This window comes from Sordaria macrospora, chromosome 2, assembly GCF_033870435.1.
Source record: "Sordaria macrospora chromosome 2, complete sequence".
NCBI lineage: Eukaryota > Fungi > Ascomycota > Sordariomycetes > Sordariales > Sordariaceae > Sordaria > Sordaria macrospora.
The window spans coordinates 74,240-957,519 of record NC_089372.1 but is presented as its reverse complement, the minus strand read 5'-3'; the positions used below and the strand labels follow the sequence as shown (position 1 = coordinate 957,519).

General features: G+C 52.2%; 250 protein-coding genes and 10 non-coding genes across 260 annotated transcripts, besides 1 other annotated feature; 131 read left to right on the top strand and 129 right to left on the bottom strand.

The window, feature by feature from the left end:
- Positions 1-343: 343 nt before the first annotated feature.
- Positions 344-1,877, top strand: SMAC4_07850 (uncharacterized protein). Its single transcript, XM_003346325.2, has 3 exons — positions 344-865; positions 940-1,238; positions 1,313-1,877. The coding sequence occupies exons 1-3, from the start codon at positions 427-429 to the stop codon at positions 1,652-1,654; spliced, it is 1,080 nt and encodes a 359-aa protein (XP_003346373.1). The 5' UTR covers positions 344-426; the 3' UTR covers positions 1,655-1,877.
- A 1,791-nt stretch (positions 1,878-3,668) lies between these two features.
- Positions 3,669-4,734, top strand: SMAC4_07851 (uncharacterized protein). The gene is made up of 2 exons (XM_003346326.2): positions 3,669-4,117; positions 4,201-4,734. The coding sequence occupies exons 1-2, from the start codon at positions 3,894-3,896 to the stop codon at positions 4,271-4,273; spliced, it is 297 nt and encodes a 98-aa protein (XP_003346374.1). The 5' UTR covers positions 3,669-3,893; the 3' UTR covers positions 4,274-4,734.
- Positions 4,735-9,458: 4,724 nt separating this feature from the next.
- Positions 9,459-11,343, top strand: SMAC4_07852 (uncharacterized protein). Its single transcript, XM_003346327.2, has 5 exons — positions 9,459-9,521; positions 9,822-9,877; positions 9,938-10,040; positions 10,099-10,167; positions 10,233-11,343. The coding sequence occupies exons 2-5, from the start codon at positions 9,843-9,845 to the stop codon at positions 11,046-11,048; spliced, it is 1,023 nt and encodes a 340-aa protein (XP_003346375.1). The 5' UTR covers positions 9,459-9,521; positions 9,822-9,842; the 3' UTR covers positions 11,049-11,343.
- Positions 11,344-13,382: 2,039 nt separating this feature from the next.
- Positions 13,383-14,380, top strand: SMAC4_13206 (uncharacterized protein; the record flags this gene model as incomplete). The annotated part of the gene is made up of 3 exons (XM_066091314.1): positions 13,383-13,546; positions 13,600-13,951; positions 14,006-14,380. 3 exons carry the CDS (start codon positions 13,383-13,385, stop codon positions 14,378-14,380), a joined length of 891 nt encoding a protein of 296 aa, XP_065946009.1.
- Positions 14,381-19,577: 5,197 nt separating this feature from the next.
- Positions 19,578-19,619: a sequence feature (Short protein (SMAC4_13205, WPJ59789.1) was converted to a misc_feature.).
- A 9,362-nt stretch (positions 19,620-28,981) lies between these two features.
- Positions 28,982-30,997, top strand: SMAC4_06941 (uncharacterized protein; the record flags this gene model as incomplete). Its single annotated transcript, XM_066090540.1, has 1 exon — positions 28,982-30,997. One exon carries the CDS (start codon positions 28,982-28,984, stop codon positions 30,941-30,943), a length of 1,962 nt encoding a protein of 653 aa, XP_065946008.1. The 3' UTR covers positions 30,944-30,997.
- Positions 30,998-33,759: 2,762 nt separating this feature from the next.
- SMAC4_13204 lies at positions 33,760-33,833 on the bottom strand. The gene has a single exon. It is a non-coding gene; the product is annotated as a tRNA-Val (tRNA).
- Positions 33,834-34,325: 492 nt separating this feature from the next.
- On the bottom strand, positions 34,326-34,966 carry SMAC4_06942 (uncharacterized protein; the record flags this gene model as incomplete). Its single annotated transcript, XM_003344587.1, has 3 exons — positions 34,326-34,666; positions 34,732-34,807; positions 34,940-34,966. The coding sequence occupies 3 exons, from the start codon at positions 34,964-34,966 to the stop codon at positions 34,326-34,328; spliced, it is 444 nt and encodes a 147-aa protein (XP_003344635.1).
- A 1,121-nt stretch (positions 34,967-36,087) lies between these two features.
- On the bottom strand, positions 36,088-37,311 carry SMAC4_12958 (uncharacterized protein). The gene is made up of 2 exons (XM_066091188.1): positions 36,688-37,311; positions 36,088-36,631 (listed from the first exon to the last, which is right to left on the bottom strand). Exons 1-2 carry the CDS (start codon positions 37,081-37,083, stop codon positions 36,488-36,490), a joined length of 540 nt encoding a protein of 179 aa, XP_065946007.1. The 5' UTR covers positions 37,084-37,311; the 3' UTR covers positions 36,088-36,487.
- Positions 37,312-41,338: 4,027 nt separating this feature from the next.
- SMAC4_09744 (uncharacterized protein) lies at positions 41,339-43,101 on the bottom strand. Its single transcript, XM_003343452.2, has 6 exons — positions 42,890-43,101; positions 42,498-42,637; positions 42,265-42,404; positions 42,184-42,196; positions 41,684-42,116; positions 41,339-41,624 (listed from the first exon to the last, which is right to left on the bottom strand). The coding sequence occupies exons 1-6, from the start codon at positions 43,043-43,045 to the stop codon at positions 41,385-41,387; spliced, it is 1,122 nt and encodes a 373-aa protein (XP_003343500.1). The 5' UTR covers positions 43,046-43,101; the 3' UTR covers positions 41,339-41,384.
- Positions 43,102-48,811: 5,710 nt separating this feature from the next.
- Positions 48,812-51,415, bottom strand: SMAC4_09419 (uncharacterized protein; the record flags this gene model as incomplete). Its single annotated transcript, XM_066090947.1, has 2 exons — positions 50,023-51,415; positions 48,812-49,969 (listed from the first exon to the last, which is right to left on the bottom strand). Exons 1-2 carry the CDS (start codon positions 51,391-51,393, stop codon positions 48,812-48,814), a joined length of 2,529 nt encoding a protein of 842 aa, XP_065946006.1. The 5' UTR covers positions 51,394-51,415.
- An 8-nt stretch (positions 51,416-51,423) lies between these two features.
- On the bottom strand, positions 51,424-52,994 carry SMAC4_05604 (uncharacterized protein; the record flags this gene model as incomplete). Its single annotated transcript, XM_066090322.1, has 2 exons — positions 52,027-52,994; positions 51,424-51,981 (listed from the first exon to the last, which is right to left on the bottom strand). The coding sequence occupies exons 1-2, from the start codon at positions 52,663-52,665 to the stop codon at positions 51,424-51,426; spliced, it is 1,197 nt and encodes a 398-aa protein (XP_065946005.1). The 5' UTR covers positions 52,666-52,994.
- A 397-nt stretch (positions 52,995-53,391) lies between these two features.
- On the bottom strand, positions 53,392-54,251 carry SMAC4_05603 (uncharacterized protein; the record flags this gene model as incomplete). Its single annotated transcript, XM_003349272.1, has 2 exons — positions 53,392-53,742; positions 53,811-54,251. The coding sequence occupies 2 exons, from the start codon at positions 54,249-54,251 to the stop codon at positions 53,392-53,394; spliced, it is 792 nt and encodes a 263-aa protein (XP_003349320.1).
- A 6,830-nt stretch (positions 54,252-61,081) lies between these two features.
- On the top strand, positions 61,082-61,446 carry SMAC4_13203 (uncharacterized protein; the record flags this gene model as incomplete). The annotated part of the gene is made up of 2 exons (XM_066091313.1): positions 61,082-61,179; positions 61,236-61,446. 2 exons carry the CDS (start codon positions 61,082-61,084, stop codon positions 61,444-61,446), a joined length of 309 nt encoding a protein of 102 aa, XP_065946004.1.
- Positions 61,447-65,231: 3,785 nt separating this feature from the next.
- On the top strand, positions 65,232-67,183 carry SMAC4_05602 (uncharacterized protein). The gene is made up of 3 exons (XM_003349271.2): positions 65,232-65,527; positions 65,650-66,167; positions 66,240-67,183. Exons 1-3 carry the CDS (start codon positions 65,506-65,508, stop codon positions 66,654-66,656), a joined length of 957 nt encoding a protein of 318 aa, XP_003349319.1. The 5' UTR covers positions 65,232-65,505; the 3' UTR covers positions 66,657-67,183.
- A 3,941-nt stretch (positions 67,184-71,124) lies between these two features.
- On the top strand, positions 71,125-72,855 carry SMAC4_05600 (uncharacterized protein; the record flags this gene model as incomplete). The annotated part of the gene is made up of 3 exons (XM_003349269.2): positions 71,125-71,659; positions 71,743-72,392; positions 72,456-72,855. 3 exons carry the CDS (start codon positions 71,125-71,127, stop codon positions 72,516-72,518), a joined length of 1,248 nt encoding a protein of 415 aa, XP_003349317.2. The 3' UTR covers positions 72,519-72,855.
- A 1,031-nt stretch (positions 72,856-73,886) lies between these two features.
- Positions 73,887-75,500, bottom strand: SMAC4_05599 (uncharacterized protein). The gene is made up of 2 exons (XM_066090321.1): positions 75,110-75,500; positions 73,887-74,792 (listed from the first exon to the last, which is right to left on the bottom strand). The coding sequence occupies exons 1-2, from the start codon at positions 75,257-75,259 to the stop codon at positions 74,232-74,234; spliced, it is 711 nt and encodes a 236-aa protein (XP_065946003.1). The 5' UTR covers positions 75,260-75,500; the 3' UTR covers positions 73,887-74,231.
- Positions 75,501-80,526: 5,026 nt separating this feature from the next.
- Positions 80,527-82,433, bottom strand: SMAC4_05598 (uncharacterized protein). The gene is made up of 3 exons (XM_003349267.2): positions 81,906-82,433; positions 81,393-81,844; positions 80,527-81,325 (listed from the first exon to the last, which is right to left on the bottom strand). The coding sequence occupies exons 1-3, from the start codon at positions 82,167-82,169 to the stop codon at positions 80,968-80,970; spliced, it is 1,074 nt and encodes a 357-aa protein (XP_003349315.1). The 5' UTR covers positions 82,170-82,433; the 3' UTR covers positions 80,527-80,967.
- A 301-nt stretch (positions 82,434-82,734) lies between these two features.
- SMAC4_05597 (uncharacterized protein) lies at positions 82,735-85,572 on the bottom strand. Its single transcript, XM_003349266.2, has 2 exons — positions 84,248-85,572; positions 82,735-84,192 (listed from the first exon to the last, which is right to left on the bottom strand). Exons 1-2 carry the CDS (start codon positions 85,241-85,243, stop codon positions 83,833-83,835), a joined length of 1,356 nt encoding a protein of 451 aa, XP_003349314.1. The 5' UTR covers positions 85,244-85,572; the 3' UTR covers positions 82,735-83,832.
- Positions 85,573-86,700: 1,128 nt separating this feature from the next.
- SMAC4_05596 (uncharacterized protein) lies at positions 86,701-90,586 on the top strand. The gene is made up of 2 exons (XM_066090320.1): positions 86,701-87,843; positions 87,929-90,586. Exons 1-2 carry the CDS (start codon positions 86,717-86,719, stop codon positions 88,953-88,955), a joined length of 2,154 nt encoding a protein of 717 aa, XP_065946002.1. The 5' UTR covers positions 86,701-86,716; the 3' UTR covers positions 88,956-90,586.
- A 199-nt stretch (positions 90,587-90,785) lies between these two features.
- Positions 90,786-93,006, bottom strand: SMAC4_05595 (uncharacterized protein). Its single transcript, XM_066090319.1, has 2 exons — positions 91,750-93,006; positions 90,786-91,679 (listed from the first exon to the last, which is right to left on the bottom strand). The coding sequence occupies exons 1-2, from the start codon at positions 92,815-92,817 to the stop codon at positions 91,512-91,514; spliced, it is 1,236 nt and encodes a 411-aa protein (XP_065946001.1). The 5' UTR covers positions 92,818-93,006; the 3' UTR covers positions 90,786-91,511.
- Positions 93,007-94,713: 1,707 nt separating this feature from the next.
- Positions 94,714-98,487, top strand: SMAC4_05594 (uncharacterized protein). The gene is made up of 2 exons (XM_003349263.2): positions 94,714-96,264; positions 96,325-98,487. Exons 1-2 carry the CDS (start codon positions 95,753-95,755, stop codon positions 98,087-98,089), a joined length of 2,277 nt encoding a protein of 758 aa, XP_003349311.1. The 5' UTR covers positions 94,714-95,752; the 3' UTR covers positions 98,090-98,487.
- Positions 98,488-98,586: 99 nt separating this feature from the next.
- Positions 98,587-101,104, bottom strand: SMAC4_05593 (uncharacterized protein). The gene is made up of 3 exons (XM_003349262.2): positions 100,174-101,104; positions 99,504-100,088; positions 98,587-99,432 (listed from the first exon to the last, which is right to left on the bottom strand). The coding sequence occupies exons 1-3, from the start codon at positions 100,259-100,261 to the stop codon at positions 98,966-98,968; spliced, it is 1,140 nt and encodes a 379-aa protein (XP_003349310.1). The 5' UTR covers positions 100,262-101,104; the 3' UTR covers positions 98,587-98,965.
- A 1,940-nt stretch (positions 101,105-103,044) lies between these two features.
- On the top strand, positions 103,045-107,263 carry SMAC4_05592 (uncharacterized protein; the record flags this gene model as incomplete). The annotated part of the gene is made up of 2 exons (XM_066090318.1): positions 103,045-103,424; positions 103,484-107,263. 2 exons carry the CDS (start codon positions 103,045-103,047, stop codon positions 106,479-106,481), a joined length of 3,378 nt encoding a protein of 1,125 aa, XP_065946000.1. The 3' UTR covers positions 106,482-107,263.
- Positions 107,264-107,585: 322 nt separating this feature from the next.
- On the bottom strand, positions 107,586-111,611 carry SMAC4_05591 (uncharacterized protein; the record flags this gene model as incomplete). The annotated part of the gene is made up of 5 exons (XM_003349260.2): positions 110,619-111,611; positions 110,479-110,545; positions 110,115-110,379; positions 109,690-110,057; positions 107,586-109,636 (listed from the first exon to the last, which is right to left on the bottom strand). Exons 1-5 carry the CDS (start codon positions 110,784-110,786, stop codon positions 107,586-107,588), a joined length of 2,919 nt encoding a protein of 972 aa, XP_003349308.2. The 5' UTR covers positions 110,787-111,611.
- Positions 111,612-115,998: 4,387 nt separating this feature from the next.
- Positions 115,999-116,202, top strand: SMAC4_13202 (uncharacterized protein; the record flags this gene model as incomplete). The annotated part of the gene is made up of 1 exon (XM_066091312.1): positions 115,999-116,202. The coding sequence occupies one exon, from the start codon at positions 115,999-116,001 to the stop codon at positions 116,200-116,202; it is 204 nt and encodes a 67-aa protein (XP_065945999.1).
- A 1,801-nt stretch (positions 116,203-118,003) lies between these two features.
- SMAC4_05590 (uncharacterized protein) lies at positions 118,004-119,271 on the bottom strand (the record flags this gene model as incomplete). Its single annotated transcript, XM_003349259.2, has 4 exons — positions 118,004-118,410; positions 118,483-118,899; positions 119,094-119,143; positions 119,234-119,271. 4 exons carry the CDS (start codon positions 119,269-119,271, stop codon positions 118,367-118,369), a joined length of 549 nt encoding a protein of 182 aa, XP_003349307.1. The 3' UTR covers positions 118,004-118,366.
- Positions 119,272-120,829: 1,558 nt separating this feature from the next.
- Positions 120,830-121,673, bottom strand: SMAC4_05589 (uncharacterized protein; the record flags this gene model as incomplete). The annotated part of the gene is made up of 2 exons (XM_003349258.1): positions 120,830-121,203; positions 121,274-121,673. The coding sequence occupies 2 exons, from the start codon at positions 121,671-121,673 to the stop codon at positions 120,830-120,832; spliced, it is 774 nt and encodes a 257-aa protein (XP_003349306.1).
- Positions 121,674-122,584: 911 nt separating this feature from the next.
- SMAC4_05588 (uncharacterized protein) lies at positions 122,585-125,534 on the bottom strand. Its single transcript, XM_003349257.2, has one exon. It carries the CDS (start codon positions 124,973-124,975, stop codon positions 122,693-122,695), a length of 2,283 nt encoding a protein of 760 aa, XP_003349305.1. The 5' UTR covers positions 124,976-125,534; the 3' UTR covers positions 122,585-122,692.
- Positions 125,535-127,416: 1,882 nt separating this feature from the next.
- SMAC4_05587 (uncharacterized protein) lies at positions 127,417-129,027 on the bottom strand (the record flags this gene model as incomplete). The annotated part of the gene is made up of 1 exon (XM_003349256.1): positions 127,417-129,027. The coding sequence occupies one exon, from the start codon at positions 129,025-129,027 to the stop codon at positions 127,417-127,419; it is 1,611 nt and encodes a 536-aa protein (XP_003349304.1).
- A 355-nt stretch (positions 129,028-129,382) lies between these two features.
- SMAC4_05586 (uncharacterized protein) lies at positions 129,383-131,147 on the top strand. Its single transcript, XM_003349255.2, has 2 exons — positions 129,383-130,349; positions 130,493-131,147. The coding sequence occupies exons 1-2, from the start codon at positions 129,798-129,800 to the stop codon at positions 131,030-131,032; spliced, it is 1,092 nt and encodes a 363-aa protein (XP_003349303.1). The 5' UTR covers positions 129,383-129,797; the 3' UTR covers positions 131,033-131,147.
- A 171-nt stretch (positions 131,148-131,318) lies between these two features.
- SMAC4_05585 (uncharacterized protein) lies at positions 131,319-132,670 on the bottom strand. The gene is made up of 3 exons (XM_003349254.2): positions 132,227-132,670; positions 131,578-132,171; positions 131,319-131,512 (listed from the first exon to the last, which is right to left on the bottom strand). The coding sequence occupies exons 1-3, from the start codon at positions 132,533-132,535 to the stop codon at positions 131,417-131,419; spliced, it is 999 nt and encodes a 332-aa protein (XP_003349302.1). The 5' UTR covers positions 132,536-132,670; the 3' UTR covers positions 131,319-131,416.
- Positions 132,671-132,946: 276 nt separating this feature from the next.
- Positions 132,947-135,615, top strand: SMAC4_05584 (uncharacterized protein). The gene is made up of 4 exons (XM_003349253.2): positions 132,947-133,840; positions 133,912-134,072; positions 134,140-134,163; positions 134,237-135,615. Exons 1-4 carry the CDS (start codon positions 133,806-133,808, stop codon positions 134,488-134,490), a joined length of 474 nt encoding a protein of 157 aa, XP_003349301.1. The 5' UTR covers positions 132,947-133,805; the 3' UTR covers positions 134,491-135,615.
- Positions 135,616-136,126: 511 nt separating this feature from the next.
- SMAC4_05583 (uncharacterized protein) lies at positions 136,127-139,068 on the top strand. The gene is made up of 6 exons (XM_003349252.2): positions 136,127-136,458; positions 136,751-136,801; positions 136,917-136,942; positions 137,081-137,107; positions 137,194-137,378; positions 137,438-139,068. Exons 1-6 carry the CDS (start codon positions 136,433-136,435, stop codon positions 138,866-138,868), a joined length of 1,746 nt encoding a protein of 581 aa, XP_003349300.1. The 5' UTR covers positions 136,127-136,432; the 3' UTR covers positions 138,869-139,068.
- Positions 139,069-139,653: 585 nt separating this feature from the next.
- SMAC4_05582 (uncharacterized protein) lies at positions 139,654-142,039 on the top strand. Its single transcript, XM_024655730.2, has 5 exons — positions 139,654-139,919; positions 140,235-140,357; positions 140,488-140,518; positions 140,948-141,450; positions 141,521-142,039. Exons 1-5 carry the CDS (start codon positions 139,875-139,877, stop codon positions 141,668-141,670), a joined length of 852 nt encoding a protein of 283 aa, XP_024511571.1. The 5' UTR covers positions 139,654-139,874; the 3' UTR covers positions 141,671-142,039.
- Positions 142,040-142,315: 276 nt separating this feature from the next.
- SMAC4_05581 (uncharacterized protein) lies at positions 142,316-144,099 on the bottom strand. Its single transcript, XM_003349250.2, has 2 exons — positions 143,638-144,099; positions 142,316-143,433 (listed from the first exon to the last, which is right to left on the bottom strand). Exons 1-2 carry the CDS (start codon positions 143,880-143,882, stop codon positions 142,566-142,568), a joined length of 1,113 nt encoding a protein of 370 aa, XP_003349298.2. The 5' UTR covers positions 143,883-144,099; the 3' UTR covers positions 142,316-142,565.
- Positions 144,100-144,317: 218 nt separating this feature from the next.
- SMAC4_05580 (uncharacterized protein) lies at positions 144,318-146,693 on the top strand. Its single transcript, XM_003349249.2, has 3 exons — positions 144,318-144,527; positions 144,613-145,739; positions 145,825-146,693. The coding sequence occupies exons 1-3, from the start codon at positions 144,482-144,484 to the stop codon at positions 145,966-145,968; spliced, it is 1,317 nt and encodes a 438-aa protein (XP_003349297.1). The 5' UTR covers positions 144,318-144,481; the 3' UTR covers positions 145,969-146,693.
- Positions 146,694-147,637: 944 nt separating this feature from the next.
- Positions 147,638-148,234, top strand: SMAC4_05579 (uncharacterized protein; the record flags this gene model as incomplete). Its single annotated transcript, XM_003349248.1, has 1 exon — positions 147,638-148,234. One exon carries the CDS (start codon positions 147,638-147,640, stop codon positions 148,232-148,234), a length of 597 nt encoding a protein of 198 aa, XP_003349296.1.
- Positions 148,235-149,552: 1,318 nt separating this feature from the next.
- Positions 149,553-150,092, bottom strand: SMAC4_05578 (uncharacterized protein; the record flags this gene model as incomplete). Its single annotated transcript, XM_003349247.1, has 2 exons — positions 149,553-149,810; positions 149,874-150,092. The coding sequence occupies 2 exons, from the start codon at positions 150,090-150,092 to the stop codon at positions 149,553-149,555; spliced, it is 477 nt and encodes a 158-aa protein (XP_003349295.1).
- Positions 150,093-150,701: 609 nt separating this feature from the next.
- On the top strand, positions 150,702-152,347 carry SMAC4_05577 (uncharacterized protein). Its single transcript, XM_003349246.2, has 4 exons — positions 150,702-151,036; positions 151,130-151,159; positions 151,283-151,648; positions 151,756-152,347. Exons 1-4 carry the CDS (start codon positions 150,949-150,951, stop codon positions 152,022-152,024), a joined length of 753 nt encoding a protein of 250 aa, XP_003349294.2. The 5' UTR covers positions 150,702-150,948; the 3' UTR covers positions 152,025-152,347.
- A 44-nt stretch (positions 152,348-152,391) lies between these two features.
- Positions 152,392-156,406, bottom strand: SMAC4_05576 (uncharacterized protein). Its single transcript, XM_003349245.2, has 2 exons — positions 155,811-156,406; positions 152,392-155,752 (listed from the first exon to the last, which is right to left on the bottom strand). The coding sequence occupies exons 1-2, from the start codon at positions 156,120-156,122 to the stop codon at positions 152,882-152,884; spliced, it is 3,183 nt and encodes a 1,060-aa protein (XP_003349293.1). The 5' UTR covers positions 156,123-156,406; the 3' UTR covers positions 152,392-152,881.
- Positions 156,407-159,439: 3,033 nt separating this feature from the next.
- Positions 159,440-161,547, bottom strand: SMAC4_05575 (uncharacterized protein). The gene is made up of 3 exons (XM_003349244.2): positions 161,160-161,547; positions 160,915-161,086; positions 159,440-160,845 (listed from the first exon to the last, which is right to left on the bottom strand). The coding sequence occupies exons 1-3, from the start codon at positions 161,213-161,215 to the stop codon at positions 159,613-159,615; spliced, it is 1,461 nt and encodes a 486-aa protein (XP_003349292.1). The 5' UTR covers positions 161,216-161,547; the 3' UTR covers positions 159,440-159,612.
- A 444-nt stretch (positions 161,548-161,991) lies between these two features.
- SMAC4_05574 (uncharacterized protein) lies at positions 161,992-163,785 on the top strand (the record flags this gene model as incomplete). Its single annotated transcript, XM_003349243.2, has 3 exons — positions 161,992-162,304; positions 162,366-162,573; positions 163,043-163,785. The coding sequence occupies exons 2-3, from the start codon at positions 162,549-162,551 to the stop codon at positions 163,783-163,785; spliced, it is 768 nt and encodes a 255-aa protein (XP_003349291.2). The 5' UTR covers positions 161,992-162,304; positions 162,366-162,548.
- Positions 163,786-164,724: 939 nt separating this feature from the next.
- SMAC4_05573 (uncharacterized protein) lies at positions 164,725-165,928 on the bottom strand. Its single transcript, XM_066090317.1, has 4 exons — positions 165,882-165,928; positions 165,631-165,752; positions 165,412-165,571; positions 164,725-165,349 (listed from the first exon to the last, which is right to left on the bottom strand). Coding segments are annotated over exons 2-4 (414 nt in total). The 5' UTR covers positions 165,632-165,752; positions 165,882-165,928; the 3' UTR covers positions 164,725-165,096.
- Positions 165,929-168,638: 2,710 nt separating this feature from the next.
- SMAC4_05572 (uncharacterized protein) lies at positions 168,639-170,209 on the top strand. The gene is made up of 2 exons (XM_066090316.1): positions 168,639-169,643; positions 169,810-170,209. Exons 1-2 carry the CDS (start codon positions 168,707-168,709, stop codon positions 169,884-169,886), a joined length of 1,014 nt encoding a protein of 337 aa, XP_065945997.1. The 5' UTR covers positions 168,639-168,706; the 3' UTR covers positions 169,887-170,209.
- A 35-nt stretch (positions 170,210-170,244) lies between these two features.
- Positions 170,245-172,764, bottom strand: SMAC4_05571 (uncharacterized protein). Its single transcript, XM_024655729.2, has 3 exons — positions 172,381-172,764; positions 171,948-172,308; positions 170,245-171,893 (listed from the first exon to the last, which is right to left on the bottom strand). The coding sequence occupies exons 1-3, from the start codon at positions 172,557-172,559 to the stop codon at positions 170,469-170,471; spliced, it is 1,965 nt and encodes a 654-aa protein (XP_024511570.2). The 5' UTR covers positions 172,560-172,764; the 3' UTR covers positions 170,245-170,468.
- Positions 172,765-173,469: 705 nt separating this feature from the next.
- SMAC4_05570 (uncharacterized protein) lies at positions 173,470-174,887 on the top strand. Its single transcript, XM_066090315.1, has 5 exons — positions 173,470-174,144; positions 174,222-174,239; positions 174,303-174,413; positions 174,549-174,667; positions 174,735-174,887. The coding sequence occupies exons 1-5, from the start codon at positions 173,826-173,828 to the stop codon at positions 174,789-174,791; spliced, it is 624 nt and encodes a 207-aa protein (XP_065945996.1). The 5' UTR covers positions 173,470-173,825; the 3' UTR covers positions 174,792-174,887.
- A 4-nt stretch (positions 174,888-174,891) lies between these two features.
- Positions 174,892-176,317, top strand: SMAC4_05569 (uncharacterized protein; the record flags this gene model as incomplete). Its single annotated transcript, XM_003349238.2, has 1 exon — positions 174,892-176,317. The coding sequence occupies exon 1, from the start codon at positions 175,202-175,204 to the stop codon at positions 176,315-176,317; it is 1,116 nt and encodes a 371-aa protein (XP_003349286.1). The 5' UTR covers positions 174,892-175,201.
- A 346-nt stretch (positions 176,318-176,663) lies between these two features.
- On the bottom strand, positions 176,664-176,752 carry SMAC4_13201. Its single transcript is given in 2 exon segments — positions 176,664-176,699; positions 176,716-176,752. It is a non-coding gene; the product is annotated as a tRNA-Phe (tRNA).
- A 402-nt stretch (positions 176,753-177,154) lies between these two features.
- Positions 177,155-180,248, bottom strand: SMAC4_05568 (uncharacterized protein; the record flags this gene model as incomplete). The annotated part of the gene is made up of 3 exons (XM_003349237.2): positions 177,155-177,236; positions 177,269-180,004; positions 180,091-180,248. The coding sequence occupies 3 exons, from the start codon at positions 180,246-180,248 to the stop codon at positions 177,155-177,157; spliced, it is 2,976 nt and encodes a 991-aa protein (XP_003349285.2).
- Positions 180,249-180,822: 574 nt separating this feature from the next.
- On the top strand, positions 180,823-183,672 carry SMAC4_05567 (uncharacterized protein). Its single transcript, XM_003349236.2, has 5 exons — positions 180,823-181,650; positions 181,715-182,004; positions 182,063-182,174; positions 182,234-183,123; positions 183,488-183,672. Exons 1-4 carry the CDS (start codon positions 181,422-181,424, stop codon positions 182,977-182,979), a joined length of 1,377 nt encoding a protein of 458 aa, XP_003349284.1. The 5' UTR covers positions 180,823-181,421; the 3' UTR covers positions 182,980-183,123; positions 183,488-183,672.
- Positions 183,673-183,972: 300 nt separating this feature from the next.
- SMAC4_05566 (uncharacterized protein) lies at positions 183,973-188,536 on the top strand (the record flags this gene model as incomplete). Its single annotated transcript, XM_066090314.1, has 2 exons — positions 183,973-187,328; positions 187,381-188,536. The coding sequence occupies 2 exons, from the start codon at positions 183,973-183,975 to the stop codon at positions 188,534-188,536; spliced, it is 4,512 nt and encodes a 1,503-aa protein (XP_065945995.1).
- Positions 188,537-188,560: 24 nt separating this feature from the next.
- SMAC4_05565 (uncharacterized protein) lies at positions 188,561-191,320 on the bottom strand. Its single transcript, XM_066090313.1, has 2 exons — positions 190,660-191,320; positions 188,561-190,597 (listed from the first exon to the last, which is right to left on the bottom strand). Exons 1-2 carry the CDS (start codon positions 190,901-190,903, stop codon positions 189,030-189,032), a joined length of 1,812 nt encoding a protein of 603 aa, XP_065945994.1. The 5' UTR covers positions 190,904-191,320; the 3' UTR covers positions 188,561-189,029.
- Positions 191,321-191,707: 387 nt separating this feature from the next.
- Positions 191,708-193,417, top strand: SMAC4_05564 (uncharacterized protein). Its single transcript, XM_003349233.2, has 3 exons — positions 191,708-191,758; positions 191,845-192,188; positions 192,246-193,417. The coding sequence occupies exons 2-3, from the start codon at positions 191,883-191,885 to the stop codon at positions 193,011-193,013; spliced, it is 1,074 nt and encodes a 357-aa protein (XP_003349281.1). The 5' UTR covers positions 191,708-191,758; positions 191,845-191,882; the 3' UTR covers positions 193,014-193,417.
- A 112-nt stretch (positions 193,418-193,529) lies between these two features.
- SMAC4_05563 (uncharacterized protein) lies at positions 193,530-196,001 on the bottom strand. The gene is made up of 3 exons (XM_003349232.3): positions 195,625-196,001; positions 195,516-195,570; positions 193,530-195,448 (listed from the first exon to the last, which is right to left on the bottom strand). The coding sequence occupies exons 1-3, from the start codon at positions 195,756-195,758 to the stop codon at positions 193,823-193,825; spliced, it is 1,815 nt and encodes a 604-aa protein (XP_003349280.2). The 5' UTR covers positions 195,759-196,001; the 3' UTR covers positions 193,530-193,822.
- A 370-nt stretch (positions 196,002-196,371) lies between these two features.
- SMAC4_05562 (uncharacterized protein) lies at positions 196,372-199,546 on the top strand. Its single transcript, XM_066090312.1, has 3 exons — positions 196,372-196,521; positions 196,603-198,976; positions 199,084-199,546. Exons 1-3 carry the CDS (start codon positions 196,517-196,519, stop codon positions 199,363-199,365), a joined length of 2,661 nt encoding a protein of 886 aa, XP_065945993.1. The 5' UTR covers positions 196,372-196,516; the 3' UTR covers positions 199,366-199,546.
- Positions 199,547-199,611: 65 nt separating this feature from the next.
- On the bottom strand, positions 199,612-203,901 carry SMAC4_05561 (uncharacterized protein; the record flags this gene model as incomplete). Its single annotated transcript, XM_066090311.1, has 2 exons — positions 199,612-201,304; positions 201,361-203,901. The coding sequence occupies 2 exons, from the start codon at positions 203,899-203,901 to the stop codon at positions 200,627-200,629; spliced, it is 3,219 nt and encodes a 1,072-aa protein (XP_065945992.1). The 3' UTR covers positions 199,612-200,626.
- Positions 203,902-208,131: 4,230 nt separating this feature from the next.
- SMAC4_05560 (uncharacterized protein) lies at positions 208,132-211,203 on the bottom strand (the record flags this gene model as incomplete). The annotated part of the gene is made up of 1 exon (XM_003349229.2): positions 208,132-211,203. One exon carries the CDS (start codon positions 211,201-211,203, stop codon positions 208,921-208,923), a length of 2,283 nt encoding a protein of 760 aa, XP_003349277.1. The 3' UTR covers positions 208,132-208,920.
- Positions 211,204-211,868: 665 nt separating this feature from the next.
- On the top strand, positions 211,869-214,465 carry SMAC4_05559 (uncharacterized protein). Its single transcript, XM_003349228.2, has 2 exons — positions 211,869-213,267; positions 213,347-214,465. The coding sequence occupies exons 1-2, from the start codon at positions 213,027-213,029 to the stop codon at positions 214,000-214,002; spliced, it is 897 nt and encodes a 298-aa protein (XP_003349276.1). The 5' UTR covers positions 211,869-213,026; the 3' UTR covers positions 214,003-214,465.
- Positions 214,466-214,615: 150 nt separating this feature from the next.
- Positions 214,616-218,838, bottom strand: SMAC4_05558 (uncharacterized protein). The gene is made up of 2 exons (XM_066090310.1): positions 218,424-218,838; positions 214,616-218,266 (listed from the first exon to the last, which is right to left on the bottom strand). Exons 1-2 carry the CDS (start codon positions 218,509-218,511, stop codon positions 214,644-214,646), a joined length of 3,711 nt encoding a protein of 1,236 aa, XP_065945991.1. The 5' UTR covers positions 218,512-218,838; the 3' UTR covers positions 214,616-214,643.
- Positions 218,839-224,835: 5,997 nt separating this feature from the next.
- On the bottom strand, positions 224,836-227,391 carry SMAC4_05557 (60S ribosomal protein uL18). The gene is made up of 3 exons (XM_003349226.2): positions 227,162-227,391; positions 226,981-227,018; positions 224,836-226,908 (listed from the first exon to the last, which is right to left on the bottom strand). The coding sequence occupies exons 1-3, from the start codon at positions 227,180-227,182 to the stop codon at positions 226,044-226,046; spliced, it is 924 nt and encodes a 307-aa protein (XP_003349274.1). The 5' UTR covers positions 227,183-227,391; the 3' UTR covers positions 224,836-226,043.
- Positions 227,392-227,572: 181 nt separating this feature from the next.
- Positions 227,573-228,902, top strand: SMAC4_05556 (uncharacterized protein). The gene is made up of 2 exons (XM_003349225.3): positions 227,573-227,828; positions 227,928-228,902. The coding sequence occupies exons 1-2, from the start codon at positions 227,646-227,648 to the stop codon at positions 228,750-228,752; spliced, it is 1,008 nt and encodes a 335-aa protein (XP_003349273.2). The 5' UTR covers positions 227,573-227,645; the 3' UTR covers positions 228,753-228,902.
- A 497-nt stretch (positions 228,903-229,399) lies between these two features.
- Positions 229,400-234,101, bottom strand: SMAC4_12609 (uncharacterized protein). The gene is made up of 2 exons (XM_003349224.2): positions 232,072-234,101; positions 229,400-232,015 (listed from the first exon to the last, which is right to left on the bottom strand). The coding sequence occupies exons 1-2, from the start codon at positions 233,734-233,736 to the stop codon at positions 230,678-230,680; spliced, it is 3,003 nt and encodes a 1,000-aa protein (XP_003349272.1). The 5' UTR covers positions 233,737-234,101; the 3' UTR covers positions 229,400-230,677.
- Positions 234,102-235,486: 1,385 nt separating this feature from the next.
- On the bottom strand, positions 235,487-237,662 carry SMAC4_05555 (uncharacterized protein). The gene is made up of 2 exons (XM_024655727.2): positions 237,415-237,662; positions 235,487-237,327 (listed from the first exon to the last, which is right to left on the bottom strand). The coding sequence occupies exons 1-2, from the start codon at positions 237,500-237,502 to the stop codon at positions 235,613-235,615; spliced, it is 1,803 nt and encodes a 600-aa protein (XP_024511568.2). The 5' UTR covers positions 237,503-237,662; the 3' UTR covers positions 235,487-235,612.
- Positions 237,663-239,850: 2,188 nt separating this feature from the next.
- SMAC4_05554 (uncharacterized protein) lies at positions 239,851-242,191 on the top strand. The gene is made up of 6 exons (XM_003349222.2): positions 239,851-239,914; positions 240,205-240,302; positions 240,771-240,790; positions 240,910-240,973; positions 241,032-241,367; positions 241,423-242,191. The coding sequence occupies exons 2-6, from the start codon at positions 240,260-240,262 to the stop codon at positions 241,512-241,514; spliced, it is 555 nt and encodes a 184-aa protein (XP_003349270.1). The 5' UTR covers positions 239,851-239,914; positions 240,205-240,259; the 3' UTR covers positions 241,515-242,191.
- A 15-nt stretch (positions 242,192-242,206) lies between these two features.
- On the bottom strand, positions 242,207-244,886 carry SMAC4_05553 (uncharacterized protein). Its single transcript, XM_003349221.2, has 2 exons — positions 243,000-244,886; positions 242,207-242,937 (listed from the first exon to the last, which is right to left on the bottom strand). The coding sequence occupies exons 1-2, from the start codon at positions 244,277-244,279 to the stop codon at positions 242,658-242,660; spliced, it is 1,560 nt and encodes a 519-aa protein (XP_003349269.1). The 5' UTR covers positions 244,280-244,886; the 3' UTR covers positions 242,207-242,657.
- Positions 244,887-245,410: 524 nt separating this feature from the next.
- On the top strand, positions 245,411-248,346 carry SMAC4_05552 (uncharacterized protein). Its single transcript, XM_024655726.2, has 4 exons — positions 245,411-245,644; positions 246,409-246,532; positions 246,592-247,177; positions 247,232-248,346. The coding sequence occupies exons 1-4, from the start codon at positions 245,601-245,603 to the stop codon at positions 248,176-248,178; spliced, it is 1,701 nt and encodes a 566-aa protein (XP_024511567.2). The 5' UTR covers positions 245,411-245,600; the 3' UTR covers positions 248,179-248,346.
- Positions 248,347-249,366: 1,020 nt separating this feature from the next.
- On the top strand, positions 249,367-257,347 carry SMAC4_05551 (uncharacterized protein). The gene is made up of 3 exons (XM_066090309.1): positions 249,367-250,655; positions 250,724-256,690; positions 256,755-257,347. Exons 1-3 carry the CDS (start codon positions 250,482-250,484, stop codon positions 256,770-256,772), a joined length of 6,159 nt encoding a protein of 2,052 aa, XP_065945990.1. The 5' UTR covers positions 249,367-250,481; the 3' UTR covers positions 256,773-257,347.
- Positions 257,348-257,359: 12 nt separating this feature from the next.
- On the top strand, positions 257,360-257,431 carry SMAC4_13200. The gene has a single exon. It is a non-coding gene; the product is annotated as a tRNA-Arg (tRNA).
- A 198-nt stretch (positions 257,432-257,629) lies between these two features.
- SMAC4_05550 (uncharacterized protein) lies at positions 257,630-259,518 on the bottom strand. The gene is made up of 3 exons (XM_003349218.2): positions 259,098-259,518; positions 258,742-259,020; positions 257,630-258,653 (listed from the first exon to the last, which is right to left on the bottom strand). Exons 1-3 carry the CDS (start codon positions 259,290-259,292, stop codon positions 257,940-257,942), a joined length of 1,188 nt encoding a protein of 395 aa, XP_003349266.1. The 5' UTR covers positions 259,293-259,518; the 3' UTR covers positions 257,630-257,939.
- A 476-nt stretch (positions 259,519-259,994) lies between these two features.
- Positions 259,995-261,746, bottom strand: SMAC4_05549 (uncharacterized protein). Its single transcript, XM_003349217.2, has 2 exons — positions 261,381-261,746; positions 259,995-261,306 (listed from the first exon to the last, which is right to left on the bottom strand). The coding sequence occupies exons 1-2, from the start codon at positions 261,545-261,547 to the stop codon at positions 260,196-260,198; spliced, it is 1,278 nt and encodes a 425-aa protein (XP_003349265.1). The 5' UTR covers positions 261,548-261,746; the 3' UTR covers positions 259,995-260,195.
- Positions 261,747-262,150: 404 nt separating this feature from the next.
- On the top strand, positions 262,151-265,063 carry SMAC4_05548 (uncharacterized protein; the record flags this gene model as incomplete). Its single annotated transcript, XM_066090308.1, has 1 exon — positions 262,151-265,063. The coding sequence occupies one exon, from the start codon at positions 262,151-262,153 to the stop codon at positions 264,914-264,916; it is 2,766 nt and encodes a 921-aa protein (XP_065945989.1). The 3' UTR covers positions 264,917-265,063.
- Positions 265,064-265,481: 418 nt separating this feature from the next.
- On the top strand, positions 265,482-266,237 carry SMAC4_12899 (uncharacterized protein; the record flags this gene model as incomplete). Its single annotated transcript, XM_003349216.2, has 1 exon — positions 265,482-266,237. One exon carries the CDS (start codon positions 265,482-265,484, stop codon positions 266,235-266,237), a length of 756 nt encoding a protein of 251 aa, XP_003349264.2.
- A 258-nt stretch (positions 266,238-266,495) lies between these two features.
- Positions 266,496-267,846, bottom strand: SMAC4_05547 (uncharacterized protein). The gene is made up of 3 exons (XM_003349215.2): positions 267,524-267,846; positions 266,848-267,362; positions 266,496-266,775 (listed from the first exon to the last, which is right to left on the bottom strand). The coding sequence occupies exons 1-3, from the start codon at positions 267,587-267,589 to the stop codon at positions 266,751-266,753; spliced, it is 606 nt and encodes a 201-aa protein (XP_003349263.1). The 5' UTR covers positions 267,590-267,846; the 3' UTR covers positions 266,496-266,750.
- Positions 267,847-268,679: 833 nt separating this feature from the next.
- Positions 268,680-270,772, top strand: SMAC4_05546 (uncharacterized protein). The gene is made up of 2 exons (XM_003349214.2): positions 268,680-269,324; positions 269,719-270,772. Exons 1-2 carry the CDS (start codon positions 268,928-268,930, stop codon positions 270,570-270,572), a joined length of 1,251 nt encoding a protein of 416 aa, XP_003349262.1. The 5' UTR covers positions 268,680-268,927; the 3' UTR covers positions 270,573-270,772.
- Positions 270,773-274,473: 3,701 nt separating this feature from the next.
- On the top strand, positions 274,474-276,434 carry SMAC4_05545 (uncharacterized protein; the record flags this gene model as incomplete). Its single annotated transcript, XM_003349213.2, has 6 exons — positions 274,474-274,750; positions 274,805-275,347; positions 275,399-275,467; positions 275,525-275,575; positions 275,637-275,810; positions 275,863-276,434. 6 exons carry the CDS (start codon positions 274,474-274,476, stop codon positions 276,057-276,059), a joined length of 1,311 nt encoding a protein of 436 aa, XP_003349261.1. The 3' UTR covers positions 276,060-276,434.
- Positions 276,435-276,832: 398 nt separating this feature from the next.
- On the bottom strand, positions 276,833-278,127 carry SMAC4_05544 (uncharacterized protein; the record flags this gene model as incomplete). The annotated part of the gene is made up of 1 exon (XM_003349212.2): positions 276,833-278,127. Exon 1 carries the CDS (start codon positions 277,898-277,900, stop codon positions 276,833-276,835), a length of 1,068 nt encoding a protein of 355 aa, XP_003349260.2. The 5' UTR covers positions 277,901-278,127.
- Positions 278,128-278,682: 555 nt separating this feature from the next.
- On the top strand, positions 278,683-280,799 carry SMAC4_05543 (uncharacterized protein). The gene has a single exon (XM_066090307.1). The coding sequence runs from the start codon at positions 278,992-278,994 to the stop codon at positions 280,555-280,557; it is 1,566 nt and encodes a 521-aa protein (XP_065945988.1). The 5' UTR covers positions 278,683-278,991; the 3' UTR covers positions 280,558-280,799.
- Positions 280,800-281,119: 320 nt separating this feature from the next.
- On the bottom strand, positions 281,120-284,665 carry SMAC4_05542 (uncharacterized protein). The gene is made up of 4 exons (XM_003349210.2): positions 284,034-284,665; positions 283,335-283,395; positions 282,397-283,258; positions 281,120-282,332 (listed from the first exon to the last, which is right to left on the bottom strand). Exons 2-4 carry the CDS (start codon positions 283,384-283,386, stop codon positions 282,005-282,007), a joined length of 1,242 nt encoding a protein of 413 aa, XP_003349258.1. The 5' UTR covers positions 283,387-283,395; positions 284,034-284,665; the 3' UTR covers positions 281,120-282,004.
- A 4,631-nt stretch (positions 284,666-289,296) lies between these two features.
- SMAC4_05541 (uncharacterized protein) lies at positions 289,297-290,709 on the bottom strand (the record flags this gene model as incomplete). The annotated part of the gene is made up of 1 exon (XM_003349209.2): positions 289,297-290,709. One exon carries the CDS (start codon positions 290,707-290,709, stop codon positions 289,297-289,299), a length of 1,413 nt encoding a protein of 470 aa, XP_003349257.2.
- Positions 290,710-292,486: 1,777 nt separating this feature from the next.
- On the top strand, positions 292,487-295,543 carry SMAC4_05540 (uncharacterized protein). Its single transcript, XM_003349208.2, has 6 exons — positions 292,487-293,120; positions 293,201-293,829; positions 293,888-293,935; positions 293,999-294,079; positions 294,136-294,270; positions 294,330-295,543. Exons 1-6 carry the CDS (start codon positions 292,948-292,950, stop codon positions 294,476-294,478), a joined length of 1,215 nt encoding a protein of 404 aa, XP_003349256.1. The 5' UTR covers positions 292,487-292,947; the 3' UTR covers positions 294,479-295,543.
- A 1,022-nt stretch (positions 295,544-296,565) lies between these two features.
- Positions 296,566-297,601, bottom strand: SMAC4_05539 (uncharacterized protein). Its single transcript, XM_003349207.2, has 2 exons — positions 297,453-297,601; positions 296,566-297,182 (listed from the first exon to the last, which is right to left on the bottom strand). The coding sequence occupies exons 1-2, from the start codon at positions 297,566-297,568 to the stop codon at positions 296,927-296,929; spliced, it is 372 nt and encodes a 123-aa protein (XP_003349255.1). The 5' UTR covers positions 297,569-297,601; the 3' UTR covers positions 296,566-296,926.
- A 686-nt stretch (positions 297,602-298,287) lies between these two features.
- SMAC4_05538 (uncharacterized protein) lies at positions 298,288-301,166 on the top strand. The gene is made up of 2 exons (XM_003349206.2): positions 298,288-299,860; positions 299,919-301,166. The coding sequence occupies exons 1-2, from the start codon at positions 299,305-299,307 to the stop codon at positions 300,764-300,766; spliced, it is 1,404 nt and encodes a 467-aa protein (XP_003349254.1). The 5' UTR covers positions 298,288-299,304; the 3' UTR covers positions 300,767-301,166.
- A 4,120-nt stretch (positions 301,167-305,286) lies between these two features.
- SMAC4_05537 (uncharacterized protein) lies at positions 305,287-305,877 on the top strand (the record flags this gene model as incomplete). The annotated part of the gene is made up of 1 exon (XM_003349205.1): positions 305,287-305,877. One exon carries the CDS (start codon positions 305,287-305,289, stop codon positions 305,875-305,877), a length of 591 nt encoding a protein of 196 aa, XP_003349253.1.
- Positions 305,878-305,968: 91 nt separating this feature from the next.
- On the bottom strand, positions 305,969-308,310 carry SMAC4_05536 (uncharacterized protein). The gene is made up of 4 exons (XM_066090306.1): positions 307,845-308,310; positions 307,282-307,785; positions 306,352-307,217; positions 305,969-306,240 (listed from the first exon to the last, which is right to left on the bottom strand). The coding sequence occupies exons 1-4, from the start codon at positions 307,990-307,992 to the stop codon at positions 306,145-306,147; spliced, it is 1,614 nt and encodes a 537-aa protein (XP_065945987.1). The 5' UTR covers positions 307,993-308,310; the 3' UTR covers positions 305,969-306,144.
- Positions 308,311-308,517: 207 nt separating this feature from the next.
- SMAC4_05535 (uncharacterized protein) lies at positions 308,518-309,651 on the bottom strand. The gene is made up of 2 exons (XM_003349203.2): positions 309,410-309,651; positions 308,518-309,351 (listed from the first exon to the last, which is right to left on the bottom strand). The coding sequence occupies exons 1-2, from the start codon at positions 309,462-309,464 to the stop codon at positions 308,555-308,557; spliced, it is 852 nt and encodes a 283-aa protein (XP_003349251.1). The 5' UTR covers positions 309,465-309,651; the 3' UTR covers positions 308,518-308,554.
- Positions 309,652-309,796: 145 nt separating this feature from the next.
- On the top strand, positions 309,797-311,446 carry SMAC4_05534 (uncharacterized protein). The gene is made up of 3 exons (XM_003349202.2): positions 309,797-310,047; positions 310,151-310,586; positions 310,759-311,446. The coding sequence occupies exons 2-3, from the start codon at positions 310,274-310,276 to the stop codon at positions 311,175-311,177; spliced, it is 732 nt and encodes a 243-aa protein (XP_003349250.1). The 5' UTR covers positions 309,797-310,047; positions 310,151-310,273; the 3' UTR covers positions 311,178-311,446.
- A 167-nt stretch (positions 311,447-311,613) lies between these two features.
- SMAC4_05533 (uncharacterized protein) lies at positions 311,614-313,904 on the bottom strand (the record flags this gene model as incomplete). Its single annotated transcript, XM_003349201.2, has 1 exon — positions 311,614-313,904. One exon carries the CDS (start codon positions 313,902-313,904, stop codon positions 311,775-311,777), a length of 2,130 nt encoding a protein of 709 aa, XP_003349249.1. The 3' UTR covers positions 311,614-311,774.
- A 1,098-nt stretch (positions 313,905-315,002) lies between these two features.
- On the bottom strand, positions 315,003-316,286 carry SMAC4_05532 (uncharacterized protein). The gene is made up of 2 exons (XM_003349200.2): positions 315,730-316,286; positions 315,003-315,652 (listed from the first exon to the last, which is right to left on the bottom strand). The coding sequence occupies exons 1-2, from the start codon at positions 316,051-316,053 to the stop codon at positions 315,146-315,148; spliced, it is 831 nt and encodes a 276-aa protein (XP_003349248.1). The 5' UTR covers positions 316,054-316,286; the 3' UTR covers positions 315,003-315,145.
- Positions 316,287-316,608: 322 nt separating this feature from the next.
- Positions 316,609-317,720, top strand: SMAC4_05531 (uncharacterized protein). The gene is made up of 4 exons (XM_003349199.2): positions 316,609-316,770; positions 316,911-316,936; positions 317,200-317,377; positions 317,512-317,720. Exons 1-4 carry the CDS (start codon positions 316,709-316,711, stop codon positions 317,564-317,566), a joined length of 321 nt encoding a protein of 106 aa, XP_003349247.1. The 5' UTR covers positions 316,609-316,708; the 3' UTR covers positions 317,567-317,720.
- A 1,976-nt stretch (positions 317,721-319,696) lies between these two features.
- Positions 319,697-322,390, top strand: SMAC4_05530 (uncharacterized protein). The gene is made up of 2 exons (XM_003349198.2): positions 319,697-321,846; positions 321,936-322,390. Exons 1-2 carry the CDS (start codon positions 320,400-320,402, stop codon positions 322,085-322,087), a joined length of 1,599 nt encoding a protein of 532 aa, XP_003349246.1. The 5' UTR covers positions 319,697-320,399; the 3' UTR covers positions 322,088-322,390.
- A 1,920-nt stretch (positions 322,391-324,310) lies between these two features.
- Positions 324,311-325,662, top strand: SMAC4_05529 (uncharacterized protein). The gene is made up of 3 exons (XM_066090305.1): positions 324,311-324,433; positions 324,855-325,308; positions 325,390-325,662. Exons 1-2 carry the CDS (start codon positions 324,421-324,423, stop codon positions 325,292-325,294), a joined length of 453 nt encoding a protein of 150 aa, XP_065945986.1. The 5' UTR covers positions 324,311-324,420; the 3' UTR covers positions 325,295-325,308; positions 325,390-325,662.
- A 187-nt stretch (positions 325,663-325,849) lies between these two features.
- On the bottom strand, positions 325,850-327,632 carry SMAC4_05528 (ribosome biogenesis protein Nhp2). The gene is made up of 2 exons (XM_003349196.2): positions 327,151-327,632; positions 325,850-327,058 (listed from the first exon to the last, which is right to left on the bottom strand). The coding sequence occupies exons 1-2, from the start codon at positions 327,440-327,442 to the stop codon at positions 326,601-326,603; spliced, it is 750 nt and encodes a 249-aa protein (XP_003349244.1). The 5' UTR covers positions 327,443-327,632; the 3' UTR covers positions 325,850-326,600.
- A 379-nt stretch (positions 327,633-328,011) lies between these two features.
- SMAC4_05527 (uncharacterized protein) lies at positions 328,012-330,920 on the top strand. Its single transcript, XM_003349195.2, has 3 exons — positions 328,012-328,370; positions 328,438-329,493; positions 329,553-330,920. Exons 1-3 carry the CDS (start codon positions 328,273-328,275, stop codon positions 329,638-329,640), a joined length of 1,242 nt encoding a protein of 413 aa, XP_003349243.1. The 5' UTR covers positions 328,012-328,272; the 3' UTR covers positions 329,641-330,920.
- Positions 330,921-331,101: 181 nt separating this feature from the next.
- On the top strand, positions 331,102-331,924 carry SMAC4_05526 (uncharacterized protein; the record flags this gene model as incomplete). The annotated part of the gene is made up of 2 exons (XM_003349194.2): positions 331,102-331,232; positions 331,315-331,924. The coding sequence occupies 2 exons, from the start codon at positions 331,102-331,104 to the stop codon at positions 331,922-331,924; spliced, it is 741 nt and encodes a 246-aa protein (XP_003349242.2).
- Positions 331,925-332,194: 270 nt separating this feature from the next.
- On the bottom strand, positions 332,195-333,587 carry SMAC4_05525 (uncharacterized protein). Its single transcript, XM_066090304.1, has 4 exons — positions 333,264-333,587; positions 333,110-333,165; positions 332,633-332,787; positions 332,195-332,505 (listed from the first exon to the last, which is right to left on the bottom strand). The coding sequence occupies exons 1-4, from the start codon at positions 333,551-333,553 to the stop codon at positions 332,434-332,436; spliced, it is 573 nt and encodes a 190-aa protein (XP_065945985.1). The 5' UTR covers positions 333,554-333,587; the 3' UTR covers positions 332,195-332,433.
- A 318-nt stretch (positions 333,588-333,905) lies between these two features.
- On the bottom strand, positions 333,906-335,648 carry SMAC4_05524 (uncharacterized protein). The gene is made up of 4 exons (XM_003349192.2): positions 335,147-335,648; positions 334,882-335,089; positions 334,670-334,820; positions 333,906-334,610 (listed from the first exon to the last, which is right to left on the bottom strand). The coding sequence occupies exons 1-4, from the start codon at positions 335,229-335,231 to the stop codon at positions 334,110-334,112; spliced, it is 945 nt and encodes a 314-aa protein (XP_003349240.1). The 5' UTR covers positions 335,232-335,648; the 3' UTR covers positions 333,906-334,109.
- A 481-nt stretch (positions 335,649-336,129) lies between these two features.
- SMAC4_05523 (uncharacterized protein) lies at positions 336,130-339,441 on the top strand. Its single transcript, XM_003349191.2, has 7 exons — positions 336,130-336,618; positions 336,691-336,761; positions 336,836-336,858; positions 336,942-337,000; positions 337,065-337,180; positions 337,236-337,361; positions 337,422-339,441. Exons 1-7 carry the CDS (start codon positions 336,579-336,581, stop codon positions 337,824-337,826), a joined length of 840 nt encoding a protein of 279 aa, XP_003349239.1. The 5' UTR covers positions 336,130-336,578; the 3' UTR covers positions 337,827-339,441.
- A 2,234-nt stretch (positions 339,442-341,675) lies between these two features.
- On the top strand, positions 341,676-346,789 carry SMAC4_05522 (uncharacterized protein). Its single transcript, XM_003349190.2, has 4 exons — positions 341,676-341,805; positions 341,874-344,525; positions 344,614-345,510; positions 345,669-346,789. Exons 2-4 carry the CDS (start codon positions 341,972-341,974, stop codon positions 346,457-346,459), a joined length of 4,242 nt encoding a protein of 1,413 aa, XP_003349238.1. The 5' UTR covers positions 341,676-341,805; positions 341,874-341,971; the 3' UTR covers positions 346,460-346,789.
- A 182-nt stretch (positions 346,790-346,971) lies between these two features.
- SMAC4_05521 (uncharacterized protein) lies at positions 346,972-349,694 on the bottom strand. Its single transcript, XM_003349189.2, has 5 exons — positions 348,957-349,694; positions 348,504-348,889; positions 348,269-348,435; positions 347,811-348,210; positions 346,972-347,744 (listed from the first exon to the last, which is right to left on the bottom strand). The coding sequence occupies exons 1-5, from the start codon at positions 349,168-349,170 to the stop codon at positions 347,574-347,576; spliced, it is 1,338 nt and encodes a 445-aa protein (XP_003349237.1). The 5' UTR covers positions 349,171-349,694; the 3' UTR covers positions 346,972-347,573.
- Positions 349,695-350,274: 580 nt separating this feature from the next.
- On the top strand, positions 350,275-351,596 carry SMAC4_05520 (ribosomal protein P1). Its single transcript, XM_003349188.2, has 4 exons — positions 350,275-350,414; positions 350,675-350,752; positions 350,876-351,011; positions 351,109-351,596. The coding sequence occupies exons 1-4, from the start codon at positions 350,346-350,348 to the stop codon at positions 351,153-351,155; spliced, it is 330 nt and encodes a 109-aa protein (XP_003349236.1). The 5' UTR covers positions 350,275-350,345; the 3' UTR covers positions 351,156-351,596.
- A 1,115-nt stretch (positions 351,597-352,711) lies between these two features.
- SMAC4_05519 (uncharacterized protein) lies at positions 352,712-353,278 on the bottom strand (the record flags this gene model as incomplete). Its single annotated transcript, XM_003349187.1, has 1 exon — positions 352,712-353,278. The coding sequence occupies one exon, from the start codon at positions 353,276-353,278 to the stop codon at positions 352,712-352,714; it is 567 nt and encodes a 188-aa protein (XP_003349235.1).
- Positions 353,279-354,029: 751 nt separating this feature from the next.
- On the bottom strand, positions 354,030-359,551 carry SMAC4_05517 (uncharacterized protein). The gene is made up of 2 exons (XM_066090303.1): positions 357,521-359,551; positions 354,030-357,286 (listed from the first exon to the last, which is right to left on the bottom strand). The coding sequence occupies exons 1-2, from the start codon at positions 358,947-358,949 to the stop codon at positions 355,776-355,778; spliced, it is 2,940 nt and encodes a 979-aa protein (XP_065945984.1). The 5' UTR covers positions 358,950-359,551; the 3' UTR covers positions 354,030-355,775.
- A 6,699-nt stretch (positions 359,552-366,250) lies between these two features.
- Positions 366,251-369,041, bottom strand: SMAC4_05516 (uncharacterized protein; the record flags this gene model as incomplete). The annotated part of the gene is made up of 2 exons (XM_066090302.1): positions 367,776-369,041; positions 366,251-367,713 (listed from the first exon to the last, which is right to left on the bottom strand). Exons 1-2 carry the CDS (start codon positions 368,404-368,406, stop codon positions 366,251-366,253), a joined length of 2,094 nt encoding a protein of 697 aa, XP_065945983.1. The 5' UTR covers positions 368,407-369,041.
- Positions 369,042-371,461: 2,420 nt separating this feature from the next.
- Positions 371,462-372,290, bottom strand: SMAC4_05515 (60S ribosomal protein eL30). Its single transcript, XM_003349183.2, has 3 exons — positions 372,161-372,290; positions 371,893-372,075; positions 371,462-371,705 (listed from the first exon to the last, which is right to left on the bottom strand). The coding sequence occupies exons 1-3, from the start codon at positions 372,206-372,208 to the stop codon at positions 371,607-371,609; spliced, it is 330 nt and encodes a 109-aa protein (XP_003349231.1). The 5' UTR covers positions 372,209-372,290; the 3' UTR covers positions 371,462-371,606.
- Positions 372,291-372,554: 264 nt separating this feature from the next.
- On the top strand, positions 372,555-373,866 carry SMAC4_05514 (60S ribosomal protein uL16). Its single transcript, XM_003349182.2, has 3 exons — positions 372,555-372,668; positions 373,061-373,445; positions 373,505-373,866. Exons 1-3 carry the CDS (start codon positions 372,624-372,626, stop codon positions 373,738-373,740), a joined length of 666 nt encoding a protein of 221 aa, XP_003349230.1. The 5' UTR covers positions 372,555-372,623; the 3' UTR covers positions 373,741-373,866.
- Positions 373,867-377,787: 3,921 nt separating this feature from the next.
- Positions 377,788-380,207, top strand: SMAC4_05513 (uncharacterized protein). Its single transcript, XM_003349181.2, has one exon. The coding sequence runs from the start codon at positions 377,834-377,836 to the stop codon at positions 379,892-379,894; it is 2,061 nt and encodes a 686-aa protein (XP_003349229.1). The 5' UTR covers positions 377,788-377,833; the 3' UTR covers positions 379,895-380,207.
- Positions 380,208-382,207: 2,000 nt separating this feature from the next.
- SMAC4_05512 (uncharacterized protein) lies at positions 382,208-386,504 on the top strand (the record flags this gene model as incomplete). Its single annotated transcript, XM_003349180.2, has 1 exon — positions 382,208-386,504. The coding sequence occupies one exon, from the start codon at positions 382,208-382,210 to the stop codon at positions 385,898-385,900; it is 3,693 nt and encodes a 1,230-aa protein (XP_003349228.1). The 3' UTR covers positions 385,901-386,504.
- A 201-nt stretch (positions 386,505-386,705) lies between these two features.
- Positions 386,706-386,801, top strand: SMAC4_13199. The gene is made up of 2 exons: positions 386,706-386,742; positions 386,767-386,801. It is a non-coding gene; the product is annotated as a tRNA-Asp (tRNA).
- A 681-nt stretch (positions 386,802-387,482) lies between these two features.
- SMAC4_05511 (uncharacterized protein) lies at positions 387,483-390,087 on the bottom strand. Its single transcript, XM_003349179.2, has 2 exons — positions 388,565-390,087; positions 387,483-388,505 (listed from the first exon to the last, which is right to left on the bottom strand). Exons 1-2 carry the CDS (start codon positions 389,731-389,733, stop codon positions 387,872-387,874), a joined length of 1,803 nt encoding a protein of 600 aa, XP_003349227.2. The 5' UTR covers positions 389,734-390,087; the 3' UTR covers positions 387,483-387,871.
- Positions 390,088-390,289: 202 nt separating this feature from the next.
- On the top strand, positions 390,290-392,886 carry SMAC4_05510 (uncharacterized protein). The gene is made up of 3 exons (XM_003349178.2): positions 390,290-391,312; positions 391,371-391,749; positions 391,819-392,886. The coding sequence occupies exons 1-3, from the start codon at positions 390,518-390,520 to the stop codon at positions 391,848-391,850; spliced, it is 1,206 nt and encodes a 401-aa protein (XP_003349226.1). The 5' UTR covers positions 390,290-390,517; the 3' UTR covers positions 391,851-392,886.
- A 3,477-nt stretch (positions 392,887-396,363) lies between these two features.
- SMAC4_05508 (uncharacterized protein) lies at positions 396,364-396,765 on the top strand (the record flags this gene model as incomplete). Its single annotated transcript, XM_003349177.1, has 1 exon — positions 396,364-396,765. One exon carries the CDS (start codon positions 396,364-396,366, stop codon positions 396,763-396,765), a length of 402 nt encoding a protein of 133 aa, XP_003349225.1.
- A 2,679-nt stretch (positions 396,766-399,444) lies between these two features.
- On the bottom strand, positions 399,445-400,014 carry SMAC4_05507 (uncharacterized protein; the record flags this gene model as incomplete). Its single annotated transcript, XM_003349176.1, has 1 exon — positions 399,445-400,014. One exon carries the CDS (start codon positions 400,012-400,014, stop codon positions 399,445-399,447), a length of 570 nt encoding a protein of 189 aa, XP_003349224.1.
- Positions 400,015-401,927: 1,913 nt separating this feature from the next.
- SMAC4_05506 (uncharacterized protein) lies at positions 401,928-406,089 on the bottom strand (the record flags this gene model as incomplete). The annotated part of the gene is made up of 2 exons (XM_024655724.2): positions 401,928-405,563; positions 405,626-406,089. The coding sequence occupies 2 exons, from the start codon at positions 406,087-406,089 to the stop codon at positions 402,266-402,268; spliced, it is 3,762 nt and encodes a 1,253-aa protein (XP_024511566.1). The 3' UTR covers positions 401,928-402,265.
- Positions 406,090-408,624: 2,535 nt separating this feature from the next.
- Positions 408,625-410,295, top strand: SMAC4_05505 (uncharacterized protein; the record flags this gene model as incomplete). The annotated part of the gene is made up of 1 exon (XM_003349174.1): positions 408,625-410,295. One exon carries the CDS (start codon positions 408,625-408,627, stop codon positions 410,293-410,295), a length of 1,671 nt encoding a protein of 556 aa, XP_003349222.1.
- Positions 410,296-410,708: 413 nt separating this feature from the next.
- On the bottom strand, positions 410,709-413,501 carry SMAC4_05504 (uncharacterized protein). The gene is made up of 5 exons (XM_003349173.3): positions 412,778-413,501; positions 412,528-412,660; positions 412,391-412,457; positions 412,011-412,325; positions 410,709-411,948 (listed from the first exon to the last, which is right to left on the bottom strand). The coding sequence occupies exons 1-5, from the start codon at positions 412,888-412,890 to the stop codon at positions 411,335-411,337; spliced, it is 1,242 nt and encodes a 413-aa protein (XP_003349221.2). The 5' UTR covers positions 412,891-413,501; the 3' UTR covers positions 410,709-411,334.
- A 507-nt stretch (positions 413,502-414,008) lies between these two features.
- On the bottom strand, positions 414,009-416,328 carry SMAC4_05503 (uncharacterized protein). Its single transcript, XM_003349172.2, has 3 exons — positions 415,682-416,328; positions 415,514-415,605; positions 414,009-415,417 (listed from the first exon to the last, which is right to left on the bottom strand). Exons 1-3 carry the CDS (start codon positions 415,818-415,820, stop codon positions 415,154-415,156), a joined length of 495 nt encoding a protein of 164 aa, XP_003349220.1. The 5' UTR covers positions 415,821-416,328; the 3' UTR covers positions 414,009-415,153.
- A 3,253-nt stretch (positions 416,329-419,581) lies between these two features.
- Positions 419,582-421,448, top strand: SMAC4_05502 (uncharacterized protein; the record flags this gene model as incomplete). Its single annotated transcript, XM_003349171.2, has 1 exon — positions 419,582-421,448. One exon carries the CDS (start codon positions 419,582-419,584, stop codon positions 421,049-421,051), a length of 1,470 nt encoding a protein of 489 aa, XP_003349219.1. The 3' UTR covers positions 421,052-421,448.
- A 194-nt stretch (positions 421,449-421,642) lies between these two features.
- On the bottom strand, positions 421,643-423,578 carry SMAC4_05501 (uncharacterized protein). The gene has a single exon (XM_003349170.2). It carries the CDS (start codon positions 423,173-423,175, stop codon positions 421,874-421,876), a length of 1,302 nt encoding a protein of 433 aa, XP_003349218.1. The 5' UTR covers positions 423,176-423,578; the 3' UTR covers positions 421,643-421,873.
- A 449-nt stretch (positions 423,579-424,027) lies between these two features.
- Positions 424,028-426,284, top strand: SMAC4_05500 (uncharacterized protein). Its single transcript, XM_024655723.2, has 5 exons — positions 424,028-424,229; positions 424,362-424,424; positions 424,601-424,695; positions 424,764-424,976; positions 425,070-426,284. Exons 1-5 carry the CDS (start codon positions 424,223-424,225, stop codon positions 425,454-425,456), a joined length of 765 nt encoding a protein of 254 aa, XP_024511565.1. The 5' UTR covers positions 424,028-424,222; the 3' UTR covers positions 425,457-426,284.
- Positions 426,285-432,455: 6,171 nt separating this feature from the next.
- SMAC4_05498 (uncharacterized protein) lies at positions 432,456-433,637 on the bottom strand. Its single transcript, XM_003349167.2, has 3 exons — positions 432,955-433,637; positions 432,778-432,870; positions 432,456-432,685 (listed from the first exon to the last, which is right to left on the bottom strand). The coding sequence occupies exons 1-3, from the start codon at positions 433,271-433,273 to the stop codon at positions 432,615-432,617; spliced, it is 483 nt and encodes a 160-aa protein (XP_003349215.1). The 5' UTR covers positions 433,274-433,637; the 3' UTR covers positions 432,456-432,614.
- Positions 433,638-437,931: 4,294 nt separating this feature from the next.
- On the top strand, positions 437,932-442,416 carry SMAC4_05497 (uncharacterized protein). The gene is made up of 2 exons (XM_066090301.1): positions 437,932-438,855; positions 438,926-442,416. The coding sequence occupies exons 1-2, from the start codon at positions 438,632-438,634 to the stop codon at positions 441,351-441,353; spliced, it is 2,652 nt and encodes an 883-aa protein (XP_065945982.1). The 5' UTR covers positions 437,932-438,631; the 3' UTR covers positions 441,354-442,416.
- Positions 442,417-446,938: 4,522 nt separating this feature from the next.
- Positions 446,939-450,307, bottom strand: SMAC4_05496 (uncharacterized protein). Its single transcript, XM_003349165.2, has 2 exons — positions 448,111-450,307; positions 446,939-448,035 (listed from the first exon to the last, which is right to left on the bottom strand). The coding sequence occupies exons 1-2, from the start codon at positions 448,220-448,222 to the stop codon at positions 447,377-447,379; spliced, it is 771 nt and encodes a 256-aa protein (XP_003349213.1). The 5' UTR covers positions 448,223-450,307; the 3' UTR covers positions 446,939-447,376.
- A 6,312-nt stretch (positions 450,308-456,619) lies between these two features.
- On the top strand, positions 456,620-458,395 carry SMAC4_05495 (uncharacterized protein). The gene is made up of 5 exons (XM_003349164.2): positions 456,620-456,818; positions 456,878-457,132; positions 457,185-457,388; positions 457,448-457,519; positions 457,579-458,395. The coding sequence occupies exons 1-5, from the start codon at positions 456,659-456,661 to the stop codon at positions 458,124-458,126; spliced, it is 1,239 nt and encodes a 412-aa protein (XP_003349212.2). The 5' UTR covers positions 456,620-456,658; the 3' UTR covers positions 458,127-458,395.
- A 79-nt stretch (positions 458,396-458,474) lies between these two features.
- SMAC4_05494 (uncharacterized protein) lies at positions 458,475-460,210 on the bottom strand (the record flags this gene model as incomplete). Its single annotated transcript, XM_003349163.1, has 2 exons — positions 458,475-459,311; positions 460,007-460,210. The coding sequence occupies 2 exons, from the start codon at positions 460,208-460,210 to the stop codon at positions 458,475-458,477; spliced, it is 1,041 nt and encodes a 346-aa protein (XP_003349211.1).
- A 1,881-nt stretch (positions 460,211-462,091) lies between these two features.
- Positions 462,092-463,394, top strand: SMAC4_05493 (uncharacterized protein). Its single transcript, XM_003349162.3, has 2 exons — positions 462,092-463,181; positions 463,239-463,394. Exon 1 carries the CDS (start codon positions 462,292-462,294, stop codon positions 462,946-462,948), a length of 657 nt encoding a protein of 218 aa, XP_003349210.2. The 5' UTR covers positions 462,092-462,291; the 3' UTR covers positions 462,949-463,181; positions 463,239-463,394.
- A 2,397-nt stretch (positions 463,395-465,791) lies between these two features.
- On the bottom strand, positions 465,792-467,362 carry SMAC4_05492 (uncharacterized protein). The gene is made up of 2 exons (XM_003349161.2): positions 466,829-467,362; positions 465,792-466,772 (listed from the first exon to the last, which is right to left on the bottom strand). The coding sequence occupies exons 1-2, from the start codon at positions 467,111-467,113 to the stop codon at positions 466,041-466,043; spliced, it is 1,017 nt and encodes a 338-aa protein (XP_003349209.1). The 5' UTR covers positions 467,114-467,362; the 3' UTR covers positions 465,792-466,040.
- A 567-nt stretch (positions 467,363-467,929) lies between these two features.
- SMAC4_05491 (uncharacterized protein) lies at positions 467,930-472,325 on the top strand. Its single transcript, XM_003349160.2, has 2 exons — positions 467,930-469,360; positions 469,507-472,325. Exons 1-2 carry the CDS (start codon positions 469,276-469,278, stop codon positions 471,681-471,683), a joined length of 2,262 nt encoding a protein of 753 aa, XP_003349208.1. The 5' UTR covers positions 467,930-469,275; the 3' UTR covers positions 471,684-472,325.
- Positions 472,326-473,516: 1,191 nt separating this feature from the next.
- SMAC4_05490 (uncharacterized protein) lies at positions 473,517-475,723 on the top strand (the record flags this gene model as incomplete). The annotated part of the gene is made up of 4 exons (XM_003349159.2): positions 473,517-473,760; positions 474,174-474,840; positions 474,922-475,021; positions 475,089-475,723. The coding sequence occupies 4 exons, from the start codon at positions 473,517-473,519 to the stop codon at positions 475,413-475,415; spliced, it is 1,338 nt and encodes a 445-aa protein (XP_003349207.1). The 3' UTR covers positions 475,416-475,723.
- Positions 475,724-480,039: 4,316 nt separating this feature from the next.
- SMAC4_05489 (uncharacterized protein) lies at positions 480,040-480,954 on the top strand (the record flags this gene model as incomplete). The annotated part of the gene is made up of 1 exon (XM_003349158.2): positions 480,040-480,954. The coding sequence occupies exon 1, from the start codon at positions 480,064-480,066 to the stop codon at positions 480,952-480,954; it is 891 nt and encodes a 296-aa protein (XP_003349206.2). The 5' UTR covers positions 480,040-480,063.
- A 3,754-nt stretch (positions 480,955-484,708) lies between these two features.
- On the bottom strand, positions 484,709-485,846 carry SMAC4_05488 (uncharacterized protein; the record flags this gene model as incomplete). The annotated part of the gene is made up of 1 exon (XM_003349157.2): positions 484,709-485,846. The coding sequence occupies one exon, from the start codon at positions 485,844-485,846 to the stop codon at positions 485,250-485,252; it is 597 nt and encodes a 198-aa protein (XP_003349205.1). The 3' UTR covers positions 484,709-485,249.
- A 1,682-nt stretch (positions 485,847-487,528) lies between these two features.
- Positions 487,529-489,592, top strand: SMAC4_13198 (uncharacterized protein; the record flags this gene model as incomplete). Its single annotated transcript, XM_066091311.1, has 1 exon — positions 487,529-489,592. The coding sequence occupies one exon, from the start codon at positions 487,529-487,531 to the stop codon at positions 489,590-489,592; it is 2,064 nt and encodes a 687-aa protein (XP_065945981.1).
- Positions 489,593-489,646: 54 nt separating this feature from the next.
- SMAC4_13197 (uncharacterized protein) lies at positions 489,647-490,474 on the top strand (the record flags this gene model as incomplete). Its single annotated transcript, XM_066091310.1, has 1 exon — positions 489,647-490,474. The coding sequence occupies one exon, from the start codon at positions 489,647-489,649 to the stop codon at positions 490,472-490,474; it is 828 nt and encodes a 275-aa protein (XP_065945980.1).
- Positions 490,475-492,402: 1,928 nt separating this feature from the next.
- On the top strand, positions 492,403-493,353 carry SMAC4_09687 (uncharacterized protein). Its single transcript, XM_003343346.2, has one exon. It carries the CDS (start codon positions 492,451-492,453, stop codon positions 492,889-492,891), a length of 441 nt encoding a protein of 146 aa, XP_003343394.1. The 5' UTR covers positions 492,403-492,450; the 3' UTR covers positions 492,892-493,353.
- A 10,396-nt stretch (positions 493,354-503,749) lies between these two features.
- On the bottom strand, positions 503,750-505,303 carry SMAC4_10031 (uncharacterized protein). Its single transcript, XM_003343038.2, has 2 exons — positions 504,675-505,303; positions 503,750-504,576 (listed from the first exon to the last, which is right to left on the bottom strand). The coding sequence occupies exons 1-2, from the start codon at positions 504,891-504,893 to the stop codon at positions 504,136-504,138; spliced, it is 660 nt and encodes a 219-aa protein (XP_003343086.2). The 5' UTR covers positions 504,894-505,303; the 3' UTR covers positions 503,750-504,135.
- A 952-nt stretch (positions 505,304-506,255) lies between these two features.
- On the bottom strand, positions 506,256-506,675 carry SMAC4_05486 (uncharacterized protein; the record flags this gene model as incomplete). Its single annotated transcript, XM_003349155.2, has 1 exon — positions 506,256-506,675. One exon carries the CDS (start codon positions 506,673-506,675, stop codon positions 506,256-506,258), a length of 420 nt encoding a protein of 139 aa, XP_003349203.2.
- Positions 506,676-507,557: 882 nt separating this feature from the next.
- Positions 507,558-509,758, bottom strand: SMAC4_05485 (uncharacterized protein). The gene is made up of 3 exons (XM_003349154.2): positions 509,674-509,758; positions 507,833-509,613; positions 507,558-507,780 (listed from the first exon to the last, which is right to left on the bottom strand). Exon 2 carries the CDS (start codon positions 509,328-509,330, stop codon positions 508,149-508,151), a length of 1,182 nt encoding a protein of 393 aa, XP_003349202.1. The 5' UTR covers positions 509,331-509,613; positions 509,674-509,758; the 3' UTR covers positions 507,558-507,780; positions 507,833-508,148.
- A 362-nt stretch (positions 509,759-510,120) lies between these two features.
- On the top strand, positions 510,121-511,273 carry SMAC4_05484 (uncharacterized protein). Its single transcript, XM_003349153.2, has 2 exons — positions 510,121-510,656; positions 510,784-511,273. The coding sequence occupies exons 1-2, from the start codon at positions 510,332-510,334 to the stop codon at positions 511,056-511,058; spliced, it is 600 nt and encodes a 199-aa protein (XP_003349201.1). The 5' UTR covers positions 510,121-510,331; the 3' UTR covers positions 511,059-511,273.
- Positions 511,274-511,302: 29 nt separating this feature from the next.
- On the top strand, positions 511,303-513,205 carry SMAC4_05483 (uncharacterized protein; the record flags this gene model as incomplete). Its single annotated transcript, XM_003349152.2, has 2 exons — positions 511,303-511,857; positions 511,924-513,205. Exons 1-2 carry the CDS (start codon positions 511,325-511,327, stop codon positions 513,203-513,205), a joined length of 1,815 nt encoding a protein of 604 aa, XP_003349200.2. The 5' UTR covers positions 511,303-511,324.
- A 1,185-nt stretch (positions 513,206-514,390) lies between these two features.
- SMAC4_05482 (uncharacterized protein) lies at positions 514,391-514,909 on the top strand (the record flags this gene model as incomplete). The annotated part of the gene is made up of 1 exon (XM_003349151.1): positions 514,391-514,909. The coding sequence occupies one exon, from the start codon at positions 514,391-514,393 to the stop codon at positions 514,907-514,909; it is 519 nt and encodes a 172-aa protein (XP_003349199.1).
- Positions 514,910-515,195: 286 nt separating this feature from the next.
- Positions 515,196-515,899, bottom strand: SMAC4_05481 (uncharacterized protein; the record flags this gene model as incomplete). Its single annotated transcript, XM_003349150.1, has 2 exons — positions 515,196-515,782; positions 515,869-515,899. 2 exons carry the CDS (start codon positions 515,897-515,899, stop codon positions 515,196-515,198), a joined length of 618 nt encoding a protein of 205 aa, XP_003349198.1.
- Positions 515,900-517,773: 1,874 nt separating this feature from the next.
- On the top strand, positions 517,774-518,283 carry SMAC4_13196 (uncharacterized protein; the record flags this gene model as incomplete). Its single annotated transcript, XM_066091309.1, has 1 exon — positions 517,774-518,283. The coding sequence occupies one exon, from the start codon at positions 517,774-517,776 to the stop codon at positions 518,281-518,283; it is 510 nt and encodes a 169-aa protein (XP_065945979.1).
- Positions 518,284-519,520: 1,237 nt separating this feature from the next.
- SMAC4_13195 (uncharacterized protein) lies at positions 519,521-519,880 on the top strand (the record flags this gene model as incomplete). The annotated part of the gene is made up of 1 exon (XM_066091308.1): positions 519,521-519,880. The coding sequence occupies one exon, from the start codon at positions 519,521-519,523 to the stop codon at positions 519,878-519,880; it is 360 nt and encodes a 119-aa protein (XP_065945978.1).
- A 1,217-nt stretch (positions 519,881-521,097) lies between these two features.
- Positions 521,098-522,378, top strand: SMAC4_13194 (uncharacterized protein; the record flags this gene model as incomplete). Its single annotated transcript, XM_066091307.1, has 1 exon — positions 521,098-522,378. The coding sequence occupies one exon, from the start codon at positions 521,098-521,100 to the stop codon at positions 522,376-522,378; it is 1,281 nt and encodes a 426-aa protein (XP_065945977.1).
- A 1,229-nt stretch (positions 522,379-523,607) lies between these two features.
- Positions 523,608-523,934, top strand: SMAC4_09499 (uncharacterized protein; the record flags this gene model as incomplete). The annotated part of the gene is made up of 1 exon (XM_003344771.1): positions 523,608-523,934. One exon carries the CDS (start codon positions 523,608-523,610, stop codon positions 523,932-523,934), a length of 327 nt encoding a protein of 108 aa, XP_003344819.1.
- Positions 523,935-524,237: 303 nt separating this feature from the next.
- SMAC4_09500 (uncharacterized protein) lies at positions 524,238-525,472 on the top strand (the record flags this gene model as incomplete). The annotated part of the gene is made up of 3 exons (XM_003344772.1): positions 524,238-524,289; positions 524,536-524,835; positions 525,315-525,472. 3 exons carry the CDS (start codon positions 524,238-524,240, stop codon positions 525,470-525,472), a joined length of 510 nt encoding a protein of 169 aa, XP_003344820.1.
- Positions 525,473-527,130: 1,658 nt separating this feature from the next.
- SMAC4_09501 (uncharacterized protein) lies at positions 527,131-528,398 on the bottom strand (the record flags this gene model as incomplete). The annotated part of the gene is made up of 2 exons (XM_003344773.2): positions 527,131-527,886; positions 528,070-528,398. The coding sequence occupies 2 exons, from the start codon at positions 528,396-528,398 to the stop codon at positions 527,457-527,459; spliced, it is 759 nt and encodes a 252-aa protein (XP_003344821.1). The 3' UTR covers positions 527,131-527,456.
- A 2,878-nt stretch (positions 528,399-531,276) lies between these two features.
- On the bottom strand, positions 531,277-531,536 carry SMAC4_09502 (uncharacterized protein; the record flags this gene model as incomplete). Its single annotated transcript, XM_003344774.1, has 2 exons — positions 531,277-531,463; positions 531,517-531,536. The coding sequence occupies 2 exons, from the start codon at positions 531,534-531,536 to the stop codon at positions 531,277-531,279; spliced, it is 207 nt and encodes a 68-aa protein (XP_003344822.1).
- A 2,970-nt stretch (positions 531,537-534,506) lies between these two features.
- Positions 534,507-535,799, bottom strand: SMAC4_09504 (uncharacterized protein). Its single transcript, XM_003344775.2, has 2 exons — positions 535,436-535,799; positions 534,507-535,297 (listed from the first exon to the last, which is right to left on the bottom strand). The coding sequence occupies exons 1-2, from the start codon at positions 535,492-535,494 to the stop codon at positions 535,102-535,104; spliced, it is 255 nt and encodes an 84-aa protein (XP_003344823.1). The 5' UTR covers positions 535,495-535,799; the 3' UTR covers positions 534,507-535,101.
- A 1,459-nt stretch (positions 535,800-537,258) lies between these two features.
- Positions 537,259-538,189, top strand: SMAC4_09505 (uncharacterized protein; the record flags this gene model as incomplete). The annotated part of the gene is made up of 1 exon (XM_003344776.2): positions 537,259-538,189. The coding sequence occupies exon 1, from the start codon at positions 537,320-537,322 to the stop codon at positions 538,187-538,189; it is 870 nt and encodes a 289-aa protein (XP_003344824.1). The 5' UTR covers positions 537,259-537,319.
- A 596-nt stretch (positions 538,190-538,785) lies between these two features.
- SMAC4_09506 (uncharacterized protein) lies at positions 538,786-540,480 on the top strand (the record flags this gene model as incomplete). Its single annotated transcript, XM_003344777.1, has 1 exon — positions 538,786-540,480. The coding sequence occupies one exon, from the start codon at positions 538,786-538,788 to the stop codon at positions 540,478-540,480; it is 1,695 nt and encodes a 564-aa protein (XP_003344825.1).
- A 930-nt stretch (positions 540,481-541,410) lies between these two features.
- SMAC4_09507 (uncharacterized protein) lies at positions 541,411-543,875 on the top strand. The gene is made up of 2 exons (XM_066090963.1): positions 541,411-542,174; positions 542,236-543,875. Exon 2 carries the CDS (start codon positions 542,241-542,243, stop codon positions 543,789-543,791), a length of 1,551 nt encoding a protein of 516 aa, XP_065945976.1. The 5' UTR covers positions 541,411-542,174; positions 542,236-542,240; the 3' UTR covers positions 543,792-543,875.
- Positions 543,876-545,040: 1,165 nt separating this feature from the next.
- Positions 545,041-545,559, top strand: SMAC4_09616 (uncharacterized protein; the record flags this gene model as incomplete). Its single annotated transcript, XM_003343025.1, has 1 exon — positions 545,041-545,559. The coding sequence occupies one exon, from the start codon at positions 545,041-545,043 to the stop codon at positions 545,557-545,559; it is 519 nt and encodes a 172-aa protein (XP_003343073.1).
- Positions 545,560-545,626: 67 nt separating this feature from the next.
- On the top strand, positions 545,627-548,115 carry SMAC4_09617 (uncharacterized protein). The gene is made up of 2 exons (XM_003343026.2): positions 545,627-547,251; positions 547,326-548,115. The coding sequence occupies exon 1, from the start codon at positions 545,653-545,655 to the stop codon at positions 546,649-546,651; it is 999 nt and encodes a 332-aa protein (XP_003343074.1). The 5' UTR covers positions 545,627-545,652; the 3' UTR covers positions 546,652-547,251; positions 547,326-548,115.
- Positions 548,116-548,604: 489 nt separating this feature from the next.
- On the bottom strand, positions 548,605-550,035 carry SMAC4_09618 (uncharacterized protein; the record flags this gene model as incomplete). Its single annotated transcript, XM_003343027.1, has 1 exon — positions 548,605-550,035. The coding sequence occupies one exon, from the start codon at positions 550,033-550,035 to the stop codon at positions 548,605-548,607; it is 1,431 nt and encodes a 476-aa protein (XP_003343075.1).
- Positions 550,036-551,814: 1,779 nt separating this feature from the next.
- On the bottom strand, positions 551,815-553,102 carry SMAC4_09619 (uncharacterized protein; the record flags this gene model as incomplete). Its single annotated transcript, XM_066090987.1, has 2 exons — positions 551,815-552,324; positions 552,938-553,102. The coding sequence occupies 2 exons, from the start codon at positions 553,100-553,102 to the stop codon at positions 551,815-551,817; spliced, it is 675 nt and encodes a 224-aa protein (XP_065945975.1).
- Positions 553,103-554,933: 1,831 nt separating this feature from the next.
- Positions 554,934-555,266, top strand: SMAC4_13193 (uncharacterized protein; the record flags this gene model as incomplete). Its single annotated transcript, XM_066091306.1, has 1 exon — positions 554,934-555,266. The coding sequence occupies one exon, from the start codon at positions 554,934-554,936 to the stop codon at positions 555,264-555,266; it is 333 nt and encodes a 110-aa protein (XP_065945974.1).
- A 705-nt stretch (positions 555,267-555,971) lies between these two features.
- Positions 555,972-557,694, bottom strand: SMAC4_09466 (uncharacterized protein; the record flags this gene model as incomplete). Its single annotated transcript, XM_024656014.2, has 1 exon — positions 555,972-557,694. One exon carries the CDS (start codon positions 557,692-557,694, stop codon positions 556,330-556,332), a length of 1,365 nt encoding a protein of 454 aa, XP_024510963.2. The 3' UTR covers positions 555,972-556,329.
- Positions 557,695-559,022: 1,328 nt separating this feature from the next.
- Positions 559,023-562,895, top strand: SMAC4_09467 (uncharacterized protein; the record flags this gene model as incomplete). The annotated part of the gene is made up of 5 exons (XM_003349040.2): positions 559,023-559,115; positions 559,176-559,373; positions 559,522-561,062; positions 561,130-561,472; positions 561,565-562,895. The coding sequence occupies 5 exons, from the start codon at positions 559,023-559,025 to the stop codon at positions 561,811-561,813; spliced, it is 2,424 nt and encodes an 807-aa protein (XP_003349088.1). The 3' UTR covers positions 561,814-562,895.
- Positions 562,896-567,972: 5,077 nt separating this feature from the next.
- Positions 567,973-570,744, top strand: SMAC4_09468 (uncharacterized protein). Its single transcript, XM_003349041.2, has 2 exons — positions 567,973-568,687; positions 568,753-570,744. Exon 2 carries the CDS (start codon positions 568,903-568,905, stop codon positions 570,280-570,282), a length of 1,380 nt encoding a protein of 459 aa, XP_003349089.1. The 5' UTR covers positions 567,973-568,687; positions 568,753-568,902; the 3' UTR covers positions 570,283-570,744.
- A 2,405-nt stretch (positions 570,745-573,149) lies between these two features.
- Positions 573,150-576,088, bottom strand: SMAC4_09469 (uncharacterized protein; the record flags this gene model as incomplete). Its single annotated transcript, XM_003349042.2, has 3 exons — positions 575,729-576,088; positions 575,449-575,644; positions 573,150-575,386 (listed from the first exon to the last, which is right to left on the bottom strand). The coding sequence occupies exons 1-3, from the start codon at positions 575,789-575,791 to the stop codon at positions 573,150-573,152; spliced, it is 2,496 nt and encodes an 831-aa protein (XP_003349090.1). The 5' UTR covers positions 575,792-576,088.
- Positions 576,089-579,498: 3,410 nt separating this feature from the next.
- Positions 579,499-581,196, top strand: SMAC4_09470 (uncharacterized protein; the record flags this gene model as incomplete). Its single annotated transcript, XM_003349043.2, has 1 exon — positions 579,499-581,196. One exon carries the CDS (start codon positions 579,499-579,501, stop codon positions 580,957-580,959), a length of 1,461 nt encoding a protein of 486 aa, XP_003349091.1. The 3' UTR covers positions 580,960-581,196.
- A 1,439-nt stretch (positions 581,197-582,635) lies between these two features.
- On the top strand, positions 582,636-586,047 carry SMAC4_09471 (uncharacterized protein; the record flags this gene model as incomplete). The annotated part of the gene is made up of 2 exons (XM_003349044.2): positions 582,636-584,781; positions 585,333-586,047. The coding sequence occupies exons 1-2, from the start codon at positions 584,621-584,623 to the stop codon at positions 586,045-586,047; spliced, it is 876 nt and encodes a 291-aa protein (XP_003349092.1). The 5' UTR covers positions 582,636-584,620.
- Positions 586,048-590,955: 4,908 nt separating this feature from the next.
- SMAC4_09253 (uncharacterized protein) lies at positions 590,956-592,265 on the bottom strand. The gene is made up of 2 exons (XM_066090922.1): positions 592,018-592,265; positions 590,956-591,965 (listed from the first exon to the last, which is right to left on the bottom strand). Exons 1-2 carry the CDS (start codon positions 592,233-592,235, stop codon positions 591,356-591,358), a joined length of 828 nt encoding a protein of 275 aa, XP_065945973.1. The 5' UTR covers positions 592,236-592,265; the 3' UTR covers positions 590,956-591,355.
- A 175-nt stretch (positions 592,266-592,440) lies between these two features.
- Positions 592,441-596,960, bottom strand: SMAC4_09252 (uncharacterized protein). The gene is made up of 4 exons (XM_003343993.2): positions 596,414-596,960; positions 594,086-596,339; positions 593,555-594,016; positions 592,441-593,478 (listed from the first exon to the last, which is right to left on the bottom strand). The coding sequence occupies exons 2-4, from the start codon at positions 595,061-595,063 to the stop codon at positions 592,678-592,680; spliced, it is 2,241 nt and encodes a 746-aa protein (XP_003344041.2). The 5' UTR covers positions 595,064-596,339; positions 596,414-596,960; the 3' UTR covers positions 592,441-592,677.
- Positions 596,961-598,380: 1,420 nt separating this feature from the next.
- Positions 598,381-599,998, top strand: SMAC4_09251 (uncharacterized protein). Its single transcript, XM_003343992.3, has 2 exons — positions 598,381-598,861; positions 598,947-599,998. The coding sequence occupies exons 1-2, from the start codon at positions 598,388-598,390 to the stop codon at positions 599,640-599,642; spliced, it is 1,170 nt and encodes a 389-aa protein (XP_003344040.2). The 5' UTR covers positions 598,381-598,387; the 3' UTR covers positions 599,643-599,998.
- A 5,638-nt stretch (positions 599,999-605,636) lies between these two features.
- On the top strand, positions 605,637-608,227 carry SMAC4_09250 (uncharacterized protein). Its single transcript, XM_003343991.2, has one exon. It carries the CDS (start codon positions 605,673-605,675, stop codon positions 607,491-607,493), a length of 1,821 nt encoding a protein of 606 aa, XP_003344039.1. The 5' UTR covers positions 605,637-605,672; the 3' UTR covers positions 607,494-608,227.
- Positions 608,228-608,807: 580 nt separating this feature from the next.
- On the bottom strand, positions 608,808-609,390 carry SMAC4_09249 (uncharacterized protein; the record flags this gene model as incomplete). Its single annotated transcript, XM_003343990.1, has 2 exons — positions 608,808-609,049; positions 609,363-609,390. 2 exons carry the CDS (start codon positions 609,388-609,390, stop codon positions 608,808-608,810), a joined length of 270 nt encoding a protein of 89 aa, XP_003344038.1.
- Positions 609,391-612,539: 3,149 nt separating this feature from the next.
- Positions 612,540-614,026, top strand: SMAC4_12867 (uncharacterized protein). The gene is made up of 3 exons (XM_066091121.1): positions 612,540-612,578; positions 612,695-613,304; positions 613,376-614,026. The coding sequence occupies exons 1-2, from the start codon at positions 612,571-612,573 to the stop codon at positions 612,918-612,920; spliced, it is 234 nt and encodes a 77-aa protein (XP_065945972.1). The 5' UTR covers positions 612,540-612,570; the 3' UTR covers positions 612,921-613,304; positions 613,376-614,026.
- Positions 614,027-614,069: 43 nt separating this feature from the next.
- Positions 614,070-614,200, bottom strand: SMAC4_13192. Its single transcript has 2 exons — positions 614,164-614,200; positions 614,070-614,105 (listed from the first exon to the last, which is right to left on the bottom strand). It is a non-coding gene; the product is annotated as a tRNA-Glu (tRNA).
- Positions 614,201-614,453: 253 nt separating this feature from the next.
- Positions 614,454-615,781, top strand: SMAC4_09248 (uncharacterized protein; the record flags this gene model as incomplete). Its single annotated transcript, XM_003343989.1, has 3 exons — positions 614,454-614,574; positions 614,700-614,955; positions 615,055-615,781. 3 exons carry the CDS (start codon positions 614,454-614,456, stop codon positions 615,779-615,781), a joined length of 1,104 nt encoding a protein of 367 aa, XP_003344037.1.
- A 324-nt stretch (positions 615,782-616,105) lies between these two features.
- SMAC4_09247 (uncharacterized protein) lies at positions 616,106-619,463 on the top strand. Its single transcript, XM_066090921.1, has 4 exons — positions 616,106-617,212; positions 617,277-617,827; positions 617,897-618,249; positions 618,315-619,463. The coding sequence occupies exons 1-4, from the start codon at positions 616,996-616,998 to the stop codon at positions 619,171-619,173; spliced, it is 1,980 nt and encodes a 659-aa protein (XP_065945971.1). The 5' UTR covers positions 616,106-616,995; the 3' UTR covers positions 619,174-619,463.
- A 100-nt stretch (positions 619,464-619,563) lies between these two features.
- Positions 619,564-621,271, bottom strand: SMAC4_09246 (uncharacterized protein; the record flags this gene model as incomplete). Its single annotated transcript, XM_003343987.2, has 2 exons — positions 620,967-621,271; positions 619,564-620,904 (listed from the first exon to the last, which is right to left on the bottom strand). Exons 1-2 carry the CDS (start codon positions 621,165-621,167, stop codon positions 619,564-619,566), a joined length of 1,542 nt encoding a protein of 513 aa, XP_003344035.1. The 5' UTR covers positions 621,168-621,271.
- Positions 621,272-622,530: 1,259 nt separating this feature from the next.
- On the bottom strand, positions 622,531-622,930 carry SMAC4_09245 (uncharacterized protein; the record flags this gene model as incomplete). The annotated part of the gene is made up of 1 exon (XM_003343986.2): positions 622,531-622,930. Exon 1 carries the CDS (start codon positions 622,891-622,893, stop codon positions 622,531-622,533), a length of 363 nt encoding a protein of 120 aa, XP_003344034.1. The 5' UTR covers positions 622,894-622,930.
- A 928-nt stretch (positions 622,931-623,858) lies between these two features.
- SMAC4_09244 (uncharacterized protein) lies at positions 623,859-626,223 on the bottom strand. The gene is made up of 5 exons (XM_003343985.2): positions 625,807-626,223; positions 625,574-625,748; positions 625,180-625,513; positions 624,746-625,116; positions 623,859-624,676 (listed from the first exon to the last, which is right to left on the bottom strand). Exons 1-5 carry the CDS (start codon positions 626,003-626,005, stop codon positions 623,992-623,994), a joined length of 1,764 nt encoding a protein of 587 aa, XP_003344033.1. The 5' UTR covers positions 626,006-626,223; the 3' UTR covers positions 623,859-623,991.
- Positions 626,224-628,972: 2,749 nt separating this feature from the next.
- On the bottom strand, positions 628,973-631,097 carry SMAC4_09243 (uncharacterized protein). The gene is made up of 3 exons (XM_003343984.2): positions 630,827-631,097; positions 630,593-630,767; positions 628,973-630,533 (listed from the first exon to the last, which is right to left on the bottom strand). The coding sequence occupies exons 1-3, from the start codon at positions 631,023-631,025 to the stop codon at positions 629,021-629,023; spliced, it is 1,887 nt and encodes a 628-aa protein (XP_003344032.1). The 5' UTR covers positions 631,026-631,097; the 3' UTR covers positions 628,973-629,020.
- A 1,060-nt stretch (positions 631,098-632,157) lies between these two features.
- Positions 632,158-633,515, bottom strand: SMAC4_09242 (uncharacterized protein; the record flags this gene model as incomplete). Its single annotated transcript, XM_003343983.2, has 1 exon — positions 632,158-633,515. The coding sequence occupies one exon, from the start codon at positions 633,513-633,515 to the stop codon at positions 632,382-632,384; it is 1,134 nt and encodes a 377-aa protein (XP_003344031.2). The 3' UTR covers positions 632,158-632,381.
- A 487-nt stretch (positions 633,516-634,002) lies between these two features.
- On the bottom strand, positions 634,003-635,419 carry SMAC4_09241 (uncharacterized protein; the record flags this gene model as incomplete). The annotated part of the gene is made up of 1 exon (XM_003343982.2): positions 634,003-635,419. The coding sequence occupies one exon, from the start codon at positions 635,417-635,419 to the stop codon at positions 634,094-634,096; it is 1,326 nt and encodes a 441-aa protein (XP_003344030.1). The 3' UTR covers positions 634,003-634,093.
- A 967-nt stretch (positions 635,420-636,386) lies between these two features.
- SMAC4_09240 (uncharacterized protein) lies at positions 636,387-637,013 on the bottom strand (the record flags this gene model as incomplete). The annotated part of the gene is made up of 1 exon (XM_003343981.1): positions 636,387-637,013. One exon carries the CDS (start codon positions 637,011-637,013, stop codon positions 636,387-636,389), a length of 627 nt encoding a protein of 208 aa, XP_003344029.1.
- Positions 637,014-645,979: 8,966 nt separating this feature from the next.
- Positions 645,980-646,378, top strand: SMAC4_13191 (uncharacterized protein; the record flags this gene model as incomplete). Its single annotated transcript, XM_066091305.1, has 1 exon — positions 645,980-646,378. The coding sequence occupies one exon, from the start codon at positions 645,980-645,982 to the stop codon at positions 646,376-646,378; it is 399 nt and encodes a 132-aa protein (XP_065945970.1).
- Positions 646,379-647,208: 830 nt separating this feature from the next.
- Positions 647,209-647,760, bottom strand: SMAC4_13190 (uncharacterized protein; the record flags this gene model as incomplete). The annotated part of the gene is made up of 1 exon (XM_066091304.1): positions 647,209-647,760. The coding sequence occupies one exon, from the start codon at positions 647,758-647,760 to the stop codon at positions 647,209-647,211; it is 552 nt and encodes a 183-aa protein (XP_065945969.1).
- Positions 647,761-648,217: 457 nt separating this feature from the next.
- SMAC4_13189 (uncharacterized protein) lies at positions 648,218-651,391 on the top strand (the record flags this gene model as incomplete). The annotated part of the gene is made up of 1 exon (XM_066091303.1): positions 648,218-651,391. One exon carries the CDS (start codon positions 648,218-648,220, stop codon positions 651,389-651,391), a length of 3,174 nt encoding a protein of 1,057 aa, XP_065945968.1.
- A 140-nt stretch (positions 651,392-651,531) lies between these two features.
- On the top strand, positions 651,532-652,363 carry SMAC4_13188 (uncharacterized protein). Its single transcript, XM_066091302.1, has one exon. It carries the CDS (start codon positions 651,547-651,549, stop codon positions 652,339-652,341), a length of 795 nt encoding a protein of 264 aa, XP_065945967.1. The 5' UTR covers positions 651,532-651,546; the 3' UTR covers positions 652,342-652,363.
- A 315-nt stretch (positions 652,364-652,678) lies between these two features.
- SMAC4_06867 (uncharacterized protein) lies at positions 652,679-653,439 on the top strand (the record flags this gene model as incomplete). Its single annotated transcript, XM_003344511.2, has 1 exon — positions 652,679-653,439. The coding sequence occupies exon 1, from the start codon at positions 652,726-652,728 to the stop codon at positions 653,437-653,439; it is 714 nt and encodes a 237-aa protein (XP_003344559.2). The 5' UTR covers positions 652,679-652,725.
- Positions 653,440-656,980: 3,541 nt separating this feature from the next.
- Positions 656,981-660,611, top strand: SMAC4_06866 (uncharacterized protein; the record flags this gene model as incomplete). Its single annotated transcript, XM_024655854.2, has 5 exons — positions 656,981-659,379; positions 659,649-659,799; positions 659,995-660,098; positions 660,179-660,248; positions 660,459-660,611. The coding sequence occupies exons 1-5, from the start codon at positions 659,246-659,248 to the stop codon at positions 660,609-660,611; spliced, it is 612 nt and encodes a 203-aa protein (XP_024511678.1). The 5' UTR covers positions 656,981-659,245.
- A 759-nt stretch (positions 660,612-661,370) lies between these two features.
- On the bottom strand, positions 661,371-661,501 carry SMAC4_13187. The gene is made up of 2 exons: positions 661,465-661,501; positions 661,371-661,406 (listed from the first exon to the last, which is right to left on the bottom strand). It is a non-coding gene; the product is annotated as a tRNA-Glu (tRNA).
- A 113-nt stretch (positions 661,502-661,614) lies between these two features.
- On the bottom strand, positions 661,615-663,255 carry SMAC4_06865 (uncharacterized protein). The gene is made up of 2 exons (XM_003344509.2): positions 662,930-663,255; positions 661,615-662,839 (listed from the first exon to the last, which is right to left on the bottom strand). The coding sequence occupies exons 1-2, from the start codon at positions 663,202-663,204 to the stop codon at positions 662,242-662,244; spliced, it is 873 nt and encodes a 290-aa protein (XP_003344557.1). The 5' UTR covers positions 663,205-663,255; the 3' UTR covers positions 661,615-662,241.
- A 2,104-nt stretch (positions 663,256-665,359) lies between these two features.
- On the bottom strand, positions 665,360-666,857 carry SMAC4_06864 (uncharacterized protein; the record flags this gene model as incomplete). The annotated part of the gene is made up of 1 exon (XM_003344508.2): positions 665,360-666,857. The coding sequence occupies one exon, from the start codon at positions 666,855-666,857 to the stop codon at positions 665,361-665,363; it is 1,497 nt and encodes a 498-aa protein (XP_003344556.1). The 3' UTR covers position 665,360.
- Positions 666,858-668,061: 1,204 nt separating this feature from the next.
- On the top strand, positions 668,062-668,874 carry SMAC4_06863 (uncharacterized protein; the record flags this gene model as incomplete). Its single annotated transcript, XM_003344507.1, has 1 exon — positions 668,062-668,874. One exon carries the CDS (start codon positions 668,062-668,064, stop codon positions 668,872-668,874), a length of 813 nt encoding a protein of 270 aa, XP_003344555.1.
- Positions 668,875-671,396: 2,522 nt separating this feature from the next.
- Positions 671,397-674,834, top strand: SMAC4_06862 (uncharacterized protein; the record flags this gene model as incomplete). The annotated part of the gene is made up of 1 exon (XM_003344506.2): positions 671,397-674,834. One exon carries the CDS (start codon positions 671,397-671,399, stop codon positions 674,307-674,309), a length of 2,913 nt encoding a protein of 970 aa, XP_003344554.1. The 3' UTR covers positions 674,310-674,834.
- A 3,498-nt stretch (positions 674,835-678,332) lies between these two features.
- SMAC4_09706 (uncharacterized protein) lies at positions 678,333-680,111 on the top strand (the record flags this gene model as incomplete). The annotated part of the gene is made up of 1 exon (XM_003342504.1): positions 678,333-680,111. The coding sequence occupies one exon, from the start codon at positions 678,333-678,335 to the stop codon at positions 680,109-680,111; it is 1,779 nt and encodes a 592-aa protein (XP_003342552.1).
- An 823-nt stretch (positions 680,112-680,934) lies between these two features.
- SMAC4_12773 (uncharacterized protein) lies at positions 680,935-681,943 on the top strand. The gene is made up of 3 exons (XM_024655853.2): positions 680,935-681,292; positions 681,352-681,807; positions 681,877-681,943. The coding sequence occupies exons 2-3, from the start codon at positions 681,511-681,513 to the stop codon at positions 681,937-681,939; spliced, it is 360 nt and encodes a 119-aa protein (XP_024511677.2). The 5' UTR covers positions 680,935-681,292; positions 681,352-681,510; the 3' UTR covers positions 681,940-681,943.
- A 1,629-nt stretch (positions 681,944-683,572) lies between these two features.
- On the bottom strand, positions 683,573-683,845 carry SMAC4_13186 (uncharacterized protein; the record flags this gene model as incomplete). Its single annotated transcript, XM_066091301.1, has 1 exon — positions 683,573-683,845. The coding sequence occupies one exon, from the start codon at positions 683,843-683,845 to the stop codon at positions 683,573-683,575; it is 273 nt and encodes a 90-aa protein (XP_065945966.1).
- Positions 683,846-685,715: 1,870 nt separating this feature from the next.
- Positions 685,716-687,086, top strand: SMAC4_06869 (uncharacterized protein; the record flags this gene model as incomplete). The annotated part of the gene is made up of 1 exon (XM_003344512.1): positions 685,716-687,086. One exon carries the CDS (start codon positions 685,716-685,718, stop codon positions 687,084-687,086), a length of 1,371 nt encoding a protein of 456 aa, XP_003344560.1.
- Positions 687,087-687,775: 689 nt separating this feature from the next.
- On the bottom strand, positions 687,776-689,461 carry SMAC4_06870 (uncharacterized protein; the record flags this gene model as incomplete). Its single annotated transcript, XM_003344513.1, has 1 exon — positions 687,776-689,461. One exon carries the CDS (start codon positions 689,459-689,461, stop codon positions 687,776-687,778), a length of 1,686 nt encoding a protein of 561 aa, XP_003344561.1.
- A 2,296-nt stretch (positions 689,462-691,757) lies between these two features.
- On the top strand, positions 691,758-693,014 carry SMAC4_06871 (uncharacterized protein; the record flags this gene model as incomplete). The annotated part of the gene is made up of 4 exons (XM_003344514.2): positions 691,758-692,138; positions 692,195-692,266; positions 692,327-692,392; positions 692,525-693,014. Exons 1-4 carry the CDS (start codon positions 692,005-692,007, stop codon positions 693,012-693,014), a joined length of 762 nt encoding a protein of 253 aa, XP_003344562.1. The 5' UTR covers positions 691,758-692,004.
- A 102-nt stretch (positions 693,015-693,116) lies between these two features.
- SMAC4_06872 (uncharacterized protein) lies at positions 693,117-693,755 on the top strand (the record flags this gene model as incomplete). Its single annotated transcript, XM_003344515.1, has 1 exon — positions 693,117-693,755. One exon carries the CDS (start codon positions 693,117-693,119, stop codon positions 693,753-693,755), a length of 639 nt encoding a protein of 212 aa, XP_003344563.1.
- A 2,987-nt stretch (positions 693,756-696,742) lies between these two features.
- On the top strand, positions 696,743-697,542 carry SMAC4_06873 (uncharacterized protein; the record flags this gene model as incomplete). The annotated part of the gene is made up of 2 exons (XM_003344516.2): positions 696,743-696,911; positions 697,162-697,542. The coding sequence occupies 2 exons, from the start codon at positions 696,743-696,745 to the stop codon at positions 697,494-697,496; spliced, it is 504 nt and encodes a 167-aa protein (XP_003344564.2). The 3' UTR covers positions 697,497-697,542.
- A 2,047-nt stretch (positions 697,543-699,589) lies between these two features.
- On the bottom strand, positions 699,590-701,350 carry SMAC4_06874 (uncharacterized protein; the record flags this gene model as incomplete). The annotated part of the gene is made up of 1 exon (XM_003344517.2): positions 699,590-701,350. The coding sequence occupies one exon, from the start codon at positions 701,348-701,350 to the stop codon at positions 699,590-699,592; it is 1,761 nt and encodes a 586-aa protein (XP_003344565.2).
- Positions 701,351-704,469: 3,119 nt separating this feature from the next.
- Positions 704,470-705,009, bottom strand: SMAC4_06875 (uncharacterized protein; the record flags this gene model as incomplete). Its single annotated transcript, XM_003344518.1, has 1 exon — positions 704,470-705,009. One exon carries the CDS (start codon positions 705,007-705,009, stop codon positions 704,470-704,472), a length of 540 nt encoding a protein of 179 aa, XP_003344566.1.
- A 709-nt stretch (positions 705,010-705,718) lies between these two features.
- On the bottom strand, positions 705,719-706,246 carry SMAC4_06876 (uncharacterized protein; the record flags this gene model as incomplete). Its single annotated transcript, XM_003344519.1, has 1 exon — positions 705,719-706,246. The coding sequence occupies one exon, from the start codon at positions 706,244-706,246 to the stop codon at positions 705,719-705,721; it is 528 nt and encodes a 175-aa protein (XP_003344567.1).
- Positions 706,247-707,088: 842 nt separating this feature from the next.
- On the bottom strand, positions 707,089-707,634 carry SMAC4_06877 (uncharacterized protein; the record flags this gene model as incomplete). The annotated part of the gene is made up of 1 exon (XM_003344520.1): positions 707,089-707,634. One exon carries the CDS (start codon positions 707,632-707,634, stop codon positions 707,089-707,091), a length of 546 nt encoding a protein of 181 aa, XP_003344568.1.
- A 967-nt stretch (positions 707,635-708,601) lies between these two features.
- SMAC4_06878 (uncharacterized protein) lies at positions 708,602-709,120 on the bottom strand (the record flags this gene model as incomplete). The annotated part of the gene is made up of 1 exon (XM_003344521.1): positions 708,602-709,120. The coding sequence occupies one exon, from the start codon at positions 709,118-709,120 to the stop codon at positions 708,602-708,604; it is 519 nt and encodes a 172-aa protein (XP_003344569.1).
- Positions 709,121-709,836: 716 nt separating this feature from the next.
- SMAC4_06879 (uncharacterized protein) lies at positions 709,837-710,748 on the bottom strand (the record flags this gene model as incomplete). The annotated part of the gene is made up of 1 exon (XM_003344522.2): positions 709,837-710,748. One exon carries the CDS (start codon positions 710,746-710,748, stop codon positions 709,837-709,839), a length of 912 nt encoding a protein of 303 aa, XP_003344570.1.
- Positions 710,749-711,327: 579 nt separating this feature from the next.
- On the bottom strand, positions 711,328-712,173 carry SMAC4_06880 (uncharacterized protein; the record flags this gene model as incomplete). Its single annotated transcript, XM_003344523.1, has 1 exon — positions 711,328-712,173. The coding sequence occupies one exon, from the start codon at positions 712,171-712,173 to the stop codon at positions 711,328-711,330; it is 846 nt and encodes a 281-aa protein (XP_003344571.1).
- Positions 712,174-715,672: 3,499 nt separating this feature from the next.
- On the bottom strand, positions 715,673-717,259 carry SMAC4_06881 (uncharacterized protein). Its single transcript, XM_066090532.1, has 2 exons — positions 716,258-717,259; positions 715,673-716,182 (listed from the first exon to the last, which is right to left on the bottom strand). Exons 1-2 carry the CDS (start codon positions 717,219-717,221, stop codon positions 716,151-716,153), a joined length of 996 nt encoding a protein of 331 aa, XP_065945965.1. The 5' UTR covers positions 717,222-717,259; the 3' UTR covers positions 715,673-716,150.
- Positions 717,260-719,031: 1,772 nt separating this feature from the next.
- Positions 719,032-721,278, bottom strand: SMAC4_06882 (uncharacterized protein; the record flags this gene model as incomplete). Its single annotated transcript, XM_003344525.1, has 1 exon — positions 719,032-721,278. The coding sequence occupies one exon, from the start codon at positions 721,276-721,278 to the stop codon at positions 719,032-719,034; it is 2,247 nt and encodes a 748-aa protein (XP_003344573.1).
- Positions 721,279-721,989: 711 nt separating this feature from the next.
- SMAC4_06883 (uncharacterized protein) lies at positions 721,990-722,415 on the top strand (the record flags this gene model as incomplete). The annotated part of the gene is made up of 1 exon (XM_003344526.1): positions 721,990-722,415. One exon carries the CDS (start codon positions 721,990-721,992, stop codon positions 722,413-722,415), a length of 426 nt encoding a protein of 141 aa, XP_003344574.1.
- A 1,052-nt stretch (positions 722,416-723,467) lies between these two features.
- SMAC4_06884 (uncharacterized protein) lies at positions 723,468-724,002 on the bottom strand (the record flags this gene model as incomplete). The annotated part of the gene is made up of 2 exons (XM_003344527.1): positions 723,468-723,740; positions 723,799-724,002. The coding sequence occupies 2 exons, from the start codon at positions 724,000-724,002 to the stop codon at positions 723,468-723,470; spliced, it is 477 nt and encodes a 158-aa protein (XP_003344575.1).
- A 655-nt stretch (positions 724,003-724,657) lies between these two features.
- Positions 724,658-725,725, bottom strand: SMAC4_06885 (uncharacterized protein; the record flags this gene model as incomplete). The annotated part of the gene is made up of 3 exons (XM_003344528.1): positions 724,658-724,866; positions 725,178-725,538; positions 725,618-725,725. The coding sequence occupies 3 exons, from the start codon at positions 725,723-725,725 to the stop codon at positions 724,658-724,660; spliced, it is 678 nt and encodes a 225-aa protein (XP_003344576.1).
- A 2,076-nt stretch (positions 725,726-727,801) lies between these two features.
- On the top strand, positions 727,802-727,910 carry SMAC4_13185. Its single transcript has 2 exons — positions 727,802-727,838; positions 727,875-727,910. It is a non-coding gene; the product is annotated as a tRNA-Thr (tRNA).
- An 89-nt stretch (positions 727,911-727,999) lies between these two features.
- Positions 728,000-730,434, bottom strand: SMAC4_06886 (uncharacterized protein; the record flags this gene model as incomplete). The annotated part of the gene is made up of 2 exons (XM_003344529.2): positions 728,000-730,188; positions 730,264-730,434. 2 exons carry the CDS (start codon positions 730,432-730,434, stop codon positions 728,470-728,472), a joined length of 1,890 nt encoding a protein of 629 aa, XP_003344577.1. The 3' UTR covers positions 728,000-728,469.
- Positions 730,435-732,114: 1,680 nt separating this feature from the next.
- Positions 732,115-732,971, bottom strand: SMAC4_06887 (uncharacterized protein). The gene is made up of 3 exons (XM_003344530.2): positions 732,797-732,971; positions 732,574-732,698; positions 732,115-732,481 (listed from the first exon to the last, which is right to left on the bottom strand). The coding sequence occupies exons 1-3, from the start codon at positions 732,828-732,830 to the stop codon at positions 732,377-732,379; spliced, it is 264 nt and encodes an 87-aa protein (XP_003344578.1). The 5' UTR covers positions 732,831-732,971; the 3' UTR covers positions 732,115-732,376.
- Positions 732,972-733,516: 545 nt separating this feature from the next.
- SMAC4_06888 (uncharacterized protein) lies at positions 733,517-735,682 on the bottom strand (the record flags this gene model as incomplete). Its single annotated transcript, XM_003344531.1, has 2 exons — positions 733,517-735,049; positions 735,137-735,682. The coding sequence occupies 2 exons, from the start codon at positions 735,680-735,682 to the stop codon at positions 733,517-733,519; spliced, it is 2,079 nt and encodes a 692-aa protein (XP_003344579.1).
- Positions 735,683-737,492: 1,810 nt separating this feature from the next.
- SMAC4_06889 (uncharacterized protein) lies at positions 737,493-738,155 on the top strand (the record flags this gene model as incomplete). Its single annotated transcript, XM_003344532.1, has 1 exon — positions 737,493-738,155. The coding sequence occupies one exon, from the start codon at positions 737,493-737,495 to the stop codon at positions 738,153-738,155; it is 663 nt and encodes a 220-aa protein (XP_003344580.1).
- A 2,191-nt stretch (positions 738,156-740,346) lies between these two features.
- SMAC4_06890 (uncharacterized protein) lies at positions 740,347-741,554 on the top strand. Its single transcript, XM_003344533.2, has one exon. It carries the CDS (start codon positions 740,624-740,626, stop codon positions 741,467-741,469), a length of 846 nt encoding a protein of 281 aa, XP_003344581.1. The 5' UTR covers positions 740,347-740,623; the 3' UTR covers positions 741,470-741,554.
- Positions 741,555-741,733: 179 nt separating this feature from the next.
- SMAC4_06891 (uncharacterized protein) lies at positions 741,734-743,007 on the top strand (the record flags this gene model as incomplete). Its single annotated transcript, XM_003344534.2, has 1 exon — positions 741,734-743,007. The coding sequence occupies one exon, from the start codon at positions 741,734-741,736 to the stop codon at positions 742,706-742,708; it is 975 nt and encodes a 324-aa protein (XP_003344582.1). The 3' UTR covers positions 742,709-743,007.
- Positions 743,008-744,441: 1,434 nt separating this feature from the next.
- On the top strand, positions 744,442-746,143 carry SMAC4_06892 (uncharacterized protein). Its single transcript, XM_003344535.2, has 2 exons — positions 744,442-745,173; positions 745,228-746,143. Exons 1-2 carry the CDS (start codon positions 744,654-744,656, stop codon positions 745,980-745,982), a joined length of 1,275 nt encoding a protein of 424 aa, XP_003344583.2. The 5' UTR covers positions 744,442-744,653; the 3' UTR covers positions 745,983-746,143.
- Positions 746,144-746,707: 564 nt separating this feature from the next.
- SMAC4_06893 (uncharacterized protein) lies at positions 746,708-748,056 on the bottom strand. Its single transcript, XM_003344536.2, has 3 exons — positions 747,713-748,056; positions 747,141-747,658; positions 746,708-747,074 (listed from the first exon to the last, which is right to left on the bottom strand). Exons 1-3 carry the CDS (start codon positions 747,965-747,967, stop codon positions 746,990-746,992), a joined length of 858 nt encoding a protein of 285 aa, XP_003344584.1. The 5' UTR covers positions 747,968-748,056; the 3' UTR covers positions 746,708-746,989.
- A 2,235-nt stretch (positions 748,057-750,291) lies between these two features.
- Positions 750,292-750,363, top strand: SMAC4_13184. Its single transcript has one exon. It is a non-coding gene; the product is annotated as a tRNA-Gly (tRNA).
- Positions 750,364-750,717: 354 nt separating this feature from the next.
- SMAC4_06894 (uncharacterized protein) lies at positions 750,718-752,752 on the bottom strand (the record flags this gene model as incomplete). The annotated part of the gene is made up of 5 exons (XM_066090533.1): positions 750,718-751,045; positions 751,126-751,356; positions 751,409-752,248; positions 752,321-752,500; positions 752,557-752,752. The coding sequence occupies 5 exons, from the start codon at positions 752,750-752,752 to the stop codon at positions 750,930-750,932; spliced, it is 1,563 nt and encodes a 520-aa protein (XP_065945964.1). The 3' UTR covers positions 750,718-750,929.
- A 2,050-nt stretch (positions 752,753-754,802) lies between these two features.
- Positions 754,803-755,462, bottom strand: SMAC4_06895 (uncharacterized protein; the record flags this gene model as incomplete). The annotated part of the gene is made up of 2 exons (XM_003344538.2): positions 754,803-755,074; positions 755,129-755,462. The coding sequence occupies 2 exons, from the start codon at positions 755,460-755,462 to the stop codon at positions 755,046-755,048; spliced, it is 363 nt and encodes a 120-aa protein (XP_003344586.2). The 3' UTR covers positions 754,803-755,045.
- Positions 755,463-756,540: 1,078 nt separating this feature from the next.
- SMAC4_06896 (uncharacterized protein) lies at positions 756,541-757,508 on the top strand. The gene is made up of 2 exons (XM_003344539.2): positions 756,541-756,812; positions 756,887-757,508. Exons 1-2 carry the CDS (start codon positions 756,633-756,635, stop codon positions 757,190-757,192), a joined length of 486 nt encoding a protein of 161 aa, XP_003344587.1. The 5' UTR covers positions 756,541-756,632; the 3' UTR covers positions 757,193-757,508.
- Positions 757,509-758,101: 593 nt separating this feature from the next.
- Positions 758,102-758,759, top strand: SMAC4_06897 (uncharacterized protein; the record flags this gene model as incomplete). The annotated part of the gene is made up of 2 exons (XM_003344540.1): positions 758,102-758,379; positions 758,441-758,759. 2 exons carry the CDS (start codon positions 758,102-758,104, stop codon positions 758,757-758,759), a joined length of 597 nt encoding a protein of 198 aa, XP_003344588.1.
- A 151-nt stretch (positions 758,760-758,910) lies between these two features.
- SMAC4_06898 (uncharacterized protein) lies at positions 758,911-760,136 on the bottom strand (the record flags this gene model as incomplete). Its single annotated transcript, XM_003344541.2, has 1 exon — positions 758,911-760,136. The coding sequence occupies one exon, from the start codon at positions 760,134-760,136 to the stop codon at positions 758,973-758,975; it is 1,164 nt and encodes a 387-aa protein (XP_003344589.1). The 3' UTR covers positions 758,911-758,972.
- Positions 760,137-761,717: 1,581 nt separating this feature from the next.
- SMAC4_06899 (uncharacterized protein) lies at positions 761,718-762,560 on the top strand (the record flags this gene model as incomplete). The annotated part of the gene is made up of 1 exon (XM_003344542.2): positions 761,718-762,560. One exon carries the CDS (start codon positions 761,718-761,720, stop codon positions 762,558-762,560), a length of 843 nt encoding a protein of 280 aa, XP_003344590.2.
- Positions 762,561-763,737: 1,177 nt separating this feature from the next.
- On the top strand, positions 763,738-765,965 carry SMAC4_06900 (uncharacterized protein; the record flags this gene model as incomplete). Its single annotated transcript, XM_003344543.2, has 2 exons — positions 763,738-764,944; positions 765,064-765,965. The coding sequence occupies 2 exons, from the start codon at positions 763,738-763,740 to the stop codon at positions 765,615-765,617; spliced, it is 1,761 nt and encodes a 586-aa protein (XP_003344591.2). The 3' UTR covers positions 765,618-765,965.
- Positions 765,966-766,839: 874 nt separating this feature from the next.
- SMAC4_06901 (uncharacterized protein) lies at positions 766,840-769,077 on the top strand. Its single transcript, XM_003344544.2, has 2 exons — positions 766,840-768,060; positions 768,141-769,077. Exons 1-2 carry the CDS (start codon positions 767,051-767,053, stop codon positions 768,586-768,588), a joined length of 1,458 nt encoding a protein of 485 aa, XP_003344592.2. The 5' UTR covers positions 766,840-767,050; the 3' UTR covers positions 768,589-769,077.
- A 1,245-nt stretch (positions 769,078-770,322) lies between these two features.
- On the top strand, positions 770,323-773,654 carry SMAC4_06902 (uncharacterized protein). The gene is made up of 2 exons (XM_066090534.1): positions 770,323-772,484; positions 772,559-773,654. Exons 1-2 carry the CDS (start codon positions 770,549-770,551, stop codon positions 773,221-773,223), a joined length of 2,601 nt encoding a protein of 866 aa, XP_065945963.1. The 5' UTR covers positions 770,323-770,548; the 3' UTR covers positions 773,224-773,654.
- Positions 773,655-774,806: 1,152 nt separating this feature from the next.
- On the bottom strand, positions 774,807-778,964 carry SMAC4_06903 (uncharacterized protein). Its single transcript, XM_003344546.2, has 2 exons — positions 776,782-778,964; positions 774,807-776,732 (listed from the first exon to the last, which is right to left on the bottom strand). Exons 1-2 carry the CDS (start codon positions 778,253-778,255, stop codon positions 775,729-775,731), a joined length of 2,478 nt encoding a protein of 825 aa, XP_003344594.1. The 5' UTR covers positions 778,256-778,964; the 3' UTR covers positions 774,807-775,728.
- Positions 778,965-781,303: 2,339 nt separating this feature from the next.
- Positions 781,304-781,397, top strand: SMAC4_13183. The gene is given in 2 exon segments: positions 781,304-781,341; positions 781,354-781,397. It is a non-coding gene; the product is annotated as a tRNA-Ser (tRNA).
- Positions 781,398-781,525: 128 nt separating this feature from the next.
- SMAC4_06904 (uncharacterized protein) lies at positions 781,526-787,561 on the bottom strand. Its single transcript, XM_003344547.2, has 2 exons — positions 786,708-787,561; positions 781,526-786,638 (listed from the first exon to the last, which is right to left on the bottom strand). Exons 1-2 carry the CDS (start codon positions 786,968-786,970, stop codon positions 782,126-782,128), a joined length of 4,776 nt encoding a protein of 1,591 aa, XP_003344595.1. The 5' UTR covers positions 786,971-787,561; the 3' UTR covers positions 781,526-782,125.
- Positions 787,562-787,805: 244 nt separating this feature from the next.
- Positions 787,806-789,982, bottom strand: SMAC4_06905 (uncharacterized protein). Its single transcript, XM_066090535.1, has 2 exons — positions 788,285-789,982; positions 787,806-788,213 (listed from the first exon to the last, which is right to left on the bottom strand). Exons 1-2 carry the CDS (start codon positions 789,494-789,496, stop codon positions 788,166-788,168), a joined length of 1,260 nt encoding a protein of 419 aa, XP_065945962.1. The 5' UTR covers positions 789,497-789,982; the 3' UTR covers positions 787,806-788,165.
- A 516-nt stretch (positions 789,983-790,498) lies between these two features.
- Positions 790,499-792,670, bottom strand: SMAC4_06906 (uncharacterized protein). Its single transcript, XM_003344549.2, has 4 exons — positions 791,451-792,670; positions 791,010-791,386; positions 790,893-790,957; positions 790,499-790,845 (listed from the first exon to the last, which is right to left on the bottom strand). The coding sequence occupies exons 1-4, from the start codon at positions 791,922-791,924 to the stop codon at positions 790,514-790,516; spliced, it is 1,248 nt and encodes a 415-aa protein (XP_003344597.1). The 5' UTR covers positions 791,925-792,670; the 3' UTR covers positions 790,499-790,513.
- Positions 792,671-794,382: 1,712 nt separating this feature from the next.
- SMAC4_06907 (uncharacterized protein) lies at positions 794,383-795,692 on the top strand (the record flags this gene model as incomplete). Its single annotated transcript, XM_003344550.1, has 2 exons — positions 794,383-795,067; positions 795,181-795,692. The coding sequence occupies 2 exons, from the start codon at positions 794,383-794,385 to the stop codon at positions 795,690-795,692; spliced, it is 1,197 nt and encodes a 398-aa protein (XP_003344598.1).
- A 1,857-nt stretch (positions 795,693-797,549) lies between these two features.
- Positions 797,550-799,154, bottom strand: SMAC4_06908 (uncharacterized protein; the record flags this gene model as incomplete). Its single annotated transcript, XM_003344551.1, has 1 exon — positions 797,550-799,154. One exon carries the CDS (start codon positions 799,152-799,154, stop codon positions 797,550-797,552), a length of 1,605 nt encoding a protein of 534 aa, XP_003344599.1.
- A 2,059-nt stretch (positions 799,155-801,213) lies between these two features.
- On the top strand, positions 801,214-803,668 carry SMAC4_06909 (uncharacterized protein; the record flags this gene model as incomplete). Its single annotated transcript, XM_003344552.2, has 1 exon — positions 801,214-803,668. Exon 1 carries the CDS (start codon positions 802,361-802,363, stop codon positions 803,666-803,668), a length of 1,308 nt encoding a protein of 435 aa, XP_003344600.1. The 5' UTR covers positions 801,214-802,360.
- Positions 803,669-804,523: 855 nt separating this feature from the next.
- On the top strand, positions 804,524-805,843 carry SMAC4_06910 (uncharacterized protein; the record flags this gene model as incomplete). Its single annotated transcript, XM_003344553.2, has 1 exon — positions 804,524-805,843. One exon carries the CDS (start codon positions 804,524-804,526, stop codon positions 805,841-805,843), a length of 1,320 nt encoding a protein of 439 aa, XP_003344601.2.
- A 243-nt stretch (positions 805,844-806,086) lies between these two features.
- On the bottom strand, positions 806,087-807,533 carry SMAC4_06911 (40S ribosomal protein eS24). Its single transcript, XM_003344554.2, has 3 exons — positions 807,287-807,533; positions 806,447-806,694; positions 806,087-806,388 (listed from the first exon to the last, which is right to left on the bottom strand). The coding sequence occupies exons 1-3, from the start codon at positions 807,367-807,369 to the stop codon at positions 806,309-806,311; spliced, it is 411 nt and encodes a 136-aa protein (XP_003344602.1). The 5' UTR covers positions 807,370-807,533; the 3' UTR covers positions 806,087-806,308.
- Positions 807,534-807,827: 294 nt separating this feature from the next.
- On the bottom strand, positions 807,828-809,287 carry SMAC4_06912 (uncharacterized protein; the record flags this gene model as incomplete). The annotated part of the gene is made up of 2 exons (XM_003344555.2): positions 807,828-808,875; positions 809,036-809,287. 2 exons carry the CDS (start codon positions 809,285-809,287, stop codon positions 808,036-808,038), a joined length of 1,092 nt encoding a protein of 363 aa, XP_003344603.1. The 3' UTR covers positions 807,828-808,035.
- Positions 809,288-814,114: 4,827 nt separating this feature from the next.
- Positions 814,115-818,113, bottom strand: SMAC4_06913 (uncharacterized protein). The gene is made up of 3 exons (XM_003344556.2): positions 817,069-818,113; positions 815,736-816,746; positions 814,115-815,472 (listed from the first exon to the last, which is right to left on the bottom strand). Exons 2-3 carry the CDS (start codon positions 816,039-816,041, stop codon positions 814,279-814,281), a joined length of 1,500 nt encoding a protein of 499 aa, XP_003344604.2. The 5' UTR covers positions 816,042-816,746; positions 817,069-818,113; the 3' UTR covers positions 814,115-814,278.
- Positions 818,114-825,047: 6,934 nt separating this feature from the next.
- SMAC4_06914 (uncharacterized protein) lies at positions 825,048-826,647 on the bottom strand (the record flags this gene model as incomplete). Its single annotated transcript, XM_003344557.1, has 2 exons — positions 825,048-826,509; positions 826,568-826,647. 2 exons carry the CDS (start codon positions 826,645-826,647, stop codon positions 825,048-825,050), a joined length of 1,542 nt encoding a protein of 513 aa, XP_003344605.1.
- A 2,058-nt stretch (positions 826,648-828,705) lies between these two features.
- Positions 828,706-829,371, bottom strand: SMAC4_06915 (uncharacterized protein; the record flags this gene model as incomplete). Its single annotated transcript, XM_003344558.1, has 1 exon — positions 828,706-829,371. The coding sequence occupies one exon, from the start codon at positions 829,369-829,371 to the stop codon at positions 828,706-828,708; it is 666 nt and encodes a 221-aa protein (XP_003344606.1).
- A 4,538-nt stretch (positions 829,372-833,909) lies between these two features.
- SMAC4_06916 (uncharacterized protein) lies at positions 833,910-835,401 on the bottom strand. The gene is made up of 3 exons (XM_003344559.2): positions 835,109-835,401; positions 834,869-834,991; positions 833,910-834,798 (listed from the first exon to the last, which is right to left on the bottom strand). The coding sequence occupies exons 1-3, from the start codon at positions 835,275-835,277 to the stop codon at positions 834,293-834,295; spliced, it is 798 nt and encodes a 265-aa protein (XP_003344607.1). The 5' UTR covers positions 835,278-835,401; the 3' UTR covers positions 833,910-834,292.
- Positions 835,402-835,996: 595 nt separating this feature from the next.
- On the top strand, positions 835,997-836,302 carry SMAC4_06917 (uncharacterized protein; the record flags this gene model as incomplete). The annotated part of the gene is made up of 1 exon (XM_003344560.1): positions 835,997-836,302. The coding sequence occupies one exon, from the start codon at positions 835,997-835,999 to the stop codon at positions 836,300-836,302; it is 306 nt and encodes a 101-aa protein (XP_003344608.1).
- Positions 836,303-836,836: 534 nt separating this feature from the next.
- On the bottom strand, positions 836,837-837,247 carry SMAC4_06918 (uncharacterized protein; the record flags this gene model as incomplete). Its single annotated transcript, XM_003344561.1, has 1 exon — positions 836,837-837,247. One exon carries the CDS (start codon positions 837,245-837,247, stop codon positions 836,837-836,839), a length of 411 nt encoding a protein of 136 aa, XP_003344609.1.
- Positions 837,248-839,775: 2,528 nt separating this feature from the next.
- Positions 839,776-841,116, top strand: SMAC4_06919 (uncharacterized protein; the record flags this gene model as incomplete). Its single annotated transcript, XM_003344562.1, has 1 exon — positions 839,776-841,116. One exon carries the CDS (start codon positions 839,776-839,778, stop codon positions 841,114-841,116), a length of 1,341 nt encoding a protein of 446 aa, XP_003344610.1.
- A 25-nt stretch (positions 841,117-841,141) lies between these two features.
- SMAC4_06920 (uncharacterized protein) lies at positions 841,142-843,955 on the bottom strand. Its single transcript, XM_066090536.1, has 3 exons — positions 842,985-843,955; positions 841,979-842,932; positions 841,142-841,886 (listed from the first exon to the last, which is right to left on the bottom strand). Exons 1-3 carry the CDS (start codon positions 843,168-843,170, stop codon positions 841,305-841,307), a joined length of 1,722 nt encoding a protein of 573 aa, XP_065945961.1. The 5' UTR covers positions 843,171-843,955; the 3' UTR covers positions 841,142-841,304.
- Positions 843,956-844,436: 481 nt separating this feature from the next.
- On the top strand, positions 844,437-845,828 carry SMAC4_06921 (uncharacterized protein; the record flags this gene model as incomplete). Its single annotated transcript, XM_003344564.2, has 1 exon — positions 844,437-845,828. The coding sequence occupies one exon, from the start codon at positions 844,437-844,439 to the stop codon at positions 845,826-845,828; it is 1,392 nt and encodes a 463-aa protein (XP_003344612.2).
- A 1,855-nt stretch (positions 845,829-847,683) lies between these two features.
- On the top strand, positions 847,684-850,282 carry SMAC4_06922 (uncharacterized protein). Its single transcript, XM_003344565.2, has 3 exons — positions 847,684-848,223; positions 848,456-849,085; positions 849,286-850,282. The coding sequence occupies exons 2-3, from the start codon at positions 848,686-848,688 to the stop codon at positions 849,438-849,440; spliced, it is 555 nt and encodes a 184-aa protein (XP_003344613.1). The 5' UTR covers positions 847,684-848,223; positions 848,456-848,685; the 3' UTR covers positions 849,441-850,282.
- A 1,707-nt stretch (positions 850,283-851,989) lies between these two features.
- Positions 851,990-853,666, bottom strand: SMAC4_12613 (uncharacterized protein; the record flags this gene model as incomplete). Its single annotated transcript, XM_066091075.1, has 2 exons — positions 851,990-853,551; positions 853,612-853,666. 2 exons carry the CDS (start codon positions 853,664-853,666, stop codon positions 851,990-851,992), a joined length of 1,617 nt encoding a protein of 538 aa, XP_065945960.1.
- Positions 853,667-854,463: 797 nt separating this feature from the next.
- On the bottom strand, positions 854,464-856,357 carry SMAC4_06923 (uncharacterized protein). The gene is made up of 3 exons (XM_024655856.2): positions 856,092-856,357; positions 855,425-855,856; positions 854,464-855,331 (listed from the first exon to the last, which is right to left on the bottom strand). The coding sequence occupies exons 1-3, from the start codon at positions 856,114-856,116 to the stop codon at positions 854,601-854,603; spliced, it is 1,188 nt and encodes a 395-aa protein (XP_024511679.1). The 5' UTR covers positions 856,117-856,357; the 3' UTR covers positions 854,464-854,600.
- Positions 856,358-856,561: 204 nt separating this feature from the next.
- On the top strand, positions 856,562-857,786 carry SMAC4_06924 (uncharacterized protein). Its single transcript, XM_066090537.1, has 2 exons — positions 856,562-856,924; positions 857,015-857,786. The coding sequence occupies exons 1-2, from the start codon at positions 856,694-856,696 to the stop codon at positions 857,705-857,707; spliced, it is 924 nt and encodes a 307-aa protein (XP_065945959.1). The 5' UTR covers positions 856,562-856,693; the 3' UTR covers positions 857,708-857,786.
- Positions 857,787-857,856: 70 nt separating this feature from the next.
- On the bottom strand, positions 857,857-860,089 carry SMAC4_06925 (uncharacterized protein). The gene is made up of 2 exons (XM_003344569.2): positions 859,429-860,089; positions 857,857-859,373 (listed from the first exon to the last, which is right to left on the bottom strand). Exons 1-2 carry the CDS (start codon positions 859,516-859,518, stop codon positions 857,898-857,900), a joined length of 1,566 nt encoding a protein of 521 aa, XP_003344617.2. The 5' UTR covers positions 859,519-860,089; the 3' UTR covers positions 857,857-857,897.
- A 4,558-nt stretch (positions 860,090-864,647) lies between these two features.
- Positions 864,648-866,425, bottom strand: SMAC4_06926 (uncharacterized protein). Its single transcript, XM_003344570.2, has 2 exons — positions 865,333-866,425; positions 864,648-865,260 (listed from the first exon to the last, which is right to left on the bottom strand). Exons 1-2 carry the CDS (start codon positions 865,983-865,985, stop codon positions 864,867-864,869), a joined length of 1,047 nt encoding a protein of 348 aa, XP_003344618.1. The 5' UTR covers positions 865,986-866,425; the 3' UTR covers positions 864,648-864,866.
- A 568-nt stretch (positions 866,426-866,993) lies between these two features.
- On the top strand, positions 866,994-868,490 carry SMAC4_06927 (uncharacterized protein; the record flags this gene model as incomplete). The annotated part of the gene is made up of 1 exon (XM_066090538.1): positions 866,994-868,490. One exon carries the CDS (start codon positions 866,994-866,996, stop codon positions 868,371-868,373), a length of 1,380 nt encoding a protein of 459 aa, XP_065945958.1. The 3' UTR covers positions 868,374-868,490.
- A 772-nt stretch (positions 868,491-869,262) lies between these two features.
- On the top strand, positions 869,263-870,835 carry SMAC4_06928 (uncharacterized protein; the record flags this gene model as incomplete). Its single annotated transcript, XM_003344572.2, has 2 exons — positions 869,263-869,556; positions 869,612-870,835. The coding sequence occupies exons 1-2, from the start codon at positions 869,407-869,409 to the stop codon at positions 870,833-870,835; spliced, it is 1,374 nt and encodes a 457-aa protein (XP_003344620.1). The 5' UTR covers positions 869,263-869,406.
- A 1,118-nt stretch (positions 870,836-871,953) lies between these two features.
- Positions 871,954-874,010, top strand: SMAC4_06929 (uncharacterized protein; the record flags this gene model as incomplete). Its single annotated transcript, XM_066090539.1, has 2 exons — positions 871,954-873,072; positions 873,138-874,010. 2 exons carry the CDS (start codon positions 871,954-871,956, stop codon positions 874,008-874,010), a joined length of 1,992 nt encoding a protein of 663 aa, XP_065945957.1.
- Positions 874,011-874,701: 691 nt separating this feature from the next.
- SMAC4_06930 (uncharacterized protein) lies at positions 874,702-876,309 on the top strand. Its single transcript, XM_003344574.2, has 2 exons — positions 874,702-875,291; positions 875,345-876,309. The coding sequence occupies exons 1-2, from the start codon at positions 875,251-875,253 to the stop codon at positions 876,015-876,017; spliced, it is 714 nt and encodes a 237-aa protein (XP_003344622.1). The 5' UTR covers positions 874,702-875,250; the 3' UTR covers positions 876,018-876,309.
- A 236-nt stretch (positions 876,310-876,545) lies between these two features.
- Positions 876,546-879,562, bottom strand: SMAC4_06931 (uncharacterized protein). The gene is made up of 2 exons (XM_003344575.2): positions 877,754-879,562; positions 876,546-877,664 (listed from the first exon to the last, which is right to left on the bottom strand). Exons 1-2 carry the CDS (start codon positions 879,552-879,554, stop codon positions 877,603-877,605), a joined length of 1,863 nt encoding a protein of 620 aa, XP_003344623.2. The 5' UTR covers positions 879,555-879,562; the 3' UTR covers positions 876,546-877,602.
- Positions 879,563-882,915: 3,353 nt separating this feature from the next.
- Positions 882,916-882,997, top strand: SMAC4_13182. Its single transcript has one exon. It is a non-coding gene; the product is annotated as a tRNA-Ser (tRNA).
- The last annotated feature ends 283 nt before the right edge of the window (positions 882,998-883,280 follow it).

The window sequence follows — 883,280 nt, the reverse complement described above, 5'->3', positions numbered from 1 at the left end:
AAAAAAAAAAAAAAAAGAAACGAACCTAGCAGAAACAAAAGTCAGGGGTTTAGGCCAGTGGACCGAACCCTAAAAGGTGGAACACCCCGCGCTCCATAAGGCCAAGTGGGCACTGTAGAGTCATCGTTGCTCGCCCACTGCCCGCCGGGCTCCGCTCCGCAATCGGGGAACCTTCCCTCCGTCAATCAGTGGACATGGGAATCAATTGAAATTCAACAAAATTTCAAGTGTGAACGTGACGCATCTCACAAAGACCGCTTCTGTTCTTGGCATTGGATAAGCAGGGCCGACTTGTTTACTTCGTCATCCATCACCCCTTTTTTTTTCTTTCTGTGAAACTATCGTCACCACTGGGTTCAACCCCTAGTAGTAAATCACTTTCACAACTCCGACTCCCTTATCTCGACCTCAGTCGGATCAGTCACAATGGCGTCTTCCCAGCAGCAGATCGAAAAGTTCGTCATCAAGACGCCTTGCTCGAGCGCCAACATCGGCCCCGGCTTCGACGTCATTGGCCTGGCCTTGTCCATGTACCTGGAGCTCCATGTCACCATCGATCGTTCCAAGACAACCTCGGACCAGCCGCTTAACTGCCGCATCACCTACGAGGGCCAGGGCGAGGAGGATATCAGCTTGAACCCCGAGGTCAACCTTATCACCCGTGTGGCTCTCTACGTCCTCCGCTGCAACGACCAGCGCAGCTTCCCCGTCGAGACTCATGTGCACATCAAGAACCCCATCCCCCTCGGAAGAGGTCTGGGTTCCTCCGGTGCCGCTGTCGTCGCCGGTGTCCAGCTTGGCAAGGAGGTCGGCGGTCTGCATGACCTCACTCCCGAGCGTCTCTTTGACTACTGCCTCATGATTGGTGAGTCACTTATACTGACTCACTCACTCATCCACCTTTTGAACCCAAAAAAAATCACTAACCAAAAACTACAGAGCGTCACCCCGACAACGTCGGCGCCGCCCTCTTCGGTGGCTTCGTCGGCACCTACCTCAAGCCCCTCACCCCCGAAGAGACCGCCCGCACTGAGATCCCCCTCAGCGAGGTCCTTCCCGCCCCCGCCGGCGGTGTCGACACCGGCATCAAGCCCCCTTCGCCTCCCTACGGCATCGGCCACCACATCAAGTTCCCCTGGGCTCCCGAGATCAAGGCCGTGGCCATCATCCCCGAGTTCGAGGTTCCCACCGCCAAGGCTCGCGAGGTTCTTCCCGCCGAGTATCCCCGTGCGGATGTTGTATGTCTTTTCTTTTCTTCCCCCTTCCTTCATCGTCATCTATCTACCACCCCCATACTAACTTTATGACACAGACCTTCAACCTCCAAAGGATAGCCCTCCTCCCCGTCGCCCTCGGCCAGTCCCCTCCCGACCCGGAGCTCATCAACCTGGCCATGCAGGACAAGCTGCACCAGCCCTACCGCCAGGTCCTGATCCCCGGCCTGACCAAGATCGTTGAGTCCATGACGCCCGCCACGCAGCCCGGCTTGTTGGGCGTCTGCTTGTCCGGCGCGGGACCCACCATCCTCGCGCTGGCGACCGAGAACTTTGAGACGATTGCCGAGAAGATCATTGAGGAGTTCAAGTCCAACAACATCACCTGCAGGTGGGAGCTGTTGGAGCCGGCGGATGGGACTACGGTTACTCAGGCTTAGAGGAGCTTTCACTCCATTCTGTAGCACCTCTGGGCCCGAAAGGGAGCAGCAAAGGGGTGTGAGGAATGGGGTAGTGCCGGTAGGCTCTCACAGTTTTGCAGTACTTCCCGTCGGGCCTGATCAGGCAAGGGAAAGGGAAAGGGAGGTAGTAGGAGGCAAACAGGTGAAAAGGCGGTTTGGGAGAGATGGGGATGGATGGATTAGAACTTGGAGAAAACTGAGCACAAAAAAAAAAGAAAAACTTGTGATACCCCTCATCATCCCAATTTTCCGATTTCTGAAGCGTTCCTTTGAGTGTTCTTTTACGGTCGGCGTCCTGAGATGCTGATGATCGTACGAGATGCCTGCCGAACAATTGTCTTTTTTTTTTCCGTTTACCCAAGTCCGTCTGAGAATCCGGGGGCCACTCACTGCTTCGGAAGAAGGGATGGATACCTCTCGCTCTTTCCGGACTTTTCAGGTTCGAAGTTTTAAAGTTCAAAATCAGAACAGAAGTGTCGAAAAGCCGCGCCGCGTTTATCTTTCTTCCGGGTTGTCATCGTTCCGGATACTTCCGTATATATCGCGCTTAGCGGACGAGATCCGATCGGCTGACGTGTGGATACCCGGCGCCGACGGGCTCCGCTTTTAGGACCGGATGTCGGGTGGTCCGTCGCCGCTGTTTGCGTGGCTCCGCTCAATCCGGGAAGAACCGAGAAATCTCATGATGGCTTCGTTCCGTATTTGTCCGCGTTTGTCTGTCTGGGTTGCGAGTTGTTGTTGTGAACGACGACAGAACTCGGATCAAAGTTTGTGGTGCGTGGTCAACTCGGATCCCGGGCTGGACCAAGGATGACAGCAAGCGGCAGTGGCCGGATCTGAGACATGTGCTGGTGTCATCGCAAGTTCCCGTTGTCATAATGTCAGATGCCAAACGGCAACGAAACAGTGCAATTCGCCGTCATGTTCCGGGAAAACTCACAACCGTTTCTCTCCCTAGATAGTATCTCGGTTAGGTTTCGTCGTTTTCCCAAATCCCATCGTCAGGGACCGCCCGCCGGTGCCATCCGCCATCCGCCACCCGCCATCCGGAGAAACATCCAGACTCCGGACGGGAACCAAGTTATTCCTGTCATCGCCTTTGTATCGCCATTCATTCCCGCCTGTCAGCGCTATCAGCTGAAGATGTTCCATCCCGCCCTTCAACCCAAACCCAAACCCAGATCAGCAACAACGATCCAGGCCCTTCCATCCATACCCATTCCCAACTGCACCAATCACCACCCCTGCTACCGTTCGCCTCCAACGGCCATCCTCCGCGCCCCACTCCCCTTTGTTGACTCTACCCAATCATAGCTAGACCAAGAAAGTCGGACTCCCCCGATCACACCACGACCGGCCGAGACTCAGTGCCAGATGGTGCCATTCCCTTCCCGTGTCGTTCACTCCTCGTTCCCTTTTCAGTCGTTTCTCGCTGGAAAGCCTGAAAGCCTGGATCGTTCAGCAGGTCACAGGGTGACAGGGAAGAGTCTGGGGCAATTACGTCTCATCTTGTTGGTTCATTCCATTAACTCGTAGGGCTGAGCAGCCTGGCACACCTGGGAGCTTAGGGGGACATGGGGACAGGGGGGCGGCTTGGCATCTGGTGTTTTGGACCGTTTTGGGAGGGCTGGTGGTATGATTTGGCCTGTTCGCTTGTTCTGTCTGGACTGATTGACAATAAGGATTAGATGTGCGGTGCACGAACAGAACCCGGGAGGCAGGTATGCAGAGTGGTGAGATTCTGGACAACTCTGGATGGAGGATGGGACCATCGTGATCCAGCATGATGCGGTTTTGGTTGAGATGACTGCTTGAATGGGTGTTCTTCGGTGCCGTCCAGTTGGGATTGGACCCGTCTCTTTGGGAAGTTCGGGAGAGATCGCGATGTACATACGGGATCTTGGTGTTGGTGTTGACGGAATCAAGAAGGGAAAGTTGGTATAAGAGGATCGTGTCCAACGACGTTTGTGATACCCTCTTTTCTTTTCTATCATCATCAGCATCAACAGCCATCAAAAGCAATCAATAGATCTCTTAGATCTCAGGACTAAACAACTCTCCTCAACCTTCTTCATCACCACCAACAACAACAACAACAACAACAACAACAACCACTCAACTCACTCAACCACTTTTCCATTTTCGGAAACATCACAACAACCACAACTTCACTCAATACCTTTTTAGAGTAACACCACAACCCCTCAAAACAATCAAAATGGTCTCCCCCATCCTCGCTCGCTCCGCCTTCCGCGCCGCCACCAAGGCCACTTCCCGCGCTGCCGTCCAAGGCACCCGCCAGTTCTCCGTCATCCAGTCCATGCGCCAGTGGGCTCGCAAGATGGAGTTGCACACCCCCTACGAGCGCATCCCCACCCAGACGGGCGCTGCTGGTGCCGACTGGGGTGCTAGCTTTAAGAGAGTCGCTGGTCAGGCTGCTGTGTAAGTTACTCCCAATAATTCTTTGGTATTTTGGTTGAGGAGAAAAGAATAGAAGCTGACTGTTTGGTGATCGATTAATACAGCTTCCCCATCGTCGCCGGCTCCATTCTTGGCTGGCCTTTGCTTGCCAAGACTTTGCTTGATGGTCACATCTAAGCCTTTGAGCTTTGAGCTTTTCTCAATCTCTTCAGGGAACACGACACGACATGACACAACTTCGGGGCTTCGAGCCGAGCCGATCGGGTACAGACAGGTTCCCATATCAGATCTACTCTGATACGATCTGATCTGTGCAACATCAGCGGCAACAACTCGAAGCCGACAAAGGGGACAAGGGGACAACCCAAGTCCTAGTGGAGGACGACCACCACAACAACAAACATCACAACTGCGCTGCACATACTTTCTGCTTTTTCTTTTTTTCTTCACATTGTACTTGCACACATTTGGTTGGCGTTCAAGGGAATATTGGTGACAGGCAGGCAGGCAAGGCAATTTGGGGATTTCGATACCAACGGGAGTTTACTTTTTTAACTTTGTTGGTTTTTGAAAGACGGATGGCCTAGATTTTTTAGAGCCGGTCATGGCAGGCATGAAATACATACAAGATTTGATGCTGAACTTTTGAGCTTTCTTTGATTTGACTTTGTGTTCTTTGCTACATACGTTCGCATCCAAATGATGGGTAATAATAAGTTCTTTTTTAGATGGGTGACCACTACCTAGAATACTTCACCAAGCCTTGTTGATCTACTTAGCCACTCAATCCAGTTCAACAAATAGTAATAACTTCTTCTTGCGCCCCTTCATCAAATCTTGTTCTTGCATCCATATCTCCTTCTTCATTTTGTGTTGTTGTTGGCGTGCGACAAAAGCTTTCTTTGAAAATGCCCACCCGTTTATAATGACGCAGGTGATTGCCTTGTGTTTTTGTCTTTCCGTCCCCGCAGCAGTGAGCGCCGCTCAAAGTCAATATCAACCCGTAGTAATGCGCGTTAAGACTGTGCGGCGAGAGAACGCGGTTTTTGTAGGACATTATCAGCAGAAAAAGAAATGCTTCCCCGCCGGCGGGTGGATGGCCGGAGTCCCAGTATAATAACTGGGTGGAAGATGATGATGATGAAGTGGCCTCGTCACCATGAAGTACCGATCCCGATCCTCCGCCACTCGAATTGAAAGGTCCTTGGGTTTCCTTGATCCTGCCATCAACCCATACTGCCCTTCTCACGTAGCCTTTTAACGTAATCATAGTTTCCTTCTCCTCCACTCCCCCACTACGATGATGATGCTTGCTCATAGTAACGGGCTGTGGTATTGTTGTTGTCGTTGACTCGATAACTTGTGCTAGACAGTAGTTTAACCAAGAAGTAACCCTAATAGCTGGGAAGCTCTTTGGCCCTTCAAGCGTGAGCCATGACCATGAAGGGGTCTTTAGTCCGCTGGGCACTCTCCTCCTCCTCCTCCTCCGAGATTCATCATCATCAGGCTCCTCCTCAGGGAAGAACCACAACAAGTCTAAAGGCCAGAGTTCCTTCCAAGTTCCAGCAACAGGCGTCCAACCGGTTCCCTTTTGGACAGCCTCGATAATGCCCGCAAAGGCTACAAGCCGATCTTCCTTGTACGTTAGGTGACTTGCGGAATAGGACCGAAGAATCTCCGCCCAGTGGTATAACAAGTCGGTTTTAGATTTGTCGTCATTGCCTGTGATTGCATGTTCGCCCCAGGTACTACTACTTTTCGTTGGCGTGGCAGTTGTTACATCGTTATTGAGAGAAGTGGACAAGCGGCAAAGCGTGTGGAATCTAACTTTCTCTTGGAAAAGCCACGAGTAGCCAAGAATGGACATGGGCCCATTGAATTTCGGAACGCTCTCACACCGAGTCTCGCTTGCGCATTCCCAGTATAGCTCGGGAGCGCCCAGATAAAGAGTCCGTGGTGAGAGGAGCCTCTCTTGGACGAACCAACCACGTGAGGGAAGGCGCGCCCCTTCTTGCGTGAGAGATTCCATAAGGCGCACGCGGTTTTTGTGGAGAGCTGCATAGGCGTAGACGCCTTTCTGGAGCTCGCCCAGATAGCACGGGGTAAGGGCGAGAGGATTCCTGCGGCTGAAGCAGCTATCCAGCCCGTTCATCCCTAAAGCGGCAATAGTAAGAATGGATCTCCCATAGACATCGCACATAGTGACGGACTCCTTCTCCCAGTCTTCAGTTGAGTCCTGAATGATGCACAGAGAATCAATCCATATATACCTGTAGCCAAGTTGTTGGGTAACTGTCATCGCATCCCTGAACGTTTGAGGCAGTCTTTCCAGCGGTATATCATTCTGAAAATCTTTGAGCTTATTCGTCGAAAGCTTCAAGGCGGATTCATCAACAGTGACAGACCATGCGTGGCTGAGGGTAAGATACTGTATATCTGCCATGGTTGCTGTAGCAGAGGGAAGCACAAGACGAGGCCTTAGTTGCCCAGGTTCTTCGCCAATGTCAACGAGCCGGGTAGGCAGTCTCTTGCTACCAGGTCTTGCGCCTGCCGCTGAGAAATTTAGGGGGCGACATTGAGGGTGATCATGAAGACATCGACGCAGCCAGGACCTCGCCACATCCATCATTTCAGGCGAGCCAGTTGATGTTGGTAGAAGTCGCCCGGAGCTCGTCTCCGGACGAGGGAAGAGAATGTCCTGATCTAATTCCGTACCGCATCTAATCAGTTACGGGTCTCAACCAAACCAAGGGAATGATCGAAGGAATGCTGGGGAGCGTTTGGTACCATCAATTTCACTGATCCACGCTTCGCCTATGTCGTTTGGGTAAGTCAACACATTGTAATCACCGGCCACCAGTAATCCCTCTATACGAGAGTAGTCGCCTTCTGCGTGAGTTGCTGCCTGCCCATTTTGGTTTAATCGCCGGAGTGAAATGCAAAAGACCTCGGAAGGAGCGGATGGAAGAGGCATACTCCAACATCTGGCGACAATGCCGCCACCATCATCTGTTTGGTGTTCAACTCGTCCGAGGTCAATCCTTTGAAACAGTATCGTACAGAGATGACATCCAGCAGCACTGGACTCAAGGAGCTGTCGTAGATTCCGGCTGTGGAAGAACACCCCCGGTTGGTAATCATCGCCGGCGAGACCTTTGAGTATGTCGGACTTGTCGCGGATCCGAGAGCAGCGCTCACACAGAACATGGCCAGCCACATAGTCCGTTTCCGGGAGGTTGTTCCTTGAGTGGAGGTCTTTCAAAGGCTTGATCTCGCTCATTTCGAGAGCGGGCGCCGACAGGCACAATGGCTCAGAGCAAGGGCTCGATGTGGCGGAAGAGAGCGGCAGAACGAAAACCGCAGAGAAGGACAGGGCCGCGAATGAGGACGGTTCTGCTGTTGACTGTTTGATCGGATGAGGGGTAGCATCGACATCAGATGTTTGGCTCCTCGAAAACGCAACGCCAAGTTGACGGCAACCCAATTCCCAAAAGCTTATCCGAAACTTTCATGTGGGCCTTATAAGAGTACCTTTCGCAGTAAAAGGGCACATACGGCCATAGATAGTGGAAAACTCGGGATCCCGTCCGCTCTCCCATAGATAAGCCACTAATCGGTGGCTTAGCTATGGGAGTCGTTTCTTGTAGATTCGACATGGGTTTCGATGACTCATCCAAAAACGCCCCCGCCGTTGCTTGAACCGTTTTCATTGTGTGACGAACGGCAGTCTGATCAGCGATGCAGACAAAGCAAAGCAAAGCGAAGGAGGGTAAGATTTGCTTTGATTTGTCATGAACAGAAGATATTTACTTGTTTTTTTTTCAGATTTGCTTTGCTTTATTGTATTTACAAACTTCACAATACCGTACTTACACACTTCTACTAGCCGTATCGACACCATTACACAACAAAAACGACCGTAATAAACAAGACGTAAGAAAACATACCAATACGATAAAGCCATCACCAAGTTTCAAAATAAACTATTCTTGTACCAGACCACCATCAAAATACTATACAGCCTCCTCACGGGCCGGCGGGAGCAGATTTTTCATACTTCGTTTGACGGAAAGAGTCGAGATCACCGAACCTGCAAAACCCCGAGATTCACGGCAAAAAAAGCACCCTAGTCCGACGGAAATACCCGTCATAATTCCTTGCAATGGAAGCCAAACAAACGAGAGCAATATTTGCTCGTCTTCTCCGCGGCCTTGCTTTACTTTGTTGCTTTGCTTTATTCTTTGCTTTGTTTACTTTGGCTTGTCTACAACGCTGAGTCTGATCTGCCTAAATGGGATAGCTGAAGGTGAAGACTATCAGAAGACGTTCGGTGAAGCAAAAGGTTCACGACAAGTATGGTACCGTTATACAAGTCTCACTGATAATGATTTGATTGACTACTGCAGAACCATCTGACAATCTGAGTTCTCCAGTCGTCCCTTATACTTCCTTCCTATAGCTCCATGAGTCTGGCTCACCATCATGGTTCTGGCTCACTTGCGTGAGCATGGCTCACTTTAGTGTCGACCGTGAGCCTGTCCCACCTGATGGCATGCGTGAGCCTTACCCTGGCCTGATGGGTACACAGCCGTGACAGCCTTGCCTCTTTTTAGCTGGTGGCTCGGTTGGCCCGTGTACGTCACGCAGAGTGGCATGTCCGTATCGCACTACGATGTCAAGGACTGCATGTTCTCCGGAGATGTAAAGTGCCGGAGGAATGTTTGACGCACGCGTTGACGAAGCCCCGCCCCTTAGCCTGCACCAAATGAAAAAGCCTCATACTTATAGCTGGCTCTTAGTCTTACTTGTAGCTAGTTTGGCGATCTTCGGGCCGGCCGGCTGCGGAAACACCACGGACAAAGGATTAGTATGCCAAGATCTTTCGGGAAGGAGTTTTGTATGGCAACTACGGGACCCTCGATCTGAATTCTCAGAGCGGGGATGGAGAGGGTAAGGGGGGTTGCTGATACAAGGCGGGATGCGAAGCTTTGACAGCCATAGATATCAAGGGAATCGAATGTTCGAGGAGCGGACGTTGATCGACTATGGAACAGCTCGGGACACGAGAAGATGGGTTGGTGAGTCAGTACGTAAAGGCAAACGCTAAGGCCACATCGCTCAGGACACGGGGAGAATCGGATGGCGATCCTGAAAGCGGCTATTAGTGCCCCGCCATGATGAAACAGCGAGGGACGGCACGCCGACGTCCCACCGATATTCTTCCACCACTCGTCTTTATGGCAATGGCGTCATCCGCCTTTGCCCACTGCATATCAGTCGTGGCCCGATATCGGGGGTAGTATGGAAGCTACGTATATAACTCGAGCACCCGCATTGAGGGGTAACCTTGCCTTTTCCCCCCAAACAACTCGACATTCCGCTCCTGAATCAGTCCGTATCGACAGTTGACTCTGCTATACCATTGGTACGCGACCAGCGTCCGAAAAGCCATAACACCTATTACAATGGGAACTCCAGGATCGAGGTAAAGTAGACAAGACAGCTACCGGGTGTCCATGTTGGTTTCGCCACAGTTCGTTCACTCTTATCGCTCTTTCATGCCTTGTATTCAAAGGTCTTGAATGGGTTTGATACGATGGGCCAACTGCGGCGGTACCTATTGGTCTGAGAAATACCGGCGAACTTGATCTGGATAATACCAGCGAAAGGATTGGCTTCTTGGGACCCCTTCCCCTCTTATTGAAGATCAACTAATCTTTCGCAGCTTTGCTCGTGTTGCGCCAACATGTCTGCGGATAAGATAACTTTCCTCACCAACTGGTAAGCTCCAATCACTCATGTATGCCGAAGCTTGTCGTGTCAACCGCTGACGCAATACAGGCACGCTACGCCGTACCATGCACCGCTTTACCTTGCCCAGGCCAAAGGGTTCTTCAAAGAAGAGGGCATCCAGGTGGCTCTCCTGGAGCCCAACGACCCCAGCGTAATTCATGCGGTCTCAATGTGCCAGTTCCCGGGCACTGGCTAACAGAGCATGGCAGGACGTAACCGAAATTATCGGCAGCGGCAAAGTTGACCTTGGTTTCAAGGCCATGATTCACACTCTTGCTGTAAGATTCGCAACCCTCAGCCGGGGATTGCTCACAAGATGGTCAAGTGCTAATACTTCAAACAGGCCAAAGCCCGTAACTTCCCTGTCCTCTCGATTGGCAGCCTTCTGGACGAACCCTTCACCGGCGTCGTCTACCTCAAGGATTCCGGAATCACCGCCGACTTTAGGTCCCTCAAGGGCAAGCGTATCGGCTACGTCGGCGAGTTTGGCAAGATTCAGATCGATGAGCTCACTTCGCACTACGGCCTGACTCCCGCCGATTACACCGCCGTCCGCTGCGGCATGAACGTCTCCGGTGCCATTATCAAGGGGGATATTGACGCCGGCATCGGCCTAGAGAACGTGCAGATGGTTGAGCTGGAGGATTGGCTTGCTACCCAGGGCCGGGACAAGGCCGACGTCCAGATGCTTCGCATTGACGAGCTCGCGGAACTCGGATGCTGCTGCTTCTGCTCGATTCTCTACATCGGCAATGAGACCTTCATCGCGCAGAATCCGGACAAGGTTCGGGCCTTCATGCGCGCCGTCAAGAAAGCGACTGACTTTGTCCTGGCAAACCCGCACGCTGCGTGGAAGGAGTATGTTGACTTCAAGCCTGTTATGGGCACTGAGCTCAACAGAAAGATCTTTGAGCGCAGCTACGCATACTTCTCCGAGGACCTCAAGAACGTCGAGCGCGACTGGGCCAAGGTCACCAAATATGGTCAACGACTTCAGGTCCTGGGCCCAGAGTTCACACCAAACTATACCAACGAATTTCTTGACTGGGCTCTGCAGCCGGCTTCCATTGACCCTACTGGCGACCAGAGGCGAATGGTTGAGCTCCAGAAGAATGTGGCTAGCTGCGGTGGCTTCCGCCGCTTGCCCCTATGTCACTAGCGGTCGGGAAAAGAGCCCCGAAATGGGTCGAAGGCGTGACTGGTGGAACGGGGTTGTCTTTGCTGTGGATGGCGGAGGGCAACCGAGAGTTTCCTTCCAAGCTTGGCTGCTATAGTCCGGGATCTTGTTGCGCAACCATTGGGTTTTGGTGGATAGAAGAGGCTCGTATTTCTGGGGACGGTCTGGAGTTGATGATGGCTTCGTCGACTCGGTTCCAGATGAGAGTATCGTGTGGATGATCGATGATGGCCTCAAAAGTGTAGCGAGGGCGTCTGCGTCATTAGTAAACGTCTATTTCTCTAGTCTATCTTCGAGCTGCGCTCTCACACCGTGGAGAAATGCGGGAGATATGGTGACCTATCGACATGTCGACACTCAGCAGCATCTGCTTGGCGCCAAGCAAGGATGATTTGATATCCACTATACAGCAGAGGTACAGGGCAAGACTGCTCTTGGTCCTTGGACCTTCCCTAATCTCCGCCTTTCCGTGTCGCTTGAAAGTCGTCTGGAACTACGAGCGCAGTCATCGAGGCATCGTAGCTTTGAGGAAGGAACGTCTTGACTGCGGAGGGGATGCTATGGTTGCTGATTCATGAATCGAGTTTATGAAAAGTGCCGGGAATTCCTCTGTCATGCCATCTAGTGATTTGGGGTGTTTTGTCTGTTGAAGTATTGTCTGAGTACTTGTTAGATAGGGGGTGCAGATCTGCACCTCAGCCTTGATTCGGAAGCCTGGGGACCCTTTTTCGGAGATAAAAGGAGGACTCCGTCCTCTCTTTTTAGAAGCAGGCAGGCAAGACTCCTTCCTCAAGACAAGACACTCATTTTCCAGAAAAAAATCGTCCCTCTGAACCGTTAAGTGAAAAACCCTTTGTTGTTGAGAAACTAACCAACAGATCTGCTCCTCGCCATACGTTTTCGTGTGGTGTAGGCTCCCTTCGTTATTGGTGTGGTTTTTGCTCCATTTCAACGCAGAGGCCAAGCCCACTATACCAGTGACAATGGGTCCTTTTACTTGTTTCCTCTCATGTATTCGTAAGCCCTGAGGAGGCCTTCCGTTATACTAATGCTCTTTGTAAGGGGACAGCAGAGCGTGACGCAGATGCTGGCCAATGAGAATCAATTAAGGTTCTACGAAGACAAGAAGGAAAGAAAGACCAGCCCGTAGGGCAGGTCTAGCTGGCCAACCTTATAAGGCCGTGCGCGGCTGTCTGGATGCTTCAGGCATCAAGGTGGTGTTCTTGGCGTCGAGACAGCCCGAGCGTTCTGGGGCTGCCGCTCCATTGCCGGTACGGCACGGTCGCTCGGGTGCAGAATGGTCGTCTGGCCAATCAGATGCCAGATGCCAGTACTGGGCGCCAGACCCGTTACACTCTTCAATGTGCGCCGCTGCGCGGTTTGAGGCCATCACCGGCCTCCCGCCGCAGCTCTAATTGGCTGGTTTGAGGCCATCACCGGCCTCCCGCCGCAACTCTAATTGGCTGGTTTGAGGCCATCACCGGCCTCCCGCCGCAACTCTACTTGGCTGGTTTGAGGCCATCACCGGCCTCCCGCCGCAACTCTACTTGGCTGATTTGAGGCCATCACCGGCCTCCCGCCGCAACTCTACTTGGCTGCATATATACGTAACCTTATTGGATCGTAACTAACACGATGATTATAGGTGTGGTAGAGGAATCTCAAGCTCTTCAGGTCTGTTTCCTCATTCTTTTCACCACTTGATCGCGGTCCTACAGAAGGCAGTAGAAGTATATGATGCAGTGTCTTGTTCACAATCACCTACTCCTTCTCCCATCACCGTCGCTTTCCATCTTTGTCCATATGCGCGTCTTCCGGACAAACGAAGCACATACGTACGGCCATAGATGGTGGAAAACTCGGGATCCCGTCCGCTCTCCCATAAATAAGCCACTAATCGTTGGCTTTTGGAAGGTGTGGTTAGCTTTTGGGAAGTGTGGTTGGCTTTTGGGAGGTGTGGTTGGCTTTGGTAAACACTTTTCTCCGTACGTATATCACTTCAGGCGAGTTAGAAGGGCCTCAAGATATATATTGCGTCTTTACCCTCAGATTTCTGACTGAACCAAACAAGCACACTTCTGTCCCCTTCTAATTGCATTCATTGTATATCCATTCTTCCCCGTTGATTCTACCGCATGAATTACGGCCCCTACGTTGCGAGGGTTGCGTTGGCTTTTATATGAAACCCTCCTTCCGAGTTTTCTAATTGATTTCTCCTCCCAAACATGCTGAGCTCGTAAGCCATTGCAGCTTGAGAGGGTATTGTTTGAGTCTCACGGTGCCGATCACACTCCATCCATGTGCAATACGGAAGGGATGGAGCTACGAAAACCGCCGATACCGCCGACTGAACGCGACGTCGAAGAACGGAAAAGAAGAGCATTTGCTGACGTCGACGAATTTACGGTAACAACACATGAGCGTTCGCTTTGTAAGAAGACCAAAGCCGAGCGAGAACGCGCGTGGCGTCTATGGAATAGGTATGTACCTTATCATTTTTCTCTTTTTAATATTGCGTACTAACGCTTTTTAGATTTGTCACAGATGTGTTACAATTAACACCAAAAGAGGCTGATAAGGTTTGGTTTGGCGTGTGCCAAAACAAGAAAAAGGCCATTGCTATCTGCAAGAGCTTTCTGGCCGACTATACACGCTATGCAAAATGTAGGCGTCTGTATATAGACGGGCCCGAGGAACAGAAGCAGGTACCAACAGTTCAGTCAGTAGTGACTATTATTGCTTTATGGAAGCATATAGTAGCTCAAGCTGATGCTGTAGTGCTCGCGAAGAGAAGGGATCAAGATTCGAATGAAGATTCAGACGAAGATTCCGAACAATGGAGATTGCTTGGCAACCGTGGGAAGGCCCGTGGAGAGGTTATCCAGGTAGATTCCCTCCTTACCTATACCAATACTGTGTACTGACATTTCTTCTCACAGTGGATCCAATCAACTCTTGCACAAAAGTCCAACCTCTCATGCAGACAAACATTTGAAAAAACCGAAGCCACAACAGACGATGTTCTGCTTATTCTTAGCACTTTGTGGGAACGCGCAGCCGATATACCTTGTGCTCCTAGACATCGGCTTGCCTTTCATACATTGGTGCTTATAGGAAGCATTGGCTTTCGGCCCGGCACTTATGAGAACATGCTTTATCGACAAGTCAAGCTACTTGTCGTTCGCGACCCGGATACAAAGCAGTCAAGGCTTGTTGCTGAGATCACGATCAATCAAAACAAGCTATCGGCTAACAAAATTGATAAGGGGGCAGATGTGTATGTATTCTTGCCTTTAACCGTTGATCCAAACTAACGTTTTTCTAGGGTGACCTTTTCTGCTACTATGGTACCATGCCAGATCGTTTGTTTAGTTACGTTTGTAGCTATTCAAGCTCTACATGATGATGCCTTCGAAACAGAGTTTTCGTCCTTCGACGAATTACTTCAGCGTCCAAACTTGGAAGATGTTGATTGCATTGAACTTAGGTGGAAGGATGGGATGCAGGAAAAGCCTATCTTTCCCTTAAAGTACTACAGATTTCTCGAACTTTGGAACCGGACATGGTTGGTAGCGGGGAACAGAAACACTCTCCGCCCCTATGCGCTGCGAATCGGCGGTGGAAATAAAATTGATGGTAAGGAACTTTTACCTGTTTCCCTTACTATTTTGCTTACAATTTTTACACAAGGTTCCCTTACATCCGCTATTCGAAACCATATCCTGAGCCATAACACAAAAACATTCGAAACCTCTTACCAAGCGAGGCATATTCCACACAATTTGATGTCATTCGTTTTCGATAGTACATCTGAAGACGATTCCAAGCTATTCAAGCTACTGGCCTCCGCATCCTTGCGTAGGGATGACAAAGCACCGCTTTATCCGACAGTGGCTATGCTAGAAACGTTTGAAAATCGCGAGGATATGAAAGCACTTCGCGCACAGCGTCGTCACTTCCGGGAAGAGCTTAAACTCTCTGCAGACAATAGAGAGGTAAAGCAACTTACCGCAAAAATTGGAAATCTACGGACGGGGTTATCGAACTTGGCTATCAAGCAAGCTCGAGAAAACTACTTCGCTGAAGTTGATTCCCTTAGGGCTCGTGGCCTGTCAACCGAAGATATGCCACCCCCCCCCTCCAAATCCTTTTAAATGCTCCTTCGGTCCCAGTTTACCTGCAGCAACAATTATTGGTCGATACTTGAACCCCAAAGATCCGGTTTCCGACACCGCTACAAAAATGGTTTTTCCAAATTCGAACGACAGTGGTTCTGACCAAACTACCCAAAAGCGGCTTGCAGTACCGAAAATGCTTTTTGCGTATCTGAACGATAGGTACGGAGAAGTAGAAGGTATTGCTCGGGAAATAGAGCAAACAGCCTCCGAACATAAAGAAGCAGCTTCCACGCTCTCTACATGTCTTCTCTGCCGACAAAGCTTCACTCGTCGAGATAACCTCAGTAGACACCATCGGAGCGTCCATTTCACCGCAAAGACCTTTGAACCTTTCTCATGCCCCGAATGCCAGCGGCAAGGAAAGAAAGAGTACAGAATCGAGCGGGCATCGGAGTGGAGTAATCATGTCGAAAGAGTACATGGTTCAATTAATACTCCCGATCTCTCCACCAAGCCTATCGTCAAATCCAAACCAACGGCTACAACTACCAAGTCTAAATCCGCTCCTTGTTTAAGATGCGGCCAATTGTTCTTTGCAGGAAGCAGTTTTTCAAGACACATGAATAAGTATCACAAGATCGACAAGCCATTCGATTGTCCCAAATGTAAGGGAGAAGGGGAGAATATCCAGATTAATGACCTCGCTTCGTGGCTTACACATACGTCGGATGTTCACGGTTGTAATGGGCAAACAGGAGTGGTTATTGATAAGGAATGCCTACCAAAACAGGGACAGAAGAAGAGGAAAAGAGAAAACGTAGTGGAGGAAGCTATAAAACGTAGTAAATTAGAATCCTAAGTATATAGAATACAAACAAGAATGCTATCTCCATCTCTCCCACTGATTTGCCAGAAGCTGGATGTCTTGCAGGATACCCTTCATAAGCGATTCGACCTTCCTGCTCTTGCCGACATGTAGCTTCATGATGGCGGCGGTGGTGAAGCGCTTGCGCGCCGAAGAGCGCGTCGCCCCTGGGGGCAAGATCGCCTTGAAGAGAGTTCCCAGCAGCGCGGCTTTTTCTTGACATGCTTTAAGAACTTGCACCATCGCACTGCAGGACTTGTTTGGCGTGTCATTGAGATGATTGGCGTGTTGGCTTTGATTTTCGCTGCCGGGAGCAGATAACGACCACTGATTTTACGACCTTGTATTTATAAATTAAAAAGTATAAAAGACCTTAGTTCTCCAAATACATAGCCAATAAGTCTGGATTTACATTCACTTCATCCTCCCAAGTACAGTCATGATAGCCTACCCACTCGACTAAGTATTCGCGCTTGATCCCATCAATTCGAACCTCCCGAATTGCATGTACCAAATACTGGCTATAAGTACCCAAGCGGCCACCCTGAGCACAAATAGCGTTATCTCTCCCACCACATTGTAGCCAAAATGATAGAAGCAGCGGTTTGGCTTCTGTATGTAGAGACTCTTCCCGTTCCCATAAGAGTCTTCGTTGTCCATAGCTACAACCGGTAAAAACCCGTTCGACTAACAAAACGACTCTTTGAAGGTCATCTTCTTCAACTATCTTGCCGTCGAATCTCCACGCAAATATTCTGTCTGCTTTCCCATTGCCGAGGTTGTGGTCGCTCATAGGGCACGGGTATCGTAAGTTGTTAATCGAAGCAAGAGAGTTAAGCTCGAGAAATAGTTGTCCAGAGGTAATAGAAAGCCGTAAGTAATCTCTGATGTTGAGTTGTTCTGGTGCTGGAGTGATGGTTATATCGCGTAGTGCAGCCTGGATAGAATGGTTGGGATTGGCGGTTGTCAACATTATTCCAAACTCCTCAACAGTGATTGTTTGCGTCCCGTTCTTCCAACAATCTGGATTAATGGAAAAGGTACAGATGTTTCCATTCCAAATAACCTCAAAGCCAGGCCTCAGATATGGAACTGCTCGGTGGTATGGGAGCCATGAAGGACCGAATTTGAATTGGCGCTTAAAGGGGCACCAATAAGAAACAGACGGTCGTATGCGGATTAGAGGACGAGAAAGAATTGGCATAGTGGTGTTATAAGGCAGTTAGTTACTTGAAGTTGTAAAAATATGTAAACTCAAGATTTACTGTAGTAGGATGAATATTGTTTTGATTTGTGTTCATCCCAATATTTATATTCTCTTCTGTAACGGTTTTCCCGTTGGTTGCGTCATATTATTTCATCTTTGGAAATTATTACCTTCGCGTTCACAAAATAATAAGTTTTATGAATGACATATTCTATTAGATCATAATCCCTAAATATCCAAGGCACTTGTCCTAAATTCATGGATATTTTCACTGGTTGGTGATATCCAACACATATAACACGGTAAAGTGTACAGTGTTGTCAAATCGTGCAGTCTTCTGCCACCGAACTCTCTGACTCCAGCTTAAACTGCTCGTTGACGCCGAATCGATGGGTTTCTGCAGCATATTGAAGCCATCTGCCCTCTCCTTCCATAGCAATCCTGTAGCCCAAGTACAGAACCCGTGTGATTGTTTCATCGAAGAGGGAAGCCGATTCAAAATACTTCTCATCGTCCTTTCACGTCAACATCCAATTGTTATCCCTCTTTACCAAGCACTACAGAGATTTCGAGTACAGCGTTCGCATCACACCTGTGGCAAACCTCCTTGTCTTTATCCAATGAACAATCAAGCATGCCAACAGCCTCATCACAACCAGTTTTTGCAAGGGCGGTGAAAATCTTCCGCATGCTGAATTGATCATGGGTGCTGCGTTCGCACTGAATTACTAGCCGTTTGGTTCAAGTGTCCCGAGGGAACGGAACGCTAATTTAGTTTGGCGCACCAGAGAGAAAGTGGGTATGTTATAAAATCACTGGCTAGTATACGGTTGGAAAGAAACGTAGGATATGAAAGTGATAGCCCAGTTATACTGTATTTCTCACGGTGTCATATGTATTAAATATCACCAATAGGTGAAAATTTTCTTGAATCTAGAAGGGATGTCTCAAATTTTTAGAAGTCTATGACTCAATAGTGTGTATCATTTCTAGTTCTAAGATTCTTCAATGTGAACATCGCAATGTCGCAACTCCCCGAGTCAACCTATTTGTGGCGTGAGGCCGTCCCAATAAAGCGGGATTGCCGTTTGGTGGTGCCGTTGTTACCCATACCGACCAAGTGATTGGGGAACCCTAACCCTAGAGCTGGCTCAGCCAGCTCTAGGGTTACGGTTCGGATCGCCATATCTAGAAACACAGCTCCCCGCAATCACTATCTGTTACATTTCTGCACCTCTCGAAGGATTGATTGATTAAAGAGATGCGAGAAAAGAACGAGCAAACGCCATTTTTCAGCCGGGAACAGGAAACTGTTCCAACTTTTCTCTTGCGCCTACGTATAAAACGAGTTGGAAGGGGAATATTTGTGACAAGGGCAGTATTCTGGGCTTGGAACAGTAGTTCAATTCAGCTGATAAACTACTTTGGTCTCGAAGGCCTTGTTGAATCCTTTCAAGCCTTTCCATCCAGGCTGGGGTTCCCGACCTTCTTATGCCGAAGCCTTCCTCCCTTCTGCTGGCCTGATCTGGGTCATGAGGCCATAAGGCATCTATCTAGCGGTGTGCACCGCTGTGCTTACATATGATCCTTCCCGAGTATCTTCCTCCAATATCCTTCCTTCCTATGACGCCGGCGTCGTCACGGGTACCGCCCTATCGCCGCCGGAGTGCCTTGGTTGGTTAGGGATCGTTCTTGTGACAGCAGGGTTTCCTTTCTTGGCCTGGCTAGCACAGCCCGATATGAGGGGCAGTGCAGCCGGCGTACGTATTGTTGGCTGGAATACGCCAGGGATTATTGAGGGGATTCGGGTAGGTTGTGCTATCGGTCGAATAGACTCTCCGACCGAGTTGACCTGGTTGCCTGAAGCATTTTGAAGGGTTCGAGAGGCTCAGCCGTGCGGCTCTGCGAGCCTCGTGCTGCTGAGTTAGGGTCGAGGTCGAATGTCCGTGTGACAATATCCCAGCTAGAGCCCGTCTACCACCGAGTCCCAACGGCTCGGAAATGTTTGTCCCTAGAACTGGGACAACGCCAATACCCGGAGCAATCAAACACAGAAAGCCCATCACGGAGTATGTGAGTATAAAATGGGAGAAGGACTCCAAAATCAACGACTACGTCCATCGGAAAGACCCGGTGAATTGTGAACAATGCAGCTTAGGCATACATGGGAAGGACAACTACATTGGCGATATCGTACTTCGATACTCACAATACCAGAAGGGGGACACTGAGGTCAAACCCCCCTTTTCCTCGACCAACAACCAGAGCTTGGTTGTGCCTTTGACATCTTGTGTAAGAAACTGACGTGTTCTGAAAGTCAACTACGTTCGGTTCACACTTCTTATGGGTGGTGGTGTATTCATGACACCACTGGGACGCTATCCAGCGATAGTGCCCACAGGCATATTTTCTCTGTCGATATGTTAGCTTTAATCGTTGCAAAAGCTTTAATCTTTGCAAACCGATAGATCGAAAGAGGATGAGGCTCACTTGACAGACTACGCTGTATACGTGTATGAAAAGCATAGGAGATCATAAAAAATAAAAAAAAAAACAAGAGGAACCAACTAGTGTCGCTAGGCTCTCATTCTGCTTGAAAGGTTTCAAACTTACTGATGTTGTGTCTGATGCTGCGTATGGAACTCCATTCCGTACACTAGGAAATAGAGGCTGGATATGCTGTACATGGTCCTGCTCATGAATTGGGCTTTCTGATTGGTTAAATGCATTTTGTTCGGGGCAGTTTGGGGAAGCGTAACGATCTACAGGGACTTGCAAGTTCTTATTGGAGAACAGGCGCACACAGAAAGCACGGTGTCACAGGGTGGAAAGGACTGTACGAAGCGCAAGGACGGACTGCACTACCCAATGCTAACGTTGACGGAAGAAAAAGTTGAACAGGAGAAAGAATCCCGAAAGGGAAGGCGTGATGCCAGAGCTGGGTTTTGTGCCCTGACCGTGGGGTGGCCAGAGTCTAGGACCAGCATGCATGAATCATACCCGTTGATGGGATGGGACTATTGTTTGGGGCTGAAGTGACCTTTTAGTGTACCTTCATCCATTCTCTCTCGGGTACTGGCTGGACGTCTCTTGGTCAACTCCCGTCAAGCTGCCCTTAGCTTACTTGCCGTATCGTACGGATGAACAACGGGTCACTAGACCAACTGCAGTAGAGGTAGAAGGGGGCATCTGCCCATGCCGCACATGCAGCTTCCATAGCAGTCTGATTCCTTACTGCCTGGACCAGATCTATCGTCTGGGTCAGAAGTTTGAGAGAGGGCTCTGATTGGTCAGATTTGGTGTAAAGTGACAAAGCCAAAAAGACACCTGCACAAGATCCGGATCCGAAGTGGAAGACACAGGCACGTGCCACGTGCGTCACCTACCGCGGTCTTAGTCTATTTGTCTGTTAGGCGACTGCTTGCCCTAGCGAGCCTAATACAATCATGGACAAAAATTACCTGACTTTTACATGGCTTCCTTTCTTTCAGTCCATCAGCAAGTTGGCCAACATACAAAGGAAGGCCCAACAAATGGACAAAGTCAACGGTCGCCCGCATTTGGTCTCGGCCTGTACACATGACACAAGATAAAAGCAAAGTTTGTCGTGTACCTCTATTCTACAATGCCAAAATATCCCCTTTTCCGTCAACGCTAACTAACTCATACTACCTGCAGACCTTGGAGACAACAGTGGCAATCTTTCCCAGGCCCTTGGTCACGATCTCACCTAGCCTGGAAATGTCATCTGGGCCCATGGCCCGTCTTGCCGCAGCAGCCGTGTTCATCTTGACTGGGTTCTTCAGGGCACCCACGGACAGAATGTTGCCAAAGATCAAGAACGGGGCTTGCGACGGATCTTGAGTCACTGAATAAATATCCAGGCCAATCATGGCTGCCTCGCCCGCCATTGCAACGATCCTTCCAAGGTTTGCCAGTCCGCCGATGGCCCCAATGGCCGATCCGCCGATGGGGATCAGGAACAAAAAGGCCATTAAGAAAAACAGGATCATCTGCTTCTTCCTTTGTTTGTTGATCTCGTCGGCTGCTTCCACCACCTGCTTCATGGATTCTACTGCTTGTCTGATCATCAGCACGGGCAGCCCCGTGGAATCCACCATGTCACTATACATCACCTCGGACGTGCCGGCGTATATCTCCTGCGCCGCTATGCGGAGTTCGTGCTCCAGACCACTGGCGGTGTCGAGGAGCTTCTCGATTATTTCCTTGGGATTCGTCACGTCCGAAACGCTGTAGTTGCCCTTGGTTGTCGGGCCCCAGTCCCATTCTCCATGGTCAAGGCATCTAGGAAACTCGCGACACTCCAACCTCTTGTGCTGCTCTTTCGTGTGCCAGTTGATTACTGTGTCGTTCTTGTCGATGCCCGTTGCATTCAACAAGTCCTTGTAGAAGGAATCGGCCTTGTCCGGTCGGAGGCTCCAATACACCGTTCGCTGGTCGCGTAGCGCAGGATAGTCGCCGGCGCCTCGCTTGGAGTAGTCGGGCGGGCACGGCTCCGTCACGTTCCCGAACGTAACTCCGGGGCCGCCATGGCTGGCCTGGCATGTGTCAATGGTAATGTACCGACAATACGAATCCCCGAGTCCCCATTCCCTGCCGCACCACGCCGCGCAGTAAAAGATTTCGTTCACAACGCACGTAAAGTAATCGTTACCGTGCTCGAGCAAAAAGTCCTGAACCTGATCTGGTGCAAGCTCCGCCACGACCTCAGCGTACACCTTGAACTTCTTGTCATAGCTGTTGCTGAGGATGTCCTTGTATGTCGCCAAATCTGCTTTCAACATGTTGGCGAGCGTTTCCAGCACGTAGATGGCGCCGCACTTGGCCGTTTGACCATCGGGGATGTCGTCCAGCTCATTGAACGACTTGGGCTCGCAGTACTCAGCCTTGGGGGCGTCCCACAGCCCCTCGTCGTCTAACTCCATGCCCTCCTCGAGTTCATCACCATACACGGGGTAGTGGTACTCTTGGAGGTCGATGGCCCATTCCGATGTCCCGCCAAAGTTCCAAATCCTCGCCCACTCCTCCCTCCTCCATGTGAATAAACCGCCCGAGTAGGCCACCCACTGGTCGCCATTGTACACAACAAAGTTTGTGAGGCTCTCTTGGTCGGACCAGGTCTTGACACCGGGGGTGGCGATGTACGTGATGTCATTGATCTCAGCATTGGAAATGTAGCCCGCTGTTTGGGTGCATCGCCCCGGCGTGGCGCCAGACTGAGGCCCGACAAAGTGACAGTTCACGTCGCGGCAGCCGGGATCCGTCATTTGGAAGGACCGGCCATAGCTGCCGATACCAAAAAGGATCTTGGAAGCGGGCACTCCGGTCTTGGTAATCAACGTGAGGGCGCTCACAGTCTCGGTCCAGTTGACGTGAGACCGGAGGCAGTTACCCTCTGGACAGCCGCTGCTGGCCCATGGCCCGCCATAATCCCACTGACCTGTGATGAGAATGAATCCGGGTTAGGAAGCGACTTCTTTGTACTTGGGGGATTCTTGAGGACATACCGTGGAGATCATAAGTCATGTAAACGATATAATCCAGGCTCTCGGCCATCTTGTCCAGGGGATGAAAGGCCCTGAGGAACCAATACCCAGCGGGGGCAGCGATCGATAAAGTCAGATTCGTATTGACTGCTCTCAACTTCTGCTTGACCAGCTTGAGGAACGCGGCATAATTGGGGCCGTCATCCGGTGTACCAGGGGGAATATCAGGAATATCTGGGGACTAAAGCAGCAACAACAACGAGATTAGCAACCATTTCGTTTTTACGCCCCTTTCCCAATGCACTTTACTGAAGGTATAGGACACTCACACCGGCGCCAGGATATTCCCAATCGAAGTCGACACCGTCCAGGCCGTGTTGCTTGACAAAGGCAACGATCTTCGTAGCGAGCACCTCGCGGTTCGCCTCTTGCACGCCCTCTCTGAAGCGCGCATACGTCGCCACCTCGGTCGAAAAGGCCCAGCCGCCAAAGGCCACGATGCGCTTGATATTCTTAAGCGCCTTAAACTTGTTGAACTGGTCCATGTACTGGATGCTGACCTCCCAGTCTGCCGTGATGTCAGCAAACGCAAAGTGAACCCGTATTCCACTTCTCCGCATCGATCTGGCTGGCATCCATGCGGAGGCACGGCCGTTCCTTGTTCCAAGCTTCGAAATAGCCCACCGTGCGGTAGAATGCGGGCGGCTCGGCGCCTTTAATTATCTCCATACCGCAGTTGGAGATGCAGCCCGTGTCGCCGCCCGACTTGGACGTTGTGATCTTGCAAAACTCATCGGTCACGCCGCATTGGCCCCAGATGTTGCAGCATGCATTTAGGGGGCATGGGTTGAGATCCGCAAGCTCCTTTGACTTGTCACTCGGCCGGGTTGTGCCCGGCTTTGTAGGACCGCAGATGGCGTTGCTGACGGGCGCAGGCAACGGCGGGTCGCCGGTGCTTAGGCAGATCTTGACGCCGGGAAGGATCAGGTCGCAGCCGTTCCATTGCCACGTCTTCTTGTTGAACTTGTCAAGGTCGTCGACGGTGAGACCGTTGGCGGCGGCGATGGACGAACAGCTATTACCGCTCTTGATGATGTACGAGGCACACTCCCCGTTGGCCTTTGGCTTGGGTCGAATGTCTGGGAGAGGGCCGATCGTGCAGCACACGGCCTGGCCGACCACTAGACTGTTGCAGCCGCTGTCGGTCAAGTTGTTATACGACTTGAACTTAGTCAAGGTAATACCGCACTTGTCCTCGGCGAGAGTCTGGCATATGTCACCCGAAACGACCTTGACAGTGGTGCAATCCGCGAGGTAAAGACGGGGTTGGAGGGCTGTGCTGTTGCTGTAGATGCTTTGCGAAACGGGCTTTTTATATGGACGAGTCTTGATCTGAACGCTCTGTCGTTCCACTTTCGTGGCCCCACTGGTATCGACACAGACGGCCTTGCTCCAAGACAGGACTGCGGCCTGAACTGAAGCGATGTTGCCGGCAGCAACTCCAACAGTGTAGTCAGCATTGCGTCCCTTGCCACAGATCTGGAGAAAGCTTGACACGCTTTCCGGGTTAACAGTTTCCCTCCTGTCTTTGGCAAGAAACTGGGCGTTGATTAGAGATGCCACACTAGCCTTGTCAACCTTGGAACCGGCGAAGACACCGACCACTACCTCATTGGAGCTAGACGCCAAGTCTCGGTTAGCAAAATATCGTGACTGCCATAAGCGGCAAATGTAAGAAGGGCCAAGCTTACTAGCCAAAAATGATGGTTTCATCACATCCATCAACAGTCTGGAGATTGCGCTGCACCTCTTGGGCAGCAAGAAGGACATCATCGCGATCACCACTGACGCTGGAGTGCTCGCCGGCCCGCCAGGCCAGTTCCGCCTCGACAGTGTTACTATTACTTGCCTCGACACAGACATCAGAGGTAGCAGCAGCAGCGGTAGAGAATCCGCCTTCGTCCTCGCCATCAAGTAAGGACTGAGAGGTGACGATCTCAGCAACAGCAGGGTTGACTGGTGCATTGCCAGCCGTGCTGCACGCCCTGACCACAATGTCCGGGGTGTCCAGCGGGATGTGGATGGAAAAGTCGATCAAGAGGGTTTCGTTGCAGTGTTTGAGCCGGTCAAAGGTCGAGTAAACGGTCCATTCTTCCGGGGACTGGCAGTTGCTGCAGGCGGCAGGACAGCGCCTTAATTGGGAGAAGAAGGGAGAGGGACTCTCCAAAGCGTCAGAGGGGGAAGCAAGAGCGGCGGCATTGGCAATCCCCCCGATGACATCTGAGACTACTGCCCATGATGCGAAGAGGGACGAGACCAGTTTGCCAAAAGAGGTGGCAGATGGACGTCCCATTGTGGGATCTGGTGAAAGGAGGAAAAGAGCGAATGTTGAGGACGAAGGACTTGAACAAAGAGAGAGTTGGTAAGGGAATACCAAGTTGAAAAAGATGTGTGAACCCCCAAGAAGGGAGAAAAAGAATCGGAGATGCCGCCGATGATGGTGCAGAAGGAGAACTGATGGGCGACAGGCGGTTGAACGTCCGTATTATATGTACCTACAGGCACCGTACGTATTCAGGTAGATTATCTAACGATTATTCCTTGCAAACAGTCGGTAGTCTGATGGAATCACAGCCCTCACGGACTGGACCTCGGGAGTCACAAGAATTCTCTAAATTCCCCACTGCCCGATACATGTCACCAGTAGACCCTCTGCTCTGGCGCTCGCTGCTTGGGTCTGGTTCATACGTTCATGGGGTGCCAGGCACCATCCCAAGAGTTTCCCGGTCGGAGCCTGGCTTTGCAGACGTCGAAGGATGGAACAGCTCACCTAGCACCTGGAAATGTAGAGGTGGAGTAGGGTCCCCAACGGCCATCACATCACCCCTGGTCGGTCTGGAGCGTGACCAACTCGCTCGAGGAGATTACCTACACTTGTACGAGGGTGTACAGTTACATCGTGAGAATCCAGAACACCCAGAGGTCATGATGAAATACAATACAATGCTGGAGAGTTTGTTGGCGTGATACTTAGGTGGATAGGGAAACAGGGTAATCCATTGGCTTTGGAAGTCTTTTCAGTGCTAAAATGGGTTGCAACACTACGAGCTCACACACAACCAACAACCACTGCCTTTACTCCATTTTCACCACCATGAGCACCGCTCGCGATGTTGACCCGCCGTCAAATCCTACTTGACCAACTTGAAGGAGGAAAGCGCTTGGTCTGAGTACCACGCCAACGGACTTACCAGGGTTGGATTGGACATACACACCGACATTTGGAGACATTTTCTCTGATGGATTATAGGATTCACAGACGTTCCGACCTAGGGTGCGGACAGGCTCTCGGGCAAATTTGGTCGCGCCTCAATTTCCGGAATTGCAAGCACGCGCCGGACAAGTTTGAAACCCCAGCAGGACGATACACTTGCGAAGTAACAGGTGGTATTCTCTTCCCAATGAGGCCAGATCCCCGTGATAATAGGATCTAGATGGAGCAGTTAGCTGTAGGATTGAGATGACTCTCTTGCAGTAAACTTATCCTGTTGGTAAGGTACCTCTAGGTATGTTTTCTCCTTGGGAAACAGACTCGGGAGCTCGAATATGAAAAGAGAGAAGTCGAATGCCTAAAGCCGTTGCGAGTTTCTTGTAACCTACCTCTGGATTTCTTCCCTTTTCTTTCACGTCTTTCACAACATCCCCGAGGTTTTCTCTCCAACATTCTGATCGTCGAACGTCCTGTTGCGCATCACGACGTTCTCTTTTTTGTATTCCCTTGTTGGTCATATCAATCTTTCGCTTTCGCCAACGGTCGGGTGATTCCAATTCTTTCCGACCACAATGCGCTTCTCCTTTGCCCTCCTACTTTCCTGCCTCAGCACCGGTGTCCTGGCCGGGGGCATCCGTGGTGCGTACGAGCGCATGTTCATCTGGTACGTCTACCAGGCGCACATCACGGACCTCGACTGGCGGTACTCCAGTGTCGACGACATCGAAATCCTCAGAGATGGATTTGGCACAGCAAAACCTCACGGCACGTTGACGTTCAACGAGTTCATCGAGTACGTCAACCGCCCAAGGAACGCCAAACCGGGGACAATTCCCAGTGTCTCCAACAGTCGGACGCCGGAAGTGTCCAATTGCCCTTCGACCCGAAGACCACCAAGTACTGCACTTATTGGTACGACAACGATGGAAGTCTTGACTGTGAATGGGTCCCTGACTCGTGGAGCATTGAGATGGAGGACTTTTTGCGATGGGTAAGTCCTTAGTCTTTGGCCATGTCCAACTTGCGGCCGCTGGTGTCGTCCAGTCCAATCATCAAGTCCCATCCACTAACCGGTATTAGAACCCCTCCCTCACCGCCAGCTGCGGAAACTTCATCGAGGGCCGGAGCTACTGCGTTGAGGCATACGGAGAGCCGGCTGGCGGTGTCGAGCCGCCCGCCGTGACCGGTGGTCCCTCCACTCCTTCCACCTCGACCGTACCGGCGACCACCACTACCGCCCCGGCGGGCAACGGCATCACCACACCCCTGCCGATCCAACCCGGCATGGTCAGTGACTGCGACTCTTTCTATTTTGTCAAGTTGGGCGATAGCTGCACTACCATCGCCGCCAGCAACGGCATCTCCTTGACCCAGTTCACCACTTGGAACCCGCAAGTCGGCGGCGCTTCCTGCTCCGGGCTCTGGGCCAACGCGTACGTGTGCGTCAGCACCATTGGACACTCTCCATCCGTCAGCACAACCGTCCCTGCTGCCATCCCGACCACCACCGCACCCAGCAACGGAATCAACACGCCCACTCCCATCCAGCCTGGCATGGTCGGCAACTGCGACGCCTTCTACCTTGTCAAGGCCGGTGACAGCTGCGCCACCATCGCCGCTGCCAACGGCATCTCCGTGAGCCAGTTCACTACCTGGAACACCCAGGTCGGCGGCGCTTCTTGCTCCGGGCTCTGGGCCAACGTGTACGTCTGCGTGAGCATCGTGGGACATAGCCCTAGCTTCACCACGACAACCAAGCCTGCCACGACCACCACGGCCGGTAACGGTATCGCGACCCCAACCAACATCCAGCCGGGCATGGTGAACAACTGCGATGACTTCTACCTGGTCAAGTCTGGCGACTCGTGCGTGTCCATTGCAGCGGCTAAGGGTATCACGGTTGCGCAGTTCTCCACGTGGAACTCCAAGGTCGGAAGCACATGCACGGGTTTGTGGGCTGATACCTATGCTTGCGTGAGCATTGTCGGACATACGCCTACTACGGGTACCTCTCCCGTGTCGACCCCGTCGCCGATCCAGTCGGGCATGGTTTCGGGATGCAAGAAGTTTCACTTTGTCCAGGCCGGCGAGACGTGCGATACGATTGCGAGCAAGTATGGCGTCACTACTGCCAACTTCAAGAAGTGGAATCCTGCGTAAGTCCTTCTTTCTTGGTTTTCCTTGGACGTACCTTGTTGCTAACTTTCATGATGTTGTAGTGTCAAGTCAGACTGCACCGGAATGTGGGCCAACACCTATGCTTGTGTCGGTGTTTAAGCGATAGCCAGGCCTTCGGGACAACCCCAAAGTTGGAGATCGGGTCGGTCTCGAGTCCTTGGATGAAATCAAGGGGACAGGACTTGCCGCACGTACTGGATTGCCCTCCGCTCTCTCCTTCCACTTTGTGAGTTGCCAGGCGGTGCCAAAGAAAGAAAAAAAGCCTTACACATCGGCCCAGCGAAAGAAGATCGACTGGTGTGTAGTCTTCCTTGGCCGCCGCCTGGCTGCGAAAGTAATGTAATTCTACCATCAACTGTGTCCATCTGGATAAGTGGTGTGGTGGCCTTTCATAACCTAATATAATTTGTCAACCTTTCAACCACCGGCATGTGATAACAAAGGGACTGTGATGGGTCGCCTACGTACCCGCGTTACTCCTTCAGGTAGACCGTTGCTCCACCCTTAAGCAATCCTGGTGCCTCTCTCTTTCTTCTGTGTGTCTGCCCCCTGCAGTGGCGGCGGGTACGACCCTCCAGTCCATGTCCATGTAATCTAGACCGACCGTGCCCACCTAGAAGTATAAAGCCCGGTCAGTTCTCTCTCCCTCCCTTTCACGACTTTTGTCCCTCCATTTCCTCCATGACACCCTTGACATTGATTTGAGTCCTCCTTCAACCCTACACCACCTGGCCGTAACACCTTCGTGGCAGGTTCTCTCGCTTCCCTAATGGAGATGATGGACTTCTCAGCCGACGACCTCGCCAAAAATGAAGCTGCATTCAACGGCCAAAACATTCCCGACGGTCTAGCCTCCAAAGTCACCCAGTGGTGTCTGCTACGCGGCATCCGACACCACCCCGGCTTTGCCATTGAGTTGCACGGCACCCCAGAGCTCCCTTCCATCACCCGGGCGCTCAACGCGCGCGCCATCATGAGCGGCGAAATCCCGCAGATGGAGAAGGAGGAAGAATTCCCGTATTGCTTTTGGCACCCTGACCTGCCCAGCGAGCAAACACTCCGGCAACTTATCGCCCGGTATGGAGAGACGCGGCCAGCCATCCGGTATCAAGTTGGACGTGTGTGTGCTATGGCCGGCTACACCGCTCTGTACGACGAGCTCGATCTTTTGCCCGAGGTTGCCATTGCAGAGGAAGCCCGTGATAGTTCTGCACCCGGAAGCAAAGTCATTTACGAGTCCATCATGCGCCAACCAACCCGTTACGCCATCATGGACGACTACGCCCTCAAGATCCGGACGGAAGATCCCAGGCCGGGAGTTTTCCTCATGGGAAACACATGTACCCGTCAAACTCTTGCCAAGTACCCCATGCCTCCGGGCAACTTCTTCAACCCTCACACAATCCCGGCCCCAATCTTCGACATAACCGAGGACCGCAACCTTTCCCCTGACAAGAACGCTCTCCGCCCTTCCCAGATTCCTGTTTCCGAAGATACCCTCCGGCTCTTGTACGCCCCGCTCCCGCTAGATCTCCCATCTCACGCCGCTTCCATAGCCGACAAGAACCTCCTCATCCTGATGGCCGCTTGGTCCAGTAATATTGAGCGGTACTCGCGTCTCCGGCGGCCTGGTGTCGTAATCCCTGGCGAATTGCAGTGCGTCGTGCGTGGCATCTACCACTCGGTCTTCTTTGCCAAGTGGTGGGCATCCCCAGAGCAACTGGCAGTCCACAAACAGCTGGGCATCAACCTGATGCCATTTATCCATGCCCGCTTCGTCATGCACAACGATCTCTCTTGGTTAAAGGAGGATACGCCCGAGGAGGACATGCCGACTCTCATGTGGTTTCCGGACCATGCGCATCAGTGTACGTATTTGGCCATGGCGCGGATGAGGCCGACGGAAAGAACCAAGTTTCGGTGCGCGAGGGCCTTGATCGCCATAGGCGATTACGAAGGGTATGAGAAGCTGGGCGCGGGCCTGGACATGAGCCAGTACTGGGAAGCTAAAACCCGGCAACGCAGAGAAGAGGCGTCGGGAATTTTTGAGGGCGTGGGAAAGAAACTTGTGGAGGATATTGAAAAGAGGGCCAAGGAAAAATGGGGGACAAGAAACATCAACGAGCGCCCTCGCGACCCGGACTATTCGTATTTCGCAGAGTGGCTTCATGAGTTGATGAATATGGCTGAAAATGATGGTAAGGAGGAAAATGATTTGGCGTGGCTTACGCACATGCTCGATGTTGAGGATAGGCCGCCTCAAGCGCTGAACTTGTATCGGGAGGTCAAGACAGAGATGACGGGATTCGATGAGTTCAGCGACGGGACTTATATCCCAGTCATGACGGATGAGGAGTATGAGGATTGGGCTGCACAGCACGAACCCCGCGCCGACCCCAGACAGCCCAATGACTTCGACCGACACGGTGGCGTACAAGGCATCTTCTTGCGCGTGGCGGCAATGGACGAGGCGAAGAGAATGGTACCAGAGGGTTTTGAGTGGCGAAGCCTGTACCAAATGTATACCGATTGGGATCATGTACCGGAGGAGGAAAGGAAGTACTTGGGCGTATATCCGAGAAAGGAGGAGTGGGGGTTGAGATATGTCCGCCGCAAGCTTATCAGAGGCAGAGGCGGTAAGATGGTATGGGCTACAGGATGTGGATCGGTTTTCACAGTTGAAGGGGATGCTGAGGATTATGACAGTTCTGGGAGACGCTTAACGACATAGAGAGGTCCCTTGGAGAGTAGTTAGTTTTGATGCCCTAGAGTAGCCGCGTGGCCCGTCGTCTTTCCCAGAAGACGATGTAATATAACAGAAGTGTCATATGTGATGTGCTGATAACCAGAAAGGTACTTGATGACGGCGCCATACTGACATCAAGGGTCTTGTCTGGGAGATTGATTTGGAAAATATACTGCCGCTCCAAAGGAAAACTCTGACACAGGTTCTGGAACTGCTTATGTTCAGGAAGAGTCGCTACAGTGTGCGTAACGTCGAGTTTTCTCCCTTGAAGAAGAACGAAGGGAATAGACACCCCTGACAATGTGCTAATCCATTTTGAAGGTATACGATAATTCGGGCCATTCATGTAAGCTAGCTCTTCGACAAAGCAGTCAGGTAGGTTGACGTCGAATCTACTTCCTTCAAGAAGGATATGAAATAACAGCCGCCGCTTCTGAGGAGCAGAGTTTCGACCCGCGAGCTGATAATTGGAGCTGGTCTCGTCAGGAAGGGAAATGTTGAGTTCTATTCCTTCCACAATGATTCGCAGGGAGTGTGTGTTGGAAAGAAGCTCCTGCTTCAACGCCGTAAGGGAGACCGGAAAATCAGGCTCAGGGAACATGTTTGACCGTAAGGCAAGATTTGACGACGTTGACTTTGTTTCCAATAAGAACCCCTCGAAGTAGTTTGGTGTAAGGATTGTGCGTAGAGAAAGAATGACGATGAAATCGGGATAAAACTTCCAGCAACTTCGTGGGTTGCTAGTTGCACGGGCGAGGAAAGTCAGGGAGCCAATTGTTCGCTTGCACAGCCCACTTCATTGTTTCGCCCAGCAATAGCTGCTCAGCCACTAGGAGGACATCCGTAGAAAGATAAAATAGGATCCCCCCCTTTATGAACCATAGGAGGAGGGCAAAGATATAGTTTCGGGGCTCTGTGGATCGGAAGGAACCTTTCAGGCAGATTTCGACCAGCTGGCCTAAGCGAGCCCGCCTGTTGTTCTGGGCTTTAAGGTATTTGAACGGGATGTTCTTCTGCAGGCTGAAGTGGAAAAGTTCTGTAAGGTGTTGTGGGTATTCTTAATTCCATAAAGGGAGTTCATCGTGGCCCAGCAGCGTAATGCTGCTCATCATGTCGAAAGCTTTATGGAGTCTAAGGCCATCGAGTCAGGCGGATCCGCATAGCAGCCCAAACTTCTGATCCAGCTGAATTTCTTGCATGATCCATACCCTGCGCCAGTACGACCGCGTGCAAAGTTTGACGGTACTATCTTTCACGACACTCAAAGGATATTGGTGACGGCTCATAACTTTGACCAGAGAAGTGGTCTCTGCCCAGGGTGCTCGCTGATGGCCTCTTCTGGCCGTACAATCCGAGGACATGGAGAGCCGCATTGCTATAGTCTGATACCCCTAGCCAAGCTATAACCAGCTCAGCCTGGTTGAATATTCTGCCCATCATCCGCAGCTGTTCCGGCTTTTTCGCCATGGGGGTTGTGTTGGTTGATGCAGATAGCGTTAACCCAGAGGGGCTTCGAGCGCAGTTCCAACGTCACTTGGGTTTCCTTCAGAACTTCGTACAGACTTTTCCTGATACGCAAGGTATAGCAGCCATTGATCAAGATGGACGGATCATTTGTGTCGTCCGGCGGCCCCCCATTCGTAGGACAACGCCTGGTATTTCGGTTTATCCTTGTTGAATATGAACTGTAGTGCGTTCAATCGGCTTGTTGAAATCACGGTGATGCTGGTCCGATCGATACCATCTCCGGTTCGAGCGTGAATAATTGATCCGAATGTGATTTAAACGCAACAAACGGATGGAATCCGCGTATTCGAGTGGTTGTTAGTTCTCGCTTGACCATTGTCTTGGTCCTGTGGGCGAAGAAGACTCAGAATCCGAAGACATCTCTTCCAGACATTGGCGTGAAGTGGTCTCGCTTCGAGGGGTGTCGGGTAGCTGAGGGGGCCGGAGGAGTGAACGCTCTCGAGGACGCAAGAGGGGTCGTGGTAAGGTTTATCAAGCAATATGGTCAGTCAATGGTTTGCACAAACTGCCCATTTCGCGCTGCTAGAGCTTGTTTCCGCCACTGGGGGAAGAGAACGGTGCCGGTTCCTGATGCTTCATAATCGCCAACAAACATCGCGGCACATGGTGGGGTACGGAAGGCTTGCGAAGTTTCTACCGTGCGGTGTGGCGTACCTCTAGTCTCGAGCGATGGGTTCATCGGAAGAGTTCGAGCGCGTGCTTCGGTGGATGAATCTCTAGAACGGCGATGCGATAGTTATAACTGAGCTCGTTGTCGTTGTCTGTTGTTCCTGTCGTCGTCATCGCATGTTGCCAGCGCAACTGCGATTTCGCCAAATGCTTAGGTTCGGTCATCGAACAACAGAGATATCCATCCCTTTGGACAGGGTGTTCCAATTGGGATTGAATGTGTCTATGGTGATTGATGTCGCAGAATAGAACGCGAAGGAAAGATCGGATGCAAGCCACAAAGACTGCAGAGTGGCTCCCCCTCATCCAGTCTTTCTCCTCCTCTCCTCCCCTCCTCCCTCATCCCCCAACGCGCCTTCCCGATGGACATCACCAACATCTCGAGGGAAACGACATTCGGTCATGCGGAATGGGATCGCTCATTCAAAGTCATCTTTATTGGTAGGCTTTCAGTTCCAAAAGTTTGGACAAAAACTCATGGCTGGGATACCCGAGAAGTGCAAAAACGGCGAGTGTCTGCATGACCCAAAAAGAAAAGAGAACATGAGAAACATGCGCACAGAACATGACCAAAGATGAGGGAAATCCAAAAAAGAATTGCTTCATGATCCGACCCAGGCTCGATCTGGGGACCTTCAGTGTGTTAGACTGACGTGATAACCAACTACACCATCGGACCAGCTGTTGTTGTTGAAGGTTTCGGCTGGATGTGGGCCTTATAGTGGTGGTGATAGTGCGCGAGTAAGTCCCTTAGAAACACTACAACCTCTACGGACATCTTTACCATCTTACACCCCCCGAAAAGTCGCCTTACCGAAGAGGAAAGTAACCCAAGACCTTGCGAGTGAACCGAATGCACTTACTGTTTCCAAAAGTCTCTCGGAGGCACTTGCCATGAAGTCAAATACCACAAGCTGAGACGCCCAACCCGTCTTGATCACCTCGTTGCCCTCGCATATGCCATATCAGAGCACTTCCTATCCATCCAGCCAACCATCCATCCAAACTGGAAGAACTCTAATTCATTCACATTACACTACCAAATATACTGAGTTTTTACCTTGCCACTAATATCCACCGTTCCGTAAAAAGCGTTACCCCTTTACACGTCTCGCTTGCTCTCGTAACCATCCATCTCCCTCTCCTACCGTCATACTACCACATCAACCGCTCAGCTCCCAAGATAAGCCCTAATAGCACCCTGCAACCTCCCCGCGCCCTCGCCCACCATCTGCGTAAGGTTCTCCAGATCATCACTAGCAGTGATGCCGAACTTACGAATGAAGTCCTTGGCAGCAGACTCGAGATCGCCGTAGTCCTCGACGGCCGCGTCCTCCTCGGGACGGCCAAAGTAGGCGTTGGACGAAATAGCCTGAGCACCCTCAAAACCCTGCAGGCGAGCCTTGGTCTCGGCCTTGACGGAGGGATCATAGTTGCCCTTGTTGAAGAACTCGTCAGAGGAAATGGCCTTTTGGTTGGCGAACTTATTGCGGGCGTATTGTTCTTCGTCGGCTGTATTTTGTACATTAGCATCTCGTATTCTGAGCAAAATGGTTGGGAAAGAAAATAAAACATACCGTCACTAGCCTTAATAGGCCCAACGCTTCCAAACCCACCCGCATTCTTCTTCGCCGCCGCCGCCGATCCTCCCGCCTAAGGAATATACCAAAAAAAACCAGGACGGTGAAATATACATATATATGAAACATCCTGAGACTGGCACATTAACATGGGCTAAAATTATAGCACGACCACCGCGAAGTAATTTGGTTATTATTACTATACAAAAGGAAGAAAACATTCTTCAAGCATATGCGGTTCTGAAGAGAGTGGGAGCGCCGACTCGCCGCCTGTCGAGCCGCCGGGCGAGTACGCCTTGTTATACGGGTTCGTACAGCGGCCCCACACGTCGTTGGTGCGTGCTCTCGTAGTCTTCCTATTCCGCAGCCCTGCCCCGTATGCACATCTAAGAGGGAGGAAGAGGGAGAAAGAGGGAGGAAAAAGATAGGGGGTTGCGGATAGAGGCACAAGAATAGACGGAGAGAGGCAGAAAAGAGGCTTGGGGCGTAATAAATTCTGGTCATTGTGAGTGACCACAAGAGCCTTCCCCGAGCTGGTTACAGGTGATTGCCGGGTAAGTCGCCGGAGAAGGTGTCTTCCGAATGAAAAAGAAAGGAGAGAGAAACCCATATCATCCACAAGGCAGCAGATGAAATTTGGATTTCTCTCTCCCAAACCTCCTTGTCTTTATCCAATTAACCATCAAGCATCCCAACAGCCTCATCACAACCAGTTTTTGTAAGGGCGGTAAAAAATCTTCCGCATGCTGGAGTGATGATGGGTGCTGCGTTCGCACTGAATTACTAGCCGTTTGGTTCAAGTGTCCCGAGGGAACGGAACGCTAATTGTGACAAGGGCAGTGTTCTGGGCTTGGAACAGTAGTTCAATTCCGCTGATAAACTACTTTGGTCTCGAAGGCCTTGTTGGTCCTTTCAACCTCTAGAGGAAGGTTGGGCTTCAAGGCCTTCTTATGCCAAAGGGAAACGGTACCTATCTAGTATGTACGGGTCTTTGTCACCTAAGGCTCCAAGGCATCTAGCAATCTGCATACATGTAGGTCTTTCTCGTATGACACCAGGAGTGTGGTGTATGCCCGTTTAACAGTGTGGCATATGCTCGTTTGACGGTGTGGCATATGCCCATTTGATAGTGTGGCATATGCTCGTTTGACAGTGTGGCATATGCCCGTTTGACAGTGTGGCATATGCTCGTTTGACAGTGTGGCATATGTCCGTGTGACACTAATTTAGTTTGGCGCACCAGAGAGAAAGTGGGTATGTTATAAAATCACTGGCTAGTATACGGTTGGAAAGAAACGTAGGATATGAAAGTGATAGCCCAGTTATACTGTATTTCTCACGGTGTCATATGTGTTAAATATCACCAATAGGTGGAAATTTTCTTGAATCTAGAAGGTATGTCTCAAATTTTAGAAGTCTATGACTCAATAGTGTGTATCATTTCTAGTTCTAAGATTCTTCAATGTGAACATCGCAATGTCGCAACTCCCCGAGTCAACCTATTTGTGGCGTGAGGCCGTCCCAACAAAGCGGGATTGCCGTTTGGTGGTGCCGTTGTAGTTCCGAAATGATGCAGGTTTGATCGGATGCGGGGATCGCGCAGGCAGTACAGCCGACTGTTTCTGCTGAGTCGTCAGCTTTGGATCCGTGTCACCTTTAGCCGGTGCACGCGGCACGACATCACGTGCACGTTCCGCCGTGCCGGGACCCATCCGCCAGTGCCGTGACACCGAACATCGTTCGTTATGCGGTGTTATGGCTTCGTCCGGTCGCCTTCCTCCCTGTCGGAGTCAAGGTCGAGATCATCATCCTCCTCCTCGCTGCTCATCCGATCAAGTTCATTTTGCAACAATTCCATGATCTTCTCCTGATTGTTCTCGAGGACCTTTGCCACGATCTAGTGATAGTAAGTTTCCAGTTCCTCATCTTACTTTTTGCTGCTCGTTTGCTTACCTTGTCTGTGAGCAGATCCTTGGCCTTCATGTAGTCGCAACAATGCTCGATCGCATAGTCTTTCACCGCTTTGGCCATTTCCGGGGAGAGTTCACAGCCGGGGTGGGCGGGGATGGGAGGTGGGACGAGGACGGTTCCGTCCGGTCCGGTTATGGTGCGCGTGGATGTGCCCGCGATGTCCGTGACCGTGGTGATGGTGAGGCCTGTGGCTCCCATGCCCGTGGTCTCTGTGACAATCTGGGATTGCTGGGCTGGCGCTTCAGGTGTAACCGTGACAGTGGAAGGGGCAGTTGCAGGAATGGGAGACTTTTTGTCCGCATCCATGTCCGCTAAGGAGAGCCTAAAGTCCTTTTCGGATTGCGGATGAGACAGGTCAACGGGGTTAGTATGATCCATTGAGGCTGGTGCTGAATCCAGGTCTCTTGGATGTCGTATATATGGCTTCGTTTCCAAAATGTCAAAGAATCTGTCGACTATAGGTACGTGATCGGGATTGAATTCGGGTCCAAAAGTCGGAAGAGGAGAACGAATGTGCGTGGATTGGTGTGATGTCTGTTCCTATAAGGGTCTTGAAGAGTTGACAACTGACATGTCCAAGTCTGATGATATAAGCATAGGACGTGAATGCGTGAATTAGGCAAACAAAAATCGGGGGATGTCCTGAACTTTTATCTTGAAATACAATCCGTGAAGGAACTCTCTTCACCTATCGCTCCATGTTGGATGAAGTACGACGTCTTCGACCATGGTGGATTGGCATGTAAAAAGCCCTCTCGGTTATCCATACCGTGCCACTGCTATTATCTGCGGTGGTTGTCATGCAGACGCTCGTAGATATTGGATGGTTGCGCTGTCGGGAGAGACATGAAGAACAAGTTACATTGGCGTCGACACAATTTGGGATATGGATCTGACGACAAGCATCCTGCTGCCTTTTCTGGGTGATCTAGGTTTCTCTCTCCTTTCTTTTTCATCCGGAAGACACCTTCTCCGGCGACTTACCCGGCAATCGCCTGTAACCAGCTCGGGGAAGGCTCTCGATTTGGAACGCTGATTGGCCTCAAACTGGTCTTCATTTGTGGTCACTGACAATGACCAGGGTTTATTACGCCCCAAAAGCCTCTTTTCTGTCTCTCTCCGTCTACTCTATCCGTCTCCTTCGAGCTCCCAAAGACTGGAAGAGATAAGAGGGCAACCCCCTACGGCACCTGTCCGCTCAAAACCTCCCGAACCTTATCCTTGCTTCCCCTGCCTTCAGCCCCCTATCTTCTTCCTCCCTCTTCCTCCCTCTTCCTCCCTCTTCCTCCCTCTTCCTCCCTCTTCCTCTACCTTGCTCTTCCTCTAACTTGCTCTTCCTCTCTCTATCTTCCCTCATCTATTATCATGGCACCTCGTCAGCGGCCTGTATGTACAAACTGCGGGATCGAATCAATCAACTGGATTCAATCCCAACCAGGTACCGCAGCCTATTGGAGCATCGTCTGGTTATTGCGTGCAGGCGCCAGGACACGAGAGACTGACAGCCTCGCAAAGTCATTCGGCGTTGGTCCCTACTACTCCTTCTCCTCATTTTTACTGCCAACGCTCGCCAAAGCCAGACAACGGCGGCTATCAAAAGCTTATGTCACTGTCTCAAAAAGGCATCTCTTCTCTATCGTAGGATTGGCGACGTCCTGTAAATCAAGCCTGATGTCAGCGTGCCGCATCAACGTTTCGTCTTTCAGGAGGACATGCTAAAAAGGCAACCAGAAGGTTCACTTCGGGTAGCGTTTGTTTTGATATCAAGGCTTCCAGCCTCGCTTCGAGCCAAGCCCCATGCAAGTATGCCAGGGGGCGGGGGTGCTGACACGGGCCCCCGCCCAGGCTTAAAGCCATCCCACCCTAGCTGCCGGCTTCTGATCCTTAGAGCTGTGGTTGCCTTGTCGCTCTCAACGCCGCCGTCACCTTGTTCCGCAGCCCTGACATGCAGCTCTCTCAGCCAATCGACTCGTCTACTGACTTAGTGCAATCTTGGCAGTGTCAGGACGGTCAAACTTTTCTCGTAATCCACCCAATTATATTCATCTTTTTATCGCCGCCTCCCCACTCACCGTAATGCCTCCGTCAGAACGATATGGGAATGGGAGGTGGTGGTTCAGTTTTTTGACCCTACCACGTGATTAAAAGACCCGTTTCCTGTCCTTCCCACTCCCATAGACATGCAGACATATCGCCTGACTAGTAGTTGGGTCGGTGACGACCAGCGAATCCCAGGTGCTGTATGTTTGTTTTTGTTCTTGTTTTCTTTTTTCTCTTTTTCCCCCTTTCGTCTATGTTCCGTTGTCTTGGTTTTGGTGGACAGTTAGGGCACTGCTCCTAGATTCACTGATGTGGCACGTCTCATGCCCTACGGTAGGCGGAAATAGACGTTAAAAATACAGTCAGATCTCCAATTAACGATTATAGGGATAATGATATTCTGGGTTTAGCGATCAAATTTTGGCAGATCTTAGTTTAATGTATGGTGATAACGATTTTTTCTGACTTATCCGATTATCGATCAATTTCCTGCTTACGTACCACATACAAATCGTTATATCCAATATACCTGTTTGATAGCTCTGGTAGCCAAGTCAGCCCGTCTGACAGGTTTTGACAGCCCTGTAAAGAGGTGTTAGGACCTGGTAAAACCTGTCAAACCAGTTCAACATTTCACCACTCCCTACCCTCACTGTAAAGTTGGGAGCTCTAGGAAGCTCAGCACCCTACTAGATTTCGCGCAGTGTTTCCCTTTCTGATCGGAAGGGTTGACTCAATGCCAATCCTTTATTATAACGTTCATCACCCATCAAACCATCCTTCTCAATACCATGCTCCCTACTGAGAGGCAGCGTCGTTGTGCGATTAATGAGCTTCAACGTCAGAAGATTCATTCGTATGCGAAGGCGAACCTCCTCCTCAACCAACGCGACGTAGCCGATTGGGCCACACGTGAATTTGGTCGCAAAGTGAGCCAGTCTACTGTGTGCGATTCTCCTAAGCCCAAATTTGCCTATGTCAACAACAAGACCTTTGTACGCGGGGCTGTTGGAGTTACCAAAGTCCATACTGCTGACTACCCCGTCTTGGAAAAAGCTCTCTTCGAATGGGTTATGCGTATGGAGGGTAATAAGTTGCCCGTTACTGGAGAGATGATCCAGACTGCCGCCAAATCGTTATGGGAAAGGATGCCCGACTTCCGCCTCCTCAAGGCACCAAGCTTTTCAGTCGGCTGGCTGGCTGGGTTCAAGCGGCGTCATCACATCAAGAAATTTCGACAGTCTGGCGAGTCCGGGTCGGCTGATATCGAGAGTTCCCTAGAACAAATTCAGCGAGTCAAAACTTTGATTTCCTTGTTCGGTATAGACAACACTTACAACACCGACGAGACAGCGTTATATTGGCTGGCTACCCCCAACACCACACTCGCTACCTGCCCCCAAAAGGGATGGAAGAAGCAGAAGGACCGTATCACCACATTCCCTTGTTCGAATGCCAGTGGTACGCACAAGTTGGATTTGTAGATTCTGGGCAAGGCCAAGTGCCTGCGTGCTTTTGGCAACGATGCTATCTACATTAGGAACCTTCCCGTTGTTTGGCGTAATAATAAGGCCGCCTATATGACCGCCACTATCTTCATCGAATATTTGTACTAGTTTGATCGTCAGATGGCAGGTCGTCGAGTGTTGTTGTCAGTCGATGGTTTCTCAGCTCACGTCTCGGCGGTAAAACAACTTAAAGAACAACACGGCGACCAATACCTTCGCAACACGACCGTCGAATTTCTACTAGCCAACACCACCTCTATCTACCAGCCAATGGATCAGGGCATTATCAACAGTCCGAAGTTGCAGTACCGGAAAATCTGGCTACAGCATATGGTGAATCTTACACTGGATGGAAGAGATGCTATCAAAGAGACTACGGTCTTGAATGCAGTACACTGGATTATTGATGTTTGGAGGAATAAGCTCACAGTTGAGACGATCGACAAGTGTTGGAAGAAGTCACAGCTTTTAGGACCTGTGTATAGTCCTGAACGTCGCTCTCGTGGCTGGGATGAAGCCATTCACATGCAACGCCTTACAGATGAGCTTGTCAGAGCTGGGAGAATTAAGAGGTGATGGATATCCACAAATTTGTCAACCCCCCAGAAGAGGAAGTGCTTGATACAGCCGAGGACTTGCTCACACAAATCGCTGAGGCTCTCACAGAGGTGGACCAACAAGATGTAGAGGAGGAAGCTGAGCAGCGCGAATCACAGCCAATTACAGTATTAGAAGCGCTTCGAACTGTCAATCTAGTCATTCAGTTCGAGGAGCAACATGAAGATATAGATTTGAAGGCGTTGACGGTGTTGAGGCAACGACAGAAGGTCTTAGTTCAACAGCAGTTGAAAGAGAAGACAAGAATCAAACAGGCCACTCTAGATTTGTACTTTAATAACACTTTAAAGCCAAATAATATAGAAAACTGTCATTCGGTACAATGCGACCATGTTCCGAGTTTTCCCAATATTCTCCGCCTTGTTTCGTGTAGAAATGACCCACATCCCAGATTAACGATATTATGGGATTAACGATCAGAACTGGCATGACCGACTTGATCGTTAATTGGAGATCTGACTGTAGCAACAACAACAACCACCGTTTGGCATGGCCTCCTGTCGGTGATCCACCTTAACCATCCAACGGCTTTTGCGCCCTCACCATCCGCCATCTAATGTTAGAATGAATCTTGGCTTCTCTGAACTCTCGACGAACAGTAGCGGCGTAGTTCGTGATTTCCTTCGGGGTCCACCCCAGGTAGTTGGACATGAAATAAACCAGGAAGCCCTCAATGTCATGTGTCAGCGCTGCAGACTGGTAGAGACCCAGCTGCTTCATCTTCGGGTCATCAGACCAGGGCGCAAGGGGAACCTAGATCTCGGGGTCAGCTTCAGCTCATCTCAAGGGCTCACGGATAAGGAAAGTCTTACATAGTAATCTTCGGAAATAATGTTGGTGAACCCAGCATTCTTCAATCCCTTTTCCATCGTGTTTGAAGAAACCACGTTGAATTCGAGCCCGGTCTTCCTCCCAACCTCTTTCCAAATTGGACCCCACTGGGCCATGGCGGAATCATTAGGCATCGTTCCATCAAAGCAAAGATTTTCAGCATCGCAGTCAAGTTGCTCAATCCAACCGCCCGGCTTGCAGCACCGGTAGGCCTCCTTATAAAGGGAATCCCAATCCTTGATGACGCCAGTAAGCCAGCGAATGTGAATGAAGTCGAAGTAGTTCTCTTGATAGGTCCACTCCTTAGTTGCGTCATTGATCTCGAAGCAGGCGTTTGGAGGTAACCAGGTAGGTTGAATAGGGGAAATGTCGGTGCCAATTACGTTGCAATTGGGATGATCGTCCGCGAAGTCACTGTTTTATAAAAAAATAGATGTTAGCGACCGAAGATCGACCTAGGAATCTGACAGGTCAGTCTTACATGGCCCAGATTCCTGCACGTAAATAGAGTCAGTAAGTTTGAGTAAAGGATTGAAATGGCGGTCCAGGTTGATCAGCTTACCAGTGCCAGTACCGATATCAATAGCATTCTCAATCTCCTTCTCATCGAGCGGGGACGTATACAGCTTTCCATCGAACAACATAACCATAGCAGCGTGCATGATATCCAACAACTCATTTGCCTTGGCATCATTAGGGCCCCTGAGTGGTGCACATGGACCAGTAGTTAGTTCAGCTCCACAACATCAACGGGTACAGCACTCGTCTTGCTCATGCTTTCCAATTCAGACGTACCAATACTCCGTGTCAGTCACAGAATCGCTGTGGTAGGTTCGTCCCAAGACATTACGGTAGTGCAAAATGCTGGAAGAGATCGAGGCGGTCGAACTTTCGGTGTCACTTCCCAGGGTCAAGTCATTGTCCTCATCCACCTCCTGTACGTGTAAAAGACTTTTTGTTAGAATCCGCCATTCTCAAAATGATGGATGAAAACGCTGTGATCATGGATGTCTCGTTCGATACTGCTCAATCTAGCTCACGAAGAGCGTCGTCGGACAAAGTGAGAGACAACCGTCGTTATGTAGGGCAGTGGGCCAGCGTCTGTCGGATGCAGATGCCACCAATGTCACTACTGCCTAACAAACGCCTCGTGGAAACCGAAAAGAGGATGTATAGACGAAACGAACCTGCTGGCCCCAATGGGCACCGGACAAAAGGCCAACAGGCTCCGAAGACTCATCGCCCACTGGAGACGTGGGAGCAGGCATGGGCGACTTCTCCTTTCCCTTTGGAGACTTCGGCTCAGATGCTGGTGACTGTGCCTTTTTGAAAGGGGAACTCATCGTCGCGGATGGATATTGAAAGGGTGGAAAGATTGGTTGGTGAACTGCAGAGGTTGGCTAAAGTCGATGTTTAATGTTTTCGCGTGCCAGCGGCCCAATTTATAGGAGCTCTCGTCACCTACCTAGTTACCCCTCCTCAAAAAAAAAGTCTTCCGAGGCTGCCATTGCATAAAGCGGTCAATAATAGTGAAGATAACCTCCTTCCTTTCAAACTGTGTGCTTCGGTCACCTCTGAGGTCACATTCGTGCTTGCTTTGCTAGAGTCCTTTCGGTACATCAGGGACTAACAGCAAGCACACAGCCATGCGGTTACAGCCCAGATTCAGTGTTAGTTGGCACGTAATTTCATGTATCGTGCCAGTAGGATTTTGCTGAATTAAGGATTCCATTGGCTGCAATCCATATCAGCTCCCAAGGTGGTGGAGAAACACAGTGAGTGGGCGAGTGGGCAAACGTTGCAATACGCACCAGCTCCCACAGGAGGCTGGAGAATACTTTGCTTGGTATTCTTGCTCAGAGCCAGGCTAGCTAGATCGAGAAGATGAGGCGTAACCATAAAAGATGCCGCAAGTAGCACGGCTGCAACCACGTCCAAGAATCACATTATCTTCTGTTATCTTGGCGATCACAGGACCGACCTTCACTCCTCCGCAGAAATTATTACCATGCTACCAGCCACTCAGCAGTATATGCAGCAATGAAGATAAGCATATATCTCATTCAACAACATCCTGATTTCAACCGGGCACTCCATGTTTTCTAACCCAGCCAAATTCAGAGAGAGAGTCATCTCAACGAGCAATGAATGATGATAAACGGTAGTGCTGGTCTGTGTGACGAACCATTACCAGCACAGGAGTATATCGCTGGGATAAGGATAGAACAACGGTCGTAGTAGCCAAAAGGTACTGATTGGTTTTAGAAACTATTGCTTGCTGAAGAGTCCGGTATAGAAGAAGGCCGGGAGGCCTTATATACGTGCTTTCAGAGGACCCGAGATATCGGACCCGGGGACCCGATCCCTTCGGGACTTCGGTTCCTCCTTGATTGGTCCGTTGGTCTTAACTAGTCTAGCTTACATAGGTGATCTCTGTCACACGGACATTGCCCACAGTCCAAGGGTTAGGGTTGCAAGGCTCAGCAGAGCCTCAACACCTGGAATGAGCCTCGAGATGCCCGGTGACCCCAGGGCTACGATCCTCACCTCGGCCGGACTCTCGGCCATGGGTACTATTTACCCGAGCCCCTTCCAACACTACCAGGCTAGCGAGCCAACTAGGGAAGTGCTGAAACACTGTTGAAACATCATGAGACAATCCCCAGAAGTAACACAGCCAAACCAAGCAAGAAGCACGGCGCCCAGACGAGTGACAGCGCCAGAAGGAAAATGGAGAATGTACGAAGGCATTAAGATCCATATGTATGTAGACTGCTAGATAGAGGCCTTGAAGCCTCAGGCAACAAGGCTTGATACGTACCTCAAGTACGTACCGATTCCCTTTGGCATAAGAAGGCCTGGAAGCCTAACCTTCTCCTGGAGGTTGAGAAGATCAACAAGGCCTTCGAGACCAAAGTAGTTCATCAGCGGAATTGAACTACTGTTCCAACCCCAGAACACTGCCCTTGTCACACTCTGATTGGATTGTAACACGATGCCCCCCTCTTGTGGCTTTGCATGAGATAGATCACGAATGATGGGAATGATGTCGATTGAGGGATCCAGCTAACTGAGGCTGGAAGGGATCACCAGCTATATAGAAGCTAGCGATACAAAGAGGAAGAAGGTCTGCAAACGAGGGGATTCTGGGAAGTGCCAGGACCGCTGTCAAATGTTACGATCCAATCGTTGAGCCTCATGTAAGCTAGATAGATTGACCAATCAGATAGGACCCGGGGTCCCGAGTCTACGGGACCACGGGACGGACCCGATGTCCCGGGCTTTCGGGACCACGGGACGGGGTTGAAGACCAGTATATAAGAAGGCCTCCCGGCCTTCGTTATACCTGGTTCTTCAGCAAGCAATAGCTATCACAACCTACCAGTACCTTTTGGCTACTACTCCGTTACTCTATTGTTCTATCCCAGCGATAATACTCCTGTGCTTGTAACGGTTCGTCACATCCTGGAAGAAACCGCTGCATTGATATACGGCTAAAGTGGTTGTTGTTGTTGTTGTTGTTGTTATTTTTAACGTTTACTTCCGCCTCCCGTAGGGCATGAGACGTGCCGCACCGGTGAGTCTAGCATACAAAATTAAGAGCAGTGCCCTAATTGTCCACCAAAACCATTTATCCGAGGGCAAACCGAGGCCTATTGCCAATGTAAATCATGTGTTGCCCATAGCGTAAACGCGGCCCAACACGTATAATCGAATCGCCCAGTGAGCGAGCCACCAGTATATGACGGAACCTGTAGCACAAAGGAAAAGATAAAAGAAATGACAAAATCACTCCTCTCCGCTCTCGCTCTCGCTCTCCTCCTCCCGCAAGGCCTCATCCCGCCTCCTTTCACGGTGAACTAGCCTGTCCAAGTCCATCATAACCCTCTCAATGTCGTGGCCATGGCCAACCTCCACCCCTCTACTCCGTAAAAACCCCGTAAGGTTGTCAGCGGCGCCACCGCCGTCAGTGTGCTGTTGCCAGAGGGTCTGGCGTCATGCCTTTCTCGTGCAAGTCCACGAAAAGAAGTGCGAGGTCTGGATCCTAGCGATAAAGCGCTGCCAGTAAATTCCAATAGCAAGGGAGAGATTCTCCCGCGTAGCCGCTTCGCCCGCGACGGGGGAAACTGCATATGCCTTCCTGCAGAAAAAGGGATGGAAGGGATTCTTCCAGCTTCCACAGAAGCATGTTAGCAGGGCGTCCTCGTGCTCGAAGCGCTCGTGGTAGTCCTTGAAATCCCCGTGGCCAGACCTGGCCGTGAGGAGGTGGTGTAAAGAGCGTCTGTCCAGCTCTTTTAGTTCGTCGTTAGGCTTGATAGAGACCCCCAACCGGTAGTCTGCATATGATTCTGGCTTGTTCGCGGGCCACCATGCCTTGAAATCCGTACGCACCTCCCTCTTAGCAAGCCGCCTTGAGTGCGCAAGGGTAGCCAAGCCTTCATTGACTACCTCTCCTCCTTCGGCGCCCGCCTTAGCGAGCTCGTCAGCAATCTCGTTGCCCGTGATGCCCTTGTGGCCGGGAACCCAGCGGACGTCCACCAGACTGGGGCCATAGCCCTTTCGGATAGCGCGGAAATCGAGGAAAGCCGCTTGTGACGACGCAGCTGGGGTTCCTCGGAGTCCCCTAATGACGGACGTGTTATCAAGGCATATCGTAATGCGTGGCCGGGCCTGTGCCTCCTACGGCTAAAGTGGGTAACAGAACAGATAGAACAGAAAAGGTTTGAGGTTATCCACATTCCCGGTACTGATATGGTAGCTGATGGCTTGACGAAAGGCCTCAAGGCGAATAAGCATGGAAAATTTGTAAAAATGCTGGGCTTAACCAGAAGGGATATCCCCTGGCTCAACACCAAAAAGAAGGAGGATACTTGATTGTTTACATGTACATAGATTTCCTATTTCAGGTCTGTGGGGGTGTGCGAGAAGATTCTGGGCGTTTGCTGCCCAGACCGCTAGTCCTTTGCCCTACAGGCACCCTCTTTGATGTGACGAACCGTTACAAGCACAGGAGTATTATCGCTGGGATAGAACAATAGAGTAACGGAGTAGTAGCCAAAAGGTACTGGTAGGTTGTGATAGCTATTGCTTGCTGAAGAACCAGGTATAACGAAGGCCGGGAGGCCTTCTTATATACTGGTCTTCAACCCCGTCCCGTGGTCCCGAAAGCCCGGGACATCGGGTCCGTCCCGTGGTCCCGTAGACTCGGGACCCCGGGTCCTATCTGATTGGTCAATCTATCTAGCTTACATGAGGCTCAACGATTGGATCGTAACAGGTGTGTGCGTTGTCGTTTTCCAGATTTCAACACCTTCTTACTTTGCCCATTTATCGAGCTTACTGTCCTTGAACTCTGTTGTTGCCAGTCCAAACTCTGGTCCTCCATCGAGGCCAATGATACAGACTTTTAGGCCAGTCTGAAGTTCTACGAACTTCTTCCATCCGACTAGTGCTTTGAAGGCATCGCCTTTGTTGACAACGAAACGAACCCATCTGTGAGCTGTTGCCATACAGGTGAAGTGAACCACGTATTTGACGCCCATATGGCCTGGTTGGTTATGGCTAGTCACGTCTACACATACGTATTGTAGTGCCTTCTTTGCTGCTGTACCGTAGACTACCTTGGGCATTTTGTCAGTCATCTTTGATATATTGTATGCCTCACAGTCGTCCTCCTCTTGTCTGCTTATGGGAATACCTGCTTTCAGGCAAGCCTCGATGACTTGTTATTTACCAGCGTGCATCAGTCGTTGGTGCATTGTTCTGTACTTTATCGAGGCCATTAGGGCCCTGAGGAGTTCACGGCTCTGGTCAAAGTTGTCTGGGGGTATAGTTGGAAGAGTAGGCACATTGCCTGCCCAGCTACACTGTATCGTGTGTTTACCGTACGAAATCTGATTGCTTTTCATCATCCACTCCATACCGTTATCAAGAAGGTCAGTAGAGGTGATGAGATTAGCTAGAACGTCGGGACAGAACTGTACGTCCTTAATCGTCGCCCTTATTGTATTGTGATTTGTTGTTGGCATGGTTAATTCCACTGTGCCCACATGGTACGAGTATATGGAATTGCCGTTGCCCACTACGTGTTCAGAAGGTTTGTTTAGAGCCGTATGTCAGTAAACCATTTGAGATGGTTGAATATGCTGGTGGCACATCCAGAATCGTAGAAAACCTTGTCCCGTGTATTGTCGTTATTGTTGATGTTGTATACCTTGAGAGCCTGTTGGATTTTAGCGTTTTTATTGGCTACGGGCTCTACCAAAAATCCTGATTGTCATCGGAATCAAAATCGTCACGGCTTAATGTCATGAAGTTGTTGATACTTCCTTACAGAAGGGAGCTTTTTGATGAGGGATGGGTAAGGCCATTGTTCGTGTCAGCTGCTGTTACACGGACATATGCCACACTCCTGATGTCATACGAGAAAGACCTACATGTATGCAGATCGCTAGATGCCTTGGAGCCTCAGGTGACAAGGACCCGTACGTACTAGATAGGTACCGTTTCCTTTTGGCATAAGAAGGCCTTGAAGCCCAGCCTTCCCCTAGAGGTTGAAAGGATCAACAAGGCCTTCGAGACCAAAGTAGTTTATTAGCTGAATTGAACTACTGTTCCAAGCCCAGAACACTGCCCTTGTCACAGTACCATAGTACCAACCTTGGCCATGACTAGGCAGTCACGGGCTAATCTATGATATCTGATCCGCACAGGCACCCGCAGAAGGAGGATGAAGAGATGGAATAGTCTTGCCTTCTCGTAATAGAACGTCATCTCAATATCAGTAGAAGATGCTAGAATTTGTATGGTTCTTATAAATTTGCCTATCCTCCCATACCCTTCTGGTGGCACGCTAGAAAAATGAAATAGAGGGAAAGTGTGATGGCACAGCTGGCCAGCACCTGTTGGCATCTGGGATCTGGGCTTCGATCTCATCTGTCATTACTTCCTTGCATATAAGAACCCTTCTCTCCTTCCATCCGATGTATCTAGGTTCCTCTTTCTTCCTCATCTTTAATATCTTATTACATTCGTATGAACCTTTTGGCGCCTCGGCCCATAATTCTACGTGCCATGACACAAAGTAGTTGGGAGAGACTTAGAATACATTATATGTCTCGCGAGAAACCGATAAATGAAACCTGTCCCGTTGCGCTGCCAATGAATATTATCCGCTCTTGGAAGACGGAGCAAAAGGCTCGGCGTTCTGGTGGCAGCCAGAGTACATTCTGGCCGTTGCAAGTAATCCAAGACCCATTTGATCCTAAGTTATAGCCATGTCTCTCTGGATTATCGAACACAACTTGGCTTTCAGCAGTCAGTGTAGCTATATCAATACGTCCAACGTTGGTAAGTAAATAACGGTTAGTATGGTCAAAAGATATGTACTTTGCTGTAGTGCCGATATTAAAGGTTTGGAGACAGCTCCCCGACGCCGCATCCCAGATCTTGATCGTGTCATCGTCCGCACCGGATGCGAGCCGCTGACCATCGGGCGAAAATGCTACCGACTGAACCGAATTGCTATGGTCTTCCAAGGTTTGGAGACAGCTCCCCGACGCCGCATCCCAGATATTGATCGTGTGATCGGCCGCACCGGATGCGAGCCGCTGGCCATCAGGCGAAAAAGCCACCGAGAAAACCACATTGCTATGGCCTTCCAAGGTTTGGAGACAGCTCCCCGACGCCGCATCCCAGATCTTGATCGTGCGATCGCCCGCACCGGATGCGAGCCGCTGGCCATCAGGCGAAAAAGCCACTGAGCAAACCACATTGCTATGGCCTTCCAAGGTTTGGAGACAGCTCCCCGACGCCGCATCCCAGATCTTGATCGTGCAATCGTCCGCACCGGATGCGAGCCGCTGGCCATCGGGCGAAAAGGCCACTGAGCAAACCCCATTGCTATGGCCTTCCAAGATTTGGAGACAGCTCCCCGACGCCGCATCCCAGATCTTGATCGTGCGATCGCCCGCACCGGATGCGAGCCGCTGGCCATCAGGCGAAAAAGCCACTGAGCAAACCACATTGCTATGGCCTTCTAAGGTTTGGAGGCATGCATTCCAATCTGATTCTATAGCCGGCTTACTTCGAATCCAGTCAGGTTCTTCTGCTTTGAAATTGCTCTTTATTAAGCTGCTGGACGGAGCAAACACGAGCGCTGATATATAAGCTTGAAGCGGAGCTTGCTCTATTATCCACCTATAAGATAGAATAAATCGGTGAGCATCCCGAACAAGCTTTGTTAACTGCCACTGATTATTGCCTCCCTATATCTTTAAGTTAGATCGAGTTTCCGGTGCGCAGTAAGTTTCATACTTACTAGTAGGCTCTCGAGCTGTCTAATGGCGATAACACCCTCAGACATAGCTTGGAGTAGACTTAGAGCTTCCAGCCAGTAAAGGTACTTCGTCTTGAGGAATGTATAGACAATCCCGTTGTCCTGTAAAAGATCATTCCGGTTTGTGTGCGTACTGGAAACCAAGTCGCACAGGTGATCAACCCAGTAGACGCACGAGTACCGCACCGTCGCTAGCGGGTTCGGATCCGGTACTTCGACCTTATCTCTCGGAAATCCCGGTGCGCTTAAGCCGTATATATCGCGTCGCAGTGTTGTAGACATGGCATTAAGTGACCTCGAGAAGATGGTATAGTTCATATCTTCTTTCCCTTTAGGGAAGATCCAATCGAAAGCCTCTTGAGAATTTTGGCTGCCTGCTTTATCAGAGACATTAGAAAGCAAGAAGTCCTGGGCTGATTGATGAACAAAATAGACGGTTTGGTCTCGTAAAGTTAGAAATGAACCGCAAAGCCCTATAATATCTTTTAGAGATTCAAGATCGTTGCAAATGGTATTGGGCAACTCGGCGAGAGAGGTTAGTTCTTGAAGGCTGATTGGCCGGCGAACAATTGCAACAACAGCAAGAATGTGCTTGCAGTAATCGGATTCATCGAACTGGCTCATATCCTCTCTCATCCGCGCATATAGAGCATCCAGTCCAGATGGAAACATGCGCAGCTTCTCTTCGGCAAACCCTTTCTGGACCTTCTCAAGCGCTTGACAGACTAACGCCACCCAAAGGAACGTATCTTGCGCGTTGGAGCACAGGTAGTCCTGAACGGTCTTTTTTGTCCTTGGATCATACTTCTTCAGCTCTGCTAGGTCATCCACCTTGTGCAGGATAAATGCATTGACAGCCGCTGCGAAGGATTCCGCATTTAGCTCCAGGGAGACCTTCACTTTATCTGCAGCTTTCTCCAACTGTTCCTCAATTTGCGGCCAATTACGGCTTGAAACGATCCACTTGACTCGAGATCCAGATGATGATTGCTGAGTAATGAAGGCGAGAAGCTGTGGCAGGTCTGTTGTAACGCACTCGTCAAGTGCGTCAATGACTAGGTAGGTCGTTCGGAGGCTTGGGTCTCGTAGGATGTTGGTGAAGATTCTCGACAGGGCGTCCCACGTATTTGCATCTTTGAAGAGGCCTTCGCCTGCACGGTCGTACTCACTGCGCACGTGTGAGAGGATAGATGGCTGCTGGCCAATAAGTAGATAGATTAGGCCGCGCAGTATGGCGGTTGCATTGTTGATGCGATAGTCGGTAGCTTGGCAGAAGAAGTAGGCCACATTGCAATGGCGCGCGTTGGTAGTATTGCCTTGATCCAGCTCATTGATGATGCCGCACAACAACATAGTCTTCCCTTTGCCAGGGTCGCCCTTGATCTAGAGCAGTCGATGCTGTGGGCTGTTACGCCATTGTTGAAAGTTAGCGTTATTGAGGACCCAACGATACGAGTCCTGCAAAAGGCCGCCTTTAGTCCGTTCGATGCGGACTTTATCATCGCGAGGATCGGTAAGGCGCAAGTGCTTCAGGCATTGCTGGTCCTTCTCTGACATGTGCTGTATAACGAGCTGGTTAAGATGAGACGTCACTTGCTGAGCAGTGTATGTCTGGGTGTCGTCTCGGAAGCACTTTTCGGCGTCTTGGATAACCCCCAAGTCAGCATTCCAGTCGTCAAGCTTGACTATATCCCGGAGAAGGGCTAGACCGCGGTTGCGATAGCAAACACAGACACTCTTCATCTGATAGGAGAGGAGCACTTTATAGAGGTCAATAATTTGGATCTCCAATTCGCCTCTCACTCCAGAAAGTTCGCCGATATGGGCGGTAGGGTCCTTGAGAAGGATATTCGACAGGTTCCAGTACCAGTTCATTCTCTTAACAACGTAGTCGATCCCTTTGCGGTTGGCTTCGGTTGCGGTTACAGGATTGGTAAACATCTCTAGAAGTTAGTATGTGAAGTATCGCACTCTAAATAGACGTACCTCTAAAGCAATACAAACGCCAGTCCAGGCGAGCGCGGCTTGGGGCACGGCCTGGATTGCCGCACTTATAATGTTCTTTGCGGATAGAACAATATCCATGGCTACACCAAGGCTTTCTTTCACCTTAGCTTCCTTCTCAGTCTTAGCTAGGCCAGCAATGATAAGCTGATTCATTTGACGGCGCCTGTCCGAGTTGTTTTGGGCAATGATGTTCGGTTGGGATTCGGGCACTGTTAAGTCGGGGCTAGCCTGCAGCTGTCGGGACAGTATCTTCTCGTATGCGTCCACCAATCTGGCCTCTTCTTGTTTGAGGTCATTGTAGGCACGGTCCCAGAGTCGTACGGATAAGCTGGTAGTAATGTCATCTGCATTGGTGGGCGTCTTTATGTTGGCGGCACTAGTAGCTGGAGCGGCTGGGAGGCAGGTAGTGGTATTATCCGCGCCGGCGGACGTCTCTATGTCAGCGGAGCCGGTAGCCGAAGCGGCTGGGAGCCGGGACGCGGATGTAGAGGTGGCGGCGAAGATTTGTTGCAGAGGTGCAAGGCGAGACTGTTCTTGGTCCGTAGAACCTTCCCGATCCTGCGCATTTCCGTGTTGCTTGAGACGCGTCTGGAACCGCGAGTGCAGTCGTCGAATCATTGTAGCGTTGGGGAAGGAACGTCTTAACTGAGGTAGATGAGGCACTCGAGGATGATCGTGTTGTCTTGGAGATAGTGGATGCTATGGTTGATGATCAATGGATTGAGTTTATGGAAGTGCCGGGAATTTCTCTATCCTGCCACTAAGGACACAATAAGGAAAACAAACCAGAGCCCTATGTCTTCTCGAGGCTATGATGGAACATGAGACTCTCTGTGTTGTCACCAAGTGCGAGATGGCTGGCGGCTCCCTCCCAATCACAGGCCAATCACCCAAAGGACATTTCTTTTCTAGAGGCCGGGCATTCTGGACCTAGAGACTTCAGGGCGCCAATCAATAACTCGACTTGGGCGAGGGTCGTGACTTTCTGTCACGGGGTCTACAGGGTTGGCAATACTGTACCCGCAGCGGCCTGGTAGCGTGCACCACTTATAGGGCCGTGGCGCGGGTAGGGCTGTAAATCCGGGAGGAACCTGCAAATTACAGTAGAGCCTAGGCTGCCAGTGCTGTCAACAACCAAGCCGTTGCGATAACCAGTGTCTTTGAGCGGACAATGCATTGATGCCTCACTTGTCATTTCCTTTAGGACCTGTAGGTGCATGGAACCGACGCCAAGCGGCGATCGCACTGACAGTAAGACAAAAGCAGCTGTCCATACTGCCAAAGAAATGCTTTCATTGAAGTCCAAGGTTCAGCTACCGGAAGAGGAGCTTGTACGACCGCGACCTAGGATGGTGCCAGTATACCCGTACCGCGGGTATTGCGCTCTAATAACAGGGCCTCCCCCAAGTGCAGGGAGAGTTCACAGCCGGGGTGGGCGGGGATGGGAGGTGGGACGATGACGGTTCCGTCCGGTCCGGTTATGGTGCGCGTGGATGTGCTTGCGATGCCCGTGACCGTGGTGATGGTGAGGCCTGTGGCTCCCGTGCCCGTGGTCTCTGTGAAAATCTGGGATTGCTGGGCTGGCGCTTCAGGTGTAACCGTGACAGTGGAAGGGGCCGTTACAGGAATGGGAGATTTTTTGTCTGCACCCGTGTCCGCTAAGGAGAGCCTGGCGTAGTATTGAGCCAGAAAGTCCTTTTCGGATTGCGGATGAAACAGGTAAACGGGGTTAGTATACCCCTGGTTTAGATGAACGTATAAACATGGCCAGCGTTGGCCTTGGAACCCTCGGCGTAGGCGTGGACGTGGACGTGGCCTTGGGTTTGAGCCGGCAGACCTCTGCTCATTCCGAATGCGTCGTACATGAATCCGGCTTGTCCGGGAAGTGTTGCAGGAGTGATACCCGCGATCAAACCATGGAGATGTTGGACCCAACCGTATTGCTGTTGGGAATATTGAGTCATCCCGACTCTTCCCAGAAGGACGTTGTTTCCGTTCATGTGCTCCATGTCAGCCACGGGTGATTCAAGAGCGGTTACAAAAACCGGTTGGGAACCAGCCCATCTGATCGAGGTGACCGGCACGGAGACGAATGTCTGCGGGACCGGAGGAGCATGGATGGGCCTTTTGGATGTTGCTTGTGCCGGCCAGTGACCACCTCCGTGGTCCGGTTTGCCAGAGACGTACTCCCGAGTTGGATCCATTAAGGCTGGTGCTAGATTCAGGTCACTTGGATGTTGTGTATATGGCTTCGTTTCCAAAATGTCAAAGAATTTCTCGACTATACGTACGTGATCCGGATTGAGTTCGAGTCCAAAAGTCGGAAGAGGAGAACGAATGTGCGTGGAGTGGTGCGATGTCCGTTCCTATGAGGGTCTTGAAGATTTGACAACTGGCATGTCCAAGTCTGATGATACAAAGATAGGATGTGAATGCGAGAATAAGGCAACCGAAAATCGGGGGATGCCCTGAACTTTTATCTTGGAACACAATCCGTGAAGAAGCTCTCTTCACCTATCACTCCATGTTGGATGAAGTACGAAGAAGTCTTTTCGGGTGAGGTACATTGTTAGATAAGGAGCAAGAATGGACACTCTCCCCAAGGCCCTGATCCACAGCCCTCGTCATGCTCACGGCGAGGGTAGTGGCTCAAAGAAGGAATTGCAAGTAAGTCCTAACTCCCGATCACCTGAACAGGGAAACCGTTGACGGCTCTCGTCAAAAAAACAGGGAAGCTATCCTACTACCACTGCCGATACCACAACAGGTGGAAATAAGGACAGGAGCAGCGGCTTGTTGGCTACGTCCTCTAAGTCTAAAGTGGTGATTGTCCGTGGGAGTTAAGCTATTCCCAGTGACAAGTCGTCTAAGAACTAGGATGTCGAAAAGCTAGGGGGAGAATATCCACGTCATCGCCTTTCGTCGTCGTCGACGAGGAAAGATAGAGAAAGGAAGAGCAAGTTAGAGGAAGGAAAAGTGAGGAAGTTAGACAGAGGTAGAGGAAGGAAGAGGAAGTAGGAGGATATTCATAGGAAGAGAGGGAGTTGAAGGCAGGGGAAGAAAGTTGTCTGTCAGCCTTTGCTACGCCAAGATACTTAGCACACATTATGGAAATAGCACGGCAACCTACAATATGGGGACCCTGGATATGTGTTATACAGCTTTGATGCTGCAATGAAGGATATCCCAAAAAGGCAACCAGAGGGTTCACTTCGGGTAGCGTTTGTTTTGATATCAAGGCTTCTAGCCTCGCTTCGAGCTAAGCCCTATGCAAGTATGCCAGGGGGGCGAGGGTGCTGACACGGGCTCCCACCCAGGCTTAAAGCGATCCCACCCTAGCTGCCGGCTTCTGATCCTAGAGCTGTGGTTGGTTTGTCGCTCTCAACGCCGCCGTCGCCTTGTTTCGCCATCCTGGCATGCAGCTTTCTCAGCCAATCGACTCATCTACAAAAGTGTTGGCGGCTGCGCCAAACACCATGGTTATGACATGCCAGGATGGAAGGGAAGAGGTGGGCTGATGCAGGTTGATGAAGAAGGTAGGTTAAGGCAGGTATATGAAGGAGGTCCATCGTGATCAGTTTGTCGTAGTGTATCACTAAACCGCGATCCAACAAGACAAGAGCGAGAGATTCCCTTGCCACGCTCTCATCAGACTTAGCGACTAATTGTATATACTAGGAATCAATCAAGAATGGTCTTCTGACCGAGTGCAATCTTGGTGTTACCCGTGTAAAAGATCTAGCCGCAGTGTCAGGACGGTCAACTTTTTTCGTAATCCGCCCAATTATATTCATCTTTCGCTTTCAAATTCCCAATGAGTGAGTGAGTGTTGCCTTTTTGGGCAGGCCGCTTCCTCCGTTTTTGCTTCCCTAGCCGTCCCTGGCTTCCGCGTTGCGTAGCAAAGTACTAGCTTAGAGCGGATATGACACTTCTATAACCGGATGTAGCAGTCGGAATCATCCGTGGGTTCGGATATAGGAAGTACATACACAACGTAGGGTTTTATTTTGCGCCGTCTGACCAAAGACGGAACCTTTCCTCGGATCTTCCTCGTGCTCAGATGGGACGTAACCGCTCTAAAGAGGTAGATGGCCTAGATACACAGCCCGAGAGCACCAGCCAGATCAGGCCGAGGCCCAGACCACACTGCCCAGGCCAGGCTACATGTCCACACCGACCGCCCATCTAGGCCGCCCATGCGGCCCAGGCCACGGAGATACCCATCACGTTATCGGATAAGGCTACCTTACATACCCACGAGCCTCTCCCCGAGATGCTACTCTAGACGGATCACGGAACTGACGGAAAGGAAGGCAACATCCGTCGTAGGCGGTTCCCTAGTTCCTCCGTCAGCTCCTTGGCTCCCTAGTGTTCTAGTTCCCGCATATGCAGATGTCGTGCTTACGGGGGTAAGACATCCATTGGAGAAGTCAAGGTAAGGCAGGCAGGGAAGGCAAGGAGTAAGCGAACAGGTGGTTCGGCTTGTGACCCTATTCGGACCCTTCCCGCCTTTCCAGACCCTGGTTGGACCTGCTCGGGATCTGGTCAGGATGTGGTCGGATAACTAAGGAGAGTAATAGCGAGTTGACGAGCGCGATCTCTCATCTGATCAGATGCTTGGCGACGGGCGGGTAAGGGTTCCCTTGGTGACGTTACTTTTCAGATTTCCCGGATGGAGAATGCCGAGCGGATGATCCGTGGGTGGCAGCCCAATGAACAGGTCATGGTAAGGGATGTGTATGTAGTGTAGTTGGGTAGCTATCTTGGGGTTCCCTTCCGGAGTAAGGTATGGGATGGGATAGGGCATCCGCCGGAGGATCTCACGGGATGTGAGCGGGACGAAGACGGGATGAGGTTGAAGTAAAGTTTGCGACTGGAATGCCCGCCCCGATGTTGTGACCATGTGCTCTGCTCCCACGTTCCGCAACATGAGTTGCGGTTGGTGGAGTGAATAGGTTGTGGGAATGGGCGGGTAAGCGGCTGGGTTGACGTGACCGTCAAGACCGGTTCCATAAGTGGGAAAGAATACCAACAGACCGATGCTTTTCCTATCTTGTGTATCCATCCCTTACCTACCCATCAACCAACATCTGCGCGGGTGTACTACCCACCCAGCCCTGGATTGAGGGAAATAGTCGAGTGTCAAAGTAAAACATGGCAACTTGTAGGTTGGAGGGTACGAACGGACAGACGTACCTCAACCCATCACAGAACCGCATTAACCGCGGTTTCAGCGCTTCAACCCGCTTCTCTCCCCGTTCCCGACGTCATACCAGATGATCAGCCTCATGGCATGACACCCGAACCACCTCTGCTCTGCAATCGCCGCATCATCCGACCGAATCGAGCCAGTCCAGTCGGCCAGTCCGGTTCCGGTCACCGACTTCAGGCAGATGAAAGGTCTGGCTCCAACCCATCTCTTGTTCCCCCCACGTAATTTGGGGCCCAAAGGTCGCCTTACCTGCTTACTGTTACTCAAACCCGGAAGATGAAGAGGGAAGATAATAACTGATGCAAAGCAGACCGGTCGAGCGCGGTTGCCTTGTGATCGTCTTGTCTGGTTTGATGAGCCTTGTCAGTCATGAAGATCATCCATCCGAATTGCCTGTGACCCAGCACTCATCCTTCAGGACACTGTCCTATTATTTGTCTCTCCACTCGGGGTATTGCCCATCCACCCGGTGCTTCGGAGTGACTTACTCCGCACACTGGAAGAGCTGAAGAAAAAGCGCAGGAAAGATCATGCATTTTCCATCAATCCCATCCAATTGTCGCCTCGTCACTTGAAACTATCAACTCAAGCCCACGGCTCTTAAGTCCTCTGGCTGGAGCGCTAGTGCCTTTTGTTCCCAATCCCGTTATCCGACCGAGTGGAATGCTAATGGGTTGGTTGGTTGGGTAAATGACCCGGCGCTGGCCGAGGCCTTGATTCGTGCCGCCGGCGTCTTGGGAGTCAAGATTATGGACACAGTGCTTCATGTCAACAGACATGACTTTCCCTCTTGCGCATGTTAGCCAGCTGCTAGCTGTATGCATGCGAATAGTAACTACTGAGCTTGCATCTCGCAGATGCCCACTGTATGAGATGCAGGTGGTCTCTTTGCTTTTTCAAGTGAGACTGTGTTGAGCGTCAAAGAGAAGAAGAGGATCAATGCTGAAGAATGGGGAGAAAAATGAGACAAGCATGGAACACTGACAGCGCGTGGTGACGGCAAGGATAGAGTAGAAACTCAATGTAGCCGTAAGTCGTCAACAATGCCCATTGTAGTCGTTTCTGTAGTTCCCCCCTTTCTCCTTTCTACACTGTAGAGGGCAGAATACCACGGCATTTGAATTTGCGGCTTCTCCTTCCTTTTTTCTTCCCGCCCTTCCCTCGAAACCGCCATTTTAATCAATGTAGGGCAGCGTCCAGACCCTGTAGGTAATCGGTCTTTATCCCGTAATGTATTTCGAAGTCACATCCAGACACTGTAGGGGTACTGCACACGAAGCCGGGGAATGAGAGCATGGGAACTCACAAGGTTGACCGGTGAGTTGTGCCGCCAACCGAATGTCGAGTCCTACTTCTGGTCGGCAGGTAGCCGAAACTCGTGCGGGAAGGGAAGCTGCCAAGATAATCCTTCGAAAATGTAGAAAGATGGATGGCGAATGGGGACTGCCAAGGTCGAAATGTGCTGAGTATGCATCCGGGTGAGAAACTTTGGTTCACTTCAGCCCTTGTTTCCACTCCCACATCCAGTGCTAAGCGCCCTGAATTATGTGCTTATCCTCGTTATAGCATGCCGCCATGCTCGAATTTCGATAAGCCTGTCCCGCCCCATCGGTGTGATTATACGGAGCAACAACCGAAACAGGATGTTATGCCATGGTGACGCGCCCAGAACAATTCAACCGCCTGGTAAAAACTCACTGACCATACCAGCCCGTGATCCCCAGCAAGAGCTGCCTGGTAGATGTATAGACGAAAAACCCAACAACGACGCTCATCATGCCAGGCAGCTTGCTTGTTTCAAGAGCCTGGTGGAGTGGGCGTAGCGACTGAACGATGTGTAACAAGCGGCTCTTGGGCAAGGGCAAGGTGTCTTCTGAAGCCCTTGGGCGTGGTGTGTGCGTGAGACATTTAGGTGTCAGTATTACACACCCCACACGAAGGCCAAGTAAGATAATGCAGGTGTAGTGAGGACAATGGACTGGGAGTTGATAGTAGCTTGGCTCTTAAAGCTTATTGACGAGTGAGGTGACCGACACATGACGAAGCTTCTATGTGAACGTACACATGTCTAGTTAAGTGACACCTGACTTGTCACAAATTGATCGGTGTGCTAAAACCTGCATCGAAAATCGTGAGAGTTGCAACCTTGAACAATCGCTGAAGAGCGAGGCAGCCGCAAAAACCCGGAAACCCCAGGTTGTTGACGGGGAGATGTCGAGTATGGGCTGATTGAGTGCATCACTCCTCTCGAATGGTTGATGAGAAGCACTGCATACCCATGCTAGGAGATATAAGGGACGGAACGGTAGGCAATGCCGAAAGGTAGATCCTACGGGACACGGGGCCATAGGGGCTGGAAAGCGATAAACTGGACACAGGGCCTTACAGGGCGCAAGTATGTATCCCCCGAGAACATGGCTCAAGGGATACAGCCCGCGCTTCCTGGCTGCTCGACTGATAAGGACTATTGTGGAAGTTCCCAGATTTTCTTGAGGGTTTCTGGAGACCTCAATGGTATGGTCAAGCAGGAAGAAGGGAGAAAGGGTAGAATATTGCCTGAAGGAATAGCGGGGAACGAACAAGGTTGGGGAAGTTGGGGCAATATCCGGCCTCACCATCCCAGTCATAAGTGACCTTATCCGCTGCCTTCGGTATGAGCCGCATCTTACTGGCAGGCCTGTTTCGAGAGGGGATGTGCGTGTGCTTGATGAGACAGTATCCAAATGTCTTGACTCTAGTGTTGTATCATGGCTTGGTATAGAAGCCACATGTGGACAGTTTGAGCCCGATCGACTTCTCACTGTACTGACATGGAATAGGTCGATGGAGGAGAGCATTGGCAGTCTTTTCCAAGCTCGACATTGGTCCCAATAGTGAAAGCTACGGTGGGTAGGTAATTGAACTGATGTTAAGGTAGCAGGAGTCGGTCTGTTGGGCGCTCTCTGTCCGCATTTCCGCGTGTTACTGGAGGAAGTGTATGCACGCATCCGATGTTATTGTTGTCCAGCCCAAGTCCACATTAGTATGCCGACATAAGTAAGCCAGACTATGAACTTTTCCAATCAGGGCTGTAATAAAGTTCTTGTTGCCATTCGATGCACCGCTCAGAGCCGGGTAGCTGCAGCGTCCAATGCAATGTGCGGGATCGCGGACTCGGTGAGATGAATTACATCTTGCTTGGGGTAATCTTTCGCTCGACTTTGAAGCATGCCGAGAGGAAAGCCCATGTTTCTGCTGCAAAGAACAGGATGAGCACAACCGAGACAAGGCGGGAGACGCCTTCCAGAAGAGGAGCTAGGGCAGTTTCTGATACAGGGTCGAACCTGAACACTCTTACTGCGCTGGCAACATTGGCCCGTCTCTCGTGTGCCCTCGGCCCAACCGCAATGTGCTTGAGTGCCATGGTACCGGCCAAAGGGCGCCGATGGTCCAACATACCCTCCATCTCGGAGCGGCAGCATCATAACCGGTCAACCACGTTGATCAGCAGACCCCTCTGGAACGGCTTCGGGTCTGGGATAGGAATACCAGACACCGGCGTAGACAATACTACGTCAGGATATGGCGCAAAGGTTGGTGTCTAGCGGTGAGGTGGTGTCTCTGTGTAAGTCATAATCGTTTGCATCTGAAGACCCCGAGTGCGTGCCGTGGTTCACAACTATAAGAATTCCGCCCATCCGACGCCGTGTTCTGTCTGCCTCATTAGTCTCCAGCCTGACAAGATAATTTCATCTTACTACCAACCTCTTTACCATTGGTTAAACGACTCGCCATATACCGCACAGAATAGCCCCATCTTGCACATCAACAAAGTTCATCATCATGACTAGCCACCAGCCCGAAAGCTGTGGATGCGTTTTGGTCAACGGACGGAGGGTATATTTCGACACTTGCCATGCTTGCGCTGGCAGTATGCGCCAGTTAGTGTTAACACTTGAACTTCCTACACTCTGGACTTGATGCTGACGATCTAAAGGTGGTGTGGAAGTTGTCACAATGGAATGATCTCGTTAGCTTGCGACCATGGCGCTCAGACCCCATCGCCATACCATTTCAGCGGTGCCGCTCCTGGTGGTTCTGGAGGCAATGGTGGATACCACGACGGGCGCGGTGGTCGTAGTGGTGGGCGATGCGGTGACCATGGTGGCTGGGCACCAACATCTCATGGACACGGACGCGCCGCCTAGTGTGATGGGGAGAGAAGGGTGCTAAAGGTCTCGGGATGTACAAACAACAAGACAAAGCTGTGCTGACGTTAGGCTAAGGGCGGGAGTACAAGGTTATGTTGTGTTTGGCAAGGTGTTTTGGGGTTTGTGCTTTGATCAGGGTCTTGGATGTTTTGATACCTCTTTTTGTTTTCCATTTGCAAGGGTTGAAGGGTTGGGGTTCTGGTTCTGGTTCTCGTGTCTTCTTTTCCCTCTTTCCCCTTTCCCCCCTTTCTTTTCTGCAGGCGTCCAGGATGCTGCACAGGATTTCTTTGTTGGCTTCAGATCAGTTGATCTGGCATTACGCTGCGTCGCGTTGCGTGCGTCAGGCTGCGGCCCCGAGCCTGCAGCCTAGCCACGAAGGAGCAGTAGAAAAGGAGTCATTCGTTAGGCATATTCCGTATCAGCCGAATACTATTTGAACCCTCGGTTGGAGCCGAGAGGGTCATCAGGTTCTCCTTAGACACACTACCACCTGTCGTTCTGAATGGCTCAGTACCACCCATGTCAACGCTTCTGCTAGCAGCCGCATTCCCGTGTCTTGGTTTATTCCATGGGAATACGAAATGGTTCATCGGGCCTTGCTGGGTGATCGCGCGAGGGAGCGGTACCATGCATGCATACCAGGACGCTGTTCTTTGATATCGGTTGCTTGCATCACCGGTAGTTTTGCAGAAAAGGGACGGCCAACTCGCTGAGATGGTAGGGGTAAACCACATGCAGTTTTGGCCGTCGTTCTCACAAGGACCCAAGGCTACAAGGCTAACAGGTTCGTAGGTTTTGCGATTCAGACGAAGCTCGATGAAGGACAAAGTCGTGGGTGTAGAACCGCTCGTTGTACAACCCGGTGGCCAACTGTGCTTCCAGTGAGACCGGGCATTCACTGAGTGACCAGAGTTGTGCTGCCCAGCACCCGAATCCTCGGTTCGCCTTGTATGGGAGACAAAACGCGTCCAGTCAGCTGTTCCGAGTGCTACCTGAGGTGTGGCCTCACCGCAAGTCCGAAGGTTGAGTTCGGAACGGAAACCGAGCATGTGTGCTTCTCGAGATGCTTGGATTCATCCCAAGTTCGGACATGGAACGAAACCGACAAGTAGCACAGCGATGGCGGGCGACATGACGCAGGTCGCTGAGAGGAGACGATCGGGCAAATAAAAGTCCAGTGCGGGAATGGTGCCCCGTGGAAGTTGGTTGACCATGCTGATAACCGGGAGAAGCCGAAAGCTCTGGCGGAATCGGGTACCCGTACCACACTCGGGCGCCGAGAAAGGATCCAACAGTTGGACGTCCACCGCAAAGACGGGTTCTGAGACGCAAACAGCCGTTTATGGAGTTTGAGGATTGGCGACTTGTGTGTGTTCGTCAGGCCGGACTCACTTGCGCGGGAAAAATGGGATCTAGATAGGTCAGTCTCCACATGTGCTCTCGGGGGTCAATCAGTGATATTCCACCCACTCACTTACAAGAGAACTGTCCACGGAGCAAAGTAGGACTATAGGGTGTCGGTAGTACAGAAGCAGGGCCCACTCGCGCTTAAAGTTGCAGGCCCCGGCAGACGTTGACCAACAGAGAGCGAATATTGATAGGTTGCTGAACGGACATCGACGACCGGTGGTACAGGACACTCTATCACAGGCCAACTTGGGAGGCGGGGGACGGGAGGCGGAAGGCAAGGGAAACAACGCATCTGGTACTCGCGGTTTGCCATAGACCTCATCACCAATCAATGAGAAGCTGGAGGTGTCGAAGTAGCATGTCCAAGACGGATATGGATAATGACGGCATCAAGTGCAACGAGCGGGTGTTTCGTGTACATGGCGTCTCGCGGCATCAAGGTGGACACTGGGAATTTGCTGGACGACGAGGGAACAGAGGCCTTGAAGGAGGACTGTGTGCTGAATTGGGGATGGTGCTATTTTTGGATTTATGAGTAGAAGAAGACAGAAGTAGGGGTGAATTATGGGTATGGAGAGGATCCAAGCCTTGAGAATAGCGAAGATGAGTAGAAAAAGTCCATGTTGAAGTCTTGCTGTTGGAGTTGGTTGAGATGGAATGAAAGAACGTTGAAGTTGATAAAACAGAATTGCTGTTGCTGGTTGGTCGAGGACGTGTTAGTGGACGGTCCCGGCAGGCAATTCAACAACAACTGCTGACATACAGTAGAGACCCTAGTAAATGCAACCCTCAGTAAATGCAAGTCCATACAAAATTGCCTATTAAATGCAAGCATATTAGCGGCCGAGATTAGCTAGTTTGTATGTAAGTGAGACCTTAGTAAATGCAAGATGTCTAGTAAATGCAAGTTTTTTAGAAGTTCTTGTAGAATATAAGCACGTGCAAGAGTCAATTGATATTTGTCATGGGGCTGGCGCCTAGGGGTGTTTGCCTGGCTTGAACTCTATGAAAGCCAGGCCTGCCCTCTGACTGGGTGCACTCCTGGGGTATGCCGCACGAACCACATTTTCGACCTTGGCGTTTCTAGCACCTTCGATATACGCACCTCTCTTGTGTATTTAGCTGTAAGCTCCATGCCATACTGGCACAGACTTCCCTTTTCCTCTTTGTCGAATATTATCACTTTCACCAAGGCCTACCTGTGTGTATACCTCGTAGAACCCTTACAATATTGTTTGCTGCAATGGCCTAACTGGCTTATAATAATAGCACCAGTATAGAGATGCTACAGTAAATTATGCACTTGTAGTAGAGCGGAGCGGAAGTGGTAGGAAGTACAACAGCAGTACTAAAGAAAGCAGCGTAGTAGCAAAGACAATAGAAGGATATTGTAAAAGAGGTCTTAGAGAGAACTCTGCTTCCAAGACAGAAGAGCACAGTGGACTCTGCACTATGAAAAAAACAATTATAGTGAACTCTGGACTATAGGAGTAGACTGTATTGTATTGCTTGGATTGTACTTACTTGCTTAAGGAGTAACTAACTAAAGAAGAGAAGATATCTTTATATACACGAACATTAAGTATCTAGAAGCTTCCAGAATGTAGAAGCTTCTATAAGTTAATAAAAGTGCTTGTAGAAGCACTATGTGACAATATAGATCTCGCAACTTTTATACATTATGAGATTAGATAAGAAAGGCGGTAGAGACTGGCAGAATCTGGGCTCCTCTCATGTGAGGATGCACTCTAGAGCCCAGCTCTTAATCTCTCCCTCTTTTCTTCTTTAGCTTTAGTTATTTATTCATTTGTACCCAACTACGCGATACGAAACTACGTGAGCTGGTGCCTCGTAACACACTAGACTATAAAAGAAACAAACTGAATCTATAAGCTTCTGATGTAATCCATAATGGCAAATTAGTCTAGAAGGAATGCTGAACAAGTTAGAAAATGTTCAAATATAGTGGCAAAATCTTTATATTCTAGCATATTCTATAGAGGCTGAGTGAACTGATTCTATAGAAGGAATAATTCAATCAGCCTTCTATACTACAAGATAGTATAAAGCAGTTACAAAGCATAGTATTAGCTAATTGTGTAGAATTTTATACTTTGTAAATCTTATATAAAAAAATCTGTGCCGTTACCACCGTAACCAACCCGCTAAATTACATATGACAGGTTGCATCAGCACCTCTGTAAACTTTAATTTCTGACAGTTCCCTTTAGAGCCCGGATTAGTTGCATTTACTAGGGTATCCACTGTAATTCATGCTCAACTTGAGCCCCACCGTTTGTCCCTCCCCAACTGTGGGGCAACCTTAAGTACACTCCACTTCATCCGTCTCTTGCCTGCCCCTGCCGCCCTGCCTTGTCCATGCAGCGCTATCAATTGCTATCAATCGAGGCAGTCCAGTGCTGTCCCGCGATCACCAGGGCCGCTTGTCGTTCACATCGATTTCCACTTCAGTTCCATTTTCGAGACATCTAGTTCTACTTTGATCCGAGTCTCATATTTTCCGTCCCTACTGACGCGTTCCTGTCGCTTCCTGCAACCGACTGCCCGAGCACCGGAGTCAAAGTATCTGTGGACTATGGAATCATAGCCTCTGTATTCCCGTCGCAGTCCAGTCCAGTCGCCATCATGTCGGTTATCCTTTGCACAGGTATGGCTTGTCTTGTCCCGGTCTACCTTGCCGATGCAGTAATGCCCCAACCCCTTGATCCAGTCTTTCCCTCTGTCAAATAGGAACAGCTGCTGACTCTTCATTCACTTTGCTCTTTACAGCTGGTTACGACCACACCATCAGGTTCTGGGAGGCGCTCTCAGGAATCTGTTCGCGCACCATCCAACACCCCGAGTCTCAAGTGAACCGTCTTTGTATATCCCCTGACAAGCGATACCTCGCCGCCGCCGGCCACCGCGATGTCAAACTATTCGATATTCGTTCCACAAACCCCCAGGCCCTCATGACCTTCCAGGGCCACACCGGCAATGTGACCGGTGTGGCCTTCCATTGCGAGGGCAAGTGGATGGTTACAAGCTCGGAGGACGGCACAGTCAAGATCTGGGAAACCCGCACCGGAACTATCCAGCGCAGCTACAACCACGGCTCCCCGGCGAACGACGTTGTCATCCACCCTAATCAGGGAGAGATCATTAGCTGCGACCGCGCCGGAAGCATCAGACTGTGGGATCTGGCCGAGAACACTTGCTCGCACCAGCTAATCCCCGAGGAGGATGTTTCAGTGACAAGTGTCACTGTTGCCAGTGACGGTACACTCCTTTGTGCGGCCAACACTGCTGTAGGTTTTCCCTGCACGGAGAAACCTCCTGTTGTATCTCCCCGAGACTGACACCCCCTTTCTTTCTCCTAGGGCAACGTATTTGTCTGGCAACTCATCCAGGCGTATGACCGCACCCAGCTGATCCCCCTCACCCACTTTTCCGCACACAAGGAAAGCATCACACGCATCCTACTATCGCCCGATGTCAAGAAGCTCGCAACATGCAGCGCCGACCATACGGCCAGGATATGGGAAGTCAAGGAGATGGAACCTGCCACGGCCGATTCGGAACCGCAGCCGTTCCCCCTCGAGGCCACTCTTAAAGAGCATCAGCGTTGGGTATGGGATTGTGCCTTCAGCGCCGATAGTGCCTACCTGGTAACTGCCTGCAGCGATCATTACGCGCGGCTGTGGGAGTTACACACGCAGCTTGTCATCAGGCAGTATAACGGCCATCATCGTGGTATCGTATGCGTCGCTCTGAACGATTACTCCGAAGCTCGCTAGTGGGAACTTTTGGATGAAGCTGAGGAGACGACGACAATTTACGACACCGCTGTAGTGTAGGGCGACTGCGGAGGGCTTTGAAGATCTGCGTCTTTACAGGTATGATGTACTGTTTATGCAAGGGCGACGAAGCTGCAAGGTGCAGTGTCATGCTAGGGGGATCATTATATGTTTTTTTTCTTTTTCGGGGTATTCTTTTTGAAAGCGAATGGCGGGTTGTTTAGTAGAATCGGCTTATGGCAATGGCGTTTCATGGGTATGCAAGTAATGTTTGGTAGAAGTCCAATATCACAAATCGGCATGAATTCTCAAAAATTCCGGCCAGGTCGCTTTCATAAACACCTACTGGTAGTAGCATAAGTGTTGCTATTTACAAAAGTACAATTCCGTCGGATATAAGGACAACTCAAGATGAAAGCTCGGCCGAAGTCGCGGACAGTGAGGATCGATTAGGAACACACGGGTTATGATTGGTCTGAAATGGCGAGATGTGGTCCACTGCAACGTCCCCGGCTTGGCGGATCCAAGTTGACATCGGTCAAGGGTATTGCCAGGGGTTTACCTGCGATCCGGGACTTTTGGGGACCTGGGAATCCCAGAAGACAGCGACAGCGCTGCCCCGGTGTTAGTCATTCTGACGGCAGTGGGATGGATACAACTTCGACTTCAAGACATCAAGTTGTTGTTTGAGTCACTCTAGCTTGAGATTTCCCAACTGACAGGACAACTCATACTTGGGCTTAAGGAGAAATAAGAAGACTTGCATTTGTTTAGAATATAATGCGGAATTTCATTGGCCGAGGAGGCAACTAGCGTACCTGTAGTGTACCGCATCCCCGGATTTACCGCTTGGGTGGCGGGCGGCACTCGCAATGACTCCGTAATTCGGACCAAGGTGAAGACGGGATGGTGTAACCAACAACTTTTTCCTTCGGGATTCCGATTGTCTTTCTCTTTTCTTCCGCTGCCTTTTCCAAACAACCAAGTCCTCCTCCTCCTGTACAGTCTGTCAGCCCAGATCGTACATCATGAGGTCAATTGATCTCGCCAGTCGCTCAGGCGTTGCCCTCAAGGTATGCCTTTTCTACTTCCCCAATCTGATTGCACTACAAAATAAAGAGCCGTTTGGTGACTAACCAGCGCTAACACCTTGTCCTTTCTCGTAGCGGGCAATCCAAGCCAAGCAGCTCCCGCGCGTCGCATGCGCTTCCGTCCGCTCATTTTCTTCCACCTCCTCCAACAACAGCAACGGCGTTCTCCCTCCCAGATATGAGACCCTCTACAACAAGTACTCCGAGGTCCGCCGCGTGCTGGGTTCGCAGCGCCTGACCCTGGCCGAGAAGATCCTCTACTCCCACCTCGACAATGTCGAAGAGTCGCTCCTCTCCAACACCAACAGCGGCCGTGATGTCCGCGGCAAGGCCAACCTCAAGCTCAAGCCCGACCGTGTGAACATGCAAGATGCCTCGGCCCAGATGGCTCTCCTGCAGTTCATGACTTGTAATCTCCCCTCGCCTGTTATCCCTGCCAGTATTCACTGCGACCACTTGATTGTTGGATCCAAGGGTGCCGATGAGGACTTGAAGGCCGGTATTGCCACCAACAACGAGGTTTTCGACTTCCTCGAGTCGGCTGGCAAGAAGTATGGTATCGACTTCTGGCCTCCCGGTGCTGGTATTATTCACCAGACCGTTCTCGAGAACTACGCCGTCCCCGGTCTCATGATGCTCGGAACCGACAGCCACTCTCCCAACGCTGGTGGTTTGACTACCATCACTATCGGTGTCGGCGGTGCTGATGCTGTTGAGGCTCTCGTTGGTGCACCTTGGGAGCTCAAGGCCCCCAAGATCCTCGGTGTTCGCCTGACTGGCAAGCTCAACGATTGGGTCAGCGCCAAGGATGTCATTCTTTACCTTACCGGCAAGCTTACCGTCCGTGGTGGTACTGGCTACATTGTCGAGTACTTTGGCCCTGGTGTTGAGACACTCAGCCTGCCTGGTATGGCCACGGCCTGCAACATGGGGTAAGTTCCCCGAAGCTTTTATTCTGTCGTACAGAAATGCATTGACTGACATTTCTTTCTACAGTGCCGAGATTGGCGCCACCACCTCCATCTTCCCCTTCACCGAGGCTTCCAGCCGCTACCTCAAGGCCACCAACCGCGAGCAGGCCGACAAGGACGCCAAGAACTTTGAGAACTTTAGCAGGGGCTCCGGCCAGGATTCTTTCTTCAAGTTCAAGGCCGACGAGGGCGCCCAGTACGACGAGTTGATCGAGATCGACCTTTCCAAACTCGAGCCCCATATCAACGGTCCCTTCACTCCCGATCTTTCTATCCCTCTTTCCGAGTTCAAGAAGACTGTTCAGGAGCAGAAGTGGCCCGAGAAGCTTTCTGCTGGTCTCATTGGTAGCTGCACTAACAGCTCCTACGAGGATATGACCCGTTGCGAGAGCATTGTCAAGGCCGCCGAGCAGGCTGGTATCAAGCCCGCTGCCGACTTCTACATCACCCCCGGTTCCGAGGGCATTCGTGCCACCCTTGAAAGAGACAACACCCTTCAGACCTTCGAGGAGGCTGGTGGTATCGTCCTCTCTAACGCCTGCGGTCCCTGCATTGGCCAGTGGAAGCGTCAGGATGACATCCCCAAGGGCACTCCCAACGCGATTCTCACTTCCTACAACAGAAACTTCCGCGGTCGCAACGACGGCAACCTCGAGACCATGAACTTCCTCGCCTCGCCCGAGATCGTCACCGCCATGGCCTACGCTGGTTCCACCACCTTCAACCCCATCACCGACAGCCTGACCACCCCCGATGGCAAGGAATTCAAGTTCCCTGCGCCCAAGGGTCTCGAGGGTCCCGAAACCCCCTTTGAAGCCGGCCGCGAGGTCTTCCAAGTCCAGTCCGGAAACCCCAACCCGAACGTGGACGTTGCCATTTCGCCCTCCTCTGAGCGTCTCGCCCTCCTTGAGCCCTTCGAGCCCTTCCCCGACTCGGATCTGTCCGGCCTCCGCGTGCTCGTCAAGGTCACCGGCAAATGCACCACCGATACCATCTCCGCCGCCGGTCCCTGGCTCAAGTACAAGGGCCATCTGCCCAACATCTCGGAAAACACGCTCAACACGGCCGTCAACGCCGCCACCGGTGAGGTCAACGTCGCCTACGACCTCGACGGCTCCAAGCACACCATCCCCGAGCTGGCCAAGCACTGGAAGCAGCGCGGCCAGCCGTGGCTCGTGGTCGCCGAGCACAACTACGGCGAGGGCTCCGCGCGCGAGCACGCCGCTCTTCAGCCCCGTTATCTCGGTGCCCGCATCATCGTCACCAAGTCGTTTGCCAGAATCCACGAGACCAACCTCAAGAAGCAGGGTGTTGTCCCTCTCACGTTCGCCAACGAGAACGATTACGATCTGATTGACGCCGGCGATGAGGTGGCTACTGTCGGTCTGTACGAGATGCTCAAGAACGGTGGCCAGGGCGAGGTTTCCCTGAGGGTTACTAAGAAGGATACCGGCAAGGTGGTGGAGATCCCGACTAAGCATGCTGTTTCCAAGGATCAGGCTGGTTTCATTTTGGCCGGTAGCGCGCTGAACTTGTTGGCTAAGGGTAACTAAGTTGCCTTTTGGGTGACGACCGAGACTGACGGTCTTGGAGATGAGGAAAAAGAGAAGGAAGAGAAAGTGAAAAGAAGTTAAAGAGGAGGATGATATCCCGAAGCGAGTTTGAAGCGAGTTGTTAAAGAGTTGAGAGTTTTTGACAAGCGTTTCATGCACATACACAGAGAGAGACACATGGTACAGGAAAAAGAAGGTACAGGTTTTACCAAAAAGGAACGGACCGGACGGACAGAAAATGTACATGGACGGATAGATGACGGATTGTATATACCAAATTGTATTTAGTGTTTATATACATGGCAAAAACACATGGAAACGAAACTCGAGGCCAGTATGATTGTCTGTGAACTTCTGAGGAAAGCAGGAAGGAACGATGCTCGCTACCTCTAGGGGCAATTGATTCTACCCATCCCATATTTTCAAAAAGGCAGACTCTCATGACGCAGGTTCCAATCATCGACACACATCAACTAACTGACCGACTCGTATTTGGATTCTCCGTGGTAATGATTGATTCAGTTCCCAGTGAACTTGCGTATGCGGTGCTAACACTTGGTCCAGAAAATTGTTGATGCAAACTAGGCATGCAAGCTGAGCGGGTGTGGAAATACCGAGATGGCAAGTGCTCTCCTTCGCGACTTCCTTCCGCGGACGCTGGGCAATTTTGAGATATCTGTGCGCACAAAACGTTTTCCAACTTTAAGGAATCCGGTATTCATAAAATCACCACTCCTTGCATTTCATGTTTTTTGTGTTTTCGGATGTCTGGGTGGTGTTGCCGGCCTCATACTTTCTGCAATTTCCGTCCGCGGGTCAGCACACATCCGAGACCCTCAACACCATGTCAACCATGCTGCGCTCCAAAACCACTCCAAACATAATTACCATGGGGCCACCGCCCCAAAAGTGCCGACCAAAAGAGCCTTTGCCCAATGGCACGAAGCGGCAGCAGCGCACTTCTCCCAGGCTGGCCAACAGAGTTATGAACAACGATGCTTCATCAACGCGCCCTTCTGCTCCTCAGCCAAAGCCAGCCCAGTCCTTCAAGGAGCGTCTCTTTGCTCGCCCGAAGAAAAAGAAGGAGCCGACTCCCGAGCCTGCAAAGATCGAGCTTCATTCCCGGCCGCAAACCACCATTGCCCCCTTCTTCAAGAAGATCCAAGCGGCCTTTGGAGAAGAAACCCAGCCTTCGAAACAGCAGCGAAGACAAAAACAACAACAGCAACAAGAGGAACAAGACGCTGCCCATGTTCCTACCCTTCCTCTCAAACGCCAGCCTACCTCTACTGTTCAAGCCCGCAAGAGAAAACGAGACTCTCCTGCTGCTAAAGTCCAAGAGGAAACCCTCTCCGCCGAAACAGAAGAGATGCTCAACGAACTCAAAGGTACATACGTTCCCAGCCACTCCTAACCTCATCAGCAACCCAAAAACAAAATGACTAACAGGAACCCACCTCCCACCAAACAGCCCACTACCTAACAGCCGCTACAAACCTGCACACACACGCCCTCACCTCCCTCGACCAAGCACATACCCTCCTCATCCAAAAGTTCGACGACGACATCGTCGCCTCCGACGAGGAGTTCCTCCAACACGCCGAGAAGCGTGCCCGTAAGCTCTCGCTGCCGCTATCCAATTTCGCTATCCGCTCCGACCAGCGCGGAAGCGATGGCGTGATGAAAATCGAGAAGCATGCAGTTGGAGACTTGGTGAAGGGGGTTGAGAAGAAGCTGGCGGAAGCGGAGAGGGAGATGGAGGGGCTGTGGAGGGAGTGGGTGGAGAGTGAAGAGGGGTTTGAGAGGGTTTGGGAGGAGGTTTGGGGAGAGGTTGAGGGGATGGGGATGGAGAAGGGGAAGAAAGGGAAGAACGTAGAGGGAGGTGATAAGGGAAAGGGGAAGGTAGCTGGGAGAGAGTTTGAGGGTGTTATGACAGGGGAGAATGGGGAGGGTGAAGATCTGCTTGGGCCAAATGGAAACGAAGCGAAGTCTGAGAAGCTCGATGAACAGGATGTGTTGGCCAAGTATGAGAAGGCTATTCAGGAGGAGATCGAGAAGGCGGAGGAAGAAGTGACGGAGTTGACGAACTTGACTTATCAGATGATGAAGGATCTTGAGAAGGTAAGTTGCGAGTGGTCACTCCAAACATTTAAGTTGTGATAGATGCTAACATGCTTGGTTTAGGACTACCGGAAGGCAATCATCCCGGACTTGCACCTGTTCTACACCTCGATCGAGGATGTGTGATGGGAATACTCACTTAAAAAAAGTTCGTGATGGGACAGTTTTAGGGCCATGGTGTTAATGCTTTGATCAATCTGAAGTTGCGTGCGACACAATCTGGGGACCAGGCCATGGGGGAAAAGTTAATTCATCTCGTCTGCTTGACGGATATGATACCTAGTAATTAACAACTATGTCTATACGCGCAATCTAATGTCAGTGGTTTCGAAGCAAATTAGATCAATACTCTTCGCAAAATCCTTCAGAAGCAGGACTTTCAGATGTTGTAGGAAGTCATCCAGCATCTGAAAGGGGTGTTCCCCTCAGATCCCATCGGACTCAAGAAGAACCTTTGAATCTTGGCCTGATCAACAGTCAGCGACAGTTCTAGAACGTACCTAACTCTCTTGTCCAAAATCGTGTACAGTGCCATTAACAGACGTCATGATCCAACTCACTCACCAGGGATTGAGCCAGAATGACAATCCTCCTCCTCTGTAGAATCTCAAATCCAGTCTCAAAGTGACATACTGAAGCTGTGCTATCTGACAAAGGCGCCAAGCGTGCAAAGTCAGTGAATCACAATAATCATACCAATGAAGCGTCATTACCAACCATCAATCAATCAACATTGCCATTTCCCGTTTCCCATTCGGGCTGGTAGACTCTAGACGGTGTTTCTACCAAGCCCGGACAAGTACATCTTGCCCCCATCGGAGTCGGCACTTCGCAAACCCCGTCCGTGCCTAGCCGACAACCTAAAGTCATCCCACAAAATTCCCGTCCCGGCGGGACTTGACGTTCGGAAAGTTTAAGTAAGGTTGACGTTAGCGTTGTCTGGTAGACCGGTAGTGTACTTTGGGGCCTGGTCTGGTCTGGTCCTCTTGGTGCTTCTGGGGTAAGCATGTGACTTGATCATGTGAGCAGCAAGCATGTGATCCCGTACCCCGGGGATAATGTGGAGAGTGGAGACGGCGGAAAGGTGGGAGGCTTGGAGAGGGCCTGGGGGACAGGAGGTTGATGTCATGCATCCTGTTGCTCCCGGCATTTGCAGTTGCTTGTAATTTTCGCGATTTGGAGTTTTGGGTTTCTGTGTCGGTCGCAATCGGTCGGCCCGGGGTGAACGGAATCTAGACCTCATTTGGATTAGCTTTGACGGAAACAGCGGAATGGATGGGTGGTGTTGGTGAGGATGAGGCGATCCGCAAGTCACAATATCGTGCTCGTGAGAATACCAAAATCAGTGAGTACCACGACAGAGTATGGACGACATGACATCAAGGTGATGTTAATGAGTGGGAAATGAACCTGACTGTGCACAATGGGAGATGCTGAAGAATTTCGATACCAGTTCACAAACACGGGGACAGAGTAACTGGTTGTTAATCTGATGAATTTCGAGGCTCAAGCCTTTCTCAATTTCTCATAATCGAGTCAGCGAGCCCACGAGTGATTCACCCGTAGGTACCGGTAGGTAATAACTATTCATAAAACAATACTGTTGAGGTCTTCCTCATGTCGTAACGATGAAAAAAGACAGACAATGAAAGAGTAGTATCCAAAACACCTGCTCCAAAACCCAACAAGAAAATCCCAATCTTGTACATAGAGGTACTCATATGCGACAAAACCCATGACCCATGATAAGGAATGAAATCCAATACCGCTCGCTTATCCAGTGTGATCACATAAAAAACTCAATGAAATCGTCCCTTGTCAAAAGAGAGAGAGAGAGCATTAAGCTTTGGAGGGACCACCTTTGGCAGGACCAAACACATCCTCCACCATACCCTGCCACAAGCTCTTGATCATGCCCTGGCCACCAGCCGCCTCGTCCTGCGCCTGAGCCTCGTCACGGGCAATGTCGCGGACGAAGCCCAAGCTGACCCAATCGGCACCAGTCCAGTTGTCCATATCGACAACCTCCTGGCTGAGCGAGGCGGGGAGCACCTGGCCGGGGTGGTTGGCGACGACGGCGACGGTGGGCTTGCTGGCCATCAGGTCGGCATCACCGTCGGAGGGAATCTCGCCGCGCTGCTCGGGTTTTAGCTCATCGAAGAGCGGCATGCGCTGGACGGTAGGAGGAGGAGGGGTCTTGTTGTCTGGGAGCAGGGGGACGCGGATGGTGTCGAAGTAGGTGGGCTGGAAAGGAGAAGAAGAAGGTGGGGCAGTGGCGTGGAGGTTGGGGAGAACGATGGCGTCGATGCCGTTGTTGGAGAAGGAGTGGCCGATGGAGGCGTTGGTAGGGGCCGAGGTGCGGAAACCCTGCATCAGAGGAACCTTACGGGGGGTGCGGGCCTGGTGGGATTTGTTAGTATCATTGTTATTCATATCTGTGTCTTTTTGGTAGTGGTGTGTGGACGGGAGTGAACGGGAAGTTGGTGAGAGCATTTCCCAAATTGGGTGCTTATGCTGCAAGGACGGGAAGATGATAGGGGGAGAGTGATCCGAATGTTTGATAGGTGCCGTCCATGGTGAGGGGAGACGGCAATTGGAGATTATGCACGTCTCGGTGTTTTGTCCAGAGATGTGGCAGTGTTATGTAATGGAGGAGGGGCAGAGCTGGGAGAGAAGCAATGAATTGAGGGGAGAAACAAAGGGGGAAGGGAACTCACATCGAGAGTCTCAGCGCCGGACTCCTCACCCAGCTTTCTTTTCCTGCTGGCGTTGCTGGTGGCATTGAGGATATGGCTAGGCTTGGCAACAGCAGGAGATGTGCTCAAGGACCTGGTGAATTTTGTGATGGGAACGGCAATTCTCGACATGATGATTGTTGTTGATGTGGTTATTTGATGTGTTGGGTGTGTGGTTTTGATGTGTAGGTATAATGAGAATTTCCTGATTCGGATAGCTGTGCTGAGTGCTGCACTGAATGGCTAGTTGATGTCAAAGAGGTTTGAGGTTTGAAAGTGTGAGAAAGATATAGGTGACAGAGACAGAAAATGAGGTTTGAGGAAAGAGATGGCTGGTATTTGAATCCAGAGTAGTACAAGGGGAGCTGACGAGATGTTGAGGATGTTGGGGACCGAAGCTGGGGGAGAAGCGGTCGATATAAAAGTCGAGGCCGGGAACGGACCTCCGGACCCTCGCTCGAGAGATCTGGGCGGCCCAAGGCCAATCTGAGGACTTGCAAGGGGGGTACAAGAAACCCCAAGAAAGGAGGGGACAGGGGGAGCTTGGAGCCATTCAACTCGATCTGCATGGAGTGCCGTGGAGAGTTCACAGATTGACTCGTGCGCTGTTGCTGTTGGAGACGACTGCCGTTCGACAACAAACCGGCACATCCCTCTTGCATCCCCATACAACTCCAATGCCACTCTCTTGCAATTGGGTGTCGCTTGTGGTGATAGACTGTCCCAAGCCCCAAAGTCCCCAGAGTCTGGAGTACGGACCCCTCTTTTTGGTGTTGGTGATGGTCGGAGGCCTGGGGACATGGTTCTGATAGTGTTTGATTGGCACCATCTCCAGCTTGGAGACGTTGGAAGTTGCCAAGGTTACATTGTTTATGATGGCAATGATCATCCGTATTGGTGGTTTAGCCTTTGCGATTTACCGGCCAAGCGCTCATCTTGATGCAGTGGAGATAAGGTAAGGTAGGTAATTGTTTGCAGGTTCAGCATCTCGGGTTGTATGCACTGCACCGAACGGTCAAAGCTAGGGGGGTTCGTCAAAAGGTTCAAAGGTTCACTAACAAAGAGTCGGTACTTCCCGGCTAGTCGTACAGTATTCCGGTGTATGAGCCGATGACGACGTAGCCGCGAGAGTGAATCCCGAATATTGTCGAGAGCGAAACAGCCCATGAGTGCAGCTTTGTGCTCCCACGGGCTTCCATTTCTCCTCTGCTCCGAGTTTCACAAGCTTGTTGCCGCTTGACGGACTGCCCTCTGATGCGATTCCCAGATCGTCCCCCGTCCGGGCGTCCGGGTAAATGTAAAGCGGATATTTAGCAGTGACTAACACGCACAATGACCATTAACCCCAGGTTTCGAGGCCGGAGAGATGGAGTTTGGTATGGAGCTGGTAATGGAGTCTGGTAATGGGGTTCGTGGAGTTCGCGGTGTCGCTGGCGTCGGCCTGCGTTAAGCCAAGCATCCCGAACCCACCCTTTCCCCATACAGCCACGACAGGGGGGTCTGTACTTTCAAGAAGTCACAAGATCTCAACGATCCAGAAGTGAGATTCGCACTTGCCTGCCAGTTGCCTGCCGAGCTTGGCGGGCTGCCTGTTCCTGAGACAGTGGAGAATTTTTTGGGGAAAGTGCGACACTCTGGACAAGCTTCGACAAAGGGCGGCCCAGCTTGCTCAACAAGAGGAAGCTTGGGCCATCAAGGTTCCATTGGCTTTCGCGAGGCGGTCAAGTCCGTCGTCGGTGTTTTTGACTTCGACGTTGCCCGCGGGCCCGCGACACACAAGTCACAACAACCAGTCCCCTGGTTTCGCAGCCGCCGCCACGGAATGCTTCCAAGACCACAAGCGAAAGCAAAGCAATTCAACATCAGAGCTGTCCAGACCATTGGATACCAGGACCAGGACTGATCCGGTTAGCTGGTCAACAACTTTTCACAACACGTGGGCAATCCGTGAATCGCATCTCATCTGTCAGCCTGTCACTGGTGCGCTTTGGTTGCGCGTACTGGCAGTGACAGTGACTGGGTACGGCGGGGGGTACGTACATTCACATTGTCACAGCTTACGGATGGCCCGGCTGAGCTATCGACGGATCGCGAACGGGAGTTTCTCCATGCCTTGCCTGCGTGTCTCGAGGCGGTAAGCTCTGCAGTTTGAGTCACTCTCTTTCTTTCTGACAGTCACTTTTCCCGGGGGTTGGAAATGTGGATGGTCTTGCTGGAGACCAGTTCCAGTTGGGACAAGCGAGTTGCTTGCTGATCTTTGATGTTCGTCTTAGAACACTGGGGATACCCTCACTTCAGAGTCATAGCCTCAGTTCATTCAGGGAACAAGATCTCGATATTCCAAATCTTGCCAGTGCCCAGAGAGATTCCAAATAAACTTTTTTGGTGCAATCTGATAACGCAGTGTCATCGACTTGCCTATCAGAGTTAAGCCAGTCGAAGCCTCTTGGAATCAACTTTATTTTGTTCCATGCAGGTAAGCCGTGCGTCAAAAATCACGGAATTCCATCAGCATCATCGCTTGGAAATCAGCCACCTGTTGCCTCTTGAGCAACTCATTTTCACTCTGATTCGTATTCTTGAAACTCTCATGGAAGTCGTTTGCTTTTTTTGGCCCCTTGCCCAGCCTGTTTGTCTGCGCCGTGCACCAGTTCCGATCCCGGCGCTCCCTTATCAAATCTTATCAGCCACTCATATATTGGGAACTTTTGTACCTGTAGGCACATCACAGCCTCGCTTCGGACCGCACCTTATCTTATACGAACGAAAAGGGATAGACTTCGCATTCTCAACCATACGACCTTTTGGGTGTTGTTTTACCGCGACATACAATTCAACACATCGGCGACGGCCGTCCGCGGAAGTCTCGGCATACCCGCCACATGTATCCTGAGGTCATCCACTTCAACAAAAACCACCAGCCACTTTGAATTCTTCCGCTATCCTTTTGGACATGGACATTTCTCAAAGTGCACACAAACTAACATCAAAGACAAGACAGACACGCGAGGATCTTTGTGATGATTGTTATTCTCGTTGGATCCCGATCAAGACGACCAGACATCACGAAAGCTACATTCTCTCAGAGACTTGCCATATACAACCGGAACATGGAATGACGCACAATCCACCATATCAGCTTAAGACGATGGAAAGGATTGAGGCATCCTCGATGGTCCCTTGTGGAGTAGCTGTCAACCTGTCAACTCCTGACAGTTCCACTTACAACCGCATCCCGTCGGTCCTTGCCATGGTGGTCCAAGGTATGGAACCCGGGGACTCGACGTGGTGGACCTGTATACATCATGGGATGCTTTTATGTTTCGGTCTCGGACTATTGACTATACGGTCACCAAGACATCGTCAGATGTCGAGAGTCTCTAATCCGTGACAGCCGTGTGGCGCAGCTACGTGGTCATTGACGTCGACAAGAACAACATTACCAGGTATGGTCAGCACGCTGCTCTGGAAACAATACGATGGAGATGGTCGACCTCCATGGCAAACCTCGCCTTTGACGAATCAAGAAAGAACGTCAACACCTTTGGCTGAAGACGAAGCGCTTACTGTCGGGCGAAAGACCCGATAGTCAACGTATAGACGTGGACGTCCGAGAAACACTGGAGAGTTGCCATAAACGCTTAAAACTCCATCTTGGAGAGGATACCTACCGCTCATCAATCCACCATACAAGCTTTTTGTAAGTGGTAGGTAGTGTCGCTCTTAACATTTTACTCCACGGAAGTCGGAACTACTCCATCTCCATCTCCATCGTCGGGTTGTCTTGACTCGGTCGACACTCGGCGTTTATCACGGCACTTTGCAACATTCTGACATTGATCGTGGTACTATCTCCGAGATACCGAGTGTTTGTTCGATTCTCACTCTGAGCTACATACCAGTGCCTTGACTACCTGCCGTGAACCATTCAAAATGTTGATTGCTTCTGTTGGATCAAGCATACTATACACCGCATCATCACCGCCACTTCACTTTTCCTCTTCCACCAGTCCCGGAAGCCTCGGAAGTCGACACATAAAGATCACGATCATGCGAGTCTTATCGCACTTGCTAAAAACCGCTCTCCGTTTTGGTTCAGACTGGAAGTACGGAATAAGGAAGGAGGCAATGAAGTGTCAAATGACCTTGACATGTGATCATGTGATTGTGTCTACGATGATCAACCTGTGGACTGTGGAGTAGATAAGCTTGAGGTTGAGGTTGACCTTGACGAAGGATGTCTGGAAGGTGTGATGTCAATACAAGTGTGTCAGGCACAAAAACTTACCATGGACATTTGGAGAGTCGAAGGCAGGTACGCACCAGAAATTCTAACAAAATGGTGTGCAGGAATGAGTTGGATATCATGTTGACTCTTGAATCCTACCTACCTTACATTTGCTCAATAAACCACCAGGTTCCCTCGGATTTCTTGCTTCAAATGGGCTCTTACGGCTTTCCGACCAAGCACGATCCATCGAGACGAGAGCATTTCAATAGCATAATATATACTCGGATTTGATGGCCAACAGGTTATGATCTTGACACAAATCTTCAATTGGAAAGACCTCGAGCTCGAAACATCTATTATACACCCAGTTACACATTTCGCTGACGGATAGACCTCCAATCCCACTGCAGGATGTCCGCCAATATACGCAAATCGTCTCAGTTGATATCCGGTAAATTAACTTCGTATCGTTGACCCGTGGAGGCCACGCGGGTTTATTGACAAAGATCGCTCTCATCCCGAATACCCGCCCTACACACCAAACTACCAGACAGACAAACTATTGTATATAGCATTAGAGCGTGATCTAGTGGACTAGTGTGCGACACATGAGCAAAGAAAAGGATCACGTACCACTACGAACCACCATAAGAAAAGGTTGGTTATATAGGTAGCGTCAAGTAGAAAGCAAAGAAGACCGAAAGCCGGCTGGTAAGGAACGGACGGGTCTCTGAGCGCAAGTCAATTAAGTCGGTTGAAAAACTGAGATTGTTCATTTGGCCAAAGGAAGGAAACATGCGGTACAAGTGACATGCAAAAGTGAAGTGACTGGTATAAACCTTCAGATACTGGCTTGGACATGACCGAATCATCATGGTAGGGTGAGGAGTCCTCGATGACTATGAAAACATTGTGGGTTGAACGGGATTGATACACTCACATCGTCATAGACTTGATCTCCAGGTCAAATTGTAGACTTCAGGACTATTTTCTCTTCGCTTTCCGTTCCGTATGAGCGGACCGAGCTCTGTTCTCCTCATTGACCCTTGTTTGAGGTTGCCCAAAGCCTTTTCTGTGATTACAAGTATGTATACGGCCAAGATAGTACCCGATACAGCACTCACTTCATGCTTTGGTCTGCCCTGAACCGGAAATAGTAGCTCACTCCCTATTCTGCTCCGCCCAGTTACGCTTAAAACCCATTGATTAACCTAACTACCTAAACTACCAAATTCGTAAAAAGAAGCTTCGCGCTGTTGCTTGCTTCCCTCTTTCCTTTCTTTCCTTGCGTTCCTTTGCCGTGCGGACCTCTGGTGGTATCGTTGATTCTTGTCATCCATCACTTTCGTACCGTGTCTCTCTCTCTCTCTCTCTCTCTTCGGCCGTTTCCATACTTCTACTCCAACATCCCAACCAGCCTCCATGCTTCGTCCTTGTTCATTCCTTGGCCTCTTAGCAGGACAGGGTCGCCTTTTCCCTATCCAGAACTAGTCCAGATAGCCAGCCTTCCACAGCACTCTTTCTACCAAAATTTTCCCCATGGAATATTCCCCCCTGCTTATCTTCCCATCCTGCCTGCCCCGCTTATCGTCGTCGTCGAGTTCCGCTCCTACCTCTTCTTGACGCTGGGGCGGGGCTTGCACTCGTCTTGCTGTACTGGGTGGAGCATGACCTTGTTCGGGTACGTGGGAGAGTTGCCTTGGTAGCCCTTGCTCCAGTCATAACTAATGGCGTAGGCAAAGATGCTGCCGGTCTTGTTGAACGTTGTCGAGGTGATACTGCCGCCGACGTTGGGGTAGCCCTTGAGACGGTGCTTCGCGTCCTTGTCCCAGAAGTGGAAAGTGCCGTCGCTACCGGCTGTGCTAAAGGTACCGTGTTGGGGGTGGAAGGAGATGTCGTTGACCGCGTGGACGGCGGTGGTGTTGCCTTGGGCGGGATCGCGGTGGCACTTGAAGGAGAAGTTGGAGCTGGAAGGAGAAGTCTGTTAGTCAGCGTGTTCGGTAGAAGTGATAGCATGGGAAGGTGAAGACGTACGCAGAATCCTTATCCTCCACGTATTGAATGGCGCATCTACCCTCGATCGAACCAATAGCAAAACCCTGAGAGTCGTTGAAGCAGCTCACCACGCGGGTCTGCCATTTGAGAGGGCTCTGCATCGTCTTGTAGAACTTGCCGGGATCCTTCAGGTTGATGACGTTGATGTAACGATCAGCGGTTCCGACCACGAGCAAGTTGTCGCGCACATCCATGGTATAGACACGTTCCTGAGCCTGCACAGTAGCGGCAGGGTTCGCGGAGCGGAAGTCCCAGTACTTGATTTGCTTGTCCCAACCACCTGTCACCGCCATGGGGGTGCCGTTGGCCTCGAAGTAGCGAACACACTTAATGGGCATATCGTGAGCGGCGACCTGCATTGACTGACCGGTGGCCAAATCGAGAACCTTGGCGGCCTTGTCGGCGCCGGCGGAGATGACCTTTGTACCATCCTGTTTGGGAAGTGCTCGTTAGTATCTGGTCAGACCGTAGAGACAATGGAGGTAAACATACCTTGAAGAAATCGCAGGAGAAAACAGGACCATCATGCTCAATCATGGCCTGCCCCTGGCCTTGCCCATTGCTCAAGATCTCGTAGATGCGTGTCTTCTTGTCCCAACTGGCAACGGCGAGGAAGTCCTTCTGGTCGGCGGGATTGGGGTTGAAGGCGAGATCGGTAATGCTGTCCTCAGGGGGTTGGCCGAGCTCGACATCCTGCTTGAGATCGCCGAGGGTGTTGCTCGCCGATGCGGCGGCGGAACCGAAAAGACCAGCCATGTTTGGCTTGTGTTGGCGGGAGTCGTGAGACTCGAGTCGTCGGGCAGTTTATAGCTTGTTGTCGCGCGTATCGTATATCGGGTCGCGAAAAATGCCGGTTCGTCTGTTGCTATAGGTTCTGAAGCTGTGCAATTGCGCAGAGCAGCTTCTTATATCTTGTTCGTTGAAAAAGCACCGCTTTGAAGACGGTTATGACCAGCAGCAGCGAAAGTTGCTGGCTGTAAATGGAATCCAGTCGCGGGTCGCGCTTTGGGAGAGTGGGATGGATGCACACACGCCAGCCGGCAGAAAGTTTGGAGAGAGGCTGCAACCCGACCTAAAGTTGCCTGCCGTTGCCTGCCCTGCCTGGAGCTTGCACTCTGCTGCTGCCTTTTGGTGACCTGTCACTACGTTCACGCCACATCGTGGCTGCGCAAAAAACATTCGCTCATCGGCCAGCCCTCACAGCTGATTGGACAATCAGCCCCACCTCGAACCAAGCAGACCCACCCCTGCCGCAAGTGCCATTTAAGAAAATTTCGGGCCCGCAAACCACCAATCTTTTCCCTTCCCTTCTCCTCTCCAAGCAACACCCCCTCGTCCGACAAATCGCTATTCGAAGCTTCCACACGGAGAGATTCGCGCCTTTTTGGCGTGTTTTCTTTCATTTCCAATCGAGCTTTGGGAGAAAGTCCCCGGACATTCGTTCACTATTTGCGAACGGATTGCGGAAACGCGCCGCCATAGAAGCACTGCGGCTGATCTCGGCGTTGCCCAGTTCCTCGTCTGTCTTGCCCAGCCCTGCCCATCACACCAAAGTCGGTCTCGTCTGCTTCCTCGGGGAGGTCGTCATTTTTCAAGCTCGGGGACCAACATGGACGAAGATATGAGTCCGCGCCTCGGGTGAGAAGCTTGGTCGCCTGATCTGGGGGGGCTTGGGGTCGATGGTGGGTTCAGCCGTTTGGGTGGTCCGGACTTGGGGCGTTTTAACGGCGGCTCGAGAGGTTTCGTCATGATACCACAGATATGCGATTGCTCGCTCTTGTGTCTTTTACTAGGGGAGACATGGGCGAAGTTACTCGACGGGGCTTATTCTTGGTGCGAGGGGGGTTGCTTCACAAACAACCCATTTTTGCTTTGTTCGTTTGTTCCCGACTTGGGACATGCGACGTGGTTTGGTTGGACATCTTTTGAAACTCTGGGATTTCGCTGGAAGTCCTCCAACAACCCGTCCATCCCGATCATGTCACATTGTCCTTGGTTGGCGCAAACGTAAAAGGCATCTCTGCTACGATCTGGGGGGCTTCACAAGTTCAGGTGATGAGAAACACAATAATAGAGTCAAGCTCTGAAGTGGTGCCGGGGTAAATCTTCGCGCATCACCCTTGATGACTCTTATTGAATATGATCTGATGAACTTTCCAAGCATTCGCTTTTTTGTTATTCAAAGCCTCCTTTTTATCATCATTACGTAGTACTAGTCTAGCTTCTTCCGCTGTTCGTTGACACCGTCTATAATGCTCGTGTGTCTCATGAACATTTCCTGGAGCATGTTGAAAGCCCGTCTATCATATTACATCTCCGTGACTCCGTCTATCCAAGTCCGTTGATGAGATTCTCCTTGCTCCGGATGCCGATGACGGTTGGCGTTGGTGTGTCTGTTCGCGTACATTGTACAGGATCTCTACTCCTTTTGCGCGGCGATGGCCTCCTCCTTCTGCCTCTGCTGCTCCTCCAGCAACTCGCGCTCCCTGTGGGCGGCCTCGATGTCGGCCTTCATGCCCTTGGCCTTCTGGCGTGCCTCATAGAGATCTCTGCTCTTCATGATTCTCTGGACGATGGTGCCGGCATTCACCTCCTCGTAGTCGTGGGGACCGATCTCCTTGTAGATGCCCATCTCCTTGGGAACCGCATACACGTCCTCGGTGTGCGGCATGAACGAGGTCGGTCCGTGGTAGACCGCATCAGGAGTGCCCCAAGGTAGAGAGGTGAGGTAGCTCTTGGTGGGCTTGAACGGAGCACCGAAAACGACGGCATTGATGTACTGTTTCGAATGTCAGCAAAAATCTCCCGAACGACCCTGTCGGTGACCAACATACCTTGCACTGCAAAACGCAGAGACCACGCTCAAAGACGTTCATGATGGGATAATTCACGCCCTTCTCGCGGTTAATGACCTCGTCATCATGAACACCAGCAACCACAAACGCTGGGCCGTAATCCGCTCCCTTGCCCTTCCTCTCCTCGATCGCCTGCTGCGAGTACCACCCCTCCTCACGCGCTAGCTCCTCCTCCTTCTGCGTAACCAGCCTCAAGAACTCAATATGTCCGCTCGAGAACAAATCGAACCCTCCATCAACATAAACCACTCTCTGGCCAGGCTTCGGTCCAATCCCCTTAAACAACTCCCTAAACACGCCCCTTTCCTCTCCTTTGCCCTCCTTGCCCTCCTCCTTCTTCTCGTTGCCCTTCCAAAACCACACGTCCGCACCGGGGTTCTTGGCTGTCTCGTCCGTGGCATAAAGTCTAATCCTCTCCTTCATCTCCTCGCCTACCTTCTTCTTCTCCTCCTGCGTCCCATGTCCTTCCTGGCCCTCCAACACCCTCTCCAAATCCTTGATAAAATGCGTCCTAGTGCACAACAACATCCTCCCCACCAGATCCGTCGTAGAGATACTCGGCGTACGCTTAACAACCTTGAACCGGTTCGCGGCTTTCACAAAGCGATAGCAATCCTCCCCGGACGAGTCGGACGTGATGTCGTCCCCGTGCACCACGTACTTACACCCGAAGTGGCTGATCCAGTCCAGCTGCGTGACGTAGGGCGCATAAGGGACAGACTTGGTCACCCACCTGCAGGCGTCGGTGGCGAGCAGGCGCTCGCGCAGCGTCATCACAGTGGGACCCTTGTTTTCGAGGATGGCTTCGTCGGAGTGAACGCCTACGTAGAGCTCGGTGCCGAGTTGTCGGGCTTGCACGACGGCGCCGGCGTGGCCGTGGTGGAAGAAGTCGAAGCAGCCGTCGACCCAGAGGCGGCCTTCGAGGAGGGAGAGGGCGGGCTCGCCGGCGGGGTTGACGGGGTCCGTGGGGGCCATTGTGTGTGTTTGGTTTGATGTCCTTGAGTTGGGAATATGTTTTGAGTTGGGTCTGAACACCGGTTGTTTATGAGATGGCGTTGTGTTGGGCTTCGAAATAAGTTTGTAGTACAAGAAGGTGCAATGTGTCCTTGAAGAGTTTCAAGAAGTATTAATCCAAGAGAAGCGGGTGGAACTTTGAGATGGGGAGAAGAACGAAGCTTCAATAATTAGTGATTAAGAAAGAGTTCCCGGGTGAAACGTGGTGAAGTAAAGAAAGTGTTGTCACGAGAGCTGTGTTGATCGGCACCTGAATAAGACCACTGATACCCTACCCCCTTTTGTTGCCCCTCTTTCCAATCTGCCCATCCCCCACTCCTTGATGTACAGAATATTGAAGCAACGGGAATGGTGACTGTTATTCAGGACTATGGCTATTTGCTCAGCTCGGTGCTGTTGAATGTATACGACAGGCCTCGAGCTTAGCTAGCTGCACTCACTCTGATTTTATATGTGTTCGTTGATAAGGCGTTTTGGTCTGGTATTGTCCCAAGAAACGCATTGTCTGGTCTTTAAGTGACATCTGTTTGCAGGCTTAAATTGTACGGCGCTTTGTCCGTTCTTCCCGCCCAACAACCGCGGCCCAAACAGCGACCCGATTCCTTTCATCCATCATGCTGGGTTATGGTACGTAATGTTGTTATCTTTGGTGATCCATTGGAGGCTCTTTTTCAGGGTCCAAACTTCTCAACTGTTCCTTGCGTATGGCTTAGGGTTCGATTCATCTTGCCATTCAATAGCTGTTGTTATGTTCAACAACATTCCATTCACCTGGCCGGAAAGGGCGCCACTGTTGGGCTTGCTAAGACGTTCGTTTTTCTTCTTCTTCTCAACAAATGAATCACAGGCCACCGGCATCGCTGTATCACGAGCTTCTTGTGTGTTGGGATGGAAAGTCTCAGCTCGGCTCTTTAAAAGTCCCAGGATGGCCTCTCGTTTGCCGGCCAATGCTCCTCATCGAATCGCCACGAGCAGCCGCGGGATTCATGTCTCTGACGGGCGGTAACTGGGATTCCCGTTGCGACAAACGGCGGGAAAGGGGTCGCGCTCCCGTTCCGTCGTCCTTGTTGTCAGAGCTTGGGGTCTTTGATGGTCGTAGCTTTTCTTTCCGAGTCTTTATATCGAGTCGGGACCCAATCGTTGTGTGGGCTTGGACAGAGTCCGCGTGGCTACCCGTTTTTCCACTTGAGATTCCCTTTGTTGTGACGATTGTTTACTCAACCCTTGATCAAGGCAAGATCATTATCAATAGCAGAAACAATTTTTTTTTGAATTTTTTTACATCTTGCGGCACCCTGAATATCCCATGTGAACGACGACGTCTTCTGGACAACCACAGCCTCGAATGTGGCCTGCCGAGGTTGGTAGCTTGCGGGGATGCAATACTTATTCGACTTTTAAAGGTTGCGGTATCAGCAAAATAAAGTGTGAGACATGCAGCGAACCAGTCCGACGACACACGCGACTCCCTTTTTCTCGTCACTTTTTGGGAGAGAAGGAGGGAAAAGAAGAAAAAGCAATGGCAACGACTCCTCCATGACCGATCCGGGGCCTTCATCTCCTCCTGGGGAAGGTGCTCCTCCCCCAGTCCCCACCAGCAAGTCGCCCAAATCTCCCCGGAAAAGACCTTCGTTTGGGAGATCGCGACCGGGGACCAGTTCGGGCGCTGTTGCTGCTGCTGCTGCTGTTAATGGCGGAGACCCCAATCCAATTCCAATTCCAGCTGGAGACCAACCAGGTGCATTAACAGCTTCCTCGCCGTCAGGGGTGCAGCTACAGCAGGCACATGCGCAGGGGCAGAAGGGGCAACCACCACCGTCGTCAATACCACCACCTCCAGAGGCATCATCATCATCAACCGCAGTGCTGGACTTGCCAATCACAGCGGCCGACGACACTAAGACCAGCACTAGCCAGGCTAGCGCCAGCATCAACGGGAATAGCGCCGCTGACTCAACGCTCCCAAGTCCAGGACCAGGTCCCCGCCAGCATAAGGTCCTCCACAAGGACCCCAAAGATCCCAAACGCGAGAATCGTGATCGCCAGCCTTCATTCGGTCGCAAGCCGTCCCTTTCGTCCCTCATACACAGACATCGTCGCACGGCTTCGTCCCTATCGACTACGTCCGGAGCCCCAGGGGGAAATGGCCCTGGCACCGGAGCCGCACAAGTTATACCCACCTCAGCGCCTTCGTCCGGTAGAAGCAGTCTCGGGGGGCTATCCCGAAAACCGTCCCTTCGTCTCGTCACCAGCCATAGCTCCTACAGCCATAGCTCCTACAGCCAAAGCCCCATCCCTCCCGTCCCCGACATTGCGCTTGCCGCCTCACGATTGACCGACGCCGTACCCTCCCCGCCGTCTGCAACCGAGACTATCAACTTCTCGAGAATGTTGAGCCGCGGTGCTCCCACGCCTGTGAATGGCTTCGGGCCAAGTGTCGCACAGTTAGCGCCTCCCGCTATGGTGGCTCCTGGGCCCCAAAGCGAGCTGGGAGAGGTGCACGCGCGTATACAAGAGACGGCGAACAAGAGGATATCAACCTTGGACTATCTGCGGAAAGCGTACATCTTCCCTTCACCTGATGTTCACTTTGTTTTTGTTTCAAAGAGCCAAGATCACATGCTAACCATGTCTCCTTTCTCGCAGTCACGAAGGCCGTATTTACTGGTTCAACACTATCCTCTTTGACAAGCCCGACTTACAAAAGATGCCATATTTCAATAGCAGCAAATTGGGCAGAAGGGCAACCAACTACCTTCTCTTGGGTCTTTCCCTACCCACCGTTCTCGATCTCAACTGCAACAACCCTACCGAGTTCTTGCGAAGTCTGAACCACCTCCTAGCTGAGTTCGACTCTTTCCAACAACTACACTCAGAAAATGGCCCGGCATCGACCAGTTCCCTATCACGGGCGCGCATCCCGCAAATGTTCCGACGAGCGACGCCCAGCGCCAAAACAAGACGATCAAGTAGTGCGACTGGCATGGGAGGAGGTAGCAGCAGCACCACCGTGAACGGATCCAGCGTCCCAGCGATGCCCATACCACCATCCACAGCCAACGGAAACGACCCCAACGATTTCGGTTACGCTCTCGAATCTGTTCCCTCCCACACGGGTACCTTTGACGAATCCGTGCTCACCCACACCACCACAAACTCGGGCGCGGGAAACACTTCAACTTCCACCGAAAAGACCACATCGACAAGCAGCAGTGGCATCCCCTCGTCGACCTCGGCAACATCAACCGCCCCGTCAACGGCAGCCTCTACTGTCGCCGGCGCCTCATCTTCGGGTCAAACCGCACAACCAACAACATCATCAGCCAACTCCCCAGCACCCATCTCCTTCTCGCCAGCCGAGCAAACCGAGCTCCTTCCGGGAGAGGAGTACACGCATTTACTAACGCCTAACCTACCATTCGATCCGGATTTCTTCGAAACCTTTGCGACGCTATGCGACGTTTTGATCGACACTTATACGAGACTGCTGTCACTGGTCCCCACAGCCAGAGAGTGCACTGGCACAGTGGCGGAGCTTTTTACCAAGGCGGATGCCAAGATCCGCAAAATTATTGTTCAAGGAGTCATCAAAGAGTTTGAGGAGCAGAGTCGAGCAGGAGTGAGAGGGGAAGTGGGAGCGGTGGGCAGAGTGGTGTTAGGGGGGTTGATGTGAGTGTTTCTTGTGCGATGCGTGATGTTTGTGATGTTGATGGTTGTTTTGACGTTGCTTATGTGTGATGCTCTTTTTTGGATGATGCGTGATGACTATGTTTCGTTTTTGGCAGGCCTATGTGCGGGAGCAAAAGTACTGAGCAGGACAAGGGGGGAAAGAGGGGATCGGGGGCTATAGTGTTTTGACGCTTTGGAGTTTTTTGCTTACACTATCGCTCTTCGTGAGAGATTGTGGTGTGGTTTCATTCATCCTTATCCATGACACCTACCTGTACTACCTGCCTGTCCACCAACCTACGGACCTCAAAAAGACATACGCCGTGGACGCTTTAGGGGTCCAAAGGGGGCCGGCTTACCATCCATCAGCCATGTCCAAACACGAAACACAACACAACGCAACCGAACTGCCATGAAACAAAATGACCGGATACAAACGAACAACCTACCATACGAAGTGGAACACCGAAGCTAATTATTCCGATTCCAAATCACAGGGAAACCGCCCCCTTAGCAGAACGCGCCAAAACCCTAGACAAGGTCATGGAAGGCAACGAGACCGGATCCGGCAAAGGCAGTCACAAGAGCAAGAGGTACTCCTAGGTGGATGAACCTTCTGATGTCTCTGATGACGACGATGATGACGACCATATTTTCGACGACACCTTTATCCTAGTTGACAACGAGGACGACGAAGACCCCGACGATGGTACGGAGGGCGCAATCGAGGTGATGAGCCTTGCCGACATCCTTAGCTCCATTCCTCCCCCTCCTCGTCGTCGAAACAATGACGTTGTTGGTCTTATCGAAGCCCTTGGGTCCAGCCCCCCTCCTCGTCGTCAAAATAACGATGTTATTGGTCTTATCGAAGCCCTTGGGTCCAGTCCTCCTCCTCCGAAGGGGAGGAGAAGGATGACTACCGCCGGGACGCGGACGATACCTAGGAGTACAAGTAGTTCTTTTGGCCACATGTCCATGGGTCCCATGGGTCCTATGAGTCCTATTGGCCCGTCTCCTTTGAGGTCTCCCAGTTGGGCGAGTCAGGGGAGTAGGACGCCAAGTTTGAGCTTGGCTAGGAAGAGCTCGATGATGAGCTTCAAGTCGTTACGGCGAAAGGTTCCGAATCTGAGTATTGGCGGTGGTGGAAGTCAGGGAAGTTTAAGTCTGAAGGAGGAGTGAAGATCGAGGGGTCACGGATACTGTCATATTAGGAGGGGCTGTGATATGGGGAGATTTCTATCTCCCTTTGCAAGGATGAAGGAAAAGCGAGGCATAAAGCAAGGGAAGGACATGTCCAGCATACTGCGTATACATTACATGAGGATGGAAGCGAAAGCGAAAGCGAGGGCGAAGGCAGAAGGAAGCACAAAGTTTCATTAGAACATCATAAGATACCATCCTGTTAGTTAGCTTGCTCACCAGACCAGCCATTTTCTCGGGTCATAATGTTTATATACAGCATTTAGAAGGACGTCGTGTTCCCTTTGCTACCTATACTGTAGTCTTCCCATTCATCGACACCATATCCCTTTTCTCTTTTACCTGGGCTGCGCTGGTTTTAGTTTCGGGTTCTTCTTTGGTGCCTTCAATACCTGCATATTCCAGTGTTTCGTGTTGTGTCTTGTTAGCTCCTGCCATCGTTAGTGCAAGCACCGTTAAGGTTCGGCAAGTTAGATCGATCCTATCGAAGGTTGTTATCTCCAGACAACGATCAACGAGAGCCTAAAGGCACCTTATGTCGTTTTAACCGGCACGGGAAATGGCTGGTGATTAAGATGGCTGGCAATTAACCGCCACACATTATTTTACAATCACGAACAAGAGAACCATGTGATTTGACCTTTTCTTCATTTCTTTCTTTCCGGGTATACACACGCTTCTAAAAGACGCTTGAAGAAATCTCTATACACATAACATCACCCCAACGGGGGAGTAGTATGTTGACGAAAAAACCCAAAAACGCCCAAATATGCCGTTCTTTTTCTTCTCCTTCTTCTTCCCTGCATGCTTTTGTAATCTTGTGCTTTTATATGCAAGAGATCTGATCCGCTTGTTGTTGCGTATGGTTCTATGCGCTAGCGCTATGCATGCCAGGCGCCGTCATCCGTACGTTTTTGTTTTGGTGTTCGTGTTCATGTTCACGTCTCTGAACCTTCCTCCATGGTCGTTCTTGCGAAAGAGCGGGAGGGTTGCTGGTTGATGAAAGGCAAGAAAACGAGAAAATTTACTCGCGCTTGGCCTCATCATCCTGCTCTCTCTTCCTCTTCTGGCCAGCGGCAGCCTCATCCCTGTTTGTCATCAATTGTCGTGTGAATAATCCTGTTCTTGTTCTTTTCCAACTCTTGAAAGCAGCAAAGCAAAGCAACGCTTGGGTGTTTTCAAAATGATCCAAATGGTAGAGAGAGAAAAAAGCAAAGAAAATCCAGGAATCCAAAAGGGGGTCGGGTCGAAAAAGACTCGCTCGCTCGCTAGGGTTGGTTGTGGGTGGTCCAAGGGTCCAAGGGTCCAAGGGTCCAAAAGGGATATGGTATCAGATCGCTGGGTTTAAACTGGGTAAGGCTTACTCCTCGTTGATGACGAGACCCCACTCGTGCTGCTCATTGCCGTACATGATGTCCTTCATCCAGGACTTGATCTTGGCGGTGTAGGCGCCGGAGTCGTTCTCGCCGAGAGGGATGTGGACGTCGGTGCCGCGGTGGTGGATCTGGGAGACGGGGGCGATGAAGAACTGTGAAAGCGGAAACGTCAGTATACGTGCTGGACAGAACACTCAACAACGGGGGCGGGAAATAACATACAGCAGTGCCGGCGGCGAAAGCCTCGACGATGCGGCCCTCCTTGTCAGCCTCGATGACCTCATCGATGGTGTAGCGGCGCTCGACAACCTCGACCTCCTCAGCAAGGCGGGTCTTGGCGAGCTCGAGAACGGAGCGGCGGGTGACACCGTCGAGAATGAGCTTGTCGTCAAGAGGAGCAGTGATGAGCTGGAGCTTGCCCTCCTTGGTGCGCCAGACGATGAAGAAGTTGGAAGCACCGGCCTCAGTGCAGTAAGCCTCCTGGCCGTAAAGCCAGAGGATCTGGTGGAAGCCGCGGGCCTTGGCCTCGTTGGTGGCGAGGAGGGAAGGACCGTAGTTGGCACCGACCTTGGCGTAGCCGAAACCGCCAACCCAAGCGCGGACCATATCCTCGGGGTTGGTGTGAAGGCGCATGCCACCGGCGGGGCTGTCCATGCGAGGCATGAACGAGGCGGTGATGAAGAGGAGGGCCTCCTTGGGAGCCTGGACGCCGAGCTGGGGCTGGGTGCCGATGACAGCGGGGCGGATGTAGAGGAAGGAGCCGGGACGGGTCTTGGGGAGCCACTTGGCGCCATCGACGGCGACGAGCTTGGCGACGAGCTTCTCAACCTCGACGGGGTCGAAGCCGGGGAGGGAGATACGGAGGGTGGACATGAGCAGGCGCTTGGCGTTCAGGTTGGGGCGGAAGAGGCGGAGCTTGCCATCGAAGCCGCGGAAGACCTTGAGACCCTCGAAGCACTCGGTGGCGTAGTGAAGGACGGAAGCGGTGGGCATGAGGGAGATGGGGCCGTAGGGCTTGAGCTCGGGGACGCCCCAGCCGGACTGGTGGTTCCAGGAGGCGGTGACCATGTGGTCGGTGCAGATGGTCTCGAGACCGGCGTTGGCGGCGGCCTCATCGGGGACCTGGCGGGCGTTGGGGTCGGCGAGGGTGACGACGAGCTTGGAGGCATCGAGCTCGTGGACCTTGGAGGTATCGGTGGTGCCGTTGATGATGGCGTTGGCCTCATCGATCTTGTGCTCGAGGGCAACGGCAGCAAGGTCCTCCTTGGGGGGCTCGGAGTGGGACACCATTTTGGAAGTATTAGGGGTGTTGTGGTACCGGGTATGGGATGGTATTGAAGAGAGAGTTCAGAGGAAAAGAGAGATATTAGAGAGGGGGAGAATGGAAAGTTTTAAGAGACGGCAACGCCACGCGAGGGAAGAGACGGATGAGACGGACAGTACGGGGTGAGTGGAGGAATGCCCGAAGGATAGAAAACCAATCTAGATAAGAGTTTAAAATGGGTCTCTGCCCGGCTCCCACGTCCACCCCTCTGCCAGCTCCCGGGGGTAGCTACGGGGCCGATAACAAAGGCCGGGATTCAGTCACTCGTGGACGAGAGTGAGAGTCATTCTTTATTTCCCTGACACTGTCCGGGCCGGGTGCTTGGTACGTAAAGTTACAGAATTGAAAGCTTCATGTTTGCTGCGCAGGGGGCAGCTGACCCATTGGCCAATCACGGTACATGAGGGAGACAGATTTGGACAAACCGACTGGAACAAGAGGTCAGGTGGGGAAGTTGAGAGGTGGGCAAAAAGAAAAGTAGTCGAGATTCTGGAAGGAACTGCGCACGTAAAAAGTTGGAAATTGTAATTTTGATTGGCCATTGTCTTGGTTCCGCGGCCTTGGACAGAGACGATATGCCGGAGGTATGCGCGGCTTTACAAAAGTTACAATCCTCTCTTCAACCTCTTTTCGTCCACACCGTCTAACCCGAGTATGTATGTGTAAAGGGAACACAGGAGGGGTCGGTCGGATCGTCAATGCCGCCCGCTGCCATACTCGTCATGCAGACGGATTCCGAGCACCGAAGACGGAGGTGGTAACTTACCTGATATTGTAAGTAAAGACGTTGAGTCATTGAGGTCATTTTACGGGTACCGTATCTGTACCTAATGTATGAGTGTATGGCAGGCAAACACTTTCCAGTTTGCCGGGAGCGAGAAAAAAGTTCGAACGGACCCTTGCCGCCGAGTTGGCAGCTCCCGGCAAAGTACGTGTAGGTAAACTGGGTCGGGGGTCCACATTGGCACGCCCTTCAATCTCTCCGTCCTCCAAAAAAACGGTTGAACACAGTCATCATCATCATCATCACCATCATCATCACGATGTGCTGATGGCGTAACCACAGAGGAGTCATTCCAGGTACTACGCAGGATCACCAGCACCGAGACAACGTGCATATTACCATTGATCTATCCGAAGCAGTGTAAGCTGCGGTGTAATGCAGCGAATTGCGGCTTGGAATTCCCATCACATTCAAAAAGCACGGAATTCTGACCCTTGACGTCAATTGGGCCGTGAGTAGCCGTATATACGCGGTATCTTGTTGAGGGCCTTGTGAGTCTCGTGATAAGATGAGAAATGCACCAAGAAAGACGGAAGGTCTTGGAAGCCGCCATTCCCATTAACTGGAGCGAGGTCCGCCGATTGGTTTGCCCTGGTTGCCGGTTGTTTTTGTTGTCACGGGATTTGACAGTGGTGGTTCTGGGACCGATCGGACTCGGCAGCAGCCAAAACATTGGAGAGCACCGGGGCTGACACGGCAGATTCCACGGCGGAGCGCGGGGTGGTGGGGCCAAACGGGGTTGACCTTGCTGTTCGCCCGCTCTTCTATAATTTCGACCTCCTCCCTTCAGCTTGGGCGCAAAATGACGCCGCACCCGGGTCGGCCAACCTCCGTCAGCTTATTCCGCCATTCCGTTTACTACCACTTCTGCTGCCTTGTTGCCTTACTTGTGGTCAGTGGTACGGCAGAAATCGGCCAACACCCAAGTACCATCCACCTGGGATCGGACATTTTTAAAAAGGCTCTGGAAGCGATCTGACATGAGTATGTAACAGCTTTCTGGTCACAACTGATCACAGCTTCCGTGTTTCAACCATCTCACCGAAACACAGAAAAGTCGGGTTTCATGTTTCTCTTGGAGAACCACTCCCATCCTCTCACCTCAGCCGACCCCTTAGTTCCTGTTTGCTTCCGTCATGTCCACGGCCTCTACGAGAATGCGTTCAACACGTGTACCAAATCGCTGCGCTCCGCTCACTCCGCCTTCGGTTGCTTAGCTGCTGCCGTCCGCGCCAATGAGTGTCTTGACCTGCTGTTGCGACCACCGCCAATGAGACAATCTACAGCCCAGCGCCAACTCCTGGCTCCATCGTGTCGCACAAGAACAAGTGTTGGATTTGTCTGGATTTGCTTGGATCTGCTTGCTACAGCTCTGCTAGTGCTAGCTTGTCGCATGAACCGCTGCCAACTGGCGCCCTTACCCATCACTCGGAAACACAGGAACAGAGAGAGATCCATCGGGTACGCGCTCATCGCCTGTCCATTGGTTGTGAGGAAAAGACAACAGAGAGAATGGACAACCACATGGTGTTCTGGAGGGGGTTGTTGGCACGAAAAAGGCTGGGATGCCCATGATAATCGAGACCAATTCAGGGGCACGCCAGCCTCAAGTATTTACACACTCGGTCCATATTGCTTTTTCCTCTTACCAAACCGCTTCTCCGGGCGCCTCACCCGGTTATCTTATTCTGGTATGTACCGCCATGACCATGGTACCGGTTGCGGGTAATGTGAGTTTCTGACTACCGTACCAACCAACACTATGTCATCCTCATCGAGTGATGCCAAATGGCATACCTACAGCCAGCGCAAGAAAGCTGGGCTGCATGGTTGTATTATCTGTGATTGGCTTCCCCGCCATCCCAATGGCTCATCGCGATACCTAAACCTGCCCGAGGCCACTTCTCATCAAATCCATCAGAACCTCTCCTTTTTGCAGGATTCTTTAGTCCATTCAGGGACCGCTCAGGTGATTGGATTTGCGGTCACCTTACGATATATACTCGTTGGCACATAGCGCTTTAGCCGGCACCCTTACTTTTGTATCCTACCTTACCTAAACCAACGGTTCTCTTATCGGTCAGACAAAAAGGCAGAAAAAGGAACCATCAGTCACCATGTCCAAAGAACCAAGAGAGTCAAGCAGGCATCGTCAGCCGCATAGAAGGGACTCTTTGACATCCGTTCTCTCGTGGGCAGGGTTACAGCCAAGATCCAGCCCTACCAAGACATCCACAACATCTTCCTCTTCCGACTCATCACCACCATCACCATCTCACCATGGCCTGTCAAGAGGTCGCAGGCACAGCTCCAGTCCTGATGACAAAAAGAAGGCACGTAGACGCTCAATGGCTTTACGGAGATTCTCTATATCAGTCCCCGGTGCTGGCGCCGTCGACGAAGACAGTCTCAACAAGACCAAGCTTAAAAAGACCCCTTCCTGGACGCTGGACCATAAGGCATCGGAATCTTCTTCCAGGACGACCACCAAGGCCGCATCAACAGACGCCGTCAACAAGACCACTGCATCCGCATCAACCATCTCAGACCAGGGCACAGCAGAAGCCAAAGAGAAAGCTTCTAACGGGGATTATTCCGAAGAAAAAGCTAGCAAGGAGGGGTCCCAAGGGTAAGCTCACTCACGGCCTCACCTATATCAGTGGACCTTGTATCATTAACACGGCCATAGTCCAACCCAACAACTTCCGTTGCCTCCCCCGCCAAAGCCCAAGTCAATCCTCCGAGTCGCCAGTCCAGATGGACGGAAACCACCACCACGCAAGATCCCTTGCTTTTCGACCACGCTCCCAGAGTTTGACCCCAGGAAGCCCACAGCAGACCACGCCTGTCTCGTGCCTTTACCGGAATCCAGCGTAACTTCCGTCACCGGGTCATTATCTTCATCACAGTCCTCAATCTGCAGGCCTGAAAAGCATGGAACCGGCGCCACCGTTCGCTTCGCCACGGCAACGGTGCACAGAGTTGAAGTCGGACCCGGACGACGGTTCCTCCCGGTAAGGCGCAGGAGCAAGAGCACAATCACCTACATTTCCCGCTTCGACGACGAAAACTCCCTCAAGAAGAACCTCACCAGCCCGACAAAACAGCGAAGACATCGGGCGAACCAAGCAGCAATGGGGCGGTACTGGCAGAGAACCGAGGAAGAGGAGGCTAGAGAACGAGAGGAGGCGCGGCAACGAGCAGAGCAAGAAGCCGAGCAGTATCGCGCCGAGCCCTCCAGTCCGCCTGATCCGGATCTTATCAGCAAAGATGGCAACACTACACCATCCAGCCTGGAATCAGCGGATACAAATGACAAGCTAGAGGAGATATACGTGGATGACGAGAAGCCGGAATCTGATAGCCCGCGGAGAGCGAAAAGGGATGCATCTCCGGCCTCATATAGGTCTTCAAGCCTCAACCTGGCATTGCCTGCGCCCGAGCCCGACACAGGGTTCCCGTCTGACGACTTCAGTTTGGAAGAAGAGCTGGAAGCGCAGCAGGAGAATTACAAGACAGGGCCAGTACACATTGACATCAAGATTGAAGCAGCAGACGCCGGTGATTGGCCGTTGGCTGAGCGCGGATCTGAACAGAGTCACCAGGAAGTCACGACACTGCTCGAGATCAGGACACCGAGGGGAATCATCTTGTCACCAATTGCGGAGGAGTTTGCCATTGATGATGAAGAGGAAGAGGAAGAGAGCGAAAGTGACAGCGACAGCGACAGCGAAAGCGCCAATGATAGCGATAACGAGCCTCTGGAAACCACCATGACTACCGACGCGTACCAGGAACCCGAAGAGGAACACACGCCTACCATGCCGCCAACACCACCAAGGCAGTCGACCGCTTTACTCTTGTCCGAAGAAGACCAACAAACCACCATCCAAGAAGATTCCACGGACGGCACTCCACCCTCAAACCTACTTTCCCCCGACCAGCCCACCTCCGAAAACCAAAACTGGTCCAGCCCCCGACTCCGCCCAGCCGTTTCTTCCAAGCGCCACCACACCCACGCCCACGCCCACGGGAAACACGGCGTTCCCTCACCACCAGCTAGCCCGCCCCTTATGCCGACCAAGCCAGCAACAGCAACCGCTAAAAGACAGCCATCACCCAAAATCCCCGCCTTCGCCATCCCGATCATGATCCCCAAAATCACCATTGGCGAGAGAACGGATGATAACCAGGGACATCATAAGCGGTCTTCGAGCTGGGGACATAGACGATCATTCTCTTCGTCCTCGTCGTCTTCTTCTTCTGACAAGAGGAGTGGATCCCCTATGGCGAAGGGCAGTAGTAGTGATAGGGAGTCTTCACCTGGGGGGAAATTGAATAGGCTGCATTTATCGGGGAGGAGGAGGAAGAGCAGTGGGAGTAGGAGTGAGAGTCATCATGGCCATGGCCATGCTCATGGGGGGCATAAGACTTCTACTTCTATTGCTGTGTGAATACGGTTTCCACTTTCCTCCGACTCCATCGATGCACAGAAGCATCAACGATAAGTTGGATACAGCGGGTCAAATGCCCTGCGTTGTTCGCAAGAGGCTGGTGGACATCGAGACCGTCCGCACATTCCACATATCAGGCTCATTTTCTTTCCTTTTTACTGTCAACGATTTGTCAACGAAATTAATGAATAATGGTTATGGGTTCACGACTAAGGGGAGCAACGACCGAGCATCAACAACACTAGCATATCATGAATCAGCGTATATACACTAGCATAGATCATCATATACGGACGAAACCAAGAATGGTAATTGCGTTTTGGACAATAATGGTAGCATGGGATAGCATAGGATAGAACAGTTGAATTAAACAGATCCAACCAGTTAAATTTTCAGTATCCCTTGAGACATTCTGTAGCTAGAACGTAAACGAGATCCGTTACTCATAGCACAGTTTTATCAGTTTTTTTTAGATGCTCAAACTCTTTTGATATGCCATGTGCTATCACTGTCTCTGACTTGAGCTCTTGCAGGGTGATAGTGATGGATAGACAATACTAATTGGGACTGAGTGGTTCTGGCTAAGGTTCGTAGAACCTTGAAAAACCTGTAAATCTCCCGAACTGTATCTCGACGTCTCACTGCTATACTAACAACCGCAGGAACTAATAGGATAGACACGAGACGAAACAATGGATTGTACACGTTGTGAATACTACCAGCACTGTGAGAACCTGAAACTGTAGATCTTCCGAACTCTACTCTATCTCAACGTCTGACCACGGTTCTTTACACACCCAGCTGCTGATATCGAACAAAACACAAAAAAAGAAACCATTCTTCTACAGCCTCTAGTTACCATCACATCTCACCCACCTAATCGTCGCGCTCCTGCCCCTTCCCACCAAGCATACCCTCGCTCGGCCCTCCCGCCCTCCTCCTCCTCTTCCCCCACACCTCCTGACACCAATCACTAATCCGATACCCCCAATGGCCCGCCACCAGCGCGCCGCTAATGACATTGACCACCTTGATCAAGAACAGCAAAAAGCTATCCCTTTCTTCCACAATGTTGAGCAAAATCGGCTCAATGTCGTACTTGACAAAGATGCCCGGGATGATGCGCTCCGTGACCTCCTGTGACTGCTCGGTGACGGCGTACTGGTTCGTGACGATGGACCGGCCGCCCGAGACGGAGTAGACGGTGGGCACGACCGAGATGAAGTATTGGAACTTGTGGAAGTTGGAGGTGGCTAGGTTGACGGTTTGGTCGAGCGGGTTGACGAGCGAAGGGAGGAAGGGGCCGTAGGAGAGCTCGGAGATTATGTGGGAGAAGTTGAATGCTGGAAGTCTTGTTAGTGTTTGGTACGTAAAGAAGGGAGCGAGGAAGGGGAAGAGAAGAAGGTAAACAAACCAGAATGATCCAAATGCTGTCCAAACTCCATATACCCATGCCCCTTGGCCGTAATATGAAAGTCTCCCTGGACCTTATTCAGCTCCAAGCTGCCAAAAACCCTACAACTATCCGGCGTCGCGCCCCACAGCCTGGGCGTCCGCGCCCACTTGGCCCTCTTTCTCCCGAGCGCAACAATATCATGCACATGTTCCTCCCCGAACCCCTCATCATGACCTTGCAAGTAATCCTCCCCCGTAACCACCTTCCCCTGCGCATCCCTTCCCAGCTTGTGGATGCCCTTGTTGTCGACCCAGTGCTGCCACACCGTCGGGTCGCGGTGCAGCTTCGAGGCGGCCAGGATCCGGTCGCCCGCCGCGTCTTGCACGTTGATGTGGATGTCTTGGCATTTCATTTTCACGACGATGTCGAGGTTGATGTCGAGACTGTGCGACACGCCCTTTTCGACGGCGAAGGTGTGTGATTCTGTGCCGCGCCACCACCGACTGGCTTCGGACCAGAAGAGGATGAAGGAGATTAGGGTCACGAAGACGGTCCATTTGCCGCCGGCGGTGGTGCGGGTTACGTATTGGGGTTTTGATTTGGCTGTGTAGTAGTAGGACTTTATGTTAGCTTGGATGGGAAGATGTAGGGAGGGTGCTGGAGAGATGGGATAAAGAGAAAGACGTACGGAAAGCGTCAAAAGCGCTGACTATGCTCCCCTTGGCACCAAAGGCGTCGTCGTCTAGTTGACGCTTCTCGTCGTTGTAGCCGTTCATTTTTTAAAGGTATCGTGATCGGGTGTGCGCCAGGTATGGTTCGTTGTGGTCGAGAGGTTGGATGCGATTTAGCAATCCGTCCCGGTGTCGTCGTTCCCCCTTCTTCCTCTGCCACTAATCCGTCGGTTGGTGACAGCAACGAGTGTCTTTCCGGTGCGCGTTTCTTTCGATCCCAATCCACAGCAAGTCCGTGAGTTTCAGCTACCGCATTGGTATTTTATCGTCGGGCGATTGTCGTCGAGAGATGGTGGGTTATTCCGGAAGGACAGAGGCTACGCAGTAGGTAGCTCTTGTCGTCCTCGGGGGGAAATTGCGAATGCGCCCAAGCTAATTCGTTATCCGGTTCGCGAGGTTCGGTTGATGTGGAAAGACACAACCGGAAGTCCGCTTTACGCTGCCAAAGAAGATGATGAAGATTCAAACTACACTACCAACACCAAAGAAAACAAAAGAAGTTCTAGAAACGGGGTGCAGGCTGAAAGACACTGGACCTTGAGGTTGGTTGCCCTTGCATGCCGTGCCATTCGGACATTCCAATTCCATTTGATGAGGACAAGTGGACGTTGGTCCCCCGCGAGCTACGAATCCGCCGTGGCTTGGCGTTTGGCAGATCCCTGCGTTCCTGGCAGGGGTCTGTTACGGGAAGCCGGAATTAGCTCGAGCATGGCTGCATGGCTTGGTGGGGGGCATGTTTTCCATGTTTAACCCTTACCCTGATGTGCACGCCGCTGGCTTTACCCCTGAATTCATCAAGTCCTCCTTTGTGTGTAAGTCATCGACAACGTCACTCGTTTACTGTTCTATGGGATTTTGTTTGGCATTTGTGATAATAATTTTGCTGAGATATATTAAGACTCCAGAATGTCGTTTGAGTGCTTTTACTTGTTCAATTACACGTGCGGCTCCTCAGATATACCGTTTTGCCCACCTCGTTCTCATGGTATTCTTCCGAACGGCTATCACAGTGTCTGTCATCACCGTCGTGTATCTTTTGGGTATATCGACTTTTTGGGTAACGGCGGTAACCCGTCTCCATTCTTATACCATGATGTCTTCATTGCATGCTCAGGTCATAAACTGGTAATGCTACACTGCCGTATGTTCCTTTTCTCTGCAGCTTGCCAACCTTGTTGATCATGTTTGTCATTAGGACTAGGCTGTCCTTCTTTATACTTTGATAATCCGAGTTTTAGTCCTTGTTCTCATGTTTGTTGCTTGTTGGTTGACCTTCACAAAACAACGGAATGAAGGAATCCGAAAAATCTGTGTAAGAGGCTTGAGAGTGTTATGCTGGTCCAATACAGTCTTTCGAACCTGTATTAGTCAAAAGCTCCGGTGAACTCATACAGCAGCTATTCCATCCAGTTCAAAGCGCGGCTCAATATGAAGATCTACTTGTACCATCGTTCTGGAAAGTTGCATCTCAATCACATTGTGTATGACGAATATATCGCCATTTCAAGATACTTTGTGGGCATTCGAGGCTGGTTGGAACATATTTCACTCAGAGTAGAAACGAATCTCACAAAAATACCTGAACAGCTTAACTTTCTTGTTACATTGTCATGTCAGCCCGACAATTACGAGCATTAGCTCAATAGCTTGGAGTGTGCTCTGTTTAAGGTCCCTTATATGTGATGTAATCTTCTTTGGCATATATAGTCTCCAGTCGCTCTGGCCTTGTTGGATACCTCATTCATTTTTTCGACTTTCATCCTATGTTGTCAAATACGGCAAACAGGAATCAAGGACCGGTGAGCAAACCGTGCGGTGAGCCACTTTCTACGATTCATTGCGACTGAATAATGAAAAACGCTTCTCATTGCCATAGAACGCATCTAGCTTTGTGATATTCCCCGCCGCTGGCACCGAGCAATTGTCGCACAACTTGAACAAAAACCGCCCTACAGCTCGGAGAAGGTGAGATAAAGACAAGGAAATCCTCATGCTCCTTGCCTTCCACTTGTCCATAAGCATTTTCATTGCACCTGCTTGACAGCACCTTGACAAGACCTGGACTTTCTTTTAACGGGGAGTCCTGATCATTCCTGCCCTCCGAACGGAGTTGAGAAAAACGAACAATTTCCTTTGGCACCCCGCTCCCGGTGCAGCGCGTTCGCCATTTCTCCTCGAACAAATATCAACTTCCACCTCTGCTCCGTCCCGATCTGAATGCTATTGCCCCGCCAACTACCTATCGTGGCCTTCCCGCTGCCGCTGGGTGGGAACCTGGAAATCTCCCTTCAGCTGCGTAACTCCTGCCACGATAAGTACTACCCGCCAAGGCGGTGTCAGAGGTACCTCGCTCTTGCGCAGTGAGTACTTTATCATCTCCCATTTATTCGAGCAAACACATCCAAAAAGCGGAAGGTACGATGTATCTGGACCCGCTCAATCCACTGCCTTCCCGTCCTTTCTACCCTCTCGTCACCTGAGGTTTCGTTCCTCTTAGTCTCGTGAATGGACTTGAAGTTGCCAGAAGCATCTGGCCACGCTTCTTCTTTCTCCTTCCACCTGCGCCTTGACCTCATCCCACAAAACCAGTACCAAAAAACTGGCAAATTCTCTGCGGATCTATCAAACTTGCCATCAAATACTTCCCCTCGGATAGCATCTCGAGAGCATACAATCCTCCACACTTCCAAGGCCGGACGCGTCCAAAGATCACGCACAAGACTTGGTGCGTATCAATCATCACAGGAGCGCTTACATTTCTGCGTTGCTAACGACTGATAACCAGCACTGCGACATCCAATCCAAGCGGCCGTAGTCACGTCTTCAACATGCAGGATCGCGACAAAAATGGCCAGTCGGTCGAGGACGAAGCAGCGCGACAGAGGAGAGCCATCCTAGAAAAGGCCATGATGGATGATCTCGGCACTTCTCGTGTCGAGGACCTGCCGTTGGAGGATGCTGACGGCCCTCCTCGTCATGGTCGTCATGATCGTCATGATGGCCGGAGACCTGACCGTCTTACGATGCCTCAACCCGCTCCCGCCGTGTCGGATTTCTGGGCAGAGGCCCAACGTCAGGGCGTGTTCAACGATGACGACGCTCTTGCTGTCAAGGATCTTGATCCCCTTGGAGGCGGAAGACTCTATGCCACCCGTCAGCAGGAAGTCGCGGCCTTAGGTAACCGCCTCATTCATGGCATCAGAGACCAGTATGTATCCATTCTCCGTGTGTTCCGCGTCGCAACTTTCACTAACCCTAGCATGACAGTGCTCAAAGAGTGTTGAACCCCGAGCTTGAAAGTCGCCTTGCTAAACAATACCATGGTCGCGGACGTGAGATACCTCCAAACCGAAAAATCAACATTGGCAAAGGCATGAAGACATCCGCTCTCGGAGTTCTTTATCATGAAGCCCAGCCGGTCAGGCAATTCCCTCCGGGCTACCAACCATCCACCACGAGGCCAAAAACACAAGTACCAGTGCAGACTCTTCCTCCAAGCAGACCTCCCCGTCCATCATCTTCTACAGCGCCCCGTCAACTGGTTCCTCCCAAGCAAGGGCTTCCGTCTTCCCGAAATGGAGTTGCATCTGGTGCAACTTCCACTGCGCCTCGCACCGAGACTTCTCGGGCTTCTTCAATTCAGGCCCGTTTGCTATCCGTCGTCCAGAGTCAAACACAACAGGCTCCAACACAACATCGCTCAACTGTTGCCCCGAAAGCTTCACGTCAAAACTCCGCGAGCAGCATCCGGCAATCGTCGGCGCCTACCGTCCAAGACTCGGCAAGACAGCAGCTCCAGAATGTGGATCTTGCTCCCCTTCCAGTGACCGAATCTCCTCTTTCTTCACCAGAGCTGTTCAATGTTGTCTTCAGCTGTGAAGTTAACTTTCCCATTCCGCCCCGGGCACCTGACCGCTCGTCTGTGCCCCCCAGGGGCATAATCTACCTCTCCGCGGCCGAAAGACCACATTTGGGATTCTTCACATTGACTCGCGATGGCGACCTCGATGGCCAATGGCCTATTGCGAGCTATCACTACCACTCCATTGACTCCACCCGGCAGCTGATAGTTATTTTCAGGGCCCAAGATGGTGTGACCAGAGACAGTCGTAAAGTCAATTTCACGTCCTATATGGACGCGGAGGACTTTCACAAGACACTCAAGCGTCTTCAGGCTGGAGAATATCTGGAACAGGTCAACCAAAGCTCTAGGCAGGTGTTAGAGCACACCGCCCAAGAGGCAACTCATGCCACCGTGGAGGCATCCCCTACACCTGCTCCTCAGAACCCCGTGTCTGGAGCTCAAGCAGGACATGCATCTACATCAGACTCGGACATTGTCGTAAGCCAACCATATACACCAAATCCCAACACAGCCCAAGCAGGCAACCAAGAGGTACTAGTCGGTACGCTTATTGACTTCGACACTTACGATGATGATACATCGACGGTCCAGCCAGACTATGCTCAGTCCGAAGCTGCGGAACTACTCTCCACCCTCGATCCGGTCGACTACGAGCTTGAGAATGTCGACAATCACCTTGAGTTCCAGCAAGCACAAGCTGAAGCGGCGGAACAGAACTATGGGATTGAGGTTGTCAAGCAGGAATTTGTCGACAGATACCGCGAACTGTTGCAGAACCTGATCAAAGTATTGGGTGAACAGCCCAAAAATCAGACAAATCGCGGTGCTTCTACGATGATTGAAGGACTCGAGACCTGCGTGACGGAGAATGCAATGGCTGATCAATGCGGTCTCGATGACACGACCAAAAGAGAGCTTCTGAGGGAGATTTTTGGCGACTCTGAGTCCGTAGATGCCGATAATTCTACCAACGACATCCAATCGGCCTCCGGTCCTCCAACAAACCTCCCGGAAACTCCCAGACCTCCCCCTTCAACTGCAAGCACAACCCCTAGTGAGAATGCCAGGGCACCTCCAACTACAACCGCAAGAACCACTCCCCGGGAGACTGCTCGGGCACCTCCCCGTAGAGTGACTACCCAGACACGCCGTCGAGTGTACCAACGTCCATTTTTGGTGTCGCTCTATGGTAACCGTTTGCAGCCTCCCCACTGGCTAAGGGAGCTGGCCTTTATGCCCGAGTGTTCCAGGAGGAACCAGCCTCCTTCGACTTGTCAGAGCTTGGAAGCTACGCTTTCGGCCGCGACGCCTTTTACTCCCACTCCTCTCCCAGCGGCTGCCTCCGCGCCTCTTGATTTCTCCAGGACCCGAGCCAGCCATGCCTGGGTGATGGCAACAGAGGCTTCGAACACCGTAAGGTCTACGCCCACCAGTATTTCCGAGTCAATGGTTCAAGAAGCGAAAGAAGAGGCCCAAGAGCCACAGATCAAAGAGCTTACACCAGTAGTTTCCCTTGAGACAACTGGGAATCCATCCCATGAAGAGCACGTAGATGAAGACATTCACAGTGTACCCGAGCTTATCTCTTTGGCCGTCCCGGAGCCAATCAGGCCTTCGTCAACCAACAACAATCTTCGTGGCCTCCGAGGCTCACGGTGGGCTAGACCCGATGATCGCCTTGAGACTGAAGGAGCCTTTACAGGCCCTCAATTCTGGTCTAGAACCGCCCTTCGAGAGCTTGCACAACTTGAGCCGCTGGCCCAAGTCCAGGCTACTCCGGCCGAGTTAGCTGAAATGTTTTCTGCTAGGCCTTCAGGGCAGAATGTTGAACATGTCACTCCTCGCCTTGAAGTTGCTCAGCAGAACGATGGACCTACTCCAGTGCCTGATCACCAGCCCGCTACTCCCGTCAACGAAACTTCAAGCATTAGAGGACTGACTCCCCAGGAGCAGACACCTCGTGCAACACAGCGTGTTGACGACGCGACTATTCAGCAGGCGAGCTCTATCAGCGTACCGCCTTCTCAAGTAGAGTCGCTGGTTAGCTCTAGCAGCCATGCCAACCGTGGCCTGGCTGGCTTTAGATTTGCGATTAGTCCGGTGCCACAGAGTTCCTTTGTACAGGCTCCTCCTCAACCCGAACAAGTCACTCTTGCCAGCTACCCCGTCAACCTTAGTTTAGCCGGGTTCAGATTTGCTCGCAGTTCGACATCAGAAAGCACCAGTAGTACTGACTCGCCGGCCGTCCATGTCCAGTCGAAGCCTCCTATTGTTGAGGCCCAGCCGCCGGCTCTCGATCCCAGGCCTGTCAACCGCGGCTTGGCTGGATCGAGATTCGCTTCTGGTCAGGTGCTATCCAGCTCTGGTAGCTTTACGGGCATGTACCATCCTCGGACGTAGCCACATTGAGATTTGGTAGCTCAAGAGTATGCTGCCAAAGCTCTATACACTATTCGTTGCCGACTTTGTGACGCTAGCCCACTTCATCGTACGGGGCAAGAAGCGCGCCATCTCGGGTTTCTCCCGCTGTGATATTTCTTCTTGTCCTCAAGTTTCCAAACTATGACCGCACCATCGCCACCCTTCCAGACCCCGATAATGAAATCATCAATCTGAGAGTTCCCAAGTCCTCTAGAGTCCATCACAGTGCTCCTAGTGCTCCTATAACCATCATTCATTGCAATTCCCTTCCTTACAGGGACAATAACATGAGACACCCCAACTTCCTTCAGCTTTTTGGTTTCCTAACGGCAAGCCTTGGTTTTTTGCCGATTTCGTCCCTTTCAGTCAACAAGTCTCTTGCCCGCGGCTTTCAACACAACTATGGAGTCTCCGCCTGCCGTACCGTTAACAAGAGGTGGAGGAGAAATATACAATAATTGATGGGGGTATTTCGAGATGTGATTTGTTTCTTTTTACTTTTTTACTTCTCGAGAGTCATAATACGGGCGATATGAGAGGATGGCAATCTGGCGTGCCAGCTGTGAAGCAGCCTAGAAAGGGACAAAAACTCAAAAAAGAGTAAACCGAAAGGAACGCAGGGTTTAGATGGATCAATATCCAACCATGTGGCAGAAAATTTAGAGTAATGTAGTTATTAGTATCTACAGCTGGTCCCAAATGCCGGTGATGTGCTTTCAGTGATCGAGAAGTGATTGATTCCGAGGTCGTGTGCGCAGGCGAACCTGTGAGCGGCAAAGGTCAGTCCCGCATCCGTAGATTGGAAGTAGAAAGGTTCATGCCAGGCCTACCGATTGCTTGATTTCGTTCCTAGGGGTTGAGAAATAAACATATATGGCATTGTAGCGGATACACACCTGGCACCCTCTGAGAGAAAAGCCAGCGTCATCACTCCTACCCAACACCAATTTCCGCAACGTTTCTCAATAATCACATACACCAACACGCTATTTTCTTCCCAACAGAAAGCACATGGTATCATTCGCTTCAAAAACAAAGTACAACTCCCTCTCCAAGCCTTCCTTTCCTTTGTCGAAATTTCCTTCATCCACCGCCACCACCACCACCACCTCCTCCACTTCCACTTCCACTTCCCGCACTAACCCCACCCCCCGAGCCAGACCCAGACGCCAACCCTCCCATCCCCACCGTTCCAAGAAAGAAATCCAGCCCATCCAACTCACTCCCCAACCCCCCTCCTCCTCCCATTAACGATTCATTCTCCGCCAACTGTTCCAGCAGACTCAAAAAGGGATCCTTTTCCTCTGTACCTGTGCTTCCGATATCACTTGGCGTTGGCTTGTTATTTTCATCACCCTTTGTATCACCGATACCACCACCGACTGGGTTTCGGTTATGAGGTCCGGGAGTGTTGTTGTCGTCTGGATTCCAAGGCGCTGGGCTGGAAAAGGCATTGGTGGGTAGGTCGCCGAACATGGGGTCGAAATGGTGATGATGGGTGGTGCTAGGGCCGGGAGTAGATGGACGTTGTTGGAGGTTGGTGAAATTTAGTTGGGGACTGAAGCCTGATGGGGCGAGGTTGGAGAGGGAGGATATGCCTTGGCCTTGGCCTAGAGCTATGGAGTGGGAGCGTGGTTGGTGGTTGTTTGTGTTGTTGTTGTGGTTTGAGGTGAGAGAGGAGAAGTTGTTGGTGTTTGAGGACCCGATGTTGGTGTCAGTTAGGGAGCCTAGCATCGAGTGGAATTGCGCTCGTTCATGTTGGAGGTCATGTTGTTGTGCTAATGATGAGGTCTGAGGTATCCCGGGTGATGGTTGAAGGCCGCCTAACGAGGACATGGGGAATGTTGCGGTGTGTGGATGTGATGGTGTAGGGAGGCCGGTACCGAAGTTCCCATTCCCGGTGATGGATAATAGACTCTTGATGTCGGGTCGTTTCCTTCCTGATGGAGCAGTGTTCTTCCTTTTGAGGTTCGGCCTGCTGAGTGATGAGCCGTTACCACTGCTAGGACCAGTGAGTCGAGGCGCATACAAATCGTGTCCAGGATATGTATCGGTCGTGAAGTCCACTATTACATCGGCCAGACTCAAGTTGGCTGCATCGAAACTAAACGACTGTCCTCCTGGTCCACCAATGTTGGCATATCGATCAAAGAAATCTTCCAGGTGAAAGACTGGCGAGTATCGTATCGAGTTGTTAGCAACGCTCTTCACGAGTTCCGAGTGAGCATCGTATATGCTCTGTAGTGTTTCGCGCTGATGCTGTACACTGGCCCACGAGTACCGCAGCTCGCTCAGTTGTTGCATTTCTCGGGATAAAAACTCGGGCGAGGAGCTGAATACGTTCATTTCTCCCGTAATCCCATGTCTGCTGTAGTGGGCGCCATGTACATGTACAGTTCCAGCCGTACATATACAGTAGCCTACAAATGCTGGCCATTCGATGGACGCCATTTGTTTTCCGAGTTCCACGAGTTCCGCGATGGCGTTGGCGTGTAGGAAACACATGTTGGTGGCTTCGATCTGCCAAGATTGATGTTGTCCTGACCCAGCCAGTTCGGATAGGTCAATCGGAAGGAAAGGTCGGTAAATCAGACAATGAACAAGATGGTAAATGAGCTTGCTCAACACAAGCACGGTTGAGTCCGTATGACCGAACAGGGAATGCAGGCTGGAAAAGGCATCTTCTGTCCCAGATGCCCATACATCGAGGTCCTGCCGGATCTTTGACAGGTTGGAGAGCGAGTGCCATGGAAAGTGCGAATCGCCTTTGGCCCCTCCAGACGCCAGATATTGGTTCGTAGTACCGAGGATTCGGGCAACGTCGATAAGCAATCCATTGCTTCCTTGCGACCGCTTCCCACTCCCATGGAAGTATTGCAGATTTGAGCCACTCTGGAAGAAGTCCCCTTCAACGGGCAATGCTGCTGGGTTGGGGGACCAACTTGGGAGCCTCAACAAAATAGTTTTGTCCGTAACCAGGGATGGCCTCTTTGAACCGGAGACCATGAACCTGTCAAGTAGGTAGCAACTCCAAAACAGGCGTCTTCGCGTTTCTCGTTCGATTGGGGTAACTCGGGCATTGACATCCATTTCACGGTGGAGTTCTAGAGCCATGGCCATTCCTACAGCGTTTGCTGATACAAGTTAGCTTTTGGGAAGGGCATACGTGGTCAATTTGGAAGCATACTCAGAAGCATATATGCCTTTTTCCCCTTCCCTGCGGCGGTAAAGGCTGTTACCAATAGTAACAATGCCTGCAAAGCATCAACACTCGGTTCATCCGTATCCAATTCTGACCTGGAACGAGCGGCGTAGTCTTCGCTGAGCTTGATCGCGGATTGGTACCCCTTTGGATGAGGTGTATACCTTGCGGCTACAGCACAGACAGCATGCAGCAAGTAGCTGGGGACTTGGTGTAGTTGAAGACGTTGGCGAAATGTTGATTCGTCAAGTACGTGAAAAGGTTTTGCGTGAAAGCGGGTGAAGTATGTGTCAAACAAAGCAGTAGGCTGGACTTCTGGCATTGATATCGATTGCTGCTCGACATTCTGTGGCCTTGTCCTGTTTGTTAGTAGCCATTGACACTCGCTGTAAGCCCTGCACTATACTCACAGAGTAAAAGGCTGTTGAAACTCTCTAGAATCGTGCGGACGGGGGGTATCTAGCGGATCATCCTTTGAGAACTGTTCCCTCTGGTTCGTGCTGGTGCTCGTTGACGTTGTGGAAGATGAAGAATCGGCTACGATGTTGAGTGTGTCTTCGACCATTGGCGTTTCTGGCTCCCCCTTTTCCTTCAGTTTTGCTTCCAAGCCATCCACTCGCTTCAGTAATGCCTCCAAGACATCGGTCTTTGGGCCCCTTTTCTTCGGTACGGCATCTATGATGAAATTACCTGTCAGAATTCTTGCTCGGCCTTTCAGGTCTGATGACCTTCAGGAGCCGCGGGTGGGGCAGGTTTTTGGGTATGACAACGCACCATAGATGCATGGACATTGGAAGATTTGACAGGCTTCACAGGCAGGTCGAAGGCGGTTGCATTTGATCTGTGAAACGCGGCCCGGTTAGCTTTGATTGTGTTCCCAAACTGCTCAGTACGTGTGGAGGTTGCGTAGTTACCTTACGTTTCCGACATGACTTGCAGTTCATGGATTCACGTGGCTCATTACTGAGTCGGCGGGCAGGCAACCGCTCAATGCCAACCTGGGAACGAGGAAGAGACATGGCTCCTGGATGAGATCTAGGAAAAGTGGTGACGGCCCCGGCGTCATAGGCCTGAACGCTCATGACGGACTTGGTGGATGATGACGAGGATGGTGAAGGTGGTAGTGGAAGCCTCAGAGTCTTGTTATCGCCGTCTCTGATGTCGCATTTTCGTCGGAGCACCGCTGGGCATGAAGTCTCGTATAAGTCGGGAAGAGGCCAATGGAAGGAGGTGATGTAATGTTTGGGCCTGAGTTGAGGGCGACTTCGGCCAAGGGTGACAACGTGGATGATTTTCCTATAGCTCGAGTCTGCGTCTCACTGACCATACACCGGACATGGAGGGGATAGAGGCGCGGATAGTAGTAGATGTCGGCGTCGAAGGATGACAAGACATGATCAACCAGACTTCAGGATCATGACAAGAGGTGAAAAAGAAGGTTTCGAGCAACATTCGCAAGCAAGTTCATGGAGTTGAGTAGGGAGCGAATAGCGAGACGTTTCAAGACAGGGGACATGGCCAAGAAGAGTAAAAGTGGTCGAGTAAATGTGAGGTGAGCACAAACCCTACCCCTACATTACCGTCACTACCACCTTGGTGATGGCCCGGAGTAGCCCCGCAGCAGCGGTACTGGTAGTGCCGCGTGAGATGCTGGGACTCCTGGAAGTGATGTTGGGTAAGATACTAGGGCAGGTGTGTCGTTCGGCACACGGGTCGAATTCGGTAGGTTAGCGCGGGGGAGCTGGATGCATCTCGAGGCGAACTAGGGACTCTGGAGGGAAGATCACCGATTGCCTCAGTCTGTGAGCAAAGACGACGACACTAGCCGGCCGTCTTAACTCGGAGAGGCAAGTCGCAGGAAGCCATCCTTCATCACATCACCGACCACGGGAGTAACAGTCGTTGGGTTGTATTGACTTTCATTGGAACTAAGACGCAATGACAGGCAGAACCAGCGGCTCAAAGCCTCCAAAGAAATGTGGTCGGTAAGTGAAGAAACAGAAAACCTGAAGGCATCCATGCTCTCTCGTGTGAGCCATGTCGGCCCATCACTTGAGTCCACTGACCGCTAACAGCCTGGAAGTCCAGGATCAACATGGGGTCTTTGCGGGGGAAGGAATGAGGGGAAAAGGGGAGACCGGGGCAGTTGGTGCTGGGGAAAGACCTCCGGGAGTGCGTTTATCCCATTCAGAACACAACTGCAGAAGTATACAGTGTTTGGTACAGTGTGATTGCGACCACTGCAACCGCACATCGCAGCCAAGTCTCTCCTTCCTCCAACTCGCAACTCGTAACTCACATTACACAGACTCTTTATATTGACAACTGCAAAACGGAAGGCCCGAATCATCAAATGGTGAAGAGCGTCAACGATTCCTTCCAGTTCTACCTTGAGTTATCTCATGTTTGAAATGACGCTGGCCAGCAAGGTGCTCGTCAATGACCAGGCCAATTTGAGACGGCCGACCCAGTCAATAGCACGTCGCAGGCTTCGTCCCCACTCCACTCCCTTTCCTCAATCCCCCTCTGATCTCGCTAACTTTTTACTTTCACGGTTGTTTCTCACTTCTTCGTCCCTGATCCTGGATTCCACGCGTCCTCTGTCTTCTTCAGATTTTGTCAATGCCACGACCATCTCGGCTGAAACACCTGTCCCAGCAATTTGACATGGCATGCTCATGGTCTCGAACCCGAAGCCCACGAAGACAGGTCTCTGCCGGCCCTGACTTGGCTCGAATGTCTCATTCCGCTTGGGAGAGCCCATTGCTCATGGACACTTTGTAGGGGTTTTCTTCAGTAATTCCACCATCGATACAAGTCCCTGATCTTTGTCCCACGCGTGGCACTTGTACGGCATCTTTCATGAGCATCAGTCTCAACCTTAACTTATCCCACAACCCATCCGGCATTCAACTCTTCATTCGAACCCACAGGTTTGCCACTGATATGCCACTGTATTGGACTGATCCATCTCCATGCCCTGTGTATGGGAGTGTTCACTTATACCATATCGGCGATTAAAGTTACCCAGGCATGCTACGCTGTCTGCACTACGACAGCACTTGAGCCGCCTACATACCGAGACCACTCTCACCTGCTCCTTGGGTTGTCATAGTGGTCAATATCAGGTCCGGCATGCATCCCATAATGCCTCGCCTATCCTTCCACTCCGGGACAGCTCCTTGTGGTCACTGAGTTTGGACGAAGCAAGTCTCGGTGCGGACCCCATGTACCCCTACAATCCAACGGTAGACGGGGCATGCGTCACGAGACTGGGGAGACAGCGGAAACTATCCCCGACCTCGACACCTCCCCCTGGATCTGTCCCGAGATGGTCATTTATCGTCATTGCCGCACGAATAGCAGTCCCCAATGCGTATGCAAAGGAGCTATCCTGAAGTGATAATCCGGATCCTCGCCGTCTGTAGACAGGTGTCACAGCAACCCTCCATGACTGCACCCCAGACCTAGAGGCAGTACGGAACAGCTTTCCAGAGTTAAGCATGTGCGGAACTGTCCACACAGATCTTGGACTCGGTGAGCGTCCCTGATTTGGTTGCAATTTCCTGAAGACGGTCAGATACGGAAGTCTGTCTGTTCAGTATCACCATACGGACTTGCTCCACCAACCTGGCGCCTCGTCTATTAAGCGAATCGCACACACACCAACGGAGACACAACGGTTACTTCAAGTTCAGTTATGTTACATGAACCCCGCAAATCGTCATGTTGACAGTTTTCCAGACTTCACTCACCAACGGGTGATGAGACACGAAGATCGATGTGGATGCGGCTTGGCAGGGACCACATCAAGATGGCGCAAAGGCATGCATCGTTCAACCTTCTTTTGACACCATAGTGCAGACACTATGGACCGTTGACTTCGAGCTGAGATATACTCTCTGGGCTGGATGCAGGTATGTCTTGTACGGACACTGGCGCTTCACCAACGGGAACTCGGAGCCGAGCCGTCTCTGTCTCTTTGCTTATCACTTTAAAGGTGAACTCTAAGTTGACGATTCGCTTTCTTGCTTCTCTGGACAAATAAAGGGTCTGCCAAACGTCAATGGAAAAGCCCGGGTAAAGCATCGCAAACCGCTCCCGCAATTTGGGAGTCCTACACCAGTCACCAAAACCTTGGTAACCACCAACCACCGCACACTCTATGTCGGAACCGTCATCCATTCACCGCCCAATGCTAGCAGACATTTTCTTATGGCCGTCTTGCAGTCACAAAGGCCCGGTATCTCCATCTCTGATTTGAAATGGCGCCTTACATCAGAAAACTCCAAGGCACAGACCACCAACGACGGCTTCATCGTCCCGACATCACGGATTGACAGTTACCGACAAACATTCTTGTTCTTTGAGCTCTTTCACATGAAACAATACTTTCAAGGTGAGTGCCAAGCCAAGGACGTTAGCCATGTACGCAAGAAAAGATGAGATGCGGCCCGGAGGAAGAGTGACCGAACTGTCGGATCGGGACGCTTTGGGGTTGGGGCGCCGTTGGCACGGATGCAACTACCGTACCATTCATATTTCCCCAGCTCGGTATTGTTGCGCACCATTACAAAAAGGAACTACATACATACAACAGCTCATAGAGGTGAGGCCCGAAATACCTCCTCTCATTGGATACCATGGCTACGCTGCACTTCGTGCCTTTGAGGAGAGTCTTTCCAGTTCAAGTCAAACATAACATCTAGACCTTGCTTTGTGCAAGGCCTTAGTATAGATAGACGCTCTCTTAACTATCGAATTACTGACAGGCATTATTGAAGCTACGTGCCATGATTGCAAACAGTAGGTCTTGTTATCCCTGAACGAGGAAAAGGAAAACAAAACAAAATCCTTTCTACCTGCTTCGCCTTCCTATCATCACCATTGAACCCGGTGACATTCTGGTCGACGGGTTAACATTCCACTTGACTATTCAACAACTTTGCAGAGAAGCTTTATAAGAGTCACAAATAAGAACTAGTAAACATATAAGGTACGGTCATAGTTAGTGAAACCGCAGGGTCCCTTCCGCTTTCCCATATGTAAGCCACTAGAACTATTCGTTTGGAGGATCACTATGGGAACAAATTTTTTTTTACAGGAGCTAGATAATTCTGTTAAAGATGCTACCACCGCTGTTTTTAGGCTTCTTTCTCATATGTCCGCTTTCGCCGTTGATTGTACCGTTTTATTACACCTTGCAATGTTTCTACCAGAGGAGTGATCCCGCTCTCAGCCACAGCCATAGCAGAATCAGCCATTGCACACCTGAACATGGATGAATGAGTGACTACCTCTAGGTACCAACGATCTTGAATCACGGTGTAGTCGATGTCACACAACGAAACGAGTATAGAGGATAACATCATCGGCGAAAGCATTGTGGTCTAGTCAGAGGAATGGTGATAGGACGTAAAGGAGGAGAGCATGAACCTCGTTTGGTCTTCATCTGTTTAATTTTGGAGTTAAGACGTTCGAGTCGGCCACTTCGACTCATAAATTCACCTGGGCATTAGATAGCATATGATGATGGACCAAAACTTTGAAATGGGCCTTGAAGGTCATCGATCTATTAGCAGTGAGTGATCCGAGGTAAAAGTGGGTACTAGGTAGGACCAGGTAGGCCCTGTAGTCTTGTAGAGATTGTAGAGATTGTATGAGCAGCGAACCTTCTTGGATCATGTTATTGTGAATGCTAGACGAAAAGAGTGAGTGAAAAGCATAGAGGTATCGTCCACAAAATTGGCAACTCGGGAACGAACAGTGATGAACGAAACAAAGGAAGAGAACCTTCCGTCTTCCGCCTGTACCATTTGGAGCTTGGAAGCCTTTAAGTGTCCGCTCTCAAGCCGCCAATTCACATGGACCCAATCCAGTCATCCCACACAACCAGATAGTACGTGGTGTTGATCCATTCAACTTTGAAAACGCCGTGAAGGTGATCGATTCACTTGATATCTCAACATGGACGTGTGGATAGGCCCTCGGAATATCGTGAATCAGTAATCGAGTACCTACATAAATACCTGTTTTGAAACTCCTCCAGATTACAACAATGATCCAACGAGCTTCCAATAAAGAAAACAACAACAAGCAGCCTCCAAACCCTCAAGCCTCCAAGCCTACAAGCCCTCATCTTGAAAACCCACGTAGGAAAGAAAGAAACCCTGCAACAAAGAATTTCCTTAATATCACACCAACTTAGGTAACAGCTCGCGACACTGAAAAGCGCACTCACTCGCCCGCCCACAAGTCATACACACACACACACAACAGAAGAAGAGTCCAAAAATGTGCAAAGAACACATCTTCGTCACGCGTTGCTGGCACTGCAACTGCGCACACGGAGCCGTCAAAACCGAACATGAGAAGTGCCAACGCGCCGAGAGCCAAAACTTGCGCTGGGGCGGTTGCGGATATACTTCCAAGGTCGACCGTGTCCTTTACGCTTCGTGTCATTGGTGTACTCGCTATAGGAGATTTGGCGCAAGATAAAGATAAAGATAAAGATAAGGAGGAGGAGGATGAGGAGGACATGGAGGAGGAGGAGGAGGTGTAAAGAAGGGAAACAAAGAACCAACGACGATGGAAGTGCTACCTTTACCAAGTTAACGACATGGACAGGGCAGCATAATGGGAAATGGAGTTATTACCGGATCAGCTTGGAATCATGAGAAGAACAAGAACAAAGAAACATATAACTGACCCCCAAGTGATGACTATCGTGAGTTATTCAGATCTGACGTCGTGGTGGAGATAAAAATACCAAAAAGAAGATAAAAGAAATTCTGAAGAGATTCCACGATGCCCGTCACACGCCAATGGACACTTCCCTACAATATGCATCGGCCTGACCAGTGGTATCCAGATCCCTGCTCCAACTTATCCGGTACCTGGATAAAAATTCCAGGTAACTTCCTAACCCATCGACAAAACAATCATCAACACAACAGCCACCCCTGCAACTCGTGCAAGTTCCGCTCTATTACTCTGCCTCGGCAGTCTCGGACGACGGATAATCCGAGCCCTCTCCGTTCCTGGAAATATTTCGATCCATCTCGTGGGTTTTTCGTCGTTGTCGTCATCGTAGTAATGAAAATACATCCGCATATGCACCACCAACAGGTATAAGAGGATAATCACCACAGCCCGCTTCCACATTGGCCAGTTGGATGGCCCAAGAGACAGCCTTGTGTGTAGGAGTGTGTAGAGCGAAAGGGACAGCATCTGTGCAGGATTTATGGGTGGCATTTTCCGATTGTTCGATGTGTATTTTTTCGCTTCGAGCCGGTTTTCGACTTTCGACTTTGGAGGCGTGTGGGTTCGTGCAGAGTTCCTGGCGGTTTTCTGAAAAGCTGTGTGTACCTGTAAGTAGAGGTATGTGTGGAGCGAGTGAATTCTAGATGGGTAATAACACGATGATCAGAGGTCGAGGTCAAAATATCTACCGTGACTTCGTCGACTGGAAGTATGTAGGGCGAATGGAACTTACAAAGCTGATGGGTACCCAAGTAAATTTGTTGTTGGAGGAAGAATGGAGGAGAGAGGAATGCAGCTGAGTGCAGTCTGGAACAAATGCACGTTGGTATTGAATAGGAAGGAGTCAAGCAGGCGACTACCATACGTACCAAGGATGGGAACTTGATGAACTGGGTAAGCGACGGTCAAAGTTTATGTAATTGATTTCGAAAAGTGGTAGTTGGTGAATGTAAATAAGAACTGGGGAGAAGAAGAAGTGGGAAAGAACTACCTAAACCCTAAAACCCTCTCGCTGCCGTAGCACCCTACCTGTAGGTCGACCTTTTTGCTTGAGCGAAGCGCACTTTTTCTGGACCATGTTGCAGCTTCATGCAGCATGTTCGGGGGTCCGAGGTTGCCATTTTATCTTAGTGAACATCGGGACATGCAGAGGTCTGCATAATATTCTCTCTGGTCAAGCACATAGGAATTTGTTTGGCAGAGTTTGTTAGCGGTCAGAATGCCATCCGGGCACTACACAAATTACGCTTTTACGAGAAGCGATGAAGCTTGTATGAGGAGGTGGCAGTGAGATGAATCTGTAGGTCCCAAAAGACGCCGTTCGTGCCTGAGCCATGGTCTTGTTCAAGGTCATGCATAGAATGGAGAATTTCAAAAGGTTTGGATGGCCATCAACTGCTAAGAACACAAGAGACAATTTGGAAAACCGTTCGCTGCCAGCAGGACTGAAAATTCCACCCCCCACCTTCCTGTTAATTGATAAGGTAATGACTGTCCGAGTGCTGCCCCCCCCCCCCCCCCCCCCCCCCCCCCCGGTTGTTGCCTGCGAACCCCAATACATTACGAAAATACAGGTAATGAGCGTTGAGCTGGCAGCTTTTAAGCCTGAGCCAGGTTAAAAATGAGATCCCCCTCGGCTTCACATCCCTTTGCTCATTCCACAGGTCTCTCATGTTGCTGTTAAAACCTGTCTCCTAGGCCCATCCATCCGATAACAAAAGCAGTAATGACTGTGTGGTAGGGAAGACAGAGCAAGCCAGCGCTGGAGAGAGACGTTGAAGGACATGTAATGAAGCCCTTCACCTGCTCGAAGGCAAACATATCCCCAACTTCCCACCTCGGCATGCTGAATGACCTTCTCACAGGTGATCTATTCTCCTTCCTGTTGTTCTTCTTCTTGTTATTCCTCTTGTGCTTCCCCATCGGGAGAGGCATGGCCGGAGTCTATACATTGATTAGCGATGGGAATTTAAAGACCAAAGGAACAAGGTGAGTCAAGAGATAGGCATGGCTTACATAACTCATCATCGATACGTTCCTGGCCTGCCTCAGTACTGTCATACAGGCTCACGTAGTATGCTGAAGGAGATGTCAGATAAGCTTCCACGTCCACGTAATCTTCATCGTCAGGTGTAAGGCACATTCCAAGCCAATGCTGCATCATGGGGCTGGCAGCAGGTCTCCTCCTCCTAAGCGACTGATTATCTTCCGCTTGTCCCAAATGAGAAGGACGTTCGACGACGACATCTTCGGAATTGCCAGCGACTGAGTTGGGAGGGACGGGGGTTTCGAAGAAAAAGTCGGGTACTAGGATACTGTCTGGCGACAAAGTCTCCTCCCTACGGTCGAACCAAATTCTCTTCCATATGCCTCGACTAAGTATGAGGCGTGAGTTGGTCATGTTGAACCATCCCTTGTCGCGTTCATCAGCGACTGTTGGGCGACACGGTATGTCGACGTTAGCGAAGTTCTCCTTGATATGTGTGACAGCTACCGTATGTTTAGGGGAGAGAATTGAAAATCGAACGTGGAAAACGTAGCAAGTCCTTCTTGGTGGGTATCTTTTGGTATTTGGGCACGGTTGGACGAAGGAATGATCAAGACAGTTCAAGTTTAGGAAGACTCACCCATGCCAGTCGCGTCCTGTTTGGCCTTCGTGCCATCATCGTCAAGAATTCTGAACGTGTTACCACTCCGTTGGAAAGCCGCTATTCTGTCTTCGCCGTAACTGAAAACGGCCCTCAAGAAGTGGGTTTTGCCCACCTACCCGTTGAGGTCATCCACGAGGCCGAATAATCCCGTCATGTTGCAAGGCCACCAAACCATTACTCCCGTCCACCCGCTTCGCGCGGGCGGGTCGTTTTCTTCCAGAGGCACTGTTGCGATGAGTCCTTGGATTTCCTTCGAGATGCCTGTAGCAACCACATTGTTTCCGCTGAGAGGACCGCATACGAGATGGAGCCCACAGCGCAAGTTTGAAAGGTGCTTTGTCGGAAACAATAGGGTAACGACCACCGTTGGGCCTACTCTAGATTTTTTTTTTGCCACGGTGGCATCCTCTTCTGTGGGTAACACATGAATCGGCATGTAGATCCAACCTTCGCTGGATCGAAGAGATTTTCTGGGAAGTTTGCATTGTACCAGCCAATTCCACGCAACTCCCATCTGCTTTGCGCTTTGTCAAACGCCGTAGCTGGAGTTCTTAAAGCTGATGCCATAATTGCTAGCTTAAATTAGTTGATGTCCTTTGGCTCCTGTAAGACGAGTAATGGCTTACCAGATTTCTGTAGTCGACTAGATGATGATTTTCGAATGTAGTGGGGTATGGAAGAAGAGTGTACTGTGTGTACCCTCATGAGCATCCATCTCGAACAGTCGGGACCGGACGGCTCTTATACATTTCCTTTTCTCTCACCAGGAGCGTCAACGACCAACAGCAGTACCTAGCTTTCGCACTTCGATGAGAAACGCTGACAACTTGCTCGTCATAGGAAAAGGGTATCCCATCCCCCCAACGAGCCGTCCAACATTTGAAGCGCCGAATAAGTCGTAAAGCCAACAGTGAAGCCATGATGAAAGGATAACCAGGCGATGCCGTGATGAGGATATAGCAGCTACGCGCCCGTTGGTATATCGTTATCTCACAAGTGTAAGAACTAGGCGTACCAACCGACCTCAGTCAAGTTGACCTGCCATGGCAATGGTATCACTAAATACCTCATCATGTGGCCGCGAACACGAATTAACGTGGACCAACGCAGGAACGGATGGAAATAACAACAATGAGGCAAAAAAAAAAGACATCAGAGACCGATATTAACGCGATGGAAGATGCTGTTGCGCTGCCATAGAATATCAAAAGAGGTGGTCGATGTGCGAACGCTGGGGCAACAAGCCAGGACTGCCGATCAAAACAGGAATGCAGTCTGAGAGGAAGAAATCCGGAGCGCGCCTTATGAAGAAAGGATGTCCAGATGATTTCGTCCACAAACAAGGAATGAGAGCAAACTGGGAGCCTGCGAGTGAGTACCAAAGCCATTTTCTGTGTACATGTAGGGACGGGCTGCACTCACACTGTATTTTTCCACTTTCCTTCCCATCCCCCAACCCGAGCGGCAGCCACCAACATCCCACGTAACTAACCACCCGCTTTCACAGTATCGAAATTACCAACAGTCCCCCGTTCTTTGATCGTAATTTTGAAGAGTCTTCCTTCATTTGTGTCCTGCGGCAAGTTAGAAGATCTTGTCGGAAACGAAGCGTGGTGGTCTCCCATCGGACTCACTTGTCATTCGGCTCCGCTGAAAACCCTCCATCTCAAAGTCGTATCGCCAACGACCTCGAGCACAAGGAACCGAGCAATCTACTCGCCATCAGGGACACTCGTCTCACTCAGAACCTGGTCCACATTATTTCCAACCCCGCTCCTTTCACGCTCCTCCTCCTCACACCTCCAATACTCATGCAGCTCAGGACGCATCCTCGCAAGCGTAATAGTCGTCTTGAAAATACCCGGATCTACCCTTGGGTGCGGAATCAGCCAGACGTTCTCCACCCCAACGAGCTTGTCAAGCTCTTCGTAGTGATAACCCCGGTTTTCCACATCGCCTATGCGGCAATCTATATAGAGCTCTCTCACATTGGGGAACGAGTCCAATAGAAACGTCGACTCGAAGTACTCGAACCTGATGGTGCGGATGTTAATCTGGAGCCGCTGGATCTTATCGCCATCCCAGTCTTTGTAAAGTCCAGAATCCGGTGTTTCGGATGTTGATCGTGTCCATGTCGAAGTTGACCCAGATATAACGCCGTTCGCGCTCCTCTTGTGCGTTGATATTCGATAACTTCGTAGCCGCGCCGCCGCGCTTCTTCGACTTCTTCCGATAACGCCAAGCGCGAAACTTTGGAGTGTCATGAAGTTCTTTCAGGATGATGGTGGGTGTGATATTGAAGGCCTGCTCATAGATTTCTTGTCGTTGGAAATGGTTCCGGGCTTCCTGACACACATGTGGCACTGCTGGCACTGGCGTGCCGTGTTTATATATCCTCGGGCCCCACAGCTCAAACTTGGGATAGTGCTTATATACTTCGGGGTTATGGAGGTTGGAGGCAACGATAACGAACACATTGCGAGACTCGACAGCCATTTCCCAAATCTGAGCGGGGAGTTCCCACGGAAGCCGGGGGAACGAGTGAAAAGTGGCCATTTTCCAGGCGATATCTGAATTGTCCTCTCCGTGAGTGACAGGGTATGTGATCTGAGATGTTATTAGTGGTGATCTCCCATGTGTTTTGGAGATAGACGGACCTCATTCAATGCTCCGATGTTGGTGAATATTCTCATCCTAAACGTTTCGAAGGGATTTGTTTGAGTTCTTATCTGACTCTTAAGTACTTCCGCATGTCATACAACCTGAGTGATGAAACTATCAACTGGTGGGGGGCCTTACAGCTACTAGCCGGAGGCCTTATATCGTGTTTGCATGTTACAAACCAATGGGTACAGCCGCACAAGAATCTCGCAAGCTCATATGAAGCTCATCATGGGTTCCCGATGTCAAGAGAAGTGGTAAATCCAAGAGGTTGTAGATGTATTTAAAGCCACTTGGGATAAGTCAAGCAGAAGCGGTCGTGCATGGATGCAAATACCATTCAGAAACCAAAAAAAAGATCGAATACGATGATGTCGCATGATCATTGCGCCATGAGAACTTAGATGCATACAATCTAACGCCGGGGCAAATGAACAAAAAAGCCCAAGGTCTACCACGGTGAAATGCAATAAGAAAAACGAAACACGCAAACACGACCAGCTCTCTTTTCCGTAAGGGTGAACAAGGTACAAAACTTGCATTGGGAAAGCCAACCATCATTGCTAAATCCAGCCTGTGGTCTTCGAGAAATGAAAGACGTCCAGACCTAGGAGTGAGCCGTGTTGAAACGCTACGCAGTACCTGTCGATACCAAGGCCAGGGTCGCTTGATACATCTGGCTTTTGTCCAACGGGGTTTGCAAAATGCCGGGGTTGATGTTTGCGATGATGTACCATGAGAAACTGGAAACGTGTTACCAATGGTAGCTGACACTGGCGGACATATGGGGGAGTGTCTGGGTCACTAACCTCCCAACGGTAACCACCGAGGATGTGCAAAATAGCTAGCGGAGGATCAGATATTCCTGCATTCAGTGAATCTCGAGGTGTAGGTCAAAGTGCTTGGCGCCGATATCAAAACATCGGCTGTCCGCTGGCCAGACGTACAAAGCTGTAAGGAACATTCTGGCCAACGAGGAGACGAAGTGTTTCCACAGTAGTAAAAGCCATGACGTCCTCGGCACCATAAGCAGCAAAGCCGCATTGCTCTGCAATCAGCCTGGGATCACCTTTCCGGGGAAACGATCCATCAGCAAGGTCAAGAAACACCTTGCGAGACGTCGATGAGCCCCGAGAACCAAAGACGCGGACCAGCATGCCGACAAGATTACTCTTCTCTGGAGCTAACGCACTCACGACGACGAAAGGTGAGGCGTCATTATTTGTGCTATCAGCACCATTCGTACGGGCCTTTTGCATACTCTCGAGACTGTTGAAGGGTTCCAGGTTGAAATCCCTGGCAACAGCTGGCGATGCTTTAAAGCCGACTGTGTAGATCTTGCTCACCATCAGAGCTTTAAGAGCGAGGAGGGAGCTGGCAGCATCATCGGGATTTGAAGCAAGGACCACGGCGGCACGTCCAGAAAAAGCCGAAGGAGCAAAGTCGCGAGTGAGTGTACTTAATATTCCTTTCCAAGCGGCATTTTCGAAGACCATAACGGTGGTGGGTGACAGGCCTGATTGCGACGAGGCAATGGAACCTAGTGAGTCGCTGTTTTGGTGACGTCCTGGACTGGACGGTGCTGAGGATGGTGCCGAGGAAGCTGAAAACGAGGTTTTGGTTTGAACCACGATAGTATCCACCATGCCGATAAGCCTTACTGAATCGCTGAGAATCGGCCCCGCGCCATTATTGATGGATGCAAAGAAGGCACTGTTTGAAATCAAGTGCTGAAAAGGAACAGCCGGGTAGAGGTAAGCACCTCCGAAGTTCTTCTGGTTGCACCATGCTTCCACTGAGGTGAAGTCTTTGAGAGGTCTCTCAACCACAGAGAAGTGATGGGGCAGGCCTAGCTCGTTGAAACATTTCCCGTAGAAAGGAGCCTGAGGGGTCGATATGCGGCTGGAAGGGGTGTTAATTCCGTAAATGTTCTTTCTCGGCAGTTGTCCAAGTAAGGACAAAGCCTGATTGATCTCAGCAGCACTCAACTGACCGGGAGCGGCGATAATCGGTAACAGAGGATGAGTGATGGGTGTGAAGACCCGGTTCAATGTCCGAGAAAACTGTCCTGTTTCGCCCATGTTGACAGCAGAAAGTGGCGGCGCATCGGGGTATTCGGCCTTGATCTTAGAACGGAAGTACTCCAGTTCAAAGTTCTCATTGTGGTCGTTGATAATGGCGATCATTTTGACGATATCCGCAAACCGTGCTGATTCCCGGAACGTTGCTTCTGCCCTTGCCGATGGCCACTTGAAAGTTCCGGAGAAGTCGTGAAATGCGGACATGATGCGACTGCTGCCACGCTGCTCATAAAGCTTCCTCCTGATCCTCTCCGGAAGCCATATTTCGACGTCGATGTATTCCACTCCCCACTGGATTGCTCTGTAAAGGTACTCGTAGTATAGATCAGGATTGTCCATTGGAAACCGCCCATTTTCGGCCGTACATCTGGTGGTGAAGATGATTGGCAACTCGGTCCTCTGGCGAAGCAACATCACCTGTTCGCCGACATAACTGAGACTGGGAACCGGAGCATAGGTTCCATCACCGAGTGGCTCTTTCAGAAGATCAACCCTAATCTCAACGGCATCCGCACCCACGGTTAGGATATCGATATTCGGAAGGGCAGCGTGTACGTCGGGGAATGTTGTCGAAATGAAGTACGTCCGTGGTTTGGCCATGAGGATTTCGTGGTGGTTCAACTGCCCAAGTGTATGAGAAATGAAACGTGACAGGTCCCGTCTGAAAAAGGGTTCCTCCGTGTAGAGGAATTCGTAGTCACACTGAGCGGATAGATACGCGTCTGGGGGCATGCCCATGTTGGTACAATGGACGTTGATGGCGACGATCGAGGTTCTGTCCCGACCTGCGATATCGGTTTTCGCCTGTGTCGCGGGGATGCCCACCACAAAATCCCGATCATCTGAAGAGACGTCTCTGAACCCATTCCTTACTCGGTAAGATTTCCCCAAGACTTCGGCAAATACAGCCACAATTTTCTCCTGGCCCTGGCCAAATACGATCACCGCTGTTCTCGTATCTCCCTTGCGAGGCCCCCTCAGAAGCGGGAGGTCGCCAACCGCCGGTGAAGTCGTCCTTCCCATGACCAGGTCGATTGCTCGATGAGCTGTAATGGTGCTTGGCACTGGCGCCGATATGTGTGCCGTTGCTGGCTCCAGCTGCTGTATGCTGACCATTTTGTCGATTTGAGTCGGAATCCACCAAGCTTGCGAAATGAACGTGATGTCTCGCTTGAAATGCCCAAAGAAGTCGTCTGATGGGATGTCCAAGTAGGCGTTCGTTGAGCCTATGGCTCTTGCTTAAGCACACCCAACCACCTAAAACCAGAATCCCACTCAGGAAACCTAGTGCGCATGGCCTTCACAAAAGTTGGTTTGAAAGGAATGTTCTATTGCCCACGCGGTCCTTCGTCATCAAAAATTAGTTGTTGACGGCAAGAGCTCTTTTGGTCATCCAAAGACGGAATTCGCGTTGAGGGCCTGTGTTGATGAGGTGAGGAAAAGACCGGCTATATCGGAAGTTGATGTCAGGCTGCGTTGATTCTCAGGTCCTCGATATCTGGTTCGAACGTGCTTCCAAGCCTTGACGAGTGATATGCAAGTAGGGCGATGAGAGGAGTTTCCAGACGAACGGAAAGGTGATGAGAAGACTTGGCACAAATCCGGATTAGGGGTTGCTGTTCTAAATCGATGTTCCTGATGTATGGGATGAAGGCTAATGGAAGGTTCCAAGTATCGGTTGTGGTGTCTTTAGCGAGGGCCAAGCAAGCGGTGGAAGCCAAAACAGCCGCGAGTGGTGCAGCTGAGGTAGGTCAAGGTAACACCCGTTAAGACGGGAAAAAAGGACGATGCCACGAGCAAAGTCAGTGAGTCGGGGAAGGTATATGAAGCGCACCAGTGAGGCTCCGGATTGTTGTGGTCTTTGGTCTTGTCAACTTGTCTCATCAGCAGCCCCGGGGATGTTGGCCTCGAACTCGGTAGCAGTGCCAAGCAAGGTCAGAACGAAATATTCCGCCGAGTTCTTGTGTGGTTTTGCCGTCTGAGAGGACCCCCCTTCCACAGTCCGAACTTGTTGGATCAGCCGTCAAACCCAGCCAGGGCCGTGCAATAAGCATCCACGGATTTGTCGACGGATTACCGATGAAGCGCGTGCTAGCCAGGTAGACCAGGGTTGGCCCCGGGGGGAAGCGCGTGGGACTGGGGGGTGACTGTGAGGGAGAGACGCTGTTGTAGCGGCTGCCTTGTACCTCTCTGTCTCTTGACTGGAGGGAAAACGTTGGAGTAAGGTGAGGTACTTGGTGCCAGTTGGAGATAGAGGAGGAGGCGGCTGGTTGCGAGATGTTCCACCACCCTTGACTCCAGGACTGTCAAAAGTCGGATGCTGTCACGGATTTCGACGAGACCAGGAGTGAAGACAGTGGTTTCTTTGGTCGTGGAACATGATAAGGAGGAGTGAATTCCCAATTAAGCTGAAAATGTAAGACGAGAAGACAGACAGAGATTTCAGTGCCAAACACGACTTCAAGTCTGTGAAGATGGCCGTTGACCCACTGGAGTCGTCGCCGGCGTCGATGCTAGAATCCGGGGCAGGAGCAGTCCTGGGGAAAAAGAGACAGGGGGGGGCCGATTTTGGGGAAGGCGCAACAAGGGGTCCCCGCAGTGACTCCGCATTCTGGTCCTAATTTCCCGTGTAAAAATCCTCCAATAGAAATCGTTCTTTCCTCTTTCAATGTACTTCCCCGATTGACAGTATTGGTTCACTCTTTTTGACAGTGACACTTTCCCTGGTTGTCCTTCCCAGGCGTGTTCCTTCTACATGTAGTTGCCGTTTCGCATTCGCTTTGTTAGAACGGACTCTTTGAGTTTCGAATCGTGGGAGCTGTTTGGCAGGCGCGGGCACCTTGAGGACTGAGTGCAGACTGCAGACAAATGGAAGGTCAGGCCCGTAGTGGAAGTTGGGAATCGCCTTCCATTTCTCACCCCACGCAAAAAAATGGGTGGCTTGAGGTTGATGTAACCACTCAAGTATCAGGGGTCAGTGCTATCACATTGGCCTGTCAAAACCGTCGGCCAAATGGCACACTCGTTCTTCGGATCCAACGTTCCAATGTTCCAATATTCGGAACACCCGTATCAAACACAACTGCCTTCCCTACATGCCTAAAACCCAAAGCCGCTTTCAGCCTGAATTCCATGGCGACGTCAAAGAGAACTCGTTGTTTTGTGTACCGGATATCTACCCGGTTCTGCCTCATTTTGAACTGCAACATGAGATCTCTATCAACGACTTGTTTGGTTCCACAACCTTCGATTGCATATGAGTAACGAGGGAAGGCATGAAGAGCTGTCCTTATGTTCATAGAAACATGAGTTTTGGATATGATTCAAGGCCATACCTTGGGATCCGCCGAAGGGTCGACCGGGTAGCATCCTACACTTGTGTTGATATGTGTTCTTTCAGAGAAGGCCGGAAACTCAACTTCCTTCCAACTACCCCCAAGCCCACAGTGAGAGTAGGCAACAATAGACCCGAGCCATGCAACCTCTCACCGAACTGTCACATGCTATCGGCCCGTTCCGGTGAGGTGGAGTAGATGACGGCGTCTTGGGCGTCCCCTTCAAAGCACATCCCACCGGTACGCAACCGCCCACTTGCCCTTATCACCTTGATCGTCTTCTTCTTCTTCGCCCAAGTCAATATCCCAAGCAGGCGGTGCGATCGCTACCATAGCGCCGGGTACCAGCGGCTTTCTGTCCGTCCCATTCGCATCTTCCTCCTCTCCTTCCGGCTTGCTCTCAACACCAGCACCACTTCCGCTAAGCCCCTCCATCCTCCCATCACCAGCTAACAATGCCCTAAAACTCTTGGATACTTTCGTTCCATCAGGACCACCAATCATCGGCCGGCCAGTTACCAGAGTCATACTGATCCCAGATCCACACTTGTTTATCGTTTCGACCGCGAGATGGGCAGTTGCTGCCACCGGGGTTGGTTCGGTTCCAGAACCGCCCTTCACTTCCAGTAACCAATCTCGCAGCTCAGATGCCAGTCCTCCGGGAACGTATCGAGCGCCGCGTCGACGCTGGGGCGAGAATATGTCGGGAAGAAGGGTGTGGTGAACAGGGAGGCCTGCCGGAGGATCAGGAGGTCCAGGTGATTTGGGTTTGAAGCGAGGTGCTCTGAGAAAGGGGTTGTGGGGCTTCATGGATGCTGACCTTGACTTTTGACCTCTGCGTTCGGGGTCGTGATCTTCTGCATCTGTGTCTGGTTCCGCTTCGGGGGCCGATCCTGGATCTGGCCTTGGAGTGTGGCCCTCATTACTTTCGTCGAGTCGCTCTGATTTTCGGTTCCTGTCCTGATTCTCTTCCTTGTATTCCTCCTCGTCTTCGCTCTTTGGGTTCTCCTCAGACTCACTGTGGTACTCATGTGAACGAATGACATGAGGCGGTAGTGAAGAGAGAGGTTCGCTTGAGTGACTGCCAGCAACGCTCTCGTCGTCCTTTCCGAGGTCGCTATCAGTGACAGCAAGTGGACTTGAGATGATCACATCACCGCCAGTATCCAATCCCCTCGACGGCGAAGAGCCCTCATCAACCATGGACTCTGCATCATCAATGAGTTCGTCCACTTCATCACCTTCGCATTCACCCTCGTCGGGAAGTGGTGGACTACTAGCCTCCACATCTTCAATATCGAGGTCGATAACCGGTGAAAGACGACGTCGCTTGTGTGACCGTTCCTGGTCCAACTCATCCACATCTTCCTCCTTGACCTTGATCGGCGACTGTGAAACGAACGAAGAGTCGAACTCAATCGGCTCGGGATACTCTGGCGCCTGCCCTGGCCGTGTCACCGAGCCGGGAAAGCGGGCAAAGGGTGAACTTTCTCCATCTCCAGGTAGCAGATCGTCATCGATGAACTCCAGCGTAGGTCGATTCCGTCTCTCGGGAACATTGGTCCGACTTTTGACGGAGCTTGCTATGGCAGATGGTGTAGAGTACAAGCCCGTAGAGGTCCGGTATGACGGCCTTGGCGTCGATGAAGCACCGGCTTGAAAACGCGGAGTCGAGTGAAACTTCGGCGCTCCGCTTGCTGCAATTTGTTGTGCCAGGTCTTGGTCTGATGTTTCTTGGTTTTGTAGGATGCGCTGAGAGGATGCATTGGCTTGAGATTGCTTCTTGCCGAGGAGGAAGCGAGAGGGCGCAGGCGTCTTTGGAGGACGGTCCATGACAATGTCAACTAATTCGTGACCTCTTGCCGGGCTGCACTGGGCGAGAGGCGTCACTCACGGCAGGCGGAGGGAACATCGTTTGAAAAAGCTGCATAAAAGAGCATCACGAATTGCATGAGAATGAGTGAAAATCTGCTTTCAACAAGAAATCATGCCGAACACAGCCCACAGCCTCAATGGATGTGAAATGGGGAAAGTGTCTTGCAGATTGTCAAATGCAGCAAGTAAGTGCATAACCCTAACCCTATTGGTCTGGGAACCCATGGAAATGCATGGGTGCGCGAGCTCAACATCCTGGAGAGCCACTTTGCGCGCCAATGATTGATCATCATCCACAGCTCGTCGCGTACCTCCCGAATTTACGAACGGAAGACGTGACCTTCACATTTCAGGAAATGTCCAGTACATCGAAGCATGCGATTACTGCGCTTGACAACCTGATGTCATGATCTCAAATCCGTTAAAGCAACGTAAACATTATTTCAAAGCCTGAGCTTTACCTCTATCTATAAATCCATTCATCCAACTACAAACGGCGAAGTCTTCCTTCATCTCGACCCGCATTACGGACCTCTTTGGCTCTGCTGCCTACACACTTACAAGCGATAACCCGGAACGAAAAAAAGAACTTCGTCTCCTCTATTAGTCACCAACTCAACCTACACTCCAAAGCTACTCGAAAAGCCTCTTAATTCCACCGGATTATTGCACTCTTCTTTCAAGCCGGAGCCCCCTCCTCCTCCGGTGACGCCGCTCCCGTCGTCATAATGTCTACCTCAACACCAGTGTTCTCCTTTGGCCAGGTCCAAGACCCCTCCTCAAGCGACAATCACAATCACAACCACAGCCACAACCACAACAACAATACAACAACGCCTTCGACATTCCCCTCTTTCACCAACTCCTTCTCCTCGCCCTACGAACCCCAATACCGACCAAAAATCAGCTCCCCGCTCTCTTCCTCACCCATCCGACCGTTCGATCCAATAACAATGTCCCGATCGTCACCACCACGTTCGCCAACCTCGAAACCTCGAGGAATCTTTGGAGGACAGACGCAATCCTCACCGATCTTTGGGTCTTTATTACAAAACCAAGGGGAAGCTTCAAATCAAAATGGACAGGCCGTGGCAGATGGACAACAGGGACAGGGACGAGAACAGAACAAGTTTCTAAAATACAACTCCCGCCCTTCTCGACCAATGAACCACCCCTCGTTCTCCTCCAATCGCAAAGAAGACCGCCGGCGATTTTTTTTGCAGAATGTACGGCAACGAGCGGATGATAAAGCGTGGGAGAGGAGGGGTGGGGAGAATGAGGTATGTTCGTTTGTTCTTTACTCTTCCCTTTACTTATCATTTTCACCTTTCCATCCTGTCATTTTCCACCTTCCACTCTTCTCTCTGAACCCCCAGGCCCTAAAGCTTCCCCATAATCCACTGCTAACATCTTATCCAAACAGCTCCTAAAACTAGAATGGCTCCGCTTCAACCGCGAACTGCGCCTAGCAAAAGAAGCTTCGGCGCCTCCCAACCCCTTCTCCCCCAATGGCGTCCAGTCTCACACCGACTCTTTCGAGGAAGAAATGGAAGAGCTCGCGCAGCTCCGAGCAAAGTTCAATCACCAGCAACAATTCCTCGAAGGATTGCTGGAAGACCAACCGCCGGGGCAAGATATGGATGCGTACATGGCGGAGATGATCGCAAGAGAGGAGGAGGCGGAGTTGGAGGCGTTGTTGGCGCTTAATCAGCAGGCGCAGGAGGATTTAAGAGTACGTGGAGGACAGGAGGGACAAGGGCAGCTACAACATCAGGGGCAGCAGCAACAGGGTGATTTGATGGCGGATGAGGATGATGATGAGTATGATGAGCTGTTTATGGAGGTTTTGGCGCAGCAGCAGGGGCAGCTGGGGCAGCAGCACCAACAACAACAGGCAAGTGGTAGTGATTTGGGGATACAACATCATCACCACAGTCAGGACGACGTGGAGATGGGAGGGTGAACATCGTCGGGGAGGCTGATAATATTTCATGCGCTTGGTACATATGGTCGTACACACCTTGGCTTCAAGGGTTGCATTTGCATAGGACATGGAGTTCCGGATACACATATCAAGCGGTGGTTAGGTTTTGAGACACAAAAGGAATTAGGTAAATAGTCATGTTTGGGCTAGAGAGGTATACAAAACGGTTATATGGGCTGTTTCGCTCTTGTGTGAAGGATCACTAGAGTTAATGATCTTATTAAGTACTCTATATCATCACAATCTAGCAGCGCTCTGAGGGGCAACAAATTTGTAGGCAAATGTTAGAAAATTGCCCAACGTTTTTGACGGCGTATGACATTTTCATACCAAACCTGCTTCTTCTCGTTCTTGTTGGGACAATTATTGAGTGGGGCATTGATCGTCGGGAAGGTCGAGATTTTGGGCGGAGGGCATGTCTCCGACCAAGTCGTTGGGGGGCTGGCCGGCATCTTGCATCTATACACACAACGGGTGTCAGTTGACATCATGAAGGGATTCCGAGTTCTTGGGGGGCAACGTACCTTCTGCATCCTGTCAACGATATACTCGTGATGCTCCTTGCTCGTATCCGCGTAGTTGGGCTCCTCAAACTTGGCCACAATCTCGCTGACCAGCTTCTGCTGCAACTCGTACCGCTCCAGGTCCTCCTTGGACGTCGCCGCCCTGTTCTTCTCCAGCCAGCCAGGGAACTTCTCGTGTAGTTCCTTCATAGGTTCGTACAGGATATCCTTGTGCGTGAGCTGCTCCATCATGCCCATAAGCATCTTGCTGAACTCTTCCTCGCTGCCCTCGCCTTCAAGACCGCCGGATTGCATCTGCTTGAGCAGCTCGGCGAGGAAGTCATCAGAGCCCTCAGCTGCGGCAGCTGCCGTGGCCTGCTCGCCAGATGTCTGCATGCGCTCCATGGTCCGTCGGATGGTCTCCTGGAAGGAAGCTTCCGCCGCATTCTTGCTTGATGGTGAGGCCGCAGTCGAGGCTCTGCGGGAAGAAGAGGGAGGAGTCTTGGTCAAGGTCTCGGCCTTGGGGGTGGGAATACCAGGTGTCTCGGCATCCGAGGCGGCGGCGGCGGCGCCTAGCTCCTTGAATATGCTCTCGAATTGGGCTTGTAGTTCAGGCTGGCTAAGAGTTAGCTGTAGTCGCAAAGATGGATTCGCGATTGTTGTCGCATACCGAGTTATCCATGTCGCCGAGAAGATCAGCCATGCCGGCCTGTAGCTGCTTCGCGAACTCCTCTTCGGACAGAACATCATCCTCGCCCGTGGCATCATCACCCGCTCCGGCGGGGGCTGGCCCAGCCGGTCCCGAGGGCTTCTTGGCTTGGAGGTCTACCGCCGCAAACTCATCAAGCATATCATCCAGATCATCCAAGTCATCCTCATCCGGATCAGATACGTCGTCGTCGAACTCATCAATCACGGTGGTCTTCTTGGGTACCTCCTCCTTTGCGCCGCCGATATCGCCGGCTTTGTTCGAAGCCATTGTGCGGTAGGGTTATGTAAGGATGTTGTGTAAATCGCAAAGACGCCGATCGGTCGTAGATGCGCGTCGTTTCGCAGACGAACCAGATGTTCGGGCAAAAGATTTACCCCACGTGGAAGCACAACCCCTTTGGAAAAGGTGAGAAGCGGGAAGATGTCTTTTTGGGGAAGAAACCAAGCTAATGCAAGGTGAAGTGATAGATCAGGAGGGTATTCAAAACCTCTCGTGGGGTAGATGAATCTAAAAGTGAGGCCCCAAAACAATGACCAAGATCCTGAGAGAAAGAGTGATGAGTGGGAGAAAGAAAGGGAGAGAGTCAGATGGACATTGACATCCGGAAGGGTTCAGATGATGGGGGGTTTTCCTTTGCATGTGCAATTCGGCTCACTCCTCAGGGCACTTTCAGTTTCCCGCGTCTCTCAAACTTTACCCCACCATTGCCCACCAAGGGTGCGCTGAGTGCCGAGGGAAACTTCATTCAGCTCCAAACAACTTCTTGATGGCAGGTTGTTTGAGGCCTGATAGTAACATCCCGCTGTCATCCCATCTCTGATGCTGTGAAACGGCGATCAAGTCCTTCTTGGAATCTACGCTCCCTCAAACCGGTGCATTCACTTCTTTGCGAGACCTTTACAAGGTTGGGACTTGGGAGTACCTACAAGGAGAGCTCCTGCCATTCAATCTCTCCCCGCCTTCCTGATTTGAGATTTGAGGCGACAAGAAACTCCGGCAGGCAACAACGAATGGGCGACGGGCCGGAGCAAATCATCAAGCGCGTCGATCGACTCGCTGCCACTTGCCAAACTTTCCTCCAGCCTCGTCAGGATTAGAGACCTTGGGACAATCCAACATCGAACACTCGGTTCCCAAGAACTTCCATCTGTTTTCGCATCCTTTCCCGTGTGGACAAGCTTCAAAGCTTCGTTTCCGCATCTTCTTGGCGTCACAAACCTCAACATCACGTTCTCGACTCCCACCTTTGCGGGGCTACCATACTCCACGCTTTCTTCTGCGTGGCCCATTGGATCTCTGACCTGCAGAGGACCTTCCACACTCCACCTTCTGATCCGCGCCCTTCCACCCCCGTGACCAACCCGAGCAGCTCTTCGGCCGCATCCCCACGTTTCTCGGCGCCGTCATTGCATTAGCAAGAACCCGGTCGTGGAGGTTGAACCATCGTTGTATTCAGTTCGTCCAAGGGATCACACGTTGATCACCCACCGCTCAACTTCTACCACCCCAAACGTCAACACCGACCCCATCAACCACCATGGCGCTGTGCCAGAACCGCTTGCAAGAAGAACGGTACGTCGCAGAGCCTTGCGCATCAGTTTCACTACTTCCACCAGACTGATACTTCTCTTCTCTCGTTGTAGGAAGCAGTGGCGAAAGGACCACCCCTTTGGTTTCTATGCCCGTCCGCAGAAGAACGCGCAGGGTGTACTCGACCTCAAGATCTGGGAGTGTGGCATTCCCGGCAAAGAGAAGACGATTTGGGAGGGTGGTCTGTTCAAGCTGACCGTGACTTTCCCTGATGGTATGCGCCCTGCGCCGACGTCTTTAGAAGAACATAAGCGCTGACTGGTCGTTTCTTTTGCATGCAGAGTATCCCACGAAGCCCCCCAAGTGTACGTCAAACCTTGATCCTCGTCCATCCCCCGTTTCCACGATCACATAGCTAACATGTTGGTGTCCGCGCAGGCAAATTCGTCCCCCCTCTCTTCCACCCCAATGTCTACCCCTCGGGCACGGTCTGCCTCTCCATCCTCAACGAAGAAGAGGCATGGAAGCCGGCGATCACAATGAAGCAAATTCTGCTCGGCATTCAGGACTTGTTGAACGACCCCAACCCCGAATCCCCAGCCCAGGCTGAGGCGTACAATCTCTTCAAGAAAGACCGCGTGGAGTATGAGCGTCGGATCAAGCGCGTTGTGCGGGAGAATGCGGCCCCATAGTTTGGAACCAACGATTCGGCGGGTGCTAGGCTGTGGGAAAGAGAGCTGTTTTGTTTTGCTGGACTGGGATACGGAGTTTAGGGATACCAATTCATTGTTTGCGACGGCATCTGGAGGGAGTTCATTCAATGGTAGCGATTCTGCGCACGATTATATCTTCGGCCTACTCTCTATGCTCATGATGGAGGAACAATCGTTCAAGGGAAAAAATACCGACGCTGCGCCCGACCGACCAGTCCGATTGACCCAACTCTCGTGTTCGATACCTGCTGTCTGCGGCTCTAGATCGCCCTTCTGGTAAACTCGCCGTCAGGTTCGGCCGAGGTTTGGCGGGACAAGTGGGATGAACCCTCATGAGTCATCCCATATCGCGGAGGATGTGGTCAAGGCGGTATGCGTTTCGAAGATAGCACCGGAAATATTTTAGGACAATGTTCAGGTCCGGGAAACTTAATCACCCAGTTAGTCACCCAGTCAAAAACTCCGTAAATCACTAGCTCTATCTCTGTTTTCGGAAGGAGGTCTTTAACCTTTGCACGGCAAGGTTGCAACCCACGCTCCGCTTGCCGAGAAACCTGGGGTACCCGTCGCCGGCCCCCCACTTGAGATCTGTGAGTTTAAGCTTTATGCCAGACCCTTCCACTCGAGCAGCGGTTACATAAAAGTTGACACGGTGACGTTGAGAGAGTCTGGACGGGACCTCATCAGCCCACGCAGCTTGGACATAATCTGCCAACGGGTTGTGATGAACTATGCCCCCATCTCACAGTTTGCTTCCCTCTCCACAACGTGCCAGCGCACATGGTCTGGCTCGCTGGCTGATGATGGCTTCCAGAGGGTGAGATGGGCTGTTGGAGGAGCAAGGCTTTCCGCGGTTCTCTTATCAGTCCGGTTTAGGTAATCCCTGGATTGGGGGGGCGCGGGCCCGCGGGACTGAGACCGACATGTGGGGTTTCATTGACCGTTCTTTTTCAGAACAATCTCAGGGACCGGCATGTCCCGACATCGGATTCGCTCAACAATGAATGGGCTGTGAGCCTGTGACGGCCACTGACGGGTTTTGGGGGCGGGGGACCGCGGAACCGCAGGAATACACTACCGCGGGACGGCGGGAGGCTCTGGAGTCAGAGGCGGCTCTTCTGGAGCTGTTGTCGCCTTCTCCGTCTTGGCCGGTGTGTGTTGGAGAGAAGTGCGGAACTGGATGATAAAGCGGGAGCCAGGCAGCCAATGGACCGTAGGAATTGACAATATCCTAGATAAAATAGCAGCAGCTAGTGTTTGGGAGCTTGGCCACGCTGTTAATCATATGCTTCCGTGGAGTCATGGAACACTGGATCTGGGAAAGGAGCAGAGGAGAAGCCACCCTCCGGGGCGAGGCCACAGGAGGCCACCGGAGTAGTGTAGAATGGAGTACGTAGATGACTGGAGTGTTTTGAATGGGTCTTTGGGGGGGGGGGGCGAGCGATGTGCGGATTCGTCCCGGGCTGTATCAAGACTTTTGGACCCGATTTCTGGGGTCCCGTCGCCGCATCGGCTCACCACACAATTATTTTCGCCGGGGGGTGCGTGGGCGTGGGTGCGTGTATGACTCTTTGGCTTTTCTTAAACGGCCAGCCCCTTGACTCTCGAGTCCACTATCTCTACTAGACACCCTCCTCTTGTACTTCCCGTTCCTTTTTCCCTCTTTTTCCTCTTCTCTTTTCCCTCTCATCCCTCACTTTATCCCACTCGACCATCTGCAGGCCTTCGTCTTGCTTGCACCCGCAGCTCCTGTGCTCCCCGAGTCGTTCTTTGCGCATCCCGCAGTTTAAGACGACCAACAAACCCGAGTTATAAAGGCGACCCTTCTCTTCGCCAACTCGGTTCTATCTACTCCGCCTCTGAGCGCCAAACAACTTTTTGCCAACAGAGATACCAGGAGTTACTCCAACCAACAGTCAAGATGTGCGGAATCTTCGCTTGCCACAAGTAAGTTTTGCGACTCGATAAGGCTTTGTGGTGTTTTCTCTCTTCAACCAGTCATCGCATATGCGGTTTCGCAACACAACTTTTTGGGGAAGAGCGGAATCGGAATCGGAGGGGCAAGGAACAAGCGCATCCCGTCCGATAACAATCTGCGACCCCAAAATGCCCCGCCAAGATGGAACGGGCGCACCCCTCCATCCGCGGTTGACTCGACGAGCTGCACAAAGAGAAGCGAAGGGATGAAAAGGCCTCTCTTCTTGGGATTGTTTAACTAACACATTGTTCTCCCAAATAGCCACCCAGATGTCGCCAAGTTCAAGCCTACGGCTCTGAAGCTTTCCAAGGCGTAAGCGCCCTTTTCCCCAACTTCCACTTTCCCGTCCGACCGACCGGCGGGCACCGGCAATAAAAAAACATGGGGGGAATTGACTCGATCTAACATTTTTATCTTATCTCTACAGCATCCGTCACCGTGGTCCTGATTGGAGTAAGTCTCATCCCGATCTCCCCTGTCCGCCCCTGAGTCATTATCGCAGATAAACAAAGATGCGATTGCACGCTTGAGCGATGATCCCGACAGCTATTTGGCGAACACATGGCTAACAAATGGTCTTTTTTTGAACAGGCGGCAGCGTCACTTGCCACAACACCAGTATGACAATTCTTCTACCGAACCCGAGAATCCATAGAAATGGAGATGAAGGGACAAAATTGACTGACAAAATACGCTTCACACAGTTCTCTGCCATGAGCGTCTTTCTATCGTCGGTGTTGAGTCCGGTGCTCAGCCCCTCACCAACGCCGATGAGACCATTGTCGTTGCCGCCAACGGCGAGATCTACAACCATCGTCTTGTCCGCAAGCACTTGAAGACCCCCTACCACTTCAAGACCACCTCAGATTGCGAGGTCATCATTCCTTTGGTGAGTTTGCGCGCTTGTCAAAGATCGGATGAAATGGTGACTTACACAATGCGATGCAGTACCTCGAGCATGGCATCGATGCCCCCAAGTACCTCGATGGCATGTTCTCTTTCGTTCTCTACGACAAGAAGCAGGACCGCACGATCGCCGCCCGCGACCCTATCGGTATCACCACCCTCTACAAGGGATACAACTCCCAGGAGCCCGGCTCCGTCTACTTCGCCTCCGAGCTCAAGTCCCTCCACCCCGTTTGCGACAAGATCGAGGCTTTCCCTCCCGGCCATGTTTTCGACAGCTTGACTGGCGAGACCACCCGTTACTTCGAGCCCTCGTGGTGGGATGAGAAGAAGTGCCCCCAGACTCCTCTCGACCTCAAGGTTCTCCGCGAGACTCTTGAGAAGTCCGTCAGGAAACGTCTGATGGCTGAGGTTCCCTACGGTGTCCTTCTTTCCGGTGGTCTTGATTCTTCTCTGGTTGCTGCTATTGCCCAGAGGGAGTCTCTCCGCCTCAGGAAGCTCGCTGAGGAGCAGGCTGCCAACAACCAGGAGGTTGACCCCGAGGCTCAGGACAAGGGCGAAGGTCTCGTCGGTATCGATGATGATAACAAGCTCTCGACCGTCACTTTCCTTCCCCAGCTCAACTCCTTCTCCATCGGTCTCCCCGGCTCTCCCGACAACAAGGCCGCCCTTGAGGTCGCGAAGTTCCTCGGCACCAAGCACCACGTCATGACCTTCACTATTGAGGACGGTCTTAACGCGCTTTCCGATGTCATCTACCACCTCGAGACCTACGATGTCACCACCATCCGTGCCTCTACCCCCATGTACCTCCTCTCTCGCAAGATCAAGGCCATGGGTATCAAGATGGTTCTCTCTGGTGAGGGCTCCGATGAGATCTTCGGCGGTTACCTCTACTTCCACGGCGCTCCCAACAAGGAGGAGTTCCACGAGGAGTGCGTCCGTCGCGTCAAGAACCTCCACTTGGCCGACTGCCTGCGCGCCAACAAGTCCACCTCTGCTTGGGGTCTTGAGGCCCGCGTGCCCTTCCTCGACAAGGAGTTCCTCGAGGTTGCCATGAACATCGATCCCCAGGAGAAGATGATCACCAAGGAGAAGCTCGAGAAGTACATCCTCCGCAAGGCCTTCGACACCAAGGACCAGCCCGAGGGTGCCTACCTCCCCGACAACATCCTCTACCGCCAGAAGGAGCAGTTCTCCGACGGTGTCGGATACGGATGGATCGACGCCCTCAAGGACCAGGCCGAGCTCCAAGTCACCGACGAGATGATGAAGAACCCCAAGCCCGAGTGGGGCAGCGATATCCCCGATACCAAGGAGGCTTACTGGTACCGCTGCATGTTCGACGAGCATTTCCCCCCTTCGTGCGCGTCTACCGTCATGAGGTGGACCCCCAAGTGGGTTAAGCAGACCGACCCCAGTGGCCGCGCCATCTCCATTCACCAGGCCAAGTATGACCACGTGGATGAGTAAAGCAAAAGCCAAAAACTATTTAAATAAAAAAGGGAAAATGTGTATATAAAAATGGGGATTGGAATGTTTCTGTACTGCTTGGTCTGGGGTTTTACATTGTAGGGCGTTATATGGGGTCAAAGAAAAAGGATCGCGTATACCTATACTAGCAATCAACCCAGCATAGAAATGAAGACAAAAAGTGATCAAAAACATTGTTTGTATAAAGAATCAGTTCGTTTGTTAGTCGTGAACCATGACCGTGGGATTGGGACTAACCTGGTGTGAGCAAAGTTGCAATACATGACAAGTGAAACAAGGTTAAGACCTAACCAAGAGACGATAACCACGATGAAAGGAGGTGACGATTACGCGATAAAGTGATGGAAGATGCTTGCATCATGTCGGTGCTGTGAGGTGCGAAATTTCTCGGGATGACACAGACGGGATGCATTTGCGGCATGAGCGGGTGAAAGGGCTGGCTGCTGCAGACTCATGATGCCTTCAGTTTGTGATTGTTTACCTTTGGAGAAGTCGTGAAAGGGGGCAATGACGCACAGAGGGGTTAGGGTTATGGCGCGTATGAACGGGCTGGTTTCGTCAACGGCGTGGGGTCGCGACGGTGCTGTGCTTCAGGCTTGTCATCGTGAGTCTCTAGCGCGGATTGCCGAGCTGCCAAACGCACACGGCAGAGAAGAACCAATCACGACGTCGTCAGAGAAATTTCTCGGGACATTGGACCGGGTCTTGGGTCTCTGGTCTTCCCAACATTTCCATTTCCACTTTTTTGCTGGAGCCTCCCAGACCCGACGCCGACTTCCCAACCCAGTCGCCAGAACCCACCAGAGGCAGCACCGCAGCCCCGTCAGTCGCAGCCGACCCGACCCTGCTCCCCCGCCGCGCGCAACATAATCGCAAGCACTTTTCTCTCCCGACTCCCGTCTCCCGCTCGCGTTCTTGAACTCCGCAACCTCACATTCTCCATACACCAACATACCCGTGTCGCCCTCACACAACATCTCTCAAAATGGCTGTTCCCGCTTTCTCTGATATCGCCAAGTCGGCCAACGACGTAAGCAAAAATCACGCCCTCCCTGTTGCACCGCGCCCGAGCTATGACGGCGAACCTGTTGGATCGATGCTATCGAGAGACGTGTTGTCTGTTTGGCCAGGGGGAAAGCTGCCCAAGCTCCAAAGCTGAAGCGGCATTTCCCCATACCTACACATCCCACTCTCGCGATAGCAAACGAGCATCGTCAACACCAAGATATCCATGAAGCACCATCGTCATCGTCCAACCCCCACTATGCTTCATGATTGAGCACTGGCAACCCATGCACGCACTATAACGTATCGCTAACCATTGACTTCTTTGCGCGCAATATAGCTCCTCAACAAGGACTTCTACCACCTCTCTGCCGGCACCATCGAGGTCAAGTCCAACACCCCCAACAATGTCGCCTTCAAGGTTACTGGCAAGTCCAGCCACGACAAGGCCACCTCCGGTGCTGTACGTTTACCTCCTCCCTCCCCTGGGGCTCTCGGCGCAACGCCGCGATAGCATCAACTTGGTGTTGCGCCGAACGCCCTCCCTTCTCTCCTGTTGCGAACAGACCATGCTGACCTCTTTTTACCTATAGCTCGAGGGCAAATTCACCGACAAGCCCAATGGTACATATCCTCTTTCTCTTACATCTTCGTCTTCTTCTTTTGATGCCCACTCTCCTGGTGGCCCCCTTCCTCCCACCGGACAGGTACCTCCCGCATATTGCTGTGCCCATCGCTGTTTCCACGGTCTTGAGAACAAGACACCCAAGAAGGGCTTACCTCCGGGCTTCTGCATCGTTCATAATCGCATCCATAAAAGCAAAAAGGCCAGTAATCTTTGTCTCGGCGGAAGTTTAGCCGCCAGCGACAACGGTACTGCCAAAGTGAAACCAAAGGAGAGGACTTCAGCACATACCCGGCCTCCGGTAGACGCCAATTTCTCTCTCGGCGGGATCATGGGTCCTCGGATTCGAGGACGACCTGTCAATCTCAGCTTTTACTATAGTCCGTTTTTCAACCACACGACAATGCTAATGTACTGGCGAACAACAGGCTTGACCGTCACCCAGACCTGGAACACTGCCAACGCCCTTGAGACCAAGGTCGAGATGGCCGACAACCTCGCCAAGGGTCTCAAGGCTGAGGGTATCTTCTCCTTCCTCCCCGCCACCAACGCCCGCGGCGCCAAGTTCAACCTCCACTTCAAGCAGAGCAACTTCCACGGCCGTGCTTTCTTCGACCTCCTCAAGGGCCCCACCGCCAACATCGACGCCATTGTCGGCCACGAGGGTTTCCTCGCTGGTGCCTCCGCCGGCTACGATGTCCAGAAGGCTGCCATCACCGGCTACTCCGCCGCCGTCGGCTACCACGCCCCTACCTACAGCGCTGCCATCACCGCTACTGACAACCTGAGCGTTTTCTCCGCTTCTTACTACCACAAGGTCAACTCCCAGGTTGAGGCCGGCTCCAAGGCCACCTGGAACTCCAAGAGCGGTAACACCGTCGGCCTCGAGGTTGCCGCCAAGTACCGCCTTGACCCCGTCTCTTTCGTCAAGGTATGTTCTTACTGTGATTCTGATGGTTATGGAACGTAAAGGTGGCTGACCATGTTTTTCAACCGAACAGGGCAAGATCAACGACCGTGGTGTCGCTGCCGTTGCCTACAACGTTCTCCTCCGTGAGGGCGTCACCCTCGGTGTTGGTGCCTCTTTTGATACCCAGAAGCTTGACCAGGCCACCCACAAGGTCGGCACCAGCTTCACCTTCGAGTCTTAGAGTACTCCCTGGAAAGTTGTTAAGAGGAAGACGAAGCAGAAGCGTGTTATCAATCGCCCGGAAAGAACATTTTCAACTGGAATAGATAATCCCCCTTTGCTGGCAACGTGGAGCCTCCCTTTCAGTAGTGATGCTCTTTTTTCATCATGAAGACAGTGTGAATATGACGAATGTTTGTCACGCGCCCTGCTTCGGGTGGCTGACTGATAAGAAGACGGATTTGTTTATACTAGTTTGAGTTACTGTATGTGTAATGAAGAAGCAAAAAGTTTCATGTAGCGTCTTGATGGACATACTTAGACTGGGGATGTGTGGAAACCAAGCGCGATCTTTACTTCAGAGTATAAATACCCATAGCGATTTTCAATACGCTCATTCACCATATTCAGGATATGTTAAAATTCCAAATGGCTCTGCAATGGAGTGAAGCATCAAATAGAACTCTGGGTATCACCCCTTCATGGTAGCAAGGCTTGAAAATAAGAAAGATAACCCGGGCGAAGCGCGGTTTTTTGTGCGCCTTTAAGCTGTATAGGCGTATGTCTCAAATTGAGAGATTTTGGTTTGATACACGATAGAGAGACTAGGGATGGGACAATGCTAATGGTTCGTGACAGAGTGGCTTATCGATATGGGACTCATACCCCGTCATCTTCTCAGAGCAGAGTGAGATACGAATGTGTTGTGGTAGTGTACGAGGCCCCTCTCTTAACTCTGAAAGTTCTGGTACGCCCAAAGGGTCTACCGTAGTTCTTATGACTTGGAAGCCACCACAGTTCTGTTAACCTGTGGTTCTGGAGTAGTTCTGTTACCCTACTATGGTTCCACAGTCCTTTTCAACCTGCGGCTTCAGTCTTGTTCATAATCATCATCACCACAGCGACCTTCCCACCCATCAAGCAGCCGCGGCAGCCTGCTTCCTACTCCCCCCACCACTTCCGTTCCCACCACTGCTCTTCCCACCACCACCACCACCACCACCACCACCAGCCGCACCCTTCCCGGTACTCTTCCACTCCCCAAACAGCCAATAAGGTCCAAAGCTCGAAACCACTAACACCGCCGTGACCACAAAGAAGCTCGTCCAATTCCCCTGCTGAAGCTCCGGCAACACCTTCTTCCCACCCCCTCCTTGCGTTTGCGCCCGCTCCTCCTCCTCCCCGTGTTGCTGATAGTAGAACTGCTGGTCCCGCTGCTGCTGTCTAGCCTGCTCTTGCCTCCGCGCATGCGACTTCTTTAGGTTTTCCCATAGCTGTTCGTGCGTGCGCGTGTGTTGCTCGCTGTCAAAGTGAGGGGCTGTCGAGGGGTCGAAGTGTTGGCCTGTCCATTCTTTTCTTTCTTGTCGTCCTCCGGGTCCGGTTTCATTGGTGGTCTGGGAACCGAAGCCAGCAAAGCCAGCGAAACCACCCTGAGGATACCCCGTCTCTGCGGCTCTTTGCTTTTCTCGCTCGCGTTTAGCTTTCGACTCGCCGTACCCGCCTTGTCTGAAGAAACTGGGGGGTGGAGCGCCTTGGGTCGTGCTGCGCCGTTTGGAAAGACCGGATGCCGGACGGCCGCCGGCTGGACCGACGGAGGAGGAGTGGTGCGAGCCGTGGGCGCGGGCGCGCAAGTGAAGACGCAGGACGTCGCGGTCGTACTTGAGGCGCTTGTCGGCGTGGGAGAGGATGGAGTAGGCTTCGGAGATGCGCATGAAGCGGTGGGCGGAGTGAGGGTCTGAAGGGTTGTGGTCAGGGTGGTGGGCTTTGGAGAGGTGGTAGAAGGATCTAGGAGACGTGAGAGGTTAGAATAGGTACTATGTAGAGGCATATAGGATGTTTGAGCAGGTGAGTATGTTCGAGACGTTGGGGAATGTGATATTGAGATGTTGAGGAAGTTCAGCTGCGAAGAAGGGGTGGATCGCAATGTGTAAGTGATAAGAAAGTCCAGGTGGAGTTCGCGATAGGAGCTTGAAGAAAGACAATGTTTACTTCTTGATTTCCGCCTGAGTGGCGTCAAAGTGAACGTTTAACGTTTCATAGTGATTCTTGTAATGTTCCGGCTCTTGACGACCGGTTCGTAGAGTATTCGAAGTAGTGAAGTTTCGGGAGACATTGTTTGCGCCGTTAACTCTCACGGTGAATGAGGGTGGAGGAGCAGAAAGCTGGGGAAGACGACGACATTGGCGACCAAGAGGGCGCAAGGCCGCACCGAAAGAGCTGTAATGGATTGGCATTCCTCATCCCGTCCTCGATGGGCTCATAGATAATCCTTCATATTATGTCAAACGAAGAAAACACTGAGGCGCAATTGACGATGTTCGATGGTAGGTAGATTAGATTTGGCTTCAAGCCTAATAAGGAAGTTGTGGTCAGGATCCCTGCTGCCGGTGACGCAGTGACATAATCGAGGGACAGCTGGGTGTCCTCGAAGGAAGCTCTGGCCACCGCTCGCCCCGTGACAAGCATGTCCCTTCAATTGGCACTTGTGCAACTTTAAGCCTCCAATATCCGGATAACGCGGCAATTAAAGGACCGACCTGGGTCAGGTCAGCTCATGCCGGTATTCGAATGTCAATTCAAGGGCGCTGGGGCGTTCCACTGAAACCCCGCGTTTGTTAAAAAGTTGCGCCCTGTAGCCCTGGACGGATCGCTGTAAGTGGTCAGCCGTTAAGTTTTTGACCATGGGGGCGATAAGCGATATTCTGAGCTTTGGATGGTGGGGTTGAACTTTGTTGCTTGAAGAACACCCAGCTTTATTTCCGTCTTCAACAACCAAACCCCCCGTCTGTTCTTTCTTGATATCTTCCCGGTCAGGAGACATCAGACAGACAAGATGGCAGCTCAAGCAGCCCCAGCAGAAGAGCTTAGCAAGCTCAGCGGTACGGACTTCAACATCCTCCCAGCACCCTGCATCACGGCGCAAACATCGACCGCAATCACTGACTTATTGATTTCGATAAACAGTCGAAGAGACCAAGCCCGTCTCCGCCGCCGCCAACGGCAACGACAGCAATGCCGAGTCCGGCGATGAGGAAGGCGAGGAGGGTACCACCCCTGCTGCCGGCGCCGCCAAGAAGAAGAAGAAGAGAAAGCCCAGAAAGAAGAAGAAGGCCCCGACCAGCCAGAGCGAACCCCCTCGTGTCCTCGTCTCCCAGCTTTTCCCCAACAAGCAGTACCCCAAGGGCGAGGAGGTCGAATACGTCAACGACAACCTGAGCCGCGTCACCAACGAGGAGAAGCGCCATCTCGACAGCCTTGCCTCTAACCAGGAGTTCTTGACCGATTACCGCCACGCCGCCGAGGTTCACAGACAGGTTCGCCAATGGGCGCAGAAGAGCATCAAGCCCGGCCAGACCCTGACCGAGATTGCCGAGAACATCGAGGATAGCGTTCGTGCCTTGACCGGTCACACTGGTCTCGAGGAGGGTGACGCCCTAGTCGCCGGGATGGGTTTCCCTACCGGTCTCTCCATCAACCACTGCGCGGCGCACTACACCCCCAACGCCGGCAACAAGATGGTTCTGCAGGAGGACGACGTCATGAAGGTGGATTTCGGTGTCCACGTCAACGGCCGCATCGTCGACAGCGCCTTCACCGTCGCCTTCAACCCCCGCTACGACCCCCTTCTCGAGGCCGTCAAGGCCGCCACCAACGCCGGTATCAAGGAGGCCGGTATCGACGTGCGCGTGGGCGACATTGGTGCTGCCATCCAGGAGGTCATGGAGAGCTACGAGGTCGAGATCAACGGCCAGATGCTCCCCGTCAAGTCCATCCGCAACTTGAACGGCCACACCATCAGCCACTACAGCATTCACGGCACCAAGAGCGTGCCGATCGTCAAGAGCAACGACCAGACCAAGATGGAGGAGGGCGATGTCTTTGCCATCGAGACCTTCGGCAGCACGGGTAACGGTTACGTGCACGAGGAGGGTGAGGTCTCGCACTACGCTAAGCGTGGTGATGCGGCCAAGGTTGACCTCCGTCTGTCGTCTGCCAAGTCGTTGCTCAAGGTTATTGACAAGAACTTTGGTACTCTGCCTTTCTGCAGGCGTTACATTGATCGTTTGGGTCAGGACAAGTATCTTCTCGGGGTAAGTTTCTTTCTTCTCTTCTCGGTGTGTTCGGTGTCTAAATAGCCCGAATACTTTTTGCTAACGCGTCCTGTGCAACAAACAGTTGAACAACCTTGTGTCGCAAGGTATCGTTGAGGCTTATCCCCCGTTGGTTGATAAGAAGGGCTCTTACACTGCCCAGTATGAGCACACCATCCTGCTCAGACCTACCGTCAAGGAGGTTATCAGCCGTGGTGATGATTTCTAAAGGGATTAATGGGATATAGCATAGCATAGGATATAGGGTACGACAAAAAAGTCTGAGATTTGTTTGGTTCATGAATTTTCTGTATAACATCTGTGTGTAAAAGATTGTAAATATCACGGGTTTATGGTGATGGGTGCGCTCTGATAGGGAGAAAGTGAACGAACGCTCGAGCCAGAAGCCCAGAGCGCACCCATCAGCCTTGAGGACCAGTGACACAGAGTTCACGTTTTGACGTTTTGGTTCATCAACCTGGAACCGTGGGTTTGGCTAATGTCAGGGACCTGACGCTGATAGTTTGGACTCATCCAGCATGTGAGAGCTAGTGCCGTCAAAGTGTTGCGCGGGCTCCTGTTTCAACATGAATAGCCGTCTCAACCAAAGGGATGACCGGAGAAGATTGCGGAGCCAAGACGGTCTCAAAGATCCACTTTGTGCTCCGTGCCGGACGATTTGGACCCAGCGATCCACAGGCCGTGCCGTACCGATGCGGAGAAATTCTACGGCCTTCCGGATTGTCAATCAGCGGCGAAGAGTGACGGAAGCTGTCACGGAGGCGGAGTGATCGACATAGAGGGATGACGGAGGAATGCCGGGGGCAGTGAAGGGGTCTTGGGAGGCGATCTGCTGTGACGTCTACGGCGCTTCGTGTGTATGGTTGTGGTCTGTGCTTTTGTCTGATTCGCCGTGTCCGGCCTGCCCGAACCCGAGGTTGGTGATTCCCCTGGTTGGGAGATTCGTACTGTAGTTCTAAAATCTGGTTCATCCCATAGGCCGATTGCACGGATGCGTTGCCACTTTTTTATGTTAAACACGGACCCGATAAGATTTCGTGTGAGACGGGAGTGGACGGGCCAGCGGACTCAGTGGGCCACTGGGCCGCGCGGGGGCGTGCAACGCTGAAAAAAAAAGGCGTCACATTTTTGGTTCCGTTTGGTAAAAGCCGAAGAATGTTCACGATGACAAGCGGAGGAAGGTATTAATAAAGCCCGCAACCGCCCTTCCTCTGGTCCGTTCCGGTCTTGCTGTTTTTGAAGTCTCACAAAGTTTGTTCCACTCTGATTTCAAACGTCTTATATCTATACTGCATAGCACTGCGCTTTACCTGCATTCACGCGATCATTTACCATAAACGAAATCTACATCACCTACCTATTTTTCCGTCCTAAAAACCTTATCGGACGGGGTCCATTCGAGTGTCACAAGCAAACCAGGCACGCCCTCCGTTATCGTCGATCAACCTAAGGTTCCAGGCCGTTGTTCGGAACGCCGGTTTTCTTTACCCAGTCAGCTAGTCAACTTTCAGCAAGTCTAGCCCCTGCGAAGAACTTTCTGCTGCGCTCCTCCGCTCTCTACGCGCACTCCTCCCAGGTGTCATCACAAGCCAATCCTTGACCACCAAAAAGTCCTATTCTTGTCGTTGGTTCAAACGATTTCTTACACCACCACCACCACCATCCGACACCCTTTCTCTACCTGACCGCTCACCCGCGTCACCGCAATTGTCGACAATAAAGGATTGTCTATCCTTTTCTTGCGGTCTGCTTTTTTGTCTGCGCGTCGCTTTCGAGTCGATTTCTTTTTCTTTTTAAAAGGGTTTCATATCTCGACACTCGATAAACCCATCACCACCACCGAACTCGATAAAAGCCTATCACACACATCTATCAAAATGAAGGTCTTTTCCAACACAGAAACCTTCAATTACTCCTGGGAAGAGGTATCCGCCGCCAACTGGCGGAAGTACTGCCCATGGAACGAGAAGTCGACGCACGTTATCGCCGTCGACACCATCAGCCGCAGCGTCGACCCTGCCACCGGCATCCTACGCACCGAGCGTCTGATCACCTGCCGTCAGGCTGCTCCGGAATGGCTCAAGAGCATGATGGGCGGTGGCATGGACGAGTCGCAAGTGTTTGAGACCTCCTACGTCGACCCCAAGACCAAGACCGTCACCATGGTCTCTACCAACATCACCTTCAGTAACCTGCTCAACGTTCAGGAGACCGTCGTCTACTCCCCTCTCAGCGAGCACCAGACCAAGTTCCACCAGGAGGCCCAAATCACTGCCCTGGCTGGTGGCTGGCAGCGCATCAAGAACAGCATCGAGGACACTCTCGTCAAGAGGTTCCGTGAGAACGCGGCTAAGGGCAAGGAAGGATTCGAGTCCGTGCTGGCCATGAGCAGGCGCGTCTTCGCCGAGGAAAGGGAGAAGGAGAAGATGGGCCTCATCAGGGAGCAGGCGGGTAACATCCGCATGGCTGCCTAAGTCTTCCTTTGCGATCTGAGATCGCTTTGATATATCCGATTCATCTCGGCATCGTCGGAGCGATTGAGCGACGGCATAACCATCACACATCAACGACAGCATCTACGCCGGCAACGCATCAACAAATCGTCTGCTCGATCATGACGCCAAATCACGACATTCGCCGACACAAATTCGTGTCGCGCACCATTATCCGTGGCAAGCAAACAAAGGATTGAGCTGAAAAACTCACTCCGGGTAACTTCGCGCCGCGGGCTTTGTCTCCGGCTTGGCGCGGCGTCGATGATGCATTATCTTACACACTTCTTTCTTTTCATTGCGATTGATGGGTTTACACAAAAGGGGTGTCGAAACGGAGTCCGGGGGTTAGCCAACAAAAAGCATAGACTTGGAGTCAACTTCATTAGACGGCGTTCGGTTTGGGGGGGAAAAAGAAGCGACTTGCATTGCGTTCTTCATTTATATCTACTTCATTTTTCAGACTTTCAGATTTCAGAAGATGTGTTATTATAGACTTGCATTTTCCTTCCTCTTCACTCGTCTCTTGTGTGTCTTTTATCTCCCTCCGTCATTATCATTCCCATCATGTCGAGCGGTATTTGCACAGAGGATTTTTTTTCGGAGATACCCCTGATTTATTTTTGATTTTCTTTAGGATGATGGCGGAAGAGAAAAGTGGGAGTCATCATTTGTCATTTCTTCCGGTCTTCCGGACAAAGAAGCGAGAAGGGAGGGGTGATGGCCTCCGATGCGACGGCTCAACAAGCGCGCGCGCGGGATAGAAATTCTCTTTGCTGCACATACCCTAGACGTTCGGTTCAGATAAAGTACCTAGTTCGCATCGGCTATGATGGGATGATACAAAGAGATGAGAGGCAGGATAGAGAGGAATTTGGGAAGAACATTTAGAAAGAGCATTTAGAGCGTTTGTTAGATTTTAGCCATTTGAGGTACAGATAAGAGACATCTTACCATTTCTCCGCTCTCGACATTTGGGGTGCTATTCTTTAACGATCGTGACTGATGTTCGTCTCATGATGCTCAATGGCTTTTCGCGATGAACATATGCTGGATTTGCGTTCGGTTGACGCTCATCTAACCTCGCACTCACACCGGACGAACCATTGTCATTTCATCTTGACCCCACTTCGGACTTCAGACTTCAGACCAAGATATCAACAAAGTCAACTTGCCAACTCCGCATTGCACAGCATCGTCGACCACTCATAAATGTGCATATAAAGGGTATCATTAAAACCAGCCTACCAGTCCTCTCCCCTCTCCTTTCTTCCCAGTCCCTCTCATTCTCTCAACCCTACTACTGCCCCTTCGACTTCAACCTCTCCCCACACCTAGTCTCATACAACCTCAACAACCCCGTCGTATCTTTATCAAACAACCCCTCCCCCGCATCCGCCCTTATTTTCTGAATCAGCGCCACCGCCTCCTCGTATCTCCGGAAAAAATAAAGCTCCTCCACCGCGTGCAAGATCTCTTGCGCTTCTGGCTTGTTGATGGTCCTGCTGCTTCCGTCGGAGGAGGTAGAGCCGAGGGGGAAGGGGAGGTTGAGGTGGAACTTTGGGGTTTGTCAGTTGTAATGCTAGGGTGGATGGAGGGGATAACTAGGGAGAAGACATACCTCCCCGTTCTCAACCTTCACTCTGTACGTCCTCTTCAATTCTTGAAAAGCTTCTTCCGAGAGGGCGGTGCGGTCGGCTTTGGTTGCTGGAGGTGCGCATTCGGGTACGACTTCGGTTTTGGCATTTGTGGTGGTCGTCGACTCGTCTTCGGAATCAGAGCCCAGGCCGATGCCTAGGAGGCCGGACTCGAGGGCTTCGGCTTCGGCTTCGAGGGACATGATGTTGTGATGTTTCGAATATGAAGATTGAGATTTTTTTCGTGATGGATTTTGGCAGGTATGGCTGGTGGCTGGCTAGTGGTAAATGGTTGAGCTATCTGTCTGTGAGGTGATTTGATGTTGGAAGGCTGAGGTGAATGAAGAGGAAGTAATGAAATGAAAGGTGTAAGTCGGGCAGTGAAAGGACTTTCCCATTCATCCCCGGGATGCAAGTTCTCTGGAGTCCGGACAAGGAAGTGAAGACAGCCCGCAATTGCGGAGCCCTATAATCAAATGCCGTTTGTTTGTGAGCTGGGTACTCCTAACGTGGAGGACAGGAAGCATCCTACATTATCCCAAGCCTTACAAGGACAAGATGAATGGTTGGGCATGATTTGGAAAGGCATAGCGAGAACAAATATGGTATACACAAGCAAAATAACGCTTTTGTTATAGAACGAAAGGAATGAATCAGATATGCAAACCGCTTGAGAATGTTGACCAGAGGTCTCGAACTAACAACCAAACCATTATGGACTGTACAACGGAGCGGCATCTTCCCCGCAGTGGCCCGTGGAGCTCCGTAGGGCGGCCCCACACCTCCTGCCATGTCGGTGCTGGCCAGGCCCGGCCGGGGTTGGGACTTGGGTCAGGTCTCTCCTTCCTTCACCGATTGACTTCTTGACAATAGTAACTTCCTATATGGGAACGGCAGAACAATCGTTGGTCAAAGTCAACTTACAAATCTCTACAAGTTTCCTCTTTTCCCGTTTCACTTCTTCTTCTTCTTCTTCTTCTTCTTCATCACCAACTTACAAGTGACATCATTACGTTTATCAGTCATTACTCTTCAGCATACCCCCTTCGTCTTCGGAACATGTCAAACACAATGGACTCACAGATAGAGCGTTTGGCCAACAGGGCCGAGCAATTGTTGCACAAGATGCGGAATGATCAGAGACTATGTGCGTCCTCGCTTGTCCTTTTCAACTTTACCCTTTTTCCTCTTTTACTTTCGACCAGCAGATAGATATAACTGACACTGCACTCCCAAATAGTGATCGCCATAGCCGGTATTCCGGGCTCCGGTAAGCTTTCTTTCTTTCTTCTCTGCCACAGAGCTGTCCTCCCCTTCTCTCTCCTGTTCCCTCTCCCTCCGCCCCCGATCACCAGCCCAGTCCATCACTTAACTAAACCTATCCCACACACAGGAAAAACAACCCTCGCCGAAATCCTCGCCAAACGCCTCAACTTCAACCACGCCCAACACAGCAGCGAGATTACGTCCCCCCACTATAAAAAGATAGCCATCACCCTCCCCATGGACGGTTTCCACCTCACGCGCGCCCAGCTCTCCGCCATGCCCGACCCGGAAATGGCCCATGCGCGACGAGGCGCCGAGTTCACTTTTGATGGCAAGGGATTCTACGAGCTGGTGAAGGAACTGCGGAGGCCGATCACGAGCGAAAGCACGGCGACGGTGTGGGCGCCTAGTTTCGATCATGCGGTCAAGGATCCCGTGGAGATGGGGATCGAAGTGCCGAGGGAAGCGAGGGTGATTATTTTTGAGGGGAATTGTAAGTCTCTCTCTCTTACTCTCTGTGTTTCACTATTGCATCTTTCTTCCATTCTTGCGTGAAATGGTTGTTGGGGGCATTCGGAAAGCTAATGGAAACAAAAACAGATCTCCTACTAGATCAAAAACCCTGGTCCGATGCCGCCAAGATGATGGACCTCAAGTTCTTCGTCAGAGTGCCGTTTGATGTTGCCACGGAAAGACTGGTGAAGAGACACTTGGCTGCTGGGCTTGCGGCGACAGAAGAGGAGGCCATGAAAAGGGTGGTGGAAAACGATTTGGTTAATGGGAAGATGATTGAGGATTTGTTGAAGGAGGAGGAGGTGGATGAGTTTGTGGACAGCGGGGAGTCAAAGTCAGAGGGGGTGCACACTTAGGGAGTGAGTGACGAGAGGGATAGTATGGCTGGGGATGAGGAAGAGAATACAAGCCGGGGAGATAGCGCGTATGAGACCGGATCTGAGGCGGAGAATCGAGTATTTGGGGGCTGGCCGCGAGTGAATACGGTGGAGGCTGTTCAGAAAGAGGAGGGAGAGATGGGGTATTTGAGGGATGATAGTGAGGATGACAGTGGATATAACAGCGGGTATGAGGCGGAGAATGAGGATGACGAGAGTGAGACAGAGAGTGAGTGGTGGGAGGGGCTAAGTTGGTGGAGGAAGCTGTTCCATGCTTTGGCGGGGATTGTCAAGGTTTGTGGCGACCTTTATCTGGATGATGTCTATGATCAGGCTTGAGGTTCATTAATTTATGACAGCGTTGAAGCGGAAAGGTTGTGCTTTAGGAGTCATTGGCATGGCTGTCACGATCACGAAAAAGAGACACTTGCATTGTCGAAGCGGAACTCTGTTTTACTGCTTTATTCCTTCTACTGTCTATAGTCTATAACTATAGGGGTATCTTGAGCTTGCTCGCAAGTCTGGTTTAGAATATGTGCGTGCTGTTGATGTTTGCAAAGCATCACTGTTCCTCTCTTCTCTTCCCACTAACTCCTCTCCTGATTGCTTTCACGCTTGTCTTCTTCGGTCGTGGCGGAAAGCGTATGTATGCGTTGTGTGCGTGTGCGTATGTCTTATGCTCTTTCTGTCTTAGTGGTATATCTCGAATCCCACGCCCTGGTATCTCTTTTCGTGTCTGCATAAATCATCAATCATAAGGCATGAGGTCTCGGTCTCGTACGCCCCTGTCTTCATCTGTCATCCAACACCCCTCAACATTTCTTCTCTTGTCTGCTTTAATCCTCCAAAATCCTTGTATCAAGCTCCAACTGCGGGAGTTCCCAAGGCGCCCTCTGTCTCTCCCACTCCGGAGTCGGATTCGGATCCTTCCTCACTTCATCCACCTGTTGTCCTTCCCGACCATCTGGACCCACACGATCTTCATCTTGATTTCCATCATTCTCCTTCCGAGGCTCATGATCATCCTCACCACTACTCTTCCCCCATGTTTTCTCAAACTGAATCCCCGTCTGCCGCTGAGGTTGCTGCTGCTGTTGAGACCTCCTCTTTTCCTCTTTGTCCCCATCAGGCTTATCACCAATCCCCAAACTTCTCGATAGTCTCTTCAAAACCCCTCCATTTTCCGCCCTCGCAGCCCTTTCTGCTGCTTTCACCCTTTCCCTTTGTCGGTTCATGATAATCTGATCCAGCGTCATAGGGTTTTCGCTACCCCTACGTTCAGAGAGTGATAGTCCCCTTCCAGCAAAACCAGGACTACTGGGTCCGCTTTCCATATCCCCTCCGCCGCTCCGTCGTCGTTTAGTCGAAGAAGTGCTAACAAGCACACAATCTGCCATCTCCCTCGCATCTCTAACCACCGTCAAAAAGATGGGATAAAGCATCGTTATCGCCATGAGCACAATAACCACAATGAACGAAGTCTGGATACTTCCGCCCCGTTGCAAGATCGCGTACGAAACGAATGGCCAAAAAGCGGGGCCGGATCCGCCCATCGTTAGCCACGCGGCTGTTTGTTTCGTTCGCTTTCCTTGCCCGCGGAGGCCCAAGCTGAAGATTAACGGCCAGATGGGACCTTCGAAGAAGAAGAACAAAATAATCGGGACGGCCATGAAGTTTGGTTTGGAGGCGGGTTTGTAGACGACGGTCATTAGGACGAAGATCGTTGATAGGAAGGCGCAGACAGAGAGGATTGTTCGCGGGGATGGGATGTATTTGGAGGAAGGGTTTTGCACGTGCAGGTAGCAGAGGTAAGCGGCTATGAAGCGGGAGATGGCGAACGCGGTGTGCGCCACCACTAGATAATTGAGGGTGCTCATTGCGAACCCCTCAGGGCGCGAGTTGGGGTATTCTTCGTGCGTGTCGGAAAAGGCGGTCATGAGACGGGTGAAGAATACCGACATGTTTTCTTGCGCGGCAACGTAGAACCATTGCGAGACGACGGCCAAAATAATGCAGACTGTGCGGAGCGACAACCCGCCGATGGAGCGCCTTTTTGGGTCCACGGGAAGACGCTCCGAGAGACGGCCTAGTTCGCGGTCGGTTACCTCCGGTAGGGGCGAGTAGTAGAAGAAGAGAGCTAGCAAGACGCAGAGGAGAGTGATGGTTAGGTAGGTCCATTGGACATCGAGCAAAGTCGTGGGGCTGTGCCGTCGTGCTTCGATGGTGTGGAAGAAGACGTTGTTGGCGAGGACGCCGCTGAGGACGGCGCCGACGGCTTGGACGCCTTGAGCTAGAAGAAGGCGCATATCGGCGTATTCGGGCGGTCCGCAGAGCACAAGAAAGGGGTTGGCGGCGGTTTCCAAGACGGCCAGGCCGAAGCCTACGACGAAACTGCTAGCCATGAACCCGCCGTAGGCTGTAAGGACGGCGCCGGGCCAGAACATGATGGTTCCAACGCCGTAGATGAGCAAGCCGACGATGAAGGTCGCCTTGAAACCACCGATCGGCTCAATGTCGCCCCGTCTTGGTTTTCTGAAACGGCGGTGTTCGTCGTGGCATAGGAGCCAGCCTCCCACGAGAAGAGGTCCGAGGAGGTAACCGCCGCCAAAGTAGACGCTCGTTAGACCCAGCGCTTGGGCGGTGGTCATTTGGGCCACGTCGGCCACGACGTTGTTGAGAGTGTTGAGGAGCCCGTAGGAAAAGCCCCAGAGGAAGAAGAGGATGCTGACGATGGTGCAGTACTTGAACGACTCGGATACCGAAGACTTGACCATGCTCTTTGGCTTCTTCATCTCCACGAAACCAAAGTAGATGGAGTTCTCTTGGGCCGAAGGGACACTGGAGACTCTCCGTCGATCTGGTAGTGTAGGGGCCCTGCTTTCGGGCGCAACAGGGGTTTCGTTGACGCATGAAGCTGACAGGAAGTCTCGGATGGAGATCTCTTCGGACAGTCGGTCATTGTGCACATGGACCGGCTCTGGTGCTTGTGGGGCGCTGCTTGCGTGGGAGTCGTTCAGCGTTGAAGAGGTGATGGGTTGGCTGCTGTCGGAGTTGTCCTGCTTGATGACGGCGTCCAATTGGGCGCTGTCCCGGGTGCTGCTGCGAGTGCCATCCGGGTCGATAATCATGGCAGGAAGAATTCGGATGATTAAGGGTTTCAGAGTCGGAATGCAGCCGCAGATGATGCCGACGTTGACCTCGACAGCCGACCACATCAAAGATAGCGAAGCGTTCCAGGGGAAATTCGAACTTTGACCGTAGATTGCGCTGGGGTTGTCTGAAGGATTCATGGGTACCATACCCACGGCCTGTTGGAGATAGTAAATCCTGACGACGTCGACGACCGTCACAAAGATACCGAGAGCAAAGGTAAAGATAAGAATCGTCTTTTGTCTCGGCGGTAGACGCATGCCGGTGAGCACGGGAATAGGAAGGGCCAGGATAGCTAGATCGGTAACTATGTTCACGGGGGCCGAGCAGATAAACTCGGTCAATAACGGCAAACACTTGGCCGCCTCAATCGTAACGTCCCAAGCAGCGCGCATGGGGGTGCACTGAAAGATGTTCATGAAAGTAAGGATGGTTCCAGCAACGTTCACAACCACGAGGACAGCCCAGGAGGCCATCCGAAGAATCTTTTGCGTGTTCTTAGCCAGGCGAAGGTAGAAGACGAGAATGGACGTCTTTGTGGCCATAAGGGCCGGATTCTGTTTACCAATGTTAGTGGATTCTGTGGATCACAGCTGATAGACAAAGAACACATACATATAGGATGGAAAAGACATATTCACACATCCTCAATCCTGCCTGGTGCTGATGATCGATATTCACGTCATGACGACCAAGACCACGTTTCGTGGCCATGGCAATGGTGAGGGACAGGAACATGGAAATGAGCCAGGCCAGGACGATGATGTAGTCATCCCATCCGACTCTGCGTACGATTCCGATGCGCGATACCATTCGAGCCGCGACAAAGAGGGTAGCCAAGCATATCGTCACGGTGGTGACGACGAAGACGGCGGGCCCTCTGTCGGGAACGTTTCGTGTTTGGTGGTGAGGATGATGGGCCTCCATTTTGATGTTGCCGCCTGGTAAGGCGATGCCAGTCAAGGAGGCCGGCAACAATGAATCAAGTCTTTGGCTCGATCACGTCCACAGCGTCGCCATAATCCTTCAAGCCGCGACATATGGGAGATGTTGGAAAAGATGGAATCGGGGTGCCAGGAAAATTTGGAGGACCCTAAGTCATCACGGGCGGAGGGGCGAGGTCCTTCTAGGGCATTGCCCAAACTCGACACAACAATGTTCGGGGTGAGTGTGAAACGAAGGATCGTGTGTTGGTCGGCCGTTCTGGTAAGGCTGTGGCAGTACGGCTCACGATATATATCGAGCCTGACAGGGTCGGTGGGCGTTGAAACGGGGATCGAGACTGGTCGTTGGCGAGCGAGTCAAGAAAGTTGTTGTTCCTGGTTTGTCGAACAGTTCCAGAAAGTCTTGGCTGTTCACGACTCGAGACAAGAAAAATCCTTCCGAAGCGTGGTGAGGCGTTGGAAGTTTCAAACTTGTGGTGGTTGATGCTTTCTTTGAGATGAGATGTCGGTGTAAGAGGAGAGAAAGGTGAGTTGAACAGGAGGGTCAGGAACCCTGAGGCTGGATGGACCGGACCAGAAAATATGGTGGAGAGGGATCTGCCTCGTACGGATTCGACAGTGGAGAGCCCGTTAAACCAGCCTGGTCCTTATGCTGGTCACTTTTTGGTGCCCTGCTTGCAGCTTCTGCAGCCTTTTTCTCCTCGATTGCACCACTCGCTGCCTTTCCACTTTGCCGGCCTATCCTCACACTCGCTTCGTCTTTGGCCGAGGAGGTTGTTGATAGTTGCCCGGTTTTTTTTTGGCGCAGGGTACACTAGCAGTACACTACGACTAGTAGTAGGGATGAGCCGCTAGCTAGCTAGTACTGGGGACCGGACGAGATATCACAATCAAACGGCTTGTTGGACTCTCTCGATGTGTCATCCATCTCGTACTCTTTTTTTTCTTCACTTCAAGGTAGTATCGCAACTCCCGGGGAGTGGAGGCGTGAATTTTCTTTCGGCTGATGGTGGTGCACTGCTGCGTATAAGCCGCAAATTCTGATCAGGACTGAGGGGTATACATAAAGGCGGTAAGGCCTGGAGAGAAACCGGAGGTCAGGCCGGTCAATGGGAGTCAAGAAAATGGCGTGTCTTTGGGTTGCTGAGTGTCTGCACAGCGCATCTTGTATGCCACCCTCTTTTCACTTGGCTGTTGGGGGTGCCAGCGCAGAGCTATCGGCAGCCTTGGTTCAGCAACTGGAGCTTCGGTTCGGAGCTTCTTCCACTCTGGGCGGGATGGGCTTCGGTTGCTTGTCCAGTTGACGGGCAGGCCGAGCTGGGCGGGATGGATGTCTAGAGAGAAACCGACATCTTCAACACTCAGCCAACACCGGCGGCGGCAGAAAAGTTCAAAGGCTTCAGGGCGATGCAATGACATCGTTGGACGGGAATGGACGAATCAAGGCAGTCAATGATACGCTGCCCCCGGCTTTTTGGATCCATTGTTTGCTTGGCGGCGATGTTCCCGCGGGCTGTGAATGGGTGTCGATGTTTGGGATGGTCAGTGGACGGGTGAGGTTTCGCGAGACAAAGAGGGAAAAAGCGGCGAAGGGTTCAAACAGTGGTCATCAGTGGTCGCTCACTCACCAACTCCCAGGGGCTGTGGAGAGCGACCATCTTGCTTGGCTGTGAGGGGATTCTTGGGGTTGAAGATTGTACAGATTAGACGGAACCTACCGCCACTTAAAAGGTATTTACATCGGTTTATTTTGTACAGCCTTCGGGGGCATTGAACTGAACTCCACTGAAGCATTCCGTCTTTTTAACTCCTCAAAATACGGGGGGCCGGCAGTCACTGACAACCATCCCCAGAGTCCGAATTCGTTGATAAAAACGGCCATGCTTCTCACCATGCCCGTCAGACCGTCACTGTGAGACATTCCCGTTGCTCATTCTTAACCGTCTCTAGTAATCGGATATGTAGATCACGAGTCCAAATTGAATGGTGTACAATGTGCGGAACCACTCCGCCCGGTTCTGCAAAAGGGGTGACGGACATGAAGAATCTCAACGAATCTTGAATTGTACGGCGATGTTGGTTTCCGAGCACGCCGTTGAGATGATGGGTGCGGGTTGCAACTTTGCATCAACTCTTTGCCGCAAACCAATTCAAAAGGTTCGAAACAAGAATGGAATATGAAATGCGAAACATATCATTGAGCCACCTACGTACGTGTATTTACTGTCTTTGTTCTCAACCGGTAAACGACATGACAGCATGGCAACGTGGGTAGTGGTTGAAGAAAAATGATGATATGCCGCCGAGAAAGTCGCCAAAATCGCAAGTCGCAATAAAACCGTTGATCCCGCCTGCCCGTCCTGCTTTCATCGCTTGCCCGCATCATTTGCCCGTGGGGGTTCTTGGATTCTTGGTCCTGTCTTTGCCATCACAAATCGTGACGTTTTTTTACCATCTTTCATTGCAAAGGTCAGCAAGAGTCAGAAAGCCAACCCCTTCAACAAAACCTTCACGGTCTTGTGACGGCTCACGACTCCGGCTCTTTGATATCCCCACTCATTCTCACCGAATCTACCACTACAAGTACTGGACGCTAACATCGGCGGCAACAGCACCCCATTCCATCGGAACAAAGATAAATAAAATCGTAAAACCCACAAAAACAATTTCCGCGATCAGAGTTTCATTCGGCTGCTACCTGCTTTTACTGCTGCAGAAATGCATGAATGAACCCAATCATGCCACTCTGCCAAAGCTGCCTTGCACATTTGCCTTGCAGCAGCAGCAGCTGGCGTCTCGTCTCGTCTCGTCTCGTCCTCGGTCCGCAGGCTAGCAGCTAGCGAGCGGCATCCCGGCCGCCCCCGCCCCCCCGCCTCCGATTCAACACTATTGAGAAACGCCAAGACTCCGGGAATCGAGTCCAGGCCGGGATCGACGAGTTGTCGTGCTTGCCTGCTTTAACTACCAAGTCGAAAAGAGTCAATTTCCGAAACATTGCATTCTTCAGACGGTTTCTTCCTGACACTTTTTTTTGTTTGTGCTGATGCTGCTGACTGGGTGACTGGAAAAGAGCTACATTGCATGATAAGAAAGCCATCCATCTATCGGGCGCCTCCGGCGGTGGACAGCCGCCGATCAAATCTGACCATCGGAATCCGGAAACGAAACCCGATATCGACACCGAGCAGCGTGATCAAAGTGGGGCCGGAACGGTGCCTCAAGAACACTTGCTTTCGGCTCCGTGTGCCTTTTCGTTTGTGGAAACACTTCGGACGGCACGTACGTAGATCAACTTACACACCAATTCAGATGAAGAATGCAAACTGCATCTAAAATAGTAAGCCCATGAACTTCACGTTCATTCATCAGCATGATCCCGTAAACCGAAGTGATATGCCCTCCCAATGCTCATGAGCAGTCTTCCTGCCGACTGAAAGAGTGTTTATAGATATCCAAGGAACCATCACCACCCCCTAATTAGCAAATATCCTAACCTTACCCTCCGTCCCATCCACACTCCCCGTAGCAACCACACACCTAATCTGCACACTCGCATTCACACTTCCCACCGTAGCCGCCCTCCTCCTCGCCGCCACTACCGTATCCGCCAGCGGACCAGTACCGCCGCTTTTTGTATTCGCCGCCATGGCATCCGCATCCTTCACCACCGGCGGCGCCCATCTAATGCAGCTCACAAACCCTTCATATACCCCCGTCAGCGTCTGCACGCACTTCCCCTCCTGGCTGAGATCCCAACACCTCATCGTCCGATCATCCGCCACTGAAAGCAGATACTTCCCGCCCGGATGGAACACCAGCCCTCTGACCCAATTATCATGTCCCACCAACACCTTGACACAGTTTCCTCTCCCGTCCCACAGCCGAATCTGCTTATCCCTCGACCCCGTAGCCATAAACTCGGCGCTCGCGCCCAGCGGTGGCGGCCTGTCCAGCCCAGCCAGCTTCGCCAGGTAGGCGTACGCCGTCGGCGGCGCGAATGCGCAGCAGAGGTTATAGTTCTCGTGACCAAACATGACCAGCCTGCACTCCGCATCCCGTCCACCCGCGAGGTCCCATAGCCTTACAGATTTATCGCTGCCTGTCGAAAGTAAATACCGGCCGTCATGGCTCGGACACACTGCCCTCGGCCAGTCCACGTGTCCTAAGATGGTCTTGACGCAATACCCCGTCGTGACATCCCATATTTTCAACGAGTTGTCCTTGCTGGCACTAACAAGCAGGTTTCCACTGGCGGGAGCGCCGGCTGCTCCGCTGGGTATGAACCGCACGGAACTAACGATGTGGTCGTGTCCCGGCAAGGTGCGGATATTTTTGTACTCGTCTGAGGGATCCCATAGCTTGATTGTTAGATCCGAGCTGCAGCTCGCTAAGAGAGTGCCGCCGCGTGGCCCGCCAAAGTCGACGTCTAATACCGCTTTGGTGTGTCCCTTGATGGTCCGCTCTAGCTCGCCCAGCTCCCAGTCCCAGATCTTGATGGTGTAGTCTTCGGAGCCGGAGGCGAGGGAGGTGAAGACGGGGTGGAAGGCGACGCAGGTTACGGGGAGGCGGTGAGATTCGAGGACGTAGCGCGGGGGCGCTTTGGGGAGCCAGTTTGTGGGATCTTGGGTGCGGCGTGAGAGGGAGGAGGGGGTGGCGTTGTCAATTTCGGATTGGAGGAGAGTGTTGCGGGATTCGAGGTCAAGGATCTGTTATAACAGTGTAAGCTGGAGGGAAGGTGGTGTAGGTTGAGGAAGATGGGTGATGGGACGACAGACCTTCTTCTGCAACCTCACAACACTCGTCCACTTCTTTTCTAGGAGCCCTTCATATTTCTTTGCCTTTTCCGTGTCAAACGTCACTTCAGCAAGGTCGGGAAGTTCATCTCGCAAAGTAGCCGCGGTACTTGCGAGGTTCTTGGAGGAGAGGTATGCTAGGATGGATTTGTGTCTGTATTCCCAAAAGGGTGCATCATCAGCAATGCGGTCGCGTGACAGAAAGAGTAACAGCACAAATCACTTACAGCTCCTCAGCCTGCCGGGTGGTCAACAACGGAGTGCCGATCTGAGCTTGAGCCATCCTGGAAATTTCATCCAGTGCCGAACGGCAGCAAGACTATGTATGTTTTCAATCCCATGTAGGCATTGGCACAATGCGCCGCGTCCGAGTCGAGTCAGGGTCCGCTAGCATCGTGAAAGCGGACAGGGCGTGGCATTTGGTCTGAGTGGACTGGTACGATTTGATGCAGAATGGCGGAGCACGTTTGGCAGGGAGAAGCAGTAGAATTGGCCCGTTGCCGCTGGTGGTGGCCCGCTATCCGGACGCTATCCCGCTCGAGGCCCCCGCCGTTCAGGTTCCCTTCTACTTTGTTATCGGCCGACCGGCAGTGGGAAATCTGGGGTCCAGCTCCCTCAAAAACGGCTACCTTACCTAGGTATGCGACCCCCTGTTGCTGATCCTCGGTAGGTGCCTGCCGGGGTCCCCCGAGTTGGTGTTAGGGTTGGAGCTCAGGAAGCTCTAGGGTTGAAGCGCTGCAGCTATCCTGCGCCAAGTGGACCGGGAGCTTGGTGATGGTGAGAACAACGACAACGGCGGGACAACGGGGACAAGACACTTCAACAATTCCAGCCATTGAGAAGTATTCTTGGGTCAGGAAGCTTCTGACATCTCAAATCAAGTCCTCGGAATTTTAGTGCTTGTCCAAGCGTGCCTTTCCGGTTATTCCCACCCCAGTGGGATACGTCTCAAAAAGTCGACCTCGACGCCGTTCGTGAGGTCGTGTAAGTGAGGTGGCTTTGGTCCAGACCTCATCTACTCCTAAGCCAGTAATGAGTTACTTGAAGGAAACTCAAAAGATGTTACTCCAACGCCTCACCGTGCTCTCAGGCATCAGGTCATCCCTATCCTCTCTGTCCTCTCTTTCCTTCAAGGCATCATCAGCATCAGCATTCACTCGATGCTCCCCATACAGCACACAACCCGAAGCCACACCCAAGAAAGTCTCAGACCCATTACGCATTCTCTTCTGCGGCTCTGACGTCTTCAGTTGCTACTCACTCAAAGCTCTCCATGCCGAACACAAAGCCAACCCAGGACTAATCAAGTCCATTGATGTTATGGTTCGGACGGGGAAAGCTGTGGGTAGAGGGTACAAGGAGATTCGCCAAGGTACAATGCCCAACACTAGATCAAAGCTCTTACAAGTTAGGCTAACTAATAGCCTGTTTAGTGCCCATACAAAATCTAGCAGAAGAACTTTCCCTGCCCATTCACATCCGCGATACCTTCACTGGCTGGTCTCTACCTCAAACTGCCGGGTCAGACGGAGAACCAATCAACCTGATCGTGGCAGTCTCCTTTGGTCTGTTTGTTCCTCCAAGGATTCTCGGTCAGGCTAAATACGGGGGTTTGAATGTTCATCCTTCTTTGCTACCTGAGTAAGTCCTTCCCTCTCCCCACCCCCCTTTCCAAGTAAACAAACAAGCAAGCACATCTTAGTTCCAAGCGCTAACGCAAGAGGTCAAACCAGCCTCCGCGGCCCAGCTCCCCTCCACCACGCCCTCCTCAACCGTCTCTCCCACACCGGCGTCTCCGTGCAAACCCTCTCCCCGCAAACCTTCGACGCCGGGACAGTAATCGCGCAAACCCCTTTTCCCGGTATCCCCATCCCCCAGAATTGCACAGTCCAACAACTCCACGACTTACTCGCCCCTCTAGGGGCAGAAATGTTGGTCTCTGCGCTTAAGGAGGATAGACATGTCCCGCCTTTGGTTCCCGTTGTGGACAATCGCATTCCTGATGGAACAGAGAAGGAAGGGAGGGAATATGCTCACGCGCCCAAGATCACAAAATCCGACCAGCGCGTTTCGTTTCTGCGGCATTCAGCTAGTGAAGCCGCATTGAGAGCGAGGGTTTGCGGTGGGAATTTGTGGACGACTGTACACCTCCCAGTTGCTCAGCCGAAGCAAACGAAGGGGTCTTCCAAGGCGCAGGAACCGGCAAAGATTGAGCTTGAACTTCCGCTCACCTACCCCCACCCCCTAGAGGAATCAATAAAGGGATCTCCAAAGCGGATCATCCTTGAAGACGTATCCGAGATATTGCCTTCTGAGACTGCCGAAGATGCTGGCCTGGCGGCTCAATACGCAGGCTATCAGCGCCTTCTTCAGTATCTTAATTCCAACTCCGACACCTCTTCTGGCACCCCTTCTTCCGGCTCGACAGGCGTGACAGGCTCGACACTACAACAAGTCCTCAACATCACGTCCCTCCCTTCAACTTCATCAAACCGTCCTAACGACGCATCAGACCCACTCTTCTGGCTTTTGAGGTTCGGTGAGAACAATGAGTACGTCAACATCGACGTCGAGACAACCGTCGGAGGTGCCAACGCTGCCAACGCTGTCAACGGTGAGAAGGCCACGACGGCGGAAAGAAAACCGAGAGTAAGCTGGGGTTTATGCACCAGGTTAGGACTAGGTGATAACGGGAAGGGGAAAGAGGAAGATAAGGGCGCTGTGACTTTTATGATGAAAGGGGAAGATTACGGGAGGTTTGGGTTATTGAGGGTAGGGAAAATCAAGGTAGAGGGGAAAGGGTCGAAGCCCGCTAGGCAGGTGGTGAGGGAGTTGGCTGTTAAAGCGTTTTAGGGGGTGTTTTTTTTTTTTTTTTTTTTTTTTTTTTTTTTGGGGGGGGGGGGGGGGGGGGGGGGGGGGGGGGGGGGGGGGGGGGGGTAATGTGTGGGAGATAGTGGTGATGTAGATGTCATGTAAGATAGAATCTGTTGAAGAGAAGGGTGGACCACAAAACTTACCTGGAAAGAAATGGATAGAGGGCGTGAAGATGAGACTCCCTGGGTCGTGCAGGGTGTTGTCGGTGTCGGTGTACGAACGAAAGAGTAAACTGGACAATCTCGACGAAAGCGGTGAGTGAGTCTGAACGAAAGATGAAGGTAGAAAACGATACTTCGTCATCGACTGGATTTAGTAGTACTGAGAATCAAGTATGGAACCAGCCTTAATCATTGACCAACCTGCCCCCAATTCAGTCACCTACGCGATATAGATCTCGCATTGCACACGCCGGGAAGGTTATCGATGCATTCGAAATATCGTCTCGGACGTGAATGATCTCTGGGAGATTTTGGGGAGTACATGTATTGTGTGTAGGCACTCCGATCTCCGGAAAGTCGCTGCAACGAGGTCAGTGCCAACAACCTAACGACAATCCTCAGACCCAGGACACACAAGAAAGCTACTACAACTTCGAATTACCTACCTAGTCAACATGTGTACAACCCATGTTTGGTTGTATCATTGCTATCATTGCGATGGTTTCATGCGCAGAATGTCCAGGAAGGTCAAGTGCGGCTACGTCAGAAGTCGCTCCCGGTTATGGGGCGGTTGCGGACACAGGCTCAGCGTGGAGCATACCAGATATAGAAAGTGCTCGTCTTGCACACGATGATGGAGGAGTAAAGAAAAGGAATTCAGAAGGGACTTCAAGGATTTCAAGAGCGAGTCTAGAGGGGAGTTCAAGAGGGATGACAGAATGGAGCTGAGGGAAAGAAAAAGCAGATCAGTGGTCTTCAAAATTGCCATGGTTGAATTCAATAGTATACAGTGCGATATATCCCAGCCGCCCACTAACTAGAGTAGCCTATCTGCTATCTCTCAAGCATCAAGCGTCATATCGTTCCACCATCCGAAATTTCTTCCAAGATGTTTCCTGTTCATTGTATGGTTGGTAGTCAGATAAAGAGATCCAGTTCGCCCAGGGTGCTTTTGCCCCTGGCTCCCGGAAACCCTCCGCCAAAGTCATCAGTCGCTGATGATTTGGAGTCCCGCATTTTCAGCAGGTGACTACCTTCATTTCGTATCGTTTCGTCGTCATAAGTGTAAAGATATCGTTCCTCGTTATTATCAAGATGGTGACGGTGTGACGGCCATGGTGGACAGCGTTTAATCCCTGGTGACCTTTTGCTCGTCATCGACACTGGCGCCGCTAGAGGAAGTATCCGTCTTCTGAAGAGTCACCTCCTCATCCTCAGGGGCATCGTGGACACCCTCCTCGAAGACTGGCTCGGGCTCGTTGACCTCAAACTTGGACTTGAAGTGATCCATATTGTTGGAAATGGCACTGGCGTTGGAGTGACGGCGAGCGTTGACGAAGCTGAACTCAGGGTCGTCGAGAACTTCGTCACCAGCGTTGCCCCTGTTGAGAGTGATGTTAGTACATGGTGAGACATACGGGGGTAGATGAGAAGGGTCACATACCAGTTGCTCCTGCCACCGCCGTTCTTCTTGATCTTCTTGGGATCGGCATCGGGGAAACCGTGCTTGCCAAAGAACTTGGGAACGTGCTCGACGGGGACGAATGTGCCGTCTTCAGACTGAGCGACGTGGGCCTTGTCGTTGTACTTGTGAGAACGAGTCACTATAAGATATGTGTAAGTAGAAGCACGTGTGGTGTCATGGCAAGGGGAAGGGACGTACTCTTGGTGAGTGTTGTCGAGGTTGATGTGATGAAAGAGTTATGTAAGTGAAGTAGTACGTGGAGATTGTGTTGTCGTTATTGTTGTTGGATGATATTATTCAGTAGTAGTCGTCAAGTTGATCTGAGAGACTAAGGTCAGTCAGCGTCACACAAACAACATGCGGGGTTGATAAGACTGATATGGGAGAAGAGGTGATAGATGGCCGGGATGGTCGGAGTTTGGAAAGGGGGACGGGATGTCTGAACTTACAGCTTTGTGAAGGTGCAAAGTGGGGTGATGTCACAGATATGGAAGTGTTGAAAGAAGTCGACTATTACAAGATGTAGTGAAGATGGGATGTTGTGATTATTGTAAACACGGTAGAAGAAGAGAAGTCGTGTATGCACTAATAATACCAGTAGTACGTAGTGGTAGTTGCAGTTGTTGTGAAGTGGTGATGTGATGTGTGTGTGTGAGTGTTGAAAGGAAACGATGATGGGATGGAAGGATGGGAGCTTCTCCTCTTATAAAGGCAAGATCCCGAAACCTTCCAATGGGAATGGGACGGGGAGTCATCGTCGAAGAGGGGTCGAGGTACGAAGTTACGAAGTTGCTCGCACCTACGATCTGCTCTGCGGCTGCTGTTTGGGAAGTCACTGGTGGGGAGAGATTGGCGAGGAGGCCGCGGATGAGCAGTCACGCGACTTGATGCAAGAGTCCATGAGACTTGGCCTGACCTGTCCTGACTGCCCTTTGCCGGGGCTTCCAGCTCAGCGGGAAAGAGCGAAGGAGGGGCCCACGTCCAATTCTTTGTTTCCAGTCTCCATCGTGGAAACGAAGTCAGCCTCAAGCTCCAATGCCGAATCTCAACGTTCCATGTCACCATTCTGAGCGGTGGTGACCAAATCTCAAAGATGGTAGCATCGTCGTTGACGTGATGAAGAAATTACCGGATGGTGATCTGCATATCTTTCCCCTTGCTGATTGACAACATCCAGCTCTTATCTGGCGTAGTCACAGCTCTTGATGAAGCTCATTGCCCATCTCGTCCACTCCATATCTAGATCCGGATTCCGGAAGTCGAGAGGTCGAGAAGTTGAAAGGACACCCACACCTCCCCTGTAAGCTGTGGGGAGCTGGAGGTCGTGAGATAAGTCTTTGTTATTAAGACTGTGCTTCACTTACACGAACTGGCCGAGAGCCTGCCCAGAGCTTCGCCAAGTCGACAACCAACACTGCCACCAAAATGTGGAATCTATGAAGCCAGTCCAGCTCCTCTGCCTTTTAATCTTCTCATCTGGGCCCTTGGCATTGATAAAATATGTGTTAGTCTCTTGAACTTTGGTTGCCGTATCTCTACCCAGCCAAGTTATCCCAAGATATGGCATCCGTGGTCATCGTGAAGATGTGGTTCACACAGGTGCACCTTTGGGCACCAGCACAGTCCGTTTAGATGCTCAATTGACAGGACCCAGCAATGCACCAATGCGGGTGACATCAGACCTCCCCACCTGCACGTCTCAGGGACTCCCGGTCGTTCTGCACTGTGGTGGTGCTTTTGCGGGGTATGGAGCACACACCCGGCGCCAAGCCTGTTGCAGTTTAGCGTCAATTACTTTCACACTTCCAGGCCTGCCGGATCGTCAATTCGCTTTCGAACCTTCTTGTCCATTCTCGAGAACCATCTTGGGTCAATGCAATTTCGTCGAGATAGCAATCCGGATGAAGCAATTCGGACGACGAGATCCATGAACCCGAAGGTCACGGCTAACAACTGCCGGGAACCCCCTTCATGTGACCATCCACGGCAGTCAACGGCAAGCAAGTGGAAGTTTCCGAACATCAGGCCAGATTCGAAACTTGTCCCCGCCCGTGACCGGATTCGTCAATTCGTCAAATCATCTTATCGCGGGTCCGTCCTTCCTTCGGTGTCAGGCAACCTGACCGGACCCTTCAGTGACTCAAATGGGGCCCTGTGAACAGCTTTGTCATCGAAGGGTCCAGAACTCGATACAGCCTCAACACCAGCCATTTCAACTATGGGTCTGTTGACTATACGAACCGGGTTTCAGTCATCAGCTGAAATGGACAGGTTGTCCAAAACACACATGTATCCCGTTGACGTGGAGACATCTTCGGGTTAAACCTCAAAACAACACTTGCGCAGATCGCATTGTGTCGGTTCGGCGTCGCGCCTTCTCGCCCGTCCGTTGATGACATGATTCTTTGCCGGCGCTGTTCTTGAGCCTCTTCGCGGATCAGGGGTAAAGGCAAACATTCGTCTTCTCGGGCATCGTTTGTTTACTTTGCCCCTGTTCATGTCTTGCCTGGCGAGCCTGGATACCATCTCCAGCAATGCGACGATGGTCCAGAACGGGATATCAAATGGCCTGATGACGGATCTCTTCCGAACTGCCACCGCACGATGCGCAAATAAATAACGCCCACCTGTACGATATAAAACAATTGAACCCCTACGGCCTTTCTCTCAGAGAGCCAACGAAATGACATATTTACTTTCACATTCCGGCTTTCTGCTTTCGTCGTACGGTTGTCGGTTTCCGCCGTGTGCTCTTTGGGGGTCGTCCGACATCGGCAAATCCGTCCGATAGTGGTGGTGCTTCAGTGAATGTCACCAGAGGATCAGTCACAGCATTCTGTTAGGTCAGCACCGTCTGATTCCCGAATTCGCACGTATATTGTGCGCAGCTTTCCCAGCCAAAGCACAGTCTCTATCTCATTCCGCACATGAACCTCCGTAGTGGCAAAAGATTTGTAATGCAGATCTTACATTTGTCGAAAACCTGCAGCGCCCAGAATCCCTCCAGTGAATTTCTAATCTCCTGCCCTATCCAATTGCAAATCCACCATCACAGTCATTCCTCGCTGTCTGTTTCTTATCGGAGTATCACACTCTTGCAATTCCGCGGGATCACAAGAAACAGAGACTCGATCTCGGAAACAACACCGACAAAGACTACACTTTCGTTTTCTTTTCCCCCAATTGCTGTCCCGAATAGCAGCAGCAAAAACGGGCCACTACATTTTCCAATTCTTCCCCAGATTGTCGTCGAACGACCCCGCCATCGACCACCATGTCGCCCATAACCCTCGATTTCTCATCGGACTTCAACCCCGCCATCACCACCGGCGCGGGGTCGTCGTCCTCCTCGACGCAACGAACCCTCCTCGTCGCTCCTCCCTCGGTTGCCTCCCACGAGGAGCGCATCAGCGCCCTCTTCACCACTTACCCCCGCGACACCACCGACCTGCACATGCTCGACCGTCTCGCCGCCGGCCTCGTCACCCTCCCCCAATCCACCTACGACCTGATCCTCGTCCTGACCGACCCGGACGGCAGCCGACACGCCGAGGCCTCGGCACTGCTCAGCAACCGCGCCGTGTGGGCGCTTCTTGTCCCCGCCCTCAAGGCCGGCGGCAAGCTGCGCAGCGAAGATGGTACCCTCGGCAGTAACACTATCACCCCCGAAGCCCGCGAAGCTGTACTAGCTGGTCTCGTCGCCGGGCCCGATGGTTTCACCAAGCCTGACTACGCAGAGGAGGAAGCCGTCCCTCTGCGCTTCGGGCTCAAGAGGAAGAACAACCCCAACGCTGTCCCCGTTGCGCCCATCAGCCAGCCTGTTGCCGCGCAAGTAGTCACCCCCGCCCCCGCAGGCGTCGGTTTCGTGACGCTCGACCTCGACGACGATCTCGATCTCGACGGCGAAGACGACGACGACGACGTAATCGACGAGGACACGCTCCTCACAGAAGCCGATCTCCGTCGTCCCATCCAGCAGCCGCCCGAGTGCCAGCCCAAGCCCGGCAAGAAGAGGAGGGCGTGCAAGGACTGCACGTGCGGACTGGCGGAGCGGCTGGAGGCCGAAGATAAGGCGCGCAGAGAGAAGGCGGACCAGGCGCTTAACACGCTTAAGCTCAAGAGCGAGGATTTGCTGGAGCTGGATCTGACGGTTCCCGGAAAGACGGGGAGCTGTGGTAGTTGTGCGCTGGGAGACGCTTTTAGGTGTGCTGGTATGTTTTTACCCCCTCCCCCTCTCTTCCTCCTTTCCCCTCTTCTTTCCTTTCCACTCGTTTCGCTCCCTTCCCTTGCCTCGTTCATCTACACGTAAACGTATACGTATACGTTTACATAAAAACAGCTGGGCATTTGCTAATCGATTATGTTAAAAAAAAACAGGCTGCCCATACCTAGGTCTCCCACCTTTCAAGGTTGGCGAGGAGGTGTCGATCCTTAACAACGCGCCGCAGTTTTAAAATGGAGGAAGGGAAAAAGTTGGATGCCAAAAAGAAGAAGTGGAACAAACGAGACAGTCAGCGCCTAACTACGACCACTGCTGCCAGCCCGAAGAAAGGCCTGACACACGACGATTTCGCAACAAGATACCCGGCTATGAAATTTGCTTTTTTAGATTCAGGATAGATACTCGTCCTGATATGGTCTTTACGTTATACGATGATCTTACACGATTGATTTGGGGGGCATGAGATTCGAGGATTGAGGAAGAATGTATGTGAGGTTTCACATCCTCTGGGAATGGTTTCAATATGCATTTCTAGTTTCACAATACGATGGTTTAGCATTGCTCCCATGCATTTATATCAAAACATGTGATTTGTATCTGCTATAAGCCATGTATGGACACTTGAAGATAGGCGCTGCCTCTGTATATGGTACGGATAGTCTACTTACGAACCTAAAAGTATTTTGTGGTATCAAGATATACCCAACGCAAAACCCATATTAGCTCGCTTGCCAACGATATACGTGTAGAAACGCCAAAAGTCTAATAATACCCAAATCAAATTTCACCCAAAAAGCTACCATATATCAATGTATCACGACCTTCCAGCTTGCCCACTAGAACTACTCTTCTCCGGCTTCTGCCCGTCCTCATCATCACTAGCATCACCAATGCTATACCTGCTATCCGCATGCGGATCCTCCGGCTTGCTCAAGTGCAAATCATCCAGCTCGCTCTCATCAAAATCCTGCGCCTCCACATCCCTTCTTCCACTCCTCTTATTCCTGAACCCTTCCAGTCCCTGGCCCCTTGTCCTACCACTGACATTCCCCTGACGAGACCCCGACGGATTGGTAGAAATACTATGTCTCTCGCCCGTAGCAACGCCCATGTACCCCTGCCCAGCCGTCTTCCTCCTGTCCTTCCAGACAAACCACCCCCAGATCGCCGCGGCAACGATGACGATCACCAATACAAGTTCGCCTGACTTGCGGTAGGCTTCCCACTTGGCCATCTCCAGCTTGGCCTTCTCGGCCGCCTGGTTGCTCGTGCTGTTCCCCGCTGCGCCGCCCACCGTGGTCTCGGGGAGCTTCTCCCCGTCAAGTCGCGAGTCTGTGGGCTGGCCGCCAATGCTGCTGATGTCCACGCCCATAAACCGGTCGAGCATGTCGCGCGTGCGCCGGGGGTAGTCGAATGGGGCCATGTGGCTGGAGTTGTAGAACAGCACGTAAGTAAGGTTGCGCGCCTGCTGCCAGAAGCCAGCGGGTTCGCCCTCGAAGGTCCAGTCGCGCCGGGTCGCCCAGGTTCCGGGGGTGAGCTCGAAGCCCTTGCCGCCGTTCCATTCCATGTTGGAGATCAACGCTTCGGTGCCCAGGTGGTTGCAGATGAGGTCTTCGGCGCCGGAGAAGAGCAGGATGGGAACGCCCGAGGAGAGGATGTCCGGCAGCAAGGTGATGGACGGCTTGGTCTTGGGGTGGAAGTTCAGGCCTACTTGGCCGTTGCACTCGGTCCAGCCCGTTGACTTGTTCTCGTTGATGTTGAGCGCCTTGATGACTTCCTTCTTGCGGAGGTAGGGGGTCACGCTCTTGAGGTCGGGAGGCCAGGCCATGCCGCACGAGGGGTAGTCGTCCTTTAGGCGGACGTCGTACATGTTGTAGCATTGAGGCTTACCGCTGGCGCCGACGCCGCCGGCGGTCTGTTGAAGCATGTCCTGCAGGATCTCTTCGCATTCCGTGTAGTCGATCTTGTCAGGGCTTTCGGTAATTTTTAGTTGGCAGAGGCGCTGTTGATTCTCGAGCCGAGTGGCGAGGTCGGTGCCCTTCTTGACGATACCCTTCTCGTAGGCGAACTGGAGGTAGGCTTCGTATTGCTCTTTGGGCGAGATCCAGCCGTTGCCGATGAGGAGACCCGCAAGGTTCCATTTATGATTAACGGGCCCAGCGTTCTTGTTGCGTTCGATAATGGCTTGAGCAATGTAGGGAATGTATTGACCGGCGTAGGACTCCCCGGCAATGTAGAGCTGAAAGTATGTTAGTTAAACGGTTGCAGCGCTCTGGGTGTACGTGCGACTTACATCGTCATGCTCATACTCGGGGAATAGAGCAAACCACCTCTCCAAAAAGGTGATAAAGTTGGACGCCATCTCGGTCAACTCGTGGATGTAAGCGTTGGTGTCGACATAACTGAAGCCAGTACCGACGGGGTTGTCGACAAACAAGACGTTGGCGAACTCGTTCCAAGCACCATCGTTGTATACCAAGGTGTTCTCGTCCTTCAGTCTGTAGGGGCCAATTTCCATCAATGCGCCATCCTCGGAACTGCAACCGGGACCACCATTCAGCCAGATAACGGTTCGTTGTTTGTTGGCGATATGTTTGTTCTGGAAGTGCCAGAAGAATAGGTTGCCGTTGTTTTCAGGGTTAACCTCGATATGTCTTGTGGGAATATGTCAGCCTGGGTGTTCTCCCACACCTTGAAATCCACCGAGGCAGCAACAGGGAACTTACCCAGCATGCATCTTCACCAGCGGACCGTCTGGTGCGCCTGGCAGATCATGGACAAAGTAATCGGCGGAGCCAGCAGCGGCAACGAAGCTAGACGCCCATGACAGGGTGAATGCCGCGATCAAGGTTGGCAGTCGTCTCCAGCTAGCCATGGACCGGCCAGCATTGGTGGTGGCAGCCATGATCACCAACTGGACTCAAGTCGCTGGGTTCAAGTTGTGGTGGGATGGGGATGGAGGAGGGGGGCAATTGTCGTAAGTTCGGCTACCTATCACCACCAACCACGTTCATTTGGGAGAATAGTAGACGGCCAACAACAACGGCAGAAGTGTTGTAGGAATTGGGAAAAGGTCGAGATGTTGCTGCTTTGAGACAGCATGAAACGGGAAAGAGGGAATCTGTCCTTGAACCATGCGCGGGATGAATGCCACTGCGGCACGGATAGTGGCGTTCCATCTCAGCTGGGCCTAACATGAGGCTTGTTAAGGGACCCTATTAGTGCTAAATGGGCGATCCTCGTACTGTGGCCTAACACACAGCTGGGGGACCTGGTCCTTCCTTGTCTTCCATGCAGTGCCTGCATCGTGGATGGCTCTGGACGCGCAAGCCGATTCCATTTCTCCATCATCTTTGAACTTTCCGGATGTGTCTCCTTCTTTCAACTTTCGTTACAAAGTCAATGTTGAAGTTTGATACCCAATTACCAGAGATATTTTGCCACGCACTCTTGAAGTCATCTTCTTACTGTACGCCGTTCAATCATGTATAGACCATTTCTGGAGTCTGCCTTGTGAGAACCTCTGGAGTCTCTCCAAGGTCTTCAGGCACCGCATCTGGACTTCAATAAGCCGCCCCTTATTCAGCCACTAAGACGACTTGACAGAGCGTGTCTTCGAAAACTTTACTCGCTGATTGACAAAGAGCACCTAAAATGAGCTAGTCTTACACACATCAATACCTCAAGGGAGAGTATCATGGATCCGGATAACGGCAAGACTTGAAGATAAGACCTGCCCAGACCAAAACAACCGAGCGATTGTCCGTCAGCACCGCTCATCTCGGCAGTCAGACGTGATTTACGTATATCCAATTGCAGAACTTTACACCGGCTGAGCAAGACGTGAAGTAGAGAAAGATGTAACCAGGCCATACTACGTCCGTCCCCGACCTCCACCCGGAATGCTAACACAAGAGAATGCGGGGCCGGCTTCCGACAACCGGGCCCGGATCACCGAACTGGATCACCGTTACGGCATGTCTTGGCACGGCCGGGGAAGAACCCCACCAAACTCATCAGAGCTCCACCAAGAAAATGTTAGTCCTGGCCTTGTGTAGATCGTCCAAACACTTACACACAACTTAACCCTCACTTTGGCCCTTTTTGATATTCTTGCATATTTGGGTCCCAGCACACAGTTTTTTTTATTCCTACTTCAGATACCACAGCAATGGCCGCCACAAAGAAGACCTACATCGTCGAGCACCTCGACGAGGAGCTGGGCCCCTGGTCCGAGCTCGAGTACCTCGCTATCGCCAAGGAATCGCAAGAAATCGGCTCCGAGTTCCATCTGACCTCCCTGCCTCTGGGCTTCAAGGTGCCCGCGGCGCTGGCTGCCGTGCCGGCCTTCAAGGCGGAGAACCGTGGTGTTGAGGAGATCTATGCTGCTGATAAGAGCCGGGTCTGCCTGCTGGATCCAGCGGCCAAGAAGGACTTGAGCCCGGAGGACGGCGAGACTTTTGATGTTTTCTTGTTTGGCGGTATTTTGGGTATGTTTTTCTTCCTTGATGTGGGATGAGGAAGGTTCTTGATAAGTAATGGATACTGACGATGTGTGGTTTTTTAGGCGATGACCCCCCGAGAGGTAAACTCACTCACTCCTAGAGATCGATACCTCAACGAGACAGGTAACTAACAACCAAAACAGACAGAACCTCTGAGCTCCGTAAGAAGGGTTTCGAGGGTCGCCGTCTCGGCCCCGTGCAGATGACCACTGACACTGCTGTCCGTGTCACTCGTCTTGTTGTTGAGGGCAAGAGTAAGTCACCCTCAGATGATCGCCTCATCATTTGACATCATTTCCTTGACTCTTATTTCTTTTCACCTCATAACTCTTCAAAGCCATCTCGGCAGAGTCATTTCCAGTTACGGGGTTGTTACTGACCTCTCCCAGCCCCCGTTGACAAGATCCCCTACGTCGACCACCCCGAGCTCAAGTTCAGCGAGCACGAGAGCACACAGATGCCCTTCCGTTATGTTACTGACAAGGAGGGCAAGCCAATCATGCCTGAGGTAAGTCCCTTCCTCAAAACCGCCAGTTCCCAGTCGGGTAACCATATCACTGACTTTCGGTTTCTAGGGCATGGTCGAGTTGATTAAGAACGACACTGACAAGGCTATCGACGACATGTTCTAAGTTGTTTATGCTTTGGATATCAGTGAAGAAAAGAGATAGAGTATATACCCAACTAAATTTGTTTATATGTTGCCCCCTCCGTTTCTGAGAAATTCCTGAAGGAAGTTTTTGTTCTCAGACCTCGGCCAGCTGTTGAGCTCCCATCTTTATCTTCGGCATGCGAATAAGCTTCAGCTACCTACTACCTAATAAGTACCCCAAGCGGGGTTCTCCCGTCTCTTCTGTTATCTTATCAAAAGCTGTCTAACCCCGCTGGGTATGAAACGGGGTCCAGTTGACTCGATCGGACGACCAAGGGTCCTGATATCTCGACGGCTTTCACACTTATATATCTCTCTTAGCCAACTCTTCACGTCAGACACTTCAACGGCTCACAGGTCAAGAAACATTTGACCAAACCATCCGCTAAAATGACAATCCCAAAACTGAACATCAACCCACCCCTCATCAACACACCCTGCCCCGCGGCTACCACCCTCGACGACCTCCTCGCCCTCTGGAACTGTCCATCCACCGGTGCCATAACCACCCGCACCTCGCTCATCTCCGGCTTCGACCATGACGACTCTAAAAATCTTTACGTCTTTTACGACTCCTCCTCCCATGCCGTCTCTTCAACCACCAACCCTTCTCCTTCCCAGACTACTTCAACCCAAAACGCCACCCTAAACTCCCTTGGCTACAGCCCCATTCACTTTACAACCTATCTAACCTACATCAACATTGTTGTCGACCGCTATTTGTCTCCCAACAGCCATAGCAAAACAATAATCATCTCCGTCACCGGCACTGCCTCAGAGGTAGCAATGTGCTACAGCGCGATTGCCCGTATGCAATCCAACATCTCATCATCATCATCATCATCATCATCATCAAACATTTCTCTGGCGATGGAAATCAACCTCTCCTGCCCCAACATCCCGCACCACCCTCCGCCCGCTTACTCCCGCGAGGCGCTGGCACGGTATCTCGATGATCTCGCTGAGGCTATCAGGTTCGACACGGTCCATCGGGGTTTACCAAGAATTCCCGTAGGGTTGAAGACGCCGCCGTATACTTACGAGACGCAGTTCCTGGGGTTGATGGAGGCGTTGGAGGCTTCGTCCACGATACGAGCGGTGCAAGAGGAGGAGAAGGGGGAAGATGAGGAGGAAGAGCAGGGATGTCCAATCACCTTCATAACAGCCACCAACACCCTAGGCAACTGTCTCGCTTTTACTGGCGATGGGTCAGAAGGAAAAGGGGCGTTACCAACGGAGTTAGGAACGGGAGGACTAGCCGGTGCCCCATTACATCCTTTGGCGCTGGGGAATGTCAAGACTCTCAGAAAAATGCTGGATGAGAGGGAGGAGAAGTTGGGGCATCGGGTGCAGATCATTGGTGTTGGAGGGGTGTTGGACACAGCAGGGTATAAGAGGATGAGGAAGGCGGGTGCGGACGTGGTCGGTTTGGCGAGCGGGTTGTTGTTGAAGGGGACGGAAGTGTTTGGGGAGATTGAGAGGGGGTTGGGGGAGAGTGGGTGGTGATGAGGTTGGGTGAAGATCGAGGAGGGGAGAGAGGGCGGGATAGGGAAGCTGTGAGGAACTGAAAACCAGAGGGAGATAATGAAACAGTGTTGGGTTGGTTGGCATGACTCCTTTTGTTGACAGTAGCAAGCGTGTTAGGATGGTTGGATCCACAACAATTAAGTACTTGTAGTTTGTAACGTTGTTGTACAAAAAGGCATGTGTTTGGGGTTTGAAGCATTTTGGGTCAAGATCTTCCAGTCCACCACAAAAGTAAGAAAGTGTTAACCTAAAACGAGACGATTCAGCTCAACATCAACCAAAAAGAAAAGGCACAAATAGGAAACATGCAAAAAGAAGAATGCGTTGCGGTTTGTGTGGATCGAACACACGACCTTCAGATTTATGAGTGAAGTGGACTTCAGTCTGACGCTCTCCCAACTGAGCTAAACCCGCATTGATATTAGAGTGGTTTTGCAGTTCCATATAAGTAGACCAGTTTGCTGAACTTCCTGGTCCTGCCTCAGTGTCGAGGATAACCATCACCACCAACCATCTTGACTGACTGACTGACTGACTGACTGACTGCAACATATTCTTTTGGCCGAATATTTTTCTGTGCGTGAGGTAGGAGTAGCTCAGACACTCGGACGATCTCACCTTATTCATGCTTGTCACGGTGGGTGCACAAGTGTTGCATCCCCGTCAATCATCATATTAAGTCCACCGGCTTCATCCCTCTCCCGCCATCCCCCATCCTACTTACAACTAGCAGTACAGACATCACTATCGTTACCGGTTCCGGTTTCGATACAAATACCCCGTCCCCTACTTAACTCGCTCCCGGTTCCAGTTCCGTCAGATCCACCGTGACATGCTGCCGCCTAGGCCTTCGCGGTATCTGTCCCACGAAAAGTCGTCCCTCCTCCTCCTCCTCCTCCTCCTCCTCGTCCTCCTCAGGCACCCCCTTACCCACTACCCCCCCCAGCCTGCCCAGCCTGAGCTTGCCCCTGACTCCCAGACCCAGAAGCCCCAGAAGCCACAGAGGTAGCCCCACCGCCACTGGGAACAGCAGTAGCACTAGACGACGAGCTCTTCGTCTTCCTCCTCACCGGCTGATAAACATCATTGAAATTCATCGACACGCCCAAAAACCGCATATCGACATCTGGTTGGTACGCCAAATCTCCCAATAGGATCTGCAACCTCGTCTTAAAGTTGGCTCCTAGCTGTTTCAACCGGTCCTGCAGCGCCGGGAACTCACTCTTAACTGCCCCTGCGTCACCGCCAGTGGCCGAGGAGTCGTTGTAGTCGTATGGCGGATCGAGGTCCATCGAGTCAGCCATGGATGCAGCTTGGGAATCTGCTCGGTCGCGCGTCGTGGTAGTGTTTCGGGTGCCGCCGCGGTGCGAGTAAATGAGTCCGGCCGTCTCCTTCTCCTGACGTCTCGTAAAGTCGGAGACGGACCAGCTGTAGAGACCATCCACGCTGTCTCTGTAGGCGAGCATGGTCCGGAGGAGCTCGCTGAGTTGGACCATGTAGGAGTTGCGGTCTTCGTCTGTGGTGGAGGGTGGTGCGCCGGTAGGGTCCGAGCCTGTCTGCGGGTACTGCCGCCGTTTGGCGCCTAGGAGGCCCTTGTGTGTGATGGAGGTGAGGTATTTGGTGTGGGCGGTTATTAGGTCGTCGAGCGTGCAGTTCTCCTTATGGATGTTTTTCTGGAGTTCAGTCCAGCTGCTTTCGATAACCTCGAAGAGGATGTAGTACTGTAGTTGGCCGACGAAATGGACCATCTCGGCGAGAACACCCCTGGTGCTTTTCCAAGTTTGAAGCACCTTCTCGTCCGACGTCTGGAGAACGCCGCGCGCGCCAGTCATGCACTTGCGCCACGTAGAGGCAAGGGCAAATTCAACACGCTTGATACGCCAGAGGAAGTTGAACACCTTGAGGTACTGTCGGTTCCCCCATTCGGTGACAACGACGTCCACGGGTGCGTCAATCTTGTACTCGAGCGTGAAGCAGTCCCAGCCGATATCGCCATGGCTGAGCTGAAGCATGCGTGCATCCAGGCGATTCGTGATTTCCGGATCGTCATATTGAGCGTTTGAGCCTCGAATAGCATGCTCAAGCTGCGCAGTGAGAGTGTGTCGATATTGGGCACCCGCTGGTCGGTCCAGGTTAGGGGCCAATGACTCCATCAACAGAGCAATGAAATCACCCTGGCCCAACAGGATGTAACGCTTCAGCGCCTCGAGATGATCGAAGACACGGAACTGATCGTTTAGAAGATGCATAAGGTGGCTCATGGTCTCCCTATGGGCCTCGTCGATCCAGGCTTCCAGGGTAGTTGTGTCGCCATACTTGAGCTCCCTGGATGCCTTTTTACTGTACTCTTCCACCCATTTGTGATCACCGCAGCTGTGGCGGATGAAGTTAAGGGACTTTCCGATGAGGAAAACCTTTTTGGAGAAGTTTTCCGTTATAATGGTCGGAATCATGTTCTCAACAAGCTCATACTTGGAGTTCCAGACACTCATTTGGCCCTTAGCTTTGGCGTCTTTCCTCTCCTCGTCATGAGGGTTCTGTTCCCGAACAAAGAATTCCATATGAGGATCAAGGAGCTCTCCATCATAAATCCAGCGGCGTAGGATATCGTAGAACGGGCGAGTCACATCAACAAGCAACCGTTCAGCGAAAGCAGCCACAACAGGGTCGCCGTGTGACGACGAAAAGCTGTGAATCAGAGTGATCAACTGTCCACCATGCTTATTTTTGCTCTCTTCCGCGATCAGAGACATGAGGCGTAAGCCCATGGTTGCCTCTCGTGTCCATACCACACATCGCTTGAGCGTAACACCGGTTTTCCCAATGCCGCCACGGGGAGCAGACTCATCGAGCTCAGAGAGAGCACGGCGAATCTGCGTCTCCAGGGTAGCCACCAAGGTCAGATATGACCGAAGCTCCTTGCTGATGGCAGCTCGTAGACTTTGCCCCAATAGGCCGTTTGCCGGCGTCTTGGTAAACTCATTGAGCCCTCTGTAGAGCAGTGAAGGCTCGGCCAGTGTGTTGAGAAGAGAGATGATAGGAATAGGAAGCGTTGGTGGTAGCTTCAACGTTGTGTCGTTGAGAAAAGGCAGAGTTGCCGACGAGAGGCCTTGCAAGGTGAAGGGCAGGTCCCTTAATAATGCCGGCTCCGAAGGGTCGTGTGCCACCTCCTTCTCGTCTCTTGAAGCAGGACCAGCCTGGTGACTCTGGGTAGGCGTATGACCTTGGTCTCTACCATGTCTTGGCCTTTCCGGGGGAACATTGTGAGATCCCTCTAGTGAAGGGGCATCCTCCATCACCTCCTCATCCTGAACCTCTTCATATGCTGGGATCCTGGGTTCGACAGGCCATGCTGCCGGTTGGGAAGGTCTTAGAAGCTGGGGTGGAGGTGTTTGCGCCTGGATCTGAGGCTGGAACTGAGGGTCGAAATGGGGCTGTTGTTGCGGAAGCGGGCTTAAAGGCAGGGGCTCATTGGGATCTGGCGAGTCCGAGAGCTGGTATAGAAAGTAGAGGATCGCCCACTTCTGGTTGAGAACGGGGAGGGATAGTAGTCGGGTATAGAGGTGGGAGAAGCGCAGTGCCTGGGTTGGGTTTCCTTGGATCAACTTCCTCTTGATCAAATCGGAGGCATTGTTAACGTCCGCATCGTAGCTTGGCGAGGAGGGTCTGGTTGGGTAGAAACACCAAAGAGTTAGCCATTGTTTGTTTTGTTATGGCCCATAGCCCAATGCCGTTGCTGGAGCAATCCCTACTGTTCGAGGAGGGCCTTGACGGCTGACGCATAGTCATCGTGTCGAAGCTCGGCGGTATGGTCGTCTTCGTAGGGGTTTTCGGGGATCAGGTGGGTTATGAGGCTGTCGATGGCGCTGGAGATCTTTTGGGCTCGGTGATCCTGCTGTCGGCTAGCCATTGTTGCATTGTCTGGGGGTGGTGGTGGAATTGGCGGCGGCGTCTAGTTGTATTATTATGCCCATCACATCTTCCTTATCCAGCTTTCCCTTGCTTGCTCGGATCTTGTAAAACAAATGATGCAAAGTGGTAGCGCAGGTGGGTTTGTGGTGTTGCCGGCCGGAAGAGAGGACGCGCTACAAGACGCGACAAACGGTGATGGTGTTGATCTTGTTGGTTCAGAGTTCCTTAAAATGTCTTGGTCGGGAGCTTTGCTTTGTTGGAGCTCTTCCATCTGAACCTCCAGCTATCCTTCCAGCGCTCCCAGCTCCCTGAACAATTGCTCTATAGGCGGCAGGCATTACCCCAACTTGGGGACGGGAGGGGCGCCGGTATTGTTAAGCTGAAGATGGGAAGGCACTTGTCGCCAAGGCAAATAACGTATGGGCTGCTTTGTACTCAGTAACAGACACACACTATTGCCCCAAAATCGCCTCCAAAGGTGCCTTTACCGCCCGTATTTAGCGTGCAAGGTCCTCATTCAGGGCATCAATTCAGGGCACTTTCCAGAACCTCTTCTTCCCCCAAGTCCAACGACAACCGGAATGTGACTTTACCACCAAAGAAACGATCATCCGTGTCGATTCAGACTTCCAACCGTCCAACGACCAACCTTTGTCAGTCCAATACACCATCCATTTCCCGACGACAGGATGCTCAATCCATCATTTTGAGCCCGGATTCGCGATCGCATAACAATAACCGCCGGTTTCGGGCCCAAATGATCATATTCCCGCGTCGCAATTGTGCTGTTGCTTCGCACGCGGCTGGGTCTGACGCCATACGCCGCAGGGGCATCATAGCCGCACCACCACCACCTCCCTTCTTCTGAAGTGCGCATACCAAGACGGCACACACTGCCTACCCATACCATACCAAAGAGTCCTTGTTCGGGAGGAAGGAAACCATCATCTGCTTGGACTTCATTGCTGCTTGGAGAAGTGGTCTGACCTGGCGAGGCTCTTTTCTGGCGGACACCAGGAGTCAGCCTCCTTCTGATCCTCCTCCACCGAGGTCAACGAGTCCGCCCTCCTCTTCTGGTTCCGGTGCCGGTCCGGATATTCAACCTCGACGACATCTCCAAACCGACATATCTTCAACCACTCTGTGAACAGCCACAGCCACACCTACCAACATGGTCGACATAAACCCCGCGGCCCTCAGTCGGCCCTCTGTCAACCTCTCGACTCCTATTCTCGCTACAAAATCTATAAACGTTTCCGTCCCCCCATTACAAAAGCCAAAGACCAGCCAACTAATACCGGCCCGCATTGATCTTGAACCTATCTATACCGCCCTTAGGGCAAACATTGGCCTGGAACAATGGAACGTTTACAAGGAAGCCATTAGCAACTTTCTCCTTGGTTTGTCTCCCCCCAGACCGACTGCCCTTGCCATGCCCCAGGACTAACAGATAATCCCCTTCAGGTCGTCTCAACCAAGCCGAGCTTAGTGCACGCATCGACCCGATATTGGCCTCTCCCGATGGGTCCAAGGAACACCTTCACAACCAGCTCATAGCTGCTATATACGGAAATGTCACTCGAGAAATGCCCGACCAGGGCCTTGCGCCTTGGGTCAGCGCAAACGACAAACCCTCAGCCAACACGTCTAACAAGCCAGTGTCTGGTGATGCTGCAGAAAGGCGGTTGAAGGGAGAGGTCATGCAACTCCCCAGCAGGGACAGGAGGCGTATCAAAGACCTTGCACAAAACGACGTATGTGAAGCATTACCCCAACCTCTGTTAACTCGAGTACTAACGGCGCTTAATGCAGTTCGATCCCTACGAGTCGCTCTCTAGCGTGTTCCTTGACCACTCTAGAAACAAGTCTATCGTCAAGACTGCCGAGGTACCGGCAAGCGCCGCCGGAGGTCTCAGCCGGATGAGTAAGTGTTGAACCATTCACAGAATATCCACTAGTTACTGACTTTGTCTCTTTCTACAGACTATGACCTGGAAATCAGGAAACGATATGCGCAGCCGCTGGCGGTCGAGTCTGGAGAGTTCCCAGATGTCAGCAACATTGAGGCCAAGATGCTTCCCATCTGCTACGAGGCCGGTCTGTCAGGTGGACACGCGCCAGAAGCTGCCCAGTTCATGTCAATAGCAACGGAAACGTTCATCAAGCAAGTCATGTCCTCAATCTTCAGCCGAACGAGGTGCAACGGTCCCGGAGACTCAGGCAACGCCGGTTTCGGAGCAGGCAATGCTTGGATCCAAACACACAAGTACCGGCGCCAGCTGCAGAAGGAAGAAGAGGCCCTCCAGAGGGGCGAGGTAACACGCGACAAGAGCGGCCTGTTGCCCGTGGAAGCTAAAGCCGCCAGCGAGCGCGGGCCTCTTGGTATGGCCGACTTCCGGATTGCGCTGGAGATGGGTGACTGCGGACTAGCAAACTTTCCAATCGTCGCCAAGTCGGTCATCTACGACTATAGGGAAGGGGAGCTCGAAAACTGGGACGATCACACTTACATCGACGGGCGAAAAGTACAACCGATTACCGACGGAGATGTTAAGATGGGTGGAATGGTGGCCGACGGCAAGCCAGATGGACCATTACCCAATGGCGTTAACCATGAGGATGCCATGGACATTGACAACGACGATGACGATATACCTTGGGAAGGGGCAGAGCCCGAGGATGGGGACTTTCTCAACAGCATTTTGGATACATGCCTCGCCGTGGGCTAATACTTGGGCACGGTGGAATGTTTCAACAGGGGGGGTTCATTTTTCCACACAACGGGCGACTGGCGTTATATACCATCATTGGGCAGGCTTTACCCTGCATTCAACATACTCTACGGCGGCGTTCTATCCTACCCAAAAGCACAGGTCGGTTACTGCTTGATTTCCTGACACATGGGCATATCACTTTTTGGTATCCGGTTCTCTGAGGAATTGGAAATGTGGAGGAGAGCGATGGATGCTGGATCCCTTTGCTGGAGAAAGAGACAGAGCGTTTATCATTTTGCTTGTATTTTGCTTTTCTTACCGACGATACCCAAAATCCCCTTTGTCTTCTCCGCGCGTCTCTCTCGATGGCATGTAAGGGGTACCAGTGAAGCGGTCTTGGAAGTGGTATGGCAGAGAGTTTGCCTCTACGCAGTATATTAGTGCAATGGGATTAAGGTTATGCAAAGCGCTTGGGGGTTATATCTGGTTACATTAGACTAACCTCGATGCATTATCAAACTAGATCATCTTTAGTAGCTTCTTTCGATATGTCATGGAGAGTTCGGGTCAGGTGTTGGAGGCGGTTCACAGAGCATGTGTGGTGACATTGATATTGTTGATTAGCATTCAGGGGTAAATGGGAACAAGAGGCGCCAAATGTTTACTTTGGTCCATGCTAGGGAATTTAACCCCTTTGTGAACCCTGCCGTAACCCTGCAGAGAAGCACTTTAGCGCGCTGAACACGATCTGCACGACGCGCCATGAGCCGTCATTTGACGCGTTTTCCCCACCACATCGCGGCGATTAACCCACTTTATCACTAAAAGATAGTGGACAGCCGCTTTCCATTTGACAAACTGAACCATAGCACTTACACCACAACACCTCTATACCCCTTTTCTTCATTCTCCTTCTCAAAGTCCTTGCGTCTATTTTGGGAAGAGATCGTGATGCAGAAGACTCAACATCAACACTAATACCGAATACCTCATATACCAGCGGCCACAATGGCTGCTTCGGCGTCTCCTTCGCCAGGACGCGCTTCCGGATCGCGTAGCGCAACACCCACCTCGCCAGTCCTTAACGCTGATCAGTCCGATGTCAACATGTCTGATAGCTCCGACGAAGTGGATGAGGAGATCTTGCGACCAAGAGGCAGATTCGCTGCCGGAATGCAGTCAAAGAGCAACCCAGCACCCGAATCAGAGTCCGAATCCGACCTCGAGATGAGAGATGATACCCCGAAGCGACCAACAAATCCTCCTATGACCAAGAGCCCCGTCCAAGATGATGACGACAAAGACGACGAGATTGTAACTGTGCGACCGAGAAAGCTACAGCAACGACCCCGAAAGCGCACCGCGACACCTGAACCCAAGCCACGAGATGAACCGACCGCTGCCTCCCCCGGCCTCTTCGTCTCTCCCGAGAAACAAGCAGCTCAGGCGCCCGACTCTCCAGGCCTCTTTGGGTCGCCAGCAAAACCATCAGATCGTCCTGCAGATAGCCTAGCAAGCGACGATGAAGAGCTCCCCAGCATCAGCAACCTCCAGAAGAACCCTCGTTTCCAGGCACTTGTAGAGAAGAAGCGCAAAGAACGGGAGGCCAGGGAGGCGGAAGAAGAGCGAAAGAAGGCCGAACGGCGGGCAGCAATGGCAGCTGACGACCGTATGTCTGTGGACGGGGAGGACGACATATCCGACGACGAAGGCGGGCGAAAGCTCACAACAAAAGCAGCTACAAAAAGGCCTTCACAACGAAAAGCTAGCAAGAAGGCGCTCGAGGATATGAACAGGGAGACACAGCGCATGGCAAGAGAGCTACAACTGGCACACGAACCGAAGGTCAAGAACAAAATTACCAAGGCTACACTATTCGAGAGGTTCAACTTTAGACCTGGTGTTGCTGCTGCTGCTGCTGCCCAGGCGGCAGCTACAGGGAAGCCAGCGAAGGAGTCTAGTAGGCCCGAGTCGCCGGCGACGTCAAGGCCAAGTGATACAGAGAAGGTTCCGGAGAAGGAGACACCACCAAGTTCACCGCCGGTGGGAAACAAGCAGCCCGATAAGACAGTGGAAGAGCTGGCCACATCAACCGGCGACCTTCTCCTCGAAGAGAACTCGGACGGAGAACTGCGCACCTTCGAGGAGGCTCCCACCCAAAAGAAGAAGGTCGACAAGGGTAAAGGCAAAGCCACCGCCGCCGACTTCGAAGCCGAAGACCAAGCCAAGATTGCCGCTTCTCTCCCGAAAGCGAAACGCAACGTCCGCGTCAAATTCCCACTTCAACAGCCCTCCTCCGTCCAAGCAAACACCATCTCCCTCGACGACGACGGCGACGACGACGACCTCCTTCAAGTCAAGCCACAAACCCGCAAATCCAAAATTGACGCCATCTTTGACCGCGTCCCTCTCAACCAAACCCGCGAACCTCGCCCCCTTCAGATGCTCCGCAAACTAGCTCACATCGATGACCCCGAGAAACTCCCCGCGCCACCCCTGCCCAAAAACAAACAACACCTCTCCAAGCACCAACCGCCCGCCATGACGTCCGGCGCGCTCGAGATGACTCTCCTGCAGCGCGCTAGGGCGCAAGCCAAGCGCGAGCGCGAAGAGCATCTGGAGATGTTGAGAGCCAAGGGCGTGGTGGTCATGACTGCCGAGGAGAGGGCGAAGGAGATGCAGGAGGTGGAAGATATCGTTGCTAGGGCGAGGAGGGAGGCAGAGGAGATTATGCAAAGGGAGAGGGAGGATGCGAAGGAGGAGAGGAGGAAGAGGAAGGCGAATGGGGAGGAGGATCCGCTGGGCTGGGATGATAGTGAGGATGATGATGATGATGACGAGAGTTTTGTGGGGAGTGAAAAGGGTGTTGAGTATGGGGAGGGGCCGGAGGCTATTGAGCTTTCGGGGAGTGAAGAGGGGGAGGAGGAGGAAGTGGAGGGCGAAGGGGCCGATCAGGATGAGGATGAGGACATGGCTGAGGCTGATCCGGCTGGTGCACTCTTTGATGAGAGCGCTGGTGATTCTGCGGAAGAAAAAGCTGAAAAGCAAGACGAAGACGAGGATGCGGATGAGCTACCTAGCACCAAGACTATCCGTCGTCGACCACGGAAGCAGGTCGTTGTCCTTTCCGATGATGACGAGGACGAAGATGAGCAGGAGCAGGAGCAAGTCGTATCGTCTAAGCAGCGCATCGAAGAAACTCCCCGACCAAAGCAGCGTTTCCCCAAATCACCCACATCAGCCCTCCGCTCTGGCTCTCCCAGCGTTCCCACCTCCGTCCTGCGTTCCGCACGCAAGAGCTTCATCCCCGGCCTTCCCGTCCCCGTCGCCCAACCCGCCGGTCTCGGCCTCACCCAAATCTTTGCGGGAACCATGGACGACAGCCAAGAACCCGGCTCACCCTCCCAATTCGGCGGCGGCGGTTCTTCTCCCTCTCAACCGCGTCCAACCTTCGACATCGACCTCACCGACATTCCCGACTCCAATTTCTCGCAAACTGCCGGCCAGGAGCAGCAGCAGCATCCAGAACAAGAAGATGATATGATCCTCGACAGCCAACCATCCCTTGCCCGCAAAGACAAGGAGACCCAAGCGGCCTTGGAAACCCAAGGCGGCGTCCAGCTCGGCTTCTCCCAGTCCGAGTCGCAGATGCACGGCTTCGATAGCTTGCTGCTGAACCTGAACAACCAACCGGCGACACAAGGGTCGGAACTCATCGAGCTAACGCAGGATCAGGGGTATAAGGATTATACGCCGCTGAAGCAGCGGTTTGTTGATGTTGCGCCGCTGCAGCCGTTGCTGGGGCCGCCGCATTCGACGGCTGAGACTGTCTTGCTTAGTGGTCGTGGCCAGGGCAAGAATAGTAGTGCGTCGGTGACTGCGTCGAGGTCGGCTTCAACGCCTGGTGGAAGCGGAAGTGGAAGTGTTGGTGGTAGTGCTGGGCAGAACAGTCCGTCGGAGAAGAGGCCTTTGGGGAGGTTAAGGAGGAAGGGGGATGTTATTACCGGGTCTGCATTGTTTAATGCTTCGACTATGGATGATGATGAAGAGGATGCTGATCAGGAGATGGAAGATGTTGGTGATGCTGCTGATGACCGGGAGGCTGAGAAGGCCAAGTCGGCTTTTGAAAAGATGAGGAGAGCTGCTGAACGGGAGAAGAGGCTGAAAGAGCTCAAGAAGAAGAGTAAGGCGAGGGAGATGGTGGAGGAACAGGCTGAGGAGTCTGAGGATGAGTATGCCGGGTTGGGTGGTATCGATGGCGAGGGCGACAGTGATGAGGAGGACGAGGAGTTGGTCAAGGAGATGATTGATGATGAGACCAAGGCTGGGGAGGGGGATGAGAGGAAGTTGGCTGCTTTTTATGCGTAAGCCACCACTGTATCCGTGAGATGAGAGTTAAGCTAACGAAAAGGACAGCGACCGCGAACGTGCCTCGGACGAGAAACAAGTCGAGAAGCTTTTCCATGATATCACCACAGGAATGCTCCGTCGCAAGCGCGCCCGCGGCGAAGGCGGCGAATGGGACGACCTCTCCGATGAAGACGACGGCGGCGAGGCCCGTCGCCGTATGAAACGACGACAGTTCGCCAAGATGCAGCGGGCTCTTCTGGCTGATGAGCGCATCAGCAAGGTCGCCGAGAACCCGAAGACGAAAGCATTCCTTAAGTCAATCGAGGACCGCGGCAGCGATGATGAGATGGATTTCCTCTTTGGCCCTCCTGCGGACAAGCCATCCTCAGTCATCCCAGAGACACAAGAAGACTCCCGGTCATCCTCTAGTAAAGACAAAACCATCCCGGCTACCCAGCCACAGCCACAGACGACAACTTCCGCGAACCCCCGCCGGACAAAGACCGGCCGCAAGCCGGCTAACCTGGGCGAAATCCGCGAGAGTTTGTCTAACCTTCTAGATGAACCACATACGTCGTCTGTCATACCCGCTACGGTCCTCGCCTCTGACGACGAGGAAGAAGAGGAAGAGGACAGCATCCCCGCTACTCCCGGCAAGGAGCCCGCTCGGAACCAGTCATTCTCGAAACCAATTACCACAGCCACGACCAGCAACGCCCGCCGCACCGGCTCTGTAGCAATCGTAGACCGCATCTCCCTCAAGCGCAACTCCTCCTCCTCCAATTCCACCTCTTCCGTCACAAACCAATCCAAACTCGCCTTCACAGCCGCCTCCTCCTCCTCTTTGTCTCAATCAGCATTCAAAGTCCCCGCCCTCTTACGGCGCGCAACAACCAACTCTTCCGCCATCTCCGCATCCGCCTCTACCTCTGCGTCCCGGGCCAGCACCACCACCAATACTGCAGGCCAACCAATCTCAGTATCAACAACAACAAACCCCTACACCAACAGCAAAGCGTCAGGGGCAAGTGGGTTCGGTGAAGATGTCAAGATTAAACGGACGGCGGGCAAGATGTCGGGGATCAATTACTTTGCAAGAGAGAATGAAAGGAGAGCAAAAGTGGCGGAGGCGGAGAAGAGGAGGGAGGCGAGAAAGTGGAGGGGGGTTGAAGGGAGGGGGGAGAGTGTTAGGGGGGTTTTTGGGAAGGGGGAGTTTGAGTAACGTAGAGGAACGAAGTTGCTTGTTATTAGACTACTCCTACTCGTCAGGCTTTCTTCTTTCTTTTAAGACCTGACAAGTAGGAGTGTTGAGTGGGGATATGGTTGCGGTTGCGTTGGGTGGGGGGTGGGGGGGTTAAGGTTGGGATTGTTTGGAGTATAACATACATACCATGGTGAATAGGGAAAGGTTTTCGTATACCACGTGAAGGGGGGTTCAGGGATTGATGGATATTGGGCGTATTGGCGCTTTATGGTTATAGTTGGCTTGGTATGCTGCGGTTTTTATGTTTAGGACATAGGTCGTTGAACGGAATACCAAAAGTCAGGTATTATGTCTAGTGTCTACAACGGAAAGAAAGTTTCTTTTCAGCTTTAGGTTGCCCCCCTTTCTATCCAACCTTTCATAAAAAGACCCAACAGAAAGATAGACAGGACTCATCAGAGACCAGATTAGATCAGACATCGCTGCCAGTCCCAGTAGCACAAGCACAAGCTCAAGCCTCCATCCTCCCATCATGTTCCACAATCGCCTCCTCAATCTCCCTCTCCTCCTCCGGACTGACTCCCCCCGCCGTCCACCCCGTGCCCGCCTGCACCACCAACACAACCACACACAGCACCGCCGCGCTCAAATAAAGCGTCCTTAGAGCATTCTCATATCCCCCAACAGCCACCACCCTCTCTTCCACCGTCAAAAACCCCCTCTCATGCACCCTCGCCGGACTGCCCACCAAAACCGTAACCAACTTCTCCATCCTCTCCCTCGGCATCCCTTCTTCCCAACCCAGCCTCTCAAACCCTTTATAAAGCGAAGCCCTCAGTTCCCGTCCAAATATCCCGCCCCCGATAGCCGTCCCAAAACTGCCCGCAAACCCCCGGAACGTAGCCAGCAAGCCCGTAACGATAAAGTGTTCCCGCACATGGCTCAAATGCAGCAGATGCGCCATAGTATAGTTCACCGCTGCCCCCGTGGCCAGGCCGTTGACGAATATCACTGCTACGTACGCGCTTAATGGGGTGTAAGCGTTACTTACGAACCCCATCGCCATAATCGCCAGTCCAAAGATGCTCATGGACAGTAAGGAAGGGAACCAGTAGCCTTTGCTGGTGTGGTCGGCAGTGTGCGTCATGTGCAGCCAGCCTACCAGCAGGCCGCCGGTGCCGAAACCGAGGTTCGTCGGGATGAGGATGGACCCCGCTAAGGCGGGCGAGGCGCCGTGCACGGCCAGGGCAAAGATGGGCGCGTAGAAGAGGACGGACCAGCGGGCGGACATGAATCCCAACTGCGAGAGGCAGCTCAACAAAATGCCGCGCGAGCGCAGGATGTGGAGGGGGATGATGGGGTCTGATGCATAATAGGACTCGATTAGGAGAAAAAGGGAGAAGGTGAGGAACGACGAAAGAAGCGGGATGTAGTGGATTCCTGTGCGGCCGGCGGAGAGGGAGTAAAGCAGCAGTACGATGGTGGTGGTGAGGGTGATGGCGCCGGCGTAGTCGATTCCTTTCAGTTTTTGCAGGTTCGTCTTCTCCGCATCCCCCGGGGTCAAGGGAGCGCCGGAAGACATGACGAAGGACGGGATACTAGCGTACACCCCCAACCCTCCTAGCAGACCTAGGGGCGCCTGCATCCAGAAGAGCGCGCGCCAGCCGATGACAGGCAATAAAGCGCCGAAGACGACGGCTCCGGTCGACATGCCGATTGTGAAGCCGGCGTTAGTCAGGCCGATCCAGACACCCCGGCGGCGCTTGCTGGTCAGCTGGATGACGAGGATCAGGGCTAAAGTCATGATGCCACCACCTCCTATGCCCACGAGGACTCGGCCGAACATGAAGACTGAGAGGGTGTGGGACTGGGAGGTGACGAGGGCGCCGGCCGAAAAAAAGAAGGAGGAGATGAGGATCATAAGCCCGGGGGTGAAGATGGTGGATAACCGACCGATTAAGGGGGCGACGGAGGAGGAGGTGATTAGGTAGACGCCGGTGAACCACATGGCGTAGTCGTAGGCGTCGAGGTCGGTGGCGATGGTGGATTGGATGGTGGAGATGCCGGACATGTTGCTTGCTTTGGGGGTGTTAGTTCTTGGGCTTGTGAAGGAGGAGGATATGTGAAGATGGGAGGCTTACCTTGGAGGAAGATGAGAGCCCACATGCTCAGGGCAATGGAAAGACCCCGGCCAAAGCCAATGGGTTTCTCGTCTTGGGGTAGTGATGATGGTGGTTCATTGCCGATGGTGTAAGAGCTTGCTGTCTCGGAGTTGAGGAGGGGGGTGGTTTCCGCCGCTGAAGCCGTGAGAGTTGGTGATGAGCTGACATCGTTTTGGTCAATGTCGCCGTTGTGACGACGGAGGCCGTCTGTTTCGAGGGCCATGACGGCAACCCGTGTTGACCTAGTGTTAGTTGTCGTTGTCGTCTCAACTCTTATCAGATGTAGTGATAGTAAGTGTGGTCACCTCTGGGGACTCATGGAGTAAGCAGAATAATAATGAAGAGAGATATCACGGGAATTCTAGACCAGGAGTTCATCCCATCACTTGTTTCCTTTAAAGATGAAGTAACGGTGAAGTTGATATTTCCATTACCTGAAAAGTCCCAACGTCATCAGGGAACGCGAGTCCGAAACGCGTCGTCTGATTGGTAGTAAAGCGGGAGAAACGGGGATTAAAGAAGCGAGGTTCAGTACATTATTAATCGCTTTTCCAAACGGCCTTCCACATCCAGACTCGCCCAAGTGCCATAATGCCGGGTTTTGGTTTTGTACCTGAGAAATATGCGTTGTCAGTTGGGGGGGGGGGGGGGGGGGGGGGGGGGGGGGGGGGGGGGGGGGGGGGCATAGGGTGCCAGCACAATGGTTCAGTCACGCCCAAGTCTGTGGAACATGGATTAAAAAGAGCCATTGTTGAATGTTGAACATCAATGGTATGTGAAAGTGGTTGCAGTGATGGTTGCACTTGGTAAGGAAAAGAGATGCCGGATCAGTTAGGTACTGTGGTACATGCACCAACCCTAACCCCGATCTACAATTTATGGAAAGAATGTTTCCCAAGTTCTTGGCATCAACCAAGCTCCCATGTCCGTGCCAAGACATTTCCACTTGCACCTCAGCTCCGTCGACCGGCCTGTCCCGAGACGTCGACGGGAATGGCATGTCTCCTCTGACATCAGTTTCGAGTTCCACCCCGATTACTCGATCATTACTCGATACAATCCACTTGTGGTGTTGAAGGTCAGAGTCACAGTCATCTCCTTTTTATAACAGTGAATATCTTCACTTGAACTTTCTCACTCACACAAAAGTCACAAACCACTCAGACCACTCCCATCACCACCACCGGACCCAGACAGACACAATGCCCCTCAAGGACTCCTACATCCTCCCCGCCGCGGCGGACATGCACGTCCACCTGCGCAACGCTCCCGGCCCCATCGCCGAGCTGGTCACCCCGACCATCCGCAAGGCCGGCATTGACACCGTCTTCGTCATGCCCAACTTGGCTCCTCGCCCCGTCGTCACCGTCGATGAGGCTCTCGAGTACAAGAAGGCCCTCCAGGCTTACGATCCGGAGGTCAACTACCTCATGTCTCTTTACTTGCACGAGAGCATCACCCCCGATGAGATCCGCAAGGCTAAGAAGGCCGGTATTGCCGGTGTCAAGGTTCGTCCCCCAACCATCATTCTTATCATATAACCCACTAACACCCCGACCAAAAAGGCCTACCCCCGCGGCGCAACCACCAACTCCCAATGGGGCGTCCTGTCATTCGACCCCTTCCACGCCGTCCTACAGGCCATGGAATCCGAGGGTCTAGTCCTGAACCTGCACGGCGAAATGCCCTCTTCCCCCTCGGAAAATATCACAGTAATGAACGCCGAAGCCAAGTTCCTCCCCACCCTCGCCTCTCTCCACGCCAAATACCCCAATCTGAAGATCGTCCTAGAGCACTGCACCACCGCCGACGCTGTGGCCGCCGTGCGCGCCTGCGGCCCCAATGTCGTGGCGACTATCACCGCGCATCATTTGAGTTTGTTGGTAGACGACTGGTCCGCAAACGTCCACCATTACTGCAAACCTTCCGCCAAGTCGCCCGAGGACCGCTGCGCGCTTTTGCAAGCTGTCGTCAGCAGCAACGGCAAGTTTTTCCTGGGAACGGACTCAGCGCCGCATGATATCTCGAGCAAGAAGGGCAAGGGCAACACCGCCGCGGGCGTGTTTACGCAGCCGTATGCGCTGGGATACGTTTTGACTGCGCTGGAGGAGGCGGTTGCGCGGGGGGATGTCAAGGAGGAGGAGGTGACGGAGGAGGTGCTTGCTGGTTTCTTTAGCGAGTATGGACGCAAGTTTTATGAGCTTGGCCCCGCGGAAAAGAAGATTTTGGTGAAGAAGGGCGGGGCGACGGTGGAGGAGAGTTTGAAGACGGACAAGGTGGAGATTGTGCCGTATAGGAGCGGGGAGAAGACTTGGAGTGTTGAGTGGCAGTAAATAGATTGTGATGCTGCTGGACAGGAACTGATGGAGGTGGGGGTTGTGAGGGAAAAGAAAATGGTGGAAAAGGTCTGGGGACATAAAAGTTATCAAAAGAAAAGGTGTGTTTGGGTCTGGAGTGGCTTTTGTGATTTCAACCAAGAGAGTACAGATATGTTATGAGTGGCTGCAAAATACAATACTTGAGTGGTCGATGTCTACCCAGGAATTAGAGGATAGACGCCGACTTTGACATAATACGAATACTTTCCACGTCTTGCAGTGATCGTTCGACGATGTCCATTCACAGCTCCAACTGCTTCGATACCTGCACTAACCACTAGTCTACATGAAGAGACGTGAAAGAACAGGTAAATATATGGCTATATACGGACAGTCATACACTTGAGTGGGATTCAGCCCTTGCATAGTGCTTGTCCTTGAGGGATGCTGACTTGTGCAGCCTTATAAGCAGTCCCAAAGCTACACTCGCGAAAGCAGCTTCGTGTGAGATTCTAGGACAAATATATAAAAAACCGTCTTGTCCTTTCCTTTCACGTGGTCTGTTAAACATGGGATACAGTATCTAGAAATCTACCAGATAGGTTTTAGGTATTACAGATAGACATCTGACGTAAAAACCGAACGAAGCTGGGTTTGTATAAGCTTGTCAACGCAAATTAAACCAGACAGGCAGATTAACATGATAACTCCTAAACGCCGTTGACCATTCCTCTCAGGCCACCCAGTCCACTCTTGGATATTCTCAATCAACCTCAACAAGACCATGACAGAAAATCAAACATTGCCAGCTAAACCCACCACACTCAATACCTATCCTGCTCCTTCCTTCCATCCCCTTCTACCTCCTCATTTTCCTCATTACCACCACCAGTGGTCCTGCTAACCTCCTCATCCCCCCTCAACTTAGCAAAATAAGCCTTAATATCCTCCGCCCCCACCGCCCGTCCACTCTCCGCAAATTCTCTGAAAAACGGCTTCAGTTTATCCTTGAGATGGTTATAAGCCATCACACCCTCGATAGCTCTCACACGATCAATGTTCCTTAGCGCTGACTCTCCTCTTTCCAGCAGTGAGCCAGATCCTTGTGTGCTACCGCCGTGTTGGGAGTGGGCATCACCGGCGTGAGAGCCGGATTCGGAAACGGGTGGTTCGTAGGTTTCTTCCTCTTCTAGAAGCTGGGGGTGGGGAAGGAGGAGGGGGAAGCAAGAGGGGCAGTGGCAGAGGGAGGAGCGGAAGGTGGGGGAGGTGAAGAAGAGGGAAAAGGGGCCGGAGGATGGTGGAGGGGGGAGGGTGGTGAGGAGGCAGGGTTTGGTTTGGGCTGCTGTGGAGGTGTCGGGATCTTTGATGAGGGTGGGGGAGTCGGTAGTCATTGGGATGTCTTCTGTTATGGTGAGCGTCGCTGTGGCTGACTCCTCTACGGCGGCGGCGATGGTCGCGGTAGAGCCGTTGGTTGTGATCGACTCGGTAGTAACGGTGGTGGCCGATTGGACAGTCTCTGAAATGGCAACCTCCTTGGTTTTGAGCTTCTTTTCTTGGGATTCCTCCATGTACTGATTGTCCACGTCGGATGCTTTACGCTTCTTGGACGAGGAATCACCGTTGACTTCGAGTTCCGAGGTGGCGGTCGTGATTTGCTCGACAGGCTTGCTTTTTTCCCCCTCCTTCTTCAGATATACAGGCGGCAAGAAACCTTCGGTGCCCGCGTACCTCTTGATCCAGGGGTAGGCTTCGACGCACTTGTAGCAAATGAAACCCTCAAAGTCGTCGTCGGCAGGAAAACCGGGCGGCGGAGGCGGGTCGTCGTCTTCATCTTCTTCCTCTGCCTCTTCAGCATTGGCGCCGTTCTGTTGTTCTGTTGTCTCGTCTTCCGCAATGGTAGGCAGGGGATCACCACTTTCGGTTTTGACTTCCGTCTTCACCTCTGACTTTTTGGGCTTATCCTTCTTCTCCATCTTCTCATACCAATCAGGTCCCAAACCCACGATGCACCCAGGATGGTACCAGTCCTCTCCACACCCGCCTGTCTCCGCAGTGCCTAGCCCCAAGCACTGGAACATGGTTCCTTTTTGTTCAAACGGGTCATAGTCGCACTCACAGCCGCAGAACCTATTGCGGAAGTTGTGATTGTACTTGTTGTTCACGTCTGGTTCCTCAGAATGCACGTCGCCCTTGGTGCCCGTCTCCTCGTTGATGCGTAGATTGCAAGGGCTCGTGGCCGGAAAGCGCTTGGTGCCACAGTCGCAGGTGAAGTTGCGCTTGGCGAAGATCTCGACGAGGGTATGCTCGCCATGACACTGCACGGAGCAGGAGTAACAGATGCCCGCGGCGTTGTAGGGCGCTTTGGGGTCGGCGGGTGGTGGGTTACAGGTTAGACAGGAGAAGACGGCCTGGCGGAGGGGGCCGAGGGGCTTGGTGCAGTTTTCGATGCTCTGGTGGGAGGTTAGGGTTGAACTTTCGATGGGGATTATAAGCAAAGGCGAGGAAAGGGATACGCACGTATGGAAGAGCTTCGCGCGCATCGGCCTCTAGTTGCATTTGGTCGCGGATGAAGCTGAACTATTGTTAGTGCTTTCTCGACTTTCAATTTCAGTATCTCATAACATACTCTGCGGCAGTCTGAGAGTTTTCCGACTTCGCGGAGAAGCTTTCAGTGCGAGTCTTGGTGAGCGCGACTGGTGCTGGAGCTTCATGGCCATCCTGGGTAGCCTCGGCGGGCTGTTGCGCCGGTTGGGGTTCCATTGGTATTACTTTCAAAGTCGATCTTTGATGGTTGAAGAATTGATAGGGCGAGGAGAGGAAGGCTTGAAAGATTGTGGCCGGGAATGAAAGAAGAGATGGTTGCTGGGGCACGAGCAGGATGGGGGCACGTTACTGAAGGCGTGAGAACACGGGAGACGGGCCGAGCTTGCATGTACCTGGACTTCAAAGGGACTGGAGGTTGCCAAGCAGAACAGATTGGAATTGGGTGTCAAATTATGCTTGAAATTTCTCGAAACCAATATTCACCTCTCGAAGTTTGTAGTAACTTTTAGCTCATGCTTTACTTCCTCTACTTGCCATTGTTCACTTTGTCTTTGAGCTTTTGTGACTTTTGGAATCTCGACAAGGTCGAATTGGCGTGTAAGAGCAACACCAAGTGTGGGTCTGGTACGTATTGCCAAGCCCATTAAACCAGCAACCACTTAACGCGACCGTCCCTATTTGGCTTAGTCTATCGCGCGTTGCGCGTCTTCCCTTGACTACAACGCGAAAAAAAGCAGGGGCAAGGTCGGTCTTGGTAGGGTCACAATCGAATCGCAAGGGCAACTTTCAGTGGTTCCTCGACTGTTTGTGTCTCCATTCCTCTCTCTCTCACTCACCCCGCAACCCATCCATTCTCTCTCTGGCTGGCATTCTCCATAGCAACAACCAGGCCAGCATCTCATCTCTATTCTCTTGTTTCTTCCATCTGTAGCTGGCTACAGTATTCTTGAGATACCCTCCAGCAAGTCTCAACCATGAGGTATGGATGCTTTGCTCTTCTGACACGGCTTTCTTTCGCAAGTAAACAGTGACTAACTGAACATCTTCACCAACACCACAGTTCCCCGCTTCGCGACAACCCGTCCTCTGCCAACCGCGGCACCGTTCCCAGGGCCACCCGCAAGCGTGCGCGCAACGATAACGATGGTGCTTCCTCGCTTCCCCGTGCTTCAAGCCCCGTCATGCCTTCTTCTCCTCCTGCCTTCCCAGTCGCCCATGGCGTAGACGAGGACGACGATATCGAAGAGGACGTTGCCGCTGAGCTCGAAGACGACATTGACGACCTTGACGAATTGGCCGAAGACGATGTAGATCTGTTCCGCGAAGGCTTCGAGCGCGATTATAGGGAAAGAGACCAAAACGACGCCTACGAAGGAATTGACATCGACGATGAGGAATACGAGGGCCTCGACATTGCCGCAAGGCGCCGCCTCGAAGCCAAGTTGGCCCAGAGAGACCGTCAAGTGAGAATGGGAATGGGCACCACATACCTTCCCGGTGAAGACGACGATGGTGATATCGACCTCACCAACCTGGAACGCCGCCGAAGAATCCGCTACAATGAAGACCCCGACGTGGATATGGACGGTGACATCATGGACTCAGAGCTCCCTCTTGAGGCCCTGATGGACGTCAAGGCTTCCAGCTTGAGCGAGTGGATCTCAGTCCCGGCTGTCCAGAAGACCATTCGCAGAGAGTTCAAGGCTTTCCTTACAGAATACACCGACGAGAGCGGTTCGTCCGTCTACGGCAACCGCATTCGTACCCTCGGTGAGATCAACGCCGAGTCTCTCGAGGTTTCCTACGAACACCTCGCTACGGCCAAGGCCATCCTCGCCTACTTCCTCGCAAATGCGCCAACCGAGATGCTCAAGCTCTTCGACGAGGTTGCCATGGAAGTCGTCCTTCTCCATTATCCCGACTACGAGCGCATCCACGCCGAGATCCACGTCCGTATCTTCGACCTTCCCATCCACTACACCCTCCGTCAGCTCCGCCAGTCGCATCTCAACTGCCTCGTGCGCGTGAGCGGTGTCGTCACCCGCCGTACCGGTGTCTTCCCCCAGCTCAAGTACGTCAAGTTCGACTGCACCAAGTGCGGCGTCACTCTCGGTCCCTTCCAGCAAGAGTCCAACGTCGAAGTCAAGATCACCTACTGCCAATCCTGCCAGTCCCGCGGCCCCTTCACCCTGAACTCCGAGAAGACCGTCTACCGCAACTACCAAAAGCTCACCCTGCAAGAATCCCCCGGCACCGTTCCCGCCGGTCGTCTGCCCCGCCACCGCGAGGTGATCCTCCTCTGGGACCTGATCGACAAGGCCAAGCCCGGCGAGGAAATCGAAGTCACGGGCGTCTACCGCAACAACTACGACGCGCAGCTCAACAACCGCAACGGCTTCCCCGTCTTCGCCACCATCCTCGAAGCCAACAACGTGGTCAAGTCCCACGACCAGCTCGCCGGCTTCCGCATGACCGAGGAAGACGAGCACGAGATCCGCCGCCTGTCGCGCGACCCGCACATCGTCGACAAGATCATCAACTCCATCGCCCCTTCCATCTACGGGCACACCGACATCAAGACCGCCGTGGCTCTCTCACTCTTCGGTGGCGTCGCCAAACAAGTCGGCGCCCATCACATCCGTGGCGACATCAACGTCCTCCTCCTCGGCGACCCCGGTACCGCTAAATCGCAAGTCCTGAAATACGCCGAAAAAACCGCCCACCGCGCCGTCTTCGCCACCGGCCAAGGTGCTTCAGCCGTCGGTTTAACCGCCTCCGTCCGCCGCGACCCGCTTACCAGCGAATGGACCCTCGAAGGCGGCGCTTTGGTTTTGGCCGACAAGGGCACCTGCCTAATCGACGAGTTTGACAAGATGAACGACCAAGACCGCACGTCCATCCACGAAGCCATGGAACAGCAAACCATCTCCATCTCCAAAGCGGGTATCGTCACCACGCTGCAGGCGCGCTGCGGCATCATCGCGGCCGCTAACCCCATCGGCGGCCGGTACAACTCCACTATTCCCTTTTCTGCGAACGTGGAGCTCACCGAGCCCATTCTTTCCCGTTTCGACATCCTTTGCGTCGTGCGCGACACCGTCGAGCCGGAAGAAGATGAACGCCTGGCAAGGTTCATCGTGGGCTCGCACTCGAGGAGTCATCCGTTGATGAATACCCAGGATGCCAACGGCACCGGCGGTGACTCGATGGAGGTCGAACAAGACACGCAGGCAGCGGGCCAGGAAACTCAGCAAACGGGTGAACACGGCCGCAAAAAGGAGGGAGAAATCCCACAGGAGCTGTTGAGGAAGTATATCCTTTATGCGAGAGAGCGGTGCCAGCCGAAATTGTATCATATGGACGAAGATAAAGTGGCAAGGCTGTTTGCGGATATGAGGAGAGAAAGTCTGGCGACGGGGGCTTATCCTATTACTGTAAGTTGTCAACCTTTATCACTCACCCATACCACCCTCTCTTTCCCCCCTCCCCTTCTTCCCTGCTTCTCTTATTTCCATGTACTAACTGCGTATACCAAAAACAGGTCCGTCACTTAGAAGCCATCATCCGCATTTCCGAATCCTTCTGCCGCATGCGTCTCTCCGAGTACTGTTCCGCCCAGGACATTGACCGCGCTATCGCCGTGACCGTCGAGTCCTTTGTCGGCTCGCAAAAGGTCAGCTGCAAGAAGGCGCTTGCCAGGGCTTTTGCCAAGTACACGCTTAACCGGCCTGGTACTAATGTTGGCAATGGCTCTGGGTCTGGTACCTCGCAGCAGGGGAGACGTGGTGGTGCTGGTAGGAGGGGTGTGAGGGCTGCTGCTTAGGCTTGGCTATGGTTGTGATTAGTGATATGGAGGATTTGTTTTGTGAAGGACTTGGAGGATTACACGGTTGGGTTTTTGTTTGGGTTGTTTGTGAAAGGTTATAAAAGGGCTTAATCAGAGCCGGAGTGGAGGCGTTGGGTATATCACGTTGTATGCTTGGTACTGTTGACGAGATAATGTCATGTTTTCTGGCTGTTCGGGTACACTGCAATAGAACTCAAAGTGATAAAACCAAAACCTGGCATTATCAGCAATCGTATTTGCCTCCATCTATCTAGCGTCGTATCATTCCTTCATAACATCATGATGTAGCTCTCCTATTTGTGGTACCATGTCGCACCGTCGTTACCACGCCAACAAGAAGATACTTATCAGACAACCGATCTTCCACCTGATATGTGTGAAACACCCACGGCTTCTCCCCATTACTGTCATTCCACTGCCCTTTCCCTCCCTCGAATGACAAATACACAATGTTAAACCACACAAACTTAGTCCATACACACGTACGTCTATGCACGTAATGAAATACAAGACAATATGCTCTTCTCCTAAAGTAAAGCAAACAGTATTTATGGAAAGCGCAAAACGCCAGAAATCTGTGATGCTGCCACATCCCGCTTCCCTTATAGTAATATGCATCGCCTGCCTTTGCCTCAAACGCCGATGTATGCATAAGAAAAGATCCGATTGTAGTACCCATAACAGTGAAACCGGCCGTAGCAGAAAAATGCTTGAAATATGACTGCTCCTAGTTGTCCCATGCCAAATTAAGTTGCAGCTTTGCCACTGGCTTTGCCAATATCAGCCAAGCGAGGAGATGGCCTAGGCTTCTAATAGTGGTCGCTTAGCATTCCAGTTGAACGCTCATAACTGAAAATAGAGAGAAATGTTGAGGGAGAGAGAAAAAAAAAGAAGCGGTCGGAGTAACTTTGATTCCACAGCCCCAAGCGGATTACGTCGCTCCAATTTGTGGCCAGTCAAAAGACGACCGGCTGCTGTTCCAAACGGTTATCGAATGGTGGTCAGATCGAAAAGGAACTTTGTCGCAATGTAGCAAGCCGTTACAAAGGGTGTGATATCCCAGAGTTCATACAATGGACCCCAAATGATTCGAAATCCTATCCACGGTGGATATCCAGCCAACATATCCGACCGACAAAACCTAGGCACACATATACTTTTGGTAAAGGGGCAGTGCAAGACAACTGACCCCTATCCGGTAAGATGATACCGGATCAGGATGCACGAAGATGCTTGCTCAGACGTCGGTCATCGTCGTGTCAAACTCTTCCGTGGTCGAAGCCGTCTCCAAGCCCCAGTTGCCTTCGTACACCGTTGCTCCAGCGGTCCTGCGGCAAGCAACCCAGTCAACGGACTCTATCTTCAGTAGGTCATCGGCTGTGGGTCGATTCGCAGGCTCAGGCTGGATCATCCACCGGACAACGCTGTCTAGTGAATGCGGATCATTGGCCTCCGCCATGAACCTTGGGGGTTCCTGGAGCTCACTTCTCTTTTGCGCACCAAACAAGTTGCTTGGATCGTACGTGACGCCAGACATATCGCCATCATCGTTGAAAGCCTGTGGAACCCGGATAATGCCGCTGGCATCACTCGACGTAAGACTAGGCACAACTGTCAAATCGCCATTTCGAAGGGCCTGCCAGGTGGGGCCATTGTCGGGAAGATAGACATTGCAAGCAATCTCCAAGATGATGAGTCCGAGAGCAAAGATGTCGGCTGGCTTGTCGTACTGTCCTAACAAAATCTCAGGGCCAATGTACTCTCGGTCACCTTCGCCCTCGACGCCTCTAGGAGCCGGCCATGGGACTGCAAATCCAAAGTCTCCGATCTTAAGAAAGCCGTCGAGTCCGATGAAGATGTTTGCAGGTTTTAGATCCAGGTGAATGAAGCCAGCGCCGTGAATAGCGGAAAGTCCCTGCAATCAATCAGTTAGTATGCCATTGTTAGAGGTTCAGAAGTAATACAGCCTACCTGGCTTAGTTCAAGTAATGTCTTCCAGATGCGGAAATCATCCATCCTGCCGTTCTGCCCAACCTCTCTGAGAAATGCGTCAAGACTGCCTTCGGGGCAATACTCAGTCTGGATGTACAAACATCCATTTTGTTCCCAACTATCGACATAGTGCACAATCTTGTCTGAAGTGCTCAGGGCCTTCAAAACGTTGACCTCGCGCATCTTACTTTCGCGTTGCTTCTCACTATGGCCGGAGAACGCAATCTTCTTGACGGCATATACCTTCTCTACCTCGGGCGTATGTCTGCCAGGAGTTGATGTAAATGACGAAGAAAAGGAAGCCATTGTGGAGCGTTGGACAACGCGATACACTTGGGAAAAGGCACCACCCCCGATCACCTCAGCCTTGTCGAAGCGACTATATAGTGCTTCATCGACATTAGTGGGGGCATTCAGGTTTTGGGGCGTAGAGCTAAGTCGACGATTCTGCCCTTTGGCAGGTGGCTGCCCTTCTGGTGTCGCTGACGGAAATCCTGGGCCGACGAGTGTTGTAGGTGTGGACGGCGACCGAGCAAACTTGATATTGCCTTTGCGAGCATTCGAGATGGAAAGATAACTTCCGTCGGGCGGACCCATAGTTTCCGAAGGTGTCTTAGGATTCCTTGGATTCAAAGGGCTGGCTGAATCAGGCGTATGCTTTTCTGAAGCTTCCACAATGGTGGGGTTGGTCTTGACGGGGGCAGGAGTAGTGAAGGAGTTGCCACGTCCGCGGCGCATGGTAAAGGAGGGAAGAGACTGGCTCATCCGCGGTGAATCTTTGATGCCGGCCGGAAGGGGTTCACCGTCGGCCGTGGTGGGACGATCTGTCTGCACGTTGCTGTGAGGACCTAGTGGACTTGTAAATCCGAAGCTTGAGCTTGGTGTGCTCTGCTCCTGGCCAATGCCAAAAGCAGACGTAGAATGTGTAAACCGTCTGGCAGTTGGGGTCATCTGTGCCTGTTGTGGGTGTGCTGGCGTTGACTGTGACTTGAAAAGACTCTTAGTCGGTGTTGGCGGGGGAAAATCATCGGATTCAGGAGAACCTCCTGCATCCTCGCCCTCAAAACTTAACAGACTTGCTCTTCGAAGGTTATTTCCACGGATTTGCTTGAAGAACAGGCTTGCGGACCGCTCCTGGGGGGCGAATGGACTGCCGCGCGGCGTGCTCGAAGCATCAGGAAGTGGGGTATTTGCTGTGCCAAAAGACAATCTAGACTGGCGTCTGGCACTTCCCAGCGGCTTTGGGGGAAACGTTGAAGAGTCGTAAGGTTGCTTCTTGCAAGGAGTGTCAGGCATAATCCCGGAGTTGTCTCCAGGACGCTTGGGCGGGCCAGCCTCCGGGTTTCGGTTCATCTTGGACACCAGCCCCGTTGACATGAAGGCGGCCTGTAACGGCTTGGCTCGCTTGTATTTCGGTGTAGCCACAGGCGGCGGGATCTTTGCGCCTAGGGGACGAGCTCCCAACGGCAGCGACTTGGAGAAGTTCAGAGGCACCCTAGGCTTTTCACCTAGGGTCACAGGAGGATGAGTGGGCGACTCATCGGGGAGGCTAGAGCCGGACGAAGATTGTGTGATGGTCCGAGACAAGGGGTGACGCTGGGCTGGCGGTCGGGGAAGCGGATGTACCGAAGCGCTGGGCAAAGGAGCCTGAGTAAAGGGGCTGCCACGGTCATCAGGCGGGAGATACTGATCGAGTGACAGCCTTGGCCTAGTCCGAGTTGTGCCACTAGCAGGAGCAACGACTTTTGGTGCCTGGCTTAGCTGCTTCTCTCCAACACGCCGACCCAGAGAAATGCGTTGATCGTCATGGCGTTGCTGTAAAGTACTCTTGCGGAGAGAGGTCGTTCGTTTGGGTAGGCTCGTGATGTCAGGCTCGGCCACAGAATCCTGAGGCGGAGTGGTACGGCGAGTGGACGACCGCAGTTCGTATCCTCTGGGCGCATCGTCATTGGCGTCGAACGGGTGCGATGTCGCTGGAGGATCATCGAGAAGGTTAGCCCCGACACCCAGACTGCGCCGCTTGGGGACTGGGCTTCCCAGAGTAGCGTGATCCATGATAAGTGTCACCTCCGTATGGTGGACAGGGCTTGCCACGGGACTTGCTATTGGGCTAGGGCTGCGCGAAGAATTGCTTCCGCAGCGGGGACGGGCTTCAGGAGCCGAGACGGATGGTGGGATAGGGTTGCCCGAGTCCCTGTGGGAGCCAAAGCACCTCCTCAGGGGACTCTTTTGGGACATTCGTGACCTGGATAACGGCCTGTTAACCGGTCTAGAAGGTCTCAATGAACGGGCCGAGAGACGCTCGCCGGGCCTGAGCGGAGTTGAACCTTCACCCAAAGGTCGTTGCGAGAGTGAAACGGCGAGTGAGGAGAGGGACTGTGGTGAGCCGGCTGGCGTTGTCGAAGCTTGGCGAGCTCTGGAAGGTGATCGTGCAATGGATCTTCGCAGAGATCGAACGGAATGGATGTGTGTCGGCGAGGGTAGGGCAAGCGTACCCCCACTCCCATTCGGATATGACATATCTTTGACAGTAGTCAATGTCTGTCTTTGTTGTTGTGTTGTGGGATGTGATAGGAGCCCTTTTGAGGGACAGTCGTAAAAGGTGAAGACTGCGTGGTCAACCTGGAATTCCAGACTCCGATAACCTAAGGAAAAGGCGGCGTGAAGTCGTGATGTAAAAGAGCCGTGGAATGGTCGGGTAGTGGCATAAAATCGAGAAGTTGAGAGAAAAGTAGTAAAACCGAGAGAGAAGCTGAGCGAGCCGAGTCGAGTCCGGCCGACAGGAATTGTCACGAGAACACGTCAGATGTTGAGAGGCGAGACCAGTTCATTCCCAGACCAAGTCTGGCATCTTCGAGGCAGAAAGTGCTCCCCGTGTATTTCGCTCCTTCCACCAATGTTGCTCCAAATCTCGATCTTGTCGTTCTGTTCTGTTGGGGTAGTTCCAGTCCGAGCTCCTTCCTCAATAGCGACTTGCAATGTGCATGTCGCCAACTTTTGGGGAAGTTGCACTCTTGCGGCCAAGAGGCCGATCGGGGCAACTGCGCAGGTGCTGCGCGAGCACACTTCGGTTGACAAGGCAGCGTCGGTTCGTCGATGAGTTGGTGATGCTCACTCACTCCAAAGTGGAAGTTTCGGAGTGTTGGTGTAGTGAGAGACGAGCGGGTTCGGCGCGGTATCAGGCCGTATTGTATGTAATTCGGTATCTGGTATGGGCGGCGGGGAGGGTTGCGATCGCTAGGGGTGGGGCACGCGGGCGCTGACGCAAACAATGGAGAGAGTTTAAATGCTAAATCGACGACAATGGACTGTGATCGCCGTCCAGAATCCGCTGCGGAATACCAGAGCGCTGTAAGGGATGGGATGAGAATGGATCGAAACCCGAGACCGAAAGCCAAGGGTTGGATATGGAAGTTGTCAAGGTCGATTGAGGTTGTGTCGTATGAAGGTTGTACGGGCAGTGGATGGGCGCACAAGAAAGTGCAAGTGACAGGGAACTTAATAAGATTCACCTGCAACCCTGGCGGGATTGTTTACTAACGCTGGAGCACTGCTACGTGCTGCCAATTGCTCGTGCCAATTTGTACGCGTTGTGCAGGCGCGTTCGTCCACTTTACGCAGGTGCGCGCCAGTGAGGAAGTGGCAAAGGTACCAGTGCCCTGGCCTACCAGCGTGCCTGCCTTAGCTTATTGCACTGTGACCCCAAAGTCCCACTTATTTTGACCATCATGATGCACCTTTTGCTTTCTCTTTCCGATATCGAAATCATATTTTATTGACAGAAAAAGTTTGTTTCGGATGTGTGCATCCACTCCTTTATCACAATGAGAGCCTCCGGCTTTCTCACCATTGACAATACAATGGGCGCATTCACGGCTCACACCCTTGCTGCACCAGACAGAGACAGATCAACCTTGTGGGACGAACTGCGGAACCTCACCGCTCCGGCCAGCTGTGCCGGTAGCAAAAGCGTGAAAAGGAGGGCAGCAAGACACCAACAAAATGGCACGAGGTCGACACAAAACCAGTCAGTCAGGCTGCCTATCTCTAGGTCTGGTCTTCACTTCCAGTTTGTTGGTTCTTTCGCTCTTTCCATAGGATGAGATCTCGGTGATGGACCAGGCGGCAGCTGCCAGATCTGCCTGCCTCTACCGACGGGGGACCCTGATCATCTGGCCCAGACCAATCAGACGAACTGTCCACGACCGCTTTCTAGGATCATTTTTCCCATCAGCCAATGGGGAGTAAGATCGAGAAGCCGTTTGAATCCATATTCTGACCTTGTCGATTCATCATCCAACTTTTGCAAAGGAGGCATGCAAAAGTCCAAACCACATCAGAACTTTTCGCTGGACAGAGTTTGTAACTAGATGTTTCTGGCTGTCCAGGCCCATCGTTTTCTACGGTGATACCAGTCACTCCGTTCCATGCCTTATTGAATTCTATTCACTTCCCTGTTGATTTTCCAGCAGCAGCAATATTCCGGCAGTCTGTTTCAATCTCAGCCCGTAGGGGAATGCGGCAACTTTTCAGATCAACTTCCATGAGACACAATGGGAAATCCTCCCATGACCTGCATTTTAGTGTCTATCCAAAATGGGAATCATATTCTCTTGGGTCTTTTCCCCTTACTTTCAGGATCATTGGGCCATCCTGATCTCCCACTTGTCGATGACGCGCGCTGTCATCAAAACGAACTCCCTAAGATCCACATTCCATAAAGCATGTGCCATTTCCCCTTTGTTTCTCCTTTGGGTCACTCCGTTGGTCCCTTGAGACTTTTCTCCACATTCCTGGAATTCCAGGGACTCAAAATCTGACCAAAAGCCACCCACCCACCTGTTCCCTACAGCTTTGACGCAGGGCAATGAGCAATGGACGTCACGGCACGGTAGTTGAGGTACGTACCTATCTTTTCGTCCTTCACAAAACAGCCAATCAGAGATGAACCATGGTTCGGATCACGAACCACCCAACGTTACACCGCGGTCTGCGTGGCAGCTGCCGGTGACAACTCACATCCCAGGCAGCCAACAGAGCCTCACATCATCCCCGCAAAGTTTGATCGCAACATTTGTCCCAGGCCCCCAGCCTCCATTTCATGTTTCGTTTCGTTTGATGTTTCCATGTTTACAAAACGGACCGTTGGAATAAAATCAGATTCTGGATTGGCTAAGCATGAGTTCAGGATGAAACAACCGCGTTGGTACAAAAATGACTGCAAGCTAATGCCATTCCTCGTTTCAACTACTGCACATGCAGACATGGCAAAAAAGAGGCCATGGCCGCATCGCCAGCTGGACGACCAACAGCACCGTGCCTTCAATGGCAGAATGGCGGCTTAGGTGAAGGTAGGTACGGTTCAAGCAGGCTTACCGACCGGACAGTGAGATATGAAGAAAAGAACCAACCACCGTTGTACGCGCCGGAAACGCCGCCAACCAACAGACATGACCCAACATGGTGCATGGTCGCGCGGCTAAGGGTATCGCCATGCATCAGGGTCCGATGATCTTTTTCTCAAGGTATGCTCAAAAAGAACCGCGAGGCCACGATCGTTCCGTCATCTGGATTCCATCAGTCCTTCATGTCGCGCGATCACTTTGCCTCAGAGTGGGAGGCTATTTGATCTTGGACCTCTAGAACCTCCAGGACATCATAACAAGCCTCACAGCCTTCTCACTTTTAGTTGCAAGGCGAGGGCACTTGCTTGCTGAAGGGACTAAGTGAATGAAATCCAGATGTCATACGCATTGTTCATGAGGCTTTCGCTGCCCAGCTACATAGAACCTACGGCTAGGTATTTCAGACGTGAAAAAAAAAATTAAAAAAATTTGGTCTAGGGCTCTCAAAGTTTCAGGCTTGGAAGTGTTGTTTCCCTTCACCTCAAAAAGAATAAATAAGTACATAAACATATAAATGGCAATGGGAGCCCACCCGAAGGACGTTGGTCGCCACCACTAGTCCAAGAGTACATCTATGCCAGACGTAACGTATACCTAATCACAACAAGACGTCTTCTTCATCGGTAATACATGTATCTCTATTTACGATTAAGTAACTGTCCGGTATCACATCCGTCGAAATCGCAGTGAGTTGTTGAAGTTCGGTACGTGGATCCCTGAAGCAAATAAATCAATATCCGATGTTAATCAACGATGATGCGTCTGAATGTTTATGTCAATAAACGTATAGGCCGTAATCACAGTTATGAATGACTGGTCAGCTATAAGCATGGCACTTCGGAATCAATCACCCGAGTAACTGCAGCCTTTTCCACAGGTAAATAGATACCCATGAGCTCCTGGACGAGAACATGGACGGGAACAAGGACGTCACACATGTGTCTTATCTGCGGAGGGGAAGATATAAATTGACTCAGGAACAACAAATAGTGTTTAATTTTCGTTATTGTGACTAGTGTACTCTAGCCAGAGGGAGTCTTCATGGCACCGGTTAGTTAGTTAGTAGTTCCTAGCTTGATATTAAGTCCCCTGGTGTGAGTTTTGGGGTATAGACAGTTAACTGACTTGACGGGATGCCAAAGTTCATTCTTCGCTACGGGTCTACTGTGTATGTAGTCTAGGTTCCGGGATTCAGCAACGTCAATCAAAAATGTATGGGTTTTCTTTTTCTAACCGAATACTTAGCACACTTTCTACTCCCTCTGCCTGCTTAGCCTAGCAGGCTGTTTGTTGGGAAAAAAATGCAACGGATCTATTGAACCTTGTCATTTGTGAGCATAGTCTTTATTTATTTTCTTACACGCCTAAGGTAGCCTAGTCACCTATCACTGATTACCGATCCCTGTATGTATCTAGTACGCTGGTCTTCCCATTGTCGCCGCTTCCATTGCCGAATTATTCTTCCCACATCTCCTCCATGTGGTTGGTTGGTATTGGGGATAAAAGCGAAGTAACCACTCTGGTAATCCCAATACGGCAACCAGAACCAGAACCAGAACCAGAACCAGAACCAGAACCCTGCGCTCCAAGAAACCATCGGGACCGCTCTGCTTCACACCCTCCCGTACGGAAAGGGAGTGTCTCCAAGAAACGCTTAAGCAACAGTGAATTTACCGTTCCAAAAAATTCCAACGGTCGCTGAATCCGTCAACTTATACCAACGTTTGGTAGACCTAAACGTTCGTCCTTTAAGACGCTTGATAGTTTGAAATGGTAAAATAACCGTCCTCTAACTATTAATTAACGATTGAAAAGATGCAAACGTTTGGAAACGAGAGGCGTTAGAGCAGAGTTAACGGTTGTTTTGCTGTTGGAAATCCATTGAGGCAGGCGCAAACGTCCTAAAAAAGTTATCGTTGAGCGACCGTTCGCCGCACCCCCCTCCTTTGGTACGGTCCCTGCTCGTTCTCCTCCGCTCCTCCTTCTCTTTCTTGTGCATCCGCATCCTCGCCATTCTGATCTGCGTCTCGAATCACAACTCACTCCCACTACTGTCCCTCTCCGTCTCACCCTCTTCATATACCTCTTCTCCCTCTTTGTTCATCCGCTCACTCCCTTCACTCCCCAGAGCCTCTTAAGCCCACCTAGTCCGAATAAACTCCACCCACTTCCCAATATCCTCCACCGTCTCCAACATCTTACCCAAATCTTCCGGTCTTCTCTCCCTTCCATTCGGCGCTACCGTGTTCCGCTCGTCCAGCACGTTCTGCGACTCCACGTGTACCTGGCCGTTCTCGCGGATTTCGAGCACAACGATGGCGGTCTCGGAGGCGCGGAAGGGGAAGGCGATTTGCAACCGGGGAGCATGGACCATGGTAAGATTGATGTCGATTTTTATTGCTTCTGGTTCTGGGCCAGAGGGTCCGGAGGCAGGGGTGTGGCTGCTGTTGGGGAAGGTGTGGGTGCTAGGGTTGGGCCCGCCGGTGGGAGGGACTTGGGTGTTGAGGTGGGAAGTGGGTTGGGAGTGGGCGGCTTGGGAGGGGAGGAGCTGAGCCTGGGAGGCGCCGTCGATGGACATTGGGACGGTGCCGCTGGGATGGGGGTGATTAGGTTGGGAGACGGGGTCGATCGACATGGACTTGGAGATGTCCATTGGTGTTGGAGCATCGCTCCTGGGAGATTTGACGGTGGCGGGGGAGAGGCTCATGAAGCGGTCGAATTCGTCACGGTTGGTGGTGGTCTTTTTGGATAGGGAGTCTGAATAGACCGTGGTCTGAGGAGGAGTCCGTTTGGGGCCGGTGTCTTCTTTGAAACTGTTTTCTAGGAGGGTGGAGAGGAAGGCGTATTGCCTGAGGTAGGGCAACATAGCGATGAGCTGCTGCGGGTGCGAGAAGGAGGCCTCGGCCAAGGTCTTGCCGTATACGTTCTTATAGATATAGAGCGAGTTGGCGTGTTTCCTTGAATTCCAAGCTGGTGAGCCTGGCAACTGGTAGTTGATGTATTTGGTGCAGTGAATTTCCCGTAGTTCAGACGGGTCATAGTAGCCACCGGGTGCCATTGGGAACACGAGGAGGTCAAAGGCCTTTCTCTCCTCCATGGGTGGTATCCCGATGCCCATACTCCGAAGCTGTTCCCAGAGACCGAGAGATATAGGCATAGGAGGATCGAAAGTGGCACTGAAGGTGACCGACGGCAGGCGCGGGCCAAGCAGAGAATCCCCAGCCTTTTCAGGATCTGGTGGAACGAGTGTATCTTGGGGCTCCAGCCAGTCAACCACAGGACCCGTTTGTAGATCTCCAGGAATATGAGGTCTCTCAACACTCTCAGAGATCCAATGGGAAGAAACCCGAACCGGATGGACGTTCACGTCGAGATCCATGTTGATAGGGGCACATCCGATAAGGATTCCCCAGATCTTTTCGTGCTTCTCAACATAGGTGGCCATCTGTGGGTTTGTTGGGGGCTGAAGGTACTTGTCCTTCCAATAGTCAATTCTCATGCCTACTTTGCCCCTGGCGTTCATAGCAGGAGTTCCGCTGCGTGTGCAAAGGACGATGTTGCGAAGATATTCATCGCTCCGTCCGGCAAGAGACGCATCCTCACGAATCTTTTGCAGCTCCCATTGATGCAACCGGCTCAGGCTGTCGTAAACTCCGGCAATAGCTTCGTACAAGTTAAGAACCGAGGCGATGCTCAGCTTATCCAAGATGGCCAGACGCTCAAAGTTGACAGAGAACTTGTCGAGCTGCTTGGTCAGTGGGCTTTGGCCGGGCTGCAACTTGAGGTTCTCCAGAAGAATCTTTCCTGCATCTTCGGCGTGCTTGTTGACACTATCCGAAGACTCGGGAAAGGCCAAAGCAAGTGACTGGACGATGTTGTCTGTAAAGCCTATGAGAAGCTCGAGGGCCGAACCAGCTATGATAAGGGTTCGCTTCGACTCTCCGGCAATATGCTCATCCCACATGCAGTCCAGTCCTAGCTTTCTGGCCAGTCTCTCGAGGCCGGCCTCGCTAACATATCCGCGGATTTGGCTGAGGATGGAGATGACTTCATCTAGACGTTTGGCCTTTTCATCGTCGGTATTCCTTCCGACTTGAAGGCCAGCTAGACCACCCATGCTCTTGAAATCCAGCTCAGACAGCTGCAGGTTGCTAAAGGCAGCGGCAGCAGAGGGGCTATCAAAGCTGACGGCGCTGTTGCTGGTAGGATGGTTTAGCAGGGCAGCGGCCGAGATGGCCGGGGATTTCTTAACTGCCTGCGGAGACAGACGGGAACCGTGAGGGGACAGAGCAGCATGAGCCATGGAGAACGGTGTTGACACAGGAGGGGTAGCTGCTGCTCCATGTTGTGTCTGTGAAGGTGTCTTGCCGCTCCCTTGCTGGGAAAGAGTATGCTTCATGGGTGTTGGCGTCGTCATCTTGCCGTTTGTTTATATGCGAATGAGTCTTTGCCGTCCCGGACAAGGTGTCCCAGGCAAGAGTTGGACCGTTGGTCTCGGGGTATGTCGCTGCCTCGTCTGAATAAGCAGTCGTAGGCTTTCTCTCAGCCGGATTGAGATGCGTCGACAGCCGGCCCAGTCTAAAATATGTTTCTCTGCCGTTGGTGTTGGTGAAAGTGGAATGGGAGGTTGAAGTCCGTCGAAAGTTGACAGAAGCGGCCAATCAACTGAGACCAAATCCTGGGAATGTGAATGGAGAATCGATCTTTTGAGCTCTCTGCTGCCCGTGATCCCAGATAATGATGGTACTGATTGATATGGGCCCGCCCAAATAACCAATCCAGAAACGTCGATGAAATAATCGAGTGTGTGCCAAAATGCTGTTTCGCAAAACAATGTACTTGTATGTTTGGCGGGAGTTTTGGAAGTGTAGAGGAGAGGAGCAAGCAGAAACGAAGACGACTTGGAGAAGTGAGTGGAAGTCGGGGACTGGCGTTGACTGAAGGGAAGGGCTGCCTGTGCACGGACCCCTACCATATCTACTCAAGGTAGCTGGAAGTACACGCCCAAAAATGCAGGTACTGGTAGGCACCTAGCCCACTGTAACTGCCTTTGGCTTCAGCGGTCCTTCACTGACTTTGGCACCTGCAACAATCCCAAGGCAGGTGGGGCCAGCCCACACCGGCAGGCATGACGGGAGGTCAGCTCCCAACAGCAAGTGGAAAGTGCCCCTCGACAATCAACAACCAATGTCAACAAGACAAAACCTCCCAGCAACAAACATCTTCTCCCACATCTTCCCAGCCATCTCGACTCTCGCGCACCCCTTTTTCACGGCCAGAATACGTGTCAACCAACAAACACTAGCTCAAGTAGCCGAGGCGAATTAATTACTACCACGCGCTAGCTATCAACATCATCGCATAAACAAATTGTCCATCCAACAGAGCTGCCACTATCCTTCATCCCGACCACAACGCAAGACACGGACTCATCGTTACGTCTACATACTTCGTTGTATTAGTAACTCTACCGTCACAATAGTGCTGGGACGCTCTACGAGTCGCCCTCGATCGGGCTCAGACAAGGACGACGAAGGTCCGGACAAAGACACAGGCGCATCCCCAGACTCGCGACAGTCCTTGGAAACCACGACAGGGCAAACAGCCAAATTGGCAAGTAGAGTTCCTCTGGAGCCTACACCGAATACAAGATCTCCATTCATCCACGGCTCTGTCTTGAATCCACAGCAGCAACGCCGGCCACGAGAAGGCTCACTACAGAAGGAGAATAACGACCCTGACCAAGCCCCTTCTTCCAACACACCATCCCGTCGACGTAGGGAGATTCTAGAGCCGCCAGCTCTCGAATGGATCCGTGGACAGACACGAACGAGTACATCTAAGGACTAGAAACCTGATTCTGCTGCGACTTCGGATCCTTCACCAACACTTCCTTCTGCGCCAAGGCCCCGTTCTGCAAGCATTGTTCGATCTTCGGACACACCTCGCGCGTCTCGCCTTGACCTAGTTCGAGATATCAGCGGCGATAACGTCACACAGACCTTGGAAGCTGCCGGTGCTTTTGCTAAGTTTGTTGAGGACGTAAGGAACCTAGAAAAGTCTGTCACCCGACCTTGTGTACCCAGGTTACCACCCCGGCCGCCTCTCCCTACTCCGCGCAAACTTCCAACATCATCCAGCGGCCGTCAAAGAGCGAAATCACTCCCAGCCGGCAAAAGAGCCTGGTCGAACCCCAGAAGAGACAAGTCAGAAGAAACAGACAACGAAGACGAAGAGGACATGAACGGCATGCATGCTGGAAATATGCCCGCGGCCATGGTTGGCCTCCCTACGCCGGCAGGGCACCAAGCCGAGCTAAATTACATCTACGGCTTGGTTGAGGAGTTGAGCCGACAGCTTGCGCAGAATCAGCGCGCCCTGGAGGAGGTAGTCTCGGGCGTTGGCAAAGTGCGCGGGCGAGCAAGGTCACAGTCTCTGACAAATGACGAACTACTCAATGCCGCCGGGGAAGAACTCAAGAGTATGTCTCTCCCGCCCTCTCATCCTCTCACTTACACGCCCATAACCTTACACTTACTAACTCATCTGTATCTGCATAGACCAAGACGAAAACATAGACCAACTAGTCTCCATCCTCACGGAAGCTCTCGAAAAAGCCAAATTCTCTCGCGACGCCAACGCCGCCCTTTTGTCTCAATACTCGCAAGTCATGTACACCATGCTCAAGAAATTCCACGAGTACAAAGCCAAGCACGTGTCCGACGTGGCCGCCTGGCACCACTCGTACCGGGCCCAGCTCGCCGAGGCGCGCGCGGAGAATAGTCGGCTGCGCGAGCAGATCTGGGAGATGCAGGCGCACGCGGGCAAAGCCAACGAGCTGGTGCGGCGGTTCCGGGCCGAGTACGACAAGGACGAAAAGCGCTGGGAGCGCAATGTCAATACCAAGGCCGTGAGGCAGGAGCTGAGGTTCTGGAAACGCATGGCGATGCCGGAACTGCCAGATGATGACGAGTTTTGGAGCGATGATGATGATGTTATTGATGGGGCGGAGAAGGAGAGGCAGAAGGAGATACAAAAGTTGGATGCGGAGCAGCAGGCGCAGGCTGCGCAGGCTGTGGCGGAGGAGGCGGCTGCTAATGAGGCTGCTGCTGAAAGTAGTGGTGGGTTGGGAGAGATGAGTGGGAGTGGAAGTGGGAGTAATGGTTCTGGCCTGACGGGGGTACCGCCGGAGGTACCACAGCCGCCGGTTTCCTGAATGAACGTACGTACGTACGGCTTGAGGCCATAAAGGTGGTGGTCGTATACTTTTTTTTCGTGTTCAGCGGCGTTAATAGGGGTGTCAAATTACTTCTGCATATAGTTTTTAGGAGTGGGAAACGTGTATACAAATCAATTCGTAAGCGACTACAGTAATCAAAGCGCAATAAACGATAATAACCGTGAAGCGTGAAGGGTCATCTCGAGTCACCTCATTTCACGGTTTGTCTACAATAGTTCACTTCGATGCCCAAGTCAAGTGAGTGTAAGTGTGTAATAGAACAAATATGCTGTTGCTGTTGATTTGATAGCTACGACATGAGGAGCTCGATGCGTGAAAGCCCAAAAGCTCCATAACTAGCTAGGTAAATAACTAAATCCCTTCCCAACGACAAAACAAAAGGTGTTGTTGTCTTTTTCACTGACAAAGAACCTCCGATCCTGATATGACAAAACTCCAACCAACCGGCACCAAAAAAAAAAAAAAACGCCCGCATGTGCCTTGCTTTGCTTGCTTCCCAACACCAACACCCCAACCCCAACACCATCCACCCGCCCTTAAACTTGACAGACAGCAATAATCATCTTAACTTCCCCTCCCCTCCCCTCCCCTCCCCTCCCTTGATACCAACTCCGTAATTACTTCTTCTGTTCCTCAGCAACCTTCTCCTTCTCCTTCTCCGCGCCCTTCAACCTCATCGTCAACTCCGACGTCCCCTGCGCCCCCGTTCCCGCGGCATTCAAACTCTTCATATTCGCCTCGCACTTATCTGACAACTCGGCATTCCCCTGAACAGGAGCCTCGACATTCTTCCTCGCCATCTCCTGGCTCTCCACGAACCGATCCCAATGCACCGGGTCCGCATCCCTTAGCTTGCGCACCACGTCCTCCTTGTTCTCGATGAAGACTGCCACGGCGCCGCGCTCCTCGACCATCTTGGTGTACTCGTCGTCGTCGAGTTCGTCGAAGAGCTCATGCAGCAGGCGGGCGTGGTTCGGGTCTGCGCCAATCATTTCCACGCCGCAGTTGAGGAGCATGTAATGCTCGGGCTTGACGATGCCGGAGCGGAACTTGTGACCGGCACGGAGGACGCGGGCTTCTTCGTCGGCGAGAGCGCGAGAGGAAAGAGAAAGGGAGGAGTTAGAGCGAACTAGGCCGCGGGGTTTGATGCCAAAGGCGGCGGCTTGTGCGGCTTCCGGATCTTCGGCGTCGTCGCCCCAGATGGAGGCGAAGGGGGCAAGGTCGATGGAGGAGATGGAGGTTCCCAGAATTTTCTCCGCGTCGTCGTAGGGGTAGGTGGTGAAGGAGGAGCCGGAGGAGATGAAGGAGGCCGAGTCGGCGGCGGTGGTGGAGGCGGGGACTTCCTTGGTATCAGGGAACTCGTCCTCGAAGCGCTTGATGATACCCTTGAGGGTGTTGTCGAGAAAGATGAGACGATGGTAGGCATGGGTGTCTTCGTGCGAGTCCCTAGCCTTTTGGATGGCGGGTTGTAACCTGGTGCGGATCTTTCTTGCGCTCAGCAGCAGGTGTTTGGATGTCTCCTTGGCCTTACCGACTGGAGCATAAGGCTTGGTGTGCACATGGCCGGTCTCGCCGTCGCGGACAAACTCGCCCGATTGTCTTCTAAACTCTTCGTCGCAGTTGTTCAAGCAGCAAGTCAAGGCCTTGACGACACCAGTGCCACCGATCACGTAGTCCTCATCCGGCGCAATGTCCAAGTTCTCCTCTGGATCGTAGGGCTGAGTGACATCAGCACCAACCAGGCGCTGAAGCACATCAGGGTATTCAGGCTCAGCTGGGAAGTCTGGTAGGCCCCCGGTCATAGAGGTGAAGTTCGAAACACTCGACATTTGCTCACCCATGTTGCGAAGGCAGTAAGCAACAACCTGCTTAGCCATGGCCTTGACGAGATCGCTCGACTGCTCGTTGGGAACCTCGATATCCACGGCAACCAGGCTTCCTGAGACCCTCGCGGCAGAGAGCAACGACGCAAACAGCGCACAGGCGGACTCCTTTGCTTCATCCGTGTTTGCATCAGTCAGTTCCACGATTTGTGGGTTCTCCAAGAAGCTGACATGGGCAAGGCCAGGGATTTCTGGCAGAATCTCGGCAAGGGCAATGACTTGCTCAGGGGTGAGAGCGCAATCAACGAGATGTATCCTCTTCAAAGACGGCATCGCGGGCAGGTACTTGCGCAATACCGCAACCGCACTAGGCTCGGTGTTGAAGAGCTCTTGGTTGTGAGACAGATCGATATACCGTAGCTGAGGCAGCTTGACCAATGTCGGCAGCAACTTGGACAGAGCTGCTGGTGTCAAGTTGCAATCAGCCAAGCTGAGTGCCCACAATGGACAGTTTTCCTGATCCAAAGCTTCCGTAAGCTTGTCAATATGCTCCCGCAGGTCATTGCCGCCCAAATCAAGGCCTTCGCAAGTCGGTGTAGCCAAGAACCTCTTGACGTGAGCGAGACCCTGATCTGTGAGGTCGTTGTTGGCAAGGACAATCTTCTTGATGCCGCACTTGAGGACGCCGTCCATGATCAAGCCAAGCTGCTCCGTGGTAATACCAGTTTCACCCAAGCTCAGAAGAGTAAGCGTTGAGCCCCCAAGGCGTTCCGCAAGCGATTTTGAAAACAGTTGACAAAGATCCATGGTCTTCTTCGCGTCGTTCGCTTTTTGAGTGGCTGGGCTGTTGGGCTGCGGCTGGGGGAAAGGAACCTGCGAAAGATCCAGAACCTTGAGGGTGTGGCAAAGGTAAACGAATAGGCAAATATGCTTCCACCCCTCAATCCCGATCTTGTTGTTCTTGAGAATTAATCTCTCGACAACGCCGCCTTGCGGTGTTAGCCCATCGGGCCCTGTATGGTGCTTTCGTCGCTTAAACGAGTTCTTCCTGGCAGCCAACAGACCGGCAAGAATAACCCGGAGGCCCTCATCGTTCAAACCGCAATTGTCCATAATGATCTCTTTGATCGGGACCACAGCCAGATAGTCGCCGAGTGTTACCAAGTCGGGTAGCTGCAGCCAATATCCGGTAAGGTCCAGCTTCTCGACCACTCCCTTCTCGGGTGCCATATTTGCGGGGTCCATGAGTTGCTCGGTGATCCTCTTGAGGATTGGCGTCTCGCGTAGCTGACAACAACGGCGGTATATCCTGACTGGATTCGTAGTCGGCATCGATTGCGTCCGGCGAGCGGAGGCCTCGGGCTGCTGTTGTAGCTGCTGCGGCTGCGCGGGCGCGGTACTACTACCACCGTCATCAGAGGAATCGCTATCGACGTGGATTTCCATGGGAATGATACCATTCGCCTCGGCCAGTTTTCGCTTCTTCTCTTTCCTAGCCTTCCTCTCTTCTTCGCTCTTCTTCTTCTTTTCCTTTTTCCTTGATTCTGCGGCGGCCTTGGCGGCTGCTGCTGCCTCTGCTTCCTTGCTATTCTCCTCTTTCCTGTTGGTAACCATGATGGTGCCATCTGGTGCTACGTGGGTAGTCACCACTTGGGGCTTTGCATTTGTCTTTTTCGCATCATCTCCGTACCGCGGCATGGGCGCAATTTCGACGTCGACGCAGAAGGCAACTCTGCGAAGTTTAGCCTGATTTAGACCGTTGATGTCACATCGTTCCCTGTGCTGGTCGACATTCAAAACCTTTCGCTCTACCAGACCGTGATTGTGCCCCTTCGTTCCGTGGGGTCCCAGTGTCCCGTTCGACGACGATAGCCTTCGGAAAATGTGGAAGACGCCGCCCTGGGCGCGACCAGGCGGGGCTGGGATGTAGGGGCCGTCGCCTTCGTGTTTTGTGGCGTGCTGAAGGACAGCGTTCTTAGCAGGATTGACCTTGGGCACGGAAAACTCGGCGTTCTTGGGAGATGTGGGATTAGTCTGAGGCGGGCTTTGGGCGGCACCGTTTGCGGACGAGAGCTTGGAGGCGATGTTGGAGAACCACGAGTTCCTTCTCTGAGGGGAAACGCCGATTGGTGGGGTCTTTACTTCGTCTGAACCAGTTCTCGTGAATCCCGGTCGCGCGGGCGATGGTGCTCCTATTGGGATCGGTTTCGCAATTGTGGTAGTTGTTGTGGTGGGGGATGCTATGTTTTGTGGGCTCGATGGCGCACTGAACATGTCTGTCCTGAAGCCATTGGTTGTTGTTGGTGCCGACGCTGGGGCAAATTCCGAAGTCGAAGTGCCGTTCGAAGCAGCGTAGGGAATGTCGAGTGCCTGTTGCGATAATGATTTGGAGAGAGAAGCTCTCCTGCCGATCTTGTCTAGTAGATGGAAGTTTGTGTCAGTTACGGTTTGTTACCAAGGGTCGCGACAAAGGGTCAGAGTTGCTTGTTGGTTGGTGGTGTTCCCGCGGCCCGGGCCATGGAACCCAACCGTCCGTGTTGTTCAAGTTATGGGTATATGTAAGAGCGAGCGAACCTTTGGGATTCCCGTGTGTCATCCAACTGACGTCTACACCGTGGATGTGCTCCATCTTGGGAAACGACTCGGGGCCGACCGTCGACATGTGGGCGAAGTGTGTGTTCAAGGGGAATTAGGTAGGCAAAAGTGAAAAAGGTCAAGGTCGACTCGAGATATTGGGGAAAAAGGTGGTTTTGGGGTCTTGCCCCCTTGGAAAGACAGTGTAAAAGAAAAGAAAGGCCTTGGGACCTGTGACAGGGAAGCGGCGTGGTCAGGCCGTGTCTTGGAAGTCTTTAGAGTGTCGAACCAGTTCTGGGATCCTCAGAGTACTAGATTCCCGTTGCTGCGGTACGTAGCGTCGTAAACGTGGGGTGTGGCCAAACGTGAGGGTCCTGGTTGTCTCTAGTTTCTTGAAGGGCGCTTGTCTCGTCTTGTCTTGTCTCGCGTTGGGCTGATCACTGATCGCTGATGGGTTTTTGCTCATTCAGCTGCTGCTGCACGGCCAGCCCAATGGTGAGTGGGCAGTGGTTGATCTGTGGTTCCGGGAGGGTGTACCGGTTTGGTGTCCTGTTAGGGAGAAGGCCTGTGTGGTGGTTGTATCTGGGCTGTATGTCTGGCCCCAGATGCCCTCTGTAAGTACAAGTACTTGTTGTATGCTTGTGACTTGATTGTGCAGACGTCGAAGGCTCACCAGATGCAGCTGAGGCGATTCGATCAAGGTTCAAACTAACTGCCTCTAACAGCAGAGGAAGCTATTCTGGGAAAAAAGACAAGAGAAGAAAGGAAGCCATTATGATGTCGGTAGAGGTCGGATGGAAACTGGAATCACAGAGTCTCTTTTGGACGGAAACAGAGCTGGAGAGGGATGGGGACCTTTCAGGGTAGCAACTCTCCATCACTGCAACTAAAAGACAAGGTTATGCCGGGACCTTAGCACCTGCCCAAGTGCCCACAGTAGCAGTTGTCTCTCCACATGTCCACAGTCCACCCGTAGTGTACATGGTGCCCATAGTCCACCACCAGCTGCCCGCCCCATTCGTGCCATTGCCCACGAACCAAGTCGTCGTTCGACGCGGAGTCCGTTTTTTAAGCTTCAGACGGGGTAATGTTACAGGACATGGACACCACTTTCCCTCGCTCCCCAATGTGGCCTCCCAATGATGCATTCGCGCTAGGATGGAACTCGGTAAGTTCTCTCTCACTATTTTTTGTTGAGCGCGGTTCCTCACTGGCCAACGGGCAACGAGCTGGATATCAAAAAGACGGGATGTGGATGGAATGGGGGAGAATCACAAGCAGCCACACGGCAGCTTCCTTTTTATGTTGGTGTCTGCACATGAGAGCTTACAGTAACACTGCTAGAACTGCTTCTTGCATCTGATGTGATCAGTGCAGTTTTTCAGTGTTACTGTCGTCTTCGACTACCGAGATGGCCCTCTTGTCTTTCCATGATCTGGACCACAATAGACACAGGAACCATCCAGGCGGCGACACTGAATCGAAATGGGTGGACGATGGCGATGGTAGTGTAGAGGTATGGCCACCTTCTCTTCTCGGATGAGCCAAGCCGTTCCTTCGATAGTCGTCAGGAAATCATCATCCTGTCCTTCGTAGTGTAGAAACAATTACATATGCACGCCCTGAAGTAGCAACCAGGCCGGACCTTGTAAAAGCGCGCAACATCCGCAAAGAGGAAATGCTGCCAAATGCCACTGACGAATGAGGTCGGCAGCTAACCAATGTGCTGCACAGAGGAGAAAGGGGAAAGCGGCGCATCACAAACCACCAAAAGGCCCTCACCCAAAAGTCACCAGAGAGGCGCCACCTTTCCGAACACCCTGAAAGCCAAAAAGTCCCCACCACGACCGACATGAACATGGACGAAACTCCTCTTTCCCGTCCCCATCCATGGATTCATGAGAAGCCGCGATGGAGACTGGCCGGATACGCCTTGTGCTGGCAGCGCTGTTGGCGGCCACTGAAATGTCGCTGCCAAGCCGTTTCCCGGTGGATAAAGCCTTGTTAAATTCTCGCATGTCCGGATGCCGGCCATTTGGCACTCTCCGAACGACACTGCATAACACAATTTGGCCTTATCAATCCAGTCGGGATTTTGGGGGACTCCAGTTGCTCTGTGTTTCTCGATATATCCGGCCATCCCCCGAGTTTCCGTCCCCCGTTGCGTTGCTAGAAAGCCAAAGAACTTGACACAAGTTCAGCACATATCGTGGACACAAAAGGTACACACACCGCTCCATAGTCATTTTTGTAGGGTTGAGGTTCTACAAAATGTGAAAAAGTAGTTCATGCAGGGCAAAGAAAAGACGTCACACGTCAGCACACCAAGATTGGCGAACGCAGACCCGGTCGGTAGTGGCCGCAGTTCAGGTTACTATCTTCAAGTGGAAGTTGTGCGAGGTCCGCTATGCAGTCCCTGCGCCCCATCGGCGACATTGACCAGCAGCCGCACCGGCACCGCCAGCGTCGCAAGTTGGAAACCTCAAATCTTTTTTAAATAGATATTGAAAAGATACTCGTCAATTAGGTTAATGAGTGATCACTCTCTGGGGGCCTCGCTTATATAACAAGCTAACCGATTCTCTTAGTCTCTCTGAGAGTTGGATTTTTTACCTATAATACACAAGGTTGATAACGGTCAGATATCTAGATATAATTATAACCCAACCACCACAACTCGTATGAATATAATAAAATATGTAAAATGAAGCTCTTAATTACGCGCATTCAACAATGTATTTGGATTATTAATTAATAGTCATAATGAGTGTAAGAGGTGCAGCATAGTTGATACGGATGCTGGCTAAAAGAATTGATAAGGTTTTATAAAGAAAGAAGAGGAGAAAGAACACCCTTTGAGCAGTTGGGCCGGCTGCTCTAAAGAAGAGACGTGCGCACGCATAGGCCAACGTTGCCTGCCGCGAGAGTAGAGCACTCGCCTAGCAAGATTGATAGGCATTTTAGCCATAGGCACTAGCTCTATGACAATAGGTTATTGTGGTAGTTTGAAGTTTAGGTGGCCCATTGTAAAAGGTAAAGACTTTGTTACTAAAAAGCTCGTAATAATGTGGTTGTTATTGATTACTAAGAGAAGAAGAGAGTCTATAACGCAGACTGTGTCACAGGTTGACATTGGCTATATAGTGTGCATTCCGAGTTCTGCCTTGTAAGCAGAACATTATCTTATCTTTTGTAAGTTTGGCCGTCTGGGCATATGCACCCCAGCCTGTCATAGACTGCTATATAATTGTTAACGTGTGGCTAGTATTGTGTTTTGTAACTGCCTTGTACTATTTTGTAGTATAGAAAGCTAATTGAACTATGACAGGCTAGGGTGCATATGCCCAGACAGCTAAACCTACAAAAGATAGGACGATGTTCTGCTTGCAAGACAGAACTTAAAATGCATACTATAGCCAATGTCAACCTGTGACACTACCTCCCCTTAAAGCGAAGTTATCTTTCAATAATCTTCAAGATAAGGCCCCGGCCCCGGCCCCATTTCCGAGGGCGACAATGTCGCGGAGGATTTATCGCAATGCGACAGCTTATATAGCACTACCTGAAAATTCAACTTCCCGCTAAGTTGGACATTTTCCAATGGGCCGATACGTGGCATTTCGGTACTCTTCGATTTGCATACATGGTCCTCAATTGTCATTGCATTCTTAGGAGCTGTGCTCGACTAAGCGCCGACAAGAGTATCCCAAAATCGCCCTCGAAATTGCCACGGTCGGGAATCGAACACACCATTTAAGCAGAACATACTATGACAGGCTGGGATGCACATGCTCAGACGGCCAAACCTACAAAAGATAGGACGATGTTCTGCTTGCAAGGCAGAACTCGGAATACACACTATATAGCCAATGTCAACCTGTGACATAAATATAATAAAAATATATATAAAAGATAGAGTTCAACTAGAAGAATAAATTAATATCATTCACAGTTGGTTGTAGTAAAAACTAATAATATTGTTGTTATTTGAAGACCCTATACTGTTACAGACCTTGCGCATTATAAGTAAAAAATCCGATTTTCAGAGGGACAAGGAGAGTCGGTTGGCTGGCTGGTAGGCGAGCCTCCAAAGGGAGGCCCCACGAGGCGCCCAGAGGTGGCCTGTGCGTGCACCTAACCGACGAGTAATGATGGAGAAAGATAAGAAAGGGGCCAGCGGAAACTCAAAACTGACAACAGCCAGGCAGACGGCAACAATTGTCTGTTGCTGCAAGTGACAGAAAGCGTACATCCAAAGCGGATATCAAAACCCATATGTTTCCAAGTTCCAGCAACATGGCATCGCGACTCGGCCTCCGGCCTTTTTTCGCCTTCACTTCGCTCGCTTTTGATATGTGACACTTTTCGCGCGGGTTGTGACGCCGTTCGGGCAGCCGCCAACGTGCTCGGCCATTCAACAAGGCCAGCGAGGCCAGGCAGACAGGAATGTTCCCATTGGCTTTGGTCTTGGCATCAACTTTACTTCTCCGTCATTGCCCGCGCCCGCGACGACGAACGACTCGAAATACTTCCCACTTCACCACTTCCCGTCTCACGAACCACGGAACACGGACCACCCCGAGCACCCTTCGCGAGCAGCCCTCCGCCCCTCCCCGTCCTCCACCCCCTAAAACATCGGAGACACCCTCCCAGATGGGAATGGACGCATGGAGACGCAGATCACCACTTTTACTTCCACTTCTCTTCGAGTTCGCGTTTTCATCACCACAAACCACAACCTCGGGCTTGCGGGCAAGGGACACTAATCGTACCATGAGGATCCTCTGGTAACACCACCATCTTGGCATCCTACAGAACCAACAGCACTATCGACTACCACTGGCGTGGTTCATTACGTCAAAAGTAGTGCACCGGCACTGAGAGAGAGCCACCAACAGAAAGCAACATCTTGCGGAGTACGGAGTTCTGTTTCTTCATCTGTCAGATCTCACCTCTCACTTCTCTCGATATCCAATATCTCATCTCGTGAGACTGAAAACATCATTTTCACTTGCCCTGTGTTGCTGTAACCGAACCAAACCAAACCAAACCGATAACCATGTCTTGTCTTGCCCTGTCACGCGAGCCTGGCGAGGTTGATGTCGACAATGTCTATGTACACTACAGTGCTACAGTGCTACAATTCTACAGTGGCATCATGTCATCATCCAGTAAATTGGGGAGAGCGAGTGGGAGCGAGTGGGAGCATGACGGTTCATCACAAGTTCACAACCCCTCCTGGCACCTGTCTCCTGGCACCTGTCTCCTGGCACCTGTCTCCCGTCCCTGCTGGCCCGGCTGGCATCCCACAAGATCCCATCTTAATAGCCCTGACAGCCAGAATTCAGGGGTCCGGCTTTTTGTTTTCTGGGGAATTGTGATGTCAGGCAAGTCAGGGCCAAACTTCGGCCCAATCTTGATAACGAGACGACTACCAAAAATCAAAGTAAAATGAACGACAGCCGAACGAACGCCCATCACTTTCCCAAAAACTCACGGACCATGTACGACTCCTCGAGAGAGGGAAAAGCACAAGTTCCCTGGTGAAATGAGAAAAGTGACTTCATCAAATTTGTGGGATGATATGCTCGTTTGTACTTCGTCACTGATTCCTTCATCGCGGTTCCTGGACTGGCGAGCACGCCCCTAATTCCAGATGCAACTCCCACTCCCACGAGCCTGACGGGCATCTCAGGGGTAAGATCCGGACAAGATTTCGAGGACAAGAACAGCTAGAAATTTCTAGCCCTCCCTGCCCACCAACACCAGGAAGGTGCATCATGACCATGTGAACATTCCCATTCCTAAACCCAATGGCGACCTAGCGAGCTCTGGGGTCTAGACCCAGACAGCCGGACGCTACATTCCTGAAGCCAGTAGAGCCAGGAATACCCCCAATCTTGACCTTGCTAGACTTGCCCGTCGCCATGGTCTTCATTGACAAAATCGAGCATATCGACGACATTTCCAAGGGGCGAATTCACACTTCTTGGCTACCGTTAGGACCGTGATGCGCTTCGTCCCGCCACTAACCCTGAAAATGTTCCTGATGATTTCTCAAATATTGGGGATATGACCTCATGACGCATCGTAACTACAGTACACAGCAGAGAATCACTGGATTACACATCGGCGGCATATCTACACTACAACATCCCGTCACAAACGGTCAAATGGTGATGCCTAATACTGAATAATCTACTGCGTAGCAGACAACTTTCATTCAAAATCCTACAAAACCATCATATCGTCAACATAGAGGTTAAAAGAGGCTGAAAGGGCTTTGACAAAACTCCGAACCTCTTGAGAGTTCACAACGCTAGCAAACTAACAAACTGCCTCCTGGCGACCGACTGGTCGACCATTTACCGGAAGAGGATTTAGCCAGAATGCAGATTCTTTAGATGCTAAAGATGCTAAGACGCTATCTGACTTCAACATCCCTTGACATCAGATCAGATCTTCAACACTAGTTAGAAAGCATCTTCGGCTCTAACGATGCTGTCTGGTGTCTGTCTCATCTCAGACGGCCACCTGAGCCACTCTAGCCACCTATCCGTAACCTGTGAGCCTGTCATGGCAGATGCACTTTACTTTTCCAGCAGCTGAGACTTTCGTTGATGATCATCCCGATATGGGTAATGGGATAAATGGGAAACCGAGTGTAGCCTTTCATTGCTGCTCGCGCCGGTTACCTTCGCCGGTTTAACTTTCCCATCCCTGGATCACCAGTCCAAGTGTTCGATAGCACAACCTCACCACACCACACCACCAGCTGACCGTTAAGTGCTCACCAATGACAACCACAAGATGACCGTTCACCTATCACCACATCTGTAACCACTCATCACCAACGGCACGATCTCGCACGGGTATCTGTAAGCAAGGGCTTAAGGGCAACGTTCTCGCTGTTATTACCTATTCCGTTGTCTACCCTCCTGTTCGTTACAAGTAGTTGTTAACTGCCAACTCCCTGACACCTGATCGAGCTACCTACTCGAGTGTGATCCATCCATCATGAACCATTGCGCTGGGCATGCTTCACCGTGAAAAAAGTTTGCAAACCTAGCTGCTGATCCCCCGCATCTGTCTCGGTATTTCGCGGTTGTTGTCTTGGTTTCCTATGGTTAGCTTCCCCCTACGAGGTTACCACGAAACAATATAGCGCACAGTAGCGGCCAACGACTCGTGAGATTTTAAGTCGATCTTCGTCCTTAAAGCAAATGGCATTGCTTGGCGGTGGAAATTGGAGGATACCTAGCCGACTAACATGAATCGTGTTTCATCAGATTGTGCCTGCCCTTCCTCTGTAGCGGCTTTGAGTTCGCAACAGTTATGTAAATTACAAGGGAAACTAGACAGACAGTGTCGGTTCTCATGGTGGAAAGAAAGATCAGAATACGATTTGTGGTATCACTTGTGAAGAACGCCGTGGCACATGCTTTTGCTCAAGACAGAAGAAAGTTGATTGTTGGCTTTTAATTGAACCCCTTTGAGAGACGATGTCAATGTTCCCACAACCCAGATGATTTCGCACCCATGCGCATTGAATGAACAGAACCCGTTTTATCCTCCCAAAATGACGTTCAACCCCTAGCAAAGACCAAAACAACCTCCAATTTACTCCTGGAGGAGAGCGGCAATGCGCTCCTGGACACCAGCGGCGCGCTGCTCGCGGGTGAGCTTGGTCTTCCTGTACTTGAGGGACTCGGCCTTCCACTCCTCCTTGGTCTTCTTGGGAGCATCAGACTCGGCCTTCTTGAAGGGGTCCTCGCGGATGGCGGCGTGGGCCTCGGCGTAGAGGTCCTCAAGACCGTCAGCCTCAACATCGTTCTCGATGTAGCGGTTGAACTGGGACTTGTAGCGCTCCTCATCGTCGTCGGCGAGGGTCTCCATGTACTCAGCGACGTGACCGCCGAAGATGTACTTCTTGAGGGTCTCGGCATCGAGCTCCTCGGACTCCATATCGAAGCCGGGGAAACGGTTCTCGGAGTGGGGGATGCAGATACCGCCGTCGGAGGCACCCTTCATGGCACCGAAGACACGGGCACCGGTGGAGGTGCGGGCAAGACCGACATCAAGGAAGCACTTGAAGGGGCGGCGCTCGCCATCGTCGGTCTCGGCGGCCTCGGTGAGCTTGTACTCACCATCAGCCTCCTCAACACCCTTGAAGGTCTCGTCGAGGCCGAGCTTCTTGAGGACACGGCGAGCGAGGAGGAGACCAGTGGCGTAGGCAGCGGCCCAGTTGGTGAGACCGTTCTCAATGCCGTAGGCCTTGAGCTCGTGGGAGTAGGCGGAGGCAAAGACCTTGTCGCCGGTGATCTCGGAGCTCACAACCTGGAGGATGATGTCGCGGTTGGTGAAGCGGACGACCAGGCGGTACTTGGGAGCATTGTACTTGTTCTTGGCCTGGGTGATGAGGCGCTTGCGGGCATAGTAGTCGGTCTTGCCCTCTCTTCTGCGCTTGTACTTAGTCTGGAAGCGACTGTTTGGCGAATGGAATGTTAGCGAACACCACGTTCCTTCTTGACTTCCTTGTTAGAGAATGTCTGCTTACCTGTAGTACGCGCTGTTCTTGACAAGCTTGTGGAAGGCCTGACAATCAAAAAATTCCCGAGTCAGCAATTATCGCTTCAGAATATTCCTCCAGTCCGAAGCATCTTGCGTTGACTCTTTCTCTCCTTGTTTTTTTCCCCCGATTTGCCCTCTGGAATGGTGGTGGTGATGGTGGTTTGAACGCAGTCGCTGATCTCGCTCATTGCTGAGCGGCCGCGACGCACGCCGTAGGTTTCGTCAACTTACCATTTTGACTACTTTTGCTGGGTGCACTCAACAAACGGTCTTGAGACGGGCTGGGTTGTCAGAAGGGAAATTTCAAGATCGCGAGCAAACTTTGGTGGGCAGGAATTTCGCACTACAACCCCACAGCCCTAAATGCAAGAGCGCGCCTGATTGGTCGGCTGGCCGCTGGGTTGTCAACTCAGGTTGGCGACGACCCGTTCACCTCGACATGGATAGAGTGCCACGGTGGGCGACGAGCGCCAAGAGTTGTGGCATGCACGCGGCAGGCAATTGTGGATACCCGCCTGCTAGTGGTGAACCTTTATGGCCTCGGGCTTCCGTAGCCGTCGACCTCTGGTTATCACTATCCCGAACCGAGGTTCATCATTGACTTCAGTCATCAATTCCTAGTGTCAATATGCGGAGGTCCAATGTTGACAGATGAATCTAAACATTTTTATACCACGAAAGTCCCGTGATTTTATACTTGTGATGCTTCCTGACGAGTTTCCCGCTGAATACATCATAGAAGCCATCGACAGCATGGCACCAACAGATCTCAAAGGGAAGGGGTTCGGGTCCCCCAAGCCCAAAGTCATCCTCTTTGACATTGGCGGCGTCTGTGTAAGTCAACATCACAACTTCACCCCTTCATACACATCACTACTTAACTTCCACCCCTCATTACAAGATGTCGCAGAACCAAAGACTAACACAATCCAGGTCGTCTCCCCCTTCCAATCCATCCTCAACTACGAACTCCGCCACTCCATCCCCCCAGGTTGGATCAACCATTCCATCTCGCGCTCCGCCCCCCACGGCTTCTGGCACCGCCTAGAAACCGGGTCCATCCCCATGGACGCCTCCTTCTTCGCCGGTTTCACGCGAGACTTACACAACCAATCCCTCTGGGAATCCTTCTACCGCTCGCAACAAGCCGCCAACCCCTCTCACTTCCCTCCCCCCGGCTCACCTGTGCCTCCGATCCCCCAGATCGACGGCGAGTGGCTGTTTCACGACATGATGGAGCACGCCCGCTCCCCAGACCCTTGGATGTTCCCCACCCTGAAGAAGCTGAAAGAGGATGGACGCTTCGTCGTCGCGGCGCTGAGTAACACTGTCATTTGGCCGGAGGGCCATAAGTGGGCGGAGAAAGACTTCTTTAGCGATCCGCTCAGGCAGCTGTTTGACGTGTTTGTTTCGTCCGCGCATGTCGGGCTCAGGAAGCCGGATCCGAGGATTTACCAGCTGGCGCTGGAGAAGGTGGATGAGTTTGCGCGGGCGAATGCGGACTCGGAAAGGGGCAAGAGGGGCGGTTGGGGAGAGGGGGTGAGGGCGGAGGATGTGGTGTTTTTGGATGATATTGGGGAGAATCTGAAGGCGGCGAAGAAGACTGGGTTTAGGACCATCAAGGTTGGCCTGGGAAAGGCGTTTGAGGCGGTTGATGAGCTGGAAGGCGTGACGGGGTTGAAGCTGGCGGGGGATCACCCGCGGATTGCGGTGAAGCCGGATTATAGTGCTGGGAAGGAGGCGAAGGCTAAGTTGTGATGATCTTAATGATGTGAATGCGGTGTATGAGATTAGATTATTGAATGAAGAGGAATTTTGGCTGTTCGCTTGACTTATGCTCCCGCAACGCATCCTTTGCGGATCTGTGAAGATCGGAACTCATTATTGTTGTAGTCGGTCTGTTTTCACTCATGATCACTGCAGGGAACATCTTAGTTAGATTGCTCTAGTTTCCATGCCCCAAACCATTGTCAACAAAATACTTCCGCAATCCAAAACGAAAAAGGAGGAAAGCTTTGAAGTGGTAGAAAAAAAAGTGTTGACCCGTACCGGACTCGAACCGGCGACACCCAGCTTACTTGGTAACAGCTCACGAAGAGCTCTTTCGCATTACTCCCGGGTGTGCTAGCGGACCATGGAAGACGGTGTCAGCAGTGCGTATTATATACCCCTAGTGGCTGGGAAGATGGGATGAGACGCGATGAAAGGGTCAAAGGAGTAGGTTCAAACAAGGGCTTTCTGGCGCAGCATCTATGCATTCTTGAGATTCCACAGGCAGCTAGCTCTGGGTGGGACTTCTACACAACCGTGGGTGTTGGTCTAGACACAATCATGTCGGTGCCAGTAGGCAGCTCCTGTCACTCATTACTTCGAATATTACGCCCTTGCGAGATGATAATCGTCAGATGCATATGTTGATATTTTTTACTACTGATTTACCAGATCTATATGGTCGTATGTTACGGATCTTATGACCATAACTTGAAGAACTACAAATGTCCAAAACCATCCAGAGCAACTAGCTCAGAGCAGAAGTAATATATAAATTTTACACTTCTAACGTAGTTTATACACCACCTTGACACTCATCCTCTTATACACATAACCGCTTTGCTCCTCATCGCTTTGACTGTCGTTTTAGTCTTCTCCTTTTCAAGTTTTGGTTTATTTTGTCTAAGTAGGTATCACCCAATTCACCTCTCAGCCCACCAATCTTTTCCCCAGCCACGAACCAAGATCTTTCCTTCCTCCTCTCCTCATACCATTAAACCATCCATCATCATTTCGCTCTTTTACCCTCCATAACATAATGCCCCAAACGCTCTCAGATCTCCCTCCCTGCAGCTCTCATCGCACTTCGCCTTTTCTAGCTTTGAGCTCCCCCTTTCGCCCTCTTCCTCCCAAAAGAGCATCTCAATTAGATATCATCTCCCAAGCCTCCATGATCATCACCAGAGATTTATTTCATGGCGATCGTGGCATTGTTAGATGTGAAAGGGTAGCCTCAGTTGTCCACATCTTATCCAGCAGTTCCCTCGAGGATTCGGAATGCGGATGAGGCTAAGACCTTCGTGTGAGGGGTAGGTTCCAGATATCAGTGAGGTATGGTGTATAGAGGTGTTGGTGGAATCGTGATTTAGTGGTGTAAGTTTGATTCGATGTAGTCGGGTAAAACGAGGTGGTAGATAGGCAGTGCTGAATGATGTAATAGTATGAGAGAAGCTTCGTCTCGTCTTAAATCATCAACTCATCAAGACGACCCGGAGTGTTCCCGGTCTATTTGTGTGGTACCGCCCACCCAGCTGCCTTAGGCGGTTGTATCCTCATGGGTGGCAGTCATGACGACCACGGACGGGGATCCAGGCATGTGGTGTACCGGATACCCCTGGCTCGAGACAATTGTTCAATCCTGCCTAACCGTTGAAACAATGTCTTTGGAACATTGGCGCCCATACGCCGACTTGGATGTGGCCTGCTGTGCCACCGTCGTTCATCTCTCTCAGTTTTTCGTAGTTGTTGTAACGTTCTTGAACATCGTCACCTTCATAACGCGTCCGTCCCCATTTGCTTTTGTACGCCGAGATGTTGGTATCTCCCAAAGCGTAACATGGTGGGAGAGATCGCTGAGCCGATTCCAAGCATGGCTATGCAACCCCTCCGCAAACTCTATTCCGTGAAACGTTTCAGATACGCTGGTAGAACAACAGGTAAGCGACCTTGTTGTCCTTGAAGCTATCATTATGTTGCTTGGAGGCAGCCTTCAAGCTGCCGCTGCCGCTAGGAGCAGCAAGACTGGCACCGTTGACGACGCTGCTCCACTTCTTGCCGTTAGCAGTAGCCTGCTTCCAACCCTCGTCATCACCAGTATCATCCTCGGTCATGGCGCCGAACCGGTTGCTGGCTGCTGAGCTGCCGTTCTCCTTGCGATCACCACCGGCGCCCTTGGAAGGCTTTTCCTCAGCGCCAGCCTCAGCAACGTCCTCAGGGCGAACACGGCGAATGACAGTGTCATCAATGCGAACCCATTCACGGCCGTCCTGGCGACGAACATCAACAGTATAGTGTCCGCCGCTGGCATTCTTTCCGTGATGATAGACAACCGTGATGAGACGATACTTGAGGAGATCGGCATTATCGGCATGGATAGTGTTGCGCTTCTGGCGGGAGACGACCTCGCGAGGGATTTCGAGCTCCAAGGGATATCCGACCTTCTTCCAAATCTTGATGGTACCATGGCCTTCAGCATCGAACTGGAAGCGTTTGAGATGTAGAATGAGGACCGGAGGAAGAGACTCAATGAACACCTGCTTGGTAGCCTTTGCGTCCTTACCATGGGGCGAATTGAAATCTCCGTGGATCGTCTCGGGGCGAGTAAGACCCCTCAAGGCATCAACAATGTTGCGAACCTCGGGAGCACCAATATCGAGCTGAAGAGGCTGATAGGGCTCCAGAGTAACGGAGCTCTTGAGGCCAGGGATGCGAAGCTCAGAGCGGAGTTGACCACCGAAGATTCTAGTGATGGGGGAGATCGAAGAGGAATAACCGGAAGTGCGAGTAATTGCAGCCTTTTGACGGGGTCCAACCTCGAGCCAGTCATCGCCAGCGTTGGAAGTCGTGGGCGAGGGCAAGGACGAGTTGGGCGCAGTAGAGGTAGTAGAAACCGGGAGAGTACGCATGACATGAGTGCACTCATCGTGGAGACCTTCAAGAAGGAAACCGAGGAACTCCTCAGCATCTTGTTGATGACCGCGGCGCATGCTGGCGAAACGAGGGAGCTTTCTGATGGCGTCATAGACAAACTCGGGGGTAAAGGCTTCACCGTACTGCTCAAGTTCCTCGCTCTTCAGGCGCCTCTTGAGCTGGTCGATAGACACAGCAGAATCGATCACCTTGAACTCGCGCATGAACATGATCATGGCATCGAGGAGAGGAGTCTCGCTGTTGAAGCTGTGGACAGCCTTCTTGCTTACTTGATCCAAGAAGTCGTAGAAAGGAATGCAGTTAACCAAAACTTGAAGAATCTGCAAACAGTATTAGATCACTCCTTGAAGCCTGAAGAGAAAATGGAGCGACTTACAGAGTTCATATAGCACATGTTACCAGTGTTGACAAGGCCGCGGGGCTCCAAAAAAGCAATCTTCTCGGCGGTCCCGACCCGGTATGTCTGAACAGCTTCAGCCATAGAGTTCGCCTTCGACTGAGCAAAGCTGGGAGCAACTCCAGCAGCGGCTCCTGAAACATCCGCGGTGGCATTGCCGTTGACAGTGGCCTGGGCAGCGGAAGCTGCAGAGGCGGCAGCGACAGCAGTGTTAACGGGGGCGACAGGCTTGGTGAACAAGTTGGCCCAAGACTTAGGCTTAGCAGGCGCGGGCGCGGGAGCAGAAGCAGGAGCAGCCTCAGCAGCCGGAGCCAAAGCATCGGGAGTCGAAGCAATTTCATCCTTAGCAGCAATCTCAGGGGTTTGCTCAGTAGTAGGGGCGGGACCAGCAGGCTTGACCTCAGCAGACGGCTTCTCCTCGCTAGTCGCAGGCTTCTCCTTGGGAGCAGCAGGCTTTGGCAAAACAGGAACCACGGGGAGAGCAGGGACAGCGGGAACGGGAACACGAGCAACTTGCTTCGCAGGCTTAGACGGAGAGGTTGTGATGGACTCAGAAACCTGGAACCGCTGGGATGGGACGGAGCTGGTTGGCGAAGTCGACGGGGTGTTCACAGAAGGAAGCTCTTGGGTCGAAGGAGTCTCAGACCGGGAAGGAAGAACTTCGAGCTTAGGCGTGCCCTTGGGGGTAGGAACAGAAGCCTCTTCCTGGACGTTTTCCGTGATATTTTCCGCCGGAGCAGCCGGGGTAGCCTCAGAGGCGGGTTGTTGACCAGGAGCTGTGGGAAAGCTGACATTTTCCGAGGCAGCAGAAGGAGCTTGCCGGCGCCTTCTAAGCTTTGTGCGAGCTGGGAACGGAGAATCCGGATGCGATAACCAAGGGAGAGAGAACGGCGGCTTGTCAGACTTTTGGGGCGAAGCGAAGTGCGAGTATGCGACCTCAACCTGCACAGGCTGCTTGGCCTCCTCAACCACCGGCTCCTCCACAACCTCTTGCTGGATCTTGACCTCGGGCTCGGGCTGAACCTGAACTTGCGGCTGTGACCGAATCTGTGCCTGGGGAGGAACAATTGGTGGCATCTGCTGAACCGGCGGAGTCATAGGGGTCGGGACGACGTGAGAGTGTGTCGACGAGGGCGTATGGGGGGCAGGAACAGGAACGAGCGCTGGCGCAGGCATGGGAGGAGCCTGGTAGGGGGTTGAAACGATGGGGGACTGAGGAGGAGCCGGTCGAGCGTAGGGGTTCTGGGGGACCATGGGCATGTAGTGCTGCATGGCCGGGGGCGATCGAGCGTAGTTGGCGGCGGGCGGCGCGTACTGAGGCATGCCATAGTGGCTCATGGTCGCGGCGTTCTGGTAGGCAGGAGGGGCATAGTAGCCAGGAGGAACGCCGTAAGGCTGTGGCATGTAGTTGGCGGCATACATGGGTTGGTGCGCGACATGAGGCTGGTGATACTGCCCATGGTGGTGGTGGTGGTGGGCGCCAGGATTGTAGTGGTTGTGGTGAGGCCGTCCGCGACGGGGACCGTGGCCCTGACCGAGATGGCCCTGGCCACCGGGGCCTCCTCCATTCATCCTGGGAATTCCCATATCGGCATTACCCTGCATTGGCTGCCCAGCCGGCAGATGCCCGGTGCTGTTCATCATGCCGGCTTGGGAGATGTGGCGGCGCGGTAGCTGCTCACCGGCGTGAGGCCACCGCAGCGAGTCGGAATGTGCTGGCGCCCAATGAGGCGGGTTGCGAGATGCCGAATCAGCTTCGGACGCGGGGTTGCGAGGTTGCGGGAGGAGAGAGCTTGGGTTGCCGCCGGTCGTGGTGGCCGGATTCGGTGATGACGATCGTGACTCGGCGATGCGAATATCGGGGTCCCGGGGGTTTGGGACTCGAGGGGAACGGAGGCGCCTAGCTTGAGGATTTCGGTCCTCTGCGGGCGTCCGCTTCTTTTGCTGGCAAACGACTGGAGGCGTCAAAGGTGCCGCCTATAATCTCCAGTCCTGCTTGCACTCGCTGCAAACTGACGGGAGGTGTCGAGGATTGGGTTGGTGACGGCGCGGCGTTGACAAGGTCCCGGCCGGTAAGATATGTTTTTGGAGGGGAAGGTTAGGCAAGGCAAGGCAAGGTAGCAGTAGCCCAGCCTCTCAGGTATTGAGGTGGTGTGGGTGTGGATGGGTTCTGGTTGTGGTGGGTGTGTTGTAGCGGCAGGAATGGAAGCGACTCCCAGCGAGTGAGTGGGTTGACAATTGGTACCCGTGGGTGTGTTGGTTCGAACGGCAAGGTACAAGTAGTGAAGTAGCAGCTAGCCCTGCAACTGGAGCCAACGGGACGCAGCAAAGTGGAAGCAGGGAGGGGCGTCCTGTCTGTCCTGTGCTGTTCCCGAAGAATTGGGTGAAGGTGGGTTGGAGATGCGTCACGTCTTGGAGGCAGATGGAAGTATTTTCACCACAAAGCAAAAATAATAAGCAGCGGTGATGTTTCGGCGTTGGGTGCCGTCACCACAAAAAAGTTTACAAGATGGAAGGTGAGAGACGACGGAAGGTTGAACAGAGAAAGTCAGAAACAGTGTGACAGAAGGTGGGCTGGGCCACAGCCTGGACCTGGCCCGCTGTGTGAGTGGCAGGCGCTCTTGGACGTGGAGCTGGCCGGTAGAGGGAAGGCGGCGGCGGCGGCGGTGATGGTGGCGGCAAGCAAACGGCAACCTCTCTCCCTTGACTGCGTCAGGTTGGTTCTGCCTTCCGATCAACGGAGGAAGGAATCAACTTGTGCCCTTGGTTCCTTCTGGCTCTTAACTCTTTCTCTTGTTGCTGAAACTTGCTCCCGTCCCTTCTAATGACTTCCACTTGTTCCTGTCCGCCGTTTCTCAGTACACCACCATCGGTTAGGTGTTTACTGTAGCGAGTGCATCCCGCCAACAGGAGCCATGACCCCGCGGACAGTTGGAAGCTCTAGTGGCAGGCGAAACACCACGATAGTGGAGCAACAACGCTCGGACCATATCCGATATAAGATCCAAGCAGCGATGACGCTCTTGTTGACTCGAGACACTCAAAAGTATGAAAAAATAAGAGAGTAAACAATCAATCTAAAGAGAAGCACGGTTTTATCTTGACTACTCCTGTGAACTATCTGACTGTGCTAAGCAATTCTGAGTACGTAATGTACATGTACGCCTGTTCAAAGCATGATGTAGGCGTTCAGCGTACTGACCTATACCGTGAGATAATATGTCTGTACATGGACAAGACGAAGACCGAATTAGACAAGATTCCACTATAATGAGACTCAAGTGGTGAAAAGAAGGTGATTAGCGGAAGTAGGTCTCTTCACTCCACTAATGTGTCTTCTCAAGAGGGCATCTACCGGTAACAACTAACAGAGTCTTGGCGTTGGTTCATGACTTCCAAGGTTGTAAGAATTTTGCGCTTCCAGGTATATATGATATCTGCCATGAATAATATGTACCGGTTTCTACATGTTCAGGAGATCATATGTCCTCACAACACCGTGATGAACCCGGATCACCATTTATTCATCCCTGAACAGCCACCTCCCATTGCCTCGCATGGCCTCACGCCATCTCTTCTCTACCGTCTCCCTCTCTCGCCTGTTTGCCTCTTCTCTCCGTTCCTGCTCTTCTTGTGTGCCAGGGAAGTCCGGGTCCCAATAACCCGGAGGTGAACGTGTCCGTTCGAATTGGTGTCTGTGTCTCCCAAAGCTGTTGGCCACAGCGATGGTCTTGGCCTTCAACCAGATCTCCTTCTTCTCATCCATCGTCATAGTCCCCAGACGGTAGCTCTCTGTCCCCAAATAGTCTTCCATCAACGCGATGTTTTCCTGTTTCAGCAGATGAGCTGAGCCACCTGAAGTGAGCTCACTCTCCGCCAAAACACGGGCAGTCCTACCACAGCAGTTTGGATCGGTGCAGCCCTCGAGCTTGGCACGTTCTGCTCTGCCACGCACGACCTCATCAAAAGCATGGGTGTAGCCGTTGTTCGCCTTTGGGTTGACCTTGAAGTCTTCTAGTCTCAACTCAGTAACTGGTCGTTCTCGAAGCGGAGTCGACTTTGCCATATCTCGAGCACGCCGCAAGTTTGGGGCGCTGTGGCTGCCTGGTCCGACCGCCGGAACCCTAGCCGGCGTGTGGAGAGGCTGCTCGCGCTGTAGCGGCGTGTTGGTATTGAGAAGGCTTTGTAACCTTCCAGGCTTTGGTGTGGTCGAGTCGGACGGTCCACCTTTGCCTTGTTCTTTTTGGAGATCAGGAGGCTCGGGGCTGTCTTCCGCGACATCAGCTAGGACATGGCCAAGTCTGAACTCTGACCGTGCCGCTGGTTTGGGGGTGTTGGAAGTGGTTTTGTCTTTGTCTTTACTTGTTGCGAGAGCTGGCCGGTTAATTGTTGTCTCTTCCGCGGCATCGTTGGCTGGTGGTTGAGGCGGGTCCCAATGTCTACGCTTCTTCGGCGTTGGCATGACAAATGTTGTTTCGTTGAGGTCGATAGTCTCTTCTGGAATGAAGGCGGGTACCACGCTTGTTATCACACGATCTGAGCTCTCTCTCTTGATTCTGTGGGGGTTAGATCTTGCTTCGGTGTCGCTATTCCTCCTCTTTCGGACACGTCTCTCGGAAATTACAACAGGTCCATCTGAATATGGCTCTTCCTTAATTTCCACTTCTTGTGCTGCACCCGTTTCCGTTGGTAGGGTCGGCAGCTCGTCCGGTACTGCAACAGGAGGCGGAGGATGCCCAGCCGCCCATTGTTGGTTGGCTTCCTTCAGCCTCGCCACCTTCCTTTCCAGATATTCAGCGTATTTTATCCATTTATCTCGCTGATCAATAATTTGTCGTGCGGCCTCCCCTCTCGAATCATATTTTGCTTGCAATGATTTGCAGAGCTTCTTGAGAGCCACCAACTTTTTGTCCTTTTCCGTTTCCGCATCAAGATTCTTAACAGTAGTGCGTGTCGTCCCAGTAACCGTGTTAGGCGAGATTTCTCCCAGGATTGAACGCGACGTTGCACCTGTCGATTGTTGTGGTACCTCCAAAAGAGTGTCTGACGATGCCGGAGCATCTTGGTCGCTGGTAGTAGTTGCCCTTGAAGTGGTGGAAGACGAGATTGGATTGACTTTCTTGATGAGCTCTTCCAGGTTTTTCATTAACGCCTGGTTCATCTTCTCTAGTTGCTCGACTTTGGCGACTAGCGCCTCCCTCTCTGCGGCAGAGGACGCATCTTTTTCGCGGGTTTCTAGAAGCGGGTTAGTCGATGCGTGAATAAAGCCGAATAAAAGTCTTTGACAAGTTCAATCTTGTAGCAAGATTTTGGATATCCTACCTGCGTCGAGATCCTTTCCAACCGTATCACAAGCGGCTTCTACCGCGGCGAGGATCGCGGCACGACCTTTCTGGTCCCAAAAGGTCATTGTGGCCAGTATCGAATATTTTGATCGGTGGGCACTAAAGCAAAGAACAGCAAATATTAACTTGAAAGAAATCAACAACAAAAAATCAGCCGCGCGAGAGTGTTGTTGACATGATTTCCATTGAAATCGTCGACGTCAGGTCACGAATGTTGGAGGCGCATGTAAGGGCGAATGTACCTTTCTTGGTCTAGACCAAAAGGGGTAAACACTGGGCAGGCAGCAACGAGCTTGAGCGCCACATCACGTGCAAGCTAGCTGTGTCTTGTAGTGGGGTCATGCCTTGAGCCCCACTCTAAATTCCGGAGGAGTGGGGCATGCCCCTGACAGGTGTGGGGCACAACCTTTCTCGAACTGCGGACATCATTTTCGAGTTCGAAATCCGACTTCAGAGGCCAGGAACGTCATGGCGAAAGGGCAAAAAAGGTTGGGGGTAAGCTTCTTGAAATGGCCTATCTTTTACAAACTAGGAATCAGAACTAACGTTGCAGACTCTTTAAAAAGCATTTGGACATATCGTTGTGTGACATGCTGTTCTCGTAGTCCCATGGCGGCAATGAACGAACCCGGAGCATCTCCGCCGAGTTTCTGCTCCACGCGGGGATGGATGGTTCGCATCATGATGATGATGATGATGTCTGGATGCCAGCCATTTTTCTCCTGGACCCCTTGACTAAATGGAGTACATACCTAGGTGGAAAATGCTTAGGTTCATCTCACCACATCTCGAGTCAGCAAACTGATTTCTTCACGAAGAATCTTCAGGTTCGGGAACATGACTTCCAGCGAGAATCTGAAGAATCGCACAGGGATTCGACCCAGGCGACTCTCACAGTCTCCGCTTCGAGTTTGTCGAAGGTCATTACGTACCACGTTTGCTCCTGCTCTTCGAGTTGGTGTTATACAGGGGTGTTCGTTGAGGCTTCAAGCCTGCCGAAGTGATTCCATCCCATCTGATATCATAAAAGTTTTGATAGAGATTTGGGATTTCATCTCTTCTTGCTTCGAATCTGGTCGTCCGCCATGCGCCGCGTAGGGCATGGCATTTGGATCTTATCTGCAAGACAGGACGACCGTAGCACGTGGCGTAGATCGGCCAAGCTAAGCTCACCCTCGGATTAAAAAAAAACGACTATTGAGACTTGAGAGGGGAAGATCAAGTGAAGCCCCTCCTCGTTTTTACTCTTTCAAGACCGCATTCTCTCGCCGACATCCCTGATCACCGTTGTGTCGACTGCAGGTAGCCAGAAACACGTATCACGGCCGTATTGGGTGCTTCTTGTTACTGGAAGAAGTCAATTGACTTTCACTTCGTGCTGAACCTCGTTCCCAGCCTCAAGTAAGCACCGGTCTCCATCTTTTGAGAGACACACATCTGCTTGAGTTCGGCACTATTGATCAAAAGGAATGCTGGGTTGTGAGCTGGACCACACCGGCGCAGGGGCATGTAGGTACCGCGATGACTCTCGGCTCTCTTCCCCTTCTCTTGTTCCTCGGACCACCACGTACCTGGTCTTCATGACGCGAATGTATCGTCGATTGTGACCTTGAAACGGTGGAGGGGACGGGACGGGAAAGAGGGGAACAACCATAATTCCACAAGTCAGGAGGAACGCAGTGTTTGTGGTCGAGGACAGAGTGTACCTTCCCCCTGGCCTTTGTGAGATGTCACGAACCTGCATACGACCGAGCACCTGCAGTTTGTAATCCCCCCTTGTTAAATTGGACGAAGGTTATTGTCGATATTTGAAGTGCAAGTCGGAGTCTGGAACTAGAAAAAGGACAGATACCGCCGTGATCGAATTCCCATCAGGTCCTCCCTTCACTCCTACCAGAATGGAATCGCATTGGCTCTTTGATACAACACTGCCACAGGTAGTAGGTACCTACCTCTATGTAGACCGTGAACTCGTCGAGTTAGACAGATGGCAACAGGCCTACCAGAAGAGAGACGGGCCTCGTAAACTCAAACCTGTTCGGCACGACTCCTCACTTAAATGTTGCCATCCATACAGCCCCTCAAAGAGGCAAGAACCACGCAGCAAAGATTGGCATATGGCAGTGGTTGCCGGTTCATTCAGAACAGTCAAGTGAATGGAAGTTGAGAGTTGGATCACGGCCCTGCGCCGACCTACCAAAACCGGTGAATGGCCAAGGCAGGCAGGGTCAGGTCGCAGGGCAGGGGTCCCCTCCCCACACAAAGTGTCCTTCCAGAAAATTTCAACAGGAGGGAAACAGGAACCCAGACCACCCGCTCTGCTAGCTCCCCGCCTCGTTGAGTTTTGCCTGCCTCTGAACCAGCCGACAACTGCTATTTATCTGTCCTTCCTGCCCGTCCTGCTGCTTTCTTTCCTACCGCAACATCACTTTTTCTCTACAGTAACAGCATCTTCGACTCCAGTCCTCTTTTTTCCGGTAAGATCTCTTTCAGCTATTTCTCACTTTGCTGTATCCCGACACCAAGATCATCAGCCCATTCTTTCCAAGGTACCTTATCGCCCCAGGCTTATCCGAATAAACTGTACGGGTCCCCGATAAAGTGCTGCGATAAACCCCACACCAAGACTCCCCCCACCTTTTTTCCATTTTTGCACGTCAAAGCAAGCCCTCCAATCCAAGACAAAATTCCCACCCATACATTGGAAACTTTAATTGCCACCTACACCTCTCCCTTTACTGACCCATCAACAACTTCGTCTCGACAGACTTTCAATACCCAACTTCGAACCTTTCGATATACCCCCCCAACCAACATCAAAAATGGACTCCTTCGCTGCTCCCCAGGCCCGTGCCTGCTTCACTTGTGAGTTCGCCAATACAATCTCTGCGCCCTAGCTTTCGTTTGCTTCGCCGGCGTGACACATAGCTGTCGCCCGTGCTCGGTTTTCACAAAGCGTTGCGTCACTGCAATCCCTTTTACACTTCGATCCTGCGTCCCCGGATGCTACATACACACGGTTATACACAAGGAAGCTTAGCATCATTGTGCTGCGCGCTGGCGTCGGGTCCGGACCTTGGTCCTAGGTCCCGTGTACCGCCGCAGCCTTGATACTGTTGCGCTATGGGTTGCCATGCTTGGACAGGGCAGAACATCTTTACGAGTTCGAGATCTGTTCGTCGGTTGAGCGAGAGCTGTTGTACCAGAAGGCGAACAAGTTCTAAACCGTTTGGCCCCTACAGGCACCTGAATGAACCATTACCCACACATTGCCATATCAACAACAAACATCTTGAGAGTGAGGGGAGAGACATCTGACATGAAAGACATTAGGCGGCCAGACCACTCACCAGGTATGCGAAATATTCGGCGAGAGAGAAAGAGAAATACACCCTGAATGGCGGACGGGCGAAAACATCGGAGAGGTATACAAGTTGTGTGTTTGGTCATCATGCTGACTGGATATCAATAGGCCCGTGACTGCCCCAACAAGGGCGCTGCCAAGTGCTACAACTGCGGCAACGAGGGTCACATGAGTAAGTCCTCGCTCCAAAAACGTGTGCCTCTGAATGTCTTGCTGACAACATCATGCAGGCCGTGACTGCCCCGAGGGCCCCAAGGACAACGCCCGCACCTGCTACCGTTGCGGCCAGACCGGCCACATCAGCCGTGACTGCTCCCAGTCCGGTGGCCAGGGTGGCCAGTCCTCCGGCGCTGAGTGCTACAAGTGCGGCGAGGTCGGCCACATTGCCCGCAACTGCTCCAAGGGCGGTGCTGCTTATGGCGGCGGCTTCCAGAACTCCGGCTACGGTGGTGGCTTCGGCGGCCCCGCTAAGACCTGCTACTCTTGCGGTGGCATCGGCCACATGTCCCGCGACTGCGTGAACGGCTCCAAGTGCTACAACTGCGGCGAGTCTGGCCACTTCTCTCGTAAGTTTTCTTATGTCTACATTGATCCTGCACACAGCTAATCATGTCTCAATAGGCGACTGCCCCAAGGACTCCGGCTCCGGCGAGAAGATCTGCTACAAGTGCCAGCAGCCTGGCCACGTCCAGTCCCAGTGCCCCAGCGCTTAAATGCGCCCTACTCGCCAGGTAACACCAACTACCTTTGGCGGCCTCGCTCATCTGCTGTCTAATCGGTCCTGACCTTGCTCACTTCTCACCACCGAGATGAAGCAAGCAAGACCGGTGATAGACGGCTTTTACTGGGGGTGATGACATGGTGCTGCGTTTTTGCGTTGCCTTTCTGGGGGACTTTCTGTCCACGGGGTCGTTCTGCTGGTGTTTACTGGTCATCTGGATATCCGCTGTTTGGGACTTTTTTTCCCGGCGGGTCTCTTACACTTTTCTTAATTCTTCAACCTTTGCATTTTACGCGACACAAAACATCATGATGATCCGACAACCACTGGGGAAATTGGGAAAGCAAAAAAGGTCTTTTCACCAAAATTGGCGTCTGGACGGCCAGGGGTTACCTCTTCAACCAACCATACCGTATGGGTCTTTCTTACGACAAAAAGGGCTTGTGCAACAGGGGCGGGGCCATTGCACGACAACATCTTGCGGGTTTCTGTTTTTTTCACATATGGAACTTGAATGGGAAGGGAACTATCTTCATACTTTGAACGGGCATGAGGACATCATAATTATCCGAGATCTGACGGGAAAGCAAAAACGTATGGGGACTCTAGGTCAACGAATAAAAAGCGCCGAAAGGCCGTGGTGTGCGATGCGAGCGTAATGCATCGATGAACAAACAAACTTTAGTTCCTCTGCCTTGTGTGATGTGACTGCTGGTAAAAATCCGATGCTTGACAGGAATGGTGATATCAGAAGAAGAGGTCAACAACCTTGCCTTTTGGCCTACCAGTTGTTCGCTCTCGAGAGCCGTTGACTTGGTCGGTACGTCGGTCTCAACTGGATCCGACCTGTGCCAGATATCAAGTTCACATTGAAGGCGACACAGAATACTATGAAGACCTGACGAGTATACCTGAGACAAGGTCCAGAGTAGAAGCCAGACACAGGAGCAGACCAGCTACACGACCAAGAGTATCCACAGAAAGTCATGATGGTAGTGAAAACAACAGAATTGGAACGCTATTCATGCAATAGTTCTACATCGTCAACACCGCCCACCGTCCATTCACGGTTTCGGCGCCATCATAACCTGTTCTGTTTTCCCCTTTTTACTTTCTTTCCCTCTCTTTAGACCGTTTACAAGACAGCCTTGGGCATGTACTTCATAGCCTGCCTGACACCAAGGTCACCAAGGACCTCCTCAGCACCACCAAGGATGGCATCGAACTTGTAGCCGCGGTTGAAGTTCTCAATGACGCGACCCATGCCGGTCTGGGTCAAGCCACGACCACCCCAGATCTGGACGGACTCGTCGGCGATCTCGTGGGCGGCGCGCGTGCAAGACATCTTGAGAAGGGCGATGGGGCCGCCGAGATGCTTGGCTTGCTCGGAGTAGGGCATGTGGTTCATTTGGTAGCTGGAGGGAATGTTAGTTAGACGAACTCGGAAGGGGGAGAATTGATCTAGGGAGCTGCTTACGTGATGGTCTCGAGCCAGGACTGGTGAGCCTCGCAAAGGGCAATCATCTTGGCCAACTTCTGGCGAATGACAGGCTGGTCGATGAGACGCTTGCCAAAGACAAGACGCTGGTGAGCCCACTTGAGGGACTCCTCGACGACGAGGCGCATGTAGCGGATAGTGGCGCAGGCCATCATCCAGCGCTCGTGGTTGAAGTTGGAGAGAATGACATAGATACCCTTGTTCTCCTCGCCGAGCAGGTTCTCAACGGGCACCTTGACGTTGTCGAAGGTGATGTAGGTGGTGCCGGCGGCGGGCGAGTACGAGGTCTTGATGGGCTTGGTCTCGACGCCCTCGCCGCGCTCGATGAGGAGCACGGAGAGACCCTTCTCAGTCTTGACGCCGGTGACGAAGTAGTCGGAGAAGACACCGTTGGTGATCCACTTCTTGGTGCCGTTGACAATGTAGTGCTTGCCATCGGCGGTCTTGGTGGCGGTGGTGCGGAGGCCAGCGACGTCGGAGCCGGCAAAGGCCTCGGTGATGGCCAGACAGATCTTCTTCTTGCCGGAGAAGACCTCCTCAGTGATGCGCTTCTTGAGGGCAGGGTTCTTGTCGCCGTAGTTGAGGATGCAGGTCAGGCCAATGACCATGCCGGCCATGTTGCCGTCCTGGAAACCGCGGCAGGCCACGCGGACCTGCTCCTGAGCCATGATCATGTCGTGGAAGTAGTCGAATTCCTCACCCTTGACGGCGCCGTTGAGCAGGTTGACGCCGTGCAGGTGCTTGCCGGGACCCATGCGCATGTGCAGGATGCCGGCCTTGGACATCTTGTCGATCAGGTCCTGGCTGATGAGCTCGCCGGTGCGCTCCTTCTCGTGAGCCTCGGGGGCGAGCACCTCATCGGTGAATTTGCGGATGGCCTTCTGAAGGCTGCGGTGGCTGTCGTTGAAGTAGGGGCTCTTGAACTGGGGAGTGAGCCAGAGGGGCTCGGCGTAGGGGACGGGCGAGAGGTCGCCGGGGCGGGGGGTGATGATGGACTGCTTCTCGCCCTTGATGGTGCCGATGGCCAGGTCGTTGTACTTGATCAGCACCTCGTGCCTGTGGAGGTTGTAGAAGGCCGAGGTGGCGTCCTGGCCGCCGACCTGGCGGAGGACGGCCTCACCACCGGGGTGAGCGTCGAGGAACTCGGAGACATCGTAGACGACCGAGTCGATGATGAACCAGGTGCTGTCCTCGGTGTTGTGCTTCTTGACCTCCTCGCGGGTGAAGGTCTTGTCGGGGACGTTTAGTACGTTGGCCATTTTGAATGTGTGTGTAGGGGGGGTATAATATATATAAACAACAAAGAATTACACGATTCGGCTACGTCGTCCTAGAGGAGCAGGAGAATGGATGATGGATAATTGTAAAAAAAAAGATCAAGACACAGAGACAGAGAGGCACGGCTTTTACAACACACCGCGGATGGGCAGCCGAGGATCTTTTATTTTCAAAACCATGGCTGCGGAACATCGTCACCTGGAGAGCGGACCAGGGGCTGCTGGATGGACGGTACCATTGGATACTCGGACACCTCAGTGGCTGAGAATGGTTCTTGTGTGCCGAAGGCGTCGACCTCTCGGGATCTTCCTTTTGCTCGGTTCTCGGTTCCCCAGCCCAAAACGGGTGTTGCTCCAAGAAGACCAGGACGAGAGGCTATCGGTCTGCCTCGGCTTGCTGGATCGTGGGGTATGTGGAATGTGGGGAGCACGGGGCCATGTCTCCAATCTCCAATGTCTTGATTATGATTGGTTGGATTCTCTTGTCTTTCTCCAGCTCCTTGTTCAACTTTGTTGCATCCAGCGTTGGAGGCGCATCCGGCATGTGATGTATCCCTGGCCGTTTGAAGAAGAGGACCACGGCATTGTCTGAGGTAAGATTGTTAACACTTTATTTCCAGAACAAGGCTTCCAGGTTTTTGGACTTGAGTTTGGCATATTCTACAGTCAATATGCCTTCTTCGTGGAGGAGAATTCTCCGAGTGTTTTGGAGGGGGAGGTGGTCTCGCCAAGTTTGACAGATGACCACCTGGCAGACGTGGATCACGGCCCCATGGGGCAACACTTGCCAAGCATTATTGGATCCACTGCCAAAGGTCGTGTGTCCGTTATGGTTTTCGACTTGGACAAAGTTCAGCAAGGAGATGCTTTGAAGAGGCCGAGAGTGTCTCGAAATTGAGATGTTGAGATGACTGTTGGATTTGATGTGTGGCTACGGGTTGTCGAAATACATAAACACCAAAATTGTATTCGAAGGAAAGACCGACGATTTGGCTGTTGGCCGCTGGCTGTTGGTAACAGGCAACCCCTCATTGAATGGGATTCCCCACCTTCTACGAGGACATCGTTCGCCAAAAAGAAACAGGACTTCAACTTTTGGAGTTCCTCTCGTCCAGTTGACGATCTAGAACAAAACAAAACCAGTGGTGCGGATCTCTTTACGACAATCCAGGCCCTACCCCTTGCTTCAAAGCACGCTTTCTCAACTCTCGGGGCTGCGGGACACCTATTTTGAGCTTTTAGTTACGTCGAGCTACCGTTACTAGCTTGTCGAGCTTTCGGCGTTTGACTTACGGGCGAGCCCATGGTCATTGCTGCAAGATCATCAACGAGTGTGTTTGGACTCTTGTAAGTTTTTGACAAATAGGTTCTCCTCTTCTATACCCGTTGAAACGGCATGTCCATGGAAGTGTTAGTCACACCGAACATACTTAACGTCTCCAACTCTCGCCTTCGAGCAGTTCCAGTTTCGATCTGGTCATAGACTATTCACAACATGCTTGAAACATCAGCTTCGATTAGTCACCAAAGTCCGAAGAAACACCATATCCCTCTGGCAGGATTTGGCATACAGTACCAAGTGATATCGTGAAGGGCCGATGGGCAGTGCACACGGGACAAGCAGGATGACGCTGTAGGCTGTCTAAGTCTCGGCTATTTCAGCGAGGCTGTTATCAGCTGGTTTCAAGATACCCCTTTTGGTAATGGTCTGCCGTCTTCCGGTTGGACATCATGGACGGTCAAGTCATCCAAGGGATGGGGAAGGAACGCAGCATCACTGGTGTTGACAAACTCCCATGGAGTCGCTCTTTCGCCAACGCATGGGATTTGATATTCTGAATCAGCAACCCTTCTTTATATGATCACCTCATTGACCGCTTCCTTTGTTGCTTGTCACAAATCACACCGCCAAAGGGGCACTATTTACACATCTATCGCCACCGTTCTATCTCCATTTGGAAAGACAGCTCTTCCATCAGTCTTGACAACGACACTAGTCACTTCCTACCATTCTCATATCACATTTGACGTCCGCTTGGTTCAACGTTTCGGAGTCACTTTTCTGCGTCAAACTTAACCGAGATGGATGCTTACTCGATGTCTGTTGCTAGTGCTTCCCATATAAGCACCTCGAGGATATACCAGGATCTGAAGTCATCCAGGCTGCACACAGTCTCGAGTTTCAGCTTCGACAAGTTGTCAAGTCGATTTGGCATCAAAAACACATCTTTGAAGGTAAAGGCACCTAGACCGTTAGACGGAAAGGCCAAGATATGCTTACATTCCTGGACTAGTCTGGCACAATGGACCCCACGAAGAAACCACACATTGGAATAGTGGGAGCAGGCATAGCGGGTCTTCGAAGCGCCGGCTATCTCCTCGAGCTCGGATTCCAAGTCACCATTCTAGAGGCAAGAGACCGTCTCGGCGGCAGGATATACCAGGAGAAGTTACCTAACGGGCATTTCGTGGACATGGGAGCGAACTGGATCCACGGAACAAAAGAAAACTCCATCTTCCAGCTCGCTAAAGAGACAGGCACCATCACGACCAACTGGGACGGCGATGCAGCAGTGTTTGATGAGCACGGGCATATGCTTCCTGCGAAGGATGGCGAGAGGTTTTCCACGATAATGTGGAACATCATTGCGGAGGCGTTCCAGTACTCGGACAAGCACAGCGCTGAGATCGATGCCAGCAGGTCACTTTTGGATTTCTTCAAGGAAAAGGTGATAGGGCAGATTCCGGAGACAGAACCGGACTATGCAAGGAAAAGGGAGATTGTGCTGCAAATGGCGGAACTATGGGGCGCATTCGTTGGCAGTCCTGTTGAGAAACAGAGCCTAAAGTTTTTCTGGCTGGAGGAGTGCCTGGACGGAGGTATGCGAACTTCACAGACTGGAATCTTGGATGACGATGTTAACAGAGAACCAGAAAACCTCTTTTGCTCCGGCACCTACCGAAAAATTATGGAAAAGATTGTAGCCCCCGTCGTCGACGGTGGCGCCGACATCAAACTCCAAACCAGAGTCGCCGAGATCTTCGGCAAGTCCGCCAACACAGGCAGCAACACCGTCAAAGTCAAGACCACCGACAACCAGATCTACGAATTCGACGAACTTATCCTCACCACCCCGCTAGGCTGGCTCAAGCAAAACCTCCAAGTCTTCCACCCGCCTCTCCCTCCCCGCTTAACCACCGCCATCCAAAGCATCGGCTACGGCTGTCTCGAAAAAGTCTACATTTCATTCCCAAAGGCCTTCTGGCTCGAACCCGACGCCCCCTCCAAAAACAACAACGACAACCGCACAGTTAAAGGTTTCTGCCAATGGCTCTCCCCCTCGTACGCCTCCTCCACCAACCCATCCCGCTGGACCAACGAGATCGTCGAGCTCGGCTCCATCGACCCGTCCGTCGCCCATCCGACTCTGCTGTTCTACATCTACGGCGCTGAGTCCGAGTACGTCACCTCCAAGGTCCGCTCTCTTTCCTCCGGGGCCGATAAGAACGACTCCCAAGAAGCGGAATCCTTCCTTTACGAGTTCTTCAAACCCTACTACTCCCTCCTACCCTCCTACAACCCGTCCGACCCCGACTGTCAACCATCAGGTTATTTGGCCACCGACTGGTTGCACGACGACCTAGCGGGTAACGGAAGCTATTGCAATTTCCAGGTCGGGCTAAAGGAAGGGGATAAGGATATTTTGGCCATGAGACATGGTGTTCCTGAGGAGGGGATCTGGATGGCGGGAGAACATACGGCGACGTTTGTGGCGCTGGGGACAGTGACGGGGGCGTATTGGAGTGGTGAGGATGTAGCGAGACGGGTGGCGGAGGGGTTTGGAAGGGGTGTTTCTGGATCTAGGGAAGCGGCCGTGTAAGGAGGTTTGAGAAGAAGATGTTAGGAGAGGAGGAATGGTGTGATGAAGATGCGAGAAGAGCGAGCATGATAATTTTAGGGTTGTTTAGTGGAAAGGAATTGGATCGGCTCAGCAGGCGAGTTTTCGGGATAGGGGAGTTACTGATTAGGTACATATAGCGTCTGTTTGGAATTCAGAGAGGTTGAGGTGGTGTTTATCAGAGTATCCTTTAGCTTGTTGCTCGACTGATGCTCAACGGCGTGATATTTTGTACAAAACCATGTTCCCCTTCCACGTTTATGCCCTTTCGAAAGTTTTCATCTGCTTCAAATAGGCGAATATCTTGATATGAGGTCGTCAGAGATCACATGCTGTACGGTCGAAAGGCTGGATCTTTCGATGTTTCTTCAAGTTCAAAGATGGTGGGATACGCCTATCGGGTGGCGGATACACAAGATATGGTCTGATAGATCGTCCTCCTTTTGATGGCGTTGCGGCGTTGCGAACTTGTGACACCAGTGGCACTTGAGTGATACCTGACAATTCGCAAATCTGTGGAACGTTTGGGAACGTTTGGACGTAGTAAACAAATGATAAGTCATGGCGACGTCAGTGTTCAGTTTTCAGGTGTTTCCGTTGATGCAAGCGTTCAGACAGTGATTTGAGATTTCCCGCTTGTTGACCTGGAGTTGACAACATTGACCGAGCGGGCTGGGGGCCGGGAAGAGGCCTGGACGAGCCGGAGATAGATCTACGGGCTCTCGAATCTTGGGGTTTAGATCTCAGGCATCAGACAGCCCTCAGACCAGCCTCCTCGTCGGTTGATGAAGAAGAAAACAAGTTCTTTGCCACTCACTCTAACTTGGAAAGGGCAGTTTAGCGATGAACGGGAAGCAAATGTGATAACTCTGATGAGCGGCCAAGATACACCGTGACCGATAAGCACATGAATGGTGTTGTTCAAGATGGGAGGTTGAATCAAGGGAAAAAGGTCAACTGATTGGCGATACTGACCCCCTTGAAGCCTGTCACGGGGTTGGCCCAGCACCCGGCAAAGGCAGTGACCCCTGTACATGGAACTCCGCACCTCCCATGGTGGCTCTTTCAGGGATCGCTTACTGCCCGCAGCGCTTGCACCACCTCGGACGCCGATGACAGAACCCCCATGGTGAGGCCCGGTTGATGCAGTTGATGTTCTGGTGCATCCTGTGCCCCTCCACCAAAGCAAGCGTTCCTTCCACGACTTTTGAACACTGCAACACAGCCTGCGATCCAGGCGGTTCAGTTGGAAAGTATCACTGCCAATCAATTACCTTACAAGCGCACCTTGACGGCTTCCTCCTGCTTGGACATTGCATGTTCCATTCTCCATCTCTCTGCCCGCAACTTGGGTGCTCACATTCACAATCACATTCACATTCACATTCTTCAACGCGCACCCTTATCACCTTTCTTCTTTCCCTACAGCCACTTTTTCCTTAGTCAGTCAGTAGGGCCCAAGTTGAGTCACGACCTTTTACGACTTCCCAAGTAACCACGGTTCCCACCTTTCTTTTCCCCCCATCAGACCGGTTTAGATCACGCCGTCAGATCGGCCTCCGGTTCACAGTGTTCCTGAAACAGCGACAACGAAACAGGCTCCAGTTATAGGCTTCCCCCTCTGCCACTCCCTCTCGCCCCGTGAACGTCACCAGCCGCCGGGCTTCGCGTTATCTTATCAACAAACGGATAAGGCAACCGACCGTTACACCATACAAGAGACAGGAACTATTCCTAGACAACTACACCCCGAACCACCACCTCCTCACAGCCCTCTCTCTATACATCCCTCTATGACCAACTAGTTAGACATACCCCAGAAAGGTAGACAGAACCAACTTCAACTCTCCCAAACCAAATACAACCCAGCGATGCCCGCCGCTCAATCATGACCTTCCCCGTCTTCCGCTACCTCGTCCATACCGCTACTCGGCTACCTGTTGGATGGTTGTTGTCATTGGAGGACACTCTTCAGTGATCCAGTCCGCCCTTCGTCATCCTCGCTCGATATCCCATAGGCTTGTCATCTCACTGTGTGTCTAGTCATTTGCCGGAGACCCTGAACAGGTTGGGTGCCGTTAACCGACCGACTTCGGCATCTAGACTTATACCCTTCCTTATACGCTCCCGCTCCATCTACCTTGTCTGCCTAGAACCATCACCGTCTACAACACTCTCGGCATACCTTGACGGCCACTGCCGGCTTCACACTTCGTTCCCCCGAGACCTCGCCTACGATACCCAAACATAATAACGAACGAGCCGACGAACGAACCACCGAAACCATGTCTTTCTTATATCGATCCTTCGTCAACTCGATTCTACCGAAGCAGTTGCTTCGCTTCGTCTTAGCACGCCTAGACATCCTCGACTCCCAGGCACTCGACCTAGACAACCTCAACTTTGCTATTGGGCGAAATACTGTTCTAGAGTTTCGTGATGTTGGACTTATTCTATCCGTACGTGATGCTTCCTATCTGTACTGCTCTATCATCACGCTAACCACTGGGTACTGCTCCCTCAACAGAAACTCGAAGCCCTAGCGAAACTACCCCCAACCTTCAAGTTCCAAAAGGCCAAAGTCCTCCTACTACGCATCACATTACCGGTCGATATCTTCAATAGTTCAATAACAATCGACGTTGAAGGTGTTGATGTTAGGTTACGGGTGGCGTCAAAGCAAGAGCAGGATGAACAAACAGCCAAGAAGAAGGGAACACACAAGGAGGGCGATGAAGTTGTGCCAACTGCTGCCGACCTAGCACAGTCTTTCCTGCAGACGGCAGTCCCGGCCGACGAGAAGAGGCGGCTGGAAAAGGCTCTCGCTGAGGAAGTACAGGAGGCGTTGGCCGAGTCCATGAGCGACTCCGAAACTGATGACGATGGCTCCTTTGCTACCTTTGGCACCGGTCAGGGCTTGTCGTTGCCAGCCTTCTTCACCAACTTCCTGCAGGGCATCATCGACAGGCTCCAGATCCGAATTCACAAGGTCACCTTCCAACTCGATATGGAAGTACCCGTCGAACCGGGTCTATCGACGACCGAGCTCGTTACCCTCCAGCTGGCGCTGGACGAGGTCATTGCGGAAGGAGTCATGGCACCGGAACAACAAGAAAATGGCTCACTTGCGATAGTACCGAGGGAAGGCAAGCGTCATATCCTCCTGGACAATCTCCGGGCATTCCTGATTACGGAAGCGAACGTATTCTCTTCCCTATTACCGACTCAGTCAGCACAGTCATTGGTGAAATCCCAGGGATCAGTACCCCATGATGTACCGTCAACATTTCCCGATATGTCGTGTTCAATGCAGTCATCAATGGGGGGCTTGGATATGAGCTTAAACCCAGATCAGATCGAAGCCCTGGACATGCTTGCACAGAGCCACTACGAGGCACGCGATAGCGAAGATGCTTTGAATATTCCGTATGAGGACGACACCGGGGATCCAGAAGCCGAAGAGAATGTTGATGGATCTTCGCCTCTTTCGACGCCCAGGGCTTCCATCTACCAGGAACATGACGCACCGATTCTCCAGGACCATGCCAACTCAGCTGTCATGCAACATCAACCGGAACTATGGTCGTCCTACGAGCGGGGGATTCGATCCGAACCCGCTCTTAATCTGACGAGTTTCCAGCCTCTGGATATGCTCTCTGGTGCCGTGTCTCCGGCACACTCTGCGCCATCTTCGTCTGCTAGTTCAGTACGGTCGGACGATGATGTACCAAGCGCTGACGTGGAGGATCTCGCACAGTCACATCTCTACAGCCACGAGGAGGCCGAGAGTATGTACATGAGCGCGTTCTCCGATGCTCGTTCAACGATGATTCCCGGAACCAACATGCCAGGGGGTTGGGAGTCTGAATCGTCCGGGGGCGAGTCGGCCTCAGAGCAAAGCCCCCCGAGCACTCAACCTCCGGTTGCACGCGAACTGCCACCATCCCCCAGCGATAACCCGGAACTACCTGACCCACGACCTCCCCCCGAATCGATCCAAGGTGATGGACCACACCACGAAGATACACCACGCGGGATTACGCGAATGGTCAAGGAGATCGTGTCATTGGACTCCATCTCCGTTTACGTTCCGTCAACGAGAAAGCAACAGATTCCTATACCAGTCACTAATCTTGCGAAGTCGAATCCTAAACTTCCAGGAGCGTTTTCAGTTCATCAGTCATATTACAGTAATACTACGGATCAGTCAAAGTTCTTAACTCCTGAGGAACCTGAAGAGGATCACCATGACGAGGGCATCGAAGTCGTTTTCAAGCCTCTGACACTGCGGTTCGATTCATCAGTGGGATTCCTGCTTGCCATGGTCGTTACACGGCTGCTGGAAGCATTTCAAGGGTCACCAGATGAGACTGCGAAAATTGAGCCATCCAAGGATGAATCGAGTATACCTGATATCAAGGTTACCTTGGAACAGGTAACCGTGCAGTTCCTGGAGAAGCTGGCTGGCGTAGCCGATACCGCGAAGAGGATATTTGAGACACGACAACCTGCCTTCGGCTCGGATGTCCTCCTTGAGGCCAGCCTTACGAACTTGAACGCATCTACGCAGAAGTCCGAATCCCAAACGGAGGTAAATATCGGCATCGAGAAGTTCACGTTCGGTTATGCCGACGAACCCATCGTCTCGTTCAAGAGCGAGACTGAATTGGTCAGCTCCACATCGACTGTTGGTGCGTTACCCATTGGAAAGGACATTGCAGTCAAGGCCACTATCACATCCGACGTGACTCGGGTTGACGTGAAGACATTACCTCTCTACATGAAGCTCGATTTACAGAGGTTGGACGAGACATTCAGCTGGTTTGGAGGACTGAGCAGTTTCCTTAACATGGGATCGTCAGAGGCCTCCGTAGAGAAGGCTGTACAGAAACCAACGAAACCCCCTCAAAAGGCCCGGGGCGTGCGCTTCGAAGACTCGATTGATTCTATGGAGAAGCGGTCAGAGAGCAAGATTGATGTGCGCATCAACGGTGTGCAAGTGGACGTGATCGGCAAAGACTGCAGTGCAGTCCTGAACACGAGTGCCATGAAGCTAGCACACCGCGAAGAACTAATCGGCATTCACTTTTCTACGATCAGGCTCTCCGGACCTTTCGTGAAGAATTCCCGTGCCATGCCGCCAGTCATTCTAGAATTGACTAATACAATGCTGAAATACGTCTTGACGCCTCGGACCGAGGATCTCGAACGGCTTCTTGAGCTTATTACACCCTCAAAGGTCAAGTTCGATGAGGACGAGGATGAGATCATGGTGGATACCTTGCTAAGGCAGAGGAGGAAGGGGTCAGTTCTTGAGTTGACCGTTGGTATTGTTAAAGTGAGGGCGGGCAATCTGGCTCTGCTTGACTGTATCCCGAGTTTGGTGGAGGATCTTACCAAGCTGGGGACAGTCGCAAAGTATCTACCGGAAGATGACAGGCCAGGTCTGCTTACGCTTGGGCAGGTCAAAAACGTGGACTGTGAAGTTGATGTCGGAGGCAGGTTTGGTGTTGTCAACGCGCGACTGGAAAACGTTGAGTTGGCTCAGATCACAGTACCGTCGTTGGTGGCAGTCGCGGTCGGCGTTATCGAGGTCAACCGGAATGAGAAGGACGGTTCGAAGAAAGAGGAGCTGGTAAGCACGTTCACTGCCAAGGCTCCGGGTACCTCGCAGGCGCCTGTCCTGATGATGCGCATGATCGACGATATCGAACCGGTGTTGAAGGTCAAGCTTTTCGGCCTGAACGTGGACTACCGAGTAACGACAGTCATGGACGTGCTGGGGCTTTCTCCGGAAGACACAACACCGGAGGAATATGATGCCCATTTGGCTGCTTCCGTCGCGAACCTTGGAGGCCAGGCGACTGCCGCTCTGAGGAGACAAGACACGCCAGAGAGCCCAGTGGTGGAAAAGGAGTTCAAGCCCATAAAACTTGATGTTGCCTTCCGCGACTGCGTCATTGGCCTCAACCCTCTTGGACGACCTTCAAAGTTGGCTATCGTACTTGCAGACTCGCATCTGGAAGCCATTCCCGGCAAGGACAACACTCTTGACGCTACAGCAACCTTGAAGAAGGCGTGCATTCTTCTCATTGACGATGTGAAAACCCTGCAAGACGTCCAGATCAACACACGAGGACGCACCCCAGCCATGAGCACCCCTCAGGCTCATGAACTTTGCAAAAAGGGATTCGTCAGCATTTGCGAGATATCATCCGCAAAGGCTGTCGTCAAGGTTGGCAAGGATGATGATGGGGAATCTCATGTTGAGGTGTCTGTCCGTGATGACCTGCTTGTTCTTGAGACTTGCGCGGATTCGACACAGACACTTATCTCATTGGCCAACGCACTCACGCCACCGACTCCCCCTAGCAAGGAGATCAAGTACAGGACATCCGTGTTGCCTGTTGAAGACCTGTTTGCGTCTATTACCCATGATGCTTTTGGCAGAGCAGAGGGAGAGTATGACTTTGACAATGACTTTGCCGGTGCTCAAGGCATGGAGTACGGGAATGAAGACGACGATGACTACTATGGCATAGGAAGCACGGAGCATCTCGAGGTACAGTCAGAGGGGTATGGTGTCGCAGAGGAGCTATTTGATGCTACTAACAGTTCGATACTGGACGGCGATATTGAGGTGGAGAATACGAAGGACGGCATGCTCGTCAGCGCAGCAAACCTTGACGAGCCTCCGGCTAGCAGCCAGAGTGAGAGTGACCTGGATATCCAGGAGAATTACTTCTCTTCTGAACCGGTTCAGCACACGACGCCCCGCTGGAACTCGAGGAAGAACCTTTACGAACAGTCGAGTGATTCCAAGGTCTCAAAGAGCCCTCTTGTCATCTACGTTCGGGATGTTCATGTCATCTGGAATCTGTACGATGGCTACGACTGGGTTCGCACGCGGGAGATTATCACCAAGGCGGTCCAGGATGTGGAGGCTAAGGCATACGAACGCAAGGCTCGAGCTGAACGCCACACTCATGAGGACGAAGGAGATGAAGCATCCGTCGTTGATGACTGCTTGTTCAACTCGATTTATATCGCGGTGGGACCCAACGGTGACCCAACCAACCTCCGACGAGCTATAAACCAGGAGTTGCAGTACCAGGACACCACCACCGAAACCGAGTCCATTGCCACCACGGCATTCACCACCTCGACTGCCCGCGCTTCAGGACACCGTCAATCGCGGCCAAGGGGGAAGACGCTGAAGCTTAGCCGCAGTAAGAACCACAAGATCACGTTCGAGCTGAAGGGCGTCAACATCGACGTGGTGACCTTCCCACCCGGCAACGAGACGATCAACACCATTGATGTTCGCATCCACGATTTGGACGTCTTCGACCATATTCGGACCTCAACATGGAAGAAGTTCGCCATGTACGACATTGATGCAGGCGAACGGGAGCTTAGTAGGCACATGGTCCATCTTGAGGTTCTCAACGTTAAGCCTGTTCCTGATCTGCCGGCTACGGAGCTTGTGGTCAAGGTCAACATCCTTCCACTAAGACTTCACGTCGACCAGGACGCTTTGGACTTTATCACGAGGTTCTTTGAGTTCAAGGATGAGTCGCAGCCTATTCATCAGTCAACTAGCGATGTGCCGTTTGTTCAGCGCTGCGAGGTCGGTGACGTGCCGATACGGCTGGACTTCAAGCCAAAGCGGGTGGATTATGGTGGGCTGAGGTCTGGTCGTACGACAGAGTTTATGAACTTTGTCATCCTTGAGGATTCCAGGCTCGTGCTGAGACATGTTATCTTGTATGGTGTGTCTGGACTCGACACGCTGGGCCAGAAGCTCAACGACATCTGGACCGCCGACGTCAAGTCAACCCAACTCCCTGGCGTCCTAGCCGGCGTGGCGCCTGTCCGCTCGCTCGTTAATGCCGGCTCTGGTTTCAAGGATCTCATCGAGATTCCCATCAGGGAGTACAAGAAGGACGGTCGAATCTTCCGCAGCATCGGTAAAGGAGCGACAGCATTCGCAAAGACCACGGGCACAGAAGTCGTCAAGCTAGGTGCCAAACTCGCCATTGGTACTCAATACGCCCTCCAAGGCGCCGAAGGCATGCTAGCCAAGAGCCCTCCCACAGGCAGCCACAACTATGCCCACGCCGGCCCTTCATCCTCCTCGGTAGCCGCAGCAGGCGGAGGAGACTATGACGTTTTGGACGAAGATGAGTTCGCCGATGACCACACACCCAAGGCAATCAGTCTCTACGCCGACCAACCCTTGGGTATCATGCAAGGCATGCGTGGCGCCTACGCCAGTTTGTCTCGGGATATTGCGATTGCCAGAGACGCGATCATTGCGGTGCCTACTGAAGTGATGGAGAGCTCGAGCGCGCAGGGAGCGGCGAAGGCGGTACTGATGCAGGCGCCGACGATTTTGTTCAGGCCGGCGATCGGGGTGAGCAAGGCTATTGGGCAGACGTTGCTGGGTGCGACAAATGCGTTGGATCCGAATCATCGGAAGAGGATTGAGGCGGTATGTCTTTATCCATTTCCTACACGACTTGATAGCAGTTTACTGACAACGATGGTATGAACAGAAATACAAGAAGCACTAAGCAAGCGTAAGGAAAGGCAACGAGCCTCCTAGCTTTCAGTGTCGAACACGATTACCATTATAGCTGAATGGATGGATAACTGAACCTAATGGCATGGATTTTAGGGTTGGATTGTTTTGACTTGGTTGAGTTACGCATATCGAGCTCCCGTCAGGATGAGTATCGAGTATGCCAGGTGGTAGGAAACCACGACACGGCAATCTCCGTTGGGCATGAAGAGGTATCAGGTCCTTCTCCTCTTTTCTTCTCCCTTTGTTATTGTCACGCAAGCATGGAACGCATGGAATCAAGGCAGAGTTGTATGGCTTTCCCGGTTATGGGATATGGTCTTTCAAGCCCGTCTTTCAAATCACTCTTGGTTTTTGGCTGGGTTGGTAACTTGGTATGGATTGCTTGGTTGGGTACACGGTGAGCATCATGGTTTTGTTTTTATTGCAGTATTACATGGTGTCAAACAGCAGACGGGCAGACAGAGAGACAGATACGAAGATGAATGCATATTTTAATTTTTATACTGGAGGAGCGCAAAAGGTCTAGTGCCACTTCATAAGGTAATGCAAAATGACAAATATACAACAAAAACACATGGTCCGCTGGCTCAATGGCAGAGCGTCTGACTACGAATCAGGAGGTTCCAGGTTCGACCCCTGGGTGGATCGAGATTTCGAAATCCTTCAGAGTTTCTGAAGTTTCTCTATTTTTGCAGATTTTTCCAGTGTTTTTGGGTGGTGTGAAGGGTGGAGGTTGACATGGATATCCTGGGTGTGGAGCTTGTCCAGGGCGGAGCTTGGGATGACCTCAGATGTCATAGCTTCAACAACGACGGATAATCTATGAACTGCTGTCTTTTTGTACTACAGTAGATATTATTGATGCAGTAGGTATAGACAGTATCTCTTCTTGTTGTACTATGCTCATTAATGTGTGTATATCTATCCTTTCGGAGGCCTTTTCCCGCTTGCTTTTCCATAGGTAGGTAGTCGTGCAACCGGTTATTCCGAACCCATTAAGTCCAACCCGACCGAATTTCCCATGTCTTTGCTTTGCTTTTCAGAACCAAAACCATCCTTGTTTCATTGTTATGTTCATTCATCATACATGTACAGTGAATCCTACTCTACTTGCTCTGCTCTTTTTGGGTCTATCAACCCCAGGTCCAAGAAGTGTCTAAGCCTCAATCTCATCATCCCCCCACCCGGCCTCCTTCGCCTGGGGCTTCGCACTAGCACTCCCACCGCCCACTACCCTTCCACCGACCTTCCTCTTGACCCTGCACCGCATACCAATCTCCTCATCAAAGATGAACTGCCAAATCACATGCGTCCAGCTGCGATGCTGCGGCAGTCCCTCGTAGAACTCGCTGGCAATCTCGTACAGCTTTGGCAGTCTGGTCCACGGAATGGCCGGGAAATCGTGATGTTCGTTGTGCAACCCGACGTTATAAGTAACCCAGTTCAATGGACCATAGTAACTGAACGTCTCCGGCACAGGGATCTTGTTCGCAGGGTCGCGCGCCTCGGGGGTGATCTTTTCGTAGACGTAGTGCTCTGCGATGAAGTGGCCGGCTGTGGGGTGCAGACTGCCGGCGAGGAAGGATGACAACAAAAAGTAGAGGAGGGAGTTAACTGTGAACCAGGAGTCTGGCAACAAAAAGACCAGAGAGTAATCGACGAAGAGCTGGATGACGAGGTTGAGCCAGTGCACCCAGGTGAAGGGTACGCGGTAGATGGCCATGGGACGCAGGGCGTAGAAGAAGATCTGGAAGGTGCAGAAGAAGGCTTTGCCGAGGATGGAGTCGAGGAAAACGGCTTCGAAGGCGGTGGGAAGGTCGGTGTCGAGGCCGTCGACGCCGAGGGATTTGTGGTGGGTTAGGTGGTAGGGCTGTTTTTTGTTATACTTTGTTAGCTGTTGTTTACCGGGCCCAAAGAGAGGAGGGGAGGGAGAAGAGGGAAGGGGAAGATAAACCTACCCGGAAAGAAGCACTATACGGCACAGCAATAGGCAAGTTGGCGATAATAGCAAAGAGCCTGTTGGCGGTAGGCGAGCGGAAGGCCAGATTATGGGAGATCTCGTGGATGGCTAGGAACAAGTTCTGGTTGCAGGTAGCGCCGAAGACGTAGCCCGTGAGCCAGAACTTCCACGAGAAGAAGGAGGTGTCGCGCAGGAGATGGGCGAGCAGGAATTGGAGCGAGACGACGCCGAGGACGACCCATTTGGTTAAAGGTTCGGGACCGCAGAGCTTGGTAACCTGTCATTGAAGCATAAGAATTAGTATTCATCTTAGGAGTAGTGTCTAAGTGGTCTGTCTGACGGGAAACAACGTACCTCTGGATGCGCCTTGATAATGGCCATGCGCCGCGTCCGGTGAGGTTCCTCGGTATAAGTCCAAAAGAAGTCCTTCTCGAGAGCATCGTTCTGGTCGCTGGCAGCGCCAGTGGTCTCTAGCTTGTCATTCTGTTGTTGTTTCCGTTGCTTGGACGACGAGTCCGTGGTGGCCGTCGTTACCGCTGAGGCGGCCATGATGTTGTTGCTGGTCGTTACAACTTCGGAACTCGTGGGAAGATGAATGTTCGAGTGTGCGGTTCCCAAGAGACAACTGAAACCCAACTATTCCACGGTAAAGAATGAAGGGAACTGAAAAAGAAGGTGTAGAGTAGGATGAAAGAGAGAGATGGTGAAATTGGAATGTAATTCAGGGTCCAACTACTCAACAACTTTCTTTCAGAGTAGCACCAAGCTGTCTGTCCCACACGTGTAAACAGACAGATAAGGAGAGTGGGCGTTGTTGTCAAGCAATCCCACAAGCCTGGAACGTCTTGGCGAACAGTGGACAATCCAGGGGCAGGATGCCCGAACACTGGACGGGCAGTGGCGGCGGGCCTTTCACCGCTGTCCCACACCAATTGACATTCCGCCCCCGTGGACGAGGTGTTCGAAGGATCGTAAAGTTTTAGCGGGGCCCCGAACCTATGCAGCCAATGACACCGGACTCGCCGCCCTCCGTCCCGCGTTATTGGCCCAAGCTCCCGGGCTGTGGTTGCCCCTGAGATGCTTTGCCCCTGAAATATCCAAACAGTTGGATGTCGACTCGGCCAATCTGATGAGCAGTGAGGTGAGAATTACTGGAGATCATGCCAGCAAACATAAGAATGGTCTATAGTGACACTTCAACTGAGCTCGTCGTTTACTGTGACAGGATATGCTTCATTAAGTTGCCTTAATCCCATCCGTCGAAGTGTTTAAGACGGTTGTATGCATATTGTTTGACGTGAGCTAGTGAGCTTGCCGGGAGATGATGGAATTTTAAACATCAGATACCGACCAACGAATCCAAGCTCAAGTCAAAGCCTATGGGATTAAATCTCTATTGACGTGTATCATATGGTCGGTACATAACCCTTATATAAAATCAACCCGCCTGCTCTATAACTCCTCATGCTCGTGTCCCTCATGATCATGATCATGGATCACTGGCTGTTCAGGCCTCCCGCTGTCCTTGTGTAGATCAACTCCAATCTTTCCCCTCCACTTTTCCCATAACGCCCAAAACTCCTTTTCCATGCCGCTTTCCATTTGGTCTGGCAACACCACTGTATACTCGACGTAGAGATTTCCGTACTCCGTCTTGTGGTAAACGCTGTCACCATCTTCGTGCCATTTGGGCATGCCTTCTCCTGGTATCGTATCGACGTGACCTGGCTGCACCACCTCGCCGCGTTGCCTTCCAAGCCTAACCACATGTCCATCCAGATGTGTAATGTTTCTTGTCCAGTCGCCCATCCACGCCTCCCTGAGGCTGATGATCTCTTTCCAGAACAAATCGTCGCCCTTCCTCCTAAAGAAGATGCCATCGAGATGATCCGGGTTGTCTTCCTCAGGGTTCACACTTGGCTCCTTCTCCACGACCGTAACGATCAGGTCGCCAGCAACGTAATCCGGGCTCTCGTCCGCCTCGTTCTCGTATACGATCCTTGACCCTTCGGCCATACCACGCTCAACGTTCAGTCCCACCGTCGCCATCTTCCGCAACACCCTCTTGCCTTGGCAAACGGGGCACTTATGCCTTATGCTCTTGCCCCTTCCGCCGCACTTGTCGCATTGCACCTGCATCTGTTGAATCATGCCCGGCGCCAGCTGGTGTCTGACGATCCGAACACCGTGTCCACCACAGACGTCGCAGGTATCGACGTGCTTATCCGCCGCTCCCGTGCCCTCGCACTCCTCGCAAATCTGTTGCTTGTCCCATTGGAACTCGGTCGTGCGCCCGTTGTAGAAGTCGCTGAGGGAGATGCCGACCTTGAGCTCGACGTTGGGGCCGCGTCGCTGGCCGGGCTGGTTGCCGAAGTGGCCACCGCCGCCGAAGAAGCGAGAGAAGAGATCGAACGGGTCGTGGTGTTGTTGGCCACCGCCTTGCTGACGCTGCTTGAGGCCTTCGTGACCGTACTGGTCGTAGATCTTGCGGGATTCGGGATCGATGAGGGCCTCGTAGGCTTCGGATACTTCGACGAACTTGTCGTGGGCTGTTGAGTCGCCTCTGTTGCAAGTCGTCAAGGTTAGTCGGTGAGCATTGGAAAGGGGAAGGTAGAAAGGCAGAGATAAGGAACGTACGGGTTCTTGTCGGGGTGATATTTCTTGGACAATTGGCGGTAGGCCGACTTGATCTGCTTGTCCGAGGCTTGCTTGTTGATGCCGAGAACCTTGTAGTAATCCTCGATACCGAGCGCAAACTGCGCAAGTGTTAAGAGAGCCAACAAGGCTCCCTTCTTGAACCACATGGTGAACTCGTTGCTATATGCTGGAGTAGACGCCGTGAATAAGGAACGGTGTCCTTAACAAGGTAGATAAAGGGACCAAGTATCAATGGTGTGAGCCAAGTAAGATCGAGTAAAGAACGACTAGAATCTTAAACGTCGAGGCCATTCCACGTCGGTGACGTGGTGACTGCGATAAGGTTGTGAATATGGGAAATTGTCGAGGCCAAAAAGGTACCTGGGATGGAAGATTCCACTTATACATTCGCGATGAACAGCAGCAGCCAGCGTGGTCAAAGGACAAAGTATCTTGTACCTCCGCGACTCGGCACTGGCAAAGGTGACTTGGCGTCTCAATCGGGGAAGATGCCACCTGGTCGCTACCAAAAGCATGTTAGCTGATTGGATCGAAGGAAGACACCCCGGTCGGTGAAGCACATGCCTAACCCAAGCTGAGGCTAGCGGGGCGAGACACTGCAACAGGCCGATAAGATAAGGATTCCAGTGCTTCGACAGTTCAGTGATGCACCATCCAAGGTTCTCAGTTAATGTTGCCGCCTTCCATCACCAACCAAAACTGGTCAACAAACACAGAGCTACTGTCGCGGTTGGCCAAACACACACACAATGGCGTCAAAACGATATGCCTTCGTCCCTATGGACGACGAGTCTGCTGGGCCCTCAAAGAGCGACAGGAAAGACAGAGACAGAGACAGCAAAAGGGACAGGAAACGCGACAGATCGCGCGACCGATCAAGGTCTCCGCGCCGACACAAGAGCAGGCGACACGATGACGACGATTCGACCCGACGCCGGTCCCGCTCGCGATCACCACGCAAAGATGACAGCCGGTCAGACTCGAGACGTGAACGCGAAGACCCCAAGATCTCCGACCTGAGAATGAAGTCTCGATACGATTACCTCAAGAAGAGAGAGACAGAGAAGCTCGCCCTCCTACGAAAACAAGTCGCCGAGGAAACAGCCGAGTTGCGATCCGGGGTCCGTCTGTCCGAAAAGGAGAAGGCTGAATTCGCAAGGAACAGAGAGATTCTGCGCCTGGCCGAGGAGCGAGCACGCATTGACGACTACCAAGACGGTTACCGCCTACCAGACCAGTATGGCACCGACACCAAGAAGAAAGAGGAGGCTCTATACAGCCGTCACGTTGAGAGGGACGAGTACGGCAACGAAAAGATGGTTACCGAATACGACGAATGGGAGCGCGAGCAGACTGTCAAGGCCAAGGCGCAAATCTCATCGCGAGGCGAGCGCGAAGACGGGGGAGAATATGACTTCTTGCTGGACGAGGATGCCATCAACTTTGTCTGTGATGCTGCGGCCAAGTTCATCCAACCAACCGACGGGTTGACTCCCGAGCAGAGGATACTGAAGGAGAAGATCGAAGCGGCCGAGAGGGCAGCCAAGTCGATACAAGAAGTACGCAAGAGTCTTCCCGTGTACGCTTACCGGGACGCCTTCTTGGATGCGATCAAAGAGTACCAAGTTCTTATCCTTGTCGGTGAGACTGGTTCGGGAAAGACAACTCAAATACCCCAGTACCTTCATGAGGCTGGATATACCGAGGGCGGCATGAAGGTTGCCTGTACGCAGCCGCGTCGTGTTGCTGCCATGAGTGTTGCTGCTCGTGTGGCTGATGAAATGGGAGTCAAGGTTGGAAGGGAAGTCGGTTACTCGATCCGTTTCGAGGACTGCACAAGCGACAAGACAATCCTCAAGTACATGACGGATGGTATGCTACTGAGAGAAATGGTTACATCGCCAACATTAGAGGGTTATTCCGCCATCATGATTGACGAAGCCCACGAGAGAACAGTCCATACCGATATTCTACTAGCTCTCATCAAGGATCTCACTAGGGCGAGGCCGGATCTGAAGCTTATCATCTCGTCCGCTACGCTTAACGCCGAAAAATTCAGCACGTACTTCGATGATGCGCCCATCTTCAACGTTCCCGGTCGTGTCCACCCGGTTGACGTATACTACACTTCAGCGCCAGAAAGTAACTACCTGGAAGCCAGTTTGGTGACTGTGTTCCAGATCCATGCTACACAGCCAGAGGGCGGTATCCTGGTGTTCCTCACAGGTCAAGAAGAAATTGACAAGGCATGCGAGCGAGTAGAAGAGATCAAACGGAAACTGGGTAGTCGAGTACCCGAAATCATACCTCTACCCATTTACGCCAACATGCCCTCGGAACTGCAGGCCAAGATCTTCGAGCCGACACCACCAGGAGCTAGAAAGGTGGTCTTCTCGACAAATATCGCCGAGACATCCCTTACCATTGATGGTATCGTGTATGTTATCGACTGCGGCTACGTCAAGGAGAACACCTTCAGCCCCGTCGGCACGACAGGACAGTCCACGCTCGCTGTAGTGCCATGCTCACGAGCCGCCGCGAACCAGCGTATGGGTCGTGCCGGTCGTGTCCGCCCAGGCAAATGCTTCCGTCTCTACACCAAGTTCGCCTACCTCTCCGAGATGGACGAGTCACCCACACCTGAAATCCAACGAACCTCGCTATCCAGCGTCGTCCTCCAACTTAAAGCCCTCGGTATCGAAGACCTCTTGGGTTTCGATTTCCTCGACCCCCCACCAACCGAACTCCTCATCAAGTCCCTCAACATGCTCTACGCCTTAGGCGCCCTCAACTCCGCCGGTCAACTCACCCGCGTCGGCCGGCAAATGGGCGAGTTCCCCGCAGAGCCAATGCTAGCCAAGGCTCTCATCGCCGCTACGACCGAGGGCTGCGTTGACGAGATGCTCACCATCGTGTCCATGCTTGGCGAGGTAGCCACCCTGTTCTTCTGTCCCAAGGACAAGAAGGTACACGCCGACAGTGCGCGCGCCCGCTTCACTGTCAAAGATGGCGGCGACCACTTGACCCTACTAAACGTCTACAATCAATGGGTGGACGCCGATTACTCCCCCATCTGGGCCAAGGAGAACTTCCTCACCCAGCGCTCGCTTACCCGTGCTCGTGACGTCCGCGATCAGCTCGCCAAGCTGTGCGATCGCGTTCTCGAGGGGTCAACATCCACGTGTGGCGGCGTATCCAACATGCAGCCCATCCTTCGCGCCTTGACAGCGGCCTTCTTCCTCAATGCTGCTAGACTCAACAGGGGCGGAGACGGATATAGGACGCTGAAGAATAACATGACGGTGTACGTGCACCCGAGCTCGGTGGTCAAGGGGATGGATCCACCGCCCAAGGTCATTATCTATCATGAGCTGGTGGTCACGACTAAGGAGTTTGTCAGGAGTGTTATTCCGATTGATCCCAAGTGGTTGACGGAGTTTGGAGGGCATTATTATGATGCTAAAGATGTGGAGAGTATGACGGCTAAGAAGTTACCGAAGGAGAGGAAGTACTGAGTGTTCGCATTTAGGAGAGGGAGTGTTGAAAGTGTTGAGAAAGTTCTCTTTGTTGTCGAGCGAAAATGCATTGGGGTTCGATCATGGCGTCGGGAGCGTTTTGGGATATCTTTTTTGGCAGAATAAGGGTCTGTTTACTTGTGGCTGTATTGGGTAGCTGTTGTTGACGAGCACCTAACAACTCATGCACAGGTGTATCAAAGCAATAAAAACATAATGGCAATATCCAAAGGAACTTGGAAGTCATTCAGTCTCTTCATGTCTGCCCAAGTGAGCTTTTCTTCGTCTTCACATTGCTCGAGGTTCTCACAGACAGCGGCTTACAAAGCCAAAGGTACCTAGAATTACAAAATTTCGCCCCACACCAGGACTCATTCACCCCACTAAAACTTCTCATTGTTCCCTCATCACCTTCACCACATCGTCAACAACCACAACCACATCAAACTTCAACCAAGAACACTACGAATTTCCTCTTGTACCCTTACAGTCTTGGTACCCGAATACCTTACCACACCAGACACTACCCAATTTTCAAAATACAGAACACAAATCTACCATCAAAATGGCACACCAACCCCAACCCCAAACCGACAACACGGACCCCTTCGACTTCTCCTCCTCCCTCCTCAACCTAGAAGAAGATTTCTACCAACAAGGTTACGCCCAAGGCGTATCCGACGGCGTCAAAGCCGGGCGCACCGAAGGCCGGCAGCTCGGTTTGGAAAAGGGATTCCAGAAGTTCGTGCAGAGTGGTCGCTTACATGGACGGGCTATTGTTTGGGCGAACCGGTTACCCTCCAAACAGGGTGTCAGGGGGGAATATCTTAAGTCGCAAAGCCAGTCCCAAGGCCAGCCTCAAGGCCAGCCGCAACCTCAGTCCAGCACCACAGAAGAAGGAAAGGAAGGAAAGGAACCAAGTCAAACTCTCAGCTCGGCAGTAGACAACTTGAGCCTATCAAACTCGCCAAGCAAGAAGGAGCAAAACAAGGACGAGTTAAAGTTACTCCCAAACAACACCCGTCTGGAGAAACACATCACAACCCTCTTTGCGCTCGTCGAGACCGACACGCTTGCCAAAGAGAACACAGATGAGGCGGTCAACGATTTCGATGATCGACTAAAGAGGGCGCAGGGGAAGGCGAAGATTGTGGAGAGGATGGTTGGGGAGGTTAGTAAGGCGAAGAGTGGTGGTGGTGCTGGTGCGGCTGATGGGAAGGCTTCGGGTTTGGAGGTAGGGAGTCCGGGGGAGAGCTCTGGCACCGGAGCAAGGACGCTGATTGCTGGTGTGGATTTGGGGAAGATTGGGAATGAGGTCTAAGCTTAAGAGATGGGGTTGAGCTGGACAAGGGCCACGGGTGGGAATGAAGTACCGGGAGACCGGGAGGTGAGGGATGCCATATGGGGAAAGAGGGCAGGTTCTGAGCTGCTGAGGATGGATGTAGTCTGGATGCCACACAAGGGTTCTGAGAGGGCAGCTGTTGCATAGAAATGAGGAACGTAGAGGAAGCCCAGAACACATCATGTGCTGGCAAGCCGGATGGATATTCCTCGTCGCAGGGTGTCATATCTCCTCGGCTATGAGTCCCAGACAGACGGCAGTATCACTGATAAAAACCACATACCCCTTCAGGTTTTGAATGCCGAGGGTCCATAATCTAAGCAATGTCTATACGTTCCGTCTACCGCTTGCTTGCTTGGTTGCCTGCTATGTACACCAGCCTGAACGTATCTGGTTTCTGGTTTCCGGTCTCTGTTGTTACTCTTCAAAGGTTCTGTGATCCCTTTCAGCTTTACAAGCTCGTCTCCTCAGCCTTCCTTCCTTCCTTCCACTTCAGGAGAACGACCTGCAAGGGTAGCTATAACCACACCAGTTAGCATCATTTCTCCAATCTTGCCCACCACAAAACCCCAGGACAGAAAAGACTCACGCCTCAGAATAAGAAGGCTCCTCAGCCAACTGATACTTATGCACATCCCACTTTCCCTCCTGCGTCAACCTCTCACCACTCGGCAGCGGCGGCAGACCTCCCGTCTCAGCAAGCACCAGCTTCCCAGCCTCCACCCCGTTGCCCTCAAAGTACTTGGCCAACCCTCCCTGCTTTCCGGCCTCCTGCGCCGCAACAAGCTGCTTGCTCCCGCTCTCGCCCACCAGCTCCATGCGGGGGTGGCTCGCGCTGCCGACGCTCAGCAAGGCAACGGCCTCGGCCTGGCCCACGATGGACAGGCGCGGGTAGTTGCGCCGCGCGTCACGCTTCCAGTACGGGTTGTCGGCGATGTCGCCGGCTGGATAGGTGACGGGGTCGTCGTACGAAAGGGGGTCGAGGGAGCCCGGAGCTGGGATGCGATTGTAGGGGTTCAAAGGAATGCCGTTGGAGCGGTTGGGGTCGATGGCGAAGGCGCGGCGGATGCGGTCCCAGATGCCGACGGATTGGACGGTGTATTTCTGGGGGTTGACGGTGGTGTTAGTGACTACTTATAGGTGGAGACAATTGGACGGGCATGTAGGGACATGAGTCGGGCAACATCATAGTGGAAGTCGTTTTGGAAACGACAATGCGACTGCGATTTGGGAAAGTGGTGATATGGATGCGATTGATCACTCACCTGGCCGACAGGCACAACGCCGCCTGCAGTGGTCTTGACCACGCCGGTGACGACTTTGGAAGCCATGGTGGCGGCTGTCTAGAACCCGTTTGTTTATCTTGGTGTATAAGTGGGCGGGTTCGACGACGACGAGGTGTGGATTCCGAGGGGACCTGACCACCAAGGATGATGGAGTTCGTGATGCTCTCACGAGCAGTTGCCGGGAGCTTGGCCTGACAGCCGGCAAAGCTGCTCCTGTCACCTGCCAGCTATTGTTGCGATATCGTTGACGTTGGTCAAGGGACGACGCTCATGCACGGGCCAGCTTTTATGCTTGACCGTACGTCAAAAGCCTGGACCACTTCCTGTCTCTTGTCCTTCCTTGTCTCTAACGGCATCCACCGACAACAATCCACACTGCTGCCGCCGGCCGCGTCGTTCCAGAAAAGAGATGAGAAGCAAAGCAAGCACAGGACCGCATTTCGGGACCCCGGATCCAGTCCGGCTCCCCTTTCCTGCCCCCTCCCTCTCTTTTACGGGCTACAACATGGCGTCAGTTCACATGACTTGAAGACTGAGAGAGTCGCTGAAGTGTCTACTTCATCAATGCTGTATCAATTCGAGTTGAATTGCCAGCCGAGAAAGTTCAAAGAATGTAATTACACAAGAAGAGCTGATGATGTTCTAGCTCCAAAGAGAACCCCAACTAGTAATCCACCCAACCATTCGTTGCCCTGTTCTTGTCGCAATAGCGACGGGAGCTGTACGTACGCCATCCGTTATGTCAGTGTGGCATCCGATATCCATGTACCTGATGTTATACCCCATCTGTTGGAGCTATACCTGTTGTATAGTCAACACCATCCAGGTGTCTCAAGTCACCCCTAACTAGACGTGTTACGCGATCGTCCTCCATCCAGACCCTCTTTCCTGTTTCTTTGCTCTTTTTTTATCCATCCCCAAAGTGTCGCCCCATACGGACTAGACAGACTGTACAGACAGGTGCAGGTACTCATACAGACACTCACTGCCAACTGAGTGCCTCCCGTCTCCAACTGCTTGCTCTCTCTGCCTCTCTGCTGCTCTCGAGCCCGCTTCTCGCTCGAGCTTCACCGCGTCTGCTTCCTGATTGGTCAGAGCTTTGCGCAACCACCTTCAACGTCCTGTCCTGTTTACAACGACACACCTCTTTCTTTCCATCCTTTTCTCCTTTTCTCTTTCTTCTCTCCCCCATTCCTCTCACCTTCTTTCACCATTTCCTCATCAACTCTCAACTGTATCTCAGTCGCATACTTACGGCGATCTCATCACTTACACAACCACCAGCTATCTTCTATAGCTCTTTATCCCCTTTCTCTTACACTCGCGTGTAAGCTTCCACTTTCCAGCTTCACCCGCGCAAAGTCCACAAAGACAACCATCACCATGCCCGTTGAGCTTCGCAAGCGCAAGGCCCCGCCTCCGCCTCCTGCGCCGGTGAAGAAGCAGGCCACCAAGGCCACCAAGGCCGCTGCCAAGGCCAAGGCTCAAGTTGAGGACGCCGCCTCCAAGGCTGCCGAAATCGCTTCCAATGCCGCTGAGGTCACCACCGAGACCGCCACCGCCGCTGCCCAGGCGGCTGCCGAGGCCGTTGCCAACGGCGCTTCGAAGGCGGCTACGGCTCTGGCCGGAAACCCCAAGGTCGGCGACCTCATTGACCTGGACAACTTTGGCGGTGAGGTTGAGACCAATGACGGCACCAAGACCAGCTTGAAGAAGCTCGTTGAGGAGAGCAAGGCTGGTGTGGTGCTGTTTACTTATCCCAAGGCTTCTACTCCTGGCTGTAAGTTTTTACCATCCGCTGTTCTGCTTTTTGTCCACTTTGAGAGATCATGAGGACAGGAATGTATGAGTTTGCAATGTGTGTTTGCGCTTCACAGCTTTCCCATTCGCTCAAGTCACACACCGCAACCTCTCATTCACTGGCTTCATGTTCATTCAACTCCCATTTGTCAATTCACCATTCACCAACCCTTCCGCCCCTTTGCAACGCATGCGTTAGCCGTAGCCGTTTTTAGCGGGAGCGAGCGGGCGGTATAGCACTTCCGCGGTATAACCCACTTACACGCGTTTCAATGCACCTGTCCAATCACCGTCATCCTTCGCCCCAGTTTTCGCTTTTTGTCAAGAAGACCGCAAAGAAATCCCATAGTATAAACGCTAACAAACAACCACAGGCACGCGACAAGTCTGCCTCTTCCGCGACTCGTACAGCACCCTCTCTTCCGCCACCGGCCTCTCCATCTACGGCCTCTCCTCTGACTCTCCCAAAGCCAACACCACCTTCAAGGAGAAGCAGAAGCTTCCCTACCCGTTGCTGTGCGACCCCTCTTATGCTTTGATTGGCGCCATCGGCCTGAAGAAGGCCCCCAAGGGTACCACCCGCGGCGTCTTTGTCGTGGACAAGTCTGGCAAGGTCCTGGCTGCTGAGCCCGGTGGGCCCGAGGCGACGGTCAAGGTGGTGGAGAGGGTGGTGAGCGAGATGGGAGAGGAAGGCCAAATTCGGAAGGAGGAGGCCGAAAAGGCCGAGGAGGTTGTCAAGGAGGAGGGGGAGAAGGTTAAGGGTAAGGATGAGAAGGCTGAGAAGGCTGAGAAGGCCGATGAGGAGGACGACAAGGAGGAAAAGGAAGATGAGAAGAAGGAAGAGAAGGAGGACGACAAGGAGGAGAAAGAAGGTGAGGAGAAGGAGGTCGTCAAGGAGAAGGAGAATGAGGATGAGGCCAAGGAGGCCGCTATGGACAAGGCCGAGGCAAAGGCCAAGGAAAGTGAGGAGAAGAAGGATAAGGACGAGGACAAGACCGAGGAGAAGAAGGCGGAAAAGAAGGATGCCGCTACCGAGGAGAAGTCCGATGACAAGACTGAGGAGAAGACGGAGGAGGATACAACAAACGGCGAGAAGAAGGACGCTGAGGAGAAGACCGAGGATAAGAAGGAGGAAAGTGACAAGGCTACTGAGGACAAGAAGGAGGACGAAAAGTCAGAAGAGAAGAAGGACGATAAGAAGGAAGATACCGAGATGAAGGACGCATAAATCGGTAGTCTTTCGCCTTCTCCTCTTCTTGTATCTTTAATATCTTTTTCTCCATCTCTCTCTCTCTCCAGTTGTCGTTACTGTTTGGATACTATCTAGCTTGGCTTTTTTTAAACTCTGTCTCCTTGTGTATCTCAAATGTATAATCCTTGGTTTTCAGAGTGAAATTTGAAGAGTCCAGTACCAGGTCCTGGATACACGCTGAACTGAAATTTGTTGAACTAAACCTGACAGACGTGATCAACTAGAGGTACACTACGCCCATCTCCTTTGTATCCATATGTATACATAACAGTCAGTAGGCTAAAATCCGTTGAATAATGGAGTGGACTTTGAAGTTACCAGTACTAAACGGGGTCCTGGGTTGGATATATGCCAAGACTTCAGTTTAAAAATCTTGGATTTAAGATCTGCACTGGGTGATCAACCATACATACAATAAATACGCAATGCCGTTGGCTTGAGCTGAGCTGCTTAAGTTGTGTTGCATGTCACAGGTGCAGTTCCTTATGAGCTGTGCAGACTTGCGCGAGAAAGAAAAGCACGGGATAATGAAAAAGATGGTTGCTATGGTTTCGGCTTTGATATGAAAACAAGGGACGAAGAAGAAAAGAAAAAGAAAAAAAATGAACGGGAGGACAAAAGCAGACAAGAAGAAGAAGGTCCTCAAAAGGAGGTTCCTTTCTAAGATAGAGTCTTGACTTGACATGAAAACGGGCCAAAAGGACGCAACTTCAGGTCTGGTGAGAACTGACACATGATTATTCTTTTTTGTTAGTGCCTCATGTAAACGGGGAAGAATAAATGCCAAAAGAGAACTGAACCATGCTCGCTCGAGCTTAGAAACAGACAGGCAGGCAGGCAGGCAGAAATAAAAATTGTACACTATCATCCCTTCCATGTTCTTGTAGCTATATGTACGTACCTATATATGTACAGGCAACCAAAATAGGAAAGAAACTGAATCAAGGATATGAGAACATTATATGGTAAACAAACGTCTGTTCGGTTAGTAGTAGTATTTCGCTCAATGACTGTGTGTGTCCAGAGCTCGTCCGGCCGTACTATCTCTGCTTTCACTTGATGAGTTGGGTTTTTTTTTTTTTTTTTTTTTTTTTTTGCCTCTCGATTGAGTTCGCTCTTTGAGTCATGGCAGGTAGCTAGCTACAGGCGCAAACAAGGGAGGTTTGGCTCCGGTGTAGGTTTCATTATTGGAGTGTCCATGCATACATTCAGTTGTAGATCATACCTGTACTTATTATTCTTCACGCCTCCAGTTATTTTAATTTTTGGATAGGTGATATTTAAGAGGAACGCATATGTGCCTGTACGAATCGGGCAGTAACTACCATTACTACACCAGGGCACGAAGGATGTCAAGCGTCATGACCATGGTGATGAAAATTTCGCTTCGTGGATTAAACGCTACTGATTCTGACAAACTAAACTCCAATCTTCACTCTTAAGGCTCGATGTCCGACTATCTGGAGATGACAACACGGACGACGGGCATGAGTACACCCGACCAAGTGTCTCCGAAAATGAACAGAGTGCCTAGAAACTTCCGGGCCCGGTTCATCCTATAGTCCTCCGCCTCCTGCTCCGCCATCGTGATCCCACCAAGCTGACTTCACAAAACCCTTTGTGTTTGCTATCCTTTGCCTCAAGATGACCGCTGTGATAATCGTGATGGTCTCTTGGCCTGTTTGAAAGAGCAAACTAGCAATCGTTAGTAATACGGATGAGAGGAAGCCTGGACACGGAAAAGGTATCAACCTCGACTTACGCAGACTTTGCCCATGGCAATACTCACAGGGTTCTGTGTCTCCACGCGGATGACACACGGCACGACGGGCTTGGCACTGGTTGCATCTCACGTACAATGGTCGAGGCTCCAGGTCGTCATCGTAACATACTGGAGATTTTGTCAACGACACACGATTGCAGAATACGGGGTCGAAGTATATGATGGCTTACATAAGCCCTGAGCCTGGCAATCTGAGCATCGTGGCATTGTGCGGTCGCAGTTTCTTCCTGCGTTTTTACATAGTTTACAGCCTGGCGGGATGCGTGTGTAGGTACAAGCTGTAGAATATGTGAGCAAGCATAGACAGAAGCTTAGAACAAGTGATACGAAGGATAATTGCACTAGCCCACCTTTATGTTCTTGGTCGCAAGTGTAGCAACACGGGTACTGGCGGTTACATTTACCACGTAATTCCGGGCTACGACTACAGCCATCACATATCATTGGCATCAACACTGTTTGCTGACCCTGCTGTTGCTGCCCTTGGGGATGTTGCTGCCATTGGGGATGTTGTTGCTCTTGGTCTTGTTGCCGACGCGGAATCGATATCGGAGATGGTACGGGTTGCTGCCCTTGCGGCTCTTGGTACCGTTGCTGAGGTGGCATCGATAGCGAAGACGGTACGGGAGGATGTGCTGGAGTGGAAAATCCAGAATCATAAGACTGTACGGGAGAAGGTGCTAAAGCCGGCAATCCAGGACTATTGTACGGAATGGCCTCGCAATGATGCATAGAGTTCGAAGGAGTCGGCACAAATGATGGAGCCGATGGTGGAAAAAATGCTCCCGGATGATTCGTTTCTCCTTCATCGCCAGGATGAGAAGGAAAAGAAGCATCCGGAACCTGATTTGGCCGATTGTCCATCTGAAGCGCGTCGAGAGAAATTAGGAGACAGGGGAAAAAAGTATACAGAATGGCCAGATGCAAACTTGACGATGCTCTCGATATCGGTGTATATCGGTGTTGAATAGCAGAAGCATACCCATTGGAGGAGCATGGTTTGAGGAGAGGTAGAGAGGTACCTTAAGTATTCCTTCCATGTAGCATGATAGTTTGCTGGCTAAGACCTTTCACGGGAGAAGGCAACACTGTGAGGATGTGCATTCTTGTCACTGCCTTGTGGATGTCAGTCTCGACGCCTCTCGTCTCGCATTCTACGAGTACTAGAGGCAGTGTCGACCTGATGCCCGAGGCAGGAGACGTAATTGCTTTGGTATCTACCTGTACCTACCTTCCAATTGCGTAGAGGTAGCCATTTGAGATCGCGCAAACGAAAGCGTGGTCAATGAGTGCCTGCCCGCCCTGAAGCCCAACTCCCTTCACTGATGACGTTTGTCGTGTGGGTTCCCATCGGGCGTGCCTGCCTTTTCTCATTCAGACGCCCGCCATTGCACCCGTGCCCGTGCCCGTATCGTTCTCATACGTACCTTCCGCTTTAAGTTCTGCCTTCATGCTCAGCCTTTTGGGAGCCACGGGAGACTCAGATACTTAAGAGCTGTCGCCTCAGGCTCAAACAAGGAAGAGCTGTTGGCGGGGCAGCTCCTCCCCCAATGGGCATATATTTCTTGCGTGCCACTTCGACCATCTTCTACCCGAGGCCCCTCTCTCCTTCCCTCCCTCCCTCCTCCTCTCACCTTTTGCGACTTCCTCACATCCTTTCCACCCCGTCAGGATTTCCACTTGCCCGAAGAACTCGCATCCGCACTCAAACCTTGACATCGACAAAAGGGAGCTCAAGGTCACTATCAATCAACAAGCGTCGCGTAAGTGCCATCGCCTTTCCATATTTGTTCTCCCGCCTATATCGCACCTTATGGTCGTCGCGGGCATCGACTTCGGTCCGTGTCTCGCATCCCCCCTCATTGCTACCTCAGCTTGACCGTTGTTTTATTCTCGCCGCCCCCTCCATCTCCTTCCCATGTTTTTCTGCAGAGGTCCCTTCTCACCCACAGCTTTGACCCATCAACGATCGGAAACTTCATCTCACGTTTGACTCACCCTCCCCGCATAGCTAACATTCTCTCCTTCCACGCAGCGCGACAATCCATATACTTTCCAGGAATCGCGAGGAACCCCCGCGAAGACGGAATCAACATGACCACTTGGGAGACGGCTGACTCTGCTTGGGGTGCGGGTGGAAACTCCACCTTCACTGCCAACGATGGCAACTTCGACAATGCGGGCTTCGACAACCCAGCCGACGGCGCTGACCAGCAGGAGCCTAACGGTGCTTGTCGCCGTTGCAACGAGGAGGGACACTGGGCCCGCGAGTGCCCTAACGCTCCGGCTATGACCTGCCGCGAGTGCGGATCGCCCGACCACGTCGTCAAGGAGTGCCCCGAGGTACTTTGCAAGAACTGCGGCGAGAAAGGTAAGACCAATGTTGTTCTTCTGATACTCTCAATCAGTCTAATTATCTTATCAGGCCACAGGATCTCCGAATGCGAGGCGGCTCGTGCAATCGATCGCAGCCACTTGCCTGACAAGTCAATCCAGGAAGCCTGGGACATGATTGTCGAGGCTGCCAAGGAGCAGGAGGTCGCCGATGTCAAAGAGGCCATCCAGATTTACGTCAAGGCGAGCCCTGAGACCACCTATGTCCAGCTCGAGGAGGCCCTTCGCGCTCAGGATGTCAAACTCTGGCTGATTGCCATCGAGAAGACCGTTATGAGTACCATGACCAACATGGACTTGCAGGGTAACCTCAACAAGAAGTATACCGTCACTTATCGCTTCAACTGGAACCCCCCTCGTCCTCGCGATCGCGACTTGTGGCCCGCGGATGTTGCCGAGAACCTCGAGCGTCTCCAGGATGCCGGTGAGGTTGTCGCTCACGGCATTCCCAAATGCGGCAACTGCGGCGAACTTGGCCACATTCGGAAGAGCTGCCCTGAGGAGCCCGAGCAGAAGGAGGAGGTTGTCATCAAGTGCTTCAACTGTGACGAAGTCGGCCACCGTATCCGCGACTGTGAGCTCACCTTTTCACCGCCGGAGTAAGACCTAATCTAACGGTATATAGGCCCCATTCCTCGCGTCGACAAGTTCGCCTGCAAGAACTGCGGACAAAATGGTCACAAAGTTGCTGACTGTAAGAGCCGTTCTGTGACCAAGTATCAAGACCGAGTAATGCTAACAAGTTGTGCAGGCACCGAGCCGCGCTCCGCTGAGAATGTCGAGTGTCGCAAGTGTAACGAGAGTAAGTAGTATAAACCATTCCCAAAGCGTGTGTATGTATGATGGCTAACACGTCTCATCAGCGGGTCACTTCAGCAAGGACTGCCCTAAAACCGGCCCACGCGGCTGCCGCAACTGCGGCCAAGAGGGCCATATGTCGAAGGAGTGCACCGAGCCGAAGAACATGGACAACGTCCAGTGCCGCAACTGCGATGAGATGGGTCATTTCAGCAAGGAGTGCCCCAAGCCTCGTGACAGTGAGTAAACCATGGCGGATAACATGTAGCCAAATCGCTAACCGCATTCCAGTCACCCGCGTCAAGTGCTCCAACTGCCAAGAGATGGGACACTACAAGTCCAAGTGCCCCAACCCGCTCGTCGACGAGGACGCTGCGGGCGGCTTCAACACCCAGGGCTTCGGCAATGCTGGTGACAACGCTGCCTTGGACAACGGCGGCTTCGGCAATGGCGGTGGCTGGGAGGTGGCCGCCGGTGGCGGCTGGTAAGAGCATCGACACTTTCCCCTCTGCGCCGCTTGTCGGAAAGTTGGAAAAATCCAACTTTGACGAGTTGCAGAAAATGAACAATATCTTGCTCCATGTTAGGGAGTTTGGTGAGGAGTTTGGTGACAAAGATCTGTCAGTGATATTCAGGACAGTTCTGCATGCTTTCTCATGGTAACCAGGTTGAGATGTTATTTCAAGGCACCATTTTGATAGGACGATGGAAACATAAGTGCCATCGATTGCTGGGACGGTTGCTTCTCAAGAACTTTGGGGGCCTCTCAGTACGGGTTCTGATCATGGTGGAATAGGTACCAGGGACAGTCTTCAGGTAGTTCTAGTCAGGTGCTACATATCTCAAGCCTGAAAGGTTCCTTCAACGATCATGTGTGTGCCATCGTGACTTCGCTATTGACTCGGTGGTGTTGGCCCGGTCGGAGAGAAGACCACCTGGATGCTGAAGCATCATGCCCCGTGTACTGCTACTTATTGTAAGATGTGACTGTCACAACAAGGGGCGGGATACGGGGCACAATGCCGGGAGCATCCGGATGACCCTCTCTCCGCAGCCTATGTATTGCGTTAATCACTCCGATGGCATTTTGGACCGCGATGCACCAACTCATGACAAACATCGCCTCCAAAGCGAGGCGGCGCACGAGAACCAGTGCGAGACATCACGAGGCCTCAGCGGTGAGCCGTTGCGGGTAACGAGTCGGATGCATCGTAGTCCGAACAGTGATGATTCCCAGACTCTGTGGCCGCCACCCTCCTGCTTACTTCGTCAAGATGCCATAGATATGGGGCACGGTTTGGTGCCACTGTTCCTTAGGCGGCTGAGCCAAATCGACATCAGTCCACGGGCCAGCCTCCTTCAGATACCGTGCGGTGTCGCGACGAAGCTGGCATCCGCCCAGACAGACGGGCCAGAAGAGGTTGACAAAAGCCTGGTAGGCATTCATGAACCAACCGCCCGGCATGTCAGAGCAGCACTTGACGTGCTCGTAAACGAACCACCGGCCGCCTGGCCTGAGGTAGCGGTACAAGATCCCAATGTTCTTTTGCGGCTCCGGGATACTGCACAAGCAAAGGATCGAGACGATGCAGTCGAGTGATTCGGGCTGGATCTGAGGCGCGTAGCGCTCGATGTCCTCGATGCCGAAGGGCAGGATCGTGTAGGTTTGTGAGAGACCCGCTTGTGTGATGTTGTGTTGGAGCAAAGGGTGGATGCCGTAGTTAGGCTCGACGCCGTAGACTTGGGTTATACGCTGGCGGGTTCCGATTGCTTTCTTTGGTGTTGTTGCCTGTTTTTGGGGTGGTTGCTGTTGCTCGGAAGCGGGTATCGTTGCCCAGCTGGCTGATAGGCCTTCGTGTTCTTCTCCCTCTCCATGCTGCCCCTGCTCCTGTTCCTCGGAGTCCTCGGAATCCTTCAAATACTTCTCATCACTAAACAAACTAACCCACATCCCGCTCCCCGGTCCAATCTCCAACACCACTCCTCCGACACCAGGCGCGTGCGCCTCGCTCTTGGACACGACCTGCCCCTTTGTCACACGACCTTCGAGCAGAGGCACAACGTTCGCCTCGGCGTTCGAGCGAACTTGGGGACCGGCCCAGGACCAGAAATGGCCGAACCAGACGGATTGGAAATCATTGGAAAGGAGAGGGCCTCCCAAAAGGGCGAGGAAACGGCGCTGCCGGAGGAGGGAGAGGATGGTTGTGGGCAGGTAGGAGGCGGAGAGGGACATGAAGATCCAGGGGTCGATGAGGGCGAGGAGGGTGGTTTTTAGGGAGGTCAAGAACCCGGGTTGCTGCCCGGAAGGGCGGGAGGGGGACGGGGCCATTGTATTGGTGTTTGTTTACTTCGTAGGGGTTGTGTGTGTTGTGTGTTGTAGGTTGGTTGCTGTTAGACGAGGCCTGTCGTCTGATGTTCGGCGATGGTTGAATGGTTGACAAGGTGAGAAGGGTATATCGGACCCTTCACAAATGGGTGTGAAAGAAGGGTTCGGATGAAATCCCTAGAAAAAGACTAGCACTTCGAACTCTTTTATAGACCTTGGCCCAAAAACGAACCTCGTGACTCCCAACCAATGATGGCGTGCTATATGACACTTGCCCAAGCCGAACAAGCCTGGATGTGAATGTGAGTGAGTGAGACTGTGCGATGCAATATGAGAGTGTGTCGTCCTCTCTCTCTCTCTCTCCGCTTCGGAAGGCAGGTAACAAAAAGCAGGCAGGTGATGAGACGCCCTTTGACAGTGAGAAGCTTGTTGTTATTTTTAACGTCTACTTCCGCCTCCCGTAGGGCATGAGACGTAATAGACAGTGAGAAGCGGCAGACAGAGACACACATCAAAGGATGCAAACGCGCGCGCTTAACCCTAACCCCAGACAATACCCCCTTTTTCCCCGCTTTGATGCTCGCTGGCCCGCTGGTTTCGCTGACCAACACCGAAACCCGGGTGGGCCAATAGAAATAGCCGATTGCCGGCCTGCCGAAAGCTGGCACGGATACAACGCGGATTGGGAAGTCCATTGGATGGCATCATCGGTCTTGGACCGGGGTTGAGTTATCAATGGGTGGATGTTTCAACCTTACCCTCCGTCGTCGGCGTTCACTGTGATACTACCTACTCATATCTTCTCCATATTTCAAATTGAAAGGTTGTCGTTCTTCTGTTTCTCATCTACCTTATCTGTGAAGCTATTCCCAGTAACCGGACGCACTTACACGAAGCTTTCCATTCCCAAAGCGGACGAGGAACTGCCTGTCCTTCCTTACATCCGTACACTCAACTCAACCTGACTAGTGATTGGGTTAGTCAACGACCACGAAAACGCCATCAACGTCTTTCGCAACCAAGAACCGTTTCTGTGATACCACACCACAGAGGTAGTCACCAAGTCACTGTAATTGGGAAACATAAACGACACCATGCCTTGCCCATTTGACCTCCAGGCCGCCATCCAAGGCGCCGACAACGATGTGGCCGTCATCATCCCCTCCAAGCCTCAAGCGCTCACAGTCACCTACGCGGACCTGAAGCGCGAAACGGCTTCCTTCCAGAAGAAGCTAGCAGACATCGGCATCACCAAGGGCTCTCCCGTGTCCATCGCTATCGTCAACTCATACGAGTTCATCGTCTCCTTCCTGGCCGCCTCGTGGCAGCGCGGCATCGCCGCCCCTCTCAACCCGGCCTACAAGCAGGAGGAGTTCGAGTTCTACATCGAGGACGTCAAGTCCGCCATCGTCATTGTCCCCAAGGGCGCCTACAGCGCTGGTGCTCCCGCCGTGAAGGCCGCGCAAAAGTTCAACGCCGCCATCGCCGAGTCCTACTGGGACTCCAGCAAGAACGAAGTTGCTCTCGACGTCAAGGAGCTGGGTCAACTCAAGGGCAAGCCCGCGCAGCCCTTGCTGAAGCCAGACGCTGATGACATTGCTCTGGTCCTGCACACCTCCGGCACCACCTCCCGCCCCAAGGTCGTCCCGCTCACGCACCGCAACCTGACGCGCACCATGAAGAACATCCGCAACACTTACCAACTCACGCCCTCCGACCGCACCATGCTGGTCATGCCCCTCTTCCACGTCCACGGCCTGTTGTGCGGTCTCCTCGCCCCTTTGCTCACAGGCGGCAGTATGATCGTCCCCAGCAAATTCTCCGCGACTGATTTCTGGCCCGACTTCATCACCTTCAAAGCAAACTGGTACACCGCCGTGCCCACCATCCACCAGATCCTTCTTAAGCACCCTGTCCCCAACCCTCTCCCGAAAATCCGCTTCATCCGCTCCTGCTCCTCCCCCTTGTCGCCCACAGTCTTCCACAACCTCGAAAAGACCTTCGGCGCCCCCGTCCTAGAAGCCTACGCCATGACCGAGGCCGCGCATCAAATGACTTCCAACCCTCTCCCTTCCGTAGGCAAGCGCAAGCCCGGCACCGTCGGCCTCGGGCAGGGCGTAGAAGTCGTCATCCTCGACCTCGACCAGGACAAGGTCTTGCCAGACGGCACGGAGGGAGAAATCTGCATCCGCGGTGAAAACGTCACCAAGGGCTACCTGAACAACCCCGCCGCCAACGCCTCCAGCTTTACTCCCTCGGGGTACTTCCGTACCGGCGACCAAGGCAAGAAGGACGAAGACGGGTACGTCGTCATCACCGGTAGAATCAAGGAGTTGATCAACAAAGGCGGCGAGAAGATTTCGCCTATCGAGCTGGATAATGTGTTGACGCGCCACCCGGCGGTGTCAGAGGCCGTCAGCTTTGCGGTTCCCGATGAGATGTACGGGCAGGAAGTTGCTGTTGCCATTGTGCTGAAGAGCGGGCAGAAGGGCGATGCGGAGGAGTTTAGGAAGTGGGTTGGGGATAAGTTGGCCAAGTTCAAGGTGCCGAAGAAGATCTACTTTACGGATGTTATGCCGAAGACGGCGACGGGGAAGATTCAGAGGAGGATTGTGGCGGAGGAGATGCTGAAGAAGGAGAGTCGGACTAGTAAGTTGTAAGTTGTGAGTTGGAGATTGTGAGGTGGATGGATGGGGGGATGTATGCTGTATATGGGATGAGAGCCATGATAGATTGTGTATATGCCATGGTAGAGCTGGTTTGCGAGGTGGGACCTGAGATATAGAGGTTTGTTTACGGGTTTGCTAGAGCACTCAAAAGTTTACACAAGGAATGTTATAGTGCGGAACAATGGAAATTGTTTGATTGAGCCAGGAAAGATGAATACATAGAGGGGTACATAGATATGTAAGATTCCATGCTGTCTGTTGGTTGTGTATGGAATGCTGATCTAGGTCTGTAAAGTATTGGAAGTTTCAGGTTCTACTCGGTGAAATGAAGCTAAAAAGTTCGCTCAATGTGTCGAGCCATGTCAAAACAGCTGAAGCTCGTGACCAAGATGACAGACAAGCACATTTGCTAACATCTCCAACTACCATGTACCCGTCGGTGAGGCTGTTTGACAGATTCTATCTGGTTCCCAACTCTGTTACCAACGGGTAGTCTCTTAATCTCTCTTTAGACAGTTCTTACCTTGAGAGAATCTGCAAGCAATCGTCGACAACTCATTTTACTCAAAATCATCAAACTGAAACAAGAACACAATTATTAAACTACCTAAAGCAACTTTCTGCACAGCGAAACCCAAACAATGAAATGATGCAACGAACTGCCTTTATGAATGCCAAACTGCAACACAGAAAAGCCAAATAACAAACGACTAACAAAACCACAAATCCCGAACAAACACAATGATGCGCGATAATACCCTCTTCTCTTCATACTCAACTTAACTTCTCGTCAGTCAGTTCATCTGCTCTTTCTCCCGAATCCAGCCCACGGTTAAATGAGGTGGCTGGCAAACAAGCCTTTGCTGATCATCCCAACTCTTTCTTGTTTCCATCATGCCATCCATGAGCTTCATGTACCGCAGTAGCCCTGTGGGGTGACTTTCGTGCTTCACCATAAAACAACCCATATCCACTCAAGATCACCGACGATCGCCCGTTTCATCCACCAGAGATCAACATCCCCTCGGGTCCTTAATCCAAAACCCGGTCCCCGGTCTCCGGTCCCCCAAGTGTGGCTGGTGCAAAAACGTACCAAGTGCAGTGTCGGCAATGGTAATGTGTTGAGGGACGGTGAAGAGAGACAGTGAGAGAGGTAATTAAGTCTAGTAGTGGTTTCTTTCTGCAAATATGGGGTCATATGATGTGTGCGCTCCATGCAACCTTTGAAAATAAAACACAGGCTGCAGCAAAACTCCCAACAACAAACGACAAAGTTTTCCATCTCAGCCGAGAGAAACAACAGAGAATATGTGTGCGCGCAACAGGATGGCCCAATTAGTAACCCCATCTGATTTGCAGTAGTAATCGAGAGAAAAACGCCCCCACATTTCCGACCCACGATACACCATTAATGTTCACAAGTCATCCTAAGCGTTTTTTACAGGAGGAGCTGGGCAAGGACACCAGCAGCGGCAAGGAAGAGACCGACGTTGACGGAAAGACCGGCAGCACCGCTGTCCTTGTCGTCGGAGTCCTTGTCAGAGCCGCTGCCGCCCTTGGTACCCTGACCAGAGCCGGTCTTGCCGGAAGTATCCTCGTTGGCCTCCTCGTTGTTGGACTCGCAGTCGAAGGTACCCTCGATCTTACCGTTGCCTCCTTGCTTGCTGGGAGCCAACTTCTCGAGGGTCTTGCAGGATTCGGTGACATCGTTGGTGGAAGCGAGATCGAAAGCGCCACGGACGCTCTGGAGCTTGGGGAACTTGACCCTGCAGGAAGGATGTCGAGTCAGTGACGATTCATTGGGACGAAAAACAGCACGATAAAACTTACTCAGTGAAGTTACCACGGAGCTTGATGGCACCGACGACGGTCTCGAGAAGGGGGAAGTCACTGATCTCCTCAAGAGCGGTGTTGTTGGCAATGAGAAGACCACCGCCAATCTTGGTGAGCTTAGGGAAGGTGAGGTTCTGCATGTTCTCGTTGCCGACGAACGAGATATCACCGTTGGTGGTAGAGGTGAGGTTGGGGAAGCTGAAGCTATCGAACTTGTTGTCATCGAAGCGGGCAGAGCCGTTGACAATCTCGAGGGAGGGGAAGCTGATCTTGGAGACATCCGAGACAGCCACGTTAAGAGCCCAGATGAGGTTGGGGAAGCTGACCTCCATGTCGAGACCGTTGGCATGGATGTTGAGCTCCTTCTTGATCTCCTTGATAGCGGGCTCATACTTGGTGATGAACTGGTTGTTGTCAAGGTTCATGCTCGAGATGCTGGTGACATTGATGGCATCAATGCTGCGGAGCTTGGTGTCGGAGATGGTGACCTCGTCGACCTTGTTAAGCTGAGTGATACCCATCTCGGCAGGGTTGCCGATGGACTGCCAGGTGAGCTTGTTGACCTGGGTAAGCTTGGGCATGCTGATGCTGTTCAGCTGGGTGGTCTTGCTGATCTTGAACTCGCCACCAATCTGCTCGAGGGTCTCGGAGCCGATGCTGTTGATCTTGGAGTTGTCCTCGATCTTGAGGTCGCCAGTGATGATCAAAGGACCGCTGATCTGGAAGTCACCGGCAACATCCTTGGTAACAACGACGGAACCCTTGACAGTCTTGCAGTTAGCAAGACCGGTAGCATCGGCCTGGCTGTTAACGGTGGTGGTGCCACCAGAGACGGTGCAGGTAGAAGTGGCCGACTGGGCTATAAGAGGGAGAAAACAACGTCAGTCATGGGCACCGCTAATAAGTGATAACAGGATAGCTGAGCGTAGACATACCAGAAGCGGCACCAATCGCCAGGACGGCGGGAGCGAGGTACTTGACAAGCATCTTGACGAGCTGATGAAGAAGAGTTAGCGATGGTGTTCAGTTGACAAAATGACAACCGGTCCGATATCGCGGTCGAAGTGATAAGACTGGTTGAGTGGTGTTGCGTATTGGTGATATGCGGCGGGAAAAAAACGCGAATGCAGTAGTATGTCTACAAGTTGTTCGATCTCGAATCGTGCCAGTCCAAAAAAGATGTGTGATCGGGAAGTGTTGAAAGCAGTGCCTGGAAAACTGAAGAGGGTCGAAAAAGAGGCGGCCGGTTGGAGTTGCACCCCAAATCGATGGCCGCAACTTGGTCGGTAGTCGGTTCCTCCACTGGTAGAGATAGTCGACCCCTATTCCTTCCTAACCAAGCCCTTGAGTTCCTTGGTGATTCGGATTATCGGAAAGAGCAGCCAACGCATGTTGTTCTGCAACTTCCACATGTGTTGATGTTGATATGGCGGTAGGCGGTCTGATAGTCATCGTGGATCTCGTGATTTCTTCGTGGATCTTCTCAAGGGGCTCGTCCGCTTTTGCGTGTTTCAAATTTTGGACTGGCACGACACGGGCGATATCGTCGGGAACAGCGTTCGCACAATTGTTGCTGCTGGTGGTGCTGGTGTTTCTCACAGAGTGGACCGACTGAATTGAAAAAACGAACATACCTTTGTGATTAAATTCTACTGAAGAAGGGGGAAGGGACGCGATCGAGTGCAGAGAGAACGAGTGGTGGTGTGCGAGGTTAAAAGGGCAAGAGCGACGGGGTGATGGTCGTTCTTTCGGCGGAGCCTTCAAAAGGTAAGAGGGTGAATGGTAAGAGTCTGTAACGAGGGACTAGAATTCAATGAGGAGAAAGAAGGAGGGAAGGAAGAAGGCCGCGAAGGAGGGAAGATGAGGCAGCTGTGGCTTGAGGAGGTAAGAAAAAGGGCACCGCGAGCAGGAACAAGGAGACGGGACGGAAGACAAAACCTGCAGAAAGAAGGGGGTCGATCAACCTTGGACCTTACCACTGTACACGGGGGAGTGCCAGCCACCAGTGGATCGCTCATGGATCTTGAAAGGTACCCGGCCCCTTCTACGATTTGTCATTGGCGCGGTCTTGCCTAGGGAGGGCCGCCAGGGGTGTGAACGGACTAAAGCAGGCACTACGGCCACACCGCGGGCGTACATGCCCGGCTACGCTACTGTACAGCTGGCTTGGTACATTTGTTGTGTGGAGCCTCCTGAATGCAAAGGGAAGGCAGGGCGCATCTGAGTGGTCCAGCAGCGCCCTGGTCAGTGTCGGGTTCCTTGAAATTTTTGGTGCCATTGCTTCATCAGTCAAGCCGGACCTCGAGCGGACTTGCTGAACGGTCTTGGGTCAGGGGCTTGGCTGGAGACTTGTCAGCGTCGTGGAGTTGAAGTTTCAGCGGCAAGTGCCTGTGTTCAACCACCAACAAATGGCCTCGGTTCCGTCCGTCCTCCACGCCGGGCATGTCCACCAGTTGTGAGTTCCAATGACGCCGCGTGACCGCCTAGGAGAAGCGAAGAACGAGTCAACCGGCAACCTGGTCAAAGTGGAAATAAAATAAAGTCTTCGTGATGGCTGATGAGATGGTCTCAAGACGAGCAAGCCAGGCATGGATGAAGCACTCGCTTGGCCCTGTTTACAAATATAGCAGGATCTCGGCTCTTCATCCTTCATCCATATCCGTATCCATCATGACCCTCGTTTCCCCGACTTTTTGAGACTTAGGGTCTGAGGTCTGGATCCCGAGTTATGGTCCTAGTTTAAATGGAAAAGCCGGCTGGCGAAATTTATTGATTCATCATCGGTTATGACGATGAGAAAGAGGCATTGCGCCTTTCATCCGGCGGTTCCCCCATCAACAACTACCGGCACCGAAGTGGCTTTTTAAGAAAATGGGACACGGCATGCATCACGGCGGCCGCATGTGTTGCGTAGTCAAGGCCGGTTGAATCCGGGATGAGGCGCCGATAGGATCATCATTCTTGTGTGAGAGTGTCGAACGAGAACAAAGTAAACAGAGAATTAAAGATGCCAAGCTTTTGGCGGTAGTGTTTCCGTGACGACGGGAGCTGGACATTCGAACATTCTGTGACAGACGCCAACGCCACTCGGGCGCGGGTTTCGGGCTGTTTGGCACGTCCGTTCTCTTGGGCTGCCATTTGCAATCCGTTGGTTGACACAAGTTTGCCGTTCTCACCAAGCGTTGGCATGTCCGCCCCCAGCTCCCATTTCCACCTTGGCCCGTCCGACATTGTGACTAGCCGTGGCGGTGTTGTTTGGTGTTGATGTTTGGCCATGAGCCTGTGACGCACTTGGGATCTTGTGTTGTTTAATAAGCGAACAAAAAAGCAACAACCACCTCTTTCTAGTATCATCGACTCTCGCAAAAACCTGATAGTGGTCCGGAGTCTCTCGCGGAAATACACACAATAACGACCCAGAGACAGGCGATACGAAACTGTGCATGAGCCTTCTGCGCCCAAGATTGGCCAATTTTAAACTTTGTTCACACCAGCACACGCAAGCACTTTGCACCAAAAAAGCCGGACACTCCCTCCAGTGCACCACGACCACAGAATGCCCCACCACGTTCGATGGGGAAGCTTTTAATTGAAATCGGTCATGGCTCCATCCGATCTCCATGCGTGCATCAACGCAGGCCGCAGCACTCAGCAGCAATTGCAACGACACGTCCTTGTTCGTTAACACTGTGCAGCACAGCATTGAGAACAATCCGTGAAATCAAGAAAGTTGGAGCCGCCAACCACGGGTTTTACATATTGAAGTGGCCGGGACGCAAAAAAACAAAAGAGATGTGTGAATCACGGCATGAAAAGGCAACTCGATTTTTGTTTCTTGGTTTTGGAAATCTCCGAAAAGGGTGTTTTATACGAAGGAACGCCCATCCATTGTTGTTGTTATTGCCGGTTGCCATCAGTTATCACATCCCGTCCTCGAATTAAACCCAATTGGCACGGACCAATTTCCAGAACCTGCCCCTTTTTCTTTGTTATGTTCACGCCCCTAATTATAGAAAACTGGGGGTTCGCGGTTTCTGAAGCGTCTGGAACACTGTGCCCTTCTCGCCCATTTCCCAGCTCATCTGCCCTGGTACACGCCTGGGAAAGGGGGTGCAGCAGCGTCGTGACGGAGCGTCGTTCATCGCATGCCAATCTTTGCGTCGCCGACGGGAAGTCTCAATTAACCTGGAAGTCACAAGCAGTTGAACACAGACCGCCTAGCCGTAGCAACGGGAACACTTTGTCCACCATCCATCGTCATCGCCAAACATCAGGATGGATGGTGAATTTAGGTTGATTTCACGATAGACATGAAACTCCGATCTTACAATGTGCGCTACATGCCTTACCGCTACGGCTTACGCAGCAGGCCAGCAGGCCAGCAGGCAAGCAAAGCGGACGGGCAGCACATCACACTACTGCCAAGCACAAGTACCGGCAGCGGCGCTGCATACAGAAAACTGTTGGGCAATCAACTTCCATCGCACATAACCGCCAAACAGACGTCATGCCATGTTCCTGTAACGGTCAACAGATGAGGGTCTGGACGTGCGCTGCCGAAATGTCAGGACAACATCTTTTCTGCTTTTTCAAATTACTAAAGTTCAAAATGGAGAAATCAAAATGGAGTTGACATCGAAGAAAGGATCGCCCTTCGCCTGGATCGACCCTTACAAGCTCGAGTCAAGTCAAATGCTTGTTTCCCCAAACGCATCAATCAACCTCGTGGATATCAAAAACAAAACGCCAGGCAAGACCAGGCTCGCTCCCATCGCTCGCTCTCAACCTCAACTTGACCGGGATATGAGAAGATGATACTCTGACCTGGCCAAACATCCGACTTGATGATGATCTTCTTTCGATGACATCCATCTCTTACGGAAACAGTTACAGCCTTGAAACGTTACGGGTAACGGGACAGCAACCATCACCCTTCTGCCCTCCTCCTTGCATTCTGTATCCCAGCTTGTCGGCTAGCCAGCATCCATCATCCATCATCCATCCAGTATCTCAACCTTGAAATCGCATGGTTCATCATCTTCTCCCAAGGACGTCAACACCATCCTGACAATGTAATTTTCCAACGAACGAAAAATGCTTGTCCGTACGAACGGTGGTCCAGATCTTTTGCCGTCCGTTCGTTGGCTTCTTGACTCGTTGAGCCCGCCTGACTCCCGACCCCGAACGGGTCCTTGATGCCAAGATATGGTTGTGCAGATTTGGTAAGGTTCGTATAAGTGGTGGTTGGGATCAGATATAAGTTGGATGGTGAGCCTCAATGTTCTCAGTCGTCTCAAAAGGAGGCCCGAGACGGGTAGACCTTGAGGAGGCCAGGTCTTGTGGACGGCCAAACTTCAGCTGTTGTTGATGTCGTGCAACCTACCTACTGCCTATCCATGTCTATGATCTGGATCTTGACAAGAGAGAAACGGATTTAAGAGCGGGTTGCTACTCAAAGGAGGTTGATCTAACAGTCTTTCTCTCTGCCGTGGTTTGGACTACAAACAACGGCCACGGAGTTAGGGTAAACCAACGTCGTCAAAGCACTTGCATACGTTGTCGTCCCTACGCGTGTACAGCTAGCACTCACTTACATACCACATACATCCATCGCTCGTGCGTATGCAAGTCGGTAAGTCGAGGAGGGTGTGCAAACTTTCTTTGCATATCTCCATTGTCAAAACCTGTAGGTGTTCATCTGGACATTTTTCATCCCATCTCAACTATAAATGGGTTGGATATCTCCAACGTCTCCGAACCAACAACATCCGCCAACCTTCTTTCATCTCGATCTTACCAGACAACCGTGTGGATCTACTTGACCACCAAAAAAACCTTGATGCTGAGCCTCAGCATAGCCGCGCGTTGTGGCCCTCTGGCTCGTTGTGGTGCTCCAGTCTCATGCCATGTTGATCAGTGACGGCGATCAATTTATGCGGCAGCCAATCCTTCCGTTAAACTGGAACTTAAGAGGGAAGATCGGTGGAAGATAGCCCGTTCCGCGTTTTTGATTGTCAGGAACAATTGATAACCGCCAACCTCTTGAGTAAAAGAGAAGACGTCATACATATCCCAGACAGATTGAATTGTTCAGTGCAAACTTCAACGAAACGAGCCACATCTGAAGAAGCTTGTTGTGGCTTTCGAGCAATGGACACACATCAAGGATTCAACATCACTATAGCAACTGCACCTAATCCCTCAAGCATAAACATGCAAATAACACCCTTCATGCATCGGTCCTAAAACCGTTGAACTCGGCTCACACAAACTCAACCTCACACACCTTCACAAAGCTTCAGCTTCACTCCCATGGTCCCACTACCCCAGACCAGCTGACGACTCAGGTGCCACTTGTACCTTCTTGCACCAACTTCAAAAGGTTGTGTAAGTTGCTGTGCCCTCTACAATTCTGCAGCAAACGGCGAAGTGCACTCAGTTACTCACTCTCTATGTGCTAACGTAACACCCGAGAGGACTTGTGTAAAGCAAGTGTTTGCCTGTAGGGGGATTACATGCAATAGGGGGTAGAAAGTAGGGTCGTTCAAGTTGCTCAGGTCATGCTTGTTTTGCCTTGTCTTGCTTGTGATAAGGTAGTACGTAGATATGCGAGGTGATACGGAGACTGTAGGAGGCCGCTTGGGATCATGGGTCTGTTTACATGGTAAACAATGTTCACATGCTAACGGCCTTTGACGGAGAGATAGGTAGTAACTTGCGGTGGCAAGGTCGTAGAGTCTTTGTGGGTATCTCGAATTGAGGTTCGTAGATTCGTAGACTCTGAGCTGATCTAATTTATTCCCTAGAGTTAAGCCATTATATCGTCACTCATCAGATAGTCCCGCTATGGGCAAGTCAAAGCCCCTTTGGTATCCTTCCAAACTCCCACCCAACGCTCTACTCCATACTACTAACATCCGTCTCCTCCACCCTCCACATATACCACATAAACAAACTCCTATACGGCCTAAACCTCTCACTAATCTCCTTCATTTCTCCCTCACTCATATACTTCCACTTTTTGTCTTTTCCATTCCCCTTTCCATTCCCATTCTTAAGTTTCTTCACATCCCTCCCCACGAAAGCCGCCATACCCCTCTGCACGCCCAAATCGCCCAGTGAAAAAACATCCATACGCTTGAGCGCGAAACACGCAAACATCTCGACGGTCCATAGTCCTAACCCGCGAACGGCGACGAGTTTGGATACCAGCTCATCGTAAGGGGCGGACGCCAAAAGGGAGGCGGATAATTCGCCTGACGCAAACTTGGAGGCGAGGCCGTGGATGTACTCGGCTTTACGCTGGGAGAGGCCTGCGGTGCGAAGGGTGGGGAGGTCTTTTTGGAGGACGAGGGAGGGGGTGGGAAAACGGCGTTTTGATGATGGTTGGTCTTCGGCAGGGTGGCCTGGGGGGGTATCTTTGCCATCTTCGTCGTCTTGATCTTGGTCTAGAGAGGGATCATCGAATAAAGCGACAAACTTGCCCTTTATCGACTTCGCTGCTGCCCCGCTCACCTGTTGAGAAATGATGCTGCTGACTAGACTCTCGAACGGGTCGATTTGTTCTGCTAAGCCTTCGGGACTGAAGATGCGGCAGGGATGTTTGTCGATGAGAGGCTTCATGCGCGGGTCGACGGCGATGAGGTGGGCGCAGGCTTTTTCGAGGATGTTTTCTGTTGTGATGTCATCCTTGGTCTGATTCCTGAGAGGTTCCTTAGATGGGGAAACGCCTTCTTCGGTATCATCTCTCGGTTTGATGGGACTGGAAGAGACCACTCGTGAGGTTTGAGGGGAGAGTAAAGGGGCGTTGGTCTTGTTTGGGTCGGCTAGACGGGAGACGGCGGCGGGTTTGGGCTTCTTCTGAGCACCGGCAGCGGAAGAGGATAGGAGGGCTGCGGCGGCTGGTGTTGGGGTTGCCGGTGGTGGTGCTCCCTTCTTTGAGACTTTCCGTTTTTGAGGAGTTGATGGTAGTTGTGGTTCTATTGTTGATGATGATGACGGCTCTTTGTCCTCAATGCTGACTTTCCTTTTCCGGGACTTGGAAGCAGGTGCCGGCGGAGGGAGTATGGGAGCAGCCGTGTCGTTGGGCTGGGCTGCGGCCAGAGCACTTAACCGGGCAGACCTTCGAGTTGCCATCCTCACGGTAGGTGTTGTCAATTGGAGATAGGTGAGGGATGTGGTGAGTGTGCGACGAGTGTGGGCTTGACTAGTGTGAGTTGTGAGTGTGGGACAGGATTCAGACGGCAATCTCAACCGACCCAATGCCTGGCGTATGAGTCTCGGTTTGACTAGATGGGTTCTGAATCGCATGAACTTGTCGATATCCCAAGGAGAGTGAAGTGGCAAAGCAGAATACGGAGATTCGAAGTAAGAGAAGATGAATTACCCCTCAATTGGTGGTTTATGGTTCCCCAAGAGAGAAACAAAGAAAAGGTTAAGTAGCACCAACTACACGATAAACAGACACAGGCAGCAGTGTAGCATTCAAGAACGCGTCTTTGACCGACGTCATCGCCGTCCCGGGCCCGTCGATGTCGCCTGCTCACGTGGCACGGAGAGCCAAGTCGTGCAAAGGTCGGGACAAGGTCCGGTTGTTTGGCAACGGAGATCTCCAAGAAATGGACTCCAAAAACGAACACCTAGTGAATAACGCCAAGCGGTTCCTGCAGAAGACGGTGTCGGCAGTTTGCAAGCTCCCTAGCTGTAGGGTTACGTTACTAGTGGTAGCCGGATAGGGGGTTCACCAAAATGTTAAAGCTTGTCTTTGGTAATCTTTTTAGTCGTGGCTTCATTGTGCCCCTGAGAGATGCAGCATTTCGAGACAGATATTACGTATTGAGGCCCTCTGAACAAGAGACAAGTGTTTATACTTGAGTAATGAATAGGGCTTATACATACCTTGGCTATGTGTGCTATAGGAGTTGTAGGATTTGTGGTGGCCAAAAGGAAGCTCAGCTCAGCCCTCAAATGCTGACTGATAAGCTGAGCCAGAGGAAGGAGATCGCCGTGATTGCAGTTTTGGGGGAAACCAAGATTTTGTTTGGATGCCAGATCTTCACTGGTTCTATAATTGTACGGGAAATCTCATTCGCTCGCCGGTTCATGATATGATCTCTTGCGAGGAGCATCGATAGGAAGGCATGGTCCGTATTTCTAGCCGGTGAGCATGCAGTGCTGCCCCTTTTCCCCACCCGGGTCACTGTGACTGTCGATATCAACAAAGGGTTGCAATGTCGGCTCGACATATTGTTTTCCGCACCCACGGACGGACCGGACCTGGCCAACGTATTTCCACCGGTCCGCAATGATTCCGGCGTTGTAGCATCTTTTGGGAATAGAAAGGCGGTCATCGGCTCCGCCCCCGAATTATCTAGGTCCGCATAAACAACGATAGACAAGGCAAGCGAGGGCCAGAGCGGGCGGCGGGGAGCGGATATTGCACCGACCAGGTCGAGGCTGAGGGTGGAGGGGCATCCTGGACATCCTTGTCCTGGGGAAACATGCTAAAACCCGTGAGATTCTGGATCGAGATGATGGAGGAGGAGAAGGAGAAGGGCAGCCCGCGCTGTCCTCATGTCAAGCCTCGGGATGGTGATAGGCATTGGAAAGGTAATATAATTCATATGTCCCCCTCTTGTTGCAGCTATCACAACCACACGCTTCTTTTTCCATTGATGGCAAGGACAGGATGTGCAGGCTGATCGCGGCCGTTGATCGAACAAATGGTGGAAATGGTGGGATTGCTTGCGTGTTGCTTCTCCCCAGTCTTCCCCTTGAGACCGCCCTGAGTGGATGAACGGTGCGCCCGGACCATGGCATAATTAAGCGGGTCTTTTACCCCCCAAACCCGGGGCCCCTGATAGGTTAACCATGCTCGACCCCCCTTGAAGTGGACGGCAGACCCCCCTTCCAGTGTGGTGTCCCTTCCTCGCTGTGAGAGACTGAGAGAGATTCTGGAACCATTGGCGGGCTGGGCAGTGACCCTTTGGAACAGGAGCTAGAATCTCCCTTTCTCAGCCTCCGTCCGTCCTCCCGTCTTCCGTCCCCGTGTCCCCCGTCCGCCGTTCCCTTGCCTGAGTAAGAGATTCGATCCCAACATCTCAAAGAATACGCGAACTCCCAACCGCGTACCACCGGTGTCACTGTGCTTGCTTCTTGTCTCTTGTACACTTTTCTTGACGACCTTTTACAATTACCTTTGACGACGACGACGGCTAGTCTACATTCGCTTGTAGGATCCTCCGCTCAGAGATACCGCCTTCGTGCTTCAGGAGACGTGGGCTTTCCACCCCCAACCGACACCCCGTAATCTCTCTCCACGACGCCACACGAGTTCCCACGCGAATCTTCCTCTTGCTACACCACCCGACGATATCGCATTTTCTCAGCCGCTCTTCACGTCGCAATATCTCCTTCGTGCCATTGCCGCTGCGCATCGCATCGTCGACCTAGCCGGCAGTTACGCGGCTCCCATCTCCAACTTTTAGACTTAATATCCTTCTCGACAGTTCAGCGGGTGGTGCTCGAGGGCCACCCCGTATCGCAATAATGCTTCTCCCCAAAGGCGGCGTCAGCTGGAAGGCTGCAAGAGCACAACTCCCTCCCGCAAGGGCAGTATGGGCTATCCTCACAAAGACACGATTCCTCCTCCTCGTTGCAGTAACAGGAGTTGTGCTATTACTATGGCGCGGTCTCAGCGCAAGCGCCTCCGAAATGCAAAGGTTGGTGCCATGTCATCCCATGTCCTGCTCTGTCTACTGCTTCTGTGATCTGTATGCTAACCACTCTCGCCTTATGACAGTTTCTACTGCTGGGGTCCTTCAAAACCGCCAATGGAGATGACCCTTAATGAGCAACAAGCTTGGAGTGCTCACCTTCATACCCCTGTTATCTTCAACCACCACGCTCCGGTAGAAATCAACTCGTCCACCATCTCCCACGTCGACCTCAACCCCATCAAGTCTACCACCAAGGCCGTCGCCAACGAGGAGCGCGTCCTGATCCTTACCCCCCTCAAGGATGCCTCCAGGTATCTCTCCAAGTACTTTGAGCTGATCGCCGAGCTTACCTACCCCCACCACTTGATCGATCTCGCCTTCCTCGTCAGCGACTCTACCGATGACACTCTTGCTGTCCTTGCTTCCGAGCTTGACCGCATCCAGAAGCGCCCCGATCAGATACCCTTCCGCAGCGCCGTGGTTGTCGAGAAGGACTTCGACTTCAAGCTGAGCCAGGATGTTGCGGAGCGCCACTCGTTCGCTGCCCAGGGTCCCCGTCGCAAGGCTATGGGTCGCGCGCGCAACTACCTCCTCTCTGCTGCCCTCAAGCCTGAGCACTCCTGGGTCTACTGGAGAGATGTGGACATTGTCGACAGCCCCAAGAAGATTCTCGAGGACTTTATCGCCCACGATAAGGATATTCTCGTTCCCAGTATGGACAACCTCTCGTGAAAGACACCACATGGGCAACAGAAGCTAACATGTGATAGACATTTGGTTCCACCGCTACCAGAACGGCCGTGATATTGAGGGAAGATGTGGGTCTTGGATTTGTCGCCTGATAACTCGTTACCTTGTTACTAACCGCTGTATACCTCTAGTCGACTATAACTCTTGGGTCGAGTCCGATAAGGGTCGTAGACTTGCTTCTAGCCTCGACAAGGATGTTGTTCTCGCTGAGGGTAAGTTGATGCTCCAAAACCCCCAAGTTGACACCGACTAACATGGTTGTTCACAGGCTACAAGGAGTACGATACCGGCCGCACTTACATGGCTAGAATGGGCGACTGGCGCGACGACAAGGATGTCGAGATCGAGCTTGACGGAATTGGTGGCGTGAACATTCTTGTCAAAGCTGATGTCCACCGTTCCGGTGAGTCCACAACTTACGGCGCATATTCAAGGGAAGCTCCAGCTAACAAACAACCATAGGCATCAACTTCCCCTGCTACGCTTTCGAGAACCAGGCCGAGACCGAGGGTTTCGCCAAGATGGCCAAGCGCGCCGGTTACCAAGTCATTGGTCTCCCCAACTACGTTGTCTGGCACATCGACACCGAGGAGAAGGGTGGCAACGCATAAAGAGTCTATAAACGGATTCTCTCTGCATTGACATCCCATCTTTACCCAATATAAAACGGCGCGGCGGCGAGGAAAACGCAATTTTTTACATACTGTACGAAAGCCCACGACATACACATATCAAGATTCATCGAATGTTTCGCCAGCAAGCGTGGTGACAAGACCGGCGTTTTGGGAGGGCGGTTACGGCGGGACGGCTCGGATATTTTTTCTCTTCGTTTACAAGCAACTTTCAAGTCACACTACTCGACCTCGGGCTTTCCGATCAACCGCCTCCCTCCTTCCCTCACCGAAGCCCGCCCGCCGTCTATATCCTCGCTCGAATGCGGTCGATAGCCCCGTGTTGACATCCGGTAGCCGGTAACCGGTAACCGCTATCCACATCCCTAATGAGCGGAAACGCCCAATATAACAGACGAAGAAACGTGTACAAGGAAGGGTCACAAAAAACCAGTTAATAAAGCATTTTGGTTAACGTATGTAAAGAGGAGGGATGAGGAAAAGCGATGAAAGAAAGGCATGTGTATACATCATGAATGGATAAACCAAAAAGTTGTGTTGGGAGCGGTTTTAGGTTTTGCTGAGACGGAGGTTGTTTGCGGAAGAGGCAAGGGCAGAGGCTAGAAGGAAGCGAGACATCCAACTTAGTTTAAGCGGACGTCTTCTCTTTCTGCGCCTCTTCCTCCAACAGCTCAACAAGTTTTTGGTTGCCACGGTTGGGTTGGCGGGTCGGTTGGCTTTTTTTCCGAACTGGTAAAACGGAAAGAAAGAAGAATGAAGTTAAGACATAATATACTATACTTATTTTTTCCTGCTCACAGAGATGTTACCACCTGTTTTTTCTCCCCTCTTGTACCTTTTTGTTTTCAGATAGACAAAGTCTCATTGCGTTATCATAGAAAAGAGGGCTTGGTGTGCGGATGGTTTTTGTTTCACTTCTCTTCTCTCATTGTAGGATAGCTTACTCTTTTTCTGTTCACCCTTGTTCAATATTTGTTAACGTAGTGATGAGAGTCACGATTCTGTCTCTTGATAGACTGAATCACATATCCCACCTTTAATACTGCCTTGTGACTTGGTTGGCAACTTGGAGTACATCGATATATGGTTCAAGACTGCGACACTTCAACCTCAACAGAACACTTCAACACTTCCTCGACACCTCAATACTTCTCGATAGGTACTTCACTAATTCATGACACTTCAACACTTCAACAATCCGCCTAGCCATCTAACACTCAAACAATTCCCCATTCAAGAACACTTCCACATTTCAACCCAAACCCGCTATCTATGTAGAGGTAGTTTGGCTTACAAACAAAGCTACCTACTACCTGACATTGACCACGAACCTTAAGCAGGGTCTGCACAACGTAAGTAGCAACCGGCGAGCCAAAAACTTACTGGAGTCTTCAGGGTCGTCAGTCCAGTTTGACCTCCTTTGGGACACTCAAGAGGTGAATCTACGCGACATGATCCTTAGTTTTCAGGAACTGTTGCCAATTTGTCTATGTAGTACTGTAGATAAGTTTCACGGTTCAAACTCCGATTCTCTAGAGCCACCTAAAGTTAATTAGACACTTCAGGCTTTCCAGTGCCAGCAGCTTCGGGCTCTCACGACACAGCCTTTTCTTGTCCTTGGGGTGTAATATGAGTTAGAACTAAGTGGGCATACACAGCAGGCATCTACGGCTGTCTGTCATCTCTTTTTGTTTTCTCTCAACTCTTCACCCCAGCCAAATATGGAGTGAACTTTGGTTTCACGTTTCAGGGGGTACAGATACACTGAACATTGAGCGGAGTTGGTCTACTTCTCAGGATTCATAATACACTTATTCAACGTACATCAGCAAAGGCCATGACTACCATGTCTCGCCCACTTTCTCTCCCCTCTCTTCACTCTCTCTTTGTCTTGCCGTGCCTTGCTTGACCTTGTTTTGAAAAACCCCAGGATAAAGTCTATTTGCCCATTTCTCTATATTTATAGGTAGTCTTTTCTCCCATGGTCTTCACCACCTCCTCTCCATCTCCATCCTCATGTTCCACTGTAGCGGTTGCGCGAGTCTTGAGAACGCGATTGCCCGTTGCCGCCGCAAACTCTCAAGACTTCCTGTCCACCTTTTCTCCTTTCCCGTCTTCCTCCTTTCTCCTCCTTTCCAGAAAGCAAATTTGGCACCAAGTTGTCGGGAGAAATCCAGAGTTCCAGATCGAGAGGGACGAGTATGTTTCTTGAGCGCGCATCCACTTTATTTGAATGTTGGTATCTTAGGCTTCCGAATCCTATCGTAGCAGTTCCCCAGCTTTCCATCTTCGGTATCGTTTCCTCTCGAAGTCGGCCAGTCCAGTTCCCACCGCGCGGATAAACGGAAAACCTTCCCTCTCCTTCCCTCCCCCACTCCTTTTCCCATCCTTTCCTCCTGAAATCCCTAAGCTCGTAAAATGGCGCGCTTAGTTCTTGACAATGGTAAGGGTGTCGAGAGCGACCTTCTCGGCGGCCTCGGCCTCGATCTGGTCAATCAGGGGGCGGAGGTAAGGGACGTCCTCCTCCTGGGTGGTCCACTCGTTCTTGGGGAGGAGCTTGTGGGTGAGGGAGAGCTGGGTGGCGCGGCGGATGCGGTAGATGCGGTCGTAGGACTCCTTGGGGGTCAGGCGCTTGAGGGCGGCGAGGACGGTCTCGTTCTCCTCGGAGATGAGGTCGTCGGCGCTGTAGTAGGTGGTGATTGGTTAGTCATTGGTTGGTGTCGGGTTATATGGTATGGTGATAGGTTGGTCCTGCTCGGGGACGAGAAGAGGAAGGTAGGGCGAGCCATTGAGGTAGAACCGGGCCGAGGAGGGACATATGGATGGAGGTAGGACATGATGCGATGGTCGATAACAGGTAGACACAGCTACAGTCTACGTCACAGGGGTCCCGGACCGGACCACGGCTGGCCATCGAGGTGTAAACAACAAGGAAAACAACAACAAAACTCACCGGAGACCCATCTGACGGTAGCCGGCGGCATTGGTGTACCAGGTGGCGACGGGCTTGAGCATCTTGGACAACCAGCCCCGCTTAGCGACGGCCTGAGCAAGAGAAGGGGCAGACATGGCGATGGATGATGGTCGACCGGGGGGGGGAATTGGTTAGTCGGTGATAGGTGGTGAGGTGAGGTGAGGAAGTCGAGTCGAGTCGTCGTCTACTCTCTTGTCGTCTGGTCTGGAATGGCTACAAAGGCACACTTGAAACACCAAGGTCGAGATTCAAGATCGAGAGGTCGGAAGAGAGCTAACAAATTGCCGCGACCCGCAAATCAGCACACCCGCGAAAGTCAGCCAGCCAGTAGCGCACTGTCCACTAAGACTTAAGAAGCTCCGGGTGCTCCGTGCGTTTTTCTTTCCCTTCTTTCTTGGGCCCAGTCCTCCCGTCTCTCCGGGAAAAGCCGTGTTCTGCTCTGTGATTTGTTGATGCCTCAAAGCTCAGGCTCTAGAAGGATAGGGACGAAAAAGGTCCAAGCGACCGAAGTTCTTTCTTGGCAAGGGTTTGGGTTATCGTCCGAAATGCCAAGTCAGAAATGAGGTAATGGGCCATAGTGGGTCTAGAATTGGAGCCGACGAACAGGGCGCCGCTTTTTTGCGGACGACGGGCGTTGAAGCTTTCCTTTCCCGCTGCAGTGGCTGGTGGAAGGGTGAGGTTACTTTGTGACCACACTGGCGCTGGTTTCGCTGCAGTGAAACTGCATCTCGACTGATATCATCTCTTTGTCCGGGGAAAGAAGGTTAAACGGTCTGGCTGCCGTCCGTCTGAAGTTTTGGAAACTTGAGACTTTTTCGACCTGACAAACACATGATTGTCTGAACACTTGGACACTCAACTGAAGGAAAACACGTGCGGTCCCGGAGTCCCTTTTTTCTGTGTCCTTCATGACTCGGAGGGGGAAATTCGAGGCAGCACCCAGCGCATCCGGAATTGCTTTTCATTCACTACGGGAGTCACGGGCTGGTAGTGGACAATCAGGGAGGTGACATAATTGGTGACCATAATTGGCATCCGCGTCCCCCGCCGTCATTGGCGTTGGCTGTTGTTCTTTCTGCAGTTACCAGTTTGCTCTTAAAGAATATCTCCATCCTCGGCCTCAAACCGGCATTCGCACACAAGGAAGTTACTGTTATGAGAAGAGCTTGACTTGATAAGACTCGTAGCTTCCACTTTTGTTGAACAAACATCATCCTTCTCTTTTGCCAAGAAACCCGTTGAGAGACGGGACTTCCCCCACATTCGCCAGTCTTTCCTTCCCTCCACTCACCTGCATACCTAGTTAGCTCTGCACCAGGTAGCAGGCTCCTGCTCGTGTGCTCGAATCCTACGAAATCTGTCTCCAATTCCGAAAAAGAAACTTCCTCCAACTCTCAGTTCCTAAGGATCAGCGCCAGGGCCTCTTTTCAGCGCAAAAACCCGACTGCCCCGAGCCTCACGGACGAACGGTGATATTTGGACATCTGGTGTTATCGACACCTCGGTCGTCGACTCAGTCCCCCAAGCGAACCTCTTCCCCGCACCCGCGCTAGTACGCTGTTGCAATTCCCCAAGCCGGGAACATCAGGAACAGAAGAGCGTCACAAGCCAACAACTTCCAAAGCTCCAATAAGCCGAGATCACCACCCTCTTTTCCGACACTACGGCGGCACCACGAGTCACCGATTGCTCCGGGGTCTCTGAGTTGCGACCAGCAGAGACCCCTCGAACCACAAAGACGCATCAATCCGTCTTGATCCCTCCGGACCGTCCCCCTGCGTCTCGATTCCCCAGTCCCAGTTCCGACTCGAGTCGCGAGAAGGGTAGCGGCATGTCTAATCTAGAAACCCAACACCACATCTCCCACTCTGCACCAGATTCCGCGAGTTCGGCAGCAGAATATGGCGTGCGCTCCTTGACAGGCGCCCGGCCACCTGACACTCTTGTTGCGCCCGCCAACTCGGTGACCGAAGAGCTGGAGACAGCAACAGCAGGGCACGACATATCAAAGGAGAAGACAGACACAGCGCCGGCAGACTCAATGCAAGATCCTGACCGGATGACGGGCCTGGAAAAATGGGCAGTTCACGCTTCGGATTCGCAGTTCAATGCGCTCGCCGGCGCGGTGGGAGGCTTCATGTCCGGTGTGGTTACCTGTCCGCTGGACGTCATAAAGACCAAGTTGCAGGCGCAGGGCGCGGGACATCATGTGGGCCAGCCCAGGATGTACAATGGCTTGATAGGCACGGCGAACGTAATATGGAGGCATGAGGGCATTCGCGGCATGTATAGGGGTTTGGGTCCCATAATAATGGGTTACTTGCCCACTTGGGCCGTCTGGTTCACGGTCTATAACAAGAGCAAGATATGGATAGGCGAATACACCGGTATGTCTTGGGTGTTTGGTACGGAGACTGGGCGTCAATGCTAACATATATGCGACAGACAAACAAGTTGCGATAAACTTCGGCGCATCCATCGTAGCTGGCGGTACCAGTACCATTGCCACAAATCCGATATGGGTCATCAAGACCCGACTGATGTCGCAGTCAGCATCCCACGACAGTTCTCAGCTCTCGCTTCACCCCAGGGAGTCCAACACGCCCACGGTGCGCCCATCGATGCACTCCCCTTGGCACTACAAGTCCACGTTCGATGCCGCGCGCAAGATGTACACCACCGAGGGCATCCTATCCTTCTACTCCGGATTGACACCCGCCCTTCTGGGTCTCACTCACGTGGCCGTCCAATTCCCCGCCTACGAGTTTCTGAAAACCAAGTTTACTGGACAAGGCATGGGCGGCGCCGCCAGCGATCAGAACGCCAAGCCAAGCTTTATGGGCACCTTTGCCGCCTCAGTCCTCTCCAAAATTTTCGCCAGCAGCGCGACGTATCCTCATGAGGTCATTAGGACGAGATTGCAGACACAGCGCAAGCCTATGCCGGGACAGGAGCACTTGCAGGGTTTGGGAGTGGTTTCCAAGAATGGCGCTGAGTCCAAGCAGCTGGCTCCATCAGCGCCCAAGTATAGGGGCGTGATAACCACCTTCAAGACCATTCTCAAGGAGGAAGGCTGGAGGGCGTTTTACGCTGGCATGGGAACCAACATGATGAGAGCCGTCCCCGCGGCGACCGTCACCATGCTCACGTACGAGTACGTCATGGACAACCTGAAGCAAGCGAGGAAGCACGGAAAGGAGAAGCTGGCCAAGGTTGCGGAAGTAGCGGCTGTGAAGCCTGAGAGTGTTGAGAAGTGTGAAAGGCCTGAGATTTCCAGTAGCGCTAGCAGCTAGAGACGTGCAATGGGATCGAAGGGTGCTCACATGTCTTGAGTAGGGCCAGGGTTCAGAAGTTGGATATTTATATGGAGCTTGCATATGGCGCGAAGCGAACATGTCCATGCACAGATGGGGAATGCGCAAAGCGGAATGGGTTTGGGCGGGCAAAGGCAAGATAGGATCACATTGCGATACCCCGGAAGGGCGGTACTGGTACTCGGGATTCTTCATATATATACATTTGGTATACCGGTATAGCGAGCATATATAGTCTTATGTCGAGCATACTTGTGCTTGATTGTTCGATTCTTCTTGGAAACTGTATTGGGCGAAGCATCCTTTCTTCACAAAATCACCACCAGCCTGTTCAACGATCCCGAAAGAATGGTTACGACATAATTGCTGCTAAATACTGATGTTACTTCGTGATGGCAGGAGCTTTGGAAGGGGCTCCCATTACTCGGTCCCCAACCGGCAAAAGGGGAAAGACGCTCGGTCCACTTACACGTATCCCATAGTACGATCTTAATAGTTGCGACCGAACGAACCTCGAACGATACAACCAACAAGTCGAAAGACAGCATTCCATCACCTTCAACATCAACGTCCACCTCGAATAACAATCTCCGTTACTTAACTTTGTTCCCCTTTACCTGACTTTCTGAAAAATCTCACAAACGTCAAAAGGCCGCTCAAACGCAAAATGAAGACCTCAAGAAACATCAACCCAAAGGTTAGCTTTTCCCAAAGTCCCAATATCCGAACGCATCCTCGAGACACTCGCACTTACACGATCAATGCACCAACAGACAGTAATGGCGCCCCTGGCTGCCTTTACTATGGCTTGGGTTTTGTTTGCTTACACTAGGCATTCTATTCAGGCTGCGAAGGTTAATGCTGTAAGTCACTTCACCCTCGTCCTTCCATGACCTACGTACCCAGGCACATGGCTTTGGAATATCAAACCAATGTATTTTCTGTATTGCGCCTCATACCCAAGTCACTTCCTCCGTTTCACATCCACTTCTAAGTGTTTTCATTCTATCACCACACTTGAGCACATTAGACTTTGAAACACCGAGCCAGGCAATTGTTGTCTCTAATGTGCTTTCATCGGATAGTCTAGAAGTCATATCCTTCACAGTGCCTCTACTGACTATGGACATGTTCTGTTCATTCACACATTAGAAAATTACGCGGGAACATAACCAGCAGCAACAACACCAGCAAGAGCGAGAGTATCGCGACAGGCAGGACAAGTAACCTCGCACGGCAGAGATATCTTGAAGAGTGGATGAAGAGCTAGGTAGAGTGAGACCGAGTTGATGAGCGTAGTCGTCAGGTCTCAGGAATATACCAAAACGCTTATGTATCATTTAAACAAGGCTATTGTCCCTATTGTGCTTTCGTCTAATGGTTTCAAAATTCACAAGAAAAAAGAGGACTAACCGCCGACTCTCTCTATTAACACATCACATAAGCTCACTTGGGAAGAAAGCCAGCAGCAACAACAACACCATCAAAAGAAATAATATCAGGGCTCGTCGATTGCCAAGTCTATCATACTGTCTCCCACCAAAACCACAACTCCAAAGTAAAAAGAGGTTCCTCAATCCGCCTACCGATGAACATGCTTGCTGTTGTGAGAGAAAGATACTTGGCTTCACACCCCTATCCCCCTTTGTCTCCTCTTTGGCCCTTCCCCTACAGTGCCTACCTCACTTATTTACCGGTACAAAACACCACAAGCAAGCAAGAAAGCCAAGATGAATCAAGAAGTTCGGGCCCTTCGCTTTGGCTGGACTCTCAGGCTGATTGAGGTGCAGATCTGTAACTTGAGACACTAGCTGCTCAGGCTTCTAAACTCGATTGGAGGCAACGGTAAGTAGAGATCTTCTTCGTTGCTGAGAACTCATCACAGCAAAGCTAGCTCTCCGTTGTCCTACTCTGGTTATAATGCAAGTCATCCTCGTCCATTGGCGCACCACAGGTAGCCATCTCATTCCATTCAAAGTTGTCCATAACGAAACTCCCGACAACGAAAGCTCGATGAAAACGATGTGAGAGTGATGTGAGGATTGAGACTGGCCTGGTCTGGGTCCTCGACCGACGAAGCATCCCCCATCACCCACGAACGAGTTTCGCCAGGCTCCTCACCCAATGGCCAGACAACACCCTCATCAGCTTCTATACGCCGGTCATCCTAGATGCTATTGGCATTACCAAGGGTACCACCAACGGCACCACTCAGCAACTGATCATCCTCGGCTGGACGTGCTGAGGACTGATGGTTGCTGCCCCGATGTCGACGATAGCACCAAGATTTGCGAGAAGAACGATGTTCCTATGCTGCACCATTGGAGCCACACTGGTCTACATAGTGTGGACAGTGTCTTGTGCTAAGGCTATGGAGAGTAGCGCAGGCTGAAAAGAGGGACGTTCGGACGTTCAGGGACAATTGACATATATTTGCAAGGTGGCATGGAGAAATGGTGGAAGAGTGGCTGGCAGTGAACTGAGTTTCCCAAATTAAATCCCGGGAAGAAGAACCAGATCAGAACATACACTCAGTAACATACCTTCCCCGATTGCCCCAGGCGGGCCTCGCTTTTAGCATGTCACCAACACCAGCACCAATATCGAGCCATTGGTGAAGACTGAGAAGAGTCCACATCATCACACCATGCGGAGCACCATCGTCGGGGTCATCACCATTAGGGAGATAGATTACCAAGAGGAAGGACGGCATTTACAAGAGAAAGCGCGTCATCTCTGGTACCCGGACCCCAAAGATTACCGTGGGTAAACCGGGACGCATATCGCAGGCCCTCACACAGAAAGGATGTGATGAGCGGGAGGCATTACCTTCTCTAACTTCCCTCCAATATTTCCCTGCGTCCAATACACTTTTTCATCATATTCCCATCTCTCTCCCAAGATAATATGGAAAGAACTGATCAACGCGTATTTCATCCCATGTTCCCAACCTGCCCAACCAAAAGAATATGAGACGAGGAGGTTGTTACTTGTCCGAACAGCTTTCAGCCACATCACCATAGCCTCAAACTCGAACCATTGTGAAATCGACCTCATCGCCGCTTGCCTCCCTCCCGCTCAACCCAAGAAGCTAAGATTGCACCAGCTTGGATGTATGGTTGCCCTTATCATCATACTGAACCATGACTACATCCGACGGAGAGCTACTACCATGCATGGGTCGCCTCCGCCGACGGTGAGCTGGCGAGCTGTCCTCCACCTTACGAGTCGACTTACACCCCTTCCGCACAGACGACACCCGGAACAAGGTTGGTAAGTGAAGCATATGATGCCTACCTACTGTCCATCTGCCGCTGAAGGCCCCATCAAAGTCCAAACCCGGGAATACCTCCCAACCATCGAGTCACCAGTCACCAGGCACTATGTATGAGAGACCGTACTCCAGACAGTCGGAAACACATCGGACCCCCAACCTCGGAACCGAACCATATCACAAGCATCGCATCCGCCGAGTGCCGACTTTAAAGTCACTAAATTTCTCACCCAATTTCGCTACACACCCGCGATGACCATGCTTGCTTGGTCTACCTCTTATCTACATAATCAAAGAAAAGGTAGAGCCAATTGAGGAATAACACGACGCCAGCAAGACACTCTTGGATGACGACGACGACGACGACGACGACGACGACGACGATTCCGCCATGAAATGGAATGCGATCATGAACGTTCCACCAGACCAGAAAGAAAGAAATCCCTGCAGCGTCTGCGTGTTAAAGAATTGAACGCGGTATGTTTGCTCGCTTCTTCGTTGACCGGGCCTGGCAGTGAATAAATATATACCGCATTTCAATGCTTGTAGAGTCGGTTGTAAAGAATGGCCAACTGTTCTTGGTTGGGTGTTTGGGTGTCGCTCCAGCAGGGCGCGGTATAGGTGGTGTTGAACGTAGTGTGTTTTTCGTGTTGGGTTGAGGACGAATGTGTCGGTGTATGTGCACGAGAAATGTGGAAGTGGAATAACCACAAATGGATTTCCTGGTGCTTATGTTTGAACAAACTTGTCGAGTGTGTCAAGTGGGGGAATAGAGAGAATAAAAGGGAGGATCTATTCAGAGAAGTTTGACGCTGCTATTGTGTGTTTCAACCACTCGTCTGCTATACCTAATGATAATTATGTTATTGTCTATTTCAAAGTACGCCTCCCACTCCTCTTCATGTGACGTTATTGTGAGTTTCTAATGATCATCTGGCGCTCGTATAAATATCCTCCTCTTTCTTTCTCCTCGCTTGAAATCTCCTCCTTTCCCGATCATCCAAGTTACTCACAGTTTCTCCTTCCTCGTTTCTCGTCTCAAGTTTCCAGCCTTCACAATTTCCAAACCTCAGTCTTCACACAATCTCAGATCAAAACTTCAGTTCAAGCACACGTTCGAACTCAACCTCAACCCCATCTTAACCAACCCTCTCTCCTTCCCAACCAACCAACCAAGCCACCAAGCAACCAACCCCATCAACCAAGCCAAACCAACGCCAACAAAATGGCCCCCTACCCCAGAACCCCCAGAACCCCCAGAAATACCAAGAAAGACCGTCCCTCCCCTCTCTTCCCTCTCCACCCCCGCCCCTGGTTCTGGCCTCCTCTCAGAACCGGACCCGGTCCCCGAACTCCCGCTCCTCGCCCTCGCCGTCCTGCGCCCAGGGCTCCGCCTAATACGCCTGCGCCTGATTCGCCTTTGCCTGGGTCGCCTGCTCCTGGTTCGCCTGCTCCTGAGGCCGCTCCCGCTCCTGCGACTGCGATTGCTGAGGATGCTCCTGCCTTGGGTGAGGGTCAAGGTCAGGGTCAAGGCCAGGGTGAGGATGAGACACCGGGTGAGGGTGAGAGGCTTCTTAAAAGTTTAAGAAGCGGCGGGAAAAAAGTCACTGGGCTAGCCCACTACCTTTTCACTGCGTTTGGACAAGACATTCCATCTGATATCAAGGTTGATATCAAAGACAAGCACAAGCACCTTGGGGGGGAAGACAAACGGAGCAAAGTTGCTCGGTTGGCAATCGCTGGCACTGGCAAGGCCTCCTTTGGTTTCATGGCTAGTCATTATATCCACGTTGACTTGGTGGTAATGCTGGATTGAGCTGAATAAGGGATGATACTCGAGTTGAGCGGAGAATGAGGGCTTAGCATGGAGGCGTATTTACGGACAGACAAGACCTTTAGAGATGGACGATAGGTGTTTGACGTTTTGATCGAGGAGTAGCGGGATTCTGACGAGGCATGGCTGTTTCTTTTTCTTTTCTTTTTCGAAAATCGTCCAGTTCGGCTCCTCAGGAAGGGAGGTGATAAGTCTGGTATTTCGTTCAGTTGCTAGGCAACGACACTTGCTGATACTGGAAAGTAACTTCTACTTATGTAACCCCGCCTCAAACTTCTCCAAGTCATAAAACCTCGGAACGATCGCGTTGCCGTTGAAGATGCGACCTTCAAGTGCGTTGACAGCCTATAATTGCGATGTCATATAAGTTAGCAAAAAATCAATCCTCAAGATCACCATCCTCACCACCACCCCCAATCCCCAGTAGAAAGAAGAAGAAGATGAAGAAGTACTTACCCTCAGCGCAGAAACCCCATCCGTAAACCGAATAAACACCCTCCTCCCCTCTCTCTCCACAAACAACCTCATAACCCTTCCATACTTCTCTCCACACTCCGTCCCAATCTCCTCGTACAGGTCTCCGCCCTCCACCTCCTGCCTTAATTCCTCATCACTCATCCCATCAAGCATGTGATCCAACACAATCACCTCGCTCATCTTGCCAAATCTGCCACCATCCTTCTCCTCTGGCTTTGATGATGCAGACTTCCCAGCAATAATCTTGCCCCTCCCACCAGGCTCCGCCCATCCACCGCCTTCAGCATCGGACCGCTTCTTGCGCTTCTCAACCTTGACTTGCAAGGCGGATGTGATGCCTGATTCTGAGGCTCCCAAGCCGGAACCGGCGGTCCAGCCATATTTGGACATGAGACGAGCGGCGAAGCCGGCTTGGCCTGGTAGTTTTGATTTGGGAGCGTTGGCATCTTCTGTTTCTTCTGAGGCGGAGTGGGTGCCGAGAGGAACGGGGATAGCGTCGTAATTGACTTCTTCATCTTCCGAGTCGATGTCCATTGCGTCGTCTCCAGAGCCTTCTGGGGCGGAAGGCGGTTGTGGTGGAGCTTCGTAGCGGACTGGAGCGCGGGATATGGTTGCTGGGTCTGTTGTTGAGGGTTCGGCTGCGGGTGGTTGTGGTGGAAGAGGGGAAGGTGATCGTCGTGGTGGCGCCATGCCTGATAATGCTAATCTTCGGGCGTATGCTTCGTCGGCAGATTCGTCTACGGGTATTGCTACCGCTGGCGCCGGTGCTGACGTGGTTGTTGTAGCTCGTGGTGGTGACATGGGTGGTGGTGCAAACGAGAAAGAAGCCGGAGGCGCGAACTGGTCTGTAGTGTATCCTGTCAGCAGTTACCCTCCCAGATAGTCTTGACCCCAAGTCCATAAACATACTATTCATCACCCTCCTATCGTCCTCCTCTTCCTCATCACTCCTCCTACTATCAAAACTATCCCTCCTCTTTCGTCTATGCGCATACAACACCGCCTTCCAGTCGCGGATCTCTCTGATGCGCTCGTCGCTGCGCAGGTATTCCTCGACATTGGTGGGTCTTGCTGGATCGTAGAGTTCGTCCCAATTGGTCTCAACTGGCCGGTCATCGTTCTTCTTCTTCTTTCTTCTGCGCCCGCCGCGTTCTCGTCGGTTATTGGATCCGCTGTAGAGGTACTCGTCGTCTTCGGTGGCTACCCAGTCGGCTAGGGTATTGCGCTGTTGGGGCACAGCGGCAGCCGCTGCTGATGTTGTGGTAGCAGTAGTGCCATTGTTGTCGGGTTCGGATGTCTTGACGGTTGCTGCGACAGCTGCTATGGATATGGAGGGTGGCGCCTTTGGGAGGGTTGGCTTGGGTTTGTTGGGTTGCTTTACTTGTGGTCGGCGGATGGGTTGGAAGGCGAACGCTGTCAGGTCTGGATTAGCAATCGCGCAATAACGAAAACGACCCGAGCAATTCGCTAACCTGGATTTACGGCCTTCTTTGCTGGGACGTTTTGCTGCTTGTTTGCGACAGCATCATTGTTGGCAGATGGCGAGTCGCTTGTGCCGCCAGGGTCGAGAAGGTTGGCGTAGAGGGACAGGCCTCCTCGCGCGGGAGGTGGTCCTGACATGTTGTGTGATGGTTGTATGGTATCAAATTGGATGTGGGAGGATAATCGGCAATGAATCAGCCCATGGGATATGAATCGGAGTTGTTGATGACAATGACTTCAGCCATGTTGACGGAAAAGAAAGACCGAGGCGCGATCTGGGGAACCGTTGCCCGCGCCTGGACGGGAACTGATAAGGAAAGTTGGGCCCCACTTTTGCACCTATCCATGATCCCCAGTCCACTGTAACTCAGCTGCTACCCGCCAAATGCTCGACCCCTGAGGAAAATAAACAAACTCCCCTTTTCATCTTCCTCGAGCTACACCAATTCACGATCATGGGCAATGGCACCACGAGACCAGTCTCTGGAATACACACCACACATTTCTTTGGACCACGGCATGCTTGTAGAATGGACGGATAATGTTAAGTCAGTAAGATGAAGGAAACTATGGACCAAGGTCAAGATCTTGTTCCGTCTTCTAACCTTCCGATGTCAATACTTCATATCACCACACCCTTCACAGCACCAAGTTTCCAACGATGTTCAAATCACATTCATTCTTCATTATTCTACGCCTATTAATGCAACATCAACATCCCACCATTAGCACAAACAACCTGTCCCGTGCACCACCCGGCCTCCTCACCACACAACATGCCCACCACGCCCGCAATCTCCGTTGTCTTCGCCAGTCTACCATGCCACTGCTTCGCCTCCTTAACAGCCTCCTTACCATGCAGATCCTCTCTCGCCTTCATCAACGGCGTGTGCTTGATCCACCCCTCAATGCCCTCCAGGAACTCTTCTGAGTTGGACGCGTACATGGGTCCCTCCACAGGGCCGGGGTTGACCGCGTTGACAGTGCAGTTCTCAGCCAGCTCGCGGCTCCAGGTGCGGGTCATGGCCTCGATGGCGGCCTTGGAGCCGCCGTAGACGGACTGGCCTACGAAGCCGGTCGACGAAGAAACGGAGGAGATGTTGACGATGCGGCCCGAGCGGTCCTTGGGAAGGTAAGGCTGGGCGGCCTGGACGAGCAGTAGAGGTCCGAGAACGTTGACGCGGTAGGTTTCTGTGAAGTCATCTACCTTGACGTCGGGGATGTTGTCGTTGCGGGCAATGCCGGCGTTGTTGATGATGATGTCAACTTGGAGGGAGCCATCGGTCTTGGAGAAGGCGGACTTCGCGGCGGCGATGATGGCTTGGGGACCTTCGAGGGTGCCGATATCGGCTTGAACGGGCACGGAGGAGATGGAGTAGGTCGTGTTGAGACGGTTGGAGAGCTCGGAGGTTAAGGAGGCGGAGGAAGGGGTGGTGTAGTTGAGGATGAGGTTGCACCCTTTGGAGGCGAGGTTCTCGGCGATGGCGGCGCCGATGCCTGGTGCTGTTAGTTAGTGTCTGTAATGGTGATTTCGGGACGGGTAAGAGTTACTAACCTCTAGAAGAGCCGGAAACAATGGCAAGCTTGCCATTGAGTGGTTGATGAGACATCGTGAACGTTGTTGTCGTTCTGGTCGAACTGATGGGTATAAGTGATGGTGGTGGGGTAGCTAGAGGCTGGGTATCAAGAGAAAGGGTATCACTGCAATCAAACACACAAGTAAACAGAAGGAGAAGATGAAGACCACGAGGAAGTCAATTGAGTGAAAGAGAACATGTATCTATATACAATTTCCACTCCGTAACGAGAACATTCTCACATTTCCCCCATCGTCCGTCGGCTATTATTATTAAGAATTCGGAGAAGCTTTGAGACGAAGCTTCCCCCGCATCATGCTGCATCACCGGTGTTGGCTGTCCTTAGCTCCCGGGCTGCTCTGCCCCGCGATTTGTGCGGCTATAGCAGCCGTCCCACCGTGAAGCTTTGCCGTCAGGGGTCAGGCAGTCTGGATTCCACACGGGAAGAGCCCCACATTGACGGAGTGCGGATTGTGGAGACTGAGCCTCCCACCACCACCGTAGCGGAGCCGGCGTCAAGCAGTCTCCAATTCAACATTGACAACTTGTGAACTGTTTGGCGACCGCAACACCGAAGCACCGATCCCCGACGTTGCCCAACGACTCCCGCGCTTCTGTAAGTCCGGCCCTTGTTCAAGCCCGCTTGATACTAGCTTGGTATTTGCCGTTGCCGGGGATACCTACACCACTGTTGACATAGCTCTCGCTAACCAGTCCAGCTCCTCCCCATAGAGCCCCTCCCAGGTTGAAGCTATCACCAAGTCCTCACCTACCAAACCCCCTCCCCCTCAAAGTCCAACCACCAATCCCTTCACCCACCACAACCCCATACAACCGCCAAAATGGATATCCGCGTCCTCCGCCCCTCCGACATCCCTCTGATCCAGCACGCCAACATCGAGAACCTTCCCGAGAACTACTTCCTCAAGTACTACCTGTACCACGCGCTGTCGTGGCCTCAGCTGTCCTATGTGGCCGTCGACGTTTCGCGCCCGGCCAAGTCTGCTTATGACTACCCCAAGATCGTCGGCTACGTCCTGGCCAAGATGGAGGAGGAGCCGACGGACGGGGTGCAGCACGGCCATATCACCAGCTTGAGTGTCATGCGCACGCATCGCAGGCTGGGAATTGCGGAGAAGTTGATGAGACAGAGTCGTACGTTTTTTCCCCTAGGCCTCCCTTTTCCTCTTCCCCCCTACTTTCCCTCTCTTCCTTTTCCCCTTCCCTTGCCTTCCCCTTGGCCTTTTTTTTTTTTTCTTTCCTCGCTACGCTCGAGGGTACCTCATCTTTCGAAAACGAATGCTAACAACTGGGTTGCGCGGTGTAGAACAAGCAATGGTAGAAACCTTCGGCGCGCACTACGTCTCCCTGCACGTGCGCGTCTCCAATGCCGCCGCCATCCACCTGTACCGCGACACGCTCGGCTTCAAGACCGAGAAGACGGAAGCCAAGTACTACGCCGACGGCGAGGACGCCTTTTGCATGAAGCTCGACCTGTCCTATATCCGCGAGGCGATCCAGGCCGAGCAGCTCGAGCAGGAGGGCGGTGACAAGAGGGAGAAGCAGCAAATTGAGGAAGGCAAGGGTGGCTCCGAGGGGGTAGATGAGGGTGAGGCGGTTGGTGATGTTGGTCGTGATCCTGAGGCTGATAAGGATAGCAAAAAGGAGGATAAGACGGTCAAGGTCAAGGTTGGTAGGGGGTTAGGTGTTGGTGAGTTGGTGGAGAGGGATGAGAGTAAACACTAGATTGGACTTGCGCAAGTCTGGGATGGGAAAAGAGACGAAAGGGGGAAGAGCGTGTGAATTAGACTTGGCATTACAGGCTGGGGCTTGGGAAAAGGAAAAAATGTTCAAGGAGACTGGCGTCTAGATCTTGTTCGATCACTTCAAAAATGGTGGAAAGAATGAATGAATACCCACTTGATGACACGGCTGAATACTTGCGAAGAGATATGTGGTTGATGTGAGGCCAGATGTTGGTGCTGTAAACACCCATTCGTGCCATTGTACGGGCAAAAAAAAAAAAAAAAAGAAGCTGGCATGCTGCACGAAAAGGGGCAAAGTAAACATTGGGCCGCAACATTCAGTAAGAACATCACGGCATAATACCGTTTCACGATGAAGCACTTTGAATATGCCTAGAGTAACAGCATTAACAAACAAGAAGAGCTTTTGTCTACGGTCAGCTATCACTCTATGACTCCCTCATCGTTCAAGAATCTCCATGAACTTTGAAGACGGCCTCTATAACGCTTGCCTGTCCAATAGAGTCTTAGGAACCATGGCCAAGTCCAATCACTACTAAATGTCCAGTGATCCCGGCTTCCGAGTGATAAGGCACTTCTAAACCTCAACCACCTCACCATCCTCCGTCCCATCCCTCGTCTGCCTCCTAACCTCCGCCAGCATCGCACCAGTCGACCCCGCTGCTGCCGCTGATCCTTCAATCCCTTCAACCGTCAACTTCTTCCCATTACTCCCACCAGCTGCCGCCCCCTTCTTGTCCTTTGGCGGCACAAACACCCCCTTCTTCAAAGTCCACCCCTCCCTCTTCCTCTTGGCCCACTCATTCTGGATCTTATATCTCACCAACTCTCCCGCCGCCCTCGCGTCCTCGGCGGAATCGTGCCCCAGTAACTTTCCACCCTGGACATCATCAACATCAGGCTCGATCTGGATGGCTTTATTGAGGTGCCATTCCATCAACATCTTTAGTCCGTACCGGTACGGCAAAGGCTTCTTTTGATGTGGGAAAAGGAGAACGGTGTCGATGAGCGTGGGGTGGCAGATGCGCATGGCGTTGAGATCGTTTTCTAGACCGTGGCCTATGAGCGGCGTGGTGGGGGATATGAGAGAGAACAAAAGGTCGCGAGCGACGGAGAGGGAGGGGACGATTTGCATCTTTTTGCGCTGGCCTGGTTCTGGCGGGTTCGTGGTAGTGGTAGTTGGGGTTTTGGCGGATGACTCGGTGTCGGTGACGGGGTCAAGAGGAGCGACGGGCTTCCATGGCTCGGCGTTGATGAGATCTTCCGGCCAGACGCCTGAGAAGCGAGAGTTGAGATCGAGGATCTCACCCATGGGCCGGACGAGGATGTCAAGGAGTTCTTTGCCGTCCGGCCAGTCGACTGCCGTCAAGCGGACCAGTTCGAGACCGTTGACCGTGTAGCACATCTCGCAGTCGAAGCAAACGGCGCGGTCCTTGGGTACGGATGGGTTCTCGGGGGTTTCCATGAAGGGCACGATAGTGGCTAACCGGGCCGGAGACTTGATGGTGAAGACGTGGGTGCTGCAGCTCGTACACCCGGTTGAGTCGCCGGCTAGCTGCTTGCAGCACTTGTAGGTCCTTTCTTGCTGGACGGTACTGGTTGGATCGCGCTCGGGGTAGAGGAGACGGCCCCAGTGGTAGGTGCAGGGACCGCCGGTGGTGAGAGCGCCGTCTTCTTCGCGACGGCCGGGGAAGACTTGGAAACGCTTGGTGCAGCGGTCGCAGACTTCCCAGCCCATGGCTGCCTCGATGCCCTCGCGTGCCTTCTTAATTTCCTCTTCCGATGGTGGTTCAGGGACGTAGCCGTGCTGGGCGAGTTCGGTGATGGACGTGAGTATATGTGGTAGGAAGGCGATCTCCTCTTTTGGCGTCAGACCTGTCTTGATTTCCTTGGGAGGACCGAGGAGGGCCTGTTTCTTCGAGTTTGCTTGGGTCGCAGCGGCTTTGCGTTCCTCCTCCTTCTTGATCTCGGCAAGGCGCTCTTCCAACCATTGCTTGGGCGTCATCTTCTTGTAGCCCATGATGCGGTTCTTAATGACATTGTTATAGATGGACGGCTTGTCCATCGCGATCTTCTCCTCCAAGTCCAGAGAAAGCCAAATTAGCTCTTGCGGAGTAAGAACCAACTTCTTGCTCTCCTGATCTTCGCTAGCCGCCTTTTCCATCTCTTTGTTCAGACGAGCAAATTGATCGTGTAGCATGGTCAGAGCTTTGAACCGGAACTCGAATGTAGCAGGCGCAACACCCTTGAGCATGCGAGGATTGAGTGTCTCGACCTTCCGAGCAGGCTGTAACTTGCGGATAGGAACCTTCTTCTCGGAACTCTTCTCGGGGTCTGGACTGGTTTGTGATGAAGTAGCTGCCGGCTTGCTTGCTGGGGTTGCGGGAGCTGCTGATGGAGTTGACTGGACAGATAAAACAGTTGGCTTTCGGCCCAATGGTGGGGGCGACACGGGTTTCTTCGCCGTCACAGGTTCCGATACGGGCTTCGATGGTTCTGCCGTTGTTGATGCTGTGCTCTGAGTAGGCTCTGATGACAACTTGCGACGCTTTCGCGGATTGTCATCTTCGTCTGGACCATCGTGTTTGGCCGATGCCGGAGCCTCCGGCTTCTTGTTCCAGCTGTGCTGAAAGAGACACTTGGAATCAGTGCACCTGTCGCCATGCAGGCAGGGGATCGACCCCAAGTTTTGTAAAACCGTTTCCATCGTTTGAGTGCGGGTTGGCCAAGGTTCAGGGTTTGCGAATGGCTTTGCTTCCTGCGAGTCGCCCCAGCGCTGGATAGACGTGTTGCTGATGGAGCGAGGGTGCGGCCTTGAGGGCAATAGAAGCGCAAGATGACGAGATCTTGAGAGTCTATTAGCGACCTCGCGCGTAAGTTTTGTAAAGTGCGTTATGGTAGGCAACTTTGACGGGTAACGAGGGTTGGTTAGGTATGGAGTTGAAGAAGTGATCTCCCCTTGAAGGAAGTTGACTTGGATGAGAGGCTCTCGTCAGTTGCCCCCCTAGAGAATTTAGGCTGATATAAATTTGGTTGAGGATATGATATGTTGTTTGTTGAACAAAAAGGGTGGGAGCTGCCAGTTGGGATGAAAATATCCAAAGGCGCAATCGACTGGGCGGAATCGGTCAAACAAGGAAGGTCCTACCCGTACCACTAAGAGCTACCAGTCGTGCCGTACGTAACGTGTATTAATTCCGTCTTGTCTTTCAGCCCACGTTGATGGAAACCGTTTGATTTTCAAACGAGGTGTTCATGAAGAGGTAGCGTCGAGAGAATCGTTGGGTCCGAAAGGGCTACTGAACGTCAGCTTGGGACTTTGGCGCAATTTTGTAAGTCGGATGTCTAAAATCCCCAGTCTTTCGAGTCAAAATCCTTGATGTCTTGGAAAGTGTTGTTGAGATGAAGTTGAAGACAATTCGAGATTGAGCCAAGAAACGGGAAACATGAGGCGGCAGCTGAGGCCCCTGCATTCGGTCATTGGTCCACCCAAGCGCCGCTAAAACGTTACGGGGATCCATGCATCCCTGGCGTTGAGGTCTGGGGTACCTTTTCCACCTTTTCATGATATCCCGTCTGTGAACTCTAATGGTTCGATGGTGGTGACTTTATTTTTTTTTTCAAAATCTCGGGTTTTCAGTAAAATATCAGCTCTTCTGCCAGCTTCTTCCAGCCTGTCATGATGTTCTGCCATGCCCTCAAGACCCTCTTCACCACTACATCCGTCAACTCGGGTATCATTTCGTATGACAAAGACCAACTCAAGTTCAAGCATGCTCCTATTGTAACAAGTGCCTAAGCGGGGAAGATACACAATGCTCATATCGTAATAGTACAGTTCCATTTTGGTCATTACCTTCCTTTACCCCCGTACCATAGGTATCCTGGTGGTCCCTTTCTGCAGAACCACCTCATCTTCATCCATCTCTCTTATTGAAGTCCTCCCATTTATGGCCTGCCAACGTTCATCAACAGGTTCGTCCCCTTGCCACCACCGGGCAGGTACGCCACGTTGGGGTTGGAAGCCAGAACCTGCGCGATCTCCCTGGAAGCCTCAATCTTTCTGATCTGGATCAAGCCATCGCCAGCCTTGGCAATAGCCTTGCTGATGGTCTCTGCACTCTCGGCCTCACCCTCGGCGCGGATGACGTTGGCCTGGCGCTCCTGCTCGGCGCGCTCGACGATGAAGCGCGCACGCTCGGCATCCTGCTGCGCAATCTGCTTCTGCTCGACGGCCTTGGTGAACTCCTTGCCGAAGGTCATGTGGGTGATGGAAACGTCCTCGAGCGCAATATTGAACTCGGCGGCGCGCTTGACCAGGTCGGCGCGGATGCGCTGCGAGACGGCCTCGCGCTGGGTGATGAGCTCGGCGGCGTCGAACTGGGCGACGATGGACTTGAGGACTTCGTTGCCGATAGAGGGGAGGACACGCTCGTCGTAATCTTGGCCGAGGTTCTGTGAGAATAGCAGTTAGTAAGCTGTCCGTCGTAAAGGTAGTCATCGGAAGGCGCAGGTTCAAGTTGTAAACGCACCTGGTAAATCTTGGGCAGAGCTTGCACCTCAGGACGGTGCAGGACTCTGAGGGTCAAGCTGACCATCTGCAAATCCTTGGAGCCGGTGGTGGTAGGGATGATGCGAGGCTTGGTGCGAACATCGAAGACGATGGCCTTCTGCAGCCATGGGATCAGGAAGTGTGTGCCCTCGTTGACGACGGTCTCCTTCACACCGGCAACTCTGTCGAAGATAACCGCCCGCGAACCACCCTTGACGTCGTAGATGGAGTTCTGGAGAAGAGCCACACCAACAGTTGCCGGGATGGCGAACTTGGTGAGCATGTCCAACCCTCTTGCCGCCATTGTGAATATCGGTTTCTTTGAATCGGTCGATTACGGGAGGTTGTGATAAAAGATCGAAAAGGTCCGACGGTTCAAGGACTCGAAGTGTTCGTGGATGGATGTGTCGTTTCCGGGGATACCTGAAGGTGGGCTATGGGATATCGCACTACGTCGTGGACCGTGGATCGTGGTGGTGGTGCTCCCCCAGTTCTCTAGCAACAGGCAAGCAGCAGCAGTCGTTCTGCGATGGATGGAGCTTCTGGCAAAAAGTGGAGTGCCATGCCGCCCGGACCAGGCCCAGCTCTCCAAGCTCCCCGCATGTCTTTGCTTCAGTGCTGCAATTCAGAACTTCAGTGAGGTTCATAGATTGATGGTCCGTGCACCTCGTTCACAGGCGGGCAGGTCGGATGGAGGCTCAAAAAGAAAAAGGTACAAAACGTAAGTACCTCCCCACGCTAATCCCTTTTCAGCCTCCAGCACTCGGGATTCCGACTGCCAGTGACGGCTCCATGGCACTTGGCAACTGCCAACCACTCAGTGTCGACTGATTTCGAACTTCGTCAAACCCGGTCCAACGCCGCGCGAAGCTCTTCCCGAACCTTTACGACGACTGCGTCCTCACCACGACCCAATTGATACCCCCATAGCGCGTTTCGCGACAACACATATAATCAAGATGCGTCCCACTCAGATGATGCTCGGCGGCGGCGGCGGCGCCCCCATCGGCAAGCACAACCAGTCAGTCATTCCCAGCGTAGATTTCGAGAGAGAGCCCGGAACTTGGCACAAGCTTGTACCGGCGATGCGCCCTTTTCCCTTTGCGCCGGCACCCCCTCCGACCCAACTTTGGATGTTAACTAACATGCATGTCTGTATAGCTTCCTTGGTGGCTGGGGTAACTTTGGTGAGTAGGAACCTTTTGCACTTGACGATGCACCGAAACGAAAACACACGGCGATTCTTCAACAACGGGAAATACCGGGATGGCAGGAAATGGGGAATTATGAGGGAACGAGAGATGGCCGACTACACGGAGGAGGAAGAACCTTGATGACCGCCCGCCCACCCGTCCGCCCACACGCCGAAACCCTTAACGAACGAACCGACGAACCCGATACAGAAGAACAAGAACGATCTAACCATGTTGTTTCTCTTCCCGACGAATAGGTGGCATGAAGCAGAAGGGCATCATCTCCTACGGTATCAGCCCTAACCGCCAGAACCCCCTCGCCGGCACTGCCCACGACGCCGTCTTCAACACCTTCAGACGTGTCAGCTCCCAGTTCCTCTACTGGGCCCCCTCCCTTGTTGCCGGCTACTACATCATGAACTGGGCTGTCGAGCGGTACGTTGTTATATCACCACCACCACCACCACCACCACCCACAGCCCCGAGGGATTTCGATCACGAGGTGGCAAAGGAGGGAGATCGTCTTTTAAGAAGAGGGCAATATTCTAACAGGGTACTCTGTTGGTTAGGAATGAGTACCTCAACTCGAAGGCAGGTCGTGCTGAGTTCGCCGGTCAGGAGTAAGCGATGGACTTTACGATACTACTTGGACGTGGAACCAGGGTGCAGTCCCCGAGAGAGGGAACTGGTGCTCAATAGACTAACCTGTATATCACCATCATTATCCTTACACGGTTCGAATGGGAGTCGACTTAGACAAGATATGGGACCTCTTTTTGAGTATCGGCATGTGCTGGGTTGGACATACGACGATTGGAATCGCCAGCTTCTTAACTGTTCGCTCGACCTCAACAATCGCATGTGACTCTCGGTCTTCCACAATCCTATCCTTTCCGCCACCATCCGGACGTCTACCTACATCCAGCTTTTAGCCCTTGGTTTCAACCGTCGAGCATTCTGCCAGCCCGTGGGTCAGTCTTCAGTGACTGCCGGTGCCCGCTTGCCGGCTTTACCAGACCTTGCGAGAACCGCGAGAAAGCTGATGCGTTGGACATCTCCACGGAGTCCGATTCTGTCAATCTCGCGCTTGGGAATCGTTATAACTGCTGAGAAGGCTGAACCCATAGCCTTGCCTCGCAGTATAACGTATCACCACGCCTGTGAGACAGAATCTCCTACTTCATATCCCGTTCTCTCTAGTAACAAGTCAGTCAGGCCTGCTCACCGTCCACCTCTCCACGGGTAAGCATGTAGACATATAACCTCCAACTTCCTCCTCTTGTTGTCATCACTCCAGCGTCAGGTAACCACTGGTTAGGACGTTTCTTCAACCCCCTCTTATGAAAGGTCCTAACCAACCGCACCCAAACCTTCAAGTAACTCGCTTTATATACCTAAAACTCTGGCGACGCACCACACCTAGCTTCCAGACCGCCTTCATAATTCTATCCAGGACGCATCCAGGGTAACATCCCAAGTAAGTATAAGTGGATGTTAGTCCCCGACTGCTATTGGCATCACTCATGCCCGAAACCCATAAGCTATTACGTCTAGCCGCATTTTCCAGAAGCCCTCTGACAGAAAACCGGTCGGTGAGGAAGCAGAAAAGACACTATTAGCCCAACCACCGAAGCTTAAGCAGGACTCAGGGGTAAAACTAAGCAATGCCCCATTTTCCACAATTTTGGTTGACATTTTTGCATTTCGGTTTTTCGCTACAGTTGCATTGGGGCTGTCAATGGTATCAGGGCGATAATGAATCTCGCCATTTGCGAGAGTTTGCAAGTTATAGTAGCATTTTGACGGGTCTGTTACATGGAGCATGGGTAGAGGAAGGGAAAATGGCGAGCATGTGAAATTGTGTGATCACAGGTTTTGCAACAGTGTGATAAAATTCAAGGTTGTCGAACAAATTGGGCGGATAGAGATTGAATAAAGAAGCTTCACGTTCAATCTATCGTTGTTGCTATTCCCCCACAGACAGAAAAAGAAAATCAACCAAGGAGATTCCATGTTGTGTCGAATCCAATGTTGAGTGGTTGTTCTATTGTGTTGACGCTTGTGGATGTGGAACCCCGCTAGATGCCCGGGCCATGGCCCATCGAGATAGCAGCGGCCGCGGCCAGGCAGTTCGATGCCGTCGGATTTCCCGCTCGCTCACTCGTTGTCAGTTCCCCTCAGTCAGTCGGGAGGAACACGTGAAAAGAATCAGTGGATGAAATGGCATTTGTTGAGCATTGCTGTTATGGAACCCTGTCTAGATTTCCAAAGCCCATAGTTTTGATGAATAACCGCTGTGTTGTTACTATCCCCGTCCGGCTAGCGTCCCGTTGTGTTGGCGATTGAAGTGTTGCTTGTGCTCCCTGATACCTGGGCGCCACTCAATTATTGAAGAGAAGGGAAAACATCACCATCACCACCACTTGACAATCCCGGTATAAAGGCGCAAGTAAATTCAGCCTCCAGGCCGGGGATGTTCAGTACTTGCATGTGCTGGGCTTCGTGCAGTTAATAAGAACCGGGGTTGTTAACTGTTGTCTAATGTCTTGCCTGTAAGATCGATAATGGTTTGGGCGGTCACCACCCTTTTCTTTTTTTTTCTCAGTTGTCGATTATTCAGAAAGGGAGTTCCGTTCGTATTATTGAATAGCCAACCAAGTCCAGACAAAGCGGGCTCTTTTGGGCGGGCCTCGGACATCCCATCCATCTCACCACCTGCGCCATTCGTTAGAGAGACAGGCAACATTTTTGCGACCTGAACTAAACTTCCACCTCCTCACTTTTAGTGTTTCAAGGAGAAGGGGGAAACACCTTTAGAAAGAAAGAGCGAACGATTGTTTTTGAATTAAAAAAGTTACACCGCGGTTGACGACATTGGCCCCTTCCTCTTCGCGACTCCCCTTTCCCGAGTCTCCAGCCTCCAGTCTGTCTCCAGACCTGGACCCCAACATCGTTGCCGTCTCCAGACTCCGGCCCTAGCTCGCTGCTTCTCGATCTTCCCCAAAAAGTTCCCCAACCGGATCTCGGCCAACAAATCAAACATACTACAAACCTAACGGGAACAAGCCATATCCACGTAACCGTTCGTTCCTCCAGCGCCCGTTCTTCTCTTTTGGCGGCTTTCAGTCCCATCATTTCCCATCTCCAACCATCCTCGCCGTCCACAACAGCGAAACAGAAGCAACCGAAACACCTTTCGGTCGGTCGCTGCGCAACACCAAACCTCGGCCGGGCAACAAACGCCCCTCCGTACCCTGCAGGCCACCCCCAAGCCTCAATCCCACGTCCGACGATTTTCCTTTTAGGGGCCGCGCAGTTGGAATTGACCATCTTACAACATCATCGATCTTTGCTCGAATAGACCGCCCCGTCGTCGCTGTCGCCGGTCACACAGTTGCAACTGCCACTGGGCGCGGTTCGCATTGGCGTCCTTCATGGCTTTCCCCGCGCTGGCAAGATGAACTCCCTAAACATCATCTCGGCCCGAGTATCACCGACGTCCAGCCCGACCCCGTCTCGATCGAACTCCATAAGCGCACTCAGTCTAGCCCACCATCTTAGCAAGGAGGACAGCGATAATCATGGGTCGCGCAGTAACGAAGAGCTGTTGGGCCTAGCCAACAACAACAAAAACAACACACTGTCAGAAGAGCCCGAGGAAAAGGAGACTTCTGCGCAAGGGGGATACGATGGACAGGGCTACGACCCCGGCGAGAAGACCCCTCTGCTAGCTCAAGGCCAGCCCAAGCCGCCGACGACATGGACATCTCTCCCCAAGCGCTTTGCGTTCGCCATTGTCGAGTCTATACGCTGGTTGCTCATGATGATCGCTGCGCCCGCCCTCTACGCGGTCGCCCTGTTCTACGATGTCGAGGGTAGCTTTGCGCCCGCCAAACAACTACGGAAACTGTTCGGTCGATATGGAGGAAATACGAAGGAGATGGCAATGGATTACCACGAGGCAGCTGCCCTCTCTGATGCCAACCTGGACGGTACGGGCAGCGGAGGAAGCATTCGCAAGTCACGAAAGTCTCGCCTCCATTCTAGCGGCTCCTCCTCGTCAGGACTCTCCTCCGAGTCCGAATCGGAAGTGGAAAGTCGGAGGGGTAGCAACAGCAGCGGCCGACGTCTCAAATCGAAATCATCCCAGGACTCTGAAGAAATTGCCCCGGCACGACGCTCCATACGAATCAAGCTTCACTCGGACGCCGACTCCCTACGACAGCGCAAGCAGCGAAAGGACCGCTCCTCCGCCACCGGCCGATCTACCACTAATAGCGACGGCAACGGCGGGTCCGGCCAGCAGAATCTCAGCGTCCCCGGCAATGACATCTCGGCCCAGCTCAAGTCGCCCACCTCGCCCGTCGGTGCCCTGACCAAGTACCCCAAGATGCCAGCACCCCCGAGGCCTCTGATCCCCAAGCGCCAGCCCTCGTACAAGATCAGCGCCGTCGACCCAGCCAGCCTCAAGCACCAAAAGACGCTCATCCTCGACCTCGACGAGACCCTAATTCACTCCATGTCCAAAGGCGGCCGCATGTCATCGGGCCACATGGTCGAAGTGCGACTGAACACGACTTATGTGGGCGTGGGCGGGCAACAGACCATCGGACCCCAGCACCCCATCCTCTACTACGTGCACAAGCGGCCGCACTGCGACGAGTTCCTCCGACGTGTCAGCAAGTGGTACAACCTGGTGGTGTTCACGGCTTCGGTGCAGGAGTATGCGGACCCCGTGATCGACTGGCTGGAGAGCGACCGCAAGTACTTCTCGGCTAGGTATTATCGGCAGCATTGCACGTTTAGACATGGGGCGTTTATCAAGGATCTGAGCTCGGTGGAGCCGGATCTGAGCAAGGTGATGATCTTGGATAATAGCCCGTTGAGTTATATGTTTCATCAGGGTATGTTGTTCTTTTCCCTTTTCCTTCGGGACAAGATGCTTTGCAAAAAAAGAAAAAGGACGTGTGCTAACAGAAATACACAAAAACAGACAATGCAATACCCATACAAGGCTGGATCAGCGATCCGACCGACGTCGACCTAATGTACTTGATACCCTTCCTCGAAGGTCTGCAGTACGTGTCGGACGTGAGAGCCCTGCTAGCCTTGAGAGACGGAGAGGATGGGCAGCATGCAGCTTGACGGTTTATTTGTTTGTTGCTATTTTATTGCTTGTTTCGTTGCTTTTGCGAGCTGTATGAAAGTTGGAGGGATATATGTGTAAAGAAAGGAGAGACAGAAGAGAGCATGAGCGAGTGAGGAAGGAGGATGACGAAGCAAGATATATACCAGATATCGACAGGTATTATTATACGCACTATTAGAGATGAGGATCAGCGAAGCATCTGGGCCGAGTTTCTTTTCTTCTGTCTATGACTGTCATATCAACTACTCGTTGCAAGTTCTTGCACCTTTACACTTTTACCTATGGAAGGGTAACCCAACTCTCTCCAACCGCAGGGAGGAAGTTAACGGCCCATTACCCACATCCGTGAGACCCTTTATCGCCCACCCGTTCACGCTTGGAAGATCATATGTCCATGTTTAATGTTCTGCATGAACGGTCGAGGATCTTGAGCTTAACTGGCATAATACCCTTCAGCAGCTTCGGATTGCTTTCCCCTCACTCTGATTGCGCCGAAGAAAGAATAGACAGGGAGAACAGAGGTCTGGACTCAACGGTCCCACTCAGGGATTTTGTTGAGATCCAGGGTCTTGAGAGCCAAGCTCACCATATCGTGGCTGATATCGATGGTATTCCTGGCATCTGGTATCCGGCAGCCGCAGACCGTCCACTCACCGGCCGGTGTGCAAGTATTTACACGTGTAGGTGACGGGGCATTGGACATCCTGGTCAACTTTCAGGAACAGGTCAAGGTATCTCACCTATCCCATTGTTCGACTGTGATAGAATAACATTGGATAGATCGGGCCTAGGCCACACCACCAGAACCACGACAATGTTGAAGCTATCAACGCGGCCGTGATCCTATTATGATTTTACATTTATTCGTCCTGTAGACGGATATTGCTCCTTTCAAATTTCTTCAGCCCTATGCAGTCATGGGTATGTTGCAAAAACCTCCTGTGCAGTCTACGTTGAGCTATCAGTCAGGTACACTACCAGTCTGAACTGGACACCCCGAGGTAACCCCTGGGACACAAACGTCACTGTGGAACTTCTTCCCATGGTCTTCAAGATGGGCGGTAAACCATCCACTGTTTCCGGTATTGCTTCCGAAACTGGATCACGATGTTGCCTCCGCTGTCTGTTCAAAGTCTAAACTTGGCCTTGGAAGTCAAGAACAAACTGCACTGCCTCAACTTCAGCTTGCTCGCTTCGATTCCAGATTCCAGGATCGCGAGTCTGAATCCACTTTCAATCGTCAGAAACGTACAATTCCATGGTGGAGAGTGTTCAGCTTTGGATGGTTTGGGAATGAAATCCGAAACCTGTATAGACAGGAATTAGAATTAGAGGGACTAATGGAAGCACCGTGTAAGTCAACAGACAGAGAGAGGGGCAGTAACGGCTCAACGGATTCAACGGGGGAAGATAACTCGGCATAGGAGGAATTCCCATCTGTAATCATGCAATTGCTTTTACGGTACTCCTCTGTTTCACCATTTGGGTACCGTGACTTTCTGGCTTGACTTGCAATTCAATTCAAGCTAACCCCTTCTGCCCCTCATCAAACTAACAACAAGAACTGACTGACAGAAGATCGTGGTTGAATCGGATGGCCAGGACGGTGCCCGCGGATGATGGGGATGTTGAGGTTACGATGAAAGGCGGGGCACCTACCATTCCGCATTGGGGAAAGCGCTGAATGGTCGAGGTTCGTTCATGAGAGGTGGTGACATCATCTTGCAGGGTACATCAAAGATGCAAGTCTGGGGAAAGCTCGACCGACGGAGCGATGATGTTATGGTTCGTTTTCCTTCTGTAACCAGGGCAATTTTACGGTGAAAGTTTGAAGTATGTCCAATTAACATTCGGGAATGTCGATGAAAAGATGTAAAAAAAGAGGAGACATTGGGATGTTCCATCGGTGATTCTCACTGTGAATTTGGAGGTTGTTTCGTCCTTGCTTCTTGTTCGGTTGTTGTTGTTCGTTGCCTGTTCAGCTTGGTTGACAGGTTGACTGGCCTGGGCCTGCTGGGCTGGGCTCATGGATGCTTGCTTGCTTTGGTTCTCTCGCCTGGTTGCGTTGCTTGGTTGACGGAAGATCGTGGTGACGCACAAAGAATCTCGCGCCCTGGCAGTGGAGGCCCAGCCAGATCCTCCCGTCCCGTCGTACTTTATAACCACCACTTCCCTCCCCCCTCCATCTCGCTTTTTGCTTTGCTTCTCCAATACAATCAACTGAACAAAACAACAAACTTCTCCAAACGAGAATAACGACTTCGACGATACCCAAACAACCATCAGCTACTACCACTTTATAACCTACTACACAATACCAACCGCCATCATGTCTCTTCACTGTTAGTAGCACCCTCTTCTTTCCTCCTGTCAATCTCACATTGCATCCGTCTGCGCGTGCACCTAGGTGGTTCATTCTTCGGCCTCCATCTCAAAACGGCAACAACACGATCGAAATATCTCGACAAATTGACTAGCATCTCGAGTTTGCCCTCGATTCTCGTTATCCTCGACACCAACTGTGCTTCAAAAGCATCGCGTTTTGGTTTGCGGTTGCTATGAGAAATGGCACGCGGCAGCCTATGACGTAGGGGGCACGAGCGGGGCGGGCCACGGGATGCACGTCAAACAACAACACCCAACACAGCACAGCACGAACAAATTGGGACGAACCAAAGAATGAACCACCGCACCGCAACGCAACGCACAAACATTGAGCATCAACAATCATAACCAACCATGATACTAACTCCCTCCCTCCAGATCTCCCCCCCGTCAAGCCCTCGGCCATCGCCCTCGGCACCATCTTCAACCACACCACCGAGCTGGCCATCATGACCCCTCTCTTCGGCCAGGCCTACCAGCGCGCCAGAATCTCCAACAGCAAGGAGGAGTTCGCCAAGTCGCGCGAGGCCACCTCGGCCGTCATGGCCTGGGGCTCTTCCCTCGCCGGCTCCGCTCTCCAGTCCTACGGCATCGGCGCCCTCATCAACGCCACCGGCACCCTCAGCTACCGCGGCGCCGCCTACCTCGGCGCGCTCATCTTCGCCGCCACCTCGGCTCCCGGCTTCATCTCTGAGATGTTCGTCGAGAAGCGTGCCTTCGAGACCGTCGGCATCAACGTCCTCGCCAAGCTCTTCGAGACCGTCGGCCTTTCTGTCTTCCTTACCTGGTGGGGAACGCGCACCAACCCTTTTGAGTAGTGGGTAACCCTATTGTAAACTCCCTATTTACTAGATCTTCTGGTCGATCTACTCTCTCCTAGACATGATGGGCTAACATTGGATATATTCTCTAGCTCCTCCGCTACCTCCGGCTCCCCTAACCTCGGCCGCACGAGCTGGCGTGCCGAGTAAAGGGTTTCTTCTCTACTAGTAAAGAAACTCTTTGGGATGGTTTAATGAAGTTAATGATAATGGGAACTTGAAGTATCGCACCTACAATTTGGAGTGTGAGCGTTCGTTCCTGGGCTTTTCCTTATTTTATTCTTTAGTACCCTCTGTACTTGTAGTATCAAGCTATTAGCATATCAGCATCCCTGAGATGAATGGAAGACGCTGGTGATAGCTCACTTTTTCTGTCCGCGGTTGTGATGTTGGTAATTGATGACCACTTTGCTGTGCTCGTGAATGACTTTGACTGCGTACTGTAGGCGTCGCCAGTTGACAAACAGCTTTGCCCTCCATGATGGGAGAAAAGGAACGATGTCACAGCAAAACGCGAACACTCTTTGTTGGAGAAGAGGATAACGAGATTGAGACAGATGATCTTGGTATTCCTTTTCTCATCATATATACCGTACAAAAAATACAAAGTGTGTTTACCCCACAGAACGCCTTCCAATTCTTTTAATGACAGCAAGTACTAACCAGCGCCAAAAATCCATAACCTTTCGAATGCCAGGATAGACCAAGAAAATGTGTCAACCTGGTAAAAAAGACGAGACCCATCATATGAATGCTCTCTATCTATAGCTTAGATAAAAGCCCAAGAACCAACCAAGTCAACCAGCCCGTGAGAGCTGAGCTGACCGGATGTGATCAATGCGGAAGAGATGATGATCGGTATCCGACCGTCGTTTGCCTGATGAGAGTGGTGGGAGTTCGAAACGGAGACAGACAATGGTATCGAGGGAAGACAAGAGTGACAGAGGTGTGATTAGAGTGCCAACTTGCTTCTTCATCCTCCAGTCCCCAAACCAAGGTACGAGTCCACGGAGAACAGAACAGTTCTTCGCACCTCCTGCCGGCCGGCTTCCAAATCTTCAAGGGGATCTGATCGGTCGCATGTTCTTTCTCTCTCTCTCTCTCTCTCTCTGCAACAAAAGACGGCCCGGTTGTCTGAGCAAAAAGCACATACGCACACGAACAACTCTGGCTAGACAAGCAGACTGCACAATCACACTGACACCAGTAGTGGTACCATGTTCTCATGCCCCGACCCGTCGTCGCCATCGTGTCGCTGCAGTCTTTCATTTTTTTTCTTTGCTTTTGCATCAACACCGCCAATTTAGGCCTTGTTGACGCGCGCCTCGATCTGGAGCTGGTGGGTACCCTTGACCCAAGGCTCGACCTGGACGTTCCACTGTTTTTGCGCCGTCTTGACGAGCTCCTTGTAGGCCTCGAGGTACTCGGCGGGGTCGACCTTCTTGTCATCGGCATCACCCTTGGCAGACTCCTTGCCGGAAGACTTCTTGCCCTCGGGCTTGAGCATGACCACCGAGGTGGCGCGCTTGGTGCAGGCGGCGACACCAAGGTCGGCGCGCGAGCGGATGTACAGGTAGGGGACGCCGTGCTCCTCGCACAGGATGGGGAAGTGCATGATCACGTCCATGGGCGAGATGTCGCCGGCAATGATGACGAGGCCGGGAGCGTCGGCGGGAGGGGAGGCAGCGGTCCGGAGGGGGCACTTCTTGATGGCCTTCTCGCACTCTTTTACGCCACGGTGGATGGACTTGAGCTTGGCGCCTGTTGAACAATCCTGTTAGTGATCTGTCTCGTGGAACTGGGATGGTATTTGCGCTTCAATGGCTGAATTGAAGAGGAATTGGCAGACATACCCTTCTTGATGAGCTTGTAAATCTTCTTGTGGGTCTTGTCGTCGGCGAGGGGAAGGGCAAAGGGAACGAGCTCCTCGGCGGTCTTGACAACATCCTCAGGGTCGACGGAACCCTCCTTCTCGAGGTGGGCTTCGACGGCCTTGGCGAGCTTCTCGGTCTTCTCCTTCTTCTCCTTCTTGTCCGACTTCTTCTCCTTCTTGACGCCGGCGTCCTCGGTCAGAGCCTTCTTCTCCTTCTTGTCCTTCTTCTCGGACTTGTCCTTCTTCTCCTTGATCTTATCGGTGGAACCCATCTTGTCGGATTGGATTATATATGTGTGTGTGTTGTTGGTGGTTTGGTTGGGTATGGTTGTTGGTTGGTGGGGGTATCAAACAGGAATTAAGAATTGGGGAGTATTGTCACAAACAATCACCGACTGCAGTAAAAGAAAAAAAGTTACTGGGTTGGGGCGTCAAGGTAATTGGTATCGTGATGGGGTTGATCGCGAACGGATTCTTCAACGCAGATTTTACTGGGTCCATCAGACTGACCCAGTCAATCAGAGCAGAGCGGCGCAACCAAAAATTTGTAGGCCAATTGTAAAGCCGTTCCGCCGACAGCCGATAAGGCAGGTTAGTGTCTGGGTTTTGGTGCGATAACGATTTCGGGCCTGCGATAAGCTTGCGATAAGAAATGTCTGGACATTAGATTGCTTGGCGTCCACCTTTTGCCCGGTGGGGTTCTCCAGTTTTGACCGACAGGGATTAGCAGCCTTGGAACATGAGTGGAGCCGCTGTGTCTAGCCTGCCGCAAAGCTGCAAGTCCCACTAAATTTCTTAGAGCCTGTGATACCTCAAAGCGCACTCAATCCATTGACTCACATTGACAATTCAGTGCCAGCAAAAAGTCCACAATCCCAAGTGAATTTGGTCCCGTTCTGGAAGCTATTGTTGGAGACGTTTTTGCAACCAACAGCCTTGTCATTCCCCGCCCATATCGATTTCATAGATATCCGCCCAGTATCATTCGTAAAGTCCACAGCCTCGAGCAGGGAACAAGCGCATTCTTAACTTCAACATCACACATCCACAATATTCGAGTCCATATCTCAGTAACATACAGAGACACACACAGAAGCTCACCATGGCGCCGTCGCAAATGAGCTATGCCCCTACGTTGGGCAAGCTCCTCAAGTCTCTCAACTCCCAACCCTTGGAGGCTTCCATTGAGTCCCTCATTTAGTACGCTTATGCTCATTTTTATATTATGCCTTGCATGTACATATCAGCTTCTAACATGATTGGGCAGCCTCCTAAAACGTCGCCAAGTCAAGGGTGATGATATCGCCAATGCCACCGCTCATATGCTGCTCCAAGTCGTCGCCAAGTCTAAGTGGCAGAGCGTCGACCAGCTGCTCGCAAAGGTCTCCAACACTGGCCTCAGACTCGCCCAAGCCGCCCCTACCGAGCTAGTCATTGGCAATGTCGTCCGCCGAGTGATGGGTCTCATTCGTGATGAGGCTACCGAGGAGAGAAACGCCGACGAGATGGGCGACTCAGTATCCGACCTCTCCCAGCTTCCCGCAACGCCCACCATGTCCTCGAGGCCAGGCCCTACGCCCATCCGCGCCGGCACCGGACTCCCCATGTCCAAGTCCATGTTCAACCTTCTTTGCGTCACAGAGACCGTTTCATCACCAGCCACCGGCACATCCACCCCCATGTCACAGGGTGCATCTGCCAACATGCATGCCCTACGGTCCGAAGTTATCGATGGCATCGAAGAGATCATGGACGAGATTAGCCAGGCGGACGACCAGATTGCGGGCTTTGCCGACATCCAGATTCACCCCGGCGACTACGTTCTCGCCTACCTCCCTTCCCCAACAGTCGAGCGATTCCTCATCAAGGCGGCAGCAAAGCGGAGGTTTACCGTCTTCCTCGCTAGCGGCGAGCGTCAAAAACCCGGCGAGGCGCCCCACGCTGCCCTGCGTAAGAAGCTCAACGGTCTCGGGGTCAACACCATCAGCCTGGCTAGCAACGGCCTGATGGCTTACATGCCTCGGGTGAACAAGGTGGTCATCGGCGCTAAGGCCGTATATGCGAACGGAGGTGTTTCCACGGAGAGCGGGTGCAGCATTGCCGCAAGGGCGGCGCGGGAGTACTCCAAGCCCGTTATCGTTCTAAGCGGTGTCTACAAGTTCACCCCCGCAGACCCGTCGGATGACGTGGCCGAGTTCGAGCAGGGAGACTCATCTGAGTTTGTCGAATATGCTGACGGCGAGGCCGTGAATGCCCTCGAGGTAGAGAACATCGTGGCTGAGTACCTGCCAGCGCAATATGTCGACGTCTACCTAACAAACCTGTAAGTCCATGAACCGAATATTTCGACCACTGCAAAGCAGAACACTAACAATTTCCCAGTGGTCCCCAAACGCGAGATCATCTTGCCACCATCATGGCTGACCACTACAAGTCCGAAGATATGGGCTTGTCTTTGCATCTACCTTAGAAAAAGCTGTAGAAGCACAGAAAAAAACAATGTCGAGAGTAATGTACCAAGTTGCCAGTCTAATGAAGCATGCCTTGATTTGTGTCTTGACTGTCTCGCTTTCTGCTTAAACTTAGCTGCCCGAGCTCCGCCCCGAGGTCCGTCGCCGACAATACAGGACAATGCCTTGCATATCGGCACACGGGAAGAGTCACATATGTGCCCTCGGAAATTGCCTGTCCGATGTTATTGTGCGTTTTTTGGCAGTCACGAACTGCCTCGCGTCCGGATGGGACATACTGCAGGTTCAGAGTTCCGACACCAGCAACCATCTTAATGATGTTGCGTGTCCGATCTCGAAACCATGCGGACTTACCACGCTCATCTGCTTTTTTTCGTCGACCAGGCTTGGAAGGACATGGCTAAGTGTGGTGACGGGGGGTATTATATGTGGTTATTATCTGCAACCTCGCCATGCTGCTATCGGAATTGGAAGTCGTGGCGAGTGTAGTATAGGATCGTTCGATAGCATATTTATAGGTAGAAAGAACTTGGAGTCCTGATTGCGGACATGTAGGCGTGATATTTTTTCGGGCTTCCCCGTACCCATGATATTTTTTTATTCTTCGAACTGGAAATCTTCTCTATACTTAATATCGTCTCCCTTCTCCTTTCCATCAATTCGTTCTTTTCCCTTTTCCTTACTATTCATCACAAGCTCAATCTTGCCCCCATCATCATTGCGTACTCTATAAGTTGGTCTATCATCAACTGCTCTTCATCATCTGAGGATCTTTTAGATACTTATACCTGTCCATCAACTTCATCATCATCTCTCTCTTGAGAATCAACATCTGTCTTCGAAACCATCGTTCTTCACCATCCGTGTGACTACTTAACTCTACACACCCGGTCGACCATCCCACGACTCTACAGACTCACGGCCTAAGATCATACTGCCTACACTTATACCGTTGACACTCATACGGACACACACTCACGACATACTCCCACGACATCCACACCCACGGGGTACATGCTCATGATCTATACTCGCACGATCTATAGGGTCTATACATCCGTAGTCTGAACACCCAATATATACACCCTCACCGTCTACATCTCCACGACATACGCTCACGATCTATACGGTCTATACATCTGCAGTCTATACATCCTATAGTCTATACACCCAAGATCTACACTCTCGCCGTCTATACCCTCAATCACAACATACACTCTCCCGACCTATACTCCCACGAGATAGACTACCATACCTAGGTAGTCTACACACCAAAGGTCCACCCGCGTACCTACGACCTCTCCTCCGAGACATCCAGAAAACAAACCCACGGCATTCGTCCAACACGTACTAATTCATTGCCATCCCAACGGATCCTTCCGACACCTCTCACAAATTCGACGGACCAACCAACCAATCAATCATTACAATCTCGACTAGTCAGCCAGCCAACCCTCAAGATGTCTTTCTCCAGCCGTAATACCCAAACTCCCGTGGTTTACTCACCTTTTTCTTCCTCTTCGCACCGGACCGCCACAACCACAACCCCCAACCACCCCGGTCCCGGCCCCGGCCCCGGCCATGGCTGCTAGTTCTAGTAGCAGCGTGCCATAGCTCGTTCGCGTGTACGGGGAGACGCTGCAGGAGATTCTTGACATAGTATCTCCCTCCAGCAGGAAGACCGGCGAAACCAATACTCCGGTCTTCGCATCCTCGTATTCTTCCTCCTCCTCCCACGGGACTGCTACAACCACAACCACCACCACCCCGGCCACAACCACCCCGCCCACGACCACGGCTGCTACTGCTAGTTCTACTACCAGTCCTAGTTCAAGCAGCAGCGTGCCAGAGACCTTTCGCGAGTTTGGGGAGACGCTGCAGGAAATCCCTGATTCGATTAAGGACATCTTGGCGGAAGACAACGACAGCGCCCCTCCTTCTCCCTTATTGAGCTCCTCGGGTCTCTCCTCCTCGGACGACGACGGCGGCGGCGTTCCTCTTAGCTACGAAAGCTCCGATTCCTCTTCGGATGACGACGATGGCGGCGTTCTTCTTACCTCCGGAAATTCCAATGCTTTTTCGAGTTCCACTTCCTCGAGTTCTTCGTCCTCTCATGGAGAGGCAGGTGGAGACAACGACAACGACCACAACGACAACGACAACGACAACGGCCACATCCACTTCCAACCGCAGCGCCACCCAACAAATGTCAGGGGACAGCTCGTTTGTGGATTATGGTTCGGGTCGGAGGCTGATTTTGAGCATTTTAATCTCCGGGGGTAGTGGGGATATGATGTGAGTGAAAGTAGGTGAAGGAGACTGAAAGATGGAAATATGGGAATTGCGAAGAAACAGGGGGGTCATTTGATGATACATGTGTAATGATTTGATGTAATGTTTTGGATGTTATGGGATTTGATGTAATGGGATATGTATGGAACAGATGACTATTGTGGGAATTGGAATTGGAAACAGAAACGGAAATGGAAACGGAAATGGAAACGGAAATGGAAACGGAAATGGAAACGGAAATGGAAATGGAAATGGAAGCAGGGACTGGGGAGTATGATCAGATTTTGGTTTGGGTATACATACACAAAGGCGTTAGACTTGGTTATGACTGGGAAAAATATATTGAGTTTTGGAGGCTTCTATAGCCAGCTCTTCGCATATGCGTCGATAGTTCGGACACTTAGAGTAGTCACTCGAACACGGAAAATCGATACCAAGAACAGTTGATCTATGAATCTTCTGTGACTGACAATCTCTACTTAACCTCAGCCTCGTAGTATCTACTGCTTCTGCTGGAACGTCTGACCAGGAACAGGGAAGCGGAAGGCGCACTTGAAGGGCCACATCTGAGCCTATTTCCGATACGTATGTCAACTCTCCATTCGCACCCAGTCTTGCATCCATGCATTTCCATGGCCTCTCTGACATCCGATATAGAGGAAAGGGTAAAGCGAAGGCGAAGGGGAGGGGGTTACGTACCTTCTCAACATCCCAAACTCCCTTCTGGGCATAAACGTCCCCCTTAAGAATCTCGATCACCTCCTCGCGGCTCTCGGCGAGCAAGACGATGGTGGAGCCGGCAAACTTGAAGGTCTTGGGGTCGTCGGAGGTGGGGGGCTCGGAGAGTACGGCGCCTTTGGGGGGGAGGTATGTTAGCGTTTTGCTTTTGTTTTCAGTGTAGTTCAGGAGGGGGTTTGTGGGGGATAGATGTTCGTGAGAGAGGGAGAAAGGAATGGAGATGAATGTATGTGGGGGAAGATAGGTAAGAAAGGCTAGGTGGTGTGAAGTTGCTGTGACTGTCCATGGTACTCTGAGGAGTCTGTGGTCCAAGGGGATAAATAGAGCATGAGGAACCATGTGAGGGGATGGGTTGAGATGTGGTAAACTCTTGAAGTGAGATGAAGTGGTGATTGAAGTCGGCATAACTGAAGAGTCATTGAAATAAAAGAAACCTACCACCCATCTGGAAGCACCCATTATCGACATTCTTGCCGAGACCGGCGAAGTGGTCACTATACATCCCATTGTTAGCTCGGTGTCATTCTCCCATGGATGGGGTTCTTGGAGCTCATCAAGAGCTGCATAATCTGAAAGTAGAGGGTGCACCTACGGGCGAACCTCCAACCTCTTCTCACCAACGCCCTCAAAGTCCGGCACGACAACGAGCCACTCAATCTTCTTTCCGGTGGTAGCGGTGGTAGCCATTGTTCTGATTCTTTGCTGAGTAAAGAAGTTGTTGGAGATGCGGGGTGCGGGGTTCGTAATGGTAGTTGTAGGGTTGAAGAAGGTCAGAGTGGAGGGGGAGAAGAAGGAGGAGAATGGTCGGCTAAAGTGGCTGCTGTTTAAGCTGCTGTGGAGAGCTTGTCCTCCTAGCTGGAGGGTGCGAGATCGGGAGGCCATGGTGCAATAGTAATGGGTTTCCGGTTGTGGTCTGACTGACTCTTGGAAATGTACAACTGGAATTGGAGACGGATACGTTCGGGTCAAGAAAGTGCGGTGCGAAAGAGGACGACTGACTAGAACTAACGGACTATATCCGAGCCGAATGTTACTTTCTTACGAGAGGTCCAAGGGATTGGCTTTTTGTTTACTTTGGTTGCTAGGTAGTTGAACTGCCGCGGAGGAACCTAGTATGGGGTAGGTAATTCGGAGGTGGTGGGTCCAGCGTAGCGTGGGTTTAATGGCGGCCGTAAAGGTACCTACGTACGACATTTGTAGAAATCACAAGTTAATCTACAAATCCAAAAGAAGATGGTTGATTTGCTCTTTAATTCCTCTTCATTATTTGTCAAACATAATCTGGAACCATCAACGCTTCTGGACATATCCGTCTTTTCATCAAATCTGCCGTTTAAACTTCGCTTGAGTTCATACCAATACCATCCGCTCGACCACCAGCTTAGCGTGCAGCCACAAGTTCACTGATTGTGTCTATGATTGTGTCTATCCATCCCCCCTAAGTGACGATGAGCACCGCACTGGGAACCAACCCAGCCTCCTTCAGCGTCTGACCAAAGTCCACTCCAGCTTGCCACGTCTTCCTGGGGAAGGTCGTCGAGAAGCTTGCAACCGGGAGTCCGTTCTCCGTCTCCAACTGCTGGGCAAGCTCAAACAGCGTGGCATCCGCAGCCAATGTCTTCATAACATTTCCCTTGGCAGTCTGCAACCTCAGACGAGCCTCGTTGTGAGAGGCAGCCGGCCTCGCGGCAGCCGGAGCAGCGGCAACAGGGGCAGCTGTAGGTGCGGCCGGAGCCCTACCCTCACGAAGCGCCTTCGCCTCCTCCTCCTTGCGCTTCCTCTCGGCCTTGTCGGCTTCGATCTTGGCCTTGATGCGTTTCTTGGCCTCGAGGTCGTCGAGCTTCTCCTGGCGCTTCTTGGCGGCTTCTTTGATCTGTTCCTTACGGGCGAGCTCCTCCTTCAGGTCTTGTGTCTCCTTGGTAGCCTTGCGCTTGATTTGCTATAGATTCTGTTAGCAAGATTGTAATGAGAGCTGGGGACGGTTTGCGGTGACGGCACCTCATTGCGCTTCTGCTCCTCCTTGTCAACGAGAGCCATTTTCTCCCTCTTCTCCGCGAGCTTCTGGCGGAGCTCCTCCAACCTTTGCTTCTTCTCTTCCTCCGTTAGAGGGGCAATCTCTTCGGTAGATTCGGAGAAGTCTGTGTGCTGACTGTGGTAGAGTTAGCTGGGTGCTATGAACGGGCAGGGACAGGACCGGGCAAGAAACTGACGTCTTGGAAGCGTGGAAGGCGGCAAGGTCTCCGTTCCTGAACCTCTTGCCGCAATCGTTGCAAACAAGGGATTTGGCGCCCTCGGGAATGTTTCCGGAGCCGTCATCCTCTTCATCGTCGTCGGCTTTCGCGGTAGAGGCAGCGCCGGCCTGCAGCTCCTCCAAGGACTTGTCCTGGTTCTCCTCAAGCCAGTTGAGGGCTCCTTGCACTGCTCATTGTTAATATCATATCCGCGTCACCGGGTAGGTATCTGGGAAGAACTGACAGCCACCAGACTTCTTGACGGCGAGTTCGGCGCGGGGGCGCTCGAAGCCCATGTCGATCAGAACCTCGAGATCGGTTTGGCCCATTTTGGTGATTGTTGGTTTGGTTGGTGAAAGAGACGTGATTGCTGATAAATATTAGGTATTTAATGCAGTGGAAAAGACTGGCTCTGGGTGTGCGATATGGTCGAATGTTGCTGGAAATAAGATAGTAGTGGCAACTTGGAAGTTGAACGAAGGAGGGGTTCAGTTAAAGATGCGATGTGGAAGCTGTCAACAGTTCGGATAGAAGCAGACGGCAAGTGGTTCCCTGCAATTAAGACGTGGCGGCAGGGTTGGCAAACTGGCAAGACATGGACAAGGTTCAAAACGAAAACTTTGTGACAGATTGTAAGCTCAACCTATAAACAGAGATATAGTCTGGCTCTTCGAAAGGTCAGAATGTTCACCGTGACCTCAATGTTGTTGTTGTTGTTGTTGTTGTTGTTGTTGTTGTTGTTGTTGTCGTCGTCAACGATGTTAACGGTTCGCAATATGTCCAGGCTACCCGGGGCACGTCATTCAATACAACCCTTGTCCGTTGCTCGGACAGTGATGCTAGCGCTACTGGCAGCTGGAATACTCAGTGACAAACTGACATTTGCCCAAATTGCTGCCAAATGACAAGTCGGCAAACCTGATTTCCTGACTTTGACCCTTAATTTCAGTGGAGATACGTGGACCCCACGCGATAACCCCGGGGCCCAGCAGACATGGAATTCGGCTCGGGAAAGTGCTCCCAGCAGGTGAAGCTTTTTGAGATTCTGAGGTTCTGGGGTTGGGGTCCAGTATGAGATCAGCACGGACCCATGATCTTGGCTCGGTTGTGTCTTGGCGTCTTGGCATCTTTTCAGTCGCCTGGCGCCCTCCTGAAGTCGACAGCGAATCCAGCTGGAAACAGGCTGCTGCTGGCTTGTGTCCAGGGTTGGTCTATCCCAGCGCGCGTCGAACCGCCGTCACTGTTGAATGTCGTAACACATCATCTCTGGCGGCAGCCCTCTCTTGCCGTGTCGTCGTCTTATTATCAGGTTCCAGCTTCTTGTTTGGAAACAACACCTTACACTATCACACCTCACCTTACAACATCCATCCTACCTACCTCTGGGCTGCTGCTACCTAACACGTCTCTTTCTACGTAAACATTCTCCTTTGACGAGACGAATCAACTTCGGACGGAGCCTCAGCAGAATCGCATTGCCCTTGTCTGGCATATTTCGCAAACCTACCTATCTAATACGTTTAACTCCATCCCCCATCCCTTTATTTCCCCCCACCGAGCATACTAGGGACGGCCAATAATCCCCCGGCAACATTTCCCGTCTTCCCATCGCGAAATCCAAGTCGCTTTAGAATTTCCCAAAACCACCAAACCACACACACCAAACGATCGCCAACATGTCCGTCGAAATCGATCCCCTCGAGCTTGGTTTCCGCAGTACGTCCCGTCGCGAATAGCAACCACCGGCCCCGATTCTCTAGGATCCCCCATCGTCTGACAAGAAATTAGGGCCCTTCACTGTGGAGGTTTCGCAGATCCTTAGGATCAGGAACCCCAACACCTCTCCGGTTGCCTTCAAGGTATGTGGACATGGTCGCGCGTTTGCCGTGGTTCGAGAGTTGCTTGACACATGTGCTAACTTGCCCTCGTACAGGTGAAAACCACCGCTCCCAAGCAGTACGTTCCTTCCTCGGCAATGCGCCGTAGCGCAAACGAATCCCCAGTCCAACGATACAGGCACTTACCAACACTCTCTTCAGATACTGCGTCCGCCCCAACTCGGGTCGCATTGAGCCCGGTCACGATGTCGAGGTTTCCGGTCAGTCTTCGAATACCCAGTATCATACGTCCAACCTAAGTTCTCGTGGCTCACATCCTCTTAGTCCTCCTCCAGGCCATGAAGCAGGAGCCACCTTCGGACGCCCGATGCCGCGACAAGTTCCTCGTTCAGTCCGTTACCATCACCGGTGACAAGGAGTTCACCAACGTCGCTCAGATTGTGGGTTATATCTCGAACAGAAGAGGATGAACCAGTGCTGACAAATACGTCATAGTGGGATGGTGCCGACAAGTCCCAGATTCAGGAGAAGAAGATTCGCGTTCTCTGGCTGCCAGCCTTTGGAGAGGAGACCACCTCACCCGTGGCTGCCACCCCTATCCGCCCCTCGACCTCGAGCCGGGTACGTTTACTTTCGCCTACCCCTGGCAACGGACGAATAAACTAACAATCACATGCGCAGGTTGAGGAGACACCCGCTCCTTTCACATCCCCTAGTGAGACCCGATCTTCGACGGCCGACACCCGCGAGATCAAGCAAGAGCCCGACCTCGCCGAGAACTTCCAGAACACTGTTGCGGCGGCCGCGACGACAGTACAGAACACAGCTTCCGAGACGTACGAGCAGTTGAAGGAACAGTTGGCCAAGGCTCAGGCGACTATCGCATCCCTCCAGAACGACGCGACCAGCGGCCTGAGACAGAGGAAGGCGGCTGTGGCCGACGCGGTGGGCGAGCAGGCGTCGAACGTGCAGGCAACCGCCCAGGACCTCGCGCAATCAGCGAGGCAAGGCACCGAGGGAGTGCCAGTCCAGATTGCGGCGGTCCTCTGCTTGGTCAGCTTCCTGCTGGCCTATATCTTCTTCTAGTGCACGAACACCGGTCCATTTTCTATCATTGTGAAGGCTGCCTCAGTACGTCTAGGGTTCCACAATACAACAACAACATAATCCTTTCCCGTCCTTTTTCGTTTTCCACGGTTTTCATATATCGCCTTTCACTCACTAAAAACTTGTTTTCCCTTTGTCGTTGCGGTGGATAGAGTGGCAGGACCAGGGTGTAGGATGTGAAGTAGGCAGCGCAGGAAGGGGAAGAAGACAAGAGAACAACACGCGTAGGCCGGGGTTCGTTTCGTTTGCTCACGGGGGAGGAGGTGAGGTGGACGAGCTGAAGCGGGTCTCCTTGGTGTTATTACAACTAGCTTTGCAATTCCTTTGCTCCAGGATGTATAACGAGCGGCTACGCTATACTATGCTAGGTAGGAGGCTAGTAGGACTTTAGGATGGAAATACCAGCACTTGATAATATGCAAGGGAATCGACAGTCGTACCACAGTAGACGAGAAGTTGTGTAGAGAGGTATGTTTATACAACTAGCCACGAGAGTTATCGATATTCGAATGCCCTAAATGCAGAACTTGAGTCCTTTCTTCCACTTATTATCGTTTTACTCAGCTCTGAGAGGGATTCAGAAGCTATCTACCAACGTCGAATCTCCAGTCTAGGTTGCTTGGCCTTTACATGGTCCAATGGTCGACTGCTCTTACCAACACCTCATCCCAAGTCCACATCAAAATCCACCAAGTCAACGATCTCTGCCTTAAGGCCTATAGTTACACAACCTTATTGTCGGTCATTAAAGATCGATACCCAACAACTTCCAGACAAAGCCCGACATCAGACAGCGCCAGCGCCATCCTTCTCGGTGGCCCAATGATGATGAGACGGGAACTCAAGCGCTTTGTCATCATCTAGATACCGCATTATATGTCGTGGACAATGCCCATCGTGGAGTTTCGGGATTAACCGCCAGGGCCATACAGCCTTGTAAAGAGCCTTTCAGCCTTACCTTACCTCTCTTATTGAAGCCGCGTTGATTATGCCACAAACAAAACAGAAGGCTCGGAGAACATCATCAGTGGAATACATAATGTTATCTCCGTTTTCTCCCACCGTTTTAACTCGGAGAAGATTTTGAAGTGATCGACTCCCGCCAAGCGAAGCCAGTCAAAGGTCAAGTCCGACGGTCACGTCTTGGCTGCCTCGCCTGCTCGTGATTGCCAAGACACATGCCGTTTCTGCCGCTTCAAGCGCTGCTTGTGGCGCTCACGCGGGAATGTCGGCATGTCCATGTGGTTTGAAAGTTGCCCTGTGGTGTCTGGGTGAGTGTTTAGTGACGGACGTGGTCGCAGGTGAGGTCGGGCTGAGCTGCCAATGCCTCAGCCACTTCTTGGACAACTAAAACTAGCAGGGATCCTTGGTGAAAGCGGTGATCTCCCGTCAGCGAAATCCACAGGATGGAGAAGAGGGAAGAAACGAAACGGAATGGTATTGGGAGGAAGAATGTGAAACGGAGATGAAAAGGATCATCGAAAAGGCAGGATATTTTCTGTGAAAATGGTATTCCGAGACACACAACATAAGAATTCTGTACAAGTTGGCACCTTGGATTCTTGACTCCAAGCAGCGAGCCAAACGCAAAGAATGGAAGATCGAAGACAGGGAGTGAGTGACTTCGCGATGGTTTCCTTGGCCTCCCTCGCTGCTGTTGTGAACAGGAACCGATGACGAAATGTCCTCTCCGCGCCATCTGTTTGGGCACAAGCGTTGAAGCGGCCTCGCGGCAGGCTTCTGCACTAATAAAAGTGGGTCTCTTACTGTGTGAGTGACTGAGGTGCTTTGAGTCCCTTTGAGTCCCCTGCTGCAAGTCATTTTCAGCGCATCACTTGTGCAGAATGCAGATGGATTCGTGCTCTCCATTTCAACCCGAAGTCCCGAACACTTCCATGCTTTCCGAAGACAGAGAAAAGTACATAGATGCAGGTGCGGCGTGAGATGCATTATGCGCCGGATATGGACGACAACACTCTATCTTATTCTGGGGTTTTGAAGCACAAGTAAAACTGTTGACGAAATCAAGGAACAAACTGAAGCAGCATGAAGGGATTCAGAAGGCTGAAGAATGTTGATGACGGGAAGACCAGGAAAGAAAAAAGCGGGGGAGGGGCAGTCATTCCCGGCCAGGTCAGAAGGAATCCCATCCTCGTTCCCTCCCAAATCCTAATCCATCATCCAACCAAAAACATCCCGTCAGGTGCCCTGCACAACCTGAAGTCACGACCGTCGAGGGTCATCCGGCCAAGGTCAAGGGAGGGATGCCCGGATGGCGGGAGTGATGGAGGGGCAGAGGGGGTCACCGTTTTCCTCTCACAGACTGCAGAGTCACCGAGATTCGAACAAACCACTACTGGATTTTGTAACAATCCCTCGTGCTGATCTGGTCACAAGGCTGTTTGTTATCAAGGATAGAGGCAACCAGAAAGCCAGGGTCCGTCCCAGCACTCCCGCTCCCAGGTGAAACGAGAAGTTTCTCCCGCCTACCGCTCGGTTTTGGCTCAAGTCCCGAACTGCTTGTTCAACAGAGAGACAGGGCAAAAAGACGGGACATAGGACATACCGTGTGTGGGTACTACAACAGATAGGTACCACCACCACAAGATCTCCCTTCGAGGTAGAGGTAGAGGGTGCGACCCCGAGGGGCAAACGGACGGATATCTGCAGAAAAACACCTTACCCTCTCAGGCATCTTTCGGTACCCTGCTGCTATCTCATGAGAAAGTTGGCTCCTGCTGTGTTTCGAGAATCTTCAATGACAAGAGTCCCTTGGATCCGTCTTCGGACGCCGGAATCTCCTGATCTGATATCTACTTGATGGAGAATATCCACCGCGAGACAAGTACCTCTACTCACTGGTCACCGAACTATGCAAAAAGGGTCTCTTCCGGCCGCATACACACCAGGACAGCTTTATGTCATGAAAAATGCAGGGCTTCTTGACAGTATCTCGAGGTTGCCTAATCAGCCAGCTGAAGGATTTTTAAACTTGTTGGTGTGTATGAACTGAACCACATGTGTAAGACGGGCTGATGAGGATTGCGGCCGACCGCGGTCTGTCCGCCTGTCGAAGTGATGACTCGCCTGATACCTCTCTCACTCAACAAACGGATGCGAAATGCTCTTTACCCGGGCCCGACGAGTTAGTCACATATCACGTCCTCCAGACACAGGCTTCATGAGACCCTCACAAGCTTTCAACCGCCTAGGCTAACACAGAAAGGTTCCAGAACAAGCTCGAGTTAACCAGCCTTGTAAGAGCTCCCGTCTGTTTGAAAGACATGATGAGTTGGCGGCCTTCAACGCAGGTACTGACTGCACCGCCGCCCTAAAAACGTGGGCCAACCTTCAACGTTTTTGAAGGTTGGAGGATCATCGTATCTTCTGGTTGGTTTCCACCAGCATGGAAACAAGCGCTGAATGTTGACTGGAAATGCCGCCGGCCCTATGAAGAGACCATTCATGTGCCCACACCAAGTTTGGTACTTGTACCTTGGTTTGCGAACCGGCCAGGGGACCATGGACAAGAAACAGGTTGCCTGATCAACTTTTTACCATACCATCTTGAGGCATTACACCTACGTAGTATGACTACCTAACTATACCAGCTAGGTAGTAACTAGGCGCCAGACCAGAGAGATGGAAATACGGTCTCACATTGATACCAAGACCTGCTCACCACCGTCGACGTAACTGAGCCCCACCCAGCCATCCCCATTCCCACCCTTTTCCACCATTCCCACTCGATCCCGTAAAGCACCCCTCCTTGCCCACTTGACCCCCCCGGCTCTCGCTCTTATACCAAGGACTCAGCCTCTCTGCCTATCCCACCTCTCTCTCTTCTTGCTTGATTTTGCTCAAAATATTGACTCTTCCCACTCATATTTTTTCTTACATTTTGCGACTTGATCAGATACCCCAAAGTTGAAGGTTTTTGAGAGTTGTTGTTGTCGTGGTAAACATTCGATCTCTACACCCCTGAAACGTACTAAACAAACACTTACACTACTCTATAAGCTATAGTGGATATTTCCCTACTACTTTGACTACCATACCCGGATTACACAAGGAAGCTCAGGCCACCAGTTCATCCGACAGAAAGAGACAAGAGAGAGACAGACATGGCCCAGGTCTACCGCGAAACCCGGTACTCCCGGGATTCCTCCCCTTCAGGCGACGAGGGCTACAGAAGGACAACTACCCGCCGTTACAAGCAGGCCCCGAGCCACAGCCGCGAGAGAGTCTATGAGCGCGAGATTGACGTCATCGACGATGACCGCCAGGGTGCCCGTCTAGACGGCCGCTTCTACGGTCGTCCCACCGGCGGCGAGCTTGTCCTTGATCGCACCAGAGATGACCGTCTCTATCCCGACCGCCCACGATCTACCGCCGGCCAGGGCACCACCTACGTCGAGCGCCGGTACCGAGAGACGGAGGACTGGGATGGCGACAACATCCCCGATCGCGAGCGCACTGTGGTCGAGAAGCGTCTGGTTACCCGCGACGATGACGACCGCCACTATCGTCATGACTCCAGCCGGCACAGGGACAACGACGGATGGGAACGCCATTCCTACTACGATGCAGAGAGGGACGCCGAGGTGCGTGTGGAGAGAAAGGTAGAGCGTCGCGAGGACGGCTCCGAAGTCATCCTGGAGCGCCGGATCCGGGAACACGTTGACCATGACCACGGTGCCGACGTCGAGATCTACCGCAAGGAAACCGAGTACTACGAGCCTGCACCACAGCCGCAGCCCATCGTCATCCGCCAACCTCCCGCTACCGTGGTCGTTCGTGAGCGCCGTGACGACTTTGCTCCCTATGTCGTCGAGAAGACCGAGGAGGAGTACATCGTCGAGCACATCGACGATGGTCACCACCACAGCCACAGCCGCCATCGCACTGACGGTCATCACTCCCACTCGCGCTCTCACCACCGCCACGAAGACGAAGAATACTACGCCGGTGCCAGCCGTGTGTCCCGCCGCGACGAGCATCGCAGCCGTAGCCGCTCCTCCTCCGGCAGCCCCCACCGCAAGCGTCACATCGCCGAGGGCGCCCTCGCTGGTGCCGGTGTATCCGCCCTGATTGCCTCGCGGCGCAACAAGGAAGGTGAGGTAGATAAGCACAAGGGGCGCAAGATTGTCGCCGGCGCCGCTCTGGGCGCTCTAGGTACCGAAGCTGTCCGCCGCGCCCACAGCGCCTACAAGGACCGTCATGAGTCCGATGACGAGCATGACCGTCGCTCTCGTTCGCGCTCGCGTTCCCACTCCCGCATCAAGACCGGCTTGGGCATCGCCGCTGTTGCTTTGGCTGCCGCTGGTGCCGCCAAGTACTACGAGTCCAAGAAGATCGAGAAGGAAGAAGCCGAGCGCGGTCGTGCTCCCCGTCGCTACAGCGAGAGCGACTACTACTCCCGTTCGCCCAGCCGCAAGCGGTCCAAGTCCCGCGCTGGTTCCGTAGCCAAGGCCGCCCTCGGCACCGCCGCCGCTGTTGGCGTCGTGCAGCACATCCGCCACAAGCGAAGCAAGTCCCGCCATGGTTCGCGGTCTAGCAGCTCCAGCAGCGACCGCAGTGGACACCACTCCAAGCTGAAGACCGGAGCCGAGATCGTGGCCGCGGGGGTAGCCGCCGGAGTGGCCAAGAAGGCGTACGACAAGCACAAGGAGAAGAAAGAGCGGTCGCGCTCGCGCCACGCCGCCGACGACCGAGACCGTGAGTTCTACGATGACGACGGATATGATCGCGACCGCGATTACCGCTCGCACAGCAGAAGCAGGAGCAGAAGCCAACATCGGTCCGCATTACCCTCTTCCCAAAATAACCATGCCTCCCAGAGGACCGTCGCTGATGATCCTGAATCCTTAGGTTTGGTTGAGTACGGAATGAACCCCGTGCCCGTTGATTCCCCCAGAGATGATGAACAACGACAACAACAGCAGTCGCATAGTAAGAGCAACAAGAAAAAGACGGCGGCGCTTGCTACGGCTGGAGCTGTTGCTGCTGTAGCAGGCGCAGCGGCAGTAGCGAGACACAATAAACGCGACAAGGAACCACCGCCAACGCCACAGTTACTATCTGCCGTTGAAGACTACGATGATAACGGGACTGTCACGGGGTATGAGTTGGCGGCGGAGGAGCAGAGGGAGAAGGAAAGGGAAAGGGAACGCCGCCGGCGGGAGAGGAGAAGACAGAGGGAGCGGGAGAGAGATGAGGAGATGGGTGATACGTTGTTAGTTTCGAGAGCGAGAGAGCAAGAGGAGGAGGAGGTTGGTTATTACTCTGATAGCGAGGATAGCGAAGAGGAAAGGATGAGAAGACGGAGGGCCAAGAGTAGAGACCCCGAAAGAGTGAGGGAGAGGAGCGAGAGGAGGGCTAGTAGAAGTCCGGAGAAGAAGGATAAGTCGGCTAGGAGTAAGAGTCGGTTGGGAAGACTGGCTGCTGGTGCTGCGGCGGCGGGCGCAGCGGCTATTGGGATTAAGAAGTTGGGTGATAACAAGGATAAAAAGGACAACAAGGAGAAAGAGAGGGAAAGGGAGAGAGAAAGAGAGAAGGGAGGGGATAAGGAGATAGAGAGGGAAGAGAGGGACATTGGATTGGTGGAAAGAAGAAATAGTAGGGATAGTGATAGAGAGAGGATGGAAAGACAACGGGAGAGGGAACGGGAACGTCGACGTGAGTTTCATCTTCCTATCTTTTTACCATATGTCTTTCTGTGAGACTCTGCTACTGGAGTCGTTGATACTAACATGACCACAACTAGGCTACGAGGAACAATCCGCTCCCTCTGATCCTTTCTACAAGCAGCAGCGACGGCCAGCCTCACCTCCTCACGCGTCAGGCGGATATGCCCCGGTACCTCCCACGCCTCCTGCTGTCGCGCCTGCTATTGCTCCTGTTCCAACAGTGACAACTACACCACCACAGCCAGCACAAGCACCACCACCCCCGCAGCTTCAATCACATCGTTCATCAACCGCCGGGTTTACTCAACTTCCGAACATGACCTTCACCGATCCGAATCAATTCCAAACACCGTATCCCATGGGGCCGGAGGTGATGCCGATGCCAATGCCTGGATCAGGACCAGCACCTGTTCAACAACAACCGGTTCAGCAACCGCAACAACAGCACCAGCAATACCAGCCTTACAACCCACAAGACTATGTTGCTTCCTACCCACCGCCTCCTCCTGGTCCTCCAGGGCCTTCGGGTCCCGGAGTAGAGGTGCCGCCGGTACTAATCCCAGGCTCGTCAGCTGCGGCTGCGGCTACAGCACCACCACCAGTGGCTACCGGTTCATTCCAGGGAGCTGTTCCTCCTCCACAAGAAGTTCCCCCAGCACTGAGGGCTCCCCAAGGAGTACCAGCTTCGTTAATGGTTGGCGCGCCGTCGCATCTTTCGCAGTCGCAGTCGCAGTCGGTAATCGGGAACCGTAACCGCCCTGAAGATGTGAGTATACGATCATCTACAAGTCCCAGATCTACTAGAGATGCTATGATGGGTATGGGTGACGAGAGGGAAGAAGAACGCCGCCGTCGCCGCTCAGTGAACATGTCTAGGTCTAGGCCTAGGCGGTCGAGAGGTGATATTGGCGTCGTTGCCGATAGTGGGAGTGGCAGTGGTGGTGGTACGAGGGAGACGAGAGAGAGAGAGAAGGGTGCGTCTTCTTAGCTTGATTTTCCTTGGTCATCTGTTTTTGGGTTTGACCTGTTTTATGCTGCCCCTTCTGTCTGCCCCTTTCCCTTCTCACCCCATTCAGTACAGTTTAGAACAAACCACAACGTCACGACAGCGATGCTAACTACTCCTCCACAGATGGTCTAACAAGTCCAAGAATCGCTCTCCACCCACCCACACCCACCGACTCTTCTGATTCTGCTTCCGAAACCGATTCCCCCTCATCTACCCCCAAAGACAATGCCCCACCCGCCTCAAAATCAGTAACCTTCATCCCCCTCTCGCCCAAATCCTCTCAAACCCTCCAGCGCCACCACGAAGAACAAATGGCCAAAGAAGCCGCCAAGCGCATCTCCGGCGTCGACCCCGACAACGCTTCCGATAACTCTAACGCTGCCTCCGAGGACTTTGAGGATAAGCTGGATAGGGAGTTGAATGCGTTGGTGCCTGCTAAGTATCGGTCTGCCGAGTCATCCTCTTCTTCTCACTGTAACCGGAGCCGGGACCGCTCTCCATCTAAACGCCACGGGAATTCGGATGAGGGTGAGGATGACAGTGACTCGACGCTGGAAATCTTACCAGATAGATTCGACAGAGACGGCCAACCTCTGAACCCTAGGGATAGGAAGATGCACTCCAGAAAGGGCGAGTTCCTGTACCATGATAACCACGGTAACGGCCTCAAACAGATCGCTGGCACGGGACAATGGGGTATTAGCGGGACTGATGCACAAGCTGTGGAAAGGATCGTGAGGAAGGTGGAGGGGGTACTTGAGGGGAAAGGAAGCTGGACGGGACTGGTTATGGGGTTATTGAGTGGACGGTTGATGGAGGGTGGGGATGGGGATAGTGAGCTTGGTGAGGCGGTGAAGCCGAGGAGTAAGAGTAAGAGTAAGAGGAGGAGGGGGATGGCTAGGTTGGGGGTTTGAAGGTGTAACGTGGGTGTTAGTAACGGTGATTGTTGATGGTTGATAAGTGATGATATGACGACGGTGATGCACGGTGGAACGGCGACGATGGGGTTTGGATATGATGACTGATGATGATTAATGACCATTTCCTTACTTTGTTATTTCTCTCCATTTTTCTCCTCTCTTTCTTGATTTGGGTATTTTTCATGAGTTATGCTTTGGTATCTAGATACGACGTTCTGCTTTTTCATGTTGTGCTTTATGTTATGTTTTGCCGCGTTGATGTAGTTAGTCATTCTCCTGTCTCTCCTTGAGTTAGTATGATACCAATACAATATGGTTTGGTTTGGTTTACATTCGACAAATATTCCCTTTACAATTGCATGCTTTGTTCTGACCGCTGTAGGAACTCGCTCATCGCTGGACTTAATGACTTGAATTAGGTTGTTGCTCTGTTGGTATGTAACTCCAAACCTATTATTACCATGTTACCTATCTCAAAACGTCATTGACCTGAACATTTTCTACTTGTAGTTGACTCTCGGAGTTGCAACTTCACATTTCATTGTGTGAAGAGAATCAAAACATGTTACGGATCGGGACGAAGGGAATTTGATTGACTGCCAAATGAGAGAAACATATATTCCGAGCTTGATACGCTACAAAACCTATAGAAAGGGTTGGCACGCTCTTTTGACTAAACACTTGACGAACAAAAGCCATGACCGTAATCGTAGCCACTTTAAACCTACACGCCTGTTTATGCTCTTTGATAATAACATGTTGGGCCACTATACAGACTGACTTGCACGCTCCCCTCCTCCAGCCGATAAGTATAAGGAGATTGATGCCATGGAAATGACATAAGGAAGAGAGCATAACTATTACGGTCTCGTCACCAGACAGACAAACACACAGAAAAACCGAGCAAGTACCTGTCTGGCCAATAAACAGAACAATGATACAGAGCAGCTGATGATGAGGAACCCCTTCGATTCGAGATCCCATAAGGTATGTAGACAAAAACAGACGCCGCTAGATGAGAAAAAGAAACCACAACCACTAAGTGAGTACCAAATGCCGCAAAGCCACCAAGTCTATATCAATGTAAATCTTCGCTCAGGTAGGTAAACTACGACGAGCCATCCTTCTCTCTCTCCTCCATCTCCTCAGCCATGACCTTTAACTCATACGTAAGATCATAGCACTCAGCCAGCAGAGCGCTAACGCTCCCCTGACCCTCGGGTATATCGCCGCCGACCATGAACTTGCCATCGACGCGCATGTTGTCGATGGAGTTAAGCTGTAATCCAACGTTACTCACTGCCCAGAGCCCATCGCCCAGTTGGGGGAACAATGACAAACATACCTTCATGCTGTAAGGGTACAGCTCCCTGACCGAGCTGACACCGCCCGAGTCCTTCACCTCGATCAGGCACCGCTTCAACGTCTGCAGCTGGTTGTAAATGGGCAAAAGGGCCTCCGACACCGGCTCCGACGAGATCATCAGGTAATAAATGTAACCGTAGCTCCTCCTGATGAGGTACAGCAGCGTGCGCTGCACGTACAGCTCGGCCGGCTTTCCTTCGTCGTCGAGCCAGTTACCGTCCACTCGGCTTTCATCGATCTTGTCAAGCTCGCGCTGGTAGTCGTACAAGTCCGTCTCGCGCAGCGACCAGGCCTGGGTGATGGAAAGCTTCTCAAGCTCGTTGCGGATGCTGACGAGCTGCTCGTGCCTGGACTTGAAGGCCTCGGGGATGACTCCTCTCCTGAAAGGGGGTTAATGACTGGCTGGCTGGCAATGGTAAAGGGCTTGGTTGTACGTACCTTTCGAGAACAATCTCCGACCACTTAAGGCAGACATCGACCAAGTGCGACACCCTCTCGCTTCCGCGAAGAACCTTACCGTCTGGTCCGACAAAGTGGCCATCCACCCTTGACTCGTCAATCTCCTTGACCTGCGCTTGTAGTCTCTGGACCTCCGATGCCGAAAACTGTGTAACCTGTTAGCTTTACCCCTCATCCACTCTTCTCGTATCCGTCCGCCCTTGTGCGTCCTTACCTTCGCCTTGGTGTTCGCAAGCGACATGGACCGTAGTATGGAAATCAGCCTCTCGTGGATGCTCTGTAGCGGATCCTGCAGGCCATCCACCCTCTTCTTCAGGTTGTCCAGAGAGCTGTGGCAGAGTTCTAGGCGGTTGGCCAGGAGCTCGATAATGTAAGGCGAGTGGGAGTGGTCGGTGGCCGTCATGACCTTGTCGAGCTGGGAGAGGGTATGGCCCATGCTGTTCAGGTCCTTGGCTGAGTAGAGGTCGGCCTCGGTCAGATGGTCGAGTAATCGCTTGATGGTTGAGGTCAATGCGTAGGCCGCGGGGGCTTCTTGTGTGCGGCCGATTGTCATGAAGAAGAGAGAGAGAAGCTGTAGGCAGCTTTCGAGGACTCTATCGACTGTTGGGTTGTGTTAGATTAGATCTTTTTGTTTCAGAGAGGGACTATGGAGGATGCGCATATGTACCTCTGGTCTCGGTAACCTTTTCCCCTTTCCTGATCTCGTTGAGCTCCTTGACCTGCTCGACAACCTCGTCATAGTGTACAATCACATCTTGGGTGCGGATGTATTTCGTTCGGTCTCTCTTGAGAAGCAGGAGCTGGTCGCGGATGGCTGAGAGCTTGTCGAGGATAGCTTGCTCACGCTCATCTTTCGGCATGGGCATCGCCGGAGTCTCCATTGTCGCGATGTGTGTTTTGTATGTTTATGGGTAAATGTCGGTGAAGTCGGTTGCGATGTTCAAGAGTTGGCTCTGTTTCATTAACTTATGGTCGTTCGAGGGTCGATGTTGGTTGATCGGCAAGAGAAGAAAAGAGAAAAGTTGCGAAAGAATTGTTGAAGAGAAAGACTGCAGCCAAGCAATTGGGAAAAGCTGCTGGTTGCTGGAGCAAGGGAACGAATGTTCGAAACGGCGGTTCCTTGTTCAACTTGGTCTTCTTTGATCCGAGGGGCACTTGTAGGTAAGATATGTAATGCGCCTCAAACAATGGGCAGAGTGCAGGTTGGGAAAGTTGTCGTTCGGTTGATGGCGTCTATGTTTTCCCCTTTCCGAGGAGTTGTCAAAGGGATCCCCGGGATGATTCCAAAAACCTGAGACAAGTGCAAATAGTTTGTTGATGAACGCTGCTTCCTGATTCGTGCGCTTTCCCCTTGTTGATCTCTTTTGGGTTTTGCGGAATTGCTGCCCGGAGAGTGCTGGTTGCCAGAAATGCAGATGGGGATGCTTTTCCTACAGCACCTCCTGCCCCCAGCATCGGCAGGCACTCCGCTACGCCAGGAGAAAGGCCTATGGCGCCCCGAATCCACAGCGGCGACGTCAGTGGGTGCATGAATGGCGGCGGGGCGAAGGAGCTCCATGGTGGGGCTCTTGGAGCAACACGACCGACAGGGGTCGAGGCCTGGCGGGAAGCTTGTCGACCACTCGTCTTGGCAAGGCTGGGCGCCAAATGCTTCCCCAAATTCCAGGCCATTGTTCAACTGGGGAACATCAGTCGTCCCGATCCGGTACAAGTGCGACGGCATGGACGTGCCTGGTGTTGGGCGGCAGCACACTTGGTTCGGGTTGGGGTTGGGGAACCGCCCGCTTGTTTGGACATCGTGGGGCTGCCTGGCTGTCTTGCAGTTCTCCAAGCGTGCACAGACCAGGCACAGAGAAGCCCAAAAAGTCTTGGCGGTTAAGCCGCTGCCAGTCGCTTGCCAGCTGCCCAGCTTTGTAGGGTCCCAGGGCATTTTTTGAATTGCCCACAACTAATTAAATTTCCCTCTCCGCGAATTTCTAGCTTGGACATCATCCCACGATCGAACAGCCCTCCCGAGACTCAGCATCTTTGCGCCTCGACAATCAACACCATCAAAATGTCTACTGCTGAGCTGGCTACCTCCTACGCGGCGCTCATCCTCGCCGATGACGGCGTTGAGATCACTGTGAGTTTGCGACCAATGCACACGATCTTTTGGGGGAGTTTTAGGTGGATTGGGACATTTGGGATTGGGGCACTTTCAGAACGCGTCCCCTCGCGCCATGTACACCGTTATTGCTCGACATGCGCTCAACGACCAGGGGCAAATGACGAAATGTGGAATGAGGGGCAAATGGGAGTGGAGGAAACACATTCATGATATGAACAAACAAGCGATTGGGAGGAACAATGTTGACTAACCAAACCTGTTTTCGCATGATATAGGCCGACAAGATCCAGACCCTCATCAAGGCCGCCAAGGTCGAGGATGTCGAGCCCATCTGGGCTTCCCTCTTCGCCAAGGTACGATGAAACCACCACCACCGACGACGACAACGGACAGGATTTCCGAGAGGAGGAAACGATATTATTGGGAACATACGAAGAACACGATAAACTGACTGGAGTCTCTTTTGCGACAAATAGGCTCTTGAGGGCAAGGACGTGAAGGACCTCCTTTCCAACGTCGGCTCCGGTGGTGCCGCCGCTGCCCCCTCTGCTGGTGGTGCCGCTGCCGCTGGTGGTGCCGCTGCTGAGGAGAAGGCTGAGGAGAAGGTTGAGGGTATGTGGAATCATCATCTACTCGCTGCAACCCCTTTCCCGGGGCCGTTGCTGTTGCTGCTGCCAGATACTGACTTGCGTTTTTTGCACATTTACAGAGAAGGAGGAGTCCGACGAGGATATGGGCTTCGGTCTCTTCGACTAAACGAAGAAAGGGGGCTTTCTTCTGGTTTGGTCATGACCTCTCGTTTCCAGTTTGTTCTTCCAAAGCTTGCATGGGTCTGCGACGGTTTCTCGCACATACGACTACGGTTATGGGAGGCTTGTGATATCAGGGGTCGGGTTCATCGGCGTAGCTTTACATGGACAATGAAGATGCGCTTTTGAGCAAAGAAAAAGAAGTTAAAAAAGACACTTGGAAGGCTTGCTCTCTCCATTTGTTGAAAGCGACGACGGGTTGCCAACAACCGTAGCCAGACATCCGTCTACGACGACCGACACAGCGCGCCCGGATGTTTGATTCATCGAGCACAACGATCCCCAAGCTGTTTTGATACCCGGACCTGAGGTTCATGTTCACCGTTTTGGAAGACGAATGGCTACAATGTCTTGAGAAGCAGATAGACAAAAACTATCTGTTGCTGGTTCCAACTCCCGCCGTGTTCACTTTACGACTCGTGTTTGTTTACTTTGCCATGACCTACGACGTCATCCCGATCTGTCTTCAGACGACTGTCTTCAAGGTCCCGATATCACGATTGTTCATCAACCCCTCCTGCCACCTGCCACTGCGACGCGGTTGGGACCGCGTTCACTTTGGAATTGGAATTGGAATTGGAATTGGAATTGGAATTGGAATTGCCACAGCCCTGTGTGCACCTTGCTGGCCACGACTCCATTCCCAGGTCAATCTCTCCAGATTTCTAATCCACTGATCCCAGACGCAGATCTTATCGATTGTTATCAGTTGTCCCTGACGATAATGGAAGATAAGGGAACTGAGGCGATCCACAGACTCACCCTCACTTCCTGCCACAACATCACCAATGACTCTCCCATGCAATCAAGGGGGTCAATGACATCGATTCCCTCCTTTGTCGTCCCGCCCCACGAGAGTACCAATCATGATCATGTCAAAGCCTTGACTACCTGATTGTACTCTTAGTGTGGGGTTCAGGTACTTGAGAAGGTAAGCAAAGGGAAGCTCATCAAACCTCAACCACAACTTTGTCGCTGAGCACATTCAAGACACTCAACCATACGGCTGGCTGGCATGTGTTCTGAAAAGAACTGATCTTTGAGATCCATCAGTCTCACTTCGACACCGCTCAATGTTCATCGGTACCAATTACTATAACAAGCCAGGCCAAATATCCGCAGGAAATAAACGGAAAGAAAGTACAATGATAGTCGCCCATCAAATCACCATCACGAGAAGAGGAACCGTCCATGATCCATCTGTCCCTTACCCATCCTTAGATCGCACACACATCACAACTCGTCCACTTCCCCTCTTACGAGAAACCTCTCTCCAATATCTATCACGATGTCAGTCTCCATCCCTTCTTCCTTCCTCCTTGCTTGTAACTATTCCCCTTCCCCTTCAGCCCTTTATATATTTCCAGACCGCGTTCATATACCCCTTCATCTCTACCTCCCCTACTCCCGTCCATTACCCGATAAACAAACAAACAGACCATATCTTGCCTCCATCCCAACCTTACCCTGCCACTGCCCTGCCCTACTCTCCCACACTTGCGTTTAAGCTCTATCAGCAACCCCCTCAGCACTCCCCTTCCCCTTATTATCAGCACCAGCCTTCGGCGAAATCCCAATTAACTTCCTCCAAAAAGCATTATAAGCTTCACTTCTCTCCTTGTTTGCTGCACCTCCCACGTTGGTCTTGCTAAGTCTCTTCGACTTTGATCTCTGGACGCCAGTGGTTTCCTCTGCCTGCTTCTCAGTTTCCGCTGAAGCAGCCGTGTTTGGGGCAGCAGCTGGGGCCAGGGTGATTTCCATCGGCTGAGCAGCGACGGGAGGGAAGGGCTCCGATTTGGGTTCTTCTCGTGCCACTGCGTCAAGGGCTAGAGGCTTCATGCTGCTGAATTCGGCGATGGGTTCCATTTGGATTTGGCTGTTGGAGGGCTCGTTGATGGTGGGGATTTGTTGCTGTTGGACGACAGTGACGGTGCCGGCTGGGATGATGTCTGAGTCTTGGTCTGAGCCTGGGGTTGAGTCGTTGTTCTGGGGCTGTTGGGACTGGGAGTTGGAGCTGGAGTGGGAGCTGGAAGGAATGAGAGAGCGAATGAAGGACGGAAGGGCGGGCATGTTCCTCTTGATATCTCTGGGTCGGGTAGGGGCGAGATGGGAGTGATCTCAGCGTTGGGTGGGGTGGTGTTGATTAGTGACCCCAACACTTTGCTGCTGGAAGATGGAAAGGGGGAAGAGTGAGGGGCTGATGCTGATGAAGAAGCCAACAAGAGCGGAGGAGCCGAGATAAAAAGGGCGTTGCAGAAACCCGAAATGGCTCGGAGAGAATGAGGGAACACAAGTAATAAGAAAGAGAAAAAAAAATTAAACAAAAAGTAGATGAACTCGCACCTCCCTCCATCTCTTCCCGCTCCCGCAACAAAGCCACATTTTTACATATATTCTCACCATCCTGCCGTTACCCTCTCTCCCTACACGAGTCCGTTTAGTCCCTTGTTGAGGCATTGATAATCAATCCTCACGCTTCTTTCCATGCGAAAACCCATGTGGCCATCCATGCCCACGCCCATGCCCATGCCCTCCCCCTGCCCTGGCGAGCCTGGCGAACCTGGCTGCGTGAGAAAATGCGGATAGGTAGTTCGAGCAAACATACCTTTTACCCATGGCTTCGGTGACACAGCTCTTTATTTATACATACGCAGATTTGGCTTTGGCATTAAGAAGACGTGTTTGCTCTAAGTTAACTTGAAGAGCCGAAAACGGATGGATGGACAAATGTCGTGCGTGTGTCGGGAATTCTTTTTGCACTTCTGTATGATTGTAGAGCATCAAACGCAGTTATTCTTGATATATCCATGTCTTTCTTCGACCGAGCCTGGCAGTTGTAGAACCTTGCTGCTGGTTGATGTCCTCTTGATCTCTCGAACGGTTATGAACTCTTCTCGGTTCACGGTCGTTAACCGTATATTATGGTACGGTAGGTGTCAGCTGGTGGCTGTTGGCTGCTGTCATGATACTCATCTACTCTCTCTCTTGCGTGGGTACAAAAACCGAGGGAGAGTACAAGATCGTATGGCAATCTTACCTACTCTAGTAAAAGCGTTACCCAGGGGCATTCCAGCTCACACCCACCGTTATCGTATTTTCAGTCATCTTTCATCGAAGTTGATATCCTGGTTTGACTTCGAGGTAGATAAATAATCACGACAACAGGATTTAAGGGAGTTGACGGGAGACAGCGTAAAATCAACCAAGTGGTATAGTGTAGGAAGTAATTCAATCCTCGCTCTTACGTAACATCTCCAACTCCATTTTGTCTTTCAAAAATCTCCGTGCTTTTCCATACCTCTGCGTCTGCCTGCCTGCCTGTCTTTTCTTGCTCTTGCCTGGGCGGGTATCTTCTCGTCCAGTCCCTTCCTTGCCCGGCTTTCCGCACTGCGTCAATTCAATTCAATTCAATTCAATTTGCCCTGTCACGAACACTCCCCTCTCCAATGAGTCCATAATGAGAAGGAACTCTGCCATGTGTAGCTACGGGATGCTCCTTCCTTCCTTCCTTCCGCAATCCCACTTCCTCCTTTTTATGTCATGTGCCTACCCCGTTCCGTACTTTTCAGTTCCTTCTCTTTTCTTCGTTCGTTCCTTCCATGCCATGCGGTCCATGTTCCATGTTCCATTCCATTGCCCTTGCCCTCTGCCCCCGTGTAATTTTGTTCTCCCGTTTTAGTCCCCCTCTTGATTATCCCTTCTTTCTGTTTTGTTCTTTCACTTTATTCCCGCTGGTACCTTTTGAAGTGCCTCCTCTTTATCTTTGTGACTTTTCCACATTCGTTTCTTCTACCTGTAGTTCCCCTTACCTGAGGTGTCCTCAGTACATGCAACTCGGTCCCGAATGATAACCATGAAATAAGGAAAAGAAAGACAGCCGAGAGGAGTAAAAGCTCCTGTTGGTTATGGTCACCACTTTCCCAAATTCACCGCGCTCGCATCGCAAACAGAGACATCATCAACATCACCGTCGTCACCATCATCACCAACACACACACACACACACACACACACACATACAAACACACGACGGATGCTCAGAAACAGACAAACATGAAAAAGATAACATACATACAGACATACGTACAATACATACAACCCGTTAACCACAGATGATTGATGCCCCAATGCTATGCAACTTTGAACGGCGCTCAGAGAGTGAGAAAGAGAGGGAAATATACAGAGGATGAAGTCATTGAAGCTGATAAAGTGCCCATCATCTCACAAGTAGGAGAGAGAGAGAGAACCGTAGTGCCTGCTTGCTCCCTTCCTTCATAAAGATATTCCGACAAAGAAAAAAAAAAAAGTGTGTAGTCTGCGTTGAGCCACAGCAGCAGTGTAGTAGTGTAGTAGTGTCGTGTCGTTGTAATGTATGTATAGTGGGTATTGATTTTTGTTTATCATGAAACCAGTTTCAAGCAAGTAGAAAAGATTCGTTATATCGAGTTCATTTGTCTCGTGTGTCAGGGTCTTATTTGTTCCTGTGCGTGCAGGAATGCAGTGGGGACTTGGTTCTCTATCATGGGTCCTGGGTCCGTCCCTACTCTTCCTTTTTTTTTGGTAAAACTCATTGAAAGGAAATAGAAACGTCATCATCGTGGTGGTCGTTATCATCACTCCCTGTTTTCCCACCGCTGCCCACATCCTCTATCGGCTTCGCTTGCTCCGGCGGCTTTCTCGGATCCCGATCATTAGCCGCATTCGCCTTGACCGTGGTCTTGCCCGAAATCGCAGCCGTTCTGACCCTCTGGCTCAGCGGCAGGGTATACTTTAGCACACCCTTGATGATGAGTTGGAAGTCATCCGCTATGATGCGCTCCCATCTCTCTGTTCCGCCCACCGTTACGTTGCCGGGGTTCTTTAGGCGGACTTCGCCCATGGATGTAGATAGGCCTTGGTGGAAGAAGGAGCCTTCAAAGGTCAAGGCGCTGTTGAAGCCCGTGATAGTGCCGAGGCGCATGTTGGGAGATGATTCCTCAGGGGGTTGGTCATTCGGTGGGTCGTCTAGGATCTTCACTAGATCTCCTAATTTGGCGATTCGTACCTCGTCCTCGCTGCTTTCCAGAGGTGGCATGTCACCAGGGTGAGTCCGATACCATTCTGAGTCGGTACCAGCATGCGGTGATTTGGCAAAGACTTCGATATCCGCCGCATCCACCACCACAACCACCACATTGGGATTCTTCGCCCTGATCGTCAGGTCGAGCATCAGCTCCTGCTCGCTCGCAACGACATGGTCCATCGATATTAGCTCGATATCGGTAAGCGGTTGTGACGTCGCAAACATGAATCCAATCGCCCCCGAAACGACAAGCAAAAGCATCACTGTCAAGACCAGGCAACTTGCGAACCGATTCAAGAAGGACGGCGGTTGCCGGTATGTGCCTGATTCCATGGACCTGAGCGAGTGTAAGCCGTTCCTCCGACTTCGTGCCGACCTGGATGACCGTACTGTCCCAGACTGTATCAGCGGCGTGGTTTCGTCGTCGGCGCCAGTAGTAGTGTCGTCGAGATCGTAACCGGCCGATAGATGCGTTCCCCGGCTGCTCTTAGCATGGAGGCTGCTCCGGCTCAAGTATCGGGGGCTGTTAATACCTGATGACTGTCGTGAATTGTTGTTTCCCGGGTTGATAGCTCCGCTGAACGGTGATTGTTCGGCGAATAGCGACGGATGCCCGTTTCCTCCTCCATTACGACCCCATCGGCCGTAGTGATGGTGTCGACCTGATGTTCCCCTGGCTGATCCTGCTGTGCTTCTCCCGGTTGTGCTCTTGCCGTCCTCTTCGGCGCCAACGCTTTCGTTAATGCTGGGATTGTAAGAATTCACAAACTTCATGCTTCGCTTTACCCCGATAGGTTGTTCCTGGGTCATCATGGCGGAATGGATGGTGCGCATGTCGGTACGGTTCAGCTGGCTGACCATTGATGCCGCGCTCGGTGTCCTAGAGTGATAACGGGGTGGTCTGGGATGGTCGGGAGGGTTGGAATCGTAGACAAATGTTTCGTCCGAGTCTGACGAGTTAGTTTCCTCAATTGCGCTCGCTACCTTTGCCTCGAAGATGTCGGCCTTGGACGATGCTGGACGATGTCTAGTCAGTAAGTTGCTCACTTGGTGAATTACAAAGCTCTGACTCCGTGGTTCTGAAGCCCCTGGAGACCGAGAAGGAAATATGTGCCTGCTGGCTTCATCAGGCGGCGGAGGACCATGGTGATACTTCGTTGGCGAAGTACCCATCTCGGTAGCCGAGGAGACTGATCTCGTAGCTTGATGATGCCGAAGCCTTGGCTGTAAAATGAACTGATTTGTCTCACCAGTGCCAGATGTCATGCTGGGTTGCTTCCGTGCCGTCCTCTTCTTTTCTTTCTTGGGGGGCCGGATCGTTTCCGTGCTGGGTTTCGTGCGCAGACTGCCATTTGAAGGCTGCACCCCTACTCCTGGAGCGAGGGCGACTTGGGGGATCGAGGTAACCGTTTCTGCTTCTACCGTCATGCTCTGTTGAGAACCCTCGCCGGGCTTCCCCTTTGCAGGAGGTCGTACCGATGTACTCGACTGCCTTGACGTCAGGGGCGGCGCACTGGTCGATCCGCTTCGGCGGCCCGCCTCGATCGGGGTAGTATCTTCCGCTCCGCTTTCCGTCATGATTGAATTCGATCTTCCCGCTAGCTCTCTTTGACGAGAGTATTCACCGATATCTGATGGCACGGTCGGTTCGGACATGAGCCTGTGACCCAGTTTTTCCTCCATTGACTGCTCAAAAGCCCTCGGAGAACCAAGCGGACTGACTTCCTGAACGGTCTCAAGGATGGACGTGCTCCCTCCCGCAGCGCGAGCGGGAGTTCTGGCCCCGGGCTGGGTTGGAGTGAGGTCGTCCGCGTCTGTGTCCGACTGAGACTCTGAGGCGGAAAAGGACGATGGCTGTCGTTGAACGGCGGTGGGAGAGATGTCTGGAGTATGATCCTGTCGTCTGGGCGGACCGAGGATTGGCGGCTTGGTGAGGATGGGTGGAGGAGATCGCAGTCTAGAGGACACGGGCCACTTCAAAAGATCCTGGCCACCAGTCGGTTGTGATTGAGCAGCAGCAGACGAGTGGGTAGTTGGCGATTTGGACGGGGGTGCGGGCGCATTGACGTTCCGATCCGTCGCAACGGGGGAAAAGGTAGGCGTTGTGGCCGACGACAGTGTTCTCGAGCCGGTTGTAGACAAGGATATGCTGCCTGGTCTCGTGGATCTCGAGGGGCCGGGATCCTGGAGGCTGTTCTTGCGCGATCGAGGTACAGCACCGCCAGCAGCAGGAGGACCGCGTGAAGGGGCTCGCGATGATGTAGTATTATGGGTGGTGTGGGCGCGGTTGAGAGGTCGGGTGGGAGAAGGTTCGCGCGACGCAAAGGGCGAGGGAGCTACAGACGAAGCGCGGGAGACTGAGGATGCAGACGTGGCCGTGGTCTGCGAGGTCAGCTTGGAAGGCCATGAATCGGTCCTGGGATTGACGGTCGCCGCGGAGCTGGAAGTGGATTCGCGGGACAGCGTGGGGAGTGGATTCAACGACGGGGCAGCAGCGGGTTGTGTCTGTGCCTGCGCATGCGCCTGGTGCTGGCCGGTGTTTGCATGGGTCACGGTCCGATTTTGAGGATTCGCAGGTGCTGTAATCGGCGGGACCTGGACTGCAGTCGGGAGCTGGTACCGCTTGGGAGAAGACGGAGATGTCGACGTCGACGTCGTGATGTTTGGCGATTTGTCCATGTTTGCACTGACGGCGCCAGGCGGCCGGCTGCTGGGAGGCAGAGGGAGACCGACGACGACAACGGAAGGGATGGGGACTGTTTCGGATCACACATGCCAACCAAGCCAGGAACAGGGCGTTCGTTGTTTGAGTGGGTGGGTGTTCCGAATAGTCGGATGTGATATTAGCTACAATTGCTAGGGAGAGAGACGAAGCGTCATGTCCGGGATCGACAGTCGAGGTCCGTCTGTCGTAGTGTAGTTGCACGCAGTGTCGCAGCAGAGGTGTGTGTGATCAATTCGTGGTATGGATTCGGGTTTTGATTGCCAGGTGGTTGTGGTGTTATTGTTGGGCAGCGGGCGGGAGAGAAGAAGAAGGACAGTCGCTCGGTTATCGATGATGCTTTGGGGGGACCTGGAGTTGACGATGGTACGTGGATGGATTAAGCAGTGGAGGGACCGCGGCGGGGCCTTGCTCTTCTTGTTGGTACTGGTACAGTAGTCACAAGTAGTCAACGGGCGGATAACTAATCGAGCAATGGCCTTCCGCTTGAATGTAACCAGACGATCCAGGCAATGATGGGCGCATGCACAAAGAAAAAAAGAGTTAAGCTCGGCGCAGATGAACCCAACAAGGTTGGTTTTAGGGAAACTGATGTTATCGCTCGTAGAAAAGAGGTGTTGTTGTTTTGATCGTCGGTGTTGTTTGTTGCTCAATTGGCATATGACAACCTTGAAAACATGGGATGACAACTGACAAGCAAAGTGACAGCTTATTAGTTGAACAAGGTGACGCTCGGAGACTTGGAAACTCGAGACGAAAACAGGAAGACTTTTGGAGAGAGTATATGACGGCAAGAGCATCCAGAGAGGACAGACACACAAAGTCTGCGCGGGACTTCACAGGTTGTTCGGCTATTCACTACCCACTAGCACTGTCCATCTAGTCACTCGGTAAAATCCTGTCCTTTTACAGCAACTAAGTCTCGTCACCTCGCAATCAAATGAACAAAATGGATGATGTCGTTTTTGTTGGGCTACCAAGCCGTGACCAGGCAACGCTAAACACACAAGTGACCTGTGACAATGGCCCAGACCACTTGCTACCAGACGTTCTCGTGAATCTATCTAATTAATGTAGAAACCGCCATACTGTGCTGATAGTGCATTGAAAGAGGCCTTGTTGCGGCCTTACCTTATGCGACAAGAAACGCATCCGGCCAATCAGAAACAACAAAGCACAGGCCCTGGCCGCATACGTCTTGTGTGCACGTACGCACGTCTGTTAGGCATTGCTAGGCAGCTCTTGGTTAGCGCTATCTAAAGAATGGCACAGTAGGGCCGCTACCCTCTTCCAACTTGGTCGTGGTGCATCTTCCTGTTGGTTGATGGTTCATTGTCAGCGAAGAAATCTCTTCTCTTTTCCACATATCGTTTGAAGGCGAATCCTTTGATGGTGGAGTTTTGTTGAGTTTTTCCATCTTCGCTTATGTATACCTAAAATGTGATTGCCAACGAGCATTGTGCTGCTGCTTCTTCTTCCACTTTACTTGTGCACATTGCACAAAAGAGTTGTCAACCACTCGTCGTCTCCAGATCCCGTCCTAGGTTGACCTTCCTGGGTGCTTAATGGGACAGTAAAAGGGCAACAATAGAACTGTCTCAGCTGAATGGATGTTTATGGCGACACAGATTGTCAAACGCACACGAACGAGAATAGAATCCACGAGAAGTAAACCAGGGGCGGCAAACTAACATTACAAAATATTCGGACTACTGCATGAAAAGGAAAAACAAAAAAGATCTTTTGCGGCGTTGTCAGCATTTTCAGGTCCCGCCGCCGCCGCCGGACCGGATGGTAACTCTGACCATGTCTCCGTCCAGTCAGTCGTCTCTTTCACACTTTTGTACTTTGTGCCTGAGCTGGTCTAATTCTCCGGATACACCCAGATCGGATACCCGTTTTCCACATCAGGGTTACCTTCCAGAGCTGGAATACATGGAGTTCGGCTCTCTTGGTGGCCCTGTGATTGACACGGTATCATAAAAAATGTCGCAATGTCTCCTTCCGTTATAAATCGCCGGAAGTCGGTAACATTCAAAGAGAAAATTCTTCTCCAGATGGACCGAGTTTCCATTTTCATTCCCGGCCTTCTTTCCCAGGCCGGGACTGACCAGGGCCTGGCGGGCGGGCGATGGAGCCAAGCGTCCATCATCATCCGTCATGTGTGTCAAATGTGCGTTTTGCAGGACACGGTACATCGGGAGCACGAGTGGGTACCGCGGGGACCGGATGATTTTGTTGGATTTGCCGCTAAAAAGTAATGGCCGGACCGGCGCGCAAGGTACCCACCAGCGTGCCACAGGTGACTGTACATCTTTTTGTTCTCCATCAACATCGGCCGCACCCGAGTTGCCCCTGGCCCGTTTTTCGGCTCTTCCGTCGCCGCGGTTGACGGCTCCTTCCTCCTTCTCTGCTTCCTTCCTTTCTTCCTTCTTTTTTGTCCGTTCGGTTTGTCATCACAGGCCGGCACAGGGCTTCCTCTTTCGGCTGTTCTTTTTCGTTGCCTTCCTCTCCCTTGATCGATGACTGTTCCTTTTTCTCTCCCACACCCTTCCGACCTGCCTGTCACGGTTGCGACCTTGTGCCTGCCTTGCCCTGATATTGGTGTTTGGTATGTTTGGTGTTTTTTGGTGAGAGGGTGTCGTCGTTTCTTCGAAACTTGTTAGCACGCTACCTTTGCCTATAACATGCGCACCACCCAATCTTCTTTTATATCGGACGGATTTCCCATTTGCTGGTTCGCTCCTCATGGGAAACTTGTTCCTCCTGTTGTGCTCACCCCAAGCGCTCACCGGAGACTTGACCGTTGATATGGACCAGATTGGAACAGATTGCGCATTGGCGGAGGTACGGTATTGTTGTTCAAATGCAGACAACTCTCCCTTGGCTTCCGATGCTGTGCTCCCCGATGTGTTATTGAAAGTTAATCCCCAAGAGTCTTGGCTTCTCTCTGCCCACACAAACATTCGAACCCAAGCGGAATCATCTCCCCGGGTTTGTAACCTTCTCTTACAAACTAGGACCGATTCAGCCACAACACATCCCATGAACTTGATCACATCACGGACGGTTGACGCCGGCAGAGCGACAGGCGACACAAAAGAGGGACAAGGAGTCAAGGACAGCTCGGGTGCCTGGCACTGGCGTGGCCTGACATGCTGACAAGTGCTTGACGCCTGAACCCAGTGTTGCGGTACGGGTAAGGTAAACTTGACGCAGTGTGCTGATCTCTTTTTGAAGTAAAAGACATCCAAGCGGCCGTTGCTCTCACCGATCAACGCTCATCTGAGACTCATCCACATCACCTGAGCGGCCATCGCGGCCGTTGCGGTCATTGAGGCTTAGAGAGTCAGTCAGGGTCTCAAACACAGGTTCACCTAAAGGGTTCTTGCACAACTTCCTGATCCTTTACAGTCCATTCAGCTTCACCCACCTTGGGAGCCGACAACAACACCACAACACTACCAAGACTCCCAAGGCTACCTAGTACCCGAGACAACACAAGACATCACAACAATCACTACACTACCAAGTACAGCCTTAGCATATCTCTCCCGCAGCCACCCAAACCTCATCTAGGTAGTGTGGTGGTGGAATGGTGTCTGGTGGCCCAAGAAACGCGGCGTAAAAAAGAGGTTGGCCTCTCACAGCCGGCCAAGTGGACGGTGGCACAGCCTCTCGAGCTTCTCTGCACGCCACCACCCCATTCCCTTGGGTAGCTTCCCCACGGGTCCATTTTTCTACATGGGACTTTCCTTATTTGAGGGCTTTCGGCCTTTCCCCCTCTCGTGCCTTTGTTTGGCTGGCAAGGCTGTAACCCACGCCGCAAAGGAACGGCTTCATTGGGTCTTAGCCGGTCCGCCTTGAAGCTGACGACATCCTCTTCTCGCGGTGTAACGTCCTCGGTGGGTAACCAGAGTCAAGATCGAGAGGGCCCAGGCAGAAGGAATGGTCCGCTCCGTTTCTTGAAGCCGCGTCCCGAAGTAAGCCGGACCAAAGAAAACAGGCGGACAAAGGGCACAGTTGCCGTTCGATCGCTTCAAACAACCCTTCTTGGTCGATGACCAGGGGCACAGGTCGGGTACGCATTCTGATGATGCATCTGGAAAATATCTCCTTTTGTCTGAATTAGGTACTATTCCCTTCGCGGCTTCTACGGCCCATTCCGGCGCTCTGGTTCCTGTTGCCAAAACGCAAATATCATGCCACACAGCTGCGAACTTACCAAGCGAGATGGTGCTCTCCTTGACGAGAGAGCCAAGACCGAACGATCTTGCAGCGAACACCCAGAATTACCGTTGAGAAGAAAAGAGCACATTTCTTTTTGTGTTTGCGGGATATCTGGAAATCTCACAGAAAACCTCCCTGCCTCTTTGATTTCCATCTTGCATTCCCAGTATGTCAACGAACGGTTCATTGACACGTGGTAAAGGTGTGGGAGTGTGAGAAGAGATTTCTTCCAATGTCTCTAAATTGCAACCTTGATTCAACAACCGTTCACTTCATGCCATGGGGTCCAGTCCAGTCGATTCGATCATCCATCCGCCTTGTCATATCAGTTTGAGCACTTACATATTTCGATAGGATGGGTGCTATCTATCTATCTCCCTACATAGACACTGCATATGTATACATAGGTAGGTATCCAATCCCGATCCGGCCCAATCCCGAATATCCAAGACGTCAAGCATTCCTGCGGTGCTTCTTTTCCTTCCCTTTTCCCCCACTTAGGACTAGCTGCTCCCAGCGGAACGGGTTCCCGTTCGACGACGACGACGACAACGACGCCTCCCATGGATACATACTGCCAGTCCAGGTACAAACTCTAGGTACTGCCGGTCAACTGCTGCTTTTTCTTGCGTCTGCATTCTGCTGCTCGTCATGTATGTTCATGTCAGCAAGCAGCAGCAAAGTCATATACATCATCCATTGTATACATTGTTTGTTATCCGTCCATTCGTCGTGCTTCTGGTTGAATGTGATCATATGCGCAGGAACCCGTCCTTTCCACTGGCTACCGGTACGTATTGGGGCCGTTCTGAGCTGATGTCTTGCCGGTTGGTTGGTAGACTTTGAGAGAGCTGTCGTTCGGTTGATAGGTAGACAGATGTGCGTAATGTACGCTGTCTGACAGCTTTGATAGGATTATATGGCAACTGCTGGTTCCACTGAAGGCCTTGATAGCATTCCCCACGCACATTCCTTCGGGGGTCTATCATGGTCTATCTGGATTTCGGGTCCAGGCGTTCAAAGGTCGGCGTAAATGGGCTTGATCAGCTGGTTAGATGGAAACTGTAAGGGATAGGTTGTTATCAAAGCATGTATGGCCTCTTGTAGTGAGAGTGTGGAAGGTTGAGACAGGCAGACCTGTGACCTGGGGGGTTTTCAAGTGGGTGAAGAGAGAGGTTAAGGTGATGTCAAGTTAGCTGTTATGACCATGTCCTTACTTTAGACCATCTTCGGTCTGTCAACAGGCTCAGAAACGAGTTGGACAAATGGAAAGCGTGTTAAGGAACTCGCCGAAGAAAACTTCTGCGAGTATATGTAAGAGAAAAGAACAATAGCCACAGGCATCTCTTCACTGGTAGCCGTGACACTTCCTGAGATTGTGTTATTTATTAACATGTCTTTACATACACCAACTATCTTTAAGCATGGCCAGTTACGCTATCAGAGAAGTTACCACTCGGCTCAACGACCGGGCGCAATACTTGCCGGTGCGACATTGCAATGAATTAATACATGTAGTCTGCAATAAATCAACATACAATGGAACCTCTGTTCTCTTATAGTCAGGAATATACATACCACTTTACTTGATAGACCGTGCAACTAGGGTGACAGGTACGGTCATCACATCACCGTTGCCTTGGGATCCCGAGTCCCTGAAGAGAAAGGCTAAGCTAAGAAAGCCTCAAAGAAGGAAGAACCGATCATGAGTAGGCATCAAGCAAAAGGGTTTGAATATCAACTACAAGGTCTAGACATCGAGCTCATGGGCCAAGTATAGGCAAGAGGATAACAACAGAGAAATTTGACCTGAACAGGAGAATTTGATTATAGTATGTAGGTAGTAAGGACACAATGTTCAAGAACATGCCCAGTGTTTCTAGTGGACCATAGTTGTCTGGGTATCATCATCGATGCCATCAACAACTACCTTCCGGAGAAAGAGAGCAAGATTTTGATTAACTGCGCGGTCCAGGAATCTATATAAAAGTTGACAATCAGATGTGCCTAAATACGTGTCTGTAGAGGTAGTAGCCATGGATCTGTTGATCGATGAAGAATGATAAGTGGCAGTGGCAGGTGTCAATTAGTGTAAGCTTCAGTTTAACTGCTGGTGTCAAGAAGTCAGAAAATGAGGTTCTCTATCCATCCATCTATTCATCCCAAAACCATCTACGCCGAGATCTGGCTCCTTTGTTCTATCCCTTTCTCTTTTTTATTTGTCCAAAGGTCCCGGAATACCACAGATCGCAGATTACAGTGGTAAGGCAAGTGAGGGAGGACTTGGTCAATGCTTGTTATCCTTTCTCTGCGAATGTTAACTTCGAGTTCTATGGCATGGACTGCTATCAGGGTGAGAGCGCACCGATACCTCCGGTCACTTTCCTGTCGGTTTGTCGAGGGGTGGGGTATTACACAAGTTCACGATCTGTAGTTCTCGACTTTATGGCAGCATAGCTCGTACTTTGTCATCTATCCATCCATTCATCTGAAATTAACAGTGTATCTGAGCAGGGTAGTAAGTAGTAGTAGTTTTGAATCTTCCATTCCTTTATATAGTAGTAGTAATAGTAGTAGTAGTAGTAGTAGTAGTAATCAACGTCATTAATCTTTCCCAGTTCTTATCATCTTTTTGATATCTTAATCCCTTTATCCCCTTTCCTCACTCTCTCCAGTTCACACATATTTCCTCCTCTTTCCTTGACATGGTAGATGGTATCCTTTATCCCCAATTCTATCCTAAGTCCCAGTATGTTGTATCCCAGTAACGATAGGTAGGCAGTAAAGATAGCTTGCTTTCTTAGGTATTCATGTCTCCGTCTTCCAACACCTTTAACACCCGCAACCCGCAACCCGCTCCAGTGCTATATCCTCAACAAAACCAAAGTTTAAGTCAAGACATAGACAGATAGATCTAAAGCCAAATTCAGAAATCAGAATCAGATCTTCGCGCGAACGACCAAAATTCAAACTGAAACTGAACTTCAAGACTTTCATCGAGATATCATGCAATGATATGATCCTTTCTTTACTCCCTAATCACCTCCCCACCCATCATCCCCTCCGCCGTCACGCTATCCTTCCTCCCACCACCGCCCGCTCCACCGGCACCGCCAAATGCCCACCCGATCCAGCTCGTCCGCTTATTCTGCTGCGCCTGCTGCTGTCTCGCCGCCTCCTCCGCCGCGGCATTCTCCTGTACCAGCCTGAGCGGTCTTGGCTTATTCCCCGCAAACGTCGTTGCGGGTTTCTCATGGTGGCTCCGCGGCGGGCTGTGGCTGGGCGTCGACATATCTTCCCTACCGTATCCCGTGATGGATGACCGGATGGACTGCGTGTCGGAGGAGGTCTCGCTGTTACGGAAGTTTCCCGGGAACGTCGATGTTGAGGAGCGGTTGGGGTTGGAGTTGAAGAATGAGCCGCCCGAGGTACGCATCGTGGGAGACAAGGGGGAGGCAGCTTCGTCTCGCGAGTATTGGCTGGCGGAGGAGGGGGCAACGCCGGTGTTTTTGTTGTACATGGCGCTGGCGACGCTAGCGCCGGGGCCGTATTGTTCGCTGAGCGGACGGCCGCGACGGGCACCGGCGCCGCTGACGGAGCGGCCGAGGCCGATGGGGATGGAGGGCGCCGTGTCTGGGTTGGTGGTGATGGGGCTGGAGACGCCGGAGCTGACGCCGCTGTGGATGCCGCCGCTGTTGAAGGGGGCGCTGAGCCCGCCGCTTTGGGGCATGAAGGACATGGGACGCGGGCGGACGCGGGCGGCGGTGGTAGCGCCGATGGGACCACCGCCTGTGGCGATGGACTTGGCGCGTTGGATGAGGTTGGCACTGGCGCCGCCGGCGGGGGCAGGGGGCAACTCTTTGTTGGTGTTGGGCTGTGCCGCGGATGGCTTGAAGTCGTTGGACTGGTCGAGGATGTGCTCGAATTCTTGGTGCGACAGGAGGCGCTCGATGATCTTGTTGATGTACAGGCTCAGAGCCTTATTCTGATCCTTGACGGTCTTGAGTTCGCCTTCGAGACGCTTCTGGGCTTCGTGGTCGATTTCTTGGATGGGCTCGTGCTCGACGGCATCGGAGAGCTCGTCGGCCAGGCTGGTTGGGCCGGTGGTTGTTGACCTGCCCTCGAGAGCGGCAAGGGCGTCCTGGTTCGCGGAGTTGCCCATGTAGCTGAAGTCGCTGGTGCCGAAGTCGCCCTTGAGTGTCCTTTCCTGTAGAAGGAGCTGGTAACTCTCGTTGTCTTCCATCAACCGAGCGTTGGCCATGCGAGCTTCCATCAGTTGCCTTTCGACCTCGCGCAGACGCCCTCCCCCTTGGTTCTCGGATTCGACCAGCTTGATCTGTGCTTCGGCCAATTCGAGCCTGAGCGATTCGATCAGCTTATCTTTCTGGAGCAACAGCTTCGAATTATTCTGTGAGTTGCTGCGGTGGATCGAAGACGGCGGCGCAAAGCTTCCATTGTCGAGGTTCTGCGAACTGCTTGTGGTAGCGATTGCTAGAGCAACGTGTTAGCGAATACGCTTAGAGGAGAAAAGGGGTAATGTTTGTAAAACTCACAAGGTCGCCTCGCGTGCCTCACGCCCTCTTCGTCCCTCTGCGCCAGACTGTCCTTGAGTCTCTGGATAACAGTCTGCATCTCCTCCTCGCGGTTGGCCATCTCGTCCTTCTCCTTCATCATGGCGCTGCGCTCGGCCTCGTAGATGCTCTCCATCTCGCGCATCTGACGCGAGATCTCGCGCTTCTCGTTCTTGAGCGCCTCAATCTGCTCTTCGTTTTCGTGCACCTTCTCCTCCAGCTTGGCCTGTTCCCTGGTCGCGTCGTCTAACCTGCTCTGCAGGATGTCCATCTGGCGCTTGTGGGATTCTGACGAGGCTTCGGCTTTGGATAGCCTCTCCTTGAGATCTTCTATGATAGCCAGGGTTTCGGCGCGGGCAGCCTCCTCGCGCTCGAGGTCTGCCGCTGACGGCTCCTTGGTGATGTTGTTGGTGCCATTGCCGAGGAGAGACTCGCGTCTTTGAATAGCGGCGCGGGCTGAGACTGGGGTTCCTGATCGTATGGAGCGTGTACGCGCGACGCTGGAGGCAGTCGAAGCAGACGAGGGGGTTGAGGCTCTGGCAGCCGGGCGTGTTGTTCCCGTTGGTGTTTCCCGGCCTGATGACGCTGGCGGCTTCTTGACGACGGTTGCCATTTTGTGCTAGGGTTGTGGTGTTGTTCCCGGTGGACGGGAGTAACTGCGGTTTCGAGGGTATTCTAAGGAGGAGGGCAGGTAGGCAACAGGTGGTAAAGAGCGTTCAGTTTGTTTGTGTAAGTTCAAGAGTGTTCAGTTTGGAATATTGTAAGCAAAAAGAAAGGATTCCCGTTGGAACGAAAGGGCGATCGAACTGGCGGTGGGGGCCCTTGCTCCCTTGTTGGGGGGGGAATGATTGCCGTCGTTAATGCCTTTCAGAGGTAAAGAGGGTCCCCTGTTGACTTGTTTTCGTCTTTTTTCCCAGGATGCGTTAGCACGCAGTTTTAGGTGGTATTCTGCGCCTGCAGTTGCATGTATGCGTGCGCGCTTGCAGTGCTTGGCCCCCTTTCTTCAACTTGTTTTTCTGGAAGTTGCTTTGCAGTGGTTTGAGTGGTTGCAGCAGTTGTTGGAGAGAAGAATTCTTTTGACAGTTAACAGTTTCCAGATCCAGAAACTAAAACATGGAAAAAGAGGACACACATGTCCCCCTGAGCAAGACCAGTCCAGAAACAACGGCAGGGCAACACAACGTGATTCGAGGGTCGACAACGGAAGGTTATTTCGAAATAGAAACACAGTGGCGTCTTGCATCAAAAGGTCCCCCTTCCAGAAAAAGGGTGGTGGATGGACACTGTGGAAGGAATGGGCCCCCGTTCGATGGATCACAAGGCTCCAGAAGTGTCTCCAGCAACTTGAAGCGGGCGAAAAAAGGGATTGGTTCGTGAATCAGGCCTGTCCCCTCTTTTCGTCTTCTCTTTTCCCCTGGTGCCTGCCTAGCGGTAGGTACACTAACAACTTCCCCTGCAAAACACACACACCACAGGCGGAGCAACTGTCAGGTCTCGTTAGTGCTTGGAAAGCGGATGCCATTTCGGTCCATGTCCGAAAGGAACGTGGGAACGTCAATCCATCCATCCCTCGCCTCGGTCCTCTTCTCTATCATTGGATTCGACAGTTCCGTTGTGCTGTGCAAGAAGCCGCCTCCTGAGTCCTGACGGACCTGGGATGTGTGGATGGATGGCAAAGCAAAGCCAAACGGTGAGCCCCGACCCGAGGCGGACACTTGTGAGATCTGGGTTGACTTGACTTTGCCGTCTTACAAACTACGTAAAATAGCAGCTGAAGATGGTACATTTCTGGTGTGACACACTCTTGGTCTATCTTTGGGTATAGATGTGATGCCCGAACTCGAAAAGGATGAATATCATCCGAAATTCCTCCCTGAGTCCTGACTAACTGACCAATCCTTTGATCGGATGCCAGTTACCTAGTTGCTCTTGTTACGCCGTGTCCGTGTCAATGGGTCAAGGCAAAAGGCACAGATTCCCTGTTCAGAAACGGCCAGACTCAGAGTCCAACCCAACTCGTGTTTGGTTTCGAGTTTCGTTGTCTGGTCGTCTGACCGCAGGTACTCGGCCTAGGTACATACTGTACCCATCGCCTAGTAACGCTTTGATATCGGCAAGTCTACGAACATCTCGAGTACCATACCATATCCGAGTACTACCGGCCCTTTGAAGATTCGATGTCTTAGTAAGTACGCAGTCCACTAAAAAACTTCGAAGAACTACCTAGAGGTATGGAAGGCGATAACATCTCGTTGTTCATGCATATCCCAGGGGACTCACTGCAACAATGCGTGCCGGTCACGTTGGTGCATCATGCACTCGAAATTAGATGGTCATGGCTTTTCATCGTTAGTCGATACATAACAACAAATGTTTTGAAACCCTCAAAACCCTTGAAAGCATCCCGTTCAGTTATATATCGGCTCGATCCATTCCAGTGGAGAAAGTAGCGGCCGACTTGTTCCAGAAGCTGAAGCCCTGGCGTCTATCCATTGCTGCTGTGAATATTCTGTACAGCGTCAGGAACTGTTTACCGACTCAACGGTGGTCCCCCACTAACAAAGATAGCAAGAGTGCACCATACAAGAAAGATAGCGGATCATCACCAAGCGAGCAAGGGGACGGGTGGCTGACTAACTTAACCAATTTTCCCCTATCCCACTTGCAAAATCTCCGGCTCGGCTCGTGGCTAGAGCAGTCCTTTGATCTCCTGTCATGACGATGATCCCTCATGGTGTTTTAATATGTTCAGTAGGTTTGGTTTCTTCGCTTGGGCGTTTCAAGGCTTCCCGTCTCCAGTGAACAAAAACAGTCTGCCCCTTTTGCTTTGAACGTTTTTGGGGGTTGCCAGTTGACGGCTCCAGATGGATCTTCCCCAGACGGGAGGAGGACCAGCGGTGGACCGTATGCTTTGTGGATGTTAATTTTGCGGTCAATGCGACCATCGAGGTTTGTTGTCGCAGAACACATATAGCATCAAGCATAGTCAAAATGGCTGCAATACGTTAACAAAGGGAGAATGGTTTGTCCACTCCGTTGATACCGTTAACTATGGTGCTGTCGACATTTGGAAGCGTTTATGATTATTCACAAAAACACAGCCAGCCAGCGTAAGCCCAGTTGTTCATATAAAGGCCAAATCCGAGGGTGTACATGCTCTTTCGACATTCGACCTCCCTCAGCTTCAAAGATTAAGTCAACTTGATATGACCATTATGCACCTATCGCAACTTGGATGTGCTCTGCCAGTGGCAAAATAACCGCGTTTAAACAAGAAGTACCGCAATCTGAAGGCCGAGATCTGATAGAGAGCTGGGTATAGGAAAAGCCGACTGCTTGAGGCGACTCTGGCGATAGTGAGGGATGAGAACTTGGTTGTTCCTTTCTCTGCCACGAATGTCGTTCGAGAGGCGCCGAGGCCGAACTGCGAGGTGTCATGATGATGGCCGGGTTGCGAGCAACCTGAAGTCCGACAGGCACCGCTCGATTGTTCCTTCCCTCTGCCAACAAAGCCGTTCGGGACAAGCTGAAGGTCGAGATCGTTTGTCGAGACTCGCATATTCGGATACATCACGTCGGGAGAGATATCGGACATTGTGGGACAACACTTGGGTATCTTGATAGACTCGTCTTCTATTTAAGGACTAGCCTATTGGAGAGTTGCCCTGGGGCGAGACCTCGGCCCATTCAGGCACAGCGGTAGACACCGCCGCAGATCCGGTTCATCAAGCCGTCATGCCATTTTTCCATGATTTTCAAAGCCTGAACGCCGTATTCCTATGCCGAACGAGAAGATAATACTCGACGCAGCATTTACTGCTGCTGGTCGGCGAGGATGTCGGAGTCACCGGCATCAAGGATGGCCATGGTGGAGCAGCGGAAGAGCTTACCGCAGGCGGTACCGAGCTCAATCTGTAGTGGGAGGTTATGTGTAAGCCACAGAACAGGTACCCTCCAAAGCCTGAAGACAGACTTCTTCTCTGGGTGGACCCGAAGACGCCACGGGGGACCATCTTCAGGCCGGGAACAGAGAGAAAAGCAGACAAAGATCTCGCGATCTTTGCCGTGCCGCTGCAAGGAGATATCGGGCCAAACTTACGTTGGTGCCAGTGTAGTGGTGGACGGCAGTCTTGGACATCATGGAGTAGTACTCGAGCTCAGACTTGCGGAGAGGAGGAGTGTTGGCAGAGATGAGGATGAGCTTGGCCTTGCCGGTGCGGAGGGCCTTGAGGGTGCTGCGGTAGCCGAGGACGACCTTGCCGGACTTGATGACAAGGGCGAGCTGTTCGAGAGAGCATTATGGTCAGCATTCTGGTGTTTTCGAATCTTGCAGATTTCGCACAACGGCAACGACATTGAAAACGTACCTTGGCACCAATGCTCTGGGCGTCGGACTTGGACTTCTTGGGGGCCATTGCGAATGATTTGTCGGTGAACTGAACCGTGGAAATGGGCAAGGTCTCGCTGGTGGTGAGGTCTCAAGTCGTCTTTCGCTGGCTTCAAAAAAAGGAATCAGCAGAAAAAGACCATCGCGAATATTTCAGATCCCCTCCGCGGCAGTGGGGACCGTGCACACTTCACCCGTCGGCCAATCACGTCCTTGCAGGTGGGCAACTGGCACAAAGCCCTAACGCCCCACATTTTGTGGCCTGGTGCGCACCTGACCGGGCGGCCGGCCTGCCTCCCACTCTGGCGCTGGATTGGTAATCGCCCGCGAAAATCGCCTCCTCTCGATCTTAAAGTTAGAGGATTCTCTTGTCGTCGACACCCTCTCAACCCACGAACAACCACCCACGACCTCGTACGTGACATCATCAGAAATCAGTCACAATGGCCCGCCGTCCTGCGAGATGCTACCGGTACTGCAAGAACAAGGTGAGCAGCATTCATGCCCGAATTTTGCGACGCCAAAATAGCCATCGAGACACCGATTTTTCGCATCTTGTGGGGCAGGAAGCCATCGATGGTGATGGTTGCGGATGGGAGGAGGAAAGGACTTGGTCATGGAGGCACTTGAAGGAGGATGCACTTGGGCAACGATGATGGATCGATATCACATCGCAAGAGGAGGAAATGATTGATGGAAAGGGAAGAGAAGGGATTCAGGTTGATGGCGATGCGACAACTCGGATGCTCTCGATGGCTATGGATTGTCGGTCGGAACTTGGTCGTCAATCAAGACCATCACCGACTTGACATGTCGACGACAACTTCACAACAACAACAACACACGAACACAGTTTGCTAACCACCTCCCCTCGCTCTAGCCGTACCCTAAGTCGCGCTTCAACCGTGGTGTCCCCGACCCCAAGATTCGTATCTTCGATCTTGGCCGCAAGCGCGCTACCGTCGATGACTTCCCTCTCTGCATCCACATGGTCTCCAACGAGTTGGAGCAGTTGAGCTCTGAGGCCCTTGAGGCCGCTCGTATTTGCGCCAACAAGTACCTCGTCAAGACCGCCGGTAAGGAGGGTTTCCACCTCCGCGTCCGCGTCCACCCTTACCACGTCGTCCGTATCAACAAGATGTTGTCTTGCGCTGGTGCCGATAGACTTCAGACTGGTATGCGTGGTGCCTGGGGTAAGCCCAACGGCACTGTCGCCCGTGTCTCCATCGGCCAGATCATCATGTCTGTCCGTACTCGTGACTCCAGTATGTTCTACTCCTTACCTCCTTCATCGCATTGTCACTCGTACTAACCCCCTCTACAGACAAGGCTTTCGCCCTTGAGGCCCTCCGCCGCTCCCAGTACAAGTTCCCCGGTCGCCAAAAGATCATCATCTCCAAGAACTGGGGTTTCACCCCTCTTCGCCGCGACGAGTACCTCGAGAAGAAGGCTGCTGGCAAGCTCCTCATCGATGGTGCCTACGTCCAGTTCCTCGGCAACCGTGGCTCTCTCGAGCGCAACATGAAGCGTTTCCCCGGCGCTTTCGCCACCGAGGCTTAAACGTTGTTCGCTGGGACAAAGAGTTGTTTCTGGGTTTAGGGTGGCGTCAACGGTCTTTTTTTAGGGCTGAAATCAGGGCATGTTAGTAGCATCATGGTCTTGTTGGCACAGTCAATCCACCATTCATCCAGATGGGTTTTCGATGATACCAATACCGCGTTCCCTTCCTACGCCTTTTCCCACGATTCTTCTCGGTGACTAGTGACTGACATTCGTTGTGTTTGATGGGGCTGCTATGGGATTGGCTCGCTTGGGGGCGTAAGGGGCGAGTGCAGTTGTCGATTTCAAATCAACGACCCAGTCGTTGGAACACGATGGGCACCTGGTTCGGAATCATCGATCAGCACATCAGTTTCGGCTCTTATGGCGCTATTCCAAAGGGGCACATGCTTATGCTATCAATCCGTAGCGATTCCATAGACATCGAATTCCAGAACTAAACGACATTGCGTATCCCAGGCGAATCTTGTCAGTGACATCATAGTAAACAGTTGTCGGCCAGATCCAGCATCCTGGGCCTGGGAAAGATAAAGTTGCCGATAAGCCCACCAAGGTTATCGTCGGTGGTCTTGACTACCTAGTGTCCATACAGGTAAGGTATCTCCGCTGACGATGGAACAGAGATCAGATAGAACACAACTCATCAACAGTTAGGCTCGGCGGTTCCCCGGACTGCACATCATGCCATGCAACAAATGTTGGGTGAAGTCATGACTACAGTTGTTGATCATGAATGGGTCTACACGTGTATAAGTCATCAAATCTGGGGGAGATGCCTGACCCAAGCGACCTTGTTCGAAAAAAGCAAAACATGCTGTGCATCATTTCAACCAACAAATCGCTACAACTCTCAACAGAGAGAAACAAGAGCCAAGATACCAGTAGCCAGGATATGTAAGAGAAAATGAAGGAGCAAATCAACAACATCATGATCAGCGATCTACAGCTGGCTGCCCTCATCAAGACGGAAATCAAGACTACTCAAGGTGAAACCAAAGCTCAGCCAATGCGTGAGTGCGTCGTTCATCGGCTGTTGAGGACCGCATCCCGAACGTCTTTTGCCCGTCTCCCCGTCATTGTCGCTGTCCCTGTCATTATCCCCTGGTCTACTGGCCGTGCTTTTCGGTAGGTGGTTGATTGGTAGTTGGTAAGTTTGGTCCCCTCTGTTTCCCATTTAAGGGTTGGAAGGGTGTAGTGGGGCTTATCGCTCGCTACCTACCGGAATTCAACTTATCGCAGACTGACTTCCTTTCTCATCGGTCATGCAAGCCGATAACCCAAAATGTCCCCAGAAATATCCTACCGTAGCATGGAACCGTATGTAGGAGTATGGGGAGGCTTTTTGGCTGTAAGCTAAGCTGGAAGAGCTGAGAGCTTCCCGAAGATGCCAAAATCCATGTTCAATATTGTCCAGGGAGCCAGGGATCTTGACTCAAAGCTACGGTACGGTAACTGTCCATTCCCACACCTTGAGCTTGAGCTTGAACAGGCCGTCTATCCGTATGTTTGTTGGGCAGCTATCTACTGTATCTACCGTATCTATCTATCTAGCTATCCAGACATCCGGGCAAGGACAGGATGGACTTCCTTGCCAATGAGACTTACCTCACCGATAATAGCGAGAGCTCAAAGGAAAGGAAGGGTCTGTATGATTCTGACTCGCAAGGCATCGGGAAGAAACAGTAAGTTGGGAAAGCAAGCGAGTCGAAGAATGGAACGAATCTCACAATGGTATGGCATGATGAGGTCAGAAGCTCAGTGGGGCTCTCAGGCCCAATGGGGGGAAACAGAGGGGAAACAGCCGTCAAAGCAAGCCAGCAAGCAACAAGCTGAACTGCTGAACTGCTGCACCACGGCAGCGGTTGAAACAAATGACAACTTGAGAATGAGAGGGACAAGGGGGTAACCATAGAGGAGGGGGGACAAGGGGACCTCGAAACCCCAACGAGAAATGTCATGTACACACGTACCGACCAAGGACGGACCTGACCAGTCGTCTCAGTGCAACCACCACGTAGTCTCGTAGTGTAGGGAGACAAGCATCCATGACCAGCGATACCGTGTGACCCCCTTGGTTTGGGAGGCAATCCCACAGAGTGATGACATCCCGTGCCTTTGCTTTGTGTCGATGCCGTAGTGTAATGTAGTGTACACGAATCTGTTTGCGAACATGACTTGGATCGACCTCCAGGTTCCTCCGCTTTCCCCTCCCAAGGAAGAGGAAGAAGAGCTTCTCTCTTGGAACTCAAGCAGGTAGACAGGTCAAGGAGCTTTCCCACTCACCTTCTGTTGACTGAATGGTGCAATTCCCCCCTTCTCATCCGTAGGCATCCGAGCCATTCCGATGGGTTTCCCCATCCATGACTTGTGCCCTTGTGTATGTAGTGTACATGACCCCCTTTTTATGTACTATGAGAAAAGGGTCAAGTACCGTCTGCCAAGTGTGTCCCTGGTTGTTATGTGCACCAACCATTTCGTCAGTACCCGCCGTTAGCTTTTCCTTTCCTTGCCCTGACGTGCTTCGGTTGTACACCTTTCCATTGTCTTTGACAGAAAAACCAAGGCTTCGGGTTGAATTTCCATTTGTTGTCGCTGATAAGGGAAGTTGGACGACCAGTTCCAGTTCCAGTTCCAGTTCCAGTTCCAGACAAGAAGAGGAATTCGGAAGTCGAGAAAATATAGGGGGGTCGCACGAAAAGGGGGGCGCAGGTGGACTGGACGCAAGTCAGCCAATATCAATATCCAAACAATACCTCGAACTCTTGCACAACTGGCGTACAACAGACTACGGACAGGTGTTTGGAGGAGAACAGAAGCACAATATCAGAAACCTGCGAGATTCCATTCCACCACGGCGGCTTCGTGCACTGTGTTATCGACTCGACGGCAGTACCGTACGACGGAAGCTCTCGAGTAGAAGCCAAAACCAGCCTACTGGCCACTGCACGACGTGCAACCAGGATCCCGAGAAAGTGGAAAGTTGGGTAACGGATGAGGTGTTGAACCACGAAAAAGTGACAGGGTAAAGGGGGGTCCAGACATTTGGTTGGACGGGGACTTGAACCCCACGGGCCACGCCCTTTTCCCGCCCTAAAATTCTGGACCCATCATCCAATTGCTTTGCTTGCTCTCTTCAGTTTGAGGACCACTGCAGTTCCTCTCTTACACCAGCGGAACCCCCGTCACCGCCTCCAACGAGACAAAGCGCAGTACAGTACTGTAACTAAAAAGAAGAAGCGCAACGAGCCGGCGCGCATCTCAACCTCACATTCGTTGGTTCGTTTGTTGATTTTGCGACAGAAGAGGTGCATATCTACCGGTGATACCGTGCAGCAACAGCAAGCATCAACATCAGCATCACGGCAGCACCAGCAACAGCAAGCAGCCCGCATTAGCACGTACATCTGTGGTTGATACAACACTAGGCCTACCTAGGACCCGGAGGTACCGCTGCTAGACAGGGCAGGCTACGGGGCTCTAGGGGCGATCCATCCGTGGGTGCCTCTTGAGGTGTTAGTGCTATCAATCTGAGGTGTCGTTTGCTGCCGCTATCAACCACAGCTGGGCTGTTTGGCGAAAAAAGAGCGAATCACGACAAAACAAGCTCCTTTATAGGTAGCGACTGAGCGAGTAGCGAGTTGCGGAGCCCTTGTTGGGACTTGGGAAGGAAGCGCCGTCCCAGACAAACCGAACCATTTCCACTTCTTCCTAAACCCCTACCTTACCTCCTAGGACCTCCAGGCTAGCCGCAGCTCACTGCCAAATATCAAAAAGCAAATCCAACCTGGCGCCTTCTTTCTTTCTTTCTTCTTATTCCTCCTTGCGCGCCATCCATATCTTCCTTCTCCCGTCCTTCCTCCAGTCACGGCGCCTTCTACCCATCCATCTTATCTCTCTTTGTTCTCCCGTCTTTCATCTTTAACCTACCTTAACTATACCCATACCCATAACGTTATACTACCTACCTCTCTACCCCTCGAGTCCCCTAGTTCCTGCGCCAAGCAAACAAACACCAAAAAAAGTCAACTCTTTCCTCTCTCCCCCCCTGGGACGACGATAAGGATAGGGGTTACTTAGCGCGAAACCGCCTATCATGGCCTTCCACCAACCGGCCCGTCAGCTCCAGCAACAACGAAACCGCGTTCTCTCCAGCGATGGCTCTTCAGCTGTTTTCTCGCCTCAACCGACGGGTCTGGGCGAGTCGCAGACATGGGTTCTCTTCACCCCCGGCACCGACGCCGGCACCACAGCTTCCTACCTCAGCGACTCTATCCACGATGACCAGCAGGTGACCCCCGGCCGGTCGCGGGTTAGCGATCTCGGTAGCTTCGACACCGCAGCCCGTTCCGATTTCAACTCGCAAAACAACAACTCGGTAGTGCCCTCGGATTTACTCGAGGAAAGCATCGCGGAGGAAGAGGAAGAAGAAGATGATGAGGAGGATGAGGATCCAGAGTTCGACAGTCTCGACAGCCATCTTCCAGACTTCCGAACGCCTCTCGGGCAGTCGCCGCAAAATGGGCATGCGATTCCCGTTTTCCCCAGCCATGACGGCATGGGTTCGTTCCAGTTCAAGCCTCCGGGCATGAGCAGCGACATCCAAGAGCGACTATACCAATTCGAGCGACTCAACCCCAACCGCATCCAGCGTCGCAACGAGGCGCTCGAACAGATCCACATGGAATATGGTGGTCAAGAGGTGGAAGACAACGAGCGCAATCGGAGGATAGAGGCATGGCGGTTGGAGCAGAGCAAGCTGCTGCTCGAGAGAATCCGAAAGGAGACAAGGAGGAGGCAATCGCAAACTTCGCTACGCACCGTAAACTCGGCCAGGAGCGTGGACGATAAGGCCGCCAGCGTGTTGGGTCAGCTCGATCAAGACGATACGGCAAGCCTCGCCAGCGATGATTGGCACGATCACGATGACGAATACAAGGCCCAGTCCTCCAGCACAGAAACGCTCAAAGAGGCAGTCAACAAGGAAACAAGCGAAGGGATAATAGGGCGGACGAGAGAGGCCATTTGCAGCCTGATAGGAGTCGACGATAGGCTACTCGCCATCCTCCTAGGCGAAGCCCTCCCTGACGAGGAAGAGCTCTCCACGACGCCTACGGCATCCACGACTATGAACGTCGACTCACAGGTACAAACGTCCGAGGATTCGACATGGCAGTTGCGCATGCTAAACCGGATAGCGAAAGAACTCGGGATGCTGATTCACCAACTATCAACCTCTCCCCACCCCGGCGCCTTTTCCACCTACACCAGGGTCCAGCAAATGCCCCTCCCATATGCCGGCCTACCGGTCATTCCCGAGGCCTCAGCCGTCACCAACAACGATTCTGTATCCCGGGATGATAGCGACGTGGCATCCAACATGTCCCAGTTCAAACCGACTATTACCCAACCTGCCACCGCGTCCGAACAAGGACAGGCCTCCGCTGCCACTCCCGCTCTCTCAGAAGTCACATCCTCCAAACTCACCACGTCCACCGGGCCGGCCCCGTCCGACGTGACCTCCACAACAGGGGCAGCACCACCCACGACCACCACACCCTCTGTTTCCCAACAACAAAAACCAACCTTCACCCAAGACGAATGGGAACAAGAGCTCGACATCGGCCTCATCTTCCGCTACCTCCGCTCTCGCTTCTCTCCTTCCTCCCGACCCCCCTCGCCCACTTCCTTCTCCGGACCATCCCTGACCCCCTCCTCCTCCTCCATCTTCGCCACCGCCTCCACAGCCGACCTAGCAGCCAAAGCCGCTCGCGTCCGTCAACACCACCCTCTCATGTCCCACCATCGCCGCCCTCCTGCCACGAGGACCTTCAAAGTCTCTACCCCTTCAGGCGCAAGCAGCATTATCACTTCCCCTACTAACGCGGCGGCAGCCGCCGCAGCGGCCGTGGTGTCGGTTATGAGGCAGAGGGCGGGCAGCTGTGCTAGTCAGAGTACGCAGAGGAGTGCGGCGAATAGGACTACCGGAAGGGGTAGTGTGAAAAGGAGGAATAGTGGGGCATCGACGGCTACCGGGAGGGTGAGTCATGGGAGTAGGCATTATTGGGATTTTCCCATGGGGCCGGGAGGGAGCGTTAAGGGCGGGAGCGTGGTTGCAGGAGCGGGAGGCGGGATGGGGAGTTGGGGAGAGGTTTGAGTTTCAAGGGGTTTCGAGTGACTTTTGAGGGATGTGGGGGTGGTAATCAGCATGGATAAGAGGAAGCATAGGAGGGATAGATAAATCATCGATTGGTATTGTATAATAGAAAGTAATATGGGAAAGCGGGGAGTTTTTGATTGGGGTTGAGGTTTACGAACGGCCTACAGGGAGGAGAGAGAGAGGCATCATATCATCATATTACAGCACATCACATCATATCATGTATTGCGGGTATCTTCATGACTTTTTGGTTTATTGTCGTTATTAGTCTTTCATGAGAATTCCCGGGGAGAATAAAGCCCATTTGAACAACATAACATAAACCACAACCAACCTGAATTTGATTGTCTTGTGGTTCGTCATTAAACAAAAATGAAGGGGCGAGTAACATGGTATCGCATAAGTCTCTGTCCAGCGTTAGGGCTGTCTGTGAATCGTTCGGACTATTAACCAAGGAGAATGTTCACAAAAGACTTTACGAAGGGTTTTACGAAGCTTCAATACCACCTAGAGGTAACCAACCGCGGGTGTCTTCCGGGCATCCAGGCTTCCGGAACCAAGCAACTTGCTTCCGCCTCGGATTTATGAGGTGATTGCCGGTTTCATCAGCCTCTCTGTCACTTCCATGTTTCGAGCGGGAGATAAGTGTACACGCAGAGGAGAGGAGAGGAAAGAATATCGTTGATCATGGTCAGGAGTCGATAGTGAATCCAGAACCTGAGATCACGAGGTGAGGCGAGTGTGTTGCCAGCAAAGGCAGGGAAGCCAGGGATGGTTGAACGAACCGCAGGCCAGAGCTCCTTCCGGATTTACATCTTTACACTCCAACACTTCCAACTATTGTTCTCGCAGGAGAGCAGATAATTCGCAGCTAGATCACAAATCTGTTATCCCTGCTGTTATACATTGTTGTCCAATTTCACTCATGAACGGTTCCGAGAAAGCGAACAACTTATGGATGTCCTCAAGGACCTGCATTGAAAGAAACGAAGGAAGGAATGCAAGTTGCACGCTAGAAACGCTAGCTGACGCAGGGATGCTAAGTGGTTTTTGGCCAATCAGAGTTTTTGTTGACCTACTGTAATTGAGGAAGGCATCCAGAGCTTCATGTGCTGTCGATGTCTGCACGTCTTCTCTCTTGTATATTGTGAAGTTCCGTCAAGGCCATATCAGAGGCGAAGGCGTGAGGGTTTATGACAGTTGGTTTTTTTTTTGGTAATATTCTTTACAAGAGGAGTATGGAGGAAGTCAGTTAACACTGGAGAGGTCAATCATTTGTTTACTTCTTGCTGGCAGTCACGTCCAGCGCTTTGACACTCACGTTTTCCTCATCAGGTTCCTGCGATGGCTTGAACGCGGCTTCCCTTGAGGTTGTTAATCATGGATTTTGCTCAATGTCGATCGCTTTATGTCTCTTCTTTTTCTTTACTCATTTATGTCCAACAACGTCCCAACATCTTAATTTCCAGAAAAAAACACCACGATGAACCAGCTCTCAGCATGCTATCACGAATCCACACCCCGCCCGCCTTATGCTGCGGGGATCCACTCCAATCAAATGCACGACGGCTTCGACCCCTGTCACCCCAGCAGCCCAGAAGCAAATGTCCACTGTTGCTTGTTGCTTGTTGCACCGGGACCTCCCATCGCGCGTTGCTTCTCCAATGCGCCTCACTTTTTCCCTTCGACATCCTCGAGATCGTCTTCGTCCATTGCGCGCTCCGTCTGCCTCGCGCCCGCCTGTTCTCTGTCCAACATCTTCATCGTAAGCTCGTCGTCAACGCGCGTCTCTGCCTAGTTCAGCGGTTTCAGAAAAATATAAATTGTTTGTTTTCCCCTACCTACCGAGTCTGATGTTGACCCTCCAACCTCTCGTCCCGTCTTCCTTCCCCGCGCTTCTGCCTAGGCGGCCACCACTCAACACAGCTTCGATGTCAACAATTGCATTGTCGCAACTGTTTTTCTTTGATTAACCTGTGGTCAGCGTTGCCCATGCTAACAGGAGACAGTAATATGAACTAGATCCCCAAACAAAACTCTGGTTGCGATCCGGCTTGGTCTGGCGTGGGACTGCATCAAGGAGGAAAGAAGGGAGCTCCGTTCCACCGCCATCTCGACGCGCCGACTCCGATTGTTTAAGCTACCGACTCCTGATTTGAACAATTTTTAATCGCTCGTCCTCTTTTGCCTTTACGCCTGAAACCGACCGATCCAAATACCGTCCAAGCTCGATCGCATCCAGGCTGGAAGCAACGCGCCTCCTTCCACTACCACACAATAGTCCCCAGGAGATGGTGACCCAGAATCCCAATGGACGCAAATCCTTTCGACGCCCCTGGGCCTCTCGCCGGCTTTTACGATGATGGACAAGCCATGTGGAACACGGCCTTCCCCGTGCTGCCAAGGGGACCTTGCAACTACACGGATCCCGCCCTGCCGCGCTGCGGTTGCCGCCGCTTCTGGAGCAAGCTGAATGCCACGCCCGATTCTGCTGAGCTCTGCCAGTGCTCCCATCATGCCTGCTTCCACGACGATTTTCCAGCCCCTTCACAGCTCCCGCCTACTCCTTCCCTCGCATTCGCTGGTCTTCCTCCCACTAATATCCAGAAGTCGAACTCGTTCATGGGCACTCAACATACAAGGGGGCTACCGAGCCCAATGGAGGAAATACACCAGTCTTTTGTGCCCAACAGGTCTTCCCATCTTGGAGTCTCTATGGATTTCGGCCTCATGAATTTCCATGCTTCCAGTTTCAACCAGCGTATAGTGGCTTCCCAGCCTCTACAAATTCAGGAACAACCATACCAGTCTATGGAGAAGCAGGCTGCCATTCTGGATGAAGCTCCTGTTACCGGCTGGAATAACGGGAACAAAACCCAGCAGACCGAAGGATACGAGGAGACACAGCCATTGAGCCCAGATAATTTCTTGATGCCTTCCCAGGCCCCATCAACTACAGCTTCTAGCCAGAGGAGATACATGGCGCCGTTTTTTGGGAAAGGACTGGATACACTAACACGTCCATCCGCGCTTAGAAAGGAAGCCTCCAATCCGGAGAAAGGAGCAGAGCATCTCGAGGGACCCGTGCAAGCGAACCCCCAGGATGTATGCGGCCCAATGGACTTGATGGCACCGCTCCAGTATAAGCCGGACATGACGCCCAGACCTGGATCAGCGCATAACCAGTCGTTCCTTGCTGTCAAGGATGATTTAAAACACATAACGAATGTTATTAATCTCCAGGAGCATAGGATAGACAGGCTTGAGAACACATCCTTCTCGGTTATAGGTCACGACGATTGCTATGACAAGCATGAGCACACGGATCTCCGAGTCACGGAGCTTGAGTCTCGTGTTGACGAGGTAGAGAAGATTCTGAATGACAATGCCAGTGTCGCCGGCGCAAGTGTGGTCTCGGCGGTATCTAATAGCACAGTCCGTTCATCCCAGAAGGTTACTCTAAGTCAGTTCCAGGCCCTACAGGCACAGATCAGTGAGCTTCAGGCGACATCTCTCCCAACGTATAACAAACCTTGGGATCTGGAAGTTGTTTTTCTACCGTTTCCTCTCAAGGGTATCTGGGTGGATGCCCGCAGAATCTTCGACCTGCGACAGTCGATGGGCCCCGACGAAGACTGGACACAACTGCCTAGCACTTTGAGCAGAGCCACGCCAGACCCTCATGACCCAGGATTCTCGGAATGGCCAGGACAATATCCCGATTCCGGCTGGATGTTACCGAAAGCTTTTGCGAATGGACGGATGATTGACCAAAGGCTCAGAAGCCGTGGCTTCATCAAGACGGTCCAAGTAAGGGGACCGGATGCCCGTGATGTTCAGTTGGCAATCCACAAAGCTTTTGGCAATGTCATTGAGCCTTCTTCCCACCTACTCTACCACAGCAAAGCTGCGCCCGAGTCGCCACTGAATGAATTCCCCGGATTGCGCCAGGATTGGGTGCCTTTGCGCAAAATCCACCGAGATAACCGCCTCCGGTTTCTCGCTCCGGCCGAAATGGCAACACCAGCTCTTTGGGGTTTTACCTTTTTGATGTCTAGTGTCGTCATGAAGGCCCCCAAAACCATTGGGACGCACCGTCTGTACATCACACAACCAGAAGCGTACATCCAAGATTATATCATGGGTTATCGTGCTCTTAGGCCATCTTGGACATGGCAAAGGGTACGTGAGCTCAGTCGGGTATACCCCGAAACGCATGACCCTGACGAGACAGCCAGTGATCCTGATGGTACCCCTGAGGCAGATGCCCTTGAAGAGTGCTGGACTAGGAGCGACATTCTTGATGAGGTGCCCATTACAGACGCTGCCAACCAGCGGAATGGCCAGGCGCAGTTATCATCTGAACGTTCCGACACGGCTTCGTTTCACACGGCTTCATCATTCAGTAAAGCGAGTGGAACGGGAGCAGAGTCGCCACAGACAGTTTTATGGAAAGAGCGAAAGGCTTCCTTGGCATCCCTTTCGCGGTCCCGTTCATTCTCACCGGCTGGCCCGTCTAGCAGCTCCCCGACTGGGAGGAGTCACAAACAGTCATCTCTCACCCGCTATACGAAGAAACCTTATGATCGTCAATCCTCTCCCCGTGTGTCCGGCCGCGGCTCTTTGGTTCCAGGGGGACATCATCAAAGTCCGCCGACCAACGCCTTTTCACCACCAACTGTGTCGATTAAGAAACGACGCGGAAAGGACCCAGACCCGACAGATCTTGACTATCCTCGCCAAACTGCGTCCAACTATGGTCGGAACCGTGACCGGTCCATGAGCCGTCGGTGCATGAGCCGCTCGCCCACGCCTGCCTTTTACGCCACGCCGCGCAGCGAACGCTTTCCGTCTGAGGTGGGATTCCATCGCGGTAGCAGCCGCGGGCCCTTGCTCCCCTCAGATGGCTATGCTCAGGACAGCGATCAAGAGATGACGGGGCTATCCAGCGGGAGTGATGAGGGCAACGATGAGGATGACGGTGATGATGAGGACGACGAGATGACGGACTGTCCGATCGACGACGCGGCTACCCCGAAACGCTTCAGTTCTTCTGAGAGTGTTAGCGATTTCTTCTTTGACCCTGATGTCGACGACCATGACCAAGAAGACGAGCTAGATGGGGCAAAGACGGACGGTGAGGGCCAGGGTCAAGGCCACGGCCAGGCAAGACCGTTGAAGTCTCAAGACATTCCGCGAGCGGGCATCGAGACCGATAACGACGATTTCGGACCCTTCAGTCAACACAGTCAGAGTCCATTGCATGATACGCAGGAAGACCTAGACATCAACGTTGATGAAGAAAGAGAAGAAATCGGCTGTGACGACGACAACGATGGTAACCAAACAGATCATTCTGAGGCACCAAGCGAGTATCCTAGCAAGAATATCTCCGCTGCTCTGTCGCCGGAAACCACGAGATTACCTAGCCCACTGATCTCCTCCGGGCGAGGGAGTCGAAGCGGCGGAATCCAGGGCGGTAGCCAACAGCAACATCAACAAGGGTATCAACAATCGTACCCATACCCCCGGGCGCTCACCAAGAACCAGAATTTGGTACTGGACATTCAAGATGTCATCCGGCTGGGACATCATGAGGAGCACCCTCACCAGCGTGAGAGCCAGGAACTACCGCCCCAGCTACAGCATCATAGTCCGGTGGCGACGGAGGCGGGGAGCCAGGAGCTGGGTGAAGCTCCGAGTCATGTGTCAAGATCGTCGCAAGCTACGACCGTCATTAATACTGTCACAACTTCCAACGCCGCGGGTACTGCCACCATGTCGAAGGGCAAGGAAAGGAACATGGACGTAAAAGCGACGGAGACAGATACACAGATATGGCGAGGCAAACCTACTGCAACTACAGCTACAGCTACAGCTACAGCTACGAAACCAGAAGCGTCCTGGGTAGGCTGGGCAGAGACGGCGACGGGGAAGTGGTCCGGGTTTGAGTTTGAGATTCATGAAGACGAGACGAGGACTGGGACTGGGACTCAAGGGTGATTAAGAGTCAAAGTGAAGGAATTCAAACCAACAACGAAGTGGGGCACCAAAGCGAGAAAGTAGGGAGTCGCAAGAATTCTCGCTCCTCTTTCTTTCTGCGTTTGTTTGTTTCAAGCATGGCAATAGGTATAGTTTGAGCTTTTAAGGAGCCAAGCGTTATGGACGATGGACAACGGACATGGATATGGGTGTATGTGGAGTTCGGTGCTGATATCTTGGGACGGAGTTCTTGCTGAGCACGTAGCGGGCGTTCGTTCTTCTAACTGAGCAAATATTGGAATGACATATTTGGAGTTCCATGTCGCTTGAAGGAGGTTCGGTCAGGTCAGGTCTGGCTTTAGGACTGGACTCACGTGTTCCAAGGTTCAAATGGAATGGGATGTAGGCGTCGGGTGTAGGCGTCGGAGCGAGAAAGAAAGACAGTTATCTGGTATCTGGTATCTGGTACTTCCTGGGTTTCATTTATACCACTGCGTTTCAAATCAGTTAGTCAGTCGCTTGAACCTTCAGGCACGTTCCCTGGCATTTTGTGCAAAAGCTCAAGAAGTTCATTATAGTAGATCGGCATTATGCCGACAGAAACAAAACAAAGAAACATTGAGAACCACTAGCATACCTTCCCAATCACAGTATTCAGTAGACCACGCTTTGAAGACCTTACGTGTTTACATGTCGTCGATGTCGTGCTGTTTACTGTATGCTGTTTTCCGCTCCTCGGAATATGTGACAGCAAAGTTGTAGGTACATAAGGTCAAGAAATAGACCACCATTCACCCAACTACGACAGCTGAGTAACAGTTGTACATCTTCCGTAGTATAGTGGTCAGTATGTGAGCTTGTCAAGCTTCAACATCAGTTGTTCGATTCGCTCGAGACCCGGGTTCAATTCCCGGCGGGAGAGACCATATCTTTTTTTGGGTTTTTCTTTTGATCACTCCGTGTACTCACCCCACCACAACCAATAACCACTCTGACTTCAATACCCTTAAGGCTTCTTTTTCTTCCTCCACTATCATCATCCCCAACTTTTAACAAATCGACATTTGCATACTCACCTCAGGCCGAGCGATAGAGCGATAAAGCGCAGCAAAATCTTCCACATGCGCCGTGCGCATCATCGGGAAGACATGCCATGTGGCTATCGCGACACAAGTAAAACAAAGAGAGGCCGGTCATTACTTGCACAAATTCAATTTCTTTGCTAACTAACAACCATGTTGGATGGTACCCTGACCAAAACATGAACAACAAGAAATGAAACGACACAATATGAACCAGGTCCGACCGCCTATAGCTGGCTCCTGGGGCTTGTCTTCTGACATGGCCCTGACATGATCGATGTCTTGCATACAAACGGTATTCCAGATCGGATGTTTGTTTGTTCCTCTTTTGCCATTCTCCTGGTATGTTTTAGAGCCGCAGAGCTGCAAAAACGGTTCGGGGACCGTCCATGATCTGCCCTTAACCTCAACCGCAAGAGGCGTTTGAATTGTGTTCAAATCCCCCCCCCCTCTCCTCTCTTCCTCAACGTCTCCCCATCCATGCCTCTTTCTTTTTTCTCCTTGCTTGCACTTGTAAGTGGTGACTGATTCGAAACAACAGCGCCTCCCCATCCATGCCTCTTTCTTTTTTCTCCTTGCTTGCACTTGTAAGTGGTGACTGATTCGAAACAACAGCGCATGGCTGGGAGCTTGTGTAATGTCCAAAATACTCTTAATATGTGTATATCGGTTCTCTACCTATATATGACTCTTGCACGCGCGTCTGTTGAATGCTGCGTGCGTGCGGTCTCGACAAACTGTATTAATACAAGTTGGATATCATGTAAAATCAAATCTTCTCCTTTCTCTCTCCTCCTTTCTGCTCCGTCTTGTTCGTCTTGCTCTCTCACCCCCTTTAATCCCGCCTGCATTCCCATATCTTTTATTCCTGTATTCTCTCCTCTTTTGCTCCCTTCCACCCATCCCCACCTTAACTCTTCTCATTTCCCCCAGCAGGCAACGTGCTCGGCTCATTCTCATTCGTCACTCCACTATATGCCGGCCTGGGCGCTCCATCGGGAATCACCGGCCCGCTCATCACTTCCGCCATGGCCTCGTCGTAGCTCGGCGGCGCATCATCATACGGCGGTTCCGTCTGCCCTGGCGCCAGTTGCGGTGGGTATAAGGGGTCTGCTGGTGGCACAACAACTCCAGCTGCCACTCCAGCTGCCGCCCCTGTCGTTCCCGTGACGGTGTTGGTTCGTGGAGGTAACGCTGGCGGTTGTTGCTGTTGTGGTGGTGCCGTTGAAGGTCCAGCTTCGGTGGATGAGGAAGTGGTGGGACGTGGTGGTTGAGTTGGTGGCTTTTGGGATTGCGACTGAGGGCGCTTGTTCTTGCCTTGCTTCATGGCTTCGATGAGGGCCGCGGGCGGGGCGATGCCGGAGTAGACTTCTAGGGAAGAGAAGTGCAAGGGCAGGTGGATTTCTTGGGGGAGATCGGCGCCTTCGTGCTTGTTGCTGCGGCCGAAGAGGGAAGAGGCTGCGGCGGCGGCGGTGGCGTGGGAGCCAGAGGCGAGGGGTTTGCCCCAGGAGAGGCCGAGTTTGACTTCGAGCTGATATTCACGGCTGTTATGACCAAGTTAGTATGTTTCTGGAAGGTTGACGGAGGAACAGGGGAAGCTCACCTCAGGTTACATGTGACAAAGCTCGGCATGATGGTGTTTGGTAAGGGCTGGTTGCACCAGATGTCGTTTGGCAGGACCACTTCTGTCCCTACAGGGTCTCCGAGTCTCGAAACGGGAATGCTAAGTCCCTGTCGTGATACAATCACCCATCGACTGGTCTCTGTGTTGATCAGATCTTGACATCTGACATCGGTCTGGCCAATCAGGTCGATCTGGATGGCCGTTAGGTAGATCTCTGCGTCTGATCCCGCAAGTTTCTTTGCAATAAGACGAAGTGGAATCGGCTGGTTGCAAGTGATGATGGCAGGATGTGGAAGTCGAGCGGACATCTCTATCGACGGAGGCACTTCGGGCTCGGTTGCAAGTCTCCCATCAGCCGTCGTTGGGGCTGAGGATGACCCTATGTTGCTACTCCCGCCCCACCCGCTGAAGAAAGAAGACCGTTTCTTTGCAGGCGCGTTTGTTCTTGGGCTTCGAGGACGGAATGTAAAGGGCCGTCTGGCATAGGCTTCGTGGTTCGACTTGGGCGGCCTTGGAGGCTCAATGGGGAGGAACTTCAAGCCGGTCTGCATTCTCCAGTTCTCCTTGAAAATACCCGGTCTCTGGATGGTAACTTTGACATAGTACCGGATCTCGCACTGGCCTGGGAATCCGGTGAAACTGGGCGGTAGCGTCTTTGTGACATGGGAGTACATCAGCTGCTTGGTGCCGTCCATAACACGAATGCCACCGAGACCGAACAAACCAGCACCGGACGCTATTCCACCGGCACCGGACAGGCCTCCGAGTTTGGCCATGGCGACGGGATCACCACAAGCATTGTTGAAGGGAAACTTGAACTGGAAGGGGAATCTGTGTTGGCCGGCGGCTAGAACATAGGGCTGTGGCAAGGCGTTGGTCTTCTCGTCGGGGAAGGCCTGTGTGACCTTGTATAGGATTTTGTGGTTCTCGTAGATAACATCCCCTGTTGGAGTGCGCTCCTTCTGAGCGATGCCCGTTCCTGAGCTATCGGCGGGAACTCCCAAGGCCGACTTGGCTTCTCCCTCGAGTTTGACGATGATGCCTCCGATCTGCTCTGGACGGCTGAGAGTGAGGACGACCTGGCCGCGGATGATGTCCAGGTTTGTGTAGAACTCGGGAGGGTTTTCGAGGGCTATGCGTATTGACATGGTTGCGGTTGATTATTGAAGATCAGGTGTTGTTATTGTAAAGAGAGAGATGAGGTTATCACAACATGAATCAACCAAACAAATGTTTTGATGTTGTCGTTGCCAAGGAAAGATCAGGTGGGTCACACGCCCGGTTATAAGCCAAGAAGATGATGGGAAAGAATCTCTTGATATTTGGGTTCCTCAGCCTTCGGGAGGATGGTTATATAAAATTTGAAATCCGAAAAATCAAAGCATTGTCTTCTCAGAAAATCATCATCAATTGTTTACGGGGAAGACCCTCATCGAATGATCGGAGCATTTGCCTGTTATAAGTGGTTGCTAACAATCCGGATCCGCCCCAGATGCTTAGGGCGGCCTCCGCTGTTACGTCAGACGGAGAATCACCTGTCGGAACCGGCCGAGGTGCCTGAATTCCACTGATGTTCCAGTGGGCTGGGCCGCCGCCGCCCGCATCGTTCCTGAATCGGGAAAGCGGTCAGTACTTTCTTATCTTATCAAGCCCCTGTTTTTGCGGGGCATCTTTTTCTGCCGCCTGATCCACTCAAAAAAAGATGTCGACCAGGGTACCGGCGCGCGCAAGCACAAGCTCTAGGTCTTCAGCCTGTGTGTGGTACTTTGACTTGTACAGCTGACTTCTGACTTTGTGAAGATCGAACCTCGACACCCGGACAGAGATCGACCGAAACCACGAACCCTTTCTCCCGTCGATCCCAACTTCTCTCGTCCGACCTCGATCCCGAGTCGTCTTCCTCCACACACCCGATAATCGATATACTACACCATGCCCAAGGCAGCAAAGGCGTCCAAGAAGTCTGGGGGCGGCACCCCCTACGACCGCAAGGGGGGCGGCGGCGGCGGCGGCAACGGCAAGGCTACCAATACCAACATCTTCAAGTTCGACAAGGACTATGGCCAGCATATCCTCAAGAACCCCGGTATCTCGGATGCCATTGTAGACAAGGCCTTCCTCAAGCCCACCGATGTTGTGGTCGAAATCGGTCCCGGTACCGGTAACATCACGGTCCGCGCCCTCGAAAAGGCCAAGAAGGTCATCGCCATCGATATCGATCCTCGTATGGGTGCCGAAGTCACCAAGCGTGTCCAGGGCACTCCCCTAGCCAAGAAGCTCGAGGTCATCCTCGGCGATGTCATCAAGATGCCCGAAATGCCTCCATGCGACGCCCTCATCTCCAACACTCCCTACCAGATTTCCAGTCCTCTCATCTTCAAGATGCTGGCCATGCCCAACCCGCCCCGCGTCGCCGTACTCATGTTCCAGAGAGAGTTCGCAAAGAGATTGGTGGCCAGGCCGGGTGATGCTCTCTACTCGAGATTGAGTGTCAACGTCAACTTCTGGGCTACATGCAAGCACATCATGAAGGTCGGCAAGCAGAACTTCAAGCCTCCTCCCAAGGTCGAATCCGACGTCGTCAGGATTGAGCCTCTTATTGGTTCGGCACGCCCCAACATCGCTTTCGAGGAGTTCGACGGTCTTCTTCGTATTGCTTTCAACCGCAAGAACAAGACCCTCTACGCCGGCTTCAACCAGAAGGAGGTCCTCAACATGTGCGAAAGGGTATGTTTCTTCTTTGGAACTGCCATGCTCTAACTCTTGCTGACCACTTTAACTCCAGAACTACAAGGTCTACTGCACCCTCAACAACATCCCCATCGACGAGTCCCTCGCCTCCGCCGCCGATATTGCCGCCGCCGGCGCCACCACCGATGATGCCATGGACGTCGAGATGGACGACGACGCCCAAGACAACGAGAATGAGGAGGAGAACAACGATGACGAGGCCATGGAGGAGGATGAGGATGAGGACATGCCCGTCTTTTTCAAGGAGCAGAACGACGCCAATACCAAGGACTCCAAGACACCCAGCAAGAACCCCAAGTCCAAGGTGGCCCTGATAGTCAAGGCCAAGTTGAACAAGGTGCTCGCAAGCACGGGGTTGGCCGATAAGAGAGCTAGGATGTGCGATCAGAACGATTTCCTCAAGTTGTTGCTCGGTAGGTTTCTCTCCTCGGTTTAGTTCTTGATGTTTGGACGAACCTCGCTAACACCCCCTGACCTGACAGCTTTCCACGAGGAGGGTATCCACTTCTCTTAGACGTGGTGTGTTATTATTACGAACGAACAAGCACAGAAATAATCGGCGTACCGGGCGTTTTGTGGGGATTGGGAAAATGTTGTTATTTGTTTTATTCCATTTGTCGTGGAAATACCATTGATATCGATTCTAGGATTTGGGAGATTATCTAAGCCAAATGGATTTAGGCTGCCACTTTTGCAGGGGGGTAGAACCATACCTATATCTCGTCTGGATCACTAGCGCGCGTGTCCGATGCTGTTCTCCTTCTTCATCGTTTTTGTCCAAATGATCCCGAGAAAACAGTTGCTGACTGACGACACCAGACCTACCGCACGAAAGAAACATGTCTTCCAAACTGACAACATGGATACGAGAGCGGCCAGTGACCCAGGAGATCGAGTCATCCGGGGAACGGAGAGTACAGCACCGTCGGCGGCGGAAACGGAGAGTAAAAAGGAGCAGTAACCTGTCTTGCAAATATGCCGGGTAGACTGTAGGAGAGACTAGTCGGACCATATCAAAGCGTGGAATAATATGCAAGAAATAGCCCCGAACTTCTTCAAACCTGGGCATATAAGAAGAGTCCGGAGCCAGGAAATGGGTGTCGCAATCGTGGGTGCCCAAGGGGTCGGAAAGAGATGTTTATCATTCACGGTATGTGCTTCCTATCCATATCTAGCCCCCTTTGGGGATTTTCCCCTACAACTCTCGCGTTTACACACTTCAGTTACTGACACACATGATTACCCATGGAACACAGTTCGACGCTCACGGCTGGACCCACGACCCAACCCTCGTAGACGAGCCACCCCGTTACTTCCTCGCCACCTCGGACGCCGACGCACACTTCTTGTCGATGCGTCTTTCCGTGCAAGATCTCCCCCCACAACATCCATGGCCCGCCGCCGCCGCCGACGACGACGACGAAGACTTCGAATGCCCCACCGCCGGTGGTACTGGCCCCGCCGACCGCTGGTAGTGCCAATACCCCATGTGGAACGTCCTAGGAAGCCAACAGGTCATGATCCTCGCTTACGACGTCACGTGTCGCCAGATTTTTGAGGATCTAAAGGACCAATATGACGAGATTATGGGGCGGGTTTCTCGTGCGCGTCGTGATACGTTTAAGGACGTCGAAGACATCGAAGGTGAGGAGAGTGAAATCATGTTGCATGTGGTTATTGCTGGGTTTGTTAAACTTAAGTATGGGGAAGAAAAAGAGGAGGGGTGGGAGCCGAGGAGGGAGGTTGGGAGGGAGGAGGTCGTGGCTTTTGCGAGGGAGAAAGGAGGAGGAGGTGAGGGGGGAGAGGGAGCGGAGGGAGAGGGAAAGGGAAGCCAGGCGAAAAGAGGAGGAGAAGGAGAGGGGGAAACTTAGAGAAAGAGAGAGACAAAAGGAGGAGGAGGAGGAACAGAAGAAGGAGGCAAACAAATGGTGGAGAAGATGGACGAAGACTAGAAAGGAAGTGGAGGATAATGACTTTGGTAAAGTAGGAAAGGAGGAGGTGGAAGATGAAACGGATACCGACACAGACATCAAAAAGGACAACAAAAACAACAAAAACATGGCGTCCGAAAACAAACCCGCCCAGAACCCACCATCCACACCACCAACCCTCTTACTACCCACCTCAATAACCACCACCGAAGTCATCGTCACCAACCGCGCCAGCGTCGACACCTTCTTCGCAGACCTCATCATCAAGGAAATCTACGCCACATGGAAGGAAACCGCCGCCAAGCGCAAGGCCAAATATTGGGAAAGGGAGCGGATCGAAAAAGAGCAAAGAATAAAAGAGGGGAGAAGCTTGGAGGGGAGAATCGAGAGTTTTAAGGAGGGGAAGGGGTTCTTTGGGCGTAGATATAGTTTTACGGTGGGGAAAGATAGGATGGAGTGGGTTAAGAAGAAGAAAATGAGGGCTAGGGGGGATGTGAGAGAGGGAAGCGTGACTGTGACCTGGACTGAGAGATGCAAGCGTATGAGAGAGGGGAATGGGTTCTTTGGGTATAAATTCTCGGTGAGGGTGAGGAGGGATAGGAAGGAGGGGGTTAGGGGTGGAGAGGGGAGGAGCGTGAGGTTTTTTGTTTTTTGTTATTGTTGAGTGTTGAATGTTGATTCGATTCGTTGGGTTAGGGGTGCAATGTGTCTGGGCTGTATGTCATTTGCATCTCAATTTGGGTATGTCCAACCCTCTTGAGTCAAATTGGTGCGCTTTCTTTACTACATAGATCCTTTATGAATGATCTACAGCGTCACAGAAACGAGGAAAGGGAAGCAAAAAAGGAAGGAGGGAGGAAGAAGAAGAAGAACAAGAGGAAGAAGAAAAAAAGAAGAAGAAGAAGGAGCGGTAAAGCACCTGGGAGATATGTCGGAAGGAAGGAAGGAACGATCCTGCACCACAAAATAAGTTCGCCGTTCTTATCCTTGGAGTACCCTACGTCTCTTTTCCATGCTTTCATCCCCATCATCTGCGTCCGAAAACCACAGCCACTACCCCCGACTCCGGGAAAAGCCCAGTTCGAGAAAGATCTCAGCACCGATAAGGCGCCCCATCGCCGTCATCGCCGCCGGCACCTCGGTAACCGGCATCGTGGTTCTACTCTTGATCCGCCGTTTCTTTTGCATTGAAAATCAATTTGTCGTTGGGAGAACCACAACCCATTATAGGCCTGTCTGTTTCCCCAACTCACATTCCGATACTCGATCCTAACATAGTGGCATTCACTCATTCTCTTCAACTTCATGGGCTTGATATTCCACCTCAAGTTCAGCGCATTCTTCCGTTAAATTACCTAATACCTACCGATTCCTCATCGCTTTCGCCTATCCTTCGCTTCATCCATTCCATCAACTTTGCCTTCGTCTCGTCATTAGAGATATTATCTTCACGACTTCCCGTTCCCCTCGTTTCTCGGTTCTCGGGGGTGGCGACATATTTGGCGATAGTGCCCTCTTGTTCGTCGAGTTCAACTTCGTTGATGTCGTCGGTACCCGGATGCGGTGATTAGTTCCAATCCCGAATTTGAATATCGTGTGTGTTGCGTGCTGTGTTATCATAGATAACGGCCTTTGGTAGTTCATATCTTCTTCCCCAGGTGTTGTTTTAGCACATTCAACTTCAGGCTTTCGGCAATTTTCATGCGCACATGTCCCCTTCTTCCCGTAACGGTTGGCCGAGATGTATAAAGTACATACAAACCTGGAATATCTTGCTCGGATTTCGATCTGGCGGGACCAAGAAAGGCTCCTCCAAGTGGTCCGTCCGTGGTGTAGATGGCGCCTGGCGTGGAAGATTCTGTCGAGCTTTGGTCCATCTGTCAACCATATCACGGATGGGCATGGTGGGACGGTCACTCTTCATCCAGTCGAGCAGGTTGTGGGAGAAGAGCAGGACTTTGGGCGCGGTCTCCCATGTTCGGCCATCTGATACAGCTCAGCTCGCAGAGCCAGTAGGCGCGCTCCTCCTTCATGTAGACTTCGGAATTGAAGAATTCGAGCTTGAGATTGCGACCGCTAACACTTACGCGGCGCCTCCATCCCCTCTTTGAGTGTACCGAGCGTGATGGTGCGGTTATATGCGGCTTTGTCGTCCTCGATGACTCTCACGCTCGCTGAGCGACGAATCGTGCTGAGAATCGTGCTGGGAACCGGCCTGAGAGCCGTGCTGGGTAAAATCCGGGGATGGATGGAGTTCGGGAGTCACCGCTACGGCCGACGGGGGTGCCTTTGGGAGTTTTGGCAGCGCGCTGGGAAGCTACATTCGCGGCCTTCTTCCCCAACTTGCGTTGCTGCGGGTAACCCTTGCGTTTCGACAACCCGCCTTCATCACTCCATGACACGGTACTTCCCGGGCTGACCTACACGGTAGCCACTGTCAGCACTTGCTCGCTGGAACGAGCAGTCAGAAACAGCAACCGTCGACACGTCGACGCGCCTATAAAAGGGCGTCGAGTCGATCTTACGATTGACGTCAACTCTTCTAGTTCATCATCATCAGACAATACCATCAAGCATTTTGCTCTACGCTGACGTGCCTCACTTCGGAATTCCACGCATCACTCCACCAGTGTCATGGTAGGAACTGCCGACCTCAAACATATCACATGCGTGTACTCAGGTATCGCCGATGATCATCAAGGAGAGCATTAAGGGTACCGGTGCGTTTGTAATTTTGAAGCGCGGATGACATTGCCAAGAATACAAAACTTGTCGCTTCCCAGTATGAATTTCCAGCGTTAACAAATCCGAATCCTAAAAGGGCTGGCACGTACATCCAATAGTTAGCGGTAGACGCCAGTTGAAAGGCCCCAGACTTAACCTTATTTCGAAAGGACGGGATTATATCTCCCCATAGCTTTCATCCCAACCCCCGTGGACGCGTTATGCCCGTAGCAAGACGTTGAGCAGTCTCCTCGCACTACCGACACCGGCCACGGCAGCCTCAACGGCCACGCGATGGTCCGGTATTGTCCACCATAAAACACGATGTTGTTCCAGTTGATCAAATGTGGGAAAGAAAGAGAGAAAACTAAAATGGCGAGATACCCTGCGCGCGCCAAGCAAGGCAACAACAGCAATGTTGGCAACAACAACAATGGCATGCCCGCGCCGAAGAACGAGGCCGTACCGGAGCCGGCCAAAACCAGACCCAGCACCACTTCCATCGGCATCACCAAGGAGATCTCCAAGAAGGCGGACATCATAGCCGCCGTCCGCGCCGCTGCCACACCGCTCCCTTCGTGGTGTGTCCACTGTTTGACCAACGGTTACAATTGCGTGGCCCCCGCCGCCGGCAGTGCGGCTACCTCTTGTCTGGCGTGCCAATACGCCCAAAAATCGTGCAAGGCCACACCTGCCTGGTTCTTCAGTTGTCGACCTCGTGCCCGACCCGTAGAACTTCCTGCCGCCCGAATAATGGAGACCGCCGAGCGTTAGAGTACTGAGGGCTGTCGTTTTCCCCGTACCACTAGGTGTGCAATCCCGCTCAGTCTACGATGTTGGAAAACTAGGTTGTCAGCTTCGGCTGCTATGTTCTTGTCGATATTGAAGTGGATAACTTGGTGAATACAAGGCGGCAGTTCGAGCAGCGAACTCGGCCTGGCTATAGTGAAACTTTGGAGGAATCGCTGAAGCAAGGCCATATGGCCCGAGTCCGGGTCCTGTCCTATGACATCCCCGTTTTCTTTATTGAAGGCAAATGTTCGTAAGAAATCTTCGTCCGTCTTAAACGGGTGACCATGGAGTAAGTTAATATACCCCGGGACGTTGTGCTATTTGTTATGGGCCATGGTCCCAGACAGCTGTATGGCAGTCTCTTGACAGCTTGGTGCCGTACACCATCGCATTTGTTGATGCGTTGTGCCTCATCCTAAATGGGGCAGAAGGGGAGATCGTGCTTTCTCTGTGCCCAGCGTTAGGGCATACATCGCCTCGGAGAGGGGCTCGCTAGATGCGGTATAGGTGGTGTGGAAACCCATACTGCGCATCAGGTCTCCGGAGAGCCACTTTAAACTCGAGCTCATCGGCCAAGACCCGACCAGCCGTTCGCCACGCCCAGTCCAATCCACCAACAACTATGTGAACCCCATCGCAATGGACCAGACCGGATGGCAATATTATCTGGCATATTGCGTCTGGATCACCATTGAGACTATTACCGTCTACTTCATGTTCCCAGAGACACAGGACCGTCCACCAAGCCCAATGGAACAGCCAGTTTGATCAGACACAAAGCCAGTCTGTCCAGGTACAATGGCTCTTGTGCCGCACCCATCCTGCCGGATCCGTAGTGTCGGAAGCCGGCACTCGCGCGGAGGGCTGAAGATTCGCGGTAGGGGCGGTTGTTGCTGCGATTGTCTGGTGTGTGTGGCAGCTCCCGGCGATGGCCGAAGATCGGGCGAGTACACGTGGTATAACACCGAATACGCTCCTGAGTTTGCAGGCGGCAGAGCCAAGCGGCACCGGTGAAGGTGGCCATGGTCACGTTGTCCGGGATCGGGTTGAGTTGCTCTTCTTCAGCCAGATGGGCGGTGGTTACCGCTTATCCTTTGGTAGGATCGATTTGGCCGTTGATGATACGGAAGTCCAGGGCTCGAGGTGGATCGAACTTCTGCCATAGACTTTCTTCGAGGCTCGGTGTGTCTTGAGATTTGTGAGAGAGCTGATTTTGAAAGGCAATGAAGACGAATCGGAACGCTGTCCCAAGGCACAGTTTGCGTCCTATTTGACCATGTTGCCACCTTTCTTGAGACCTGCAACGCAAGTTCTTGTTACGTTTAGACTATGTCGTCTGTCGGTGAAGGAAAGCCCGAAGAGAAGAAGGACTGTTCAGAGGTTGAGGGATTCGTCGCGGCCGATGCCAAGCGTGGGGTATGTCTCGAGTTCGCGCTGACATGGAGGCCGTGATCTGGTGGTGTTTTGCGCAGGTGAACTTGCTTGTTCTTCGAAAAAAAAAAAACGAACTGGTAAGGGAAAGAAAAAAAAGAAATGAAGGAAAGGGGGAAACAAGGCCAAAGTCCATGAAACCTCCGCGGAAATCGGTGTTGGCTAACGACGTCGACATACTCGATGCACTTGATTAAAATCTTTTTTTTTTTTATGTAGTAACACGGGAAAACCATAACCATTATTGTTGGATATCAAACCGCCGCGATCTGCCACGATTTTGCGAGAGTCAAATGGCGACGAGGCGGCGAACTTTGCGAGTGTCCATGGTTGACAAGTTCATGTTTTGTCCAAAACAGAAAGGTTTGTTGTGTTTGGTGGTAGTCAGAAAATGTTAATGCAGTTGCCCCGCTCTCCGCCAATTCAGAGCGACTATTGGTCACAAAAGTGTAAAGAACCAATCGGAAAACGTCTGCACTAACAGAACGATACCACTAACAACTTCCGCTGTAGCCGCTGTACAGCATAAATACGGTAATCTGGTTACACCGTCGGGTAAAATTCGTAAGATTCGGATAGCCCGTCCTAGAATCCCAGAGATGGAGCCAGCAAGGTCTTGGGAGACAACGGCTGCCGTTGGAAACCGTCCGGAGATGTGGAGAATGCCGACGGAGACCGGCCGCCGATCCTCGGAGCGGACTATGCACACGGATTGCCACCGGGAGGAAGCGACCATGAGGAGGAGAGGACAAGAACAAGAAGTTGCCTAGAGCTACCAAAAAGCCAGTAGCACGGTCGAATATCCATCAGAGACTGTAGGTATAATTTTGTTCTGTGTTCCGGCCTCGGCGTTGTTGATTGAATGACGCCGTGATGAATGGTGATCGAGGTGCCGGATGACGATTCACCCACCTATGTGTCCAAAATGCTTAGGGCAAACATCGTGACACGTTCATTATCATCAGTTTGTGGCGATGTCTCGGCGTGGTGATGCTCCGTTACAGTGGTGTTCTTTCCGGTATTCTTCGTTTTGAGGTGATGTCTCGCCGTGATATCGTCCGCGATGCTCCCCACCTAGCCAACCCCATTCTTTTCTTCGCACCCCCAGCTTTTTTATGAGCCAAAGATTGCAAAGAAAAAAGGAGAAAAAAAGCCCGAAAGCCTCAAAAACCAAAGAAAAAAGGTATTACCCGTTTTTTTTGCTGTGTTTTTTGTTTCAAGCCAGAGTCATTAGGTCGAATTCAGCATCAAAGTGTCTGTCGACAACTTCTCAGCTTTCTCCGCCCTCCTCCGCTCCCTGCGCTTCTTCTCCCGTCTCTTCTGCCCTTCGGACTTTTTAGAGATGGTGAGCTTTGACCTCTTCGTAATCTTTGATTTCTCGCCCACGACAGATTGCACTTTCTTCTTCGTCCCGGCCCTTTTCTTGCAACTCGGACACCAACAGGTGCCCAGCTTCAACTTGGCCAAGTCACAAGTGGACAGAGGTCTCCGCTGAATCTTCTCCGAACGGTTATCAGGTGTCGTCGTCGCCGTCCTCGCGGGTCTCAGTACAAGAGTCAAAGTGCGGGGAGGATTTGCAGGAAAAGTCGGCGCCGGCAACTGATGGAGAACGGAATTTTGGTTAAAGAAAGTTGCCAGCGAGTCATTATTTTCCTGCGCCTCAAAATTCCGGCCATCACCCCGGAATTCACCGCTCTGAGACTCGAACTTGGGATTGCTCAGGCACGCCCGAAGATTGTCCAGATCAAAGACATTAGAGACGTGTCTCGCAGGCTTGCAGTTAGGCTTCGTAGGTGCCATTTTGTTGAAAGTTTTGCAGAGTTTTGAGAGTTGAAGTAGTGTTGAAAGTTGTGTGATCGTAGATGATGATTGTGTGAAGATAGTGCTGTCGAAGCTGAAGAAAAAAAAAAAAAAAAAAAAAAAGAGGGGAGAGAAGGGAAGAGGGGGCGGAAAGTCTTTTATACCAAGCACTTCCGGAAAAGCCAGCCTGGTCATTGGGAAAGTTGGACTGTGCCCGCCTGCAGCAAGTTTATGTGAGTTCGGCTTGACCCCAAATATTCACTGCATGATGAGCGATTTCTGAAGCTCACGATAGAGATCGGTGGGTGGCGGACGCGAGTGCTTGTATATTCGGACGCGTTTGGCGGACTTCCGTCTTTGTCCCATATCGACCGATATCTTCTACTTTCCTCATCATTCCCCAATGCTCGTACAGATGCTTTTGCCAGTATCATGATTATGGCCGAACGGTTTATGAGTTTTGACCGACATGTAGGTACCAACGATGCATAGCAAAAGATCCCCCCCTCCCTAGAAGAAGAATACCTAATCAGCGCATTCCTACCACTGGATTTTCAAGCAAAAACCCCAATTTATGCCCACAATCACCTCGTTCATTTACATGTGCATGGACATTAACCGCCTCAGCCACTTTTCGCCACATACACATCAAAGATCCATCCAGCTCAAGGGTATGTAAGTTCTTTGGGAGCTGTTCTCCCGTCACACACAACTAACGCTCGGGCTGAAACATATGTACGTTGCTCTTGGTTCCTCGCAATTGAACCTGAGCTCAGATCACCTTTAAGAAGGGACTGGACGCCAAGAGGTGTACGTGATTTTGTTGATGATAATGCACTCCAGTCGGGTCGGAAATGCGGCCCAGCGGAGGCTTAACAAGTAAACACGGGTGCAGGTTTAGAAATGCAATTTCTTTTCGTCGTTCCAATGATATCTAAGCATGGAACTGCGTGGGAGTTTGAGTTTGTTACTGATGTGGTACTCGAGTTAAGGAAGGTATTCTCTTGGAGCTCGTTGTGTCGGGTCTGTCGGAGGTCAAAAGATTTTATGGGCTTCGTGAGGAGTCGCACATGCATGTGCTCTTGAAAGTTTTGGGATGATTACGACTAGTGTACCTAGGTACATACTTCACGCAAAGAGAGAGAGCTATTGACTTTGTTTTACAGTAACCTAAATCTGCCAAAGTGGACACTTTCCTTCAGTTAACTCTTACCATGTGTGCGTATCGAAAATGTCGCTGGGAAACAACGACTTGGAACACTTCCAAATTGTTGACGCATGGAAACAGGAAAGAACAAAACAGCACACAGGTTTCCTTCCTTCCTTGTAGCGTTCAGACCTAGTAGTTAGATAGCTTGGCACGTCATCTTCCCCTTCCACAACTGAACTTGAAAGCTGGCAAACGAAGAATTTCCCCGTTATCATGTTCACATCAGCATCATGCTCACTAGCGAACCCCATTATCTGCTGAAATTTTTGAACATTACCCGTTATAATGAGAAACAATATACATGAGACAAACAAAAGATAACATAATAAAACGATGAAGAGAAGAGGTCTTTTTCCTTCTTCCTTTTTCCTTTTCCTTTTTCTTTTCCTTTTTTCCTTTTTTTTCCCCCTTCCGAACATTGTTAACCACGCCCGACATCACGCCCTCCAAACCAAAAACCCCGTAATCCCGTGGTGAACGTCCTTCCCATACCAGACCACCAGAATCCCTTCTCGACACCCTAAATCCAGCTACCCACGTTGCGGGCCGTCCCTGTCCACGATGAACCTTAACAGTCAACTGTACTGTACGTTCTCGAAGGTGATTTGCACCATCGAAGACAAAGGATGAGTGGGGCATTGTTTACTTTACCCCTTTCCAGTTTTCACATTGCAATGTAGATGCCTTGAACTAGTTGGCTGAGAGGGAAAAGTGAACTTGTGGGTATACTAACTAAGAAGCCAAGTACTAACAAATTCCTAGATTCAATGACTTGGTCTCCTACATGACAATATGACCAATCCAACCCAACGCCAGCTGAGTGCCAATTCTATGAGCACCCGAAGACACCATCCGGTATCTGGCTAGGGGCAAACAGAAACCGATCAACCAACCAAACACCCAGCCCCTTTGAACCCAAACCACAACTCCAGATGCTTTGAAAATGTAACAAGCTAAATTCTGATGCGAGTGGACTTCTTTAGCTGAGATCTCTCCTCCGTTGAGACACAGGCCCCGAAACCACATACATGCCCATGGCATCTAGTCGTCCTCGATCTCAATCACCTCCACATTCGGCGGAGGCCCTGATCTCCTCGACAATGACCCAGCTACACTGGGCGCTGGAGCAGGAGTCGCCGATGCGGTCTTGATCTTCTTTGGCCTGAGCTCCAGGCCCTCTCCATCGCTATCATCGTAGTCCTCGTCGTCGTCCTGCACAACAACGGTCCACTTGCCGTCCGCCTCCACGTGTAAAGCCTTACTATACTGAAGCTTTCTGCCCGTGCGTTCCAGCTCCTTACGGACATTGAGCAAGAAACCATCGATTTGCAGATCGAATGGGCCTGCTATTTTATCACAGCCCGAAAGCGGACAGGCCCACTTATCCGGGCTTGTTGGCTGGGGTGGACAATCACATGCCCTGCCCTCATGGCCGCAAGGAACCTTGGACACTTGCCTCGTGTCCAGAAACGTTTTCAGGTCAAAACACTCCAAGTGGGTGCACGCACCACCTCGGACAGGTGTGTTGAACATCACGGATGAAAAAGGATCAGTGAGATCAATGGACAGGTACGGCACCGCAACTGAGACCTCATCATCGGCGCCGCTTCCGCTAAGTCGATCCTTAATGATTTGCAGAGTTTTCGACTCGGGAATCAACCGATTCTTCCAAACGTCACTAACGATGGTGGAATGCTTCAAGGTCTCAATTAACTCCACCGCGATGAAGAAATTAGGGCTTGGGGCGTTCTGGATGACAGCCTCAATCTTGTTTTTCCCCAACTGGATCATTTCTGTAAGCTCAATGGACAAATCCTTCCCAAAATGGGATTTCCTCCGAATTTCGAGAGGAACACCGTTGAAGGACATGAAAATGTCTGGCCAGTTCGACTGGGTAGCATGCCAGACTTCATCCGCCACAACACCCTGCTGGTGGTTCCTGATTCGACAACAGCGAATTCTCCAGCGCAGTGACTTATGTGGTTGTCTGGCAATTGCTGCGCCGTGCCTGTCGGTCATCACTCTCAACCGATATTGCTCATCAGTTACTTGGAAGGGGACCGTGTAGATACGCACATTTTCCGCCAGCTGGGTGGGCTTTGTGACTAGTTCCTTGAGTGCTTGATACATCCGCTCTAGCTCTCCATCAACTACTGCTCGTCTGGGGCTTCGGACATGAGCTTGATGCAGTGCCATCAACATGGATCTCCTATCAGAAGCCTCGTAGGCATACTCTGATGGTTGGATTGTATTTCCTTGCGGAGGAACTAGCGGTCGGTCTGGGGTGCGCGGGGGAGCTGGTTCGTTTGTGACCATGTTTTGCGGTTGTTGCTGTATTTGCGGGTTCTGCTGGACTTGGACTTGGGGAAGACGAGTAGGGGCGATTTGTGCGTGGAGGGGCATCGCGGTCTGCGGCTGAAGCTGTTGTTGCGCTTGTGCCCTCGCCGCGTACAGTTGCGCAGCCGTAGGGGTGGTATTGGCGGCCGCGGCCATCGCAGCCGCATTCCATTGCTGCCTTTGACTCACTACCTGCTGTTGCTGTTGCTGTTGCTGCAGTAATTGCTGTCGTCGGAGAGCCTCTTCCTGTTGCATTTGCTGCCACATTTGTGGAATGAATGGCTGATTTTGTAGACCATGCTGTTGAGGCGCATGTGTTGGGTATTGTGCACCTTGTTGTGAATATAGCGGACGTTGCTGGCGCTGCTGCTGCTGCTGCTGCTGCTGCTGCTGTTGCTGTTGCTGCTGTACTAGCCGTTGATGCTGTAGCTGTTGTTGCCGCAGCTGTTGTTGAAGTTGCTGTCCTTGTTGTTGCTGCCATTGGGCCGCCGAACTGGACAAGTCCTGCGGGCTTCGAGACGCAACCATAAACGGGTAGAGATTGGAAGGGGACTGCTGCACAGATGGTAGATTCTGAGTGGGAAAAGCGTTGGCTCCCTCCATACTAGGTGCAAAAACTGGAGAGTAGGGATTTGTGGCATTGTTAAACGTGAATGCGGCCTGATTTGGAGGTGCACTGTTTGGCATCGGCTGACCAGTGACTATCGGGCTTGTAGTCTGAACGGACAGTCTCCTGTTATTGCCGTTGTTGCTGACGGAATTGTTGCCGTTGGCGGTTGCACCAGCATTGATCCCGACTTGGTTGAGAAGTGAGCGATAATACGAAATCAGATCAGCGTTTTTGGCTTCCAGCCCTTGTTGGTTTCGCCAAGTTCTGTAGAGTTGGGGATTGAGGTTGCCTAACTGGTATAGATAAGCATAGTTCTTTTGATCCTGCAGGAAAGCACTCTCGAGGGCTTGAGCATAGCCATGGCGGTCAGGGACGTCTATCCTCCTACGACACCCGGTAAACAAGATTGACTGCAAGACCGGCGAGTAGCATTCCCAGTGACTCAAGAGCTCATCGACCAGATAAGGGTACCGACGCTGCCTGATTGTTGACAAGAATGTTTCATAACTGTGCCCGATCAGATGCAGGAATCTTCCTACTTGTCGTACAGCAGTAATATATGCCGTGGATGCCTCAAGCTTGTTGATGGGCGCTGGGAAATTTTCGAAGAATTGTCGATGCATGGGCTGGATGGTGAGATTCTTTTTAAGAAGCCCCTCCATGACCCCAAGACCCTCATCAATACTTTGAGGAGGACACTCCGGTAATACATCGTATGCATTTTGCGCATACGATGACCACATGCAGTAGATTTGGTGAAGAGCCAGGAAGAAGCCGTCCTCCTTAAGGCACGCCTTCTCTAGGAGCGAAAATCTAGCAGCTTCGGTGCCCTCTTTGATCGTACCCACCACATCTGGTGACTCCCTGTATTTTTGGAGGACATGTCGAAACTGAGTATACGCGATGGCTGGAAGAGGCTGTGAAAGATCTACCCTCCTCCTCTTGGCCGCTTGTTCATCGGGGTGCGGCGCCACGGGCAATTGTGGCGAGATCGTGTGCCCACCCTGGCCTTGGCCATCGCGTCGAGGGGCTCCTTGGGCTGACAGTGACCGGTTCTGAGGCGCAGGAGAATGTGGGATCGATGCTGCGGCATTCGCAGACTGTAGCGGGAGCTGGGGATGCGCTAAGAACGGACTCGCAGAAGGTTGGACCGCAGGAGTTGTTGGGGCCGAGCCATTATTTCCTGTCCTTGTAGACGTAGGCCCTGTATTATCATCGTCGATGCTGTGCACAAATCGGGCGCCTACAACGGGATGGGGCGAGGGCGCGGGCGCATCGTGGTTCATGTGAGGACTTTCTCTCGAGTTCGAAACGGCAGGACTCGGCTCGTCGCTCGGGGCCGGAGACAGCAGGACGGCGGCTGTCTGGGCAGTTCGTCCGGAGCTGTAGACACTGGGATCAAAGTGTTAGCTGGGGAAGGACATGAGAGCCAAGGAGCATGTGCTCAACCTTACCGTTGGTGTGCCTGTTGTGGCTGTGCAGATGATGCACTTTCCACCTGTCCGTGTGTTGGCCGTCGTTGTTGTTCGTGTTGTTGTCCTTCTTGGGCCGCTTCTTCTTCTTCGTTCTCGTGTTCCTGGTGGGGTGTCCCGTCGGGGGCGTATTGTACGTGGGGCAATCTGCCTGTGTATTTGCGCGGCCGGCCGCGGGGACGTCCCGTTCCTCTGAACTGAGCGGACGCGCCTCCTGCACGAGGGGCGATCACCTCCCCGGATGCCGACTCTGCCGCCGGTACCACCGATGCTGGCGCTTGTGCTGTCGGAGCCCGCGGAGTAAAATCGACGGCAGTGCTGGTCCAGGCTGGCTGTCTATGGTTGAGGAATGTGCTGACAGTACTTGAGGATGCGGCGACGCGAGGATCGTAGTTAACAGAATTGACGGGAACCCCGTTAGGGGCTCGCACAGGTAATCCTGGCATGGTTTATGGCGGTTCGGAGATCGCACCGGCAACTGCACGAAACCGGGACGGTTGCTATAGCAGCGGGAACAAGATAACAGACGGCAGATCAATGCAAGATCGCCGTGCTTCCGTCCTCCTTGCTTTGCAGCATACATTCAGCTTGTGTCGGGGCTGTCGAGTCAAACTCGCATCGCGAAACCGAACGCGGTGCCACGTGGACAGGTGCTTGTGCTTGGTGGGATTCTGGATTAGTTGCCCCAGAGTCAGAACCCGAAATCAGAGTCGTGATTTGTCTGTTTTTTTCTTTGGTGTTGTCGCGCGCCACATGCAACGCCAACATACCATGAGGTGCAGTGGCGGGCACCAGCAGAGATGGCAATCCAGGTAGCTGGAAATGAGGGTGGTTATGTGAAAGGGAAAAGATGGAAGAAACTGGAGGTTGATAATAATAATGGTTGTAGAGGCTCTCTTCGTCTTTTATATCTCGCTCGAGGATTGGGATATGATGGAGAGTAGTTGTTTGACTCTTGAGGGAAGGGCGCAATCTTCAGTTGTAGTGGCAAGAAGTGGAAGCTTCTTATCATCATCGACACTTGTTTGGTAATCACGCGATGAGCAAGAAGGCCCGCAATGCCCTTTCTCCGATTGTGTTGTTGCAGACTTGGAACAGGATGAAGGAGGAACGACCAAGAGATGGAAGGAAAGAGCAATCGAATGAATGTATGCGCAATACGTAAGGTAAGATGGATTGCACAAATCGAGAGAGCAAGTCCACTGCAATCCGAGATATCAGAAAAGCAGACGAGTCGCTCTTTCCTCTTTGCTTTTCCTGCCAAGTATAACAAGTCGGATGGAGGGCAGGTTGCAGCCACTCAAGATGATAGTCAACAGAGTCGAGTTGGCAAGACCGATCAAGCATCACTTTGACGGGTCACTGCCAACGACAGCAGGGAGAAACATTGGACAACCAACAAACCGACAGTTGGGAAGTTGGGAGGTTGGGACGGGCGGGTTGAAAGGGCAGCGACCAGGTCCAAAGAGTTGTTGGGCGTTTAGTATAAGGACACAAGAGTTATTGAAGGAAGCTGTGACGAATTCAGGTGAACGCCGGAAAAAGGGTCGAGAGAAACAAGAATTGAAGGTTTTGCTTTTTGTTGGTAATAAGGAGCAAGTTTACGTTTTGTATTTCCCGGCTGTGGTGTCCTGGAATTTGGGTAGCAATGGGCCCACAGTAGACAGACCTAAATGGTCCTACGCACGCAGTGATAGGCTGAAGGGGCTGGTAGTACTTGGTGTATGTACATACCTGTCGGGTATGTAGCAAGGGTACAATTCTTGACGATATCCCAAGAGGTCACTTACTCGATACCTTACTTACAGCCCGACTGAGGCTTGGTTATGTTCGTCACTTATGCCTACCTTAGGTGGGCATCAACGTTGATTTTAGGTTGAGGTGGGGAAAGAGCGTGAGATAGTGAGAACCGCTTCGGCATCTTTAATCTTGAGGTTTTATTCACACGACTCGGCATGTGGATTGCAAACGCCCAGTCCAGACAAAGGGATTCACAAAGGGATTCACAAAGTGATAATGGGATGAAAAGCACTGCTTCCTCCATCGCGGCTAGCAACCAGCGCGTTTGAGTAATCTCCGTTGTTTGATACTCTATTTCTTTTTCATCTCTTTCTTTGTTTGTCATCCCACAATCACGAGTAGAAACAACATGCGAGTTGCCGGCTTGTGACGTTGGCGATGCACAGACCGTTGTCAGTTTCATACGGGTAGTCCAGGCGCTTGTTAATATGTGGGATACAGGCGAGAACAGCGAGAGGAAGGAGATTGTGACTTGTAACTGACATCATCTCTACAGAAACCTTATCGACTCCAATGCTCCACGTTGAACTAGTTGAGTTCATTGGACTTGAGTCGGCTCGACTATTCTCCAACTTCAGCGAGAGCCGAGTCAGAATGTACCACGTATCACAGCAATCCAATACACTCGTTTCCCTTTGTACCATTCGAGACTGGCGGCACTTACAAGTATACATTCGACTTGCAAAGGGGCATCATGGCGGGGATGCAGCACGATAAGATAACGTCAGACATCCCCTGCCATAAAGTTTCTACATTTGGCGGGCGGGAGCTCAAATCATCCGTGCACGGCTTAACAAGCCAATCAATGAACGAATTTGTGAATGGGGGCCTGGAAGCTTGGCGTTCCTGGCCTGGGGCTGGTCGCTGTAAACTTTGTTATCGGCTTGGCGAGTGCTCCAATGGCTCCAATGCTTTTGCTGCATCGCATCGTCAAAAAAATTCCCACTTGGAGATTTCAACATTCGTGAACTTTGGGTCCCCGCAAAGTCACCACCACCAACACCACCACCACCACCACCACCACAAGACCTCGACGCCTCTTTCAATCTGATTCCGAGTCGAATTCCGACCGATTTCGATAACCGAGCATACTCTTCCTCGACAACAACTGAACTTGAACGAATAGACCAATCTCTTTGCGCCCGATCTCCTCTCCCATCCCATATACCAAATCCGCAACCATGGCAGCCGAAGTGCAGCCGCTGGCGACGCTCAAGTTGCCCACGGTCGTCAGCCCCATCACGGCCGAGCAGCGCTACTGGAAGTCCTTCAAGAACCAGAAATCCCACACCTCGACGGCAGCATGGCCCATCTCGCACATCAGCTTCCCCGGCTCGAGCAACGGCTCAGCCGCGTCGCACTCCCTCGTCGCCGCCGCTAAGGCCAACGACCTCTTCGCCGTCACTTCGGGTCCCCGTGTCGACATCTTCTCCATCCGCAAGCGCGAGCTGCTCAAGACCATCGGCCGTTTCGACTCCGAGGCTCACAGCGGTGAGATCCGCGCCGACGGGCGCGTCCTCGTGGCCGGTGAGGACTCCGGCAAGATGCAGGTCTTCGATGTCGGCACCGGCACGCGCGCCGTCATCCTCAAGACCTGGCATATCCACAAGCAGCCCGTCTGGGTAACCAAGTGGTCGCCCGCCGAGCTGACGACGCTCATGTCTTGCTCCGACGACAAGACTGTTCGTCTCTGGGACCTGCCCTCCAACGCGCCCTCGCGCATGTTCTCCGGCCACCAGGATTACGTCCGTTCCGGCGCCTTCATGCCTGACCGCAACAACCTCCTCGTCTCCGGTTCCTACGACTCGACCGTCCGCATCTGGGACGCCCGTGCCCCCGGCGGTTCCGTCCTCACCTTCAAGCACGCCGACCCGATCGAGGAAGTCCTCCCGCTCCCCGGCGGTACCACCCTTCTCGCCGCCACAGGCTCCGCCATCTCGGTCCTCGATCTCGTGGCCGCTAAGCCCCTTCGCCTGATCACCAACCACCAAAAGACCGTCACCACGCTCTCCCTGGCCTCCAACGGCCGCCGCGTCGTCTCCGGCTCTCTCGACGGCCACGTCAAGGTCTTCGAGACTACAAACTGGAACGTCGTCTCCGGATCCAAGTACCCCAGTCCCATCCTCTCCCTCTCCGTTATCGCGGCGGGAGCAGGCCACGAAGACCGCCACCTGGCCGTCGGCATGCAATCCGGCGTCCTGTCTCTCCGCACCCGTCTCTCAGGCGCATCCGCCGAAAAGGCCCGCGCCCGCGCAACCGAAGACAAGCTCATGGTCGAGGGCGCCACCTCCAAGCTCGCCAAGATCGACCAGGCAAAGGCCAAGCGCAAGCGCAACGCCGTGTCCAACAAGTCCATGGCTCTTTTGGGGGAAAACGTGGACGTGATCATCCCCACCGACACGACCAACTCCGCCGGCGGCCGCAAGCGCCGGGTGAAGCTGAAGCCGTGGCAGCGTGATTTCCGCGAGGGCCGCTATGCAGCCTGCCTCGACTCCGTCCTCGATTTCTCCTCGCAGGAGTACCAGCCCGTCACGGCCCTTTCCGTGCTCGTCGCCCTCCGCCATCGTTCTGCCTTGAGGGAAGCCCTCGAAGGCCGCGACGAGGTTACTGTCCTCCCGCTGCTGAAGTGGGTGATCAAGTACATCTCTGACCCGCGGTATGCTACGGTGTGCGTGGACGTGGCGTTCCAGCTGTTTGATATCTACAGCGAGTACGTGGGCGGCAGCACGGAGCTGGCGGATCAGTTTGCTGTCATGACGGGCAAGGTCAGCAGGGAGGTGGAGAAGGCGCAGATGGCGATTATCACGAATGGAATGGTGGAGAGCCTGATGATTGGGGGTGCTGAGGCTTAGGAGGTCCAGCAGGCCTCGGACAAGAAGCTCGAAGCTGTTGCTAAGTGAGGATGCTGGTTGGGACGGAATGGGCAGGGGTAGTGGAAGGGAGAAAATGGGATAGATGTGGAATGGATCGATGAGAGTGTAGATGTGGGGGATACGATGTAAAGAACGGGATACCACAAAGAAAGGCTGGAGAAGGAAAGGAAAAAGAGGGATCCTCTGTTCGGTTTTGGTTCGGTTAGGTATCATGTTTTTTCTTGATATCAAAGCCCTGCATGGCGTCGGCGTTCGATTATCTTTTTGGCTTTTTGTACTAATCTGGGCTCACAAAAGTATACGGTTACATAAAATAGGGGTTGGGACTAGATACCTCAAGATACATTAGGAGAATCAGTAAAAGCCATTTCGAAAACGTCAGGCTTGTTATGTGACGATTGACTCTCCTGGACGGATGAGAAGCTAATGATTGTAAGGACATAGAAATATGATGACACTTCGAATTCGCTGGCCATGCTACTCGCCTCACTTCACATCGCCTCGTCGAAGAAGGACGTTGCAGTGTCAACATTCAACATATCCAGTAGAATTATGGCTATAAATGACAACATAAAGAAATAACATCTCGTTCTGAAGTCGTCGCTAAAGATCGCTTCAACCTTCCAGATAGACATAGCCCCCTTTCCTGACTGATCAAATAGTAAGAGATATAAAGGGAGCCTCTCCAATGAGCACCCCAATCTACCAGAAGCATCTTCTCTGGTATCTAACCAAACATTGAGATCAACCCCAGTCTGACGTTGAGGCCTTTCCTCCTGACCACTTCCCAGGGCTGTCGACAGCCCAACAAGAACTGCGGGCGAAGCGTGTCGATGAGAAGTGTCTCGTTGGTGTGTCCTTCCCTTCCCAAGGTTCCCGAGAGAAACCCCATGCCATAGTCTTTGCTGTTCTTTTGCAGCAAGACATTAACCCGAGTCGCGTTTGATCATCAGATGCTTCCCAAACCAGCCTTGCGTCTCATTATCGCATATATCCTTTTGTTTCCTTCGCTCATCGCTTACCTACCACCAAGCTCGGCCTCCAGGCCACCGTTGTAGCCGCTATACTCATGTGGCCTAGGATCCTCAGCAGTCCATTGTTGGCTGTGCACATCAGTAGGCATGGGCACCTGACCGGGAGCATGGGCCTGAACACCACCCTGCTCGTGACCACCGGGCACGGTCCGGACCATCTGCCTGAACCTATAGACCTCATCGAGGATCATCTTGCGCATCTCGCCGACATCATCAACGACCTCAAAGTCGAAGTTGAAGGTGGTAGGGCAGTCGGGCTCGTCGCTGGCATCGTGCCAGATGGCAAGGTATGGGTGCTTGAGAGCCTCCTCAACGCTGATGCGGCTGGTAGGATCGAAGGCGAGCATGCGGTCGAGAAGATCGAGGGCGTCGGGGTTGGCCTGGGGGAAGAGTGCCTGGAAGGACTTCTTGGGCATGGGAGGCAGGTTGCGGACGTATTCTTGAGCTCTGGGGGAACCGATACGGGAGAGGGTCTCCTCATTGGGTGTGCCGAGGATGTGGAGAATCTGGTTTAGCTGATCGACGTAATCTCTGCCCTTGAAGAAGGGACGGCCGCCGAGGAGCTCGGCAAGAATGCAGCCAACGGACCATACGTCGACTAAGAGGTGTTTGTTAGCTTGAAAATGCTGCCGGAAGAACATCTTGTAAGGGAAGACATACTGGCTTTGGTATAGTTCTGGAAGGACAACATGATTTCGGGAGCACGATACCATCTTGTGGCAACGTACTCAGTCATGTAACCAGCGTTCTCCTCGGGATCAACGGAGAAACCGCGGGCAAGACCGAAATCGCAAATCTTGAGCTCGCAGTCGGCATTAACGAGCAAGTTACCAGGCTTAAGATCACGGTGAAGCACGTTCGCCGAGTGGATGTACTTGAGACCGCAGAGAATCTGGTAGATGAAGGACTGGAAGTGAGCGTCTGTAAGTGGCTGGCCGGACCTGATGATAGCAGCAAGATCGCATTCCATCAACTCTGTAAAGGAGACCCCAGGTTAGTATGTTGGTTCGTCTTCTCGCAAGGTATGAGCAATGACGTACCCTCATAGAGATAGGTCTCGTTGAACATTTCTGGCCTGGGAATATCCATATCGTAGAGGCAGGTAATCTAAACAACCAGAAACCGCCACGGTCAGCTACCATACATTGCTTGTCGAATGTGTGTACAAGTAACTCACATTACGATGGCCTCTGAAGTGCTGGAGGAGCTTGATCTCGCGCAAGGCGCGCTTGGCCAAGATCTTTTTGCTGAAGACATTGGTGACCTTCTTGATGGCGACTCCCTCGTTCGTCTGGGTGTTCACGGCGGCGCTGTTTAGAAAAGGAGGTTAGCTTGAGTTATGAAAGACGGCATGGCATATGTAGATGCGCCACGGCTCAAGGCAGAAGCGGCAAAGCAGGAACAGAAGCAGGTACAGGTTGACGTACCAGACAATGCCATAAGCACCTTGTCCAAGCTCCTTGGTGACGGTGTAGCGCTCGTCGACAATGAAGTCCTGGTTAAAGACCTTGAAGATCTTGCGACCCGTGAGATCAGCCATGGCGAATGTGTGTATGTAGTGTTTCGGAGACGGTTCGTAGTTCAAAGAAGGAGGCGGTTCGGGTGGCCTTTAGGTGCAGATGCAGAGAGAGCCTTGTGTGGTAGTTGTAAGCTCAAGCGCGATCAACGTCGTTTGAGGTTCGGATGGAAGTGATTTTTAGCAAAGGTCGAGAAGAGTGTATGGGACGAAAGTAGGATGTAGATCGAAAAAGACGGGAGCGAGGCAATAAGCAACCGGCTAATGTAGTATTGTAGTGTAGGCAGGCAGAGCGAGAGAGAGAGGAAAAAGTGGTGGTGATCAAAGAGGTTGCAGAAGTGGTCCTTGGCACGAGGAGGACAAGAGTGAGAAGCCCCTGGGATAGTGTGTGTGTGATATGTGCCACCACCGAATGCTGACTGGGCCGGAGCTTGAACTTGGCTTCAGTTGCTAGTTCAGTTTACGCTTCGTTGGCGTATTTTAGAAGAAACAATGAAGATGGATTCGAGCAGCTTTGAAACCGACGATAACTTGTTTGAAAGTGGAAAGTGGAAAGCCGTGACAAGAGCTTGAAGAGAACTGTCAAGGAAGGGACCTGGCCTGGCCGTGGACCTCGATGGTGCAGTGGCTCGAAGCGGACACAATGAGGAAAGAGGGGCCCGAGGGACCCCGACCTGCGACGACCTGGACTTTGCCCACTGCGCTGATCCCAGCACCAGAACGGGACCTGAGCGAGGGGCTGTGAGGCAACGCGGGGTCCGCTTCCCAAAAGGTCAAGGGTTCCAAGAGGCCAATGTCAGAGGGCGCAAAGGGCAGCAACGAATGGCGGCTTGTTCCTGACGAATGATGGTCGTTTTCAAGCTTGTTTCCGGTTGCCTCTTTTCCTTCCACTTTCCCATCATTGCCCATTCATTGTTGGGCCATTCGGTTCGTCCAAGACTTGTTGCTCATGATGGCCTCTCAGACTGGAAATTGAGGGCGTGAGCATCGCATCTGCGCATCAACAACACGACGATACTAGTCCACCCGTCAAGAACAAGGCCATTGCTTGCCGCCTTGAAACCAAACACCAAGAGAAAAGTGAAAAGGATCGCCTGGCCTCGGGCGCCTGTTTTGGTCTGCTCCCCTTGCCCAGCCAATGCCCGCACAATGCCTGCCTGCCAAATGTCACTTGGCTTGCAAAGTCACTCCACAGCGGAAATCACAAGGGAACGGTACCTGATTCTCCCCCACCGTCCCCGCTGTGATTTGCAACCCTACTCCGGTGCTTCACTTGGCGCGCGACTAAGTACAGGCCTCCCCACTGGCCGGCCGGCGTCTACACAGATTTGCAATTGTCACCATCTTCGCGATGAGCTCGATGATGGTGTAGTGTTTACGGATCGTTGCTTTTACGAGATGAATATCATGAACTTGTAAGGACAAAGTAGCCTCGGCAGACCTCGGCTGTAACTGAAGGCGTCAATGTGAAGTTTGCGGACAACACCGAGAGAGTAAATCTAGGTGAGGAGGAAAGGTCCGGGGCTGAGCTTCATCTTCATCATCATCATCATCATCATCATCATCATCAAGCGGCCCTCCGGACGGACGGCCCTCTCCGAAACCTCACACTTCGAACTAGAATTTCCCAACAGTTTGATACTGTAGTGTAGTAGTGCAGTGTACTTGCTGTGCACCACCCACATTGGAGGGTTTTTTAAAGGACCAGATCCCAGTTTTCCCCTGACCCAACGAGCCGGCCGGCGGCTGATACCGACAACATGTGGCCGCACTGACTATTCCCTGGTCGTTTCGTTCCTGGACAAACGTCCCTAGGCAGGGCCATAGGGCTGATGCAGTTCAAGTTCTAGATTGCATGAACTTGGCCGCGAGAATAGGCCGCGCAAGTCGTCGCCCTCACCGAGATGAGTTTGAGGTTCATACATACCGAGGCATCCTCGTAGATAGACCTCTCAGAACAGCAGGACATCTGGACGTCGTGAAGTCCGAAATACGAACCCGAGCTCCCTCCGGAGTCCGGCTATCTCCCTCCGGCCGTGATGCGAAGTTATAAGTCGCCGGTGACCCGACTAAGTAATAGTCGTGAAGCAAGACAACTCGCTCTCGCAAAGACGACAAGGACCAAAGCTCGACGACAGATAGCTTTACTTGATAGGGTAGAAATCCGACCAAGGGGAAACATGCGCAAATGATATCTTCAGCCTACAGCAACGGACAACAGATCTATCCCAACGCCCGAACGCCTAGCCTTCTAAAACGGTCGACCAAAGCTCCACTTCTACTCTTTCTACTCAGCCTTGACATCCGGAAAGACCTCACCCAAAAAGTTCTTGGAGAACCTCGTGGCCTGCTCATACGCCTTCTCGAAGCCAGACTTGCCGCCGTAGTACGGATCCTGGATCACCTCGGCCTTGTCGGTGCCCGAGTACTCGCCAAAAAGCATCACCTTGGCTTTTCCGGGGTGGCGTTGCTGGAGACGTTGGAGGTCGGCCAGGTTGGCTCGGTCCATGGCAAAGATGTAGTCGAACTTGTCGAAGTCGGAGGTGCTGACCTTTTAGATTGGAACGCAGGAAGTCAGATATTTGATCGTTTCGAGCGAGGACTAGGAGTCTGTCAGCCAACGACAGATGGGGTCGGAGAAGCATACCTTGCGAGCGGCGTGGATATAATCGGTTATTCCGTGCTCTCGGAGCGTCTCCATCGTTCGGTCGTCGGGGCCTTCGCCAATGTGATAGGCGCCTGAGAAGCAATGGTGTTAGTATCGACACAAGGACGAAAGAGCAAAAAGCAGTGTGGGGTTCCGGGAAAGGCGTACCTGTTCCGCACGAATCGATCTTCGCAATACGGCCCTTGTATTCGGGCTTCTTGGCCATCGACTGGAAGACACCTTCGGCCATAGTAGAGCGGCAGATGTTGCCGAGGCAGACGAAGAGAACGGAGATTTGGTCAGACATTTTGGCGGATATTACGGCGTTTGATGGCTCGCTGAAGGACAAGAGATTGTGGTCGACGAACAAACTGGAAGAGAGCAAGTTGGAATCGCAAACGAGTTCGACGACAAGGAGACAACTTCACCTTCAACAACAGCCACCGCGAATCATGGAGGGGCGATGCTGATAAGCGTCCGATAAGGCACAGCCTCAAGGGTCCCGGTCGTGGAAGGGTTAGGGGTCGTGGTGGAAGGAGGGATCTAGAACTAGGGAGTTGGGACACATGCAAATCGCCAGCAACAATGCTCTTCATTCGCCTACATTGTGTTTCACACAAGGAATGTCCACCATAACGTATCTTTTCTTTGGACGTCGACAATGCTCAGCAACTCCAACGAAGGCGCGACCTTTGGTTAGCATTCACTCTTGGACCTGTTGACTGACAGATTATCCGGCCGGCACGACCCTCCAGCTGCAATTGCCAGCCATCAACTGCCCCACTTGCACCCGCGCACGTACCAACCCCCGAGTTTGCACTCGTGCACAGACCCTTTGGAGTACCTATTTAATTAAGGGCCCCCTTCCCAGTTTCTTAGCATTTTCTTTTCCTCTTTTTTTCTTCATACTTACCTTGATTGACTGCGCGGAGATCAAGAAAACCGCGTAGTACGGTGGAGAGCCTGCATTGCACATCGTGGTGCTATCCGCCGTGAATTGTCCTTCGGGGCCGTTCCGGTCGTAATTTTTGATTTCAAATCATTCCATTGCGAATCCCTTTTTCAATGTGTGCTCGGCTTGCGAGGTCGTGCCATGTGGAAGAATGCGTGATGTCTGTCTTAGAGTTTTGTGCGACGGTTGTGGTTATCATGGTTGCGCGTGTTGGTGTTGATTCATATGTCAACTCACCGCCGCATCAACCGTTATCTAGGTTCCAATCCCAAAACCCCACGCGCGTACGACGTGCGAAAGTTCCATTCATTTGTCTCAGACCCTGAGATGGTGATGTTGATGGCCCGTAAATGGTGGTGTGGCCGGCTTACGTGATTCACCTCGTCGAGACGTCGACATCTTCTCTCCGATTGCTCCCGATGGTTGTTCATAAACTTTCACGACCTTATTCTCCCACTGGCTGACATATCAAGAAAGACCTTGGCAGCAATCAATAGCCGCTTGTACGGCCAAACATGGTGGAGTGAAGCCATGCCTTTTTTCCTCTCCTTCCCGAGGGAAAGAAAATGCCATGTTGCTTGGCGTCCTCCTTGACAGTCAGGTCTCCCGGCCAAGACCCCAAATTCAGTCTCGCGATGCACAGCATGAAGAGGGACATGGAACGGGTACCTTTTCCTTATCTCTCGCCGCCTTTCTCTGGCAACTGGATGCGATACATACATATCTACAGCATCATATCGGCGGTGTATAAATTCTCTCAACTTCTGAACTTTTCAAAGTGTTCCAAAAGTCTGCCTTGCGATGGCTGCTGAATGTTACTGATGCAGTGAAGTTGATGACAAAGATATCAAGCACGCATTCCGACCCATGTCAAGCGCAAACGCTGAGCCGCACCGTCGCGACTCCACCCCGACCCGATCAACGGAAAAGACGGGCTGCCTCGATATCCTCTTGCGGATTAGAGCGATTCGGAACAGACAGGACTCGGCGCGGGGATGTCATGAACACCGCGGCCTCTTTCACATCGATATTCGATACCATCACAACAGACGACAAGACAGTTGGCCCCTTTCAGATCCCAGCGCAGTGTCACTGTCAGTTGTTGAATGACAAAGTGCGGGTGCTTATCTAGATCGGCTCTTGTGTACTCACACACTGACACTGCCTGACTGCGACGACACAAGTGGACCCCAGGATCGAACTTCTCTTGCTCAATCCGTACAATGGAATTCGGCCGAGCATGCAGCCGGACAATGAGAAGGCAACCTACTAAACTACCTGCCAGGCTGCCGTTCTACCGACGTATCTTGTCTCACTTATCCAACTTGAGACCTTCTCTCCGTATCCGTACAATTGGTCGTCGCCAATTGCACGATGCCCATGTGGGGGAGATCCCAGTGTTCTAGTGGTTCAATGTTCGTTCTTTACACTATAACGAGTTAATACAAAGTTACGCCCGGAGCAATCACGCAACCAACGGCAACTTTGCGCAAGAGATGCAAAGCGACACTGGGCGCATATCCCAGTGCTTGCCTTCCAATGCTGCACATTCTGGGGTTAAGGTTATAGTTTGCACTGCATATAACTACATTGTAGACAGAAATGATTGAATGCGCACCGAACCTTTTTGGGTCCAGTTGTGGAAAGCGTGCCGAGGATGCGATGCGATCCTTCAAGAGTCAAGACAGGAACTTTTGAGACTGGGGATATTGAAACAGAATGGAAATTACAAAACAGGAAGGACGTTACCCTTACCCCGCCAAAGTCATTTTCATATGCTTGCCTGTGATTCAAGACACTTCTCCTGATATCATTTCTTTAGCAAGGGATCTGAGAATCGCAACCACGGAATAAGAAGAAAAGAGTTGAGACAGTCGACATCATATCAATGCCAGACCAGACAGTCCCCAGGGTCCACGGTTGGTTGAGATTCTCCCCGATGATGAGGTTGCTCAGATCGCCCCCCCTAGACTTTTGGGGAGATCGCGGCTTCTTTCGAGGGGGAAGGGATCTGCGACTGGCGCCAATTGAAGACGAAACCTCATTGGCCCATCTCAGTATCTATCCATTACACTTTTTCTCAATTTTTTTATTTTTCGTGAAAGGTTCCCCATTAGTTACAGAGAGAGATCAAGGGTCTCCAGGGTCCCAACTACATTCATAGGAACGGAAAGTCGTTACGGGATCGTGGAACAGTCCCGTCTCCATGCGATAAATATTTCCGATGAAATCCGGGGGCGTTTTTAAACTATAACATCTTATCTTTCCCTCCATCCATCGGCTTGTGCATCTGCAGCCCCAAAGCACCCCCCTTCGCCATCTCCATGTCACTTGCTCCTCCTCCTCCTTCTCCCTCTATCTTCTCTTATTACTTCACCTTGATATCTTTACCCTTCAAATTGCCTTTCCACTGTTCGCCATACATCAAATCCACCTGTCCTGAAGTCGAGACCTCCAGATCAACAGGGCTGTGTTCTCTGTACCCATTCGCGCAAAGGTCATTCTTTCGATATTCGCCACTTTCCGTCCACAATCGCATAACGGAAACGCATGCAAAAGCTTAAACTGCATTCCGCCGCCCACCTTTCATCTCAACCACTCCAATTCCTCAAGAGCCATTGACCAATATCAGAGCCAAAAGACCGAAGCTTACTTGGACAATTCGACTCTTCAACTGACTGTCATCAATTTGCGACAGCTCAGAAAAAGTCGACACTGTCCTTGGCGAGTAGCTAGGCTCTTCCTTCGCTCCGATCTTCGCCTCCGGCCGATATCTCCGAATCTCAAATATCTCGATATCTTCACCGGGACTTTCCACTCCGGTTGAGATCTCACATCTCATCTGGTTTACACGGCGATCGGTTCCATTAGCACGGATCATAGAAACCGAAGGGGATCCACATTATCAAGACGGAACTTTGGACATCCGGGCCGTGACCCCTCCTCTCCATAGTACTATCGGCGCATACAATCGGCCTGCCTGTCATCCCGAGTCCCTCAAGGTACCTACACGTACTTCCCTCACGGATCCCCAACCCACAGCCGAACGTCGGGACCCCAACAACAGACAGCGACCGACAGTAAGCCCACCTGAGTCGCCTGCCGCAACCGCAACCATGGTTGAACATCGGCCCGTCCACAACAGCGAGGTCTACGTCCTCAGTCAGACGCCTTTTTTGAACCACCTCAACCACCACCACGGCGGCCGTCCCTCTCCACCGTCGCCCATCACTCCAGCCGAAGACGACTTTTGCTGCTCGCCCATTGACAAGCTCCCTTTGCACAACTTCGTCGAGCCCGCCATCGCAGCATGTGAAGAGCAACTCGCCGTCGAGTCGCGCCTCTCGGGCGCCGTGCACCTCCTCAACACCGCTTCCACCGCGCTCTCCTGCATCACAGACCTCTACTCCTCCGACCGCGTTGCGCGCGACGGGTTCAACCGCGCCGTCGACGCCATCGTCCGACGACAGGGTGACCACGGGCGCAACGGCAAACTGGTCGTCATTGGCGTGGGCAAGTCCGGCCACATCGCCAAGAAACTGGTCGCGACCTTCAACTCGCTCGCCATCCAGGCCGTCTTCCTGCACCCGACCGAAGCGCTGCATGGTGATCTAGGGCAGATCAATAGTCGGAATGATACCCTTTTGTTGATCACCTTCTCAGGCAAGACGCCCGAGCTTTTACTTCTGCTGCCGCACCTGGATAAGTCGCTACCACTTATTCTGCTCACAAGCCACACCCGCCCGGAAACATGCGAAATTGTTCGTCAGCGACCAGATACCATTCTCCTCCCGGCACCGATCCACGAGCCAGAGACCAAGTCCTTCGGTGTCAGTGCGCCGACGACTTCAACGACTGTTGCGCTATCAGTAGGCGATGCCCTGGCGATGGTGGCTAGCCATGAACTGCACCCGTCTGTGTCGAAAGTGTTTGCGAAGAATCACCCCGGTGGCGCTATCGGCGCTGCGTTAAGGGGGAACTCGGTATCGCCTGCGCCGTCTGGTAGTTCGTCTGGTGTTGCTACGCCTTCCTCTTCGAGGACTACCTCCTCCCTTTCCGTTATCCCTCAACAGCCATCAGTACCACCACGACACGCATTGCGAGACCTAGCTATCCCTCTGCACGAAATTCCTTGCCTCGAAAGTCTTCCCAGACAGCCCGGCCACGAACCAATACCCACAGCCACAGCAGGCGACCTCCTCCTCGCGGCATACTCTTCTTCATCAGGCTGGGTCCGCGTCTCCCACTCTGGTGTCCAAGGTGTTGTGTCTCCAAGGAGAATCAGACGTTTATCACCATCGCAACTCGCTCTGCCTTTGTCCGACCCAAGCTTAAGCTGGTTGGTGACGCCTCAGGCAGAGTTTGTGTCATTGACGGCTGATACCGAGGTGAGGAACGCGGCGGAGTGGATCAAAGCCATGCGCATGGCTACGGCCACGGGCGTCAGGATGGGTCTGCAAAGTGAAGAAGGCGTTGATTTTGGCGAGGAGTGCGTGGTGGGTGTCATGGACGTGGTCGGAGGAGGGCAGGGGTGTGTGGGCGTTTTGGAGGTGGAGAGTTTGCTGGAGAGTGTCCCGAAGCCATAATATTGGCTGAAAATGCTATGCTCATGGAGGTGGTTGAAGAAAGAAAGTGGCTGTGAAGGTATATACAGGAAAGAAGGGAAGAACTGCACATATTGAGTGATACCTAGCTACAGGTCAGCAGGTTCGGTCGGATTTTTTTGGGATTTAGCAAGCATGATTTGATCATTGGATCACACTTCACACAGCGAGGGATCGAAAAGGAGGTTAGAGGTACTCTGCTCAATTTTTTTTGAATTTCTTTTTGTTTTTTCAACTTTGGATATCCGGGATTGGCGTTGGGAACTTTACAGGAGGCAATGTTGGCTTTTAATAGTATTTATGTTGGATTTCGGTCATGATCAATGACATAAACTAGACTTAAATTCGAATAAAAGTAGCGGGCGATTTCCTGCTTTGGATTGAAGACATACCCCTCACACCTAAGTTGTCACATGGTTCCAGAGAAAAGTGGAAGACAGGTGGTTGGTGGTGATGATTGGTTTGTTCGCATCTCTTATTCAGGTCTCGGAACAAACCCATCTCATCCGAATGTCAATTATACCAAAAAGGTGATGGAAATCACCGAAGTCTGGGTAGAAAACATAGGAACAGTCATGATGTGAAGAAGGGGTTGCGCAGGTAGCTTCGAAAGTGAAAGCACCCTAAACGCTGCTTTTCCATCCCATTTCTACTTCTACGTTAAGCAACAGAGATATAACCACCCAAGCCATGTACAGAAACGTAAAACCAAACCCTCTTTTTTACTCTAACCAGTACCCAGCTTCAAACATAGCGAAAACAACCCAATCAAATTACACAAACAAACAACCCCAGCGCTTAGAATTAGTCGCTATCACTATCGCTGCTCTCCGAGCTATCACTCTCCTCGCTCTTCTCATCTTCCTCAGACTCCGCCTCCGAGCTCGAAGACGACGAAGACGAAGAAGAGGAACTGCTGGTAGTAGTCGCCGTCTTAGCTCCCGCATCCGCCATCTTCTCATCCGAATCAGAATCGGAATCACTGCTATCGCTATCCGAAGAGTCGGAGCTCTCGCTGTCGCTGATGTCCGTACGCTTGTTACGTAACCTGCGGCGCTTGGCGGGTTGTTGGCCGTCTGTCGAGGCCTTTGCGGCTTGTGGTTGAGGAGCAGGGGCGGCAGCGGCGGCGGTGGAGGCAGAAGCCGAGGTAGAGGTGGTAGTAGTGGTGGTGGTGACAGTAGAGGCATCCTCAGAGTCGGCCAGCTCTTCAAGAACCATCTCAGCACGAATCCGCTTGATCAAGCGCTCCTTGATGTCGTCCTTCTTCTCCTTCTTCTTCTCCTTCTTCTCGCCGTCCTTGCCCTCCTTGCTAGGCGCTATCCTCAGCACAAACTCGACCTCGTCAAAGCTGCGCTTCTTGCTTTCTTGTACCCGCTCCTTCTGATCCTCCAAGAACCTCGCAATCGCATCCTCGTACTGCTTCTGCTTCTCCTCGTTCTTCTCCTTCGCCTTGTCCCCGCCGGGGAAAGCAGACGCGCCAGCATCCATGTCCTTCTTCTTGATCTCCTGCGCCTGCTCCCGCAGCCGCGTGCGCACGAAACCCTTCAGGTCGCGGATGTATTGGTAGAAGATGGGAACGTCGGCCGAGGGAACCTTGCAGTCGGGCTCGAACACGTACTTGATCAGCAGCGTCTGGTGGTTCTTGTTGAACTTCCAACTGTCGCGGTCGGTGGCCCATTGGCGCAGGTAGGCGAGGGAAGGCTCGAGGTTGGTGTCGGACTTGTTCTTGGATTGTTCGGCGGACTTCTTGGAGGCCTGCTTCGCCTTCTTGGCCTTCTTCTTCTCACGCTTCTTCTCCTTGGCGGCGGCGTCGGTTACGGAGTTGGTCTTGGTTTCTTGCGAGAAGGAGACGGACTTCCTCTGCTGTCCTGCTTGTGTGGGAGCGTCGGAGCGGAATCGCTTGTTTTGTGTGGGGTAGGCGTTCTGGTTGTTGAAGGACTGTTGCTGGGATGGCAGTTTTCTCTTGAGTGCGCTGGTCGCGGGCGCGGGAACTGGCTGACGGGCGGCGGATGGTGTGCTTGTTGTCGAGGGGGCAACCGCAGGACTGGAACCATCAGAAGCCTTGAGCTTCAGACCCAATCGCTTCCAGGCCGGGACGGCGGACATGATGGGCGAGAGGAAGGGAGGTGAAAGATTATAAGGAGGGAAGAGAGAGGGTATATAATATGGAGAATGAATGTGTCGGATGCGACTGTGACTTGTGACTATGCTGTATGTGGTGTGCCCTGGCTTGGTCCGGTCCGGTCTGGTCTGGAGTGATGTGGTGTGGTGTGTCGGATCGGAATCGGTACGCGACAGGATGAGGAAGTCGAGTGACGTGGGCGGCCACTACAGACGGTAGAATTACACGAGAGGGACCGGGAGTTACTTGGTAGAAAAAGAACTCAATTGATGATGGTGAGTATACGGGACAGGTATGCAGCCAAGTCCCAATTCGTTGGTCGGCTCAAAGGTCCGGTTGCTTGATTGCGGTGCGACGGGAGTTTGGAGATGTTATTGGTGGTGTCGCTGCTTGAAATTCTGACTTGCAATTGAAGAACTGCGAATGCCAAACTCTCCTCCAAATCGCAAATTTCTGTCCGCTAGAGAGCTTATCGGCGCCCTCCAGCAGGGGTCCCGGTCGTGATAAGAGATGTAAATAAAGTGGGGTTGATCTGGGGAATGGATCTGGGCGTCGGACGATGAGAAGCTCGGCAGGCAAAAGTGGATTGGAGCTGTCAGAGTTGGAGTGGGGTCATCTCAAGCTGCGGGAATCATGTGGGGCTGTTCCTTCTGCTTGAGTGCTTGCTCTTGAGTTGGCGGGCGTGGACTGGCCCCAGGCGGCTGGCTGTCACCTGGTGTCGTTGGCCTATCAGATAATCAGCCTTCCTTCCAGGCAATCCCGCCGTAACGCGTTCGATGCCCTGACGGGCGCTGGAGCAAGCAGCTGTCCACTGGAGTTGCTGGACCAGTCTGGACATCGTCACTACATCCATTCCGCCCGCCGCCTTGACCAACGACGAAGCTCCCTTCTGCCTGCCACCAACTCAACCCATCCATTCTCCAAACGTCAACAAACAAACACCACCATTGATTTCCAACCGAAGCCGGCGATTCCTCCATTTTGCATCACGACTACACATAGACCGATTCATTTAATCAAACACATTCAAGATGTCGGGTATGTCAAAGTCAGCTTGGGTCCATCCAGCAACTGGGCTGCCCGCTCCACCAACCCACTTACTGGAGCTCCCCCAAGCTATCACCATGCTATGATGTAGACACCATGGCTAACATACAACCCCCACGACAGGCAGCGCTGGCTACGACAGACACATTACAATCTTCTCCGAGCAGGGTAGATTGTACCAAGTCGGTACGTTTACATCTTCCAACCCGAAGGCATACCGCGCCCACGTCCCTCGATCCTCGACTCCTCTGCGACCCGATCCGAGGCACCGACCGATACGCGATGGCGACCGATGATAGTCGAGGGAGAAGGCTGGACTTGTGAAGGGTAACAGCGATGCTGACGATGGAGGACCATGACAGAATATGCCTTCAAGGCCATCACAGCTGCGAACATCATGTCGCTCGGCGTCAGGGGGAAGGACTGCGCCGTAGTTCTGTCCCAGAAGAAGGTTCCCGTATGTTGTCCTGGCACTTGCAATCTTCCCTTGGCATGGTTCATATACTGACGGACATGCGACAACAGGATAAGCTCATCGACCCCTCCTCCGTCTCCCACATCTTCCAGATCTCGCCCTCGGTTGGCTGCGTCATGACCGGTTCCATCGCCGATGCGCGCGCCTTCGCACAACGCGCCCAGGGGGAGGCTGCCGAGTTCCGATACAAGTTTGGCTACGAGATGCCATGCGACGCCTTGGCCAAGCGCATTGCCAACATCAGCCAGGTCTACACTCAGCGCGTAAGCTAGCCCCAGCTACTCCCGCAATGGACTATTAGTCTTTAAACAGGAAGAGGAAATGATACTGACCGGAGACTTTTTACTCAACTGCAGGCCTACATGCGCCCATACGGCGTCGCCGTTACCCTCATATCGCTCGACTCGGAGTTCGGTCCCCAGCTGTACAAGTGCGACCCGGCAGGCTACTACACAGGCTACAAGGGCACCGCGGCGGGTCCCAAGCAGCAGGAGGCCCTCAACCACCTGGAGAAGAAGCTCAAGAACAAGGATCACGCGCCCGGTGACTGGAAGGAGGTTGTCGAGCTTGCTATCACCACTCTCAGCACGGTGCTAAGCATGGACTTCAAGAAGACCGAGATCGAGATTGGTATCGTCGGTGGACCTAGGCCGGACGGAAAGGAGGGCACATACCCCGGTTTCAGGACGTTGACCGAGGAGGAGATTGACGAGAGGCTACAAGCCATTGCCGAGAAGGATTAAGGGGAATATTTGGTGCGGTGATGCTGTAACGTGGTCTATCTGGAAGATGAATGAGGAAAGGGATGCTACCCTGGAGGCAGCTGGAAGTCATCGATCATCGATAGTATGGACTCACGGAGAATCCGAAGATGAGAAGAAGTGTGTCTAAGAAAGCTGAGAGCTGAGAGCTGAAAGCAAGCAACGAAATGATAATGGCCCATGAAGATATCTGGGAGTGATTGATTGCATAAGCCAAAAGATTGGGCACGTCAACATCGTTCGATTTCCTTATCCTCAGTCACGATGACAAGGCTCTGATATGCCGGCACTAAGACGTCGTTGGCTTATCTGGTACAGTATGTGATATGACAAGGAGTAATCTTCATCACAGTACACAGCAGGCTATAGACTACCTGATACAGGAGACAGACACCAAAGAGATGCCAAGTCGTGATCGAGCCTTGCAGCCGTGCTGGGGACAGAAGCTGAAGGCTGAAACGCGCCTGACGTTCGGTCCTCTGCAGCACTCGGTTTGGTCCGGTGGTCACTTGGTGTGAAGTTGGGTATCAGGATGACCAATACCACCAATGTGGCTAGAAGAAAAAGGATAACGGGAGTGTCAAAGCGACAAGCATACTCAAAAGAAGCAAAGATATAAGGAGGAACCGGTTAGCGGGCAACGACGGGCGAACGGTGGGACTAGTCCGTACCGGGAGAACGGAGCCGTGCTTGCATTTCTTTGCATTTGAGACAGTTGGACGCGGGGAAAGGACCTGCAGTACGTAGAAGATTTTCGATGTTGAGATGTGGTCAGGGTGTTTGATGGTCAGGGTGTTTGATGGTCAGGGTGTTTGATGGTCAGGGTCTCTAATTGTGAGTCGTCGTCAGGGTGGTGGTGTTGAAAGACGGCGCTAGTGGTGGTGGCCTCTCGATATGGTGGTGGTTGGATGCTTGGGTTGTATTCGGCCAATGGGGTACGTACCTTTTTTGATATGTACTATGTACATACGTACTACGTAGCGACAGGGGACATCGCATTACCTCCCGGCATGCGGTCCGGACGTGCTGGTACGTCGCTGCTCGCTTCTGGGTGACGACGTCGAAGCAAGTACCTATGTTGGTTACTTGGAAGAGAGTTTGAAGTTCAAAATCAATCTTACGATATTGGATCGGGGTGAGGTGGTAGGTCATGAGATGTTCTTGCATCTGCTTAAACACTTCGTTACAACATTTTTTTTGATCATGGTTAAGCTTCGAATAACTTTGGTTGGTTCAACTTGTTTGCGTACATTTCCTCATCACCACCGACCTCAACCCACCCCTCTCCGCATAATGAGGCTCTTCACAGGTCTAAGAGGGTGGCCGCCTCAACAGGCCCGCTCACCATCTAACTTCCACTTCGGCTTCGGCTATAAGGCACAGGGAGTGACCAGTGACGGGGCATGCAAGACAAGGCGACCACTCGGCACGTCCAGCAAGACTAACGATTTCAAGACATGGCCCTGAAAATCTCAGGACCCAACAAACGAATAGGAACAAAAGGAACGAACCTCAAGGATGTTCCTCAAGAAGTTTGTTGGTGATGGAGCCTCTACAGTGAAAGTGGGTGGATGAGGTTGTGGACAAATGGCAATCGAAAGAAGGAAGCAAACACCGGAGAGTATGGTAAAGACCGGAGACACGACGTTAGAGCTAGTGGTGTAAGTCCATGTCTCAAAGCGGGAAGAGGAAAAAAGAAAGAAGAAGGAAAGGGAAGAAGAAAAGAAATTTAGCGTCATCGAGAGGGTCCAACGAACGAACGAACGAACGAACGGACGGACGACCCGGGATGGACGCGTGGCATGGCATTCATCATCAAAGTCAAAGTCAAAGTCGCATGCAACCCCCTTTCTTGGCTTGGTTTATTGGGTATTGGGTACAAGGTATCGGATATCGGGAGGGAGGTAAGGTCTAAGTCACTAGACTAGTCTAGTCTGGAAAGAAACTTCTTTTGAAGGCTGCCTCTCTCTTCTCCTCCCGGAATGGAGCCATACCGTGAACACTGTTCCGTGTTTCCCGAGACGGGACTGTGAGATCGGCGCTGTGTTGGGCATGGAGACTAGTATAGACATAGGTACGCAGGTCCTGTACATGCGTAGGGACTAACCAGTGTTAGTCATGACGGAGGGGACTAGCAGAGATTCGGACGATTTGTGCATGAGGCTGTTGACGAATGGGAAGTGATGTTTCAGGGTTTTTAGGATTGGGGGAGATGGTCGAGAACGCCATGGACTTTTGATCTTCATGAAAGGTAGTATCTCATGGAAGAGTTGAGAATATCAAAGTCACCGAAAGGGGGAGTGACCGAGCTGGATGGAGATAATGGAGATACTGGAAATGGTAGGAGAAAGGCTTGGCGACCGAGTTGATGAATGCGACTGGAAGTTGAGAACATCACAGCTCCGAACTGGAAAGAGAATCATTCCTAACGTGGAAGCCGACATGAAGTTGTCCCTGGATGTGCTGTCGTCGAAGATGATCAGAAGAGGTTTTGAGGTTGACAAAGTGTGGAAACACCATGAGGTCACTGTCGGAGAGAGGGTCTCAATGCTACCCTGAACCTTCCAAAGATCTGCCGGAGCCGGAGTGGCAGAACAGACTCGGTTTCAGGAAAATGTGCTAAAGAAAGCTCAAACCAGATTCGCTGCCTCAGCTCAGCCCAGGAAAACGTTGTTTCCGGGTTAGAGCTGTTAGAGTTGCGGAGGCCTGATTGGTCGTGTTGACACCTGAGGTTGAACCTGAGCCACAGATGATGTTGATTTTGCTATTTGGCCGTGCTGGCTGCCTCTTTGTAGTGTTGCTGTGCAGTTGCTGCGGATACCGGAGCTGTTGCTGTAACGAATTGCCAAGAGGCGGCTGGAAATCGCCTGTGGCGTCGCTGAAGGGCTCGTTTATCTTGCCTAATCGGGACGTTGCTGGGCTGCCAAGACGACCAAGAGGCTGCTAGACACTCCACAATTCGCGACTTTGTCCTTTTTTTTTGCTGGCTTTGTGTCACCGTCACTTTGACCATGATGAGCAACACACACACACTAATACAGAGCCTCCTTTTTTGGGCGGCAGCAACAATTTCCTTTTTGCTTTGGCGTCCTCCTTGGTTTTTATGGGCGCTTACGGGCTGGATATGGCTGGACTATACTGGGTCATGGCTGGAGAGAAGATGACATGGACGGGATGACGGAGCACGAGGGCAACACAAGGACTGCTTACCGACTTGATATTGAGGCTTGAACAAGGCTCTGACCACCAAACTCGTCCGAGGCTCCGACCCTGGAGAGAGGCAGAGCAGGGTCACCACGCCAACCCCATACCGCTCGCTCCAAAGATCTGGCATCGGACCCAAACACGATGAGGTGTAACCCACGGTATTCCCACTTCTCCTGCATGCAGCGGCTCCAATTCCCAGGTGGACTAGGATCATGAAGTTGAAGACCCGTACAGTTATCGAAACATGGTCTCCCTAGCCTTACACAAGTCACTCGTGCTTTTACTCCACAGCCGTTGTGGCCGTCGTGACATGCTCCATACAGTCTGTAGTGACTTGTACCTGCGTTGGGATATGAAAAGTCAGGACGCCTCACGGCCTCATCGGATGCCCGATTCGCAACTTGTATGGTCCTACCAGTGACTCTCCACGATGGAGTTCATGCAGCTTTACAGCTTGGTAGGGGTCCTCTGCTAGTCATGACTCCAACTCCCGCGAGCCATCATCATTGCCATCTAGCATCTATCCCTTCCATTCCTTTCCTTTGGTGGAACAACACATGCCTGGTAAAGGGTTTAGGTCGAGCGGCTGATGAACATCCATCTCCATCTCAGACATGTTAGTGGATAATACGGCCCGGCGTGAGCCTTGGGCTCGGGGAACACTAGACGGAAAGTGAGGGATGAGGCCACGAGATGAAGAGTTGTTGACCGGGAATAGTCGTGATGGCTTCTTCGTTCGTTCGACCGGACATGGGAACTACGTACCACTTACACAATGTGTGATCGGTTTACCTCCACGGTCCTAGTTAGGGGGAATGCCGTTCGATACCCTCCACCACTCCTCCACATGGCCTTTCAACGGTTTTTTTTCTTTTTCATGATGACGGGATCGATTTTATACAAAAGGTCTCAAACATCGCCTCCCAAGTTGCCATCACGACCCATCATTCAGCAGCATCGAGCCATCTGAACACTGCTTCGACAAGTTGTCCACGGAAGTCACAATCAGGATCTGAACCAAACCGAACGCTGCCGTCAATCTCTTCCTTCTTCCAGACTTGCCAACAGTTCATCACAGCTCGCATTGACTTGCAGTTGCCTTGGTTTCTTCTCAGCTATACCAGGCATCCCTTCACCGAGTTTCGCTTCATACCTCGACGACGACACTATTCTTGTTTCTCCCTTTCTTCCCTCTCCACCACCAAGAAGTGTTTCTCCCGAAGATCTTCTCCAAATCCCATACCACCAAGGATCCATCTTTCTCGGATATCCATCCCATAACAACCGCAACCATGTCTGACGGACGTAAGTACCTTGCCTATGTCACTCCCGCTCCGACCCTCCTCTCTCCCCACTCTCACCCACTTGCCCTTCCCCGGCGGGGCCTACCAGAGCCTTGGGATCCATCCACATAAGCAGACACACACCCTTTGACCTCCCTATAGGGATTTCCCACACCTCCCACACCTCCCACACCCTTTTCACATTATTCACTGCCGTACGCCCTCCACATCTACCTACAACCACTCATACCCCTTTCAAGACCCATACACACACCCACGGTAGAGGTTCAGGTGCGTACTAGGGACGCCACCACCACAAAACTTACCCGAAAGGGATGTGGACAAAGCTTCACCCATCTTCGGAACCAAACAACCAAGGAAAAGTCCATGTCTTTTTCAGGATATCGGTCATCATAACATCCCAAATAATGTTTCCGAGCCAAGGAACACCTTGACTCCATCACTCCATCTCTCTTACCGTTCTTTCCTTCTAAACTCCGAGATTACCAAGCACAACCAAGCAAGACCCCGATCACTCGTTCCTCCTTACCTCAATTTTGAGCATTATCAATCAAGAACTCAACCCTAGCCCTATCCCTACCTTCGCACATTCCCTCCACATCACTCAACAAGACTTGACCCAACACTCAACCCTACCAAGGTATTCTCCCATACCCTGGCATGACCAGTACTGACAACCCCACGTAACAGTAAACCCCCACCGTCAAGCCCGCGTAGCCGAGCTCCTCTCCGACTTCCGCACTTTGCAATACTACATCGCCGCAGCACCCACCTCTCCCTCGAACCCCAACGATTACTACACCGAAGGGTGGGCCGCCTTGCGCCAATGCGCTCTGGACGGCCAACACATCTTGAACTGCGCGGCGGATATCAGCATCCCGTGCGCTTCGGGGCCGGGGCCGGATGAACAGGCCAAGGCCGAGTTGAAGAAAGTGCTGCTGGACTCCTTTGCGAGAAGACACGAGGCACAGAAGATTTACTTGAGGCAGGCGGCCGCGCAGAGATGGGTGGGGTGGAGGGATCAGGTTGTTGCTCAGGGAGGAGGACAAGAAGGTCTTGAGGCTATTGACGTGCAGTTGAGGATTGTGAGTACTTACTTTTGCCCCCTTTCCTAACGGCAGACATACATAAAAACAAACTACAAGGACGAGGACTGACCCCAAGACACAACAGGAACTTGCAAACATCACCGACGAAGCAGTCCTTGGCCAGCTCCATGCAAATGATATCGGTTTGGGCCGCTGGATAGACGAGGACCCGAGCCTCATGGAGGTCCATGCATGGCTTTGTTCGAGGGCACCGTGCTAAGTCACTCACTCGTCGCTATCTACCGACACGACACGATCGAGTTACCGACAACAAGACAAGGACACAATATCGCCGATATGTCCTCCCCTCTCGACGGACAACGACAACCATGAACTCTGGAAAGGGGTAACAACATCGACAACACCACACCATGGTCAGTCACAAGTGACACTCTGAAAAGGGGATCACGTCACAACGAATTTGACAACCAACACTTCACTTCTCTGCTGGTCAAACAGTTTTTCTTCTGTTCTTTTGCATCTTTTGCATCACCGTTACACAAAAGGGGGTTAGAGGGGGTTTCTTCGTTCTTCTTTCTTCGTTTTGCTGGCTTTTTGTTTGTTCTGTTTTATTTCGGTCTGTTCTGATCTGTTTGATGCATGGGAAAGCATACGAAGGGGGCATAAAAGTGGGTTTTTTATCTTTCAGCGTTTTAGCTGTTCTTTCTCGTTTCGTTCCGTTTCTCTTTTTCTCCTTCTCTTTTCCTTTTCTGTTCTGTTCTGTTTGTCTTCTTCTTCAAAAACTTGCATGTACATACTTGCTTCTCTTTTGGATTTGGGAGTTTCTTATCATAGCGTCTGGCTACGCTCGGTATTGAAGGAGGAGGCTTTGTGGCAGCGAGGATCGAAATGGGAATGGCCTGTGGTTACTGCCTGGCGCAGGGACTTATTGGGATTGCCTACATATCAGAGAGCAGAGAGAGAGTAGTGACAATGGAATACTTATCCAGTACAGACGTTTCTGTTTCTCAGATGGTGGTGACATGACTGAACCTTGACTGGTTCGAGCCCGCGGCCTTCGACCTTAGCCCTCAAGGTTCTCGTGATACCAACTGCCGTACTTACAAACGAATACGAAACTTAAGCAATTGCCGAGAAGATTACGGTTTAACAACCAGACCCTTGGCGAGACTGGGAACATGAAAGTGATGAGGGACATGTGAATAGCCCAGTACCAAGCCAGAAAAGAAGAAAAAAAAAAAAAAAAAAAAAAAAACCAGGACAGGGAAGAAAAAGGAAGACCAAGAATTCATAGCGGAAAGAAGAAGACATAGTAACGGTCTGTTGTAGCCAGTGCCTCCCTTACTGTATATCCTTAGCCTTAGACTTGGTTGTACCGACTTATATCACATCTCCAAGGTAGTCATCTCCATGACATTCGACACGGCGAAGGAGAACTGAACACTCGAGGAGAGCAGAGCTACAGATATTGGATATTCTTTGATCTAACATCATCAACCATTCTTGTGACTTTACAAAGGATGAGAGGTATCCAAACTAAGTAGTTATCCAACCCGGAGAGTCCCTGAACGCCCCGGCGCTTAAACACTTTGCTTGCTCTGGACACAAAGCGCGATGCCGCCCAAACAAAGAAACATTCCCAGCATGGTATCTATTCGCCTCCGTTAGCATATTCCTCTCTTCTCGTGGCTTCTAGAACCGTAGGAAAGGAGGTAGAAAAAAAGGAGTAGGTAAGGTACTCACCACGACTAATAACCTTCCCCTCAACATACCACTCGCCGATAACCGTGAACAGGAAAGCCGTCGTGTTAACAATCGGCACGGTCAAGCTCAACTCTGTTTTTTTTTTGGTTCCCTTTGTTAGCACATTGCCCTTTTCCCTTTTCCTTCCCCCCTCCAGAAAACGGAATATGTACGTACCGCTCCCACCAACCAGCAAAAAGAACCACAAACTCCCACTCAAATTAATTCCTAGCGGGACACTATACCGCCAATTCCTCACCAAGTCCGTCACCGCGAACCAAGCCCCCAGTGTCTTCCTCTTGACTGCGCTTCTCTTTACCGATTCCCTTTCCAGAAGGGGATGGGAAGGGGGGTTATGCGCCTTGGCGGCTCGCCGGAGGAAGGGTGTCGTGAAACCCCAGGCTAGTCCGACGAGGAGGAAGGAGAGGATGTAATTCAGCAGGGGAGGTTTGCCTGCTGGTGTGCCGGGGGAAGGGATGGGGGTAGGGGTAACCATGGTGGATTTGGTGGGTTGGTGAATTAAGTGATGGTGACGATAGTTGCAGTGGTGTTTGGTAAGCAGCTAGCTGTGTTAGTTAGTACCGACGTGCTGTGCTGGGATGTCGATGTTGATGTGGAGTGTGTCTGCTGGGATATGGAAGTGAAGTGATTCGCGTCCAAGTCTTTCCTCTCGTACAGTAGATAGGCTCGTGGTCGTCGTGGAGTCAAGTGTATGGGTGGGTTCCGTCTTTGCGGCTCTGCTCTTCGACAGTTCGACGGCCCTCTGCGGTCGGTGGATCAGAACGGACCGGTGATGGATCACGAGATACTATCCAAATTTGCTCGGGTTGAGCAGGAGTTGTTTTCAGTTTGAGGCGGGCGGGGGGGGGGGGGGGGGGGAATGTTCCAATCGGGAAAATGGCCAAAAAGATTGCAAAAAAAGACGGAATGTGCCGGTGGTTTCCGGGACACACGTTGCAGTTCGTGGTGGGTAAGGTAAAGATACAGTAAGTAATGTAGGTAGGTAAGGTGACTTGCTGAAACTTTCGAAAAGCAGACGGCAGACGGCGGACGAATGGGGGTGAGGTGAGGTGATGTTGTAAGCGCGCCGAATACAAGTGACCAGAACAAGCTTGCGTATGAACGTAATTCTCCCGTAATGCCAATGGGCGTCTCGTCGGGCGAAGCCTGTTCTTTCTGGTAGCCACCGCCGTTAAAGGGTCCCAGCGGATGTATGGATGTAGTGCAAAGTGGATTTCTTTGCTTTGCTGCTGACAACGGCTCGCGAGGCAACGAAGAAAAAGGTCGGTACCGGCCGGGAAGGGTCCAGGGAGAAGTTTGACAGGAGGCTTTGGTCCTGGTTCAGGGGTCTTCTCAAGAAGCTCGCTCGCCCGCACAGTGTCTGTCTTGTTTGTCCCTCAGGAAGTTTTCTGCACCACCAAAAGTATCTTTCTGCTTTTGGTATTCGGACCGCGGTCTAGACGTACCAGGTATGCTCCCGAGAATCGGACGAGGTCAGATTTTGTTTCCGAGAAGTAACCGCACCACCCAGATAAGATGAATCCAGACCCTTTTTGCTTGCGGAAAAAGACTTAGCCAATGGAGGCCTCAGTGTCATGAACTTCCTGAGCCTCAGAGCAAAAGTCTTTTTTCTGTCGACGGCTTCACCGACGGACCCGGCCGAGTGCGGAGATGCTAGATAACCGTGGAGGATACTGTAGTTGAAAAATTGCCAGAGAGCAGGCGGGGGCACCGCAGCGGGGACCAAAAGGCGTCGGCTTCCTGGCTTCCCACGACGTTTCGGAGGAGGGCCACGCGGAGTGGAGATGTTGAGGTCGCCGTAACACGGAAATCTCCGTGGTCACCACCACACGACTTAAAGGCCGCTGGAAATCTGCGAAGCAAAAGACAACGGAAAGCTATCAAGCCGTTGAAAGCCGGTTCAAAGGAGTCGAATGGAGAGTGAGGGCGGAGTCAACCGACAGTCCAAAAAGTTTTTTTTTTCACTTTCTTTTCTTTCCGAGACAAGGCCAGTGTCTTCGGTGTCTTTTGTTTTGCTTGCTTGCTTGCTTGTCGCCGGTGTAAGCGGATCCGTGGAATGGAGCTATAGACTAGAAAGTGTGAGCAAGTTGTTCAATTGTCAAAGTGGTACGAGATGTACATACACAGGTCCAAAGTAAACAAACCCCTGCTACTAGTCTTGCAGGCGGCTGAGGTCTCAAGAGTGAGGCTGAGGGCTGTGAGATGAAGATCCGGGAATGGGATCTGGAGATGATGGAGATGGCAGATATGCAAGAAAATGCTCCAGATTCAGCTGAACATGGAAAAGGTCACAAAAAGGTCCAAGAGATCTACATTCAGCCGTTTCTCAGCCCTGCCCGGTTTTTTGAAATCGATAAGTCCAGGTCGGCCGCCAACGTTGAATGTCGTTGATCGGGAGGAGCTCCTGAAACGCCAATTCGCATATCACCATGGGCACGGGCTTCAGTTGTCAACAAAGTGTGAGTTGGTAACAAACGCTACTGTGTGGAGCTGTGAGGCTGGTGGGTACAGTGAGGGTTACAGTGCAGTGGACTTCGGGATCGCCTTGCCGTCCGTTATCGATGGCAGCTACAGTGTAAGTTGTGGATTTGAAATTGTGGCTGAGGCTCTTTTTTGTGGATCCGCAGGTCTGATCTCATCGCGACAATTCATCCTTAGTTTGTTTACTTCACGACTCCATCATCTTCGACCACATCGCTGACTGGCATCTTGAACTTTTCACTAACCGCGGGAAACCTTTCCACTTGTCCGAGGATCTTCCCCAGATAAAACTACTCATAGCATCTCCGACGATCTCTTGAACGTTGTTCAACGGCCGAGTGTCTCTTGTTCTCTCACAAGGCGAGGCGGTGAACTAGCTGGGTGATGCCATCGCCGTTAATTCCATCGGAAAAGACCCTCAACTCTCTCCCCAGCTCCAAAACCCTTACTTCGCAAGCCACTGCTATCGGCGAAAATCCCTTGTTTGAGAGCAATCCAAGGAACTAGCTGCCTCTTTGAGCTGTTCAGCGAATCAAGCGAAGCCAACCTTACCGCGTTCATGTTCGATGCTTCTGAATCGGCCGAAGGAGTCAGACCCTGGATTTGAGCCTCATGCCCTGCAGCCGCATCTTTCTTCCATGAATGTCTGTACAGGTAGGTCGAGATCTTCAGATACCACCGGGCTGCCTCAGCCGCCCGGACGAGACGGTGCGAGTTTCAGGACTCGATGAAGCCCGCCGATACAGGTGAAGAAGAATGTAGACAGACGAAGAACGACTGTGGGAGCTATACATATTGGCAATCAAGGAAAACATATGTCAGTTTACCCCCTCTTGTTAATCGCAATTCCTTTCCACAAACTTTCAGCGAGCTGTGTGTCTTTTTTGAGAGTAAGACACCTCTCACAAGTTTGGCCCATCAGACTGATACCTATGGGAGTCGACTCTTGGCGGTTCGGACGACTCTCACAGCTATCAGTCTGCTTATGATAACACCCATTATTCTAAGGCACCCGGTTGCATCCCAAGAGCACTTCCGGCCAAAGTCACACATGGCAGATCAATTCTAGGGCGGTCTTTCTGAATGAGCGTTTCTCTCAGCCGTTATGCCCCCACGACTAAAAAGTCCCGAAAGGTGTTGGCTCATCCTTGCTGCACATCCGTTCGGGTAAACAAGTGGGTGGGAACCGGGGACGGCAGCAAACACCTTTGCCTCTTGTGCTGATCATCGGTTTCGTTTGGCTATCTGGCTGAGTTGATTGACTCCTGATGTATACCGAGTCTTGAGGCCATTCCCAAAGTCTGACTGTCCGGGTAGCAATGCCGATGTTAAGAGGTCCGTCCAAGCTACAATTCAGTATTTGCAATGTGACGTCGTCAAGGCCAGGGGCCCGGCCACGGGTGATCTCAGGACAGCGGGGCTACAAGGCCCCCCAGGCTAGCAAGGCGCCTCGCTTCAGCATCAATGGCATGCGAGTTCCGCGGTTTCGGCTGAGCCCAAGGTGCCAATTGATCCAATATGCCAGGGCATCGCCAGGGCAGGGCATTGGCGAGGGCGGTTGACAAGCCGAAAAGCGGGGAGTGCCTTGCTCGGACAATTGACGGCGTCAAACCTCGGATGAAGACGTTCAGCTAAGGACAGCTCGCCAAGCTCGCCAAGCTCTCGAACTTAACTGAAGTAAATATGTTGGAATTGGGAGCAAGAATGGGAAAATTACCTGGATGGGAACATAGAAAGAGGAATGTCTCAGGAATGAATATGATGCAAGAAGAGGAACAACTGGAACGGGGTTCTGGAAGGTCTTCAGAGCTAGCAACAAGGCAGCCACTTATAAGCTCCCTATTCGGCGCGTTATCATCAAAGCGACAAGTCTCACGTCAGCCTAGGCGTTCCTGTCAGGTACAGCCCGCCACATCCACTTGGCACTCGTTCACCACACCATCTTTGTTGTCGTCGCCAGGGGTAGCCAGTAGCAGACGTTGGATGAGATTGACAAGTTGATGCGTATGTAAGTCATGGTTCGTGGTGATGGATGGTCGAAGTCCTGAAGAAAAGGCCTGGCTATCGAACGAAATGGATGTGATGGTAGATATTGAGACGTAACTAGGTTGACAAGGTGGGATGATGATCTCGGGAAGCGGGATGCAATGACACTTTGTTGACACTTTATCCCTTCGCTTCTTCCATTTGTGTTGTTCACAATTCGGAACGCGATGCTGTGGTCGCATGTCCGTTTCCGGATGCCAGCCACCCAAAAAAGCCAACGCTAGAATCTGAAACCAAGGCCTGTAAAGCAGGGACAGCTTCAGTGACTGGTTAATTGTTAAGAGGGAGAACAACCAAGAGATCCACCAACCACCGCATAGTATGTAAGCATGAGCTGCCTTCGTTTCGTGCTTCGAGATCTCTCCCGGAAGATGATACCTATCTCTTGACAGAGTAACAATCGACTGCACCGCAACACTGCACAAGGTTGAAACCGGGAATCATCTCTCGAACTACAAGGCGGTCGGGGATTTTTAGTGTTTATGCACTACAAGATAGTGGAGCCTCTTCCGTTGTTCCCAAAAGCGGACGGCGGTCGAGGACAGGGACCCACTGTTTTGCTGGTCTGGGCTTACATCCCGCTGCGGATCTCTGCTGCCGCTGCTGCGTCTGTTTACGCCCGCTTTCCTGTTCCTCTCTTTCCAATTCTCGTCTTTTTGAGCTCCTCCAACCAGTCGTCTTCTTTCCCTTCCTTCTTCAGAACCAAACTCCCTCGACCGACTATCTGCACGCATCTGGAATCGCGCAACTCTACCTATCTCTCTGGGGCCTGGCTGCTTTCTTCTTCACCTCTTTTGACCTCTTTATGCTATCCTAGACTAGACGTGGGTTGTTGTTGGTTGGTGTCTTGGCCAAGGCAGTGCCCGTCGTCCCCTCGTCGTCTTTCTCAAAACAAGTTTGAAGCCCACGTCCTGACTGACTGACTAACGTTCAACTCGGTCTCTTCTTTCTGATTTTCTACTCTTTTCTCTCTTCCATTCTTTTGGTTCGTCCAACTGCCTATACACATTGCGCCGCCCTTCAATCACCATCACACTGGCACCAACGATCGCTAGATTACCTATCATCCCTCACTGTGACGCAAGGGAGAAAGAAGGAAGCCCAGCTACCTAGTAAGCTTGTACAGCAACAACGAGAAACCAAAAGACCCGCGGCGCCAACCAACAAAAACCACACAAAGAAAGAAAGCTTTCCGAGTAAACATTCCAACATATTCCTGCCGACGTATATGATCAGTCTATGAGACAGCCTTCCTGTCGGTGACTGCAACCACACCACCCAAATCACCACCACAAACGCCGACAAGATGCCTACCAAAGTACAAGAGTCGTTTGTCATCCCCGGCGGCGCCATATACTCCGATCTCCCCGACGGCCCTGAGATAGGTACTCTCGTCCTGGTGGTGGATCGCGCAAAGAACCTGCCCAACCTCAAGACCATTGGCAAGCAGGATCCCTACTGTTCTGCACGTCTGGGAAAGGAAGCAAAGAAGACCACTACCGACATCCGAGGCGGCCAGACCCCCAGATGGTACGTTGCTGCATATGCCATGCTCTTCTCAGACACCAATCACGTCTAACACCAATCCATCATGTTACAGGGACCAGGAGCTTCGATTCATCGTCCACGATTCCCCCGATTACTACCAGCTCAAGGTATCCGTGTTCAACGACGACAAGAAAAGCGAGTTGATTGGCGAGGCATGGATCGATCTCGGAGGCGTCATCGTTCAAGGCGGCGGTCAGAGCGACGACTGGCACCAGCTACAGTCTAGAGGCAAGTATGCTGGCGAGGTCCGCATAGAACTCACCTACTACGATAACCGACCGAAACCCGAGAAAGCCCCCGTCAAGCAACGGCAACAACATTCCGTCGACCAACACATTCCCTCAGCCGTAATACCGGGTCCGGGGCCGAGAGGCGTACCCAAGCGCCGTCCCCTACCAGCACCATCTGTACAAGGCGGAGATGGGCCCTATATTCCAAATCAGTCACCCCTTCAGCAACTCGAGTACAACAACCCTCATGCCGCGCGCTACCAACAACAGCCACAGCAACAATACCGCACCCCTCCACAATACGCACAGCCTAGTCAATATGACCCCCCTTCGTTAGACGATGGCCCAAGAGGCTTTGAAGGCGACCGCCCTCCACCTCCCCCGGCTCACCGAAGTCGGAACGGCAGCAATGCCCCAGCAACAAACGGCTACCAAAACGGCTATGATCCGTCTGGAAACGGAATGCCACCTAGCATGCGGCAAGATGTCCTCAGAAACGAGGCTCATCGCCAAACAAACTCGATAGCTTATCCGGGACGTCCGCAGTACAGGGGTTATGACTCGGCTCCTGCGGCTCCTACCGGCCAACACTACTCGAACGGAGACCAGCCGGCTCCTCCACGGCATTCCTCCACATTTGACGTTAACCACGATCCCTACGATCTTCCTGATGTTCTGGTGCCCGGATCGGCTAATAGCTCGCTGCGAGGCCGGAACCGTGGACCTGAGCCGGGATACGGACAACCGAATGGGGATCAATACCGACGACCTGACCCTGGCGGTTATGGGGCGGCGTATGGTAGACACTCTGAGAGTTCCCTATCACATTACCCCGCACAAAGTGACCAGAGAAGTCAGTCGTACCAGGGTGGCTTTGAAGGCCACACTGATAGCTATCAACCACCTCCAGTGCCTGTCTCTTTGGTCCCCGGCATCGATCCTAGTATCGCCCAGGAGATCACGGAGCGTGTGTACCAAGACCAGAGCCCAAGACGATACACTCAGCCCTTAGACACGCAGGTTGGAAACAACTACCAGCAATACTCTCGCGAACGTTCCCCGGTTCCTCCATATCAACCACCTGTTCCGCAACATCCTCAGAGCAGAAGCCCTGGTGGCTACCAGGATGTGCCACAACCAACTACCCCCAACTACAACATTTCCATGAAACAACGTGCTCACTCGCCCAATCCACCAGTGCGCCGAGACCCAAGCCCATTGCCTAGCCGCAGTCCGGATCCACGCCAGCACACCATCAAGCGCAAATCCGTCAGCCCTGCCCCGCCCCCGGCTGAAGAGCGCCGTCTTTCCGGTATCCCTTTTGGTCCTGACTCCTACGACGCCCTCAATCCCACCGTTTCTTCGGATAACATCGGCCGTGCCGACTACAACAAGGCTTCTGGCAAGATCATCACTCACGATGGCAAGGAAGTCGATCCATCCGACCATCTTCCTATGGAATCCTGGGCTCCCGAACCTGAACCGAAGAAGGGCGCTACGCCGCCGAGCTCCTCCCATGGGTCACGGCCCTCCATGTCCGGCGCTCACCCAATTCCCGGACATCAAGGGACTGTTCGCTCTCGTCCGGGAACTAGTGCGGGCGGTGAGAGGCCGCGATCCATGCATGGTACTCCCCAACGTCTTTCACCGCCTGTGTCTCCCTCAGTAGCTGGCACTGTAAGCAGTAGGAATAGGTTGCAGAAGCGTACCCATAGGAATACCATCACCGCCGCTGGATCGATGGGAATGGGTCAACCCGGGTTTAACAGAAGCAGCGATAACGTCAGCTACTCCTCTTCTTCTCAACAGGATAACTTCACTCCCAGAGCCCTTTCTCGAGCATCGACCTTGAACTACTATGGCGCAGAAAATGGCAACATCTCCCCAGGGGGAGGGCCCGTATACGGCGGCCACAGCCCCAGTGCTGCTCCCCGCGGCGTTCCGCCGGTGCCGGCAAAGGTACCACTTGCACTACCCCCGACTACAGGACCTGGAAGTGGTGGAGGGCTAACCACGAGTGCCGCGTTGCAGTTGCATAGTAGTAGTCTCACGAGAAGGGGGACGGCGGCGATGGGAGTGGATGAGTGGGGAGGGATGAACGGTGGAGCAGTAGGAGGTGGTGGGTATGGAGGAGGGTCAGGTGGTGGAAGCTTGGAGGAGGAGTTGAGCAAGATTGATATCGGCACGGGAAGGTCGAGGAGGTTTACGGTCAAGGGACCGTCAGGGGGGCGGTTTAGGGGGTTCAATTAGGGTTGCCCCTGGCGCTGGTTGTAGATTACATAGGGAGGAGTGGTGGGAGTAGAAGGGGAAACAGTCCCTTGTCTCCGGCAGACGAGGCTGGATTGCCATCAGCAGCAGCAACAGCAGCAGCAGCACCAGCAAGGACTAAGAAGATAAAGAGAAGATGATACCCGAGTGCAACAGCATGAGAGGCATGAACAGCATCAATCAGCATAACATGAAACGAGCAGGGCCCTCGTTTGCTTTCTTCGAGGCATGCATGACCGAAAGAGACCACCGAGAGGATAGGGGAAAGCAAAAAGAGAAACATATGCATGTACACGATCAGGGAGGCACTCTATGGAATACAAGGGCTTACGGAATGGAGCGGGATCTGGGATCTGGGATCTGGTTTACCTACCTGTAAGGAACTGGAGTTGGATGGACGGGAACTTTGTACTTGCACAGTGGATATAGCATGAGCAATAGCATCAATCGAATCGAACCAAACGGCATACTCTATATCTTTTAGTGTGAGTGATTAGACTTTAGAATTACTCCTGCTTGCTGTCCTTCATCTTGTTTCTGGGGAGGAGGTCTTCTATCTATCTGTATTCTATCTTTCTACCTCCTCCTCCTCCCTAGTCCCGGTCCCGGTCACGCTACCCCTTAGCCCCTTTTTGCCCAGGCAAGACAACAGACACAGATTCTTGTAGTAGCCGTACATAAGTAGGTAGAAGGTAAAATGCGAAGGACCGGTGGTCCGGTAGTATGTAAATATGTACACAATCAGCTCAAGAGCAAAGCCTCTTTCGCCTCTTACTTCTAGGCCTCGCTAGGTCTTTAGCCGACGAGTCGGCGGGTCTGGATTGTTTCGGGTTGTTGAGCGAAGTTGGTGGTTTATAAGCTATATGTGAGTAACCCAGTAAGTTACCAAGTAGTGTAGAGTCAAGTGGCGGTTCTTGATTTATGCCGCTTCCTTTCTCCTTCTTTCGTGCGTGCACCAGGCTTTGCGGATGAGGAGGTATGAGGTGGGCTCAAGTTCACTCTTCTGCCCTTCCTTGTTGTAGTCCTCTCCCAGATTGTAAATGGGTGAGGTCAAGTTCAACTCTTGAGTTGCGCTAGGTAGGGTGTTGATAGTCAACCACCGGGGAGGTGTGCGCCGAGTTCTTCGGTGGGGGCGTGGTTGGTGGTTGATTCTGTTGCGATGCTGGCGGGAGTGTACTGGAGATTGTTGAGAGCTGTTTTGAAGGTGAGTTGGCGATAATAACACGGTTGAACAGACTGGCTAAGTAGCTGTGATTAGTTGTTAACGTGATAGCGGGACTAGAATTGGACATAGTGCCCTGTCAAAACAAGTGGAAGGATAAGAGGAAGGAATGACGGCGGAGCAGGCAACCTAAACATCAAAAGGACGCAAAAGTAGCAAAACATGATTGGAAAGCAAAGGGCGAAAGGAGTAAAAGTGCCTCAGATAGCCACCAAGCGTAATCCTCACTGCAGCCCACGACGAGATAGACTCGTGTATCTGTATGCTGAACTGGTGAGTATGTCCATATGCCTTGTGAGGGCCAGACACGCTTCCCGACGGGATTCAAGAATCAAATTTCAATATCACAATCGAACAACGGATTCAACGAACGGCAGCAATGGCCAACGACGGTCGCGATCAACGAGTGTCCAACACCAACCATCCAACCCACCAACCATCCAACCCACCAACCCGCTAACCCATTTCACCCACCCACCATCCCATCAGCCCAACTCACCTCATCTCAGCTCACCCATCCAATCCATCATATCATATCAATCCCAACCCCAATCCCATGACCAGAAATAACCAACCAAAAAGTCCAAAGACCCAAAGCAAAAGAAGCGGCACTGGAAGGGTCTGGAGAACACCCGGAAAAACAAGCCCAAGAGCAACTTGTTAAGCTTGAACCTCCATTCACACTTCTTCGCTCTAGTCTTTAACTGGGTTCGATGTCTGATCTTGGTCTTGGTGATTGATGTTGATATCGACAGATGTAGTTGGGCTGGGTTGGGCTGGGCTGGGAAGGAAGGAAGAAGTGACCGAGTGACCGGATGAGCAAGAACTGCGGGTGAGGCAGCTCAAAGCCCACCAAGCAAAAGGCGGCACTGGTGCACGTAGCTCCTCCATTCACGCTTTTTGCTTTGGTCATTGGTACTCATTGATGGGATGTGGGTGGGTGTTGACTGGTGAGTCGTGATGGAGACCGGGGGTTGGGGAGATGTTGGAGGTGTTGAGAGGGGTCAAGAGCTGTTGAGAGAGTCGTTGAGGAGTTGAAGACTTGACGAGGAGGAGGTGTCTGGCAAGGGGTTCTTACGATCCCACGAGCAGAACAACCAACCAACCAAGCCAACCAAGTTAACGAGTAGCCAACCGAGTAACCAAGTCCACAGCCCCGCAAGCGAGGAAAAAAAGGAGCGAAGAACACGAAACCAAGATTCAGAGGGGGTATCGTCATACTACGGTACGCGACACTCATGTATCCCCCCGAGCTTTGAATTCGGTGATCTTCAGTCACTTCGTTCTCTGGCTTGTGCTGCTGGAACTGTGGGAAGTGGAAGGTTACCAGCAACCGAGCAAGCAAGCAAGCAACCAGCAACCTACCAGCCCACTCAGTAAGTTCACAAGCGCATTGGAGTGGATTAAGCGGAAGAAAAAGGGTCATCGGTCGACCGACGGTAGCTGTTCAGTAAACTGTACAGGCAGGCATCGGCGCCTAGCTCCTTTCTTCTGTTACTTCGAACTCTTTTTCGCTCGGCCTGCTGGGATGGATGGATGGGTCGGTTACTGCTGTTTGGTTTGACTCGACTATTGACTTCTGACTCTTGACTCTTGACTTACTCTCGACGACCTCGACGGCCTCCTCAACCTGCTTCTTCTTCTGTTTGACCGCTTTGGACCAGTGACAGAAGGGTTGAAGCGGCTTTGGAGACTCCATTTCCTTTCCCACGTGTTGAGTCCTTCGCTATTTGACCATTAACCGTTGACCGTTCGTTCGTTGATAGAGTTGATAAGTTGATCCCTCCGTCGGGTCATCTCGGAATCGAACTCGCCACCTCTACTAACCGCCAGGCACTGCTTTGATGGAAGAGACATCGCGTGAGCGTCAGCCGCATCACCTTAGCTGCTGGTGGTGCTGGTAAAAGTGGTGGTTCGAGTCGAGATGAAGTGGCTTCTTGGTGATTTTCATCATTGGCTTTTGATTTGGAAGAAAAGAGAAAAAAAAAGAAAAATAAAGAAAAAGAGAGCAAAGAGATGAGAAGCACAACACGCACGAAAAGGGGAAGGAGAAATGGAAAGATGAAGGAAGATAGAAAGATGGAAATGACTGAAAGGAAAGGGGAAGAAGACGGAAAGAAATGAAGAGAGAAAGAGAAAGAGAAGAAGAGGAGAAGAAAAGGAAGGAAAACAGGGAAAGAAAAGAATAAGAAAGGGGGCAGTCCAGTAGAGGGAGTGGCCAGTGGGATTGTATATTTCCAGCTAACTGGGATGTGTAGGACCGCTGCGTTTGTCCCAGTGCCGTGTGTCTGTGGTTGAAGTTGGGTTTGGGCCTGGCTCCAGATCCGGCTTGCCACTGGGGGCTGAGGACGAGGGTATTTTCGATTTCTCATATGGGTGTAGGGGTTGGATCCGGCTGTCCAGACGGGATAGGGATACGGGCCAGGATCGGTGTCAAGATCTCCGTGGGGAGGGAGGAAGGGCACGACTGGGTGCGATGTTAGGCAAGGGGAGGTATATCCATAGGAACGTTGTTCCTTCCTTCCGTGTGTGTATCCATTCTCGGGGTTTGTACCGGCCGGCCGGTGCCCCGGTGTTGATGAAGGTGCGGAAGAAATGGTGGCCAGCCAGGTGCGGGTGCGGGCAATAGATAGATAGTCGATTGGCCATCAGCGGATGGATGCTAGTTGAACTGTTCAAGAAGACCGGTCGGTCTGTCGGTCGGGAGGAAACATGGAAAAACATTCCGGCTGATATATGCTGGATCACAAAGGGAATCAAGGAAGGGCATGAGCTCTGTCGGGCAAGTGAAAGGGAAATTCAGGGTGCTACTGGTCAGCCAGCGCCAGCGCCAGCGACGTGCAAGAGGAAGAATAAGAGGGACTCTGTATTGTTGAGATTATGATATTCATGAAGCCCAGTGTTGGGAAAAAAGAGTCGCGGTTTGGAAGAGGAAAGCAAACAAATGAACTGCTAGGATATGGTTGGTGGTGGCTGGCCCGACGACGAGCAAAGTTGTAGACCGGCGGCCGTGGTGGCTGGAAGGACAACGCAGGGCAGGTAGGCATTGGTAACGGAGAAACTGAAGGGAAGAATGGAAGCGAAAGAGAAAGTGGAGAGAAAAAGTACGCAAACAAGTTTGCGGATGGCTCGGTAATCCTTCTTCATGGACGGGAGTCTGGCTGGTCAAATCTCGGTATGCGGGATTGGGGTAGACGAGGTCGAGAAGGCGGGGATCCCGGGGCGGGAATGTAGACGGAGAGGATAAGAGAGACGGAGAGGATAAGAGAGACGGAGAGGATAAGAGAGACGGAGAGGATAAGAGAGACGGAGAGAAAGAGATCCACTGTAGCGTCAATATATTAAGTGGTGACACTGTGAGAGGGATATCGAGCGGGTGTCAATGGTGTCAATGGTACTAGTAGTTAGTAGTGATAGTAGTGCGAGTAGTTAGTAGTGACAGTAGTGCGAGTAGTTAGTAGTGACAGTAGTGCGAGTAGTGCTCGTGGTGTTAGTGGTGGTGGTGGTTTCGGTGACGAAGTGTTGGTGTGTTGGGGCCGTGTGTGGTGGTGTGATGATGGTGATGATAATGTCAATGGTGATGGAGGTGTCGATGGTGCCAGTGTGATAACGGTGCTGATGGAGTTGGTAAGCTGGTGTGCCGGTATGCTATGTGTTGACATTTTGATTGTGTGGATATATCAATTGGTGTCGTGATGGGGTCGATACTGTTGATGGTGTTGAAGTGTTTGTGTGTGATTCATTTGCTGAGAAGAGTGGAGGAGGAGGAAACGAGTTCGAGACTCTGGGAGGAGCAGACCTTTTATCACCCCAGCCCCTCCAAGCGAGACGAATATTGTTCCCGGACGAGAAGGCCACATTTTCTGATTCCCAATCTCCAACACGCACAGCGGGGAAAAAAAAACAAGAAATGCACATGAAGCCAGGCATTGACGCGGATCGGATGCTGTTTGCATGAACTCGGTTCTGCCCAAAGCCGCAAGACTGCTCGAATTTCCGGATACCAGGCACAAGAACCGGGAACGACCCAACCTTGGTGTTCGTTCGGGCAGCAGTGGAAAGCTGGGAAATCTCAACGCATGTTTAAAAGGTCGTAAGTGATTTCCCGTCATTCGTAAGGTTGGAAAAGGCGCTTGGTACTGTTCCGAAGAGGATTCAGTTCTCGAACGGCCGGCCCTCCGAATTTCCCGTCGCTGCTTCTGAAGTTGAGAATCTCGTGCGGGAAATTTCGAAATGGAACCGCGAGAACCTTGATGAACAACGGCCTACCTGGGTGGTGATTCGCCGGCTGCAAGCACTGCGCAATTGAAGCCAAGGAACGCTGAAATGGAAGTTGAAAATATGCGATGCAATGCAAAGGGTGCGTGTGGCGAGCAAAGCCACTGACTGAGCAGGCTGGCGGCTGGCAAGTTGCCGGATGGGGCAAGAAAAGGACAAGAACCTGAAATCGGCCGACAAAATGGGAGACACGAGAACGAAAAAAGATGCAGAGGATGAAGGGATGGGGTATAGAGTCAGATTAATATATAAAGCGTGCAGTGGGTATTTAACGAGAGAGATCTAAAGGTGTGAGCCCAAGGTGTAAACGAAGAAAGAGAAAGAAAGGATGCAAATGCTGCCGCCGACCGACCAAGATTCCAAAACCAGAACGCCGTTGCAAACGAGGCTAAAAAGACAGAAAGACAAAAGACCGTAACTCCAACCGTGCCCAGTCCCTCAACTTTTCATCACCATCAACCATGTTTCCCTATCCTCTACCCCTCAAGCAACAATCTACCATGGTTTACTGCTCATAAAACCAATAGAAAGTCGTATACGGCACACTCTGCACCTGTACTCCCCCCGTCTCCTTAGCAGACACAGCAGCACTGTCACAAGCCTCAGGATTTCCGCCAGCCGTCAAAACCCTATAAACCAAATTGACCCCCTTGCTCATCCCCTTGCCCGTATCTGCCAGCGTCAACCAGGCCACCGCCCCCGTGTTTAGCACCCCCTTATCAGCATCCTTCGGCGCCGCGACGTTCCCCGTCTTCATGACAACAGCTTTCATCCCGGAGACATCAAGATCAAACGTCGGGGTGCCAACCGTATCAAAAAAATGGTGACCGGCGTATTTGAGCGAGGGATAGTTGGCTAGGCCCTTGAGGTCGTTGTGCGCTGGAAAGGGGGCCGAAGTGTCGGCGGAGTACGAAGAGTTTGAAGGCCGGTTTAGCGGGACGGGACGGTCCCAGAGGAGAGCATGTGGGAGGGCGTTGAAGGCTTCTGAGGAGAGAGCGGACTTGGAGAGACCGGGGTAGAGAGTGGTTACGTCGTAGAGGACGGCGAGAGCGCCGGTTGCGGAGGGCGTGGCGTCGGGAGCGCTGCAGGTGTAGTTTTGGATGCCGTGACCGATGACGATTTTCTTGAGGCGGGCGGTGGGAGAGGGGGCTACTAGTTCGTCACCTGGAAGGAGTGTGTTAGCATTGGATGGCTGCAAGTGCGTGAATGTTAATGGGTTGGGTTGGGCTGGGAGCTAACCTCCTGTGGTAGGAAGAGTTGGTGTTAGGGACTTGCAAGGGCCCTTGGTGGGAGCAGCGTATGCTGTTATTGTTGTGAAGGCAGCAAGGAGAAGGCTCTTTGTGGAAACCATTGTGGCTGATGTGTATGAGGATGAAGAGAACTCGAGGAAGTCGTGAGTGGAAGTGATCGTCGAGTGTTGAGAACTTCTGATGATGGACGGACGAAGCGAAGTATTAAAGCTTCTAGAAGATCTGACCAGAGGGGTTAAGGGTTGAGTAAGAAGACGGCGTAGACAAGACAAGACTAAGACCGATGATCATGACTCCAAAAAGTTTTGGGATAAAAACGGCAGGACTTCCAAAGTATATATGGTAGCCCAGCGAGGCAGAGTAAAGGAATGTCTGAGTGGGTGAGGTGGTGTGGGCCGGGGCCGGATCTTAGGCCATCATTGACCGGGGGTCAGAACGTGGCTGTCAACACTAGTCTAAGCACGGCCGTTTGTCCGCTGACCTGGGCAAGGGCGAGGTCCAGGGTCAGTGACCGGGGCAGAAAAGATACTGTAGAAAAGCAAACACATCTTGTTCTAAGCGATATGCAGAACCGGTTGGATGGGTCTGAAGGGGCTCTGACAGTGTTCTGTTTTGTCTTTCTGCAGGAGGAGAACAACCGTGTAAGAGAACACGAAGCTCTTTTGCACTGGCAACAAAGGTATCGTGATGATCCGGGGACAGATGGAGGAGGAGAACAGGCAAACGAGGCCCATGCTCATATCTCATGTCCCATGTAGTAGTATTGATACCATGCTAGGTGGCATAGGTAGGGGAGATGGATAAGACAACCAGACAGACAGAAGAGGAAGGCAATTTTGGGAGACGCTCGCTCGCCGTCTAGAATAAGCGGCCGTCGTTTATGAGTTCGGATGAAGGATGATGGAAGGTATCGGTCGCAAAAGTGTACGTCCCCAACAATCTCGAGGACTTGCTCTTTTTCGCCCAGGGAATGCCCAGAGAATTGCGTCTAAAAAGTCCGCAAGGGTGCATCTCATCCCACAGTAACCACCACCCTGGCTTCCTGGCAACCCTTCCAAGACTTTACACGCCGTAGAGGTACACTTGTATTATGCATCCCAGGATGAGGCTTCAATATTGCAACCTATAGCTCCCACGGCTGGCATGGCTGGCATGGCACCACAAGCGACATCAAGGACTTGCACAAGGCCACAAGGCGTCTCTCTCCGGCAAGTATCCGCCATTGGACGAAAACGGGTGCAATAGTTCATTGTTGATATTTCGACGCGATGGTGCCGGTGGCCGTGTTCCTCAGTGCCCGCTGCTGTGTTTCTGTTGATTGTTTCGGTGGAGGGAAAATGCCTTGGCTGTGTGTCCAAGGGCCAGTGGGAGTAGATAGCGCTTGGCCTGTTCAATGGGCCTCGTTAGGTAAGGTAGTGTAAGTGTCAAGTTATTCTGAACGCATTAACGAGATGAGGAGGGATTGTTGACGGGCGCCAAACTCGGCGGGCAAAATGTCGACCTTCAAAAGTGAGAAAACATGGGCAACTTTGCCGGTTCCCTTGGGCTGCTTGCTTGTCGACACATCATCAGAGTGAATCCCGAGACTGCAGCGTGATTCTCTGGCGAGACCTGCGGGCGCCGAGGCAATGACCCGAGACATGTCTTTGACGACCGACGGCTGGGACGGCCGGACGGCAGACGGGTCGCTGGGAATATTGACACCGTGGTGAAGGCCAGAAACGAAGGTGGCGACAGCCTTGAGGCGGCAATCAATTGAGCTGGCAGAGTTTTCTTGGTGTATTGTAGTGGGCAAAAAAGAAGCAAGCAAGTGGAAGCAAAGCGGAAGTCGGAACGGTGAAAGGATGGAAAGTCACATTCGCTTGACATTTGGTGGAAGGAGGACTTGACGTTGTCGGAGCTCGGGGTCGCTGCTTGTCCACTTTTCGGTTTCCGCCCAGCTCCACCAAGCCGATGCGCGGCTAACTCATCAAACTTGGCAGACTTTGTACTTCTCTGATTGGTGAATCATATGCAAAAGGAAATCATTAGGCCTGTTTGGGATTAGCCCGATCTGCACCCGCTTAAGGCACTCGATTTAGCCCAGGAAACCCCCGCCCAGCGTCGTGTCCACCATTGACGGCGCATCTGTTCTTTCCCACCCTCGTCTTCCTCTCGATTTGGGTATTTTTGGCACTCTCACGGAAGAGAACGGCAACATGCTTCAAAAGTCCGGCGAGGGCCCGATGTTGTGGTTGCACGCAATCTTGGCTCGCTTGGCCCGTCGTCCTCTGTGACTCTGTCGGTTGCTTGTGCTTCCGTCTGTGGGCGCATTGCGGAGGCGGGCGGGACGAGGGACGGGTTGTTGTCCTCACCACCACAACATCATCGTCAAAACACAAAGGGACAATTCAAGATTGCAATGAAGATAGCAACATTGCATGGCGAGACGAAGTCAACGGCGAGAAAACAAGTCGGTCGATTGAAACTGGCCAATATTGTTAGGGCTGTTTCGTTTCCTCGCTTCTGCACGTTCTTCACGCCCCTGCGTTGAGTGCACGTTGCCGGCTGTCACTTCCGGCAAGGGTTCAACTTGCGCGGACTCGGATGGCGGATGGACATCAGGGTTTTTTTCCTCACCGAGCCAACACACTTGACCGTTCCCAGGCAACAAGATTGCTGATCTCTAGCTATCAAGGCCGAGAACGTCGTTTTCTTTCTCCCTTTTTTCCCTTGCCAGTTCGTTGCAGGATTTATTTCCCGTGATTGCTTGCTTGCCATGCTTGCTTGCGCTCGGCCATCTCCTTGTTCTCTCCCTGTCAGGCAACTCTCACAGTGAGAGACAAGGGACGGAAATCGCTTTCCAGGCTGTCGGAGTCCATCCCGGAAAACTGTTTGAGACAAACTCAGTTGCTTTTCCATTGTCTTCCCTTGTCTGACGGAAGGCCATCCGGAGTTCATCACAAACGTCCCAGGAGCACGACATGCTCGATTGCCCAGACATCACAGCTTCAACCGATCTTCGCGAAACTGACGGAATGACACCTCTTGGCTCTCCCCAGCCAGATCGCGTTTCAGCACCTGGAGCACGGTAGCATCACTAAAAACCCCGCATTTCGGGCTGCCAAGACTTGACGATAGCAAGAACGATGACATCGCCGAAGGGCATCAACACTCGATAGGCTGGATGGCGTCGCTGACTATATTACTCGGCTATTTTCGAGTAAACTGTTACTATAGGAAACCGTAGTTCGACGGCGCAGCGAATTTTACCCAAGAAGATGGAGGCTCTCGAAATAGGCCCCCATCCCACCATCACCAAACCGAACCCAAAAAGCCCATCTGACATACCGACAGAGTATTTTTGTAGCGCAACAGATTTGAACATGATAGGTCAATTGGCCCAATATTATCTTGATGGTGTTCAATAAACAAGATGCATCTGAATTATAGATTGTTGGTGATCTTTCTGGAGCTCGGTGTCTGATCATCGGTATCATCACAGTACGTTGGGTCGGTCCCAACCCCGGTCAGCACACGAGTAACAGCTTCGTTACCAAACAGTAAGAAATAGATTAACACGTCCAAGCGGTACAACATTCCCCGCGAGATTTTGAAACCGTCGTCATATTTCCACGATGCCCTACGGGAAATATTTCTACTGAATAGTTTCAAAATTCCTTGCCGATAGTCACCTTCTCTTTCGGTCATGTCATTCAAGGTGAAGATACCTGCCAACCTGGAATGAAAATCCCACGAAGCCAACAATGCTTGTCAGATTTAGAACCAAGATTCGACCATGACATTGTCATCCTCATCGCAAAGCCACACGGGACCTCTTACCACCAATCCCACCTCATCCCACGAAACTCTTTTGAGTTCTCTCGGCATTCAAAAGGACCCAACACGTAACACGGCAGTAAGCTGGCGTGAGAAAAAAGCATCCATCAACAGAAGGTCACTCTCCCTCCATCCTTCTACGCCCCAAGCCTACGTTGCATCTTCAACCCTACGAGCCTACCCACACTTGAGCGCATATCTCCGGATGTCCAAAATTCCGTAAAATGCGATGCATCGCTTCGGACTTTCTGTCCCTAGTGACCAATGTCCTTTTGAATTTCTTTATTGTGGAGCTATGCTATCGGTGCTGCGTTCCAACGGCACGGGGTGGATTTCACGAGACCCTTGGAAACACCGAGCGAGGATGGGACGCACGAACGGTTTGCCGAGAACCGGCGTCCGATGGGATGCCTTCGGCCTGGGAGGATGCCGAAAGTTAACCAGATGCCCAATTTTTGATGGATTAAGCAGGTCGTCACCCCGCACTCGAGGCATCTCCTATTGTTCAGAGAAACTAGAATATTCGATAATCCCCAGCCAAAGTCCAAGAGAACCTTGCACCGCCCAAGTGCCCAAGCTAACCCAACTGTTGATTATTTGGGCTAGAAGTCACTAGACAACCCAGTCGTCTTCCATGATTTCTACCGCATGACAATAGGAACAAATAAAACCCAGCTTTCAGCCTTGTAGGAACCAAAAAGCAAGAAAATTCGGCAGTCAACCGGCCTCCTCAACCGGCCATCAGCCATGATGGATCAGATGCAGAAGCTGCGGCGACCACAGTGCCGACCGGCATTCCCTCACTCGTTCTCTCGTCCTCGCTCAAAAAGCAGTGCAACATCAACATGCGGTTAGCACATGGGGAGCTATCAATCTTTGCCGGTTGAAGCCATTGACCGAGCGAGAATTTTGTGCATATGTACGGTCATAACTCTCAATCTTCAAAGGCCGGGATTCCAATATTCCCAAGACATGAAGACCGGGCTCGTCTCCGCTTCGCTTGCTCCGCACCGCGTCTCTCTGCGTCTGTATGTGACGCCAAAAGCGCCATGCAGCACGTCTCCGCTGATGGCGTAAGCGTAGCCAATGGAAAAAATTTGAAATGCAGCTTCAGCGCTTATACGCGCATAAGTGGGGAAACTAATGTGGTGTTGGTGCAGCTTGTGGAGCACGAAATAATTGCGATTTGCGAAAATGAAAATGCAACTTCATTCGGGGTTGACGCTAATGTAATTCTTCTTTCTTTCTTTTGGGACGGAAACTTCGAGATACCATCTTTTCCCCGCTCTTCGGTAACTTTTCACTCTGTCAATAAATTGATAATTCATGTCGTCAATCAACTGAATACTACCAGACGTGCAAGTCTGGATCACAGGCAGGCTCCCGCTCGCTTTGAGCACTTCTTCCCACAACCGGTCGAGAACACAGTCCTCCAGGTCGCGTTTACCACCCGGCCCAACATTCACATTACCAGCACGTTATCAACAACGTTTCCTCGCTTAGCTCGCTTACAAGCAACGCGAGAAATGGAATGCAGTATTACCTGCGTCTAATAGTCCAACAGAACGTGGTTGCATCTCTACTCGCTTCCCATTCTTCGTGCAATCTTCTATGCTCCTCTGCGGCGTCGAAAGAAGCCAAGGAAGAAGTGGATTGGATGGTTGCCGCGAGAATCGACCCGTGTGGTGTTTACTCCCTGGTTTGATACTGCTCGAGAAGAAGTTGGAAAACCGAACTGAGAAAAGGCGAGTTGCAACCTTCTTCGGGAGTTTGGAGTGCCGATTAGCCGTGTCGCTTGATGGCTTCCTCTTTTGGGGTTGCGAAATTCCAATAGTCAAGACAGTTTATGAAGGAACGGCGAGTAAGAGAGACTGTGCCGTTCAGTTGCGGTGCCAGTGATGGCTGATGGCTGATGGCGCTGACAAAGCGCAATGTGTTGCATTCACATGAGTGAGTTGTGGAGGGTAACTGCTTTGCATCTTCGGTATGCAGGCTGTTATCGATGTGGAAGGGGGAAAAGACTCATGACGGGATGCTTCCTTTGTTGATACCTACCAAAGAAGGGACCATCCATGCTATTGACTTGTCATTTCAGAACGGCCGAAGCCTTGTTGACTAACATGCGGTGGGCGCGCTTGATCATTTCCCAACACCATGTCAGAAGCAGCGACCCCGCTCGTTACCCACCACCCGTTGTTCATCATCACCACTTCTAGAGGCTTTCTGGATGAGCCTGACTTGTCGGGGAAGATCCGAGGGTGTGGAAGCGATGCGCTTGTCTCGCGTGCATCGCTTGCTGGACAAACAAGACCTGCAGGAAACAACAAGGTCTGACAAACCGTGGATGGCATCTGTCGGTAGCGAGGCTTTGTGGAAGTTGAACAGCTCAAATGGCTCGCTTCTAACCCGGTGTGGACATCATAACGGTTGAGCATAGGCATTCACATGTGTCGATAGTGGCATCATGTGGCATCATGTACCGGTTGTAACTGGTACTCGGAGTACAATCGCCACTTCGGAGGTAGAAGGCTGTGTCATGGATCTGGATGTGGTCTCCTACTTTCCGTCCTGCTGTCATTCCCACAGTTTGGTGTGGTTGACATAAACGGAACATCGCATCCGGGCGTGATGTCAAAGAGACGGGGGTGAAAGTGAGTGGCCCCTCCCAAGGTCCGATGTCCTCCCTTTCCCGAACTTCCGGTCCTGGCCATCTCTGTACGAGGCAGGGAAGCTGGCAACAAAGGGAAGGAAGCAAACATCTGCCAGGAGAGTATCGAACATTTGAAGATCACGACGATCGCGGAACCTTTCTTGAGTTCTTTAACGGCAAGTCAGCTTTGAGAGCGTCCGGTTCGTTCCAGCCTGTTTCCCAACCCCGGCTGGAAGATGGCCTGTCTGCCTTGGCGACAGTTTGGTGATGGCTGAATTCTTCCTTCTTTCCATAACTGGGACCGACATCCGGCCAGGTGTAGGAGGAGCAGACTGGATCAGACCTGATGGCCCGGATTTTGGGTCGGAATGTAAGAGCACATAGCGATGAGTGTACCTCAGGCTGGTGTTGGCGGTGTATGGCCACTTCTTCGTGGCCTGCTTCTTGTCGTTTCACTGGATGTGCATTCTTTCTGTTCAGGTCCCGGTGGCAACACGATTGACAAGAAGGAATGGCCAATTGACCTAGTTTCTTTCAACACTGCACTTGCAAGTGCAAGCAAGCATGGCAACCATGGTCGTCTCTGAATGCCGAGAGGAGAAGAACAGTCCTCAGCAAGGCGAGTTGCGATGAGCCGACTCATAGCCACCGGCCTGCCACTGCCTTATTGCAATTTGGCTTTGAGGCCGCAAAAAAACACAGCTGAACGAGGAAACATCAAGGCGGAATCCAAAGTGGAAACTACGACCTGCAGTGTAAAAACAACAGTGGCCGAGTGGAGAGCTTCACGGCGCTCTTTCCTTCTACAGATGCGAGTTCCTTTAGAGTTCCTTCTTACCTGCACCCGCAGAGGCAGCGAGTGTCTCGGACCCGAAAAGGTCCACTGTTAGAAATGGAAGGAACAACCTTCGCTTGACAGATCGCCGAAGATTTTGCTGGGAAGTCCGGAATCTGCTGTAGATACACAAGGGTGGCGATATCGATGTTCAGTTTTCGGCTCATTTTGTCAAATGCCCTCCTTCACGAGCAAGCGCCAAGTAGGCTCTCAAGGGGAACAAGGCCTTCGAGACACTCCTGACATTCTTGCTTCCGTTGGTGAAATTTTCATTTCTGAGTCAAGCGTGCTGTATTGACTCCCGTTGCTTCCCAACTGTAAAGCTCAACAACGCCTGCGCTCCGTTCCTTCCTTTTCAGCCAGCACCTTATCATGAGATGCCGATCCAGGACCTTCCATCAAGATTTGGCAGGCACTCTCAAGACACTTGAGTCCAATCTGCCATTGCTTGGTGAGACGAAGCGAACAACGTCGCTGGAAGGAACAGCCACTCCCATCCTGCCATGCCAATCTCTTGTTCAGGTATCGGCAAGCGCAACTTCCACAATCTTAATCCAGATGGATGCCCGACGGGACCGGAAAAGCCCCTGAGATCAGCTTTTTTGGCCCGGGACAGAACACCAGAGCTCTGCATGTTTCCGAGAAAAGATCCAACATGCTCTAAAACAAGGAGCGACTGGAAAACACCTCGAAGACAACATCTGGATGGTGTCGTTCTTCCCATACCCAAGACTGGTCATGTTGCCGCAATTGCCAGCGACCAAGAGTGGGTCCTGTCACATCACGTCACGAAGGTCATTCTTGCTTTGCAAGAGAACCTCCTCGGACTGCTGTCGGCGATCGATCGACCATGATCATGACCGCAACTGCCCTCCGCCAGACATGAACTGACCCGCCACTGTCTTCGCATCCACAATACGGAAGCCAACACCACCGAACCGTGCAAGTGCTGAAGGATGAGCCGGATAGACACAGAGGTGGGAGTCGAGAACTGAGAGCATCCTTGGGATTCAAATAGAGGCCTGTCCCCCAAGACACTTCATCCATTTTTCTTCTTCTCCATCATCATCATCATCATTCTTCTTCATTTTTGTTCTTCTCTTGTCTCCCCAACACTCTCTTGCTGCCAACCCAACCATTCATTCATTCATTCCCTCATTCTTTGGATATCATCTTTACTCGTCCCGGCTCATCATGCATCTCACCACAGTCGTTTCACCTTTGGTTCTGGTCATGGCCGGTCTCACTGTCGCCGCCACGGTCGACGATTTTCACAAGGGTCACAAGCATCCCAAGGGCCACAAAGACCACGGTGCATCATCCGCCCATTGCCGAGATGGATGCCACGACGCCTTTTCCGGGCTCTTAGAAGTGGCCGCCACACATACCTTGGGTGAGTGCAACATGGCTGTACTGAGTCGACCATACTCTGACACACGACGTGATTTCCAGGTCCTGTGACGCGCGCAGCGCGTGCCATGGCAGCTTCAGTTCCCGACGACCAGATCAAGTTGGCCGCTCGTTCGGTGAAGGACGAATACAAATGCGCCTCGAAACACACTCAAACCAAGGAGATTTGTCCTTCGAATGAGACAACTTGTTACACTGTCGAAGAGCTACATTTTGTCTGGCAGATCCGCGAAGAGTGTGATAAAATACCCGAGTTCAGCGACGTCTTTAACAACGCCACCTCTACAGTCACCAAAGGTAAGTGGACATATAGTGTTTCGATTCAACAGCTTCCTGACCAGTGTCATAGGTCAACTAAACGGTGACCACAAATGCATCTGGAAGAACACTCGCCATTACGAGCTTTGCCCTTCAAACAATACGCCTTGTTCCAATAAGGAGTCGAAGGATGTCTACTACAGCGCCGAAGGGTGTGACAAAGACCCTGATTTCATCGCGATCTTTGGCAGGATCTCGGACGCGGCCTCTGACAGACCATCTACAGTCAACGAAGGTAAGTGCAAGAATTCCGCTCTCACTTGGTGTCTCTCTGACCCGCGACATGTGTCCCAGCTTCTTCAATCAAGGTCAATGATACTCCCGGGACGCTCCAAGCACGTGCCGTGGCAACTCCCAACGCTTGGGGTAAGTACCAACATTCCCACTCTCACTCTGGCCAGCCCAATCTGACATTGCCGACACAGACGACCTTGGCCCTGTGACGTTCCGCACCGAGAGGCCTGAGATGGCCGTTCATGAGATTGATCCCCGCTCGGTCTCGACGACAACGACGATGGGCAGAGAGACGACGACATATGCCACTACCACCACCGAGGAGATTGATGTCATGTCAGTCATTGTAATCACCGACACAACTTCAACCCCTTCTACGACCACCACAACGTCTACCAGTTCAGTTCCAACTGGCCCTCCCATGACGACAATCTCCAACATCAAGCCCGGCTCGAACACATTTCAGATGCCCGCGCAGTCAGCGCCTCCAGTTGTCGTCATCGTTGCTCCGTCGGAGTCGTACTCAGTTGCTCGCACGGTTGAGACTCTCTGGTCCTCGGTCATGCAACCCGTCAATATAGCCACCGCTACAGTGACCAGGGACGTTAGTCTTCTCATCCCTGCTCAAGCAGCGACTTCCACCGCGAAGGCCAACGGTGCTTCAACGATGCAATCAGGGGCTGGTTTCACTGTCATGGCAGGTGTCGGTGCGTTGGCCGCTTGCTTCATGATGTTTTGAGTGTGAGGGTGTGGTTGGCAGCAGCAGAGTGGATGATGAGGGTCTGCATGACAGGTTCCCGTCTACTCGGTGCACTTGAGAGAGCCAGTTGCATTTTTGCGGTTGTGCGCGCATGATTGTACACACAGCACCAACTTCCTATATCCGGGGGTATCAACATATTTGAAGGCGACCCGGAGCCGCCCCTAAAAGTCTAGTAGTAGTAGTAGTAGTAGTAGTAATTCAACATAATTCGCTCCCAATGCTGTTTTTTCGCCGTTTATCCGTGCCATGCATTGTCTCCTGTCTATAGTGTCCAAAACCTTCTTCTCTCTGTGCTTATTTGTATCTTTTCTTTCTGTCCTTGGTTTAGCCGAGATGGAACTTGCCAATGGCACCATCCTCGCCGCCGTCGAACAAGGAGTTGACGCCATCCAAGGCAGCAAAGTGCTGAGCATACTCCATGCCCTTTCTGCGCTCGTACTCGACACGCTTCCAGTCCCACTCACTGTTCTCGTTGATCTCACCAAGATCTTCGGGGGTACCGGTGCCGGTCTCGCCGCCACGCCATCCCTCACCAGGACGCTCAGGAAGCAAGCCGTTGGCCTCGATGACGATAGAGGGGTGGACAGTGAAGCGACCGAGCTTGAAGACGTACTTGCTGATGGCGGTGGCATAGACGTACTTTGTGAAATCCTTCTCGTCGACCTCCTTTCCGTCCTCGGTCCTGACGAGCTTGGGGCGGGTAGGGCCGAACTTCTTGCCATCCCAGCTGGTAGGCTTGACCTTGCCCTTGACGACGTAATGGGTGACGATATACAACCACTTGCGATCCCAAGACAGAATACGACTCCACATCTCGTATCCCTTCATAGGCGGGATTTCGCGTCTAAAAGAACAGAACACGGCGCCCAAACCGATACCAAAACCACCCTTGACTACGTTTCCGGCAGGGTCAATAACAAGCTTGTTCTTGGCATTATCGCCGACAACGGACATGGCGGGACCCAGCAAGTGGGTGACCAAGTGCGAACGAGAGACGTCGAGGTCGGCGAAGTAGGTCGAGTTGGACTTGTGCAGGTTGTAATCGGTTTCCAAGGGGGAGGTGTAGGAGGAGGTTATGGAGGGGTGGAATAAAGAGCGAGGGGTGAGGGGCGTGGGAGGGCGGCGGAGGAGATGGAGGAGGAAGGCGTGGAAGACGCGGATCTGCGGTTTTATGTTCGTTAGTGTGTTGTTGGAACACATTGGCTGGCAAGGGAGGGGAGTTGGGGGATGGAGGCGGACGGCTGAGGGGAGGGCAACAGAGGGGAGAGCAAACAGGCGGAGGACGAGTGGGAAGAGGAGCGCGGAGCGGGGAGAAGTTGGACAAGGCTAGACCCAAGGTTGGACAAGGTGTGGACGGGAGCACGGAGCAGGGCGGGGAAGCGAGGAGAGGGAAGAGGAACGGAAGAAGAGCGAAAGAGGAGTGAAAGGGCGTAGGCAAAGGTAGACCGTAGAAGCCAGCAGCAGTCGGACCGGACAGGACAGGACAGGAGCAGAGTAGACGAAGCCAGGCCAAGCAAAATCTAGGTAGCCAGCAAGACCAGATCGAGCCAGATCAGACCAAACCGCGCAGACAAGGCGTAGCCAGAAAGGAACGGTACAGCAAAGAGAAGCAGCATGCGCGGTAAAGCGCCGACAGCAACGCCAAGCCGAACCACTGCTCTCGCGAGATGCGATGACCAGCTACCTGTCCGCCCGGCTGCCCACCCGGTGCTCTCTCACCCTTCGTCTTTCCAGCCCTTTCTTCTCCTCTTCAACCCTTCTCCTCTCAATCCTCTTTCGCCCTTCCGTCCAACCGGCCCCAAACCCAACCACACCCAAATGCCAGCCATTAGCCAGGAAAACGGGAGAATACTCACATGCCACATAAACGGAAAGTTCTTCCAGCTCAACCCCATATAAACCACCAACAGAATGCGGCTAATGCTGCCCGGTCCCGTAAAGAAATCGGTGGCCCAGGCGGCCCAGTCGACATACATCAGGCGGTGGACGCCATAGAGGAGGCCTGCTGTTGAGAGCGGGAGGATGACAGGGTAGAAGAGGGAGAGGGTTCCGACTGCCATTTTGTCGTATCTTTTCCTATCGTTTCGTCGGGTGTGTTTAGGTTGGACCGGAGTCGAGGTCGGAGGGAGTTCGACGGGCGGTCGGGGGACGAGGAGAGGCCGGCGAGGCGTTGACCGGAGTCGGAGCAGAAGGGCGAGCGGTCGGTGGAAGAGGTGATCGACGCCGTAAAGGTTTCGGATGTCGGTAGACACGTGGACCGGGAGGACCGGGAGGACCGGATCGAGGAGAAGGAAGTGGAGGACGGACACCAAAAAGCCGTTGCAAACCACCAAACACAAGAACAACAAGGACGACGATCCAAAGAGCGGACGACCGAAGGAAGCAGAGAAGAACACTTCCACACTTTGCGGCGACACCGGGAAACGCGGCCACGGCGGGGGACATGATTTCTATTTATTCTTTCTACCCTACTCCTAGTTTCCTAGCAACGAGTCCACCTAGTGTTCAGCGTATCGCGGTATTGGATATCTCGGGGCGGGACCCAGTTGTTCGGTGGGTCTTCAGGTCTTCGAACCAAGGGCTTGTCGGGTTCTCGAAGGGTTTTTTGTTGAGACGATCGATCGGTTTCGGATTTATTTGTCCCGTTCGGAAAGTTTGATGACAAACGGATTTTGGATTCGCGAATGGGCGAAATTGAACCCGGTAGCTCGGGTTTTGGTACGATTGGCGAGTTGTTGCGCTGCGACGACGGCCGCTTGCGTTGCTGCGTTGGGGATTTTTCGGATTTTTTGCGATTGGGAAATCTGGAAAAGACGAAGAGATGCCGAGGTACCTTTTTTTTTGTTGGTATTGGAGGGAAGAGCAGGGGATGCCTGAATGGTTTCAGCAATCAGGGGTTGTTATTGGCCTTATCTTATCGGTACCGATGACTGCCGGCGTCATTTTGGCGGGCCGGGCCAGTGTTAACGTCAGTGCATCGGATTTGGAGCGCCAATTCGTCGGGTTCGTTGACCCCTTTTTGCTGTTTCCAAATTCTCAAATGACGATGCCGAGGCACTTCATCGACCGCCCTTTTCAATACTGGTTGATCAGTGATAACTATTCGGGCCACCCGGATGATGAACGCCTTTGATGATTGTTCGAGAAGTCACTGACTCTTCTAAACATCAATCAATGGATCATCGAAATGCTCCAAATCTTGAACCAACCACATGTCGTCTCAATGCACAAAGCGGGTACCTGACCTAAGCGAGGATATCGCTGCCGGCGGTGGATGAAGGGAGTCTTGGAGCGATGCGACATCATCAGTGGACTTGGACATGAGCCGAAGCCAAGCGACCGGGAGATCAACTAGGCCGAACCGCCGTGTCGGAGAATATTGCAACGTTAAAGAATTCCTGAACGGGATTTTTAAGAAATGCGTCTTTTTGACTTTTTAGACTTTGTTTAGTGTTGGTTAAGTCAAGACGATACGACGTTATTTCTTTTCAAGGTGAGAGACTCTGATACTGATAGTGCTGCTCGCTAAAAGAACCCTAAACAAGAGCCTCACTTAACAGCGCTAACCTACTGCCACTGCCACCCGACTGCAGATGTCTTCTTCGGCAATGACCGCTGCGCTCAGACTGCAGAGCGTTGGCAACGTGGGACGGATGCAAACCATCAGACGGTGCCTGACAAGTGGCGCATGTGCTTTTCCCATGGCCAGAAACAACACCATCTCGAGGTTAGTTTTTTAGCATTGCGACTACAAAATGAAAAATGTCACATCTTGGCAAACGCCCAACACACCGTCATGGATGATAGGGCAGTGGATCGCCCATCAAATGCAATTATCCAATCTCAGAGGGACCTCGGCATGCGGCAACCCCTTCACTATCCAAGACCCACCGTAATGACAACAACAGCGGGCCTGTGGTCCTGGTCGGTCATTGATAACGGAGAGTCGGGGACCACCATCGACGACAACACTCACTAACGACAACCCCCAAGAAAAGACCATATGCAAACGAATGAATCGCAAACACCATAAGCTGACTCTGGAAAACCCCATCTTGTTTATTCACTTTCTAGCTTCATCCCAGCAGTCAACAAGAACTGGATCCGGGCCCAACACACTGCTTCCTCTATCAGCAGCAACATGAGACCTCAAACCGAGTCGTCCTCCACCGCCACAATGGCTTCCTCTTCTTCTTCCCAAAAACAAAAGAAGTCCTTTTCCACCACCACCCCCAAAACAGAACAAATGGAAATCGACCACTTCCGCTCCATCCCCTGGGTAGCCAAGCACCTCTCGCAACCACACCTAATCATCAACCAATCCGACACCCGCCGCCCCAAGCCCAACAACGGCGACACTCTTATCTCGCAGACACTCAACAGGGAAGATGGAATTTCCGCTTACATCACCATCATCCAACAACCTGCTCAAGAACAGGAACTCATAACAGAAATGCTCTCCTTCCTCACCCTCGGCCCCCAACTCAACGGCTGGCCCGGCGTCTGCCACGGCGGCATCGTCATGACCATTCTCGATGAAGTGCAAGGCCAGCTGTTCACACAGAACAAGAAGCAGAGGAAGATGAAGGATATCCCGCTCATGACGGCGTACCTAAACACCAAGTTTTCGAAGCCAGTGAGGACGCCGTGCACGATCATGGTTAGGGCCAGGATTACGAAGGTCGAGGGGAGGAAGCATTGGACTGAGGCGGTGATTTTGGTTGAGGATGAACAAGGAAAAGAGGTGGAGCTGGCGAGGTGTGATAGTTTGTTTGTTATGTTGAAGTCGAACTTGTAATTGGGTTTAGCGGGGAAAGATTGGGGAAAGATGAGGAAAGGAGAATGCATGGGGACAATACTGGAGAGTGGAAGGAGGGGGAAAGGAGGAAAATACCCATAGACGGGATAGAAGGATAGACATGGTTGGGATAGACGGATAGATGGATAGACGATGGTAGATAGATGGGATAGACGGATAGAAAGGGGCCTTGGACATGGTACCCCCCGATCGACCATAGACGGAGTTTAGAGGTATGTTCATCTGGCATTGATCAAAGAAGAATTCCCTTATGCTAACGGATACCGCAGGGTATAGACATAGAGATACAGATAGACTTGTTGCGATCATAGACATATTTTTCTTGTTGCTTGCCATCACCCAGTTCCTCCATAATCGGCCATCATCGCATCCCAGCAACCCCCGTCAAAAATTGCTTCCAACCGCGCATTCTTATCAAGATACTGCTTCCTCTCACTCGATTTGATTTTCCTCAAGCCAATCCTGCCACTAAGTCGGTCCCAAGAACATTACGATCCGCATCAACTCAGCAGCAGGTTGGTCAGAAGCAGGTATACCCGGTATTTTGGGGGTTTGAGCACAATCAAATCCAGTGAGCCGAAGCGGTATGCCTTTTTTTGGTAATATTGTCTTGGGTTCGAAAGAATGGAAGGTATCACGACTTGGAGGAAAGATGCAACATCACACCATCTGTCGCTCCCGCTCTCCCGCTGACCCGCCGCGCCTTGTGATACGTGAGAGGCCGCAAACCAACTGACTGACATGACTTTCAAGTCCGAGCCGTTTGCGGGGGATGCTTAGAAATTACAGCCCAGAGTTCGCAACTTTCCGCGAATGCGAGCACAAGCACAACGGTCACATTAATCAAGGGCACATAGGCGAATGGCCTTAACATGGAGCTCTGAGAGTGGTGGTATATGAGAAATGAGGCTGTTGGCGAGGCACATCAACAAACCAACACAAGGTACCTCTACCAACACCACCGGCCGCTGCGGCCGACCGAATTCGTGATCGGAAGGGTTCCGAATACCGAAGGCGTGGATATGGATGACTTTCACACTTCGCAAATGGTAGATCTGAGAAAGAGCTATAACAACGCCTTTCTCTCTCAATCATTTCTCCGTCCGGTTCAGGCCATAATGATCCTCAAAGCAACAGCGCCAAACTACCCATACCGAAACATCCAACACAAGACAAGCACGCATACCTACCTCTATCACCTCATTTTCAACCACTTTCTGAACCGCACCCATCGCCCTTCCCCTCCCTTCGACTTACCTATCCTACCACCGCCCCCCTTCCTCCCCTTCCCCTTCCTCCTCTTCCTCCTCTTCCTCCTCTCCCAAGAACTCGCCCTTTTCTCTTACCGCAAAAACCGTACCACTTCCCGACCCTTCCTCCCTCGGGCCTCACCAAGTCCTCCTAAAAATCATTTCTGTATCACTTAACTACCGCGACGTCGCCATCCTCAAGGGGACATACGTCAATCAAGCGGGTGCGATAGAAGGCGGGGTGCCGTGCTCGGATGCTGCGGGCGTGGTGGTCGCTGTTGGAGGGAAGGTTAAGGGGGTGAAGGTGGGCGAGAGGGTGGTGACGATGGTTGGGGCGGGTTTTGGGGAGTGGCCTGCTACTGAGGGTAGTGGTGGCGGCGAGGGAGAGGGGAATAAGGTGGAAGATGAAGAAGAGGAAGTGCAATCCTTGACCAAGACTTTGGGTGCTGAGGTGGATGGTGTGTTGGGGGAGTATGGGGTGTTTGACGAAAGGAGTCTTGTTCCTTTCCCAGATTATCTGTCTTTTGACGAGGTTTGTTCTTTTCCCCCACCCCCTTTACCCTTTTTATGCGACCATGCGTCCCGTCCGTCTTTCAGGCGAGCATACGTCGGTACAGGTACCTTGGCTAATAGCAAAAAAAAAAAAAAAAAAATTTGGCCTCCACCCTCCCCGGCGCCGGCCTAACAGCATGGACCTCCCTCCGCCTTCCCCACCTCCTCTCTTCCCCTTCAAAAAGCCAGTCCGTATTGCTGTAAGGAACAGGCGGCGTCTCCCTCTTGTCTCTCCTCCTCGCTCTGGCGGCAAAGAACGTTACCCCCATCATCAGTTCGTCTTCCGACGAAAAACTTACCCGGATCACCGCTCTTGCTGCTGACGGGGTGATAAAAAGCTACAACTATCGCACAAACCCCAACCAAGCAGCCGCGATATACGACTTAACAAACAGTCGAGGCGTAGACGTGGTGGTTAATAACACTGGCCCCGCTAGCATCCCCGCTGATATCGCCAGTCTGAAATTCGGTGACGGACGGATTGCGCTTGTGGGGTTTTTTTTTGGAAGGGTTGGGAGCAGATTGGAATCCTGCTGTGCTGATGGGGTTGGTTGGGAAAAGAGCGAGTTTGGAAGGGATTCTGTGCGGGACTGGGAGCGAGATTCTGGCTTTGAATGAGTTTCTGGAGGAGAGGAAGGTTGATTTGGGGTCGGTTGTCGATAGGGTTTTTAAAGCGGTTGGCGAGAAGGGGGCGTTGGAGTGGTTGTGGGAGGGGAAGCATGTTGGGAAGATTGTTATTCGGGTTGCTAGGGAGGAGTAAGGCAGTGAGAGTGATGACGTGGCAAGTGGCGAGTGCTGCTGCTGTTAGGTTTATTCGGGTTCTTGTCGAGTGAAAGGCAATTCCAGCGAATTAGGTTATGTTCACCCCAATGCAAGGGAAAAAGACGTGTCTAACACACTGGTGAGTAGGTCCTTGAAGGCTAGGTATGATGATGAGGCACACAGGAAATGGAGGAGACGACGGGACGAGAGGAAAGAACAATGCAGGGAATCTCACACATTGCACCATCTCTTCTTCGTTATAGCTCTATAGTCTATTGCTCTCGACTTCTGCATCAAAGACAAATCGCCTGCCTTCCATTTTCCAGCCACCATCCGTTTTCATGCTTTCGATCCCAGCCGGCAGCCTTCAAGGCCTTTTCTTTCATTCTAAGAAACACAACCGCCGCCGCTCAAATCAGCGTTTCTTTGTCTTTTTGCTCATCGCCTCTCGTCTCTCTCTCATTCCCGACATCCACCCATCTCTCCAGTCCCAGTCCTTGCAGGGTCCTACTCTCTAACCCTAGCAACAACAACACTATTAACCACATCCGTATACGGATGCACCACCGCACAGGGCTGCAGCACCTCCAAAAGCCTCTCCGTATTGACGCTCACCTCCGGATACAAACACGTCCTCAATCCCCACGCGCTACGGATAACCAGCAAGGCACCAGGCCTCATGGTCCTGACCACGTTTAGGAAAATCTCCTCCTTGTCCTCCTGCGACAGCCCGACTAGCGCGGCAACGTAGACGACGTCTGAGTCTGCAAGACTAATGGAACAAGAACCGGCTTCGCCACACACAAACTCCATGCCTTCGCCCCATGGACCGAGGACAGCGTTGAGGCGGGAAGATACGTCAATGGCGGTGGGGGACATGTCGATGTTGGTGATTGTGGGAATGTTGTCGGTGCTAGAACATGTCTGGCGGATTTCGTCGAGGAGACACCACGAAGTCAAAGGAAGGGGGCCGGAGCCGATGAAGGTGATTTTCTTGAGGGCGTTGGTGTCACTGGGAGACATGGCGGCGCGAATGGCGGAAAGCTCGAGGCGTGCTAGGTCGACGTAATTCTGGAAGTAAGGGAAATCGATCTGGAGAGCATTGAGGACTGCGTCAGGGCCTTGGTCGGCGAGCGATAAGGTGTGTTGGGCCCAGTGGTTCTCGAGACAGGATTCGGCTTCGGAGCAGATGGTGCGGAGGGAGGGAAGCATTTGTTGGAGGCCGGGGAATTCAAGGATCTAGTATGCTGTCAGAATCACCATTGCCAGATTGTCCTGGTGCCATGAGAACATACCTGCTGGATAACGCTTGGGGGATGGATCTGGACGCATGTGCGGACGAGACATCCCAACAGCCGGTTGATGTCGTCTCCTGGTCGGTAGTTTGGTAGCTTCTTGAGTTGGTCGTGTGTGTCAAGAATGTTCAAAGCAATCTTTTGAGCCTTGGCGATCTTTGCGCTACCCATGATGTCTACTTTTTCGGCGAGAATATCGAGAGTTTGCTGGTTGGCGTTGGAGAGGTAGTGAGCGGACTGGTTTCTTGGAGAACCAAGCCCGAGAACTGAGAGAAGAGCAGGCATTTTAAAGGAATTGAAGGCGGCGCCTTTGGGTTAACCGGGTTGGTGTCTGCCTGGGAGCGATGATTGCAACTTCGTTGTTGAAGGTTGATGGACCACGGCCAGCGAGGTTCTCGTTCGGTTTGAACTGGGGTGATGGGCAAGGCTGAGTTCGAGCCGTCCTGTTGACACCGCCTCGTGGTTAGGTTAGGAATGGACAGAAGAGCGAGCTGTCGTAGGGCTGGACAGGATCAGACTGCAGTGTAAAGGGTATCGAATGGTCGTCAGGGTCCTGTCAAGTCCGGTGAGGGGATGCGGCTCAGTAAAGTAGGGGACCAGACGGTCGGACAGATGGGCCAAGTGGAAATCATCTGCAAATCACTGGGTTAGCACGAACGATGGAGAATGGCACCTTGATTGCGGGAAGAGGATACTCTGGGGACCTACTTTGCGGCTGCCCACAGGTTAAACTCCGAAGCGATGAAAAGAAGTGGACATTCTGACAAGGGCGTAGTTGGAGAGCCGCCAATGTTGAGGGCGTGAGAACCTTGATGGCTTGGAAATGTTACCCAACCTGCCAGTAGCCTTCAGCCTTCCGTCGCTCACGACTCCATGGTTTGACTTTTCGAATTGGTGCCTGACCAATTGATGATTCCTATTGGAAGCTGTAGTCGTTCCATTGTGCCGACGTTGAGCCACTTTCGAGAGTCAGATCAGCATTCAACACCCGTCAAAGTGGAATTGTTGCAGCATTCTCTCCACGTCGCATCCGCATCGTGTTGCGGGGTGAGGTTGAGCGCATTTACATTTCAGAACGAATTGGACATATTGCATGGAGTGGTGGCCGATTAATTGAGAATTTAAAAAGTGGACAGTCATGTCTCGATTGAGGGGTACGAACATGCGAACAAATTGCGACGTGGAAAGAATTTGTTATTGCACAAGGAAGGAACGGAAGCAAGGAGTCTGGGAGAATTGGCCATCAAGGTCCTCATGGTGACGGCACGGGGGGAGAATACGCACAGACCCGTATCCGCACCTTCCTTTCCAAAATTGGACAAGCTGATTGGCCTGTGGGGTTTTCGTAGGGTAGCGCCTGCCAAGCCATCTTATCAGATTGTCGCAATCTGGAGCCACTTGCTCGGCCATCAAGGTGCTCAGTCATTTGGCGCCGCTTTGTCCTCTCCTTCCCTCCTTCTTTCCTTGGCCAACACTCTGCGACAATTTCCGTACGACAAAACGAGACATTTCACCAACCGCCGCAAGCGAGACATATTGACCGACACTTGTTCTTTTTCATGGTTACACCTGCTCAAATACGTTACTCTGCCTTGGCCGCCTCTCCTGGTATCGAATCATGTTCTGGACTTGAAGACAAGAGCCACGAATACCTCAACATGGTCCGCCATTATTGGTTCCCACAGTAGCTGATCTGGTCGATCTCTATTGCACGACAGCTCATCGTATTCCACTTCCCGCACCGAGATCGAGACTCACGATACCCGCAAGACCCGGGATGATGAGGTCAAGAATAGTTCCATCCTTGAGTGCCAGCAAGTGTCCAGCCTTGACCATGATCATGATCCCCCGGGAAGACCGCCTCATCGTCCGATCCAAATATCCAGGGACCTTGTTGTTAAAAGGGGGCCCTGGACCACCTCACCCTTCCCCAGCACTGCCAGAAGGAAGTGATGGTTCCCTTGGCCCTCAGGGTTCTCACCTAAATATTGCTCGTCGCCAACCGTTATCTTTGTCTTGCGTCACCGGTCAATTTCCCTCCCCCTTCTCCTATCCAGTTATCGTTCGAGGCCGTCTTCGTCTGAACTTCATGTCTTATCAAGTCCCCTCGCTTGCCCCCTCACTTGACCCAACGTACCAAATCCTTCCATTTCCTTCGGCGCGTTTGTTTGCTTAACTTTGTTTATATTTTTGCGGCCAAAATACCACCGCGTTTTTGCGCAACCACTTCTCTCTCTGCTTCGTCAACCCCGCCATCGTCTCCTCATTTTCACTCGCACAACTCACTCAACAGCGGTCGCGCATTCAATCAAGCACATTGGTAGTGTAAACAAGAACCAACGAGCTCACGCCCGTTCCACTCCTACAAGATTTGTGATCTTCTCACACCAACCTGATAATATTCCCACCAAGCGCGCGCTATTGATCGCATCAACAAGAGCGACATCATGGCTCAGATCGGCGAGTTTCTGGGTTTGGCGCCTCCCGGCTTCGCTCCCATGAACTCATTCTCCTTTCTCAGCAACCAGAGTGGTGCGTCTTCATTCTCCCCCCTCACTATCCCTCTTCTCGCCTCTCACCTTGTTTTCACCTTCACCTGGAAGTGGGGAACCGATGCATTCCTTAAGGTAATTACACACCTTCATATATCTTGCTAACATGAACACCCGACCTTTTAGTTGCCTCCAACAGGCCTTTCTTTTGCGATATTACCGACGTGGGTGACTTGTACACTGTCATCCATGTAGTCATTCTTCCGCAGACACCTCAGGACTCAGTCTCTGTTGGCGGCTCCCCGAATGGCTTCTCCCACAATGCCCACAACGGCCATAACGGTGCCAACGGTGCCAACGGTATCAAGGGTCATGCTCAGGATGTTAACGGGCGCCCGATTACCCCAACCCAGCTGGACCAGTTTATCATCAAGCTCCTCAGCGCTGGCGTCAAGGAACCCCGTCTTTCCGACTTCGACATTTCCCATTTCACACTCATTTTTCCCAAGTTCGCGGGATCTGCTGTCCGCTCGAACCTCCTGGAGCACCGCCTCCAAGACTGCCCGTATCCCATCACCCGCATCGACGACCGCCTAATCGCTCGAGAGGATCAGGATATTCGTTGGCAAAGGAAGCTGACCGGTGGCGGTCCCAGCGCAAACCTTGCTCTTCTCGCCGAACACGCTGCCGGGGTTATCCAGTGGCGTGATATATCCAGCTCCTTTTCAGTCCAGCAGTTGCAGCAGCATCTTGTCTGGATCAAGCAGGAACTACACGATAGGCTGCACAATGTCCCTTGTGTACTGCCGGGAGATCCCATTAAGGAGAAGACGGTGGCTCTCATCAGGGGTCGCCCCAACCTGATGACAGGCGGTCCGGTATATTCTGCGGCCAAAGCACTTGGCCTTGACCTCGTCATCATCGACGAGCCTGGTCATTGGCTTGAAGTCGATACCCCTGAGAATCGCAAGCTCCGCGAGGCATTCCTCAGCACTGACATGACAGAGGACGAAGGTGTGACCGATCGCATCGTGCAGTCGATTAACAGATACGGAAAGCCGATTCATGGTGTCTTCACGCTGTCCGACAATTTCTTTGTCACAGTTGCCAAGGTTGCTGAGCGCCTTGGTCTCCCCTCCGGCCCAGTCTCAGCCTTCGAGACAGCCGTCGACAAGTTCAAGTCTCGCATGCTTCAGGACTCCCCCGGCCATACAGCCTCCGTGTTCAGCGTCCAAGAGCTTCACACTCTCCTCTCTGCGCCCCTGGATGGCTACCAGCCGTTCTTCACCCCTGTCTTCCCCATGATTGTCAAACCTACCAAGGGCTGGTCGTCGGAGTGTGTCTCCAAAGTCGCCAATATCAACGACCTCGCTATCGCTGTGCAAAAGGCCACGGCGCGTCACAGTTCGGCGGCAGTTATTGAGCCCTTCTACGACGGTCCCGAGATCGATGTCAACTTTGTGCTTCTTGACGGCGAGATTCTCTTCTTCGAGATTGCGGACGAGCCCCCCTGTGAGGCCGACGCTTCCAACGCCACAGTGCACGACACCTTCTCGCCAGTTGCCCTTACCATGCCGTCCGCCCTGCCCGCCGACGAGCAAGAGATTGTCAAGAAGACTCTGCATCATATTCTGCTCAACATGGGCTTCCACACGGGAATTTACCATCTCGAAGCCAGAGTGATCAACTCGAAATACGCCTACCGCTACATCGCCCCGGGTGTTCTCGACCTTGTCCCCCGCCACCCTCGCGAACTCCTCCCAGGCAGGCCCGAGTGCAAGTTGATTGAGATCAACGCCCGCCCGCCCGGATACCGCGTCTCCGTGCCCTCCCGCCATACCTATGGGGTTGACTACTTTGCCATTCGCATGCTCGCCGCGCTGGGTGACAAGGGCCGCCTGCGCGCCATGTCCGTTCCCTTCTCTCACCACGGCGACAGCCGCACCTTTGGCGCTCAGTACTGGTCTCGCCTCGTCTACATCCCGGTCCCGAAGGACGGCGTCTTGATGTGGAGAGAGGGGCGCGTTAGCCCGTCCGAGGACTTAAAGTTGCGCCGTCCCGATCTGGCTAAGCACATCGTTCTGGCGGTCGACTACTTCGCGGATGGAGACAAAGTTAGCACTTTCACCGACGGAGCGAGAACTTATCTTGGACATATCCTTGTCAAAAGCACTTTTAGCCGCAAGATGGCTATTGAGCTTGGCAACGAGGTGCTCATGGCGTATGAGGTTGACATCGATGATGATATCGTTGAGGATGTGGAGGCTATGGTCATTAAGGATGACGATGAGTCAGACATTGGAGATGAGGACAGTGGCATGTCCGACCACAGTGAGGAGGACGAGTCCGACTCCGACTACTGAGTGACCGAGAGGGTACGAGTACCTATGAGGGCTCCAAGAACAGGCACATTCTTGCTTTGGCATTTTTGGCATGGTGGGCTTTTGATTGGCCCCATTTGATTTGAAAGGTCCGGTCCGGTTGGAACTTGGAACCGCTAACTTGACAGAGGTAGTGGTACACTTGGGTACAACTTGGGAGTGGCATCCCTTGATTCATCTTGTGGTTGAGCTTTCTGCTCTTGAACCTCAGTATCTTGGGAGTGGCATCCCTTGGATTGGCCATTAGACCTCACTTTGGCATTTTGATGGCATGGACTGCAGGCCTCGGCTCTATCTTCGAATGGATATGGAGTGGCACCCCAGGGGGTTTGGAACTCACCGTTATGTGTCCATGACTGGTGCGCATGCATTTGGCTGGTAGTTCCAGGCGTTTTGTCCCAGCCTTTGGGCTTATACTTTGCTTCTATTGTGTGTTTTGCTTGTTGTATGATTCCTTTTCTAACCTTCTTCACGGGTAGCATTTCTGTTTCTTTCTTTCTTTCTTTTTCGGAAGGCATTGGGGCATCGCGACGGCGTTGAATGCGAGGAGTTACTGCTTGGTACTATTCTAGGTAGATGATACCCTAGTTTTCTTTCATTGTAAAAGAGAGATCTGTTCGATACGCCTTTTTGCTACCATCATCTTGTGTGTGACTGTGATACGCTGCATTGCCATGGCCCGTAACCATCGACCAATGGAATTAATGTTCGTGAATACATATAAAATTGGGAATTATTGATGTAGAAGTAGCTGTTGACGTTGTCGCTTGTTCTCGCCGAAGCGGGTGAGTGTCCGGTCGATGGGAGTGGATAAATGTCGAACGAGGGAAACGGTGCGACTAGGAGCGCTGCCCGGAAATGGTCTGTGCAGCCGCGACTTCAAAACTTTGGAAGGACAGGGTTAGGGTTCGAACCCGGACATCCAGGGGTCGGATCTCGGATGAGGACCCTGAGACCGAACTGAAGAAAGGCGGTCCCGGCATAAAAAAAGCTTGTTCTGTACTGGGCATGAGCTTGTATTGAATGAAGGATCTCGCCACGAAGAACGTTTTGCCGTTCATCACATATTTAGTAAACAATAAGCTTCCCCTTTTCTCGTCGCCTATAGCAGCAGCAGGCCAGCAGCAGCAGTCCGCGCTATCCGATGCGATAATGAATATGGCGGACCACCATGGCTCCACATGAACCACAAATTTTGGGCGAACAACCACACGAACGAGCGCAGCAAGGAAGGGCTGAGATCCAACGAATGTTTTTCGTGTTGTTTGATCAATTCCTCGCTTCGTTGTACGCGGAACACTTGTGGCCAGCCGCAAGATTTACACTTCCGCCCGCCTTTCCCAATTTCCACTTTCCCCTTCCCGTCTTCCCGGGCCCCTTTCTTCCTCGCCTAATTAGGTCGGATTTCCTTCCATCAGGGTCCAGGCTTTTGCAGGGTTTCCAATCCTTTTCTTTTCAGGGTCCATCTGTTTACCTACACCCTTCTGCCCCGCCCCTTTTCCTTGGAGAACCAGAGCTCGGCCGTCTTGATTGCTACATCGTCCTTTGTTTCAACCTCTGAACGCTTTCGATATTTTAGCCTGCACCTTACATACCTCCAACCAACACTGCATCTACGCCGCATGAGCAATTCCAGCTGTCATTGAACGAACCTCCGAACCAATGACGCGCAACGCCGCGCGCCTTTCTTCCCCTGCGCTTCGTGCTCTCCCGACAAACCACAAGCCATCACCAGCGCCGGACCAAACCGAACCGAGACGAGACGAGGACAATCACCGAAAACAAGAACAAAAACGGGCGACCGCAACCGCAACGATGGAACACCTCGTCTTTGCCCACGACCTTACCAAGGCCGATCGCGTAGTCTTAGAGACATTGGCGACCGATTACAGCGACCACCTGAAGGCGAAGGACGCCCAGGTACCAGATTCAGCATATGCGTCGGCGAGCGATACAGAAGCAACAGGGACAACGGGGACGAATACAAATACAAATACACATGGCAGCGCGAAGGGCGGTGTGAATAAGGATGCTGCTGGAGTTAGCCAGAGGAAAGCAGGTATGTTGGTTCGGACATTGCGGTGTCCATTGGAGTCGCAGTTGCAATAGCGGTCGCATTTGCGGCGAACATTGTCTGTCTCTCGGGCATCCGTCGCACATCACATCCTCGCATTGCGGTGCTGGCAACGATGGAATCGATGAACCCCTGACCTTATCGTTATCGGATCCTGCGGTTTGGTCCAATTGTCTCGGGTGTGACATCATACCGGTTGCCAAGACGGCAGGGTCAGAAGTCTGGACCGCTGGCGGCCGGCAGCTGGGCGTTGCAGTGGAGCGGGAACTGCCGGCCGTGGTGTGGTTGACCAACCGTGCCACTTACCCGACCAACTCTCTCAGCATCACCACCACGATCTTCAAAAATCACTATCCTCACTCACTTGTTGAAACCAAAAGCTAATACAACCCTTCCAGCAACCCGCACCTCAGAAGCCATCACGCAGCTCTCCGCCCTCAACGACCCCAAATCTCTCTCTTTCGAGCCCACCATAACCAACTTCTTCGACCTCGCCGACCTGCAATCCTTCACCTGGCTCCCCTCTACCGTCCTAAACGCCTACACAAAATGGGCCTCCTCCCTCATCCGCGTCCCTACGGACATCCTAATGATCACCCACCTCCTCATCTACTTCACCACCACCGTTCCCTCGGCCTTCTACTTACTTTTCATCCGCTTCTCCTGGCCGCACGCCATCCTCCACGCCGTCATCAACGGCTGGTACGTCGGCACTTACACGCTGATGATGCACCAGCACATTCACATGCGCGGCATCTTGACGAAAGATAAACTCTGGACGCCGGTGTTTGACGCCATTTTCCCTTATATCCTGGACCCCCTGATGGGTCATACCTGGAACTCGTATTACTACCACCACGTCAAGCATCATCATGTCGAGGGTAACGGGCCAGATGACCTGTCTTCGACGATCCGTTACCAGCGTGACGAGCTAAGCGAGTTCCTGAAGTACGTCGGCCGGTTTTACTTCCTGGTGTGGTTGGATCTGCCGCTGTACTTCATGCGCAAGGGGCGGTACGTGACGGGCGCCAAGGCGGCGTTTTGGGAGTATGCGAGTTATGCCATGTATTATGTGCTGTGGAACTATGCCCCTGGAGGAGGCAAGGCGACGCTTTTCACGCTGGTCCTGCCGTTTTTGGTGCTCAGGGTGGCGTTGATGACGGGGAATTGGGGACAGCATGCGTTTGTGGATGATGAGGAGCCGGAGAGTGATTATAGGAGTAGTATTACGCTGGTGGACGTTGCTGTACGTTTTATCCTTTCCCGTCCCTCCCTTTCTTTTCTTCTGCTGGGACATGACTAATAGACAACAGTCCAACCGCCACTGCTACAACGACGGCTACCACACCTCGCACCACCTCAACCCTTTGCGCCACTGGCGCGAACATCCCGTTGCCTTCCTCAAGGGGAAAGAAACCTACGCGGCCGAAAACGCGCTAGTGTTCCATAACATCGATTACCTCATGGTAACCATCAGGTTATTGAAGAAGGATTACATGACGCTGGCCAAGTGCTTGGTACCCATTGGCGAGTTTCAGATGAACATGACCCTTGAAGAAAGGGCGGCGTATTTGCGGAGGAAGACGAGGAGGTTTAATGAGGAGGAGATTAGGGAGAAGTTTGGGAAGAAGGCACACTAAACTAGAGGCTGAGTGAGTGGGTTTGTTGTATGTATGAGGCATGGAGGTGATGGTTGTAATGGCTGTAATGTAATGGATGGGAATGCCTTGTTGGGGTATTGCTGTGGGATAGAGGGTTCTGGGGAGGCTCAAAAGGTAAAAAGGACCGCGGCTTTGCATATTAGAGCGTGGCAGGTTGAAACAGACAAAATTCATTCCTGGTTGCTTGATCATCGGTATTATGGTTGGTGCATAACTTGTTCGCAGCTGACGAGGGCGAGAGATTCCGGTCCAGTAGGCGATAGCTTGAACTGGACGCCGGGATTGAAAGCTCAAATGAAAAACTCAAGCTCATACCTTGCTGTTGGTTGATTGGTCAAAGAACCATGACACGCAAGGTGACCATCATGAACCTTCCACCGCTCGGCGAAAGGATGCTGTCAATGATCACGGACGAGGTGCCCGGGTGTTGGCTGAAGCACGACGTTCTTCCCTTACATGGAAGTCCACACGGTACTGCACTAGGCAACAGGACGCATGGAGCGCGTACTGCCTAACATGATCGCTACTGATTTCAATGCGGAGATGTTAATGCCCGGTAGACCCTCGGGCTCGCACCGACATCGGGAGATGATGCCGTGTGCACTTGCCTGAGTCTGGACCTGGTGTTTACCAGATGTCCGTCCCTTCCTCAACAGAGTTGTGTTCACGTTGTCAAATTTCTTTTCCTCATCTCCCGTTCGTTTTCTCTTTTCGATCTCTCTTCTCAAGATCTCTTCATCTTTCACCATCCTTCCAAACCTCCTCTTCATCGATCCGCCCCTTCCATCACTAGTTGGCAACAAGCATCATCGTTGCCGTCATATCACCTCCGACTTTTCAGAATTGTCTACCTCTGAAGGAGCGCTGGACAACGTTATGCGGCTATCTTTGTTCAGGCAAGCTCCCGTCCAGCCTTGTTGGTGCTGAAGCGAGACACCTGTTGAAACTGACGGATTTGGCCAAGCGAGAGGCAATGTTTAGCGAAGACAACAGGGTTCGGTCCTTTCATCCTAAGATTTGCGGACTTGTTTATCGCCAACCATCAAGCTTTTCTTCTCAACTGACAGCCAGACCTTCTTTTTACTGCTGCTTTGTGTGTGCTAGCTGGCTTACATCTTCTTCAGGCTGTGCCCACATGTACTTCCATTTCCTTAACATCTCCCAGCAAAGGAGTCTCTTACCGGCTGTTCCTTCCCGGCTTTTATGCTAGTCACCGTCCTTAGCCGACTGCCCAATTCTAGACTTTTTGTCTCTTCAACATGCATCTTATTGTTCTTTATCCTACAGCAAACACCGCCGTCCAAGTCATACCTTATTGCCACCATTTCTATATCCACGGCTGATTTTAATCACAATGTATTATTTCTGGGTTCACATCATGGCTTATCGAAAGACCTAGTGGCATCGTTGAGATCACAAAGATTAAGCAGGGTAGTGAGGTTACCCTACCGTTGTCCTCCCTTTATGTACCGTTCGTTCATCTCCCATCGCCATGTCAGATACAGCCCGGACAACACCATGGCCCATCGGTCGGTCATACCTTGAGAGGCTGCCTATAGAGATGCTGAACGACATCTTTGAATGCTTCAAACCTATTCAGCAAGCGAACTATATGGTTAGGGCCAGCCCTCAACAGCCTGAATTCTACAAATACGAAACTAGCCCATTGGACATTGTGTTATACCTCGAAGGGCGTCAAGCATTGAGTGCTCTGTGTCTGGTGTCCTCAAGACTCCGTCGAGTCGCCCATCCTATACTCTTCCACGAAATATGGATCACAGACTCGGATAACCTTTTTGGACTTGTCACAAGCTTGGCTTTATACCCTAACAACCGTCCACATGTCAAGCGGCTGGGCATCACCAAAGTATTCTTTGAAAATTGCCGCGAACAGAGTTGCCAGTGCGCTGGCCAATTCATAGGCTGTAGCGAGCGTAGCAGGCACCATGTTGACTTGGAAACTGACAAGACCCAAGAAGAGACTTGTTTGGACATTTTCAATGCGGTTCTGAAACTTCCGATGATACGCACCTTTCCAGATTTGCGACAACTCCTGGAGATGTAACAAGAATTGGAAGTAAGGTTAAGTGACATATGGCACTAGATGACCGATGCCACTTCCGAGCGGGTATGGAATCTCGCGCTTAAACTCGTCATCTTCTTCTCGCCAGGCCTGCAAAGTCTTTAGTTTACTTCAACAACGTGGGCATCGCCCTATATCTGCTGTTACGCACTGGGTATCATCACTCCCCAAATCACCTACTTGGACACCTTTTCTCACCATCAGAATAAATGCGCCGAGTCTCTGACAGTGTTGAACATTGACTTATCTTCACTGAGAGTCTGTTACGGTCAGGTCCTTCACAACAGCCGCGCTTCTCGGTGCCTTGAGTCGATCGAGGAACTCACGGTGGTCGACGATGGCCAGGTGGCACTGGGGCCCGGAGAAGGAGCACGATGTAGAGGAATTGAACCGGACTTTCTCCAAATATGGCTCGAATCAGCGAAGCGTCTCCAAAAACTTCGGCTTTACACCGGCTTCGACCTTGAAGGAATTTGCTGGTCGTGAAGGGGACCATCTGGGACACAACATCAACACAATCTTGCCTCGCCACTGGGAAACGCTCCGGCATTTCGAATGGTGTCAAATGGTGAACCCTCGAACAGCTACCGAGACAGAATGGAGGAAAATGTTCGGGGGAGAGCAAAGGCTATCATGTCTCCCACAGCTGAGGGAGCTGGAGTACTTGAAACTTTTACATATGTTCGTTTATACCCGTGAGGAGTGATTTAGTCGACGAGGTGTGGGTGCTCCCCTTAGACCTCCCCCTCCGCCACCGGTCATGCCACATCCTTTGGGGACACACGAACATACTCCAATACAGATACCCTTTGCGCCCGCATCAGTCACTGACTTGAGGCTACTTGAGGACAATATTCGCGGCATGCTCGTACACAATCCTTTAGTGTTGGGAGCACCTCCGAAGTTGAGATCGGTTGACGTGGTGGGAAATCTGCCGACGGACCGGTGTTTGACGATTGACCTTTGACGGTTGGGTGTTCTCTGTCTTCACATGGTGGCCTAGGGACATGGCTCTGGGCAGTGTCGAGGTGGGAGACCGGCCCCACAGCCTGGACCCTTAGAGAGACACTGCGTGCGCAAGTACCGTCAAATGTTGGATCCAATGGGTACCCGTCAAGATTAGAATCGCCTTCTTCCCCTTGCCGCCAGATGGAGTTGGGGACGACTCCAGGACTCCAGTCCTGAAGTATCCCTCCTGGGACATCCGTGCCTAGAACTGGTCAACCACTTCACTACCTTCCACCTCACCCCTCCCTGCCCGGGACTCACTTGGCAGGGCTAGTCACCAGCACTCCTGTCTGTCCGTATAATTCCATGCTATTTTAGTCCTCCAGGCCACGCGCTTGGCTCTTTCCTATCCCCACTCAGAATTTCACCCTGCCATAGCTTTTCTCATTTGGGGTATTTAAGGCAGCTGGGACTTCTCGGCTTCTACCACATCTTTTCAACAAATTAACCCATCATCGAATCAAGCGACCATTTAGCTTGGCTTTCTTTGGCTTATTTCCTTCAACATCACAATCGATACAACCATTTCGCCTTTCGCCTGCTTTTATTCTGATCAGCCATCTAACTTCAACCTCCGAAGGACTGGCCTCTGTTTAAGGGTGCTTTGGGTCCATCTATCCTCGCCGCCCACGATCGTTAAACTTGACAGTCGTTTACCGCTTATCAAGACCCAAGCACCCTGTGCCCATCAACTATCAAGCTGAACACCGTCTCGTTTACGCAAATCCTCTCTCGTTTACGCCAATCCACACCTCTTCGCAGCTCGTCAGCTGCACAGCGCTGCCCCCTGCTTTCGTTCGTCACAAGCAGAAACGCACCACCATGTCCGACCCGGCCATGGACGCACCATGGCCCGCTGGCCAGTCCTACCTGGAGAAGCTGCCTACGGAGATCATAGAGATAATCTGTGATACTCTCGGCCCAGAGCGCACGAGGAATTATCTCATGAAAACGTCTTCCAGTCGTCATCCTCGTTATCCGAACAAACCTGCTGAGGCCTGCTATCCATCGGATCCCATCGACTCGCAGTCGTACCTCAAATCCCGCCGCGCACTGTACAATCTAGCTCGGGTCTCCAAGCGCTTATCTCCAGTGGCGCGCAAGTATCTGCTGAGAAAGGTTTCAGTCACCGATCCCCAATGCCTTTTCAAGCTGGCCAAATCTTTGGCTCTTTATCCGGACACCCGCCCTCATGTCAAGTGGCTCGGAATCGACGCTCAGTTTATCTCTGGGTGCCACTTCCAGGAGGAGGATGGAGGAGACGCAGACCCAGATGGAGATATGCCAATGCGACATCCGAAGCTCGAATGTTTGTGCGATGGCGAATACTGTGGAGTCCGTCCGCTCTACCACCGGCACTGGGACACTTGCAGACTCTCCCTGGAGATGGATTTCATGTGGAACTTCGAGAAGGTCCTGAAAGTACCAGAGATGAAGGGATTCCCGGATATGGGTCACCTGTTGCAATTGGTACGGCAAATGCAGTACACGGAAGTTAATCTGGATTACTTCCTGGATGACAGGACTTTCGAACAGATGTGCAATATTGGTCTCAAGGTTGCCATCTTTCTTTCTCCCAACCTCCAGGCACTTCGGCTTACGGCAGACTATAGTCATTCACATTCATTTCTTTTCCGCTACTCAATGGGTATCGTCCCTGCTCCAACCGAGAGTTTCGGCCCTTTTGCCATGGAGTACCACCCAGATGTGGCCAAGTTCCTGACGACACTCAACATGGGCGCATCCTCCTTCAGACATTTCTCCACCGCTCCTACACTGACCTTCATTCCTACCTGCCCAGCAACCCTGGAAGAGCTAACGCTGATCGATGACGGCCCGATCTACGTCAATGATGATCAAGAGCGCTGCCGCGGTATTGAGCCACATCAACTCCTCACCTGGCTCAAGCCTGCCAAGCGTCTTCGAAAGCTCCGGCTCTACAGCGGACTTGATGTTGAAGGCTTGACCATGGTACTTCGCTGGGGCCTTGAAGCAAGTCCCTACAACCTCACCCATCTGCACAACATTAACACCATTCTGCTCGCGCACCGCGAGACCCTGCTGCATTTTGAGTGGTGTCAGATGTCGAATCCGTGGAAGACCGACGAGCAAGCCTGGATCAAGATGTTTGGACCGGATCAGAAATTATCGTGTCTCGCGGAGCTCAAGGAGTTAACCTACCTCAAGCTGTCAGACATGTTCGTCTACACCCGTCAGCAGTACCTGGATCGCCGGGCTTCTTTAGCTGCCATGGATGCCATCACCAAGAAGTCGATCTTGCTCAAGGCGGATCGCGAATACAACGATTTGGTGGTGCTGAGGCGTAACCTGTTGTATGAGCTCTCCGCACCGCCCAAGTTGAAGAGGGTTATTGTGGTGGGAAATTTGCCGAGGCATGGTCGTCGGTATATCGAGGTTAATACTTAATTAGGGTTTTGATGTAAAGTCCGGTGCTCGGTGCGAATAGTTATGGACCTGGAATGCTGATATATTCAGACCTGCCACCTGTCCCAGAAGCATGTGGCCTTGTCTCCCTAACATTCCTTTGCCGTCGTTGCGCACCAGCGACTTACCTTGACTCGGAACTTTTAACTTCGTTCACTGGACTTTCAGCGCGAAAACAACGGAGCATGCCCTGCTACTTGATTATCGATCCGTATTCGGATCTACTCATGTACACATATCACAGGGTTCTTGCTGCTTATCTCTTAGTCTCTCTTCTCCGCCAATTCAAATAGTCCAGTTAAAATCCTTTCGTTCATTCTCGTGCCCTCGTATTAGTATCCATTATGTGCACTTACTTAGACGTTTAGGTCTAGCCGGTGCCCGGCGTGCTCAAAGACTGAGGTGGTTTGAGGTTCTTAAACGCTGCCCCTCCTTTCCCTCACCTCTACTCTGACTAGCCAGTAGCTACTGGCTAGGCAAACGTATTACGTAGGTACCTTCCCAACATCTGACAAGCCAGCTGCCTTTACCTTGTTCTTCGTTGCCGCCTTTCCCCACGTTTCCGTCCAGTCACAGCCGCAATATTTCCTTCTCTTCCCCTTGCGTCTATCTTTCTTTCTTTTCTTCTTTCCCCTCCACCCATAACAACATCTGCCCTTCCAACTCTCGGCCGTCATCCACGCATCCACACAACAGTTCTTCCCCAAGGAGACGGGAGGAGGCCTTGCGGGAGGAGGAGAGTGGGAGCGAGAACGGGGAGGAGTGATTTTGCCCTTTCTTATGTCTTTTCCTTTGTTATACAGGTCTCGCCATGCACTGGCGGCTCGCCCACTGGGCGATTAGACTGAGAGTGTTGGGCCGCGTTTACGCTATGGACAACACATGATTTACAACGACAATAGGCCTCGGTTTGCCCTCGGATTAATGATTTTGATGGACAGTTAGGGCATTGCTCTTATTTTTGTATGCTAGACTCACCGGTGCGGCACGTCTCATGCCCTACGGGAGGCGGAAGTAGACGTTAAAAATAACAACAACAACAACAACAACAACAACAACAACAACAACAGTTCTTCCCCACTAACCAAGTCGCAAACGGCATCATCTACCTACCTAGCCAACATCTTCTTCCTTCGGACAGAGCAAAGCATCAAAATCCTCGTCGTTGGAGGTAGTGGGACTTTACCTTGACCTCAATGACATCGCGCCTCTACTGTACCAGATATATCCACGGGGCTAAAGCTCGTCCAGTCCCTCTTCTCGATATCTGCACGCATAGTCCGTGCTCGAGCCTGCAAAACTGCCCAGTCTTGACTGGAGGGACTGGAAAGACGATACTTTATTTCATCTGAGATCTTCGGCTAAGGTACCACGACTTTGACCTTTCCTTCAGGAGGACCTTCGAGAGGACGAGAACGAGTAAGGTATGAGCATAGAGGTGGAGTCAAAGAGGAGGACATGGAGGATAGTGCCGTTACCGCCGTCGTCACCTTCTCGCGTACTCCATCATCTGGTGGTGGTGGTCTTCGGCCAAGAACAGGGGCGAGTATTATCCCCTTGGTGGAGAGCTATTTGAAGGTTTGAAGGAGAAGATACGAAATGATGATGATGAACTTGACCCTAGGACTGGAAGCTCTGGCAATTGATTTTGATATATTTCAAGAAGAGATATCTGTGAGCTTTCTAGTTCTAGCACACCCAGCGCGGTCTTTTTCGATATCGTACTACCTAGTGTTGGGAAATATCTTGAGGAAATAGGTGGTTACGGAATATTTAGATGGGGAGACCGCAATCACAACAAGGCGGGAAGAATATAAAAGTTAAGTAGCAAGAAAGGATTCCGTGTTGAAATGACCATAGGCTACAAAAGGTAGGATTGTTAAGATAACTTGGGGACAGACACGCACAACTGCCTCTAGTAAGGTCTTTAACATTTATGCCACTGAAAAACGTGTGATGCTTTGATCCTGGGGGTCTTTTACCTTGACACGTTGTGAAGGAAACTCCTGGGCTGTCCAGCAATTGCGCTCTTGAGAAGAGGGAACCAAGTGAATGGCACGTTCACATCTGTTCCGGAATAGTGGGTGGTCTTGCTCAGCAAACATGAATACGAAGGTGCCTATATCCTCGTTCCTCAACCCTTCATTACCGGTCAAGGCTGTGAGGTTCCCATTCAAGTAAATCACCCCTGAATGACGGATGCTAAGTCCTCGTTGTGAAGGTCATGTTGGAACGAGGCTAAGGAACTGATGAGCGGGATTGGAAGGTCTTGGAAGCCCGTCCGTGCCCTGGGTTCCCTTCACTGGGATTGTCCACTACCCAGTCATTCACCGGTCGGCGGTCTCCTGCCGGTAGTATTTCTTTGCCACGCGGGCTCATTTGGGTCCATTCTTTTCCTTGACCACCACACAATCAAGCCTTGTTCTGGCGCGCGGCCTTTCAATCTCGGACAGAAGCCCATATCTCACGCCTCACAGTCGACTCTCCACTCAGTCCAACTTCACTTCCAGCACGCAATCAAACCGGGCGCATCAAGTCCCTAACGCGTAGCTTCGTCATTTGCAAAATTATCGCCTCTGTAGGTCATACCTCCATTCTTCCTCGTCCTCCTCCCCTCCTCGTCCTCCTCCCCTCCTCACCTTCGCTCCTCGTCACATCTGCTAACCCTATTGCAAAGCACCTATCCTGCCATCTCCCCACCTCTTCACCCTCCTCTCTCACCAGTCACTAAGTACACTACCATCGAGATGGCCCAGCAAGACGGCAACGAAACATACGCCGACCTCTACGACGCCTCCTCCGACGCTCTCACCCGCCTTCCCATCCCCTGTCTCCTCCCGGACCTCTCAAACTACTACGCTTGGCAACACGCCCTCTACTTCCACCTGCGCTACAACGGCCTCTTCTACTTTTTGACCGGCCAGGAGCAGTCGCGCTGGGAGCTGCGCTGGCACGAGGCCGGCATGCCGGGTAACGAGGAAGACCGTCCGACCTACTTCGATCGCAGGAACTATATGCGTCGCAACATGCATGCTTACTCGATTTTGTTTTCCAAGATCGGCCATGTTGTGCCCCGCCTGCTGGAGATGGGCTGGGATGGTGATCGCGATTCATTTGGGTTTAGGACGGATTTGCTCTGGGGAAGGATTCAGGAGTTGAGGGAGAGACAGAGGCCAGGCGTGCCTGCTCCAGTGATGCAGCAGCAGCAGCAGCGTGAGCGTGCTCCTGAGACTGAGCAGCGCGAGGGTCAGGGCCGTGTGGTTAATGGTGTTAACGGTGTTAATGGCCATGCTCGTGGTCAAGTCAACGGTGTTCTGGTCAATGGTGTTGGTCGCGTTCATGGTCGCCATCACTCGCAGGCTATTTCGCTGGAGGATGATGATGAGATGGAGTAAAGGGCTGCTGTGACACCAGACGGCAGTTGAGCCCACTCACCACTGTCATCAACACCGAGACTACAAGCGAGCCGCATAGGACACAAATGCATGGAACCTTTACAGCAAGAAACATCATCTGACGACATTTGGGGATAGGAAGATGGAGTGTAGATGCCGCTTATGTGGTGTTGTGGTTATCGGCAAAGTTTTTACAGGACACAGAATCAAGGCTGCACAGGGTAACTTGGCTTTAGCGTGTTTAGCGGTGTTATGGTCACGCTGCATCGAGAGTCGGAGTACTTTGGTAGCCGAGAACACTTCCCTTCACACAGTCACGATTTGATCTTAAAACCGTCGTGACCTGGGTCAGGTATTTAAAATGTATGTGCGGCTCATTCTGGGATTCTTGTGATAGTGTAACCACCCGTTGAGTTGTGCTGAATTTCAGTGTCTCTGGCCTCGGAAGTGCCTCCACCAAGAACATTAACTGGTCCTAACACCTATGGTCCACTATGGTAACAACCATCGCTAGCCCGCTATCTCAGTTCTGTTACAAAGTTGCAGTCCTCGTGATAGCGTCCCATCGCTTGGTTATCCCCTTTGCCATTGCAGCCGAAATGTTAAAAACCCGACAGCCTCCGCGGTTGCCGACCAAGATCGAACCGAAAGTGACTTGATGCCATCCTGAATCCACCCATCCTTCATTGCTTAACGATCCGAAGGGAGATGCCATACTTGTGTCAAGCCATGCGAACTACATTGATCATCCATGATCCTGACCGGTGTCGATAAATCCACCCAACCTCTTCCTGCACATCCAGCCCGGTTACCAGAAACTGCTTGTCTCGACTCTCTGGGAATGGCGTGTCTGTCATGTCATGCTGATCGCTTCGTCGTTGCTCAGGGGCCGAAGAACAAAAACGAGTGGCCTGTAGCTAACTTGTCATAGAAGGTCTCATACTCCTCGATAGTCTCCTCGTCGATGCCGAGACCCTCCATAATCTTCGGGTGAACCTCCACTCCGAAGTCCTGACGCAGCAGGCGGCGCAGGTACAGATACTCAGTCTTGTGGGTCTCATCCTCGATAGGCTCCTCCGGGTTGAACATACGGAGCAGCATCCGGTCCTTGGGCGAGTCACACTCTGAGTCAAGTGTGATATAGCGACAAATGTAGCTCCACAGCTCCTGAGGGTCGAAGCCGTAGTCATCGTCATAGGCCTTCAGGCCAGCGGTGAGCAGCATCGGCATGACCTTGTTGATCTTGCTGTTGATGATGGTGAAGGCGTGCGCGCGGCGTTTGTGCCACGAGTTACCAGACTCGACTTTGGTGTTGGCCTGTCCCTTCTCGTGGGTGCCGTCGATGAAATCCAGCAGGCCATGGTGGTTGAGGTACACGCGCACGGAATACTTCCACTCTTTGACGTTCTTGACGCCCTCCAGCTCAAGGATAGCAGGAAGGAACTCTGCGTGGGGTGAGACCGAGGTGGTACGAGGCATTGCTGATGATGAAGGGCTTGACTGCGGGGCTAGAAAGCGTTGAGTGTCACACGGACATATGCCACACTGTCAAACGAGCATATGCCACACTGTCAAACAGGCATATGCCACACTGTCAAACGAGCATATGCCACACTGTCAAACGGGCATATGCCACACTGTCAAACGAGCATATGCCACACTGTTAAACGGGCATACACCACACTCCTGGTGTCATACGAGAAAGACCTACATGTATGCAGATTGCTAGATGCCTTGGAGCCTTAGGTGACAAGGACCCGTACATACTAGATAGGTACCGTTTCCCTTTGGCATAAGAAGGCCTTAAAGCCCAACCTTCCTCTAGAGGTTGAAAGGACCAACGAGGCCTTCGAGACCAAAGTAGTTTATCAGCTGAATTGAACTACTGTTCCAAGCCCAGAATACTGCCCTTGTCACAGATAAACTACTTCCCTCTCGAACCATCCTTACCCAACTCTTCAACACATCACCATCACAATGGCTTCACCTCAAGATCAGCCCGTCCCCTCGGTCGAAAACTCCTCCCTGGTCCTCTATCACCCAGGCGACTTCGATACTGTTATGACCAACAGCGATGATGCTATCCCCAGAAGTTTGGTCCAGGTTACCAACCCCCCTCCCTGGCTCATCACTCTCCATGACCAATTCGCGGCGGCTCACGCCCAGGTGCGCGAGATGACCCTCTCCGTAGGGCACGAACACACCAGAGACCTCACGGCCCTCAAGGAACAATACGACATCCTGAGGAAGAACTACGCCACTGTCACCACCCTCTTCGACGCTGGTATCGAGGCCTCTCAAGCCCAGATCGCCCGCTTGGAGCAACAAGTCCAGCAGGCTAGCTCCCGCTTCGCCTCAGAGGTGTGGACTGCCATCGCTCAATACGGCGAGAAGGACGAAGAACGCCAGAAAGCCGTTTACCACCTTCGTGACGCCCCAGCCAAAAGAACAACAGCCACGTACGGCCGCCGTCTCAACCAAACGCAAGAACGCCGACCGTGAAGAAGAGGGAGCTGAGGCCCTCGATGACGAAGCCCAGTTCAAGAAGGCCAAAACGGCCGCGATCACCAGAGCCATACAGACCATGGATATGGACCAAGACTCTGACTCTGATTTTTGAATGGCCACCATGAAGCACCACATGGATCACCTCGGCCTCACTCTGGTGTCAACCCCGTCGTTTGCACTCTGAAAAGGCTGGGCTTTAACGACGACGAGACAGAACAACTCCGAAAGAAACCCTGCCCTGAGCCTCACTCCGGCTCACGACCAATCGTACGAATGACCCTGCTCTATAACGACGTGGAACATCCTGTTCGCGTCCTTTTGGACCCAGGAAGCTCGATCCCAGTCATGTCATTTCACCAAGCACGCGTCTGGAAGCTTCCCTTAATCAAACGAGCCAACATCCGCACCCTTATGGGCTTCAACGCGGCGGTCGACACGATGGGAGGACGATACTATACCGAGGCAGTCGTATTACGGCACCAAGAAGATCACTACACCCGCCTCAATTTCGAGCTCTCAACAATGGATGACGAAATTGCACCAGCTCGATCGTCCTTGGGCTTCCCCCCACCATCGCCATTGCCAGCATCCAAACCAAGATTGACGCCGCCATTGCAGCAGTCCCCAAAGAATTTCGAGCCTTCCTCCCCATAATGAGCGAGGAAGCCGCCATGCGAATGCCAGACCACCAGCCCTGGGATCACAAGATCGATATCATCGACGACCAAACGCCGCCTTGGGGCCCTGTCTTCGCTATGAGCGGGCGAGAGCTCGACGCCCTCAAACCCTGGCTTGACAAAATGCTAAAATCAGGAAGAATCAGAAAGTCCACCGCCTCATGTGGCGCTCCCCTCATGTTCGTCGATAAAAAGGATCCCGACGATCCTCTCAGACCGGTAGTCGACTACCGAGCCCTCAACAGAATGACGGTCCCCGTCCGGCACCCCATACCGCTCATCACAGAGCTTCAGCATGCCCTCAGAACGGCCAAGTTCTACACCAAGATCGATCTCAAATCAGGGTTCTTCCTGGTGAGAATGGCCAAAGGACATGAATGGAAGACAGCGTTCCGGTGCAAATACGGGCTCTTCGAGTACGTAGTCATGCCCATGGGATTGATCAACGCGCCTTCAACCTTCCAAGCCATGATGAATCACCTCTTCATGGACCTCATCGACGCCGGCGTCCTCGTCTACCTCGACGACATCCTGATATACGCAGACACGGAAGAAGAACATGACCGCTTGGTTTTGGAAGTCATGAAGCGGCTGTCAGAAAACCACCTGGCTGTCGCACCCCAGAAGTGCAAATGGAGGGCACAGAAGGTTGAATTCCTAGGCTACATCATTTCCCCAGAAGGCATTGGTATGGCTGATGACAAAGTGAGAACAATTTTGGCCTGGGAGCTTCCCAAAACCTTGAAGGAATCACAATCCTTCCTGGGCTTCGCCAACTTCTACAGAAGGTTCATCAAAGGGTTCTCAACGCTAGCCCAAGCCATCTCAAAAGGTAACGCCCTGGATCGAAAGCTTTGGAAATGGACCGAAGCAATGACCAACGCGTTCAACGACCTCAAGAGAGCCTTCGTATCCGCGCCCGTTCTGGCACATTTCGACCCCGCCGAGCCAGCAATCATGGAAACCGACGCTTCGGACTTTGGGATTGGAGCAGTACTCTCCCAAAGGAAAGAGGATGGCAAGATTCGCCCAGTCGCGTTCCATTCGCGAAAGATGTCGCCAGCCGAGATGAACTACGAGATCCACGACAAAGAGCTCCTGGCCATCGTCGACAGCTTCGAACGATGGAGGATCTACCTCGAGGGGGCAAAGCACAGGATCGAAGTCTTCTCCGACCACCAGAATTTGGCCTACTTTACCCACGCCAAAGTCCTCAACCGCCGCCAAGCCCGATGGGCAATCCAACTGGCCAACTTCTGGTTCATCATCAACTACCGACCCGGCCATTTGAACGGCAAAGCTGACGCCCTATCCCGTCAAGAAAGCTTCAAACCTGAGAAAGGGGGAGGTGAGGACCAGCCGATCACGACGGTCCTGCAAGAAAAACACTTCTCATACTCGGAAGGAAGCAGTTTTCTCTTGTCAAAAGATAGGCTTTGCAGTCTCTCTACCCCTCGATGGAATGATGAGTTTATCAGGCAGCTCAAGGAAGCAAGAGTCAACGACCCGGTATATATGGAACAGTTCCAGAAGGACGCAGACAAGGACTTCGAGAAGTTCGACGATCTCCTCTACCGAAAGAACCGCCTTTGGATCCCCACCAGCCTTCAGAACGAGGTCATCAACTCAGAACACGACACTAAGTTCGCCGGTCACATGGGTATGGATAAAACCATGGAGCTCATCACCAGGAACTTCTGGTGGCCCAAGATGGAGGAATCAGTCAGGGAATACGTCCGCGGCTGCCATGAATGCCAACAGAACAAGCCTCCTCGGCACTCCCCGCATGGTTTGCTCCAACCCATGGAACTCCATTACGCCCCATGGAAGTCCGTTGCAATGGATTTCATTACGGATCTGCCCCTTTCCAACGGCTGTGATTCCATTTGGGTTATGGTGGATCCCTTCACAAAGATGGCCCACTTCATCCCTCTTAAGGTGGGAGAAAAGACAACAGAAGACCTCATCAAGATTTTCGCCCGCTCATACTGGCGATTGCACGGGGTACCATTGGACATCATTTCTGACCGTGACTCCTGATTTACGGCCCATCTCTGGAAGGATTTCCTGAAGCTCGTCGGCATCAAGAGTCGAATGAGTACAGCTTTCCACCCTCAGACCGATGGCCAAACCGAACGGCTCAACCAGATCCTCGAAATGTACCTTCGTGCCTTCGTCAACTACGAAATGAGCAATTGGGAAGATTTGCTAGCCACTGCCGAGTTCGCATACAACAATACCATCTCGTCGTCGACTGGTATCTCCCCGTTCTACGCCAACTACGGCTATCACCCTGCTTCACACAACCCCCCTGACGGCGCCCCTCGCAACCCTGGGAGTCGCCTTTACGCCCATTGGATGACCCAGGTTTACGAGCACGCTCAGAAACATCTCGACCGCGCCCGTCAGAGGATGAAGGAGTGGGCGGATAAGAAACGAACGGATGCACCGGTCTACGAGGTGGGACAGTTGGTCATGCTGAACGGTAAGCACATCAAAACCAAGCGCCCCTCAAAGAAGCTCGACAAGAAGCTTCATGGCCCCTTCAGGATTTCACAGGTGATCTCCCCTACCGCTGTCCGGTTAACCCTGCCCAAGACATGGCGAATCCACGACTCCTTCCACGTCTCGCTCCTGGAACCCTATCGCGCTGGCAATCGGGAGATCCCCGATCCTGACCAGGTCTTGCGAGAGGCAGCCCCAGCGGTATCAGAAGACTACGAAGTCGAGAAGATCGTGGATTCCATGAGGGCTGAATCCAAGGTGTTATATCGAGTCAAGTGGGAAGGATGGAACAAAGCCAGTGATCTCACATGGGAGCCATGGGAGCACTTCTACACTGACGGAGCGAAGAATCAGGTCATCGCCTTCCACGCGCGGCACCCAGAGAAACCTCGAGACCCCAATGTCCCGACAAACTAACTCCTCCACAAGATCCCACCACTGTCCGGCTTACCTTGCCCAAGACCTGGCGTATCCATGACTCCCTCCACATTTCGCTCGTCGGACCCTTACCGCGCTGGCAATCAGGTAGCCCCTGACCCTGACCAGGTCCTGCGGGAAGGCAGCCCCGGCTGAGTTAGAATCTCTCTATGTCTCGCTCGTCGAACCCTTACCACGCTGGCAATCAGGTAGCCCCTGACCCTGACCAGGTCCTGCGGGAGGTAGCCCCGGCTGAGTCAGAAGACTATGAAGTGGAAGAGGTGCTGGACTCCTTGAAATTCGAAGGCAAGGTTAAGTATCGAACGAAGTGGCAAGGATAGAAGGAACCAAGAACTTGACATGGGAACCATAGGAGCACCTCTTCACTGATGAAGCAGAAAGCAGAAGTCATTGTCTTTCACACCAGGCACTCAGACAAACCCTGAGACCCTAACGTCCCAACGAACTAACCCTTCTACGGAATCCTACCGTCAAAAGCTAACGCATGTTCGGCTCGAGGCGAGCCTTGGAGAAGGGGGAGCTGGTGTCACACGGACATATGCCACACTGTCAAACGAGCATATGCCACACTGTCAAACAGGCATATGCCACACTGTCAAACGGGCATATGCCACACTGTCAAACGAGCATATGCCACACTGTTAAACGGGCATACACCACACTCCTGGTGTCATACGAGAAAGACCTACATGTATGCAGATTGCTAGATGCCTTGGAGCCTTAGGTGACAAGGACCCGTACATACTAGATAGGTACCGTTTCCCTTTGGCATAAGAAGGCCTTAAAGCCCAATCTTCCTCTAGAGGTTGAAAGGACCAACAAGGCCTTCGAGACCAAAGTAGTTTATCAGCTGAATTGAACTACTGTTCCAAGCCCAGAATACTGCCCTTGTCACATTGAGTCAGAACCGCTTCACTTCCAGTGCCGATCAAGAGACTTGCGCGCGCCTTTTCGTAGCGACTAGGCCTTTAATGCCTGCATTCTCATGTCCGTGGGACAGACTTACCAGCCAGCGGAGAGCACGGGATCTCAGACATCTTTACGAGCATCGTGGCAACTGGGTGCTAATGTTCGTTTTTTTTTTTTTTTTTTGGCTGGGCGAGGGGTGGCTTGCAGTTTGGGGGACGTTTGGCTCCAGGCACTTTACGTTTATGTCAGTTAATGTTGGAGATTGAATAGACGATAAGCAAGGAATGCAACTTACGCGACGGATGAGGTATACGCTGGAGGGTGTCTATCTTCAAGGTGAAGGTGAAGAACAGCTTCCGCGGCGGCTTGATGCTGAGGTTTCTGGGGATGTGATGAGAAGGGATGTGATGGGAAGGGACCTCGACGCTGTGACAGGTGAGGATTGGTGGAGGGAAGTCTCCGTTGGTGGCCACCTGACGGGCAGGAGGTATTTGTTGGCTAACTGTGCTTTGGCGCCGGTTCGCTATGCTGCCCATCAGTCATTTACTAGCACTCTTACAATATGATACGGGGGTATTCATCTTGTTTATCAACATACCTTCCAAAAATTGACTTCATCCCAACTCCTGTACTTCCCACTCTTGCGTCATTCGTCATACCATGAAAGTTACCTCTGCCGGGTTGGTGCCTAGTGGCAAGAGGCGAAAGTTACAATTTTGTGTAAAACTACGGCAAACAAGCGGTCCTTAAAACCCCTCCTTCTCCTTAATTTTTCCCCTCTCCGCTTCCTTCCTCTCTCACCTTTTCCCTCTCACAACACTCCAGCCCGTCAAGGTCCTTGTCCACCCCCGCCATTGCGAACACTCATCTACAGCACAACACCAACCCTTCCTCCCTCTCGGCCTATCTGCCCGGGTCTTATTAACACCTTCGTCTCTCAGTTGCTATCGCGTAAGTACCTGTGGTCGCGCTTCCCCTCTGGAAACAGGACAACTTTTCTAACAATGAAGAGTGAGCCAGAAGTCAAGCCGTTTTGAACGCCCAAGATGTACACCGCAAAGGAGAACAGAGCAAAGGAGATGCTCGCCTCGGCCGACGCCAAGATGAGCAGCAACGACGCCACACCTGAGGCAATCAAGCTCGTTCCTATCCCCGAGCCCAAGGAGGATCTTTCGAACTTCGATCACTGGCTTCATGCTGTTGGATTTCATCTCGAGTTCTACGGTCTGGATGACTTGGTTTCCAGCATGAAGAGTGAGTATCGGGAGGGTCCCTTGCCCGCGCATTTCAAGACCGCCGCCGACTGGCACCGCTGGCATCGCCACTGCCTGCACGCCTACTCAATCATCTACTCTCAGGCGACCAAGGTGATTGAGCAGGGCTCCATGTTTCTGACCGGATTCAACGCCCAGCCCAACTACTGCCCCCATAAACTTCTGATGATGATCAAGAAGTACAAGGAGTCCAAGATTCGCTTCACCGCCTGATTCGTTCACCAGAGCTTCCTTCATCAAATGCAAATTCCCAGATCTAGCCAAAACAGTCGACAATCAAGCATTCTAGCACCGAGATCTATTTGCATTCAGGCAACATAGCAGTCACGGCGTTCTCAATTCTCATTTCCTTTCAGTCATTCGTCAGATTGTGGTCAGGAGGTTCAGGTCAGCACTGAGCTCCCAGAAGTTTCGTTCGACAATTGGCGGTCACCTGCGGAGGAGCATGACACTGATGGCAACATGAACGACATTGATGGTGTTGGAGGTAACGGAATGATACACCACAAGTGGCATTGAGTGTGGGAGTGAATGTTTTTGTGTATTGATTAGGTTAAAAGAGAGAGAGAGAAAAGAACAGGGAGGACGGAGTCCGACGTGGTTTATATACAGGGTAGCTATGTGTGGATCGTATCCACTTAGACAGAAACGCCAAGGAATGTGATGGCTTCAACAGATGGAAGGATGCATTGACTGGCTGGACCAAGAAAAATGCCTTCATCTTGATGGTTACCTTCTAGGGAGTGAGCTAAAGGCGGTTTCTTTTGGAAGGACTATGGAAGGGTAAAAGCACGTAGTGGTCACAGTCACAGATAGCTCCTTCTTAAGTTAAATGAGACCTTCACTGGATGTTGCTACAATTTTCTCCATGAACAACAATATGAACTACGTCTCCTCGCTTCCAGTCCCTTGATTTTACACACCCCATTCTTTCACACGTATGTCCAACTTCTGCCCCTATGAACTCCTCACAATAACTTGGGCGTATAAGGAGTACGAAGCTCCCTGCTACAATCCCGCTGAGATGGGAAAGCCGGCTGCCTATATCGTCCGTCACTCAACATTATAGGTACCGTGGCCAGCCGGGAATCCTACCACCAAATTCACACAGTTCCTTGTTGTCTAGGTCGAGCATCCATCGTATCAACGCCGCAATCCGATGGCTAGCCTGGTTCACTCGCGCCTACGGTCAGAAAGAGGCGCCTTTGTACCCAAGTTGAGTCTGGGTTTGACAGGAAAGACGAATGTGGTGCCAGATTTTATGGATGTTATTCCAAAGTTTGGCAGGGTCAAAGTGAAAGTCTTCCAACGTGTCGTGGAACAGCTCTCTGTTCATGGCCGTTTTGAAAGTGTTGTGGATACCCACTACCTTGGCCGCAATAATGGAGTAGGCGTGCATGGAGCGCAGGCTAAGAAACGCACGCTCTACGTCACTAGATGGAAGGCTTCGGCTTTTCCCAGAGATTACCTTATTGATAAAGTCCGTCAACTTGTGGTAACTGAGGTAAAGAGAGAAATTAGGGCCATACATATAGTGCCCTACATTCACAAACATCCTATATATAACCCCAATCCCGCCAAACCTAGTCCAAACTCCAGCGTGCTAGCGGGATGTGAAATCTCCGTTTTTGCCGCCAAAATTTTCAAGATTCGGGAATGAAAGCGACGGCTTCCAAATCCCACTACCATAGCCTCAAAACCGTCCAGATACTGACCAACATTGCCGCCCGTTACCTCGTTACCTCTACCTATAAGCTCCGACAAAAAGTTGGTAACAACGGCAACAACGGCAACAACGGCGACAACGGCGACAACGACTACAACTACTTAACGATAACGATAACAAAAATAATCCGGCCCAATAGAAAGATTGAATTTAAATTCAAAATAATGAACGGTTGAAGCACAAGGAACAACGCGGCCTTACATTCTAAAACGATAGCTTTCTTTCGGCCAGCTGTCAAGTGGAGAATACGTGTGTTTGTAGGAGGTAATTTGTGTGGCCCTAGTTTTTCTCGAGGTAAAACCGCACGGCATGGGACCACTGCTAAAAGTTTGAAAAATCACCCCTGAGCTCCGGGATTGCATTGAGCTTCAAGGAGTGTACTGGGCTAGACAACGGAGGAAGGTCGGCCATGACGTGAATGATCGCGTCAGGGCTTTCTGTCCACCCCCGCAATCGTCTAAGCACGACACGAAGCCTCACCTCTCCTCAGCCCAGCTGAATCTTTGATCAACGTGTTCATTTCTCACACGCTATCGCGTAAGTGCCTGTCACGTCCACCACTCTGGAAAACAGTTTCAGTACAATGAAAGGTGACGTAGAGGTAGGATTGCTCGGAACGCCGAGATGGACGAGTACATCACTGAGTAGAGAGGTATGCTTATCTAGGCGGATGTGACAAGGGCAGAGTTCTGGGCTTGGAACAGTAGTTCAATTCAGCTAATAAACTACTTTGGTCTCGAAGGCCTTGTTGATCCTCTCAACCTCTAGGGGAAGGCTGGGCTTCAAGGCCTTCTTATGCCAAAGGAAAACGGTACGTATCCAGTACGTACGGGTCCTTGTAACCTGAGGCTCCAAGGCACTTAGCGATCTGCATACATGTAGGTCTTTCTCGTATGACAGCGGATGCCAAGATGAACAGCAGCGACACCACCTCTAACGCGGTCAAGCTCTTACACGGGCATGCAATGCAACTGAGAAGAGAACCCCGAAAAAATGTATCGTTCATCAGAAGAGGCAGTCAAAGAACGCCCCAAACCTGTTGAAAATTACGCGTCCTGGGTCGCGTTCGTTCCAGCAGTCAGTTTAGTAAGAGAAGCTCTTGTATCTCTGGCCCAAGTCGTTTATGCCACCAAATAAAGGCTTTTGTCATTGTACCAAGAGACATTGATATCAAGATATTTCAAGATGAGCATTGCAACAAGGAACAAAGTCCTTTCTTTCATAGTGGAAGAAGACGTTCAAATTTCGGTAATCAGAGATACCTCAAGGTACCACTATCCACGAATTAACCAGAGATTCTTCTTTCCAAGCCTTTTGTGTGTGACGAACCGTTACAAGCACAGGAGTATTATCGCTGTGATAGAACAATAGAGTAACGGAGTAGTAGCCGAAAGGTACTGGTAGATTTTGATAGCTATTGCTTGCTGAAGAACCGGTAACAACAGGCCGGGGAAGGCCTTCTTTTATACCGGTCTTCATGGACCCGATATACTGGACCCGTGGACCCGGGCTTAGGACCCGGGGCTTCGGGTCCAATCTGATTGGTCGGCTAGTCTAGTCTCCATGATTGGATTGTAACATTGTGATTGTGATTCTGTCTCCCATGGACGAAGTTCTTGACAGTTCCCTAAGGCTCTGTTTCCATGGCAGAAATGACAGAGAACAAGGAACATACAGGTACAGCTACTTGGTTCGTCAGAACTCCTCCAAACACTACCTCGTAAAGTCTTGTATCAACCAACATCCGTTGCCACAAAAGACGATACACGCAATGCGCTAATGAACACAACGATTGTGTACCCGCTCGTATTCCCAGAATGCCGGCAAGTGGAGGTTGGTGAGTTCCACCAGGTGCAAGAAACCTAGGTGTACGCAGCTGGAAGGCGGAACTTGTGGTAGTTCAGAAGCATCAGCCAAAGTGCCTTGGGATCAAGCTGGACATCATCGCGGCGAAGCTTGACGCCGAAATATTGCTCGGCAAACGGGATAACGTCCTTGGCCGTCGATTAGATATGAGAGTACGCCATCAGGCGGTGGCGACGCTCATCCAGGGACATGACTGGCGCAGCAACGGGGACAGGGGCGGCATGGACGACAACGGCGCCGGCGGGAAGGCCGTTGACTTCCTCTCCCTTGACAACAACCTCGTTCTCCCGAACGAGAGAGTCAAGACTGTGATAGCTGAGATGGAACCAGACAGCCATCTTCCAGTCATCAAAGTTCAATAAGTCCCTGGAGAGCGCCGGAATGAGGACCAGCCTGAGCGCAAGGGTTATTATGACGAACCGTTACAAGCACAGGAGTATTGTCGCTGGGATAGAACAATAGAGTAACAGAGTAGTAGCCGAAAGGTACTGGTAGATTGTGATAGCTATTGCTTGCTGAAGAGTCTTATAAACGAAGGCCGGGAGGCCTTTTTTTATACTGCTCTTCCCTGGACCCGGTGTACCGGACCCGGGGACCCGAAACCTTCGGGCCTTCAGGTCCAACCTGATTGGTCTATCTATCTAGCTAGCTTACACAACTTTGGTTGGATCGTAACAGTTGTGTCCATGGGGGCGGCGGGATTCATCGTATGGGTGGGATCAAGGCTAGAGGTTCTCTTCCGTTCCATCGGTCTGTTGAGGAATAGCTGAGGACTGGTCAGCTCTGGAGACAAAGGGCAAAGGCAGAGTGGGAGAAGGTAGGTGGCTTACGCGACAAGCGAATTTAGAAGCCGGACAAATACTGTTCTTCAACTTGAAGGCGGAAAGCTTGCTGGTGCAGGCGGCTTGATGGCAGAAATCCCCAAAGACTTGAGGGGTGAGGAGCGCCCTTAATGCGGTGAAAGTTTGGATTGCGAAAACAGAGGAAGTGTGTGGTCGGGGCGACCATTAACAACCTGCTACCTACCTTCTACCTGCTTCCAAGTCGGTTCACTTGCACTTCTGTCCGGGGTTCCTACCCTGCTGGTAGGCTGCCCTGGACTCTGGTTCTCCTCCAGTCCCCTGTCAAGCCGTGTCCGCTCCACATACCCATTTGACCAATTTTATGGAGACATCAAGTCTGAGGGGAATGAGTCTTCAGGCAGAGAAATGGAAAGAAGGAAGGTTCTGTTGGCATAATAAGGAAGGCCAGACTACCATTCTATTCAGCGGCGTTGGAAACGGCGAAACCTCCGCTAAAGCCCAAATCCAATGCAAATCTCAAGGAACCAGTTCACTCATTACCGCATCCGGATCCTGTTGCTCAGCACCCGCCACTACTGTTGGAGGTAACGGAATGATACACCACAAGTGGCATTGAGTGTGGGAGTGAATTTCGTGTATTGATTTTGGTTAAAAGAGAGAGAGAGAACAGAAGAAGGAGGACGGAGTCCGACATGGTTTATATACAGGGTAGCTATGTGTGGATCGTATCCACTTAGACAGAAACGCCAAAGAATGTGATGGCTTCAACACTCCCCCTCGATCCAAGCATAGGTTACAAGTGGTTATTTACAGTGATTCTCTCTCTCACACACGTTGGTCAGCACCAGTAAAAACCCAGTGGGAAAAGGATTGCTGCCGTGTGTGGATCGTAAAGTGAAAGTAAGTTGAAAAACAGATTTGTGATCCCGGGACCAAGCCCGGGAGTGGAATTTGGATTGAAGCATGGAAATAGGTGTGTCGGCGGGTCAGCCGCCTGAAGAGTTGTATGAGCGTTGTGGGTGTAGTACAGAGGTGCCAGTGATTATAGTGTTGAAAGGACACTAATTAGACCCTTCTGGGGCTTCCAAGAGTCCAAGGGCTCGTCGGTGGCGTTGGAAGGCGTCGCGGGGTAGTGGCTTCGTGAAGACGTCTGCCACTTGTTCGTTTGTGGGAATGTACTGGAAATTGACGTCTCCAGCTGCTTGGCGTTCTCTGCACCAGAGTTCTTGTACGTGAATGTGTTTAGTGCGGGAATGGTGTTGCGGGTTCCTCGCAAGGGCCAGTGCATCTTGGTTGTCCCCGTAGACCCTTGTGGCCCCTCGGGTTTGCTTGATGTGCAAGTCCGAGAGCAGTCGGCGGAGCCAGATAGCTTCCTTGGTGGCCTGGGTCTGTGCCATAAGTTCAGCTTCGCAGGATGACAAGGACACAGTGGGCTGGCGTTTTGATTGCCAACTGATAGCTGCGCTACCGATGTGGAACACAAAGCCTCCGGTGGAGCGTCTTGTTGAGGTGTCACCCGCCCAGTCGGCGTCTGAAAAACCAGTGAGGTCCTTGAGCTCACCGGTATAAGTGAGTTCGAGGTTGATGGTTCCCTTGAGGTATCTGAAGATGCGTTTCACGGCTGTAACGTGGGCGAGCGTTGGGTTGGCGAGATACCGGCTGCAGAAGGATACGGCAAAGGCTGTATCTGGACGAGTGCCGAGCATAGCGTACATAAGGGAACCGATGGCGCTGGCGTACCAGTGCCGGAGGTAGTTGGAGGCGATGTGGTCGCTGGTCGGTTCTGGGATCTTGCTGGTGTCCATTGGGGTAGATACTGGCTTGCAATCGAGCATCCCAAACCCCTTAAGTATCTTTTCGATGTAGGCTCTTTGGTTGAGTCGGATGATGTGCCGTGATCTATCGCGGGTAACAGCCATGCCCAAGTAGTAAGAACAAGGGCCAAGGTCTGTCATTTTGAAACGCTGACTGAGTGCGTGCTTTAGTGCTTGAACGTCGGGTTTGTTGGGGCCGGCAATTAGTAGATCATCAACGTAGATGGCGATATAGGTGTTTCCTTTGCTGAAGATGGCAGCGTCGGATGGTAGTGGTGAGAAGCCCAGGCCATTCAAGAAGGTAGCTAGGGTTTGGTACCACACTCGTGGACTCTGTTTGAGGCCATAGAGGGCTCGGTTGAGGCGGCAGACGAGGTTGGGGTTGCTGTTAGGGATACCAGGTGGTTGCTCGACGTAGATTTCTTCGTCTACTTCACCATACAGGAATGCGGTTTGTACGTCCATCTGTTCCAGCTCGAGATCCAGGGCGGCAGCGAGAGCAAATATGAGCTTGTAACTCATCGGTTTGACCACCGAGGCAAAGGTCTCGTTGTAGTCTACCCCTTCCTGTTGCTCGAAACCACGGACAACCCATCGCGCCTTGTATCGTAGGACCTCGCCGTTGGCACCTGTCTTGAGCTTGTATACCCATTTCCCAGACAATACCTTTCTGCCCAATATTTTTGGCACCAATGTCCAGGTTTTGTTTTGTAAAAGCGATTGGTACTCTTGTTGCATGGCTTCTTTCCATCGTAGCCAGTTAGGCTGTTTTTGGGCTTGGTTGAGGTTGGCGGGCTCAGGGGCAAGAGGTGTGGCAAGCCCCATAAGGGCGAGAATGGCCTTGTCAGGGTTTTTGATAGCTTGAAGCAGTAGTTCGGGATGGTGGCTTGTGACGGTGTGCTGGTGACCTGAGTCGTAGAGGCTTGGATCACCGCCGACAACGATGGTGTCAAGTATGGGTGAGGACGGTGGATATTGGGGCATACCCAGTGGTGGTGACGGTGTGAAGTCGGATGAGAGGTCTGATAATTCTGACTGTGATTCTGGTGAGGTGGTGAGTTCGGATTGTGCAGTCGTATCAGAGTCTCCCCCTGGCTGTGCTATGGGAACTCCCCCTGAATCAGAGGGCGATGCTGCGCGGGAGCTACCCCGGCTTATGGGTTTGGAGTGAGGGCCGGGACGGTAATGGGCGGTGAACTCAGCGGAGTCGGTGATAGAGTCTGTATCAGAGGTACCGAGGTCAAAGGCGGTGTCTGATTCAGGAGCGGGCGGCGAAGACAGAATTTGTGCGGTCGTAATTTCTTGCGTAGCAAGGTCAGGCGGGCTGGGTGAGATGCAGGTGAAGGCCTCGTCGAACACCACGTTATTGGTAGATATAATCTTGTTGTTGTCTGTGAGGACGATGTAATTCCGTCCGCCTTCGTATCCTAGCAGTCGACACTTGCCAGCGGTGGGGGTGAGCTTCCCTGGAAAGTCTGAGTCGGATAATTTGTAGTAGCCGGTGGCACCAATAACCCTGAGGTGCGACAGATCAGGTTGACGGCCTTCCCATGCTTCAAAGGGCGTCTTCCCAATGACTCGGCTTGGACACCGGTTTTTGAGGTAGACAATTGTCTGAAGTAGGATGGGCCAGAGACGGCGGGGAAATTGGCTATCCACTAGGACGGTTGTGATGCGCTCCTGAAGGATCCGATTCAGGCGCTCTGAGATCCCATTTTGTTCGTGTTGGTTGACCGCTGAGTAGCTTAGCGTAATAAGGCGGTTCCGGCACCAGAGTTTGAAGCGCTTGCTGGTGTTTTCACCAGCCCTATCAAGGTGAATGTGGCGTATGGGATGTTCTGGCTTATCAACTGTCGCATGCCATTCGGCGACTACACGAGGAAACTCGTCTCTGATCTTAATGGCATAGACCCATACGTACTGCGTGAAGTCATCTGTAATGGTGACCCAGTACGATTCCCCCCGAGACCCTCGAAGCGGAAAGGCCCGCAAATGTCCATATGGACGTGCTCAAGGGGCCGACTCCCTTTGCGCAAGGTACCCTTATGGGGTACCTGTTTCAGGCGGCCAAGTGCGCACTTGTCGCAAAAACAGGTGTCGGGGACAGGGCCTATGCCGGTGGCCATCGTCTGCAGCAGACGGATGTTATCTTCGCCGAGATGAGCTAGGCGATCATGCCAGATTTTGAGGGATTTCTTTTCGAGGGCGTAAGCGGCGAGGGCAAGGCGATGAACTGGGTTGGTTTTGGTAGGCTGGCGAACTAAGTATATCCCGTTGACGCTGAAACCTCTGAAGCGGAGGCGTCGACCGTGGACTCCCACTACTGCGCTGTTTCCGAACGTAACGACGTAACCACGATGGTCGAGTTGTGATACAGAAAGGAGATTGCAGGCGGTGCGAGGAGAGTAGTGAGCCCCTTCTAGAAGCATGAAAGAATCCTTCCCTTCTTTAGAAGTGCTACTAACGTGAAGCTTGTAGGTTCCGGTGGCCTTGGGGGTTATTTCAACGTTGCCTATGCCAATGATGGGTGGACCGGTGTAGGGATGCAAGTTCACGAAACCGGATTGTTTGCAGAAAATGTGGCTAGTGGCGCCGGAATCGACGACCACAACGTGTTTGAGATTCGCAAGGAAGCCTCTATTAGATTCGGAGGCAGAGAGGGCGGAGATGTGCTCGGCGAGTTTGGAGTTGGATGGAGGATGAATGGGCGGAAGTGAAGCAGCGGCAATTTGGACAGAGGCCAGTGGAGCGGGTATGGGAGTAGTAGAGATGGATGTGGAGGACAAGGATAAGTGTGTAGCTGGTGATGCGGTTGTGTGGTTTGGAGGGCTGACGGTAGTGAGAGCCAGCGATGGTAAGTCCAGTGTTGTGGCGCCTATAGATTCCATTGTTGTTGCAGAAGGAACCTGTAGGCCGGCCCTTTCCTAGTGAGTACGGGACCTTCTATTGGGGCGCTGCTCCTCTATTTTGGAGTCAGTGTCGCTGTCTTCAAGACCTGCGGCGAGAAATGCTGCCGCCGAGGCGGCATTGGCTCTGGTGTCAGAGGCACTGTCCTTGCTGTGGTATTTGTCGGGGTGTTGCTTCCAGCAACGAGAGTCACTGTGGTTTGGTGTGTGGCACACCGAGCAGGGAAGCCAAGTCGGAGACTTGCTGTTATCGCGGGGGCGTTTGTTGTTGGTGTTAGTTCCTTTGAAGGTGCGAGGTTTGGCGATGAGAGCCTTGAGAGCCAAAATCTCGTCGGAGCGTTTGCCATGTCTCCTGAGGTGCTGTTCTCCGGTCTCTGCCTCGGCTTGAACTTCATCTAGGGTAATGGCCCTCCGAGTTACTCTCCCGTTCACATCTCTTTCTGGGACAAGGAGGTGGCTCTGGTTAAAGCTGGTCCAAGGCCTTGGAGGAGCTTCAATACGAGGTAGGGTTCCCTCATCTTGCACGACTTGTCCATCTTGTAAAGTTCATCATGGATGGTGCGGAGCTGGGTGGCGAAGTCGTTAAAGTCCTTACATTTGGCGAGTGTAAGGTTGTCCCATCTCTTCATGAGGTCTTGGAAGCCGGAGGATCCTTTGGGGCGAGAGTGGATGAAGAGAAATTCGAGGGCGGCTTTGACGGTGCTATGCCCTTCAGAGACGAGCTTAGCCCGAGGTCCAGGGGATAGGCGAGTGCGGAGGACAGCCATCAGGTTTCGCTGTTCCGTAGACCATTCTCGGGTGCGTTTGGCGTGGTCGCGGTCTTCCTCACCGTCATATTTCTCAGGTGATTCATTCGTGCTGAGAAGATCAAAAGAGCTACGGGCATCAATGTAGTCTCGGATGCGGTTAAACCAGGTGGTCCAGTTGCTGGGCCCAGTGAGGATTGGGATGACAACTTGAGCTTCGAGGTCTTTGTTGACCATGGTGTCGTGCTGGAGGCAGCCTGGCGAGGTGTGGAAGTTTCTAGAGGCTGCGAGTTGGCTGTCCGAGAAGTTTGGACGCTGATGTGTAGTGGTAGGGACTTTGGTGAGAAGGAGTAAGATTGGAGGGTGTAGCGATAATGAGGAAATCCCAGATGCGGTGGAACTTGGTGGTAACAGAGGTCTCGGACTTCTGAGTTTGGCCTAAGAAGGAAGTGGAAGAGGGTTGAGAGGAGTTTGTAGGCGGTAGAGCGGTGGAGCGGTGTATCTTGGAAGTACTCCCAAAGATACGGGTGGATATGGCTGATGATTAAACTACAGCCGACCGAGCGGTCAACGGGCGGAGCGTGCATCAAGCAAGACAGCTGAGGAAGGCTGAATGCTGATGGGAGGAGCGTGCATCGAGCTAGACAGCTTAGGAAGGCTGAATGCTGATGGGAGGAGCGTGCATCGAGCTAGACAGCTGAGGAGGGCTGAATTCTGATGGGAGGAGCGTGCATCAAGCTAGACAGCTTAGGAAGGCTGAATGCTGATGGGAGGAGCGTGCATCGAGCTAGACAGCTGAGGAGGGCTGAATGCTGATGGGAGGAGCGTGCATCGAGCTAGACAGCTTAGCAGAGCTGAATGCTGATGGGAGGAGCGTGCATCAAGCTAGACAGCTGAGGAGGGCTGAATGCTGATGGGAGGAGCGTGCATCAAGCTAGACAGCTTAGGAAGGCTGAATGCTGATGGGAGGAGCGTGCGTCGAGCTAGACAGCTCAGCAGAGCTGAATGCTGATGGGAGGAGCGTGCATCAAGCTAGACAGCTTAGCAGAGCTGAATGTTGATGGGAGGAGCGTGCATCGAGTTTCTTTGGGTACGAGAGGCCTTGGCTGAGCGCTGATGAAGGGATCGTGAACCTAGCTAGGGCGGCTTGGCAAGGCAGATGGGCAGTAGTGGTGTTTGCTGCAGGCAGCGGCTCTTGTCGCTTTGTGAAAAGCGCAAGTCTTTTATATCTAACAACATTTTGAAGTCTTGGTAGAAGTGTTGATACAGGAGAGGTGAGGGACTTAGCTTTGTTGTATATATGCGATATCCGGGCTCATAACCTGTTGGAGGTAACGGAATGATACACCACAAGTGGCATTGAGTGTGGGAGTGAATTTCGTGTATTGATTTTGGTTAAAAGAGAGAGAGAGAACAGAAGAAGGAGGACGGAGTCCGACATGGTTTATATACAGGGTAGCTATGTGTGGATCGTATCCACTTAGACAGAAACGCCAAAGAATGTGATGGCTTCAACAACTACCATGGCCCCTGACCTGTTTGAGCTTCGTCGTCTTGCCACCGCCCCAGCGATTTGCCTCCTCTTCCTTGCAACGATCAAAACCAAGACGACTTCGACTCCTCGACAGCATATCCCTCAGCACGAATAGCATCCCAAAGTAGCTTCGGATCATGTTGGCGATTCTGATACACCTCCTTTAACAGACCCTCTCTGGGTGTCTGGTTCGAGAATGACATGGTCGAGCGGCAGAGAACTGCCTCACCTGACCTCCAAATAATGGAATACACAAACAAGCGACGATGGAGAAGATTGTTGTCGGATTTGTCACTTGTCTGTTGGACACGGCTGACGGGCCTGATGGTATCGTCTTCCTCAAGAAAACCGAGAAGCTTGTGGTAGCGGAGGTAGAAGCGTACGGAGTGCTCCCATTCTTCGAAGTTGACGAAGGTATGGTGGAGCTTGACAACCGGGAGGAGATCAACGGCCATGGAGGTCTTCAAGAAGCTCGGAAGCTGAATCGTTTCGCTCATTTTTACCTGAGTGTAGGTAACCCGGTTAGTGACGTACGGTTGATTTTTCATTCATCGCAAAATATATGGGCAAGGCCACTCATAGTCTACTAATGTTCTTGTACCTTTGAGGAAAGATAGACGCTAAACTCAGGAAGTTGAACTCGGTGACTTTGTGTTGGTGATTGATGAAGAATTGCGAAGCAAAGTTGTGGATGACGAGGGAACACAAATAGGTCGAAGTGTCGGAGGCAGACAAGGTTGGGAATACCTGAATTGGTTAAAAGGGAAGAAGAAGTAAGGGGAAGGATGGGGTTGTATCCTCCTTTATACCAGCCACACATGGAAGTAACATTGAGGAAACGTGTTTGGATCGATATGCAATGCAGGAATATTAAGGATTCAATGCTAAGATAAGGTAGGTAGTGTCAACGCATGCAGTCAATAGAGGTAACCAATAGAAGGTGCCCGCTAGGAGTTGAGGAAAGAAGAAGTTTGTAGCTAGGAAGGAACAGACAATGAGATATCATTGACCGGTCGTGCCTCGTTGTTTCCTGTGCGCATTTACCTTGTATCCCTCTCCGGTCCTTCCATCTAAGCTTTATCTACTGCTAGGCCAACTACACCATAGAGGTTTCCGGCTCTTTCCCCTCCTTCTTGATTCCATACCAAAAGCTGCCCATTTCCTCTACTATAGAGCTTGTGATTGCATGTGTGATTCGGGATGCAAAAGAGATCCGTGTATATGGAACTGCCGAAACACATGAGACTTAAAACGACCATCAAGCGTGGTGATTCCATGTCAAGCGGAAGTTTGCACTACTTTCAGGTGGGCACGGAGAGTGTCACACGGACATTCGACCTCGACCCTAACCCAGCAGCACGAGGCTCGCAGAGCCGCACGGCTGAGCCTCTCGAACCCTTCAAGATGCTTCAGGCAACCAGGCCAACTCGGTCGGAGAGTCTATTCGACCGATAGCACAACCTACCCGAATCCCCTCAATAATCCCTGGCGTATTCCAGCCAACAATACGTACGCCGGCTGCACTGCCCCTCATATCGGGCTGTGCTAGCCAGGCCAGAAGGGAAACCCTGCTGTCACAAGAACGATCCCTAACCAACCAAGGCACTCCGGCGGCGATAGGGCGGTACCCGTGACGACGCCGGCGTCATAGGAAGGAAGGATATTGGAGGAAGATACTCGGGAAGGATCATATGTAAGCACAGCGGTGCACACCGCTAGATAGATGCCTTATGGCCTCATGACCCAGATCAGGCCAGCAGAAGGAAGGAAGGCTTTGGCATAAGAAGGTCGGGAACCCCAGCCTGGATGGAAAGGCTTGAAAGGATTCAACAAGGCCTTCGAGACCAAAGTAGTTTATCAGCTGAATTGAACTACTGTTCCAAGCCCAGAATACTGCCCTTGTCACAGAGAGGCATCGATGCCGGTCATATTTCTCAGCGTCCAGGCCCAGTTTTCAGCTACTTCAAGTTCAATTCAGACCAAAGCAGGTATCATTCGGAGGCAGGGGGCTTTTAGATAGGCCTGAAGGTCTCACAACCTGGTTGCAGAAGTGTTGTATTTCCCAGGCTCACATCCATTACCGCCAGACCGCATAACTCCCAAGGCTCACTGCCCATTATCTTCCTCTAGCTTCTGCCTGCACCCCTTGCAGCTGGGTTCTCGTTCCCTCCATTGTAGCAACTCAAAGTATCTCCCTGGGGCTCCTGACGTAACGGCGTGGCAGCGGCACTATGCCTCCCATCATATCTCTGTGATCATGGAAAACCTTCCAAAGCACCTGCGGATCATGCTCGTGGTTTCGAATAAGCCGACCCTTCAGATGCCTGTTCAGGCCGGGAAGCGCCACTTTGGCCGAGTTCCAGATGAGGGCATACGAAAACAAGCGACGCAGACGAAGACGAACAAATTCGGCGTAGCCGAGGGGAATATCTCGAGGAATTCTGGGGATGGGGTCAATGGAGCAGTCGAGCCGGTGGTAGTTGAGGTGGAAGCTGACGGAGTGCTCCCACTCTTCGAAATTGCTGGCGTCTTCCTTGAGCTCAACCATTGGGATGAGTTTGAGGGCCAGGGAGGTGTCCAGATCGGCGGGGGTTTGGGCCATGGTGCTTATGTTCGGTAGAGGTACTCTTGGAAGGATTGGTCTAGATGATTCGCGGCTCACTTTACAATTATGTTAGCAAGGCCTGCTGGTAGAGAAAGTCCGTAGCACTGGGAGTTACATGTAACGTACGTGCTAGAGAACTCGAGGAACCGCTTGTCTTCAAACTGAAGAGGTCTACAAAATTGGCTTCACGGTTGTATGGCGCACGAAGATTGCCAAGGCAATGAATCATGAGGGGGCCGTAACGAGGTGCAAGATGGAGAAGGGAGATGTTCGAAGTGAGGAGAGGAGACAAATGACGGACTGGAGTCTTTTTTTACGTGGTATTTGCAAATTGGCGCGTACGCAAGTTACTGCCTGCGATTTCTCCTGAATTTCCAGGCTTTGACATTTCATCTGAACTCCCCCTCCCTCGCAAACTACCCCCACATGTCGATAGCAGTAAAGCAAATTCCTGGGCCGTTTTATGCAGGTGGTTTCTGAGATGGACCAGGCAGGAGGACAGTTTTTGCGTAAAGCCTCACCAGGCGAACCACTTCAATACAAATCCTTTCCAACCCAAGTTCACCACTGCATAAGCGTGGTAGCGGCAAAGGTATGTCTCAGGTCCATTCTGAATTTGACCTGCCTCGTTATTCTTGCGGGGCGGGGTGATGTGATGCGCAACAAAAGTCGTCAGGTTGTAGTATGAAAGGTGGAAGAAAAGGGCGTGCTCCCATTTGTGACGAACCGTTACAAGCACAGGAGTATTATCGCTGGGATAGAACAATAGAGTAACAAAGTAGTAGCCGAAAGGTACTGATGTATTGTGATAGCTATTGCTTGCTGAAGAGCCCAGTATGCGCCGTTGCGCCGGTGAGGCCATTCCCGGCCACCCGGTGCCCCCTTGGCCGTGGCCGCGGCGCAGCTCTGATTGGTCTATCTAACTGCTTGCATAGGTGATCCCTTATTGGATCGTAACACCATTCGTCGTAGTTTGAGAAGTCTTCGAGGAGCTGGGGAATGGGGACCAGCTTGAGGACTTTGGCTGCGTTTGCGACAGGCTCTTGCGCTTCCATATTGGGCGGGAAGAGGGACGAGTAACTTGAGGTTGGGTTTCTTCTCACTGGCATCTGTTAATTTGATTTACTCGTGAAAGAAGGGATGTGCCTACTTACGTTTGGCGGCGCCAGCAACTGAAAGCCAAAGGTCTAAGAAGTCAAAGACGTGAGAAATTCCAGCAAAAGACCTTGAGGACGGGTTGAGATGCGTTCAAAACGGCAAGGAACGTTCGCGACGAAGGTTGAGTTGAAGTTGAACGTTGCCAAAGAAAAAAGTAATGAACGCGAAGGCGGGGCAAACGGGAAGAAAAGAAAGACTCGAAAGAGGGGTTGAAGGCCATGGGCTTACCGTAATTTTACACCAACTTCACACTCTCCTGCTATGCTCCTAAACCTCAGTCCTTACCACCATGAAGTCCACACCCAAAGTCCATCAAAACTCCCAAGGATCCTCAAACTCCTCCACAGCAATACCTCTAGCAACAGCAGCCTCACGAAGCTTATTACACGCGAGCCTAGCATCGTCCCGCGCCTTCTCATCAACCTCCTCACCTTCCTTTGCTCGATCAAGCCTAAAGCTCATCTTCCTCAACGCAGGCAAGAACTTGTCATCCCCAAACGCCTCGATCCACTCCCCCAATAAAGGCGCCAGTCCAACCGGCCCTCGGAAATGGAACTCCTCCAGCTTCGGCGGGAAAAACCGCCACAACATCTTCAACAGCGGTGTCTTCAGCCCATCATCCGAAGACAACAACCTTTCCCCAACACTCAACCTCAAGACCTTCAACTTCTCCAGCACCAACAGGAACGTCGCAAAGAATACCTCCTCTGGCGCATCCTCGTTGGCCCAGTCCCCCACGTCTCCATAGTCGTCCGAGCAAAGCGTAACGCTCTCCAGCCTCGCAGCCGCAGGAAAGCATTGCAGACAGAACCCGATGAACATGTCGATCGCGTTATTTCCGATGATCTCGAGCGTCCTGGTCTTTGTAGGGGGCAGCTTCCCTTCCAACTCCGGCCGTGCCTGGACGTAATGCTTCAGCATTCGGTTCTGCAGTCTTCGGGGTGTCCAGGTCTCTAATGCCGAAACCCTTTCCTCTTCAGTCTCGCCAATGTTGATGAAAGGTAGCAGGTCTTCCAACGACTCCCAGTTTTCCAAACCGTACCACTTTAGATTGTGGCAGAGATAAAAGGCGAGATGCTCAATGTGCCCTTCGATGATGGCGGGGGTAAGGACTTCTGCGCTTGCTGGACCTGCGACAACCAGAACATCCAACGGCCAGGCGAGGGGGAAGGAGCCGTCGTTCCAGTTCTCGACGGGTCCTGTCGAGACATAGAGCTTTTGGACTTTGTTGAAGTACGAGGATAGAATGTCCCATTGTTCGTTTGTTGGGATCTCGTTATTGAGGTGGAGGATGATGGAGTTAGGGTCTAGGTGAGAGAGAGAGTTGGCATCGACCACGGGGGTTGCGAGCATGTCGAGGTGGGTGATGCCGCGGGAGGAGGCATTTGCGGCGGTTGTTGAGGCGAGGTATGTTGCCCAGTTCGAGGGTGGTGAAGTTGTCTCCTTCGAATCTCCTTTGGAGGTTTTGCCATGAGACAATTTGGCGTTCTTCATCTTGTCCGGTGTTGAGTTGCTATTTCCACGACGCTTTGTGGAGTATGACAAGATCCGGGTATATGCTTTTGGGCTCACCAAGACAGGAGTTGGACAATATGTTCATCTGGTCGTTTATCGAAATCACGCGTCGCTTCTCCTCCTTTCCTCAAAGATCCCGTCAGACAGATGGCTGGGCTGACTGATGGTCGTACGGACTATGCCAAGAACGGGCATCCATCGTAGCATCGACTGCGGGTCCGAGGTTCAGGGAATCGAGGATTGGCTAGGCGCTTACGGGTGTCTGACGGCGGCAATTAGCGCGATTTTCCCAGCACGTTCATGCGCGAAGCGCCAAACTAACTCAAAGATGATGTTCTTTGGCCATTTGGTTCCTCCTTCAATGTTTCATAAATTGCGTTTATTTTGATGCTGCGGCTGGATGAGCGAGTGTCCATGGAGTATTTTAGTTGTTTGGAGGCACTTTGTTGACATTGCCAAGATTCGGGGTTCAGTTGCCGGGGCGCCCAGCAAAAACCGCCACGATGACACAAATTCTCAGCCCTGTATGCCCCCAATGGTTGCTCTTGTCCATGGTCTGGCTCCATTTTCTCGGCAGTGATGGCGCTAAGGAGGCGCAGAAGGACAGCACTGCCCGTCCACTAACACTCGGGGGAAGGCATCGTCGAAATCATTGGCCGTGACGACTGTCGGCGATCATCGCCAATGTCTGCGTCGTTATTGCCTGTCTGTAACGTTCATCAACGATGAATTCTGAAGATAAAATGGCCTCCGGGTCGCAGCTTCCACAGTGTTGTTTTAGTCATTCTCGTTGCATCTTCATCCAACTTCAACACCAAGGAGTTTTCCAGTGTTTGCAAACAAACCCACCGTTACCATAGCTACCACCGCACCTAGCCCCTAAAGCCACTAACAATTACCGCTATAACATCCTAACATATACTCCTATAATCCACTAAAACACCACCACCGCCACCACCACCAAAATCGCCACCACCACCATGACCACCATGACCAGCAGGACCATGCTCCCTCCCGCCCGCCAAAAGATCGGCGTCTTCGGCAACTACCTCGCCCAGCAGGAATTCAACACTCTTGTCCTTAAGGAAAAGGTCATGTCGCTGTCCGGTGACAGCTTCGACATCCGGATGAAGGAAACAGGCCAGTCCATCATCAAGGTGCAGGGCGAGCTGATCGGGTCCAAGAAGACGGCAACGGATAGCGAAAGTGGCCAGCACCTGTGGACGCTGGGGAGGGAGTATATGCATTTGCACACGACGTACACGCTTAAGGACGCGAGGGGCGCGACGGTGATGGAGGTTCAGAGTAGGTTGTTTACTCGCGAGTGTTCCCCTTGTTTTTGTCTGCTTTGGGCTCCTTCCTCTCCTTGGTCTTTTCTTTTCCGCTTCTTTTTCCCTGGGACACAGGCATTAACACCTTATCCCCGATGCAGTCCTCGGCGCCAAAGCCACAGCAACCATCACCAACCCTGCCACAGGCAAGACCACCGTCCTCAAGCTGAAGGGCAACTTCCTCGACACCAGCAGTGAGATCGTGGATGAAAGTACAGGAACCGTCGTCGCCATGATCCGGCGCAAGCTGCTCAACTCCGGTGAACTGCTGTTCGGTCAGCAGACGTATGAGGTGTCGGTGGCGCCCGGTGTGGACTTGGCTCTCATCTCGGCGCTGTGCATTTGCTTGGACGAGATGAAGAACGAGAGCTCTTAGAGGGTGCGGCAGATTTGGAGCCCGGCGGGGTGTCTTTGTGTTTTGTGATGGATTGTTTGGTTGTTTCGTTGTCTTGGATACCCCTTTTCGGGTTGAAGTTTTGCTTTCTTGTCTCCTTTTCTTGGATATATTGATGGGAATACTGAATAAGGCGTTGGAAGTTGTATTACTTACAACCAAACTTCACTTTTGGATGTTGTTTACGTTTTGAGCCGTCGTTGTGAAGTTCTTCTTTTCCGTATTTGCGGACATGGTTCAAGGATGGGATGAAAGCCTTGGAAGGGCACAGACCGCGGCCGCTTGGAGCTTGCTGCAGGTCTTACGGTCAAGCCACTCATCATGACGTTGGACGGTCAACAGTTCCTTACATGTACGTGGGCATGCAGGACCAACGCACGATCACCGCCATGCTTGTCTTCTGCATCATCACCTTCGGACGCTTCGGTTGCACAGCAAGCCAGCAGAGCATCATGTACAGCGTCGAAAAGCGCGACGGCATCATCGTCGAGACGGCCGCGCGGCCCAGCTCCAAGATCTCCGAGTTCTTCGGCGACACCCTCACCAACGCGTCAACTAGTCCTGAGCTCCGGAAAATCTTCAGCAAGCGACGGCGGCCACATCATCACCATGCGACCGCAGGCCCATTCACGCCGCCGCGCTCCGCCATCGGTGCCGGCAAACTCGGTTATCGCGAGCGCTCGGAGCCGTGGTATCCATACCAGCACCAACATCAACGGAAGGACTTCTTGCGCCCACGAAGCCCGTCCGAGGTTCTGATCGAAAGCTGCGGGTTATCATGGTACGCCCCCAAATTTCACCCCCATCTCACCATTCCATGACATGGCAAAGCTGACAATCAAAAAAGGTTCACATGGCCCACCTCCCTCGGCCTCCTCTCCCTCGTTCTTTTCCTTCTTCCAGCGCAATATCACTTCCGTGGCCTAAACACTATCATAACCACGCTCTTCATCACCGACCTCGTGCTCTTCATCCTTTTCTCCCTGCTCATGCTCTGCTGCTCCTTCATCCATTCCAAGGGCTGTGGAAAGCCGCGCCAGTTATGCCATGAGCTGAATTATAGCGCCACCAAGCTCGGGGCTCTGGCTTATTGGCCTGTGGCTTGGCTGACGTTGGTCGCTTTTGCAGTGTTTTTGGCTGGTTATGATGATGATCAGGCTGCTGAGAAGAAGAGGGCGAATGGGAATGGGATTGGGGCTGCTGACGCTGACAGACAAGAAGAGTTGAGGAGACGTGTGTTGGCAATGATTGCTTATGTGATGTGGTGGATTGGCGTGGCTTGGATGACGGGGACCATGGTGTTTGTCATGGGCGTTATGACGGGGGCGCTGGGAGGTCCGAGTGGGAGGTGGATGTTGAAGAAGGGACTTGGTGCTAGAGGAGAGGAGGAAGATGAGGTGAGGATGGCTTTGCCGGCATGTTTGCTATCTTCGGCTTTTGGGATGGGGTTGCTTGCTTTGGTAGGAGGGTTGTTGGTGTCAGTGCTGGTGAGGTTGGGCACGATATCAGTTGGGATGGCGGCGACAGTGTTGGTGCTTGCATTCTGTGTGGAGGGGGTGGCTGTCTTCACGACGATCTTCCTGTACGCGGTGCTCCAGCAGGAGATAATACAGGTGGAGAGCAAGGCATCTGCCCATTTGATCAAGTTGTCGTTGTGGATGATGGGATCAGCGAGTGTCTGTGCCGCGGCCGTACAGATACTCGGGAGAGCAGCGGAGGACGTCAGTGCTATTCTCGGCGATACCAACGCCCATGGAAGCCTAAGTGGGAACTTGTTCACGCCTGCTACGGCGCAGGCAACTCACGTGGTGTGCATCCTTCTGGCCTTACTACTCCTCGGCTTGGCCACGCTTTGGCTTATTTTCTCCGTGGTGGCTTTTGTGAGCCATGCCCTCCGCAGAAGACTGTCGTGGAAGAGGCAATGGAATGATGCTGCCATCCCAGTGGCGGCGTTGGCGCTGTCCACGGTGCAGTTCAGGACGGAGTTGAACTCATCCTTCTTTGGCGTCGTCACATGCGTGTTGGTCGTGGCTGCAGCTGCCTCTCTTCTCATCAACCTGGTGCTGTGTATCAAGCAGATGGTGGGCGCAACGTTCCTCACCGCGCTTGACCAGGAGCTGCGAGTGTGATGGCAAGAGGGTATGACAAAAGATCCACCTGGGCGAGGAGCAGGACTGGGGAAGTGGGAATTTGGCCCCCGAGCCATGGTTGTTCGCAACTCCGATCCTTGAAAAATAATCCCATCACAAGATGAAGCAACGCATTCCATCCTTTTGTTCTCCCAACAGCTTGATGGCAAAACATCCGACAGTTGTTGTCCTCTGACAAAGTGTGACAAATCACTCCACTCCACAACTGAAGAAGGGCGCCACGATCCTCTTGTGTGAAACTCCAGGCTTCCACTTTCGAGCCTTACCTATCCCTTCCATAATCCCCGACGCCGATCACAAACTCCGTCAATCACCGCTTTTTGGTTCCACGCGCCGCATTCCTCCCGCTCGTCTACCGGCTACTGCACCACTCACGCTCCACCGTTGTTGACTCAGCCTCGATAATGAGGCACGTATCATCATAAGCGAGCCCCGACAACGTCCCACCGTCCGGCTTCCTTGGAGAAAATGTCTCCGCCAACGGTGCCGGTACTATTACTGAGAGGCATTAGCATGAAGGAATTTGGTGATCTCGGGGCTATTGTTAGTAAGACCCCGCCGTCTTCAACAAGCCATGGCGGCCGAACACGGAGGTAAACGTAAGCGCTTGTGATCCTTATCAGACGGTGCGGTCGTTTCCTGCCAACTGGTTACCGTCCGTGCCGCATTCCACGTGTTGCTTGTCTGTCTTCCGTTTGAGTTTCCGTCCTGTCGGGAACCAACGAGAGTCCAGCACGACACGTGTCTCGGAGGATGGAGATATGGAGAGCCCGGATGATGGTGAGGGTTGGAAGATCTAAAGGCTCTCTGCTGTATAAAGCCATGATATACCAGTCTGCCTTGGAACAAACAAGAGACAAACATTCCAGCAGCATCTCGGCTACATCTCATCGGTTAATCTCCATCCCGCGATTGCAACAAAGACGACGACCCAACAGACAGCAAACACCGGCACGAGCCGCTTAATCAGCAATCGAGCCGCAAACACTTCTCCATGGGCATTGTTCGAATCGGATAAAGACCTCGCGACAGTTGGCTCCATCCTGCAAGAGGACGGACAAGAAACTTACCTCTCAACCAACAGCATCCCAACCTCACCCACAAGCACTCTACTCAGCCAACAAACTCACTTGCCAAAGACCAAGCACCAGTCAAACGCCCACAATGTCCCTCCTCAAAGGCCAACGCTCCATCCAGACCATCATCCTCCCCCTTCCCCCCTCTCTCCGCCCCGCCTACGGTAACCACATCTACCGCTGGCTCTTCGCCATCTCCGCCTCTTATTCCGGAATCGGTCACTCCTCAGTATCCATAACCTCCCCTTCCTCCATCTGGGAGATCTACGAAGTAGCCCCTCAACCCATCGTCACCTCCCATTCCAACTCCCGCTCCCTCACCCACACCCAACAGTGCATATTCAGCTTCCTGCCCTCCGCCGACTTGACGACTCAACAACTTCTCGACATGCAAGGAACTTTTATCCCGCTTTGTGTGGCGGACGAGAACTGGAGGGACGCGTTTCTCGAGAGGGTGGATCAGTATATCACGTTCCCACCGGCGGATAAGGGGTTTAATGACCAGACTTTTGTGTTGGGGGTCGCGGAGGTGTTGAAGGTGGAGAAGTTCCTGGGCGAGGAGGAGTATGAGGCTTGGGTGCAGGCGGTGGGGAGGTTTAGGGGGTAGGGGTAGAAAGATGGGGTGGCGATGACAGATGAGGTGGGAGTTACAAGTACGTTGGCTGTAAAGGGCTTTGGGAGCGTGGATGGGATGCTGTACAATGAGACAGAGCAAAGTATGAGGTGGTACAAGGGGTGTTGATGATGTTATGGGCGAGTGTCCGGTGGGTAAAGTAGGTCATGGGTAGCACGTACAGACTTTGGCGGTGGAAATGGGATGTTAACACTGTATCAACTATCCATTTGTTGTCAATCCCTCTGGATTGCACGTCCTTACCTACCGAATACAACACTCACATCTTCTCCAACTCTGCATTGTTCTTGTGTTCTGACTCATTATCTCTCTGTTTCTTAACCCGTCCTGGCGGAGCGCCCGGATCGGGAGGTGTCCGAGATTTACGAATCGCAACCTGAGGTGTACCATCCGCCGTACGGTATTTGAAAATATCTGGATCAATTTCGTCCGATTCATCAAGTTCCCTCTGTCGCTTGACGGCTGGCAAAGGAGTGGGCATATCCTTTGATTCCGGCTCTTGTTGGGTTTCGTTACAATGAGGTCCAAGACCTTTGTGGTTTGAGTCCCAAGCCTTGGGAACAATCTTGATAGGCATACCCTCAAACAAACCATCCGCAGGGCTAAACTTGGAATCGTAGTCTTCCAGATCTGTTCTTGGATGCGGGTGACAAAGACCGGGAAGGGCCGGGGGTTGCGAAGGGTTGAAAGAGTATGTTGGCTTTGGAGATGCGCGACCGGCCCATCCTAGCAGTTCGGTAATCGGGGGTAACTTGACCCTCGTATCATCCGATGTTTCAGCTTTGGGGCTTGATCCATTGTCATCGGATGCGTTATTTGTCGCAATCTCCTCGGTAGATGGTAGCACTTCTCGCGTTTCGTCATTATATTACTTTTCTTCCTGGTCATCTGAAAGCGGGTCATCCTCTAGCCCACGGTCCGGTAGTACAAACAGGGCCACATCTTCCTGGTGTCGCCCAACATGGCGTGCGTAGGCCTTGAAAGAGTCTAGCTCTTTGTTGCACAACTCGCATTTCTTGGATGCATTGAGCGGTCTTTCCTGTTTGGACAGTTGGATGAGGCTTTCGGGGCTTAGAGTTTCCGCGTGTTCTTTGTGAAAGGTTGCGAGATGGGCTTCCAGCGCGGCTATATCTTCGATGTGTAAATCTTTGCACCCTAGGGGGCAGAGTAGGATCTTCCAATGAGATTCCTGGACATGGTGTATCCACTGGTGTCGTCTTTGGAAGTTTTGCCCTGCAGCAAGGCTAGGACAAGATGCTCACCTCCATTCCTTCGTGGTGTCAACCGATATCATCCGATAACAGAAGGGACACTCAAATGGCCCGTTCCCTGCTTCTTCTGGCATCGAAGGCACTCTCGATCTCATTTCATCAGGAGCAGAACTAGGAGCAAAGGAGGTCTCGGTTAGAGCAGCCTCCGACCGGGTATCGCAGTCTTCTAAAGCGGAGCTGTCCGTGTCAGGTGTCTTCAGATGTTCCGGAAGAGACTATGGCGAGCAGCGGATATCTTTGAGGAGAACGTGCAAGACATGAGGAAAGCCATTGAGGAGCTGCAAGAAAAGCTGAACATAGGCTCGGATGGTCAGGGATGAAACCTCCTAGAGCTCGCGATTGCCTGCAAATTCGTCCAAAAGATCTTGCTAACAGCAGTTACAATCATCAGCCTCTGCCCCATAAGGAAAGACTCGGTTTCAAAAAGGAAATAAAGAGACTTTCCTTTTCCCTCAACAAGTCCGTGTATCTGGAACTGCTGACTCGCATACGAAATGGAGTTTCAAGCCTTGAAAGATTGACATCTCAGAATTCGGAGCTGGAGCCCGGGCGGGACAAACTGTTGGAGGCACGTGCACGGGTGCCATTCACGCACACCACGCCACGCACGGCCTCTCTTCCTGGCATTTTAGCCCTCCAGACCTCTCCACAGATTCTTTCTCCTTCTAGCAACAAAAATACAACCATCAACTGCTTCATTTTCGTTGCCTTGTGCGTCGCACAGGTTATGAGCCCTCTGAAGCTATCGCAATCAATCAATCCAACGTCGTAGAGGCCTACTGGGTTATCCCCGGGAGTCAACCTCCTCGTCACTTACTCGCAAACGATCTTCGTGTCGTACGCGATCTTCAAGTCGACCGTCGAGTCGTCAACCGACCTTCGAGTCGTCAACCGACCTTCGAGTCGTCAACCGACCTTCGAGTCGTCAACCCATCACAAGCAACTCTTTGATCCATGCGGATCATTCGAGGACCTTCCAATCCTTCCGACAATACCTTCACCCCTCTACTCTTTGTCTCAACCAACAAGATGGCACCAACCGTCGACACTGGCTCGCTTGTCGTGCTTCGCGGCGAGAACAACATCGACAACTGGGAACGTGCTTTGCGTATCGAACTCGAGTTCGCTGACGTCGACGACTACGTCTACAAGACCATCATTGAACCCGACAAAGACGCCAAACCCGTTGAGCACAAGGCCTGGAAGATTGGTCGCGTTCACGCGCTCAAGATCATCAACACTACCCTCAAGGATGACAAGGTCTTGACTACCCTTCGCATCAACGGTTGGGACCAGACCAACAGGGACCCCAAGTATCTTTTTGACCTCATCAAGACCACGATTGGTAAAGTGACCAACGAGGCACGTAGCGAAATCCTTGAGCAGTACCAAGGACTTCGTCGCTCTGGCTTTGACACCATGGCGAACTTTCTCAACCAGTATGAACTCGCCCGTAGACGAGTTGCTGACAGTGGCCTGGTCATCGACAACACTGTTGAGTGTCTCAACCTCTACAACATGGTCAAGCGCGAATATCCCACTGATGCCAAGTTGTGGGCCAACGACATGACCAAGAACACCCTCACTACCAACAAGCTGTTGGCTCAATTGTCTACCCTTAGCAACACTGAGTCTCGCCAGACTAACCTGACTATCCAAGTCAAGACCACTAGCACCAAGACAGACAACAAGACTGACAGCAACAAATCCGGCACCAACACCGGTAACAACAACGACACTAGCACTTCTAGCAAAGGTAAGGGCAAGGGGAAGCTCACCTGCTCTGTCTGCAACAACAACATCCAGAAGGACTACATCCACTGCGTTTGTGGCCGTCACCGCTCGACCAAGATCACTACCTGTTGGTGGTGTGAACCGGACAAAGCACCCGACACATGGCCCAACAAGGCAGAAGCTCGTAAGCACAACACTGGCACCACTGCCGCGTTGGGCAACACCAACACTACCTTGGCCAACCCCGCTACCTCTAGCTCGGCTTTGCTATTTAACGGCGCCAACTTTGGTGACGGTAACTTCAACCTTGCTTCCCTTGGTGGCAATCTGGGTTTTCACTAGAGCCCGTAGCGAAATCCATCCGTAAAGTTACCTCTAGCGTTGAATCGAATCATTCAAATTACCTAAACTCGTATCAACTGCAGTACTCGAACCGTGATTTCACTAAAGACCAACAGGCTCTCAAGGCATTACAAAGCACAGACAACACAATCAAGAATCTAGTTATCTACGACTCTGGTTGTGGTTCTTGTATTTTCAACCACCAGAAATGGTTCACAGAGCTATACCCACTGGCTCACCCATCAGAACACACCATTGGCAACGGCACTACCACCTACGCCTACCACATTGGCACTGTCGAACTAACGATGCCAACAACAACGAACGTTAATATCAGGATTCGAATACCTGATGTTATCTTCGATCCATCCACACCAGCCAACCTTCTGTCGACTCAGGCATTCCTCAAGAACGCTATGGAGTGGAACATGAAGACAAACCAGATATCATTATCTGGTGGGAAGGCACACATTCAATGTCGCTTCATCAACAATCTGGTGGCTCTACCGGTCTTTCAACCAGGCAACTTCGACCAGACAATCATCACGCCACGGCATATGATGCTTGCCTCTATCAACTACATGACAATGCACAAGAGGATGATGCACGCAGGCAGAGATCAGGTTCTCAAAGCCTGTGAACAAGCGGGCATTAAACTCAGCAACGTCAACGACCACACCTGTGAAGCGTGCTTACGCGCCAAAGCAACCGACTACATTTCCAAGGGCACTCATCCAGTCACGACGACCCCGCTACAGTTCATACGAGTCGACGTGATCTCACACAACAAACCAGGACATATGGGAGCCCGCTATGCGGTGCATTTCATTTGCGATGTCTCTGGATATCACTGGGTAAAGTTCTGTGCCAACAAGGGAGATGCCTATGTTATCGTAACTCAATTCAAGAAATGGATTGAACTCCAGACTGGACTCAAGATCAAGATCATTGGCCTCGATGGGGGCCCTGAATTTGGCTTCAATACAATAGAGTTCCAGAAGAGTAAGCTGGTGGAGTGGGCTCGCACTGAAGGAGTTCAACTCTACAAAAACTCCAGCACACACACCATGGATGAACGGCAAGACAGAACGAGCTGGCCATACCATCATGACAAGAGCTAGGGCATTAATGCTCGACTTGGGTATACCAGAACACCTTTGGCCACTCGTGGTCCAGGCGGTTGTAATGGTGCTCAATATTACACCAACAAAGTCTAACCCTGACAACAAGACTCCCCATGAGATATTCACACGGGCCATCCCTGGATTTCCAGCGGATCAAATCAAACCCCGCCTTGATCATCTCCGGTCCTTCTTTTGCACAGCATATTACTTCATCAAGCCAGAGAGACGAACCAAGGGAGACAAATTTCAGGAACGAGCTCGTCGTGGCAAGTTCTTGGGATACGATGACAACTACGGCAAGATCTGCTGGATCTGGGATCCAGAAACTGGTGCGATCATTCGTGCCAGCGCAGTCAAGTTCATTGAGGACGACGACAAACCAAAAGATCCAGCGATTGAGGCCATTCCTCATGGAGTATTCTTCTCAGATCAGTCGATTGAAGAAATCAAAGAAGTGGCAGACAGCGGCGTGACCGTCTGGGTCACTGCAACTGGTTCATACCAGCGATCCCCAGCTGAGTCCCTGAATCAACAAAACCCTAATCAGACTGCTAATAATGACAAAGATCAGCAGAAGAAGGTGTCCTTTACACCTTTTTACCCCAACCCCAACTACCCGACTCCGGAAGCCACACCAGCTCCTGAGAATACTCCAAGGTCACCGACTCCTTCCCCACCCTCATCATCACCTCCACCGATAGACAACGTTCCCCTCGAACCGACTCAACCCCAGGACGAGCCGATGCGATCAATAGAGCAAGAGGAGGAAACCCAACATGGTGATCTGGTCGATCTGGAGGATCTTGATGAGGAGGCTCCCATTCCACCACATAAGTTTCCAGACCAGGAAGGTGAGGAGATGACGACGACACCCAACAGTCCGACAACTGAAGTCAGCGATCTACCTCCTCCCCAACCGCCACCGGCCATACAGTTCTCAGTCACACCCAAACCCCCACCACGGCCACCCAACTCCCCGGCAACAGCCATACCTTTCAAGATCAACCGACAGGTCACTGGCACGCCAAGGGTATCAGAACCAGATATCTCGAGTCTAACTCTGGACTCTCCGACCCCAGCAATAAGGCAACAACCACAAACCCAGCAGACTACAGAGGAAAGCCAACCTTCTGAGGAAGCAGACTCGTCAGCAGCCTCAGAGGTACGTGAAGGCAGACCTCGTAGATCCGCCGCGGTTAAACCAACTAATTTCAAATATGGTAGACAGTCCGTTGTTGACAGCAACAACAACGTCGTTGAACGTAATGTTAAGTTATTCCACGGCACGGCTGAGGCCAGACACGTCACACGACCACCCCAATACTGTCTCACTGCTATGAAGGCTATCCATGATCTTCAAGCTGATGCCAACAATCGTTCTATCCCCAAGAACTACTGGCAGGCAAAGAAACTCCACAACTACAAGACTTACTGGTTCCCAGCAATGGAGAAGCAGGTCAAAGCACTTGAAGACCAAGGTGTTTATCGCTTGGTTGAAAGAACCCCAGATATGGAAGTCTTACCCGGAAAATGGGTCTATGACGAGAAATATAACATCGACAACAAAGAGTACCTTGCACGAGCCAGATGGGTAGTGTGTGGTAACTACGAGAACAACGACAACTGGGCAGTACAAGACATCTATGCCGCCGTAGCCAATATGGTCAGCGTGCGACTATTCCTGGCCATTATGGCCACCCACGACCTGGACTGTGAACAATTTGATGTCAGCACCGCGTTCTTGAACGCCCTCATTCCCAACGATTGCAAATACTATGTCGAACAACCGACTGGACTTGAGAAGGGACCCCGCAACAAGCTGGTCTGCTTGCTGATCAGGGCTCTTTACGGCCTTCGCCGTAGTCCTCTTTATTGGTTTGAGACAGTATTACCCATATTCAAGAAACTGGGCTTCTTCCCCATCGGTGGAGACACGTGTCTGCTGATTAACAAAGGATTGAGCGCCTTGCTCATCCTTTACGTTGACGACTTCCTCATTGCAGCACCCAGTAAGAAGATCATCAACGACATCCACCTTCAACTACAAGAACACTTCACGATCAAGCATATGGGATTGGTGCGCACCTTCCTGGGCCTTGACATTGTCAGAAACAGAGACGAGCACACCGTGTTCATATCCCAAGAACGCTACACCCGATCAATTATCGCCAAGTTCAATCCCTCCAATAAACCTCTACACCCGGTCAAGACTCCCTGGCCCCCGGACTTCAAGATCCATGGGGGTGAACCAATTCCAGGCGAGCCAAAGCCATATATCAAGCGCACCGGTTCTTTGAACTGGGTATCACTGGGCACACGACCAGACATCACCTACACCGTCGGCAAGCTAGCCGAAGGCAATGCCAAACCGACAGACAAGCATATCACCGTCATGAAACATCTATGGCGATACCTGACTGGTCTTCCCGACTTGGGAATAATGTTGGGAGGAAAGTTCTCGCCGACAACAGATCTGCAATTCAGGGCATATGCAGATGCCTCGTATGCAGATGACATACCGACAAGGCGCAGTACCGCTGGGCATGCTGTGTTCTTTACATCGGGACCCATCCTGTGGAAGTCAAAGAAGCAGGATCTTGTCACCACCAGCACTACAGAGGCCGAGTTCGTCAACCTCGTGCCAACTGCAAAATCCCTGGAATGGACTGGCAGTATGCTCAATGATCTGGGCATTGTTGATGTCACAGACAACACCAGAAGGATCCTGTACACCGACAGCTCGAATGCCAGGGACAGAGCCCTGAACAAGAACATCCCCGCTCGTAACCGCTATATCGACATTCGGTATAAATGGCTCATTGAGCAAGTGGAACGCAAGGCCATTGAGGTTATCCATATCTCCGGAGAAGAGATGCCTGCAGACGGTCTAACCAAGCCTCTTAAGGCAGACAAGCATGCAAAGTTTGTCAAATTAATTGGTCTTCATCAGAAGAAGGTGCCTTGGGCTTGAAAGCTTACAACACCACATCATGTATCATATAGTAAACAATGTATCTTAGACATCACGGCCATTAGGGTCTTTCGGTCTATGGGGGGTGTGTTGGAGGCACGTGCACGGGTGCCATTCACGCACACCACGCCACGCACGGCCTCTCTTCCTGGCATTTTAGCCCTCCAGACCTCTCCACAGATTCTTTCTCCTTCTAGCAACAAAAATACAACCATCAACTGCTTCATTTTCGTTGCCTTGTGCGTCGCACACAAACGATCTAACGGGAGGTTATATCGTCTCATGTCTGCTTTGGCAGGCGGTATATACCATGCTCTATGTACAGCAATGAGTGCCTGCCAGTGTCCTACTTCTCACCTGCTGGGACTGAAGCTACCTAAAACTCCCGACACCAGCGTCATACCGGGCGATGAGGATGAAGATGTGATCAGGAACTTGTCCATGAAGCTTGCAGTATCTGTTCAAAAGATTCCGCATCCAGAGGTCGACCGACTGTGGCACTCTGTCATGATCAAACCTTCCATTCGACCTCGACAGTGCCAAGTTCCCACTTGCCGGCAGCCAGCTGCTCTCGTGGAACCTGAACGGCCGACGAAACGGGCCAAAAAAACCGTTGGGTTCTCCTTCTCGGAGAAGTCAACTAGGAGACCTAGCCTGCTGTCTCGCTACTCATCGCGAGAGGTGGAGGTGACATCTTCATCAAGGTCCTCCACTCAGACCCTGACCTTGGAGGTCACCAGCACAACGCCAGAAGTATTAAACGAAGACATCAAAATGGACCTTTGTGAAACCCTAGGGCGATTATCAACAATAAAAGCAAAGTATGTTGCGGGCACATTACCGGATCAGCAGCAATCAATGCCTCGGCAACAGAGAGATACGGTCTCTACGCACTAGGTCATCTACGTCCGTCGGACAACTCTGGCCAGTGCACCTTCATATTCCTCCATGATGTTTTTACCGAGCAGCTCACTGCTCATTTTCCTTTCTACGACGAGGACAGAGTAAGACTTGCTTACGTCTTAGCATCCGGCGTCCTTCAACTGACAGGAACGCCTTGGCTCACAGCCAATGTGACGACGAAGGACATATTTCTCATCCGATGCAATGGAACAACACATTTTGAGGAAGCATTCGTCATCAAACAGCTTCCCGAGACATCCGATGAAATGCAGCTTGATGTTCAATCGCCAAAAGACCTCCCCAACAACGTGCAGCACAGCCAGGGAATGCTCTTCCTGGCCATCATCCTCATCGAGATCATGCTCGGCACACCGTTCGATACCTTCCGCAAGTCCCATATCCAACAACACGGCCCCTCAACCCTGGGATCATTCTTTTCCGATTACGAAACGGCAATCACGCTGCTCGGCAGGCTCGAGACCAAAGGCGGCCCAAACTACAAGCGCGCCGTTGAACGATGCATCAGAAACAAGCCAGAACCCCCACCAATGCCAAATATGAACGGCGATGAGTTCAAGAGACTGGTGTATGGCCATGTAGTAGCACCATTAGAAGATGATCTCAAGCAATACACTTTGCCAAAACTATTGTAATGAAACATGACGGTTGGAGCTAGACTTCGCGAAGCACTCGGTTAATGAGACGGAATTAACATCTGACAAGCTTGCAACAGGACATCAAGTGGCAGAACAAAGCAAGCAGTGGAGTGGATTCCGTCAAGCAATAAGGCCGGATGAAGCACTCAGGACATCAATCAGATACAGAGCGCCGCAGATATATTTAATGGCCTTGACCAGAAAAGCCCCCAATAAGAATGCTTCTCAACTCGTACAAACAGAGACAACGGAAAGACTCCAACATCTACCCACTGCCTGAACCTCTAGCCAAACCTAGCCATGTGCGCCATCTGGCACGAAGGAGAAGTCACCTACGCCTGCGGACACGTCGGTAAGCACTTGTACCGCACACTGGTCTAGCTCAAAGGCTGCAAGTTGAGTCCCTGCCCCTCGTTATCAACCTACACACCTGGAATACCAGTTTCATTCCCTTGCTCGACTTGCCTGTCTGACGGCTCGTATTACCGGGAGGAAGGGTGGAGCGCGTGGGTCAAGAAACAAGTGAGATCCAAGGTATCATCCGCAATACCCGTATTTCGCCCTATTCGCCATACTCGAGCTGGAAAAGCCCAAAAAGGGGACCAAGGAGACGACTTTGGGGCAGGCGGGGAAACTGACTCTGACCACGGCCACACTGCCGGACGCGGCGGTGTTATCCCGGGACTCACATCGCAGCCTCCCAGCAACGATTCTCCGCAGGCTTCTCATATTCCTCCACGCGGCAAAGAGACTGCTGAGGCTGCAGCTACGCTCAGTCCCAGGGCTCAGCAACAGGATTCCAAGCAGAAGCAACGACAGGAGGGAGAGGAGTCCACCAAGTATAATGAAGCCAGCGATGACAAGGAAAAGCTCTGCATTTGCAATGAGATTGCCAAAGGTATGATGGTGGAATGCTCTGGGAGTCAGAAAGATGTCCAAGGAAGTGGTTCCATGCTAGTTGCGTGGGCGTGACGAGGGAGATCAAGGACATGGATGGTGAGTGCCCAGTTTTCCGTTTCATTCGCTCCATCCTATTGTTAAGGTACCTAGGAGCGAGGATGCAAATTGTTAACAAAACCCGCAGAATGGTACTGCGAAGGCTGCAGAACAAGGATAAATTCTTTGAAAAGACATGAGCAAGAGATGGGGTCTGCAGGCACTGGAGACGTCCATGGCACTCCACGTCGTGTCTCTGAGCCTTCAAGCGTCATGCCTTCCGCCTCAGAGCGCGTCTGCAATCACTGGCATCTCCGCAACTATCTCTGTGATGACACCAAGCCGTGTGGCTATTGCCGCAACTCCCAGTTGACTTGCTCCTACAGTGGCATCTCCCAGAAGCAAGAGCGCAAAGGTCGCCACCAAACTATCAAAGCACAGCCACAAATGAGTCCGCCGCCACGGAACATCATGACGATGGTCTTCCCTTCGGGTTGATTGAAACACAAAGCACCCTCGTCCCTGGTTACAAGGAACACGCCGAGAACGAGTCCGTAAACCCCGCCGACTTGCACACCGGACCGCAAAAGTCGCCGTAATCTCCGGGATTGGAGCCAGATCCCTTCTGAAGTTCTGAACATATCACACACCCTCTGCATGTCGTTCAACCTTTGAGACACGAAGCCGACAAGTTTGAGTTGCATGCTGCAGCTGTATTTGAAGAAACACCACAGGAGAGGATGACGGCTGAAAGTTACCTGGCCTGGACTGGTGATGAATTACGGGCTCTGATGGGGGACCAACAGGATAAGTTACTAGAAACTCTGTTTCCAGATGACCGGTAGGAGCTTGATACCTGAATCTTCGCGCGTCAAATGAGGCATAACCGAAGCCTTGAACAGAGTAAGACTTCACCATGTCCCTTCTTCCAACGCCTTTTGAATGTATCCACGATCCACAACAGTATATGCTGCACGAATTAGGATGTTAAGAACAGTGTTGCTCAAGGGCCCCATTGATGACGACAAGGGGTGATGACCTAACGAAAGTGAGTGTGATTAAAAGTCTCCGAACTCATACAATCAGGAAAGTAATTGTCCTGCAAGAGCTGCAGCTAGAAGCGGGCTTCGATAGGCAAGAGAATCTTTTGACTGCGTTGGACAAGGTGTCTTCCAACAAGAGCCTCGCCGGTCCAAGCAGACCGTCGACTTTCACCGGCGATACGCCCGCGACGCCGAAGGCATGGGTTCGGGTCCGGACATGGGGCGTCTTCTTCCGGCTGAACTATCGGAGCTCAGCGGACGTACAACCAAGATTCGACCGCTCGGGCCAGGCAGCCGAATAAATCGGCAATTAATATTCCGGGTCCGGAGTGCCAAACGGTATTATCAGCCATAATTCGCATTAAAGGACCTCAAACTGTAGCAACCTGCAAGCACCTCGAAATTTGCGGTCCCGCCAAAGAATGGGCGTCCAGATAGGGCTGAGTAGCCGACCAGCTGAAAAACCAACCATCCATAGTTGTAGTTGGCTGACCCTCGCTAGAGGCATATAGATCTCACGTCATCCCTCCGCTGTGGCGCAGAGAGTCTGATTCTCTCTTTTTTTTTCTCGGTGCGAAACTGGTGGGTGATTGGTGTAAGGCGTATGCAGGTACCTCCGTCACTGCGTCAGGCACGGCTTGGTGTGGAAACGTGGCGTCTAGGAATGAAAAGGAGAGGGAACCAAGATAATGAGTTCTTGGAGAAGGGCAGAAAAGGGGGTTAGGAAATATGTGCAGTTTTTCAGACTGTGAGGCGTCAATGGTGGTGTCCTGGCAAAATATTGGAAGCGCGGGAGAGGTTCGAATGCCGGATCAGTGCAGGGCATTGCTCAGCACCTCCCTGATGGCCGTGGTTTCCTTTGATGCAGGCTCTGCAGGTGGAAAATCGGTGATAAGGCAGATGCATTCACGACACAGAGGACACTTCGAAAGGCAGGCAGAACCAAGGAAAAAACGCGGGTCCACGGGCATGAAGGAATCGGGAGAAAATGAGCAAGATTTTCCCTGACGGCCATTTTGGGGTAAGAACGATGTTTGGACGAGTGTCCTCATCGTCGTTAACACCAACAAAGCAAGAGACATCGGGAATGTAGATCCGCCACGGCGTCTTCAGTGGTGTCTATTGCTGGATGAAGCCCTGGAAGCGTCACAAAAATGCGAAGGGGCAGTCTCACGATCACAGCAACAAGAAGAGAAATGACGATGATGATTATACATATCGATAGTAGATTGCTCTATCCAAGAACCTATCCTAAAGAGAAAAGTGTGTGAGGTGACTCATAGAAATCTTAAATGCTGTAGTATGAGAAAGAAAAACACCAAACAGCTAACCCCGGCATCTCGCGATGCTTGCAGCCCCGCCTGCCGCTTCTAAAGTTCTACCCCAAAACAAAGGTCTACCGCCGAAAAAGCACAGCACCGCCGTCGGGTACTGGCCCTAGACAATCAAGCACTCCCAACACCCTGATACTCCGTAGAATGATATGATCCAGAAAAGACAAAAAGCCACATGTGCAAGCCCCGAGCCCATAACGGACTCCTTAGTTGCTCTCGGCATCCTCCTCGACGCCGTTGTACCCACTCCTTCCAGCCTCAGGGACGCGCTTGTTGTAACCGCTGCGTCCACCGGTGGCCGAGACAGCTTCGTCATCCTCGCCATTGTATCCGCTCCTACCAGCCTCGGGAGCGCGCTTGTTGTAGCCACTCCGTCCACTAGTAAGGGAAACAGTCTCGTCCTCCCCGTTATAGCCGCTGCGGCCGTCGGTATCAGCGCGCTTGTTGTAGCCGCTGCGTCCACCGGTGACGGAAACAGTCTCATCGTCCTCGCCATTGTATCCGCTGCGTCCACCAGTCACCGAGACAGTCTCGTCATCGCCGTTATAGCCGCTTCGGCCATCGGTATCAGCGCGCTTGTTGTATCCGCTCCGGCCATCGGTATCAACCTGCTGGTCACGAGCCTTGTTGTAACCGCTGCGTCCACCGGTGACGGAAACAGCACCGTCATCTTCGCCATTATAGCCACTCCGGCCATCAGTGTCCGCCCGCCTGTTATATCCACTGCGGCCATCCGTATTGGCAGTCACTGATACCTCACCATCTTCATCAACGCCGTTATAGCCGCTTCGACCATCGGTATCAGCGCGCTTGTTGTACCCGCTCCTCCCATCGGTATCGGCCTGTTGATCCCGGGCTTTGTTGTAGCCACTTCTGCCACCGGTGACGGAGACCGTGTCATCATCTTCACCATTGTAGCCGCTTCGGCCATCGGTGTCTGCCCGCTTGTTGTACCCGCTTCGGCCGCTGCTGGTGATGGATACCGGGGTAGCCGAGGGCTCGGGGTCTCCGCAGTTGTAGCCGCTTCGGCCACAGTCCGGGTCGGCGGCAGAGAGAGAGCTGGAGGTGGAGGTGGAGGAGGGGGGAGTAGGTAGGGCGGCGGTGGAGGCCGCGAGGAGAGAGACGGTCAGGAGGATAATGTTCTTCATTGTGATGGTTTGATGTAGTGTTTGATGATGGTGGTGTCGGTTGTAATGAGGGGTGAAGGGGTTAAGGGTTGAGGTAGGTGTTAACTTGTTGTTTTAGTTGCTGTTGCTGTTGTCTTTGTGTTGCTTGGAATGTTCGTTGGTGATGTCGAGAACCTATCCCCAAAGACCAACAAGACCGGCTCTTATATCTATTTGTCCAACTATCAACATGCCAGGAATGCCGTCGGTGTGATGTCCAAGATTATCCAAGCCTCAGTCCTCGATCCTCATAGCAGTCGCGCTCAGTAAGGAGAAGGAACGATGACTGATGTGACTGACAATATGCCCCCAAATCGCTGCCTGAGGGCAAAGCACTGTGATGTCGGTGTGAACATCACATCCTATTCCAATATGTTGAAGCCTTGAAGGTTGGGGTCCGTGTTCGCTAAGCCCGACGGTAGTTGTCAGTCCGGGACTCGCTCGCGGCTCGAGTATGGACCAATTCCCTTGTCAAAGTCCGTGCCTTCGGGATGACCACCAATGGAGAGGCCCAGTTCTGAGGTCATCACGAATGGTGGACTGGCGCTAGGGCCCTCGTTGACTCGCAAAAAGGGGGCCTGTATGTGCCATGGCTGTGACCGGAAAGTTGGCGCGGCACGGTGAAGTATTCTCAGGAACTACGCCTCACAGACTCATAAGTATAGCCGACCCACATCGGTCACAACCGAGCGGCGCAGATATTGTCGTTCGTCAAACCCCTTGGAGCCTCAATCCCCCATTGCCGGGGAGAGGCACACCAGTGCCCAGTGTTCATTCCTGGTTTACCGGTGGTAGGGAATAGGTAAGGATCCAGGCCAACGCCGGTGCGTGTGATGCCAGCATCAGGCCTCCCTATGTGCCTCCTACCGACCGATAGAACGGTGCGCCTCCCGTAAGCCATACCCACTGGGGGCCCACGGGGGGCCCACAGGGAATGATGCCGGAGGGAGAGTTATGTAAAGAATGCTCGAAGCTCGAAGCCATTTTGGGTTTAGGACTCTGCGTAAATGGAAGCCTGGCGCCACTCCCCTCCAACCGAGAATTGTGGCACTGTCCTTCCTGCTGTCATGTTCTCGAAGGTCATTACCGTAGGGCTGCAGAGTTACATTGGTGATGACGGTGCCCAGGGTGCCGTGACATACACCGGCCTCGGATCCTCCTGCCAGGGTCTCGAACGAATGCGAAAGGTCTTGTTTCTGCGGTTCAAAATACACGAGTGCGAAAGGAATCCAGTTCGTAGGGGCATAGTAAGTGGCATGTTGACGACTGATCCTTTTGGGAAAATAGCAGCTTGTTGGTGATAGTTTTTTGTCGTTGGTGATAGTTTTTTTGTCGTTGGTGATGGGGTCAAGATGCTTTGGGTTTAGGTTCGCGGGGTCATGATGTTGTCTGACGCCGACGGGATGTGGCGGGGCGCTGGCCTTATGCGGGGCCCCCACTTCCAGGCAGCTTTTTGCCCGCTCAGACCCCTGAAAGACCCTGAGTTATCAACAGTAACGGCTGTGGCTTAGGAGGCTGTGTAATTTTACGCCGATGAGTGAGACGGGAGGAAAGGAAAGGGCCGTAACTTTGTTGGTGATTTACCGTACCTTCTTGGTAATTGTGCCGCCTTGAAGGCCGGCACAGGCCCAACGACGGTTTGTTAGAGTAGCACATTCGACCTCTTGGAAACAACCTGTGGATAGTTTCAAACAATGAGAGACTGTGAAAACGTTTTTAGTAGATTGTAATGAATTTACTGAATCAAGCTGCCCATTCCAACAGCTAACAGGCACCCAATGTGTGTCAACTGACGCGTCTTCTCGATTCCGCAATCACAGTTGAGACTTACCGTAAATCTGGTATCATCCACGTATCATGCATCCTACGGGCCTGTGACCGCTGCACCAGCCATTCGTCCACCCGATTAGGTAAAATGACAGAACGCCAATCTGAGCACGTCGGACCCCAGTCTTTGTCACAAATACAATTGCTTTTTCTAGAAGAATGGGGATAAGCTGTGCCGCACCAGCCGGGGAATTAGTTTGTGCAACGTTGTGCAAACCAGCAGCCTGGGTTTCCTGGGCCGTATTCTCATTATGGCCTTCGAGGAAAACCCAGTTCTCCCGAAGGAGTGGAATGGCTTGCATTCTCTGCAGGCACTGCCTCTCTTGTAAAATAGAAGCGTTCTGGAAGCCGAATTTGAATGGTTGTGATCCTTTGTCTTTGGGTTCGTGAATGTTAACGACGAGAAAATCCTGAGTAACTCGGGAATTGGCGACGCCGAGTGCAGGGACAACTGACTTCGAAGGATTTCGATTTGACAAACTAGGTAGCGCCATGACAGGCTGCCAGATAAACTGGTGCCTCTTACCTTGCACGGGAAAGAGAGTTCATTACATCGCAGCTTTCTCGCTCGCCTGCATGATCTGATGTAGGAAGCCACAATCACATTCGCACCGAGATTCAACAGACTTCAGGAAGGAAGAGTCTGTCATGAGAAAACCCACATGGTCATCACACATCACCCGGCCTTCACGGTGTTTACAAGCACTGGGCTCTCCTCACGTTCCATCACACAATAATCCGATCCTTCTCGGTGCCTTTTCCCTTTCTACAACCCTACTTATCTTTTCCATTCCACCGAGCAGTGGGAGCACCACCAACGGGAATCAATGTTCCATCCCCAAGCTCACTCAGCAGGTAGTAGCACTCTGGTCAGCTCAGCCCTATGGTCTTACCTCATGATGTTGACAACAACGTTACTCATCGCGCTTACCTCCCTTGGCATCCACGATGCCCCAAGTGCATGTGTTCCGCGCCTGTCTTCCCTCCAACCCCCACGCACCCTGAGGTACCAAGATACCTGTCCAGAAAACACTCATGACTCCTTCCTCATTAACAGGGCAAAGAAATACCGGTTCTGAACCCGTGCCTGCCTTGCACTCTCTTTCTCCTTTTGCTTCTTCTCCTCGTCTTCCCGCTCCTTCTTCTTCCTCTCCTCTTCTTCACTTGCCTTCTTGCGGCCTTCTTCTAGTTTCTTTTGCATCTTTGCTTGAGAATCGGCACTGAAAGACAGAGGTCAGTTCAGGCGCTTAGGTTCAATGGGCAGCAGACGTACCGGTTGTCGGAGATCACCATGTTTATGGCTTTGGTTAGTTTGGGTTCGTGTGGAGTGGAACAAAAGATGTGTGTTGTACTTTGCTACTTGCTTTGGCGATGGTGCAAGAAGCAATTCGCTGACAGCCGGCAGGACAATGATCTTTATACGTGTGCGCTCACTTAAATAGCAAAGGGATCTTCGACGTATATTCAGAAACTCTGTTTTCCATGTTTCAGAGTGTTCGGTCTTTGACGTCTTGAAGAGCGGCATGTGTCATGGCGTTTCTCATCTTATTTCATCAAGTGCAATCGATCAACAAGTACCAACAATACAAAAAAGCATTCAGCCCGTCTCTATGAAGCACAAACACACCGACCGACTCGTCTAAAGATACAACGAGGGCCATCCACCTCTATCAAAGTATGGAAGTATAGCTAGAAGCTCACTGAGAGAGTATTCACAAGCTGCAAACAGAGTTTCATGGCAAGTTCACGAGTCTACCGGATCAACTTGGCATTTGCCTCATAATTTCAACTAAGTCCATCATTCAATATTCGAGGCAATATTCCATTCTTTTCACAACCTACTTGCACTAGGTCTCTCCATTCTACCCCCCTCATTAATTCCACCGATGTGACAAGGGGAGTGTTCTGTGCTTGGAACAGTAGTTCAATTCAGCTAATAAACTACTTTGGTCTCGAAAGCCTTGTTGAATCCTTTGAAGCCTTTCCATCCAGGCTGGGCTTCAAGGCCTTCTTATGCCAAAGAGGTTTGGTGCGTACTAAAGTACGTACCAAGCCTTGTTGCTTGAGGCCTCAGGGTATCTATATAGCGATCTTCATACATGTGGATCTTCCTGAGTGCCTTCAACCATTCTACTTCCTTCTTCTGGCGCCGATCCTCGTTCGGTTGCTCTGATCCTTGCTTGGTTGCTGTGATAGCTTCTGTGATGACTGGGGATTGCCTCATCTCGCTTACTAGCGTCGTCGGCAGTTTGATGGTTGGCTTGCTAGCCTGAAGGCGTCGAGAGGGGCTTGGGTAACCAATGCTGGTAGCTGAGAGTCTGGCCAAAGTGAGGTTGAGCCTCGCGGCCTGCGGCCGCCGGGCATTCATGAGGCTCATTCCAGGCGTTTGAGGCTCTGCTGAGCCTTGCGATCCTAACCCCTGGACTGTGGGCAATGTCCGTGTGACAACCGATGCTTGCGACATCACTCAACTTGACATGGCCAACCTGATGTTGAACACCCAAGGTTGACCCAGCTGATCCAAGTCAGCACATCAAGTCTACTTGCTCTTAGCAGCCTCCTCCTCCTTCTTGGCCTCCTCCTCCTCCTTCTTCTTCCGCTCTGCTCTCTCCTTCCCCTTCTTCTCCCGTCCCTGCTTAATTTGCTCCTGCCTCAACATCTCCGCTAGTTCCAGTCTCTTCTTCTTGTCTTCCTCCTTTCTCTTTTTCTCAGCTTCCTTAGCAGCGTCGCTGTGGAGGAACCAGGAAGTCAGCTTTTGGTCCGCGTGGAGGGCAAGCAATGCGAAGACAAAGAAGACTAGGATAACGGAGGTAGGGAGGCAGTCGAGGACGTATCAGTTGTTGGACAATTGCTGACTGGTGTCGTTTTGTTCGGCTGGGTGAATACTCTGATCAGTGGATAATCTCTTGCTTAGTTCTTTGCTTGGGTCGATGTTGGAAGAAGGGAATCAGGAAGCAACGGGTGGATAGGCATGGTCTTTATACCCTTGGTCTCGGGGCAAACTGCTAAACGTTTCAAGGAGTCGAGCGGGTTGTCGTGAAGTCATTTGCCTTGCTTCATTGGGCTGGACTCCCAAGATCAGAAGATTGTGCATCACCGGCTTGATTTCTCGATGCAAGCAGAGGGGCTGCTTGCCTTGATGGGTTACATTCGAAGTGTGAAGTAGAAACTATTCTAAACTTCTAGACCTTCGTGTTACGATCCAATCAGAGAATCCTATGTAGGCTAGACTAAATGACCAATCAGGTAGGACCCGAGACGAAGGATCGGGTCCAGGAAGGCCGGTATAAAACAACGCCTCCCCAGGCCTCTTGTTACCGGATCTTCAGCAAGCAATAGCTATTACAATTTACTAGTACCTTTCGGCTACTACTCTGTTACCTATTGTTCTATCCCAGCGGTAATACTCCTGTGCTTGTAACGGTTCGTCACACTTCGATTCCATTTTGCAACTACCTCCAACCTTGTCGTACAATCACACGCAACCCCATCACGGTCCGGTTCTCCAACTCACAATCAGTTTCCAGAAGAATCCAAGCCGGTGTAGAACACAAGGCAAGTAACACCAGAGCAAGCACAGCAAAACGCATCACAAGTGGAAAGCAAGTCGAAGAAAGCGGAGAGGCGATTTGCTTGCCTTGTGATGTCAATCTGATGGAGTTAGTTTCGAGTTAACTTCCCTATACGCACCAAATTTTCAACGCAACGTCTATACTAAACGCTAAGTTCTAGGTTCAATGTCACAGGTTGGCATTGGCTATATAGTGTGCATTTCGAGTTCTGCCTTGCAAGCAGAACATCGTCCTACCTTTTATAGGTTTGGCCGTCTGGGCATATGCACCCCAGCCTGTCATATTCAAGGCTATAAAATGAGACTCCTAGGCTATTGGATGTCCCGAATATCCCTATGCCCTTCATTTTATAAAGTAAAGGCTTTTAATTGAACAAAACCTTGCCCGTATTAAGTGTGGCAACATCGAGAAAGGTAGCCGTTATATCTCCCTAATTTGAAGTTTTGAAAAAAAAAAAAAAAAAAAAAAGAAGTTCAACATATATAAGCTTCGGTTTTTAAGGAGGCTTCCATTATTGTTTTAGTTCAAAATTAGGCGTTGTAGTTGAATAATGGTATATTTGACTTGGGGTGGTGCGTACGTCCAAGTGTTTGGTGCGTGTGGGGAAGTTAACTCTTAGTTTGTTGGTTGGTTGACTTGGGTACTTCGAGGAATCTGAAGGTTAAAGATTGGTTGTTGATGATAACGCAGGTGCGGTATGCCCCTGAAGTTATTATGATGTTACTGTTACTTTTGTTGATGCATAATGAGACATTTGACACTAGTCACGGTAGGAAAGTGCCTAAGTAGGTAGGGAGCCGTATGGTAATTTAGCTATGGAGTAGTTTGGAGGTGATCTGCTCAGAAGCTGGCCATCTCGAACGCTTGACCCATGAGATGTGTGTGCTTGTCTACCATGAATCATCATGCTGATTGTACGTTTGGCATTTAGAACCGGTTCCTGAGACGCGCAAACCGTGGTGGGTGATGGCTCCATCTTGCCTCGTCAAGTTGAACTTCAGACTGCCCAGTTGTAGCCAAGTCTCGAACCATGAAAACACTCCAAAACTCCCGTCGCTCCAAAAATTCAGTGCTCCAGCTGTCATCCCTCAATCATTCCTTCTTGCCCATTTGATTCCACCATGATGATGACATCGCAATCAGAGTTTGCTGCTTGCCCTTCATTTCCATCTCATCTTCCGCTCATGACCGCCACACAGGAGAGACCAGACAGACCTGAGTACCTTAGGAAGGCGCATCCTGATTCCTGAACAGACGGATCAGGCGGGGTCGGAAATAAGACGAGATTAATTGCTCGCCTTTCTCTTTTTGGCAGCTTCCTTCTCAGCCTCAATGGCAGCTTGCTCCTCGGCAGCTTCGTCCCAGGCCTTCTCGATATACATCTTCTTCAGCTTCTTGAGAGCCTTCTTCATCTTGCGCGCCTCCTTTCTCTTGGCCTTCTGCCTCTGGGCTTCCTCGTATTCACGCTGACGCTTGAAGGACCTACAAGGTAGAAGGTGACGCGTGACACGGTTAGTGGCTTGGACTCTGAAAAGGGTGAGGAAGGAGTGAGGAAGGAGTGATCGGTGATCGGTGATCACTGAACAAGGACTCAGTGACATGGAAGTGGAAGGAACCTACTGGAAGACAACGTCGTGCTGAGTCAAGGCGTTGAGGTACACGTTGTAGGGAGGAGGCATCGTGCTTGCTTTGAGTGCAACGTTCTTGACTATTTGGTATTTGTTGGGTCTTGCTTGAGATGTTGTGACTTGCGTTGGAAGGCGCGTGTTGGTTGCTTTGTTTTGCTTGACTTGTTGGTTATCGCGAGATGATGGTGCGGGGTGATGGATGGTTGTGGGTTGTGAGATGGAGAGAGGAAGTTCTTGCCTTTGTTAACAAACACTCTTGTGGGTTTTGGTCTTGCTTGTGTTACTTTCTTTTTGGAAGGCGCGTACCGGTTGCCTGAAATTTATGGCAAGACGGCGCGGGGGGGTTTTGACGTGTGTGGGTTCTTAGAGGAAAGTTCTTGCCATTGACAAACGCGGACGCCGATGACCGGACTGGTATTACTGCCAGTTTGGACTTTCGAGGAGGGTGCGAGCTCTTTACTATGGGAAGGTCCAGGACGGGAGTGACTCGGATGTCTGGAGCCTCAAGGACCTGAGTCGACTTCGTGCCGATTTTCGGGCAGTTCTTCCTTCTTGCTATTCTGGAGATTTTCTTTGCTATTGTGAACCGGGAGCTCACTCTTATTCACCGTGATTCCATTACAGGTTCGTCTGATCTTGGTGGTGACTGGGTTTCGCCACTTTGTCTGTCATTGCAGTGTTATTGAACTTGGAGTGTGCGATACTGGTTGACGCGATGTCCTTAGTCGCTTTCAGGTTGCTTCTTTCAATGATCGAGATGCCATCAGTCCATTTCGAATGGATTGACAGGCGATGGGGTCGAGGAAATAAACCGAACATGGACTGTCCAATACGCCAGACTTTGGGTATCAAAGTCCGTCGCAGAACAATTGGAGGGATGACACGGAACTGGAAATGCCTTTATTTGAACGATGCCTAACAGGTCCGTTCAACTGAATATGGGAGCCGCTTGCGTATTGACCGTGGGTAGTGTTGTTTGGTTGTTTTCAGACCTCTTCGACTTGTGCCTCCACCAAATTGCCCCACAAATTGAGGACTTCCATTTTCGGAAGTCGCGATGTGTCCAGGCGTGAGCACCTTGTTGTCTATTCTTCGAAAGTGGAAGGAACATAACGTTTGCAAATGAGCACGGACGAGCCGCGGATGGAGCATCCTCATGGCTGTGCAAATTGTCAGGCAAGACCTGCATCCCCAATGCCAATGGGCGACGCACGTCTAGAGGGGGGAAACTGTCTTAGTTTTGGCGGAGTGCGCAAATTGAGGTGGTTCTTTCCCAGAACAACAGCTTCTGTCGGACTTCATTCATCCCGTCATATCGTGGCCCTGACGGGTCTTGTTCTTCGTTGGCCTTTCTCTACGACCCGATATGCCATTGTTGGTCTTGTCCATCTCGTTCTGCCTCAATGTTGCTCTGTGTTGAGCCCGAACAATCATCCTTCCAGTCCATGCATTTTCCTGCCAATCTGCAGCCGTCATGGTCGCGATGCAACGGTGATGTTGCTGGGCGTGTTGGTTTGATGGCGTCTCTGTGTCACCGCTCAATTGGTTCTTTTCTCTTTTTGATCATCTCAGCGATTGCAGCAATTGCACCATCTGTCAATTTTACCATGATTTGTCGTCCAAACGATCACTCTTCCAAGCGACCATGAGTCTTGACCGACATCTCCCAGGATGGTCCTGCCCCGGCGACTGACGCAACTGCACGGGCCACCCAACTTTTGCCCTATGCGTTTAGCTACCAGCACCCCCTAAACGACAGCCCCGAGAAATTTAGCGGGCGTTTGGCTTGCAGACCCGCCAAAATTTTGCTCCATCAACGACGACGCTTCATCAACCTCGGCTGGAATACGTGCCTCCTTATCCGACACCACGCAACATGCCTTCGGTGCCCGTCCCTGTCACGGCTTCCGAGAATCCCAAGATCCAAAGATGGGATGACATCGGCCTGGTGCTCATCCACGACTTTATCACGGAAGATGAGGAGGCCGCCATGATTGCCGCCTTCCACGCCGTCGACCCTCGCCTGGACGGCAAGAGACGCATCAGCCAGCATTTTGGCTACCACTTCGACTACACCACCTTTGGCGCCTCCGACACAAGCTTCACGCCTGTGCCTTCGTACATCACCGACTTCCTCCCTCGTCTGCCTGTCCAAGACTACCTCCCCGACCAGTTCACAGCACAGTACTACCCTCCTGGCGCCGGCATCCCTCCGCACGTGGACACACACTCCATGTTTGGCGAAGCCCTGTACAGCTTGTCGTATGGCAGCACCGTTCCCATGGTGTTCAGAATGTCGGATGCAAACGACGCCCGCAAGATGAGATTGCCTAGAAGGTCTCTCCAGTCGTCAGCATCCGAAAGCAAATTGGAGGGCGTATCTGGTACCGACGCAAAGTCCGCCACGATTGCTTCCAACAGCCAGGCAACGGTGAAGGTGAAAAGTAAAGTGGAAGAGCCGTCACCAGAACACCCGTCGTGGGAGCTTGTGCTCCCTCCTCGTTCGCTGCTGCTCATGACTGGCCCCTCGCGCTATGGCTATACGCATGGCATCAAGTCTCGCAAGACTGACATCATCAATGGCGAAATGGTACACAGACAGGGGAGGTACTCCATCACCATGAGAACCATCAGGCGCGGCAATGAGATTGGATGTGACTGCATGTTCCCTGGTGTTTGCGATGCCCGCATCCGTGAGGAACAAAGTCGGCCAGCAGCGGCTCAGAACATGGACGTTCAGAAGTAGCGGTAGGCGGCAAATGTCAAAAGAAGCAAGGTTACCAGACGCTAGACCTCCAAAAGACGAAACACCAAGCACCGATCAAAAATTTCGTCTTACACGTGGGAGCTGATCACGCGGACAACATGGACGGCTCTAATTTGTTCAATGATCGGCACAATCTCGTATGACAGGTGTCTAGGGGATGAAATCTCTGCCTGTCAAATTGCCCAGAAAATGCCCTGGAAGGTGCAAAATGACACGAAATTGGGTGCTCAGTGCTGTGTGGTTGGATCTAGCTCTTCAAGGTGCTAGGGCGTTTTTCCGATATCGAATCGGACGCTAAAATCCGGGGCCGCGGGCGGGGCACTGACAGCAGCGGGGCTGGGCAGGGTTACATCCATACCTAATTCAGCCCTTGGCAGGTACCCCACGATCGTCCACGAGGTCGATGACATGTTCTAGGGCCATCAGGTGACACGCCAGGCCGTCAACCTCCCTTGACGACGGTAAGGGCACAACAGGTATGTCCCTGAAGTATACATATCTCGTCTTTGATGTCCTCCGAGGGTATGCTAATCACTTTCCATCAGCACATCGATTTGACCCCAACACACTTCACAATGGATCAAGATTGCTTTTCGTACCTCCCCCATGAGCTTCACCTGGCCATCTTTCAGCATCTCCAGGACATCACCAGAGTCGACCGCGAAGACCTCACATTAGCACTTGTATCCCTTGCACAAACATCTCGTCATATTCGCGCTACCTACGAGCCCATCCTCTTTCAACAAGATGGCGCTCCGGATAGGGCCATGCGATGGGGTGCCTACCACGGCTTGATCCCCTTGATGGAAAAGGCTCTATTTCACGGCGCATCCGTGAAGGCTGAGGGGCCTCACCCACTAGGCCCGGAATACACCTTTCCAACCAAAACCGGCATCTTCACGGGGCCGGGCAAGGGCAGCCCTCTTCACTTTGCCGCCATGAATGGTCAGAATGCTGCTGTCAATTGGCTTCTTGACCACGGAGCCTCAATACACGAACCCTCCAAGAACCTGTGCAAGTGCGTGGACCCACAGATTCCACAAGGCTTCTTGACAGATCTTGGACGCATTTCCCAAAATCACGGCAGCCTCAACCACGATGCGCTTAGCCTGGCGCTGTGCCGTCATCATTCGTCCACAGCTCAACTTCTTATTGACCGTGGGGCATTGGAAGGAAACGCCGAACCTGTCGCCCTCCATACAGCAGCGGCCGCGGGTCAACATGACATATTTTTCGAGATTCTGCGACATGTAGGGCGCCATGCTTCCTTGGACGCTCCCATCCAATCCCGATTCACGTCTCTCCATTACGCCGCTTGCTCTCCCGTCGCCCCTCCTGTGTTCATACAACAGATGCTCAAGGCTGGAGCCCACGTCATCGAGTCTGCTCCTCGCACTGATTTGCCCGTCTTCTACGCTGCGCTCAATGGCTCATGGGCGGTTGCCACCATGTTCCTCGACTTGGGCCTTGAGATGACCGAGTCCCAAGCACAGGTCTACCGCACGGCAGGTATCAGCCTAGAAGGGGCCCTCGTCCATGCCGCTGTTTTTGCAACGGAACCGCCAAACGACGTGCCGACCAGCAGTGAATGGTTTGACGGCCGGAAGCGTTTCCTTGAACGACTAGCGCGTCAAGATCCCGACTGCGTCAACTCGATCTACAGGAACCCGCATTGGTACACCAACGACACCCCGCTCAAGCGGGCCGCGGCCAAGGGCCGCATCGAGCTCGTCCGTATCCTCCTGGACTTGGGTGCCGATCCAAACGTTACAGCCGGCGCATGCTCCGAAACCGTCCTCCATGCTCTTACCCGGTGCAACCTCCCCGTCTATCCCGACGATAATGCGTCTCGTGTCAGTCACCCAAACTTCGACTTCTATACTTGTCAAATCGAGAACATCGCTTCCCCAATCGAGAAGCGCCTGGCCGCCAGCACTCCTATCATCATTGCCCTGTTGGAACATGGTGCCTCGGTCGATGGAGTCAAAGACAGGGACGGCAAGACCCCATTGGATTTGGTCATTCGGTACCAGGTGGCTGAGAGGGCGGATACGGCGAAGAAGTACATCGTTCTCTTTGAGGCAGTGAAGTTGTTGAGAGTCCTGATGAAGCACGCGAAGCCGGGTTGCTTACAGGATGAGCAGCGTCGCAGGGCCAAGACGACCGTGAAGAGGATGGAGCTGGAACTGGAGGGATGGTGGTGTTTCAATCCTAGGGCAAGGGGGATCGGCGGGCCTGGGCATATTCCTAGTTTCACGCATGGGTACTGAGGTGGATGGTTTGGCTAAAAGTTTCTTGCTTTGAAGTTCTCTGGTTACATAATTCTTTTGTTTCCTTTTGTTCGTAATGCTTCACCTTTGGGTATCATCGGGGATGCCCAGGCTAAAAGTTTTTTGCTTTGAAGTTTGTCTGTTTCAATCCTTGTTTTTATTTTCCCACTTGTGCTGTTGGGTCAGTCAGGGCGTGTATTGAGCGAGTTTCCACGTCACAATGTCCTGCGCTGCCCGCCCTATAATGTCTTGTTTGCTGAATCAGTTACGGTGGCATATATCGCTTGCCAATTTCACGCAGAAGCTTGTTTGGACCGATTCGCTGAATAACGTGCAATTAGGGCAGTGTTTGCTTGATGTTGGCACATTCTCGCGCGCATATCGACATCTTTCTTTCCTGTTCACCCCAGCCGGCTCATCACTGTCACGCCATACGACCAGTCCGTTTGATGGGGCCGAAGGGTCATGGTGTGGCTCTACCTCCAGTGCCATCAAGGGCTTGTTCGCTCCCTTTTATGCGACAGACAAGCAGTTCTAGGTGCATGTCAGTCCGACCGCAACATCTGATCCAGCTTCGACTGCTTCACGCATTCTTCGCCCATAGTCCGTCCTTTGCGGCAAAAAGCAACTCGTCCGCTGACAAACCCGACAAGCACCAGCAGAAGCTATGGCAAGCAGCAAAACAATGCGAAAACCTGGTTGCTAGGTGTTAGAAACGACTTGCGGCGTCGGCCAGCTCTTGCAAGTCCAATCGTCAATACTTCAACCGGATTCATATTACTATATTACTGCGGCCACCATTCTGCCTATCGAACACGGCCATCCGCCTCCCCAGCTGCGCGCCAACACCACCTTCGAAGTATCCATCTCGTTGCTCTCTAGTGTCTACAATAAGCAACTCAATGTTCTTGTATCCCTCAGTTTCATCAGCCCGGCCGTGGCCAAATGTGATAGGAACATCAATAACGAACGAAGGGATCAAGGGAACGACAAAGATTGAGCCCAGTCAGACACCGAGACCTTCGATGATAGGAAGCACTTAACGGCCAGTATGGCTGTTCAGGCCGTCCTAACTCTGCCCTGATGAAGGTTCCCAGTGGTGTACACCGCCCGCATGTTCCCTTCACTTTGCGATCGACGCCGTCGGCTTGCTTCCAGGCCTCACTTCCAGGTGGAGGAAAGGGCGAAGGTCTGATAAGAAGTCCGCTCTCTAGGTGCATCGTACAAGCCACATCACGAAGGGAAACATGGGATGAAAAAATGCAGCTTCTGTGGCGAAGAAATTACCAACCAGTGGCGCGACGGCTTGAAAAGGGAATGGATGGACTTGAGTGTTCAGGTTGAACTCAGACGGTGGGGCGGACGCGAAAGGGGCGGGTGAGGTGAACGGTTGAAGATTTTCCTCTGGCGCACTCACTGCCATCTCCCATCCACCACAACTAATGCGCTCACACCATCCTCTACTGGACATCTTTGGGCCTGGTCATTTCGTTCTTTTATCTTCTCCATCTCCCAAGAGGACCTACACCTCTACCTAATTTTTCTTCTTCATTCATCCTTATCCTCACCGCCCCTAGTCGCCTTTGAAAGTATAACCCTCGCATTGCGACACCGACAGAACACACAATCCGATTACCATCATACAAATTGCAACCGACCTATCGTATTTCAAGACACTTCCGGTCCCTTTCCCGGTAAGAGATGTGTTATTCTTGACCACGCAATAAAGCTTGATCAGCTAACCCGATGAGATAGCCAAGATGCCAGCGAAAAAGACCCGAGCCGAGAAGGCGCAAGCGACGAAGGAGAAGGCCAAGGAATTGCCTTCGCCCAACGCCCCTCCTGCCGATGGTTGCTCCCCCTTCACGAACCTCCCTCTTGAGGTCCACATGCTCATCGGTGACACGTTGAAGGACAAGAAGCAACTTTGTGCCCTCGCCAAATTGGCCAGGACGTCGCGCCGTCTCTGCTCCTTTTATGAGCAGCAACTTTACAAAGGAAAGAACTGCAGCAACATGATACGCGCTCTGATGTGGGGAGCGAGAATGGGCTCTATTCCTGTCATGAAAACCGCAAACGGATGGGGCGCAGACCTCGACACCCGGACCGATCTTGACCGCCACATCCCTTACGCTCCTCACCGCAACACGAAGGGTACAGCATTACAGTTGGCCATCAGAGTGAAGCAGAACGACACCATGCAGTGGCTGTTTAAGCAGGGCGTCTTAGTGGATGTGCCTAACAAGCCGGCCCGCAACATGTGCCAGTGCGATGGGGGCTGGGACAGAGGTGAGATCTGGGCTTCCACTCTTCACATCGCTATTTGCACTGGAAATTTGAACGCGGTCAAGTTGCTACTCCGGGTTCGGCGCGAAGGAGTAGCGGCGTTGGAGTACTCCCAAAATTTTGACCATGATCTCATCTTGCACACGGCAGTGTGCCAGGCGTTCCGTTATCACGGCGTCGAAATCTTGGATTTCGTACTGGAAAACGCCATGATCCGCAAGTCAATCGACGGATTCAAGCCCGACGCTCAGGGGGGTTGCACGCCTCTCGCGATGGCCTTGCTCCGTGGTGGCGCATACTACGCGCATTGCAGCACGAAAAGCATTCTTGCCTCTTTGGTCAAGGCAGGTGCAAGCTTGGGACCATACCCTCCCGACTCCTACCGGGCTGGCATATCCCCTCTCATGGACGAGATTGAGCGAGGAAACCTGCGTACGAACGCGAGATACCTGCTCCAACTGGGCTGTGATCCAAATGGCGACCGACCTGATCCAGTCACTCAAGACTGGGAGAGCCCACTGCACGCCTACATCATCCCGCAACATGAGAACAGATTTTCCCGCCCGCCTCATGCACCATCCATCTTGCCGCAGTGGCAGGGTCAAAGCCGCCGCGAGATAAAAGCCTTCATCGTCGTACTTCTTAAGCACGGGGCGTCACTCGACATCACTGATTTCGACGGATACTCTCCTCTCGACAATGCGCTCAGCTACATGGAGCCATTTCTCACGCCTGGTCTCAGAATCCTTGGCTTCAAATTTGTGAAGTTCTTGCTAGCAAATGTTACGGACAAGGGCATCTCGGAGCAATCCAGGAGAAGAGCGGAGGACATTATGGCGACGATGGTTCAGGACTTGCGGGCTGAGCATGCGACACACGACCTGTCTTACGATTACGAGGGTCCGCTCCAAGAGCACCATTTGGGAATCTGGGGTGAGGAGGAAGTCGTTGAAGAGGAACCTGCGCCAATCCTTTTAGGATGGCATGCATGGACGCGTGAGGGAGGCAGATTGGTCAGGAAGTGAAGGGTATCTGAAAGTGTATAAGTTATTGTACTTTCTCGTTATTCTGGCAAGGAGGTCGGGTTTTTCTCTTGCTTATCTTTCGGCTATGGATTTGATGGGTGATGCAAGCGCACGCCCACGGACAGAGGATTTGTTGCACCTGTACAAGTAGCGTGTGGAATTTGTATCACTATCTCATTACGGCCACAGTGGCAACGTGGATATCAACTTACTGGCTCTTTTCGTCACAAGTGTGAAAGGGTTTGTTGTCACTTTATCTCTCATTTTCCAAGCTTGAAGATTGACGCTTTCTTTGCTCATGGCTTTTCGAAGCAGAGATTACTCCTAGTGGCGAGTTCGGGGCATAGGTCCCGAGCAGTAATCTAGTGATAGTCTTTAAAGTCTTCGTGATCACCCTTCTTCCCTTTGCTTCTACTAAGTATGCCTCCACTGAATACAGAGCACACGATAACCGTATTTCCTAACGTTGGTGAACCTAGTCTCACTGCGGTTGACTGCAGACAGTTGAGAATTGCCGGCAGAAAAGCCACATCCCGCTCCATCGTGATCGAGTTCACGATCAGGACAAGAACGGGCCGAGCAGCCCGCAGGCCCTGGCAAGTCTGGCGGGATGTCAGACACCAGATGAAGGGTTGAAGGTTCCCGCTAAAGGTTTCCAGGCAATGAGGCTGCCAGTTGGCATATACGGTGATCCCGGTGCTTCTCTCAAAGGTTCAACTCCAGTCACTTTCACTGCTATCTCACCTTCACCTACTCACCTAACCACAACTTTCAAAGGTTCAACGTCGGTCACTTTCACTGGTATCTTCCATTCACCTATCTATTCGACCACGACATCCACCGCAGGTTCCCCTGGTTGATTTTGCCATTTCCCTTTCGTTCCCCTTCCTCCATTATTATATAAACATCCCAAAAACTACATTTGCGACCGGCTCGCACTTTTCAGTTTTCCCAACAACCGGTCACTCTCCCGAACCACAACACATCACGCGCCGTTGACCAGAATCAACCAGGGTGATTTATTACCACTTCTTCCCGGCCTTCCCCATTGTCAACAACCGACGCGATACCCAGCAGTACCTAGGGTCCAACCCGTATCGATCGCAAACCTTAGACGAACACTCTAAGCCTGCGATTACATTTTGAGTTCGACGACCATTAAGTGTTTGGCAATTTACTTGTAGTTAGTAAATCTGCCGCGAGCATCCAAATATGACCTTCCATTTGGTAACCGAACAAACAGACGACCATGGCCAGGATCGTCGCCCGAACCGCACAGGGACGTCCCTACCTGCCAACCGAGATCCACCTCATAGTCTCGGGATTTTTGGAGGACGATTCTCGGTGGGACACGCTCGCTGTGTTGTCCAGGTCTTCCAGTAGGCTGAGGTCAATGTACGAGCCACGGCTCTACCTCACCACGAGGCACGCCAGAAACCCGCGTTACTGCCTATACAATGGGAGGAAGGATCCAGCACCAGGTTCGAACCACTTCATCAAGGCGCTTATGTGGGGCATCATCAACGAGTCAACGCCTGTTATGGCTCACGCCAAAGCATACGGAGCAGATGTCAATGCCCGTGTCCGGGTTTGTCACGGCAAAGTCTCCTTGACCCACTACGATACGTCGCCGAATAATCATCTGTATGGCTTGGGAACGATACTCCAGCATGTTGTTCAGAAAGGCCTTGACCGCTCGGCAAAACGGTTGATCACAGCTGGTGCCGTGATCATTACGCCCGGCCAAGCTTCTATCAACATGTGTTAATGTGCAACTACTGGCCATGGGGCGCAGGAGAACCACTGTTCGACACTACACCTGGCTTTTTCCAAGGGCCATCTTGGAGCCACGAGGCTTATTATGGATTACCTTGGTCCAGCTGTTTTGTTGGAATCCCAACACTACGACCAGGGCTTAATCCTCCTAACTGCGATGCGTAAGGCTATTTCCACCAAGAACATCGGATTCCTGTCCACGATGCTGGAGTACCCAAGCCTCCGCCAACTGGTCAACGTGGTCATCCCTGGCGGGAGTCACGGTGCGCGTTCCACCCTTGTTCAGCAAGCCTCTCTGTGTGCGTCGAGCAGAAGTGGTGAATTCCGGGACATTACGGGCATGGATACAATCCTTTCGGCACTTGTTCGCAAGGGAGGGGCCAGCCTGGGTCCATATCCTGCTGGTCACGGTAATGAAGGGATGTCACCACTCCTTGAAGCACTCAGGCGGGACCAGTACGAAACAGCCGAAAATTTACTGCGTCTCGGCTGCGATCCTGACGGAAAGTACGGCTTCACTGGGAGTCAGACCACGCAGACCGCGCTGCAATGGCTCATTTACCACGAACGGGCGTACAGACGAGAGAACCCAGAATGGGTCAACGGCGGGTTCGGTTATCACCGAAACCCTTCATACCGTGACCGTCTTCCATTATTTGCCCGCAGGGAAAGGGCGAAGGAAACCATCAAGACATTTCTCTGCCATGGAGCATCGCCAATGCTCAAGGGTGGCAAGCTCAACTCCACCCCGCTCGAGCACGCCATCTCACACGGCGTTCCGTTTCTACCTCTCACGCACCCAGTGGCCGCATACAAGCTGTTGAAGCTTTTCCTGAAGCACATCAAGAATGCCAAGATCACCGCAGCCGCCCGAAAAAGGACGAAAACGTGCATGGACCGGATCAGCACGGATCTAAGGGCTGAACGAGGTGTGTTCACTCTGTCGGACTGGCGTGTGAGAGCCAGACTGAGGCTGGCAGGGCATCTAATTCATCACGAGAAAAGAGACGGGCCCATTCTCCTGTTTTGGAAAGGCTGGTCTCATGGAGCGAATGGAGGGCGGCTGGTGAGGAGCAGGGACTGACAGATGTAGTCTCTGAGGTCTGGTGTGTTGACCGTCTGATATGGTCTGGTGTCTGCAGCAATTGGCGTATGGAGCGATGGAAGGTTCATAAGTAAGCTGGATATCGTCAATACGATGAACGAGAGCCGCGGTGAGGAGGATGGTTGGTGAATGTACAAGTCTGAAGTTGGGGGATTAGGACATATTCGAACAGAGGAATGTGGGGAAGGTATCTTATAACAGTGCGGTTATATGGAGTGTTTGTAGTATTTTCGGGTAAAGTTCGTGAACCCCAGTCGTGCTGTTACTCGTGGGCCTGCTTCGACGTTCAAGGCCCGAGCCTACGGAGGAGATGGCAATGCGCCAAATCCAGTCTGGTTGGTGTGTGAGGGTATCTGGCTCTAATCCTTATAGGCGTCAAGGATCACGGTAAGTACCTCTCCATTTGCTTTTGCCGACCGAAACTTTGGTTTAATGAGGCAGCTATGCTAACGGTGTACACGTGGTGTTACTCGACCTAGTAAATCAGCAGCCTCCCAGGTTCTTATGGGTGCCTTCTTTGCACCATACAAATTGATCAATAGTGAGTACCAGGCACTTCGACGCATGCAAATATAGATGGTTAGCACCCCGCTATAACCCGAAATACAAGCCGAAGTTGCTGAACTCTATAAGCTAACGACACGATGTGGAAGTACCGGCAAGCTTCCCCGTGTGTCGTATTAGGCTACCACTGCAAGGGGGAGAGGTCTTACCCAATAACTAGCGTACACAAGTCACCCAAGCGAAGACTTGGATAGGAGCCTCCGGTGCGTATAAGTACCTACCCAGTCAGCCTCTTCATTATCAGCTTCAGCTTTTCCTGCTTCTCCCTTGACTCATCCATCATAACATTCCATTCTGAACACTTTCCCATCAGACCCATCCCGTAGACTCGACCAAGATGCAGAGCTCACCGTTGCTGCGCCTTCCAGCAGAACTACACCTTATCGGCGAGGCTCTGAAAGAAGAGGATCGGCTTGTTTCTTTGATGAACGTCAAGAACATGATAAGTTCAACGTTCACATGCTAATGCTACGACCGATGGGAGAGGATGACGGTGGGGAGATCTACGAGCGAGTGACATACAATTGGCTTCACAGTGCGTGGTTTGACCCAAAATTATTGCCAGAATACCTCGATGCTTTTGGGTTGAGAGAAATGACGCTTCGTATATGGTAGCAACCGTGAGGAGGGGGTGGCAGGTAGCTGTATTCTTTCCAGGCTATATATACCTAGAGGTATCTATGTGTCATGATGCCAAGAGTCTGTATCAAGATAGATGTTTTCCTACCAAAGTTGGCAAGTCTTAATGCGTACACATATTTCTTCAACTGGTCTCATTTCTCTCCTACATTACAGTACACAAGGCCACTTCACCCTTGTTCTCACACAGCGGTCTGCAAATGTAAATCCATGTATGCGTCCTTTTAAAAATCTTTCCACTCTCCTTTCGAATCTGGTTGCGCGGTCACGCAGGGTTTGGTATACTGGAGGTTCTCAATGTACACTCTGTTCCCAGACGAATTCTTCAACTCCATAACGTGCTGTTTTCCGAATTCTGGCCCATTCGTTTATCAATAGCTAGCACACGGTCCGCCCCCAGGTGCGAGGTCCACTGAAGAGACTGAGAAATGGCAATGGGACGCTTCTTTTCCTGACGGCAGAGCATACATAGCCCTCACATACCGGTCGTAGACAGATTACTTACACGACACCTACAATTCTGAATCAACCTTTTGAACTTCTAACAGACCAGGGGCACTGTTCCGTCATTTACCGTCGCGCCTATCTTCCTTTTCTCTTCCTTATACCGTTTCCCTGCCCTTTCCTCATGAAAATCAACGGTCAACCTGACCTTCATGCATACAGCCTCTGCAAAAAAAATTGTTTTTCTTCAGAGCTTGTCCTTAGAGAACATGGCAGTGCCGTGTTTCAAAGCTGGAACTCGACAAACCTCCAGCTTAGTTCATCCCTCTCTGCCCGTGTCTGAGGCGGATTGACCACCATCAGGTCAACATTCCTCAAGCTGGCAGGGAACCCGGTCTTTACCGACTCGATGAGGTTCTCATCATTGCTCAGTGGAACAATGAAGTTGCCTCCAAGACTGACCAAGGGCGCCTTGAGATATCTGAGGCTGTTCATCTCGGGCAAGCAGTCGAGCTGCCCGGACTCGCCAAACTTGGCCTTCATGCCCAAAGCGGAAGGCTTGTCCCAACCCATCTCCAACAGCTCAAGCGTGTTACGGTAGGAACGCAAGATGTCGTTCCAGTTGAGCGCATGGGCAGGCAGGGGACCAGGGTTGACATTGTGCGAGAGTCTGTTGTCGGCATAGCGAACCATCTTGTCGAAGTCGTCGACCAGTCTGAGCTCGCGCAACTGGTGGTTGGTCCTCAGCCAACCGGCAAGTCTCTCGATTGTGAAAAGCTCGTAGGGTAATTCCGAGTCAACCCGGTTTCCGACCAGGGTAAGACGCTCGATTGAGGGTGGCAGGCCGGTTGGGTAGCCCCGCTCAAAGCTCCTGAGGTTGATTAAGGAGTAAAGGGAGCCGAAGTCCAGAGTCAGAGACGTGAAACGTAATGGGTGGTTGCGTAACAGGCTGGAGTAAGACGGGTTGGCCGCGGGTGGGATAGGCAAGATTGGGTTCATGTTGGTGGTGATGGGCCTGGGGGGCAAGGAATGGCGCATAGGCTCACCGAAGCAGAAGCGGACTCCCTTGATTCTTGTGCAGAGTTGAACAGCCGTGGTGAGGACCTGGTCCTCTATAGCGTGAAAGTTGATACCGCTCACACGGATGATTTGGATGACTGTCGCGGCAAATAGGGTACGCGGTGTCGCGAGCAAGATGTCGATCGCCCTTTGCAAGGTACGGCGGAGAAAGCCGTTCTCGGGGAGAACATTGGCTTGAGGTGTGGAGAGAAGACGGTAGACCTTGCGGTAGAATTCTCTCAAGACCAACGGCTGAGGAGGCCTCGATCTGATAGACAACGCGCGGTCATAGTCTGTAATGACAGCCACGAGATATCGTACGTGGCGCCGGTTGTCCGGGTACATCAGCAGGCTTTGAACAAAGCGCATCAGGCCACTGGTGGTCTTCAGGACGGCGACTTGGAAAAGAGCACGCTGCGCCGGGTACTTGAAGCTTGAGGAGACAAGGGCCAAAGACTGCATGTCGTGGTAACTTGGCCCCCATGTGTTTGACGCGGGTGAGTCGATGATGTTCTCACTGAAATGGTCGGCTTCCTCACTTGCGGTGATGATGGCAATGTCGCCGACAAACTCGGCGAGTTTCTCAAGCACTTCAGATGGCAGGCACTCCAGTGGTGCCCATCCTTGCTGGAATGGGGACTGTTGAGCTTGCATCATTGGAAAAGCTATCTCCAGTTGTCTCTTCGGTTGTGCGGTATCGGCTCGTTTGTCTTGATGAATGTCGTTCCTTGTTGACTGTTCATTCTAGGTGAGTCCTAGAAGGAGGCTACTGGTTGGTTCGATCAATGACCAAGGTGAACCATGGAGCGTCGATGATAAAGAAAGATGCAACCTACAGGTTATATACCAAACAGGCCTCAGTTGAGGGCTCGACTCGACTGGCGGTCTTCGCGTCGATGAGAGGTGACCGACAGGATTGCTTGGCAGGCGCGTGGGACGAATAACACCGGATAAACGAAATTGGAGAGAAAAGATTTCGTCGCAGGAAGAAGGCAATTCGTCGTACGTGACAAGCAGCTTTTGGAGTGAAGAGGAAAGAATCGTCACGTCGAATTGTCGAGTGTCAAAGGGTGTTCGAAGCCGCGATGGTCGGTTTCAGGTTGCAGCACTTCGTCTGCGTGTTAAAGGCCAAGCTATGATACTCGATGTAATCGCTCTCGTTGTCGCTGAAATGTGACTGAGAGGGATGGGGTTGTGCGGTTGAGGTCGTTCCTTGGTGCAATCGAGGGACGAGGGTGCGGTGGTGTTTTGTTGCAGGAAGAAAATTGGCGGAGGTCAGGGCCGGGGAGGATTAAGTACCTGTTAGTGTGGATGCCAATATTTTGGTCAGTGAAAGACAACGGCCAGTGAAGTGTAAAAGGGGCGCGAACCTTCAATTCACCGGTGAGCCCGGGAGTGAATGGAGTCCGGAGTGAATGGGCCCGGTCCCGCCCCAGGCCGGCCCGTGCACGTGGCAGTGAACCGCTTTGGGTTCAAATGTGAACCTTTGGTCTAGCTCACAATGGGCGTCAGAAGGCGCCGCTTTTTGCAAGCTAGGTAGACAATGGCCGATATGTGGCTATGTATGAGTGGTTTCGGCCCTAGGTCCACTAACCCCTTTTCCGACATGTGCGGAAGACGTCACGGACACTCGCGGATATCTTGCCCAATTGCCCACCAATCACCCTATAACAAAGTACTATGGTTATTTGAAGATTAATATGCCGTGAATAGATTTGCTTGTGTCTCCCTCACACTATTGATGCTTGATTATCGATGTCGTGCCTCAGACTCTAAGTAGGTCTACCTTAATACAAGCTTCGGCAATCAAGATCCTTAATGACTTCTCCTTGAAAGGAAGTGAGAGGCTCCAGTACTGGAAGCTCTTCTACATACTTCCTTCTAAATCCTGCCTCCCCGTCCCTTCCCTTCCCACCTGGGTGCCAGACAACTACATCAAGTCCATATTCCTAAAGCACCATGATGTCTCCGGCTGTGAACTGTAAACTATAGCTCCCTTCCATCAAGAACACTGCCTGCTTTGTGCCAGCATCTTAAGTAGAGAACTGGATGAGTCCATATGTCGACTGTCAGGCTGTAACAATCCCCGTTTGGATGGCATTTAAGAATCTTCCACTCTCTCATCACACCCTCCTCAGTACCTGGTTGTGGCAAATCATCATTGCGGACCATCATTTCGATCTTCGTACACCCGGGGGAGAGTACGTTAGGCGGGAGCCCAGCACTTCGCCACTCCCTTCCGTCTACAATATATGTCGATTCCAATCCACCAAGAGCATGCAGCGGCGCTCTTAAAGATCGCAATTCTTGCATGTGCGGGAGGTAGTCCAAGACGGCAGATGGTCCGAACCGCCCCTCGGAGAAGTGGCTGAAGGCCGGAAACCAGTCCATCTCAAGGACCTCGAGCGTGGTCCTGTACTTGAGCAAGATGGTGTTCTAGTTGGGCCATTGAGGAGCGGGATGGACAGGGCAATAGACGAACCACCTATATGTAACGAGCTTGTCAAAACCGTACACCATACGAAGCTCACGCAGGCAGTTATTGGTGTTTAGCCAGTTGGTAAGGATCTTCAGGTCGAAGTACGGACTCTGAAGCGGTTCCAGCTCGTTGCCAACCAATGTGAGACGTTCGACGGAGGGGGGTAAACCGGCTGGGTATCCGGGTACGTAATCCTGGAGATTTGTTTGCCACAGAAGGGCACCGAAGTCAAGACTGAGAGATGTCAGCTTTGAGCTGTGATCCTCGGCTAGGCTGACGTAGACTGAAGGTTCCTGGATTGGTTGCCTTGCTTCCTGCGGTGGATAGCGTTGCGGTGAGCCGAAGGAGATTCGAGTGGCTGCAAGATTCGGGCATAGTTGGACGGTTGCGGTGAGGAGCTGGTCTTCCATGGTGTGGAGGTTGATCGGTGTAGAATCGATTAAGGGTACCGTATAAAGGTGAGGTTGCTGTTAGCTAGGCGATGGAGCGTGCCTTGTAATAAGGGAATTGTGCGACGGAAGAAGCTTTCGTTGGGAAGCTCTTTGGCCGCGTCGATGGCGAACAGCGGCATGAGGTAGAAGATGAACTCGGCCAGTACCAGAGTGGGGGGTGCGAACTGATATGCCAATGGGCGCGGGTGATCTTGGAGAACTGCGACAAAACAGCGCACATGAGGTCTGTTGTAAGGGTAAAGAAGCAAACTGCGCAAAAGGCGCATGAGATGTCCGGTGGTTTTGACCATCGCGAACTTGAACAAAGCCCGCTGGGCGGGGTTGCTGAAAATCTTTGATACAAGGGCAAGGGCGCGCAAGTCTCTGTACGCGGGTGTTACGATCCAATCGTTGAGCCTCATGTAAGCTAGATAGATTGACGAATCAGATAGGACCCGGGGTCCCGAGTCTACGGGACCACGGGACGGGGTTGAAGACCAGTATATAAGAAGGCCTCCCGCCCTTCGTTATACCTGGTTCTTCAGCAAGCAATAGCTATCACAATCTATCAGTACCTTTTGGCTACTACACTGTTACTCTATTGTTCTATCCCAGCGATAATACTCCTGTGCTTGTAACGGTTCGTCACAGCGGGTGACCAGCTTGAGGTGTTGGACGTGGCTGAATCGAGGTATGGGTTGACGATGGCATTTGTGAATGTGCTGGTTTGTTCGTCCGGTGCAACGCTGGCGATGTCGCCGCAGAATTCGGCGACGGTCTCAAGCAGCTCCAAAGAGAGCTCCTGAAGTGTCATTTTTGGTGAAGCCAATCGATGCCGTTCAAGGGGCGCCGATGAAGGGGAGCTTGGAAATGGCAGTTATGATACCAATACTGGTAGCGGGTGGTTTGCCTCTGGGGATTTTGTTGGTCGTGAACCGTTCGACAGGCTGTCCGAGAAGGAAGATTAGTAATCTGTGGGCAGAATGTTGCCTTCTAAGTAAGAGGTAACTTACCTGGATGGCCAATAGGTAAGTTGTGACGATCCAAATTGTGATAGAGATCAACTCAATGATGGGTGTTAAGTTGGCGGGACGAGCTTGAGAATTGTCGGTACGGTTTTTGTTGGTTGATAAGTCGGTGCAGGGAATAAGGGCGCCTTCGAGACGGTATTGGAAAACGACACTTGCGTTGCGCGATTGGTAATTGTGATTATGGGAGTAAGTCAAATACTATGCGTTCCTCGGTGCAGTCGAGGTTGGAGTGTTGTTTTGTTCCAGGGAGAAAATTGGTGGAGGCTAGAGCAAGGGAGGATTAAATACCTAGTCAGGGTGCTATCAGTTTTGGTTGAAGGGTGAGTGAACCTTCAATGCAGTGGTGAGGGTTCGGGAGTAAATGGCGTGCGGAGTGAATTGGTCGGAGAGTGAATGAGTCCCGGACTCCATGGACCCGGTCCCGCCCCGGCACGGCCGGCCCGTGCGCGGCAGCAAACCTTCACGGACACTGGCTCATATCTACACCAAAACTAAAGCAATCATGCTGCAATTAAATATCAACGTCTTTTCACTGCTGAAGCCGTATAGGAAACTTCCCCGTGTCAATTGGACTCCCAACTCCGTTTGTGATGCCTTGACGCCCATATCTCAACAAGATTCCGAATACTGTGTTTTTCAGCCAAAGTGTATGGGATAAATGTTCACGAACGACGACGAAACAGGCGGTGGGTACACAATTTTACCAAGTGAGTAATTGAATTCTTCTACACGCAGTGGAGGAAGCAGTCCAACTATTGAAACAGATAACCATATGAGAACCGTAACCACCTCATGGAAAGAAACCTCGTTGAATCATGGTGAGGGCTCCATGAACATACCACCTTCCCCTAATAAACTGACATTTTGTAGCTTCTAGGCCCAGTAAGTAAGGTAGAATTGGAACATGCTCTCATTGAAGTTCTCTCCACCAATTCATCCAGTATAATCCCCGCCTGGTCCTACAGCGTCCTTAACATGAAACCATGTCCGTGAATTCACTAGTAGTTGTATCCAACAACAATCCACTCGTCCTCCGTTCCATCCTCACCACTGCCGCCCTGGAGCATCTCTATGACCATCAACTCCAGGTTCTTCAAACGCAGGAGGAAGTGTAGTCCGCATGAAATACGTACAATCATCCTGGCCGGGGGGAGGACCGAACTCTTGGCCCGTTTTCTTTCTTTCTATGAAAGGTATGGCCAATATTCGTCTGCGTTCTATACACGTATACTCCACATCAATATAGTAGTTTAGCTGGTTAAGACAGAGTGTGCCCTTCCTGTCCCTAGTAGATAATCGCTTATCCCTGCCTGACAAACTGTTTCAAGCGCAGCAATAAGCGCCTTTCTCCATTTAACTCTCTAGAACTCTCTTCCTAATTCAACTTCTACCCACCCACACCGTCTCAAACCGTTTCTGAACTCTCCATCTCCACCACCTCGCCCTTCCTCTGAAACCCAACCATCCTCCACGTCACCTCCCACACATCTTCCTCCTGCAACAAAAAGACTTGGCACCAAGTGTTAGTGTTAACGCTAGGTTGCCCGCAAAACTACTAACACCACCAAAAATCGCCGTTTTTACGGTCGATATCACAACAACCGCAACGACGAAATGTCTAAACCTCCGCCCTCCGAGGCCCCCAAACCGCCGCCGCTGGCCATAATACCGGTTATCCCCCTGCCGGACACGCTTTGCGTCCCGCCCCCGCCCCCCACGACGGTGCAGTCGGCCAAGAGAGCCCGGACTGCGGACGAGGAAGTCCGTCACGCCCACACCACCACCACTGCCAACACCACTAGAAACATCTCGTCCTTCGCAGAGACGGTCATCTCCGATGCTCTCGCCAAAGCTGAAGTCTATCGTTCCATCGCCACTGTCCTCGACTCTGAACTCGCCCGCATCTCCGTCGTCTCTTCGAGCGAGAGCGAGAGCGGGGAGGAGTGACCTTGCCCTTTTCTTTTGTCTTTTCCTTTGTTCTACGGGTCCCGCCATATACTGGCGGCTCGCCCACTGGGCGATTTGATTGGAGGTGTTGGGCCGCGTGTACGCTACGGGCAACACATGATTTATACTGGCAATAGGCCTCGGGTTGCCCTCGGGTTAATGGTCTTTTGGTGGACATTTAGGGCACTGCTCTTATCTTTGTACGCGAGATTCACCGATGTGGCACGTCTCATGCCCTACGGGAGGCGGAAGTGGACGTTAAAAATAACAACAACAACAACAACCGGGTGTCAGCATAGCTTTCTGATTATCGCGACATAAGAGTAGGTTTGGGCGAGGATGCAAATCCCTATTGGCATTGAGGAGAGCGCAAAGGCAATTTTAGTGGTGTTTGTAAGGTTCGTGTTGCCGGAAGTGCAGACAATGAGCGGAAAAGATTTCCAGTTTGGATGAGGATGGAAGCGACAGGAAACTTAAATAGTGGAAGGTCAAAGGATGACGCAGCAGTGTAATGGCTCCTTGGACACGTGATTATGACCGGTTCATGAACAGCAAACAGGAGAAGATGGGAGGTGTGACGGGCCAGCGAAACCGTGACTCTGAAAGGGAAGGCATGACCACCAACGGGCCAGTGAGTTGGTTCCTGAATCTTGTTGGGGATGTGGAAGTGCCGACCCTGGTGGTGACAAAGACCACAGACGGAATGTACCTGCCTACTCAGCCCGGAGTTCGGGAACAAAGGCATGAGCATTGCACAGGGGTGTTCCACGATACCCGCGCGCCTTGAGATATCATGTCTTTGTGAATGCCTTGTGTCTACCCAACGCTGTCAAACATCTCCGGTGACAAACACCCTTTTATCTGGATTTTCCTACCCTCTTGACTCCAGCGGATCTCAAATCCCTGATCCCTTCTTTGACCGTGAATCCCAAGAAAACATTGCCAAAGATGAGTTGTACGGAGCAGACGCCTGGGTTGCGTCATCAAGCGTTGAGTCGACCGGTCACAGGTAAGATGACTTCATCGTGAGGGGCTGATAGCGACTCTGCTGGCAGGCTCTCATCTAGAACTCAACACGGACAGTCCTAGATCTCTCAATCTTGCAATAGTAAGAGTCGAAATACACTGTTTCCTCAACAACCACAACATCCATCCTCTTCAAGCTGGGCGGAAGCTTCGCCTGCACCAACTCGAGCACGCCCGGTCCGTCCCACGTGCGAGGGATGTTGATCTCCGGACAATCGTCTCTGAGTGTGTGCAAGAAAGTCTTTAGGTAAGACAGCCTCTTGAGCTCATGCAGGCACGAGAACATCTTGGGCGAGCCAAAGCGCCAAACGGCGTCAAAATTATCGTCCATGATCAGGTTGGTCCCTTCTATCACCAGGACCTCCAAGTTGTCTTTGAGCGACAGCAAAAGGTCGTTCCAGTCGATACCGCACCCTTCTGGATCATAGACTTCATCCCTCCAGACGTCCTCGTCGCACCCACGCATCAGTCGGAGCTCGCGCAGCCTGACGCTGCCGCGCAGCCACCGCCAAAGATTCGTGAGCTTAAGTGAACCATCGTTATGTGGATTTCCAAGTAGTGTTAGGCGCTCGATGCTGGAATGACACCACTCTTTGTCACCGTCTCTGTGAACAACAAGGCCTTTTTCATTATGAAATGCTTCCCAATCGAGGGTGAGCGATGTCACAGAGGAGAAGGGATCCGGAAGGATTGAAAGGTGTATTCGGTCAAGGTCATTGTGGGATCCGCCGCGGCAGAAACTCCCTCCGTAAGAAAGTTGAATGTCTCTGAGCAATGGACATAGCTGGACGATTCCCCTCAGGACGTAGTCCCCCAAGGCGTCGTGGGAGAGCTGCGGAAGCCTTTCAACAACAGATATCCATGTCGATTGGTAGTCATGTGAAAAACATCCGTCTCCTAACCACACCTGAAGTGCTGTCATCACCCCACGGAAAAAGCCACCATCCTGTAGCTCATCAAATATGGGAGTGAACACGGATCCACCTAGAATGTTTATGAATACGTCCAAAGCGTCTGCGCCTACAGGGCCACAGAGTCTGGTGTCCTCCAAGAAGTCCTTGCGAAACACTGCAAAACATCGGACCAAGCTCCTATTGTGTGGGTAGAAGAGCAAGCTCCGGAGTAAGGTCATGATTCCAATGGATCCTTGGACCACGGTGGTGTTAAACAAGGCGCGCTGGGATGGCCCCGTAAGTGCCTTGGAAGCAAGTGATAATGCCCGAAGATCCGCATAAGCTGATGAGTATATGTGAGGATAGACCGATACAGGTCGCCTTTGCGGCCCCACATACCGCTCCTCGGGGGGGTCGAAGCAGTTTATGAGATAGTCGCGTGAGTCATAAGGGACTTGTCCGACGAGCTCGCAGATGTGCTCTCGTATTTCGAGTGACAATTGCTCCATAGGCGCCATCTGAGCGGGACTCGGAAATCAGTTTGCCTGTCAGCATCAATGGACAGAAGGATGTATGCGTCGGCTGGAAACCCATAAGCTCATGCCGCCAGGTGCCTTACCGAGATCCGAGTTATCAAGGAGGTATAAGTGTTGTAGAATGGTTGGCACTGTCGTAAAGTCTGGACTGAGAATAGGGTAATGAAGTGAGGGCTTGGATGTACGACGTTTAAAAAACTCTTCTCTCACTCCAGGAACGACGATTAACCAATCCACGACGGGCAATAAGCGCGCTAGTGCTGCTGACGTTCCTCTTGACTAGGTAGTAGGCACAACCACCTAGTCCTCATTCGGTTTCCGGGAAAGCGTGAGGTTGCATTGCGTTGAGTCAAATTGAAAAATAGCACAAAGTCGATTGGATTGACAGTTGTTGTGTCGGGTCATCAATGATGATGAAGAAGCGATGTTGGTGCTAGTCAAGAGGGGGACGAGAAAGTATCGCGGCCGACATCTGCAAGATACTGGGTTCATCTCTTTGTGTCACAACCCAAAGAAATTAAGGCTGAAGCGAAGCGAGAGAAAGAATTGCGTTGGGTGGTGCAGTGCGCGACAAATAAGAAAGAAAAGTAAGAAAAGGGAAAGGGGAAAAGAGGAAAGGAAAAAAGAATTGGGGTCGTGCAGGGTGGAATAGGCTCCGGGCTGGTTCGTGCACGACTTCCCATACAATTGTTGCGATGCTATGCCCCTAATAGCTGCAGGGCCAGTTAACGAGGGAATGCAATATCAGTACATCTCAGCCTGTTAACGCAATCTCCAACCTGCAAAGATCAATCCACCGTCTGCCCTCATGTTGAACCAGAAGATGGCCGGTCAACTGGGCCATGATATCCGAGGGCAGGGATTTGTATACTTCCTGAGGAGAGCATAGAGAATATTGATGTTACAGCACAGATGCTAACGTAGACGACATTGCCCCTGGATTTCACTTTGACCATCCATTACGGCGAAGCCATATCAACCGTGATACCCCGCGTCGCGCTTCCGAGTTTATGTCGGTCGCCAGGCTTTTTTTTTTTTCTGTTGTTATTTTTAACGTCTACTTCCGCCTCCCGTAGGGCATGAGACGTGCCGCACCGGTGAGTCTAGCATACAAAATTAAGAGCAATGCCCTAACTGTCCACCAAAACCATTGATCCGAGGGCAAACCGAGGCCTATTGCCAGTGTAAATCATGTGTTGCCCATAGCGTAAACGCGGCCCAACACTTGTAATCGAATCGCCCAGTGGGCGAGCCGCCAGTATATGACGGAACCTGTAGCACAAAGGAAAAAAATAAAAGAAATGACAAAATCACTCCTCTCCGCTCTCGTTCTCGCTCTCCTCCTCCCGCAAGGCCTCCTCCCGTCTCCTTGCACGGTGAACGAGCCTGTCCAAGTCCACCGTAACCCTCTCAATATCGTGGCCATGGCCAACCTCCACCCCTCTACTCCGTAGAAACCCCGTAAGGTTGTCAGCGGCGCCACCGCCGTCAGTGTGCTGTTGCCAGAGGGTCTGGCGCCATGCCTATCTCGTGCAAGTCCACGAAAAGAAGTGCGAGGTCTGGATCCTAGCGATGAAGCGCTCCCAGTAAATTCCAATAGCAAGGGAGAGATTCTCCCGCGTAGCCGCTTCGCCCGTGACGGGAGAAACTGCGTATGCCTTCCTGCAGAAAAAGGGATGGAAGGGATTCTTCCAGCTTCCACAGAAGCATTTTAGCAGGGCGTCCTCGTGCTCGAAGCGCTCGTGGTAGTCCTTGAAATCTCCGTGGCCAGACCTAGCCGGCCTTCAACTATCTGTGCAGGAAGCAAGGCCTGGAGATCTACCACACAACGGCAGCGGAATTGAGGAAGAGATTCGCCGAGGGGAAGCCGGGGCGGAGGAGGATGCCCAGGCTAAAGAGGAACAAGACGGCGACCTAGATCCTGAGGGTGTAAAGCTGACGGAGGACATGGCCAGGAAAATTCTGTCGGGCGAGGGCCTCAAGCACAAGCGCCGGCTGCACAAGAGACTCCACGGGTTCATCAACGCCCTGGCGGGTATCGGAACCAAGGAGACCCTCAGCGCAGCCAAGCTATCGCTAACGGTCCGATTAACCAGGACAGATGAGGATATCACTGTCTGCGAGAAGGTGATGCTGGCCGAACTAGTAGAGTTGGGTCGGATTTCCGAGGAAGACGTTACCAAGTTCCATGAGAAAGCCGACCGCTCACCCAAGACTGTCGAACAAATCTGCAAGTCGTGTATTCCATGCGCGAGAACCAAGCCGTCACGTCGACTTCGTCAAGGTCTGCTTAAGCCCCTGTCCGTACCACACGCGCCATGGCGGGACATCTCGATTGACTACGTCACCCCGCTGCCCAAATGCCTACACCTGGGTCAGGAGTTCAAGCACGTCGCCGTCGTTGTCGATAGACTGACTAAAATGCGCCACTTCATCCCCACTGTCACAATGGAACCCGAGGAGTTGGCAGACCGCTTCATCGAGCGCGTGTTCTCCCTCCACGGCCTGCCCGACACGGTTCTTTCCGACCGTGGCTCCCAGTTCATATCACGGCTTTGGTCGACTCTCTGCCAACGACTGGGTATCGTTAGACGACTGACGTCTGCCTTCCACCCGCAGTCGAATGCGCAGACGGAGCGTATCAACGTAAGAATGGAAAAATTCCTGCGACTCTTCATCAACTGGGCACAGATTAATTGGGCTCGCTGGCTGCCAATTGCCGAATTCGCCGGCAATAACATGAAGTCAGAAACTACCGGCCAGACACCTTTCTTCGCGAACTACGCTTTCCACCCTCGCATGGGCATCGAACCCGCTACGCCGTGCCAGCCAAACCTGTCCCCCCAACAGCAACAGGAATATTTCAAAGGCACCGAGCTGGCGACACGTTTCAAGGCCGTGTGGGACTCAGTTGTTATGATGTCTCGACAAACACAAGACCGCTACAAGAACAACGCGAACATGAAGCGACAGGACGCGCCGAGATACAAGGTGGGTTACCGGGTCATGCTCGACACAACCAACCTCGTTGATGGCCGACCTCACAAGAAGTACTCCGCGGGCTCTGAAGGGCCCTTCGACATACTCTGGGCCGACACTCACAACGTCAAGCTGAAGCTGAGGACCCCAGTTCGTCTTCTTATCAAGGTGCCCCGCGGTTTACCTTGCACCAGTCCAGCCCTCTATATCCTTCGTTGCGCTCCACGATTATTCGGAAGAACCGCACGAATGAATAGCACGATCGCTGAAGCCAACCGAGCACATCTCTCCTATATACTTCAACAGCCTCTCATCAGCCACCACTGCCACGCGCAGCGCGCTAGATACGACCTCTACGACCCGTGAGGCAGCATCTTCTTGCACCCCTACCTACCTATCTCCGCCACCGCTGACCACTTGACCTCTCAGATCCTCACTCCATTCTCAGCCACCTCGCAGACTCACCTCAAACCCTTCAACCCTTCAACCCTTACAACGCTCGCCGCCATCGCACCCCTCACAACCAGACCCCCAGGCCAACCGCCAGCATCAAAGATGTCCAACTCCAACTCCAACCCCAACCGCATCATCCCCCACAGCCGAATCCTTGCACATCCCAAACGAGTACTACCCCAACCCTCGCACGCCGACGGGCCCGCTCCTCTACGTCTACGGCCACCTCAACGCCATCGGCACCTTGCAACTGCGCAAGCCCGGCGACAAGGACAAGAAACATTTCTTGCCGGAGGAAGTGCGCAAGGAGTGTGTGGAGGTAGCTTTTCCGTGCCTGAAGTGTCGCAACTCGCGGGAGTTTGGGTGTGGAATGGGAGCACTAGGAAGTATGTTCCGAGCATCAACTTCCAGTTAGCCGTCTACGACAATAGCAGGAGGGTTCCTGGTGCCGGTGGTAGGCCGGTTGCTGTCGCTATACCCATGGCTCCCATCGCTAGGGCTCCGGACGGCATGTCTCTGTCTTGGTACCGGCCGAATCAACGTGACCTGTTGCTGCAGGAAAGGGAGAGGCAGCTTCGAAGACAGACGGTGGAGCTTGCGAGAGAGAAGGAGGAGCTGGAAAAGCAGATGCAAGCGGAGAGACTAAGAGATCGCGAGTAGAGGAACTGAGGAAGGTGCCCTCTTACCTCTACCGTATCGAACATCGATGACTGTTTGGGGAAGAGATCTTCTGCTTCAGCACTCACACAGAAACTAAAGAGGCGTACAAATGTCTCCATAAAGTCAGTTTGAGGAAGGAAAGGTCCCAACGTTGGTTCTACGACAAACAGCGCTGGGAAAACTTTGAACGGGGACAAGAATTAGAGCGAGGAAGGAAAAAGGGAGAGGAGGGAGAGGTAAGACTGGTTCAAAGAGATTGAAAGAAGGCGGCGGAAAAGGGTTGGAATTGACATAGGGAAGCAAACGAGCCAATATTCGAAGCTAGAGAATTAAGCGTTGACGAGATGGACTTCCAAGCCGGGTACATCACACGCTCAGGAAGTTGGCCTATAACGTATTTGCTGGAATCCGACTTTGGCAGCACCGCAATGATGACTAGATTGGGAAATAATTCTCGAAAAACCTCAACCGATCAGGTCAGCACTCACTGGTCCCAAAGTCTCACTCGAGGTCCATTCGACGACCGTCTTCTGCAGCCCAGGTTCGAGGCTAGCTGCAAGCAGCACTCACCGCCCACCAAGCCAACAAGGAACGGATCTCAACCTATCATCCCAATCCCTTCCATCGCTCATCTGATCCAGTGACGGTAGCTCATCGAGATAACTGATCAGACACATGATCACGCCTTTGCTTACTAGGCGCTAACACTTGCCATGTTTATCTTCCACCTTTTAGTCATCTATGACAGCAAAACGACAAGGCATACGAGGTCTGATTTGTCTGTATTACGAGTGTCAGTATTGCTTGGAAACCAAGCGAAACCGGAGTGTCAGAACCGGAGCCTCATACCCATCCACCCGCTGTGTAAGCGCCTGAACTCCGACACAACATGTGGCCCTGTAGGGTAGGATGACCATTGCCGCCCCGGTGTTAGGCGGCCGCAATCGGAGACCAGGCGCCGCATGGCCACATAACCGCCGGCGTACCAACTATTGTGCCGTACTTGCACAGCTGGGTAGATCCTTGTGGTACGCGGGAGTGAGACGAGTCACGAATGACGGGATGTAGGGTACTTAGTCGAAACTTTCCCTAGGGGCTGGATCTGGTTGAATGGGCTGTAGAAGGTTACATGAGCGGAACGGAAGTCGGCGCGGTTTTGTTAAATGTGCGTTGGGTTAGAAGGCTGGGAGAGGATGGTGGCTGGTCTGCTAGATCATTGGCTACCAAACAAACAATTGCGAAGCTCGCCCGTTATTCGGGTTTCGACCAAACAGAGTATAGATGCGCATTGCCCTAAGGATTGTGTTGTGAGCGAGCTGGGCCCCGTGATCACGATGGAGTAGGCTGGTCCGGCACTGTCAGAGCCGGCTCCCGTGTGGTCATGGCTCGGTACTCGGGTTCGTGGAATATGAGATACTTCTGATATTGTGGGTCTTGTGCTGGCCAGGATATCTGTTATGACGAGAAGGCATGTGATATCATTGAGGAATTGCCTATAATAGATAGGGCTTTTTTTGTTCTGTGGAAAACGAGGCTCACCGCTTCGACGGTCGCTGAAAACACCGGAAAGAACTACACATTAGCCAATGGTGAGCAGTACCTCGTATCGTAAATCTTGGATAAAGCCACCCGGTGCCATTCATGTGAGAGATACTCAGGACAAGATCATGATTGACGTGCCAGAACCGGCGGTCGGAGGGTAGCCAAGCTGTGTCGTAGTGACGAAACGCAATCTGAGCCGCATCGGTGGACTGAATGAGCATAGTCATCGCTGACATAGCAAATGGGTGTCGTACAGTTTGGCTGGGATGGGATACGTATGCGGCTCTGCCAGATCATCATTGTAGCATTTGTGGCCCCTGGAGATCTGGGTAGCTCATGGTGCAGGAAGGCCAGGACGAGACATCTCGTGTTGGTTCACTTGGTTGGCTTCGACAATTCCCCTTCTCTGCTGCCTAGTTGTCAGAGAAGATCTCCAAGCCGATGTCGTGTTGGAAACATCATGGTATACGCAATCCCTGGCTGCGCAGCCTCAGTGCGTCGTGTATATTGGCGGGAGGCAAATTTGAGGCTCAAATTGCCCCCAGCTGAACTCAGCCGGACACGGGACTTGAGACGGCACCAAGTTGTCGGTCAGGGTACGTACCGACTTGGGTTTTCCGTTGAAAATTCCCCCCATATCGTATCCCATCCAGTCATGACTTGTCTTCTCGATGAAGTTATATCAGAACTTTCCCAGTCATGTATAAGCTCCACGATTTGCTGTCGTTGTTGGAGAGAACAGTTCCATATGGTGATTCCTACTAAACACACCGTGCTACAGCGCTGTTACCCCTGGCAATGTTGGCTTTTCGGTTGGGTACCAGGTGGTTTGATGTGACGAATGAGAACCCGCCAATCGAACTGGGAGCACCGAATTGGGAAGGACGATATCGTCAATTGCCAGTGGGTCATTTAACCCCATTAACATCATGTTCCAACGACATCGCCGCTCCGGTACAGCGGGATGTAGCTCTGAGGCGAGGTCAAAACTGAAAGCGGTGTCCCTAACATATGTCAGAACTGATCTGCTCCAGCTATATCCATTTTTAGCCCCAGGGATGCGACGAATCGTATCGCGAATTTGGTGGAGGCTGAGTGATTGACTCCGGTTCAGTAGATTGGCTGAAAGGAAAGCCATGGTTCCCTGACAGATGAGCTGTGGAAACCAGTAGTGAAACGCACTCCTGACAATCTGTCTAGAAGTCGGGAGATGAATGGTGGTCGAGTCGGGATGCTTGTACACGTACGTGGACATTCGCAGAAAAGAAAGTTTGGCGATTGACGAAGAAACATGGGATGAACAGGATCCGGGGTAACGAGTTGGAGATGACAGAGAAGAGCCCTGTAAGTTAGTGGACACCCTCTGTCATAGAACAACTACCGAATGGTCAGCAGGCACCGACCGACGATGTTCCGCCATTGAACAAGAGTTTTCAAAGTCAGCAATATGTGGGACGTCGAAATGACTGAATCCTGGTCAAACCGGAATTAATGTTGAGCATCGGCTTTTGGAAGACAAAGTAGCGGAACATGGTCGCATTGATAGAGAGGAATGTGTGGTGGCATCACAAACTTTGACTTGCAGAAAACAACATGTCCAACATCCAATCGCACAAAAAAAAAGATTTTGAGCAAGGGGTCAGGAACTGGTGTTGACAAGGGGGTGTCTCATAGGGCTGAAGGACGGTGAAGATGGTGTCGAGATGTTGCCAATTTTTCGGACCGTCGGAACCACGAAAGGGAAGGAAGATGGAAACACGTTAGGGGGTCAAGATCAAGATCGCCGCTTGCAATCTCCCACACACAATTGTGTCAGCAGAGGAGACACCACTGACGCCCCAAGAACTCGCATTTGGAAATGTAAAATCAGGATTCATAGGAGCAACCTGTCTGCAGGGTAAGCGACAGAGACAAGAGCCATATGTCAGCATTTGATACATGTTTCCGTTGCTGTTGGCTCAAGTGCCGCGGGGTCTTGGTGTGGTGAACGGTCATTTGTGAAGAAAGGAAGTGTGACTAAGCAGCAGTTCATGTGGGGTAATTGGAGGTAAGATTTGGGGCGAGGAGAAATGGATTCGGAGACAAGGCAGACCATGTTGGACAGTCCGAGAAGAAGACCGAAGGTCACGATATCAAATTGGTGTTTGCGGTGAGGGAGTTGTCAGGGAGAAGATTCCTTTGATGTAACGGAGTAAGATGGGGTTGGGAAATGATCTTCAGATGTGGAAAATCTGAGACCGAATGCCCCTGGCCAGCTGTTTGAGATAGAAGGAGCGCCTGGGAGGGAGGGCTGCAGGTGGAATGGCGCAATACGGGGCACCTTGCTTTGGCCGTTGAGGAGGCGCTTTTAACCCGCTAAAAAGCACAGCACTAACACCACGCACATCGACATGACGAGCTACCACCAGCTACCAACAAAACAACACAGCAAACCAACATTGCCCATCCGTCTCCCACTCGTTCTCATTGTTTACGATATTGCCTGACCGCTTGTTTAGATGTTAAAACGTGCTCCGTTGTGGCAACTTTTGTTTCCAGATTTGTGGCTGTCATATGTGGTTCAGCTGCCAAGTCAAAGGCCTCCAACGGATCTATGGACAAGGTACTTCCGGCCAGAAAGGGAATCTGCACCACGAACAGGCGAAGACACGGTACCTGAAAACAATAATTGCGGGACGAAGATACCTACACATTGCTTAGTCCCCCATTGATAAAACACAAATTTTACGATCAGGTATGACATCAAATTGATGAATGCCTTCCATCAGCCTCATCAACTCAGCTGAAAGCTGGTTCATACGGTCATGATAGTTGTCGGGATGTCTCATCTTCTCTTTAATAGCCAGATTGTTAGCAGCAAGAGTCACAAACCCCGGCAGGGCAGCCTTTACTGTTGTTACCGTCTCACTCTCATCCGATCCTTTCTCTCTTCTAACCCAGACAGAGTCATCAACCTGAGGCTCTCGGTCATTAACCAGCTTAGCACCTGCCACCTCACGAGAAATAATACGAGGATCACAACCTGGAAGTGTCCGGGTGTGGTGGGGGAACCTGGAAAGAACCCCTCTTTTCATTTTCACTCGGACCCCACCAAAGGTCGGACTCTTCCCACTTCTGCCTGTCCAGTCGCTTCGTTTCCATCCTTCATCCTTTCCATGTCGCATCTCAGTTGCTCAACACCAATCCAAGATCCCCGACCCGTCAAGCTTTGTAGATCCAAAGTCCCTTCGTCCGCTTCCCCCCTTTCAATTGGGTCTTTCAACTTCCAATCCCTTGTTGCAATCGCAAAAATCCCTCTTGCGAGCCTTGTTAGACGCGACCACCCGAGCTGAACCCAAGAGACGGTCGTTAATGAATACGACGACCTCAATTTTCCAACCAAAGCCGCTCTCCCATCAGCCGCCACGCGCGTCTTCATGGTGATACTTCGCATGATGTACGAACGATGACCCAATACCTCCTCGTGTTACGTCGTCCGACAGGTGTGAAAAAGGGTTCCATTCCAATACTACGACGGTGGGAAAGGCTTGCATGACAGACAGCCATGGCGCACTGAACTAGTAGCGCCCTTTTCAGGGACCCCGACCCAACCACCTCTCCCAGAACTTCCGAGCCGTTTCACGTACCGCAGAGACCCAACAAGGTACCACAGGGCTGCATGACCAAAACCAGTCAAGGTATCGTCACTGGCTGCCGTGTTCGAGTTTCCCGTCTTACTCCAGCCACTGTATGCTAATATCGGCTGGCGTTTAGGGCCTTGTCTCTACCAAGGAATCGGTACATCACTGCGGCCGCCGACCCAGTGACCTAACCGCTTCGGAGCCGGCAAGGTGAATCGGCCCATGTACCCAGCAGTCGATGATGAGGTCTCACGGGTCGCGACAAGGCGACCAACACCTCTCAAGGCAACAACGCCAATGATCTGGGAACACTGGCTGGTTTGGACGTGATACTGCAGACAGACGTCTGTGGCGGCCCATAGGGCTACCAGGACAGGGGCCAGGTACACTGGACACAGCGATCTTCAGACGCTGTACTGTTACTGCAGCTGAACCGGTGTCGGTGGGTTCCATCAACACCAAATTGGCGTCACCGAATCACCGGAGCGACCAACCAGCACACTGTCACCGTGCCATCAAAACCTCCCTCGGCGACCTACTGAAACCCCCGCATTCTTCTGATATCCCTTATGGAAGTTATCACCTCCTTTAAACCATGCGACCGGCGTCATCAAACACATCTGTCTTCAGGGTCACTTAGTTTTCTAGTCAAGCGAACCACAGAGTGATCAGAGCACTTTCATGGACCCTTCGCCGTTCATCTCAGAACCCCTCGACGTCGTCAAACCCTCTCGACGTCGACAAACCCTTGCTGGCATCGGCATAGAGTAGCTTCCAATGTTACCTGGACTCGTTAGGGCTGAAACTCCACATGCTCGGTGACCTTGAAAGGTCTAATCCAATGAGGTGCCCTTGCATGGATTGCCCACATGAAGCTCGGGTGGTTGACCTCTGCCAAGCTGCATTTGTCTCTTAAGCAAGGGACAAAGCGCTGATAGGGCTGGGAGTATTTGCCGCCTATCACAGAAGTATGCCTGCTTGCGAACCACGGATTTGCAAAAGCCGGCTAGTCGACATGCCGCTGCCCGTCTGTTCGCCAAACCCTTCGTCAAAAGCACATGGTAACCGTTTCTTCACCTTAACCACCGGCCAGCCTAATTCCCGGGACACGGTCGAAATCGGAGGTCCGAGTTGGGTCGCCCGTTGCCACGACCCTTGTCCCATCCAACAAAGTATGAGGAAGCTGACAGTCCTTCGAGGCCTAATTAACCCATATTCGTTAGTGTGATACAGCCCCTGCTGAGATGACATGCCCCTCGCTTCCAATCCATGTTTTCTCTTCAAACATTTCTCTTTCTCCGGACAGTTTCCCTTTGCCGTTACACCTCTACGCGTTTGCCATGGCATTCCTCCCAGATGTATACTTGCATGGGGTTCCCTGCCCGTATGCAAAAAGAGGGCTGAGAAAAGCACGACGCCGAACCATATAAGACGCCATGATGGCCCTTCAACTCGAACGTACAAGTCCTCATCTTCGGTGTTCTGTCCGGTTCCTGTCTTGCCAACCTACAGCCAGGATCCTATACGGGTACCAGATACGAGTGGGCTCCCATCCCGTCCTATAGGCCCACGTCATTGCCCCTGTCATTCTACTCGGATTCCTTTACCTCGTCACTACCAGGACATACGGTCTCAGTCCGAATATACCAGTGTGTCGGTTTTGGTGTCTAGGTCTGGAGGTTGGCAGTCTCGCCTTGCACAAAGTACCAAAGGTAGGTGGTCATCAAAACGGGCCCCTTCGGTCAAGTAAAACTGGGATGTTAACCGATGTATCCAGGCTAAGTGGACGTCTTACATGTCTCTGGCACGTCCACGGTAGCGACAGCTGGCCAACCACCGAGTCCGAATCTTACAGTGGGCATAATTGTGTGCTGCGCTTACGTCGGGTAATCCTTCGAAGTGTCTGTCAGAAACAGGCACTGTAGGTATGCCCACCATCAATATCCCCGCCGGCAGTAGCACGCAGTTGGAGCTACGTCCTGCACATCACTATCACCTGCGATCCTTTGCTGTCCATGCATACTTGGGCATTGCTGTCACTCTGGTTATCGTCACCATTTGGCGCTTCAAACCCCGACGGAGATCATCAACAATCAGTTCGGCGAATTACAGGAGCCAGTCGGACGTCAAGGACATCAAGGGATCATTTGGCCCTGCAAAGCCTGTTAGGTCAGAAATCGCAGAAGTATCAAAGCCAGAGTGTGGTCTATACCAAGTGCTTGCCACGCCGCCCTCGGTCAGCTATCCGCCACACTCACTTTCAAGTACATGCACCAAAGGCCCGGGAACGTTTGGAGATCAACAGGCGATGGATGGCCATGACAAAGGTCGACTCAGCGATTCAAGTGATCCCGAATCAGCTTCATCACGTGCTGTCAGCAAGAAGCCCAAGTCCGCCTCGACTTCGAGACATGAGGCATATCTCTGGCCGCAAGCGAATTACTCCGCCTCGATGACATGGAGCTCAACCCCAGATCAGCTTCGGAAACATACACCTTCCCCTAAGACGCCGGCTAGTATCGATGGGACCGCCAACCCAAGTTCAAGAAAGGGGGAAAAGGGATGGGGTAAAGGACGGCTGCATGCACCACATCAGATGGATGGGATTGGTGCATCATCCATGGGGTCATTGAGCTATGACGACCTTCAGACGCAGGATAATCGGTCGCGTGTTCTCTCCCTTGGGGAGCCCAGACTGCACTTTACAAGGCCACCACCTCCACCACCTCCACCACCTCTGACACCGCCATCTCTCGACAAGACGGCGTTCGCCTTACAAGATCGCGGGCCCGCACCTTCTGCGTCAATATCAGCAGGGTCGAGTATAAGCTTCACTCATCAGCCTAATCCCGACTATATCGGTCACACCTCGTCGGCTGATATCCTCAGCTCGAGTCCTGCCGAGGTGACGGCGGTACCGCGGCGAAGATCATACACGAAGAGCGTGCCTATTCGCATACCTACGCCCAGCGGCAACTCGTCTTCATCAAGTGGAATTACCTTCACGCCGCCGTCAGCAGTTTCTTCATCTAGCTGTGCCCCATCATCGCCAGTGCTCCCGCCACCTCCGCCGGTTCCCCAAGGTTACCAGTTTGTTGGAGGACATATGGGACATCGCCCGTCCGTCGCCGATCAACATCACGCGGAAATCAAAGTCTATGCTGAAATTATATCCGTCACGGATGCTGAGGGTGATGGTTGGCGACGACACACCCAAGTGTATGGTGGTGGTGTCTGCCTCGCATGTCTTGCCAATGGAGGCGGGACTTATGGCCCTAATGTGCCTCTCGAGGATCGACGGTATTAGCCTTGTTCAAGGCTCACCGGCGAGCCTATCCCAATGAGGTCGCTTTTAGGTTTGGAGGTAACCAGAGCCTCAGCTGCCATGCACGACAGGTATCCAAGCACAAGACCACACGCCAATATCCAGCGCTCAGTGGGGCAAATCGCTTCCGGATCTCTCCTGCACTTCCCATAGGCTGGGCGAGGTATGGATTGCATACCGGCGGTTAACGACGCTGTTTAGAAACATCCGCATCATTGGTTCTTTCGTTTTCTGCATTACTATCTTGGTGGAGTAGGTCGGCCGGCGATTCGCAGCGCCGGCGTGGGAGTGGTTTCGTTGTTTGTATTAAAGAGGGGCTTAAATGGAGTGGCTAATGATGTTATGACCTCTTTCTTTACCATAACCCTTATCTTCTCTTTGTTTCGAGTCTGTATTGATTTTCCGTTCTAGCTTTCTGTCGTTACTGTTGGCGTCATTATACCCTTCATGCTGTCATTATTCGCATTCCATGATCAGATCTCAACATTTTACCCATTAAACCTTGCTCATCGCGAAAGGACTTATATCTTCCCAAGGGACATCTTCAGTCGTACCGCGTGTTTGTCACATATTTGGTTGTCAATCGCCGATAACGCCTTGGTTTTTCCAGCCCTGCATGCACCCCATTTTCTCCTCGATATCAGTCTCGGATATTACTCCTCATTGCACTATTTAGCTTCACACCTTATGTCCTATCCGAGGTCTCATCCCAAAAGAGGCAGGTACACAACTGAGACAGGAAAGTAATGGAAGGCAGGGCATTCTCCGTGAGCGAGTACAATGTAACCCTGTTGACATGTCAATCAGTTACAGCGCCACGTGGGGTAGGTAAGCCCAGATATTGAACTAGTCAGCCTTATGGAATGTGTATCCATCTTTCCTGGGGTATTTTTGCGCTCATATGATGGGACCCTGCCTGTCACCATTTGGTATTAAAGATCAGAGGCAAGGAGGATGCCAGGTGTTGGATGTTGGGTTCGGGATGGATCACGGATTTGACGCAACGTCAGAACACCTTCTTCTGCCCTTCCCCGCTTTCTATGCCTTGCCATACAGCTATCGGAATGACAAGCGCACTGATAGTTCCTCGGCCGTCTACCCTACCTACCACTGCTACCAACCTCCGAAGGATGTCGGCCTCGAGACCTCGACTGACCCTTGTGACATGGATGTCTTACCCTTCCCCGCATCACTTATCTTTCCAGAAGCTATGCAGATTATGCGGCTTACGGCACACCTTGCGGGAAGTTGAAAGCTTGCGAGACTTGTCAGCCCTATGGATAAAATGAGGCATTCTGGAATTTGGGAGGATCCCGCCAATCTGCAGGAGAGGGGATGACGCAATTGTAAAGGATCACGCTAAGGTACCGAGAAGTGAGAAACTGGAGGAGTATTGAGGATTTCACTCTTCGGCCTAATCATCACGTTCGTCACTTCTCACTTGTAGATACAAGTGCGACTCCAGTGATTGAGACGTCCGTGTGCTCGGATTGAAAAGTCGAACGAGAATGACACTAGGTTGACTTTGTAATGCCCGACGGAAAGTAATTGTAGAAGTGGCACTTTCCTGTTGCTGACCCAACCTAACTCACAAGCTTAAAAGTTCCGACTTCCAGTAAAATGTTCCTTAAGTGGCTCACATGGATTACCAACATAGATCACGCTCATCAGACATGATTTATGCCCACGAAATACAAAAAAGAAAAAACACTGCTCGTTTCAGCGCTTTGGAGATAGTGCACTAACGTCAGAACTGCAGGCGAGTGTTTGAGATGGGACAAACCATTGGAGAGGGATGAAAATGGAACAGTCAAAAAGAAGGGGACAAGATAGGTACCTCTAAGCATAGCGTGCGTTACTATGAAATTTGATGGTTGCCTACGATTGAACTTGAGTAACGTAACTTCTGTAGCCATCACAAGGGGGTCTGTCAAGGCGAATAACATACCGCCTGGCTTGACGACGATGAGAACCACCAAGCAACTGTCGTTAGTGACAACACGCTGCAATACGAAACAATTGTGTACATAGATATAAGAACAACCGGATGCGCCTTTTCTTTTTCGCTATTGGTGCCTACAACCGTTTCTCATCCATAACCGTTGTGGTATCTCCCTTGGTCTATCTCACTACTGGTATGCTTTCCCCCTTTCCTCTCTTCCTCTGTTTTTCGACGCCCGATCCAAGTCCGAGGCCCGGGGCCTCCTCCTTCTCCTCACGCCCCTTCCATTTTGAGCATCATGGTAACACCCACCAATCCAGTTCTCAGCAAAACGTAGAGCAATGTGAACCAAAAGCAAGATCCAACCAGCCACCCAGTCACTCAGCCGACCAAGCTCTAACGGACTGACTACCTCTATGGATAAACTAAGCTAAAATCAGTGGATCAAAGAAGCAAGAAAGTGATGAACCCTCGCCCAAACAAGGGAACCTAAGGCAGCACCCTCCCCAAGTCTCTAATCCCTAAACCAACTCTTAATAGGAGGCAACCTAGGCAAAACTTGTCCATCCTCCAATTCTTCCTCCTCCATCACTCGGGGAAGCATCTCCGCGTATCCGCTTTCGCCTGCTACCCATCTTTTCTGTTGCATTCCGATTCCATACCCGCCTCCTCCATAGCGGGTTGCATAACCGGGTGCATCAAGACCATTGCTGCCTCCATGGCCTCCGTTCCATCCCAGGATTCCATAACCGGGACCTCCGTTCCACATCAAACCGGCAGAGCCACCCGCAACGTCATGCATCGACAGCAGCGTGCATCCCGGTCCTTTTGACACAGAGCTGTGGCCATACTCATCACGACCCCCCTGCCATCCCTGCCACCCAGCCATATTCATCGCGTCCACGTCCTAAACAGCCGCGATTTCTTGGATTCGTTCGGTCCTCTCTGTCCTTCCTTCATTGGCACCATTTCCATCCACCTGGCCAGCACCAGCACCAGCACCAGCACCAGCACCAGCACCAGCAGGTCTACTCCCCCTCCTCGGCAATTCTCCGTCACCGTTTCCACCTCTCAGCGCAGGTAACACGTTCTCCCGCCGTCCGTTACTCCCGCCACCTCCTCCTGGATGGTCGGCATTGCCACCACCACCACCACCACCACCAGCCGGCAAGTCAGTAACGCTCTCATCCTCTTGCTCCATCAACTTGATCATCTCCTCGAGGTTCTCCTCCAGGTTCTCTTGCTCGTCGGGAGGTAAGCATGACATGAGCAAATGTTTGTACTTGTCGATGCGCTCGCCTGTGCCTAGCATGCCGCGGGCTTCGACGTAGTCGTTTTCTGCGGAGCGCTGTTCCTGGAGGATGGAGCGCAGTTCGGCGGCGAGGGAGAGGCGGGTGGTGTAATCGTCTTCTGATTCGTCGTCTTGGTCCTGGTCTGGGACTTCGGTGTCTTGGGAGGATGGGCCTGGTTGTTGTGTTGCAGCTGGTTCGGGGTGTTCGGCTTCTGACTCGGTTTCGTTTTCGTCTTTGGGCGGTTTGTTGTCTGCTGGGGAAGGGGAGAGTTTGGGTTTCTTGTTAGGGCTGGATTTGGAATTTGTAGAGGTGCCGTTCGTAACAGAACCGTTCAGTGCGGCCAGCTCCTGCTTCACGGCCTCCTGCACGGATATGCGGTTCTGGTGCGTCACGAACGCCAACACCTTATGTCGCGCCGTGGCCATCTCCGCGGCCGTCTTGGCGGCTACGTCGTCCGACTCGAGGCGGGAGTTGTAGTCGTCGATGGAGGCGGTGAGGGCTTTGAGCTCTGACTGGGTCTTGTTGAGGATGCGTCGGGCTTCCTTCTCGGCTTCGTCCTTTTCCTTGAACTCGGAATCGTACGAGGCCGTCAGGTCCTTGAGCTTCTGGAGGATCAACGGGGTGCAATTTTGCACGGTAGTGGCTGCCTCGCTGCTGTAGGTCTGCTGCGAGCTCTTCCGGCTCATGGCCATGGGCTCGGAGATGGCGTCGTGGAAGGCATCGTGGCGTTGGGTATCGGGGGCAAAGGGGCTGGAGGATCGTGGTGGGAGGTTGGAGCGTGATTTGCTGACAGAGGCATTGAGCTCCTTTATCAGCTCCTCGGCGCGAATGCCTTGCTTGTTGGGAATGTCGGTGCTGGCGCCCCGGCCGAGGAGAGCCCGAATGCACTTTCGGGCATCGCGCATGGCGGCCAGGTGGACGGCCGTGTTACCCTCGTTGTCCTGGGCATCGAGAAGCTGTTGTGCAAACTCGGGGTGGTGTGTCTCCTGTAGCCTATTGAGAATGATGTCGAGGTAGTACCGCGAGCAGGACTGGCTGTTGACCCGGCCACTCTTCATCACAGCAGCGTGATGTATGACGGTGCATCCTGTCAAGTCCCGGCAATCGATGGTAGAAAACAGCTCCTTCATGACCTGTGGAAACGTCTGCTTCTCGAAGCAGTTGGTAAAGTTCACCGCTCGCATAAACGGCGTCTCTCCTCGTACGTTTTGTGTGTCCAAGCTCGCTCCAAACTTCTTCAACTGCCTGATGACATCGACGTCGCCCATGGCAGAGGCCCAGTGAAGACATGTGTGACGCTCGTTATCGATGGGCCAGTCGGGCTTGAAGTTGGGAGGAGGGTCGGGTCGCACGGCAGGTTGCTCGTTCCTAGAGAGCAGAAAGTAGTCCAGTAGTTCGTCACCGTAGACCGCATGTTGCTGCTCTGTAACGTCCTCTATCAACTCGTCTCGCTTCCGTTTCCTGTGCCCGGTCGAGAAGTGTGAATGGTCGTATCGGTCGTCCTCGGCCATGTAGGAGGCCGAGGCAACGGTTAGATTATCGGGTGTGTCGTCTTCGTGCATGTGGGTATCGCCATCGTTGTAGTCTTGTGCTGCTGGTACGGGAACACCTTTGCGACCTGCTGGTAAGAAGCTGCCAGGCTGAGGGGGGTTGTTGTTGGCGTTCTTTGCCGACTTACTGCCCCATGTGGGAACAGCAGGTTTGGCCTTGGGGGCCTTTGGCTTGCTGGCGTGTCGAGGTGCGGGAGGAGGGCTTTCGTTGCCCGGTGTGAACTCGAATATGGGTTTTATTCGTTCGTAGATGTTGTTGCGGCGAGCGAGGGCCTCTGCTTGTTCGAGGGGGATCCAGGTGCCTGGCGAGAGCATGGTTAGTGACCTAATTTTGATTTTGAAGGGTTGACATGTATGTTCGCACCCTGGTATCTTCCGTATCCTCCTTGAATCTTCTCATGGGTGTCCTTTTGTACCTCGCGCTCCAGGATTCTCGTTCGGGCGGGTTTGTCGAAGCCAGCGGCCTTGAGGATATGTGTGGCGTTGACCCAGTCATCATGGCGACGGCGCATTACATGCTCCTTGAGATCGACGCCAAACTGAAACTCCCATACTGGAATCTGCAACAGCCATCAGCGTGCGGTTAGCAACATGGCGGGCCAAACGAGCAACGAGGAGGAGGGGGAAGTTGGAGAGAGACGTACACCGCTATAGGTTGCGCTGTAGATTCCCGGCTCGGGGTTTCCCCCGACATTTGCCTTGACCATATCTGGTGCTAAGGGATCCGATTGATGCCAATGGGTGGCTGCAGGGCAGGTATCGGCAGCGGTAGGGAGAGGAAGGTGAGCAAAAGGTGAGTGGGCTGATGGACGACCGGGAGGGGGGTTGCCAATTGAATATGACCACCGGGACCGGAGTAGGTATCAATTAGGGAATGCCGTATTTGATGATAGCTTCATTCAGGGTATCAGTATTCTGCCCTGTTTTCGTGGTTGGCTGGAGGGTTGGTGGTGGTAATCGAGGCACGAAAAGGACGCGGTGATTGAGCTAGACTGGGGCGGGCGACGCGGTTGACGCGAATCCAGTTAAAGTGCCTTTTTGCCAAGCCAGCACTCCCGGCTCACGTGATTGTGGCCTGAATCCCACAGGCAAAGCGTCTTCCAGCAAACGAATGCGCTAGCAGCCACTAACAGATTCATTCTGATATTCTATCACAATCTGATAGCGCAACCTTCTGTCTTGCATCAAGCTACCAACAACTGGTCAGGACCGTTCTTTCATGCCCAAACAAGCACCCAAACGCCAACTCCTTGACTAAAACGCTTATCTTGCAAGTGTTTTCACGATTTCCTGGCATGATGTGATGGGCTCCAAATTTTGATCTCAGTTTACGGCGTGGGATCGGATCATCCTTTGCACAGCTTGTAGCAGCCGCCACACCATCATCCACTCATTGCTTGGCCACCCCGAGCACAAACATGTGCAGCATCACAGTCTTTGCTCATTATCGGCAATGCTTTATCACTTTTCTTTTGCTTTCTTTTTTTCCCCGGACTCTCAGCCTGGATACTCCTGCTTCCCTTCTGACAGCATTGCCTCAAATGGCTCCTGCTTCGAGTTCCCGTGATGTCGTGAAAAGATAAAGTTTGGTTCAAACTTTGGCTGACGCACTTTACAGAGCTCGGTGTCCAAGTTTGTGGATGCGCCTTGACCTCCTCATACTTCCTGTAGTCGGTGTCGGAGTCCTCATGCCATATTCGGCTCCGACATGGGGATGTAGCCATGCATTTCGAACACTAGCCTGCCTGGGGAAACCATCAGTAACTTCCCCAGTATTGGTGAGGCGGTGTCCTCGCCGAGCAGAATGAGACGCAAGACGGGTTGCTTTCTTGGATGCTGCCAGTAGAGTCTTGCAGCTTTCTGTTTTTTGTTCCTTGGACTCGGTGGCGGGCAGCTTAATATCCTGGCACGCACGCCCCCTTCCACGATATTCGGAGGTCCGATATTACGTGCATGCCGCCGCTTGAAGGCATTTGGACAGCGTGTTCTCGAGAGAGCCTTGGTTACGGGACCATCGGCCGACCGCAAGTCTGGCCATCACGCATTTTTTTTTTTTTGTATCACGAAAACGCAAGGCAGTGTCGTCGGTGCGGACATGCCTTCGCAGGAGGCTTCGCTTTGCCACGGGGAGGAATCAAGGCCAGGAGATGCTAGATATGGACAACATGGCAGAGCAGATCATCTTGCGTCAAAGAGGACGAAGGAGTATTTATTTCCCACAGACGCGACTACCTGCTTCCACCCCTACCGCTCTCGACCTAACTATTCCTCATCATTTTCCGCAACACACTCTTCCCCCCTCAATATGTTCGTCATCTTTGCCTTTGTGTACGGTTTAGCCCCGATCCTTTGGCTCTTTTTTGTGCTGATCATCACCTACGTTTTGGCTGGCTTCCACTTGACAGACACGAGGAATCAGTATTGGGCCTTATAGGGTACGCTGTGTTGTCTCTTCCTGGTCAAGAACAGCGACAGAAGGAGAGCCTGACGGTCGGACTGCCTTCAACAAAACACTTGGCCACCACCGGGAAAAACAGGGCAGGCTGGGCGATGCAAGATATGGACAAGACATGACAGAGCAGCATACCTATGAACATGATGCATCCGAGGAGAGGGTACATTGTCAGAACCGAAAAAGCTGGCCTCTATTTCTTCCCACCCGTCCACATCTTCTCCTCTCACCATTTCTCCACCCTTTTGCCCTCCTCTAACAGTCTCTTAACAAATGCAACCTTTGTATTGGTGAACATGGAAGATCCATCGACCGTTTTGATTGCTGGACTCACCCTACTCCCTTACTTGGTGCTGATTCTCGCCGTACTCACCTTCCTATATCGTGTCTCGTTACCTCCGCTGGAAACAAGACAAGCAAGACGATGACCTCGACAAGATTGAAAAGTATAATGGTTACCGAAAAAAGGTACGTTCTCTATGTTCTCCCCTTCCTCTTTTTCCTCATTTTCTCTGGTCAATTACTCTAGGGGTCGGGTAGACAGAAAGAAAAAGTGCCCCTCGACAGTTACTAAAGACGTTATAATGATGTAGTCCACACCCCGCCAAGAGACGTCGTCTGGATTAAGATGACGACGTCCACGGCAATACCGCTGCCGCTGCCGCCGACGTTGACGACGAAACGCCCAACGATGGCGAAGCGGTGAAATCCATCACAGTCGGGATGCCTGCCGCCCCCCATGGCCACACATTTAGTTCCACAACCGATACCGATACCGATACCGATATCGATCACGACAAAAAGCCAATTGCACCCCTCCCCACCATCACAAAGAGGGTCCGATTCCTATTCCACACAACCAACGACGGACCTACGCCCACACCGACAAACACGCCTGGCAAAAAGACCATACGCTTCCTCTTTGACAAGGGGGCGAGGGACCTCGACCTAGGTCTTCATAACGGAGTTGGTGGACGGCATACAGCCAGATCGGTGGAAAAGCATGAAGGATAGGATCAAAGCATGTTTTTTCTTGTTGCTTGTTGGACAGAAAAGCTGCCTCCTGCCAGCTTGTTCTTTGGGCATCCTCAATGCCCGTTTTTATCCTCCTTTTGTAGCAAACATCACACATGGTATGAGATAGATAACAACGGATGGCAGCCTATCACACCTGTAACAACATGAAAGGGGATTTCTTTCTTTCGCCCGATTGTTCAGTACGGTTAGAGTTCGTTCGTCCCCCTTTCATCATTTTCATCCAAAAGGCCAGAGATAAATGCGGAGATGACACCCATGCAACGTGCTCGTTGCCCGCCCGGTCGTGAACCGCCGCCTCCTAGGATAATTGTTAGTGCTCAATCACTATAACGTCCCATTCGCTGCTTTTAAATCCGCTGGGACCACACCTTCGTAACAGTGGACGGGTGGATCGTTTCAGCCCTGTTGCAAACATGCCTCCCCACAAGCCTCCAAATCTCACACCTGTGATTGGTCAGTTGGCTAAATCCCCCACGTTTTAGGAAGGGGCACATGTGGACACACGGAGCACGTCGCCCCCCGTTTCCCCGGTTTCCCGCATTTTTGTCTTCCCTTTCACGATTCCACGATCTCACCGAACCCTGATCTTATTCCTGTACAACCACCATCGGTCATTTTGGACACTCAGCTGAGCATAGTGTCTCGCTTGTTTCTGGATATCTGTATTGTTAAATTCGAAAGTGGACGGGCGATCTGTCCTTTCCGTTACAGCGCCCTCGCTCGTTGTTTTCGCCGTTTCCGTCCTTTGCTCGTCGGCGCTCTCTGCCCACCATCGCCGCCGTTACGAACATCACCAACCAAGTCTACACGGAACCGGTACCCGATCCCGATCTCGAATTGGATCGCAGTCTCCAATGCGCCATCGCTCGACAATAAACACCCTACTGTCTCTCCGCGCTCACCACTTCTTACAACTCGACGACCATGCCGCCCGACACGCACTCCTCTCTCCCCCTTCTGGACCCCTCCGCCTCCGCCTCCGCCTCCGATGACCGCGGCCGCCGACGCCCCGCCTCCCCTGGCCACCCCTTCCTCCACGACCCCTCTTCCTCATACGACACCGACCCTGAATTCGACCTCTCAGCAGCCGACCGCCCGCCCTTACCACGCCGAACAACACCCACCTCCCTCCGCTCCCTCACCCCCGTCCCCATCTCTTCCCAAGCCCTAGCTCTCGACTCCCGCCTCCGCTACCGCCTCGCAGCCTTCTTCCTGGTGGTATCTCTGGTAGCATTCACCGTGCAAACGGAACTCGCTTCCATCGTCCAACACGATCTAGGCTGGGATAAGGCTTACTGCATGTTATACCTGACCCACGGCAGCTGGGTCTTCTTATTCCCCTTGCAGCTTGGTGTGCTGAGGTTGATGAAGCGGGATATTGCCTGGCGACAATTTTGGCGCGGGGTGCTTTGGGATGTGCGGGTTGTGGGGGGGATGGTTCAGTATCAGAAGCTGGACGTGCAAACTTCAAGAGGAGGACGGGGACAAAGTGGAAGGGCAGGGGGGAGTCCATGGCGATATCTAGCCTGGACAACAGCGGGAATCACCTGCGCCTTGACCGTCGCCGGGCTAAGTTGGTATCTGGCAGTCAGCATGACCACCCCGTCCGATCTCACTGCCATCTACAACTGCAGCGCCTTCTTCGCATACGCATTTAGTATTCCTTTGCTAAAAGAGAAGCCGCGGATGGGCAAGATCTTGGCTGTAGCCATCGCCATCATCGGCGTTTTGGTGGTTGCATACGGCGACGGCACCGACACTGACACCGACACCGACTCCGACACCGACTCTGGCCCAGGAGGAGAAATCCCCAGCGGCACGCGGTTCCTAGGCAACCTAATCATAGGCGTCGGCTCCGTCCTCTACGGGCTCTACGAAGTCCTCTACAAGCGCTTCGCCTGTCCACCCTCCGGCACGTCCGCTTTTAGGAGCGTAACGTTCGCCAACACCTTCGGTAGCATGATCGGGCTCTTCACCATTTTCGTTCTATGGATCCCTATCCCAATCTTGCACTGGACGGGCATCGAGCCCTTTGAGGTTCCCACGGGCAGAGCGGCGTGGTTATTGTTCTGGAGCATTGTCATGAACATGAGTTTTGCGGGGTCGTTCCTGGTGTTGATTTCCTTGACGAGTCCGGTATTTAGCTCCGTGGCGAGCTTGTTGACGATTTTCATTGTTGCGGTATCGGATTGGTTTGTCACGGGCAAGCCGCTGAGCGGGGCAAGCATGCTGGGTGGGGTGTTTATTATGGTGGCGTTTGGGGTGTTGAGTTGGAGTACTTGGAAGGAAATTGAGGAGGAGGAGGAGGGTAAAAGGAGGAGGGCGGTTGCTGCTGATAGGAGTGAGGAAGACGCGGAGAGTGGCAGTGACAAGGACGAGGATTAGACGGCGTTTTGAAGCTTGTTCGTTGGCATCTTTCTTTGGTGTTTCTTGTTTCCCTATGGGAGGGGTTGCTGTTCTTTTGGATATCACAGAACACAGGGCAACACGATAGAGATGGTCTTGGGTACAGATTCATGTGGCATTTTGGGTTTTGAATAATTAACGGCGTTCCCATTTAGAATGAGATCATGTAGAGGGTTATCATCTGTCGCATTTTGTCAAAATAAAAAGTTGGCCATGCAGACCAGTTCGGAGCTCCAAATTGTACTGGTTTAGCGTGGGGGTGGGTGCCAATCTGTCACAACTTGGGGACTGGCTGCATTTCATTTGACAGCATTGGTCATATCTTCTGTTTGTTGATCACTATTCCTTTTCCTTTTTTATTTATCCCGGTGCACCGCTGTCAACAAGTGGATAGCAACGCCTGTGCCAGTGCCACAGATGATTCCCACGGAAGTTACGGGACACTCCGCTCCGTCTGTGGGGCACTCTTGGTTGCGACTTCCTTCCGAATTTGACCACATCCGAATAGGTGATCTCGGCCTTGGCACGGAGATCGGCTCGGCGTTGCCTCACTATTCCGGCCCGCCAGCCGGTGGCTGAGATAACTTTCGCAGTTCGGTCCAGACACCGCCATCTCTTACTTTTCCGCCTCGCTTTCTAAGGCAACATTACCAAGAGACCGATGTGTTGATCGTAAGGTGTGTTCGTTTAACGGCTGCTGCTTGTGCTGAAAATGCCACTGACCGGGCGACTAAACCTAACAAGCAACAATGTTGGGTGTCGGACCACGTGGGACGGTGGAAGGACACCCTCTTGGACGTACCCATAAAGCCTGGGTTTGTTGTTTAAGCACTTTAAGGAAATCTGTTCTCAACGCCCGTGGCTTATACATATGAGCTCGAAACTATTGGTTGGTTGGTTGGTTGGTTGGTTGGTTGGACACGTTGGCTTCTCGACAATTTCCTGACATGCGGCGGGCATATAAGAAATACCTCTTATTGCATCTACTACCATGGGTTCAAAATACAGACGGATTTGTTGATGACTGACTGCATACGTTCATATCATTTGCAGTGCATATCGATCCAGACAAGTTTTTTGTCTACCACCCTCCAACACATACTAAAAGAAGACTTCCCCCTCTCTTCCTTTTCTTCTTCTCTTCTTCTTATTCCAACCGGTGTCAACCAGCCTCATCCACTCCCGTGTCGTTGTGCACCCAGTATCTCAAATACTGAACACAAAGTCCATAGCCGTGGTCACGATATTCAGCCCTAGCCACAAGACTTCCTGTCCGTACTACGACCACGCAACACACAAATTCAGAATAGTCACCATGACATCACCGTATCCTCCTGGGCATGCGCTTATTCAGCGACTTCCCAATGAGCTCAAGGACCGCATCTGTAACTTTGTGGGGTTTGAGGCTCATCACGATCGGGATCAGGTTCAATCCCGTCCGGACCTGGCCCGCTCCCAGGACGACGCCTAAGTACCTGGACCAAACATTCTCTGATGCCAAACACAAAGCGTACCAACACGGAGGCTTGCAATGATCTCCGAGCACTATCCGTGGTCTCCAAGGATTTCAGGACCTCGGCACAACGTGCCCTGTTCAGAGTTGTGGCCCTTCCAAACCTCGTCTCCTTCTTCTGGCTCCTCCGCACTCTTCGCTTGAAACCAGAGGTGGAATCATATCAATAGTCTTGCCCCAGTTTCGTCACGCGAAATCAATGATGCCTTCCTCCAGGAGCTCCTCCAGCAACCCTGCTGGAGAGATTACCTCCACTTGTTCACTCCCGTTTTCATCAAGGACGAGAAAACGGCAATCACCGACTATCCAGATATCGATGTGCTTGCCCCCGATACCGTTCGAGACCGCTTGATGGTATCTTGGAATCTTCGCTGGACGGCCTTCATTAAGAAAAACATAAACAGTCAGACAATCTGAGGAGTCTTCCAGCCATCCCAGCCTCTCAGCCAGCCCTACTCGTGTGGTGGGATCGACTCGGCAGCTATACCTCTTGGGCAAGCGAAGAATGGGGATCATGGCCCAGAGGGCTTAGCAGCGCAAGTGGAAGTTTGACGTGCCTATGATCATACGGGCACACAAATTCTTCCCTTGGCTTCTGGCTGAAGTCCTCAAAGCCATTATCCAACTACGCCCTCAGCTCCGAGCCTTCCATTTCCTCTTCAGGCTTCAGCAGCAGTCACGCCAGCCCGACCCTTCGCATACCGCCACCGCTTCTTGCCAATCAGCCTGCCCATCTCTCTTGGACAAGGCTTCTTCAAATGCAACCCCGCTCTGGCCACGCTTACAGTTGATTCCCGCACGCTGACCAAGTCTGGACCAGACGGAGATGGCGGAACTCCGCTGCACCTTCATGTAATCCCTGAACCGGGACCGGGGCCGCTGCTCTCCACGCCGCTTTTGCTTCCACCCAAGTACCGCCTGCCCTCCAGCATCACCCACCTCTCTTTGATCGGCCACCCTGGTATCGAAATCCTGCACGACCAAGCGATAAGCTTATACGTACTAGGCCAATGGCTGAACGAAGTCTGCAACCTAGAAAGCCTACAAGCTCGGCCATACCGCCAGCGACTACCAAGCGCAGCGCTGGAACTGGAACACCATTCTCCTGAAGTACCGACACTTCGCTGAAAGAACTCGATTTCGACGGCCGCGGGTCGCTATTCGGCACGAAATTCACTCCGAGCAAGGGAGCTGCTGGGCTCTTGCGGGGAACTTGGTCTCCTCAAGTTCGGCTGGTGATACCCGGGAAGTTGAATACCAGGCACCCAGACAGTGAGCTACCAGACACGGTCCTGGAAGTGAGGAGCGTGATCGTGAGAGGATACCTCTAGGAAGAAGGTGCGGTGCAAGAAGCTGGCGTGTGTGAAAACCAAGAACCCGACACTTGAAATCCCTTTTACAGAGTATTGTAACCGCATTTCCTGCGTACATGGTTACACCGTTACGGTGACGCGTACTGGACGGTCTATGTTCAGTTTGTTTTCACGACTACTTGCACCTTCGTGCCTGCCGTCATAGTATGCCTCTAGGGTTCCTTCTTTGAGCGGCCCCTGCCCGTCGCAAGCTAGAACTCGTTTATTTCGCCTTACTATCTTCTTCTGTAAGAGGAACTCTTCGTCCCTGTGGCAACCACTGTCCATTTTGGCCTTTCCATATCCACTTTTTTTCATAAACAAGCCGAGACTGAGCAAAGATCGCTCGCCATCCTGACCTCAGGTTTTTATGGAAACTACCAACACCTTGCTTACAACACTCACAACTTCCCGCTACACGCAAGAGCACCACGACCAGGCGCTGTAAGCTCGAGCGCACCTTCCCTTTCCTTGTTTGGGTGGTACCTCTAGACGACCGGCTTGTCCTCAGTTCCTCAGTTGGAAATTAGAAGGTAAATTATCACTCACGCCCTCCCAGCTCTCAAAGAAATGACGAGACGCCTGTGTGACCGTCTACAATGTGTACCCATTGTAAGATGATGCATTCATAGGTCCTTCCATTGGCTAAAGGGCTGCGTATTTGCACGATACCTCTGCCTTGACTTAAAGTAAACATTCATCACGTCTCATGCCTACGGGAGGCGGAAGTAGACGTTAAAAATAACAACAACAAAGAAAGTAAACATTCATCGCCATGGCTTCTTCATGGCCCCGCTCCAAGGCGCCCATCCAGCGCCTTCCCTTTGAGCTGAAGGAACAGATTGCCCGGGACCTCTGTGACTTTGATCTCTACGACAAACGCAACTACACCCTGAATCCCCGTGCTGACACCTTCCTCGGCGGACATACCTACCAGTGAAACCCGTTTTCGGCACGGGGCAAGAAGCGACAACTGGGTTTTCAGCCCGTGTATGACAATCTGTGTGCCCTTTCGCTCGTTTCGCGGGACTTGCGCGCGCACTCTTTGCCGTCGTCATCGTTGGGGATCCGATCGAGTACTTCAAACTCCTCCGGACCTTGCTCAAGTCACAAGAGATCAGGGGCTACATACGATGTCTCTTTGCGATCTCGGTACGCAATCCCGACATGGAGAAAGACCGGCGTATGATGGAACGATTCCGTTGGAATTCCTTTGCCAGCATACTCGGCCCCATAGGTATCTTCAGTCATTCCTGTCATGGGCTTCAGAACGGCCGTTACTTCCACGAGCTCCAACATATGATACCGCCAACCAGCGATCCCGTTTCCACATGACAAAACCTGGATATCCCCATCCTCATCGCGGAGGTTCTGCACGCTATTCTTCAGTTCTGCCCATCACCGAGGGCCTTCCATCTGCATTGCAGCCATTGGTCGTCTCCAAAACATGCAGAACCATGGGCATTCTGGTGCCTCAAAGGAAACAGCCGGGCCTACATGAGGTTACTCCAAGACCGCCCTTTGCTCACCATATTTACAATCGACTACCGCACCGAGCTGGGATTTCACAGCCTCATCCCGCCCCAAAATAAGCTTGATAAATGCCCTTCCACCATTGAGCATCTCACACTCATCGGCTCTACCGCTTATTTGGCCGAGCCCATGTTAGACGCCTGTCGCCAAGTCAACATCGACGATCTGCTTCACTGGGTGAGCGTCATCACCACCGGGCTGAAGACGGTCCGATTCTGTAACGGGTTCGAAGTCATCACGACGGGCTCGGAAACCCACAACTTGAACGACCTTCTGCTCAAGTTCAGGGATACCCTGGAGCAGCTCGAGATGAATGGAACTGGCCAACACCTCCCCTGCTTTATTTCTGACATCCTTGGCCATTTTGCCCGCCGTCAACAGGCGCGGTTTGGTTCGGGCACCAGGGACGGTATCCTGTCGTGCTTGTCGGAGATGGCAAAGCTGAGGCATCTCGCCATCCCCATTCATTACCTCCGGGATCGCGCTGATGCTCAAGCCCGCGGTAAACTTGTGTGTACACCCAAGGAAGATCAGCAATTCCTTCGGTTTTTGCAAGAGGATATTGTAACGTTTCCAGAGTCATTGGAGAGGATAGATACCTTGTGGTTGAGTACGACGAACCCCATGACAGATTCAATCCTGTTGTCAGATATCGGAGGATTGACTTAAGGGGTCAAGATCATCACCACACACAAGCGACAAATGGCAGTTAGAACTGGGAAGATGAGGACGAGGCGGAGGAAGCAAGAAGGGCATCGAGCATGCATTGGCAGATAGTAGGAAACTCTTGGACCTGATGGCTGATGCATGCAGGTGGATTTTGTAACATTATTGTCGAACCAACTAGAGGTACATAACTACTTCTAGTGTACCTATAAGAGCTGACACGACGAACTATCGCTTTCTGTCACTGATGGGCGGAAGTGACCAAACCATCTCGCTCATCTACAAATTAAGGGCATAAGCCGCGTAACACCTTACCCGGCGGTTTCATAACGTAAGAACTCTCCATATGCAGACGCAGTCCTGGGTCCCGTCTACTCTGAGTCTGGCTCGGTCTTTACCCTCACTTCTTGTTGCACTTCGCCCACCTCCTTCACCACCTCTTCATCTTCATCATCTTCAACCCCCGCCCTTACCTTATCCATAACCCCATCCATATCCTCCTCTACAACCCGTCGAGCATGAGCGTATATCCTCCGCGCCTCTATGCTTACCACCTCTCTAATCTTGTCCAGGACGAGCGTCTTTGCCTTCGCCTTCAGCTCATCCTCTGTTATCATCTGCCTTTCTGTGTTTGGCTGTACATGTACTCCGGCTCCTTCTCCTTGTCCTGCATGTAGCAGCAGGGCTCTGATCTCTTGTTCCAGTATAATGCGCACGTCGTTCCTTATATCTTGAGGTTCTTGGAGAATTTTTTTACTACCTCTATATCTGCTTGCTTCTTCTTCTTCTTCTTCTTCTTCCTCCTCCTTGACCGGGACTGGGACTGGGATAGTTACCCCTTGTATGTGCCGTAAAGGGGTAGGTGGTGCTTGTGGTGCTGCATGTGGCTGTTGTTGGACTGGCTGTTGCTGTACTGGTATTGGTTCTAGTACCCATATCGGCGACCGTGTCCCCGGTTTGTGATGGATGAGGGTAAATCTCCTCTCTTGGGGGACTGGACTAAATTGCCCTCGAAGTGGCTGATGAGCTGGCTGTCGGACTGACTGCTCCGCCCCCCTCTGCGGTACCCAGGTGGTAATTTCTGCTACTCCAGCAGCTGGAATGGCTGTGTACAACTCTCTGTGGATGCAATCCGGGCAAGGAAAGGGGATCGGAGGCCGGGGACCGGTTCTGTGGTTGTATTGTCGAGGTACGAAAGACACATTGATCAGGCATTCTGGCTCGAATGGACAGACCTCGTTGTAAAGATGTTCCTGCGGGTAGTGGCGGAAGTGACCGCACAGGAAGGTAATGTCTCCATGGAGGTATATGATGCACATGATGGTGATGCTCGCGGCGTAAAGGCTGAGGGCCGCGCTGGGAGATGTGTTGGGTTTTTGTCCTTTAGACGAAGCGTGGGTGTTGTGGTATGAGCATACCTCTACACTACGGGTGGTATCACGGTTATATAATTGGAAACCAAAGCACACACGATGATCTGTAGTAGAAGGGAAAAGTCGTTACATCTTCGAGTACAATCCAGACACGAGAGGTTCATTGTTGTGATCTTCCGTCTAAGGACCCAAGCTCGGTGAATTGAAGCTAAAGACACTGGACTGGCAAATGTCTGCCGGGGCTATTGAGTTCTCCGATGTACTTTCACTGGAGTCTAGAACCGTCCAAATGCCAGGCGACCTGCAAGCTACAAGCCATGCATCGAATGCCTCCACGGACAGCACAGGTGACTTCAAGGATGAACACCAGAGATATTCCACGGAGAAGTTATAGAAACGGGGTCGGTTCGAACTTAAAAGATCAACACTCAACACATGCAGCGAGTCAAGATTGCTGGCATGAAAAACAAAAATGCTCAAAGCACAGCTCTGTCTCGCAACGGTCAAAGAAAACGCTGCGTCTTAAACACATGGTACGAAGACAAGCAAGAACCCATATCCCAGTCCCACGTTATTACCTTCATTCAGCTCGTCGATCCAGCCACCGTCGGGGATATGAGGCTTGCATACACGTGGTGGCCAAAACACATGGTTTCTTTGTTCTGTGTCTTACCTTCCCGATGAGCGGTCACTTTGGAACTATTCTGGAAGCTTGCTCAATCTTTGGGTTGAGACATCGCATGCTTGGCATTCAAAATCTTCCATTGAAGATAACGCAGATGTCCACTTCATAGGAGAATGGCTCAATTGCTTCGAAACGACATGCATTGTTTACCGGAGACCCCGAAGCACTTTGTTTGAACATGGACCTTTCTCCGGCTTGAGTCCCGGACTCCCGGTTCTGCGTGGTAAAACAGTGTCTTTATAAGAACTACGTCGTTGTTTCTCTCTCTCTCAACGCTTTCTTCCATCTGCGTTCCAGTTTCGTTCTCTTCCCTTCCATTCTTCGTTCGGCACCGGGTGCCTTCTTTCTCTTTTACGCAGTCATTTGTTCTTTCCAACTTTCCTTTCCACTCCTTCCCTTCTTCATCAACCCACATTTAACCCCCAACCGCTGGTCGGTTCTTTCCCATTCCCGGATTATCCCTTCATCTCCTTATTAGCCCAAAGAGCACTGTCATCGACCAAACTTGCACGCTAGAATCAACACCATGCAGACATCCAAGACCACCACTAGTATCTGCCGCAATGGAAAGCGCGGAGCTTACGAGAAGCCACCTGGTCCAAAGCCTGCTGGTCCTAGCAAGCCTTAGGGCATTATATCACGTAAGGCCCTGTGAAGATCTTCATTCTCGAGTAGTTCCGCTAACAATATGACATAGTCCTCCAACATTGCACCAACTTTCGTCTTCGAGTTACCTCTATAAGTGACACTCAGTTCCTCGGAGCCTCAACGTGGTTGCGGGCAACCACGTTCATCTAGCAACGAACCTTCTTCCAGATGTGCAGAACACCCGGGAAGCATCATTCATGGACGACAAAGCATATAAACCTGCAATTTAGACATTATAGAGGCCGGTGTGTACTGCATTGTTTTCCCTATCGAAATATGAAAAGCTCTTAGGACATTGAGCATCGTGTTATTGTTTTGTAATATGGAGGGCGAATCACGAGAACGTCCCGCTTGCGTCTAGACTGTTCTCGAGGAGAAAAATCATTGGAAACCATCGCGTCAGTTGGGTTTCGTACCTTATATGTACATCTAGTTGCCCCGCTGAAGCACATACACATCTGCTAAAAACACTCTAATCTGACCCAATTTCGATATCAACACCTGTGACAAGGGCAGTGTTCTGGGCTTGGAACAATAGTTCAATTCAGCTAATAAACTACTTTGGTCTCGAAGGCCTTGTTAATCCTCTCAACCTCTAGGGGAAGGCTGGGCTTCAAGGCCTTCTTATGCCAAAGAGAAACGGTACGTATCCAGTACGTACGGGTCCTTGTCACCTGAGGCTCCAAGGCACCTAGCGATCTGCATACCTGTAGGTCTTTCTCGTATGACACCAGAAGTGTGGCATATGTCCGTATGACACCAGGAGTGTGGCATATGTCCGTGTGACATTACCTTACCCAAAGTCTGGCGCATCCATGATTCCTTCCACGTCTCGCTCCTGGAACCCTATCGCGCTGGCAATCAGGTAGCCCCTGACCCTGACCAGGTCCTGCGAGAGGCAGCCCCAGCAGAGTCAGAAGACTATGAGGTTGAGAAAATACTGGACTCTTTGACAGTCGAAGGCAAGGTTAAGTATCGAATGAAGTGGCGAGGATAGGAAGGAGCCAAGAACTTGACATGGGAACTATGGAAGCACTTCTTCACTGATGAAGCAAAAGACAGAAGTCATCGCCTTCCACGCCAGACATCCTGACAAGTCACGAGACCCCAACGTCCTGACAAACTAATTCCTCCACGAGATCCCACCAGCAGAATGAACACATGTTCGGCTCGAGGTGAGCCTTGAAAAAGGGGAAGCTAGTGTCACACGGACATATGCCACACTCCTGGTATCACACGGACATATGCTACACTCCTGGTGTCATACGAGAAAGACCTACATGTATGCAGATCGCTGGGTGCCTTGGAGCCTCAGGTGACAAGGACCCGTACGTACTAGATAGGTACCGTTTCCCTTTGGGCATAAGAAGGCCTTGAAACCCAGCCTTCCCCTAGAGGTTGAAAGGACCAACAAGCCCTTCGAGACCAAAGTAGTTTATCAGCGGAATTGAACTATTTGTCCCAAGCTCAGAAACCTGCCCTTGTCACAGGTAAGACGGACCATGGTCCCTTCAAGATATCTCAGGTACTTTCCCCAACCGCTGTCCAATTTACCTTACACTAGATAGATGCCTTGTGACCTTGCGGCCAGATTAGGCCGATAGGAAGATTTACGTACCTATCAGAAGGAAGGAAGGCTTTGGCATAAGAAGGCCAGGAAGCCCAGCCTGGATGAAAGGCTTGAAATGATTCAACAAGGCCTTCGAGACCAAAGTAGTTTAATAGCTGAATTGAACTACTGTTCCAAGCCCAGAACATTGCCCTTGTCACACCAAGATTTCCGTCTACGGCGACGCCTCGCTGAGCGTCACTCGGCGTGGCCATGCAACCCCCAGCATGGCGATAAGCACTTACGGCACCGGGACTTTCGCGCTGGATTATCCGGCGTTGGTGACGGTCACAGCCGCGGACTCGGAGAAGGGGTGCACGGTGCATGTGAAGAGTGAGAGCAAGGTGACCATTTGGTCAGGCGAAGACGAAGACGAAGGTCCCGGTCATTCGAGTGCACATGATGCGATTATTTCTCAGGAGGCATGAAGTGGAAGTCATGGACGAGACGGTCGATACAAGCTGAGCGGCACCAGTGTGCAGTTAGGTACCCGGCACCTTGAAAGCCGTCCATTTCTTTTCTCCAAAGACAGGAATACCGACTTGGATCTTATTCCAAACTTCCCTCTCTTTCTTGAATTCCCCAACGTCGAGTGTCTAGCGGACGGGCCTTCAAATCACTTGCATAAGATCCAGTGTAAAGTACCACTGGTTTTTTTTTTGGCTCTAACTCTCTTGCAATCGCTTCTTTCCTCCGTCTTTCCTGCTTCCTTTCCTGCTTCCTTTCCTGCTTCCTTTCCTGCTTCCTTTCCTGCTTCCTTTCCTGCTTCCTTTCCTGCTTCCTTTCCTGCTTCCTTTCCTGCTTCCTTTCCTGTTTCTTACAAAGTTCAAACGCTAGAATTCCTCCCCCCATTTCTCCCCATACAGCAGTGCCGCTATCATCCAGTCCACAAACAACCCATCCTTCATAATATCGGCATATCAGGTACCTAAAGGTACTCATCTCTCTGCAACTCCAATATCCAGCCCCGGCCCTCGTCTTCACACCTCAGCCAACCTAAAACTTCATCCCCCCCTCCCTACAACCCCTCACATACCCCTCAAACACCCCTCTCCGCTTATGGTCCATCTCCACCCACTCCCTAGTCTCCTTAACCGTAATCTCATCCCTCCCATCCGGGCCATCCCCCTTCTCCAGCTCTCCCCAAGTGAAATCAGCAAACTCATCCAGCTCCATACCAAAATCGCCCTGCCCCTGCTCTACCAGATCCTTCTGGATCTTATGCAACTCCGTCTTTACGGCCGGAGGCAAGATCTCGATGACCTTGATGTGTTTCGTGTGCTCTGCTTCTGGGCCGGTAAGTTGCGCGCGGAGAGACCAGACGAGAGAGTGCGTGGCGGCTTTGGTTGCGCAATAGTTGGCGCAGCGGGGAAGGGGGATGAGAGAGAGGCAGGAGGAGACCACGATTATGGATGTGGGCTGGGGGGAGAGGGAGATGAGGTGCGGGAGGAAGAGGGTGATTAGATGCAGGGGGGAGAGGTAATTGGTTGTGAGCTCGGTGGAATGGGCGGCTAGGTCAATTGTTTCGGGCTTAGTGAACAACAAGGTCTTTTGGAGGCCGGCGTTGAGGACGATGGAGTCCAGCTTGGGGTAGGTGGTTGTGATGCTGTTGGGTGTTAGTGAGGTGAGACGGATAGAAGATGGGGGAGACAACGTACTGCTTAACCCAGTTCGGAAGGGCGGAGAGGTCGGAGATATCGAAGGGTTCGGCGGCGACCTTGTCGGAACCGTGCTTTTTGACAAGGTCGTCGAGGCGTTCCTTGCGGCGACCAACGGCGATGACGAAGACGCCGCTTGCGATCATGCGCTCAGCGAGGGCCTGGCCGATGCCCGAGGTGGCACCGGTGATGAGAACGGTCTTGTATGGGAAAGGCATTTTGATGATGGTATGGTGACTGTTGATCTGGTGAGTTGTGGTTGGAAGAGATCCTGCGGAGGATGGGGAAGATATAAGCGATAACGGAATTGGAGGTATGCATGTTATACCCGGAGTCCGAACATGAGGGGTCCGGTTCGGCAGTCGTTAAAAATGGAACACATAATACAATGCAATATCCGGCAGGTTTAGCCGGTGGGGCGGCTTCAAGATGACCTCACGACTCTCTGACGATAACGTGTGCGCGGGAGGAACACCAACATTGGCATAGAGCTGAACCTCGGAAACCACCACTCAGTCACCAGTGTGCCACTCAAGCACCACATGTTGCGGTCATTCACGGGGTTCCCGAAAACGTGGTGGTTTGACCGACCAGCTCTCTTTGCCGCACCTGGCAAGCCCAACACCGAAGGGAATAAAAGCACCTTAGCCCCCACCGGCATTACTCCAAATGCACCACCCTCTTCACCATCTCAACCTTTTTAAACTCAACATCACTCTGCACCGTAACAAACGTTCGCCTCTCTGCCACCTCTCCCCTTCCATCTTGGCTTGTAACCCAATCTAGCACAACCAGATACACCGTATCCTTCACGAACCTCCCCTCCTGCCCCTGCATATGCCTCAACCTCTCCACAACCAAGCACTCATACTCTCCCGTCTTCAACGTATACGGATGCGGGAAATTCCTCTCCGACACAATCCCAAACGGTTCTTCCTCATCCTTCTCCGGCTTCTTGAAGAATGCTTCGCTAAACGGTTCAGTGCGAATATAAAACTTGCAGACATAACCGTTGAGGGTAAGTCTCTTCCCTTCGCAGCCGATGAACTCAGGAACCATGTCACTCTTCACATCCCTCCCTCCTCTTATATTTCTGGCATTCACGAGCGAGCCATCTTGCAAAGAAGTCTGTCCGAACGTGACGTGTCCTTCCCAGCCGCACCAGCTCCACGATGGGAACCCTTCGCGTCTTTGGGGGCGGGCAATGTCCCATGGCGGGGAGTCTTTGTGAAGCAGCTTGGGCTCGGGGAATTGCCAGTCATGCGACCAGCCTATGGTGAGAGGAAGTTCCCGGAGGGGAAGACCCCATTCGAACCCCGAGGGGAAGAGGCGGCGCTGGAGTGCGGAGAGTAGCCCGAGGCAGGCGTTGAGGGAGTCAGAGGACCTGGACATTTGGCGATGGGTGTAGTCCATTATTAAGCCGGTGTAGAGGAGGGTTCGTTGGGGGTTGGTGACAGAGATCTGCCCGTCCATTGTCAGCTTGGATGCATGGAAAGTAAGGGGAAGGGGAAGAGAAAGGGGAGGAAAGGGAACTGACCTTGGTGTCAGTCAGGTTAAACCCATTCATCAACTGCCTGAAAGAATCCATAGGCCTGTTGGACAAGTGTCCGTAGCAGCTCGGATCATAGGCGTCTGGTGCTCCAAATCGCTGACACGAGATGCCGAGTTGTTTGTCCGAGAAAAAGAGGGATCGTTTAGACAGCATACCCTCTTGGAAAGTCCAGGCGCGGGTATCCCATGCCGATGCGGCCATTTCGTCTTCGACTACAGCGGGGATGGTGAACAGCTTCCGGCCGTTGATGGTCTCTTGGAGCTGCATCTCGCGGGGACGGGTAACTCCGCACAGACCGGCGTTGGAGTTTTGGCCAGAGAGGGCGATAAGGGTTACGGCGGCGCATTGGTAGATGAGGTCCATCATGGCGAGCTGTTGGGTCTTCTCGGCCTTTTCTTTATCAGACAGTGTTTTCCAGGGTTTCTGGTTGACGCAGAGGGCGTCGACCTGGAATGATTGTCAGATGTCAGCTGGTTGAGCTCCAAGCTCAAATGGTTGGGGGCCGGTACTACGTACCCAGAGATACCGCTTCCCAAGCTTCTTGGTAACGGTGATGGAATCCTTGATAGTCTGCGGCAGGGTATTCTTGTCCAGAGCTTCTTCCTCCACCATGACGCCGCCCCAGGTGTAGCTCAAGGCCACATACTCGCATCCTTCCGGGTAAGGAACCACCTTGCGCTCATGGACATCGATCATCTTGGTCGTGAATAGTTCCTTGGGTCTTGTGGAGATGCAATACTCCTTGTGGTTCTTCCAGCACACATCGAGGCCATTCTTGGCGAACCCAAAGTCGACATAGGGCTCGACCAACCGCCCGTTGTACTCTTGCCGGCCAGGAAAGGTGTCTTCGGTAGCTAGACAGATAGCCGGACCTGTCATTTCCGGGCTTCCGACACCGGGTTCGTCATCAGAGAAGAGCAAAGGGGCTCGGATGCCATGGACGATGTGACTGAGATGGCGCAAGCCCAGGAACATGGCACTTTCAGCCCTTGTCTTCTCAGGAAGGTACTCCCAACCGGTATGTCGAACGTAGGCGCGGTAGGGGATGAGCCTCATGCCTTTAGTGTCGGGCCGTATTCCTTCGGTGGGCATGATGCGGTAGATGAGCCGGCAGAAGGGACAGGAGGCGGATAGGTGGAGGGATCCGAGTTCACCTAGATCCAGCTCGTAGATCTTGAGGCGCGCAAGATACACTCTAAATCCATCGTCGTCCTCCGGAAGTAGGCCTGAGGGAAGAGGTTCAGCGAGCTCAAAGGCCTTAAGCGGGTCGTAGTCGGCGCATCGGTTGCAAAGAGAGCTAGGTTTGTCTTGAAGTTGGTGCAGGAGCTTCTCATCATTGTTAGAGAGTGGACAAAGCTCATTGAACTGCTCCTCTCGTCCGAAACGTCCTGATTGTTTCGCTTCATCTTGGGATTCGTGGACGAGGGGACATGGCATTGAGGTCGGCTCAAGCTTCCGGCAAAAGATGCACAATCTGGAGTCCCCGGATGCCATTGAAGAAATTAGTTCCTGCGAATGCTTGATCGAGTAACGAAGCTCCTGTTAAAGTAGGCAGCGTGGAAGATTTGGTCTTCAGCTGTGCCGTGCCTACAACTGACTGCTGGCTGCCCAATATCCGATCGCCATAAGCATTGCTGCCTGGGGGATTTTGGCGGCTGACGGAACACCAAAAGCGGATTGGTCTGTCTCGGCGGCATGATTGTGGCTGAAAACATTCTAGCGACGAAGATGTGCGCGATGGTTGAGAGGAGAAAGGGACAAAACGGATGAACCTGGCAAAGTAGAGGGAAGAGATGCTGAGATGGCGAATATCTGCTGTTGAACTTTGTCCGCTGCCCCTGGTATTTGCGAGCACCTAACACGCTGAGTAGCCGTTACTGCGCGAGCGGCTATTCTGGGGCGCTTTAATCCTCAAATGCAGGTAGTTTCAGGAAGTGTCCCGTAAACGCCTTCATTGAAGATGGACCAATTTCTGCTTCGGTCGTGCAACCATGAACCCAGAATCGGCAAACAAAGTGATAGACGTCCTTCTCGTGGCGACCTCCCCTTCCCAATCCAGAACAATCATATGAACAGTTTCCGCAGTGTAACGCGCATTTCTTCCCTTTCTTCTCTTCTGCCTCTCTATAAACAAGCAGGAATATTTGCCCGTAGGCACGGCATTTTGAACAGACGGAAGAGCTCTCTCCCTGACCATTCCTAGGGGAACCCTCTTTGCATCCCGACCTAGCTCGTAGGTAAACGCCTCACTGAAAACATCAGTGCGCACTTCCAGGTTGACCAGCCATGTTTTGACAGTGAGTGCCACTCTATATGTGGCATCAGGTATGTACATATGGTACGGCCCGTCGTAACCCTCTTCTTGGATGGAGACGAACTGCGGTGTCAGGTCACTGAGCATGTCCTTCTTTCCGGGTACCTGAGGGGCAAGCAGCGAGAGGTCAGAGAACTGCACATTGCCTTCCCAGCCGCACCAACTCCGGAAAGGAAAACCACGAGTTTCGTTACGCCGCTTGGGCGCTTGACGCCCGTGGTATAAAGCCTTTCCATAATACCATGAGTCCGGAACGTGAGTCCATCCAAGAGTGATTGGTAAATCTCGCAATGGGAGGCCGCAATCAAATCCGGAGGCGAACATGCGCCTCTTAAGCGCCGACAGTATGCCTTCACAGGCCGCCAGAGAGTCAGAATCGTAAGATAAATACCGCGTAGTATAGTCCGTAACGACGTCGACGAATGCGAGGGCACGACGATGCCTCAATACATCTGTCTATACCGGGAATTTATGTGAGCTGCTGCCCCCGAACAGCGACAGGAACAGAATGGGATTGCGATTCCACTTACTATTCCATTGCAAACATCGAAGGAGTTTATGGAGGCAAAGATTGGGGAAGCGATGGCAAGCCTTGAAAGGAACGATGCTTACGCCTTTGAAGTTGGGAGGCAAATTTGTTGATGGCAGAATGCGGTAAATGAGACGACAAAACGGGCAAGATGCGGCCAGTTTTAGGTGTCTAAGCTCTCCCAATTTGAGTGCATGAAGACGCAAGTCCTGTATGTAAGCCTCCAGGCTGCCACTGTCTGTTGAAATCATAAGTGTCGGGAGGCTGTGCGAACTTGAACACGCTTATCGGATCATAGGCGGTGCACCGCTTGCAGAGCGAGCTTGGTTGTGTCTGCAACCACCTGAGTAAAGATTCGTCGGCATCTGATAGAGGAGCATCTTCCCTGGTCCTTCCCAGTGAGTCCCGGCATGAGGTTGCGGAGCCAGCCTCAAGAGACGGACATGGTGCCGAGCTTGGCTCAAGTTCTCGACAAAAGATGCACAGTCTGTAGACCTCTCGCGAGAGAGGCGTGTTACGATCCAATCAGAGAATCCTATGTAGGCTAGACTAAATGACCCAAAGGGAGGACCCGAGACGAAGGATCGGGTCCACGGGTCCAGTATATCGGGTCCAGGAAGGCCGGTATAAAAGAAGGCCTCCCCAGGCCTCTTGTTACCGGATCTTCAGCAAGCAATAGCTATCACAATCTACCAGTACCTTTCGGCTACTACTCTCTTACTCTATTGTTCTATCCCAGCGATAATACTCCTGTGCTTGTAACGGTTCGTCACAAGGCGCTCCTAAGGCATACTGGGAGGCGATCTTTGCTGGTTCCGCGGTGATTGTTCTCAAAACTGGTTCGGACCCCAGCAGTGGCTCATATAAACGTCTGACGAAGAACTCTAATGTTCAGCTGAAGCACCCGCCTAGCAGCCACGGGAATGACTGCCCAATCGCCGCGTCATATAAACATTCATGGTGGCTGTATTGATGTCTGGTCAGTATCAGCTGCCTATTGACGCCCATATCCGGTTCGTGTGGCCTGCCTCAGCGAGGGCCTTTGGCGTAGCCTTGCGATAATAGACTCCGATACGGGAAAAGACGGCTGATTGACAACCATTGAGAGAGATTGTCAAGAGGGATGTCTGGAAGGGTCGCCGGTCTAGGGTCTTAGCGATATTACACGTACGGTAGGACAACGTCGTGATGTGGCCATTGCTGTTGTTATTGTTGTCGGCACAATCCATCGTGTGTGCTTTGAGACCATGGTTAAAACCAACGGGAAAAATTAATGGTGCTGAATTAGTTTGATGGAAGGGAAAGAACCCGAGAGGAATGCCAGTCCTCCAGCTGAATCAGGCACCCAAAGAACGAACACTTGGTGGGCGATGACGAAGTCGAGACAAAAGCACCTTCCCTAAGGCATGTAAGTTTGTGGTTTGACGCTAAAGTGCAGAGAAATTCAGGGTATTGTAGCGCATGACGTGCTAAATCACGAATGCCGTTTGCGAAGTGGCAGAGGTTCAAGATAGGAGGTTAGTTGTCGTGACATTCAGGTTGGTGTTTTTGAGCGAAAGTCAAAAACCCGGATGAAGTCGAACTTCGGACGAGACAAATCCGGAGTCCACAGTCCACACTGCCCCGGCCCGCCCGTTGGTCTTGGGACGTCCCGCAGTTAGTTGCCGGGCTTGCCGGAATCGGGACCGGGACGGCTCAAAGCGGGTCCCGGTCTGCGCTATCCCGCATTTCGAACCTGTGAGCCGGCACTTGGTGATGGCGTCATGGGGTCCGATATTTACCCCTCCTGAACATCATCTTCCACAGCTTCGCACTTTGAGACCTTTCCAATTTACTCTGTGTCACTCTACCACAGGTGAGTCAATTTGTCGCATTTGTCATCAGAGCTCGGAGACAGGCGGGGTTAAACCACTTGACTCCGCGCTGCCGTTTGGTGGTCCCCCACACAGCCCCTCACGCAGGGTGTGGTGTTTCCATGTCAACAAAACACCACATAAACATCACCACCTGCCGTTCCCAGAGCCATTGCTTTATAAGTCAAACATCTAATCAACCCATCTACCTATCCAGACCCCGAGCAAAAACCGCCACCATGCCTCTCATCGCCCAATCCCCCAAGCCCCGCGTGATCCTAGGTCTCATGACCTTCGGCACCGACACCGAGACGGGCGCGCGCGTCACCACCGTCCCGGAGTTCGGCAAGGTCCTCGACCTCTTCCAGTCGCGGGGCTACAACGAAGTCGACACGGCGCGGATATACATCGGCGGCAAGCAGGAAGCCTTTACTCGCGAGGTCGGGTGGAAGGACCGCGGCTTGACGTTGGCTACCAAGATTATTTATCCTAGCAACGGAGGAGATAACATCCGTGAAAAGGTCCTCGAAAGCGCGGAGATCAGCTTGAAGGAACTGGGGACGGATGTCATTGATATTTTGTATTTGCATGCTGCTGTAGGTTTCCCTTCCCTTCCTGTCCCTTTCCTAGCCATGCCGGAAGCTGGTAGAGGAAAGCAAGCTGACAGAGACACGTAAAAAGGACCGCAAAACCCCCTTCGCCGAAACCCTCTCGGCCATCAACGACCTCCACAAGGCCGGAAAATTCGTCCGCTTTGGCATCTCCAACTTTACGTCCTTCGAAGTCGCCGAGATCGTCATGACATGCAAGTACAACAACTGGGTTGTGCCGACCATCTACCAAGGCATGTACAACGCCATCACGCGCTCTCTCGAAACCGAGCTCGTTCTGGCTTGCAGGCGCTACGGCCTCGACATCGTCGTCTACAACCCTCTCGCCGGCGGCCTTTTCTCCGGCAAGATCAAGTCGGCCGACATCGTACCCGAGTCAGGCCGCTTCTCGGACGTCAACAAGATGGGCGCCATGTACCGCGGACGATACTTCAAGGAGTCGACCTTCCGCGCGCTGCAAGTGGTTGAGCAAGCGATTGAGAAGGCTAAACTCACGATGATCGAGACGGCGCTCAGGTGGGTGGTGCATCACTCTGCGCTGAAGGTTACGGATGGGAATGATGGTGTGATTATTGGTGTTAGCAGCATCGATCAGTTGGATAACAACTTGACGGATCTGGAAAAGGGACCGTTGCCCCAGGAGGTGGTGGATGCGCTGGATGAGGCGTGGAGGATTACCAAGGTTGATACGGTCAATTATTGGCATGGAAAGGTGGAGTATGGGTATGATGTTAGGGAGGCGCTGTTTGGGAAGGGTGCGAAATAGGAAGGACGGCCGTGGAAGTTATAGTTGGTAGAGAGGTAGGGTAATGATGTTATGAATTGGCTCATCATGCCGTATTTTTGGTCATATTGGTATATGCAGCATTAAAGTCGACGTGAATGCTCGTGTTAGCCTGGATATACGAACTGTCAACATCACTTCAAGTCTTGGGTTGGCTTGTCCCTAAGGTCGAATGCTGGTTTGTTTGTTAGCCCGAGACCTCTGGCCAACTTCTCTAGGCCATTTGATCTCCAGATGATCCGTTTCGCTTTATCGAAAAAGCATACCTTGAATATATCTTTTCCGAACTTGGTCATGCCTCATTGAATCTTGTTAATGGCCCTTGGAGCTGAACTTATCGATTCATTATATACCTGTAAGCTTCAGGATAATTCAAGAAAAATATCGTCCAGTAAACCATGCGTACCGAACTAACAAACAAGCCAGCATCAGACTATCCTAATTGTATAGCCATTCTCAATAAAAGTTTTCTCCGTCCAAATCCAGTGTCAGTCTTGCAGCCCCGCTGACCCGCCCGGTCATCCGTGTCCCGCCCGTCCGTAGTCCGTACCGTGTCCGTGCACTCCGGATCCCGTACCCCATACCGTGCGCCGACGCCGAGACGGGACAGCTGAGACTCCGCATTTCAGGGGGGACGCAGCGCTTCCAGAAGTTCTTCAGCTGGGCCAGGAGCATCCCCGGCCGGTCCGTAGATTTGGAGTCTCGTATTCCGTACCCCCCACACATCCACGTAATCTCCGTGTTCTGGAACTTTGACTGTGCGGTTCCAACTCCATTTTGTTGGGACTTGGGGGGACGTTCGATGTTTGATGTATGGTGTCGACAGCTGGCGGCAAGAAAGAATATCGACAGTGAATTATCAACTTTATGCTACCTATTTTGGTTTTTCGAGCTTCGGGTGTGTTATGCTAGCATGAGCAAGTTAACAAACGAAGTCGGCCCGGCGATCGATCATCGATGAATGGTAACACAGTACCCGCCAACTCCGAGTCGAGCGCGATGATGCACTCCAAAATCACAACGATCTGCATGGATATAAATAGGGCCAAACACAAGGCGAGACACAAGAACGTCCGTCCTTCGGGACAAACGGCGACGGGAGTCACGGAATGGGAATGGGAATGCGAATGTTTGGGTCACTCAGAGCATGTCATGCCGATGTCCCGGCTTTCGGGTTGGACCCGAGCGTCTGGTCTGGGAGAATCGAAAACGAACGACGAGATACCAGAGGAGCCATCAGCGTTTTTTGACGTTTGCAGTTCCAGGAAACAACCATCCCACTCCTACCTCTATCGGTGCAAAGCCCATTCAACCTTTGTCGTTGACGTTGAGGAACCGGGGGCTGCCATCGACTGGCGTTTCGGAGGCCTATCATGTTTTCCATTCTGCATTTGGATGGCGGGAAGCGGTCATGAAATTCGGTGTCTTTCCAGTCGTACAAAGGTACCTAGTCAACTGCCGGACCGCAGTTCGACGTCGCAAAGTCATTCGCGTTTCTTTTCTCGAGGAAGCAAAAAGCAAAAATGTTAAGCGCCGTCGCCATTGCCGTGCGATCATCACCTGCATATCCACCGCCGACAGGTGCAACCGTGAGGTGACTTGCATGCAGGGTTCCATTCTCTGCAGGAATCTCGTGCTCTTCGGCGGCTGGAGATCGAAGAAGCTCGTTTCTTCTCTTTCTCGGCATTAGCTTTTGTGTTTCTGAGACTGCACGACAACTTTTTTGAATGATCGAGGTCAATTTTGTAAAGTTGTAGAGCCATGTCAAGCTGGAGCTTTCCCTCCGACAACTGCCAAGACATGGAAGATGTTCTGGACTGCTGAATGATGGAGCCGCTCACGAATCTCTGTGACCAACCAACAGATTTCAGGAGACGACGTTTCTTGCAATTTCAACATCAAGGAACGTTGGACCCATGGGATTTTTTTACCAGGCAGTTTTTGCGGACCACGATGTTTTGCCCTAAAGTCTGGCGATGTTTCAGATTCCCCCCTCTACCCCCTCGCTTGCCCTGTCAGTTACGCTTTCCCCGGAGGACGCCCGCCGAACGAACGAAGAAGGCGGCTGTGCAACCACTCACCATCCAGAGACATGTTGCCATCCACGGCATCCACATCCACAGTTCACACCATCTTCCAGGTGGTCTGGGGGGCTTGTATTTGTTGGCCGCGTGCTGTACCCCAGACTTTTTTTTTCTGTCTTTTTGTCTCTCGTGAGATGTGAATGGTTACCAACGAGCTGGTCTCTGGGCCCGCGGATCGTGACCCGTCCAAGCCAAGCAGGCCCGGAGGTTGTGGCCTTGGTGGCATGGCCCGCTGCATACAGATCCGCTTCGATGTCTTGCTCTTCAGAAGAAAGCGGGACGATAGGATGACAAGCATTTCGGCTGTTGAAAAGTTCTTTTGCTAGTGTTGTGCAGTAGTCTAGGTAGTGCGGAGTTAAGATGTTTCGCTTGGGACTGGTCTTGGTGGTGGCAAGACAACGGTCGGCTGAGATGAGACCTGGAGTCGCCAGACACCAGGGAGTGGAGCAAGACATCGTGAACTTGACAGAACACTTGCTGGGCTGAAGAGAAATGACGATGGTCCCGATGTGGGGGAGGGGAAACTTCGACTCATTGTTGCACTGCACCGCCGCTGTCTGGCAAAAAAAGCAACGCACCGCACTGTCAACTGCGCCAGAATGCATGTTTGTGGTTTGGTAACCACGTGGATGGCCCGATGAGTCGTGACAATTCCAGCTGGGTGGTTCGGTAGGAGAAGAGAGTCAAGGGACGATGTGTGTTTGTTTTTGCAGCATGTTCTCCAGATTCAGACGAGGACATCGGCAATTTGGAGGCGTCTTCAAACAGTCACCAAGAATGACGGTCATGATGCAAAGGAACCATACATCAGTGGTAGTGCTTCTTCAATCAACGTGCAGCCAGGAACAGGGGCCATGGACCTGTCGTCGACCTGTCGAAGTGGTGTGTGCTCTATATGGTCTTGCTTTTGTGGCTGGTTTCTTCAGCCCTGCAGAAGGAAACCGTCTTGTTCTAAAAGTTCCTTCTTGGCAACGTCGTGTCTTGTGTCTGGCCCGTCTTTGTGGTTCGTGGGTTGGTGGTGACCTTTTGTGACGGTTTGGGAACGGGAAGTGCCTGGACTAGCGGTAGGAATTCCTGTTGGCACATTGAACAAAGGATTTGAGGTCGAGATAGGCTTCCAGTTAGGCATATTCCGGTGCCGTGAGCCGTCTCTTATTTCGTCCCATTTCTTTAGGACAGCCCGACCTCACATCGCTATTAGAGTCCGTCATCTTCACATTGACAACGATCCGATGATGGATTGATGCCAGAGCGATGGTCCGGATGATGGACGATGATGAGAGCCAGGGGAAGTTCAGGACAAGGGGTTCGTGTTTCGACTCACTGGTGGGGAACCACTTGAATGTCCAGGTTCCGTGTTCTGATTGGTTGATTTGCCAGACCGAAGCTGTCCAGAACATGTGATTGGCTCGGTAGGGTGTGAGCTGGCTTTGGTGATGCATGCTCGCTGTAGCCGCCAGTTACAGGCTGGATTAACATCAGACCTCGTATTGCTAACGCAGAAGCAACCATTGTTCCATCGACATGAGTTAGCAGAACTTAATCATGAGATGGTGATCCCAGCTCTCCTCCTCACCGGACGCTTACCTCATCTCGCATCGAGTGGTAATTGCACCCTCTCATTGGTCCGACCGAAGGGCATCTTTCCTTCACTCACCCTCTTCAGGCTTTTGGCTTTCGCTCAATCATCGGTGGCTGCTATCCGCTAACCCTTGTGATATCCCCACTTCCCCTGCTGCAGTTGACCAATCGTTGTTGTTCCTTTGGCTCCTGCTCTCGCTAACCCAGTGCTTGCCCACACTGTTTTCCTCTTTTTGACTCTACCTCCTCTTGTCCTCTTGTCCTCTTGTCCTCTTGTCCGCCCCGTCCGGATTGCGCAGCCAGCACGCGTTCGGTTCAGGGAATTCTCCCTTGCTCTTGCCCGCCCGTCTCTCATTCTGGCTCGTGGTCCCGGCTTTCTGCCCACACAGTCCACTGTTCCCCAACGTGATGCCCTGTGAGCTAGGGCCAGGCGAGCACCTGTCCGCCCGACAGGCAGGTCAACTGCACTCTCTTGACTTTTGACTTCCCACCTGCTGCCAATTTGTTCCCGTCTCCTCGGCTCTCTCCAGTCTTCCACTTCAGACACATTCACCTTTTCCTCTCCCTTTTTCCTCTTTTTTCATCGCCATCTAGATCGCCCTTCCTTTTTCTAGCCTCGTCCGGCAACAACCCCCTTCCTCTCTCCTCTTCCTCTCCTATTCGTGCAAAGACGTCGTTCGTCGTCGCTTTGTTTGTCGTCATCGTCGTCGTCGTCGTTGTTTCGAATTTTGTTCCTTCTCCATTCTCAGCTTTACTGTTCTACCATAGTGTGGCACCGCCCCCAGGTCTTGCAGTCGAATCCCTTTGTGCATGCCTCTTGACCGTCCGTCCGTCTTCCTCGTTGATTGAAAAAAATTGACAAGACCATCTCCACTCGAGAAACGTCCCCAACAGACGCGCCTTTCGTCGCTCTCGGCTTTTTCTCTTCGAGATTCCTTCCTCGACCACGCACACCACACCACACCTCACCCACCCACTAGACCGCACACAACTGCAGAAATCTCCCAAAATCCCATCCAAAACCCAAACAAACCCCTAGCTGGGCAATAGGACAAAAAAGATCGGTCGCATCACCAACAAACAACAAAAAGGTTATTCCTTTTAATCCTTGTATTCTACTTCGGCTGCACACGCTATTTGTTATCAACACCCCAATTTTATCTCGCGTGTTTTCCGTCTCGTCGAACCTCGGCCTCGATTGGTTTTTTTCCTCGACAACAACGCAACGCACCCCCAAACGCTTTCGCACTCCAACCACCACGATCACCCTTCGTTCACACAATAATCTCTGGCAGCAACGTTCTTCAAAGGCAATTGATTGTCCTTGATTCGGAAAGAGCAGTATACTAGGGTCATCATCGTGGAGACGTGATCACCCATCCCGGATACAGCAACTGTCTCCCACACACTTTGAGAGTGGAAAAGAAAAAGGATCATCAGTCCCTCTTGTTCATTGTTGTCCAAGACGCTCCCGTCCCTTTGGAACAAGTGGAAAAGGTGTAGCTCTGGCCAGCTCTGTCCCCTCTCTGTCCCTTTGTCTGTCTCCATTCCGAGAACACAAAGGTTTGACTTCTCCACGCGTCGTCGCTTCCCCGCTAGAGGTACTAAACCCGACAGCCACACGCACCACTGCCACTGCCAGCCTGCACATCCACTGCCGCTAGCAGCTGTGTTTTAAGGTTGTTGTCTCCTGACCCGGTCCAGTCCAGGCTTGCACACACACTTGTCTTCGGTCTCAACCGAACCAACTCCTCCACTTGCTTGACACCACCGCACTGCACCTTACCAAGGCTCGCACCGGTTCGTTCGACCAAGTTCGCCACCTCACTCCTCTTCTCGACAAGTCATCAACTACAAACTTGAACAGCACCCCACCGTTCCTTCTTTCCTCATCCACCATCCCAGCGATCGCGCGAGGTCGTTTTTTTTCCACCTTCTCTCTCCGCCGACCGACGACCGTCTTCTGGTTGCAACAGTCGACGACCATCGACCGCTTCTTTCCCTCTTCTGTTCGTCGCGCCGGCTTCTGAACGCACGCTCTGTCCGCTCATTCGGCTTCCATCATTAACAGCACAATCTTTCGACCTCCCGTCTTTCGACAATCTCTTAATTGGAACTCTCCCAATCACCATCAACTGTTTTTATACACAACAACAATCATCTGCATTATCTTCGGTTTGGGGTCTTGGTACAGGCTTCTTCGACTTCATATCGTTTTCGCATTCTTCGAGAGAAAATAGAGCGGTCGCAACATCAGAGCGTTTGATCACGTTCTTGCAGCAACCGGTATATTCTTCCTAATATCCATCCATCATCATCATCATCATCATCATCATCATCATCAAAAATGGCGCACATGCAGTACAACCAGCAGGCCATGCCCTCTGGTCTGTCTTCAAGGAGAGGCGGCCAGAACATCAAGCCTCTCTCTTTCGACTTCAAGTCCATCCCCGAGAACGACACCGGCATTCCCACGCCCCGCACTAGCCGCTCTCACCTTCTTGCTGGTCTTAGAACCGCCCCCAAGTCGGCCACCGCTACCAGCTTTTCCATCGGAAACGGCCCCGCCTCGCCCACTGTCAACCCTCATGCCCGGAACAACCGCAACTCGATTACTCCCGGCATGTATGATGCCGGCGCCAGCTACCTGAACGGACCTAAGACGTCCATGCCGACCTATGGTGGCATGCACCAGGCTCAACAGCAGGCCATCCAGCAGCAGGCTCTCTACAACGCCGAGGTCGCCGCCTATCAGCAGCAGCAGCAGCAGCAGCAGCAGTACACAACCGACCAGGGCATGGTTTCGCAGCTTTCGATGGAGGACTCCGTCCAGGGAGAGCTTGATCCCAATGTGCACGCTCAACTCATGTACACTAATCACGTGCTGGCTCAGCGTCAGCAACAGTTGCAACAGCAGCTGCAGGCCCTGCAGACGGCTGCCCAGCAGCTCCAGTCCCAGGGTTACCGTATGCAGGGACAGGCCCCGGCCGCGCAGCAGAACCACCAGTCAGCTGTTTACCAGCAACAGATGCAGCAACACGTTCAGCAGCAGGTGGAGCAACTCCAGCAGCAGCGTCTCCAGCAACAGTACTTGGCCCTTCAGCAGGCCCGTGCTCAGCAAGCTGCTCAGATCCAACATCTCCAGCAGCTCCAGGCCTTAATGACCCCGACTGCTACCCAGCAGCAGAGCGCGTACTCTCTCTACGATCCTACCACTGGCCAGCAGGCGCTCTACGAGGCCACCAACCAGCTCGCCAACCAAACTGCCCAGCTTAACCTTAACAGCTATGGTGGTGTCCAGCAGCCGGCTGTCGGCACCCCCCGCTTGCAGGTATCCCCTCCCCCGACCGAAGCGAACAAGTCGAACTCGCGGAACCCTTCGCCCCCTCGCCGCTTTGAGTCGCCCGTCGTCGAGACTGCTGTCAACCCCCTGCCTCCTCCGAGCGCCAATGCTTTCCGTCGTGGCCATAAGAAGAGCATTTCGACTGCTAACGGCAACAAGAACCAGCTGACCATTTCGACAACCGAGGAGCTTCCCAAGACTGCCGGCCCCAAGACGTCGTCCTTCCCGATGACCCCGATGACCGCCGGTTATGGGCCCGGTCAGGCTCGTGCTGGCGAGCACCCCGTTCGTCAGCCGCGCAACCCCCCATCGCTGGATGAGCTCAAGTCCAAGCCGACCTCCAAGCACGAGGGTAGCAAGAACTTTGTTGCTCGCACTCGCCGCTCGGCAATCCACAACCTTGTGCGTGCTGGTCTTGAAAGGCGCAAGGAGGCCCGCTCTTCTGGAAGTATTAGCCCTATTTCTGAGAGCGCCGACGAGCTGGTGGAGACTCCCTTGACGGACAACGACAGCGACTCTGGCCGTAGCGGATCCGGAATCCTGCTCGACCACGACGATGCCGAGTGCAGTCTGCCTAGCTCGCGCACTAGCACTGGCAGCTGGGGCGCCATCGGCTCGGACCGCCCGAGCTCGCGCCAGAAGACCGACCGCAAGAGCGTTGATAGCACCAACTGCTCGGATAACGAGACGGCCAACCGGGACTCTGGCAGCTTTGCGAGCCTGTTGAAGAACAGCAACCGTGGCGCCAAGGCCGAGTCCGCTGAGGGTCAGCAGCGCAAGGCTAGGCTTGTGTTGAGCACTCAGAAGCGCAGCATTGGTGCTTAGAGTGCTACTTGCACAATAGGAAAGCTTTGAATGGGGCTTTGGTGTCTTGGAAGGGATGGGTTGGCGCTTTCAGGATACATGTTATGCTAATTACGATTATGCCCCGATGTCTTCACTTTTCTTCTACTCTTATTCATATGACACGTCCCCAACTGACATGTCTGCTGGGCAAGGTCGCTGTGCCACCTTGTCTTGGGCCTTTTGGTGCCCGCTCAACGGACAAAAACATACGGAAAACTGGAGAGGACGAGGAAACATGGCTTGGTGACGCTTCTACTCTTTTCTTGGTTCGCTTCACCACGACTGTGTCTTTGCGTCATGCATTTTTTGGGATTGGAATCTTGTTCTGACATTTACGCTTTTTACGCTTTCACATTCTGTATGGTTTTTTGTTTTCCGGTTCTTTACATTCCTTTGTTCGACATTGGGGAGAGGTGTCTTAGGGGGCGGTTCTGTGGCACTCGCAAACGGCGGCAAAGCAATGGTGTAACTTTCTCGGAGAGTAAAGGGTGAAGATGAGAGTTGAAGGTTAAGGAGTTGAGACTTTGCCGGGCTTGCCGGACATACATACGCAAATGCAAAAATGTGTCTACCTATTTCAAGTCTACTGGTTTATCGTTTAACATGGTGCGCCTGGTGATTCTTGTCAAGGACAAGTGTCATCCGTTCTCTCTTTCTAGTTGTGATGTGATGCTGTGCTTCTAGTTTGTATCGCTCGAGATCTTTGCCTCCGGGACCGGATCAACTTCCGTCAAGTGACGCGACAAAGTGATCAGATCAGTCCTTCGTCTTCACAGAGGTTCACGATGCACGTGAATTTCTTTACTTCCATTTCTCCAGCTTTCATGGCTTCCTGGTTACCTCTCATGTTCCAGTTTTCTAGATCCCGATAAACCACCACTGTCAGCCGCACTTTCTGCCGCTAAAGTCGCCCTTCTGCCTCAGTCAGATCGATACTAAGTTCCGTTCTCTCGTTCGGGAACGCTTCCACTGCGAACTGGAAGCCATGGGGTTTCAGAACGAGGGTAGCTAGGCTCTCACAGATATCAACGAGCCCTTTCTCCGGACACAGTCACAAGCCTTCAAACATTTCACCTACCAAGTCTTCACCGTTCACGGCACCCAGCATCAGATGTCGACGCCCCCGACGGACTCAATCCATCACACCCTCGCTTTACCCGCTCCATCCAGGCTTACACCGGAGGTCAAAGAGGTCTGCCAAATCAAGTGGGCCATGATAATCAATATCCCTGAGTTGCCTCATTCATAGACTCTATGGGGAAACCCTTTCCACTACCAGTTCCCCGCCACTAGCTACTCCGAATCGGAGAAAACACTTTCTGTTGACGTCTCCACTTCGATCTTCATGTCAAGAGCATGAAGCAGACCTCCGGCCCTTATCTCCATGTCATCAAGCGCCTTTGTCGCCTTGACGAGGTCCTCTCTTGTCTTCTCGAGCTCCTTTGTCGCCTTCTTGAGGTCTGTCTTGGCCTGTTTGATAGCCATCGTCGCCTCCTTGAGGTCACTCTTCGCGTCTTCTAGGTCGCTCTCGTCACCTGCACCATAAAAAAATTGTCAGTTCAAATTGCGCGTTCCTAGGTAGGGTAGTTTGGACGGGAATGCTCAGCTCACCTGAATCGGCAGCAACAGACTCAGAAGCACGACTCTGCCACCAGCACATATCATGCCACGCCCACAACCAAAGAACCGTGGCGGCAACGAGCGCGACGAAGGGGGGGACGGGCTTTCCGAGAAAAGCCGCGACCACAAACATGAAGCAGAGGGTGCCTAGAGGTATAGTGAGTGATTTGGTCAATGATCAGTACTCACTCGCAAGAGCTTATACCGTGTCGGGGTTTGGAAACATACGGATCGCAGCGCAAATGTCAAACTCCATCGTTGCGGAGCTGGAGCAGTCCTCGATTTTGGGCCGCTGCTTTTGTCGAAGATCGAGTGTAATAAAGTTGGCTGCCCTGGTATAGTAACTTGGTTAGCCTCAATTTGCTGGTCCAAGACTAAGGTACCTTATTGGCTTACTTTGTAAACGCTCTGGGGAGGGGACTCGAGTCTGGTCTTGTCTGATTATACCACAGGTGGTAGAGGTGGTGAGCACGGGATAACGCGACGAAGTGAGGTCAAAGTCAAAGTCAAGGTCAAGGTAAAGTGCGAGTCAGGTTGGAAGGGAAAACAGAAACGTACGTACAGTTATCTATGGGAACCTTGCGCAGTTACGGTTGTCAGCTTCAGCTCCAGTTTAAGGCAAAGGCGTAGAGAGTGGGATGAGCGAGGAGAGAAGAAGAGGAGAGAAGACGAACGAAAACGATCAAGTGGAGAGCAAGAGAGTAAAGAATTGAGGCCGAGAGCAGACAGTGTGCGCCAGACGCCAGACGCCAGTGAAATGCATGGACCAAACTAACGGGACAAAAGATCAGACGAATTCATATCAGGGTCAAAAGCTTTCCGGTTGGGCTAGGACGCGACGGGAGTAGTTGAGGCTCGTTTAAAGACGGCATGAGGCGCCGGCCGGCCGCCGAGGACGGAGGACGGAGGAAGGAGGAAGGAGCGCGTCTCTATCCCGTCAAGCCGTCAGGCCGCCAGCCCGTCACCATGCAACTCGCGTCTATCTCCTCGGCCCGGCAAAATTAAGGCTTTCCCAAGCGACGTACAACTAAGGTACCTATTAACGATCTACTTTTAGTTTTGCCCCAAATCACCGAGATGGTTACCTAATATCAATCGAGCGTACCGGAGTCACCAGATATTTGGCGTCCTGATGGAATACCACAGTGAGGGGACCAGAGGACAGGAGTTTGCGTGGATAGAGTACGGGCAGATTGAGAGGACCTTGGAGGAGGAGGAGAGAAAGAGGAAGCTTTCAGCCTGCCTAGGTACCTACCTAGAGGTAGGTTTGGTCGGTACCGTAGCCCGTACTCACGGTTGAGAAGATTCCGCCAGGACATTTCAGCCTAGTAGGTATGTTATTCTACTACCCTCTACCTGGGTCCTTTGCTCTGCCATCTCATGCTCAGGGGAAACAGAGACTACTAGGAACGGGAAAGGAGTACAAGGCTGAGGCGATAACTGATCGCACCACGAAACACAGCGCTAGGAGCAATATATTGTCCATGACCTTGGACGAAAGACTGAGGCGGACCCTAAATCCTTAGAAATCGACTTTTGTCTTGAGATGATAGTATTACTTGTTTGTGCAAGTTCCTCCTCGGCCGCCACAGTTAGCGACCTGATATCGAGACGCGTCTCAATACACCGCCCGGAATTTCAGCCACAACTCGCGATCCCCATCTTCGAAATCGGGTACGCGTCCATGTTATTGTTCGTTCCTCGACGGAAGGCATATAGAGATTGTCGAGCGTGGGAATATTCCGGTATGTCACGCTCCTAGTCCTGCCTACTCCCTTGGCGGCCTCGTGCCGTTTCCTCTACTACTAGCGACAAAACGTCTTCGCCAACTCCAGTGCACACAGTCACACACCACGAACTCGGCAAGCAAAAGCCCCCCCAAAATATCATACGCAATCGAGAACAGACGTCACCACGATCAATATCGAGATCACAAGTGCCGCCGACTTCTTTATCTACGGCGACGCCTTGCTCGGCCACGGACCTACACCGCGCCAACTGGACTTGGACGCAAAGTCGAGGATGAAATAAAAGAACAGGAGCGTTTCTTGACTCCGACGCGTCTCAAGAAGTTCATCAAAACCCAGCATCAGAGAACGTGGAGAAAATGAGAGGACGAATTCCAGCGCCATGTCCATAAGGAAGCCAAAGGAAGCCAAAGCCCCGGAGCTCGTGAGGCAGCTAAGCCGATCTGACCGAAGAAAAAGGCAAAGGGAAGGCATTCGTCCCCTGGCGTCCTGGCCCGCTGGCAATTCCCCTCAACGATTCAACCATGACACAACCGTAGATCAAGCTTACGATGGTCATCAGGGCGCCTGTTCCGACTATGCGAGAAAGACATTCCTCTTCTGGTGCAGATGCGGTAGAGAGACAGATGGGTGATGGGGCCTAAATCGCGCCACCACAGTGGTTGCTGGTCTTGGTCCCTGTCGGGAGCGACTTTGATGGAGGCCGGTGGTCTGGGGTTCCGGGGGTCCGGGGGAATGGTCGAGTTTTCGTCGTCTGGATGGATGGCAACGGGAGTCGGGAGTCGGGAATGTAATGTCCAGGGAACGTAACGGGGGACGTGGTGGAGGAGGTCGTTGAGGAGGGGAATAAAGGCAAGGAGGGCAACACAATAGCCGCTGACTGACCCTTGATTATGTCCAACGACTCCCGCCGCCGATGACGACATGGCGAGGGACCAAACAGGCTAGCTAAACTGATTGAAGACCACGACGAAATTGGCTACGCTTGCTCCTGTCGTGTCTGGTGTAGAGGGAGGAAGTAGCGTATCTTTACTGCTCTGGTAAAGAAAAAGGAGTGATCGCCTTATCGCGTCATCGTCACTGACGGAAGTCACGACCCTTTCAACATCTGTGCCTTCCATCAGTGCCGGATCCGGTGCCGGATGCACAACTTTGAGGGAAGACTGGGTGGGCATCTTGTGTGTGGTGATATCGAAGGGCCAGAACTGGGGAGGCAAGAAGGGAAGAAGTTGCTGTGAGCTTGTCGTGAGGTTCAATTATCCATCCGTGGTGTTTTGTCCAAGGATGATGAATTTAGGACGATTAGATGGAAGGTTAACACCGCCACAGCCTAGTGTCGCGAGGGTGAGTTAGTGTACTATCGCACGCCCCTTTGCCCGTTAACAATCCCGGCCATCCTGACTCGCCTGTTTTCGGTTCCGGTTCCGAGAGATCGGGCTCCCTTACCTCTATAGTACAGACTTGGTCCCAAGACATGAAAACCGGCATTGCAAGTTGCGGACAGAGCGGATAGGACTCCCCGGCAGCTACCTGGTAAATGATCGTGCGATTTCCACGGGTGTGGTGCTCCTAGTGCTCTTAGGTGAAGCTGAAACCGTTGGCTCGGTATCGCAAGTTTCCCAATGACGCACTTTGCGAATTTGCGGTCGCGCAGACCACCCAATTTCAGTACCGAAAACCGACCAACCATGGTTAAGTACGTATCCTGCTACGCTGGTGTTTGAAGATGGGGCTTGGGCTGAGCATCGCTGCGCTGGGGCTCGGCAAGCGTGAAGTGGCTTGCTGCTAACGTGTTGTTAACGGAAACACTAGCAGACAAACGCTAGAATCGACCGGAGATTGGTCTTTGGAGCTGATGTCAGTATTGGCGAGACCCTCATTACAGACTTGCAGAAGACATGGAGATCGCGAAGAGCGTTGGGATGCCACGATTGCTGGCTGTGGAGTGCTGGAGAGGATGCGAGGGAGCCGAAGATCGATTATCGAGTATGTGGAGATAATATGCATGGAGTTGGGGTTGAGTGTTTGCTGTTGTTGATAAATCATGTCGTCGACCCTTTGTTGTATCTGAGCTGCTGTCTTGTGTCTTCAATCTCATCCTCTTCCTCAACATTCACTTTTAGACGCTCAAGCTTACCGAGCCTTTTAATCCTCCGATTAACTTCAAAGCAGTTTGAACCATTAAGCTGTTACTCTTCGCGGTTAATACCAACCGACCTTAACACCATGATCTCCACAAGCGACCTTCACCTCCTCGGGTGCCACTTTGAACAGTACCCCAACTACCCAGAACGAACCTTCAAAGCAACGGCATCAAAGACTCCCAAGAACCACCAAGACTATGAGTCCCAATCAAATTTGGGAGTCTTCAACTTCCCCATTGTCAGCTTCGGTTTCGTCTTTGTGCTTTTGGGCATAACATGTGAGTCTCCCATCCAATACGCACAAGCCAAACCAACAGGAAGTTCAGACTAACACGATTTCCAATCAAAGGCACAATAGCTTCCATTGGCATCTTCCACTTCCTCACCCATATCCACCACAACGCACTGCAGCACCAAAATATGGACATTTCCACTTGGTTCCCTGCTCACCTTTTATCGATCTCGCTGTCGCCCCAGAACAAATCGGTCACGGATTCAATGATGGGATTTGCGTTCATTGAAGCATTGGCAAGGAAAGAGTTGGCCAGTAAATGGAGGAGCGCACTGGATTCATTTGAGGTCAAGTTTGAAGTGGAGGCAATGCCGTTTGAGAGTGCAGTGTTGGGGTTGGAGAGTTTCGTTTATAATGTTGCTGGGCTTTGATGTTGACGTTTTGTTGACGGAGGTACTTTGTTTCAGCGATCTTTCTCAAGTAATCTTTTATTTGGTGGTTTTCTTTTCCTATGGTACCTACATATTGCCCATGCCGGATGCATAGTTCTGCTGACCTTGCCGGTCGCCCTTTCCTTTGTCACATAGACGACCTCATTTGACGATTGCGTTGAGGCCCAGAAGCTCCTTTTTTTTTCCTTTCCTTAGATTTCTCTCAACCCCACTGTATACTCTTGCTCCTTCCCTTTCGTTATTGTGACCCTTTACTCATTTTCCTTCCTCATTCATTGCTTTCCTCACCGCGCCCGGGGTTGATCAAGACGAAAAGAAAAAAAAAACCAGAACGAAGATAGAAAGTAGGACAAAAAAGATGCGCGGTCCGGGATTCGAACCCGGGAACTTCCACTATCAGGTGGCAAGGGCCCCAGCCCGACAAAGAACACCATAGGTATTCGAAGTGCCGTTTGAAGAGCGAACGCGTTGACCACTACACCAACCGCGCTTTGCTTTGTTTGTTGGAAAGAGGTCTGCGGACCTGATACATATACCTCCTGTCGACGAGAGTCAGATAGTGTCCCTGGTACCCGGTGCTCTTACCCAACGTCATACTCCCCTTCGGTGCCAGCCTACGTTGAGACTCAGCACGCTCCTTCTGTTTCGTGGATTGTTTATTTTCTCATCAAACCTACCTCGAATGTCTCGCTCTTTCGTTCGTGTCACAATTCTTGAGCTCCCATTCATTTCTTGTTTCTCCCATGCAAAGATTTCTTCTTCTTCCGAACCACTTTTCGGGTTCTTGCTTGTCCGCAAACCAACAGCCCTTTTCTCACTTCTTGATCCAAACCTGTGATAGCTGCACTTTGAATGCCACGGTACGTTTGTTCAACCCAGCGTAATCTCAGATCCAAATTTCTAGCCACTAATACTTGTGCAGGCGTTCGGGTTTGCCCTGAAGAATTGTTCGACCGTCAAGATACTATACAATCTGACACTGGATGAAGTGAAGAAGGCAGAAGATCCGTTCGACTTTTATATCTTTAACTCTGATGTCTTCATTGTGAAAGATGAAGTCTTGAACACGAGTGCCTTGCACATCAACTTGACACGGAAGCCTGATACCGGCTTGCAAGGCGACATGGAACACCAAAGCTGCTTTCTGTACCCTGCAATGGTCAACTACAGCCCGAGTCTCGACCTTGATGGGTTTTTCCAATTTCAAAACTCAAGCTGGAAAAGCGATACAGCCGTTAGTCTACTGTAAGTTAAGTGTATTTCATGGCCTTGTGGACAATCTGTTTCCTGCTGCCCACACACCCGTTTCTGCCTGCAATCACCACCAAACCTCGGTGCTTGCAGGAACTTGAACCAAATCGATATCTTTGAAACCATCAGCACCAACCTCTACCAATCAGCCTCTCTAGCCAGGTTCACAGGCAATCCTGGGAGGTGGACAATGAACAACGTAGGCTTCCTCTCCAACATTTACTTTGCCACCGATCCCGGTTTTCAATCCAGTGAAGAGCCAGAACATCTGATGTACACCGACCCAATGGACAACCTGATCAACTCCTTCCGTGACCTCGCTCTTCGCATGTCGGTCAGGGAGGCCCAAGAGAAGAACGACGGAAAGCTCTCTACCGAGCTAGTCGTGGCACAGAACGTCTCCTACGTCAGCAACACCACAAGGGCCGAGTATGCAACGGACGAAGATGCGTTAGCTCTGGGTGTGGTTGTCAGCTTGATAGGGCCTGTAGCTACCCTTGTTTTGTTCTGGGGCTTTTGGAGGCTGGGGAGGAAGGTGACGATGAGTCCCTTGGAAGTCATCAATGCGATGTCTGTTTCGCCGGCCACCGGTGCTCAAAACGGCACGGAAGTGGCTGGCATCTTTGCTGATTCCAAGGGCAATGTTGAGGGCGCGGCAGTGGCGGATTATGTCAGGAGCAAGGAAACTGCAGGAAGCGGGGAGCCGAAGTTGCAGTACGGTGTTGTGGAGGAGACTGGCCGGTTGGGCATGGTGGTGGTAAATGGGGTGCTTCCAGAGAGGCGGGGAGTCAGGAGGCCGATGAAAGGGGAGGTGTTGTAGGCACTGGTAATGGTTTCAGTCTTGAGGTGGGTCTGTTGCGTCCGTTGCACTGGCTCTTCAACGTCGGTTCGTCACCTCCATCGAGCAGGAATAACAGCAGATTAACGGTTTAGATGCAGCGCTATTTGACTTGTGTGGTCCGTATCAGGGGAACTGTTAGTGCACAATCTTCAGTCAATGCAATGTCTTCCTGCAGCCTCCCCGGGCGCGCATTTCTGCTGTGTATAACTCTTCAATGTACTTGTCCCCATCAACTTCCCTTTCATCCCTTTGCCAACTTCCTCCAGGTCAGCTGCCATCCACACGAATTCAATGCACTTTTTCACCCACTCGCGTTTCAATCGACCTGCTGAAGGTGGTCGAACAGAGAGCCGTTCAGGTGCGCCATAGCGACTTATTTGACGAATAAAAACAGCGACCATGCCACCCTCACCGTCGTGGATGTGGTGCGACCAACCCCATGACCAACAAAAAGTCTCGGAGCCGTTCCCAGGAGTGCCCTGACGACTTGACGTGCTCAACGTTCTAGAACGTCCCGGCGGAAAGTACCAAGCTCCACCGCCAGTCAATAGCTTGATCGACTACCGGGAAGCCAATCTTAAATCTCCGCAGGGTCGGGAGCTAGTTCATTCCCTGTCACTCACGCGAGCCTAATTGAGTCTGGACTCTGGACTCAAAACTTGGTGGTCCTTGTGGTCGAAGGGTCCAAATGGGAGGTTTCTGGTGGCCGGTGGCAGCAAATCCTCGGCTGTGGCGTCCTTGGTGTAGCTGAACCGCTAGCTCGGGACAAGCACCGGACTTCACCATCCGGGATTTCACCCTATCAGGAGCTTCCCGGGTGTAGAGATGATGTTTACCGTGTTGGGTTTTGGACTTTTGGTGGCTTGCAGCTATTGAATACCGTTGATGGGTCATGCTTGACTTGACATTGGTTGCATGCCGAAGCGGTGGGATGTTACTTACCTGGGCTGCTAGCTTCGAATCCTTCGATGGGAGGGAGCTGAGGTTTCTCAGTTAGGACTAGGAGGTGAGTGCCGACCGACGCAGTCCATGCCATATATCCTTCCAAGGGCCAAGCTTTCCTTCGCCTTTCTCACATCTCTCTCCCTCTCTTGCGCCACTCGATTGCTTTCTTCAAGCCACTCCTGAAGCGTCCTACTCCTGCTGTCCTTCGTCTCTTTTGACTACCGAGTTCGAAAGGACAGCCAGAAACCATGGGATCTCCAGACGAGAATGACCAGTTTGGCTACGATCATGACGTCCAAGGAGTGCCTTCCACCCACGAAAACTCATTGAAAGATATCTCGAAAACGGAAACAAACGAAGTCACGAAAGACGAGGATGTCAAGCCTTCCCCTCCGTCATGGAAGCCGGGTGCCCTGAGACAGTTCCCCATCTACGGCATCCTCCCTTTGCTGTTGAGTATAGTTTGTGTGTACCTCTTTCCCCAGCAAATCACACTCATGATAACCCATCTAACACCTCTCCCCCACAGGCACCGGCATAGCAATCCTCATAGTCCGCCTAACGCACCACAAAGACATCGAGCAATGGTCCGGTCGCAAGGCTCCGCAAGTGCTACTCTCCTACACGACCACCGTCGCCAACTCCCTCATGGGTGTGGCGTTTGCGGAGGCGGCGGTGATCACCTTCTGGAGAGGAGCCGTGAGCGGGATGCCGGTTAGTAACTTGCATTATGTGTGGTCTAGCTCGAGCAGTGTTGTGGGTGCGCTGAATAGTTTGTGGAGGAGGAGGGCTGTTGGTGTTAGTTTGGTGTCCATCCTTGTGGCCATCTCGACCCTTCTTCGCGGCCCTCTCATGCAGAGATCCACCTATGTCGAACTGGTTGATCTCGAAATCTTGGACACGATCAAGGTCCCGGTCATGGCGGACATGGGCAATGATTGGGGCGGCATGATGACGGGGCAGTCGTTGATGGACCTCCGCTTTGCTCCCGGCTTCGCGGACACGGTCGCCAACTATCAATCTCAGAGCCCGATGTCGCTTCTCGGGGCGAATTGCACTAACTGCGATTTGAACGTGGTGGTAAGTCCTCTCGAAGTGCTCGGTCAGTTGGTCGCCAACTTACTTACTAACCTGTTGCACACCCGATAGGCCTTCGGCTTCCAAGTAAACTGCACAGCCACCAAAATCCCGTACAACCTCACCGGGAGCTTCGAAGCCATTATGAACCAAACGTTCAAGGCAACCGTGTTCGACTCCAGAATCGGCATTGTCGAAGAATCCGCGAGAGGGAGTTTGATCAACATCAGCGTAGTGCGCAAGGTCGATGTTGGATACGAAGGTAACTTGGAGCACAAGGTGTGCTTGCTGGCTCCTTCTTTGCTGAACTACAGCATGAATCTCGACGGCAACATCTTGAGCTTCAAGTCGGAAGACTGGTATGACGTCTCGGCTGTGGAGGACCCGTTGAATCTGCCGCCGGTGGACTCCTTTGTTAAGCCGATGTAAGTTTTTCCCCTTGTCCTTCTTTTTCCCCCTTTAGACCCAACCCAAACTGATCCCCCCAAAGCAACATGACCCTCGCCTACCGCTCCGGGCTCGGCAGCACCATCCCCGCCCTCCAATCCATCGGCTCCCTCCTCTTCGACTCCAGCTCCAAGGTCTCCCACGGCGGCGCCGTAGGCTGGACCACCTCCAACTCCGGCCTCCTCTCCAACCTCTTCTACACCGCCGAAACACCCGCCTTGCGACGCAGCTCCGATCCCAAGGATTACTCCTTCGAAGACCCCATGCAAGACATCATCAACGCGTACCGAGACATTGCCTTCCGCATGTCTTTGCAGGCAGCTACCGAGGAGAACGAGGGTCTCACTGATCAAAATGTGAAAGTCTTTCAGGAGGTGGGGTATACAAGTCATACGTCCATGGCAAGGTACGCGATGGATAAAGCTGCTCTGGCAGTGGCGGTGGTGATTAGTTTGTTAGGGCCCGTGGCTACGCTTATCCTGTTCTGGGGGTGGTGGAAATTGGGGAGGAGGTTCACGATGAGTCCTTTGGAGATGATTAATGCTGTTTTGGCACCTGTGGAGGAGGAGTTCTTTGGCGATGACGAGGAAAAGGATGACAGAAGGCAGGAAGAGAGACCGACACAGGGCACGGGACGGTCTGCCAAGCGGGATCAGTTGGAGGTGGCCAGAGTGTTGGCTGAGTGTGGTAAGGGTGATGCGTCGGGAGCGGATTTGGCGAATCATGTTAGGCAGAAGAAGAAGGGGGATCAGGAGCCGGTGGTGAAGTATGGCGTTGATGGAAGGGGAAAGCTTTCGATGCAGGTTGTGGGCGGTGGTGGTAGTGGTGGTATGAGGCGGAGAAGAGAGAAAGAAGGGGGGTTCGTTTCGGGGCTGGTGGATGTTTTGTTGAATGATGGGTGAAGGGTCCGCGTGGTTGAGAATTGTAAATAATGTTTTGGGTGGTAAGAGTTGGGTTTGGTCGAGAAAGGAAAGGGCGAATGAGATGTCATGTTAATATGGCCCTTGGTCAGTTGGCGGCGCCTTGGTTAGTGCGATAACTGTCTTGCAATCCTCTTGGCGTTCAATTCGTTCCGTTGTCCATGCATTTCATTGCAATTCCATGCTTATAAAACTGAACACTATCAGAAGGAATCTTGCTGGTCGTTAGCAGTGGCTTTGATATACATTCAGCAATTGAATTGAGTTCAAAAGACAAGGGCAACGACATGCATAATGCATGTCCTCTCATCAGCGTCTTGGGCACCCATGTGCAGACGAGCGTACCACACAATGGAACCTCCCCTCATCCTTCTACCAACTCTCTAACATCCTCCTCAAAACCTCATCATTCATCTTCCACAACTGCGTGCTAAAATCCATAGCAATCGCATTCCCCGTATACCAGGTCCCCCTTCTCCCCTGCAACTTATACAACCTTTCCATCCACCCCGCCCTCATATCCTCCGCAGTCACCCCATATCCACCCGGTCCATGATCCGAGTACTCCAACACCTTCAACTTGCTTTCCTTTCCACCCTTCTTCCCACCCGCTGAACCTGCACCTGCACCCTTCACAGTCCCAGCAGCAACCATCCGATCCAAACTCTGCTGCGCCACCTTGATCGCCTCCCGCTCATCGAACTCCCCGTAGCTCAACCCGGAGCTGCTCGTGCCGATGCTGAACAGTTCACTATCATTTCCGTAGCTGGAAAACTCGAGAATGTGCGGCTCGTTGATGAACGGCTTGTTGGGGTCGGTGGCCGCGAGGATGGGCGTGTTATGCAGCTCGTAACCCCTCGGCAAAGCGGGAGAGGAGACGATGGCCGTGCCGTAGCGGCCGTATTTGGGACGGCGGAAAAGATCGCTTTCGACTGCGTTCAAGTCGAAAGGGCTCAGGTTTTCGCGGGTGGGAGGGATGGCGAGGAGGATTTTTTTGGCGCGGATCACTGTAGTGGTCGCGGATTTCCCAGAGGTGGTGGTGCGGATGGTCACCTCGATGCCGCGCTTATCACCCTCCTTTTCCGGGCGCCGGACGCTGGAAACGATGGAGTTCGTGAGCACGTTCTCTTTGCCGAGGGAAGAGTGGATGGCGTTGTAGAGAAGCTGGTTGCCACCGTCGATGTGGAACATGCCGGCTTGCCCGAAGAAGACTTTCATCCAGGCTGGGGAGAAGGACTGCAGGAAGGTGAGGGTCATGATATCGGTAAAGTTACGATGGCGAGCGGCTGGACCGCCGCCCGTGGATTGGTACATAGTCGGCAACGCGTCGGTCACGTTCCACTTCTTTGCGAACTTGCCAATGGGCAAAAGCAAGTCCTCGGGAATCTGAGGGCCGGGAGGCAAGTTCCAGAATCCCGGTTCAACCATCTTGTCCCAGCCCTGGGAGACCATCAGGTCGTGGAAGCGGATGATGGCTGTGGTGGTGCTGAAGGGGTCCGGGCCGGTGTAGTTGGAGGGAAGCTCGAGACCGCTGGCGAAGTCGATGTTGCGGGTGATGGTGGCGCCGCGGGGGCCGAGACCAGGGAGAAGGGTCAGGTTAAAGCGGGAGATGAAATCGAGCCCGTCGAGGTAGGGGAAGTAGACTTGTACGCCGTATTCGCGGGGGATGGGAGGGATGGTGGAGGTATCGAGGTAGGTGTCTACGTGGCCGCCCTGGTGGTAACGGTGAGCTATGGTGGAGGCAGAGGAGCAGCAGAAGGGGAAGTAGGACTTACAAGGATGGCTTCCTTCTCAATCAAGACGACACTCTTATTGTAATCTTGTTGGAGTCGAAAAGCAGCATGGGAGCCGGCTGCTCCACCTCCAATGACGACGACATCTCTAGCGATGACTTTGGGGGCGTTGACGGTTGCGGCATGTACGTTAGAGAAGCTGGCAACTACGAGATAGACCTCGCAGAGTTTCTTGAAAGCCATTGTGACGTAACTTTGAAGGTCAGTAGCGGGCACAAAAGGGAAAGGGACAACCTGAAAACCAGAGATGTCTGTTGCGAAAGGCTTCCGTTCTTATTGGCATCCTTTTACAATCGCGGACTTTTCTAGACCGATTGGTGCAATGGCAACCGTTGCTTCCTGAATCTCTCTGCATCCAGGCATCTAGCAAAAGCGGTGAGTGCAACACTGTAGTGCTACTACAATTTGCCGTCGGCACAGTACCTTGCATACAGCCGGTGCACCCCCTAGGGGGGATTAGGAAAGTCATACGCGTTCTCGCCACGAAGTTTCTGTGGTACCCATTGAGCGCCCACTGAGAGGTTAACTCCGGCTCGCGGACATAACAGAAGAATGGCCGGGCAGCTTCGATTCAGCCTGTCCTCTGCCGTTCGTGGTAAGATACTTAGTGTCGAAGGATCAGTCGGCTGGTGGTCGTGTCAGCTTTATCCCTATCCAGAATTTTGTTGTCGGGGCTTTGGAAATTCCCGAATTCGAGATTGTGGAAAGTTTGTAACGCAAAGGGCGTGTTCCATATTGTTCTGGCAATAGCACAATGGCCGAAGCCTTCTTTAGGTGACAGAAACGCCTTAGGTTAGGGATAGAAGAGCTTCTCTTACTGCAGCATGACAGAACGAGCACGGTCAAAGGGAAGATGCGGGAACATGTTCCTTGAAAAGTTGACAGGAGAACCAATAGGATACACCCTTGTTGTGAATCCTCGGGAAAAGGGTGTCAGACTGTTAGTGGAGTAACTGCCAATAGCGCCAAATGCTCGCTACATCTTTGCAGTTGGTTGGACAAGAATCTGATTTACTTTGAGAGTTTGACGTTTCCATGACACTACCATATTCACCTGCCAAATTTCAAGTTCGGGCATTGCTTCACCTCTCGAATAAACCCACCACTGTCTCGTAGCGTGTAGGAATCATAATTGAGCTGGAAACTTCCTTGAGCTCGTCGGGGCTGTGTTGCATTGCTCTTTCCGACTAATCACTACCCCCATGCTTTTCTTTGCTCCCGTTCTTTGATTTTCGCTTGGTGAATCGAGCCGTGTCTTCCATATCCACCCTTTATTCCAGACTTTTGTGTTTGGGAGATGCCGCTGGGCATTGTGCTTGTAGCGAGGGCCAGGGTGAGATTACCGCCTTGGGCATCTTACTGGCAACTTTCGAAAGAGGAAAGAGGAAAGGCTCGAGAAAAGAGGGGAGCGAAAAAAGTGCCACTAGGCATCACTGCGGTTGCTAGAGCTTCCACTTTATGTCAGCTTCCTTCTTCGAGAGCAAAGTGATAATGATAATTCGAAGAGGGACAAGGAAGAAGGACGAAGCATAACATGCAACTAACCTCAGATCAACCGCTTCAGATTAGCCTCAGCCTGCTTCCGCTTCAGGCTGTTGATGCCGTCATAAAAACCCTCCACTTCCCCGTGAATGTGACTGGGACCTTCACTGTTGTAAAAGGCCACATTGCCCTCACTCTTCTTCACGTGAACCGTGAACCCTTTCTCCGAAGCAGACTTGATCTTGACCAAAGACGCAGCCTTCAACGTAAAGCCGGAAGTGCCGAAAGTCTCCATCTTGATGCATGCATCTTCATAACCGCACCGAGTAATGCTGAGGAAAGTATGGCCGTAAACGAAGAAGTCAGTTGAGCCTGTAAACTCAACATTGACGGGGGTAGTATCCGTGACTTCGATTGTGTACGACATTGTGATTTCGTGAAGCTTGGGAAGACGAGGTTCTTGGTGCGTTAGGTAGAGAAGTGTAGTTATGAATGTAGTAGCTGTCGTTGAAGCTGAGTAGGTATTGAAAGATAACTTGGGTGTAGGATCTCACATTATTCGTGGAGTTTTATCACAGAAAGCCCAGCCAGGAAGTACAGCTAAGGATTATTCGTCATTTCAGACATGCGACAACAGTATGTTTGCCGATAGAGGGACAAAAGCTAACACAGAGTATCCGAGACGAAAGGGTACAAAATGTCCAGCCCGCAAACAATGACCGATATCAAATAGAACTAGTCCAGAGGATGAAGCAAAGTGAGGATGAAGGGCACACTAGTAAGGATTCTTGCGCAGGTATCGCACGTGGATTGCAATGCTGTGGCCGAGAATTTGTTGCGAGCTGCATAACGTAGAGAGGAAATAGAAGGGATTGATACAACCTGGAAGACTCGACCAGACACACCATTGAAGAGAGGAGAAGCAGTTCCGTGGAGCATTGGATGTTGCTATGTCCTGTATTTCGCCTTGTGACTGGTGCCTTATATCTTTCGATGCTCACTGGGCAAGTCCGTAAACTGCACCACATCTTCTGTGAAGTTCTCTATACAGCTCCGACTCCTCCTGTGACAAGGGCAGTGTTCTGGGCTTGGAACAATAGTTCAATTCAGCTAATAAACTACTTTGGTCTCGAAGGCCTTGTTGATCCTCTCAACCTCTAGGGGAAGGCTGGGCTTCAAGGCCTTCTTATGCCAAAGGGAAACTGTACGTATCCAGTACGTACGGGTCCTTGTCACCTGAGGCTCCAAGGCACCTAGCGATCTGCATACACGTAGGTCTTTCTCGTATGACACCAGGAGTTTGGCATATGTCCGTGTGACATGTACGGAATTCATTCTCTTATCATCCCTTCCACACGGGCAGCGGCAGGAACACCTGCAAACACCAGGCCGCCGCTTGCACTGCATCTGCCTCTGTTTACAATTGTCCAACACTTCATGTTGGCTCTTTCCATCTTCCATTTTCCTTTTCTTCCCTTGTTCTTCCCCTCTTTCAGTTCATCCTTTTCTTCCCGTCCGTTTCTTACTACTTCCTCCCCTTAATCAAATCCGCCGCCTTCTCCGCCACAGCATAAACAGTACTACACAGATGCGCCCCTGGAATCAACGGCATAACACTCGCATCCACGACCCTCACTCCCTTGACTCCATAAACCTTCAACTCAGTATCCACGACACCACCCAGCTCGCGGGGCATCAACGACGCCGTCCCTGACAAATGCGCAGTAGTGCTAACGACTGTATCCCTCGCCGCCTTTTCCAGATCTTTCTCACTGGCAACTTGCGCGCCGGGCGCCAGCTCTACGGGGTGGAAAGTGGATGAGATGGTTTTGGTGTTATGCAGCACGCGCCCGAACTTGAACGCTTCCATGGCGATGGCCAAGTCGGCAGGGTTGCCAAAGGTGTTGAAATCCACCAGTGGCTCGGCGTACGGGTTGCTGGTGTTAATGTTGATGGTGCCGCGCGAGACTGGCTTGGTCAGCATGAGCAGGTAATACCCGCCGTTGCCGGCGAAGGGCATCTCGAGGGCCGCGTTATCTTTGCGGAGCAGGGACGAGCCAAGGAGCTTTTGCTGTTTGGCGTAGCCGGCTTTGAGGGTGGCAGCGCTGTACGACGCGGGCAAATAAGCGGCGGATGACTGGGAGAGGTAGGACTTGGCGAGGGAGGTGTAGTTCGCTGGGGATACGAGGGAGAGGGGGAGGAGAGCGACGCTGTTGGCCATTAGGGGAAGAGGAGCGGGTGGGTTGGCGGGCGGAGCGGGGGCAGTGGTGTAGTTGAACATCATGGTTACTTGGGGGTGGTCTTGCATGTTAGCGCCGACGCCAGGAAGGTCGATGACAAGGGGAACGTTGGCCTTTTGGAGGAGGGAGGCGGGACCGACACCGCTGCGTTGCAGGATCTGGGGCGTGTGGAGGGCGCCGGCGGCGAGGATGACTTCCTTCCTGGCCTTGATGGAAGTGATCTTGGCCTTGGCGTCGGTTATGGAGTCCCGGGATTGCATGTTGATGCCGGTGGCTTGCTTCTTCTTGTCAAACGTGATGGTATTGACGCGCCACCCGGTAAGGAGGTCAAGGTTCTTGCGCTCGGCTACGGGGGCGTAGTATCCGGTGCGGGCATAAGAGCGGGTGCGGGTGCGGTCATCGATGGAGCGCTGTTCACATTTGCCTGGGTCAGTATCGTGGTCAACGAAGAACAGGTGGCTGACAAAACTTACAGTAGCCCAAAACAACCCGTGAGCATTTCCGTCATCACCACTCTTCTGGCGTTCCGCTCCCAACTCCTCGAAACCCGTCCACACCGACTTAAGAGCCGGGTACTGAACGGGGTAGATGCTAGCCTGGATCGGTCCATTCTTGCCATACACCTTCTCGTCCCAGGTGGCGTTGAACTCCTTGGCAAACGCGGCGTCAGGAATTTGGAGCGTCGTGCTCTTGATGAAGTAGGGCAGGAGGCCATTGAATCCCCAGCCGGGGTTGCCGAGCTTCTCCCAGTTGTCGTAGTCGTCGGCAGCGCCGCGGTTGAAGAACATGCCGTTGATGGCGGAGCCACTGTAGTGTCCATGTCAGTGCCTGGTCTTAATTCGGAGGATGGGATAGGGAAAGACGTACCCTCCAACGACAGCAGCTGCCGGGACGCTCTGAACCTGGTTTGCTTCTCCCAATTGGGTTTGTGGAACCGAAGTCAGGTTGTACTTGGTGTGCGTGGTATCGCGGAACACCTTCTGGATATCGAGGACATCGTAGGAGTCGTCGAAGTAGCCATACTCGACAACAAGGACGGATACTGTTGACGTTTATGTCAGTTAGGGTCTGTCTTCGTGGTTAATTCAATGTCCACTAACCCTTGGGATCCTCAGACAGTCTGTTGGCAACAACCAAGCCAGACTGTCCACCTCCAATGATGACATAGTCATACGAGCCCTTGATCTCTGAAGGCTTCACAGCTCGCTGCTTGAATTCGTTCTGGAGCTGAGGGTAGGCAGTTGCCAGAGGGATAGAGAGTACCTTCCAAAGGAAGACTACCTTGGAGAGCTTGGCCATGGTGTCGAAATCCTTGAGATGTTCGGATTTTGTCCCGTATCTACCTCAGAAAGGGAACTAGGAATACTTCATGTTCCGTCGACAAAGTCTGGGACACAGCCTTTATTTGATTTTTGGCCATGGCGGTCTACGGACCGAGCCTTCGAAGGATACCGTTCCTGAAGATCCTTTATTTTCTTTTTGTCATGGTCGTATGCAGGAACCCAACCTCCCAACCCTCTTCGGGTTCATGATCCGTTCCTAATGGAGCCCGCCAGGCCCACAACGTGTGCTTTGCCTTTTGAAGGTTCACGCTAACCTTTCACAGTCCGCACGATGTATGTACCTATGCACCAAGGTAGCACGCAGGCGTGCTTCACAACCGCGTGTTGACCATGACCATGCTTGTTTGTGTAGCATGGCCGCTTAGACCACGATATAAATATCTCGCCAGAGGCAACAAGTCGCATCTCAAACCGCCGTTGGGCAATTGGAGAAATGTCTGGCGCGCCCATTGTCCATGGAAATATGTATGGCTCCTGCCTTCCACTGTTACTTTGCAGGGTTACTGGACTGATACACTGTTGCGCTTCTTTTCTTCCACCCATCCAGACCGCGACCAAGGCACCTTAACCAAGAAATCTAATATCGCCGGCAAATATAGTCTAGCCTGCCTTCCTGTTCACGTTATTTAATCCCGCTTTGACATTGGGCGTTCTCGGCGGTCTCGCCGGTAGCCGGTCCATGTTTTCCCCCTCGATATTGCGTGACAGCCGCATGAAGCCAAGAACTCGCCGCATCCAAAACCCAAGTTTGCCGTGTTCTTCCCTAATTGCCGTGCCGTGCTCGGTAAGGTAGGTAGTATTGCTTCAATACTCCATGGTCTGGCTTCTGGGCTGACAACACTGCCCCTGCCGATATTGTAGCATTGGCAGCATTAGCAGGCCTTCCATAGACTTGGAATCATCACCCGGCACCCGCCACCGCTGCAACATGTTGGACGGACGGACTGACCCAAGAGACCTCGAAGCCAGTGAGTGGGCTGAGGGACAGTTAATATAATCTACCTACTGAGCTTGTTCCCAATGATCAACCAAGCCAGGTCAAGGAAACCCAATCATGAATTACCCGAATCCGAGAGAAGCCCAGAGGCTGAAGTAGCTGCATGAGTGCTGGAATCCGAGCCACGTTAAGCCGAGCCGCGTGATGTTACACTGGACTCATTCCTTGAGGCTTACCTAGGTACCTACCTCTACCTACGATCAGGTAACCAACCTTGTTGGCAATTGCGGTGACAACAAAAGAGGAGGAGCAATAACTCCCCGCTCAAAGGACAAAGCGCAGAAAAAGTTTCCCGGGCCATACACCACTTGTCTATCTAGGTAGCACGTCCATGAATTGGTACATATCTCACAGAAGTTGAAAGACTGGATCCAATACCAAGTATACATGTTTAGGAACAAAAAAAATCTGTCAACCTGCCAAGAAAAGAGAGACTTTATCTCAGCCATTCTTGCCGGCGCCATTCCTTCCCGAATGCTGCACCCCTACGGACTCTGCCTGCCTACATACTGCCTAATACCCTTTGCGAGTTCCTCTCTGGCTTGGCGGCAACACTACCTTGGTACCTTGGTTGTACCGTGCAGTAGGGCTTACATTCTGATAACACCACTCATCTTGAGTACATACAGTAAGTAAGCCCTAGGACGCCGTTGTGGATTGGGTAACTTGGAAGTTCGTTCGTGGCGTGGAGACCGGTGGAGAAAGGCCTGGACGCACCGGAAAGGAAGGAAAAATAAAGGGGTCTGGAACGGGATAGTTCCCACTCAACTTCCCAGCGATGGGAATGGCTTTGAATCTGCCGAAGTGTTTGGTGGACATGGTTAACGATGGCCAGTTCTGGTCGGAATGGCGTTGCATGAAGCGAAGGACTGGCTGGGCGTGCATGTGGGAACCTATTCCGGTTGGGGAAGTGGGAAGTGGGCGAACATTCGGTGCGCGGAAGCAAATATGCGGTGGGGTACGAACTTAGATGCAACCTTAACGGGCAGCCGGCAAATTGACGCAGATAAATGTTAAGGTTGTACCTCAATACCCCCATGACCGACATTCACCCGAACATCAGACATAACTCCGCGACGAGGAAAAACAAAGAGCCAAGAGGTAGAAAACAAGGTGCAATTTGCTCTGGTATCAATATTCATAACCTTTTATATATCCCTGCTCCATCATCCCATCATTAATCCCATCGTTATCATCACCAACCGAAACCCCATCCCCGACCTAGACAACACCACTCATCATCACAACCATTGACACACTTTATCACCCACCAAACTCCCCTCCAATCCCTAAAACATCAAACTCCCCAACATGACACCCCCCAACATGGGCGCCATCAACGGCACTCCCAGTCCACCTCCATACCCAACCGGCCTCATTGGCCTCTGATACGGCCCCAAAGGCCTAGGATACCGTCCCCCTCCCATAGGCCCACAATCATACCCCCCATACCCAAAACCATACATACTCCCCTCGGGCCTGAGATACCGTCCAGGCGGTCCCGGCTTCGTATAAGCATGGTAAAAGAGACTGAATGCCGTGGTAAGGGGGGGGGGGGGGGGGGGGAAACACAGAATCCGTGGAAACGAGCAGAGATTCGCCCCCTTGGGTACCTCTATGATCAAAAGGAAAGCAGTAGGAAGCCTCGTGTGCCTAGAGCAAAAATGATACGATCACTAGCAAGAATCACGTTGAATATCAAGAAGGTTTCCAAACACAAGGCGCAAAGGTGATGCAGACGGGAGACGCGATGGCAAAGGGCAGAGACTCTAACGCGAAACAGAAAGGTCAAACGCGGGGTATTCAATGCAGTGGTCGCCATCATTGTATTCGTTATCTCATCTCCCCATATATACGGGCAGCGGCAGGTACAGGTACAGCCCCCCGCGTTCTCTCTCCGCTTGTTACTTCCTTTACCGAGCCTTGACACTCCTGCACTCTCTTCCGTTGTTTCCTTAATCCTTCCATTCTCGTTTACATCTTCCTTCCCTTGATGAGATCCGCCCCCTTCTCCGCCACAGCATACGTGCTGCTGCACGTATGCGCCGCTGGAACCAGCGGCATGATACTGGTATCGACGACCCTCAGTCCCCTGACGCCATAGACCCTCAGCTGACTATCCACCACGCCTCCCAGCTCGCGCGGCATCATGGCCGCCGTGCCCGACTGATGAGCCGTGGTGCTGCCCGCATTGCTCCTGACCCTGTTGTCCAAAGCTTCGTCGCCAGCCACTCCAAGACCGGGGTCCAGCTCGAGGGGTCCCAAGCTCTGGAAGCTCGGCGTCTTGTGCAAGATGTCACGCACGAACTTGAGGGACTCGCGGGCGATTGCCACATCGACGGGGTTGAAGAAGGTGCGGAAGTCGACGACCGGCTCGGCGTAGATGTCGGTGGTGTTGAGCATGACGGTGCCGCGAGAGACCGGCTTCATCTGAACCATGATGTACAGCGGGTCGTTGCCGGTGAAGGGGATCTCGACAAAAGCAGCCGTCTTCTTCTTCATGTCGGCGGCGAGTAGCTCGCGCTGCTTGAGATAGCCGGCCTTCTGCTCCTTGGTGTAACTCTCGGGTAGGACCTTCTCGATCTGTTGAGCCAGGTAGTCACGGGCGATGGAGAGGTAAGAGGACGGGGCCATGTCCTTGACGGGCAGCAAGGCGACGCTGTTGGCCATGACGGGGTAGGGACCCTCAGCAGGAGGAGGGGGAAGGGGCTTGGCGTTAGTATACTGGTAGTACATGGAGACGACTGCGTGATCTTGCAGGTTGGAGCCGACGCCGGGGAGGTCGACGAGGACGGGAATGTTGGCCTTCTTGAGGTGGGAGGCGGGGCCGATGCCAGAGCGCTGGAGGATTTGAGGGGTATGGTAAGCGCCGGAGGAGAGGACGACTTCCTTCTTGGCTTTGATGGTTGTGGTTTTCGCCTTGGGGTCGTTAATGCTGTCGCGGGGCTGCATGACGATGCCGGTCACTTGCTTGTTCTTGTCGAATTTGACGGTGTTGACGCGCCAGCCGGTAAGCAGGTCGAGGTTCTTGCGGTCCTTAATGGGGTCATAATACTGGTTGCGCGCGTAGGAGCGGGTGCGGGTGCGGTCGTCGACGGCTCTCTGTCTCTTGTTAGATCGCTTTTTCCCATCCAAAGACAAGTTGATAACACTCACTGTACTCCAGAACAGGCCATGAGCGTGGCCATTATCACCGCTCTGCTGAGGTTCGAGACCGGCCTCGACAAATCCCTGGTACCACTTTCCTACCTCAGGGTACTGAACCGGGTAAATGCTGGCCTGGATCGGGCCATTGCCAAAGGCGGTCGAGTCCCATGTGACGTTAAAGTCCCTGGCAAGGTTGGGGTTAGGGGTCTGAAGCGTCTGGCTCTTCCTGAAGTAGGGAAGCAGGCCATTGAATCCCCAACCCGGGTTTCCAAGCTTCTCCCAATCGTCGTAATCTTCGGCCGAGCCACGGTTGAAAAACATGCCGTTGATGGCGGAACCACTGTGGCCTGTCAGTCTCGACGTTTGACGGAAAGGATGATTGATGGGGCAAGATCTTACCCTCCAACAACAGCAGCACTCCTGATCTTCTGGAATCTGTTGGCTTCCCCTAATCCAGTCTGCGCAACCGAAGTAATGTTATACTCCCAGGCGGTGGTATCACGAAAGATGTTGTTGTGGTCAAGGACGTCGTACGAGTTATCGAAGTAGCCATATTCGACGACGAGAACCGACACTGCCATTCATCATTAGCCGATGCATCATTGCCATGCTCTCCATGTTGGGAAGACCCACCCTTCGGATCCTCCGAAAGTCTGTTGGCAACGACCAAACCAGACTGTCCACCTCCGACAATGATGTAGTCGTACGCGCCCTTGGTATCCTCGGGCTTGATCGTGCGGTGCCTGAGCTCGGCTTGGAGCTGCGGGTAGGCGGCCGCGAGGGGAACGAGGAGCAGCCTCCAGAGGAGAACTGTCTTGGAGAGCTTGGCCATGGTGTACCCTGTCGAGACCGTTCGGTCTGAGGCGAGATGCAGGTCTTGACCTGGTTGACGAGCTCTTGAGCATAAACCACCGGATCAAGGGAGACCGGATGTCACCTCTTTATGTCTTTCAAGAAGCCGGACAGTGTCAACGTCCAGGTTGCATCTGCCCGGAGACTTGCCCATGTCCCTCCTCGCCTCCTTCTCCTCTTCTTGCAGCTCTTTGCGGAAAATCTTCCCTTTCCTGGCCTCGTCCTCCCCATCCCCGTACGGTCTGTACAGTACCTGATCTGATGTGGTGGCATCCCATCCACAAAACTAACCACATTTCTCTCTCTCCTCCGCGCTGTTCTCCGCACGAAGGTTCAGGGACCGCCAAGTCTAGCCTAGGAACTGAAACGTTGTTTGTGTAACATCCGCTCCAGGATCCTAGGAGCTTATCGTGTTGGCGTTCGAATCCTTCTCCTTAGCACTCGCACTCCATTGGGCCCCTCTCCACGCCCAGAGCATGCTACTCCTGCAGGTGGCTGACATCGCTTGCCGGCTCCTCACCGGCCCGGTCCGGCCAGGGCCCATCGCCAGGTCCTGTGAAAAAGGTTACTCGCTAGCATTCGTACAGTGACAAAAATGGTTCTGAAAGCGCCGAGAGGTGTCGTTCTTGAAAGCTTTTAGGTAACTGCGTGGTTTGATACTGGAACTTCTTTGGCAGGATTCGTTCCAAGCGCGCCTAACTGCAGAGCCAAGAGCGCGTTTCGTTTCTTCTTTTTCCTGGGGGTGGCGAGAGCATGGTCAAAGCGTAGTTGAAGTTGCATCGCTCAAATTCTGATTTCTTATTCTCTGCGGTTTCGTGTTAGTAGCTCTATCGTTATTGTTTTCGTATGCCCGGTACTACCAGTGACTGAAGACGGTGAGGGGTTTGGAATTTCGAAGAGGCGAAGGTGAGCGGGGTGAAGCTGCAGTGAGGCACAGACTTAGATGCGACTTTAACAGTTGGACACCAAGTTTGTGTGGGCTACCGATAAGGCAATAGCTTCGCAGTCCATCTAACATGCATGCACTAAAACACCACCTACAACAGCAGCGACAGAAGGGGACCAAAGATTGTCCACTCGTCCGCGTTAGGGGGAAGGAAAACTTGCAATTTGCTCTGGTATCAATATTCGAACCTTTTATATATCCATATTCCATTATCCCATCATTAAAGCCATTTGACTCGCATCCTCACCTCCTCAACCACCACGATCAAGTACCAGCGAACCACTTCCCCCGTCCCTGTGCCCATCACCCTAACAATGCCATCATCCCCAACACCACTCATCATCACAACCATTGACACGCTTTATCACCCACCAAACTCCCCTCCAATCCCTAAAACATCAAACTCCCCAACATGACACCCCCCAACATGGGCGCCATCAACGGCAGTCCCAATCCCCCTCCATACCCAACCGGCCTCATCGGCCTCTGATACGGCCCCACAGGCCTAGCATACCGTCCCCCTCCCATAGGCCCACAATCATACCCCCCATACCCGAAACCATACATACTCCCCTCGGGCCTCAAATACCGTCCAGGCGGTCCCGGCTGCCTCACACCCCCATTCGTCCTATCCCTCTCATAATACACCTCGCTCAACCAGGGTGTAAGCGGCTTAACGCCCGCCACCCCAGGGAACATGTGTCCAGGCGGCTCGAGGTACAGATCCACGCCGTTATCGTCTTTTCCGAGAAGCTGGGGCCGACTAGTTTCCATGGCTTTTTGCATCGCTCTGCGCAAGAGGAGATGTTGCTGGAGAGCTTCGCGCTCGGCTTTTTCGCGGGCTGCTCGTGCCTCTACGCGCTCGTTGTGTGTGGTGCCGGTGAGTTTGTCTTTGAGCTTGCGGCCGAAGGTTTTCTGTTCGTCGTCGCTCGCGTGGTGGTCATGGCCGTGGACCTGTGGTCGGGTCCGGCCGCCGGTGCGTTGGAGATGGGCGGCTACCTCTTGGAGGGTTGGATCACGGGCTGGTGAACGGGGTGGTTGTGGGCTGTGAGCTCTTGAGCCTGAAGCTGAAGCTCGAGAAGACGAGCCAGGCCGGGAATGGCTGTGGACAGGGTCGTGGTGTTGCTGCCGCTTCAACTGCTCGATGCGGTCGCGCTCGGCGGGAGGTAGCGAGTTGAGAAACTGGTCGTCGTCGTAGGGGTGGTGCCAGATGGAGCGGAAGGGGTCGGCTTTGGTGTCGACGAAGAATTGGTGGTTGGTTTCCGGGTCGTAGGTGCGTACCCAGCCTTCGGGGAGAGGACGGAGCTCGTCTTCCATGCTAAGGCGAGTTGGGGTCGGGATTCCCTCGTGCCCGTGGTGGTCGTCGCCGGGGACGTGAAGGAGGTTGTCGGTGTGGATGTTGGCTCCGCCGCTGGTGCCCGGTCGTGATGATGTGCCGCCGCTTGTGCCTGGACGGGTGTCGCGAGGGCCGGAGCTTGCAATAGCTTGCTCGTACGAGGGCGGTGGTTCTTCGCGGTTTGACATGGTGACGATGTTTGTTGAATACTGATTCTAGGGTTGTGGATTCTAGGTTCGATAATCAATCTAGATGTCGTCGATGATTAAGTAGTAGGTAGACGAGGATGTTGTGGTGTTTATGTTTGAGTCTTGACTATGGTTGTCCTTGTCAAGGAGGGGGCCGTGGGGGATTCGTTACGTCAGGAATCACTTACGTCATTTTCAGGCGCGGTACGACTTGTCCGCAGTCAACAAACAAAGCGCCGGAAGTGCTGGCCTGCACATATTACTAAACGGACCGTGCCGCTACCTGGAACAGTGCGTTTCAGCAGCTTTTCGCTGACGCTCGGGATCGTTGCTACGCCGGCTGCATGGTCTCTTTAGTGTACATTCCCTTGCACATCGTTTGGCAGCCCCACAAATGACGAACGCCGAGGCAATCATCTGATTCCATTCAGGTCAAAGGGTTCATCGCGAAACAACATGACAATTCTCACAAACGGTATACCTTTTTGCAGCGCCCTTTTCATTTAAGCTCGTACACGAAGAAGCTCACTTATTACACTCCGGAAATATTGACTCTACCAACAGAACAACCACCAAACTCACACATCCGACTCACTGCCATACCCCTCATACCTCGGCATCGACCTCCCACTCCTTTCCTTCTCCCATCTACTCCCACCCCTCTCCTTCTCCCATCTACTCCCACCTCTACGACGCGACTGGTTATATCCTCGGCTATCAGTCACGACATCGTACACAACCCTTTCGCCGGACCGGGCCCTGCCCCTTCTTCTGTTCCCATGGTTACCAGTAGGACCTGAAGCAACATCGACCCGCGCCCAACTGTCCTCGCTCGTATTTCCGCCGTCTGTGTCACGGAGGTACTTGACCCTTGTGCCACTGGACAGTGGAAAGACGTCTGGGCGTCCTGAGCTGGAGGTGTAACTCTGCGGGATGCAGTCGACGCAATAACCATCTCGATAGAGGGTGTTCTTAATAAGACAACCTGGACAAACTCGTGACACTCCACGGTGCTGGCTGCGGCTGCGGTTGGAGTGGGTGGCTTTCTCGACGACAGTAGCGATAGGGAAGAGTCCTGGCAGAGGGAGAGGTGATGGAGATGGAGACGGATCGCGTGAGTGTGAGGTAATGCGGACGTGCGAGCGGGAGCGAGGCCGAGGATGACGGTCGCGATGCCTAGAGGTACTATTGTGCCCATGGTCCAGCACCCTGTCGATGTGATGATGTCGGTCCCTGTTGGATAACGGAAGGGGAGAAGGCGATGGGTTGCGGGAGTGAGATACAACACAGATATGGGACCGAGAACGACGGGGACGGTCGTGATGTCTTCTGTCCAGCTCAAGATCCAGTTCCCGTTCATCGCGATGGTCATGGTGACGGCGATGATGCCTCTCCCAATCCTGATCCCGATGGTCTCTCTCAACCATGTCGCAGCGGTCACAATAGCTCTCGCATCTTCGTCCATCAAGAGTCAGACTACAACCGGGAGCGTTGTAAATGATCGCATTGGGCACCCTGGTCAATGACTGGTTGCGCTTATAGCCATCATCCAGTCTGGTGTCCGTGTCCGGCAGGGCAAGCCTGGCATCACCAAAGTTCATGATTACCCCAACCGGGCGGTCAGAACTTCTCAGCATGGTAGGAACAAGCCGGTCAGCTACGTAGCCGCCTACGCGCCGGTGATGCTCATCATGGTCGTCCCTCTCACTCCTTATAGGTCTCGGATGGTCATCGATGCTGTTGATGACGAACGGCCGAACAGTCGTGTAAGCTGGACGGCCACGGCGCTCCGTTCGGGCAACATGAAGGTGGTGAACATGATATGGTTGACGATGCGAGCTAGAGCTGGATGCGTACTCATCATGGCTGTCTTGATAGTACGAGGCGTTGCGGAGGTGGGCCATGATGGGCGATGGCAAGCCCGAGGTTGCTAGAGACAAGGTATGGTAAGGAGTAAAAGACTTGATTGATGATTGATGCCTTGGACCTCAAACCTCATAATGCCCAAGTTCCAGGCAACCAGACCAGACCAGGATATAAGTACCCAAACCCAAGCCCAAGCCCAAGAACCTGCAAAACTGCACATCATCCCTTGTTTACGTCCCCGTTCCGGATCGGGCCAGGCCTGGTAAGCAAACCTGTCCCTAGCCCAACAAGGCGTTGTTGGCAGCTCCCTCTGTTGCTCCCTTGGCGATTGCCCGGCATGGCTCATTCCCACCCATCCCATGGGTTGCACATCGCCCGGTCCCGGTCGATTAATAGCCCGCAAATTCGCAAATTCGCAAATTCGCAAAACGTGCCCGTCCACGCATCCGAGAACCAGCCTGCCGGAAACTGTCAGTCTATGACTGCAGTGTACCTCGCCATTCAGAGCTTTGTGCATTGACGAATCAAGGAAGTAGGTGTTTGCAAAGTGGTGTGCGCCATTGCATCAAGGCTTTCACGATGATTTGTCGAAAGATGGTGGAGTCGCAGAGATGATGGAGCTTGATGCGGGTAATCCTAGAGTTGGCAATGGGTGCAGTCAATGGAATGAATTTTGTTGTTGCCCGGGCGAACCGTAAAAGATAAAGGTCGCTTGGTTGCCTTGTAAGGCGACCCATTCGGTTCTTTTTGGGTTTCCTGCTTACAAGTGCAACAACCTCAGCCTCCTTTGACGACAGTCGTCTCTTCCGTCCGATATCACCCGACACTATACACAACTACAACAAAGCACACCGGGGAGGTGATCGTGGGCATATCATTATCACTAAAAAATGGATACAGATTGACACAGTCGAGAATTATCCAACCTGGCATTACATGGCCCATTACATCTTCAAAAGGACCCGAATCCGAGATTTATCCACAATCATTGGGCGACCCAGCCATTCAGCTGTGGATGGAAATCTTGCGGCTGCCCTTCTTCTCCGACTTGGGCACCTTGATATCCAAAACGCCATGATCGAACTTGGCGCTGACCTTGTCCTGGTCGATATTCTGCGGGAAGTTGAACACCCTTGAGAACTCTCCATAGCTGCGCTCGCTCAGCCAGTACCTGGGAGTGCTCTTGTTCTCGGAGCTCTCATCCTTGCTATCCTTGGACTTGCTCTTGTCCTTGCTGGACTTATCCTTGGACTCCGCGCCCTCGATCTTCTTGCTCTCCGTTGAGCTTCCAATGCGCAGGTTGGGGTCTCCCTCGGTGTGCGACCGCTCCGAGTGGCCTGAGATGACCAAGGTCTGGGGATCGGTGAACTCAATGTCCACGTTCTTGGGGTCGACACCCGGCAGCTCGCCTTGCAAGGTGTAGGTGTTTTCCTCCTCGGTGACGTCGAACTTGGGGTTGAAGGTCTCTATTCCGCCGCTTGAGGAGGAGGGAATGAGAGAAGAGCCGATGTTGCCGCTGACTTGTTGGGCGTACTTGTCGAAGTCGTCGAGCATGCGGAAGAGAGAGGAGAAGGTCGGCTGGGACCCCAGGGAAGAAGGGTGGGAGAGAGAGCGAGGGTAGAAGAGAGACATGCTGGATGAGATTGGCCGCGTTTGCTGGCGGGCGATTGAGCGTGGTAGGTGGTGAGAGCGAGTGACAGAAGCGGTTGGCTTGGTGATTCTGAAAAAAATGCTGGTTGGGGACATTCGCATTGCGAGAGATTGCGATGGAGGAAGCAAGAGAGAGAGAGGAGAAGGAGTCGATGGGAACTTGGAAGCCTTTTAGTAGCGATCTGCCGTTCGGACATGTGTTGGGATGTGAGTACTTGTAATCATTGAGACATCATCTCGTCAGCTTGGCCTGTTCGTCATATGGCTCGAGAACATTTAACGCAATTCGGTTCGTCTGTCCACTAACAGTCCGGTTAGCTTCTCCGCTATCACGAATTGCAAGTTCCTCCGAGCTCTGCTTTTTGTGATGTTGCTGGGCGGGGATGTGCGCATGAAGCGAAGGAACGACCGTGCGATGCCCGTGGTCTCGCAACACGAGCTATGTGACTGTGGATGTTGGAGGAATGTCCAAGCCCCACACATTTTGTTGGAGATGAAGTCATTTTGAAGTCTCCGGCGGAAGTTGTCCCCGGTCATCACTCTTGGAAAGCCAGAACAATATCAGACATTAAGTGGACAGCTGCGCGAGTACTGCCACGGTATGTCGTATCGGCCGTGATGGTTGTCGCGGTCAGAAGTTCAACAGAAAATGTCGCCGGTGATGCACCAACAAAGACAAGAATTTGTTCGAATGGCGAGGCTAAGATTAAGGGCAGATGTAGAGAGCTGCTCGAGTGGTGTTGGACTTGGAAAATCAGCAAAAAGAGCGGAGAGGTTGAAGAATATCGCGTGCGTGTCGGGATTTTGTCTGTTCACCCGTCAACCTCCGCTTATCGTCAACCCTTACTTCCTACGCTCAAGTCGAGTGTCGGACTTTCGGATGACGATGCTTTTGTCCTTTGCAATTTGCACCCTCCACTTATGTCAGGTTCCTAGTATCAGGCTCTTCCTCCTCGACTTATCGCGCCTTCTCCGGGTTATCACTTGATGGCGGGGTGCACCCGCGGCCCCGAGACAGAGTTTCCCCCCCGGCGCTTCTTTGGCTCCTTCCTTCCTTCAATGCTAACATCCTTATCTCTCCAGCTGTCACGGATCGATCTCGTAGGCACTCCCGTCGGTCCTTGGGTTGAGCTCGGGCCGTCCGCGATGAAAGATACGCGGAATGCGGGGAAGTAATTGCCGGTTACGCTTTCCAACCTCCGGCTCCAGCATCCAACCACTTCAGTATGTCCAACGAAGGGCCCGACATGAAGCTATTACTGAATAATGATGATGGTTCACCACAAACGGAACCAGAAAGTAACTGTATCAATCATATTTTGAACCCTACCGAGCAAATCTATCATATATAGTGCATCCTCCAGATAAATTTCTCGTATATATACCCCCATCTTCTTTTATTTCATTCCGTTCTTTTTGTTTGACAGACCCTGGTCCACCAAATTCCATTCCGTATCCATCATAGCGAGCGTGATCTTCATGAGTAAGCCAAAACGCAAACATTTCCCAAAGGAAAGAAAAGAAAAGAATCCAAAAGATATATGTGCAAGAACATTAGCTGGCGTGGCCAAGGTACCAGCCGACACAAGAAAGAGCGCCCAAAACACCAACGCCCGATCTAACCATTAAAAGTGCAACCAGAACCCATTCTCAAGCCTGGTACAGTTGTCAGCTCGCGGCAAACAGCTCGATTAAGAATCGAACAAAGCACCATAAGTAGGCATCCCTCTGCTCTCCAGTCCATAAACCACCTTCTCGGTAACTTTCTGGTTAGAAATAATCACTGCCGCCTCGCAGGGCCTCCTAGCCTGCGGCTTGACCTCATCCGGAAACACTCCATTCCTGCTCTGCTCCCAGACGCGGTAGGCAATCTTGACCAGATCAGGACGGCCCGTCTTTCGGGTGTCGATAACGATAGCAGCCGGGTCCGTCTTGTAGACGAGATCCAGCAAAGCGCGACCATAGGTCTGCAGCGGGTTAGGGGTGGACCAGATGATGCGGACGGCATGATCAGGGTGTTGAGTGAAGAGGGAGAGGCAGGGGGCAATGCCGGAGCCGGTACCGATGACGATGACGGGGGAGAAGAGGCCGGCGCAGCGCATGACACCGAACTGGGGAGTGCCGCGGGTGTAAATCTGCTTGGGCGGCTTGTCGATGATCTTGCGGGTCCAGTCTCCGGCGTGGGAAACGATAACGGAGAAGCCCTTGTCGCCGCAGTGGGAGAGGCGCTGGACGGGTTCGCCGGTGATGGGGCTCTTCTCATCAGTCTCGGCGGCGGTGATGGCGAGAGGATGGGGAATGACGCCGAAGGCATGGGTTTCCTTGAGGGGAGCATCGGTGAGGCGGATGGCCTGGCCGAAGTACACTTCACGGTAGTCAAAGTTAAGCTTTACGCAGTGGGAGGAGAGAACTTCAGCCTCAACGTTGCGGAGACGCATGCGTGACCAGGGGTAGGCGATAAGGAGGGTGGTGATCAGCAGCATCCACCAGGCGGCGTTACGGACGAGAACGTGGCCGAAGGAGTGGGGCGAGTTGTTGGAGGCATCAGCGGTCTGCAACATGATCTGGGCCCAGAAGAGACCAACGACAGTCCATCCCATAAAGCGGTGCGTGTTCTCGAAGGAGTTGTGCATCAGGACTCGAACGCGAGGGTAAGCGAAGATGAGCATTACCACGAGCATGGCGATGATGGCGTAGCTGAAGAGGTAGATGTAGCCCCTGATAGCATCAAGGGGGCCTTCCTGGGAGCGGTAGTCCATGGTGAGAAGAACGAGGTAGATGGCATACCAGAAGGTGGCAGCCACGGCACCACCCGAGTGGAGACCACCATAGGAGTAGATCTTAGCCGAGAGTGTCCGGGCCCAGAGGGGGAGAACCTTGGCCCAGGTACCAAAGATCCAGAAGAAAGCGTTGACAATATGCTCGTTGCGGACAACAATGGCCATCAAGATGTTGGCAGTGACGGCAGTGGCAGCTTGTTGGTAGGTGAGAATAGGGCGGTTTTCGATACCAGAGCGGATGATGAACCACAGCACAGCCGCGGCGTTACCCATGAAGGCCAGGCAGAAAATGCGTCGGTAGACTGACCCAAAGTTCCATCGGAGGTAGCGGTAGAGGCGGTTGCCCTTCTTCGGAGGCAATGGAGAAGAATCTAGACAGTGGTACTCGAGAGGATCAATGTCAGGGACGAGCTGGCGGACTCGGACAATGGTCTTTTCGTTATGTTTCTTGGGATCAGAGAAGCCGCTCGAGCTGGAGGCGTGGGATGCAGTTGCGTAAGGGGTGTTGGCGGCTGTGGTACCCCCTGATTCGAGATCGCGGCTAGTCTCGCGGATGGAATCATCGCTTTCATCCTCGGACTCGCAGTCGTCTACCTGTTCCGCGACCTCGGACTGGACAGGATGGGCAGGTGAAGGCTCAGCGGGTTTGAGCTCCTGGCTGTATGGGGAAGCCATTGTGATGTTAGTGTGGAAGCGTTGCGTGCGGTGTGAAACTATGAAGGTGAGGTGATTTGGAATCAGGAAACAAGAGCCAGAGTGATGAGTTGTCGAGAAGGTGGAACTGGACTGTTGATCTTCAAACACCGGATGCTGATGCTGATGATGAAAATAGAGCAGGGACGGGACGAGAAGTGGAATACCTTTATACCTTGATGGCCATCATTGTAACCTTTCATGATATCTACAATGAGATACAATGATGCATAGCCTTCGGAAACATGGAATAAAGGTAGGACAAGTCGACTCATGCTTACTCTGGCCAACCCCAATAGTCGAGGGCCATGACATCTCCGTCTAGCCCAAGGTTCAAGGCGCGTACCAAAAAAGAAGTCCACAACGGGGATATCTGATGTTGGATACGGCGCGGCGCTTGTGTTGGATCCCGGTCCTGATGCAGACGGGGTCCATCATTCTCAAGTGTACTGCGTAAGAATCAGCTCGATGATGCCAAGAGGAACTTTTGATCTGTCAATTCCCCGAATAGACTAGGTACCTTTCGGGGCAGGATGTTCTTCGACATGTGAAGGATCCTTGAGATGCAAGAACGAGGCATGTCAAAATCGCTTATCGATCTTTGCGTGAATGTTGACATGGGGGGCCAACATGGGATGGGGGCTTGATCGACAGACCGGATGAGGAATGGCTCCGTTTGATGGTAACCTGTTGGTGGCCAAACAGAACACAAAGTTTTGGACCCAACTAAGAATGGATATGGTAACTTTCGGTACGTACCGGAGAAAATCTAGAAGGAGGCTGAAAAGGGAATGTCAGAAAGAGAGGTGCCGTTGTCGAGCTTACTACCCTCCTACCCATCCTAGGCGCTACCACCGAGGCATGGATCTTGTGCTATGGGGATCTCGGGAGGGCGAGGGTGAGAGGGTTCCATATCCCGCGCAGTTGAAGCCCATGTCGGCCAAGATCAACCATGCTGACCTTGCCTTGCCGTTCTTGATCTTGCTATCACGTCGGTCAAGCTTGATACAAGATGGTGCCCACTGCCCGGCCGAATGGAAGAGATATCGTTGGATTGTTTTGACCATTACCAGACTTTTCTTGGCTGGAAACTGAGCACCATGAAGATGCTTCATAGAGCTACTGGCTCTTTCATGATATCAGAGATCTCTCTTGGTGTCACCAACATGTGTTTTGAGCTCCGGACAAAGAGTGACGGGCAAAGAGATACCGAGAGAACGTTCCATGGTAACCATCCCAACGCCACAGCCGAACATTGTTTTCCGAACCAAATCAGCGAGGCCACCAGAGCGACGTAACAAAGATACAATGGCTTTCGTGTGAGATTTTGTGTGAGATGATGGCCTGTACCGTGGAAGCCATAGCAGAAAAGCAGGTGAGCCCGAAGGATTGGGAGGCTCAAGACATGACCATCAAGGACAAGGTTTGGTATGACAATGTACCACTTGGACATCAGATTCCATTGGACACCACCCGTCGAGACACGGGATAATGGGATGGGGGACTTGTCTTGATGGGGTAAACACAGACACAGACATGCGCAGTGGATGTGCAGAGATGGCAGGTCGGGTACCTCTATGCTTGTGTTACCAATACGGGGAGGTCAGGTACCAGAAAGCAGCATAAAGTAAGGAACCTGATTGCTGCGCTGCTATCAATACTTGATGACTGCAAAGAAAGGTTGAAAGATACCAAGAACAAAAAAAAACAAAAGGTGTGAAGGCTAGAAGGGCTCAAAGACTGGTGGTTACATTGCAGATCGGGAACGCAATCGAGGAACAGCAGAGGCTTGAACAGGGAAGAGGCTTGAAGGTTGTCTGCATGGATGACCGAGATCCAGTTGGGATGTAACGTGAATTGACCAATCCTGTTGAGAGTTGAGACGACGCTTGCGTGCCCAAGTTCGACATAGAAGGAGCTGTGTTTGGAATCGCAAAAAATATTGGAATGCTTCAGCCATCATACCTCCAGAGGCTGCTGTCGGTACGAGAAGAAAAGTCCCGTCACGGCTGCCAGAAATAAGTTGCGTGGTGGTGGCTCATGTCGTCGTGGTGATGTTTGGGCGTTGAAAGACCCCGCAGTCTTGGGAATGAAGGCATTCAGAATTGGCGGCCATTGTCCACTGCAAACACCATTTCGAGGCGTCGACAAAAGAACAGCTGAACAGGAGAAATCAACATGTTTGCTGTCTGAAACAATGATCCATGGTTGATGACAGTCCACTTGGAGATTCCCGCCGGCCCAAAGGATCTGATGGTGATGTCGGCTGAGTGCAAGCAAATGGTGTTTGTTGTTGTTTGGAGATCAGATCAAATTTGGAATTCCAAATCCAAAGACAGTGACAAGCGAACGAAGTCCCAGTGGTAGGGCCAGACAACAAGTTGACGGGCCGCCAAGTAAAATGGCTGAAGTGCCATTGATAACGATAAGCTCTTGACGGCTTCCATCAGACCGGCAGCGGCCTGTGCGCAGTCCTTGTGTCTGTCAGCAATGGTTCGCATGGATCCACCCGTGCTTACTTTCAGGCACCACCTTTTACAGCGGTTGACTGCCCTATAGGCTAGCCCGATTTTAAGCTTAACACCAGCGGGATGGCTGAAGGTCTCACGGTTTCACCCGCCGCTTTCGAGCTTTCGTTGTTTCTTTCGATATCACTTTCTTTAGCCTCCAGGAGCAGACAATCGACACTATGTCCAATTCTGTCATAATTTGCAACCCCAGAAAAGCTTATTTGTTTCTTGACCATTCATCTTGCTGAATCCATTGACAAATACCAGATTCTCCTCCACTCCTTCAGCTGTCCTTTGTCCAGATGCCCGCTGCCTGGACACGCTGATTCTCGTTGATGCCTCTCTGCTCTCTCATGGCGACGGTCTATCACGGTAAGCATCTGTCTCCAGCCGTTCGATAGGTCGACTGCTCGACAAACTGGTGCGCATTCAAGTCTCAAGTCAACACCAACCAGACATCACGGTTCAAGTTCTCAACTGTGACAGCAAACGGCAATCCCGTGTCTATCTCTGTCTCTTCGTCTGCTGACGACATCTTCAAGTCGTCAACAGGATGGTATTCTTAGGTCCCGTTGTCGTTAATGTTAATCCGAGACACGGCAGCCTGCTAGCTTACAGTTGACTGGACAATTCGACTGCGCCTCCGCGCCGCTAGAGAAAGCGATGTCATGAAACGCCACGATCCGAGCCTCAGGGCATTCCGACGGGTGATTGCTCGGGTTTTTACTACTATCAATAAAGTACCGAGTACTACAAGAATCCGACGGACCAACCTTCGGAGTTTAGCATCTCTGGGACGTCTGGCTAGAGATATCGACGATGACAATGAGCTGTCCTAGACTCGCTAGACTGCATGACGATGACAACGGTACCGAACCAGCCATGGCCATAGCAAACTCCAGGGACCAGGTCGGACAAGGCAACCCCCACGCGGGAGGCAATGTTCGCCGTGGCTTCCATCACGGTTCTCGAATCACATCAGCCTCGACAATCAGCCCTTTTACATGCTTCACCACCGCAATCTGAGACCTTCACGACCCTCGATTTCACACCTTGCTCCCATTGGCCAGCTTGCATTCCAAATACCGGTGCGGCTCTTGTGTCGGTCTATCTCCACCTTCCTCCTTTCGGCCCCCCTGCTAACTCCAGGTCAGGGATCTCGCGATGCGTCTCTGCAGTAGCGACCCCCACTGTGGCCCCAAGATTCACCACTTGGCGACGGGTCGGGTACCTTGACAGACAACCCTAATGGCCATACCTTGATGTCTCACCTTGACGGTACTGGTTGGCCTCCCTTCACCCGGAGCTAGAACGAGGGACAAGATTCTGCGCTGCAGTCATGACGGCTGCTGTGCATCTCTCCGGTTGTTCTACGATCTCCAGCGGCGGCAATGTTGACGATGTACGGCATGGTACCAAAAGCTTATCGACTCCTTGATGCTGCACTGCTTACACCTTCATAACCAGCATAGAGACTTCTGCCCTGTCCATATTAAAGACCAGGTACAGTACCTTATACATATCTTGTCTCATCCCTGAAGCTACTACCGTGCAACGTTAACATAGGGCTTGACAAGGTGGGGCGTGGCTTGCGTCGTCATTTTCAACGCGAATGAGCATCATTCTTCTCAGCCCTTTGTACTCGGTGCTGTGGCTCAGTCCCGCCAAGAGGCCGGAGGATGATGACTGCGATGGCGACGGTTGCCAAAGCCCGATGAACCGGACCTCCGATCTCACCTTGACCAAGACCCTTCACCTAGGTGACTGCGGCTAACTTGTTCCAGTATCGCTGTCTCCGATGAACTCGGCCCCGAATCTGATGCCCTTCACTTTATGACGGCTCTATATCGTCTTATTCTCGACCGAAGGATTTTCCAACGCGGCCTTCGATTATGCTTCGACCGTGCCTCGGCCACCTTGCCGCAATTCCCATTCCTCATGTCACCTTCGACTTATCTCTGAGCCTTTCGGGCTTCTAGAAGATACCCGGAGACGCTACCAAGCATGCTTTGCGGCTCGGATCCATATCATGGTCTCGTAAATGCGAGCCAAATACCCAAGAGCGATCGACAACCCTCGTGCTGTCGAAAGCTTCTTACTTGCTCATATTATCCATCATCTCCAGTATCCTTCGCTCGTGCAAACTTGCGCAAACGAACTTTCGCAAACGGGGCTGGTCCTTTCTAAGTGGAAGATATGGTGCAAGTGATGTTCGATATGTCACCACAAATGTTGTCGGAAACCTTCATGGTACCGAGCCTCATTGCACAATCCGTCACACTTGTGGCACGCATGGGTCGCCACACAACTCCTTATCAATCTCCTATTACTTGTGCTCTTTTACCACCTCCCTAGTCTGGACTTATAAGTTGCGCTTATGCCCTCCAATTTGCCCCCTCCAATTCAAAAGCTATGTTATATGCCGTTATTCGGAGGTTGAAAAGTACTGTAACGGTCTGCTGAAGTATCATCAATGTCACCGCGGCAGGGTCTGTGTGCAATGCATCCCACTTCCCATCTTCCAGTATTTCTGTGTGGTGATATCAGCCACTGTTATGGGCGATTTCTTGAATGCTTTTGCCCTTCGTACCCTTTTTGTGTCCGTCACTCTACATGTCTATCAAAACGGCAGGTTGCGGTTGTGGTTCCTCATTTTCCCTCCCACTTCTCTATCCCTTCGCTACCGGGTTGCAGATTACTTATCAGCAATTGTTCCTCTTCCCGCGCGGTTTTTTTTTAAAAAAGAGACATTCATCTATGCAAAAATAGGGACGGGAAAGGGAAGTTACAGATTTGGAATGGACCCATGTTTAGTAGCCACGGGACGGGAGTTGCAACATCTTCCTCCTACAACCAAAGGTCTTGGCGCCAAGTGTTAGTCTTAACTCCTGGTTGCTCGCAAAATCCCTAACACCACCTAAATCGCCGTTTTCACGGTCGATATCCCAACATCCACAACACCAAAATGTCTACGCCTTCGCCCTCTGGGGCCCCCAAACCACCGCCGCCGGCTATAATACCGGTTACTCCTCTGCCGGACTCCATTTTCGTCCTGCCCCCGCCCTCCACGACTGCGCAGTCGGCCAAGAGAGCCCGAACTGCGGACGAGGAAGCCCGTCCTGCCCACGCCACCCCTAATGCTTCTGGTTCCATTACAACCTTCGCTGAGACCCTCGTCTCTGAAGCTCTTGTTAAAGCGGAGGTCTACCGCTCTATTGCCTCTGCCCTCGACTCTGAGTTAGCCCGCCTCTCCGCCGTCTCCCCAGCCCACGCCCGCGAAGCCGACTCGCCCACTGGGCGATTCGATTGGAGGTGTTGGGCCGCGTTTACGCTACGGGCAACACATGATTTATACTGGCAATAGGCCTCGGGTTGCCCTCGGGTTAATGGTATTTTGGTGGACATTTAGGGCACTGCTCTTATCTTTGTACGCGATATTCACCGATGTGGCACGTCTCATGCCCTACGGGAGGCGGAAGTAGACGTTAAAAACAACAACAACAACAACAACTAACACTTGGCGCTAAGACTTTTTATTGTAGGAGGAAGATGGATTGGACATCGCACTGTTGATAAAGTCCAAAGTGCAATATGCGTTCTTAGACGAGAAAGGAGTGAGCAGAATGTGCGTGCCAACGTATATTAGCCGTCAAAACCAGGCCCCACGACTTGCCATCGTGAACTGCCCAACACGCAGTCGCAGCCCAACTCCATGATGTGCTGCCGCACGTTTTCGCTGAAACGGGATTTAACCCCGCGCTGTGCCGCCAATTATATCTTGAGAAGGGCTGTCTGACGAACGCCTCAACATGGTTAGCTCAACTATAAACCACGTAATTGGCCAGTACAAATGCATGAGAATGAGCCATAGGCGGAAGTAGACGTTAAAATAACAACAATCTTACTCTCCTCCCCCCGCAAAGCCTCTTCCCATCTCCTTACACGGTGAACTAGCCTGTCCAAGTCCACCGTAACCCTCTTGGAGACCGACTGATTCACAACGACGTTCATTCCATCGGTGAATATTCTAACATTATCCTATGAAAGAGAAGGCAGTCACAGCAGCCCATGGATGCATCATCAAGTCAACCGTCTCAGAGCCTCACCCGTCCCAACGCGCGCAGCGACTTCGAAGTTGCGATAATATGCGCGCTCCGTCTCGAATTCGACGCCGTATGCCTCCTTATCGATCAACTATGGGACGAAGACGGCGATCAGTATGGCAAAGTTGATGGAGACCCAAACGTATACACGACAGGCCGGATGGGGAAGTGTAATGTCGTCCTTGTCCTTCTGTCTAACATGGGAAAGGCAAGCGCCGCTAGCGCAGCTGCAAGTCTTCGATCGAGCTATCCGCGGGTATCGCTGGCCTTTTTGGTCGGCATTTGTGGGGCGGTCCCATTTGCAGGATCGGAAAGGGACCCTGTTGTCCTCGGCGACGTGATCATAAGCAACTGCGTGGTCCAGTATGACCTTGGAAGAGCGCTTCCGGATCGCTTCGTCCGCAAAGACACCGTCCATGACAGTCTTGGAAGACCAAACAAGACCGTTCGCAACATCCTGATCAAGCTTGATACGAACATCGACCGCGAACATATCGAGAAACGGGCGGGTGACTTCCTCAAAGCTCTTCAGACAAAGAGCGAAGAAGAAGCCAAACGGAAGCGAAGAGGCAGGCATACCAGCTACAAGTACCCGGGAGCAGCCAACGACCTCCTCTTCCCTGCCTGGTACCGACACAAGCATACTGCTGATTCCGGGTGCAGAACGTGTAAAAACTGTCACAGCAACTCGGATCCCGCTTGCGATGAGTCTCTTACATTGTCATGCAAAGAGTTAAAATGTGATATGAGCTGCGTGGTATGGAGAGAACACTTGGAGTCAGCCTCAAATGATCCTCATGCCAACTCGGATGCCAGGGGTGTCGTCTTCTTCATTGGCACAATCGGATCTGGAGATAGCGTTATTCGGTCTGGCGAGCACCGTGATCAGATCGCTAAGCAGACAGGAGTTATTGCTTTCGAGATGGAAGGAGCAGGCGTATGGGATGAGCTGCCATGCATCGTGATTAAGGGCGTGTGTGACTATGCCGACAGCCACAAAAATAAAGAATGGCAGAGTTATGCTGCGGCAACCGCGGCGTCGGTAGCGAAGGCGGTTATGGAGAGATATGTCGCCTTTGCTAGGGTTTCCGACTCTTCGCATGGTAAGATTACCGCCGCTCGAGCCGAGGGACACCCCGCTGACCATTTTAGAGCGACTAGAAACGCCGCCGCCGCCGTTCGCGACCATTCCTTTCTCTCGCGACCTTGATTTTGTCAACCGTGGAGACATTCTCGACCAGATCGGCCAACGATGTTCGGGGCCGGCCGGCCGTGTGGCCCTAGTCGGCCTCGGTGGCGTGGGCAAGTCACAACTGGCTATCGAATACGCGCACCGAACAGCGGCAAAGGAGCCTGACAGATGGGTGTTCTGGATCCATGCCGGCACACAAGCACGCGTCGAGGAAGGGTTCAAGGCAATCGCTGATGCCGTGAAGCTACCAGGCCGGAGGCAGCCAAAGGCCGATGTACCGCAGCTTGTGTATAACTGGCTGTCGAACGAGCGAGACCGCCAATGGATCGTAATCCTCGACAGTGCCGATGACGTCGACGTATTCTTCGGCGCTGGCAGTGACCCTGAACGACGTCCGCTAGCTGACTATCTTCCGCAGAGCCCAAATGGGTCTCTTCTCGTCACAACACGCAATAAGAATTTAGCTTGTAGGCTAGTAGGAGGGTACAAGAATACAATCGAGATTGGGCCAATGGCGGAGGGTGATGCTCTGTTGCTGCTGGAGCGGAAATTGAGCTTGCTCTCGGACAAGGATTCGGCAGAGGAGCTTGTACGGGCGCTGGAATACGTTCCACTAGCTATCAGCCAGGCGGCGGCCTATATTCAGAGAATGTCGCCACGGAGCTCGGTCAAAAAGTATTTGGCCGAGTTCCACAAGGGCGAAAGCAAGAGAGCCCAGCTTCTAAGTCATGACGAGGGCGAGTTTCGGCGAGAGGGAGGGGCTTCGAGTGCGATCCTTACCACCTGGCGGATATCCTTCGAACATATCCGCTCTAAGAGAGCTTCGGCGGCAGATCTTCTCTCCCTGATGAGCTTCTTCGACCGACAGGGCATTCCAGAGTCGTTGCTAAGGCCGCCTCACATGGACGAGGCAATACAGGAGAGGGGGTCCGACGTACAGCACGATTTGGGATCCAATAGTAGCAATGACGAGAGAGAGGACGACGAGACGGACAGCGGATTCGAAGACAATGTAGCAATGCTAACAAACTTTTGTCTCGTGACTGTAAGCGAAAGCGGAGAGACGTTCGAGATGCACGGCCTCGTACAGCTGTCGACGAGGACGTGGCTAAAGGCTTGTGGTAGGGAGGAGGAATTTAAGCATCAGTTTGTGTCACGGATAGCCGCGCTATTCCCACCCGGAGGCTACAGTAACTGGGCGACATGTCAGCGTCTCTTTCCACACGTTGAGAAGGCCGTAGACTACCGACCAGTGGAGAGCAAGTTGGAGGAGACATGGGCAACGCTGTTATACAATGGTGGGTGGTATGCAGAATTGCAGGGTAGATATGAAGTGGCAGAGAAAATGGCTCGTAAATCGATGAGAAGCCGCAAAGAAATACTGGGGAGAGAAGATGAGCGAACATTAGCTAGCACGTCGCTATATGCAGGAGTGCTTCGGGATAGAGGACTATGGAAGGAGGCCGAGAAGCTGGAGGTGCAGGTGATGGAGACTCGCAAGGCGAAGCTCGGGGCCGATCATCCCGACACGCTGACGAGTATGGCCAACCTGGCGTCGACTTACAGGAACCAAGGCCGGTGGGAGGAGGCCGAGAAGCTGGAGGTGCAGGTGATGGAGATGACCAAGGCGAAGCTCGGGGCCGATCATCCTTCGACGCTGACGAGCATGGCCAACCTGGCGTCGACGCTTTGGAACCAAGGCCGGTTGGAGGAGGCCGAGAATCTGGAGGTGCAGGTGATGGAGACTCGCAAGGCGAAGCTCGGGGCCGATCATCCCGACACGCTGACGAGCATGGCCAACCTGGCGTCGACTTACAGGAACCAAGGCCGGTGGGAGGAGGCCGAGAAGCTGGACGTGCAGGTGATGGAGATGAGCAAGGCGAAGCTCGGGGCCGATCATCCCGACGCGCTGACGAGCATGGCCAACCTGGCGTCGACGCTTTGGAACCAAGGCCGGTTGGAGGAGGCCGAGAATCTGGAGGTGCAGGTGATGGAGATGAGCAAGGCGAAGCTCGGGGCCGATCATCCCAGCACGCTGACGAGCATGGCCAACCTGGCGTCGACTTACAGGAACCAAGGCCGGTGGGAGGAGGCCGAGAAGCTGGACGTGCAGGTGATGGAGACTCGCAAGGCGAAGCTCGGGGCCGATCATCCCGACACGCTGACGAGCATGGCCAACCTGGCGTCGACGCTTTGGAACCAAGGCCGGTTGGAGGAGGCCGAGAATCTGGAGGTGCAGGTGATGGAGATGAGCAAGGCGAAGCTCGGGGCCGATCATCCCAACACGCTGACGAGCATGGCCAACCTGGCGTCGACTTACAGGAACCAAGGCCGGTGGGAGGAGGCCGAGAAGCTGGACGTGCAGGTGATGGAGACTCGCAAGGCGAAGCTCGGGGCCTATCATCCCTCGACGCTGACGAGTATGGCCAACCTGGCGTCGACTCACAGGAACCATGGCCGGTGGGAGGAGGCCGAGAAGCTGGAGGTGCAGGTGATGGAGATGACCAAGGCGAAGCTCGGGGCCGATCATCCTTCGACGCTGACGAGCATGGCCAACATGGCGTCGACGTACAGGAACCAAGGCCGGTTGGAGGAGGCCGAGAAGCTGGACGTGCAGGTGATGGAGATGAGCAAGGCGAAGCTCGGGGCCAATCATCCCTCGACGCTGACGAGCATGGCCAACATGGCGTCGACGTACAGGAACCAAGGCCGGTGGGAGGAGGCCGAGAAGCTGGACGTGCAGGTGATGGAGACTCGCAAGGCGAAGCTCGGGGCCGATCATCCCTCGACGCTGACGAGCATGGCCAACCTGGCGTCGACACTTTGGAACCAAGGCCGGTTGGAGGAGGCCGAGAAGCTGGAGGTGCAGGTGATGGAGATGAGCAAGGCGAAGCTCGGGGCCGATCATCCCAGCACGCTGACGAGAATGGCCAACCTTTCTTTCACGTGGAATAGTCAAGGTCGACATGAAGATGCCCTAGCATTGATGCAATACTGTGTTGAGGCTCAGCAGCGAGTCCTTGGGCCTGAGCATCCTGACACGTTGTCGTCCTTGGCTAGTGTGTCGGAATGGAGTAGCTAGGCTCATCTTAATTCTTCTTGATTTATTCAGTATTTATTTATTTGTTAATATACTTCTTCTGAGCTGTGGTGATTTGGAGCTCTCATTGGCTTCAAACTGATCTTCGTTTGCAGTGACAGACAACTTTCTTCCCCTGCCTTCAACCCTGTCTTCCTATGATATCCTCTTTCTTCCTCTACATCTTCCTCCTACAACATCTGGTGGGCGTCCGCTGGGTTCCTGGCCACCAGGGCATCACGGGCAACAAGACTGCTGACGAGCTCGCTAAGGCGGGCGCTGAAGGAGGAGAAGTAGTCAATGAAGGATTGGCTACCCTTGCGCACTCAAGGCGGCTTGCTAAGAGGGAGGCGCGTACGGATTTCAAGGCATGGTGGGCCATCAACAAGCCAAAGTCTTACGCAGACTACCGGCTGGGGGCTTCTATCAAGCATAACGACGAATTAAAAGAGTTGGAGAGACAGTCTTTACACCACCGCCTCGCGGCCAGGTCTGGCCACGGTGATTTCAAGGACTACCACGAGCGTTTCGAGCACGAGGACGCCCTACTAACATGCTATTGTGGCAGCTGGAAGACTCCCTTCCACTCTTTCCACTGCAGGAAGGCATATGCAGTTTCCCCCGTCACGGGCGAAGCGGCTACGCGGGAGAATCTCTCCCTTGCTATTGGAATTTACTGGCAGCGCTTCATCGCTAGGATCCAGACCTCGCACTTCTTTTCATGGACTTGCACGAGAAAGGCCTGGCGACAGACACTCTGGCAACAGCACATTGACGGCGGTGGCGCCGCTGACAACCTTTCGGGGTTTTTACGGAGTAAAGGGGTGGAGGCTGGCCATGGCCACGACATTGAGAGGGTTACGGTGGACTTGGACAGGCTAGTTCACCGTGCAAGGAGACGGAAGGAGGCCTTGCGGGAGGAGGAGAGCGGGAGCGAGAGCGGAGAGGAGTGATTTTTTCCTTTTTTTTTTTTTTTATCTTTTCCTTTGTTCTACAGGTCCCGCCATATACCGGCGGCTCGCTCACTGGGCGATTCGATTATAAGTGTTGGGCCGCGTTTACGCTATGGGCAACACATGATTTCCACTGGCAATAGGCCTCGGTTTGCCTTCGGATTAAAAGGGTTTGGTGAATAGTTAGGGCACTGCTCCTATTTTTGTATGCTAGACTTACCGATACGGCACGTCTCATGCCCTACGGGAGGCGGAAGTAGACGTTAAAAATAATAACAACAACAACAAAAAAGATTACCGTTTCGTTGAATCAAACGCTAATTCTACGCTCTTTTTCAGCAGGTTTTACCATTTACTTCTTGTCACCTTGGTCTTGCCGTCACCATGGCAAACCGCGCCCCTGAAGCCCCGATGTCCACTGGCCCGGTCGTCCCTCTATACATGGGGGCCTACGAGGAACTCAACACCCTCTGGACGACCAGGGAGAGAAACCTAACGCTCTCCTACCTCAACCACACCAACCGCGACAAATGGATCATCTACTGCATCCGTTGCCTTGCCGTGATCATGGCAGGACCTCCTCAAGAGGGATCGGAGCCTGCTTCAAACGTGCCTCGCCCTCACGCGCCGGCGCCGACTCAAGCTGTTTGCCCTGCGGTTCGCGTCCTTGAGATGCAAAGCGCAAGCACGGAGATTAATGCCATCTGGCACAGTAGAGTGTACCATATCAGCGTCAGGTACATGAACAGTCCCAACCGCGACGGTTGGCTGGTTCACTTCGTCCGTTGTTTGGCGAAGATTGTGGAGGGCCCGCTCCGGACCCAGCCTGCCGCTCCCGCTGCTGGAAACGCAACGAGGGTACACCACAGTGTCACCTATGATCGGCCGAGGTGGTTCAAGACCGAGGGCAATGGTACCATTACCATGTCGTACGGCGTACAACTGAACGGAGCTCGCGTCACGCTTTGCCTTCCTGCTGGTGCTAAGCTCTACGCTGCCAGTTTTGCCAGGGTTTCTGTCCTTGCGGACCATGGCTATGCGCCTGTCCCTAAAGGCGACATCAAGACGGAGACTAGAGGTAGCTTTAACTCCAACTAACTGTTGTTGACGCCAGGCCGGTCTGACGCAACATCAAAGAACCTGTAGGTACCTTCCACATTTTTCACCAGAGGTACATTCTCTTCTACACCAAAGCTAACACCGTTCTTGCCAGGCCAAGCACGCTGCCAGCGTCATTCAGTGGCGTGATCTGTCGAGCAGCTTTTCAGTCCAGCAGCTCCAGCAGCATCCTACCACCGTCAAGCAGGAACCATTGGCGTGAAGACGACACAACAACGAAAACCAACCACCTGATCCGGTTTATCCGTCGCCGAACAGTCAATGACGTGCAAGACACCATACCATCTTGGTCGGTGTCTCCATGCATGAAATACCCGAGGTGGACGAAGGGTTGGAGCAGTCAACCGTTGAAGGTGCATCTGCGGACAATCAGTCGTCAAACAACAACTGGAGGAAAGCATTTCTTCAGCATTGCCCAAGCAAAGCATACCCAAGTCACAGACATTCAACGTCTTTTCCAGCATTACTCATAGGTTTTCCCGCAGTTCATTACTTAGTCACTCAACAACAACAAGTACCCAGGATGGTGGTTGCGCGGTACTTTGGGCATTGAGATAAGGGATGGAAATAGCGCGAATCAGATCTGTTGTGTCTTGGTGGAGAGGGCGAAAGGACACTTGCTCATGGAAAGGGTCAGAGACATCAATCATGCCTGGAGTTACAAAAAAACCAAAGACTGGAATATCCATCGAACTTGATATCTAAACTACCTACTTGCTTATGAAATGTTTTCTAACCTCGTTGTCGACAAGTGTCTGTCAAGTGTTGTAGGTTCCATATTACCAGTTGGAGGGTGGAGTTAATGCTCTATCAGCACCTCCGCATATGTAGTGGTGATGCTGTTAGTATGACATCTGAACCCACCAGAGCATCCACACTTGCACTTCCAGAGTGGCTAGCCTACAAATGAACCATCGACACTCGTTGATATAGCTGTCGGCTTCCATTTATCAAAATGAAGCTCTTTGGCATCTTGAAGGTAAAGATCTGTAGTCACTATCGGGGTTGAGTCATCCAGAGCATCATTTGCTCTTTTAGTCCTCTCAAGTTGATCAGCTTCGTACGTGACTATCTCCTGCTGCATGTGTTAGTGTGGTTGGATTCCCAAACACCTTTAGAAACTTGTTGACGATTTACCACAATACTTGCTATAACCAGGAATTGTGTTTCTCATACGGAACAGCGAAATGTTGCTAAAGATTAGAAGTATAAAGATCTTCCCTTCGCACAAGGCTACTATAAAGTTTTCGCTCACTTGAAGGTTGGAACCGCGCATTACCTTACTTAGCCATTCTCTCCCTCAGAATTTTCCATACATCACAAATGTCACACGGACATTGCCCACAGTCCAAGGATTAGGGTTGCAAGGCTCAGCAGAGCCTCAACACCTGGAATGAGCCTCGAGATGCCCGGTGACCCCAGGGCTACGATCCTCACCTCGGCCGGACTCTCGGCCACGGGTACTACTTACCCGAGCCCCTTCCGACACTACTAGGCTAGCGAGCCAACTAGGGAAGTGCTGAAACACTGTTGAAACATCATGAGACAATCCCCAGAAGTAGCACAGCCAAACCAAGCAAGAAGCACGGCGCACAGACGAATGACAGCGCCAGAAGGAAGATGGAGAATAGATGAAGGCATAAAGATCCACATGTATGCAGACTGCTAGACAGAGGCCTTGAAGCCTCAGGCAACAAGGCTTGATACGTACCTCAAGTACGTACCGATTCCCTTTGGCATAAGAAGGCCTGGAAGCCCAACCTTCTCCTGGAGGTTGAGAAGATCAACAAGGCCTTCGAGACCAAAGTAGTTTATCAGCGGAATTGAACTACTGTTCCAAGCCCAGAACACTGCCCTTGTTACAACGAATCACAATGTCGTCCACAGAACAAGACCTAGAAACTGCCCGCGAGACGCTGCTTCTCATATGTTCAGAGCACATGGACGATCTCATTGATACATTTGTCTCCTATCCAAACAAAGACGCCAGGCTAGCTCATTTTACGGACTGCCTTTACAGGGCCTTGCACGGACTGGTTCCGGAGAACACTGTATAGAATGCGCATATAGGCCCTGCCTCGTTCCATGTCAGCGTCAAGGAGCTTGATGAGGACTTGGTCGAAGCCATCTTCTCTTCAACGTGCATATAAGCAGCAATCTTCACTTTTGTTGTTGTTGTTGTTGTTGTTGTTATTTTTAACGTCTACTTCCGCCTCCCGTAGGGCATGAGACGTGCCGCACCGGTGAGTCTAGCATACAAAATTAAGAGCAATGCCCTAACTGTCCACCAAAACCATTAATCCGAGGGCAAACCGAGGCCTATTGCCAGTGTAAATCATGTGTTGCCCATAGCGTAAACGCGGCCCAACACTTGTAATCGAATCGCCCAGTGGGCGAGCCGCCAATATATGTGTTACGATCCAATCATGGAGACTAGACTAGCCGACCAATCAGATCGGACCCGAGACGAAGGTTCGGGTCCACGGGTCCAGTATATCGGGTCCATGAAGACCGGTATAAAAGAAGGCCTTCCCCGGCCTCTTGTTACCGTTTCTTCAGCAAGCAATAGCTATCACAATCTACCAGTACCTTTTGGCTACTACACTGTTACTCTATTGTTCTATCCCAGCGATAATACTCCTGTGCTTGTAACGGTTCGTCACAATATGACGGAACCAAATGATGTAACAGTATAAACTCATGAAAACACGTCTCAGAACTCCGATAACAGCATAATCCACGGCAGGTCCCAGTGCTGACGACGTAGACCATGGCAACAAACCTGTCACAACTTCCTTCGGCGCAGCTCAAACATAGGGGCAGGCTACTGGCGAGAGCTGGGCCAAAGGCTTGCATATGGCGATCGGGTTTACAACAAAGGTAAATACGGAACTCAAGGTGGTGAAGAACGATCAAGCTGAGGTGGACAGCAAGTGATGGGCAAAATTCAACGGAAAGAGGCGGTATGCTAGTCTAGAATCACTCTTCCCGCGTAGTACCAGGCAATCACAACGTCAACAAGTTCCAAATGTCAATCCCGAGAAGCTGCAAAGTGAACATCTTCAATAACAGGACATGCAGGCATTCGCCGGTACACTTTCTATCCACACAGGCAAGAATCAGATATTTTGGGAATGACTGTGCGCCGACACACCCGACGTGAAAGTATTCTGAGTCAAAATTGAGAGATTGTTGAAGGAATAGGCCACGTCATATGTCGAGGACACTACAAATTTGAGAGCCAGCGGTGTGCCTTCCCGGGACGTGAACTGGCATCAACGGTCAATGAGATATGAAGTTTTCGAATACAGGAAAAAGTGAAATGAGAAGAGACGAAATCCTCGGTTACTAGGTAACCATCGCAGTAGATATTGACGGGAGGCAGAGGCAGGACTCGTTTGGTTTTACCCCTCCACCAATGGAGTAACTCTCCGTTGTTCGGTCCCGAGGAGTGATTTGCAATGGGCCTTTCCAATAACTGTACAGGTATTTAAATTCTGTTCTTGTTTTTTTTTTTTCTTCTTCCTTTTCTCTTCTTCTTCTCCCTTCATCGCGAGGCGTATCTTCAACCTCTAGAAGACTGCGTTTTTTTCTTCTCCCAAGCACTACCAAACTACCAGTGCACCTCTGCCTACCTAGTAGATACCCCTTCTTTTTCGTGTTCTCCGATGTAAGTTGATTAAATTCCACCGTGGCACCGTAAGGTCGACCACCTTACCCCCAGCACCCATCGCCCTTACTTTTCGTTCACCCTTCCCTCTTTCCCATCTTTCCTCATGGCGACGCGCATCTTCAATCTCCAGAAGACCACTTTTTCTTCTCCCAGCTCTCAAAAAGAAAACTTCGAGCCACCAGAAACCTACCTTCCTACCTACCTACGTCCTTCCCTGTGTTCTCTCTGGCCACGATGTAATCTACACTCTCCCAAATCCTCCAACATTACCACCAACTTTCAAGATTCGCTCACCCCTTGTCACTCAAGACAACTTGGGTTTCTGGACATCTTGGCTACCACGAGCCTCCAGCCTTCGCGCGTGTCTTTTCTTTCCCTCTCCTCTCTCACAATCATATCAACCACCTCGCTCGTTCATTCCCTCGCCGGACGCGTAACTTCCAAACGCGTCCCACTATATATCTGCCAAATTTCATCCTGATCTCCAGCTGACATTCATCACCAACACCAGAACAATGCCCGAGAACACCGTTGTCCTGGCCCCCGGCCTCGCCCCTCATGGGCTGTTCTGGGACCTCTGGCGCGCGCTCCTCTCGAGAGCGCTGGGCCTCTCGGCCAACGACACCGAGAGGCTTGTCGAGGCCTGGTGGTGGCAGCTCGTACGTAAATACCTACCCTACCCTATTCTAACTCCCAAGCCACCCAAGCAGCCAAGAGAGAGACGGGATCCATGTCACGCAGCCGGCAGTCAGTAGTGTCGACTTTCTGGTTGGAATGTGTCACTCTGCTGCCAGTTGTCGACATCTGCTCCGTCATCCTCAACACCACATAGTCATGAAACAACTGCTAACACCGTTCATCTTCCAACAGTACCTCAAGGAGCGCGAGAGGGAGTGGGAGGCCCTCTACGAGTAAGGGCGACCTGGCGCCTTGACAATACCGGGGGGATTGAGGAGGTAGATGGCCGCGGCCAGTACCCGGCAACGGGAAAGACAATGCCTACTGGGCCTGTTGTGCGTGGAGGGAGGGGGGGAAGCTCCCTCAAAATAAAAAGCCTGATGATGACTCATCTTGATGCTCAAACTGTTAACTGGTGATATGGTGACATGGTGATGTAATATGTTGGTGAAACCCAGTCCATTCCACGAACTTGAACGGCCAACTATCCAAGGACTTCCAGTCGTCGGTCGTATACAGCATGTGAATGTTGGTCGTCGCGGCTCGTAGTAAGATCCTATGCACACAATACCACATTATCAAGTAGCAGCCGCCCGTAACGACCATTAATGAATAACATCCCAGAAACGGAAAAGACGGGCGAGGAACTTACCTATTAGATCTCGCCAAGATCAATGCCATCGATAATGTCAGGAGCCTCATAGGCGTTGGCAGCAAGGGTGTCGCCGATAGCATGTTCAACCTCGGAGGCCGCTCGCCAGCAGGCCCAGCAAGCTCAGCAAGCCTAACACCTCGCTGCGCCCGCGACTCCCACTGGTCCCGCTGCTGGCCCTCTCCCCGGCGCCCACTACTACCAACACCCTCAAGCCTTGCCCCAGAACTTCTACTACCCGCCCAACTATGGCTCTTACTACGGCCCGCCCGCTCAGCCTTGAGGAATCTCGTAGATGGTTGGGTTATTCTGGACACAGGTAATTCACTTTGACGGCATACATGGTGATATCACAACAAAAAGGGGGAGGTCATTACTTCTAGGACACTTCTCCCCAGAATTCGTCCTGTCAAAGTGCATGCTCATCTTGTCGTCTCCCCATCGTCCGAAATTATGAGGTTACCCCTCTGCCCGTAAAAATACCGTATTCTCCTTTTTTTTTTCCGAGACCGAAGAGCAACACGCGTCGCGCGTCACGCGGTTCCTTCTTCCCATCCTTTTCGCTTCTTACTCCTTGCCCTTTCCTTATCCTTTCCTTTTCCTTTCCTCATTCCCTTCTTCGTCCGCAATGCGTATCATCCACCCCAGGATACCAACCGCCGTTCTTTCCTCAACCTCACCAGTCACCACATTCAAAGTAGGTAAGCTCAAGCCCTTCACCTTCTTTCCTATCGCATCACACGGAGGTAGAGGAGTCGTTTTTAGAGGACATAGAGGAGCCGATGTTCGTCACCCATGAGGGGCCCAGGTCACCGAGCCAGGAGCCGATCTCCGCCAACCAGAGTGGTCTCCGCGAGGACATCAACAAGCAGGAACAGCTGGTGGATGGAAAAGGTCCAGGAGTTTCGCCAGTTAGGTTGGCTGGCGCTGACACACTCTCAAACCCTTGCACCGAAGTCCCGTAACCAAGCCAAACCACAGAGATAATCTGGGCTTTACTTATTGCAATCTAGGTCACCATGCCTTGACACTGTGTATTCTGGGCCATGAGATCCCGCAAGGGTTGGGGCGTGTTCAGTAACGAAGCCGAGGAGGCACTGAGAGGCTCAACCATCGCTCAATAGTACTTCACATAGAAGTACCTGCCCCATCTCATCCCAATCCCAAACTGACACCGAAACATAGCACAAGAAAAATGGCCAACCAGGCCACTACCAACATGAACTCGGGCCCGCAAGGGCAACAAGACCGCTGGGCGGCGCTGCGTGCGCGCCTGAGAGCGCGGGATGTGGAAGAGCACCACATCGAGACCATTGTCGCTGCGCTTGACAATGCTGTGAGTACCTTAGCATTGAAATGTTAACCACGGAACTTCGTATGACGGAGGCATTGTGGCTAACTGCCATGGACAATCTTCACAGGGTTGACTGATGCTCTATGGAGCTGCAAGAAGATTCCGGGAGACGGGAGGGGACGTTTTGGAGGAGGAGGATGAGAAGCTGGTGCCTCTGACGGTTCTAACACGGCCTAGGCACGATGGAAGCCGAAGGGGGTAGCAAGTGGTGGGTTGGTGTTGGGGTCCGGCTTGGGGTTGGGTATGGTGTGGCTTGCAAGCCGCGTGGGGAGGAGAAGGGGGTGAGTTTTCTTTGCAACCGTCTCGCTTCCGCCTCGCACTTCTCTCAAGTTAACTTCACACCTTCCGTCAACTCATCAAGACCACCCCCAAGGACCAGCCCGGTCTCAAGGTGGACGCCAAGGCGGACGCAAAAGTCGCAAAGGTCAGTCGTGCCAAAGCCAAGGTCACCAAGGATAGGTAGCAAGAGGCCAAGGAAGACAAGCCCGACAAAGTCAAGCCTACCCCCAAGGCGTTCTGCCCTCGGCCCCGACCAACGCCTCCACTCCCTCCGGCAGGGCTGGCAGGGTCAACGCCGCCACCTTTGCCAACATCAAGGACGAGGTCATCAAGGGTTTGAATATCGACAAGATGAAGCGTAGGGTAGCGAGACCGCTATGGCCCACTACCGGTCCCCCGACGATGACGTGTGGTGTGTTCTCTGCATCAAGGGTCTCCATCGCATCATCCCGCGTGCCGTCCACGACCATGCCTCTTTCTGCGCCGCTTTCGATGAGGCTCGCGCCGCTGCCTGAGCAATTCCTGTGAACCATAGGTAGTTTGACTCACAAACAGAAAATTTGGTATTCACTGATCTATGAATGATTCCCTCCGTTTTTTTACAGTGAATGTCAAGTTACCATGGCTGTGAATGACATCCCCTCTTCTCGAGGCGCCCGCAACATAATGGGTAATTATGTTTGCGATTTGCGATCGTGAAACTTCCGAGGCAATTCATTGAATCCCAAGTTGCAACCGTGATCGAACAAGATGTGAAAGTGGAAAGTGGAATCCTCCGGCTCTGGAGGACCGCATTTGGGAGGACAAAGTGGTGCAGCCTCGATTTCGAAGACAACGCCAAGGATTGATGGGAATGGAACCTAAAGCGTGTGCAATGGATCTAAAAGAATGAGTTTTGCCAGTATCAAATAATTGGTTCACTGATCGTTTGGAGATGGAAAGAGGAAAAGAGTGCCTGTCAGCCCAGGTGAACGAAAGTACTGTACAACAATGGAAGTTGTGCGTGGTTCCTCTTTCCTATAAGTGGTGACAGATCTTTGCCTGTCGAACGCGCCGTTCCTCGTTGCAAGAACTAAACAAGTTCAAACACAAGGAAAGAGCTCCTTCTCACTTCCCTTTGGCAACTCAAATGCAGCATCATCTCCCTTCTCCTTCCTCTATCCTTCCTCTAATCAACCCAGGTAAGCTCCCAGAGTACCACAAGCAAAAAGAAGACAAAAAGAAAACAACAAGAAAAAGAAGAAGCACAAAGACAAAGAAATATGCAAAAGAATTGCGCGATCCGGGATTCGAACCTGGGAACATCCACTATCAGGTGGCAAGGGCCCCAGCCCGACAACGAACACCATAAGTATTCGAAGTGCCGTTTGAAGAACGAACGGGTTAACCACTACGCCAATCACGCTTTTTGTTGAAAGAGGGTCTGCGGAGTGTGTATATACACCTCTTGTGCCGCCGTCAGATACACGTGGGCTGGTAATGCTGGTACGGCTGCTAGTACTGGTGGTACTGGTAACTTCTTGTGTTCAGGTGGTTGGATGTTTGCCTACTGGGTTGTGCCCGATCTCAGCACCACGCTCCTTGCTAGGTAGTTTTGTGCCCGCGATTGTCTGTTTCCTTGTGTGGTTTTTTTTTTTTGGGTACATTGCCAACTTCTCCGCGTTTTGTCACGACGGTTCTAGATGATGATATCGCATTATCCACCGTGTGCAGAACAACATTTGGCAAGACTTCTCAGCGAACAGCCCACTTTCCTCATCTTCAACTGTATCACCGCGACAAGACACATGAGACAAGAAGATATCCAACAACTGTTATTTGCACCGCCCGCGCAACCGCAAGCATTACACAACTATATACAAGAATGCGCGCGTCGATCCGAGAACCATCATGCGCCAACCACACGATCCGCTTCCCAATCCGTCCGCCAAAGCCAACAGACCACAGTCACGACACCAACACCAACTCCATCGCAAACAGTCAAGCCCATTCAGACATCCGAAAGACCCTTAAGCCATCCTTCAACCCTCAAACTAACCACTGCGTCCCTCTTTCAGTCCCCCCTCGCGACCGAGAAACACGATGCTTCGACAAGACATCTCACATCCCCCGCTCGCTCACAGACTCCATGTCGATGGAGTCCGCTTACAAGCACTGAGAGTACCACTGGTTAGCAGCCTGGCAAGTCGATCCAGACACGCAGCAAGTAGGACCGGACCATCCCTGACCACCGCACTGTCCCCACTTAGCCGAGCAGGTGCCGGATCCGCCTCCGTTGCCGGGGTTGGTGGGGTTAGTAGGAGTAGTAGGGTTCTCAGGCTGAGTAGATCCGCCGCCGCCGCTGGCGCCAACATTGATGGTGCTGCTTCCGGACGAGAAGTAGCCCTCGGTGGCGACAATCTGGTAGTTGTGGGTGCCGAGCTGGAGGCCGGAGCGGGTCCAGGCGTCAAAGTGGTTCTTCATGTTGACGGAGCCGCCGGTGCGCTTCTGCTGGCGGACGGACCAGTACTGGTAGAAGGTGGCGGTGCCGTCGATGGAGGGCTGGTTGACGCGCTGGGTGCGGTAGATGTCGTAGACGCCGCCGTCCGAGGTGACGGACCCGAGACGGGTGGCGCCCGTGCTGGGGTTGTAGGTGCCGAAGTTCTCGACGACGTAGTACTCTACGAGAGGGTTGCGAGTCCAGCCGTAGACGGCGAGGTACGAGTTGCCGTTGGGGGAGTAGGTGCCGGTGTAGTTGATGGTGCTATTGTTAACAAGTTAGTACATGTGTCGAGCGAAGCGAGGACTCCTCCACGGAGTGGCCGCCGGAGGCAAGCAAAGAAGGAAAACATACCGATCAGTACCGGGCATCCAACCCTTTCCACCGACCCAGTTACCGTTGCCGGACCACTTGGCGCTGTACTGGCCACCAGCCTCGTTGGTGTACTGAATGCTGCCCTGGTCGTCAGTCCAGAAGGAGAAGTAGTAGCCGTTGTGGGTGCCAGTGGCCGACGAGGTGTAGGTCTGACGCTTGAAGAGGCTGCCCTGGCCGGGGAGCTCGCCGGGGAGGGCAAAGACGCCAGAGATGGCCGTGGTGGCGGCGAGAAGGATGGAGGAGAAAGCAACCATTTTGATGGTGTTGACCTGAGACTGTCTGGAAAGGAAGTGCTGAGGATGAGGAACCAGAAGTTAAGTGTTGATCACGGGGAGGGTACTTAGGGGTTATATACTTTTCGTCACTGGCAGGTTGACGGATCGCCTCATGGTGGTTCCACGATAAAAGAGTCCGTTACATTGACATGGTTGCATTGTTTCCTGGAAATGAGCGAGGTTTGGAGGTTCATGCCCCCCCTAGGCAGTTCCGCTCCGATGTTTCACCCCCCATGGGCCTGGCTGAGGTTCGAGGTGGTGTGGTGATGCGGCCCTCTTGCTCCTTGGATTTCATGGGGAAACCGATTTAGCACACCCGCGATGTAACCATCCGGAGAGCACCAAGCGCCATGCGATCTTGCTTTGATCGAGACCGCTTGTGTTCTTGACATTCAGTGATCGGAAAGAAGTCGCCAAGATTGCTTTTTTGGCGGAGTGATGGGCTCGTCTTGCAACAGGGAAATCCAACGCGTTTAGCCATTCTTGTCTGTTTTTTTCCCCGCGATCCGGATATGCTGGCCGATGAGTTCCCGTTGACGTCCTCTTTTGTTTTTACCCCATAGGTGAACTAGCAGAATCCGGGGTTGCCAAGCCAAGAGGCAAGATCCATCCGTCAGACTATCTTGCCTAGTCGATGGCCATATGTCCAGGATGCTTAGCATGTCCAGATGTGTCACGGCGAGGCCGAAGTCCGAACAGAACCTCGATATCGAAGCATAGGACATCAACACGTTTCATCTTTGGACCCAGTGAGATGATGGCTACCTGTATGATACCGAGTTTCCCAAACAGGTTCACTATCTTCATTCCCAACTTCTCAACGCATCATCAGCCCTGGTAAAAGTGTCCCCAAAGAGTTGTCGTTGTCGTTCACAACCGGGCTAGAGCCTCCAAGCATCAGCGTAGCATCACATACCACACCACCCCCAGCACCAGTTGAATTGCGGGGGAAATCAACGCCGCAATTGAAAGCTTCAGGAAGGAAAGCATCACAAATGCCGATTAACCCGGCGGCTAAATAGCTGTCAATGCGACTCAATACCGTCCTTGGGCTTCTCTCACAGAAATTCACGGTTCTGGAAGGGCTCTTGGCAGAGCGGTCCTAGCCACTGGGACAGGGGAGCTAGCAGGGACCGGTTGAGCTTGTGACTTGGTGAAACGTCCCGAATAGGAAATTCACGGTAGAGGAAGACCGAAAACTTCTGGAATGGGAACGCTGGAACATCATTTTGGTCGCTGTTGGCAGCAGGTTGGGAGGCAACGATCATCGGGGCTAGAACGGTTTTGCCCACGGGCATTTGACATTCACAAGAACAAAAACTAGCTAGCTGGAGGTCGGACCGGACCGGCTTCTGAGTTCTGACTGGAGCCTGGGCTGGATGGACCTGGTCGTTCCGAATTTGAGGAAAGGGCTTTCGTCTCCGGGCAGCTGGGGAGAAGGAACGATGTCCGTCATGGATCATGGAATGTTCTCTGACGGCGACGGTCAACCACATGGAGCGAAGGACCCTTTTTTTTGGTAACTGTATTCTTCCAGGCGGGTAAATTGGTCTTGGGTAGCATTTGGGACCAACTCTGGGATGCTGTCAAACCCAGAACCGTGATGTTGAAAAGTTCCGTTGTCAGTGCTGAGCAAGAACACAGAGTGACTTAATCAGGTTGACAGTTCTTTCCAACTTGGCGGTGCGCAGATATGCCAGTTGTCTCGCAAGACTGTCTTTGAAGGGAAATAACGACGGCGACAACCCGAATGAGCCCGATTGTAAGCGCTCCTACCATCGGACAAGTGCATGTGGTGTTATCTACCTGTGTCACCATTCACCAGTTCCCCATGGTAAGCTCTAATCTCCCATGAAACCGCCACTGCCGGCTTTATCAGCCATTGCTCTCGTCAAAACTTTCCCGCGGCCCCAACTTCATCATGTCTGTTGCCGTCATGGTCAATCCCTTCCGCATTCCCTCTTGACATGCGACTGACACAAATCCCGGACTGAAATGCAGTTGTTCATCACCACCATAGCCCCCCGGAGCCTCTCGCCGTCGTCAATATCTCGACTAGGCTCGGCCGAGTGTCAAAGGAAACAAAACCGCCACGCGACACGCCACCCTCGCCGTTCTCACTACTCCTTTTCTCGTCACAACTTGGCCTTCCCACTCTTCCCATCCAACTTCACCACATTCTCTCCCTTCTCCTTCTTCTGTATCTCCGCAACCACCTCAGCCCACCTCCGATAAACATCCCTCTCAGCATCAAACCCCAACAACCATCCTTCCCTCAACAACCATATCCTCTCCGGACAATTCCATACCCCCTCCGGCCCGTCCCAATCAGCCTTATGCCACCGCTCCCTCATCTTCGGCCCATTGGCTTGCGCTTTATGCACCCGTTCGTACCTCAGCTTTTCAAAAGCTTTAAGCGCCGTGGGGACCACTTTCTGTTTCGCCATCTCGCCCCTCTTGTTTGCATGGCAGGCAAGTTCAAGAGAAGCAGCCACCACTGATCCATCTTCGATACTCTGACTTGCTCCCTGAATAGACGTAGGCAAAAACGGGTGAGCGGCGTCTCCTATCAGCGCGATCCTTCCTTTTGGGCTGACGAAGGTAGGCAGCGGTTCGCGGTAGACGAGTTTGTAATCGATTAGTCTCCCCGGCGGTGTAGCTTTCACTAGTTCTCTGACGACGGGACACCATCCTTCCAGGTAGGTCAATGCTTCCTCGGGTTTACCGGGGAATTGCCAAGATTCTTCAATGTTGCCGTCGTCGATGTGGGTAAACACCCAGTTTATCTCGCTTCCCTTCTTGATGCTCGAGACAAGGAAGTGAATGTCTGGCCCGATGAAGCCCTGGTGTTGATCCCCGTTTTCCACGAGATGTTTGGTGATGGGGTTCTTTGCGATAACAGGCGCAGAAGGGAACCAAGCCCTGTAAACTGCGTAGCCGGAAGACTTTGGTTGTTCGTCTTCCTCAAGGCCAAGGACTAACTTCCGACCTCTTGACCTAACGCCTTCAGCGGCTAGAACGGCGTCACCTGTCACTTTCTCAATCTCGCCATCTGCTCCCGTGATGATCACACCCGCATGCGGTCTTTCCCTTTCTTCCCCTTCTTCCCCTTGCCCTTTCCCTCCACTCTCGGTCCCATCACACTCAAAGTAATCCCTGACCCTCACCCCCCACCTGACCTTAATCCCCCTTCCTTCCACCCCCTTCCTAGTCCTCACATACTCCCAAATCAACCGATGCAACTCCCCCCTATGGCCATTAATCCTCCTCCCCTCCCAACCCATATCCTTCTCCTCCTTGAAACTTTGCCTTGTAACAAACTCCCCCTTGTAATGAAAAAGATCCAACCAGGTAGTCTGTCGAGCAATCGCTTCCATCTTTTCAGCCACCGACTCGCCAGAAGGGAAAACCCACTTCTCAAACGCCCGTGACCCGTTGGGGTCGAACGAGATGATATCCCCGTACCGAGTGATTTCGTCTATGGAAGAGACTTTCTCGAATAAAGTCACGCGGTGGCCTTTGCGCTCGCATTCGATGGCTGCGGAGAGGCCGGCAAAGCCAGCGCCTACTATTAGGATGTGGAGGCCGGTGGGGGGGAAGGGGCCGGAGGGGGTTGTGTTTTTGTTTTCCATGATGGGATAAGGTATTGGGGTGGAGGTGTTATAGCTGTGATTTGAGGTATTGTAGTTATGGTGCGATGTGTTGTGGTCGCGATGCGTGACGGGGCGTGACTTCGTGGTCTGGACGTCTTGTCCAGGGAGCGAGTTTGTGCAGCGGTGACAGGTTGAGTAGGTAGCCGAGGGTATTAAGAGAGGTGCTGGAGGTATGAAGGGTGAAAGCTGCGAGGATTAGGACGACATCGGCCGGCTGTTATTCTGGCAGCCGAAGCTCGAATCTGACCATCTCGGCTCAAAGATGTTTTGCGACAAAGGTCACCAATAAGATACAGGCTGAACTGCCGACCCCGCTTCATGAGCCGCGATATTGGTGATATTTGGGGGTTTCCATTGCAGTTTATACTGAGACGCTGGCTCGGCTGGGAAGGAGCGACCTCGTGATTGGCCAACCAGATATTTTACATTCCTTTCTGTAGTCAGTTGGCCGCTGTCCCGTGTCAACGCGGAAGGTTCTGCGGGGAAACAGCGGGAGGAATATCACTGGATGCTCTCAGCGCCAGATACGCAATTCCAGACCTTAGGTAAGATCAACGGTTGTGTTCGCTGTTCCTGCCATGCACCAAACGAACCAAAAAGCGTTACCCAGCCTATGCTCCCGGTGACGAAACGAGAATTATCCGGACTCCAGTCCCACTGATGTGAGTAGAAGACGTCGTGCGTACCTGATAAGGCGTCAACAATTCGAGCAAATGTCGATCAGCTGTGAAACATCGCCATGCTCTGATCGACAGAAGCGGACGGGTGCTTCCGTGCCATATGGAAGGGTGAGGACGATCGCATTGCCTGATAAGGAAACGAGCTGCTCAGCCTTGAGCTCAACCGTCGTTACTAGAGCTGCTATAGCTATAGCTTGCAATTTGGCTGAACACTGGCCGAAAACTCCCTGCCAAGGTAAAACGATCGTGAATGGCTGAAGCGAGTGCCGAGTATAAATGAGACGGGCATCCCCGCACAGGTGCAATATCCCAACTGCTACTGGCAACTGGTAAATCTCGCTCGAGCCCGGCAGTTTGGATACTCATCCAAGATTCAGTGTATAAAATGGAGCTTGATGTCGGGGAAAGACGACGTGATGGGTTCACTTGAAGCCCCAGTATTGTGAAGCCTCCGCATCTGTTTTTGCTTCCCTTCAAGGCGTCAAAACCAGACCATCAGCATCATGATGCTCCTCACCACCACTGTACTCTCCCTCACCCCCTTGGCGGCCCTCGGGGCTCCCACAGCTGAAGCTCCCAGACAGGCAGCCGCATCCACCTGCGACCGCGACTTCCTCAAAGCCCAAGCCGCCTCCTACGTCGCCGCGCAAAAGGCCGGAACCCCTTCCCTCCTCCTCGCCAACTCTTCTGCCTCAGTCACCTACACCCAAAACTTCAAGACTGCCACCCTCACCACCGGCATCTTGTCCACCGCTCTCCGCATCGACCACAGCCGCAGCACCTACGACACCACCCAATGCGCCACCTTCACCGAGCTCATCACCACCGAGACCAACAAACAACACGTCATCGGCACGCAACTGCGCTTCTCCCCCGACACTTTGTCCCTGTCCAAAATTGAAACCATAGTAACCTCAAAAGGCGACTGGCTCTTCGACCCGACCTCAACACTCAAATACTCCTCGCAAGAATCCTCTTCCGGACTCTGGGACGAGATCCCCCTTGCCAAGCGCGACACCCGGGCCGTGATCCAAGCCGCTGGCGACGCGTATCTGGACCTGTTCAACGACAAGAAAGTGCAAGTCCCCTGGGGAAGTCCCTGCGCGAGACTGGAGGGAGGTAGTTATATCCAGCCGAGTTGTAACGTGGGCGTGCCGAGTGGGATCAAGAATGTGAATCGACGGTATGTGATTGATGAGGTGCTGGGAGCGGTGGATGTGTTTTTTGACTTTGCGGGGGCGGAGCCGGATAGTCATGAGTTTAGGGTGGAGGGGGGCAAGTTGAGGTTGGTGCATACCATGACTGTTATGAAGTAGGTCCATATCTAGGGGGTGGCGGTCTGTCTCTGGTGTGGTTGTGCGGTGGTTGAGGGTTGGTGGTTGAGGGTTGGTGATTGAGGGTTGGTGATTGAGGGTTGGTGGTTGAGGGTTGGTGATTGAGGGTTGGTGGTTGAGGGTTGGTGGTTGAGGGTTGGGATGGAAGGACTGGCGGTGGAAGCTCTGGGTTGGCTTGGGGAAAGGCTGTGTAAAGGGATCGAGATCTATTAACTTGGCAATTGTTCAGATAGTGATTATCAGCAGCGAGAGTTGTACCGATTGGAAAGGATCCTGAACCTTGCTGCTTTGTTGTCGCATTGTAGGATTATGGTCATGACTGGTTGCTCCGTTGGCGCAGTGTCAGCTGGCCCATTGTCAATAACAACAACACCACGACAACACGGGTGAATGGAGACGCGAACAGAAGCGTGGCATCGTGAACGGGTGAAGGAGGTTGGTGTCGCGTTGGGCGTGACCGCTACCGCTAGCAACCTGCCAGCTGCCAGCCAAGGTGGTTGGTGTATCCAAAATACGAGGGCAAAGGGGGTCCGCTTCCCATGGACAACCCCATCATGAAGTTTGTTGGTTGTGACAGATTGCAGTTTGGGAATAGCTTCATGTTTTGGGATTCGTGAGGGGTTCTGGGCATCAGTGACGAATGGAGAAAAGAGGTGGAATCTCACAGAAGAGACCATCACCTTTCCGGGCTAGCCTGGCACTGCGCGATAGGAAAAGATTCGAGACACTAGCGAATGGCTAGGCCCAGATAGGCTTGGGCTGAAGGAGTCAACGCAATCCGAAGCGCGGAGTGAAAGCGGTCAAGGACTGCAGATGACCCTGCAAAAAAAGGAATATGACGTCATGGTAACTGTCACTGGCCCCCCACCTGCCAGCATTGGGAACGGAAGAGGTGACACACAAAAGGACAGCTGCAAGACATCGTCGATCCCGAGGGTAAGTGAGGAGGGGCTCTTGAACCTCTTTGAACTTTGTCAGGCAGTTTGGGCAAATGTTGAAATGTTGAAATTTCTTCGATACCTATGCACAGCCTTCCCCAGCCCAGATCATCACAAACCAAACGCATCATTTTTTTTCGTTTTCCTGTTCCTTCTTTTTGCCAACACACGTCCCTCACTTTTTGCGACCAACAAGAACGGACAGTCACCACAAAACCAGAATGCCACTCAATGATCCATTCAACCATTGAAGATGCGCAGCGACGATCGCCCTCAGATCCGGCTAGGATCTGGACCACTCCAATGAATGTGTCAGCAGAGGACTGGAGGGTTCCATGCAGCAGCTGTCTGTCGCCTGTCAAATGGCAAATGCAAATGCAAATGCATCATTGACAGGGACAGGATTCCGAAATAACATTTTTTGCAGTCGGCATGTGCATCGGGACCTAGAGGTACCATCGAGATGGCATTAGCAACCGATTTGACAGCATGACTTTGACAGCTAAATAAATGCATGACCAGACTGATACAACCGGGTCTAGATGGGCCTATCTGTGTCTATCATTTACCTCTTTACCGGTTTACCGACGGCATGGGAATCATGAGAATCTGTCTTATAGATATTGCCCGAGGTTAATCCCAGTATTGCCGCAGGGCAGTGATTAGTGTAGTGTACTAAAATCAGTCAGTTTGCGGTCTTGCATCGCGCAGGCCCTGTTGATCCCGTCAACCCGTCTTCCCTCTTGCCGGTCTCTTTGCTCCTCCAATTTGCCACGAGTCTTAAACGACTGATATCACACGGGTATAATACCATGTTTGGTGCTACTTGTTGGAGGATTTGTTGCACATTCTCCTGGTATTTCCGTGTCACTGTCACCACTCACTTTCAAAACTTGACCATTCCATCGGTACCGGACGGTTGTGCCCGTGACAGGGCGGTGTTCTCAGTGACAATCAGCGGGTGATAATCACAGTGGCAGCCAAGCACTGACCATTCACAGCTTGCGTCCAGAGTCCCGTGTGTGAGTGGTGGGTGAGCCCTCTCTCCTCCCGTCCGTTTTTTGCACTCTTTGGTCCTTCCCGTCCTCCATGTCATCCCGTCAACCATGTTCACCCCGTCCGTCTCCTTTTTTTTTTCCCCCTCCCTTTCGCCTCATTCGAGTTCTCCGGTAGCGACACAAAGACCAGTCTCTCGTTTTCACTTTCCCGTTTTCCGAAGTTTGTCCTCTGCTCTTGCCCTTTCGTCCTCTTTTTCCTCTCTCTCTTCCGAGACCCGACCCACTCCCATCCCGTCTTGGTTTCTCCCTCTAAAACTATTGACCAACCCCCGCAACTTCCAGTAGCCTGCACTTAGGTTGCCTGTACCGTGCCTGGGAACGCTGCAAAGGTCAGGCCATCTCTGCCTTGCGCCCACCCGCCTGCGGTTAATAGACCGCCAGACAACCGCCTACTGCACAAATCAGACCATTTTGGAGGTCCCTAATTGCTTGCAGCAAATCACTTGTCGCGGGTTGGCACCTTGGATCTCGAGATCGGCAAATCGACTCTGGCACTGGCACCGAAAAAATGCATCTCTCCACGGCCAAAGCCAACACCACCATCGTGGCCGACATGGCAAACAGTCTGCTCAACATGGTCATTGGCGGCCATGAGGATGGAAAAGACAAAGAATCCCATTCCGATATCAACGACTCCGCCCCCGGACCCGACAATTCGGACAGTCTCCAGTCCCTGACTCAGGAACACTCCAACGACGACGACTCCCACCACATCTTGGCTTCGGCCTCAGCTTCAGCTTCGACACCAACCACCCAGGACATTGAGGATGAAAATGACCCCGCCTGGAGCATCGCAACCACGACAACAACAGACTCGTCCGTCGACGACAGCAGCAACAGCAACGTCACCGTCACCCTCCAAGAAGATGTCCCGCCAACGCATCCCTTTGCGGCTCCCGACATGAGCCTCATCTTCGACTACTCGCCCATCCCATTACTCCTCCTGTCATCGTCGTGCTGCATCACCAGGGTCTCGAAACGCTTCTGCCAAGACTGGCACGTTACCGAAAAGGATTGCGTCGGCAAGTTCCTACTGCCCTTTCTCGACGGCCAGGTCCGCGAAACCGGCGCCAGCAAATCAAAACACATTGCCGAAGCTGTCGACGATGCCGTCGCATCCCGATCTGAGCGCACCTCCAAAGCCATCACGGTCAAGAGTGCCTTCACCTGTCGCGCCCGCGTGATTCCCATCTTTCGAGGCGCCGAGCTGGTCTCCATCTACCTCGAATGGCACGAGCGCCCTACCTCGGACGTCCTCGACAACGAACTTGTGCAACCGGGCCTTTCCACCGACGAAGCCTTCCGCATTCTCGTACAAGCGCTCAAGGACTATGCCATCTTCCTGCTGGATACCAAGGGTCATATTGCGACGTGGAATACAGGAGCGCAATTGCTCAAGGGCTACACCCGGGACGAGATCATCGGCAAACACTTCTCCATCTTCTACGGCAAGGAAGACCTCGACATCAAGAAGCCAGAGATGGAACTTGACATCTGTCTCCGCGAAGGCCGTGTGGAGGACGAGGGCTGGCGCTACAAAAAGGACGGCACCCGGTTCTGGGCCAACGTCGTCATCACAGCCGTCTACAAGAATGGCGTCCATGTCGGCTTTGGCAAGGTCACGCGTGACTTAACGGAGCGTAAGGCGTCCGAGTCCCGCTTGATCGCTGCCTACGAGGAGAGCGAGAAGCTCAAGTCCGACTTCCTCGCCAACATGAGCCACGAGATCCGTACCCCTATGCACGGTATGCTTTCGGCTTGCGCGTTGCTGCTTGACTCGCCTCTTACGGAGAGGCAGCGAGACATTGTCAACATTATGGACGAGTCGGGTCAGATATTGTTGCAGGTCATTAACGACATCCTGGACTATTCAAAGCTAGCATCGGGCAGTTTCTCAGTCAGCTCCGACGTGGTGGGTGTTGCCAGCATCATCACATCAGTGGTGCGCAGTGTCCAGACCACGTTACCCCCAGCCGTCCACTTCGAGCTCTTCCTCGCCCTCAACCTTCCCAAGTCCGTCCAGGGTGACCCTCTCCGCTACCGCCAAATCGTCCAAAACATTGTCGGCAACGCGGCCAAGTTCACAGACAAAGGAAGCATCCGAGTCAGAGCCTCGGTCCACTCCGAAGACAGTGACAGCTACACCCTCTTGACCGAAGTCATCGACACGGGCATTGGCATCCGGGAAGCCGCCTCCGCCTCGCTCTTCACTCCCTTTAGCCAGTTCGACTTGACCACCACCAAGCGTTACAAGGGCACTGGTCTCGGCCTTTCCATCGCCAAATCTCTCGCCGAACTCATGGGTGGCCGCATTGGCTACCGCCCCAACCCCGAACGCCACGGCTCCATCTTCTGGTTTACCGCGCGCTTCAAGAAGATCAAGAGCCTCGAACAGATCCAGGATTGGAAGCACCAGATGGCCGCTAAGGACGGCTCACCCATCTCGCATATTCAACCCGACGTCACGATTCTTCAAAAACGCCTCGCCTCCGTCGCCGGCCGCAAGACCGTTTTGCTTGTAGAAGACAACATTATCAACCAAAAGGTCATGCTCGGCATGCTGCGCTCCCTTGGCTTCAAGAGCATCGACCTGGCAGCCGACGGCGCCGCGGCCGTGAAGATGGTCACGGGCAAACCTGTAGGCTATGATATCGTGCTGATGGATATCAATATGCCCATCATGGACGGACAAGAAGCCTCGCAGCGAATCCGTGACGCTAACGTGAAGGTGCCGATTATTGCTATGACTGCTTACGCCCTTAAAGGGGACCGTGAGAAGTGCCTAGAGTTCGGCATGAACGATTACGTCCCCAAGCCGGTCGACAGGAAGTACCTGATCAAGGTCTTGGCCACTTGGCTCCTCGAGAAGGTCGACTACCGCAAGGCGTACGATGAGCGGCTGCAGCAGTTGAAGAGTTGCGATGAGAAGTTGCATCGGCTGAGTGTTAGTGAGGGCGCAACTGTGGCCGTGGCTAGGAGGGAGAGTGAAGATGGGTTTCTCAAGCGGGGGATGGCGCTCGGTGGTGAAGAGAGGGATGAGAAGGGGTGGAATACTTTACCGGGGAGGCAAGGGCACGAGGTACATAATGCTGGGGTGGCGCAGGGCACGTTTGAGGAGCCGGCGTGTGTGAAGATTCCCGACGCGGTGGAGAGGACGGAGAGACCTCATCAGGGGCCGCCGCCTACGCCCAAGGATGAGCAGCCTGGGTGGCTGGCTAGTCAGGAAGGAAGACAAGATCTGTATAATGGTGGTGTGGGGGAGGGTGTCCCTGATGAGGAGGTGAATGCGAATGGGGATGTGCCGGTGCCGGTGCCGGTTAGCGACGGGGAGATTAGTCCCAGGACTCCCTGTGTGACGACCGATCAGCCACAAGTCGAGGGTGAAGCAGCCGATGAGTACGAAAGGATTGTCAAGCCATAGCACCGGCAACATTCAGCAAGGGTTATGGGAGACAGACGAGGAGATGATGGAACGCATACATGGTATACAACGAACAAATGCATATTGGAGGCGCAAAGGCAAAGCGAGCGGGACTCAGGGGTTGCACAACAGGCCTGGCGTGTCCGGGCGTTTATAACAGTGCATACCAAAATTGTTTTTAATTTGTTTTATATTTTTTTGATGGGATATGGGCGTTGCTTTTGGGATCTGTTGTTTGGTTTTGGCTTGGGATGTTAGCCTTGATGGTTGAACAGATGATGACAATGAAGAGAATGAAGGAATGGTCTTGCGCAAGCTTGTTATCGACCGATTGAGCTCTGTTATGGTGTTGATGACTGGTAAAGACAAGAGTGACGTGAATGGGATAGGTGGTTGAAGAATTTTTTATGGTAATGGGTGGTATCGGCTATGTCAGAGTGTTGACATTTGATCTGGATTAATGTGTATTTGACATCCCTGTTCACTTATTCTAATTGTCCAACAGAATGACAACTTGCTCTCTTCGATGTCTCTGTTTTAAAATTCCTCATCTTTAAACAGCGCTCCAAAAAGCAGCTTGGTCTATTCCGGACGGGACCGGGATCCCATCCGTCCGATTCCCCACACCGCTACGGTAGCACGGCTGCACGGGCGAGAGCCTGGGGCCGATCGGCCGCGAGTGACGGGCTAGGTGGGGCCGTGAAGGAGTTGGTCGAATCGGAGCTCCCGTGGCCGTTTGTGGAGATTTCAAGCGGACGAAGAGCCGGAGGTTGGAGATGGGCACTTTACCAACCTCAACGTAACAAACTATATTCAAATTTTAAAAATTTATCCTATTCCTCTGCCAGATGAAGCATATATTTTCCAGGCGGAGATGCACGAGCACCGACAAATGAAGGCATGTCCGTGGTACTATTTCAAGCTCGAGGAAGTCGATGTAGTTGCAGGTTGACGAAGGGGCACCGAAGTGGAAATGTACGGAAAGTGAAAGGTCGAAGGATTACTGCCGTGGATTGGGGAATGAATTCGGCTTGCAACGAGAACCTTCGGCCATCGCTGAACATTCCATTCCATCTTTTAAAGGCGCAAATGACGGGAGGTTCGGTTTGGTTGGGTTGGGTTTTTGATTGATGGCTCCTTGGATGTTCAGAAGAGACCGGCCGATGCGGCAAGGCAGGTCTTCCCTTTGTAGTAAGGCACGTTACGTTGTTTTTGGTGCTCGTTTTCTCCTCTCCTAATTTCCAAAGCAATTGTCTGCCCCAACACGGAAGCTTGTTCAAGTTTTTATCGCTAAATCTCGACGTATCTTTCCCATCGCATTCATCCGATCACCATGTCGAGATGTTTTCCAGGAAACCTCATCGCTATTTACCCACGGCGATGTCACCCATCGACAAGGAATTAGCAAACGCCCCGCCAAGTGGTCACCTACAACAGCGAACCGCCGCCGAGCGGGAGGCAGCGGAGCAGGGCTTGATACTGCACTAACTCCGGTTGGTGCAGTACTGGACTAGTCGAGTTAGCAACGTATCTAAGCCCGCTGAGCGACTCGCTTCGTCCGAATCCGATGATCGACGACACGACGTTGACGGTTCCTTAACCCGACCGCACTTCTTGCCAACACATTCCACGCTGCCCTCACTCTGGTCAGCCAACGGCAGCTTCAAGGCGCGGGGACAAAGACTGGCGCCGTTGGGGATTCTCTCGTTAGCGGCACAGGCGGTCACTAACAATGGCGGGCAGGATGGAACGCGCTGTTGGTTCCCTGGCCCAGGCATTGAACGACCCTTGCAGCTGCGGCCAGGAGCTTGAAAGGAATCGACGAACCCAGAGATGCCCTGGATGATTCATAGTTCGTACCGCTTTGTTCTTCTTTTGAAAGAAATTTGCTGGTATTTGGGGCCCAGGTTTCGAGTCCTTTGCCTGGCAGGTTCCGCAATCCTTTACTCGATTCCATTTCCCGGACCACGCGCCACACCAAAGCCATCCAAAGAAATTGGATCTTAGGCAACGCTCGACACGCCTTACGATGAGTCAGAACGCCGACGAAATAGACCGGCTCGAGAACCCCCTAGGCGCTCCTAGCTTCAATGTCGACTGGGAATGTCCCGAACTTTCCGTTCCAGAACCATCAGTGACTACCATGTTTTCCCTAGAGCATGCCGAGCATCTCAGGGAGCCCCTGAACACCTTCATGGAGCTCCAGCTAGCTTTCAGACTAATCAGGTTCATCAAGGTCGAAGCTAAGGACTTCCCAATCGAACTCAGTGTCACACGGACATTTGCCCACAGTTCTGGGTTAGATGTTCCGAGGCTTAACAGAACCTCAACACTTTGCATTAGCCTTAACTGCCGATGGCGCTGAGCATCATCCTGAGGTCCCCCTTGCATCACGGGGCGAGAGGGCATCTTTAGGGGCATGGTGAGATATGCATTGTTATACAATGTGCATGAAAGACAGGTCAGCCCGTGCATGCGTACGTGCAGCTCCAGTGACTGCTGGGCCACAATGACGACCGGACAGAGGCCGATGCTAGAGGAAAGAAGGAGAATGGGTGAAAAGCACTCAGGAAGATCCACATGAAGACCGCTAGATAGATACCTCGAGGCATTAGGCGACAAGGCTCGGTACGCACCTCAGTACGTACCACACCTCTTTGGCATAAGAAGGCCTTGAAACCCAGCCTTTGGTTGAAGGTTGAAAGGATCAACAAGGCCTTCGAGACCAAAGTAGTTTATCAGCTGAATTGAACCCTTTGTTCCAAGCCCAGAACTCTGCCCTTGTCACAGCCCCTGTGCCGCTGGGCGTGAACAAACACGTTTTCGCGCGTACATCCAGACAAAGAAATGGTTGTTTGCGAGACCAACGTCAACGTACCCAGTGCGGCAAAAGATGGAGGGCGTGCGTAACTTGGGCCAGGAGAGATAACGGTTCAAGGGAGAGTGATACATCGAGGGACTCTGATGGCCCATGGATACCGCTATGCGCCCAATCTGGTCGTTCGTTCCGTTGTTCGAGTCCTCGTGTCTCCATCTCGCCGTGGTTGTCGCACTTCTCCTGATATCCGACAAATTCCAACTACATGATCACCACTACGAATACCCAGGCAGCCCGTACTGGACGTCCCACGACTTTACTTGACCACAGGAAGCCGACAGGGGCGCGTACCAATGATGGATTGGCTCAAAACCGAATTGGGCACATTCATGGCGCTGCAGCTGGCTTGCGGAGCCATCTCCGACACGCGATTGACGTTCGATCACGACGACTTCTGGAAACAGCTGCGGGTTGTATCGGTATTACTCGAATACCACCTTGACAAATCCACCAGACTATTGAAGTCCTACGACGATGGAAAGCATATCACCAAGCTGGCCGAAGAATGTTTGCGTTCTGCCTGGACCTATGTTACAGAGCTTCACCGTTTGCCCCGCGAAGAGAAGGCCTTACCCATTGCAGCCGGTAGGAACCTACTCGATACTCGGTTTCTGCTTCAACTTTGGTATGTATTACTTATACAAATGCACATAGGCTGCGAGGCTAACATAAATCCAAGGCTCGTAAGAGATCAACCCTGCGGGATCCAGATTCCGGAACAGCCTACCAAGTTGGACGATCTGAACACTATTGACGGCTTAATTTCTACAACTATCAGCGCGTTTTCAAAGGTGGTTAAGCACCCTGATCTTTTCCCGATCGATATTATGGATCAATACCGGAACTCAACTCGGCACGACATCTCAACGATGACCCTCAGGCGAAGAAACATCGAAACCCCCAGTCTATTCGGTCGAGAGGAAGTTTTCTGCGGAATTTCCGAGCCTTGTCCCGGAACATTCGATCGAACGGTTGACACACGCAAGAAGAATGCTTGTTCGGTGCTTAGGTCGGACGAGACGCTCATCGCTTGGCTCAGAAATCGCGACTACAGCAACAATATATGTTGGATCTGTGGAGACCCTGGCACTGGCAAGAGTGTTTTTCTGAAACACATAGTGAGCCAAGCGAGATCAGAACCCTCCATGTTCAAACCAGACGCAAGAGGCGCGGCGAGCAACAGAGGTCGTGACCGGGAGAAGCCAATGATCATTTGGCACATTTTTGCTCGGGGTGGGGACCCAGTTTCCATGCAACGCGAAGAACTGACTATGATCCAGAACATTCTGCTGCAGCTTTTCAGGCAATTTCCTGGAGAGATTGACCGGGCGTTTGCAAAAACCTACAACATGATGCTGAGCCAGCAGAAGCCTGATTACATCAAAGCAGGCTTATCTACTTTCAGATTCAAGACTCTTGAGAACACCCTATTCTACTTCCTGGCAGACATTAGGCCAGTAAGACCACGGATCTTCATCTTCTTGGACGGGCCGAGTGGCTTTTCGCGACAGAAGACGGCTTTCCTTAACGTCTCGGAAGCCGAGGATTGCCCACTTGTTTACAAGTTGAGAGGAGTTAAAGGTGTCAAGGTGTGTGTTGCCAGTAGACCTGGGGGGATGTTCCATGACTGGGATCGTTCACTTCATGGTCGGGAGGAAAGGGGTTACATGTTTCATACCCTCCGCATCCAGGATTATACGCGAGGGGATATCCAGACGTTCTGTGCCAACCGGCTAAAGAGTGTGCTTCTTCCGCTGCGCCTACCTCTCGCCGCAAGTATTGCAGACGCATCGCAAGGATCGTTCATTTTGGCCAGGGACGGATGCGAGGCTGGACTGCGAGATTACGAACAGTCGGAAAACCAACAAGCCATCACCTACTCCACAATTCTCTTCAATTCGCTACTAGATGAACTCCACGCTATGCCATCATATTACAAGTTACCCAACTACCTGTTCGGGCCCGAAAACCGCCTGGACACGCTTTCAGCGTATCTCAACCTGATCATCACCCACACCAAGTACAACATGTCCCAGGCTCGTGCCAAACGACCCTTATCACTCCTCCAACTGACACTGGCTGTCGATTCATACCGAGGCACTCTCCCATCAGCGCCGCTCACAGACTATCAGATGGAATTTCTTGCCAGAGCCTGCGATACCATAGCGCACAAGATCAAAAAGGAACTCTACCCCTTGGTTGTTCTTCGAGAATTGGAAAACGAAGAAAAGCTCACCCGAGGTGTGGGTGACAACTTAGGGACATGGCCAGGAGGTGTAGCAAACGTGCGGAAAGGTTTGGTCTTCGCGGCAGGAACAAAGGTTATGCTTCTGCACAGTAACATGCTGGAGTACCTGGAGACTACCAACAAGGGCCGGGCACTACTGGAGAGGAATGATTGCGGAAGTGCCAAAGCACTCATCAGGCACGACTGGTCGCTTAAAGGTAGAGATGTCCAGGTTGTTGATGTGATGAAGACAAACAAGGACCGGTTCGTGCGGGATCGCGTGGCGATGTTACTGAGGGCGTCAATGTTTGAGCATGCTTTGCTTATGCCGGGTGTTGTTAATGAGGAGTGTGAGGAGTGGTTGGGACGTGGCGGCACTCAGATGATAGAGGCGGAGCGTAACCCGGAGCCTGAACCAAAGCGGCGGTATCACGCCACGAGGTCCAAGACTACCAGTGCGACCACTACCAGTGCCAAGGCTGTGAAGACAGAATCATATCGGCCGTATCACGAACATTTAAAGTTGTTGGAAAACTTGCCGGAAGTGCGTGGGCTGGAAGGCGAGATGTTGTTATTTGAGGTTTGGCCGAAGACGTTTGTTAAGCAGATTAAGATTGAACCGGAGGAAGTAGGTAGTGATGAGGGAAGTGAGGATGGTGGTAATCGAAGGGAAGGGAAGAGGCGGAGGATGGAGTAAGGGCGAGAGTCACGGAGGGTGGATGTGCAAAGATTGAGCGGAAGAGTTTGATTGGTTGATGGAGTTTTGTTGAGTGATGCTATATTTGTTTTGTTGATTTCCCTATGCTGGACATGTAAGAATTTCTCATTGATGCTTTGCTTCCCACAAATAGCATGTTCGATGTATCCTTCGACGACGTTCTCGAAATTGTTATGATAGTATCCCATTTCCTGTACCTTGCAGTCTAAACTCACCATTATCCTCCTATTATGCCTACTACTCACAATAACAATAAAGCCGTTAATAGTAGTAGTTAATTAGTAGAAAAGAGGAAACACCTATTCATCATCTCATATTTCCTCGACGTCTTCTACCGCCCCAGTATTCGACGCGTAGTATGACGGCTCAATAGATAGAAGTTGGTGCACTAGCTAAGTAGCCAAGGTGATAGTTCTCTTGTTATCTAACTTCGGTAGAAGGGTATTTGTTCTATTAAGATTAATCTTTTGTATAGTTGCCGATAGTGGAAGGAAGAGTCGGATAAAAGGAACCCGTAATCTGCGCGGTTAGAATGTTAGCGGGCTTTCAAACGTTAAGGACTTAACGCGGGTCAGTTTAAATTGGGTGATAAGTGTTACGCATTTAGTTTGTCCTTGGCAGCGCCTGTGACGGCCAACGTCGCCTGGGAGCTCCAACCGACAGCGCCTAGCATGCACTAACAGCACTAGATGGTTCCTATGAGTCGCCATCTTTGCCCCACCCCTCACGTCATGCTCTCCTCTTTTTCTGTGCTCCAGTTTTCTTCCTCCTTCACATCGCCTTTTCTCTCATTGTTTACCCGCGATCAAATCGAGCAAAGCCGGCGTTACAAAATTTCTAACAATGCCGCGCGCCTATCTTCCCTTTGCCCGTTGGCAACGGCGAGCAACCGGACCTTGATCCACGCCAGCAAGTCACCGAAATCCACCATCCTCCACGGCCAACACGACAATATCGAGCCAACGAAGCGTCTGAAAACAACAGGCCCGTCACAAGATCCAATCCGGCGGCACCCACAATGACCAATATACCTTATACAAAACCTGCACGTTTTTGTTATGTACGGGCTCTCCAAGGGTGAAGACGTTCGACCAAATGACCGCGGTCACATGGCCAGAGGGCAGGAAGCCAGGAATCCTGTCATGATTGTACGAAGTAATGTCCGGATCTCGATCCTCCTCGTAACTAGTATTAATATGCTGACCTCACTACTAACAAGGATATCGAGAGCACATAACGTATACCTGGAAGCCTATAGCTCACAGTAGCGCGCGAGTCCGATCACCCGCCCAAAAGCCAACCATAGTGCCATACCCGACAATCCGACGTACGAACACTACCAAGAGGAACAATGTATGCCATGTAGTAATCCCCTGCAATGTCGTATAAGCCCGAGTTGGATGGATTGACGTCCCTCCAGCTGATCCTCAAAGCTGCTCGGCTGGGCGGCATGATTCGGGGCGGCCAGGAGACGGGATATTACATGTTGGATACTTGGTGGTTCAACGATTACTTCGTTACGCTGCCGATGCCAGTCTCAGAGGTACTCTACCACGAGCTGCGGTTCTATAGAGATCCCAAGGAAGCCCAAAAGGACGATTCAAAGGCGGAGGCTACATGTGTGTTGTGGGAGAAACTTCATGCCTTTGTCGAAGTACTTAGCAGGTCGTTAAAGGTATGTTATTTCCACTTTCGCAGCCATAGCCCATTCACAGCTAACGCATACGTGTTTGCAACGAATAAGGTGTTGGAGGGTTTAGACAGCAAAACCGAGGAGAAACTGCTACCTGACAGTCCACACTGGTGAGTAGGCCTGAGCCTAGGCCCTCTTACCAGGCCAACGGCTGACGTTAACTTACAGAACTGTGTAGGTCCGAGGTGCACGATAATGTTCAAGTCCTGGAAAAACTAACGACCGAGTTGATCGCCGACGAGTTCATATATGCATTACTGTACGTGGCCCATGGAACTTGTACACGGCACACCTCAATGCTGACTGCCTCCTGGGCGGGGATGTGGTGACCCTCGCGACGCTCAGCATTTGATGACCAAGAAGTTCATGCAAGCGTCCGAAGTTCTTCAGTGGACTGATCGAACTTTTAGTCACATCATATTCGATACTTCCCAGGTTGGAATATCCTCGCGGCGAGGTCTGGCCACGGGGATTTCAAGGACTACTATGAGCGTAAGTGGGAGGCGCGTACGGATTTCAAGGCATGGTGGGCCGCGAACAAGCCAGAATCATATGCAGACTACCGGTTGGGGGTCTCTATCAAGCCTAACGACGAACTAAAAGAGTTGGACAGACGCTCTTTACACCGCCTCCTCGCGGCCAGGTCTGGCCACGGGGATTTCAAGGACTACCACGAGCGCTTCGAGCACGAGGACGCCCTGCTAACATGCTTTTGCGGAAGCTGGAAGAACCCCTTCCACCTCTTTTTCTGCAGGAAGGCGTATGCGGTCTCCCCGGTTACGGGCAAATCGGGTACGCGGGAGAATCTCTCCCTTGCTATTGGAATTTACTGGCAGCGCTTTATCGCTAGAATCCAGACCTCGCACTTCTTTTCATGGACTTGCACGAGAAAGGCATGGCGCCAGACCCTCTGGCAACAGCACACTGACGGCGGTGGCGTCACTGACAACCTTACGGGGTTTTTACGGAGTAGAGGGGTGGAGGTTGGCCATGGCCACGACATTGAGAGGGTTACGGTGGACTTGGACAGGCTAGTTCACCGTGCAAGGAGACGGGAGGAGGAGAGCGGGAGCGAGAACAGGGAGGAGTGATTTTGCCCTTTCTTATGTCTTTTCCTTTGTTATACAGGTCTCGCCATGCACTGGCGGCTCGCCCATTGGGCGATTCGATTATAAGTGTTGGGCCGCGTTTACGCTATGGGCAACACATGATTTACACTGACAGTAGGCCTCGGGTTGCCCTCGGGTTAATGGTCTTTTGGTGGACATTTAGGGCACTGCTCTTATCTTTGTACGCGATATTCACCGATGTGGCACGTCTCATGCACTACGGGAGGCGGAAGTGGACGTTAAAAATAACAACAACAACAACTTCCAACCCGGGAAGTTGTTGTTGTTGTTGTTGTTATTTTTAACGTCTACTTCCGCCTCCAGTGGGGCCATGAGACGTGCCACATCAGTGAATCTAGCATGCAAAAATAGGAGCAGTGCCCTAACTGTCCACCAAACCCTTTAATCGGAGGGCAAACCGAGGCCTATTGCCAGTGTAAATCATGTGTTGCCCATAGCGTAAACGCGGCCCAACATTTATAATCGAATCGCCCAGTGAGCGAGCCGCCAGTATATGACGGGACCTGTAGAACAAAGGAAAAGATAAAAGAAATGACAAAATCACTCCTCCCCGCTCTCGCTCTCGCTCTTGCTCTCCCCCTCCCGCAAGGCCTCCTCCCGTCTCCTTGCACGGTGAACTAGCCTGTCCAAGTCCACCGTAACCCTCTCAATGTCGTGGCCATGGCCAACCTCCACCCCTCTACTCCGTAAAAACCCCGTAAGGTTGTCAGCGGCGCCACCGCCGTCAGTGTGCTGTTGCCAGAGTGTCTGGCGCCATGCCTTTCTTGTGCAAGTCCACGAAAAGAAGTGCGAGGTCTGGATTCTAGTGATGAAGCGCTGCCAGTAAATTCCAATAGCAAGGGAGAGATTCTCCTGCGTAGCCGCTCCGCCCGTGACGGGGGAAACTGCATATGCCTTCCTGCAGAAAAAGGGATAGAAGGGATTCTTCCAGCTTCCACAGAAGCATGTCAGCAGGGCGTCCTCGTGCTCGAAGCGCTCGTGGTAGTCCTTGAAATCCCCGTGGCCAGACCTGGCCGCGAGGGGGTGGTGTAAAGAGCGTCTGTTCAGCTCTTTCAGTTCGTCGTTAGGCTTGATAGAGATCCCCAACCGGTAGTCTGCATATGACTCTGGCTTGTTCGCGGCCCACCATGTCTTGAAATCCGTACGCGCCTCCCTCTTAGCAAGTCGCCTTGAGTGCGCAAGGGTAGCCAAGCCTTCATTGACTACCTCCTTCGGCGCCCGCCTTAGCGAGCTCGTCTGCAATCTCGTTGCCCGTGATGCCCTTGTGGCCGGGAACCCAGCGGACGTTCACCAGACTGGGGCCATAGCCCTTTCGGATGGCGCGGAAATCGAGGAAAGCCACTTGTGACGACGCAGCTGGGGTTCTTCGGAGTCCTCTAATGACGGACGTGTTATCAAGGCATATCGTAATGCGTGGTCGGGCCTGTGCCTCCGGGAAGAGCGCCACAGCGGCCTTGAGACCATGCCGCGCGCCTTCCGCCTCCGCGTCGAAAACTTCCGCTTGTTCTAACTGACCGCATCCACGGCCGAGTTCTGTCTGTCCTTAGAAGATTACGTAGCCAAAGCCTACGCACTCGCCCTCTGGTCTTTCTTCGGCGTCGGGGTCCTCCGCGTGCGCTGGGAGGCCCATCTGCTTAGCTATCATAGAGCCGGACCCAGCCCGTGCGTTTGAGGGGCATTACAAGTCCATGCTCAGGTATGCGAACCTCCAGCCGGAACGCTTTGCGAGGCTTTCGGTGTTCGTCAACCGCATGCTAACACGCAGCACCAACGAATCCATCAAGAACGCACGCCAGGGCCGTCCTCTCTCGCTCCTGGAGCTCACAATGATACATAACAGCGAGCTCGTCCTCCCGGCCAAACCTGACAGGGTTTACGCATTCATTGTAATCAAGAGCCTTTGCGAGAAGATGGAGGAGTTGATCCGCAAGGAGCTCTATCCCATTCTCGCCATTTGCAACTGGGATATGGACGAAAGTGAACAAGGGAGATACGCGCTGCGGGTCGCCGCGCGTGATTTGACCCCGTTTGCCTACAGGGTTGTCGACTTTCTTTGCCCTAGCATTTCTTTACCAGCACTAAGGAAGGTAGGGCGCTGCTGGAGATGGACAAGGCACCGGAAGAGGAGCGCGTGAGGAAAATACTGCGCGGGTCAAGGTTCGATTTGGCTTTTTGGTGGTTGTCTCGTGATCATTGACTGGGGGTGGGAGTACTATGCAGACGCAACAATAGAGATCCAAGCATGGTTGCACATTTGTAGTTCACTTTGTAAGGGATTCCGGGGAGGATGAAACAGGAGTTGAGGTGGTGGAAGTGGTGGTTGTCGGCGGGAATGCCCCTGGGTTAGGTGGGATTGGGCCGCTGGCAAAGATCGAGACAAAAACCGGAAGCCCGTGGATGAGACGCCCGGAGCAATCCAACCAACCAACTAACCGCCCATAACCTGAACCAACAGACCAACTCGGCCAATGTCAAGCCAACGTCGAGCTAACAACACGGTTCCAACGTTGGGCTATGATAACAAAAGAAGTTCATTTCAATACGGCGCTTTACGCTTCCCGACCCTCGATCACTTGACCGTTGAAATATGGCGTGGTTCCTTATCCTCGTCATAACGGGGGAGGATGGGCTTATGTTCACGCGCGTTCCATATGGATATATAGCTTCCTTCATCACGCAAGATCGTTCTGAGCCACTTCAATTCACTGTGTTACAATAGGTTGAAACTTCACTTTCGCCCTCACCAACGTGAACAGCAACATGACCAAACTATTGCAGGCTCTTCAAAAGCTCAAGACCTTATTGGGTTACAATATCCAAAACCCCAAGACACCATGCCCCTTTTCCAACACTTGCCAATGGATCTTTAAGGATCCGAAGTTCAAGAACTGGCTTGCATCCCACGATGCAAAAGAACCATGTGCCCGTCTTCTCACGATTTTTGGCGATCCAGGCTCTGGAAAAACAGTCTTGATGAACTCCATTGTGGAAAGATTCCGCCAGGAACCGTCCCTCCTCTCCACCACGGATGGCGAAGCACCGATTGTGCTGTACCATTCCTACAATGGCCCTAGGAATATCTGGCCATTCTCCCACGCTTACATGCTCTATAGCCTGTGTCAGCAGCTTGTCCAAGCACACAAACTCAAAGGGAAAGAATACGCTCTACCGGACCCCCTAGGTTGGTTCAACTCAAACCTCGATCGTTTTACCACCCTATTGATAGCCAATCCGGGGTCCTATTACATCTTTCTGGATGGCCCATCTGGGTTTGACATGAAGTGCCCGATCGGGCCTTCGCATGACTACAAGACCGACGACTTCCTAAAGTCCTTGGACACGACGAGGCTAAGGAACCCGAGTGGGAAACTGGACATCAAGATCTGTTACGCCTGCAGACCCGAAGGCCGGTTCCGAGACATCTTAGAGATGGACCCAAACATGCCTACGGGACTGAAGATGGAGCGCAAGAACAACACCGACATAGAAGAATTCTGGGCCGAACACCAAGAGCTCCTCGAAAACCCACCCAGTATGGAAGACATGTGGTACCAGAATGGGAAGATCAAGGACACGTATCGATTCTTTCCATGGCTGCAATATGAGATCTACCTACTCAAGAAGCAGCATAAGCCCTCGATGTTAACCGCCAAAGACGACATGGAGCAAGAAATGTGTCGAAAGTGGTACCGCACCATGCTACACGAAGCGACTTATAACTTTCAGCCGGAACGGCTCGAGAAACTCTCTGTCTACATCAACCGGATCCTCGCGCACGACGTCGAACCACTGAGAACTCTTCGTGCCGACCGTCCATTCACGCTTCTGGAGTTCACCCTGGCTGACCTGGAAGACGTTAAACCAAGCGAAGTTGACAACGAGGAGTTCGTCGAAGCTGCTTGCAAAGAGATGTCTAGGATGACCAATCAGAAACTCCATCCGTTCATCGTCGTCTCACCGCCAAACCCAAATATAGTCCTACAACGACAACCAGAGATATATCGAAACGAGATTCATCGACTGTCGGTCATGACTGTCACCCTCCTCTATCACAGTATGAGTGACTTCTTCCTGAACACCGAAGAAGGGAGAGCTTTCCTGGGGTTGGATCAAACCAAGAAGGATGACTGAATCAGGATGTTGCTCCGCGGCTCACAATTTGGCTTCAAAATCGGGACAACTACCACGGACGAGTTCTACGAAAAATATGACCGGCATGTGATGGCGGCGCCGGAGGCGACGACAATGAGAAAGCTGGTCCATTGGTCATTATCTAAGGAGAGTGAGCTTTTGCCGGAGGAGTGGATAAAGACGTTTCGGCCGGCTGCTAGGTCAGGCTCTGGACGATGAGGGACCAGGAGAAATACCAGTTTGCTTCGGTACCTCTATGCAACAAGTGACTCGGTTTCCTCAAAGTCCCATTTCACGCTGGGCCTGCATAAGGCTTGGTAAGAGGATTTGTCTGTAACGTGGGTAGCAAACGCTGTCAATCGTGGCTGGGTCTTGCTAGAGGGTTGCCTGCCGGGTAAAGGGGTTAAAAATTTAATAGACAAGAGATGTAGCGGGGGACGTCATGACTTCGTGAATTGAAGTAGCTGAAGGAATATACAATGAGATTCCAACTTTGTTCTTGCTCGTTCCGGCAGTGGTACAATAGGTACTACTTAGCTAACGCGATAAGATATTCTGTTCGTGTAAAGACATAACCCTTTTCTGCAAGTGACCCGTTAATCGCCGATACAGAACAAACGTGGAATGAAAAGCAGTAGGTAAAGCCACAGCACTGCTACAAAGACATGCAAGAGCCCGAGTAGGTCCGTCTATGGGAGATCATCCTCTTCAAAGAAGGACAATTCACTCTCCCCGTCACTGTGATTGACAACTTCATAACCATCGCTCCACGTCTCCACTTCACTCCAGCCATCCTCGTCCTCGCCCTCCTCCTCCTCCTCGTCATTATTCTCGAGGCTGCCATACCCGGAGTCCATGACCTCAAAAATCTCATCCTCACTCCCATCATCATCATCATCATCATCATCATCATCATCATCATCATCATCATCATCATCATCATCCTCCTCTTCATCTTGTCCTTCCCCCATCTCCTCCAATTCCTCCTCGCCAAACTGCCAATAAGGCAACCTCGCCCCATTCCAATTGAACTCCTCATCTCCAAGTCTATACATGTACTCCTCCTCCACCATCTCCTCCTCCAACTTCGTCTGCCGAACCTCAAATGCCCTCGCAAGCGCCAGCAGCGCCACCTCCGTCCTCTCTTTAGCCTCCTCGATAGAAACCCCCCTAAGCATCTGCAAAAGCCGCGACACGTTACCTCTAATGTTAACCCCGTCCTCGTTTCTCTGGAACAGTTCCCTCGACCAACACACAAACAGCGCCTGGTCCAGGTACAAGTACCTGTTCTTCCTAGTCCACATCGTCTTTGCCCAGATCTCGGGGGCGATTACCTTGATTCCCGACAGGTTGTCGGAGCGCCAGATTGTCTTGAGGACGGCAAAGACGTAAGCGAAGAAGAGGAGGCGGGTGCTTGGCCGGTGCGGACAGTCTGGTCGGAAGTGCAGGGGCTTGTTGTCTAGTTGGCGGGCGGTAAGGAATGTCACTTGGCCGTTGATGTCAGGTCCGGGAGCGTAGGGGGCGTTTAAAATATCTTCTGCTGCTTCGTCAACGATTATCCACTTATACTCGCGAGGCGAACTGGCTTCCCACTCCGCCAACGCCTCGGGGGACTTATAGTCCTCGTCGGCGAGGTTGGGGACGATGGCTAGGGCCCCGTTGTTGAGTGCCTCGGCTACGGCGTGCGGGACGATAACACCGTTGTCGGGGGAGAGGAGGTCAGGTGGGCTGTCGAATGGGAACAGCGCGGTGATGGTTTCCTGGCCTAGCTTGGGTGGGACGATATGTGTCACCACCATAGCAGAATCGTTTTGATATTCGCCGGAGACGCAGTCGAAGATGCAGCTTCGGTAGCCGGTGTGGTGGCCATTGTCGTGGGTGATACGGTGTATGCCGGCGTCGTAGGCAGTGAGGAGGGACTGGCGGAAGTTGACGCGGTCTGCCCGGGTTGGCTCGGCCACCACTCCCGCATTTTCTGTGGCAATACCAAGGTAGCTCTTCGCCAAGGACACAAATTCCTCGGGGACCACGCCGCCGTTGTCGACTTTGGCCGCTTGCAACTCGTATAGCCGCATCTTAAGCCATGCGGCCTTTGTCCTCGTCGTAATGGTCTCCGTCCACTGGGCGAGGTTCTCTTCTTCGTCTTCATCCTCTAGATGTCCCTTGTTTTGTAGTTCAAGAAGCCGTGCCTTCCAGTACTGGGTGTCGGCCTTGAGCACCGCAAGCTTGCGAGACGCAAGCCCTGTCGCTATCTTCCAAAACATGAGGTCGGAAGGGTGGAAGGACTTGAGTTCGGTCCTCATTTCCTCCATGCGTGCTTCTTCAGACTTGGTCCAGTAGCATCCCCTAAATTCGGGCAGCGGCGATGCTGACATGATGACTGAGATGTGGGTGATACGTGTTCGGATGGTGTAAGTATGTGATATTGTACCTAATGTATGCTTTGGCTTAAACTGGTCCAGGTGTCAGCTTCATGGTACAAGAGAGGGATGGAAATGTGGTGAAATCGGAGGTACCTACTGCTCATTGTAGCGGGTAAAAGATGCTACTTCCCGTCGGCGTGAAACCGATAGCAGGGTGCACGAATAATGGCTGTGATGGTAGGATTTCGTTGGTTTGATGTGAGTCAAGATGTCCTCAAAGCTTACGACAGGAAGGAGATTGGAAAGGGAAAACACTGAGCACTAAAGAGAGATGGGGGGATGATGGATTTATATCTTCCCTGGTTGTGTCAAAAATCAACAAAACATCAAATGCACCGGATGTCCGATGCTTTTGTCTCGCATATCTGGCTTTTTCCAAAAATTGATGCCGCATATTCCTGTTGTGCATGTGCTCTGTTGCGTGGCCCGGATGCATTGCATCTTTCCTATAAAACTTGGAGTGAGCGGAGTGGAGGATGCGCGTGTCTGCAAGTTGAATGTGGTACCCAAGTTGTGGGAAAATGAATGCAATGCGCAATCACCAGAAGTAAGCGGCAGTCTGTTACATTCATTGCCCGCATTACTTGGTTGACACGCAAGACTGGTGGGGGGCAAATGTGGCATGTTAGAGAACAGGAGTATAGCCGACGGTCGCCGACTCGCCCAAATTAGGTATGGGCACAAGTTCCGATGATTAGCCGAATTAGTGCTCTGTACCTAACAGATTCCGGGCGAATTTGTGTGCACCTCAGATAAGTCCCTATTGCGTTAATGGGTTGTCTTGCTAAGTGGGGACACATTTCAACGTCATGTCATCCGAACTGACAATCTTCCTCCCAACATTCACAAAGAATTCGTAGATTGCCGCCGCCTGTCAACAGGAGACAAGACACCAATCTACCACCCTAGACCTTCAAGAGTGTAGGATGCACAAAATGCTCCGAAGGGTTGAAGTAACAATGTGACTTTCTCCTCAGCCGACGGATGAAGAAGAGCGACACTGCGTTGGAGCAAAAGTGAGTCAGGGCTCGGTTATTAAACGGTTCGTCTTGATCAAAGTCAAACGTTGAGTTACCCTGAAATGGATGTGAAAAGCCTATAACGATGCATTGGGAATAGTTTTCGAGCAATGTGTACATCAGTCGCACTAATACCCTCACCGTCGTCCGGTGGCGGGATCAGGACCGAGTTGACTTGTTCCGGGATGCCGGTGTTGCTATTAGTGTAACGGCAGATGAGTATGTCAATGTGGCTAGGGGTAACGGCATCCTACTCTTTACGGACCCAAGAGTTTGAGTCCCAGGCTGCACAGGCGAGGTTGATGCCCCGCTTGTGAAGTCAATAAGCCAAGGCCGTGTCCGACAATTTCACAGCCTCACGAGCTTTGAAAGTACCTCCCCACACGATAACGCGAGAGTCTGCCGCCAGTAAGATCCCTATGTACCAACGTGGGCGGTTCGTGCAGCTCGTCAAATTTCCCACTGTGCTCTCCCGCACAGGAGACTCGCTGGGCTAGTTGTCTTCGGAAGACTCGACGATCGAAGGCCTAGCACCATCCCCCCAGGTCTAAAGACCCCTTCTGCCAAATCCATGATACCTACCACTGTGCTCGTTGCTATCCGTCCACTGTGTAGTCGCCATATACGGCGCGCTGTGTAAAATGGAGCTAGCATCCCGAACGACGTGGCTAAGTTGCCCCATATCTTTTTATTGGCAGCTGCCTGCCCTCCCGCCGTCTGTCTGTCCGTTCGTTTGTGCCAAGCACTTCTACTTCGTGAGCAGTGGGTAGATGGTTGTGGGGATCGTTTATTCCTCCCGACTGTAATCATCGTTGCAACCGTCATCTTGATTCATTTTGCAGTATCAGCTTCGCTTCGTCGACCCTGCTCTTCACCGTCCGCAAGCGCGCACGGCGAAAGCTTCATTCATTTCCGAAGCAGTCAGAGACCCTTGCATTCACTGGAAAAACAAGAGATCGCTACCAAGCATACAGGTCACAGAGTCCACGCGACCACAAAAAATGGCAAGAATGGAAGAGGCCTTGTTGGCACAGGTAGATGTTGTGGTGGGGTCTGTCCCACCTCCATTCACTGACATTGTCATGTGGGCCCACCAGCCCGCACCACCATGTATTTAGCCCTCCACATTTTCTTTTCCTTTCTTGTCTTCCTAGTTTAACACAATCAACACACTTCTTGTGCCCACAAACCCCAAGAGTAGACCCCGTACCCTGGTACACTGCTCGTCCGCATCCGCCGCCGCCCTACACTTCACCACCCGCCGGGTTCTAGACCGTCGGATCCGTGGCGCTTGACTCCTTTCTTACTCTCGAGCTGCTCAGCCTCACTGTCCGCTGCATCAAAGTGGTGCTTAAGGTCATCAAAGCCACTAGTGATGGTAGAGCTTGGTATGAGAAGCTTCTGAAAATACCGGGCGTACTCGATAGTTACTTGAGTACAGTGATCGTCACAGCCGAGACGAAGAAGGGGCCAAAAATGATGGTGGAGCTGGCAAGGCAATGCGTCTACGACGTTCGGCAGTTTGGAAGAAGAGTTGAGCGCATTGCGCGTATGCCTCTCGAGGACACAAGGACTGAGAGCCGGGAGTTTGACGAGATGGAGCAGGAGTCGTGAGTTAACTCTTCATTCGACAATTTTGATGCGATACTGACGAGAAACGGGACAGGGCTCGTATACAGGCAAAGCTCATGGATGTCGTCCTCACGGTGTTCAGGGAGGAGTATTTGCGCCAGCTATGGTACGTATATCGGCCTAGTCACGATTATGGAACCTGTAGCACTGACCTAACATCAACAAGCTCCTACGAGGAGTCACTGGATCTTACCACCCGCAATCAATTCGGCAGCATCGAGGAAATCAACCCGTAGTTACATCGGCTCATTAGCCTCCTATCGACCCTTCCCACATTCACACATCCTGTGCGGCGCGCTATCATCACGGCGCTCAACCAAAAGTTCGGCGACGAAACTGAAGCTGACTTCTTTGAAGCCATAAGCGAACCAACCTTTTCCGATCTTCGAGGAAAGATATTACAAAGTCTTCGCTACCCCAACCAAAATTCTCGATTCGAACTCATCTCCGAGCCAAGCCCTGGCACTTGCAAGTGGATTTTTGATGCGACTATTGGCAATGCGAAGGGAACATTTGGCACTTGGCTCAAGGCCAATGTCGACACAGGCCTCGATAGGCGTTTTTGGATCTCCGGAGACCCCGGAACCGGAAAAAGTGTGTTGATGAAGTACCTTGTCATGGAGGCGCAAAGGAATCCAGAAATACTCAAAAAGACAGAAAGCGAAGAGGCTCCCATTGTGTTTTCACACTTCTTCAACCACGAGGGAGACCTGATCCATTGCACAACGCGAGGCATGATCTTGAACTTGCTAGTTCAGCTTTTCGAGCAAGATCCCCTTCTCTTGGACGCACGGTTCTTCATCTTCATGACCGATGTCATGAAACACCAGAAGCGCAAGACCAGCGCCGAATAGAAAGGCTACACACTTTGGGATCTCTTGAAGAGAGTTCTAGGAGACGTCAAGGAAAGGAAGAAAAAGGTCTTCATTTTCATCGACGACCCGAGTGGCTTCGACATGAAGTTACTCGACGCTGCCTATCCTCAACGAGAAGACATCCCCCGCAATGGTTCCATCCATTCACTTATCGACTGCGAACCTTACCGCAAGCCTCAGCCTACGCAACTCATCTATTTCCTGAGCTACTATACCGAGGTCAAGATCATCGTAGCCGCCAGACCGGAAGGTGCCTTCCACAAGATGTACTGGAAGTCACAACTGCATCTCTCCCCCTTCCTTTTACGCCCTGCCATCAAGGCCGTCTGCCACAGCACTCTCGATTATCTCTGGCTCACGCAGCGGCACTCCTTCACTCGCAAGATCCTCAACGACCCTGCATCCAACAGCTCCTTCACCGAAGCCCTGGACGTCCTTGACATAATCAGGCGCCAAACCTCCGGCTACATCATCGCGGAGCTCCCGCCCCCGCTCCGCCGCTCCCAAATACTCTACACCTCCTTCATCGCGCGCTTCTATGAGTCCCATACCAAGCTGGAGATGAGATCGCTCGCCAGGATTTTGAACCTCATTCTCGCCTACCATTCTCCCTCCCTCCATCAATACGCTCCGGTCCAACCGCCCGCTTTCGCTCCTGCAGTTAACACTTTGCTTCAAAGAGTGCTTGGTCAACAACTGCCTTTTCAAAGGAGCCTTTGAGGCACCGCCTGATATCCGCGACATGTGCAAGGAGGTAGCAAAGCTGATCAAAGAGCAGTTATACCCGTTCATGACTTTGCGCGAGATGGACAACCCGCCTTTTTGTTTTGACAAAGGCGCGGAAGGAATGGACAGTATGGCCCTGGTGCAAGAGGCGATTACAGAGGTCTGTTTCCTCCGACCTAGCTTGGCTGAGTTCTTAACTAGTACTACGCAGGGGAGGGAGTTATTGTGACAAGGACAGTATTCTGGGCTTGGAACAGTAGTTCAATTCAGCTAATAAACTACTTTGGTCTCGAAGGCCTTGTTGATCCTCTCAACCTCTAGGGGAAGGCTGGGATTCGAGGTCTTCTTATGCCAAAGGGAAACGGTACGTATCCAGTACGTACGGGTCCTTGTCACCTGAGGCTCCAAGGCACCTAGCGATCTGCATACATGTAGGTCTTTCTCGTATGACACCAGGAGTGTGGCATATGTCCGTGTGACAGTTATTGAGCCTTGATGATGCGAACCCGCCGTGTTTGGCGGATGTAGCGACTAGAAACGAGTGGATGCAGCGCTTGGCCGTGGCTGGAGCGATGGGTGAGGAAGTGAGGAGGAGTGAGTTGGCCAGAGATCGGTTGAAATTGTTGTTGCGGGCGGGAAGGTTTGACGAGATTGTGTTGTGGCAAGCTTCAGCGAAGGCACAGGACAATGGGAAGATGGCGAGCGAGTTAGGAAGGGCGTACAGGCATTTTGTCTGTTTTGCGCAAAGGTCGACTGTGCTGGGGGTTTTCAAAAGAAGACGAAGTCTTTCCGGAGAGTTGGGTAGTGGAGTTTGCGAATGGGAAGTAGACTGAATGGGTGCCATGAAGTTAAGCTGGGTCCAGGTTTCGGTCACCAGTGTAGGGAGGCAAAGTGGCGTTATACCCAAGTAGACATAATACATGTATCTGGAGTGCTGGTAATGCTTTATTGCTTCCTTCTTCATCTTCAAGGGCAGATGGCCATTATAATTCCCTGTTCTTTCCATGCCTTCTAGTCTCTCCGTTGATGAAAGCCCCTAGAATGTGAGCTAGACGTTGAACCCAGCAGGACTTAGTCTATTCGAGATTTCAGTGAACGTTCTGTCAATCATCCAGTACCTAGTTGTAGAAAACTACGGTACAAACAGGGAACGCCGATACCACTTACCCCTGCGTAACTCAATGTCAACGTAGCTGCGCATTCTCATTCTCACTAAAAGCGAGCTGTATCAGGTCACCAGGAACGTTACCGGCTGCCATGGTAAACTTGCCCTCAGAAGTGACTTGAATCTGGATCGGACACTGGGCTCTGAAGAAGACATAGACCGGTGTTGCCACTTGGATTGTCCTGGTGGTGAGAATCCGGACCTGTCTACTCTCAGTGGCTTCATGGTTGGATACTGTAAGGATGCAAGAGCCTTTCAATGACAAATTTTGCGCTGTTATCGGTTATAATCGTGCCCATCCCGGGACCACTGGTGCGAAGCTTGGATCTGTTCAAGTTCGTTTTGTGCGTGCAAGTTATGATGCAAGGAAGGGTCTTGGTGATAATAACCCCGACAGTTACAAATATTGTACAGTTGTAGTGTAAATGATCTACCGCGTCGCATTAGAACCTGCTTTGTAGCGAGCAATCGCTTCTGCTGCCAACTCCATAGGTAGGTAGGGGAGCGCGTGCAGGGGTGGTCGTTCGATTAGTCGCTTCAAGCGTTCTCCTCATCCTCCTGATCTTGCTCTTCGGAGTCTTTGATCTCGGAGTGGTATGATACATTCTTCGTCTTCCGTCGCTTGGACGAGCGAGCTTGCTGGCTACCACAGATCCCTGTATCTTGGCTTTCGGCACCGGCGGTTTCTGTCCAGCACGAGGGGACTTGCGGCTGGCAGCGGCCTTCTCCTTCTTGTTGCGCTTTCCAAAGTCCAAGAAAATTCTAATTTTGGCATCAATGTTCGTCAGGATTTGCGGGGAGAAAGACATTTTGACAGCCGAGGTAGGTTATAAGCTTGTACGAAGTGGGACCTAGAGCGAAGCACAGTCGGTTGTTGAAGGGTGAGTTTGAGCAGGACGAAATCCCATACCCTTTTATACAGGAATCAAGTGATAAGTCGTGACTCCGGTGATGACTCAAGTGCAACTCAAGTGCGACTTCTATTGGCGATAGCGGCAGGCACAGTCACTCCATCACGCGAATACCTAGGTACGACTCAGGGCAAGTATGGTTTGCGCAGCGAATGGGCTTTTTTCTATGTCTTAAATACCTCTACTGATTTTGAAGGGAGCCTGCTTCCAGGCGCAATGGTTCCGATTCAGACACTTTAAAAAATTGAGGTCAGTTTTTAGATTTGAGAGAAAGTTCTACAAAAGAGTTCGAGAGGTTTTTAGAATCTAGGTATATATGACCAATGGCGGGGCAATGAACTCCTTCTATCATGCCTCGAGATGATCGGTCACTTCAATAAACCACCAGCACAGTGTGTATCTCTCAGGACAAGGAGAGGGGCTAGATTTCATCTCATCTTCAAAATGAATATTCTGGTCATTTGTGCGGAAGAGTGATCCACTTACTGATCCTTCCGGTCACCGGCTGTGGCAGTTCATCTTCGCTCACGTCCCCGTGGTTTCTCCCGCTTTTCTCTCTTTTCTTTTCTCCACACAGTCGCGTCTGGTCGCTTTTCTCCTTCGCGTTTCTTCATCAAACTGAACAAATTCTCATATCTCACCAACCTCGACTCAGCTTACAGCACACAAGAAAAGCTTCATCCAACTCTCCCCTCCTACTTCATCCAAACCCCAAGCTCTTCCCCATAGAAATCACCTTCTCCACGTCGCATCACCAAAGTAAGTCACCAGAAAGTACACCGTGAAGTGATACCCGTGAAACCCAGCTACGAGTGATATGCTTGTTGGATGAGGATCCTCTTCAGCAGAAGCGTGGTTGGCTTCATAAGTGGATTGGTACGCCGGTACTCCTGGCCACATCCACGATGCTACCCGCAATTTCTGTCCATCGCCCTCAGCCCGGACTGCGGTACGGCCTCGGCCCTCGTATATTGCGCGATGCCGCACACCTTCTTCCCGAAAACGGTATCCTCGGTTTCGCCGCCGAGTATCCTGTTTTTCAAGATGAAAGTGATGACCATCAGACCCCTCACCGTCCACCTATGCCGGCAACACCAACGGTTTGCCGGTCCTCGATCCTGCCCAACAATTCCGTCCCTTCGGTGGAGACTCCAGATGTTGCCGCTGTCGTTCCGTCGGCTTTCACTGCTTTGGTAGAAGCTATGATTTGCTTCGCCAGCTGGTTCGGCGGTTCCGGCTACTTTTTATGTTCCCGCGGGCTTGCCTCAGGCAGTAAACTCAAGCACATATCAAGACCTGGAGGCTAACACACATTTGAACCCAGATGTCTTTCCCCCTCACCGTCGAACGCGAAGGGTTCAACGTTTACTGGGTGACAATCACGAGCGAGCGACTGGAAGTGTGCGTCCTGCACACATGTGGCCCCGCCTGGATCCATATCGAAGGCGAAGTCATCTCCCGCTTTGTATGCAGGGGAGGCTCGGGGGTTTTCGTGCCGTTCGATGCCGTCATGATGGTGGAGAGCCGGCCTGTCCGCGTTGTCCTCATCACGGAGGGCGTGACCATGATCCGGGTCCAGTCGCCTCGTGGAGCGATGATGATCATTTTCGATCGTCTAGATGCCGAAGCCGCCTCGCAGGGGCAGGAGGCCCAGGATGAGGAGGAAGAGGAAGAGGAAGACGAGTATGTCCCGCCGAGTCCTTGAGGTTAGTTCATTCACTCCACATCCAAGTCTTCTTCATTTATTGTATGCATGTCTGGTGGAATGCTAACAAGTTGGTTTATTTGTAGTAGCTAGGTAAAGCATGCAGGGAGCTTCGTTGCTGTTGGCTTTCGTGGCGCTGCGTTTGTTCATGCTGCGAGTGTCCACTCTCCTGCGCTCGTTTCTGTTCTTGTTCTTTGGGCGTTTTGGGGTCTCGGTGTTGGTAGCGGCGGCGTTAAAGGGTAATGGGGAGATTCTTGTTGTGCTTTTACAAAAGCTGTGGGTTGATATCTCTGGTCTAGCGTTGAATGGGTCGTTTTAGGGCTTGAAAGTCAGGGTGCATGCGTTTGGGTAAGGTGCCAGTGTTCATGTACGAGGAAAAGAATGCGGATTTGTGGGTGGCAAAATTCTTTACATGCTTGTGCTGTGCCCTTTTAATGCAGTCACATAAGGCAGCAAAGATGTTTGGCCACAACGGTGCAGAGACGGAGAGTAATACCAAAGGAAGTAGGTACAGGTTCTCAATGGAAGGAAGTCACTCAGGCATCCATTTTGTCTGATCCATGCATTACGAAACATGTCATCTATTCCAGGTTCTTCATTAGTAAGCCATCCATTTGACATACAGATGCAATGACACGCCCATCCTTTCAGGAACGAGTACAGCGATAGAATTATTATTACTAAACCGTGCAGCCACAGAGACGCCAACAATGGTACCATTCGAAAGCAAGAAATAGGCTATATTGCCCCTTCCTCCTTGCATATCCTACTCATTCCTTACCCTTTCCCTTCTATGTCATTGATATACAAAACTATACAAATTGTACATAGGGTACACTCCACGCACGCCCAAAGACCCTACAAACACGCCTACTACTGAAGGCAAAGTGGCTACAACCGAACTTACTCTTATAAATATTGTCACGGAATGCACTCTGGTGTCTCTGCCAGGACAAACTATATAAGGCTACTTGAGCGACCGAACTGCCAGCTTCGGTTACTTGTATCCTTTTGGAACATACTCTAGTGGTATAGTGGTCCGCCAGCGCTGTGACAAATGCTATAAGAAATCTTACAATATTAGCGGTCCCAGCGGATTCAGCGGACTTATTAGATTAAATAGTGATGTTAAATAATATAAGAGAACAGGACTTAACTGGCTAAAATTGCCGTATCTTATGATAGCTGCCATTATGGAGCCATGTGTGGCGGTAGAACTCTCCTTTTTTTGTTACTTTCTATTGAACTTGGCCGTTACAATCCAATAAGGGATCACTTATGTAATTAGCTACATAGACCAATAAGGAGGCGCCGCAGTACCGGCGCCGCCGGAGCGGCGCAGCGGCGCACCATAGAGGACCCTTATATAAAGAAGTCTCCCAGACCTCTTATATAGGGCTCCTCAGCAAGCAATAGCTATCAAAATCTACCAGTACCTTTCGGCTACTACTCCGTTACTCTATTGTTCTATCCCAGCGATAATACTCCTGTGCTTATAACGGTTCGTCACATTGGCTGGTCGTTTTGTATAGTTTGGTCAAAAGAGAACGCCTAAGTACCTATTAAGAAGTTGACATTCTTTTGTTCTCAACCAAAAAAATCAATAACATTTAAAAGCCGTTGGATTACTCTTTAAGGCCCTGATATTAAGGATGGGAGGAAAAGGTGAGTTTATTTATCACCGTAGTTTCTTCTTTCTTCAGTGACACCAAAGAATATACTTGTTTGGGCGTATTTATAGGGTCCTTGGTCGGGACGTGGAGGGTACCCCTTGTACATTAACTGACATGAACATCCTATTTCCTTGACTGGACCTTTCTTCCCAGCATCCAGTTACACAGACGCAACCTGCTGCTATAAACTATATCCCGTCCTCCTCCATGCGTCATACCACCAATCTGGACACTCTCAAATCTTCTCCCCTTTTTATTTCTTCTTCCTATTCATTAACCGCGCTATGTCCTTCCGATATGCCATGTCTCCACGTGAATACACCCTCATCCACGTCCCGTCAGGAAATACAGGATACCACAGACGGTTCTGCCTATCAACAAATACGCAGACTCCAATGCCCGTTTGGCAACAACCTCATCCGTCTCAGAAGATTCATGTAGTCCTCAGGCTCCTCGCTGACGAGGTTTTGCAGGTACTTGATCGTATCCTTCGGCTCTTGTGATTCTTCTCTCCTCTCTTGCCTTCGTTCCACCGGCGCCGATGTCGTCTTTGTTGCTGTTTTCTTTTCGGATGTCGCCATGCAGATCATGCTGCTCATGTCATCGTTGTTGTTGTTGCCCAGACGACGTCTCTTGTTACTACCTTCGCTGCTGCCATCATGAGACTGGGGGTCCTCTTTTTCGTCGGAATCCCTCGTCCTCTTCTTGCTTGGTGTCGCTGGCAATGAAGGGAGCAACTTTGGGCCAAAGTCCGCTAGACCTTCCGCCCAGTCGATAGAGTTTATCTCCGTCAAATCGTGAAGGCATTGCACCACGTAGTCGAACCGATCCTTGAAAGTTGCATTGTTGTGTTTCTTGTCCGTGAGCATGGCGGCAATGGCCGGTTTTGCCTTGTTCTGCCACTTTTCCTCACACCTTTGGAGGAATGTGTCGGAAGAAACTTGGTCAAAGTGCGCCTGTTCTTCTTCCGCGACTTGTTGCTCGGGAGTGCTGGGTGATGTACGAGGTGTCGAATACGGGGTGGCGTGCTCCTCGTTTTTGTACTCCTGTTCTTTGTTCACCTCCTCGTGGTCGTTCTCGGCCACTTGCTCCAGCTCGATCTCTGAATTACCGAGAGCTTCACACCAAGCAGACACGTCTTCATCGGGCGGACAGATGATGCCACGAACAGAAACATTCTGAGGGCTTCTCTGTGGCTGAGGTTCGTAGAGAGAGCTGTCGAGAGCTGTATATTCCGGGGGAGGGCTACCCGTCATGTCAAAGAAGTCGGCTTCGTCGTAAGTGCCCCTGTTGATGTTCGCAGCCTCCACTTCCTGTTCGGACTTCGTGCCCACGGGCAGGGCAAACAGAGGAGCACCGTAGATGTTCGTGGTCAGTTGATTGTTGACCTGGACAGACCAAGAGCTGCCCCATTGCGGTTGAGACCCTTGGATGGGGTAGAGAGGCATCTGTTGGAGAGACTTCAGTTGTTCGGTGAAGCTGGAGGAAGGTACCTCTAGAGCTGTATATGTCAATGGAGACGAGCTCGTCACGTCCACAGGACAGTCCCTCGAATAACCAGTATGGTACTTCTGCTCCTCCGGCATTTGTGCCGCTTCCATGGTCCAGAAATCATGAAAGTTGGAAGTAGCGTGAGTGTTTAGGTCGATGTCAGCGAGAAGACTAAAGTCGTCGTGGATTTCTTGGTTGACATCGTTTGTGAAATTCCAACCCATTGTTTGACCCTGTGCCTGAGACTCCACGTTAGCGGTTCCGCCTGAAGGAGAGGGGTAAGCGGCAGGGCAAAATGGGGGCTTTACCGGCACTGTAGAGACCATCTGCGGCTGATACCACTGCTGAAAAGCATCCTGAGTTGTCTGGTACTGGTTGGCAACATCAGGAGGAACTCCCATGTCTGCTAGGGAGGCTTGATCGTTGTTCAACCATGCTTCGTTGCCTATAGAGGATGCCCCGGGGTATTGTTGATCGTCGCAGTCAGGATTGGATGTTGAGCTGACATCGGTATGGGGGTACACTTTGGCTTGAGGTGTTTGGATGTTATATACTTGCTCGATGGCAGGGACCGTTTGGGCATCTGAATTCGCCGACAACGTATCGGTAGCCGGCAGGCTCTCGGTGGGATTGGGATACCACATGATTGTGAATCGAGGTGAGCAACAAGTAAGTTCGTAGATGTGTGGAATTTGAACTGAGGTCGATCTCCAGGAAGAAATTGGAGTTGCTTTGGATAAAAGGAAGAGAAAGGGAAATTGAAAGGGGTGGGGAGCGAGTGCTTATATACCTTTGCTCTGCATCCAGTTCATGGGATTAGAGTAAAGAATTCAATGTCCGCCACATGTCCTTTCAAGTTTTTTTTACGAGTTCCGGAATTTTTGATGAGCGTCTCGGACATGCGCCTTTTCAGAGGGGAGTCAGCTAACGCAACACGCATGCATACCTTAGTACATGCACTGCACAATTGGGAATCTTGCTGATATCGGCAGAGTTAATGCACTATCCCAATCACTCTGTTCCATGCCTTGGACCTTGGCAAAGCGACATATCATTCCCTCCTCCCCACCACATGCAGTGTTGATGTGCACATACATTATGTTTCTTTACTTCCTGGCCCTTTGAAGCGCACAATGTCCGGAAAATACCTACATGCATCGCAATCAGCCACTCAACCAGGAGAATTGGAGTTTAGAGGTAGCTGTATATTGACCGTTTCCTGCAGGTCCCTGATCCCACGTCTGCGGCTTCATGAAATGCAGATATTTCAGCATTACGCCGGGAAATTAATGGAAGTCGACGTGTCCTCGAATACGACAGACCGTGTCCAACATAAAGTCATCGTTCGCCACTGTCTTGGATTCCACGCAATTCCTGCTACCTCTGACCATAGCTGATATCGGTAGAAGTCATCTGGCTCCAAATGACCTGGTCACCACTCTTGCATCAAATCAATCAGACATCGATCCCCAACTGACCTCGGTGGATGTCCTGGATGTTGTTCAGAAGATACCTGTGCGTATAAAAATATACAACCTTATACGGGTGCTCTTCAAGACCAACATCCCAAGATGGAAATCCGGGAGCCGGCAGCGGAGATGGAGGTGCTCAAGCTCGGCTCCATTCCACACCTGCAATGTTAGAAGACTTCTCCAACTTCAATCCTTTTTGCTCACATTTCGGCTGCCGGTTCCGTCTAGGAAGGTTGCTAAAATTCTCCCTTTCAGCTCGCCACCGTTTCTTGTTTGTTAGCGTCGTCCAGTGTGAAATCCGGGTTGCCATATGTTAGTCGGTAGGTGCGGTGACTGGTGAAGCTTCTTCAGGACTGTCTCATGTACAGCCTGCCTGCTTATCTGAGGTCGAAATGCATTTTATCGCTGTTGCTCATACCGCCCTCTGGTAAAGGTACCTTAGAAAGCACTGCAATCCATATAAGCCTTCTGAGCTTATCGTACTTGTAGCCCTCGGCTCTAGTATAGGTAAGCAAGGGTCCTTAAGAGTCTATTCCACGTCCTGCCGAGTCTCATGTGCAAGCCATTCAGATTCCGGATATCCGTTGTTTGTGTGGCAACACTTCTGCTTCGAGCCGCCAGTCTTCTGCTTGCCTTCGGCGGTAGCCTGCCCGTCGCGCTTCTATTGGAGCTCCTTCTAGCGCTTCCTCTCAGCGAGAGAAGAATTGTTGGCGGTCGACAAGTGTCTCGAAACTCTTCTTAACGTTGGGTCCGCAACCCACTTCAATTTTGCCATGTTGAGTTCCATGCCCCTGGTAGCCATGTCTGGATGGACGCCTCCCGGACATTTCAATAGAGGTGTATGGCCAGTGTATTGCGAGGTAGCCAGGCTACTGTTTCCAGAAAAGGCGTTAGTACATGTTAATAGTAGGACGGTGAGTATCTATGGCAGTCGGAGTTTGCTAAGGACTGTGTAAAAGGTCACCTGTGGACCTTGCCCATGGCACGATGTCAGGCCATATGACGTCCATCCCAACTGTAACACAAGTGTGAAAAAGGGCTACCCTCCACGCACACCCAAAACCTCCCCGCGCACACCCATCAAGTACATCCCTGGAGGCCAGTCCCTAAAAAAGCGAGCCTACACGACTAAATGAATTGGTTTTCGTCGTACCCCTAATTCAAAACCTCTTTCAAAGCTGTATACACTTTTCTTTTTAATACCATCAGCCTCGTGGATCGGGAATGGTAAATGTCCAACTTGTTAGGTACTTCTCTATTTTCCTTCTAGCTCGACTACTACAAATACTAAAATAAGCGTAATTCGGGAAGAAAGTAATAGAGGCTTTTGAAGGAATTCAAACTCTATAGCCAGGTTTTTTGCAGAAGTTATTTTGGAGAAAAAGTGCGAGAGCGGCTACTGTGTTTTCCAATGCCTTCTGCTTTGGGTATGTGCGGGGAGTTTTTAGGTGTGCGCGGAGGGTAGCTCGTGAAAAAGGGCTGTCATCACAGCCTCGACGGCAATGAACTGCACCATCTTCACACTGCTTCGTTCAAGCCCAGGCATCTTCTTCTCGAGGGCTTGAATTGGCAGCAAGAGAGAAGTGTCAGTCGACCGGATAGAAGGCACCGGTTGGTGAGCGACGGCTGCGATCCGGTTCCAAGAGTCGCTGTACAAGATGGAGTAGTGGAATGAAAGAAACCTCATTAGGTTATAGAGGAGCAAGCCTGGCATTATTATAATCTGGGACTCAGTATCGTTTTGCTCTGCGACTGACAAAGGATTTTAGGGGCAACACATGATTTACATTGGCAATAGGCCTCGGTTTGCTCTCGGATTAATAGTTTTGGTGGACAATTAGGGCACTGCTCTTAATTTTGTATGCTATACTCACCGGTGCGGCACGTCTCATGCCCTACGGGAGGCGGAAGTAGACGTTAAAAATAACAACAACAACCATGGTATCTTCCAATCATTCACCGTCCTGGTGTAATGAGGTTGATTGATGATCCTGAGTCGATCATGGCCATTGCTTGTCCTTCAAATGGGTGTGTCCAAGTCATCTGGACTTCGTAAATCGAGCCCTCGTCTCGACTTACTTCGAGGATCTGTGGCGGTGCACCTACTCGCGGCCCTCTTGCGAGGAGCTGGCGCCATTTTCCTGTCTTCTGCGGCCACCACGGCGTTTCCTCTGTGATCTCGACGGAGACCCTTAGACCGTGCTGGTGCCCGAAGACGATGCTGCTGCTGCTTCCTTGTTCTTTTGAGTGCTCTGAAACTCTCTTTCTTCACGCAATGCTTGGCGGGCATGTCATTGTCGTGCTTTGTCGGCCATGTGGATTGAGCAATTGATTTTGCAGCAATCCTGGTACCGTGTGTAGAAAGATTCCATGCACTCCCTGCTGTATCCGTCCTTGAGGGGAAACTTCAAAAGTTTTCCACCTCCTTCACGAGGGCGGGCGCTACCGACGTCCCACATCTCAATAGATGTCTTGTGGTATGTTCCCTTGAGTTCGGCCTCCTCCCGATGAAGCTTTTCGACCGACCTGCTGATGTCCTGAATGTTGTTGGCCGGCAGCTCCCTCAGCAGCTTCCGGATGCTGGCTGAGAAGAACATATTCCAGTGTTTTCCCAGAGCGTCTCCACCGCCAAGCCATCCATGCTGGTTGTCCTCGACGAGCTCCTTGAACTTGACCGCAAGCTTCTTGATGGCCGTGGACATGGCGACGTTGTTGTCGTCGTAGGCAGGGTAAGTGCAGTTCTCCTGGAGGGACTCGACAAATTTGGCGATGGCTAGGATTTGCCCCGTCTGCAGGTCCGCACCCTGGTGGCTGTGAAATTTCTGCTCCATCTTGCTTGAAGAGTCGTGCCGGTGGCCGGAAGGCAGAAGTGTGGTGATCGAGTGTTTGGTGCGTAAGGGACAACCCAAGATGAAGGAAAACAACAATCTCAAAGTGGTTTTATACCACTTCTGATCAAGAAAAGGTGCACTACTTACCATTTACTTGCGTGGTTCACGCCAAGATTACCGCCAGTCAAAGTGTGGATAGATAGAACCTTTCGTCCCAGGTTTGTTGTTCCTGACAAGGCGACACACGGGTTGGAGACTCGAGTTCACTTTCACTGCTAAGCAGTCAATTGTCATTGTCCGGTTGCACAGAGTTCACTTCACAGACCCCACGTGCTGATTTTTTTTCATGGCTCGTTTCCTGATGTTCGTGGTATTTCTCAAGTGAAGGCTGACTAGGGCATGAACGGTTAGCTACCGGATGCTAAGAACATGCCATGGGCTTTCCGTCCGTTCATTAGACTCCGCCATTGTCTACTATCCCTAATTCAGCTGGCCATACGGCTAAACAAGCTCGACATCCACCATAGGTAGTGTAAGAAACTTTTGCTTCGTGCGGCCCGTCACAGCAACGGCTCACATGTTTGCAGATAGACCTTACCACGGCATTCGCTTCTCATAACGTTAGTCCCCAAATTTTCCGCAAAGCCAATCGAAGAAGACCTCACCAAGCGACTGACCATAGCACCAAGCGGTCTACAGTGACTGAGGCCTAAGACTGGGCCTTGCTGCCACCACCAACGCCAACGCCAACACCAGCAGTAGCAGTAGCAGTAGCACCACCCTTCTTCTGGACAGCAATAGTAACCATCACAGGGCCAGTACCCCTCAGACCAAGCTGATGGACCACCGAGACAGGAGGTTCCTCATCAACATGCATGAGAAACCCCGTTGTGGCCAAGAACCTGTAGATAACCGGGTCACCGACGTTGAACTGGCGGTTGGCATCAACATCAACATTGACTACCTCCACCTCCTCCGAGTCATTGTCGTGCGGAATGCCAGCAAGCTCTTCGATCCTCTCGTTCAAGCGAAGCTCCTTTGTCACGTCCTTGAGAGCGTGAAGCACGCGTTTAAAAGTGCGGACACCGTCAACACCCTCCTCGCGGCGCGGACACTTCTCCATGTGGGCGGCGAGAGCCTTGAAGAAGGTGGAGATTTCCTGCGCCCAGGAGACGGGGTCGTCGTACTTTTTCTGGAGATAGCGGATGAACCGGTCGTCGAATTCCTTGTCTGACATCTTGCCTGGGTCGTCGATTGGTACTGATGGATGGGTGAGGTGAAGAGAGCGTACTGAGATGGGATGTCCAAGTCGCTGGTTGTTCTGGAGCGTGATGACGGGGAGTCTTATATGGGGAAGATGGTCTGGTGAGGAACAATCACAGCAACTGCAGACGCACTCTGGATACTCAACAAAAGAAGCATATCCACATGGAAGTTTCCCGACACTCCGGCTTGTTCAAGCTCTGCGAATGGACAGTTGTGTCGCGTCCGTCAACCAAACACAAACAATGCGGAATCACGCGACTTTTGGGCCATCAAATTGCGAACTCTGTGTCTTTATGCCTACCCTTTGGTTGGACGGCGGCACCAACGCGCCTGTCAATACCAGAACGACGTCCAACAAGCTCTGAGCTTCTCGAAATCGGTACGGCGGTGACGCTGTTTGTTGGAAAAGCGTTGCTGGAATCCGCTGGCATAGGATCCCTTCAACCCATTCATCTCCGCACTTGTGTGTTGCAACCCGTTCCCGTCTTCCAAACAAGAGCTAAGTACGCGAGGGCCCACCCTGGCTGACCAGTACCAGCAGGAACGATGAAGAATAATGTCCATATCCCCAGGTCATCGGTCCAATTCTCCGATGCAAGAGGGGATGTGCGCAGTCGCGTATCTGAATAAATGAGAAAGAGAAATTAGCAAAGGCCCTGCATTTTGTCAACTTAGAGAACATGGTGACAATGAGGAAGGCAAAAGTTGCGTGAGTCATTTGACAGGTGGCCAGTAGCAATAGACAGTGGACACTCACCAATTGTTGTTTCCCAAGTTGAAGTATCGTCAACCCCACCACCTAGGCAGCTACCTCTAGGCAGCTCCTTCCGTCTTCGCCTCTTTGTTACCCTTGTTATTGGCCGTGATGTGGCTGGTAGGGGCAGGAGCGTTGATGGCTTTCTTTCGGATGTTGACAGTCACGATGGCGGAGGCGCAATCGCTGAGGTTGAAAGTCGAGGTTCTAGCGGCGTCGGAAATGCGGACTGTGAGAGAGCCCTCTGTTTCAACTTGTGTAGCGAAACCACCCCTCGAAATGGTTGTAGCCGCGTCTCCGTGCTCGGCACGCTTGTTTGGGCCCTGGCAAGAGGTACACTGAGCTCCAGTGGCAGCAGTGACCTTGCCCTCGTCATGGTTCTCGCCAGCTCTTTTTTCGTTGCCGTTCTGACGCGTAGTAGGAATAGGAGCTTGCGGAGTCTTGTCGTGGCCAGCTGGACCAGTAGGCAGGTCTGGTAGAATCTGGATGTTTACCCTGCGGGCACGAGCATCGGCTGCAATTTCCTCGTGGTTGGGAGTTGCAAGTGCTTTGCCTAATTCGGCGGTGGTTGACGGGACGTCCCTCACAAGCTTCTTGAGGCCCATAACGAAGTATCTATGCCATCCCTGCGAATATTCTGCACCGAGCGGCGGCAGTGCGTGATGTTTAACCGCCAGGTTCTTGAGAGCATCCGAAAGCTCGCGCTACCAATCTGTGAAATCAGAAGCATCATCAGAGAGGTGAGGCAAGTCTTCTGCCGCTTGTTCCTTGTCCACGTCCTCCTTCGCCATTTTTCCGGCGCGGATCTTTGAGTGAGTTGAAGTTGAGATGGAGCTAATTGAAATAGTAACGGAGGAGAAAGAAAGCCGCGTAGGACCACCGCGCTTTTGAAGACGGTGATAGTGCGTGGAGGACGAGTCCTTTTACTGGAAAATAAGAAACAGGAAGAGTTTTGCCGATGGACAGAAGTAAGGAGAGAAATAAATTCTAGGAAAGGAAGAGAGATGGGCGTTCTTATGGGCAACCACCTGCTGAAGCTTGCTCGAAGGCGCTTGCTGCAAGTTCCGACGATTGACGCTGGCATCTTGTGATCTGATCAATTTGATCCCAAATTACAGCTGAAAGGTTGAGTACCGACTTGATCCAGGCTCCACAAGCAGTTTCCAACGACAAACGACGGCAAAAGGGAACACAGGATGGAATCACGAAAGGTACACATATAGACTGCGCTAAGAGAGATAGGATGTTTGATGACGCGTGGTAACAAGTGACGCGGGAAGATACCTGCTATGATGATATCGTGAATGTCATTACCAGTTCCTAGGTGGATTAGCTGCCGAATTCGTTGCTCCCTTGTGGGAAGCACCTATTCCACGATACATCACTGCTTCCTAACCAGGTCAACATCTGTCGCCAAGACCGTGCTCAATTCTAAGGGGCAGGCCTTCAAGGTACCTGGTAAGTACGCCTAGATGGATGAGTGGTAAGCAACGGCCACGAAACGCTTGAAGGCTGAAGGGATCAGTTGCCAAACGATGCTGATGTGGAAACAGGCTGATTGAAGCCTACCCTTTAGTTGGCAACGTCCTTGTCCTTGGTGTTGACTTCGACAGTCACCTCGAAGTTGAACGTGGTCGCGCCGTCACCCTCGACCTTGATGCGCTTGCTAGGACGGCCCTCGGCATCATCAGTGGTGGTCTTGTCGGCGGCGGCCAGGAGGCACTCGGCGACTTTCTTGGCGACCGCGTCAACAATCTCCTTGGTGGAGGGGGACTGGTTTTTGGGAACAGGCTGCATCTCGATTCCGCGATGAGCAGCCTCAAGGGAGCAGTTCCACTCCACGAGCTTCTGGACAGCTTCAACGCGCTCCTCGGGAGTCTTAGGCAAGTCCGCCAAGAACTTCTGGAAGCTCAGCCCATAGTACTTGTGCCAGTTGTCGTTGTGGTCGCCGTTAGCGCCAAGCTGCCTGTACTTGGGCGAGCGCTCGAGGGCGTTAAACTCGAGCATCCACTTCCAGTGACCGGTAGCCAGTACCCCCACTGGCCGCCTTCCGTTTTCCAGTCCATTCCATAGCCCATCTTTCACCAGCATCCCACTTCAACACGTGCCGACGGGTTCGTTTCAGAATGGTGTGTTGTGTGAACGGTACCTGCACTCAGTCTAGCTGCTTCCACTTGTTTCCTTGATCCATTTCACACCCGTCATCAAGTGCTCATATTCACGCCGCATCAAGTACCAGACGGCGTCCTTCCAAGCATCGCTTCACATGAGTCGAGAGTCCAAATTCGACGTCAATCAATTGAAAAGGATGAAAACAGCGCCTTTTGTTTGGCTGTTCACAGGGAATGCCTGTCAAGTTACCTCTAAGGTATCGTTTTCCTGGAGTCGCCAATCCCACCAAAGCGGCTTTCTAGAGCTTCCGTCTCGTCTAGCGCCAGTACCGGTTAAGCGAGTTACTCTTCCACCCTTGACGTGGCCGCTTGGTAGGTATACCTTACGCATTCACCCATTATCCCCCGCTGTCATTTTCATCCTTGGCTCGCAGGCCCGCGTCAACAAGCACAGAGTGCCGAGGCTTTGAAGGTGTGTCTTAAGAGGCATAGATGGTTAGCAAGGCCTACACAATGGTCAAAGTTAACGGTGGAAGATTCAGGGGGTGTCTGGAGGAGACGAATCGTTTCCCCAGCTGGCTCGAGGCAAGTGCTTGTGTTGAACCCTTGCTGTCACGTTCCTTGAAGGTGCCAATGTTGGACGGAGACACTCACCAGTTGCTGCTTGCTAACTTCGAGGATGGCGTAGCCTCCAACCTAGGCCTCTTCCTCCGACATCACCTCGATCTTCCTCTTCTTCCTAGGGTTCTCAGCAGGACCGACAACAGCGCTGTTAATACCAGCGACAGCACCGGCAACAGCGTTGTCACCATCAGGGACAGCAGCAATAGGCGCGACAGGAGCGGCAGGAGGCATGGCGCCAGCCGGAACAAGCTGAAGAGTGGCCGGGCCGTGGATGAGCCACTCGATGTTGTGGCTGGCGTTGGTGATGCGGACCGTCGTGACTCCCTCTGGTCCTCCCTCTACATCGCAGCCCACAATTTCGTGCGACAGGGGCCGCATGTTGGCGGCCTCCAACTCGACGAATTTAGGCTTAGCGAACATCTCAAAACCATAACCCAGCACCTGGGCAGGGCTCTGGCCATCAGCATGGTTCATGTACCTGTGGAAAACCTCCGAGTGGAACACCACCTTTCCACGCTTGAGCTCAGCCGTGATCTCCACCTCCTCGCGGGTGAGCTGATCGACGGCGGACTCAAGGGCATCGCGGTCGTCAATGGTGGGATAGCTGCGGATGAACTTCTTGAGACCCTTGACGAAGAACTGGTGCCAGAGCCCGCTCATGTCAGTCTCGGAGTCGGAGTCGGAGTCGGCGTCAGCTCCAGCTCCTGGCGCAACTCGGGGATTGCCTTCAATGGCACGAACGCGATAGTCGACTGCGAGGTCTTGCATGACTTGGGAGATCTGGTGGCGCCATTCCTGGGACCACTGACGGTCACGAAGGTAGGCGACAAAGGCCTCTGTGGCCAATGTGCGGGGATCAGGTACCTCCATGTGGTTCATGTTTGGTCTGTTTATGTTTGGCAGGTTCATGTTTGGTCCATTCATGTTTAGTCCGTACATGTTCGGTAGGTTCATGTTTGGCTGGTTCATGTTGAGTGGGTTCATGTTTGGTTCGTACCTGTTTGGTCCGTTTATGTTTGGTTGGTTGATGTTTGGCTGGTGGGTTTAACGCCGCGGTGTTGTCAAGACAAGGACGGTGTATTGTCTAGATTTGTTTGGACTTCGGAGGGGTGATGGAGGAGGAAAAAGGGGAAGAAGCGAGGCTTTAAATACTGGAAGCGACTGTTGGTAAATGGAAAGGGGTTCGGTGAATGGGCTGGGAAGAAAGGCACGCGACCCGGAACCTCAAAAGGTCTTGCTGACCTTGAGCAGAACGATTCACTAACATTTGACCGCGTCCAAACCTTACAGCATTTCTGAACCGGTCGATGCTAACTGCTCGTTTATATTTAGGCTACCTACGTATAGGTCTTGCAAAGCGAGCATGCCACGGTCAGCAACAATATCTTCTTAGTGCGGTGGAAGTCCCCAAATACTCACCACATTATCGCGTCCTCCGGTCACGTCATCCTTCCACCCAGCGCCTCATTTCACTCGGGCTCTCTTCTTCTTCTTCCTCCATATCCTCGTCCAGACCTTGCAGCTGCGGTAACAGCAATACTTCCAAGAGAAGTACGAGCAATTTCAATCGTGGCAGTATCGCCTTGGAGCGTAACCGGCGCAGCACCGTCGAAAAACACATTCCACGTCGGTACTACTGACGTGGACTGTTGTCGGTCCGAGGCTTTCGCCGTCGTCGTAGGTGACGTGGACGGTGGTTCTCCGCTTGATACCTCTACGCCTGGCGGGCCGGTTCCTGAGCTTGTGTGATACCGGAGCGGGGCTAGCGGTTCTAGACGCGTTGTCGTTGGGGTGAGAGCTCTCGTGGTCGCTGTGGTCATCGTCGTGGTCGTGGTCGTGGTCGTGGTCGTGGTCGTGGTCGTGGTCGTGGTCGTGGTCGTGGTCGTGGTCGTGGTCGTCGTGGTCGTCGTCGACAGGAGATCGAGATCGTTTGCGGTTGGCATTCATGGCGGCATGTGCATGTGCATGCTCTTGACCTTCGTAGTCTTTCCGGATATCGGAAATATTATTTGCCGGAAGGTTGCCCAGCATCCTCTTGGGACTCCTGACGAAGCCTCCATCAGTGGGATCCACGCCCGACTGTACGTCGTGTCCGTCGAAGACATCCTCGAACTCCAGCAGTGGACCGGGATCGGGTGAGCCTTCGCGAGGCTCCGAGCGGAATGACTGCCAAGTTCGGTAGTCTTCTTGACCCTGACCCTGACCCTGGCCCTGACCCATACTAGGCAGTGGTGGCAGCGGTGGAGCGCTGAGAGACGGCATCATAATCGGTCGGGCGTCGCCGCGTCCTGTAGAGATTATGGAGAAAAGGGGACCGCGGAGCAGCCCCGATTTGAGCTCAAGCCATTCCTGTGCTTGTCTGCCATCTGGATCATTGCTGAAGCCAGGGAAAAAGGGAAGGTGGTCCATTGTAAGGTTTGGTTTGGCTGGTTGCAAACCAGGAATGTGGGAGTTTTGGCAGTTGCGAGACGAGTAAAGGGACTGGACTCTGTAGGTTGATGTGGAGGGGTAAGAGATGGGTCGAGCTCAGTGGTTTCCAAGTTGGGTCTTTAAGCAAGAGGAGAAGAAAGATTTCAGGAGAGAAGGAAGAGGACACGGGGTTCCTTTTTAAAGGGTTACAAATCAGTTTTCAAGCCACGCTCAGTGCAAGCCTTCATTCTGCATCATTCGATGAGGCGACACAATTGTAGCACCCCGCCACCTTCGAGTACCGAGGATCACGAGGATTCGTTGCAGTGGGCAGTGTTTGATGCACATGCAGCTACATACTTGTACACCTCTACACGTGCAGATGCCCACTAACTCGCCAGTGAGTTGATTTCTGCAAGGTTGACTGTCTTCGATTCGGACGCTTTCGGCAGTTTGTTTACATCAATTAATGACTAAGTGAAGCTCTTTCTAACATAGGTACCGTAGGAACTCGAGTAATCCGTCGAACCTCCCCCTTTTTGATTGGCGGGCTGAGAACAGATCTGTGCAAGTAGTTAACATAATCACGCCGGTCCTTTGTTGTTGTTGTTGTTGTTGTTGTTGTTGTTATTTTTAACGTCTACTTCCGCCTCCCGTAGGGCATGGGACGTGCTGCACCGGTGAGTCTAGCATACAAAATTAAGAGCAATGCCCTAACTGTCCACCAAACCCATTTATCCGAGGGCAAACCGAGGCCTATTGCCAGTGTAAATCATGTAATCACGCCGGTCCTGTGTATGCAAATGTGTGCAAGTTAATGTCAAGGGCAATCGCCCTCAATTTTCACCATCTGGAAAGAGATTTATGCTGGCATACCTACCTATGCGGACACTAGCTGCCGGATTTCTACCTTCTGGCCGTTCGGCGGATTACTCGGTTCCTACGGTACTTCCACGCTCGCTCCGGACCTCTGTGTCCAGCGCCTCAAAAAAGTCCGTCTACAAACAGGCCATATAGCGCGTGTTGTGACGAACCGTTACAAGCACAGGAGTATTATCGCTGGGATAGAACAATAGAGTAACAGAGTAGTAGCCGAAAGGTGCTGATGTATTGTGAAAGCTATTGTTTGCTGAAGAGCCTTATAAAGGAAGGCCGGGAGGCCTTCTTTTATACTGCTCTTTCCTGGACCCGGGGACCCGAAGCCTTCGGTCCTTCGGGTCCAACCTGATTGGTCTATCTATCTAGCTAGCTTACATAACTTTGGTTGGATTGTAACATGTGTGCCATCATCCAGGCAAGGAAAACGAAGCCGGCGTTGAATTGGTACGACTATCTCCTGAAGAACCTCTCCCCATCTGCGCTCCTCCGTTGCGAGAAGTAGTCTCACAATGATTCTGAAGGACATCACCGCCGAAAGTGTTAATATATATACACCACGTGGACGGTTAGCAGGGAAATGGAGGAAACATTAATAGCAATACTTACGGTCGGTAGTTTCACAATTCAAGCCACTAAAGCTGGTGCTAGCAGCTGGTTACCGTAGAGACTCGCTAAATACCTAGGCAAATATCCACGGCGGGAACACTAAGGTAGGTTATTCAGGCAGAATATGCACAGATATCTGAAGCTCGAGTCCGGGTCCCTGTACTGAATGTATGTGTGTTCAGGTGGAGGGCAATGTCCAGTCTCTGGTCGGGGATCTATCAACTGGGCCTTTCCTAGGTAACATGGCATACAGAGCGCATCAGGCATACTGCTTCCTGTGCTTACTGTTGGGCTCAAATTCCCAAAGGGGGAAGGGGGTTTGCTTATTTGGCGAGTTTCTACGGTATGCGGCTGCCGGTACTCCATCCTAACTACGGGCTGCGGCACGCTTGTTGTGCGGTTGCACGTGAGTACCGTATAATTCCGTGATGTACGTTTCCAAGGTTTATTCTAAGGCCCAATATGCGTTGAGGGTTTGGGTTTTGGCGGAGATTCCTTCGACCGGCAATTATAGTATGTTACATCTAAGTCGGACTGACCGTGTACCTACTAAAGGGCGTTTGCCTTATGGTAGCTCAGGGCGTCCAGGAGGTTTGAGTCTGGCGCTTTTGGTCTTCTTGTTGTGCGGGATTGACTTGGGAAGTTGAGGAGTGTCTGCGCCGGATTGAAGGGAGAGCAGTTCTGAAGGTGTGTCTGGTCGAAATTTGTCAGATCAGTGGCAGTTGGAAGGGATGGAAACTTTCCAGGTTGGCATCATGTACCTGTCTGTAACTTCTACGCACGCCTGACTGGGGAGGAGTTTGGCCTTTGTGTTCCCCTCATCATCATCGTCGGGGTGTTGAACGAGATGGTTATCTCTTATCTTATTTTCTTGATCCTTGTATGGATTTATGCATGTATTTATATTGAAGGCCTCCTCCCTTCCTTCGTCCTCCCTCTCTCCTTATTCAATCAACAAAATTCACTACCACTCCTAATCTCGTGATGCCTTCGTCTTCGTTCACTCTGTTCACTTCGGCACGGGGTTCTCGGCAAGAAGCTCCAATCTGTAGCACAGCCATGCGCTCAGCTTTGGCAGCAATGTGGTCCGCCTCGGTTGGAGCAGGAGTTTCCTCGTGGGCCTGCTTCGTGTCTTGCTCATCCTCCACGATCTTCTTGTTCGCCGCATAGTCTTTTTCCAAGTCGACTCGATGACTTGGTGACGTGCCTTCCTTCCTCGACAAGTTCCCTGGGTTGGGCAAATTGTTGACGCTTGCCGTGGTGGTGAGTTCATGTTTGAGCTAATGATTGTACGGATGTGTTAGTGTCAGTGATACACCACAAGATGACGTTGAGAGGCTTACCCGTCTTGCATGCGGGGATAGACTCGGACTCGGTCAGACGCTCGCGGAAGAGACGCTTGATTTTATCGTTCATGGAGCCGACATAGGTCTGGTAAACCAGCATACACTTGCTCGCCGAACACGGCGCCAAGGTAGTGCACATGCAAAGCGAGCGAAGGATCTCAAGCGTCTGCTCATTTTTTGATCTGTTGGTGTCCTGTTTCTGTGTCGCGCCTTGCGCCACGTTGGTCGTAAAGTAGCTTCGGTGGACAGGGCTGCATGAGAAAATGCGTTGGTATAGGAGAAAGCGGAAGAAGGTGTCAAAGCCGTAGCAGGCATGCTGCGAGTTGGACGGATGGACTGGTTGACTGTTCTGCAAGCTGGATTGTGTTTTGGGATTGGTTGCGGGTTGGAGGTGGGCGAGGCTGGGGTGATTGGAACTTGTAGCGCGGGGCAGAATAAGACGCACCGGAGGCCTCATCGCACTTTACAGTATTGCCTGACACAGACGCCCATAGATGGCCGTTGGGTTCCGGGATTCTCTTGTTGTCATAGTTGTGGCTTTACATCTCCGGCATCGACGGTTTCAGTCTCGCACCAGCGTCTGATCAACGCACTTGCTGTTTGGTCTCGGTCCAGGTCAGGGAAAGGACACCCAAAGGACCACCACGGCTAGCATTAATCTGAAAGAAAGTGGGCATGCAACGGGTCGGTCTTTCCAGATTCCGAAAGACACATGATGCAGGTACAACGCATGACGCCTGCTGGTGCAGCTTTCTCAGGCAACATTTGGGCGGACTTGCCATTGACATGTTGCCCATCACTTCAAAGCTCGTTTATGTCCATTGATTTGATGAGGGGTTCGTGGCTTGAATTCTCTTCTATGGAAGCCTGCTTGGTGCTAGAGGTATCTATCCCGTTTATGTCGCTTGCCCTGCACAATGCTGACTGCCCTTCGCCTTTTCTGCCTGTCATGCATTCCTTCAGCTTTTGCTTCAAGACTACCAGACCTTACGAGCCACAACGCTTGGGTGCCGTAATTCAGCTGTCCCTTCTCTGCGAGTTTTCCTCCAAGCATGCTCGGGCATTGAACCATCACGACCCAGCAAAGGACAGAGCAGCCATCGCCTGCTCCGAGAAGATGGTATAGCCTCACCCTGTGAATGGATATCAAGCCACATGACTGTCGCTACGTGTGTTTTCTGATGATCAAAAGTTAGCCGAAGCCGGAAGTACCTAGAGGTACGTTACGAGGAAGATTCAAGAGAGACACTCACCCGATGACGATATCGAGGACTCGTAGTCGTCGCGGCAGCCCATGCCCTCCCAACCCGTACGCTGCCGTGCGTTTTCAACGTCCGGAGCAGCGTTAGAAGCACGATCAGCAAACGCAACAACGCCAGGAGAAGGACGAGCACTAGCAGGGACAACATAAGCAGGAACCGGTGGAGGAGCGGGAGCCGGAGCCTGAGTGACGGCAGCACCAGGAGACGGGATGGTACCAGGAAAAACGATAACACCGCCCGGAGTAGCGATAGCACCACCGGGACCAGCGACATTGCCAGGAGCAGCAATAGCACCGGGAGCGCCTGAAACATCGAGAATACCGGGAGCAGTGACAGTGTCGGGTCCACCGGGAGCCCGAGCAGAGAGACCACCAGGACCTTGAGCCACAGCAGCAGTAGGAGCCCTAGGAGCAACGGCACTGGGACCGGCCGTAGCACCAGGAGCACGAGGTGCATGAACAGCGACACCACCAAGGGGAGGGCCAGAACCAGCGACAGCAACAGAACGACCCATACCACCGGGGGCACCGGGAGCAGCGCCAGCATCAGGAGCCGGAGCAGGAATTGGACGAGGAGCTTGAGCAGCGGCGCCAGCTGCAGCAGCCCGAGGATCAAGGCCAAAATCAGCAACAGTAGGGACGCCTGAGTAACCCATGTTGAAATGGACCTTGGCTGGGCCGTTCGCCTTGAACTCAAAGGTGGGGGGAGTTCCTTCGACGATGCGGACTGTGTAATCGCTTTGTGTGTCGACGCTTAAGATAGGTCCAGGAAGGAGGACCCCGTCGTTGCTGGTCTGGGTCATGACGCGCTTGTTGGGGTGCAAAGTATCATGACTGTTGCCGCCAGGGTCCATGGCATCGGCAGGGCGCTTCTTGTTGTTCGGACTAGCGGCGTTGCCCGTGTTGTTGACGTTGCGAGTGTTGTTGACGTTGCCAGCGTTGTTGCCTTGGACCATGGCGTTGCTACTTGTTACGATCCAATCGTTGAGCCTCATGTAAGCTAGATAGATTGACCAATCAGATAGGACCCGGGGTCCCGAGTTTACGGGACCACGGGACGGGGTTGAAGACCAGTATATAAGAAGGCCTCCTGGCCTTCGTTATACCTGGTTCTTCAGCAAGCAATAGCTATCACAACCTACCAGTACCTTTTGGCTACTACTCCGTTACTCTATTGTTCTATCCCAGCGATAATACTCCTGTGCTTGTAACGGTTCGTCACACTACTAACTACGGCAGTGCTGTTGACGTTAGCCGTACTGGTGATGTTGACGGCGGGAGTGGCCTTGGGAGCAGCTTTGATGATGGCCGGTCCGAGTTGATGGTGAGTCAGGTACACTTTTCCAACGTCCGAGTATTCCCAATGGATCCGTCCCTAACTAATGTACCTCTATATTTGACTTATTATAAATGACACTGATGCTTCCCAGCACCTTGAACCTTATGCCTGTTCTGCTTCTTTTCTTTAATTTCTTTCCCCTCATTTCTGGCAGGCACTTGACGCTGCCTGACTGGAGCGAGGGATACCCAGCGGCACATAGTGATCCACTAGGACGAGGGCTTGCTGGCTAAGAAGAATCAAAACCGGGAAAGAGACGCGACCGATGCATACCGCTACCTAGGACGGCTATACTATATAAGGTAGAGGTACATAAGCTTAGCGCAAGAGGCTTGAGATGGAAAGTTTCCGAGCACTTGTTGCTATATTGCGTGCAATTAATGACAGAGAGTGAGGTACTTACCTTATAGATCGATGGAAAGCTGCATTCTGTTACATCTCCAGTCCCTGTCGTTCCTTCTTCACAAAAGGTAGCTAGCTTGCATGTTACGACCTTTATGTACTAAGCTCCTATTCAGTTTGTCACCGCTTCCACATCATCTGTTTGACTGGAAGGTGTAGTATGTCTTTAGCTACATACACCAGCATGCTTTGTACTGCATCCCAACTTCTAGTGGGCGCGACTACCTCTACATTTTGCAACTTCTGGCTCCTTTTACCGCTCTGGTCACTTCTCCCGTGAGAAAGCGTTAGCTTCTCACTCCTCTTAGTCTACTTCCCTTTAATCCTCAACTAAATGTAGCCGGGTGGCTTGATTCACGATCCTTTACCCTCTCCAAAAGTCCGTGTGGAACAATCAAGGTACCTTACCTTTAGGTAGCATCCCACTGCTAAAGATTCCTTGAGCTAGAAATGAATGTCAGTAAACACCCCAACAGGGTTTGTGTGGAAAAAGAAAACTCACAAAGTGACCTATAGGATGTCCCTCTAAATATACATAGAACGGATCCAGCTCACTTCTCCACATTAGCGTTGTGTCCCTGTTAAGCCTCCAGCTCAGCCAGGCAAATGCTCATACAAGTGTGCAAGCGGGCGTGGCGATGCACGGTACATGGCCATTTGATTGATGGAGGAAAGAGAAATTTAGAACCGTTTATTCGGCGCACCACACAGCACAAATACAAGAAAAGCAGCGCGATTGGATACTAAAATCTCTTTTCTACAAGATCCTAGCCATGGAGAAAGCAAAGACACTGCCACTAAAACGATATCGATGAGTGTCCGACACCCCTTTTTGAGCCCTCTATCCATTATTATCCTCCTCTAGCAAGGTTTCCTCGGAAAAATAGTAACCAGCAATTTCACGATCTGAGTTATGAGTACTAATGCCGTTAATTTCCATTGATTCCGTCAAATTCGAAAGGCCCAATGTCGGATTGCCTATGGTTACCTGCATGAGTAGTATAGTCCACTGCTTGCGTGTCCATCTAGGCTCCATTGTGTCCATCACGTTTATCAGCTGGAGCATCACCAGCAGCTCCAGGACCGCCACCAGTCTCAAGACGCGTGGCAGCAGCAGCAGCCTCAACCAGGGCCGAGAAGGGATCCCAATTGTGTCCCTCATCCGCAGCCACGGAGGGAGTGTCGATGCGAGTGGGGGGAGCACCAGAAGTTCCAGAGGCATCACTATCGACCTGAGCCTGAGCCACAAGGGGAGTTACGGCAGTATCACCGGCAGCAACACCATGGGTTCCAGAGGTATGGGCCTGGGCCTGAACAACAGGAGTTCCGGTATCACCAGCGGCAGCACTGGCACTGGCAGCTCCAGGGGTACCTGTACCATTGTTGACCTGGGCCTCAGGCGCAAAGCGGCGAGTGCTGCCAGCAGCGATATTTCTTCCGGATGAATTACCACCCGAGGCAAGGGGAAGAAGCAGAGTCTGAGCTATATGCTGAGCATATTCAACATTCTCCTCCACAGGGGCAGGGGCAAGCAGCTCCTCGACACGAGTATCACCGAGGTCATAGATCATGGCCCCTGCCAGTCTAACTCTGCTCCTCTGTCGTTGCGCCGCCTGCACTAGGTCCGCATGGGCCCAGGCGCCAGTGCCACGAAGGATTTCGGCAGTTCCGGAAGGAGTGTCGCGGGCGACAGCGGCTCGAAAGGTCGAGGTATGGGCAGAGGCGTGGTGGGTTTGGGTCTGGTTCTGGAGGGCAGACGGGGTGCCAGTGCCACGGACGGTGTCAGCTTGTGGTCCCCAGAGAGTAACGTGGGCGGCAGCATCGGGGGTCTCCTCGGGAGTCTCGGAGTGGATGACCTGGTCCAGGGACTGAAAGGGAGAGCGACTGCGACGGGCGGCAGCATCAACTCCAGGAGTGGCAGTTCTAGAGGAAGCAGAAGTTCCAGACGAAGTGTGATTGACGACAGCGCTTCCAGAGGTTGAGGTAGTGGTTCCACAGGTACAAGTATGGACCACGGCTTGGGATGTAGAGGGGGTGTCGCCGACGGTAGACATGGAAGTATCGCCGGCGGTGTCACGTCCAGTAGGGGTGTCGCGGTCGGCAGAACCAGGAGTTCCGGAGGGGTGTTCATCGGCGGCACCGTTTCCAAAGGTCGCAGTTCCAGAGGTACTTGGGGCCTCAGCATTGGATGTAGAAGGAGTGCCATGAACGGTGTAAGTGTCATCACCTCTGGGATCAGTTCCAGACGGAGTGTCACGGACGGTTGAAGTGCTGTCGCTAGAACTTCTAGAAGAACTGTCGACAACCTCTTCCACAGTCTGTTCAGTAGCTGCAGTAGTAGTCGTAGTCTCATGGACTCGGGGCTCAGACGAAAGGGGAGTGCCACGTGCGGCCCTAGCAGCAGCGAGAGCAGCAAGAACAGCTTCGATAGCAGCATCCGTACTGGTAGAACTTACAGAGGAAGTGTCGACAAACTCTTCCACGGTTTCAGTCGTAGTAGTCGTAGTCTCGTTGACTTGATCCTCAGACACAGAGGGAGTGCCTTGAGCGGCGGCAGCAGCCATAGCAGCGGCAACAGCAGCACTGATCCCAGTTCCGGAGGTAGTAGAGGTAGTCACAGAGGGCCGGTAAGTAACCGTAGCTGGACCGCCCAACCGGAACTGGATGGTGCCGTCTGGCATGACCTGGGCGTTGCACTCGCCTTGGGTGTTGATTATGATGCCACTCTCGGTGCAGGTGGTGGTGGTAGAGAGAAGGCGACGGGTGGTGTTGGTGGAGGTCTCGGGGGTAGAGGTATCAACGGGGTTGCTGGCACCATCGTTGGCATCATCATTGCCATCATCACCGCCATCAGTGGGTGCGGCGGAGGGATCGGTGCCAGTGGTAGAGGCATCGACGGGCTTGTTGGCTGCCTCTGTCAAGTTCTTGCTGACTGCCCGCGTCGAAGTCTTGTTGCCATCGTCGTCCTTGGGGGGCGCAACAATTTCAACAGGCGCCTTCATGCGCGCAATCTCCTTCAGCAACTCTTCGGTACTACAGTCCTTGTGAGGCATCTCCCTCGAGACCTTCTGAAGAGCCGCGACGAAGTAGTTACGCCAAGCGATGCTGTGCTCGCTGCTATCCCACACCCGAGCAACGCGCTTGTGGTACGCCTCAGCAAGGTGTTGGAGGACTTGCTTGACGCTTCTCTTGTTTTTGATTTGGGTGTCGAGAAGAAAGGTGGCCCATCTTTTGGCGCCCTTCCTCACGTTCTCATTCGCGCTCTGGGTCATTGTGATTGCCGGTGACGGAGGTAATGAGATTCTGGGTGAGTTGGTAGAGCTCGGTGAAGAGAATAAGGTGTTGCGGAGATCCTAGAAGAGGCGCGGCCACTGGTTTTTGGTGGTAGAAGATCAACGGCGAAGAAAGTGTGGTGATGTTGGGAGTATGAGAAGCCCAAGACGGAAGAGAGCCAGCACAGCAGTCTTATATACCTCCACTGGACATGACTGCCGGGGAAGTAGTTCCTTCACGAAGATCGAAGAGGAGTAAAGAGAAGGCCTTGGACCTCGAGGACAGAGAACGCAAGAAAGAAGTTGCCTGATGATGTATCCAGGAGAAAGACGAGGCTACAAACGAGCGCGGGGCAAAGCCAGCTGAGGGCGGTGGTGCTGGGAAGTGGACCCAGGCCGGTTGGCATAGGTGACAGGCGGACGGCCGGGCACAATACCTTGCGTCTTGAAACGAGGTCAAGTATCTTTCAGTCGCAAAACACCGCCTTCTTTCCGTGTCTTTCCCCTTCTTCCTCCTCCTCAAATATTGAGCAGTCAGTTAATCGCCGTTCACCGAAGCTCTTGTCAACAACAACAACAACAACAACAACAACAACAACAATAACTCCTTTTTCACGCCTTCTGCGTTACCCAGACAACGGCCTCATATTTCACCTTCGACGCAAACCTTTCCATCACTTTCGTTTTCCAGAACGGTACCCCGCAATCGACATGTCCATGTCCAAAGTCATGTCGAATGATCGAGCATCTGTGAAGTTGGCACAGCTCTTCATGAACTACCACTCCGGTAAGGGTTGGGAGAAGGAACTGGCGACCGTCCTCCAAGCCTTCGCCGTCAAGTACCATGAGCTCTCGCCGGAAGTTCATCTTGGCGCCAGCTCCGACGACATCGATGCGGAAGACCACCCCAGCACGCTGTGGCACCAGTTCTTTGTTCGGTCTCTCGGCAAGATGTTGAACGACCTGCCGCCGAATGTCAAAGAGTTGAAGGAGAAGCTTGATGCGCTTGAGCGCGAGCAGGTGGAGGCCGAAGAACCGTTCAGAAACATGAACAAGAGGCGCCGCGTCGATGACAACAAGGACCGCAATGTTCGTACTTTGGAGGCTGGCTCTAAGAAGTCTGAAGGCAATGAGTGAGCGCATGGCTAGTAGGCTCCAGGCTACCTACCTATCCTCTGGTTTGGAAGGAGCGTTCTGCTCGGTGAATTACTCTTTGAACAACTGCATCCGGTAACATATCAGTACCAGCAACGAACGTCAGTCCTTCTGGACATGCAGAGACTCAACTCACTTACTGGACTTTCGGGTCGGAGAGTACATGAGCCCGGGGACAAAAGGTATAAAGGCAGCCACTAAGAAGAATAAGAACAAGCTGTGTTATTTGGACCGACTCTTTTCTCGAGATCATAGGAGAAGATGCGGGCATTTTTAGTCGGGTCAAGCAGAGAGAAGGAAAGCATGTACCGGTACATGTGTTGAAGAACTGGCTGTCGTGCTGTCGAACTGATGAGATTCCGAAGGCTTGAAGACCTGAGGAGAGAAGGGGAGCATGGTTGATACCTACCTACATGGAGCATTGGATGAGTCATGACGCTGGCAGACATGGAGATAGCTTGGACGGAGTGAGTTCAGGGCAACGGAATTGACCGGAGGTATTTATCGCCTCGGTCGTGGGACCATGCCATGGTTCCTGCCAGTTCGCAGCTGAAGTGGAAGAGAGCAGCCCGTTGTCGATTCCTCCTTCCCTGTTCCGTTTCATCTCAACAACACGTTAACAACCAACTTTTCTCTTATTAGGCAAGTTTTCTGCTTCCGAATGCCTTGGTCCATGCATCTGCATCACGGTAATATATCTCCATGCATCCACGTTCGCAACGGAAGACGACAAACCAATCAATTATCCACCGCTTCCTAACGAACGAACATTCATACCCGCTATCAACAACCCGGATTTGTCGAGTGTCTGTCCACCAGCCTTGGCCTTTTAATGCCCCCATCACCATCATACTCATCTAGCAATGCTTCCTCAGGGAACATTCTCTGAGGACTACTGCGCGTGTACGTCTTTTGAGAGCCTATGAAGATAGATGCTAGGAAGCGCAATGTCAGTCAACTGTGATACCAAAGGTTGTAGGGGCTGATGCGTAGTTTAGTGCCCGTAGTGGTATACTCTAATAGGGACTCACCTGTTATTTCTTCCGAATGGAAAGGGCACCCAGCTGAGCGGCACTGCGGGCGGCAGCAGTCTCAGTAGTTGTAATCTGGACCATGACGGTCGCCGGACCGTTCAACGTGAACTCAAAGATCTTGGTAGTGCAATCTTCAACGATGCGGGCTTTGTAGTCGCCTTCGGTGTCGACTTTGAAGGTCGTGTCGGTGGTAGAAGTATCGACGGGCTTGCTAGCCTCATTTTTGCCATTGGGGGTTGCGGCGGCTTTTACTGGTGAGTTCATGCGCTTAATCTCCATGTGTAAGTATTCGATGCTGATGTCCGTGGGGGCCCAGGGGTATCTCTTTCACAAGCTTTCTGAGAGCCGCGACAAAGTATACTTGCCACACAATACTGCGGTCGTTGCTGCCCCAAACTGGGGCAACTCGCTTGTCGATCTCTTCGAAAAGGTCATGGAGCGTATACGTTATACTATCCTTGTCACATAACATGTCCTCCAGGCGCTTCGACCACTCTTCTGCTGTCTTTCTCCTCGCATAGCCGTTTCGTGACATCCTGATTGTCTAGTGAGTGACAGACTGGCGGTTTGTGAGGCCGAAAAAGTCGGTTGAGCTGATAATTACCTCTACCGGAAGTGTTGCAGAGGGCTGTGCGGAGGAATTACTACTCTCTGTAGCAAGTGGATAGTCAATGAGAGAAAGGCCCTGATGCTGTACAGGTAGCAGAATTCTTGAGAATAGAAACCAGAGCTGCAGGTAGTTTATATACTAAACGGGAATTCAGGAAGGGTTGTTCCTTCGTGAAGGTCAAAAAGTACATTGACAGCAAAGGGAAGACGTCTAGTGCAATGTTTGTTGTCTCCTGTGTTGACCGGAATAGTACATACAGGGTACTCCTTTTGTATCGTGTTGAGACCCATGGGCAGGCGTCCGTTTTCCTTCGTTCGTCTGTTAGTATTGGGACAAGGCAATGGATTATCCGCGAGAGAAAATGATCAAAAGCCAAAGCCCTTTCTTGCAAAGTGTCTTTCATGTCCAGATAGCCGTCCAAACATTCTCCAAACAGATAACTGCCAGACACTCCATAATTCTTTCATTCTGGATGGAAGCCGAAGAAGATTCTTGCCGTGTCCAAAGCGTAGCGTAAAAAGTGAAATGGAGTGGACGCTTCTGGTCCAGGATCCAATCTGAATTTCCAGAGGCGCAATTCTTACTCACCAGACGTTCCTTCCCTTCTCTTCCAAGTTCCCCTTGACAACAATCCCCGCTCGTCAGTCCATCGGTCATCACTGTCATCGGTCTTGACAACAACAGCAGCAGCAGCAGCAGCAGCAGAGACCGCGCCTCCGGCTCCAGGGCCCATCTTGTCTCGGACGGTCGCAAGGGTGCTGGAAGAGACCTCGGCAATAAGAATGTCGCCTCGGAGATGCGCACGGTGTAAGGGCTTCTGGCGTATACTATGAAGTATGTCGCCCCCGCGCCGGTGTCGGTCTTGACACGCTTGCTCTTTTCCGGAACCTTCGTACTGTCTTGCTCAATCGTAGGGGGCTTCTTCCTGTTGGCATTCACATTGTTGTACTTTGTTCATGCCAGGACACTGGTATGCAGTGGCTGGACCCCTTCCTTACTTCTCTCTCTTGTTGCCAAACAGGTTGGCCAGCGACTTCTTCTTGTTCACCCATCATCTTTATGATCCACTCTCGCGCCAAGCACAGCGAAAGGAATCGCACCAGTCGGCAAACTCTTTCTTGGCGACGGCCACGAGGCGTTCAGTTTGGCGCGTTCCTTTCTATATGCGTGGCCGGCCGTCGATGGGAAAGCAATAGGCAGGCAAGAGATGGAGGCCTTGGGAGAGACTGAGTCCGCAGAGTAGTTGATGCGGTATCCAAGTAGGGAGTGGTGAAGAGCGGGTTGATCACTCTGTCTGAGATGTCCCGAATCGTCGGCCTCTGCTTTTCCGGACTTTTGTCGTCTTTCCTGGGCCTGATTCGAGGATCTTGTCGAGCACGCATTCTCTTTTGCCTTTTTGTTTCGTTTCTTCAGCTTGATTGTTCCGCCACTTCTCTGGAGATTGGATGCTGGAAAAGAGCCCTAGCCAGAAAGGTCTCTGTTAGCTGCCATCATGGATACGATGCGGAGGTATGCTGCGAATGCACTTTGAGTAACTTACCAAGCAAGGTGCTTCTTTCGGAACCAAAGGAGTATCTGAGCCACTTGGAGCCTGCTCCATGCGCTCATCGCAGGGTCGTCGGAGTGAACTCGAGGACGGGAAGCCCATTGTTGACGTTGAGATCGGGTTGGAAGCCACGGACTGTGGATGGGCTAGGAAGGCACTTCTCCTTGGGAATAATCGTCGAAATTGGTGCCAAATCCTTCGGGCTGGCGAGAAATCTTGCTGAAGGCGTTCCGCGCCCTTCCCGTTGTTGAAGCCTCATCCTCGTTTGAAATCCAGTGCAGCCTGGGCTCTTCTGCTAGTACTTGGTGGAGAAGGCGTAGAGGCTTCGCGCTTGTCTCTCAATGCGTCGTGAAAACAAAGGTGGAAATGAACATTGGGGGGTAGATGAGAGCTAAAATTGCTGATTGACCGAACAGATACTCGACGCGGGATGAAACGAGCAGAAGGCATCAGTGGGAAAGGCTAGGTAAAAATGCCAGACGAATGGAAGAATACCTAATGGAAAGAAAGACTCGTGTGGGGACTGGCGGGGGCACACCTTCCGCGCAGGACATGGCCAGCGCATCGCAACTGCCACCTTCGAACTCGCCGCGGGACAAAGCACCCGCGGCGGAAGAGTCATGGAAATGCAGTTCAGATCAGTCCTTTAATCTCAATGAGTGTCCATTCCGTGTATCAATTTGCCCTAGATGGACTCAACAGTAAGAAAAAAAAGCCGAGTGTCCAACAGGGCATCCCTCCATCCATCCGTTCGCTTAATATTCGCCAGGGACATGTCGTCCAAGTGCGAGCACCGGTACTCGTAACAGCAGACCGGAGACATCAGACATTACTACCTGCCAGAACCCAGGCATGCACGACTCTTTCAACAACAAACAGCAAAAGAAACCAATGCCTTGGGCTTAGCAGAGCCAACATTCTCTCCGTCATGTCCTGGGAGTTTCGCCTGTGGCCTTGCTGCCCTATGTATCCGCCGATGATGCTGAAGATGCCCAAGATGGTTTGCGTTTCTGCATCTGTTGTCTGCAGGCAGAGATAGGTGTTAGCTGGTGAAACAGATACGCTCCGGAAGGAGTCAAGGAGGTGGCCAGGAATGTGAGAGGACTCAGAGGAGGAGAGTAACTGACCAGGGACAGACAGACCTTTATCCAACATGAACAGCAGGGGGCAGCTAGTAAGTAGCTACTTGTACACTGTTGTTGTTGTTGTTGTCTCTGTCTGGCTGTTCGGCGTGTGCGTCCAGGGCTGACTCAGACTGTCGTCAATTCTTGTTGTCGGGAAAAGGAAGGGAAGTGGTACTTCCTAATCCTGGGGCAGGGCAAAACTCGATATTGAGAGTGGCAAGGTGTTCGGTAGTCACCTCGAAGTAGTCGTTGTCCTCGTCCTGGCTTTCAACCGGCTTGTGGGCACGGACGGTGAACGCACCACCGCCGTAGACTTTGAACTTGGAGGACCATTTGAGGGTGACGCGCTTTGCTCCTATCGGAATTTGAACGTTAACGGGTTTTGGGACATCGGCGCGACGTCTCTTAGTCTTACGGCAGGGTGTAGTCGTAGTCATGCTTGCTGCTGCTGCTGCTATCGGCTTGGTCGTCGTTACGGGGGAGGACAACCTCGCCATCCGGAAAAGCATCAAAATGATGATGACACTCGTCGGCCTCGTCGTCAGAGATATCTGTGGTGCGACGTCTCTTCTTCTTCCCTGTGTCCGCTGCCAATGCATGTTTGTCATCAAGCGCCTCAACCACCTCCTTCAACTCTTGGGCATCAACCGGTAAGTCATCCACGGCATTGCGGAGTGACTTGACCAAGAATTGACGCAGCAGTTCGATGTTGCTGTTAGGGCGGTTCTTCGGATCCTCACCCGCCGGGTCCGTATCATCATCATCCGGCTCCGTATCATCATTCGGCCGGACAAGCTCGCTGTACTTGACCGCAAAGGCCTGGAAGATGGCCTTCAATCACTTTAAAAAAAAATGTCTGTGGACTTGCATATATCCAAATAAATGCGAACATCTCACTAAACCCGAGTGTCCGCCCTCACCAGCGTCGGCCTTTGCATTCCGCGCAAGTTGCGTTCAACCCATGTAGACGTGCAATGCTGTGGTGGACCTTGTTTGTGTCCTACATAATTAAAAGGTCAACGGGGCTCATTCAACAACAAGCTCACAAGCTAATGCCTGCTTAGCATAGTGGCTAATGCGTTGCACTTGTATCACACCCTTGGATCCATCCAAAGGGTAACGACGACATGCAAAGATCACAGGTTCGATTCCTGTAGTAGGCATATATTTTTGCATTTTTTACAACGTTGATTTTTTTGATTTTTCCTAGAACTCCTCATGAGTTCAGTTCTAAAAATTTTCATACTGGTTTTTTTTTTTCCTTTTTCGTATTGCTGACATGCTTAAAGCTACAGTATCAGAAATTATAAGAAAAAAACAAACGGCAAAGTCAGCGCAATGCCCAAAGCCAACGAGACAATGAGAACTGCAAGACCCATCAAAGGCTGGTTCTTATCGGGTCTTTTACACTTTTATAATGGAAGAAGTTGAGCTTCCATTCCGACTGCTATGGTTGAGGACTCTCCAAGGGAAAAAGCCCATAGTATCGGTTGAAAAGCACCTCGCCACTGAGTATATATATGCTTCGCTTCACCACAAACTGACAAAGGCAAATCACCACTACCTAAACACCACGCCAAAAGTACCTCTACCTATCATCACTCGTAATCCCATCATCCCGCTTCGTGTTGCCCGCCCCTCCCAAGTCTCAACTCTCCCATCCATCCAGTCCTCCACTCTCAACACCAACAAAACAACCAAACAACCAAACAACCAGTCCAATCACCACAGCCACCACCACCTCCTCTTTTCTCCCTTTTCTCCCTGCTGCTTCCTCCCCATCCTCCTCCATGTCCTCCATGTCCTCCTCGTACTTCTCGTAGCCGTAGGCACAGGCCAAACCCCCACCCCCAAAACGCCCACGACAAGATTAATCACCCCCAAGATCCAAATCGCCTTTTCATACCCTTTTCTCTGCTGCGCCTCTGCCCCATTACCTCCCCCATTACCTCCTCCATGCACATGCACGAACCTAAAAACAAGCGCAAACATCACCCCGCCAAGATTCCCTCCCGCACCCGTCACGCCTGACACAAGCCCGTTTCTTTCGGGCCAGATAAATGGCAACAAACCAAAGTTGGCGCCGTTACCTGCTTCTAGGAAGATTGCTGCTAGGATTACCAGCGCTATGACCGTTCCTAGCGAAGGGTTGGAGGTGGAGGAGGAGGTGGAGGAGGATAACAGGCCGAGGAGTAACAAAAAAATGCCGGATAGTAAACAGCAGGTGGAGATCCATAACTTGCGGGCCCAGAGACTTTTTGCGTTGGGGCTGTTGGTAGTGCCACTGGAGCTGGAGCTGGAGCTAGAGCTGGACCTGGAGTTGGGTGAAGGAAGTGGGAATGAACCACCGCCACCAAAGAGGTTATACACAAGATCAGAGATGAGTCCGCCAGCTGGCCTCGTAACGAAGTTGAGAAACCCAAAAATGGCGGCGTAATTCGATGCAGAAGTTTGCGTGAGCGAGGAAGGGGAAACGGAGAGGAAGTATGAGGCCAAAATAGAGTTGATGGCTAGTTCGGACCCGAAGGAGCAGGCGTAGGTGAGGGTGTGGAAGAGGGTTTGGGGGGAGAGGAGGATTGTGCTTATGCTTATGGGAACTGGGGTGTTGGTGGTGGTGGTGGTGTTGGGGCTTCCTGGGATAAGGGTAGGTACGGCCTCGGCTTTTTCGACGTCTGGATTTCGGGCGGCGGTGGTGGTGGATTCGGTGTCGGAGATGGTTTGGGACTGGGGCTTGGAGTTGGATCCCTTTTCTTCGTCCACCGTTACTGTTGCTGTTGCTGTTGGTGTGGGAGTTTGCGTGCCTGATTGGGACTTGAGGTTGGGATCAACGCCGTTGATAACGACCTCTTCGTCCCCAGTCCCGTCCCCGTCCCCGTCCCCGTTTCCGCCCTCGCTCACGTACCCTTCTCTTTCGAACTCCCGATCTTTCCACCTCCCGGTCGGCGTATCCTCACACAACAAAACCAGCCCAAACCCACAAACCAACAAACAAACCAATGGCACAACAAAACTGACCCTCCACGCTTTATTTTCCCCCATCCCCCACTTACTAACCAACCCATCCACAACAGCCGGCATAACAAAATACGTCACCCCACCGCCCGCATTCCCCCATCCTCCCGCGACTGCATTCGCCGTTCCCACCACGTTTTTATCGAACCAAGCCGTGGTCCACACCTGACACGGCACGAAGGATCCTCCCAAGATGCCGATGAAGAAGCGGATTACGTAAAGACCCGTCACGTTTTGGATCAAGGGGGCGAGGCCGATGGGGATGCAACCGACGAGCAAGATGGAGGCGAAGACGAGACGAGGACCGTAGAGGTCGCAGGCGTGTCCCGAAAGGAGGCGCACCAAGAGGGTGGCGAGGAGGGAGAGGATGTTGGAGTTGGAGATTTGGGTTGGGGTGAGGTGGAGGGTGTGTTTGATTGTGTGGGTGAGCTGGTTATCGTAAGGGGGAGTGTTAGTGTTTTTGTAAGTGTAAGTGTAAGTGAAAGGGGAAAGAAAAAAACATACCAAAGGAGGAAAAGTATACCAAGCCCAAAAGGCTACCAAGAAGCCCATCCACGAAAAGAAAAAGACGCGGCCATGGCGGTCGATAGGGTTGAAGACGGGGATGCGTTGGGCCTTTTTGGTGGGAGGGTTGAGGGGTGGTGGGCGGAAGGAGAACTGGAAGCCGAGGACCATCGTGTTTGTAAAGATGGATTGTAGGATTGTAAGAAAAAGAGCCAATAGGAAACGTCAGAAACGGTGTGTAAGCAACCCAATTGTCGTACAGTAGGTGACGTTCGTTCGGCTGCTACCCTGTGCCGACTGCCGACTGCCGGTAACCTGGTTGATGATGGTGGTGGTGTAAGTGATACGCGGCTGATAAGAGGTAGGAGTGCCTGAGTAAGAAGGGGAAGTGATGAACTGGAGAATGGTCGATTCAGGCTTCACTTGACGCTTCACTTCAAGTTCAGCAGCTCGAACAAGTCAGCTGAGCTCAAACTGTTTCTGGGCGCGGGGGCTGACAGGCTTTACGACAAAGGCCTGATGGGATACCGAGACGTAGCACAGCATGAGCCTAGATAGGTACTGATCCAGTCCTCTCTTCCGACATCGTTGTCCAAGGCATTCATTCTCTTTTATGTTTTGACGTCGTGTGTCGATATCTTGGTAGTTTCATCATCTCCACGATGAAGACACTTTGTCCTGTGAATCGAACTGAACATCTCCGTTGATGTCAACCATCCCACGCTTGTGGCTTGAAAGACCCAGACTTTTCCTTATCGGTCGCATCCCATCGATTTCTTTGGGAGTTCCATCGTGGCTGACCATCCATGGCGGGGGATCCGGGGGAGGGGGTGAATCAGGCTTGACAGGGGAAAGGGGCTGAGATATGCCAGGGCCCAGCGATAAGGGATCAGGATCAAGGCCAGGGTTATGTGTGTGTTCTGATATAGGTTCAGGGTTATAGGAAGAAACTCCCTTTACAACCACTTTCTCCGCGGAATGGGGGATCGAGATAACCGCATGCATGGCGGTTGATAGGAGCCGCTTGTCGGTATCGCCGCGACCTTGTAACGACCACCCATTGGCACTACCAAAGGCTTGTTCGCCGCTGGCTATCCGGTACTTGCCCAAGGGTGCTGGAACTGAACATCTAGATAGCATCCCACGCTGGTGGTTATGGCAGCCATGAAGGACTCCCAGAGGAGTAGCACTCGCTGAGATGTCTGCATCTCCGGTAGATCTGAGCGGCGATGGTGTTTCCGAGAAGGACGATGTGTCTCGGGATTATGGTGCATGGCGTAAGTTGGTCTTGATAAGGGCATCGCGTCGGTCCGGGCTTCAATGACAAGCGTTTGCCACTCGAAAGCTATCAGAGCTGTCATGGTTCTTTTGATGTGACATTTCCGGTCCAAGCCCTTGGTCCCTTCTCAATGCTGTATAACCAGGGCCCTATCAAGGAGGAAGTGATCAGATAAGGATTGTACGGGCGAGAAAGGGTATCGGATTACATTACCCGGTGATCCATTGGCCAAAGCTGATTGCGCATGTTGTCGGAGATGATTTGAGCCAAGTGTTGTCGACTCGTAGTTTGACATTGGGAGCGCGGTTAAGCTCCGGTTTCGGTACTGGAGTTTAAAGCACCGGCGCGTTGTCGAACAACCTGGGGTTCCTGCTCCAGTCAATCATATCAGTCCCATGGCACTCTCCATACGCAATCCATTGACCCCAGAGCCTTCCTTCGCCAATAGCACCACTCGCAATTGATCTTTCGTCCCAGTCGATTGTCCAGTTCATCAAGGTGCGCACTGACTTTACCCCTACAGCCCTACAGCCCTACAATCCACTGTCATGACTCGCGCTGGTGGAGCTGAAGGACCCCCAATTGCATGGATGTGTCCGGGGACCTTTTGAACTTGTAGACCTGAAGAACACCCTGCCCTGCTCATTGTCCTTAAACCGTCTCATTATCGCCCTTCTCTAAGGTATGTACAGGGCGGGGGTTGTGGTCTCGCGATCCTGTTTTCCTCGCGATGTGCTTGTGCTGTGCTGTGGTTCCATCTTGCGTCCTGTATTCCGTCTTCCGTGCTCTCGCCCGTGGTTCGTACCGTTTCCCGATTGTGTTTTATCATGGAAATCAGTTGCTCCTCGCACCACCCTTGGCCGCCCTCAACTCGTCCATCTTGGCGACGCGCTTCTTGAACTCGACGTATTGGCACTTTTCGTATGTGTGTCGCTCGTCCTGTGAGGGGTTAGGTTGTCAGTTCGTAGTTCGTTCGGTCTTCGTGGTAGGTAGATTCGGTGGCTGTGATGCTAGAGCAATGTCCGTCGTACCTCGCACTTCCACGGGAGGTAGTAGGTATCGTAGCGACACCGGTTTAGCGGGATCAGGAGGTGGGCGCAGCTGTCGCGGTAAGCCATGGGGAGTTTGGCATCGCTCATATCCTGGCGAGTGGCCTCTGTTTTGGTTTCCAAGTTGCGAATGTCGCAATCCCCTCCAGTTAGCAAAAGCCCATCTTCTGTAAGGCGGGGGATGGTTCTGGAAGGGGAGAATTACGCCGAGCGGTGGTGATTGAAGAATCGGACGCCATCTTGGATCGCGGCAATTGGAGGGGGCGACCGTCTTGTGGGAATGGTGATGGTGGTGGTGGTGGTGGTGGTGGTGCCGTGGTCTTGGTCTTGGTGAAACTGACAGACTGAGTCTCAGTTGTCGATGCTCAAACTGTGGAGCTTCCCCAGCTTCTAATGATGGAGTGGTCCGAGCGTCATGAATTGTCGAACGGCCGAAGAAGACACACGTGCAGAGTCATATGACAGATTCCGGCTTGTATGCACGGACCAATTGGCGGCAGGCAGTCCCATTTCATCAAGCGTTGTCGCCAAACCGTTCTCTTTCTCTCTTTACAGTACAGCCTTCTTTCAACATCACCTCTTTTATCTTACAACCCAACACTTGACCATTATGGCCCACACCAATACTTTTTCGATTGGCAATGACTTGACGACACCCTCTTAACATTTATCGAAAGCACAAACTACAAAAATGCTCCGACCTTGGAAAGCTCCGCCGACAGACTTCCTTGCCCCCATCAAGGCTTTTGGACCCTGGGTCATAATGGATATGGATTCAACACATTTGCCCAGTCCATTCTTTGGGTGATGAAAGGGCATTACAGACGTCAACTGGTTTCACGGAGAGCCTGATCAAGGTCCCAGCAATGGTCACTAGCAAGTGTCGGCTCAAACACTCTTGTCTTAATCTATCAATGCTGACACATTATTCCTCTTCCTTGTCCTCGTCCTCGTCATCGCTGTCCCATCGCAGCATCCGAGACTCCCACGGGTCTTCAAACATTCTCATCTCTACGTCTTCAACCTCACGAGGAGTCGGCGGCGGGGTAAACTGATTCTTCTTGAGATCGGATTCGATTCTGATGGCCTGGTGTTTGCGGTACCGGATTCTTTCTAACCTGTACGTCTTGCTCACCCACAGCTTATCCTTGTCGACACGGTCAGGCGGGTCAGGCGGGTGACGGTAGAAGGCCCCAGTGATGGGTCTTCGGAGTTTACGGTTGTAGATAGTCCTCGCCTTGCTGCGCAGTGTCTCTTTACCGTCTACCGGAACAGCGAACACTTGAATGGCGCCCTCAGAGTTTTCGGGATTGAGACGACGCATCTTTTGGCTATACTTGGTTCTGTTCGGGACCTGGTACGGCATGTTGCTCATCCGCTGCCCCGTTGCCCACCTCACGCTGTCGACGCCCTCCCGGGACTCACGCCGTTTGTCCACCTCCCGATCAGCCAGATCGATCATGGAGTTATGGAACCAGTCATTACAAGGCGCCAGATCGAACGTCCACCCGTCTTGCCACCTCTCGTATTCCGGTCTCATCACGTTATGGAACCCGATCTCTGCCATTCGGCCTCGGTCGGCCAATCTCGCTAGGTAACTAAACCGCTTGACCACGTCAATCAGCTCCCACGAGTAATGATCACGCAGCCACCCACCAAAATGCTCAGCCCAGTTCTCCGGGATTGCTCCTGTGGTAAACTTGGGCACATCCTTGCGGCCGGCCAGGAGCAAATGATGCAGCATCAGGCCAAACTCGGCCTTATCCTTCCACGTTTCCCTGTCGGGCAAATTTGGACAATCGTTCATGCCGAACCATATGTGACCGGCACGACTGTTCTCATTCACCGCCAGGCCAAAATCTCCCAAGATGACCTGCGGAAAACAATCATCAAAGTGCTCCAGACACCGATCCCCATCGTGATCCCTCTCATACTGCGTCACGAAATGCAGCCAAACATTGGCCGCATGCGCATCGTAATGCGCAGTGGGCGTCCAGTTCGCCGCCCTCTCCTCCTCTTTGTCGATCCACTCCCTCTCCTCCTCTCCCTCGTTCGGCGGTCCCCTGACGGACCCCCTCGGCTGCGTCTTATCCGGCATCGTCCTTCCCGTATGAATAAACTTGAACGCCCGTCCAACCTGCGCAATGACATGCCAAATCATGGCCTCCGGGATCGGTTCCTGGGCAGTCTTGTACATATCAATGAACTTCTCCACAGTCTGCCCATTGTAGTACTTGCCGAAATGCGTCACGTTCTCTCCGGGCCAGCCGTTCAGCTGGAACGCGTGCGTCTGCGGCAGACTCGTCAGGTGCGGGCTGAACAAGAACCGGAACTGCAGCGTTTCGGGGCCCGGAAGATCGCAAAACGCGAGTTCGCCCGGCACATCTCCCTCGTGCGCAGTCCGCACGCGGCTGGGCAGCAACAACGCCGGATTACGCAGCAGTTGCTCGGACCATCCCTTCAGCCGCTTGACCACCACAAACATGGGCTCCGAGCCCGGCCCCCCTGCCGTGCGCCATAGACCGACTGTCACGCCGGTCGGAACGTCGTGGTCGTATTTCTTGAGCCAGCTGACGAAAATCAGCTTTAACCCATCCGGGAAGTCCTCGTCGATTCCCTCCCGCCCAGGCACCGGAGGTCGAAGGAACTTGTTAGTGCCCAGCCCCCCGCCGTCCCCCGCCGCATCGTTACGCCCCCGACGGAGTCTATCCGGCGCCCGCATGGGGTAGCAGACATATGTCAGGTGATGATGGGGGAACTCCTGTTCCACTTCTTTGGAGGTGTCTTCCCCGCGGCAGTCTTGGAATTCTTGGTCACCTGAGTGCATCTCGTAGCGTATCTCTTCTTGTTGCCCTTCTTCTTGCTCAACAACGACGTCCAGCATCGGGTAGTAATCGGCTGCGGAGGGGGACGCGGGCTCGAGGTGGTACTCATGCCGATTGTTGCCGCCGCCGTTGGGTGCGCCGTTGGGTGCGCCGCCGTGGAGCATTTGCTGCTCTACGGCTTCGTTGCGCTCGCTGTAGTCTGAGGTTATGTGGCCTACGTGCCACCCTTCCTCGGGGATGGGGGAGGAGAAGGGGAGAAAAGGCATTGTTGTTGTTGTTGCGATTCGGGGTGCCGGATGTCGGATGTCGGATGTGAAATTGTGAATGTGTGTGTGAATGTGTGTATAATGGGTCGAGTATCCTTGGTAGAACCTGGTGGTGTAAGGCTCAGAGTTCACGAGGTGAATAGCAAGACAAGAAAGGATCGAACAGGACAGAAGGAGACATGAACGACAACAGCGCGGTGAACAGCATGGTCGGTCGTATCTCCTCGTCTGTTTATGAACACTCGGCGTGCACAAAGGGGTTTGTCCCGACTCCCGGATTTCATCGGCAGTGAACAATGGCCTTTGCGAGTTGCAATTTCCATGTGCCATACATAAAGAGAAGTAAGTGCACACACGCACTTAACCCCTTTGTTGCGAAAAACTGAGTTAATTATGGAAAATGTCACGCATTGTCTGAACACAAAGACAATACCTTAGTAGAGGTAGTATCGAACCCTTCTGCCCCTTCTGGCCTCTCTATAGTCTCTCCTTGTTCTCCATCTACGTTAACCTACCTACGGTAGTGTTAATTAAGAGAAGTAGTTCACAAGGGAAGGAATAGCCAGGCCATATCACTAGGTAAGGTGGTTTTTGCCGCTCAGTTATCGATATCGTCATCGTCATCGTCATCGTCGTCGTTGTCGGTAAGGAAGTTTGGCATTGCCTCCGCCTCAGCAGCCCAGCCCAGCCCTGCCTGGCGTCAATCATCATCGAAATTCGTCGCTCAACTGAACTTTCTCTTGCTGCGAGACCGCCTCCTTAGTGTGGTCCTTGCGCTGAATCCGCTCTTTGTAACCCTATGAGCTCCATCAACACCTCTCCTTCAACTAGCTTGTCGAACATTGGCGGGGAGTTTCTGTTCGTCCAATATCCTACATGTTCTGGAGCGTAATGTACAAGACGAAGAACTCATCTCATGCCACAGGGTTGCTGGGCACTGGGGTGGTCGTCAGGATTACCGCTAGGTTAGGTTAGGTTAGGTTAGGTTACCATTCAGCGACGACAAGTTCAGTTCTGGCGAAAGCTAAACATGGTATTTGAGCGCGGATTCCTTGGATATTTAGCAGCTGCCCAACTCTTAGTTTCTTCTCCCAGTCTCGAGGAATGGCAGTTTAATAACTGTTCCGAAACGGCGGGCAATTGACAGCTTGGTGTGTGCGTGCGTGGTTCTTTACAAACTTTGAAAGCAAAGAAAAGAATTGGAATCAGTTCGGATTCAGGGGGCTGTTTAATCCAAGTACCTTACACACCAAACGGAAGGAGAGATTTGGTGGGATGGCATGCATGGGGTGCACCTTCCTCTCGTCCTTTAACAGCAGAGACGGCGCAGCGGCACGTCCAGATCTTTCTTTGTCTGCTCTTGGTTACAGGACGGGGACGTTGCAAAGCTAGGTACCTTACCTACCGTCTCGGGACGGGATCAAAACAATGAGCTTGTTACAACACTATGCCGCATTTTCAATGAACGACACCAGTTTACCTACCCGTGTCCAATGCCTTGAAGTCTGGTACTGAATAGTTTCTTTGACGACCGAATTCCTCTCAAGTCCATCATCCTCCTGTCCTGTCCCGCTCGTCCAGACCAATGATTGTGAAAACCGAACAGATTAGTCATTCGAGGTTGACAATGGAACAAGGAAATACCTCCAACGACGACGAGAAGAGGCATATAAGTACTCACCTCATCACTACCGTCTGACCCATTCTTCTTGCTTCTCCAGTCAACCAGAACCATCATCGTCATCAACGAAAGCACTAACACATTTCCATATAAGTCGCATCCCAACCATGACCATTTCCCCTGCCCAACATGTCTTCCCCCAGCACTCCCGCTCGCAGCATCACTTCCAGCAGCAGCACTCCCGGTAGCGCCTCCAGCGCCAGCAGCACCAATACCACTTCCACCACCCCCTCAACTCCAGGTCCCTCCGCAACCCCCTCCTTAACCCCCTCCCACGTTACCACTCCCTCCCACTACGCCACCCTAAAAATCCCCATCACCGCCTCCCAATCCGAAATCCGCGCCGCCTTCCACACCCATTGCAAAATGGCCCGCACGCGCGGACCAACTTACATCCCCTCCTTCCACTCCTCGGCGCGCTACGTCCAGTTAAAAGAAGCGTACGACATACTCAGTGATCGTGACGATAAGCGAAAGTACGATATCATGCGTGCCAAGGCCGGGGATGGTGAGATTGGGGAACGACTTAAACGGGAGGTGGAAGAGGTGGAGAGGCAGTGGGGGGAGGTGAAAAAGGAGGTCAAAGAGGGGAAAGGATTGGGGATGGGAGAGGGGGAAAATTGGGAAAAGCATATGAGGGGGATTCAAGAGAGGAAGGAGGAGAGGAGGAGGGAACAGAGAGAATGGGAGGAACAGAGGGTGTTGTATGTGTATGAGGGGACGGGGGAGGAGGTGGTTAGGAAGTGGAAGGGTAGGCCGAGGGGACCGAGGGTGAAGGGGACTAATGTTTAGATATTTTAGACGTAGTTTCTGGCCGTTTGAGTGATCATGATGCCGGGGCGCTGTTGATACCTAGGTAGGTATCTGCTCAAGAGGCGGGCACTGCACGAGTGGAAGTTGGTGTGTAAGTTGTGTTGATCGGTGCCTGGCTTATTCGACCAAGGTCGGGTGGAGCGAAGGGTTTTCTGGCAGGTACTCTGGAGTTTGGACAATACAATCAATCAGCTGTTTTGCCTTTTGAGCTTTTCTTGGAGTCATGCATTTGGTGCAGTGAATGAATGAAAGTGATCTTTGTCCGTCCATCCATGCCCTTTGTCGATTCCCGTTTGAAGCTCTTTGCCGAGGAGACACTTCCATTGTCTCAGGTCCTATTGTGACCTTCGCCGCCAATGTGTAAAGAACTATGCGAAGATTTGAGCTTTTTTATGCTCAACAACAATGGAACGGATAGGCGCCCCCTAATCGAAGAAAGAGGCCATGGGAGGTGGTTGTGGTTCATCGCCTGATCGTCGGGCCCGGGGGTTGGGTCTGTCAGCTCATGATGCAGTGCCAGACAGTTGGGCCATCCCGAATTGGCCGTTCATTCTCAGTATGGTCGATATCTCCTTTTATTCGTGTCTCCTATTGGTTTCAGGAGTAATACGATGCCGATTGATGAGAAAGGAAAGTTCAGCCTCAGATGCCAAGAAGCAGGGCCGATGTGCTCCAGGGGAGTAAAATATTAGTGGCTGTTAGTTTTTAGCGTATGATATAGGATTAAAGGCTAACTCATTGCACCGGAGGCCCTGTAATTCTGGGCTCCACAGCGTTACAGTACCCGAGGCTGACAAGCCCCAAAATGCGTCATCCGAGTGTCGCTTAGCCCGGTCGTCTTTCCTCCCGTTCAGCTCAAAACACAACAATCGGACGAACCTTGAAATGTGATGCGCGACACCGTCAGCGAAATTATGACGCCCAATTCGATGCCGCATGTTTTTTTCCCGACCAACTGCGAACTATACGATGCCCCTTCTGATTACTTCCCAACCAGACCGCTGCCCCCTTCTCGATGCCGACGACCCGGACGCGTAACCCTCGAGCGAACAAGACCGCGATGCTTGCGCCCCTGAACTCTTGAAACCTTGATCGACAGTGGGGACAAATACCACAACTTTAAACCAACCTCGTCGCCCACGAATGTCCGGAGCCTTCCCAAATTCCAATGAACGAGTGCACATGTCGGCAGTTGGTGTCGTGGTGACAGCAAAGCTCTGCTAGCTGAGGACGGCAAGCTGGTAGCAACACCTGGGTCACCGAGATGTGGAGAGTCCTCCTGTCACCGGCAGTTCACGATCACAGGCCATTTGGAGATGGAACGGATACACCAGAGCGACGTCCCTCGGCAAGGCCGCGTTGTTGCGCCGACGACGACGGCAAGGGCCACTTCTGGTAGCCAAGGGGGAAACGTGCGGTTCAAGCCCTGACGAATAGCCATACATATTCAGCTATATCCGAGGCAGCGGTCCCAACGAACGTTGGAAACTGGCTCTGATCACGGCATGATTGATATCAGACAGCTCGATACTCCCGTCATACAACCATTTGGAGTATACCAAGGCACTCCCGCCTATTCGGAATCCAACGGGGCTGCTATCTCGGCAGACAGGATTCTACTCAAGGAGCTTACACGCCGGGAATTGACAGAATGGAACTTGGCCGGGGTTGAGCAAGGCAGATAACGCTGCGAGACAAGGCCTTAAACATCGGCCCAGAAACCAAGTGGTGCCACAGAGGGGAAATGGATAGACGTCCGAGACCAAGAGGGAACGACGACGTCAAGGCACGCGAGTCTGACAAGGGAATCCAGACCGCCCATCCCTTGAGATCCAACTGTGAAGAAAATTGGATCGTCAAACATGCAGCCTGGAAGTGGCAGAAGCGGGAGCGGCAGTGCCAGGAAACGAGCTCGGAAACGAACTTGGCGGCGTGAGGGCAACAGCAACAAATCGAAGGCGACGAGACTGGCGAAAGAAGAGGGGAAAGATATGGACCCGAAGTTCTAGCGACGTTGGCAAGTGCCCAGTCACCAACTAGTCGTTACTTTCTTCCTAGTCAAAGCAGGATCAAGCGATCCGATGGCCACGCTGAGCAATATCTACATCTACCATTCCCCTTCCTTCAACCCTTTCTCAGAACCACGGCGAAAGAAGACCACGATCCAGGCATTTGACAGTGGACAACAAACTCCCGCTTCTTGGATCGTCAAGCAATATGGATGAAGAGCTCATGCGTCTGTCCCGAGCGGGGAAACCTGTGATGCATTTTGCCAGAGGGGACATCACTCAGCAACATGGACGTTACATACGGCAAATGTTCTGATCGCCGGGGCTGTTGTTCAACTCCAGCATATCTACTCGCGAATCAGTCAAGCAGTTTGCATCCCAGGACTCTTCGATTTCTCATCTCCTGGGTCGCTTGACAGACTTTCCAAGCATCACACCATGTTGCCACCCTGGGCATTCCTCGCCATCCTCGCAGGAGGCTTTATGCCAACCGCCACCGCCGCTTGCAATCGTGATGAACTCCTTTTGACAGTCGACCAGTTCCTACTGGGACTGACCATGGGTCAAGCTGCCCCCTTGGAAAACATTGCCGACGACTTCCAATACATCGAAAACAACAAACCCACCATAATCGTCGCGGGGGTCTTCTACAACATCCTTAAGATCGACTTCAACCGCACCATCATCGATATGACCACCTGCTCAACCTTTACCGAAATCGTTTCCGCCACATCACACAAGCCCTTCGTTCTGGGTGCCCAGATCCACCACTACCCAACTGACAACAGCGTCTACAAGATCGACACCATCGTCTCCACCACGGGCTCGTGGTTCTTCAACGCCAGTCGAACGCTTCAATATGCTCGACAAGAGAGCTGGCCCATCATTCCACCTGCTCAGCGAGACACCCGACAAACGTTGCAAGCAGCAGCTGATGCCTATCTGGACATGTGGAGCAACAAGAGTGCTATTGACGCTGTCCCATGGGGGACCCCATGTGCGCGATTGGAAGGAAGCGTGTATACCGGTAAAGGGGCACCGGATGATTCGTGCAAGGTTGGCATCCCTAGCAACAACACCCAGCCACCCAACTCTGATCGCCGGTATGTCATTGACGAGAGCATGGGGACCGTGAGTGTGCTCTGCAACTTTGAGCATCTGGATAATGCACCAGATAGTCACATGTTCAGGTTGGAAGGGGGCAAGCTGAGATATATCCATACGATCACTGTTGCGGATAGTTCCGCGTGGGAGGGACGTATTGGCCAAACTTTTGAGGCATGATGAAACGGCTGTCAGGCGTCGATCGTGAGTGAGGCTTATGGTTAGGGATACAAAGTTTGCGTTTCCTTGTTCTATCTTTCGGAAGGCAGCTGGGTGCACAAGCCATCAGCGGACTTCGCAAATACAATACAATGAGTTTTTGATATGGAAGTATCACCAGTTTTTGCACAACCATTCAGTCGCTAATAAATACCCATCATCACTTGCTGCATTTCCCCAACATCACACTATCCTCAACCCTGCTCTTGCCAGCAAAACAACACCATGAACAAACGCCTCTCCAAACTCTTCAACATGTCCACCAGCACTTCCCCATCCAAATCCTTCACACTCCTCGAGTTCCTCCCCGCCGAGCTCCGAGACCGCATCTGGGAACATGTCGTCGACCCCTTCCGTGTCCTGCGCATAACCCTCTACCAAAGCGGCTTCCCACCTACCGCCCAATTCCTAGGTTCCTTTCTCTACGGTCCGCCCTGGCATGTAAAAGTCGGCTCTACCCCGAATCTCAGAGAAGCCACGCGCCATGTGCGCAATCTGCTGCTGGTATCCAAGGCGGTCTATAAGGATATCAAGCTCCGTATCCTGCCGGATCTGCTTTTCGTGACGGTCGATTGGGACGCGCCCTACTCGACAATACCGAACTCCGGAAGGGGGGAGGTGGTGTACAGCATTCCGTGGAACAGAAAGACGGAGAGGATCTGTTTCGAGATGGTGCATCTGAACTGGCAGAAAAAGGACCGCGTGAGGTTGGTGGACTGGGGGAACAGGGAGGAAATACAGAGGACAGGCAACGGCCTACCTGATCCGCCGGTGTGGGTGAATGAGACAGGGTATGAGCCGTTTGGTCAAGACGACGGTGATGATGATGATGCCGCGGAGTCAGATCCAGATGAGAGTCGCAATCCATCCCGGCCGTCAAAGTTTTACCTCCCTCCCGCTTCGCTTCTGGTCGACCAGGACCAAAACCCTCGTCCTCCTGATGCTGCTGTTGCTTTCCGGTACAAGCCCGACCCTAAAGCCCTCGGCGAGATCTACATCCCCTACTCGCAGGTCCGAACCTTGTGTCAACGTCAGATCAGCCTCGTCCCCACCACCCCCATTTTGGGTGATGAACATCAAGTCCAACAACAAGTCCAACAAGAAGCCCACTACAACTCCTCCAATCCCGCTCCTCCTCCTAGCCAAGATCCTCCGCGTCACCAACATAACCCTCATCGACGACGACTCCATCCTGAATAACACAGCCACATACGATCACTCCATGAGCAGTGGCCCCAGTCTAAGTCCAGAATGAGTAGACGAACACAAAGTCCTCGATGAACCGCGCATAGCAGAAATGACAAGGTTGAGAGCCGCGTTAAGGAATCTTTTAGCGTCAGGGTGGGAGCGCCAGTGGTTTCCTGATGAAACTCAACCTCCTATCCTGACGCTGACGCTGACGGGGATGCTGACGCCGACACCGACACTGACACTGACGCAAACTCAAATGCAAATGTTGACGCTGACGCTGACGCCGACCCTGACACCCACCGAAGTCCTAGCCCGCGAACTCAAATTGATGAATCTCTCGCCGAACGATTTACTCAAGATTCGGTTCTTCTGGGTACGCAACCCATCCCCAATCCCGTCGCCTGTCGTCCAAGATAGCGGTCGTCGGAATGCACGTGAAGCACAACGTATCCACGGGGGCGACGCATCGGGAAATTCCCGCTGGGATCATGATGAGACTCGTGGCCCGGATGGAACTACTATATGTAGTAGAAGGGATGGACAATATGGTGGGTTTGGAAGTACGAGTACTAGACCTAGGGGGTGGTGGTCTGGTCCTGGATCGGGGCTTTGGGGGATGGGAAGTGGATTTGGATCTCTTTACTCAGACATCGTGGACATGGGGGACATGGGGAGGGGGGAGTTAGTGGGACCGGGACAGGGGCCGGGGCCGGGAGGGGTAGAGGTAGAGGTAGAGGTGACGACGGAGGTTCCTGGGATGGATGGGATGGATGGGGCGGGAGAAAGAGTGGTGCAGCCGCAGCCGCAGCTGCCGTTGCCGGTGTCGAGTGCGCCTGCTATTTTTGGCACAGTACAATTCTGACATCAACATTGCCGTCGACAGTGACACCGACACTTAGTGGTACATGTGCTCTTGTGGCATGAGTGTGTGGCATGTGCCTGTGCCTGTGCCTGGATCGTGGCGCACTTGTTCAAATCGTTTCTTGGTTGTTCCTGAGACAAAGCCACGCGGTGGTGTGTTTCTTTATGGGGTGTGGAAAGGTGTGGAAGGCCAGACAAAGGGAGGATTTGAGAAGACAAAGGAACGGCTCGTGGTGGTGCCTTGATGATGATGTAGGGTGGTCGGATTTTCGGCTTTTGGGGTCTGGGTTTGAACTGCCGGACAGTCGTTATTGGATGGTGCTAGAGGTAATGGGACTTGTGAGGGTTTGCCGCGGGAGTGTGTGACTGACTGGGTGATGTCGCGATGTGATGGTGGAGGAGGATTATGGTGATGGCTTCATGCCAGCCATGCTTGGAGTTGATGAGCACGGTTTGAAGTAAGCTCAGTCGCAAGACCTATTGAGTTGTGTTCTTTGATTGACCTTCGTCATGCTACTGATGCCAACAATCTCAACAGGGTCACGACAGTCTTGCTGCCTTCGTTCCTGACACCTGCGCTGCATCACGACCGCAAGATCCCAAAACATCACCACCAACCTCATCACGGCAATATGGACACTTCCATTCCCAAGTCTTTTTTTTGTTCTTCACTTGGCACTATCCAAAATGTGTCCACGAGCCATCGCTAACCCAGGAAAAAAACATCCAGCCACTCAGCCCTTGGTGGCCCTGTCCTTAGTGTCCTCCTGACATGCACTCGCACAATCTCAAGAAACGGCACCACGCTTACTATTGTTGTTTACTATCCTTTCATCCCCCTTTACCTCTGAAACTGCATATAACAGTCCTGTTACCCTCTAGCGCCGTCACTTCGCTGAACAAGGAATAGACATCTCATGTCATTAGTTTTTCCCTCGATAATCTGGTTTTTACTCAAACATACTACCGATCGCTCGCTCGCTCGCTGCAGCAGGACTATTTCAATTTAACTTTCCAACTATGAGTATCTTCGTTTCAAATCTCAACTGACACATCATATCACATCGCAAATAACATCGAACCATTAGTGTACATGACCATGCGTCAACTCTCGTTCAAACGGACGCCGACGGCGACGGCGACGACTAAACACCACGCCACTACCACCACCAAGACCAGCACCAAGACCGCCACCCTATTGGGATTCGGACTGTTGATGGCTGCGCCGGGGTTCTGGGTGGCCCAGGTCCATGCTGCTCCAAACCCTGGCATTAGTCTCAATAACGCTGTCTCTGTTTTGGCTAACCACAACAACAAGCTGCTGGAAGCCAAGAGACACATCCACGGTGTTGAAGATGTTGTTGTTGACAGGTCGAGCTCCATGGTGGCCAAGAAGGATGACAACGACAACAACAACTCCGACAAGAGAAAGGATGTTGCTGGCGATGACAACGAAGCCGATCCCTGGTTGATGCCTATCGACAAGTTCAACGATAACTACCTCGATCCGTACTGGGCGAAGCGCAACCAATCTGCTGTACATGGACGGTCGTCGCTGGTGGGGATGTCGAGGATGGTGCACGGGAAGAGGACCGCGCCTGTTTATGATTCTGGTATATTATCCGTTCCTTTTCTTCTCACCTCTATTCCAAACTGACAAAAGAAAGCCCTCTACTGCGGCATCTTCGCCACCGGCTACATGGAAGACACCTCCGCCCTTCTCCTTGACTTCAAAAAAAAGTACAACATCCAAGAATACCAAGTCGGGTGGAAAACCTGTCGACGGGTAGCCTGCAAGAACACTTCGGGAGTCTACATCTGCAACGACGCCAAGGCCATCGTGCGGGTGACGGGCACGCGCATCAACACGCTCGGCACCATCCCGCAGGACAACTGCTGCCACCAAGGGCCCGCGGACAACGTGACGAGGAAAGTCGGCCATGGCATTTCCGGCCAGAAGTTCACCGGCACGGGGTTTAATGTCATTATTGCTTATGCGAATTGTAATAAGGGAGAGAGCGAATATTTCCCGAAGATGGGACCGGAGGATAATCCTTGGGGACCGAATTTGCAGTGTTATACGGAGTTTTATGGGCTGAGTCCTAGTCAGACTAATGGGGAGGTGCAGGTTAAGAAGAGGGAGAGGGATAGGTCAAGTGTGCAGGTGGTGGAAAAGAGGGAACCGGTGCCGGAACCGGAGTGGGAGTTGGTGGATGATGGCACGGGAGTCATGGATTTGGTGGAGAAGGAGAATGCGCCGATGATGAGGAAGAGGGCTGAGGAGAGGAGTGCCCTGATGAAGAAGAGGGAGGCTGAGGCTGATGCTGAGAAGATGAAGGAGAAGAAAAAGAGGGAGACAAATGAAATGGGTGGGGATGCGGATGAGGTGAAGAAGAGGGCAGAAAAGAAGTTTGAGGCTTGATGGAGAAGAGTCTTTCTAGCGGAGAGAGTGTTCTGTTTTTTTTCCATGTATAAATTTTCTCTGATTAGATGGCTTGAGGGGGCATCACTTGTTTCATAGTAGGTAGTTAGTTTGTCTTCTGCGCGGAGGAGCACGGGGACATGATGTCGTCGTCGTCTGCTTTTTTTTTTTTTTTTTTTTTTTTTTATACCACTCAAATTACAGTTTCTCTTCTTTCCAATGTCATTTGGCCCTATCTTGCAAGGTCTAATTTGATGTCTCGTTAGTAGTGTAGTACTGTAAGTATCCAGTCTCGTGCCGGATTCATGCTACCTACGGTAGGTAGAGGTATGCAGGCTGGTCATGGCTGTCTGACATCTTTGCGTGCTTTTGCATGCTTTGCATGGAGTTATATTGCTTACCTCATGCCGATTTCCACGCCTGCTCCAACTTCAAGTGCGCGCGGCTCCGTCTTCGACCTCCAATCTACTTCAACTTCTACCATAGTAGGTATCAAGGTACTCGGCAATTAATCGCGTCCGTCTTTCCAATTCTATCCAGCGGCACATCAACTCCCATCTTGCCTCATTTCCCCCCTGGAGTCCGAGGCACGAACGTAACAGCGCGAAAATTGATTGAGGGGAGATACACACGATTCTGCCTTGAATCAAGAAACTCCAAATTCATCTCAAGTCACGACCACGAGCGGGAAAAAGGGCGGCACTGGAAAAAAAAAGAAGTGTTCGCCAGAAGACGGGATATATTCATTTTTGGTTTTGGTATTGGTATCTCTCTCCATCCACCAGGTATCATCCATCAATCCATCTCTCAATCATCTCATCGTTATAGACATACATCCATCATCCATCCGTCTCTCAATGCCGGATCCAGACAAAAAAATCCGACAAAGAAAACACACAACTATATACAACCGGGCGAACCGCGAGCCTCCTTTGGACTCTTGATCAAAGGTTCAAGCCATGACTGCTGCAGAGTCGTTGACTTATCCTTTCAAGACCAAAGCACACTTAGACGGAGGCGTTGGCGCGGTACTGGTTGAAGTAAGAGGTCATGCGGGTCTTCTGGCCGGCGGTGAACTCCTCGTAGCAGGTACTGTTTTTGTTGTCAGTCATCATTATCCTCAAACATATAAATCAAGGTGGGAAGAAGGCAACATACTCATAAGAGTAATCCATATAGTTGTGGATAGGATCAAGACCAGTCTGGCTAGGGCAAGAGTCACGGCCGGTAGGGCAGCCACTGGAAGCGGAAGCTTGGGCAGGGGTATCAGCGACGTAATCGCCGTTGCCGGTGCAGCCGCCCTGGAAGGTGTGGTAGAGACCGAACCAGTGGCCGACCTCGTGGGTGGAGGTGTGGCCGAGGTTGTAGTTGGTGAGGTCGCCGCCGGGCAGGGTGTTGTACAGGATGGAGCAGCCGTCGTAGTACCAGTCGTTGGACTTGGAGGTGACCGAGGTGGGGAAGTAGCAGTAGCCGAGAGCGTCGCCGAGGTCCTTGAGGATGTACAGGTTGAGGTCCTTGTAGGTGCCCTTGCGGAGCGCCTTCTTCATGGCCAGCTCGGAGCCGTCAACGGCCCAGTTGCTGTTGACGGTGTAGTCGGTGCCCTTGAGGGTGAACTGGATGCCGTGCGGGGCGTAGGCGGTGTTGAGGACGGAGACCTGGTTGTTGATCATGGTGGACTGGACAATGTGTTAGTGGACAGTTTGGTGAATCTGGGGATGAAAGTGACGTACGGTAACGTAGCCACCGCTGAGCGAGGTGGAAGAGGCAACGACGTGGAAGTAGACGTTGACGTTGATGGCAGCCTGGGCAGAGACACCGCCGGCGGCAGTGAAAGCAGCCTCCTTCTCAGCAATCTCCTTGGTCATCTGGATGTGCTGGCGCGAGGGAGCGTCAGTACCGCAGTTGAAGGGCTTGACGGTGCCGACGGCAGCGCCGAGGGCGGCGGGGGCAGCAGCGGCCGCGAGGAGGAGGGACTTGATCTGCATGATGAACTAAAGAGGAGAGGAGTGATCCTAAAGGATACAACCGAGGAGAATTGTCTGGGTGGATGAAATGATGAGGATGGAGAGGATGACCTGAGGAGAAAAAGGAAATCATATCTTTGTCTGGGTCATGGTCAAGTTTTTATACAACGTGGTTCCTCACTTGAACTTCACGAACGTGAGTCCAGGCGGCGAAGATAGAACGCCATGCATCCCAAGCCGTCGATAACATTGAGATGGACATGTTTCGGTGCAGTCGACAGGTTCTGGAAGGTCAAATCCGACAACCTTCCCAATCGGATCCTAGGTCGCCTTTGGGGTCGGCTATCTGGGGTGTCATTGCAGGCCGCATCTCACATGAGGCTGGCCAAGTGAAGTGAAGAACAAGGTAGGTAACGTTGAGAAGTGTAGCGCTCTGCCGATCAGGGGTGGGAGTGCGAAGTGAGGTGAGTGGATTGGATGACTTGTGGTTGAGGCCGTGTGAATTCACAATCCGAGGAGAGCACAAGAGCACAGCATAAGTTCGCGCCACACCTGTCGTGAGGCACCACATCCCCTGCCTCTGCCTCATTGAGCCCTGCCACTCTTCGCCGGCCTGCCATTCATGGGGGGGGCTTGTTTGTGTGTGTTTGGTGAGAACAATGTCTACACGTGTATATGCAGAGCTGATTGCTAGTGTCAGCAAAGGATATTAACTAGCCATTAATATCTGGACAGGCAGGCAGTGTTTTCTTACCAGTCCATTTTCAAATCATTTCCTACACCTTTCTCTTCGCGTTATCGTCTCTGCCGTCCTCGTTTGGCATTCCATGTTGGTCACGTTACCGTACAAACCTACATAACTGCAACAACAAGCCTCACTCACTCAAACGCCTCAACCCTCAGCCTCGGACCGTGTGAAGAAATTCCCATCCATTATCTCTCTTGTTAGTGGTCCAAGTCGGTGCGGACATGTTGACCAGATCGAGCCTCGCCTCCTCCCCATGTCCATTTCCCGTGTGACCAGTGACTTGCCAGGCTTGCCTCGGGCGGCAGTTGGCAGGAACAAGCACTACGCTAGCCCAGTACTAGTCTCCGATGCCGATCTGGAAAAGGTTGTTAAGGAACGAGTGATGGTGTTCTGTAAGTCACTTCGTAGTGTGCTGATGGTTGGGGACCGATGGCTGGGTAACATCCCCAATTGATTCAATGGAACCTCCCTACTCGGGCAGTTGCCAAGCCGATCAGCGTCTGCGATACAGCTCGATAAGGGAGCTGGGCATTGTCCGGGGTGGGCGCTATTGGCACTTGGTTTAACTCCTGCATTACTGGCGTTGGCGTTGGCGTTGGCGTTCCCCTCCACGGCGGCGGTTGCCCCTCAACGGAAACACTGAAACCCCTCTCAATCTCTCATGGAAGACCCCCCTGTAAACAATTGAGTGCAGGGGCAGGCATTCAGTAGCGTCCGGCGGTTCACCAGGGACTTTTAGGCAGTTGGTTCGTTCAACTCCATCTGTTCGCCGCAGAGTCATCAGGAACAAACTTGACAAGAAACAAAAGAGGGTTGCATTTTCCCCTCAGATTTCAACAACCAACAAGCTTCTCACCGGGCAGCCGTCAACGGGTTTCCCCGTTATGTTACGCTGGTGGCTTGATGGCTTGATGGCTTTCTGCACTGTTCTGGTGCGTGCCCGACATACATTCCACTTTTGGCAATCACGGCCCGTGTCTGGTGGAATGAGGGTGACGGTGGTAAAGAGTCCAGTCCGGTTGGGAATGAGACATGATGAAATGTTCAGTTCGGCTTGTCCATTTCCATCAAGCCACCATTGACGAACGGAATCATGTCATCAATTTTGTCCTGGCCTTGGGCGAGACTCGAGAGTGCGAGAGTCGATGACAAAACAGCTGAAACAAACGTCCATGCGTCCACGCGGGCAGCATGAGGGCAGCATGAAAAGAAATGAGAATAGCTTCAATTTTCGAAGCGGGGCGTAGCGGGCAGGGTGAGCCATCAGATCCCGTCACCCGGCATGCTTGGCGTAACGCGGGGTATTTGGCGATGGCAGATAAGTCGCGACGCGCTCATTTCCGCACCTAGTGGTGAGCAAAAAGTTGAATGTCGCGTTTTCCTGAATCGAGATAGAAATGTGAGGATGCAATTGATGATCTTGGTCCCTGCATCTGCGACGTCGCTGAACAGAAGATCCGGCCTCGGTCATCCGCCATCACGATTCCCCGAAAAAAGAGGGGTTGGACCCGACGTCCTCCGCTTTCTGCTTACTGTGTGCAGGATACCAAATTTGGGCTATGTAACCTCAAATGTACACACCCATTTCCAACAATAAGCGCCAATGGTCTAACGGCTAGGATTCATCCCTTCCAAGGATGAGGTGGGGGTTCGATTCCCTCTTGGCGCAGTTTTTTCTACTTTTTTCTCTTTTTTTTTTCTTTTTCTCTTCTTCGTCCCTAGCTCATCTGTGTCCGTTCTTATTTTTCTTGGGTGATTTGGTTAATTTTTGTCTGTGTTTTGAACCGCGTTCCAGCTAAGTTTTTCAGTGTGGCGCTACTGGAGGTAGTGATGATTACTTTTTCGTTCATTTTGCCCGACGTTGAAGGACTGATCGCAACCTCTTCCTTTGTGTTTCGGGCATATTTGTAGTTCCTCTGATGGCTATGTAGATATCGGAAACGGGATGAACCGATGGACCCCCCATTGCCTCGATGCCCACATCTTCATCTGATATTCGCATCACCAGAATCAGCCAGCTTTCGTCACCGTGAACCGTTCATCGATCACGAGATAACGGAACCGGGGAATCGAGACCAAAGTCACAAAACTCGACGATGAATTATTCTCACAAATGTCTGCTATGGAGAACACCACTATCGATTCCTCCCGACCGGCCCTTAGGAGACTAAGGCCATCAACAAATACCGACCAGGAGAGCCAAATCATCCTGCCCTTCCACTTATCCGTACACACTCAAACCTGCCTCTCCTGAACAACAGCATGCTTCTCATCGTCCAACTCTCCCACCCCTTGTTCAGTCTCGACCCTCTTCTGCTGCAACTGAGCCAAGTCTTCCTTGTCCTCGAACACTGCGTCACAACCTTTGTTAGCAATAACTCACCAATCTTAACTCCCCCAATCCTGACAATAGGGGCCCAGGGACACTCACAGAAAGCCAACTCCTCCAAACTGCGATTCGACGTCTCAGGCCACAAGAACCAAATGAGCCCCGCCTCCACAAAAATCCAACAGCAATACACCAGCAAGTACTTCCATCCGATGGCCTGAGTACCGATGGGGTTGACATTAGTACCAAAGAACTGCGCGGCCTTGCCCCAGAACTGGAAGATGGCAATACCACGGGCGCGTTGGGCGTAGGGGAAAATTTCGATCAGGTAGGCTACTCTTTGTTAGCGTTTTGAACCAGATGGGGGAGAGAAAGGGTGGCTGACTGTAGGTAAGAGCGTTGAAACACAGATTGTAAGCCGGGCTGTAAGCATAGATCCAGAAAAGACTGAACTTGGCCGCCACGGGGTTCCTGTGCGAAATAAACACCGCGGTACAAACCGTCCAGCCGACGTAGACCGCCAAGATGGAAAAGATGCCCGTCAGGTACATGGTCCTGCGCCGGAACCTCATCACCACCAACGCGGCACTGACACCACAGACCAAACTCCAGCATTGATTGCCCAAGTTATACTTGGTCTGGAAGCTGGGGTCCGTGTAGCCGATCAACTTCAAAACGTCACCGAGGAAGTAGGAAATGACGACATTGCCGGAGAGCTGAGTGAACAGGCCAAGCAAGGAACCGATGAGCACGCGGCGGCGCATACCAGCGGTGCGGATCATATCCGCCCACGACTGCTTTGAATGCTCCAACTCGATCTCGAGAGTAACTTTGATCTCGGCAATTTCTGCTTTGACGAACTCACTATCGGCGTTTCCTTCGGCATGGTACGTGATAAGCACCTTCTTTGCTTCCTCAAGACGATCTTTACTCATCAAGTATCTCGGCGATTCCGGAAGGAAAAAGACAAAGAAGACTTGGAGTAGGGAAGGAGCCATTTGAAGAAGGGAGGGAATACGCCATGACCAATCGTTCTTGATCGTTTGGGTACCGAAGGTGCAGCCGGCGGCGACAATGGCACCGATAAAGTAGCAGGCGTTGAAGAGCGAGGTCAGAATGGGACGTTCCTTGGGGTAGGCAAGCTCGCCAATCAGACACGAGCCGGCTACGATGGCGTAGGGAAGACCGAAACCAATGATGGCGCGGGCAACGATGTACGTGGCGGCTGGATAATTTTAGCATGGTTCAGAGAAGTTGTAGTGGCTGCTGTAGCTGGCTTCAGCAGTGGCGGACATACCGTTCTTTGAGAAACCTTGGATAAAAGTGCCAATGATCATGACCCAGGAACCAAACATGATGCACCATCTTCGACCAAACGTATCGTTGATCAGTGGGATGAAGGGTAGCCCGAGGACGGAACCGAGAGGAAGGGCAGAAGCGAGAATGCCGCTATAGGCGCCCGTTGGGTGGCCAAAGTCTGTTTACTCTCGTCAGCACATGTCTTTCCTCAAGTTGTCAAAATGAAGAACTCACACTCTTTCCAAGCAGGCAACAACTGTGCCGAGTTGATGATTTGAGAATCGAAGCCAGATGTCATTTCAATACCGATGACACAGGGGAAAAGCAGGAGATACATGTTTCGCAGACGCGGCTTCTTCCACCATGGGATGGGATCATCCATAGCCATCCGATGGATGAGATTATCGGACTGGGGGCCGCCGCCGACCATCTTGACGGTGATGTCTAGCTGGTGTTAGGATGAGTGGTGAGTGGTGCAGGTGAAGGTAGGTGATAACACGGTGTAGAGACCGGACATGGAGAGAGAAGGAAACCCTAAGGGAAGGGACAGATATCAAGGACCGAGCGGTGCATATATGGACTGGAGGTGGCGCCGGTTGATATCTTCTCAGCTAGGATACGGTTTCCGGGAAGCCTCCGTGGGCAAGTGACTTGTGTCAGGCTGTATGTTGCCTCTTCGGATAGTAAACAATATGGAGAAGGGGAAATGTAACTGGCTGGGGAGACCCGATAGATCGGAAACGTGGAGTGATGGTTTGTTGTTGGTTCGATTCCCATCATGTTCATCTCACGGCAGGCGAACTCGTCCAGTTGAAGCAAGTCCGAGATGGAGGATCATCCAGTTCTGGGTTGGCCTAGGCAAGCCGGACCTAGAGCCGGACGGATTTTCCATATTGCAACATGAACACAAGGAAATGGCTGGATGTAGATCCGGGGTCTGATGGTGTCTTCCTGGTGTCTATCCCCGACACTCATCTCTCGTTTGAGCTGTCAACCGCCAGACAGGCAATGACTTGCAGCCGGGAAGAATGAATGCGTGAAATGTTCGTTTAGCCTGTGGCTCCTGGAAGGGAGAATTTGAAGTCAGTGATTGATCAAGTGAGGTCCGGTTAGGCTGAAGCCGATCGCCCAGAAGGACAAGAGATCCGACATGCATGACGTGAGTGGAAGAGGCGCACCACTCATCATAGAATACTTACGTCGAGATGCCATTGGAAATATTCACTTGCTATCCCAGTGCCATTCCCATGCGGTTTTCAGCTTCCAAACTCCTATACCAAGGGTAATAGCGGAGCGTCCTGGTCCATAAGCTGTCAGTATACCAGAGCCGTGGCTTTGGTCCCTTCTCTTGCTCTTCCAGACTTGTTCTCGATGCCCAGTAATGCACTTGAACACCTGTACGGAAGGCAAGCATTCTGGCAACCGGTTCCGGCATCCAGTGTTATGGCCGTAATCCGTTGCCAGTGTACACATCAGGCTAATGTACCTTATCCTACCGCCGTTTGTGAGCGGCACGGCATGTGTGAAATGCGCGGGTCAACGGCAGGATGCGACGCTGTCAACCAATCTGCAGAGCAAATAATACCGCTCGGCGTTATTTCGTCTTGTCCATAGCAGCCCATAGTGCTATCTGCGGGTGCGAGACGGGATGGGTATTCGTAATGGTGTATGGTCGGCAGGGTATTGTATGTGTCCGAAGGGGAGAGAGGAGTGAAGAACTTCGGGAGATCGCGTGGTGGCTTGAATCAAGCATTGAGCAGTGTAAGCCAAGAGCATTGGCAGGAACGAGTGCCGGATGCCAAGTTGACTAGGATTTTCTGGAAGCCATGACGGTGTCCTGAGGTCGACGACATGTCTTGGAATGTTGAAAGGCTGTCGTGGCGCGATGTTCGAGAAAGAGCTGTATTGAGCACCACTTGCTGATGCGCTCGAGGTAGGCATGCTACGATACAACAGCCTGCTAAGCATCCATGTTTTCAGTCAGGAGTCGTGCTTTGAACCGCACCAGTCGCCCTCCACCGGCCGCGCAACATAACCAACGAAGGGGGATGAAGTTGCCGAACTTCCGTGGGTGACCACTCCTGGCGCGTACATCGCATGCAATATCCAAGCCGTTATGCAATCAAAGCCAAAAGGCTGGATCGGCAATGCTTCTTCTTTGCATTCGTCGCGGCTGAGATTGGGGGACGGGATGGTCGTTGATCTGAGGCAATAATTCAGAGAGTAGGGTCATGTAGCGAGAAAGGCGTGAAAGGAGAACACATCCTGACAGAAGGGAGCATTTACGATGGGAGGCATGAAAGCAACGAAATCGACGACGTTGGAGAAAAGCGGCGAAATATCAGATAGGCGGAGAGCTCAAATCAAAGCTCTTTTTGGATTCGTGAAGCAACTGAACAGCGAGAGGAAACGTCGAGGAGAAAGCGATTTTGGAGTGGGAAATTTCCTTGATCAAATTGTGTCCTCCGCCCACGATCGCTCCTTCCGCTGACAAGGCCTACAAGGAGAAACCTCCATCAAGAATTATCGGTCTTGGAGCATATCCCGCGGCCGGAGACCTGATGTGAAATTCTTGTGGGATTCAAAACTTCCGCTGCGGTTCGCTCTTTCCCATGCTCACAAGCAAGTCGCGTGCCTGCCTCGTCTGCCTGGCAGGCCACTCTCCGTGCTAGAAATACCCTCCTTCCTCAATTCCTCGATCGTGATCCTCTTCTCCCGTCCGTCTATAATATTTCCGGGCTTCTGCTCAGAGCTGTTGTTCGGTGTCAATCACATGCAACCATTCATAGATTCCATGGCCACTCACTGCAAGCTGAGCTTTGGACTAGCACTTCCCGCAAGGAGTCCAAGGGCAATATCCAGTTTCGCAGTAGTTGGAGCAATAGCATTGTCCACTGCTGCAATACCCCGTGCCACCGCCGCACGTCTTGAGAGCGGCTAGGGCTTTGGGGTCCATGGTATGGGGGTCGAAGACGGCAGCGGGAGCGGGAGCAGAAGCAGGAGCTGCAAGTATCGCAGTGGCGAAGAGGGAGAAGCAAGTGATGAACTTCATGGTTGCTGATTTTGTTGCTTCGTTGATTTGTGGTAGGCGAAAATGACAATGATGTGCGGAGGGATTTCGTTACCCATCCAGAGATCATCTATAATCTGTCTCCCCTTTTATAGCCCTGCCCTTCTGAGAGGAAGCAAAGGTCGTCTGTTCTCATCAGAGACACGATTTCCCAGCCCCTGGTGGTGATGGAGGCCCAAAAACATCGAGCCAGCGTTGCCGACAAGCTCCAAGCGCTAGGTGCAGCCAACTGCTTATTAACTTTTCTTGGCTCGACTTATGGGACCCAAACTGTCCCAGCAGTCTGGAGCCGAAGGCTTCTTCATATGGAAGTAGTGGAGGCTTATATCAAGTCGGCCGAGTGCAAAGAGGAGAAACAGACAGACATAAGCAAAAGCGGGTAAAAGCCTGTAAGTTGGATTTGCGGCTACCGGTCTTTGTTCCCGGTCAAGAATGAAGTATGTCGTATGAGAGGTGCCATCCGGTAGGGGTAGCAAAAAAACCGTATGACTTGTCCGCGCAAATAGAAGCTGCGCTTGTCCGGGACGACATTATCGTTCCCGTGGCCTGCCACACGCGTGACTGACAAGTTGACAAGTTGATATGGATCGACCACGCAGTAGACCAGACGGCCACCGAGGCAGGCTTCTGGCATTAGCCAGCTTTTTCTAACCTGCCCTTTCCTTCTCCCTCAGCGCTTGATTTCCAGACCTTCATCTCTCCGTCCAAAACTCCTCCTCGTCTTCGAGAGTTTGCCATTACAACCTTTCGGGTCCATCCAATCGGCTTCCTGCCAGGGTTGGAAGACTTCACGAGATAGTCGATCCGGAAAAGTGAGCCACCGAAGGGTTACTGTGAACAGTTGGATAGGTCAAGAGTCCCGACGGCCGCCTCGCATGGGCACGAGGTCTCGTCATGTACTTCGACAGGACATTCGCTGAGTCGCAGGAGAGTCCTCCGTGGTGTATTGCTGCGCTCAAATCGTAATGTGCTAAAGTCGTGTTTTTTTTGTGTTTTGACAGCCAGGATGATTCCGGACAAACATCGGGCATCCTCGGCATGCCCCAGAATTGACCAATCAGAAGCCATCCTGGTGACTAACCGCCAAGGATGGGGATCCTCGTTTTGCGTGATGTGGTGTTCTGTGTTGTTCCTCGACGGCTTCCTCAACAGCTTCCATCTTTCCACGACGGACGGCAGTGTAACTCCTCGCGTGTAACATCCAATTCTCGCCCGTTTGAGACAAGAAATCGCAGCGAAAATGACCACAGCACCAGAAACTGAGTCCAAGCCGGCGCCATGGTATGCCGCCTTCCCCGAGCCTCAATCCGACCTGATGAACATCTCCCGCGCCGAAGTGCTAGAGATGCTCAAGGGCTCAACGGGTGAAGCTATCGGCAAGGACTTTGTGTTGGTCGATTTGCGCAGGAACGATTTCGAGGTTCGTAACCATCTCCCGTCGACCCATCATAGTCCAGCTCGCTAACGCCAAGCCCTCTTCCACTGTATATCCAGGGCGGTACAATCCGCGGCTCCCTCAACCTGCCCGCGCAATCACTCTACCCAACTCTGCCCACAATCTACGCCATATTCAAAGCCACCGGCCTGAAAAAAGTGATTTTCTACTGCGGCTCTTCAACCGGTCGCGGCAGCCGGGGCGCTCGCTGGTTATCTGATTATCTCCTGAAGGTGGGCGATAGCTCTATTCAGAGTTTGGCTCTGTTCGAGGGCATCAAGGGGTGGGCGAACGCGGGGCCGGAGTATGTTGAGTTCATGGATGGGTACGATGCGTCGGTTTGGGAGAGGTTGAGGAGCCAGTGAAGGACGCGAAGGCGGGATTGGTGGATTTCGGATGGGGAAGGTTCGTCGATGCCGGTTGTAAGGGTGGTGGTTGTTGATGGTCGAGAGTAGGTCGGGTGCGAGATGTGGGAGATGTTGAAGAGGTAGAGAGAGGCGGAGGAGCCCGTGCTTGGCTGAGGGGATTGGTTCTGGTTCTGGGTGGCGGACATGGTGTTTTGGTTGTTGACTTTGATGGCGAGATGGGAATGAGGGCATTCAGGGGACTGTTGTTTACAGCAACAATGGAGGTCAACTGTCAACAATCAACCGAAAAGAAGGGAACCAACACAGATATAGTAAATCCCAAATCCCAAATGGCCATCAAGAGACAAGGACATGGGGTGATGCTCTCATAACTGCAACGAGTCTAGTCTGTGGCCGAAACTGAGGCGATTCTGGAGTTGTTGGACTCCATTCGCTCACCGCAGGTCTTGTCGAGATCCATCACATCTGTTGGGCTTCAAGGCTTCAACCTGGTCTCGACTTGCGTGGTGGAAGAGGAGCGGACAACGAGTGGAAGACGCGGAACCGACGATAGCGAATCATCAGCTTCAGCGCTTCTTTCAGGGGACCCCGCCTGTGTCCGCCGTGTGTTCCGCAGTGAGTGGTCCAAGGTCTCAAGCTCCTTTAGCTGATCGACCAATCAGAGGTCATCATTTGCGTGATCCCTGTCTTCAATCGGCACTTTTGTCCGGTCGCGCTATCAACGCCAAACCGTCAAGGTGCCCTTTGTTTGGGTGCCTGATAGAAATTGTTAACCAAAACACCAAACAATCAACAACAACAAGAACAACAGCAATAACAACAGCAATAACAACAACAACAACAACAACAACAACAACACCACCACCACCACCACCACCACCACCGACAACCCATACAACAGCCATCATGTCCCGCCGACCCCCCAGAGGAGAATACATCGAGACCGACACGGGCAACAAGGTCGCTCGCAAGGCCACTTTGGTCGGCACCCAAAACATCATGCTGGGCGGCAAGACAGTAATCCAGCCCGACGTCATGATCCGTGGCGACCTCGCCAGGACGATCCCACCAGCCCAGTCTGCGGGGTCCAGTGGTCCAGCGAATAACACCGCCGTCGCTATCGGTCGATATTGTTTCTTGAGCAAAGGATGTGTGCTAAGGCCGCCGGGGAGGATGTACAAGGGGTATGTCAGCTTCTTTTCCCATCGCCATTTGTTCAAGTGCTAACGATGGTCTTGTGTGCAGAGTCTTCACATTCATGCCCCTCCGTCTCGGCGACCACGTATTTGTCGGCCCCGGCACCGTCGTCCAAGCTGCTCAGATCGGCAACCACGTCCATATTGGCGGTAAGGTCGTCATTGGCGAGTTTGCGATTATCAAGGACTACGTCAAGGTGCTCGACGGCTCGGTTGTTCCCCCGAATATGGTTATTCCTAGCTTCAGCATTGTTGCTGGTCAGCCGGCAAGGATCATTGGCGAGATTCCCGAGGGCGGCATCGAGGCGTTCGAGCTGAGAGATCTTTACAAGACGGTGGGAAATAATGTGCAGCCCACAGCGTCTTGAAGACGGAGATGGTCGCGCTTGGAGCGGTCTGCCATGTTGGTTATGGCAGTCCTCCCCGGACAGAGATATGATAATGCGCCGCCCCGTGGCGGCTCGCAGACGGGAACAACAGACGGCGCCACTGTAGCGCATATTCGAGGAGTTAGGCGTCGGCAAGCTATCGTATGTATTCCTCTATATACCCAACATTCGAACCATCATTAACTCCTCTTTCTAATCCAGCTCGTCATACTTACTCTTCGGCACATCCTTACCCTTACCCTCCCTCTCCAAAACCAAAATACTCTCCGCATTCGCCCTCACGCTCTCCTCCAGACTCGTCCACCCCTGCTTCTGGCCAACACTCTTCAATAGCTCCTCGGCCCTCTGATTCGGCACCTCTGTCTGATCCCACCCTTCCTTATTCGGTATCCCCAACTTCCCCTCCCTCAGTCTCTCCGGATAAATCTCCCCCAACAACCGCGCCACCTCCTTAAAGCTATACCGCCCTCCAAAAGCAAACAACCGCTCCCTATCCACTTTCGGGTCCGACGACGTCAGCGCAGCAACATACACCTTGGCCATATCCACGCAATTCACAAACCACTGCGGTTCCATCAAGTCGATAATACCCATATGCTTATTCTCCCAAATCCAGTATACCATACCAGGTGTGCTCGGAATCCCCTGGTGCACCGGATCAAGACACTCGCCGAGAACGGTATCCAGCAAAACAGTATTAAATCCAAACTCGGGATTCTCGCGCTCAACCCACTTCCAAACGCCTTGCTCAACAAGCGTCTTGAGCGCCATAAACCCCGCCATTCCCTTCTCTTTCGGGTCCACACCCGTTTTTCTCGCCAGGGCGATGGCTTCCTCGTTCCAACTTTTCTCTGTCAGGGTGACTTGACGCGAGGAATCAGGCGTCCAGACAGCCCACGCTGAGCTGGTGAAGACGAAACTCTTGACGGTCCCTGCTCGGCGAGCAGCCTCTAGCAGAGCAATCTGCCATTCTAGCTCTTGCTTGGCGGCGCCATCGGCGTCTTGCGTGGTCATATCCGTTGCGCCTACGCAGTGGATGATACCTGCTACTCCTGCCAAGGCGCGATCCCAGGCACCAGGGGCCGTGACGTCTGGCATTTCGTGCAATTCGAATTTGTTGGGGTCGCCGTGGCGGGAAGAGTAGAGGTCTGAGAGGTAGGAATTTTTGGAGGCGGATCGGACGGTGCCACGGACGCGGTAGCCAGCTGTGAGAAGTTGGTCGGCTACGTGAGAGGCTATGAGGCCGTTGCAGCCTGTTACGAGGATGAGGGAGTCCAGGGGGATGGAGGGGTTGGTGAGTATGATTGTGGAGGGGGCGGAGGGGGAGGAGGACGTTGAGGCCTTGGAGGGGGACATTTTGACTTGTATGGTGGGTGACGGAAGGGCTTGTTGAGATGCAGGTTGTGGTCGAGTTTCTTGCGATGGTTGGATCTTTGAGATGGGTTGGTGATGGATACGGAGATGAGAATTGCTCGACCAGTTCAGCTGGGAAAAAAAAGACAAGGCAACGCAAGGGATGGGATCGGGGAGATATATCCAAGAAGCACGGGGAGGGTCGCCTGAATGACGGCTTATACTACAACCCCGCAAATTGGAGACCAGACATCGGACAACCCCGAAACCGAGCCCGTAGGATGGTAGGATTGCCGTAGCGGACTGCGTGACGGTCCGCATGCTGTTCCTGTCGGTACCCGCTCTCAGCCGCTTCTGTCACACGCGAGACGCGTCATCCGTACAGAATGGGGTGCGGCTTCGGTATTCAGAGTGGGAAGCATGCCGATGCTGGATGCTGCGGGTATTGTCCGAGGTTCGCTTCATCGATTGATCCGACCTTTGTCACTTGTTCACCTGTTGGATTCAAGCAGCCCGTTTGACAACCATGGGGAAGCGAGGATGAGGTTAGCACAGTTAGGTGCAAACCGTGGAACGCGCGCAGGTTCAATTTTTTTCCGATGCTATTGGGATCCAATGCAATAATCCGGCGTCGAATCGACCAATTGATTGCGATGGATGCCTGATTCAGAGGTAACATGCGTTTCAGTGTCAGGGAACCCCTCATCTTACTCACCTTGGTCGTTACTCACCACCCTCATGATCTTCAGTTATAGTCTTATGCTTCTTTATACAATTGGCGGTTGACTACATATACCAGACCATCATCCTCTCCACTTTTTTCTACACGACGCCTCCTTTTTGCCACGCCATTCGAGCCACTCACAATGTCAGCCCGAACCAGAAACAAATTCATCTTCCGCAACCTCCCCATCTCTCATCCCCCAGAGTAGCCGTCCCCCTCAAGCCACCTTTGTTTGCTTCTCCTCCGATACCGAAGCCGCATATATTCAAGGATCCCACATGCCGGATATAGCGCGCTCCAAGGAGCCGTACCCGCTCGACAAGCTAGCGAAAATTGACACGGATAAGCTGCTGAGGGTGATTACTTGCCCGCCGGAGTGGTATTTGAAGAACGTGCTGAGTACGACGGAGGAGGCGGTGGGGGGTTTGAGGAGGTCCTGCTCGTTGGAATTGGGGGTGGAGGGTGTAGATGTTTTGAAGGAGGAGTCGAAAGGGATTGAAAATCTGGTAGAGAATCAGGATTTGGACGCGGGCGTGGACATGAAAGCTGCAGAAGCAGCATCACAAGACCAACCCGCAACCCGGGCTGTCACCGCCGGTGCTCCCCTACGAGCTCTTCCTCAAGGTCTGCGAGCGTTTCACTATCGCCACGCTTTGGGCTCTAAAACACTCCTCCAGCCGGTTATGAACCATGGTGTCCTCGATGAAAGACGTGCAATTCGCTGTTGAATACGCGCCCGGCGCGTTGGCTGCTTCGTACGGGGCGGCGAGGTTTTGGACTCTGGGGAGGTTGAAGAAGTTGATGGTGGAGCAGCAGCGAGAACAGATAAGCGGAAGAGTGACGCTCCATCTCTGTGAAGGATGTGGATATGGCGGCACCCCAGGGCTGTTTGTGCTTCTTCTGACAGGCCAGAGGAGATGTTGGGCGTGTTTGACGCAAGGGAGTGTTTTTTTTTTCCGGAAGGAGGGTTGGAGGTGAGGCAGACGAGGAGCGTTGAAGATGGTGGGCATGAGGGGATCGAAATGGTGGACGAGGAAAACGACGGGGAAAGAGAGGGTGAAGAACGACCCTACCTCAGCAAGAAAATCTTCATCAAAGCCGGGCCAGATGATCCCTTCCTTCGATCACCTCATCCACTGGAATTCGAAGTCGAATACACTACCAAGGGCAAAAGGGAAGGGGAAAGCAAAGGGGAAGTGACGATTCACTTACCACCCGGCTTTACCAATGAGACTCTCAACAAAGTCGCTGGCTCAACACCTCCCCTTTACCGAAAACCACACGATATGACAGATACTGAGTTCCGCACCTTTTCCCTGTTTCGATATATGGCCATGGCTTTGCCATATCCCTTTCCCAGCTCCCCGTCAGATGCCACTCCGCATCTTCATTCCGGACACTCCAGCCACGTATGCTGGGGCTGCCTTCTCTCGTCTCGAGTAACTGATTACCCCGCCGACCCGGAGCTTGCCAGTCATGTGGGCGCGTGGAGGGAGCTGAGGATGTGTACGAGCCACTACAGGATGCTGGTGTACTCGAGGGAGGAGTATTTGCAGCATTTTCGGTGGTGTAGTCTGGCGCAGGAGAGGTGGGAGGCGACGATCAAGAATATGGATTTGAGGACGGGTGAGGAGGTGGTGCCGGAGGAGTATGGGACTAAACCACTGGAAAATATGGATAGTGGGGAGTGGGGAGTTGCTTGAGTTGGACTGGGCAAGTGTTCACCAGACTGTGTTGAGCTCTTGTGTTGAAGGGCAATGAATGGAGGAAAGGTTGAAATTGGATACCGGTCTGTGTAATTTACACCAGCAGCTGGTGGCTGAAAGATACGAAAGTTACCGGACACCGTACGCCGGACAGGATCGGGAACGCTCACATGCGATGCCCTCCAATCTCGCTCTTTGCGGGAAAATATTGAAATATGGATGGCAAAGATCAGGATTAATTCTGGGTTCTGGAATGGAAAAGAAAAGAAAAGCCAAAGGGCGGGTGAGGCCCAGATGATGCTCTCGTCCTCCTCCCGGGTCTCAGTCACAAGCTGTCGGTCTCGTGGCTGGCAATGCCCCTGGCCTTCCCCGTTCCTGCCAACTGTTGATCTCAGAGTCTGCCCATTTTCCATCAACTGAAATGAAAGCATTGAACTTCTCGGTTACTGTCGTTCGAGACAGCCACGGATAAAGCACGGTATCCCGTCATCGCCCAGAGTTCAGTTGAATCTTACACGCCCATCGTTACCGTACCCGTTCCCAATCCCGGTATCTTAGCAAAATATTCGTACCTATTTTACACCCCTCTCCACACACCAACAGCGAACTCCGGATTCCGGAGCAGCTGTGACCTTTCTCTCCCTTAACAAAGGATGCATCCTCAAAACCCCCAAGATCAAACCAACACCACCCCAGTCAGACATGCATCATCTTCATGAACTTCGGCAACACTACGGAGAATATCAATCGGCGTGAAACGACAATTACCGGTCAACTGACGACACCTCCGCGGCTTCCAAGGGGAATGTTCGGCATCCTAACTCGGTACGGCAACACCCTACAAGATTACGTGCCTTAGCTCGGACTGCGAAATTTGAGACAATCGTCCACAGGGGCAGTCCACACTTCGGTGTACAGCAAGCTATCGAAGAACTCGAGCGATGCCACCACGTTATGCAAGCGATTGTCGGTTTTATTGCTGGTTTTTGGGTTTCTGGGTCAACGGCTAACAACGGTGGAAATACCGGCAATTCGGACACGACGCCTGTCGGAACAGAGTGCCCCACTCTGTCGGGATAGGCAACCTCCCCGATGGGTCTCCAATCCCATGGATGACCGGACGGAAATGCTGTGAAACTTCATGATTGTTGGAAATTGGATTCCGAGGGATGGAATGGAGCAAACCCAAGTGCGAGCTCACATACCCATATTCCGATCACACCACCATCGTGATCCTTCACAGAACCGGACCGTCTCCTCTGCTTCTCTCGATTCGTCGTCAGTGTTCGGGCGGGTTCCTTGTGGGAAAGGTCAAATTCACCTGGTGCCTGGACTAGTAAGGCTAGAGGACCGGACTGGAGATAGGTGGCCACCAGGGTTCTTCCTCCTGCACCCTGATTCCGTTGGGATATTCTTCCAAAAGCGAGCCATATCCCATTCACACGTCTACGCACCTTCACTTGAACTTGGATTAAGTGGTGTACAAAAACATCCCTTGATCTTCAACTTTCCCTTTGTCGCCAACTTGTGCGACTCCGGCTCGATATTTTCATCACAGCAACTCACCTCCAGGTATCGAGAAACAGCAAACATGGCAGCGTCAAAAGACCGCAACTCCTCGCCAACCGTCGCCATCATTGGCGCTGGCCTCACCGGTCTCCTTGCGGCTCAAGCCCTCAAAAATGTCAGTATACCCATCAACGCCTCCTTCTCCCCCAACATGTTCTTTCCCTTGTTCCAGTTGCTGACAATCGTCAAGAACGGCTTCCAAGTCCTTATTTACGACTCCGAAGTACACCTCAACTCGCGCCTGCGCGACTGGACCATCCTCCTCCACTGGGCTCTCCCCATCTTCTCCTCCCTCCTCCCGCCTTCCATTTTCGCCAACTTTGATAGCGCCATCAGTAACCCTCACTTAGAGTTTGACGACTGGGCCGAGACACTGCCCATGTACAATGGCGAAACAGGCGATCTAATCTTCAAGAGCGCGGTACCCGGCAGCCGAAGGATTACGAGGCGGGGATTGCGGGAGGTGTTGAGCGAAGGACTTGATATCCAGTGGGGAAGGAAAGTGACCAGCCTGGATACTGAGTCTGATTCGGAGAAGGTGAAGGTCACGCTTGAACAGGAAGACGGAGTGGAAGAGGAAGTATGGGCGGATTACGTCCTCGGCACGGACGGGGCTGGTTCAAAAGTGAGGGAGATCCTGTTTTCGAATCAGGAAAATGGAGAAGAAAAGGCCAAGGTCAAGAGGAGCGGGTTTATGATCGGGACTTGTATCGTTGATTATCAGGATGATGGAGAGATGGTGCAGAAGGTACTGAAGAAGCATCCTGTCACGTCTCTGGTGATGAGTCGAGGGGCTGTTGGTGGGTTTGGAGGTATGTTTTCTCCTTGTTTACGTTACGTCCCCAAGACAGAGAACGAAAGCAGGAACAGGACCTACGGGCAAAACGATATCACAGAAACACGACGACAGCTAACACAATCACAATCACAGTCCAATATACAACCTCCTCCCCATCCTATCCTTCTTCCGACCTCAAGCACACGATCTTCTGGACCAAAATCTGGAAAGGTTCCCTCTCCAGCACCCCCAACCTTCCACGCAAGGGTCCCGCCGCCGTTCGCTACCTCAAACAGTCCTGGCAAGGACTCTCACCTGATTTTCAAGTCCTCTTGGACTCCACGCCTGAAGACGAGACTCACACCAAGGCCTTCATCGACGAAATGGGTACCTGGATCGCTCAACCGTTCGATAATCGTAACGGAAGAGTGACGCTGGCTGGAGACGCGGGACATCCGATGCTCATTTTGCGAGGACAGGGGTTTCAGCATGCTGTTACTGATGTGCATAATTACGTGCAGGCTTTGCTGGCGATCAGAGATAGTGGAGCGGATAGGAAGGAGGTGTTTGAAAATTATGATAGGGATATGATTGAGAGGGGAAGTAAAGCGGCGTTGCAGGCGCTGGAAGAGGCCGAGTTGGCGATGGATGCTACGAGTGTGGAGAAGATGTTGATGGTTAGGAAGGGGCATGGGAGAAGTGTTTAGCCTTGAACTTCCTGGGATTGTAGGGGGATGGGTTGTAGCCGAGGTTTTGTGGTTGTGAACACAAGGGGTTCGATTCGATCGTATCATATGATGGGAGCATGACGGGATTCAGGCATACAAGCGAATGCGAGCAATAGGGAGGACACGGAGGAGAAGCTGAAAGAGGGAAAGAAACCGATGAGGAAGTTGGTATACCCACATAGGATGAGACCGAATGGTAATTGATAAAACATCTGTTGGTTCTTGGGTGTTGTTCTTGGTTGTTGCTCTTGGGTGTTGCTCTTGGGTGTTGCTCTTGGGTGGTGTTGTCCGTGGTCGAGGAGGTAAGTCGGGAAAGATTATCATGCGATACAATGCATACGGGTGCATGTAACGAACTCGCTCACAGAATCCTAACCCGCCCGGGACCTCGGTGTATCCATCTGTGCCATCGTCGTTCTAGGCCAGAGCTGTAACGGTATTTTTGCTCCTTTACAAACTTCACTTCCCGTGCGCATTGTCGAATATCGACTTTCCGCACCATCAACACGCAAAGAATAATCCGGACTTTACATCCGGAGTTGTTCGAGAAAATAGGGATCGACGAAGTAGGATCGGGGAGATCGCAATGGGATCCGCGGATTTTCATGCTCGCTTGGCGAAGCGGCACCACGGCAGTTTTGGGGTTTGGCCGACGTTACATTACCACGCGGTGTTGCAGATTACGACATTACGAAACTTCTTTGAATGTCTTGTAAGATTGGATGTCTGTGCCCGGGCTGTAATGGATGTCCATTAAGGTAACCAACAATGGCTGTCCAATTCCCAATTTCCAAGACGGTCGATTGGAAGAAATAGATGAAAGCGGCAGAGAAATGGAAAGAAATAAGCATCTGACCGAGACAGGAGAAAAAGAAAGACGAGATGAACGGAGCTGGACTGACAAGGAAGATGACGTTTTCTGTGGTGGATTTTCGGCGAGACATGGGATGTTTAAAACCACGTGGTGCATGGGGAAGATCGCTCGGGGCCCCGGGAAGCCGAGGTGGAGGATTTCGTTCCGGGGAACTTCTAAGTGGAAGTAATGACGGCTATGGAATCCTTTGATCCTTGAGGATGGTTGTATTCCATGTTTCAGTCTGTTCATTCAAAAAAGACTTCGTGTTACAGAAACTGAAATACAAAAAGAGGGGAGAATACCGAAGCTAACAGACCGAGAGAACATCTCGAAGCTTCCCCCTCTGAATCACTCACTCACTGCAATATCGCCACTGCAATTCCAAGGCGCAGTCCCGAGTGCAATTACCAATTCGATACCCGATCCAAGGAAGCCCCTTCCTTCCCCCTTCGTGGTCCATCTCGCCAATCTCCCGGTTGATCACTCCTACACTTTAATGATCTTCTGCCGGTATCCTTCTTCCTGACTTTCGAACTTTGTTCCCCCAAACAACTAAATGAAATCACTACGGTCCAAATTCTTTTCCACCAAAATGACGGCTTCCGGCGACCACCCAACAGCCGAAAGCGCCAGCGCCAGCGCCAGAGCACACGATGCGACGCCGTCATCATCAACTGCAAACGATGCGACCTCAAAGAATGCGCCCAAGTCCAACAAAACTTCTGCAGTTCAAGACCCCGCTGCTGCAGAGGACAGTGTCGCGATGCACAAGTCAGCACCCGCCACCGCGGACGCTCCCGCTGATGAAGTCGCAAACACCACTTCGAGCCCTGTGTCAGACGCACCTCAGCAGCAGCAGCAAGCTTCCCGAGCTTCGGAAGATGAAGAAACTCACGAAGCTCCCCTCCTAGCTCCAACCACCACCTACGAGCAAGCATCATCATCATCATCATCATCGCAATTGAAGTCCGGTCCCTACAACAATGGTTCCCACAACGACGGCCACGAAGGCCAACAGAACGGCCACCACGGCCATCACGACAACATAGAAGCCGCCGGCCACGACGACGCCTCCGACTCGGACGAGTTCTCCCTCACCGAAGGCTACGAAACCCGATCGACCGGCTCAACCTCTGCCACCTCCTCCATCTACGCGCACACCTACGAGCACGGCCGACGTTACCAATCCTACAAGAACTCGCGCTATCCGATTCCCAATGACGATGCCGAGCTGTCGCGCGAAGACATGAAGCACGCCATGCTTCTCGAGCTGCTGGACGGCCAGCTGGTGTTGGCGCCGTTGGAGAAGAATCCGCAGAATATACTGGATATTGGAACGGGGACGGGCATTTGGGCGATTGATGCCGGTGATAGGTGGCCGATGGCTAGGGTCCGGGGAATGGATATCAGTCCTGTGCAACCGCTTTGGGTTCCCCCCAATGTGGACTTTTTGGTGGATGATTGTGAGCAGGAGTGGTTGATGAGGGAAGAGGTGGATTATGCGCATTTTCGGTTTATGGCGACTGTGTTGAAGAATTTGCCGGTTGTGTTAGGTCATGCTTACGAGTAAGTCGGCTTTCTTGTCCCCAGATGATGGCCGTTGCTGCCCCCCTTGTTGATGACTTGCTAACGAACACCCCAAACAGCGCCCTCAAACCAGGCGGCTGGATCGAATTCCAAGAACTAAACTGCGAAGTCTTCTGCGACGACGACACCATGTCCGCCGACGACCCCGTCAAGTTCCTCTACGACCTCACCCAACAAGCCTTTGCCAAGTTCAACATGAACATCACCATTCCCAAGATCCTGAGGCAATACCTCACCGACGCTGGGTTCGTCAACATCCAGTGCGTGGTCAAGAAGGTGCCAATTGGCGTCTGGGCCAAGGATAAGACGCTCAGATTGGTGGGCATGTATCAGAAGATGGCCATTCTCGAGATCATGCAGGCGCTTGCCGGAAGACCGTTTGATGCGCTGGGGTTGGATCAGGTGCAGAAGGAGATTATTATGATGGAAGCGAGAAAGGGACTGGATAATCCGAAGGTGCATCGGTATTTTAATTATTACTTTTGGTTTGCGCAGAAACCACAGTAGACGGTAGGCGAAAGATCGGGGTATGGGACTTTGTGCTATCGCTATCGAGCGTCGAGTCAAGCTTCTCGGGCGAACATCGGGGAATCTGGGATTGGGAACAGGATGGCGACGGTATTATGTCGAATCTATCACCCTTTGGGAAGGTCTGCCAGGTCACGCATTGGTTAGAAGGTAGGGGAGGTAGGATTTGGTTTGGATATGTTATTGTTGTGTTTTGCATAGCATGTTTGGGAGGCACTGTCGTTAATATGGAGGAGCATGTAGAAGGAATAGGCTGGAGGATATACCGCGTTAGAGGAGTACAAGGCTGGTGGTGTATATAAGAGGAAGATGTGTCGTCCAAGGAGGAGGACCGAGCTGTATATATGACAGTCATGGGGTGTTAATGGAGGTTGGGAGCGTTGTTGACTTTATACTAGCATTTTGCTATGCCCGACACTGGTCAGCCTTCTTCGGTCGGACTTGGCTAGTACTGACATCTTCACCCTAGGGCCTGGTCACAACTTTGACATAGCATCTCTACCATGTCAACACTCCATCAGCCGCGCTCATATGCAGGCGCTTATTCCTATCACAAGTTGATGATGGCTAACTCACCTCTCCCAAGGAAATGGAGCCGAGGACCGTTAGCCCGAGCCGGTAAGCGCGACGAGGTGGATCGTGAAGGGTTTCGGCTCTCGCTGCCCTATGGAAGGTTTGTCCTTACCAGCAGCGACGGCTTCTTCAGTGATCATGGCTCATTGGTCGTGACATGGGTTGCTGACCAGAGATGACATCGCCATGTCAAAGAGTTATGGAATTTTGATGCAATGAAGAACGGAGAGCTTAACAGTTTTCATCAAGGTAAGATCCAGTACTCCTCGAAAGCTGAAACAAAAACTGATATATCTAGATCCTCACTTCCCACGTTTTGGCTCACCCTAAGATGGGTGTCTCGATGACCCTCAAAAGCGACTGGTTTCATACCTCAGATCGGCACATGTTCTTGGATTCCTACCACACCCCACTACCGCACAGTATGGCTGATTCCAGGCCGGATCAGGCAAAATGGCTCGTTCGATTCTTTGCTTCTGGTGTTGTTGCGCGTCCCAGGAAGGAGATGACATGCGAGTCTGGAAAACTACGTACTGGCCAGACTCCACCTGCGCTTCGCTCTGGGAAAGGTAATGCCATAGGCGTAGGATATTGGCACAATTGGCTAACCGCCCAGCCGCCCAAGCGATCGACTAGGTTGGTCATGATGTGATCCGGATGGAGTGGCCTGCATTAAGGCGAAAAGAGTCCACGGTGATGATCAGCGGGAGCTACGGAGCCAAGAAGCCGTACGAGGACAAGGCTCGAGGAGGGCAAGTGAGAGCAAGACATTTGCAGATGGCTTCCCGAGTGAGTGGTAGAGCCGCTGGAAGAAATTGATCGACAAGGGCGCCATAGGAGGGGTAGTCAACCATCTTCTGCCCACTGAGAGCACGCTGAGGGCCCGCTGAGGTCCTCACTTCCATGCTGGGCGTGCTTCCTACACAGTCTGCCTGATGTGAAGAGTGCCAATGGAAGTGGTGTTGATGCTGCGGGAGCCAATGGCGTTGAGGAATAAGCGCCGGACAGGGGGTAGGAGAACTCGCGAGCCAGTCCGCGCTATCCCCCGGTAGAAGACCCCTGCAACCCCATGTTGACTGGACCGCTCTCTTCTATTGTTATCACAAAAAGCTGAGGAACACCAGAAAGTATGTAAGTCTGGCCTCGCTCACGGCGAGCACGCTCTCAAAATTGTTCTCATTTTCAGCTTCAACTTCACACTTGAAGTCAGCGTTGTGAGAGCTTCGCGCCGAGAGTCCTCATTGTTCTCTATCTATCATCACATCCATCAGCTTGGTGCAGGATCGCCGAACTATAGCAACAAGACCATCATCCTATCTGTTTCTTACTATACCCCATTTTTAACTATTGTTTTATTACCACCATCATGATGGCCTCCGCGACCCCCATCGTCACGGCTTTGCCCCAGACTGCTCAGTCCGCCGTTTCCCCTACCGCACAATTACCGGCGAACTCGCCGATCATGAGAAGCCCAAAAAGCCCACATTCCATGTCACCCTTGAGAGGTCCGAAGTTGACCTTAGTGGTGACAAACTCGCCTTTGAGCAGTGCCCCCAACTCGGCAAAAGTGGCAACCCCCAACATCTCCGCCCTTCCTCTGTCTCCCGGATCGCCTGGCATTGTCACGGCAATTCCATTGTCTCCGGCTGTTGGAAATCCCCGCACCCAGTTCCCGTTGACTCCCGCTCCCAACGGCCCGTTGACACCGGTACCCGCCCCCAAAGCCAATGTTCACACGCTTACTCCCCATCCCAATGCGATGCCGCTCACTCCTGCGACACCGGCTAGTGCGGCTACACCACTTACCCCGGCCTACCACCACCCGCTTACACCTGCCCCTGGCTCTGCCTATCCTCTCAGCCCAGCCATCGAGACGCCTAGCTCAACCATTGTTGAGTATGGAGAACATCCAACTCTTCAGGGTACGGCAGCAGAGCGAGCAGACCACATCTTCAAGCTATGGACCGCCCGCAACAGCAAGCCAAAAGCGAGCCAGAACGACACCGCGGAAGCAGGAGATGACCTAATCATCTCCCCCGTGACACCCATCACACCGAAGCAGAATGGAGGGCTTGCTCGCAAGCTAGGCAACAAGGGCATCAACGACCGAGTCAGCAGATTCCTGGCGTCTATGAGCAGCACGAATAACGGAGACCCAGACAAGGAGCTGGCCATTGAGAACCGCAGTCTTCACCAGCAGCTTGCTTCTCTCCGGCGTGCCGAAGAGAATCTCCTTGCGGAGAATCAGACCATCGCCAACCAGCTCACCGCAACCCAAAAGGAGTTCGCGCAGGCCAAGAAGGACCGGGCCTTGCTGGAGCGTGCTTGGGAAGAGATGCTCAAGGAGAGAGAGGAAAAGTACGAAGCCAAGGTCAAGGAGCTTGAAGCCCAGCTCGCTGAACAAGAGGACGTTAAGGATCTCGAAGCTAAACTCTCTCGGCAAGAGAAGAAGTTCTTTAAGCAAGAACAATTCATTGCCATGCTTGAGCACAAGCTCACCGTCCACGAGGACAACCTTTCCGAGCAGGATGGTACCATTTCCCAGCTCGAGGCCAAGGTTGCCGAGCAAGAGAAGCAAATCGCCGAGCGCGACGAGCGCATCGCTGAGCTCGAGAAGGCCACCACCCCAAAGAAGTCCTTCAAGTCCCAACCCGAGCAAGGGCTTGTACTCTCCAACAGCGACATCAGCACTTGGTTCTCCACCCGCACCGCCGTCTGGAACTCTTGGGTTGACGAATTTACCCACCCAAATGTCAACCGCATCATTGAGCTCCACCCCGTCCAACAAAAAGAGCTCTTCCGCTCCATCCAGAAGTTCATCCGCTTGACACAAGAGGGTCAACTGCCCCCCGAGCTCCTTGACTCCGCCAAAAACGACGGTGCCAATGTCACTCGCCTCATCCTCTACGCCATGCTCGCCAACTTCATCACCTCCGAAGCCCTGTTGCCTCCCTTCTGGGCTTTCAATGCTCTGCAACGCAATGATCTTGCGGAATTGACTTCCCCTACCCTCACCCGCCCCGGCAGCATGTCTCCAGTCGGCTTCAGGATGGACCTAGCCTCCTGGGAATGCATTCCCCCGCTGCCAGCAGCTTCGTACGTGCCTGCAGGTGCGGAGGTGTATAATCAGCAGCCGGCGACAGCGAGGTCAGTAGCCACGCTGAGCCCAAGACAGCCGCCGCCGCTCATCACCTCTTTACAATCCGCCGGGCTGGAGACGCCTGGTCTCTCAATGGGTGCGCTCCCGGGTAAACTCCCAAGTGAAGGTGACTTGAAGAGCATGTGTGGGTTCTTGTCTAAAGGTAAGCCTCTTTCTTTTGCTCTGTTCTCCCTTTCCTGCTCAGCTAGGTAACTAACACTTCTTGCTTTCACACAGTCCAAACAACTCCGCTAGCAACCCCTGCCCTCCGCTCCCAAATGATCTCCATCCTCGCCCAAGGCGGTCTGGTCCACGACCCCACCCACCCCTCCATCCTTAAGAACGAAGACCGCCGTCTCCTCGCCGAAGCAAGGCGCGAGTATGCCGTCAAGCTCGCCGAGCGCTTCCTTGGCGGTCCTGCGCGTTTCTTGCTGCAGGACCAGGTTGACGCCAAGGGTATTGCCAAGCTTGAGCAGGTCTTGACCACGGAGATGGATCTGGCGCTGAGGTTTGGTGCGAGGCTGTGGAGCGTCGAGTGGGAGGTAGAGTTTTGGGGATTGGATGAGTTGAGTTCCCTGGTGCAGCCAGAGGTTGAAAAGGAGAAGAGGGAAGGCGTGTTGGAGACGAGTGGGGGTGAGGGTGTGGAGGTGGTCATGGTTTTGCAACCTGCTGTTGTTAGGAAGGCTGTGGAAAGTGTTGATGGGGAGAGTGTGCTTGCTGAGGATGAGGAGAGGGTCTGGAGTAAGGCCAGGGTTTGGTTGGGTGAGAAGAGGGAGATCAAGGTGATGGAGACCACGGTGGATGTCAAGACACAACAGGCCTCACCGAAGCGGATAGCGTCGCCGGCGGTGGTGTCGCCGGGGACGGGGAAGAGGACGTTGACTCTTGAGCTTGGTTCATGATGACGATGGAATGGGAAAGGGGTTTCTTTTGGGGTTTTGGTTCTTTTGTTATGGGTTTTATGGATGGATACCTATCATTGGCGGGAGTTTACTCTTTTTGGCTCTTCTTCTTCTTCTTCGCTTCTATGTTCCTCTTCCTTCGATGTCTGAAGTCGGGATGTCAAATGCGTAGAACGTAGTCGAAAAATTCATTCATTCATTCATTCATCCACCTTCCACCCTCCCACCCTTCAAGCTTTCAAGCTTTCAACCAACAGCCCGCCCAAGAAAACCCCTGGGCTTTCGGCCACACCCGGCCTTTGTCCGTCACGTTCATCCTGTTTTCTGCCAATCCTGCCAGGCGTCTTTTCTCGCTCGCTTTTCTCGCCAGATCCATCCAGCCCGTTACGTTGAGCCCATACCATCTCACCCATGTCGTCTCGAACGGTTGAACCAACTGGAATTTTCCGAGGACAGCCAATCACATGTCTTGTTCTAAAAGGAGACAAGACCTGAAGACCGAGACATGGGGTGCGGGTGATAGGTTTGACGGCTTTGATAGGTTGGTGTGTGACACACACCACCACCGACTTGTCCATTCAGTGGCTCGAGTGGAAGACTTCGGGAGAATGGCCATTCAGACCTGGCGTTTTATTGTTGTTCTGCAGTGTAGGCATATTGCTTGCTTGATTCTTTGCTTGTCAGGATTGTGTTACCTGTCACCTGCCAGCTGGTGTCAGTTTACAGGTGGTAGGAGTCCAGGCTGTACTACGCCTTTTCTCTCAGGTTTTACCGTGCTGCAACCACAGACCTAGGTACCGTTCCGAGACCGCCCCGACAGTCAAAGGAATGCGCATTTTGCTATATCTATGAGTCTAGGTACTTGGAACGGTTTCAATTTCAATTCACTGTTGCAGGTAGAAAACCACAAAAATCCCGACGAATGTCGAATCGGTATTGTGATATTCTATCTCCTGCGGCCACCCGATGGGACTGGAAGGAATTGACACCCGTCGCCCGGATTGTTGGATTTATTGAGGGGCTGCTAACAGGCGAGCAGGCGAGCAGGCTCCAGGGCGCTGGAACGAGGAGAGACACACTGTGAATGCTGCGAGACAGAAAGGTCCGTGGCAAGTACACCACGAAAGTACAACGTGGTGATGAGGAGTTACAGTTCCATTCCATTTTTGCGTGAGAGGTGTATGTGATTCAGCAAGTCGAACAGACAAATTCCAAGAATTATCGATTTAATTCCATACGATACTTGACATTTTCTGTTCCCTTCAATATTTTGGTACTAGGCTGAGAAACGCACAAAAAGCCTCAACGCCGGAGCGTCGGGTGGCCGGTCGTCTGCCTCGCCCAACACCCATCGATGGATCTTGCCGTTCCTTGATCTTGCCCCCATTTTTCCACAGAATTCCCCGGCCTGTCTCACCTGCCCACGGGAATGAATTGACTCATGCTGATTCTGGTTGGTCGCCACCTCGCTTATGTTGTGAATGTGGTGTACCTTTCATGCGAGTTCAGACGCGCTGCAATTGCACAATGCCTGATCGGAAGCGAACATGAAGAACCCTTCAGGTTTCGGACAGTATACAATCCCCGGGTAGACACGTTGCTTCCATTCCCAAGTGGAAGTTCCTGACAACTCCAGTGCGGTCGGTACAAGCATGCCGAACGACTTTGACTGCTCACCTTCGAGCTTCCCACCATCTTTTGTCTGGTCGAATGGTCAAGGTTCTCCACGATCAACATTCGTCGAGAATCTCCAAACGATTGTCGATCGCCTCGGTCCGCTCGCATTAACACTGCTGCTTGCACTGTTGAAAAAGTCTGCGTGTCAATCATCGCCATGCTGATTCCGTGGCCGAGCATTGACCGGCCCGGCTCACCAGGCCGACTGAATATTGAGTAATGAAAAAAGCAAAGAAGGGTCGTCGTACAAACTTGCATTAATTCAGCTGAAGATCCATACCTAGATGGCGTACATTGCTGTTCTCGTCCCTGTTTTCCCCGCCTTCTTGTTCTTGTACCTGTCCTCCCATTCCTGCTCTCGGTGAGCCAGTCCTCCAGTCCTCCCGAATCCCAATCTGTCCCCGTACCGCCCAGCCCGTCGTTACACTCGTTTTTCTATCTCTGACGAATGACACGTGACACACATCAACCATCCCCAAGCTGTGCCGCCGTCGTTCCAAGAAAGACATGGACACCTGTGATGCTCATCTCTTCTGTCCGCCTCGGTATCCATCGTGAGTTTTCCATGTCATTCATCCATCCATCAAAAGGCTTAAAGGAAATATGAGTAAGTAGTACTAGTAGTAATAGTAACAATATTTTGGTTAGGCAAAGCTAAGATAAACAAATAAGACGCCCGCTTCGTTCGCTTTGTCGCTGCTCGTTGGTAAGGCCGGTAACATAGGTATAACAAACAAAAGCAAAAGAGGCTGTGCCCGTAGATGAATGAAGAACAAATCGGTGATAAGACCAGCAAGAAACGTTCATGAATCGCTCGAAATGAGTTTGTCAAGCAATAGGCAAATCCATACCCCCCATCATGTCCTGATTCCCGTTCGCTCCAAACATCTTGCTCGGCGACACACTTTGCCGCAAAAATGGTGACACGACCTGCTGACTGGCAAACGGCATCGACACTTGTTTCGGTGTCGTTTTCACTGACCCCGCAGGCGTGAACGATTCGTTGCCTGTGTCCACCGTTGACAAGCTAGAAGAAGACGAGTGAGGCGGTGATGAGTGCATCCTCCCGAACTGCGTCGCCGGCAATGTGCCCACCCCCGCTGGCGAGCCAGAGCCGGACTTATCCAGTGTTGTGGCCGTGGTAGGAGCGGAATTGTGGCGCACTGGTTGCGGAGGCGAAGCAATCTTGATAGGACCAAGTGACTTCATCGCCGCAGCGCGGGCAGGCGAGGAAACGAGCACGCGAGCGCGGACCCAGACGCGCGGAGTCTCGTCCATGGCAGGCGGTGCGGCTTTCTTGTTGTCCTTGCTGCTGTCGACGATGGATTCGATGGCGGGGGAGAGGACCATGATCACCGGGCGGCCGTCGTGGTAACCAGGAGGAGACTTTTCGCGCTCGCTGGAGTCGTTCTTCTTCTGCTGCACCTCCTCCATGCCGCGCGGGGCCTGGACATGGCAAAGACGCATGTAAGGGTGGGTAGCGCTGAACTTTTGGTCCTTGAGATCTCCGAGGTCGTGAAGGCGGACGGGAGTGGGACGCGACCAGATTCGGCAGGAGAAACGGAGAGTTTCGTCAATCAGATCTTGAAGTCTGCGTTCGAGCTTTTCGATGCCAGCGGCGTCTAAGTCGCCAAGGAGGAACCTGGCTGGACCGCCGAGGAACTTCTCCTTCAGCTTGCGGGCGTAGTTGAGTCTCGACTCGATCAGGATGCGTCTGGACTCGTTCTTGGCCGCATCCAATGGGTCCTTCATGCTCATGCCGCTCTCGGCGAGGAGCCTCATAAGCTGCGCTCGCCAATCGTGAACGGTCACATCCGCATATTGCTTTTGGGCTGGACAAGAGTTAGCAAATTTCTATCAGGGAGGAGAGAAATGACATACCACTCAGAAGCATGTGGTAGAGATTCTCCGTCTCGGTCTTAGTGGGCAAACCCAGGCCTGACGCCGCGTTTCCGAGTGCTGGAGGTAACATGGCTGTGATCAAAGGGGGCGGGAAGTGCGGGCTACCCGGAGTAGGGGCGTAGATGGGTCGCATGGGAGCAATGCCATTGAACAGACTCAAATCCATGCGGAAACTGGTCGCAATGGGTCCCGTGCCGGGATGAGGAACGCTGGGGCTCTCGAGCGTTCCAGCTGAGATTGCGGTAAACACCCAGAACGGAGAAGCTAGGATCTCGGTAGAGATGAAGTCCGCAAGCATGCCTTGGAGAAGGAGCTGGGTCGTCTCGCTGCTGTTGGTAGGAAGCTCTTCGGGAAGTGTCTTGTCCTCGTTGAGCTTCACAAACTCCTTGACGCCTTCGCACAGCTCGGCCAGCTGGACTGGGTGAAGGCCTTCGCAAAGACGGTTAGCGTCGCGGTGGGCATAATCTTGTGACCAGACTCGTCGGGCATGTTCTTGCTCAGCAAACCAGTGGATGATGTCCTTGTCAGTCTGAATAGGTGCCACTCTCGTTGGGTTGGCGATAGCAAGCTGCAACATGTGATCCTCCAGCTCATGAATGCGAGCTTCATATTCCCTCTCCCTTTGTCGCAGCTGATCCCTCCATTGCTTGCGGCGCACGTCGTGATGCTGTTTTAGCTGGTTGAACTGGCGCAGCAACTCTTGGTTCTCCGCCAGCAGATCCCGCTCGGTCCGCTGGAGTGCAGCCACTCGCTGGTACAGGCCGCGGTTCTCCAACAGAAGTTCCTTATCAGGACCTGATGGCTGTTGCTGAATGGGAGTCTGGATGATCTGCTCCTGATTTTGTTGTTGATGCTGTGTGAGGTACATGTTGACTCTGTTTTGGGCCAGCTCCCTTTCGGCAGCCGGACTTCTGTCGGTTGGGAGGTCCCTTAATCCAGGGCTCTTTGTTTTGTTGCCTGAATCGGACCTCTCTCTTGTTGAGCCTGTCGGGGTCGCGGCTCGGTTAGCTTGGGCACTCGCGCTGCGCTCTTGTTTGAGATCACCAATTCTCCCATGCTCAGGTCGTGTCCGGGACTGTGACCGGCTTTTGCGGACGCGGTACGCAGTGCGGAAGACATTGTCGGCCAATTCCGCGGCCGACGGCAGATGGTTCCTGTCCGTATCACCGAACTCGACAATCGTCGAACTTGGTGTATCAGGAATTTCTTCTGTTGGTGCTAGGAGCTTTGTTGAAATCGGGAGGCCGAGTCTCGAATCGATGCTCGAAAGGCCATGTGCTGACCCCTTGGAGGACGATGACCCTGAGTCCCGCCTCAGGGCAGCAATCCGGTCGTTTCTCTCATTTCTCTCCTCGAGAGTGGTCGATGTGAAAGTCACCGTTGTTGATGCTATTGGTGACCCGAATGTCTTTGATGAAAGAGTCTCGGGAGAGCCCTTGCCGCTGCTACCCATTGTTTCCCGTTCCACAAAGGTTGTGTGTTGGGAGGTCGTCTCTGCTGTGTGAGGGTGAAGACAAAGGAAGCGTCTGCTGTATGTATGGAGCGGAGTAACGATGATCAACACGTCCTTTGTGTTAATGCACTTCCGCGCGTCGACGTCCTAGGGTTCCCTGTAATTCCGGAAAAAAAATAAAAAATATTAAGATGTTGAGACAAAGCGGAGAAGCTGGAATCACTCGAACACAAGGAGTCTTCTGGAAAGGAGTCGCTGAAACTGCAAGTGCATTTGGAGGTGTCGCCAGCACGTTGGAGCAGGCTTGGGGTAGGGCTGGAGATAACAGACGTTGGAGGAGCAGAGAAGACTGACAGACGGACACGGTCCGCCACGAAGCGGGAGGGGCCCAACTGAAGAGAACAAATCAGCCCGGTCAATTTCAGAGAGCCAGCCGGCCTTGTGCTGCTGGCGCCGCGGAAGAAAAGAGACCCCCCAGCATGTGCAGGCAGGGCAGTGAGGTGATGGAACCATTGGGAGCTTCAGTGCCCAATCCGCGAGGTCGCGCCGCCAGCGCTAAGCAGGGGTGCCTCGTACTTTCACTGGTCGGCCACCCAAGCAAAATGTTCCCTCCACATGCATGATTCCCAAGTTTGTTGACGAGGGGTGACAGAGGGGAAATTTGGCTTCGACCTTGGCCTTCGTCCAGCTCGTTGGCCGGAGAGACGACTGCTCACCGTACCCGGATTCGCACTTTGCCGTTCGCCCCGCATGGTCTCTTGCTGGATCTCGAGCCGTGTCTGTCCGGGGGCCTCATCAGGTCTGTCCTATGGCCAGGCCGGAGGGCATTGCCATCTCTCTTTTCAGTGAGCGAGAGCCAGCGCCTCGGCTGGAGGGTGCAGGGCAGCACAGCGTCGACAATCAGACACTGGAGCAAGCGAGAGTCAGTGACACTGGAAGAACAGACGACTGGATGGTGGACAAACCCGACGGCTTGGGTGGGTGGTTAACGGAGTGATGTGGTTGGTTGTCCAACCGCGATGCTACGCTGTTTAGCCAATCAAAAGAGAGCATGAGAAGGAGCGATATCCCACCCTTGGAGTACATCGCCCACGTCGCCTACGGCGGAGCAGTGAACAGCTGTACCTGCGGGTAGTTGCAATAAGCTGAACTGCCGCAAATCTTGAGTAACCTCATGATGGAGAGTCAACTGTAGCGACGCTCAAGACCGTATCGTTCAAATGACAAAAAAAGAAATAATGCTTTTAGGCAGAAAGGTGAGAAGAAAGATGACGGACAAATTGTGCCAAGAGGAAACACAGAAGTTGAGGGAGGTGTCCGAGCTCAGCGCGCCGCGAGCTGACAGCCTGCCTGCCGGCTGACCTTTACACCTGCCAACCCTCCCACCAGCTTGCCTGCCGCCATGTCTTCCCTTTGTCCACTGTCTATGCTCGTCGCCAAACTCGAATGAAGCTTCATGACAACCAAAAAAAACATCTTCAGCAGCAGCAACTAAACAACCACAGAAGTTGAAGCCATCTCGAGCATCCCATCGTCGATATCCCCACCAAAATCTACAGCGCGAACTACCCTCACCCACACTGTCCCTTCTGCAGTTAAGCACCCTTGGCACACCCTCTCTTCACAGTGGCTGCAACGCCTTATCCTCACTCCGCACCACCATTGGCTGATCACACAATACCCTTGTCCCGCATTACCACTAACACACTTGTGATGAGGCCTGTGATTCGTTGCTTACACCCCCTCTTCTTCGGTCTCATGGGAGTCGTCACAGTGCCTTGACGTTGCCCACCTTATTGAGCACACACTCATATCGTGTTTCGGTCGTCGATAGTTCACGCTTCCGCGCAAATTCGCAGTCTGGGTGCAGAGCTCGACTGGCTCGACTGCCAAGAGGACTTCGAGATTGCACCAAGTTCATCACATGAGCGGTGATGGCCATGGCCCAGGCCGCCGCCCGGTTGGGGCGCTGGACAGGCTGACAGGGCAGATGTCAACTGTCAATTGTCCTGTCAAGCTCCCTGGCATGCTGGCCTGGCATACTGGGACTCAAGCACTCGAGAACTTGGACAGCACGAAGACGAGACAGTTAAGCGCGACGACGAGGCAGTTAAGCGCCATCGCGGCAGATGAGAACCTTAGGGAAACCAACCTAACCGAACCCAAGTCCCAACAGCTGCAGGAAGAGGCACGGCACAAGCGCAAGCGCAGGCGCGGGTCGTTCTCGAGGCGGCCTGGTGGTACTGTAGTGGTGGTGAAGCTTGTCTGTCAAACATGCCTCCGGTCCCTCGATCCTGGTGTCTCTCCCCCCGAGAATCGGTAGTTAGCTAACTTCATGTGGATTCATCGTCGATGTCATGGCATGGTATGGCATGGCATGGCATAGCACGGTGGCATACGTAGCATGGCGTATCATTCATTCATTCAGGGACAACCGTTGCGCCCGTTCGCCCGTCGGGCAAATAGACCGTTGGATGTTCCTGGATTCAGCTGCCCTGGCCCCTTGGATGGGTCAGTGAAGCTTGTTTGTACCTCTAGGGGATGGTGTTTTTGAGCCTCTTTTTGCCGACGGTGAGTTTCCTTGCGGGTATATGTATCTGTGAGCTTTATATTTATTCACAATTCTCTCTCCGTACCTATTTCGGGTAAATATCCTTATCGAAATTGGCAGCAAAACACTTGAGGTCATACATCGGGCAGTCTTGTGGTGTGAAAAGGTTGGCTTTATAAAGCTTCAGATTTGAGATTACACAAAGCTTGCATTCGAGAAACGACACCATCCACCATCCCAACTTCCCAAACAATGACTTTGATTAACACAAACCAAGCCACCTACCTATCTACCTATCCGTAGAAGATCAATACCCGACACCAAACCTACCGTACCGTTCCGAGACAATGCATGTAACACCAAATAAACGGTATACAGTACATACCTACATTGAGATTTGCTGAATGCAAGCGTGAGACACGTATCACTCCCCCTCAGTCATACCCATATAACCGTGCAACCCATCACTCAACTCGAACAACAGAGCGAACAACAAAGGCGTGGTGGCGGAGTGGTCTAACGCGCCAGACTTGAATTTGATATTGAGATCTGGTTCCTTCGGGAGCGTCTGTTCGAATCAGGCCCACGTCGGATTTCTTTTTGTCTCTTTCCGTTTTACAGTTTCCTCACTTTCCTCCTGCCAATTTCTGCCAGTTGTTGATGTTGGCAAGTACGGTGGTTTGCTCCTTCCTCCAGCATCAAGCTCCAAAAAGGGTCCGTACGAGGAGCCAGGTGGTGATGGCTTCACTTCTGCTGTTTCGGACATGTTCACAGCGACGCGCGGATACTCATATTTTACACTGACATTGACACTGACACTGGTTTGTTTTGCCTGGTTACAAATAGATGTAAACTCAAGGAATACGCCGATACAAACGCCCTATGGAACTCTTGTGTTGTTATGTCTAGAATACTTGTGGTCGGAATCAAATCAAAAGTGAAATGGAAACGTAGAAGAAAAAGAATTTACAGTTATATCAACATAAAAGTTCTAATAATCCGTTGCCTACCACCATATTCAACCATGCCTAGTAGAATACACCCTCGGTCTTCAACTTACTCGATACATCTTATGCCGTAGACAATTCGGAGAGCGTTGCTTTCTTTGCCTCATACTCCGCCATAATGCTCTGCAAAACCGGTTTCTCTCGCAAAAACTGAAACAGGGAAACAGGCCGATCACCTGTCGTCACTGCTTTTCCAACGATGCCTTTCTCCCCATTCCCTTTCTCCCACTTGCCATGCTTCACCTCCTTCTCCTCCTTCACCTCCGCGAGCACCTCACCAGCCTTCGGAACCTTCAACCCTCCTCCCAATTCCTACTTGGAAGAAGAAGCGGAACCCCTATTCTTCCGCAACGATCCCGTGATGATACTCGGCTGGCTCCTCCTCGGACTGGCGACCTGGGTGGAACTCAACCTCGTGCTACTAAACAGATTCCTCCTCGGTGTCGAAAATGAAGCCGACGCATTAGGGGCTGTGGACGGCGGCGCCCTATGCTGACTCTGACTAGTGCCCGGACTCGAGTCATGATACGTCTCGTCCACATCATCGTCCGCATAATCTTCATTCAGCTCAGGCTCAGGGCTGCTAGACAGGAGCTCGACGACTTGCGAACCCTCGGGGATGACGAAGGAACCACTGAAGCGAGTTGTTCTTGTCGACTTCGTGGTGACAGTGGTGGTTTGGTTCAGCTTGGAAGGGGTGGATGTACGGCGAAAAGGCAGCCTCCGAGGTGGACGCTCGATGGGTGTCTTGGATAGTTTCTGGGCGAGCTCGGATAATTGGCGACGCTTCTCTAGTTTAATCTGTGTGTCGTCCATCGTAGTGGACTCTTGAGAGGACTCTTTCTCGTCCAATCGCTTCATAGTCCGCTCGTAGTCCAGATTTGCAGCGTCCAAGGATTTACGAGTCTGGCTGGTGCTAGGGGCGGCATCTCTGGGGGTTGATTTGGGCTGCTGGCTGGCTTTGCGTTGACTAGATTTTGTGATGGTTTGGCTCAGAGAGGGGAAGGAGTCGTCAGTTGAAGCAGACATGTTGGAGAGTGCGGGACTAGCAGGTTCTTCGGATAGTGATGTTCGCTGGGGTCTAGGTGTAGACTGTCGTGATTCCTCTTGTTCGTCCTCTTCAATATCCTGTTGATCTTCCTCTTCAATATCCTCCTGCTCCTCCTCTTCGTCCTCTTGGTGATCCTCCTCGCCATCATCTTCGTGATCTGATCCCGCCATCGGCACATCATCCTCCTCCGCAAGCTCAAACCGGTCGAGAATCTCGTTATTTCCCAAATCAATGCTGAACTCCGGGTCCGGCTGCCTTCCGCTACGAACGCCACCCGTGTCGGAAGGGATGACAGCAAACCTAGCATAGCTAACATAGCTACCCCGATTGTCAGCTGCCTGTTCCAGTCCATCAGAGAATCCGTTGAACGGCTCAAGTGTAATACGCTGGGATTCAAGCTCCTGGGAAGGGAGAGCCGTAGCGTCCGGCAGCTCGTCACCGAGAACGGAGCTGCGCGGAGGGGTGTTGTGGCCTTCGGACGGGGGTGCGCCGGGACCATGTTGGGGAGATGACGGCGGTTCGGGTGCTGTTACAGGCTGTGGCGAGGGGTTGCTTACGTTTGGATGTTCGTCGTGAGACACGGAGGCGGATGCCTCCGGACGCGAGCCGGTTCCGATCAGGCTGGCTTCCGGGCGGAGACCGTCGATGATGGAGACATTGCCAGCGGAAGTCACCTGCGCAGCTTGAAGATCGGCAGAGCTTCCATGGCACGTATCAGGGATGACGCTTTCCTGAATTTGGGACTCGGGCTCCGAAGGCACCTTATGATCGAGAGTACGGGAGCTTGCCTTACTATCCACATTTTCAGTCGCCGGGGTGATGTTGCCTTGGTGTTGGGTCTCGGGAACGAGCACCTCATCATCCGATTGACGCAGCACTCGTGGCTCCATCATGTCGGCCAAGTTGATGGTGCGGTAACCCTTTTCGGCATCCTCATCGCCGTCATCCTCGTCCTCCGGAACCTCAAACTTGTCATAGACTCGGTTGCCCTCATCATCATAGACCTTCTCGTTGACATCGAGGTTCCTATCCCGTTTGGCAAGGAGAATACGTAGATCATTTTGATCCCAGACCTCAACAACGGTTCCCGTCATGTTCATAACCTGAGGTTGCCAGTTCGTAGCCTTGGAGAGCAGAAACTGCTTCCACGTGATGACCATTCCAGCCTTGGCCTGTCCCGGTTGGAGCAGAGACAGGGTGGTCAAATCGGCAGGAAGGGGAGGCAAGTCTTCCTCCTCGTTCTCATGCTCCTCCTCATCGTACTCCTCCTCATCGTACTCCTCCTCCTCATCATAGTCTTCCTCATCTTGTTCCTCCTCGTGGTGATCCTGAGCCGCATAAGCATCGGGATCCTCCTCGTCGTAGTTCAAGACAACATTCTCCTCTTCGTCTGACACCTTTCTCTTCTTGGTACCCGGCTCCTCCTCCTCGTACTCCTCCTGGTTCTGCTGCTTCCGCTTCGAGGGTCCTCCACGGCCACTGCCCCAGTAGTTCTGCTGTTGGGGATCCCAGCGTTGGTAGAATGGAAAGGGAGGTTCGCTGAGCTCGATGCCTTCCTCGACGCACTCGACGGCAATATAGTTGATCTTTTGGCGCCAAGCATCAGGATCGACTTGGGTTACGGTAACTTCGGCGTCTTTCTTCGCATCCTCCACACGATGATTGACCAGAGGCTTGACACCCTTCATCAAGCTAGCGCGGATCTTCTCCTCATCCTCTTGAGACTTGGGGTTCTTGAGACCAAGAGATCCGAACAGCATGCGACGGCCAGCGTCAACGTCGAGCTTCGTCTTGCGCTTAGCCGGGGCAGAGGTTGTGGCGTCAGGAGAGGCCTCAGGCTTTTCGATCTCTGTAGCGGGAGCTGCAGGCTTATCGACAGGCTTTTCTACTACAGCTGGCTTGCCGAGATACTCAAGATGACCGAGTGACTGGAGCAAGGCCATCCTCTTGGCCTCTAGGTCAGCCGGTGTCGAGGTCTCCGCATCATGGCCGGAGGTTGAACCAATGATTGAAGTGTCTCTAGACGCGGTCTTTCTCATCTTAGCAGAAAGCCTCCGTCGTTGGTTCCTCATCCTCGTTTTGTTCTTGCCTTGGCCTGGAGGAACCGGGCCTTGGGCCAGTTGGTCGTTGGGTGCACTTGAAGGCTCAAGGGTGGCCGTATCAAAGGTACCTGATTGTTGGCTGATGGGCCGGAATACAGCCTTGGTAATGTTGGCATGTTTGGAACTTGAAGTTACTGGTTCGTCATCCGAGTCGTCATCATTGCTGCCACTGGAATCGGACTCTGAATCGCTGCTATTATCATTGTCGGAATTCGCGTTGGCATTGTCGGGAGAAGAGCTATCGGAGTCACTGCTGTTGTTATCGTCACTGCTGGAATCGTCCTCCTCATCCTCGGAGTCGCTCTCGTTACTGGATGCGTCCTCCTCTGAGCTGCTGTCGTCGTCACTATTACTGTCGCTGTCGCTCTCGTCAGAACTTGAGGATTCGTCATTGGGCTGGGGGCTCTTGGGGGCGACCATCTCCGCGGGGGGCTTTACTTTCGTGGTATAGACCTCGGGGCCACTTTCGCTGTCACTAGCAGCGGATCCTTCGTCGGAGGATTCGTTCAGATCATCTTCGTCCAAGACCTCTTCCGCTCCATCGGAGAGGGAAACAGCATCCGAGTCGTCAGAGGCGTCAGAGGCGTCAGAGTCCTTTTCAGACAAGTCCTCTTCGTCCTCGTCGAAATCAAGGTCTGCCTCCAAATCATCCTCTTCTGAGTCGAGAGGAATCTCGTTCTCGTCAGTCGGAGCAGCAACTTTGGCGGGCTGGACAGTGCCCTCATTATCCTCCTCATCATCATCATCAAACTTCTTGTGAACAGGAAGCTTGACATCTTGACCCGACATGCGCAGGGTCTCAACCATGTGACGGTTAGCTGAGCCATCGAGGACGGAGCCGGCAGGGAAGCCGTGCTCATCGTAATGCTTGACCAAAGAAGCGACAGATTCGGCATCGCTCTGTTCAGAAGCTTCCGCCTCGAGTTCGTCCTCCATCGCTGCTTCAGGTTCCTGGATTTGCAGGCGTCTCTTGTAGGCTAGCATCTGTTGCACGGTCATGTGGGGACGGTTCCTGCGTCGGAGCTTCCAGTAAACCTTCCTCTCGTTGCTATCGTGCTGAAGGAGGAGCTTCTCGCAGACGTCGACCGAGACCCTGGGGAAAGCAGCCCGGAGAGCAGCGATCCTATCAATGTCTGAGAGGTCGATGGACTTTTGAGACTTGGCGGGGCTGATGTCGACAGGCTGTTCAACGTTGTCCTCGTCGGCTGGAGTTTCTTCTCTTGACTCGGCCTCTTGGAGACCCTCGAGTTCATCCACAAGTTCGTCTGGGTTGATCTCGTAGTCGTCATCTTCGTCTTCGGTCTCCTCTTCCTCATCCTCATCACCATATTGCTCTTGGTCGACAAAGTCATCGTCTTCTTCCTCGTCCTCGTTGGTATCGAAGCCGGCGTTGTTGAAGCGGACTTGTCGGATGCTCTCACGGTCCTCAGAGCCTTCGCCATTGCGGGTGAGGAAGAGGGGTTCAGCTTGTTCGTCATCATGCTCGATTGTATTGTACTCGATTCTTCTCCGCTTAAGAGGAGGGATGTCGACCGGGGGCCTGTCTCTGGGAGACCGGAGCCGAGGTCGGCCAAAGGGAACGCCGTCAATCAGGTGTCTGCCATCGTTGGAAATTTGCTCACGGCCGGACAGCAGACGGCGCTTTCGGTCACCGGTGACGAGGGGTCGGACACTGCGGGGTCAGAAGTCAGCAGCTGCAGTAATAGAGCAGGTGAGAGTAGACTGAGAGGATGTAACTCACAATACTTCTTCCTCATCCTTGAGGACATTGGCAACCTGCTGGAAGTGCAGGCATTCGAAGGCGTAGCCTTCCTTGTTGCGGAGCTCGACTACGTAGTCTTCAAGGCCCCATTCCGGGCTCTCGAGGGGAATGATCTCGTTGATCTGGTCGACGAGGTCGGCAATGGTTGGGTCGTTCTCCAGAGGGACGTGGTGGATGATTCTGACCTCGGGGAGGGAGTGACGTCGAACGACGAGACGCAGGCGAAGGCAGTTATCCTTCATGTTGTTGTCGATGTGTGGTATGGATTAGGTGTGATTGAATGGTAGGTCTGGTATCGAAGAAAGAAGTAATTTGAGATGCCTGGGTTGGGTATGATGAATGTTTGTCTTGTTCCAATTCCGTTCCAGTGGATATGGATAGGTAGAGAGTGGTTGTGGGAATTTTGCAGTGTCTCTTTTTGGTGGTGGATGGTGTCTGTGTCGAAGATGACGAAAAGAACGCGTAAAGTCGAAATGGTTGGTTGTTTTGGGAAAAGAAAAGCAGAAGCAGTCGAGAAATAATCCGTGTTCAGTCTCGTAATGGAGAATCCCACCTTGCTTTTCGCTCCTGCCTCTTGAGTCCTCGTATACTCGATTCTTCAGGGCATCTTGTTGGTGGCAGTCGCGACGTTCTGAAGCTTCCTTCCCGCTGGAGAACAAACATTGAATCGCCAGGAGCACCTTGCAAGCCTTATCGGTGGGGCCCAACGTCGATGCCAAGACTTGGTCATTTCCTGTTGGATGAAACATTGCGGGGGCTGCAGTTGGTGGGGCCAACACTTGAACATCGCGTCTCGCAACTTCCAACACTTGCGCCAACGGCAAGAAACGATGAAGAAGTTGGAAGTGAAGACAGCCTGATATTCAAAGGACTTTCCAGAATTGAGGTCACATCTAAGGGAGGTGGTCCAGCCATTGTTGCGCAAAGGGAGCAGGTCAAGAACTCAAAGCCTGGATGTTTCTACAGTGGTCCGATGTAGGAGGGAAGATCATGTTAACGGCTCCTGCACGTGAAAAGGCGTGATGAGCTAGGCTTTGGTCTTTTTTCCTGGGAATGCCTCTGGAGAAAATGACATTCGGGCACGAGAGCTCTAGGTTGAGAGAAAGAAAGGTACCTCAAGAACTGTCTGTTATGTCCGGGGCGTGTGGTTGAAGATGAAAAATTGATAGAGATCTATAATGCTACAGTGTGATAAAGGAACAAATCAACATCCACGGTACAAGCTGGTGGTATTCAAAAACGTCATTTTGGCTGGCTCTACACAGTAGAACAATGTCTCTCGCCAGCCTCCTAACTGTTGTAAATCTAAGAAAGCGAAGAACCCGCCAGAACGCCCTTCAAATTTTGTGCCGCCGAAGAATATGGTATGGTATAGGTGTACACTATATGCATAGGTGATGATGTCGCGAAATCTTGGACTGTAGTTGCGTACTATGTTCACTGAGGGAGCGCTCCCATGTCCAACATGTGTCCCATCTTTTCAATCTGTAACGTCGCCGCAAACACCCGTTAGCACATGGTTCACCTGTAGTATTGTCACACAAACACAAACGTACCTTGGTCTTCAAATACCCCTCCACCTCGGGCGCCCTAAACCCTCCCTTGCCCTTCCAACTCAACGGCACCATAGCCACCCGTTCCGTCACCACAATTTCTCTGTTCGGGCCCTCCACCGCCCTGATCTTATCCGGGTTATTTGTCAACAGTCTGATCTCCTTCTGCCCCAGATCCCTCAACATGGCAGTCGCCAGACCATAGCTTCTTGCATCAGCGGGGTGGCGCAACAGCAGATTAGCCTCGACGGTATCCGACCCCAGATCCTGCAAGTTGTAGGCCTTCAACTTCTCGCCCAAACCGATACCTCGGCCTTCTTGGCGCAGGTAGATGATGATACCGCCAGCGGTGTTGGAAGGCAACGACATCAGGCGCGCGGCCTCGTCGAGCTGTTCGCCGCAGTCGCAGCGCGCAGACCAGACGGTTTCGCCCGTGTAGCACTCGGAGTGTATCCTGACCAGCGGCGTCTGCTTTTTCTCCAATGCTTCTGCCTCCTCCTCTGCCTCCTTTGTCTGAGTCCCAGCAGCACCAGAAGGTTCCCGACTCGTCGTCCTACCGGGGTACAGTCTCCCTGTGTAAGCGCCTCGGACCAGCCTGTCCATCTCCGTCTCGCCCTCCCGCACCCTGTCCAGACTTTCGCTCCGGATGTTGTTCCCGAACACAATGGCCAGGTGCTCCTTGTTGTCCACGTCGTTGGTGTACAGGTGCAGGAACATCTCGGCGCCGTTGGTGGTGGGGATGCGCGCCCGCACTATGCACTCGACGTGCGGCAGGGACTCGAGGAGTTTGGGCTTCTTGCTGCCGCATCCTCCTGTGGGAATGGAGCTGTCGACGGGGATGCCGCGCGGCTCCGAGAGAGAGAGGGAGGTTATGGAGGTGGAAGGGGTTGCTGTGCCGGGGGTCTGGGGAGGCGTGAAGGAGGGCGAGAGGAGAGAGGGCGGTGGTGGTTGGGATAGGGGGGTCGAGGGGACTGAGGAGTTTGTCGAGAGGTTGTCGCTGATGTCGAGAGCGATGGCGGGAGTTGTGGTCGGTTGTGCCGAGGTAGTGGAAAGGGAGGCGGAGGTGGAGAGGTCTACTACGGATTCGACGTCGCCATTGTCTCGAGACGTATGATCTTGTTCGCTCTTTCTCTTGGGAGAGTAGAAGGAGGGTAATTGGCTTGTCGTCGCATCGGTTTGCGATGATTGCGCATCTGATGTTGGTGCCGGGCACATGTTTGTGGTCTGAAGTCGGTTGGGGGAATATTTAACCGGACAGAGGCGAATGGGCGCGCGCAGAGGAGTATTCGGCTTTGGGATGGAAGTCGCTTGGTCGTGTTTAGGACTGGAACATCAATGCAACTCTAGTAACAAGAAGGAACGCTGTCGCAAATGGACGAGAAGCAATTCGAAAGGTGGGATGTGTCTGTCGTGAAGGAGAGAGAAAGTCCCGAGTCGAGTCTCGTTCGGATGCGCTGGGTGAGATTATGGATTACTACGCCAGTACATACACCTTGCATCAACGGCGGTGCACTCTATAACACAGGGACGGCGAATTAATTTACAGGTACTTGGTAGCACAATTGGGGAATCATTAGTCATGGGCCCGACTGCGGGGATTCTTCGCTGACACTCGCTGACCTTCTCCCCTTTCCGCTCTCCAAATGGACCAAAATGGAGAAAGGTCTCTGGTCGGCATCCAACAATTGGCCCGATTTTGCGGGGTTGACCTCGGCGGTCCCTTTGCGCCATCGACTGAGACCCGTTACAAACGCATGTCTCTCCCCCACGGCACCTTTTCCGGCAAGGGGCCTGCCGGAGACAAATCGGAGTTGTTGCCAGAGGGGACATGGTCAGTGTGCGTGTCTCGGGAATTCCACTCGAATTTCAACCTCAAACGGCTTTTCCAAGACGATGGGTAATTTCAACAAAATATCCCAAGAGGCATTCATCACTTATCTTCCACACCACGCTCACGCTCAGGAAAACACTTGCACCGCGTTCAATTGATTTGACATGTTCTTTATCTTCTCTCATCACCAACCTTTGAAGTCCAATTCCTACGGGTGTATGAGGCCGTTCCACCATAACAGACCCTTGCCCCTATCACGTTCTCGTTTCAGGGGTTTCATCCACTGAAGCCAAAAGAACTCCACTGTTCCAGGATGAGATGACTCGGGAGTTTGATCTCAACACTCAACACCATGGGCCAGGATCGGTTCAACTTCATGATATCATTTCACTAAGCAAGTGCTATACAGAACATCTTTGAACAGACTTGGGCGTACCAGGCCCATCAACAGACGCCAACAACTCCCCCGTCGAACTCTGCATTTCCCTTTCTCTCTTCGCCGCCATCTCGATCTCTTCCAACTGCATTCCCATTACCCCATGAACGTCACCTTGCTGAGTCCGTTGTTGGGACCCTGGATACACCTTTGATGCTTGATCACCCTCAGAGATGTAGCTGCTGAAGCAAGGCGGTGCGAGTTTTGCCAGGAGAGGACGCATAGGCGGAACGGATACACAGATGATGCCGAGTGAGCACTCGATGATGGTCCAGTTGAGAGGAGAGACGAGGTAGTCTGGCAATGTCAGCTTGATCCGGAAGATGGAGGGTTGGGCAACTTACAAGTCACGTCAATACCCTTGACATCACTCAGTGAGACGATGCGGATGATGCTGGCAGCAAAGCCACTGGGACAGTCAGCACGGCAGTCTTCCGAAACATCAGGACGACGACACTCACATAAAGCCAACCCCAAACAAGACACAAATCATCAGCCTCTGCCTCAAGGGAATGTTCAAACTCCAAAAATACGGCAACGGCGCTGCCACCAACACAAAGTCAATGGCGATATTGACCCCCGCGTTCGCATACAAAAAGTCCACAAACGGAAAACACTTGCTATCAGCAATCGTGTAATCCCACGCCGCCTTCACCGGACTGCACTGAAAGATGGTTGCCAAGACGGCGCACACCCCCATGGCTGTCACCACGATGGCTGTGCCGTACAGAATCCACCTCAGAGCTTTGGCAGAAAAGATCCTCAAGTACGACGTCAAGATGGATAGTTTGGTGAAAGCCCCGGCTGCCGAGTAGAATACGTGGGCGACGTACATGTGCTGGTTTCCAATATCAGCCTCACATTCTCAGCTGGCTGTTCGAATACCTGGAAGGAGAACTCACCTTCACACATTGTGTCAACATCTCCAACATGTTGTCCACCGGCAATGGCAAGTTCCAGATATGTTCACCCAGCCCGTACCGTGTGGCCGCCAGGGCCATGGACGCCGAGACCAGCGTGAACAGGCCGGCCAAGATGATGAGATAGTCATCGACAAACAGTCGGCGTGTGATGTAAGCCCGGCAGACGATGCGGAGAGATACAACCGCACCCACTAGCACGATCAAAACCAGGTTGACCTGCCATATCGTCGGCTTCTGGGTGGACTTGTCGCTCAGGTTGTAGCCGGCCAAGGTATCGGGACTGAACGATGGCCTCTCTGCTTGACGGGGGAATAGCGAGTGTAGGGGTGGCATTTGAGGTTGTGGGTATGCGAGACTGGGTACTGTCAACTTCTGGGGCTCATACTGACACTCGTATACGCCTTCAGGAGACGGAACGGCAATGCGATATGGGATGAGGACGATGAAGGGCATTTATCATCTTCGCCATCTTCAATTTCCGTCCCCCAGTCTCAACACCCTACAACCCCCACACCCTGGACGAGCCACCCTAGAACTAATAAGTCCTTAGCCGCAACTGGCGGCCATTGTGCTTGAAATCAAGGCGCTGCTTCCCGTTTCCGTCAGCTCCGCTACACCTTGAATACATGCAAGCGCTCATGGCTTGTGGCTCACGGTACGGTGAAAACGAGGGAGCCAGACATGCATCTGACACGTTGCTCAACGCCCGTCGTGGAACTCCCGTCCCAAGATCCCAGATCCCAGTACCTTGGAGAGAGAGCTCAAAAGAAACACCCAAAGGGTTGGAAAGCTGGACAGTTGGCGGTCATGTATTGACGCCATGGGTATGTCAACACAACAGGAAGATTGTACGGAGCCGGGAGTGACCCGGAGTGATTTCAGCTGCGATTACCCGCGGCTTGGACCAAGGGGATGCCCGTATTCATCCATCGGGATCTGGATACGCAGAATATGGTGCAATCGTGGAATACCAGTATGCACAACCCGATTTCCTCGCGTTACCAGGGGGCTAAGCTATCAAGCCTCGACATCCATCTCAGGACCCTGGCCTGGGGAAACACGGGTATCCGCATGAGCTATACCGGACAGATGCAGCAAAACTGGTTGATCACTGGCAATCATTGTTCACATGAGCGAGATGAGTTTGCTCCCTCACTCCGGTCTCGGTCGCGAAACCCCAACTGAGCCCAATCCCTGGGTAGAGTACCTAGATCTCGTCTTCAAGTGCGCGATCTTCCCGCTGGTAAAACTCTCCGCAACTGCGAATAAAGATATGGAAAAAGCAAATCATCTTCGGAAGAAGGATACGGAGTCGGAAGTGCTGCGAGTCTGTCGCGTGCTGCTGATGAGCTCGGCCAATCGGACATTCGATGGCCTTCGTCAGCGGCTCAGCCTCTATCTGGCACACGACCCGTCCCGCCAGCTTGTCTGTCAGCGCTGGATGGACCAGCCATCGAAGCCATACAAAACATTTTCGAAACTCAGCCACCACAACCCCCTGACATCTACGCAGACCTCGACATCCAGACTTGTCCTTGACCACCTGTGGCAGCTGTGGCAATCGTGGCAAACACTGTGGCTCAACCAACTGCTGTCAGCGCTCAGGGTACGGAGCGAAGTCGTTCCATATCGTCCAGCTGGACGATAACACTGGAAGAGGCTGAACTGAAAGAATACCATCTCCGTGGTCTTGGCTTTCCCCCCCGTACAAAAGCTCCGTGTAAGGTGAGCTGAGAGGCTGTTCATCGGTGCCGCACAGAGCTAACATGGCAGGAAAAAGCAAAGGGTCGCGATAACAAGGCGCACGAAATAACCCAAGCGTTCGTATATCCTGCCAATGACAGCTTGACTAGAGGTGCGATTGGAATCGGGCAAGTCTGCCATTATCCCAAGTGGGATGGTGGGTTTTAAGAGGATGATGCGTCATGTTGAACGTGAAGGGCACGGTTTATGTCCATCTCAGATTGTGCGATTTATCACCAAGTCATGGCCATAATGTGAAGTCACATTATGGGATATTCATTTGATACCTATGACATGCCTTGAGCGCAAAGCACCTAGAACTAGTGTCACCCATTGAAGTCCAGCCTGTATTGTACGGCCCGCGAGTTTCGCCGAGTGGCGGTCTGGAAACGTCCCCCCAATTTGATAAACCGTTGTTCTTGGTGCAAGCGCACGAATCATCACTGCTTTAAGTCCCTTCCGGACCAAGATGCCGTCAAAGTTAAATACACTACGACACCATTCTCACATCCATCGCTTAGGTATGCACGCTTGACATTCTCGCCATCTTGCGCAAGTTCAACCTCGCATTTTAAAGATTCGTCAAACTTGACATTTCCAGACCGACAGTCAAGGCGACATTACCACCGCATCTGAATCTGGGGAACTGCCCGCTCACACCCGTCTTTTGACAATCGCTTTCGGCACCTGACCCGGTTCCGGTTCCTGGAATTTCCTATTTCGGTCAAGGAACTGCGGCTCCCGTAGCGTAGCGTTGCGGTATCGTTCCCTCCGGATTCACGGTTCACCTTCCGATGGCCGAGGCCTTGGCCCGTCTAACCCACTACCCCGAGATTTGTCGCTTTCCCCATGGTGTCTCGCACTTTACACTTGGCCATTTCTGGGAAGTCTCGGACTTGAACCGAGCATGAATAAGCCAAGATGAGCAAGTTGACCATGGACAAGCCGGCGGATCTATGGCTTCTAGATCCGTCTGGGGCCGTCTGGGGTATGGGGATGTTGTCCGGCATACGATGATCTCGGATCTGAACATGCGAGACGGACAGGATGACGTGCTATCTTGATGGTCAACAACTAGCCATATAAGACCTCTCCTCCATCCTCATCGTCACCAACCATCACCTCACTACCTCTCCCCATCCTCTCACACACCCCATCCCAAATCAAAATGCGCGCCCTCACTCTCCTCGCTGCCCTCTCGGCAGCCGGTGCCTCTGTCACCGCCTCCCCCCTCGGCTCTCCCAAGCCTCCCAAGCCTGCCGGGTCCGACATCAACCCCTTCGTAGGCAAGAAACTCTTCGCCAACCCCAAATGGGCCACCAAGCTCGAGGACACCTACAGGTCCTTCACACAAAAGGGCGACCGTGCCAACGCCGCCGTGGTCCGCAAGGTCCAGAAAACCGGCTCCTTCGTCTGGGTCACCTCACGCTCGGGCCTGTCAGAAATTGACGACGCCATCCGCTCCGCGCGCAATGAGCAGCGTCGGACTGGTCAGAAGCAGGTCGTCGGTCTTGTGCTGTATAACCTTCCCGATAGAGATTGCTCCGCCGGTGAATCAGCAGGCGAACTAAGCAGCAAGAACGACGGCTTGAGGATCTACAAGGAGCAGTTCATCAAGCCTTATGCTGCTAAGCTGGCTGCTGCCAGGGATCTGCAGTTCGCTGTGGTATTGGAGCCGGATTCGTTGGGTAATGCGGTGACCAACATGGGCGTGGAGTTTTGCAAGGAGGCGGTGCCTACGTATAGGGAAGGTATCGCGTTTGCGATTAAGAGCCTGCAGTTGGATAATGTGGCGCTGTATATCGATGCTGCGCATGGTGGGTGGTTGGGGTGGGCTGATAATCTGCCTTTGGGTAAGCTTTCCTCTTAGACCTGTCTTTTCTATTCCCCCGTTCCCTCTTCCTTCCCTCCTCCTTCCTCCCTGCTCCCCTTCCCATCATCCAACACAAGCTAACACCCCCAACAGCCGCCAAAGAATTCGCCACCGTCGTCTCCCTCGCCAACGCCAACAACGCCCCCGGCTCCAAAAACGCCACAATCCGTGGCTTCTCCACCAACGTATCCAACTACAACCCCTACCTAACCTCCAACACCACCCGTCCGCGCGACCCTTACACAGAATGGTCCCCATCCTACGACGAGTCTCACTACGCCTCTTCCCTCTCCCCCTATCTCTCCGAACTCGGCCTGCCCGCGCACTTCATCATCGACCAGGGACGAGTAGCCCTGCCGGGCGCTAGGGAGGAGTGGGGCGAGTGGTGCAATGTTGAGCCGGCGGGCTTTGGACATGCTCCCACTGCCGATCAGAAGGTGCTGCAGAATGAGAATGTTGATGCTATTGTTTGGGTTAAACCTGGTGGGGAGAGTGATGGGGAGTGTGGATTGGCGGGAGCGCCGAAGGCGGGGGCGTGGTTTGGGGGGTATGTGGAGATGTTGGTGAAGAATGCGGATGCGTCTGTGAAGAATCGGAGGGTGTAGATAGGTGGAAGGGGAGAGGGGGAGGGGAGAGGGAAGAAAGGGACTGGAGGGGAGAGCTCACTTGGGCTTCATTTGTCTTCTGAGATGGATGATGGGTTTGGTTTTGGAGGTTGTGGCCCGAAATCTTGTACATATGGGCTTTCTATTTATTCTCTTTTCGTTTCGATGATAAATACAATTCGGATCTTCCAAAGTACCATGGAAATGATGGGGGTGTGAGAACTTGGAAAGAGAAATGGATCAAGACGTAAGATACCTCTACCTCTACCTAAGTAGGTAGACTGGGCATGTTTGATGTCAGGTAAGGTAGGTAGGTAGGTATTTCTAGATGTAGGTTAGGTAGCTTTGAGTTCTGCTAGGTAGGTTCCTATCAAGTCTACGTCGCGTGCTTGCTTACACCAAGTACCTAAGGTACGTAGCAAAATTAAAGGTTCAAAAGGTGGTGCCCCTGGTTATGGATCCGTCACTCCTCCCCTTTGAGCCTCCCTAGAGGTACTGTGTAGGTACCTAGAGGTAAGATAGGTAGAGATACCTCTACCTTCGTGGCCTTCGTGCACGTGGCTGCAAGTACCTCCATATATTTCCATTCTTGCTCTCCTTAGGTATCGAGGAAAATCGAGGGTCTGTTAGGTACTGTAAGTCTGTATGGTTCCCTAAGGTACTAGAGGTAATCTCCTGGTTATCCCATCATCTCAGGTTACTACCTCCATAAGGTACCTACCTACTTATCTACCGCTACCGTTACTTGTTGCTTGTTACTTGTTACTTGTTACTTGTTCGAGCCGGAACTAGAGGTAGAGCTAGAGCTGGTAGATCCAGAGGTTGAGGTAGAGCTGGAACCGGAGCCGGAGGTAGTAGATCCAGAGCTAGAGGTGGATTTGGATGTAGATGTGGAAGAAGCTGGAGCAGGAGGGGTGTTGAGTGGTGTATCGGCGGGTGTGGTAGTGGTGCTTGTACTCAGAGAGGATGGGTTGGAGGAAGAGGTGGTGGTGGTGGACATATTAGCAAGTTGGCACAGGTAGGTTGGCGCGGATGACAGAATTGGTTTTGAATTGGTGAGATCGCCGAGTTAAACGTCAATAGTAGGCCGAGATCTTGGATGTTGGATGTTGGATGCATTCAATGGAAATGTTGGAGGCGTTCGTTGCAGTTGTTGATGAAGGGTGAACATGGCAAGTGGGAGGCCTACACGTTTATATAGGTACATTTCCCAATCATGGGCATCGGCTTTTGTTAGAGGACTTTGTGTAGCTACCTAGGGTAGTGATACTGTTTGCTAACTCAAGCCTGGACCGCGAGGCCTGTAATGTAGACCTAGACTATAGTCTCTTAACACGTGAGAATTATTCCAGGGGAGGAAATGACACATAGGTGGGCTCAAGGTAGGTGCGCATTAGGTTGATGATTCATTCCCCAATTCCCCGCTGGCGGTTTGGTTGGTTGGGAATTGGCCGGGCTGGAGATTGAGGATTTGGTCTTGTCTCTTCTGGTCTGATCACTCTGGTGTGTAGGTGTTTGCTGCTTGCTGCTTACCAGCCAGCCAGAGGTGTAGAAGACTGTAGATAGGTAGGTGAAGATGTGCGATGGGTAGAGGTAGGTACTGTCCATGTCATTGACTCAATTAGGTGGAGGTACATATCCCTTTCTTTATTCTATTCCTGTTCATCCATTCTACTTCATGTACTTGTCTGATATACTTTTCTCTAGGTACCTAGGCATCTATCTACCTGCTGTTTCCCTTGGAACTTACACCGACAGGAGAGTCTTTGTTTCCCACTTCCATTTCCTTCCTATTTCATTCCCATATCAATCCGTCAGGTTAGTTCTGCAAAGCCCAGTCCATCCTCGCTTCCACGTTCATTGCTGAATACAATGCGGCAGAGTGCTACCTGTGCTGGAAAGACTTGAGCTACTGGAGCTGCGCGTGAGGGTCAGGGAAGGCGTCAACGCTTCTGTAGTATTAGGTTCTTCCGTGTTTCTATTACCGGTAGTAGTGGCACTCTCCAAAGTTCTCGAGTTGCTGCTCGAGTCAAGGTTGGCATTATTGTTGTTTTCGTCGGTACTAGTGCTTGCCTCGGCTCTGGTGTCAGTGTCGGTGCCAGCGCCAGCACCAGTGGGATTGCAGATGTTAAGCCCAGCAATGGTGATGGTAATCTCCGGGGTATTGTCCGTCTCACTGCCCTCTTGTATCGTGGAAGTAATGGGACTGATAGGGTCCCTAGCCGCCTCAATAACAGGCGATCCCGGAACCGAAGAAATAGGAGAGCCAGGTAAAGAAACCCAAGAGCCAGGCATGATGATTACGTGGAGAATAAGACTGGGGTAGGGGCTGGAGGTTGTCTGGGAAGTGTGGGAAGCATGCTGGGAGGGATCTTGCGAAGTAGTCTCGGAAGAGGTAGGAGAGCCGGGATGGGAAGAGCTCCAAGATCCGGGAATTGGCATTCTGACTTCGAGGACAGGAGTAGGTGGTGGGTTAAAGCTGGTGAGCAGAGGGGGTTGAGAATTGCTAGGGGAAGCAGCTTGGGGGTTAGCCTGGGAAGGGATGGGTGACGTAGGAGCACTGAAATAAACTGAAGTCCTCAAGCTGCTCTGGGATACGAAACTGCCACTGGTCTGCAAAGCGCCGCTCACAGTATTTTCCCCTACGATTGGGGAACTAGGAGCAACCAAGTAACTCGACCCCTCCGGACTCGCATGAGAACTCTCTGTGCTCGAAGAGTTCGAAGCATCGTTCACACCATCGTGCGATAACACCGGAGGCGCAAAACTAGTCAAATACACTGACCCCTCAGGACTCGTCTCCGAGCTCTCACCCTCAGAACTCGACGGTCCAATCCGCCACAACCCGCGTCGGTACCGCGAAAAGGGCATCAGAGGACTCATGGGCAGTCCGTCAGTGTTAGTGAAAAAGATGAAGCTTTCTTCTGAACTGGTTTCCTCAGTGGACTGCAGATTGCCGGACATGGCTCCCAGTCCCAGTTCCAGTCCCTGTCCAGGACGAGGATATTCTTCCGTTGTGATGGACCAGATACCTCTACCGCCAGGGCCGGCGAAGGTTTCGCTGGTTTGGGAGCTGGACGTGGATTGGGGGATTGATTGGGGTTCCGATTCCGAGTTGAATGGATTTGGAGAGGGCATGCCGGGGCTGGAGCCGGTGCTGGGGTCACGGGGAAGTTGTGCTGGTTCGGGGTTGAGTGAGAAGAATAGCGAGAGGTCAAATATGGAGCTTTCGGTGGAAGAGGTATGGGAATTGGGAGCTGAAGAGGGTTGGGAAGAGGTGGGAGAGGAGGAGGCTGGGGTTGTGAAGACTTGAGGACTTCTGGTGGTGGGAGTTGAGGTTGTGGAAGGTGGTAAGGGTACTGAGGATGGCGAGGGCGGTGAGGGGGATAAAGTTGGTGAAGGTGATGGAGATGGTGAGGGTGGTTCTGATCGGGTCTGTGAGAAGAAGGAGTCGGAGCACATCTTGAAATGTGGTGAGAATGTCGTGATAGTAGTTGCGTTGTGTTCAGGAGATTGGTGTATAAAGTGTTGTCGATGTTGAGAAATTGCTATTTAGGTGAGAAAAGGGGATAGGGGGCATTCATATAGCTCTTTATCAGAAAGTGTCTTCTTCATGGTAGATTTTGACCATGGGAATGACATGCCTGGCTGAAGGGAAGAAACTAGCCATCCAGGTGTCTTGCCTTAATCAGATGCGGCCCTCAGTTGGTGTTGATTTGACTTTGATGACATTCTCCTGAGTATCAACTGGTGGTTCTGTCAGTATCCAAGCTGGTACAACCCCGGTTCGAAGAGATGGCTCAGAAGAAGGATGGGACCAACGACATGCTGAATCATCAGCAAGCAAGTAACTGACCGAGCATCACATACCTTGAATCAGGACGCTCGACGGCGACAGCTTCTCCCACGCCTGCAATGAAGTGCCCTTGTCCGACGGAGTTAAAAGGGCCTATGATTTCCAACCTCATGTTACCAGCTCCCTCAGCATCGACTCTGACGAACGAACTCCCCTTTTATGCCGAGTCTGAAGCCAAACCGCCTCCACGAACTCAAAATATCTTCCTCCAACGCTCCACATACCATCAAACCCAGATACACTTCTTACCAACTCGATCTTGACTGCAATTTCCCAAACTTCCTCCACATTTGAGGTCTCCTCCACCAGCTCCGGTTCATCAATCGACAAGAGCTCAAATACTCTCGCCAGCACGAACGCTGCTAGCACAACCACAACCACAACCGCCTCCAGCAGTGGTGACAGCAATAAAAACACTACAAATGTCACTCCGCCTTGCACTTGCAGCTGGCGTCGTTTTTGCGGCTCGACTACCTCTCAGCATACATCCGGTACACAAACCTTGGAAGATTTGGAGAAGAACTTCGCTTGGGGGAAATGAGTAGTGGAAGGATGCATATTCTTTCGCGTGTGCCCCCGAGGGATATTGTGCGGAGGAACCGATCTAGTATTCGCGGCAAGGTAGCGGTTGGGTTGGATATGTAACATGGGAATGCGAGGGATGTGAGCGCGAGGCTTGGACGGAGAGAAAGGCGAAGCTCTCGACGCAAAAGGGGCCTGGCCTGATGAACAGAATTGAACAGATCTTTATGTCGCGGTCATCTGTTTCCTTCGTTGCCGTTGATGACGCGTCTCAATATTTGGTTCCGGTGCAAAGCGGCATGTGAAAGATAATCTCGAAGAATGAACCGCTGAAGTGCAACCTGCAGAATAAGGGAGTGTACCTGCATGCGGATCCAAGCCGGAGATTGACTGGATGTTGATGTTTCGCGTGTATGACATTGAGTGTGTGCCAGGCCGTATGATATCGGGGGGTTCGTTTAACGTCGCCGATAAGGAGGGACATTTCGTGGCTTACGACCGATGGCGAAATGTCGTACTCGTACACAGGTGTTGTGCCTTCATGTTGTTGGTATATCTGTCAGTTCTTCCCAATATATTTCTGAACTCGGCCTCCACTTCTCTTTTCTCATAGCAGTCTTGGTGACCTCTTTCAGTAAGGTAACCACTACCAGCCTCGTGTTCCGAGGCCGGCCTCGCTGAGTCATATTGGCGGCATCTTCGCTGTCCCATTTTCCTTTTCATCTCGTCATTGAACTGTTCATACACCTTCAAACCCACACGCCACGAAAATAAACACCAACGGACGTGGCCTTGTCAAACGGCGACGCTGTGACAGACTATCACCTCCAGCCAAGATTGACCAAGAATCCCTTCACCTTCTTGCCGAGGTTAGAAGATAGCTCCTGCGAGGAAGAGGTATTAAAATCCTGCTCCCGGCCCTCTCCAACCAGAACTCAACACCAACAATTTCCAGGAACCGCCCAAAACCCGTCTCCAACCAGACATCAAAAACCGCAAACCACTCGGCACCTAAAACCAACTATCAAAATGACCGCCAAAACTCCCACCGCCAACACTGTCGGCGAACCTATCCCCACGGTCCCTAGCGCCCCCATCCCAACTCTTCCCAGGCCAAAGCCCCCTTCTCGTGCCGAAGACGGCGAGCCGATCCCGACGGTCCCTAGCGCCCCGATTCCTACCCTTCCGAAGCCAAAGCCGCCTACTCGCTCGTCGGAGGAAGCCCACTCAGACTGGACGTCGCTTGACGAAGAGGAGAACGGTCCATATGATTTCACCATTCAGCTTCACTGGGTTGGAGAGGAGAGGGATGTGACCCCTACGCCGCCTGGATCGCCTAAGCATAACTGAGGAGGTGACTCGAAGTGGCTCCAATCCAAGGATAAATCGAGGAGGTTGAATTCAGATCGGATGGCGTGGTCGGCCGTGGATGGAGCGATGGAGAGAAATCAAGGCGGCGCGCAATGAATGGCGATGGATCATGGTAACTGGCGCGAACTTCAGGAGCAGGAGGTCGTGATGTGTTGCCAATGGGGACGTCGGGAAGTGAGGCTGCCAAAATCGGTCAGAATGAGAATAGAGGTACCAATATTGGCCATCAAGGTTCTTGTGCGCGAAGATAATGGTGAACAAGCCCGATAAGGGCAATTTCCCGCTTGTCCATGATGGCTTCCTTGACTGCCCCTGTGAGTGCATCACATTGGATAATCGTACCTTGCTCTCCAACGCATATTCTTACCGTATATTGGGAACCAATCTTACCTGCCGCGTGATTCTTGGGTTCGATGACTTGCTGTCGGGTTCTTTCGGGGCATTTCGCCTTCTTCCCCATCATCAACATCTCGGGTTTTGCCTGTCGCAACCAGTGACCCTACCGATCACCAGTCAATTTTCCATTGGCCTCAATTCTGATCTCAACAAAAACCGTGTGCCATCATGTCGGACTCATACCTCGCTATCGCCATGTCTCCCTTCGATCTCGTTCCAGGCAGTTTGCAGGCCGGTTTGCCCACCTCTTCACCCAGCCATCCACCAATGGAAGCAACTGTCACCAAAGATCACCCAAGGAGAAGTGATGGGGATCCCTTCACCTCGCCGCCCCGGAAAGGATGCATCTCCTCCTATTTAAGAACATCCTCCTTTCGCTATTCCACATACTCTGAGACCGGTAACCGGTGCTGACATCTCTCAATCTGTTCGGTAGGGACACTCTTCGAGTAGCACCCAGCAATATCAACCCCCAGCAGACAAGAGGGTAGTCTACCGGTAGGCTGCCTTTCGCCTCTCCAAGATGTCTTCGCCCACTCCTGATTCTCGACTGGAAGAGATGAGCAGCCCCCAGCATCTCAACGCGAACCCCTTCGTGCCCGACGTTCCCAGCGGCCCGAGCGCCCCCACCTCTGCCTTAGACATCCCTTCGGTGTCTATCAAAGTTCCTGGCGTATTCGACCTCTCCTCTATCCCCGCGACACTCAGTCTCTCCGGCAGCCTCATCAACGGCTACCCGTTCTCCACCCTTGATGGGACTGATGAGATCGTAATCTACTCCGGAAACGCAGCCGAGTGTCCCCGGAAGTTTATCATCTACGTCGATTTGACTGGCGACATGCACGGTGATAACATAGAGAAACAAGTGGAGGAGGAGAAGGACACAGAGGAAGAGAGAGAGGAATCCGAAAAGCCAAAAGAGGACAAGAATGAAGAGGACCGACACAACCAACAACGACAGCCCATCCCGTACTGCACTGCCTCAAGAGACAGCAGCAGCGAGAGACACTTGCAGCATTTACGTGTTGATGCAACCAGGAGCGTCTTTCCGTGGCAACCGTCGACACCTGCGCCACTCGATCAAACCTCGCCAGGATCGCCCGCTGAGTTACCAGTTGAGGCGCCGACTGAGGCACCGGTTGAAGCATCGGTTGAAGCATCGGTTGAAGCGTCGGTTGAGTCCAAGCCTGGTTCGCCCGGTGACTTGCCGGACTCTGAAGAGACGGACCCTCCCCAACACCAGGTCAACGACGCAGACCTTACCCACTTGTCAGAATGCTCAGTCATCAGAGCCGCTCCCCGTTCAGTTATCCCCGCCGGCCTGTCCAATCCAGAGCAGCATCCCAAACCATCGAGACCTTCCGGTCCACCGGACCTCAACAACACGCCCGTCAGCCTCTACCTCTGGGGTAGCGCCATGAACGGTTACCCCTTTTCCGGCCGGGGCCAGAACGATGGATTTTGTATCTGGACCGGTCCCGCGGTTGATTGTCCCCGGAGGTTCAACATCAGCCTTGAACTGAACCAGGAGCGGAAAGAGGATGACGACGACACTGACAACGGCCCTTGGTACAAAGTCCGGCGGATTGATGGAGCATACGACGTGAAGGAAGAGCGGAGCGTCAACATCTGTTCGATGAAGCCTGTTTGGCCTTGGGGACCCTTGCCGGTGTCCCCTTACGATACGCCAGAGGGGTCGAGAAGGTATTCTCCTGTTGGTTCTTCGAGCGATCACCCAGAGGGTGGTGTCGGGGTAAGTTCTCCGGTTGGTTCACCCGGTGGCTTGACGGTTGAGTCACCGGCGAGTTTTTGGTCGCAGCTCCGGACATAGGTCTGTGTGAGAGGAAATCTGAGGGCGTCATCGCTCATGGAAGAAGGCAGGACAGAGAAGGGAAGATCGGTAAAATGGGCGGAATCTGGTAGTCGATGAGTGAAACGTGCTTGAGGCGTAGAGTAGATAACCCGTGGAAAAAAACGTCCTCCCTAAAGAAGGAAACAGGGACGTCGTATAGATTAGAATACACGAGTATTCTCTTTCAAGCTCCTGGTCAAGCCGTGCAGTGATAGCGACAATGCTGAGGTGAAGTGGCTGTCCGCCAGGCCATCCAGGAAACGCCTCCCTGAGGTACGTGAGATGCGTGACGATGCGTGATGTTCGCAGCTGTCGAGGGTAGTGAATCGTTCCGATCCAGTCGACAAAATCCGGCAAGTGATTCATTGACCAGGCTCGCAGGGTTTGAATCCATCCATGGACACTGGACCACATGTCTCACTGTCAGCTCCTTCCGTTCCTCCCCTTCTCTGAGCATGACTTGTCTTCCTCAGCATGATGAGCATGAACCATCGCAGCCGACTGCTTCTGACTCTGCCTTCGATCTCATCCCCGTCCGTGAACTGCGTGATCCCTCAAAACAACACGAATGTATCATCAAGCCACGACGCACGCCGAGGCGTCATGTCGTGCGAAGGAAAACCACCCGATTGTCTTCATGATCCATCTTCAGGACGATACCTTTTTTTCCATAAAGGCCCTCCTCCTCCCTCGCAGGCTCTCTCGTAAACTTGAACTTACAGCAAGAGGGCCATCTGTTTCGCAGTCGACTTGACCAAACCAGACCCACAGGAAAAAAGGAAGATCAACAGCAGATTATTAGTCCACCAGTTGGCTGTAATCCGAGCCTCCAAAATGGCTTTCACTTCCTCAGGGACAGGCTCACCGGTACCGTCATCTCTGTCGGCAAACCCTGAAGGCCAGACCAACGCGTCTAGCGGTACTCAGACCGACACCACAGACACTCAAGGCCAGACCAGCGTGCCTACCCAGACCGACACCGAGACCACAGATATCGAGCCCGTCAATTCCCGCTACATCAGGTCATCAGCTCCATCGCCTTCCCCAACTTTATCAAGCCTGCCTCCCCCTTCATTTCCAACCCCCAACTCCACAACCACCCGCCCTATCATACATCCAGGCTTGGAGTTCACCCCATCCATTTACTCCCCTCGCCCCTCGCTGCTGACCAGCTCGCCAAGCTCAGCAGATGCAACGCGCAGTAACTCCCCCATGGGTGTCGGCCCGACGAGACCAGCGTCGCCAGCGAGATTGGTAGCGGAATGTGAACCCATGCCTTTGGTTTGGGAGATGCCCAGTTCGCCTGTTTTGGCGCATGCGGTACCTGTCCCAGTCCCAGCAAGTACGAGGGTGCCTATCCCCAACACCAACACCAACCCCGACCCCGACCCCGAGCAAGACGCAGATCGAAGTTCCGAGACCACAACGACAACGACAACGACAACGGCACCCATAGCCATGACGACTACACCAACACCAACACCTACAGCCACAACCACTCCTTCTGCTGCCACCACCGAACAACCAGGCCCAGCCCAAGCCGCTCCGAGTTGGGTGTCATTCCCCCTCCCCCCACTCCCACCACAAACACAAATAGACACCCACATCTACATTCCCAACCATAACACTCCCAACCAAATCCCCAACCCCAACCCGATCCCCTCAAACACCAATATCCGTTCCCTGCCCAACTACGGCCCCTTTCCCCCCTACGGCCACGGGCTTTTCTTCCCTGATAGTGACTTACACAGTTACACTGTGACAGAGGGTGATGGGTATTGGCCGGCTTGGGGACATGCAACTGGGCTTGGGCTTGGTGCAGATGAGGAGGGGGTGGTTAGTGTGAGAGTGGGGAGGTGGGTTTATCGCTATCTTTCGAGGCCGTTGGCGGTCGGTTTGGATCCGGCTGTGAGAAGTAGGGAGGGCGGTGAAGGGAGGAACGGTGAGAGTCGGAGGGAGGCTGAGGATAGTGGTGGTGGTGGTGGTGGTACTGGTACTGGTACTGGTACTGGTACTGAGACGGAGGGGGTGGATGGGGAAGGGGTTCAAGGAATTGGAGAAGTCGAAGGAGTTGAGAGGGAGACCTCGCATCGTCTTTTGGGGCGTCATGGTCGCGGCTGGATCTGGGGAAGGTCTTCACATGAAAGGTCTTGAAGGGTCATCCGGAAGGAATGGAGAAAAGGCTGAGGATGGAGGTATGTGGGAAGATGGTGGAACTGATGGAATGCAGAATGGGAGAGCACGATCGCGGTTTTTGCGAGACCCAGGTCGACCACTTGGGGGAAAGAGGGAGGTAGGTAAAAGGCAGGTAAAAAGACAGGACACTCGTCCAAACCAAACGAACGTTGAAGACATCATCGATCACAGGAACCACAAGTTGTTGATCATGTTTTTTGTTGCCACGCAAAACACCCCTGAATTTGTATGCTATGTCGCCGTAATCCCTGAAAGCCCGACCGTCACGCCTCCGAATGAATCCCAAATGCTGACTAGGTTTGCAGGCGGCAGATGGACTGCCGGAGAAAGAAGCCCCATATGCACTGCAAGACAGAATGCACACCCTCGCAAACACCCGGCGAAATAGAGAAGAACGACAAAGCACAAAGGAGAGCGATACGCTTATTTCTCCTTCTTGGGCTTGGCACCCTTGACCTTGGCAGTGCCGCGGAGGGTCTTCTGGCGGTTCTTGCGCTGCTTGCCTGTTGGGGGTGTTAGCTAACCTGTAGTTGGGGGTGGTACCCGGGGGAGGAGACGTACGCTGCTGGCGAGAAGCCTTCTCGATCTTGGAGGCAAGGCCGACACGGACAAGACGGTAGTGGGGCTCGAACTTCTTCATGGCCTCGGGGGAGTCATAGACGAGGGCGAAGCCAGTGGTCTTGCCGCCACCGAACTGGGTGCGGAGACCGAAGACGTTGACCTGGTCCTTGGTGGCCTTGTAGAGGGTGGCCAGCTTCTCGCGGAGCTCGTCCTTGGAGATGTTAGGACGGTTGGGGTGGAGGATATCCCTGTAGTGTTAAAAAAAGCAGGAGTAAGCAAGACTGTCCTAAGTTGTTGAGGGAGCAACAACCGCGCATAGCAAATAAGCAGCATTGGACTTGATGTGTCTCCTTCTCCGCCTCCCTCAGATTTGTATCACGATCACCGAAGCGAACGCGACAAAACCACCGACCACCACTCGAACCGGGATGGTTGCAAGTATCTTTCTTGTCTCTGTTTTGCCCATCATCGCAATCCGCATCATGATCCCCAGCGAAACCGCAAGTCTTTCTCTGCAAGGGTCAAGCCCAAAATTTGTTTCCCATCTCTTTCTGAACCTCTTGAGCATCAAAGGCTGCTAATTTCGCAGGGTAACAAATGTGGATGGATTGGATATGGGGTCATGCTTGACTCGATCGATCGCGCTCATCTCGGGGAAAGAGTGTTTCTTGTCGGTGGTTTTGTCGCATTTGCTTCGGTGGGACTTCGCGATGGAAGTTTTTGCTCGGATATGCTCTGTGAAAGACAAGTGAAGGTGGTACACATCAAAAGATCCAATACTGAATTGCTGCTGCGACGGCGTTGTCGTCCATTTTTCATCACGGATCGAGGGCAACGTACACGACCATCTGCTTGCGGCCAAGCAGAGGGTTGCGGATGAACTTGCGAGTGCGCAGGGTGACGGGGGAGTCGGAGTCAGCCATCTTGGTGTCTTGCGGGCGAGTTGACGATCAAGACCGAGAAGTGCAAAGCTGGAGGAGCGGGTTGTGCTTTTTTTGAACTTGGTGTTTTTGCAGTCCCAGCGCACGGGGCAACTCGCAGGCTCTGGTGGAGCCACTCAGAAAATTCCACTCCCGTGTCGGTTAATTGGGTGCAAGCCCTAATCTTGTGGAAGTTGTGGCCTGAGATATGAGGGTTAAATCTTGGCGCTGCTGCTGTTTTGGTGGGAGTGGGCCGTGCGCCAGGACTTTTACTGTGCACGGACCATGTACTTCCACTGCCAAACCCCAGCCTTGGACTCGTTGCTGGGCCATTCTCAGTCGTCCAAGTCAACATGTTGACAAACATCCCCTCAGCCAGCAACACTCGCGAGGGTGATGCCACTTGGTCGCTTCGATGATTCATTTCTTCATGAAAGCACACATATATCAATAAGGAGCGCTGTTCAATCTCTTCTTTTTTCTCTCTTTACTGTTGTTTCTGCTGTTCAGGTTGGAAGAACAAAGCAGACAATGCGACGGCGTGGAGCCATACGCCAGACGGCCATCAAGGTTGACCGATAAGCTCCTATCAATTACACCACCCGGGCGTCAAGCTCCAGCTCCCTCCAGCTCCATCAAGCTCCCTACGACGACCACCACCAAGAACCCTTACTTCCGCCTCAACTGACAAATGTGTATCGGCATCAAATCATTATAGAAAGGCCCAGTCTGCTCCTCCCTCTTCGGCACCGGAAACTCCGCATGAACAACCTCCAACCCCCTGCCCTCACAAACACTCAGGAAGCTCTCATAAGTCTCCCGATTCCTCTCCGTCGCGGCAATCACCACCTCCGCCCTGGGAAACAACCCAAACACTTCGTCAATCGTGCCCACCAGCGCCGGAATGACGCTCTTATCATACGTGATATCCGCGCCCAGCACCACGTCCACTTCCCGTCCTCCGTTCCATTTCTCCTCTTCGGTGCCGACAAGCGCGTGACCCCACCATAGCTCCATGGGCTGGACGGCATCAGAGCCTTGTAGTCCGTTGAGGAACAAGCTATCGGGCAGGTTGGCTACGACCTCGTCGGAACCGTCGGTGGTGATGACGTGTTTGGAGCCGAGATACTTGGCGCAAAGGATGGAGACGTAGCCTGTTCCTGCGCCTAGCTCCAAAACACGCTTGCCGCGGACGAGAGAAGGGTGCCTGAGAAGGTATTGGCCTAGGTGGAGGGAAGCTTCCCATGTGCGAAGGCCGGTGGTGCCGGAGGCGGCGATGAGGTTGCGGGATTCTAGGAGGGTGATGTGGGGGGCTTTGTCTCCTAGGACCGGCACATCACGGGCCGACTCTGACTCCGGATCGCCATCTTCTTCGGCATGACCAGTACCGGCACCAAGAAGAGACAGGTGGTAAGTGACGTAGCACTTTTGCTGCGCGGCATCGGCCTCGGAGGGTAACTGCAGCGAGAGCAGATGGGATAATCTTGTGTAGAGATTGTCCGAGAGGCCCTAATAAATGGTTGCAAGAGAAATGCTTGGTGAGGAAACTTGCTACGAGATGGATGGAGGTAGGTAACTTTATCTTTGCAGCAGCCAGCAGCCAGCCGAGACATTCTCACTTCAAGCCCCGGCGACACATTCAGGACAAATGACCATTACAGAAACTTACATATAATTCCCAATCCTCAATACTTCCCTCAATCCGCTTTACCAGCTCCTTCAGGATTCTCAGCTGGTACCGCACAGGCGCCGGGTTCTTGAGGTCCTCACTGAACAGCTGCTCGTACAGTGTCTCTTGCACGGATGCATCGCACAGGTATTCGCCGTCGGGGAAGTCCACGATAGGCTCCAGCTGGAGGTATTGCCGGCAAAAGCGAGCAATTTTTATATGCTTGCGCTTTATTTGGGTCGTTCGAGCCATTGTTGTATGTGGTCTGCCGGCAGCACAGTGAGGCAATGGTGTGGTGGTGACGGCGGTCGGTTTGACAGACAGAAGTTCAGCGACTCCAAAGTTCGAAGTTTGGACTTTGGAGTTTGGATGTCACAGATCCACATTTCATTCCCGTTCAGTGCAGTCACGTGTGCCCTCGGCGCAACCTCCTTGAAGGCTTGGCAGTTAACGGACGACGTTGACACTTGCTCTTTTCAGAGAAACACATCGCTTTGACATCTTGGAGTGGAATCAAGCACGCTCTTCCAACTCAACTCAAATGACACCGAAAACTCTACACTAGACAAATGACATGGTCATCCTTCATCACAACTGAACGTGGCGCACCACTAACAAAAACGCAAGAAACCAATGCACCAAACCGCGATCCAATGTCGATTGGTACCGGCTATCGACGTTAGGCCCACGAGCTTTACTCTCACAAAAGACGCGACAGGCCGATACCCAGGTAATCTAGACAATGAATGACCATACCGTGCGAAAACGTCCAGTCTACCCCATGGGCCACGGCCACGGGCATTCGAGCACATGCACAGGCAGACATGGACAGCACCGGAACCCCCACCACGGGCCACCACGGGCCCTCGAGTTCTGTCCCTCGACTTCAAGGGCGGCACGACCGGCGGACCTACCAACCCTTAGGAGGGACGGCATACCGAATCCGAATCGATCATCCGAGTCAAGTGAAGTTTCTTCCCGGCCTGGAACTGGAAGGCCGGCACGCTAGGCCCAACATGGGCTAAGCCTTGAATCCCCGTTGAGCACAGCGTGCAGTGGGATTACAGGATGGGTGAATGGTGATACACAGCATCCAAGCGATGTTCATCTAGATCTCACGACATCTACACAGTACTCCTCAACAGCTCCCCGACACGACATCCCATGACATTGTGTGTGCCGGAACTGCAGGAAGCAAGAAGCGAGCACTCATACTTGTTGGTGGAGGTGGCTAGCCGGCGACACAGGCAATGTCCGGGGGTCGTCGTTCACCTAGGCATGGGGGTTTAACATGTTGACCTACAGTCGAAAGTCGTCGTCCCACTTGTACTGTGTCGCCTATCTGCTTTCTCGCTTTATCTCCCGGTCCGGTCGATGCATACATCTCCTTGTTTTCCCTGTCTCCCCGTCCCTGTCCGCCCGTGGCCCAGTTCAGGGGTAGGCAACGTCTTTCGGTCCCTACTCCCTTTTTACCGCCCGGGTTTTCCTATTCTGTCCTCCACTGCTTGCTGTTGTCGAGGACGGGCATGATTGTCTTGTCTTCTCTTGTCTTGTCTTGTCTTGTCTTGGGTGTCGGAAGCGGGTCAGTACATGAATCCTCGTCCTTGCAAGGAACATTCCAGTCTCCCGTCAATGCAACCGCTGTCTGCATTAGGGAATTGCTGTTGAACTGCGAGATGACGATATAATGGGATGATACAAACGAAGAAGGGGGACACTAGATCATGATGGCCCAGACCATCTAGATGACATAACTCCCCTCTAGTCACTGATAGGTTGCTTGGTCCCTCTATGCATGAAGTCTGCTAACGCCAGCAGATGAATACGAGTTTCAAGTTCCCTTGCCTTCTTCCCGAAGGATGTGAAGGGTGGATGGGAGAGAGGAACTGGGCTTTGGCTGGTTCGCCTTACCCATTGCAGGTACAACTGAGCCTAGCTGGGCCTGGACTGGATGAAACCAACAAGTCCAGTCCAGTCGCACAAGAGAAGAGGGCCGCGCCGCTCTCGGAAATGCAATGTGCGGCTGGTGTTGCCTTGATTTCGCCTTGATGGTGCTTGGTACCTTACCTATCTCAAGAGCTTCCAGAGGTACCTAGGCAGGTCGCTGCGTCTTGCCTTGCCATGCGCTGACGAGTACCTCTAGCTCAGGCCCTCCAAGTCACCGTGTCAGCAGTGGGAGAAACTTGAGCGTCGCAAGACTTCTGAATGGGGAAGTAATCCGCGGTACCCTGCTACATTCTTCCCAAGCTACTACCAGCATCAAACAATCCGTCCTGTGCCATACTCCGGTCAAGTCAAGCATCTGTAAGTGCGTTCCCCTGGACAGCCTTGAAAAGTTGACGGATAGATCATCTACATCTACAGATGCCTACCCTACCTACGTATAGATTTGTCCCTAGACAACGCCCAGTACCCGCTCGCACATCAGACGCCCATCTTCTGTCATGACATGACATGAAGACATGCCCGCGTGCGGCGTACCCTACCAGTCAAGTCAAGCTCCCAAGACCCCGGACCCGGACGCCAGATGGCAACTAGACGGACCTAGATGGACTCTAGAAGACAGCACCAGACGATACTAAACGGACCTAGACGGCAGCAGACAGACCCAAATCCTAGAACCCGGAATGCCTCCCAAGATAGGGGTTTGCTCGCTCCAGTCAGTCCAGTGTTGAAAGAGCCAGAGCAGTCTAGATCAAATCAATAGATCAGCGCAACCTTTATCTGATTCGCTGATCTTAGCAGTCTAGTCTATCCGGCCTCACTTACCTTACTCATCCGAGTCATCCCAGTAAAACATTCGCTACCTTACCCACCAAGCACAAAGTGGCTCAATCGTCACCACACACTCACTTCTTTCCGCTGCCCTTCAAGTTCGCTCCATGTTCGCCTACCGTATGCTTCCCACCATGCCCCGGCCTGGACTCTGAAAACGCTACGATAGAGGTATTAACAGCAGGGGCAGGGGCGGGTCCGTCTAGGTCTCATGAGCACTAGAGCCCCGTATCCCCGTATCCCCGTATCTCCATGCATGCAGCTAATATACCGCAAATGCTGGCAAATGCTGCAAAGCGATATCTCAACATGCACGACCGATCTGCAAGTTCCCGCGCGTTTCAGAAATAGATTGTGTACATGTAGCCTCTTTTACCTACAAAGTCAAGCTATTGCTCATTGGCGATTTGGATCCAGCCAGCCAACCCAGTAGGAATTAGTACCTCTAGAGGTAGGTACGGTCCAGCCCAGCTACGGTCCAGGTCCAGTCCAGTCAGGGTCTCTTCCTCCTTTTCCATAGTTGTGCCATTTTCAGTCGAAGTTTTTTTTTCGGAGATTGTATCCACTCCTTTACAAAGCTGCACGCGTTGGACTATTAGATGTAAACGGTATACAGTACCTAGGGTAAGTATATTTGGAGTGAGTTTGGACAAGTAGACTCGAGAGGAACTGCGGGAGTAAACAAACACCAAAACCCCATTCAACCCCCATTTAAGCTCCCCAGTCACAACCGCATACGGCATAACCCCCATGCCCCATCTTTGCAATGTCATTAATATCATGTGTACCACACCACACAAGACGAAATGAGATCACGACATTGTCACGACGTTATCATGGCGTTGCTTGCTTTCATGAAGCATGCATGCCTTTCCGTTTGGTACTAGCACCGGCCTTTCTTGTACCGGCCTTTGTTGCTGACAGACGAAAAACGGTAGAGATACCGTCTGGAAAAAGGGGGGGGGGGAATGGAACGGAACGGAACGGAACGGAACAAGAAGGCAACAGACATCGGAGGAAATGGTCAAAGAGGCGGGAGAATGGACCTTGACGGTTACGGGAGAAGAAGGGAAGGTTAGTAAGGTACGGGAGACGTGGAGACGGGAGAAGGGTTCGGGAGAAGAAAAAGTCTTAGTTCCCGAATACACAAGGTAGAAATCACGGTTACTAATATCTTCGGTACCCGCTGGCGCTTTGTGCTGCCTGGCCGGGCTTACTTGTACCTAGGGAATGGAAAGAATGGAATGCCCGGTTTGGCCTGTTCCAGCCAGTTCTCAATCAAGGCACGGGCAGCTAAGACAGCTATAGACATAAAGTAAGAGATGATAGAATAGGCAGACTACCTAATCATGGCATTACTTGTACTTTCAAGAGCTCTCTCTACCTTAACTAAGGTAATGATGAGAAATTGGTACCTTACCTAACAAAACTAAACTACACTAAACTAAACTAGGTACGGTATGGTACGTTATGATATGGTATGGTATGGTATGGTATGGTATGATTGCTGTTTGTATCTACCTTGACCGCGCGAGACTGGAATGAACACATGCAGACTCGAATAAACGAAACTAGAAACCGAAAACCAGAACCAGACGACGACACGGGAATATCCCTCAAGGAAAAGAGACCACGAAAAAAAAAAAAAAAAAAAAAAAAAACAAGACGCCCCAAAGTGAAGAAGGTATGAAAGAGGTAAGAAATTCCGACTGTACTAAGGTAGGTGTAATAGCAGTTTTAAGCAATAGACAAAGACAAACGAATCTTTTTCTTCTTTCTGACAATGACAAAGAGAAAATGAATATGAAATGAATGCAGCAGTGCGAGCAGTGATACCCCTTACTTGGTAGAGGTAGTGTTGTGATGATGATGATGATACCTGACTTTCTGCCTAGGATTGCTTTGCTTGCGGACGTAATGCAAGGCAAAGCGGCGGGGGTCGGGGGTAGATAGTGTATGTCGTGACTCCTGAGTCGAGACTGGCTGGCTGGCTGGTCAGGTCTGGTCCTTCCCCATTCCTCCAAGCCCATGACCATGACCATGACCATGACAAATGTCCCTGCCCGTGTCCGGTGTCCGGTTTCCCTTACCCTGCCGCCGCCTTGCTCGCTTGCTTGGGCCTCTGCCTCTTTTTGTGTGCTCTATCCCCCTCCTCCTCGACCAAGCTGAGAGTTCCTGGCCGCATTCGTGCTCTTTTTTTTTTTGCCCCCCTCCCCGAAGCCCCGAACCGTCTGTGTAACGCCGCAGTACCACCTGAACGCCTTTCAATACTCCTAATACCGTGATTTGCAATTCCTGTATCTTGTGCTACCGCCACCCTGAGATGTCCGCTCGGAGAGACAGACACACATGTAGCTTGCTGATACTATCCAAACTACTACACGTACTGTAGGGTCTTCTCGACAAAGAACCACTTCCTGCCAGTTTTTGGGAGTATTAATGTGGTAAGAGATTGCCGAACAACTGCCTCAGCGGTGGCTCGCAAGAGAATTCCTGTGTCCATCAGCAAGCGCCTGGTGACGTTGCTGCTCGTACACCCCCTGATGGCCAGCATGATGATCAGGGCCGACCTGTACCATACTCTCGCTGGGCACATACGCCTGTCCATTTGACAGGCCGTTGGACAGTGCTCCGCTACCAGTCGCTGAAGATCCAACTGAGTCCCTCCTGTTACCCGTAGAAACCGACGGCACCGGTTCCGCGGTATAGGTGTGCATATCGAATCCCGCCCCTTGGCTCTGCAAGCTTCTTCCCTCCTCGCCAAAAATGCTTTGAGGTTCCCCAGCACCCGCGCTTGTTCCTGAAACCGATGAGTGGTAGGTATCTGTAGAGGTAGAGTGGGATCGGACAGAAGACGAGTGACCAGCGCTGGCGGTGCTAGTTAATCCGTAAGACGCGGGGAGACCATCGAAGCCCCCGTAGGCAGTTGCGGAAGCAGCGACATCGGCGAGGGAGCTCGAGACGCCTGGTGGAGAGGTCTTGATAGCTGTGCCAGGGTAAGGCAGAGAGGAGCGAGAGGTGCCAGCTGTGGGGTTCGGCAACAACCGGTCGGCACCCGTGCTGGTCGTGGGTAGGGGCGCAGCTACACCGGAGAAAGAAAAATTAGGGGATTGGGAATCCGTTGTGGGTGTTCCGTGGCCATGATGAGCACCGTGGTGTGCCGGACGATGGACGAGGTTCGAGCTTCCGTACCCCCCGTAAGACTCGGAAGCTGAGTCCATGTACACTCCACCGTAAGGGGTCTTTCTGGCAGCAGAACCCCAGCTAGGTACGATACCCACCGTCTCATGAGCCATAGCATGTACAGGCGGGTATCCCGCTGCAGTATAATCGCCGAACTGGCTGGACACGCCCACTGTGGTAGGATCACCGTAAGGGTTGGGGGATGAGGCGTATGAGGTTGTGGCAGGGAAGTATTGTTTGTGACTGGTCGGCGGCGGAGCTTGATGGTGACCGTATGCGTAACCACGACCGTACTGAGCCATGAGAGAATCTTCCGCTGTGCCAGGGAGGCCGCTGACGCCAACGGCGCCGGGATGCTGACCGTAGTGGATGGAGGCCGGGCTCATGGTGTTTCGGTTGGCATAGAGGCGGGCGTCATCGACGGAGTAGCCGAAATCGGGAGATGCATCATGCTTCAAGGGAATGTCGCGGGAGGAGACCTGTGGCGTAAAAAAGAAGGGTTAGTGGTGGTGATGCAAACGGACCCGAAGAAGCAAGGACAGTATGTACTAACCCGAAGAAACAGACACTGATCTGCCCCTGCATTCTTGCAGTTCGTACAGGGTTGACCTTGGCCCGGGTCACCGCTGCATCTGATCTTGCGTTTGCGACAACGTCCGCACTGATGGCTGTCAGTCTTTTTTTTTCTCAACGAAAGGTGAGGTCCAAGTGAGGCGAAAGGGGCTCAAGTGGTTCAACCTACAGCAACGGCAATCCTCTTCCTCTGCGGCTGCGACTCCGAATCCCTCGCTGACGAAGATCCTTGATCAGACATGGTAAGAGCTCCAACACCAAGTGCAGCAGATGCTGAGCCTATTCTCCCTTGCGAGTGATGTCCGTGGTGGGGGTCGGCAGAGTGGTGCTCCGAAGAAGAGTAGCTCCTACGTTGCTCGGTAGAATATGGACCGCCGTGACAAAAGTAAGGAGGGCCGGCGCGACTACTATATCGTCTTTGATTGTGTGTGTGGTGACCGTGATGGGGAGGGGTATAGCAGGTCTGGGACACCATTTCCGTATGTTGTCTCGTCTAATGTCTGTCCAGCCACACTGAGCTCAACCTCAAAACCGTGCTGTATTTTCCTGTTTTGCCTGATCGGATTTTTGCTCCAAACCCTTTGCCTTTGGGCCCGAACTGATAAGATTTCTCCGTGTCAGATTTCTGATGGCGATCAAAAGCCTTAAAGCTCCGCCTGGGCGTCCGTTGTTAGACACCGATCAGGGACTGATCCTTGCAAGAGGGCAGTGGTGGGTAGGTCCTGAGAGACTTGCTCGGCTGTGGTAGCTCGTAGGGGTGAGGTGCTGCAGGGCGAGCTTTGCGAACTGCTGCAGCTGGTAACAGGGATGTGAATCGTTGCTAGAGAAGTGACAGTGCTGTGGAAAGGCACGAAGAAACTGATCGTTTGGTTTGGGCTCCTGGGAGCTGTGAAGGCGGGGTGAATGTGTTCTGAGTGGATGGTGATCAGACACAGCAGCGCCAAATGCAGATGGGGCAGACTCTGGACTGAATCCTTTCTGTCTGATTGCTCTTGATCCGGACTCGACTCAATCGTTCAAGGTAGATTAAGCCCGATAAGAAGAGCTGGTGTGAGAACAGACTCAGAATCCCTCGGTGGCCTGACTGAGAAGGTGGTGTCTATGGTTGTCTAGGTACCCTAATGCGTAAGGTATGCGTGTCTTGTGTTGCGCTCCAGCTACTAGATAGGAGACCCGGGACCTGGTTGACGTACGTTTTTGTGAGCGAGTGTTCATGCTAAAGCTGCCAGTCAAAATTTGTGCCACACACTCCCCCCCCCCCTTTTCATTTCACTCTCACTCCGGATTTTTCTCGCCTCCCTTCAAAGCATCCCCTCTCCCAGGACCTGGTTCATTTGATTTGGTACACACCGACACACACCGACACACACCGAGGCTATCTTGTGCCCAGCAGCCCGGAACTCAGGCACGAAAAGGCCTATTATAGATACACAACCCCCGGATAACCAAGAGGAGAGCAACTTGAAAGGACTGGGAAAAAAAGGGGAAGGACAAAGACCAACCTGACAGGTCGCTTACTCGCGTACTTGACCTCGGTGTGAAGAGGTTGTGAACTCGGACGTTTAAGTCGTGCGTGCGTCGTGTATGTCTGTACGGCTGTAGTAATGTCTTGAATCTATAAAACTCGGGTGACGGAGGCCGTGTCTCTGTCTCTCGGACCAAGTCTGTCTGACTGGGGGAATCCTCGAACGAAGGGCTTGAACGTATGGTAATGCGATAAAGCGAGAGGATGCCGTGCCGCAGGCGGAAAGTGATTAAAGACTGATCGATTACGTCGAGGGTTGCTCGGTTGATATGAAGGGTGAGTGATCTGGAAGCCAAGTTGATATGAAATCCAACCGAACTGAGAAAGGCAGTGACCTGGAAGTCTTGAAAGTCAAAGAGAAAGAAACGAGAGACAAGACGGATACAGAAACGGAGAAGAGGTGTTGCAGGAGATGTCATAGTGTTATAAGTCCTCGGTCTCACCTGGTTGTCTTGATGCTCTGATGGCAGAATAGTCAACAAGCCCCCCTGCCAGATTTGAGCACGAACCAACCGCGGACATATGCTCTGTTTGTTGTAGTCACTTTCATCGTGCAGTCTAGCCACTGGGCCAGGGCAGTCAGGCTCCTCGCTCTCATAGAAGAAGCACTAGGCAATCTCTGTACAGTATGATCTCGTCAGGAAATGGTTAGTTTAGTATATTACAGCCTCTGAAAGACCGTATTGTACCGGGTATACTCTAACATGATGCCAAACCATACCCCAGCTTGTTTCCTTGGCATGGGCTGCCCTATGTCAGGCGTATAGGGCGTACCCAGCTAGGGTGCATGGCGAGGTGTAGGAGGACGCTTGTTTCCTCGTTGGCTTCGCCAGTGCGGCCGGTCCCAGCCTCATCCTGGCACTAGCACTGAAGCGAGGGTACTTCTAGGAAGAAGCCATCGGAAGCCCACCTTACTGCCATGCTGAAGGGCAAGGGAAAAAGGAAATGTAACCGCTGTCCATTTCTGCATGAATCCGGGACCCCAGCTGTGGTACAGCAAAGTGCAAGTGCACAAAAATTCGGAGTGGCTGATTGGACCAGTCAGCCATATGCTGGGTTTTTGAGCAAGCTAAAGGTTGCGCAGACGAGGTTATGAAGCGTCATAATAGCGTGAAAGCGTTTTTGTTTCGAGATTTGGCTCCGCTGTCAAAGAAGGGCGACGGCTGTTGTGGCAGTTGAAGATTTCCTTCCCGCCATCGCTTGTGATACTAGCATCAACTTTGAGGGAGAGGTACATGGGAGCAGGAAGACCAAGAAGGGCTCGCAAAGTCAAGCTACCTTTAGTCGGATGCTGGCAGGCAGATCTCTCTCCTTGTGAGGAAAGCAGGGGAGTGGTGGGGGTTCTGGTGCGCCATACGTATCAAAGGCAGGTCTCGATCGCAACCACCAGGAGGGGAGATGGGTGAAGTCTGATAGGATGATGGGAAAACAGTGCGTCAACTTCGCCCTCGCCCGATGGCCGACTGTCTTCCGTTTCTCTGATGAACATTACCAGAAAGCATATGAGGAATGGTGTTGAGGAAAGGAATATTTCTCCTGCTCATGTCCCATGTGCCTTGACCGGACTAATCGTAGACAGACTTGTTGCCCGTTTTCCACGGAAGAAATGCAAGAAAAAGAAAACATGGCATATACCTGAACCGATGGCGTTCACACAGCATCATCGTCCTTCCTTCGGGCTTGCTAGAGGCAAGATACGCTCATCTCTGTCAAAACAAACCAAGACACAGTGGGAACAACAAGAAGGAGGTGCCTAATCAGGTATAGCATACGGGCGAGAGATTCAGGTGTGTGTGCCATTGGTCGCAGCCCAGTCGGCGAATGACACAAAAGCCTTTGCAGGGAAGTACCTCCTCCAAGGCTGAAAAGTAAAAGGTACCATAGGAGAGATGGATGGATCTGTAGTGCAAGGAAGTGAGGTCAAGCAAGGCGAGATGTCAAATATAAAGAAGGCGGAGAAAATGTCCATAGCTTGGCTCAAATAGGGAATCCCACGTCCCATGTTCATCTCCATAGGCACCCAGGTCACCAGCGTCAGACTGAGATAAATGACAGCCATGCTTGGTCATTGTCCTCGTCGTAGCACATGTTTGCTGAACAACCAGAAAGAGGATAGGTAGAGAGCTAGGCGGGCAGAAGGGGGCTAGCCTCATATCCCCAGCCCATTCATTGACTACCTCATCAACCCCTGTCCCACTCGGAACATGGGCAAACGAGGTGTGTGAGACATGAGTACATGAAAGCCTGGTGACACGCGAGTACATGACTACCTCTAGTAACATGGTTCGAATGGGATGCTGTGGCCAGAAGTGATCCCTATGTGAGAAACCCCCATGGTCGTGAACTGAGGGCGTGAGCAAGGCCATCTCCTTCTGGGGCAAGGTGAGGTTTGATGGGCTAGAATGAAGCAATTCAGCCAGATGCCAGTCCCGGGTGAGAAACATGAGTGAAAACTGGGAGAATGGACTGGGATGAGGCCAAGACGGTACAGAACATGTAAGGTAATTGACGAAACGAAGATACCCGGAGGACTCAAGGTGACACAGACCTCCTATCCGAATGGCGAACACAGCACACACCTCACATTGCAACGCATCCCATGAGTGCGAGGTGTTAGTTGTTGTGTATGGTGCGTGACCTGATATTGACCCCTCCCATTTGCAGATTCCGTGTAACACTGACACAGTGAATGAAAACTGAATGGTGGACAATTGTTTAGGCGACTTTTTCCTCGGTTAGCCCTTTACCAGCTTGGTTGCTTGTCGTGCTCCTAGTTGTTTTCGGTTCTTCCGTTCGCAGACTTTGCTCTTTTCCCGTTCGTTGCTCTTGCCTGAATGGAAACTGATGGTCGATTGATTGTCGTTGTCGTCGCTGTTTTTTTATGTTGCACCGGCCGTTCGGCATCTGGGTCCGCTGCTGCAAGGCTGATAAGAGGGACGCTTCAAACGGATATAAATGACGATTCCGCGAAAAGTGATAAGTGACAGAATTTTGGTGGGCAGAACCGCAATGCCAACGGAGTTTAGGTGACAGACTGTGAAGATGGCCCTAGCAGCTGAGGTCGGTGCAATGTTTGATCCACCATGATCCCCGATCGAACATCCCTCATCTCCCCTCGGCCAGTGCCCCCGAAACTTGCTCAGACTGTTGCTTGGCAGGCCGGGCACAAGATGCATCAATCTGATTACACGCATCGATGCAGTCAGAACTTAGCAGCTCAGTCTTCCTTCCTTATTGAGTAAGCCAAGGTGTTGCGATATGCCCAAGGTGGAATAGTTGCTCATGCCGAACATAGTATTTGTGTCGTCTTCTTCAGTTCTCTTGTCAAAACGGAAAGAAAAGAGCTTCCCCTCTCCTCCCACTGTACTTCTGTCCAACGACTGCAGCACGGTGCGTATTGTTTACTTTTTCCTTCCCCCCTCACGGCATACTGTAGCTTTTCTATCGTGCGTCATTAGCGTAGTATTGCTAGGCCAGGCCTGTCTCCCTCCTATGTTGCTAAGCTAAATAGGCAAAGCAGAAAAGGGTTCATCTTGGTCGGTCCAGTCCCTTTTCAACTTCTCTAAAGCTTGTCGTCAACATGCTATCGCGACCGAATAAATGATGTCGGGCTCGGGTTGGGACTGTCAAAGTTTGAGGAAAAAGCCAGAAATAAAAAACAGAGACGCCATGCTACTACCATATACGTAGGTAGTATGATGAGTTTGCATCTAAGAACCAATACGGTGCACCCCTTGACACCCGCATTCCATGTTGACAGCGCAAACACAATGGCCCGGCGAGACTGGACTGACCAGCGAACGGTGTGGTCCCAAGGAAAGCACCCAGGGAAGACACCCCTGACTCTATCACTTTTTGTTGGGAGTGATCTGATCGCCTTGAACCCGCACCGGCACTCGCAAAATGTGAGCGATCTTTTGCTGCCCACGACTGAGGTTGCCTTTTTCCGATTTGCTGCCAACGAAGACCGTCTCTGTCAGTTCCCAATGTTGTGGGTTTGGCTCAAGTGCCCTGCCCATAACGGGCGGCCAGGACCGTCGCCGCCAACAGTCAATCCGTCATGCCATTATGCTCTGCATTTTCAAACGACGAAGGACAGTGCAATGTGATTGAGTAACTGTCGTACTATTCGTTCTGGACAACACAAAGGTCCGCGAGCGGTAGTGCGGTACTGTAGGTGTAGGTAGTGTTTTCGTCCGGAATCCAAGTTTCATGATTACCTGTCATATTTTTCACGTTTAACACACAGCAAGCGACTGAAATGATCGGCCGGCCCCTGCCTTCCCTTTTTTTCACTCGGTCCGGTCCGAGAACCGTCATGTTCACGGTCCAGTCGCGGTGAGTGGACGTGTCGGTAGAGGCAGGCGTTACCGGCAGACGTGCCGGCTAGAGGTAAGGAGGACGTCGTTCGGAAGGAGTTGCTGTCGTCAGATTCAGCAGCAGCTTGGAGGCAGGATGGCCCGAAATTAGGGAGTCCTTGTTTCCTCTTGCATGTCACATTCCGGTCGCTGGGGCCAAATGGCCTTGAAGCTGGCCGCAACTGACTGCAACCCGACTGCAACTGCAACTAGAGCTGCTTGCCAGCTGTCATCGTCAAATACGAAGAAGCCTCCGAACTTCCAGTCTGCACCATCCAAAACATCACCAACTGTCGAACGTTGATAGCTCGCCGCGGCAACGCCCCAGGGTCAGGTTCCGAACACACACCACCGACTTATCAGCAACCGTGCAAGATCACCTCCAAGGGCAGTTCGTATCGACTTGACGCTACCGCAGGCCTTAAAGGCCTATGGCAGGCCCTCAATGTTGCGCGCCCCAAGCAAAGCCAGAGCAAGCCCAGTAAGCGTTGAGAGATGTTTGTCGGAAGTAGCCTCGGCCAATGATCTAAAACTCGACCCTCGAGCTGCATATTATAGCAGATCCCCCAATCTGAAGCGGGTGCCAATCCTCCAATCCTCCTGTTGCTTGTTTCGCCTCACCTCCAGGTGTTGTGTGGCATGGCATCAGCGGTAAAAACGGCAAGCAGCGAGCATCTGGACCCTTCCTTCACCCTTCGGAGACGAAACGCCAGCACGAGGTGTGGATGGATGACACACATTCCAAAAAAGACGACATTGGCGAATGGCTGCCCTCGGAATTGGAGGGTGTCAGTGGGGGTTTGCCGTCGCGGAAGATTTTGGACGGCTGGGGGCTCGAAGGAAGGCGTTCGGATAATTACAGTAAGCCCATGGTACAGTATCCGCAGTCCGCGCAGTCAACGACGCCAGACCTTGGTGGCCCTTGCTGTTCTCCCCTCCCCAGCATGCAAATACCCGTACCAGTTGTTGCCCAGGCGTTGTACGTACTGCCGTTACAACTGCAAGACATGGAGAAGATGGTGTTGTCGCGGACGAATGACCTTGAAGCTAACAGCAAGGTCCAATTTTATAGGCCAATCAAGGGAAGCACTTGTGCATTGTTCCCATGCCTCAGCATCATCGTCGTCCTTCCTTCTTCACGTTGCAACCGAAATCAAACCTCCTGCGGAACTCGCCCAGGGCAACAGGGCTTGGACAGAACCCTTCAACCTCGTGGCTTGCAGATATTGAGGAGGCCCTGACATGATCAAGCCCGCAACACGAGATTTTGCGCCGCACACTAGCCTCTCACGTCTCTTCAAAGCCACGAGAGCATGAAACCAGCGTCATCAGAAACATATCCATCGCAACATGATTCGAGCGGAAGCCCCAGGAAGGGCATGAGCTTCGGATCGGATAAAACAGAGTTTGTGATGTTTTTCTGTCCGAAGTGGCTGCGGTCGAGGGCCCGATCGACCGTCTTCGGCTCGTCCAGCAACTCTCTCTGGGGCGACACAAATCTCGATGGCTGACTTCAACTGGTGTCAAACCACTGTGTTATCTTCCTGAGTCCGGATTGCCCTATCTCATCAATCCACCCCAAAGACCCCATTCGATCATTTTCTGTGCTCTCGATGGGTTGATGGCGCGCTTCTACCCGTCGCCTGCAAATCATGATCAAGCATGGAAGGGCAAACAACGCCTACAAGGATGTTCCGGGTGTCTTAGCGAAGCGATACTAACACTGTTGGCATGCTTGTTGACACTCCGCCGGCTGTCGAGGTTGGAAACCCTGAGATCAACCTGACGAGCTATCAACGTCTCCAACGAAGGGAGTAGAATGTTGAGAACTTCAAGTTATACCTGTCCTGTAAGTCTTCTAATCAACCACTACACTCTGCAACCACAACACAATCAAGCAGAGCAAACCCACAGAAAAGGTAGAGGATCTGCCGGACTCGGTCCGACGATCTAACTGGCACCGGGGACACGGCGGGTATGCCTGACACAAGCGAAAAGAAGGAGGGGGGGACCTTGCAGTAAACGGTTGGATGTGGGTGGCCGCGTATTGTGTGTGTGTGAGTGTGTGCGCGTACGACTTCGCCTGCTGTCCGTTGACTATTGAAACGGGGCCAGCGGGCGTGGCGGCCGCCTGGCCGTGGGCTGGACTGGGCTTCGTTCAGGTCGTCTTCAGGTCGCCGCCGCAAAATGAGGGGCGAAGGAGGACAGCCAAAGGGGACAAGGCGATGGGGATGGGGCAATAGCGTCTTATTCGCGGACAGCAGCCGTTGACGTTGGCGGCCACGCGTAACCATCGGCTGATGTTGTGCATCTGCTAATGAGGAGGGAAGTTGTGAAAGTCCACACCTTCAGAAGGTGCTTCACAACGACTAGACCAGATCCTCGAGCCAGTGACACCGTGTATCACCCAAATTCTCCCCTTTCCTTTCACATTTATCTGCAATGGAATGTGACCGACAGAGTAGGTTGTGATATTTAGGAGCCGCTGGCGGAGTAAACATGCCGTGGCCCTGTCGTGTAAGTCCAGTGTAGTGTCATTCGCAACACCACCGCAAGATGAGCCGCAATTCTTTTCCCCCAAGATTGTGTGTCCGCAGCAAGCAAAAACCTACTACGCACGAGAGAAGTCCAGCAGAGCTGATAATCTGATACGTCCCCTGCCCCCAGGTCTTTTTCTTGACTGCTCTACACGACTTGGCTGGCACCTTGGTTGGCACCTGGCAACCTGGCAACCTAGCAACCTGGCGCAGAAGTAGTGTAGGCAGTTGACGTGGAACAATGTGGAACTATGATCATCAAATCACCTCCCTCTACCAAAACAGGGCAAGTCATACCGAGCTAGCTATCGACCAGTCTCTCAGTCTCTGTGTAACGGTGATGACTTTGAAGAGGCGAAGAGCTTCGGGCAAGAAAGAAAAGATGCAAGATGAGCATTGATACCTAGTTCAATGACAATTGGCCATAGATCCATCCATCAGCAGACACCTACCTGCCATACAGCTCCAGACAAAACCTTCTATCGGAAGACGGGCGGCGGTTGTCGGTTGTCGGTTGTCGGTTGTCGGTTGTCGAGACTACCATAGTCCTTTGTGCTGTAAGTCGGGCGGTAGGAAGGGCAGTGCAACATGGCATGCCCGTGGCATTGACGATATGAAACGCGGGGGCCAAATAGGTAAAGTATGTGTGTATGGAAAGAGACGTCGGATAGATGTGTGCGTGCCTCCGTCCGAGTCGTGTCAATGACAACCATTCGAGTTAGGTCCGAGACAATAGGATGCTCGCAGCTCGCAGCTCGCAGCTCGTAAGTGATGGAGTATTGAGTAAGTCGTGGTAGCCCAACATTATTGCATAGAGCATGGTGGATGGAATGTGTCAGCCCTATTCAGCCAGCCAGCCAGGTTGTAACAAGCCAGGGCAGGGCAGGGCAGGGCAGATCTCGGTTCCGAGATGGGATGTGCAGTTTCCGGGTATGTGTTTCCAGGGTGGTAGGTATGTTTGGCAGACGGATATGGGGTGGGATGGGTTCGATGACAAAGATAGAATCCAATGGATATCATAATCCCCTAATGCAGTTCGCGTGTTGTGCCCTACCTCTATCCTACCTCCTCCTATAGTCATCGCGACCACCTCTACCACCTCTGTCTCTGCGGTCCCTGTCATTGTAGTCTCGGTCGCGGTCGCGGTGTCGGTCACGACTACGACTACGGTCGCGTCTGTCTCCTCTGCGGTCCGAGTCTCGATCATCTCGGCGGCGGTGGTCAGCATCTCTTGGCCCCGGCCGTCTGTCACGGTCGTCCCGAGGACGGTCACGGTTGTCCCTTCGAGGAGGACTCCTACTGCGTCTGCGATCACGATCACGATCACGATCCCTAGACCTTGACCTTGACCTGTCACGACCACCAACGTCTGGTCTAGCAGGAGGCTTATCACCATCTTGCCTTGGCCTCCCCTTCAAGTCCTCCACACCATGCACCATCTGATAACTCTCATCATTCCGCCACTCAACCTCTTCATCCCTATACTTCCTCCACTTCTCCAACTCATCGACACCACCCCATCCACCCCTTCCTCCTCCTCCTCCTCCCCTCGCCGCACTCTTCCTCTTCGTATTCGTCTCCGACCGCCACACATCACTCAACTTACTAACGCTCTGGCTGAAATCCACATGAATCCGCCGATCATCAATAAGCACCGAGTCCATCTTGTAGTACGCCTCCTCGCAGCTCTTCTTGTCTTCAAACTCGATAAACGCATACTGCAAACTATCCCCCGTCTTGGCATCCCTGATCACCTCGCAGCTCAAGATCTTGCCGAACCGGCTGAAAATCAGCTCCAGATCTTCGTCTGTTGTCACGGGATTCAGCTTGCACACGAACAGCACGTTCTCCGGCGGCTTGACTTCGGCAAAGGGTAGGTCGCCCATCATTTCCAGCGTAAGTGCTTGTGCGGCGGCTTCACGCTCGCGACGTTTACGTTCAGCTTCGGCGGCGGCTTCCTCGCTGGCTTCGACGTCGAGGAGCTCTTCGCCTTCGGCGATGCGGACGGTGGCTAGTTGCGCCTTTGAAGGTGGTGGTGAGGAGCTGGGCTCGCGCATGCCGGATGGGTCCGGGTACGGGTCGTCGAGGATGACGGTGTGTTTGATGCGGATGTCGACTAGGGGGTGGCCGCGCTCGTCGACGATGGCGTCGTTGATTTTCTCGAGGACGTCGAAGCCTTCGACTACTTTGCCGAAGATGGCGGCTTTGCCGTCGAGGTAGTCGGTGTTGTCGCCGAGGGTTACGATGAATTGGGAGCCGGCGAGGCGGGCGTCGGGGTCGGAAGGGTGGGGCACTGTGGCCATGCTGACGGTGCCGCGCTCGAGGTGTTTGAGTTTGGGGTGGAAGAGAGCTGGGAAGGTCTTTTCGGAGGGGTCACCGGAGAGGAGACCCCAGATTGACTGGCCGCCATCGGATTCGGAGGATAAGGGGCCGAGAGGGTCGCCGGTTTGGAAGGAGAAGGACTTTTGTATGGAGTGGACGGGCGAGAAGTTGTAGTATTTGACCTTGCAGAGTTTGAGGAAGCTGTTGGTGGTATGGTTAGTGTGTGATTAGTTGATTGGGAAGACCAGAGGGTACTGACTTTTCGCACATCTTGGGCGCGTAATCGACCAAAAGGTCAATCACAATGTCGCCGACGCTGGTCTCGAGGAGGACCGACATGGTGGCAGTTGTGGGTGTCGCGTCGAGGTTTAGCGTGTGCGCATGCGCCGGAACCGATAAGTAAGATGACCCTCAACTGTGGGGCAGTATATAAAGCCGGAGCTGTGTGGTCCTCGAGGTAGGTCGTTGATGCGAGATCGAGAATGGGATCTGCTTGTCGTCGTCTTTCGTCTGTTCTGTCTCGCGCATGTCAATGTCAATGTCAAATCGCAGTGACGTTCGCAACTCTGGATGGCAGGCAGTTCGTTGCAACTGGAGAAAAGTTGCCTGCCGCAAGACCTCAAATCCAAGACTAGCCCAAGCTCCTTCATCTTTCATGGCAAGCAAACACGTGACCCCCTTCGCCAAAGCACGTGCCAAGTTTCCTTCCTCACCGGTTCCGACAACTTGCATCCCAGGCCTGCCAGGGTTAGGGCCCAATGCCGGGAGACATGATTCCACCGAACATTCCACCCTCCATTCCACTTTCGCTGCACCAGTCTCCAGATTTCGTCGTTACCGTCCATCGTTCGAGGTGGTCCAGATCACAACACCAAGGAAATGGTCTAGACTCTAGAACTCGCTACAGTACCAGGAGTACTCCGCAATCACGAAAATGCCACCACGTTACCGGTACAGTACCGGGCGGTCGGCTCGCTTCCCTTCTTTTCTCCAGGTCTTGGGCTCTTGGGGGCTCTTGGGGGCTCTTGAGGGCTCTTGGTCTCTTGGTACTCCAGAGATCACTCGGACAGCGACAGCGACAGCGACAGCGGCTGCGGCTGCGGCTGCGATCGGAACTGGACGGCAACACTCAAACTGCGACACGCCGACATGGCGATAATCTCGAATGCAGTCCTCGGGATTGGGTTGTCGAAACTTGAAACCATCCCTGCATCGCCGACCTGCGCGTCGACATGGCGGCAGCAATACCTATACGAAGCCATCATTCCAATTCACCGACGTCAAAGACAGGAAGCTATGGTGGATCCAAAATGGTGGTTGAAACTTTCTGTTGTTGTCTTTCTTTCAATTCTTTCTTTCTGCCCTCCCAGAACCGGAACCAGAACCAGATTTGAAAATGCCAAACCGATGCTAATCGAAAACCGGAAATCAAACAAACACTAAAAATTACAATAATAACAAATAATAAGTTTTGTTGCCTGCCCGTCCGTATGCAGAGACAAGGTGATGCGACTCTTCCCATCCCATTCAATTCCCTTTTGTTTGTCCCTTCTTTCCCATCCGTCCCCTTCCCTTGCCAAATTCCATAACATGCTGTTGGTTGTAAAATCCTCCTCCGAACTGATGATGCTTCCTCCAGGGGCACTGCAGTGATTCTGCTCGATTCCTCCCCGCCGAAGAATTCCGAAAATAGAACATCGTCGCGACAATAGCCAAGGGCGAAATTACCCGACCCTCTGCTGCAAGTCTGCAACATGGTTGTCCCATGTTTCCCCCATTTCGCGACACAGCCCATTCATTCCCACTTCCCGAATCATGCCATGTCAGCAGCAAGCTTCCCGAACCCGGATCAGCGGGCGGAGCGAAATGGCTCCAGCTTGCTCCAGTTTGCTCCAGCTGTGAGCTCCATGCCAATTGAGGAGGGTTCCATAGAATTTGGCAATGTCGATGTCATGTCGCATGACGGAGACAACCCTGAGATTTGCTGGCCGGCTGGCCGGTGTTTTCCGAGAAATGTCGGAATGGCTTCGAAAATCGTATCCAGAGAACCAGTTCGAAGACTCGCGTAACTTGAACAAAAACAAGATAACAAGATAACAAGACAAAACAAATCCGTAAACTCCAAGCTAAGATGCAAGCAAGTCGTAAATGCCTATGCAAGACACAAATGTGGTCCGCCAACAATGGCGCTCCAAAAAGAAACGGGGAACAAGCTGCTCCCCGATGTAGACTTTGTCAATCCGTCAAAGATGCCGCCGTGACAATCTTGCAGATGAACCTCGCAGAAGCAGTAGCCGAGCAGTAATATTACCGCGACAAACTCCGTCCTGCTTCCGCTTCCGCTGTCACAGATCAAGATGCCATCGCATCCGTAAACCTCCTCTCCTCTCCTCTCAATTACTCCGAGCACGCACTCCCCGCAGACCTCCTCCTCCTCCCCCTCCTAAGCTCCCGTTCCGCCTCCATCAACCGTCCCTGTACCCACGCCCGAAACAACCTATTATCCTCCCCCCTCGTCGCCTCGCAATTCAGCAGCTCCGTCAACGTGCGCTTGATCCCCTCGTTGACATCGCACAGCTTGGCTTCTTCCAGCGCCACCTCCTCCGCCATCATCGTCTGATCATCATCCACACCTAGTATCGCAGAAGATCCAGCCAGCGAGGAGGAGCCAGCTAGGGAGCCAGTCAGGGACGAAGAACTGCCGAATGCGGAGGAAGCGCTACCTGGTCCGAAACCGGATGAGCGCTGACGCTGGCGGGGGAGAGGCGAGGAGCGGCCGTGGGCGGAATGCGAATGGGGCGCTGAGCGCGTGGGGGAGGTTGAAGGACTGCTGGAAGGGCGGAGTTCGTCGAGGTGTTGGACTAGAGATTCGTGTTGCGAGTGCAGAGCGAGATAGGTTTGCAGGGCGAGGTCGTCGCGGTTGTGATGGTAGTTGTAGGCGGTGCCGCGGGAGGACATGGAGGAGGGGGGTTCGGGCATGGAGTGCATGTTGGACATGTGGGAGTGGGAGTGGAAGGAGAGCGAGGAGGATTGGTGGGATTGGGAGACCATGTAGGCGTTCATTTTGGCGATCTTGTGGTGTGGTGTGGTGGTGGTTGTAAGGGGTTAAGTTATGGTTGTTGCGGTTGTTGTGGTAATCGGCAAAGGTACCGGTATGCAGGTTGTGATTGCTGTTGTCGGTGCAGGTCTGGATGTGATGTCTGCAGAGATACTACTTCCACTTGTGCTGCTGCTGCGTTGTAGTAAGGTGATGATGGTGATGTTGGTAAAGCAGCAAATGGCCGGATCATCGGGCGTTGTTGTTGTTGTGTGTGAATTGTTGTTTCGAAACGACCGGAGGTGAACGAGGTGCCTTCGGTGATTTTGTCCTTTTTTTCCCTTGCGGCCAGTGTTGTAGTTCTGACGTATTGGTGAGGCAAGATTTGGGGATGCGCTACTAGGTAGAGAGAGCGTAGCTTGGGGATAGCTTGGCTTGGTGTTGTTGTTTGTTTGTGTGTAACGCGAGTCGTGTTTCGCCTGATTCTCTTCCGTGCGTTCTCTGATCTCTCTCAGCTTGGTTGCTTTCGCCCCAACCGTTTGAGTTGAAGAAAAGTTGCAAGAGATAAGGGGGGCAGTGATGTGATGGATGGATTGATCGACAGTAGGTGATGTGTTGTTGATCGGCGGTGGTGGTCCGGTGTGTATGTGTGTGCGCGCACGGAAAACCTGTCGACGGGAGTTTTGATGAAGAAGAGTTCAGTTGAAACGGCGAACGGGCCTCTGTTTATACAACTTGCTTCTGTGCTTCGGAAAGCGACTGTCAATTCGTCGTCGGGCAGCGACTGCTTGTTGTGAGTGCTGCTTGAGTGCTGTGCTGATGGTGTGGTCGGTGTGGTTCGCTTCGACTCGGAACCTCCACTTCAATGCGATTCGATTCGCTTGGATGTAGTTGGATGGGTGGTACGAGACCTTCGCGGTTTATAATGGAAATTCCGTCAAGCCGTCGTCACCCTTCTTCTTGTTGGTCTGGTCTGGAACCCAGTCTTTTTTGGAACTTGCCGATTTCGTTCGATTCGGTTGGAGAGTAGATTATGTACTTTGGAATTGGATTGTATGTCGGTAAAAGAGAGATTCCTGGGTGCCCTGGTTCTTCTGGTTGGGTGGTGGGGCGCTGTGATGATGTTGGAGAGGTGGATATGAATGGATGTTGGTTTAATGCGACTGAATGTAACCTCGACTGTCTCTCTGGCTATTCTGTGTTTCTACCCGGCTTTTGATAATAATCAGTTGACGATTATGTTGGAAGAAAGAGAATAGGGAAACGAAGAAGGTGATCGGAATCTGGGAAGCTGTGTGGATTAATACTTGTTGAAGCATGTATCGGAGCACCCTCCATGCTATTACTTGCACGAATCACATAGATTTAATTTAGTCTATCAAAAAGACGGAAAGCTCCAGATGGAGGAGGCCAGCCCCTTGACCTTGTTTTCTAGTGCAAAAAGCTTACCGGGTCGGAAGACGGTAGACGGCGACGGGGGACGGGAGATTCGATCATTGATGAGGAGACCAAAGACTTGGGCTTGTCTCCAGCCAATAGCCAGCCGTTTGGGAATGGACACGGCCCCTGGGCTAATGTACCTCCTGGTACCTACATTGGTGTCGCCTACCATTGGTGGTAGCGGGAGACGGGAAGCCATTCCCAGCTTTTTAGTTAAATTGATGGGATGCCGTGCAATGGAAGTGGAAGAAATTGTTGTCTCGCGATTCGGGTGAGATGGAAGCCATGGATAAACGGAGTAGCAAATGATCAGCATAGATGAAGATCCGTAGAAGAATCGTCGTCCCGGCCCTTGTTCATCGACGTTCCTCTCTGACTGAAATTGCACATCACCGTTCCCTCTCTCCAAAAAGTGATGGCGGAGATGTTAGGGAAAATGGCGCGAATGAGCTTCACTTACCCCACCTGGCAAGTCGAACCCCACAGTGTCCAAAGTAGTACCTGCACAAGTGCTGGTTCCTTCCTCCACTTTCACTGCTCACTCCTCACACCGCTCACCGACAAAGTCCAACTATTGCGGTGTTGCCAGTTTTTTTGGGGCCTCTACTTACTGTAAAAAGAAGGTGAGAGGCCATAAGTGCGGTTTCACATCTTGACGGATTCAAGTCGGAGTTTTTATGGGAGAGAGAGCTGAATGCTGATAAGAACCTGAGGTGAAAACAGAAAACGTAGAAAAAGCTGGGGACGGGCGGAAGGAACCGAAACGTCCAAACAAGCTTTGTAGGGCATGGGAGATGAAGAACACCCAAGAAAAGAAGTCTGGACAATTTCTCACCACAAGCGTTGACAGCAAGAAATGAATGGGCATGTGTGAAGGAGATGAACGAATGCACTGGGGTCGGTGTCAGATGGCCAGTGGGTCCTTAACAATTATTTTGGGGTATTATTGTCCGCCGCCTTCTGAGGATTTGCGGATTGCGGCTTGGACGGTTGACGCTTGGATGGGGAACAGGTTCTTCCTGGTTTCTCTTCAACATCTTCAGTTCTTCACCAGGCATCGAAATGCGGACAGCCAAAGATTCACCACCACGTCGACGTTTGTCCTCTCTGTCGCCCGCGGTTTGCCGCCTACACTACCTACACGATGTTTATGTCGTGGGTGAACAACACTTGAGACAAGCCAAGGGATACCGACCTGGTAGGTCACAGTCCTGTTACAGGTACTTGGCGGTGACCGACAGCAACACCCATATGGCATGGAACGACCCAATATAGCCCGGGGGGATTCGATATCAGAGAAGAGACGGGACATGAAAAAGAAATCACTCGTCTCATGGCTTCTTCTTCTTCTTCTTCTTCTTCTTCTTCTTCTTCTTCTTCTTCTTCTTCTTCTTCTTCACATGATCGCAATGTTGCAATTCCGGCTGTCAGTGCAGTGTCTCCTTTTGGGCGCTAAGATTGTCACCTCTTTTTGGGGAGATTACAGACGTCTCGGTTGGGCGAATTGGACAAACCCAAATGGCAAATATAAACGCAGGAAAACGACCACGATAACGCGCCAATATCTTCAGGCTGTCGAATGCGACTTTGACGGTGCCTGAACAATCCATGTGTGGACAAGAGTGGACGTCGAGTGGCTGAGCTGGACCGGCAAACCGTCACATTTGATCCCGTCCCGTCTGTTCTCGATGAAGCCTGTCAAAAAGCCCAATCTGATACTGCAGTGATATGGACGGGATAGTATCGTCAGATTCGTCCGGCCTGAATGGTGTGGAGGGACTGAACGGATCTCGCCGATGAGAGTTTTTGGTCGGATCTCTTTGCCAAGTTGGGATCAAAGGCGCAGACTATCGTCGGTTGGGATCAAAGCCATTCGATATCACTTGGCTCTCTCGCTGCCATCAGCCATCAGCCATCAGCCATCAGCCATCAGCCATCAGCCATCAGCCATCCCCTTGAGGCTGAGAACAACTCGGCATTTCTCTCGTCAGCTGTGGCAGGGAATTTCCTTATCTCGAGGCGCTGTTGCTGAGCTGGCGCTGAGAAGACGAACGGCGGCGAGCAAACAGCCACTGTCACTTTCTGTTCAATGAATGGGCTACAATGCGAATTCAACAAACCATTCTCATCTTCCAATGACGCATTTTGGATCTTTTGCTAACTAAGGCCACTAACAGATCGAAGAAAAAAGGGAAGCGGCTTTGAGGGGCAACAAAGGGTACTTCAAGAGACTTCCTCAGTCCTTCCCTTCGAAGCATAAGCCGAAGGACAAGACATGCATGATCTCGGCACACGGCGGGGTAATTGGACGACTTTTTGTTTTCATTATCCAACTTCCCCTCTTTTGAAACCGAACGGGCAACAACGGGTGAGACTGGAAGGCAAGAACTGAAAGGGCAAGAGTGTAGGGCATCTTTTGGATGACGTCGGGAAGGCGGCTGCCCGCACTTGTTGCTGCGAATTGCTGACATAACTGCCATTGGTCTAGATTTTTGCGATTAGCTTATCGGTCATGCACTTGTTTCTTTTTTGGACTCTTGGTCATGTCTTGGTTCTTTTTTCTCCGCACGGCGTTCATGGCAAATCTGTTTGGGGATCGCAAAGTCTTCAATGCGACGACGTTGGCAAGCGTTCTTTTCTCTCCCGTTTTGTCGCGTTGCGGCGTTGCAAGATCGGCCACCATATGACGATGAACGATATCATTCTCTGTTCAGCTCAACATCGAACAAGCGAAGCATTTTTCCGCCATATACCGACAAAGGGGAAATGACATTTTGACAGCTCTTGGCTGACACCTTTCTCCTCAGATCACTCCAGTCCGGTCTTTCGCGCTTCGGATGGCAGCATTGATGTGACGGACGGACTGCGAGGACCATCACCCGTCTTCTCCTGGCCATCTCCCTTTTTTCCCGCGCGGAAACATGCACGAGGAACGCACAAAGACACGGGCAACCAAGCCGACAAGACGGGAGACTTGCGCCGAAGGGTTGCGAAAAGGTGGCAATTCAACACGTGCTGAGACTAACAGTTAGTCACATAATCACCCGCAGGAGTTGTTAGTGCAGCACGCCATCGCCGATCCAGCTGCTGTTTGATCGACGGTTGGACACCCTCACTCGTCTCCCACCAACCATATCAGGCAAATATCGACGACGATCATATTTGCAAAGAAACGTTGACGGATTTTTCGGTGTTTGTACCTGCAGAGTGCGGCGGACTGTCTCGGAGGAGAGTCGCAGTTCAAACGGTATTTCTTTTGCATTTTTCTGGCAACGTCATTCTCTGTGCCTTCTCGGAACCTGAGCATTTCCCGGCGTGATCAAGTGATCCTGACCGGCCAATGAGAAGCAGCTCACACCTTGTTACCTTGTTACCTCATTCACACACCTCGATACCGCCAATGATAACGCCTGCCGGCATGAGACATCGAACTCGTTGATCTTGTTGCTCTCAATAGCAACACCGTACCCAAGACCCTTGGACCCTCTAACCCGCAAACCCAAGGTATCAAGCATCATCAAACTCGATAGAATCATCCCTCACCGGTGCCCCCTCCACCTTCACATACGGATCAAAGTACATCCCAGTCTGATGCCCCAACCCCCACTCCCTGACCTTTTCCCAATCCCTACACGTATGCGTTGTCCCTGTGTTGCCCACCATCATCTGTCTCCTTTCACTCCATTCCCAGAACAAGGCACTGGTATCTGCTGAGCACTGCAATGACTGCCTGATGCCTTCGATGCAGTGCTCTAGGTGGATAACCTCCTCTTCATAAGAGGTCTGGGAGTGGGAGTGTTCGTGCTGAGAGCGCTCGTGAGGTTGGGAGTGAGAGAGATGGATGGGGCTGGGGTACTTGGATGGATACAAGAGCTTGCGGACCATGTTGAGGCAGTGGAGGTTGTGAAAGACGGCTAGCTGAATCACGTAGGATTGAGGGTCACCAGAGAGATGGGTGGTTTTGTTGATGAGCTTGGAGGCGGAGGATGGAGAAATGAGCGAGAGGGACATGTCTGCGAGTGTTAGATGTGTCTTGACCTTGGAAATCGCACCCGGTCTGAATGAGACAGAGAGGCCTCTTACTGTTGTACAAGGCTTCCCAATTGACGTTGACCTCGTCTGATGACCCTTGGTATTCGGTCTTGTCAAGGTGTATGCCGCTGTGGAAGACAACAGTCTTGTATGAGATCACATCGTCGGCGGGTGCTATTGCATTTTGTCAGTCAGGTGATCGAGTTGAGAGATTGAGGAAGGGTGACAGACTGTACACCGGGTTGGGAATGCATCGCCCTAAGCATTGAGTTGATATCTTGCGGAACCAACCGATTGCCAACGCGCCGACGAGTGTCGCGTTCAAGGTTAGAGAAAGCCAAAGCCATATTGATGAGCCGCTATGTCTTGGTGGTTCTCCGAAAGAACTGCTGTCTTCTTCGTCTGTTTGCTGGAGGAGGCGTTCCTCATCTGAGGCCTTGGGCGGGCTTTTCCAAGCCATAGTGCTTGATCGAGAGTTATTCTGAGGATACTCTCGAGCAAGACACTGAACAATCCTCCCGAGTGGGAGAAGAGCACTTGTTTTCCGTCAAGTTGATATCTAGGCAAGAGAGCTTGCAAGCCATCATCCCGCGCAGATGATTCAGTTATTGTCACCGCCGGAGTTTATACCGGGGAGTCTGCTAGTCGTCATTCATGTAGCGCCGTTGGGGTCTAAAATCTCACTCCATATTACCGAGAGCTTACCTCCTTCCACATTAGCGCACAACATTCGTGTCGCGCTGCTCAGCCCTGTTCGACTTCCACCATCTTCATGCGCATCATCACCAACAGTTGCTGACGGAGGTTCTACCCCTCACGGCTCCGGACCTGGGATAGGGTAATTTCGATATTGAAGGAATCTCACCGACGGGTCGTTGATTGCGAGGCACCATTACCTCAAAGTGCTGTCGTAACGGGCTTCTACACCTTCCCTTTGTGTTCGAAGGAAGACGTACGCGGTTACGGTGGTGCTGATGGCGTTGATCACCCCGCATTCTGATAGTGTTGCGCGTTTCACGAATATGAAGGCGGATCAAGAGCCGCAGACCCGTTTTTTGTCTTGTCACGGAATATGGGTATAAAGGACGGGCGAGACTTCAGAAAATGGTGAAGACATCATCACCATCATCATCTTTTCCAAGCTCACAGTCCCAAGCCCACCATCAGGAACCACCAAACATGCAACTCACCAAAACCCTCGCCGTCATCACACTTTTGGGTGTTGCCCAAGCAGCTGCCATCCCTCCTGTGGCCCCCACTAGTCGCGATGTCGAAGACATCCAGGGCGGACAATCCACCGACTTGACCAACAAAGTCATTTGGTGGAAGCGCGAAGACGCCGACGGTGATAAGCAGTCTACCGATATGATCAACAGGACTCTCTGGTGGAAGCGCGGTTCTGAGAAGGAAGATGAACAATCAACGGATATGATCAATCGGACTGCGTGGTGGAAGAGGGAGGCCGTGTCTAAGAATGAGGAGTGAATGAAAGCTGTTGAGCGCATGGTAAGTTGTCTTTCCCTTCACCTAATTGTATAGGAGGATAGTGCCACTGACAAAGAACCTATGGGTCACAGATCAACCTCTGATGATGTTGGCGATGTGCTTTCATGGACATGATCGGATTCCACGAGCCTTTGCCACATGCTGAACATGCATATGGGCAACAGAAAAGCTTTCCATTGATGATGATGACGATCATGATTGCTTATGCACTTCTTATCTTGCTTAGGTCCTCAAATCAATGCACTTTCAAGTCTTTCCATACTTTCCATGTTTTCCTCCAGATATTCGATTCCAATGCATTCCATCGTTCCATCTTTCAAACGATACCGCGATTCATCCAGGTTTCCATCAGTGACGCAATTTTCCCTATCCGTCCGCCCTCTCTTCCTCGTTTCTATTCCTCCTTTCCTTTATTTCAACCTGCTGTCTTTGCCACCTTTCCGCTCTTCTTGTGCTCCAACTCAATCCGTTATGCCAGGAACCCTCTACCTTTACCCCTCCTCACTTAGTCCCTTACTCATCCTCAAGATCCGTATCCTCATCAGTAGGCTTAGCACCAGGCTTGGTAGGAACCGGCTTGCTGGGCACAGTAGGAATAGGCGCGCTCGGGACCGAGGGGATCGGCTCGCCGAAAGTGTGGAAGGGGACGGAACCATCAAGCTCATCCTCCTCGGGCTTGTTGGAGGGCTTGTTGGGAATGGGCTTGCTGGGCACCGTGGGAATGGGCTTGCTGGGAACGTCGGGAATGGGGTCGCCAAAGGCGTAGGGAGCGAACTCGAACTCGAAAGCGTCCTCGGGCTCAGGCTCGGGCTGGTTGCTGGGCTTGGAGGGGACCGGCTTGCTGGACACGGTGGGGATGGGCTTGCTGGGAACCGTGGGAATGGGCTCGCTGAAGGCGGTGGGGGTGGTGATGTTGAAGATCATTTTGATGGTCTGGTGAGTGTTGGGTGGTAAATGGATGTTGATTCGGTGGTTTTGGTTGTCAAGCTGTAGGTTTGGTAAGACTTCAGTGGTGGAAAGTGGAAGTCGAAGTGGTTGCGATGCGGTGCGGTGCAGTGTGATGATGAGTCCGAGAGTAGCAGGAAGGGGCGTACCGGGACTCCTTATATGGGATTCACGAAGATGGGCAACTGCTATCGAACATGGCACGAAGGAAGGGACTCGTCACAATCGGTGATGGAGGTTGACACTTCGTGAGGACGTCGCCGTTTGCTGACATTGACTTGTGTTGGTGTTTTGGGTTTCATAGTCTACCAACTACACAACTGCACCGGTATGGGATTGGAAGAACGGGGAATGGAACGAGGTATGTCGCCAACATCATATCTTCGTTTGGAAAACGCCATTAACTGATGCGACAGGTTCTCTTTGCAATCACTGCCGACAAAACCTTCCAAGCCAACGTACTCGCTCTCGTCAACAACATCGGCCGGCCATGAACGAAGTAAACGTCATGGCGAGGAGCCAACACATCATTGCCGGACATCTTCGTTGGCAAATGCATTCATCCCATCCATCATCAGCACTAGGACAACGAAACACCCCTACGCAATAGCAAGATGCTAGAGGTACCAACTACGCCCGTTGCTTCCTCCACATCAGCCAAACGCCAAGTTCCATCCTTCGTTGATATCGACGTCCCCGGTCTCCAGCGCATCAACAGTCCTCTCATTTCCGCAGTTTGGAAGTGTCATGGCAAGGAGGTAGAGACCTTTCTCGGTGCCTCACTGACTTCGCATTCCATGTCTTGGCTTGAACTGGGGCCAAGAAGACGGACAAAGCGAGTTTGAGGGTCGACAGTCCGTGAGGGGCTTTGGCGCATGTTCGTCACAGTTCTGAGGGTGACGAACGAGTTGAAGATGGAGAACGTATCAAGAGCTCAAGTGGAAGCAGCCGCGGGCGAAGGGAGAGCAACAAGACATAGGAAGGGTACCTTCCACATACTTCCAATTCCACCTCACATTGCCCCTCCAGTCCTTCCATTCTTTATCCGATATCAACCCCCCTCAACCCCCTTGGTCCCGCGGCCCCTCCCGTCACTAACGACCATATAAGGGCCCCAGCCAGCCCCTCCTTCCAACAACAACCGCTTGGTCAGATGGCACAGTGGTCTACCGTTTGAGTTTCCAAAACTCATTCTCTGTCCGGATCGGGAACGGTTGGTTTGTGCGAAGACACGAAAAGGGGTCACCGCACACATTACCTACCTAGTAGCCGGTCTACCTATATGGTATCTGGGAACGCTCCAGTCGGTGGGGAAGGAAGGATATCTATGTGGTATTGAATTAATTTGAACGGTGAATTGCTGATACCATCTGGATGAGCGGTTGTTGTTTTTTGCTGTTTTTGGAGGGGGCGGGAGAGGTGGTCGGACCGTCACTTTTTTTGGTTTCTTTCTTGCAAACGAGCCTGCAATCGGCCAGGCTGGGTTGGAAATTCGGCCTTTGCACGTCTTTGTTGACTTCCATCAATTGCAGCAGCTTAGTGTCTTCTTTCACTTCTTGTTCTTGCTTGTTTTTCGCAGCCTTTGTTCATGCTCTTGCCCATCATAACCAGGACTCCAGGAGGCCTTGAAGGCGCACGTCGCAGGACTATCGAGCACCCGCTCCCGTCTTCTGAACTCTGAAACCAACAGTAGCAGCTAAAAGGCCAACGTCCCACAACATCTGGCATAGAAACACAGTCTGCCATCCTTCCCGCAAATACCTGCTCGACTCTTCCCGAATGAGGCGTGAAGAAACAGCCAATGGCCTTCCCTTCCTTACCTCTACATCCGAAAGCCGACAGGACCGGACCGACCCGCGAGGTGAGACAAAGATCGGGTAAACTTCCGAGGACGACCAACCCCCACAAGGCCAGAGAGGACGACGCAACAAATGCAGTGTATTCCTATCATTCCGAACAGGCAGATCTCTAGGTCTTTCGTGAGACATATTACTAGATGGTATCCCCCATCGACAGGTTTACCGAATTTCTATTACCAAATTGAGTGTTTGAGAATCGCGGGTAAGGAGTTGTACGACGTCAAATTCCACAAGGTGCCATTCCGCCTTCTCGTGACTGTGGGATGGGGAAATTGCATATACCCTCTGTTTGGAAGTGATAGGTTGGGGGCTTGGTGGTTTCTTGTGAGGAACAAGCTGATTTGAGTCCGAGATGGTATACGTGGCCCCGACTGGCTAAAAAGATGGTATGAGTAATGGAGTGGCGGCGGCCTGGACAACAAATGGCGCTGGGAGAGGATGGTCAACTCAGAGGCACGGAATTCCTCAACTTCATCACGGTATCAAGTCGGTTGCTTGAACATGGCCTCTTCGACATATAAGTCGCCGCAAGCCCTGAGCTGAGCAAAAGGAGTCCGACCCCGATACCTCTACATTCAACTCACTACCTAGACAACAACTTGACCCAGCACATACATCCAAAGCCAGCACGCACAAAAGCATCACAAGATGATCCTCAAAGAGGCCACACCGTCCTGCAACACGCCCCTTCAGGCGTCCACCACGTCCCCAGAGGACAAACCCACCACCACCGCCACCACCACCACCTTGAACAAAATCCCAACAATCTCCGCCTCAAACGAATGGTCCCCCCTCCACGCCCTCCTAATCGGCCGCGCCTCTCACTCACTCTTCCCCTCCGAACCCGCACACATGATGCGCGCAACCATGTCCCCTGCTTACCTCTCCGAATTCCGTCCCTACCACACCTTCCCAGCCTCCATCATCGCCAAAGCCGACGCCGAACTGGACAATTTCGCCCAAGTAATGACGGAAAGGTTTGGCATCAAGGTGTACAGACCGAGACTGGTAAATTGGGACCAGGCAAATGGAGGGAGGGGAGGATATACGGGTGCAATGCCAAGGGATGGACTGATGGTTGTGGGGAGGATGGTGGTGGAGGCGTGTTTTGCTTGGGGGTGTAGGAGAGGAGAGGTGGAAAGTGCTTGGGGTGGGTTTTTGGAGGATTTGATAAATGAGGAGGAGGAGGAGGGGATTATGGAAGGGGATGGAAAAGAAGAGGGGTTACGAATCTGTAGAGCCCCCAGGATTATAGGACACGATACCATTTACGACGGCCTTCTGGATCATGGCGCCACCTCTACCTCTACCACCACCCCCATCCCCAGCCCCCAACCCCAAAAATGGGCAATAACCAACACCCGCCCCGCCTTCGACTGCGCAGACTTCCTCCGTTTCGGCCACACACTAATCGGGCAACTCTCCAACGTGACCAACCAAAAGGGCGTCGACTACTTGCGCGCAGTATTACCCTCTCCATACACAGTCGAACTGCTAAACACCACAGATGACCACGCGATGCACATAGACGCTACCATCCTGCCTTTACGTCAGGGATTACTGGTTTATTGTCCTTTGAGAGTCACGGAGGAGGAACTAAGACGGCACGAGGTTTTTAGGGGGTGGGAGTTGAGGGCTTTGCCTTGGAATCCTGAGGTCGAAGATGAAGAGGATCCCGAGGAGGAAGGTGAAGAAAAGGAGGAAGGGGAGGATGAAGAGGAGGGGGAGGAGGATGAAGACGAAGACAAAGAGGAGGAGGAGGAGGAGGATGATGACCCGCCAATGTACATGTGTTCCAAATGGCTGGTTCTCAATGCGCTGAGTATTGATGAGAAGACGATTGTGGTTGAGGCAAAACAGAAAAGGTTTGCGAAGTGGTTGGAGAGCGAGTTTGGGATGGAAGTGGTTAGGTTGCCGTTTAGACATGTGAATAGCTTGGGGGGATCGTTTCATTGTGCTACTGTTGATTTGGTTAGGGGTGAGTTTTGAGGGGGGACAAATGGTGAGGGAGGTTGGAGGGGGGAGGGTGGGGGGCGAGGATGAGGACCGCGATGGTGGTGATCCTCTTGGTGGACCGCAGGATGATGATAGCAAGTCAAAATGGAATGAGTGCTATTTCCTTCCTTCAAAGAAGTTCCGTTGATAAGATACCTACGATACTTCAATCGCATAACCACCTACCCACTAAGAGCAGGCGCCTGCTTCTCCTCCCTTTCTCTCCGTTCCCTTTCATTCTCCATCCTGGCCCCCTCCAACGCCTCCTTCTCCTTCCTCTCCAAAGCCCCCGGTTCCGTAACATCAATCCCTAACCTCATCGCCTCCGCCACCTCGGCCGCCGGGCCCGTAAACCACCGTCTCGCCCAGACCACCCACGACCCGATCGCACCAACAGCAATAATCCCCACCGCCACCACGGTATAATTCAGCGTCTGGCTGGTAACAGGGTTAGCAGTAGGTAAGCAGAACACCACAGTGATGAAGCAAATCCACAAGCATGCAGCGCCAGCGATGGGACGAGATAAAGCGCCGAGGTTGAAGGGGCCTTTCATGGCGGTAAAGTTCTTGTGCCAGAAGAGCCCGATGAGGATGGGCAGGCCGTAGGAAAGGTAGAGACCGATGGTGGCGATGGAGGTGGCGGCTGCGAAGGCGACTTCGGACCCGAGAGAGGGGAGGGCGAGGATGAAAGAGAGGAAGGCGGCGAGCCAGACGGCGCGGATGGGGGACTTGAAGCGGGCGTCGACTTGGTGGAAGAATGTGGGCTGTTTCTGTCAGTATTGTACATATTCGGCCAAAGAAGGGAAGTGGAAAAGGTAGAAGAGAGGGGATAATGAGAAAAGGAAGAAAGACTCACAATCCCCCTATCCCTCGCAAAAGCAAACATCATGCGCGAATTACTCGTCATGCTAAACAGCCCACAATGCCAAACACAAACCATGATCAAGCTAAACAACACCAGCGCGCCATCCTCACCGGCAACATCTACAAATATCTGCAGCACAGGCTGTCCATACCTGCTATCCAAAACCCTCTCAAAGTCCTGGATCGAAAAAAGAAAAGCCATAAGCACAAAGAAACCAAAAAGGGAGCTGAACCCAACAGAGCTCACCACGCCAATCGGCGCAGACCAACTCGCCTTCTTGGTCTCCTCGCTCAGATGAGCACTCGCGTCGAAACCAGTGAGTGTATACTGCGACAGCAAAGCACCGCAGAGGACCACATACGCCGGTGAAGCGCGCTGTCCCCACCCCTCTACCCCTTCCTCGGCCGCTGTTCCATCGTGGTACGTCCCAAACACAAACTTGGCTGACTGGAGTTTGGGCGCCTTGGCCAAAACAGCAATACAAAGCGCCGTGATCCCCGCGCTATGCAGCACGATGCTGACATTATTTAGGAACCGCAGCCCCTTGACGCCGAACGTGTTGACCACGCCATGACTGACCAACAACGCGGCATAGATGCCTATGGTCTTGGCAGCCGTCTGTTCGTAGTCCGGGCTCTTGACCGTGATGGCTGTAGAGATGAGGCCCGCTAGTCCGAAGGTGATTCCCGTCGTGACGGCGACTTGACCTAATAGATTGAACCAGCCTGTGAGCCAGGCTAGGAAGGGAGACCACGAGGGGGGAGCGAGCATGGCACTCCAGAAGTAAGGGCCGCCGGAGGTGGGGATAGCGGAAACGATTTCGGCCATGGCGATGGCGACGAGGAGGGTGAAGAAGGAGACGACGATCCAGGAGATGGACATGACGGCTGGACCGCCGGTGGAGAGGCCGTAGGAGAAGAGGGTGGTTAGGCCTGTGATGACGGACTGCTTTTTGTTAGTAGGGGATGAGTGAAGGGAGTGGGTGAAGGAGACTGACGATGATGGAAAAGGATACGCCAAAGTTGTGAGCTAGGCCCCAGTCGCGGTTGAGTTCTTGCTTGTAGCCGAACTGGGCGAGACGGTCTTCGTCGAGTTCGTTGTTGCCATCGCTGCCATTGCCACCGACGTGAGAGGGTTGCTCCAGGTCGGGTTGGATGGAGGATATGGGATCATGAGTGCCCATCTTGACTGTTGTATATGAGGCTAGAAGTGGCCTCGAGGATGAGATCCTGTCGAGTCAGATGAACAAGACAAAAGAATGTATAGTAAAAATGTAAAAGTCGGTAGACGAAAGCAATGGAACACTTGATGTTCAAAGGTGATGTAACCGACTTCCAGTTACTATCGGCGGTGTAACGCTGGTTTCCATGTGAACAGATTCCGCGATTTTGACCTGAAGATGGCTGGATAAAAGCAGAGAGAAGGAGGGAAGGAGAAGCGAAGAAGAAGAAAAGGGAAGAGAAAAGCACATGTCTTTGAAGATAACTCAACCTTGAAACATGGAAATCAGCAGCCACTCACAACCCCCCTTCAAGAACACTCGACCCCAACATGACCGTGATGGGTCGGTTAGTTTAAGCTTATCTTGGCTTCCATTGAGAGGCTGGATAGGCTGGATAGCCTGGGGATAGTTCCTGAAGGAGGTCTAGTCCTCCCACTCTGCAGATAAAGTATCCCACTCAGATACCACGCTGATAATGATTTTATGGATGGTTATTCGTGATGAGTGTTGGGGTAGGACTTGATCAACGAATGATAGCCGGAAAGGGCGTTGAATATGTTCTGCTTTGGGATAAGACGCGGGCTTGGCTTGGTGTTGGTGAGGAGCGAGCACTTGCTGAGGCCTGCTGGGGAGAGGTGAAAGGCGGGAGAGTTGCAATGGGGGAATACGCCGAGGTTGTGATTGCTGAAAGATGTGTTGCGGCTCTTGTTTCGGTTTTTCAAGCCTCATCACCTCGGATCTCTCAGGGCTGAGTGGTAATGAACAACATGACATCCACTGGTAGAGGTAATGAAAGCAACTCCGGTTAACGGAAAGTCGAGTTGATGCTTTGGGGAAATTGTTAGCGCTGACGACGGAACAACGCTGCAGTTGACATTGGCCCGGCGCCAACCGGAAGTGGGGTATGTACAAAGGTACTGAGCTGCACTGGCGATGCAACTCCCAACTTCCCTTCCCGTCTTCTTGAGCTTCGGTTCTTCAACCAAACAGAAGTCCCCAATATTCATGACTCTTGAATCCTTTCTGCTGGACGGAAGCTACTTACCAATTACATTAATTCATTTCACTTAATCAATATTCACACGTTCTCCAAGTCCCAGTTACCGTACTCGTCGAGGTACCCCTCCTCACCGTGCATCACTGCCATCACCTCGTGAGAACCTCAACGTCCACATCCAAGTACCACACTCACTCGCAACAAATACATAGAACCACACCACCACCAAAATGACATCCCGCAACCGCCAATCCCGCAACCCCAACCGCAACTCGGCATCCAGCACCCAAGGCGAAGAAGCCCAGCTCTGGACCCTCATCAAAGACGAGATCCGCGAGCTGGTGGATTCCATCAACAGCTCCAACGACCAAATACGCGCCATTCTCGCTCAGGACTCTCTCATCGCCCAGTCGTGTGAAGTCTCCACCAACTCAGAAGGAGACAAACCCGACATGGCAGCCCTGGAACAGACCTTTGACACGCTCATCCGCGCTGCTGTGGGCGGTGCCGACCTGAGCAAACAAAAACTCTCGGACGTGATTGAGCATGTCACAGTCTTACGGGCACTGACCAAGGCGAGGGAGGAGAGCGAGGGTGTGGTGCATCATAGCGTGGGCACGCCCGGTGGTGCTCATTCCAGTGGTGCAGCGGGACGGGATAGAAACAGCTCCAGCCTTTTGGGGAGCGGAGGCAGGTCGAGTTCGGTCAGGGGGCACGGCGGTGGAAAGGGGGATCGAGGTGATCGAGGAGGAGATCGTGAAGGGAGAGAGACTAGAGACCGTGACCGTGGTGGTGACAAGGACAAATCCGACAAAGGGGGGGATAAAGATGGGAAAGATCGGGACCGCAATTCGGAGAGGCTGGGTGACAAGTTGGCGGCAGCAGCAGACAAGTCCGAGAGGGATAAACACAGCGACCGCGATCTTAGTTCCATGTACGACTTTGACGGCGCCGGCGACTCACCCGTTCCCTCTCCCCTCTCAAGCCACACCCGCAAGCATGGAGGAGCCAACAACAACAATACCACGGCCGGCAGTGATCGCGCATCCACCGCCCGTGACAGCCTCCCTCCTCGCGACACCCCCTCCAAAGACAGCGTTCCCCCGGAACCCAACACCAGCACCAGCACCTCCAACGGCACCACATCAGTACCAACGACAACAACAGCAGGCGCCACGCAACGATCCAAAGTCACCTTCCACAAGGGCCAAGACGTGGTCTTCAAGCCCAAGCCCTCTCGCGACCACGAATCGACAGAATGGATGTTGGGTCGCGTCCAACAAGTTCTCGGCGAAGGTAAATCCCGTCGGTACCGAGTCCAGGACGCCGACCCGGACTTGGACCCGGCCCAGCGCGCCGAGTACCGCACCTCGGCCTCTAGCATGATTCCCGTGCCGGCTGCGGGAGAAGAAGAAAAGAAGCTGCCGAGGCTGGAGGAGGGCAAGGTGGTTTTGGCTTTGTATCCGGATAGTACGACGTTTTACAAGGCGGAGGTGATGGGCACGGAGGCGGAGGGTGAGGGCGAGGGGAAGGAGAGGGTCAAGTTGAGGTTTGAGGGGGAGGAGACTACGGGGACGCTGCAGTTGGTTGAGAGACGGTTTGTGGTTGAGTATAGGGCTTAGAAGGCTGGTGGTGGGGATGATGAGGAGGATGAAGAGAGGAATGGCAGTCTGGGGAATGGGGGTGAAAAGGATGGGAGTAATGAGGAGGAGAGTGGTGAGGGCCGGAAGGAGTCCAGTGAAGGATCTTTAACGTCAGAACTTTCAGATCTGGGCCATATTGGACTCAGCAATGATGACGAGCACGCACCTGATCATATGGAAGAGGACGACTGGGATTCTGATATGCCGCTGTTTTGGAACAACAGAAACAAGAAGCGGGTTTCTGATGTGGTACTTTCAATGTCTGCATCTTCTTCATCTGAACTTTCTTCACCTAAAAGTGATATTGAACTTGGCGATTATGACGATGATAATGAGGATGGGGGTGATGAGGACCAGAAGGAGTTCAGTGAAAAATCTTCAACTTCTGAACTTTCTGATTTGGCCGATCTTGGACTCGGCGATGATGCCGAGCACGCACCTGAAGAGGACGACCCGGATTCTGATATGCCGCTGGTTTGGAACAACAGAAACAAGAAGCGGGTTCCTCATGTGGTACCTTCAACGTCTGAATCTTCTCTATCTGAACTTTCTTTGTCTGAAAGCGTTGTCGAACCCAGGGATGACGATGGGGATAATTCTTCTGATGTGTCGTTGGCTCGGAGGAAGGAAAACATGGGCGGGGTTACGTTGTAATCTTCATCGTCATCTTTAAGTGATGTTGAACTTGGCGACTATGACGGCGATGATGAGGAGGGGGTTGAAGGAGATGGGAGTAAGGACGATGAGAGTGAGGATGACGGGAATGCGGCAGATGTGAATTGAGCCAGATGGAAATGAGCAAGATGGGAATGCTGAGGAGGCAAGCGAGGACGACGAAAGTGAGGACAGTCCCATGGATGACGACTACAGGGAGTCCACTGAAGCACTACCTTTATATTCTGAAGTTTCGGACTCTGATGGATTGTCGCCGACTTCGAGGAGGAACAACGATCTCATGGAAGTACCTTCAACGTCACCCGAGTCCTCAGGTTCCTCCTCCTTGAGCGATCGCATCGAGCTCAATGATGACGGCCAGGGACAACACTTTACCTAGACTACGTAGCGGATGGTTGTTTCTGCCATAGAATAATATACGGATATCTGGTTATTTTCGTATTCACGACCATGTCTTCCAACTTTGGCTAATCCTTTTGCCAGTGATGAGTGCTGTTCTTCCGGTCCTGCAAATCTCATGATGGAGCGAAGCGAAGACTCCCTCCTCGGGAGAGGCCGCCGGAGGCATATCATCAATTGGTTTGCTCGGTGCAAGAACAAGTGAATTGTATCCCCATGGATATCCCTAAAAATATCCCATGTTTTCCCATCCCGTGTTGTTTGTAAAGTCTGATGATTTCCACGATGATGAAAACATACAATTGCCGGAGACAAAGTTGCCGGGTTTTTTCGTGATTGCCGGGAACCTGGAAAGTCACGGCAATTCTCCAGCATCCATCGCTCGCTTCATCAACAATTCCACCTGAACTGAATTTCCGAGTGGGGCCCACTAGACCAGGGCCCCTCCCTTGTCGCGCCACGCCTGGCTTGCTGGAGCTTGCTGGAACTTTGCTGGAGAAAAAGCACGAACCAGCTGCAGAAGGGAAATGGCAATTCCCCAGACCTGGGCTCTGATTGGCTCTTTCTTCAGGGGCATCAAACCATGGGGGAATATCCTCGGCGTCCAGGTCCAGTGGTAGAGGAGCCCACTGTTTCCCCTTCTGGGATTAGCAAACCCCAGTGCAGTGAGCTGACAGAGGACTTTCTCTCCGGGGCTGCTGCTGAGTGCTGACAGCCAGCCTTTCAGGTCAGGTCAAATCTCCTGAGCTCCTGACTGCCCGTGAACTTTTGCGCTTGTTTTCATTCTGTTCGTTGTTTCGTTGAATCCAATCCGCCGCCTGGTGACTTTGTCGTCCAGTCCATTCAGTGTTGTCTCCGTTCTCCATTCTCCGTTCTCTCCAATCTGCACTCCTCAGATCAACAGCTTGATCATCAAGGTTTCACCACCACTCCACGGCACCACGGCACCTTGCACCTTGCACCTTGCTTGCTCCTGGATAATTAATCTCTGTGTCGAGCCAAAAACTACCGAGCCGAGCGATTACACAGCACAGCCCGCTACACTACACTACACTACACTACCCGCACTATTTGCGACGACAACGACCAAGACGAAGACGATACCCATCTCGCCCAGACCAGATCAGATCAGATCAGACACGTGAAGCGAGCCACCGACGACACTGCCATTTGCCAGTTCCCTCTACCCAGCCAGACACCAGACAGACAGACGCCCATCGACTGCGCGACTACTCTACACTACACACTACACGGCACCCCTTTGCGCCTAGTTCCAGTTGTAATCACCACGATACCCAAGGTATGTTTTGTTGTTCGTCTGTCATCTCTTTCCCCAGACTGGCTGGCTACCTAGCTGGTTGGTGGTGTTGATGTCGCTACCACATGGCCGGCCCCGTCGCTATCCATCTTGAAACCATTCCGGTGTCTCCCCAATGTTCCCTCAACTATCTCGTCCATTCACAAGTCTAACGTGCGCTACCAACGCCTCAACCTCTAACACCCGTACTAACACACATGTTTCTCTCTTGTAGTCCACTCCTTAATTCCGCTTCTTGTACATCCATCGCCAGTCGACAACCGACTCATCAGTAGTAGTCCTTCCACGACACCACACACTCCTTCGTCGCGAACCCGACCGATCGTACTCTATCTAGTGTCATCCATCTATAGACACCTAACCACCAACCTCCGGTCGACCCTCACGACCACCTTCCTCTCAACACACACATACACAGACAACCCCCAGACAACCACCGTCAAAATGGGCAACGTCCTCTCCCTCGGCTTCATGGCCAAGCTCTTTGGCACCAAAGAAGTCCGCGTGCTAATGCTCGGTCTCGACGCCGCCGGCAAGACCACCATCCTGTACAAGCTCAAACTGCAAGACCACGTCACCACCATCCCGACAGTGGGATTCAACGTGGAGACGGTTACGCTGCGCAACATCAAGTTCAACATCTGGGACGTCGGCGGCCAGGACAAGATCCGTCCTTTGTGGCGCCATTACTATTCCGGCACCCAGGGTCTCATTTTCGTGGTGGATAGCGCGGATCATGCGCGCATCGACGAGGCCAGGGTCGAGTTACATCGGATTATCAACGATCGCGAGATGAAGGATTGTTTGTTGTTGGTGTTTGCTAATAAGCAGGATATTGCTGGTGGTACGTTTTCCCCCTTCCCTTCCCCTTCTCCTTCTTTTAGTGTTATTTTCTTTGCGACGAAAGACGAGAGACGAGGGACGAGGTGTCCGCTGCGCTCGGCCTTTTTTTTTTCTTTTCCTCGCTGCGCTCGATCCCAACTTCCGAGGAAAACCTTTGACTTATACGCAAGACCTGTGCTAACACACCGATAACAAAAACAGCCATGACCCCCGCAGAAGTCACCGAGAAGCTCCAGCTCAACAAGCTCAAGGACCGCATCTACGCCGTACAACCCACCATTGCGATAGACAAGGCCGGTCTGCAGGAGGGGTTCAACTGGCTTTCCGATAACATGAAGGCTGCTCAGAAGCAGTGATCGAGCCTTCGTACGATCGATTTCGATTTCGATATCAAAAACACTCACACAGGGAGAAGGAGGAGGGGGTCGCCCGCTCGGAGAAGGCGAATGGGATGGGGGTCTGACTGGTTGGCTGATTGGCTGGTCGTTCGTCTGGCTTGATCGGCCGGCTGGAGGGCTGCTTCATCCATCACATCCAAGCTTCCGTCCCGTCGCTCCGATACAACATGGCAAGAAAACCGAAGCCAGCAGACCGAAGCCAGCTCTATCGCGGCAGCCACCCCCACTTCAAACCGGAGAAAAGACAGTGGAAGAGAAAGAGAGAGAAAGAGGGGAAGTTGGTCATGACTCGATCCCAAGGGAATGCCATTTGTTGTTCTAACGACACGAGTCTCGGCGGCGGGAGGTACGAAATGAACAGAAGACTTGACTACTTACTTAACTTGGCTGGCTGTCTGGGAAAGAGCTTGAGGAAGAAGAGGAGGAGCTCATGGATGGGCATGAAAGAGGAGAGAAAGAGAAGGAGGAAAAATAATCCGTAATTTACACTAGTAGTAGGTAGTACCGTTTGGTTCGTTCTTGATATCCATATCCGTTTTTGTTTCGTTGCGAGCAGAGAAGGTAGAAAAAGAAGGGGACGGGGCGAACGCTTGTGGATGGTAGAGATAGTGGATGGTGGACATGGGGGGGAGGCATCATAGGATACCCGGGTACTGTAACTCTTTTTTCTTTCATTTTTTTTTGACTTATGTACCTTTTGTTTTACAGCGAGCTTCGTTGGTAGTTGTTGGTAGTTGTCGTTGGTAGTTGGTAGCTGTATGAAGAGAGAAAGTTGAAACTGTTCGCATGTATTTGGGGTGCAGCAGGAGGAGTCTTGGTGCTCGAAGTTGGAAAGTCTACTGTGTAGAGATCTATTACGCTATGTCCATACATGTTCAAGGTGATGATACTCGCTGAGGTGGTTCTACTTTAATTTCTTCCTTCGCCGTATTCCCATCCATGGATCCATCCATCAATCCACCCATCTACTCCATGGTCTCCCGGGCCATTGATGTCTATCTATCTCTGTCCACAAAACGCCTGGTCCTACAAATACCTACACTACGCTTGAATAAAAGACGGAATACCTTCCCAATACTTGTGCCCCCTACCCCAACCACAAGAACCAACAACCTTTATGACTACCCACATAGGTACCTATCCATACCTCAACCCTCCAGGTCGATGTCCATATCCTCACCGCTGCCGCTACTCTCATAATCCCAACTCACTCCCTACTCCCCTCCAAAGTCCAATTCCGCCCCTCGACTCCTCAATAACCTCCACAAGCTCACTAAACGACTCCAGCACCAGGAGGGCACCATAAAACCACAACCCCCTACCATAGAGGTAGCCAAGACTTTCGGCCTTCAGCGGCTCCAGTATTTGCGCGTGTGGGCGTGGAAATGCAGTGACGCCTCTTGTCTCTTGTCTCTTGCCTCTTATTGTGGTTGAGAAAGTGAAAGTGAAAGTGAAAGTGGCCCTGACTTTAGAGGCCCTGGCAGTAGAGGCCCTGGCAGTATATGTAGAGGGAGAGGTAGAGGGAGAGATGCGTATGGGTACATATGGTACATGTTTGGTTGCCCTGCTCTCGTCGTGCTTGTTTACTCGTATACCTTTTCGACCTTCTCGACGTTCTCGACCTTTTCGACCTTCTCGATCTTTGACCTACTCGACCTTTTCGACCTTTTCGAAGCTGTACATGTAGTAATTCCTGCTGGTTGGTCCATTGTCGATATAGAAAATGCTGTTCTGTCTGTGGCATTTCGTGTTGGATTACCATGTGCATCTGTTCTAGGAGTTGTTGTCGTTGTTGTTGTTGTTGTGGTTGTGATGTGGTGGTGATGCGAGTGGTGGGAATGAACCTCCTGATCCTGATTGTTCGTTGTAGCGGACATGGAGTCTGTTGACCTGGAGTCGGATTTCCTCCATATTCGCAAGGCCAAGGGTCTGTTGTTGTTGTTGTTGTGGCCCCCCAAGAGCGTGTCGATGTCGATTTCGATTTCGATGTAGCTCTAACTCGTCTTGTTGGAGGCGGTCGAGGTTGTGGGTGTGGGCGTGTTGGAGGTGTTGATATTCTTTGAGGAGGTCGGTGAGGCGTTCGAGGAAGTGAAAGTATTGGAGTTCCTATTTCTTTTCCTCTTGTTCTTCCTATTCCACTTTCACTCCCTTTCCCTTTCCCTCTCCATCTCCCTCTGTAAAGACCAATCCCTTGGGTACCGGCCCTAACCCAGGTCCTCTGTCTTCCGGAATTCACGGAGCTCGTGATCAAGCAGTTTCAACGGCTCCCAACCACCCGGCTTGCCACTCATGACACGAACGCCATTCAGTTCTCTTCATAACCAAGACGGGTCCAATTCCGGTCCTTTGTCTGGCTTCAGCTCGCCGCTGTCATGCTGTTGGTGTCTCTTTCTGTCCATGACGGCCCCGTTGACCTTGTTGACCCTCCTGCCCCTCCCACCCACCAAGCTCTCGAGGTTGCCTCGGACTCTCCCCCGTAACCGAACATCAACCCTCTACCCCTACCACTACGGCCCTTTCATCCTCTTATTCGGTCCATTATTCTGCTGCGCAGCAGCAGCATCTTGCATCCTTTTCATCCCCGCCATCTGCTGCCCCATCCCTCCCATTCCACCTCCTCCCATCCCCCCACCAATACTCCCCAACGACCCGCCCATAGCCTGAACCTGCGACTGCGATTGTCCCATAACCAACCCCGTCCCCGTCCCCGCAGCCGCCGTGTTCACCCGTGAACCACTCTGATTCCCCGTCCCGTTGTTCCCATTCGACGTGCCGAATCCGATATCGTTATCATCCTGCGACACGCGCCTACATGGGTAGGACTCATTCTTCAGGCCCTCGAAGCAATTCGTCGGACTCCAATTGACTGCCGCGGCACCTGTCCCCTGGGACGTGCTATTGGCTGTGTTGGAGTTGAGGGAGGCAAGCGGGGTAGAAGTGGGTGAAGTGAAGAAGGGGTGGACGAGGGCGTCTGCTGCCGTCAAGCGTTTCTCGGGGTCATATTCCAGTAGAGCAGCGAGGAGTTTGTAGCCTTCTGCTCCTAGCGACGTCAGGGGAGTGGAGGCGGTTGTTTGGTGATACCATTTCTGGAGGTTACCGTGGGTGTTTTGCGACGGTGGAGGGGGTTGTTGTTGCTGTTGGGAGCGATGGCCGTAGGGGTGATGACCGCCGCCGCCGCCGCCGTGGGAAGGGGTGGTGCTCGATAGTAAAGGAGGTTGTAAAGTCGGAAGGTGGTTATACTCGGGCATGCTGGTTAGCAAAGGCCAGCGCTCGCGCGTCGGCAGGCCCATCACGTCGACAATCTTTTGCATCTGATGTTTTTGAAAGGGAACCGTCTTCTTGCTGTCCATCTTGGCCTCCTCCCCCTTAAAGATCGGCCGAAGACTCAACAGCTCCGCAAAGATACAACCCACCGCCCACAGGTCGATCGCCGTCGTGTAGTGCTTGCTGCCCAGCAGCAGCTCGGGCGCGCGATACCAGATGGTCACGACGACTTTATCGCCCTGGTAGAGGTTGCTGATCGGCTGCTTGAAGATGCGTGCCAGTCCCAGATCGCCAATCTTGACTTCTCCCGAGGAAGTAACCATGATATTCGCCGGCTTCAAGTCGCGATGTAATACCCAGTTGGTGTGTAGGTACTGCACCCCCTGCAGCAGCTGGTACATTATGGACTTGATCGTCCCCGGCGCTATCGGGTGTCGTGGCGTTTGCGTGTGATGGTGGATAATCTGCAACAAATCATGTTCTGCGTACTCGAAGACCATGAAGATGCACTTGTCCTCTAGGATGATCTCGATGAGCCGGATAACGTTGGCGTGGTTTCGTAGTTCGGAGCATAGCGCCATCTCGCGCACAGCCGACTGGGAAATGCCCGTGTAGTTAACCACTGCTTCGCCTTCCTTGTCGGGCTTGAATTTCTTGATGGCGAATTCCCCCGTTTGGCCTTGTCGGCCGGTAGCTTTGTAAACGCGGCCATAGGTGCCGGATGAGATGAAGCCGATTACTTTGTAGCGGTCGGTGATGCGGACTTTGGTTTGGTAGTTGAGAGGACCGGCGTTGTTGCGCTGGTCTGAGTCTGAGGGCGGTTAGTGTTTGACTGGACTAGAAGTGAAAAAACTGTGATACTGACACCCTCCGTAAATTGTTCCCGCTTTGGTGTTTCTTGCTCTATTTGTGCCGTACATGATGCGGGTGAATATGTGTTATGTATGCGAAGTGAGTGTAGGTGGTGTGATTTGGAGGTGAGATGTTGGGCTGTCACCGCCCGCGTCTGGTTTGTATTTTGAGGATGCTCTTGTGACGCGGAAGAAAAGGATTATACAACGGGGTATAATATGATGTTTTAGATGGGTGATAATCGGAGGACCAGAAGAGTTTTGATCAAAAGACACAGTTCATCAACTCACATTTCGGCTTCGGAGGCATGTCGTATGAACCGTACCCGATCTGCACGGGCCCGAAGGGGGGAACACTGTGAGACTCTCAGGAATGGATGAGCGGAGACGGTGTGTTAGCGTCAACGGTCACTGAGTTGTGGAGGCCGGGTGTAAGAGTTGAAATAATTCGACATATGGATGACCGGTGAAGGAGAAGATTGGAAAACTTTGGTGTTTTTGATGAGAAAGTTGATTGGGACATGTAGTCGCCGAGCCAACAAACAAAGTGATACACGAAGGAAGCAACAACATCGATAGCAGTACATTTGGAGTGACATGCTGCGTTATCAGATATCAATACTGTTTGTTCTTGTTAGTGTACGCTTCTAATTCGCCACCGAATAGTTGTTGGCCCTAGCGTCCTGTATCGGTGTTCAGAAGTGGGGTGGCCGGTCAGCTTCCCGTGCTCCCGGTGCTTGTCCGGGACCGTCCCGTTCCGCTGGCCGTACCTACGTTGACGTCGTTGTTAAGGGACCTTTTTATGAAGGCCCAGAGTACATAGCTCTTCACTTTTGGTACAAAGCCATTGTCCGGCCTCTCCCGTCACAACAAACATCACACACACCCCAAAATCTCTAACAAAATCTCGCATTATCCTTTATTTACCTACCAACGACCAACGGAAAACATTATATCACGCCTGCTATTATAGTCTAAACAGCTTCCCCAAGAATCAGTCCGCTTACCTGGGACCCAACTTCTCCAACACCCTCGCGCCCTGTTCCTCCCACTCCTGCTTCGTAATCCACATACTCTCCTTGTCCGCCATGATATTCGCCAGCACCGCACCGCCCAAAAAGACCATATGCCTTCTTCTGGGCGGGTCCTCGATCCTGACCTTGAACTTGCTCAGCCTCTCGGGGTTACCTCCCAACACGCGCGTCAACCACAGCTGCTTCAGCTCCTTCTCCAATCTGCTTGGAAGACCGGGGTACATGCTGCTGCCACCCGACAGGACAATGGCTTTGAATAGCGAGGAGCGCACGTCGACGTCGGCGGCTTGGATGGTATTAAACAGAAACTCGGCGATGCCGGGCTGGTCGCAGTCCACCAGGTGCGGCTGGAACAAGCACTCGGGGGCCTCGAAGCGCTCGGAGCCGACACGGATGACGCGGCCGTCGGGGAGGGTATAGCTCTCGACGAGGACGGTGGTGTCTTCGGACAGGCGCTTGTCGAGCTCAAGGTCGTACGAGACGTAGCAGAGCTTTTCCTTGATCTGGCGGACCGTCTCGAAGTCGGCGGTTCTGTTGAGGGCATAGCCGCGGCGGAGGAGAAGGGCGATCAGGTTGCGGGTGACGTCGCGGCCGGCAACGTCGAGGCGGCGGGTAAGGTGGTTGAGGACGGTGGATTCGTAGACGGGCACGATGTGCGTGACACCGTCGCCGGAGTCGACTACCACACCCGAGGAGAGACCTGCGCGTTGTCGTTGTCTCGTTAGCTAGTTGTCCCTCTCCATCCTGTGTTTTCCAACCCGTGTAGAAAAAGCGGTGACATGACATGACATACCCTGAGCATACAACGCCAACACGGCTTGAATAGCGACATAGACGCCACCGAACCCATAGCGCTCAAACATGACCTCGGTCATCTGCTCCCTGTTCTTGAGGGGGTTGAGGGGCGGCTCCGTCAACAGGATCTTGCGTCCCCTCGGGTCGACCTTCATCTTCTCAAAGAATGTGTAGTCCCATAGGTGCTGCATGTCGTCCCACTTCTTGACAATGCCGTTCTCCATCGGGTAGCTGATCTGGAGCATGGTGCGGGCGGCCGCGGCCTCGTCGCCGCACATGATGTCTTTGATCACCACGTCGGGTGAGTCCGAGAGCGACTTGGCTTCTTCGGCGCGGAGGATCGGGCGGCCGACTATGGAGGGGTATTGGAATTCGGGAAAGTTCTGGGCGGCGTAGCCGACTTTGAGGAAGCCGGTGCCGCCATCGAGGACTATGGGCGCGGGCAAGACGTTGTTAGCTGGGTGTCGTGCTCATTGTGTTGTTGTGAAGCTGGAAATCCGATTGACGACAAGCTACGATGACGACAGTGACGACGAGGTCAGGTAGATATGGCCGATAGGTGGGTGGTGGTCGTCAAGGTATGCATGTAGCTTGTTGACATCGAGACATAGATGGAATGGATAAGGGGGTTTGCTGGCGGAGAGAGAGAGACAGAGCTGACGTACCAATGGGAGCGTCGGTGTTGGCCATGCTGGGCAAGCTGTTGTTGTTTTTCTCAGGACAATGGGAATAGCTTCGTCGGTTCGAATATCGAGTAGGTATATCGGAGCTAGAAATGGGAACAAGCTCCCGGGAGTCGGGCAATCAACAAGTGTCGGTTCGTTGTGGTCCCGTCGCACACTGGGCTGGCTGGCTGTCAATCGGTCGGTCGCGGCGGTCGGTGGTGTCGGTGCCCTGTCCGGGTTACGGTAGCGGAGTGGATTCTTGGACTACGGCAGCGTAATTAGCTGGAGTCCAGCATGGTAGCCTAGCTGGGGTGGTGTGTGGGGTCATTCGCTAACTGCCAAGCTTCCTTCCAAACAGGCCGGGGCGTCGATGACAGGCGCGTGGGTCTTGGCATGGACTCTGGAAGACTGGAAGTGGCAGGCATTAGGGTACCCACGTGATACCCCGCATTGGACTCGCACTTGTACATGGCCCTTCCTTGACATCACGAGAGATCAGATGAGAAGAGGGGGTCGTTCGTTTGGTTGACTGTTTTGATATTGAACTTACTTTGTTTCTTTGCCTTTGGAAGACTTCCTCAAACTTCCTATCTCTAATCCTCATGCCACCTCCCACCCCAAACTCAGACCTCACCATCTCCACCTCTGACAACTTATCGATTCACCTCACTTACTCACCCTCAGTCGTCCCGGCCGTACCAGTCGTCAACATGAGTTCTACCTCTTTTCAACAAGACCAAAAAAAGATCAGGATCCTGATCCTCAACCCCAACTCCTCCCAGTCCATGACCGAGGGCATGAAAAAGGCTATTTCCAGCTTGAACCTGCCAGACGTTTGTTTCCCTCTTTCCTTCTTCCGTTCTTCTTTTGTTCTTTTGTATCCTATCTTCAACATCCCAAGTTCTCACTAACAAAAACCCCAGACCATCAAAATAGATTACTACACAGCCCCCACAGGTCCAGCGAGCATCAACGACGGCGACGACGTGCAAAAATCCGCCCAGGAAGTCCTCAAAGACCTCAGCCCCAACGGTCAAAACTCTCAACTTCTCCAATCCAACGACGCCGTTTTGGTCTGCTGTTTCTCCGACCACCCCCTCGTCAAACGCCTTATCTCCGACTTCCCTTCCATCCCTCTCTCGGTAACAGGCATCTTTGAAGCCGCGACCCTGACCTCCCTGTCTTTGTTGACGGGCCCCACGAAGAAATGGGGCATTGTTACCACCGGCAAATTCTGGGAGGATCACCTCATCACTGGCGTTCACGAATTTCTGGGGTATGCCGCCGACGGGGAAGAAGGATATCCCAAGAATTGGAAGTTTGCGGGTGTGCAGACGACGGGGTTGAACGCCGGTGACTTCCATGGAGATATTCCGCAGGAGGAGATTGACGATAGGTTGGTGGAGGCCACCAAGAAGTTGCTGCAGGCTGGGGACGTGGAGTGTGTGGTGATGGGTTGTGCGGGCATGGCTGGACTGGAGCAGATTATTCGGCGGACGGCGATTGAGGAGTATGGTGAGGAAAGGGGGAAGAAGGTCATGGTTGTGGATGGCGTCAGAGCTGGAGTTGGGCTGTTGGCGGAGATGGTGAAGAACAGGAGGATGTTTACCCAGTAGGGGCAATCCCACTTATCAAGACGCAAAGCTTGAACAATTGAATAGCCAGAATTCGCACAAAAGGGCTGGAAAAGGGTTAACACTCCATTTGTATCACGGAACCTATGTATACTCTCATCAATAAACAAAACCATGCCGTCAAAACACCACGCAAACGCAGAAAACACCCAGCTCATCGTCAACTCACCACTCAGTCCACACGCCTAGTACGTCCCCATACCTCATCCACGCTCTTCTTCCCCTTGGTCTCTGGCACAACCTGCACGATAAACAAGGCCCAAATCGCCGCCATTCCAGCAAAAATAAAGTAAACCCACCCAGCACTTCCAAAAGCCCTGTTCAACGCCTCATTCACCACTGGGAACCCAAATGCCACCAAAAAAGTAGCAATATAACTCGCCCCCAACGCCCAGCTCTGCGTAGCACCGACCGCCTCTTCTCCTACCAGCTCGCTGGCCAAAATAAACGGCACCGGACCTAGACCGACGGCGAAAAAGGCCACGAAGAAAAGAGCCGCGATGGCGGACAAGATCTTGACGCCGAACATAATGGAGAGAGCAAGGACAAGCGACGACAGGCCCTGGCCAATGGCAGAAGCCAGGAGACAAGCCTTGCGGCCGAACTTGTCGGGCAGAGGCGAGCAGGCAGTAGTAGTGCCTAGGTTGATGATGGAGATGCAGATGGTGAGGAGGCCCGAGGAAAAGGAAGGCGGGAGCAGGTCCCGGAAGAGAGAGACCGAGTACATGATGATGGAGTTGATGCCACAGAGCTGTTGGGCGAACATGATTCCCACCACGGCGATGATGGCGGGACGGGTATTGGAATCCTTCAGAACCTGGACAAAACCAAGATGGGGTTTGCTGGCCTTGTGGGCGTGAGGACGGGAAGTGGAAGGTGATGGAGAGTTAGAGCGAGAGGTGTCTCTCCGCAACAGGCCCTCCATGCGGTCCTCAACGCTCTGGAGAAGGGATTCCTCCTCGCTAGTAGGTCTCCCACTTCCATGGCCCCAGGACTCGACTTCCTCGTCGATATTAGCGTTCTTGCCTCGAATGCGCTGGAGTGTCCTCCTCGCCTGTGTGACATTGCCCTTAGCGCTCGCCGTCCACTTGGGGCTCTCTGGCGCCAACAGCAGACCGAACCCTTGGGCGGCCGCCACCACCACTCCAGATCCCAGAATCCATCTCCACGCCGAATCGTGACTCAAGAAATATCCAAGTGTTTGCGAGATCAAGATACCGAGGTTGATGCTGATCTGGGTAAAAGCACCGAACAATCCTCTCTGCGCGGGGGGGGCGATCTCGCTGATGTAGAGGGGGACGATGACGGTGCTGGCTCCGGCACCGACACCAGTGAGGAAACGGCCGGTCGAGAGCACGGGGACCGAGTGGGAGAGAGTCTCGACTAGGGAACCGACGATGTAGAACGCGGCTGTCAATTGCATGGAGAGCCAGCGACCTCTTGCTGAGGTGAAAGGCCCGGCGACCAAGGCGCCGAAGAGACCGCCGATGGTGAAGATGGCCGAGACGGTCGCAAATTGGGGGCGGGTCATGGGGATGCAGTCGACATCGTTGGGGGAGTCCTTGACGTAGGAGAGAAGGTTGGCGATGGTCGAGGAGATGGAGGTTTTGCGACAGGTGATGACATCTTCAGGGGCGTTTAATTCTGCCTGAAAAAGTTGTTAGTAGAGGTACCTGAGGATGGAAAGGGATGGCATGAGGTACCAGATGGAAACCAAACTGAAGAGGACCGAGAGTGCTGACGATTATCAGCACCACCAGGTACAATGTCAGGTCGCGAAGGTTGGCGGCCATGGCTTTGAGGAGCGCCCGCACGAAGAGGAACGCGGTAAGGACTTTGAGGCCAATTTTGAATGGAAGGGTTCCAAATCTGAGGAGGTATCTCAACTAGAGAATTGACATGGTATTTTGAGTGATGATAGGTCTAGTAGGTAGAGGTAGGTTGGTGCAATGGAGGAGATTGTGTTGCCGTCATGTTAGAGGTTCACGATGCGGGTAGTGGACGACGATAACGGAAGGTCGCTGGAATGGGAAATAACAGGGGAGTTGCTGCCCGCTGTGGGTTGCGCTTGCCAAGTCAGCGGGGAACGGGTCAGGGATCCTGGACGCTTTCCAGGAACTGTTTTCGGGTCCTGTCTTAACCGTATAGTCCTGTGCCAATGGTACCTGCTTTGGAACATCACCAGAAAGAGGGATTTGAAGACAAGCTGGGAGTTGTGAGCGGCGAAGGAAGTATTAATCCAATCTTCTTATGCTGGATAAGCTACCACTATCTGAAACTGACAGTACCTAGAGATACGTAGCTGGATCATCTCGAGATGGTGAGGATTTTGAGAATATTGTTTGTAGGGGCGTGGTACTATTTTTGGACCGTCTGTTAGGGCACACATACAAAACGGGGGTGTACTCTAACATAATACCCGCCAACAGCAATACACGTACATCAATGGCGATTTGGGAAAGCGCAAGCGGACGGGAGCACCCGCCCCAGATTTCAGTGTTGGAGACAACGACAGATTGTTCGTGGCGAGATCAAGCCCCTACCATCGGTAATTGTCCTCTCAGCCTTTCTCTTCCGACGTGAAAAGCTGGTCGTCCCAGTGTGTTTCTCCAAACCCACCTCGTCAACATCATCACCACCGCAGCGTCCCGATGCTGCCTCTTTTGTCATGACCGCCATCACGACAGTACATATGCGCTTCAACCAACGCCCTCTTGGTGACTACGACATCGAGACCACACTGTGAACCCCTTGCCTCCCCTCTCGGGTCTTCAATTCAGTCTTTCCAACAGCGAGCCACTGAGGAGGTTCTATTCACCCGAGATGCAAGGCCATCTCTTATAGCAAATAGAGAAAGGAATGTCCACTCGCAAACGGGTTCGGTAGTTAAATTGAACAGAGATACGGAATCTGTTCACCATGTCCTCGCACACTTGAACAACCACTCACAAGTTCGGGTGTCTAGTATCTCCAAGAATACGCCGCCACCGACAAGATGTCCGGTCTTGAAGCCTTCGGGCTCGCGTGCAATGTCATGCAAGCCATTGGCTTTGCCATAGATATGGTATCCAAGTGCCAGACCATCTTCAAAACGGGCTCCCCAGACCCCAAGACGGCAACGCTGCTGGCCTAATCTACCCGAGTTACCGCCAGTGTTGCAGAATCGATATCATCCGCCAGGACAACCACTCGAGATGAGAAGGAGTTGCTCAACATCGCCACTGAATGTCTCAGCGCCATCTCTCGTCTAAAGGCCGAGGTTGACAAGCTCAACCGTCTCTCTGCCAAAGGTAAATTCCTCGCGTCTGTGCGCTTGACTTTGCGGGCAAAGTTCAAAGAAGGGGATATCGACAAATTGGAAAAGAGAATGCGCGATTACCAAAGGATCCTCAACTCTAGCCTTCTTCTGCATGTTTGGTAAGGTTCTGAATCTCAGGTACACAAAGCATATGTTTGCGCGGCTGGCTGACTACATCGACATATAGCTACAAAAACGACGCGCTTGAGCTAAGAATGCAAGCGGGTTTTTAACAGCTCGACAGCACTTTTCGGTGTTTCGTCGAGACTCTTTCTCAGGGGCAGGTGGATAACCAAGACCTCATGAAGTCGCATCAAGATGTTATTGTGGACGTCGTCAAGGCCGAATCGAACGCACAGAATGCGGCGATCACGGCTGTTGCCTCTGAAGTCAACAGAACTCAAGGAATGATCAAGGAAGCATCTCTGGAAGCCCTCGTGTGGGAAAAGCGACAACGGCTTTTCAAGAGTCTCAAGTACGACAGTATGGGTGAACGTTTCGACCAAATCAAACCGGCTGCTGAGGGGACATATAGATGGATGATACAGACTGTTCCGTCAGCGCCGGACAGTAACCAGGGTGAACCGGACGGAGAAGACCTGCCACCTGCATGTCCACATCGCACAACCGACAAGAAGGAAGTCTCGTGGAGTTGCTTTCCTTGTTGGCTAGAATCCCCAAAGGACAAAATTTACTGGATCCAAGGGAAGCCTGGATCGGGGAAAAGCACACTGATGAAATTTCTCGCTACGAAGTCTACCCTGTGGTATTCCCCAAGGCTACCCTCAGGTGACAGCCAAGATCCGCTCGTTCTTTCACATTTCCTATGGGCTGCCGGTTCAACCCTTCCCAAGAGTCTGCGCGGGATCCTTCTGAACCTACTCTATCGATTGCTGTCCAACGACCAACACGCTCTCGATCATGTCATCGATAACTTTTCCCGTCCTGAAGTTTAAAGACGCCAACGGAGATTGGACGCTTGAAGAGTTAGAGAGAACCATAGTGTCCTCGCTCAACGCCGTTGGAACCAGACCTGTGTTTATTTTCTTAGATGGCCTTGACGAGTTTGGATCCTTCAATTCCAACGCGGCTGATGACCCATGCAGTCTGCTAGATGTAGCAACAAGGCTCTCAACACTTTCAAACGTCAAAACATGCGTCTCCAGCCGTCCAGAGCCTGTGTTCAGGAATAGACTGGGCGCCCTATGCAGCCTAAGGCTACAAGACCTTACCCGTGGCGACATGAAGACATACACCACGGCTAGGCTGCTCTCAGATGATATTGTTGGCCTCGAGAATCAAGAGGAATATCAAAGTCTTGTTGACAGGCTCTGTGATATGTCTAATGGAGTCTTTCTGTGGACCGCCCTTACCGTCTGAGGTCTGTCAAAGGGTCTCACGGACGAAGATGATATATCAGAACTCTACGCCCGGGTGGAGAAGATGCCAAAAGGCTTATACGCACTTTACAAAGACATGTGGTCACGCCTTAACGGGTATCAATACCTTTACCAGAAAGAGGCAGCTCGGTATTTCCGATTGATCACGCATTGGTATTTTATGGACTCTGGGGATCCCTTTAATGCATTCCATCTTCTAGCCTCCCTCAACCCGTCCATCTCCCAAGCGTACCTCAAGAACGACGAGGCGTGCTTTCCCTAAAACCTGGAGGCAGCATGCGAAAAGCTTGGCAAGCGCGTATAGATACGCAGTGCTGGACTTCTGGAACACGGCCATCGAAGTACCATCAACTTTATTCACCGATCAGCTCTGGAGTTCTGACGGATACTCCCGAGGGCCACCAAATCTTGGCGTATGATCGGTCTACCCACAATGACCTACAGTTATCGCTGCTACAGGCTTATGTCGCCAGAGCTTTCTTTAGGTTCATGAAGCCATGTGAATATCCTGGATTGATCGACGAGGAGCTTTGGAACGTTATCCCTTCGTTTATGCTGAGACTCGAGTGCATCTGGGACGACAGCGCACTACCACACGACGTCCAGGTAATGTTCTTCGAAGCGTGCAGATGTATGGCTGAAGTGCACCAGAACGGTCCCCTAGGTCCGTGTCCGTGGGATTTTGCCGGTTACTTGGTCGCAAATGGGTACCACAATATTTCTACCCCTTTTATTCGATATCCCCATCTTAGTCCTGACGTGGAAATTATTCGGTCATCATGTTATCGGATATACCTCTTCGTTTTGGCCTCAGCAAGGAACTGCGGAGGTCTGGCGCCCAAGAATACAAGGCTAGGCAAAGCTAAGATAGTCGGAACTATTTTAGTTGAATATCCTCTCCTCGAATTTCCAGGTCATATTTCTTCCGCTATTGCGGACAGCTGCCTCTTGACTGGCAATATAGCGGCGCAAGAACGAACCGAAGTACTGGCTCTACTTGCTGCCTTGACGTTTCCATTGGAGATTAAATTCCTGAAGCTTTTCAAACAGCTCGAAATCCTCTCTCAACCCCGGAAATTCGTGGAGAACTTTTTCCAGTGCTATCCACACAGTGAAGAGAGAATCCTTCTTACATTATATTGGTCAGATGACATGTTCGGCGGCCTCGACAGACATGGACCCAATTGGGACAAATGGTCCATGGCTCTTGAATTTATAGGGCCCCGAATCCCCAACGATTTTGACTGGGATGGCGATGTGACCCGCTTTCTGATATTAGAATGCGATACAGCATATGCCGCAGAGATGATGACTCTTGGACGGGCAAGTCAATGGAAGAATACTAGTGAGGAGATGGACATGGTGACGGACAAGAATGGGGTTTGGAGACGGGCGGCAGGATCAAAGAGGGCTGACCCTAAAATCCTGGCATTTGGCGGTTATGCCCTATCCAATCTGGATGGTATGCCTGTCGAACAATTTTGGACATTGACCATAGACAGGTGTCGGAGAATGTTCAATCGGTCAAATAACGCTCACTACCTAGCCGTGGAGGACTCAGTCGTGGAGGACCCAGTCGTGGAGGATACCCCTGGCATGCCAGCCAACTGCGGTGATGCAGATCGCGTGCTGTCTCATCTTCGTAAAATCTATTCGACGGAGGATGGGTCCTTTATGGTTCCAGGGTTAACAGACAGCCTGCGGGACATAAAGAAGAGACAAATCCCCATCGGTAACGACGGTCTTCATAAGCTGGTCAACGATCATCCATTCAATGTTTTTGCGCAGGAATTCATGTGGAGCTTCAAGACGTTAACCACCTCAGCAGACCTCGTGTCTCATGTAGTACGAAAGCGGACTCGGACGTCAGTCTGGAAAGATAGAGATGACGATTACATTGGTGCAAGCGGGTGGGCGGAAAAATATACTAGGTTTCGGCCACTGGGTCAACGTGAGCGTTTCTAGACCTGAAGAGTATTTGAGACTTTGAGAGAACATACCCCCTTCTATACCTACTATTCGTTTGTTTGTTTATTTGTTTGTTAGCCTGAATCCTCAAGTCAACTTTCCCAGGCGTTTGTGTGTCTGATAGGTAGATACCTACATAACCAAAGGGTACCTCTACCCGTACCTTGCATGTTCGCTTTCCCAAGTCCACTATATCAAATACCAAAACTTGTCAAAAAGACTTTCCGTTCAATATCTACTACCTACCTACAGGTACCTTTGCCGTTCATTTAGTTGTCTCGTGATGTATGTATGGGACAAGTCGCGGTATGTTCAGACCATTATACCAGGAGTACCAAGCTACGTTAGCAAACAAACCAACGCTAGGTAGGTAGATTGTAATCTCTTTCGATTCATAATATTCACTTCCAACACCACTATGTTCCCTTTTTCTTCCACATCGATACCTCCCATCTCAAACCACCCTCCTCAGTTCTCAAGCCTCCACCCCAAACGTCTCGGCCTTATACCCACCAGCCAAATACCTCCTCACGCCATCCTCCAAAGTATCCAAGTCCTCCTTCTTCACCTCCAACACGTCATTGTCATCCTTGTCATACAGCGTGCCGCCCGTGGCCCAGATCCTGCGCAGCGTGACGGGAGTGGCCTGGGGCTTAGGCTGCGGCTTGTCGCTGTTCTTGTCCCAGAGAACATTCTCGAGATTCTTAATCTCGTCGACAGTGGTGTAGGTGACGTCGAACTTGGAGCCGGTCTGCTTTTCGAACTCCTTCAGGACGTCCTGGGGGTTAACGACGAAGGATTGTACCTTGAGGGCTTTGCCAAAGGATTGGGCGGGATGGCGGAGAGTGGCGGTGACGAATTTGCCGACGCTGTGGTGCACATGGGTGTTAGTATGAACAGTACCTAGGTAGAGGAAAGAAAAGAGACAAAAAAAAACTTACTCCCACATGGTACAAAACCCAACTCTTCCAACTTCACCCTTTTCATTCTGAACGACATACGCCTTCTTTCCCTCAATATTAAACCCCCCCGCCTGCTCACACCCAGGCGTAGGATAAAGCCACATATCAAAGTACGGCCCCGTAACCACATACGTGACCTTCAACCTGCTCACATGTTCCCTGATATGTTTCCTCAGCGCCAGTTTCCCCACATGCGTCGGCTCCCGCGCACTGTCCGCATTATGTTCCACATCCGTGCCGAACTCGCTCGGCAAAAACCACTGCACACTGGTGCTCTGCTCCGCGGCGTCGATTATTTTCGGCTGGTACTGCAGCGTGGCGCGCCCGAGGCAGGAGATGATGGTGTCGAAGTTGTTCTCATCGAAAAGATGGGTGAATGCCGAGGGGGAGAGGGAGGCTACGTCGCCTGTTAGGACTCGAAGGCCCTGGGATTGCCAGTGTGTGATGAGTTTGGCTTTTTTGGAGGAGGGGTCGGAAGAGGAGGAGGAGGAGTCCCAGCCGGGACGGGTGAGGAGGGTGAATGTGCTGTAGGGTTTTGGGGAGGAGGTGGACAGGAGGGAGGAGGTTATGTAGGAGCCGATGGTGCCGGTGCCGCCTATTATGAGGACTTTGGAGGGTTTGAAGTCGGACATTTTGGGATGGTGTGTGAGTGGTGACCTGGAGATATGAGGTTTGGGTGTGGTGGTGAGTGATTCTGGTGGTTCTGGTGGTGTGTTAATTGGAGGTCAGAGAAAGTCTGACGGAGTTGAGGTTGTTGAAGCGGAACAGGACTAGAGTTGAGAAGATATGAACAGTTTCCAGTGATCCCATATTTTTACAAATGGATTTCTAAGCTCAAGATGTCAAAGCACGTCATCACAAGTGGTTGAAAGATTAATGGACGAGGAAGGGGAAGTGACATTGGTGAGTGACTGAGTGAGTGTCCCACATTGCCCCGCACCAGGAACAGTGACACCAGCGGAGATCTCCCGAGTCCCAAGACCGCCCCGGGATATGGACACGGCATCACGGTCCGATTCCACGAATTTCGTCTACTTCACTGTCACACAGATATTTGCTCTTTACTGGCGGGCCACATAGGTAAACTTGGAGCAAGGAGCTATAGTAGGAGCTTGAGGTAACTGAACCGAAGCTGGCCGGGGAGGTACCTGCACGACTCCAGTCTTGAACGACATATCCGTCTCGTCCTTGTTACATGCCTCTCAAAATTACCATGGGGAAAGCAACACCATGAAATATCATTCACTGGAGAAGTCCTGAAAGATATTGGCCATATTGTTCTGTCAAGGTTCCTGGAGCTCTGAATTACAGGCGCGGGAGTGCAGCGGGGCATTCAATGACAGGCATCTTCAAGACCCTTGCACTGGGGCAGGCAACGGGTCCTCCTATGCACAAATTGGACCCACTCAGCTCAATTCACCTCACACGATTGGACAATCTTTTTGCAAAGCGGACCCGCGGCAGGCAAAGCATCAACAATTTTTTTGCTTCCGCATCGATAATCGCGAATTCTGAGGTCGACTTGAAGGCCCCATTTCGCAAAACCACCAAGCCGATTGATTCTACGCGCCGCCGCCGCCAATTGCCAGTCATCCGTCCGCGGCCGCCAACACAGACAGACAGATAGACAGTCGCCCATCATGTCGCAAGCAGTAGTCGACTCGCCACCACCCACTTCCAAGTCGGACAAGAAGCACAGGAAGGACAAGAAGCGCTCCAGAGATGAGGCCGAAGAGGTCCCCGCCGTCGAGGAAAAGAAGCACAAAAAGTCAAAGTCCGAGTCGCTAGAATCTGACGAGAAGAAGTCCAAAAAGTCGAAAAAGAGCAAGAAGGAAGATGACGAGGATGTCGAGGAAGCCGAGGCCCCTGCCAAGAAGGAGAAGAAAAAGTCCAAGAAGAGCAAGGTAGAGCCTGAGCCAGAGCCAGAGTCTGAGGAGGAGCAAGAGGAGGAGGCGGCTGTCGCGTCAGAATCCGAGGCCGAGGAGCAGAAGAAAAAGTCCAAGAAGAGCAAGGACAAGAAGGAGAAGAAGGACAAAAAGGACAAGAAGAAGCAGCGACAAGCATCCGCCACCCCCGAGCCCGAGACTGCGACGACCGATGCGATGGACGTCGACACCATCCCTACCGACGACGCCGATTTTCCTTTCTACACCCAGGTGCACTCCCTCTACGTGCCCTTCTACCCCTGCGGCTTTGACAAGCCCCTAACCAACATCGCCGCCCAACATCTCGAACCCCTTCTCAACCACTACTCCCCCATCCTCCGCGGCGTCCTCCTCAGCTACACCAACCTGAACCTTTCTGAGCGCCCCGTCCAAGCCTCGGTCATCAACCCGCCCACCGACGAGACCCCCGCCCTTCTCCGGTCTGTCGATGAATACGCCGTCGGTTTCGCCTACCTGACCTTTGACGCGCACATGTTCAAGCCCGCCCGCGGCAAGTGGATGGAGGGTGTCGTCCAGCTGCAGTCCGAGGGTCACATTGGTGTTCAATGCTGGGGGAGGTTCAACGCCAGTATCGAGGCCAAGAGGTTGCCCAAGGGGTGGAAGTGGGTGGATCTCAAGGGAGACAAGTCTTACAACCAACATGAAGAGGAGCAAGAAGAAGAACAAGAGGAAGAAGAAGACGACCAGCTAGACGGCGAAGAACTCCAAGTTGTCGAACAAGTGCACACCACAGGTTACTGGGTCGACGCCTCCAACAAGAAAGTGTCCGGCAAGGTCCGTTTCAGAATCAAGAACTTTGACGTCGGTCTCGCTGGCGATTATGGCTACCTTTCTCTCGAGGGAACTTTCCTGAATGATGACGAGGAACGTGCCCTGCAAAAAGAGGAGCGTGAGCTAGAGCGCAAGCGTCGCTCTAGGCAGAACTCCGGTGGTCTTCTCCGCCCGATGAGCAGGAGAGTGCCCGAGTTTAGCATGACCAAGTTTGGCAAAGAGGACGAAGAAGAGGATGCGGGACAGAGAACCGTGTTTGCAAAGGTGACGGGCAAGGAGGGAGATGTCACGCCGGATGATTAGGTGTGGTCTGGGTTGACGTGCTCGGGGTCTTCGCCGGTTAAGCAAAGAGGGCAACAAAGGGGATGGGGAAGCAGCCAAAGTCAGAGTAGTAGCCCGTTGAAAAAGCCGTGGACGCCGAGCAGAACGCCCCCGCCGAGAGGAAGTCCGGGGTTTCGGTAGTGTCTGGGATCTGGGGAATCTGAGGTCGATGCTCCGAAGCCCTGTGGAAGTCTGGAATAGGTGATGCCAATGGATGGGATGTGGATGTGGTGGATGTTGGGCATATAATTTCATGTGTTTCTCTCTTGGGTCGGAGTTACGGGCTTGTTTGTGTTTTGTCATTTTTGCATTTTCCTTTCTTTCTTTGTACGATTTTGTACAAGATACATACTACATCTGATAGCAAAACCCCTTCGATACAACTGCAGTGGTGCATATAGGTCACCATCTTTGATCATGTTGGTTGGAAAAGGGAAAAAGGGCCGGCCATTGGGGAAAAAGGGGGTCGAGAAAAGGAATAGACTGATACCATTTGTCTGGGCTGTGTGTCGTCTTTTGTGAGATTGCTTTGTAGTCATTTGGGAATACACAGTCATTTGAGGTTTACACCTTGTTTCGTCGATGGTTGGAAATGTTTTCATACCTTACTTTCCCTGCTCTCTCGGATGGGGCCCAGCCGACGAGACATTGCTCTTATTAGTGCATGGTCCTAGCCGTACCCACGGACTGGCGGGTCCCCTAACAAACACTGTGCCACTAGCTCTTGCCCTGAACTTGTTAGTGACACCTTAAATTAGACTTCAGCTTGGGCCTCCACAGGTGTTTCAGCTGTTCGTCCCGTCCTCTTGGAGTGACGTACTGTACGGAATGAGGGGTTCCGTCCCAACTGAAGCTGTTTATTTTCCCCTGATCACCATCTCGTCTTTTATCGTCGTTAAAAGCAGTCATCGGATGATATATATCACCATCCAACCGCCGTCGACATAACCTCTTGACTATCGGCCCCATCCGTACCTGACTCGGTCCTGACATTCATCCGCATTCATCCGCAGCCATGCTCCCAGTTCCTCTCATCCAGCTCCAGTGCGGGGTCAACTCGTACGAATGGGGAAAGAAGGGCAACTCGTCGCGCGCCGCCCAGTTTGCTGCTGCCTCTCTTGATCAAGGCGAATTCAAGATTGAGGACGAGAAGCCATATGCGGAGGTAAGAAATACATCTTCTTTCAACTCACGGTCCCAATCTGACCACATCACCACAGCTATGGATGGGCACACACCCGTCCAACCCGTCCAAGGACAAACACACTGGCCGCACCCTCCTCGACCTCGTCCAAGATAACCAAGCTCTCCTCTCCTCCGCCATCGCCGAGCGCTACGAGAACAAGCTTCCCTTCCTCTTCAAGGTCCTCTCCATCCAAAAAGCCCTGTCCATCCAGGCCCATCCCAACAAGAAACTCGCCGAGAAGCTGCACGCCCGCGACCCCAAGAACTACCCCGATGATAACCACAAGCCCGAGATGGCCATTGCCATCAGCGACTTCGAGGGTCTCTGCGGATTCCGTCCGTTGAAGGAGATTGCCCACTTTCTCGACAATGTGCCTGCTTTGCGACAGCTGGTAGGCGAGGAGAAGGCCAAGCAGTTTGTCGAGACCGTCAACAAGAACGATGGAAACGAATCGGAGCAGGTTACGGCTGAGAACAAGAAGGTGCTACAAAGCGCTTTTGAGGCGCTCATGTCTACGTCCGAGGAGGACATGACTGCTGCCGCCGAGAAGCTCGTCGAGTCAGCCAAGAGCTCTGGCGCTGATTTCGCCGGTACCGCTGCGCCCACGCCGGGTGGTGCCAAGCTCTCTGAGCTCGTCGGTCGTCTATACGGACAGTTCGGCGCTGACTACGGCCTCTTCGTTCTCTTCTTCCTCAACTTTGTCGAGATGAAGGCCGGCGAAGCCATCTATCTGCGGGCAGACGACATCCACGCCTACATCAGCGGCGATATCATCGAGTGCATGGCCAGCAGCGACAACGTGGTGCGCGCTGGCTTCACCCCCAAGTTCAAGGACGTCGACACCCTCGTGAACATGCTCACCTACGACTATGCGCCCATTGAGAACCAGAAGATGGAGGCTACCGATTATACCAAGGATGTCAAGGGCAAGCGCGAAGCTGGCGCGACGCTCAACCAAGCTGCGATCGACTCGCAATCAGAGACCACCGAGTATAACCCACCAATCGAGGAGTTCAGCGTCGTCCGCTCCGTCCTCAAGAGTCAGGGCTCCAAGGTCACCTTCAACCCCATCGATGGCCCAAGCATCATCATTTGCACCAGGGGTCAAGGCAAGATTTCAGTCGGTCCCAAGGTGCAGGAGATCAAGATGGGCCATGTTTTCTTCATCGGTGCTACGGCCGAGTGTGTGCTCGAGAGCGAGGATAACGAGTTTGAGACTTTCAAGGCCTTTTGCATATTGGATGAGCAAAGGAATTGACTGTCTAAGCTGTGACGGTTGAAGCGGAGGTGGAAAATAAAAAGGTGGAAGTAGGACGTATACACGACCCATATCGTAGGGTTTTCTTTGAGCCAGCTACCAGGAATGATTTCGAAAAGTTTACCGCCAGGCGCGGTTCCAAGTTCAATTTCTTCGTCCCTTCGAGGGACCTCCCATTTCCATTCACAATGATAGACCCTGGTCAGCCCTGCCCAACTTCGCCAACCTCCAGTGTATGGTTCCTCGCCGCCCTGCCAAGCAACTTCCCCGCAAAGTCCAAGCCACCGGGCTCTGAAGCTATCCCGCATTTCAGCCCTTTTTCTTGCCATGTGCGTGCCTAGGCGCTCCCCGGCGTTTCTGGCCTTTGTTCTGACTTCATGTTCTGGCACATGGAAAAGAAGACGGACAGATTGATGGGATCATGGGGATTTCCCCACACTTTCATCGCATTCGTTTCTGCAAGAGGTTGGATGAAGATTTGCAAGATGATTGGACTAAACTCGTTCTACACGTGTAGGCACTTGTTCCTCAGTAAGCACCCATTTACCGCGTATAATTCACCACTCGGACTCTCGAGTCTTGTTCACCATGCTGCCAGAATATTTCCAAGACGAGTTGACAGAAGCTTTCGTAGTCATCAACAAAATTACGAAGAAATTAAGATGTCCACCTCATGCACCTTTCAAGCCCACAGGGCCCAAGGGTTGCATATAACCTCAACTAGCTCATGTTGATCCTCCTGAAAACCCCCTCTTTCAGCCCTGTCATGCCTTTCAGCCTTCAAGATTGGGCCCCTTTGCCTCGGTAACTCCCCTACTTCCCCTCAGTAACCCCCCAGAAAGGGCTAGCTACAGTTGTCAATTGTAAAGAAGGGGACGACAACAGTGCAAGTAAAAGTGGCTCCTTTCCCTTCGCCGTTGTCGTTCGAGCTTCGTTTGTCTTTGTCTGATGCTAGTTCAGTGTTTCATCTCCAGGGTCTTGACTCTTGAGTTCTCATAGTTCAAGATCATCTATTTGACTTGTAAGTCACTTCAAGACGAAACCAAGACCTCATCTAACACCTCTCAGACCACACCTCCCTTCTGCTCCCACTATCACACAGTCCAACGGCAACCACCATGCCCGCCCCCTTGGCCATCGCCGGCGCAGCAGCCGCCACCGCAGCCACAGCATCCTACCTCTCCGCCTCCCTTTCCTTAGAGCACGACCTTCTCTGGCTCCAAATAGCCGGCGGCACTCTCTTCAACGTCCTCAACTCCGTTCGCACCGGGCGCGTCAACGTCTTCTACCGCCTCGAAGCGCACGCCCTGTCCCCATCCACCGCTAACAAACCCTTTCTCTGGTTCGAGGGTAAATCGTACACCTACCGTGAGACCTACCAGCAAGTTCTGCGATATGGCACCTGGCTGCGGGAGACCAAAAAGGTGAAGCAGGGGGAAGTGGTGGCGTTCATGGCCATGAATTCCGACACGTTTGTGTTTGTCTGGTTCGGGCTGTGGAGTATCGGTGCCACGCCGGCTTTTATCAATTATAATCTTACGGGAAAACCGCTGGCGCATTCGTTGGAGGAGAGCAAAGCGAGACTGGTGATTGTTGATCCGCAAGTGGAAGGGAATTTGACGGAGGAAGTCAAGGCGGGGGTGCAGGTGCAACATCAGAAAGAAGGGGGAGGAGGAGGAAGAGAAAAGGGGACTGGGATGGAATATGTCGTCCTAGGTCCAGAGACGGAAAAGGAGAGGTTCCAACTTGAACCCAAGCGCTACCCGGATGAAATCAGAAAGGTCGATTCCTATGTCGGCATGGCCATCCTGATCTATACGAGCGGGACGACGGGACTGCCGAAGCCCGCAATCGTCAGCTGGACCAAAGTTTTCATGGCAGCTATGCTCACCGGCAAGGGAACTTCCATGCGCGCAGACGACGTGTTGTACACGTGCATGCCGCTTTATCACTCATCTGCTTCGTGTCTGGGCGTGTGCGCGGCGTTGTTCAGGGGCGCGACGGTGGCGGTGGGGAGGAAGTTTTCGACGAAAACGTTCTGGAAGGATGTGAGAGCTAGTCAGGCGACGATTATTCAGTATGTCGGCGAGACTTGTCGATACCTGACGGTTGCGGAGCCGGAGGTTGATCCCCTGACGGGGAAGTGTTTGGATAAGGAACATAAAGTTAGAGTGGCGTGTGGGAATGGGTTGAGGCCGGATGTTTGGGAGAGGTTTAGGGAGAGGTTTGGTGTTGATGTAAGTCCCTTTCCCCCTTTTCACGGCTTGGATATGAGGACGGCAAAGCTGACGCAAACAAAAAGACAATCCTAGAATTCTACGCCTCCACCGAAGGTCCTTTGGGGACATGGAACCGCTCCCGCAACACCTTCTCCCTCGGCGCCATCGGCCGTTTTGGCATTCTCTCCCACTTCCTCACCAACACCCGCTCCGCCGTCGTCCGTCTCGATTTTGAATCAGACCAACCCCACCGCGACCCTTCCACGGGTTTCTGCACCCGCACGCGCCCCAACGAGCCCGGCGAACTCCTCGCTGCGCTTCCACCAAAAGACATCAAGTCCCGCTTCCAAGGGTACTTCGGCAACGAAAAAGCCACCAACTCCAAGATTTTACGGGATGTGTTCAAGAAGGGCGACGCGTGGTTTCGCACGGGCGACATAGTCCACTGGGATTCCGAAAAGAAACTTTACTTTTCTGATAGGATAGGCGACACGTTCAGATGGAAAAGCGAGAATGTGTCAACGGCGGAGGTGGCGCAAGCTTTGGGGATGCATCCTGCTGTTCAGGAGGCGAATGTTTATGGTGTGCAACTGCCGAATCATGATGGACGGGCGGGGTGTGCTGCTATTTCACTTAAAGGGGAAGGGGAGGTGGGGGAAGAAGTACTGGAAAGTCTGGCCAGACATGCCCAGAAGACGCTGCCGAAGTATGCGGTTCCGCTGTTTTTGAGGGTTACCTCTATGAGGGATGGAGTTGGAGAGCAGACTACGGGGACGATGAAGCAGCAGAAACAAGTGTTGAGGGAGCAGGGGGTTGATCCCGGAAAGGTCACGGTGGGGAAGGATGGTAAGGAGGGGGATAAGTTGTATTGGTTGGACCACGATGGGAAGGGGAGGTATGTAAAGTTTGGGGAGAGGGGGTGGAGGGAGTTGCAGGGGGGGAGGGTCAAGCTTTGAGTCAAGCTTTGAGGGGTGATGACTGGGGAGTGGTGGAAAGGAGAGGATGGAGAGTATGGAATCTTTGAAAAAGGTGTGTTACTCATGGGGCTGGCATGATCTTCAGGGTCCGGGAGGCTGGAGCTTCCTGTCGTTTCTGGCGGAAGTTATGAGTGTGTGACTGGCAGGCAGCAGGAACTCCCAGTCGGTAACCTGTCATCAACTCCTCACGAGGCCCGACCGTCAGGGAGAGGTCCATCCAGGGTGCTCAATAGCATGATTGCATGCGGCCACCGAAGAGAAAGAATGGAAAAAGCAACAAAAGATAGGTGGTGAAGACGATACAGAATGGACACGATACCTTTGAACACCTTGTTCGCTAAGAGCCACGGAAGCTAACACCAGGAGCCAGATCTGTCGTCAAGGAAGGACTCCTTTGACGTTCGTAACCAGGGCGCCGGATGTGATATGGATTCAGCTTTGCATCTCTCGTCGTCTTCAACGCGGAACCGATTACTTACAAGTAAAAAGAACCAGGTTTTCTCGTCAACTAGTCAGTCTACATACCCCAGATATCGGGTCATGGCCGAGTCACGTTCTCCTGTTTGGGTAGATCAGTGCCCCTCCGTCAACAGACTCGGAGCTGCTATTTATAGGTAACCTGCCGTCCAGCGGCCATGGAAACCTGGATCCGCGATTCCCAAACCGGCGTAGCATCGAAAAGCCCGTCCACCGTCCACAGAACGTTGACAAGCTAGTGGAGTCAAAAGTGCAACACCAATCTATTTGGAAATTAACAAGGCAATTTGCAAGGCGTGAGCTAATTGGCTTGCCTTACAAACTCAGCTTCCTCAACACCAGGGACCGTGAGGGAATCGCATACAAAAGTATACCAAAGTCGAATGTTGATATGTCTTGGCTTTTTCGTGTTCCTCGGTTCGTGATGAAAGAGATAGGCTCCGTGATTAACTGGCAATATAGGGACTTCCAGCATGAAGGGATCTGAGCGGTATCATTCTTCTAGGGTAGCTGACGATGGGATGGGCTTATGGGTGAAGGGACATCTGCGGGTGGCTATTTCCAGCTTATGATTGATGCTGGACAACGGACTGCGTCGGAGGGGAAGTTGTTGATGATGATGATGATGTAGATAAAAGGTCGTCTCCTCTTCGCAGGGAAGAAATAAGACGGCATCCAAGGTGAACTGATCGAGTAACTCCTCGTCTTCCATCTCAGTCTATCCCCAGTCAACGCCGTCAAGATGGTCCAAAAGATTGCAGTCCTGTTGCTCGCGGCGGCGAGGTAAATTCACCTTGTTTTCCCTTCTACCTGTCACCATCGCTAACACCTCTCAGCTCCATCCTCGGCCAAATCACCCTCCAACCCTCCACCGTCACCACCAAGCGTCCCACCCAGAACCCAGGCACACCCACCGTCACTCGCACCGTCACCAAGACAGAGTACGACACCATCACCGAGACCGAAACCCAAACGGAAACCTCGATTTCAACCAAGATCAGCACCAGCATCAGCACCACCACCGAGTCCTACATCCAGGAAGTCACCACGACCGTCATCTCGACTTACACCGTCTCCTTCCCCGTGACCGAAACCACAATCACCACCATCCCCATCATCACGACCACCACCGAGGCTCCCATCACCGTAACCGACGTCGTAACCAACACCCAAACCACCACCCGCACCTCCATCATCTCCACCACCGTCATCAAGCCCACGACAACCACCGCCACGGCAACAGCAACCGTGACCTCCGTTTCAATCAGCACCAAAACCGGCAGCTGCTCATCTTCTTCGCCAGCGGCTCAATGCCCCACCGTCACGGCCACGGCCACGGCATGCAAATCTTGCTTCGTCCCGCAGTGCACGACTACCAGCACCATCACCAAGCCGTGCGGATGTCAGGCATTGCCGACGGAGAGCGTCAGTTTCCCGTGTGGAGCGGCGGATGCGTGTAATAAGATTGGGTGCACGACTGTTTATGCGGTTAAGACTGCTGGGTGTTAGTTGTGAGTGGAGATGGCATGGAAGGTTTGAAGCATGGAAGGCTTGAAGCAAGAGAGTGGTTGGAAGAGCACGAATTGAGCTCGGCGGGAGACTGCCCGGAACTGATCGGAAAAGTTGAGCGCATTGGGTGCAGAACAATATAAGCTCTAGGTAAAGATAATAAAATACATACGACCATACCCACTGGAAAACTCGGGATCCCGTCCGCTCTCCCATAGATAAGCCAGTGAGGGCCAGACTAGTAGTTGGGTCGGTGACGACCAGCGAATCCCTGGTGTTGTATGTTTTTTGGTCTTTTTTGGGCGGGGATTTATCTTGAACGGGAGCTTGATGTGAGAGGAACTGAAGTGGAAATCGAGAAGGAAAGAGCGAAGGGGTCAGGACGGGTCATGGAATCAATGCTGTGGCATTCAGTTGAGGAATGAACGAGCCGGTGGTGGCCGAGTCTCTACCTAGGTACAAGCTGAGCCTGGGACTACAACCCGCGTACACTGTGGTGAAGAGATGATTGAAACGAAAAGTAAGAGCCGAAGAAGCGATTATCGTATTAAGTCATCAATCTGATCGTGAACTGTTCTAAAGGAGTGACTCCAGCTCCATATGCCATGAACCGGCAATTTGCACCAGGCATCCAGACGCCGAAAAAAGCACCAAGAACAAACCATGCTCCGTTCCTTCCTTCCTTGTTCAATACCTGCGCATCTAAACTCCAACCAAGAAAAAAAGCAAATCTTTTCCCTGTACACGGTCCCTCCATCACTCGCCAACACCAAACAAAGCCAAAGCCATGGCCTCACACAACATCGTCTGGTTCGGCTGCCTCTTGACACTCATCAACCTCGTCAATCCCCCACTGCTGCCCGCTTCCTGACCCTGCGCACCGGGATTGACACTGCAACTCCTCTGCCTTCCACCCATCTCCCCACCACCAAACTCCAATGGAACTGGCAAACTGCTAATACTTCCCACTCTCTTGCCAGCATTGCTCCTCCGCAAACTCGCAGACGGCGATCCAGCCCGAGATGAACTTCCCGACCGCATTCCCTGCTGCTGCTGCCGCGCCATCAACGGATGACCCATCGGCATCGGTGGGCTCTGCTTCTCGTCCATAAACCCGCCATTCCTCAGCTTTGGCGACGACGACTTGCTCCTCAAACCAGGCACCGTAAACCGCGGCGCTTCGAACCGACCACTGCTCCCTCCCGATGCCGAGCCAGGAAGTCTGGGCTTCCGTTCAGCGCTTGGGTCCTTGCTGATGATCCCCCAGAGCTGTTGGAGCCACTTCTGCTCCGCCTTCTTGCTCGTCTCGGAAGGCTCCGGCTTCGCAGAGCGGCAGGGCAAGACTTCAGCACCGGCCATTTCACGTGTGGGCCAAGGGAAGGACACCGCCATCTCCCGGAGAGTCAGGGAGTGCATCTGTCGAAGGACAATACGAATTTGCGCTTCGACGTTGATCTCCGGCTTGAAGTACCAGTCTTCTCTCTGCTCGAGACGGTCGGCAATCTGCGTCATGGCACCGACGAGCCAGTCGATGGCGACATTGTCCGGGACCGAAGAGGCTTGCTTCAGCAGCCAGTCGAGAGTCTCAGGGGTGCCAGATTGGTTGAGAATGGGGATGCTGCGCTTGTCGTGCTCGCGGTCTTGCAGCTTGAGGATGAAGTCGTTGTAGTGCTTCATGGATGACAAAGGAAGACCGGCAAACTCCCCACGGTTGAGAGCGTGCACGAGCTCGTCACCGAAAGCGATACCGGCTTTGATACCCGAGTTGAGACCGCGGCCAGGCCAGAAGTGCACTGTCATAGCGGCGTCCCCGGCCACGGCGACAAGTGCATGCGGACGACGGACGAAGCGGGAGTCTTCGAGGGGAAGCTGCTGCACGCCTTCACGCACGGCTTGTACGACGATGGGGATGCGCACGACATTGATGACTTCGGACTCCTTGAAGCCAAAGAGCTTGAGCCCGTCTTCGATGGACTTCCAGAGTGAGGAGTCGCGGTGTTCGGAAGGCTTGAAGACGCGGTTCTCAGTGAAGCCCTCGGGGACGGATCCGTCTTCGCGGCGGAAGCAGCCGGGGGAGCCGAAGTGAACGGGCTCGCCATCCACACCGACCATCTTGTGCCACTCGTCTTCAGTCAGCTGCATGTTCAGGTATCCCTTGCCGTCGTGATCCGAGGCGTTGAGGAGGTAGCGGGTTTGGCCGAGGGTGAGGAACATGTTGAGTGGTTGGGACCAGGGAAGACCACCGACGGAGCCGCGGTCGAAGGCGAGACCGAGGGCATAGGACCGACCACGCTCCTTCTCGTAGCCGCGGAAGTAGTCTCTGCGGACCCAGGAGGCAGCACCGTCGGTGCCCAAAAGGACATGGAAGTCACCGCACTTGCCGTTCTTGAGCTCTTCTCTTGTGACACCCTCGGGATGGAGGTGAATCAAGTGGCGCAGTTCGTCATCCTGGCATCTCTTGAGGAACCTGTCCTCTACCTTGCGAATCTGAATGTTGGCCGAACCAGGCCAGACCCTCTCCGGCCGCCCAGCAAACAGGGCTTGGAAGGACTTGGGAGTCAACAGATCCGTGACCGAATCCTGCAAGGTCACGACCTGATCTCTCCTCCTGGCAGTCGGAGGATACCCAACCTCGCCCGTCCTCTCATCCCTCACCCACCTCCTCTCCCACACATGCACCTCAATCTTTCCACCTCCCTTCTCCGCCAGGGAAATAGCGCTGGCCAGTCCAGTGGGCCCTCCACCGACAATGCAAACCCTCAACCTGCCCACAGGATACTTGTAAACAACCAACTCCTCACAAGGCAGCGGCTCCAGATTTCTGTGCAGCGTCGGATCAAAGAAGAAATCCACCACCTGCCTCGCCTTCTCGCACACGTTCACATCGGCCGGGATATTCGCCTTGATGATGATGAACCGCATAGCCTGCACCAGCGGCGTCGCCGTGAAATCGGCATGTCTGTTTCCGAAAACCCGGTGCATCACCGCCCACGCCACGTGCGCCACACTCCGGCACAGGTCGCGGTTGGTGATCACGTCCCGCAGCTCCGCGTTCACCCACGGGTTGGAGCTCATGGCGATGAAACGCGTGATGAAGATGTTGGCTCGGTCGAGGTCGGTGCGGCCGTCGGCTGACTCGTAGCGCGAGCCCCATGCGTCTTCGTAGCCGACGGGGAAGGCGATTTCGTCGTGGGAAGGGACCACGGGCGGGTTGGCGTGGGGCCGCTTGCCGAAGCTGGCTGCTCGGGAGCGGGTGGTCGGTTGTGGCGGGGACAAGGTCTTGGTGAGGGTTGATTTGGAGGGTTTGCTTCGCAGTCCCCGGCCCTTTGTAGATGAGGTGGGTTGGGAAGGCGGAGCGGGGAAGGAGAAGCTCGGGCGGGAATCTGAAGTGGAGGACCGAGAGGTGGAGGGCCGAGAGGACATGGAGGACATGGAGTTGTTGTAGAGGTGTTTGCGGGAAGATATGGAGGACATGGAGGCACTGTCGTTGCAGTAGAACTGCTCGGACAGCGAGGGGGATGGGACCCTGGATGGCATCTTGGCGGTTGTGATGGGTTTGACTGAAAAGAGAAGAAATTAAGGGGTGTTGACGATGTAGTACTTGTAGGTTGTGTCGATGTGTTCGTCAGTGATGAGCAAGGTAGTGTAAGTTGAGGTTGTATTAGGTTGGATAGATCTTCTTGTTGAGTAATCGAGTAATCGAATGAAGAGATGTTGTGTTGTACTTGTAGTTGTGATGATGATGAGGTAGTAGTGAATTAGATTGCTTTTTCTTTTTCTGGTCGTTCTCATCCGGGGTAGTTATATTCGTTGTCAAGATGGAAACTGAGGAAGCTTTGCCTCTTTACCAGGTAGGTACCTAGGTAAGGTAGGTAGGTTTCCAGAAACAAAACCACACCAATCCGATACCACACCATCAAACACTTTGTCCGAGGATGGGAGATGGGATCATGAGAGAGGGTAGTACGGTAGGGCAGTGCCGCACTGCCGAAGCAACATACCTTGAATGGGACATGGGAGTCAAGCTGAGAGTAAAGGAGGATGGAAGACAGGATAGGATGGGATGTATGGATGCTTGCTGCCTTGGCGCTGGAGTGAGGCGGGACACCTGGAAGTGTAACTGGAACAACAGCTCACTCCAGGTCCAGGAATCCGTTGCACAGACAACACGCACATACTACCTGTAGGGAGAGGCAGAGTCCAATTCTGGCTTTCTTGGTTTTCGGTTGTAGGATTCCTTCGGCATGCAGGCAGCCTTCAAAGTTCAAACCCAGACTCAGACCCAGGGGAAACCGAGAACGCTCCAGTCAGTCCAGTCCCTAATCCGTGAACTCGGTGGCATCGGTCGGTGGCATCGTGCAGCATACCTAGTAGATACCATGTAGCATGCGGTGTCTATGTATGGCGTCAGCCAGCAGCACCATGACAGATTCTGGGGACCTGGGGACCTGGGAGTCTGGGACCGGATCAGCCCTAGGGAGCAGCAAGCCTTCAAGCCACGGATCAAATCGTAACATCAAGTGGAAGACATGAACTCCAGGTGTCATGTCCAAGAAGGGTAACCAAGAGGTTCTGAGGCAGTGACAGTAGTAGGTAGGTAGTGTCAGTCAGCAACGGCCAAACGTGACCCCCTTCCACTCCAGTCCAGTCCAACGGCAGGGGCGCCATCAACACCCATTCTCGGCTCCTACTGCGACCTTGGCTGACCAACGGAGTTCAGGAGTCTGATATTCCATTCGTTCATTCATTCAAGCGAAAGGGAGACTGGCTGAGACTGGAGTCTAACGGAGATGCATGGACGCGGCTATTTTTGCTGTGAGGTGTGAGTTCTGTTTGGCGACAAAGGAGTGTTCCCGTACTGCTGGAGATGTTTCGAAACATCCACTCCCGCTTTCATTCCCGGGCAGGTTGGGAATGGGTGTTTTCTTCCTTGTGTTGCTGTGTTGCTGCGTTGCTGGTGACAGGTCAAGTGCAAATCTATTTCATCCATCCAGAAACTGAAAATGGAAGATCTGATAATAACTCCCGTCGTTGCCGTGTTTCGTCTATGGATAGGTAGATGGATACCTGGATGGATGGATCCCATAGAGGTATGGGTATCATCCACGTCCCTGGCGATCAGGATGGCAAAAGACCTCCAGTCATCTCCAGTCCCATTTGCTTTCTTCCAGCATCCAGCATCTCGCTTGCGTGCATCGTGACGGTTTAGGTCTAGGTGCTGACGAGAGAATGCAGTACCTGGTTTTGGCAACGGGTAGAAAGGAGGGTAGGGGTTGCGCTTGACTGGCACGGGTGGTAAGCGCGATGGTGTGTGTGTCTTGTCGTCTGCTCGTTGGTCTCGTTGGGACGTTGGGCAACACTCAACAGCGAGCGTGCTGTGTCTCCTTCCCAAAGACCCAAAGACCCAAAGACCCAAAACCCCGGCACCAGATCGCTCTCAAGTTCAATTAGCCGCGTAGCCGCCGACCGGTACGAAAAAGACACTGCTGCACCGAGACCAGAAAAGATCGTGAGGACGGGACAAGACATGGACATGACATGTCGTAGGGCCGAAGAAGTGTCCATTGCTGCGTCGTTGTGCGGTGTCAAGGTCTTCCAGGTTGGTGTGTGTGCGACACCAAAATAAACTATCCATGTCTGGTACCTACCACTAGATAACAGCCACGCGGGAAGCTGCGCCGCACATGCCTCACATGAAGGTACCCGTGAGGCAGTGCGCCCTTTATTTTGGCGGTGCAAGACAAGAGAATGAAGAGATGCCTCGGCCCCTGGGGATCGCTGCTGCCCTACGCCCTACGACGACAAAAATCCGGGGACGGGATCGAAGAGATAAAGTTAATGCACAGCCCCCCCGTGCTTAGGTATTCGAACCGAAGGATGGATGGATGGATGGATGGACAGATCAGAACCTTATCACCTTACTGTCATACTCTAATCGCTTAAGTTGCTGTGCCCTCTTGCAACGGTCTGGTTGCTCTTGTTCCTCAGGTCGATATTGATTACTGACATCTATTGGCTTTGGTTAGGTGTCTGGATTCAGAGGTGTACGTGCCCGACGTCTACATCAAGATACCCCCGAAGGAGCTTCAGCTTGAGTATGTCGACAAATTTGTGTAGGTAAGGTAAGCTCGCTTAGGGCAGCCAATTTGCTTATGTCCGATTAGACGCATGCAACCTACCAATGGCTTCCAAAAATACCAACCGTGGAGACGGGTTGAAGAACTGTCTGGTCTCCGGTGTCTGGTGTCTCGTGTCCTCGGCTTCCCAGGCTTCAGGCTTCAGGGTTTCTGTTTCTGGAGATCGCACGGAAGACAGGGACACAGTTGCACAGGTCAGGTCGACGACGTTGCACGGCACTGATCCTTCCGTACGTCTGCGATGTCATTGGGACATCTCACGTTCAGTGTGTTTGCACCATCAGGCGGCGTACAAGTCCAGATGTTTGGTGTTTTGGAACTTGATCCCGTCAAAAGTAGACAGGTGGGTTGTAATGGGATGGGATCTGGGAATGCCCTCATTCTGGTGGGCATGGTCCATGTCGCGCACGGGTCCTCTTTTGCTCCTCGGACTCATTGTCGCGATCCCCGAATCCAGTGCGTTCCCCGCAGGAATATCAATCAATCCCGACGGTGAAATCGTCCCGTGTTTTGCAAAATCTGGATCGGATTGCGGCTCAGTTCAATATCGACTGCGTCGGGGAGGCATAGCGGAGATCATCGTCGCGCCTTCTTTTCGGTGATATCGTGATCATTTGTGGTGGTTGTGGCGTGACGGAAGGGCTCGTCCCGTTTGGAAAAGGGAAACAAGCGATGAGAGGGGCTTGACCGCATGGTGGTCTGTGCGCACAAATGGGGAATATGAGGACTGGATTCGCGCTGACCTTCAACAATAATCACTCGGCGTGGTGGCAGAGTGGTCTAATGCGCAAGACTAGAAATCTTGTTCCTTCGGGAGCGTCTGTTCGAATCAGGCCCACGTCGCACGAATGACCATCTAAATTTCTTTTTTGACTTTTTGCGACTTTATCTGGTGTCAAGAATGTCTATTTCTTTTTGTTTTCTTCTATGACTTTTTCTTTCTATTTTGGTGAATGTGGGAGTCGCATAAAATGTGATGTCTGCAAAATCAGCGTCGAATGCTGAAACATCGTGATACTTTCTAAAGTAGAATGAGATACCTAATCGATTTTCTTCTTTGCAAACATGGATTCGCATTATTCAGTTGCATTCGATACTGATCAATATAATTGACTTTCAGGCTTCT

What these genes read in the sequence shown, in the direction of transcription:
- SMAC4_05576 (XM_003349245.2), bottom strand. Translation starts at nt 156,122, where the DNA reads ATGGAGGCCCATCATCCTCACCACCAAACACGAAACGTTCCCGACAGA. An exon ending in ATGTCTTTTCCATCCTATAT is followed by an intron (nt 155,753 to 155,810) that starts GTATGTGTTCTT and finishes ATTGGTAAACAG; the next exon opens with AATCCGGCCCTTATGGCCAC.
- SMAC4_06930 (XM_003344574.2), top strand. Translation starts at nt 875,251, where the DNA reads ATGGTCCAAAAGATTGCAGTCCTGTTGCTCGCGGCGGCGAG. An exon ending in CTGTTGCTCGCGGCGGCGAG is followed by an intron (nt 875,292 to 875,344) that starts GTAAATTCACCT and finishes AACACCTCTCAG; the next exon opens with CTCCATCCTCGGCCAAATCA.
- SMAC4_05572 (XM_066090316.1), top strand. Translation starts at nt 168,707, where the DNA reads ATGTCGCCCATAACCCTCGATTTCTCATCGGACTTCAACCCCGCCATC. An exon ending in AGACGCTTTTAGGTGTGCTG is followed by an intron (nt 169,644 to 169,809) that starts GTATGTTTTTAC and finishes AAAAAAAAACAG; the next exon opens with GCTGCCCATACCTAGGTCTC.
- SMAC4_06920 (XM_066090536.1), bottom strand. Translation starts at nt 843,170, where the DNA reads ATGGGCACTCATGATCCCATATCCTCCATCCAACCCGACCTGGAGCAA. An exon ending in GCGTATCCTTTTCCATCATC is followed by an intron (nt 842,933 to 842,984) that starts GTCAGTCTCCTT and finishes AACAAAAAGCAG; the next exon opens with TCCGTCATCACAGGCCTAAC. An exon ending in TTGCGAGGGATAGGGGGATT is followed by an intron (nt 841,887 to 841,978) that starts GTGAGTCTTTCT and finishes TGACAGAAACAG; the next exon opens with CCCACATTCTTCCACCAAGT.
- SMAC4_09244 (XM_003343985.2), bottom strand. Translation starts at nt 626,005, where the DNA reads ATGGCCAAGCTCTCCAAGGTAGTCTTCCTTTGGAAGGTACTCTCTATC. An exon ending in ACGGGTTGTTTTGGGCTACT is followed by an intron (nt 625,117 to 625,179) that starts GTAAGTTTTGTC and finishes AAATGTGAACAG; the next exon opens with CGCTCCATCGATGACCGCAC. An exon ending in CACCCCCAAGTAACCATGAT is followed by an intron (nt 624,677 to 624,745) that starts GTTCAACTACAC and finishes AATGGCCAACAG; the next exon opens with CGTCGCTCTCCTCCCCCTCT.
- SMAC4_05542 (XM_003349210.2), bottom strand. Translation starts at nt 283,386, where the DNA reads ATGCTTGTCAAGTACCTCGCTCCCGCCGTCCTGGCGATTGGTGCCGCT. An exon ending in GGCGATTGGTGCCGCTTCTG is followed by an intron (nt 283,259 to 283,334) that starts GTATGTCTACGC and finishes TCCCTCTTATAG; the next exon opens with CCCAGTCGGCCACTTCTACC. An exon ending in CTCCGTGGTAACTTCACTGA is followed by an intron (nt 282,333 to 282,396) that starts GTAAGTTTTATC and finishes TCCTTCCTGCAG; the next exon opens with GGTCAAGTTCCCCAAGCTCC.
- SMAC4_06903 (XM_003344546.2), bottom strand. Translation starts at nt 778,255, where the DNA reads ATGGGTAGCAGCGGCAAGGGCTCTCCCGAGACTCTTTCATCAAAGACA. An exon ending in CTACCACATGCTTCTGAGTG is followed by an intron (nt 776,733 to 776,781) that starts GTATGTCATTTC and finishes ACTCTTGTCCAG; the next exon opens with CCCAAAAGCAATATGCGGAT.
- SMAC4_05554 (XM_003349222.2), top strand. Translation starts at nt 240,260, where the DNA reads ATGGACTCCTTCGCTGCTCCCCAGGCCCGTGCCTGCTTCACTT. An exon ending in GGCCCGTGCCTGCTTCACTT is followed by an intron (nt 240,303 to 240,770) that starts GTGAGTTCGCCA and finishes GAAAGACATTAG; the next exon opens with GCGGCCAGACCACTCACCAG. An exon ending in GCGGCCAGACCACTCACCAG is followed by an intron (nt 240,791 to 240,909) that starts GTATGCGAAATA and finishes GGATATCAATAG; the next exon opens with GCCCGTGACTGCCCCAACAA.
- SMAC4_05563 (XM_003349232.3), bottom strand. Translation starts at nt 195,758, where the DNA reads ATGGAACCCCAACCGGCGCAACAGCCCGCCGAGGCTACCCAGGATGGC. An exon ending in AACTCTCAGACTGCCGCAGA is followed by an intron (nt 195,571 to 195,624) that starts GTATGTTATGAG and finishes ACAATAGTTCAG; the next exon opens with CTTCATCCGCGACCAAATGC. An exon ending in CGCGCGAAGCTCTTCCATAC is followed by an intron (nt 195,449 to 195,515) that starts GTGCGTATCCCT and finishes ACCTCCCACCAG; the next exon opens with AGCATCGAAAACTGCACCAA.
- SMAC4_09504 (XM_003344775.2), bottom strand. Translation starts at nt 535,494, where the DNA reads ATGCCTCCTCCCTACAACGTGTACCTCAACGCCTTGACTCAGCACGAC. An exon ending in CAGCACGACGTTGTCTTCCA is followed by an intron (nt 535,298 to 535,435) that starts GTAGGTTCCTTC and finishes TCTACCTTGTAG; the next exon opens with GTCCTTCAAGCGTCAGCGTG.
- SMAC4_05514 (XM_003349182.2), top strand. Translation starts at nt 372,624, where the DNA reads ATGGCCCGCCGTCCTGCGAGATGCTACCGGTACTGCAAGAACAAG. An exon ending in ACCGGTACTGCAAGAACAAG is followed by an intron (nt 372,669 to 373,060) that starts GTGAGCAGCATT and finishes CCCTCGCTCTAG; the next exon opens with CCGTACCCTAAGTCGCGCTT. An exon ending in TGTCCGTACTCGTGACTCCA is followed by an intron (nt 373,446 to 373,504) that starts GTATGTTCTACT and finishes CCCCCTCTACAG; the next exon opens with ACAAGGCTTTCGCCCTTGAG.
- SMAC4_05531 (XM_003349199.2), top strand. Translation starts at nt 316,709, where the DNA reads ATGCGTCCCACTCAGATGATGCTCGGCGGCGGCGGCGGCGCCCCCATC. An exon ending in CCCATCGGCAAGCACAACCA is followed by an intron (nt 316,771 to 316,910) that starts GTCAGTCATTCC and finishes ATGTCTGTATAG; the next exon opens with CTTCCTTGGTGGCTGGGGTA. An exon ending in ATGAACTGGGCTGTCGAGCG is followed by an intron (nt 317,378 to 317,511) that starts GTACGTTGTTAT and finishes TCTGTTGGTTAG; the next exon opens with GAATGAGTACCTCAACTCGA.
- SMAC4_06924 (XM_066090537.1), top strand. Translation starts at nt 856,694, where the DNA reads ATGCCACCTCCCACCCCAAACTCAGACCTCACCATCTCCACCTCTGAC. An exon ending in CCAGCTTGAACCTGCCAGAC is followed by an intron (nt 856,925 to 857,014) that starts GTTTGTTTCCCT and finishes CAAAAACCCCAG; the next exon opens with ACCATCAAAATAGATTACTA.
- SMAC4_07852 (XM_003346327.2), top strand. Translation starts at nt 9,843, where the DNA reads ATGTCTGCGGATAAGATAACTTTCCTCACCAACTG. An exon ending in ATAACTTTCCTCACCAACTG is followed by an intron (nt 9,878 to 9,937) that starts GTAAGCTCCAAT and finishes GACGCAATACAG; the next exon opens with GCACGCTACGCCGTACCATG. An exon ending in TGGAGCCCAACGACCCCAGC is followed by an intron (nt 10,041 to 10,098) that starts GTAATTCATGCG and finishes AGAGCATGGCAG; the next exon opens with GACGTAACCGAAATTATCGG.
- SMAC4_05559 (XM_003349228.2), top strand. Translation starts at nt 213,027, where the DNA reads ATGAACGGCATGCATGCTGGAAATATGCCCGCGGCCATGGTTGGCCTC. An exon ending in CGCCGGGGAAGAACTCAAGA is followed by an intron (nt 213,268 to 213,346) that starts GTATGTCTCTCC and finishes GTATCTGCATAG; the next exon opens with ACCAAGACGAAAACATAGAC.
- SMAC4_05573 (XM_066090317.1), bottom strand. An exon ending in GGCGGTGGCAGGAGCAACTG is followed by an intron (nt 165,350 to 165,411) that starts GTATGTGACCCT and finishes CACTCTCAACAG; the next exon opens with GGGCAACGCTGGTGACGAAG.
- SMAC4_09250 (XM_003343991.2), top strand. Translation starts at nt 605,673, where the DNA reads ATGGCGCACATGCAGTACAACCAGCAGGCCATGCCCTCTGGTCTGTCT.
- SMAC4_05521 (XM_003349189.2), bottom strand. Translation starts at nt 349,170, where the DNA reads ATGGAGACTCCGGCGATGCCCATGCCGAAAGATGAGCGTGAGCAAGCT. An exon ending in AAAGGTTACCGAGACCAGAG is followed by an intron (nt 348,890 to 348,956) that starts GTACATATGCGC and finishes ACAACCCAACAG; the next exon opens with TCGATAGAGTCCTCGAAAGC. An exon ending in TCGGAGATTGTTCTCGAAAG is followed by an intron (nt 348,211 to 348,268) that starts GTACGTACAACC and finishes ACCCCCTTTCAG; the next exon opens with GAGAGGAGTCATCCCCGAGG.
- SMAC4_06911 (XM_003344554.2), bottom strand. Translation starts at nt 807,369, where the DNA reads ATGGCTGACTCCGACTCCCCCGTCACCCTGCGCACTCGCAAGTTCATC. An exon ending in GGCCGCAAGCAGATGGTCGT is followed by an intron (nt 806,695 to 807,286) that starts GTACGTTGCCCT and finishes TTAACACTACAG; the next exon opens with GGATATCCTCCACCCCAACC. An exon ending in GAAGGCTTCTCGCCAGCAGC is followed by an intron (nt 806,389 to 806,446) that starts GTACGTCTCCTC and finishes CACCCCCAACAG; the next exon opens with GCAAGCAGCGCAAGAACCGC.
- SMAC4_05511 (XM_003349179.2), bottom strand. Translation starts at nt 389,733, where the DNA reads ATGTCAATACGCATAGCCCTCGAAAACCCTCCCGAGTTCTACACAAAC. An exon ending in TTTGTCACATGTAACCTGAG is followed by an intron (nt 388,506 to 388,564) that starts GTGAGCTTCCCC and finishes TGGTCATAACAG; the next exon opens with CCGTGAATATCAGCTCGAAG.
- SMAC4_05596 (XM_066090320.1), top strand. Translation starts at nt 86,717, where the DNA reads ATGCAGCGAACCAGTCCGACGACACACGCGACTCCCTTTTTCTCGTCA. An exon ending in TTGGACTATCTGCGGAAAGC is followed by an intron (nt 87,844 to 87,928) that starts GTACATCTTCCC and finishes CCTTTCTCGCAG; the next exon opens with TCACGAAGGCCGTATTTACT.
- SMAC4_05599 (XM_066090321.1), bottom strand. Translation starts at nt 75,259, where the DNA reads ATGTCGAGAATTGCCGTTCCCATCACAAAATTCACCAGGTCCTTGAGC. An exon ending in CCGGCGCTGAGACTCTCGAT is followed by an intron (nt 74,793 to 75,109) that starts GTGAGTTCCCTT and finishes AAATCCCACCAG; the next exon opens with GCCCGCACCCCCCGTAAGGT.
- SMAC4_05550 (XM_003349218.2), bottom strand. Translation starts at nt 259,292, where the DNA reads ATGGCCGCCTCAGCGGTAACGACGGCCACCACGGACTCGTCGTCCAAG. An exon ending in TTATCAAGGCGCATCCAGAG is followed by an intron (nt 259,021 to 259,097) that starts GTACGTTGTTTC and finishes CTTCAATGACAG; the next exon opens with GTTACCAAGCTCTGCGGTCC. An exon ending in CGTATAGTGCTTCTTTCCGG is followed by an intron (nt 258,654 to 258,741) that starts GTAGGTTTATCT and finishes AACAAAAAACAG; the next exon opens with CCCTACCACCTAACCCACCA.
- SMAC4_05493 (XM_003349162.3), top strand. Translation starts at nt 462,292, where the DNA reads ATGAGACCTCAAACCGAGTCGTCCTCCACCGCCACAATGGCTTCCTCT.
- SMAC4_06881 (XM_066090532.1), bottom strand. Translation starts at nt 717,221, where the DNA reads ATGGTCCAAGGCAACAACGCTGGCAACGTCAACAACACTCGCAACGTC. An exon ending in GTCCTCGATATCGTCATCGG is followed by an intron (nt 716,183 to 716,257) that starts GTGAGTGTCTCT and finishes TTTGATCATCAG; the next exon opens with AAAACACACGTAGCGACAGT.
- SMAC4_05525 (XM_066090304.1), bottom strand. Translation starts at nt 333,553, where the DNA reads ATGGCCTCCCGATCTCGCACCCTCCAGCTAGGAGGACAAGCTCTCCAC. An exon ending in TGGGTGCTTCCAGATGGGTG is followed by an intron (nt 332,788 to 333,109) that starts GTAGGTTTCTTT and finishes TCCCCCCCAAAG; the next exon opens with GCGCCGTACTCTCCGAGCCC. An exon ending in GAGTTTGGGATGTTGAGAAG is followed by an intron (nt 332,506 to 332,632) that starts GTACGTAACCCC and finishes TATCGGAAATAG; the next exon opens with GCTCAGATGTGGCCCTTCAA.
- SMAC4_09252 (XM_003343993.2), bottom strand. Translation starts at nt 595,063, where the DNA reads ATGGCATCCGGGGACTCCAGATTGTGCATCTTTTGCCGGAAGCTTGAG. An exon ending in TTGGGAAGCGGTATCTCTGG is followed by an intron (nt 594,017 to 594,085) that starts GTACGTAGTACC and finishes CAATCATTCCAG; the next exon opens with GTCGACGCCCTCTGCGTCAA. An exon ending in TTAACCTGACTGACACCAAG is followed by an intron (nt 593,479 to 593,554) that starts GTCAGTTCCCTT and finishes ATGGACGGGCAG; the next exon opens with ATCTCTGTCACCAACCCCCA.
- SMAC4_05567 (XM_003349236.2), top strand. Translation starts at nt 181,422, where the DNA reads ATGGTCGACATAAACCCCGCGGCCCTCAGTCGGCCCTCTGTCAACCTC. An exon ending in CATTAGCAACTTTCTCCTTG is followed by an intron (nt 181,651 to 181,714) that starts GTTTGTCTCCCC and finishes AATCCCCTTCAG; the next exon opens with GTCGTCTCAACCAAGCCGAG. An exon ending in AAGACCTTGCACAAAACGAC is followed by an intron (nt 182,005 to 182,062) that starts GTATGTGAAGCA and finishes CGCTTAATGCAG; the next exon opens with TTCGATCCCTACGAGTCGCT.
- SMAC4_05528 (XM_003349196.2), bottom strand. Translation starts at nt 327,442, where the DNA reads ATGGGTTCCACCGATAAGATCAAGGAGAAGAAGGACAAGTCCGAGAAG. An exon ending in TTACAAGCTCATCAAGAAGG is followed by an intron (nt 327,059 to 327,150) that starts GTATGTCTGCCA and finishes ATTGTTCAACAG; the next exon opens with GCGCCAAGCTCAAGTCCATC.
- SMAC4_05585 (XM_003349254.2), bottom strand. Translation starts at nt 132,535, where the DNA reads ATGGCTTCGAACAAAGCCGGCGATATCGGCGGCGCAAAGGAGGAGGTA. An exon ending in TCGGCGACATGGATAACTCG is followed by an intron (nt 132,172 to 132,226) that starts GTATGCGACAAC and finishes ACTCTTAGCCAG; the next exon opens with CCTGAACTACAAGCCCAATT. An exon ending in TCGTTGACAGGATGCAGAAG is followed by an intron (nt 131,513 to 131,577) that starts GTACGTTGCCCC and finishes TTGTGTGTATAG; the next exon opens with ATGCAAGATGCCGGCCAGCC.
- SMAC4_05581 (XM_003349250.2), bottom strand. Translation starts at nt 143,882, where the DNA reads ATGCCAATCCATTACAGCTCTTTCGGTGCGGCCTTGCGCCCTCTTGGT. An exon ending in ACTCAGGCGGAAATCAAGAA is followed by an intron (nt 143,434 to 143,637) that starts GTAAACATTGTC and finishes CACGTCTCCTAG; the next exon opens with ATCCTTCTACCACCTCTCCA.
- SMAC4_05495 (XM_003349164.2), top strand. Translation starts at nt 456,659, where the DNA reads ATGGCCGGTCTCACTGTCGCCGCCACGGTCGACGATTTTCACAAGGGT. An exon ending in ACCATCTACAGTCAACGAAG is followed by an intron (nt 457,389 to 457,447) that starts GTAAGTGCAAGA and finishes CATGTGTCCCAG; the next exon opens with CTTCTTCAATCAAGGTCAAT. An exon ending in GGCAACTCCCAACGCTTGGG is followed by an intron (nt 457,520 to 457,578) that starts GTAAGTACCAAC and finishes TTGCCGACACAG; the next exon opens with ACGACCTTGGCCCTGTGACG.
- SMAC4_05496 (XM_003349165.2), bottom strand. Translation starts at nt 448,222, where the DNA reads ATGGTTTCCACAAAGAGCCTTCTCCTTGCTGCCTTCACAACAATAACA. An exon ending in AACTCTTCCTACCACAGGAG is followed by an intron (nt 448,036 to 448,110) that starts GTTAGCTCCCAG and finishes CACTCCTTCCAG; the next exon opens with GTGACGAACTAGTAGCCCCC.
- SMAC4_05500 (XM_024655723.2), top strand. An exon ending in GGGTAGATTGTACCAAGTCG is followed by an intron (nt 424,425 to 424,600) that starts GTACGTTTACAT and finishes GGACCATGACAG; the next exon opens with AATATGCCTTCAAGGCCATC. An exon ending in GCCAGGTCTACACTCAGCGC is followed by an intron (nt 424,977 to 425,069) that starts GTAAGCTAGCCC and finishes ACTCAACTGCAG; the next exon opens with GCCTACATGCGCCCATACGG.
- SMAC4_05582 (XM_024655730.2), top strand. Translation starts at nt 139,875, where the DNA reads ATGGCTGTTCCCGCTTTCTCTGATATCGCCAAGTCGGCCAACGAC. An exon ending in TCGCCAAGTCGGCCAACGAC is followed by an intron (nt 139,920 to 140,234) that starts GTAAGCAAAAAT and finishes CGCGCAATATAG; the next exon opens with CTCCTCAACAAGGACTTCTA. An exon ending in ACCCCGTCTCTTTCGTCAAG is followed by an intron (nt 141,451 to 141,520) that starts GTATGTTCTTAC and finishes TCAACCGAACAG; the next exon opens with GGCAAGATCAACGACCGTGG.
- SMAC4_06893 (XM_003344536.2), bottom strand. Translation starts at nt 747,967, where the DNA reads ATGCAGATCAAGTCCCTCCTCCTCGCGGCCGCTGCTGCCCCCGCCGCC. An exon ending in TCAGCGGTGGCTACGTTACC is followed by an intron (nt 747,659 to 747,712) that starts GTACGTCACTTT and finishes CACATTGTCCAG; the next exon opens with TCCACCATGATCAACAACCA. An exon ending in TATATGGATTACTCTTATGA is followed by an intron (nt 747,075 to 747,140) that starts GTATGTTGCCTT and finishes CAACAAAAACAG; the next exon opens with TACCTGCTACGAGGAGTTCA.
- SMAC4_06887 (XM_003344530.2), bottom strand. Translation starts at nt 732,830, where the DNA reads ATGGCGTCCGATTCTTCAATCACCACCGCTCGGC. An exon ending in TTCAATCACCACCGCTCGGC is followed by an intron (nt 732,699 to 732,796) that starts GTAATTCTCCCC and finishes AAACCAAAACAG; the next exon opens with AGGCCACTCGCCAGGATATG. An exon ending in ACCTCCCGTGGAAGTGCGAG is followed by an intron (nt 732,482 to 732,573) that starts GTACGACGGACA and finishes AACCCCTCACAG; the next exon opens with GACGAGCGACACACATACGA.
- SMAC4_05588 (XM_003349257.2), bottom strand. Translation starts at nt 124,975, where the DNA reads ATGGTCAGCATACAGCAGCTGGAGCCAGCAACGGCACACATATCGGCG.
- SMAC4_05523 (XM_003349191.2), top strand. Translation starts at nt 336,579, where the DNA reads ATGTCCGTCGAAATCGATCCCCTCGAGCTTGGTTTCCGCA. An exon ending in CCTCTCCGGTTGCCTTCAAG is followed by an intron (nt 336,762 to 336,835) that starts GTATGTGGACAT and finishes GCCCTCGTACAG; the next exon opens with GTGAAAACCACCGCTCCCAA. An exon ending in TCACGATGTCGAGGTTTCCG is followed by an intron (nt 337,001 to 337,064) that starts GTCAGTCTTCGA and finishes ACATCCTCTTAG; the next exon opens with TCCTCCTCCAGGCCATGAAG.
- SMAC4_05551 (XM_066090309.1), top strand. Translation starts at nt 250,482, where the DNA reads ATGTCTTTCTTATATCGATCCTTCGTCAACTCGATTCTACCGAAGCAG. An exon ending in ATGTTGGACTTATTCTATCC is followed by an intron (nt 250,656 to 250,723) that starts GTACGTGATGCT and finishes CTCCCTCAACAG; the next exon opens with AAACTCGAAGCCCTAGCGAA.
- SMAC4_05593 (XM_003349262.2), bottom strand. Translation starts at nt 100,261, where the DNA reads ATGAACGGCTACAACGACGAGAAGCGTCAACTAGACGACGACGCCTTT. An exon ending in CAGCGCTTTTGACGCTTTCC is followed by an intron (nt 100,089 to 100,173) that starts GTACGTCTTTCT and finishes ACTACTACACAG; the next exon opens with CCAAATCAAAACCCCAATAC. An exon ending in ACAGCATTTGGATCATTCTG is followed by an intron (nt 99,433 to 99,503) that starts GTTTGTTTACCT and finishes CAAGACTTCCAG; the next exon opens with CATTCAACTTCTCCCACATA.
- SMAC4_05543 (XM_066090307.1), top strand. Translation starts at nt 278,992, where the DNA reads ATGCCTTGCCCATTTGACCTCCAGGCCGCCATCCAAGGCGCCGACAAC.
- SMAC4_05515 (XM_003349183.2), bottom strand. Translation starts at nt 372,208, where the DNA reads ATGGCCCCCAAGAAGTCCAAGTCCGACGCCCAGAGCATTGGTGCCAAG. An exon ending in CCCAGAGCATTGGTGCCAAG is followed by an intron (nt 372,076 to 372,160) that starts GTACGTTTTCAA and finishes TCTCTCGAACAG; the next exon opens with CTCGCCCTTGTCATCAAGTC. An exon ending in ACCACTACACTGGCACCAAC is followed by an intron (nt 371,706 to 371,892) that starts GTAAGTTTGGCC and finishes CTCCCACTACAG; the next exon opens with ATTGAGCTCGGTACCGCCTG.
- SMAC4_05577 (XM_003349246.2), top strand. Translation starts at nt 150,949, where the DNA reads ATGTCAAACACAATGGACTCACAGATAGAGCGTTTGGCCAACAGGGCC. An exon ending in GCGGAATGATCAGAGACTAT is followed by an intron (nt 151,037 to 151,129) that starts GTGCGTCCTCGC and finishes ACTCCCAAATAG; the next exon opens with TGATCGCCATAGCCGGTATT. An exon ending in GATTATTTTTGAGGGGAATT is followed by an intron (nt 151,649 to 151,755) that starts GTAAGTCTCTCT and finishes AAACAAAAACAG; the next exon opens with ATCTCCTACTAGATCAAAAA.
- SMAC4_12609 (XM_003349224.2), bottom strand. Translation starts at nt 233,736, where the DNA reads ATGATGAACAGCACCGGGCATCTGCCGGCTGGGCAGCCAATGCAGGGT. An exon ending in ACATGTGCTATATGAACTCT is followed by an intron (nt 232,016 to 232,071) that starts GTAAGTCGCTCC and finishes TACTGTTTGCAG; the next exon opens with ATTCTTCAAGTTTTGGTTAA.
- SMAC4_05540 (XM_003349208.2), top strand. Translation starts at nt 292,948, where the DNA reads ATGCTTCTCCCCAAAGGCGGCGTCAGCTGGAAGGCTGCAAGAGCACAA. An exon ending in GGATGTTGTTCTCGCTGAGG is followed by an intron (nt 294,080 to 294,135) that starts GTAAGTTGATGC and finishes GGTTGTTCACAG; the next exon opens with GCTACAAGGAGTACGATACC. An exon ending in AGCTGATGTCCACCGTTCCG is followed by an intron (nt 294,271 to 294,329) that starts GTGAGTCCACAA and finishes AAACAACCATAG; the next exon opens with GCATCAACTTCCCCTGCTAC.
- SMAC4_09468 (XM_003349041.2), top strand. Translation starts at nt 568,903, where the DNA reads ATGCCCACCATCAATATCCCCGCCGGCAGTAGCACGCAGTTGGAGCTA.
- SMAC4_05498 (XM_003349167.2), bottom strand. Translation starts at nt 433,273, where the DNA reads ATGGTTACCCCTACCCCCATCCCTTCCCCCGGCACACCAGCAGGCAAA. An exon ending in TTTGCTGGTTGGTGGGAGCG is followed by an intron (nt 432,871 to 432,954) that starts GTACGTACATAT and finishes AAAAAAAAACAG; the next exon opens with AGTTGAGCTTGACCGTGCCG. An exon ending in GGGGAAGGTTATTAGTCGTG is followed by an intron (nt 432,686 to 432,777) that starts GTGAGTACCTTA and finishes GGAGGCGAATAG; the next exon opens with ATACCATGCTGGGAATGTTT.
- SMAC4_05510 (XM_003349178.2), top strand. Translation starts at nt 390,518, where the DNA reads ATGCCCAAGGCAGCAAAGGCGTCCAAGAAGTCTGGGGGCGGCACCCCC. An exon ending in TCCTCAACATGTGCGAAAGG is followed by an intron (nt 391,313 to 391,370) that starts GTATGTTTCTTC and finishes CTTTAACTCCAG; the next exon opens with AACTACAAGGTCTACTGCAC. An exon ending in TTTCCTCAAGTTGTTGCTCG is followed by an intron (nt 391,750 to 391,818) that starts GTAGGTTTCTCT and finishes CTGACCTGACAG; the next exon opens with CTTTCCACGAGGAGGGTATC.
- SMAC4_09243 (XM_003343984.2), bottom strand. Translation starts at nt 631,025, where the DNA reads ATGGCCAAGCTCTCCAAGACAGTTCTCCTCTGGAGGCTGCTCCTCGTT. An exon ending in ACTTTCGGAGGATCCGAAGG is followed by an intron (nt 630,768 to 630,826) that starts GTGGGTCTTCCC and finishes GATGAATGGCAG; the next exon opens with TGTCGGTTCTCGTCGTCGAA. An exon ending in AGTGCTGCTGTTGTTGGAGG is followed by an intron (nt 630,534 to 630,592) that starts GTAAGATCTTGC and finishes GACAGGCCACAG; the next exon opens with TGGTTCCGCCATCAACGGCA.
- SMAC4_05522 (XM_003349190.2), top strand. Translation starts at nt 341,972, where the DNA reads ATGGCCCAGGTCTACCGCGAAACCCGGTACTCCCGGGATTCCTCCCCT. An exon ending in GAGGGAACGGGAACGTCGAC is followed by an intron (nt 344,526 to 344,613) that starts GTGAGTTTCATC and finishes GACCACAACTAG; the next exon opens with GCTACGAGGAACAATCCGCT. An exon ending in GACGAGAGAGAGAGAGAAGG is followed by an intron (nt 345,511 to 345,668) that starts GTGCGTCTTCTT and finishes ACTCCTCCACAG; the next exon opens with ATGGTCTAACAAGTCCAAGA.
- SMAC4_09253 (XM_066090922.1), bottom strand. Translation starts at nt 592,235, where the DNA reads ATGCCTTTCCCATACAAGACCGTTCTCATCACCGGTGCCACCTCGGGC. An exon ending in CTTCCGAACTGGGTTAAGCA is followed by an intron (nt 591,966 to 592,017) that starts GTACGTTGTCTC and finishes AACACCCAACAG; the next exon opens with CATCACAACCACCTACCCCA.
- SMAC4_05555 (XM_024655727.2), bottom strand. Translation starts at nt 237,502, where the DNA reads ATGACCTTTTGGGACCAGAAAGGTCGTGCCGCGATCCTCGCCGCGGTA. An exon ending in TGGAAAGGATCTCGACGCAG is followed by an intron (nt 237,328 to 237,414) that starts GTAGGATATCCA and finishes ACCCGCTTCTAG; the next exon opens with AAACCCGCGAAAAAGATGCG.
- SMAC4_05602 (XM_003349271.2), top strand. Translation starts at nt 65,506, where the DNA reads ATGTCGGTTATCCTTTGCACAG. An exon ending in GTCGGTTATCCTTTGCACAG is followed by an intron (nt 65,528 to 65,649) that starts GTATGGCTTGTC and finishes TGCTCTTTACAG; the next exon opens with CTGGTTACGACCACACCATC. An exon ending in TTTGTGCGGCCAACACTGCT is followed by an intron (nt 66,168 to 66,239) that starts GTAGGTTTTCCC and finishes TCTTTCTCCTAG; the next exon opens with GGCAACGTATTTGTCTGGCA.
- SMAC4_05552 (XM_024655726.2), top strand. Translation starts at nt 245,601, where the DNA reads ATGGTCATTGCTGCAAGATCATCAACGAGTGTGTTTGGACTCTT. An exon ending in TCAAAAACACATCTTTGAAG is followed by an intron (nt 246,533 to 246,591) that starts GTAAAGGCACCT and finishes TTCCTGGACTAG; the next exon opens with TCTGGCACAATGGACCCCAC. An exon ending in GGAGGAGTGCCTGGACGGAG is followed by an intron (nt 247,178 to 247,231) that starts GTATGCGAACTT and finishes ACAGAGAACCAG; the next exon opens with AAAACCTCTTTTGCTCCGGC.
- SMAC4_13188 (XM_066091302.1), top strand. Translation starts at nt 651,547, where the DNA reads ATGATATCCTCTTTCTTCCTCTACATCTTCCTCCTACAACATCTGGTG.
- SMAC4_05517 (XM_066090303.1), bottom strand. Translation starts at nt 358,949, where the DNA reads ATGGACAAATCGCCAAACATCACGACGTCGACGTCGACATCTCCGTCT. An exon ending in CAGCATGACATCTGGCACTG is followed by an intron (nt 357,287 to 357,520) that starts GTGAGACAAATC and finishes GACATCGTCCAG; the next exon opens with CATCGTCCAAGGCCGACATC.
- SMAC4_06901 (XM_003344544.2), top strand. Translation starts at nt 767,051, where the DNA reads ATGAAATCACTACGGTCCAAATTCTTTTCCACCAAAATGACGGCTTCC. An exon ending in GTGTTAGGTCATGCTTACGA is followed by an intron (nt 768,061 to 768,140) that starts GTAAGTCGGCTT and finishes CACCCCAAACAG; the next exon opens with CGCCCTCAAACCAGGCGGCT.
- SMAC4_06923 (XM_024655856.2), bottom strand. Translation starts at nt 856,116, where the DNA reads ATGGCCAACACCGACGCTCCCATTG. An exon ending in CAACACCGACGCTCCCATTG is followed by an intron (nt 855,857 to 856,091) that starts GTACGTCAGCTC and finishes CCGCGCCCATAG; the next exon opens with TCCTCGATGGCGGCACCGGC. An exon ending in GTTGGCGTTGTATGCTCAGG is followed by an intron (nt 855,332 to 855,424) that starts GTATGTCATGTC and finishes GACAACGCGCAG; the next exon opens with GTCTCTCCTCGGGTGTGGTA.
- SMAC4_05565 (XM_066090313.1), bottom strand. Translation starts at nt 190,903, where the DNA reads ATGGCCCTCGAAACAGACGGCCTCCGTCGTCACAACGGCGACATTGAC. An exon ending in GGCTCTCATCTTCCTCCAAG is followed by an intron (nt 190,598 to 190,659) that starts GTAAGCCTCCCA and finishes ACACCCCCAAAG; the next exon opens with CAAGCAACATGTCCGGCATC.
- SMAC4_06913 (XM_003344556.2), bottom strand. Translation starts at nt 816,041, where the DNA reads ATGGTGTCCCAGACCTGCTATACCCCTCCCCATCACGGTCACCACACA. An exon ending in GGAAGAGGATTGCCGTTGCT is followed by an intron (nt 815,473 to 815,735) that starts GTAGGTTGAACC and finishes TTTACGCCACAG; the next exon opens with GTCTCCTCCCGCGACATTCC.
- SMAC4_05535 (XM_003349203.2), bottom strand. Translation starts at nt 309,464, where the DNA reads ATGTCTCATCAACCACTCAATGGCAAGCTTGCCATTGTTTCCGGCTCT. An exon ending in TGTTTCCGGCTCTTCTAGAG is followed by an intron (nt 309,352 to 309,409) that starts GTTAGTAACTCT and finishes TAACAGCACCAG; the next exon opens with GCATCGGCGCCGCCATCGCC.
- SMAC4_05539 (XM_003349207.2), bottom strand. Translation starts at nt 297,568, where the DNA reads ATGTCTGCCCCTTCTCTTGCTCAGGCCGTCGCTAAGCGGGGCTGGTTG. An exon ending in TACCGTCAGATGGGTCTCCG is followed by an intron (nt 297,183 to 297,452) that starts GTGAGTTTTGTT and finishes CACCTACTACAG; the next exon opens with CGCCGACGACCTCATCTCCG.
- SMAC4_05562 (XM_066090312.1), top strand. An exon ending in CGGGGGCTTATCCTATTACT is followed by an intron (nt 198,977 to 199,083) that starts GTAAGTTGTCAA and finishes TACCAAAAACAG; the next exon opens with GTCCGTCACTTAGAAGCCAT.
- SMAC4_05527 (XM_003349195.2), top strand. Translation starts at nt 328,273, where the DNA reads ATGGCGCCGTCGCAAATGAGCTATGCCCCTACGTTGGGCAAGCTCCTC. An exon ending in TCCATTGAGTCCCTCATTTA is followed by an intron (nt 328,371 to 328,437) that starts GTACGCTTATGC and finishes ATGATTGGGCAG; the next exon opens with CCTCCTAAAACGTCGCCAAG. An exon ending in GACGTCTACCTAACAAACCT is followed by an intron (nt 329,494 to 329,552) that starts GTAAGTCCATGA and finishes ACAATTTCCCAG; the next exon opens with TGGTCCCCAAACGCGAGATC.
- SMAC4_12773 (XM_024655853.2), top strand. Translation starts at nt 681,511, where the DNA reads ATGTCGTATAAGCCCGAGTTGGATGGATTGACGTCCCTCCAGCTGATC. An exon ending in TACTTAGCAGGTCGTTAAAG is followed by an intron (nt 681,808 to 681,876) that starts GTATGTTATTTC and finishes GCAACGAATAAG; the next exon opens with GTGTTGGAGGGTTTAGACAG.
- SMAC4_05492 (XM_003349161.2), bottom strand. Translation starts at nt 467,113, where the DNA reads ATGCCTGCTCTTCTCTCAGTTCTCGGGCTTGGTTCTCCAAGAAACCAG. An exon ending in CCCCAAGCGTTATCCAGCAG is followed by an intron (nt 466,773 to 466,828) that starts GTATGTTCTCAT and finishes ACAGCATACTAG; the next exon opens with ATCCTTGAATTCCCCGGCCT.
- SMAC4_06906 (XM_003344549.2), bottom strand. Translation starts at nt 791,924, where the DNA reads ATGCCCTTCATCGTCCTCATCCCATATCGCATTGCCGTTCCGTCTCCT. An exon ending in TTGTTTGGGGTTGGCTTTAT is followed by an intron (nt 790,958 to 791,009) that starts GTGAGTGTCGTC and finishes TGACTGTCCCAG; the next exon opens with TGGCTTTGCTGCCAGCATCA. An exon ending in CAAGGGTATTGACGTGACTT is followed by an intron (nt 790,846 to 790,892) that starts GTAAGTTGCCCA and finishes TGACATTGCCAG; the next exon opens with ACTACCTCGTCTCTCCTCTC.
- SMAC4_05534 (XM_003349202.2), top strand. Translation starts at nt 310,274, where the DNA reads ATGGATATCCGCGTCCTCCGCCCCTCCGACATCCCTCTGATCCAGCAC. An exon ending in GAAGTTGATGAGACAGAGTC is followed by an intron (nt 310,587 to 310,758) that starts GTACGTTTTTTC and finishes TGCGCGGTGTAG; the next exon opens with AACAAGCAATGGTAGAAACC.
- SMAC4_06896 (XM_003344539.2), top strand. Translation starts at nt 756,633, where the DNA reads ATGACCACAGCACCAGAAACTGAGTCCAAGCCGGCGCCATGGTATGCC. An exon ending in TGCGCAGGAACGATTTCGAG is followed by an intron (nt 756,813 to 756,886) that starts GTTCGTAACCAT and finishes CTGTATATCCAG; the next exon opens with GGCGGTACAATCCGCGGCTC.
- SMAC4_05484 (XM_003349153.2), top strand. Translation starts at nt 510,332, where the DNA reads ATGACCACCATGACCAGCAGGACCATGCTCCCTCCCGCCCGCCAAAAG. An exon ending in GACGGTGATGGAGGTTCAGA is followed by an intron (nt 510,657 to 510,783) that starts GTAGGTTGTTTA and finishes TCCCCGATGCAG; the next exon opens with TCCTCGGCGCCAAAGCCACA.
- SMAC4_05586 (XM_003349255.2), top strand. Translation starts at nt 129,798, where the DNA reads ATGTCTACCTCAACACCAGTGTTCTCCTTTGGCCAGGTCCAAGACCCC. An exon ending in GGAGGGGTGGGGAGAATGAG is followed by an intron (nt 130,350 to 130,492) that starts GTATGTTCGTTT and finishes TTATCCAAACAG; the next exon opens with CTCCTAAAACTAGAATGGCT.
- SMAC4_05598 (XM_003349267.2), bottom strand. Translation starts at nt 82,169, where the DNA reads ATGGCTGGTCTTTTCGGTTCCGCCGCCGCATCGGCGAGCAACACCCTC. An exon ending in TCTCCTGCGATTTCTTCAAG is followed by an intron (nt 81,845 to 81,905) that starts GTATGTTTACCT and finishes CTTCCCAAACAG; the next exon opens with GATGGTACAAAGGTCATCTC. An exon ending in GTGGAGGATAAGGATTCTGC is followed by an intron (nt 81,326 to 81,392) that starts GTACGTCTTCAC and finishes TTCTCCTTCCAG; the next exon opens with CTCCAACTTCTCCTTCAAGT.
- SMAC4_06904 (XM_003344547.2), bottom strand. Translation starts at nt 786,970, where the DNA reads ATGAAGGATAACTGCCTTCGCCTGCGTCTCGTCGTTCGACGTCACTCC. An exon ending in AAGGATGAGGAAGAAGTATT is followed by an intron (nt 786,639 to 786,707) that starts GTGAGTTACATC and finishes CTGACCCCGCAG; the next exon opens with TGTCCGACCCCTCGTCACCG.
- SMAC4_05583 (XM_003349252.2), top strand. Translation starts at nt 136,433, where the DNA reads ATGTGCGGAATCTTCGCTTGCCACAA. An exon ending in TCACCGTGGTCCTGATTGGA is followed by an intron (nt 136,943 to 137,080) that starts GTAAGTCTCATC and finishes TTTTTTGAACAG; the next exon opens with GCGGCAGCGTCACTTGCCAC. An exon ending in GCGAGGTCATCATTCCTTTG is followed by an intron (nt 137,379 to 137,437) that starts GTGAGTTTGCGC and finishes AATGCGATGCAG; the next exon opens with TACCTCGAGCATGGCATCGA.
- SMAC4_05597 (XM_003349266.2), bottom strand. Translation starts at nt 85,243, where the DNA reads ATGGCCCCCACGGACCCCGTCAACCCCGCCGGCGAGCCCGCCCTCTCC. An exon ending in TCTGCGTTTTGCAGTGCAAG is followed by an intron (nt 84,193 to 84,247) that starts GTATGTTGGTCA and finishes CATTCGAAACAG; the next exon opens with TACATCAATGCCGTCGTTTT.
- SMAC4_05571 (XM_024655729.2), bottom strand. Translation starts at nt 172,559, where the DNA reads ATGGCTGCCACCACCAATGCTGGCCGGTCCATGGCTAGCTGGAGACGA. An exon ending in CTGGTGAAGATGCATGCTGG is followed by an intron (nt 172,309 to 172,380) that starts GTAAGTTCCCTG and finishes TATTCCCACAAG; the next exon opens with ACATATCGAGGTTAACCCTG. An exon ending in CCGAGTATGAGCATGACGAT is followed by an intron (nt 171,894 to 171,947) that starts GTAAGTCGCACG and finishes ACATACTTTCAG; the next exon opens with CTCTACATTGCCGGGGAGTC.
- SMAC4_05564 (XM_003349233.2), top strand. Translation starts at nt 191,883, where the DNA reads ATGCCCCTCAAGGACTCCTACATCCTCCCCGCCGCGGCGGACATGCAC. An exon ending in CCGGTATTGCCGGTGTCAAG is followed by an intron (nt 192,189 to 192,245) that starts GTTCGTCCCCCA and finishes CCGACCAAAAAG; the next exon opens with GCCTACCCCCGCGGCGCAAC.
- SMAC4_05595 (XM_066090319.1), bottom strand. Translation starts at nt 92,817, where the DNA reads ATGGTGTCCCACTCCGAGCCCCCCAAGGAGGACCTTGCTGCCGTTGCC. An exon ending in CTTTCGCCGCCGGCACTGCT is followed by an intron (nt 91,680 to 91,749) that starts GTATGTTATTTC and finishes CCGCTTTCACAG; the next exon opens with TTCTTCATCGCCCCCGTCTC.
- SMAC4_05575 (XM_003349244.2), bottom strand. Translation starts at nt 161,215, where the DNA reads ATGGCTCAAGCTCAGATCGGCACTCCGTTGTTGACCACCCGGCAGGCT. An exon ending in ACCCGGCAGGCTGAGGAGCT is followed by an intron (nt 161,087 to 161,159) that starts GTAAGTGATTTG and finishes TTGGGAATACAG; the next exon opens with ACACAAATCCATCCTAGCAT. An exon ending in TTGTGAGGTTGCAGAAGAAG is followed by an intron (nt 160,846 to 160,914) that starts GTCTGTCGTCCC and finishes CTGTTATAACAG; the next exon opens with ATCCTTGACCTCGAATCCCG.
- SMAC4_12958 (XM_066091188.1), bottom strand. Translation starts at nt 37,083, where the DNA reads ATGGATCATACTAACCCCGTTGACCTGTCTCATCCGCAATCCGAAAAG. An exon ending in AGGATCTGCTCACAGACAAG is followed by an intron (nt 36,632 to 36,687) that starts GTAAGCAAACGA and finishes TACTATCACTAG; the next exon opens with ATCGTGGCAAAGGTCCTCGA.
- SMAC4_06892 (XM_003344535.2), top strand. Translation starts at nt 744,654, where the DNA reads ATGACCATGCGTCAACTCTCGTTCAAACGGACGCCGACGGCGACGGCG. An exon ending in CGCGCCTGTTTATGATTCTG is followed by an intron (nt 745,174 to 745,227) that starts GTATATTATCCG and finishes GACAAAAGAAAG; the next exon opens with CCCTCTACTGCGGCATCTTC.
- SMAC4_06931 (XM_003344575.2), bottom strand. Translation starts at nt 879,554, where the DNA reads ATGCCATCCAGGGTCCCATCCCCCTCGCTGTCCGAGCAGTTCTACTGC. An exon ending in CAAAGCCGGTATCGCTTTCG is followed by an intron (nt 877,665 to 877,753) that starts GTGACGAGCTCG and finishes TTCATCCTCAAG; the next exon opens with CTGCAAGACCGCGAGCACGA.
- SMAC4_07851 (XM_003346326.2), top strand. Translation starts at nt 3,894, where the DNA reads ATGGTCTCCCCCATCCTCGCTCGCTCCGCCTTCCGCGCCGCCACCAAG. An exon ending in GTCGCTGGTCAGGCTGCTGT is followed by an intron (nt 4,118 to 4,200) that starts GTAAGTTACTCC and finishes CGATTAATACAG; the next exon opens with CTTCCCCATCGTCGCCGGCT.
- SMAC4_05513 (XM_003349181.2), top strand. Translation starts at nt 377,834, where the DNA reads ATGGCCTTCCACCAACCGGCCCGTCAGCTCCAGCAACAACGAAACCGC.
- SMAC4_05580 (XM_003349249.2), top strand. Translation starts at nt 144,482, where the DNA reads ATGGCAGCTCAAGCAGCCCCAGCAGAAGAGCTTAGCAAGCTCAGCG. An exon ending in AGAGCTTAGCAAGCTCAGCG is followed by an intron (nt 144,528 to 144,612) that starts GTACGGACTTCA and finishes TTCGATAAACAG; the next exon opens with TCGAAGAGACCAAGCCCGTC. An exon ending in AGGACAAGTATCTTCTCGGG is followed by an intron (nt 145,740 to 145,824) that starts GTAAGTTTCTTT and finishes TGCAACAAACAG; the next exon opens with TTGAACAACCTTGTGTCGCA.
- SMAC4_05549 (XM_003349217.2), bottom strand. Translation starts at nt 261,547, where the DNA reads ATGTGGTTCAAGAAGGGAGCCTTGTTGGCTCTCTTAACACTTGCGCAG. An exon ending in TATCACCCCGACAAGAACCC is followed by an intron (nt 261,307 to 261,380) that starts GTACGTTCCTTA and finishes GACTTGCAACAG; the next exon opens with AGGCGACTCAACAGCCCACG.
- SMAC4_05536 (XM_066090306.1), bottom strand. Translation starts at nt 307,992, where the DNA reads ATGTCAGGACCACCTCCCGCGCGAGGAGGCCTGTCCCTCTACGCCAAC. An exon ending in CGATAGGAGGGTGATGAATA is followed by an intron (nt 307,218 to 307,281) that starts GTATGTTTATGG and finishes GATACACTACAG; the next exon opens with ACCAGTTCGCGCCTCCGGCT. An exon ending in ATGGGGTTTCTGCGCTGAGG is followed by an intron (nt 306,241 to 306,351) that starts GTAAGTACTTCT and finishes TCGCAATTATAG; the next exon opens with GCTGTCAACGCACTTGAAGG.
- SMAC4_05497 (XM_066090301.1), top strand. Translation starts at nt 438,632, where the DNA reads ATGCCTACCAAAGTACAAGAGTCGTTTGTCATCCCCGGCGGCGCCATA. An exon ending in GGCGGCCAGACCCCCAGATG is followed by an intron (nt 438,856 to 438,925) that starts GTACGTTGCTGC and finishes ATCATGTTACAG; the next exon opens with GGACCAGGAGCTTCGATTCA.
- SMAC4_05501 (XM_003349170.2), bottom strand. Translation starts at nt 423,175, where the DNA reads ATGTCCGCCGTCCCGGCCTGGAAGCGATTGGGTCTGAAGCTCAAGGCT.
- SMAC4_05530 (XM_003349198.2), top strand. Translation starts at nt 320,400, where the DNA reads ATGAACTCCCTAAACATCATCTCGGCCCGAGTATCACCGACGTCCAGC. An exon ending in GAGTTATATGTTTCATCAGG is followed by an intron (nt 321,847 to 321,935) that starts GTATGTTGTTCT and finishes ACACAAAAACAG; the next exon opens with ACAATGCAATACCCATACAA.
- SMAC4_05570 (XM_066090315.1), top strand. Translation starts at nt 173,826, where the DNA reads ATGGCCGCCACAAAGAAGACCTACATCGTCGAGCACCTCGACGAGGAG. An exon ending in TCTTGTTGTTGAGGGCAAGA is followed by an intron (nt 174,414 to 174,548) that starts GTAAGTCACCCT and finishes GACCTCTCCCAG; the next exon opens with CCCCCGTTGACAAGATCCCC. An exon ending in GCAAGCCAATCATGCCTGAG is followed by an intron (nt 174,668 to 174,734) that starts GTAAGTCCCTTC and finishes TTCGGTTTCTAG; the next exon opens with GGCATGGTCGAGTTGATTAA.
- SMAC4_06922 (XM_003344565.2), top strand. Translation starts at nt 848,686, where the DNA reads ATGGGCAACGTCCTCTCCCTCGGCTTCATGGCCAAGCTCTTTGGCACC. An exon ending in TAAGCAGGATATTGCTGGTG is followed by an intron (nt 849,086 to 849,285) that starts GTACGTTTTCCC and finishes TAACAAAAACAG; the next exon opens with CCATGACCCCCGCAGAAGTC.
- SMAC4_05520 (XM_003349188.2), top strand. Translation starts at nt 350,346, where the DNA reads ATGTCTACTGCTGAGCTGGCTACCTCCTACGCGGCGCTCATCCTCGCC. An exon ending in GGGCTTCCCTCTTCGCCAAG is followed by an intron (nt 350,753 to 350,875) that starts GTACGATGAAAC and finishes TGCGACAAATAG; the next exon opens with GCTCTTGAGGGCAAGGACGT. An exon ending in GGCTGAGGAGAAGGTTGAGG is followed by an intron (nt 351,012 to 351,108) that starts GTATGTGGAATC and finishes GCACATTTACAG; the next exon opens with AGAAGGAGGAGTCCGACGAG.
- SMAC4_05547 (XM_003349215.2), bottom strand. Translation starts at nt 267,589, where the DNA reads ATGGCTTCCAAAGTCGTCACCGGCGTGGTCAAGACCACTGCAGGCGGC. An exon ending in GCGTTGTGCCTGTCGGCCAG is followed by an intron (nt 267,363 to 267,523) that starts GTGAGTGATCAA and finishes GTCAACCCCCAG; the next exon opens with AAATACACCGTCCAATCCGT. An exon ending in GAGCCTTCTTATTCTGAGGC is followed by an intron (nt 266,776 to 266,847) that starts GTGAGTCTTTTC and finishes GTGTGGTTATAG; the next exon opens with CTACCCTTGCAGGTCGTTCT.
- SMAC4_09744 (XM_003343452.2), bottom strand. Translation starts at nt 43,045, where the DNA reads ATGAGTTCCCCTTTCAAAAAGGCACAGTCACCAGCATCTGAGCCGAAG. An exon ending in GTGCCCATTGGGGCCAGCAG is followed by an intron (nt 42,638 to 42,889) that starts GTTCGTTTCGTC and finishes TTACACGTACAG; the next exon opens with GAGGTGGATGAGGACAATGA. An exon ending in TTATTTCCGAAGATTACTAT is followed by an intron (nt 41,625 to 41,683) that starts GTAAGACTTTCC and finishes CCCGAGATCTAG; the next exon opens with GTTCCCCTTGCGCCCTGGTC.
- SMAC4_05538 (XM_003349206.2), top strand. Translation starts at nt 299,305, where the DNA reads ATGTCTAATCTAGAAACCCAACACCACATCTCCCACTCTGCACCAGAT. An exon ending in ATGGATAGGCGAATACACCG is followed by an intron (nt 299,861 to 299,918) that starts GTATGTCTTGGG and finishes TATATGCGACAG; the next exon opens with ACAAACAAGTTGCGATAAAC.
- SMAC4_06890 (XM_003344533.2), top strand. Translation starts at nt 740,624, where the DNA reads ATGTTGCCACCCTGGGCATTCCTCGCCATCCTCGCAGGAGGCTTTATG.
- SMAC4_05491 (XM_003349160.2), top strand. Translation starts at nt 469,276, where the DNA reads ATGGCTCAGATCGGCGAGTTTCTGGGTTTGGCGCCTCCCGGCTTCGCT. An exon ending in CTTTCTCAGCAACCAGAGTG is followed by an intron (nt 469,361 to 469,506) that starts GTGCGTCTTCAT and finishes CCGACCTTTTAG; the next exon opens with TTGCCTCCAACAGGCCTTTC.
- SMAC4_06925 (XM_003344569.2), bottom strand. Translation starts at nt 859,518, where the DNA reads ATGGCCGCCAACCTTCGCGACCTGACATTGTACCTGGTGGTGCTGATA. An exon ending in TTCAGTTTGGTTTCCATCTG is followed by an intron (nt 859,374 to 859,428) that starts GTACCTCATGCC and finishes CAACTTTTTCAG; the next exon opens with GCAGAATTAAACGCCCCTGA.
- SMAC4_06865 (XM_003344509.2), bottom strand. Translation starts at nt 663,204, where the DNA reads ATGGTTGCTTTCTCCTCCATCCTTCTCGCCGCCACCACGGCCATCTCT. An exon ending in TGGATGCCCGGTACTGATCG is followed by an intron (nt 662,840 to 662,929) that starts GTATGTTTTCCT and finishes TGTTAACAATAG; the next exon opens with CACCATCAACTACACCGGCA.
- SMAC4_10031 (XM_003343038.2), bottom strand. Translation starts at nt 504,893, where the DNA reads ATGTGTGGCTGGTATAAAGGAGGATACAACCCCATCCTTCCCCTTACT. An exon ending in GCGTCTATCTTTCCTCAAAG is followed by an intron (nt 504,577 to 504,674) that starts GTACAAGAACAT and finishes ACCTACACTCAG; the next exon opens with GTAAAAATGAGCGAAACGAT.
- SMAC4_06902 (XM_066090534.1), top strand. Translation starts at nt 770,549, where the DNA reads ATGATGGCCTCCGCGACCCCCATCGTCACGGCTTTGCCCCAGACTGCT. An exon ending in GTGTGGGTTCTTGTCTAAAG is followed by an intron (nt 772,485 to 772,558) that starts GTAAGCCTCTTT and finishes GCTTTCACACAG; the next exon opens with TCCAAACAACTCCGCTAGCA.
- SMAC4_06916 (XM_003344559.2), bottom strand. Translation starts at nt 835,277, where the DNA reads ATGGCTTGGAAAAGCCCGCCCAAGGCCTCAGATGAGGAACGCCTCCTC. An exon ending in CGTCGGCGCGTTGGCAATCG is followed by an intron (nt 834,992 to 835,108) that starts GTTGGTTCCGCA and finishes AAAATGCAATAG; the next exon opens with CACCCGCCGACGATGTGATC. An exon ending in TTGGGAAGCCTTGTACAACA is followed by an intron (nt 834,799 to 834,868) that starts GTAAGAGGCCTC and finishes TAACACTCGCAG; the next exon opens with ACATGTCCCTCTCGCTCATT.
- SMAC4_09687 (XM_003343346.2), top strand. Translation starts at nt 492,451, where the DNA reads ATGTACACCGCAAAGGAGAACAGAGCAAAGGAGATGCTCGCCTCGGCC.
- SMAC4_05584 (XM_003349253.2), top strand. Translation starts at nt 133,806, where the DNA reads ATGGCGCTGTGCCAGAACCGCTTGCAAGAAGAACG. An exon ending in GACCGTGACTTTCCCTGATG is followed by an intron (nt 134,073 to 134,139) that starts GTATGCGCCCTG and finishes TTTTGCATGCAG; the next exon opens with AGTATCCCACGAAGCCCCCC. An exon ending in TCCCACGAAGCCCCCCAAGT is followed by an intron (nt 134,164 to 134,236) that starts GTACGTCAAACC and finishes GTGTCCGCGCAG; the next exon opens with GCAAATTCGTCCCCCCTCTC.
- SMAC4_05546 (XM_003349214.2), top strand. Translation starts at nt 268,928, where the DNA reads ATGCCCGTTGAGCTTCGCAAGCGCAAGGCCCCGCCTCCGCCTCCTGCG. An exon ending in CAAGGCTTCTACTCCTGGCT is followed by an intron (nt 269,325 to 269,718) that starts GTAAGTTTTTAC and finishes AAACAACCACAG; the next exon opens with GCACGCGACAAGTCTGCCTC.
- SMAC4_05556 (XM_003349225.3), top strand. Translation starts at nt 227,646, where the DNA reads ATGAATCTAAACATTTTTATACCACGAAAGTCCCGTGATTTTATACTT. An exon ending in TTGACATTGGCGGCGTCTGT is followed by an intron (nt 227,829 to 227,927) that starts GTAAGTCAACAT and finishes AACACAATCCAG; the next exon opens with GTCGTCTCCCCCTTCCAATC.
- SMAC4_09507 (XM_066090963.1), top strand. Translation starts at nt 542,241, where the DNA reads ATGCCAGCGAAAAAGACCCGAGCCGAGAAGGCGCAAGCGACGAAGGAG.
- SMAC4_06905 (XM_066090535.1), bottom strand. Translation starts at nt 789,496, where the DNA reads ATGTGCCCGGCACCAACATCAGATGCGCAATCATCGCAAACCGATGCG. An exon ending in AGGGGTATTTGAAGACCAAG is followed by an intron (nt 788,214 to 788,284) that starts GTACGTTTGTGT and finishes GCGACGTTACAG; the next exon opens with ATTGAAAAGATGGGACACAT.
- SMAC4_05594 (XM_003349263.2), top strand. Translation starts at nt 95,753, where the DNA reads ATGTCCAAAGAACCAAGAGAGTCAAGCAGGCATCGTCAGCCGCATAGA. An exon ending in AGCAAGGAGGGGTCCCAAGG is followed by an intron (nt 96,265 to 96,324) that starts GTAAGCTCACTC and finishes ACACGGCCATAG; the next exon opens with TCCAACCCAACAACTTCCGT.
- SMAC4_05558 (XM_066090310.1), bottom strand. Translation starts at nt 218,511, where the DNA reads ATGTCGACGGTCGGCCCCGAGTCGTTTCCCAAGATGGAGCACATCCAC. An exon ending in GACACACGGGAATCCCAAAG is followed by an intron (nt 218,267 to 218,423) that starts GTTCGCTCGCTC and finishes TCCATCTACTAG; the next exon opens with ACAAGATCGGCAGGAGAGCT.
- SMAC4_05524 (XM_003349192.2), bottom strand. Translation starts at nt 335,231, where the DNA reads ATGGGCCAAACCGATCTCGAGGTTCTGATCGACATGGGCTTCGAGCGC. An exon ending in GCCTTCCACGCTTCCAAGAC is followed by an intron (nt 334,821 to 334,881) that starts GTCAGTTTCTTG and finishes ACTCTACCACAG; the next exon opens with TCAGCACACAGACTTCTCCG. An exon ending in AGGAGCAGAAGCGCAATGAG is followed by an intron (nt 334,611 to 334,669) that starts GTGCCGTCACCG and finishes CAGAATCTATAG; the next exon opens with CAAATCAAGCGCAAGGCTAC.
- SMAC4_09247 (XM_066090921.1), top strand. Translation starts at nt 616,996, where the DNA reads ATGGGATCTCCAGACGAGAATGACCAGTTTGGCTACGATCATGACGTC. An exon ending in TTTGCTGTTGAGTATAGTTT is followed by an intron (nt 617,213 to 617,276) that starts GTGTGTACCTCT and finishes TCTCCCCCACAG; the next exon opens with GCACCGGCATAGCAATCCTC. An exon ending in GACTCCTTTGTTAAGCCGAT is followed by an intron (nt 618,250 to 618,314) that starts GTAAGTTTTTCC and finishes ATCCCCCCAAAG; the next exon opens with CAACATGACCCTCGCCTACC.
- SMAC4_05485 (XM_003349154.2), bottom strand. Translation starts at nt 509,330, where the DNA reads ATGAAGAACGCCAAATTGTCTCATGGCAAAACCTCCAAAGGAGATTCG.
- SMAC4_07850 (XM_003346325.2), top strand. Translation starts at nt 427, where the DNA reads ATGGCGTCTTCCCAGCAGCAGATCGAAAAGTTCGTCATCAAGACGCCT. An exon ending in TGACTACTGCCTCATGATTG is followed by an intron (nt 866 to 939) that starts GTGAGTCACTTA and finishes CAAAAACTACAG; the next exon opens with AGCGTCACCCCGACAACGTC. An exon ending in AGTATCCCCGTGCGGATGTT is followed by an intron (nt 1,239 to 1,312) that starts GTATGTCTTTTC and finishes TTTATGACACAG; the next exon opens with ACCTTCAACCTCCAAAGGAT.
- SMAC4_05503 (XM_003349172.2), bottom strand. Translation starts at nt 415,820, where the DNA reads ATGTCTGACCAAATCTCCGTTCTCTTCGTCTGCCTCGGCAACATCTGC. An exon ending in GATCGATTCGTGCGGAACAG is followed by an intron (nt 415,606 to 415,681) that starts GTACGCCTTTCC and finishes ATTGCTTCTCAG; the next exon opens with GCGCCTATCACATTGGCGAA. An exon ending in ATATCCACGCCGCTCGCAAG is followed by an intron (nt 415,418 to 415,513) that starts GTATGCTTCTCC and finishes CCAATCTAAAAG; the next exon opens with GTCAGCACCTCCGACTTCGA.
- SMAC4_09617 (XM_003343026.2), top strand. Translation starts at nt 545,653, where the DNA reads ATGGATTACCTTGGTCCAGCTGTTTTGTTGGAATCCCAACACTACGAC.
- SMAC4_09251 (XM_003343992.3), top strand. Translation starts at nt 598,388, where the DNA reads ATGTCAACAAAACACCACATAAACATCACCACCTGCCGTTCCCAGAGC. An exon ending in TTTTGTATTTGCATGCTGCT is followed by an intron (nt 598,862 to 598,946) that starts GTAGGTTTCCCT and finishes ACACGTAAAAAG; the next exon opens with GACCGCAAAACCCCCTTCGC.
- SMAC4_06926 (XM_003344570.2), bottom strand. Translation starts at nt 865,985, where the DNA reads ATGTCCGACTTCAAACCCTCCAAAGTCCTCATAATAGGCGGCACCGGC. An exon ending in GGGTTTTGTACCATGTGGGA is followed by an intron (nt 865,261 to 865,332) that starts GTAAGTTTTTTT and finishes TGTGCACCACAG; the next exon opens with CGTCGGCAAATTCGTCACCG.
- SMAC4_05532 (XM_003349200.2), bottom strand. Translation starts at nt 316,053, where the DNA reads ATGGCGGCAAGAGGGTTGGACATGCTCACCAAGTTCGCCATCCCGGCA. An exon ending in CTCTGCCCAAGATTTACCAG is followed by an intron (nt 315,653 to 315,729) that starts GTGCGTTTACAA and finishes CTATTCTCACAG; the next exon opens with AACCTCGGCCAAGATTACGA.
- SMAC4_05504 (XM_003349173.3), bottom strand. Translation starts at nt 412,890, where the DNA reads ATGGCTGATCTCACGGGTCGCAAGATCTTCAAGGTCTTTAACCAGGAC. An exon ending in ACTTCAGAGGCCATCGTAAT is followed by an intron (nt 412,458 to 412,527) that starts GTGAGTTACTTG and finishes CTGGTTGTTTAG; the next exon opens with ATTACCTGCCTCTACGATAT. An exon ending in CGAGACCTATCTCTATGAGG is followed by an intron (nt 412,326 to 412,390) that starts GTACGTCATTGC and finishes TCTCCTTTACAG; the next exon opens with AGTTGATGGAATGCGATCTT.
- SMAC4_05557 (XM_003349226.2), bottom strand. Translation starts at nt 227,182, where the DNA reads ATGAGCGAGATCAGCGACTGC. An exon ending in TGAGCGAGATCAGCGACTGC is followed by an intron (nt 227,019 to 227,161) that starts GTTCAAACCACC and finishes TTTGATTGTCAG; the next exon opens with GCCTTCCACAAGCTTGTCAA. An exon ending in AAGAACAGCGCGTACTACAG is followed by an intron (nt 226,909 to 226,980) that starts GTAAGCAGACAT and finishes TTCGCCAAACAG; the next exon opens with TCGCTTCCAGACTAAGTACA.
- SMAC4_05553 (XM_003349221.2), bottom strand. Translation starts at nt 244,279, where the DNA reads ATGGCCAACGTACTAAACGTCCCCGACAAGACCTTCACCCGCGAGGAG. An exon ending in TCCTGGCTCGAGACCATCAC is followed by an intron (nt 242,938 to 242,999) that starts GTAAGCAGCTCC and finishes CATTCCCTCCAG; the next exon opens with CTACCAAATGAACCACATGC.